General features: G+C 37.3%; 2 protein-coding genes across 8 annotated transcripts; both read right to left on the bottom strand.

Moving 5' to 3' along the window:
* Window positions 1-2569: 2569 nt before the first annotated feature.
* C9orf72 (C9orf72-SMCR8 complex subunit) lies at window positions 2570-20126 on the bottom strand. 3 transcript variants are annotated; one of them, XM_054054499.1, is made up of 11 exons: window positions 19817-20126; window positions 17748-18233; window positions 14672-14731; window positions 13676-13771; window positions 12950-13014; window positions 9751-9823; window positions 6949-7065; window positions 6413-6648; window positions 5855-5912; window positions 5207-5316; window positions 2570-5123 (listed from the first exon to the last, which is right to left on the bottom strand). In XM_054054499.1, exons 2-11 carry the CDS (start codon window positions 18189-18191, stop codon window positions 4937-4939), a joined length of 1446 nt encoding a protein of 481 aa, XP_053910474.1. In that variant the 5' UTR covers window positions 18192-18233; window positions 19817-20126; the 3' UTR covers window positions 2570-4936. The 3 variants fall into 3 exon arrangements, with proteins under 3 accessions (XP_053910474.1, XP_053910473.1, XP_053910475.1); XM_054054498.1 differs by having other exon boundaries at window positions 19920-20125; XM_054054500.1 differs by lacking the exon at window positions 14672-14731 and having other exon boundaries at window positions 19920-20125.
* A 108057-nt stretch (window positions 20127-128183) lies between these two features.
* LINGO2 (leucine rich repeat and Ig domain containing 2) lies at window positions 128184-640772 on the bottom strand. Of its 5 annotated transcripts, none has more exons than XM_054054393.1 (6): window positions 640486-640772; window positions 458112-458192; window positions 368585-368663; window positions 304865-304907; window positions 295842-295999; window positions 128184-136797 (listed from the first exon to the last, which is right to left on the bottom strand). In XM_054054393.1, exon 6 carries the CDS (start codon window positions 136759-136761, stop codon window positions 134941-134943), a length of 1821 nt encoding a protein of 606 aa, XP_053910368.1. In that variant the 5' UTR covers window positions 136762-136797; window positions 295842-295999; window positions 304865-304907; window positions 368585-368663; window positions 458112-458192; window positions 640486-640772; the 3' UTR covers window positions 128184-134940. The 5 variants fall into 5 exon arrangements, with proteins under 5 accessions (XP_053910368.1, XP_053910369.1, XP_053910371.1 ...); XM_054054394.1 differs by lacking the exon at window positions 640486-640772 and adding an exon at window positions 499841-499963; XM_054054396.1 differs by lacking the exon at window positions 368585-368663.
* Window positions 640773-1153433: the final 512661 nt, after the last annotated feature.

Below are 1153433 nucleotides of genomic sequence, written 5' to 3' on the forward strand. Positions count from 1 at the left end.
ATAAATTCTTATATTTGAACACATCAGAGGCATAGCTAGTCATACTGGTCTCAGCTTGAAATTAGTCAGCCCTTAACAGAAATGTAGGAACTAAGCAATGCACAACTTTCTGTCAATGACAGCCTATGATTCACCATCTCACCAGAATTTTTAATGAAACAAGGAAAAGTTTTCTTCTTGTTTTCAAAGGATAAAAGGTGATGTTTCTATCAGATGCAGAAATTCTATGAAAAAAATCAGCAGCATTTTGTCAAAAATGGTGCATGAATTTTACTAGAATATAATTTCCTGAGCAAGATATACAACACAACATGCAGATGCATTTAATAATTTACTTCACTATACATTCTGCACTTGTGACAATTGTGCAACAAAAGTGGCAACTGAGAAAGTTTCCAGTAAACAGAGCTTTACTAGTTATTAGTGTCAATGTTACATTTCTAATGCCTAGTTCCTATCAAGCCGAAGTTATTAATTTCAGCAGCACATTTAAAGCTTTTTATACTTCAACGCAACTTCTACATTAGAAGTTTCAGCAGTGTTCATTACATTTTTTTCACAATTTTAAACATGAGAGTAAAAACCTAGCACAATCAGGCTCTTCTCAAATGGATCAATTGATTAAAAATGCAGAAAGAAATAATAATGGTAGGAAGACAAATAGGATCTCAGCACAAGAAATTTACATCAACATAATTCTTCCAAGTTCTTTTCATCAAGTGCTGAGGTCACTGCAAGAGTCCTACATACATGTACAGCGAAAAAACAGCTCCACAAAATGTGCTTACTTACTCAACCAGGTGACACTACTGATGTTCATGGACAAAAATTGGTGTGCAGCTCGGGCCCAATTCCATGTCTTACTGAAGCTCTAAATATTTAATTGTAAATCTCTTCTTTGAGAAAATGTAAGGGAATTCTATCTAAACAAAGGAGAGTATTGTGTTTAAAAATCTGACTATATGACATTTCAGGAAAAGTTGTGGATCTAAATTACATTAACTTTTATTCCTCACTGCATGGGAGATACACTAAAAACCTATCTTGAAAACCCATTTGTCAGGTTATACTAATAGTGTTAGCTATTATTTACTGTATCATGCTGCCTGCTTAGTATTTAAGTACTCTCAGAGGTTCTCTAGGCAAAGCAAAACTAAAGCAAAGTTACCGAATAAATAGGTGCCTTACAGAAAACATTCTGTTTCTAATACCAGGAAGCTCCAGATGCATTGTTTTGGCAAGGAAAAAACTCATATAATTTAAGCCATAAATCAACAGTACACCTGTCAAAGAGTAACGCAGGTGTCCTAAGGCAAGCTCAGGGAGGACGGAAACATCCCATGGAGCAGAAGGGCAAAAGCTCACTTGATCTTGATTCCAGAGGGATGTGGGACAGATGAGGAGTATAGTCAGGACACTAAATTTCAGGAAAGCAGACTTCCAGCTTTTCAAGGAATTACTTGGTAGGACCCCCTGGGACGTGGTCCTCCAAGACAAGGGAGCAGAACAGAGCTTGAAAATATTTGAGGAAGCTTTCCACAGGGTACAAGAGCGCTCAGTCCCCATATGTAGAAAATCAGACAGGAAAGGGAAGAGACCAGCATGGCTGAGTCGAGCATGGCTGGTTAAACAAAAAAAAGAAGAAGGAACTGCACAGGCAGCACAAGCAGGGACAAGGAACCTGGGACGTGTATAGAGATGCTGCCCGCTTGTGTAGGGATGAAGTCAGGAAGGCCAAGAGGCAACTGGAGCTGAACTTGGCAAGGGAAGTAAAGACCAACAAGAAGGGCTTTTACAGGTAAATCAATCAAAAGAGGAAGGTCAAAGAGAACGTACCCCCACTGATGACTGGAAATGAGGATGATGTATCAACAGATGAGGAAAAGGCTGAGGTACTCAACAACTTTTTTGCCTCAGTCTTCAATAACTCCTCTCATCGCCACCCCCCGAGTCATGGGACAGCAAGATGATGACCAGGGAGGTAGACCCCCTCCCACAGTAGAGGAGGATCAGGTTCGCGAACACCTGAGAAACCAGAACATATGTAAGTCCATGGGCCTGATGAGATGCATCCCAGAGTCCTGAGGGAACTGGCAGATGTGGTTGCCAAGTTACTCTCCATAACATTTGGAAAGTCATGGCAATCAGGAGAAGTCCCTGGTGACTGGAAGAAGGGTAACCTTGTGCTCATTTTTAAAAAGGGTAGAAAAGACAACCCTGAGAACCACCGACCTGCCAGCCTCACCTCTGTGCCTGGGAAGATCATGGAACACATCCTCCTAGAATATATGCTAAAGCACATGGAGGGCAGGGAGGTGATTAATGGCAGCCAACATGGCTTCACCAAGGCAATTCTGTCTGACCAACTTAGTGGCTTTCTATGACGGGGTAACCGCAGCAGTGGACATGGGTAAACCAACGGACGTCTGTAAATCCTTGGACACAGTCCCATACAACATCCTTCTCTCTAAATTGGAGATATGGATTTGGCAGGTGGACGGTAAAGTGGATAAGAAACTGGTGGGATGGTCATATTCAAAGAGTAGTGGTCAATGGCTCAAAGTCCAGATGGAGATCCATGACAAGTGGTGTCCCTCAGGGGTCCATACTGGGACCAGTGCTGTTTAATATCTTTATCAATGATATTGACATCAAGAATGAGTGCACCCTCAGCAAGTCTGCGGATGACATGAAGCTGAGTGGTTTAGTTGCCACACTGGAAGAATGGGATGTCATCCAGACAGACCTGGACAGGCTGGAGAAGTGGACCTGTGAGAACCTCATGACGTTCAACAAGGCCAAGTGTAAGGTCCTGCACCTGGGTCAGGGCAATCCCAGTTTTCAGTACATGATGGGGGATGACGGGATTGAGAGCAGCCCTGCAGAGAAGGACTTGGGGGTGCGGGTCAATGAGAATCTCAACACAAGCCAGCAATGTGCACTCACAGCCCAGAAGGCCAATCATATCCTGGGGTGCATCAAAAGAAGCGTGGCCAGCAGTGCCAGGGAAGGGATTCTGCTCCCTCTATTCCTCTTTTGTGAGACCTCATCTGGAATACTGTGTCCAGTTCTGGAATCCTCAACATAGGAAGGATATGGAGCTGTTGGAATGGGTCCAGAGGAGGACTACAAAGATGACTGGGGGGCTGAAGCACCTTCCCTATGAGGACAGGCTGAGAGAGTTGGGCCTGTTCAGCCTGGAGAAGAGAAGGCTCAGAGAACATCTTCCAGTACCTGAAGGGGGCCTACAGGGAAGCTGGAGAAGGGCTATTTGTAAAGGCTTGTGGGGATAGGACCAGGGGAACAGGTATAAACTGGAGAGGAGCAGATTTAGACTGGACATTAGGAAGAATTTCTTCATAATGAGTGGTGAGACACTGGAACAGGTTGCCTAGGGAAGTTGTGGCTGCCCCATCCCTGGAGATGTTCAAGGCCAGGTTGGATGGGGTCTTGGGCAGCCTGATCTAGTGGGACGTCCCTGCCCATGGCTGGGGGGTTGGGACTAGATGATCTTTAAGGTCCCTTTCAACCCTAACTATACGATGATACTGTGATGATACTGTGATGACACTGTGAACAGTGGCTTCTAGAATCAGAAGTGCGCCTCCTTCATAATGGAGTTATGAGGTTACATTAAAACACGACACAAAAATATTTGTTTGTTCAAAAAGAGAAGAAATACAACATGATTTACTATTGATTTCAATGCAGCACACACCAACCACGGGCTAAAACTCAAAAAATGGGTCTGGATTAACCTTGACTCTACACTGCTCTACATGCTACTGAGAAAAAAAGGTTGAAGCATACAAAGAGAAAATGTGTTTTTATTTTCAAGCAAAGCAAACCAAACCTGGAGATGCACTAAGATGAGCTAAGAAGACTGGCAAGATTATTGACTAGAATTCACTAGTGCTAATTAGTTCATAGCTATGCTCCTTTCTGAATTAAGTATTAGTAAGTACAGTAATGGTAGTGTGAAAAAAAAATTACAGTTTCGTCTTTTACTTCGGCTACCAGGAAAGGTCTAACACTTTAATCTGAACCTTATTTTAACTGAAAGTGTGAAAAGCAGCAGCAGTTTAAAGTCCGAAAGACTGGCATCTTCTGCTGAATGCGACAACTTTTCTGGTTTCTGTTTTGAGAAGAGCTCAGTTATGGTGGATCACTGAACATTCTGCGGCAGGATAGCCCAGCAATCTGTGACAGAACATATTTGTTGCTACTTGTATGCACAAAGCTGCATAAATAATGATTTGATTCCCATGTGCTGGTATTTAAGCTGCTAATGGTCAACAGTTTGCACACAACAATAGCACTCTGAAGTATATTAAAAATCCCAAACACCTTTAAGTGCTCTAAATAAAGGAGCCAGTGGCGTTAAAAAGTGAGATGAGGAAAGATACACTTTAGATTTGTACCACATACATAAGAATAAATACTTCCAAAAACTCTTTGAATGTCTTGGACGGCCCAAATTCTATGATCTCCATGATCAGAGAGGATGTATGTATTTTACTGCGGAAACACTGAAAATACTGACATAGCAGAACAGGGAAAAAAACACACCTGAAGGAAGTCTCTGCAGAAAGAAAATGAAAATGCTTCCTCTTATTGTACATCAAAACCTGTCCAAATTTATCTGTCAAGCCCAGATGGCAAAGGAACCTCTGGTAACATTTACTTTTATGGCTAAAAAATGCACACGGAAGATACAGGTTCATTAAAATCATGCTTGTCTAGCTAAGTTGATATTGCGTTTAACATGACTCCCTCCTACCTTGGACAGACTGTAGCGTCACTGTTCCCCTAATGCTCCATCCTCTGTCAAGTCAATGATTGTCACAAGCATGGTGGTCACACTGACAAAATCTGTCAAAAAATTTCTTTTCGTACCATGCAAGACTTTAATATAGCACGTCAACAGCAGAGAACTTTAAAACGTCATAAGCATATCACGTTCTTGTACACTAGTGTAGAATGGCCTTCCAAAGACAAAGGAATGTAGACCTGGTTTAATCTTCTCAGCCAAAGCCATTATTATGTTAAGATCGCCCTCTGTTGTTAAGTCGAGATCGATCTTTAAGCTACGAAGAGACTTAAAAGGTTTCTTTCCTTTTTGCCTGCAAGAAAATAAAAAAGAATGTTGTAAAAAAAGAACAAAGGAAATTTCTCAAAGACTGTTTTCTGCTAATTGTCAACTTACGTGTCGTCCTCTATGTATTTTATTAAAGTTAAGGCTTTTCTGTGAAGGACTAGCAGAAATTGTGCAAGGAAAGTACTCCTTAGAGACAAGCCAGGCTTCAGATGAAAGATCTGTTAAAAAGTATACCAGAAAATTAAGTAGACATGGAAATTCAAGAATCATTTTATGAATGTGGAATATAAAGAAACATTGCATATATATGTAATATATCCTTATTTATAGCAAAGTGTGCACATCAACACCAAACTTGTAGAAACACTCAGCATGTTTTTAGTTTTCTAGCTGCTCAGATGCAAAAAAACTAAGCTATTTTGCAATTCAGTTTGCATAAAGTATTATTTTCCTTTTTTAAATGACCTGATATTAACCTCAGACAGGTAGTATTGTCAATGCTATAACTGTAGAAACTGTTGCACAGCTACAGAAAATATACGTTCTTTTTCATGTGTAAGAAGCAGTTTCAGTATTACACTAACGCTACAAATAACACAAGTATTTTTCTCTCTAGTGATGAAGAAAAGAATCATAGCACTCATATGAAAGAGAGCCACCAAGCCAACGAATTATCTACTCATGGTAAATTATCTGTTACCAGCTCATAGAGTGCTGAGTTTTAGCTCTTTATCCATATGAAAAAGCAACAATTACCTGATCCAGGAAGGTTTTTACTAATGTATCTCGATGCAGGATATCTTGAAAGACATTTCTGTAGGAAAAAAAGCAAACAAACATGTGAGTTAATACCATCAAGAGACACCAACTATCCAGAAGTTGTGCACAGCAATAGCATTACTGTTTGCAATCTTGTAGAAACTAAAGTCAATTCAAAATCTTAGTGAATTAAAATCTTCCTATTTTTAAACATAATTCAGAATTTTAAAGCAAAATTTTCAGATGAAATGAACTAAACCAAGGAAAGCCATTCGGCCCTGTCAAATTCATTTTGCTGTGTTAAACTCCTATTAAAACAGGCAATAAAATTAACATAAGTCAGAAGTATCACTGAAAATGAATGTCAGTAATATTTAATGCCAACAAACTACTGATGGAACTTGTAAGTTCCTCGAAAATAAATGCAGCTACTGGAGCCGAAAGAGCTTCTTAAAAGCAAAAAAATCATGTACTTTATTACAAAATACACTTTTTACTACTTTACTTTCTTGTTCCAAATGAAGTAACTTTGAGAGATGCGAGAGGAATACATACAAATCAGGTGTGAAACTCTCATCTGTGTGAATAACACGATCTTGAGACATTTCTTCATCTGAATTAGCTCTCCAAAATGCTGTTAGCTCAGATCTCATATATCGGCGTTGGTTATAGATGTGTTCATGACAAGGGGGCATCTGCTTCACTGTATTGACATCTACATCTATATGTGTAGTAGGATATGGGGCATACATTACTTGACGGAAGGGCAACACAAAGCTTCCAGTTGCATCCTGTTTTAGTGAAAAAAAAATATTCTGCTAGTTACTTTTTTTAAAAAAAACCAAAGCTATACTGGAACAAAACAATATGAAACATGAAATAGATGTGTCAAAGAAAATGGTGGCTTGGAAATTCAATATGCAAGTAGTTACAAGAAGACCTACAGCACCAGAAAAGATTCAAGGGAAGATGACATATTTCTTAGAACGTGAATGCGTATATGTGTGTGCATATTGTGTGTTCACATATATATATACATTAAAGAATGTTCTTAAAATACAGAGTAATAGAACTTTCTTAGGCGTACTTACTTTGAGTAAGCCTTGAACAAAAAGTCCTGATTCATATTTGAAAGAAGATTCATTTCTACAGAGTCTGGAACACTTCCGCTCTGACGGTGTAAGAAACAGACACAATGTTCTCACAATCTACATTAAAAAGAACAGTTATGAAAAATATGGAAAGGTAAGGAATGAACTAATCTTAAAATGGAATTTCTGACAAGAACGTATTAGGCATCTGAAATAATGAACAAAAAAGTTCATCATGCTTATCAGAAATCCAAAACTTTAGCAAGGTCACAAAATACTGACATGTTTAAATTACTAAGCTGTAAGCCATATTACTCCAAACTCTTGTCAAATGAAGAAAAAATCCAGCACTTATTGGCAAAGTTTGCTTTTCAACCAACTATGTAGAACAAATCACTTTGCCTTCATGTACATAAACATGAGTTACTGTGATTACTTTCCTAGCCTTTTAAGCCCCTTATTTTATTCGTTCCATACCGAAACAGCATCTATTGTCTCTAGTCAGGCATAGTCAATTTCCTAAATAAACACCCATGGTTATTTCCTCAGTAATTTCCCCAAACTCTCCATTAAAAATCAGCAAAGCTACTTCATTATGCATTTTCAAACTCTGGTACTGCAACAGCTACAAGTAATAATCTCCAAACACAAACACCTATTTCCATCTCCTCATATTTCAGTCTTAACCTGTGGTGTCCTTGCTCTGTAAGGCATTTCTGAAAGCTCTATCCTTACACAATGTGTTTATGCAGCACCTAAAAAACCGGCAGCCTAGTTTCTCACTAATGCTTTTCACCACTTCAGCAAGATGCAATAGGTGTTTTTTCTACTTTAAGGACAGTTAAAGTATGCCATAAAGAAATCAATTACTTCAAAACAGTTGCACCGTGCCACAAAGAGCACACTGCTGATGAGAACCTGTGTAGAATTTACAAAATTTAGCTTAGATGTATCTTAAGACTCATGCTCTTCTGGACTTTTCTTCCTGCAGTGTGTAGCTTATAAGTATATTATTTTACATGATTAGTTACATGTTAAATCCATTTAATTAGTTACTGTGTGAACTATAAGCATTAAGCTTCTTATAACCACTGAAGCCTTTAACATTTCCTCTATTATGCTAACTTAATCATGTGCAAGTCTTACATCCCTGAAACAATACGTTTTAACCGTGGTTAGCTGATTTCAGCTAAGAACTGAGAATTTTTGTTTGTTTATCTGTTCCTTTGTTGCTCATAATTATTTTTAATTTGAGTATCAGCATTAACCATTCATTTGATCATAGGTGCTTTACCATCACTGCCAAGACACACAGAACAATGCATTCGTCCCCTCCCAATTTTTATAAAGCATCACAAACTCCTTATTTCAAAACACAGGCTTACTAAACATGCCTTGAATTTTTTAAAGAGAAGATTGTTATATGTCACTGCAATCGGGAACACTACATACTATAAAATACATAATATGCATAATCTAAAAGCCATATATAATATATTTCTCGGACCCACTGTTCTTAATTTTTATTTCACTTTGAAGCATTACACACTCATACATACACACATATATCAAAAAGGACATCAACTTTGAGACTTAAAACAATTTTTTTTCCTCAAAAGAAGGCTTCAATCTTACAAATAAACTAGAGCTCAATAATTAGTGCATCACAATTAAGAACATAATCAGACTGACAAGCTCAATATACAAAAACATTCCCTATCAGAGAATAAAATTATATGAATATGCTGATTCTCCACATGTACCACATGGGACTATAGTTTTTGCATGGCCCAGAGGTCCCAGTGTAAATTGAAAACTTACTTGAAGGACTGCACGCTTTTATGAAACCTCTCTTTTCATTCCCAGTTGCAGGGGTATTCTGAATCAAAAAGGTCTATTAAAGGATTCAGCCATGAATGTATATTGGCAATTGACTTAGTGAAATATATTTTCTCACAAAGAAAAGAACATTTCCTTCATGATTTATCTCTAAATATCCTAACTGAAAATAAACTTCAGTGTTTTTATTAGAAGGGTTGGAATATCACTCTAACTAAATGCAAGTCGAAGAGAAAGCTCTCCAAACAAAATGCCTATACATGGCACTACAGTAAAAAGAAATACGCATTAAGAAATATTTCAATACACAGTAAACACAAGCGTATCTCTTCCGTGAATTGCTTTCAATTTATCTGAAACTAGCATTTTGGTATAATCAAAAAACTGTATACAAAAGAAGTATGTGGGGAATTCTGAGCAATGAAAACATCCTTATTTGATTTTTCCTTCATATACTGGATAATCTTAAAATAAGAAACTCCCCATTTACACCAAGATATTAGAGCAAAAGCAGTGCAGGTGATAGCTTCAAAGTGGTTCAAATTAAATATTCTGTAACAAACTTACAAGAGAGTTAAAAATAATAGCAGCATAGGAAAAAAATGTCTACCAGAAATATATCTTAAAAGTACACAGATTACCCATTAACATAGCTGAACAGGCTTGCCAAGTTCAGTCCGTTACTATTTGTACATTTTAGCTTACAGAGTTGGTTTGGTTTTTTTTTTCCCAAAAAGTTAAAAGCTCAGAATCATTTGCTACTTCTTTATATACAGAATACAACAGATAAGGCAATCTTCAGGCAGAATTACCAACTGCTAGACTAATCATCTGAAGTAAGATAACCAGACAACAGTATTCCTTCCTTCTTCAACCTTAAGTAAAGATAAACCTTGTTCCAAATAACACACTAACAGTCCAAATAATCAGAATTTAAGTTGGGTTGATTCGGAAGTGCAATACCTTATTAACTTTTTCTGCGCTGCTTCCTACAACTACAGAACAACCACAGGTCTGCAGGTGTGAACTAATTGCACTGCAAATAAAAAGCAACATAGGTTAATATATTTAATCAGATTTATCAAATAAACCAGTTATCATCTTCACAAGAAAAAAGAAGTGTTCCTAGTTTAAATATAGGCCCATATCTACAGACCCATACCCATAAGGTCTCACACAGCTATGAAGGTTACTGCTGAAATCTAAAAGTTTGACACTATCTACATTTTCACTTTGAAGAATAAAAATATAATCACTCAGAACCTCCAAATATGAATTACAGAGCAAACAAAAACTGTCTACTGCTACTATCTAACTTTATTGCAAAAACTGTGTAAATAACTAGTCCAAAGTAACAGAAGCTATATTAATAATGAAGGATTTGAAAGCATCCTTAAAGAAAATCTATTCCATCGTTGTTCTTATTTTCTGAAACTGAAGCAGGTAAACTCGGCAGGTAAACTGTCCTACTCTTAGTAACTATGTCGGCAAAAGCATGTCATAAGCTTGAGTCCCCCAGAATAACAGACAGGCGTGCTGGAAGTTGAGGCTCTTTTCTTACGAGTTGCCAGCAGCACAGATCTGATTTCGTTTATGTTAAGTTTGGAGGCTGCAGTAAATACACTTCGACTAACCTTGACAACTCTTAACTTGTCCTTGAGAAAATTCCATTGAGATTTCTTATCCTTATCCTACCTCTCCACTTGAACTCACTCAAACCTGGCTCACAGCTTCAGAAGACTAGATACCCTATATCCATTCTTTTTTTTCCAGCATCTGTGAATACAGAAAGGTACATTTATGCTGTCTTATTGAAGGATGCATTGTATGTGGTTAACTGGCTCTAACAAACACCTCTAATTGATAAGGACTATAATAGCTACACCCAGACTCTGAAATCCTACAAGTGGGCTTTACAATAGACCTGCTATTATTTATCCTATCAGGTATATTCTAAGAGTTAAAATTAAGGTGATCTAAATTCTTATGAATCCTCCTTTGGGATAGAAACAGATGTTAGTTATCATTTAGAAGCTAATAAGAAAGCATGACTGCTTATTTTAGAGGTTGGTCTTGCTGATACGGCAGCCTATGTAGTATGATCCAATTTTTATTCCACCATGTGTATAAATCCTTCCAGACTATACTGAGGGCTTGCAATCTGAACCTAGATGAGCCGACACGCTTTGCAGATAAGCTAAAAAGAAGACATTTGAACACTTCACAAAAATGACCAAGTTATTCATAGAATCACCAGGTTGGAAAAGACCTCTTGGATCATCAAGTCCAACCATTCCTATCTGTCACTAAATCACATCCCTGAGCACCTCGTCTACCCATCTTTTAAATATCTCCAGGGACGGTGACTCCACCACCTCACTAGGTTGCCTGTTCCAGTGCCCAACGACCTTTTCTGTGAATTTTTTTTCCCGATATCCAGTCTGAACCTCCCCTGGCGCAGCTTGAGGCCACCCCTCCCTTGTCCTGTTGCCAGTCATTTGGGAGAAGAGGTCAGCACCCTCCTCTCCACAACCTCCTTTCAGGTAGTTGTAGAGAGCAGTAAGGTTTGCCCTCAGCTTTCTCTTCTGAAGGCTAAACAACCCCAGTTCCCTCAGCCGCTCCTCATAAGACTTGTTCTCCAGCCCCTTCACCAGCTTCGTTGCTCTTCTCTGGACATGCTCCAGAGCCTCAACATCCTTCTTGTAGCGAGGGACACAGAACTGAACACAGTATTTGAGGTGCAGTCTTACCAGTCCTGAGTACAGGGGCAGAATAAACTCCCTGGACCTGCTGGCCACGCCGTTTCTGATACAAGCCAAGATGCCATTTGACTTCCTGGCCACTTGGGCACACTGCTGACTTATGTTCAGTCAGCTGTCAACCAACACCCCCAGGTCCTTCTCCTCTGGGCAGCTTTCTAGCCACTCTTCCCCTAGTTTGTAGCACTGCACAGGGTTGTTGTGCCCCAAGTGCAGGACCTGGCATTTGGCCTTGATAAACCTCATGCCATTGGTCTCAGCCCAGCGGTCCAGCCTGTTCAGATCCCTTTGAAGAGCCTCCCTATCCTTAAGGAGATTGACACTTCTTCCCAGATTAGTGTTGTCTGCAAATTTGCTCAGGGTGCACTCAATGCCTTCATCCAGGTCATTGATAAAGATACTGAACAGGACTGGACCCAGCACTGACCCCTGGGGAACACGACTGACGACTGGCCTCCAGCTGGAGTTAACTCCATTTACCACAACTCTTTGGGGCCAGCCATCCAACCAGTTTTCCACTCAAATTATTTTCTTTTCAGGATAAAATTTCCAGAAAGAAGTAGCAAGAAGAGATAACTGACACCCTACAGACTGCTACCTGCCCAACAAATCTCCATCTGGTATGAAAGTAGCTCATTACTGTAGGATCAACGGCCCTAGCTGTTTAAAATAATCTATTCCATGATATTCCCTTCATTTTTCCCAAATTCTCTATGGAACTAAATACCACATTATTGTGAAGAATTAGTTAATTTAACACATGGATTTCTGCAGTACTTCAGGCATATGTGACACTGCATAAATAGATGACACTAAGCACCGTGTAAATAAATGCAGTTACGATAGAGATGTCCTAGAAGGTAATATGACATCATTTAAAACCTATGAAATATGCTTTCCTACAGGATGACACCACATTGCTCTCAAGTGCAACTATCTCCACTTATACATTAAAAACGGGGTAAAACCCAGAAAAACATAATTTAATAATAAGATTTCTATGTTATACTATTAATGACTTATTCATAGTTAACGCAATGAACACAAGCCTTTTATATTTCATAAAAATCTAAGACTTATATCCTTATACAATTAAACATAGTTATCAAAGAAAAATCATATTTGATAGGAATTCTATTATCAAGCAAATGACTCCATGACAACAGTCTATTGAGATGCAGTTAGTAGCCCAGAGCCATTCTTCTAAAAAGACAGCAACTTCTACAGCACTTAATAGACAAAAATCTCAAAAAGCCAAATACATGTCATCCTTTACTTTCCTATAAAGAAAATTGTTCTAATATACGTTCACATGCATAGATAGATGGATAGATGATAGATAGATATGCAGACACAAATTTAAGTCGTTTTACTACAGCATAAATCAAAACTGAAATTCATACTTGAGAAGAAAGCCTTCATGGCAACTATCCCCGATGTCATCATCATTAAGCACTGTGTCACTTATCTGAAATGGAAGTAAATATAAACAGAGGTTAGACAAGGATCTGCAACACCTTCTAATTAATTGATTTTTAGTTTTAATCATACACGGAAACCATCTGGGAACTATTTAAGCTAAGAATTAAAACTGCCCAAAAAAGCACTACCTTAATAAAGCACTCAGACTTCAGCCAAAGCATCTTAAAAATGAGGAAATCAGTCAAGTTATTATACGTTCTTCATCAGTTACAAGTCAGACCCTGACCACTGTCTTTCTTGTATAACCTTGTCTAGAATACTTTAAATTAGTGTATGTGAGATCACTTCCACTTCTCCCACAAGAACATTAAGCCATGCTAAAACAGGTATCAATATGAAAACTGTTTACTGCCACATTTATTTTGTTTTGCATCAAATAGCTTCCTCACTCTACTCTTAAAAACAGTATTAACCTCTGTAGTCAATTTTACTAAGTGCTGACCATAAAAACTACTGCTACTACTGTTACATTTACAGAACTAAACCAGTTACACTAAACCATTCCCTATACTACTTAGGAAAACTTCATGTGAAACAAGTCTACAAGAACTTACGACAACTGTGGGGTTTTGTCTGCCAAAAAGAGTACCAAACCAGAGTGCCAAAGCCACTTTTTTAGTCAGAATGCAGAGAATGCAAGGACCTACATCTATTTCTTCTGGAACACTGTGTGATTTCATAGATGAAAGGAGCTCCATTACAGGAATGACTTCTCCTGTCAGCATTGGAATGATGCTCTGGCCCTGCTCAATAAAAAAAATGCTTTAAGTAAAATCATAATACGCAGTACATGAAGTTACTACTAACATGAAATTGCAATATTACATGCAAAACATCCTTGAGTCCCTATTGTTTGGAAGTGTGCAGAAATTGATTCATAAACTTCTTGAGCTTTGCTCATCAATAATAATGAACTGGAAACACACATTATGTTTCTCAACATTATGTCTCAAACTTATTTCCAGGGTCCTATGCTAATTTTCACAATCAGTTTGATTTGCCTAAAAAAGAAGTATCCGGAGTGAGATAACCTGATCACATTAGGTACACTTACTCTTAAGCATTTTAGATCCAAGTCTAACATTTTAACAACGGGAAAACAATGCCAGGAGTTCTTAGTTATTAACATACAAAATTACTTATCTAATTTATCTTTCACAAGAAACTGAAGTCACAATTTCATATTTACAGTTTCAGAAAGCAAATTCTTTTCACAGTCTTATCCAGTAAGTCTCCAACCACATTCCAACATGACAAACTCCGTATGTCTTTGTAACTTGAAAAGGTAATGAACTAGTGAAAAAAAATCCTTGACAGGAGATGAGCATGAATCTATGGAAGTTACTACCTTTATAGAGCTTCAAGTTCAAGTAAATGACTTTCCTTTTTCTGCAAGGTAATGTTCTTCATAGATTTCCACTTTACCCATAAAGTGATGAAATGTATTTTTGGTTCAATTTGTTCACAGCTTTCATCATCCTGTCTTCAGAAACTTTGCCTCCTGTGCATGGCAGCTCATCAACCAGTCCAAAGTATCTTCCTGGATCCCAAAAATAAGAAGCAGCACCAACTTCTACAGTCACCAGACGCAGTCAAACAGTTTTGGGACGACGTGCCTTACGCATCAACCAGACAGCCCTTACCTGATCCTCCATTCTCTCCGTCCCTTCCAAGACAATCTTCTGGAAATGTTCTTGCCTCTCCTGAGCAAGAGAAGCAGTTAAATATAAACGCTCTGGTATACATGTACGCACAAAACAGTCAAACGGTACAGTTTCTTCCCTGCGGAGTCACGCTTCTTAGATTCAAATTTCGATGTTCAAGTCTTTTTTTCTTTTACAGAGATGATATTAGCAGGAACTGATGTCAGTTTAAATAGACCAATGCTTCCTGCTCTGCCACTCACTGAACCTCTCACATGCTTGGGCAGATGCAGAAGGAAAGCAAGGGTGTGATAACAATGACTAAACATTAAGTTTCTTCATTACAGAGCAAGAAAATGCCAAATTATCAGATTCTGGTGCAGAATTCCCTTTTATCCATGAATTTTTATTTTCAAATGGGTAAGGTACAGACTGATGGTTCCTGTTGCAGCACAAGAAAAATGAGATCTCCAGAATGAGAAAAATTATTGTTTGGAGAAGTTAGGCAAAATAAGACTTTTTATTTTTTTCTACATCTTGAACACTGACAAGTCTTCATATCATTGCTTAATAACCAAGTACAGGAGACATAAACCTCAAAATACACAAAACACAATGTACAAGAGACTGGACAAAGTTCTCAAACCAGACTCGGCAGGAACTGAGTAGAAAACTGCATTTAAAATGCAACTTAAAACAGAATAAAGTTGTCACTCACAAAGACAATTTGGCATTCATCAGCAGAACAAGCAATAAAATACGCAAAAATGGAAGATGCTATGAGAACTAACGGCATTTTTTCTAGATGCTGACAGGCTACTGCATTTTTACTGGTTACTTCTTAGTTTCCTGTGACTACGCTACTCAGAGCTGATCAACTTCAAGCGGGACAAGAGTTTACATAACATTTTTTGAGTATACAAACAGTGAACAAGCTACAGTGACTTGCCCTAAAACAGTAATAAAACTAGCCCAATCATCTAAAAAAAGCATCTGTGAAAAACAGTATTGGAATGAGGCAGGCTCCTTCTAGGTACCTCCATCCTTGAGTGCACTGTCAGTGAAGTAAGACATCCTTGACAATGAAGATCCTTTGCTTTAAAAGAAGATAGTCTTCTTGATGATAAGGCTGAACAAATGGTGTAAGCCACTTCTTTTTAGAAATACAACCACTCAAAATTATTAAACAAACATCTGGAACATCAAATTGAAGTAGATAAAAGGGGTTTCTAACCTTACAGAGAAAACTTGCTTGGAACTGCTTGTCTCTTTTTGAAACTCTGAACACCATCCATGTTTCTCCTAGTTCTTGAGTTCAGAAGTTTTTTTACTCTTCTAATGTCTACCTGGAACTGTTGTCCAGCTCTACACAGAACTCATGGGAGCTGATAACCACAACCATTAGAAATTCCAGAATATATAGTTCCTTTCAGATATGACTTCACCATTCTTTGTTCTGTTGTAGCCATAGCTGCCGAACTGCTTCAAAATGCAAACGACAAAATAAGCCTGTTTTAATTCAATATTATCGTTCTACAACTCATGCCTAAATTATAACCTGCATTTCCAAAGCAGTTTTCTTTCTTCTAGGAAAAGCTGCAGAACTGCAGATATACTCAGACATCTTTGATCATCCTCCAAAATAAAGAAAAAAGACAAAAAAACCAACAAATGTCTATTTCAGATTGTATCATTGTCTCAGCTGACCCAGTTGACCTATCTGCTTCAAGAATATCTGAAAAAGAATGAAGAACTTAATGACTGATCCCTGAGGAAACTGTTAGAAAACATTTTTTTGACATTCTCAATGCCACTTGAAGACTATTCCTATTGTGAAAACATAGTGATATGGATCAATGTCCAAAAACAGAGAAGACATACTACAGCTAAGAAAGACAGAGACCTCTTGTTTGACCACTCACATTTAAGTTGTTACAGAGGACAATGAATGACAATGACAAAATAACATAATCAAGAACATGAGATAGCATTCACTTATGTCAAAAGCACTAACATCCAGCAGGCTTTTAGGAGACTAGATTAGGAATTAAATATTTGTGTGCCTACTATATTAAAAATTAACTTTATGTCCTATCCTTCCTCTGTAAAACAAACTTCAGGATTATCAAAAACCAGTGCTATGAAAAATGTCACCAGCCATCATCAGGCAAGACAGCAAAAATCAATGGAGCTTGTTTCAGTAGCAAGAAAGAAACAGCACCACAAAATTAACATCAGCTTATTGTTTCTGATTTAAATAATTCGGATGAAAGCAGTAAAAAAGGAAGTTTAAAGTATGTTGACTAGACGTCTCAAAACAGAAAAGGAACAAAAACTGTATCAGACAAACATGCATCACCATACACTTTACAGCTGACATGCAGTCTACTGCTCTACAAGAACTTGTACTCCACGATGACAGTTTTATTTTTATTATTAGAATGTTACTTATATAAAACAAAAATACATAAGAATTTTCACTTAATAAAGATATATCCATCATGGACCCAAGATAGGACTTCTTCAGAAAAATCTAGCTTATTTTCCTTTCCGAATTTCAAAAGTAGATATATTTTCATGGTTCTCTCCTTAGTTTTACACAATTTAATACCTGCCAAACTATTCATTGTTGCCCTTTTAAAAATAAAAATACAATTGTAACAACATTAATTGCATTAGTTCCCTTTTCTGAACCTCAGCAGTGAAAATAGTGATTTGAAACACAGTAAATTTACAAGTTTACCTGGTTTAAATACACTAATTAATACAGTTAAAAGCAACAATTTACATCAATTTCCAGGCGATTAAAAACTGTACAGGATATTGTTTCACCTAGATAGGCTGGGAGAGGTTATATAGTATTACCAGGAGAAATTCTGTAGACAAAACGCCAGTTTTGAAATTGCTGACATATTGATAACTTTCAGCCTCCAGAACTGTATATGTGTAGGGAGGGCAAACTCCCTGTGGGTTTTTGTGCCTGGATTGCTACACAGACAGTGTCACAAAATCTTAATTCTTGCTTTTGCTCAAAACAACTTGCACAACTGTTTTTAGTAATGAACAATAAACCTACCTTATGCATCCATATTCTTCCTTTCCTTATAATATGTGTTAACCTATCCACACATACTCTGTGAAGTGGCAGGTAGAAGCTAAGTTCATTTTGTGGAAGAATAATTGATAGTCCATATGTGCTTCTGTCTCCATTCCAGTTTCCATCAAAGATTAATGACACAATGATTACCCTTTTTTCTGCCAAGACGAAGAACTTCACATCTATTGCACCGCTTTCTGCATTCCGAAGTATTTCTCCATTAAGGGTGTGGTTAGCAAGAAAAGTTATTTCACCATCACTGAGAAGTACCTGTTCTGTCTTTGGCGCCCAGATATGTCGCACTCGGGGGCCAAGAATATTGTCCCAGTAAGCAAAAGTGGCAGCTAATAAAGGCGACTCGCCATTCAAATAGATCTCCGTTTTAGCAACTGCAGGAGACGGTGGTGGACAAAGGGCTGACATGCCTGCTTCCTCTCTTGTGTATGACTGAAACGTTTACATCACCTGAAAAATGTTTTCATAGAAAAAAACCACAAAATTAGAGCAGCATCCACTATTATCTCATCTCCTGTTTCCAAATAAGACTTCAAAAGACAACCTGACTTCTACACCTGATATTTCACTGCAGACTTTATTCAAGAAGGAAGTCCATATGCATTCCTCCCACATAAGGATGCGGTATGCTTTACAAACATTAGTCAGACAGACCTCAAATACCCTTTATTCACTATACAAGTATGATGAGCGTGTACACAATTCAAATTGTGTAGAAAACCTGACATAAAATAAATATATCCCTTGCATGATGGTGACATGGATGGTGTCGTGATACAAAATATGTCCTCAGCACATTATAAAATGTATTGATGGAAAAGTCTTCATATTGCATAGACACAAGTTCTTAAATAGTTTCCCTAGCAGTTTCCAACAACTCTACAGCTTCACCATTATGATGGGGCTGCAGAAGATGAACAGGAAATTTCACCTTCACTAAAAGTTATGCTAGAGTCACAGGAACACATTAAATAAAAATGCTGTATAAACAAATTCAACCCACAATGGACAAGTATACAATCTAAAATGCATTTATCTTGATGAGACGTCACATCACCAGGACTCAGCTTTCCTCTTCTCTCTGCCTGCAGGTCCCCATAGGACAGCAGAGGAAACCCCCAGCAACTCCCACTTCACTGACACAGCTGTCTCTGTTCCATGTCAGGTATTTGAACTTCTTTCTTCCTATAAGCGCCCCTAATAAGTTCATCCCGATGTTTTTCCTCACAGCAAGAAGCACCTCCCATTCCCTCTGGCTTTTCCTCGGGCTGCCCCTGCCAGCCTGTGGCCAGCCTGGAGGGCAGTAGGGAGGCCAAGGCTACCTGAGGCTCTAAACGTGACTCCACACTTTTCAGGAAATCATAGAACTACAGAGTAGTTTGAGTTGGAGGAGACCTTAAAGATCACCTGATTCCAACCCTGTTGTCATGGGCACGAACACCTCCCTCTAGACCAGGCTGCCCAAGGCACCATCCAGCCTGGCCTTGAACATCTTCAGGGATGGAGCAACCACAACTTCCTGGGCAACCTGTGCCAGTTGCCTCACCAACCTCATCATGAAGAATTTCTTCCTAAGGTCTAATCTAAATCTTCCCCCTCCGCTTTACTGCGCCACTGCCCCTCGTCCTATCACTACATGAGTTGTAAAAAGCCCTTCCACAGCTCTCTTGTAGCCCCTTCAGGTACTAGAAGGCTGTGATAAGGTCTCTTTGGAGCCTTCTCTTCTCCAGGCTGAACAAATCCAACTCTCTCAGCCTGTCCTCGTATGGGAGGTGCTCCAGCCCTCTGATTATCCTTGTAGCCTCCTCTGGACCTGTTCCAACAGTTCCATATGCTTCTTGTGTTGGGGATTCTATATTTGGACACAGGACTCCAGGTGGAGTCTCATGAGAGCCTCAGTCACTCCCTGTCTCCTTAGGCTGACAAGACATTTGCTCTACCCACGGCCCTTCCAGACGAGCCGGGGCAGTGGCCGCACAACCCGGCCCGGCTCACACCCTCCAGAGCTGCTCAGAACTTCGGAGCACACCTACCTCGCGAAGCAAACTGCGAGAAGGCTCTATCTAGCATCTTCACCCCGCCAGCACCAGAGGAGGACAACCCCGAAACCGAAAGCACCACCCATGACCACCTCACCTGCGCACCCGCAGGCGCTCCCGCGTCCCGCCTGCCCACACAGCTGCGAGCCCTCAGCCGCGCTCGTGCGCATGCGCAAACAGGACCACGCCTCCCTTGCCCACACAGCGGCGAAGTTTCAGCCGCGCTCCTACGCATGCGCAATTCGGCCTACTCCTCTCCTGCCCGCACAGCCTATGGGCCTCAGAGTGTGCAGTAGCGTCCGCTTCGCGCTTGCTCACAGCGGCCGGGGCTTAGCTACGCCTCTGCGCATGCACCTGCCCACACAGAAGGAGGGGCTCAGCTGCCCTCCTGCGCATGCGCAGTCCCGCATACTCGCCCCACCCACATATCTGATGGGACTCAGCCGCGCTTCTGCGCATGTGCAGTGCCGCTCATTTCCCGCTTGCCCGCAGCGGCTGGGGCCTCAGCCACGCTCCTGCGCATGCGCAGCCCGCGGGAGGCGGGAAGGTGTGTTGACGTTGCCGAGAGCACGGCAGGCGGCGGGGGAAGTTGTGTGGCGCGGGAGGGATGGCTGAGGGGATTGCAGCAGCAGCAGCAGCAGCAGCAGCAGCAGCAGCAGCAGCAGCAGCAGCAGGGAGGCGGTGTTGTCTAACGGATGGCGGAGGGAATATGGCGGCTAAGTGCTGTGGAAGCTGCCCCCGCCGAGAGCAGCAGACGTGAGGCCTGTGTGGCCGTGAGGAGCCCCAGACCTGTTACACCTTGTGAAGGAAAGGGCAGAAGCTCTGGAAGCTGGGGAAAACTGCTTTGTACCGGGTGCGTCATCTTACGTAGGGGCTTTTATGCTTAAACTAGTTAATAATGGCAGAATTAGGTCAGTATCCAAACATGCTATATGCGAAAACGTGATCGTGCTCTTGTTTGTGCTTCATTTAATTCCACAGTTATATGGTGACTACCTTTAAATCTTATTAGTTCTGCAATCCAGTCTGGATGGAAATCACCATAGTTACATCATAGTCATATGTCACAACTCATAGTCACAAATGTAAGAGTCATTTATTTATTTACAGGGACACCTGTCCTCTCCCTTCTCCCCTCCCAATAAAGGAACACAGCTGTAGTCCTGCAGGCTCCCTCACCTCTGCTGTAGCATGAGTTGTCCTGTCTTGAGCAACTTGAACAAGCCCACACAAGTCATTAACAGGGCACAAAATCCCTTGAGTATGATTTTTTTGAGTGGTACCCTGTTAGTTTGACCACAAAAAGCACCTTCCTCAAAATGCCTTTAACGTCAGGGAATGGAATAATTTTCCATTGGAAAATGCTGTCTTTGGTCAGCTAAAGTTTGCTGTTCAGATTAATTTTACCACCAATTTTAAAGGCATACAATGCAAAATCACGTCTGTGTATTTGATAGTAGTTTTAGCTTCTGAGAAACAGAGTTCAAATAAAAGTAAATGACCACTCAAAATTAATAGAATAGTTTAGTTTGTTGGAAAAGACCTTCGGGATCATTAGTCCATGCATAAACCTAATACTGCCAAGTCTACCACTAAACAGTGTCTGTAAGTGCCATGTTTGCATATCTTTGAAATCCCTGCAGTGATGGTGGCTACACCACTTCCATCATCAGCCTGTTCCAGTGCTTGACAACCATTTTCGTGAAGGAAGCTTTACTAATTCACATTTGAACAATGAAGATGAACGTAAAGTGGTTCTCATATATTTTAGACACTGTGTAAGAAAACTCTATTGATACTAGGTAAGTAACAGTGTAGGAAAAGTGGTCCTCAAGGATGGGGAAGTAGGGTTTATCTTAATGTTGTCACTGACTTGTCGTGTAGCCTTGCGTAGGACACTTGGTATTGCTGCATCGGTTTTCCCATTAGAAACTGTTTTGAGAAATCATCATTTAAAAGCAAATCACTGTGTTCTATGCGAACAATATTAGCAAGAATTACAAATCCTTTCTTTTTTCTTGAAGTGATAGATAAGTCCCTGTAACTGCCACAGTGGTATTATGGCAGAGTGAAATTTCTGCCTATTTTAGCAATATTGATTTTCGTCTTTTTTTTCTTTCTCTTTTCCCTGACAGTTTTTCATACCTTCTTTTGGAAGAGGAAAGAGTAACAATCCCATTGTATATGTTTTGGAGAGACTAAAAATATTTATGCAGATGCTTTTTGTGAACATATCAGAGAAACGGTGACAGGCTGCAGCATAAGCAGATTTTTTTCTCCTGACAGAGAATATATCTGTCTATGAAGCCTATTGCTGCACATCTGCATGAGATGGAGAGGCTATGGAATAAAGAAAATGAATATGAGCTCTGGCAAAAATACATTTCGATTTTATTTATTTATGTTTTTAGTATGACATCTTGAATCGTTGTCATGACTGATGTCATGCTTTAAAATAAGGTAGTATATAGGCGAAAAGGGAAAGGGATGAAACAAAATACAGTGGAATCCAGCTGCTCAGCCTGGTGGAGAAAGACAATGGAAACACCAAGTATTACCTAGCTACCCTGCTGCAATGCAATGCAACCCTGCATGCACTCTGGCCAGTGCAAGTTTGCACCACTGCAAAAAGTGATCTTGAAGAAAGCCAAGTTCACGGTAATAAAGCTAATGTTTTCCAGCCAGATCATATTGCTGCAAAATTAATACTCTAGGTAAAAGAAGGCAAATACAAAAGATTGGTTGGAGTTGCAAGAAGCAGAAACGCTCAGCGGTGGTGCAGGAATCAGTGCAGAGATTAAGCCTTATGCACCTAAAATCAACATAAAGCCAGATTTAGCTCTAGAGAAAACAAAGTTTGCAGTCCCTTCTCCCCAGCTGTTAATTTGTACAACAGGGGAATGGTGGGACTTTTCACGGGTGGATGGTTTAATGCTGTAGTTTCACATCTGTGCTAAAACCAGTGAAGTACATTTGCACCATCGCTGTCATTTTTATTGAGTTTCTTGTTACTAGTTTTAACTTGTTCTTAGAGGCACTGACTTTAGTGAGTTCTATGGCCTATGCAAATTGGAGCTTGACCTGTGAAGATAAATTCATTTCACACAATTTCTGGTATTGATTCTAGCTGCATCTCACCAGTTATTTGTATCTGAGTGGTGCAATCCCAGGCTGCAGTCATTATCATGTTAACAGTTTATAGATTAGTAAATGAACAGACATGGCAGTGTAGGGACCCATTAATTACTGTGACAGAAAGCAGACTGCAATTCTAGGCCTTTCAGTGGAAGTTGGAAATTTTCAAATGAAAGTTAAGGATCCAGAATTTTGGAGCACTTAGGTATTTCATCCAAAGAGGTGTCCCATAACTTATCTTTCTTTTCACCATGGAAAGGGTGATTTGATCTCTTAAAAGTGTTCTGTCTCTTCAAGCCCACATGACAATGGCAAAATGACAACAGAAGGTCTATGTAAATGAGTGATGGGAGGCAGAATTTTTATTTTTATTATAACATTTACCAGAGTGAATGACTAAGGGGCTTTCAGACAATAGCTGCTTTGGACCTTGGGGAGCATTGGGCTTTTTCTGTCTGAACGGATGCCCCTAAGTTTTACACAACAGCAGCTCAACTTGGTGTAGGTTGGGTAGACAGACTGTGGACCTAGGCAGTAAAGACAATAATCTTGCTTGGATGCTGAAAATCACACTGTTGGTTCCTCTTAAGCTGCTACAAATTAAAAAAAAAAATTAAAAATGGAATTTAACGTCTTTAAAGATGCCTAGCATTGATTAGAAATTGTTATAATAAAAAAATTACAAAGGTGATACTCTTTTGTTTATGATGAAGCAGTGGTCGTGTGACATCTGAGATTTTGTTGATTCCACAGTTGTTTTTCAAACCCAGGAAGACAGGATGTGCAATAATAACCAGAGTAATTTTGACATAGCAAAATGGTAGGAATGTGGAGTCTACACCTTATTGCCTCAGTATCAGTTAGGAATAAGTACATTACAAAACTCAAGAAAAGGAAAATCCACCACTGGCATATACCCAGCTCTGTTGTTTTAATTCTAATGTCACCAAAGGAGGATACTACCTCGATAAGATAATAAAACATGTTAAAGCAAACATACAATAATCCATGTAGACTATAGGTGGAGTGTGGAGATAGACATGTAACTTTCAATAACAGATAATGTCCTGTGATTTGTGTCTTTCTCAGATGTGCTTTCTAAAACCAAGTTTCTTATAGCGGTAAGAGCTTAGCTAAGGCTAGTTCCCCATGATCCAAGTTACTGTGCTAGCTGTATCTGTGTAACATCTTTTTAAGACTCAAAGACATTGTTCAGGTGCAGTTACACAGCTGACTGAAGTAAAATCTAAACTCACACAAAGCTGTTGAAAATGGCTGGTCTGGTCTCATCTCTCTTCCCAACCCCGAGTTAATGTTACCACTTTCCTTTTTCTGTTTGTATTAATGTTTTTGTGATGCTACAGTCTAGTTGTACAATAGATCGGACTTATCTGTCTGGAAACTAGTTTCTTTGTTCAGGTAGGTAGTCAGGCAAACCTAACTTCGAGAGTGATGTTGTACAGAAGCAAACATGTATTGATATGTCATATTAAACTTTCTAGCAATAAAACAAAATTGGTCATAACCCACGGCCATATTTTAAAATAGGAGATCCTTATGTTTGTAAGTCTGAAAGATGCTGGAAAGAGCATTTTGGCAGAAAGCTTTCTTAAATACCTATTAGAAATTAAAAAGGCAGGAGAAAGTAGCAACAGTTCTTGTTAGGATCATTACATAAACCGTTTCTTCCTCAGTTTCACTTCTTCTGTAGAGTTCTGCTTCTCTTACTGGGGAAGACTTAGATACATTGATGAAAATCTGTGGCAACATAGTGTTTCTAAAAGATGTAGCTAGCCCCCGAAGTTTGACATGGCTGTGCTTACTGCTGGCAATCAAGATGTGTTAAAGGAGTTTCAAGCAAAGGAAATCTTGTCCTTTCCTCGGAGGCTTATGTCCTTTCCTCTAAGGCCCAGTACCAGTAGTATTTTATTATGACAGGCAGGTTTGGGTAATGTTTTAATATCTTCTGTATGAGTGCATTACCTTTATCTACTACAGGTAGAAGAGTGTAAACTTCTCTTACGGACCTTCCAGCTGCCATGAAAGGCACATTTGAACTTCGGATAGCAGAAATGCCCAGATACCTGCCATCACTGAGCAGATTCTGTGCTAAGGAATTGCATTCCCTTCACAGTCAGGTATGGCTGAACAGGATTAGTCAGGAATTGTGATGTTTGATGGATGTTTTGTACCCTACTGTTCAATTACTAGTTCATTTACTAATTGGAAAAGGGACATCAGGAAAGCCAGCGAAGATAATTTATAATCCTTTTGTGCTATTATATTCTTGAAGTCCAAAGATTTTTATACAAAAACTGAAATGGAGACGTCAGTTTGTTCAAGTTTTGAATCTGAAACATTGCATATTTTGCAGTACCTTGCCTGTCTATTAAACTGGTTACACTGTGTTTTCATGAGACCTGACATAAAAACTTTGGAGATATGGTATTTCTGTACTTGAAGAACTTTCTTCTTCTACTTTTAACAGAGTATTGAAGTACACACTTCTAAAAAATGTTGATTTTTCTACCTCATTATTTCCAGTGTAAAAGGCGAACAAAAGGTCAATGATTTTAAAGGCCTTATTGCTGTCAGAAATATTACTATAACATGCTGGATGTAGGGGGTACTTATTGTTTCTGAAGGAAGTATGTAACTTATAAAATTATCATCATGTTCTCTTAAAATACATTAATGTACACTCTTACGTAGCTTGGCAACATCCTGTTTCTATTTTTGCTTTGGAATGGGTCAGCGACTTGCTGCAGAGTCAGTAGAAGCTGGCTGGGAGGTGGGAAAGAAGCCCAAGATGATTAAAAAGATTTCTCATGTATTATCTGAGGTCTATGCTCATAGTTTTGATGCAGCAGGGTTATTCTGATATCGCTGCTGTTTTGGTACTGCCTGACCAGGTCTTCTTAGCGTCACCAAAGGACATAGCTCCGTAAGCAGTGCGGTTTCCATAAGACTTCCTGGAAATGAAAGGACACTGGATAGCTAGCAGTTGCGTCAAATGCATTGAGCAAGCCATCTGAGCTATATGTAAAGAATTCCAATCAGTATATGATGTCAGTTTAGAAATAAAAATGTGATTCCATTATACTTGAAATGATTACAGATATTCATTCATCTCTTACAGTTAAGACAAATGCTGGCATATTACACAGGCAAACCTTGAGTACTAGTGAGGTCTGCAGGAATAAATCTGTGTTAAATGTATTGTTATTGTGCTGTGTCTTTTTGCTTCCTCTACATTTGGTTTTATTTCCAATAAGATCAGTGGCAAAAGTTTCCTTTGGAGTTCCAGAAGAGAAAAACCTACCCTTGAGGCAGTGCAATATGGGTATAATTCAACCCAGCCTCATAACATGTATGATTATTTTCACTGGAGAAAAGATTAGGTAGCTTTCTACTTCTCCTTAATTTTCTTTAGCTCTAGTGTTGCATACAAAGCTTGATAACAGACTCATGCATCGTGTATGTGGCATTCTGTCTTGACTTTGATATTTGTTTTCTCTGTTTTTATTTTCAGGCTCGATTATCTTGTTCAGTATGTTCAAATATTAGAGAGTCTTTCTGAATGATACTGAAAAAAATGTGTTGTAATTGATGAAATATTTGTTTTAGTGGTTGTTTGGCTAAACTTGCTGTGGTTTATGGTGGGTATATGTCTTACAGAAGCTTCTGTCTACATAACCTAGTAATGCATTTCTATTAGATGTTTTATTTCTACTTTATTTTCACATCTTACGTGACAGAGAAAACACAGTGTGTTTGAATACTGGGGTTTTAAGAACTGGTGGTGCTGGCACTGTTAAGCTCCTTGATAATTTCACACACACACTTTCATGTTCATTCCCAAAGTCACATTCTCTTAGTCTTGACTTCCTTCTCACTGGGGAGTTTGCAGTTGGTCCTGGAGAACTGCTGAGAAAAGGTTGACTTTGTGCTTTTCTGATGCCTGCAGTCACTGATTTTAAGTGTTAGTGGCAAGTCCGTAAGCATCTCTAGGCATTTAAGGTGTATTTCCAAGGGTCTTCACACATTTCCAGTAACTTTTCCAATTTCACAAACATGCTTTTCTCTATGTAAATATAATGTATATAGAAGCACATGTGATATGTCTCTTAATTGAGGGATTTACCTCATGTTGTGGCAAGAATCTTTTCATCTGTTGCAGGATTTGGCATATGTCACTTCTATTTAGTCCAGGTGTTAATACATTTTAAAACAAGCCTATACAGGCTGTAGCTAGCTAACTGTGGAATTTTACGTGGCGATTGAGTGACGGAAGTCATTATGTGAAACCCTGCTGACTGGTGGAGAGAAAGTTCTGGCTTTGCTTGCCAAAACTTAACTGCACATGCCCAGTAGGAGTGGTTATGGGTATGGTTTGCCTTGGAGGTGAGAAGGAGGTGGATAGCCTTAGGTGTGGAGGTGTGTTTTAGTATTATAATGATATTATAATGTTTTTATAATGAGTACAGGTCAGCTGGAGGAATAGGTTGTCAGAGCAGCAGCTGCAATTCATCTTTGAAAATAATAGGGCATTTGTACCAGGCTCCTTATGGGGCAATCCTTTCTGAAAGCTGGAATTAGCTATGCCTGTCTCCAGACGTCCCATCTTCCACTTAACAGAGCAAAATGCTCTTGCTGCGTTCCTTTCTGATGAACAGCGTGCTACCCCTGTGCATGCTGCACCTCCATGGACTTTGCTTTTAAAGCTTTGTATGCAGCCTGTAGAGGGGGAGCATTCAGTCCCTTTTCTCCCCACATTTAGCTTTATTCCCGCATTTAACTTTATTCCCACAATAATATGACTCAAAACCAGAGTCTCTCTTCATTCTTTCTGCTTTGGTGGAATGGTGGAACTTCAAGAGGGAATTTTGCCTGAGTAAATAGTGTGAATTAATATCTAAAAATAGTAATGCAGCCAGGGAGCAATGAAATTGATGGTTTAGAAATATGGAGCTAAGAGCACTCTTCTTTGCCACTTTGTGACAAGAATTTATCATTTCTGGAAAACTTAACTTCACAGGAAGTTGTCTGATATTTCTCTGAAATTTTCAAGCAAAGTGTAAGCCCTGTGCACTCTCACTGATGATGTTAATCATTGTTCTCTTTCCAAAATGCAAAGCAATATAGCTGGTATCCTGGGCAGAAATGAATAATAGAAATGCGAGATATTAGACCTTGAGAAGTCAAAGTTCAGGTGCTGATGAACAAAGTCATTCCAAAGAATTAATGAGCCAATATGGAGTCATTTATATTGTCATAATAACGTGTAAAAATACCAAAAGAAGCACTGAATTTTAGGAAGAAAATGAACACTTCTAGTTCATTTTTTTTTTCAGGATTTATTAATGGCAGAGACAGCAAACTGGTGTTAGAAGCATGGATTAAAAGGTTGTAATTTCCATTTGTTATTCAAAATCAGTCAGCATGTGAGATCAGAAATTCTGCTTTTGTTTTAGAAAAAAATAGAGACCTTGAAATTTGTTTTACCTGTTCACAGCCAGGTATAAGTAAACCATCAGTCATCATGGCTACTGAAGCAAGACAGGAGAATTGCCCTGTGGTTTTTGCCCTGTTCTAATGATGCACTTTAAAAGAAACTTAATACACTTCAAGGCTAAATCTGCAGTCCTGTACTAGTCAAATACTTGTGAAAGACACCTTTTCATATGTTTACAATGTTCTATCAGTAAATTTTAAAAAAGTGGCAAGGAACAATCTCATCTTTTATTAAAATAAATATTTGAGATCAGAATCTGTATCAAGAGTTAACAGTCTTTGCAAATAACATGCCTCTCACTAATGAGTTCAAAGCAGCTCGTCTGCTAAGGTACGTAAGGGAGATGGGTAAGTGTCAGGTCTATATGGCAGTTAGTACCTGACACTCAAGGACTTATTCTAAGGCTTTGGGAATTTGAGTGCACTCTCTCTTGTGCTGCAGTGCAGCTAATGGTCCGTTTTGACCTTTTGGTTGCAACATGCTTTTTACCTAGGGAAGGATGAAAAATCATTCTTGTGGATCCGTTTTGCTAGCAAGCCCCAGAGCATTTCCAGGACTCATATCTTTCCTAGCTGCTCAAGTTCCTTTACAAGAAGAAGACACTTTTTAATTGTAGTACCTTTCTAGGATACACAGAAGTCAAGATATTAATCTGGTTAAAGGTACGTTTAATAACATAGCTACTATCAGTTGTTTGAATATGTTTTTGTAATTGCTGTGCACATGTCTTGGGAGTTTGTATGCAGCAGAACAAATGACAGCAGAGAACTACCATCTCTGCCACAGAAGTTCATACATGAGCCAAATGTTTGGCACACACCGATGTCATTATATAAGGTGCACTTGCACTTCAGCAGCTCTCATACACTTGAAATATCTGTGGCAAGAAGGTAATTTAGAAGAAACACAGTGGTATCATTTGATATCCCTTTTATATGAGATATCAAACGGCACTGGGAGGCCTATGCTAGGCTCTCTGAACAAAGGTCACAGTAATTTGATGTGCAGAGATTTCCAGTCTCTGGTGGAGTAGGTGGAGCCCTACTGACCATCAGAGCTTTCAGCAAAAAAGCCTGGAGTATTTCATTTGCTCTCATCTACTCCTTTGGTACTGTCTGTGAACTGTTTTTAGTGGGCTAGCATGATTTTCCAGTGACTAGGTGTCAAATACTAACATCCACGACTCCTGGAGGAACACTGCTGACAACCTGGAGATGTATGACTGTTGTCAAATTATGTGCTTTTACTCAGATGACATTTCAAACAACATTGAGACATGCTTAATGCTAAACCATTTCTGAAGATAAAAGTTAAGTTTCCAGAGCATCTGTCAGAATGTATATTCAAAGTAAAGACCAAAAAATCCTCCACTATATTACCTGACTCTCACATTCTGATAGACACTAGACAGAGTTATTTTAGTCATTCAAAAAACCAAGAATTTCTGCAGCATAATAGCATTTAAAAAGTTGTTGAACAAAGTGAGGTAGGTCCCTCTTGACCAGTTTTCCGATATACTACAACTACAGTCTGTTAACAGAATCTTTGGGGATGGTATGAACTCACCAGTTCTTTGATCGTCACTTAGACCTTCAGTTGCAATTGAGTTTTGTGCACTATAGATGTGAAGATTGCTGTATTCGATCTCTCCTAGTGACGGGTGGTACATTTGATAGTTAATATCCTTGACCATCCTGACTCTGGCCACCTTTGCTCCATAATTCCTACAACCATATTAAAGAGAGTTAGTCCAGGTATTTTCATGCAAAGCATGAATCCAGTCTTGATATGCATATCTGAGAAAACTGTCTTGTACAAAAAGGACACATGTAAAAGCCAATTAAATTATCTTGTTGATAGAAGAAACAATATGAGATTGTAAGCAATGCAGAAGGTGCAGAACACGACTAAGTAAGACAGGAAGTCACACTGTGTTGTTGTCTACATTTTGTAATTCTGCTTTCTGAAAGCTGTAGAGGAGGTCAGCCACACGAAGCTTAATGTCATCCTGCAGTGATTAATTATGGTCATGTCTAATGTGAGTCAAGAGCCGGTAGTGAACCACTTGCTTTTTCCCATTCAAAGATTTCAGTGTGCAAATGATGTTAAATAGCATACAAATAATGTTTAATATATATTAAATATATGTTATCATATATAAACATATGATGTTAATAATTCTATAATTATAGATAATATAAACATTATATAAATAAATATATCAAAAGATGAAGACACTTTGCTCTGCAAAATCAGCGCTCTTAGTGAACAGATGGGAGGAATAAGTTTTATGTGACATCAGGGAGTCAAAAAGTTGCATAAACAGACAGAGTGAAGGTCTTGTGGACCAATCATAGAACATTTTCTTGCCCAAAGAAACTAATAGATCTGGCTACAAGCAGGAAGCTCTTCTTCTATTATGAGTTTTTCTCTAATGCGTGAAGCCTGGAACATAAAAAATCTAAATATGATTATGGTTCAGACACATCCAGTATTTGCTCTAGCAACCCCCTACCCCTGCTGCACTTGTTTACTTGATTAAGAACGTTTGTAATGATGCTGTTATGATGTTACTTTGTCTTTGACATTAAGCTGGCTTGTTTTGAGGGTGATTTTAAATGAGTTATATAAAAAGTGAAGCATCTCTTGTATGAGGGAGTGGTGTGGTAAATCTATAAACTGAAAAAAACTGAGACATCTTAGCAATGTGTATAAATCCCAGAAAACATAGTACGCAGCAGAGCAGGCTGGTCTGATACCTGCTATCCCTGGGATCAGCAAGAGAAGTACCTCAACAAGGACTCAGTTGGCAACCCTGGCATGCAATGAGATATGGAAGAGCATATGTGAATCCTCAGGGATTTAAATGACTTACTGTTATTGCCTAGGTTTTCTCTTGTACATTATGTTGCACAGGATTGCAGGAAAGAGCAGAGGAAGCTTTAACAAGCCAGTAGGGAGGAATCCTAGTCAGCCCCTAACCCTGACTGGTACTGAGGACCAGACAAAACGTGAAGTGTCTTACAAGGTCATAAGCTTTAGATCCACAGACACTCACCGGATCTCACAGAAATTGTGATTAATGCATGCTCAGCGAAGCTACATGTGTTCCTAATGGCATTACACATACTAGTATGTATTTTAGGAACTGAAAATTGTCTATATGCTCGGTGGAATCTGAAGTGGGACAACCAAGGCACTTTAGTCAGAGCAAGGGAGCAGTGTAATAAGCTTGTAAATTCAAACTCTTTTGCGTAGTGTGCTATAACTGATTCTAATCTCAACTTCATAGAACCCTAATTTGGGTATCTTTTATTATGTTGTTTTATTTCAGCCTGCAACATAACAGGAGTACCTTTAGTCCAACTTTGAGTGCATTATAAAATATTTCAAGGTATTACCAAGTTCCTAATACCTAGCAGAGGATAATTGTAATTTTAATATTTCTTTGAAAGGAAAATGACAAAAAAAATTAATTGTATGCACTGTTAGAGTCATGCTTGGGCAATGTTTCAGAAAAATACAAATCATAAGTCCAGCATTCAGGGAGAGAAGGCTTTCAGTTACAGCATCAGCTGCAGGAATGTAATATCAATGACATCTGATGCAGACTAGCAAGGTGATGTCCTTCTGATACCAAATGGAAGAAGGTGTGACATCTAACTAAAGAATATGCAAATCAAACTGTTTGGGCAGATGGGTAGCACTGCTGATTAAATGCAAGGCTGTTGTTATCACTCATTACTCTTTCCATTTGAAGTTTTTGAACAGAAGTTAAAAATTTTTCTTCAGACAAATCACAGTAGAACTGGAAGACGAGGTGGAATTTTAGTTATTTTTGTGTAGAGTGAAGGACCAGTATCTCAGCTAGGTCTGATGGGCTGCCGTAGAGCTTGGCCAACTTACACCAGAGAAGAACATGTCCTGCAAACGTTTCAGCAGTCAGAGTACACTGAAAAGTTGTGTGTATACTTCTCTGCAAAAGCTTATCTTCAATCAGCTTGGCATTTTGTGATCATTAAAATGCTTACACTGCTACATGAATTGCTTCCATTTAACTATTTTCACCAAGAAAGAGGCACATATCCCAGTAGGATTCAGACACAGTGGCCTTACAGCACGTATGGGTTAAACTATAATCAATGACAGTGGTGCTTGTAAGAGAACTATTCACATTTTTACTTTGTGATCATTAAAACTAAAATGAGGCTAATCTTGCAACTAAATATGTGTTTACATATAGGGAATTAGAGATCATTATGATTGGAGTTTTTAGCAGGCTGATAAAGCAGGCCAATTTTAAATTCCAAAGCCTTATTAAATTCATTCATTAACAATTCATTTTGTGCTAGCGGTTAGTATGTACACAATATTAATCATCTGCAGTACATCTGTAAAACTGTTTGTCCTTTACGCTGATATCCTAAATCACCGCTGTGTATGTAGTACCATGAAGCTGATGCTATGAGGTCAGGTCCTTGGTAGTCTTAGTCATGGAGGTGAAAGTGATCACGCTTGATAGCTTGTCAGCAAGAGAAGTCTGATCTGGTACGGGCCTGTCTTTCCTCCCTGCCTGATGTTTATATGCTCTTCACCCCTCCTTCTGAAAGAGGGATCTCTCCTGCTTCTCTTACTGCTGATCTTGGTTCTGGTTTTGTCAGTCATTGTTGATTTGTCTACAGCAGAATATCCTGCCAACTGCAGCCTTTTGTATTTATCTTGTCTTTTAGCAATGTTTTCTTACTTGAATGCTTCCCATCTGCAGCTATATGTATACTTGTTTTCCCCTGCTGGTGGTCAGGTTACTCAGACATGCATATAAAATGCTTATGCATGGTGTATGGCTATGCTATCACAATGGCATGAAGTACCTGCATGCTGCTATTAGATAACAGTCTGGTTTGAGCTAAAGCAGAATCAGTTTTCAAACTTTTCAACTAAGTGGCATCTGGGTAACTTCATTTTCTGAAAGTTAACTGCATGTTTTTCAGTATCTATTTCTAGAAGTGATAACATGGGGCACTGGCATAGAGAAATGCCATGCTTATACTTATTCCTGTGGGAACCAAGGCCATCCACAAGCTGGTGGAGTGCTGTAAGTCAAAGACCGGGAAAAGGTTGCACCAACAGGGAGGAGTGGACAGGACAGGTGACCCCAAGCTGACCAACATAGTATTCCATCCCACATACATTGTATTCGTATAAAGCTGAGGGATTATGAAGGTCACTCTCCCTTCTTTGCTGGCTGATGCTCAGTGAGGACTTGATCTGTCTTTTTGCCTCTGATCCCAGATCCATGTGTTCCTGAATCCAGTTCTTGAGTCCAGCTCTCTCCTAGCCTGGGATCTTTTCCTGTGCCTGCTCAGCAGAATTTGTAGTATCATACAGTCATTGCAGACGGGGGAGATTAGGGGCTCAGTTTCATATGTTTGCATATAATTTTTTTTTAATAATGTTTTCTTCTAGTATTACTATTAATTACTATTACTATTACTATTACTATTACTATTCTTATTACTAGTACTATCACTGTTACCGTTACCGTTACTGTTACTGTTACTATTTCATTAAAGCTGTTTTAGTTTTATTTTCCAACTCATTAGACTTTTTCCTCTCATTTCCCTTTCCCTGTGGGGGTGGGAGGGAAAGGAACTGGGCCTTTTTTATCATGCTTATTTTGAGTTCAAGGCAAACTGATTATAGCTATAGCCTAAGGACTACACTCAGTTTCTAGGTGTCATGAATCTCTGCTTTGGCTACAATGAGCTTAATCTTTCTCTAAGACAGGAGTAATGCAACATACTTATCCATTTTAGTGTAAGGGAAGCTAATGACCTCATGTTCATGCTAGTGTCTGCAGGAGGTAGCAGGCATTAGAGAGAGCGGTCTTGAAACCATACCCTGAAATCCAAATGTTGTTATTACCTGCCTTGTGTGGTCATGTTCGCAACACATTGAGACCAGATCCTGGGTTTGTTTGTGTTGAAAAGGAGTCTTCATGAAACAAGGTGGGGAAGTGAGCTAAATATATGGCAAGGTTCTCATATGTTCAGCCGTTGGTGTCACTGAAGATTTATATCTGACAGAGCACATGTGCAAAAGAGTGCAAGGTATGTCTCATCCAAGTTCAGATCAACAATCCTCAAAACAGTAAAGAGAATGAAAGGTGAAAAAAAAAAGAGATGTAGATGAAGGTTTTATATTTTTCACTAGGTATTAGGGTTTATTGCAACTTAGTCATCCTTAAGTACTGTTTTAAAATCCTGTTTCATGTGGGCAAGAGGCCAGCTGAGGTCACACTGTTATTAAGCAGTTGCATCTGTTTTGTGCTTAATTTAGGCAAAATCTGGATGCATGGCTTATTTATTTACATATATTTAGACCAAAGGCATGGCACTCAATACTGGTACCATTCAGTACCATTCCTATACTGCAGATTATTTTTGGTGCAGACTTGTATGTAGCTATGAAATACACATATCTCCCTTTCAGAAAGCTCCAAAGGAAAACTAAATACTCATATATCAGGAAATTTGCAGTCATGGAAACTGTCATTCATAGTTCAAATGACTCACAATGACTTTGGTTTTAATTTTAGCTAGTTCTAAAAAATGAACATTACTCTTCTGATGCCACTTGAAAGATCTTTAAATGATAAGCCCTCCTGAGTATCTATTTTGGCATAAACACTCTGGATTAGGAACTTCTGAAACTAAACATGACCTTAAATGAAATATATAACTTTAATCTTCTTATGCCTTAATATAGTAGAGAAAAAACACATGGGCACTTTCCAGAGTGATGTGACTGAAGGCAGTATCACAGCATGATGCAGAGAAATAACCAGTTCCTCAGGATAGCAGTAAAAAAAAAAATCTATTTTGTTTTCTCAAAGACTAAACAAAAATATTCTTAGTAGATCTGACTAGAGGTATGGAAAGAATACAGAAGCTGCTAGTATTATCCGTCTCACAGGTATCGTAAGAGAAAGATATGAGTGTTATATATATTCTGTGGAAACTCCCTAGAGAAAACAATAATAAAGGGAAACAAAATCCTCACTGCTATGTCAGCAACCAAAATTAAAACAGATGCCAAAGCATGTCATTAAGGGAGACATTTTCCAAGACGACTGTAGTTCAGTGCCCAAGTTACACTGAAAGTCTCCCTTTAAAAGGCTTTTGCAGCTGTTGCAATAACTCTCATCCTCTTCTCATTCAAAGGGGAGAAAAAAGTCTGTAGGACAAGTTCCTTAGCATTTGCATAGATAAAGAGATAGCAATCAAACAGAACGATTCTGTCATAGCTTTTAAAAAGCTGAGATTTTGTGTCATAAAATAATACCTGATTTATTCAGGATAAAGAAAAAATCATGTTACCCATTTAAGGAGAAGCTACAGGGACACTAATATGAAAAAAAATCACAGTATTGTCTGATCTACAGAATATGCACCATCAGTAGTAAAACATATATGGTCCTCATGATAGCATCAGTTGGAGGCTTCAGAATGGAGTGGACAATAGTAACCCTAGTGGAAAGCAGAGGGTTTTGGGGGTGAGGATGGCGTCTGGAGAGCTGCGTCATCATTGCCCAGGTGATTACTTCCCTCAATCTATACACACCCAAGTCAGCCAGTCAGTATATCTCTAAGTGATCAGCATTGGAGCACTGCTTCTTTTATTCCTGTCTAGCAGCAGTTCAGGTGAATTCAAAGCTTGTTCTTCCTTACTTATAATCGTTATTCCTTAACAGCTTGCGCATACAGGTTGTGAGTTAGGAGCTTCTTCAGTTATTAGTTTGCTGACCCATTTGACCTTTTTCTTGAATTTGGTGAGTATATGCTGAGCTGTAAGCAGCAGGAATCCAGTCATGAAATACTAAGGAAAAAATAACATCCCAAGATTCGTAGCTGTATTTTTCATCCTGCCAGACACAAAAAATGCCATCTGATTCCACAGATAATCCAGATATGTGGGTTCTTTCTGCAGGTCTTTTAAACATCTGACCTCTTTCTTGTCGAGACCATTATTTGTGTTGGTTATCTAAAGGTTAGACAATATGTGTGCCTTATCATGCTATGAAAGAGAGGCCAGTCACAGCTGAACACCAAGTAGACTCGTCAGTCCTACCACAGTGGTGCATGTAATGCTTTATGGCTATCAGGATGACACAATATTATGAGTGCAGTGGGGATGTACCAAGATGCAGGCATACATACATACACAAAGTGGAACACAGTTTTCATAGGACACACACTTACCTCCAATGAAAGTTTTTTCCTGTGTGGTTATAGGATAAGTATGGGTATCGTCAGTTCATTTGGGAAGAAAACTGATGCTTACAATGAAAAAAAGAATAAAGAGTAAAATGTTCGCCCCACTGAAAGGAGGGATTTTGTCTGGGAAAAGATTGTAAGAGGATTAAACCAACATTCAGAATTATATCAAGGTTATCAAGATGTGAAAATCCCCTAGCCAGCTATCAAATGGATATTTAAGGGTATCATAAATTCTTGAAAATACAGTTAGCCCAGGAAAGCAAAGATTGTGGAATTATTACAAGGAGTCATCTTGCAACTTAAGCTTTTGTAGGTTTCTTTAAGAAAAAAGTCTAACTCAAGTTCTACTTTGTTCATATTTGTGTGTTTTCTTTTTGGTTTCTTTACTCATTTATGGCCTTTCTATACTTACAACATCCATCAAATTGTGCAAGATACAGTAGGAGGATGTAATGAAACTGCAGTCACTGAAAAGAGGCTCTTAGAAGAAAATAAGGTTGGTGGACTTTCTTCTGAAATCAAAGAGATCATAGAACTGAGAAAAATTGCTGCAGCAATAAAGGGTGATGTCTAGAGGGAATCTGTCCCTTGTCTCTTTTGCAGTGGAGCTATGGTGAACAGTCTTAAATTATGTATGTCAAAATGAACACAAGAGTGAAAGTGCTGCAAAGGAGGATACCGTTCTAAACATGATAAGCAAACAACAGAACAGACTGACATTTATTAATATTAAATCAAATGGCATAGTAAACTTTTTGCTAACTAAAAGAACAAAGAACTAGAGAATCTGATAAAGTACGTCCTGCACATCTGGGCCTTGTACTAATTAGAGAATAAAGGATCCAGAAGATCTGATATAGAACATCTTGGATATCTGCATTAGCAGAGGACAACACTAATCAGGCCCTGTTATTAGATCTGCCAGCTTGGTAAAGCAATGTAAGAAACCTACCTCCAGAAGCAGACCTCCTGCTCTCCGAGTCTGCGTAGTAGAGAACTTGTATGAAAAAAATCACTTTATGTGTTCACTAAGCAATCATTTGTAGAGAAAAGTACTGGGCATGTACTCACTCTGTATGTTTCTGTAATAAGTTGAACACAGAGCCTCCTATCAGGTGTGCTGAGATTTCTAGAAAATCTGCTTAGCACCTACCACAACTTTAATAAAATCAGTGTCTCAGCTTGGCCTGTGAGACTGGCTATTTGCATGCCAGATAATTAATCCATCTTTTTGGACAACAAAGGGGTAACTACAAAAAGGTGATATTAATTTTTTTTACAAATTTACTGTGTGGAAGGATTTTAATGAAACTGGTAATTTATCCTTGCATGTCTGTTTTTGACCCAGCGTAGGGTTTCAATACTGCGTTGAAGGGGCAAGTTGCAATTTTTTATTACACCTTCCATTTTAGGGAAAAAGAAGAAAAATGTATGTGGTACGGCTGACCCTGTCCTTTTGTGCACCTTGCCTTCTGTGTTAGATACTAGGCCTTTTTTCCAGCAGTGGTTGTGAACCTTAATAACAAATAGCAGCAATTTTTTAAAATGAAAGCCGTTTAATACTTCTTCTCTGTGCTGTAGTTGCTCTTGTTTCATGGCAGCAAGTATGGTGGGGAGAAAACCAAACTGGAAAGGAGGTTATTTCTGAATGAGAAGTTGGGGAGAGAGTATAAGTGAGAGCTACTCCACCTGTGGGTGTCTTGAGAGCTGGGAAGGGACTGCCAGTACTCCTGCCTCCCAGAAAAGTCATCCTGCTTCAGGCATTCTGTTAGTACCACGTGAGTTCTGAGTGCAGGCACTCCGGGAGCTTGGAGAGTTCTCTACAGAGTCATTTAATGATGCTGATGTGCCTTTTCACATCTCTTTATTCTTATTTGATTTAGACCAGTGGTTTCAAGCAATGCTGTTGGAGATGAATTGCTCTAAGTGAGAATTGGCAGAAGGGCTTCACGCTTACAGATTCAGCCAGTGTCTTGGGGTTTAAGGATGCTCTAATCCTACTTTTTCACGCATCATAGAGGACTCATTATATACCCCCTCTTGTTAAGGAAACTGGAGTTTTAGGTTAGGTCTCCTTTTTAACAGAATAATGACTACATAGGTTGATGATATGTCTTTCCTCATCCAATTTTTTTGTCACCCAATATCCTACACCTGATAGGCTGTAGGGCTATATGATCAGACAGGCAAATGTCTCTAACTTGAGTTGTTTTTTTTTTTTTGTGAAGGTTTTAAATATCCTTTCACTTCAAAGCTGTCACAGTCTATACCTCAGTTACAGAGATGTGAAAAATGTCTGTAAGTCCACTGAGGTAAACTACATCTTTATACTAAAACTGATCATAACTCATATTCTTTCAATGTCCCTAAATATCAGCCAGCAAGCAGTGCGGATGCCTGTGCTTGGGGACAGCAGGACTGGCCCTTGTCAGGAAGAGGTTTCTGCCATGTGCTGTGTTTTGGGCCTCAGGCTCCCCTTTCTAATGGAACCTCTGCCCAGCAGTGTCCTGGCAGTCTTTTCAATACCTGAAATGCATTTACGAAGACTAAGTTCATGCTCTGCCTGCAGGGTTCTTCAGAAAGGGAAAGTATGCATCATCCTCTTCTGAGAAATGACAGAAAAAAGATCAGTGAAGACATATTTCAGCGGACTATGAAGTGTCAAGAATATTTGGAGCATAAAGAAAATTAGTAAGTTTAGGAACACTATGTGTGCCTGTCTCATTCTCAGCCATTGCTCCCTTTATTATTCTTGTTAAGATGAAAACAAGCAGTCAGAGATGATAAAAGATCTGTAATATTTTGTTATAGTGAAGCTTAATACATGATGAAAGATATGAAGACCCCAGTAAGTTACTACAGAAAAGGTTAATGATTTCCTTAGGAAACTAAGGAAATAGGGAAGATTTTATTAGTCTTCATCACTGAATGTTGTTTTTCCTTCTCTAGTTCTTGTTCACTATGCAGAGAATGCATTACTGAAGACATGGTGATAGCTGGATGTTCAACCACTGCTGTGGTCAACCCATTATAGAAAGACACTAGGTTGGCCAGGCAGGACTTTGCCCTGGTGAAGCCATGCTGGCTGTTTCTAGTCACCTTCCTCCATGTGCTTTTGCATAGCATCTAGGAGGATGTGTTCCATGATCTTCCCAGGCACAGAGGTGAGGCTGACAGGTCGGTAGTTCCCAGGATCATCTTCACCTTTTAAAAATGGGCACAATGTTGCCCTTCTTCCAGTCACCAGGGTCTTCTCCTGATTGCCAGGACTTTTCAAATATTATAGGTGGCTTGGCCACCACATCAGCCAATGCCTCAGGACTCCAGGATGCATCTCATCAGGTCGCATAGAATTATACATGTTAAGGTTCTTCAGGTGGTCACAAACTTGATCCTTCCCTACAGTGAGAGGGAACTTTACCCCCCTCGTCCCCATCTTCTTGTTGATTGACCCAGGAGGGTCATACTTTGTACCTGAACTGCTATGAAAAGAGCAGTTTTCCAAAGTCGAGTTTGTGATATTGACCTGACAAAGCTGAACACCCAAATTTTTACTTCAGATATTTAATATGACATGGGCGTAACGGAGCCTATATTTCTATTTGGTGTTCCATTGCCTTTCCACATCAAGGGGTAAATAAGCATCAAGGAAATTTTTAATCTATATGTAAATTAGATATTATTATATAATCTATAGCAAGACTCAGCAAACAATGAAAGACAGGACATTTGCAGGGAAACTATACAAAAAGAAGACGTTCTCATGCAACAATTAGTCAGACATTGAATGAGTACTTTAAAAGTACTTCTAGATCTCTGTCTGGTACCAAATGAGCAGTTATATGAGTAACACAGCCTTTCTAAACCCTGTAAGGTTTTGTAGAAGAATGTGGTGCCTGTCCTGGAACATCACATGCAAAAGGGGAACTCTGCTCAAAGAAAAGCAGCTGAGCAACCTTCACCCTTGACAACCAGGAAAAGGTGGACAATCAAGGCCACTGCAGCGTGCACCCAGTTCACTTCAGAGTTTCTCTGCATGGTCAGCTCTGACCTGTAGTGTAACTGGGACAACTGGGAGCCACCACAAACAACTATCTTCTACCTGTGAATTATTTTGAATTTCACTTCCCTCTGGGCTTCACTGGCATTATCTCTCTGTCCTAAAAAGATTTTGCTGTGAAGCACAAGGTCAGTATGGATTTCCAGATCCATGACAGCTGTAGGATTGTAAGGGTGTTATAAAATTTCATGGGTTAAAAAGGTCTTCACTATATTTTATTATATCATACAGTACATCTGATTCATAGGATGAGTTGCAGAATACATGGTTTAATCATTCACTTAATTCCACAGTTGTTCCATTTTCTGCATTGGCCACCTGCTGCAAAACTGCATAAAGGACCGAAATCTTCCATTTGAGAGAGAGAAATAACAGGAGAGGGGATGATTTCTAACCCCATGCTGACAAAGAAATCTTCCCAGAAGTGAAGGGGGTATGAAGATCTATAGGGATGTTTTTCCAGAAGCCTGCAAACAGACTGCCATAGTAGCTCACAGCATCATCCATTAGTTTAAATAATCCATGTTCTTTCCCAGTGTTTACTCTGCTGTATTCTGAGAGAATCACATCCTTGCTTGAAGGTCTTTCCTTGCTGGTTGCAAGATGAGCTTCTTCAATCCTCTTGCATAAAGTTAGTTCTCCATCACTGAGCTTAGAAGGGGTTAATACAAATTGTTGAAGTGTGAGGGAGAGCTGTTAAGATGAAAATGCATGGCCAAAACAGTGCAGGAAGGCTATGGCTTCTGAAGTGCTGGATTTGATAACGGTCTTACAGACGTTTTGGAAGGAGCAGATTTCTTCTCTGAAGAAGTCTGTGTGACAGAGATTTGTGAAGATGGAGTAATTTACTGATAATGTCTGTGTGTCAGACATTGTCTGAGTGCAGGACTGTGTGCACCTGAGGGGCTGTTCCGTGGCTTCTGGCTAACAAGATGGGGAGATGTAGGAGTGGGCACTGCTACCAGCTCCTCCCCTTGCCTGTGATGAGGTGGCTGCTGCGGGGTGAGGGGAAGCAGGTGCAGCAGCAGGTGCTGCTGTCTCTCCCCAATACCCCTCCACCCCCAACTGCTCTTTAGCCCCAGCCTCAATATGGGAATCTTCCTGAAGAGGCTTCTGTGCATGCACAGCAAGACCACCCCTCACATGCTAATGGGGCAAGGTCTGGCCCTATAAATAGAACTTGCCAAGAAGGCATGGCATGCGTGCCTACCACCCCAATAGGAAAGGACTGGAGAAGTGCTGCTGATGTGTTCCTGAAGGATCATTCCTGAAGAATTGCTGCTGGATGGACCATGTTTTCCAGAGGAAGTGTTGTGCCTCATTGGATTGATGACTTCTTTTTTTCCTGCTACTGTGGTGTGTTGGATTGAACATGAGTTTTGTTGTAGTTTGTTTGTTAACCTTTGCTGTGGTCAGGGTATGAGATTGTGATTGGACCAGACTGAGATCTGTTTTTGCAACTTTGGGAAGTTGCGACTCGGAGTGCACACAAGTGTCTGGTTTATTATTTTGGCTGTGTCTGAAATAAACACTGCATTTGAATTTACCCTGGGATTTGCTGCGCAGATATCAAACAACTCTCCCTCTTCAACTGTGCACGTCATGGCAGAGGGGAATGAACTGTGCTGATTTTGGGAGCAGGCCCTGACAACAGTGTTTGTCAAAGAGCCGCATGGTGACTCTTCACAAGTACCATTGAAAAGATTTGGTTTTATACAGGCAGGCAGGTGGGTTCAGTCTTATCTATACATCCAATTAAACTCAACATCATCTCCAAAGTATAGTTAGTATGCTATCAGTTCATACTGCAACCCAGTTCAAGCTGCATAAGGAGATGGGAGCAGAGCTGGCAAGGTTCAGTGGAGCAGTGTCAAGATGCAGATGTGATCACAGAATCACACAGAATCACAAGGTTGGAAAGGACCCATTGGATCATCAAGTCCAACCATTCCTAATACTCCCTAAACCATTGTGATGTGCAATGACCCATGCCTTTGTACACTCTGGAGTATTAATGTTGGGCAGGTGTGGCGAGAGAGGGTTTTTCTGGCTGGAGAACATTCAGAGGACTGCCTGCATAAGTGTTACGAGGAACAAATATGCAGTTGTGCAATAACACTGGCAACTATACTATTAAGGGATGGTAAACAACTGAGTAGCTTTGCCAGATACCTCTTACTGAGGGAACCTCTGCCCCCTCCTCCCCGAACCCTTCAAACATCTGTAAAGGATATTTATGTGGGAGTGTAGGGAACACGGCAGCTTTCAGACCAGAACCTTAACCACTAAATCGGCCAATAACCCTTGTTTAGGATATTAGTTAAGAATGTGAAAGACTTTGAAAAGATTTCTTTTCTGCCCAAACTTCAGCTGATGCGCAGTTCCCACTGCATCTGAGTACACACTTAAAACCTTATTCAGCAAAGCTCTTCAGTGACTTATTGTTCAATGATTTCCCTCCTTGACTTGAGTTACGCTGGTCGTATGAACTTAAGAACAGCATAAGAAGCTATGACAAGTTAGTCTCCCTTTCCTGCAAAGCTCCCTAAGTATATTGTCACCTTAGATACCTTGATTAAACAGATTCATTTGCGAAATTGCTGGTTGCCATTGACTGGTCAGTCAGCTAGAAGGATTCTTGACAGGTTCACTATATTTTGCTGCAGACTGACCAAAAAAAATAAACCGAAGAGTAGAGAAGTGTAGTGAGAAGTGTCTGATAACAATCAGAGCAAAAAATAAAAAAAAAAGGAAGAAAAGATCTTAACTTGTATCTTACATCTGAGACTCCCTTGAAGGGGTTCTGTTAAGTGGAAACACATATGCACCTGTTCATTGGATACCAATTTCAGTGCTTATTTTGTACAGGGAACAGTGACACAGTGCTGTTAAAATAAGTTGTTATCATGTCTCCTGTGTTTCACTTCTCATTTGGCTGACCGTTGGTGGAATGGAATTCTGTAATTTTAAGAAGCATTTTTTCATGTTTACTGTTCACCTTAAGATGCCAAATGTTGTAGTAGGCATCTGGGTACCCATGCCACACTGCAGGATCAGGACAGTATTACAGTGAAATGTAACAGTGGAAAAAAATCTGTACAGTATTATGTTGTTTGTTTTTTTCATTTATATATAATTTTTGTTTGTTTTTGATAAAAATTTATTTACTGTCAAAGTTAAAGAACCTGAAAAAAAAGTTTTGGAAAACTTCGTCTGAAGCCAAATTACATAATTGAGTTCACTCTTGTATTTTGCTTGCAAGGATACTGCAGTACAAAATTCTCTGGCAGTGCTCATTCTCTAGAGATTTTCCATTAAAAGGTTTTTGCTCCATAGTTTAATGCAATGACTCTAAGAAGTAAATAGAACAAGGAAATCTTCATAGAGCTAGCAATAAAGCCTAGTAAAAATATTACAAGTCATATTCAGTTTGTAAGTTTGACTGTTTCAAACTTTTGACTGTACTCAAACTTTTCTTTTTGGTTTAAGAAAAAAAGCATTCAAATGCTGAAGCAAAACAGAAAAAAAGAGTGAGATCCTAACCCTAGAAGCCAGTGAACTTACAAAACAAGCAAGCATGCTCTCAAACAGAGCTCTTGGTGCTCTGGAGATACTACAGACATCATCAATAATAATCCAAGAAGCACTGGCTTCCTGTTCAAACCTCATCACTGGGGAAAGTCGTGACAGAGGTACATGGCCTAATGATATTAAAATGAATACAAATCATGAGGATTTCCCAGTATTTGAAACATGTGCTATCCCACATACCTTTTTGTCATGAAATAAACTTCAGTAGATAGCAAAGAGCCCATGAGAGTCTGCCATGCATGGATAAGCCACTTAATAGCCTTTGGCAGCAGCTGGATGTTCTTAACAGGATCCTCAAGAGATGCTGCTTTTCCTCTTTTCAAGCAGAGGAAATAGATCCTGAAAGAGCCTGGGGAAAAACTAGTCATGCAGTAGCTGAGAGACAGGGAACAAGTCATTCCCATATTATTATCCTCTTTTTCACAGTGTAATCAATGAGCAACCATCCCAGTACTGGTAAACTACAAGAAAAAAGGAAAGTTTTTTTTTCCGCTAATTCCAAACTGATTTTCTCTATGAAGTCCTGAACAGTCAGTTTGCATAGTTTGTCTGGTGACTTTGATTGAGGAGTATCAAGAGCTCTTCCTTTCTTACCTGTGCTGTTCAGTCCCATCATCTGTCTCAAGGGGCATCATTTCAGACTATTCCAGCCCAGTCATAGCTTTCCCAGATCTCCTGTCCCGTCTTAGTCTCAGCCACAGAAGCACCTTCTGTTGAGGATCTTGCTCAATTTTCCCCATTATTATCTTCTCCCTTGGTGTCAGTTAAATAATCTATTTGTCTGGGATGTGCTTGGTGCTCACTGCTTCCCTGACTGTCCGGGTTTCCCACAAAGCTGTGATACCTTTCAGCTCTCTTTGAAAACACTTGGCTGTGCTTGTAGACTTTGCCTGTAGCTGTGACAGAAGAATAATCCTCTAGACCTCAGAGACATGGTCTGACATCCACAGCAGGAAAGGGGGGAAAAATCAAGCAGGAAAGCTTGCACTGTTGTCCTGGCTTATTGCCACACTCAGGAGAGGCAGAGACAGAAATATGAAAGGAAATATGAAATATGAAATAGAGTTCAAGGGATGTGACAAACACTCACCTTTCATGTGGGAAGGTGTATTGCAGCTCTTTCTGTAATGTCCAACCCACCTTAGTTGAGAGGAGGCAGCAGCTCCATCCATCCCTGTGATAGGGTGCTTACTGTGTCCATAGTGTGCTTTGTTGGCTGGCTCTCCATCTCCCAATCAGAGATGTTGTAATAGTCACTAGTAGAGATTAAGCCTGAGATGCAGTGATAACTATGAGAAGTTTACAATTAGCTGAGGTGAGTGAGACCAACTCACTTTCCATATTACCATGGAAAATATCTGTTGTCTCTGCATTCATGAAGGGCAGTCTGAAAGGTTGGCAGTGTGAACCAGCAGTAAAGGAGAATCTGCTTGGACATTAGGAGTAGTTTCTGGTGTTAACCAAGCCCTGGGAGAATCCACCCTGAGAGAGTATGGACTCTGCCCTGGGGCTCTGTGGGAGCAGGTTGGATATGCTCCTGGCTGGAATGACTGTGGTCATGCTGCTTCAGCTTCAGAGCAAGGGAACAACTACATTGATTGTGGCTCCTGCTAGTGTTTATGATTTTACAAGTGTATTGCAGCATGCAGAAGGAAGGGTTCTGCAACATCACAAACTATAATGTTTCCACCAGAACCATGTATAATTAGAGTCCATCTACCCCCTGCCAAAACCCACCAAAGTAGCAGAAAGTGGAACAAAATGCTGGAACAACACTGAGAAAGCAAAACTATACTGATGAAGAAGTGTTGTCACTTTGCAGAAGAATGTCTCATGCCACTCCAGCAAAACCAACAAATCTTTCATCAAGAAAGGCCCAATTTTTAAAAGCTTATCAAGTGAAATGAAATGGTGGCATGCCTGGGTGACAAGCTAGCTGTCTGTAAAACTGAAGACAACAGCAACAATGAATCTACTCAGAATTTTAATTTCTGTGTTGTATAATACGTTTATTTGGAACTTCGCTGCAGTACTGGGATTATAACACCTCTGCTTAAATAGTACGGGCCCTTTCCTGATAAATTAGTGAAGACTGTCTCAGAGTGGTAGAGAATGAAAGCTCTGCAACATAGATCTTTACAATCAAATAGTCTTGAAAGGAGCCATTAAACTTTGAAATGGTGTTACAGCTTTTAATTCAGAAAGAAAGAAGGAAAAGCAAGGATGGGAGGACTGCGTACGCAAGAATGGAAATTTCAGTATTTCACCTTCAAAAAGAAAATAACGAGTTGTTTAGTAGGTATTATTGCCCAAGACTCCTACTTTTAGTCTTTTCTATGTTTAGCACAGGGCTGAACATCGATTCATATTCTCTAAGTAATGCAACTCTGCTAAGAGGCATTGATCTCAATTAAATGACTTTTAGTGTTTAAAAAATCAAGAGTACTGGGAGATGTATTAGTAAAGCAAGGTCAGGAAGGAAGCTAAGGTATTATGGCAGACTCTTTTTTCCACTTAGCCTTCTCAGATCATGACTGAAAAGAAATATTCTTTTTTTAAGCAAAATATTTCATAACAGATATGACAATTTCAATACCATGTGAGCAGTATGGAGAAACTCTCTGTGCACACCAGAAGGGGTCACTGTTGAAAGTGAAATCATCATTAAATCTGCGTCAAGAAAGTACAACTGCCTCAGCTGTACCTGCAGAGTAGTGAAACCCCACGTTAACTGCTTTTCTGTGTCATAATAAAATGTCCAAAGTAAAACACATGCTACTGATCTTAAGAGGAATAAGTGTGCGTTTAAAGACTCCAGATGAAAAAAACACCCTAGCCCTGCCCAGATCTGCAATGCTGTTTAATGGTTAGAAAATATATGTGCAGAGCTCAGAAATGATGAAGATACAGAAATGCTAAGTGCTAAGACATCCAGCACATACTGCAATCTTGCAGCCTTTCATACATGCATATGATTCTTGGCTGCAAAGTAGCTGGACAATTTTGAGGGATCATTCACCTACCCCAGAACAGAGACAAACATGAATCCTTCACTCTGGGAATCACGTTTTGAATCTACACAACATATATTTCTGCAAGAGGTTGGAAGGGAGTGTAGACAAAGATATTTAAAGTGATGTGCCTTATTAAATGGAGTTTCAACACAGTGCTTTACATAGATTCCTTAGGTGACCATAGCTGCTTGACATTGGCAATAATTTGCTGGGGATGACCTCTTAAAAAATCAATGGTCAAATAAAGTGGTATAAAAACATTCAAGAATTTCCCCAGAGATTATGTATCCAGATGCTTGAATTATCTTTTCACTGAACATATCATATCAAAAGCAGAGAAAACCTTTAAGACATGATTTAAATTCCAGTGACTGAATGTCCCCCACAATCAAGTGAGTAATTCCTCTAGGAACACTTAAGAAAATGTGAACAGTTTTATGACATTTTGGTCTTACAGAGTGAGCAGCAAGCAGCCTGAGGCCAACAGAGACCCAGGGCTGTGGGCTTGTCCCACCTGCATGGGGACATGACCAGGAAAAGTGTGCTCTGGCTGGGGGACTGGAGAATGAGCACCCTTAGTAGCAATCCTTTCTTAGCTAGAGGTAGGGGAATAGGGTGTTTGCACAGAAACAGTTCCAGTTTGAAATAATAGAACTGCAGAAATAGGCAAATAGAGGATTTAGTAGGACAAGCGAATCCAGAGGAAAAGGATCATCAGCATGAGCGCTCAGAGGGAGAATGAGTGTTAGTGAGGTTTTCGTCATTTTGTTTCTCTTTTTGAGAAGATGGGCCCAAATTTTATGATGTAAGCTGTCTGTTCCTACAAATTAATAAGTACATCTGCATTGGTTACTTTTTTAGCACACTCATGAATTGTCTGTGGAATAAGGAAGTTATTACTTACATGTTCTGACATGGAGGGTTTATCTCAAACACAGAGCTAAAAAGGTGGTTACCAAACTTGCCTGTTTTGCTTGCATTGTTATTATCATCACCAATGTTGATAGTACTGTCTGTGATAGGAATTGCTCTGTTCTGTGTGTGACACTATGTAAACGTGGTCTCTGTATAAAGAGCCTGCCTTCAGGAACTACCTCTGTTATCAGCATTCAGTGTACCTGAGATAAATTTGTATTTGTAAAGTAGCAAATGGTTCCAATAAAATAAACAGAAAACAGATTTCTTTTTTTTAAAGTAAACAAAAAGGGTTCATATTTAAGTTTCCAGTTAGTATTTTTTGGTAATCTTCTGCATGACTAGTTTTGTGCTTGTGTGTTGGTGCCAGTCCCTTCATCTTGGTAGATTTTAAATTTCTACAGCACCATGTGCTGCTTGCCTCATTACACAGGAGTGATCTATGACAAGCAGACATATTTATACATGCAACCATTTCTAGGACCCTGGAACTGGCAGCAAAAAATAGCATCTTGTGCACAGTCTGTTTCTACAATCCTCGCTTAATCAATCCAGTTGTTTCCCTTGGACTTTTTAGATACAGAAATCTATCATTACAGTATGTTCAGCTGATGCTATGATATACCAACTTCCTTACTTAAAGAGCAGGGTTCATTTCACAACTCATGTCATACTCATGATAGTGCTCAGCAAATAATTGAGTATCATTTGACATTTTTAAATCAAGATTGTCTTTCCCAGAGAGATGCTGCAGCACGAACAAAGGTTATGAGTCTGGTACAGAAATTATTAGGTAAAGAGATGTGAGTCATCTGTGTTAGGCAGAGGAGCACACTGTGTGGACCCTGCTTGCTTTAAAATTTAAATCAAAGTTATGTCCAAAAGGCCCTAAAAGAATAGCAAAGGAGAGGCTGATTGAATTTTAGAGGGAAACTGACAGGAAACCATACCTCCTTCTGCAGAGCACTAAAAGGTCTGTGATTCCCTGGTAGCTCTCTAAGTTATTGCACTTGTGGAGTATAAACTGCTATCCTTCTTCAGACCACCATGGCCTAAGTACAACCTGAGGTGATGCCTCTAAAATGAACCTAGAGAAAGTATGTATTCTCAAATGTGTTCAGGAAACAGACATCTAAGATAATACTCTCGGTGCCTTGCTAAAGAAAACATCCTGTTATATCAAATCACCTATTATATAAAAATATATACTATAGCATAGCTGTAGCTGCTATAGTATAGCTGCAGCATAATTACTGTGTATATGATTTTTTAAAAATTTATTTGTGCTTGCAATGCTACCTTTTGCAAAGCTGGCCAGTTTTGTAAACTGAACCTATCATTGCTTTTCTGTCATCTCTCAGATTTCGTATGTGCAGTTGACATAAAATAATGTTAAGTACAACTGAATGTCTAGATTACTAGAAGCATGCTTTCATTATGATGCATTCTGAACTCTTTGTCAGTGTTCACTTATAACTTAGTTTATTTTTCTAAAATATCGTACTTATGTAGCTATATCTGTACATGTGCTTATGTGTATATACACATTTATAGAGAATAAATACCTTATTATCTGAATAATAATGTGTGATTTCTTTTCTGATTCCTTCCGTTTTTCTTTGGAAATTTTTGCCACTGCTTTTCGCATAAATGAAATAATGCAATGAAGTTCTCGGATATTAGCTTCTACTCTCTTCCTGGGAGCAGTTAGGAGCACAAGAAACATTCTTGCCTGCTGGTGCCCACATCAGTGTGTTAGGTTGGTCTGGCCTCAGGTCAACTTGTCAAGAAGCATATTGCTCATGTCTGTGATAGCATTGCAGGAGACAACATCAATCAGGCACCCACAAGAACGCACTGTCTCCCCTATTCTGGCATATCCAAATGAAGTACATGCTGTGACATTGGCATGCTATGTGCTTGGTTGATTTCATGGAGAGACAGATGACCACTGAAGGCAAAACTGCTTTCATGGGATAAAGAGTGTGCTAGGACTTCTTCCCTTTGCAGGACTACTCCAAAGCTAATAGATCTTAAGGAGAAATTAAGGAGAAATTTACTTTGCTGCAAAGCCACTAATATGGTCATGGTATAGAGAAAGTTTCTATGCATTCATTCTGTGTCAATATTGCATGTTTTAACAGAGCTAAAATTGTGATGGTCCAACACATTTTCCTACTCGAAACCAAATAAACCTGCAGCTCTCTTCTGCTGCGGATGTAAGGCACTCAGTATTTCTGCCTCCTTAGGCAGGCCTCCAATGGGAAAAGCTGTTTGCGGGTCTGTGCTGCAAAGCAGTCCTGCCAGTTGTCTGGGTCTAACCAACCACATGCAATGAAAGCAGATTTACCAGTTTAAGAGCTTATACCTCAGAGCTTTGCTGAAAGACGTTTTGCCTCTAGCCAGCTTAAGGACATTATACTCACCTAAGTTTATAGGACAGACTTATTCATTCTAATACAGTCATTTCAAAGCATAATTTTGGGTCATGCTTTTTAAATGGCCATCAAATCTGATCAAACCTGTGCAGATTGCATCAAGCTATGAACACGAGTGGATAAACGAATCACTGTGATGTGTCACACCCTCCAGGCAGCTTAAAAGAAAATGTTACTGATTTTCTTATTAGATCCAAAATTGGTTTAGGATTTTTTTCGAAGTGAGCCTTCTGCTGCTACTAGTTTTCTGTCATTTGTGTAGTCTAATGAGCAAAATATTTGAGGCTGTCTAAGTTGTAAATGTTTTTATACCTACTTCACTGAGGGCATTGTATGTGAAGTACCACCTCATTTCATAGCTAAGAGTTGAGAGACTAAGATACTAAATGACCTGCTGTAGATCAGCCAGCAAAACTGTAGAACTATGGATGGAGGTAAGAGGTCTTCACACCCACTCCCATTCCTGAACAGTCAGTCTATCCATTTTTTCTACCTACAATGGTACAAACAGCACTTAGCTAAAATACAAATCATATGTCCTTGCATGGAACTGGGATGTGTTGGAGACACAACACATTAGTAGGCTCTGTATCTTCTCTCAGAGATAGACTTTCACCTATATTTAAGATGAAGCTTTGATGTTTTCTTTGCTGTAGAAAAAAATCACCCTGTCAGAAAATACTCCTATCACTGATTGAAACATCCACCAGTTGGGTAACAATTCCTGCCAGTTTGTACTTTTCATTTTCACAGCAGATTTTATGCCAGTAAAGGCAAGCAATAACTTTTCCCTCCATCACCAAAAATAATACTTACAGGCTTCCTCTATGAAATCATTTCTCTGTCATGTTTATGCTTTCTATCCATTCTCAAAAGTGAGTCACTGTTTTAATTAATTTAGTTCATATTTTGTGTGTGTTACTGAATAGGACAATACCAGGAGTTACCTTTTTTCAATGGCAACATAGTATAGTTGCATTCTCCACTGCAAACATAATGGGTTTTGTGAGCTTTCTGGAGATAGCTGCAGAGAGGAACTCTTTCTATATGGATAAAAACTGGAGTAGTAAAAATATCTTTCCTTCCAGTTAACTAGAGTGCTTCTAGCTGGATCTTCAGGCTTATTAAAAAGGTGGTGAAAGAAGAAGTTCTCAACAGAAAAACCAACCAACCAAACAAAACCTTTTTTATTTAGTCCTTCAATCTCTGTAGTTATGCTATGTTATGGATCAGAAATTCAGACAGGATCAAGCTAATTTAAGAGGTAATTAGAGAACTAAATGTCAGCCAGCCCTATACTTAAAATTGTCAAGATCTTCTTGTCAAAGAATAGCCAAACATCTGCTCACTTAAGGTATACAGAGAACTCATTTCTGTTCTGGATAATTCGCAGCTGAGGAACTCCGTAGCAAAAATTAGTTCTTTTTCTGCCAGAATACTGTGTAATTATCTACATAAGCCATCAGATGCACATGGTTAGTTTTAAGAAATGCCTAATATCAGTGGTCGTTATGGTTAAATCAAGGCTGTAATTTTTACTTTTTTTTTCGCTCTTCCATGTGCTCTCTTATTTCAACAAAGAAACACTTTAATAAAGCATGGAAGACGTATCAATGAGTCTCACTGATGCAAAACTCTTCTTAATGCATCCCATATAAAACTCAGGATGAAAAATTCTAGGCAGGTTTATGAGGCACTTAAGTGACCATCCACGCTGATGAACTGGACCTATGCATATAAAGGGGGTAGAGTTTGCAGTAGAAGAGAGATTTAGCACTGCAGATAGCTACCTAAACCTAGTTTATCCTTCCCTGCAAGTCCACATTCTTGTAAAGGAAGAACAAGGTAGTATAAATAACCCTGGTTTTATAGGAAAAAAATGCATTTACTCTTCTCCACCACTGTGAAATGGAGCACAGTCCATAAAACCTGTGATGTGTTATGTTCAGTGACAACTCAGCTGACATCCGTATGGTGCACAAGGTCTTGCAAGAGCGAGCAGAAAGAACAGAAGAAGAACAGTGAGAGCATGGAAGAATGGAAATAAATTCACTGTGTTTTCCTTCTACCAAAGGTAAAACAAGGGGTTGTGGCAGATGACTGGAGCTACTAGCCTCTCATTCTGCAACAGTGGTTTTACACCTTGCTTGCCATTTGATAAAAGGCAGGAAAGTAGAAGTGTTAGAACACACCACATGAAATCTAGGATGCAATTCCTTCCTTTGTAGATACTATTGGCCTCTAATCAGGCCTTTCTGAAAGGAATAAGAGAACATGATCTATTTGTGAGTGGAACATCTTAACTGATCACAGACCTGACAAGACAGATGTGTAAAAACAAGACATAAGAAAGTTTCCAAGAAAAGGCCAGAGGAGGACATGCAATAAAACAGAGTTACCTGGCTCTGAATAATAATAATAATAGTAATGTGAGTTAACATGCTCTGAATAATATTAGTAGCCCAATATCTTAGCGGAGGCAAGCCTCAGATAGTACGACAGCAGTACAGGAAGAACTGAAAAGTGCTGTACAAGAGAAAAAGAGTAAAATTTCTGTTTTTAAATCAAAGTCTAACAAGTAACCATTGTGGGATAGAGTCAAAACACTCATTATTCTTGTGAAGTATTTATGGCTTTGAATCACAGCAGCATGATAACCAATTTTGCACCGTCAGTCCCATTTCACATTGTTATGGGGAAACCACAGCTTGTCAAAAGGGCAGGTCCAGCTCTTTACACACTCATACCACCTCTCTTGTGCTGAGTTGTGCAACAAATACATTGCTGTATGTTACAATTCCAACAGACTTGATCTGATAGAAACCAAATCCACCTGAAAAAAAGTATCTTTTATGTTTACAACTTGAAAAATTTTACAGTGTGTTGTCTCACTGAAACTTCTCACTTTTCAACTGTGTGGAGGTAGAATGAGAGGAAGGGAAAATATGTATCTGGAGAAGTTGAGCTGCATCGAATTTCAGCAGCCACTTATAGTTATCCTGAATAATTGTTTAAGACAATAATTGTCTAAGACAGGCTAGTGATGAACCACCAGCATTTACCAGAGATTTTTTCCCTACATAAACCCTCTTGTTGCTTAGTGTTTTATACTACCTTTTCCTAGTTTCTTTCTGCTATGTAGGAAAGAAGCATTTCACACTTTTGTGTTCTTAATGGCATCATTATTATCAGGTATGTCTTTTATTTTATTAGCCAGCGTCATGATTTCCACCACTGCTACTAAAGACAAACATATGTTCACACATGCATATGGACATTATTTTCTTATCTACCTCATTAGTTCCAGCAGTAAGAGCAAATTAGGCATATCTGAGGATGCAGCATTACAATCATCTGCCATAATTGGTTTCTGGAATTCTAAACGTTGTATTTTATCTATCTCACAGCCACAGCACTGCTTCAAAACTGAAAAAGCATGATGACTGCTTCTTTATTTAGTAAATGATCTATGCTTGTTATGCTGTAAATAGCTCTACACAACTTCATATTTTTAATGCAATTAATTTTTTCCCCAAGGGATTGTGAAAGCAATGAATGAATACTTTATTTGATTGTCCAAAACTGATTTTATCTTTTAGACACATGTTCTGTTCAGTTAGAGGCCCTTTCCTCTGACTGTCCATTCTGTAATATGACAGATAGTTTGGAAGGGACCTGTGGAGATCTCTATAGTGCATCCTCTCCATCAAAGCAAGAGCAGTTTCAGAGTTACGTCAAGTTGCTCAGGAATATTTTTGCAACATTTTAGGACAGTATGTGCCCCAAGTGACAGGGATAGCAGGTTAGATCTGAAGCAATGTCGTGCTCTGGTGTAGGGATTAGATGGAGATGTCCTGAAATTGGTCTCATATTCAGTGCTTGGATAAGCTAGGGCAGAGTTCTTAGATTCAAGTAAGGAAATGGAATGTCTGGCTCAGGAAAAAAGACAAAAATTCTGAATAATTTTTTTAAAAATTGCATGGATGTAAATATGTGAGTTATGACAAAGCGGAATGGGAATTTAATATGAGATTTAATATGAAATGAGGTGAACTTCTAAGAGTAAAAATAGGCAAAAGTTTATCAAGAAGCAACAGCTACTACGGCCTTGTAAGGCTGTATTCAAGAAAGAGAGGAGTGGTTTCATGACAAGGGCAATGTGAAAAGCAAACACAGCTATGGGGAGAGAGTGACTGTCAGCATCTTGGTTACTGTTGTTCTTGCTATGCAGGTGTCCACAGCATCAGCATGAAGGAAAAACATTAGATGCTTAAGTGCCCAAAGATTTTTTATGGTTACATTGGGAAGACATTATGTAGTGTAAGAAAATCTCGAAGACAATCAGTTAGACAAAACCAGTTCTCTTTGTTACCTTCCATGTGTTCATCTTAGTCATGTAAGAGGGGAAAAAACAAGACAAAAAAAAAGGAAAGAAGATGTAAAACACAAACCCAAATTATTTCAAGTAGACCTTTACATATCTGTGGTCAGGATCATAACATTTCTTCTCTAGCATAATATAGCAGTCCTGCTGCCTCAAACACACGTTGAGGATGATTTGATGTTCAACTCTTAAGTTAGAGTAAGTGGAGTAAGTGTACCTGTGTAGGTATATCAAAACTTGCTATTACATGCCTGCGTGCATGAAATTGCATTTGACTTCTCAGATGATCTGAAACCTGTACAAACAATGTACAAACAATGGAAAGGAGGAGGTGGGGTAGAAGCATCCAATAACATATTCTAGGCTTGAAGTCAACTCCAGTTTCCATTCTGCTCTAAAAAAAAAAAGGTTTCCACCATGTGCAAGTACATTTATGTAACCATTGAAATGAAACAGTTACATTGAGCTTACTTACCTAATGCCTTGCACAGAGAGATTCTGTTCAAAGCGGTTTTATAACAGTTGAAAGGAGACCAAGTCTCAGATGATCATCTTTAGAAATCAGAAATGTAATAATGCTAGTGACATGTCAGAAAGGAGATGAATGAAGTGATGGACAGACAGACAGGTGGTGTCTTACTGAAGCAGGTGTGGATGCTGATGTTACTAAAGATTTGAAGATGATGCTGGGAAATGGTGCAGACAGCTCACTTTCGACAGGTACAAGATTTGTGGAATCATAATGCCCCTTTAAGACTGTTAAAAAATATAGAAACAAACACACACAAAATATGTTGTCGCACTGCTTGACCACAGGCTACTGTCCCTCCAGATCTGTCTCAACTTTGTGGTTAAACATAACAAAACCTGCAGCCCTGCCACCCCCAACCAGATGGGTTCTGGTTTTGGAGCATGCTGAGGATTAGGGATCCACTCTCCAACTTTTTATTCACATTGACATTTCCTAAGTGCATAATGGAACTTAGCTATGCTAAACCTGAGAGAGAGCATGACACAGACTTGAAAGTAGCACTGCCACTTAAACATTTCATTCTCGAGCAATAAGTTTAGGAAGTGTTTGCAGAAGTGTTTCTTGCAAGCTTGGCTGATACAGGCTACTAGAGAAGTAACTTAGTGCCAATTCACTGAAATCATAAAATATTGTTCAAACAGTGCCTGGTAAAAACCCATTGGTTTCAGAAGAGTAAAAAGTTATTATTCACTCTCAGAAAACACCATTCTGCTAATTACCCAATTAATTAGAAAAAAATGGCTGATATTGGTTCAAACAAATATAAAGACTTTGCATGTTGCACAATAACCATGAAAAAATGTGTGTCAAATCTATTGTGGAGATGGAAAAGTGAAAAAAAGCCGACAGAATTATTGCATATAGGGATATCATGACCCTGTCAGGGGGCTGCAGTTTCAAAAGAGTAGCTCTGATTTTTCTTGCACTGCTCACATTGGTTTGCGTAAACATGTATTTCCACAGCCCAACCAAACCCTCTTCTCCAAGCAGCACTCCCTGTTAACGCTTAGTTGTACAGCATCCAGCCAGCAATCCCTGAACATCACTTTATGTTCATGCTTACCACAATGAAGCGGTACTCTGATGGGTTAGCAAAGCTTATTCCTCTGCATCATCTCAACTCTGAAGTGAAGTTCTTGAGATGGAAACACGTGGGAGGATTTTAGATTAGAAAAATGCAAAGACAAAGACCAGGGTGCTGTGGTTCTATTTCCCTTCACATGCTGCCCAGCGAAACAGGCTCCTTCCATAGGGATATCTGCCTGACACCCTGCCTGGGGATGCAAAACTGCCCACACCCCTTAGAGACCTACACAGGGCAAGCCCTGGGACAGCAAGGTAAACACAACCGCGTATTGTAATACTTTCCCAGCCAAAGGGGTAGTTAAGGAACAGCTTGAGACTTCTGCCCACTCAATTTCTGGCCTAACAAACTCTAATCCCTACTCTGTCCATGTCCAGAAAAGCTAAAAAAAAAATAATAGAAGGCAGCAGAGAGAGACAATCTGTGATCCAGACAACGCTGTATGCACCTGAAACCCATGGATCTGAAGTGCCATCATTGCAAAGAGAAATGGAGATCTGTTTGGTCTCCTGGCTTTCCCTCCTTTGTGATCATGCTGAAATGGCAGTTTAAAAAAGGAACACTCTTGGATATTTACAGTGACAGCTAAATGGCCTGTTTTGATCTCTTAGGACCACTGCGCACTTTTAAAATTGATTTACTTTGAATGTCTGATTTGTAAAACTCTGTAGGACTACAGAGTCCTAAGTACAGGCTGAAGATAAAAGAAATAGAACAGGAAGGTGCCTGTGTGTTGAGTGTGCCTGTATTCATTCATGCAGGGTAGCCTGCCATATGTGGTATCTGTCTGTAATGCCTGTACTTGGACACTGTGAAAGACAGCTTTACAGACTGCAGGAAAGCTTTCCATTTCATGTGAAATGCCTAGTTGTCATCATGCATCTAGAAGCACTCTGCTTTGTTCCCTTGTAGTACTTTCATGCTTACCATTTCAGGACTTGCCCAGAGCTTAAACATTGCGGGACAATATTTCTGATGGATATTTTGATAAAGGCATACTTAACAGAAGAGCTGTTAAGTATGTTAAGAGTATGTTAAGCCAATAATCATATTGGCGACTCTTCTTCATACTAGGAGGCAGAGTATTGTCTTACACAGGCCTTTTCAGCAGAGGCTTTCTGTTTTACTTAGTTTAACAAATTCATTTTCTTGTCATAAAACGTCTTCAGGTCCCGTTCATTTTATTCTACATTTGCTGACAGAGTTGGGCTTCTGATTTCAGCAATGCTCTTCAGAAATGCAATTGACTTTAAGTAGTACTCTATTCTTCAGGTCATTTAATTGCAGAGAATTGAGCTTTTCTGAAGGTGACAACTCTGCAAATTCAAAGAATTCTGATCAGTTCAGAAAAATTGCTTTTAATCATAACTTCCCCTGACATTACAAAACCTTCTGCTAAAAATCTTTCCATTTTTCAAACTATCATTTTGTTTCTGAATGTAGATTTCTTTCCTTTGTGTTCCAGTGACAATTTTCAACTTCTCATTTTTTTTTCTCCCACAGTACCTCATCTTGTAAACTGCTCCATAAATTTCAGACCATTATAAGCACACTATTATTTCTTCCTCCCTGCTTCAGCCTTGTGCAGTAGTATGGCCTTTTGTAATTCCTCCTCCACAGCTGTTAGCATTACCAGGGGAGATGCAGTGCCCCATTTCCTCTGGAGCCTGCCTCTTGCACCACCGACTGGAACGAAATATCCTCAACCCTCCGACCAGGGAGGCTTTGCACAAAGGAAAGCCCTGCCTTTCACCCAACACTTTGACAAAAATCAGCTATCAGAAAACATAAGGGGTGCAAACCTGCAGAGTGCAAAGCCTGAGCAGGGTGCAGCAGTATCTCCCTGGAGGGGAATCCAGCTGAGAGGTGGCTGTTGTGCAGTGGCTTGGTCATCCTTTGCTGCTGGCCACCACACCATCCCTAAAGGAGGGCAGGGGTCATTCACTAACCAGAGCTGTCAGCCCTCTCAGATGCACCCTGTTAGGGGTTTTCTTGTGTTTGGTGTCTGCTCGGCTCATCCTGCCTGTCCAGGCAGAGCAGAGAAGGCACTGCTCTCCCTGCAGGCAGGGCAGCCACCTGACTGCTGCCAGAAGCAGCAATCTGACTTTGCTGTTCTCTCCTTCTTTGGCCACTGCCTGCAAAAAGATGAGGCCTACAGCCCAACGATGGACTCAGGAGTGAAGAATGAAGTGGCAAAGCAGTGATTACTTCTCGTGTGGTGTAAAAGCACTGAAAAATAGAGTTTTCTTTTTCATGAAATATTAAGTAAAATTTTTGTTCATCATGCTTCTCCATTAGTGATGTCTGCAAATTAACAGATTTCCTACTCCTCTGAGCTCATCTTGCTAACTGAAAAAAATAGTGTTTGATATAGGTGAGGGCTCAGAGCTGTAGCAGCAGTTGGAAGCATCTGTCCCAGAAGAGCAGTGACTAGCATCTTGGAAAACATATGCATACAAGGTAATATAACAGCAATAAGAGGGCAGCAAAATGAGCAATTTCTATTGTTCTATTGTACGTTTCCCATCTCCTTCTGTACTCTTTCAGATCTATGTTTTTAAGTTTACATTCAGATTTTTATTCTTCCCAGCATTTACTACCACAGTTATTGGTGTATTTGTTTTCCATTGGAATTTGCAGTTCGATGGGTAATAGCAAGAGGAATACATTTGTGTACACGCTGTGATTCATTAACCAGTCTGCATTAAATCTGACTTATCATTAAAAAAAAGTTGCATTAAACTTGACATGTAAGATCTCAGGCATACATCAAGAGACCCTTGGAGAATTGTTACTCAGACAATATGTTTTTAAAATGCTGCTGCCATACTACTGTGGCTCGATTAGGAATCTTCCCAGTACAGCTAGGGAACCAAATTGTATTTTTTTTCTTAAAAGAAGGTCACCTTCAGTTCTGTTTCCCAAGTCACACTCCAGCCTACTTTTACCCTCCATTGCCAGCCACTGCCATCTTGTGTAGCTCTGTCCCTTCAAGTCTGCCTTTACAGTGTGTAGCCTCAGTTGGTATCTCACCCTCCTTCAGTGCCCAGTGAGAAAAGTATAAATTTTGCTTTATACCACATAGCAAAGGCTGCAAACTTTCAACCAAAAATATTATCAATAACAGAAGAAGTGCAACTGAAGGAGTTACTGAAGCTCATGTGTTTCAAGAGTCCTAAAAAACATAATAAATAACTGAAAGCATGGCTGTATAGAGCAATTAGTGGAGGTGTTAAGTCAACCTGCTAAGCAATCTTAACTATCAGACACAGCTGACAAGGGAAGAAACAGAAAGAATGCTAATTAGTTATTAAGTAGGGATGCTGGGATCCAAAATCAGGGGGGACCTTCTGTTGCAGAGCAGGGGAAGACTAATCTTTTTATTACTGAACCTGCTGAAACCAAGCTACATAGGAACAATGTAAAAGAATAGAAGAGCAATGAAGGCAGCTCTCTGCTGCATCTCTGTGTATTTTTAAAGTTGAAATGAATAATAGATGGTGCTATTCTCTAAAAATACATAGCAAACAGCGGCAACTACCAGAACACTGACCAGCTTAGTAATTTTTGCTCTACCTTCGTGGGCTGTTTATCAGAGATGCTGAGCACAGCCAGCTCCTGTTGATGTGTTATGAATTTCCTTGTATTTGGCATAAGTTAAAGAGGAAAAAAACACAGAATAATTGGTATAATCTTATTTAATCATAGCCCCTAAAACAATGGTAGTGACAAACATGTGATTATGTAAAATAGAATAAAAGCTAGACTAACATAAACTAATTATTTCTGTGTCCCTTTTGCTGCAGTCTCTATCCTAGAGTAGTCAAAAGATCCAGCAGATATATAAGTGAAAATGTAGAAAGGTATAGTAATGTTTCGAAGGGGAGACAGGAATCAGGCAGATTATCCCCTGCTTGTTCATTTACACATACAAGTATCAGACTTGCAGACATGGTAGATGTATGTGCTGAATGCTGTGGGTAGCAGGGTATACAGCTTTTCTGGAATGTAATCTGCCTGGCAACAACAGAGATAATCACACAGCTGTGGTCTCCAGCTTCTTTAAGTATCTTAAGCACAACATTATTCATTTCAGTGCAGTTGTGCCCGATGTAGGTTGCGGCAGCCAATATGGGGAGCAATCAGACTATTTCAGTGATAATCTGCCACATATGAATCAAGTGGATTCTCTTCTTTTGTCGTGTTCTGCTCAGCATCCAACATGGTGTGTGAACTATATTATTGTCTAAAACAACATCAGAGGGAAAACTGCGCACACACAGTTGCTTAAATGAAAAATGTTTACCACAAAAACACCCGCTGTCTGAGATGCATACATTCATGAAATGAAAGATGACTCACAGATGGGGTCACTGTAAAGCAATATTATTTGTGTTTTTTTATTAGAACCTGGTGCTCCAATGCTAGACAACAGCATCATTCATAAGAGAATAAGAGCTTGTGGGCATATTATTAAGGAGTGTTGTACAATTACAGAAACACCTGTGCTAAATAACCTTGCACTCATCCCCTAGGAAAATCTGTATGCTCAACAGCCCTGAAATTTCTTGTGTGTATATTAAGCTGCAGTGTAAAAGCATGGTGTGATAATACAGGCAAAAATAAAAAAATTCTTCAAGGGCATCTGTCTTAAAACCTGTGTTTTTACTTCAGTGTTTTTCCCCTTCTAAACACTGCCTGCAGCGTTAAGGCACATTTTACTTCTCCAAACATACAGAGACCTCCCTCTACATAAAGAAACATTGGTTTTCAGCATAAGAAGCACATCTTCATGGTCTGGTGGAAAGATGATGATCTTTACTGATTTTCCACATCTCAGGGTCTGGGCTTCCTGGGCAGGTATTTGCTGAAAGCCTGCCCAAAGCGTGCTACAGCAATCATGATCCTGATACTGCTTCTTTGGATAAAAGAGGTGTTCATCTCCTAATTTTTCAGAGCCTCTTGTGTTTCTGAGCTTCCGGAAAACTACCTGCCAGAATAAGTAATACTGCAGGGAGGGTGGCTGCCCCCAAGGCAAAAGGCATTTGATTAGGTATCTGACATCTTTCATACACTCCTGTTATCATTATGCAGAAACAAATATTTCAGTCTCAAGTGCTGCTTAGCATTAGCAATTAGCTCAGTGTGTATTCACACACATTGAAGCTCACACACAAAGACTGGGTTGCAGGTTTCTCTCAAACTTGCAGACACAGCTTGGTTGGATGCCAAATTAAAGGAAGACATAGCATCCTTCATGGGTCACTGTTTGGCCTGGAATGTGTTATAAATTCACCACTGCCTACAAGTTGTTCTATTTAAGCACAGGAGATTGCTAGAGGGATGATAATTTATAAAGTCAGGGCTTCTGTTCCTAAAAGCTACTGACCTGTGTCTGTCCTGTTTCAATCACAGAAATACCCTCCCCAAAACGTACGAAAAGTGCAGAAGGAGATTCAGTGTCATACTACTACAAATCAGTTTAATATACCACAGGATTCCCCCCTGCTTTCCTCCTTCCAAGATGTTGTCTCTTGGAAGTTGTTCTTGCACCTAATGTACAGAAAGGAATTTAAAGAGGCTTTGTTTTTGGGTTTCATGAAAACACGTTTTGGAGAGCGTTTACCATCCAGTTCTTAGCACAGAGTTAGAGTGTGAAAAGATCAGTCTGGTAAGTCCACCCAGATGGCAGAACAGAATATAATCTCTTCAAGGAATGTGCAGACATTTCCAAGCAGGTACAATACAGGACCTCATGCAGGGGGAAAGGCAGCAAATTGGTATTTTCCAGCTGATCTGTATTGAAGCACATAGCTTCAATAGGACTGCACGTAGCAGTGTCATGGTGCAGGTGCCAGATCTGGAGCAAGAACGGGGGCTGAAGATGCATGGCCAGTACTAGTGACAGCTCCCATACCTAATGACAAGGGAGTCTCTCCTGTGTTTAAGAGACTGAGGGAATGGTAGAGGACCCTCTGGTTATGAAGCTGTCTCTATTAAGCTGCTCTGTCGCCAAGAAATTTTCCCTATTTATAACTTGGAGCAGGTCACTTGTTTTTTATCTACCTGCCTCAATTTCTCAACTCTAAATGTCACTGCTGTCCACAATGGGAGGTTTTATAAAGAGGCATGCCAATTATCAGAGGCTGCACTGATATGGCTCCACAGCCATGCTGCCAGTCATAGATATTGACAATGTTACTAGGCTAACTGAAAATCTGTCTTTGGACTCTAAGCGTGACTCTGGGAGCAACAATTCCACTAATTTTAGAAAATTAATTGTGACTCAAATAGCCTGATTTCTCCTTTCATATCTTTAGGTAGCCCATACTAATCCTTACCCACTGTTTTCCAGGACTACACACTGAAATGCAGTAGCATTTAAAAGATGATCAAAGCTAAAAGAGTTACCTGTATCAATGTTAGATGCTGTTAGAAATTACTCTGAAAATAATTAGCATACCTGAAGTGAAAACTCAAGCTGAGAAAGGAGTCATACCATCCAGTCAATATGAACAGAAAGTCAGTTATTTATTTAATAAGAACTTTATGAACTTTTCAGCTGTTCAAAGCCAAATCTTCCAGATGGGTATCACTTTCCACAGGGAATCAGGAAAGGAAAGCAATTTAGATTTTCCCTTTGCAATGTGCAGAGATCAAATGAACACTTGACTAGCTCATCTAGTATCACAGCAGTTTGGCCTGCCCATACAGAAAATATATCCTGTAAAAGCACTATTTTTTTCCCCTTCTCTCCCACAGTGTAAGTCAAATACAGAGCTTATACAAGGAATAGAAAGCCAACATATTGCTGAGATAACAGGAAAACTGTAATGGCTTTGCACTTACAGCAGACTAAGGGGAGGACAAGACAGCTTATATGGCAGTTTTTATACCTTCACTTCCATTAGAAAAAGATTGTAGGAGGAGAAATATGAAGTGTAGGCACAAATAACCAATCCATATTCTGTTTGGAAAGTAAGGGTAGATAAGGAGTTTTGTGTGGAAGATTTAAAAGAGAAGAAACTGCATTTCATATTGTTCTAATAAGCAGACTCCTTACCTCGGCACATTGGATAGTGGCATCAGAAGGATACTTGCAGAAAAAGCAAAGACAAGACACTCTGTGATAACACCATTTCCTCCACCGGACTTTCAATATTGCTGGAACAGAACATGCTGGAGACAGAATTAATTTCACGTCCTTTTGGTGTAATTAAAAAAATTTAGATTTTTTACATGTTTACAAAACCCAGTATAATTTCATAAAACTAGAGAGACTTGGGGAAATGTATTTTATATGGGTGCTGAGAAAATAAAAGAGGAAGAAATATATGCTAAAAGTAAAAATTTGTTGTCTTTTCAATGAAAGAATTTTGCATAAGATGTCAGGGAAGTACACATTGTTGATGACCATGATAGAGAAAGAACTTACTTCTGTTTGCTTCCAACATCTTGGTAAATGTATTGCTTTATACCTTTAACCTTACAAGGTAATCTGGGTTATGAAAAGAAAGAGACAAGCAAGCTTCTCCAGACAAAGCTAAAATCCAGATATTATGGACAGAACATGTAATGAAAATCTTAATTTTCATGTAATAATGTAATGAAAGTCTTAAGATCCTTTTCTAAACCAGTCTTATTTATGAAGTGTGAGTTTTTGTAAACCAAACCCCCAACAGTCTTAGCAGAAGTAGGACTGTGAGGAAGCCAGAAACATAACCTTTCTAGCTTTCTCCAGCAGGCTGCGATGCATTTTGTGCTAGACTAGGTTTTCACTCAAGATATCCATTTCTAAAACTTCCAGCAACTGACTTTAATTGTCACATAGTAAAATGTTCTACATCTTGATTGTTGAACTTTAACTGAGGATGTCTACTGCCTGCTGATTAGATAGGTTGCACTTATCTCAATCAGCGCATAAAAGACGGGGCAGAAAATGAGATCCGTGGAGTGAGGAAAAACCCCAAGAGGGAGCTAGGGGTGGGCAGCCCATGACTCTTGCAGCAGCTGCCACGTGGCAGGTGATGAGCAGGTGGGGTGGAGCAGTGGTGGTCCTGGAAGCATCACTGGAGAATTTAAACAGCCTCTAAGGAGCACTGCGAACAGAATAAGGGCTTGTTGGAAGGGTGGGGCACACCAGTTTTCTTGGGCAGTTTGTGCAGGGAAGGCACAGGGAGGGAACAGTCTGTGTTCAGGAGGTGAGTTCGGTTGTTGAGAGGGAGCCCAGCCATGGTGTCCACCCGGTGGGGTCTGCATCCTCTGCACCTGCCAGAAGGGATGAATCAGCCCTGACTGAGCTCCCAGGAAAACTTGCAGCTGTCCAGATCTCTGCCTACAGGGTGTGCCACCAGCTTGCATTGGACATAGAGGACAGCAGGGGCAGCAGTTGTGTGAGGTGTGAGCAAGTGGAAGATCTCCTCGACATGATGGCGGAGCTGTGAGGGGAAGTAGAGAGGCAAAGGAGCATCGGGAAGTCTGAGCAAGAGATAGGCTGGTGGAACCACATCCTGAGCTCCCTGAAACAGGAACAGAGACAGCCACCAGTGAAAACCCCTATTCAAAGGGATTTGGCAGGCTAGGACATAAAGAGAAGTAGTGAGTGTAAGCATATCCACCAACAGGGCAAGAAACGAACCCTCTCCTTGCCCACGTCTCCATAGGTGCCTTTCCACAACAGATACAAGGCTGTAGCTGTGGAGAACCAAATAGAGGACAATGTGGGTGACAATCCATCTACATCAGAGGTGTAGCCAAGACCAGAACAACAACCCCCTGATATTACTACAACTGCCAGGAAGAAAAGGCGAGTCACAGTTATAGACAATTCCGTGCTGAGGGGAGAAGTGGGTCCACTGTGTTGTGCACACCCTACTCACAGGGAAGTCTGCTGCCTCGCAGGAGCTCGGGTTAGATATATCATTAGCAAACTCCCCAGTCTGGCAAGGACCTCAGACCACTACCCGTTACTACTCTTCAATGTGGGAGGTGATGAAACTGCAGTATGTACCCAATGGTGATTGAAAGAGATTTTAGGGCCTTGGGACAGCAAGTGGGAATCTGGAGCCCAGGTGATTTTTTTCCTCCCTCCTTCCAGTTACGGGTGGTGACATTGGAAGGAACAGATGGATCCAGTCTATTAATATATGGCTCTGCGGCTGGTGTCACTGTAACAACTTTGGGTTTTTTTGACAGTGGGATGGCCTACACTGCACCAGGTTTACAAGTATCAGATGGGAGCCACTTTTCTAAAAGGGGAGGAGGGTCTTCACTCAGGAGCTTGCAGAGTTCATTGACAGGGCTTTAAACTAGTTGTGAAGCGGGGGAGAGATAATGTCAGGCTAGCCTATGACAAGTGGTGGGTTGACACACAGTGTTTGGAGGTGGGGTGCTGGCATGGGCCCTCCACCTGCTGCCCCAGCACATGATGGGGATGCCGCAGCACAATTGAAGTCCTTTGGGGATGAGCTGGGTGCTCCTGAAGTAGCAGATGCCAGGAAGGAAACTTCCGGCATAACTTAAGGGGAATAAGGTGTCTTCCACTAAAAAGGTGGTGTGGCCAACAGCCCAGCTGAAGTGCCTCTACAGAAGCACACACAGCTTGGGCCATAAACATGAGGAGCTGGAAGCTGCGGTGCTATTAGAAAGCTCCGACCCTCTATGGGATATGGTCCTCAGGGAGAAGTGCACAGAGCTGGCAAGTATTTGAGGATACTTTTCATAAATCATAAGAATGCTCAGTCCCCAGGTGCAGGAATTTGTGTAGGGATGGGAAGAGACCAGTGTGGCTGAGTCAAGACCTGCTGGTCAAAATGAAGAACAAGAGAAAACTGCACAGGCAGTGCAACCAGGGACAGGGAACCTGGGAAGCGTACAGAGATGCTGCCCAGTTTTGTAGGGATGGGGTCAGGAAGGCGAAGGCGCAGCTGGCGCTGAACTTGACAAAGAAAGTGAAGAATAACAAGAAAGGCTTCTATAGGTATACTAATCAGAAAAGGCAAGTTAAAGAAAGCATACCCCAACTGATGAATGAAAATGGTGACCTTGTATCAACAGACGAGGAGAAGGCTGAGGTACTCAACAGCTTTTCTGCCTCAGTCTTCACTGACAACCTCTTTCCTCACACCTCCTGGATCAGTGCATAACAAGATGGGGATCAGGGGGGTTAAGCCTCTCCCATTGTAGGGGACGATCAGGTTCGTGAACACTTGAGGAACCTGAACATATATTAGTCCATGAGACCTGACAAGATGCATCCTGGAGTCCTGAGGGAATTGGCTGATGTAGTTGCCAAGCCACTCTTCATGATATTTGAAAAGTCATGGTGGTCAGGAGAAGTCCCTGGTGACTGGAAGAAGGACAACATTGTGCCCATTTTTAAAAGGGGTAGAAATATGACCCTAGGAACTACCAAGCTGTCAGCCTCACCTCTGTGCCTGGGAAGATCATGGAACAGATCCTCCTAGAAGCTGTGCTAAAGCGCATGGAGGGCAGGGAGGTGATTAAAAGCAGCCAGCATGGCTTCACCAAGGGAAAGTCCTGCCTGAACAGCTGAGTGGCTTTCCATGATGGGGTAAACACACCAGTGGGCACAGCAAAACCAACAAATGTGATCTATTTGCACTTCTGTAAAGCCTTTGACATGATCCCCCACAATATCCTTCTCTCTAAATTGAAGGCATATGGATTTGATGAGTAGACTGGTGGATAAGGATTTGGTTCTCTCTACTGGGGAGAGACTTTTTACAAGGGCATATAGTGATAGGATGGGGGGTATGGCTTTAAATTGGAGGAGGGAAGATTTAGATTAGACCTTAGGCAGAAATTCTTCATGATGAAGGTGCTGTGACACTGGAACAGGTTGCCCAGGGAAGTTGTGGAGGTGTTCAAGGCCAGGTTAGATGGGGCTACACGGGCTATCCCTGCTACACTTGCACCTTGGGTCTTCAGCTCCAGAACAGCTTTCCAGCACCACTGTGGTGCAGTGATCATGACTAGGAAGGGGAAGCAGCCTGCTATTCCCTGTGTAATTGTCACTCCCTGCCTAAGTGGTATCCCCTGCAGCACATCAGAACGTGTGAGAAAATAAAGCTTGACAACTTTTATTAAACAGAGGACATAACCTCACTGAAACTTTTCTTTTTTTTGAGAGGGAGGAAGCTGAAAATATTCCTTATTGAGTATTGAGACTGCATGGTCAGGCTTACAAAACATTCTGTATAAGGAGAAAATGCTGATTCACTTCCATTATCTGTCAAGGCTGTTATTTCCAGGGACTGGTTTATGATACAGCTGGCATCAGTGCTCCCAACCATATACAACACATCAACACAATGGCTGTATCATTTTGACTTTGCTTGAGTTATAGTAACGCCTGCTGGCATTGTCTTGTTGCAGGAGGCTTGTGTCAGCAGTTCTGCTTCTGCAAAACCCCATTTGTTTAGAGGGTTATGATAACTCAGTCATAAATATTATTCTAGTGTTGAATTATTACTATTAGCAGAAGTAATACTAATAATATCTTACATTTATATTGTGTGTTTCAACCACAAGAATTTCCAGGCACTTCAATGGATGCACAGAGACTATCATAACTTTACCAGTCCCCTAGAGTAGATATTTTTCAGGATAAAGCCAGTCACTCTGAACTAAACCCAGGACATTTTCATGGGGAAAGAAAAGTGTTTAACACTTTCTTATGAGCAAGAACTCAAGTGCACTTGCCTGTTTGCCCACCCCTCCTAAATATGCAGTAATACCAAGACTGCATACAATAGATTCCTGATCATAAGTGCTTCTTAATTTCAACTTTTACGTTAATGTAAAAAACTATGTAGTATGGGATGCATTAAGGTTTATGTGCTTAACAAAACCTATTATGATTTTATAGATAGGTGAAAATCAAATTGCTTGGAAATTAAATAAGTAATAGTTGTTTACCTGCCCAAATGGGTAGTCAGGGGAGAAACTCAGTAGATATGAGTCTTCTGTTGTGAACTAGCCAGCCCCAATACATAAAACACTTTCTCTATACATATTGAACTTATGCCATTAAGATAAATTAAGTAATTTCTAGAAAAACCCAAAGAACTGGAAGTCTCACATTAAAAGTTGGGTGCCTGGAAAAGCTGTGATCCACTGAATGCAAGGGAGAATGTTTGGTATCCATAAACACATAAACACCAGTAAGCTGAGAAGTAAGACAATACTGGCGCTGCAAAAGGTTTTGGCAGGGAATATTGTTGCAGCATGAAGTTGCAGGACATTGCAGGACAGTTGCAGGAAGTTGCAGGCATTACAACCTGCTTGGGATCTACAACAGGGCAAAGACAACAGAATGGCCAGAGTGGTTCATTCTCCTGCAGTGACTCTGAAGCAGGAATAGATAGAGTAAGGACCTCCTTTTCTGCCCAGGAAGCAGAGCTCTAGCAATGAAGGATCACACTATGTATTGGTCTGGATGGACCAACTATAATTTCAGTTTTTGCAAATGTGAGCCTATTAAACCTTGTAACAGTCAGGAAAAGTTCACTTATGTCTATTAGAGAATAAAATGTGAGAAGCTAAGGTAATACTATTCTGATACAAACAAGTGCAATAACATCCTGTTTTTAAAGTGCATAAAGGAAGCAGAGTGACTTTGGAAACATACGGTCACTGGAACTGCAGCACACTGAATTTGAATTGTAGTCTGTGATGAAGACTTGGCCTCATAAGACCACAGAATGATGGTCTTATGAGCTGCATGAACCAATATCTACTGGAGTGGCAGACTCTGCCCAAGCTGCTATAGGGAGTGCTTAATCCAAACAGTACTCCTATGGGATCCAAGATGGGCGTCTGAGCTATACAGGATCCTTGAGGCAGATAATTTTTCCTGACTACCCGCACAATAAGGAATATACAGATCCACATTCAATATGTTCAGATGCATCTCAAATGATATCTGTTATGGGAAAGGAAACTGAATGATAGAATAGTTTGAATTTATGACTAAAACAGGGTCACTGGGCTAATATCTTCCTTTTCACTATGAAAATAATCACAGAAGATTTAAGAGGTAGAACTGATATCTGTCTACAGTGTAACTTGACTCCTTGATGGTAAAAATCACCAGGTAGATTTCATGGCTGATGATTGTCAAGAGATTAAACTGGATAACTGTAATGAATCTTCTGGTCTTGAGCTGTATAATTTAATTTCAAAAAAGTACAGAATTCCACTGACTACAGCACTCTGTTCTGAAATATTTAATGCCCATGCACAAATTCTTCCTGCATTCTAGTCAGCATTTGAACCCACTGTTAGCGTAAGTTTCAAATAATTCCCTGCTCCAAAATGTTGTGTTGTTTCTCAAATTCAAATTTAAATCATTCTTAGTAAGATAGGAAGATTAAAGAAGGAAAAGGAAAGCAAAGACATTTGATAGTGCAGCTGTCACATTCCCGAATCACACTCATTGATATAGGTTTGATAGAGTTTTCTGAATGCATGACAACTTGAAAAAGAACTAACAACTTCACAAGGTTTCATAAGGAGCAATAAAGTTATGATCTTTAACCACATGAAGAGAATCATGTTTGCTGAAGAAGAAATACTCTTCTACAGCTGCTTGGTTATGGGTGGCATCTGTGCTGAGCTGTAATTTCCTGGCCCTGGATTTTTTTAAGCCATAGTCAGAGTGACCAGTTTACAAGCTCTTATTATAATAATGCATATTGCAGTCATGCTAAGGGTGGCATTTTGTTATGAAGGATATTCTGTTCCTGTTATGAATAGCTAATGGTCCTTACATCTTGGCTAATTCTCCAGACCTTTTGAAATGTCCACATAACTAACCAGTGCAACTTCATAAAATCTATGTAAGAAACGACTGTCATCCCGATTATCTATTATCCCAGTTGTCCCTTATGCCCTGTTATCCACTTGCCTGTTTTCAAATATCACTTTTAAAACAAGAAGTGAGAGGCTTAAGAGTCAGGGATGTGTGAGCCTGGAAACTGCTGCCCTGACGTACCGTTTCAAAACCACATTGTGGGTAACCCAAGCCTAACAGCACCCACTAGTCTCTTTTATGGTACAAAATGTTTGAGACAGTAGATAACTACTGGCAACATGGCCATTTTGTTTTTTTTTTTCTTTCTTTGGAGTACTGAAAAAAGATAGTATTTGGCCATCTCTTTCACATCAGTACATTTTTCTAGCTTCACAGCAATTACCTCTTGTATGCTGTTTTCTTCAGAATCCCACATACAGGAAGTTTCTTTAAAACAGAAGCATGTCAGGTGTGTTTTGGATCAGAATTTTAATAAATGAAAACTGAGTTTTGTGTCTCTTTTCTAATAAGTTTCATGAAATAATTCAAAGTCATAAGAAAATCAAGTATTCACTTTTTATTTCCTGTTTTATGCAAAAAAACTTGTCCTGGGTTGCACAACAGGCTCATCTTAAACATCTATTTCAGTGAAATTACTAGCTGCCTATTTGAGAGTAGTGCTCAAGATCACATAACAACAGAGGGCAAGAAAGAGTATTTTATGCTCTCTGTCAGACTAAGACATTGGCATTTCTTCAAGGCACACAGTAGTGTCCCCAGCTCACCACCAAATCTCAGTTTCAGTGCAAGGGTCCAGTCACTCAGACTAATGAACTTGTCTTGCCAAGTATCATGATGATTCTTCCATCAAATCACCAGCATATGGCTGGTGGCAAATAACCCAGCTATTATTTGCACATCTGCTGAGTAATATTACTTTAAAACATTACATGCACAATTATGTTTAATTATATTAAACAAATCTTTTTCACGTAACACTGAATCTCCAGGGCTTGTGTGTCTTTAGTTACAGGAAGTTTAGTGTCGAGTAACAGATGTTGCTGATTTTTTAATCAGATAATATGTTTAAAATGTCAAGTGCACAACAATAATTTCATAACAGATACTCATTTTAGGCAACTAAATAAAAGTCAAATTTTTTTTGGCAAGGCATCAGAGAACTTGCACTAAATCTATTGCCAGCATCTAGTCTTATACACACATGAGCAAGTCGGGCATTTTTCAGGTTGCAGACACGTAAGCAATGTTTCTGCTTTGGTTTTGGAGTCATTCCCAAGCTCATTTGCAACATGACTTTAATGTGCTACGTTCCCTTCTCATCTTTCCCTTCCAACGCTCTCTTATTTATTTATTCTTTTTCCTTTGCGTGGAGCTTTCCTGTGACACATATTTCACTCAGGTGTCTTCTTTTGCCCAAAGTCTGTTTCTGGAGGGATATGTGTTCAGACTATAGATTAACACCAACAGTGAGACTGGTCAGTAGAACACCCACTTTGTAAGGGATGTTACAAAGAATGTATGAAATACATTCTTTTCCTTTATATCTTCCCCTTAGCCCTCATCCCCAACTTGTATGTGCTATCCTGACTGGTCACATTTTGTTAGCAGTCTGGCCAACACGATACACAACATTAAAGCCGGAAGTTTTTATCCTGGAGACAAAGGCTTGGTCTCAATATGTAGAAAATAACATGGTAGTGCTTATTGCCCAGCTGCCTAAGGGATCTATGATCAGTGAATAGATTTTCCTTTGGGATTTAATCCTACAAGGTACTTAACATTAGTATTTCATCAACTTCTATAGATGCGCAACAGTATTTCACAATTCATCTTGGTCATACCGTTTACTAGAAAACACTATTACTATCCAGTTTCATACACTTATAATCCTTGCCACACTTGTGATGTGTTTACTCCTTGATTTTCCTTCTGAATCACAGGTAGGAGTGCATGGCAATGCTGAAGCTTGTATTCAAGTCCAGTTATAGGAAAACCTGGAATGGGCCTGTTTATATCCATATTCCCACCTGATACTGCAAAATATTTTTGTGGGTGGTATGTATATAGGGAAGAAAAAGTGTTTTTCCAGGAAAATACAGTTGTTTTTCTTTTTTTTTTTTTTTTTTTTTTTTTTTTTTTTTTTTTTTTAAATATACCCATTACACAGCACAATGAAGTTCTGTAACCTTCAGTATCTCAGGGGCTCAGGAAGCCCAAGAGGGTGGCATGGTATCTTCTGCAAGACTGCAGGGTCACTGGAAGTAATGGAAAAAATGTTTGAGTAAGATGTCTTTCAGGTCACAAGGGATCAAAAACCATATGAAGAAATTAAAAATTCAGGCCCTCCTCCTTCACCCACTCTAGTAAAGCAATAATCCAGTGAATAATAAACAACTATGTCACAGGTGATTAAAGCCTTCTACCCTGCTGAAGGAAATCCTTCATTTCTTAGGTAAAACTTTGCAGAAATGATAGATGCCAAAGGTAGACAACGTATTCTGTACCTGGCAGAGAAAAATGTTTTCTTTTGAGAGCACCAGTGCCAGTTAGGGCTTTTCAAACTATAATATGGCCTTGACAGATACTCTCTGTCACATTACTTTTTTACCACACCCCCCCAAAACACCATGAGGCGGTAAAGCGTTCTAGGATTTTTTTACGTCTGAATCCTGGTCACTGCAACAAAGCATCTGGCAAAAACCAAAGCTGCCAGGATGACTGCACAGTCACTGCCTCTCCAGGTCCCCGCCTCCAATTTCTAATAGTTTTGTTTACGTTTGCCCCTACTCTGTGATTTACCATAGAAATGCTATGTTACTGTGAAGGCTGTTGTTTGCTTTCCTGAGCTGGAAACATGCCAGAGGGTGTACTGGCTGAAATAATAGAAACAGATAATTCCAAAGAAACCCTTAGAAGAAAGGTGAACAAATATGTTGGTACTGAGGGTTAATTAGGGAAATTCCCCCATGATACGAGGAGGTCCTCTGTCCCCATTCTGTTCAGCTGTCTGTAGTCCAGCATCTACCAGGCCTAAGCACATTCAGGGCTATAATCTATTTCAGTCTAAGCTTATGTAGTGCTTACCAATCCCAGAGCTGGGAATTGCAAGGGTATGTGTCAGTTGGTTCAGAGGTACTTGGTGACGAGTTATAAAAGTTGGGATAGCACGGCCCCCCTTCCCATACATCTCAGCAGTGGACCAAATGCATCCTGTTCCCTAACTCTATGAATACACTTAAATGATGGACATTCTTCTCCCACAATTAATGAAAACAAGGCTGTGCCTCATACGGCATCTTCTCCCCATCCCCAGAAGGCAAGAAAAAAAAGCCACTAGTTTGTAGCAGGGATTGAGCCTCTGACTTGCAGTACTGTAAATAAATCTCATTTATCTTTCTCACTTGGAAAGCCAGCAAGCAGAAACATACATTTGCAAAAGGAGGCTGCCTTGCTTGTACCTTAGGAATGGTAATTAGGGACAGGGAAGACAGGCAGCTAGTGGGGAAGACCACTGGCGTAGATTATTTATAATGATAAAGGAAAGTATCTTCTCTTCCTTCCAAAATTTACAAGAACCAACTGGAGCTCAAAGCTGGCATGTTACCCCTTTAAAAAAAAAACAAAAAAGACTGGTTACACAAAGAATTCTATTGAGGGATTGTACTCATCAGCAAGGAAATTCTTCACCTATAAGTTGACACCTGAGTTTTCAGTCAAGGCTTTTATACAAGATTTTCATGAGGGTAAACAACATTTGGAGTCTTGGGCTGCCTTTTTAAATGGACAATTAAGCCTAGGATTCTTGTAAGATATTAAAAAGGATAATTTGTTTTCATAGTGTGGGAGCACTCTTTATTACTGCTTTAGCTCTTTTAGCCAAAAAGACAGTTTTCAGTGATATGGCTACTGAATAGTATACCTTCCTTTATCTCAAATCCCTGCTTTTAGCAGCTACAGAGCAAAATTTGGGGAGTGCTGAAAGGCAGTCTGAGGATCAATATGAATCTCCTCAATGCATAGAGTCTACCAACAGGAGCATCGCAGAAGGGGCTGCAAGGTAGACCATTGTTTCAGGTGGTGCTTTGGGGACAGGACCTTCTTGTTGTAGAGTAGTCATGAATGCAGCATAGAGGATGGGTACTCAGTTTGCGTAGGATGCCACCCGTGTAAATGCTACAAGGACAGAATTTCAAGGTGAATGCAAACTTTCCCCTCTCCCCCCTAATCAGGCTAGGGTTGGGGGGACTAACAAACTGAGTGCGATTCTGCCAGTTTTTATCAGATTGTAATGGTTTATGTTGGGAGGAACGAGTCTTTGTGTGTAACACAACACAACATAGATTTCCATCTTCAAAGAACAATTCTTTGAAGTGAATCATTGCTGGGAAGAAAATCAAGAAAACTTACTTCAAAGAGCACAATGCACAAAACCAGCCATGTCTAGTTCCTTCACTTGAAGCCGATGTGGAGATATTTACCTTAGGGAGGTACATGAAAGCCTTAAGATTCTTCCTGCTCATATGAGAAACTGTACCAAGCCTCACTGACCGATTGCTCAAGAAAGCCTGGGGCTTTGTCATAATGAAGTAAGAAGGAAGCTGAATAGATTTATGCTTTGTGGAACAATGCAGGAAATAACTAACCCTCTTACTCCCCCCAGTACTCCAAACCCTGAACTTCTCTGCTGAAGTAGCATGCCAATATTAATTTAATTCTACTTCCTGCACATAAGCATTCAGGGGAGACTCTCTCCATAAGATTTAATAGCTTTTCTCAGAAATCTCTCATCAATAAGAGTGATTGATAGGCCGGCTGAAGCCTAAGTGTATCTTTCAGCTTTGTGGCCTCTTTGCAGATGAGCATGTGGCCATGATACTATTTGCCTCCATTGTGTTGCAGAAATGAATCACTCTTCTGCTTGCAGGAAAACTCTCCACATGCTGTATAAATTTTGCATGCCACACAGCATATACAGAAGCCAGCCATATGCTTTTGTGCCCATGGATTATTCCCCAGAATGCAAATAAAGCCACTTTGGGACTCAAGCCACATATCAGAGTTAACTATATAGACAGATATAAGCCTACAAAAATACTTGACTTTGCAAAGTGTAGTCCTGTCTCCATACCTCCTTGTCTTTGAGGCAGGAGTCCAGAAGTACTAATGCCCTCATGCTCATCCTTTGCTCCTTCTATTTTAGCTTTGGACTTGCACAGTACAATGTGTAGCCCACTTACTCACTACAAAGACCCAAAATGCAGAAGTCTGGAGTGAAGATGCAGATCTGACCCTAGACTTTTTCTTTGAAGCTTTCAAGAGGACAGCTCTCAAGGGTGTAAGAGGGAAAATGAGCACAGCGTAGAAGAACATAGTCACCAAGGGAAGTACAAAATAAAGGGATATATAAAATAGAAATAATAAAACCAAAACAGCTTAAGAGTCCAAAAGAATAGGAAAAGTGTATAAAGAAAGGAAACTGCAAGAGAAAGAGACCCAGCAAACATATGAAAAGGGGCAGAAGACAAAAATCACAGAATCGCAGAATGACCTGAGTTGGAAGGGACCCACAAGGATCATTAAGTCCAACTCCTATCCCTGCATGGGATAACCCCAAAATTTACACCATGCATCTCAGTGCATTGTCTGAATGCTTTTTGAATATTGCCAGGCTTGGCACCATTACTACTTCCCTGGGGAGCCTGTTCCAGTGCTCCACCACCCTCTGAGTGAAGAACCTTTTCCTAATAGCCAAATTAAACCTCCCCTGGCACATCTTCCTGCCATTTCCTTGGGTCCTGTTATTGGTCACCAGAGAGTAGAGATCAGCTTCTGCTGCAGTAAGCTGCAATGAGGTCCCCCCTCAATTTCTTCTTCTCCAGGCTGAACAGACCAAGTGACTTCTGCTGCTCCTCATATGACTTCCCTTCTAGAGCCTTCACCAACTTTGTGGCCCTCCTCTGGACACTCTCCAGTAGCTTGATATCCATTTTATATTGTGGTGCCCAAAACTGCGAACAATACTGTGGATAGGGCTGCACCAGTGCAGAGCAGAGCAGGGCAATAGCGTCCCCTGACCAGCTAGCAATACCATGCTTGATGCACACCAGGGCACTGTTGGCTCTTTTGGCTGCCAGGTCACACTGTTGGCTCATGTTCAACTTGCTGTCAACCAGAACCCCCAGATCTCTTTCCGCAGCCTATCACTTTCCATCCAGGGCTGCTGTATCCCAGGTGCAAAACAAGCCTTCATGCCTTCTCCCAAATTCCTGCTAATCCTTTTAAGTGGGAAACTAAACCATGCCTTCCCCTAAATGCTTAGCTCTCCCTCCAGCTGTCCAAATCTCCACTTGCTGCACAATAGCCATGGTGCATATGCCAGAGGATGGGCAGGGCGTGCCCCAAAAAGCTCAGGATGTTAGGAGAAACAAAGGCTAGGCAGAAAACCTCATTTTATGGGTCAAAGAGGTGCTCTTCCCATACCAAGGCATGGCAGCTGTGGGAGACAGAGCCCTAGTGCATCTTGGCCAGTGATGGCACCACTGCTGAGAGCCATCAGCTCTTGGTGCAGCATAGATATGAGAAACCTGCATTTCAAACACACAATAAAAAGAATTACAGATGTATGCTGAGGACTTGTGAGAAAGAACAAGGCCCTGTGTAAATCAGAAACCCACACTGCATGGCAAAAGCTGAGCTTGGGTGACCTTGGCACCCAGAGAGATATGACAAGAACAAAAATCAGAAGGGGGAGGGGTGAAGAGCTGCACCTGCAGATGCCTGTGTAGTGAAATAACTGTAAAAATCAGGGGCAGATGGCACAGAATAAAGGCATACTGCAGCCACGTATCTTAGCACACAAAAACAATTGACTTAACATACTCTAAAGAGCTCATGGAATGGTCCCCAACATTATTTCAGTTTACCTTTCTCATTCTATACCCGTGAGGGAAAATGTTTCCCCCCTCCCCTTCAAACTGCTTTCTTCAAGAGATTTAACATTTCCCAGGGCAGCACAGGTTACTGTACCAGGAGATTAACTAGCAAAGAAAATTATAGCACCATGTTACAGCCATTAGAGTTAAGGTGGTGTCAGCATTTCTTTTAAAACATCTATTTTTCTAGTGTTTATGAGACTGACACCACCATAAAAATTCACTGTAACCTGACCTACAGGACCATGCTCTGAGACCAAGAGGTCTCTATTCTTCATTGTCTTTTCTCAGATATTATTGCAAGTTTTTCTGGTTCGTTTTTGTAAAAGCCATACAAAGAAAGGCATATAACTCGTGTCCTTATTTTGCAAAAAAATTACACAGATACTAATATTTTAAAAGATTCATGAACTGAGCATATGTTCAGGAACACTTTCAAAATTAGAAGGTCATAAATCTTTGGAGTTGTGTGGCTTAATGATACTACACAGCTATTGGATTAACAGAGCACATAGACAGTTTTTGTTGGGGCTTGGATGTATGCTGCGTGCACTAGAAGGAAGCTTAATGATAAAAAGCATTGGTAGCAAAGACTTAATAAGCCCTCTTTAACCAACTTGCTTTTAGTTGGCTATGGGCAGAGAAGCAGTTTACCTCTCCTCTATATCTTCATTTGTACAATTATGCAGTGGTGAGTGGTCAACAATGCAGGACTTCCCACAGTTTCACAAAAAACATCAGGCCCATATGACATATGCTTTGGCCTCCTTCTGATCCTGAAACCCCAACATGGTTAACATGGAAAGATTAACATGGAAAGAACCATTTTATCCTAGGATCATGGAGAGAGAAAGAAGTCAAGGACTATCCTGGCCATGCACGTTTTGCTTCTGTGGTAGCAATGTAGTAACACAGAGCCCCAAGTGTGAAGTATGACATCGCATATGACAGGTCAAATCCCAACAAAATCCTCAGGCAAAGGCCATGGGCTTGGATTTGCACCTGCTGTCAGCTGCTGCATTTCTGCTAATTTGCTTGCCAGTAAAAGCCAAGTGAGGGAGCTTTTGCTGAAGTGCTGATCCACATTGATGACGTGTTGATAGCGTGTGCATATCTTTAAAATCTACCTGGACTAAGCTGCTTCTGCTTGCTTAGAACGCAGCTGGAAGTTCCTTCTGGGACTGTTTCTTTGCTGTAATGAAACCAAGCCCCAGGCCAGACAGATCCTTCACCAGCTGTTGCAAAGCTACTTCGGAAAGGTCACAGGGGCTGGTCTCCTATCCCTTACTTCAGTGTCTGCTGCTGGAGTCTGCCTTCTTGTGAACCATCTTTGCAGCTTCTTTCACAAAGAATGTCTGGGCTGATCCCAGGTAGGGCAGATAATTTCATATGGTTGCCCAACACCAAACCAGTAGGCAAAAGAAACAGACTTTTTTTCCCAATCCACGGAAAACAAGTCTGCAAGAAATGTCACATTTCTTTATTTCTTCTTCTAATTTCAACAAATATTTATATATGTAGGCAGCCCAGTAACTTCACTTAAAATTAAGGATGTATGTATCTGAAGGCTATTTATATTTTAAACCATCCAGCATGAGAGACTAGTGCCACATCCTTAATTAAATCACACACCTAAATTACCATATGACCACTCTTCTAGATAAGAATACAAATTTTCAAGATTTGTTAGCATAATTTAAGGTTGTGAATAGGCACTGAAGGACAGTTTTCTGGGAACACCACCAAATATAAGCAACCTGTATTCTAGTCCTGAGAATATGCTTATGTGGTTTGGTGTAAGGTAAACAGGTTTCATGAATCAGCTTCATACACTAACATTAAATTGTCATTGTGTTCCTTTTAATTTGGGACAATTGGAGAAGACAGAAAAAGAGGCATTGTTTCCTGGTGCTGGTTTCTTTTGAAAGAACTGAGGTGTTTGTGTTGTGACTGATGTGTCAAACTCTTCCTTCTGAAGTCCAAGGCAGTTTGTGGGACAAGAGATTGAATTTGGTAGGATGGGCTACTAGAGCTACCCTCTGATCTCTCTTACAGTCCAGCTAAGTATCAAGAACTCTTGCTTAAGACAACATCTCCAAAAAAATCCATAAGTCAGTAGTATAACAAAGTAATTCTCCAGCTGAAGACCTGTGTACGCTGATAGCTGAAGATAGCTGAAGAGATGATGCAAGAGAAAAAGGCATTGGCAAATATTGATGAGCTTCAGGTCTCCTCATACTGTTATTACACCAGATAATAAAAGCCTATTATCACCTTTTATAATAGAAAGGAACAGAAAAAATGCCATCTCCAGTGGAAAACTCCATTTATTTGAAAAGGGTTGCAGTACATGTTGTTATTTAGAAAGACTCAAAGCATACCCTAATTGTCCTCACAGATCTATATCTATTATGGCTTTGCAGATTTATGGGAACCAAAGAAAAGTTGCTGGGGTCCACAGAGCTCCCTCCAGATTAACTGCTCTGTTGCCAGCTTCTGTTCAACAGGACAGAAACCTCTCTTTATTAGTTACATGCCCTTACGAGTGGGAAGCATTACTTGCTGAAGGTTTATTGGTGTACCAGTTAGTGAAGCTTACTCTTCATTAACCGTGAGACATTTAAGTTAATGACCTAAACCCATCTATTCAAGTGGGATTCTGTATTACCTTTTTTTGCTCTGAGAACAAGTGCCAGTTATTTACATTCTTAAACTGCTTTATGATCTTATGAAATCTGTTTCTAACATTCTAAAACAGTTGACTCTCACCAGAAAATTACAGCCTCTTTTACCCATAGTAAGTGTGTCTATTACCAGAACTTCACAGCCTAAAAGTTTTTTGTCTTAAAAAAATGCAGACATCAACTGGGTACTTATAGTACATCCACACTGTAATACAGTAGTATAAAAACATGGAAAAGCTTTCTATATTCCAGGAAAACTGTGTAATAATGTCAGAGGCTTTGGATGTTTCTAGGCATCAGAGAATCATAGAATCATAAAATCATTTGGTCTGGAAGGGACCTTAAAGATCATTTAGTTCCAACCCCATTGCCATGGGCAGGGACACCTCCCACTAGGTCAGGCTGCTCAAGGCCCCATCCAACCTGGCCTTGAACACCTCCAGAGATGGGGCATCCACAGCTTCCCTGGGCAACCTGTGCCAGTGTCTCACCACCTTCATGGTGAAGAATTTCTTCCTAAGGTTTAACTTAAATCTGCCTCCGCCCCTCCAATTTATAGCCATTCCCCCATCGTCCTATTATATATGCCCTTGTAAAAAGTTTCTCCCCAGCTTTCTTGTATGACACCTTTAGGTACTGGAGGGCCGCTATAAGATCTTGTTGGAACCTTCTCTTCTCCAGTCTGAATAACTCCAACTCTCTCAGCCTGTCCTCCTGTGGGAGGTGCTTCAGCCCTCTGATGATCTTTGTAGCCCTCTTCTGGATCCATTTCCAACAGTTCCATGTCCTTATGTTGAGAATTCCAGAACTGGACACAATACTCCAGGTGGGGTGTCACAAGAGTGGAGTAGAAGAGGAAAATCACTTACCTCAACTTGCTGGCCATGCTTCTTTTGATGCAGCTCAGGATATGGCTGGGCTTCTGAGCTGTGAACACACACTGCTGGCTCGCGTCAAGCTTCTCATCAATCGTCAACCCCAAGTCCTTCTCCACAGGGCTGCTCTCAATCACGTCATCCCCCATCCTGTATTGAAAGCATGGATTGCCCCGATCCAGGTGCAGGACCTTGCACTTGGCCTTGTTGAACCTCATGTTCACACAGACCCACTTCTCCAGCTTTTCCAGGTCCCTCTGGATGACATCCTGTCCTTCTGGTGTGACAACTGCACCATTCAGCTTGATGTCATCTGCAAACTTGCTGAGGGTACACTGGATCTCTCTGTCTATACCATTGATGAAGATATTAAACAACACTGGTCCCAATAGATACCCCTGAGGGACACCGCTTGTCGCGGATCTTTATCTGGACATCGAGCCATTGGCAACTACTCTCTGAATGTGACCAATTCCTTATCCACTGTACAGTCCACCCTTCGAATCTATATCTCTCCAAATTAAAGAGAAGGATATTGTGGGGGACCCTGTCAAAGTTTTTACAGAATTCCAGATAGATAACATCTGTTGATTTTGCCACATCCACTGCTGAGGTTCCGCCCATCACAGAAAGCCACTAGGTTGGTCAGACAGCACTTTCCCTTGATGAAGCCATGCTGGCTGCCAGTAATTGACTCCCTGTCCTCCATGTGCTTTAGCATAGCTTCTAGGAGGATCTGTTCCATGATCTTCCAATGCATTCGTTAAGTGTGCATTAAGACATTTACCCGCACTATTAAACTGTCAAGAAATAAAGATCTGCTGTAATAAACACTACATGGGGTCAGCCTGCACTTTTTAATCTTAGTTTTGCTATGGCCTGAAAGCAAGGGGATTATCAGGTACTTTGCTTCTGTTAAAGCACAGGATTTCAAACAGTGTGATGTGTCTTTATGCTTTGTCATTAGGATGCTCATAAACAGGGTGGATCTTAGAAATAACATGACATAAACATGTGAGCGTATTAGAGCTAGAGTTAGCCTCATGAAAGGGCTGATAGTAGTGGCAATGGCACAGCAGGAAGCACTTTGGCATAAGGCAGATGCTGGCTAGCAAACTTGCCAGTGACCCAGCACAGTTAGGCTGCTGTCCTGCATCATTGTGCCTTCACTGCCCTTACATGAGTTCACCTTCAGCGTAGAGATAAACCCATTGTAACTGTGAATCATAAAGATATATTGTGCTTTCAATGACTTTTATTTCTCCAGTTACATTCAATAGCATGATGCTTAATACCCTTTGTGGTGTGTCTAACCTTACAGTGACTCCTGCCTCTAACAAATCTGTGAAACAGAGTGTTTTCTTTTCCCCTATTTTCTTTTAAATTTAGGTTTTCAGATAAGAATTCCACTCATGTTTAATATCACAATTATTGTGGATTTAAATGAGTACCATCTGTGTTACTTACATGTGACTTTGCTTTCTTCCATTATGCAGGATTCACAACTTCATTTCTTGTTGTAAATGCATAGCTTTTGTTATTTAGAATCTAATACATCCTTGTGCTTTAATAATACTTGGAAATAAGGAAAATGTGATTACAAAGGGTATGCTCCCTATTAACTTGTTTGTACACCAGAATGTGTCCAGTCTTAGCTGTAATAATTTTCCCAATGAACTGAAGAGCGAGGGAGAAGTAAGCGCAGAGCCTGAGCTTCAAGAAGGGATTAGCCTTTAATCCCCAAAGACAAAAGTATGGTACCATTTCTGCTGTTTGGGGTACTTGGTTTCTGGGGTTTTGGGCACTCTCTATCACTCAGGGGTAGCTGCAGGTGTCTCCCTCTGTTTAGTATATCTCTGCTCACACGTTATAGGAAGAGGAGAATGGAGCAGTGCTTAAACAGGGGTTAGCTAAACCTCCAGCTAGTACAACTAAGCATGCATACTACTTCAGATATTTTTATGGGGTGATGTAGACATGTGACTCCTGAGAAACCACCACTTTTCTCATGAATTGGGTTAATGTAGGCGTACAAAGCTGCACAAGCTGCTTGGTAAGAAATGCAAATTTTGCCTTTTACTCAGGATCTCTGGGACACGCAAGACAATTACCGTTTTCCCTGTTCTGCAGAAAATGCCTGTGAAAAGAGAGCAGACTTGCTTTTTTGCTGTTCTTCTCTTGCATGTCAACTGTGAAATCAAGTAAGGTCACAACAGCAGGAGCGAGCAGGGCTACTGGTAACCTCATGAACTTTCCTAAATATGGAAGCAATCTCAGTGAGAGAAGCAGCTAGTACAGCATGGGCTGCTAATGGCTTCCCTCTTTGAGAAGTGAACATTCATGCATCCACTGCAAATCCCAGCAGGCCAGATCTAGAAGAAGGGGTCATATAGATTTTTTTATACTTAATAAAGTCCTTAGGGTCCTAAACAGATGCACTGTGGCAGAAAGAGACAGTTTTGGGAACACTTTTGACTGAAGCAATCAAGATGTCATCCTAGTAAATAAGTACTTTCACTTTTAGAGACCTTAGAAAATGAATAACTCATCCTACACCATGGCTATTCTTGGATCAACGCATAGGCCAAACACTCTTGCATACTATTGTTGTGTATTGCCTGTATGCAAAGACTTTCAAAGTTGTTTTAAGTGGCTTGAATGCAGGAGGGTCAAGATGCTAAATGAGGTTTTACCTGAAATCTATTTATATCAGAAAAAGTCTATTTCTGAGTTGTGACTTGTGTATTTGAAAACTACCATGTGTTAGATATTTGTAGTCACAAAACAATGCAAGGACTTAACACATAGTACATACCATAGGAAGATTTTAGCATGATGAAGCTATATTAATTCAGTACTAATGAGCAATTCCCTTTGACATGTAACAGTGTTAGATTTCTATACATTTTCTACAGCATGGATTAAGTTCAGATGTGAATTCCAGATTTTAGGACTGATAAAGAACAAATCATGCTAACTCCAGAACTGGCAACTACAGCGGAAAAATTACCAGAGAAAAATAATTAGGGCTATCACTTCTACAGATTTCAGCTTCTCTGTTAGATTTCTTTGTCACTTTGTACGAAATCTGAAAACAGGTCTACAACTTTGGTTACAGCAAGTTTTACCATTGCAAATCTTGACTCCAGATTTGACTTGATTTTTGTGATGAAGACAGGAAATGTTTTCTATTTCCATGAGTAATAATGCAGCATATGTTACAGAACTCTAATGTCAAGTTACACCTCTATTCTTCTTTCCCGATGTACTTGCCATTCACATAGTCATGAAGTGACTGGTTTTGTGCAACTGGAGTTTCAGGTACACTTATACAATTTGCAAGCTAGGCAATTATTTGTTTGAATTAATATGTATTTATCAAAAAAAAGGAGCCACACCTGATCCAAAGATGCATTCAACTGAAAACAAATACATAAAATCCTAAAAAGGAAGAAACAATTTTGTTAAATTTAAGATTCATTTTGATTGGCCAAATCTTACCTTAAATATGTATCCAATTACCTGTTCTAAGCCCTGAAATTTGGCATAAACTCACTTACATTAATGAAGACATACTAAATACCAAAAATTGTGAATCCACCTGGAAAATTCTGGGCTAAATGACCTTTTAAAGCTGGAATGTGAGGGCGAAAATGAAGCTGCTTTTGTGTGGGAGAATAAATACAAATTTAGCAGCTTAACCTTATGCATCTGAATTTGTGAATTCTGGCCTTAGGCTATAGCAGCACAAGATGAGCAGTTTCTCCTTGAAAAGTTGAAAGTAGATGATTACAAAATCCCATGGGTCTGTGTTAGCTTTGCTGTTTTCTCTGTTTCTTCAGGATCTCAAACCCTCTCATTGTTATAGAAACAGGTATACAAATTGGCATATAACAGTCATTCAGTAAAATCAGTTTTGCAATAAATTAGTCTTATCCAAGGAAATAATTTAAGTAATCCAAAAGGGCATTAACCAGAAAGTTTTCCTGCAAAATTACAGACTACCTTAGGCACTCTTTCTAAAAGCATATTCCCCTCTCACTTAAAAACTGAAATAGGCATTAATCAAAAAACCTGCTAAAAAACACTTTTTAATGAAAGCCAAATATTGCTATATTTTTCTCTAAATCCAGAGTTCTTAGGGATAGTCTTCTAAACACAATAGTTAACACTTTTTAGCTAGATTTAAAGTGTTATGCTGTGAATTGGATAAAGTTCAGTTGTTCCATGATCCTTTGGTGTTTATAAGAGATTTCAGCATATGAATCTGCAAAACCCCTTTTGAGGAAATATTTTTTGTCACAAATCAAAATGTTTCAGTATGCAAGGATGAGTCCTGTCTCCTTTCACCTCATGATTACTCTGCATAGGCCTTTTCTCTTGCCTCACCTAAAGCGTTATTGCTAACAGCGGATTTTCTACCTGCACAGTATGAAGCTGAGATGCCTGTCTTAACACTAAAGACACTTAAGCAATAAAGTAACTGTGACGTTATTCGTTCTGTTGTGTTCATGCTGAAAAAGGTAAAAATCTAAAAAACACAGGAAGCACAACCGAGTCTTGTGCGTTTCCTGAGCATAGTCCTTTCCGTTGTGTCAAAACTATTTTCTCTCCCTGTAACAAGAAAATGTGACTGTCTGTTTATGGGATACACTAAAGTATTTTTTACTATAATGCCTATACTTTTAATTAGTTCTGGCTTGTGTGCAACTTGTTTTTCATATAAAACCCATCTACATCTGTCTTTCTATCACAGACACTACCCTTTTTGCATTACATAGAAAAGGCATGATCAGTTCTGGAGATGGAAGAAATGTAGATTTTTCCTTTAAAATTATCTTCAGCTCATTGTTTCCTTTATGGAGTTGATACTGAACTGCTGAGGAATTCCCAGATTCCTTATAGTTAGTTTTATTAAAAGATGTATTCTACTTCTGTAGGGTTTTTACATTAATAATTAAGACAAATGCAGTAGTAAGTCCCCAAGAAGGACCACTTGTCAAATAATTTAATATTATCTATTCTGAAGCTTTCAGCTGAATCCAATTAATATTGCTGTGCGAGAATGGAGGACCTTCAGCTGATGCTTTTCAAATCCGTCAAAAAATGTAATGAGTACTTGTATCCGTATTATGTCTCAGCCAAGCCCGTCTTTCTGATATGAAGGAGGACAGGATCTTTGCCAGTGATAAAAAGCCATGTTTCACATCTAAGTTATTAATCCTCTGCTATAATTCATTGCATATAATTGGTTTCTTAATTGTATCTTCTCAAAAATCTGATCAATGTTCAGCAACCTCTTCCTGGTGAGAACAGAACAGTACAGTCTCCTGTTAAACATGTTTGCCTTTTCCGGGTGTTATCAGGATTTCAGCAATGAACTCATTGAGACACACCATCAAAGTGCAACTAAGAGAAGAATGGGATGGTTCATTTCATGAAGCATTTGTCATGCTTAAAGGAAACCAGTGCCACTTTATCTGCAATAGTGAAATTTTACTAGCATAGATTGGTAGTTTCCAAAGTCTTTTGCAGCCTCCAAGTGGGGATGTGCATCTCTGTATAGTGAAGAGATGTACTGGCAGCAGGCTGGATTTTCTTAGCTACTTTTTGAGAATCCCTGTCTCTATTTCCTCACACATCAGCAATATGCAGGTTGAAATCCATTGGCTTCTCAAATAAGTGAAGAAGGTGTAAAAATGATTAAAAATGTTCAGAAGAAGGAGGATGGTACAATGCCTAATAAATTTATTTCAGGCTCTTTGTTCTGCTGCAGAACTGTACCCAATCAGCAAACCTCAAATTTTTGAACGTATGTAGAGGAACAGCTGCAATTATACAAAGGCATTTGAATACCTTGAAAAAGTGTCCATCTGTGCATTTGCACTTTCTGCATAGAAAAAGAACTCATTGCTTTTTAAAAAAGAGAAGGAAAGAGGTAAAAGTAGTACGAATATAAACACATGAAACTCATGAAAGATCAAACAGTAGGTTTCAGTTCATGAATGTACTATAAATCTGCTTGGGTATCTTGCTTACCTTGAAGTCAAATATGCCAGTGGAAAGTACTGGCTCTTGTATGTAGCCATTATTAGCTTGTGCAACCACTTGATATATCTTGGTAAACTTTGCCACTTCCTTGGTAAGTTTGTTATCTTAGTTCATATTAAAATACATGTAAACTATGAGATTGTTTAAAATGACACTAATATATATTACATTTTGAATAATAGTTTAGACCTCATGTGATTTCAGTTTTCTGTATACCTCTCAAACAAACAAATTTGTGTATTTAAGTAATTACAAATGCCAGTTTGGTGTCCACCATTATATAGTGGTTATATTTTGCATATATAGTTGCTGAGTTTAATTTAGAAGGCAGCATTGAGTGACCACTGCTTCCATACTGTTGAAATGCAGACACAGATAACTGTGTAGATATGTCTAAATGTATAGATGTTTTATACATGGTTGTAATTTTTTATATTTTATCAGGATGGGCCCTCAGTTCATTGTCTCACCTCTAACTTTCCTGGACACCATCAAAGGAGCTGAAATACGACGATAATGTTGAAGCTACTTTGGAGAAAGGATAAGGATAAAGGAAGAAGATTGTCTGAGGAAGACTAATGCAGAGTAAAATGATTTATATGTCATCCTGGTTGCAAAGCAAACTTTATCAAATGGCCTCATTTAATAAGCATTGTTTTCCTTTTCAAATTGTGTCTTCGCTATGTGTAATATTTTTATGTATTCATTAGTATGATTTATAGCAGAGCTTTCTTTCCTGCTGCACTCCTACATGAGCAGGCAATTGCTCACATCCTGATCTATAATTTTAATGCAGAGGAAAAGAAATATCTTGCAGAATCAGAGAACGAACATTTTGAGGACAGTATCTCAGCTGATCTAAGAAATGGGTACTTCAGTGAGCAGTTACTTGAAACTCAATTGAAGATACCTCAGTAGCTAAAAAGACATGTTCTTAGATTACAGAAAGGACACTAGATGAAAGCAAAAAGTTGAAGAGCCACTTAAGTGATCTCTTTGTGAATGATACAGTAAAACCTTTCTTAAACTGAAACTGAAGCCCTTTGCCCTGCTCAGGGCCAAGCTGGAACTTGGCTTTCTGACAGCAGAGGCACAGTTACCTCTTTCAAAGTCAGAAATGGGACTGGAAGTACACACAGTATCTGTTCAAGAAAATTAGGAACATGCTTTTCACTCCAGCCAGGCTGACCAGCACTTTCTGTCACTCAGTTTATCTGATATCAGCCTTTGCTACTGATGCAACACAGTAGGTCTAACTTTTGCTGAATTTAGCATCTTATGTAACCATTTCATCCACCAAAAACATATTGTGAGACAGTTTGCATCTGTATTGTACTAGTGTAATTAACTATCCAGAATGCACAGGAGCACCAGAAAAAATAAACACATACCAAAGAAGCACAGTAACATAGTGTACAGAACATCATTTATGCAACAGACATCCATTAAAGTCAATAATGTGCAAATGAATGCAAGATAATTCTGTTTCTCTGAAGTCCTGCAAAAAAATCTGGCTTTGAAGGAGAGTTAAGAAGCTTGTTTTAGCTGTTCTCTATTTTATTTTAGTTCTCGTCCTCTGAAATAATAGTTAAGTTTTTTATTGAGTTCAATGACATTAGTAGGAGATATTGACATGCTGAAAACTCAGTATGAGTCAGTGCAAGAAGAACTGCTCAGATGGCTGCAAAAGGGGCCTGCTTCTTTGTAATCCAAGAGTCTTCATTGCATAATGAATGATGTCCCATCTGTTCCCTGAAGCAGAGCTAAACTTCGTGGCCTTCCATGTGCTGACACTTTCAGGGTAGGAGTTTAGCAAGGAATTATGCACAAACAATGCTATTTAAGTCACAGTTGGAAATGGTTAGATAGCTCTATCATCTGTGTAAAAACAGAATCATAAAGTGTTCATAATCAAGAATCAACGTGTAAAATATCAGATCTGAAATTCTTCTGCAACTGGGGCTGCTTGTCGGCTTTTAGCCTGCAGGATAGTACTTTGCATTTTTTTAAGATTTTACCTCTGAGCCAGGACAAATGAAAAAATTGAAAATAAAAAAACAGAACCTCTGCAGTATTGAGTCAAGCAAAGAGCTGTAAAAATAAACAAACAAAAGGAATTGTAGGAGTTTGAGCATCATTAAATCCTGTAGGTATAATTTTAACTGACAATTCTGAAGAAGTCCTTTTGTGACATTGGGAACACTTACTAGACACATGTGGGTTTTTTCTGTATGTTTTTTTTTGACTACAAATTGATCTTTAATAGGCCATTGTTGATAAGAATCTTGAGCCCTTGTGCAGCTACAGCAAGACTATCAGCCTAGCATCAAAGACTGTAAATGTGTTGTGACTTCTTTTTGACTGCAGTGGAGGGCTCGTTATGAGAGACGACCTTTGAGCCTTGCAAAATTTAGTGAATGCAACAATAGAAGTTTTGCTGAACAATTTGGAATTTGATAGGACCTCTTCTCCTATTCTTCCCTCTAAAGCTTACATAAGTATAATATCAAACAATTTAGAAACTCCACAGGCAGGCCTCTGCCAAAGGCAGGAATGTCAAATTTTGTCCAGAATGCCAAGACTTGTGGTTAATACAGTGATTTCTATGCCACTTCACCAGACTCTTAAGATGAGACTCTTTCCGCATCAAAAGCAGACTCGAGCCTCTCTAAATCTTGTTCAGAGGAGTCAGGTTCTCCTGTTGCCTGATGTTTGAGGAAAGAGAAGGGGAAAGAATAGGGTAATATGCAAGATTGTTAAATATAAGTAATGACAAAGTAGTGCCATCTCACCTGGCAAAATATGGATGAGTCTAACAGAGGCCATCACTTCTACCTCCCTCTTTTTTTTTGCAGGCTCAAGATCAGCCTTTGGTAGTTAAACCATATAAAATCATTCCTAAGTACAGCACAGCTGTACAAGTCCATGGTTTTTGCTGTGAACACCTTCATTCTTCAACTTCTGATACCTAATATATACTCATGCACTCACAGAACCTGTGATGTTATAGAGAGTCTAGTTTTAGGGGAGGCATCAAACGGCAAGAGCAGATGAGTTTCTGGGACAAAAATAATTTTTTTTCGTGGAAATGCATTCAGAAAGAAGGCAAAAATAGTGTTAACATTATATCTCATTGTTTTGTGAGTGTTCTAGACAGACAAACAACACCATGGCTTAGAAAGAACTTTTCAGTAGTTACAGATAAACCCATCTATATTTAGACAAGAAGTGCTTAAAGAATTTTGTTAATGTTTTAAACAGCAAGAGTCTCTATTGTTCTTACTTGGGCTGCATCTTATTTCCCAAATGCTGGTTCATGTATTAAATTTGATTCAATTGATCCCCATGATCACTTCTCCTTGACACTCTATTTTGATCTTTCAGCAACTGAAGGGCACCTAAATATGGAAGGATTTTCTTATGCGTAGTCATTCTTTTCTTATTCAGTCATTCATTTGTACTATTCTTTTAGTCTTTCCTTTCAAAATCAGAAGCTTAGTAAAAAAAAATAGCTCAGTGCAGCCTGATGCCAGGAAAACTGCACCTGTTTTTGCTTTCGATTCTTGTGCTTTGATGAAGAGGAAAGGAACAGAATTACTATGCACTCTATCTCTGGTTAAACAGATGATGAAGGCCTAAAATAGTCTGCCAGTCAGAAAAGTAGCTACTGTAACAAAGCTGCAGAAACAGGTTATAGATGTGGATCATATGGAGTAATGAGCATGACAAGAAAGTTGTTTCTTCTAGGGTGCAAAGATTAAGTCATTCACAAGAGTTCAGTGATTCTGCATAGCTTAGGCCATCAGTGCCTGAAACCAGGACTAAATGTTGTCAAATATCTAGAAAACACAGCTTTCAAATGATGTCTCAAGTTGTCAGAAGCCTTATTTCTGTAATTCTGTGGTTTAAGTAATGTTATGGTTTATTTTAAAAATAATTTAAGGTTCTCCTGTTTGTCAATTTGCACCAAAGGTTTCAAATTAAAGTGATTATCTAAGACAACCTTCCAGGTTTTTCTTCCATAATACATGTTAGCACGTAACTAGATTTTCATGACGAATGAGTAAGTTGTTGAAACTGTGAGGCAATACAAAGATACTCCCCAGTAAAAGCCGTATAAATTATATGTATGGTTTTTATGATGATAGGTGACACAATATTAATAAATATGGAGATTTGAAAGTGCTGGGTGTTAGGTAAAATTAAATTTATAAGCCTACAACTTTGTTCAAGTCTTCATAACAGCTAAATATGGCTACATAAAGGTTTTTCTCAGAAAAAAGAGCATAAACCAATCATAATTAATTCACAAGTGTTAACAAGTTCTGCTATATTATTTTGATAGTTTTCACCTGGGACAATCCTCATAGGGCTTCAGTGGATCTTTGTTTTTCCAATTAAACTGTGGCAATCCAGACAGTCTGGATAGTCTCAGCTCAGAGTGGTAAGTGGTAACAGGCTGAGAAATGAGCAATAGGCACATCATTTCATCCTTCAGCACTAGTCAGTATTTAGGCTTTTATGAACATCAAGAAGACATGGTTGCATATGTCATGAAGAACTTAATAACAGATGACTATTAATACATGGCTCCATGGCTGGTGTCACAACAATAACTTTAGTTCTTTTGGTAATGAGATGGCCTACATGGCACAGGGGTTACAGGCTTCAGATGGAAGCCACATTTCTCAGAGGGGGAGGGGGATCTCTGCCTGGGAACTTGAGGGGCTTGTAGATAGGGCTTTAAACTAGATACAAAGGGGTAGGGAGTTAACACCGAGCTAGTCCTTAACAAGAAGTGGAAGGACGGGTGTCAGGGGTCAGGTGTTGGGGAGGAGACTTCTTCAAAACACCTTGTAGGCAAAAGAAGGTCCACTGGGAAGGTGATGCAACTAGCAGCCCAGCTGAAGTGCCTTTACACTAGTGCATGAAACATGAGTAACAAACAAGAGGAGCTAGAAGCTACTGTGCTACTTGAAAGCTATGATGTGGTTGCCATCACAGAAACGTGATGGGATGAGTCCCATGGCTGGAATGTGGCTATTGATGGCTACAGGCTTTTCAGAAGGGACAGACCAGGAAGGAGGGGTGGAGGCGTTGCCCCGTATCTCAGGAAAGGGATAGAATGTGAAGAGCTGTCATTGAAGAGTAGCCATGAACAGGTTGAAATCTTGTGGGTAACAATTAAAGATGGAAGAAACAGTGGGAACCTTGTGGTTGGTTGTATACTACAGGCCACCTGGAGAAGAGAAGGCTCAGAGGAGATTTTATAGTGACCTTCCAGTACCTGAAGGGGGCCTACAGGGAAGATGGAGAGCTATTTGTAAAGGCTTGTGGGGATAGGACCAGGGAGCATGGGTATAAACTGGAGAGGGGCAGATTTAGACTGGACATTAGGAAGAATTCCTTTACCATGACAGTGGTGAGACACTGGAACAGGTTGCCCCATCCCTGGAGGTGTTCAAGGCCAGGTTGGATGGGGCCTTGGGCAACCTGATCTAGTGGGATGTCCCTGCCTATGGCAGGAGGTTTGGAACTAGGTGCTCTTTAAGGTCCCTTCCAACCCTAACTATATGATACTAACATATACTATGATACTATACTATGACAGAAATCCAATAGAAAAGCTGTGGTGGCAAATTCATGCGGTGCTAGGGAGACTTACTAGACAACTGTTGCAAACATCTTTACAGGTCAAAGTTTGTCTTTTATTTTATTAGAGAGGATCAGAGGAGTCTTCACAAAGCATTTTTAGTGCAATCATAGTCACAAGCTGTGTTTTTTGGCTCCAGTAACTTATTGATGGCATGAAAAGGAACAGTGAGCCAGTTCTTCTTCGAGGATGTTATGTGGTAATGATAAACTGCTTACTCCTTCAGGAGAACAGTGCATTTATGCAGAACAGATAATTTTCATGCAGTTGAAAAAATACTATGAAAACCCCTTGGAGACTGGCAGCTGACTACCATAGAGAGGAATGGGTTTTTTGCTCTGTTTGCCAGCCATTCTAGGCTATCAGCCTAACAACTCTCTCCGTGCCTTGTAACAGCTCTATGTAGACCCATTCAGAATCCTTGATCACACCAGAAAGAGAATAAAGAGCCCTCCATGCTCATGCAAGGGGGAAAGAAACCAAAGCATCTGCTTCTGTGAAAGCAAATCTATATAGCTGCTAACACTTTACAGCAGCATCAGTGATGACATGAATACTAGAAGTTTCAATACCATTTCTCATTTCAATGCTCTTTTTCATTAGTCAGCAATAGAATAACATCGTGTAAACTGCAGCTGTTTTGGGTCAGGGGAGAGAGTAGATAGCTATCAAAGTATTGAAGTTTAGGGTGAGCTAAAAACCCTCAGAAAAATGTGGCACTCCTTTGAAGCTGTTGAGAAATGGTTTGTTGGAATCCAGCCACACCATTAGGTTTATAGTTCTGCTATAAAAAAGTGTGTGTGTTGAAATAGGATAATGAGGAGTAAGCTAGGTTCATCCAAAAGCGGGCTTTCCTTCCAGGCAATGCAAGATTGGGCAATTAAAGAAAAGAGCCTCTCTGAACAATATGGAGGAAAAGGAAGTTGTAACACAACCCTCCACCACTTCCCATGCTCCCAGGTGGCTGCACTGGCAAAGCTTGTGCAAGGAGCACAAACTGAAGCTTTCCAAGGTTCTATGGTATTTCTGTACTGGATTCCTATGAAGTGACCCAAGGCTAAATGAACTGGGAAATGCTACATGCACATCTAAGTGAAGCCCAGTACTACAAGAAGGAAAAAAAAAATTATTATTAAATCACAGGGCATTTTTTGTAGTCTTGCATTGCTTGCTGAACTTAGTGAAGGATAATAGGCTCTCACGTGGCTTACTGAGGAAGAAAATGTGGTGTATGCAACTGTGGATGAACTTATGCCAAGCAGAACTCCAAGGGGGAGCACCTCTCACTTGTCTCTTGGATCTGTGCAACAAGCACTCAGGGAACACACAAAATTCCCCTGTCAGAGCTTTTATCCATTCCAGTGTACTGCAGCCAGGGAAGAAATGGGCAGCCTTCCTTCATGGCCTGGCCACTCAGTGATATACAGTCAGTCAGTTGTGACTGAGCAGATGAAAAAGTCTTAGATGCCACCTCTTACATGAATATGGAATTTCACAAAACTGCATGGACAGTTTTTTCCGGATACTTTATATGCTCTTGGATTACTTGATTTACCTGCATGTTTCTCTATTTCTTAGCATACCTCAGTGGCTGTAAGGAAAGGCTGATGTTCACAGGCATCACAGTGAGCACAAGTGAGCGAAGGTGACTGGGTACCCTGATCCTGTAATTTCAGACAACAGTCAATAACTGGGGGTTGGAACTAGATGATCTTTAAGGTCCCTTCCAACCCTAACTATTCTGTGATTCTATGATTCTAACATTATGTGCACTGATGTCCAAATGAAGAACACTGGGAAGAATTCATGCAATGACTATAAGTGCACCAATAATTTTTTCTGTAATTGAATTGTGTCCAGGCCATTCTACACCATGAAAATCCAAATAGTCCATGAGTGCTAAATAAATTTCTGTAGCATTTGCACAAATAAATCCATCATACGTGGTGAGGAAATACAAAGTCATAAGTGAACTGTTTGTCTGGTCCATCTGAAAAATCTCTTTGCTAAAAAGACACTAACACAGACAGTGGGTAGTACTTGTAGTCCTAGAATACTTGTTTGCTGGTTAAACTATAAAATTAAATGTAAATGAAGCTGTAATATATAATAGTTTTACTTCAGGTCATGGACAGCTGCCTACTCTTTATTGTTGGATTGATGGAAGTAATGATGTAGTCTGAGATCTGAAGAGCAGAAAATTGGCCTTGTGCTACACTGTGTAGTTCAGCAGCTTACAAAATTTCACACAGACTGAGAGCGAGGAAAACTTGCACAAGGTAAACTTCCCTAAGCTTTCATGCATCTAATCTAAGAATGGATGTCAAAAAACAACAGAAAACCAACTGGCTTTCTTTGCCAGAGAATGAACAGTTTCCAGGTGGGCTGTGTTTTTGCCATGAACATTATTCTATTTCCTTTTCTTACAGTAAATATAACACTTCATAAAAAAAAAAAAAATTCTGAAAATCAGATGTTAACGGCACTTAACATTTTCTGTTATACTCGCACTGATCAGATGTTGTATAAAGATGACGGCAAAGAAGTAATTTCCTGTAGGTGGTGTGCAAGAGGTGTAAAAGTGTATGTGCAGCATACGAGGTGTCAGTGCAAGACTGCACATTTCCCCTGCAGTATAGGTACAGAAAACCCTATGAGGGTTTTGGAAAAGGTTTTAAAAGTCTTTCTTAGTGAAGAAGAGACCCTGGAAAAGGTGAGCCAGAGAACTACCCTGGTGCCACTACTGTGTTGGGGTCGTTGTTGCCATTGATGCTGTATCTCCAGGAAAATGGGTGTCATCACTGGTTGTGGAGAGTGAGGCAATGAGGTTATATTCAAAGAATTTGGATCTTGAACCTCACATTTCTTCCTCGTGCATGGGTGTGATGACAACTGGCCAGAAAAGGCCTAGTGAAGGATGAGAAAGAAGTTTTGAGGTTATTGATTCTCAAAGGAAAAGCCTTCTGGCTGTGACACTTAGCCCTGGGGATAGGGACTAGAAAAGACTCCTCTTTAGTTTAGTGTTCAAGTTTGTGATTGCCAAACATGTACTTCTTCCCTCTCCTTATTTTTTCTTTTTTTTTTCTTTTTTTTTTCTTCCTCTTCCCCCCCCCCCCCCCCCCCCCCCCGTACTTTTCTGTCTCTAAGCAGCAAAAAGGATGCAATCTGCTGGTTAGATCAGGAGAATTATATACAAGTCCCATTAGCAATCTATTTAATTTGGAAAACATCCATAATGGAGTTAAACAGAAAAAGAATATTTAAGCAGTAACAGAAATGCAAGCGAAAAGATCCTTAATGGATATTTTCCAAATGATTTGCTAGGAGTTTCATACTGATATTGAAAATTCTCTGTGAATGTACCATTTGCTACAGAACTCATATTTTCCATGACACAGAAAAATAAGAACCACTGCTGCAAAATATAAGTAAACCATTCTGATGTGTTCATGGGCTCTATCTGCATACATGATGTCTGCACTACTACAAATTAAACGTAACATAGTACATTTTAGTCTGCTGTTTATACATCCCTGTGGGGTTTTCGGACATAATTTACTTTCAGTGATTTACATTAGACAGGAGACCAACTGTAGTTTTCTTTTGTGTTGTGCCTATTCTAACTCATAATTGAGAACAAACTGACATGACTACATTCAAAGGACTTAGTTATGGGATCAAAGAGAGATCATGGAAACAATGTTTACCTGCTGGGATTATGTGCAAGGTGCAATACAGTGCAAGAGTAAACTTCATTAGAAGTTCCCAGAATGCTGATGGACTTTTTGGCAGTTTATCGTGGCAGTTATAATCATACATTGTAGCTTGAACAATTATCTACCAAAAAAAGAAAAAAAACCCACCAGAATTACACAGGCTTTGTAGTTTTGTTTTGGTTTTTTTTTTTTTTTAAAGTGTCCATGTCCTCTCAATATCACTGGTAATCCTATGCAGTAAGAGTCTTCTGCATAGACCTGTTAGTAAACATTTCAAGACCTGTTAGTAAACATTGTCTTGAAATGTGTTACTGAGTAAGGAAGGTTTTCTCTGAATAGAATGTCTTGGAGCAACCATCTAAAAATTAAGAACAGATGCATTGAACTAGCATAACATTTCTGAGACAAATTAGCTCTCATTCTAGTCTTCCTGAGGTGTACTCAATTGTTTCTCCTGTCACCCTCCCAGGCTGCTAAAATATGCTAGTTACTATAAAATACACAAGAGGAATGACCAAATGACAATGTGGTGCAATGATGAAAGTCAACTACAAGGAAAGAATGAAGAAGAGACTTTAGGTTAACATAATTAAGATTTGCTTTATTAGTTTTGTTTAGTTACATTTTTTTTCATAGTTTTCTGTGTTGCTAATTAAAGCACCTCCGAAAATTCAAATGCAGGGAGCAGAATCTCTTTAGCAATCCAAGATTTTTAGGATGAGTTCAGTAGGTTGGAAAAAATGTAAAGCTGTCAGGAGGAAATTTATCCAAAATGAAAAAAAAAAAAACAGCCCACAAACCCACCAAATAATGAAGAGGCCTGTCAACACATCAGATATCTTCCCATAAGAAGGAATGCAAATCAGAACCAGGAATTAACAGCTATGCAAATCAATGGACGAGGCCTGAATTTTCAGTAGCCACTGACTAATGAATAGCCCCATGCTAGCAAAGCATGTAAGCACCACCTGTTTGACTGTTACCGAACCAGAAAATCATCTGGTCTTAGGGGTGAAACTCTACAGGGTACTGTAGAGCCATTCAGCAGTAAAATGACATCCAGGAGATTAAGTGAAAGACCTATATGATAGGTAATATACTGTAGGTCCAAAGCACCCTGAAAAATCTGGAATATTTGGTTTGGAAATCAATGGTTCTTTTCTTTAATCACTAACTATTACTTCTGAAGCAACATTAAAAATTATAAAAAAAGTTTAAAGGAAGAGTGGAAGAAGGAAACAGTGTGTCAAACCTGCCATTCTTATTTATTAATTAGTAATGCTGATTTTCCTTTCCAATTACATTCTGCAAAATGTTTTGGTTTTAGGGCAAATCAGAGAATGAATTTAAAAGGGAAGAAATCTGCAACAGGACATTATTTAACCATAAATGAAGATTTTTAAACAGGAATTTGTTGGACAAACACTTCTATAAATTCCAAAGCCTTAGCTGGAGATTTGGATACAAAATGAGAGAAAAGTTAGTGGCAGAATGTCCAAGAAGCAGAGTTAGAGCCCCAGCCCTTCAATACCTTCACTTTGAGACCACTGAAAAAAGGATTAAGGTTTAAATGATTCAATACATGAGAAACTGTGAATTTTAATATCCTATGTCTCATGTTTCATGTCCGTGTAGATTTCACCCTTTTGCAATGAAATCAGCAACGGGATACATGTCGAGACCTTTGCACAGAGCAATGAGAAAAAAATTCGGAGGATATAAGCTAACAATGCATGTAACAGAGCAAAGTGTTCAGAAAAATTTCATTGGTGAAGGATTCAGTGCGGGCCTTGGAGAAGGTTTCATCTTACAGACTAGTCTTCAGAAGACTAAACTTGTAGTAGAAAATGAACCTGAATTACGCTTCAAAATTAGAGATTTAGTTGTTTTTTTCCCCCCAAGTAATCACACACTTCTAGAAGCTTAAATGCAAGTTGCATTGTTATTATGCAAATAATATGCATTTATATTAGTAAATGAAGTGGTATTGATATCTGAGAACATAACAGTAAGCATTAAGGAAACATCTGTATGTTTCTAAGTCAATCTCACATCAGTCTTGCAAGGTGGTCATCACCCAGCATATGAATATTTTAATATGTACTACATACTAGTTCTACATAGCTAGAGGACCAAGCTAGCAAAACCCACCAAGATTACTACAGGGTTTGATACTCATTGTCCAAGAAGTAATTAGAGGTCAAAGTACACTAAGATTAGAAAACTCTGAAATGTTATGTTTGCTCTATTGTGGCAAATCTCATGTCCTATATACCCCATATAAGGCTTCTGTCTCCTCAGTCATTCACCTGTGTTGCTCTAAAAGGACTGGGAAAAGGGTGTTCAAATGGGCACCACATGTTGTTGTATGAATAACTCCTGACATCTTCATGAACCTTACTTCTGGAGAAAGAATTTCTTTGTAACAGCCCAGAGTTAGCTTTTACTTGCTCAAAACCGTGTTGCAGAATGTGTGAATCCTTGTAGGTCTTCTATGGATCTTCATATACTGTGGTGCCTGCTGTTTACACTACATTTATTGCAGAAGGACACACATATTTAAATAGTGCTTTATTTTGAACTCACTGCCAAAGTATTTCCTTCCTCCATTATAAACAGAAAATAAGGCTTCTTTGAAATAATGATTAAATAGCACTTTAATATTCCAGTACAAACCTGCTGTCTGCAGAGAGGCAGAATTGCAGTAATAGAATATTAAATTCAGTTGGTAATTTTACTACATTCCTAGAGAGACTTAAAATAAAGATGTCAGACAAAGAATAAAAGATTTATGGGAGGATTCCCTGGCAGAATAGTGTAAAGCTGAGAAAAAAAAAAATAAAAAAAATGCAAATCGTAGTTGAAAGGTAGTTTCTCCACCAAATATTTGGAAACTAGGGACTTGAAAAATTGTCATGTATATAGCCTTCTTCCTCAGTATCTTCAACAAAGGAGCATTTTGGTTTTTGAGAGCAGCAAAATACGTGTCCTCTTTTCCCATGACTTGGGTCTGCTGTCTCTACACACCTACAATTCCTCTTGAACTCGGTCATACATTGTCTGAAATCCAGGCAGATATCCCAGTGCCTGAAGTCCCACGCCTGCCCTACTGCTTTCCACTGCTAAGCAATATCCTGAGATAAGTAATATTCTTTACCTGCCAGCTGTGAAGAATGATGAATATGTCAATGCTTTTTTCAAGATGTACATGTGCTGGATGATCAGTGGGCTAACCTTAGCCTGCAGCTTTTGCTGTAGATAAGAAATGATTTTTTCTTCTCTGTATAGCCACTGATTTTATCAAGACCTAGATGAGCTCTTTCTCTGATATTTTTTCATGCCTTGGTTGATTGAAATCTGCACAACAACAGTTGGTAAGTTTTCAGGGAACTGACATACCAATCTAATCATAATAGCTTTGTCTATATAGGAAAGTAGACTGGAGCATGAAAGTAGGAATTAAAGGATTAGAAATTATCAGGATTGAATCAGAAGGAATTTTGAGGAATCTCGATTCTGAGTAGCTGCATGTTCTTTATTATATAATTGTTTCTTTAGCTTTATGCAATTTTCCTCTCAGACCTCTGATTAGCCTAATTATTGCTATCTGCAACTTTTCTGATTGTAACTGTTTCTTTTTAAAATGCAAATAATCCGAATTGGATACCATATTCTAGGTGTGATTTTGTATAATGGTTTGAATATTGCACTCACCCTCTCTTTCTTCCTTACTGCTCAAAAGCATGTTCACCACTGGCTGTGAGTGAGATTGCAGGAAGAGACTAAAAAGTGTGTATGCTTTGTAATGTTGCAATCATTTATCTTCACAAGACAACCATCACTGGTACAGCCCTGGGTATATTAAGGCCAACATTATTCTACCTACATAGAGCAAACCATCCTCTGCTTAAATTAGGCAGAGACAGTGACAACAGTAATCTCACACAATATATCAAGTGCCATCAAAATCATAAATCTGAACATATCTCAAAAGCATCTGGTAGCTTACAACGTACCTGTTGCATGCAAGGTGAGGAAAAATTTCTGTCATATTTTTAGGTAAGGGAGACATGCTTAGAAACATAAAAACAATGACCTAGTCTCAGTCTTCGAGTCTATCTGAATAGGAGGGAGCTGTTCTGTTCCAGTAAGTTGTGTAAACACATTGGACTCCATTTCAATATCCAGAACAGAGGCTACACTTGCAAAAATCTTGACCACCGATGAAGGAGAACAGCAGAGTATTTGTATAACGTTCTTAAGTAAAGTCTAGTTCATAAGTTGATACATGTTATATTAATATTTCCATGTAAATCCTTTTGAAAAAGCATCTTATTCTTCTGTGTGTAATTCAGTTTCATGTCAAAATTCAGGTTTTCCACCGAAGACTGGCTCTTCCTGAGGAGACAAATAGTGACCTACCACTATGCATTGAATTCAGACAGCCAGATTCCATTAGTGAAAGGGGAAAGAAAGGTCAGATACCACATCAGTGTAGATAATAGGCATTTGTAGCATAAAATACTAATGATATAATATCTATTTTTTTTCAGTTGCTGGCAGACCCTCACTAAAATAAACAGAGACTAGAGCTATACACACACTTGATTTTCCCTGCTTCCTGTTACCCAGGACAGAGTCTGAATTTCCTTGAGAACCGCTAATGACTTCTCTAGTAAATTTTGACTCTAGTGTTTACCACAGTACTCAAGACTGAAAAAAATAACTGGAAAGATCCATCAAGGCTGGGACCACTGAACCCAAAGCAACATTAATTTGCAAACAGGTAGCAGTCATTATTTGTGTTGGGACAGAATGATGGGTGAAACAAAGATTACAGAGCAGGACTACCTCAAAGCAGCTGCTAACAGCAGAGAAGCAGCCCACGATTAGCTTTATTTCTGAATCTAGTGAAAAATCTAGTAACAACTTCTTAAACTTTTTGCCAGGCATTCTGTATTCCCCTTGGATCCATCAGCTTCCCTCTGTCCTGTACTTTATTCCGAGTTGAAATAATCCAGTGTGAAAAGAAGCCAGGTTTCTTCCTGCAGTTGTTTTCATTAGGACTTGAATCAACCATCAGTCGCCAAAGTGTAAACATAGTCCTTTTAACACTTCTGTACCCGAACTTGCAACCAAAAAGATGTGGAGATAACCAAAGTCTCGTAAAAGATTTCAGTTTGCCTTGATAAGAACCTAAGCCTCCATGCTTAAATACACAGCTCCCTGCTTGTTGCCTCGCAGTACACCAACTCACAGCCACGCTGGCTGAAGCAGATCCAAAGTTACAAAGGCTAAATGGGAAGGTTTGCCCAGCCATGCCTAAGGTGAGTTGGCTAGGAGATTGTAACAGTAAAGATCAGATGGCTTTGATCATCAGTCTCAAGTGTTTCTGTGTTAATTGGATGCTTCTCTGCCAAATCAGGGATCCCAATACTTTGACAATCATGGGATGAAAAAGCATGATCATGCAATTTTCCTTTGTCGGAGGAATTACGGGACATACAGCCCCCACGTGATGAAACGGAGAGCTGATAAATTAGCAAAGGACTGACCAAAGACATGGTTCTTTGTTTATAGCAGAAATTCAGTTTTATTAACAACTGGCTTTAAGAAACTCTATAACAAAATAAGTATGCTTGTATATGTTCCTGTGTTTTATTTTCTGTTAAATTGGACTCTCATTTATGAATATTATGACCTGTGCATATGTCTTATTGGAAATTTGGACTTCAGTCTGTATACTGTCTATGCTAGAGATCCCGATGTATAGGCACCATTTGATTTAATATCCCCAAAGGAATTTCACTTTAGCAATTTTGCTGGATGTACATGTGGCTCTATTTGTAACTCATGCATTAGTTTAGCTGCACTGGACTGCTTAAACTCAGAAGAAACGAGAAAGAAAAACCCACAACAGTCATGAGTAGCAAAACTACCTTTTCTTTAAGAAGAATGTGGGGAATGGAAGGAAATACTACCCCCATGAGTATCACTGCTAAAGCAGTCAGTTATGTTTTTGTAGGTAAGACTTGGGCTACCAACAGTCCTAGCTGACCAGTAGAGTATCACAGAAAATGTGCATTTAGTGTGCTTTAGCCCTCTAATGCTCTTCTCTAGATGGTTTTAAAAGATAACTCAAGGCAGAAAAATAATTATCTTTATATTATTGATAAAGAACATGCCATGACTCCTTTCTTTTTTTCTGAAAATTCCTGTGGTCTTTTTACTTCATTTATGCTCAGAGTATTCAGCTTTATTGCATTAGTGAAAATCTGGGGTTTTAAAATACACTTCATCCACAATTGGGCAGCCCAGCTAACTCTTCATTACTTTTGCTAGCACTGGGAATCTTTGCTGTTCCTCTTCTGTGGAGGTGCAAAAAGAAGTTCTTAATGCACACCCCAGGGACCCAGAAACAATTACATTCCTCATATTGAATAAAGAAATTTAATATTACCATTTTAACTTTCCTCCTTAAAAGATTTCAAATCCTTCAAAACCAAAAGGGCTCTCTTATTCAGTGTGCTTACTGCATTCTAAGTTTTCTTCCTCTTTCTTACTCACAGAAAATCTTTCAAAGTTTTTAGGCAACTTGAGCCATTGTCTGGCATAGGGACACTGTTTATGCTTCATGTTTTTTGCTTAAATTCAGCTGATGGAGTTCCCATTTTGTAGCATAAACAAAGACAAACCGCCATTGTGCCAAAGGTTTGTTTTTTTTTCTCCTGGGTTCCTCCTGCAGTATCTGTCCTCTGTCTAGATGGAAAGGATGTTTTTTACCAGTTATCAGGAACTGAATAGAGCAGTGCAGTCTAGTGAAGCATCCCAACCCAGGACCTGTACAACGATGCATGTATTCTGCAATCCCTCGCATAATGTTTCTCATCACTGCATCCCAAGAGCCCAGGCAGAATTACTCAAACGCGGATTCACAGACTGTGAATAATACTGTGTTGTGCACATACTTTGTTATCCTCCCATTACATTTCTAAAGAACAAAATTTTGAGATACCAGTCCCTGTTCAAAGTATCCACAAAGTAAATTCAAATTTTGGATTTGCCCTTCGTGTTAAAGATGTTCTTAAAACCCCGAAGGGCAAATCCAAAATTTGAATTTACTTTGTGGGTTACAGGATATCCTGCTTCATCATGTCAGAGAAGAAAGACAGTGCCCATGGTAGAGATTATGATTCAGAACTACAATTCGGTGTTCATTCTAAAGGATAATATTAGATAAACCTCACAGAAAAAGGTAAGGAATTTTAAATGGCATAAATGTGAAAGAGAATATTATCAGCACTTGATCTCCGATAATCTATGCCCAAATAGCCTCAAAATATTATCAGCCCAACTATGCAAAAGGAAGACCTTCATATCTGTCAGCCAGCTGTCCCTGGACAACTTATAAGTGCCTTGCAGTTAACAAGCAGTCACTCATAGGCTAACCTGGATTGATTTCCCTTGTTCTGGTTAGCATTTGTCCTGTTGAATTTTCTCATGGTTTTGCTGTTATGATGTTTCATAGTCTATTAACACTCTTTCTAAAAAGATAGAAAAGGGCGAGCTTGCAGGCAGCCAACATGCCTGCTGCTGTGGTATATGCTACCAGTACTTCATTTTTTCTTGTCAGCAATTAAGTGACCGGTGCAATACTCCCAATAGTAAAAGCTTTTAAATCTGGGAAAGGAAGAATAAAATACATGGCACAAAGCAGCTGACTTCAATCTGTAATTAAGAACCATTTTAATAAACTCCCACTTATGCAGTTACTGTGCTTCCTAAGACAGAATAATATCATTACATCACCTTTTTCTACTGCTGGACTGTTTACTGCATTTTGTACTTTTTCAATTACTTGTTCCAATTCTGTAAAAAGCAGAATTTTCCTAGACACTGATACAGTATGTTTTACGTATGCCTTTGTGTAGACAGTTCCCTTTCAGCCCCCCAAAACCAGATTGCTCTACAAGTTGCTGCCATTTCAGTCCTTCTCCTGGGCCCTCATTATATCTTCTAATTAATCTGGAATTAGAAGCCTAATACTAGAGTGAAAATGCTCCCCATAGTATGTGAAATGTTGAAGGTGAACAAATGCATAATTTGAGTTCAGATATATTACAAGAAATGTGCTTTTTGGGAAAAGAGAAGGTAACTTTGTCCCAGCAGGCTTTATGACAGATCATGTTCTCTCAGTCTACAATACCCTATAATTAAAACTATCATTAGTGCTGCATGCTGATTTTACAACGAGATCATTGGCTTGGCCTAATCTTTAAAACACCAGCAACATCTTTAGGACTATTTGATTTGTATTCATCCTTAAACTGAACTTCTGAACTAAAAGTTTTCTGTATACACTTATACCAAAAAGGCAGATGAACATAGGTTAGAAGGGCACGTCAGGCAGCACATTAATTATATTTTTCCAGTACAGAGCCAAACGATCATCTCTATTATCTTACTGCCATTGTTTCTACTCAGGATGGTAATTCAATGGAAATCAACACTGGCAATCAGTATTGGGCCAAATCCTCCACTCTAAAGGCCAGCAAGGTCTTCACTGGCACTGTCATTTCCAAAAGAGCTAGAAGTGTCTTGTGGTATGTAGGAAAACCCAAACAAAATAGTAATAAAAAAACTGAGGGGGAAGGGTAGAGAAGAAAAAGAAGACATAACAGAGATGTAGTTTGTGGTTCTGATGCTGAATGGTTTCAGTACTCATAAACAGAGCAGTTATACAGGAAGATGATTAAAAGGATGCTACACTTACATTTCTGCAGGTGCTCTGACGAGGTAAGTAATTTGCTTTGCAGCATATGCTGGCAAGCAAGCGAAATAAAATCCCAGCTGCTTATATAAGCAATGAAATTTACTACTGTTACTAGTGTAATCCTTTAATAGATACGATGTATATAATATTGCTAATGTTAAAAATTTTACACAATCATCTCATGGCTGAATGAATTATTTTAACTTTGGAACAGCTATTCAAATAGATAAAATTATGGACATTAATGGTTTGTATAATAAATTTTCCCGTGGACAAGATGGACATGAATTCAGCCTGATCTTCCCCAGAGCTGTTTTTATAGGCGTATCTGATGTAATTTAGATTGAAAACTTACTGTTATTAAATCCATTGTAGATTAAAAATTCAACATGAAAATCTTATGAACATGCAATCGCTATGTGTTGTAGCATTTAAATCAACCGATTTACTTAAGAAAAATCATAAATCTTCTAAAGCAAGTTTTTGCACTAAAATGAGCTGAGAGTAGGCACCTAAATATTTGCAGGTGAAAGATAAGGCTTTAAAGAACTATGTTAATCATAACTATGTCTACATGAAACTTATGAGAAAAGTTGTAATAGAAAAAGAAGTTAAGGCAATTAAAACCACACTTTACTTAGTAATAACTTCACAGTCTCAAAAGCCTCATAATTATTGTGTAACTCTTAGCACAGAAACATTTGGCAGAGGCACCTTCTAAAGTGAAATATGATTATCAGGAAAAAAACAACTTCATATTGGATAATGGAAAATAGTAGAATTTCAAGTTAAAATAGAATCTCTTTGGAGTAAAATGTGCTGGCAAAATCATTAATGCTTTATAATTTAATATTTTCGAATTATATTGTATATGTTCTACTTTAGTCTCAACAGATATGCAACATGAAATATCATCTGCACACGTGACTCTACTGAGTGTAGAGATTATTCACACAAAGCAAGTTGTCAGCCTGAGTTCCTGAAGTCTGCACTTTCAAAATGAACAGCAACACTAATCCTTGAACTGTGTGTGGGCATAGTGCTGGACAGACAGCTCTTGGCTACCACTCATCACAAGGCATTAGCTACCTGCAAATAAACATCATTAGGAAAGGACAGGACTATGTGATGAAACAGGCCTCTAAGCTCCCAACTCAAAACGACAGAATTGTTGATGCTTGCAAGATGAGGTTATGGTCTGGAGCCTTTTTGGAAGGTCTGAGAAATATTAATAACACTGGCTTAGAAAATGACAAGTTCATGATTTGTAAACCTATAGGCAATACACATGTCAATATCACCTGTGAAGAACATTATAAAAAAAAATGAATATTCTTTCAGAACAGAAGCGGTAGAATTGAATCTTCATTGTTTTTACTAGACTAGTATACACATGGAAACCTAATGGACTTGCATGTCTAAAAGCTTGTCTTTTATTCCATTGATATCAGTTGCTCAAATAAAAGATTCTATCTTCCATGGGAAATCTGTTCCCAGAGAATGAGAAATTATTCCTCTAATTACAGTAAACTGAAAAACAATTATGGACTCCAAAGAAGTAATTCAGAATATAATAAACTAGTTTGCCGTTTTGAGAGGGCATTCCGGAATAGTTTCTGCCATTTTTAGAGCAGACGTGCATGCATTTTTCCAAGATTTGAATGGATTTAATGAACAAAAAGAACAGAATGCCAAATACTGTGTAATTTATATATTTTCACTCTTTGCTGCATGCATTCTTGCTACTACAAAACACTACATTTTGCAGATTATTTATTTTCCTGAGAAGAAGCAAATTGTGTTCTACTACTGAAGCTGAGGACCATATCTTCAGCAATGTAAATCAGAGAGTTCTGGAGAAGATGAGAGATTCAGGGTAGGGATGATTTCCCAAATCTGTATTATGTGTTACTGCATTTTCAGAAACCAGTTCTCTTTGAATGCTTTGTCCTTTGTATACCACAGCCATTCCTCCTCTTTCTGATACAAAGTAGATCATAAGATCCTGATCATGAGATCCTTTTATGCCAGGGAACAATATTTTACATCATTTTTTGAATGTTTAAACACGTGTAATGCAGCTCTGATCAGGAGCAGCTGGCAAGTTTAGTCAAAGAGCTGCCGGTGCATTTTATTCTTGGCTTTCTGCCCATAAAACCTTTGACCTTGAAAATCATTAACCTTGGAAGAATTGCTTAACTTGGGTTAATATCTAGGGTCAATAATTGAAAATTATGTGTGTCTATCAGGTTTCAGTTGGTGTTCAATCAGTGATATGGTTGAACTGATTCATTCTAGCAATAAAATGCTTCAGATTATAGGAACTGTCTTACGCATTAAAAAAAAGAGTGTTCCTTATATAAACTCTTCTTACTGTGCTATGGTCACTTTTCACTCTGAATTTTAGGGGAAGTGCAGGATAGAAACTTTGTCATTTGATGAGATCTCTTAAGCAGTCTAACTTGTTTTCCTTTTAGATAAGATTGATTTAGATAAGATTAATGTTTTTCTATCCTGGAAGAAGGAAGTGAAACACTTAAATTGCTTTACAGAACAAGGCTGTGAAATTTTAAAATAAGGTGAGAGCTGGAAAGACACTATGGAAGTGCCAACTATTCACATGTATTTTGATAGTTATATCTACTATTTCTTCTTATTGATTTCATCACTCACTTTCTCAAATGATCACACCATGCATTCAGAGTTTTGGGATTGACATAGATTTTGACTGCATGCTATATAGGACTCAAGAATTTATGAAGTATGACCTCTCTACTTAAGTACTTCCATAGCCAGGTTGGCTAGACTAGTGAATAGGTTTTAAGTGCTAATGAGGGAGAAGGTTGTTTCTTCACTAGGGCTTATACTTTCCTATAAACAACTAGAGGATACTGTTATTTCTAAAAGAACTTCTTTCAAATTGATTATACTTATTTTATAAACTTCTAGAAAAAATATAAAATCCTCTTTTTCCCCTCAAGGATCTATGTAACATATCTAACAAAGAAAGAATTGCAAATTCACAGATGAAATAATGCATTTACTATTTTGACAGTGTTATCCTCCTAATGCCCTTATTTTCAAGCTCTAAGCTAGTTCAGTACCATATAGTTTATTTACTGATATTGATGTTGAGTTAACTGTAAATTTTCTCTGCAGAACTCTGTGCTTATTTGGAGAGGTTTTCATTATTGCGTTCATTACTGATTCAAAACCAGAGCACATCGTATGAGTTCCTATGCAGTGATACTGTTGTAACATCATGACTCACCTATGTGGCATCTTGAATATCATTCTGCAGCAAAAATGGTTGATTTGAAAGCTCACTTACTTGACAAACTTGACTTCTTTGCCTCTCTGTAACCCTACCTCATCTTTAAGTGGTCCCAGTTCTTTCCTGAATTTTATGTTAATACTTTGAAATTCAATATTCCCACTTTCCTGCAACAAGACAATTCAGTATATCTAGGGCCAAGGGAATTACAGCAGAAATACCCAGTCTCAAGGGAAGAAGCAAAGGGTAAAAAAGGTGAGGATTTGGCCATGATATGTCATCATGTTGTAATTTTTCTCAGCACACTTCTGAGAGAGGTTATTGTAAGAACTGCAAACCTTTCCTTGAAAAAAAAAAAATGGATGTGCCTAAATGAAAAAAAAAACCCAAAATGTGGAAATGATATCTGTACACCTGTCTTTCATAAGCATCTTTTCAAAATGCTCAAATCTCCTCTGTATTATTATCTGAGACAGCTACCAAGATTCTCTATTCAGACTGAATTTTGCTTTCTGGTGTAATTCACACTGGTGCTCTGAACTAAAGTAGGAGCCTGAATAAATTTCTGTGACTTCCTCCTACACATAAATTTGAACTAACTTGCAGATACATATCAAGTCTTATGTTCTTTTCACAGTGACATTCATCTCCAGTAGCAGCATACAACTTTGATTACTTGGGAATGAAGTTTACTGAAACACTTATAAATTACTCCTTATGTATAGTTTAAATTGCCAATAAAAAGTATAATTCAAAAGATATAATTTTACTGAGTGTTAAACATTACTTATTGGGATACTTTTTGAGAATCTGATTAATATTTTATACTATTTACTATATCTTCAAAATGGAATACATTCAGCAGTTGCTAGATTGTCATTTTCCCTTTGCCTATGGTAGATTACACGTCCTGGATCTAATGGTTATACAAGTGTAAATCTGCAGTCATACTGCAGGTGTGACAGTTACAGTATCTCTAACTGTCTTATTAATTTTTTCTCTCTGCACACAGGCAGCTTTTATTCATGGGAAGATGTGCAACTTGGACCTATAATAAACACACAGCAGGCAGAAGCAGCACTGGGAAGCAGAGAAAGAGGCATGAAAAATAAAATCTCTTGGTTCTTTTCAATCATATTTGTAAAGTTGTGTTTTGAGACAGAGGCTTTTGGATGTTGGTGGTACTTTGTCACCTCCATAAATTAAGGACTAATGCATAGCAGTTGGCACGCAGTACACCCAGAATTCATCTTGGAATCTCCTCAGCTGTATTCATGTCAGAAGAGGGAGCAGTATTTTTTAAAAAAAGGATCAGGAACATAAATTTGTTGTTCCTGCTACACTAGCATCACTTAATTGATTTCTCTGTAAATCAGAATTCACTGGAGGAAAAGCATTACACAGAAAGCTCTTTACAGATTTTAATTTTACTTCTTGAGAAAACATATCCAAGTCGCACACATCTAAAGAGAATATCCCTAGAAAGATAAATATTTAATTTATGTTCAAATTAATCTACTTGAAGACATGTTGCCATGTAACTGAAGAAGATTTTTTTCCAGTCTGAAGGCAGAAATGGATTAGCTGGGGAAGAAATTTGAGTGTGTTTTGTGAGAATGCAGTTGACGTAGTAATCAGATGGCATATTTAGTTTGGACCATGACTAAAAGATGGTCAGGTGTTTCTGGGCATACAAGCAACAACCTTATCATTAACTTGTGACGGTTTTGAAAATAGTTTTTTTTTTTCTCAGAAGGGGAGACATTGCTCTATACTGACTGCTGACTGCTGGTTTCTGTATTAATATCACTAATCTAGCAAAACCTTACTAATTCTTTTCTTTTTTTTTTATAATTAAAGTGATTAGAGACTGAGGCAGCTACTTGGCATACTTCTTCCTTTTGGAATACAAGAACCTGTGCAAATCTTATGGCCTGTGCTACTCATAAGATCAGAGAAACTGGTCAATGAATCTTCCTCCGACCTTCAAATCCATAGTCCAGCTCATCAGATACCACGTAAAGAAATCATGGTACTAACTTACACTAGATGATGGTGTCACATATATATATAAGTATATAGGTTAGCAGGATAACATGTGTGTTTAATATGTGAATAAGCTGTTAGGGAAAAAGATCTTAAAGGAGGGGGTTATTGACTAGCTTAAGGACAGCACAGCTGGATGGCATGGCTAGGGCATGCCATTATAAAAAGGAGAATGCACAGATATTTTTCAATAAAAACACATTCACATAGAGGATTGAAATTGCTATAATTAATAAACAGTTAAATGTCTGTGGTGCATCTCAGCACCTTAGAAGTGTCTGCAAGGTCAGTGATTGTTGTAATTGCATAGAATAAATCAGCCTAGAAAATCTCTCTGAAAACTTTGAGGAAATGGTTTAGATTTTTAAAATGTGAATGTTACATTTAAACTCAGTGATTCTTCTTGCACTGAGAAACACATCATGAACAAGCTCAGCCCTTCATGGGAGTAAAGAAAGGTGTTCTTGACATGAGGAGGGTTTAGCCTTATTTGGTAAATAGGCTTTCAGTCTTGTTTCACTAAGAATTGATAAGTCTGTAAGTGAAACATCTAAAGCCTTCTTAGTTCCCCTCACAGATCTTAACAGGAATGTTTTAGAAGAAAGCTTTTAGCTTTTCCCTAGATAGTTGCTCTCTTCGCTCTTCAGGTCTTGCTTTCTAAGACACTTGGCTGCCACACTACATTGCAGTGCCCATATGCATAACCTCTATTTTATCGAGCTCAGCAGGGTAAACAGGGAGACTATGGCAAACCAGGAGACTGCATTAATTTTGTAGATCTCCTTTCACAAGATGAAGCTGAAGTTACTGATTTTAGAGTGATTACAGAGAAGGAATGATTGCCCTCTTTTGCAAAGCAATTAGTGGAAGGGCTCTATTCACATACTCTTGTTAATGTTGATGACTGCTGGGAAAGGCTGCTGAGAGTATTTTGATTCATAGAGCCGCTGGCTTGCCATGGATCTCCGTTAAGAGAACAGGACTCTTACAGAAATCAACAAAGAATAAAAAATAGCTTTATCTAGCCAGCAGACTTAATTTGGACATCTTATTCCAAAAGTGACATGTTTTGTATTTTCAAGCCATATCATAGGGGTTAGTAAAAGCATGAGAAGATTCAGGAACCACTACTTATTCTTTTTCATTAATGAAAGTTTCTTGTTCAGTATAGGCAGAAAGTAGAAGTTCTTTTCAGAAAAAAAAAAAAAAAAAGGAAAACAACTCCCAAAACCCAAAAGGCCTGAAGACTATGTGACGGTCTGGTATACAAAACTATCTGTGTCTCACAAATAGTTAAAGGTCAACTCCGCAAATCAATCAAACCTTTTGACCATTAACCAATTTATTCATAGAATCATAGAAGAGTTTGTTGGAAGGAACATTTACAGGTCATCTGGTCCAATCTCCCTTCGATGAGCACAGACTTCAGCCTGACTTTGAGTGTTTCTGGGGACAGGGCATCTACCACCTCTCTGGGCAATCTATTCCACTAGTTCATCACCTTCATCATAAAAAAAAATCTTCCTTATATCTAGTTAGTATCTAGGCTTTTTAGTTTAAAGCCATTACCCATGGTCCTATTGCTACAGGCCCTTCGGAATTGTCTCTTTCCACCTTACTTACAAGCCGTGTTTCAGTATTGGAAGGCCACAATAAGGTTTTCCTGGAGCCTTCTCTTCTTCGGGCTGATAAACCCTAACTCTTTCAGCCTTCTCTTGTAAGAGAGATGTTCCATATCTCTGGTCATTTTTGTAGCTGTCCTCTGGACACACTTCAAGAGGTACATTTCTTTTTTTCTACTGAGGACTTCAGAGCTTGGTGCGTTTACTCTAGTTTTGATTTAGTGCATTCAGGACATGGCCTCTAAGGACATCCACACATCATGCCTTCACTGCTGTCTTCCTTACTGACAGCAATGTGACTAGGTTCACCACTTTAAGTAGGAAAGCGCTTTGTGTGGCAACTAGTAAGAAGCGATTGTTACAGAGCCTCCATGAATGAAGGTTAGTGAAAACATCACAAAATCTTTAACTGCACGGAATCAAAATAACTTGTTTTCAAAGAAATGCAAGTTCACAAATCCATATTTATATAGAAGCTGTATAAGGATTTTCCAAGCATGATTTAAAGTGCATTCCATATTCTCAAAGCACAAAAATTTGAGTTTATTCATAAAGCCCAAGATGCAGATTTCTCAGGCATAGTCATTTTGTGTTTCCCACTTGTGGCAGCTAGGAGCTTGCTTACTTGCTGTCTTTACCAGTAGCCTAGGCACACTTGTACATCAGAACAGGCGTTATCACAGTTCACAGAGACCGGGCCAGGACAGACACAATCATAGATCAGTCATGATTTACTATCATCCCTACTACACAGGAGACCTACCTACATACTCCTGCTCTCAGCAGTTTCTTTTCATGTGCCACAACACCTCAACAGCATGCAGCAACTTTATCCTAATTTATGCTGCTTCATGACTCTTTCCCATAAGCAGATTTGTTTCCTTTTTAGGGTACTCCCACACTGTCCACAATGCGGGAGAAGAACTTAATAAAAACACAACCAAACCCCACATTCTTTATATTGTACCCTTATTCACTATTGAAATTGATATGTAACTGTACCTATTTAGCTATTATCTCTTTAAAACCAGACTTCGTTCATCTATTTCTCCAGTCTTCTCTCTTCAGATGACAAAAAGCAAAACAATCTCCTTGCTCCATTTAATCCTTTGTCCAAGAGTCTTTCTTAGTGGATCGTAAGTTTTAACAATGCACTTTCCTGCTTGGCAGGCAAAGAGGAATTTGATCGACTTTCATTTGCAGTGTTAAATAAATACTTTCATGCAGGCATTCATAATTGCTGTGTTCTCTTAACAACTCCCTTTGTTAAACAGAATTCACAGTCATAAATAGAAGTCTCTACATTGTTGTGTGGCTGACATTTCAGCTGACTTTTACATCTGCCACATTATGTCCTTCTCTAACCACAATGTTCACATCACTGTTGAACTGACTGATTAGATAGTGCAATGGATGCTACTTGATGTAGAAATCCACTATTGTCCAGAGATGCAGGAGGTGGCCAGATCTGAGACTTTACACCACAACTGTTTTGAGAGAGTCAAAAAATGCCAGTTGTTTGGATCCAGAATGTTTTTTCCTTGTTGTAGTATTATTATTCTTCAGTGAACTAAAATAATTATGAATTTGGAATAAGTGGATTTTACTCACCTCTAACAAGAAATGCCTATAGATCTCATTGATGTGTTTCATATAGTATTTAACCATTCAAAGAAATTAAGTCAGACTGAAATTCTGGAGTTGTGCATTTTGACAAGGAATAACGTTCCCCTTCAAAACAAGTGAGGGTTGTTGAGTTAAGTTCAGTGAGAAGACAACTGTTAAGAGACAGGAGTTTTCTTTTCACTGAGAAAAAGAGACATCTGCCAGGTGCCACTGAGGAAAGTGAGGCAACAGCTGCTTTCACTGACTGTACCAGAAAGTGACTGAGAAAAACACCAAACTGCTTCAAGCGAGCACTGCAAGTCTTATGCCAGGAACAAGGCATCTGCTGATAGAAAAACAAGAATATTAAAATTAGATTTAATACTTTAGGCACACAAGAACACAATGCTTATATGGCAAACAAAGCCAATGAACATCTGGTTTGCTTTCCAGCCCCCAAGCTGCTGTCACTTTCTCTGTAAACTCTGTATTTCTGAGCACCTCTGTAAAAAACAGGGGAGGGAGTAAGTAAGGACTGAGTAAACACACTCTACTGAAAGACTTGGATATGGAAGGCTTTCTTGAGCCTGTCATGAGCTAGAAGAACATTGATAGCTTCTGGGCTTGTAGCTGCCAACAAGTCTAACGTAATATGAAATACAAACTAAAAGTGAAAAGGATCCGACCGGTCTGGGACTATCATTGTTTCACTGCGGGAGTTGACAGGGTACGCAAATACTGTAGCTGTGTTTTAAAGCTTTCCTTTTTCTGTAGTACAAGAAGCAATAGAACTGAAAAGAGTTTATGTGACTACTCTTGCACTAGGAAGGCGGCCTCTGTTAGGTATTGAATCCTATCTGCTATGCGTTGTGCTTTGAAAACAGACACATTAAAAAAGCAATTCCTTTTCAAATCTAGAAGTGGGTCAGAAAAGCACTAATTAAAGTTTCTGAAAAGCATGTTTTTTCCTGCTCCACACAGTTCAATGCTGTTGCTGGTATCCGTAATGAAGAGAAAACTCAGATTACACAACTGACGTCATCCTCTTCCTTTCACAGATGTGATTGTAGAATGTTTAAATATTTCTTTTAAGTGCCACCTTCTTTGCTTAATTATGAAATGAATAGCACTACTACAACCAACAGAACTACTGGTTGTTTGCTTTGTTTTTTGTGTGTTTGTAATCTGTAACACAGTCTTTGCAAGTTATAACCAGATTTGTCATATCTGTTAATCTGTGCTGGATTTGTCATGATCTAAGGTTTATCTGCAGCAGGTGCTGTACTAACATATAAGAAAATGTGAACTCAAAGGTAATACTCTAGCTAAATGGGAGAGAGAACTGAAAATCCTTTTCTACCTCTAAAGGGTGAGGTACATCTCAGCACATATGCATCTTTGTTTCTTTCGCGGTTTTTCAAGCTGAAACCAAGCAACACACTGTCAAAAGCACTGGTGAATCCATAGTGAAACACACAATGGATTCGTGTTTGGAATTAGGCATGCTCTTAAGCACTATACAGTAGACCCTGTTTCTCTTACAGTTCCCCACCTATCTCTGTGCTACAGGTCCTTACAACTATGGTCATCTCTGCTGTTGCTGGACACCACATAGACTTGACTGCCAGACAGCAGACTGAGCAGAGTTGACTGCCCATCTCCAAGCCTGTCATGGTTTCCAGACCATTACAGGTCATCTCAGAATCTGCTTCCTTTACATTTGGTACTGCAGTTTCCAGGAATGCATCTACTCTCTGATACTGCCCTTCGAAAATAGAAATGCAGCATTTCTGCTTGTGTAAATATCTGAAATTATTTCAAGTTCTGCTGCTTTTCATGTTCAGCAAGAGAAGGCTTTCTTCTCATTCATATTCTGTGCCTTTCTGAACTATTGGATTATATAGTAAAAAGTTCTGAGCAGAGCTGAAATGAGCACTCTGAAATTTTGGCTAGTGGTGTGTTTTGGACATGGTGTGTTTCCTTTGCAGACCTTTACAGCCTGCAGAAAAGGGCTGGTGCCTGTGCCTTTCCTGGGCTGAGCTCCCTCTGGTCCTTGGAAAGATGGAGCTATGATTGTGTAGCCTGAGTTATACCCATTCATGGACTCAGTTCTCCCCTGGGGTTTACAATTCATTCATATAGTTAAAGTGAACCTCCATTTAATATTTTAATCACTGCAACACTATTCATTCTACCCAGAGCACCTCAATATTTGCTCAGACTATTATGATTTCTTAGCACACAGCAGACACTTTTAATTTATGGAAAGCTTTCCTCTGCCCTCAACCAAATTGCAAATTTTCTTTACTTTTATCTGTGTTAGTTATTATAATACATTTTGTCTTGAAAGGGTTTTTATGTGTTTTTTTTTCCTTAATTCAACTGAACACACAATCATGCCACAACTTATAAGTATCTTGAAGCAAAACTTTTACCAAACTGCAGTGCAGCAATTATGCAAATAAACGGACTGAACAATTTTAGCATTACAAAATTAGCATACCGTATTTAAGAATAAATAAAAAGTTATAATGGATTTTAAATATTTATGATAAGCTGTTTATCGCAGAAAATCCACACAGCACCAATTTTTTGTGTTATTTCCTCTCCTAATTTTCTCTTGGCTTACATCATGCTGTTATGACTAAGAGATCTGAGTCATGATTCTCAGCTGGTTTAGATTAGAGAAATCTAACTGATTTTGAAGAAGTTCTGTGGATTTACATTTGCCATGAGTCTGTACCTCTTCTACAACATTCTGAGAGAAAGCCTGACAGTGGTCTGGACTTCATGGAATAGATTGTGCTTATTCTTTTACCGAAATGGACTTTTATTTTGCACTCTGAGGCTACACAGGGAAGGCTCTGCTCAAAGGCTCCATCAATTCCTAGCCCTTCCCTGAGCTGGCTTGCTTTAATGTGCCCCTTGACTATTTCTCAAGCATCCTCTCTGTTACACTATGAAGACATCCACTAAGAAAACCTTACTTGCAACCCCACCAAGGCCTTCACTGCTGCTTAAAGAAATAATGTCTGAGGTTTTAAAAATGGTTAATTATCAGTGATTAGTCTCCAGCCTCTGCCTCTTGGATCAGGCCCTCCAAACACCACTCAGACAGCTGCTCAGCTGCATAAGAATCACAAATTCAGCATCTTCCTGGAAGGCATTTTCAGATGACCCCATTCTAGAGATCACCATATGCTCTTTGCTTGCTGCTCCAGTCACCACAGATGAGAAAATGCAAATGAGTTCATCAGTTGCTGTGAGATGTGTCTATGATGTGATCTAGATAGTTGAACTCAATTTGCCCTATTCAAGATGAATGCAACTAATATGTACCTTGATCAACTTTAAATGTGAATTACTAGCTAGAGGAGAATAATAGCGTCACTGTGCATATAATGCATATTTCTGGATAATTTTGAATTCTCCATTTTAAGTGAAAGAAAGTGAAAATCAGTGGTATATTTAGAGCTTGAACCTAGAGCAAAGTCCGGTGTCCTCTGGAATTTGCTACAGCTGGTAGAGTCAAGACCATTTCTTCCAGAGATCAGCTGCTATGACTTTTCCCCTTCCTATGTTTGACAATCTTTTCTGGATCTCAGCAGAGGCCTGCAGGAACTGTTTTGTGTATTTTCCCTTGAAGTCTTCTATTGATTTCTCTGCCCACCTCTGCTACTGAGTTTTCCATTTTCCCCTGTGCTCCATTAACACCTAAGCAGACTATGAAATCAGAGCTTGCTTGGAAAGCAATGGTTTTTAGTTAAACTTAAAAAGTAGACTCAAGACACAATACAGAAAGCAACAGGCTGGGACTCAGGAGCAGAGTTTGATGGGAACATGGAGACCTGATTTTATACTTCCCATTCCCATTGTGCAGTAGGGAACAAAATACTTGCTGTGGTAGGTCTGCCCCAGCTGAAACTATGGGGAACTTCAAAGAGAACTTTGTGTCATGACTTTTTTAGGCAATTTTCTGGAAATACTCGGTGATAAACACTGCTATTCTCTCCCTTTCTGGCTCTTGCTTTAGATATTTCTGTTCCTTGGCTCTGCATCTCGTTTCTATCTGATTTTGCAGTTTTCAATTCAGGCTAATATTTATGAACAAACCTGCTCACTTCTTTCACTCCAGATAATTTTATTTTGAGCAGGAGAAAAGCGACAGGTCAGCTTGTATTCCTAGAGAGAGTGACAGTGTTCATCATGGAGCCTCAGGAAAGAAATTATCATAGAAGGAGCCATCACATTGTACAGAGACTAGGGAGGTCGTTCCCAATATAATTCTCCACCTCCGTGTATCCTAATAATCATAAAGCTAACTGATGACAAACAGCTCTGCACCGAGCTGTGGTCCAACAGATCCATTTCTCTCTTACAGTTTATTTGTTACATACCTGTGGTATGAACAGTAATGGAGTCTAACAACACATTATAAAACAAGTCTTTAATGAGGCAGTAGGAAAGATGACCAACATCATACAGTGACTTACTTAATGACCAAAAGCAAACATGGAATTGTAAGTGATGCCATGTCTCCAGCAGACTGCCAGGGACACTTGATGTGATGCCTTTTGAATGAGGGTAAGAGTCATGCCACCCCTTGTCTCCACTGATAGTAGTGCAATTTAAGAGAATTGTACCTTACATGAAAGGTGGGCAATGTCTTGCATATGCTGCCGAAGTTGTTTGTGGTGTCAACATGTATTAGTTTTACGAGAGAATCTTCATGAGTGGAGTCATCCTCAGCACCTGCCAGAAGAGATGTGTTAGCCAAGACTGAGCTCCCAGGAAAACTTGCAGCTGTCCAGGTCTTTGCCTGCAGGGTGTGCCACCAGCTTGCACTGGAAACAGAGGGCAGCAGGGGCAGCAGCTGTATGAGGTGTGAGCAAGTGGAAGATCTCCTCAGCCTGGTGGCAGAACTGTGAGAGGAAGTAGAGAGGCAAAGGAGCATCCAGGAGTCTGAGCAAGAGATAGACTGGTGGAACCACACCTTGAGCTCTCTGAAACAGGAACAGAGAGAGCCACCAGAAAAAGCCCCTATTCAAAGAGATTCAGTATTCTTCCTCCACCAGGATGTAGGAGGAGACTTAAAGGGAAGTAGTGAGTGGAAGCAAGTCCACCAACAGGGCAGAAAACGAAACCCTTCCTTGCCCACAATTCTGCAGGTGCCTCTGCGCAATAGATATGAGGTTGTAGCTATGGAAGACTGACCAGAGGACAATGTGGGTGACTATTCATCTACACTATAGGAGGGGCCAAGACCAGAAAGACACTCTCCCTATATTACTAAAACTGCAATGAGGAGGGATAGAATCATAAAATAGTTTGTGTTGGAAGGGGCCTTAAAGATCACCCAGTTCCAACTCCCCTGACATGGGCAGGGACACCTCCCACTAGATCAGGCTGCCCATGGCAGGGGTCTTGGAACTAGATAATCTTTAAGGCCCCTTCCAACCCAAACTATTCTATGATTCTATCATTTTATGATTTTATGAGTCTATGATTCCACCCTTTTTATGAGTGAGATCAATCTATGCAAATGTTTTTCCCAGATTCAATTTATAGCACTTATAGTTTTCATAAGTAGTTGAATTTAAGTTCAAAATTTGGTATTTGTTGTTAACATTTAAATAGCTCTATACAAACATCAGTTCTGGGCAGCAACTAAATCTTACTGTTACAATTATACACAAGACTTGTATGCTGTATGTACTTATATTTGACATTCATTCAATTGAATTTCTTGCTGACTGGAGATAAGTAAATTTTTTCTCGTAGCCAATAGTGTCATATAGTCCCAAAGAGAGGCCTGTGGAGTTCTAGTCTCTGTTCCCCATGCTAATTATGTATTCATGGCACAAGAAATCCAGGCTTCAAAGGTGTATGTGGTGAATATGTAATAACAATTTTCTTAAATTTACTCATGCTTGCCACAACCATCTCGCACCAATGCAAGAGAGCAAATGGGAATTCTGTGTGCTATATGCTCATTATTTAATTAGCAGGTTGTAGAGTACACAGACTCTGAATATTAATGAATTTCTAAATCTAAAAACCACATTCTTTTGAAACACAACACACAGACACAATAATGCTAAAGATAAAGCTGCAAAAATTTTCAGAAATGGATCAGTATGACAAGAAGTCAGACTGGTATTAGCAAAAGACGATTTGGATGCAGTGACGGGAGAGTACCAAAGTAGCAGCAGGAAACAGAAAGCAAGAGTTTGGCTTGAACAAATGAGTACTGTAGGAAGAAATGTCTGAAATGCAGGAAGGATTGTTGTGGGAGTCATGGTAATGACATATATTAAGAGTGTAGATGAAACTCACGAAATACTGAGAAGTGGTGTATAGCTGCTCCTCTCCTAAGTCATACAGAGAGGGTGAGTGAGAAACAGGCATTCTGAATTGCCTTGCCACATGTTACAGCAACTGGAGAAAGGCCAAGTAAGCTTTTCTGTATGCACCAGCTAGGATGGTGAATTCAGGGTGCAATGTGATGTATTTCTTATCAAAAGTGAGTACCTTCTCATTAAAAAGAACCCCATCCCCCTACCCCCCAAAAAAACCCACACAAAAAAGCAAGGAAAAGACTAGTGATTTTTCAAAAGCAAGGCTGATTTCTGATTCTGAGGCAGTGAATTAGAAGCATTTCCCTGAAGCCAAACAGGTGTAAAAATTAAATTAAAGCAAATTAGTCTTGTCTAAAGCAATATGGGAGGGCTTTAGTGGTTTTGGTATACTCTTTCTAGAAGAGGAGGGCCTGTCATGAGGTAAGCCAGCACATATCTAGGAGAGAAAAGACTCTTATTAAGAGGTCAAAGGTTCCATAAATACTGTTAGTGCCCTCCTTAGATGTAGAGCGTGTTTATACCTAAAAATGTACAAACAAGAGGAGTGTTGCTTCATAGTTTTTCTGCAAAGTTAATTCAAGGCAGACAGAGCGATAATGACATCAAACACAAGAAAAGATGTGAATTATAGAACAAAGCACCAAAAAAGAAGGGCCTCTCACATAACTATGTTTTAGTTCTGGATAAGAAAGGCCTGGATGAGTTTTGAGATACCCCCACAAGGTTGCAAATTGTCACTAAAAGTGACAGTTAAGAAATACAGTATATTGCTTTTTTAAATGTGGATTTAAGCTACAACAGAAAAATCTTGCAGTGTTGCAGTAGTGCAGAGTATTGTTTCTGGCATTAAGAATGTATCCATAAGCCCTTGTTCTTTTAAACAATGCATTTTCTTTTCTGGGATATAAGTGTGCATTATCTCAAGAAGAATACAGTGAGTGTTTGCAGGTGATAATGACTTTAAGGGTGTTAGCTGTGTGCTGGATGCAGGAACTGCAATGTCTCTTTGTTTCTGTTGTTTCTAACTGAGAAGTCAAATAATTCTTTTCATTCAGCTGGCATAAAAGCCCTACCGGCTTCAAAGAGATTAGTGATGTTCATAGACCAAAGATGAATACAACCTCCAGAAAACTGGCAACCTCATAGCATCAACAGGATATATTCTTTACAGTGCCTGGAAGTCAAACCCTTGTTCTGGGGCAGAGAACACTTTTCTTTGCTTGTTCTCACTCCAGTTGGCCTTTGTGTTCCAACTTGCTCTAGGCCTCTGTGCTGTGAACTTCTTTTTTCACAGGCCTTTTTCTTCATAGAAATGCTGAGCCACAACTCCTTTCTCTTGTCACAAAGATATCACTTCTTAGAAGTCCATCCCTACAGGGATCATTGAGTCAATAATTCTCTCTTCAGTACATGCGGAAGTTTTACAGGAGCTTTTTAAAGAGTGCAAGCCTTAAGTAGTAGGCATAACAAATACACAGATACCAGACACAAAAGATGAATTTGGCTTCAAAGACCTCCTAGAAGTCCGGTTGCATCACTGGCTTGAGTTTATCAGGGTGGCCACTTAAAATATCTGCCCAGATACTCCTCCGGATGTCACCCACTGGACAGTGGGCACTGTACCTGCAGTTACTACCCCCTACGAAATGGTGTATGCTGTGGAGAGGATGGCAAGGATGCCATAGGGTGATGAAGGCTGCAAGTGTCTGGGTGTCCAGGAGCTCTTTGTCACTGGCTGCCAGCAGTTGATGGCTCTGTGGTGGGCTTTTTGCTGTATTCTAAAGTCATCTTCCACTTGCTCTGAGAACTTGATGGGCTGGACAGGACCCTGGAGAGGACTCAGTCTGATTTCCTGCTGGCCTGTGCTTCAAGCACACACCACAGTGCCTGGCTCCATGAACAAGGCAGTGTCAGGGAAACTCGGCTGATAGCTCTGAGGATGGACACCAAGAGCTGCCACTGCAGCTCCCAAAGCACCAGCCAGGATGAGCCAAAGCCTCATTTGTCTCTTCATGCCTCATGCACACACAAGCAGTCTGGGCATGAACTGTACTGGGCCAGACTTTGACAGTGCCTGAGGATGAGTACCAGCTGTGGCACAGTTGAAGTTCATCACTTGGGTCCATGTCAACAGGCATGACAGCACTGCTTGCCCTGGCAATGCTTTTGCAGCACCAGCATTCAAGCCTCTGCACACTCCTCTAGAGCTTCCCACTATGACCCTTTCCACTCTCCCTCCATTTTTTTTGTCTTCTGCTTAGTATCAAGTATTTCACACTAGTCATCAAGGACTGGGCCATGTTGTCCTAGAGCTCCATTAAGTCACTCTGGCATCCTCTTCCTCCTGCTAAGGGATTCTGCTGTTAGAAATGTCTCTTCAGTGACCAAATATAGTTATCTCAAGGTTTGCCTCTGCCTTGGGTGCTCCTGCCTGCTATTTGTGTCTCCCTATCTGCCCTGCCCACCGTCTGGTTGCTATGGCCAAAGCCGGATGTTGGAGAGAAGCTAGAGCTGAGCAAAAGTATCAGTACCTGGACAGAAAGAGACTGGCTACTGGCTGAGGGCACATCTATCTCCAAAGCAGAAAGAAGTTGTTTCTCTTTGTGGGAGTGGATGCATCTCCTCTTTGATGATGGTGACCAGCAAAGGAAGGGATGGACAGTGTGGAAAGAGCTTGCCGTGTGATAAGGACCAGTTAAAGGCCCTTGGAATAGCAGCTCCTTAGCACGAGGATCCCATCTCCCAGTGATTGTCTGGGATAAAAGCACTGAAAAAGATCCTTACACTTGATGGTCCTGGGACATCACATGCTGAATTTACCAGTCAAACACCGGCTAGAAAGTGTAGGGAAAGAGCAGGACAGGGCATGACACTGACATGGATAGTGCGCCTCCTAGTTGGGGGACACTGGGTTTATATATGCAGGAAATGCCACCTCATTAGAATATTAAAGATAAATTTTTTTTCATTATAATCACTATAGTCACTGGAACAACATGCATATTGCCAAAATTATAGCAGAGAACTGGAATGACAGCCTCGAACTTTTGCCTTAAAAAAACCACAAGTGAAACAGTAATGGATTTTCATCTTTATTTTTTCTTTTTTTTTTTTTTAAAGGAAAGTATTTTATTTTTGTGCCTCAACAGGTGAAATTCATAACCTTGTTTCTGATAAGACAATTGAAACATAGAAATCAATTACAACAATGTGCTTTTGAGCTTTTATTTCTTAGTTTAAGTAACTGACGATTTGGAAGGACACAGACAATAGGACTGTAGCAGAACAGTGTTACAATTAAAATCAACTTCTATGAAAAACAATTGCAATAGCTGTTGAAAATCCAGGAAGGGTTGATCTTTTGATCAGAACAGGCTGTGTTTTAAGTATTTGTAACAAAATGAGGTGGTTTATAGCTTTTATTTTTTAAAAAGGAGAGAGAAGAAGCCTTGTATGTTAAGACAGGGTGTGGAGGGAGCATTTTATCACACTGAGAAAACAATTTTCTCATCAAGTAAATCTCTTACCTGTTTTTCTGACTTTTTTTTCTTGCATCATAAAGACCACCAGAGCAAAATGCCTGTAGTTTGCTTTTTGTTTGTTTGTTTGTTTTTTACTGCATACCCTTGTCCTGTTTGCAGTGGTTTGCGATTCTGCTTCAATATATTAAACCTTAGCGGACAAATTAATCTCTCACATTCCTTTTCGTGTGCAATTCTCTAAGACAGCATGCACATTCAGCCAGTACTCCCTTCAGTTCTCATTGGCTTGAACACACACCTTCTGGTGTCTTGGGCTGATGGTCGTCTTGAATGGTGAAATGGATGTATGCTGGTTAATCTTTTTTCCAAGGGCCAGGTGTTATTTTTGATCATGCCAGACAGGCCCATACCTCCGTAACAGTTTGTAGTAACTGCAGGATGTGAGGCAGTAATCAGCCATTAACTACCAAATGAGCTTCACTGACATTTACAGCAAATTCTTCTGGCTTCAGTTGTAAAGCAAAAGCTGGGAATGGGGCACTTCCAAGTATTTGGCTCAAGTATAAGCAAAGCAATCTTGATTAAAAGATGAAGATGAGGTTGGCTACGATTCAGCCTTGTGGCAAAAAGAGTAAACAGAGCATCAGCACAAATTCCCTATGATAAACATCAGCAGTAGCAATTTATAAAATGGATACTTGTTTCTTTATCTATTAAAGAGTAGGAGAACCTGTGGGAATGCTAGGTTTATTTCAATCAACTTTGATTGGAGAGTAGAGAAACTATGGGACCTATCTTTGGCAGTCTTGTAAAAGAACAAAATGGAAATGTTTTTCTAGTAGTAGTACTCTGAGTGCTCCATGTGACTCTTGATAACTTGCAACTGATGTGTGGTTTGCATTCATTTTGGCATATCAAAGGCAAAGTGACAAATCTTTGTGGATTCTTTAGGAGATGAATAATGTTTTCAAGCATTGTAAACCCACTAATTAAATGAGGCATTAAACGAGGCATTAAAGGTCCTTTCATGAAATACATGACCAAATCACAAGAAGAGTCTGGTTGGTGTGCACCATTCATAACAATTTTCTTTCATACACTGCCACTGCTCTACAAGATCATCTATTCTACAGCTGCTGGGATTGTTGACTACAGGGCAGACCACTGCTATCACCACTTTGCCATCATCTTCTGGAGCACTTTGGGCAGCAGGGGTTGCATTCATAAAAAGGTGGGGTTTTTTGTCTAATAACAATGCCTATTACCACGTACCAACCTGTGTACAAAATTATCATTCCTTACACAAGATGGGTGAACCATAACTCCTTGGCTCTATAATCCTTAGGGAAATGGCAGAATCTTTGTTTTGAAAAGTAGATATTGTTATTGTATTCCGCAGAGAGTTAGAGGCCCAAGGATTTTGATTACACCTCAGGAATCCTGAGTTCCAGCCATCTGCTTGTGTTACTACCCAACAGCTATGCCTTCCCCAAGTCGGGCAATGCTGATCTTATATTCTTTAGCGAAATGTGACAGCATGCCAAACTCAGGAAAGCCAACACAGGATTCTATAAGGCCCATTAAAATGCAAGTTTTTATATATCAGAGGGCTCTATTGTCTCTAACCCCTTTGTATGGCGTGAATCTTCTATGTAAAAGCAAATTATTATCTGCAGTATGTTAGAACTGATGTGGTGACCAAAGGTTGTTAGCTTTTTGAGAGGAGATGTTGTTGGTTTCAGTGATAGTAATGCTTTACATAATGGATATGATCTATTAGTCTTTGTACGTACATCAAAGAGCTCTCATAGCAAAAGCAATAGATTAAATTTATTATCATTGTCTTCTTATAATAAAATAAGTGTGCTCTCCATCACTTGTGCTTTTGAGTTGTATAAATAGCAAAGTTATTGGAAAATAGTTCAGAAAAATACAACTTCCACTTAGAGACTGATGAGGTAAGTAAGATCTTCCAGCTGGTGATTACAGCTTAACTAGCTGAATGTGTCCCTTAGCTATTAATTAACAAACCAGCTCCTGCAAACCCAAACAATTTCAAAGTTACTTAGACAAGGTGCTAAGTATAAATTTTATGCAAGTTTTAATTTCTTTTCTTCTCTATTATCCAATCCTGTATTACTAATTTCTTACTGATTTATTTTCCCCTTTGATTATTAAATTGGAGACTTACCCTTCCAAGAAGAGAGGAAAAGTAAGGCCTTCCATGGGGAATGTCCTATATCTAGGAAAGAAAGAAGTTAGACCAAACCTCCCAGCCTGACACCGAGTTTGTAGACAGCAAGGTCAGGTCCTTTGCAATAACTATGTTTCTAATTCAGTAGTTTCAGATTTATTCATGCTTTCCCAGCATAATTTACCATCCTCTCCCCTGGTCCAGATAGTAGAGGAGACGAATAAAGCCCTTTTTTATAGTGTGTCATCTACAGCTGTATGTGGGAAGGTTTTCTGCTGTAGAAAATTCACAGTGAGCATTCCCCCACATGAGAATAACTTAGTATCTGTGAATTTCAGAATTTATTAATTGGTAAAGAGTGTGATTTCCCATTTCCCACAACCTTTTTTTCAAATACAAAAATGTGAACCTCAGGCATTTCTTAAAATAAACTTTGGATGCAAAGATGTGTTTATTTAAAGGTTAGAGTGGTATCCAATATAGGGTTACTAACTGTGAGACAAATCTTGTACAATGCATCTGTAAAAGTATAAATATTCTCAAAAATTTATGAAAGTGACAGTGCTTTAGAAAATTTTGGAGTATCTTTAAAAGCTGAAATGGTGTTTATTAAGAGTTATCTACAGATAGGTATATATTACAAATTTTGTGAAAAGAGTAGCTCTGGAGAGCAAACTTCATTTTTTTTTGAGACTCTGGCCTTAGTGTGGATTATTTTAATGAATTTGTCAATGATTACCTGATGTTATAATGTTTTTCTCTACTCATTTATCATGGAAAAGCTACTAGTTTCTTCTACTGTAAGAACTGGAAATTGCACATTAGATCCTGTGATACAGCAACAGGTTTCACCTTTCGAGATAGTGTTAGGTAGTCCAAAAAAGTAATTTGAATTCCATAAAAGAAACCCAAAGCTTAGGATAGAGAAACTTTTTGAGGAAAAAACCTCAATGTTCTTGGCACACATGTTCTCAATGCAGTGGCAGGAGCAATAGGTGTTTTTTCATGTCATACTGAAGGCAGTACTGCAATACACTGCAGACTGTCAGTTAGATCACCACGTTAAAGGAAAATAAAGCAGAAACTAAGCGGATTCTTAACATAAACTGTAGTAAAGTTTAGCCAACAGATTCATTGCATTTGACATTCTGCTGCAGAGGAGGGTACCAGTGGTACAAGTCAGTCAAACCCTTTTAGATGTGTCGTAGGCAAATGCAGCAGGATAAGACAGATTTCAGGAGGCACGTGAGAGCTCAGATTCAGCCCTCATTTCTCTCTTCTCCCAGCAATCCAGCAGGATTTCAACCTGCTTCTTCCTTTCCTGAGGTAGTAATAAAAAAATTTGTTTTCACCCTCTAGTGAATAGGACCCTGGCTTAAAGGATAATGCGTTCCTGGCTGATAAATCTTATTTCAGATGAATCTGAGAAAGCACAAGCAAAATTCTCTGTGGGCAAAAGTACCTAGCTGTGTGATAGCTTAGGTTATGGCCTGGGTCCGTAGGTGATCTCTGCCACAGATATGACGGGTCATGGCAAGCCTCAGTGGTTTGGGATAGCTTTCACGCTCCACAGACTCTACTTTCCACCATCTATTTTTTCTTACTCAGTTACAGTGGAGTTTGAATACTGGTGATTTCTTCAGAAACCATGTTTCAGATGCAGATTGTCAGTATTGGTTGCCTTCCAAGTGACACACAGCCGGTGACATCTATCTTTCTGCTGTGCTCTCCATGGTGCCAGTAAGTGACCAGCTTTTTCCTTCTATCATTAGCCTGATTGGTATCCCCACCAATTAGCTGCACACACTGTGCAGGTGAACATGAGGGAACATGCTGACATATACTTTGCATGGAGAATAAATCCCAAACCACATCTGAATGTGACCTAGGTTTTTGTCTCTGTGTGAGGGCTGTGTGCAGTGAAGGTGGAGTGAAAGTGAGTAGATGAAAAAAGCCGGCTAGAGTCTTCTCTTTCTGACTCTAATGGTTTATATCCTCAGTTCAAGAGTGGTGGGTGTGAGCAGATTCCCTGTTGTGAAGACTCGGCGCTAAGGACCTCAGGTGTGATGATGAGAAAAATGTATTTTTCTCATGTTAGCTTCCTCCACTACTCTTTGAAAAAAAAGAAAAAGTGATCAGCTAAAATACGGGAAGCAATGTAAATTTTCTTCATTTTTCCCAGTAAATTTTGCCACTCAATGGAATTATTTATTTGGGTTTCATTTTGGGTAAGTATGATACACATCATGACATAAGCCCTAAAGTTACTTTTAAATTGACATCCCAGACAATTATCTTGACAAAGTTGTGGTTTTTGTTTTTGTTTTTTTTTCCTTTTTTTCCCATTATATTAGCATATTTTGCTTAAACATGAAAGGAAATTATGGACAAACCCAACTTCTCATGTGTTTCATGGATAGTAACAGCAAGACTCTTTCATTTCCCATCCATACTCATGATAATACATATTAAAATAAATTACAACACATTTGTTCTGATTAACCTTGTCACCTTTTAAAAACAATATACATTTAATACTTGAAGCAAGAAAAGAACAAAACAAATATAACTTTTTTTTTTGCACACATAAACAGGTACATATGAACTACATGTACTTGCAAATAGATTTCAGTAAGTGTGATGATAATTTAGTATATATATATATATTATGGCATTCCCTCTCCAAACAGTGAGAGACCTGCTCATATATACCTGCCCAGAAGCCAACTTCTGACTATATGACTGTAAGCTTGCCAGATCAGGGTTGTCATTTACTTCCAAGTGAAATGAAGAAAAAGTGTCATTTTTTTTAGACACCAAAATGGCATAAATGAATCCTTTAAAAAGCAATAACATTTTTTTCTTCTGAAAGATCAAAATTATTAGTGTGTGTACAAGTTGATAAACATCTTCACAGCTGCCTTGAAATTTCAGGTCATTGTTCTTGGCTTGTATGTGAAGAGATAATGCTGTTGACTTGCAAATACCACACATAGAAATAGGCAGACTTCTTTAAGGTCACAGATTTTCTTTTCTTTTAACCTTTTTTCTGTCTTGTCCCTCAATCTACATTTTTATATTCTCCAGCTCAGTTAGCAGTGATAAATATTACAGCTATCCAGAACAGAAAGTACACTGTGTTTGTCTCTGTATGTGAGAAATAATTAAAACATAAGTTCTGCTTATTTTCCACTACAGCCTGCTTAACAGAAAGCAAAAAAACCCCAGATACATTTATCAAATTTCTAGTGTAATGAAGAAGTAACAGAGTGGTATCAAGAGGATTTCTCCCAATGTATTTGCCTCACTACAGTGGAAAATCTGTTTTCAGTCCCTTGTTTCAACATTTCTGTTTCATGACAATTTTGGTACCATTCTGTATAAATATAAATAACTGAATTATGAGGTGAAAGTCTGCTCTTTTGTACTCTTCTATGAGCTATTTGAATATGAAGGATAAAGTATACTTAAATTTATGTTGAAATAACATGGAATGTGTTCTCAACTGTAACAGCTCTCTCCTTATTCTGTTGAATCTATAATTTAAGACTTTTATTTCCAGCTGGCCTTATATCCAACCACCAGCATTTAGCTTAAAAAAAAAAAAGATTCAGACTCATTCGACCTGCAGATTGCTTTTGGCATGTAGCTATCTCAGTAGTAAGAATCTTACAGAGGTTTACTCAAGCTGCTTCTTCCTTTTTTATTTTTATTTCTGGCTTAAAGAGGGTTTAAGACCCTGTTTTGAGATATAGATTCCAAAATCCATGTGAACATGCAGTGAAACTAAATCAAGTCCAGACACCTTTATTTGGCATCACAATCATTTGAAACTGAGAAGGGAAGAGAGCAGAACTAGGAGACAGACAAAGGGTGCATGTATCACCGAATGAACTGGCTGTGATTCTTCTAAGCTGGCAAAGGAAATTGAGTTTGTAATACTTATTAGGTGATAGGAGTAGGGCATTGAAATTACTTAGCTAACATGAAAATCCTCATTCATTCTTTCAATGATTCTCCAGCAATAAGACCCTTTGCCATTTCCAAAGATCTTCCTTTTACTACTCCAAGCACAATTTAACTTTAAAGTACTGGACAAAAGGAGGTTTTTCTGGTTTTCCTAGTTCTTTTTTTTTTGCACAAAGTACAGTCGTTTAGGATACTGAAATAAGGGCAGAAAGCATGTATCTGGTGTTTTCCAGTATGTTGTCTTGTGACAAAACAACAGATCAGCTGCAGCAGACCATGATTTTTAAGATATTGCTGCTGTGCTGGTTCTTTTATTTGAGAAGACCAGAGTTACAGTTCAGGGAGGAGAGACAGCTTGAACATGTGCTCCTTTCCCTGCTACTCCATATCAAACCACCCTGTGAGCTGAAAGGTTGGAAATGGACAGAGCAGTCATCGTGCTAGCCCCAAAATCATTCAGGAGAAAAAGATAATTAGCAGACTGGCCAGAATGAGTTTCCCCTTCCTTACTTCTTTGTGGACATTTCACTGCTGCGGATAGAGGTGGAACAAACTGTAGTTTATTTAAACAAATTAGCTTCTCTGAATTAAAATGAACAAGGATTGTTTGTTTTAGCACTGGCTAGCAGACCCTTTTTTTCACAGGATGTAGTAGCAGATGAGGCAAAATAACTAAATGACTGCAGTTTCTTAGCTGTTAGAAGCTGCTGTCGTCCTTGGGCAGTCAGAAGCTACCTGCTCTACTAGATTTTCAGATAATGCTTCGTCTTTTTGTGGGTTAAATGTGGGCTTCTGGCAATCAACACATCCTGAAAGATTTTTGGGAAAAGTCGCATATCTAGAACAGATATCTAGGCACGGTGTAGGAAAGTCCATTTCTATGTATCTTTTATGTGATTCAGTCACCATATGGCCTACACTCCAAAGTTCCTCCACATCAGTTTTTTTTCTATCATAAGGTTAACACAAGACTTTCCATTAAATGTTAACTTTTCTTAATGTGCCTCAGAAGTGTCAGCTAAAATTTGTGGTGTTGAGAGTGTAATGTGGCTTGCTTTCTTACTTTTCTTTACTGTGATATAATTATTGCTATCATATGTGATGCAATATCAAGATGCAGAAAATAAAGAAAACAAGATAGCAAACCTTCACACAAATAAAGGAAACCTTGAATGGCAGTAATGTCACCTTAATTAAAAAAAATAGTTAAAAAAATAACTAATGACTTCAGCTTATGTTAACAGTTTTCTAGGGGTTCAGAGTCTTCTGGATTATTTCAATTGTCTGTGGAACTGTTGGCACTATTGGCACTTGAAAGTGCATGTCAACGGTGAGGAAGGGGGGAACAGAGGGTAAAAGCCATCCTCTACTCTGAATCTAGCTGAGATGATGATGTGCATGAAGCCCTTCTGAAAAGAATGATGCCAAGTTAATAAGAAAGGAAGAAGGGTAAAAAAAGGAGAACCATGTCAAAACCTAAAAATAACACTAAAGTGGGGTGCTAGTTAGTCTTGATCTGTCCTTACATCATTGCAAACTCTTTTCTTAACACATTTCTGCAGTGTCCTCTTTAACTCACTTGTGGGAAGTCTGAACGCTTCTACATCCATCCTGTATGAAAGAAGAGCACCAGTCTGAGGAAATGGACTTCAAAATGCATTTGTCGTATTCTCAGCACTGCTCTTACAGAAATTATTGACAAGGATACTGTGGTAACTTCTTTCTCAAGTTGCTCTACTGTTTTTGACATTTTCTATTTTCTCATTTTCTGCAGAACTGTTACTGCTTCTTAGAATCTTGTTGCACTGACCACAGGGTAAGATCAGGTTTAGTGTTTTTTCAGCATGGGTTGCAGCCAGTATACAAGACAGAGGCAGGGGGAAATCTCTCATTCCCTCTTTTAGTGGCAGATATGCACTGCCCATCTGTTTCTGAATATATGGTAAGGGAGCCATGAAATTCAGATACCTTTTCAGAACCCGGTCCTTTTTCTCCAACGCAGTAAGATAAACTGTGGTGTTTACTTATCACTAGCATGGAAGGAAAAGTGACTCCTTCAAGAGGCAGGGTAGGCATTCAGATACTCTACTCTTAAAAGAATTGCCAAGAAGATGCTTATCTAGGTCTGACCCTGACACTGTATTCCTTAGTCAGCCAAAACAGCCACAGTGACCATTATGTCTCATAAATACGTACAAAAAAAGACTATGTGGAACAAGATAAAAGCTTGCGTCTGAGTCTTGCTGACCTCACTTCTGCTAAGAGATGCCATATGCCTTGCCAAGTCCATAGTGAAATAAATAGGGTGCAAAAAGTAGAACATTGCTAGAGGCAGGGAGCAAACACTGATTCTTAAAAAATGAATACTGATGGAACTCAAGGCGATACACACAATGCTGACAGCTCTGCAAGGTGTTGCTCAGCATGAGCAAGCGCTGATTTTCATCACCAGCATATATTTCACACAGGTAACTAACCACATTACTGCTCACAAATCCTTGCAGTGCACTAACAATGCAGTCACTTTTTACAGTAATTCTAAAGAAACAGTGGAATTCAGCAATATATAATTAATCCTAAAAGAACATTTTTCTCTGTTTTTTTAAAAAAAAATTTTTTTATTTGTATCATTTAGTGTGAAGCAAACAGCTGCAAATGTTTAGAATTTAGGAGAATTTTTGTTTCTAACCTTGATTTTAACACTTAACAGGAAATGACTGCAGGGTCAATAGATTACTATAGTAGCTGAAAAAATGACAATTACGAGGGAAAGGCACATGCAAATGTCTTCAATGGGCAGTTCAGAAACACTTTGTTTTATCCCCATTTGTTTCTTTAACTGCCCACATTAAGGTACAGTAGAGTTTTGGACGTCAGTGCTGTGGTTATTGTATCAGCAAAAATAATTTCCCTGGTGTTAGAATTTAGTCAGGGGTTATTCCATTTTATTCTACAAATCATCATAGAACAAAGAGGATTAGTCTCAAGCATCTCCATACTATCTAGTTCAGAACATAAAAAAAAGGAAGAAAGAAAACCTAAGTCTAAACTTAAAACCAATAGAAGTGCAGAAAATTCTAACAGTCCTTGTATTTTCCCCAGTCTGGTGATCTAAAATGCAGTAATAATACAACCAAAGCTCAACCACTAAGAAAAGAGATTCTCAAAACTGCCTAGCTTCATGTACTACAGATATGCTAGGGGTACACCTGGGATGTGCAGCTGGATTTTACAACTTTTGGCACATTTCCCTTGATAAGAGTGGGAGATTTTTATTCTGCTTAGAAAATCTCTGCCAGAGAATGCGGATATTAATTTTAGAAGCACCTGCATCCCATTATAGGTCACCCTGACTTTGGTTTCAGAGCACTGAAATGTAATTTTAAGATTTGACATAAGCTTTTAAATCACATTAATCTGAATGTTCTGTCTTATAATATCTTCATGGTCATTTTGGCTGAACATGTACATAATCATTATTATCTTTACTCCAGGTTATGTCAATGATTTATAAATTTCACTTGTTATTAACCACTTAACAACAAAACCATGGCTCATAATTGCTGGAAAAATGAGAGGTGACTGCACGACTCTGTATCTTCCTAAATTTCAAAATAAGAACAGTGGTATAAAATGCAAAGTTTTGGTTCTGAGCCTTTTGAGAATTTGTTTAGCATCATAAGCCAAAAGAATGATTACTTGTACTGAACTAACGTTCCACTTCTGTCTTCTCTCCACTCAAAAACTTCCTAAAACCTGGAAAATTTTGCCCCTCTTGCTCTAAGATACTGCCCCTGAAAGAAACATAACCACATAGTCATTAAAATGGCATCAAGAATAGCTAAGTAATCTGTTCTTGGAAATTTGCTTTGTTTTCATGTGTTATCTACAAATATACAAGATGAGGGTGACAGTGGCTAGAGGTTCATCATATCTGGCAGTATGTTAGCCTTTTTGAGGCTGTCATGTTTTAAATGTTATTTTAATACCGCAATCCCCTTATTATGCATGGACAACCATAGTTTACTTGGCATTGGAGAAGAGTTTGTTCATAGTAACAGTGTTTGTATGTTTTAATTCACTTGTATAAATAGTAAGATGACTGTATTTCCCAAAGAATAGGCAGGATGTATTGAGTTCTTTCCTTTTTTTGCCAAGTACACATTAACATTTTAACAATATCTTTGAAATTAAAATCAGGGTTAACAAAATCATCTCTGTCTCTTCAAAGTAGAACTCAGCTTCTCTAGCCAGCAATGTCTAGTGGGTTGCCTTCCCTGGGTGAGATCCAGGGCTGTTACAGTAAACTGGTCCAGTGTGATATCACAGATATAAAAAATATTCCATTCTGTATCAAAACTAGGCACATGCCTTATATTTATATGAAGAGAATATCAACAGAGCTGAGCTTTTTTTCTCTCAACTATTCCTCTCTGGCCTGGTACATGAGGAAAAAAATATGTTATTTCTAATTGGTAACTACAAGAGTCTAATTTGGATTAGATGGTTGTTAAAAGGAGAGTGACATCACACTTGGGTCAGTATTGGTGGATTTCTAAAAGCACAACCTCTCAATTGTATTGCTTTAAAATGTACACAGTATAGATGCAGATTAAAAAAAAAAACTACCGATTTTTTTGTGGTGTTGAACCAACTAGAAGGGATGATGCAAGTTTTTACCAAATGAGATCTATAGATACAAATTTCACTCTAGAGTATGCTTCAGACAAATGTGTCTTTTTCTTTAAGTATGTAAATCCTACACTGTAGGCTTTTTTTCTTTTTCTCTTTGTAGTGGTAGAAAATGTTGTACAATTGTCCATGAGCATGAGCCAGCGGTTCATTGCTGATATCCCCAGAAAGCCAATATTTGCAATGCAAACAGTTGGTACAATTTACCAGTTCTATGAAAGGCCCTGACATATCTGCCTCAAGGTCTGGAGGCTCTGCTGTATAACCACAAATAGTCGTCCCATTTTCATGTGACCTTTTTTATACAGTGACAGCTGCATTAAGCTGCTTCTGCCTAGCAATTCCACATGCCAGGCTGGTTTAATTGGTTTTAATGCCACAGAAAAAGCACTGCTAGCAGAACACCATCAAATCATTTTCATATTGAACCTTCGTGGTCCAGCAACCTCCCCTTCAACCACAGCACCATTGTTTTTGCGAGGGACATATTCAAGGTCAATGCTGGTTTTGTGTTTGCCTTTCCCTCGGCTCCACACAAAAAGAAGTAGGAAACAAAATAAAACCACTCCAAGGAATGTGAAGCAGCCCATAGCTGTAGAGACCAATATTGTCTTAAGGTCCAGAGAGAATGTGTTCACATTAGTTCCATTGGAACTTGTGTCGTTGGAGTCTGTCATATACATAGGGGTCCTGTTGGCATAAAGGAAACGGTCTGAAGTAAACCCCTTTACCATAAGAGAGGCTGAATAGGTGTCGTTCCCAGCTGCGTTACTTGCAATACAAACATACATCCCAGTGTCCTGATCTTGAGCAAATCGGATCTCCAGGGTGCCATCTCCCAGCACTGTGGCTCTCCCATTTGATTTAGTTGTGATCAGCCTCCGATGTGGAGTGACCCAGGATATGGTAGGCTGCGGATCCCCATCAGCATTACACATCAACTGGACTGTCTGCCCTTCCTCCACTACCAGGTATTGCAACTTCTTGTCTTGTATCCTGGGCTTCTTGCAGGTGAAGTAAAAGGAAAGAGCAGTGCTGTGAAAGTCTTTGAATGACCTCTCCTTGACACTGTCTGGGCCAGCACACATTGGTGGTTGGCCTCCAAACTGCAAAGTGGGTTGCCTCTGTAAAATCCAAAGAAGACGGCAGTCACAGGCCAGAGGATTGTTGTTAATGCAAAGAACCTCAAGGCTTTTGGGGGAATGGAATACATTCTCTTCTAGGGTTTCTAGCAGGTTTTGGGACACATTAAGCACGCGTAAGTATCGGAGCCCTTGGAAAGCATGTGATTCAATGGTACGTAGCTGGGCCCCCACCATGTGGAGTTCCTGCAGGCGCACTAAATCTGAAAGCATGCCTGCTTCAATGGTGGTGATAGGGTTGTAAGAGAGGTTTAGATGTGTCAGGTAAACGAGATGTTTAAAAGCAGAGTAAGGTACTGCAGACAGGTTGGTGTTGGTGATGGAGAGATAAGTAAGGTTGAGACCATACAGACTGTTGGCGGGTAGCATGTCCAGGAGAGGCCAAGCATCTATCTCTAGATCTTTCAGGCGAAACAGTCTTTTAAAGGCATAAGCAGGCAAAGCATTAATGTTGAGCTGTTTCAGATGCAGACTGATGAGGTTATGGAGGTGAGAAAGAGCTTCTGTTGGTACAGCTGTGAGGTTGCATCTCTCCAGGGTGAGCTGCTCCAGGCTAAGCAGTCCACTAAAGGCCCTGTGTGATATATAAACCAAATCATTGTCCCCAACCTCCAGGGATTTTAGGTTATGCAGATCTTGGAACATGTAATCCAGCAAAATGACAATCTTGTTTTCACTTATATCGAGCTTTGTTAAGTTTGACAACCCAGTGAATACCCCAAGAGGGACCAGCTTCAGACGGTTTCCTTTCAGCCTCAGGGAGCGCAAGTTGAAGAGATTGTTAAAGGCTCCAGGCTCCACATTGGCCACTATATTGTCACTGAGATCAATCTCCTCTAGCAGAGGGTATGATGTGAATTCCTCAGGGTTGACACTTTTCAGTCGATTCTTGCTGAGGTCCAAGATTTTGGTTTCAATGGGAATGCCCTCTGGGATAGACATCAGACGCCTTCGGTGACAGCTGACGGACTTGTTTTGTGCTGAGCATTCACAGCGGGCTGGGCAGCCTATGGTGGGGCCCATGAAGACTAGCAGCACAGCCAGACCCAGGAATGGCTGCCAGCATGATACAGCTGTGTGATGCATGACTCCACTGATCCGGTCTAACCCTCTGTCACGGGCCTGTGGGGATGAAAATGGGAAAAGGGAGAAGTTAACTCTACAGCAAAAGTAATCTCTGACAATTTTATGGTACCATTTCAAAGCAGGCACAATTGTTTTCTTTTGAAACAAGAAAACCTATTGTGAATGGCAAGAACAACAAAAAAGTAAATTTTTCCTTCGCTATCATTTGGCTTCTTGAAGGATCTGTTAATCCACCATTTCCCTTCCAGACATCCATCAGAAGAGACGAAACATCTTGTCCTACTGCAAACAGTAAAACAGTCAGTCTCCTCAAGACAGAGCAATAACTAACACAGAGATAAACACTATACAGTCTGCAAACAGGGCTAATTACATTTGTGATAATTTAACAGCATTGGACTTCTGTAAGGTGACATGAAACTAGTCTTTTGCCTTTCTTCTTCATATCAACATTTCAAGGCAAACCTTAATAATGCACTATCTTCAAGAAAAGGACCTACTTGACAATTAAAAGATTCCTTTAAAAGATTCCTATTACAGCCATAAATACATGGAGCTTGTTCTCATACACACATACACAATGGCTTAGATGAGGAAGGAAGAATTGGTACATCTCTTATTGGGATTTATATTAAAGACAAATTGATTTTTGCTTTTACTGCTCAGAGAGGTTTTATGTGGTTTTTAGAACTAAAGATCTAAGAATAATTTACAGAATATATCTTTGTACTTCCAAGACATGTAAGATAGCTCTGAAGGACAGAAAAACACCATAAGATGAGCTGATTATGTTTAAGCAGTACAATGTCCAAAGGACAACAGATTCCATGGAAATCACTTAGTAAGAGATTTATTCATTCCTGCCTTCAGGTTGAAACTGAGGATAGTAGAAGACATCATAACCTTGATTAAATTAACTACGTTTCTCCAAAATCTTCATAGATTTAGTCACTAAAGGCAAGAGACTTTTTCAAGAGTAACTACTAAACGAAGACACTCAATAATCCATTTCAAAAGAAGCAGAAAAAAAAGAAAAATGTAGGTGCTTATTAAGGGAAGGTGTGTCTGAGACTCTTACAGACTAAGGCACCCTGCAAGCAAGGACTGTCGAAGTGCTTTGACTCCTGCAGTAAAGACCGCTTGGTGAGGCCAAGGACAAGTGGTAGTACTGGGAGTGCAGCTTCATAACATTAATAACCCTTACAAGGTGCCTCAGGCATTGTGAGGTCTTTTCCAGTTTTTTAAATTTGGGCTTTATTTTAGTTGTTCTTGCAAAATTATTTATGTAACTGCTTCCTGCAACTTCCTCTCAGGTCTGGACAGATGACTATTTTCCAGCTAGGCCTATCTATAAAGGCAAAATTACCCAGTGGTCAGGCATTCATTGCCTGATCCGTGTCTTTGGGCTTTAAGAATCATCTGGTTAGCGCTTGAGAAGTTTTCAGCTTAAATTTGAGTGAAGTTTCATTCATCTAAGCACAGTCATGTGGGTTGTATTATAAAAGAAATTCTCCCATACAGAGAGAAGATTCAGAGTTATAAAGAAATAGAGTATAACTAAATTTATGATGTCTGATGATCAAATTAGACAGTTATTTTAGCAAATAAGTTGTCTGAAGCACAGAAAACCAGTATTGAGTAAACCCCAGACTGATGAAGAAGAAACTCGCCCCAGTAACTCTGCTGCACCAATACCACACTCCCTTGGTAAATAGCTTGGGATGTGGTAAGTCACAAAATCATCTTGCCTGAGGAGAGTTGGCCTCTCAGACTGTGGATGATCAGAATGGTGGAGATTCAACAGGCAAGAAAAAGAGCGTTTACTTGGATCTGCTGATCTTACTGTACAATTAACAACAGAAAATGGTTTGGATTGCAAGCATTACCATTATTTTAACTGGACTAAGTAGTAAACAGCTGTTGTGTTTTGACTGTTAAAAATGTAATTGGCTAAGCAATAAATTTTCTTTGAGCTGCACATAAATAGTTTTCTTTGACTGACCATAGATGAATGGTGCACATAGTACTCCTCTGACAACTCTGTGGAAGGATCCTAGTCTTGACTGATGGGGCTTCTTATTTCCACACTGATACTTCTATGCAGAGATTAATAGTAAGAGGCAAATTGTGTGCTGGCTTTGCCATGTAGTCAAGGGACATGGATGAAGACTATTCTTTATTATATGACCTATAAAAGCACATTTCAACTTTGTTCTGGAAGGACAACCTACTGAGACTCATTTAGTTTCCCCCTTAAGTTGTAGTCTTGCAAGTAACTATTGCTAGTTATGTCCAGCTGTGACAGAGGTTTTCAGAGATAAACTTCACTTCATTAGGAAGTTAAGTTGAAACTAGAAACCTATAGGGGTCTGGGAGCTAGGTGTTTGCTGTGAATTAGATCAAAGGGGCTTTCGGGTGTCTGATCATTACTTTCAGAGCTCAGTCTGTGAGGTTAGCACTTTCATACCGATATTTCTAGCACACAGGGAATTCATTTCCTATCTTATTCACCTAATGTATGAAGCACAAAGTAAACAAGTTCAGTGGAAGACAAGCACCCCTGGAGTGTTTGTTTTAGATAGATAGCCATAACATGAAACGCTTTCTGCAGCTATTCAAGCCACCTAGTAACTAAAACTTCTGAGGAGTATAAAGTACAAGATGGATACTATAAAAACTGACAAAAGGATTATTTTTACTGTGGCTGGAATAAAGAAAAGTAGTGTTAATGAAGCACTTCAAACATTAGCAGTTTCCTTCTGCAAAAGCACGTGTACACAGATGAATGTGGATATGCATTTTTCTATAAGTGTGAGTGTAGATACGTGTATGTGCTTGCAGGCAAGCAAGATTCAGAACTGAGATTTAAGCTGCAGTAAATTACACATCAATAATGAAAACTAATAAATTACATTAAACTGAGAGTCAGAAAAAAGCACCCACTTGGATCAATAAGTACGGGTTTGAAGAAAATATAAATTAAATGGATTTAAATTTACGTTGACCTAGATGATACTACTATACTTCCTGCTAACCATATCTCTGACCACATCATCAGCTTTGAATTGCTTTCTGCAAAAATTTGTTTTATCTTCATTATGCAAAATATGTAACCTTACTTTATTGTACAAATAATGAACAAAAGGTAAAACGATCTAGCAAAGGAAATATGGGCAACTTAAAGATTTTTTTTACCCTTTGCAGGACAAGGTGAATGTTGGGGAAAGCCGCCAGTGAACTTTGAGAAACTATTGCATATGGTCCGGTTCAAATTGAACAAACATGAACTGATATTTTCAGGAAATGTCCAGTAAAATCAGTAGCAGGGCTATTCTTGGGCCTTTGGTGTGAGAACTTTTTTAAAGGATACATCTTCATTGCTAAAGTATATTTTGTCTCGGTGTTACAGCCACTGCATATTAATACACATCCATTAAACAACAATGCTACTGTTTAAAAATACAAATCAAATTATGTCATTAAAAGATACATTTAATTGCAAGGTCATTTCTCAGGATTACCTCATTATCCTTCTTTGCAATCCTCTGTACAACTTTTCTTCACTGTGATACATAAAAGAAAGTAAAATACATGTATACAAGTATAGACATACACATACATGTGAGCTAAAAGTATCATATTTTTTCTCTGAGACTGTACTATACCTTACTCTGTGGAGTACTTCTCTAAAATGATAGCATGTTAGGAAAAAATAGTCTAATAAGATAATAAAAATTATGAACTGACAGTTTTTATATGCTTGAATGCAAATGAGAACATGTAAAGTTTCTTTCCTGACCATTCTGGGGCATTTATCACACTTTCACTAACTCTGGGAAATGAAATATAAATATTATATAAAAATATATAAAAATCAACTAACTACTTCTTCTTTTTTCCCCCTTGGCTCTGTTTCTAAAGTCCAAAGTCAAGAAACTGTTGGTTGACAATTTTTTTAACACAGGACCTCAGTCAAAATTCAGCTATGCAATTAAGAAAGCTCATTAAAGTTATTAGTTAATAGTTCTGTGTGATTTCACCCAAAACAGCTGTCTCTACTGCTTTGAAATGTAAATAATTTTGCATAAAGGTCTGCAGCTTTGAATCTATCTGTAATGCCTTACAAGACTGTGTATGTACCAGTGCTCTGTAGCTTTTAAATTGAAGAATTACAATAAAAAATAAAGCAAAAGCAACCCGATGCTCCATCAGAATGCTGTGCAATTCTGAATATCATAGATAGGAACGTGTCAAGTCAAGCAAATGTGCTTCTCTCTCAGATTAATTTTGAAGTCTTTAGAGCTAAAAGTTAGAGTGCATTTGACCAGGCTCCTTTCCTTGTCCAATCTGATGCTCCAGCAGTGTGTGGGACCAGGCTCTAGCCAGAAGAAGTGAGAGTCATAAGATCTGCTTCTCTCATTAGCTGCGTGTTTGATGTTCAAACTTGAGAACTTTGATTTATTCCAGCCTTTTAAACAAATGAAAAATAGTGGATCATATCAGAGATGGCAATTTTGTCTGATGAGGTCACTTAATAATTTCTCTTTTACAATTCCCTTTTCAAAAACATAACTGTAATAAATAAACTTTCTAGGATGAAATGTTGCATAACGAGAATCTGATCCATACTTATTATTCAACTAAATTCTACCACCTAATCCTGAGATGTGTGTGGTGGGTCGACCCTGGCTGGAGGCCAGGTGCCCACCAAGCCACTATTTCACTCCTCTCCTCATCTGGACAGGGGGCAGGGAGAGACCACTCATCAGTTGCTGTCACAGGCAAAAAAGACACAACCTTGGGAAAATTAATTTGGTTTATTAACAACGAAATCAGAGTACTGTAATGAGAAAATAAAAACTAAATCTTAAAACACCTGCCCTCACCCCTCTCTTCTTTCTGAGTTTAACTGTATTCCTGATTTGTCTATATCCTCCCACTGAGCACTGCAAGAGGATGAGGAATGGGGGTTGTGGTCAGCTCGTCACATGTTGTCTCTGCTGCTCCTCCCTACATGCTTCCTCCGCTCCAGTGTGGAGTCTCACCCCCAGGGTGCAGTCCTCTAGGAATTTCTCCAATATGAGTAATTCCCAAAGGCTACAGTTTCTCTCACATATTTTCCCTCCTTACTCCAGCTGTGGCACATTTTCCGCCCACCTGCTAACTCTTCTTAAAAATTTTATCCTACAGGCACTACCGCTGTCTCTGATAGGCTCAGCCTTGACTGGTGGCAGGTCCACCTTGGAGCCAGCTGGCATTGGATCAATTGGACATAAGCTTCCAGCAGCATTTCACAGAAGCCAGACCCACAGCCTCCACTACCACTAGAACCTTCCCACACAAACCCAATATAAGGTGTTGTAAACTGTATCTGTCCTTCACTTTGTTCAAGACATGAGACATCAATAGGGATGTTTTATGAGTCTGTGCGCAGGGAAAGTAAATAGTTCCTGTATAAGGAACAACTCTTTCTTGTTAAACTTTAGCATTCCTATATTTTGGAGCAGGGAACAGATACTGAGAAGCACAAAGGTCCTGTCTTTGCCATTCCAGTCAGCATCTGTCACACTTCAGCAAGCAGTAAGCCAAAATCTTTGCACAAACCTTTGCAACAAAACACGTTTGCTTCTGTGCATCAATGTATGAGCCAATGTGTAGCAAAGGCTTTGCCTCAACAGGTCTTTTTCCAGCAAATTATTTAAGCTCAGTATATTGATCCCAATCTCTGTCACAGTCCAAGTCAAGCCTGTCTAACACTCTGAAAAGGAGATTTTCTCTTTAAATCAGAGCATTTTAGAAACAGTACAAGTGAAGCATGATGTACTAACTTCCCCACCACTCTAATCCAGCATATTTTGCTTATGCAGAGATTTTCTTCTCCTTCCCTTCATTGATCTCTTGAATAGCTCAGCATTTAAAGAAACTAAAAAACATTAAGTAGCTGTGTAAGTGCATTCCAATAATTAAAAGATTGGAAAAAACCTTGAATAGCAGGATCAGCAGTAGCAGCAACAACAGCAAAACCAGTAACCACTAGTCTGCCAATTAACTGAATTTTAAACAATGTTTTGATTATTTTTATCCATAGTCCTGGGGTTATTCTCTGCTACTAAGTCATCAGGAGAAGCTTCACGGGCTAACACCAACTCTGCAGTCACATTGCATTTGTTTTCAGAAGAAACTGCACTTGTTTCTAACAGTATCCTGGTTATACTCCTATGACTGAGACCTAAACCAGTATCCTGTTATAAAAGACATGATACAGAAGTGGAAGAAAAAGGGCAAAATAATAAGCAGTGAAACATTTTGAATGGCTTATCCATTAGTAATATTGTAAGACTCCTTAAAATCTTTGTACTATGTGTTACAAAACTAGACAAGTGGGAATGTTTTTTACCCTAAATGCTTAGATTATTGTTTGAATCAAAGTGAAATAAGAAAGTTTACCAAACAACAGCAAGTAAGAAAATCACAATGATAAATTCAAATCAAAGTTATCTGCACAAGACTTAGAAATCGAGATCATCTGGAATTAAGCAAAGAAATGAAGCTACCAGTACACCTTCTGTTTCTCAACCTATGTTAAGGTTGATTAACCAATTTCTTGCAGCTGTCACAGAGAAAGTATATCTTGGGAAGAAATTTGAGGGAATAGATAATAAACCTTAAGAATTACTTCACATGAGATACTTCATGCATAAATAACAGGAAAAGAAGGTAGAGATATTTGAAAAAAATGTAGACAAAATGACATTCCCATTGTTGGTAAGTCAAAGGGAGAAAGGTTTACAAAAATCTTATATGAACAGGTACGTGAAGGGCTGTAAAAGAAGCTTGGAGGTAAATAAAATTCAAAAATTTTTGCATAGGTTAATGATATAAGTCAACCATACTGGGAAGGTAACATTACTGTTGTACCCACACAATTAACTCTCATGAAAATTGCAAATGCTTCCATAGAAAGAGTTTTTGACAAAGAATTCTTAGTTGAATGAACTAATGAAAGACTGTGAATAGCATATCTTTTCTTCCACCTATTCCTTCTAAATGCAAACCCAAATTTTTGAAAGGTACAATTCTTCAAAATATCTTCTGCCAATATCTACTGTTCACTTACCTCTAGTGAACAGTATCCTTATTTTATTGGTGAAAAGTGACGTCACCAAGAGGTAAATATTCAGTGGCAAAGACAAGAACAGTACAATTACTATGACTAGTGTTGATATACCTAAATGTGGTAAAACAATAATCTCTGGAAAGAGTGCATCTTCTTGGTAGAATATACTACATTTTGTTGGGGCTGCTTAGTATAGAAAGAGCATCTAGCCATTGTAGCTAAACTCCACACCTAGACTTGGTGTTAGGTATCTCTGCATGGTGATTCACTGAGTGATGTGTGACTTCAAAAATTACAGTTATTATATTTTTATTAAGTGGCTTTGACACTAACCGGTACTAAGCAAAAATCCATCAAGTTCTGTTTCACTGATGGATTCTTGTAAGATTTTAATGTTCTGGAACCTAAAAATGAGTTCTTACAGTGAAGAAAGGCAAAGTTGTTGTGGTGCAGGGAAGAAAAATATATGACAACATGGAAAGAGCTAAAGTTGTTGGTCTCAGGGAATGTAGCAGTCATAAGAGCAAAAATCTTTTGGAAGTTAGGATTAATTTTTTCAAAGAGGACCTTGTGTTTCACAGTGTATCTAAGCAGATGGACTATAAAAAGCTCTGCTGCCATGAACAGGGCACTGAACAAGAGGATGTGAAAGTGTTAAATACTGTATTTGCTTTTCATATCCGCACTAATAAATGCAGTTAATAAATTAACTCAAAACTAAAACAGTAGGAAGGCTAAATGCATTGATTAAAGAGAAGGAAGGGAAGCTTTTATCAACAGCAGATCTCCATTAAATGATTATCTTTCTTCGTCCTGAAAGAAACATCTTTTCATCTAAAACTAAATAGGCATGGCAGTTAAGATGCCACTTGTATTGCCTGGACAGTATATCCTATGTTGAATTCTTTCTGAAGTTTTAATTGTGATATCTAGCTGCTGCTCAGCTTCAATGAGTGAAGATCCCAGAGATGGAAAGCTATGGGTAAAAAAAAAGAAAGCTTCTTTAAATGTGAGCCAGTAGCAGACTTTCAAGGGCTAGTGTGTTCAAGCATAGTCGAATCCCACTTCAACAGTCCATTTAGGGAACCACAAGCAATCTACATTGGATCTAGGACATCACAAGAAACTTTTTTGATATAATCTGTTATAAATGGATGTTTCCTTCAAATACCTGCATGTTAAAGTTCAGCAACCTCAATCGCTGTTGGAAAAAATGAACTGTAATGTGCTGACTTCCTCCTTTGCTAAACAGAGACACTCAATTTAATTTTAATGATATATTTTGCAGGCTTCTGTCAATTACCATAATTTATTTCTTCTTAGATTTAACACCAAAAAATCTTCTCTCTTATCCCCTTACTCACAGCAGGAAAGTTAGGTGACAGTAATGTTATTGGCTTTTAGGAGAGGCAGACAGGTTAATGTGCTATCTGTATAATGAAGGTACTTTTTCCCTAGCAGCTCTATGTAAATGTAGAATAGGACAAAAGGAGACAAAAGTGTATGGTAGTCCACAGGTTCCGGATCTGGTAGAGTTAATTTTTAGTATTGACTGCAATCCTGTGATCACAGTCACCAAGAAGAGTGTCAAACAATTTGAATCTATTGACTTGGGTTCCTGCAGTTTCTTTATAGTGCTAGTACAGAGTCTAGTGGCAAATCATGCTGTATAGATGCTGAAGTATATGCACACAGAATGTGCCAGGAAAATTAGATGATCAATCAGTTAGGGCTACAAGTGCTGGTTTTGCTTCATAACACAGCTGAAAACCTGCTTAGCCAAAAGGCTCTGACTACTTAAGACTGTGTTTTTAGGAGACCTTTTTAGCTAAGTACATCTTAAATATCAAAAGCACTTTACAATGGAAACATTAATCCATCTTGGCTGGAGGCAGATATAGTTTAAAGTTCATAGCCCAGTGACTTGAAAATAGCTAAAAATGGAACTATATGGGATATCTTAAGAAATCTAAACCAGCATAGTTTCTTTTGTGCTAAGACAAGAATCTCAGACGTGTGGATACAGCACGTGTGGTAGCGGGGAGACAATATACTCTTAGTGAAGTTGTAACATGCACATAATTTCAGTAGAATTCACCTAGCTAAGACAGGGAAAATGAAACCCATCAATTGTGTGTTTTTTTCCCACCTCAGTAAGCATGTTTGCAGCTGTTCTGCTTGTAGTTGCACTGAAACCCTATGAGTCAAAACATGGAGCATATTTGCTGGGGACTGTCTTCATATGGTCATATGGAAGGCCTTCAGAACACGGCATTTAAGCAAGCTGTTGAGCTATCTGATGCTGCTCTTTGTGAACTGCAGGAGTAATCAGAGTCCAGAGAGACAGTGCAGGAGTTACAGCATTATATTTGATACATTAAAAATAAGCACAAGAGAATAAACACATTTCTTAGTCATCATCAGAAAGCCTTCTGTTGACACAATGCTGTCAAATTCAGAGTGACTATCCTAGCAGAAAATTGTGGCCAGCACTCAGGGGTGGCACAAAGGAAAGAAGGGATATATTTCAGCTCACTGGTCAACACTAATAGGTTATACAGGGAGAAATTGCGTGATAGACCCAGCTGTAGCCACTTTATGGCTCAGATAAAGAAGATACCTTAGGGACAGCTGTACAAAGCTATTCCACTTGAAATTAAAATAGAGTAGATCACATGGTATACACTTGAGAGAAAAAGAAAATACCAAATTTCTTTAGAGATTTCCTGTTTGCTAAAGGCATTCTTGAAATATACTTAGATTCAAAATCAGCCTACAGAAGTGTCAAGGTAGGACATTCAGAAATAAGGCCTGACATATTGACAAGTGAACAATCTCTGCTTCAGTTATAACCATAGTTCATAAATATTACCTCAGATATATATATTGGTGTCAGCATGATCTGAACTAAACCATCATATTGAGAAAAAGAGGAAGAGAAAGAGACAAAATGTGGAAGATAGAAAGTAGTTGAAATTTTGTAGTCAGATTTTTTTCAGCTGTGTCAGAGCCATAACTGAGCCCTTGATCGAGCCTGGCCCATTGCAGAGCTCCTGGTGTCTACAGCAGTGCAGTAGATAGCTCCCAAATGAAGGAGAGAGAAAGATGCTGACTCTTGTATGCTTCACAGCCAAACTATTGTTTTTATACTTGAATCCCATTCCTCTGAGCTTTTCCTCTCACCCATTTGCTTGAAATCTGTACCCACATTTTTTGGGGTATCACTAACAACTTTCAAAGAACTTCCTTCCAAGGCTCAGCAAAGGAGACTGTTGACTTATGACTTTTATGACTTCGTATTCATACAATTTTTTGAGAGTAAGGTGAATTCCCCGAAAGTGTGCACTTCATTCAGTTAGTGTCAGACTTGATGAAGGCGCTTTTTGTACAACATAGAGCCTCTGCTACTTGAATTAGTAGATACATGGCAGGTATGTCTTTGATTATTAGCAAAAGACAAATGATACTTTCACAATATCCCAAGCACACTTATTTTCCTGGTTAATCACAAAAAAAAGAGTGAAAAGGCACAGCTTTCCATATCAGGTTTGCTCATCTGCCCTATCACCTTAGCCCTAGTTACAAGGGTAAATGTGTGTAGATATAAAGGTAGGACAGAAGCCTTTTTTTTCTTTTCCACGGGACGGCTTCCTCAAGAAACTGATGCATTACAGTCGCAGTAGGTGATGTTCCTGATCTACACATTATTTCCAGAGACATCTGGCAGGATGCAGTTGGGTCCTGATAGCAATAAGCTGGTTACATAACTACAAGCACCGTAACTGCTGCATAATCCTGATTTTTTTGTACCCGTTAAGAGCTCATCTACTGACTTACTGTCTCCTGGGAGACCCACAACTGTTCTTCATTGCACTGGTCTGTGTTTGTCTACGATAGTAAACCAAAGCTACACTCACATCATATTTGCAGTAGCTTTCTTCCTGGTTATATTTACAGATGTCCGCTCGGAGATGGGATATTTATCTTGCAGTATAGTTTCTATCTCATTCTACAGAAATCAGAAATGTTTTTATCTTCAAAAATATTTTAACTTCTGTTGAAAAACTGCTTTCTAATAAGTTGTTTTTTTCCTTAAGACATTTTCTACAACAATTATGATTTGTCAAAAACAAATATTCTATCAAGAATCAGTTGCAATAGATAATTTTCAGCCATTTCTACGCTCATACGTACTAGCAGGAGCAAAAATGCAAGTACACTTAGAAGTCTTTAAAGGAAAGGACTGTTTATACCATCCTTAACAGTACTTTCTAAGAATAACATGCTTGTCCATGTCCTAAATAAAACTGATGCTAAAATATCTTTCTGTTTTTTTGATGGCCTAATTAAAAAAATAAAATAAAAAATGAATGTTTGTGTCTGCATGGATATATTTAACTATAATAACGTCTAAGTTTTATTCCTAATCAAAAGCTCATTAATATCAAAGAAAATTCTAAGAAACCCAGATGAGACCATATCATTTGGGATCTTAAGACTGAAGGCATCCATGCTATTAACTGAAATTCACTTATTCGAAAGGTCCTGTAGGTGCTATATGAAATAAAGTTTTACACTACACCAAGTACTGATTTCCCTCTTAATGAAGGTTGTATGTAACATCTCATTCTTTCAGTTAGTTTCTAGTTCTGAAATGTTCACTCTAAAAAACCTTGCATATTTTCACTATTACTGGCCTGGGGAGAGGGGTGCAAATGGAGGGTGCATGGACAGGAAGGGTATTGTCACAGCTGTGCACAGCAAATCTTCCTGTATCTACAGCATTGGAAGTTACATTACATATTTATGTCATTTCTGAGCAGATAATACCATAAATGCAAAATCTCTGTAATATCTGGGGAAAAATAAAAAGGCATTAATTTTACTTGTACCCCGAGGGAAAATTATGCTCTCTGAATTCGGAGGTGAAGGATATTCAAAGCAAAGGATGCCAGCAATTTTCCTCTATTCTGAAATTTGTGACATGACTGTGTCCAAATTCCTTGCCAGTAAGTTTAAATTAATTTGATTTGGAAAATGCATTGCAGTCTTAAGCTTTATTGCTCATTCTAATCACAAACATTGCTAGAATGATCTGGAATTCAAGAATGATCATAAGAGCAGTGTTTATTTGTGTATATAGAAGGGTGACATCACTTATTTAGCAACTGAAATTTTCTCTTCAGGCAGTTCCTCCACTAGGGCTAATTACTATGATGAAGCTTTCAGTCATAGAAGCATAGAACATCTCAAGCTGGAAAGGACATATAAGGATCTTCAAGCCCAACTCCCTGCTCCTGAGAGGAATACCTAAATTGAAACCATACGACTAAAAACATTGCCCATATGCTCCTTGAACTCTGACAGGCTTGCTGCCGTATCTACTTCTCTAGGGAGACTATTCCAGTGACAAACCACCCTTTCACTGAAGAAACTTTTCCTAATGTCCAATCCGAACTTCCCCTGATGCAACTTCCTTCCATTTCCTTATGTCCTGTCCCTGGTCATGAAAGAGAGGAAATCTGTATCTCCTCCTCCCTTGCAAAGCTTTAGGAAGATGTAGGCTGCAATGAGTCACCCCTCAGCCTTCACTTCTTCAAGCTGAATAAACCTAGTGATGTCAGCCACTCCTCCTAAGCCTTGCCCTCGAGGTCTCTCAGCATCTTGATCACTCTCCTCCTCTGGACACACTGTAACAGTTTGATGTCCTTCTCCTATTGAGGTGTTCAAAACTGCACATAGAACTTGAGGTGGGGCCGCACCAGTGCAGTGCAGAGTGGGACAATCACCTCCCTTGCCCAGATACCTATGCTGTGCTTGATGTACCCCAGGACACAGCTGACCCTTTTGGCTGCCAGGGCACCGTGTTGACTCATATTCAACTTGCCATCAATTCAGATCTCTTTCTGCGGGGTTGCTCTCCAGGCTCTTGACCCCCAGTTTGTACTTATAATCAGGATTATCCTGTTCCCAGTGGAGGATACAGCTGTTGTTAAAGGCTCTCTAGCCTTTCTGGATCTCTCTGTAAGGCCTCCCTACGCTCCAGGGAGTCCACAGCTCCTCCTAATTTAGTATTATGGGAAAACTTCACATACATTTGATTCCTAAAAAAATGAAAGAGTACTGGCCATAAATTGAGCCCTTGTGAACCTCACTGGTGACTGGCGACCAGCTTGATGCAACCCCATTTACTATAACTATTTGAGCCTGCCCAGTCAGCAAATTTCTCACTCAGCATATTATGGACTTATCCAGCTATGTGCTGGACATTTTGTTCAGAAGGATATTGTGCTAGGCAGTGTCAAAAGGTTTGCTAAAATCCAAACCCTACAGATGTAGTGGCTTATTCATTCAAGGGTACTAATACCTAGCTCAATAAATCGGTATGGGGATTAAATATTCAGAAGCTTGCAGTAAGAAGCCATCCATTTCAGTTGGGAGGTCTAGATAGTGAAAGCACATTTAGGTATCTAAAGGTGGCTTTGGGTAGCTTTAGATACTCTGTAAGACTTGTCCTAGCTGATCAAAATTAATATTAATGAGGCTGCAGAAGATACTCAGATAAGATTTTATCCTTGAAACACACACATTAAGAGGGAGATTTCTAATGCTCAAACAGACTGAATTCCAATAATCAGTATTGTAAGGCAACTTTGCTGCACATTGCCATAAATCTCACTGGAATTACAATTGGTTAACTTTCCATACAGTACGAAATTGTCAGACGTGCAGCTATTCATGGCTCAGGAGCTGAGGAGTGGCATCACTAACAAAGAAAGGCGATAGAACCTGTAAAAACAACCAAAAGAAGTGTGGCCAGCAGGTCAAGGGAAGTGATTCTGTCCCTCTATTCCTCTCTTGTGAGACCTCATCCGGAGTACTGTTTCCAGTTCTACTATGCTCAACATAAGAAGGATACAGAACTGTTGAAACGGGTCCAGAGGAGGGCTATAAAGATTATCAGAGGGCTGAAGAACCTTCCCTACGAGGACAGGCTGAGAGAGCTGGACTTGTTGAGCCTGGAGAAGAGAAGGCTCTGAGGAGATCTTATAGTGACCTTCCAGTACCCAAAGAGGCTACAACGAAGCTGGAGAGGGACTTATCATAAAGGCTTGTGGTGACAGGACAAGGGGTAATGGGTATAAACTGGAGAGGGGCAGATTTAGGCTTGATATAAGGAAGAATTTCTTCACCATGAGAGTGGTGAGGCACTGCAACAGGTTGCCAAGGGAGGTTGTGGATGTCCTATCCCTGGAGCTGTTCAAGGCCAGGTTGGATGGGGCCTTCAGCAGGCAGATTTAGTGGGAGGTGTTCCTGCCCATGGCAGCAGGGCTGAAACTGGATGATCTTTAAGGTCCCTTCCAACCCAAACTATTCTATGATTCTATGAGATCTACTTTGAAATGGTTAACCATGTCAGTATTTTTTGAATATACCATATTAGTAACCACGACCTCTGACTTTTCACGTGTATTGTGTAAGGAGAAGTCATAAGGCTCAGAAGAATATTTCGACTGTGTCCAAATTCAGTCTTCAAAAAACTCTCTAGAACCATGACTTCTTATTGGTGTTCAGTGCCTCAGACAACAAACTCATTCAAGATACTATACTCATTCTGTTTCTCACAGCTGCATCTCAACCAAATTCACCTTTCATGTTTAAGAATGCAGAAGAATGACATTAAAAAAGGGGTCTGTACAGATTTCACTAGTAGATAATTTCTTTTTGTTGGGCAGCCAGATTTTAATTCAATGTCTTTTACACAATTCACAGTCCAGCAAATACTCAGTAAAACAATAAGCCTTGTTCTTATGTATGATACAAATACAAAACCAGCTCCCTTTGTTCCACATGATATTTTTTCCTAAGCTTTCTGTGCTTTTCCATTTGATTTCCTGATTCTGCATTGAACTGTACCAAAAACATTGCAATAATGTGGCTCAACGATTTCACTAGCTTCTTAAATGAAAGCAGTGGAGGAAAAAAGTAACAATAACCACTCCTCTGCCTGATACTGAAGCAGCCAGTATGGCGTTGTTCAGCCTAGAGAAGGGAGGCTCTGGAGAGACCTTATAGTGGCCTTCTAGTATCTGAAGGGATCATACAAGAAAGCTGGGGAGGGATTTTTTACAAGGGCATGTAGTGACAGGTTGTGACCTAGCCAGGTCTCTCACCAAGCAGTGACATTAGACATTACATTCGAACACTTTTTGTTTTTTATGATTTTATGATAGAACTGGATACTTTAGCTTAAGACTGGGGACAGAAACAATTTGCTGAAAGGGCACCCCCCACTTCCTGTGCACACCTGTGATAAGACCTACTACATAATGGAAAGCACCTTAAGCATCTTAAGATTTTAATGTCTGACCTATCATTAATTGTAACATTATGGTTTTAATATGAGCGCTTTGAATGCTGAACCCAGACTTACAGCACTGTCAAATATAGCTTCCATGGGTAACATCATTAAATGTCTGTTTACCAAACTGCCCTCTGTCAGGATTTGATGATATATCTCTAGTATCTTGTGTTATTTGAAAAAGCACCTGGCCAAATTGCTGTTCAGAGCCTGATGCTTCAAAAGGTGTTTCAACAGAGCAGTGTGAACTGTCCTCTTCTCTGATGCAAAGATGTCCTTTTTTTGTGCCTGCTCTTTCTTGAAAAAGGCTCAGAGTGTGGGAGTTTGGGCTGAAATGCAGTGTTGATTACTTCCTCAATGCAAAGGATGAACTTGTGGCTTGCACTGATAACCCTTGAGACCTCTGTGCCTTTTGCAGGCAGACATTTGGACTTGGGTGTGGTTCTCATGCAATTGTGGATATAAGAACACCTTCTGGTGTGCTCAAATCTGTGTGGGCATGTTGCCGGATAGCAATTGTGCTGCTGAATAAAGTCATGGTTTGCTAAAATGAGGCCCTTTTGGTAGACTGTTTTTGTGTTTGGTCTCACAGACTAGTTTCACATCCAGCTAAATCTTCTCCTAGGTAAGAGGATGAAAAGGAACTTGTACCCACTGCAGTCAAAGCAGCTTGCCAGTGGTATCACTGGAGCAGAAATGCTGTGGACCAAATTCCAATTAATTTCCTCAAACAACTAATTTTGCCAATGGCTGTGCATTTGTGTACAAAGCATATGGTCAAATATATACTAAATCACAAAAGATTTTATCCACTGTCAGGCTTTCCCTAGGCTTGTAAGCTTTTCTGCAACTTTGATGCATCTATTCCAGTCTCCTGCATCTGGACGAGACTTCTTCGGGTAGTTAAGGAAAATACAGAAATACTTATTTTCTTGTTATTACCAGCAGTGTGTATCTCAGATTAGAACATTGGATTTTCCTTCCACGGTTTTGTATATATGCAGAGTTCAAATAAAAACCCCGTTCACTTCTCAAAGGTTCCTGTGCCCTCAAAAGCAATAATATCACATACTGCTTAAAAGCAGATGAACTAGCAAATCTAACAGGATGACTCATATACATGAAGTCAATCAGGTTAAGGATAACTGTTTGCTCAAAAGATGATGTTTCTTTTTCAATTCCTGTCCCTCTAACCCTCCTGTAACTGTCTGGGGTTTTTATTTTCCCCTCCATAATAGAAAATAAGTATTTTTCAGTAGGGTCATTTAAACCCAATACTTCCTGCTAGGAAAAAAAAATAGACAGTATTGTGCTATCCCATATTCACTCAGTCAGCATAGCACAATGCATACATTTAGGAGGCAGAAACAGAAAAAAAAGCATTGCACTTCTCTCAGTGAATAGATTATAGAATCATAGAATCAACAGGTTGGAAAGGACCCACTGGATCATTGAGCCCAATCGTTCCAAACAATCCCGAAAGCATGCCCCTCAGCACCTCATCCACCGTCCTTTAAATACCTCCCTGGGCACCCTGTTCCAGTGCCCAATGATCCTTTCCATAAAAAATTTTTCCTGATGTCCAGCCTGAACCTCCCCTGGCAGAGCTTGAGGCCATTCCCCCTTGTCCTGTCCCCTGTCACTTGGGAGAAAAGGCCAGCTCCCTCCTCTCCACAACCTCCTTTCAGGTAGTTGTAGAGAGCAATAAAGTCTCCCCTCAGTCTCCTCTTCTCCAGGCTAAACAACCCCAGCTCTCTCAGCTGCTCCTTGTAAGACTTGTTCTCCAGCCCCCTCACCAGCTTCGTTGCTCTTCTCTGGACACGCTCCAGAGCCTCAACATCCTTCTTGTGGTGAGGGTCCCAGAACTGAACACAGGATTCGAGGTGCGGTCTCACCAATGCCAAGTACAGAGGGAGAATAACCCCTCTGGACCTGCTGCTCACACTGTTTCTGATACAAGCCAAGATGCCATTGTCCCTCTTGGCCACCTGGGCACACTGCTGGCTCATGTTCAGTTGGCTGTCAACCAACACCCTCAGGTCCTTCTCCTCCAGACAGCTTTATAGCCAATTTCCCCAGTCTGTAGCACTGCATAGGATTGTTATGCCTCAAGTGCAGAACCCGGCATTTGGCCTTGTTAAATCTCATGTCATTGGTCTCAGCCCAGCGGTCCAGCCTGTTCAGACCCCTTTGCAGAGCCTCCCTACCCTCCAGCAGATCCACGCTTCCACCCAGCTTAGTGTCCTCTGCAAACTTGCTACAGGGGCACTCAATGCCTTCATCCAGGTCATTGATAAAGACATTGAACAGAGCTGGACCCAGTACCGAGCCCTGAGGAACCCCACTTGTGACTGGCCTCCAGCTGGAGTTAACTCCATTGACCACCACTCTCTGGGCCCGGCCATCCAACCAGTTTTCAACCCAGGAGAGTGTGCGCCTGTCCAGGCCAGAGGCTGACAGTTTCTGAAGCAGAATGGTGTGAGAAACTGTGTCAAAGGCTTTATTGAAGCCCAAGAAGACTACATCCACAGTGTTTCCCTCATTCAGTAGTCGAGCCACTTTGTCATAGAAGGCGATCAGGTTAGTTTGGCAAGACCTGCCTTTCATGAACCTCATTCTGCTCCTCTAACTCCTGGCTTTGTACACAACTTCCCTTACTATTAAAGACTGAGGCAAAGAAAGGCATTAAGTACCTCAGCCTTGTCCTCATTCCCTGTCACTTTTGTTCCTTCTGCATCCAATAGGGACTGAATATTCTCCCTAGTCCTCCTTTTCTTGTTAATGTATTTGTAGAAAGATATTTTACTATCTTTCACAGACTTAGCCAGGTTGATTTCTAGTTGAGCCTTAGCCCTCGTGATTTTTTCCCTGCACGATCTCACTTCCTGCCTGTAGTCTACCCAAGACACCTGCCACCTCCTCCAAATCTCATAGACATTTCTTTTCTTTTTGATATCTCTCAAGATCTCCCTACTCAAACAAGCTGTTTTTTCCCCCTGCCAGCTCCTTTTCCAGAACATGGGGATGGCTTGCTCCTGAGCTGCTAGGATTTCATATTTGAAGAGCACCCAGCCCTTGTGGGCTCCCTTGCCCTTAAGGACTGTCTCCCATGGGACTTTGCCAACCAGCCTTCTGAACAGCCCAAAGTCTGCCCTCTGGAAGTTTAATGTGACTGTTTTGCTAATCCCCTTCTTCTTCTCACCTAGAACTGAAAACCCTATCATCTCATGATTGCTTTGTCTCAGGCGTCCTCCAACCATCACATCCCCCACAAGACCTTCTGTGTTCACAAACAGCAGGTCCAGGAGGGCACCCTCTGTTGTCGGCTCACTCACCAGTTGTGTGAGGAAGTTGTCTTCCATGCACTCCAGGAATGTCCTAGACTGCTTCCTATCTGCTGTATTGTACTTCCAGTAGATATCTGGAAGACTGAAGTCTCTCATGAGGACAAGAGGTAGTGATCTAGAGACTATCCCCGGCTGTTTATAGAAGAGCTCATCCCCTGCTTCTTCTTGGCTGGGTGGTCTGTAGCAGACTCCCATCACAATATCTGCCTTCTTGTGGGCTCCTCTGATTTTAACCCACAGGCACTCAGTCCCTTCCTCACCATAATTGAACTCTAGGGTATCAAAGCACCCTCTAACACAGCGGGCTACCCCGCCTCCGCTCCTACCCTTCCCGTCCCGCCTGAAGAGTTTATACCCCCCCATATCTGCACTCCAGTTATATGAGTCTTCCCACTACATTTCCGTGATGGCAATGACATAGTAGTCACCTTGCCCTACAACAGCTTCCAATTCCTCCTTCTTATTGCCCATGCTGCATGCATTGGTGTAAATGCACTTCAGCTGGGCTGGCAAACCTTCAGCCCTCATAAATGGAAGAGAGTTCATTCCCAATTGACTGGTCCTTGGAATAACTAACGCTACAGTGCCAGTTTTATACTTACTGTCCCCAGGTGTAATCGCCCCCACTTGCCCTGTGATGATATACTGGTGGTCCTCTCCAGCACACCATCTCTCAGTCACTGGAGTCCCACTTCCAGGCTCACTCCTCGTCCCCCTCCCCCCTCACATCTAGTTTAAGCCTAGCTAGATTTTTAGTAAGGACTTTAGTCACCCTAGGAGACAAGCGTGTCCCATCCCTAGTAAGAAAGCCTGCGGGTTCATGGGTCACCCCATGATCAAAGAACCCAAAGCCTTCTCCTCACACCAGGCTCGGAGCCAGGCATTAATCATTTGCTTCTCTTTGACCTTCTGCTCCTCATTCCTTAGCGCTGGAATGGAACTAAACACTACTTATGCCCCAGAGCCCTCCACCGTTCTCCCTAGAGTCCTGAAGCCTCTCTTAATGGCTTTCAGCTTTCTGTGCTGTATGTCATCATTGACTATTTGAAATACTACCAGAAGGTAATAATCTGTGTTAATGCACATAGTACAAAGATAATGTCCATTCTGATAAACTTTGAGCCTCTAGGCTTTGAGGTAAGCTTCTGTCTCTCAGTTAGAGAAGCTAAGCCTACTTTTACAGGCATAATTTCAGAAGATTGAGCTTGAGGAACTGTGAGCTCTAAAATATAGACACAAAGACAGACCATAAAAGTTTAAAAAATATATTAAAAAAGGGAAACAACACAATTTCTACAAAATTTTAGGATTACTTAGTGATAAATTTATGAAATGCAGTGAGGGTATGATTACTGAGGTCTGAATGTCTCCCATCGCTTAAGCAGTGGCAATGCAGGATAAGTTGGTAAGTAGTAGTGGCACAAGAGGTAGTGAGTTAACAGCAGAGAATTACTTTACTATCTGTGCTTGTATAAAATAAAATGTTCTACTGTAGAAAACTGATAGATGAGAATGGCAGAGCCTAAATCTTAGTGCTGTGATTCAGAACTCTCCTGCACAAGATTAATTTTCAGCGTTTAGGAGCTCTGACAATCACTTGGGTAAGGAAAACTGCATACTTCAATTATCTTCCAATGTCTGACAGAGAAGAACACAGAGTTAATAATGGGCATTATGTCTATTTTTTGAATCAGTGATTCAGAATGCCTTATTCTGCATTCTGCTTGCAGGTCTTGATGAATTGAATGTTCCCCAAAAGACTTAAGAAACATATTGTGCAAAATCAAGAAATGGTAGGTGGAAGAAATCAAGAAATAGCCACTCCTTAGGATGCTTGATTAAAAGTAAAATTAAATAAAAATAAATACAAAACTGTTATTGGGAAAGGGTAAATTAATTAAAAAATTCACAGCCTATACAGCATTAAAAATTACAAAAAATTCTATGTGTCAGTCTTTGGCTAGCGTACCTGAGCGAGTAGCCCGCTGTTGTGCTCCAGCCATGCTTGATTCTGAATTTCTGGGAAATTCATATGTGAATTACGACATGTTCTGTAATAATTTCTGGGTCAAGGCCATGAACTGGGATTTTGACCAGTGATGCTGAAGACCATTTTCAGTTTTATTGTTGCTGGAATTTGGAGAACTACAGCTCCATGTTCATTTCATTAATAACAGTTGTATATTTAAGGAAAAAGGGTTCTCAGCTATTACTGTGGGAACAGAGTTTCACTTAGTATTTTTCAGTGGGGTCCCAAGATAAGATACTTTACTATGAAGATAAGTATCCAGTTTTATGAACAGCTTAGCTGCTGTAAATGAGAGAAAATTCATGAGAACTAGGCATTTATTTTGAAAGGACCATAACATTTTTGAAAAATCCTTGACATAAGATTGTGTTCAGTATGGCATCTTCTGCTATTCATGCTTCTCTCTGGTTCCCAGGCTAAGGATTTGTATCCCTAACATCATGTTGATATTATCCAGGCAGATCCCTGCACAATAACATGTGACTTGCAGTAGGATTAACCACAGGACTGTGTCTCTGGTCTCTAGACTATCCCTTAGTTATGGCCTACTACAGGAAGAAAAGAAAGGAGCATGATGTTAAATGTCTGGTATCAATAAATATCAGATACCACAGCTGGGTAGATTGTATTTTTTCCTTTTTCATTCAATCAGATGAATAGTTCTTATTGAGCCTTAATAAAAGCCTGAGCCATTTGAAAGGTAGTTGAGTCATTTTCATATGAATTATTTAAAGTCACATTTGTTTATATGTTGCAACTTTTAACTAACCTCCTGGTAATTTGGAAACTAAAAGAACTCACATGTAATACATACTTTCAGTTTACATCTAAGGAAGGGTAGACAGGTGAAGCATTTGCAATAAGACAGTGTCATACTTAAATGACTTTGAAGTCTAGTCTTCCACCCAAAAGCAACATGGACATGGAATAATCTACATGTGAAGGTTGAGTATCAAATGAAGTTGAGTTTTGTGGTTGAAAAGATGGCATCTTAACAGCTAAGCCTTTGTAGACTTTCACTATTCATCACTTCTGAAATGCAATACATAAACCTAAGAAGCCTATAAGATTCTGAGACTTTTTATTTCAAAAATGTCCTATGTAAATTTAGGCAGAGCAGGAAGGTCAGTTTAATCCTTAATGAAATAAGGATGTTTAAATGAGTATTGTGACATCTAAGACAGAACCATGAGAAAATCCTTTACTGGGAACTCTATGTTTTTTCCTTCTGTAAAGTTTTGACTCAAATTCTTGCGGATTAAAGGTTATTATTGATGAAAAAAGTGCGTTACATCTATGTATAAAGCTATGAGCATAGTTTGTTCCTCCATATCAGTATCTCCACTTCTGTTTTAACACAAACATATTTTAAACAAGAGTCATTTGTCTGTCAGTTCTGTTTGCAGTTAGGAAATTTCATGCCTGAAAAGCTGAACTGCAAGTCAGTTAAGACAGTTGGTCAATATCTGCCTTGCTGTTTTAGTGAAAGTAAATTATGTTGGCACATTTCCATCGGTTTTGTTGATTAGTATATATTTACTGTCAATAAAGAGGGCACTTCTTTATTTTTAAATACTGCTTTAACTTTTCTTAACCTGATTTTTATTCTTATTAGACATACAGTGACATATTTTCCTTTAAGAAATGCTCAGTTTAGCTAATTTATCTTATTATCTGCATAGCAATTACATCCAAATACCAGTGTGTGATCACTGACTGTAAAGATCTCATGAACAAGAATTTATAAGATGAAGTTACTTCAGGCAGATGTTTAGAGAGTGCAACTTGAAGTTTGATCAACATTTTACTGAATTCTGCACTATCAGATGCACGGGAGAGTATTTTAGGTTGCTGCAAAGATTGCTGCTGTCTGCTCATCACTCAAATAAGCATACCATCGGGACTCAGTGACCAGCCCTTGTCACTGGAAGGGAAAAGTAACAGCCCAAACCTTCTGGCTTATGCATAGATACAAAGAGGAGAAAATAAGCTGCAAATGCTGTTTATTCCCCTCTGTCTCGTCTGGGACTGAAAGAATATGTTCTGGTTGAGCATTTCTCCCTCTTTTCTAATATATCCTGCCATATGGAGGAAAGAAAGAAGAATAAATCACTGACTTCACATAGAGTAGGACGAAGAGGAAAAAGACACAGAGGGGACAGGAATGGCAGTCTGAATACAGACCCCAAATCCCTCCAAACAGTTGCAAACAGCAATTTGGCTAATGACCATAATTTGGAATGGCTGTGCATCCTTGAAGAAGCACAAGCAATGTGGGTGGAGAGTAGATTAAACATATTAGTCTCTGATCCACTTCCCACTGCCTGGCTAGCATGCATGTCCTCTGCATCGCTTCATACAATCTGGTGGTAATGGTGGGAGGACCAAGAACTTCTGCTGCATGGAACAGATTTCCTAAATCTATCTGCTTCACCAAGTCACTATTTCAAGCAAGAACTCAGTTCTTTTAATGACTCTCCCTGCATAATTAACTTTTTAAGAATCCAAATGTTTTATTTCACTATGGAAATGAACACAATACCTTGCCATACTGCCTAGATAGCAAGGTTGATTCAGCTACATTTCAGGCACGCTAAAACTCTGCTTGACCAATGCTTTTCAGCAATCTGAACACTGTGAAAAGGCCCGATGATATGTACTGAGAAAGTACACAAAAACATCTGATTGGTAAACATTGCCTCTATCATCTCTCAAAAGGGTGACCCCAAAGGAGCCTTGAAACTTTCCTAAAGTCTTCAGGAACAAAAGTGATCATTATTCTTGTCTTTTCTTCCTAGGAAAGGCCTCTACAAATCAAAAATATTGGAACTCATATAAACATGAATTTTTCTTTTCTAAATAAATAACAAGCCTTGTACAAATCCTTGCACATAACTGAAGATGACATAATTACCCTAGAAAATGAAAAGAAATTCCGAGCCTCTTGAGAGATGTACATTTTTAATTCATAAAATCTCAAAACTAGGTAAGTGGGCTAAGGCTGAGGTTGCTATTTCAGTAATGCACAGACCTAATCAGCATGGAGCAAAAACTGAAAAAGCTATAGATTGAACAAGACGCGTATTGCTAAGGATCACTTTATAAATCAGGTGTTTGTTTGAATTTACTTCAGGAGTTTTATGAATGTCCTTTGCAGAAAAGCAAATCTTCGTAGCTTTAGTTCTCCACAGTTTTAGACACTGTTCTGCCATACCGTCTGGTGCTAGCTGGATGTTCAGGCAGAGCATTTGGCGTTCAGGGATCAGTTATATATGGGAAATAAGCATCTACTGCAAAGTATGATCAATAAAACTGACTAAGCAACTATAACAGAGATCCAAAAAGCCAATCTTCCATGCTACCTTTATTTGACTAGGTGATATGCTGCTTTTTTTGTACTTATGTGTGATTTATAGCTTTTCCAGTGGAAAACTCTGTTTTCTCAAATTTTAAATTACACTAGCACAATATGAAGTGTGAAGTGTCTACGGTAGTCAGCTCCTGGAAGTACAAGGGCTTCAGCAGAGACAATTTTAATTAAGATAGCATTATAGATCAGCACTTCACACTTCCATTTCATTGGCCTTTTCAGCACTACACTCCCCTTCTGGGTAAAATGGGCATATAAATTTTTCCTTCTATCGTATTCTACTTGAAACGTATTGTTAATATACCAACAGCATTGCTTATTCCCTGCTGTAAATTCTAGAAGTGAAGCAGAAAAATCTCAAATATATTTGGGTAACTCTGTTGCATGACAAATTATCTGGAAATATGCACCTATGTCTGCATGAAATTATGTGTGCCATTTGAGGACACGCTGAACACATCATTCTCAGCTCTGATTTAGACCCTGTTTCTCAAAACAGCTGATACATCACTGGAAATATCTTTGTCATTGGCTTACCAAGACACTGATCTCCAACCATGTATTCATCATTCCTTCATACATATATTCAAAGGCTTTTTACATCACTGGTGAGACTAAAAAGTTTTAAGGCAAATGGAAAAAGGTCAGCGTAAAACAAACAAGTAAATAAGTCCTTCAAGCTGAGTAGAATAAAGAAAACTCTAAACAGATATGATATTGGACTGCTCCATTTCAGGAATAGCAAATTGCATTTTTAACATAAGCCATTCACTATTTGGCAATGATATCTAGAACAACTTTTGATTCTCATATACTGCAGTAAAACCAGAATTAAGATACATTAGCAATGACAACTTCAGCAAAAAGTCGGTAATACTTATGTTAGAAATAGGAATACTGCCAAGAAGAACCAAATAAATTTCTTTTTCTAAATTTTTTCTTATCTTAATACACATATAAGGCCCTAAAGCAAAACAAGACATGAAAATCCAGAGCTTTATGATGTACGTGTTACTGTATAGTAGTGTGCTGTAGCATACTGAACCTTCTTCATATTTAAAATAAAAAGATAAAAGAAAAATGCTGCTTACAGAATATGCAATGAAAGAAACATATTAATTGCAATTTGAAAAATGCAAAGCTTTAAAACGGTTCTATATGTAGGCAGAGAGACAAATGAGAATACAAAATTAACTCTCTCTTTCCCAAGTGTTTACTCTCAGTCCTCATTTCAGAATACCCTGCAGGAGAGATGAGAAACAAAGAGCCATTCGGGAGGTGTCTTGCTCAGGTGTCTTATTCAGGAGGTGTCACTATTCAGGTTAGTGTCTTTGTACAACATTACAGTACTAGTACTTTGGAGTAGTGTTTCTTAAACTCCATTCATGGACTGGTGATATGTGGAACACGTTATTCCACACATATTAAAACTGAATTGAGAATAAAGCCATGGAAGGCAGCAAAAGCTAAGGTTTAATCAGAAGATCATTAATGTCAGTCATAAATTTTCAACCAATTTGAGGAAGTTTTGGACCAAAGCTTGGAGAAAAACCTCTTTCCCTCACATGGAACACTGCACACCTCTTTAAGAAGCTGTATAGCAACATACTGCAATGCTGAAAAAGTGCAAAAGGACGTGCTTATGACGACCAGTGAAATTCAATCTGAAATATGTACAGAGCAGGTCTCTTTAGTATTCAGCTGTTTAAAAGCAAAGGATGCTTATAATTTATTCAATCCAGCATTAATATACGCATGCGGAAAGCAAATTACTCAGAGGTTCTGTCTTATGTCATCTGATGAAGGACAGAATATCAAAACCAACCAGTCTGTCATCATCTGTGGAAACAGATTTTAAAACAAGGCTTGTAACTATGGCCTATGTCATCTCTAGCTTCCAAAATCAACAAAATTATGGGTAGATAAATTCTGTAGAGATGGCCTCAGACTTTTGTAGCAACATGTGAATGATTGCTTATCATTGCTCAATATGGTACAAGAGCAAACCTCTAAAAAATTGGTATAGAGAATGCAGTCTGCTGAGAAAGACAGATTGTTTTAAATTGATCCACATAGGATGTCAACAGGATCTCAACTAACTCTTGTTCCAATCATACTCGATCAGCTCTTGTTTTTGCACTTTTTTTTTATTTGAAAGTCTTTGAGTTTTTTGGGGTTTTTTTCTCTCTACTATGAAACTCTGTACTTTAACTCACTTTAAAGCTCTTGAATGAAGGGACCAACTCTCCTGCAACTGGATCCTAAACTCTGCACCACCACGTTTGGGCAACTTATCCTATTTTTTCTTTACTATCTTGATGCCCTCCTGGCAACTTTTGCTGAGCCTTTGCCAAAAAGGCTGTGTAACGCTGCTCTGTGCTGGAGGCTGCAGTGGCTGCTGCTGTCTGTGAGGGTGGTATGTGTGACTTGTTGCTCCAGTGCAGAGCAGCATCTCCACACAACAAGCCATGTTTTGTACTTGATGAACAATGATAACCTTTTGACACCTTTGTTTTATCTTGGTTTTTGCAGGTGGCAGCCAGTACCCTGACAAACTCCAGCTTGCTCACATTTATTGCTGGGAGACCACTGGGATTGCCATCACCAACAAGTGAGACATTATACTGGGCTAGACAGAACTCTGACTAATTTGGAATAGCTGCTTTTATCTGCTGCAGTTAAAGGTGACCTTGTACACTGGGTATATACCGATTTAAATTTCACCTAGAACTTGACCTTTGGCTTTACAAGAAAAATATTTTATATCTAAAGGTTCCTCAAGTGTCATGAAGTGTCTCCCTTTCATAACTGTTATTGATTTTGTGGAAATTATTTTGTCCCAGAAGACAGAAAAATGTGGTAATGCATAAAACCTATATGACAAAAGAAAATAACTATGCGTTGTATTTAAAATGATTAACTTTAAACAACCAGAAACACAGGCATAAACATAATTTCTCTGCTTTAAAACTGATAAAATAATAAAGCTGATATGTGGAACCCATGATTTTAAGTGACCTTCTGCTTGTTTGTTTCTGTAAACCCTGGTATTGCAATTACACAATAATCAACAATCTTCTGCCTTCTCCTGAAAGTCTGCCACTATATTTAGAGTACTCATATTTTTTTTCCCCTGCTTCACAGAATCGAGGAAAAAGTGCAGAGAAGAGTTGTAGTGCGAAGTGCTATGAGACATGACACTAAGCAGAGAGTAGCTGAGAGCCTTTCCTCAAAAACCTTCCCGAGTTTATCAGCAAGTGGCAGAAGCAATCCCAGTTTAATTTACCAAAGCCACTAGGTGTCCCTGCTCACCTACGGCAGCTCTGGTGCTCCGGTTCATGCTGGAAGATACAAACACTTCTCATAAACCTGTCCAAAGAAAATACAGCAATACCAAATCAGGCAAGTGTTCTTCGCAGCATCATCTGCCCAGCTGTGCATCACTTCATTGTACTGTCCATTACTTCTCCCTTGCAGTCTTTCAGGGATGTGGTACCCGCAGGCATGGTCGGTACTAGTCAACTGCACTGTTTTCTATTCATTGAATAAACCAAGTATGTCCTTGGCAAATGTTTTTTTGAGACTGCAGGCTTTCTGAGACCACACAGTTCTCAATCAAAAGCCAGGAAGTTTTCTGTGGTGTTCATCACAACAGGTGCATCAAACTGAATAATGCAGCAATTACTGAAAAGGGTGCAGATCCGATTCTTTTAGTACTGGCTGAATAAGAAAAATATATTAAGGGACTATTTTTTTGTTTCTCCTTTTTTTTTATATTATCTTCTTTTAAAATAAATGAGTCAACTATGATTTAATGTAGAAACTCATTTTTGGGGGAAGAGACAGATATTGCAGTCTTTCAGGTGTAGATATAGGGACCCTCTAAGTAGCGGTAAAAGACTGCAACGTGTTTTAAAAGGCTCATTTTCATATTCAAATTAGTAAGGATTTTATTATTTGCATTACTGGGAGCAGTGCTCACCCAGTGCTGCACTCTTGACTCATTTAAGCGACCTTTCTGTGCAACCTCAGTCATTGAGTGGTCTATCTTCTGTTACTGAAAGAACAATAATGATCTTCTTTTTGAATGTAGCATTGCCTATTTCATACAATAGCTGATATATCTCTCTAACTTGCTTTATATAAAACCAGACCTTAACATAAGGTTATAAAAAAATAAATGCTATTCACAGGTTGCATTTGGTCTATTTTTGCTCTAGGAAAGAAGTCTACTTTCTCTAGTGAAAAAAAATCCACCAAAAAGCCAACCCCCCCAGCCAACAGCAAAACCCATACCCTCATTTCCCTCATTTGCTGGAAACCTCTGGAATATTTACTGATGCCCAACATGCCTAGAAACGATGGCACCTCTCCGGAGTTACAATCTGGCTATATGCTATTTCTGTGAGCTGAAATTTCTGCAAGCTGGAGTGCTTCCCTCTGTGATGCATCACTATCTCTTCCTGAAAAGAGAGGGCTTACTTTGTAAGAATAATAAATTACGGTACACTGCGATAGAAATAGTTCTGCCAGAAAGATGAAGCCACAGAAAAGCATTGCAATATAACACAACAGAACTGTAGATCCCACAAAAACAAACAAACAAACAAACAAAAAGATGAAGAAGAAAAATAAAAGGATTAAATTTGTAAATAAATGTATTTTATTTACAAAGGAAATTATGTTTTTGAGATTTTTTTTTCAAAAATACTTTGAAGGAAGGCATTTACTTCCCCCTCCCCTCTTCTATACAGCCATTTTATTTTAGAGTTTTAGGTCTTTGACACCAGGCTGGAGAAGATACACTGTTTGTTTTCCAACATGAGTGATGATTCATACTTATATACTGCACCTCATCCACTGCAAAAATTTCCCCATTTTCACTAGCAAAGTCCCATTTTTCACACTTAGTTTGCTGCAGAAATTCTGAAGAAATTCAGCATGAATTTTTCAATAGTCACTGAATGACTCCTTCTGAAACATTAGAGCCTTTTCAATCTGCAAGGGGGTACAGTCTAATGCTATGGCTATAAAGGCAAAAAACACAATAGATTTTTACTCACTACTCTTGGTTGCCCTCTTGGTGCTCCTTAGCACATGCACAACAGTGAAACACTATAGAGATAAGTGTTTAATGAACGCTAACAGGTTTTCAAGACTATCTTTAAGCAACAGATTGTTCTCAGGCAAAATAGGAACACTGAAATAGTTAAGAAAACACTATTATTTTCAACCATTGTCAGAGAAAAGAAAGGGACAATGGAGAACACATCCTTACAGGCTCATCTTAACATTGATTTCTTTAAGTTGCCAGAGCAAGGAAGCAGAGGATATTCATCATCCATAAAAAGAGTTTATCTTCTCTTGATAATGCAGAGAGATGCCACTGATCAGCCTTGACCAAAGACAACTTATGGTTGTCACCACAAGTTAAAAAAATCTTAAAACTTACTCAAAGACTACTACCATTCCTCCACCAGTGAACCTTAAAAGCCCGTATACTACAACCCTTTCAGTCCTGCAGAGCTTTTTTCCTATAAATTCCATAGTTGATGGCAGTTAGCTTAGAGCCATGCCACATGGATTTTTCTGCTCCTGATGGATATTTATAGCAAGCATGCTGTTGTGAAGCCATCCTTTGTTTAAATCGCTGTTTCCAATGCATGATGATACAAACAAACAAGCCAGCACAATCTCCTCTACCCTGGCTGAAGCAGCTTTCCTCTCAGTTCATCGTTGACATTCATGCATCACTAATCCTGAGATATTTAGCAAGAATATCTTAACTGCAATATTCTAAAACATGAGTAAAATTCAGGTCATTTAAGTATAATAATGTAAGATGATAAAAGAACAGGATGAAATCTCAGCAGCTAGGTAAGCACAATGATTAGTGCAAAGCTTAAAGGGCTATCAGCATACCATGCACTCTGAAATGAACACGCTAAAAAGAACTATCTCAGAATCAACTTTAACATTGCAAAGAAAATTTAAAGCCTTGATGCAAAGGAACTGATTTATGAACATCAGGCTCAGGCAAAGTTCCTAGGGCCTTTTTTCCCTTCCTTTTCTTTTAAATTTCTTTTCTTTGCTGCTACATTCAACATGCACACAGTAAGACATGACTGACAACCTCTCAGTGGTTCTGTGTTTTCAAAGACCGGGCAGATTTCCATGGGCTTCACTGATGCAGAGCTGAGAGGAGGGACCAAGCTACAGGAAAGGACAGGTCACTGTCCGCAGGAGGCAACCCTCCTGCAAGAATCAAGTTGTATGCTAAGAAAAAAACAGATGCAACAGGAGAACAAAATAGAAAAGGGAAGCAAAAAGGAAGGAAGCATAAAATTAAAGCAAAACCATAGTAGTAACACAGGAGAGACTATGACCAAAAAAGAGAGGAGCTGGGGAAAAAAAAAAGAGAGAAAAGAAACTTTGTACTTCTAAAATGTGAAATGATCAGAAAAGTAGGAAACAGATAAAGGATACTGCATTTTTCTGGGTTCAAGAAATTATTACTCTGTTGGACAAATTACTCTTATTCTATACAACTCAATAACAATCCAAGCATAAAATAGGACTTATCACCTTAGCTAAATTAAACAAAAAAGGGAAGAAAAAATATTTCTTAGCAGCAGAATGTTTATGACAAAATCGATAATTCAAACAGAAGGAAAAATACGTTCATCCTTTTTGTAAAACAGCTAATCTTTTCAGGTTGGAAAATAAAATGAAGTCTCATAGCAAGGCCACTGGCATGTGCAGAAAGGTTTTAAAGCTTAGACTGGGAATCAGGAAATACAGGCATGTACCTGGCCTTTGCCACTGATGCTACACTTGGGTCAGAGTCATTTTCAGTTCTTGGTCTTGGGTCATTCTCAGTTCTTCAATACTGCCCTCCTCTCAATGCTTTCCTCATTTGTGTAATTGATCTGTACGTCCTTTGGGAACTGACAGTGTCTTGCCATCAGAGCATGAATTACTGAAAGCCTTTTAAATCTCAGCTAAGTATTAGCTGCTGCCTCTTCACAATTCTATGCCTCACATGAAAATTACTCTTGATTTTCTCTTTGCTCAGCACATTGTGCCATGCATCTGATGATGGACTGTAGACTGGTGGCATGGTTCAGCATATGTGCAATACTGTCTGCACTGCTATCATTAACTGCATATCTGCAAATATTATTTTGTTGCCAGTCTGTGCCCTCTGTGCTGATTAGCTCCTTCAAGGGTCTCTAAACTGAATGGTGATGGGAGGTTCTGGCTCTCCCCAACCCTTATGTGGTGAGGACCGACCAGAGCTTCTGTAGCCAGCTGAGAGTTAGGGAAGGGATGCCCAGAATCAGAAGGATGTAGGTCAAGAAGTAGATGCAGTTCTTTATTGTGTTGTAACCTTTCCCACAGCTGAGCTTCTGTGCGAGAAGCCATGGCTAATGGTTAGGACTGGTTGACTTTAAGTGGGGGTTAACTAAGGAATGACAAAAGAAATATCCCATCCCTGGCCACTTTAATTTCGCAGAAAACTTCTATTTCCTGTACTTACACGACAATAATTTCTTTGGTATTAATAAGAAAGGCAAATGTTGTTGCCATTTGCAAAACACAATCTAAATCTCATGATTATTTCCAAAATGAAAGCTCATTTTGTTCCTCCAAAGCTAGAGCTACTCAAGCTTCTGCTGCACACAATGCTCTAAAGGTGATTTATTAACATGAACCATGTGTACCTGGATGTTTCTTATCTTTGTGCCTTTGATCCTCTGGGGGGAGGGTGAAAGCTGCACTGCGGTAAGAAGCATTATTATAGGAAAATTGAAGAATGCAATATTTTTCTTATTTCCATTGAAAATATTTCTCGTTGTTTCTCCTCATGCTGTCATCAGCATATCAGAGTCAGGGTGGAAAGGGCTCAAATAAGTGAGAAACAAGCCCAAGGAGGGACTCATCAAATAGACACCACAGCCAACCACAGACAATATTTCCTAATCACAGAATCACAGAATCACAAGGTTGGAAAGGACCCATTGGATCATCGAGTCCAACCATTCCTAATACTCCCTAAACCATGTCCCTAAGCACTTCATCCACCCGTTCCTTAAACACCTCCAGGGAAGGCGACTCGACCACCTCCCTGGGCAGCCTGTTCCAGTACCCAATGACTCTTACTGTGAAGAATTTTTTTCTGATATCCAACCTGAACCTCCCCTGACGGAGCTTCAGGCCATTCCCTCTTGTCCTGTCCCCTGTCACTTGGGAGAAGAGGCCAGCTCCCTCCTCTCCACAACCTCCTTTCAGGTAGTTGTAGAGAGTAATAAGGTCTCCCCTCAGCCTCCTCTTCTCCAGGCTAAACAACCCCAGCTCTCTCAGCCGCTCCTTGTAAGACTTGTTCTCTGGGCCCGGCCATCCAACCAGTTTTCAACCCAGGAGAGTGTGCGCCTGTCCAGGCCAGAGGCTGACAGTTTCTGAAGCAGAATGCTGTGAGAAACTGTGTCGAAGGCTTTACTGAAGTCCAAGAAGACTACATCCACAGCCTTTCCCCCATCCAGTAGTCGAGTGATTTTGTCATAGAAGGTGATCAATCATCCTCTTTCTTTTAAAACTGCCATGATTTATACACTGAACCCAGCTCCTAATACATCTTTGCTGAGGACCACATCTCTGGCCTGGACAGGCGCACACTCTCCTGGGTTGAAAACTGGTTGGATGGCCGGGCCCAGAGAGTGGTGGTCAATGGAGTTAACTCCAGCTGGAGGCCAGTCACAAGTGGAGTTCCTCAGGGCTCAGTACTGGGTCCAGCTCTGTTCAATGTCTTTATCAATGACCTGGATGAAGGCATCGAGTGCACCCTTAGCAAGTTTGCAGATGACACTAAGCTGGGAGGAAGTGTCGACCTGCTGGAGGGTAGGGAGGCTCTGCAAAGGGATCTGAACAGGCTGGACCGCTGGGCTGAGACCAATGGCATGAGGTTTAACAAGGCCAAATGCCGGGTCCTGCACTTGGGGCACAACAACCCTATGCAGCGCTACAGACTGGGGGAAGAATGGCTGGAGAGCTGCACGGAAGAGAAGGACCTGGGGGTGCTGGTTGACAGCCGACTGAACATGAGCCAGCAGTGTGCCCAGGTGGCCAAGAAGGCCAACGGCATCTTGGCTTGTATCAGAAATGGGGTCACCAGCAGGTCCAGGGAGGTTATTCTCCCTCTGTACTCGGCACTGGTGAGACCGCACCTCGAATACTGTGTTCAGTTCTGGACCCCTCACCACAAGAAGGATGTTGAGGCTCTGGAGCGTGTCCAGAGAAGAGCAACAAAACTGGTGAGGGGGCTGGAGAACAAGTCTTACGAGGAGCGGCTGAGAGAGCTGGGGTTGTTTAGCCTGGAGAAGAGGAGACTGAGGGGAGACCTTATTACTCTCTACAACTACCTGAAAGGAGGTTGTGGAGAGGAGGGAGCTGGCCTCTTCTCCCAAGTGACAGGGGACAGGACTAGAGGGAATGGCCTGAAGCTCCGTCAGGGGAGGTTCAGGTTGGATATCAGAAAAAAATTCTTCACAGTAAGAGTCATTGGGTACTGGAACAGCTGCCCAGGGAGGTGGTCGAGTCGCCTTCCCTGGAGGTGTTTAAGGAACGGGTGGATGAAGTGCTTAGGGACATGGTTTAGGGAGTGTTAGGAATGGTTGGACTCGATGATCCAATGGGTCCTTTCCAACCTTGTGATTCTGTGATTCTGTGATTCTGTGAAAACTCCAAACAGAAACTGTTTTCCTATAGGTAAGTTCAGGGATGGGGAAGTTCTAGAAGGCTATTCTGCTACAACATTGCACTCCCTTCTCCTGAGTGAGAACATTAAACATAATCACAATTTAGACACTTTCAGTGACCTCTAGCTATCTGGTGTGACAGGGACATCCAATGTCCTGCTGAAAGGAGCGATAAAGATACGCAAAATACAAATCTGTCAGTTTGCATTTACAGCTGCGGTACAGATGAGTGCGACAAACACTAGCCATGTTTTTCTTTGAGAGTGCGCCTTCAGTAAGAATATTATGATTACTTTAGAAAACTGATTACACCTTTGATTGCACTTAATGATTTCGTATAATCTAGCTAAACACTTCTTCTCAACATGTGCTGCCAGAAAATCTGCAGCTCAGGCAGCAGTTTCTTATAAACAAGGTCAACAGAACTGAACAATCACAGGCATGTGTAAGGATGTATGAGCAAGGTAAGCCAGTATTCCAGAATCCAATCATACTGTGGCTGTCACATATGATAGGCTTAGCTTTCCCAGTATGCCATTTAATTCAAATCTGTTTATGTGTCACTTTCATTATTTCATTTTTTTAGTCTTGCACTGCCAAGAATCATAAAAATAAGCCCAGAGAAGGTGTTACTTATGCTATATAAAGAAATACCAAATTTATCAGCCAAAGGCCCTCATCTGTTTAATGATGCTATGAAGATGGCTTTTTCTCTGAATCTCTGCTTCTGCAATGGACTCAATTGTCCAAAATGAAAAACGAGGCATGTACTTTGTTGAAAAGTTGAAAGCACAGATGCAGAGACCCAGTCAGTCTGGGAACAAAAGTCACCTTGCTAGCCCTGCTAGCATGAACACAGAGCTAAGACAAGAATGAAAAACTCAAACAGAAGATCTTCCCAGAAGGTGGGAAAAGGAGGTAAGAGGAAGGTGGTTCCTTGCTACGCAGATGTCTCTTAACACACTCCATGCACAATGCTGCTTACTCAAACTTTCTGTTACAGTCTCGCTTACCGTCCATCAACTTTTAGTAGGCCTGACAAGAGTTTACTGTATTAATACTCTAATGCTTTCTGCCCATCCCTTCTTTTACACTCTAATATGCCCTTTGTGCTACTATGCAAATAAGAGATACTGATGTTTTTCTGCTCAGAGCCTGAGCTGAACATGGCAAGCTGCAAATATCTGCATACACTGATTATGGACAGAAAGGAACATATCCCCAGCTTATGCTAAATGATGGAAACCCATTGCACCCTACAGATCTATGCTGTTTGTATTAGCTAGAAAATCTGCTTCTGTCATTTACTACCACCACAAAACACATTAAACCAGTATGTTCTATTTTCTAAAGGAAATAATTTTACCTTGCAGGGATTCAAAAATCCAAAGAAAACACCATCCTATTACCATGTTTTAACTTCATACAATAAAGTCTCTTTCAATTTACAGCTAGTGTCTTAGTGTCTTTGTAACCAATATATTCATGTCAGCAATCAGATCCATGAATATTTTTGTGTTTAATAGGTATAATTTCCACGAATCACTAATGGAATCAGTAGGAGGACATAATATGTATGCAAAAAAATGAGGTGGTGCCCTTCAGAATCCTGGAGGGATTTCATCAGCACAAAACAGCCTTTTCCTTCACTATACAAAGCCAGGGGTTTTTCTCCCAATTAGGAATTTCACAGAAATCTGTAATGCAGCTCTGGGATGCCACTCTGCATTTTTGTTTCATGTTTTGTGACCACTACTTAAAAAAAAAAAATCAACTGTTTTAGCAAAGCTGAAACTTAGATGCCTGGAAATAAAGCTGTTTCTTAGGGTGAGAAACATTATGCAACTTGGCTAAAATAGCCATTTCCCCCTCACCCTCTGCTTTATTGTAAGGTGATTGGGTGAAAATGCTCAGGTACTACTACATCCACTCTAGAGGAATGAATAATTTGAAAAAGGATTAGTTTACCGGTGCTCTCAGAGCTTGTCAGTAATTCATCACAAAGAGAAAGCGATAGGAATAATTCAGTCATTGTAGAACTTTGGTTCAGTCATAAACTGTAAGCAAGATTCAGTACTCTGATTTTACTCAAGATCCACATTGACTTTAATTGGCTTCGGATCACAGACTACTCTAAGCCTGTTCACATCCAAGTTTGTGGACCATATTCTGTCTGTGAGGCATAGTAATGTAGACTTAAAGGGAGAGTGATTTATTGTGGCTGAGAACCCTGTCTAGTGATAGTTGCAGATAACAGCTGCCATTCTCTCTTCCCCTAATACAAGGCAAGAACCAGCAGTTAACTCTTGCCTTCAATCATCCATGTATTTTGATTTTATTTCCTACCACCCATAAAAAGTTACCCTTAATATCCGGCATTTCCAAAGAACTATTATGCATGTCATTTGCAAATCTTTATCAATCCATTTGAGGAAGGGTCTCTATTGATACTAATTTTTCCTGGCTGGCAGCACCTTTCCTATGAGAAGGCTGTTTATCAGTCTGTAGGAGTGTCACTCTGTGACACTTGGCACATACTAAAACAGACAAGATTATACTGTTGTCATTCTTATTAAATGTGCAACACTACAAATTCACAGACCAACTGTAATGTGGTGCATACAGTGGATCAGCACATCCAACACAAATAGCTTTCATGTTAGCTATGGCTATATCTTGCTGGCTTGTAACTGGCCACTTTCTGGCCTAGAGCTGGCTCTCAGAAGGATTTCACTGCTGGCGTCTCAGGCTGTACATTTTGCAGCAATTGCAAGAAAACAGCATGTGGAAGCAAGCAAAAAGTGTTTTCCCACAGTATAGACTAAAGCTTTGTATGATGTTTTGAAGCATCTTTCTTGCTACATTACAAAGAGCTCCATGGGACATCCACCTCTGCTATGGCACAACTAATGGCTGGTTTCCCTTCCCTGATGCTTGATACAATGACTAGGCTCACATGTCAACTGGGGCATATACACACACGTCACAAGTGTCATTCCTTCCATTATGAGTTTCCTTTCGCTAAGTATGCAGCTGGTAGTCAAAATAGTTTTCAAATTTACTCCCTTTGGAGTGCAGCAGCAGGGTAGTAGTTACTACTTTTCAGCTAGATAGGTAGGTTAAAGACAGCTTCGGGGACACTGTTTGCTTGAGTATACAAAGTGCCAGAGAACTGTTGGCATTTCCTTTATAATGCAGTAAGTAAGAAATCTAAACCCATCTTTTGGTGGAACAGGAAAGGAAAAACACTATTTATGTGAAATTTAACATGGCATAGACTGGTGAGCATCCACCAACTGCACAGCACATGCAAAGAGTAAGGAATCAACTATAGGAAAGGAGAAACTGAAAAACTGGATTAACTGAAGGAATATATTTGTTTTAAAAGATGTGTACTCAGAACTGGGGAAATAAGCACTCAGAACGCCCCTAACATCGTCAGAAAAGAAAGAGCCCTTTTCCACCAACATATATGCTTCAAACTATATCATAACCTCCTCAGACTTAGGTATTGCACTTCAAATAGGAAAAACAAGAAGTATGCTGTTTGTGACACCTCAGGCAGCTGTGCTGTTTAAGCAAAAAGCTGGTGTATCCCATAATTGCTTTAGAAGCCAGAAGATCAGATGAACTAGGAGGTGGACTCAGCTCAGTCGGCATTTACAGGCATGTGCATCATGGCAAATCAACAGCAATTAGAAGGCCCTTTTCCACTGATATCCCTGCTTCTCTTGCATAGTTGTTATTTCTCATGATAGCAGCATAGAAGAAAAACATGATATCTGACGTAATTGCAATTGCATTATCATGTAAAAGCTCTTTCACTGCAGGTTTCTGAACATGTTCTTCCACTTTGCAAGATATCCTAAAGCAATAATGCTGAACAGGATTCTTGCAAGCTCTCTAGGCCAATCCATCAGTGAAAGCTGTGGTGTTTTCCAAAAATTAATCTGGTGCCTGAATTTAGTCATAAATTAAGGATTTACTCAAGTTATTAAATAATACATTGTAAGCACACTACTTCCAAAATCAAATCACTTACAAAAAATCTGCTACTAGGAGATTTGTACTGAAAGGTTACCTGACAACTTCACACAAATGTATGTTTGTGATTTGCAGATAGTTTTAAGGACGTTCACTGAATCAGGAATTCAGTTCAAGCAGAGCTATCAGACTGCACTTAAAGAATGAGATGGGAATAAAAGGGGAGAAACTGGGGCAATGTCAGACAGCAGTTCTCCAGAAACAGAATTTTAAAACAGGAAAGGTGAGTAGAGAAGAAGGGACACACCATACAATTCATGTTAGAGAGCTTGTTTATCCTTGTTATAAAGAAAATAAATCTGCATTAAATGAAGGCAAATTATTACTTTACAGAAGTAACAAAGGACCACAAGCATGAGATCCAAGTACGAGATTCTGTTCACTGCTGTACACAGCTAAAAATCTTCTAAGTGTCTGGCCCCAGTGCCTGCAAAGCCAGTATGGTGGGCTGGCCCTGGCTGCATGTCAGGTGTGCATCCAAGCTGGTCTATCACTCCTCAGCAGAACAAGGCAGAGAAATACAACAAAAAGCTCATGTGTTGAGATCAGGACAGGAAAAGATCATTTACCAGTTACTGTCATGGGCAAAACATACACAACGTAGGAAAATTAATTTATTTCCAATCAAATCGAAGTAGGACAATGAGAAATAAAAACAAATTTTAAAATACTTCTTCTACCCTTCCCTTCTTCCCAGGCTGAACTCCACTCCCAGTTTCTCCTTATATTTATCTTGAGTGGCACAGTGAAACAGGGGATAGAGCTTAAAGTCAGCTTATCACACATTCATAGAATCACAGAATCATAGAATCACAAGGTTGGAAAGGACCCACTGGGTCATCGAGTCCAACCATTCCTAACACTCCCTAAACCATGCCCCTCAGCACCTCATCCACCCGTCCTTTAAATGCCTCCAGGGAAGGTGACTCAACCACCTCCCTGGGCACCCTGTTCCAGTGCCCAATGATCCTTTCCGTAAAAAATTTTTTCCTGATGTCCAGCCTGTACCTCCCCTGGCAGAGCTTGAGGCCATTCCCCCTTGTCCTGTCCCCTGTCACTTGGGAGAAGAGGCCAGCTCCCTCCTCTCCACAACCTCCTTTCAGGTAGTTGTAGAGAGTAATAAGGTCTCCCCTCAGCCTCCTCTTCTCCAGGCTAAACAACCACAGCTCTCTCAGCCGCTCCTCATAAAACTTGTTCTCCAGCCCCCTCACCAGCTTCGTTGCTCTTCTCTGGACACACTCCAGAGCCTCAACATCCTTCTTGTGGTGAGGGGCCCAGAACTGAACCCAGTACTCAAGGTGCGGTCTCACCAGTGCCGAGTACAGAGGGAGAATAACCCCTCTGGACCTGCTGGTCACACTGTTTCTGATACAAGCCAAGATGCCATTGGCCTTCTTGGCCACCTGGGCACACTGCTGGCTCATGTTCAGTTGGCTGTCAACCAGCACCCCCAGGTCCTTCTCCTCCAGGCAGCTTTCTAGCCAGACTTCTCCTAGTCTGTAGCACTGCATAGGGTTGTTGTGCCCCAAGTGCAGGACCCGGCATTTAGCCTTGTTAAACCTCATGCCATTGGTCTCAGCCCAGCGGTCCAGCCTGTTCAGATCCCTTTGCAGAGCCTCCCTACCCTCCAGCAGATCCATGCTTCCACCCAGCTTAGTGTCATCTGCAAACTTGCTGAGGGTGCACTCAATGCCTTCATCCAGGTCATTGATAAAGACACTGAACAGAGCTGGACCCAGCACTGAGCCCTGAGGAACCCCACTTGTGACTGGCCTCCAGCTGGAGTTAACTCCATTGACCACCACTCTCTGGGCCCGGCCATCCAACCAGTTTTCAACCCAGGAGAGTGTGCGCCTGTCCAGGCCATAGGCTGACAGTTTCTGAAGCAGAATGCTGTGAGAAACTGTGTCAAAGGCTTTATTGAAGCCCAAGAAGACTACATCCACAGCCTTTCCCTCATTCAGTAGTTGAGTCACTTTGTCATAACAAAGCTTATGTTTGGGAAGACCTGCCTTTCATGAACCCGTGTTTACTGGGCCTGATCATCCGGTTCTCTTGCATGTGCTTCATGATAGCACTCAAGATCACCTGTTCCATGACTTTCCTCAGCACTGAGGTCAGACTGACAGGCCTGTAGTTCCCTGGATCCTCCTTGCAACCCTTCTTGTAGATGGGTACAACATCAGCCAGCCTCCAGTCCAGTGGAACTTTCCCAGTCGGCCGGGACCGCTGGAAGATGATGGGAAGGGCTTTGGAAAGGACATCTGCCAGCTTCTTTAATACTCTTGGGTGGATCCCATCTGGCCCTATAGACTTGTGAGTGTCTAACTGGGCAAGCAAGTCTCTAACCACCTCCTCTTGGATCATGGGAGTCTCACTCTGCTCCTCTGACTCCTGGCTTTGTACACAGAGGGAACAACTTCCCTTACTATTAAAGACTGAGGCAAAGAAGGCATTAAGTACCTCAGCCTTGTCCTCATTCCCTGTCACTTTTGTTCCTTCTGCATCCAATAGGGACTGAATATTCTCCCTAGTCCTCCTTTTCTTGTTGATGTATTTGTAGAATGATTTTTTATTATCTTTCACAGACTTAGCCAGTTTGATTTCTAGTTGGGCCTTAGCCCTCGTGATTTTTTCCCTGCACAATCTCACTTCGTCCCTGTAGTCCACCCAAGATGCCTGTCCATTCTTCCAAAGCTCATAGACATTCCTCTTCTTTTTGATATCTCTCAAGATCTCCCTACTCAACCAAGCTGTTTTTTTAACCCTGCCAGCTCCTTTTCCAGAACACGGGGATGGTTTGCTCCTGAGCTGCTAGGATTTCATTTTTGAAGAGCGCCCAGCCCTTGTGGGCTCCCTTGCCCTTAAGGACTGTCTCCCATGGGACTTTGCCAATCAGCCTTCTGAACAGTCCAAAGTCTGCCCTCTGGAAGTTTAATGTGACTGTTTTGCTAATTCCCTTCTTCATCACACCTAGAACTGAAAACCCTATCATCTCATGATTGCTTTGTCCAGGTGTCCTCCAACCATCACATCCCCCATAAGGCCTTCTCTGTTCACAAACAGCAGGTCCAGGAGGGCACCCTCTGTTGTCGGCTCACTCACCAGTTGTGTGAGGAAGTTGTCTTCCATGAACTCCAGGAACCCCGCTGGCTCCTTTTCTGGTACATGGGGATGGTTTGCTCTTGAGCTGCTAGGATTTCATTTTTGAAGAGTGCCCAACCCTTGTGGGCTCCCTTGCCCTTAAGGACTGTCTCCCATGGGACTTTGCCAGCCAGCCTTCTAACCAGCATTGTGTCTGCTTCTTCTTTCTGCTCACACTCTTCCCCTGCTCTAGCACTAGGTCCCACCTATGTAAGACAATCTTGCACAAACCTCTCAAACGTGGACCCTTTCCATGGGCTGCAGTTCTTCATGAACTGCTCCATCATGGGTCTTTCCACGTGTTCTTTCCATGGAGCGCAGTCCTTCAGAAACAGACTGCTCCAGCACGGGTCCCCCATGAGGTCACAAGTCTTGTCAGGTCCTGAAACACTGTACACAGCATAAGGAAAAAGAAGTATGGCTAAAAAGGATTTATCCCTTTCAAATAAGTAGATTTTGAGTTGCAGTCAGGAGTTACTTGTGAAATCTTACAGAAGAAAGTAGAAAACGCTAGTAAGTAAAGCTGGAACTACCCTTGTGATGGCCTTGTAACATATTTCTTTCCCCTAGCTTCTACACTTAGTTCTTGGATAATGCTTTGCTAAATGAGGTGTCAGTGTCTGCATATGAATTTGGAGGAAGAAATTAATTAGGAGGAATGTAAAGCAGAAAATCTACTTTTCCCCCCCGCCCCCGAATATATTGAATGCACCCAGTAAAATATGTTTTTCTCATGTAGCTTTTCTGGAGAGGATAGATTGTTACAGGGGAATGTGGGTAATCATCCTGACTCAAATTCTTTAATCCTTCCTTTTTCTTTCTTTTATTGTGACCTTTTGTGATACGTACAGCAGAAGGAGGTGAGAAGTAATAAAAATCAAGCAAGGGGATGTTTTTTTGAATTCTTAGTGCTCCTTTTAAGGTACTGTTCCATCAAGACTTATTGTCCCAGCTATAGTTAAAATAATTATAAAGCAATTACAGTCTAATGAGAAAGAATAGTGTGATCTACTCAAAATGAGTAAGAGACAGAAAGTAGTATTTGTTGGGATTGATAAAGCCACCTTATATGCATGTTATCATCTTACAAAAAGAACAAGAAATTTAATATGTTTGGCAGCTAAAAGCAGCAGCCAATGCTAAATGTTTTCCATATACAGGGAGACAGAGAGTTCCTGTCTCAAAGTTCTGCCTTTAAATTCTGAAAGGCTGGTGCAAAGAATATGTGATACAGCAAAGAAATGTAATTTTCTTTTCCATTTTCCCATTTTATACTATTTAAATTGACAAAGTAGGTTGTGTTATAAGATATTCAAATGTATTTTGAAAACCTTTTGATTTTAGGACTTACAGTTGCAAGGGTGAGTTCAGGAGGTGATCCTACATTGACCAGAAGGGAAAAAGTGAAACAAGGAAGGTCATCTGGATTTCAAGAAGTCTGCAGTTCCTAAGTGCTGGATGTCCTTTTGAAAATGGGATTATGGCTCATAAGCTATTTGCCATATGTGCACAGTGCCATCTACAATGCAATACTGAGATACTTGATCTGGCTTTGATATGGATATAAGCACAGCTGAAACTAAGGGCAAGCTTCTTAATGTTATATTGCAGCTCCTACTGCAAATTTACTTTGGTCACATAATGAGTTTCATTGATTTTCAGCACTCAGTCAATGCAGCTGATGATCTGGATCACCATAGATGCAAACTGGTGTCTTGAAACTCAACTTGCAAATCATGGCTGCCCATTCACTTTCCATAAATGAAGGTTCTCATGGAATACATAGGAAATCTCATTTCTGTATAGACACAATGACATTTTACAGCAGTTTTGCTCTCTTATTAGCATTTAATTGAATTTCTTAATATATTAATCAGACCATTAAACTCATCAATTTCTAGATGAAGCCCAGCCTGTAGGAATGATAAAGAAATTTAGTGAAGTTGTGATGATGCTGCTGTCATGCATTGTATACATAAGGCTTAGCCTTTCACCCTATCTCTTCCCTCCTGCTCTCCTGAAGGTTTTTAATCAGTTATAGTTTGAATCATGATTTCTAACCTCTTGTATATAAATTGGCATTGCTTTCCTTTAACAGTCCTTTTGGATGTCCTGCAGAGCACAAACAAAACACACACACAAAAAAAAGAGAAATACCGAGGGCTGTAGGCACTATGTCTAAGTCAGTAGGTGTCAAAGGCAACTCTGTTGTATTCTCAAAATTATTCTTTGTTTCTTTGAGAATGGGATCATACAGACCCCCCAATAATTAAATCATTTACTTAGGGTTATAGCAATTGGTAATGATGAAGACATTGCACAATCAGCAGGCTGCCTTCATTTGTTCTGCTGCTTAACATCACCACTGTGAGAACATCATCACTTATTATGGCTCACAGGCATCAATCATTTTACATAACACAAGGATTTTTTTCACTCAATTGCTTTCATGCTTTAGGCTGATGAGAATAATCATCATGCAACAACTACTTGCACCTTCACAGATGATGCTTAACAATTTAGGTCACTAAATAACCTGCATATACATCTTTTGGGGGGTACATGTTTTTCTTTTGCACCTTTTAAGGGATAAGAATAAAAATCTGTACTTAATTCCTCCTGTGCTGAGAATCTTTATTAAAATCAAAAACCTAACAGTGTCCAGTAACAGGGCACTTTTCAGTTATCATGTGAAAGAATTCAGAAGATAAAGATGTAGAGGAAGGATTAGGTAAACAGCTGTGATGTACCAACATAGTCACAAATCCATTGGGTAGCTAAATATATTGGGTACTGGCTTGTTTGAGGGTTCTTTTATGAATAATTCAACCTGTAGACATTTTAACTATTGGCAGCTGAAAATACCTCAGCAATCTTTTCAGCAAAACTATATTCTTCAATGCACTCACCTTTCGATCTGGTAGTTGTAGCTAACTATAAATACAGATCTCATCTAGAAAGGTTTGCATCTAATATCCAAATCAGCATTAAAAACAATGCTAGATGAGCTTATTGTTTACATTATGAAAAAAAAGGAGGCAATGCATGCATGAGACTCATAGAATCACAGAATAGTTTGGGTTGGAAGGGACCTTAAAGATCATCCAGTTCCAACCCCCCTGCCATGGGCAGATACATCCCACTAGATCAGGCTGCCCAAATCCAGCCCCATCCAATCTGGCCTTGACACCTCCAGGGATGGGGCATCCCCAGCTTCCCTGGGCAACCTGTGCCAGTGCCTCACCACTCTCGTGGTGAAGAAATTCTTCCTTATGTCTAGTCTAAATCTGCCCCTCTCAGTTTATACATATTGCCCCTAGTCCTATCACAACAGGCCTTTATGAGCTGTCCCTCCCCAGCTTTCTTGTAGCCCCTTCAGGTACCGGAAGGTCACTATAAGATCTCCTCAGAGCCTTCTCTTCTCCAGGCTGAATAAGCTCAACTGTATCAGCTTGTCCACATATGGGAGGTGTCCCAGCACTCCGATCATCTTTGTAGCCCTTCTCTGCACCTGTCCCAACAGTTCTGTATCCTTCTTATGTCGAGGATTCCAGAATTGGACACAATACTCCAGGTGGGGTCTCACAAGAGAGGAACAGAGGGGCAGAATCACCTCCCTCAACCCACTGGCCATGCTTCTTTAGATGCAGAGGTTGCAAAATATTTAACTGAAACAATCATGATTTGAGAGTAAGAGGGTCATATGCAGGACTTCACCATAAATTATCTTCATAAAGAGGCCAATTTACACAGAAAGACCTCTGTCCTAGAGAAGGGGATTTAGGGCTGTATTTTCTGCACAAATCCATTGAGTCAATTCACTCTAAGAATTCAAAATGAAAAGATAGGTGTGAATCATGAAAGCAGTTGTCTGTGAGAGACAGCAAAGGATATTACAGAGTACTCAAAAATACTTCACAGTTTTAAGTGTTTTTAGTCAGGTTTTCTCCTTTTCCTGCTTTCCTTCTTGCAGAAGCAAAGAAAAAAGAGGGAATATAATCTCTAGAAATTTTGCAAGGCAAATATATTCAGAAATCAATATTTCTAGGCTACAGAATATCATGGAAGGAGATAGAGAAATGGCATAAAAATTATTAATTCAAAACTGGCTTCGTTGCTAAGCAGCAGATGAAAGAACATGAAATGAAGCTGTAAGCATAGATATAAATTAGGCAATATATGGTCTTGAGAGTACGATCAAGAGCTTTGTAAAAGGAAAAAAGTGTAAAAGTATAATGTGGGAAATACTCTCCATAGTGACAATATTTTGCACACACTGGAGAAAAACAGAGAAACTCAGCAGAAGACTGGTATGCTAGTCAATTTGTGGTGAGAGAAAAGCCCTTTAGATAGGGAAGAAGAATACGGAAATGATGGTATTTAAGAAGAAGAAAAGGAAGCAGGCTCAGGCTGGCTTGAATATAGGGGAACTGCAGAGAAAGAAATGACAAAGGTACCAAATCAAGTCTTTTCTGTAGTGATGGTACTAAGACATTGATGACAGAGATAATTATAACTTGCTTACCACAAAATAATATCTAGCAACAGGAAATCACAACAAAGTGGCTATAGTGCAATAGAAATTATTTGCTTAAACTGTGGCAAGGCACTGGCATATTGAAAACTTGTTTTTATAAGTCTGGATATATGAGTAATTTCTTTGTGCAACTGTAAATAAATTGGTATCTTGTATACAAAATCCTTTTGTATATAAGCAGATAGTAAACTTCTAGACCATTGCTGCTCAAGCTGGTCTCTATTTCTGATACTTTCTGGCTTTCTGCTGCCACAGCCATCATGGCTGGGGCCTGTGCTAGTCCCTGTGCCAGGTAATTATAAACGAAATATACTATGAAGCCTTGGAAACCTGTTTTTTGCAACTCTTGCTTTGTGTCTGGGTCCACTTTTTTCAAAGTCTCAAAACCGATAACGAGGCAAATCTTTCTACTTTTATTACCTGTTCAGAGAGGAGAAGTGGCCTACTGTTCAGAGAACAACTTCAAACAGTGTGCTGAATAGACAGTATTTGTCAGGGGCAAAACGTGATTGAGAGAGAGAAATCTGTAATGACAGGGTACAAAGAGGAAATCCAACAATCCTATTCAAACTGAAGAGCAGTGGGCTTACGATCTTCACAAGCAAGAAATTATAACTCTCTCAGTGAGTCTGAACTTAACATTGACTGTATTCATGGCACGTATTGATTGATGACATCATATTTATTTAGATTTCAGATGCCTCAGTTATTCTGTAGAGCCAGTCAGTATTTTTATCTCCTTTTCTGCCAAGTCTGATTAGGCTAGTTGAGTGAGAGAAATAAATCCAGTCTTCTGTGATGCTAGGCTATTGCTGTTGCATAGGAAAGATAATAATTCTTCACAGAAAATCCATAAAAAGATTATATTAGGGGTTCTATTCTTAAACCACTTGGGAAAGCCATATCTTATTGTAATCCACCTGTTCCCAGCAGCCTACAAAGGCAGTCAATCACAGAGTGGAAACAGAGGAGCTCCTAAACCACTATGGCTGACCAAGGGCTACAGAGCAGCAGGATAGTTCTTCTGAACAGAGCAAATGTTAATCCTAATGTGTAACTTTAGAAAGGAGAATGCGTGGAGGTGCTCCAAAGGTGGAAGAGTATTTAGTGTTCTTTCACTAAAACGCAGATGTGGCATGTGTCCAGCTATTCAAAATCTTACTCAGATATGGCAAAACCCCAAACAAACCCTTCCAAAAACACTGTGCTGTAGTGTAAGTCAGTTGAAGTCTTGTTTGACAGTACAGTGATCTTGGCATGTGCTCCATTAAATGAAGCACACTGATTTCTTGATCTTCTCTACAGCTTCTCAGATAAAAACAGTGAAGACTCTAGTGCCAACACTAAAGGAAATCTGAGAAGGAATTAAATACTCTCGCAATACTGGACCATATTAGTCATTTAATTAGTAATAATGGAAAATGATATGTAGACTATAAGAAGGCCTGCATGAAAATGACAGCACAGTTTTCTCTTTCAAACCAGTGACATGTAATTGTATGTCAGTGTTCAGCATTTTCAGTGAAAACAAAGAAGCTCCAAGCTCCCAAAAGAAAAGCCTTAACTCTTCCAACAGTAGAACTTGAAATGATATTATAGGGAGTTGGTCTCTTTTGATTAGTGACAAACAGCCAAAATCTCAAAAGGACATTAATTATGAAAACAGGCAATTGATACTAATCATCTCTGAAATTTTCAAAACACAATTATGTCAGTGTAAATTTGTGATGACTAATCTATTATAGTGCCTATAACTTGTTAAAAAACCTTAAAACAGGTATACATATATATATATATAAACAAACCTTAAAACAGGTATAAGCCATACACTGGAAGAATAGTGAAGATTTACCTTTATTCAAGTAGGAAATTCCTTTTTATTTGAAGCCTTTGATCCTTTTGAGCTAATTACTTGAATGCAAAGCTTATGTTAACGTCTTTCAAATGTATCAAATGCATATATGGTGAAAATTTAAATTTTAAAGAATGTAGGGACCATTATGCCCCTTTAATCTATCCTCCAAATTTTAGTAAAACAAATTTCTTAACAGGTTTCATATCCAAAGAGAGGAATTGAGGCTTTGCCTCTACCTATCCTGTACTAGCTTAGCTGATATAGCTCATGGCACACTTACTATAGGAGCTGAATAGGGAATTAACAGCGGAATGTTTGCTAAAATAACTGAACCTCTTTTCAGTTTCAGTTTCTCTCAGACAACTGTCAAATCCAGGTTATCCTCCAACTTTACTACAGGCCGCTTTAAAATCCTGTCAAGTTTTAGTTTCCTTACACATTTCAGTGTTAAAGCAGTTTTACTTATAGTTTCATAATGAGCGGGTAATACATAGTTTTTGGGAGATTGTGCCCAGTGTTTTGAGCATAGACCCATTAATATTCTTGGTGCTCCATCATCATTTATGTTTTATGCTCCTTGAGTTACACACTCTTCTTCCCCAAAACTACTTATGGTGGGCAAAATATATTGCTTTTTATCTTGACTTTATGAGTGCTAGAACTGACACCAAGGTAAGAGAAACGGTTCTGTCAAAGTCATGAATGAAAGAGAAAAGAAATCTGCATTTTTGAAGTTTCAGTACCGTGTGCTAACCACTGAGAACTTTTTTTATCATTAATCAAGTGCTTGCAATCATTATTCTTTTGGTTTTCTACAGAACAGACACTTTAAGCAGCTCAAATCTTTAAAAAATATTGGTATCTATAAGCCTGGTACTCTTCTTTTGCTTTGCTCCTATGGAAAAAAAAAAAAAAAAGCACATGGTCAGTGAACTGTGATCACTGTGGTCAGTGAATTTGTCCTGAGTAACTTCATATTTCTCTTCTGGTTTGCTTTTTTCAGAAAGATTCACGTAGCTGGTCTGAAGGAGCCTTACTTGAGTTGGCAGGGCTTCTTCTTTACAAGTGTTTTGAATTGATGAATTTTACTGCAAAAATCAAAGTGTATCTTAAAATTTGAACCAAGAAATACTCTAAAAGGACATAAACTCAATTAGTTATAAGGGAAGTGTTTTCTTAGCTCTGAAGTGAGCCAATTGGGAAAACAGAAAGTGCTTTTCCCTTTATTTATTTATTTATTTATTTATTTATTTATTTATCGATATATCTGCTTATTTATTTATTTGTGTGGTACTTGCAAAGCTTCTGAGCCACTTTAGACTCAGTTTTGAGTCTTACGCTGAACATTCATGAAAAGACTGCAAGACTGCAATGCAGGTGGAAAGAGTGCCTCTAACCACTGTCTAACAGAGACCACATATATTTTCTTAGTGGATCATACAGTACAGTCATTTACCTGTTGGTCAATGTAGACTATAGCAATATTTTATAGTCAGATGTTCAGAAAATACACATTACTGTGCTTATGCATTACAACAGCATATAGCTAAAAAAATCCCATGACTATCGGCTACATCTTTTCACCAATGCTTTTTATAATTATGGAGAATTGTTCACCTAATTAATCAACGTGGTGAAAAGCTATCCATGTTTCTACTTTAACAGAACTTTGTATGTTCTAAACTTCAAGAGTGGGACTTAATTCAAACACCTTAGAATTATATATCTGTGAACTGCAATTGCAAAAATCATGCCTGTTTTAAAACATATCGTGGTATTTCCAGTTTGTGGTATTCCCTGCAAATTCTCTTCAGTCCCTCAGTGGGCAAGAAAGCAGCACCAAATATGAGTCTTACGCAGAGCAAAGGGGTCTATGCTATACCACAATGCAGTAGGACCGTAGGCAGAATAGATTCAGGTTTGATCAGATTTTGATCTTTATTTCTCTGATTAAAATAATTCACTCACCCTTTTCGAGGTGTGACAGACATGCAAAAAACACCTAGCAGTAAGCAAGGACAAACTACCCACAGGGGAATTGAGAATTAGTCTGACATGTGCTACTGTGCTATAGTTTATCAGGTCAAGGTTTTGTAAGTCTTCATAAGCTACCTTCTGTTAAATACTAGAAATAAATCATTAATTAATATTATCAAATTCATGTTGTATTGGAGTTTTAAATAACTCCTGAACTTATTGCTTTTCCTACTGAAACTTCCAGGGTTTTTCTCAGCTGCTGTTTACAAAAAGATAAAGGGAAAACTGTCCCTTTTGTTAGTAATGAATTACTACTTTAAAGAGCAGAGTTTGCCTTAAAAAGATTTGAGGCTTTTTTTTTTTCATGTGTATTTAGTAGCACAGAATAGTATGTACTTGGTATAATGAGAAATTTTAAGATTCATTTTTTCCCTTCAATTGTAGCACTTTTTCAAATATTCTGAGCTGACCTACCTCCTTGATGCTTCACTCTCCTGCTTGCTTAGTTATGTTCTTTTATTATCAAGGCAGACTGATTCCTTAAAAGCTGAATTTCTCTATATCCCTACCTGGCTAGTTTGTACCTTCAATAACTGCAATTAATCATCATGTACAGAAAACAGGACATAGTTGTCTGTGGCTGTAGACCAGAAACAGCAGAAATATTGCATACTTCCCATTGCTTAAAGCATTTTTATTAATTTAGTTGTTTGACAAAATCTATAATGCCATCATTAACAGCAAGAATTTATCTTTTTTTTTTTTTTTTTTCAGGCAGTAATCGATGCACTAAACAAAGCAATCTAATACTTCTCCTTTGAAAAAATGCACACAATGTTATCATGTGTCAGACATTCTTAATTTTTATAGAAAGTTTTTTGGCAACTGCTTCAGTAAGATTCATATCCTACTCGGAGCAAAATTATTTGAGAAAAGTGAGATTCAACAGTCCTGTGGGAACATGATAGCTTATGTTCTTCTTTTTCCATCAACTCCTGAGAAAAAAAAAGCTCACCTGTCTTCTATAGCCAAATAGGCATCTGTGTGTATATCAAAATCATGTTCACTTTAAGAGGATGGTACTTTGTTAGGTAGTACAGCTTCATTTTCATAGAGGCCAAGACCAAACAAAGCTCTAAGTCATTTAGTGGTTATTTCGCCCTTCTACAAATTCCTTCTTTCTGTGTTAGCCTGAAGACTAGAGGAAAACTGCAAGTGAAGTCTGAAATCTGGCCTAATTATATATCTGGAAAAAACATTTTCCTGCTGAAGATTGACAGTAGGGATTCAGGCAGTAAAATATATGTATATATGCATACCCTACCTTCAGAGCCAAAGGAGAATCACAATCACAACTTGGCTATAGCAAAATAAATGTGCCAGTGTCATCCCATGTATGTCTCAGCTGAAAGCTAGCTGCTTCCAGGTTTTCAGTTGGAACCAAAGGTCCCACAAGCAAGCTGCTAAAGTGCTTGAAAAGGTGAAAAGTAGTAAAAACTAGCAGATAACAATTGATACTTGAAAGGTATTCCTTAAGTAACTGACCAATTTTTGCTTTCTGATACTATTTGAAAGATTGAAGTCGTTTTCCGGAAATTGCCTGGCAGCTACAAAAAGGCAAAGGACACATTGAGGGAAGACATGTATGTTTTATGAAAAGGAATAGGCAAGATTTCATAAAGTAGTGAGGGAGAATAAGAGCTGGTTGTAATTTTTTATCATATAGCATTTTTTGAAGCATCTTTCTGTACAGTACGAGGCACTTAATTCCCTTTCCATTACTCTGTATTCCAGCTAAACTCCCGCTCTAACAAACACTAGCATTATAGGGTTTATACATATGTTGAACTTGGCATAGTAGCTGTCCTTATTCTCTTTTGCCCTAAAAGAAAAGCATAGTGTATGTGATGGCTTCCTATGTGAGGAAAGATCAGCATTTCCTTAAAATCTACAAGTGTCATACTTCAGGTATTAAAAATGTCATCTGTATTTTTTTTTTCAGTTGTAAGTTTTAAAATTTACACTTAAATTTCATACATAACAAAATAATTTCTACCTGATAACTGCAGAACAAAGAAGAAAAAGATTATTTTTTCTCAAGTATTATAAGTAAAGCTACATTTCACATTAAAAATGACTGGATAATTGAAAACATACAAAATGACAAGCTAGATATGGTAAAAGTGTTGGATTTTCCAACTTCTGTGAATCATAGATTATACTTTTAATAGTTTTTTTTACTTTCTCCTTCCTTTTTAAATTTCCCTGGGCATTTTACAGCACTTCTCTGAGTTGCATAATGAAAAGTGTAGCTTGTTAGAAACAATTGTGGCAAATCAAAAGGCTAAGGCTATACATCTGTCTTCTCTGACCAAGCACAGCTATGAGTTCTTACTGCTGTGTAATGCATCAAAATTCATATAATGTCTGATATGTCTGATACCGCCATAAGAAGACTGTTTTGCCGCACGTGCTCATAAGGTATGAAACTGAAAAAAAAAAAAACCAACCAGCTTTTACTTGCATGTAGTTAAATGAGATTTACCACGAGGCTACACTTTATGTTCTCTTTCTGTGCCTTAGTCTCTCATATGACATGCATAGTACACATTTTCATCTACAGACGAAACTAGCCAGTTACACCCACAGTGTTTGATAAACTGAAAAGATGAGTTTGTACATTTTCTCAGGAATGAATGGATGGCTTTGGGCATTGACTCACCTCTCTGCTGAGAAAGACACATATGAAAGTTGAGGCCTGGAGAAGAAACGTATGGCCAGTTCTATCTTGCTCTTTCTTCTTCTATTGCTCTTACTAGAATGCATGTATTCCTTAGAAACTGTTATATTTGTACTATTCTCCTCCTGTGCTTTACCGACAACTCCTCTCACCATCTCCACCGCCACAGTGACAGCGTCCCATGACACCACCACATACTGTCTGCATTTACCACATCTGCAGGGAAGAACTTCTCTCATCCCTTCGCTCCCTCCTTCTCCTAACATGTATCAGTAATTACATGCTGAACTGCTTTAAATGAAACTGTAGAGATGGGTGCAATTAAAAAAATACCAGTAGCCATCATTCCAATAAGTACAAGTTAGCTAATTACATAGTTTAGAAGCATAGAGTTAAAATTAAAAATAAAGAAATATGTGCGTTTGCGTGTGCCTTCAGGGACATGTGTCTTTTTGGCCAGGAAATTGCTACAAAAACATGTGCTTTTTTTCTCTTCCTGATGAGGTTTCAGAGCCTGGGTGGGCAGCTCTGAGACTACCACACCACACAAGCTGCTTATTCACAGACACATGCCATTAGTGGCATGAGCAGGTTGTCCCACGCTGTTCTATGTTCTCCACTGAACAAATATTTGACATGTAGCACATATTCAGGGTATGGAAAACTTTTGAGGTTTGGGTTTGGGCATAAAGAGAATGAATTGCTGATTTCCAAGAACATCTAGTAATTCTCGAGTGAAATCAGGTACCAGCTGCCAAAGATATATGCTGCAGTAGTACGCATATGCATAAAGAGTTTTGTGTTTAATAGAAACATCCACTGAACTCAACGGAATAACATGATAGGAAAAGTCATGGCTTCCCAGCATCTGATAAGAACCATAGTATTAAAAGTACAATCTGAAAGGAGCTTTTGAAACATATCAGAAAACGTAAAAGGAAGGCGGGAATAAGTTCAGCTTTTAATCAACAGTGTCCACTGGAAAAAAAAAGACATATTAGAAAAAAATGCACTGGGGAATCAGCGCTGGTTATTATTTCATTTCCTTCTGAAGTAATTTTATTCTGTTCAGCTTGAATAGTAAAGACTGCCTTCAAAAATCTCATTTTTGTATTAGAAAATTAACAAATTTTAATTTCTAACTACCCAACTTTGGCGGCTGGGGTTTTAGAACATTTTTCATGTACCTTTTTACTAAGAAGATGGTGGAGGGGGACAATTTATTGTTGTTTTCATAATTTTTCACTTAAATAATTTTTAATTTATCCATTAAAAGTGAAAAGAAAAAAACGAAACAGATCAAAGATATGAACATATTGGAAATTACACTGGAATTTACTGCTCATTAGGAAAGATCTCCACCAAGATCAAAGCATAATACTAGAAATCCAAAGGGCAGCATACTCTCGGTGTTCAACTTTGAGCTGTATTTTACCAAACTAACATAGCCTCAGCAGATGGGATCTAATCTCATCAAAATCAACCCATCCTCTCACTTTGCACTCTGCAAAATCCATTTGAGGAGCCATAAGCTGCAGTTTTCTTCCAGGAGGTTATTTGCAGTGTCTGAAAGCAGTTCTGGGTCAGAAGCTTAACCTCTATGTACCAGACTCCATTCATCAAGCATCTCTGAGCACTAATGTTTTGGTTACTTGAATCTCTGTGACATGTAGTCCTTTAGGTCTCCTATATCAAAAGTGCAGAAAAATTCACCGTTCCATGAATACATACAAAACCAAAGGCACTCCTATTCTGACCTTACTGTCATGTTTCATGCAATACTTTTCCCACTCATACTTTTGTGATGCTGGGTTGCTTCAGAACTAATTTTATTCAAACTCTAAGATGCTGATACAAGGAACGTTTCTTGGTAGGTCAAATGACATGCTCTGTATTTATTTAAAGTTCATTTGATTCCTAAGTTAATATATATATCTCCACACAGACTTAAACATATACAAGTCTATTTCACATTCAGTGTTGTATAAGAATCAAACCCAACACACATTTTGAAGGAGAAATATTTATACTAAATTTAACACCTAAACTTCCATTTCATTTAAAGAAGAAATCAAGATGGCAAACAAGGCACTAAAAAGTTGGGAAATACCAGCTTCGCGGTACCTCCCCCTTTTTATGTATCTGTGTTATGACAGCCTTTAAATAATCCCTGTAGACCCTGATTACCAACATGTCCAAGATCTGCTCACAAAATAAACAGTATTTTCCACTACATCTTTTTTTTTTTATGTGTTTCATTAACACAGGGCAAACATTTTTAATGAACATCTAACTTATGAAGTGTTGTTCCCACTCAGGCAGTATGCATCCCACTATCATAAATCTCTGGTTAAATGTAGGACTTGACTGCACTTCTACATCAACTTTTGTTCCTTTTCTACTCATTCCTTTATGTTTGTGCACAGCCGTCCCCAGAGTGCCTAAGGCTCATGTTGCCTGTATCGTCTTGTCTAATCTGGTGCTCTGGGTTCAGCACTACTTTTCCTTGTTGCAAAGGTGTTTTCTCAAGGAAAGAGAGACTGATATTGAAGGAGAGTACTGGGATAGTGATGGATGCTGAACTTGGCAAAGCTTTGTCCATAAAGTTGTTGCCTGATGAGAATGGTCCCTGGCATGTGCACATATGAAGCCACATGCGGGTGTTTTCTCAGTGTTAGCTAACGTAGGTAGAGTGCAATAATTACAGTACTGATTATTCAGTTCTTCAATTTGCTGGCTGGACTTAATTTATTTAGCAATATATTCAGAGTATGCCATGCAAGCTTATAAACACACAATGTTCTTGGTTCTGCTCATATGAAAGCATTACTTCCATCATAATCTCTGGAAATGTTGGAACTTAACTATTGATATGAATTTTGCCTTGTATTTTTTTCACAATTATCTCAGAACTTATCTAAAAACACAGAAGTTTTAACTTTGTCTTAAACATACTCTTGTAGGTTTCTTTATGCTACAGAGATGCCATAGGAGGATAGAGCATAAATAATTAGAAGTCACTTGCCCTGGTCTAGTTCTGTGAATTAATTTAAAATTTGTATTTTGAGATTGTATAGTCTGTTACAACTGATTAATTCTAACAGATTTGAGAAGGGGGGAAAAGATGTGGATGAACTATGAGGCTTCAGCCCAGGGTAAATGCAAAAATACTTGATATATACCTATATATTTTAAAGCAAATCTGCTTCCAAGTTCTCTGCAGGTAGGAGACTGAATCTGAGACCTCTGAATGCTAAATAAATGCTCAAGTATCCTTGTAAAACTTCTCTGAGTTTCTTAATTCATATTTCTCAAGATGAATTCCTGTTATCAAATCCAACCAGTTTACATGATTCACTATCATTTCCAAGAATTTTAAAATCAGAGTTCTTTTCATCACTGCAATTTTTTTAAACCAGCAAACATCTTCTGAGAAGTTCAGCCTCTGCGCCCTCTCACATCAGGGCAGGACCATTAATTCTTCTGGTCATTTCTGTGACTAATTTGAAGTGACCAGCTGTCAGGTCTTCTCTGAGCAAGCTCAGAAAGAAACAGGATTCAAATGCTTCTTTTTCTCAGGGACAACTGGTTATTGGACTCTCTCTCTTACTGTGGATTGCAATAACTCTAAAGCACTTTGTTCTCTTAAACTGCAATAATTGATTATGATTTTTTTTTTAACATTCAAATCTGCTATAACCATAAAAACATAATGGTTTGGAATTAAATTTTCATTTACATTTTGTTAGTCATTCAAGGAAGAAAGAGTTTTCCATCTACAAAAACAAGGACAGCATTTCGTCCAAAGTCCCTGTTCTAGAAAGTCTTTTTGCAGTAATGCTTTTTGAGAAACATGGACACCTGTCACGGCTTTCAATGGAACACATTTTCCAGCCGCTGAAATTCAGATTCTCAGAGAATCACAGCTGACATCTTTGTGGAGATAGACAGGCACCAAGGACAGTAAATGGTGGAAAAAATTGTAGAGAGGCAGGTGGGCCTGCCTAAGGGACTGAGCAATGGTAATGCAAAATGATTATATCTAGTCCTTTTGCAGTATTTCAGTTTTCTCAGAGGAGAATGACTAAAATCAGAGCAGGAGATCAAAAGACACAAGTAGCCATGCAAATGGGAAAATGTGAGAGTCTCCTCTCTGCAAACCTCCTTCTCCATCTATCTGGCAGGTGGGGAAGGAGTGCAGTGACACCAAGGATTATATGACACCTCACCAACATACTTCAGACTTCTCAGGCTCAGCTGGCAGAACTGCTTCTCAAGTTTTCTACAACATGGAAAACTAACTGAACTGCAGCAAAATCCCAGTAATGAAGAGAGACTGTGGGACAAATTCTAAAATTTTTGCAGATCCATGCATGTATCAATTGTGTCCATGGACATTTCAATTGTAAAAGGCAAATCAACTTTCAAAAAAAATTAAGAGGGTGTGGTGGAAAAGAACAAATACAATATTAATTTTTAAAAGTTGTGAAAGAACAAAGGACTTTGAATGATAACAAGTGCACTTTGCAAGGTAGGGAAGAGTTATATGAGCAGTGTTTTGCCTTTTGAGACTATGAGCAGGGCTAATAAAGGGCAGGCTCATTTGTCAGGGAACAGCAGTAAATTGATTGTATGAGATCACTCAAGCTGCTGCTCCCCTGCTATGTGTAGGAGCAGGCAGCTGGCAGTTCATGAGCTAAGCCTTGCTTGCTGGAATGATTCATAAGTGTCATTTCCCCAAGACCGGGAAATCCCTTCCCATGGGTGCTGCATACCCAGGATGTAGCTTCTGCTTCCACCCTCATGAGAGTCCTTTCACTCAGCAGACACTATGTCCACTGTGAATTGTGCTGTGGGAGAGGGCACAGCTCACACAATCTTCTGATTTTTGTAGAAGACTTCAATGGTGACCTTGGCTGTCATTCCTCCTATTCCTCTCTCCAAGGATAAACTATCATTGCAGTGCACATTAAATTCCTGTGAGGATGGATTTAATACAACCTGGCTGTGAAATGGAAGGGCTACATTTATAGGACTACGAACATGAGTAGTTATTAAACTCAGATGAATCTACACCCTTGAAATTAAAAAATGGGGCATTCCTGATGATAAGAATCTGCACTAATCTAGCCTTGATATAAGACAAATGTATTCACTAGCAGGTCTAGGTCTGTCATACTGAGCTGACAATATTGTTAAGACAATAATGCCATGTTTGACTAATAGACGGAAGTAGAATCCATTCACAAATTTGGAAAAAAATCCCTGCCATGTCAAAAACCTGCACACCCAAGCTATTCACACAGGAGGAAATTTTCAAAAAAAATCACCGGTGTGCTTGCCCGCATCTGCTTCCCCTTCCCATTCCCACCAATATAAGTGACCAACTTTGTGGTGAGCAACTAAGCAAACCAAAGTCTGTTAGTTCTACAGTACAGGAGGTATAAATGGAAATTGCTTGCATGGTATTGCAGATGTTGGATTGCTTGTTGTTATGTGTATGACACTGTGTAGTTCTGGATTGGGAACTATACATAGTGATGGATTACAAATAATAGTATTTTAACGAATAATTTTTAGTCATTGAAAGATTAACACTATATCCTGTGTGGAGAAATGTAGTTTTGGAATATCCAGTCTTTCTCATTAATTAGCTTAATATTGAGAGGGAAAACTTTCATGGGTTTTGAGGTTTCACAAATATTAGTGGTGTGCAAGCACATGTTTTTTCACCCAATTCAGCTGTGGGGTACTATTCTAAAAGTGTGGTGTTTTCTTGAATCTCCTATTTTTTTCAGATTAAAAAGAACATCTTACGAGACACAAAATCAATACCTAAAAAGGTCAGCCTGATGCAAGTTGATTGTGCTATTTATAAAATATTTATAAATATTTTGTATCTGTTTATTTGAACGATTTCCCATACCCTTCTTCTTCTTACCGCATTTAACATTTTCAAAAATGACTAGGCTTTCATATTTATTTCATAGTCTCCTGTAGGCAGAAAGAACAAATAGCTACTCTGACTTTAATTTTGTAAGTTTCAAATGTTGTATAAACTAAATCAGACTGTAGATTCTGAGTTCAGATTACACTTCTTTGCTTTCCTGCTCTAACTCTTTGCTGCAGATCATTACAGCTTTGAGAAGTAAAGAATGTTACTGAAATCACAAACTTCTTGAGCTTCCTAAGGAAACAGAGATTGTCACAGAAGACATCCTTCATAAATTTAACATTATAGAGGAGACTTCATCTTTTGGTATTACTCCTAAGCATTCTATTACAAATGAATAATTGTTTATATGAGTGCAATAATTAAACACTGAACAAAGCCAGTGTTTCGTAAGAATAAAATAGAAGGCTATGAAATCTGAGAGCTTTTTATGTATTGCCACTGGCAGCTTTCCCCTGTGGCCCCTTTTTTTTTAAAAATTGGTTTTGCTCTTTTGAAATCCCAGAAATGTTCTCTGAAACTTGAGTAGATCAACACCATGATATCCCATATCAGAGTGAAGCTGGATGATAATGAGTCTGTATGTAGCTTCAATCATGTAAGCAGTGCAATCACACAAGCACTGACCTCCATATGGACTAAATAGCTCTGTGTTTGCCCATTATGTACTGCAGGACACTGTGTGTGTGTAATCTTGGATTTTGCACGATGCTTTGAGGCTTGGCACAAAAATAACACAGAAAGACAAATGGGATATGGGCAAGAACACAAGTTCCACAAGTTTTCTAACACAAAAATTATAACACCACTGGCTTTGATGCAGCAAATCCAGCTGCACTTCTCACTGATCAGTGGTCAAACCAGACTTTTTGTCTTCATCAACTCCATTGTGAGTGAAGACTTCATTTAATGCTTTGCTGATCAGAGGGGGGCATATTTACAAACAGTAATGTGCCTGAGCATATCAGACTTCACAAAAACTTCTTAATGCATCTGTGGTAGAAATAGTCCAACACTCTTCAAAACTAAATTCATTTGTAACTCAGGCTACTTCAAGTATGGACAGAGGTCTCTTTCTCTATAGAAAGACAGTTCTGTACACACTGAAAATGGAAATACATCAGTGCAGCTAAAATACTGTAACAATTTCTATTCAATACTGCAGGTACATTAGCTTCTCACCCAGAACCCACACAGTGCAATATTCACCCTCACTTCTCAGAAATATATTAAAAGCCACAGAGCAGCTTTAAATGATTATTTTTGTCTTGTTTTCCTAAGCCATCTGTGAGTCTCCATGCAAAGTTTCCAGAAGTTTTCTCTCCCCATCCTTCTCTTCCTTCCCCACATTTGCTGCACTTATGCAACCAAATTTGCTGGGGTGATTCTGTTGCAGAAACACTCAGCATTAAAAAAAGAAAAAAAAAAAGAAAAATAATAAAAGGACAGATCACAGAGAGGACAGCAGAAGTAGCAACAATGAAAAGAAATTGTAAAAGATGCAATCACCTTACCATTCATTTTGGCTTCCTGCTGCCCTTAGTGCTTCCTGAAGTGGACAACAGCTAAGTGACATCTTTCCTGCCTTTTAAGTGCCTTTGGCAGCAGGCACAGGCATTTTCAGAAGTGCTACACGTTTAACCTTGTTCAGAAAACTACCTTTGTCAGAAATGAGCCTAACTGAAGAGCAGTAAAGGTTTCCAGAGTCTTGTGAGATCCTTTATGGGCAACTTCAGGGATGAGTCATGGTGGAGAATGAAGATGCACACCAACCTGGATTGTTTTGGTATTGTAAACCGAGTAAGTGAGAAGTAGGAGACCTCACTGGCTTGGAACAATATACATGGAACACCTCTGGCAGAGATGGTGAAAAATTCAAGTGGTCTTGCTTGCTAGCAAGTTTTGGGTGCTATCTTAGCAGTTTAATTAATCTCTGAGGGTAACTGTACAATACAGCTCTGATTATAAACTAATGGGTCCATCAGGCACAATTAGAGCTGAGTCGAAACACTGTAGTTTGCTTGGAAACTATTCAAGTAAACAATTGTGGGTCCTGAATGGGGCTTCTTTTCTAATTAATCTATAGAGAACTGAAGTGTTAGGTTTTCCTCAACAAGGCATTTCCTAATATGTTGTAGTGTTTTGCTCAAGCTTCAAGTCTTGCTCGTAAATAAAGGCAGATTTTCATATACGTGTTCATTTTTTCACCATAGCACCCTCTTAGAAATGCTTCTCCCTGTGGCATGACAAACTGCTGTGCTATTACATCATTCCCAAAGGTAACACACATAGCATGATGTAATAGCATCAGGGAGAAAGAAGTACTCACAGTGACATAATGTTCCAGAAAACAGGTCTTTGGTGACAAGACAATGTACACGAAAAGGTACCAAGCTACTCCATTGAAGGGGGAAGACACTGAAAGCAAATTACATTCAAAGTTTGTGAATTTTAGGTACTAGCAAGTACCTAAAAAGAAAACAATGCTCATTTCTTTAGAAATTCAGCAACACTAATGCATAAATACCTTTAATCTAGTATCAATATTTAGATGCATGATCTCAACTTTTGAGTATAAATGAGGGCTAACTAGTCCCGTTAATGGCATTTAGCTCAGCAGTGGAGTGAATGTACATGTTAATATCACTCTATAGAATACGTGACAAACAACCATACGCATGGTTGACTAGGTCAGCCTCACTAGAAGGAAAAGCTTTTGATGCTCTTATAAGAGTATAAAAATGGTGCTCTCCATTCTCATTTGCTTTCTTCAGTTCTCATATGTCAATCTGAACATTTACTCAAAGGCAAGCAAATTTTAACTCCTGCTTTCCACACAAGCAAGCTGATACACTATAGGCATGTCTGTTCAAAGCCTGAGAACAGGTCAGTTCTGGAAAATGCCAAATAACACAATTCATGGAAGTCACGACTCCTTTCACGAGATCTATATATAAACTATGTCTCTCTTCATTCATGAATCAACATAATGCATGTTTCTTTAGTGGTGTGTTCTTGCTAACTGAAGTTAAACTTCTGGGAAAATTCAAGAGCTTGAAACCTACCACTAGCTGGTAGGAAGAAGTTAATTCATGTCACAGTACTTAACTGCGTCTTGCCCAGCTAGTGTTAAATCTTCTCACCCTACAGATGTGTTGGCTTCTACAAGCACCATTATACATCTGAGAATCCTAAGTATTAACCTGAGTTACTGAGAGTTATTATTACTACAAGGAATTCATATGGATAGGTTGCCACTGTGAGAGAAAAGTGAGGGAAGGTGCATTTCAAAGAAATACATCCTTTACATGAAATATCCCTTGACTCAGCTGTCATAGCTAAGAGAACACCTCAAAAAGTTATTGCACTCTCTATTGCACTGAAGACAGTACTATATGTAGGAACCATCTCACCTGAGACCCACACCATAGCTATAATAGCTGTGTGACTTATTCTTGCTGTTATCTAGATGAATATGACAACGGAATGTTTTACTGCAAGTTCCAGATAGTTTGTTAAAAAGAAAAAAAAACAATAAAAAACACCTTGATGTTTTAAGATTCTGACATGCAATAACAGTTGCATGAAAATGTAATCCTCTGAACAAAGTGGCCCTTTTCTGTCTGCTGGAGTCTTCATGGCAAGTATCCTCACAGAGATGCCTTCAGATGGACAAAGAGGTGCTTCCCAAACATCTTTTGGCACAGTTCTTATAACCCAGCTGGCTGTGGTCCTACAAAATAACCTCAGCAAAACATTTTCCATTTCTAATGATATCCACTGTCACAAATTATCTCAGCTACCTATAAAAGACTCTTTTACATGACCACTTCTGAAAGAAAAGTTTCTATTTACTATCTAACAAACGTATGATTTGATCACTTCTGCAGTATGAATGGTCTAGGGAAGTCAACCCAACATGCTTAAGCATACAAGTAAGAGCACTCACAGCAGCAGCTTTTCTGGGGAAAATCTTGAGACCTGCCTGAAATTCCCACCTGCAAGACTCCTATACCAGACAGTCAAAGACCTCATTTTGAAGGTTCAGTCAGTCACTAAGTTCCAAGTGCATAGATTGCCTCCAGTCAGACCACTGTCTCATGTCTGCTGAAAGCTGGCTATCCCCTCCACTCCTCTGAATCAATGACTCTAGTGTAATTTTTGTGTGCACAGCACCACCCTGAAATATCACAGTTACAACTAACAGACAAACTTGATTTTTGTACTTCTAACTTACTTATAATTTAAGCTCCATAAAACTTCCCATAATCTTAAACTAAATCAAAGCAAATCAAGTCATTATTTCACTGTTGTGTTTCCAAGCACTGTAACTAAGTTTATATTTTGCTGGTTTTGTTCTTTGTTTTGTTCTGATTTGCTTTGCTTTGTTTTTTTCTCTGTTGTGGCTTGATATTTTATACTCCTGTAAAACCTTTCCCAGCTTTACTACCATTAGGAGTGATTGGAGGTCAGCCTGCAAAGTAGTGGCTGTCCTACCTGCCAAGGAATAAAGAACTTTCAGATGGTACCGGATTTCTTTCAAGGTGATATACGTTGCCAACAGACCATGATTTCCACAAGTTACTGCAGAGCCCTCTTTCACACTTACAAACCCATCATTCTGGGTTGGTAAAAGTGAAAATACTGAATCACATTTATCTCTCCTTTGGCTGGACAGTCTTTGTGTAAGGCATCAAAAAACTGAAATAGAGATGCAAACCATAGTAGCTTTTTTTTTTTTTCACTGTGATAGAGCAATAATATTCAGTTCAATAAGCATTTTAAAATCTTGAAAATTCTCAGACTAAATCCAGGTAGATAACATCAGAGCTACGAATTTATTTGTTCCTATCGTATTCCTTAAATCATTTTGCCGTGTCAGTGAAGTACAGCATAATTTCCTCCTGTTCTCCTTCAGTATCACCTTAGATTGCCATGTACAGTGTTGCTTTCAACAATGATCAAGTGTGGAATCTGAATTTTCTCTGATTTATTACAATCATAGAATCACTAGGTTGGAAGGGACCCACTGGATCATGGCATCCAACCATTCCTAACATTCCCTAAACCATGCCCCTCAGCACCTCATCCACCTGTCTCTTAAACACCTCCAGGGAAGGTGACTCAACCACTTCCCTGGGCAGCCTGTTCCAGTGCCCAATGACCCTTTCCATGAAAAATTTTTTCCTGATGTCCAGTCTGAACCTCCCCTGGAGCTTGTGGCCATTCCCCCTTTTCCTGTCCCCTGTCACTTGGGAGAAGAGGCCAGCTCCCTCCTCTCTACAACCTCCTTTCAGGTAGTTGTAGAGAACAATAAGGTCTCCCCTCAGCCTCCTCTTCTTCAGGCTAAACAACCCCAGCTCTCTCAGCTGCTCCTCATTGAATTGCCAATCAATGGCAAATTACAGCATAAAGAATCTTAAATTCTCATTGACATGCATATTCAGTTGTTTAATTTTTCAGGGTCCTCCTTAATTAAAGCAAGCTCTGGATGTTGGTCTGAAAGTGACAAAACTGGCATTATTCTAGCTATTTGTAAGCCACACTATTTAGGCTGGCGTGCTCAGTCCAGCTACTGCTGAATCCTGCTGGGCAATTTCAGAATAAAAGGTGGTAGCTTGACAGATAGAGCTAAGCTGTGATGGCTCAGGGGCCTATCACTTAAAAAAAGGAGCAGGCTGCTTGTTCTCTGGTAAGAGGACTTTTGGTGTAAGGGCCGTTAATCTAGCAGACAAATGCAGAGAAAAAGAACATCTTGAAAGAAAAAAACATCTTTCTTGCACACTTTTATGTTTCTCCATAAAGAATTTTTTTTTTTTTTTTTTTTTTTTTTTTGTGCCTGGAATTCTATGCAACAGCATTGGCTATATTCTGCTGCGATATCTTATAACAAGGCCAACTGGGGAACATTTTTCAACGGCATTTCACCCTCCCTCCCCCGAAGCTCTCTCATGCATCACACTCTCCTGAGTTTTAAGCCGGAAATTAGGATGGAAGAGAAGTAAGCCTGAAATGTAATTATCTCAGTATCATAAACATCCCCATACTGTGTTCTCTGTGTGTGCAAATAAAAGTCACTCCGCCTGCTTAGCCTCCCCCCAGTCCTTACATGGAGTTTAATGATACTTGAGAGACAAAACCCCTTTGTTTTTTATTGGCAAGATTTCTTACCCCCTGCAGCTGAGTGTGTCTTCCCTAGAGCCATCAGAAGTGATCTTGAAAATCTCCCATCTCCAGATCTGCTTTCGGAGACCCATTCTTGCAATTCCTTGCATTCTCAGGATGCTTGTTCTCACAGTTAGGCAGCATGCTATTGATACATCCTGAGTGTTAATGTGTTATTCATATTTCTCTGAGTTCATCAGTGTCTCAGCTTGTTATTCTCTCTGTTCCCCAGAATAATAGAGCTTAGCGAGGCAATTTGTGCTCAGCTTCTGCAGCGTGTGCAAGTAACATATTCTATTACAGAAAAAATAGCAACTATGTCTAATCACCTTTCCTCCAGAGATCTAAAGCACAATAACATTCTCACTGTACTCAACTGTTTTTTAAATAATACTTTCTACTGAAAAATTTCTCAGATGCCTTCTTCAAAAAAGCACTTTTCACTTCTCACTTTGGCTTCAGCTCCTGATGGAGACTCACTTGTGATCATGTTTCACCAGTGTAAATAAGGAATAATGTCTCTAATGTCAGCACAGCCACAATGGAGTAAAAAAGAAGAGAAAGTCAAGCCTTTAGCAATGTGTAATACATAAAGTTGCTTTCATCTGCATCTTGCTGATATCTTAGCAATATCAGGTCATACACTGACATAGCTTTGCACTAGATTGACTTTTTGCAAACAAGAGGGAAAATTTCTTTTCCAAAATAATCTACACTCTAAATTTAACCTTATGTTGAGAGTTTATTTAAAGTATTAAGATTATAATGAAGTATTTTTAGGGCAGGCTGCTCTTGAACATTCTAAATCAAACAAACACTCCTATTTTGTCAGATTTCAGGATGAACAGAATTTTCTCCTGCTATATTGTCTGTTCAGTGCAGAGTGCAGACCTGCATTCATCCTCTCATGCATGCGTAAGATTAAGTATCATGAGGCATGAACAGAATAACAAATTAGATATTGCAAGTCCGTCAGCCTCCATCTTTTGCTAACTAGCATCTCAGGTACCAAAAAAATGTGCCTCAAAATACATTATTTAGAGATACTTTCATCTTAGTCTTTGTGTAACAACAAAAGAACAAATATTTAAGACAATATAATGGAAGACATCTGCCTGCATTATCCTTAATACATAGGTCTTTTAGATTCTTCTAGCTACTCCCTGTGAAAATAGAATAGAAATTCTTCTTATTTTAATTTGAGAATTTAGAGAGGAAAATGCTTTGAATTAAGAAGGAATAAGCTATTTAAGTTAACATTTCCATTCAAAGAATTTAAGAAAATATCTGGTTAACTATATGACTAAAACTACCCTATGCTTGTTTAATCTCAATGCAACCTATTCTCTGTTTATATTGCATTAGTGTAAAAAAACACAATGGATTTATGTGTTAATTTCCCTCAAATATTCATAAGTTGCATGTAGGATAGCAGCAGAGAGGAACTGCATACAGTAAACAAGCCCTGCACAAATTTTGCAGTTATTGTTCCTTGACACCATTCGCAGTCCAAGTAAGCAATATGGCTTGATATCTCTGTGCCATCCTCTAGACCATTAAGCTATATGACGAACATAGACTGGTTTGACTTTTACAGTCTTGGTTAACAATTGTAGGTCTTTCCAGATCTGCCAAGCTATAACTCCATTTTTTAAATTGTCTAATAGAAAGCTTTACTTGTTGCAAAATAAAGTGGCTGATACTGTAGACATCTAGGATACTCCAGATACGGAATAATGACATGGAATAATGACAGAAGAGTCACCTGTTTTATATCGATAGGCTATTTCGTACTTTAAACATTTTTTCACATCAAATCAACCAGATTCTCTATACAAGATGTTTGATCAAAATTCTAATAAAACAAGCCTGACTTAAATGCTATACTCAGGATTCCCCATACTGTGCTTCTTGAGGCCAGGGAAGCTTTTTCAGGTTTGCACTTGCAAGCCACTTGTGCTATGTCAAAAGCAATAGCACACGCTATATAAGCTGGAGAAGTGGGCCTGAGTGAACATCAGGAGGTTCAACAAGGCCAAATGCAAAGTCCCTCCCATATGAGGACAGGCAGAGAGCATTGGGCTTGCTCAGCCTGGAGAAGAGAAGCATCCAAGGAGATCTTATAGCAGCCCTCCAGTACCTGAAGGGGGCCTCCAAGAAAGCTGGAGAGGGATTTTTTACAAAGACATATAATGATAGGGGAAGGGGAAATGGCCATAAATTGCAGAGGGGCAGACTAGACATTGGGAAGAAATTCTTCATGATGAGGGTAGTGAAACACTGGAACAGGTTACCTGCCCAGGGCAGTTGTAGATGTCCCTTCCCTGCAAGTGTTCAAGGCCAGATTGGATGGGGCCTTGGGCAGCCTGATCTAATGGGAGGCATCCCTGCCCAAGGCAGGGAGGTTGGAACTGGATGATCTTTAAGGTCCCTTCCAATCCAAACCATTCTATGATTCTACGCACTAACCTGAACCTATATTTAAAATATGTACATGAGAAATGGATTTAATGATACAGAGGTGAAGTGTTAGTGTTGAAAGTAACCCAGAAGAGTAAACTCAAGTTTGAGTTCTTGCAGTTTAGTCACCAGATATGATCACCTTGGGATTTTTGAAGGCATGATAATCCTTGCCCTGATGGCTAGTTTCTTACTAGTGTGGCAGAAAGACTATGCTCAGAGTAAAAACTGCATGAGCTCTCTCTGACATCTAATTTCAGGATTAAATCCTACAGAAAAAGAGCAATATGCAGCTAAGATCTGTTAGATTTATAGCTGCTTCTCTGTTCCCACCATTTCAGGGGCTGACAGCTTAGCTCCATGTGTGATTCCACTCTGAACCTCTGTATACAAGACTTAAGACCAGATCACTTTTCCTTCTTCCCTCACAGCTACTGCCAAGAGGCACCTCTGCTACTTGTGTCCCACAAGTAAGTAACTTGCCACACTGGGATGCATAATTAACCAAACAAGACAGCAGTGATTCATTATATGGAAAGGGATATGATTAACTAATTGTACTCCAAAACATGAAACAGAAACTATAAGACTTTTGACATTGGCTTGGAAGAGAAGGAAAAGAAAGCCCCAACAAATCCAACACACAGTGATATTTCCGTTATGAAATCAATTTTCCTTAGTGTGCTGTGGTTTTCGAAGCACAATGCAAGATTTAAATATTATGTTCTATGTTTTGCTGTTTCATGACTAACAAAAATGTTTTCTCTTTGTTTTTACACTGGCAAAAACTCCACTGTTTTTTTTTTCTGGTTATTGTTTTATTCCAGACATTGTGTTTGTCTTTATGAATTTATGATTTAAAAGAAAATAAAAGCTGCATTGCTATAATTCTAGATGTCTAACAAATTCAATCAGAAGATTATTATAATAATAAAAGCTCTTTAAGATTCAATGAGTTGCAGCCAGTAGGGTAATCATTGTTTCTGGAAAAATAAGGGCGTCTTTTCTCCCTTTGAGATGAGTAATATGATTTGGAAATGTTGTACTATCTATCTTTATTCAAGTCACAGGATGAGAACGAATTCAGTTTAACATGATTGACAGGCATCCTAAGGAAAGAAAGAAGAGAAATGAGATTTGTTCTTGGTTGTCCTGAATAGCACAGTTTAATGGAATTGTGAACTATGCTCTCATTTTATGCTGTGAGTTCCTTCTGGCAGAGCTTCCTTAACGTATAGCTTAGTTCTGCTTTGGTAAAGTACAGAATTTTATTTTGACTGAAGTATGATGAAACATTAGAATTTTCATTTTGGCAAAATCTGAGTTGTACAAAAGTACGATGAAATTTTGATGGGGTACAGACTTGGTGGGGATACTTCACAAGGTCTTTCAAAGAGATGGATTTCTGTGTCTGAGGGACTGGGATGTTAAAGATGTGAAAGTGAAGATATCTTGTGAAGAAGTGAATAAAATAGGGCCATGAACAGGCACAGCTGTTCCACAATGTCTTAGAAGTTTCCATCCAAAAGTATAAATAAAAGACCTTCTATTATCTGATTCTATTATCTGATTCAAATTTGTCTACCACAAAGTGTTAGATTGGATCAATATACTTTTCTACACTTTAGCATGTTATTGTGATTGGGGAATTGCCCATAAAATCAAAGTTGTTTTTGTTTTTTTTTTCCTTTTTTACTTCATGCTGTCTTCATCTTCAGTGAATTATACTTTTCTTAAATGTCTTGCAGCAGATACTGAAGTGTTCTCCTGCATGTTACTATTACAGAGATAAGCCAGGATTGTACTGTGTTATGAACTCCTGAAAAACAGAACAAGCACAATTAATGAAATCTTGTCTAACAGTGTTTTCTCTCATGTTTAAGTTTCCATGTGCATTCTTCAATGACTAGAAAAAAGTGTACTTAGTCTGTGGGCTCCTTTTTACTGAAGGCTTTATGAGAATCACTCTCTTCTTTTAGGCCTATTTACAAAATTAATAGGAAATTACTATTTTTTGAGATACAACCCTTCCTCAAACTTGTCTGACACTGAGGAGCTTGTTAAGACATTCTTGGTAGGAGATCAATCCATAATCAGACAGCACGACCACTACAGCCTCCTTGATCTAGGAAATGTGGCTATCACAGCTGCCTGTTCCAAGGAACTTATAACTTGAAAAAAATGACGGAAGTCTGCAAATGTCTTTGGCACGTGAAAGTATTCAAAAAGATTCTGAAATACTGATCAAAAAATAAAAATACACTACAAGCAGATGAGCATCACCTCCTGTAGAAAGCTATCATGAGAACTATGGAGGAGTCTGTACCTTCTGCAGGTGTTCTTAGAATGCTTCTAGTTCTTACAGAGATGTGAACAAAATCAAGCAGATAATGGTGATGATAAACAAACCAGCTTTATGTTTCAGCAGGTAGACCCTGACTTTGGGCTATTTTTCATTAGATTTTCAATTCACATTGCATATAAAGAGAAAGTAGAGAAAAAAAGTACTGCTGCTAAAAGTTTATTTGCTGCTGCCTTTAAATTAATGATGGCTGCTGCTCCTAGGTGAAACAAACAATCTTTCAGAAAATCTATTCAAAAGGAAACATTTGGATGATTCCAATGTGAAATGTAAAAATACACAGGCTTTTGTGAACAAATCCTTTGCTTTCAGTCATCACATACCTGCAGCAGATACTAAAGCTCCTTCTACATTCTATTATGCAAAACACACACGAGTGACTTAAAGCCCCTTCTGCACTGCTCAATGCACGATAGCATTTTCTGTACTGTTCTACCTCTAACCTTAATGTACAAGATGCCTCAATGACATGATCTGAAAAAACCTTCAGCATTTATAGCTCCCAGCATCCTGTAGTGGATGTTCAAAGTCTCAGAGACAGGTAGAAACAGAATTCAGTAAGAGAAAGACTGAGAGAAAAAAGTTAAGAATAACCATAAGAAAAAAACTAACAGTAAGAATAAGAATATGAATGAGGAAGGAGGCAACATTATTTTCACTGTTTTCCACCTTTTGTAGCTCAAAATTAGTCAAAGTCAGTATTTCTGCTTAAGTTATTGGAAAGTCTCTGATCAGGGCAATAAAGCTAAGAGACTGAAGGACTACCAAAAAATTATAATAACTATTTTATCTAGCTACTGTGTAAGCAATAGAAGACTATTTCCAGGAAAAGGCTAAACTGACTTTTTTATGTAACAGGTGTCTAAATATTTTTCTCTGTATGGAAGGTGTAAGGCAATAGGTAATTTTGTTCTAATCACAATACTTTCTCTTCATTCTTGCTTGTAATTTGCCTTACTACTATAAAGTTTTCAATTTTTCCTGTTCCCAGCAGCAGAAATGGATGGATTCCAGCTATGTCACACAGCTGAAGATAAAGACTGCTATGCTGCCCTTTCATAGTCTGCAGCAGTTTTATCATTCACTGTACTAGGAAAAGGATCACTCCCTCTATGTGAGAATCACTTTATTTTAAAATAGAGCTTTAAAAAATAAATTAAAACCCCTTCACAATCTCAAAATACGTGAATTGCTTACTGCTAGATGGGGGGAGGAGGGAGAACTCATTTCACAGTTGTTTGCTAAAAGGCATGAACTCAGAAACAGTCAGCCCTGATAACTCAATTATGTTTTCCACTGAATAAAATATTTTGACATTTCTGTGGTTTAAATGAGAGCTGCCGAGAGCAGTTTGCAGGCAATGCAAACTCTAGTGAGCAAGTCACTGTAGGCTGGCATGAATTCATACCAGCATCTTCCCCTGTCGTGTACCCTGTTAGGCCATCGTCCAGTTCAGTCTGTGGATGTAGAGATGGAAAGAGCATCACAGAAAGCATGTGGGTCTTCCCACCCCTGCAGGGCTCTCCAGAAGGTTCTGGTGCCAGCAAACAGTGCCTACAGTCAATCATACTGCTTTCTTTCCCTCCCGCTCCTCACAGTCAGTAAATAATGCTTGAGCCCTGAATGAGGACACAGCACCTTCCGGTGCTGAATTATTATTATCTGGTCAACACTTTCTCTTGGAGAGGGTTATGTACAAAGGTGTAAAGGAAAACTGCAACGTGGATTGGTGCAAGACACCTTCAATCCATATGCCATCTCCTACTGACATCAGCCAAGGCGCCCACATGGCTCCTCTTGTCCTAGGAACAGCAGCACCAACCTTTTCCACTGCTCCCACCTTTATGTTAAGCAGGAATAGCAGAGGTGGGGAAAAGAGGTAGGACAAAGCACAGAGATAATGTATAAATAAGAAAGATCTAGCGGATGGTTTTATTTAAAAAAAAAAAAAAATCAGTAACGAAGATAAATGGGGTAGCTTCCAAGGAATCAGAAATAAAGGTAAAAATATTGAGAAGGAAGACTGCAACCAGAGAAAGAGAAAGGAAAAGGGAAACACTTAGGTTTGAAAACTGTGTGGGGTGGAAGAGAAATTCTAAGAGAACAAAAGTAAACTTGGCTGATGGTGATATATGATACATTGGAAAGAAAAGGGATGTATATAGCAAAGAATACGTAGGAGGGAAGATAAATAGGCAAATGAAAAAATGGGGCAGGTAGACGTAGCAGAATAAGAAATTAAGAAATCAAAATGAAGGAAAATGCTGCAGAAACAGAAAATGAGAAAAGACGAGAACAAAGCAGAATGGGGCAAAAATTTCAGGATGAAAAGAAGAGAATAGTCAGAGGGTGAAAGCAAAGGGGGCAGCTAAAGCAAATAAACTTGGCATGGACTAAATTTAATGCATTTAGTTGGATTCCAGATTTTAATTATTCTTTGGTAGTGTTCCTAAATATTCACTGGGTAAGTACCACCTTACAGATCACATTTGTCTTATTAAAGGGTAGAAGATACACAGCAAAGGAACAAGGTTGTTGAAGCAAATAAAATCAGTTTTGAGAGGTCAGAGATTTTTCCAAGATGGTAAAATATTATTATTACCTAGTGGGAAGTAGATTAAAGGATTGCAGTGTAAATGAACAGCTACAGTAGGTTATTGCTGCTAAAACCCAGAGATTTTTAAGAAGGATTTTAGAGAGTAGAAGAATAGCTTTTTGACAGAATGCCTAAGGAGACTGTGGTAGCTGAAGGAAGAAAATTATGAGGGTAGAACTTCACATTAAGATGGAGGAGAACAGTACATAACAGCTGTGAATTTATACCTTGCAGTGAAGTAAAAATTAAGAAAAGAGAATGTGTGCAGAGTGTAGAAAGGTGAGGCAACTGAACGAAATGGTGGAAAGAGTAATTTGCTGAGGAGATTGGAATGAAGGGAGGTGGAATGGCTAATGCCCGATGCTTCTGGACACAGGTATAAATTGGAAGAAGAGTAGCTGGAGAGCAGCTCTGTAGAAAGGGGTCGGGGGGTGATGGTTGACAGAAGGCTCAACATAAGTAAGCAGTGTGCTCTGGCAGCCCAGAGGGCAAACGGCATCCTGTGGTGGGTATCACACACAGCATAAACAGATAGCCAACAGGTTATCCCACTATCTTCAGCATTAGTGCAGCCTCACTTTGAGTACTCTGTGCAGTTCTGGGACCCACAATTTAAGAAGAATGTTACAGTCCCTGAAGGGATCCAGAGGAGGGCAACAAAACTGGAGGAAGAGCTGGGAGGCATGTCCTTTGTGGAGAGACTGAGGACTCTAGTTTTGTCTAGATAGGAGAAAAGGAGGCTGAGGGGCAACCTCATTGCTTCCTGTGGCTTTCTGAGGAGGGGAAGTGGAGAGGGAGGTGCTGAGATATTCTCCCTAGGATCCTGTGACAGAATGCATAGGAATGGCTCAAAGCTGTGTAAAGAGAGGTTCAGACTTGACACTAGAAAGTATTTTTTTACCAGAGGGTGGTCAAACACTGGAACAGGCTTCCTAGAGAGGTGGTCAATGCCCTCTCCTCTCCTCTCCTCTCCTCTCCTCTCCTCTCCTCTCCTCTCCTCTCCTCTCCTCGAGCAGTTGTGATCACAGCCTCCCACATTTATCTCCTCTTTCCAAAAGGGGAAAATTAAATGAGAGAAAGAGATCTCTGGTTTGGAAAACAAAACTCAAACAGCTTTAATGAAATGACAGCAACAACAACAACAATAAATAAAATATTATTAATAAGAAAATAATAAAATATGTACAAATATATAAAGTTATCCCCTCCACCCCTTGATGACTATGTCACAACAGATGCTGCAAAACAGGTATGAGAAAAAGGTTCTGGGCTGGACTTAGCAACAGGAGGGAGCTGCACTCAAGAAATCAATTCAGGAACCCACGGATTTGGGATAAGGGTAAAAAGAAGAACTAGGTCCTCACTGAGTTCTGGCCACCAGAAAGGAGAGCTTTATGCTTGTCAGCCTTCAGCTTTATACTGAGTATAATGTATATGGGATGGAATACCCTGTTGGTCTGTTTGTGGTTACCCATCCTGTCTGCTCCTCCCCGTAGGTGCAACTATTTTTTGCCCCTTTCACTTATGGCATACCATCAGCTCAAGGACAGCCTTGGTTTCCATATGAATAAATATAAGCAATGATCATTCCGCATGCAAATGCCCTGTGTTATCACTTCAACAGAAAAACACTGTAAACCATGCAGTTATGTTTCAGAAAATTAAGTTACTTAGATGAGGTTTAGCTGAAAAGTTAGAAAACCAATTCTGCTTCAGCTCCAACCAGAAGAGGGGGTTATTTGGAACCTCTTCTTTCCTTCCACACATTTACCTTGTTTGTTAACAAGTACCTTATCCTTAAAATGAACTCAATCTCACTCATTCCATTTAAACTGCCTGAAATTTCATCTGAAATTGGAAAAAAATTGTTTAAGCACCCTGGGCAAAACGCGTCCATAGCAGGACTCTGCATTAAACAGTATTCAAATTATAGCAAAAATTTGAGTTCCTAAGTATTGCTGCAATTATTTCTGGAAAAAGTGTTAATTAAGATACTACAGCCAGAAAGAAGCAAAAAACTATGATATATATATGTTCTGTTATCACATCAGGATCAGAGACAATAAAATAATTGCTAGCTAGGAAGAAGAAAAAAATAGGCCATATTAAGACAGCAGTATTTATCTTGCTTTAAAACAGAGAATGATAGGTAAAATAAAAGAAAAAGCTCTACTATTTTAATTAAAATATGTGCACATATTTGAGTACAAATAGAAATCATAAATCAAATCCTGCAGCTTAAAAGTCAAGTGTCAAGAAGTATTTATTTTGACTGTGCTTTTCCAAGACAATCTGTATTCAATCCAGTGTTGGAGTAGAAGTGTCCCCAAAGAACATCAAGGCAGGTACAAACACTTGTTAAAGTAACTAGACACTTAAGCCTAAAATATCCAGTAAGGTCTATCACATAAAATGTTAAAACACAATTGTGACTTCTTAATAATGATGGTGTGCTTAAGAGACAAAAGGAAGCATTTTTAGTGCTTCTGCTGTTTCCCAGGATATAGCTTATTAAGGATTTTTACTGACATTAAAGAAGAAAGGAAAAAAAATCTCTGTTGCTGACTGACCTGGTGCTGTTTCAAAACCGAATGGACAGCAAAACAGTTTCAAGACAGGTACCTTCTTAAACCTTCACAGGTGTTGCAGAAGTAAACGTAAATGTCCCCCAAGGCTAACCTCAATTACAAACAGAAATCTCAATGTCCAGCATGATAAATACGTACCTACCTCAGACTACCAGATTTTCTAGTTGAATTCTTAGAAGTTTGTTGGGAAGTCTAAGTTGCACACTGAAATGCAGAAAAGAAACATTGGAACTAGCCCTGTGTAAGAAGTTAGGTAAATCATTAAAGACAGTAAGATTTTCACTTTTTCAGACATCCCTATTGTAGCTACATTAGTCTGCCATGTAGGCAAATGAAATTCTTGAAAGGTCATTTCAATTCTTTTGATAAAAGTCTGTTCTCTATAGCCAGTGACGTACATTTAAAAAGTCACAGAAGAGAAAGAAAGAATAAAAGTTCAGGACTCGGGTTAAAACTCTTTTGCCACCATGTTGATACATGCTGAAGATGGATTGGTCATGATTAAAGGTGAAACAGTCCTTAACTCTACCAATTAATTATGTATTTAATACAAATTAGTCCTTATTTAATGAAGTCTGAGTCATTAGAATCAAGTTTGCATATATATACATAGATAGACAGATAGATATAATTGATGCTTCAAAAGTGTGCCTTTTATGTGTGAAGTGAAGGTCAGAGCTAGAGACAGACACAGTTACATTATTTAAGAGAAGCCAGACTCATTATTGACATACTGCCCAGGGTATTACTATGATAATTCCATAGTTAAAGCTCCTGGGGGGTTTAGTTAAAAATATAAATGATTTCTTTTCTTGCTTGGAGAGAATGACATGCTGTATGAACTGTGAAGATAATCTTTAGGCAGAAAGAAAGTAGTCACTCCTTACTCTGCCGTCCAGAGACAGTAACTCCTCTTTGGGACAGGCACAGCAGTTTGTCCCATGGTCAAAAATAGTCAAAAGGAAAAAGAAAATAGATTAAAAAGTAGAAGGCAAGATATCTTCCTCTCAGTTTTAAAAATAGCTTTATTACAAAACCGTATGCCTACAGTGGGAGAGAGAAAGACATATACCTCAGATTCAGAAAAATACTTAAGTCTTCATGTAATTCTGTGTACTCAGCCCCCATGAACTTACTTACATTTATACATTTCAGGAGTTTTTGTACAAACTGACATGAGCAAAAGAGGAAGGTACTCATATATTTCTCGGTCTAATTTGCTGAGCTTAATCATGAAGGTGTTTTGGTTCTGTTCTCCCAGTGGTCTTTCAAGACATCTTTCTGCTGATGTGATGGATATAATACTGACAATGCTTCTTCCTTGCGTTTGCGCTGAATCAATCGACTAGGGTCTTATTTTTGTGCCACAAGCTGCATTTAAAGAAGACCAAGTATTGTGGGAATGTCTAGTCTTGCTTTGGCTGTTCACTAGATGCCGAAGAAAAATGGAAAGAAACAGAGATGATGACCTCCTACCCTCAGAAAGCAACTACTCTATAGATGAGGTTTCCTGTCTGTTCAGATAGGGCATCTGGAGGATTTAGAAAAGAACATTTGAGATAAGACCAGAAATGAGACTAAGGTATTTTTAGGGAAGACCTGACTGTGCTTAAGTGATTTTTCCCAGAGAAAATACACATCTCTCATGACTTACAGAGACCAGCTAGATAAAGTTTCAAAATTATGTTTCAGACTTGAACTGTTCATGGACTTAGAAAACAGATAATGTGTTTTTTCTTCATGTAATGACCTTCCTGAATCGGCCTGTGACAATCAAAAAGGAAGCTGAAATATAAAATGTACCTGCTTCCATCACAGGTGGAAACCTGCATCAATGGAACTGCTGATATATGCATTTCTTTTGTTACTTTTTATGGATAGGAAAAAAACCTCTTCTTGCTGTTGCTCTTGCACTTCAAAAAGCAGTTAGGAAAAAAAAAATCACACTAATTAGCTTTAACTCAGCTCCAAAAATTAATCCATTTCCTTCAATTAATCTGCTTTTGAGGCAGATGTAATTGGTGACTTAGAGAAATCAGAACAGTAGATATGCATTTGATCAATCATGGCTAACTCAGTAACTAACTAGATACTATAAGAAAGCAGTGGCACAAGGAATATGTGAGTGTGAGCTTGATGTTAATTTCTTTACTCATAATTTTAATTTTTTGTATGTGAACCTCCAAGCTCATAACTCAAACCAGAAAGAATAAGGAATGTACCATTTTGCCATGAATTAAAACCTATTTGCACAGCACTTCAATTATTAGATTGGCTTGAGACAAATAAAATGATGAAGTAGTGAGCAAAAAGGCACTAATTGATTTCCTTCACTTCTAATAGAGATAAAGTAGAATTTGTTATATTTTTTACATTTCTTTCTTTTATTACTTCCATTACAGTAAAGTGGGTACGAAAACAAGAGAGCACATAACCATATATGCATTCTGTATCTCATTTAAATTCACCTGTGAAAATACAACAGTGGTTTTGTAGAGATAAGTTGTAACTTTTATGCAAATGTCTTATAATTCCCACATAGACCCCACTGTTCTAAATGATGCTTATAGACCCAAAGTGATTGTTATCAATTGCCCTTCCACTTCAGCTATTATCGTTAAAGAAAGAGGAAACAATCTTAACCAAAAAACCCAAACAGTTAAAAATGCCTAAAAAAGAGTTTATTGAGATAACGGCAAAAATACATCAGAGAATTGTACTGAAATTGCCTACTCTCCAGTACAATTAGCAAAAATTAAACTTTTAAATGAATAAAATGATACATTTTATGTTCACTTGAAACACATACTTGAAAAAGCTTGGCATAACCATATAACACATTTACAATCCACACTAGGTATTAAGAGTATCTTTGTCTAAGTAAGGTCCAAAGTTTTTACATTATACTTTTCTAATAGAAAGTCCATAAACAACAGCAGTCTCTGCTTTGGCATTCTTATTTCTGGAAGAGCTTCACGAGTTGCTAAAGTGTGTTACGGCCAGCCTGCAAATCCTCTGGCCTAAACAGAGATGAAAGTATTCAATATACTGCAGAAGACTTTCTGCACTTGCGGAGTAGAGCAGTGTGTGAGAAGTTGTCTAAACTGCCTACTCAGGCTGGGCATCAAGTACTGAAAAAGCAGCATAATCCTTCCAAAACAAGAGTGCAACATGATTACTTTCTAACAGAATAAATCAACTCACCACTCTTCTGTCTTGTTAAATTTTTTACCTCATCTCATCTCCCAGCTTCAATTTCCTTCACGACATTTTAGCCTTCTGTTCCTCTGGCTTTCCCCTTTGTTCATGTGTTTCATTTTGAAACACAGTCTCTTATTGACTCCTTTACAAAAAATCAAGCCAGAGATACTCCAGACAATACATTTGAGGAGAAGGGTGCCAGAATTAAAATGTTTGCCATCACAGAAATTGAGCATGATATACAAATCAAACTCAGCAACTCAGAGGAATGTTGCAATTCTGGAATAGCTTTAGTCAGTTTTCATAACCCATTCCTTTACTAAAGAATCATAGTGACGAAAGGTCAAAGTAATCTGAGCACATATTTCTATGGTAAACACATATGGGATACATATACTTGTAAATACACATGCAGCACACATCCCTGTCATACCTTCAGAATAAAAGTGTAGCTTATTTTATAGGAACACTTACTTTTTCCTAGTCCCCCCATCTTTACATGTTTTGTCAAAAAGTAACATTTATTTTGCATTCTTCCTACCTAAGAGGAAACAAACAATTGCAGATATCCAATCACAATTTCAGGCACCAAAGTCTTAACTAGGAATCTTGTTCTGATGAACTCTCCCTTCAGTCTTGCTGAAGGGCATGCTGATATGAGATTAGTGGAGACAAGATTTCTCTGTCATTGGTAGCAGAGAGACAATTGAAGAGCCAGGGGCACATTCAGAGTTTACTTGAGATGGACTTAGATAATTCATATCTGAGTATTACTGTAATTTGTTCTATATGCACTGAATCATGAAGTGCCTACTTACATAACACAAAGAAACATGAAGCTGTCCAATAGGGCAAAACTGGCTTCAGCAATGTTACAAAACCAATGGTTAGGTAATTATCTGATAATTTCAGAGGCAGAAAATGTACGGTAGTGAAAATTACTCTTAGGTTAGTTAAGGACATCTAATAACCCAGAAAGAGTAGGAAAGCATGCAATATACATTTGTTGTAGCAGTGTGTAGTTCATTCAATGGAGCAAGACAAGCTAGTATACTATTTCCCTTTAAGAGAGCACAGGGGAAAAAAGTTTGTCTTCAAAGTGGAATATGACTTGGTTCCAACACTTCCCCATCTCTAGATGAGAGGAGTACACCCAGTGTGGGGTTGGGGGTGCAAACAGAGCATCTCCAGCCCTGTTGGCATTCAGCCTCCTTCAGCATCATTTTCAATACTGACTTCTGATAACTTGAACTTCTCCATGCTGTGAAAAATGTAAAGAGGTTTCTGTCCCCCTGATTCAGTCTTCTCAAAGCTTTACTTTAGTGCGTGCAATACCAGAATGATCCTCAAAGTGTTATGGACCCTCTTCATTGTCCTTGGGTTAATGAAATATAATGCAATTCCTTGGCCGTGAATTGCTTGCCAAATCCCCCACAAAGTCTCTGAATGTTTGATTACCAAAGGAATCAAGTCCTCCTCTTCATTTAGTTTAGATATGACAGGTGCTATTCAACTGCATAAAATAGATTCTTTTAATACAACATTCAGGACAATATGGAATTCTTTTATTTTCTTAGGAGCTTCCTTATAGTGAAAGGGCAGAAACATTTTACCTTTAAGAGGTATGAAGAGAAGCAGGGACAAACAACCACTAATAAAATCTGAAGTTCCACTCTTAATAGGGTGTCAGAACAAACAGTTCTAATGCCTATAGAAAACAACCAGAATATCCTCCCATTTCCATACTTCCTTGGAAAAAGAAGGGGAGTGGTAGTTGCTGCTCTGTTAACTGAAACCAAAGCAATGACAGTATGATAAACCAAAGCAATGACAGGATGATGAAAGGACCAGAAATCTGGCTAGCTGGAAGTGGTTCTTACTACCAAGTCACCATGCACGTCCTCCAGCTGCACTGGCACCTGCTATGGCACCTGCTATGGAAACTTTCATTTACCATTTTAAAAAGGATAGGTGACATTTTTTCTACAACTCCCACCTCCTGAAATCATTAGATTCAAGTGGTTATTGTTGGAGGGAAACTGATACTTTGTGTCCTATCAGAGCTCAGTACCATAGAAATCAGGGAACAGAAAACCAGAAAGCAAGCAGTACATTCTAGACCCAGACTGCAATGAGGAAAACCCACAACAAATTCATTTGCAACAAACACTTTGCAACAGAAACAGTATGCAGCATGAAATATGGAGATAAGCAGAGCATCCCTTCATCACAGGGGAGAATGACTTGATTCTAAAATGCACTGAACATCCATAATGCCCATTGATATGAGCGTGAAAAAAAGAAGTTTGAAAAAGAGTAATACTTGAAGGGAGTTCAGTACTTGTCAGGATTAAATGGACAATGAAAAAATAAATTCTGGTATAAAACAATAGGCCCTTGTATGAATAAGGAATGCCCGTTCTCCAAACGCTGCAGGGAGGAACCTTGGAGTTTACAGTTGATCCCTTCTTGTTTTTATATTTCCATCTTTAGGCAGAAACAGAGTGGGTTTATAAGAGAGAAGAATATTTCAAAAGAGTGTCAGAGGTAAAGCAATATAATTGATAAGAAAGGGTAACTAGTCTCTGTATATGGGATTTCCTTCTTTACTCTATAAGACAAGACACAAATACACTTATCAATAGCCACTTCACTTATCACTAGCCTAGCAGCAGCCCATAACCCCTCCAGTCAAGGAAGTCCTGCCAGTCAGAAATGCTCTTATTAGCCAAAATTGGAGAACACTTCCACTGGTCTTGATCTGAGGAAGTTGAAATTCTACTTGAAAAAGCAGTATTTGAACTCAGGATTGATGATGTTTACTCTTGGTGCCAGGAGACCCTTCAAGTATCAGTGCTTATACTAGCATGACTTCTTTCCTGACCTTGTTAGTTTTACCTCAATATTTTGTCCCATCCATACTAAGTACAAGAGAGTGACAAATCCAGACATGCTTTTTGTAGACAAATAAGATTTTCTGGCAATTATTTAAAGGCAGACATGTCCTCCTACCTTTTTTTTTTTTTAAAAAAAAAAATCTTTACAGATTTGAAAGAAGACAGTATAAGATACTGAGGACATTTACATAAAACCAAGAAAACCTATATACAGCTGAATATGTTATAGCTTTTTGGACAGTGCTCATTTTAATCTCAGATACAATTTGTTAAATTGGTTCACAAATATTTACATTTGAAAACTTACCTTCTACCTTTTATCTCTTGAGAATTTCCTGAATTTGGAAAGGCTGTAAAGGTCCTTGGACTTTCCTCTCAAACAGCTATATTGTAAACTTGCTAAGCCATTTGTATTAGGAGGGAATAGCAGACATTACAGTGGTAGCAAAGAGAGCTGAAGCATTGACTGTCAAGGATCCTTAAAGTTTTCGGACAGCCCTTTCCTTCAGAAAATTTCCATGGAATATAAGAGAGGTGCAATATTTGGTCCTTTAGAACTAACTACTGAATGCAAAAATTACAGCTTTTGATTATCTTTAAAATGCATTAAAATGCATTAAAATGCTATTGAGTACACAGCGATGATAAAACTCCTGAATTATAAACTGGAGTACCAAAGTACATAGACTGAGGGGGGACTTATTACCAGAACTACTATAATTAAGTATAATTATAATTGTATGATAAATATTATATATACTAGATAGCTACAATACCTAATACATTTGTATTATGTAATTCTACAGTACACAATTAATTATGCATAATTTGATTAATTATAGTTATAAATATTTATTACGTATTCTTAATTATTACAGCTACATATCCATCCTTTTCAACCAGCAGCACAAATGTCTTCTCTGAAAGAACACAAAAAAGTAGGAGGTTTACACTCTGAAGAGTAAACAACTGCCTTGTCTCTCATTTTGCACATCCACTGGTGTACGGGTAGAAGGAAGGCTCAAATGGGAAGCAAATGTACACTTAAGATTTTGGACCTTTAATCAACGTTATTGGAGAGGTTTAGTTGATATGCTGAAAGGCAATGTAGTGAAGTCCAGGTCTACAGATCATTCCCACTGCCTTTCTATGTCAAATATGCTCATTAATCATGCCCAAGAGTTTGTTACTGATTTGGGACTCTGACCACTCTGAATGACAAAAATAATGATACTGAACACTCTTATGAAACAATTTTAGCTCTATGGTAAAAAGCAACACTGTTATTGTTGTTTGCCTTTTGAACAGCAAGGGTAGAAGCATAGGTTATAACGGAACAGACCTGTCCAAGTCAAACAAGCCCATGCTTTGAGACAGGAGTGCCTTGGCTGGAACAGTAGCCACTCTGATGTTTCTGGCATTTATTTTCCTCTATATTCTGGATAATAAGTGCTAATGGATCCCCAGTTTTGCTGTTTAATGAAAACAGCTCAGCACACCTTGAGGAAACTGCTTCTGTTTTATATCTGAGCAGTGTATTTACAAATGCAGAATGTGTTAATTATCTCTGAAAGAATTATAAACCACTTCTTAGAATAATTGTCACTGTTCTGTTGAGATAAAAAAAAAAACTACTTTGGAGAAACTGGGCCAACACTTTATTTTTCAGAATAGACTTTTTCAATAGACTTCATCTGATCCATTCTCAAAGTTGATAATAGGTAGTGAAAATACTGAGACACATCTCTGATGTGACATATTCCATACTGTTCCTATAATCACAAATGGCAATACTCTGGAGTATTTCACAGAAGATTTTGTGTACACTTAAGTACTTTCACTTGCTCTGGGTGCTGTTACACAGTAATTCCTCTGTCCTAAATTTCTTAGCATTTACAACAGCTGAAATGATACCTATGTAAGGGCATAAATATACACAGTACCCACAACTTAATGGCAATTTTATCTTAGACAGTGCTTGTCACCCTGAAATATTGACAGCATCATGATTTATTTATAAAAGACTGAATCCACATATCATTGAATAATTTCCTTGTCATTTGTGGTTTTTTTTTTTAATCACAAGGATGTCAGACTAAATACATGTTCTGAAACAGTTTTCTTCCTCAATACTTATTATTCAAATAGAATACCCTGTAATATTGTGGTTATGAACGAGATTTGATGGAATGCAACTTGTGCTAGATTGCAACTAATATTTAGACAATCATCTGGGGCAGAATTGAACACAAAGCCACTTCTCTCCTTCCACCTCCTGATGACCTCAATAAGGTTTTTCTATACAAAACCTTGGATAATAGATAGCAGGAGAATGTTTTTTGCCAACGCAATATTGATAGACATGCATTTATGAGGTCTGACCCAAGAGAAATGAGACTGTGCCTGTAACACTGTTTAACAAATTAAGAAAATCAACTACAATCACCTTCAAAATAGTTGTCTTCTGAGTTTACCCACTGCTGCATAGAGTGCTGCCGATGTTCAAAGCAATTCCATAGTTCATTTTTTGAAAGGCTGTTGAGGACCTCTGTCTTTTTTGCTCTTATATCTTCTACTGACAAAAAATGGGTTCCTTTGAGCACTGACTTGATCTGTGGGAAAAGGGAGCCATATCTGGTGAACAGGGTGGGAGCTCAAGCACTCTGGTGTTGTTACTAGCTGAAAACCATTTCACAGACAAAGGGCTGTTGTTTTGCATCAATGTTAATTTGCTGTTCACTCTTGAACACTTGACATTTTCCAATAAAGGGTAAGAAAACATCTGTATTTGAACACACATCCACTAGTAGTGAGTGAAATGAGTTGAGTTGAGCTTCATCTCACTGTGACAGGTTAGAACGTGTTCTATAACCATCTCTTTATCTCTTCCCTTCCACTCTTCGTTCCCAAGCTATAGGGTTAGTCTTGGGGTTTTTTTGTCTCTCACCTTAGATACCTGAATATTCACACCCTAAACATACTTATGTATACATAGACACATACATTCATGCCCATAGGTAATAATATATCTTTTTAAAATGAAGGAGAGACAAACCTCAAATAATCATTTATCAATCTCGCCCCTGCCTATGACTTTTCATACACACATACGCTGACAGTACATTTCCTCTGGACTGGGAAAGGCCAGAGAGATGATGATTATAATAAACCCAGCAGAGATCTGAAGTAGCACCTTCCTTATGTTGCACAGAGGTATCTAGCCTAACTAAAATACCTGACACATTGGAAATGGTGTTGAATAGCAGAGCAGAGCTCTGCACTGTAAATACATCTAGCTGGGGATGACTGAATCTGTTGTAAGTGTCATTACTCTATTCCTAGACTGCATCTAGCCCCTGATCAACATGGTTTTCCAGCGAACTCAGCAGCCTGGCACTCTTTAGAGTATTTATAACTTTTGATATTGCACTGATAGGCAGCAATGGCACATCCTTACAGAGAGAATACATTTCTCTTCTCTTTCACTGAGAAAGAGAAATTGGAATGACCACTGTGAAATTAATGTGAGTTAGTATAATGATATAGAGTGTAGTTTGGGAAATTCAATTTTCAATTTAATTTTTTTTTCTGGGACAAATTTCATATGACTAAATAAATAAAGAAAATCCTGACTCCAGAACAACATGAAAGTGTCTGTCTGCAAAGTATATTCTGTTTCTGAATATTTATTTATTTGGTTATAATCCTTTCTTAATGCATTCTCACAGGAAAGATACATTATTTTATTCTGCATTTTCCCAAGAAATTGATGATGATACTGCTTTGTTTCAGTATTTTTGCCTCTTCACTTACTAGGAAGAAGGTAGATTACATCATATTCAAATGGAGTTAAGTCATTTTCCATATCTGATAAAAGAGGCACACTCCAAAGGCCAAAAAACAGAAATGAAAAAGCAGTAGAAGAAACTGCATCAGTAGTAGGTATAATAGATTCTACTCTAGATAGAATGTTAGATTCAACATAAGGAAAGAACAAGCCTTAGAGATTTAAAACACTGTAAAAAATTGGGCTAATGGAATTAACAACAGCTGATCATATTTCCTCTATTTGTATTTTTGTAGAAAACATGCACTGCCAAAAAAGAAGTAAAGACACTCTTTGTTACTTTACTGCTGAATATAGTTAATTTCTGTTTTGGCACAATGTAACATCAGTTCTTGTTGTAACTGGCAGCATAGTGTGCATACATGCACTGGGCATCATTAGGACCCAAGGAGTGCTTTCACCTGCACTCCTCCACCTCTGCTGGCTGCCTGCCAGAATCCTGCTGGCTGAAGACTCTTCCTCAGATGCTCAACATTGACCCTCATGGTTCAGTGCATGTCAAGCCTTGGATGCCATATCCCTTAAATTCATACTGGTTTGTAGATCCCTTTAGGGAAGGCACTCAGCTTTCATCATCTAAAGGAATACTGTTTCTGCTTTTGGTCCTTGAAAGTGAACCATCCGAGCTACTGTCCTTCAGTCCTAAACTCAGCACAGGCATCTCATTCTCCATTTCTCATCTTCTGTCATTTTTAATTTATCAGTTAAATAGCAGATATTATGAGTGCTCAAGTGGAAGTTTGTGAATTAAGCCTGAGGATTACCAAGGCCAAGAGAAAACATAATGTTGCTATGCTAAATCACCCAGGAAGCCAATTGCCACTGCAGACCTCATTACTTGATGTAAGTTAAAGTTTTGTGTCGTTTCCTTGAGATAACTCACTAAAATTCTTCAGAAATCATCTAAATAAAATGTCAGTCACAGAAGCAAGAGCAAAAAGAAACCACTTCATGACAGACATTTCTGGTCTGCTCTCTTTAATACATCTTTAACCTATCCTTATACAAATTACAATGTTTGTACAAGTGCATATGGAATCATCTGCTTGATTGTTATACTAAGTAGTGAAAAAGAAGGTCTGTTAAGCTTGTGTGCCTGTGTGGGCATACTTATAAATAAAATAAAATATTCAGCTGGTAATTTGAATTGGACCTTTTTTTTTTTTTTTCAGATTGTTGGCAGCCAGAGACCAAGCACACCAGAAAGATGAGGATTTATGCCTCTGTGTTCAAAAATGCTGCTTCCTTCGACAGTGTCCAACTGACTAAACAAAGAATAAGGTGCCTCGTAAGACAGCTGCCAGCTTTCATTAGCAGCCAGAGAAATATCACAAAACCAGTGCAGCTGCTGGTCTAAAGAAAACCAGGAGAAAGAACAAGTGGGTGTATGACTATTTTACCTGCCCTTCCTGGTGCTTGTAACATGCCACTTCCTTTTGTTCAGTTTCACTCAACCAAGCATTATGTGGTGCTTAAATAATCTGTATCTTTCTTAACAGCAATACTGTAAGAAAAAAATTCCTTAGAAGATGATTTCATGTTGTGTCAGAAAAGACAGATAATAACTATGTATTATTTACACTTCACATGCCATAGATGATAAAAATATTTGTCTATACAGACATATACTAACAGTAAGCCAAAAAAGCATGGATTAGATTAAAAAATAGCCAGAGTTCTACATTAGCCAGCTGATTCCCTGAAACTTTATGAAAAAAATAAGTCAACTGCTGCTTTTCCATTGCTGTTTTTCTTACTGATGTTTTTCTTGGTTGGCTGTTTTTTTTTTTCTTTTGAGATACTGTCATGAGTAAAGTTTTCACAAGACCCAAGGGAAGCTCTGGCAATAAATTCTGAAAGGCCTTCAATGGTCCAGTAAGCATGATAATCCTTTGGCTTATGGGGAAATGAATGACTCATAGTCTCTTCCATAACTGAAGATCACCCTTGACCTAAGCTTGCTCTTTCAGTCTACCTAAATAGCATTTATATGTATGTGAAAAAGACACATGCACCAAGGAAATAATAAATGGTTATAGGATAATTATACGACAGGGATACCTATCTGCAGCAGCCTGAGAAATCGTATCCTACAGAATGCTATGACTAATATGAGTGATGTATTTTTCTTCTTTTTCTAAGATAAATAGCAATACAAATGATCCATACAAGCAGGGTGTTTTCAGAGTCTGCTTATTGAGACAGAGAAAGTTTCAGTTCCAGCTGGTTGATGTGCACTTCGATTGCTGAATCTTGAACTCCAGGGAAATAAGGAAAGGAGAATGGAAGAAGAATTTGAGTGGCCTTCCTTCTGCTGAAGTGGCAGAGCCTGTGAATCTAGCTAGTGACATTAATGAAAAGCTGAAGCATTGCACAAAACTAATCAATCATAAAAAATAGAACAGTCACATCTAAATCCAATTCCAGGGACTGAGCTTCTACATTCCCTCAAAGCCTCTAGTTGCCAGCACGCTCATTCCTTCATTTGCAGTAAATGCTTCCTTGTGAAAATTGGTCTACCCATCAGCTGGTCCCTGGGTGTGATCTCAGTCTAGCAAAACAGTGTTAAATTGAGGTCTTCATGAATCTCAGCTGCTCAGGCTAACATCACAGCTCTTGCTAAATACCTTTTGACCACCTCATCTTACAAATGTTATTTAACTTGGCTACAAATGCTGTTCAAGGTTTGGATGTGGCAGGGAACAGGAGGAATACCTATCTGAAGTCTGAAGATGGCTGGAGACAGCACAAACTGGGAAATGGGGAAAGGTAGAGACTTGTTTCTTAACAATAGCTGTCTTTGTGCACAAGAAGGAAATAAGCTGTGGCATGGTGAGTTAAAAGAGGACAAGGGAAGTAACTTACTCCATTTCTTTGACACTAGACTAAATCGGAGGTGAAAGGCAAGAAAAAAAAAAATGTCACCAATTCACATAATGCCTTTATCTGGCCATGGTTAAGAATAACTATTTGCTGTTGAAGATGTTATTTTATGCACATCAGTACAAGGCTGATTCTTAAGATATCTTGGCGCAAGCAGAACTTCAGGTACAGCCCTGACTCACATCTGGCAGGGCAGCTTCATGCACTGAAGTGGGATGCTCGTCACGAGACTTGGGTTGGATCTGCTTGAACACGAATTCTAGAGTCGGCATGGCAAAGGAATGTGGCATAACTGCCACAGGACACAGAACAAAGTGAAAGGCAGTGGAATATTTTTCATTAATGCCTGTTCAAATGCAACCCAAATTTTCACTGTGGCATATTTGTAGTTCTTCTTGTTGTCTTTCTGCAGACTTCTGAGCTCTCAAGACATTTTAGCTTGAACAAACATAAGTGCACTGTAAGATTCATTGCTCGTATACTTGAAAAAAAATGATTTTAAGAGTTAGTCTTAATTTCTTTTTAGTTATTGATAAAATCTAATCAGAGGGGGGAAATCAGTAACATGACTGTAGAAGCTAAAAACTAACTATCCCAAAATAATAATAAAACTATATGTACATGAAGAAAAACATGCACTGGAAATATACATATATAAATTTGAAGGGTAGAGGTGAGAATACTGTAACTAAATTGTGGGAAATTATGAATCTAATAGAAAGACAAAATTGTTAAATAAAGTATTTATTTAGCTGCTTTTGAATTATTATAGGGGATATAATATATAACAAGCGCCATTTCAATTTAATAAAGGAGAAAAGAGAGAATATACTAGTAAATTCAATGTTTTTTTTAAAACATCACTTTCTTGCCCCTTTTCTGACTTTTGGTTAGCAGCACCCTTTAGATTTTAAACATATACATGGCCAAAAATTCAAATATTGGCATCTTAGCTATTGCTGCATTATTTTTTCTTATTGGTCTGATATACATGTCTTCCATGACAACCTTCTCTGTAACTAAGATGGCCGAATGTAAACAATCCAAATCTACCGGAACTGGACAGAATATGTAATTCCAAACTTCTTCTCGGCCTTAAAAAACACGACAAATCTTGGACATCATTTGACAAACTTGTTTATTAACTCAGATCCAGAAGAGCCTGTAATGCTGCTCTGGAGTTTGTACACATTGTCACAAACTGAGATACAAGTAACAGAGCTTGCAGTAAAGCATTTTATTGCCAAAGTTTAGAAGCATGAGGAAAATAAGAAATAAGGAAGAGGTACAACTAATGTGATCATAATATTAATTTTGCCACCTTGAACTATGCATTCTGCATGCATTTGCAGTCCCAGAAAGCACAACTATTAGCTCAGCTCAACCCTTTAGACAAATGGTATTAGAAGTGTATAAAGCTGCTCAGTGTTACTATCAGGAGCATTTATGTGTTCAGAACAAGATCAGTGGCTGCTGTTATGTAAAAAAGCCAGCCCTCTGTCTTCTGCAAACCCAAAACCTGAAATACCCACACAGCGTATCAGAGCCCATGAGGAGAATATTTTCTAAGAGGAATGAAGATATGAAATCTGAAAGAAGCATTAAAACCGGATTTTGGGAATCAGAAGCCACTAAAAGGAGAAACATCAGAAAGAGCTGGCTAAAGAAAAGGGTAATTTAAACCTCTCCAGGGCTAACCCTCAGCTCTATATCATGTTAACATTACTGTTCAAAGTGTGCTGTCCAATTTTTGCTTTTTTATAATCATAAAGCAATTGGTTTTTGCTTTTACCACTGCCATAACACAATGTGATGAATATGTAACAGGAAAATGTTGTGCAGGGAGATCTGATCACTAAGTCCCTTTTATATCACCAAATGATAGATGGAAGATCTACAATAGCACACACCTCTGTTTTGCTATAGCTTTGAGGAAAAACAGCAACAGAAACCCTTCTTGCCTTCCCTAGTCTTTGTCAAAGAGCCAAGACAAGTGACAAGCCTGGAAAGCCAATCTATTTTGAAAAGGCTAGACTTTGACATCCCTGATTAACAGTGCATCCATTTGAAGGAGATTTGACAGCTACATGACTGGAGCAATCCTTTCAGAGAAGCAAACAATTCATTTACAAATTACACTTCATTAGTTTGGAGAAGATTAATCCAATCACAGATGGCAAAATGTAACTAAAACTGCATAATTCTGATGGAAATGCCAGTAAAACTTAATTTTCCCTAAAATTGCAAGTTTTGAGATGAATGCCTCCCTCCACCCCTCAAACTACGAGGAAGCAGCAAATTATTATCATCTAGAGTCTGAAAGCAAGTTTAATGTGACTGCGAGGCAAAGTAAAGATGTTCCAGTAACAAATGTATTTAGCTCTATAACCTACAATTTAAATGCACCCGTCATGTTTCTAGGGCTATGTATCTGAGTGAATGTTACTGCCAAAGTTGATTCCTGACTTCAGAATAAATCTATCAGGACTCAACACAGAGAATTCAGGGATGCAGAGATGCCCCTGCATAGACATGACCAGATATTTTTTTAACCCAACAGTTTCTGGTCAAAATCAAATGAAATCCTGAAATAAGAAGAAATTGAAGGGATTCTTGAATTTAAAATGAAAACTTTTAAGAAAGTATTTCTTAATAAGTACAGGACTTATTTAATAGGGAAGATGTCCAACAGATATAGAAAAAAATTAGTAGTATGTTTTGGGAATTGTTCTGTATAGATTTCTGTCTAGGAGTTGTTTAATTAATGATAAAGAGGTGTACAGTTTGAATAAGGGATGAAAGACTTTCCTACAAAACCATGATATTTAGTTGGTTTGTGAAAGTATCACACGGAAGGCTTTGAAATGAGGCTCTCCACGAAAGAATAAACTGAATCAAAAAGAGGGTTTATTCTAGATTAGTTCCTTCTCATTATTTTGTGAGAAGTTTGAAATATTAGATTCACCTCAGTTCCAAGAAGGATTTATTTTTGTCCTGCAGTTTGCTCTGTTATTCTCCTAAATTGAAACACTCATCAAAAACTTTTCTCTGTATCTGTGTAAATGTTTTATCTGTAAACTTCTTTTATCTGCAGAACGACAAAAGCTTCATCTCTTCTTAGAGATTTCCATAGCCAAACATACTTTCTCTATTTTCTGAAAGAAACCCACTAACATCTAAGTCATCATGCCAAACTTGCTGAGTCAGTTGACTTTAGGAAAAGGAAAAGCATGTAGGAACTGGGGTCTTAGAATACAGATGCCATATGACAGCCCAATAACACAATATGTTATTCATAATGTTTCTCCTACTCTGAAGACATATTAATGTAAAACAGTAGTGATAGATCCACAACATAAGAATTATTTTCTTCACTTTTTCTATCTTCTCTGGCCAGATCTTTTATACATTTTGTTTGATAGATTTTTTAAATCAAATGATTTGAAAATTCTCTTCGGATGAATAGTTACCACTCTTCTATGTCAAGTGGGCAAAAAATAAAGCAACAGACAATGGTCAGTAAGTGCAGAGAAGCTAACTGTAATCGTTGTGTGACATTACGTTGATTCATGCTGATGTTTCTGTTGGTCTAGTGGTAAGCTCTGAGTTCCTGCAGTGAACAAAAGATGCTGTGTATGCTCGATGCACATAACCCATTCATTTTTAAGAATACTGCCTCAGAAAAAGAGGAAAGCAGAAGAATGGAGAGATGCTTAGCATCTAAACAAACAAACAAAAAATAACCCAAAACTACAGCAAACCTCATCAGGGAGGGCTGATTCATTATGCTGAATCCTCAAGGGGTTCTGCAACAGATTTGTCAGGGCAATGGCTTCTGTTGTGACTCAGGTTGTTGAGTCTGTGACCATCTCAGTTTTGTTGTGTTGTTTTTCTATAGGTCAGTTCTATGAAACAAAATTATTTCTGTTCAGCAAGAAAAGATAAGACAACAGCAGGGCCTGGGGACAGAGCAGATGTGAAGACGATAAGAGGAACCAGTGATCAAGTGACAGCTTAGGTAACCATTTTTACAACCAGATAGTTCTAATTTATGATCAAAACCCATTTCCCTTATATAGGCTGCACAATGTCTTTTTAAGAAAACTCATTAATCTATTCTTACTCTTTGTTACTACTCACACTGAATAAATGTGCCAGCATTTGTTTCTAAATAAAGCATAAATAAGATTTTGATCTGTTGTCTTTGTTTTGCCTAGAGACCAGCACAGTGGATTTTAGGAGCCCGAAGTACATCTTTCAATTAGAATTATTCTGGTAATCAACGTACTGAAGAATTAAAATAATTAAAAATTATAGTATTGCAATACATTTAAGCTAGAAGGAAAAATTCAACCTACATGAAGAAGTAACTGAGAACAATGTCATTCAGAGTGCAATCTTTAGTGCATCTATGGTCTAGTCAGTGCCCATAGAACTATGTGCACAAGTTATTAACAAAGTAAATAGTGTTCATTAAGTTCTAAGTCAGCTCTACAAATAGTTTACTAGACAGAAGTTATTTCTTACTGTAAGTAAATCCCTGACTAGAGTATGCAAAAAGCAGAAATAAATATGTGACTCTCATTCTGACATGTTATAAATTAAATGGTCTCAATATTATTCTAAATGGGCATGAAGGGTTGTGCCAGTGAAAACGAAAAAAAATGTGGACCCCATAAAACCCCAAAACCAACAACAGAAAAACAACAAAAAGAAACAAAACTGAAAAAAAAACCCACACAGAACAATGGGATAGTAGAACCTGGACTAGTCTGTGTATCTTGCTCAAAACCAGAATAGAAGCATGTGGCGAAAAGTAACATGACCTCCTCAGGTATCTAGTGTGTGAAAAATGAGGACAATTTCTATGCCACAGAAGGAAAGGCAGGTGGAACAATTCAGCAGAAAAGGTATACATGGGAACTATTGTGATACTATAAACGAAGTAACTGGTCTCATACCTTTGACTATTCAGTCTATTAAAATGCCTTTCTGTTCCTTCTCTAAAATCATCTCAGTGCTTATCTCTACTATTCTTGTCTCCCCAGACATTCTGAGTAAGTTGCATTCAAGATAAAAAGAAAAAACCAAAACAATTATTCAAAGCTCTTTTAGGCATCATGAATTATTTGAGTTCTAATATCTACAGTTCAGATTCATTCGCTCTTGGTAGCTGAGAAATCAAGACATATTTGGGCTAAAGAAGGAGAGATAAGTAACATCCTTAAGCATTTTCAGTGTATGCTACTGAGATAACAAATATAGTTAAAATCTGAACTAAAACAAAATTTTTAAAAAAGAAAGTTTTGTAAAGTTCTGACAACATGTAAAGAAGACATAAATGCAGGTATAGTATGACCTATGATAACAGCAATATATAGAAAGAATATATGTTACTGAATATGACAGATAATATGTAAAATTTCAGATTCCTGCTCTCCCTCATACACACACTACTCACCTTGTATAATATGTGTATGTTGAGCATGTAGACTTGCCTTCGAAAGGTGCATGTGCAACGTGGCATAATTCTATTCTGTATATTTCACAACATTTTATTTACTTATTCAAACAATATTTTCTTTGTCTTCGAATTCCCAGGAATAAATGGTGCAAATCTTAAAAAGAGAGTCACTTCTAAGGTTACAATCCTTAGAAAATTCTGTTTACCCATGCAGAACTCTATCCATGCAGAACCATTAAAACTGGCAAAACATCAAAGGTAAAAGTGAGGGCACATTAGCTGCGGTTCACCCACTTAATCTACTGTGGTAAAAGATTATCTGTCAGAAGCTGATGTAGACACATACTCTTCACTCGGGAAGGTAACCTTTTCCTATTCTATGTGGGAGGGAATGTTCATTTCCTAATAGTAGTAAGTGATCACAGTCATTTTATTCCTGGAACTATTGCCATGCCTAAGGTGATAAATCACTCAGCTTCTTATATTACAATAGATTCAAGAATTGCCTTTGCTAGCAAGTATCATATTTCATAGTTGAAGTACAGTAGAACTGATGTTTTCCCTGCAGAGCAGTCCTTAATATTTTGTAGAGGGCTTGACTTTCAGAGTTTTTGTTGACGTTACTGAAAATATTATGATGAAAGAAGTATCCCATGATACTGGAAGAACCATCCACAAAAGCTGGAAATAGAAGCTAAATGAAGGTTAAATAATGTAAAGCACAAAGCCTGCAACCCCTAAACTTAGTATAAGTTTTGTAAACCATAATAAAAGTGTTATTTTGCATCTGCATAGGATTCTTTGTCAGAGGCATTTCAATTTTCTGCCATCTTTGTTGTCCCAGTGTGTTTTCCAACTATGCTGTCTCAATGGCCCTGTGTGAACCCTTCCAGTCTGTTGTTGCTTTTCCTGCGTCTGGCCCAAGCAGGATGACTCACCCTTTGCCAAGCCATGCTGACAGTTCCCCATCACATCCTTCTCCTTCATGCACCCAGAGATGTGCTCCAAGAGGGCTTGGACCATGGTATCTCTAGGGGCTGTAGTGAGGATATAGTGTTCCTTTAGTCCATGGCACCCCTAAGAGCTCTCAGAGGGCTAACATGTTTAAACGACACAACTAATGTATTTGGGAAAAATAGGTAAGTCTCTGTACTAGAATCAACAAAGCAGCAGCAAACTTCAAGCTAAGAACAGGTGAAAAACAATGTGCTGAAGTTGAATCTAATTAAGTTCATTAGTTGTACAAATAGAGAAAAAAAATGTAATTAAGCACGACTCCACCAGTAATGTGCTTGACACAATAATTAGCCTTTTTGAGAAGTACCATGGAGCACTACGATGATACAACTATGAAAGTTTTCAGACTAAATTGAACAGGTCTCCACAATGAAGTGGTCAGTGTAGACGTGTCATTACTCCATGGAGAACATGAGAGGAATACGGTGAGCACTTTATTGGAAGTGGAAAGATTTATTTGTTCTTAAAAGATGTTTCTAACACTTATACTGTACAACAGGAACAAAGGTCCAAAATACTGCTTCAACATGTACCTGTAATTTGACTGTACATTCTGTTTTGTAACACTGGCATTTTAATGTAAGGAAGAAGAACCTCACTCTTTTTTGCAGGTGGAGTGAGAACAGGGCAGTGCTTTGGTCACATTATTAATATCTCATGACTTGTATAAAATTGATATAGCAGTAATACCATCAAATTGTTCTCAGAAAAAAAACTTTTAATAGAGCAACAGCCTTAAATAAAAACTGACTGAGCAACAGAAGGATGAAGTGCCAATCTGTAAGTACTGTGTTTCTATGTCTCGTTTGTTTGGAGAATTGTCTGGCACTGGGGTCCATTTATTATGGTAAAGCTTGAAACAGAATATATTGGTTTACTGTTATGAAGGAATGCTACATTGCTTACAGTTTATTATGCCCTTGAGTGTCATGATGACTTTTACCTGTATTAAATCCTTGTGTTTTTGTAATGAAATGCATGCTCTTGTGCCTTAAGGAGCACTGAAACATAATTTGTAATCTAACATTATGAATCTGCAATTGTTAGACTCGCCACTCACACATAACAGCTTCCAATATATGACCCAACTTTATTTCTGGTGGATCAGTCACTCTGGCCAACTGGGTAAATCTTCCTCTAGAGGCTTAGTAGATCCCTTTACACTTGGATGAAAAGGCAGGTCAAAATCATCTCTCATAGCTGTGGAAGCCCTAGGGGCTCACTCTTGTTCTGATATTCCTTTGTGGAACTGTTACAAATCATGGATAACTATGGCATTTGAATTGCAACAGAAAAAGTATTTTGTCATCTTTGAGTGAGGTGCCACCACTAATGCACAAATGATCATGGCTGCGCTTTGAGCAGTCCCACTGAAATAAGAGATTTAGGTAGGTCAGAGTAAAGACAGCAGAAGCTAGGCCTTTATTTGGAACAAAATAGATCCCTGATACCAAGAAAAAATAAATCTGAGGAGATTGCCTACAGCTGAAGTACATGTAGTTGGCTGGCTTGTCTTCCCTGGGGCCCAAGTGAAGTGCTGGGGTTTGTTTTTAAAGATCCTTATATTACAACAAAGAGGACTCAAACCTAACTAGCTAAATAAGGCTGAATATTGTCAGCAGATACAGGAAAAGGAAAGAGTGATTGCACAATGATTTCAAATGTCCTCTGCAATAATCAGCACAGTTATATATTGTTTATATAATAACCCACACAGGTTTCCACTGTGTGGCACTGACACTAAGAGAGAGCGTTTTATGATTACAGTATTACCATGACATAGACCAATACCAGGCAAATTGTAACTATCATTTCCTCATTTGCACTGCAAATTAGTGCACTGTAAAAAAACGTGAAAAGAGTGGAACTTAAAATGACACAGCTGATAAATTAAACATATTTGTGTCATGAACCTTGGATAACTGAGGATCTCTTTACCAAACATCACTGTATCTAGTGATCCAAACTTATACTAGATATTTTGCCTATTTTACAGAAAACTTAGTTTAAGATCACTAAGATTTTTTTTTTTAGTGTAAGAGCTTCAGCACTTTAAAGCTTTTGGAGTTTTGACTGCAGTATTGACTGACTCAATAACACAGTCCCTTGAGTATTTCTATCCCAAGTTATGTTACTTCATGCCACATGTTAAAAACACCCTCTAACTCCACTGAGGAAAATCAGGCTTTCCTGTAATTTAAAATATTCACATTGGTGTACTACTATAGGCAGAAATATTTCCTGTCACTTCATTATAAATAGGGAAAATTCAGTTAGCTAAGTCATACCACTGTGAATAAATTAGGAGTATTAGAGATAAGGGATCAGACTCTTATCATATTGTTTTATGTATGTGAAAGGATACAGGACTGTGGAATATTAGCGTACTTATTTTATACCTTTGTGAATAACTAACTTCTTGTCTCTTTTTCTTCCTGTGTACACAGCAATATATAGTTAATATATATCAAATGGATCTTTTCAAATAGAATCAGTGAATCTAAATGTTTCAAACAGCCTCAGGGACATATTTATTCCAAAGAGTGAATCCAAAATGACACAGCTAATGAGTGTGTCCTTGAAGGACTTAGTCTGCATTTATGCATAGGTAATTTGGTTACGACGGATTCATTAAGGAAAAGGCTGAATGTCCATATTACCTGAAGCCTATTTGAAGAGAACATCTGTTTTGCTAAATGAAGAGCATATTTGAACTGAAAATGAGCAAGAGAGCTTATCTTAGTACACGGAAAGAGAGAAGAAGGAAGGATTTAAGACAAAATGGTTAAGTACTAACATCTGCTAACATGACCTTGTGCAAGAAAATAATCCTACAGGAAACTGCATGCTTTCTGAGTTGCCTAGACTAACCCATATATTCATAAGGCTGTATATTCACTAGGCCATTCAAATCTACAGAAACAAAAATTAATAGATTTCCTTTATGCTGTTCTCACCTCCAACGTCTGCTAATATCTCTCAGATAGACACACCTACACATTTGTTCAATTGTACAATTATTTTAGTGTTCTTTCAATGTATAATATTACCAGAGAGATACAAAGGAAAATACAATGATTTCAGCCAGATAGTCTGCATTTTTATATAATGTGACTGTGATGGTTCCCTCAAGGATTCAATCTGGCACTTAATCTGGAATGAGAAACATTTCCATACAATATAGTTGTGACAACTTCACCTCCACTAAGCTCCCCTTCTAAAGCCAATAGCTGAAGTCTACACAGTTACAGCAAAACCAAGAAAATCAATTATATTCCCCCTTTATGCATGTCTAGTTATTAACCAACAATATATTTTGCACAATCATATTCTGCAGAAACAACCAATAAAAAGAAGGAATATAATAAATAAAGGAATATAAATAAATATAATAATAAAGGAATATAAATAAATAACCACAGGTATAAACAAAGGAAGAATGCCCAAGAAACTTGTGTCTGAACTGAGACAAACCCACACTTTCCTAACAGTTAGCAGTGTGTCAAGACTGTGCTGAGTTTCTGCTTTACCAGGTGGCTTAACAGGATTTGCAAACAACAGAATGTGTGCGCAGTGGGATCTGCTCATAAGAAGAGTCCAAGCTGTGGAGAACTTCTCCTTGACTCTTCAGATAAAGATCACTACTCTTCCACCATAACCTTGGCCTTCTTACATTAAACTTGCTTACTACAGGAGGTAAAAAATGAGGAACTTCTTATCTACTCTCTACCACTGGAACAGGAGTTTCCATTATTAAAGTAGAGCACAATTTATGGAGGAATTGGTTAACACTTTTATTTTACATTTGTGTTATTTTATGACATTTTAAACAGTAAATTATTTTATATTTTTTTTGGTTCTGAGTTGCTATTAAATGAAAAGCCATATCTGACATATTATCCTTTGTTAAAGTTCTCTATCGCTGTCCCACCACTTCTTCCATTTACAGCCAGCAAATTACCAGGGGAAGGCTAACCTTGTGTAGATCTCATGTTATATTCTGTCCATTAAAATTCATTTCATGAAGGTGAGGAAGGTATAAGATATCCCACTGCTTTCCCCTTCTGCTCTGTTGAGACTGTTGAGGGGTCTTTCACGTTTTCATGGCTATCACTGTTGACACAATGATATTTCCATAGGTACCAGAGCTCAGATTTTTAATTAAAAATAGGTTCTGAGCAGCAGGACCAGCACTCTCTGAATGTGAAAAATTAATTCTTGATTATAAGCTTTTAATAATATATCTACCTGAAACATGACAAGAAATGCATAAAGATGTTGTATCTCTTTCTCATTAAAATAAAAAAAACTACACAAATTAGGCATAAGCAGTATGTATAAGAGTGTAAGACATAAAAATAATTCCAGACTCACTGCAGGCTGGTCATGAGCAGCTGTGTACTTGCTATTAGAGTCTCAAGCTTTCCCACAACAGTAACTAACATTCATTTAGGCAGCTGGACCAACAGATTTAAGCAGAAGGTAGGCAGGTACTAAAGACAGAGATGTTTGTTTTACAGGTAGAATAAAATAAATTAATGACCTATTTAGTCAGTATACTTGAAATAAAGAAAAAAAGCCAAAGCACTAAGTTCAACATAAAATTGAAGACTACAATATCATGCTTTGCCTGCTTTTTTTTAATGACTTATCTCTCCCTTAATATAAGTATATTGCTTCAAAAAGAAATGATATGTAACTAGGATCACATGAAAAAATTAAATCTGTCTTTATTGGCCACAGACCACTGTGGCGTTTCTGGCAAATAAGACGAAACAGTAAGTACAGAACCCAGGTAAGTGTGCACTTCCTCTTATAAGATCAACTTCTCATCCCTTTCCAACAACCCTGAATGTATACTATAAACAGGAGACTGTTTTTTGATGATCATAAGGGCACCTCATAACTCATTCATAAACTCTCTTCAATTAGAGAACATGAACTTAATTTATTCTGAACATTATATAGCAATGAATATAAAATGAAAAGGACATTACTTACAGAAATGTGGTGGTAGTGAATGGAGACAGAACTGTGGTTTACCCCTATTTCTTAAGTATTCTCCTTCCTGGATTTGTTCCAACCCCCGTTTCTTTAATCCTTAAAATTCTGCTGTGGAGAGCAATAAGGTTCAGCTTGCTTTTCTCTCACTTGTGTGATGGGAACAAAAGAGAGACTTTTAATTTCAGTTTTCAGCAATTGTACTATTTTTTGCTTTTCTAGAGGCTGTTTTCCTGCTTGAAAATATTTCTATCTTTTTACTCTAAATAATTGAGAGACAATGTTCCCATTTTGTCAAAGTAGAGGAGCTCGCACCCCCCTTAATTCTCTGACTGATTTAAATTGGTTTCCTCCTCTAAGTCGCTACTACTTTAACTGGGCAGCTTCCTATTATTTGATGAGAACATTGATCAATGAATTGATCAGTGATTGAATAGAGAATTTCAGGCCAATGTGACTTCTTTTTTTTTTCCTTTTTTTTATAATTAAGATATATACTCTTCCTGTTACATGCAACACTGGAAGGATAAAAAGTACAGGAAAATCATCAATAAACAAAAATCTTCTGTTTCATGGATTGAAAGGCACAACAGACTTCTGTTAAAGACACTCAGTGAAAGGCATAACTGTACGTAGAGAAAACGTTACCATTAGGCACCCAGGCCTGGCTGCCTCAGGCCTTTGCTAAGCAGTCAAAAAAGCATCCCTCATTTGGGAAATTATGCCTTGTATTTGCAGCTGAGATTCTGATCATTCTGCAGTTGCCCGCTTGAAAGGCCATTTTTGCCTGTTATCTGTTTCATATTCTTCTGAAGTTCACCCACTTTGTGATTGGCATCTCACGCCTCCAACATCACTCCTACATCAAAAAGCTCTTAGCACTAGCCTAACCAATTGCCGTGGTCTCACCCTTCTGCAAAAAGCAGTCTTTTCCTTCCTATTCAATAACTCCTTTTCTCTCTTTAGCCTGCACTACTGATTCTCAAAGGAGTGTTAAAGCTAATGACTTCAAAATGCCAGGAGAGGAGAAACAAAAAGCTCCACAGAAGGAAAGTCTTCTGAAGTATTGGTGGATAAAGTAATGGATTATTGTTTCAAACCAAGCATTTATAATCATACCAAAGTTGTTCTTATAAAACTGAAACAGTACAGAACCCGCTGCAAACCACAATATCACCTCCTTCCATCCCCTCGCCTCCCCTCCCTTTCTAAGGGAAAAAACACAACCACCACAGCAAATGAAATCCCAGCACAGGAAATCTTATGTTAGCAGTGTTACTGTAAATGAGCGAACCCGCGGGATGCCTAACAAGGAGGTTGAAGTGCAAAAGAAGATAACAGGCATTTACCTATGCAGACTCAGATTTTTACTGAGAAATACAGAAAAAAAATTAAAGGATTTTTAATAGTAGTGCTCTAATAGCAATATGTATTTAAGGATCCCCAGGACTCGATTTGTACCTCTCTGAATTCTAAATATACATAAATCACTGATTTCAGTAAAGATGCTCCAAAATGAACCATGGCAGATTGAGGTCCAAGGTTAGAAAAAGAGAGTATAAATAGTTGGCTGGACAAGTGTTTCAGGGGTGAAGAAGACCGAAAACATAGGATTGCCAGAAAATAAAACAGGTTTCTGGCAATATAGCAAACAATTCTGTTTAGAAATAGTGATCTGAGTAAAAATGCTTGTTAAATGGATTTAATTCTTAAAGGGATCTGAACAGGCTGGACCGCTGGGCTGAGACCAATGGGATGAGGTTTAACAAGGCCAAATGCCGGGTCCTGCACTTGGGGCACAACAACCCTATGCAGCGCTACAGACTGGGGGAAGAATGGCTGGAGAGCTGCATGGAAGAGAAGGACCTGGGGGTGCTGGTTGACAGCCGACTGAACATGAGCCAGCAGTGTGCCCAGGTGGCCAAGAAGGCCAACGGCATCTTGGCTTGTATCAGAAATGGGGTCACCAGCAGGTCCAGGGTGGTTATTCTCCCTCTGTACTCAGCACTGGTGAGACCGCACCTTGAATACTGTGTTCAGTTCTGGACCCCTCACCACAAGAAGGATGTTGAGGCTCTGGAGCGTGTCCAGAGAAAAGCAACGAAGCTGGTGAGGGGGCTGGAGAGCAAGTCTTACGAGGAGCGGCTGAGAGAGCTGGGGTTGTTTAGCCTGGAGAAGAGGAGGCTGAGGGGAGACCTTATTACTCTCTACAACTACCTGAAAGGAGGTTGTGGAGAGGAGGGAGCTGGCCTCTTCTCCCAAGTGACAGGGGACAGGACAAGAGGGAATGGCCTCAAGCTCTGTCAGGGGAGGTTCAGGTTGGATATCAGAAAAAAATTCTTCACAGTAAGAGTCATTGGGCACTGGAACAGGCTGCCCAGGGAGGTGGTCGAGTCACCTTCCCTGGAGGTGTTTAAGGAACGGGTGGATGAAGTGCTGAGGGACATGGTTTAGGGAGTGTTAGGAATGGTTGGACTCGATGATCCAATGGGTCCTTTCCAACCTTGTGATTCTGTGATTCTGTGATTCTGTCAGGATTGGTGAAGTCTCAGCTTTGTCTTTGTAAAAGACAGCACTGAAATACAGCACTTGTGGGGAAGCTAGGCTATAAAGTCTGCACAATCAGAAGTTAAAGCTGCAATGCATGCCTTCTCAAGCCTGCTGTGCCTATGCGATATGTTCCCCAGCAGTCAGAGACAACAGTATATATGACAGATGATGCATCACAGATGTGCCCTTTAGCTTTGGAGGATTCGGTCTGACTGAGACCCATTAAAGCATGGATTTTACTATGTTTGTGTATGTTTCTAGCATCAATTGTAATCTTTGTCTACTATATTTTGTTAGAAAAGACAAAGGCAATCAAGATACCTTTATGTCAAACCACATTTCTTTCCTAAGATTGACTGTAAGAAATATGTAAGTGGATCAAACCAATTGTACATACATACCTGGGAAGAGATGAAAAAACCCCCAATCTTTTCCTTCAGTGAACACCAGGACAAATATTAGTGCATTAATTCTGCAATGTCTAAAGTGCTTTCCATTTTCAGAAACAGAAACATGGAAGAAGGTGAAACACAAATTCTGTGGTATAGCACTCTTCCTTCAAAGGCTTTACAGCTATCTAAGAATAACAGGAGAGCAAATGTGCCTGCAAAGAGAAGTCTTTTTGATGTCTTATAAAACTGTTGTAAAGAGCCTAATTTTGTAAGAAAACCCACTCTGAACTTGTAAAATAAAGCAGAGAAAAGGAAGGCTTGTCTCCATTTCTCTTATAAACCAACAGGCAGAATGTAATTCTTTATTACACCTTATTTAGTGAATGAGAAATACATGTTGACCTATCTATTCTTGCAGTTAAACTATTTTTAGCATAATTTCTACTGCATAGGTTTGTCACAAACATTGTCAGCACTGGCTAAACTTTTCATTGTTGACATAGCTCAATAGTGTTAACTAAACTAAGACTTTTCTTTGCTAATAACAAGCTCACTGCTGGCTACCTTATATATATGCCATCATTCTCTGCTAGGAATCAATAAATCAACAAAATAGTTATTTTATCTGAGAGCTTACTTGAAGTGCAGAAAAAGAAGTCTTCAGAAAATCTTAATTAATTTTTATTTTTTATATCGATTAGAGAAATTAGTTCTGACATGGAGAATTTCACCAGAAGTTATCTCAGTATAGCCATAATTAAAAGCACTAAACTGAATAGCCCTTATTTAGCAGACAATGATACAAATTTGTAAGACTGTAACTAACTGTAAACTAACAAAATCAGTCATGGAAAACCAGCTTTAGATGGTGCATTTTCAATGAAAAGCTTTTAACTCAATAGACCATAAGGTTTATAGTACAAGGATGATATCGCTGAAGATAATTTTTTAATCAGTGAAGATATGAATATATTTCCAAGTGATACTTATGGTATTTCATGTACTCATTATTTCAATATAGTTTTCTCCTGTTTTTTTTTTTTTTAATTTTGAATGACCACTCAAAGGCCATTCTCAAACTCAACGTGAGAACCCATACTGGTTTTGGAGTGAATTGGCATTTTATAAGGGCCTCTCTTCAATAAGCTGTCTGACTAGGTCTATGTTATATCTTAAAAAAATCTGAACCTTGACTTCAGCATTGAATTTGACATATAGCTGTGTGGTATGTTCCAACAGGTTTTACATCTTTTTGTTTTTGACTTTCTAATGTCCTTGTGCTAGAAATTGTAATTACCTTATTATTCATTACCACCTGCATATATTTTATTAACGAACTAAATCTGCTAAATAAATCATTTGATGATACACTGTTACTTCATATAAATTTACACAGTGTGATTTGAAATATAAAAAAGCTGCATGTTTTTTGGTGTTCAATCTCAGGCAAGAGTGAGAACAGCAAAACGACTGTCTGGAAATTTACCGTTTTATAGATTGCTTAAGTTAGTTATGGCACAATATATTTTACCTGACTGATGTGAGGTCATTCACCTTGCTACTTTCTCAGCTTTGGAAATGTTTGTAACCTTTCTGAATGATCAGTTATCACATTGCTTGGCTGTCTTGCTTTTGCAGTCAGTGCTCATCCACAGAAGATTCAGTATTAAGAGAAAGCTGAGGCAAGCAACTGAAGAGGGTAAATCACCAAAAATCCTCAAGAAGTCTAGAAAACATGATCTATCAAGAATGACAGGAAGAACAGTAGAAAGGAGAAAATAAATAAAATTTCTTTCTGGAGAATGACAACACATTGCTTCTTACCAAGACCTTAGCTCTACATGTATTTCATCTCTCTACATCTATTCTACATGGCTTTACAGGAAGATTAAAAAACTTATCTCATTAAGGGCTGTAATTTCTCAGGATTTGAAGTGTTTTATTTGATCTGCAGCACTAAGCAACTAAAGCAATTAAATTGAATTAACGTAGTGTCAAGACAACTGTCAGGGTAAGTAGTTGTTTAGGTTTGGGGTTGTGATCAGGTGGGCTTTTCAACCTTTCTTTGTAGTTTTTGTAAATATTCAGTAGAGGAAAAAGACAATTATGCCTCTTCCAAGTACTGGCCTCTGCTTTTGTCTACAGTAACCTGTGGCAAAAAAACCAGTTTGCCTTAAGTCCTTCAACTGAGTTCTGAAAGAAAGAAAGAGAGGAAAATAAGGTATAGAAAGGATTTGGAAAATAATATTGATAATGGTATAGAAGTATTGTATTTACTTGCTCAGGGTCTATAGACTTCTAGAGAAATTATTTTTTGGCCATCTCTGGGGATAGGATACTATCACAGGGAGATCTTCAACCTGATCTTTTATATGCATTCTTATGTCCCCTTGTCTCGTTCAGTTTTTCTGACTTCATCTACTTTATAATTCTATTCTCCTCTCATTCTTCTCCTCACAAGAATAACTTGGTGATCAGAGTCTCATTGTATGTCACTGCCTTTGCCCTTTATCTGATATGAAATCTGCAGGGCTCGTACAAGTTTATTCATGTACCTAGAGACATTCCCTCTGCTGGCTGACATATGCAGAAGAATCTGACTCTAATGCTATAATATGTATGTGATCTCATCATCGTCATAAAGTTGACAGGGTATTCACACCTTGTCACTAGGATACAACAATTGATATTATATTCTATGTGCTTCTCTAGAAATTAGGTTCATCTCAGGCATTTCTTTTTTTCAAATTGTGTGAATGTATTGTGCACATTGTTTTATTTCCTGAGATTTTCTTCCTATCCAATAGCTCATTACAAAACTTTACGCAAGTTTGAAATAATGTGCCCAGTCTCCACATGCAGAATTCTCTACTCTTTTCTGGAATATACATTCGTAAATTAGCAATTTTATCTGCCAGCCCAAATATCTACATGTACAATGACCTACTTATGCATTTTGATTTGCAAAGTAATTCTTCAAATCTAGATACGTTCTATTGAATGATAGGTAATAATAACTTCAGTTGCATCATGAAGTAAGAATAAAACCAGAAAATGACTGGGGTTTTCTCATTACCTCTAAGAATAGCAGCCTACAGGAGAAAGAAGAGGATGCTTTCACTTGCTTCCTTAACAGCATTTTTTCAAAATATGGCTACAGATATGACCAGTAAAATGTTGTATTTTTTAATCATAATTGTAGTTTCAAATATCTTAGAGATGTTTTTTCTTCCATCTCACTCTGCTGAATAGACAGAGCCTAAATTTTGGGTCAAAGCATAATTTTGTTCTGTTACTTTTTTTTTTAACCTCCAGTGAGGTTGAGAAAACAAATTGATACTACTTAAAGTTATTAAAAATTGTTCCAAAATCTAGGTGGCTTAAGTTATTGTAGGCTCCACTAAGACAAACCATTGGCTAATTTACCATTTCTTGCATACAGATCTTGTGCTGCCTTCCAGTCAATAAAGGCATGTTTCAGTATTGATCTAGTTTGTTTCATAGTGGAAAGGGGTACAAAATATTCTCTTTTCTAAGAGAACTTTCCACAAGAAATTCTTCATAGCTGTGCATATGTACCTAGAACATTATAGTAGATTGACTCTATCTTGTTTTGGTTCTGTACAAATGCTCTTTTTACAAACCATTTAGTCATCTTAGAAAGAGGCAATTCTGTTTGTTTTTTTTTTTAAATATGAAAATGAGGCACAGCTATGAATAGCACATCAGATAGTGGATGGGTGATCAGCAAAGATACTGAAGCAGTGAAGAATATGCCCTGGTTTCAGAACAGTTTGTGGAGCCCATTGTCAGCACTGGTTTCACCGTGATGGCATTCTAATATTCTCAGAGGCTGGAAAAATGTCTATGCAGCCCAAGACATATGGTAGTTTCAGGTTTGTTTTATGCCATGGTGAATCAAACATTAAAAGATATCTTATAGGGGAGAGGACCTTACTCACTGATGCTAACAACAAGCCTATGCCTGTCAATTTATGTGGCATGAGGCACTAATTGTCCTTTCATTACCTTACAAAATCACCCCATGATCAATAACTATAGAGATATTCAAATGCTTTAAAATCCTATCTAAGAGAATGTCATCTGCACATTTGTGTAAAACGCAAAACAGGCATGCTTTAGGAGCTTGTGTGAGCCCATCTCAGGCTGTGCAGGTCAAACCCTAATCATGAGCAATCCCAGAAGAACAGCTGCATGTAAATCTATCTTATATTTCTGAGAATGTTCAAAGGCATGGAGTAAAGGTATAAGTTATAAAAAAATACCTACATGAAAGATTGTTTCTGCTTCACCTACAGTGCATTCTGTGTATGTCCAGAGATAACTCACAATCGTGTGGGTTTTTCTTACAAGGTAATTCAAAAAACAGTTAGTACTAGCTTGTCATCAGTGAAGTCTTACTGTGGCAGGAAATAAACTAAATGGTTTTCTCATCCCATAAGAGCCAGACTTTTCCACACAACATGAGCAATATACTCAGTATGATGCCATGCCAATCCCAGAAGTAAACTATTTTATTTGCTATGCTATATCTTCTAACTGATTTCGAGTTTTCAGATAAAACATTGTTTTTCAAGAGCCCGGAAATCATTTCAGTGCTACACAGTTAGTTCTCACAAGACAGACTAGAAGTGAAAATGCAAGGCTAAAAACAAAATATGGAAAAGTATTTTCTGCTCTTTGAAGACTACATGAATGAAGGGAATCTTGCATACACACAGATATAACTAAACCATTATAAAAGCAGCTAAAGCAATTCTTCTTTCTTTCATGAAAATAATTTTTCCAAATCCTTTTAAAAAACTTCAGGGTTGTGAATTTTGTTTTTACTGCTTTCAGAAACTTACAAATTTAAAGTACACAATAAAAGAGAAAATTTAGTGGGCAGAGATAAAACAGGCATAGCTATTCTTCTGAGAAGCACAGCTGGCAAAACACAGTTTACCCTCAATGCCTTACTGCCTTCCTTTGCTGTAGAAACTACAGATCTAATCTACAACCTGCAATCACTACAGCCCTTCCAGTATTTGTCCTCCTTTCCCTGTCCCTTCCCTGTCCCATGTGCCAAATATTTCCTCCCATGGGTCCGAAGATTACAACAGAAAAAAAAACTTATGCCATGTAGCTCACCACACCTGTGTGTGTGCTGTAAGAAACAAAGCAGATATCCACCTTGCTCACATTTCAACCTTTTGTTCCATGGGTCATCAATCTGGGATTCTTCCCTCTACCCACCACTGACTAAACCTGTAGAAATTTGAATCTTTGAGGCACCTACAGTGTTGCACTTGATCCAAGCTGGTCAGCTCCAGGTTACTGGACAAATAAAGGGGAGGAAAAGCAACAATTTCTGTACAATTGTTTCCTCAGATGCACAGAGTGTTAGGGACACTGCTGCACAGCTTGTACAGCACAGTGGAGCAACAGGCAGCACCGCATGAACCATTTGCATGCATTCAGATACCTCCTAAATGTCTCTTACTGTATAACACATAGACTCAGTAAAGACTATTTTTTTCCTCAAAACCACCTGTGAAGTGTCATTATATGACATTTTTATGACAAACACTAGCTCATTGTATAGAAAATTCTAGGCACCTAATGCTCCATTCCTCTAATGCTGGTCATCAGAATTGCCATACTATCTTTTTTGGAGCTAGGGAGGCATATATTTAAGAATGTACTAAAATCTGAGTTTTCAGTTCCCCTTATTGAGATTTGTATACATACTCTTTGAGGTTAAGTGTAAGCACAGGAGTGTCCCTTTTTTTGTAGACTGCATGGACTTGATTTCTCCTGAGAACAGTATATTTTGTGATATAAGATCACTCAAGTTACGAAGTGGCATTCCACAGAGAACAGGAACAAGTGTTGTTTAATATTTTTATTGGAGGCATTGTCAGCAGGATTAGGAACACACGCAGCAAATCTGCCAACAACATCAAGCGACATGGTGCAGTTGACATGCCGGAGGGAAGAGATGCCATCCAGAAGGACCTTGACAGACTTGAGAGGTAGGCCTGTGTGAACCTCTTGGATTTCAATAAGGTCAAGTGCAAGGTCCTGCACCTGGGTTACAGGAATCCCAAGCACAGTTACAGGCTGGGTGGAGGATGGATTGAGAGTAGACCTGAAGTGAAGAACTTGGGGGCATTTGTGAAAGAGAAGCTCAACATGAGCAGGCAACGCACACTTGTAGCCCAGAAAGCCAACTAAATCCTGGTCTGCATCAAAAGAGATGTCACCAGCTGACTGAAGCTGACTGTGATTCTACCCATCTACTCTGCTTTCACGAGACCTCGCCTGGAGTCCTGTGTTCAGTTTTGAAGTCCTCAGCATAGGAAGGACATGGATCTGTTAAAGGAGGTCCAGAGGAGGACCATGAAGATGATCAGAGGGCTGGAGCATCTCCCATAGAGGACAGGCTGAGATAGTAGGGATTGTTTAGCCTAGAGAAGAGAAGACCCCGGGGAGACGTTACAGCAGCCTACTAGTACTTAAAAGGAGGCCTACAGGAAAGATGGGGAAGGGGTCTTTACCTATGTAGGGAAAGGATAAGAGGGGATATTTTTAAGATGAAAGAGGGTAGATTTAGATTAGATATTAGGAAGAAAATTTTGACTGTAAGGATGGTGAGACACTGGGACAACTTGCCCAGAGAAGTCAAGACTATCCCATCCCTGGAGGTGTTCAAAGCCAGGCTGGATGAGGCTTTGAGCAGCCTGATCTAGTGCAAGGTGCCCATGTCCATGGCAGAGGGGTTAGAACCAGATGATCTTTAAGGTTCCTTCCAAACCAAACAATTCTATGATTCTGTGATTCTAGTATTCTATTAAACATACTCTAGGGAGACAGTTACTGCTGATGCAGTGCCTATTTTACAAGAGGTTCCTCAGTAACAGGAATAGATTGGTCTTTACAATCAAACCTCATTTCCCCTCTCTCTTATCAGCATAGGACAAGAATAATTGTGGCATACGCTATTTTTTTGTTTCTATATTTGGCAGTGGGCTACACTGCTGTGTTTAAAATCAATGCCACATTTCATAAAATTTTGCTGTTATGTGGGCTGTATGTAGGCTATGTGCTTTAAAGAGCAGAAGAGTAATTTTTTATATTCACTTTGTAAGGTCAGTAAAATACTATAATTAAAAATCCCTCAAAGAAGACATTACATAAACACTCCCTAAAGAAACTTCTGTATTCCACTACAGTTAAATCAGTGCCTACTTGCTCCTTTTCTAATAATACCAGTGTTTACCAAAACGTCGGGATATCTCTGCTTGTGCTGTGACTGCTTCATAAATACCTGCCTTTGACTTATATTTTGATGAAATATTTTTTACTTATCATATGCATTATGATTGACTTTCCAATACCTAAAATATTTTTTACTTATTATATGCATTATGATTGACTTTCCAATACCTAAAATATCTACAACACCAATCTTCTACATAATATATTCAGTCTCCCCTAGGGACAGCGAACACCTAAATTGGACCAATATTTTATTTTTAAGACAGCTATCAACCCATCATGACATTGGGATTTTTCTAGAGTTTAAATACAGAACTCAGATTCCACTAGCAAATCATGTCAGAGATGTGCAATAATTCATGGCACTCAGACTGCACAGCACTTTCCCCCTTGACTCAGCAGTGGAAGGACCTAAGAGATCTTCCAAGAGCAGCTAAGGAAGACACACTTGACTTCAAGCAGAAGTTTTCATGAATATCAACAACTTACACAGCTTCCCAAAATTGTTTTGGAGTAGTATGAGATGGACCCGGACAATGCAGCCTCACTCAATAACTTCAGAACCTGGCCCTATTTGTTCTCTGACTGCTATCCTTTCAATACAGAGAAAACTGTGCAATAGCAAGCCAGCTTGACATTTATGCGCTTTTTAAAGCATCTTTTTGTCATGCTTTCAATATCAGCATTGTTTAAAATGCCTTGTAGAGTTGATTGCTCCAGGGAAAGTACAACATGGGGAAGAGAAGGAAGAAAATAATTTAAAGCCTATACATATTGTTCTAGCTGAAATTAATAAGATGCAAGACATAATGTTCAGCTGCATATCCACAGAAGCTGTTTCTACTATGATATGAAATTGAATTGATAAGCTATAACAGTAAAATAATTGCTGGGGAAAAAAACAGCCATGTTAATAATAGATCTAAGCATCTTTCAGCTCTCTGAATTTCTCAAATATACCTTAAGGTAAGAAATAGAACGGGTTCTTCAGTTGAGAGCTGAAAAACCTTTACTCCGACATCAATTTCATTCCTCATTTATCAAGCGTCCTTTGGAAAGAATTGCGGTCGTGGTTTTGTCTCACAAAGTTACAAACTAGTACTCAGTAAATTCAAATAATTTTCCAAATTGTGAAAAAAAGCAGTGGGTATTCCATAAGAGTTCATATCATCCTCAGCATTACTTACATAGCTTCTCAAGCTTTCAAGACAAAGGTGACTTATTATCTACTCTGTTTAAAATAGTAGTTTGTCAGTCTACTTTGATATAACAGATGCACCATTATGCATTACAGTGTGTTTTATTTGTGTGCTCTCCATTATGTGTCTTTGAGAAGAATAATCTTCCAAACCTTTGGAAGGAGGGGAGATTTATGAAAATTGCTTTTAGGGAAAGCTCTTGAAACTTTCAAGTGCAGCAGACAGAAGAATGCCATCCTGAAGCTGGGAAACTGCAGCTTGTTGAGACACAGACAAACCAAAGTAAGGAGTAAAAAAAATAAAGACTCCAACAGCTTGGAAATAATTGCTTCTAGGGAAAAAATACACAGCCATTTGGAAAGTCATAAGTTAATGGAAAGCAAGGATCCACATCTGCAAATACATGGTAGGAAGAGGAGGAAACATATGCATAAACATTTTTTATATCTATTCCATCTGACCTAGTACTTTTAAGCTTTCTTCATGTCAAAACTTAACTAATAATTACATTGTTGATATAGTAATGAAACATAGTTTTCTTTAATTTAAATGCCTTTTCATCTTTAGGTAGCCGAGCATCAGAAAGACTCAGCAGATCCTCCTCAAGTTCTACATAACTTATATTGCCCGTCACAACAATTTCTTTCATTATTCTGATGAAATTAATTTCTACACAAAATACATTGATTTTTGGTTAGGAAAAAAATCTAAGCAAACCTGAACTTTGCCCCTGCCCCTTCTTAAGATAAATGTCACCTGTGTGGTTAGACAAAAACAGAGGGACATAAAGAAGTGCAAGCATACAGATATATGCCATTTTTATTTCATAATAAAAATTGAAATTTTCTCAATTCTGAAATGGATTTACATAACAGTGCTGTACTTCATGTTTCAGACTCAAGTTTTTGTATAATATAATGTCATCTTTCTTCACTTTTCTTTGACTCCTTATAACTGGAGTTCAAATAATTTAAAAATATCCTTTCTTTTTCCCCCTTTTCCCCTGCCTCAAAGCTAAGACTATTTAAATTGATGAAGCATTCTTGCACAATTATATGACATCTCTATTATGCCTCATAACAGCTGATCTATGAATAGAGTAAGAAAATTAAAATGTGATTATCTTAGGCTCTAAGGATTGCACAACTGAATTTTGGGAGAATTTTTTCTCTGGGCTAGACCAGGCTATTGCATATTATTTAGAGAGACAGAATAGGAAGCATCCACAGCCCTGCAATAGGAATGATACGAAATATATTCACGGCTTATTTTCAGGTTTTCCTGCAACTTTGAAACAATGAAAGATTTTGGAATGTTTTAAAAAGAAATAATATTATATTCCTCTCAGAGGCTTCCATTATTTTTAATGGTGATTGTCCCCTACTTAGTCCATAGCAAGCTAGCTCCCTCAGGATTTATATATATTCAATATATATGTTTTTACATATATATTATATAGATTAATCAAGTTTAGATTTACTTAATCTACTGATTAAACTTTTCCTTTTCTTCACCCTCAGAAGCAGAGGAATAAATAGTCTCACAGTCTGTAACAAACTGTCAGAAGCTGGCATTGAAACAAAAGAGTTTTCAAGGAGTCTAAAAACTGAGGCAGCAGTTGAGACTGCTGAAATAGTAGTGCGAGACTATCAGTATCTGTCAGAGAAGAGCTGAAATATTATTCTATTCATTTTGATGCAATAAGCAATAAAAGTAGAATATGCTGTATTTAGAAGCATGAGAAAGTAGAATATATAAAAAAGTGGAATATGCACTAAAGTATTTTTAATCTCCAGAAAAGATGGGATTAATTATTTTCTCCTCCCTAATGAAAGTATCCAGGGAAAGGCAACAAGTGACTGCTTGTCAGGGGATGAAGTAAAATATACTGTGAAACCAAATTAGAATGACATACCAGAAGGCTAAATAACTAAAAATGGACATTCTCAGATTATTTATTGGCTAGAAAAGTGCAATTGTATTTCTATTACTTTTTTCTTTTTTTTTCTCCTTTATTTTCTCTAGTAGAACTCTTCATGCTATCCTTCTAATGATTTCCCCATGCTAAAAGTGTAATTCTGAAGTTTTTGCTTTTGTAGGAAGCAAATGAGTAAACTGTCCCTGTGAATCTAGACTGGGTATGGGCCCTGTTCCCCTGTTTCTGATGTGACTTACTTTCTGCTTAGATGTTTGAAGTGCAAGTATGTCTCTGATCTTCCTCTAGTTTTAAACAGTTAATGTGTCACTAAAAATAGTTTTTTCATTGACGAGATTGATGAAGAGGAGTAATTGATCCTCTAGCATTACTTTCAGGTACCAAATTGAGCTTGCCTGCACAGCAGCTAGAAAGCTTTCGGTTTTGGATGTACAGTGAGCAGATTCAGAATAGGAATCAATGAAGGAGAATAAATATGGAATATCAAGGCATCAATCATACCTTAACTAATCATACCATAATCATACCTCAAAGACAGATTATTCTGAAGTTTTAAAGTGAAAATACATTTCAAAACTTTAGACAGGAGCTAGGCAAACCGGAAAGATGCAAAGCAGATGTTCCAACACTTCTCTGCCGCAGATAAAGTGCAGAACTCATGCAGAGTCTTTATATACATCTAGGTGACTAAGCAATGGAAAGTGAATTGGAGAAGTAAGGAACAGCTGATGGACTGTGACATTTCTACTGTTTATGTGTCTACGACACTGGCACTTGACAGTTATTAAAGTTGTCCTCCTGTTTGAGAGAGTCATTTCCAATTGCCTGTACATGAAAAAGCTTTCAAGAGAAATACAGTGTATCACCCCAAGAATTCCACAACCTAAAGTTTTGCCTGTTTAAACCTCTAGTTCTACAAATTTGCCAAGCCGACCAAGAGAACAAGCATTGAGTTGTTCTGACATTTTCTATTATAGCATCTCTCCTGACTTTTTATTATGTCCCAGATGCCACATCTTTACATAGTGACAGTGAAAACCTGGTATAACATGGCTTTTATGTTTCAAACTCAGAGATGTATTTATTTTCCCTTTGAAAGCATGTGCCTCATTTCAGGACATTTGTTGTCAATACAGAGATCAAGATTCCTGTTCCAAAGTTAGCCCGGAGAGAACGGGCTAAATATAAATATAAATATAAATATAAATATAAATATAAATAGATATAGAGGATAGGAACTGACCCAAATGAGCAAACCACAGATACAGTTCTGGAAAATCTTGAAAAACAACAACAGATAAGGCAGATGACACTTCAAGAAATTGCCTCACATTGAAGAAAATTCATTTAAGAAAGATGCCTGCCTTCTCCTCACCAACCTATCCTCTCACATTGATATAAGTTGTTAAAACTTGGCTTCAGTGAAAGTGATGACACAGAATCCACAATGTACTTTGTGGAATAGGGGAGAAATTTAGCTGATGCTTCTCCCAGGGCAGATTTGTCCCACAGGCTCCAAGATAGATCCAGTTGACTAAAAAAACAAAACTAAGAAATGCAGCTGTAGTTTTTATAATTCAAAATTGCATCAACTTAGTCTAAAAACGGAAGTGTTTGTACTCGCTTGTGTTTCCTGCTAGCCTGGAAAATGAATGTTACAGTCTCTCCAAACACATTTTGTTTTATATCAAATAACAAAACTGTGTGACTTTAGGAACAAGAAAAACAAACAGAAATAAAATACCCTGAAAACCCAAATCCTCAAACATCTCTCTTTTCTGGCAGCAGTGAGCTGGCCTTCTCCCTTTAAGGAACTACACTATACTCATTTATTTTCAATCAACTCTATTTCAGAGTTAAGAATCAAGTAATCTTCTGGGTTGCTACACTGTTGAAATCTGCTGCTTGGGCCTCATTCCTGTCAGTACAATCAACTGTTCTTGTGGGTCTGTTAATTTGTATGCCACCTTTAAATTCAGCAAACTCTCTGTGTAGGGAACAGGATGTAGAAATGTATTTTGAAGCCCATATCAACAGATCTGTTAATTAAATGTCAATCATTCAACCTGTTCAGCTAGACTTTACCACCAAGCCTAGAAGAGTTTCCAGAGTTTGAACCTGAAATAAAAGCACAGCAAGGAACAATAAAAACCCCACACAATATCACTTCTATAACATTTTCAATACAGAATCTAATTTTTATGAGGAATTCAACTTCCCATTTTCCAGCTAGTGAAATCAGTGGGTGATTTTCCTGAACAATCCTAAGGAACAATAGGAGTATTCTTGGTGAACTCATATATCTTCCCCTCTTTTGCTATTTAGTTACGCAATACCTGGCAGCCAGAGATCAAGAAGTCCATGTATAAGATACGGGGTTTCATATGAACCCCAGAGCTGTAGTTTGGGAATGATTAACCAACAGGAGGGCAGCAAGTTACAGAGTTGCCCATGTTTGCATGTCCATGGGAAAGATGTTTATCACAGTGCTTTTTTAAGGGTTAGCAAAAGCTGTAGGACAATAAAACTATTACATTATGCTTTCAAATGCATTTGGACTGTTAAGGAGATGGGATTAGGGAATATATCAGAATGACAGCTTAACCTGATGATGTCATTTCTGTGACATATCTTGGGAGTCCTGGATGAAAGGAAATAGATGAAATCTAAACCAAATTTTCAGATTATGGAACTGAAGTTCATGTGAGAAAATTACTGTGACTAAGCTCAGCAGTAAGAAGAAAAAGACAAAGCAGGTGCTTGTTAATGCAGGCAAAATCCTACAAGAAAAAATCCCACATATCAGTGTGAGTAAGAGCTCTTTTCATTCCAAAGATAATCGGGTTCAGACATAAACTTCAGAACTATTATCACACAGGAATTTGGGTTTGGTTTACATTAATTTGAATGTAAATATTGTCTCACGATTATCCAACACCCTAGGGTTAATAAAGGTCCCATTTCCTTTCACATGCAGTAGCAATGCAATTAACACAAGATGTTAAACCTTTAGTGGAAGGAAAAACGGAGGCAGGAACACACTAGTTTGATCAGTAGATGCATCCTTATATATGGCAAACGTGAAACAGTATTGGATCACACCTAACTGTGGAAAGAGGTAAAGTGTTTCCGTGGAGTTGAAAAGGAAGAGAGATGTACGTTGTCCTGAAAATAGCCTTCTAACTTTGCATACCTCTATCATGCATGATCTTCTGCATTACCATACTTCAACCTTGATGTCAATCACTGTACTTATAGGGAAGCATTAGGAAAAAAAGGTAAAATGTAGTTCAGAGGGGTGTAGAACAAATATACATAAGATCTTTTGTAATTAAGGACCAAAATCTAGCTTTAAAACAATAGTGCTACAAGATATTACAGAACATCCAGTCAAGCATGCTTGATGACAAATCACGAGCTTTTATTATAACTATTTACATTGGAGTGCTAGGGTGAAAAAATGGCCTAAGTTGTGCATGAGTCACAACTGCTATGTCCTGTTTGTTTCCATGAGAAGGTAACCAACTTAAGACTCATACTGCCCTTACACTCTGGGTTCTTTTCACAACCACTACTGTTAAAAGCTATACTAAATAACTTAAAGTCCTTTATATATATATTTTAGAATCTACACTTAGAAGTATATAGAATCTACATTTTAGAAGTATATAGGGTTTTAAGCTCTTTTTGGAGAGCTCAAATGAAACTAGAGTCAGATACATGTACACCAACATGTCTGCCAATTTAGGAAAGAAAGAAAATCTGCATTTCATATAATGATCATCACCACAAGCCCTGTACTTGACAGCAGATACCTAGAATTCCTGCATTTGCTTGGAAAGTAGACAGACTGCACTCATTTGACTTGATTAAATTCCTCTCTGGAATGGAAAGCTGAACCAATCTTGATTCATTTTTCAAATGGCAAAACCTTCTGTCTATCGAACAATGGTTTCCAGTGATTAAAACACTTTGCCAGACTTCGCAACCAAAGAGCAACTTTAGTTGCACTAACTTTAGTTGCACTAATTTTCTGTTAAACTTCCACCTAAAAGTTGTACAAGTCTGAGATCTGTACAACTCACTCAGGAACCAGGCTAAGCACACTCTGTGGCTTTCCAAAAGAGAAAAATTTCATTGATAATGATGTGATTTTCCTCTTAATTTTTAAGAAAGAAATATACATGCTACTGTTATCCTATACATCAGTGTGATTTAACTTTGACCCTAGCGGAACCTAGCCTTGACCCCTAGCTATACCTAGTATATGACATATTTGCATGCAACAAACTTTAATCAAGGACATAGCTTTCTGAGCACAGAGACAGCTGCTTATGTGCTCGATTACTGCCTGCTACAGCATTTTATAAGATGGCTCACTTTGTTTTCCTTGTGCTGTCTTTTCTACATGTCATCTCAAAAAAATTCTGGAAGAAAGCAATTCTTTTCCTTGTGGACAAAAAAAAAGTGCAATGAAAGACCAACACGAAGCCTGCAAAGTTTTGTATCCTGAAAATCATCAAACCCAAGCATATGGAAGTATTATATGGTAGTAATTGTGGTAATAAACATTTACAAGGATAGTGAGTGTGGGGAGTGTATATGTTTTTTCACCTTTGCTATGTAATTAGGATTTTCAGGGATCCTGAAAAATCTAGGAATCCTGGAGTATGTCTGACAAAACGTGTATTGAAACACACATAGAAAACCTCATTAAGATGCAATCCATTTCTTAAAAGAATGTTCATCTGGATCTGAGGAAAATGGACTTATATTACACTAATAAATACTGTGCTAATAGGTTGTCACCTCCTCTAAGTTGTACCTACAAGTCAGTAAAAAACCCTGAGCTCTGTGATTCTCCCTTCTGATTTTATATAATCCACTGCCACAAATGCCATTAAAGGGAAATGTTTTTCTTTTATTTGTTTGAACATTTTGCTTCTTTCTGTTTGGTTGGTCTGGTAGCCCATTATCTATAAATCCTTGTAATGCCTAATTGCAAGAAAAAGTTGAAAAATAATTAATAGCAAAGTTTCTGGCTTTTCCCTAGCATGCCGGTCAGCACAAACTGCCATAGGAAGTTCTGTGTACACAGCAGCAAATGCCCAGTTCAGAATGCATTGTATACAGCAGGATGTTAAGTTACCATATAGGCTGGACACACAACTGTTAACAACATTTCAGAATGATTTATTATCTCCCTTGTAGTTAAGATAAAAATCTGAAGTTTGTGACTGAAAATTTATGGATTACATTTTTAATTCATAGACTGTGTTTATGAACAGGTTTTAATCAACCCTGAACCCTGTTATACATTTTAATGTTTTTTAGTCTAGGCATTTCAAAAGCAATTAAGATGCTTGTAAATAAAGCAATATTCTTCAATTTAATAAGTTTGAATGCAAACACCCACACTATTTCTTGCTAAATACCTTAAGCTAAATGCCCAATATGTATTGGTTCACAAAAACCTACCCCATGATTAAGTGAATATTTTTCTTAATTTAGAACTAGGCAAGTTGTCATTGTCCAAGAGGGCAGCAGAGGTGGCCACAGGAAAAATCAATCTAGTGCCTTTATGAAGACATATTTTACAATTTACATTTCCAAGATCAGGTGTTTTCCTGTGTGTATTTATTGGGTCTGGCTGAGATGAAGGTAGTTTTCCCCATAGCATCCTTCACAGTGCTGTGCTTTGTATTGGCAGCTAGAAAGGTTTTGGCAACACACCAGTGTTTTGGCTGCTATTGAGCAGTGCTCCACAGCATCAAGACTGTCTCTCCAATATTTGTTTCCCCTCCACTCTCAATGACTAGTAGCATGGGTGTGGGCAAGATCTTAGGAAGAAACACAGCCAGGGCAGCAGACTCAATTTGACCAAAGGGATATTCCATACCACATGACATCTGCTCAGCAATAAAAGCTAAGAGAAAGGAGGAAAAGCTGAGTGCATTCATTATTATGTTTGTCTTCCAGAGCAACTGAAGTTGCACTGGAAGTTGCTTCCATGTGCACTGAAGTCCTGCTTCCTGGGAAGTGTCTGAACATTGTCTGGTATTGGGAAGCAGAAACTATATCTTTTGTTGTCCTTAGCTTCCCTGTGCAGTCTTTGCCTTTATTAGTGCATTTATCTTGATGCACAAGTTTTTTTCCCTTCTTATTTTCTCCACTCCAGTCCTGCTGACGAGGGGATTGAGAGAGCAATGTGGCGGGTACCTGGCATTCAGACACAGTTAACTCACCACAGTTCCATTTATAGTTCCTTCTCTCTATGTATCAGCTCAATATTATCCACTGCGTGAGCTGAAAACTTAGCTCATATAGCTCACATCTTAGAATAGCCAAAAAGCAGGTATAAATGCAAGGAGCTGATCAATGCAGAGACTGGAAGTTACATATTCAATTATAGTATACTCTTTGTTACATGAATGCAAATTTCCCATAGCAGCAAAGTGAAACTTGGAATAGACTGCAATTGACATGAAATTCACTTACTAGACCTAATCCTTATCTCCGTGAAATAAGTGCTAACCCAGAATGACCCTAAACACTTCAGTCAAAAGTAGTTAAATCGGTATAAATGACTTCTGAAATAACTGGGGAATAATGTGAAAGAGATCTAAATCAAACTCAGGAATTTGCCTCACTCATTTCTGTTCTCCAGCTGCATGGAATACTTTTCATATGTTTAGTTTAAAAAGTCTTCCTGAATACTTTCAAAATCAGTTAAACACATCTATCTGAATATAGCTATCATCTCAAATTAGTGTAAAAATTAACTAGCAGTTCAGATAATGTAACATTTGCACAGGATCAGAACTTATCATATCAATTGCTCATTTAATTTAAAAAAATAATTTGAAATTATAAATGCAATGTTAAGCATATGATGCATTTGAAGTTACTAACTTTAAAGCCCTATACAGTCAGCTGCTATCAACTCTTATTTAAAAATAATTGACTCAGCTTTTTCACAGATTCTGTTTTTTTTAATCCAGGTGTTTTATATACACTAATTGACAACTACAAACTCAGTACCCAGTTTTCAAGTTATCTAATGCACTCAAAATTCCTTTACTTTTCCTTCTCCTTTTAGACTTAGATCATTCATTGTGAAAAAATGCTGGTTCAGTTACCCTGGAGACTGGATGTTGCTAACTCCTTTTTTTCTTATTAGTGATAACAGAGAGAGGGATAAATATGTCTCAGCTTTGACCAAAATTTAAAAGAATTCCTGTTTTGATGGAGACTGTCACTAGGTCTCTGATCCTTTGAAGAATCCTAGACTGACTGTCAAGTAAGTTGGATCAAGAGATTAGATTATAAAACTAAATCAGAGGAAGAGCTAATAAATCCAGCAAGCTTTTGTAGAAGGCATTAGGTTGAGGGAAGATGCAAAGGCAAATGTCAGCTGTGCATTATCCACTGAAAACAGGGAAGGAAAGTGGTTATTCTAATACATTCCTAAGTACTAAAACATACATGAAAGAGTTAAGACTTCATCACCCTGAGTCAAGATGACAGCCTGAAGGACTTCCCTGTCTGTAAAGCTTAACCATCCAGAAAGATCTCATGCACAAAGGAAAAAACAGGCTTTCCGAGACTGCATACCTTAATTAATATTCATGTATTGCTTGGCTCAGGTGCAAGCTCATCCTTCCCCTTCCTATGTCCCTCAACAGCCTGACACAGATCCTGCTCTTGTCCTGAAGAGGGATATTCTCGTTCCCTGCAGAAATCTCATATCTGGCATTTTTCTGCTTTCCCAGTCTTTAGACTTTCTGTGACAAATTCAGCTTCCTATTAGTATGTACCATAAAGACTCAGCTCAGCTGGTAGCCCAGATGCCTGCCCAGTGACAATAGTAACTGGCTAGAAGGACATCTCATCTCTGTGCATGAAGAAACCAGGCTTGGCGTGCTGCAGTGGCTAGATGTGGTCTGTTCCAAAGACCTTATCAGCCCTACCTGGGCCATCTGCCACATCTCCCCGGTGTGCTTTGACTCGAGAGAAGTCTCCCTTGCCTTGTTGGCTAAGAATCCAGCTCTAGCCATGTCTGTCCCAATTCTGCCAATATCTTCTAGAGTTGCCACCTGAACTGCCAAGTTGCAGTCAATACAATGGTCATTGTTAATCAATATATTTCGCTCAGACCTGTCCTTTCCCTGTGGTACAAGGAAATTTCTCAGTGTTCTGCATGCTATGCAGGCCTGCCTCCACAACTATGAGCAGCCAAATTGCCTGAGTTTTCTTACGAGTCAACCCACTGGCTATCCTTAGAATTTAACATTAAATTTATACTTAAGTATTATAGAAAACTCAGCAAATGCAGATGGGGATCAGCATCAGTCCAGCAAAACAACCTGCAAGTATCTCTTGGAATTTTAAATTCCAAGTCCTGCAACAAGCATTGTCATTAATTAGAGCCCAGTCAGAGCCACTTTAGTAGAGGTATTATATCTGAAAAAGGATACTTTGCTTCTGATCTAGTTGCAGTTCTCCTAGTAGAGCACACAGATGGATGTTGAACAGTACACAATTATGCTTCAGGGAGAAATCAGGAAAATCAATTCTTCTTTCAATGTTAGTTAAATTGAGAGGATTGATTCCAGATACAAAGCTTAGTAGGAGTCTATTTGTTTATTTTTCCTTCACAAAAAGTGCTACATATGGCTGACTAATTTAATCTGCAGTCATTTGAATTGCAGCACAGAGACACAAAAGCATACTTGTTATCCAACACCCAAAATCAAGATAATTTGAAGGAATATACTTCAGCAGGAATGTTAATTCTGTGGCAACTTTCTGATTTCAGCTTGCCTTGTATTAAAATGCAGGTGCAGAACCCTCATAAATGCTTTTTCCTGACCTTTACTTACTGAACTGTTATCCTAAATATTGAGGTCTCTAATTTACAGAAGTTATTTACTTTCCATAATTATGGAGCATCCTATACATAGATATTTCTTATTTAGAAATAGTTTCAAGAGAAATTTTCTTAGAAAGGTTTCTGGTTGGTTTTCAGTTTAAAATTATTCTTTGCATTAAGTATAGTTGTCATGAAGAAGCATCTGGCTTACTTTCAGAAGATCGCTATGACCTATTTCTTAAGTGGGCAGGCTAAGACACAAGAGTCAAGGTTCAGCTGCTTGCTCTGCTAAAGGTATCTTGTTTTTCCATGGTAAATCACATACATTAGATTATCATAGATGGAGGGTTTTTAACTTACTTTCAACAAAATCACTAGGAATTATTACACCTTAAGTAGCGTTCTGGATCTGGGCTTCTGTCTCTTTGCTTTCAGTTTCCTGTATATGAAATGAGGGTAATAAAACTTCTCAATCTCATATTGTGAATTTATTGAAAATGTAAAGCAATTAGATACAGATGGTATTTTAACACCTTCATTTGTTTTCTCCTTCATTTTACCATATCACCATAACAATTCTTTTACTTCAGGCCACACAAAGAATGAGGAAGTAAAGACAGAAGAGAAAACTTGGAAGCACTAAAAAATTAGATGTACAAAATAAACAGGAAACATTTATCCTTTCCTGCCACTAAAAATTTTACACCATTATGTATTTTTAAGTGATAAACTCCCGAGTGTTTTCAGTGGGAATTTTATTCAACTAATGGATACATTATTGGGTATATAGTCTGTTTTCCGATTAATATACAGGAGATTCTCACAATAGATATTTGTGACTGGTTTGTATGAATGTTCTTCACTTAGAACAATGATGCAAGCATGGTTTTCCACTGCTTCTTATGAGTTTCTCCTCCAGTTCCCACCTTTCATCTTATAATCATGTTTCCAAACCTAAGAACATTCTTCTGGTCAAGAACAATGGAGAGAAACTTTAAGAAAGGAGTGGTCAGATATAGATATAATAAGCATAAAAAAGGTTTTATAATTAACTCAAACAGCAGCTATGGTGGGTAAAAAGAACAGAAGAAAAACATGTAAAGGCCGTTAAGGACAGCTATTCTGGCTACTTGAAAAATCATGTTGACAAGAGAAAAGAGGGTAAGTGGGTGAAACCTTAAACACTTGAAGGTATAAATACTCTGAATATATGAAGCTAATTTTAATGTTTTTCATTACATGTCAGCTGAACGTGGTGCATCAGAGCTCAGAGGTTCAGTGAAACTGATGGAAGTAAGCTTAGAGGCTATTTAAATAACTGGTCTTTTTCTTATTTCAGTTATGCACTAAATAAGTTTTTGCGAGCATATGGCATTTGACATTTCACTGCGCTTTAAGCAGGTACTTGCTTACCTTTAACTAATTTACTGCATCGTTCATGTCTTGTACAAGGCTGAGTGAAAAGCACTTTATGGGTACAGTGTAATATTTCTAGTCTTACTTCACCCTTTATGGGTGTGATGCTGCATGACAGCAGAAATTCTCATTGAAGATCCCACAGCAAATACGAAGTTCATTTTGGGAAATTACAGTTCGGTTTCTTAGCCGAATAACTTCTGAAGTTGGTAAAAGGAAGTTTTGTTCTTCGGTATCTGCTTATGACCAGTATTTCTGGGAGTTCTGATTGACAGCAAGTTGAACACAAGCCAACAGTGTGCCTTGGTAGCCAAAAGGGCCAGCTGTGTACTGGGGTGCATCAAATACAGCATCGCTCTCTGATTGAGGGAGGTGATTGTCCCACTCTACTTCACACTGGTGCTGCACCACCTCAAGTATGGCATGCAGTTTTGGGCACCACAGTATACAAAGGATCTAAAGCTACTGGGGAGTGTCCACAGGAGGGCCACAAAGTTGGTAAAGGGTCTATAGGGGAAGTTGTATGAGGAGTGGCTGAAGACACTTGGTCTATTCAGTCAGTAGAAGAGGAGACTGAGGAGAGAGGTTGCCATTTACTGCTTCCTCACAAGAGAAGGAGGAGGAGCAGATGCTGATCTCTTTTCTCTGGTGACCAATGACAGCACCCAAGGAAATGGCAGGAAGATGTGCCAGGAGAGGTTTGGGTTGGATATTAGGAAAAGGTTCTTCACCCAGAGGGTGGTGGAGCACTGGAACAGGCTCCTCAAAGAAGCAGTAATGGTGCCAAGCCTAACAATATTCAAGAAGTATTTGGATAATGCACTGAGACACACGGTGTAAATTTTGGGGTTGTCCTATGCAGTGATAGGGGTTGGACTTCATGATCCTTGTGAATCCCTTCCAACTCAGGTCATTCTCTTATTCAGTGATGCACAGTGAATCTCAACATATAGGCATAGTTGAACTTGTCTGGCTGAGAAGAGAGAATTGGCTTCTTCTGACAACTGTATAGAAAATATTCTACAAACTGATGGTTTTTTTTGAAGACTGGCTATTATGTCTATATCTATACAAATATGCATATACACTCACACATATCTACACGAAAGAATATATGTAATGTATGCTAAAACTCTCACTCCATTTTGAATGATGATTGTATATACTGAAACTTTTCTGAGACATTTTGATGCTTTTCCTGCAGCACATTCAGTCCTACTCCGAATGTGTGTATCAGTTTTTTCTTTTAAGGCAACTCTTCAAAATGAAATGAACACTAGTGCCCCAGCAGTCTCCGTTTCTCAAGCTCATTTCTGGATGGACAGCTATAGATACTGGCCATCAAACTGTGCAGATGAGTAAGTTTCCACTTTACAGGAGCTGTAAAGATCAAAAGGGTCAGGCTAAGCATGCTGCAGTCACCCACATGAAGAAATACCATTTCTATGTTGCAGGAATATACAAACGACCTTTTGTTCCAGCTTTAACATGAGGGATGCCAAGTTTTAGAATCTAGAAGGGTCATTGGACTTCTCTTGTACACTTTCTTTTCCCCTAATACTACCAGAGACATCTATCCTTAGTCAGTTATCCTTCAAATTTCTTTCAACTGAAATTTGATAATCTTTCAGATTCTCGGGGTTACTTTGTCAGAGTAATTCCTGGGGATACAGCCCCCATTTGATGAAATGGAAAGTCACTAAAGACTGACCAAAGATAAGTTTCTTTCTTTAAAGTAGAAATCCTGTTTCACTAACAACTGGCTTTAAGGAATCCTATAACAAAATAGGTATGTTTGTACATTCTTGTTCCTGTGTTTTATTTTCTGTCAAATTAGACTCTGAATTTATGAATATTATGATATATGTATGTTTCTCGTTGGGATTTGGGATATTAGCCTATGAGATTGCTCTCTTCAGCCTCAGAAATCTTAAATGTAGAGGCACTATTTGATCTCATTTCCCCAAATTAGTTTCAGGTTGGCACTTTTTCCTAGTGTACATGTGGCTTTTAGTCACACACAAAAGCCCTACACATAGCACTTTAAATACTACAAATACACAGTACCATTAAAAAATCTAGTAAGACAGAATCTAAAATGAGATGTCATGCCTGGCCCTCCTGTTTTAGATCCTTTGAAAGTTAATGATCCATTTTATGTCTGAGGTACTGGATCATTACCCTGTGTGGGTACTATTGTTACAGGCTTCTCAGTAGAAAAAGTGAACGACATTATAAGTGGCAACAGAGCACTTCATTTCCTTCTAGAGGATATCTAGCAACTATTTGCTTGGGTTTCACAACATTACCAGAGAGCAGGAAAAAAGGTTTTATGATTATAGCAGAAAAGAGATGGAGCTGACAGAGAACTACTAAAGTATGATGTATATGAAGACTTCCTTGCATGATATGCTTCAGTTTAGATTTTTACAGTAACTCTGAACATAACTTTATGATATAGTCATTAACATGAATAAGATACTTGAGTCCCCGATATTTCTGAAAATGGTAATTGTTATGCGTACACCTGCAACAGAACATACCATAATATTGTTTTGCAAAAGAGGAATATACTACGCAACGTGATTCAGATAAGAAATCTACAGAATCTAGTTATCAGAAGGCCATACACAATCAGTGTGTAGTTATTTTCTATTCAAATTTACATTATTAAAAAAAAATTGCTTGTCATTATATCCTTTAAGTAAAAGAATCCATTTCCATTTTATTTGTGTGTTTTTATATGATCAGCCTAAATGTTTCAACTTATGCAGAGGAATTTAACCCATAATTATTCCAGTTTGTAAGCAGTTAATGTTTTCATTTTTTTCAGTCCTGGATATCAGAAAAAAATATGTTGAGAAAATGAAAATTTCATGCCCTTTGGTAGTGTTTATGTACTTGACATTATTTTTTTCTCCTATAATTTAAGATAAAAAACCAGAAACATAGAGGCTAATTTTTTTTTGCATGCTGCTCTAAGAATAAATGGTGACAAAACATGGATTCTAATTTTGGACATGGTGGATCCTCATACTCATGACTTTTAAGGTGTACACATTGTTTTGTAATTTCTCCATAGGGTGCACCAATGCAAATGAAAAAGGATGTTCTATAAATAAACTAGAGCAATGACGAAGTAAGTTTTGTACAAACTGTGAGTTACATGACTGTGGGCTAAGGGGAACAGAAAATTGTGGAAATACTTTATAAAGTGACTATGAAATATTGCTAGTTGTTAATATGTGTGTACCTCTGAAAATGCAAATAGAAAAAAGAAACAATATTCACTTATTTTATTGTAAGGATTCTTACCTCAGTGTTCCCACTGCATGAAATATCTGCCACACTGTTGCTGAAAAATCATAGCACATTCAAAACAAACCCTATACAGCTATGAGACAAAGAGAACATTGAAGGTTTATGTTCTATCTCAAAAATTCACCAAATCAAGCATCTAAAATTCATCTAATGATGATTTTTAATTAATATATTATTTTTATACACAAGCAATGTTTGATATATTTATCCATGAGTTTTTCCTTTATGCAATTGCTAATTCTAAGGTTAAGGCTAGAAAACAGCCTGTGTTTTCATTCTGAGTCAAGAGTTCACTTCCTCAGGCCTTACTTGTCTATTTTTAAATGTTAAACCACTGTTAATTTATTCAATATACCTACTCAGAAATACAAAATATCAGGAAGAAGCCAGAAATTTCATACAGAAATTTTAAAGTTTTTTTCATCTCCATAAAATATTATTTTTAAATTTTCAGAAAAAAATGGTCCACTTTGATTTGACTAAAAGAATTCCTCACAATGTGAGGAACAAGAGTGTTTTTCCCATGAATGATCAGACCTCAGCCAAACCTGAAAAGCACTGAGTGATTTTCAGCTGTGGCAGTGAGGGAGCGAGTATTTTTGCTCTAAGTGGGAGGTAATGTCCGTACTCAATGTAATTGTAATTTGGAATAGTATAATACATTTCTGAAAGTGAACTCTCCAAAGAAGATTCTAAAGCTTTTAGTCTGAGGGAAGAAGACAGGCAGCTTTCACCAGAGAATAAACTGAGATAACTAACTTTTTAGGAGGCGAAACAAAAAGTCATTTGAGTGTAAGAGAAGACAAACAAAATAAATTAATAAATCTGTAAATAAAGAAAGCATATCTTGGAAATAGCAGACCTGAATGAGGCTGTGGTTATTTTCAGAAATTCTTGGTGACATCGACACAGCTTGTGTCCTTTCTCTTTTCTTTGTGGTGGACCACGCATGAATGCATGGTAGAGGCTGAGTTGACACCAGAAGCAATTCAGTGTGGAGATTCCTCCTCTCAGTGGAGCTATGTTGAGACCCTGTATGGAGTCTCAAGGCCACAGGAGACATAGCTTTTTTACTGTACGGATGAGGATTTCACCCAGTAGGCTCTACATATATAATGAAGAAAAATATAAGCTTTTAAATACTACCTCGACTCGTCTTCAAATAAAACTCAAGCAAAATAAATATGTAAATTATGTAGAATGCATTGTTTGAATGTGACTCCCACAAATAATATTTCACATTTAATAAGAATAGACTAGTACAAGGCCTTCCTGATTCTGCTGAGCTCTGCAGACTATTTGAAATAATGTTGCACTGAGTATCGTATTAATCTAGTTCATCTGCCCTCCTATTGATTATTTTTTCTTTTCTTCTTGCATCAGATGTTCTTTCTGCTGCCATTGTAGACTGCCTTGTAAACATAAATGCATGGAGAAATATCTTGCTCTTCGGGTAAAAAAACCCCAGATTTGGCTTCCTCTGAAGAGGCTAAACACTTAAGTGTTACTTTTTCAGGGTGTAAAATTTTCAGGAAAAAAAGGCAGTTTTCTCAGTCATGAGTCATGTAAGAACATACAGGATGTTATTACACTATTTAATAAAAAGTGATAGGCATATTAGAAAGTCAGTACGCTTTTCTAAGCTCATTGGGGAAGGCTGCACAAGTGAGGAGATGATTTTAACAGAAAGGCGTATACTCCTGTTAGAAGATTAGACCTATTACTCATTTTCATGTGATTTCTTAGATGAATATCATGCAGTTGAGAGAATTTACGGCTCTTATCTACAAGGTTTTATAAGAGAATCCACTCTTTTGCTGTGACTAATGTTACTTTAGACAAGTTATTTAGTTTCTCTACTGTTCTTAACCCCTGCTTTAGCTGTTGTTACCCAGAGGCTCAGCAGAAATCACTAACATAATACATGCAATATAAGACATTAATTTCTTATTATTTTTTGTCTTGTTATGCTCACAAGACATTTAGACAGACTCAGTATTATCTGAAGTTGTGACATGGTTATTAACATCTTTTCTGATACATACGACTGCAGAAAAATGTATATCACTAACTCTTCCCCTCTGCATATGAGAATGGTAGGCTTAAATGTATGAGTTTTATTAAAATAATTATTTCAGTACTTGATTTTACATATACCACTACATGAATCAGGTATATATATGGAGAAATTAACTTTTAAATAGTTTACAGCATAATATTTTTGTGATAAATCATTTGCAAAAATACTATATTTTCAAAGAAGCATTACCCAAACCAAAAGAATCTCTATATCTCACTTAGTAGTTAAATAGGCTACTACAGTTATTGCTACCTTGCTCTTTCCCAGCATACTAGAAGGCCTTCTAGTAATTTTCATGTTAGACTCCTTATTTATTTTATGCTACAGCCTAGTTTTTATAAAACCGGAGTCTTTAAGGAAAAATTTCATGTAATTGAATTACGAGTTTTATTCCCTATAAAGTCATTATGTTATCATTGATAGTACTTATTGTTGACTATTACTGGCATTAAAAGTAGTTTCTATTCTAAACTTACTAGATGTTATTTTCTACCTTTTTGTCTATTAAGAGTTATCTATTACAAATCATTTTCCTAGATGCATTCATGCCTGCGTACATAATTTTATTTCTTATACTACATCTCCAGGCGACAAATAGCATAAGCTCTTAACTCTGTCACATACTCCTGCAGTCTTTAAGGTGAAAAATCCAGGGACTGTTTTTACAGCCCTTATACATAGTGGGAGATATGCATCCTAGAAAAAGTCAGAGTAAAATCTCAATCAATTTAGAAGTTGTGATTATTTGGTAAAACCAATGACATACTTAATCTCTGAAGCCAGTTGCGAAATTGCCGCAGAATTCAGCAAATCTAGGATTCCCCATTCACTTCTTAAGTGAATCTGGGAGAACAGTGAGGGAACATGCAACAAAGAAATAATAAGAATTAACTGCATGCACAATCACAGATGAGAATTTTTACTTTTTGAAAGCATATAATTGAACAAGTGGCTTGAGCCACTTGTTAGGAGTCTTGCTGAGTTAGAAGAATTGCCAGTGAGACTGAAATATAATTGATATCTTTATTTTTTTAACTTTTTATTAAAGTTTCTGTTTAGAGTAACAGTTCCTTTGCTGTTTTTCCCAGTGTGTCTCTCAATCCAATTAAAAGCTACTAGTTCAATGCATATAAAAAATTATTACAATATTGTATAATATCCCAAGTGTATAGGACAGAATAATTTCTGTCATTATGTCATATACTAATTGTTTGTATTTTACATTAATTGACTTCTATCAAAAATATGTTCAAGAGTAGTATACTAGGATAGAGAATACAGATACTAATGTAAGAGATATTTTAAAATGAGTTATCTATTGATTATGTTGCTCAGGGTTTTACAAAGACAGCTGCAATAAATACACCAACATAACACTTGAGTTCTGATCCTCTTTTGCAGCTCTGTTTTTGTAGACTGAAATTTTAAAAAATGCTAAAAATTTCACAGGTTTCAATGAAAATATAACAGTATTACCAGAGATTTATTTTTTTTTAATAAAAATCCCACATGAAGAAACAAAAATACCAAAGGCAGGTAAATTTATGGCACCAAGCCACAAATGGAAACTTCCCTAGAATGATGTGATATTAGAAAGGTCAGTTTTACAAGTATAGAGATGTGCTACCAATTTATTTTCATGCATCCTTAATAGGTTCTATTTCGTCTCTCATGTGGTGCTGCAGAAAGGTATTGATTGCCAAAAGGTGTTCTAGCTGTTTACTCGTAACAAAAAAAGCAATTTGGGAAAACTTTTTCAGTTTATCAGACATAAATGAGCTACATGAACTCTAGATCCTTGATGCTGCAGGTGGGAATGGTTATATAAAGCATCATTATTTTTCAGGTATGTCTACCCTAGTTGCTGCCCACTGACACCAGTAATGAATAAAGATGGCTACTAACTTCTCCTGTGATTCTCTCAATGCAAAGTCAATTCTCTGACTCTGCCCAGCAGTGGGTATCAAAAGGTTGTTAGTTTTATAAGTTACTCATATTTATTGATCTTCTGTCTAAAAAGCAACAGGTACAACATTGCTACCCTCTAGATTGCTACCCTTTACAACATTGCTACCCTCATGCTGTTCTGCAGTGTATGATTTTTAAATAAGCAGTGCTCCCATGAAGCACACACTACATATAGTTTAATTTTAAAAGCTCTGAGAGATTTACACTGTGCTTATGCACTGCTTCACAGACAGATCTGTCTACAATCATTGCTTTTATAACAGTATGTCATCAGTCATTCTCCTCAGCAGTAGCTATGTTCTCATAGAACTATGTTCTGTAGAAGCAAGAAAAACCTTATTTTGCAGTCATTTTAAACAACGAACAAACTGGCTTATGCAAGAGAAATATAATCACTGCAGAGCAGACAATCTGTTGACCTGCATTTTTAAAATCCTCAGAGCATTAACTAAACAGAACATCTAACCAGAGAGTGAAAATATGTTTTTCCCTCCTAACACAACCATTACAGCAGGAATGGTCACTTGCAGTCCTATCATACCAGTTTGTTAAATTTACAATCACATTCTGCACAGCACCTTTAAAATCACATTTGCAGCCACTCACCTCTGTAGTTTCACAAATTCCTCTCTGTTTTTTTTGGAGAGTTTTGCAAAGAAGGTGAAGTGGAAGCAGTCTTCACCTGGTGCTACTCTCTGATAACCTAACACTATCCCCAAACTGTGCTTGGAGGAGTAACAAAACAGCAGCTTCCCTGGCTAGCCTAGTAGGATACTGAAAATGTAACAGGCAGTACTGTAATGTCAAGATAGCGGCAAAACACAGAGTGTGTGAGGTACAGGATTTTCTTAATAAAAAAGATGATGTGTAGAAGGACAAATGAACGCCAGATTATGCCTACTTGCAGTTAGGCAAACTATTTTAATAGGATTCCCTGTAAGAAGTACTCCAGCTTTTGTTTTGATATGAAGACCAAACATTGCATAAAACCTGCACATCTAAGTGCAACACCAAGCCACCTGCTGCTGCCTCCTAGGAACAAATAAGACAAGACATCCAGGAGCTTGTTGAAGCCTGCAAAATATACTTTCATTGCATCTAGACAGGAGTTTACCATATGCATAGCTTTCAATAATTTTTCTGTTGTGCGCTTTGCCTGTGTGTCGTGGTTTAGCCTCACCCAGCAATTAAGTACCACGCGGCCACTTCATCACTCTTTCCTCCCATTGTGGGGTGGGGGGAAAATTGCTCTTCTCTGGACTCATTCCAGGACCTCAATGATTTCCTTATAGTGAGAGACCCAAAACTGAACACAATATTTGAGCTGCAGCCTCACTGGTACCGAGTACAGGGACAGAATCACCTTCCTGGTCCTGCTGGCCACATTGTATTTGATACAAGCCAAGATGATATTGGCCTTCTTGGCCCCTTGGGCACACTGCTGGCTCATGTTCAGCCAGCTGTCAACCAACACCCCCAGGTCTTCCTCTGCCAGGCAGCTTTCCAGTCACTCCTCCCCGAGCCTGTGGTGCTGCATGGGGTTGTTGTGTCCCAAGTGCAGGACCCGGCACTTGGCCTTGTTAAACCTCATCCCATTAGCCTCATTGCATCGCTCCAGCCTGTTCAGATCCCTTTGCAGAGCTTCACTACCCTCTGGCATATAGACACTTCCTCCCAGTTTAGTGTTGTCTTCAAACTTGGTAAGGGTGCACTCAATCCCCTCATCCAGGTCATTACTGAACAGAGCTGGACCCAGCACTGAGCCCTGGGAACTGCTTGTGACCGGCCTCCAACTGGATTTAGCTCCATTTACCACCACTCTGGGCCTGGCAATTCAGTGAGTTTTTTACCCAGCAGAGGATACACTTGTCCAGGCCGGTGGAAGCCAGTTTCTCAAGCAGAATACTGTGAGAAATGGTGTCTGTCTCAAGCAGAATATGGTGAGAAACTTGGCTTTACTCAAGTCCAAGTACACTAATCCAAAACCTTTCCTTCACCCTTTAAGCAGATCATCTTGTCATAGAAGGCTATCAGGTTAGTTTGGCAGGACCTGCCTTCCATAAACCCATGATGACTAGGCCTGAACACACAGTTGTCTTGGGTGTGCTGTGTGATAGCACTCAAGATCACGTGTTCCATGATCTTCCCCAGCACCAAGGTCAGACTGAGAGGCCTGGAGCTTCCCAGATCCTCCCTCCAGCCATTCTTGTGAATGGGTGTAACATCCGCCAGCCTCCAGTCCAATGGAACTTCCCCAGTCAGCCCAGACTGCTGGTAGATGATGGAAAGGGGTTTGGTGAGCACCTTTGCCAGCTTCCTTAATACTCTTGGGTGGATCCCATCCGGCTCCACAGTCTTATGAATGTCTAATTTGCCTAGTATGTCTCTAACCATTTCCTCTTGGATCAAGAGAGCTTTGTTCTGCTGTTCCTCCCTGTCTACTGGCTTGTGAGGTTGAGTACCCAGGGAACACCTTACCTCGCTATTAAAGACTGGGGCAAAGAAGGCATTAAGTTTCTCAGCCTTATCCTCATCCTTTGTCACTATTGTTACCCCTGCATCCAGTAAAAGTTGGAGATTCTCTTTGGCCCTCCTTTTGTTGTTGATATATTCATAGAAGGATTTTTTATTATCTTTCACGGAATGGGCCAATCTAAGTTCTAGTTGGTCTTTAGCACTTCTGATTTTATGTCTGCATGATCTCACTTCATCTTTATAGTTCTCCCGAGATGCCTGCTCCTTCTTCCAAAGTTCATATACTTTCCTTTTATTCCTGATTTCCACCCAGAGCTCTCTGCTTAGCCAGTCTCAGACAGCTCTGTACCAGAGATGCCTCCACCCTCTGGCCAGCTCCCCTAGTTTACATAACAAGACTGACATCATATGGCTTTGACCAGTTTGGGTCAGCTGACCTGGCTGTGTCTCCACCCAGCTTCTTGCGCACTTTCCACCTTCTCTTTGGTAGGCCAGTATGAGAAGCTGAAGAAAATTAACTCTGTCCCAGCCAAACCCAGGACACTGTGCACTGATGATAAGCCAAATGCATGAAGAATGAATAAGGCTGGCACAAGTGTTGGTGAACTATACTGTTTTTTACAATACACACCAAGCATTAAGAAAGTTTCATTTCTCTACACCAATACCATTCCCCAACACAGAGAATGAAGATAACGTCCTAGCTTCTGCTTCAGATTCAATCATGAGAAACTCTTAGTCATTTCTAACAGTGATTTGTTAAGACCATGGCTGAGACACATTGAATAAGCAACAAGAAAACTGTTGCGGTCTTGCTGCTTATGTCAATTTTGATTTGTTGATAAAGAAAACACTTCAGTTGTAACTGCAGGAAGATATCAACACTAAGCAAGCACAAACAAAGATATTTTTTCTTTATTTTGAGCCCATTAACTCTCAACAAAATGCAGGCCTCATAGTCAACAACAGCAGAAAGATTAAAAAACATCTTGTTCATAGCGAATCTGTGACAGATTCCATTATATTTATATATTGTTTTCAAGGTGGTTGATAACAAAATTTTAGCATGTATAGTCACATGCATGGATGGGGAGATATTTGCTAAAGAATCAATATTGTATCTAGAAGGATGTGAGACTTACTAGCACCTTCTGGCTTAGAATATGAAAGGATCAACTGATGGAGACTACCCAAAAAAAAAGGGAGCAGCAGTCCTGATCTGTGAAGGTATTGACTCAAATCCCAATTTTCAAAGCACCAGGTTTCTTCTCTTGTTTAAACATATAGTCCAAAACAGTCAAAATGAGGTGAGGCTGTAGCGGGGACAAGACTAGTGAAATATATAAAAAAACGCAAACAAACAAGTCACACTCTACAAGAAACTTGGAAAATTTTTCTCCTCACCTTCTGAAAAGGAAGAAAGTTCATGTAAGCGCCTTTCTAAAACTACCACCTTATATTCCAGTTTGGTTCCTGTTCAGCATAGGGTTGTAAGTGATCAAAACAGTGAAAGAAACAAACATCATATTTATCGTCAATAAGTGTAAAAGAAGGAACTGAGGAACTACAGACCGGTAACTCCGCATCATCTCAGTTCCTGGGAATGGGATGAGTAAGTCCTTCTGTGGACACCTGTAGCTATAAGGGACAAGGTGACTGGGAGCAGGCAGGATGGATTTACCAAAGGCAAATCTTGCCTCATCAACCTGACTGCCTTCTGCTGTGAGGAGACTGGTACTTTGAGTGAGGGGATACCACATGGTGTTTTATATTCTGACTTCAGCAAGTTTATATGCCAAACAAATCAATAGAGTGCCTTTGATGGTTGATTTATATTCTTATCTCCTTTGAGAAGATTTTTGATTCATATCAAGTAAAATAACAGTATAACACACATATATTGTTTCTGACTACACTTGCAGAACGGATACTAGATTCTTATTTATATGATACATCATATTTCTTTGCATTAATCATATGAATCATTGTTTTCTGGAAAAATTCAGGTCTCAATCTCTTCTCATTTGCCCTGTGCTCCAGCCTTGACCATCATGTGGACCCTCTGCTGGATTCACTCTTACACATCAGTTTCTGTCTTGCACGAGGAGCCCAAATCTAGACCTTGTATGGTTTCACTGCTGCTGAGCAGCTGGGCACGATCAGTGCCTGGCCCCACTGGCTGCACCCTTGTTAGTGTATTTCCTGGTGGAATGGCTACTTTGCCACCTGGGTGCATAGCTGCCTCCTGGTACCTTGCTGCCTCCTAAAGGCCCTTTTCAGGGGACCTATTCCTGGCTATTTGTCCCTAGCCTTCCTGCTGCAGTCTGTTCTCCATTCCTGAGGCCACACTTTGGCCTTAGGGCAGCTCCATCGGAGTTCCATCAGCCTATTTTTCTGGGTCCATCTCAACAGCAGCCCTGCCTTCCAGCTCACTGACTGCTCCTTCCAATCTGATGTCATCTACAAACCATCTGGGAGTGCCATCTGTCCCATTATCTAGGTTGTTAATGAAGTCATTAAACTGCATGTATGCAACATCAATTCAACTACTAGACACCACTTGTTACCATCTGTCAGCTGGACTTTGCACTACTGATCACAGACCTTCAGGCCTGTGCAATCAGCCAGGTTCTCCTCCTCCTCCTCCTCATTCAACTATCCAAACCAGACCTCACCAATTTAACGATAAGAAGACTCAGGGATACTGTGGCAAGGGCCTTGCTAAAGTCAGGGTATATCCAGATGCTTCCTAGGGACTAAGGGGAGGCTGCCTGTATAATATGGGTTCTTCTTACTCTTTTTGAAGACAGGTACAATATTTGTCTTTTTTTCAGGCATCAGAAATGAAGCCACAATCTTTTGAAGAGGACACACAGCAGCCATTTGGTGCATTCTGACTGGTCCCACAGACTAGGAGGCTTGGGGATCTGGGTGGCTTGAGAGCAAATCTTACCAGTAAAACCTAAGACAAAAACCTCTGCCATCTCCATGTCTTTGGTTGTTAATGCCCCTGACCTGTGTCATTAACCTTATTTCTTCTTAGAAGTCCACCTACTGTGTGTCTTTTCAGTGTCTGAGCTCAGAAGCTCCATGTTAATTCATATTATCTTCTTCTGCCACGTTTGCTTGACTTTTCACACACTGACATGAACTGCCATTGTGCTCTGAAGAGGTTATCCCTGAAGATCAACCAGTTTGTCCTTCAGGACCAAGCAAGTCTCTGAATAAGCCAGAACACATGAGCTCAGGCTCATTAATTAATTAATTAATGTTCAGGCTTTGTTCAACTAGTTAGTTTACTTAGCTATCCAGCATGATAAAATATGATAGCTAAACTCTTTCCAACCTCAGCATGTTTTGTATTGCTTGTGTTTCATATGAGAGCTTACATCCTCTTGAGCACTTTGATCTTAGACCATAGTATTTATTCAGTTCTTGCTTTCAGCGCAAGTAGAATTAAACTGTATTAACATATCCTGAGAGGCACACAACAGGCAAGTGGAAGGCAACTGCAAGAATTCATTTAGCCCATTTCCTCATCCCATCACCACCTCAGATTTCAAAGAATCAACAAAAGCGACCGGCAGCTCCAGCATATTTACTTCTTATGGTAGAAAATCATAGCTGTATCTCAAGACACAAAAGCAGGTTACGGTTCCCACTCAGACCTCCTGTTGTAATCATACAGGTGCACTCCCAAAATTTCTGTTGCTCTCAGCACTGGACTGCCAATTTTGCTTCTAATAAATCTACATTAAGTAACCATAAATGCTACCTATAAATGGATATTTCTGGTGTTGCTATTAATACACAACAGCCTACCAAGGCCAGGTTATATAAGCTATGATTCTATATTTCACAGTCTCATTGGAATTGTTCTACAAGATTATTTAGGCATTGAACTTTTTATTGGTTTTAGAAGGAGTTAGCCATTTCAAGGACCTTTGAAAAACCAAATCTTAAGAAAGAAAAGGAGTGGGTGAACCCTGTATAACAGCTATGTAAAGCAAATATGCATTCCATTACAAAGATTTTAGACCCATACTAACTGATCAAAAAGAGTTTGGAAACTGGTAGGCAAGAACTCTCCTAATATTTCTGTGTTCCCATTGTGAGCTGTTCTCTAGACAATGTTCAGAGAAGTAAGTCAGTTTCTAGGATAACTCTTAAAGACTGCAGAAATTATTAAATAGTTGTTTTAAAAGGTTAAAAGTAAGTAAATAAATAAAAAAATCACAAATTTGTCTTTGACCAGATTGATACTTCCTTAAAGAAAACTACCAGTCTTCCCTGGCTCCTCTCTCTTGCTTCTGTTCTTTAGGATTCTCCCTTCTACCCCTTTTGTGCATGTAAATTTTGCTCCAGGAGTGACATGAGCCAGAGGAGAAAGTAAAGGTGGAAGGGACTAACAATTTTTTTTCTTTTTAATTAGAATTTTTTTTTCTTTAAAAAATTATCATAGAAACCAAGGAGCATCACTAAATTAATGGACCATAAGTGACTTTCTGGACTGAAGTAAGTTGACTGAATAATCAACTCAAATAATCAAGTTCTAAGGCCTAATGGAAATAATAAAGCTTATCAGTATAAACTTGAAAAAAAGAAAAAAAAAACCAAAACAAACAACCTACAGTTTTATTGGAGAGATTTTTACATCAATTGGCTAATGAGATGGCAAGCATGCATGAATAATTATTTTTACTTACTGTTCCTATTAAAGAAAAGTTGAGCTATAATTCTTTCAATCAGAAATGAAAAAGTTTTCCTGATCATTGACATTAAATTGGCTTTTTATTTTTTTTCAAAGAAAACAGCATATTTAAATTGAGCTTCAGATAGGAAGAATAACTATCTGTCTTCAATAAAATTAATGTTTTTTTCTCTCTTCTTTTTTAGTTACTCTTTAGTAACTATTTTTTAGTTGCTTTTAAAGTGTTTAATGGGTATAGTAGAAAAAATTTCTCCCCAGCACACAGCAAAAAAACCCCACAAAACCACATGATTCTTTGAAAGTGTAACTGAATTGTTTTCAAGCAAGAGTTGGAATTTAATTTTTCTGTGATAACAGTATTACTGCCAGAAACTCCAAAATTTAGTGTTGAAGTTCAGAAGTCTGACTATATTTCTTAATATTTTTTCCACGTGAAAAAGTTGTGTCAATATTGAATAAGGTAGTTACTAAGTTTCAGTGTCCTGTAAATATTAGTGGAGCAGTACATGGATTTTGACAGAGACAAAAGCATCTTCTTGTTTTGAGCCTGATGTCTTTAAAATTGCACTTCAACCATAATAGGAATGGGAGCCTTCTTTTTTTACTATATCTATTCTGTAACATGTATACAGAGGGCTCAAGAAAGCTTCCTAAAGGCTGTCACCCAGACACAATTGCCAACCAGATAAGTACTAAGAAAATAATTAGCATGCACATTTTCCATAAAATTGCAGTATGTAATGTTTTACTGAGAACAGAATAGATATAACCTTGTGAATTTTGAATATTTATGAGAGGCTTATAAGAAAGACAGAGGCATGTAATAATGGAACAAGGAACAATGGTTTTAAACTGGGTAATGGGTAGAAGTATGCTAAATACAAGGAAGACGTTTTTTATTATAAGGTTGGCAAGACTTGAGTGGGCTGCCCAGAGAAGTTCGAGATGCCCCATCTCTGGAAGTGTTCGAGGTCAGGTTGGATGGGGCTTTGAGCAATTTGATTTAGTGAAAGATATCCCTGCCCATGACAAAGGGGTTGGACACGATGATCTTTGAAGATCCCTTCCATCTCAAAGCATTCTATGATTCTATAATCCTATGATCTAATTTTTTCATCTGCCTAAAATTAACATATGTTTCTCGACTCCTTGATTCTTCTTTGAGGATACAACATTGACTGACAGCTCTATTTTCAGCTACTTTGACCTGAGAAGCTTTTCCTTTCTTTTTCACCCTAACCAAAAAGCATGCCAAGTTCTTTCTGATGTACTTATACATATATGTGTGTACAGAAATGTTAGAGGTTTTTATTTTAATCAATTACTGTCACTATGACCATTATTCTGAAACTAGAAATCTGCCCCTTTCACTGACAATGGAACCACATTTCTCCCATTTTGTAGTTATATGTAACAAAATTGACTCCTGGGCATTAAACTTCAGTGAAACTCTAAAATAAAGAGCATAACATAAGCCTGTCTGCAGGCATAAGAGCTTTCAGAACCATTCAGGTGTTCTACAGCTGACAGAGCTTCCTATGGAAAGGGCCACCTGAGATGAACTTCCTCTGTAGACCTTGACGTCTTATAAAACCTGAAAGCTTAAAATATTGTTATGCTAAGGCTCTCTGTGGTTAGTACTATCTGGAGAACATTTCAGTTCCAATTGCCTGTTGCATTGTCTTACCACTACAGAAAATTGTTTTAAGGCAACAGAATTATCATCTCCACACTTAATGGATTTAACTCTATATAACAGATGTGCATCTGTTTCTATGCTTTCTCTCACCACGTTAGAAGTGCCAATAAACAATTTCAAAGCCGCCTTAAAACTCTCCTTTGCTGTGCTTCTTGCACAAAACACCAGGATCAATAAGATACTGCTGAGATCACTGCCGAGCATATTGATCAGTACTGCCTCACTGTATTGTATTCCCCCAACATGTTTGTTTCCAACTGTTGTCTCACCTTAAACATACATTGTAAACACCACAAGAAAGACAGTTCTTTATTCTTTGCTTATATACCACCTAATATAAAAGAGTCCTGGGCCACGGCCAAGGTAGGATCATAGAATAGATACTAGCATATTACATGAAAAAGATATGAAAAGTAACACAAAGAAGAAAAAAATCTGAAGCATGCTATTATTTTTGTCTTATTTTTAAAGCCTTCAAAATGTATATACTCTGATTGTTTCATATCATCCAAGCAATATGTTTTCTGCCTTCTCTCCAACACCATATTTTCAGTTAGAATGATTGTCTCCTGACAGTTATTACTATTTACATCTGAACAAAATCAGTTTTCCCAAAGCAAACTTCTCCGTAATTCCAATAAAAATGGAAGAACAAAAACAGAATTGCAGCTGTCTGACAGTGAAAATGATCACAGAAGAATTTTGTTTCCTCTGTTCCAGGATGACCAGAGCTTGAGACCGTCACACCACCCTGAAAAATCTTCCTCAATGCTACTGAGATAGCCATGGTGACCATGAGGAACTGCTAGAAAAAACAGACACCACCAGAAATCACATTCCCAAGCTACGTCACCACTGCTAAACATGCCAAAGGTCAACTTATCACGTGTCATTAAAGTGAGTGATACTGACACAAGAACCATGTGATTTTACATCACTGAACATACAGTTGTGACACAGTGCTGATCTTTAGGAGACCCATTTAGCCTTTGTCATTTTAATACTTTTTAACTAGGAAAGAAGACTGAGGTTTAACCTTTAAAAAGGATGGAAAAAACCTAGAATGGAAGTCCTAGATGTAGCCTCAGAAAACGAGTTAGCCCCCAGAGTAAAACAATTTTTAGTGGGAGAAATTCGAAGGATGATAGATGCTAAATCACAGAATTTTTTCATTTGGTTGGAAAAGACCTTTGAGATCATCAAGTCCAACTGTACTTGGCCACTACTAAACCATATCTCTGAGTAACTCATCTACCCATCTTTTAGATACTTCCAGGGATGGTGACTGAAATGTTTGCTTGGGTAATCTATTACAGTGCAGAACTGGACCAAATGTTCAGCCCTGGGGAACACCACTTGTGACTGGCCTCCAACTGTATTTATTTCCATTTACCACCACTCTTTGGGATTGGCCATCCAGACAGTTTTTCACCCACAGGATACACCTGTCTAGGCCAAAGGCAGCCAGTTTCTTAAGGAGAATACTGTGAGAAACAGCTTCAAGTGCTTTAGTAAAGTCTAGGTACACTACATCCACAGCCTTACCCTTGTCCACTAAGCGGATAATCATGTCATAGAAGGCGATCAGGTTAGCTTGGCAGGACTTGTCTGTATAAACCCATGTTGACTGGGCCTGATCACCTGATGATCTTGTGTGTGCTGTGCGATAGCACTCAAGATGACCTGCTCTATGTCCTTCCATGGCACCTAGGTCAGATTGACAAGCCTGTAATTCCCCAGTTCCTTCTGGCAGTTCTTGTAAATGAGTGTAAAATTTGCCAGCCTCCAGGCAAGTGGAACCACCCAAGCCAGTCAGGATGGCTGACAGATGATTTAAAGGATTTTGGTGAGGACCTCTGTCAGGTCCTTCAATACCCTTGGGTGAATCCCATAGGCCTGTTAAGACTTATGAATGTCTAATTGTCCAAGAGGTCTCTAATAATTTCCTCTTGGAAATTATTCAAAAAAGGTTAATTATTGCAGGATTAGGGACTGCATGAAACATCGCTCGGAAGAGAAGGTTAAGGGCATCATCAAAAGTATGGAATCACTTGGATTCTTCTCACTAACTTCAGTGAGCTTTTCTTAAAGGGAGATAACCAAGCATAGTATAGCAGGCAATTAACAAAGGAGAAAAAAAAAATCTTTATTTTCATATGAAGGAAATTTAACTGGCCAGCACAAAAAATCAAAGAAACAAGGCTATGTCACTGAAGAAATTATGAAAGATCTGAAGCTGCTGCAAGACTAAAGTGCAGTTTGTGCATGTGTGTGAGATGAGTATTGAGCAACAGGCAAGAAAGTTGTGGGAAGACATCACTTCTGAGACCTGGTTCTCCTTCCTTCCTCTAGAAGGAGAAAGCAGAAGAGGAGCCAGAAGGAAAAATTTTTAATTAAACAGTAGGTATCTATAAGAATATTTCTATGAGCACTCCCTATTTTTTTGTCCTTGTTCGTCTTTAACGTGCAGGAAAATATTTTTAAGAAGTTGGCTGCCTTAATTTTGATATGAGGCACAGATAAAGATATGCTTCTCTTATAGCTCATTAAAAAATAACTTCTGGGGATATTTTTTTTTCCAAGGGGACAAGCAGTCTGTGGAGATTAACAACCATCTCACCAGTAAGTCTTGTTAGTGAAGTATGAAAAAAAATCAGAGTTCTGCAGTGTGATGGGAGATACAAGCGGCAACATAGAGCATCTTTTTCAAACCATTTTTCCACCTCATCTTTATTTTCAGTGACTTACCAATGACATCAAAGCTTACACAAAGAATATAAATTATATCCAGTAGGAATTTTCCCCTTTCCTAAAGACTGGAAGAAGACTCATAGGTAATGTTTTGTTCTTTACACAATGTGATGAACGTTTTATGAGCTATGAAGCTCAGTAATTTCTGTGAAAGAGTCACCAAAAGACACATCTTTCCTCTTCCCTAGTTCACCTCCCACTCTTCAAAATTCACTTCCACACACAGGAGAAGTAGACCAATGGTAATACATATCCTCAGGAAATCTGTGACTTGTATTGCAATAGCTTGTACTATGTCACCTATGTTTGTCCTGGGCTGTTTGAAAAAGGTTTTGAAAGAGGCAAAGGTTTTTAGCAGCATATTCATGTGCTCCCCATCTATTTTTGTCCACAGGGAGGCCAAGGAAAGTGGTAGCAAATGTAGTCCCAGGACAGAGAGAATTAATGTCACAGCACTGAGAACTTGGTAAACAGATGAAATTTCAGATCACTGCTGACAAAGCTCATAAGATACATTACTCAACAGATTGCAACAATTACCTGTTTGGAGTTCCTTTAAGTACTTTTTCTCCCCCAGTGTTTGGTCTAATAGTTGTTGCTTTGTTTTTTGTTTTTTTTTTACTTTCCCTCCTAGCCTATATTTGACTCAAAGGAAACTACTGAAGTTCAGAAAGCATAGATATTTCAGACCTGATTCTTCAGTACTAAGGAATTCATGCATGATTTATGCTTGTGCAAAGCAGATGTAAGAGAACAAGACTGAACTGATTGCACTTTATATCTGCTTTTATCTGGCATGAAGGACTGCATAAGTAGCGAAATGTGAAGCATCATGCTCATTTTCTTAAGTAAGTAGCAGAAGAATCTCTTTTTCTGAAGCTCAGTCCATGCTGTCAGAGTGGAAATCTAATTGTCTCTGCGAGAAGAGAAGTTCCTTTTTCACCTGCTACCGGTGGAAGTTTTATGCTTGTAGAACGTAAAATAAAGATAAGAAAAGAAACAAATGCATTTCCTTTCAGTCTGGACAAGGAAATCAATGACCTTCCTAGTGGAAAACATGGTTCCTGCTTGAAACATTTTTTTGTGCAGACATACCATGTTGCTATTTAGCTAAATTGATGCTCAAATCATGGAAAGAATTTTTCAGCCTAGGAGGGGAGTGACAGGTCTTGGCTATAGGTGTGGAAATCAGGGATGCTAGTTAAGATTCTCTCGAAGTCTTAGGCAATTGCAGCCCTAGAGTTTTTTTAACAATAAATGTTGCAACAGTCAGGGTAACAGGTCAGAAAAGAGACAGGATGGAAAACCTAATTGAGCATAACTTATACCAGCATTACAAAGCACATTTCCATTTTTCCCTCAGATCACTACTGAAACAATGCATGCATTCCTGAGATGCAGGTGACATAGTAAAACTAGTTGTGTTTGGCAACCCTATTGCTTTTCTTGGACTTTCTCAGTTAATGATTATTAATAAAGATATTCTTAGTGGATCCTTAATCTAAAACACTAGTAATTCCTGAACCAGAGTTCAGTTCTGTTCCAGAGATTTTTTCTCAAAGGTACTGTTCAAGTTGCAAGCAAGAACTTTCAACAGATAAGGTTTGAGGGAGGAAAATGAGCTTTCTTGTTCATATCTATGGTTGCATTGTGCAAATGTATCAGTGACTTCTGAACATGTTGCTGATGAAATCAATAGGAATCGTTTTTATTCTCTTAAAATGGAAATAAAATCTGAATTCACACTCTTCCCTTTCCTCACTCTTTAGCCACTCAAATTACAGTGACGTTTAAAGCTGCTTATACTTATTAAAAGTTTTGGTTCAAGAAAAGCCATCTAGTCTTCAATTTCCATCCATCTGACAGAGGATAAAGTAGAAAAAAGGTAAGAGAAAAGAAAGGAATAGACAAAGAGTGATTGTCATCTCTAAAATAGTGTTTAATCTGATTTCTGACTTCCCAGCCATCCCTGTCAACCAGAAACCATTCAGCATTTTACAAGATTAAGGAGACATTAGTTGGAGTTTCTAATTTTCCATCCAAAGATATCAATTATCCATTCTGGGATAAGGCAGTAAATATTTCTAAGATAAATTTGTAACTTAGTTTTCCAATTGTTATTGCTTTTAATGTTCCAAATACCGCATATTTGCTTGGTTGCAAAATTTGTTTCAGTGGGTAGAGCTATTAAACAATAAGCTTATGCCTATTTATATTCTAATAAGGTCTAAGTTTTTTTGTTTTCGGCCTACTGCTTTTTTTTTTAAACAGTAATTCATGCCTAAGTGTAACAAAAAAATCTAAAATTCAAGATAATAAGTAACAGAAGGAGATGGCATCTCTGGGAGTGTAGAAAAGGAAAAGTAATATATAGACGTCAAATATTTTGCCCTAATGCAATCCATTAAAATAAATCAAGTAAACCTGTATTTTAATTTTAGAAGCTGTTGTTGAGAAGTCTTTAAAAGATTCTGTTCCCAGAACAGAATGTCAAAAGAATCCTAGTAGTTCAGTCCAGTTGTGCATTCAAGTCCACTACTCTGTCTCTGGAAGTGGCTGAAGAAGTGCAAACCAGGAAGAGTATTATGTGTGGCTGTGTATTCCTAACATCCATAACCAGTGGATTAGTAACCTCCTGTCTATTCCTTTCCATTTTCTTAAACATTTGCTGAAACAAAGTATCTTAATTCTTTCAAAGAATATTTTAGTAATTTTTGGTGTTGCAAACCAGAAACCTTGTCTTAAAATTGTTTTCTTGGAGGAGCGATTTTGTTCTTACATTGATATTATTTTTTAATGTCAACTGTTTAGTACATTATGTAAAACAGAAAAAAGTAGAAAAATTAAATGATGTTATGCTTTATACTTTGTTTATATTAATTAAATAAACCAGAGAAAATTAATATGACATTCAAGTTTCTCACAAGAGTTTCTACGTGCTATTCTACACTTACTTTTTTTTTACTCATAAAAAAGACAAAATATTGGGCTAAAATAATGATAGGCTGGAATATATATTTGTATATAAAATCAGTCTCAGATCTCCTGAGGCTTTATTCAATTCTCTGCTGCACAAAAAACCCCAAACCAACCCATAATGTTGACTGTAGTCTGCCTTTTTATCCAAAATAATTTTAAGATCAAATCCTGCTCTCTACTGCAATAGAAAACTACCTTCCTTCTCAATTCTTTTTCATTATATTGGATCTCTTTTGTGATAAAATACTAATAAATGTAATCAGAGACATGGCATCATCTCTAACTTTGAAAACAATGACATTATATTTAAGAAATCTTGGTGGCTGCGCGATATAAATGCAATAGAGGAACTGGAAAGTAGTGGTGGTGGGCTGATCCTGGCTGGATGCCAAGTGCTGGCCAAGCTGCCCTAACACTCCTCTCTTCAGCTAGGCAGGGGAGAGAAAATATAACAAAAGGCTCAAAGGTTGAGATAAGGACAGGGAGAAACGACTCAGCTACTACCATCACTGGCAAAACAGACTTTACTTGGAGAAAATTAATTTATTACAAATCAAATCAGTGTAGGATAATAAGAAAGAATATCAAATCTTAAAACACTTTCTTCCCACCCCTCCCTTCTTTCCAGGCCCAACTTTACTCCAAATTTCTCTATCTCCCCACCCCCGCCTAAAGCAACGCGGGGTATAGAGAATGAGGGTCTTGGTCAGTTTATCACAAATTTTCTATCCTGTTCCTTCCTACTCAAAGGCAGGACTCCTCATATTCTTCCCCTGCTCAAACATGGGGTTTCACCCACAGCAGACAGTCCTCCATGAAATTCTCTAATTCAAATCCTTCCCAGACTACAGTTCTTCAGAAACTGCTCCAGCATGGGTCCTTTCCATGGGGTGCAGTCCTTTGCGAACAGACTGCTCCAGTGAGAAGCCTACTCTGCCATGGCTTTCCATGGGGTCATGGACTCCTTTGGGCATTCCTGTACTCCTATGTGAGGTCCTCCACAGGCTACTGGTGGATATCTGTTCCACAGTGCATCTCTGTGGTCTGCCAGGGGACTGCCTGCCTCACCGTGGTCTTCCCCATGGGCTGTAAGGAAAACTTTGCTCCAGTGCCTGGAACACCTTCTCTCCCTCCTTCTTTACTGACCTTGACTTCCACAGAGTGGTTTCTCTCATATATTCTCATTCCTTCATCCAGCTGGTGCTGTTTCCTCTTCTTAAATATGTTATACCAGAGGCACTACCAGCATTGCTGATGGGCTCAGCCTTGGCCAGCAGCAAGTCCACCTTGGAGTAGCCATTTGCTCTATCAGACACAGAGAAAGCTTCTAGTAGCTTCTCGATAAGCCACTCCTGTAGAACCCTGCTGCCAAACCCTTGCCAATACAGAAAAGGATCACATCATGGTTTACAGTCAAAAGTGTCTCTCAGAGTGAAATTTTCTCAGTTTTTCAAACAACCTTCTAATTAAAATGGAAAACTAAGTGCAAAAGCAACCATCTAGCAAACATTTCACTGGGAAAAAAAAAAATAAATTAAAAAGCCTATGCAAGAACAATGGCTTTCCCCTCATTCCCAAAAGAGTAAATGCTCCCAAATGTAATATCAAGGCAATATCATGTTACTATTAAGCTAATATTCAGTTAATGGAAAGAGGCTTGCCAATGCTCTCTAAGCTTCTGGAATACCAGTCCCCAGAACAGCAATAAAAACCTGCAGTTACTTGTTGAAATGTTTTCATAAATATTAATTCCCACTTTGTGTGAGATTCAGGTGGCTTAAAGCCATTACGGTTCCTCAGGCCACACAAGAGCAGGTGGCAACAGAACTCACCAAACCTGGGCTTTACTGATCACTCTTCTCTGTTGTTGTATTAAACAGCTGCCGAAAGCACACGAGAAAGCATAGGCAGGCTGAAGATCTTTTCACATGGGGGGATTCAAAGGTGTAGATTTAAGGCTTTATTGCTAGGTAATGACACATGGAGTTTTATACCTCTAGATAACAGCATGAAATTACCTGAGGTCAGCAATGACTGAAAATTGTGACAATTAGATGGCTACTTTGTGGCCTGTAGGAAATTAATTGGTGGCCTTATTCCAGTTCTCTATCATAAAACAATTACAGTTAATGTTGATTGACATCTTTGATTGCAACGATGGCTGAGAGGCCAAGGCTGAGTGAGGCTTGAAAATAAACTGCCCTTCAACCCAGAAAAGTCAATTCTCCAAGTCAGAGGTTAAGCACATGTCAGACTGAGAAAAATGTAGTTCTTTTCAATCACTCTACAGATAGAAAGTTTGTCTCTCCCGTTAAATGTCATTGCCTTCACTGCCTCTGCCTAAGAGGACATGGAAAATGCAAGGACCCTGGGATGGTTTAGGCAAGATTTATAACATATCACTCTTCATGATTGCATTCTGGAAGCATGCAAGGTTTTAGTGAAGTCCTCATGTGCTAAGTGCTGTGCAGATGCCATACCTCACAGTCTCCTTCTGAACTGCTTGCCATCAAAACAAATGGGACAGTTGTGGGAGGTAAGAAGCACCATTACCAGTGTTTAACAGACAGAGCACGAGGTTCAGTGAGACAATGTAATGAATTTATGATCACACATGTAATGTGTGGCAGAGAAAGGAGTTGAAACAGAGGATAGGTTCATGGCTATAAAAGTGAGCTAAAGCCAAATAATTCTGGGTCAGATATTTCTTTACACATTTTGCTTGTGGCACCACAGAAATAAAACTGCCTGAGTGTCCATAATGCAATTCTAGCATTACTAATATGCAGTGGAAGTTAAGAAGGTTTTGAGTCCAAAAAAACTTTAACTCCTGGCCATAGCTTAAGTATCTGTGGTGGGCTAAATCTTATCCCAGACATACTGAGATCACAAGATCATACGTAAGCAGCTGTTCTTGAATCTGATAAAAGTTTCCACATGCAGGAAGCGAACCCATAACTCTTGTTCCCCACTGTTTATTTCACAGCAGAAAGTTCAGTTTGCAACAGCTATGTAGAATATAAGTAGAGATAAACACATACATTGAATAGAATTTGAAAATGTCATACTATTAAAACAATAAGAAAAAAATGGAGTTAGGTGTTAGAATGATCTTATACAATTGATGATTAAATATTCTTCTTCTAAAGTAATGAGGATTGAGGAAGAACAGAGTTGATGTCGGTAGAGACGTGTAACTCCATGTTAGCAGCTCTCTTTGACAGAAAATCCAAGGATTTGGCCTTCTTCCCCCCCCCCCGTCTGACTCTAGTTACATTGCATGGGCTGTGGTAATGCTTTGCCTTAGACACCACAGTACAGCTCTGACTTCTAAGAAAAGGCATGCACCAGGAAAACTTCACAACATAGCTTTTCCAGTGGACTACATTGAAGCATTTCAAGCACAAGTCTTGAAATAACCTGAAGTAAACAAATAAAGATCAAGAAACCTAGAGGAAAGCATGCTAATGCTCAGATAATACATAAGCAACACCAAACTGTAACTTAATTTCCATCTGCCTTTTCCTCTTAAGACAACAAGTATCTGTCACTGGCCTTACATTTTGAGAAGTTAAAAACCTATGTATTCTTCTGTCAGCTGTCCCATTGTATTACTGGGAAACATCTTTATCCTTTCAGAACTGTTCTTCACAAATCATTCTTTACTGAATCACTTATGAGCTGGAAATGTCTCTTCCTGGGCTAAATTCACATAATCATAGACAATTTGTTTAGTTCAGCCTAAAATGTGACCACTTATCAGCTGAGATGTAAAAACTGGGGATATGAGTGTTCTTAGCCCATTTCAATTGCAAAGTATAATAGATTACTTTGAATCACCTTCATAATTTATATGATATGCAACCTCAAAAAAGATATTACTATATAGCTAAAGACAAAATGAAGAGAGAAGGCTCTCGAAATCTTGTCAGGCTAACAGCATGATGTGTAATAAGTGATACCTCTTTTTGGTATTTATACAATGAAAAAAATAAGACATTCCTACCCCTTTCTTACTATGGTTCCTGTTGCCACTCCCTACAGTATTTTAATAGAGGATCAAGTCTGAGATCCCTTTTCTGTGATACTGCCTACATTTTGTGTGCTGCCTGGAGGGACCTTCATAATTACTGATCACTGATAATAAAAGATAGGAATAGGAATTCCATTTAGTTATTATACAAACCCAAATAGAAGAACAGCATTAGTGCATCCTTATGAACACCAAAAATCAGAGATTTAAATTTAAGATTTATAATTTTAATGTGTCATTCTAGTACAATTACAAGGCAAAAATCTCAAGATTTAGATGCCATGATATCTGAGATTCTGGTTAAAAGATGGTCTAAAAGAAGGAAAGTCTCAGACTTGACATGAAAAAAATATGCTTTCAGATGATAATGAACATATCTCTATATGAAAAAAACATATTCTTACACACTTATAGGGAAACACCTAGCCAACAAAAAAATCTGTATGAGTCCAATGGACTCTGAACTCAGGGTGTTCTTCATTATTTTGAGAGTGTATAATTAAGTACTACTAACTCCAATTTCTATCTTTTCTCTAAGTGGATCTTCTTAGAGTGGATATGTCTACAATTTATTTTCATTTAAGGAATTAGTGGCTTTATTAACCTGTATTACTAAGATACCTGAAAGCTTCTGAACATTTTACCTACAGTCCGAAATAAGTTAACTTACTCTTTCAAAATGTGGGTCAACTGGCATTCTTCATAAAATTATGCAAGGAACAAAGACCATTTAATTTTCCTGTTAGTATATTATTTACCCCTAGACTATGTGAATCTTTTAAACTGGAAAAATCTAAGTGTTATTAAAAAACAAGGGAATGGTGTAAAGAAATCAGATAGAAAACAAATTTAGGAAAGGTTGCTTTTTTCTTGCTGGATATACAAAATGGAAGGATGTATTATGATATTTCATAGAAGAAAAATGTATTATAAATCAGAAAAATCCTTTACTTCTGTCAAATCTTCATTAAAGACAAGCACAGATCGAAGTATTTCTTTCACAATTGTTCTTTACATAGGTTAAAAAGCAAAAATAAGTATAGGTGGAGGACTGGCTATAAAATATACCCACTAACTATTAAGATATACCATTTTATATACCAGAAGTATAATTTTCCTTCTCTGTGGAGGACTTACTGGGGAATCATTCCAATGCTAACATTACGACAGTTTATATCTTGGAGTGAGTTAAGAAGCGCAAAAGTTCTATATTGATGAATATCAAATAAAATCAAATCAAAACTTCACTGACAAAATTACTACGGCCATTTTCCACATGGCTTTGAATATTCTGAAAAACTGATGTACCTTAGTATAAAGAAGTATTGTGATTACTCTTTTATAAATCAGAGTAATATACATATTTGGCTGCTGATTAATAACAATATGTTGCTCAAGATGTAGTTCTGAGATACAAATCTATCACAGAATTGATTGGAACAAGTTATGAATTTATCTTATCAATTTAAAAAAATCACTATTCAAAAGACTGCATCAGGAGACTACTTTGAGTTTGCAGCATAAACTGTAATTCACTGCTAGTCTTAGAATTTTTTTTTTTTTTTTGTGGTCTTATGATAAAGGTTTTTATTTTATTAAATTGTCCTTGTACCTGAAATAAATGACCCCATACAATCTGTCTGCCTTCCATGCACTTCGGATAAACCTCAAAAATAAAATATCATTCTGATAAGATTTCAGACATCATGATAGACGAGAATTTGTTTGCTTAGACTTTGTCAGATAAGTTTGAAAACCTTGACCAAGCCTTACACAGAATCACAAGATAATATCTTCTGGGTAAGGCATACCTAACAAGCAAAACATGGATTAAAAACATTTGTTATTGTGAAAAAAACCCACATAGAATAGCAACAGATCATATGTTTTGTCTCATATGTCTCAGCTAATGATTTAGATGAGTATTGGTAAAACATTTATCAAATCTCTCTAGTTCTGACATTAAAAAAAACCTGCCAGCTACCTGCTTTGGGCTTTCACAGAATGCTGTCTCCAGAGACTGGGCTACAGAAAATGTTCATGTCCTGTAAATGTTTGAATGTTTCTTATAGTAATATGTCAGGTTCTGACAGCTTTTCAGATTCGAGAAGGCTCATATATGATCTGTTCCTCTATGAACAGCGTATGAACTTGGCAGTTTAGTCTAAACTAGACTTAGCAGATGAGAACTCACAAGAAATATCAGAAGTTAATTTGTGGGGAAATTCCTATAAAACAATATAACTGATATTCATACATTCTGATCTGAGGCACTATGAGGAAAAGATCTTATTCTGATTTTTCATAGTTGTAAACTTAGTTAGGTGTATATAACTAGTCTAAACAGTAAAACATGGCAATTTTTTGTGCAAATTCCTGGTTGAGGGATGCATAAACAACATCTTTGCATAAGCAAAAAGGCAGCTAGTTTTCTATTAGGTCACATGCATGAATAAATACCTGATTTTTATACTCCCAATGGCTATTTGTAAGCATATTAAATGCATGCTAATGCTTGAGTGCAACTGTTCACCTCCAACTTCAGAAAATATTGTTAAGCTGGCAACAATTTTAATAATGATTTTAACAAAAATATGAATAGTTTTAACACTGTAAACTGCATATGAATTCATCCCCTACCTATACCCCATAAATAGAATTTCTTATTCTCCAGTCCCCATAATTAATTAAAATGTTGTCACAAGTAATGTTTTCTTCTTTCTTCCTAAAGTTTTCAGTAATCAAGGATAATTAGGGTCTATCAGTAAAATTTTTATACTGTTTAAGTGGCAAGATTTTGGTAGCAGGGGTGCTGCAAGGGTAGCCTCTATGAGAAGTGAACAGGATTGCCCATGCTGTACACTGCCAGTTTCACCACACCGCAAAGTGGACCACCCTGTGTCAAAGCTGAGCCCATCAGACAAGCTGATGCTGGTGCCTTTGTGATAATGTATTTCAGAAAGGATAAAAAACCTGCACAACATCTGTGAGAGAGAGGAGTGAGACAATGTGAGAGAAACAGCCCTGTAGACCAGAGTCAGTGAAGGAGGAAGGGGCAATGGTCCAGGCACTGGAGCAGAGATTCCCCTGGAGAAGGCCATGGATATGCAGACTGTCCCCCCTGCAGCCCATAGGGGTTAATAGTGGAACAGATATCCATCTGCAGCCTGTGGATGACCCTATGCTGGAGCATGTTGATGCCCAAAGGAGGGTGTGGTCCCTTGGAGAGATCACACTGGAGCAGGCTTCTAGCAGAAGCTGCAGCCTGCGGGGGACCTTAGCTGAAGCAGTCCATTCCTGAAGGACTGTATCGACAACACCCATTCCACATCTGGCAGCACAGCTCAGAGGGCAGGGGACAGAATAATTGGGAATGAAGGAGTGAAGTTGAGCCTGGGAAGTTGGGGGTGGGAGGATGGTGATTTTAGTTTTGTCTTTATTTCTTACTATTCTACTCAATGTTTAATTGACAATAAATTAAATCAGCTTTTCCAAACCGCATCTATTTTGCCCATGACTCTAATGGGTATGTGAACCCCCCGTGTTTATGTCAAGACGTGAGGTTTTTTTCATCTTATTTTCTGTCTCTCCTGTTAAGGAGGGGGAGTAAAAGAATGCCTGCACGGGCATCTGACATCTAGCCAAGATCAATCCACTGACCCACTGCAGGTTAATTTTGGAGCAAGTACCACCTCTAGAGAAACTCCACAATTGTTTCTCCCCACTGTATGATGCAGCAGTGGAACTAACACAATCAGGGAGCAGAAAAAATTCCCAAAACACAAAGTAAAATCCAACATGCTCATCTACTTTGCTAAAGGAAAACTACAACAGGAAAAACAGCAGTAGGAGTAATGTTCTAATTTCACAGAATCAATTACAATGAATCATTACTTTGTCTTCCAACAGCAAAAGTGGTTATTACTGTAATAGATTTGCCACACAAAGATGACAGAGAAAGTCTAAAGTTCACATTGTAGCCTAACTAAATGTATCTCCACAGGGACTATGTCCAGAATTTCTAACATTGTCATGCATACATTTAAACGTGCTTTTGTGCATATTGGAATAAAGTATAAAGATGTTCATATAAATATATAAACTATACAGAATATAATATAAAATATACAGCTAGTTCCAGTTAAGCCTTAACGCAAGGTTACTTCTGCAGCAACTGACCATTCTCATTGATCTTTCATTCCTTGAACATAACTCATTAAAGAGGTACTAAAATAATGTACTATATTAACACTAAAAATATGCTACTGTTCATGATGAATGGCTATTTGTGACGGGGCCTAGTATTATCTTATTGTAGTCTGCTGCTAAGCAGGCCTTCTTATTTAATTGTGACTGCTCATGAAGTAAAATAGCCGTCAAGGTCACCAACAGTTTAGGGTCTTAGCCTGAAGTTTTGGAAATCATCACTGGAATATTACTCGAATGACTGAAATATAAATAGTCAAATAAAATTTTTTTTTCAATGCTCACCACACATAATGTCATATGTATTAATGTCTTACAATGTATTTTAGCCTTGATCTCAACATTCACAATTAAGAAGAATGCTTAATAATGTTCATAACATATATATAACCCTGAGTTCACGAGTTTCAACCGCAGAATTTGCATTGAAATATTAATAACTGCATTGTCAGTATCATTTCTGCTTTTTGCATAAAGTTATTTTCACTCAGAAAACCTCCTGAATACAGAACTTGCTACAAGATATATGGAATTTCATTTGTCAAACTACAGGGGTTGTTAAAAAAAAATAAAAATAAAGGACATTTTATTTTATGACCGCATACTAGAAGTTTCCCCCTCTAGAACCTGCAGCCTTTTTTGAAGGAAGAAAGAATAGATATTACTTGACTGACTAGGATATGTCATATAACACTTCTAAAATGTATCATTTCCAATGCTTATTTCAAGGTTTCTTAAAACATATACTATTTATTTGACAGATTATGAGATATTAAGTACATATAGTATAGGAACTTATATCTCAATCTGCAGTGTTTGCTAAAAATGTTTTCTTTTTCAGTCTGTAAAGAACTGTCCCTTACTAGAGTACTATCATCAGGCTGCATCACAGTAAGTCTCCTGTTCGTTCCCGTGTCATCACAGGATGAAGCTCTTGCCTTCTCAGATATGTGCAAATATGTTTTTCTTTACAATGTCACAACATATCAGCCAATAAAAGGAGAAAGGAAAACTCGCATGAAACTCAAATTGTAAAACCATGGAATTGTAAAGACAGAAAGCTCCAAATGCTATTCGATTTTGACAAAATCCCTGTACAATCATATTACAACCTGAACCTTTGTTATGTACAGAAATGTCCTTGAAACACAGTGGGCTTTTTCTAAAGGTGGCTGTGGTAGGGTAGAAAACTAACCCAAGAGGATACTCTGAGAAAAAAAGAAAGAAGAAGAGACCTTTATATCAATTTGTTTGTATCTAAATACATTGCATAGCAAAAGGCTGGGAACTAGAAGGAATTATGCAAATTGCTTGGAGCTTCTCTTGAAGTAGGGATCTGCTTTTCCTCTTCTCTCCTCTGAACATTCAGAAAGTTTTACTGGTTTCAAGAACATTTGAAAAATATTAAAAGGAGGCTCAGATTCAGGGCATTGATTGACAATCTGATCCATATTGGATATTTTCTTCTTTTGAGCTGCATCTTCTTTTGTGACGGGGAAGACTGTACTAAAGAAGTGTTACAGGACTTTAGCTCCTCTTAGCAGCAACAGTATACTTGCTTTGACACACTCAGGATCTCCCTAAGCCTTTCTTGAGATTTGTTATGGTATTGTCTTATCTTTTCGTATGATTGTCTGTAATGAAACAGTGTTGGTAGCTTTCCTTAAGTGATCATTATATACTAGTGAGCACCCTGGCGTTAGATACATTTGGCTTCCTTTGTTAGTCTACTGAACCTGCTAAAGAATTGAAATTTAATGATTGATAAGGTGATAAAACGATGAAAAGAAGGATAAAACCTGAGAGATAAAAGCCAATTAAGAGAAATAAAGTTCAGAAGCAACTTTGTTTTTATTTGAAACATAAATTTGAGGAACATGATTATGAGATTTCATTTTAATGAATGTGTATGGGGGTGAGTGTTAAAAGGCACAAGCACTGGATATTGACCCATTCTAGGCTAATATGGTCCATGGTGCAAAGTTGTATTGAAGTAATCTAAGGGAAGTAAAGGCCTAAAACAGTAAAGTGTAAAATGCAAAGCAGAACAATGGGCAATTCCATTTTGAACCATTCTGGTTAAAGCAAGAACCACCTTATCCATCCCTCTTCATATTAACAAATAATGCTGTATGAAATTCATGATTGTTTGCCCATCAGTTAGGCAGGTCCCACTACAGAGCAGATGAAGATCAAGTCTGAGTTGCCTTTCTAGCTCTCAGGAATGCTGGGCTACTGCACCATCATTTAATCTGCCCACTTTACATCCTCAATGTCCACCCTGCATGACAACCAGGGGCAACTAGTGCAAGGAGATGATCTCCACAAGGAGATGATCTCCTCAGAGAAAACTACTAATTTTCTTGTCCACATTCAGGACCGGGAAGACAGGGACAGTTTCCTTACTTGATCAACACTTTCTTACCTCTGATTGCAGGGTCCTTCCTTACCCTTTCACTTTCCCATTTTCATTTAATGACAAAGGAGTGTATTACGGTAGTTTTTTCTTTCCTCCTGATCCTTTTCTTACCCTTCCATGTCAGCATACTCACCTATTCCCAGCTGGCAAGGATGCCACAGAGGGCACTGCTCACAATCCATTTGCTCACATCATAAGCTATCAGAAGCAGAAAATTCTGCTAAAGGGCCGAGATGGGGAAGAAGTGCAGAAAACAACAAAGAGGAAGAAATCATCTTCCATTTTCCAGTGAGCCATTACACTAATATGATTAGCAAAGTGTGAGTCCCTTCCCACAGTGTTTACACAGAAAAACCAGCACTTACTTTTTCTCAGAAGTGTATTAAGACTCTGTCCCAGATTTAACTATTTTGCCACATTTTCCCTATCAGAATAAAAAAAAAAACAAACAAACCGAAGACTAGTAAAATGAATCATCTGACCTCAAATGAAACGGAAAAAGATTTACAGAACTACATTTTCTTTCAGGAAGTATTCACCATTACATAACTAAGGGCTCAAAAATCTAAAGATGTGGCTTAGAATACCTTTAGTTCATGAGACAAGAATATAATAATAATTGAAAGAAAATTGCAGTGGATTTTAGGTTCATTTTATTACCTTCTGTTTCTTATGTCTTAATCCTTTAACTACTTTTTTCCTACCACTGCACATCACAGAATATCTTAGACAAAAAATAAACAGTGTTTTCAAGTATTTGTATGGTTTAGTAAACTTGTATTCCAAGAAGACAACAGTCTCTAAATGAAATGCAGAAATCAAAAGCTGCTTAATATAATCATTAAAAATGCTTTAATTTTAAAAGAAGGAAGAAGAGACAGGACGAATAAATCTGACAAACAAAGCTGTAATAATAGCATTGTGACCATTGCTTAAGTACAAAATATGCTTGGAAAATCACATGAACAGTCAAAAAGTTGACCAGCTCATCCCTGAACTTTTAGACATGCTCACTAATCACTTCGTATTGTAAGTAGACTACTGTAAACAGCCCCAGATTGATTTGGAGTTATCAGTCTATTGCACATAGACAATTACCCTGAAGGAAGGACATTATCAGTCACTTAAGAGCCTCCAGATCTAAAACATATATTTGTCTTCAGGCCTTTCCACAAAGCTCACTGTAGTCAGTTAATTTGCATATCACATTTAGCTTTGTTGTAAATGGTGAATGTAAAGCTTTAATGATATGAACTTATCACCTTTTGGGAAGTATTTAATTTTTCTCAAAGAAATATCTTGGGTTTACCATGCATATTAGTATTATGTTTGAATATCTCTTATGCAAAAACTTTGAAAGATATACTCTGTTGAAAACAGAATAAGATATGAGCTATGCTTGGTAGAATCATTTTGTACCCATATTATGAGCCTAGAAATGGCATTGAAACTTCCTGACAAAGACTATACTACTCATACAACTGCAGTTACTGATACTAAACCAAAGTAAAACTACAGAAAACAAGTCGCCACAAAACAATAAATCTGCTGAAAGCAGTGCCTATTTTTACTGTTTGAAGAATAATTTAAGCTGAATATGGTCTCTTACAAAAATATCTGAGTTGTGCATTAAGTGGCTAGAGTTGTTCCTGTTCTTCCAGTCCCTAAAAATGCACTGGACTTTCATGGGATACCAAAAATTGAAAGGCAAATAGGAAGGTCTCAATTTGGCAGGTAACATTTTCTTACTGCTGTTTTTTAAAAAGTTCATACCTCCCCCCCGCCAAAAAAAAAATCTAAGGATGAAGTTTGGAGAGCAAGGTACTGTGGATTACAGGAAAAATTTTTTTGAAAATCATGACAGCCTTTCAATTAGATAACATTTTTCAGTGGCTATTGATGAAATTTAATTCTTTCAAGAAGGATTCCTCCCACAAGCTGTTTGTAAGGCTCTTAATTTTCTGCCCATTCACTCAGCTGCAGAGAAGCATGGAAAGCTATGCAGTTAGTAACATGGTTTATCCTTTGATGGAAATGGTAAAAAATTTGAACCTATACTAAGACGACAAATGTAATCATGTTTTAAATATACTCAGTTTTTTTCAGTACAGACTGAAAAATACTTCTATAAATGAGAGACATCAGAAAGAAAAAGTAATCCTTTCTGGAAGGCAAAATAAGAATTTTAGGCATTTTTTTGCCTTGTGTTCCACATAGCACACACTCCAGAAGCTTAGAAGTATAATTGGCACTGTTATCACTGTTGAGTTCTTTTTAATAGCTAACCCTTCACTTAAATACTGCAAACAATTTATTTTAAAAATGGATAAAAATCAGGGTCTTAAGTGGGCAGAGATTAGCGAAGCACAAACAATGCTAATTCATCAATGACTCCAACTTGTCTTGAGTATAATCATAACAAAGCTATCCTGAGAAATAGAGATATATGAGAAGAATATTTTACCAGGCTATAGCTTGCTATAGGAAAGCAACATGAAGCTAGATACGTTAACCAGTATAAGATGTCATTTTAAACATATTTTTATTTTATCACTATACATTAGCACTAAAATTCTCAAATTTTTTATCTCAAAGTTGAGCTGCCATGTTATGGTTCTGAAACTGTTAGTCATCTTATTTCAGTCGTTGATCCACTCTATTTTCCTTTCTTTTCTTAGTTTTTCAAGGTTAAGAAAGCAGAATCTTTTATGCTGGTAAACATACTTAAAAAAATCAAAAATGTAAAATAGCATTTCTGCACTTACTTCTAAGGCGACTTTTACCAATAAGATCATATTTAGAAGTCACAGTAGGCCGTGTCACTCGAACATTACTCCACTTTGACCCAGACTGTATGTTTGTATGGTCCAAATCATATTGTCATAAACTTGGAATTTGTGCATCAGTATCTACTGCTGCTCTAGACATACTTCATGCCAGTTTTGAATATTGTCTTGGTAAATAAAATTTCACTCCTTATCTTTACTAAGCCAAAAAGGAAAATACGGATATGAATACCCACACTCTGACATAAGCATGAGGCTTACTTAACAGTAAATGGAGTCTCAATTCAGCAGTTTATTTCTTTGTCAGAGTGACATGTCGCTCCATAGTTTCTAATATTTTGGCTTAAAAAGAAAAAAGCTTCAGCAACATACAGAAAAAGAAACAAATTGAAACTGTTCATCCTCTCCTCCCTCTGGAAGATGTGATTCTGTGATTCTCTCTTGTGAAACATTCATCAAAATCAGAGAAGACAGACCTGTCTTTGGAAACATTTAAAAGTGTCCACATCACATTTCTTAATGTTAGACTAATTGGTTTCTACAGATTGCTATATGGAATAAGACAGATTGTTAGACACCAAAACAAGAGTCTTAGGTAAGACAAAAGGGAATTCTCAAGATCTACTAGTACAAACAAAATAGTATGCTAAAATAACCTACAAATAAGCATGCGCTCAGGATCTAACTTCTTACAGGTAACAGTCTTTTAATTCAATAACTTACATAGTAGACATTAAATTTCTCTCTTAGTCTAATTATTTAACTTTTTCCACTGCTTTCAGAGTGGTGTATTGCTACTGGCTGCAGCAGAGATTCTTTTTATTAACACAGTGTAAGGCAAATAAGTCGGTCTCCTCATGCTAAAACCATGTTTTCTGTGAGGAAAACAACTCACTGCATAAGATAAAAAGCTGCTTAGAACTGAATTTGCATTTGTAAATCTTTCTTCATTTTTGCTTGCAGAATACAGTGGGTTCTTGGCAGATAGATAGGACTAATAGCTCTAGACTACTCAGCTGAAACAAGCATCTGCTTTAACACGGTATTGTGCAGTTCCTTGGTTTTTTTTCCTTCTCTTTGGAGACACATGGTTAAAATTATATTTTAACCTAATCTTTGTCATATTGCACTTACAGAGTAGCAAATTTTTTGTTTCAAGCCACAGCTGTTACTCCAAGACAATAAGTAAGAGGAGACCCTATTAGAAAGAATTGGAGATACATGGTTCCATAAACACCTGCAATTGACATAAGCCTGGAAATTGGCAACAAACAAACTTATTTCAATACACTTACCTGTTTAATGCTTTTAAAACTCCAATACTTCCTCTTTACCACGCAAACCTTTTAGCCACTGGGTGAAGTCAAAATAGAGTACTTGATCATGATAATCCCAGCCTGTCATGGACAACAGCATCTCTCATGGCACCACACTCAGAACGCTTAAAATGAACCTGTAAGACACAGATATGCTTACGTTTTTATTGAGATACACTCAAATCATGTCCTAGGATGAGGAAACATGATAATTTAATCAATGAATACAATATAAATGAGTGAGCACAAAGCCATAAATATCACCTGGTAAGCATCAAGATGAGAGACTGCAAAGGTCATGGTCTTTTGATCTATTTTTGATGATTATTTGAAGTTCTGTTATACTTATTGACTCATTAAAATCGTCAGGATTAAAAAACAACAATTGTCTTTTTAAAAAAAAATGCAGCTTTTCATACACAGACCTGTTAAGTTCTTTCTCACATGAATTTTGAAGGAAGATTGTATTCTGAACCAAACAGAATCTTATCTGAGAAAGGTCATGGAAAGGATTCAGTAAAATAATAGTGTTCCATGATAGCTTTGCTGAATACAGTTTCTTACAGCATCTTTAATAGGAAATGCAATCTGTAAACAGATGCAATGCAAATCCATACAAATCATATGCTCTTCTTTTTACTAAGAAAAAGCTTTCAGACAAGTAAAGTATTCAGGTGGCAAATTTCAGTATGGTTTTAATGCAGCCAGGAAAATTTACAACTTTACCTAGTGCTTTGCTTCTGTATAGTTTTAAGATTCCTTGAGAAAATTTCCTACCATTCATAAGCAACTGTTAGTGAGTCAAGAAAATCCTTTTGTTAAAATCTCTAAATAGGATTTTTCGGACTTTAAACTACTGTGAATCTACCTTCTTCACTATTCATTTAAGCTATTAATTCAGTTTAGCCAAATTTAATAAAGCTATTTTTCTCATCTTTGTCCTCTGTTACTGAAATCTTCAGGCCAATGCACAGCTATCATGGTGAATACCAGATGGCATCCAGATCATGGTCAGTTCATCCAGAGGATACACTTAAATGAGCTTTCCTTAAGAGTCCCTGTTGAAATCTAAAGAGTGACTGAGCACTACTCCTAAACATATCCCAAATCCTGGGTGTTCCCTACTTTTCCCAACAATAGTAATGTCTCCCCCTCAAAAGTTGTGTATGATTTTTAATAGCAAGCATGAAACCATGTGCACAGAATTGAGTGCCAATGCATAGATATATACGCAAGATTAAAATGAAATATTCTATCTGAACTCAGAAATATCCTACTAGTAGATTTGTTCTCTAACTTTGCAAAGCATTTCATAGAATCATAGAATAGTTAAGGTTGGAAAAGAACTCTAAGATTATCCAATCCAACCATCAACACAATACCATCATGCTTATTAAACCATGTCCTGAAGCACCATATCAACAAATTTTTTGAACAACTCCAGGGACGGAGACTCAACCACTTTCCTGAGCAGTATGTTCCAATGCTTCATTGCTCTTTCAGTAAAGAAGTTTTTTCTAATATCCAATCTAAACATCCCTTGGTGCAACATGAGGCCATTCCATCTCATTCTATCACTTCTTACTTGAGAGAAAAGGCAAGCATCCACTTCACTGCAACTTCCATTCAGATAGTCATAGAGAGCATAGAGCAAACGGCCTTGCTAGCGCATGATCCCTCAGACACTGGAGTGCTACTCCCAGTCTTATTTCTAGTAAGCCAGGTTTCATCCTTCTCCCCCTTAAGTATCTAGTCCAAATATCTAGTTTAAAGCTCTCTAGAAGAACCCCGCTAACTTCTTGGTAAGTATTCTTAAGAAGGCAATAGGATCAAGGAATAAATCAGGTGGATAAAGGTCCAGTTTTAATTCTAGTTTCTGGAGAAATTTTCTAGTTTACAGAAACCAGGATTTGTTAATAATATAGGCAGAGGGCGTTCCTGAGTCAGTTGTGAAACTGGGCTGAAATGGGGGCAGAATATATGGATTTGGTTACTAAGACAAGAAGTTATGCCTAATCTTTAACAATCTCTTCTCAAAGGAAAAGAAAACTCCTTAAAACTAGGACAACTTGGAGTAGAAAAAGAAACATGGAACAGTAACAAAGCCAATGATGTCTACTCTAAACACCAACAATGGAGGAACAGGCAAAGATCGTACAAATATGATAATCCAGATCCACATATCTGTGCTGACAAAGGGGGATCACCTGTTAGTTCTGGATACCACAGAACAGAAGTCCTCCTTCAGAATGCTCCAAAGCCTCCTTTCACCCTATCTGAGCGTGAAAGCTGGAGTGGAGTTTGAAATATGGGCAAGTGCTTTAAAAATGGTGTATGTTCACCTACAGAAAGGGACAAAGAATATGGAGCAAACTGTGTACAGGACAATCACCGGGTGAACAGAATATAAGCATGAAAAGTTAAACATCTAGAAACTGGTGGCTTTGCATGTTGTCCTTTAAATAACTTAGCTCTCAAGACAGAGTACAAAAAAATAAATAAAAGAAAAGATGCATTTGAGAAGTTTCCTTGTTGTGCTTGTTTTGGCTGGTATAACATTAAATTTCTTCATAGTAGCTGGTAAGGGGCTATGGATTTGTAGTTTTGGATTTGTGCTGAAAAGAGTATTGATAATACATGTACTTTTTTAGTTATTTCTGGGCAAGGCTTACACAGTGGAAAGCCTTTTCTGGTCTCATCCCACCCCACCAGTTAGCAGGCTGGGCGTGCTAAGAAGCTGGGAAGAGACATAGCTGGAAGAGCTGACCCCAACTGACTAAAGGAATATCCCGTGCCATATGATGTCATGCTTAGGAATAAAAAGCAGGGGAAGAAGAAGGAAAGGAGAACTTTCAGAGTTACAGTGTTTGTTTTCCCAAGTAAATGTTAAATGTGATGAAGCCGTGCTCTCCTGGAGATGGCTGAATACCTGTCTGCTGACGGAAAGCAATGAATGAATGAATTTCTCATATTGCTTCTCTTGCCTGTGCAGCTTTTACTTTATGCATTAAACTGGGGGATAATGAGCAAGCAGTTGTGCGATGCTTAGCTACCAGACATAGTTAAACCATGGCACTTGTCAATCCTGTTTCATAGGTCAAATCCACCATGAAAATTAACAGGCATCAAGAAGGTAGTAAAGCAAAATTAAGTAGGAATAAGAGAAGGTGGGGTCTGTACAGAAGACTCAAGTATTGGGAAAGGAATACTGAGCAACAAAGAGAAACGATGTGACAAGACAACAAGATTTACATAAAATAAATTTCATTAAGATTCAACACAAAGTGTGGAGCAAACTGTTTATGATACCATTTGTGTGTATAGCGTCCAGGATTTCTAAGTAAACAACTCACCAATCATAGGACAAAAATTTTGTGCTGAAATCCTAGATGTTGGAAATAGGTCCATAAAATGACTACTCAACCAAGTACAATTTTCCAGAAAAGAAGAGGCTCGACACTGATATTATCCACTGCTTGCCGGTAATTTTCATCACAGTATTTATGCCATACGTTTGGATCAGGAAAGCTCATAAATAAAACTCAGATTACTGAGAACAGTTATATCAAATCAGTTACTTGATTATTTAGAAGCTATGTTGCTTGTCATCTTCTCAAGAGTTTTTTTAGCAGACCCATTTTGTTCACTATCTGGGTTTTTTCCTCGTTTGTATTTGGGAAAAGTTGATTGATTTTCAAGGATCATCTTCTCCAAGCTCAGAGGTAGTCCACTGCCACACACAGAAGTCAAATAAAGGTGTCAGGAGGCCTTGATAGATGAACTCCTGACTAAAAGCAAACTTAAAAAGGAAGTGCACAGGAGATGGAAGCAGGAACACTCTCAGAGGGCTCAGGAATAGAGTTAGGACAGCCAGAGCCCATCTAGAGTTGAATCTGTGATGGGATTTGAAGGGCTTGAACGTGAGTCAGCAGTGTGCCCAAGTGGGCAAAAAGGCCAATTGCACCTTGGTTTGTGTCAGAAACAGCATGGCCAGCTAGACCAGGGAAGTGATTCTGCCCCTGTGCTCAGCACTGGTGAGGCCACACCTCCAATCCGGTGTTCAGTTTTGGGCCCCTCAATACAGGAAGGCCATTGAGGTGCTGGAGTACACCCACAAAAGGGCAACGAAGCTGGTGAAGGGGCTGGAGAACAAGCCTTATGAGGAGCAACTAAGGGAACTGAGGTTATTTAGCCTAGAGAAGAGGAGGCTGAGGGGAGACCTTATCACTGTCTACAACTTCCTGAAAGGAGGTTGTAGAGAGGAGGGTATTGGTCTCTTCGACCAAGTGACAGGTGATAGGATGAGAGGGAATGGCCTCAAGCTGCACGAGGGGAGGTTCAGACTGGACATTAGGAAAAACTTCTTCACTGAAAGAAAAAAGCTATCACGCATTGGAACAGGCTGCCCAGGGAGGTGACTGAGTCACCATCCCTGGAGGTATTTAAAAGATGGCTAGATGAAGTGCTTAGGAGTATGATTTAGTAGTGGAAAGGTAGGATATGGTTGGACTCGATGATCTCAGAGGTCTTTTCCAACCTAGGGATTCTATGATTCTATGAAACACGAAGCGCTTCTACAAGTAGATCAGCAGTAAAAGGAAGACTGAGGAAAGTGTGGGCCTACCTCCAAACAGGAAGAGGCTTTCATGACTAAGAATACAGAAATGCCTAATTTGGTGCTTTATTCACCTCATTGGCAAGAGAAGCTTTCAAGAATACCAAACCACTGAGATGAAAGCAAAAGTTTGTAGCAATGAAGACTTGCTGGAGCAGGATCACGTTTGGAAATACTTTAAAAGACAAGCCATATGCAAGTCCAACAGGCCTCACAGGATGCTCTCTGGAGAAGTTCCTGAGGTGCAGGAAAATGTAAACGTCACTCCTAGCTTCAAGATGGTTAAGAAGTAGTATTTAGGAAACTATAAGCAGATAAAACAAATAATCCTGAAAATACTTTCCAAACTTATTAATGACAAGTTTATTGGGAGTAGTCACCATAGATTTATGAAGGGGAAACTATGCTTAATTGCCTCATAGCATTTTATGATCAGGTGATCAGCTCAGTGACAGACAGCAGTGGTGCTGTCTACCTCAACTTTAGCAAGGCTATAATCCCTGTTTCCCATAACATCCTCACCTACAAACTGATGAAGAATGGATTAGACAAGCACATAGCAAGGTGAACATAAAATTGTCTAAACTGCTGTCCTGGAAGTCTTGTGATCAGTGGCCTAAAGTCTAGGAGGAGGTCATTCATTAATGGTTCACCTCAGGGGTCCATACTTGGACCAACACAGTTTAATCCGTTTGTGAAGACAATGGACAATGGGGAAGAATGCATCCTCAGTAATTTGAAGATAATGCAAATTATCTTTTGGGCTCAGGGGTTCTTATCAATCTGTATAAACACACATTGGGAAAGAATGAAGAAGGTGGAATTAAACTTTTTTTAAGCAGTGCACAGTGGCAAGGCAAGAGGCAACAACCATGAACTGAAATATGAAATTCTGTTTGAACATAACAAAAAATATTTTTTACTATGAGGTTGGTTGAATACTAGGTTGCCCATGAGACTGTGGGGTCTCCGTCCTTGGAGATCTTAAAAATCATGAATCATGAATCATGACTGTACATGATTCTAAGCAACGTGCTCTACCTGATCCTGCTTAAAGCAGAGACATTGAACTAGACTATCTCCAGAGATGCCTGCCATGTTCAAACATTCTGTGATTCCATGAAATCCTATAAAATGGTCTAAAGAATGAAAAAAAATTAATGAACAGCTTCTGCTTACTTCACAGTGCCTTGAGACACATCAGTGTAACCTGTTTTATAAGAGCATACTGTTTTATAGCAGTAGAAGAAAGCTTATTTTGTCTCTACTCTGCTAAGACAGTGCTTCTAGTGCAATAATATTAGCTGTGACTTTTGAAGTCATAGGCATTCAGCAAAACTGGCATTTAAATACAGAATCTGCACAAGAACATACCACAATATCTAACCCCCTCAAACTCTATTTAAGTAGACAGCTTTAATATTTAACATCAATTTAATTCTCTCCTTGTTCATTTTTACCATCACTGCAGTTCAATTTTTGGAAGTGAACTGAGGTAATAAAACTGGAGAGACTGTAAATCTAAAGTCTGAAGAATACTTTTAAAAGCACAGTCCCACAGAACAAGTAACAGTGTGCTACTTAACAGGAGCTAGTAAAGTCAAACAAGCAAAGCACTCGCAACAAGTTTTCTGTTGCATTTCTGCCATTGTGAAAACAAAATACACAAATCAAGGAGTTATGTTTTGCATTCTCTTTGTTCTGGTGTGTGTGACTGAAGCAGAATCCAATTTCCACATATTTAAAGGCTTTATGATATTACCATTGGCAAATTCTGCCCTGTCTCTCCTCCTCAGGAGCTTAGATTCTGTGATGGCCTAAAATTCTGCTCAAGTTTGAGAACTACAGTGCTAATTGCACTATTAACATTTTGCCAGTCTTGTTCTGCAATGTCATGACTATGCCTAGGTCTCAAAGAACAAGGCATGTGGGGAACTGCTCTTTGGCTGGTTATGTGTAATCTGTGAGGAGGTACTCATCACTCCCTCTTTTATTTATCTTATCTTTTTTTTCAGTAGTGCTAATGGAAAAAGTAGGCCAGAATAAGAGAGATTTCTGGCTGTACCAGGCCATAGAAATGCATGAGACACTAACTGATCCAAGGTTTTACCATCTAAATCACAACCACAGGCAAGAGATGGGAAAAAAGCCAGTGAAGAGAAGAGAACATAGATGCAATGAATATATCAGTTCTGATGACTTGTTTTAAATGTTGATACAGGATTTTCAGTTCTTTCAGTGGGTTTGTGAAAGAGGTGATTTCAGAAGTATCAATAAAACAAAGAAGAAAGTGAAAAGCTGGTGGAACAGACAGTGGGAACTTTTAGAAAAGAAAGTAGTGTGATGGTGCCATCCCCAAAGTTTGGGGAACTTTTTGAAGGGATGATGTAGGGCAAAACAAAATTCAGGATTGTAGTGATGCATATTTACTAGTGTTTATAGTGTATGTGTGCTTACAGATCAAAGATCTGTTTCTAAGATCAAATGGAAAGGCCACAGGCTACAAGTGCCAACTCTTTTAGGATAATAATTTGCATTTGCAGTCCTGATTGTCAGTTTGGAAAACTGATACCACCTAATTGTTGCATGGTAGTATATGCAACTCTGAAAGCAATATGGCTGTTTCTTCTCTACAACCTGTTTGACTTCTGTCCTCCCTGACCTGTCCTCCCTTACAATATACATTAATTAAATAAAAAACTACTGGGATAGTCACCTACTGAGAACTGGCCCAAAACCATTGAAATCACATACCCAGGAGTTATCAGAAGTTAATTTGAAAGCAAGAGCAACATACCAGCTAGCTGGAATTAATTAGGCAGCAATGCTGGGGACAGGAATTTTCTCAGTAGCACTGCTGCATGAAAAGTGTTATGACTAGCTGACTTGCTGTTTTCACTGCTGGGTGGTTCATTCCATTCTACTGGTGGAATGGAATCAGACATTTTTACAGTGGCTGAGTGGGGTGCACTAGAGGTGCTGTCAATTTCTCTGAACACTAGAAGCAACTCCTGTGTGTCATGAATGAAGCATATAACCCATATGTGTGCAAATCTTTTGCTTCATCTAGCAGCTGTGACACATCCCAGTCCCACTGGAGCTATTGCATGAACAAAAGTTCTGAACATGGACATGAATTATTTATGATGATGACGAATTTACCAGAAGACACCTGGGAACAGGAAGCAAGAAGAAATTTGCCAATAAATCTAGCATGGGCTGAGGAGGGCAGAATCTTCTCAGGTCTGTCCATGCCTCAAAGTGTGGAGGTTTGTGACCAAGAATACCTGCGTACCAGATCTCTACAACAAACACTGAAGAAGTCAACGATTAGTTCTCCAGTTGCATGTACACGTGCTTTCTAACCTAACTTCTCACTCACAGAATGAAGAATGAGCATAAGCATGAATGAAGAAGCACCAGCAGCCACTAAATAAAACACTAAAAATTGAAAGTATATTTTTAATTTCAAAAATTGCTGCATTTTCATTTGCTATATAATTCCTGATCTTTACAATTCCTTCCCCTTCTCCCTTATTAATAAGGGAGACCTTATTACTCTCTACAACTACCTGAAAGGAGGTTGTGGAGAGGAGGGAGCTGGCCTCTTCTCCCAAGTGACAGGGGACAGGACTAGAGGGAATGGCCTGAAGCTCCGTCAGGGGAGGTTCAGGTTGGATATCAGAAAAAAATTCTTACAGTAAGAGTCATTGGGCACTGGAACAGCTGCCCAGGGAGGTGGTCGAGTCGCCTTCCCTGGAGGTGTTTAAGGAAAGGGTGGATGAAGTGCTGAGGGACATGGTTTAGGGAGTGTTAGGAATGGTTGGACTCGATGATCCAATGGGTCCTTTCCAACCTTGTGATTCTGTGATTCTGTGATTCCCTCTCCCATGTTTTGCTTTTTTTTTTCCCCTCTCAATTGTCATGGGTCTAGATCCTCATTTTATATAAAACAGGAAGCTGAAGTTCTGAATGAGCTACAGGAACTTGACCTTTGATACACGTTTTGTCAAAAATAAGGTTCGCTAAAGAAAGGCTTAATAAAATCATGCAGAGACTGAGTTGTTTTTCTTCCTTTTTCAGATTTCATTATTTAAAAGTGGAATTCACAAAACAGGACAAAACTTACCAGCCCATAAATCAGTTAAACCCATTCTGTCCATTTAAGAATGGCAAGTTATAAGACCTCTGCTCAACTTGCTGTAGTCAACAAAAAGAACACAATATTCATTCCAGTAAATCCATGTAAATAAAAAAAATAAGTCCTTATTGTAAACATTATACAAAGGCCATTTCATTTTTAACTTTCTTGCAACACAACTGCAAACAGTAATAGAAAATATACTCAGATCAAGTTGTTTTACTTCAAAAAGTGTAAATAGCGTACCTGGAGACAAAGTAGGTTCAAGTCCTGGAGACGATCACTGCGCCTTTGGAAATAAAATTCTCATATTAAAAGTTTTGCAACTGATTTTGTTTAGGATAAAATTTCCTGTTATCTGAAATGTTTTACTTCTTTAGTGCCAACCAGATCTCCTTTCTGACTTAAAGCTACATTTAAGAGTTAAGTATAATTTGTCCAGTCCTACAGTTACTTCTTCTTTCAGTCACCTCAGTTCCTACTCAGTTTTGAGGTTTCTGAGAAGAAGGTCCTTTGTAATATACGCTCCTGCCCACTCCAGCTTCCCAACCTGAATTTCAGCTTATTTTGTACTACAAAGTCTAGCAAGAAATCTTTCTGAAGCAAGTATTTTATGAAGTGGGAATCAACATTTTGTACTCCCTTTGCAGCACTAGTTACTGCGGCAGCAGTTAACCAACAAACACTGTTTGAAAATAAAACTTTGGACTTGCTGCATCCTGGTTTCTGGATGTGTGAAATTACCTGTCATCCTTGAAATATAAGACAGCTACAGTCAAGTACTGTACTGGCATTCTACTACAGAGCTTGCCTTACTACAATAGTACATAGTACAACTATCTTATCCAAATTAATTTCACAGATTTAACTCTTTAACATCAAAATATGAAGCTTCTAGGGGTCATCCAAGACATTTTCCCTAGGTCCATGTCATTAAATGATCTCTCTAGTAACCATAACAGTAGTGTAATACTCAAATTAACCTTGCTTCCATAGCTGCTGCTTTATTTGTTGGCACAAAGAAAAGTGTATTTCCTCACCTCCTACAGTCTGACTTCTGACTCCTTGTGAGGGGACAAAAGGCAACCTGAAAACCACACATGCTTAATCTGGCCAGATATAGGAGGCTTGTAGAGGTGCACCATGAGTGATACAAAATTAATCTTCTATAAAATTCCAGATCCTTCCTTATGTCATTCCCAAATCTTAGGAAATTTTCAATTTATTAGATAACCCCTGAAGTTCGCAAGGCTATTCTTAAAGACAGTATGTTTCCTAGGTAGCTAGCTCAATAATGAGTCACATATTTATGTCTCAATAAAATGATTCTTAGGAATAAGTCCTGACTTTTTTGTTGTAGAGAAATTACTTTTTTTCCTTAAGTATATACTTCTGTGTACAAACCAAGACACCAACATTTATTTCATTTTAAAGACACTGCATCTTCTGACAAACTTTTTTGACTGCATTAAACTAGATATAAGAAAGAAATATTTAGACAAATATTTTTACAGAAAAAAGAACTTTCCAAATTTTAGAGAGATAATAGTTATAAAAAAAAAAAAACCTAAAATTTGCTGATTTGAGTAGATCAACTTGAAAGTATATCTGAAACAAATGTATTAATTTCAGGGAAGTAAATCTTTCTTGTAAGAGGAATGATTTGGAAAAATGTACTGAGAGTTCTTCCAACAGTAAGAAAAGTGTCCTCCTTAAAATAAGGATAACTACATGAAAGGCAGAAAGCATTAGTAGAATATAACTTTTTAGCTGTAATTAAACTTACTAGAATACATATGACTCACTACTCTCTCATAAACAGAGAACACAGTTTGTTGTAAAGCTTCTTCCAATACTGCTGTACATCTTACATACTTATTTTAATTCCATATTCTCAAACAGATCTTTATCAACATTTTTGCTCTGTTTGGTTCCCCCCATTCCATTCTAATTATTTTTAAAATGCCTCTCTAGCATTCAGAACTAACAGTGTAACCATGGCTTAAACTTCAGCTGAGGTAGCACATAGTACTAAAAAAATGCTATTTCTTTATTTTTTTTTTTGTACCCTGTTGATGTCAACAGAGACAAAGATTACCAGTTACCTCACAGTTCCTGGTACTTAAACTTCTATTACCTTATTTCTGATAACAGAGAATTTCTGTTTGACACAATCGAATCGAAGTCAGGTTTATAAGCCCCAATAATCACTGATGTGAAAGTAATCGGCACCCTTCAGTGGTGACTACATTACATTTCACAAAAGCACATCAATCATTAAAATTTGCATATATTCCAAAATATTTATTTGATTTAAAAACCATAAAACTTTCACACACTCAAACACGACCAATCACACAACAGACTTACTTCTTGCACCTCATCAATTTATTTCATCCCAAGAATAAATTCACTTTCTGGTACAGTTTATTCAAATGCAAAACTAGAAACCCTGATTTGTAAAACCAATAGACAGGTACATATATCAACCCAATAGGCAGCAGGATTAACTTATACTGAAGAGGTCTGTTCATGGCCTACACTGAATTTTCCTCCCTCTTCTAGTAAAAACCAAATATCTTCTTGAAACAATATGATGCCAAAGATGAAGTTGAGACAGCTGAACATCAGTGGCAGAAGGACAGAAGGACAAAATCAGCTTTGCTGAATCATAATGCATCCAAAATATGACTATTCAATTGGTTAAAGTTTCTCCAGACCTCTTCTGTTTGAAAGAAAGACAACAGAAGAAAGTCTGGCTCAAAGTCATGGTTTTGAAAGTTTCTACCCAAATGGTTTCAAATAAATAAGATACAGGTCTGGTTTAGGTAATTTGGGTGGATGTGGGTAAGTTATTTGGCCCTTGGTAGAAAGCTTGGTCAAGTAATTTCAGGTTACAGTTCTGGTGTCCCCACGGTTCAAAGAATACTTTACAACTGATGAAAGAGCAGCTTTTTTTTTGCCACAAAACTGCCATTTTGCAGTTATTCAAAAAATCCAGTGAATGTTGTTAAGTGACAAGAGTTTGTGTGTACATCCAGCAGAATGAAGGGGAAATTCAAATTGTAGCCGCTCAGTATTGGTAATTGGTGACCAAGGAACAACTGGCATGGAGGGCAAAAAGGTCCAGCAGCAGAAAGGGTTGAATTGCCTGGATGCATGAATGGCAGAGGCAGAAGGAGTTTCTGTAAGGGGGAGAAATTTCCATTAGTGATGACACAAGAAATGCTGCAGTGTTGTAACAATTGGTTTGTTGTGGAAGGTGAGTGCTAAGAGGCCTCCTTTGGACAGCAAAGCCAGGCTGGGATATGTACCCACCAGTGGGCCAAGGTATCGCATGCTGATGCTCATGGGATTGGTGCTACTGCAAGTGTACATAAGAAACAGGCTTGTGCAGCACCTTTGCAGGTTCCCTGTAGAACAAATGATGGTGGTAGGATTCTATCCAATGCATTGTGCAGTAAAGTTTTTATATTTAAGCACAAAAAGGTAAATAATCCAACTCAAAGGACAGAACGAAAATTCCCTAACGAGAGACTTGCAAGTTAGTGGTTAAAAATATGCAGATTCTCTTTGCAGAATTGACTGAATGGTAAACACAACATTTCCACATGGCAGATACATTTATTTCATCCATAGTTACAACATAAAATAATTTTTCTTTGATAATGCAAGTCTTGGAAGTTTCAGAAAAAATGTACGTCTTGCTGGGATATTCTGTGAATATTTATTAAATATTTGGATTGAAATGCCACATAGAAGAATAAAATATAAAGTGTACTCAGATATGTACATATTATGTATCCTATTGCATGTACCAGAAGGATAATATGAATTCCTTTTAACACAATGTATGGGCTCTGCTTTCTACACTAGCATCATCCAGTCCAAAAGAGTCAGCTGGGTGATCTACAAAAATAAATTTCCTTAACTGAAAACAACTAGGAATGTAATAATAAAGGCACAGTTCTCACAATAACTAGGGGATAATTATTGAGCTTGTTTTGTGACTGATGAACGAGGACTTAGAAAAGAAATTTAATCACTGATTTCTTATCATATACTTAGATGCCAAATGTGATCACATAACAGATGAATGCATTTCTATCTTCATTTTATAAATAATCATGTCTAGCATGCTGATTACAAAAGCAAGCAAAAAAAAAAAGAATCTTGGGGGTTTATTCCATGGAATAGTAGTGGGTATTCACTTCTAGCATGCAAAGTCTGATAAAGACTTGCAGCCATAGGAAGAATTACTCAGGCCAAATCAACTCAGCTACATCCAAGGGAAAAATTTGCAGGAAGTTAAAGCTCGCATTGCCAAGACACCTTATCAGGAATCAACTTAATCACAGACAGAGACGGAATATATTGTTGGCAGGATGTGCTACAGGAAGCTACATATCAGTACAGTTTCCCGTCCTGGTCATATCACATCCCTTTTCATATTGTCACTCTTTAATTAGAATTAGTTCCTTATTTTTCTCTATCTATAAAACAGCCATCACCTCTTCGTTCTTAGAGGCTTGGTCTTTGTTTTCGAATCAAGTTAACGGAAAATGAGAACAGTGAACCTTATGTAACACTGGAAAAGTATCAATAATATTAGCAGACAATGAAACAAAGCAAAACCCATGAGAACAACAGTACACATTTTCAAATTCAGTCCTTTATCAAAATGCGGTATGCCTTTGTGTACAATTATGGAAAGGGAATTTTTTTGAGAAGACAGAGGCTGAAATTTTACTTCATTTCTGTGAAACTGAAATTTAGTCCCAGTCAGAGCCAGAGAAGAATAGAGTACCAAATAGGAAGCATGCTGATTTCCTTTGTGCTGCTGAGATTCTGCACTATTTTAGCAAAGTCAGCCCCTCCCCGGCTCACCAGTGCACATGTAGCAGTGCATTCGAGCAGTTTGATAGCAGCGCATTCAGGGAGCATAAAACCCACATGTGCAGCATAGAGATGTCCCTTGTAGACTACAGGCTTCTCCCTTTAGCTCTTCATAGAAAGTCTTCAGGAGCTTGCAGAAAAGCCTGAGGAAAGAGGGCAGTGCGTGTGTGTGTATGCAAGCCTGCATATGTGTGTGCAGGAGCTGCTCTAGCTAAAAAGTCTGTTACCATCAAAATCTCATTGCTAGAATCAGACTTGCATAATGCTCTGCAGTGGAAACTCTTTCTGATGGCATCTTTTTTCTTCTTATTTAAAATAAATAAAATAAAATAAAAAAATTAAAATAAAATAAAAAGAAAATCCAAGACAATTTGTAGAACCTTTTCCCTATGCAGTAGTGCAAACAACACAAGACTGTCATTAATGATATCTGCTAAAAAGACTTTTTTCATCCAACTCTTCAGTTAATCTAGTTTGGAGAATGTTTTTATTAAAATAATTTAACTGTAACTGAAATCACTTCATTTAACCAGGAATCTGGAGCAGGGCAACAAATAAATTTCCATAAGCTACAGCATCCTACACATCCTGGGGCAACTAAAGATGAGAAAACAGAAATTAAGTGTGTTGCCAAAAATGCAATTAAAAAAAGGTTACTTGAAGTTGCAATTTATAACAATTCCGTACTGACCTCTAATTTACACCTTCTGCTAACATCTGACAGCAGATCAATTTAAACTGTTAAAAAGGTGCTGTACCTCCCTTACCTCCTTTAATTTCACCTCAGAATTCATTCCATTTAGGATTACTTGATGGCTACTGTGATTGGGATGAGAACTAAAATCTGCTTTTTCTGTTGCAAGCAAAAGGATGGCAATAGCCATCCCAGTTCTCTCAAATGGAGATATTGTTGTTCCTTACTTCTCTATATCATTTGAGTGAGAAGTTTCTTAACAATAAAGCCCCCACGAATTGTTTCTAGGATAACTTTGCAACTGTGTTTCTACAAGTGTTGTCAGAAACGGACCCTGCTCCATTGAACCTCAGCCTGACAGATATCAATACATATTTTCAGGCTGTAAGAACCACTAAATCTACCTCTGACAAGACTTTACAGTAAGTATATGTTTCTTCATGCTATGTAAGAAGCCCACAACAAACAAAAAAAACCCTTGATGGATTAAGGTGCACCTGGCTTGAGAGATATTAAAGCAAGATAAAGACAATGCCCTCCAGCAATCAGTTATGAGAACAACTGTTTCAGCAGAGTGTATCAGCATGCAGCAGAGCTAATGTTCCAATCTTCCCTCCCAAAGTACACATGCAGCAATTATGCCAACAATAACTCTGCCACATTCAGGTTTTCTGGAAACCTTAGTCGCTAAAAACAGTTCAGAAAGGGCTAAGTTTCAAATTTTTTTTTTCACAGCAAAGAGTTCAACTAATGGATGAAAGGATTATCAGCATCCTACCTGTGTTCCTTTAGACTTGGTTCAAATGGGTATTATTAGCAATGTCATTAGCAAAGTCTACCAGGGAATAATGATCCCATTCAACAATAACTTTTGAGATTCCATAGTTTGCTTTTTACTCTACTTTAGAATGAAAATGAAAGCTATCTGCATACTCCTTCTCAAAACAAAGCAGAGCTGAAGCCTGTATTGAGTGTATGGTGGAATTTTACTTAGCTGGAATTGCATGTGTGTGTCAATCAACAGACTGATGGCTGGCTGACGGACTCAATGTAAGTGGTTTAATGCTGTCTGGCTCTAAATAGTTTTGCTGAGTCATTTAGATCAGCTTCTCCACCTCTTATCTCTCCAAATCAACATAAAAAGGATATGAGTATGGGTTACTCACATCTCAGCAATTTTACTTCTGCTCCTTTTTGGATCAGCTCAGTAGAGTTGGATTCATCCTAATATAGCTGATGAAGGAACAGGAATAACAGTTCTAATAGCATTGCGCCTCAGAGGACCACTACTGAAGGCAATTTAGACTAGCTGAGAATGTAGCAGATTTTTTAATGTAGACTATACTGAGAGAACAGAAGAAAAAGGAGTAATTTTATCCTGTCCTGACACATTTCTAGTTTCACATACAATTATCAATGCATACCTATTCCTTCATTTTTCAAATATTTTTTATATCTGCAAGTACTCCACTAATTCATGAGACTTGCACACAGAAGCTTTTTCCTGGGAGAAGAAAAATAAAATGAAGCTATATGGAATTAAGAAAGACTGAAGCAGGAAAACTAACCTAAAATCAGACACTAAGTTAAGAAATAGAATTACTGTTATTTTTAGTTACTGTCCTCATTGTATGCTTAATATTGCCTTATCCCAGCAAGAAACAACCTATTTTACAATTAATATGTTTTACTGAGCACAGAACAATGAACAATTGCTGCATATTAATCCCAGCTCTATTTCTTCTCACATAACTATGATCAAAACACTTTTTTTCCTTCCGGTAACATCATATTAATAACACAGGTTGCCTTACTGAGCTCCTGAAAGCCACTTCTGTGATAAAGCATCAGGTGCTGGTGCCCACGGGGAGAAGAAATCCCACTTAATTGCCAGATGTTCTTCTATTGAGGCAGACTTGGGGCAGGGTCATTACAAATACATGAGGTAGATAGAAGAGAGGTCTGTTTTAGCAAAAGGAGCTGGACAGACAATCTTCTGACTCATTGATTCTTAGAACAGATCACATGGGACTTGTTTTAAGAGGGACCAACATAGCATTTTTTTTCCTGAGCTGGTGATTTAGCAACATCCATTAATTTGGATACTAGGTAATTTAAATCTAGATTGATGTACTTTCCCTACCCAGCTCCAAACCAAGCAGAGCATGTGCATAAGTCAGAATCAGACTTTGCATTTTCACAGGTCTTCAAATGCATATGTATGTTATCTAAGTGAACAAGTTATTTGAAATCAAATTTGCCCATTTTGAATAATAAGCAGTCTCTTCAGAATAATTCATACAACTAAGCCGCCTTTCATTCCTGCATTCCCAGAAAGAATCACTACAATATATATATATATAAAATAAAACAAAACCCCTATGCCTGCAGTAGCAACATGTTCACAATAAGGCTAACTAATCAGATTGAAGTTGTCTGGCTTCTGTCAGCATACAGCATAATAAGAAAACCAATTTAGGATGAAAAGTTCATTTACAACAACTACAAACACAGAATAACATGTGCAAACTTGCCCACACAGATACATACTGATTTTATAAGATTTACAGTGAAAAGCTGAACATGCAAGAGCATCAGGATATACTTCTGTTTGGACCTGCAAACTGCTTGCTTATTAAAAATGAGTTCTCAACACAAATCAATACGAGGGTAAGACTGACTGAACACAGCATCAAAACTATGGCTTTATCTGGAAGCAGCCCAAATAAATATTGCTTTAAACAAGAGAGCCAGTAATGGACAAGGATATAAGAATACAAAGAAAGGAGAAACTCCAAAAGGTGAATAAAATAAACTCAATCACAAAGCAGAAACAACCACATTGTAAACAACTCAAGATTTCAATTTTAAACGAGTTGTCAGAGAACAATGTGGATGGTAACGCACCAAAAGCAATAATTAATCACAGTTCATTGCTATATGCATCTAAAAAAAGCATTGTGAATAACTTCCCAAACATTCACAAGAGAAGCTGAGGAAGACCATATCAGTGAATGATAGTTTCTATTGTTAGCTGTCATTATTAGAAAATAATAATAATTAATTAAGAGATATCCTCCTAATTAAAATTGCTGAATTGGGTTACACTTGCTATTGTTGAGCACTCTGACCGAAATGCTCACGTCCCTTTTTAAGGGTCATATTCCTGCATACATAATTAGATTATTTAGAAAATAATTGCATATAATGGGATTTCCAGGGAAGGCATATACATTTTTCTGGAGGCAAAGATCAGAAATATACAAGTATAATTAAGTTTCATTGCCTTTTTAGAGGAAGATAAATGTATTCTCCCATGACACTACATTGTTCCATTTTATACGCGCTATGTCTACTACTACAAAGCCAAACAAAGGGGTGTTATTAAATCTCTATTTATGCCCCAAACTCATGACCACATGGCTGTCCACATATTGGTAATGTATAAGATAATCTCTTATTGTTTTCTACAAATTGATTTTTAGCAGAAATTTTATAAGCTTCTAATATCATCATAATTTTGTCTGAATGTTCTAAAAAAAGAAATTCAGATGCATTGTTATGGCACATTATTATTCCTATGGTGTATAGCTATTACTGTTTTAAACCTACTGAAAAAATATCCACAACAAATGAAATGCAACTTTTTTTAAAAAATCTAGAAGGAACCCATTCCTTCTTTTGTTAAGTGTGTGGTTAGTGCAGGTTCCTCATTAAAGACAATTAACACAGAAACACTGCATGTTGAAGACTCACTCTGAGCTCTGCAGGGACGGACAGAGCAGCCCTACTGTGGGGCACTGCCAGACACCTACACCTCACCGTGGGCCCTCACAGTGGAGAACACAGAACCAGGACCCCACACCAAGGTATAACTGTGGGACTGTGCAGGGTGCTTTCTCGTGGGCATGTGGGTCAGTGGCCTGCAGGAATGTCACAGGTGCAGCTGGAGCCAGAGCATCTCTCCTGGGACATCAAGGGCGAGTGTGTGGAGGTGTCACATGGCCAGGAAGGAGGTTTCAACACGGATTGTGAGGAGAGGTGTTGTCCGTGCAGCTGTGTGTTCCGCAACCATAGAAGGTTGCATGTATGTTCATGTAGCCGGAGGGAATTATAGCATCTTGAGATTTGCTACAGAAGTATGCCTGGAAATTTGTAGGTGTTTACTAATGTTTTGTAAGTAAGTAGTTAGTACTGTGGAAGATATGTTTTTGTCATTGCTGTTGGTTTCAAATGTATAATTTTCTGATTACCAGTTAATTACTTGCTGTTAACAATAAATAGCTTTGATACTGATTTGATTTAAACCACTTCAGCAAAATAATTTTTCTATCAGTTGCTAAAATGTGGGATTTTTTTAACAGATTAGAATGATGCAACTTGAGAAAAAAAATCCACAATAAGAGTATACGTACTACCTGGACACACCACCTTCATCATAACAAGTGAACAAAAGGTTTTCTCTCCAGAAGCACTTTCTGTGTGATTTCAGAGGCAGCGGCTTTGCCCTTTGGGAACTGTAAAGGTACTTCTCTATTTCACATGATTGCAGGTCAGGTATGTAATCCATCAGTGACTGAATGGTTCTCAAATGTTACACTGATAAAAGCTTTTGAAAGAATAGTACAGCTAAATATACTTTTCCTCGTTCTTTTTAGATCTTATATAACTTGTTTTTAGGAGGCATCTGTACACACACATTGAAATACAGACTTTCACACACTAATACATAAAATTAAGCCTGTAGATGAATAATTATTATTATCAGAACAATAATTAATTTCATCATTTTAAACAAAATATTCCGAGTTGTTAGGGAGAGGATTCTGTTTCTTTTTTTCAGAATGATATATAATATCAATTTAAAAGACATCTCTTTGAAATCAACGGCTTAAACCAGCAATTCTGCTCAGGTAGAACAAACCCCAAGGCTGTTATACACTGTGTCTATTAAAGGCTTGATATTGACTATCATTTGCCAGTTACCTATGTTATTTCTAATTACCTGAAGCACTAATGTAGAAATAAGGAATGACTGCAGTCTGATAACCAGTAGCAACAACAGGAATCCAAAAGAATATTATTTGGGAGCCCAGTCTTAGGGGAAAGACCATAACATGAATGTGGAAGCAATCTAGTTACAAGCCAATCTTGTAAAGGTAGCACAGGAGAAGGGTTGGTATCATTTATACAAAAGGACACAGTTCAATGAAAAAGCGATGAAAGCAAGGAGATTTTAGAAATTTATCTAAGTCAAAACACAAAATAAAATGTAGAATAATGTTAAGTAGAATAATGCATAAAAATCAACATAAAACAGAAAATAAAAGTGAACATCATGTTGGTTTCCTTTCCTCATATGTTACAAAAGAGGCTGAGATTACCTAATAAAACAAAGAGACAATGAATTGAGGGTGGTTGTTTTGTTTTCATTTTTTTTGTAATGCAGACAATTGTTGGCCTAGATAGGAGAAAAACCTCACAGAGAGGTTTTTGACCAACTAGCTATTGTTCTTTGTGAAGACAAAATATTTATTTATTAAAATCAAAATAAGCTTATGAAATGCTTTTTTTTTTTAACAGACGAATGGGGGGAAATGGCAATGGATTACTTTATTTCTTATTTACTCATATTGCTTAACTTTTATTTTAAATGCATATGCAAGCGGATATACTCTGAAGTCTACAAGAATTTAGAATCTACCTCCTTTGTTAGAGACACTGAAAAGCCACTTTTGTAGTTTGTCATATATTGTGATTACATAGGATTTCTCAGCACAGACATATTATGTTAAAGACCAACACACAGTTAAACCAGTGCCATCTGTGGTACGGAAGGCTTATTAGTTTTGTAATTAGTTTATTTTAATAGAATTAGCCCACGTAAATTATAGCAGCATCAGCACTAGTGTAGACTAGTAAATGAGTCTACACTAGGTGGCTCATGGGCTTAACTAGATTGATGTGTACTCCAACAGCTCTGAAGGCACAATTTACTATACAGGGAGCAAATTAAGTGATCATATTACAAAATGACATTTGGTTTATTGGCCATCATGGATCATGCTGAAGAAAATGAAATTAAGGTTACAGTAATTAATTCCTATTTAAAGGAAAAAAGAAATTCATAATTGGTGGCACTGTTTAATATGTATATTTGCTTCAAACGTTCAACACAGAAACAATGCAGTTGGGCTTCTTCATGGATGATCACTATTTTTCCTATTAATACATTACATAAAAAGAATTCAAGGTCAGTCTATATCCTAAGATGACTTCTGTACACTGGGAATATCCAAGGACAATAATTCTGGATGAGCTAAGACACAGAGAGCTAGTAACAGGCACTCTTCTACATGACAACTATTACATCTGGATACTTGTATATGATGTCTATGGAAACAGAAAAAAAAAAAGACAAAACTATTTACTATAAAAAACAGAGAGGGTAGAAAACAGAACTTGATTTTTCTATTGCTATTCACTCTACTTACACTAACTCCTCTAGTAATTACTGTTGCTCTTTCACTCCTTGAATTCTCAGCTTTTTTCTTCATCACCTGCAGCTTGTCACCTTTACATCTCTGTCTTACATCATCATGTTGTTTTAGAATTTGTGCAATGACGACTTCTGTCTAACTCATGACAGGCTTAGATATACCACGAAGTCAAGTGAATAGAACAGAATAGAATAGAATAGAATAGAAACAAGGAATATTTCATGTTAATAAAGCTCCTAAGTCAGTAGGTGAGAATAGAAGTAATTTTAAAATAAACTGTGACAATATAAGGAGAACATTTTCTTTCTCTTCAAATATTTTATTTTAATTTTCCTCTGGAATTTACTACCAAATGTTATGCTTGAAATATCTTGGCTATTGAATCTTCTCAAAGCTAGCGCACTTACACTGGATTTGGAGACACTGATAATCATAGAGGCTGAAACTGAGCCACTCTAATCCTTTTCTTCAACTTTCAGGAAAGAGGACATCAATTGTAAGGATAATTGAAAGACTTATTTTTGAATAAACAGTTAAGTACTTGCTTGGATCCAACTGACTTTGATCGCTATTAAGCACATTCATAAATGTCCTTAAACAGGAGTGATTCACTGAACTGGAGCCCAGAAGAAACACAGTGTTGACATTGCCAATAAATGCAAAAGCAAAAAGAAATGTTACTTGGCAACTTATGAGAAACTATTTGAATGTCATCAAAGACTGTGAATGAAAACCAAACTTTCTTGGATCTCCAATTCACATTTCAAACACAATTTTCCTCACTCTGCAACATAATGTGGGATAATTTCTATAATACTAAAAAACTAACATGAACATTTTCTTTACACTGTCTTTCTTTCATAGGAAACATATTGTGAAATACCAGAATATTCAGTTCCTCAAGGACAGTCCAGTGGTGACGTATGGGTTGGAAAGAAAAAAAACAACCAAAAAACCTCTATCAATAAGATGTAATCTAATATGGTTAAGAAAAATATAAAAGCCCGAGACGGTCTAGTGCTAGACACACTTCAAGGGCACCACCTAGGTAGCCACCTCAGTATTTATTACCCTCTACATCTACACACAGTTCCAAAACTTGCTCTTGCCTGCCATTCTTCCTCATTATTTGTGAATGAGGGACATAAAAATCAAGATAATATTGTGTCAGGCATGGAGTAAACAAAGTATGACATCTGGAATAGGCACAAAAACAGATGACCACAAAGGAATCAAGGAAAAGGAGCCCAAGGCCATTCAGCCCATGGTCAGCAGTACAGCTCAGGAACAAGTGTTAGATCAGCAGTCTCTCCCTTAGAAGTACTACAGCATATTTTTCCCGTTTCATTTGCTCATGTAAAAACTGTAAGGTCCTTAGAGAGGAGGTTATTTCATATAGATTTACAACCAATATATTAATTTTACTCCAGAAGTGCCATGCTCATGTTTCCTGAAAAGTAAAAATCTTCCTTACCCTGCACACGCAAGAATAGGCTTCATCGCTATTCACTGCTTTACCCCGCCTCGTTTTTTCCAATATGCTTCCTTTCAAAATACAATACCTCTACTTTCCTCCAGGGGGAAAAAAAAAAAATCTTCATGAACTGAGAGAAATACAAGAAGGCTGACAAAATCATGCAGATCAACACAGAATAAGAAACTGTTCGACTATTACCATGTCATACACATAGCAATGGAGGCATATTTGACCTAAACCCCCTTCTTAGAGAATTCTTCTTTGGAAAAAAAAAAGAAAAAAAAGGAAAAAAGAAAAGATCTGAGAGATTACCTGGGTCCTGAATCCCTTCTTGGACTTTGTTGCCTATATTTGCTTTTGAAGTACTATTAAACTCTAAAGTGAGATATATAGTTAAAGGCAAGTTTCGAGAAGAACATCAAAATACCTCAGGTAAGTGGTTCTGGTGGCTTAAAGTGCCAAGAGGATTCAGTTGTGCATATTTTCCCATCTGTTTTAAATCCTCTAATATTATAGGAAAACAGTCTATTACCCTCATTACTACAGATGAGAAGTTTTATTAACCTGGATTAAAGTTGTTATGATATCTGTATATGGGGAATGGAGTGGTGATTGGATTAACAATTCTCAATTGGTAAGAAGTGGTGGATTATGGTTATAAATCTTGGCTTTGATTATATCTGCATAATGAAGTGCAAGGGAGCCTACAGCATTCTGAAACTCTAAAATGGGGATACTTTCATGAGGAAAGAAAAAGTCATAAAAAGTCCAAACTCATAAACTAGTGACATTTACAAGCCAATGGCATTTACACACTGATGGCACTTACAAGCCAGATATATTAAAGCCCCTGGAAACCTAGAGATTCAGAGAGACACTTATATAGATGCCAAAAATACCCCGTAAGCATCTGCCTTCCCTTTATTTCAATGGACGGCATGCATCTAATTGGTTTTGAAAACAAATATGCTCATTCTCCTCCCCACCTCCAGAGACTTTCCTTTCACTCTCACAAAGACAGCCTTTAAATATGTGGTCCCTAGATCTTCCATTACCATTGGAGGAAAAGGCTGCCAGAAGACTTGCAGATTAGTTTACCTCTGCTCTTTGTTCATGGGGAGCTGCTTTGACTTTGCAGATAAATTCTCATTTTCTTCATTAGATAAGCTTACTTATATGAAGTTCATTGTTAACATTTTTAGTGAGTGCAAAAGAAGAACAGTGACAGATATACCTATTTCAAAAACTTCTCCAAGTACATAAAGCCAATAAATCTAGTTGGTTGTTCATGTAACAGGAATTGTCTTTATGTACTGCAAGCATGAACGCCACATACTCAGTATCAAACTGGCTTAGAAAACTGTTTTGCCTTATGATTAGTAATATAAACAAGATAAACAGTTCATTTCTTATACTGCCCATCCCACCCAGCAGAGGATTTAAGTTGCTGGGCTCCTTGAAAGGGAATGTAACACTTTTCACAAATTTGGCTGGTGAGAAAGAAGCATCTTTTCCTACGTTTTGACTTGGATGGGAAACTGTGTGTCCTAAATAGAAAGAAGGTAATACGGATCGTGCTTAGGATTACTTTAGTCAAGGACTCTAATTCTGCCTGCCAGGAGTTAGAGTTAAAGTAGAGGCTGTTTTCCAATCTACTTTGATAGGTGCATGAGGAATGCAGAAAGCAGTCCCCAGAGCACTGGCTAGTGGTGCTGCTAAAATTACGGATACTTGTCTGTCTTCATGCTCTGTATATCTCAGCATTAACTGACATCAAACCTGAAGCTGATGTGACAGCCTTAACTGTCATCCCAGTATTGCAGACATGGATTACAAAATGCCAAGGATTTTAAGAACAAGGAAGATACCAGCTCTCATAGATATATAGGCAGGCTGGTACTGCATTGCAGGGAAAGCCAGCTCTATTTCTATTAACATTAACAGAGCTGAGAGATGCATCGCTTGATGATAACAGGAACTGACAACTATTCACAAGAAGCCAACTAAACAAGCGAGATGTTCCAAAGTCTAAGTTAGTCTAAGTTCCTCTTCATTTTGGTGATTTTCACTTCAAGAGTAAAAGGAGGTATTTCCTAGATTAATCCATGTCTTTATTAAGAGGTTCTCTAGCAGGTTTTTTTTGTAGTTTTTATGTTTAGTTTGGATTTTTTTTTTTTGTTTTGTTTTACCTTTTAAAATATAGTTGAATTCATAAGCAAACAACTTAGCAACATTTCAGAGCCTGCTGGGTGAGGTAAGTATAGACAGATATTTCAGTCTATACTGTGCTATTGTCGTACTGGTGTTCCAGAACTGGTTGCAGGCGGATTGTCGTGGGACTGTAGCAGAAGGAGAGACTCACCTCCCTTGAACAGCTGGCCATGCTTCTTTATGTGCAGCTCAGGAAAAAAAAATGTGGCTGCGAGTGCACATTTCCAGCCATCTAGTAGCTTCAGAACAGGCAAATAATTTCATTACATCAATAATACATTTAAAAAAATGAAATGGATTTTCCCATTTAGGTTATCTTACCAGCATTTTCACAATAACTGATGCCAACAGTAACTGATACACGCCAGCTTCAATTAGACGTATAATGTGGAACTACTTCCTAAGGATATGGAAAATAAGATATTTCTGTACTTATTTTCAGAGAACTGATGAAGAAAATACTAATATGATGTAAACCAAAACAGTTTTAAGTTCTTACTAGGCATAGGTTAAGATCACCGCATAGGAGAAGGTTAAAACTGTTTGCCAATTATCATCCAAAGGGGACCCGCAAAACTATGAAGAAAGTTGCATGGTTTCTTACTTTGTTGTACTGTAGGAAGCTAGTTACAACTGGACCCACTTTTCCTCCTGTCAGTCAAGTACTTTCTGAATACTAATGCTGATTAATGATGGTATGTGACTCATTACTGTATTTTGTTAACAAAGTAGTAGTCAGCAATCTCTTTCATCCTAGACTTAAAGGTTTCTTTAGTTATAAGATACATAAAACCAAAGAGTCCTGCCAGTGGTAGAGAAATTTTCTTCTTACTACTTACACTTCCAAAACAAAGTAGGGAATGCTTGTATATTTTTGGTGAAAAAAAGGCTATCAAACAATGAAACTATCAGTAAAAAAATTAAAGGATTAAAGACTTAATCAGAACCAGGATCTAAGTCCTGGATGCTTATCTTCACATTACTTATTTTCATCTATATTTTTTTCATCTGTAAATTTCCTGACACTTCAAGGAATGAAACTTTATAAGTCCTCTTTTTCGATTCTTAACTGTTCCAGATTCTGCTTAAGTCACATTACAAGGGAAATGCATGTGGCTCCCGAACATAAGCCTTCAACATCAATAACAAGTTGCAGAAAACAGGGACCTTCATTGAAAAAATGCAGCAAGGCTCACATATGATCATAGAATGATAGAACAATTTGGGTTAGAAGGGACCTTACCTATCCTTTAGTTCCAATCCCCCTATCATGGGTAGGGACATGTCCCACTAGATCAGGCTGGCCAGTGTTAATCACACTGTAAGTCTGTAAATTTGCTTCATTAAAATTTGATTCAAATGAATGAAAAGTCAATGAGTGTTAACTGTATATTCACACTAACAACTCTCCATTTAAATTTTACTTTCCTTATTTCTATTTCATTTTCAGTGCTTTTCTGCCTGAAGGAAACATCTCATTTATGTTCAGGGAAGATGCTTAAATCCCACTATAGGTATAAGTCACAAAGTTTGGTCTCATGTAAATTTAAATAGAGTACAGTAAGCATAAATAAAATAAGGATTTGCAGGCCAGGGCTCATTAACTAGGCAGAAAAAAAAAGGCAAAGTTTTCCATCAAGGCTGATTCCAAATGCAAGATGAGATCCCTTATTCTATGCTAGACAATATAGTAGAAAAGAAAAAAAATATTTCTTGAAATATCCGGAAAAATATTTCCTAGAATAGTAAATTAGAAGGATCCTCTTCACAGAACCAAAAATACATAGGAGGAACAGTGTATACATTACAAGAATGAAACTAAACCAGGGAATGTAAATGGAACAGAATTAACATACATGGAATTTCTACTAATTTTTCCTCAAAAAAAGTTGCCAGATGCCAATTGACTTTGATATGCCGGCCAGATCAGTGCATTATGGATATGGACATAAATCACACTCAAAACACTCTGAACTACTGTATAGTAATTTGTATGTTCCTATCCAGCTGGGCTGCAAAGATGATGCATAATTTTATATGCAAAATTTTGAAGACATTTCTTGACAAGAAGAAGTGGAGATGGAAGACTAGAAATCAAGTATGCAGCTTGGTAGGATAGACTGAGAGGACTTTAATGCTTTAGGTAATTTTGCTTGAGCTGGTTCATCAGTCCTGTAGTCAACCTACTGAATAGTTAATCTGTTACTAGTTAATCTAAAAATACATGCTGCCTTCAGCTGCAAACTTCCACAATTAGCTTGTCAGTGATCTGAGAAAGGCTTTTGCAGATCAGTTCTTCAAAAAAGCTTCTTAACTACAGACTCCATTACTTCTTTCAAGTTCTGTAACAGTGAAGTCCCAAAGAAGACTATCAAAAGTTACAATTTATGCTGGAGAAGCAGAAAACAGAATGTGTCCCCTCTTTTTCTGCACTTAGCTACAGACTGAAGAATGGCAGAAACATGAGTTTTGGAAAGAGGTTACTTGAAGATGGTACTGTACGAAGGATACATGCATGACATTGAGTGAGAAAATCAATCATCCACTTTTTCATTAAAGTGCATACAAGTACTTGTACATGGTACATACCAATAACAATGAATTTAAGCAGCCTTGGAAATTAGGGTTGGCAGAAGGTGATAAAAAGGAACATGGTGATTACTGTGTGAATAATGAGCAAGTTCCAAGGAAATTACAAAGCCATTTATATCTTTTAGTTAGCCACTTAGTCACTTTCAATACTTCAGAAGAGATATTGATTCTGCAACAGACTAAGGTTTTACTGATAACAATAGCAGTATCTACACAAAATCTAACACGCCAATCACACTCTAAAATTCTTATCAGCAAAAGTCCTTATTTCTTTTTAAGTCCACTCAGGGCATGTGACCTACTAGACAACTTGATTCACACTGATATGTTTTATACTTGGAATCAGAACAGACTGCAAGACTTGACAAACTACCTCAGCAAAATGACGCTGCCAGATATACACTTCCATGCATTCTTGCTTGTGAACCATCTTGTGGGGGCCAGGATCCTGTCTACTGTGGATTAGCATTAGTCCATTAATTTATAGTTCCTAAACATTGTAATTGCATTGGAACTTCATTTATTGACAGTTAAAGCTATGGAGCACTCTCTCTCTCTCTCGTTTAAAACTGAATTCAAGACTCCAGGTAGACAGAAATAATGAAAAGTTGCAGGAACTTAGAATCGATTCTTAAATAATGAACCCTGCACAGGAAGATGTTGACTGTCTTTCCAGCAAAAAGATTTTAGAGATACCTAGGAAAAGATAAGTACACATAAAAACAGTGAAGAGAGCCATCTGAGCTACTGTCTTCAGGACAGCTAATTAGGAATTACTGGATTAGGGAGGCAGAAACAAGTGACTGTAGAAAGCAAAGCACAGTCATTGTTGTCAGTCAACAATATGTGGCATGAGACAGCAGCTTGGCACAAACTACCATGACTAAATAGGAATAGGTATTAGGATGAACAGAGACACAAGTGAAGCAGAAACACAGACATGAACTGGAGAAATTAGGAAGCAAAGATGATGGATAAGCAATGTCTTTGGAGAAAAGAACATCAAGCAAGGCTAAGGTGGGTGGAAGATGAAAGCATCTAGGGGTTGGTAAAGGCATAGATTAGAAAGGGCACTGAGAACAGACATAAAGACGAGCAAAGAAATGAAAGCACGAGCATCTTGATTATCTTTATTTATTAATATTTTCTTCTTTACAAAGTGAAAACCAACAGCAGAAGCTTAACTCGAAGTATATAACATGCTAATACCTAACATAATATTGTATTTCATGTCCAACTATAATTATCCCAACCAGAAGATGAATGGGATCATAATTAGGAAGCTGGGAATGTGGATAATTTCACTAAAGATACAGCTGCAGAGGTGCAAGACAAGCACTGCTAGAGACATATTTAAAATCTTCAAAATGACTCGATAATTGTCCAACTAGCAGCACAGATCATATAAGAACAGGAATGCAGGTAGAAAATTTCAGTCTGTGTACCCTTTGCAAAACATGACAACTAGAAGTATATTAGCCCACAAAAGATTCACCCTACAACAATCACAGTATAGTGCTAAAATAGACTCAGGCCATCAACGAACTTCTATTGTTCTGAAAATTGAAAACAGAAAAAAAAGCTAACATAAATCACCTTTGTGGGTTTTTTAAGGCATGGGGAGAATTTATAGTGTATCACTTTCTAGAACTATATTAAAATAAGTACCAATAAACTACGAGGACAGACTGAAAAATGAATAACCTCACCTACCTGCTTCAAGCACTTGAAACAAATTAAATAAAACAGAACACTGCATCTGTATGTATTAGTATCTTAGAGTGTGGGCAGATAATCTATTACCAGGCAAAACCTTTCCATAGCTCTCTGGAGGCTGCTGTCCCTGCCTCTACCTTCACATCTTATAATGCCGTGAGTGCAAAAATAAATATTGACATTACCTGTATCATTTTGGTTCTGTGCTTTCATGACCTTCTGTATCAAGACTTAGATAATTCTTTCTACTTGTGCTAAAACTTTCTTCAAAAAAACTGCCATTCAAGTACGGAAAATAGAATGCCTTCTCTGCTCAAATGTTAGCAAAGGGAAGAATTCAGACAAATGGTAATAACTAACTAAATAAAAAAAGAACTGTAAACAAAAAAATAATAATTAAAAAAGCCATTAAAAGAAGAGAAGAAGAACATGCAGAACATGTCACTGCTTACAAGTGAAAACAAATCACAAACATGGTTTGTATTGCAATTCCCTATAGATACCAGATGCTAAAACCAGAAAATGCACAGAAGGAATTTAATCCAATGTACATAGGGACTTTTCAAAATTTCTTAAGGAAGTATTAAGATTTCATTATTAAATTATGAATCGTAGAATTAACACCCATCTCTTTCAGCACAATGAACAGATGAAAAAGTGACAAGAATTGAACTTGAGACAACAAAGATGGTAGTTCGAAGATGCACTAATATATTCCATTAATATATTCCAAATCACAGTGAAATTTTTAACTACCAGAAAAGTGGTTTTACCCAGTTCTAGCAATTTTTATTGAAATTGTTATGCTTCAAAATGAAGCAACAAATACTGAGTTAATGCAAGTCAATAGTTTACTCTGATCACTATGAGAATGCAGCATCTTTGAGAGTAACTGCATCTCTGTGAGTTATTTATGATATGGCAGTCACATCTCAATTCTATTCTTATTCATTTCCAAACCATATAACTATGACAAACATAAGTGTAATAAAAATAGTTGTCCTATAAAAGGAATATACATAACCACATGCATATATATGTAATACATATTACATACATATATATACACACATATATATATGCGTGTGTATTTCAGTCTGGCTTAAGATGGCAGAAAAGAGCTCAGTTGAATGTCACAGGGTAGATCTGAAGTATGAATTGTTTGAGACAACCAAGCATCTTTTCTACCTTTTTCCCACAAATACCACAGAGTTCATTACGCCCTTCTCTACTGGAAAAATCTTTCTCAAAGAAACTTAGCTTTTAGCACTGGAACCTGAAATTTTTTTCAGTTCTGCCACTGCCTCTCACACATCACTTTTAGCACATTATATCACTTTTCTATGACTCAGTTCATTGATCTCTGGAATGGTACCACAATACCTGTGTTGCAGCTAATTGATGCTCTCACATGCAAGACAGCAACAAATGAAAAGCACCATCTAGGGATGTCCTAGGTAGCCATTGGCAAGGGTACAGGATTATGACAACCTAGTCTTGTAAGTATTAACTCTATGAGAGCCAAAGAAAGCTAATTATATCATGAAAGATTATGGCAATATGCTTTTGAAAGAATATGCATCACACCACATGTTTATCTTCCATTCAAAGATACAGAATGGAACCAGAAGCAAAATAGATTCACAGCAATGGTGCTAAGGCTAATGTACAGTATAAAGGACAGAAGGCCACACCACAGTGGCAGATAAGAAAAAGTGGTAATTTTATACTTTTTAAACTAACTTTTATTCTCCTTGAAGCATTTTTTTTCTCCCAGTCTAGCAATATCTATAGGTACTAAAGTGAGCCGAGATGTAATTCATGTCTTTAATTCTTTCCTACATTGCACAAGTGGCATACAGTCTATCTGTTTTAAAGTGTATTTTACCAGATAAAATACAAAAAGCAGATACTTGCACTCAAACAGATCTACCCAAGAAAAACACATTACTGCCACATTCATACAAAATACATGAAAAGAAAAGGAGCTTCAGAATGAAGATCTTGCTTTGGTATTTCAATATTTCCGGTATTTTTCCTTTAAAATTTTTCTAAGAGATTTTACAAAATACTTTTACCCCAAGATAATCCCTTGTAATGGAAAAAAGTTCCACATTTTCTCTGAAAAAAATTAATTCAAAAGTTCTTAATTCCTAGAAGTTAATTTTTGATTTTTAGAAATTCACTTAACATAAATATTTAATGTATCTGAAATGTGTATATACTAATAGAATATAATATGGAGAACTTGTCAGCTTATATTACACTCAGATGAAGAGTTCAAAACGTTAGTGTAATTTGCTCTTCAAGACTCTGTTGCTAGACAGATGTAGTTCCAAGTAAACAGTCCCTAAATCTGAAAAGGACAGATTTGTCACTTTGTGATTTACTCTGTCATTGTCATTGTCATCGCCATTTTCATGTTTCTTTTAGTAAATACTGCACTTAGGAGCTACTCAAATGAATTATATAAAATTAACTCCATAGCAACTCCCACAACAAGAATTTCTGGAAATACCTTGAAATAATCAAATGAATCACTAATTTGTGATTCTTAAGTGCTGGGTTTTCCAATCAATTTTATTTTTACTTTGTTCACTATCTGATCTCCATTCTATGAACTTTTATTTTCTTTCCACTAAAGTTACTTCTTCCACTTCTTAGAACTAATCTCAAGAGTAATGATTGCTCAAGTAGTTATTATTGTCAAGTGACCTTTAGCTTAGTAATTAGACTCAACTAGACTAGAATATTTCATTTGGAAGGCACCTACAATGATTATCTAGTCCAATTGCCTGACCACTTCAGTGATGACCAAAAGATAATGCATGTTGTTAAGGGCTTTATCCAAATGCCCCTGAAACACTGACAGGCATGGGACATTGACAGCCTCTCTAGGAAGCCTGTTGCAGTGTTTGACCATGCTGTAGAGAGCAATGAAGTTCCCCGTCAGTCTCCTTTTCACCAAACTAGAAAAAGCCAGACACCTCAGTCACTCCTCATAGGACATGTTTTCCAGCCCTTTCACCAGCTTTGTTGCCCTCCTCTGGATGCATTCAATGACTTTCACATCCTTCTCCACTGGTGGGGCTCACAGCTGCGCACAGTATAAGTGAGGCCACACAGCACAGTGGTGAGGCCATACCATCACTAAACATGGTAGGATAATCACCCGTATTTGATGCCTCCCAGGATGGAGTTTGTTTCCTGCACTGCCAGGGCACACTGCTGACTCATACTGAGCTCGCTATCAACTGACAACCTCAGATTCCTTTCTGCAAAGCTGCTCCCCAGCCATTCCCCTTCCAGTTTAGACATGTGCCTAGCATTACTCTGTCTTAGGTGCAGAATCTGGCATTTGGACTTTATAAATTTCATCCCATTAATCATAGCCCAATGCTCCAGTCTATCTATATCCCTCTGCAAGGCTTCCTGCCCCTAAAGAGGGTCAACTGCACCTCCCAATATGGTATCATCAGCAAACTTGCTAACGGTTCATTCAACTTCTCTATCCCCCAAATTAATAAATATATTGAACAGAACTGGGCCTAGAACTGAAACCTGAAGAACACCACTGGTGACTGGTAACCAGGCAGATGTAACCTCATTCACCACAACACTTTGAACTCTGCCCTTCAGCCAATTTTTCATGTAGCACACCATGAACTCTCTCATTCCACTGCTGGACAGCTTGACCAGAAGAATGTTTTGAGGGACAGCATCAAAAGCTTTACTAAAATCCAGAAAACCTATATGCATCACCTTGATTAACCTTGTTTGAGGAGGATATAAAATTAGTTAAACACGACCTTCCCTTTGTGAACCTATGTTCATTGTGCATGATGATTGCATTGTTCTTTGAATTACTTTCAATAGTACCCAGTATGACCGTCTCCATAATTTTTCCAGGAACTGGGATTAGACTAAGAGGTCTATAGTTTCCTGGGCCTTTGCTTATACTGTTTTTGTAGATTGGAATAACACTGGCTTGCTTGCAGCCAACAAGGACCTCCCCAGACTCCCAAGACCTTTGGCGGTTTATCAAGAGGGGTCCTACCATAACATCTGCTAGCTCCTTCAGAACTCTGGGATGAATCCCATCAGGCCCCAAGGGCTTATTCGGCCAGTACCACTGTACTATTACAGTTTCAGTGTCTACAAAAGGAAAGCCATTGCTCCCCCACTCCTCCAGTCCCATGAGTCTATCAGGGCAACCAAGCTGGTTTTCTGCCTTACTTGCTTGACTTATGACACAAAGGGACTGCCTGCTTCTGTGCTTGTAAAAGGTCGTTCTTAAGGACTGACCAGCACCTGAGGACTCCTAAGCCTCAAAAGAGATTCCCTGGGTATTCTGCTAAATAGCTCCCTGAATAGCCTAAAATTTGCTCCCCCGAACTCTAGGGTAGTAACTCTGCTGTCCTTTTTTCTGATCAAACTGAAATTTTTTAATTCAATCGTTTCCCGATCACTGTGGCCAAGAAAACTATCAGCTACCACATCTCATATGTGTCCAGGTAAACAATATGATCATGAGGGTCTTACCCTCTTCTGTTACGGCTGATGTCCAGCTAGGACCTTGTATGTCTGATTGCCCTGATCCATGTGTTCCTGAATCCATTTCCTGAGCTCAGCTCCCTCCCAGCCATGGACCCATTCCCTCTTGTCTGCTTTACAGTATTTAGGGTGATGTATAGTCATTGAGGGATGGGGTCAAGATCTCATATATTTGTTTATATTTTATTACTTTCCAATTATTTTCATCATTATTATTATTACAGTCTCATTGCAGCTGTAGTTTTAGTTTCCAACCTGCAAGTCTTTTTCCTCTCATTTCCCTTTGCCCTTTCCCTGGGAAAGAAAATTGGGAGCACAACTGCATGGTTTTAGCGGCTAAAATTTAGCTGGGCTGGGGCTAAACTGCATCACAAGTCTAGGAGGACCTTTCCCAGTTGGCTCACTGAGTAACTATGACAAGAAGTTATTCCTACAAACTTCAAGAATTTGCAAGACCTGCCCATCACAGAGGTATGATATTCCCAGTTAATGCCTGGGAAGTTGACAAGGGCAAGCAATCCAGAAATTTATCCTAATTGACTGTAGAGTAACTCATCAATACTTAACATCCTGGCTGGGAGATCAGTAGTAGACACCCACTACTCACCCAGAGGCTCTCAATCACATCGTTACTGACTGTAACAGCTATGCAATCAAACATCTTGCTTATGTATAGCACACCTTCACCTTGCCTGCCCTGCCTATCCCTCCTGTGCAGCCTGCAGCCCTTGATGTCAGCATTCCAGTCATAGTACTCATTCCACTAAGTCTCACTAATACCAATGGTATCACAGCTCTCGTAGCTGAACACTTCCAATTAGTCCCATTTTTTTTTTCTCATACTACGTGTGTTGGTGTACAAGCATTTCAGACATATTCCTGAGCCCTTCTGGGCTCCCAGGAGCAGTGTAAATGTTCCCACTAGGATTGTCATCCTCAAGTGATGCCATGTCAACTCTTGCCTTACCTATTGCAACCCTATTGGCATCCCCTTTCCCCACTAGTTTAAAGCTCTCTCAATCAGTCCTGTCAACTTGCAACCCATCAGACCTGAGCCTGAGTTTCTCAAAGGCTCTTCTGTGTTTTAAAAGCCTGAAGTTTTGGCAGAGGTACCATTCCTGGAGCCAGCTACTAATTTTCAGGGCTTGCCTGTTTCTCCCTAGGTCTTCCCTATTACAGGGACGATTAAGAAAAATACTACCTGTGCTCCCAAATATTTTAGCCTTCTTCACAGCTCTCTGAAATCTCTTTTGACTGTCTTTTGTTGCAACACTCTTTGTACCCACATGAAAGGACAGAAATGAATAATAGTCTTAAAATTGAACTAGGGCCTTCAGTCTTGCAGTGACATTGCTAATCTGGGCCCCAGGGAGGAAGCAAACATCCCTGAAAAGAGCGTCCAGTCTGCAAATGAGTACTTTTGTTCCACACAGGAGGGAATTACCAGTGACCATACCCAGGGCCTTGTTCAGTAAGGGTGTCCTAGAAGGTAACTTTGATATGATTTTTAGATTGACTAATTTGCTTTCAGCTACTTGGACTGCTAATGTCCAGATGAATTTCCACCAGACAGGAAAATTGTTTCTTCCATCTGTTATTGCAAATGCATTTCTATTCACAAAGTTTGGCATAAAGAGGATAGTAGCAGAATGTCCATTACACTTTGCCTCCACCGACTTTCTTTGATCTACTACTCTCTGCCAGCTTCTCTCTCTCCTGCACTTTGAAATGAGCCTGAACAGAACACAGTACAGTGCACATATCTGGCCATGTACTTTTACTGTGTACTGATGCTCCCATTCATAACTTCTTCAGACTTTATAGTTTTGGCAACAAATTTCTTTGGGAGCTAAATAAAAACTGCACTGAAAAATCATATTTATTTCAAGACTTTTATAGTTGATTCCAATTTACTTCACTATATGCATGAAGTACTACAAGTATATGTGGTTAGCCTTTATTATCAGCAAAAGGAAACTACTGATATTGACCTTGCTCAGATAAACTTCTTAAGGGTTAGGTTTCCTGATTCTCAGACTGTAGTTGCTTGCATTCCAAGTAGCACATTTCTTTGATATTGATAATATCTTTATCCTCCCTCCCTCCCTCCCCAAGAAAATATTTTAAGTTCTCATACTATATTTTAAAAAGAGAAAAGGCAGTGAAATACATCTTTTACAGGGAATAAAGCCTTCTGCAAGCTGAAGATATGCAGAAACCCACAGATAATATAATAGCGTTAGCTTTTTAAGTAGTTTCATTGGAAAATTACCAAAACTGATTCATGTCATAGGCAAAATAAGACTTTCAGGAATGGAAATGAGAAAATGGTAAAAAGCAAGCAAGAAATTTTTAGATGCCTAATGACATGCAGAGATTTGGAGCAAACAATTGCTCATCCCAATGGTAACATCTGGTAATATACAGCACAAATCCAAAGAGGAGGTCAGAATAGTGTAACCATCACATATCGGTTTTGCATTACAAACAATATCAGTCACAGTTCAGAGTCCTCTGAATGTCTTCAATATAGAGAAGCAGGATGAATTGGTGACAGAAGAACTACTGATTTTTTAAAAATAAAATTATTGGTTTCCTAGGTGACATACTGTAGGGCAACAGTTTCCTTTTTAATAACAAAGCATTTACAATCAGTGTGGCACCTAGGTCTCAATGATATGCTGCAGATAGGTCTGGGTTCTCAAGGGCAAACTATACAACTGACCATAAAATCATCACTCCGTTGTCAAGGTTGTAATTATGATGATGGGTAGTGTAATAGAAACTCATTTTTCTAGTAGAAAGCCTCATTATCATAATGTTTACCTGGACAATGTTAAGTAGATTCTGTAAAGAAATTGTGGAGCCACGGTTCAGCCAAATTCATCCCGGGAATAATTAAACATGACAAGCTATAGATTATAGATGACAGAGATGGATTTACCACATGATATTCTATATAATATAGCATTGAAATGTGATTACATCGTATCTTCTGCCAATATTTAAAGAAAAAATGGAAAAGTTAAAAGAAAATTGATACAATTATAACAGCCGATAGAAAAATAGCACAGTTGCCTAATAATGTAGGAAATACAGTCTCACATCATATAGTGAGCCATTTTGATACTACTAGCTATCAATTTCTAAGACTACTTCATATCATTTTCATATTACTCTTGTTTGTGGTATCAGAAATAAGCAGAATTAATTTTTACATCCAGCCTTTCGTTACAGAGATCATGCAGGTTTTAATTTAGCATTTTTACAAATGAAAGAAAGAAATAAGGAAGGAAGGAAGAAAGAAAAGATGGAAATAAAGGACGGAAAGAAAGAAACAAAGAAAGGAAAAGAAAGATTCAAGTTGAAATGTGCAGATGACCTAAGCAGTCCTTGGAGCTTTCCTTCCCTTTACAGCTGATGTAATATCCCCGCTGTAAAGAGAACATGCTGGGCATACAGTTAGCATTGCCACATGCTCAATTTGATAATTAGATTGTTCTCACATGGTCTGGCTTCCTCAGTGCATTTCTCATACTGTTCTTGTGTCGGCCTCCTGGAGACTTTAATACAGTTCATTCCTCTAGCCCTCTACGCTAAGGTCCCTTTTAACCCATACTGCAAAGTCTAGTGTTTCTAAGAAATTTAGAAGATTATCTGTTAACTTTAAAACATGGATCAACATGTAGTCTTTATCATTAATAATGAAGAAAAGAATAAGAAGATGACTGAGGTTTTAAAAATTATGAGGAGCTTTCAGCAACATCTATCATTAACACTAATTCTGCTGGATTCACAGGACAATATCTGAATTTGTTCCAATAGAAAACACTGCCAAAAGTAGCTTTAAAACACAGCTATAAAACTGAAGCTGCATTTTATGATTTATCATACACAACCATTCCCATTTGGCATTGACATATTGATTGAAAATATCTAAAAATATTTGAACATTTGCAATAAATGTTTATGAACAAATGCAACAAATATGAACAAATTATTTGAACAAACGCAATAAATATGGAAATATCAGCTATATAACACCACTACTTTTTTACATGGTTCTGAAGGGGTGTGTCACTCATGTTCCTTGACTGTGGGCTATAACAAATATTTGCTACAGAACACTTTCTGTGCATGGTTTCAGTCTGGAAGCCATGCATCAAAAACAACAAGCTTCATCACACAAAGCGTTAAAACTTCATCATTCTGATTTGACAAGCCTCGTAAGTATATAAAAATGTATAAAAATTCATTGAGACTATTCATTTGCATGCTTAGAGAGCAAAACAATTAAAAAATGCAGTTTTTCTCTTTATTGCAAAAAAAATATATTGCTAAAAGCAGCTTAAGTTATAGGTACGTAATTATCATGTTGTGACTTTATATATATAGCATGAATGTGCTGAACTTTCTCAAGTTCTCAGGGAAAAAATATTAGGAGTCATGACTCTCTATAAAAGAGGTGAAATAGTAAATACTGTGACAACAGTCTTCCATCTTCCTAAAGTAGAATTTACACACTGTAAGGTGATGTTTTTACTATGGCATTTCACTGTAACTTTTTAAGATATTCTGTAATAAACATGCACGGACTTCATCATAAGTCAGTGATTTAGTTGAACAGATTCTTCAGGTGAACTTGAGTTTTTTTGTGTTTGCCTGTGTAGATACTCTTATACATGTTTCTCAAATGCCTGACACTCTTGCCTCCTTCTACTCCAATCTGCACACTCACCTGGAGGCAAGTCATAGAATTGTAAAGCTGTAGACTAGCCTAGGTTGGAAGTGAACTTGAAAGATGATTTGGTTCAGCCTTTCATGGGAAAGGGAGCCTGTATGAGATTATGTAGCAACTTTTCCGGTTGCATCTTGACAAATTACTATGCGACTGGGCAGTCTGATATGCTCAAAGGTTAAAACTCACTGTTTTTTCCAGATCTTGTCTCTCTAGTGCTGAACAGTGGCAATTCAACAGTGTCACAGCACCTGGACTCACTCCATGAAGGGCATATGAATTTATTGTCCAGTGTCTAGACCGTATAAAGCTTTGTAATCCAGAAATGTATATTCTCATAATTGAACAAAGCACAGATATCATGGCCAGTGTGTGCCAGAAATTTAGAGGATGATTCCTTGATGCTTTCGGTGTATTTGTAGCTAATCTCTGAATAAATATTACCTGGACACTGAAATGGAAAACAGCAACTGTCTCAGTAGCCTTAGCCTTCAAGATTCTCCTCAGTAGAGTACAGGCCATCCTTTATGGTTCATTTGATAGTTTCTAATGGATCTAAATAATGGAGAGAAGTAAAAGCTACCACTTGTTTCTATAATAGTGATTTATTTTTATGGGAATGGCTTGTTAAGATCTGGTTTGATCTAACAAGGAAGATGAAAATGGTCCAGGAACCTGAATTCCCTTTGGAGCAGAAACATCAAGCAAAGGAAAAGAGGACCAACTTAAAAGAAAAACGCTCAATATACATACATTTACACAAAGTTCAGTGCAGAACACCTCTTGATTATGTTGTATGTAAGATGAATGACCAAATTTGTTCTTACTTATCCAACTTTTACAAGCAATTTAAAAATATTAGGTATTTATACTTATATATACATATTTTTATATATTCACATCTGTTACTAAAAAATTGAAGTGATGTTCAGTGGTTACCCTCAGTACCAGCTTACTAGAGAAACATACAATGAAACGGCACAATATGTTATACCTTTTACAGCAGAGCATCTTTAAGAAAATACCACTGCACTGACCCTCCCAGGAACTCAAGTCTGACAGCAGTAGTTAACTGTCTTTGAGTGGAATATAAGTAGTGTTGGAGAGTCTGCAGCACCTTTTCCTCAAACAAAACGCATTAGGATTGCACAAAATGCAGTCATTGTTTCCCTATTTTTCACTGACCACTTTACCTGTCACTCTTAACCAAAGATATTATCATGTATGTTGTCTGTCTTTCTTATCCTTCTATTGTCTATCCAGTTATGCCAGAAACAAAATTCAGAGATAAAGACCATGGCTATTGGAATTAATCTTGCTGAACCTCTGTGCATTGATACAGCTGTGGACAGGGAAGTATAAAATCCTAAAAATAAGATCCAAAGTGAGGGGAAGATTATTGTCCTTTAATGGAAAAACAAAGTTATAAAAAAGAAAGATGTACTTCAACCACAAACACAAACCACAAACACAAAACACAATGAACACATTTCTTTCACAGTACATACACACCATTCATAGAAAGGAAAGAAAATTGCACATTCAGACAGACTTAAAATTGACATTATTTCTAAAACCAGCACAAGCAGGAGGCAATTTAATAGGTTTTGGGACAAAACAATTGAGACCAGTCAGTCTCAAATGACCTAATAGCACCTTGTGAGGTATATGAGCTTTTCTAGTGTAAACTCATATCTAGAAACTTGAGTTGAGAGAGCTGATTTTGTACCAGTTTATCTTGTTTCGTATCGCTGTATCTACGAAAGGTTTCTATGGATTTATAAAATTAGATTTTCACTTACACAATGGTGTCCCATTTAGGTACAAAACTGGTCAAGAGGTCAATTCTTGTTCTGATTGCTACTATATGCTACAGCCTATGAAATATCTACTTAAATACTTTATCAAGATTAACTTGGCATTTCTTTATTCACACGTGGTGAAATCAGAACTTCATTCTGGGAGACAGACGTATTAGCTACAGTGCCCTTGTGCTGGTGGAAATCTACCAAGTGCAATCCTGAACAATTTCTGTGATGAGGTGACTGGCGTGGTGTGTAGGGAACAGCAGTGGATGTTGCACGCCTTGACTTTAGCAAAGCTTCTGACATAATCACCTGCAGACTCACTGTAGCCATGAGGAGGCTTATCGGTACGACGAGGTGAGAATAGAAGTCTCTGGAAATATGGGTTCAAAGGGCTCAGGTCGGTGTTGCAAAGTCCAAATAGTGGCTAATACTGACACATTTTGGGCACTGATACTGGGTCCAAAGCAGTTTTTTTACCCTCATCACCTGCATGATGGGACAGAAGGCACCGCCACCAAGGAATTGGGACGCACCAGATTGGAGAGAGTGGACAGCATGCTGGAGGACAGCGCTCATTCAGAGTAACTTGGATGGGTTGGAGAAATGGGGAATTGCGAATCTCATAGTGTTCCCCCAGGCCCTGAAAAGGACTCACCCCTGCATCAGGACGTGCTGAGGCTGACTGAGCAGAAGCAGCTCTGTGGAAAATTTCCTAAGGTTAGCAAGTCCCCAGCAGACAGTGGTGCACTTGGGAAGCAGCCCTTGCATCTAGGGCTGCATTCGCACAAGCAAAGCAGCAGAGTCAGGCACTGATTGTGCCCCACTGCTCAACACTGTTGAGGGTATACGAGGAGTGCAGGGTCCAGGTCTGGGCTTTCTGGCACTGACTGTGATACACAGCAGTGATTTCAGTGGAAGTTCACCATGGTGGCGAGCGCTGGGGCATGTGGATGAGAGATCTGGGTTTCTTCAGTCTTGAGAAAGAGGTTAAAGCAAGATTCTGCTATTGATTACAACCTTCTGAAGATGAATCAGGGGAGATATAAGGAAGAAGAAGCCAGCATCTTCTCACAGCTGCATGTCCAACAGGATGAAATACAAGCACAGGTTGGAACATAGGAAAATTGGCCTCAATGTAATGGAAAATTTGTTTAACAAATATGAGGGTTATCAAACATTGCAGCAGAATATCTGTGGAAGCTGTGACAACTCCATCTTTGGAGATGCTCAACACTTAATGGAACAAAGTCCTAAGCAACACAGTTTAACTGAACCTGCTTTGAGTAGGAGGCTGGGTGGGATGAATTTCAGCAGTCTCATGCAGCCTACCTTATTTAGCAACTATATGAAATCAGTAGAATCATAGAATCATAGGATTGTTTGGGTTGGAAGGGACCTTAAAGATCATCTAGTTCCAACCCTTCTGCCATGAGCAGGCACATCCTACTAGATCAAGCTGCCTTGATCTGTAATTAGCTGGTAGGTCCTTTTGACTGACTCAGCTATGGGAATATGTAAAACTCACAGAAGATATTTTGGCTGCTTTTCACATGAACAGCACAAATCAAAGTCTAGTCTAAATATGTTTATATTAATCAAGTAGCCTCCTTCTACACAGAAAAAGATAAAATATAAAATATTCTTGCAACTTTTCTCACCTCTCAGTTTTTTCTGATGTTCTTTAGCAAAAGCCCTCTGCATAATTCATGCCAGTAAATATGTTTATTGTCCTTGTCAGTGTATTATGAATTTGAACTACAGTGCATGAAGGACATGAAAGGTATTAAAAAAAAAAAGAGGAAAATTATCAGCCGTCTACTTTTTTTCTTTACATGATTCTTCAATTGCAGTAATATAGCTCTTGTTTTCATTCCAACTCATAAGTTTCTTCTTCTGAAAGAGCAAATGTTTTGGATATTGCATGCTTGTGTGTCCTGCAGGTTATATAATACACTTCACAAAAAGCATTCTGTAGAATCATTGTATTCTATTGAGTGTCTTCTCAAAGTTAAGAACCCCCAAAGACCTAAGCTATTCCAAGGTGCTTGCAAAGATGACTCTGACTTATTTCAGCAGTACATACCTTATGTTTTACCTCTGCAGGTACTACTGGAATATACCATAACCAGATCTCCTTCATCAACGTCACCTTAGATATGACAGGGAAAAGTATAGCAGGTTTATATCCTATCAGCCCTTGGCTAACAGTGTGCAGTACAGCAGAAATTCCCCTTTGCCCTTCAGCAGGGAGTACCATTTAATGTGGATAGAGGGAGGAAAGGATTCAGCTGTGAGAAAGCTTCCGGTTAATAAATGTGACATGCATGTGACTGGCTGTTCTCATTCTAGCAGTTCCAAAGTAGAAAATCTCTTGATATCAGCAGAATGAACAGTCAAAGAATGTAAACTGACATAATCACCAGTAAAGCAACCTTCAAATAATTCCTTGGTTTCAGCAGTTTTATTATTATGCCATATAGTATTTGTAATGGGTTGATACTTTCTGACTGCTTTTTTCTAAAGGTTTCATCTAAGATAGTTATACTATCATCACAGATCCTGACTGATTCATTACTTAAATATATATTTCTAAGAAAGACAGAGGGCATGAATGCCAATAGAACACATTAGGAATAGAAATTTTACAGTTTACTTAATCATGGTACTTCTGTTGGCTTGAAGACTCTGTGTAGGGCAAGGAAGGATACCCCTTATCGATTAGCACAAATATATACCTAAAGCCCATTGTTCTTCTACTCTGTATTTCCTGCAAGCCAAGTGTGATATTGTTCATTATGTTTGCTGAGCGAAAACTGGGGAGAGGACACAGCCAGGACAGCTGACCCAAATTAGCAAAAGGGATATTCCATACCATAAAAATCATGCTCAGTATATAAACTGAAGGGTGTCCACTGCTTAGGGTTGGGCTGGAGATTAGGCAGCAGGTGGTGAGCAACTGCATTGTGCATCACTTGTTTTTTATCTTCTTCTTCTTCTTCTTCTTATTATTATTATTATTATTACTAATATAATGTAATATAATGTAATATAATATAATATAATATAATATAATATAATATAATATAATATAATATAATATAATATAATATAATATAATATAATATAATATAATATAATATAATATAATACTGGACCACTGGGGTGTCTGGAGGGAGGGCAGAGTGGCTGTGTGGTGCTTAGTTGCTGGCTGGGGTTAAATCATGACACTTGCTCACAGAAGTGAACCAAGATGGCCTGGTCTCTGCTAACAGTAGAGCCACTGCTATGCGGAGTTCATGACAGAGCATCCATTTTTTTTGTAAGAGTTTTGCAATCTGCTCTGCTTTATGTGCCAATACATACCCACAACTGTTCTGAATCTTCATGACTTCATAACTGCAGCAGTAAACTACTGTCTTTCCAACATCCCAAGATCAGAATTCTTAACATTTTTGGTGTTGTCAGCTTTGTCTCACCTAAAACAGCTTCTTAATCGAACTTCAGTCTACGCCTCTGAAAATGTCAAACAGAAAATACTGTGTTTCTTAAAATTATTCAAGGAAGTCACAAACGAAGCTCTCGTTCTTTTTTCCTTTTCTTTCCTTTGAAAGGCAAGTCCCCTTCTCATGGTCTGATAATGGAACAAGTCTACAAATAATAGTCTCTGGACTGTGTTTAAGAAAGAGAAATCTATGTTAAAAAGTTTATTATAGAATCAAAACAAGAGAAAACCATCCAGAAGTCACACTCAGTCCAGAAAGTCTTAAAAGCCAAGCGTTTTCCTCTAAGCTTTAACACATTATTTAGAAAGTCTTGTAATCTATAAGGCATTTTCTTTCTGATCATTTGAACTAGGGAAAAAAAAAAAAACAACCAACAACAAACACTAAAACCATCAGCCAATTTGTTTGGTACAAGTATTATGTTTCATTTACTTTAATGCCTATTTAGAACACCTATAGACTGATGTTTCCATGATTTCAGTAACTTTGGTTGTACTCCCAAGCACTTGCTCACTTCTAAGCATTTATTTCTCAAACAATAAACAACTCTGTCATTAAGCACTGGAATTATGACATGAAGTACTCAGACTGAATGATAGTTTTAAAATTACAGGTTTACACAATACAAATTCTCACTGTTTTATGTATGCATGATTTCCTATATCTAAATGATGGCTCTAAAAGTCTTCACTGAACAGTATACCCAAGGACTAGATTTTTAGCAGTAACGCATTAACAAAACTAAATGATTTCATTCTTTAAATGAAGATGACACTACATAGTGATACAAAAGAAGAAGAAATTACTTAGTGAGATGAAATCGTAAGTTCAGAGAGGGGAAACAAGTGCAATAAAAGGAAATGCTAGGCCCTGCGCTTGCAGAGGAATAACCCTATGCATCACCACAGGCAGACAAGTTCACCGCAAGCCATACTCACAGCAAAAAAGGCTAATGATGCTACCCGGACTGCATTAGGAAGAGTGTGCCAGCAGGTTGAGGGGGGTGATTCTTCTCGCCTAAGCTCTGGGTCCAGCTCTGAGCTCCCCAGTAGAAAAAAAGATGTAGACTTACTGGAGTCCTTCAGAAGGCCACAAGGAAGATTAAAAGTCTGAAGAACCTGTCATATGAGAAGAGTCTGAAAGACAAGGGATTGTTCAGTCTGGAGAAGTCTCAGGGGGATCTTAACTGTGTATAAATTCCTCAAGGGAGGAACTGAAGACAGAACCTGACCCCCACAGTAGTGGCCACTGATGGGACAATAGGTAATAAGCACAAATTAAAGCACATGAAGTTTCATCTGTACACAAGAAAATTGTTTTCTACTGTAAGGGCATTTGAACAGAGGAATCTGTTGCCCAGAGAGGTTCTGGAGTCTCCACACCTGGAGAAATGCAAAACTTGACAGCACACGCTACTGGGCAACATGCTCCAGGTGACCCTGCTATGAGCAGGAATGTTGGATCAGATAGTACAAGAGGTGTCACCAAACTCAGTCTTTCTGTGATTTTGCAAAGACATACTCTCCTCCCTGTGTGGAATACGTCAACAGGATAGATAACATTATTTTTTTTCTGTTATATTTTTGAAGGTCATGTTAGTAAATCTAGAGACACGAAACATCATTTTCTGTTTGCACCTTATACATCTGCCCAAAATATTATATCAACATGGTTTCAGTATTTCAGTTTAAAGACACTGATCTATACTAATCTTGCATTTGAATAATCTGTAAATTTTGGCCTTCATGTAAATTTGGACACCATTTCTAGATTACTTTTCTTATTTTCTTCTTGCTACACTCCATTATGTTCTGAAGCACATTATGAAGTATACAGTCAATATCGTTTCCTTCATATCATTATAATTAAAAAAAAATTTTTACTGTTTTAAGCATGGCAGAAGTTATCAGTGCTGTGTAGATATCTGGCAGGAAGTGGTACAGGAAGAGGAGAAATACTAATGAAATTTTCATAAAGAAATTTATGTTGAGGAGACCTCTGTCTATAATTCAATCTCCTTCTTAAAAATTTTTAAATTAGATCAGGTTGCTCAAAGCCTTCTCCAGACAGGTTTTGAAGACCTCCAGGTGTAAAGGTTTCACAACCTTGCCAGGCAAGGAAGGAAGAGGCATCAAATTTATCTCTATCTCTAAGTTCTAAATTCAATAATGAATTTTGTTTGGACCTAAGAATTGGCAATAATTTTACTTTTTAGTGACAGCCTTTATAATTTTCTCTTACAAGTTCTGCAAATTAGTTTCTTATTGAATTCTGGAAATGCTGAGCTCTTATAAATACATGGATTCAGGCAAGTTTATCTTCCTTAAACACATAAATGCCATAAAGAAAATAAATGCAAAATATTTAATCAGATTTCACAACATGAAAAAATTCACTGTATAGTTTTCTACCTCATCATATAATTAAACTTACACATACATACAATATTCATGATATACCTATTCTGTACTGTGTGTACCACAGAAACTGGAAATTTGTTGGTTTGATGTATACAGAAGGATAATGTAATACTGTCATGAAAATGAACTAGAGATACCATATAAGGGACTTTACAAAAATTAAATGATGTAGGAAATTAAAAAAAAAAAGGTGTGTTTTTTTTCCTAAAGCACAGAAAAAAAAATATTTAATGTCATGGCATACCACTGAAACCAGAAAATTAAGTAAACCTGCTATGTGTCTAACATTATGTTGAATTGAGACCGTATGTGCCTAAGTGGACTTTAACCTAGACTTAATACCAAATTTCAAGTAACTCTTAACAATCAAATGATTATACAGACATGTAGTGTGTAGTGGAGCGATACAAGAAAAAGCCAGATAGCGTCACAGCAGTTGAATATGAGGTGTCTTGCATCTTTTCTTGAAGCAGTCAATGAAAACCACAGGCCTTAATGATGGAGATGCAAGTCTAATGCCATATTGACTTTTTTCTGAGCTCAAATATAATCATGCCTACTTCCCTTTTTGTTGTTGTTGTTGTAAAGATTTGGGGATTTTTTACATTAAGGAAATACCAGAAATTTGTTAGTGATACAAGCACAAATATTGAAGTTAGTTGTTCATAAAAGATCCAGTAAAAACTCAAAAAAGATTTTGTTTTTTTTTTAGGAGAGAAGCACATCTGAACTGATATATAATTCTGACACAGAATATGAGTGAACAAAGTATATGTCTTATGAAGTTCAGGAAAAAAGTGAACCTAGAACAAATACACTGTGATCAACACATAGCTTAAGAATAATTCTTCACATTGCACTAAAGGTAAACACAGTTTCTAGATTCTTTGGGGTAAAGGATGCTGAAAAAGTGATAAAAAATAGCTGATGGCAGAGGGCTACTGAATCACATTAAATCAGCTCCCCCTTATTTTACTGATGAATAAGTCCTGCTTTAGCCAGGATTATTAATTAATACAGATTTCCAAAGTGTATTATAAAATGAACAGGGAATAGTGGAAGAAGGGGCAAGTCAGCATCAGAACAGATTATGTGGACAAGGAGAAAATAAAGAAATAAAAAAAGAAAGCATGGGCCATACATCTATCATTGCTACTTAGGATGCAGATATGGACCTAAGTAACATATCATGGATTTTCCATCATTTTTACTCATAAGAAAACAGTAGAATATGACAAGTTGATCCTGAATTGGCAAGAGATATCTAAAAAATATGATATCTTAGACAATCTGTTTTGATCTTCTTGAATTCAGGAGTCTCTTGCAATACATATTTTTTTAAAGCTCTTCTTGCCATCATCTCTGCCTCGGTATGTGACTTAGAAGTGTAATTCAGCTTCTCCTATGGAAAATATGAGAGGCAAATTATGGTAATATAGTCTGATTCCAGACTATACTTCAAAATATGGCTGGCATGATTCAAAGGATGCCAGTGCTTACTGTTGCCAGAAACTGGACATAATTAGTACACAAAAGACATTAAACAATAAAGACATATCGGTTCCTTAGAACATTATGTATACATTTTCAGTAGTAGTGCAGCAGCAGAGTATGAGTTCCAAGCTAGTTTATGAATCTCAGGTGTCTTAGGTCTCTTTCAGAGCTGATTAAAGGAAATCTAGGATAAAGGAAACCTAAGTTTGTCTACTCACAGATCATACATACATAGAAACTGTATTTAAAGAAGTACATGCCATGACTATCTTATTTTGGTAAAGATGATCAAAACAAAATTTGGCATTTCAGGTGTTATCATGACTCATTCTTTCCTCCTGGTTTTGTCATGCTTTGAAAAACTGAAAATTGGTGAACATCACAATTGAATCACTTTTTTTGTTGTGCTTCACAATAAGCAGGCTGACAAATTCAGTGTACAAAGAGGACGATAGTGTGTCTTAACTAAAATTTTTATGGAATGTTTTAGCAATTTATTAACTTTCAAATAATTCAGGTGGATTTCACAGGCTATACCTGTGGGACAACAAGAATTTACTGAACTAGTAACTACTGCTAATTACAAAGTTTAGACATAAATAATGTCTATTGGTCTCTGATGCATAAAAGTGCTCACTATTTGTTTAAACGTAAACCTGCAATCAAGTCTGCAGATGTCAGTGGGACCATTCACATGCATAAAACTAATTTGCTGCTAAATTAGCTAGTTGAGTCAGTATTTAGTGCTGAAATTCCACTAGGATTCATAGCCTGCAGACAATATATTGCTTATTGCACATGTTCAGGGTAGATAAGGTATATTTTTTCCACACAGTTCTTTCAGAAAGCAATTAGAAATACTCCTGGATCAAGTGTCTACTGGTAGTTATAGTAACAGACACTTAAAGGAACATCAGCATTCAAGATGACTGAAAGATGTCTACACAGCTGGTGTGTGGAGAAACACCTGTTCTCTGAGCATCTATCAGAATCTTGGAATGGTCTGCCTACCCACACCTGCAAGTAAACCTTCATAATCATTATATTATAATATAGCTGCAGAATGTATTATGTATGCTCTGGAAAGAATACAGAAATTTCCATTAGACAGTGAGAACATCACACTTATTTGTTTTCCTCCATCATTCAGACAGAGGAAATGCAGAATGGTCTCCGTCCATCCTAATCAGTATTTTTCAGGGTTTAAAACAGCAATATAGTTTACACTGGCTGCTGTGAATTTTCTTCACTGAATCAAGCTGGCCTTACTATTTTCAAGCCTCAGCCTCCTTGAATGATAAAGTTATCAAGACCAAGAAAGTTGCCACAGACAGTGCTCTGAAACTGTGTTTTCTTCCAGTTACACTGCAGTTGACAATTGAACAATGAATGTAAAAAAGGTCAAACTACTGATTTTAAGGGGGGGATTAGGAAAAAGTATAGACATGCTGCACATATAATTTTTAAATTTTCTAGATGTTTAGCAATGATGCATGCTACACTCAAGTTTGAAACATTTCTTTTCCAGCAATCTTTTTTTTCTCTAATTAACCAAGTAAGCTTCGGTGAGATTCCATCCTAGTTACTGACCATTTCTTCAACAATGGGACCCGATGAGAGCTACCCAGAGTTCTGACGGAATTCGCTGATGTGGTTGCCAAGACACTCTTTATGATATTTGAAAAGTCATCTCAGTCAGGAGAAGTCCATGGTGACAGTGAGAAGGGCAAAACTGTGCCCATTTTAGACGAAGGGTAGAAAGGATGACACTAGGAACTACTGACCTGTCAGCCTCACCTCTGTGCCTGGGAAGATCATGGAACAGATACTCCTAGAAGCTATGCTAAAGCACGTGGTGAACAATGAGGTGATTTGAGACACTCAGCATGGCTTCACCAAGGGTAAGTCCTGCGTGACTAACCTGGTGGTTTTCTAGACCAGTGGACATGCCAGTGGACATGGCAAAAGCAGTGTAGGTAATCCATATAGATTCCATGTAGTCTCCTCTCATTCCATAAATGCTGTAGATGGACCGTATCCGTATAATAAACTCTTATGAGTGAGATAAGATTAGACATGTTTTGAAAAGGTCATAAAATATTAACTTTAATAAGATACAACTAAAAGTTCAGCTTTTCAGATTACTGGTATTTTTTTGTTCACAAAAATTAAATAGCATTTTTAATTAACATTGATATATTTGAGGCTGAACAGAGGTCTAAAGTTTTTTTGAAAATCTCTTAGACTTTCTAAATAAGAAATCATACCGGTGAACATATTTAGCATAATGCAGGATAACAGTCCTACTATACAAATAGTTGATATTATTTTTGTGTTTTATATTTAAGTCAAATGTTGTTTTCAGCATCGAGTCAATGTTTTCATGTGTGAAAACTTCATTTTTAAACCATTGTGAAACAGAGATGCCTTTTTCACTTTTTTTTTAATTTAGTTTATCAGAAAAAAAAATTGTTGATCTAAAAATCTGTTTTATGTCAAGCTTAAGCAAAAATTTTATCTTGGGATCAATCACTTACTGGACTAAACATCTGACACGGTCGTGCATGATATACATAAGGATAAACTTGGTAAAAGGCTGAGAAAGCTTTTTTCTTTCTGAACCTCTGAATGCTGTAGAGAATGTATTTATGAAAACATTGATAAAAACCACACTGTATAAACTTAAAATTTTGCACACATAAAAGAAAATTTGCAGACTAATAGAAAAAAATATTTTGGTACATATAGTGATTGCTGAAAATAAATTATATTTTTTTAACCTTGAATTGAGGTCTTCCTGAAATACAAATGTTTTCATACCCCTTATTTCCATCCTACACTAGCCCCAATTTCATTCTGTGGTTTCACACTCGATGCTATGGGATGCAAATTAATAGGCACTTATCACTAAATGGGTAAGTCCTAGCAACAGGTTACCAGTCTTCCACTTATACTTGCAGAAAGCAAGTTCCCATGAATAGGCTGCAGAAACAAATTTTACCTTTTTCAGCAGACAATTTTGTGATCATATGCAACAGATAAAGAAAAGATTCCTGATAAAATGTGTCTTTTCATAAAGCAACAGTAAAGCTTACCTCCCATGTATTATTCGTTCTCAGTGGGGCAAGAGACAGCAAGCACTTTTATTGTTCCAAACAAAATTGATACCTTTCTTTGAACTTTAAAATATCCTTAAAATTAATGGTTCTAAATTTGGCTTTCTTTGTCTCTGATTGGTAGAAAGAAGCTGTAGGTCTTTTTGACCTAAATTGTAAGAATTAGAGGGAATAGAAACGAGACATAGAAACCTAAGTAATTCAAATGAGGAATTCAAATTTTCTCTCTGTAGGGAGTAAATGAAAATAAACACTGACAGGACATTTGGAATCCCATCCATAGAGTTTGCAAACTAAAGAAAACACAACAGCAGTCAGCATCACTTCCAGTATTTCCTGCTAAGCACTGCAGCAGAAAAGTCATGAGGCTGTAGGTATCCAGGACTTAAATCTCCTAGTTATGGTAGAAAGCTATGGTGGACCAGCACTGAAAATCTGGCAAGATCCCTAGCCATACAATACCCAAAATGATTACATCACACAAAATAAATCTGATAATATAAGGACTTGTCTTGTAACCGTCTCTATATCTTAAGAGAACTTTTCTGGGGACAGTTATCTTCCTACTCTACAATAGCTTTGGGGTTTTGAAGAAAAGACAGTTACGCCTCATGTTTTGGAGAGATAGGGAGCTCTACATTTTAGAAAAAGAGGACAACCCAAATTGTAGAAGAAAGAATAAGAAACCATTGTCCCTGGAAAGCTGTCATGGTCATAGAATCATAGAATGGTTGAGTTGGAAAGAACCTAAAGATCATCTATTTCAGCCCCTCTGTCATGGGCAGGGACATCTCCCACTAGACCAGGCTGCTCAGGGACCTATCCAAACTGGCCTTGAACACTTCCAGGAGGGGGGCATCCACAACTTCTCTGGGCAACATGTTCCAGTGTCTCACCACCCTCATCATGTAGAATTTCTTCCTAATGCCTGATCTAAATCTTCTCCCTTCCAATCTAAAGCCATTCTCCTGGTCCTGTCACTCTATGCCCTTGCAAAAAGTCCCTCCCCAGCTTTCTCGTATGCCTCCTTTAGGTTCTGGAAGGCCGCAGGAATGTCTCCTGTGAATCTTCTCTTCTCCAGGCTGAACAACCCAAGCTCACTCAGCCTGTCCTCATAGCAGAGGTGCTCTAGCCCCATGATCATCTTCATGGTCCTCCTCTGGACTCACTGCAACAATTCCATATCCTTCTTATGTTGGGGATTCTAGAACTTGACACAGTGCTCCAGGTGAGGTCTCACGAGAGCACAGCAGATGAAGAGAATCACCTTCCTTGACCTGCTGGCCTTGGTGAAGCCATGCTGGCTGTCTCAAATCATCTCCCTGTCCTTCGTGGGCTTTAGCATAGCTTCTAGGAGGATTAGTTCCATGATCTTCCCAGGCACAGAGGTAAGGCTGGCAGGTTAGTTAGTTAGCAGGTTAACTGCTTAGCAGTTAGTTAGTTAGTTTCCAGGGTTATCTTTTCTACCCTTTTTAAAAATGGGCATGATGACACCCTTCTCCCTGTCACCAGGGACTTCTCTTGACTGCCATGAATTTTCAAATAGAGAGTGTCTTGGCCACTGTATCAGCCATTTCCCTCAGGACTCTGGGATGCATCTCATCAGGTCCCATAGACTTATATATGTTTGGTTTCCTCAAGTGGTAAAAATGTGATCCTCCCCTATACTGTGACAGGCTATACCCCACTGATCAGCTTCTTGTTGTCTATCAACCCAGGAGGGATGAGGAGAGCGGTTGTCAGCAAAGTCTGAGGCAAAAAAGTTGTTGAGTACCCCAGCCTTCTCCTCATCTGTTGATACGACGTCACCATTTTCATTCATGGGTATGCTTTCTTTAACCTTCCTCTTCTGATTGACATACCTGTAGAAGACCTAGTTAGCCTTCACTTTCCTTGTCAAGTTCACCTCCAGCTGCGCCTTGGCCTTCCTTCCAATATCTACATAACTGGGCAGGATGCCTATACTCTTCCCGTGTTACCTGTCCCAGCCTGCACTGACTGTGCAGTTCCCTCTGGGTCTCCAGTTTGACCAGTGGGCCTCTATTCATCCACCCTGGTCTCTTCCCTTCTCTGCCTGATTTCCTGCATCTAAAGACTGAGCACTCTTGTGCTTTATGGAAAGCATCCTTAAATATCTGCCAGCTCTGTTCTGCTCCCTTGTCCCCAAGCAACATACCCCAGGGGGTCCTAACGACTAACTGCTTGAAGAGCTAATAGTTTGCTTTCCAAAAACGTAGGGTCCCGACTATACTTTTCGCCTCTCACATACCCTTCAGGACCTTGAACTCCACCAATGTGTGATCAGTGCAGCCCAGGCTGCCTCCAATCTTGACATCACTAATGAGTTCACTTGCATTGGTGATCAGCAGGTCCAGTAATTCATGCCCCTGTGTATGGGTGCCTAATACCAGGGTTAAGAAATTATCTTCAATGCACTCTAGGAATCTCCTGGATTGCCTACAGCTTGCTGTACTACTTTTCCAGCAGATGTCAGGGTGGTTGAAGTCCCCCAGTAGGATGAGCACTTGCAAGCGTGAAGCCTTCTGTAGCTGGAGGAAGAAAGCTTCATCGGTAGGCTCTCCTTGATCAGGTGGTCTGATCAGGTAGTATACACCAAACATAAGGTTTGTTTTGTTGCCTCAGTCTTTTATTCTGACAGCTTTGAACCTGTTCATGGCTACTCTTCAAAGACAGCTCTTCACACTCTATCCGTTTTCTGATATAGAGGGCAATGCCTTCACCCCTCCTTCCTGGTCTGACCCTTCTGAACAGCCTGTAGCCAACAATAGCCACATTCCAGTCATGAGACTCATCCCACCAAGTTTCATTAACAACAATCAGATCATAGGTTTCTAGCAGTAGGTAGGTTCCAGCTCCTCCTCTTTGTTGGCCAAGCTGTGTGTGTTTGTGTAGAGGCACTTTGGCTGGGCTGTTGGCCGCATCGCCTTCTTAGTGGAACAGTCCTTAGTTCCCTTAAGGCATTTCACAGAAGTCTCTGCTGTCTCCTACTACCTTAAAAGCCACCAGCTCATCTCCACAAGACTTCAACTGCACTACAGCCTTTCCAGCGTGCCCCAGGGCAGCAGGCAGAGGGTTCATCCCCGCAGCCCATCCTCTAACCATTGTGTGTCCTCCTGCAGCTTGTCATAGGCAAGACTGATATTATTCCCCTCCCCCTTCACTTCTAGTTTAAAGCCTTGTCAACAAGCCCTCCAAGCTCCTAAGTAAAGATTCCCCCTCCCCCGTTACATGAGAAAGATTATTTACAGGTGTGATTTCTATCATAGGTGATCATGTCAAGGCTTTGTTAATAGCATAAATATAAAACAAAATGCTAATTTTCATTTAATAGACTCCTGATCTTACAGTTTCTTCCAGCAGCATCTAAAGCTCTTCAGGGATATCTCAGCCTGCAGCACACTGAAAATTACAGACCAAGTAAAATTAAATCTGAAGATTATCATTATCTTCATGAAATAATGAAAAAAAAAAATCCCACAGGAAAACTACAAGTTAAGGATAAGGATTATGGCTAAAATCCTGTTCTCACTTCAGTTAAGGAGAGCTTAGCCTTTGGCTTCCAAAGGTGAAACTGATACGTTTGTGGGTGATACTCAAGATCAAACAGAGCAATGTAAGCTGTGGGAAGGACTATCCTGAAAGTCAGTGGGAATACTATCTGTGATAAAATGGGATAGATTTTATTTTTATTTCAGATAAAGCTTTGAATTGTTTTCATGATAATAACTTCCTATATCTTATCTATTTCTACTTTTTTTTTTTTTTCCCCAGTTTTCACATGACATTTCTGGAAGTTTCTAAGTTGATTGTAAATTCTACTCAGTTCAGGTTCAGAACTGTATAAAATTCTGCAGTCTAACTGATCAAATGGCCTTTACTTTCACAAGAGATACTTTCACAGATTGTTCGGAACTGAAATTAGTCTTGTCTGTACAAGAAACTAGGAAGGCAACAAGTGCTTTGAAAAGTCGTAAAACAAGAGAAATGTTAAGTATTAACCAGGGTTTTTTTCCTGTACACAGATTTTTCACGGTCATATTTTCCTTGTTCACTGTTGTTATTTGCTCACACTCTTCACAGGATATGTAGTAGAAAAGAAAATAAAAGAAATAAAAACAAAAGTCAAACTTCCAGTTATGTTCCATTTGTTTACAAACACATCCTTCTACCTTTCAGGGTGTTCACTAATTCTTAGAAAAAAATTAGGAGCAACACCAAATGTGTAAGTTTTCAAGTAGCTATTATTTTCAAAGCTTCTATTTAGTAGCATGTTAAAAATAGCCCAGAAAGAAAATGGCTCAATTAACTTAAGCTTACCTAATATCACTATAACATAACACTGCCCAAAACCCTATGTTGTTTATTTTATTCCTCTTTGAAGACTGCATCATTCTTTTATATCATCATTTTTAACCAAATCAGCTCATTTAATTTTCTTTTTTTAAATTTTTTTTTTGTTTTAATTTGTAGAAAACATTGAGACTCTACATGTATTAAGAAGACTACTGCTAAAAAAGCACAGCAAAACAAAATCATACTTTGGAATCATACCGCATCTAAGTTTTTATCACTTGTCTGTAATTGTGGTCAATTTGTAATGCTTGGCAGTTGTTTTTACTCAATAGCTGTGAATGGATTATCTGATATGGCTTATGGCCCATATATCATGAAACATACTCCTTCACACTACAGATATTGTATTATATATCTTGGGAAGACAGCATTATTCAAGGACATGGCAGATAGATAAAAGAAATACATAATTAGATGCAGTAAAAATATTACATTAATTTATTCTCAAGCCACACATCTTTGTTTAGATCTTGGAAGCCTAACCTCCACCCTCTCTTCCCCCCCCCCAAAAAAAAAAACAACTCAAAAATCAGAAACAATTAATTTTTAAGGGCTAGTGAACTGATATATTCACAGATATTAAACAGAAAACAAAAGTGACCCGTCACAACCCACAGTTTCCATAAGCTGTTTTTGTATCAATAATAAATAAAGGCTAATGTGCACATTCATTTTCAACTTCTCATTATTTTTAGATTACCCTGATATCTTCTTAATGTATGGATTCGCAAGTGATGAATAAAATAACGCATTTTTTTGTCTATTCTTTTAATTTAAAACATTCTATGATTCAGGGAAAAGAAATACAACAGGGCTGTTGAGCACATGTAACAGGTGGTTTTGAATCTGTAATTCTGATGCAACAGGAAAGCTCTGAAATGCAGTCAAGTCAGAAGCCTGCATTGAAAAACAATGAAAACTCTATGGAAGTATCAGATGACCAGCATGCAATTCACAGATTTAGAGAGAAAAATTTCAGAAACCTTGCACAATTTTTTTCTTGTGAAAGAATGTCTTAAAGATTCCTCCTATAGTTTAACAGGTATTTTTCTCACTTTTGCAAGATCCTGAACCAATTTACTTCCAAAATTCTGGCCTGATTTCAAGACTACAAATTCCTTGATTAGACTAATGCTTGAACACCTACTGACATTAGAGTATTTGAAAGAAGAGCCAAAGATTAGCACAAAGTCACTGAAATTAAAAAAAAAAAAAAAAAAAAAGTTTCATGTAGACAAACTAATCAATGTTCTGGAACTGAAGAAAGTGTAACAAAAAACATTTTGATCCTAGGTTTTGCTTCACTTACAGTAACTAAAAAAAAGAAAAGGAAAATTATCTCACCTCTGTATTGCCATTGTTTGTTCAGATCTTATTTTCTGTAACTCTGGGATGCTTCAGGAATTATCATAGAAATGAAGACTCTGTGCAGGCATTCATCAGGTGAATGTTTTAGTCAAGTCTAGCAAACAAGCTTTTCTACAGCAGCGTATTAGAAATGAGAATTAAAATAACTATGCCTGCTAATATAATCCTGACTGCTATGTGCATATGGCCATACAAAAGGAAAAAACAACTATTTATAAATGTGAGAAAAATTAAACAGGTCCATCAGGCTCCAGTGCAGAGTAAGTTGTATGTACAAATTAAACTTAGGCTGCATAAAGGAACAAAACAAATAGTGATGGAAGAGAGATTTCAAATCTTCCTACTTTCAGTATTAGGAGCTTGCTGACACAAAATAAGATATCCTGAAATATTTATATGTTGAATAGCAGATATTTTGTAGTTATAATATTTCATACTACAAGCTTTACATGAAATAGTCTAGTAATTATATGTAACAGAAATGTTAATTTTTTAAGATCAATAAATATGGCTCTGTGACTCAATTGCATCAAAACAGACACAACAATCTGTACAGCAGAAATAAGACTATATGAGTGTAGTGAAATCTGGTGCCATAGGGTACTCAGACCACACCAGGAAAACAGAGTAGAAGTATGCAATGAATATGCAATGATTTTTTTTCATAAACAATCTAACATTTTCTACATCTTATGTGCTGTACTATTTGTGAAGGACTTATGTATCAAGATTTAAATTGCAAATTAAAGATGTGAAGAGATGACAAGCAGAAAATAAAGATATGTGTATGTTTGAAACTCAGGTGGTATATATTACTATGTCTCCATTCATCCCCTTGAAGCAATGCTAATGTAAAAAAAACAGCTGACAACACTAAAGAACACTGTTAAACTCTTACATGAGGTTATGATGCAAGGTGATGCAGTTTTTCATTTTTGCACATTAGATCGCATATATGATCAGTACATAAATTGAATGCTGACTGTTCCGCAGTTGGAATTCAGAGAGAAGCTCACTTGAAAATAAAAGACACCTGAACTGAAGCAGTTAAAAGTGACTTTTGTAAGAAGACTCATCTGAAAAGTTTGCATTGTGTTACAAAAAAACAGAAAAGGGAAAGAAAAAAGGAAAAAAAAAACCCCTTATTTCCACACACAACCTTGAAGTCCACAGTCATTCAAGTACTAGAAAGGGAAACACTGATGCTTCCTCTCCACCTGCCTCTCATTTTATTTTGTATGAGAAGACAAAGAAGTGGATTGTCTCCATTATATAGATCTAAGCTGTCCATCATTTAAATTACAAGCCAAAAAACTTAATGCTACCACTAAGTCTCATCAGGAAGCAATCAAAAGTGAAACCAATTCTTTTATTTAACCTGATCTACCCTATCTTGACTGGGAGGTTATCCTCTGAGCCTTTTTGAAGGGATATAATTATCACTAACCATTTTAAAAACACATTTTTGAATTACTGAAAGATTATTGAGATTCTCTAACTTGTTTCTGCTTCTACTGTAAATCTGGTGAAACTCAGTCATCTACGCTAATTATAGTTAAAAAGAAAAAAAAAAAATCCATGTTTGCCTTCGTGTTATACCTCATCTCCCACAATTCAGGCTAGGCTGGGTATGCTTACTTCATTTTTCTGTATTCTGAAGGACTTACTGCCCTTTGGTCCCTGGATTGTTTACAAGGCTCTTGGCTGGACTTGGCTGAACACCCTTTGGTGTATTAGCTAGAACTGAGGTTGTCTGAAACACCAGTAATGGAAATGGACATTCAAGAAGCAGTTATAACTTTTTTCATACTGACTGATAATAGTCAGAAGGTAAAAAGCAAGGCAAGATGGGGTGAAAGTGACTTAATAGAAGCACAGTCACAACAGAGCCAGCCAACTGTCATCTGCCTGTTTCACAAAAAGATCTTTTTGAATTGTTTTGTTACCATTTCAGCTGACACTTGTTTGGTGCTTGCTTCCTGTTTTAGATCTGTGCCAATCTTGTTATTTCATCCAAATCCAACCATCTGCACATGGGAAAACACTGGTCTTCAATTATTTTCCTTCTAGGTTAGTTAGAATTTTTACATTTTTACAATCTGGATTTCATTTTGCTCTTTTTGCTCACTTCTGAAGTGTCTTTTTGTACCATCATCTCTCTTCTTTGTTCTCAATGATATTTGAAATCTCATCTCAGGCAGGTAACATTATATAAATGCAATTGAATGAAATTAAACTTTTGCTTGATGGTTCCTAAGGCCATTCAACCATTTCCAACAATAATTAAATTGAACCATTTATATAAAAATTATGCATGAAAGAGAAAAGCTGAAACAGAAAGTAGTAAACCAGGATAAATAATTTTCTTATTATATTTGCACATAAACTACAGCTATCAACTTCAATATAAGTGTGCAACTTCAGGAAGACCAAAATCAACTTCTGTAACAGGTAAACCCTTCACGCAGTGCATGTAGAATTACCTGACATAACACAGAATAATGGTGCAAACTCAAAGTCTTCATGTATCTTTGAATGTAAAACTAAAATGCTTGCACTACTTCTCCAAGAAAAAAAGCCACTCAGTTCTGCAAAACACTGGATTTACTCCTTTCATAAAGACTTGAATTGCTTCTGTCCATAAAATTATTCTGATTGTATATCATCTTTAGGCTGCACACTCAAGAAATCAACAACAAAGCTCATCAAGTTTAGAAGCACTAATACCAGCTAACCAGCACGCAAGTCTCAAAGGGAAACACTGTGTTTTATTATACAGCCTTTCACAGAGTAGAAGGGCAGAGGACATAGTAAAGTATATTCATTCAGAAATTCATTTGACTGTGAGAATCTGACTGTGGCCTAATTTGCATGATATGCATTTATAAATGACTTCTGAAAAAAAAATTATACTGTATCTATTTAGAGGCCTACTGACACATTCAAGAGAGGACTTGCAAATTCCAATCACGCTGTTGCAGCAGAAACAGCTGAACAGTTCTATGTATTCACCATAAATCCCATCTTCTATGAACTAATACAGGATTATGCCAATGCTCAGACTAAAGCATGCTTCAAAATGCAAAACATCATGGTAGTTTGGAAAGATGTGGAAATCACAGATGCGCTACCACATAGTTAGAAGTAGAATTAACTCATCTTAAATTTATGTAATATCCATGAAAGACTGGTTTTATGATTCATTATTGTAATTTTTATTCATGTTTAAGAATATTCCCATGCAAAAGAAAAAAAAAGAAAGCAAAGAATTCATGCCAAGACTTAGATGATATTTTTGTGGTAATGTTTTCTTCAACTAGAATGAACATTATTATATGCACTGTTTTAACTAACACTCAAAACTACTATGTTCCAATTCATTATGAAAACAGAGACTTTCACTACCATATGTGTTGCAATTAAAATTTTGAAAATGACTGCCTGTAATGAAATAATAATAAATTGGCTAGATGCAAAAGGTTAAATCCCATATAGATGTTCATTGACAAAAATGATACCTTAGGGTATTCACGTCTGGAGACAAAAACAGGTTGTCATTAAGAAATATTGAGGTTCAGAAACAGAGACAATCCCTTCCTCCAACTCCATTTATTACCTAGGAAAATGGATTTTAATGGCTTGGGATTTTTGAACTTGATATGTATCAGGATTTAATACCGTATAAATATTTATCTCAAACTTTAGTTGGACATGCACAAGCAAAAACTCTTCTTTCTTAAAAACAGGACATAACACGAGCAAGGTAAGTCTCAAGGGCTATTTTTTTTTTCGGAGGAGAACTTCTATCACCTTAAAGGCAGAAAAATTGACTATGTGTAAAAACTGACAGTGTACTATAAGCAGAGGGAGCTGAAAGAGAAGCTATGGAATAGTATGTGACCGGACTGAGCGTCTGCTCTGAAATGCACCTCAGCTATTGCACTGGGTCCAGGTAAACGAACATAGTTCAAGCCTGGAAGCAAAAATAATAAAAAAAAAAGTCCTCTCCAAAGTCAGTGGAAAATTTTTAAACTGACTTCCTAGCTTTCCAATGAGACCTTAGCACTTCGCACTAATTCTCAAAATTTCATCTACATTCTCAGTACTGTTGTTGTCTAAATATTGAAGAACCTAGCAAAAGAACTGTTCCCTGGAGTATATAGTACCAGAATAGTCTCTGAAAGTAAGAGAAAAATATATTCACAATTTATTCAAATTAATTTGGTGCCAATTCTGATTATAATTCTGACATCTTATGCTAGACTATGTCAACAAAAAAGGTAAGTAAAAATTTTTTATTCTTAGGAAAATATTCAGATTTTTTTGAGGCATGTCATACTTGCCACATGCCATAATTATATCTTAATGCCATTATTTTCTACACTGAGAAAGTGGAACTTGTCCATTATAAACCTACATTTTGCAACTTATGCTGTCATCGCTCAGGAGTGGCCTCTATAATCCTTTCCAGCTCAAATCCATACACAATAAATGAAGTCACATAGACTAATGTGATTACAGCTTTAGTAGAGTAAAGTGCTTTCAGAACTTGAGTCTATCCTTATTCTCACTACATTTGTAGTCTCATAAATCATGGGTGTATAATACAATAATACACCCTGTTATGAGATACCTTTTAAGCATATTAATTACACTTTTTAAGACTTGGGGGTTCTGATGTTTGAATTTGATTCAGATTATTTTAATTTCCACAGCTGAATATTGCAGATAACCAAAGCTAATTTTAGCTTGACTACATCTACCATTTATAAGGTGAATGTCCTTCAGACCAATCACACTTTCATAGATGAAAACAGCTGCAGTTCCAAGCTGTATTTTCTTGTCAGTCTTAAATACTGGAAGTATTACTGCAGAAATGAAAATGTAATTTGAACTTGAAAAAACTAATTAGTTGAGGGGTAGGAATTTGGCTCATAGGATCAGAGCTTGACCACGTATCCTCCACATCTCCACATTCCAGGAGACTTTATTTTTTTTAAATTTAAAATGATATATCTAAGGAATGAAAGACACCTTAAAATGAGACCTGATGAACAAGCTGACACAGGCATACAAAAAAAAGACTCCCTATCAGAAAAGAAACAAAACTCAAAAAAACTCTGAAAGAGTCAATTTACTTCTGACCCAAATATTCATACAATACAGAAATATCATTAGGACAGCAGACAACAACAATATTAGTCGAACACCAAAAAAAACCCACCAAAACCAAAAACCAAAAAACTCCCCAAAACTCAAGAAAAAAGCAAAAGAAACTTAAAAAAACAACTTCATCAACAAAAGTGGCCCTGATTCTAAAAGAACTGCAGCTATAAAGTAACAAGACATTATCAGAAGGCTTTGCATCCACAGGTAGCATTTTGAGTCCCATTGTCTAGCTACCTCTAGCAATTATTGAAGTTGCATTGCCATCTATTACAGTAAGGAAGGAATGCAGTGGGTATAGCCTTGATAAGGCAGGAGGATTTATCTGGAACACACTATTCACAGCAGAGACGTGAAAGTCTAAATGGGAAGACAGCTTAAGGCCCTGAGGTTTATTAATTACATTAGTAGAAGCAAAGGAATGCTAAGCATTTAAGTTTTGAGGAAAGACTTTTTAACTTAGCCATCTAATTTTAGATGATGATATCCTCCTAGGTGGCCCTATTTGAAAAGTTAATTGCTATTTGCTGACCCTTGATAAAGACTGAAAAAGAAGCTGGCCAGAATGCCAAAAAAAGAACACCTGTGATTAATAACAAATATCACACTCTGCAATTTATTCCTTTAAATAAGATATGGAGATGACAAAATGTTTCAGTATTTAGGTATAAGAATTTCAGAAAATTCTGTGAAGCACACCGAGAATGTGAAATTGCCCCTTGCAGTCAGTAAAGGGCTTTGTCAAACTATTTTTGCCAAAATTTGTAATTAATTGCAATGAACATAACGAGACATTCTACCTGGGCTTCACTATCAGTTTTGTGTCATTTGAGATATGATATTTAAATATCACAGCAGCTTCAGAAGAAGACATAAGACTCAATAATTTATAGATATTGCCCATCTAGAAAGAGACGTGTGTAACTGTTGTCTTCTTATCTAAGCTGATGTTATAAATAATGCTAATCAGAAAGTGATTGCTTGTCACAGTTTAGCCCTGGCCTGGACACTTTTGGCAGCTAGAACAGAGCAGTTGGGCTTCCAATTCCCTTCCATTCCCCACTTCCATAGGGAAAAGGGAAAGGAAAATGAGAGGAAAAAGACTTGCTGGTTGGAAACTAAACCTAAAGTTTTACTGAAATAATAATAATACATGATGATGAAAGTAATAAGAAATTAATAAAATATTTACATGAAATCCTGCCCCCACCCTTCTATAACTAAATATCACCACAAATGCTGCAGAGCAGACACTAGGGAAATAGTCCCAAGATAGGAGGAAGCTGGGCTCAGGAACTGGATTCAGGAACACACAGGTCCAGAATCAAGGGCAAACAGACAGGTGAAGTCCTCTCTGGACGTAAGCCATTGAAGAAGACAGTGAGACCCCTGTGATCTTTCAATCTATTTGAAGTATGATGTATATGGGGTGGAATACTGTGTTGGTCAGTTTAGGGTCACCAGTCCGGTCTCTGCACCTCCCTGCACGTATGACCCTTCTTCATCTTTGACTTACGGCATTTAACCAGGATTGAGGATGATCTTGTTTAATATATAAGCTTATACTTATTCCTTGGCCTTTCTGCATACCAGTACCCCATATTATCACTTCTAGGGAAAAATACTGTCTGAAAAACATGCATTTAGCTTTCAGAAAGTGAAGTTACTTAAATGAGTCGTAGCAGAAGTGAGAAAGCCAGAAAACTGATTCTGCTTTAGTTCAAACCAAAACAGTGCTGAAATGATTTTCTGATTAAAAATTCCTTTAAAAATATTTTTGTAAAAAATACTTTGGTTTTCACTGGAGATGGGAAAGACAAAAACTGTCATATCTTCTACCTGACTTAAATTTTCCTATACCAGTTTGTCATCTTCTATAAATCTCTAGCTCTAATATTTTGTAATCAGTGCTAGAACACTGATTAAAGCAAACATCATAATATTTCATACTAGACAATCAACAGTCTCTATAGTTCCTGAAGGAACAAGAGTCATGTTATTTCCAAATAAATGTTTCTTAAATATTAACAGTGCCAAAAAAGCTGGCAGTTGTTTGGGGTTTTTGTTTGTTTGTTTTTTTTCTGGTGTACTCTGAAAAGTCACAATACAATACAATTTTCATCTTCTCCAGCTTGTATCAAAAAACAAACTGAGCATAGGTGCCGCAATATTTGCAGCATGATAAAAGAAAATTTGTGCTTGTCCCCAAGCTGTCCCATCATGAATTTGTGTAATTTCATTGCTTGAGTCAGCAAATGAAGTGACTCTCTCTGGAGCTCTTATGGTCTACAATAGAACATCCTGACTTCAATTTAAGGAAGCAGAATGGGGAGGTGTACAAGACCTGAGGTTGGTAGTTGCATACAAGCAAAAAACATATTTCTCCTTGGTAACCCTTTTAAAACTGTCAGACAACATGCCACCTTTTCTTAAGAAACTCATGGAAGCTAAACAGAAATAAAGAGAAGTTAACACAACATCAGCAAAAAATAAAATACAGAAAATAATAATACTGAGATAACACAGCATTTCTTCAAACTTTAGCATTGCCTGAACATACCAGCAGTGCAACAAGAAAAAAAAAAAAAAAAGACACAAAAATTTTGTGAGGTTGATGAACTTCTGTGGCAAAATGTTAATGCTTTGGCCTGCCAAGTTGTAGAGAAGGATTTTGATAGTGCAGCAAATACTTAATATATGTCAATCTTCCAGTGTATTACACCCACACAAACACATTATTTTAAACAGAACTAAAACATATCCAGTAGAGTGCAGAGATAAGGCACAAAGTTATATTTGTATTTCATCAGAGCTTGAGAATATTTCAATTGAAATTTCAAATACAACTTTATTACCTTACTGTGAAATGAAAAGCCATCATGAAATACAAGACAGAAAAATGTCGAAAAATATTGCAATGTGTAATTCAAAGACGGAAAAAAATACTAAAAAGGAACAACCCTCCTTGGGGTTGCTCTTTTTATTTTTTTCTTTTTCTCTCTTTTTTTTTCCCTATAGTGATTTAATGAATTCTAATGAAGTTACATGGTGGTGAAACACTCTCAAAGGATTTCAGCCTTTTATTTCAAATACAATTTTAACTTTGGATTTGAAATTCATAATAATGAATAATTAGAAGCAAACCTCCTTTGATTTGCTTGATAGCTTTCTCACAATCAATGGACAGAAAAGGAATGGACTGATCATATTCTAAAAGGCACGTCATCTCCGCAGAAAGCAGTTGGTCCTTCACAAAAGCAAATATACATATATCCATTAATGTAGATATGTTTGTATTTGCTTTAGGCACCTGTAGATTCATATGAAGTGGTGAACTATTTCCAATGAATAACCTAATTTTATTAATTTTATTTGTTTCCTTTCTGTAAAGTTCACTGCTGGAAAATTCTGCTGTGTCTTGGTAGGCTGCAGATGATTTTTTATTCTGACAACAGCTGATAGACTTAAAAGGATAAATTTACATACTGAAACAAACTAGAAGAGATAGAAGGAATATATTCGGTGAGTTTTACATTACTGGAAATGTCTGTTGTACCTCCTACTATCTGCATTTATTGCCTCTTGTGATACATTAGCCATAATTATTATACATTATCTGGCTAGTCCTGCATTAACTAAATGAATTCCTTTGCTTTTAGGTGAGGAAGATTTGTAATTTTGATTATGATATGGTCCATTAGAAAGGAAAGAGTGTCTGGCAAGAAAGCACATTATATTTAAAAACAAAAAAAAAAAAAAGAGGAATAGGAGAAAAAAGCATGTTTACTTGGAATAACCCTAAAAGAAGCAGTAGAATAAAGCTTAATGTCTGGAGCTTAGACCCATGGAGGTAGAGAAGAAAGATTAGTGAAAAAGGTGAAAGCAGAGGAAAGTGACAAGAGTGCAATCTACACTTAATATAGTTAATTTGGAATGCTTAAAAATGGCTTCAGGTAACCTGCTGAATGCTACTCTGCTGTCTAACAGAAGTGCAGAGATGGTTGGCAGCATAAGACCTTGCTAAAAAAGTCCTCAGATCTACCTGCATCTTCTCAGACTGCCCTTGTAGTGGAAAGTGCTTAATTAATTAAGCAGAAGTGTTTTGTGATCTACATCCTGTGCCCAACTCGGCGAGGTGGTACCCTTGAGTGTATCCTACTTCCCTTCTTGTAGCATTGTCCTGAACACAGGGATATATGAGCTCTCTGCACTTATGAGGTATTTCTCTGTTCTTTCTTCACTCCTTTCCATTTATGCAGTAGCCCTGTGGCTTCTATGATTTTAATGCTGGTTATTCACATGGATTGCCAACATACGTTTCTTGCTCTTGCTCTTATTATGCCAGCAGTGCTGCTTTTTCATCCAATATGACTGGAAAACACCGATTTGTGAAAGCAATACTTGAGCCAGTAATGGTGAGATGAATTGTTTATCATCAAGATGGAAACATATCCCTTTTCTTTCTGCAAATATACTTCAATGTAAGAAATGCTTCATGCCTCCTCCACACAGAGTAAATCAGCTCTAGCACCAAGTCATGAGGCAGCAAGCTGAAAGGCTACTTTAATTAAAATGTTCTAATATATAGGACAATTGAATAATAATCTAAACCTACTGATAAATTAAGCATGTTAAATTACAAAGTGCAAACTTATATCTTCACTGTTGTCAGCAATATATTGCCATCATCCAGAGAGCTAATTTATGCATTAGTGATGAGAATAAACCCTTTTTCTGTCAGATAGAATCAAAAGGCTCAACATTGAGTACAGTTTTAGCATTAACAGCTTCATTTTCCTGTGTACTATATCTACATTTTATTTTATTTTATTGTAAGAATGATTGCTGGAGGCATAGATTTTGATTAATAACATAACTCAGCTAAGCATTCTTTTTGAAAAGAACTATCTAGGCAGGGTACAACAAAACATATTTCAACAAGAATATTTTACAAGGCAAATTACAAAGAAGATCATAATTAAAATTTTTGAGCAGTGTTTTTAGAATTTCCTCTAGGTAGGGGGAAATCTGTCGGGAAAGTTGTTATAGCATATATTTATAAATGGATAACCCTGCTTCTCTAAAAGAACAGTAAATCACCCTTGAACTCATTCATAGACCATGCAGCATACATATGAGTCTTCAAATGAAAGAAATACTTTGCAATACAAAGGTCTCTCATGACCTTCTCTGTATTAGCATAAGTGAGGCACTATTTCAGAATTTCATAAAATCTATACAGGGTGGTCTGTTTTTAATTTTTTATTCACTATTAGTATTTAAAAGTCATTGAAGCATAAAGGAATTATGGCTATGTATTCCGTACCAGTTACTGGAAAATAAAATATAACCAAAAATACACCAGAAGAAATATATTTACACACTTGTAAATATGTACTGCTGCATAGGTCAAGTCATACTTCCTTTCCTTTTACTGAATAGCTTGTTGGCAAGGTGAATCTTATCTTATGCTGATTTTATTCTACTATAAAGTATACTCTTAGTAATAAAGATATTACAACAGATATCAAAAGGGTTTTTTTCTTCTATCAGAATGACTACTACTTAGAAAATCAGCTTTGTATGATGTAAAGAGCAAAGTTAAACCTGGGACACTCTAGTCTCTTAATGGGGCATTACTCCTTCACGCATTGCATAGAAATTTCCATCAGAACTTAAAAGGTTATAATTTCTTCTCTAGACCAGCTGAAGACCAGGTGCAATTCAAGAATATGGTGAAGAATAAGGTAAGAAGGTTTAAAATCAATCCCTCAAAATATGGAGAAATTCTTTAAAGTAAAATTTTTAGAGTTTCCCTGAATCAAACCTGTTTTCAGAGAACTTTAATTAAGGTTTTATTTCGAGGAAAAGTTCAACAAGAAGAGGTCAGATAATTTACTAAGCTTTTTTCCCTACAGATGGATCTGGAAGAATAGTAAAACTGACTAAGAACATTTCATGAATTGAAAAGCTCAGTGGAGTTTTAACATAAAGATTGTGACATCTATGTTCCTGTTAACGCTTGAGGTTACCTCCTCCACTGTTCTATGGTCTGATGAAGGTCCCAGGAAGTCTAACTCATTATCCTATCACATGAAAATCATAAGCTAATTCTTAATAACAAAACATCTGCATGATGTCCCCATGCTAACAATCTCTTATAGTGGGAAGAGAATCATACACTTTCTATGACATCTGGGAATGGAATGCTGACAGGTCTTTTTGGCAAGTTATGGCTTTAGCGCAAATTGGACAGTGGTCATTGTAGTTCTCGATGTATTTTTTTAAGCAGAGGAGAATGGATAAATGCTGTTAAATAACTTAAGCATAATTTGTCATTGGCTTGCTTCTAAGATGTTCAGATTTAGGCTATTTATGATAGAACTAATACACAGCTGAATGCCCCTGAATACGCAAGAATAACCACATACTGAAGATACACTACGTGCTGCTCAACTTCAGACATTCCTCCCTCCCTTTCTCACCACCTTTGTAACATTTCTACAAGTCTAGTCTTCCTTCTCTTTCCCGTGGTATTCATTTTACTTCTTCTTGCCACAATCCTTGCCCTACTTTCTAAGCCCCATCTTTCATGATTCCTCCACAGACTCACTCTTTGTGAAGCGTCTCAAAACCACCTTTTCATCCATCTATGAAATTAGAACATCAGAAAACAACCTGTCCCCACTGGTTTTACAACACTTTCTCTGTCAAAGAGATGACTCAAAGACAGATAGAGAAAACTAATATGAAGAAACAAATCCAAAATAATGAAGAATTCAAAAAATCAGGAGGTTCATTAGCTCTACTTTTAAAGCATCTAAAAATAATACCCCCCCCCCCAAATGTACATTAAAACAAAGGATCAGAAAACAGCCAACCTAAATTGGTTTAGCTTCCCCGATCATATGGGAACTGATAAAATACAGCAGCTGAGAAGCTGAGCACTCCTAGATATATCCTCCACAAGTATGCAGAAGTATAATATCCAAACAGAAATGTCTTCAGAATAATCACTATACTGAAGTAACACTGCCGTGAACAGGACGTGCATCTTTACTCCAGAGTTAGATTAAGCACCACTCATTTTACCAATCTGTGAATAAAAGGATATTGTGAACATGAAGGGAGGTACCTGATTCTAGCCCTGCAAAACTGCCCCTGTGAAACTGATTTTTAATAAATATATTAACATAACTAGTAAAGTAATAGATAAATAGAATGATATTTCTTTTTTCAGCTAAGGAAAGCTCTGGTAATCTTCACTTTTTTTTTAAGTCAAATATCACTTCATCACAACTGATGCAGGGTAAAATTCTAGATTATTTAGAAGAATCACAGTAACATTTGGTTCTGGAAAAACCCTTTACACTAAATAGAACCTTTCCTATCCACAATAACACAAAGGAGCCAAGGAATAAATAAAAACATTTCTCTGCACAGCACTTTCTAAGATAGATTCCTTCTCTGTCCAAAAGCTATTTATGAAACTGTGCCTGTACTCGTAGAAAGACAGCTAACTTCACTACTTCTATTTCCTCAGTGTAGAAGTGTGGAATAAACAGACAAGAATTCTTGATGATACTGCTTTCTGGAGTAATGTCATATAAGTTTTTTGTATGTCAAAAGACCGTAGTTATATTTTAAGATGAAATCTAGCTTCTTCTAGGAATGTTTAATATTACAGTAAGCTTGAAACTTGAAATGAAACCTATAGTAATTTTCACACTACAAAAAATAAATACTATGCTATACTTAGTTATAGTATTTACTGATACAGTTTCCTCAGATCACCTTTTCTTTCCCATTCCAATTGCCATGCTTAAAAATACATTGACAGCAAAAAAAGCTAATGAATATAAATCACTTTTGCAGCTGTAAATGAAATCCTTATTGCATGACAGGTGTTTTTGAAATGACAAAAGAAGATCAAGGTCAGGAAAAAAGTTAACACTTATTCATACAGGTAGAAAGTGAAAAGATAAGTGAAAAAAATTAGATGGTGTTTTGAAACAGATAAAAATAAGAGCTTAAATGTCTATTACTAATACTTCCTGTTGGCAGCCATGCTTTTAAGATTAGTACCTTTTCAGTAATTAATCACTTTTGGGGTGTGGCACAGCTCTTTAATCACATTACTCTATGTTTCCTCTAAACAACAATTGACCAGATTTATCTTCGAAGAATTCCATTGACTTCTGGCAAACTATACGAGATATGAACTATTGCTTTGATTATTGTACCTATGACATTAAGACTATACTGTTCTGCTCTTGAAGAAATTGCATCCACAGTCTTTCTCAGTTTCCTTTATGTAAAAATACAAACACATACAGCTGTAAACTATATTAATCATATTGGTAACTTTTAAAGTTACACATCGGTTACTATAAGCTATATTTGGAAAAGATGACAAGAAGAATCAGACTAAAACAGAAATAAGACAGAGTCTCAAAATTCTGCAGTTCAGTTTTCAGCTCAGCTTCAGACATCCTGAAGAATTATACACAGTGCATAGATTCTCAAATAGCTATACTGAAAATTCATTTAAAATTTTCAGTAGCTGCTCCCATTTTAACAGCTACAGTGTGCAAAATCTTAGCACACAAGGGCATAGTTTCTAAAATACACTCCAAAAACCTAGGGAGTTTCTTTGTACTCTGGGGGAATAAACTATGCAATTACAGGACCCAACCTGGTGAAATAAATTTTTTATAGAAAAGTAACTCCCTGATGTAAGTTTTTCCCCAATATCTTTTGTTCCATGTTCACATGATCAGGTCTATCTGCACAGGAAAATTTCAGACTTTTTTCTTTGAGGGGAGAAACGTAGCTCCTACATTATTTAGCAGTCTACCCTATAATCCTCTCAAAAGATTGCTCTAGCTTCACAAAACACTAGCAAACACTACAAACATCAGCAATGAACACACGCTATTGTTGGTTTAAACTGAAAAGCTCTTCTGTGCATGTGTCTAATAATTTAGCACCTTGCACTATCAATGCTTTGAGTCTTACTATTAGCAGCGCTGCAATTAAATTGTATTGGGCTGAGAAGCAGGTAACTAAAATTTCAAATTGCATGCAATTTATTGTATGCTGTATGTACTCTGGACAAAAATCTGCCTCTGTCAACAGAGTAAAACCAGCAGAGCTGTGAAAATGGTGACACAATTCAAACACCCATCTGTGTGACATTATTACTCCTGCTGCATCCCTGAAGTAAGATAAAAAAACTTCACTAAAGGCTCTATTCCACCACCAGGGACAACAGGGATTAGAACTGACCATTGAAGAAAAAAAAAAAAGAAATAAGGTGTCTAGCTTTACCTAAACTTGTCTCAGCTTCTGTTGACAACATGCTGAAGGCCACCAGCCTCTTTGGCAGAATTTCCAGAGGAGACTTAAGAAAATGTTCAACATTATGGGCTGCTTCTTTATTGCCTGCTCTTCTCTAAAGTGGCACTGAATAAATATCAACCAAGGAAGCTTTTCTTCTTATCTTAGTGTTTGAAAACTTCAGTACTGAAAAGCATTTTTCAGAATCATTGGGATCACACACCAGCTCCTGATATTCCCCTATTTGTTTCAGGTGCCTGTGTAACAACTTGTTACTTAATAAAGATTTGCCTTAAAACTTAGCCTGTCTTAAGTGTAACATTTTTAAATCTCGTGAAGTAAAGGGATTCTTTTTTAACTATAAATTTGGAAAAAAAATCTGAAAGAAATTAGAAAAAGTCAGAACACTTCTGTATTAGAAGGTGTCTTTTCTTAGCTGATCCATTATTTCAGACAACTTCTTCGCTAATAACTGAGGTCTCCCTTTCAGTATTACTTAGCATTGGGAGCTTCTTTAGTCCATTTCTCATATTAAGGACAGAAGCTCTTCCATCTGATTCATATTTCTTTTTTTTCCCCACAGTTTTCTTCCTTGCTCCATTTTACAAAGAGAAAACAAAGACACCTTAACCAAATACAGCGATTGCAACCTGTGTTTCTTTCCCCTCAATCTATTTTGCTGTTCAGTCTCTCCCAAATACCTTTTGAGAAAATAAAATGTACTAAGTGCTTGGGTTTGCTGCTCCTAAGTGTGAATGATACATTGCATGCTTGGTGGAATAACATGACTTCCCATGTTTTAAGAAAATCCACAATAACTAGTTGACCAGAAAGACATCCTACACAACTTCAATAAGAAATACAGCTTTACTGTGCTCGACCCTCTCATACCAGACACTGCATCAGAAGAAACTACTCCCAATTGGAAACTTAGGAAAGGCTGATTAAATTAAATAAAGGATATAGATAATCCATTTATCAACAGAAGCCCTATATATATATAGCTATATAAATAAGCATACTTCAGCATATATATGAAAAAAGAGATCAGATCAGACCAGTCTTGACGTAAGTCTACAAGTCCTTATTAGGTATTCCTTTGGTGACAAATTTGATGTATTTATAAATCCATTTCCAGGCCATAAGGCCTTATGCTGTGCCAGGATGCTGATACCAGCTTTTTGGGATATTTCCAGGCTATAAATTATACTATTAAATGCTGCAGCATTGTTGATTTTTTTTTTTTTTTAATTTCTAAAACTATCTTACCACTTCCCAACACATTGTTAACCAAGCATTGTGTGTGTCACTAATATACCAGTATATAAACAACAGCAGAATTAGTTCCACTCCTTTTGGGAGTTTAGAGACTATTGCCCCTAAATGTTTCTACTTTTCCTTCCAAAAGTATTGCTAAAGTACTGCTAAAATTGCTGACTTTCTCACAGAGAGGGTGGGAGGGAAACTTCACAGATGGCTCTTTCATAAAAGGACAATTCACTTGAAGCAAACTTTTCTCAGGATGAGGCTGAAAAATGTAATTTCTTTAAAAATACAATTTGAACCTCTAGAATAGTATTTTTAAAATTCACAAGTGTTTTTTTCTAGTTATTTTTAAAAAAAGAATAAAGTAGAAAATAACATTTTAAAAGCAGACTATACAGCTCATAAAATTCTTGACAATTCAAAATTGAGTCCTGACAAAAGTTTGCAAAATTTGGGAGTATTGTGCACATACTTAAAAAATTACAAAATCATTTTCTGTGTTAACTGCTGGGAACTGCAAATACTTAGATCCATGACAAAACTGCATCTTAAAGAGATGAGATATTGAGTGCCCACGTTTTGTTAACAGAGGAGGTAGAATTTATGAAATTTAACACAGAGACATCACATAAAGAATATAAACCAACAGTATCCTAGATGTTACTATGATCATAAATGAGACCATTCATGGGAAAAGTTGTCACCAGTAAAAAAAAAAAAAAAGAGGAAATTACCAGGCTGAAACTGCTCATTGCTCACACTTATGATGATAGTCTTCCACTACTTCTCCAGACTGTTTATCTTCATATCAACCTGATTAAAAAACAAACAAACAAAAAACCCCATATGTATGAACCCAAACTCAAATAAAATAAAACAATTATATTCAAATCTCTAATGAAATAAATCAAGTAATAGGGTCAGAAATCGTTCAGTAGATCAATATGATGAGTCAGGTTTTTTTCTCTTTCTACAGTTATTAATTATCTTATTTCAAAATCATGCAACTTACTCTTTCACTCCACATTGTGAGATTGAGTACACAGCATTTCTTAGATTGACTTTAAGCACTTATAAAGAAGAAAAACGTTAAGGTTACATGATATATCTCCACAGTTTCCGTCTATTTATGAATTTTAGTAAATTACAACAGAAACTTTAGACTCTTGTAGTCATAGATTGCAGGAAGTATCCCCTGACATGCATCATGCAGCGATATGGTTTGATTCCATTGATATGGAATGCACTATAACATTAATGCATTGGTTACGGAAAAAAAAAAAAAAAAGAAAAACATGGCTTATTTTTATTATTACTTAAAAGGAAACAGACAATATTGGGGAGCTGAAATTCACCACATAGTGGTTCTTCATTAAAAATCCTCTTCCTTCTCATTATATAATCACTTGTAGTATCATTCTTGAAGTTAAAAGTAAGAAGAGTAAATGGATGCTCTAGATATTTCAGGAAATTAAAATTACCTTCCGTGGTTTCTGCCTAGGTCAGGAATTGTTCTACATAGGTCAGAAAAGAATGACTTATTTTAAAGATATTTCTTTTAAAATAAAATTACTGTTTCAGATTCTCCACATGAAACAACCTCTACCAATTTTGTTTTGAGACACACCAGGATGTACAAAATTGGAATAGGTGTCCAAAAAGTAACACCAAACCGACAAGTCATTTAAGAAAATCTCAGCTGATAGTTTTTTTTTTTTTTTCCTGGAATAATCTGCGATTGGTTTATAATATTAACTGGACAGACTTAGATAAACTACAATTACTTTCATTTTTGTATGCTATAAAAGTCAGGGAGAAAGCTTAATTTGTTTTGCAGAAGTCTTTTTGCACAATCTCAGGAAACCTGTAACAAACTGAGATCTACACATGGGGTAAAGCGAATAAATATAGGATAAGTAATGATACGTTTTTATCCACGTGCATTCTTACCTGTGCATTTATAAATCACAGACTTGCTGAAAAAAAGAGAGAGGCTTGACTTGGGTATCACAAATTCTGCACCTAATATTTAATCTAGCTCTCAACTTTCTGTCCTTAAGCTCTCAGTCAAGTCAACTGTTTATATGAGAGGACTCTCTGCTTCTTACATTCATTTGCCTTACAGCCTTTAAAGCCATTCAGTTGTGACTGACATTGAGAACTGGACCAATGATATTAGGCTTTTTTAATTTTTCTGTGAAGAATCATAGATACAGAGAATAACTCATTGGAAATTACCTGAGGGGATGTCTTGACCAACTTCTCACTTCATGTGCAGGGTCAGAACTGAATTCAGACTGAGTAGTTGTTCAGCTAAGTATTTCAAAACATGTTTCCATGATAACTCTCAATTTACTTTTTAAATTAAACATATCATTTTTAGTAATTCCACATAGCTTGTTCAATTTAGGCAATAAGGGCAATGTAACCCCAATTTATTTGGTCTGAATTACTTCCCAGGAATTAATTGTCTTATATGCTTTTCTCTTACCTTACTGCTATCTCTAATTTAATGCAATTTCAAACATGAAGGAGTAAAAAGGCAACACTCATAATCTTGCAATTCAGTACGTGAAATGTTTTTGATATTGATCCATTTTTAGATATTAGTGCTTCTATATCTAAATGCAGTGACTCAGTTAAAATTTGCCTCAGTCCAAATTTATGTGGCAGAAAAGCATCTTCTGCAAACTATTTTTAAAGCCAGCAAAATAGGCACTTCATCCTTATTATAATGAATGGTATTTGCAAGGTCAATGAACAATCTGATGTTTTCTAAAAGTAGTTATTTTGAATAACATCTACTTAGAAGATATGGAGGCTAAGAGAGTGATTTCTGTGTTGTTTCATGACTAGTTTTGGAGAACGTTCTATTACTATTATAAATAAGGAACACTAGACAATTTCCACACTCTTCAATGAACTGTATTTTCAGAATGCACTGTTTTACATAATGTTTCTGCTAAAGTATGTGTGAAGTGCACTGCTAAGTGGTACTTTAACATTAACCTGCATTATATACACAGAGAATATTTTTGAGGAAGGCCATAAGAACATACACTTGACACATGAAACATTTTGTAGAATGCTTGACAAAAGCCAAGGAGCATAGGCTAAATCCAGCTAATAATGAAGATGAACAGGTGGTCAAGGTGACCCCAAAAGGCAAATACTGACAACCTACACACCTGAAAAGAAGGGAAAAAATATATCCTCTAGACTTTAAATACTTCACAGGAAACTTAGAAACAGGTGTAATTCAAGATAGATTTATACTCTATTTCATGCATGTGACAGGGTAGCATTACTACCTCGCACTGGAGACAACAACCATCATCTTGGATCTATTCTAGTCCTCAGCCAAGGAGTAGGATGGGGTCATATTGATTTTTCTCTTGAAATATCCCAGAAAATTTATTGGCAAACTTACAACTACTAATTTAATTTTTTATGACCTTAATTCTGTGCAAATTACGATAAGGCTCCTTCAAAGGCTTCACTTTTAACCCAGACACATCTGAGATGAGAGCAGCACTTGCCCAGGAAGAAAGGTTAAATGAGAACATATGCAAGAATGCTTCCGGTCTGAATTATCACCGAGAGAGTGGTAACAGACTTCTGCTTTTACTTTAAGGCAATATAACTCATCTATTTGAGACAACATGAAAGAAAAGAACAGAGCAAGAAAAATATCAATTTCTGCTATGCCACTCGGTACTGAGAACCACCTGGAACTTTGACAGTGTGGGGGTGTTGGTCGACAGCCGACTGAACATGAGCCAGCAGTGTGCCCAGGTGGCCAAGAAGGCCAACGGCGTCTTGGCTTGTATCAGAAACGGTGTGACCAGCAGGTCCAGGGAGGTTATTCTCCCTCTGTACTCGTCACTGGTGAGACCGCATTTTGAGTACTGTGTTCGGTTCTGGGCCCCTCACCACAAGAAGGATGTTGAGGCTCTGGAGCGTGTCCAGAGGAGAGCAACGAAGCTGGTGAGGGGCTGGAGAACAAGTCTTACAGGGAGCGGCTGAGAGAGCTGGGGTTGTTTAGCCTGGAGAAGAGGAGGCTGAGGGGAGACCTTATTGCTCTCTACAGCTACCTGAAAGGAGGTTGTGGAGAGGAGGGAGCTGGCCTCTTCTCCCAAGCGACAGGGGACAGGACAAGGGGGAATGGCCTCAAGCTCCACCAGGGGAGGTTCAGGATGGACATCAGGAAAAAATTTTTCATGGAAAGGGTCACTGGGCACTGGAACAGGCTGCCCAGGGAGGTGGTTGAGTCACCTTCCCTGGAGGTGTTTAAAGGACGGGTGGATGAGGTACTGAGGGACATGGTTTAGGGATTGATAGGAATGGTTGGACTCGATGATCCAGTGGTTCCTTTCCAACCTAGTGATTCCATGATTTTATGATTCAAGTTCATACTTAATTCTTCAACTTTTTTGAGTCCTGAAATTCACCTGGAATGTTTAGCTAAGAAAAATATCGTATTTATCTATTAATTAAAATAATTATATTTGAAAACTGAACTGAAAAAATTAATTTCACAATCCCAGAGATAGAAGAAAACAGAATACAAACTGGATGCATTTAAACTTTCATACTTATTCTTAAGTACTTAGGACTGAGGCAGAAAACATCTTTGATATTTCTTCAAAAATACTTATCTTAAAAGATTCAACAACTGAACCTCTGGACTATGCATACTGGGCTACTTGTAACAAAAGATTTAAACTTGGTATGCTGAACATAAATGTCTACTTAGCATCCTATATTCTTTCATACTGAAAAATCAGAGACAAGAAGAATAAAGCTTAGTTCTGCCTTTATTCCACATTCCATAGGTCTTCCTATGTTCCCTGATCTTGAGCCAGTATCTAAGCAAAAAGAGCTATTCACAAAGTATAGAACACTTAAAAAAATATGATATGTCCTGGAAGCATGGCAGTGGAAGAATACACAATAAATAGTTGTTCAGTTTCTACAACCTGTATGTTATGCTTTCAGTGTATACTTGACATTAAAAGGAAAACAGAAACTCCACCTACCCTCCCTAGACACATCTATCCCGACGATTGCCAGGATTTTCATAAGACATATTTTTCCCGAACTCAGATGCTCTATAATTTTCTCTAAATGTTTTACTACTTAAAATGCAATGTAAAGTGAAGCCTCAGAAATGTGGCAAATCGCAGTAGAAACAACAGAAAAAATGAAATTAAACAAGTAAAGTGGAAACATTGATTGCTAATAATCAGTGCTAATGTGTAAGAGATCTTCGCTTTGGGGAATGTCTGACTTGGAAACCATGACTGCTTACACAGAAGGACAGATATATCTCCAAATACATTCTTCTTGACCATTACAACGCTGTTTCACATAGCTTACGCCATTGGAATAATCAAACTAGACTGTGAAAGACCACCTTCCTTTTCTGTATAGTTTATGACTACACAAATGATAGATCTGTTACTCTAGTGACAAGCGCAATTTCTTTGCTATTCCATTGCTGGCTTATTACTGTGGTATGTAGTGCAGCAGGTTCTTATTTCAGTAACTTTATAACTCTGTGAATATCTCTTCTATATTATTTGTTTTAATCTATTTTTCTACAATCTCATTCACAAATGTTGGAATTTAAGACATTTTCTCTAAATCAAATCCCTCTAAATAAAAGCTTCAGTATAGAAACCTCTTCCAGCTCTTTCAGTTTAAACACCCATCCAAAGACACAAAGTATGCTGCATCATATTTTCCTAGTGGACTAACAGATATCCTAAAAGGAAGAATTTCCCGCAGTCCTCACATCTAGCTCTCATCATGTTACATGGTCTTTCTAAATATTAATTTAGATGTCTCCAGACAAATAGGACTAACAGAAATACTGTTCTACATCTATGCTTTTATGATACTAGATATCTAATTTCCAGCATACATGTGTCTCAGGCCAATAATAATTGTTCTTGAATACACTTACTACTAGTCTTGCAAAAAGCAAAAAGCCCCAAATATTTTTCTAATATGTGACTGGAATTTAGCAAAGTGAGAGAAGTGCCACAATATGATCAGAAAGTAATGAAATAAAAGCAAAAAAAAAAAAAAAAAAAGAACTCAGGGCCTAAAAAGGCAGCAGACTCAAGAGATGTAGTATAGACTGTAATTACTTTAAAAGAGCTGTAATCAATCATTCATTTCATAAATGTGTGTAGTAGTATATCTCACATTTCATTCATGGGATGGAATACATTTTTTTGTATCTTAAGTGAATGAGAGCATATACTGGCACTACAAGAACTTTTTTATTCGTTTTTATTTTGGAGAAAAACACACAGTACCACAGATCCTCAATAGCAAATAATATTTCAGATTTTTCCACAAAAAAGTAAAGATATGACTGGTTAGGAACTAAGATAATTGCTTATGAGTAAGGATCAAATACAGACACCATATTCTTCTGACAATACTTATGACTATTAAAAGTGCATATATTAAACAGACTGGTGAGATTCAGCTCAGATTTTTAAACTGTCAGTCCTGGAATCTAGGAGCATTTACCAAGAAGTTGCTCACTTTATACATGAATCCTCATTGTTCCTTAGCAGTACTGGAAGCAGCCTACTGCTGAGCAGAATATCTGATTTGAGCAAATAAAGGAAATCTCAGGGTGAAAATCAAATTTTTTATAAGTAATTTAGATGCCTTCCCTGTTAAGAAATCGGAAATATTGTACCACTGAGTAATGTGACAAAATGACTGAGGACATGATAAACATTTGAATCAGAAGCCAAAATTTGAAATTTGAGGATTTGATTTTATTTTTTATGCTGTCATACAAGTATGACCTACAACAACTTAAACTGTTGAGAGGCAATCTGTTATCTTACTCACTAAACAGCACATATTAATTTCAAAGAGACTATTTATGGACAAACACACTTTGTCAGGGTAATCAAAAAATGTTGAGGCTTGATTTTAATTGCGTGCCACAGAGAAAATGAGATGCTACCTGCAGAAACAGCCGCTGTCACCAGTAGCTCAACTGTTAAGCTATTAACCAGCTAACAGACCTGGATGCATCTGCAACCAGATGTCCCAAGTGTTAACAACAGCTGAAAATAAATGTCTTAATTGATTTGTCAAAATCCATGCATTAAATGGAGCACTCCTTCACCTAACAGAAAAGATCACATTGATTACATTAAAAATAAATGGCACACTTTCTAAAAGGACACTGCGCACATGTATACACCTCAGCTGAAAGGTCAAGATATTTCTTTAGTCACAAGTGAAAAGTGGAAAGAAGTTACGACTTGAATAAGACCCAATAAAGAACGTAAGGGCAGTAAGCTTGAAAACTGAGTATTTTATGAAAATGACCACATTTAGGCACCTCGAGAATTTTTACTAGGAGAATTAGAATGCTTGCAGGTGTTGGATATCATAAACCATGACTTGTTTGAGTGCAAGTAAATAATCTAATCTATTGTTTGAAAACAGTCAAATAAGCAAGACTTCCTAGAAGCCATAAATCAGATTTTTGCTCATTAACAGCAACCGTATTTTTATTATTTTTCAGTTCAGAAATACAGTGTCTCCTTACCTGTGATTTCCTATGCTAAAAAACCAGTTGTTATTTGATATGACAATAATCTCATACAGAAACAAGAAATCTTGCTAAGAAAATTTTCCACTGGATAGTGTTTGAATTTATTGATAGTGTTTGAAAGAGACACACGCTAATGGATCTTCAGACAGCTGGATACATTTAATAAAAAATTGTTTTCTTTGGATTAAGATTGTTTCTCCTTGAAGACTTTATCACTCTAATAGATTACATCAATATAACATAATGATTCTTCTTGAATCTCACGTCTGCAGAGCAACAGACTATTTGTTGATAAGGTGTTTTTTTTTTTTTTGTGTGAGCTACAGGTATTTTGAAGAGTGTTTGGATAAAACCAAACGAGTTCTAATTTAAAAAAAAAAAAAACAAACGAAGAACCTGAAAAATTGCAGCAGGCAGGTGCTGGTGTGGCAGCCAGATAGATAAAGCATGAATCCGTGCAATTAAAGTCTTGAATTAAGTAAAAGTTCTACGAAAATATGCCACACTATGGAGCTTGCATGCACAACGACAATGGTATTAACCTCAGCTGTAAACTTTTACTGTTGTTGACAGTGGGTTTGGGAAACTAGATGAAGAAAAAGTAATAAAACTAGAACTCTTCTTAGTAATGCGAAAATTGCAACTAACTATGTTAAATCTGCCCTTTCTATTTTGTTCAGTGTTAGAGAAAAAAAATGCACTTGTGTTTTACATATGTTCTGTCTTAGAAAATGATTTCATAAAATGTTAAAACAGGCTTATCTCAGACCTTTCAAAATTTCAGACCCTTCCTTTCTTGCCCATGATGGGGTTACCTCCCACCTATGCTCCTAATTTACTTAACAAGTGCATTATTTTTATCCTAACAGGCAGCATCTTTATTTAGGAATATGCTAAGTTAAAGTGCAAATGCTGCAAAATTTTCTTTGAGTTTCTGATAAGGCAAAGTGCAGGGTGCTCACTGCAGGCAGTCATGAGCAGGTACTATTTTGTCCCTGGTGAAAGGTAAATAGGCCAGATTCAGAAATTTCTACTCATTCACAGCTCATACTGCCAAACAGTTAACTACACAAAATAAGATTACTGCACATTTACAGTTTGTATCTTTGATGTTTGCTTCTCTGATATTTCCCACAACAACAACACTGAAAGATACCAGAGCTTTTTTGCAATAACCTTTCCTCAGGGGTGTTTTAGACTTCAACCAGTTTAAGCTGTGCAACAACGATTTTCTGAGCAGACTCCTTAGGTTATATTAGCTGCTGCACACATGGTTGCAGTTGTGCCTACATTTCACATACAGAGAAAAACGAAAAATTGATCACATTTAACTATAAAACCTAAAGATTATTTCAAATAGAACTGTCGTCCCAGATTCCTGTTTTTCTTATTATAATAGTTACAGTCTTGAGACTACTACATCAACTAAAAATTGCCTTTCGAGCATGGATTATTTTAGCCCTTTCACTACTGCTATGAATTGTGCTCAATTCTATCTCAATGTCCAAACATGTAGTTGTATTAATCAGTTCCATTCTTGACTCTAACATCTTGTAGAGTCCTATCATTCTAGTCAAACTCAAAACCCAACCTTCATCTACTTGAAGGGTGCAGGATTACGCTATCTTATCCTTCTGTATCACCCTTATCTTTTTAAATGTCAGATTTAATCTTCAGGACTATATAAAAGACACTAGCCTGAACAAATAATTTTCTCTTCTTTCCACTGAAGACTTTCACCCTTTTTCCAATGTTGGGTTTATCTCATCTTATCAACTAAACAATAGCTTATCCGGAAGGAAGAGTAGAATTATATCCTGGAGATAAATATCAAAGTACGGTTACATTTAAACTGTTAGTGACTAATGACTAGGCAATGTCGATTTTGAAATTTTTGGCCTTCCACTATCAAGATGTAAACAGAAATTAAACTGGTTAGTAAAAAATTATCTTAATAACTTTTGAGAGTAAGAGGTCCTATTAATGACAAAATACCTTTAATGCAAACATCAAAAGGGAGAAATTCACTGCCAAATACAGGCCTTTACATACTGTTTCTTGAATGAAAAGAAAATTAATTCTCCAGGCAATTTCAACCCCTCATTTCTACGCAGGGTTTATTGTGCTTGTTTCCAGCCTATTGGCAACTTGCTGAAGGCATAACAATATAGTTCTTCAACAATAAATAAAACCTCCTACCAGTTCTCAAGTAAGGGAAGCAATTTCTGGGACCATCCCAGTTCTTCTGGGCTAGTGTTTCCAACCACCTCTACCTCCATGACAGAGGAGCACTCCGGTCATCAGCCATGACTACAGCTCATCAGCTCTGTGACACTGTACACAAAACTAGTCTAGGATGTGTTTTGTATACATAGTGATACCATTTAATAATATGTAGAACAAATTACTCGCATTAATTGTATTGCTAATGAATTAATTCAGGACCCCTTTTGTTTGTAAATTTTAAATCTGGTCAGGTTTAACAGTATACTGATCAATATACAATGTAGCTGACATTTTATTAGTATCAGATACTCCCAGGAATGTAATCTCTGTTTTCCCAACATATATAAAACCAAGAACACACAGGCAGAATCAGTTGCAATTCATACACTGTTCAAGACCAAATTTTGCACAACACAGAGGTATCACATGTAGAAGCACAATTTCCCTTTTCTGGGAAATCCCGTCATGCTTCCCATAACACAAACGATAAATCTTTGACTATTACATATAAACCTGTTCTTATGGTACCTCCGTAAAGCACACAGGATTTTCTTTGTTTTCCTTCATACTTCTTTTTATTTACAGAGTGAAAACATAATTACACTTTTCGCATTTTAAAGTATTGAAAATTTGTGTTCCCAAACTGATATATTAATTATTTTTAACATAATCTTCTTAAAAAAAAAACCTTAACGCATAAAACTTCATTGTCACTAGAACTTATTAGAAGTAATTCACAAATATTAACAAAATTTTTAATCTTCTATATTTTCCTTACTCAGGATTTTTGTCCAGGTACATTAATCAGTAACCTAGTGATTATTCCTTTGTTACCTAGAAGCACTTCTTTGTTTTCAATGCTATAATAGTCTTACTAGCAACACACAGGCTACTTCACCGTTTTACAACTCCTGCTTCAACTTGCTATGCATTAAATACTTTTACAATCAGGCTATATTCTTTATGTAAGTCTTTCTTATATTGTTACTTTTGCGAGCTTTCATCTCCAGCTCAGTTGCATTCTGTTCTTCATTTGCCTAAATCTCCTCTAATAATTAAAGCTACAAATATTTCTATATGTTACATTTCTGCTATATTTATATTATATCTTAAATGTAATAACTTATATGTAATTATTAATGTTTGTATTTGCATTATTTTTGTTGCCAATATTTTTATACACTAAGCGCTGATAATAATTAAGAAATGTTAAACCCCCAAGAAAATGTACACGAGACAGGAAGAATCCATGAGAGAAACAGGAATGATGAAAGGTTAAGAAAACGTGATCTACACAAAAAAGGCTGTGATAAGTAATATAATAAGTAATATAATAATATAAGTAATATAATAAGTAATATAATATAATAAGTAATATAATAATATAAGTAATATAATAAGTAATAAGTTGCTGGATGCAACTTGCAGCAACAAACACTTTGGACAGTTAAGTAAAGATTATATTTGGTATGATCTTGGATAAATTTAGCAATTTGGACACAAATCTGTCAGAAATTTACCTTAGGACCTTGGATACTATCCCTTTCGTATTTCTTAGTAATAAAAATCTACCTGAGAAATTAAATATAGCTTCAGTAACAATCAAACCTGTAAGACTAAAACTGAAGTTCATGATTATATTATGTCTGAATGTGCATAAAGCAAGCCTTATACATAGACAGAGATTTGAAGTTCTGTCATGCCAACAAAAAAATTAAATTTATTTTCAACAAATGTGATTGCATAAACACATACATTAGATAGACCTAGAAAAATTCAGCAATGGCCTTGCAAATAAAATATGGAAATATTAGAAAGAAAATGTGGGAAAACAAATGTGTGCCAACCCCATATTTCTTTAAGTTAGAAAGTATATTCATGACAAAATTTTGTTGGTATGATTGAATTAATGACTCATGCTCTTGTTTTTACTTTCAAGGCACTTCAGGCTTCCTCAGTTTAGAGACCTAGATAACTAAAGCACTTGAATTTCTGAGACACTGATTTGTGGTCTGAGTTCAGCAGCTTAAAAGCTACATGCTTAAAAATTAGCCTTATCCAAGTCAAATCACATTGCTCCTGGTAAGCCTCAGGAGTACCACAGACTTATTCCTTATTCTCTCAGGAAGGTGCATAGATGGGGATTTTATAGTGTCAACCAGAGGTAAGTGCCAGAAAATCCCAAGGCTCAGGTTCAGAATTCAAGCCTTACTGAGATGCTTAGAGATTCTCCTTTCTAAACAGTCCAGATTCACTGTTTTTTGGGTTTGTTTGTTTGTTTGTTTGTTTAAACTTACATACAAGAACTACTGATATGTTTCTTGGAAAACCTATGCTCTGAAAATGAAAAACATAATAGAGGAAAAATATTTCATGTGTAATTTCAAATACCACTCATTTCTCATTTTTGTTAACTTTATAGAATTTTCTTCTAGATGAAGGTCCTATGTTACATCAAAAGCTTGAGTCCTTCAGATTACATTCTGCAAATTCTAGGGAAAACCTACAAGGGACCACAAACAAACTTCAGAATCCATCACTGAAGGGCATTTTAGATAAGTACTTACTGAGCTCAATAAACTACAGAGCCTGCAACAATATTTTATAGTTTGTAGACTACCTCAAAATAGTCTGTCAAAGTTAACCGCTATCACCTCTCACAGTAAGATTGTAAGTTTTGACTAAGTATTTTAGTGCATGCTCATAGTAGCTAAATAATTTTTTTTATTAAAATCTGTTATTTTCTTTTATTTTCCTTGCCACAAGACTTTCACAACTAAATCAGTTTTCATGTACCAGAATACTTGAATTTCAAGAAAGTAGAACCAAAATCAAATATCACTAGTGTAGGAACATTTTCATTTGTAATCCAAAAAGCCATGTCTTGAAATTTTAGTAACACCTACAAAGGTCAAATATGTGGACATTCCACAGTTCCAATCTACTGACAGGCAGCCTTAGGTGTGACAAGCTGAAATCCAGAGATATTGCTGACAATCTACTTCTTCAAAGTAGATCCTATGTTGCTTTTGAAGTGGAGAAAATATAATTTAAAAGTAAAAATTAATTAAAAAAGTAACTCCTGCACTACAAATTATTATTCAGTACAATGCAACATAGCATTACAATAGAAGTAAAAGGCCATAATGCACAACTATGACATTTTAATGCCATAAAAATGTACTTTCAAGACAGTAGCACATTATAGTTTAAGTGAAGCTCTTCATTAGATAGTATGAGAAAATGAGGCATGAAACGAAGATAGAAAAGCCTTCTTAATAGTTCCTGGGCAGATAATGTACGCCGAAGACAATCAATAGCCATGCCCCATTTATTTTATGTTTCTGAACACTTAAACGCAAAATGTTAGTATTTGTTCTACTCTTGGGCTTCATGGACCTGCATCAGTAATGACAAAACAAATTTGCATATTGTGATGTACTTTATATGAATTTATATTCAAATGGCATGTGGTTATTGTTCACTAATATGAAAGGTAACACCTACTCAATTAGCCTAGATTCATTAAAAGTCAGGTTGGCCTTCTAATTTGCTTAGTCACCAAAACAACCCAAAAAATCAACCTAAAGGTTCATAAACACATTATAAAATTACAGAAAATGTATTTCAAGAACTTAGACATCATATTAAATATCCTAAAAAGTCAGGCTAAACTTGTACAGTCTGTGCAGCTACTTCTGACTGAAAAATGACACTAAAAAATATAGATACGTTTCAATGCTCTATTTTAAGATATTTTAACAATTATTTTCAAAGTGCTTAAGTAGGATTTTATGTGACAGCCACACTGCCATCCTTATTACCTCGATAATATATACTTCTTAATATTAATAATGAAACAAATTATTAAGCTGTACTACAAACAGAACAGGAAGAGCCACTATATGAAAAAAAAACATAATAAGAAAAAGGTATGCAGGAGAAAAGACTGCATTTCATCACGTTCTTTTAAAAACACATAGTGGAGCAATCTAATCACATTAAAAATGTACTGCAAGAGTCAAGATAGAAAATGGTTAGTTCCAGCTAATAACAATAGCCTAGGTGAAACAGTAAAGCTTTTCCTAAAACTCAAGAGAAGATACACTTTCATGGCCTTTTCCCTGCACAGTTTCCCTATATATTTAGGAATCTGGGTAACAAGAAATAAGTGTGGTCTAATAAACCTCTACATTAATATTTTTAGTTTACTGGCTTCACTCCTGTAACCTGCTTAGCTGTACCATTATTATTATTGGTCCCCAAGGAAAACAGTCACTGAATGCACATGCCCCAGTAATCAAACATAAGGATAAGGTTCGACATCTTGTTTACAATAGGTTTCACTACTGCCATAAAAGCCAGACTATACTAATATATTAATTAATATATATATAGTATTATAGCCTAGTGATTTTCTAAGCTTGTGTAGGAAATCAGTATTGTAAATAATTAAATTGCGTTTTACTTCTGCTTAGCCTTTTTTATGAGCAGTATTAAATCAAAAAAGAAAAGCTGCTTCTTCACAGCAAAGCAAATTGTCCTTACAGAATACAGTGGTACGCCACATAGAAAAGTGAATAAATAGGCCATTTGTTAACAGCTGCATATCTCCAAGCATGTGCATGGGGGACAAACACCTCAATCAGTGGCTTATAAGAACTTAGCATGTATAGAGTTCTAGGACATGTAAAGTTCTGGGGATCAGAGTTTATAGATTACATTTTTATCATCCATCTCCCAGAGCAGAGATACAGATCTTGGCAAAAATACCTACTTTCCAGACTTACTTTCTCATATGACTTCCTACACAAAGGTAACTGCATTAACTTTAGAACTTTCCCTGATTTACAGTTACACACAGGATGGAGGTAGATTGGGTTCTTCCACTTTGGCACACCAGACAAAAACAAAATAAAAATTATCTTTTGAATCTGCTCTTACTGAATCCAGTTGTATCAAAACTCTGGTGGTAATGAATGATAAAGATCAGTCATTGGTGAAGATGTTCCCACAAATATTCTAATATAAAGCTTAGGGATTCACGAAAGTTTAAGCGGCAAAAAAAACCCCTTTTCACTGCTGATTTATTACAAACCTTGCGTTTGCAATAAACTGAAACCTTTTATTTACCACCAATGAGATATCTCACAGTACTTGCCATTAACAAAGTGTTGCAGCAGGTTTACAACAAACAAAGCTATTTGCTAAATGCTGTATCTCAGAACTGAAGCTTTTTCTACAGAAAACCAGAACTTTAATTTACATCTACTTTTAGAATCCTTGACTGCAAGGGCATCAACACAGAGAAATCTATTTTATAAAACACATTTTTCAGTTTCATATAACTTGCTAGAACACCTGTATGCTTAGGCCGTTTTGAAAACACATAAGCCTGAGTGTGTGCGCCGAAGCAAGATTTGGGAATTGCATCGAATAGCTATTGTAATCTAAAGCTGAAATGGAACGACAGTGTCTTACAAATTAACAGACTGATAACTGAATCTGATACAGTTTCAATGAAAATTTTGCTAGAGATACACAAAATCCACCTCATTCACAATCTTTTGCATATTGCTGCTTGTCCATTCCTAAACTATGAATCTGAAAGGAATACCATGGACAGCAATACTCTTCCAATGACAGAATATTACTTGTAGAAAGAAAGAGGGAGAAAGGAAGAGAGAAAGAATGAGAGAAAATGAACAAATAACACCTGATAACTGTATGGTGGTGGTACAACCAAAGCCACAATAGTAGTATATTTAGTTGTGTAGTCTGCAGAGTATCACAGGATAAAAGTAGTATAGGCACAACAACAGCAACAAAAAAAATTAGCTTTAACTCTAACCTGTTCTTTCCTACGCATTTGCAAAGAATTTACAGCTGTTAAAACTAGTATGGTTTAATCATAAAGCTCTCAATAAATTTTATTAGCAGTAAGGGAAATGTTTGGAATGAAAACAAAAAGAGGACCTTGCAAGAAAGGTAGAAATTTAAATAGAACATTCAGTTTCCAGTATTCACACAGTCCTTTGTCATTATTTTCCATTAATAAGATTTTAATGAAATGAAAGATGAGGATTTTGTGATTTATGACCACTGCAATGTAAGGACATTAGGTAAAAAATGTAAGAGTAAATTATGTCAAGAAGTGTTCAAAATTCTTAAAGTAATAGTGATGATAGCAATAAAAAATGTTTTTTTTATTAAATCACTAACAATTGTGCTAATAAAATCTTAGCATTTTTAACTAAAGAACTTCTACCCTTGATGCTTATCAGCATATTTCAAATAAACTGGAACAGGTGTCAGTTGTAATGCTAATGTCTACAAGGCATTTGAGGTCCTGTCTACAGCCCTGGGATTTTCACTTTGACCCATCCCATTCATTTGTACTGTCTTTGTACTAAGTGCTAAAACAGGATCTCTGTTGCCCAACATTGCTTTCCTTCTATTATGCAGATAACTCCCACGCACAGGCTGGTCTGGAAGCATAAAATATGTACAAATCCCAGAACAGGCTTTTAAAATCTGTCTTCGTGAACAAGGCTGGAAGGACAGAGTCCATTTTTTTTTTTACAAAATGTCAGTTGAATGTCTCGTATACCTTTTCAATTTTCTTTAATTCTTCAACTCTTAAGTTTTTATGTTGATAAATGCACAAATGCATAACTGCAGCCTGAAGTGTAGGGATGGGACGATGATTATTTTAGTGTTCATTACAAGAATTCATAATGTGCCTTTCTCTACTCCCTTTGATGTACTGGGGCTTATTTTGAAAAGCAGCAGAAAAGATGTATAATTTATTATGGATATAGGCATGAAAAGATTTAACATTCAGTAAACAGCTGGGAGTGAAATTTGCTTAACCAGGTTGTTCTTACACCTGTTCGTCCAGGTCAGCAAGAAGTTAAGATGTATACCAAGCCTATCTGGTATTTCAAGGCTTAAATTTGTGAAGATTCCTTACGTATGTATGTTACTGCCATTCACTTTTGCTATTATATCCAAGTATAAAGAACGAGAACAAAATTAATTAAAAATATTCTTGTCCTTGGATCAGAATTCTGATGCTCTTTTACCAAGAGCAGTAACAGAGACAGGGATGACAAATGAAAGAATGATCATCAGTGTCTAAAACTCCATTAACGTAGTATAACTCTTTGCCCTAAGTCATTATCTCTAGTGGAAATGGTGTCTTGAAGAAACATCAGCCGTAAAACATACTATGGAAAAAAAATATGGAAGGGCATGTAGTTAACTACATGGTTTCGCTGTATGTCTCAGGGTCCTTAACATCTTAGATATTTTGATTATTACGTAAACTTCACCTGTCTAAATACAGTTTGCAGTCCTTCATAGCACAAGCTTAGCAGAGCCTGAAATTGATTGAACCCATGTAGGTTTAATGAACTACATGGATTTTAGTACTAAATTGGAAACTCATGTAAGAAGTTTTAAACATTCATCATTCATGTTCATTAATGCAAAACATGCATCATTAATGCTTTGTTCATAAAGAAAAGTATATGAGGTTTTGCAGTCAATGGGAATAGAACAACACAACTTTTGTTTGTTCACAATTTTTTTCCAAAATAAACCTACTCTAGATGTTAAGACTTATTAAAGGACTTCGATTTAAGAAAAAGAATTAGGTCCATGTGCTGACAGACTTTCCAGGGTGAAATCACTAACACCATTTCAAATGGGTTAGTTCACTGAGATCACTAGACAGTTAGATCAGCAATTGGAGAGCAGGACCCACACATACAGAAAACATCAACAAGGACATGTTATTTCCTTTTATAAAATATATTAAGACTTCGCTTTGTGTGAACAGGCTAAATAAAAGAAGTACTGTAATCATTTTTCTCAAGAAATTGCTGATTGCCAGCCACACCAGTGATCGGAATCAATAAAATTATTTAGGAAAAAAAATGAAAAAAAAAAAAAAAGGGTAGTTGCCACATGAAAGCTTAATTATTAGAAATTCACTCATGCTTAACATCAGCTTCACCCTTTTTTTGGTGCCTTTCATAGACGAGCTAGTACCAACACAAGAAATAATGTAACTATGTTTAAATGCATTATTTTCATTTTTTGCTGACCCAGATTGTATTACTGCTCAATTGATTGTCTGTGATCTGTGCTTTCTTACACCAGATAATATAGGATTCCAGTTTAGTCATATCTCCTCTTTATCATACATTTCCTTCTCCTGAACTTTTTTGAGGTCTGAGTCTTTCTTCCTCTTTCGGACTCACTCTGTTCTTTCTCAGGTAATCGGACTCGCTCTGTTCTTTCTCAGGTAATACCCTACGTATGTTGAATCATGGAAAGACAAAATCAAGTGTTAAGTTTGCGTTCCTCATCTGCACAGATGGACATCGAATATGTTTTCCTACATAGGAGTGCCATTTTCTCTGAGCTATGACTGCCTCTATTAAAGGTCATGTCCTGATCATTCATGTGAAAAAAACCAACCAACAACCAACAAATCCCACAGCCACAATTTCCATGCCTTCTGGTTTAGCAGGACAGATGTGTATCTGTGGTCAAGGAGAATGGTGGTATTACAATACTGTTGGCACTGCTAGTGGAATCTCAGCACATCGAATCATTGAGCTACTTGGGGTCATATCAGTAACTCACAAATTGGTAGCTGAAGTTTGCCCACATACTTGAAGTTTTGTTTGGCGAGTCTGATTGTCATAGGCATCATAGAAAAACATGTACTGTCTGCCTTTGCTTGTTTGTGCTGTCTAAATACATTCTTTCATCATATTCATGGGCCTAATCTACTCTATTACTGAGAAATTATTGCTACATTAGTTCTTTTAAAAAAGAAAGATCTTGTTCCTTTTGTCTATGTTAAATGATCTACTGCCTTACATTAGACTGCACATTGCCATTTCATTTCTGTGATTAGCATTTTCTTCTGGTATCACTAAAAGTAACATAATACAGCTAATAAAACTTTAAGTTAAATAACACTTTTATCCTCTGCTTTTAAATACTTCTATCAAATACAGTCTATACACAACTGTAATTTAAAACAAAGGCAGTATGATAACATAAATTCCTACAGATCAACTCTACTTTCATTTAAAAGCTAACATTCAAGGTAAAGGCTAAACCAAATAGCTGCTAACACAAAAACATCACCTTTGCCCCTTCAAAACTACCACAAAAACGGCAATATTATTAGGCTATTATTACACTATTTCAATTTTCTTTTATGCCAAACTGATTGTTTATAGTCTAGCATAACATGAGTACTTTAAAGAAACAAATGAAACTTCATCTTCACGTACTCCTCTATGGAGATTTGAACAAAAACATCAATGATCAGCTTTTCAGTGAAGAATGAGTGAAACTGCATGGAGGAGTCACTGGTATTAAATTATTAAAACAAGAACTAATACTGAGGTTAAACGTCTCTGCATGTTTGCTATTTTTGATTGTTACTTGAATTGTTTAGCCTAAGAATAGATATATACATCATCAAAAAACATTGCATATGTCTTCTGAAACACAACAGGAGAATTGCTGTAGTCATTCTGAAATGTGATACACAAGTCCTCAAGTTATTATTAACAACTTGAAAAAAAGAAGCATGTAAGAGCCCATCATCACACTGAATGTTCTTAAAGTACTTTAGAAAGACAGATGCTTCACATTTTCTAGTGTTATTCAGTAGCACTTAAGAAGACAGGAAAAAATACATAAAAATTCAAGCACAAAGAAATTTGAACAAAAAATAGTATCCATTTTTCTGAATAACAAAAAGTTTCAAGCACTGCTTTTGCTCAAAAAAGTAACTGAAGGTGGCTTCACAATTTGGCTTGAAACCTACAATAACAAGTTTAGTCTGAACAACAGGAGAGACATGGAAGGAAAAAAAATGAACAAACACTTATTCAGTGATGCAGTGAAGATTTGTGGTGGCATTCTGTTTGTTTGTTTTCTTATGATTTCACCAGTATAATGTGAAAAGAAATATGGCAAATGCAGTTACAATGAATTGCACCAAAATGGTGTTAGAGCACAGAAATTATCCTAACCAAGTACCACATTTCATAATGTAATTTTACATATTTTTCTTAGTTTGTCTTTCTATTTTTGGTCAGCAGGTTCGCATTAGCATAGATATTTCTAAGTCTATTTAATGTATTTTAAAATTTAGATCTAAAGTATAAGCTGAACGTCTCTTTTGCTTGAAATATAAAGCTTCTATTAAAGCACAAGATGCAACAGCTCTAATAAGATCTATAAATAGTGTTTAGAACTTTGCATTTAGTTTTAAGAAAATGTAAATTTTTTATAATGGATAATAAGTTCTCATGGCTGGAGGACAAAAAACCACAAAGAAAACAATAAAAATAAGACTTGGAGTATTCAGATAGGAAATACTGCTTCAGATAAAGTGACACAGATCTTTTGAAAGGAATTGTATTTACTCAGTTCCCCAAATCTTTCATTCATCTAGTATCTAACATACAAGGAATTTTATCAGAAGCTGAGGTGACTCTCCAGAGAATAAGGCACTACTAAGCAGAAATGAGGATGCTGGGAGTGACCCACTGCATGGACTTTTAGGTTTTTAATCCTCTACTATTCTTTCTTTCTTTTTTTTTTTTTCCTTCTGAAGGAAGGAGTTAAAAAATACACAAAGAAATCAACTTTTTAAACAGGAAATACTACTTTAAAGTAACACACTATATAAGTAACAGAGTCAAGAATATGACCTTGGAATTTCAAGACCAGATTTAGTATACCGAGCTACAGCTCGCAAAATGTCATTACCGCATATGGTACCATATGTTGTTTCAGTATCTTAACATATAGCGTTGGATTGCTGCATGACTTTCTGAATACTTTCCTAAATGCAACTTCTTCTTGAGCATATAAAATACAGATACCGTGATTCAGCACGTACATGAAGGTCTCAGTATTAAACTTGACTTCTAAGAGAATTACATTGGCTTCCTCTTCTACACTGAATTGATTTTAAAATTGCTATATGACAACTTCCAATGTAAAGCTCTGCACAATTTGGAATTTCTGTTTTTATCTAGCCTATAATCTTTAAGAGCTTAGAGGTTGCTGAGACCATCTGAAGTCGGCCACTTCAAAACAGTGCACATCCATCCATCTGTTATGCTTGTCAATTTGAAATCCATTTCCAGCTGGGGTCTAGAACACAGATTCAGATTCATTTAAACACAAACTTTTATGTTTTCAGTCTGAAATCTTCATCTCCTGAGCACATGTGAACATGGCAATGGCTAAATCTGATCAGAGCAAAGATCCACCTGACTGGGGCCAGAGGCAGATGCTTAGAAAAGAGTAAAAGGATAAGGCAAACACAGCTGTGTGATTACAGTAGCCTCATATTCTCTCCCACTTTCTAGTAATGCATTGCTCATGGACTTCCTAAGCAAAAGTAGTCCCTTCAGGTTTAACAGACTTGTACATATTTTCCTTCTAAGTGTTCCCTGAATATTTTCCTGTACGGTATACTATTACATCAAAACTCATGTCACTTTTACTACCATAAGATGGCAGCATATAACACATATTTATTTTGTTGATTTTGTAGGAAATAGGTATCTATTTTCTGTATGCTTTAATTCACATTATTACAACTAACATAAATGTGCCTATAAAGAGATAAATAACAACATATTTCAAGTTATCCCAACAAGAAGTTTTTTATACTGTAAAATCTTTGTGGATATCGTTACAAATCTTAAACCTTCACCAAAAGACACTTTTTCTCAAAAAGTATAAGGTCAGTAAAATCTGAAATGCTATAGTTGACATAAACATCCATATAGCTGCATTTTTTGGCTGCAGACTTCGAAACTAATATTGGTTGAAACAAGCTTGAAAACAAGAAATTCTTTATAGCTATGCTTCAGTAGTAGATTGGCTATACATATAACACAATATCAATACCAGTATTCCTTGCATGTCTTCAAACAATTTTATAGCTATATAAAATTGCTATCAAAATAGTGTAATTTGAATAAAAAGAACAAAATACTCATTTACTATAATTATACATATTTCAAGGCCACTGGTTTACAAACAAACAAAAAAAAAATCAGATTCAGTAAGTTAATGTTGAGGTTTTAACATTAAAGATAACATGGCCAGATTATGAAATGATTGATAGAATTTATATTAAATAGAAAATTTATGTCCAGGCTGCATTTGGAAAGCTACAAAAATTTGCAACTGTACAGCAAATCACATATCAGAGAAGTATATTCCTATTATTTGCCAGGAGAAGATCAGAGATATCCATTCAGACTTGGAATAATCTGTTTCTGAGGTAGTTCTTCCTTTGGAGAAGAAGTGAAGAAATTTGAAATGGGCATAACCAGAAATACTTGTGGTTCACTGTAAGAATGGTTCAGAATTGCAATAGGTTGTGGGAAAAATGTTTTGGAATTGCCATTCTTTGAAATTTCCAAAACTACTGAATAAAGGCCATCAGTAGTCTGGCCCAACTTTGAAGTGACTCAAGCTTTGAGAAAGAGGTTGGACTACATACCTAGCTATGCAGTTTTCTATGCTTTCTATAAATGCTCCTATTCTGCCTCAGTGTTGTGCCTGGCACAGGTGATGTGACAGAAGATAAGAGAAGGCTTAGTTGCATATGCCACATGCATTTATTTTGTGAGGAAATAGCCTGCTCTCCCTACAGGCAAACAAGATGATGTATTGACTAGCAATAATAGCAGCAATGTTACCCTATTTAGCACCTGGGGAACACTCAAAGGCCAATGTTTGCCATAAAGAAAGTCAGTTAAAGGAGCATAAAGGCTTCTTCAGGTCACAACTCTGTTGTTTCTGTATGCCCTCAGAACACTCAGTCATTCTGTTTGGACAATACTTAAATTAAACTTACAGATTCTCCTACTCTTTCTCATTCTTCCTTCTCTGCAGTCATAACCCAGGTATTTTATCCAGCTCTGAAAATAAGAGAATAGTCAGAACCACTGCCCTAATTTCTGTGTTGGCTCACTTAACTTCAGACAGGGATTTTGTCCTACCATGTCACTTTTACAGGAAACACCATTGGAAATTTCAGGTTAGAGCTTCCTCTTTAGGAACAATGAAATAATGTCATTAAAATGGCCTTGGAGACTTACATTCTCCTTCTGCATCTCAGCCCTGAGGCATATGTCTGCCTACAGCAAATTTTCACAGCTCAGTAAAGAATCCTTGAAATTACAGTTTTTAATGTGAGTGCTAGCACAGCTTGTACCATGGGATAGCTTTATGCAGGGGAGATGCAGAATACTCAAAATGAAGAGGCAAAATCTGATAAAAAATACATGTTGGAACTCAAAAGGAAATGAAGGGTCAGAGCAATGTAACTTGACAGAACTGCTAGAAATTCTTTTTTATTTCTCTCCTTTCAACATTTTTAATTTCCCAAACAAAACACGTCACGGTACTGCTATACTCAGCCTGAGGAGACATCTAAGAGAGAGGGAAAATTACCTTTAATGGAACCTTGTGATCCCACATTCATGCTGTTGCCAGGGCTGAACCTAACTGCACCATTTCTACCTAAATGCGGCAAAAAAGGAGAAAAAGAACTGGGTTGTATTAGCCTTCAGAGGCAGATCAGCCAACAGAAGGGAAAACTGTGATACAGTGGTTTAAAGTTTGACTTTTCAGATCATTCTATTTCATAAAACTCCCTCCCTTTCGGTCCAATGTGTTTTTCTTAGTTTTGAGTTATTTTTTCTGTTTTTTTTTTTTTTTTTTTTAAACTAAACCAGAAGTCAGTGTTCATATTTTGTGCAATAGATACTTTCCTTTCTCCTGTGGATACTGCACATACAATAAAGATACGCCTGTGTTTTTCTGTTCTGAATCTTCTCTCCTCCCAAAGAGGTACAATCATGTTATGCTTTGGTTATGGATAACCTCTCTCTCTGGATCATCCATCTTTAGTGCTGTGTCTTAATAGCTGACCTTATTTTTAGGTGCTGAGCCCCGAGCAGCTCCCTTTAAAATAAATGAAATTTGCCAGAGGCTCAGCATTTCAGAAATCAGGGCACTTAAATTTGTTGCCTGTCTCTGGATTTAAAAGTCTGGCTTGAGGTTCTCTTTTATTTTTTAACTTTGCTCTATAATCCAACATCAAGGGAAAAGTGACAAGAAAAGAAAAACAAAATAGACTTAACTGCAAGAAAGAAGAGTTCTATCTTTGCAATGCCTTTTTTCCGTCTGTTGGAGGTAGTTATTAAACAACGAGTGTCAGGTAAAATAATGCCTGTTAATTCCAGTATTATTTTCTATTCTGTTACAGCTATGAATAACAATTAAGAGTATGCAGCTCAGAAGGGTTTTTTTCTCTTCTTCATCTTGTTAACTCCACATTTTTGACAAGACTGCTAGTAAATCTGACATTTGTTCAGACTTGGCCAGGTTTACCTGTAATACTTCTATCATGCCTTTCAGTTTGAATGATCCTGAAAACTACCAAGCCTGCCAAATCTTAAGCAGGCACTGAACTACTTTCTTAATAGGCTAAAACCAATACTGTAGCTTGTTGCAGACTACAGATATTATTAAAACAAACTAATCTCACGAAAAAGATACTTGCTTTAAAGCAGTTAATGCAGCTGGAAAACAAACAAATCAAGAATTATTCTCCTTACAAACAGATTGCCCTAATGATATTGTATTTTCTTACAGATGTTACTCTCTGACATTTTTGGACCTCTGTTCTGCAGTTGAGTGGTTTTTGGCTTTGGCCTATGGCAGAATAATGTGCCCAGATCAAAAAAGATGTACACACACTTTTGGGGCCAGAGTGCTGGGGAACTGAGTCAGTTACTGCAGGTGCTGTTTTGATTGATAGGAAGCAAACATGCAGTCCTAAAGGTACCACAGCTTTTATTTCTTCTGTAACATATTTGCAGTAGTGTCAAATTTTACTCTGCATTTCAAACAAGGTAATTTCCACTATATTTATCAAAGAAAAAGGTGGTATGTGCAGCATGAGCTGATGAAGAAAATACCAAATCTGCAAGCTATTGTAGGACAAAAACCAAAACAAAACAGGATGAGCTTATATTATCAGAAATCTTATACACCAATGCATAGTAAATATCCAGACAAGTAGGATCTAAAAGCACATATAACTCAGTTATGTACAAAAAAAAATAAGGGAGATTGAAAAAAACAAGTGTCAGGAAAAGTTAGAATCTCCCTCTCCAATGTCTTTGGAGTACATGTAATAACGTACAAAATATTTCATGTGTTTCTGATGGTGGTGAATAATTGTATAACACAATTGTGAGGGCCAGAAACATTTACTTGCCTCATCTCATGGGCAAGTTCTGCCTGTAGATCTTCTGCTTAACCTAGCTGCATCCTAGGAAGAGCCCTGGGAAGTACTACTGACTCAGAAGTTGCAACTTCTCTAGGCACTATTTTATTCATATCTTTTTTGTGAATAAAACCCTGCAAAGCTACAGATCTAACACAGTCAATTCCAAGCACTCAGAGACATCAATCTGGCTCCAGAGAGTGTCATAGCATGCAAATATTTTAAAAAAATCCCTTTTAAGAATTTATTTTTACTATTGTCATTAATTCCTCATCAGGAAATTTTTTAGAACTTAATTTTTAACTTATTTCTGCATCATCTAGACTAGAAACTTTTTTTTTAATGAACACTGGGATTTTGAAATAAATTTTTAGCAGGAATTTAGAGAATTGAAAAAACAAGAGAAGATAAAATAGGGTATAAAAATGGCATAACCTTGTCTTACATAGGGCTGAGCAGTGGGGTGGAATAACTGGCTAGCACTCATCACTGTGGTCATGGATCTTGGAGAAGAAGCTGTATGTTTTAGAGATGGAGAAGTATCAAACATTTAGGAGGTCCTTCTCAGGAATGCTTTCCAGATGTTATGTGGAGATTATAAATGTGAACATAAATTTCTACTCCATTTGTCAGAAACAACTGAACGAATTACCACAAAGCTGAGAAAATTACATGAAGGCCAGAGAAAAGCTAACAAGCTCAAGTAACATTCCTTAGCAAATAAACACTTGTGCCACTCCTTATGCTAAACAAAAACAATAACCTCGGTTTCATATGATTCAAGACTATATCTATATTCAGGCTTCTACATGTGGGTGTCTAAGCTCTTATTATAGACAATTGAGATATGTCAAAACAGAGATTAGAAAACAGACTGCCGACTAATATTTCATTTTTACAGAATCAGTGACTGGTTGAGATTGTAATGGACCTCTGGAAGAAATCTCATCCAACTCTTCTGCTCAAGCAAGGCTACCTAGAACAAGTTGTGCAGGACTATGTCCAGATGGCTTTTGAATATCTCCAAGGATAGCGACTTCAACACCTCCATGGGCAACCAGTGCCAACACTCAGTCACCCCCCCAGTAAAAAGTGCTACCCTATAGAACCATAGAATCCCTGGGCTGGAAAAGACCTTTGAGATCATCAAGTTCAACCTTACCTGTCCACTACTAAATCATATCCCCAAGCACTTCTTCAACCTGCCTTCACCCTTCAGGGATGGTGACTCAACCACCTCCCGGGGCAGCCTGTTCCAATGTTTGATAAACCTAATGTAAAGTCCGAACCTCCTCTGGTCCAGCTTGAGACCATGCCCTCTCGTCCTATCAACTATCACTTGGTTGAAGAGACCAACACCCACCTCTCTACAACCGCTTTTCAAGTATTTCTAGACAGTGATAAGGTCTCACCTCAGCCTCCTCTTCTCCAGGCTAAACAACCTCACTTCCCTCAGCTTCTCCTCATAACACTTGTTCTCCAGCCCCTTCACCAGCTTTGTTGCCCTTCTCTGGACATGCTCCAGCATCTCAATGTCTTTCTTGTAGTAAGAGGCCCAAAGCTGAACATGGTATTTATGGTGCAGCCCCACCAGTACTGAGTACAGGGGCAGAGTCACTTCTCTGGTCCTGCTGTACACATTGTTTCTGACACAAGCCAAGATGCTATTGGCCTTCTTAGCCACTTGGCACACTACCGGCTCATGTTCAGTTGGCTGTCAACCAACACCTTGGGGTCCTTCTCTGCCAGGCAGCTTTCTAGCCAGACTTCTCTTGGTCTGTAGCACTGCATAGGGTTGTTGTGCCCCAAGTGCAGGACCCGGCATTTGGCCTTGTTAAATCTCATGCCATTGGTCTCAGCCCAGCGGTCCAGCCTGTTCAAGTCCCTTTGCAGAGCCTCCCTACCCTCCAGCAGATCCACGCTTCCACCCAGCTTAGTGTCCTCTGCAAATGTGCTAAGGGTGCACTCAATGCCTTCATCCAGATCATTGATAAAGACATTGAACAGAGCTGGACCCAGCACTGAGCCCTGAGGAACCCCACTTGTGACTGGCCTCCAGCTGGAGTTAACTTCATTGACCACCACTCTCTGGGCCCGGCCATCCAACCAGTTTTCAACCCAGGAGAGTGTGCGCCTGTCCAGGTCAGAGGCTGACAGTTTCTGAAGTAGAATGCTGAGAGAAGCTGTGTCAAAGGCTTTACTGAAGTCCAAGAAGACTACATCCACAGCCTTTCCCTCATCCAGCAGCTGAGTCACTTTGTCATAGAAGGCGATCAGGTTAGTTTGGCAAGACCTGCCTCTCATGAACCCGTGTTGACTGGGCCTGATCACTCGGTTCTCTTGCATGCACTTCATGATAGCAGTCAAGATCACCTGTTACATGACTTTCCCGGCACTGAGGTCAGACTGACAGCCCTGTAGTTCCCTGGATCCTCCCTGCAACCCATCTTGTAGATGGGCACAACATCAGCCAGCCTCCAGTCCAGTGGAACTTCCCCAGTCAGCCAGGACTGCTGGAAGATGATGGAAAGGGCTTTGGAAAGGACATCCGCCAGCTCCTTCAATACTCTTGGGTGGATCCCATCCGGCCCTATAGACTTGTGGGTGTCTAGCTGGGCAAGCAAGTCCCTAACCACCCCCTCTTGGATCATGAGAGCCTCATTCTGCTCCTGTAACTCCTGGGTTTGTACACAGAGGGAACAACTTTCCTTACTATTAAAGACTGAGGCAAAGACGGCATTAAGTACCTCAGCCTTGTCCTCATCCCCTGTCACTATTGTTCCTTCTGCATCCAGTAGGAACTGAATATTCTCCCTAGTCTTCCTTTTATTGTTAATGTATTTATAGAAAGATTTTTCATTATCTTTCACAAACTTAGCCAGTTTGATTTCTAGTTGGGCTTTAGCCCTTCTGATTTTTTCCCTGCACAATCTCACATCCTCCTTGTAACCCATCCAAGACGCTTGTCCCTTCTTCCAAAGCTCATAGACATTCCTCTTCTTTTTCATGTCCCTCAAGATTTTATTTGCACAATGTACATAAATCAACTAATGATATAGAATCGGAAATATCGATTGGGCTTTTAGTGCAATCTATTGCAGTTTGCAAGTAGATGAGTGAAACTTCAGGTGATGAGATAATTAGCCAAAATTCTTTCTTCATAGAATCATGAAATGTTTTAGGTTGGAAGGTTCCAACACCCCTAACATGGGCAGGGACACCTTTGATCAGATCAGGTTGCTCAAACTATATCCAACCTGGCCTTGAACACTTCCAGGGAGAGAGCATCATTGGAAACACGAAGTAGGCCCTCTAACTAAAGATAAAAGGTGTTGGGGTTCGCTGCAAAAACATACTGAAGATTTAACAATTTCCTTCTAGAACAATTATAAAACAACAATATCACAAGATCCTAAAACCCATGGTGATTCTTCCACTAGAAATGCTATTTTAAGTGTACTGTCTTGCAACTGAAGTAACATTATTCATTGCAGGCACACATTTTTTCCCCTCTTATTTCATTTCATTGTATGGTCCTACTTCTGATTTCAGTAGTTTTGCTGCAAACTAAAAATAAAAACTCACATTATAAATTTATGGATTTGGAGCATGTTGCCGACATACATCAAACTACTTTCTCTTCACCTTTTTATATGGAAATCCAGTTGATTACACTGGGAACTATAATTGAAAGGTTTATAAAATTATCAGAACTCTGGCCTGTCTTTTACTCACATAACAATACAAAATCATATAGACCCGCATCCAACAAATTAACTAAGATAACTGAAGATCTGCCCATTCAGCTTTCAGGGACTGACTAATTGGTATGAGTTAAGCATCATTAAAAAAGGCAGCACAGGGAATCCATATGCTTACACATAAGCTGTTAGTTTTTCAGCCTTATCTCAGAAAGAATGGAATCTGCCTAACAGTAAATCTTGAGGGAGTTTCAAAGCTTCCCATTTTGATTGGACAATTTATTCAATCTCTATATTCAAGTGATCTATGTCACTGTATTTTAATGTTCAAATCTCTGGACACTTTGGGTAAAAAATCCAGCAAATTAAGTAGACAACTTTTTTCAGAAAAACTTTAATAAAATGTTTACAGTGTACGTGAATAGGTTTTGGTGAAGCTGTAGGCTATGTCTTAATTTATTTTAAAAGGTTTTCTTATCATGTGTTGTGATGACCTCATTTTTCATGGAAGAAAAAGACAAACGCAAAATCAATTAGATGATAATTCTTTGATGTCTCCTCCCAACGAAGAAGCAAAAGCTTTCAGGCAAATATTTTAGGAACTGGCATGATCTAATGCTAGGGGAAAACATCCATTATAAAAATATATAGAAGAGACAAAGTTTTGTAGGATAGAGAGAGGATCAGACAATGATAATGGAAGATGAATCAAAATAACAGTGAAAATTACAATTTGTTCCCATATGGTATCTGGTGTATTCTAGTCAGATTTTACAGTAGCTCATTTCAGTTTTGCTATTTAACAAATCTCTTGCTGTCTGACTGGATTCTATCCCTGTCTCTTTTAGTTTTGACAACAGTCCCTGCGGCCATTCTAGCAGCAAAGTAAAAGCACAAACCCCAAGTAACATATATTTCATACTACATTGATCTGCTAAATCACATTTCAGTTTTCACTGCCAATCACTTTAATATAGGTAAATGAAACAATGGCTCTTGCACAATAAACAAAAAATTTCTGCATGGGCAGAAAAAGAAATGCTAGGCATAGCAGCTATTTTTTTAATAGCTTTTCTATAGGTTGGGAGGAGAAGTCTCACTCCTCTCTATATCTCAATAAGAGGCACCCCTTAGCTTTAGATTCCTTTTCTCCTGAGAGGAATATCCTAACAATAAGACACTCTATGAGATAGTTTGAGAATCAGAAACATGGGTAGCTGGCTCACTAACACGCTTTTTGATTAAGATATTTCTATGTATGGCTTTAAACACCCCCACAGTGTATCTCTGGTAGGAGGGAAAAAAAAAAAAAATATCATGACTGTATTCAGATCTGAGCTTTAACCATATGAGATGGACCCTTCATGCTATCCATTCTTGCCCTCTGCATTATTGCCTGTCTTACACTGAACACCAATAAAAAAAAGCCAGTGTGGAATGGCTGGGACAGTAGCTTGTTTTTAAACAGATTTACTGGCTTGTAAAAAGGCATACATCATTTTGTAGAAAAATGTATGTTTTAATCCACTGCAGAACACCCATCTGATGAACTCACAAAATGCATGAAAATAAGCTGTAAAATTTGTAAATAAGCAAGTCCAGCATTGGGAAACTTTCACTACGAGGAGCCAAATGGAATCACCTGTCAGAATTACACAATTTGTTTGGTAAATTATGGGGAGTGCGACTCATACCAATAAAAGTTTTCTACAGTATTATGACTATACCCTCAGCTTGGCTAATTTAATAGTGGCATTGGGTAAATGAATATATTCATTTTCTTGTTTAGCTCAGTCTTTAATACTGAAGGGACAAGGTGATCTTCAAAAACGTTTTTCAGCCTTTTCAGTGTTGCTGTTTTATTCACGTGTGTCAGCAGCATCTGGTGAGCATGCACTGAGAATTGCTAATTCATCTCTATGCTTTAAAATTAGTCTGAGCTCCTGAAAGACCATAAGAACAGTTGGTAAAACAATGAATTTGACTAGTTTGATCATATGAATATACCTTGGAGATATTCCTATCTCAAAAAAAACTTGTGCTGATTTGTACTACTAATTTCCAGACTGTATGAAATACTAGTCTGAAATGAAGAACTGACATACCTCTCATCATCCTAACAACAGCTGAAGTAAATATGAAGCTAAAACAATAATTTAGTTTTAAATTGAAATTACATTGAGTTTCACCTTAAAATGAGAAAGGAGTATTTTAGGTTATTGTTAATACAGCTCACTCATGGAGCCCAGGGCATAGTCCCAAACAGACACAAGATTTGCTTAAATCAGACATCCTACCTCTTTACCTTCCACTAGTAACAGGCCAAAGTGAGTAAAGGAAAGGAGTTTCTAAACCAGGGAAAGATTAAAGCTAATCTCTTGCTCTACTATATTCCCAGCTTCTGCCAATCAGGAGTAACTGGACACTAAAAGTTTTTCATTGCATTTAAGAGTCATCTGTAGACCTATTCTCCATTAATTTATCTAGTCTCTTTTGTGAAGGACTCTGCCCTGAAGTCCACACACCCTTGGACAAATGACTTCTACAACTTAGCAACACACTACACTATGGCAAAAAAAAAAAAAAAATAAATTCTTTTTTCTTTGCCATTTTAGATCTGCTGCCTCCACAGGTGGAACAGTTATCAAATACCAAGCATTTGGTACTATCCACAGGAATGCATGACATACAGATCCCACTGATGTGTAAACTCCATTTACTGAAAGACACTCATCAACTGAGATGATTTATAGGTGAAGAATAGGGAAATATAAGTACTGCACACAGGTAGCGCAGAAGTTCCTTGTTTAACAGTACCAGCAGTAAAATTTGCTTTCAATTTTATTTTCCTAAACTTGTCTGAGACTATAAAGACCTTTTTGAGTGTTACATAAGACTTGGATAAATTTGGCCTAACAGGCATTAAATAAGGCATTTTAAAACTGTAATTTTAAAATATTATTGTTATTTCTTTTTATGTTGCTTAAAAACTGAAAAAGCTCAGATTGTTTTTCTCTTACAGAGCCAAAAGTGTTCTACCCACTTGCAACTTGTCACATTTTAAACACAACAATTTCTAATGCAATTATGTTAGGACTATCAGGAACAGTTTACACTTATGTATGAGTAAAGATGGTACATTCAAGCACTGAAAATAAGAATCTCAATCAAAACAAAAAACTAGGAAATAAAAAGAAAGCTCCAATGCCCAAGGTTATTATGGATTCCCCCATGAAAGAGAAGTGTATACCTTGATGAAAATAGTATATAATTGACAGCATGACCATTAGGTGATAAACTATACATGAGCATTGCCATTCCCTTCAAGCAGACTACACCCAGGTGACTTCAGCCTCTGTGGTTATACACTTTCCTACAGCAAGGAAAGGAAAAAAACCAAATCTTCAGGATCATCACCCACTTGCTGTGTAGCAAGGCAAGACCAGGAAGACCATGCAAAATCTCTCCCCTCTCTAAGGGTGATCTGGATATAATTCTCTTCATGGCTTCTAAGGTCAGGACATTTCAGGTCCAATTTATGTTTCCACAAAAAACTCGGAAAATCCACTCATGATACTTTTTTTGTATGTAACGGTTAAATATTTGGCCCGAGCTCCTTCAGCATACCACTTCCAGTAACTAACTGTGTCTTGAGTAAAACTACTGTGAGGGCTTACAAAGAATAAATAGCCTCTACTGCAAAATTTGCTTTGGCAGATGTTACATATGAAAGATAATGAAACAGTTGCTTCTGAGGAACTTTAGGCCACAGAGAGACTACAAAGGAATTCAGTCAAGGTAAAACTGTATCAACAGACATACCTCAAAGAACACCATTTATGTCCTGAACACAGACCAGAATGTCTTTCAAATTATCTAACAGTAATCTTCCATTTTCCAGAACCTGGTAGAGATGACCCAAGGCTTTCCAGGAAGGAAGTGTGCTATTTCCAACAAATGCCTTGTGGCACTTGCGGAAAAACAGCTTTTTGGCTTATGGTGGATTGTGAATTAATTATTTAAGGCACCATGTTCAGGCAGAATGGAACCATTAATTGACGAGGCGCTTGCCATCCCTAAGCCTTTTCACCATTTTTAGTGAATCACTCAGCGATATTACTGTATCTGAAGCCAAAGCTGCATGAAAAGCTATATTAAAAACTTATTTACAGCTAATTAAATAATACATCACACCTTTAGATTTACCAGAAAGATGCTTTGCTGATATCTTACCCTGCAAACAGCTCAGGGAAGGAACTACATCTGAGGACGAAGGTTCCTGCTCTATCCCCCAAGGTCAAACATCTGAAACAGCCTCTTATGACTTCTTCTTCCTATTGTCTCCTCTCTTCTAGCTCAGTGAACCTGAATGATTCAAAGCTCTATCACTGCCCCTTTTCCACCCATCTGTACAGGACAGTAATCAAGGCCAACCACTCCCTTCACTCATTTTCACCTGCAATTCATGCTCGAGAGGGAATCACCATCTTCCTCAAGTTACAAGGAGTTGCAAGGAGTAGGCATTTTAATTTTAAAGGGATTTATTTTGTGAAAGGTGTTCTTATTCATATTTAAAGAGGAAAGTATTTCTCAGGTAACTCTGCCAGTTAAAAAACAATAATCATCTTTTGAGAAGATCTCACAAACACGTTGTGAAACACAGAATTTCTTTATAATCTGCAGTCAGGATCTATCAAGAGAAAATCTTTCATTGAGGCATTAAGAAAGCTCTCTTGTTGTATTTATATCCAACTCATTCTCATAAAGGCAGAAAAATAAAAAAACTTTGCTGACACCCATAGAGAGCCTATGGCAGAGCAGGTTGCTCCTGAAGGACTGCAGGACATGAGAAGGACCCTTCCTGGAGCGCAGAAAATCATGAGGAGAAAGGATAGGCAAAGGCAAAGTGCTATAGACTGTCTGCAACAACCTAGTCCTGATCAACTCAGTGATCAGGGGAGAATTGGTAGTGAAACTGGGCAGGGGATAAAGGGCTGGAGGAAGGTGAGTGAGTGAACATATGTGTGGGTGTTTAGCCTTCAGACAAGGCTAACCCACCATAATGGGTAATGAATCCCTAATTCTCTTTATGGGTAATTTTCTCTAATAAGAACCAATAGTGAGTTCCTGCAGCACTATGTTTGGGAGAGGAGAAGGTCGTTCACTGCTTGTGTGTATATTATTTTGTTATTATTTTTGTTTTTGAAGTATTTTAATATACCATTACCTAAAGACATTTCAAGTTAAACAAAAATGCAACAAAACCAGAGGGTTTTTGGCTGTGTTTAGTAAGAACGAATAGGTTTCATTTAGAGCTCATGCCTTTTTCTATCACCTTCCCTTCCTGAAACCAAGCTAAGCCATCCAGGAGCTCCCCCAAAACTTTATTACATTAACCACCTTTTTGAGGATGTGATTAACTTACTACAGCCCTTGGAGTAAGTCCTTGGAGTCTTATAAGCCTTTTCATTTTTTCAGCTGAAAACCTAGAAAGCCTTTTCCTTTCCACAAACTAACTCATAAATCCAAAGGCTAGAGTCCTGCATTAGTCATTGTGACCCTTGTAACCTTAAACTGCAGTTTCAGTTCAAAGGATATAAACTGACTGCAAGGTGGTCCTGCTTAGAGAATTAATTTCACAGGCTCAGTGACTGGCCAGGAAGTAGAAATCATCAGTGTTACAATGTGTTTCCATGAAGGACTTAAAATAGGAACACAGAAATATCAGTATTTCAAAGATTCAAAACTTGTGAAAAGATCAAAGCAACAAGTATTTGAAAAAAAAAATAAAAATCCAAAAACAAAAAAATAAACCAAAACAACCCAAACCCAACTAAAGCAACTCACACAAAACCAAACGCAAATATCTTCTGTAATGGTATTAAAAGGAAGATTTAAATACAGGAGATGTTTATAAAACATCCTCTCCAAAAATGGTTGTTGATCCATATCAAAGTGGAATTTTGCTAGAGTTGGAGCAATCCCTTGCTTAATAAGAAGAGGTAATTGCACTCAGAAAGAGAAGAGAAGTAAGAGTTTCAAGTCCTGCTGCTGTAGTTGAGGGACATCCCTTCCTTATGTGAGAAGAGATGAAGAGAATATTTGTACATTCCGAAAACCCTGCAAAACAGAAACCTACTTGGAGAGAGAGAATGAGATTTTCCTCAAAGGGCTCATATCTTCCTACCATATAGAGCATATGATTGTGTTTTATGGTCTTCTGAAAATCCCAAATACAACACAAAGATTTCTGAAAACTGTGTATTTGTGTTCTTCTCGCAGACCTCAGCTAATGGGGTATGAGAAACGAACTTTCATAATAGATTCAGGGAATCATAGAATGGTTTGGATGGAAGAGACCTTAAAGATCATCTAGTCCAATGACCTTGCCATGGGCAGGAACATCTTCCACTGGATCAGGTTGCTTACAGCCTCATCCAACCTGGCCTTGAACATAGCCAGGTATGAGGCACCCATGACTTCTGTGGGTAACCTGTTCCAATGCCTCAGTACCCTCACAGTAAAATATTTCTTCCTAATATCTAATCTAAACCTACTCTCTTTCAGTTTAAAACCAGTACCGCTTGTCCTATCACTGCACTGCTTGATAAAGAGCTCCTCCCCATCTTTTCTGCAGGCCCCCTTTAAGTGCTGTAAGGCTGCTATAAGGTCTCTCCAGAGCCTTTCTTCTGGGCTAAACAACACCAACTCTCTCAGCCTGTCCTCAGAGGGGAAGTGCTCCATCCGTCTCACCATCTTTTCTTCATGGCCCTCCTCTGGACTCTCTCTGGCAAATCCATGTTCTCCCTGCACTGAGGACTCCAGAACTGAATGCAGGACTCCAGGTGGGGTCTCATGAGAGCAGAGTAGAGGGGGAGAATCACCTCCCTAGACCTGCTGGTGACACTTCTTTTAATGGTGCTCAGGATACAGTTGACTTTCTGGGCTGAAAGCACACATTGCCAGCTCACAGTGAGCTTCTCATTCACCGGTGCCCTCTAGTTCTTCTCTTCAGGGCTACTCTTAATCCATTCTCTGCCCAGCCTGCAATTGTGCTTGGGATTGCCCTTACACAGATGCAGGACCTTGCACTTGGCCTTGTTGAACTTCAAGAGGTTTGCACAGGCCCACCTCTTGAGCCTGTTCAGGTCCCTCTGGATGGCATTATTTCCTTCCACCATGTTGACCATGACATTGAGCTTGGTGTCATCGGCAAACTTGCTAAGGGTGCATTAAGTCCCTCTGTCCACATCTCCAACAGAGACTAAACAACACTTGGCCCAATACCGACCCTTGAGGAATGCTAGTCATAAGCAGTCTCCACTTGTACATTGACCACAGCTCTTTGAGTCTGAATATCCAGCCAATTCCTTATCCGGTGAGTGGTCCAACCGCCAAATCCATGACTCTCCAATTCAGAAACAAGAACACCGTGTGGGACAGTACCAAATGCTTTTCACAAGTCCAGGTAGATGGTGTGTGTTACTCTTCCCTTATCCATTGATGCTGTACCCCTGTTGCAGAAGGCCACCAAATTTTTCAGATGCGATTTGCCCTTATTGAAGCCATGTTGGCTGTTATCAATGACCTCCTTATTTTCCATGTGCCTCAGCAGAGTTTCCAGGAGGATCTGCTCCATAATCTTGCAGGTACAGAGACTGGCCTGTAGTCCCCTGGGTCTTCCTTTTTTCCTTTTCTAAAAAATGGAGGTCATGTTTCTCCTTTTCCAGTTAGTGGGAACTTCACCAGACTGCCACAATTTTTCAAATATGATGGATAGTGGCTTAACAACTTAATTCACTAGTTTCTTCGGGACCTGTGGATGCATTTTGTCAGGTCCTTGGACTAGTGCACCCTTAGATGGTCTTCAACCTGATCCTCTCCTACACTGGAGGTTCTTCAATCTCCCAGTGCCTGCTTTTGCCTCTGCAACTTGAGCAGTGTGGCTTGAGCCCTTGCTGGTGAAGACTGAGGGAAAAAAGGCATTGAGTAACAGCCTTCTCAATATCTGGGGTAGCCAAGTCCTCTGTTTCCTTCCGGAGAGCATCCACATTCTTCCCAGTGTTCCTTTATCACTGGCATGTCTATAGAAGCCATTCCTGTAGTCTTTGACATCCTTGGCCAGATTTCATTATATTAGGGTTTTAGCTTTCCTAATCTGACCCTTGGCTGCTCAAACAATTTCTCTGTATTCCTCCCAGGCTGTCCTTACCTATCCTTACATCCACCCTCTGTCGGCTTCCTTTTTGTCTCTAAGTTTGTCCAGCAGTTCCTTGTTCATCCACGAATGCCTCCAGCTGCTTTTATCTGACTTTCTCCTTGTTGAGAGGAATTACTAGTGAGCTTGGAGGAAGTGATTCTTGAATATTGACCAGCTTTTGGGACCCTTCTCCCCTCCAGGCAGGACTTTATCCCTTGGTACCTTACTATGCAGACCCCTGAAGAGGCCAACTTCTGCTCTCCTGAAGTCCAGCCTAATGAGTTTGCTGTGCACTCTCCTCACTGAGGTCCTTGAACTCCACCATTTTATGGTGACTGCAGCCAAGGCTTTCCTTGAGCGTCATGTTTCCCATCAGTCCTTGTTGGTGAGAGCAAGGTCCAGCATAGCACCTCGCCTCATGGGCTTTTCTATGGCTTGGAGAAGAATGTTATCATCTATGTATTCCAGGAATCTCTTAGATTGCTTGTGCCCTGCTGTGTTGCCCTTCCAAGAGATATCAGGGTAGTTAAAGTCCCCCATGAGGACTAGGGTTTGCAAACATGAGGCTGCATCTATCTGTCTATAGAGGGCCCCATTTGTTCACTCTACCTGGTCTGGTGGCCTGCAACAGATCCCCTCTGTAATGTCACCTGTCCCTTCCCTAGCTCTAATCTTGACCGATAGGCTCTTGGCTGGCTTGTCATCCATCCCCACATGGAAATCCTTGCACTCCAACTGGTCATTGACACATAGGGCAACATGCTCTCCTGGTCTGCCTTTCCGGTTCTTCCTAAAGAGTCTGTAACCCTCCATCCCAATGCTCCAGCAATAGGACCCATCCTATGTCTCAGGAATGCTGATGAGATCATGGCCCTTCAAGTGTGCACGTCTCTCTAACTCTTCTTGTTTATTCCCCACACTACATGTGTTTGCACAGAAGCACCTAATTCAGGTGCCTGATGAATGTGTCTTCCTGGATGGAGATCCTTTGTGTTTCTCTTCAGGTGCTCTCTTGTTCACCTGTTTTCCTTCTCCAAGCTCTGGGAATGTATTGCTAGCATTGGCATCAAACTGGTAGGAATGGGATGGATTGAGGTTTCCCTTCCCCAGCACCTTCTGTTTAAAGCCCTTTTCACCAGGTTGGCAAGCCTATGACCAAGGATGCTCTTCCTCTTCTTTTATAAACGGACCCTATCAGCTTGCAGCAGACCAAGTTTCACAAAGGGGGTCCAATGGTCTAAGTAGCCAAACATCAGTCTGTGGCACCAGTCATCACAAGTGCCCTTGCGAAACAGCAGTGGATAGTAGTCAATGGGCTGTACTAGACTTGGTAGTCTCTTGGTGATATCCCTGATATGAGCCCACAGCAGGCAGCACACCTCTCTGGAGAGTAAGTCAGGCTGGCAAATAGGAACCTCCATACCTGTCAGAACAGAGTTACCCGCTAGTATTATGCATTGCCTTTTCTTTGTTGTGCTGGTTGTTATCTGTGGAGCAAATGAAGACGTCTTTGAAGACATAATTATTCCTCTTCTGTTTTGCAGCTGTTCACATCAGAGTCCAAATCAATTTTCTTCCCTGAAAATCTCAGGACTTCCCCAGTGACTACAGCTACTGTCACACCAAAGATCAAATTATCTGGTTAACATTGTCATTTGCCAATCTTGTTGCAAATTTTCTTGTGGCTGTGACCTGATCTCCTTAGTGAAGGAGCAGGCAGGAAAGGGTAAGCCCTGGCTTTGGAGAAAACAATTTACAGCTGCAGTGTGTCACCAGATGCCTCCATTTCTTTCTTCTGATTTGTTTTGTTTTTGTTTTTTTTTTTAATATTAATTTTTACTGGAAAGCATCTGGACCACTCAGCTTGTCTGCATTTAGAATTTCTCCAGAAGATCCCCATACTGAGCATGTAAACAGATTTTGCTGTTACAACACCAGCACATGCTAGCTGAAAGCCAGGTGGAGTTCCTTATTCTCTGCTTCTCATCCACCACGGGCCAGTAGCCAGATTGTAAGTGTATTCAACAGCTTCAATTCTACTTATGAAATGGCAAGAAGCATAACAGGGCAATTGAAGCCACCTGAAGCATGCAGAAATTCTGCATGTTTGCTGCAAAACTAACAAGCAGATGTCCTCTGGTGATTGTAATTGGGTCCTTCCATCCTTGTCAAAGTTCCTAGCAAAAACTGCTGAGAATAAGTTCTTAGGGGGCAAGTTGTTGCTAACACGGGAAGGTGTAATTTCCACCTCTCTGCACCAACTTGATTGACTTCTTTTTCCTGTATCCAGACGGATTAACACTAAACAGTCCTGGAGAAATCTCGAAGAAAATTAGCAGGCTGCCAGAATGATTTGCAATTGCAATTTATGAGCATAGCACAATAATATGTGAAAACTGCTTATGTATATTTTTCACAAAGATCTTTTCAGTTAATGAGCTAAATGCATGGGAAAGAAAACCCTCTTTGAAGATGTACTTGTGCCTATTGTGTTTCACAACAGTCAACATAAGCCTTGCCTCAGAAAAACTCCAACCCCTAGGTTTGCAAATTCTCCCACCTCATCTGAGTAAGACATTATTCTAATTTAATCTGCCTCAAGCTCTGAATATCAGAGCTAGGAATGGTGTAAAGCCTATTAATAAACGTTGTCTAACTCCCAGATAGATTAAGCCATTTCTAACTTTTTTCATTGGGTATATTATTCTTTAAAAGTGTCTAATGAAGTAATTTGCATTTATGTTGGAAATCCATTACAATAAAAACCACATTTTAAAGTTTAGTTCACAAACAATGGACATAATTTCTTCACCTTTATACCATCTAATGATTCACACACCTTAAAAAGTTTGTCAGATTCACAGACCAGAACATAGGATCAGGACCCAAAGATGCATGCTCCATATTAGGAGCATTTCTGATCTACAGAGTTGTATTGCACCAGAAAGAAATGGGCATGTATTATGTAGTATATGAATATCATATCAATCCACATATATGAAATTGAAGAATATGTTGGATTTACTTACTGTTCAGGTATCAGTTGTCTATTGATGGCATATACCATAAAATCAATGCATCTAAGACATCATTCTTACTGCATACTTAATATAACAACATACGTGGGCACAGTGAGTCAGTCTAAAACACCTTGAAAGTGTCTGAAATATTGCACAAATACATTAACAGCAATACTTTCAGAAAGAGTGACAGGCTCTGAGTATAGTCACTGTATATGTTCAGTACACCTCACACAAATAATTTCTGAAAATGTCAGATTTTTCTGTAAACCATTAGATTTTATATAATACAATTTTCATTTCTTGGCAGAAAAAAAATGGTTTCAGAAGGATAGAACTAATTAGTCCCATGAAAGACACCTTGCGATGACTTCAGGGAAGAAATGCAGCAGTATTTTCAATGACAGTGAATAATACTCTTTACAGCAAAGTAAAAAATATTTTTCGATTTCTAACTAATGTTAATAACGAAAAAACCCAGAAGCCGTGTTATTACCTAAAAGACTAGGTGACCCTTACTCTTGTTAACAAGTATTGCATCAGAGGACATGACTGAGAAGGATTTTCATAGCCTGTTCATTCAGAAGGAGCACAATAAAGTAACACATAATTATTTTCAGACACCAGAAACATATATTCCAGCTTGTATTCCACATATAAAGGGGAAAAGAAAAAAAGATTAATATCAAATATTATGCATTTGTCATGATGCTACACTAAAGAACTCTTCATGCTGTCCTATCTTCAGTCTTGTAGGAATACCAACCTTTGAAGCTTAGAATAAAAACACCCTGCAGCTGATGATCAGTTTTTCCTTATTCTTTCCTTATTCTGTCTCCACTAATATTGTTTCAAAATATGTATTTGACTACCTTTTTAATTGGAAATATTTTTATTTTTTATGTTATGCTAGTATCATAACAAATGCTAGCATATAGGAAAGATTTATAAATTATTTAGGCAATGCCTGCTCATAAATACATGAAATATAAAATCAGGCTAGGAAAAAAAATTACTGGCAACACAAACCACAGTGTAAAAGCATTAAAAATTACTTTTCTGGAAATTATTCCATTCTGAAGCTAAGAATAAAAATTTAATGAATTATTTCCAGATTACTTTCTTAAAATACTCACTGAAGCAAAATTAAGCAAACATTCTGTTCGTTTTATTCTGCTTGTGTTGGTTATCAAAGATACGTGGATATTATTTGCTGGCAGTAGCAATCAGATATGAAAACTGCTCTATTGTAAACTGCACAGTGATACCCATAGGGGGCTGGAGAACAAATGTTATGAAGAGTGGCTGAGAGAGCTGGGGTTGTTTAGCCTGGAGAAAAGGAGGCTGAGGGGAGACCTCATTGCTCTTTAGAACTACCTGAAAGGAGGTTGTGGAGAGGAGGGAGCTGGCCTCTTCTCCCAAGTGACACAGTACAGGACAAGGGGGAATGACTTCAAGCTCCTCCAGGGGAGGTTCAGGCTTGACATCAGGAAAAAATTCTTCATGGAAAGTGTCATTGGGCACTGGCAGAGGCTGCCCAGGGAGGTGGTTGAGTCACCTTCCCTGGAGGTGTTTAAAGGATGTTTTCTGCTTTAAAGTATACAGGTATACATCAACACAATGTCTTGATAATATTATTTTTGCCATATATATATAATTTCTCATTCCTTTTTAAAGAAGCAATGCCTTCATACTAAATCCCACATGTTTAGATATACACACATGTAAATATGCTTCAATAAGCAAGATTATTTATTTTGTATAAGTATTACTGAATATCAAGCAGTTGCATTTACCAAACATTTTTCTGTAACTTCCCTATTTCTATCTGATACAGTGGTATGAGAAGGAATCAGATACCTGGCTCTCAGTGAGCTCTGCTGCTTCTACTGTCCGGTTCAGTGAAGTGCCAAAATGTCTGAAAACGCTTCTGTGGTTCTCCAAATCTGACTGGCATTTGCTAGCTTATTCATCTTATTGTGCCAAAGGGGTTAGCAAAAAACTGGCATGCAGGATAAATCCTGCATGGAACATACAGGGTACTCGTATTTGGGCAAAACAAAGTTTATATCTGTAGTATGTACTTCACATGCACACACTTATGTGTGTATATATATATATATATACACAACAGTACAATCTCTTTATAGACTTACATGCATGTCAGGCTTTTATGAAGTTACTTGATATGTCATCATCACTCCACACAGCCAGGAACATAGTTCCCTGAGACTTTGCCCAGCAGAAACATTAAAGAGTTTGTCACAGGCAGTGCCCAGTGCAACATGCGACATTTATATAACTCCTTCAAATTTCCAAACTAGCTCAGTTGTACCTAGTTAAGAGAGCTCCTTTTCTGCTGCATTTCCTAGTATAAATGTACCAATTGATTAACATAGAAATCTTAACACAGTTCCATTTAAATAAAGGTAAGCCTTCACTGTTAGTATTCTGTCAGTCTGTTTAAGGACTTTCTAATTTTATACTATTTTTTTCCTATCTTTTTCTCTGCTACATTAATAACATCCTATAAAAACCTCTTAGGTGATTAGCCATTTGAGTGCATGGTGTGTAACTGCATACAGAAGCATAGCCTTTTCTTAAGAATGATGCAATGATAAGAAGCTTGGAGGAATATCTGGTATTTTGTTTCTGAGTCTGCCTTCTTTCTCTCATTCCTCTACTACAGAAATTTAAGCTGTCAACTATGATTTAAGATGACTGCTTCCAAAACAAAAGCCTTGCCCAATAGTTTTAGAAGATAAAATGTATTTATCCCTTAACTTCTATTCAATCATTGCAGGCTTAAACAATCTTAAGGAAGGAGCACTAAAAGTGAAACTTTGATGAGAGAATTGAAGTATTTTTTTCTTGAGAGATGTAGTTAAAAAGATATGATACTGTGGGAATTGAGACTCACCTATGAAAGGGAGAACATTTGATCTACATGGGTTTTCTGGGTTTTGTTATTTATTTGTTTTAAAAGACAAAGAAAGGAGTTGTATTAATTTGGCAATGTTTTTCAGAATCTATTTCACACAGTGCTTCACGCCAAATGATTTTTTTTAGCAATTACTCAGTCTGCATACCTCTCTCACTTTTGGCAAGATGCTTCCCTTATGTCTCTGCTTCTTAAGAAATAGAGCAGAAAGTGATTTTGAGAGGACATCTTAGAAATTATGAGTAAAAAGCCTGTGGCCTAGATTCCTGCTTCTGCTTATAGAGTGAATCAAGCTACCTAAGGATGGCATGCAATCCAGAGGGACCTGGACAGGCTGGAGAAGTGGGCCTCTGAGAACCTCACGAGGTTCTACAAGGCCAAGCGCAAGGTCCTACACCCGTATTAGGGCAATCCCTGATTTCAACACAGGACGGAGGATGGTGTGATTGAGACCAGCCCTGCAGAGGAGGACCTGGGGGTGCTGATTGATGAGAAGCTCAACATGAGCTGTCAATGTGTGCTCGCAGCCCAGAAAGCCAACCATACCCTCGGATGCATCAAAAGAAGCAATTCTGCCCCTCTATTCCTCTCTTGTGAGACCTCATGTGGAATCCTACGTCCAGTTCTGGAATCCTCAACATAAGAAGGATATGGAACTGTTGGAACGGGTCCAGAGGAGGGCTACAAGGATGATCGGACGGCTGAAGCACCTCCTGTACGAGGACAGGCTGAGAGAGTTGGGCTTGTTCAGCCTGGAGAAGAGAAGGCTCAGAGGAGATCTTATAGCGACCTTTCAGTACCTGAAGGGGCCTACAGGAAAGATGGGGAGGGGCTGTTTACAAAGGCTGGTAGTGACAGGAATATGGGGGAATGGGTATAAACTAGAGGGGCAGATTTAGACTAGACATAAGGAAGAGTTTCTTCACCATGAGAGTAGTGAGGCACTGGCACAGGTTGCCCAGGAGGTTGTGGCTGCCCCATTCCTGGAGGTGTTCAGGGCCAGGCTGGATGGGGCCTTGGGCAGCCTGATCTAGTGGGATATCTCTGCCCATGGGAGGAGGGGTTGGAACTAGATGATCTTTCAGGTCCCTTCCAACCCAAAGTATTCTATGATTCTATGACCTAGTCTCTGTGTGTGTCCTATGATTTTTCAACTTTGGGTATTTACAACCTTCTTTTTTTTTTTTTTTTTTTTTTCCCAACTGATGGATCAAAAATGGGGATCTTCAGGTCTTAGTGCTAAAATTTTACTTTGCATTGTAAAAATTAGAGGGGTTCTCTTTCAAAAAATTATCTCCAGAAAGTGTGTTATGTTCTGCTTGTAAAAGTAGAAACCATTATGCTACTGCCTGCACAGCTCTGTCATAAATAGACAAAATGGTCACTTTTTTTTCAGGCAAGCTCCTTGTTAATTCATTGTAATATTCCACCTCTCTACCCTCCTCATCAAAAAAAAGCCGCATTCATAGCAGATATAGCATTGTTAGCAATGAGACTCTAATAAGATATTATTTCATAAATACGTAAATTGAAAACTGTCCATGACTTCTGATTAATGGCTTTAACAGTCATAATCATCCCTACATTTGAAAAATCAAGGCACCATTTCACATATATTTCAGTTTTAGTACCTGCTGTACTGAAGTTAAATAATACTCAGTTTGCTAAATCCTGTAGTTTCTTCCTATTGATTCTGTTTCAAGAGCACCTGGAGGCTACTCTACAGCAAACATAATATACAGATCTGTCATAATCAAAACCGACTACAGTTCAGTGGTGTTCAGTGGCCATTTACAACCAATGTGTAGGTTTTTTCCAGTGCTTTCTCCTGTTTGCACATACTAGAGATTTTTATGTTCTGCTATTTCCCTTTAATACAGTGATTATCAAGAATATCATACCCAAGACTCTTTTTTATGAATAATATTTTTCCTGCCTTAGATAAAATTATTGAAAGGATGGTATGACCAGTATGTTATGAAGCAGCAATAAATGTGAAAACTGCTACTGAAATAAAGAACTGCTATGTCGAGTGAAAATGTGTGAGAGGGTACTTTTAAACCTCCATTTATTGCTCGCTGGTGTCAGAATGAATTTATCCAAATATTTTTCTAGCCTTCTACAATGATGGCAAAGACTTGAGAGCTGAAGGTTGAAGGCTGTTAAACTAAAAGTAACAGTCATGAGGTGGGTAGGTAGAGTCTATATTTCCAGTATCTAGCACCAGCCTCAGAAACAGCCAAGAAGTCTCTTCTGCAAGTGACCTCATCCTCAAACACTGATGCCCTACTGAAACTGCCATACGGTTGAGCAGGTCAGCGCTTTCTCAATCCAGTCCTGAAATGATGAGGGAATATACTGTATTTCTGTATGAATGACAGCAACAAAGGAAAATATAAAAGGCTATTCAGGAGCATTTTTTTCAGGCACAGAGGATTTGAGAGGCGTGTTGGCTAGACAAAGTACAAAAGAAAGACATACAGAGTCACACACATCACTGAGACACTGACTAACAGTGTGAATTGTGTGAGAAATAATTACACTTTACTGAGAAATCCCTCCGCCCTGCCTGCCTGAAAACTGTGGCTCATATTTTAGAATGGCATATCCAACTGAAATTCAGCTGAAGCAATGGCAAAAAAGAAATAGATTAGCATCTTTCTCCTAAACTTATATTTTTGGGGATTCTCTTTGTTTTCCTAATAATAACAGCCACTCCCCTGCTCAGCAATACGATATGCAGTTTGGTACATCTGCAGACTCATCCCAATCCATATACTAAAGCTGGTCTCAGGCAAGGTTAGAAAAAACTTGTAGACCATTAATGTAGGATAATTTGATAAATTTAATCATTTATTCGAATCAGCCATGTAGGAATAACGGTATGTGTGAAGCTATTTGAAGAAGCCAGACCTTTGATATCCTTCTATAAGAGAAAGCAAATTAATGTCAAAACTCAATGTTTACTGGTTGACAATAAACATAAAGGAAATCATCAGTGATCCTAAACTGCATTTTGTGGTATCACACTAGTGATTGCCATAGAAAAGTCACTATCAAAAAAAAAAAAAAATACCAGAGGAGTATCTGAGATGCCAATTTTCCCTCCACGTGTTCAAAACAGGAAGTAAACATGGTGACTATGCAGATCAAAACAAAAATTAAAACCTTGTGTTTAGTGCAAATACGACATCTTCTCTGCATACTTAATTTAGGAGAAGGATCTTGCTTAAAGAAAGGAGAGTTTGCCAGAGCTCAGGACTAACAGGACACAATCTGGGATGGGCCATTTAGCATACTTGCGGACTGTCATCCCGCTGTTTAGCATTCATGCACCTGGCAACTCCTGACAGGATGAGCAAAGGGTGCTGATTGAGATGTTCATCCCTGGCATTGCTTGCCCAGGATAGCAAAGGTAATACAGCAGTTTCAAGCCAGATGCACAAGGAATGCTCTGGCTGAAATATTAATCTCCAGCTGTTTCTGTCTGCTATCATCATGACACTGGGAAGAAAGGGGAGTAAGAGTAAAAGTAGAGAGCATGGAATCTCTGTTTTTCCTGTCTATTTACATTTTGCTAACAGAATATAGAGATAATGTGGCTCAAACATTACTGTAAACCTCCCTCTGAGTCATTACAAAGATTTATTATTCCTTGGAAACCTGTGGTTATGCCTTCATATCTGTAAATCTCTCCTGTATATGCCATGCTCTGAATTTTTCTTATGGAATAATGAAATGCTTTGCTGTTCTCACAGAAAACATGGATAGTTGTAATTACTGTCCATTCCAGTTGTTCCTGTGTGTTCAGTCCCAGTGATCTCTCATTAAGCATTCAAATCATAACCATGAGATACAGCTGGTTGATCCTGGCAAGATGACAAGACCATGAATTGGCTCAGAAAGCAAACTCCTTCTCTCCCCATCACTGTGTTTGCCCAGGCCAGAACTGGATTAGGCAGAGGAGAACCTACCTTATGCCAAGGTGCCAGGTTGCTGCCACCTATCTTACATGTGGGCACTTGCTTGCTGTTTTCTGTCGACCATTTCTTTGCCAAACTCTCTCCCAAACAGCACTTCTTAGACAATACCTAATATAATGCACATGCTCTGCAAATTGGCTTGCACAATATATACATATAGATCTTCTCTTGCATTGGAAAAGCCAGCTGGCAAAAGAGAAGATTGCGTGTGGTCGGTAGTTATTACAGCAGCTAGACTTTTAGTGGCTATAGTATCATTAAAGAGCATATACACATATAGATGGATACAGATATAGATGGATAAAAATGTAATCTGTGTATAAGACAAGAAGCAATACAATATGGCAACAGAGACTAGTGTACTGCTGCAACTGAACTCCATGCTTTAGAACTGATACAAAAAACATGATGTATTCTGGATCTTCTGCCACCAAAGACATTCCCATTTAATCTAAAACATTACATGGATCATCTCTTTACCTCACTCCCTGGAAGGAGCCTACAGGCTTTACGAAAGGATGTCCGTACAGCATTTTTCAGGTGCAACGTTATACTCCTTTTAAATACTGGATGTTGCTTCCCTACTGTAAAGTAGCTGCAGTATGTCAGCTCTCATAACTTTATTTTGATGGTTGGTGCATTTTTAAGTCTCAATTATGGTAATTTTGTCTCATTTGAGAAATTTAGATTCTGCGAAAAAAAAACAGAAGCTTTTTATTAGTCTGGTGGCAGATATGTATGCACACATATGACCCTAATGAACCCTAATTGCACCAGAAAAGAAGACTGATAAAATTTTGTCTACTAAAGGTCATAAGTTTCTGAATGTTCATATCTGAACAGACTGATAGTCATCCTTGTTTACCCAATCAGTTCAAGATTTGGAGCTCTTACACTCGATAAGCAGGGCAGAAATAGTCTTTTGTACAGGCTCCCCATGGCAAGAAATGTTATGATGACACCTTTTGAAGCTGATTACTATGATGCCTTATCAGTTACACAGAGGAAAAAAAACAGAGACGTTACACAGGCTGCAAAAGAAACATGAATGGATGAATGAGCGAATGAATGAATAAGCAAAGCTTCCTGCAGTCTTTGGAGAATTTCTGCTTCTTGTGAAAACCCATGCGAATTTAATAGCTGGACATGCTGTTAAGCTTGATTATATTACATTCAGTGTGTAATAAAAGAGGAGTATTGAATAAAGCAATGAGAATTTTTTGCTTTGATACAACTTGTGTATCAAAATGGTTATCTTCAGCTATGAAAATGTCTTTATTTTCATCAATCAATGCAAAACGAGTGACAAAATTAAGACAAAAAATGTCAACCTGTTTAACTTTCTTAAGGGAATGAAGAACAGGATGATGATTATTACTATGACTGTTACTATGACTATTACTATTACTATGACTATGACTGTTACTATTACTATTACTATTACTAAACATTAACATTAATAGTAGTAATATTATATTAATATTAGTATTATTATACTATTAATATTAATATTGTTATTAATTCTTTTAAGTAGCTGATATTTTGCTGTTTGTGAGTGCATCTGGGACTGATAGTCTTATTTGAAATGGTTTATAGGAAGTGACATATTTAACAGGTTATAGCTTCATCGGTTGGATGCATCGGTTCACATACCCAAAGGACTTGCCTTCCTGTTGTTCAGCTGCTTCTCCTTCAAGTCATCCCTGAAAGCTTGCAGACACAAAAGCAGGTTCAGCCTCAAGCTTTTTTGACAGAAGACATGACATTGCAGTACCCCAGTCACACTTGTGGCCACAAGAAAGCTTTCAGGAGAGTATATCCCCTGACCTGTGTTCCCAGCTGAAAAAAACCAAGGAGCTCAGTTTATCTAGCAACAGCAGAAACCGGGAAATTTCAAATGCAAGGACTACTTCCTCTGCAGACTCAATGCTGTGCCCAGGTAGAGAGGTGCTCCCAATGCCATTCTGCATCTGCAGCTATTGTTAGATAGGATTGATAGATCCTTGCTGTATATTGTTCCTGCAAGTCGCCTTACTCTTCCCTGCTCCAGCTGAAGTAACAGAGTAATAGTGACCCTGGACAGCAATTGTTATTGTTTTCAAGACCAGCAAAGTCCTTCCTGGCCTACCCCCACGTAGCAATGGAAAGCCAGTGACAGTGACAGTGTTCTTTCTACCTTTTTTCTTTAGTACAAGACTATCCTATGGGAGAAAAATGCTGGCACAATTGCAACATAGAGATATTTTCTTCATCTTCTAGACCCAGCTATCTAGAAAAGGCATCTCCTCTATGGAGAACAACATACAGTTAGAAAGACAAGACAAGAAAGACAAGAAAGACAAGAAAGACAAGACTTCTGTGCCCCATATTTAATTTTGAGGGTATTCTCCATAAGGCATCTGAGTGTCCTTGAATGCACAAACTACAAATGGATAAACAATATCATTAATCACGTACAGGCCATGGTTATCACTCTAGGACACACCAGTTGTACTGAGAGGAACACAGTCTGCTCTAGTCTGCTTCCAAATTCCAGAAAATACATCTCTTCTATTTTTAGTAACATTGATCTCTTCTTGTTTTCATATTCTATACATCTGCATTAACCCAAAGCACATCAGAATTCTATTCATTCTCCTGCTATTTGCAATAAACCATTATTTCAGAACAATTTCAGAACAAAACCGTGTTTAACTTCTGTTGAGGTAACTTCGAGTAGTCTAAGGAATGATGTTCCACTGCATCTTTCATGAGGAAATGCATATTAGAAAAGTACATGATGCATTTTGGCTCCAGCCAGGATATTTTAGATGAGTTTGCCTGGAAGGAAGCCAAGGAACAATAAAGTATAAACTGACAGTTTTGTGATATTGGTGCTATTTCCTTGAAGGATATTTTTGGACATTACAAGAAGCCTGAAAACCTCCTCCTTGCCAACAGAAGTGATAGTTGCAGAGAAGAATGACTGCAAACAGCTGTCCTTCTCTTTTCATTGTTATGTAACTATTAAGAAAGACAGTAAAACAAATCAGAGGATACTGTAATTCAATCCTGTTTGTTCCTAAGTGTTGCTCTTCTCTGTTAAGGAACCCACTGTTGAACCCTTGATTACAACCATGTGATTTCTGAGTCAGGCAAATCTTACTTAAAGACAATCCCTCACGCTGGGAAGAATAGAATACAACATATTAATTGTGCATGTCAGTTCTTATTTGTGAAGTGACACTCATGTTTGTAGCACAGACATTGTCCAACATGAAAAAGCAAAATATCAATCAATATACTAATTATGAAGCGAGGTGTAAAAAGAACCCCAAAAATGTTAAGGACAGAGTTTTCTTGCAACCTTTAGGAAAAGCTAACAAACTCCTAGAACAGGTTTAAAAATTCACACCATTGACAAATTTTTAAGTCCTGTAAGCTCAAAGAATTGAGTACATTTTGAAACCCAAATAATACTATATACGAATCACAATCCCTCTCTTTCCCTTTCTCTCCCTTTTCTTTTGAAAAAGATAAATGGATAAAATTCTAGGTTCGTTTCATACTGCAGTGATTGGAAGTAGTCTGGCAAATTTTCCCTCCAACATCTCTCAACACTGAACAGATTTAAACTCACAAAACAAATAAACAAAACACAGACATCCCACCCCTCTCCCACGCCCTTTGAATTATCTTTCCACTTTTTCCATCTATTCTCGTCAGTAGTGAAGTTCTTCTTTTGGCAGAGTGATCTTGATATAGGCAAATTACCCCTTCATCTTTACACCAAAACATTAAATTTGTTCACAGATTCTTGCTTTTCTACAGCTTTACTCAATCATATTTGTAATCATTAAGAATAATCATTTTATGGAAACATCTACTTTAGCATAGTTCTGCAAGTCATGGTAACCAAAATGGCTGCTGGATGAAGCCATTTGTTAGACTTCTGACAAGTGTGAAACTGTTTTTTTTTCCCATCTTCTTCCTCTCCTTTCATTAGACTTTGTGTATGTGTGTTTATACACCTAAGTTGAATAGATACTAAGAAAATTAAGGGAAGATTAAAAAATGTGAACTAAAGTCATATTCCACCAGTCTCTGTCCCAAAATAAGATTGTCAGACCTGTATGAATATCTTTAGAGCTGGGCAGAAAAGGAGACCTAAAGACATCAAGTCTCTCAGATTTAAAACAGGATCTGACGCTCATTTTGAGACCCTCTTCAAGCAATGCTGTGAGCTACCTAAGGTTTAATATGTCTGCACTGAGATGAAAGTCAATTCTGTTTTAGGAATAGAATTTACTTTCTTTTTTACAGTAGAATTAATTACTATAACTACAAAAGATGTTTGTCTAAAGTGTTAGTAAACCATAAACTTATCAGAAATTACAAATGTTGGGTTACCTCCTCCTAAATACCAAAATAAATCCATCATTGCTACTCTGCAAAGGAAATTGGTCCAGACCTTGACAATATTTTCCTTGATGGCAAGAATCCCAGTGATACCAGCTTGCTAGGAAGTAAGATCATGCCTGAAAAACAATTGTCAGCACTACCTATGAATTACACTGTCATTTAGTATGACTGAGATGTTCTAAATCTTCATTTGCAGTCGACCATATTTCTTTCAAAACTTTGTGATGTTGGGTGACAGGTGCCAATCTCTGATGTTATGATGCTAAAAGAAATCCTCTTCACCACTTTCTGTTAAATTGAACAGGAAGAAAGTTAAGTGTATGTGTTTTTTTTTTTTTTCACCCATTTAATAATATTCATAACAAGTTGTGTTTTAAATTTTACCTGGTGAGACAACTGAGTGTGGCCAAACCTTGCCTGAAACAACTTGAGCATTGAAACACTTAAAGGGCTTTTGTACAAAAAGTAATAGTGTGTCTATACAGGTAGCTTGAAAGTTTGTCAAAACACTTAAAAAATGTGTTTGTGCTACATGACTTGTACTTAATTTCCTTCGGCTTTGTTTGTCCCATTGGTATTTTAGGAACTATGTGGTATGGAGCCATCAAATTTCAAAAGAGCAAAGTCAAAAGAGCAAAATAAGAACTAGAAAGAGAAGAAATCTGATTTGTTGGGCTAGCAGAATCAAAGCTATGTTTCTTACAAAAGCAATGCTGGACCTAGATTCTAATTAAATTTCTAGTCTGTACACAAAAGAAAGCTAATGGCTATATAAATTTTCTAATTATGGGTGCATATTTTATTATTCATAGTAAGCATTTTTGGATGAGATATCTTTAACGTTGTTCTCTTTTTCATCCTCTTTTGTACCAGTGACTAGGAAAAAAAGGTAAGACTAGGAGTAAGCATACCTTTTTTTTTTTTTTTTTTTTACAATTTGCATTAGAAAGCTATTGTTCCAAAACTACTTTGAAACCTACCAGAGTTAGGACTCTTTCACCTTTGTGGTACTACCTGCTTCTCACTTGCCCAAACATTCAAAACAGATTTAGCACTTTCATGAATGATGATGACCCAGATACCTATGTTTGTGTTTTGAGCATCACAACATAGAGGATGCTCTCACTCCCAGGGAAGAAAAGACATTTCTTTCTCACAAAGAAGCCTCAGCAGAAATCTCAGAGGGTGAAAACTAGGTCTCACATCATCTTTCCTTTTGTTTACTCAAAATACAGATGGAACAACAGCAGAGAGGCACATGAGTTATAACTCTCATGGTAACATCAATTTTTATGTCTAAAGGACTATCAACATCACAAAGAATCAGAACAGTTCAGGAATCAGCCTCAAAACCCAAGATGACCTTAACAGTTTTCTTATGGGAGCTGATGAATTCCCTGAAGGTATTTGGTGCATCTCTCCCAGCAGATATTAATAGTCTTTCATACATCAGCCACTTTCCTTGACACTTTATTTGCCTCTGCTGTGGTATTTATAAAAGTTTAAAGCTAATAGCACAAGAATATAATTAATGGTACTGCAGATGCATGCAAATCTTGGGAAGAATAAATTATAACTGCCACAGTAAACTGAAATTAATAGGACAGAAGCTGAGTGCCTGAAAGCAAATAGGTACAGTTGTATTAGAAGACTATCTACTCAAATATTGAAGAAAATATCGCTCTTGCTGAAGGCTAATTTTTCCCTGGCATGATACTACACTATGTTTGTATAAATATATAAAATCTTTACTTCTCCAAAAACCTGTAGGTAAGCTGAGGCTGGGTCAGCTGTACTTACTTAATTTTAAGAAGGTAGGAACCTGAAGAGAGATAAAAGATTTACCTTTCAGAAAGGATTAAGACTTTTACTTACACATAGGTTGCTAAGAAATGATCTCCTAAATCCTGTATGTCCTCAGAGACAGACAAAATATTCCTTTTTCCTATTCTCCCCTTTCACTCAATCAAATTCTGGTTTATCTGCTTCTTGAGTTTATACTCCTTACGAAAGGGAATAGCCAGACTTAGCCCATTTGTGATGACGATGAGCTGTAGTGCTATAGTCTCTCTTTCTCTGCCAACAAGGAAGCAGCATCTTACTCATCCCAGGTGAAGTGAATACCCTTTGAGAAAAGGTGATTGGTCAGTGCGCGACTGCACAGGACAAAATCATAGAATCACAGAATGGTTTGTGTTGGAAGGAACCTCTAAATCATTATCTAGTTTAACCCTCTTGCCATGAACAGGGACGTCTTCAACTACATTGGGTTATTCAGAGCAACCTGAACTCTGCTTCTAAAGTCAAAAGGGTGGCCACGTAAACTTCGTTCTCTTAGTAGCAGCCTTGTTCTTAGCTGGACAGGCCTTAGTGTGGACTGAGGCAACCATGCCAAAGAAACTGGACAGTCAGATAACAGCAACTTCCTTACTGAAAGAGGCTCCCAGTGACACTGACACAGTGAAATGTGTAGTGCTATCTTTACACGTAGCCTGAAAGTCCTATGGAGAGTTAACTCCTTTTTTCCTTGCCCATCATTTTTATGAAAAATGTCAGTGAGCTTACGTAGCCACAGGTAAACATGGAGCATCAATGAGTTAGATGAAAACAAAAAACAAAAAAACCCAATAAAACAAAACAGTAAACCCATCACCATGAAGCAATATTGCTATCTATACTTACTTTGCAAGAAAACAGAAAGACAGAGACTTTCCTCTTGTTTAATGACCTAGCCTGACATCCTACAACTTAAAAAACAACAATGAAAATAACTATACAGAGAAGATAACAGATTTGTCCAGCAACGCTGGATGAATTATCAAACTCTATACTGTTTTCTAGATCATTTTTTCTCTTCTGCATTATTTCTATTTAGTTCCTCCCTCACTGCAGCTGTGGATCCTACTGCCAGGATTTCAGAAGCTGAAGACTCCCCAGTTTGCACATAAACAAGTAATGTCAAGGATAAGTGGGTATATCAATGCCTTGTCAGCTTCCACAAATGTATTTACACCTCATTAGATAGTCTGTATAGAACACTTGCCTGACACAACAGTAAAATATAGAAACTAACCCACAGCTTTTTACACATGTGAGATGACATTAATTACCTTCCAGAAGCACTGCCTTCAGTTCATTTATTAATTTTTTATTACTGTCACATGCTTTCTGATATATACAGGCTTAAAATACAGGTGTAGAAAATACAGTAATTTGGATATTGAACTATGTAAGAAGTTGTACACTTAAAGCATCTCCTTTTCCTATAGACTTTTTCTGCAGATGTATATTTATTTATAGAAGGGATGTTGGTAGAAGAAGTGCATATTTAAAGATGGAATGAAGATATTAGGGCTAAGAAAACATCTTCCCCTCCGCCCCATTTTTACCCTTTCATGTTGATTCTTCATCCTTAAAAATACTTTCCTTTCATATATTTCATACTTTGTATATGGTAAATACATTTCACACAACACTTGCCTTGTTCTGTCATTTTCTCCCACAGCTCAGTCACTTGTTCAAAAAAATAACGTTATTCAGCTGCAGCATTCCCTGACAATCTGTAAGCAACACTGCCATTCTGACAAAATCTTTACAGTAGTTTGACTGTAAATGTGAAGAGAGCGTATCAAGAGGAGAAGCTCAGGACTTTCATGTGAAATTTTGCTGCCTGGGAGGTTTTGATGGTCAAGCTGGAGGTAACCCATCTCTGGTGTTCCACATAGAACTTGTCTGCTCTTAGTGGATGCACACAGTTCCTCCATTGTTCTTTTCACCAGAACCTGCTTAGTGCTGCTTTAAGCAATAGTCATGATTGACCTGGAAGCACCAGTAACCACTGCAGAGAAGAGAGAAAAATATCATTGCCACAAGTAGGCCTGCACATTGCAGTTAATAACCCAGAGATAGTTGAAAAAGTCCTAACCCAGTGAAGACATTCTCACTTAATTCTGTACATCCTGCTCAGTTTTTATATTAACAAAAGAGTAATTCAAGTACTTGAACACTTTCAGTTTTACTTACATAACTTTTGCATTAGAAACTTTCTCAAGATTTTAGTTTTTCCTTATTCCTGAGAATTACATTTTGAAATGCTGGTACTGTGAGAAATTAGAAAACTGATTTGGATTTTTAAATTATCTGTTAAAAAGGAACAGAACTCCTTGAGGCCATCAACAAGGAAACTAAATATCAGCAGCTTCAGATGGAGTTGCTTGAATAACATATTTCCAAATGCATTTCAAACTAAAGAAAATATATTTAAACATTAAAACTTGAATAAATGCCATGCTGGGTGATTTATTTTGGCAAGAAAAATAATAACAATAAAAAAATTCTGGACCAATGAACATTTTGAATGACCATAAAAACACATCTTGATGCTCTGTAGGGTTGCTTAATTTTTTCATTATGTTTTCATTTTAAAGCTTAAGAAAGTTGTTATGATATTAAAAATCAAAAAGTTTAGATTCACTGAATTGTCTCTGCCTTATCTGGGCAAAAGCTAGCTGACAATTTCCAGGAACAGTAAAATGAAATACATAAATTCCAAAATACTTTAGTTTGATCTAGAAGAGGTAAACAGGACCAGCTCTGTGTAAACCAGTGTAACAATAAAGCACATGCCTCATTAAAAATCTATTGAAAAACTCTGGGAACTGTTATACCTAAAATATCTGTAATAGAATGGATACACAGCTTCACATTCTTACTTGGATTTCATTTCAATAACCATTTAAACAATAAATATCCAACCCACACACTAATCTAAACAGGCTGGGGGCAGATTTTATCTTAGCTGGAAAAGGTGATACACAAATGAATAAAACTGCCTAATTAATATGGTTTAATATTTAAGAGGTGGCGGTAACAATTTGAAATCTCTGCATGTGGAAAAACAAGGCTTCCAAATAAACCCAAATTCCTTCTTGAATATTATCAACCGTTTTTTTCCCTAGTTGTTTTCAATTGGCAAAATGTCAACAGGTTTCAATGGGAACAGGATCTTACTGTTGTAGAGGGAACAAAGAGTATCTGCACCTTTGTGTTTCAGGTTTGTCTTACAAGAAACACTCACTGGTGACATACAGATAACTACGTCACTCGTTTCTCATTCTACCTAGCCCACATCGATAAGATTTCTGAAAAAGAAGAAATAAGGAAAATGAAAACCTTCCCTGGTGACATGACCAATCATGTGTAGCTGGGAAGAAGGACTGAAAGAAACTGTAGAATCTAATAAAAAATTAAGTCACACAGTATTAGACAGGAAAAAATGTATGCTATGCTCATCTATAGAGCAGTAACTGAGACTGAAGTACCTTGCGGTGAAGCAGCAGAGTCTAATTTGCAAATTTACTCTCCAAAATGTAAACTAGATAAGATTGAGAATACCACAGAGGATGCTGTAAGTGAAGCAGAAATAAGAATCTCCAACTCAAGGGAAAACTTGGAATATAACAAGAGATTCAAACAAATGTAAAATAAATAAAATAATTTATTTTTTTTTCAGGGAATGAACAATTAGTCTACAGAGCTTTTTATCAGATTAATTTTGATTTAAAGTATTTATCAACACAAGACAGTTCTGTTATTCCAGGAACACTATGAACATTTCCTTTACATAAAGAGATGTTCAAAGCAAATTCAGTAAAATCCATAAAAATCCATTAAAACAAATCACAGCTGATGAAAAGCTGCAAGCAATGTTTCTATGATAAAGCTGTCTTGAATTTCACTCACTTTCAAGAAATCTAGCTATCACACTACCGATTTTGCTGGTGTAAAGCAAGAATTAGATACATTTGCTTTTGTATGAACATTGTCACATGTACTGGACACAATATTTTTTTTTATCCAGGCTAATAGGCTGCTTGCACAAGGGAAACTTATGAACATGTGCAGTTAAGACAGTGCTGGGTATGTATTGAGACTGAGCTGGGAGTTCACGCTGGTTTTTATTCTTTCTAAGTTAGAGTTACACTAGACATACAGTTTTTCTATTCACCATCAAGTCAACAGACAAACACATGCACACAAACATCTGCATTTAATTTTTCATTCATGCTTATCCAATAAGCAATGACAAGTAGAGTCTCATAAAATTAGAGAATAGTCTCATTCATTCTGATTTATTGTTCCTAAACCATCTGTTACGGTAGAACAGCACATTATCTTCATATTGTGTGTAACAATAGGGCCTTTTAGAAAGATGAACTAACATCACTCTTAGAATTTATATATCCAGTAATTTGCTGTCATTAGCTTTACCTTCCCTTTCACCACATTTTCAATATTATCATTTCAAATAGTGTTTGCACTTATGTAAAAGTTTTTACAGTTGTGTGCTGGCTCACAGTGTTTATTATTGCATCTGCCTCCATATAAAAAACATAATAGAAAGATGCTGGACCTATATTGGTTCTGAACAATTTTACGATTTTATTACAATCTTAAATCTCAATATATAGCCATGTCATTGAAGGATAATAAGGATCTGAGGAACAACATAAATTTAGAGTATTAGGAAATGCATGTTCAAGTTATGCATCTAATATTTTCTTACTGCAAAAAGAAAAAAGAAATTATTTAAAACATTCAAAAAATTAGATTCTCAGATAATCCAATAAGGACCACTGTATATCTGAGAGTGTTCCATTTTTTTTCATCTATTAAAGCTCTGAGGTTTAAATTTAAATATAGCACTTAGTTAACAATTTAACAATAACAGAGGTTATTTGTTTTCTTTTCAACATCTATATTTCATTGCTGTTATTTACATTTGCACACATCCTGAGTTCCTTTTTCACCACAGAGATGACTATATTTTCCCTCCTTTATGTTTTGGCTATGATTAAGCAAAGCATGACAACTTATGAACATACTGTTGCTACAATTTCTTTGTGCTATTCTCTCTGATTCTGTATCAAAATAATTATAACTACATGAAAATCTTTTGCATGCTGGATATTATTACCTGTGGTTTAGAGCATACAATAGGTGTAGGTAATTTTTGTTCTATTTCTAACATGCATTTAGATGTGTAATAACATTTTACTATAAATAATTTTCTATATACGCAATGAAAGCCATTGTACATGTGAACATCTGAGTCTTCACAAACAGATCTAGTAAGCTCAGTTAGAGAAGGCTATTTGTAATATTTCTATTGACTGCAAAAAATGCCAATAATAGTAACCTGAAAGTAACAGAATATTCACATCCATTTTCTTCCTGAAAGCTACTTGGCTAAAATGCTCTAAGTTGTTATAGAAACTAGAGTTTTTCAAACATTTGCTGCTTACAGCATGACATTTCCAAGGTGCCTTACAAAGGAAAGTCCTAGGCTCATAATGCTCTTCATAAGATTCTCCAGAGTTTGAGTTCCCTGATGAATTTCATCATACCTTCTTCCCTACAGAGACCCTTTCAGAAACTATTGTTGTGGCTTGTTCACTGCTAGGGACTTCCCTGTGCTTACATCAATCTTCAGACCATTTCTGCATAGTTGCTTTCTAGAGGGACCTTCCAAAGCCATGGAACAGTGTGGAATCTACCTTTTTTAACACTTGCACTCATGAACATTCACGAGGCTTTAGTTAATGTGTTGCAATCTGTGATGAAACTCTCATTTCCAGCAGGGTCTACAGAAACAGTATTAGAAAAAATTGCTATGTATCAACTCCAAAAAAGCAGGTACAGTGTCTGTAGTAATCATACTAGTCATGTCAAGACATTTCTTTTAGTCCTAGAGAATTCTGAGGGATTCAGTACAGTTGCTGGCACACCAGCTGCCTCAGCTCTGTATGGAGGTTGCTCACCCCATTTCCAGGCTGTTAACACAAGACATTGTATGATTGTTCTGTACCCAACAACAGGAATTGCCTGGCAGTGATTGCCCGTTCAGGATCTTGCCATAATCCCAGACGCCTGAACTGTTGTGCAGTCAAGTACAACAGCAAGACTGTGGTACTTCTTTCCTTGGTCCCCAGCTTCTCCTGCCTGCACCTTCTCAGCTCTCAGCTAGCTCTTTGCAAAGCTGGTCCCCACTCACGGCTCCCTGCCAGGCATGGTGGCATTCATTTGCTCCCAGGACTGAAAAAGGAAATAGTTTATCCTTCATGTGGAGATATGACAAGAGTCAATGGGAAGTGGCCTCTTAATTGTACAGCAAAGTGACACTAAGCAATGCTGAACAGATTGAATATACATTTTTAATTAAGCAGAATATCTTCAGATGCCTTGTGCCTATAGTTCTGAACAAACAAACAACACCCTCTCTCCCCCTCCCCCCCCCCCCATTTCTATCTTGTTTTGCATTTAATTATAAATCTGACTGTCTATAAGAAGTAGTCATTGGAAAGATTAAGGAATATAGTGGGAGGAGGAATACTTATAGACTCTTTCAATTGAAGGCCTATATTTCTAAAAGACCCAAACCACTGACTGGGGACTACGTTATTCTTCAACTTACTCTGCTCACTTTGTGGACTAAATTGGAGAATGTGGTCTCCAAATATGATTTGAGCAATATTATACTGCCAATCAGACCTTGTATTCTGATGATTTACTGAAAAATAAAATAATTTAAATTTTGCAATAGAGATATTCAGGAAAATAGCACTAGGGAATATTTCAGTAAACTCCTGCATGTACGCCATGTTGTAGATTAAAATCCAGGCATGGTAAGGCTGGAATTCATTTCTGGAGGATAAACACACATGATTTGAACCATCAGTTTCTGGCCTCTATACACAGCTGGCAATTGCTTTGTTTCCTATGCCATGTGCAAAAAAATTATCGATAAGAGTTCTTTGCGCTAGGGACTACTGAGAAATGCTACTTTCTGCATTCTACAGCTTGCATAATTGCTTGATGTCATCTCTAAATTTCTGATGGATTTTTTAATCTTTTATTTCAACTTCTTGTGTTGCTGTTTTGTCATTTTCTGAAATGTATTTTCACACATCTCAGGGACATGTTACTGTCTTTTTGCTGTAGCCTTTGAGGCCTAGTCATCCTCCAATGCATGATCTTTAACAGATTTACATTTCTTATTTATGTCATTGCTGTTGATAAGAGATTTTAATTCATTTTGCTTATGTTATGCTCTTTCGAGTGCTGCTAGACTGGTCCTCTATACTGCATAATTTTCTTCCATATCTTTTAACTGAGCACAACAAGCGATGAAAGTTTTCAGAATGGCTGAAGCTGTCTGGCTACACTACCATATGTTCTCTTTTCTAACTTTGTTTCTATGTTCTTAATCCAGATGGCTGTAGAATGTATTCTATGTTTAAGTGCAGTTTAGATTTTTCGCTGCATCATTATGTGGTTTTCAGATGACAAGTCAGAACAATTTATCTGTTATCATAGCTTCAGAGCTTCTACTCTTTGTTGTACCAGGTCACTACATTGCTTTGCTCTTCCTAATTTTATTATTTCTGTATTTTAGCTACTGTTTTGTCTTTTCTGTAGATACACAAGACAGAACCTTGCTTTTATGGTGTATTCTGTTTTCTAAGCTATATCAGCACATTAGAAGTACTGAAATATTTTGTGATGTAGAGCATGCTTCTTCAATATACATTGTCTTAGCTGTCATCTTGTTAGTGGTTTCTCACTATGTATAGTTTCTTATGAGATCAGTGCCTATACTGTAATACGTTGAAAGTCTGTCTCATGTTCTTGATATGGAGTGTCATCCATCTTGTAAGCTAGGACATGATCTTGGTCACTATATTGCGACTTTCCTGATGATTTGGGGGGCAAGGTCTCATCTTCAATTAACAGTTCTAGAAGCTGAATAATAGGCATTTTAGTCACTTGGATGCTTTCCGTAGTGGTGGCTTATTCGTGATGCTTTCTGAAGTTTATGATCAAACCTCACGTGAGGCACAAAGGAAATCTATGTTGATGCAACAATTCCATTCCAAAGAGTAGTTCCTTTTCATTTTATTCACAGTTTCTTACCAAGTCTTTTGCAGACTTTTTAGGAAATGTACCAGATTGCTGTTCCTCTATTACCACAGCTCCTTGGATAAATCAGACAGTGTGCTCTCAACCATAAGTACTATGTAGCAACTTCCTTTCCAGGTGGTACTCTGCAGCTTTCATAGAATCATAGAACTGCTAGGTTGGAAAAGACCTCTGAGATCATCGAGTTCATCTGTACCTGTCCACTATTAAATTATACCCCTAAGCACTTCATCTATGCATCTTTTAAGTACCTCCAGAGATGATGACTCAACTACCTCCCTGGAAAGCCTGTTCGAGAACCCAATAACCATTTTGGTGAAGAAATTTTTTTGCAATGTCTAATCTGAACCTCCCTTGGAGCAACTTGGGGCCATTTCCTCTCGTCCTGTCCCATTTGGATTAATGCAAATACTTAGAAATAATAGCTCGCTTCCAAAAAATTTATTTCATAAAAAGATCTAATGTTGTAGTGCTTTCTTCTGCCACGAGAACAAAACAAAGCTGATAGGATTTTTTTTCATTAAAAAAAAAATTAAAATAAATGAACAAGGTAGCCCCATAAAAACCAACCTGACCAAAACCAGGACACTTATGTGATACTAATATGTTGTAACAATCACATTATAGACTTAGTCTTTCTGTTTCAAGAATGTAATTAAATATCCACTTCATCAGGAAATTGGTCATCTTACAGCCAAATAACTTCAGCACCAAGGGGTGGAGAAGCTGGAGACTCAAATTCCAACACACTTCTTGGAGATCAGTCTATTGCCTGAAGAATTTATTTTCTCTATTATTTCCTAATAAAAGGGTATTAGTATAATAGACACATTTCTCTTAAGAAGGTGTGACTCTTCTATATGACTCAATTTCTACCATTGCTTTCTCACCATAATCCACTATTTTCAATAGTTGTAGTGAATTTTCTTTGCATTCTTGTTAACACTTTTCGTTAGCAACTACAGCACGGTTGAGGTGAATTCATTCAGCAGTCCCAAATCATATCTGGGGTAGTCTGTTTAGAATTTCCAGTTGCTATTTCTGCATCTGGTTCGCTAACACAGTTCCTCATATTGCTGGCCCAAAGTAACTATTCTTTAACTTTATGATATTCTCATATTATACTGGACTATTTCAAAATGGTTTAATGTCTTGCAAAGCTACACAAGTACACCTCTATGCCAGCTCTCATAAAGTCTAAGTCACATCACCTTTAGTGGCTCAAGTTTTGTAAACTATGCTTGAGTTCCCTTATGAATAGTTCCTGTCATAACCAAAAAGTTAGATAGCTCCAGTTCTTTTCTGACCCTTAGCACTGCCAGTACTGCATTACAGATGCTTTCCTCATCCCACTGTGATTTAGCTGTTGTTGATCTAACAACACAGTGGCAAATTTGGCTGTTGCATAGCTGACAGTCTTTTCATGTATTACATGCATGTTGAGAGTTTTTAAATCTGTTAAAACCATACTCCAGACAGTCTTCTTGGCATTACAAGTCTTTAGTCCTCAGTTGTGCTCACATTACTGCTCCTCTTAGCAGAACCCTCTTCTCTGGAATATAAAATGTGTACCTTAGCCTCCACTTGTCTTTGTGCTTTCCATGTTTCTTCCCTGACTGAATATTTTGAACCATTCATGGTGTCTACATTCTTGCTTCATCTTCCTCCCATGTGTCTTTGGGTGATGACTCCATTGCTTTTTTTGCGAATTACAATTGTGAATGCTACTATTTTATCTCTAGTCTAGAATGACTGGCATTGTTCTCTTAGAAGCATTCCTAGCTGTTTCTCCAGTAAGCTTGTCTTGCTTGCCAGAGCTGTACCTTAATATTTGGGTTTGTGCATAGGCAGAAATGGGATATTGGGCTAGAAGGACTTGTATCTTGACCCATTAAAAGAATAATCGTACTCTTAAGGAATGTGAAACGTCTTTGACTTCAAACCATCAAACCATTTTCCTTTTTTTTCTGCAAAACTGATCTACAGAAAATTCCTGAAAAATGGATACTGCTAGGGAAAACAAAACAAAACAAAACAAAACAAAACAACCAAGGTCTTTTGAAGTGTGCACATGGAAATATGTGGACCCAAAAGGGGCATGGGTTAGTAACCTCAGGTATAGCAGATTTTTCACCTATTAAGTGAATGTAACTGGTGTGACATCACCTTGGGTGCTGTGTGCAATTATGGGCCTCATAATTTAAGAAGCATGTGAAGATACTTGAATGTGTCCAGGGGAGGGAAAAAAATCTGGTGGAAGGGCTGGAAGGCATGTCTTATGAAAAGTGGAAGAGCATTTTGGTTTGCCTAGTTAGGAGAAAAGAAGGCTGAGGGGTGACCTCACCAATCTGTACAGCTTCCTGAGGAGGGGAAGTGGAGAGAGAGGGTCTAAGCTCTTTGCCATGATATCCAGTGACAGGACACATGGAATGGCTCAAAGCTGTGCCAGGGGAGGTTCAGACTTGACACTAGAAAGCATTTCTTTACCAAGAGGATGGCCAAACACTGAAACAGGCTTCCTAGATAGGTGGTCAATGTCCCATGCCCTGGCAGTGTTTTGGAGATATTGGGACAATGCCCTCCATAATATGATTTAACTTTTGATCAGCACTGATGTGGTCAGGCAGTTGGACCTGATTATTGTAGTAGCCTTGCAACTGAAATGTTCTATTCTTTTCTAATATGCTGTCACCTATAACAATACTATTAACACAGACTGCAAGACTGGCATCACAATATCAGATAAAATAAAGATTTCAGAAAATATCTCTCTTCCTATCCTGCATAAAAGCACTTAGAAGATTTGCTTTGTGAATAATCTCAGACTCAAAAATCTTTGAAGACTGTGATATCAAACACTTTCCTGATGCTTGCATTTAAGACACATTGTTTGCAGTAGTTTGCAGCGAAGGGATCTTAGAAAGAAAACAACTATAAATATTATCCAGACTTGAGCTACTACCAATTGCTTGAGAAATAAAAATAATGACAATGATTTGATGCAATAACGACCTTTCTCAAAATATTAGGGAACCATGTTCTTTCTTTGTACCAAAAGTAGTAATGGAAAAATAGTCCTAGGTAGCTGTGGTTTTGTTCACAGCTTCTTGCTCATTTCAGCAACACTTCACTGAAAACTTGTGTGTTCTACAATTCTCCATACAGTTAAAACCTCAGACCCTGCCTGGTACTTTTCTTTCTTTTTCCTTTCTGAAGAAAAGAAAATCACACCACAGCTACAATTTAAAGTCTTCCACCTACAGCTGTCTTACTGTACCTTTGCCTTGTTTTAAGTCATTCTTACAGGAATCTGTTTATTGGAGTTGGTCAGCATAGGAATAGTGGTCTAGATGGAGCTGTGCCTGAGACAGCGAAGCCACTGTGGCTGCCAACAGTCTGCGAGAATAGAATTGCTCTGCTCCTCTCAGCAATTGCAACGGAAGGTTGAAATCACTCTTGATCTCCTGAACACCTCTACTGAGGATATGACACTTTTATGAGTTCTTTAGATAGGAAGAGTAATTCCCATTTCTCCGGAATATGACTTTGACTTTTTCTGAATGACTCGATACAAAGGTATAAATAAAAAAAATGAAACTATTGCCAGTGAGATGGAAAAGGAACCAGCCATTAGTAAGGCTTAATCAAAGGCAATTGTGTAAAGGATTCAAAACTGTCAGGCTTAGTAATAACATCATCTTGAGTGTCAAAAAACAGCAGATAACATTTCAACAGCCCCTTCCTTTGAATACTTTAAGCCATTTTTACATATTTTATTGCAGCACCATTTGACAGATATTATCATCTGCCTTTCAGAGGCTGTACACTCAGAAAAAGTGTGCTACTCCCTGCAACAAAGCAGTTTGCTGAGGACAATGTTTATTTCCTTGACTGGCTACCAGTGACAGTTGTGGAGTCTGGGACCTTCCATCTAAAGTAGATAAATAGATAAATCTCTATTGGCATATTTAACTACAGCTGCTACAATGTCTGTCATCCCTTCTGTAACTCAGCCATATTCCTGGAGGTACAAGAACAGAAGAAAAATATAATCTTTTGAGTCTCTTTCACATTGTGATAATTTTGAAGGTAATAATCAGAAAACTGATAATATGCACCTCCTTCAAAGTCACACAGAAATTCATTGGGAAAGAAAATACAGGAAGCGTAGGGGGGTCCCCACTCATGATGTGATTTTTGTAACCAGTGGGCATTATTTGTTTGCTTGTTATGTTATTTAGTGACATACATTGATTCATGGAGTCACCCTTCAAGGAAGGGATGAATCATGATCCTGCCTAGAGCTTCATACAGGTGGCAAAATGAGACATTTCTTGCTGAGATTTACTTTCTTTCCCCTGAGTGAATTTCCTGGGATACTTTTCTACAAGTAGAATAACAAAAACAAAGTACCACTCTGCAAGGCACCTGGTGAAGTTTCTGTACCAGCTCCATGAACATAGCACGCCAGGCAATGTGTTGCATCATCTTGTTCTTTCATGGCACTCCCATGCAAACCAGGGAAACTGACATGAATTGCTGGGACTAATTTCTCAACATTTTCCTTAGAGACAGTGCTGTGCTGCAACACATATAAGCACTTCTAGCCAAGGTTACAGGGACAAACAGAGCCAAGGGGACTGCGTCTCCTGTTCCTGGCACAGGAACAGGAGATTGGAGTTAGATTGTGTTTCACATTTAGGGGAAAATTACACAGAAGAGAAGGATCATACTGATTGAAAACAAAAAGAAGACACATCAGGAAAAAAAAAAAAAGCGAACAATAAAAATATTTCTACCTTTTTATCTGCCTCAATATGCATATTTTTGACATGTACCTTTCATGTATGCATTCCAAATCTTCTGTGTTGATCAATCTACTACTGAAGCAGTCTGCTGGGAACAACTGGTCTTTCCCCGATTCAATCCCAGTCATAAATAACAGCAATATCTGTTTTGCCTCAAGCTGTATGTGATGCTTCATGCTTTTGCTGATATCAAGAATCCAGTAAAGAGGGGTCCCTAGTCATACGCTTATTGTGAACTGAAAGAAACCACCTATGCTTTCAAAACAGCTTCTTGTAAACTATGTCACAAATATATGATTTCAATAGTCTCGTCTTCCATCTCAGTGGAAGGTGACGCAAGAAGGTTGCAAACCCAGAGATCATGAAGTTTTTTTCCTTTTCCATGACGTCATATTTTATGGTAACTAAATTATTTGCAACAAATTAAATTTTAAGAAGTTATTTACACAAAATGTTTCATAATTAATGTTTATTCTCACATTTAATGATTTATGTACCATCTGTGTTTAGGGTACCTTTTAACTAAAGCAATTTTCCATTAGTAGTTTAATAAACTTAATGGTTAAACAAGAAAAAACACCCCATATGCTTTTATTGTGAATATGCAGTACATTTGTTTTTTGGACAAATAAGATAAACCAATGTGGCTTTCTTTTTTCTTCCCTCTCTCCCCCTTTTAGATATACATCAACTCTATATTTATATCTACTTGTTTACAAGAGATCACATGAGGTAATAACACACTCTATCTGCATGGTATGGTGACAATTTAAGAACTAAACAAAGAAACCCCTGTCCCTTAAAGAATATGGGCTGTATAATAACATTGCTGAATAATTTGATATTGATAACAGACTTTGCATAACAAATGGTTATGAAATCAAAGTTACTCACTAGCTATGTTCTCCTTTTCTGGTCTCAAACCAAAGAAAATTTAGCTGTGAAAACCAGTGGATGTAACTGTCTGTGTTCTGGTGGTGGCAAGTAACTGTCTAGAGGGAGCTGGTAATGGTGAGCAGCAATTGTTCAAAGATACTAATTGTAATGCAGTGGCCACAGTCCTTCGAGGAAGCAGAACAAATAATTTCCCTTTGTTCTGTAGCAGTATTGGTAACTTTTTCCTTGCAATTCCCACTTGTGTACAAACAGCACTATGCTGGTCTTGGAATTTGACTTGGGTACACTAACTTTCAATACATCTGAGTCAACTCAGAGTTGACCCATAGCTAAAAGTTAAGAAACTCATACAGGCACTGATGGCCTCAGATCAAAGTCAAGAGGAAACGGATCTGTTTCTGGGTTCATTTAAATCTAAAACTCAAGAGGATGAAACTTACATGAAATGAAATAGACCAAATATTTTAATTAACCCCTGTGGGAGCTGCAGCAGAACTTTACACAGCTCTGCAAGTAAAGACACAGAATATGAATAAGGGATGTCCAAGTTATGAAGCTCAGAAAAAAATGTGAATTGCTCATTCCCACCAAGGATATTCAGATGAGATAGTTCAAGTCTATTTATATTGTGCATGAGAACCTGAAGATATTCGTATATACAAACCTGATTTTGAGAGTGGCATTTACACATCCTGTAAGTAACCACATCATGTGCACCTGATGTCTCTGAGTAGACTAAAACCTGTATCTGAGTGGTACAATCCAATGAAGAAGGCCAACTCAAATTTATAAAGTACTATATTAGTTGCTAAAATATCTAGTACATTTACTATTCTACATCAAGCTTTTAAATTTTTACTGGTTTATAGATATTCAGGACTGTCTGCATAATCTAAAAACTCGGGAAACTGACAATCATCTGTCAGCAGTAGACTAGGGACACCCTATATCTGTAATATTTATTTAGAAAAAGCACACAAAGATTTGTAGGGTCTTGTTTTCAAGGGGTGAGATGGTGATTAGCTGATATTCCATTTATATCTGGGAAGAAGTAGGAGTTCATAAGTAGCCTACTCAACAGAGAAGCACATTGCTGTGTTTCAAACTGCCTGACTAATGTTCACACATTGCCTTCCAACGAAGACTGAACTGATGGAGAGGAATAGCACAGCAAAAGACAAATTTGCAGTCACATAGTGTCAGCCCCGATGGCAACGCTTCCCACTGTCATACCCGTGAGTTAGCTATTTCTTAAAATATTTTGATTCCTCGCTTGTGTTTTTGGCCTTCAATCTAGGCCATGTGATTCCTTAGCCAAGAAAAAAGATCCTGCTAAACTCAAGAGGCTTGGAATCTTTGGAGTTCTGGTTCTTTTTATCCCAAAAGACACGAGTTTGAGAAGGCATGGTTTTGATGATAGTGGCTATTCTTGTGTTCTAATAGTCTTCACACTGTAATTCTCAAAGGGGTAACTCTCCAGCCATTCCACTTGTATCTCCTGTCTTTCTGAACCATTTGAATTGTTCTAAATGCTACATTAAGAAGGAAAACAAAAAGTTTTCATAATGTATTTCTAACAATGCAACTCAGAAAATGACTGACAGTAAGTTACTAGAAAATAGCAGTACATTTTTCTTTTGTTAAAACCAAGGATCTGCTGGAGAGAATAAAGAAAAGGGGAAAAACCACAGATGGTAAGTTATCTTCACAATACATAGGCTGAAGTGTTAAAAACTGTTCTGTTAGTGAAGTATACTGCAAGCACTTTACCCTGACTCCATAACTTGAATAATTTGATGTATTTATAACTTAAAAGAATACAGCTTTGAATGGTTTTACAGATTTTGCTTTGCATGCTTCTAGTTAAAATGTGTATTTCGCATGAGGATAGCCAAAGAAGTACCAGAAAACAGAGCTGCACTACTTGCAGTCCTGAAAAGTTCAAATAATATTTGATAAATAAAAAATGGACACCAAAGGGATTTTGTGAAGTAAAAATGAACAAGTTTTCTATATTTCTAGATCACATTTTATTAAATCAGGAGAACCATAAATGAAATAGGTTACTTGGGGCTAGCTTGGATAGACTCTTTGCTGTGCATTTGTTCTGTGTCACGCACAGCAAAGCTGAGGTGTTTAAGTGTTACTACAGCCTAAAAACAACACAAGGACATCTGTCATCCTGGAAGTAAAAAGACAGTACAGACTCATCAAAACCACACATTATACTTTATTTATATATCTCTTTTTAAATAGAGACCTATCTAGGTCTCTAGACCTTTACATGCTATCATTTTATATCATTTCTGATAGGGAGAAAAATTTTTCAAACTTGGAACTCGATAATACTGGTATATTTCAAGTAAGGTTTCTTAAAAACTTACTATCTAGCACTTTCTAATGCAACTCAGACTTGGCCTGGCCCAGCAAAGCTGAAGATTACCTATATCTAACTTTTTGTATTCTACTAGTAATGGCACTAGTCCATAAATATTTATCTACTGTGTGAGAGTAGTAATCCAAGAATTTAAGTGAAAAAATTTTCTTATGTTTCTGCTGAGGCCTAAACTTTGATCACAGAACAGCCAGAAAATGGCTTTAACATGACTAAGGTAAGTCCATTGTCAGAGGAATTTCCCTTCAGATTTGTGGCTGAAGGAGAAATTTTACAAAAGTCTATCTTAAAGCTAGATAGTAATTTTAGGAAATTCAGTAATATTCAGGTGTTGAAATTCAGAGAGAGCTGCTCATGTTTCAGTGTGAAAAGACCAGCTCTTGATCATACCTGTTCCCGTTAGTTTTCCATTATAGTATTCTGTGGAAAGAAAAGATCACTTGCTGATCTAAATTGAATCTCAAAAATAGGAAAGAGTCATGTCGGAGACATGCTTTGAAGTATGTATGAAATAAACAGACAAACGAATGAAAGACAACACAAATGGAAAATAAAAGTTAGTGAAAAACAGAAAGTTTAAGAATTAGAGATGGATGAAAGCCAAATCACTGTGAATATCAGTACACCTTACTTGGTCTGGCCCAATGTCTATCTGAGAGAGAGAACAAAACACTGCAAGGCTGAATGACATTAAAACAAAACATCTAATTAAATTAAGTGTCATAAATCCAGCAAAATCTGACCATCAGAACATTACTAGAAAGTATGGATATCTTGTGAGACATATAATGCCATGAGGCATTTTTTCTGCCTATTTTGAACTAATCTTGTAACAAAAAGCAATATTCAAAATACGTAATAACAGATGTGTAGACATTTGTTTATGAATATAATTTTTGGAATGAAGTAATAGAGGTTCCATAAGTTTCTTTACAATAATAGAGGTGAAGCAAGATGACTTTATTTACATAAAAGTGAAGATTTGCTGTTCCCCTCCACCCCGGAATCTTAGTTCTGCTGGCCTAAGAAACTGCAAAAATAAATTAGAAAAGAGTACTAACTACTGCCTTCCTTCAAACATTGCTAAAATGTGTAGTTTGGGAATTAATCCCAGAAGCTATGTGAACTCCTTACTAATAAATAAATTTAAGTCCATTGGATTTGGTTCCAAGAGGGTTGACACCATTTCATACACCAGACACTCAAAATTTGGGTTCTGCTCAGGAATGCACTTCACTTCCTTTCACTTTTGATTTTGTTTGAATCATTTTATTAACTCAGAAATTATAAACAAGAATGAGAAAATTCTTTTATTAGGACCTAAACCGTGTTCAGTTAAAAACACACAAATCTGAAAAGGAATATCACAGTGCATTGAGAGTCAGCAGTATCATTATGAAATTTCTGCTTAAAATGTAATAGCTTAGGAATAGTTACACTTTTTGATATTAACCTACAATATTGCCCAGTCTGTCAACTAATCTGCTCAGTCTTTTTCCCTTTAATCTTAACTGACTTCCCCCACTACATCACTTCCACCTCAAAACTCGTCCAATCAAAAGGAAAAAGTACATTTCTAGAGAAGCAGCAACAAAATTATCTTATGTTCTCAGACGATGAATAATTACTGTTGGGTTACTAGTTCTGTTAGATTGTGTTCTATTGTATTATTTAATTCTACTGTATAGAGCAGAAAGCTCTATAAGCATCAAAATATTATTTTCTTTATCTATAACAAGACTAGGGAGTCATTTGTTTAGTGACAGCTAAAGAACAAAACTATAGGGGAGATGGTAATCAAAGACATGCAATTTGTACAAGTCTAAGAGCCATTACTGTTGGTTTTTATTGTACTAATTTATGAATTTTCTTAAACAGCAAGCTCAGTAATATACAGTAGTTGGACAAGTGAGTCTGTTTTAACAATGGAACTTCCTTTAGAATCTGAACAATTGGAAAAATTTGTGTTTCCCATTTGTAACTCTATCATAAAAAAATTCATAGTCAGACTGTGAGTTACAGAAGAGTGATCTGTCCTAAGTGTGCAAAAGACTAGAAATGAAAATGGAAAACAAGTAAAAAAAGCCAGTGTTTCTTCCTTCAAAGTCTCTTCTGAATGTCAATTTTAACTTAAACCCCCACTTTTTCTTTATGGATACATCCCTTTATGAAAGTGATACAAATCTTCATTTTTATTTTACATATAAAAATGCTGCAAAGGAATTGTGAAACAAAAAAAATATATTTGGTATGAAACAGTCTTGAGAAATGCACTATCAAGGATTAAAATGGGATGTCAATACTGTTTCTGGTTTCCTAGTGCATTGCTATTTACTTGGAGGTGCAAGGTCTAATGCTGACTTATTCCCTGTGTTTTGCCTCAATTATAGTCTTTGTCATTTTCTACTTATGAACTTTCTCAGAGATCTTTATTCAGGTTTGTGAGCATCAAATCGATTGATGTCCTAGCTTACAATGGCAGCATGTTTAGCTGAAAGCATTACATAACCTTCCAAAAGTTAGCCAGCCACATACTCTTTCTCAGCCTGTATGGAAATAGTATGTTTCGTTCACACAATTGTCACTAAGGATGAACTATGTTCTAGAATGTTGGAGTCATACAATGGTTTGAGTTGGGAGGGACCTTAAAGATCATCTAGTTCCATGCCCTCTGCCATGGACAGGGACACCTCCCACTAGATCAGGCTGCCCAAGACCCCATCCAACCTGGCCTTGAACACTTCCAGAGATGGGGCAGCCACTACTTCCCTAGGTAAACTGTTCCAGGGCATCATCACCCTCATTATGAAGAATTTCTTTCTAATATCTAGTCTAGATCTTCCCCTTTCCAATTAAAAGCCATTACCCCTCATCCTATCACCACATCCCTTGTACAAAAGTCCCTCCTCAGCTTTCTTGTAGGCTCCGCCTTCAGGTACTGGAAGGAAGGTCACTATAAGGTCTCCCCAGAGCCTTCTCTTTTCCAGGCAGAACAAACCCAACTCACTCAGCCTGTCCTCATAGCAGAGGTGCTGAGGCCTTCTAACCATCTTCGTAGCCCTGCTCTGGACCCGTTCCAACAGTTCCATACCCTTTTTATGTTGTGGATTCCAGAACCGGGCACAGTACTCGAGTTAAGGTCTCATGAGAGTGGAGTAGAGGGGAAGAATCACCTCCTTCAACCTGCTGACTATGTGGCTATGCTTCTTTTGATGCAGCCCAGGATACAGTTGGTCTTCTGGGCATTGCCGGCTCATGCCGAGCTTCTCATCAACCAGCACCACGAATCCTTCTCCGCAGGGCTGCTCTCAATCACATCATCCCCCATCCTGTACTGAAAGTGCAGATTGCCCTGACCCAGGTGTAGGACCTTGTACTTGGCCTCGTTCAACCTCATGAAGTTCACACAGGCCCACTTCTCTAGCTTGTCCAGGTCCCTCAGGATAACATCCTGTCCTTCTGGTGTGACAACTGCACCAGCTGCAGACTTGCTGATGATGCACTCAATCTTGCTGTCTATATCATTGATGAAGATATTAAACAGCAGTGGTCCCAGTATGAATCCCTGAAGGACACCATTTGTCACGATCTCCACAGAATCATAGAATTATAGAATAGTTAGGGTTGGAAGGGACCTCAAAGATCATCCAGCTCCAACCACCCTGCCATGGGCAGGGACAACCCTCTAAAGCAGGTTGCCCAAGGCCCCATACACCTTGGCCTTGAACTTGGCCTTGAACACCTCCAGGGATGGGGCATCCACAACTTCCCTTGGCAACCTGTTCCAGTGCCTCACCACTGTCATGGTGAAGAAATTCTTCCTAATGTCTAGTCTAAATCTGCCCCTCTCTAATTTATACCCATTCCCCCTTGTCCTATCACCACAAGCCTTTGTGAATAGCCTCGCTTCAGCTTTTCTGTAGGCCCCCTTCAGGTACTGGAAGGTCACTATAAGATCTCCTTGGATCCTTCTCTTCCCCAGGCTGAACAAGCCCAACTCTCTCAGCCTGTCCTCATAGGGAACGTGCTCCAGCCCTCCGATCATCTTTGTAGCCCTCCTCTGGATGCATTCCAACAGTTCCATAACCTTCTTATGTTGAGCATTTCAGAACTGGACAGAGTACTCCAGATGAGGTCTCACAAGAGAGGAATAGAGGGGCAGAATCACCTCCCTCGACATGCTGGCCACACTTGTTTTCATGCAGCCCAGAATGCAGTTGGCCTTCTGGGCTGCATGCGCACTTTGCTGATGTGGACATCCATCTGGACATCGAGTCATTGACCACTACTCTCTGAATGAGACCATCAAACCGATTCCTTATCCACTGAACAGTCCACCCACCAAATCCATATCTCTCCAATTTAAAGTGAAGGATGTTGTGGGGGATTGTGCCAAAGGCTTTACAAAAATCCAATGGATTACATCCATTGCTTTTCCTACATCCATACATGTGGACACCCCATCATAGAAAGCCACTAAGTCAGTCAGGCTGGATTTGTCCCTAGTGAAGCCATGTTGACTGCCTCTCATCACCTCCCCATCTTCCATGTGCTTTAGCATAGCTTCTAGGAGGATCCTAGAGCTATTCAAATTCTCAGCAACCACATTAGCCAATTCCCTCAGGACTCTGGGATGCATCTCGTCATGTCCCATAGACTTATATATATTCAGTTTCCTCATGTGGTCTCATACCTAACCTTCCCCTAAAGTGGGAGGGGGTTTACCCCCCGGTCTCCTTCTGCTGTCCATTGACCCAGGAGGGGTGAGGAAGGAGGCTTCATTAGTAGGCTGTCCTTGATCAAGCAGCCTTTAGTATACACCAAACACAATGTTCCTTTTCTTGCCTTGCCTTAAGAGGCTATAGCATATTTGACTTTGTTTAATATGAAAATGTATTTCTGGTGTGCAAAATCTAATTAAAGATATTTATACAGCAGGTGTACTAACAAAGAGCTATGGAACCAATCTATGTCATTTATATCTAAATATCAATGAATTTTACTGCTCTGTGGAAAAATAGGTAGTTTATTAGAGAAAAATGTTTCATACAAGTTTTCTGTAGGTTTCAGTGTGTGATTGATTCTACTTTACCAGATTTGACCTAAAAGTTTTTACTCTTTTAAAAACCTCTGAACATGTTCCAGGTTAATTTCACCTATTTGTTTTTTGTTTGTTTGTTTGTTTTTTTAATTTACATGCAAATTATTCACTAGCAGTTGTGTAAAACAGTTAAAACTGAGTGAAACATTTGCATTCAGTTCTCATATACACTATCTGGCAATAATTACCACTATTTTCTAATAGTAAGGTTTGTGTGAGGAATATAAAAAGAAAGAAAGTAAAATAAAACAAAAGATTCTATTTACAGTTCTTTTCGGTATTTATTAATTTCCTGTTAACAAAAGCATGTGTGCTTTACATAATCTATGTCTAATACAGTGTTGTGAATCTATACAGCCACCAGGTAGGAAGCCATTCTATAGTGAAATGTTTCAAGGAGAGTACATCTATTCTTTGAAAATGGAGGATAGGGTCTATTTTGTCAAAAGTCTTGACATCTGGTGTAGGAAGAGGGAGAACAGGGTCTTCCTAAGCCATGGGATATGTATTTTTAATATCCTTTCTTTTGTATTCTAAAATGTCTTAGGTTTAAAGCTAATGTGTTCTTTACCTACTGCATCATTATAGTTCTTGAGTTTGATTTTGGTGAAGAAATCTCACGGGAAAAAAAAATAAAGAGAGAAAGTTTTATAATAATTATTTCTTTTGTATGTCTAGTTTTGACTGGATTTGGTAGTCTTTTGAAGTGGGAAGAGAATCTCTTCCACAGTCCAGGCTGAATTTTCACCCCATAAAAGTTTACTAAGAGTAAACACCATGCAATTGGGATGTTTCTTGTCAAAGAAACATATCTTACATTAATGAAACTGAAGTTAGGAATAATTTTCTACACAAAGGCTGGTATAATATTTAAAAGAACATTTTATGTCTACTTCAAAATTTTACTGTCACCAGACTATGAACAAAGCCCTCTACAATAAAGTCAAGATATGATGCCAACTGTCCTCAGGTCCACCTTGCACAATGGAAGTTAAGGCATAGGACCCATCCTTAAAACAACAGTGTTAAAGACATACATCTTCAAATCAGCTCAGGTGCTAAATTTCAGTTACAGAGAAATCCTACAAGTGAAAGCAAATGAACCTGAATCAATTTCTAATTGCTTCCGGCAGAAAAGAGAATCTCATAAAACCTCTGTTACAAAATATAGATAAAAATATTTCCCCCCTTTTTTTCTTTTTTTTTTTTTTGTTTTGTTTTAAGATAGGAGTATTGATCTTGTCTTCATTTGCAAGAAATTATAAAAAGGAATAGAAATGATGAAAAAGTAGATGAGTCTTGACTCACCTTTCCTTTGATTTACACTAAGAGCAGCACAGGGTATAAAGGCAGACTGTAATTTATCTGGAAATTCACTCTAAAAAAAAACCAAACAAAACAGAAAAGCTGGAAGTGTTTGTAAATCTGCAATATTTTTGCCATTTTAAATGATTATTTCTGAAAACAGCAGCAGAAGTAATTCTTCCTTTAATTAGAGGTCTTGCATTAGCTTGTTAATAAAGCATTAAAATCACTGTGCTTGCAAGATGACTGAGTAGCTACCAGCAATTAACATTACATGCCTAGAGCAATACATTTCCAAAGAAATACATATATCCCTAAAGCAAGTGTTATGGTGTGCTACAAATAATGTGTGGTTATGCTACCCTTGCCCAATTATATCTCCACACATGAAGACATACTATCTTATGGAGCTTCTCTATGACAGCAGAGCTAATAGCTACAAGTGTTATCTTCTACAGTTTACTGGATATATATTTTGCAACTGAAATATTCTCATCTGACCTCAGTCACCGGTTTTCCTTAGCTTTTCTCAGATCTAGTTGAACAAGATCATGCAAAAGAAGCTATTAGCTTAGACTGAATTTATTTCAGACTAAGTTAAGACTTGCTTCATCATGTCTTATTCCCTGGTCATGTAAATCACATCTACGTTTCTAAACCTCACTGAATGAAGAATATAAAAAGAACTCTCATAAAAGAAGTAACACTAACATAAATTCTGACATAATAATAAGCAATGAATAGGAAAGCATGTAATAAGGAGGACTCTGGGAACTACCAACCAGTCAGCCTCACCTCAGTGCAGATTCTTGTACAAGTTACGTTGAAGCATATGGAACACAAGAGGGTGATTAGACACAGCCAACAAGGCTTCACGGAGGCCTTATCATGCCTGACTATGATAAAAGTGACTACATCAATAGACAAGAGAACAGCTAGGGATATCATCTACTTAGACTTCTATCAAGCCTTTGATATAGTCCTCCTATTAGAATGAGTCTAGAAGGGGACAGTGGAAAGGATGATCCATGATCCATGAATGATCAGAAGACTGGAACACCTCTGATACAAAGCAAAGCTGAGAGAGTTGAGATTGTTCAGCCTGGAGGAGAGAAGGCTCTGAGGAGACTTCCTTGTGGCCTTTCAATACTTGAAGTAGCCTTATATAAAAACCAGTTTTTTACCAAGGCCTCTAGTGACAGGACAGGTTTTAAACTGAAAGAGGGTAGATTGGGCATAACAAAGACATTTTTTTTTTTATGATGAGGGTGGTGAGACCCTGTAAAAAGTTGCCCAGAGAAGTTGTGGATGACCCACTTCTGTAAGCATTCAAGGTCAGGTTGGATGTAGCTTTGAGGAATTTGATCTAGTGAAAGATACCCCTTTTCATGACAGGGAGGTTAGACTAGATGAACTTTGAAGGTCCATTCTAAATGAAATCATTCTACAATTCGATGATTCGGCTTTCTGTACAGAAGCTATCTTTCCAGAAGATGATTATGTTGTTTCGCTATCTAAACAAAGAGCTAGATTAGTACTTGGGAATTGTGAGTGTTTTTTTTTTTTTTTTTTCAGCAGCCTGATATGTAATTTTAGAAAACTTGTTTCCTTTTACCTCATTATGAAAAAAAAAATCTTTCTATCTTAACCATTGTGGTCTAGATAATTCCTTCTTACTAGAAAAAAGAGAAAAAGAAGAAAGTCCTGAATGTGGAAAACAATTCCACCAACCTCTTAGTAACAATTAAAACTATTTCATGGCCAAACATCACTGAATATAGATAACCATGTTGCAAACCAGTCCCTACCCACAACAGAAAACTGAATGCACCCTTTTCTGACCAGACACATGAAAAGAAAGCCACACAAACAAAAACAACCTGGAAAGACTGTTTTGGGGATACTGTGCTCTGCAGTTCCTTCCCTAATGCCTCTTTGCAGTGGGTCACCTTGCCAGTTCTGTGTGTCAGACAAAAAGAGAATTTGGGTTTTCTGAGTGACTGTCTTCTTTCGTCAAGATTTAGATTGGTTAATGTGAAGACGTAAGGAGACAAGCACAGATCTGACCCCAGATTATGTATGGAATTATGACAGAAAAAAATCTTCAATAAGGCTGTGTGAAACCTAGCAACTTTTAAGTCAGGTATCCTTTGTCAGTGATCACTTATTTGGAGCCTACAGGAAGGCAAACTATATATATTAGATGATTACTTTAGATGGGTATACTTAGAAAATCCAGTTCTGCATCCTATCTAGACTAGGCAAGGTCAAACAGATTTTGTTTCACTTCAAAATATTATTTGACTTAATTTGAATACATTACAGGAAAGACAAATGAAATAAATTTATCCAAAATCTTATTTCAGCACTGACCCTGAAGTAATAAGTGATTAATTTGTTCTTTATTTTAAAATTGACTGCATTTTTAAGTACAACTTTGCCACTATTTTAGTGGCATTAGAGAAATAGGTGTATGGCAAGCATATCTATGTTTTCACTTAAGCAGAAATTTAAAAATACAAAATCAATTATTTCTTTATTTCTAATTTGTATATTTTATCTCACTATCAATACCACTTCCTTCATGAATAATACTCTTGGCAGAACTTGTTATTGATATACAGTTGCAGCTTTAGTTTATAGAAGCTATCACCATACATATGTTTCAAAAGCAAACAGAAGAACTCAAACTAGAACACTCCTAGCACTGTAACAGTGGATCCATTGTCTGGTGAAACCAACTAACTACTAAGATATCACATCTCTGTTGAGGAGCAGTAGCATGAATACATAGGTGAGTGTAGGAGACATGTTAGGTTCCCCTACAAACATTTTTGTCTAACTGAAACTGGTGGGTTTTTCAGGTCAGATGTTGTATCATTTCAATGGCATCAAAAAGCAGCTTCATTCCACTTTCTCGATGTGTTCTTCAAACTAGTTTTAAATTGTCCTTTACAAATGACAGGGGTAATTATTCTGTAATTTTTCCATCCTATGGAAATACTCCATATTTGGAGCTCTTAATTTTCTTCCTAAGTATTTCTTTGGTTGTCTGTATTATTCTGAGTGGAAGTGGTTATTCCTACTGGCACTGGCACTGGCACTCTCTATAAAATGTATCAACTTCTCCCATATTGCCTCAAATGCCTTCTTGTCAAGTGAAAGAGATGCAGTCTTCATAGAGAAGCCAAATATACCTCATCAACCTACTGTTACTATTTCTTTTTTAAGTTTAGTAACCAGAACTCCATGTATAAAAGTAATAATAGCAATAGCAGTGTTAGTAATAAAAATAACAACAACAACAAAACAACAACAATAACAACAACAACAAAACAACAACAATAACAACAACAACAATAACAACAACAACAATAATAGTAGTAATAATATGAAGCATCATAATTATTCTGATGTCATTTGACTGGGTCAAAAATGAAATCACACAAAGGAACAGAATGTGTGTAGGTTTTGTTGTATTTTAAATAAAAAAGAAACCTTTTTCAATTATCCTGATAATTGATCTTATATGAACTAATTTTTAATTTTCCAATATGCTGCTGTCAGATACAAAGTAAATAATGAGAAACAAAATGCATTTTGAGGGTTATTTTCAACTATTCATATTGATTAATGTTTAAAGTCTCTCTCAGTTTTATTTTTAGAAGAAAATAATGCTTAAAACCAACCTGAAGCATTTTTCTAGGTTCACTTTTTAACTATGACTTAACTATTATGGCTCAAAACAACTACCTCTTGAACCATTCTTCTCTGGCATTGTCAAAAAAACTTAAAAGAAGCTTTTATTTGGATCGTCCTATTTCTTATCTTGTTTCATTTTTATGCGACCATAAAAAATATCAATGTGACACATCCAAGGTGGTTTTACAGGGGGTCAGATATAGTATAATTAATTTAGCTAATAATAGTCAGAAAAAAATGAATGCTTGTTGTTAGAGAAGATAAATTCTCTCCAAAATGAGTAATTTAAATACCTTCATCAGTTGTGCTCCATCTGTCCACACAACACTTAAAGGGCAAAAAAGGAAAAGTAAAAAATACCAAGGTTCAAGGACTTTCTACATAATAAATGTCCTGCTGGCAGATCAGCATTTTATGAGCACTACCAAGCATAATGAAAAGTATTACATGATCAGTGGTCATAACATGATCCAAACTACAGGTTTGACAGTTGTGTTAAGGTATTTCTAAAGCAGAAAAAGAAATAGAAAAAAAACCAAAAAATAATTGACAAGGTCTTGTGGCAACTACACCTAAAGTTCTCTTTTTAACTTAACACTAAACCTTTACCCATTTGGCATCAAGATCTTTTCTTTTTGGGCCCCATATTGAGTTTAAACTTTTCACACTTGTAATACACTGGCATTATGTAACATCACCAATCAGATGCAGAGCAGTAAAAGGTCCAAGAAATTCTTGGAGATTCACACAAAATAATGCATTAATGAAAGATCAGGCCAATGAAAACCCTTCTACTACTACCTGGGAGAAGGAGGGAAGCAAAGGCACCACAAAGAGAATAGGTTGCCCTTTGTACCCATTTCAGAACTGTGCAGAACTGCTTTCTACAGTTTAGCAAAGGCTCCCTCATTTGTTAGAAATGATCAGTGATACTTAAATAAAGATTATCCTCAAATTGTTTTCATTTTTTCTTGGACTTAGGAAAGGTTTTGCTTTCCTTTAGTTTTTTGTGAAAGAAATACTATGCTCTTGCAATGAGACCTCTTTAACAATGTGTGAGAAGGACGAAGAAAATGGAGGAATAGCCAGAAAATGAGCAAATCCACAACTTGCACAATTAAGGGAATTAATGCAAGTAAAATACTAAACACTAAAATAAGTAAAAAACATAAAATGCTTGGTTTTTTCCATGAAGATTACCATTTTGGAACAACATAGTTCGTTTTACTTTCACGAAATTGAAGAATCATAGTTTATTCAGGACTACATTGTCACAGTTGTGTTTCCCATCAGCACATAGAACACAGTTTAGAAGACTCATAAAAGCCCTACACTTTCCTTGTCCTGTGTATCCTTTAAAGTATGGGTATGGATATAGCAGTGCACAGCCTCTCCCTCTCAGCAGTCTCAATTTCAACTGAAAATTATTCTTATACACATAGAATGCAATCATGTACCCAGGTGTATTTTTACTAATCAAAAACTATCAAGGTATTTTTGTGTTTGCTTTTAACATTACTGCTGTGTACATTTACAGTCTAAGAATTATCTCAAAAGAAGCACAAATTATTTGAACATAAATATATTTAAAAGTACATGTACTTATTATAAAAGGCCTCAGTAAAACCGTATCTACGAAGGCAAAATTATCAGAGTACTACTTTTCCTCAGGTATTTATTAAAAATTCACTGCTCTGCTAAATATTCTTGTTTGAGAAATCACATAAGTTTCCTTCTGGTTCCAGTAGTCTTTTTTTCTTATGAAATATATTACAATTTTTAAAATCACAATGCTATTTTGCAGGTGGACATAAAACCCCCATAATTTTAACTTGAAATATGCCAATAGATGATTGCGTAAGGTAAATATGGTAATGTACTTCAATTAGGACATTAGACAGTGTACTGAAGAGAGGACATACACAGTAATGCTGGAGTTTCTGTTTATGGGTTTTCCTTTGAAGTACCCAGCCTTTTTCTTCCTGCAACAACCTTCAGAGTAAGAGAATATTTTGAAAATGAAACTCTCATCTGGCTAAAAAGGAAAAATTCCCTGATGGATGGACTTTAAGTAGGGTGATTTTCCTCTTCAGTCTTAACATCAAGGCTCATATCAGTTTCTACAGGCAGCTTTTGGAACTGGCACTCACATTTGGCTGGCACTCATCTGCTCACAGATACAGCATCAACCTTCCACGTCTACCTATAAAGTGAGTGGAGCAGGAGCACAAGTGGAAAGGCAATGGCACCCCTCCATCCAGACACCAGTGTTTCAGAGGACTACAACTTGGCTCACCCCTGCTTTGAAATTATGGAGATTGCCTTATAGATGAAGATGGAAAAAAATAATGCCTCTGAGCTTGCAGTGCACACTGTTGCCCTCGCTGATTGTAAAAGCAATCTCAGTTATGTCCATGGGTTCACATAACCCTGGAGTGACAGGGATGAAGTTATTATTATTTATGGAAGTGAAGGAAAGAAATTAAAGGTATACAGCCCTTAGAGCACCCTGCTGCCTGACAGGCACACTGACTGCTCTCTGAGGGAAAGATAAACTTAAGGCAAAACCTGGAATTCAAACAGTGGGTGAACTTCTAGAATCTGGTCGGTTCCTAGCAGAAGAATAAAGCTTTCCTAGCTACCAAAACCTGTCTTTAGAGGAAAGAGTCCGTCCTTTTTATTTAGTGAACTAGTATCCCCAATCCATTGTCACCATAAATCTTCTAACATTCAATTACTATTGTACTAGAACGGAGAGAGCAGACTATTTAGTGACCCAGAAAATGTGTCATTCTCCACAGGATGCAGTTCTGCTAACCATTATCCATTTACCTGCTGCTACTCACAAAACATACATTTTGCTGACTACAGCAACAAGAACTGTTTTATTCTATTTTATTTCTGCACATTGAATACCATCTCATTAAAATGAATTCCTATAATTAACATGCTCCACAGAGCTGCAAACCTCTATAATATGGTTAAATGAAGCTGGAATATTATCATGCCACATAATTTATAACTTACAAAGTCTAAGCTCCTCACACTCTTAGTATAGAGTAGCTTTCAGAGTTGTACAGTCCAAAAAAATCTAAAGGAATTTTGAGAAATCTGGGTTAGAATCTTAATTCAAACGCATTAGGTGCATTAATTAGAATGGTTTCAACTCAAAGTTCAAAAGTATTTTTTCCCCTGGGAGATTTACTGTTGCCTTCTCTTCAGGTTCATCTATCTGACTTGGTCAGTTTTGCAAAACCCAATCCTTACTGGAACCCCACTGGCACTTCTTTCATATTACAACTTAATTCCACATTTCCTCTCTATCTTGTCTTCTGCCTATTACCTCCACTTTCAAAACCTTAATCACTTTTACCTTCATTGGCATGATTTTCATCTTTTGGGATGCTATGCCGTTCAAATGCTCTTCTTAAGCCTCTCCAGACAGCTATGCTAAAAGTATGTTTTCCCTGGATTATCCAAGCATAACAGGCATAATCTCACTTACCTTCTGCGGCTGGAGTTGTTTCTTCCATTTTGCATCATGGTATCGTTGCATCGCATATATGCACGATTATAGCATATGCTACAGGTCCAGTTAGTGTTTCAGACATCACAGGTTCCTTGGAAAATTCTGAATAAAACTACAAATGACACAGTTCTGTTTTTATAACAAGTGCCCCTGCTTCCCAGGAGTACTATTATCTAATTATGAAGAACTATGTAATGCTAGAGGGTAGCTCATGAAAAACAGGGAAAAGGCAATAAAAGAAAAAGGATTCTGTAAATGACACACATAAGGAGCTAGACAGATAAATTTGTATGTGGTCATTTGTGATGTTTTCAGAAGAAATAAGAAAAGACCATTATTAATAATAAATCGCCTTTATAAGTGAGAGTGCTTTCCAAACACAAGTGAGCAAAAGAGACAAAAAAACTTTCATGCTACTTACATATGTGGAAAAGTATGAAAAGAGCAATTAGGCAGTGCATAAGATAGGCATGGTTTTAGAAATACCTGACCATATCAGTAACTTGATCGGGTTAGGTACGTGCAATTATGTTAGTTCTCTTGCCTTAATTTATCATTCTAAAATAAAATATTTAGTGTGAAGACCATAACTATTGAAAACATGCCACGAAATACTTGAAAAATAGGCTGCGAGTTGTAAAGAAACATAAGATGCTTACAGACTTTTAAAGTGTGGATTCTCCCTCTCCTTCCAATTGTACATCCAATTGTAAGCACACTGGGGTTCTTGCATGAAAATGAAAAAGTCTAGTACATTTTATGTAAGTTTGGGGGGATGTTACTGTTGTCATTGTATTAATACTGTAAATATCCATTTTTTAGTAGGAACAACATATCTGTCACTTTTTTCCCCCTCTCTCTTTATAACATTTGTTAAATAATTGCTGATTTGCAGTGATAATTGATGAAAAAAAAAAAAAAGATATATTTTTAGCTAATGGATACCAGGTGAAGAAGGCATACTGATTTAAGTGGTCTTACTGCACATAACAAGCTTCTCCCAGATTTCAGTATCTGGTATTTTTTAAGGCAGAACAAAAGTGAAGTTAAAAGCATGTTACAGGAAAATAATAAATCACAAGCAATTTTAGTTTGAAAATATCCAAATGAATAAATGCAGCAATTTCCATCAAATTTTTAATCAAAAGTATTTTGAAATATCTGCCCAATGAGCTTCACTATAGAGCGAGTAGAAAGTCTAAAATAGGTCTAAGGGCCACCATAATTTTTTTAAAATTCGTTTACTTCCAGTGATATCATGATTTACATTAGCTTAGGATATGGCCTTTAATTTTTACGCCACATGACACGAGTTGGACCTTGATGAAAATCAGAGGTACAGGGAATGCATTAGTAATGGCACCTATTTATATATGCATGAATACTGCAGAAATAGCCTATTTTGTCCCATAATGATAAGTCTTTGATTCTGAAAAGTATCACTGCTATTCTACTGTCCAAACTAAAACTGAAAGTAAAATCATACTGCTCTTGGTTCATTGTCTTTTCTCCGATCCTTCCCTCTTCTGAACTGAATTTTATGTCTGACTGAGGCACTGATCTTCTTGTTTAACAAGACATCAAGAAATTGAAATGGTGGCTGCTTTCCATTTAATTCATAGGAATATTTTAAGATTGAATGTTTTTGAATACATGGTAAGAGAGAGCGCTCCATTTCCTGTAGAAGATGAAGGTGATTAGGTGACTAGCAGCTACCCATCTTTCAATTAAAACTACTTTGTTTTTATGCAATTATTTCCGAATTATTTTCCTCACTAGAAGGCTAAATTTTGGTGCTCGCAGACCAAAGGCCAACCATATCCTGGGTCAAGGCAGGGTGACTCTGATCCTCTACTCCACTTTCATGAGATCCCACCTCGAGTACTGTGCTCAGTTCTGGAATCCCTAACATAAAAAGGATATGGAACTTTTTGGAACGGGTCCAGAGAAGGGCCACAAATATGATCAGGGGCTGGAATACCTCTGCTATGAGGACAGACTGAGAGAGTTTCTTTCGGGACAGGAGTCTCACCTGCATTGACATCCTCTGTCTGGCTGAAAGTTCTGCTATACACAGGAGTAAAATGAGACAGAATACAGTGGCCTGCATGATTAAATTTAATCATACAGTGATCTGGTAACGATCTTCTAGTCTAAGGATGATGTAATTCACAGTGAGGCAGCAAACAAGGATGGAATAAAGATCTGAAACTTGGTATTCCAGACTTGAGACTTAACATTCATGTCAAAATGTTCTAAACAATTTCTAGTGGTACTGCCAAAATGTACCAGAAATCAAAACTATATTAAAACCAGGAATAATGTAAAAGAATTCAAGGCGTTAAGCAATGATCACCTATATATTTATTAAAAATCTGTTTATCAGTAGGCTGTTCTATAACAGATTTTTATGTTGCTTTTTTGGCCAGGAACTGAAAAACACTTCTTGACATGCAAATTTTTCTCCCAACACCAAAATAAACCAACTCACTCATTTCAGTTTTGGATATTTGTATACTTTATCTTGATAAAGTCTCTTTTTGCCTTTTATTATTACTGCAGCTCAAGAATCACCCTTGTATTTACAACAAAAGTATATAAAATTATTCCGTTTTTTTCTTCTTCATATGCTTTCTGATTAATGAAATGTAGCACAGTATTTCACTATGATGAGCTCCAATTGCAAATTTCCATATCAAAGATAAGGCTACAATGCTGAAAATGCAAACTGGAGAAAGATTTAAGGATGCACAGTGCAGTTGTGAGTGACACATGAAGGAAAGTCAATGAAAGACTAAATCCATTATTTTAAAGAAGATGCCAGCTAAAATAGTGTATTGCTTGTGACAGAAAATGGAAGCACATTGACTCTACTACTAAAAGGAGATAACAGATCATCTAGCTTTTCTTAAAATGTCTTTAACTTCTGCAAAACATGGGAAATGGCTGTAGAATATCCATTTAACAAAACTTACACACACAAAGAAAACTTTTTATTTGTGAATTGTAACTTCAAATTTTCCAGCAGATTGTTTCATTTAGATTTTGTTCAGTTCTGATTGAGAATCTTACCTTTCAAAACCAAAGAATAATGAGGCTAAGTTCATAATTTCAAAACAGTATTCTAGTCTCCTTTAATTGTAAACACCATTTAATGCCTGGGGGAGGCCAGGCAAGAAACTGGCCTGTCTTCACTGAATGAACTTCACGTATCTCTAAACACAGGTCTTGTTTGCTGCACATCAGTTTTACACATCTATTCATTGTTTTAATTTATTCTGTAAGTTTTAAGAGTCAGCAGGTCTTGCAACTCCAGTGTAAGCTCAGATTTCTCTAAGTGGTTTTATGGGTTTGCATTTTGAATTCAGAAGAAACCCAGATCTCATGGAAGGAGTGGCAAGAACTTCTTTGAAAATCAGGTAACTTCAGTCCGTATAATCTGAGTAGTTGAAACCACCTTTTACTTTTGAAGGTACTAGACTGGACAGTAAGAGAGAAGTGAAGCACATGGATTAAAATAAATGGTTTAAACCTGAGGATCTCTACCCTTTTTACTTACACATGATGTACTATATATTCCTAGACATTTCAACATTAGTCAAATTTTCCTTTTCAATTTGAAGAGCAGTTTGCTTCTGGTTTTGAAAACATAATAGTTATGAGAAACTTTACTTACTTGGAAGCAGACTGACCTGGTAATACGGAGAAATCTGATTTGTTTGGGTTTTTTGTTTTTTTTTTTTTTTTTTTGTCTGTTCTGTTTAATTTTATTTTGCTTTGTTTTGTTTGTTGGGTTGTTTTTGGTTTTGTTTCAATCCAGATTCATAGATTAAACAGCAGAAAAAAACCCTAATCATGCAGAATTTTTTTATTTCCTCCTCTAGTAGAGTTCAAAAGATGTATTTTTTTCCTCAACATACATGTGCTAATCCACCAAATTCAGGAAAGTTACTCAAGAAATATAGATGTATAAGCACAAAAAAAATATGAGTCAACATAGAAGAAAATGGAAATAATGGTTAATTATTTCTAGACAAGTACTATACTCATAATAAGTTTGGCTATATCTAATGATATAAAAATACCTCACAGGCTGGTAGACTGAAACTGAGAGTAACTGCATTAGTAAAAAACAGTTATTACAGTACTGTTCTTCATCTGAGGAACTGATGAGTTCTTCAGATGCTCCAAATTAACTGAGTTAATTTAGCTACACAAACGCACCATCAACAATAGCCACTATCACAGCATGGAAAATCTTCCTATTGTTTGTACACTTTTGAATTAATACAGGGTGTTGACCCAAAATAAAAGCACAGCACTTCAGCACAAACACAGGCTTGTTCTCTTCAGGGTGGGTTCTCCAGAATAGAAGGAAAAAGGGAGAACAGTTCATCAGACAGAGTCTTAGGAAACACTCTTAGAGGATTTCTGGTCCAAACATCATTTACTGATCAGTAAAAGGATGATACAAAATGCCTAGAAAAAAATCCTACTTCCCAATGCCAGGTATGTGTTTGGATCCATTGAGAAATTAAAATGACCTTAAATCAGTCCCCAGGTATACAGAAACAAGTGGGCTATTAGATTAGAGGACACCACCTCTAACCTGATTTTAGTTTATTTTGAATGTCACAAGCACAAAAATATCCGGTCTTTTTCTCTTTAGAAAAGAAATACATACATGTGAAATATACTGAAATAACCACTTCCTTTTTTTAAATTCCTGAAATATAAATAGCCATTACACCTGTAGTGGTTTAGTGCCTTACATCAACACTTAGTATTTTGTAGAATAGTAAAGAAAAATTCTTGAGGGGCCTAAAAACTACTCAGGGATTTGGGATGTTTTTTGTTAGTTTACTAATATGAAATCAAAAGTACAGAGAAACTTTCACAGTATCAGCTTATGCGAATCCACCAAAGTGATTCACTATGTATTCCAAATTCACAAGTATATTACGAAAACAAGTTAAATAGGTGGTATTAAATCTTTTCAGAAAGTGGAAGACAAAAGACAGAATGGAAGACAAAAGACAATTTACTTCACAATAATTCCCCAGATCTGTTTAAGAATAGAATGATCAAAATGCAACTCTGAACTGATTAAAGACATTTCATTACCCCTCACAGGATCATCATGATAAAGACACATTAGTGACTTACTGCTAAGTCCAAATCAAATAGTGATGTTTTGCTGGTGAAATGTCAAGGCAAAATATTACACATAATTCATTAGAATCAATGGCCCCTTCAGATTTAACAACATCTGCAACCAAAAGAAGCCCACTAAGTCAGAGCTGGTTATTTTAGATTAAAAATCAGAAAAATATTAAATGCACTTCATCAATTGCTTTTAAAACATTATATTATTTTTTGTGACTGTTATCTTGCTTAAGATACCAAGTTATCACACATGATGGAGAAAGTTCAGCCTGTGCCTGCTCCTATACCATATACAGAAGCTTTGGAAATTTTGCTCATTGCTTTCACTGTCACTTCTTTCACTGCCATTGACCAAATATACCCCAATTCTGCAAACATTTAAGTACATGCTTAGATTTTCATTAAATGCAATGCAAGATAATAATGAACACTGTGGCTTTAGCCACTGCTAATTGCTAGTGCTTTCCCCAGTTCTGCTAGATGTGCAAACTCAAGATAGACAAAGCCTGTGTAACAACATGAAGTCTGAGGAGTTGAACCAGTATCTCTTTGAAACACATTATCCACACTTTTCTGCTAAGTCTCATTGTTCAGTGTGAAACTATCTACATGGAAAATCATTGTGTTCGGGCTCTTCCTCACAACCAGAATTTTTCTACTATTTCTAGCAGCTGAAAAAGAGCTAGTAAAAATGACCAGCCTTTTTCAGTATTTACAAATGGCTTTCACTCTCACAAGTTGCCTAGAAGGAAACACTACTTCTTTTCTTTTTACAATTACCACCCACGTCTCATGGCAGGGTTTCACTCACAGCAAAGGCTGATCCACCTTTTTTTTTTCCTCTTCCTACTAAAGAAACACAATACATCAAAATGCACAGCCTTGGGATTCAGCTTGTTAAATAAATGCCAAAAAGTAGAATATTCACTCCCCCATTTTAAGTGCTGGGAAGGCTGCTGGTTTTATTTTTCAAAAGGGTCAATTTTCCACCTTGAATATTCAGCCCATAGTGGCACTTCTGTCACAAGGGGGTAATTCTTCTGCTCAGCACTCCACTTAAAAGCATGAATTTGGAGCAGCTTTTGCATACCTTCTGGTTCAATTCTTTATAACATGCAATAAAAAAAGCTTTTGAAAGCCCTTTTTTCTACCATGTGCAAAAGAGCTAGTTTCAATGGCAGAAAGATTCAGAGAGGAACATTCTTTCTCACAGACAACTGAGACAATTTCAAAGATAAAATTCAGGGATGGAACAAAGTGTCAAAGGAAAGAGTAATATTAAGCCTAGACCCTTAACCAAAGCTGACAAAGGTATTCAGGGACAGTCTTCTATGATAACAAAATTAATTATCAAAACAAGCTAGTTTCCCAAAGGTATTTTTAATTTCTTGAAAACTATATTTTCTAAATATTTAACATGTCTACCTTTCAAATATCATTCAGGAACTATACTAAAGGGCAGAAATAAGAGCGAAAAAAACCTGCACATCAATAAAGATCATTAAACATAGCCAAGTAGATCTCAAGAATCACCTTCAATCTCCCTTCTAATAAAATCACCAATAAACACAGAATACAGAGAGTAGATCTTGACATAATAAACACATTCGCATTCAGATTTAAATCTTCAGACTCAGTTTAACTGTTCTTTCACTCAGATTGATTGAGAGACAAGAGCAATAACCCAGAAACTTGCAAATGGCTTAGATTTATTTGGTTTCCTTTTCATTTCTTCCCAAAAAGGAAACCTTCCTGTTCGTAAGTCCAAAGTAACTCATTGTATTTATTGTAAGTTGTAAGTGTAGTGTAAACCCACTCACTGCTAAAAGCACAGATGAATCACTAAACAAGTGTATTCCTTTAAAACATAGCAGTAGTATAAGTTTATTTTTGTCACTGGAAACCGTAATAGTGAAAAAATACAGTCAATTGAAATGGAACATTTACCTTGTGAATCAGGCTCCACAAATACAAGCAGGAAAAACAAAAGAGTTTGTTGCGAAGTTTTCCAGCTTCACTGCTTGCTTACTAGAAAAAAAAAGAAGAGGGAAAATTATTTAGACTTGTCAGCTGTACGAAGCTTTCTGAAATAGTGGTGGCTTTAGTTAAAATCCTTGAGATGTTTTAGGATCATAATTAGGTCCTATCCAAGAAGAAACAGAAAGAATTGTCAAAGCCATAAATGTCTCTGCTGAGATAAACAGTGTTAGAGGCAAATGAAAGCTCTTAATAATACAAAATAATAGTGTGCACTCACTGGCACTCAAGGGTAAAAGGCAACTGTGTTGTCTAGAGTAGCTTAGAAAGCCATTCCCTAGAGGATCTGAAGGTGAAACTCAGGCAGCATTAAGCCCAGAAAGTATCCAAAAGAAAACAATCTTTTCAACATAGGATTAACTTCTTGTCTCTGTTGGTGATGGGATTTGGCCTCTCCAAAGCCTTCTCCATCCATATCTCCAACTCAACAGTAAGAAAGGAGGTTTTTAGAACTGAATCTTCTTCCCACATTGAATTAAAATCTGAACTTTCCATGTATTTCAATGGAACATATGAAAAAACACCAATTGCCTTTCACACCGAAGGCAGAGGAGTTAAGAGAAGATCTGACTTGTATGTATGTCAGTACCAGAATAAGCCCTGATAGGGCAAAAGAACTGAATATTATACAGTAACCTAGATCTACACTGACAAAAAAACCCTAGGAATGACTGTACTAATTCAAAATTAATCTGAAAGAAAATGTCATGAACTCTTTTGATCAACGTGTACTCCTAAGTTTTTCAGAAAGACAACCCAAAAGAACAAAATTCTTTGGCTTTTTGCCAAACAGAAATTAACTTTCCAAGACCTCTCACAATTCCTGAAAAATAAGACTCTGCACCTCTACATAAAGCACATTATGATCTGACAGAGATTATTCAGAAAAGTGAAAAATATCATATTCAGAAAACAGATAAATAGTACTTTAAAAATATTAGTATATTAAATATAAAGTGCAGTTATGGAAAAGACCGGGTATTGTAAATAACTAAAAATTGCATAGTTAAATATAATGTCTTCTCTAATTCTCATTCAAAGAACTTGTTATGTGATATACAAATATGTGAGTTAATTCAGTATTTTATATTATACTATACAATTGATCACATACAATGTAAAAGATCTAACAACTGAACTGCTGAGTTCAATTTGCATAAGGAGTCTTGGAAGGCAGCAAAGAGGCTGCCTTCATTAAACAAAGCTGCTTCCCTAAAGAAGAAGTAGGGTTGCTCATTCACAAAAGCAATAGTTTTGGCATAAGATTTGCATCAATTCTGTATTATCTCTGCAGTATATAATTTTCAGCCAGCCTAGTTTGTGAAAATAAAAACCTTATATACTTTTTTTTTTTTTTTTTGTAATATAGGGTCACAATGGGACCTTACTGAAAATATCAAAATTATTATTTTGAAGTTGTGGAGTGATTAGGCAAATCCTCTAGAAATTCATCTCTTGAGATTCTGGAACCCCTTTAAACAATTTACTTTGCTTCCTGTTGTTCTGTATGAGCTGTTCGTATGATAAAAAAAAAACACAAACATATCAGCACCCCATCTGCCCCTAAGTCTGCCATTACTTAGCTGAGATAATCAGGTGTGGGCAGAAAGTTTGCTTTGAAAGTTGTTTTTAACAATTGCCACCAAATAAAAACTTCAGTTCTCCAACAAATTGCTGGTATTTGAACACTTCTCCAGACATTCAGAAACCTACATATTTTCTCCTTGATGGAAACTCACATTCAGGTTTAAAAGTGATTGTACAGCTCTTATCTTTGTACCTATCAGAGACAGAGACCAAGTTCAAATGCCATCATCTGTTAATAAAGAGGTCAAATTATTATCTGAAGAAATGGAAATAACCAGTGATACAAGACAGCAGGAATAAAAAAGCCAGTAGGAGAAAATAATATTACCTTGCCCGAATGCATTAGAAAGACAAAATACGTGTTCTATTAATAGGCAGAATTCATCTCCAGTTTATTTAACTTTCAGCTTAATTAATTTGTGAACTCTAAGCAGACTGGAAATGCCTTACCTAGATGAAATATTAAGTGTCAAAACCCACTGAAACTCTTAAAGTGTAACTCTGAGGGAAGAAAAGTTGAACATGGAGGAGTGAAGCTGAAAATGGGAAGATGTGGGGTCGAGAGGAAAGTGGGTTTAGTTTCGTATTTATATCTTAACATCCTACTCTACTTTTAATTGGCAATAAAATAAATCAGTCTTCTCTAAATTGAGTCTGTCTTCCCTGTGACAGTAACTGATAAGTGATCTGCTGGTCCTTATCTTGATCCACTAGTTTTTTCATCTTATTTTCTCCCCCTGTCCTGTTGAGAAGCGGGAGTGAGATAGCAGCAGGGTGGGTGCCCGGCAGACAACCAAGGTCAACTCATCACAGGTTCTCTACATGCTCCAGGCAATTATTCATTAAGAAAGAGAGGTAGAAGTGTCTGGTCCCAATCAGCTATACTGTCATTGGGCTGAAGCCAAAATTATGAGTTTAAGTCAAAAAAGCAATAGTATTTCAGTGTGGTTCTGTGGTGAAAGTTACAGCAGAACAATTAAGCTTTGATGAGAGCAAATATTTGGTCACTCAGTGCATACGCTGTTACAGTGAGTTGGTCATTTCAAGTGGGCTAAGGGTAAGTGAGTTCTTCCATCATTGCAATATCTTCCTTCACTATTGCTGGACCTTTTTATGTGTATCAACGACAAGATGTTTTCCTACAAAAGAAAACAGTGCTGTTTTCAGAATGGCAATCTTTGCACAGTGCTTTCCAACAGAAGAACCAGTTTTTTCACACTGGAAGAGGGTCTTGCAATCTAAATATATATTCTACTGCCACATGGAAAGTTTCTACAGTGTATTGAATTCCTAAATTTATTATGAAGTATTAAGTTAAATAAAGAGCATGCTTTGCCTTCACTACTATATAGGTTGAAGTAATAGCTTGAAAGTTGGTTTATCTGGTTATTTTAATGAAGAAGGGAAGAAATTTTATTTGAACTCATGGCAATAATTTTATTTTTTCAGATTTTTCACTTCCTAGGGGAAATTGTAACTATTTTTAAATCTTGCCTTTTGTTACCTTTAATTATTCTCAGCCTTAATACAGAATAAAATTAGAACCAAAAAAAAGGAAAAAAAAACATACAAAGAAGCACACATCCACCATCCCTAAAAATTCATTTCTTTTATGCTGAAACAAGAAGGAAGTATTTTAAGTATTATAGTCATTTCCCTTCAGCTTTCATTGCACACATGCCAGACTTAAAATGAAGATAAGTGTGAGCTTTTGAAGGCCAAGACAATTTGACTCTGAGCTATGCTTTATATTCTAACTAACCTTTAAGGGATATTTAAATAATCAGATTTCTGTCCCTTGCAAAGTGCATCAATACAATGGTGTAACAATATTAAAATTACCTCCACTGGAGAAGCTCAAGAATCAAACTCCCAGAGAGTGAAAACATCTCCACCTAATTACTTCATTATTCCTGAGGGCAAAACCCAAGAGGTAGTAGAGGACTAGAGCGGTGTTGCTATGACAGACCCAAAGAGAATTCAACAAGGTCCATCATAAAATGTATATTGAAACTAAGATCCTCTGAGACAAGGAAGAGGTCCTTATAGACACAACTGATTGCCTAAAAATTGAGAAGCAAAGAAACAAATTAGTTTCCCAGGATATCACTACTGTCACACAGCAAGCTGCCCTTGGCCCCAAGTTGCTCTTCAGGTGTATCAAGAGGATGATGGAAAACTGCACAAGCTTAAACAGATCTGAAAATAGAGAAAGGTCAGTTTTGCTGCATGTACAGAAGTATACACAGAACAAAAAGCACTCACTTTAGATAAGAAGTAGTGAATTCTCATATTGTCACTGCCTCTGAGAATTAAGATTTAGGAGTCTTAGAAAGCAGGTATGCAAGAACATCAGCTTAACAGTTAAGAAAGCAAACCTGAAATATAAGAATTACTGTAAATAGAAGAGAAAAAAAAAAAAGAAAAAGAAAATACTGAGAGACAAATGAGAGGGAGAGGCTACCATAAATATCTACAAAATCTTTAGTGGCACAGCTAGAGTCCACTACAAGAACCAGGGCAAACTATGCAATACCCAGCTGAAAAAAACTCCAAAATAAACATATCAATTCATTTCATTAACAGATTGTGCCGGGAAAACGCAGAAATACTTGCCCCAGATGCTGGTATTGTCATTTTTTTTTTGAAAAAATCATCTACAGGAACCTCCCTTTTGGTAACTCTGGAATACTTCACCTAAATTTGTCTATTCCGACAGCATGAATGTAATAGTCAATATGTGGCTTTAAGGAAGAGGGTGTCAGTCATAAAAACAATGCCGAGAGATTCACAATAACAAAACAGGAAGTCATCAAAACTACAAGTCACCAAAACACACTACACAGGGAGAGCCTGAAGATATTACAGAGTTTTCAGCTGGATTTTTTGAACCACATGCCAGACATGTGAAGTGAATTAAAATAGTTTTGCCCTAAAAGAACACAATAAACATGAGCATCATGAAAATAAGTTCTGTGACCTACATATTGTAAAATACTGAAAACATTAAAGGCCACAGACCCAATATATATTTACAGTAGGGTTTCAGGCATAATGTAATGAAATTCTTTAGACAACAGGATTTTTTAAGGCCAATGATCATATTTTTCCTCTATCTCTTTTTTAGAGATTTCCAAAGAGATGTTGCGCAAGATGGACTGAGGACAGCAATAGTTTGCTTTGTAAATCTGTCATAGTTCAAAACATTCTCTTACAATCTATGTTTCTCATCAAGTATCAACAAATAGAACAAATAAAAATTTGCATATAAACCTTAGGGAGGCATTTTTTAAATTTTTTTTAGCAGATGTGTTACATTGTTTTCAATACATATTAAGCTAAAAGCCATTTTTTAGAAAAACTAAATTAACTAGCTAATAAAAAGTAAATCTTTTTTCTGCTTTTCTGCTTTTCATTCTTCATTCTGCTTTTCCCAGCTAAAAGGAGTTCCAGAGCGACAAGCGGAGTTGTAACTTTCTAAGAGTAGGCATTGCACTGAAATGTTCACTGCTTTCTATTCAGAGTTACAGGGTAGACTATGACCATAGGCATGTAGCTGTATTTTAGCATATCAGATTCTGCAGAAGAAAATAATGGAAACAGGAAAAAGAAAAAAAAAAAGAAAAAACCAAAAAAGTTGAGTTGAAATTGCAGGAAAAGATATTAAGCTTTCTTGACGGGGTGGGGGGTGAGGGGGTGGGTAAGGCGGAAGCTTTTAATTCCAGGGATAGTTTAGCACTTAAATGTAATGTCTGTGGCAGTTGTATAATATCCACTACTTCTGTCATTATGAAGTGTCAATAAAGATCTATCAGAAATTGTATATATACAGCAAGAGGCAGACCAGGTGGAGAGGAGTGGGTTACATATTGTTGAGGACCTTCCTTATATTATCATTTCAATAATTTCTAATATTTTAACAATAAAAATTGGACAAAGGTTTGGGTTCTTATCTTATCACCTGACCAAACTGAGGCAGTATTTTCAAGTTTGAAATCAGCAGAAAACTGAAAAAAAAAATTGTTCAGTTTTCCCTTTTTTTTAAAATGTCCTCAAGAGTTATATGATCTTCAGTTACTACAGTTTCTGGTTTAATCATTATACATGAGATTTTTGAACACTAATACACTTCAGATTTCTTAAGCCAAAGTGTGTACTACACAAAGTTTATGATAAAAAAAAAAGTATGTGTAAATTCAACAACACATAGAAGTATGTCCAGTACATGTTAGAACAATCAACGTGAGACAGCAAATCCTCCAGTTAAGCCACCGTTTCTTAGCTTTTGTGGGTACGCATTTTTAATCCTTTATTTGTTACTCAGAGTGGCCCCGTGACTCTTCTAGGGTACAGAAAGGTAAGAAATGTGTCATACATCCATGGATGTTATTTGCTTTAGCCACGGATATACACAGGAACTTCAGTGCCAGTGCCAGTATGGCTTAACGATATCACAAAGTGCTGTCAAAATCCATCAGGACTACTGAAGAAGGAAGAACCAATCATGGAATTACGTTGCTTACTGCTTCTCTGACATACTCTGCAACAAATATAAGCTGCCTCTGAGATTTCCCGTTTCTCTTCCACACCCAGGACCTCTCCTCATTCATAGTCATACATACAGAAACAAGTGCCTGAATTAAAAAAGTTCCACCTATAAAATAAGGCAGCTCTCCAGAATGCATAGATAAGAGGTACTTCATTTTATAGCTGTAATCTTCTCGTAATGTAATTGATATCTTTTAGCAATATAAAAAAGAAGAACTGGCACTATAACTAAATCAACTTTATATGAATGTTCTTATACTAAAGCAAAATGTTATTTGACCTTGCACTTGTAACTTGATGGATGATACAAGTGCAGACCTGATTCGTTTTAGAGGACTGTGTTTGTGAAACACATGACATTCATCTTCAGATTGGGAAACTGAGCTCTTGCCCTTAAGGCTTATAGTAATCTTAGCAGAATTGTAGTCTGCAGAAGAGTATCAACACATTTATGCTTCCCTTGCCCTTTGGCAACATTACTTTCAGGGCAAGAGCTCTAGCAGCAAATATTTTGTTATATAGTCAGAACTTGGTGAAGTTAGTGAAGCAAATCAAAATGCTCTAAACTCCAGATGCTTCGTTTCATGAATTCACCCCAAAGCAAACAGATTACCATCTGGACACAGGAAACCAAAAGATAAAATATACACTTAAAGTAATCTGTTTGCAAGTATAGTGTGTGTAGCTTGAGTCTAGTATATCAATATAGAACTACATTATTTAAAAAGCCAACACACTATGAATTAGAAATGCTTTCTACTTGAGAAGTATTTAAGATATTATTGAAATGTTGAGGTAATATTTTGCATTAAATATAATAGGCTTTAATTCAGCTCATAAATACTCCAAGAACATAAAAATAATTGACCCAACACTATTGATAATATCTTGACTACTGATCTATTTTTCCAATTATTTTTCTTCGTTTCAGAAATTCAGAAAACATATTAAGGCTATTTAGGGCATATTATCTCAGAAAACAAATAGTAACTGCCCAACAAAATTGAAATAATTTCCCTCAGTGGCTTTTACAAACCCTTTTCTTAGCCTCACAGAGGTTAAAAGCTTACATTATAAATATATACAAAACACATCATAAACTCTTCCCTGTGGTTTCTATGTATATGCACTACACATTCTTAAAAGTCTGAAGTTTTTTCACAGGATTTTGAATTCCTATTATGAAATGTTGGACCCACTGAAGACTCCCACCAATTCCAGCTGAGCTTACAATTCACCTTTTATTTTCTTTTGCCACTGAAACATATTTTATTGCAACCAGTAGCTTGAAATGTGTGTTTTCCAGAGGAAACAGAATCACCAAATCCACAATTACTGTCTCTGACCTTGGAAACGCAAATATATTCAAAGCTATGAAACCAAGCTCACAATCTGAGGCAGATTTGTAGACTTTTAATGACACTGACTGTTATAGGAAAAGATTTGCACTATGTAGATTTTGTGATACTGTAGAGGTTACACCCACTACTATTTTTGAGGTGGTTGTTGCAGTATGAAGTTTGATGGGCTTCAACTCTATAGGTACACTGTTAGGTTTCTTCCAGCCTTTCCAGAACACAAGAAAAATGCAGTAGAGGAGCATGATATTGAAAAGTGGTTAGGAAGTGGAGAAGAGTTTTATCCAAACACAACAGCAACTAAGAGAAACTGAATGAACTGTATGGTAGCTGAATGTTATTACTTTTTACCAGAGGTGAGGAAATTTCTCAGATTTGGTTTCACAAAACTAAAAAAAAAAAAAAAAAAACCAAACAAAAACCTGTCAAAATGTCTACCTAATAACTCCTGTGTAGTTTCAACATTTGTAAACAAAACAAAAAATGGAACTTCACCAGAAAACTAAGTTTCCTTTCAGATCATCAATATTATCAGACAGTGTTAAATTAAAATTAAATCCTTTTTCTTGAAACACTGTAGTGTGTTCTCAGTGTTGTATTGTTCCTGTCTCCCATTCTTTCCAATGGACAAAACGTTCAATTGTTCTTTATTTAGAAGTCAGAGCTATTTAACTCCCATATTGAAACAATTTATACAAAGGCAAGTCCAATCCAAAGAGTAGCCTGTTAATTTCTGGAATGCAATTGAATCAGAACTGGATTTGCATCTCTTACAAGGCATTCCACTCACAATTTGAAATACAAACTAAGACTTAGATAAGTAAAAAGAAACTCTCATTTTAATTCAGTGAATGAGAACATTCTGATTACAATTAAAGTGGGTGATCAAGTGTTTAATTTAAATTTTAGAACAGAAAGCTTAGGATAATAATAGATCAACATATTTTATTTTTTCAAGAAAGAATAATTCTGGTCTGAAAAAAAAAGTTCCCTATGTAAAAATTCACAATTATGGCATTTAAGCAATTATTAATATTTCCAAATGTTCTCCACAGAAATGCATGTTTTATTGTATACAATCACAAAGGCTGGATTTTGAAAAGAATATTTGGGTTTGATGTTGATTATTAGAAAAAGATTTGGTAATCAGTATATAAATTTTCAAATAAAAAAAAGGGTAATTGTACACATGATGCCCCTCTTCAAACTTTTCATAAATACAAACTTGTATACTCTTAGTTTTTCTCATGTGCTCATCATGCAATGATGACAAAGCAAGAGCAGTATATATGAAGTATGTGAGCATGCTGGGCCACTAACCCATAGCATTCCACAAAAAAAACCTGCATAGATTTTATTCAAAAAACAGAATCTATACAAATTTGCTCAGATATAGTAGCGATCAAGAAGATATCAGTTGGAATGCTGCATTTATTTACCTTTTTCCTAGTATCTTGTATTCAAAGCTTTTCTGCCTCTTGCAAATTTGATTTGGTGAAAAGGGGAGAAATTCTTCAGTGAAGTAGATGAAGATGACTTTTCTTTAAGTGTGCAGAGAAAACACTTGATCTTTTCTCCCTTTTATATACAGAGGAAAAAGTATTTTCCAGAAGATTTTTAAAAAGCTTGACACTGTTCAGGGGTCTTTTTTAATTATTATTATTATTTAAGAGATGTAACAACAGTTTTCCTTAAGAAGGGGGGGAAAAAGGGCATGAAGATTCACATTTTCTGAGAGCTAAAAGTTATTAAGGTCCTAAGATAATTAACATCAGTGACTATGAACTTATGACATGACAACCAGGATGAGTAACTTCTGAAACATGCCTTCAGCCTCTCTCTGCTTTAAGGTTTCAAACTGTTTCCTTTCTTGCAGTGTGAAAGGATTTAATGCATAAACTCTGAATGACAATTTTAGATGCACTAAAAGACACAGGACCCCCTCTCCCTTCCTTCAGCTATAGGCTTGGCACTACTGCAGTTGCTGAAGAACAGCAGCAGATACTGAAGTTAGAATTTTTGAAGGAACAAATCTATAATTATTTTTTATCTGTGTTTATTGGCAAAGGAATCTCTTCAGCTGAGAGCATGAATCTCTCATACATTGACTCACAAGTTCAAAAAGCTCAAGATATGCCTGCAAATCCATCACTGCTCACTATAAAGGCAATAGCAAACTTTGAGTAGAATTGTAGAGAGAAACTATTCTGATCCACTGAATAAACTTTAATTAGGAACATAAAATATGCATTAATCACTCAGTGTCATTAAGAAATTACATGGAATTCGATCACTGCCAACAGCCTGAATTTATTACTTTGTAATGGCCTAAGGGAGTATTTACAGACTAGTGTGAAACCTAAAATTAAGGACTATTTCTCCTTAAGTGATATGATTTCCTTGATCTGTACATATCACTTCCTTCATGCCATTTAGCTTTGCTAAGACTATTTTCAAATCATGTGAAAGTTTAATTTTTCCATTGACTTGAACCCTCAGTCCATTTTCTGCTTTTCTGGAATTCAAGTCAGAAGTCTAAAGTAAGAGTTTGCATCAGAGTAAGGCATTTTAATGTAAGATATACCAGATTGTTTTCCAGGTTAATGTTCACTTTTCATTTAGCCACTTGATTTCATTCCTATAACAATAGATAAAACAGGTGATATTTAAGAGAGTTCACGCCTCAGAAAAATAACCATTGGAGACAGGAATGTGTGTGTAAACAAGCTTTTAACTTTAAGAGAGCCTGGATATTGTAGCCATGTAAGAACAGACTGAAAAAGTAAAAAACGGCGTTGTCTAGGGAAGGTTTGGTGGCTGTTGTCTGATCACTACAGAAAAGTAGTGATTCCCTTAAAAAAGTATTAAGCATATTAGTTTCATTGATCTAACAAAACATGTAGCTGTAACACTGGAAGATATCACCTATTACAGCCTATGTCCATGAAATTTTACAAAGCTACTATACTTTTTGCCTTTTTTTCACAAAAAAAGAATTGACAGGGTTTCTTGGGTGCTTGGAATATTTTGGGAATGGGGCCAGTATTTTCCATATCTTTCATATCTGAATCTTTAGGGACAGAATTTGAACCTATGCAATGATGATACACAATGCTTACTACCAAAATAAAAAAAAAAAAAAAACAAAAACAACACAAAAACTGAGTAAAAGAGAATTTTAATAATGCAATTCTGTTTCTAAGACTAAAGGCCAGTGCATAAGTATTTCAGTATGAACAGAACTTGGTCAATATTATTTATGTACAAGTTCCTCTTTTTCATGCAGAGGGTGAAAGTGCAGGGTGGTACACCTATGTCCTGCGTATGCTGTACTCTTTATCAATGCCCAAAGGCAAAACCAGGAAGCACCTATACATCACAGAGAAGTTAAGCAATTTTCTTAATATGTGTATAAGTAAAAAATGAATGGAGCTATGCTGCTGCTGTTTTTTTCTGTACTACGCCTGAAAAGCTAGTATTAAAGTCAGTATACTTTAGACATTTGTGTTTAAAACAAAATAATGATTGCTTTTCCAAAATATCATTTCACGTTGTTTCCCCTGTGACAAATAAATGGTTTTATCAACTTGTAAACATTTAGGTAAACCACAAGAATCCTCTTTGTGGTATATTTTTACTTGCTAGCAAGACTACAATCTGAGATTGGCTTCTTCACATTGCCTAGAAGAACCTGAAATTAACTGAGACCCAGTGATTCGCGCAACTTAGCAGTTAAGGATAACTTTCCATTGCAAATAAACTGTAACAATCATCACTACTGACATTCCACTGTTGATTCATATCATCTGTGATATGAAGCAGAACACTTAGGTAAGGAGCAAGTAACTTTTCAGTCAAGGTTATATTTTTCAGAGTCAAAATGTAACTAGACATTTCAGTAGCTTCTTTAGCAATATATGAATGATTCAGACTTTTAGGCACAGAAAAACGCAAACCTCCTTTTTAGGTAAATTAATTTACTATAGAAAAAGTGTAAAATATAATAGAACAGAGACTTACTGACTTTTTCCAAATCTTAATTATAGAGTTCCATTCTTTTCCATAATTAATTTACAGTTGAATAGTGTCTCTAACAGGACATGCAAATCAGAACTATGATGCTGTGCAGAATTCCAGTCATGCTTGAAAGCCCGCAATATGCCAAAATAAAGAAACTCTGATGAAAACATTTTAATGTGAAGCAAAAAAAAAAGAGTTCAAATTATGCGTGCCTGGAAAAAGAACTCAGACTCCATTTACATTTATAATTTTTAAAACAAGCTGCTTTGCCATCATACAAGAAACTAAAACATTGTCTAATATCATTAAAAAAGATGTGGGTCTACTTAATATGATTACTATATGCTTAACAGATTTTATATCCGAACTGCAGTAATTATTGAAGTGAATAAAGAAACATATTTCAAAACATAATAAAGTTAATCTATAGAACGAATTTGCTTATCTTTGGGTGTTCAAAAATACATCAAGAATATGTGGTGGTGTAACTCCCCCCTTGGCCACAGGTTCAACCCTTGGGCCACGAATTATGACTCTTGACTCACTTGGAACCACCCCCCCCATATACTAGGCCATTTGCCAGACAGTGTGTCAACTTGTGTCAACCTAAAGTCACTGGGGAAAAGTATTCCCACTGTGAAAAGACAAAATGGGAACAGTGAGGTGACCCCTTAGCATACCAGAAACTGCTATGTTTGGGAAAATTTTCCCGCTGCCTAACAAAGGGACTGATGATCGATCCCTTCTTGATGAGATATATATTGGGAGAGAATATTTCCTTTATAACAATGCAGTGGGGAGAATATTAAGTCACCCCCTCAGTGCATCTGGTCTCCTGCACACCTGGGACGGGATCCCCTCATTGCCTGAAGACTCTGACCACCACCTTCTGATAGCTTAATAACCCTGATCCCTGTATCACGTCCCATGTAGGGTGATCTTATGCAGCTGGTAGAAGGTACCAGACTTGCATAATCTGAGTATTGGTCACAATGAAAAAATACCTGACAAAAGTCAATTATTTCAAAATCCTTTAAGTAAGCAAATCTACGGAAAGTTTGGTCTCTTCTGGATTGCAGCAGACTGGGTCATCCGCCTGCATTACGATGCCTCTCAGGAGCGGCATGCAGAACTTAAAACATTTGCCGACAAAACAGATAGACAGTCCAAAGTGATACTGACTTCTTGAGACTCAGCTACTGCCTGTTGAGGAACGCTGATGCATTGTGTGAGTATTTTCACTAATCTCAAAAAGAGGGATTTTTAACTACAGTCTAGCCTCACTACGTCTCTCTTTACTTATGTCTCTATTTATATGATCCGTATACCCTTTTGTGTTTAAATACTAATACATCATCTATGTGTACACATATCAGTTTCCTTCTCAGTTTTTCTATATGCCTCAAGGAAAGAGAAGCTCAAAAAGTACAGGAACCCTGTTAACATCCTACAGAGTAAATGCAGAAAAAATAGGCAGTCCTGATGCATTGTTGTTTCATGCTATTATGTTAGAGAGGAATCTCTGCTAAGAAGAGATTTATAGCAAGTACTATGCAGGGAAAGCATGAAACTGCATACACAGAAGAAAATCAACTAATTTTTCAAACGCACCTGGGCTGAGAGCTAACAATAAACTAACATTCTCCAGTATGAAGGTACAAACTCTGGAACAGAAGAATGTGAACATGAGTTAGGGTTTTCTGCCAAGTGTGAAATCAGAAAACCTATTTAATAGTGTGACATGAGTTCAGAGACCATGTTTTGCTTTCAGTATCATATATATTATTTCAAGAAGCATGATGAGAAAAAATCTGTTAGCAGACCTGTAGCAAAAACCTATGTTTGCTCTGAAAGAGACTAATGAGTATATTGAGAAGTGAAGAAGAATAGCGACAAAAGCTCTGGTAATTGTGGCACTGGAGAAATGCAAAACATGGTTAAGAGGGGCAGTGAGAGAGAAGCTTGTGAATCAAGAGTAGCCAAGAGAGAGCGCTCATCCTGTTGAGTCAGCCACACCTACATCATGTCCTGATGTTCAGGCAGATCTAATGATATCAAACACTAAGTAAAGATTACTGCAAGAAGGGAAATTTACTGGCTACACTACAAGCTTCCTCTCTATAGGAAAACATCATAGAACCATAAGATGACTGAGGTTGGAAGGGGCCTTCAGAGATATCTAGAATAAAAATGCAGCTCTTGGGACTGGTCTACAAGATTAGAAAATTGTCTAGCAGAAACAGGACATCAAGTTAATTTTAAAGTTCTGGCTGTAGACTTCAATTCACCTGAAGTTATACAGACTACTTCTGATATAGCTGGGACTTGAAATACAATTTGTGAAGTCCAGGCTAGTCTGCCAAAATTCTAACATCTGTAATCTATTATAGCTCTTGAGAAATCTTGTTACACAGTTCCTAATTTAACCACAAAACCCAAAACTTTCTTTACTTCTTCTCCCCTGAGATTTATCCCAGGAAGTCTTTAGGAGCTAATTTGAAGCTCATTTAAATTAATGACAAAGTTCACACTAACCTTAGTGCTGTAAGATTAGGATCTCAGACTCAAACACCTGCATTTCTGTTTTGTACCTTGCTGGAGACAGAATAGTGCAGTGATTTTGCCTTATGTGTTTTGTGAAGTACTTTACGCATTTACCATGGACTATAGGTAATGAGAACAAAAGGTAGTTATTTGGAGTAAGAAAATATATTTGCAAGAAAAAAAACCAACAAAACCCCATAGAATTCCTTTATATTCCCTGTGGAACATAAAGCAGAACCATGGTGTCTCCTCACTCCTCAAAACAACACAAAGAGAAAGACCATAGAAAGAAAGGAGAAACAATGCACAGAAGAACTACCAACAAAATGGAAAAAATGAGATGCACTCATATTTCAACCAAAATATTTCAACCAAAGCAAAGGCAACATGCTGTCAGCCCTAAATAATTATTGTAGCACAGTGCCTTTTGAGATCAGTCTGCACCTAATACACCAAGACTGAGCTGATGGAGATACAAATCACTAAATAAACTAACTCTTTTGTTTCAGTCCTCATCGAAAGATTATTTTGCAGGTGGAAAGCTCACCCCAGCTCACCTCAGGATGAAATGAACAAAGACCAGAGGAACATTTGAAATTTTGTCTGACATTTGATGTACAAATGCACAGAGCTGCTAAGAGGACATCATGTCATTCAAGTCTGACTGACATGTTACTTGGTCAAAATACAGGTACTGGGTCCTGGCGCAATACATATTTAAATAGTGATTTCCCTGTTGCATGTACCTTTGCTTTGTAATGACCTCTCCAACAGAAGAGGCCTTGGTGCAGCAGGTTGTCCCCAAGCATGTACCAGCCCACTTGCAGAGCTGATCAGCAGCTGGTTACCAGCTCATGGCTGCTTGTGTGGAGAAAGTTTAGTTTCTACTTACTCCCTTTTTTTCCTGCACTGCTCTACAATGCTCCCCACCTCTGGCTGCATAGCCCTGTCCAAAATTTCAGTGAATAAACTCCACTGAGAAGTCCAACTGGATTAGTTTTCTAGTAGATAAAAAAATTGTGTCGGCCTATGGATTCCGATGGGAAACAGAGACAGAAATAGAGCTGGCAATAGGAAGATGTAGAAGGTAAGCACCCAGAGCAGGTAGCTTTGGAAAGGTAGGAGCAGGGTAGGAGAAGCTTGGAAGTGGATTTCCCCTTTCTGAAGCTTTGGGTTACTAAACAGCCTTGCCCCATTTCATGGAACTGCATTGTTATGATGTAACATACCATCACAGTATACATTTAGCGTGGATGTAACTTTTCATATGAGTATTCTAGAGCACCTAGATATACCAAGGGCAGAAGGACAAAAAGCAAGGCATAGAAGATGACTGTACCACAATTTACAGCTTGTAGAAAGGAAGAACTTCACTAACTCATAATAATGACTATTAGTATTAGCTGTTACAGCTGTAGCAGACATTATACAAAAGAATCCTTACCATTCCTCTGAAAATAAAAATACAGACCAGGAAAGAGGGGTGGAGGCTTTGCCCTGTTATATCAGGAAATGGATAGAGTGTGAAGACCTGTCCCTAAAATATAGCCATGAACAGGCATAAAGCTTATGGCTGAGAATAAAACACTGAGGCAAGAAAAAGAGAACCTTGTGGTTGCTGTATACTACAGGCCATGTGATCAAGGGGAGTCTACTGATGAAGCCTTCTTCCTCCCGCTACAAAAGGCTTTATGCTCACAAGCTCTCATCCTACTGGGAGACATTAACCACCTTGACATATGCTGGAAAATAGCATGGCAAGCTTTAGGCAATCTAGGAGACTCCTAGAGTGCATTGATGATAATTTCTTAATCCAGCTAATAGACATCAATACCCAAGGGGATTCAATACTGGACCTCATAGACACCAATGCAAGTGAGCTCATGAGTATGGCAAGATTGGAGGCAGCCCGGGCTGCAGTGATCAGGCACTGTTGGAGTTCAAGGTCCTGAGGGATATTGGACAGGCAAGGAGTACAGTCAGTACCCTAAATTTTAGGAAAGCAAACTTCTAGCTCATCAAGAAGGTAGTCAGTAGGATCTCCTGGGAAACAGTCCTCAGGGACAAGGGAGCAGAACAGAGCTGGCAAATATTTAAAGATGTTTTCCACAGAGTGCAAAAGTGCTCTGTCTTTAGATGCAGGAAATTGGGCAGGGAAGGGAAGGGAAAAGACCACAGGGAAGGCTGAATCAAGACCAACTGGTCAGACCAAAGAGCAAAAAGGAAACTGCACAGCCAATGCAAGCGAAAACAAGTAACACGGGAAGAGTATAGGGACGCTGCCTGGTTCTGTAGGGATGGGGTCAGGAAGGCCAAGGCAGAACTGGAGTTGAACTTGGCAGGGGAGAACCGGAAAAGAAAGGTTAAAGAAAGCATACCACGACTGATGAACAAAAATGGTGACCTTGGATCAACAGATGAGGAGAAGGTTGAGGTACTTAGCAACTTTTTTGCCTCAGACTTCACTCTTCTCACCCCTCCTGGATGAAAGAACAGCAAGATGGAGACCAGAGGAATACAGCCCCTCCCAGTGTAGGAGAAGGTTCACGACCACCTTAGGAACCTGAACACAAATAAGTCTATGGAACCAGCAAGACTGAGTGTGCCTTCAGCAAGTTTGCAGATGACCAAGCTGAGCGGTGTAGTTGTCACACCAGGACAGGATGTGATCCAGGGGGACCTGTACAGGCTGGAGAAGTGGGCCTGTGTGAACCTCATGAGCTTCAACAAGGCCAAGTGCAAGGCCCTGCACGCGGATCTGGGCAATCTGCTGTTTCAATACAGAACAGGTAATGACATGATTGAGAGCAGCCCTGTGGAGTACTCAGGGGTGCTGATTGATGAGAAGCTTGACATAAGCCAGTAATGTGTGCTTGCAGCCCAGAGACCCAACCATATCCTGGGCTGCATCAAAAGAAGTGTGGGCAGCAGGTCGAGGGAGGTGATTCTCCTATCTACTCTGCTCACATGAGACCTCACCTTGAGTACTGTGTCCGTTCTGGAATCCCTAACATAAAAAGGATATGGAACTGTTGGAATGGGTCCAGAAGAGGGCCATAAATATTATCAGAGGGCTGGTGCACCTCTGCTATGAGTATAGGTTGAGAGAGTCGGGGTTGCTCAGCCTGGAGAAGAGAAGCTTCAAGGCCTTCCAGTACCTGAGGGGGGCCTACAAGAAAGCTGGGAAGGGACTTCTGTACAAGGGCATGTAGTGTTATGGCAAAGGGGAATGGCTATAAATTGGAAAAGGGAAGATTCAAATTAGACATTAGGATGAAATTCTTCACGTTGACTGTGGTGGCGCACTTGTAACAGGCTGCCCAGGGAAGTTGTAGATACCTCCTCCCTGGTTCTGTTCAAAGCCAGGTTAGATGGGGCCTTGAGCAGCCTGGCTTAGTGGGAGGTGTCCCTGTCCATAACACAGGGGCTGAACTAGATGAGGGTCCTTTAAGGTCCTTTCCAACCCAAATCATTCTATGAGTCCATGAAATATATCTCTCATTCCACAGAGAGACACAGGGAGTAAGACTAAAAATATTCAATTATTCAAAGTATTTATAATATTATTGACTCTCTCTTTTAAACAATTCTCATTGTTTTCATGTTATTGTCAACAGGACCGTCTGCCTTTTTCAAATACAGCAGAAAGAAAGTTCTCAATTCATAATACACATGGGAAGCATAGTTCAAGGACCTGCTGTATTCATCCAGCCAAGTAATAGAAATATATCATATTGCCTATAGGGCCTTAAAAATATATTTGAGTGCTGGATACCTGGAGGAATACTTATACAAAGATTGTGGGAGCAATTTATTGCCTGAAATAAGCTACTGAATTCCTGAAGCAATTGACAACAAACAGTACACTATTAGGACTGGAAATAATTCTGGCTATTTTTTCAGTTGGTAACAGAATTGTATTTGAGATATTTTGTAAATCTTATTCAGCTTATAGAGTTAAAGACCCAACAACCTTGCACAAAATTCAGAGACCTTCATCTCACCATCCCACGCTGAGAGAATTGTGGTTGTTCAGCCTGGAAAGGAGAGGGCCCTGGGGAGGACCTATAGCAGTCTTACAGTACCTGAAAGGGGCTACAAGAAAGCTGGGAAAGGACTTTTGTACAAGGGCATGTAGTGACAGAATGAAGAGGGGTGGCTTTAAATTGGAAAAGGGAAGATTTAGACTAGACATTAGGAAAAAGTTTATCATGATGAGGGTGGTGATGCACTGGAACAGGTTGCCCAGGGAAGTTGTGGACTCCCTCTCCCTGGAAACGTTCAAGACCAGGTTGGATTTGGCCTTGAGCAGCCTGGTCTAGTGGGAGGTGTCCCTGTCCATGGTAGGTTGGTTGGAACTGGATGATCTTTAAGGTCCCTTCCAATCCAAACTATTCTCTGATTTTATGATTCTACAGCTCGATGATTCTACTTATGGGCAGAAACACACCATCATCTTTTTTCAGATTATGATTGTTAGACCTTTTCAGGTGAAATAAGGCTTATGAACAGGTCTGGTCTGTAACTGTGAGTTTATGTGAACATAGCTGGAAGTTCCTTCAAGTCAGTTAGACAGTATAGAGGCTGAGCTCAAATGCATATACTCGCAAAAAACCACATCCTTTGCTAAAAAACTATCATTTGGTGTGACTTCTTCAGCTAAAAGTTCCTTCCAGCATTTTCAATATAATCTGCCCCATCAGTGAATGAACACTAAGGGACTTTCCTGACGTAACTGAAGAAATTACAGCTAAAAGCTAAAATGGAAGCTAGAAATATTTCCCCCCAATGCAACTGTAATGTCAAAGTCAGAAAGAAAATAAAAAGTTCGAGATTGTAAAACAACTTGAACTTTCACTCAAAACAGAAGATATTTCATACTCAGTGCCCAAAACCACTGAGGCTGCATAGGTTTTTATATAGCCATTTTGATATAGCTTTTATCTAACTATGCAGTGAGAACAGCAGTCTGACCTATGTCTGAATTGTTCAAGATTCTATGAAATGGCTCAGATAAAACAAAACTATACAGAACCTGACAATTTTGTAGGGACAGGAAGGCCACTAAATGATTTGTGTTGATATTCTTTGAGTAAATTACAAACTGTTTGACATCCTAGGAAATGTGAAATTTTTAGTGACAATACTTGGCACTGGATTTCTATAAATCCCTAAAAAAACCCTTTAGTATGAACCCCCCAAATTCATATTTATCAAATTCTTCAGGGTTTAAGATTTAGCAATAACACCTATATTAACAATTTGGCTCTTTACTGAGAATTAACTCTGTTCATGAGGTTCTCTATAGTGGGAAGCTCTTTCCATGGCTATATGTATATAGAAAAAAAAGATAACATCATGGCAATGACCAGAGTTTCAGAGTTTAAACTGTTAAACACTTAAGACAATGCATATAAGCTTAAACTCATTCATACCACTTCTTAATAAGAACTTAGACATATAGATAACTTATCTGAACAGGGAAAGGAAAAACAACAACAAAAAAAGGACAGAATATTTAAACTATGAAAAAAAAATAGGCGACAACAAGTGAAAATATCTCAGGGGCTATTAGAAATTCACAGAGCAATGATAGGTTAAGAGCTTCAGGATTATGATCACAACAATATGTCAGAATCAGAAGGTTATCAAGAAATAGCTGTCAGGCTTTATCAGCTATAAACAACTACTCACAGTCCTTCATCCTACACTAAGTTTACATCTCCTCTAAAATCTAACTAATGTTGCTGTACACAAGGAGATATCATGACTTCAGAGGCCATAAGGCAGACTCCAGGTGGGGAATAACACCTCCAATAGCATCCTGGTAGGATGGAGCAAATTATATAAAAGCAAAATCTCTCCTCACGGTTAATAATGTGGAAGGTATAATTTCTGTGGAAAGATAAAATCACACTGAGAAAAGCTTTTATACAGAAACAACAGGGAAGACAGATGACAACCTAGATCCTAGCAAAGAAGTGATGGATGGCGTAGAAAGGAAAGGGTGCTGGGCAATGAGAAACCTCAGGAACAGTATTGCAGGGTGGCAGGACTCCCATCTCAGGATAGTCACACAGCTGCATGTGGATAGGGAAACAAAGGACTAAGGGCAGTGGGATGGCTCACACACTGGGGTAAGCAGTGGATAGGTACAAACATGTTTAGTACATGTGGACAGGGAAGAAGAAGAAGAAGAAGAAGAAGAAGAAGAAGAAGAGGAAGAAGAAGAAGAGGAGGAGGAGGAGGAAGAAGTAGTCATCGGTGTGATGGTGTGGCTGAGATACGCTGGGCTCCTCTATGGAGGCGGATAAGCCTGGCTAAACAGGGAGTGCCTTTTGTCTCAGTATTTATTGACCAGCTCTCTCTCTATGCTTAAGGATAGGACTTGAGAACAAGGAGAATGAGCAGAGGAGGATGAGTCAGGGATTACTGGTGAGCTCTCAACAAGCTTACAGGCTGCATCCAGCTGTCCTGAGAAAGCTGGCTGATGTGCTTGCCAGGCTGCCCTCCAGCAAGAAAGGTCTTGGGGATTGGTGGAGATTTCTGATGACAGACAGACAATAAATGATGCATCTATCTTCAATAAAAGCAAAAGGATCATCCTAGTAACTACAAGGCTTTGGTTCCAGGCAAAATCACATGTTCACACTTCTGAACACAAGGGACAAGAAGGTGACGGGGAATTGTCAGTGTGGTTTGATCAAGAGTGAATCATGCCTAAATTAGCTGGTTACTTCCTGTGGTAAGTGATAGGATTTGAGGGCAAGCAGAAAACATCTGATGTCATTTGCCTCAAATTTAGCAAAGCTTTCAACATTTCTTCCACAATGTCTGTGTATCCAAGCTGGATGTTACTGTTTGGATGGCTGGCCCACCCAGTGGGTAAATACGTGGTTGGATAGTTGCGCTCAGAGGTGGTGGCAACTGGCTAGTATCTGCTTGCAGGCTGATGGCTTGTGGGGTCCCATAGAGTATGTCCTGGGGCTTGTCCAGTTTTACATCTCATACATGACATGGGAAAGTGACAAACTGCACCCTGTCAGGTTTGCTGGTGACAACAAACTTGAGCAGGGGACAAGTTCATATGTGTGAGGGTAGGGCTGCTGTCCAGCTAGTGGGAAGAAATGACCAATGGGCCCCTTATGCAACTGGGGCAGGAGCAAAGGGCAGCTCTGTCCTAGGCAGACACAGGATTTCCACCTGCCACAGAATAAAACCCTGAGCAATGTAGTGTGACTCACTGCTGAACCTGCTCCAGGTGAGGGTTGTGCTAGAGACCTCCTGAGGTCCCTGTCTTCCTGAATTGTCCTATGGTACTATGATCCATAAAGTACAGTAGTAGGTTCAAATACATACTGTTGATTTGCCCTCCATCAGTCTCAGGTCAGAAAACAAACTGTCTCTAGCAGCGTGGTACAAAGGATGAAGGAAAGCAAAGTAAGTAGATTAAAGTATCAGGAAGCTAAGTTTTATTAAAAAGACAAATATAATTGGAACAAGAGGAGCAACACTGAAGTGTCACAGCTGTTCAAGACAGAATAGGAAGTGGTAACTTTTACCTGCAGTAAAAGTTGCAGGTCCTAATCAAGCACTATACTTGCTTAGGCTTCCTTCTTAAGGACAGCAACCAGAAGGTGAGCTGCTGCTTGATAAGTTATTACTTCTAACTATTCCAGTCAAATGCATTTTGAGGATAAAAGAAACTGAGAAAGAAGAGTTATGTTCATTTCCTCACCTTTTCTCTTCTGATTCTCTACAATTCAAGAACTTAAAACTCTTGCTTCACAAGAATAAACTAAAAAATGTTTTAGATTGCTGCTTGTCTGTTATTAAAACAGAAATAAAAGCTGGCAGTATTGGGACATCCGTTTCTTCAAATACAATGAGTCAGGTGAGGAGGAGTGAGCAGGCTACTTGCCAATTATGAAGAGTTTGAAGGGTCATGAGTCGACCTGTTCCTCAGTGTAACCCCTCAGCAGGATCACCTCTCAGGAGCTGATTAGTAACTTTCTGGCAGGAACAGCAGTAATTTAGACCAGGAGAAAAAAACCAAAGTGTTGCAGCACTGTACACATCAATCCCTGACAAAAAGCCAGCACAATGTGTTTAGTGCTACAGAAGTAAAACTACAGAAGTACTAATGACATCCTTTCTCAGTGCAAGCTGTTGTAATTTGTCTATGTAGTTCATCGTTGTGCTTGTCATAAGTAAAGTACTTGCTTATTGACCCTAGGCCAGGAATTACCAGGACAAACATACTCAGTTTTACAGTCTGGTTATATTTTAGCAGCAAAATGAAATTTCCAGGTCTTAAAAAATAGAATTTGTCTCTTTTCATAGAATCATAGAATCACCAGTTTGGAAAGGACCCACTGGATCATCGAGTCCAACCATTCTGCTTCAGTTTACACAGTATTTTTTCTAGTGTGAGGTTGGAAGACAATTTTCTTTTTTTGTGGGTATTTTATAATGGATTCTTTTATGCTGTGCCTTGTAAGTGATCACGAACTGATTAATGTCTACTGCACATGCTGTGAACTGTATCAAAGTTTAGCTTTCCAACAAATTATAATATTGGCAATCCAATTATTATTATTCAAAGAGTAATATATTAGGAAATACATTTTAGCATAAAATCATTAAAAAAACACTGTCTGTATGAACAAAAATTTTGCTTTTTATATCAGCCCCCAAAATTTGCATATTCATTTGTAATATTATTGAAATGCACTATTTAATGGCAGCAAAAGCACTAAGTGCAGTAACAGGGGTTTCCCCATGATGGTGGACTTTCACAGCTGTTCAGCCTTTTTAAGAGACAATTTTAAGCCACAGCCTTTATTTCTTACTTGTGAATGCAGTTGTAAGTTACTCAAACAAATACGAGTCCAAAGGAAAGAAATTAACATACTGAAACCTAGAGAACTCTTCTCTGGAGCTGATATTACAGACTGCAAATTCAGAGTGAGCTGGCTTGGATCTCCAGGCTTCTTCTAGGATATGTGCTATTCTGACTAATGGGTAGCAAAGCCCCCACAATGCCAAGGATGCTCCCCTCAACTCAAGTGAAAATCTAACAAGGAGAAGGAAGAAAAAATGGTAGCCAAACATAATGGCATGATAATACCAAGCACTGTCCTACAGATTGTCAAGGCGCTCTTGCAAGAGGTAAATGTGGCTTTTGCCCGGTATCTTCAGGTCCAGTTAAGAAAGACAAGATGACTTTGATTCAGATTCAAAGAAAAACACAACTCTGTCTGACTTACATATAATCACCTATTTAAAACCTTCAGAATAATCTCACTGAATAATTTATAAAACAGAAGATACTTCTATCTGATCAGTAGGAATAAAATCTGAAGAAAAAGAGTCATAAAGAACAAACAGCATTCTGGAAGTTAAAGGGGTGCATCCACCTGCCATTTACAACACCCTCGTTCAATTTTTACATAAAAAATATAATCCAGAACATTACCTATCTCACTTATTATTACTGTTTTATGGTTCTAACTTCCATGTTCTATAGTAAAACAAGTTCCAGTTTAATTTCCTGTCTGCAAAGAATAACAACAATTTCAGTTCTGGACCATTAAATTTCAAACATATAGATCACTTTGGAAGCTAACCAAAACAACAATCCTGATTGTCCAAATGCAGCAAGGTTACTAAATATGCACTTAGCTATAAGCATGTCCATGTACTCATAAGCAAGCTATAACCTCAGGTTTCATTGGACTACAACAGGAGTTTTACAGGAAGCCAACCTGAGATCCTGCTCCTGTAAAAAAATGACATGTAGGAAAATGGAAAAGAACCTATTAAAAAAAAAAAATATATATAAGCACTTGGAAGCATAAAACCACCTTAATTCCAATATGAAAAATACATTAACTATCTTGAATGAGCAAACTCTGAAACTTGGAGCATCAGCAAACTGAAGCATGGTCACAACCAGAAGAAGGGGATTTGTAATTCTGTGTCATAGAATGATAATACAATGAAAAGGATGGGCATAACTTTCATACATGGAACTGAAAAATGGATAATAGAGAGATAGATACCTGAAGATACCTGCAATGGTGACAGATGAGATTTAAAACGTGAGTTTAAAACTGTACTAAATCTAGTAACAACTGATAACACTTTTTTGCCAGAATCTGCTCATTGCTAAACAAATGGAGAAAAAAATAAAGTAAGAATAAATGTAAGGTCAGAAATTCTGAGTACTTGAAGCTCTTTAAGAAAAGAGGAAGCCTATGACATGGACAACCATAAGATAAACCCCAAATTCAAACACAAACCTCAAGGATAAATATTTTCAGAGTGAATTAAGGACACTTTTCAGTTACAGCAAAACAATCAGACATTTTGTTCTCTCCAACTTTCTCTAATTCAATGCAATACCTTTCTTCTTCTTTTGGCTGAGTAAGATCTATAGATTGTTTGACATGCTATACAAATGCGTTTACATAACATGCGACTAGGCTTCAGCAAACAAATGTGTTGAAGGTGCGTAACTGTATATCTAAGATGTAACAAAGAGGCTTTACCTGCATTTGTTTGTCCACCAAGTAGTAAGCCCCCTTGTTCTCTAACAGGCTCTACATAGTAACGCAAGCTGGTTTGGGATGACAAGTTAGACAGAGAATTGCAGTTTGAAATATGCCACAAAAGGTATCCAAATAGAGGTTCTCCATTCAATGTAGAGTCAGGGAAAATCCCACTGCCAGAAGACAAATTACTGCTAATTTGTAACAAAGTATGAATATTTGTCAGCATAAACATTTAACTTTACATAGCATTCCAAATGCTTCCTGGTTTTGTAGTTTTATTTGTAAAAGCAAATGAACAAGTAAAAATCAAACCATCCCCCTCCCAAGAACAAAAACACTGAAATACTACAAAACAATATAAAGTCTCATACAAACCAAATCAAAACTTTTAATTGTGTTCCTGGTCCAGTAACTGATTCAGTATAGAAATAAAAAGGTAAATCAATAAATCTTTAAATATATATCTTCATGCTTTCCATTTTAAGCTGCTAAAATGAGATACTAGTGCAATATTTGTCTAAGTCACAGAGATATATAAAGACTGATCAATAGCTGAAAATTACATGGAATCTCCAAACAAGACCAAGAAAAAGGGCAAATTGAGTCTAATTCTTGATGGTACTCAAATTGCACTTTCTCTTTTCACACTAGGAAGATAGAGGATATAAGTTTAATTTTCTGCTTTATAAATAGTTTAACCTATTACTGCACTTTATTCTTTGTTCACAATAGACCCAAGTCAAGGATAACCTATGGTTTTAGAACACACACACACACACACACACACATTCATAAGGCTTCTGCTGGAAGCTTTAGTAGTTTCAGTAATGTAACACAATTCAGCTCTTTTATGTAACTAGGGCCCATGAATTTCCTTTCTGGCCTCTCTCATCTGCAAAACTGATGCAAACAATGAGCTTCCATCAGTGCTTATGGGATTTCTATGCTAAAACAAGTTAGCTATGTTATGAAACAAATGTTGAGGAAGATCCATGAATACATACAGAAGGGCAATGAATACTTAAGTAGTCCATTAATTCAAAATATCAGGTATCCAAAGCAAATTTTGTACTGATAGAGTACAGGCAGAGTCCATATTCAAAATCCAGCAAATGCTGCCACTAATCAAAAAATACTTCCAGAACGGCATTCCTTTAAAAAAGTCACACTTACATTTTTTTTTTTAAAGTGCTAACTTTGAACAAGAATAACACAGAGCTTCAAGAGAAAGTCTGTGCACAACTTGTGAAAAATAAATATATAAAATATGGTGTTTACTATAATTATCATTGCATGACAACGTATATGAATCAATGGCCAAAAGGAAATTTCCATGCTTACTACATGCAATTGCTATTCTAGCCTGCAGAACCTATGTGCAAACTTATTTAATAGCTATGTAAACTATGCTTGAACTAAATACATATAAATACATATACAAATAAATATTATTCATACATGACAAACATGCATGCATGTATCCATGCATGTGTATATATATACACACAAACAAACATATATAATATGGCAATACACAGATCTGATCCAACAAGGAGAAGTTTGTAAATACACATTTCACATTTCTAAAAATCTAGACTAAAATTTCTTAAACAGAGGAACTCTGCTGAGTGGCAAGGACAGAACAGATTAAAACAGAAGTGAAACTGCTGTTTGGGCTTAGGGTCCTTTTAAAGGATTTTGTATGCTTGTAGCAGAGAACAAGAAAACTAATGATTTTTTTATAGAAACTGATGGCTTTATGTAAGTTGCCTCTTATTGAAATGGAAAAAATGTTAAGACAAGCAGAATAGCATTTAGGGATTGCTCAGCCTAAAACCTGGAAACCATTCAGAGGAACAGATGCAGTTCGATGACAGATTCATGGCTGAGGAAGGTGTTACATCCAGGTGCAAACTCTACTCCTCTGAAACGTCTGGCTGATTTTGTGAGATTCTGGCAGCACACAAGCCAGAAAACTGATTCATACAGACCAATAAGATCATCTAAATTAATCTAATGTAATCTAGTCTAATCAAATTCTTACCTAGCAGAAGGTAGGTAGCTTCACCTAGCAATTCCTACCACACACACAAGAGCTGCTGACTGAAGTGGGATGTGTTTGCTGGGAAGACTGTGAGCCACACAGCACTTGTCACATCCAATCATGCACCACTGAAGCAGGTTCAGTGGCTGTAAAATTATAAATGAAACCTCACTGTAAGAACTCTGCTTTCTGGTGGTTTTGTTTGTTTTTTTTTTTTTTTTTTTATTCTGTTATTCTTTGTCATTAACTGGGAACTTTAAAAAAACCTAACAGATAACTCATGGTAAGAAGGGAGGCAGACATAGGGTATTCATTATTTTTGCCCCTTCCAGACTCAGGAGATAAAAGTAAAATCTATGGACTTTGTGAAAACTAAAATCTATGGACTTTGTGACAACTGGCAAGGACAAAAAAAATTACTCTGAAACTGTACTTTTCCCTGTCTGCACTGGACATGCTAACGATTATTTTTTCAACATATAGTCAATACCTACTTTAGCAAGCAGTGCAGCACAACAGGAAGAGGTTTGTGGTTTAGTTTAGGACTTTAGTTTAGAGGTTTAGTTGGGACTGAAGACCTCCAGCTCTTTTATGACCTAGTTCTAGGCTGCTTGCGGAGTCTGAATGTCCTTAAGTGTCTAGAGTATGCAAGGCATGCACCCGAACTGATGTTTTAGCTTTATTACAGCCAAAGTGAATCCAGCTTGTGTGTTCCGACATTTCCACAGGATGTGAACAAAACTGCACAATTGATAGGGAGATTCACATCTGAGGGAACTCCTTACACGTTTACACAAACACCCTCTGAAACAGCTAGTGATTTGTGGCATCTGAGCCCTGCAAGTAAATTCCTGGGTTTGGCTAGTGAACACACCTACTGTCCACAAAAAAACCCCACGCCATTAAAATTTATTAACTTGGGTTTATGAGAAATTAATGAATGTAAAAAAAATAATAGGGAACCTCAAAGAATACACATTATTCTTTGAGCCAGCAACCCTCCCTCATGTCTGATTTGATATGAAACACATTCTTTGGAAAACACTATCCATTTGAACATTGTTTTGTTTTCTTGTACTTGCATTCTGTACTGAAAGCCAGCTCAGAGACTTGGTGGATTCCTTAGGCCTTTCCAGAAACACCTGCATCTGATGTTACAGACCTATATGCATAGGTAGAGTTAAAATGTAAACAATATTTAATTCCTAATACTGACTCAGTTATAGATATTTTCTTTTTGTGGACCAACACAATTCCTGCTAACATATTTAGGTACAATGTGAACAGATTTTAAAACAGCTACATGTTATTAGACAATCTGGTGCTTGTGTGTCCTAAAATTACTTGAACTCTCATTTTCCAGAGTGGTTATGCATGATACATATACATGGACAAGCACTTTTGAAGGAGAGTAATTCTTCCGTTCGTTAAGAGATTCAAATTAAAATATAGTGACTAATACCAAGAGACACGAAAGTTCATGACACGGATATCTCCTCTAACATTTTTCAGGACGAACTTCCATATTTGTCTACCTGATGCCTCTCCCAGGTGTACTGTACAATGGCAAAAAGCAAGTGCACAATGCAATAACAAACTTGGTGTGGAAAAAAAAAAATAAAACAGCTACAAACAGAGAGAATATTTTCCCGCAGAAGGAAAAGTGTGTACACATTTAGTGCAAAAGAAGCCCACAGGTTAGTTATGGTAGAAGGCACCTAATCCTTCCAACATTTGGTTCAGGCACTTCAAGGAGGAATATTAGCCCTTTTCTGTTTAAACAAATATAAATATATCAGAATTTTCTTTTCACCTGGCCACACCAGTTCTTCTGATGTCCCATTTGAACCATCATAGCTGTCATAGTCCACAGGCGTCATTCAGAAGTTTCAAGCTGCTAACCTTCACTGAAAGTGACTGTTAGTATTAACTGTAATACAACAATATCCACAGATTTATTCCAGCCTTAAAAACCACAGAAAAATGAGCATCTGTTTCATAATAAGTAAAAAAATACTAATCATCAAAGACACTAAGAAAACTCAAACCACAGTACATTGGACAGTATATTTGAGATCAGTATCATGCCTGATATTGGACAGTAGTTTAAGTATAGGGAATAAAACCAGAACAATTCCATAACAACAATGCCCTTTGTAATCTCTCAGATTCAACAAAATTATAGTTTAGGGAAAGCCTGCATTTAAGCTTATAATTGCATCTTTTATTGAACATATCTAACTGACAACCCTTTTTGCTAAACCATGGAACTTCCCTTTGGTAGTACCTTTTTTTTTAACTTTTTCAAGATCCTATGCCAATGACTTCCACAACTTCAAGAAAATGTCAAAGGAATAAGTCCCTTTCATGCATTCTAAAACCCCTGTCCAACAATACCATCTAATGCTTTTTTTTTTTAATTTCTTTGTTATAAGAAACAGAGAATATTCTCTCCTCACCTTCACAACATTAACTTTTACAGTACGTCTAGACCATATTCCATTCATTTACATTTTTTCAGACTCATAAATACCTATTTAACCTCTTCATACAAAAGATGTTCCACATCCCTACCCATCTTTTTTTCCCCTTATCCGTACTTTATTTCTATGGTGTATCTCTTGAGAAGATGAGAACAGGAGATATTCAGTACTTCAGGGGTGAAAGTATATGCGGTCCAACACACGAAAAAAAATGAGACTAACCCTATATCTTGGGAACCAAGAGTGGGAGGGTAGAGCCGAAGAGATGGTTATAGAACATGTTCTAACCTGTTACAGTGAGACAAGGCTCAGCTCGATTGCTTCACACACTACAAGTGGACCTGTGTTCAAATACGGACATTTTTTTACCATCAGTTGGAAAATCACAGAGTCACAGAATCACTAAGGTTGGAAAAGGCTTCTAAGACCATGAAGTCCAACCATCAGTCCAACACCATCATGTCTACTAAACAATGTCCTGAAGTGCCATGTCTACTCCTTGTTCTAATGCCTCCAGAGATGGTGAGTCCACCACTTCCCTAGGCAGTTTTTTCCAATGTTTCACCACTCTTTCAGTGGATTTTTTTTTCTTAATATCTGATCTAAACCTTCCCTAACACAACTTAAGGCTTCAGCCCACCAAGGTTTGTGAAGCAGTTTTTGGCTAATTACAGCATCACTCTTTTTGAACACCCACATTGTTTGCCAGATCTGGCTTCCTCTTCTCAAAGATCAAGACAGTGCCAAAAGAAACATATTTTTGTCAGTAGAAGACAGAAAGCAAAAACAGGGGTGATCCTCAACAGCCTTTCAGAAAATGATCTGTGGAATTGCTTTGAATATTGGCAGCACTGTATGTGGCTGTGTGTCAACTCAGAAAGGAACTATTTTGAAGATGATTGTAGTTAATTTTCTAAATTTGTTAAATAAAAAGAATTGCTGGCACAACTTCGTTTTCTAAGCGTTGGACTTCATGTGATGATTTGTTTCACTTTCTTTCCCGGCAGATCCCATTCTTCTGCAGCCTCAGTGCTTCTGGTACACAACAGCCAACACTGGCTGGTAGGACAGTAAGAAGGTAATTGAAAAAAAAAAAAGAAAAGAAATAACCAACCCAAAAAACAGGCTTACCAGGATCCTAGGGAGAACACTGTCCTTTTGCAAGGACACTCCAATATCTCCACAAAAAACATCCTAGGCTGAATTAGGTCACGTGTAATCAATTAAACCTTGATTATTGGGAGCTTGACTTAGTTGTTCCAGTTCATGCAAACCCTGTAGAATTTGGACTTGCCTGCAGATCATGCTTCCTAGAGACTGGAAAGGAAGTATTTGTTAGGTGAGGTGCAGAGATAACCCCAGCTATGATGATGTGTTGTTGACTTGCATAAAAAGATTCTGAAACATGGGATGTTTGGGAACAAGTAAATAGATACTGCCTCCAAAGGAAAACACTGTGGATAGAAGGCTATAGAAAACATATACAGCTGACTTTGAATGGCTTCATGTACAACCAACTAATTTCCCAGTTCTGAAAGGAACAGGGTGCACACATATACTATTACATAAAAGAAATTTACTATTGTTAGATCTTTTTTAAGTGAAAACTATCCAAGAGGCTGAGCTGTCACTGAAAATAGTACAGCTGCATTCCTGAATAAATAAACCTCTCTATGATCTAATGTCAATCTCTGATGTCTGGCATATGAGATTGGAGAACAGAGAAGACATGACTCTCTATTAAATACTAGGAGACTGGGCAACTGATTTCACTTTTGAAGAGTAAAAAATAAAAAATACAGAATATAATCAATTGGAACCCCAAGGAAATTTCTAATGACAAAACACAACCAAAATCCAGAAAATCTGCTTTCTGTATGTCCAGGTATGCAGCTTCTCTCTTCCTCCAATTACAAAATGCAGTAAATACTCCTTACCAGTAAATTCTCCTTACTAGAGTATTAGGAGGTTTATCTCTACATTTTGAGGTACTTTTTTGGAGAGAAATTATTACAGTTGCATGTTGCTCTGAAGCCACCAGGAAATCCAGAAAATCAACTGTTCTTACTGTTCATATTAATCTCATAAGCCAGTGAAAACTCCAGAATGCCTGATAGAAGGGTAGATGCTATCTGGTCTTAGACTGCTGTATACTGCATACAATGAACAACTACTAAGAAAATTCAATACACACTGAATTTTGGAAAATATTAGAATGAAGAATTCTATCAACTGGCATAAATGCTATCTTAATATAACATCTCCTTTACAGATAACGTTCTCTAATGCATTGCACAAGAAAAAGATTAGTGCTAAATAAATTAAGGCAGCAACTTGCTCTCTTGCTATTCTTATCAGTATTGTTTCATAGAATGGTTATTTGCATTTATTTCTACTATGCCTTCAATCTTCATGTCAATAAATTTTCCAAACTTACCAATAATACTGCAGGGGTTTTCTATAATGAACACTTTATTTGCACGTGAACTTCAGGCACCATTAAAAATTGAGACAATCCAAACTCCTCTGGCTATATTTGAAAGGTTTCTCCACTTACATTACTGTATTTGTGGTATCTATGTACACACAAGTAAAATCACACTTTTATTATAATTAAAACCTAAGGAATAACATGATTATCACCTTCATCTTTAAGAAATAAGTATGGCAGGACAATTTTTTGAATTAAAATACCTGTTTCCATTTCCTGGGTTGTTCCTATCTTATTCCAGTTGAGAATTTCCTCTTGAAGTGGAGAAAAAAATTTTTAATTGGATGACTCAGAGAAAAATACAGTCCAAAGAGACCTCAGAGGCATCAAGTCAATCCTACCACCTTAATGCAAATTAGCTCTATTTACACCTTACTTGGCTAACTAAGCTAATTTACCCAGGAGATCCAGTATATGATGCATGTTTTGGTTGCAGCAGTTTGGCAAGCAGTTGCAAAGCTAATTGAAAAAAAAAAAAAAGGAAGTCTAAATCAGACTTTTCCCTCCCTTCAATTTAATAAAATATTTTAAATTCAACTACACATCCAGTCAGTGTTAGTAATGGCCACATCGTTGATCACAGAATAATTTAAGAAATTAATGAAAATAAATATTATAAGTGGAAGTAGGTGGAAATTTGGAAGGGTACGCCAAGCATCCTCAGGAAATACAACCTGCCAAAATTAACAGACTGCAGCTGATACCTTATTGAGCCACGACAGTAAACATTTATCAAATGAATGAGAAGAATAAGCCAGTAGTGAGACATTCTCTCCTTCTTAAATTCTAGGTGAACAGTCTGTTAAGTCTATGCTAATTAACTGCAAATAACAACAGAGGGCAAGGCTGCTGACGGTAATATTCAGTCTAGCACTAGGATATTGAATGCATTAAAATACCGGTGGCCTTAAAATGCCTGGTTAAACAAACATTACAAGCACAAACAGATGGACAACTAATAAATCTTCAGTACCCTCACAAAAGAAGCAGTGCATCAGAATCTGCTTTGAAGACAGTAGAATTTATTCCTGATCTTGTCAGGTAAAAGATTATCTCATTTGGAAAGATAAGCCCTAATATTGCAGTATGTGTTGTTGGAGTTAAATATTATTCATCTAACTTAAGCCCTAACAATGTTAACTTTTATCACAGGCAAAGGTTTTCTACAAAGGGGTATTGTGGGGAATCAGTAAAGCAGCTATAGTGTGTTTGTAACTAGATTCACAGATGTTGTTATGGATAAGCAGTTGCCATTAATGTGGGATGAAAATGACCCTAAATGGCAGTTAAAAGGAAGCAGGCTTTGACTGCAGAGTTCAGTTCATCACTGTGATATCCATGTTACACTGTTAGTTACTCTAGTAGTTACTCTAATTCAATGACATTCTATTTCCACAGATTCCATTTGCAATACTGACCATAATAAAACTGGAAGAAACTCACTGCCTTAAACATAGGAGATCATATGAAATAAAGAATAAGATTCCAATGTTAATGAGGAAATATAATGCAAATAGTTCAATTTTACTTTCATCTTGCCCTCTATCATATAACATTTAATTGCCAAACAATTGCATCATCAGATCATGTGAACATCAGGTAACCAAGAACTCGGTATATGTTGGAACACGGATATGTGATTTAAGTGTTCACTGTATTGAAATTTATTTTTCACAATTTGGCTCTTATGAGAAAAGTTAACAGAAAGAATCAAATAGGAAGCCCAGACAGGGGTGCATTATTTGACATAACATCATTCTTCCAGGCACCAGATACATTACTGTACAGCTTTTCAGGCATATAGGCCATGTAATTCAGCAGAGGAAAATTAAATGAGTAAAGAAGTCTTAGTTACCATGTTGCACAAGATTGAAGCAAAGCTCTTCTCTTACTAGACAAACACCTCTATTATTGTTGTAACCTGAAAAAAGACGTACAGGTTTTGGTGCAACCTGATTACACTCAAGCCATTGCAACTTTAGGCAATTGCCTGAAGGGACTATCTCTCACCTCCCATCTTCTGACAACCTCTTCAAAGTAGTTTCATAAAGATATATACATACATAGATACATAGATAAGTATATTGTCAACAATATTTTCATAAAGTTCTTACACTATCTTACTACCTACACAGTAATTCTCAGTGGAGATTTTACTGGCTGGTGCAGAGCTCACAGAGAGAGGCATTAGGGACAATGAAATGGAGTGCAAATGATAAAGATAAAAAGGTAAAAGACCACTTTTTTTGGTTTTTCAAGGTGTAAGAATGAAACATTTTATCTTGTTTCTGCCTTGCTGATAATAGATAATCTTCATTATTCTTGGGCTGTTATAGTCTTATTCTACTGGACTTTCAGTAGTTCAATAGAACTACTAATCAACAGCGAGAGAGAAGAACCAAGGAAGTTTTCAGTTTTATCTAGTTCTGGTGATATGGACCCTACAACCACAAAGGCCAGAGTAGCTTCTATATCTTATGAACATATAAAGTACAGCATGATGAAAGTGAAATAAGTGCAGATGGCTAAGAAGCACATCAACATCAATGTTGATCTAATGTAAGCTTCCTAAAAGAACACATAGGCAAATATACACATGAACAAAGAAGTTCACAAATAGTTTGTGTAGAAGACCATGACATGAGAATGTCCTTTAATACCTCTTCTTGCATTTGGGAAATGTAGAAAAGAAATTAACACATTTCAGTTCTTCCTGCTAAAGCTGGGGCTAACCTTACTTCTCCTGAGAATGAGAGAGACTAGGAGACAAGACAACTCTTACACTCATACGTAAGAAACACAGGATAGAAGGTTCTCTGTCAGACCTTTATTATAGTAGCAAAGTCACCAGTCCTTCAGTTTCATGTCAGGCCTCCTACAGGCCACAAGAAAAGGGAGAGGAAGGGGAGAGAAGGAAGGGCAAGATTTAGGTAATCGATGTACTGATGTATAAGACAATTTTTAAGGCTGCATCTTGTCACATTTGCAATGTGATGGTTCTTCTGGAGGCATCAATTAAAAAAAGATTTAATATTCCTTTTTTTATATCTTAATAATTTCTAGTTGAGATCTATTCTAGCTTTATAGTCCAGTTCTGTTTCCTTTAATGCAATTCATTTCTTGTTAAAATAGAAATAAAAGTTGTCATGTTATTATGACTACTAAAACTATCTACCCATAAAAATTCCTGGACATTTTGCCAAACTATCACTAAATACATGATTCTCAAGTCAGAATCACTTTAATGGAAATGAACAACACTGAAAATATTTCCTTAATCTTTTATTTTCTTCACAGCAATGTAAAATCATAACAGATATATTAATGTGATGATTCATGATCACATTAAAGTAGCCTTAGTGCTTTCCATGGGATATAGTTGAGGAAAATGGCAAAAATCCAAGGCGTACAAAAGGGGAAGCCAGCAGAAAAAAAATAGCTAAAAAGACAACATAAATTCCCCTGGGGGCTGCAAGTCAGAGAAGAGTTTGGGAACTGATTGGCAGAAGAAAGACAGCTGCCAGTGTTTGTGACATTTCTTTCAAGTACAAGAACATCAGCTCTGTCAGCTGCAAAATAGGCAACTTGTGCATCCTGGCCCTGTTCCCTGAGCGTGTGGGTTAGGATGAGTATAGGGAGCATTGCATAAATACTCTCATATGCTTCCTTCATTGTCTTGCTTTTTCACTTATGTACATTTACTATTGTTTCCTTTATAGGTTGTCTGCAATTGGAGAAGCAGAGAGATACAGCAACTCATCCGCCCTGTCTGCTGACCATTGCGAAAAGTTGTGATGTTTGTGTGTGACCCAATGCAACTCCACCGCAACAACTGCACTGGGACAAATCTTAAAGCAATGTCTACCTCTTGGTGGGCTACTCACGTAGCTATAAAAGTAGAAAATAAAAAATTGCATAAAACCAGTAACCCTGCACTGACAGATTCCCACTAGTGGCAGCTACTTCCATGTAAAAAATTGATGTTTTTTAATTTTTATTTTGCTCTTCCCTGTTATCAGTGTTTTCTTAAGGCTGACCCTAGATATGTTACTACTGGAATACTCATGCATAGTTTTCAGCTGATGAACACTAATTTCTCCATGATTTATATTATTAAAGCAATACTATGACAATATACATGCAATCCTTACATGCCAGTGGTCTGAAGTACAAGGTGTACGTAGCATCTATGTAAATAATACAAAAAATTTAAAATGCAATTGTTTTATGATCTTGTTCTAATGGGTCAGAAGATTCAATACAGTTCTTCTGTTACATGGTAACTTCTTCCTAACAGGTATCACCTTTGTCCCTTACTATGTCTTCTCACACTGTTATACTCTGTTTCACTGTCCCTTGGTCACATAATGACAGACAAAGATTCTTTATCTTATTTTGAAAATCTTCAGAATCAGAACTGAATGCCGAGTAATTGGATGCTATCTGGCGATGATATTCTTCCTCTGACAGTTTATAGTAAAGAAAGATATCATGGTTTTTGTTGTTTTGTGCTAACATTCATATGTTATTTAGGTAGCTGACAGAGTAGGGCAACGTCTTTACAGTCCAGTCACAAAGCTGTAATGAAAAAATTACACTTTGTATACTGTTGCTAGAGAAAGACAGCATCAAAACGTCTCCAAAATGCACATACTATGCCAACACAGCATGAGTACAAAGACCTTGAATCAGCAGCTCTGTGGTGGCCAGTATTCATTTAGTTAGCACTTTCTCTGATTCACAAGTTTGAGGAAAATACCTCAGGACTCATTAAAAGCAGCAGGTAGGTTTTAGTATTCTTTCTCCACAGAACTAACAACATGTCAGTTTTGGCAGGCGAAGGCTGGGTTGTTTATGCATTTTTGATGTTTAAATTTCTTCTCATTCCTTCTCAGTGCATTATGAAACTCAGGTATTATAAAACATTCAGCTCTTAGGTAGCTCCAAATCCACAGTCTCCTTTCCAATTGAAAAATTAGCCACCAGCAGACTACGGAAAATAATGTGTCCAATTTCCATATTACCAAGCCAGGTAGCAGATCTATTACCACACCGTTTTTGAGAACCCTGCTGGTTTTTAGCTACCAACTACAGGTAACATCTCCCTCCCCTTCTCACTCTCCCTCTGCCCTCCATCTTTCTCCATCTCTCTCCTTCTTTCGCCATCTCTCAGACACACATACACAGACAGAGTCAACTTCTATTTATACAACTAGAACAATCTTAGCATACACAGCACTGAGTAACAGGAAAAAGCTGTCAAAACAAAAAGTCCTCACCCTGGAAAACTGGCAATAAAACAGCACAGTATAGTACAGACTTGTAGCAAGCAAGTACTGAATAGCAAGTGGTCATTGTAGCCAAACTGGTTTCTGCTGGGGAAAAAAGCTATACCATATGAAATACTGATAAGCAATTAATACAGCAATATAAGTAGATCCACCATTGCTATACTACATTAACAGTTGAAAAAGAAATCTATCCGTTTTCTTCTATTTATCTGTAAGATTATATTTATTCTTTTTCATTTGACGTCTGTCTTACTAAAAGGATTATTTGCCTGATTTACTGATTAAATTAGTGTCTCACCAAGCATTAAAAGTCTGTTGCTATTTCTATAGTATATTCTTACCTGCTTTGCTCAGTGGAAATCAGCCAAAACAGGTAGTTAGGAAAGTTGTATGTGATATACTGGACAGAAATTAATAACAAAACCCAAGTAAGCGAAGATTTCCTGAGATTGCTGCATCGGTCTAATTGCTCACCAACATGCACAGGAACATCCTAGAGCCTCACGATGCCACATGGACCAATTCTGGCACTTCTCTCACCTCTCAGGTGAGCTGAATGGACTCACGAACTTCACATAAAACAATCTGCCTCTCTTGTCAGGTTAACATCCTGACAGTTTAGCAAGATGAATCAATCCACTGAACAGTCAAATGAGCGCCAAAATCACTACAAGGGAGAAAAAACAGCATGGAGCTTTATGTCAAAAGGCAGTTGATGGTATATATGAAAGAGAAACGGGAGGCCTTTGATGGCTGTGATTTGTTAGATCAGTTCTGTCATCTTGTGAAACCTCACCATTAATTAGGACAAGAAAAAATGCATGAAATAGAGAAGCACTTCCTTTCACCTTTCCACAGGTCATCTTGTAATTTTTGGTTATGTGTCATTCTGACAAAGAAAGTATTACATCCTGGAATACAAATGTGTCCCATTGTGTTTCATTTTTCAAAGAGAATTAAAAGTTGTTTCCAGATGTAAAAACAGAAAGTATTTCCCAAGTCAAAGTGACAATAAAATCTGAAACACAAAAAAAAAAAAAAATAAAAAAAAAAATTCTGACATTCTGGTTGAAAAAAGCCAGCATCTCTCTTTGTCTTTTGTTTGTTTTGCTGTCCACCATCTCCTCAGATTTGTCTGTGTGCTGCTGCCTAGTTGACTGAAGTGATGGAAAATGCTGTGGGTAGGACAGGGAACAATCTCTGTGTTCCCTGATCTCAGTTCTGAATAGCTCCAGCAAGTGAAAATCCTGTGAAATTTGTATCATTTCTTTGACTTCTTTCTGTAGGGCTCATGAAATGGTTGGTTGGTTTGTTTGATTATTTATTGCCACTAAATCTTAATAATGTAAGACCACTTTTTTAATTATGGCAGTCCCAACATACATAAGCATTCAATACCAAGACTAAAATGATGACATCTTTGTAGATCAGACAAGCCACTAGCCAGCACAAAATTAAGCAGAACAGGAAAAAAAATAAAAGTGTTATTCCATACATCTAGCCACAATCATATTTTTCTTGGCAAATGGAATATCATAGAATTATAGAATTGTAGAATGGTTTGAGTTGGAAGAGACCTTAGGGATCATCTAATTCCAGCCCCCCGCCATGGGCAGGGACGCATCCCACTAGATCAGGCTGCCCAAGGTCCCATCCAACCTGGCCTTGAACACCTCCAGGGATGGGGCAGCCACAGCTTCCCTGGGCAACCTGTGCCAGTGCTTCATCATCCTCACTGTAAAGAATTTCCTCCTTATTTCTAGTCTAAGTTTTCCCCTCTCCAATTTACAGCCATTCCCCCTAGTCCTGTCACCATATGCCTCTGTAAGAAGTCCGTCCCCAAATTTCATTTACGCTCCCTTCAGGTACTGGAAGGTCGCTATAAGTTTTCCTTGGAGCCTTCTCTTTTCCAGTTTGAACAGACTCAGCTCTCTCAGCCTGTCCTCGTATGGGAGGTGCTCCAGCCCCTGATCATCTTTGTATCCCTCCTCTGGACCCACTCCAACAGTTCCATATTCTTCTTATGCTCAGGATTCCCGAACTGTACACAGTACTCCAGGTGAGGTCGCACAAGAGAGGAATAGAGGAGCAGAATCCCCTCCCTCGACCTGCTGACCACGCTTCTTTTGATGCAGCCCAGGATGTGGTTGGCCTTCTGGGTTGTAAGCGCACGTTGCCAGCTCATGTTGAGTTTCTCATCAATCAGCACTCCCTAGTCCTTCTCTCCAGGGCTGCTCTCAAATACCATATTCCTGAAAACAAGTTTATTTTTATACAGGAATTGCACAGTCCAAACTTCCATTTATGTAAATCCATTTTCCATACCTATTTCCATTTATTCAGATTTTAATATTTCTAATTGGCTTCAAGGTCTTCATAAGCTTTTAGTAGGCTTAACGGAACACAGTTATTAAAATTATTAAAAAATATCTGTGAAAAGATTAAGACTTTGGGGACAAATGGTGACAAAATACCTAATCCAAAATCAATACAAGTTCTGCTGAAAACTCCCAGGTTCTGTTGCAGGTTAGTAAGACTCTATGCCCTTGCACAAGTTTAAGTTCCTTCATTAATTTTTTTACTTTTTTTTTGTGTAACATTATTGTTTTATTACTATTATTATTATTATTATTATTGTTGTTATTGTTATTGTTCTCGTTATTTCTTTGGAAACTTTCTTCCTTTCTACTTTTTCTTCAAAGCCCAAATCTTTAAGACAAAAAGAAAAAGCTATTATAAGAGCTAAGGAAATAAAAAGTGAGTTTCTCCCTCCGCACAGGCTGCAGAAGATTTCAGATTAGAAAGTAATTTAAACCACCAATAACAACAGAATTTTAGATAATGCAGAAAGCTTACCTTCTAGCATGAGGATTCCCTGGCATTCTGCCAGAGACAACATACATCTAATTTCCTGACCTTATGGAAAGTTAAACAGTGTTTTGGGTTTTTTTTCTCCCATGTTCCCCACTTAGTATACATCTGAGTCCACCACACAAGATGCATCTCAACTTTTGGATCCACCCTGGAGTGTGAGTTTTCTGTTTCTCAGAATTTTCTGAGCATCCCAGAAACTCCTCACAAACCACAATTTCTTAACATGGTATTAAACAATTTCTTTATATCTGCCCTAGAGCTGCAGTCATCTAGAGCTGTTTTTCAGAGCAGTTCAAATGTCCTAAGCCACATACTCCAGAAAAACCCAAGCCTAGTTGCAATGCTCATTCATACCCAATTACAGGACTCTCGAGGCTCCTACTGTGGAGCCTTCTATCACTGTCACATGTTCAGATCTTAGCCTGAAGTTTTCTACCATGGGTTGTTTTACGCTGAAGGTACACATGCACAAATGTTGGACTGATAACAGTATTTCTCACACTCGCATCACACCCAGCAGCTAAACAATCATTGAGGATTGTGCATTATAGCAGCACTCATGATTTCCCTACATCACTTTTGACCTATTATCTGTGTCTGTAGCCATAAACATAGTCACATTTTTTTCTCTTTCAGATAATTCTAAATGGAGAAAAAGAAATGCAATGAATAGGAAAGCACTCCCTTTAGTTATGAATAGATGCATCAAAAAAATTGCACAAAGGAGGAAAAAAAAATATACAGAAGAAATGCTTGTATTGCCATACTAAGTATATGTATAGGTAAGCTGTTCTATATACGTAGAAGAGCTGTGATGGCAATTATAAAGAACTGCATTTAGGATAACAATAATCTTAGAGACTTTCCAGAGTCTTTCCAGACTCTCTTTCCAGAGATGCCAAGGGAAGTACTCTTTCAGAGATCACTTTTGGAAAAAATGCTAAAGCGTACAGTAAAAGACAGCTTTCGAAGTGGGATGTTTTCAAGACTATGCAACCTTGACAGTCTCCCTTTACTGAAAATTGAGTACATATTCACACTATTTGTCAAAGAAAAATGGTAAGCAGTGAAATTTTTGATACAATCACTTCTATTAAATATTAAAAGATAAGCCATCATACAGCTGTGAATGAAGTCCTATAGCAACAGCAATTTGACCATACTACATGGGTTAAGCCATCTTTTTGACCACTAAGCGCAATTGTATTATCCCTGATTCAGAGGCATAGTAAGGCATACAGGAAAAACACCCGTAGAATTCAAATGCATGATAAATTTGCAAAATAAAAGTGTTTATTATATTAAAATAGAAAGAAGTAGTTGACACTGCTGGATTAACTAAAGGTATTCATCATACCTTTGAGATTTGTGTGTATTTTATAGGATTCAGAAGCAAGGACACAGACAAATTTATTTTAGAACTATACTTGGAATTTGGTAAAAAATATTATTGCCAAGGTCAAAAGTAAATTATCCATGCAGCTAACAGCTAATGTATGCCCCTTTCTGCAGCTAGTAGCAGACAGAGGTGTTTATAGCGTTCAGAAATAGCCTCTCTGAGATATATATATATCCTTCTTCATTTGCCTGTAGACACAGTTTTACAAAATATCTTCAAAAGGATTAATGGCTCATTGCCACTGAAATGGAGAAAGTCCAGGTCTTCTTTTTCTTTCCCATCCTTCTCATGCTTTTGAAATGTGGTTTCAGAGCATTTTTGTCAAAGATAGCTAATCCCTCTCACTGCATAAGGAGAAAAGTAGCCTGTTTTCTTCTGTTTCATTTTGGGTAGAGAGAAGAAGAAAGTAACCTTATACTGGGTTTATGTTTAAAATTTGCTTACTGTGGTATCAGAGGAACATAAGTGTTGAGATCATTGGGAGGTGATAGATGGTGAGGAGTAGAGAGAATGGGGAAAGATATGAGCACCTTCCCTTCCAGTAGCTGGGAAAACAGCCAGATGCGGAGATACCTTGTTTGAAATAAAATCTAAAAAAAAAAAAAAAAAAAAGTACTTACTAGCAGCTAGCTCTAGTGAGGTCCCTACTGACATAATGCTGAAGCTAGTTAGTCTTGAACTTGATAATTAAGCAGTATACCTTAACTGCTGTGTCCCTACCTATTGCCAAACCATCTATTAGAGATGTTCTTCTGTTCTCAGAGGAAGCTGTAAGGAAACTGCCTTTTCTACAGTTCCTGCAAAGGTTACTTCTGTTTCTTGCAGGCATTCTTTTCACTATGCAAGGAGTTATATACACCTGTATTCTTCCTTTTCCGGTTCTTTGCTTGCTTTTCTATTTGTAACAGATAACTGTAAAATTAACTACCACTTTTTATTCTTTGCCACCTACACTTACTACTGGAGATGCAAATTCAAGGCCTTTTTCCCTATGTTCTACATGCTGAGGCATCTTCTGTTCTCCAAATCCCTTACATGTGGGAAGTTCATGTCCCACCAATCTCATACTCCCTTTTACATCTTGGTGCCTTCCTTTGTTCCTAAAACTTGGTGGCATGACAGATCTTAAATCATCACTCTTCATATGGCTACGTTTCTTACCTATCTCAATTACTTTCTGGTTCATCTCCAACACTCAAAAAACTGCAAAGGCTTATTTTCCATGTTGTTATCTATTGGTACCATAAAGTAGCATCATGACTTCTGTATTTCCGATGCAATCACAACAGCACTCTTTAGGTGTAAAACTAGGAAGTGATATTTCTTGCAATTATTCTAATGGACTGCTAACTGAAAGGCCACTTTTTCAAATATTTATGGCAACCCCTGTCATTAGCATGCGTTGGAATTGTTCTTCTATAGTATCTGAATGTAGATCTCCTTTGTAATTTTAAACTGACTACAGTCAGGCATTGCTGTGTTCAAGGTGCAAAGTAAACTGGCACAGTCAGTTTGAAGCCTTTATAAATACATTCATACAGTTAAATAATAAATGCTATTTTAAAACTGGTTTGACTATGTTAAATTTGGAATATTATTATCTTGAGCTGAGTCAGTGACTCTTTTTAGCATCAGAATATAAAAATATCTAACAGTTATTTAGCTTTTGAAAAATATTTCTTTCCTCCTTATATACCAAAGTTCTTCTAACATTTTCGTAATATTGTTATTTTCTAAATATAATCAAAATCACATTTTTTTTGTAAAAAAAAGTACAGCTTTTTATTTTTGTATAGCATGTTACAGATCAACATATTTAAAAAAAAAATCTGGCCAATTAACAAGGACACACAATGCTTCTAACCCTTTAAATACACAATAATTTAGCTTCATTTGCTATAATTGTATTACAAGTGTTTTTTCCCAGTGGCAGGTATTACAAGCAATGAGTTAATCACATTTCTATAAGCAATCATCCTATTTCTTGAAAATTTAATTTTCACTTAATTGAATGCTGTTTTCTAAATCTAGTAATACAATCTCTCTAGTTTACCTACTGTCCACATCCTCGCCTCATGCAAGAGTATTACATAAATTATATTTAATTCACAAATTCACCATGCGGTAAACAAAACAATTAAAATTTATTATTTCACAATGTAGTACACTGTATTAGCCAGCCCTAAGAACACACAAAGATGACAGAGCCAACATATGCTTCTGACAAAACAGCTTCCTCCCACCTCTCATGCCCCGATCACTGTTTTGCTACTTATTTAGTAAAGCACATGATTCATTTAAAGCCTAGGAGACATCTGCATTTAAATTAGATGCCTAAAAAATATTAGGCATTCGCTCATGTGTTCTATGAATACAGAAACTAATTTAGTACTTGCATATGAGAAAGTTAACTTTTGCTGTTAAAGAACTCCAAAAAAAAATCCATTCTAAATTAAGCACTGCAAGAGTAATAAACGTATCCCCATGTACTTGAAATAATGGACAAAACTCGATTATTTTACACACTTATTTTCATTTGGTGAATCTGGCCATGAAGTTCATGTGAGAGCAGTACAGGTAAAACACACTACAATACACCCACTGATATCATGGAGACAACGATAAATTAGGGCCAGTGATATGGTTTCTGCTCATATGTACCCTTTGTTAAAAAATATTTTCTCCCTCAAATTTTAGTCATAGGACCAAAACACAGCAGCTTCTCTGATAATCCATTTTATCTTACGATGGCAGTGGATTACTGTCCAGCAGCATCCAGATGATGGGGAGTAATACGGGTCAGATCAACAAATCATACACATAGATGCTTGTCAGAAAGTCAGTTTGCTTGCTTTCCTTTCATTCAATAGATCTATTAAATCACTGTGTCGTCCATCATAATATTTCCCTCTCAGGAAGAAAGTGTATCTGCATTTTCCTGTAACTCATTTCACTGAAAAGGCATTTCTAAGTTTCTGTAAGTTTCCCAAAACTTTTACAAACAAGAAAGAATGATATAATATAAAAGCATACAGGATGCAAAATCCACGTATGCACCAAGCATCTATTTTCATTTTGATAATAAATAAGCCCAAGCAAAATCATATTTTAATATATGAAGAAGGCAAGTACTTCTGTTACCAGTTTAGCTGACAAAAGAGAAAAGTAGTATGGGAACTGCTGGCTTAGCAAGGATAACCAATGAGGTGTTGAAATAAATTCTGGGGTTTCTCAGTGTGATTTGTAAAGCTATTAACCACTCACAGTGCTTATGAATTCATTATACTCATAGGCAACATTCTCCTGTAATTCATCTTTTGATGTTTTTAGGCAAAATAAGGAAATCACAAATTATCTAATGCAGTATAATTAGATAGCAGAAAGCATACAAGCAATTAAAAGGTTCAGAATAACTGCAGTCAAAGCAATTTTGAAATACTTTAATCTGGATTTATGAATTCTTTTTTGCTTTAAAATGAGTCTCCGTGAATTCAAACCAGGTTAGAGTTGGTCATTTAAAAAAAAAAAAAAAAAAAGTTTAAAAGCAAGTTCTCTGCTACTTACCACCAAGATCAAAGCTAAAGAAAAAACGATGCCCAAAGTTCAAAATTAAAACCCACGTCTATAGTTTTACTATTAACTCAGTAGATTACTGTGACTCATTCGCAATATAAATCCTTCTATCGATTCCAGCTTCACGGCTACAAGTAACTGATCCATGGCTGAGGGGAGCTGCCCATAAAAGCAGACAGCGAGCAGTAAATAGAGCTCATGGATAGACAAAAATCAGGACCAGAAGGTTGGTACAGGGAATGATGAAGTCAGATACAAAAGTAAAAGCAGACATACTCCTGTTGCTGCACTCTAATACTTGTTGCTTTTTCTGATGTCACTTGTGCTACAGAGAGCTGGAGTTTAATTTGGCAGAATTTGGGGTTTAGATGCAGCTGGAATTACCCAGAGCTTCTTCCTGAGAAAGGAAAGGATTTCTGCCATTAAAGCTGTTTATTTCTGGTTGGCCAGAGGTAAAAATACTTCAATTATTCTGCTAATGTACAAAAGATTGCATTATCCAAATGAATATACTGAAAATAGATAATATTTTTCATTAGAATCTGTATTTTATGCTAATTCTTCACAAAACTTAAATTTGAGATGATAAAACTACTTGATCTTTGTTTTCATAATAATTAAGCAGACCCACTCTACGTCTAACTGAAAGGTACATCTGCATAAAAAGTTGCAAATTACTACAAGAATGACAAGTATTCATAAGAAAGTTATCTGAAATAGTTGTTTCTCCCAGTAGCTGAAAGAAAAACACTTTTAAGTAATTAGAAACGACATTGTTGCACTAGCTTATAACAATTAACCAATTTAGCATTGCATTAATTTTATGACTGTTCTGAAGAAAAGAAGCAATTTTACCCAAACCATTAAAACTACATTGTTGTCTAGTAATATACCTTAAAACCAGTAACAGTTTTACTGAATACCTAAGACATCTAAAAGACTTTGTCTAACTACTTTTTAATGCTTTGTCAATGTTTTTTTTTACAAGGTGACATTATCTTCCAATTTGTTAAAGATTCCTTAACGTAAATCAGCAAACAATGTAAAACTTCATTGCAGTGCACACTAGATTTTTAACTAGACTTTTTAATTCAATAATGTATTTAGTATCTGGGCAAAATATGGACATATGAATGACATATGGACCATAGTTAATAAAAGAAAGTAAACATGCCATTATAACATTAAAAGCTAACAATTATCTGAACTCTGTAACAGGAATACCTCCTGCTACCCAGACATTAAGATTAATTAAGTTACCAGCAAGAGTCTTGCACTTCTTTGTCACCTCCCAGAAGACCTGCATAGGCATAAGGTACATCCCTGTGCAGCTTTAATTATAATCATTGCTTGAGATGCAACCAACTCTCTGTCTTTTCTCTCTGCAGTGGTATTATCCTACTACTCTGTCACAAAACAAAACAAAACAAAACAAATACTAACTGTATGTTATCATTACCCCCCTCCCAATTTTTAATTCTTCATTTGTTAAATCCTCAAGATGTCTTTTGGGTTTTTTTTTATTTTTTTGTCAGCTGTTACTGTTAAAAAGAGAAATCTATCCTTTTTGACATCAAATCTAATTTATTTCCCTTCTATGGCCACAGCAAAAATAATTAGCTGCATCACATAATTTCTCAGTAGAAAATCTCCCCTTGCAGTCAAACACACATGAAAACAAGCCTTGTATTACATTCAGTCATATGTCTTCAGAAATTAGTTATGAGGTAGACTGTCTTCATATGTAATAGTCATGCATTTTCCCCTACTTTATACACTGGCACATCTGCAAGAAAAAAAAAGATAATTACAGCAAATAGTTTTAATTCAAGGGGAATAAGCAAAGGCAGTTTAGGGGAGTGAAAGGAAGATGATGCCATTTTCTAGTTAACTGGAGCATTTAAAGATTCACTATCCTATTCTTTGAGCTTAATTAAATCTATTAAAACTGGTTGTGTAGCTAATATATTCAAGCTACAAAAAGTGACAAAGATTTTGTAGCTTTTAAACATAAACTTTTTCAGATTTCTTTACTTTCACAAAGTAACTTATGTTTGTGAGCACAGCAAAAAGGAACTAGAATTTGGGGTTCATTCCAAATGTCATTGCCATTCCATTGTCAGTATCTCTTTATTGAGGTCAGCATCTATTTATAGTAGCAAGCAAAGCTTCAAAGTGACACAAAACCACCTACATCATTTCCTTAGGTTATTACCAGCAGTAAAACCTTCAATAGCAAGTACAGCACCAACCAGACCAGTTTTTTTGACCTGCAATTATTTTCCTGCTTTTCTGTTGTCTGATTTTACCTGAACTGTATACAACACTGTATTCATCTGTGACCACATATCTTAAATTTTCAGCAAGACCATTGTGGCCTTGAAAGCTCTGCTCACAAAAATTTACTCTGAACAAGTATTTTGTTAATTAAGCATAATGCTGAATCCCACCTGTATGATACATAAAACAGGGACATCTGAGACTTTTCTCCCAAAGACAGATATTTGATACGTTAGATTACACTATTTAATGCTGAGACATCCATTGTGGATACAATCTTTAAGTGAAGTAGACAAATGGTTCATCAATTCTGAGTCCCTTCATTATAAAGCCATAAAACCATATCCTCCAAAAGAACGCATAAAAAGACTCTAAATAAAGGCTTTTCTTTTTTTTTTAACTTCATTGATATTTCACTAGGAATCAACTGAAAATGTCTGCTAAAACAACACTGTTACAAAAATTCACTTAAAAACATTTGATACGAAGCTGCCACTCATTTCTGTATCAATTTCCTAGATGGAAATAGTGTAAAGTAACATGTCAAAATGTTGGTGATTTTAGTCTAACATGAAATAAACATTTTTAATAATAGTGTAAAGTAACATGTCAAAATGTTGGTGATTTTAGTCTAACATGAAATAAACGTTTTGAATAACTTCACTGTATAGAGGGATCTGGGGAGGCTACGTCAATGGGCTGAGGTCTATTAAATTAAATTCAACAAGGCAAAGCACTGGGTCCTGCCCATGGGTCACAACCACCCTATGCAATGCTACAAGCTTGGGCAAGAGTGGCTGGAAAGCTGCTGAGCGTAGAAGGACCTGGAGCTGAACATGCGGCCAGCTCAGGTAGCCAAGAAGTCCAACAGCATCCTGGCTTATACGAGAGAAGATGCCGCCAGCAAGAATGGGGAAGGGACTGTGTCCCTGTACTTGGCAGTGGTGAGGCGGCATCGTGAAGCCTGCATTCAGTTTTGGACCCATTACAAGGAAGACATTGAGATACTAGAGCATGTGCAGAGAAAGGCAATGAATCTGGTGAAGGGTCTGTAGAACAAGTCTTATGAGGAATGGCTGAGGGAACTGGGGCTGTTCAGTCTGGAGAAAAGAAGGCTGAAAGGAAATGTTACTGCTCTTTATAACTACCTAAAAGGAGCCTGTAGAGAGGTGAGTGTTTGTCTCCTTTCCCAGATTACAAGTGATAAGATGGGAGGAAATGGTTTCAAGTTGCTCCAGGGGAGGATTAGATTTGATAATTAGGATAGATTTCTTCACTGAAAATGTTGTTAATCACCGGACCGGGCTGTCGATCTCTGATCCCTAAGGAAATGATGGGAAGTAACCATCCCTAGAGGTGTTTAAAAGATGTGTAGATGCGGCACGTAGGGACACGCTTTAGTGGTGGACATGGAAGTGTTAGGTTTACAGTTGGACTCGTTGATCTTAAGGGTAGTTTCCAACTTAAATTATTCTATGATTCTATAGGCACATATATGAGAGCGTATATGTACAGAAAAATATGTATTATGCTGACAAGTTTGGTAAGTCTCAAGTACCATAGAATTTTGGGGGATGACACTACATTGCCATATGGGGATAACTTTCATTTTTTGGCTGAATGAAAATCTAAATTCTGGTTTACTCTGCATTACTGATTTTATGCTGCTGATAACATTTTAAACCACATCTACTAGTAGTACTGTTTTTTTTAATTACTTTCAGGATTTAAAAATGGAATTTGACACTGATATCAACACAGGTCAATTTAATATTATAGAAAATGACAGAATATTAACACTTAAAATTAAATAATTCATGCTTCTTAGTGTATAGCTATAGCTCAGCAGTACAGCAAGAACTTCCACCTGACTCAGAGTTACTAATGTTCATCTAAAAAACTTGTAACACTAAATGCTACAATTTTCCATCCAGACTCGTCTGCCTGGATGAATTGTAAACTTAAGATTATTTCAGTAGTAATTGTCACAGGTTACTTCTTTCAGTTTCTGAACTAACAAGAACACAGGAATAAAGCATGTTGTAAATAGTTCAGAATTCTTTTTAAAACTGAAGCCTTGAAATTGATGGAGAGAGAAACAAAATCATAAGAAGTTTCAGGAACCATAAATAAATAAACATTCCCATATGATTGACTGAAATTCAGCATAGTTTATTCACCTGGCCAGTACATTTATTTTCTCTAGGATACAAAAGAATACATCTTCTTCTCTGTCTTAGCTCGTTAAATAAAGGTGAAATTAATGTCAGTGCATTACAGATCTTCTGCACTTAGCAAATGGTGCTTTTAAACATTTTATATGTGAAATTCTATATCATATTCAAAGACATGACTTAAATGTCAGGGTCTTGCTAAAAATCGTAGTGGCTTTGCACATATGTTGTTAATTCTGAGGTTTTCTAGGTCATGTGCCTTGAGAGAAAGAATTTAAACACTTGGTGTTCTTCCCCTAGGGAGATACAGTCATGTTTGCGACATCTCACTAATATAATCTCCCTAACATCTGGATTTGGATACTAAGTCCAGGAGTGAATCTGCATTGCTTTTCAAGTTCAGCAAAATGTCATAAGTTTTATTCTTTTTTGTATTCTAGTGCAACTGTCTGTGCAGTTTCATAAAGCATAAATTGTCTGTCTAGCTTGAGAATTAAAAAAACTAATACAGCCAAGACAAACACTGCCTCTACTCCAAAAAAAAGAAAAATCATTTGAATAACTCAAGATTATTCCTAATGCCTTATTAAGAAAAAAGAAGAAAAGCCAACCAATGGATTTTATAAGGCATTAACTTTATGCTGAAAAATTTCTCATCCAATTGCAGCATTTGTGCAACAGCCAAATCCTGTGCACTTACGATTTATTTAGGGATAAACTTTAGGAATTATCTGTCATGTGTTCTCTTCAGCTACTAGTCATTGTTCTTATGTCTGTAGCACTTCAAAGAAATCTCTCTGTACATGCAGTATCTTCCAAGAGTTCACTACCAAAAAATTGAAAATCTTTTAGGCAAAGTGCAAATTTTAGATGAGATTACTGAAACAGCCTATATTTAGGGAAGAACTTTAATACACAATGTTCTTTTCTTCTAAACATCAGCTTTTTTAAATTTAACCCATTCCCATGTGTGAAATCATGCTACCTTTCCGCTGTAACGGGTTGTCACAGCCTGACATATGTATCACTGTGGAACTGTTACCTAGAAAGGGTCAGCCAGCACTACTAAAATGAGATAATGCCTCTGGCATCACATGTACAAAAATGGTGACTATTGGAATACAAAGCTGCTTTTTGAGCTGCTTGCCCAAAAACAAGCATCTGGAAAAAAAACAAAACACCACAACAATTTGTTTTAAGCATGTTAAAAAGTTTATGTTTTAAATCCACAGAAGACAAATTGTGACTTTGCTGAAAGATCCTGTGTAAGTTTGGAACTTTCTCCATAGTCCTCTGTCTCTCCCTTGGACCTTACTCTAGGTCTCTTCCAAGATATTTTTACCTGCTAATCAGGTCTGTTAGCAAAAACTTAAAAACACAAGGGAATAAAAAATAAACCACTCAGGTTGCATTTCATGAAAAGAATAAACTCATATTTTCCTTATCATGAATCTCATGTTTTCAGTTGTCTGAGATTCTGAGCAATTAATGCAATGATCAGGCATACTTAACATAATTTGTAAAGCAGAGACAGAGATGACAACTGATTTATACATTGAAGTTAGGGTGTCCTTAAAGGAGAATCATTTGGGTTGTGGAATGAAAAATCACAAGATTCAGACACAATACCATTTCTTTGTGTCTATGCAGTGTCCTTCCCTAAGCCTACATTAGCACTTGCAGAGAGTCCTACAAACATTGAAGGAAGTAATGAGGACAATGCTTTATGTTTAATTTGCTGTTCTGCTGAAAAAACAAGTATGATTAACAGTGTGACATCATGCAAACATCTTCTCAATTAACAACAGACAGACTTTAAGAATTAGCACTAGACACGAGTTTAAAAAAAACAAAAAAAGCAAAAGCAACAAAAGTTAGTCTTGGCACAGATAAACCAAGCTCAACCAACAGAAAAGTCATAAATATTTATACCGGGGAATAGGCTATGCAGGAAATAGAGTGTGCAATAAATACCGGTGCTGTTGTCCATTTCTGTTTCAGGCTCAGATTTCTATTCTTGTAACCCTGCTTTCACAATGATTTTCTAGTAGGCAGTGTTCTTCAAATAAAACAAACTGGCAGCAGCTAAACAAGTTCAACCTGGATCAAATGCAGATCCTTTGAATGATGATCATCATCATATCCCTCCTACTAGCTCAATATTTTTTTCTGACTTTCCGATTTTCCTTCCTTTCTGAATAAAAATAGCTATACTCTAGTACTGTGAAAAAAAAAAAAAAGAATGTATTGCATATTCCTTTTCAATGATCATGGACCTGCTTACAGGATACTTCCATTAATTTAAATAACAGGATAAACCAGTGGAAATTTGGTTAAATTCTGGACTTGAGAAAACACCACGGTGTCTTCTCTTTATTAGAAAACTATGTAGAACATCTTTGTCCTGCTTTTAGCTACAATGCAGAAAGTACCCAGGTGAAAGAAGTCTGATTCTGTCTCTTAGAGTTTCAGTCACATAGGCAGAGTCCATTCTAGGTATCAAAAGCCTGGTTGTACATGGAAAAGCCACAATCCTCATTTACCTAAGGGTTGTGACCACACTCCTGATGACATTTTTTAATATTCTAAGTGCAATAGAATTCTTAATATGTGGAGCTAAGTTCGTACTCTGGGAGTAACAAAACAGAAGAGGGTTCCTCACTGCCCTGATGGATAGTCTTGTTTTTTTAAAGCAGACATGATTTGACTTGAACTATACTCAGTTAAAATCATAGAATCATAGAATAACCAGGTTGGAAGGAACCCACTGGGTCATCAAGCCCAAATGTTCCTAACACTCCCTAAACCATGCCCCTCAGCATCTCATCCACCTGTCCTTTAAACACCTCCAGGGAAGGTGACTCAAACACCTCCCTGGGCACCCTGTTCCAGTGCCCAATGATCCTTTCCATGAAAAACTTCTTCCTGATGTCCAGCCTGAACCTCCCCTGGTGGAGCTTGAGGCCATTACCCCTTGTCCCTGTCCCCTGTCACTTGGGAGAGAGGCCAGCTCCCTCCTCTCCACAACCTCCTTTCAGGTAGTTGTAGAGAGTAATAAGGTCTCCCCTCAGCCTCCTCTTCTCCAGGCTAAACAACCCCAGCTCTCTCAGCCGCTCCTCGTAAGACTTGTTCTCCAGCCCCTTCACCAGCTTTGTTGCTCTTCTCTGGACACGCTCCAGAGCCTCAACATCCTTCTTGTGGTGAGGGGCCCAGAACTGAACACAGTACTCAAGGTGCAGTCTCACCAATGCCGAGTACAGAGGGAGAATAACCTCCCTGGGACTGCCAGTCACGCCGTTTCTGATACAAACCAAGATGCCATTGGCCTTCTTGGCCACCTGGGCACACTGCTGGCTCATGTTCAGTCGGCTGTCAACCAACACCCCCAGGTCCTTCTCCTCCAGGCAGCTTTCTAGCCAGACTTCTCCTAGTCTGTAGCACTGCATAGGATTGTTGTGTCGCAAGTGCAGGACCTGGCATTCAGCCCAGCGGTCCAGTCTGTTCAGATCCCTTTGCAGAGTCTCCCTACCCTCCAGCAGATCCACGCTTCCACCCAGCTGAGTGTCATCTGCAAACTTGCTAAGACTGCACTCAATGCCTTCATCCAGGTCATTGATAAATGCATTGAACAGAGCTGGACCCAGTACCCATCCCTGAGGAATCCCACTTGTGACTGGCCTCCAGCTGGAGTTAACTCCATTTACCACCACTCTCTGGGCCCGGCCATCCAACCAGTTTTCAACCCAGGAGAGTGTGCGCCTGTCCAGGCCAGAGGCTGACAGTTTCTGAAGCAGAATACTGTGAGAAACTGTGTCAAAGGCTTTACTGAAGTCCAAGAAGACTACGTCCACAGCCTTTCCCTCATCCAGTAATCGAGCCACTTTGTCATAGAAGGCGATCAGGTTAGTTTGGCAAGACCTGCCTCTCATGAACCTGTGTTGACTGGGCCTGATCACCGGGTTCTCTTGCATGGGCTTCATGACAGCACTCAAGATTACCTGTTCCATGACTTTCCCCGGCACTGAGGTCAGACTGACAGGCCTGTAGTTCCCTGGATCCTCCCTGCAACCCTTCTTGTAGATGGGCACAACATCAGCCAGCCTCCAGTCCAGTGGAACTTCCCCAGTCAGCCAGGACTGCTGGAAGATGATGGAAAGGGCTTTGGAAAGGACATCCGCCAGCTCCTTTAATATACTTGGGTGGATCTCATCCGGCCCCATAGCCTTGTGGGAGTCTAGCTGGGCAAGCAAGTCTCTAACCATCTCCTCTTGGATCATGGGAGCCTCATTCTGCTCCTCTAACTCCTGGCTTTGTACACATGGGGAACAACTTCCCTTACTATTAAAGACTGAGGCAAAGAAAGCATTAAGTACCTCAGCCTTGTCTTCGTCCCCTGTCACTGTTGTTCCTTCTGCATCCAATAGGGACTGAATATTCTCCCTAGTCCTCCTTTTCTTGCTAATGTATTTGTAGAGAGATTTTTTATTATCTTTCACAGACTTAGCCAGTTTGATTTCTAGTTGGGCCTTAGCCCTCATGATTTTTTCCTTGCAAGACCTCACTTCCTTCCTGTAGTCCACCCAAGATGCCTGCCCCTTCCTCCAAAGCTCATAGACATTCCTCTTCTTTTTGATGTCTCTCAAGATCCCCCTACTCAACCAAGCTGTTTTTTAACCCTGCAGGCTCTTTTTCCAGAACTTGGGGATGGTTTGCTCCTGAGCTGCTAGGATTTCTATTTTTAAGACTGCCCAGCCCTTGTGGGCTCCCTTTCCCTTAAGGACTGTCTCCCATGGGACTTTGCCAATCAACCTTCTGAACAGTCCTAAGTCTGCCCTCTGGAAGTTTAATGTGACTGTTTTGCTAATCCTCTTCTTCATCTCACCTAGAACTGAAAACCCTATCATCTCATGATTGCTTTGTCCTAGGTGTCCTCCAGCTGTCACATCCCCCACAAGGCCTTCTCTGTTCACAAACAGCAGGTCCAGGAGGGCACCCTCCCTTGTTGGCTCACTCACCAGTTGTGTGAGGAAGTTGTATTCCACACACTCCAGGAACCTCCTACACTGCTTACTTTCTGCTGTATTGTACTTCCAGCATATATCCATAAGACTGAATTCTCCCACGAGGACAAGAGGTAGCGAACTAGAGACTACCCCAGCTGTTAATAGAAGAGCTCATCAGCTGCTTCTTCTTGGCTGGGTGGTCTGTAGCAGACTCCCACCACAATATCTGCCTTCCTGTGGGCTCCTCTGATTTTAACCCACAGGCACTCAGTCCCTTCCTCACTGTAATTGAGCTCCAGGGTATCAAAGCACTCTCTAACATAGAGGGCTACACCACCTCATTTTCTACCCTTCCTGTCCTGTCTGAAGAGTTTATACCCCCCCATAGCTGCACTCCAGTTATATGATTCATCCCACCACATTTCCATGATGGCAATGACATAGTAGTCACCTTGCCCTACAACAGCTTCCAACTCCTCCTTCTTATTGCCCATGCTGCATGCATTGGTGTAAATGCACTTCAGCTGGGCTGATGAACCTTCAGCCCTCATAAAGGGAATAGAGCTCATTCCCAATTGACTGGTCCTTGGAATATATAACTCCACAGTGCCAGTTTCATCCTTACTGTCCCCAGGTATAATCGCCTCCACTTGCTCTGGGGTGATGTACTGGCAGTCCTCTCCAGCACACCATCTCTCAGTCACTGGAGTCCTGCTTCCAGGCTCACTCCTGACTAGCCTGGTCTCGTCCCCTCCCCCTTCACATCTAGTTTAAAGCTCTATTTAAGAGCCTAGCTAGATTTTTAGTAAGAATTTTAGTCCCCCTAGGAGATAAGTGTGTCCCAAGTTGTTTGTGTTCAATGTTTTCCTGTAAGGTTTTTATGCAAACCCCAACAACATTGTTTCAACTAAGTTTTTTTGTCCTGCATTTCTTTTATAGCACAGACCATTAAAGACTAAATTTATTCATAGGGCTGAAACAGTCAAGTTCCTTTTTCAAAACAAGGCTTTAGAATAATTTCTAGGTTAATGGATTGTCCTTCTGTCCATACAATCATACTGCCAATAACTGTTGACATGAGATCTGCTGACATGAGACAATGGAGGAGGAGGGCACACAAGACGCTGCAAAACTGGGAGAAAAAGACCACAAATAAGAGAAAACAGTGTCTGCTGCTTCTGAAATTTAAGGCTGATGCTGTTTGTCCTAGAATTGAACACTAAATTCTTGCCAAGCCAACAAAATGCATGTGTTTTAGAAATCAAAATTAAGCGGATTTAGTATGATTTTACACAGAACTGTTGAGTGGTAGCACTGGCAGACTGCACCTCACTGTCTGTAACCAAGTAAATTAACCAGAGCAATGCAGCTGAGATAGTAGTATGAAAAAGAGAGTTTAATATCCTTGACAAAATCTTATAATCATTAAATTATATGAAGGAGTCAGCTGAATGTTCAGCAAGATGCTGTTAATACTAGGTTTAGAATACATAGCAAATAATGGTTTCTGCCGATATTATCTAGTCAATCTGTTAATTACTGAGCATGCAGAAGATTCCATAACTTATCCTTCTCTTCAGATACTGACAGATTTACATCTTTCAGTGGGCGGTTTGCCTTATCATTACATATACTGCAGGTGTTTTGAATGACTGGCTGATTCTGTAGCCAGCTTGAAAAAATGCAGAGCAGAAAATTGTAAGCCCCATGGAAGAAAAAAAAAAAAAAAAAAGAGTAAGTAGCTTCCTATCTTAGCTAAAATAATACAGAATATGCTCCAAATCCACTGGTAAAACACAACCAAATTTTATGATAAGGAATTTAGAAAACGACAAAGTATAAAAATGTCTGGGACTGCCTGATCATTGCACAGTGCCACCAAGACAGCATGAGGAATGTTCTGTCTGAAGAGATTGAACACAACCACTCCACTCCTATGATTTCACACTTCTAATCATCATACTGAAGTAATCATGCTTAATAGATGCTTTATGCAAAAGAAGCTTGATGGTTCAGTTTTAAGGGGCAACAACAAGCGGGCAACATCTTCTAAGAACTTTTTTTTTCACATAAAAGGAAATTATTCTGCATTTTATTAATTAGCCACCATCCATATGACAAGAGATAAAATTGAGAGCCAGAATTCTCCAGGGTTTTGGTTTAGGTTCTAGCTAAACTAAATCCCTAACCTCTAGCTGTTTCATATATGTGCATATGATTTACCTTCATCAGCAATAGTTTTGTGTTACTTCCATAAAATCCATGCACACTGAAACATTCAATATTTTGTAGCAATGCAGCATTTCAGAATCTGGAGGAATTAATCTTTGTTTTACCATATTTTACCCACAAAATAAATTAAAAAAAAAAAAAAAAGAAAAATCCACTTTCCCCACTCAAGCCCTCCTGCTATCCAATGTACACTGCACATATTTTCCTTGCACTAAATAAAAACCTTCTGTCTTTGCTAGTCCAAAGTACTGAATCCAAACCCCTCTCTGAAGCAAAACTATGCAACATATACAGTCTACCATGTTGTTTTACCTATATACTCTTTTAAACATGCAGGTATTCAAGACAGATCTTGTCTATGGTGCAAACTACTTTTGTCTCTAAGGAAATCCTAATAAAGATCCTAATAAAGATATCTCTACTGAAATTCAGATTCTAGGAATTTCACATCAATGGATTTACCAGCTGATAGACAACTGAAAGAAAAATTACTTCATATGATAATGGAAGCAGTAGAGAGAATAAAGGTATCACAAGGAAGAAACAAACCCAGTTTCTGACAAACACTGTCATCACATAAAAATAATTTACGTAAAAATAAGCCACCAACCTTAGCAATTTTATCAAATATAAAATTTTCCTCAAACATAATTATAATTCAGTCTACCTATGAAACTTCAGGTGCTTAAAAATTTCTAAGTAAAACGGTGCACATGCTAACCAGATAATACTCAGTGAAACACATACCAATGCTAGAAAAGACACAGAGAAGAAATTTAAGTTTAAACAGAGGAACAAAACAACTTATATTTAAGAAGACAGTAAATAAGGCAGGAATTAGAAGATAAAGTTCCAAGACATTATGGAATCCAAAAATATTAAAAGTGAAACTCACACAACCTATTCTTAGCTAAATACTGCAGGTTTCGGTAAACCTGCAGCCCAGATGTTCCTTGCACACGGATTGCCAGAAGCTATACATTATCATTTTGTTACAGTCTTCCTTTATCGATCATTTAAGGACAGGAACCTGAAATGGCATATGATACCAAAGAATGGTTTTCAGCTGATCTCCGTGATTGATTTTGAATCTGAGTGACTGCTGAGTGGTGTGGTTGACACACTGGATGGAAGGGATGCCATCCACTGGGACCTTGAGAGCTTGAAAAATGGGCCTGTGCAAACCTTGTGAAGTTCATAAGGCTAAGTGTAAGGTCTTGCACATGGGTCAGGATAACCCAACCCATGACATGGATACAGGCTGGGAGATGAGTGGATTGCGAGTAGCCCTGTGGAGAAGGACGTGGGGGCAGACCTGTGCATGGATCTTTTTGATCCTGGGTCACATCAAAAGAAGTGTGGCCAGCAGGTTGAGGGAGGTGACTCTGCCCCTCTACTTGGCACTTGTGAGACTCCATCTGAAGTACTGTGTTCAACACTAGGGTCCCCCAGCATAAGAAAGACAGGGACCTGCTTGAGTAGTCCAGAGGAGTACCACAAAGAGGCTGGGTTGGATGAGGCTTTGAGCAACCTGATTTAGTGGAAGGCGTCTGTGCCCTTGGCAAGAGGGGTGGAACTAGATAATTTTTAAGGTCTATTCCACCCCAAGCTTTTCTATGATTCTATGATCTACAAACAAAATCAAGCATTATTAAGGATACAAGAACTTTTTGCAAGATCATCTCTCCTCTCATATCCTGTTTTATCTGCTTTGATTTGACCATGATGTAATGAAGATCAGATCTTTGACACACCTTTGAATTATATTTTCAGCAAAGTAAACTGTATAAGGACGCTAACATTTCTACAAAACAGTAACATACTGAAAAAAGAGATTCCTCAGTTGCTAACTAAAAATAATACAAGATTTCAGCATAAATAAATTGTGATGTTGGATTTCAGTGACAAGAATTGTAACAGTCTTATGATAGCCAGTAAGTGGGAATACACTGGAAATTCTTATCTACTCATATTCTATACACCAAAAATAACTTGAATGATATCTATTTTATTCCAAAAAAAGTAAGTGCAATAAACTTTTCACTATCTCCTTGTGTCTCATTCATGTAGTCAGCAAACGTAGACATGATAATTCAAAACCACAGATTATAACTCAAATTCAGTCAATCAAATTAGAATTAAAATAATTTGTTAGATTAACTTTTAAGACTGACATGACATTACTTTAACTTTTAGGTCTTTATGTGTTCAAAGAGCATGGTAGTATAACTCCTCAGAATACTAGTACCAGAATACATACTCATATTATCTGTATAGTAGTTGCAAGGTTGCACCTTGTCAAAATGGATATAAACAAGCAACAAATCATGGGCTAATAATATATGCAGAGATCAAGGGATTGGGTCAACCATTGATAGGAATGGTTGGACTCAATGATCCAAGAGGTCTTTTCTAATCTGGTGATTTTATGGTTCTATAAGTGGAAGGAAGAAATAAAACTTGAATAAAAATAAATCTGAAAAATAACTGTGACTTAAATCTAATAATATTTTTGAGTAGCATAAAAAAATGGCTAAGATGGGATAAAAAAAAAAACAACCACCAAACATGAAGAAACATTTCTCAACACCTAAATATCACTGCTGCACTCCAATAAAGAAAATTTTTACACTACAGTACAACCTCCTAGTGTACTGTATACGCCTCTCATGAAAGGGCAAACTAATGCAGAATGCCTAAAACTCTAGCAGCAATAAGATCCTCTATGTCTTCATAAACTGTCAGCCTAACTTTTAAAATGAGACTTAATACTGGTCAGTCTCTCTCTAAGTTTGAAAAACAGCTCACAAAGTCCTGTTTATATTTTAATAGCACATAAGCATCCAGAGCATCACGTAAGGCATGCATGCTCAAAATATTTCCTTCAAAAGGGAAATTTCCATGCAATCATACAAACCTGACATAAAGAATGCAAAGGATAGAAAATTTAACTGAGATTTAGAAGACACCAGAAGACACATATGATGGGAAAATTGTTTCACTACAAAGAAAACCTTTATATTAAGCCAAAGGGAAGCCAGAAAAGAGCTATCCTTCACACTGTTTTCCTGTTTAGTGATCAACTAGCTTGTTAAGACTCTTCTGAAGTTTTTTTTTTTTTTTTTTAATATTGTGAATTGCTTTCTAAACTTTTCTGAAGTTGATATTAGATATTTACTTAGCACTTAGTGGACAAAGAGACTTTTCAGACGATAACAAGTTTTATTTGTAAAAAATTGTTGTGCAAGCTTGTAAATGTATATCCAATTAAATTCTGTACATAAACTATTCCCTTTTATAGGAACATTCCTAGGTGTAGGGTTAAGTATAAATACATAAGGATTTCCAAGCTCTTAGACACTTACAAACATTTTCTTATTAAGGTGTATTTACCATACCATATTCTGTTAGAAATAAAAGTTACAGTTTCCTGAAATAATGTAAAGAAAATACAAAATTAGGAATCCCTTTCATAACCTAACCTGCCTCAATTCCTCCAATAATTGCATATTCTGATTATGACTGAGCAGAGATACAGGAAATTTCATTCCTTTCAACTGACTTATAGGACTGTTTTTACAAAGAAATTCTTAAAAAATAAAAAAATAAAAGATCCAATCAATCAAATATGGGATTTAAAACTTCCTGGTTTTGCAGACTACGATGCATTTTCAGTTGGCCATTGTATCTGCAGTAGCAGATCCATGGCAGACTGAAAAAACAGGCAAAATTTCAAGTTGCTTTTCGTGGCATGAACTGAAAAAATATATTTGTCAAAAAATCATTTGACAAAATATAATATGTCTTTGACAAATTTTCTCAACTAATTGCAGCAAAGCTCAGTTCCTACAAATATGCAAGAATATCTGGGCATGAAAGATGGGAACACTTAAATTCCAGAAAAGCAGTACAGGAAATCTAACAACTGAATTTATTCCTTCCTAAACAGAAAATGGGCCATCATATTTATTTTAAAAGTAGTGAATTCTTTTCCAGTAGTAAGAAGAGTCAGCATCTGACCGTGAGTTTACATGTCATGTCTTCAGTTAAGCACTCACTACATTGTTCTGATTTAGACTCATGACACGTCTAATCTGGACTTAAACTAATGCTTAAGATGTGTATAAACTTTGAACACCTAAATAAATATTATCATACCAACATATCAAGAAACACAGGTCAAGCTATTTGTGAGGCAACAGAACAGACTGACAATGTGGAATTGCAATGGAGTTAATTTCAGATCTCAGCTGAGAACCTGTCATCTTCTCTGAATACTCAACAGAACTCAAAAGTAAAAAGGCACCTGAAGTTCTCAGAAAACAGATCACCTAAATCCCTCAGAGATTTTCTGATTTCTGAACTGCATGCACTGAATAATTTTTGAGATCTAACCTTGGTGCTACTGAAATAAACTTAAGAATTTCAAATTATGGTAGCTGTTTTAGTGAGACTGAATTAATAGATTTTAAAATTATTCAATGTTATGTATTGCTATATATTTTGATACAGTAATTAATTTTTGGTCTATTCACAGCCTTTTGAAATACAGCATTTATTCTTAAGACCTTCCGATGCCAAAGGAAAAAAAAAGTTATTGAAAACTGTTCTTCAATTTTACGGGAATCAATCTAAGGAAATCAGACGTCAATTTTGTAAACCATGATGTATCTCCAAAAAACTGTTAAACATGCAATTTATTTATTCATGTTTTTGAGCCAATAAGCACAGCAGCAAAATTCTTAGTACCTTGTTCTATGAAGCAATTACCAAGTGCTGATTTTCAGCCTTCCTCCATTTAGTACCTAAGCTGAGTAGGCATTTCACTAAGTTCATACCAGACAACCAATATCTAATATGAAGCACATTTGTCCGTAATCTCATAAAATGCTTAAATGAGAATAAATCAATTTACACAGTCACATTGCTTTTCATTATGCTTACAAAAGCAAATATAAAAATGTAGCTTCATACATGCATGGTCATTTGTTTTCTTACTCAAACAGTACAGCAATTCCTATGCAAATCTTTATCAATTTCAAAACTGTGTTAAATACAATTTTTTAATTCCCTGCTGCAGAAGATCTGAAAGAGATCCCATTCTGGGCCCACAGTCACTCAATAAAAAGAAGATGAGTTTAATTTGTGCAAAGAAGAAACTGTACAAAATTAAATTAAACAATTTTTCCAGGACTGTGTGTTGATATATGGCAGAGCATCTTGGTCTAGAAGTTCACCACAGTTCACCATTCTATCATAAACTGCCCTGCTATCCTTTTTATTCTGTTAATCCCAGCCACCAACTTGCTTATGCTTAAAGCTTGATTTAAAGAGCCACACATCACCAACTTCTAGAGATCTAGATAAAGGCATTCTACTTTCCAGCTAAAGAACTCTAAGTTTTTGGCAAGAGTTTTTATAGGGCTGAAGATTGTTATACTTCTATCTCAGAAAGAAAAATGGCAGAGCTGATATAAACAAAAGGACCACTGGTCTATCCCTTTTTTTCCCCTCCAGTTATTGCTATGTTATTTTAAAATTATACGGCTGATTCTTCACCTCACCTTAAAAGTAAACCTATCAAAGCATATTCAGTTGACACCAGGAAAGGGGAAAAGACAGACACATGCACTAATGAAAATAAGAAAAGTATGTGATCAATTTTGTAGTTCACACCACAATATTATCAGTTTGATACCATTAATGGTCACAATGTCTGTCCCAGAAGAAAGTATCTGTAGCTCGCAGTGGTTCCTGCAGAATTTGTAAATTTCTCCTTTCTACAGCCTTAGCTTGGCTTATGCATAAGGTTGGGATAACCAAACTAGTGATATCTAGCAGCAGAGCCTGTTACTTGTTGCATAGTCAGCAGATTCTGAGGAGTAACACCAATATTTTAAATGACAACACTCTCTATTGGCTCAAAGTAGACAGATCATGGAAGAAAAGCAACGGTCAGACATGAAACTGTTTGGGTCATGCAAGAAACAGAGATGGTAAGGAATTGCAGTAGATCAAAAGGAACATCTACGTTATGATTAACTAAAGCTGCCAGCACTTTGCTTTTGTCTTGTACTGCAGCACAAAAGTCTAAAGCATAACTGACAGATTTATGTGTTAAATCTGTTATTTCCCAGTTCCTCACATAATTAAAATAAAAAATAAATAATGCCAGTGCCTTATAAAGTCCAAATATTCAAATTTGCCAGGAAATTCGGCACATTTTCCTAATCTCACTGGTTTTGCATAGAAAAATTAGAACACTTCCATGCAATGTGTCAGCTTTCCGAAGAGGCTCTGGAATATCAATTTGCTACAAAACATTCTTCTTAATGTTTAGCCATATACTTACTGCCTTCCAAAAAGAAATCTGTAACTTCCTCTTATAAATTTGGAAGAAAGATTTTTTTTTTTTTCTTTCAAGCAGAGAAATGTTTTGAAGGGCTGGAAACATCTAGCGTCCTCTAGTACACCATAAGAAAAAAACCTACAGATACAGTTGATTAATCGCATTTCACAGAATAGAAATGGCAGAAACATATTTTATTATTCCCAAGAACACAGTCATGACACATCTATTAAGCACATTTTGGTGCTGGTTTTTGGTGCTGACAAGTGGAAAGTGGATAATTTTTTTTAAACTAAATTTTCATTCATACATGATTTGGTGCAGAATCTACCAAACACTACATGGAACAATTCCCTGATGGTATTAACCGTGTCTTTCTGGATTCTTAAAGTTAAATTTAAAAGTATTTACCTTCCCCTGTATTTCCTAAAACTTTTCCCACAGGTATGGTAAATGAGCAGAATTACTTTTGCACTACATTCAGAAGCACATTATTTTTGTCACGTATGGTTGCTATTTTAATTTCTCTTGGTAACACTTTATTCAATACAGATTTGTGTCATGCTAGAAACTTTTCACGCTGGTAAAGACTAAAACAAACACCTCACCAATTACTTAACCTGCAGTGGTCCGAGTTCTTGGTGTTCTTTCGTACAGTAACAGTCTCCTAATCTATTTAAATCACTGATGCGATTTGTAGTCTATAATAAATAGAGAATGTGAAATTCCGCTTCATCTAAAACACTGAAAAGCTTGAACACATTACATCATGATCTCAAATGTCTTCGTATAACTGACACAAATGCTTACTGAAATGATTGCTATTTCCTTGCATAAGAGAGAAAATATGAAAAAGCAGCATTAGAAAACCTTCTAACATTTTGTGCAAGTATAGAATCACAGAATCATGGAATCACTAGGTTGGAAAGGACCCACTGGGTCAAGTCCAACCATTCCTAACAATCCCTAAACCATGCCCCTCAGCACCTCATCCACCTGTCCTTTAAACGCCTCCAGGGAAGGTGACTCAAACACCTCCCTGGGCAGCCTCTGCCAGTGCCCAATGACCCCTACCGTGAGAAATTTTTTCCTGATGTCCAGCCTGAACCTCCCCTGGTGGAGCTTGAGGCCATTCCCTCTTGTCCTGTCCCCTGTCACTTGGGAGAAGAGGCCAGCTCTTTGGAATATGAACATTCCAATGCAGGAGTGATTATTAGGTAGAATAAATGGGATAGATGACTTCTACTTTCAAGGATTCAGGATTTCTTATTAAAATAACTGCAACTGGCATAAGAGGAATACTAATTTTCCATATTTGAAAGCTGATGTCCTGAGAAAACTCAGGCTTAATCTGGAAGGGAAAATCTTCATACTCCTAATTTCTCATGGTTGCTACAAGGGGAAAAGATTAAAGGCCTTTTCATTTAGTGGAAATATACTTTCCTGGCTGTTTAGAAACCATAGTTATACTAAATTTGCAAAAAAACAACATTGTTTCATAGGACTTTATAGGCGACATGAGATACATAAACCCACTTGTTTCTCAGACTCCAATAATACAAAATTTATACTGCCCATGGCATGCAGATTAATTATTCCTTTTTCACATCTTTTATTTCACCAAATTAACTTATCTAAGGAAATGCAGATTTAATAGAAATAGAATATCCAAGAAATGCTATCTGCTGCTTCTTCTGTATACTCATCACACCACCACCTTCCAGCAAAAATGCTTTCAAGGTACCATGAAGTCAGTGTTTGACTCTGGTGAGATTTCTATCATTGTACAGAGGGAAAAAAAAAAATCTCCCTTTAGGAAGACTAACTTTAAAATCAGATTCTGTAAAACTAAGAACTGATCTTTGCAATTTCATGGTAGATGAGAAAAGAAAAAAAAAATTAAAAAAAGGAATCTAAGATAAAATATCCATGTTTCCTGTAAACGTAGAACTCGGAAAAATGTTGCAGCTGCAATATTTAACATAGTGCTGGAGGCTGCAGAAAGCTGAGATGAAAAAAAATTCAAACACTATGTACTCTACCTTAGTAACTGTTCTGTTCCAATTGTTGAGTATCTCACAGATAAAGAAAAGACTAACATCTGTGTTCAGTTTATGAATTCAGCACCCCACACAGACATACTTTCCAAGCAGCATATTCAATACTATCAGCTCTCTCTTGTATCACAGCATTTTATATTAAGAAAAAAATAAACACCCCACAGTCTAAAACAAGGTTAGGCCACAACACTGCCTAAAATATATATTTAATTACTAATCAAGTTTTTTCCTCATCACAGTCAGATTGGCCGTATTAGTGAGTTTGTATTCTTTGATATGAAGTCTAGAAGAAATTTAAACTTGAAAAACATAAAATTGAAGACAGATGAGGACTGATGCTCTCACTCCTTAATTGCTATAAAAAGTTGTACCACCTTTTCAGAGGACTAGATGAAAATGGATGTTGGTTTATTTGTTTATTTGTTTGTTTTAAAAATATTAATATAGCTGTCAATATAAGCCAGATAAGGAAGTCATTGGCTTGTGTATAAACTAGAGTTCACCTTGCTGGGAATAACTCACTTATGAGTATTCCTGTTCTAACATTATGGAAAGACTATATTTTTATAATTCAGATGTCTTTTGTCCTCCTGAGTCCTGCTTACCACATTGTTAACAGTCATTTCCCTGTAAGACACAGTAACTTCTTGTAAGATGCAATGGTTCCACTGTTGCTGAATGTTAAATATGCGACATGCCCAAAGTCTGCATTTTCAATGAGAACAAATGCAGTACATAAACCAATTGCAGCAGCTCTTGATAAGACTGCCAACCTAAAAGTTACAGTCAACATCTTGCCCTTTAGTATCTTTTCTGTAAAGGTTACTGACATCTCCTGAGACTTGTTTCAATGCAGTGAATTGTTCAACATTTGCTGTAAGCTTAGTCATCTCTCTTCTAGTTACTTTACCTTCTGAAGAAATGACAGGAGAAAGAAATACAGGAAAAGTAGCTGAACTGGATTTTTTACTTATGCCAATCAAAGATTTACTCCTGACGAAAAAAAATCATACAGAGAGCATGAAAAAGGAATGAGTCTCATTAATAAACCAGATGTCTTAGGAATGTTTCAAAACCAGTGTTTTTCAAATACACGTGTACTGCAATGGAAATATGCAATGGTCAATGCACACGGTCAATGATGAAGTCTAAGAGAATATTAAGGATTCTTTTTTCGAAGTCTCATTAATTAAAAGAAGAAGAAAAGAGTGACATTGAGTGAAAAGACCAATCAAGAAAAACATCTGACTCTGAGTAGAGCAGATGAGAACAATACAGCTATTTCTCATAAAATGAGAAAAGATATGCAATACAACAGACATTTCTGTTAAACATTTTTTCTGCTAAATGTGGACAAATTATATATGTTGTATATGTGTTGCAAGGGTTTTAGTACTAGGGGGCTACAGATGCAGCTTCTGCTGTAAGCTGCTGAAGGCTGCTAGAAGCTCAGGCCAGGTTGCTCCAGGGCAGATTCACCTCTGGCCAAGACCAAGCCAGTCACTGACAGTGCTAATGCCTCTTTGATAATATATTTAAGAAGAAGGGGGAAAAAAAACAGCAAGAGAGGCAGCATTAGCAGAGACAGAGGGGAGGCGTGCAGGGACATACTGGCCTACCTGACATCCCCACCCTGCAGCTGGGCTGCTAGGGTTCAGTGGACCAGTTGCACTGGGTGACACTGAGAGAGAAGATGTGTGAGAAACAGTCCTGCAGACGTCAGATGAGAGAAAAAGACCACGACAGAGAACACTAAGGTTGCTGTAAAAGAGAGGTGGAGGAGGTACTCTAGCTGCTCAAGCAGAGATTCCTTTGCAGGCCCTGGAAGACCATGATCTACATTGGAAAAGTTCATGGAGAACTGTCTCCTGTCGGATGGACCCTACACTGGAGCAGAGGAAGAGGGTGAGGAGTCATGCCTGTGAGAAGGAAGAAGTGGTGGAGACAACATGTGATGAACTGACTCCATTTCCTGTCCCCCTATGCTGCTGTGAGGGGCAAAGGTAGAGAATTCAGGACTAAAAGTTAAGCCCAGGAAGAAGGGAGAGGTCAGGGAAAGGTGTTCGATTTTAGGGATTTGGGGTCTGTTTCTCAGTATCTTGCTCTAGTTTGATTAGATTCATTTTCTTCCCAAGTTGAGTTTGTTTTGCCCCTGACAGTAACTGATGAATGAACGCTCACTGTCCTTATGTTGATCCATGAGTTTTGTCCTTGTTACTTTCAATTCTCCTCCTGAGAAAGGGGAGGAGTGAATGAGCAATGACACAGTTCTTTGTTGCCCTCTGGGGCCAGAGGCGATGTAGCTGTTTGTTGCCAGCTGAGGGGCTCAAAACCACAACAATATAATAAAAATTATGTCAATTACCCAAACTTAGGTTCTCAGAGAGCTCTCTGAAGAAAAATAAGCACAGAATTTATTTAGACTTCTAAGTCTTATAAAGAGAGCCTGTTTACCTTCAGTTTTCAACTGTTCTACTTCCTCTGGGAGTCAGAGATCTAGATGATGGTAAAATTTTTTGCCCAGCTGCTGGCATTTCTTTTTATGATGGACTAATTGGATTGTATTCAACTGTCTTGTCAAGCTACCTATCAATAAACCATCACAGAAAATCTTATTCCTCTCCCTTCTTCCTGTGTCAATTACAGGCAAATTTTCATTGAAAATTATATTGTATTTGTATTACATTTTGATTACAAAGAGCTTACTCAAATAATTTTGTCTTTGCATATGAAATCTCTCAAAATAGCGAAACATATTTGAAGTTAACATGACCATTTTTTTTCTGTCCATCTATTTTTAAATTTGGTCCAGAAACAGTCCAAGTAACTGACAGAATGCCATTATTTGTGAAAGCCTTTATAAACAGACAATTGGACAAAAGCATTTGCTCAGTTTTAAAACAAAGAAATAAAGGAATTGAAAGATTAACTAGCTGGGAAAAAAGCTATTGAGGAAATTAAAACTGGGATTTTAATTTAGATGCAATAAATCTTAGGCATATTCTGCAACTGCAAGACAATCCAATCAGCTCTTCTTCCTAACCACAAACTAGAGAAGAAGCAGCCTAATGCAGTTCAAATTTAAAACTATTGTGTGACAATACTCCTGTTCACAGTAACTACTGGAAACTAAGCAGAAGGTCTCCAAAACTGATGGCTTTTTTAACGAAATACGTTCAGTTCTGTATGAAAGTCTAAAAATGTATTAAAAAGCTCTTTACTTCTAACAAGTACAGTTACAATTCTATCTTTGTGAGGTCTATTGGCAATTGCAAGGCTTTAATCAGAGAACCAAAGAAAACATTTAGACAACTGCATTGTGCAGAGACAACAGTACTACAAATCAACAATGTTCTCACATTTTGACTTTTTTAATAGTTTCCATGAAGGACATTATCGTCGTGTTCTTAACCACTGGATGGTTTGGCTGCGTAAAGATTCATCGTATGGGGTCTGAGAAGCAATATTACCTAGTTGAGAATAGCCATTGCACATTTTTACTTCAGTGGCCATCTGAAGTGACAGGGTCTGACTGACAGGCCTGAAATGACACAGATGACCCATGGATGATTCATATTTAGACCAATCAGACAATTTTCATATCACACTTAGATTATGAATGAAAGAATGATTCATATTGCATTGCTATGGGTACCGCTCAATCTGTAACTTCTCACATTGCTATTATCAATAGAATTGTGCTGTGCTATTCTTAATACATAGAGTGTGATAAAGTATTTTATTATCAGTGTGATAGTGCTGTGCTATTCTTGGTGCAAGAAAGTGTGAGAAAGAGAGGCAGTAAACAGCTGGGGCCAGAGACTCTGTGTTTTGGGTAATGTAAGTTGTTTGTTCAATAATATAAAAGCTAAACCCCTCACAGCAATGGTTGACAGACCTCATCCACAAGTGGCCGCACTGCATGGGCTTCGCAGTTGCTGAGATAGCCTTTCCAAATCATTGCTGAAAAAAAGTAACCTCCCCCAACCCTGACAGCAGTTGGTGATGCATCTTTCTTAATCACTATACTTCTTCTCTTATGGTAATGATTAGACACATTGTTTTTACAAGCTGTTGCTGTTAACTTGTTGATCACTACTAATAATTTATTTTCTTTCTTGCTGTAATAACTTCAGTAAAACTTGATTTCACAGACTATTTGAGAGTTTGGGCTTTTATGATGATTTTTGCTAAAAGCTCCTGTGGTGAAACACCACCTTATAAGGACCAAGGATTTTACTATTTTCATCATTACTTTCATTTTCAGCACCATTGGACAAGCTGCAAGAGCAACTCCCTCCTCGCATTAGGCAGGGAAGAAAAAAAGAGAAAAAAAGTAACTAAAAGATACTGATTGAAAAGTTCAAACAAAAACTACATTCATATCAGCCCAAACAGCATTTTCCAAGTTCTAGGCACTTCAGACCACATCAGATGTTGTTGTGTTTGTCAGGGAGAGGAGGAAAAGTAGTATTGCAAAGGAATGTATGTATGCCCATCTCTAAAGACAAAAGTGTGCAAAAAGGTTTCCTTCATTAGCTGTTTCTTACCACTTATAGTAATAGTATAAACACACCTATACTAGCAGAAAAAAATCATTACATTGAGGCAAAGATCTGTCATGAGTAACATGTCTGCTCCCTTCTGATCTTTCTAGTGCATTTGGAATCCATTTCTAGTTGTTTCATTTGACACAGACTCAGGCAACTAAGTATTCTTCTGTACCCTTCAGCAGCCGCTAGACAATGATGTAATTTCTACCACCACCTGTGTTTTGCCAGGCTAGAGGGCAGCATTTTTCTAAGAAGAGATGTTTCCTACAACCTCCAGTCATTTTCCTGCATTGCCTTTGAATATCCAGCTGGGCTACTCTGCCCTGTAACTCAGCACTATGGCTTTACTCCCACTTTCCCAGATGTGAAAAGAATAAACAAATATGCTTATATGTTTTTAATTTCTTAATTTGAACAAACAGTAATAAATGAAACATATTCGCACTCTATTTTCCTTGGAAGTCAGATTTAATGTCATCTAACTAACACTCTCATTCAGGTCATTTTTCTACACCACATTAAGTAATTTGGTAACATCTACAGGTGACAATGATTAAAAAATTCATCATCAGGTACTTCTGCATCTGCTTGAATGCCATTTTTCAGAGATATTTTTAGTGATGTCAGGCTCTTGTAGTGACTTTAAAAGACAGATTAGATTTACCCAAAGAGTTCCAATTAAGCATCTAAGCATGATTCCTGAAAGAAAATGTCCATGCATGTGTTCTAGCATTTTACATTTAAACACCTATCCAGTCCATCAAGTCTGTGTTGCAACTCAGTGAAACTCATTAATACCTTGTAAAATAATTTAAGTAATCCAGTGTTCCTTTAAGTATCATTGTAGACTGTTCCCATCTGATCCCTGTTTTCATTTTTGAAGACCTACTTGTATTAAGGTCAGTATAACATGTTTAATTGTACTAGTAATGAAAAAAAAAAAAAAAACCAATAAAACCCACAACATAGATTTTCTTATAAAAGGATATACAGAATAGTGTGCTGGATTCTGCATAGGAATTAATATTTTATGATCTGTGTCTTATGCAAAGAGAGGACCGCAATACTTGGTTTCTCTATCAATTGAAGATGTCAGTAAAACAAAATTCCAGTAGCGTACATAAAGCATTGCTACCTAGAGAGCATGAATATGCAGCCATAATGATGACACGTTTAACAAAAGGCCGTCTCTACAGAGCTTTATAGTACTGATTTCACAGATGCTTCATTCAGTTGACAATTCACAATCTTTTAACCTGACTAACAACTGACAAGGCTAAAACTCCTTTAGGGTTAAATAGCAGAAGTGTCATTGTTGCAACAATTTACATTTATGAGTCCTGGAAAGGAAATTCTGTCTCCTCAGTGTCAGTTATGAAATGATCTAAGACTAAATATACTTCAGAGACTTCAGACTGAAATCAAGTATCTGCACAAGAGACACTGAATCAATTCAATTTTTTTTTACCTGGTGTGAGCCAGCATTTATTTTAAAGAAATGTGTTGATACTATAATAATACCTGCAGGATTAGTAACTATACCAGAGAGTGTGCCTCATACAATAGAATACTTCTGTTTCTGTAACCCATACAAAGTCTTACCAGTAGTTGTATTGGATTCAGGTCCCACAGATCTGTTGTAAAACATTCTGCAATAAAATCCCAATATCCTATACTCCAAGGAACTATAAAATGTTTTCTTCACTAGACAGCAAACTCTGCCACTAAAGCACAAAATGAGTGCGTGATGAACATGTGCCCTTATCAAGAGTCCTTGGTTTAAGCCAAAAGCTTGACTGGGACAAGAGATCCACTTGTCCTTCCAATTACTTTTTCAGTATGTACTGATACACTCATTGAACATACAAGAAACAAGCAGTAAATACAACAAACATATATGTACATAGGCCTTAACTCTACACAGAAATTACAATTTCTCTTTTCCTTTGATCTGAAATATGGTAAGGTTTCAATAGGTTCAGATGATAGCAATTTTGTTATTTTAACTATTGGAAAATGGCTAATAGCTCATCTACAAATAAAACCAGCATTTATGTAAATTAGAAGTATCTGCACCTGTCAATTTAAAGAGTCTTCAGAAAGTCCTGATGGGCAACTCATTATGTCTCCTTACCTTCTTGCCTATTCCTTTTCATGTTCCAGCACAGAAAGCTTACCATTCTCAGTTGCTAGCCAGAAGAGCTTTACTTCTCAAGGAACGCTGAATATTACATACACAATGTTCATTAATTCATCTAGGTATTCTAATTAATTAATAATGAGAAACATCACAATACAGTTTTTTTTTAAAGTTCCTTTCTTTTTTTCTGCCCAGATGTTAGGGAAAAAGGCCACCAAAAGGAACAAAAATTTTGAATGTTCAATTTTGTTATTTCCATGTTGACTATAAAATGATGGCTACATATACTCTGAAAGCAAGTAATATACACTGTGCAATATAAAAAGATTGAAAGTAACCAATAATAGGGAAAAGACGTCCAATTTACTTAAGATTGAAATTTTACAATATTCTTTTTTTGAATCTCTAACCAAAAACTATTCCAGCTCCAGAAGTGGCTAGATGAAAGAGGATTCAATTTAAATTCAGACATTATTAATAATACATCTATAGTATGGTAAAGAGTTTCATTTTACACCATGTTTTATTAAAAAAAAACTCAAATAAGCACAGCCTCATAAGTGCTTTAGAGATCTTATTGGATTTGCTCTTATTGCTACATCATGTTATTCTTCTGATTTTCACCTTCATAAGCAAGCAAAAAATGTTCATACAGAGTCTCTGTAAAGACTTCAGAATAGCCTCTATAAATATGTACATTCTTTACACCATAATCCAGTAATGTTGGTTTTGGAGAAATGTGTACAGCACAGAATAGACAACAACACTAAGACTGAACAGATCTAGCTCCTGTTCCTGTCTGTAATCTACAGAAAAGCTGCGAAAAAAACCCAATGAGTTCTCTTTGACACTTTTCCTACTCATATTTACTGCTGCTTTTGTGAAGATTTGGACAGATTACCTCTCAAGTATTTAAGTAAAACAAACTCAAAGGTCCTGAATGGTGCCTTGGGTCTCCTTGTCACACAGCAATTCAGTGTAGCCATTAAATCTGTGTGCATGCTATATACAAATTTCTACATCACTTATCATATTACTACCACTTTCTAAAAGAGCAGCACTGGTTATAGCCTATGATAAAAATGACATTGACAATTAATCGCAACATTCATGCGGTAAATGATACAGTGTTTCTTATGAAAACTACTATCCAAATAACTGGGCTAAGACATCCATATTACATCATCATCACATAAAATGCAGGAGAATAATGGCTTTGAGGAATATATATGATTTTCACCGCTTGTTTGGGAGGATTGGTGCAAAGATTTATTTTATTTTTATTATTGTTTCTATATTTGAAGCGGTGCATACTGATCAAAAAGACCACAAGATAGATTTAAAAAGTGACTTGACTGATCTTTTCTTCTCATTTTTTTCCTTTTCTCAACTAAACTTCTTGTATGTTCCTGTTCTCAAACTAAGCTCCTTTCTAAATTACCTTCTGTCCATGGAAGTAGCCTTGCTTTTCCGTATTTTCTTAATTTCACTACCTCTTCCAATTAGAAGAAATTTGGGAGAACTCTGCATAAAACAGAGCAAAATTTGCACCATGATTGCTGCACTATTATTGATAAAGCTTATCTGAAAGAAAGTGAAGTTTGCTTCATCAGTACAAAAAGAAAAAAAAAGACAAGGCTTGGGTAGAAAAGACAAGAAATTAGGGCTTTTATAAGATTTTTTGCACAGTGACTAAAACTCCTACAGGCAACATCCAAATGATGAGAGAGAGCTGAATGCATTTAAACACTAGTTTTAAGAAATCCAAATTTATTTTTTAGTAAATGCTAGGAAATAAGATGAGCAGTGGTAATGAAAATATCAATTCCCAGTCACCTGGAGCCATCCAGAAAAAAAAGAAAGCAGTACTTTTATGTAACAAATCATGTGCATTTTGAGTCATTAATGTACCTATAAAGTTTACTATAAACTCCAAAAGTTTTTGCACAACTTAGAAAAGTATCTGTAGACTTATTTTATTTTTCTCAAGGGTACACCAACCTATAGTATTTCAAACAAAGCATTATAAGAGGAAGTTAACATTGCACAAAACAATGCCATATCAGATTTCAGATATAAAGGACATCTACATAAGTGCGCCTTAAAAGATTTTCAAAGTTCCAAAAGTCAGCAGATGAACACCAGTGGTATCATTCAGCTCCAGCTACCTTGTCACATAAGTCCAGGCTCCTGGACAAGCTTTGAAAGATGAAGCTTCTGGAGAAGAACCTTTGCAAGCTCTCAATACTGGTTTTTCTTCAGTTACACTCTTGTTTCACACCTCAAGAGGAGAGGACAACCCAGTCTTCCAGGGTGAATATTTTTTAGAACAGTAAACATCTAGACAGCAGCACGACCAGCTTCCCTCTTTTGAAAATCTGGGTCAATTAATTAAATTGGGACTTTCTCTCACATTCTGTAACAATCTGTGTTTAAATTATTATTTAGAGAGGACTATTCGGTTGCCTCAAAACCAATCAGGATTGCAAAATGAATCCCTACATTTTCAATATATGCAAAACTTTAACTTTCATGCTAGAATGTAACTTTCAAGATAAAGCTCACAGGTGTGTGTATCAATGCTGATTTCTTTAAGTTCTTAATATTTTTTGTCATCTTAATACTCAGTGGATTGTCTCTGTCCTTTCTTTCCACCATCATGATACTTTGTCAAGAGCCACTAGGACATGCTCCAAAACCTTAGGTAAAATAGAAAAAAAACCTTAGGTAAAATAAAATGCCAGCAGCTTCCATAAGTGCACAGCACTGTTGACAGGCAACCCATTAGCAGCAGACAGTCCCTGCTTTCTGGCAGCAGTAGTAAATCCAAGCATCCTGCTGCTTGCAGAACTTTATCTGAATACACAATGCCAGCTCAGGCTGATCTCTTCAGGACTTTGACAAGTACCTGGAGAGTTTTGCAATTAATATTATTATGTACTTTCTGTCAGGAGTGCCCTTGAAAGTATGAAATGTTTCCAACTCTATCTGGGAGGGAGAAAAACACTGAGACAAGAAAAGGAGTTAATCTGATAACCAGAGCAGTCTTAAAATGTTAAATGGTGAAGTAGCAAAATCCTTTTGAGGGTAATGCTAGTCATTAGCAGCATTTTAACTACAGCAATTTCAGAGATTTGTGACCAGCGCTGGAAAAAACAAATGGCCTTGACACATTCCCCCAAGCCTGTGAGACTCAGGCATTCTGAGCAAGGAATTTAATTATTCCATGTATCTTGTAATCAAAAGTTTGCTACTACTCTATCAACTTGTGAATCGACAAGTTATGTTTTTCTTTCTTTTGGTCTGGTTATAAGACATGTTTAAATCCAGCTTAAAGTGGGCACCCATTCACCTGACTCAACTCTACATATTTCTGGTGCAGTTATGCAAAAAGCACTCGGTGACAGTTTGATATAAAGCACAGGAGACATTATCAAGCATGCTTCTAAGGCTGAACATTTACACAACATTTCAATTCAAAGCAAAGAAAAACAAAGCCAAAACAACAAATCAAAACTCCCACAAATGGCATCGTTTCTCCTATCCTATCCTATCCTATCCTATCCTATCCTATCCTATCCTATCCTATCCTATCCTATCCTATCCTATCCTATCCTACCCTATCCTATCCCATCCCATCCCATCCCATCCTACCCTACCCTACCCTACCCTACCCTACCCTACCCTACCCTACCCTACCCTACCCTACCCTACCCTACCCTACCCCATCCTGCTCAGTCAGTCTTTAAAAGGTCTTATTTTAGTTGGAGAAAAGGCTAAAATTTAAGCGTAATCTCCTCTGTTGAATTAAATGAAGTAAAAAAAATATAAATTTAATTATTTGAAACTTACACAAAATCTCAGAGTTTTTGTTAATATTTGCATTACGCTATTTCTCAACAATCCTAAAAATACTGAGAACAAAAGTAGGACCAGATGGTTTCATAAGAAAGCAGAAATTATTGAATTGTATCAGAACAATGGTTCATATCCTTTCTCTAAGAATAGCCAATACTAAATGCTTTAATGAAAAGTACAATAAACCCCATAGTAGGTTGCTACTGCTTTTCTAGAATCAGAAATACCACGGAGCCAAGTAATTATTTTTTTCCTCAGCAAATTCTCTGTAATAAACACATTCAGAAACTATAATAACTATTATAAATGGCTGTGCATTTGAGCAAGAAAATGTAATTATTCTTCAGTAATATTTCACATTAGGCTTAGAGATACTCTAATCATCATTAAGTGGCAGAAAAAATGTAAATGAAGGACCAAAGCATAGTGCCTATATTGTTCACAGGATGCCACAAATATCTTGGCTATTCAGCTTTTGTGAAAGCTTGTTTCTTTACATATTTTTTAATGTATGATGGGGGTCACAAGGGAAAGATGAGAAAGGCGGGACAGTGCCACCTTTTCTCCATTATCTCCAAGCCAAACTGCACATCATCACAAGTTTAGTAACTGCTATGTTGGACAGAAGAACTGAAAATTAGATGTTGTGAGTTCAGCTTCTAAATCAGCAGCATCATCTTCCAAGAGGCTGATTAGGGAACCCATCAATTGCAGAAAGAAAATTGTGAGTAGCAATTACTTCTGGAACCGAGGCTTTAAAAGAAAAAAAAAATCCAAAAACCAGACAGACAAAACCAGCCATCCTCTCTAAAAGAAAACAAAATCATTCTTTGTGTCTTTAAGCAATGTGACACACATATGTTTCCATTTCAGAAGGTCCAGTTCACTAGGTTCTTCCAGCTATTTTATGTTATTATCATGTATTTTATTTTATGTTATTACATACTGGTTTTAGGTAGGTATCTCTGTGTCATTAATATCTTTCACTAAAAGATATGCAACAGGGTATTTACTCACCCTGAACTCACCTGCTGAGACTATTTGTCTATCTTTGTGCACATGTTTGTACATGCGTGTGTACACAGCTTGGTGCAAAAAAATGCCTTTCAGAAGCTGAGCCGTGCACGAGCTCAACTTACGCACCCTCGAACATTTACTGGGTTTACATCATCTACAGAGAAAACTATTCAACACCACCGAGCTCCCAGTCAATAGTACTATAAGCTGTATGACAAAAAATGTTTTGTCTGCAGTGAAGATTCAAACCAAGTTTTAACCAACAGCTGTTTATATCAAAACATTATTCATATGGGGTAAACAATCACTTCGCTGCCACTTTTGCCTATCTATTTTTAAAGCACATGTTGAAGGAAACAGAACATGCTATACAAGTGTTGCATTTATGTATCTGTGCACACACACACATATTTACACCATAAAACTTAGTTAGTAATGCAGTAGGAATCTAAATTCTCCCTCCCTGCACCATGAACAGAGATTTCTTATTTGAGCAGCAGAGGCGCATACTCTGAATGCAGCATGAAGATGCTGTACGTAAGTGGCACACAACACAGTAAAACATGTTCATAGATTTCACCCCTTTGTCACACTGATGTATTCCATTTTCATTTCTGAATTGTAAAGCAAGATATCCCTCATTTGGAGTGGTATCAATGTGAACTATATGAAGCCACTTCATTATTCAAATTATTGTATTTAGAAACAAAGGTCTGCAGATAAAAATAGTTAAAGATCAAGCTCCTTTAAATTTCATTGCTGCTTAACTAAACATTGTACAAGTTATGTTATACACAAATAAATGCAAATATTTTTATATATTTAACTGACATTTATCATTGAACTAGAAATCTGGAAAAATCTTCTTGATCTTAACATTATGCCAAATGAATCTTGTTTGCATTACGCTCCTTCAAGTCGGTGTGCAAATACTGTCCTGCTAAAGGGTTTCTCTCAAAACCATATCCAGAAAGTTTTCTAAGAAGAAACTTTTTTTTTTTTTTTTTAATTTTTTGTGAGTGAAGCTACCTTAACTTTTTCATCAGAAACACAAGAATTAAAATAAAAGTGCAGAGACTTTTCAGGGCATACATTGCTGGGGGCGAGGTGAAGTGAGGTGAGGTGAAATGAGGCAAGGCAAGGTGAGGGGAGGAGAGGCAAAAAAAGGGATAGGAAACTGAAAAGTTTCTTAATGAACATTGCTTTATCACTTCTTTTACTTAAACATTTTTAATTCTGAGATTTCCTCCCACAGTATGCAAGATACTATGAAACAATGATGAATCATAATGGGACAAAACCTTATCAAGTAACTCTTTCCAGCTGACTAGAACCAGCTTATTTAGGGGGGAAATGACAGAAACATAACGAAACCCACTAAATACCACTCATTTCAATGGGTCCATGCTGAACCTTGCTCATACTGCCTGTACATGCTGTGGTTGCACTGGCTATTTTTGCAAAGAACTGACCTTCTCCATAGTCATTTATCTGTGCTTTACTCTGCCCATTCAGTCTCTTAGGAGGTAGAAGACGGTGCCAATGGAATGGCTGAGCAGTGCTCACTTGCACAGTTTGCTTGTCACTCTCTCATTCAAACAGCTGTCGCTCACCAATGCAGCAAAATGTCCAGTACATCAATGCTCTAATGCAGGGTGAGAGATTGAGGACAGCAATTTCAGTGGCAGCACGAAAATAGCCATGGCTGCTAACTGCCTGCACAGGGAAAGTAAAGTGCTCATTTTAAGTTTTGCTGCATGCAAACATAACAATTATTGAAAAATTAGTCAAAGAAACAAAGTGTGTCGTGTACTATTCAGCAAGCAAAGAGGCCATCGTGCAGCTAACTTACCCTCAGAAACTCCATATTCTGGTTCCTAAAGGCTGAGTTTAATGTTTTGAATCTTGCGTGACACAGGAACAACACCTGTGGCAGGGCAATACCTTATAACCATCACTATCTCTAACCACTATCAATTACATGCAGTCATTTTCAGACTTCCAACAAAACATAAGCTAATGAACACAGCAGGATTTTACTCCTCCTCAATTTGCAAGTAATAAATGCATTGCCTGAATTAACCATGTTCTTGTCAGGCAATGAAAATACCCAGTAGCTGCCAGTTAGTGAGGTCCCTGGAGTGCCAGAAACCATGTGCCACCTAAGTGTGCTGAGGCACCCAGCGCTATTTTTGGCACCTGGCATATGAGATGACACATGGATAGTGATCTGGAAATTTTCATGTTTCAGATCAAAGTTTGTTCCAATAAAAGACTTTGGGATTCCTGGCCTGGACTGTGCCACAAGTAGTGGGCACTGGGAGCTATAACACAGAGGACAGGAGCAGAACAGGTCCCTTAGGTTTGCAGCACTGGAAGAAATCACTCACTGGAAATACTGGGTCTCCATGTCATGCACCAGCCACACTGAGATTCACACTGAATTTCATTAACTCCGTCCCACTTAGAAAGCAACAAGAAATCTATAGCTATCTATATGTAAATACTAAGTGCCTAAATAGAAAAATTGTAAAAATAATATAATGTAACAAAACATAGAGGAGCATCTAGGATAATGTAACATAACATCACTACTTATATACCCCAATTTCTGCCCCTATTTGTACACAATGATGCCACAAGACAGTACAAAGCAACATAAAGCCAAAATATTTTTATCTGTTATTTCTAAACAAATCTCAGAACATGTGCAAAATCTTACCCAAGAGCTATAAATACCATATAGTAATTCTTCATTGTTAATGTTATTTGAACATATTGTTTTATTAAACATGCTATAATCTAATCAAGATTGAAATACTGAAGTTAGGCATGTCTCAAGTTGGCTTCTGTAATTTAATTTTCTATTCCCCTAATTACCTGGTAATGTAACTAGAAGTTAAGTGCCATGACATTTCTTTAAAAGAAATCAAATCACATTTAACATTTGTTTATGATAATCACAATATACTTTACTTTCCAAAGAAGCCAAAATAATCATTGGCAAGGTTGGAACTACTTTATGCCCTTTGTCCAATAAAGTATGTGAAGCCTGAAATCAAATGTCAAAGCCGAATTTTTCTCCAGAGTATGCATCTCCAAATGGTAGTTCCTCAAAGGGATTATTAATGTTTTATCCTCCCTAGCAAAAGTGCTCCCCAATTTACTCTTTAATATGCAAACTGACTTGTGATCCTGCTGATATTTCCATAAGAAAGTACACCAAATATTTCTGGCAAGTATTCAGAAATGGTAACGCTCAGCTAGGAAACTACAGCTGCTTAATGCCTGTGTAGGACACAACAGTTCAGATTCATTGTAAGATGTTCCTGCAAAATAATTTAGTCCTACTGCTATTTAAATAAAATAGAACTCCCATAATTAAGAATTTTGAGGCAAAAGAGTATTCTCCATGAGGTTGTTAGTGTTCAGTTACAATCACAGGAAGTAATCTTGCCAACCTATCTATTAGGAATACTGTTGAATGCTGTGATGAAGACCAATGCCATTGTACTGTCCAGAGAGTAATCCTTGTACCCAGCTGTGTCCATAAAAAACAGAAAAGGCATCAGTGAAAGACACCTAATTAAAGAGAACATGGAAGCTGGTGCTGATTTCTTTCTAGAAAATAAAGTGACTTTTTAAAAAAATCATGTTTTGGGTAAATATTAATGAAACATATCACCTGCATTATTTAAACTTTTATTTTAAATTTTGGAAGAGTCTACCTCTTCACCATCTTTCCGCCTGACATTTCAGTCTCTTCTTCCTCACAACATGCTAAAAAAATCATATCTGGAAAATAAAGAGGAGGTGGAAAAGGACAAGACCATCAGAGTCTTTTTAAGATTAAAACCTCTAAAAGATGATAAAGCAACAGCTTTATGATGTTATCTTGCATCATCAATTGATGAAACTACCTTGCTAGCGGTTAGACATTTATTTGTAACAGCTAAAAACTTTTGAGCATCAGGTTTCTGCCTTTTTTCCTTGGTGGCATCTGACATGGCAAAAGGTAGCAGAGGACAGATGAATGCACAGATTTTGAGTCTGATTCTGGAAGAACATGAAGCTCAGGGAACGCACATCTCTAGACTATGAAAGACAGCATATGTTTCTGTGCAACTTAGTCTCAACAAACAATGCCAATTCACATGACAGTAGGCCAAAGATGAAACTTTTGTGTGTCACTCTATTCTGAACTATTCCAGAGAGAGAGAAGCAGCCCTAAATAGTTCAGGGAAGATTCTGAGGCTCTTCTGTGTCAAACCAGCAGCTATAACCTTCTCTTGTCTATTTCCAAAACCATTTTCTTCATATGTCCTTACATAAAAATGTTTGGAAAGAAGATCAGCGATGTTTTTTTTTTTCAGAAAGTATTAGGATTATTCATTTCCTGGAGGCTCTAAACATACCAGAATGTTACTCAAATCATTAACCCAGTGACTCTTTTTTTCCTGATTTGCTAGGAGTGCCATTGGGAAACTTGCTTGAGAGATGCAACATGAAGATGTGAACTTTGTCCAGTATATACATAATCCCCATCATCAAAGGTAGTCTTGGGATGCAGTTAAGCAACATGGTGTAACTGCTATTGTCTAAATATGGCTTGTGGAAACAGAGCTGCCAAATGCATGGCTCTTTAGAGATGTATGACAATTGGAAAGATGCCACATAGAAGTCTCAAATACCACTCACTGTCTTTCTAAAAGGATGTTTCAATAAATCCTTTATTCTCATGAATAACTATCGGGATTCTGATACTGTTTCAGAATGTTCCCCAAGATACCTAAAACAAAAAGGGGGGCAGGGGTGTGCAAGGATGGCACTGCACTGAGAATGCAATGCAATCTATGCAGAGAAACAGCAGCATCACAGATGAAGACCTGTATTCTTGCCTCACTCACAAGCAAAACATATTTACCTCGTATAAATGGGAAGACTCAAATCTTCGGGGATATTAAAATAGTTTTCTGAACATCTGAGCTGCAAAGACAATCTCAGGACACAGCTGTCAGTCCTGACATATGAGCTGTGTCACCACTTTGGCTTGCCTCAGAGGCATCTCCCACTGAGATAAATGTTGCTAACTGATGCCAGGAATACAATGGAATAGTGTCAACAAAAAGAACCCACAGGACAAAGGTAGTACCTGTCACATACCTCCAGCAATTCACTACCACTTTCTGCAGCAGCCTTCCCTATTTCCACCTTGTTCACCTTTGATGTTTTACCTCTCTACTGCAGGTGATGTAACTGCTACAAAGAACTTATGTTACTGGTTTTTTTTTAGAATGTCAATACATTTTCTGGCAACACAAAAAACACTCATAGAAAAGAGTATGGTTCCTTCTATTTCTTATCCTCCATTTTATAGGGAGTTAGTTATAAAGAAATGGCAGCAGAGAGTTAGAAATGCAAGACTGGTCCCCCTCAACTGATAGTTCCCTCAACTGATAGTTAAAAGGGTTTTTGCAGAATTTGTGAATTCAGATGAGTAGACTTCTTGAAGATTCTTACTAAATCAAAAGAAAAAAAAAAAATAATTTCATTGGCCTTTGTGTGCTTGGTTTTTGTACTAGCAGTAAGTGCAGCACATTTGGTGACAGTTTGACCGAAGTCCAACGTAAGCGTTCTCAAGCTTGTACAGACTACAGTTATTTAAAAGAGCGTACAGGAGTCTTATGAACATAACAAAGGTGACGTGAAATAATCTATAATTACTATAAGCTTATGGTCAGTGTAGGCATGAGAAGGATTATTCATTAGTGCTCCAATAAATGCAAACTGAGTGCTATGCTCATCAACTGGCAGTTGATTACACCTAATTAGACAATCCATTAAGCTGTATTGCACTGATGGATGAGCACATTGAGAAGCAGTTCAGCTTCTGTGATGCCATTTGCCACTGCATGCCTACACCTTCATTCTTTTTCAGTTCCGATCCCAAATAATTGTGTAATATGGCCCCTAAACTAAACACTTGTCTTTTCCACAGCATGAGCCTTCAGTAAAATTATTTTGCCAGATTACACAGCTACTGTAAACTATGAAGTATGTAAGATGCAGACACGCAAAATACTCACTTTTCAATATGTAAGCTATTTCTCTTCACATTAGATACCACAATTCACTTCCATTTCTCCTTTGCAGACTTAGTAAGATGTGTGGTTTGAGACAAAAAAGAACATAACCCTCCTTTATGCCACCTGCTCAACAGCATTGTCCACTGAGAAACACCAGGATCCTGTACCACTTTATTGAAAGCATTTTTTAACTTTTGTGGGCTGCAGGATTCATTTCCCTCTTGCTCCATTCTAACAAAAACAACTTGAATGATCTGTTACAGGTCATGATTCAGGTTTTTTCTCGATAAAACATCTTAATGACGAATCAACCTGCAATTCACAGACATATACCCATGAGTATCATCCTTCTTCATCATTTATGTTTGCCATCATACTGCAGTAGCAATTATGAACCTGTTCTTCCAGATTAAATATATATGTTAAGCTTTTACCTAACCATATGATGCTACATAATCAGGCTACTGCTTCATTATGTATAATTAATACACATTCAAGCACAACGATTCACAATATGCACTGCTGTAAATATTACTGTGAATGTCTTTCAGTTTTACCATAAAAAATAATTCAAAATTTTCACTTATCATGAAGGAAGATGAGTTCCTTGTAGGCTTGAAATCACAAAACTTTCAGTTGTGCTAATTTTGGTTTGATTGCTGAAACCAGTGTGAATTTTACTTTATCTCACTCTATGTAGAAGTAAAGTGAAGAAAAGGGGAAAAGAGAAGGGAAGCGATAAAGTAAGCTGTGTGCAAAGGGCTTTATTTCTGATTTTCAAAACTAGAAAGAACAGTCAGGAAACCTTCCGTCACAGAGTATATAAAAGTACTTTTTCCCATGCATGCCAGGACGATTTAAGCTTGTAATACAGTGGCAAGACTTTGGTGCTTATGACTAATAAAGAATTAGTAAATTGTTTCTCTTAAGGACTGTTCATTATTATTTCTTGGCAAAAAGCCTATTTTGTCTTCATAGCTTTTTTCTGTCTGAAGGTTTTCTACAGTGCTATGTATTTCACTGAACCAAATTATTTTTTAAACTTGCAAGTTACTTGTGAATTTTTTTTGATACTTGAACATCATCTGTCTCATCTGCAGTTTTTAGAAATTGTTCTAATGAAACTACTTTCAGTAGTTATAATGCATATGAGACATGAATTCAGTTCAGTCTTCTGTCTGCCTGAGCTCTCAGAGAAGCTTGAATTAGTTTTATTTTAGTTTGACGACACTTGTGTTCCTTCTATGGCTCAGACTCTTCAGCAAGCTACTTCTATAACCTGAACAGTAGTTAATTCAGTGGTGGGAAAACAGCTTGAGTTTCTAAGATGTGTAATTCCTAACTAATGAAACTAGGAACCCTTATGTAACAAAGAAAGAGAGGCAAAGGTATATTCAAAAAGGATAAACAAGGTTCAGTTTCAAATCAAATGAAAACAGAAAATTCTGAGCTGATTACTTCAAAATTTTCTACCCCATGAATATTATTATTCCTTTGCACTCTGTAGTCAGGAATGAGAAAAAAATCTTAATTACTCATTTTTTTTTTCAGATACACATTCTGACATTTCACCCAGTGTTAATGTAGAAAATTATAATAACTAACAAAAATTTTTCACAGTAAAATATTAGTAAAAGCTGAAAATGCAATGTTAAAAATAAGTTATTACATCACAATGTAATCATAGTGATTGCTATTACAAATAATCAATTTGAACAAAAGCAAACTGGGTGTTTAATTCTACTTTGCAGGCTCTGCTTTATTTTTGTATCTAAACCCTAGTAATAAACTGAGTCTCTTAATTAGTTAATACAGACATGGCACAGTGTTTCTCATGCCAACAGGAAAATCAAATATTAATACATGTAGAATGATTCGAGACGTCACCTAGGCAGGGTGAATGTTTTGCCCTCTGTGAAAAAAGTCAGTCCACAAACTGGTGACACAAGTGCTCCACCGGCACCTAAGTTTTACCCAGTTTGCAAGAAGTGGTAACCAGAGTGTTGGTGAGAAGACAGAAAATTGCATTAACTGTTTATAAGACATAGATCCACATTTAGAGAATCAAGTAGTGACTCTCCCCTGGAATCATCTGACACAAGTTTATAATTCAGGTCTATGGATGCTTAAGCAAGTGACTATAAATCTTACCTACTGAAATCGTATATTTTAACCAAAAGTATTTTGCTTGCCATCCTTAACCAAAAATTCTAAAACCAGCCATCACAATCACATAGTTAAAAACTCATTCATGTGCTAGAAAATATTCAATCAATTCTAATATCTTTTACCAAGACTATGAGATAGAGACAGTGGGAAATCAGAGCTAACAGAGAAATATAAACAGTACGAAAACCATGGCAGAAAGAAACAGCTTGTGGTTCAAACTGCAAGCTTAGCTCTACTGGGTTAGCTCACAGGTAAAAAGGTAAGCAAAGATAAATGACCCACATTTTCTAAAGAGAACTAGGCAACTGCATTCTTCCAGATAACATTTTTCTGCATGTTATCTTCTTCTCATTAGAGAACAGAGAATCATAAGGAAGTAAATAGCATGACTTGGGACTGCATGCTTAAGCTCTTGTAACATATTTTCCTCACAATTGCCTGCTGAAACAGAAATTCTGCAGTTGGAGAGAAGCTAGTCTAGGCATGCAACTCCAGAAATACAGACCTATAGACAGATTCATGAAGGAGGGTTATTATTCCATCAGTCTGGGACCCAGCACTTTTAAGTCTAAAGGGATTGAGAAAATTGCAGCAAGAAAGAGACCTCATTTAGAGTAGATGTGAAAACAATGAAACCAAATACATTCTGACAGAATGTTCTTTCACATTTCCTTTCAGATCTCCGTTCACAAAAAGAACTAAATACCACAATGCCAGCCATGCTATTACTCTTAGATTTCTATACTCTGCCCACCTACTTCATTGACTTGTATTTCCAGTTTCTCTAAGTTCTCCTAAGCAATAGATCAAGTCGTCCTTGATATCCTACAAAAAATTACTATGCAGGTTAAAAAATACTTCAGCCATATATGGGGAAAAAATATTTAAAGTCTCTTTTTTTTAAATCTGAAAAATATGTGGGACTTCCTGGAATCTAAGTTATCCTTTTAAAACCTACAAGTCATGTGGGTGGTACACAAGTAAAACTTACAGTTAATTCAAAATGTGGAAGAAAATTGTGCTCTTGCCTGAGTACCAGTAAATCCATAATTCATCTGTCACTGCCCTGGAGTATATCATATGCTCCTGAGAAGAATGGTAGATGTTGACTAAGCTAATGATGGACACCATATTAAATGAATGCCTTACTAAAATCAGAAAGCATTACAAAGCTTACAATGCAGACTAGCTTGTGGGGTTCTTTTTTCCTGAAAAAGTGATTGTCATCTGTTTTCAGGATCATCCACTTCAATGGGTTGATGTAAACTGTATATAGATAAGGTGCTGAAATACATTCTTAATCCCTGCTAAATTTGGCACATATATATTTCCCTTTTTTTAGATATAGCATCTTAATGTTTTACTAATATTTTTGGGACTGAACCGCACATTTATTTCCTGTATTCACTTATATGTAATGTGCTCATCTATGCAAGGTCTCACTTCTGTAAAAGTTTCAACCTTTAACTTGGAAATCAACTTAAAATCTACAGGTGACAGCTCCAAAACAGTACATTGACCAGCTGGATCTCCTTTTAGGACATATAGGATGCTTTTATCTCAATTCCTTAAAAGGAATAGTCAAGGAGAATAAATAACTTGCACAATGTAAAAAAGAAAAGAAGATCTGAATACAGAAGGCTGGTTTTAGTATTTCTGATGTTGGCTTTTTTACCTATTTAATAATTCTAGGATCTAGTAATTATTAGTCTTAGTTACACGTACAGTCAGAAGACTAAAGGGCTGAAAGATCACATGATCAAAGTCTACATCTTTTACAATATTAATAGCCTATTCTCTCCAAAAATTAATGACATAGATGTACAATCATGATGGTAACCATTATAGATATGTCTGGTGGTTTTAATCCATACTCCATAATACACAATGGCAAGGGACTGGAAAAAAATAACAGTGACAACACCTGAGCTGCAGATAATAAAACAACAAAATGAACCAGTAAGTCATATCGAAAGGCTCTGGAAGCTAAGCTGCTTGGGACAGTTGAATTCAACTGGTGAGGGTGGTGGTAAGCAGAGTGGCATTGATCTACAAAGAACAAACTGAGCTAAGGAGTCTGCTTGAGTCAGTAGCAGGAAAAGTCTGTCACAAAACTTGTGACTCACATTTAAATCTGTTACATACAGAGCGTAAACATTCTCCATCTATGATCTTGTAACTGATTTTGAAAGTAGATGCATATTCCACAAACAGCAGGAGGAGCTCCACATACAAAAAGTAAACCACTCATGGCTGAGTATGACGCGACCACACCTGAATATTAGAGACCAAATTGACACTACATTAATGAGTCAAGCCTATCATTATATACAAGAGTGGAAAGAAGAAAGCCTGAATCTTCCTTGCAGGCAAGCTACAGTATTACTGTTTGGTGTAATGTAAATATTATGCAATTATCATCTTTATCAACTTGCAAAAATGTTAAGGAATATCATTTTTTTGAAGGACTGAGGTGATTTTCTTCAGTGCTATCACTATGGGGCATCATCCCATAAATAACATAGTCCATACTTCTGGAGCATGTTTGAATGCTTACTAAGACAGATCAACAAAATACATGTGGCATGAGTTTCATAGTAGCCCATCAAAGTTTCTCCCATTGTCATGAAACAACTGGAATGAGAGATTTCTTAGCTGGCAGTCAATCTTGACACTGTTCTCCCTTCTCAGTTCTGCAAATAATGTCTATAACAACCAGAGTAATTTTATCTTTGAGTGCTTTAGACCACCTACAATTTCCAATAGCCTGACGTGTAAAAAAAAAAAAAAAAAAATTCTATAAGGAGACTGGAAGTCTTTGCTTTAATAACAGGAATCCTCAGTCATTTAAAACCACAAAAATTATACAATTACAGTATCCTAGGGACATATCACCGTGCTTTCAGCTTTCATGTGTATTGGTGTTGAGCTATAAAACTGAAGCAAAAATTCAAAACCTTTTTAACGACATTCCTGCACCCTTTTGTCTAATACTTTGTTTTCTGTAGGGCAGTAGGTTTCTATCCTTCCAATTTTTTATGTGATCTTAAAAACATCATATTATCAATATTCATTTAATTAAATATTATGAATCTTTTGAGATGATTTGCTGAAACTAGGCCCAATTGCCCACTTTGTGCACAGTGACAAACAAATTTTGGAACTTTAATTGAGAGTGTAGGACAGACAAATTATACACAAAACAAAAGACAGTTGTATCCAGAAGCTCTGTGGTCCTACCTAGTGCTCACTGAAATCACAGCATCATTAACACCCTGAAAAAAGAAATTCTGTTTTTCTCCTATGCTAAAGAGTTATAGCACAAATCCTTGGCAAAGTAAGAAGTCTTGGACTTTGATACACACCAAGCACGTAGCTTGAACCACATAATGAGAGACCGATTTAGGGACTGGTGACCTGGAAGCCCTGATTATGCTTTTCACTTTTTAAATAAAATAACGCAAATGCAAGTATTACAAGGCAAATAATGAAAGTATATGTACAAAAGGTCACAGTAAATTTCTAGAAAAAATATTTTTAATTGCAAGATTAAATGCTTGTAGAAATAGGAAGTCAAACTGAATATTTTCACTTTAACACAGAGAAGAGGAATTAATACAAAAAAAATTGTTCAAAATTATATGACATATGAAGTACTCCCTTTGAAATTTCACAGAGCTCTATAAAAGCCTTTCCTACATCCATAAAGACATTGAGATTACAAAGAAAGTAATTATCTGTATGATAAGTATCTCTTAAATTAATAGAACAAACACAACATAAAATACTTTTAAAGACAGTTTTCCCAGATATTCTGCTTTGTATGCCAAGTCTACTTCAAAAGTATCAAATTTATTTCCACTTTTCCACTCAGCATTTCTACACAACCTACAGAAATAAACTGCTGACAATAAAGAATATGTCAATTTTATGCAATCTACTGTAAACTATAGTAAGGCTTCTACTGGACTTTTGACAAGCAAAAGTGAAAAAGTAAATTTTCAAAGGAAACACACAGTGTTCTCCTTTCTCTACCTGTTTAAGATATGGTTTATTACTGGAACTGAGTATCCTGTTATGAGAAACATATTGCAGTTACACAGCAGACAAAGGAATGATGACAAAACTTCTCTTAAAAAATAAAACATGGGTGGAACAAAATTTTAATCTCTGACAATAAACCAAGAATATGCATAGGAAATTATAAAAATGAAAAGTATTGCAAGATGATTTCCCAGGGGGAAACAATTTCTCTACTTACCGTGAACACATTGTCTTTTGGCAACCTCCCTTCAGAGGAAGAATGTATCAAATCCTTCCTATAGATAAGAGTATACTTAACACTCAGTATATCTCAATATATCTTGAATAATCACAATACGTTGATGTTGATGGGTTCTACAACGGAAAAACCTGCATTTCTCCCTTTTTACTCATGACCACACCTGAAGAGAGTCCAGGGACGGATGCACAGGCACAGCCTCACCAGTAACGCCAAGGTGCTGCAGGCTATGGAAGATGATGACATCTCCCACAAACAACATTCCTGCTCTCACAGAGCCTTTCAGGATGGTACTCTCAAATGACCGTGTTTGCACCCATCAGTGTATATATTTTAAATCAACATTTTTCCAGGCGAAACCAAATGCAACAAGGCTGACTTTCACGTATCAAACTTTGCATGGATTCCAGTCAACCCTGCCATACAGAACAGACTCAAGAGTCCCCTGGCATCCTCAGTCATTACCTCTCTACCACAGCTTTACTCAAGCCTAAACAATCACTCTGAAGCTTTGTTTCAAGCCAAGCAAACAATAAGCCTAAAACTGTTCTAACTAGACAATGTTCCGATGTCTGTAGGGTTTTGTGGAAATTTTTCGTATTTTACTATGCAGAGAAACCTGAACAGACAACTATGCCAATCAAAACCTCTTATCCATAAAAACATTGAATACAAACTTTTTTAAAAAGCAAACTGTAACTCTCAACAATACATTTGCCTGAGTTTCTCAGTCATTTTCAATGCTATGCCACTGAGAAAATGGAGAAAACAGAGCAGAACCCACAACACAAGTTTGCTCAGAATTGTTTTATTAAAAATAACTTTTCATGAAAAACAATGGACCACTAAAGAAAAATTCTACGAAAAATAGCTGATTATTGTTGCCCACCACAATGGAGAACATGATCAAACTCAAGGGATCGAATTCTACTCTGACTCCAGCAGTGGGTGCTTGACAGACTCAGCAGGCTTGTACAAGTAAGATAGTAAATTAAATGCACATCTTTCAAACACAGCTAAAACGTAACGATCTGAGACTCAAAAATGGCTTAAACTGTTTAGTCTAAATCCCCATATTATGCTGGTTTTAAGCTTTTTACATGGAGTAAAGGCTGTGAGACCGGTCTGAACCATAATAAGATAAACATACCCCGCAAAAAAACCAAAAAACCCCAAACACCACCACAAAAAGTAACCTTGCAAAGCCTAAATTTTAAAAAACAAACAACAACAAAAAAAAAAAAACTAATGAGCAGGCGTGAATATGAACACAGCTTGGAGCACTGATGAAATAACTGGATGTCAGTGGGTGTTTCTATATCACTGTAGACTAGGCATGACAGAAGAATTGTGATTTAGGAATGAAGAGCCAAGGTTTTCACAAACAAGAAACACTAATAAGCCAATTGTCATGATTTGACAAGCACCAACTTCTGATCAAATATTTTCCATTTGAAATGTGAGAATAAACTTGGTGAGAAAAACAACACAGGATGGACTTTTTAGGGGCTGGAATGCCTTTATACAGAATATTTTAATTAAGAGTCTCATAACATTTTATGTGCATAATTACCCACAAAATCTAACACACTATTCTCATCTTCATGTAATGAACCCAGAGACCAAGAAGGGTGAATATTTTCAAACCTGCTTATGTCTATGTTGCCATGATGCATGAACTTGCATGAAAAAGTATGACTGCACACCTTTGCCATCAGTAACTGAGGTAAGAATTTTGCAGTGAGGCTGCAAATTAATAGAAATTTACATAATTAAATAATTGCTGAAATGTTATGTTATGATTTAAATTAAGGTAAAATAAATTCTTATGCAATGATAAAATTGATCTGTTATTGAAAAACTTGAAAATAACAGGAGACAATTAATACACTTGTAGCTCATCAGGAATATTTGCTAAAAGAGTATAATTTTGTAAATGTAATTACTATAATGAAACAAAATTTTAACCACTTCTAAAAAATTCAGCGGAGAAGCTGTAGCTGACCAGATTACTCAACAAAAACCATAAGCTAAAGAAGAAAAAAGACTTTACTACTTGCCCCTAAGAAATTAACTTGCAACCTGATGGTCATAAGGGAGGCACGTCAGTCAATTAAATAGCAGTATTGGCAAATATGTGGGTTAATGTGTGTGAAGGTACAAATCCTCACTCTGAAAGCTAATCTGCTTTCTAAGTAATTATGGAAGATAAGATGATCACTTTGTGGCATCTATATAAACAGATATCATATACTAAACCAGAACATCTGCTAATGAATTACACAGTCTAGTAATACAAATAGTAGTTCTTCAGTATTTTTTTTTAATATTTTTTTTCAATAAAAGGACCTGGGAAGGAAGGAAAATTTCCTGGGAAGGAAGGAAAATTTCCAAGTACAGCCTTTATCATAGGAGAGACTGGCCAAAACTGAATCCATACATTCTTACCATAAATTTCTAAGAATGACTTTGTCAGAATTACAAATTACTAAGCTGTAGTATTACAGGCTTCTCCCACTAAAGTAACAGATCTCTGGTAAACATCTAAGTCACTATGTTTGTTTAAATACATAGAACTAATGGATATAGCAGCAAATAAGAGCAAAAAAGATAAGTAAAGACTTTAACAATTAAAAATGCTGCTAAAAATTTGAGTAATTAGGCTACACAAGACCTTTTAAGCCTACCTGAACAAAAAAAAAAAATTAAATACTTTTCAATTTGATAACCTGTTTTCTTGTACAAATGTCTTCTATAATATATTTCTTATGACATAATTGAGCACTTTCTTTTCTTTTTTGTTTTGTTGAAGATGAGCAGTATATGAAGATACCTAGAAAAATCATTGTCCAGAAATGTAAGTCAGTATTTTCAGGTTTTTAATGCCATTGGAGATTTCTGCAGGAGTCATGTTGCACATATTATTCACTGTCTTGTTTATAACCATCTACATGCACAGTTGCTCATATAATGATCAGCTGTTGAGTTAAAGGGCACTATAGCCGATCGTTGTCTTCTGCATGTTGGAAACACAAGAGTGAAGAAATGCTAACACATACACTAACTCAGCAGTTGTATGGTTATCCATTCCTGCTTTCTGCTCCTTACCAGAAAGGCAGATGCTGTTTCCTGCTGTAGTTGTTTCTTTCTGCAGAAAAGTGAAACAATGTACTGCAGCCAACGAAAGAAAGTAAAACAATGGCATTCAGGATCAGAAATGAGGAAGAAAGCTTAATTTCCAATTTGTGCTCCAAAGACTGTGTTAGTCCTTGCTGTAAAATATACACGTAAACTTCAGGGCTGAAAATATAAATTCTTACAGTCTTTTGGACCTCTGAATATTTCAGCCCCTCATATTGACAGAGATGACAGGTAAGAAAGGATGACATGTAAGGAAGTGGCCTGGGAAAAAGGACTATGTGGAATCATACAGATTCTGGTGCATGTTTTGAATAAAAGGAGAGGAGGTGCACAGCTATAGCTGTAATAGCTTCAGAAAATTGGTACATATAGCTTTATATTTTTTGTACAATCCACGGCAGAATACAAGTCCAAGACACCTATGGGCATCCATACAGTCTGAGGCACTAAAGAAACTTCACCCTGTGAAACCAAGATACCCACAGAGGTAATACATGCCCAGAAACAGGCAGCCATTGAAGAAGAGGTTTGGAAATCACAGATTTAGACTGAGATGACTGAACTGAACAGAAGTCTTCATTTCACACAAGCCTATCTTTGGATCTGAGCCAAAACCATTAGCTTTTTAAGAAAATGCTACTAAGAAAGAGATGGTAAAGACAAAGCAATACTTCTTTCAGTCTAGCTATGTGGACAATATGAAAAAAAAGAATAATTTCCTTCCATTTATTCTCTTCAAAAATAATAAAGTGTATAGGTAATATCCTTTGGGAGCACATTAATTCTCCTGCGGGATTTTGCTCTGCAGAAAGCATTCTTTAAAATGAATCAACAAAGAACTATGAACTGCACTTAAGATCATTATGCTACTTAATTACCTTTTTCTCTGGCATTTCAGAGACTCCAGAGCAAAAAACAAGTTTCATTAAAAATGTTATAGAAAGTAAAATTGCACAGGAGGATGCAGTGGACCACAAGCAGATTAAAGAAAGTAAGTATTTTACAACGAGCTAAAGTTCAAATAAGGCAATGCCTCTGGCATAGCCTGTGCAAAGGATCCCACACACCAGCTACAACTGCAGCAGCGAGGAAGGCAGCTCAATCCATCCCCATTTTACATTAAGAAACTGGACTCTAGGGGATTGCCTGATTGTATATTGCTTTGTTGAGGCTTACTTACCTCCAACATATTTCTTTTCATGAAGACCAAGTTTCTTCTTACAATTAGTCAGGGTTTTTGTATGCATTATCCTAATCAAAAGGCTACTAGAGACACAGGGGCAATGCTGCACGATCCACTTGCTGTACACGTCAGAGTCATGAAACTCTATGCAAGTGTACTGTGGAGTCTGCTATAACATATATCTTTCATGGACATCAGAATAAACATGGGTTACCTTCTGCTGGTCTTGGGATACAAGTGATACAAGGTGTCTCAGTTGTTACTGCCTACCTAATGCACTAGTAGTAGTATTTAGTAGTATTTAAATCATACCACATGCTCTTCTTCATATGACCCCTTCCTGCATGGTTGCTGTGCAATCTTTTGTCATCCATTAACATCTCAGTAAGCCTGGAGCACTCTAGGTTCACCAAGAGACAGAAAAAGAAGAAATCAAGCACTAATTCATAACTACTCCCTCCACTGTGCTTGAAAAGTTATCAATGCACGTGTGATACTAAAAATCCAACTTCTGAAACCTTGTCCTCTTCCCCTGTCAGTTCATTTGTTTGAGAGGAAGACAACTGCTTGATAAACTTTTACATATTTTATAAGAAAATATCAAAAGCTAAGTTAATTCTAGCTAGGCAAAAAGCACGTTTAATCACAGAACCTAAGAAAATAACAATATTCAGTTGGGACAACTTCAAAGGACTGTCTGGGAGGAGAAACAGAGCTGCAAAATACTGCAAGTAATTGCAAATCCCACTGTAAGTCCATTTCACAGAATAAACTGCAAAATCAAATCAAAGATGGCAACTCAGCTAACAATAAAAATAGACGGTAATAGTGTTCTGAAGACAGTGCAGATTGGATTTAGGATCCTACTTATGTTAGAGTTTAGTGTTTCTCTAGCAGAATTAAATAAGGAATGGACATGGCTATGGCATAAGTTCCACAATTCATACCAATCCCACAAAAAAAAAAAAAAAAGTAGAAATTTCTTATATTTCTTTAAGACTCCATGTACCTGCAAATCTACTTGATATGTTTCCTTGTGGGTTCCTTTAGTTGAAAGATGCCTAAATGTGTCCCAGCTTCATGATGAGAACACTAGTAAAATAAGTGTGCTTTTTTTATGGGAGGAACATACAGGAGTATGTCATGACATGAGAATTAGGAATTAAGAGGACCAGAAACTCCTTGAGATGAGAAGGGTGTAAAAAAGGAGGAGAATAATTCAAAGCACAAGAACCATTAAAATTAAGAGAGAACCAAGAATCAATGGCATGAAAGACAGAAACTCTAATGCAAGTACTAGGTATTTTCACAATGTCCAGAAATTGATTTTCCTTCCACTTCTGTGAATCTACTCTTCTGCCTCCCCACACCAAACTCTCACTGACTGTGAAAATAACATACGTAAGTGCTGATTGCTCTAGACATTTCTTAACTCAGACTTGAGGGAAAGTTTCCTTTTCTCTCTTTATCTCCATCACAACGTTGAAAGCATTATCTTGTCGTTTCTTATGCAGCCATTTGTATCTATGTTTTAATCTAAAATGAATATGGAAATGTATTTATGCATAGGCTTAACATGACTCGTTAAAATGGAAATGAAAAGAGAGGCAAACAAACTAAAAAATGCCCTCCCCCCTCTTCTTCTTGCTGTTGCTATTTATACAGTATCTTAACTTCCCAGTAATTAAAAATCATGGGTCAGCTGCCTTCCCCCCTCGAGATTAATTAACAAGCAAGTAAAGTTTCTTTGCTTTTTAGCTATTAAGTTTTAAGAAGACACACAGAACACGTTTTAAATTTATTTCTGTCTATATGCTTTTCATTTGCCTTTTTTTTTTAAATGAAAAATAAGAGTCTGGGGAAGTCCCTGCTGACTGCTGGCTAACTGATGTTATTCCAGTTTACAAAAAAGGGATGAAGGAAGACTCAGGAAACTACAAACTTGTTGGTCTAACCTCTGTTCCTGGAAAAATTATGGAGAAAGACCTACCAGATATTATGAAAGGCCTTTACAGAACAATGCAATCATCAGGCAAAGTCAACATGTCTTTATAAAAAGGAAATTTAACAAACAGACATCTCTCTACACACCTGTCTCCTGTATGTAAATAGTTTTTAATTTTAGTAAGACTTTTGATGGTGTCCCTCACAGCATCTTCTTGGACAAGTTGTCCTACTGTGAGATGAGCTGGTACATGGTGTGCCTAATGAAGAATTGTCTGAACAGCAGGGCTCAAAATTTTGTTGTGAGTAGGGTTATGTCTGATTGGCAAGCAGTCATCAGTGGTGTTCCTCAGGGCTAAAACCTACAGCCAGTTCTGTTCAATATATTTACCAACGATCAGGATGCAGAAGTTGAACATATCCCTGATGATATCAATGGGGAGGTGCTGTTGACCCTCTCAAGGGATGACAGACCTTGTGGATGGATCTAGATAGACTGTAGCACTGGGTAATCCTCAATGGTGTGAAATTTAACAAGACCAAATGCTGGATTCTGCACCTCGTATGAAGTAACTCTGGACACAAGTCTAAATTGGGAGAGAAGTGGCTGGAGAGCAGCCCTAGAGAAAGGGATCTAGGTGTGCTGGTCAACAGAAGGCTCAGTATGAGTCAGCAGTGTGCTCTGGCAGGACAGAGGGCAAATTGTATCTGGGGCAAGATCAAACAGAGTCTGACCAGCCAGCCATACGAGGTTATTACCCAGTTGTAATTAGCAATGGCGTAGCCTCAACTTGAGTGCTATGTGAAGTTATGGGCCCACAATTTGAGAAGGATATGAAGGTCCTTGAATGTGCCCAGGGAAGGGCAATAAAGCTGGTGTAAGGGCTGGAAGGCATGCTCAACAAGGAGGGGCTAAGGGTTTTTAGGAGAAAAGAAGGATGAGGGACAACCTCATTGCTCTCTACAGCTTCCTGAGGAGAGGAAGTGGAGAGGGAGGTGCTGAGCTCTTCTCCATGTTATCCAGTAACAGAACAAATAGGAATGGCTCAAAGTCACGTCAGGGTAGGTTTGGACTTGGCATTAGGAAACATTTCTTTACTTAGAGGTAGTCTGTTATCCATGTCTGTAAGTGTTTCAGAGGCATATGGAAAATGCCCTTTACAACACGCTTTAACTTCTGATCAGCCCTGAAGTGGTCAGGCAGTTGGACCAGATGGTTGTTTTAGGTCCTTCACAATTTTCTCCTCTCCTCTCTTCTTTTCTCATAGAGTCATTACTGATCACATGATCCAGATGCAGGGATCAAGGAAAGACAACAAATCTCTCTATAAATTACGATAGCTGGCAACAACAAAGATGTGAAAAGGAGATTAAAAAAACAATCTGACTATACCTTTCTTATTAAGGACTATTAGAACATAATAGCCAATGTTTAGGACACATTAGTAGTATGTTTACCGCCTTGAAAGCTAACAATTATTTACTGTAGCCACAGCCAGTCTATCCTCCAAAAGCAGCTTCTACCTATTCTTCATCTACCTGCTGGCTAGAAAAGCACCTTTTGCATACCTGAGAACTTCTTTATCATTCTCAATTCTAAAGCAAAAGAGGTCCATTAGGATATGTTATTGTACCTTTTCATATATAAATGCATTGTGACACAGAATAAATTTCTAATGAGACAGGAAAAACAAAACCAATTGGTATTTAGAGCTTATTAAGACTGGATTCATATAATGGAAGGGAATATCAAAAATATGATTCCTTCATTTCCTCATGCTTTCAACAACAGTACTCTTTTTAGATAATTTTAGACATGAACTTGTTTCTAACACATCTCAAATCCAGGAAATATGTCTCTTTCCAGCCATTCACCTTCCTCCCGCATGCAAACTATAGCAGCTAGGGTGTCTCCATTTTTCTGAAAGCCTGAAATTGGTTGTTAGAACAACGGAACAGACTTCTCCAGCTGAATTGAAAAAGCAGTACATCACACCTACATGGGAACAGCAGAATTATCAGAAAACCTGTCATCCAGCAGAAAATAGACAAATTTTGCACTGCTATTCTGACCACATTACAACACCACAGCCAATGGCCACAAATGCTGCAGAGGAAAGGAGAAAATGTCCTGCTAATGTCTGCCTTGAGATGCAGCAGTGACTGAGGAGAAGCAGAAAGTAACGTGGGCAGAGAGTTTAATCCACAGCTATAATGCTGCAATAGAAGCAATAATCAGGCTCATTGACTGTCAGATTGAAGGGTAAAAAAGCATCTCTGGCCACCCTTATCTTTCTCAATGGCAAAACTCCATGCACTGGTGGTTATAGATGAAACCTATCTCTAAAGCACACGCCTCCAGAAACACAGAAGTGAAACTGATTTCAAATATGATTATTATCCTAAGAAAAAATATTATTCATTAAGCATTACCTTAATATTTCTATGCTTTACAAGATACTGCTGCACTACACATTTTGCTTAATTTAAGCAGAACATTTTATAAAACATGGCATCTGTGTTTGCTAAGCAATAATTAATAATCAGTGATTCTGGTGAATTGCATCTAAATGCATTCCCATGAAAGTTTACTGTGTATACATCATGCAGTTACTAATTAACTGGAACTTCAATTTTAATCTGCACAAGCAAACATTCAATGCAAAACAATCCCTCGTGTCATCTGCCTTTACCGTGATATTAGCTGAGTTCAGCTCTGATCATGAAAATTATTACTCACATGAGTAAACCAGCTAGTACGAGTACATCTAATGAAATACAGTTGATGACAATGCAAGAAAAGGATTAAAAAAACCTTCGTACTAGAAACCTTCCTTTCTATTCTGATTTAAGAAGTTTTGTTGTGAGCACAGATTCATATCTGCAATGAACATCATTTGTTTAAACAACACATGGATACAATATCCCTTATTCGCTTCCATGTTTGGATTTTCTTGCCTCTAAGTGGAATGGAAAAACCAGGCTTTACTTTTATCTAATATTTTGTTACCCTTAAAAACTTGCTGATTGTTTTACACTACATTATTGCTAGGCATTATTACTTCCACCACTTCAGCACCATTACAACTGTGATTGTACAACTTGTTTTCCAAAAGATACTGAGTAATAAAGAAGAGGTCAGAGTGCACATTCTCCTTTACAGAGGTAGTGGGGCTCTAGTTTGTTGGGGTGCATCCTGGGGGTGCCTTCTTGATGGACATCACAAAAAAAAAAAATAAATAAACCAGAAACATCTACCTCTCCACTACATTCTTCCTGCTTAGCAAATAAATTTAATGTTTAAAGTCACTGCATGGTGTGGTTCTGTTTTTGTAGTTACCACACCTAACTTCCCACATGACATCTGCTTGTATCATATATAGTAATAAAAGAGTCTAATATTTGCAGACTCTGCAAGATGTTAATGTTTGTGATGCATACAAAACTACAGATAAACTATAACTTATGAAAACAGGATGTTCTTTTCCTTACTATAAAGCAGACAGAATACAGTTTTCATCAGGTTCAAGAATTGGGTGACAGAGAACTGAGAGATGCATGAAAGTATGTTTGCTCATTAAATTAAGCCAACATGTTATAGAACTTTTTAATAGTCTTTATGGGATATAGGGTCACGAAGGGGCATTCAGCCTTTGTTTTAGTCAACTGAGTCTGTTTCTAGGAAAAATCAGTTTTCTGTTTGAGTAAATTTTTTGATCAGACTGAACACCATCTCTGCTAATTTTTGTATCTCACCATAGTAAGCCACAGTCCAGGACCTCTTTGCTATCACTACAGCAAAAATAAGAAATATTACATTCATGGAAAAACAGTAAGCTGAAATTCTATTAAGAAATGGGGAGTTCTCTTTCATTTATTTCTTTACTTTCAGTATCAAAACTTACAAGCAAATTCAAAACCATTACAACTTGGTTGAACAATTAAAAATTAAATACGGCTGCATGTTTAAGAATTCTAAAAAGGACACATGCCTGTCACAACATTGAACAGGACTAGAATAGCTTAATACGGTTTCAGTAGAGTTGCTTTCAAGTCAATATTTTGAAAGATACTTATAATTTTTGAGACAGTAAGGGAAAAAATACTGGGATATACAGACTTTTTTTTTAAAGAGTATCATTTTATTATATGTACATACTACAGAGCTAGGATAGCAGAATTTAAGACATTTCTATTTCATTGAGCCAAACTAATGGACTCAAGGATGCAAAACACATACGTAGGCTCTGATTAAGGTATCAGACATAAAATCAGTATGTAATACTGTATTATGATGAGCTACAGAGCATCAACCAAGAACACACTACCTTTCAGGGATCTGAGATTTCATTATGGAAGCAAACTTTTAAATTGTGTATCACTATCAAAAATAATTCAAGATACCAACATCAGGCAAAAGTTGAAAAAAATACAGAATAATATAAGAAGCTATTGCTCTCGATATGCGTATTTTATATCTTTCAGTCCACTTGCTGTGAATAGGAATTCACATGTATAAAAGTATATATAAATTTATAGCTACAGCAAACACTATAGTCAAATATTTTACCCTGGAGTACTAATAATACAAAGGGAATTTTCTATTTCAGCTATTGATACTGGATAAATTTGCCCCCATGTTCATTTTGGAACTCATGTTTTTCTCCAGTAATAAAGTTTTGAGTTCTCCCAGGATACTTCTTCAAATAGCAATCATTTTTTTTCATCACAGAGCCTTACTGACTACACTCAGTCCAGGATTTAACCCACAATATTTAATTGTACTATAAACAGGGTTAGATTGGCAACCTTCTCTTTCAATACCCTTAGCTACATGATAGAAATAAAAAGGTCTTGTTCAATAAAATATCCTGATACTTTCTGAAAACAATGACCCTATATACTAAATAAATGATAAATTATAAATAGTACGGTTTTCTTAGTGAGCATTACTCAGGAAAACTGAAGGTCTATTTTACAGTTACCACTAAATCCAGTGGGTAAAGTATCTGCCCAGAAATGTTGTGAAAATCAGTACCTTTTTAGTACGACAAAGAGTTATTGCAAGATCTCAAATTACAAACATTTACATTAAATTACTAATTGTGGAGCTATTCTTATCAGTCCAATCGATTTACAGATACTATCAAAGTACTGAACTTTACATGACTATATCAAACCATCACATTAATCAGTACAGCTGCATTACCTGGTACTGTTTAAAAATTGAGAGCATAATTGAAAAAATACTACACCATCTCTACCAATGCTATAATTCTCATAGTTAAAATATTCTTAGCTTCTACAAATTTGGATGTCACACATTTTGACAGCTCAAGGATTCTAATTTTTCTGAAAAGGCAAAGCAAGAGAACTGCTTCTTCCATTGCTACCATATTTTACTGTATTCAAGATTATATAGTAGGTTTCGCTTCTTTTTAAGTCTCAGCACCAATAAATTATAGACACTATTTGACAACATGTAGTAAATACTAGGCTTTGAGGCCTGCTAGCTAACCTAGACAACTAAGAATTCTTTGCCGTACACATCACAGACTCAAATACTATACGACAAAAAAAAAAAGTCTAAAATGAACTGACTATTGATATTTGATAATCTTTTTACATTTGTTTTCTTTTTATATTTGTCAGTGAAGTTCTGTGGCTCACACCTCAAAACAGTGATACTTAGGTGGACACAATTCTACTTCGACTTCATGACGAGCATGAGTAGTAGGTCACTGTGTCTTGGAATGAAGATGCACAATTTAACTCTCTATGGGAATTGTCGTATTAAAAAAAAGGCTGTAATATGTACCCATTAAGTATCATCCACATCAAAAATGTCATGATCTTGCACCCCTCTGAAGGTTCTCTTAACATTAAGTACAAATCTGCAGGTTTCAGGAAGATGGTGCTATCACTTATTAGGAAATCACATGATGTGAAGATCAGCGTATGAAAGAGAGCATCTTGCAGGGTTCCTGCCCAGCAGTACTACAGCTCTATGTGATAAAGCAAACTGAATGTAACAAGAGACCACTCAGTTGTTACAGACTTCTCTGCATACACACCCAGAAACTGTTTTGGTCTATCCACTTTAAATTAAAGAAGAAACACCAAGCAATAACTAAAGTGAAATAATGAAATCTGAAGAGAGCAAACTACACAACAAACCTGCTGTGGCAAGGCTTTAATATCATGATCATGACAAAATTAGATACAGCAATAATCACACAAACATTTTCAAACCTTAAATTGTAAGTACAGACAAACAATTTTCTTTCTGCACACACCAAGCCCCCACCCTCTTACTTACCCCCCTCAAATTACACTAGATTTTTAAAACAACTCTAAGATACAACAGTATAATTCTACCTTCTGAAAAAGAAATCACAAGTATTTACATTAATGGAGTGATCTGAAGAGACTGATCTCCATATTCCTTCACTGCAAGCAGAAATTTTATTGATGAACACAGGCAGTAACTTGCTTAATTACACTAAGAATGTTATACTGTGCAGTTGATGAGATTCTAGTTAGAAACACGGCATACAGAGAATTTGACATGTCTGACAATTATGAGAACATGGAGTTCACAAGACTAAAGAGACAAATGTACACAGTAGGACATTAAGACTTTTCAATATCAATTTTTTACCCAGATGTTGCCTAGCTCTTGAAAATAAATAAATAAATAAACAAATACATTTATTTCAGACCATCAGCATGCCTTGAAGCTGCAACAGCTGCCGACCTTTTGACTTTAAGTGCACTGAAAAGCTTAGCCTTATCCTTGGAGGATGACAAATGGCTGGAAGATAAGGTATGTTGCACAGGCAGGACAAACTTTTAAAACACCAGAGTGGTAATACTGGGCTGCTGTCTTCCTCCAAACCACCATTTGTCCCCAGAGATTCACATGCACAATGGACTCCCTCATGTCTTAATAATTCCAGAACTCTAGTCTCATCCTTCAGTTTTACTGGTATCCATCCAGTAGCTCCTGCAGTTGTAGCAGTGAGCCCTTGTAAGTGGAACAAAGGCTTGCATTCATGTGATCATGTGGCAACAACGTGGCAGTTGGCTCCTGTTGTTGTCTACTGCATAAAACTGTGCAGTGGCAGCCACAGTTTTAACTTTATTTATCATGTATAAAAGTAACATTGGAGGAAATCTGTTATTTAGAACAATGAGATAGAGTCTATAGAGTTTGACTTTTAATGAGTTGAAACAATACTGATTTCTGTGACCACTGAGAATTAATCAATTCAGCTCAGTTCTGAATATAAAATATCTAGCCCTTGCAGTGACACATTGGCAGTGAACGCAGCTAGAAATCTTTTCTTACAAAGCAAACTGAGGACAAAGCAACAAAGGAAAGATTAAAAAAAACCATCATCTGATCACATAAAGAAAAGAAATCCCAACTGATTGTGTTCTAATACAGGATTAAAACATATACCTCCATTTCCTCAGTAAAGATGTGGAACAGCACACATCATAGAATCATAGAATCACAGAATCATGGAATCATAGAATCATAGAATCAGAATAGTTTGGGACAGAAGGGATCTTAAAGATCATCTAGTTCTAGCTCCCCTGGCATGGGCAGGGACACGTCCCACCAGATCAGGTTGCCCAAGATCCCATCCAAGCTGGGCTTGAACACTTCTAGGGATGGGGCATCCACAACTTCCCTGGGCAACTTGGGCCAGTGTCTCACCACTCTCATCATAAGGAAATCCCTCCTTATGTCTAGTCTAAATCTGCCCCTTTCCCCCATTGTCCCTAGTCCTATCACAACAGACCTTTGCAAACAGTCCCTCCCCAGCTCTCTTGTAACCCCTTAAGGTACTGGAAGGTTGCTATAAGGTCTCCTCAGAGCCCTCTCTTCTCCAGGCTGAACAAGCCCAACTCTCTCAGGCTGTCCTCGTGTAGGAGGTGCTCCAGCCCTCTGATCATCTTTGTAGCCCTTCTCTGGACCAGCTCCAACAGCTCCATATACTTCTTATGTTGAGGATTCCAGAACTGGACACAATACTCTAGATGAGGTCTCACACAAAGGGAATAGAAAGGCAGAATCACCTCCCTTGACCTACTAGCCGCACTTCTTTTGATGCAGCCCAGGAAACGTTGGCCATCTGGGCTGCGAGCACACATTCATAGAATCATAGAATCACTAAGTTGGAAGGGACCCACTGGGTCATCGAGTCCGACCACTCCCAGCACTCCCTAAACCATGCCTCTCAGCACCTCACCCACCTGTCCTTTAAACACCTCCAGGGAAGGTGACTCAACCACCCCCCTGGGCAGCCTATTCCAGTGCCCAATGACCCTTTCCGTGAAAAAGTTTTTCCTGATGTCCAGCCTTAACCTCCCCTGGAAGACCTTGAGGCCATTTCCCCTTGTCCTGTCCCCTGCCACTTGGGAGAAGAGCCCAGCTCCCTCCTCTCCACAACCTCCTTTCAGGTAGTTGTAGAGAGCAATAAGGTCTCCATTGCTGGCTCACGTAAACTTCTTATCAATCAGCACTCCCGAATCCTTCTCCGCAGGGCTGCTCTCAATCACACCATCCCCCTCCTGTACTGAAACGACAGATTGCCCCAAACCAGGTGTAGGACCTTACGCTTGGCCTCGTTGGATGTTATGAGGTTCTAACAGGGCCGATTCTCCAGCCTGTCCAGGTCCATCTGGATGACATCCCTTCCGTCCGGTGTGGCAACTGCATCACACAGCTTGGTGTCATCTGCAAACTTGCTGAGGGTGCACTCAATCTTGCTGTCATCATTGGTGAAGATATTAAACAGCACTGGTCCCGGTATGGATTCCTGAAGGACACCACTTGCCACAGATCTCCATCTGCACACTGACCCATTGACCACTACTCTTTGAATATGACCACCCAACCAATTCCTTATCCACCAAACAGTCCACCTATCAAATCCATATCTCTCCCATTTAGAGAGAAGGACGTAGGGGACTGTGTCAAAGGCTTTACAGAAGTCCAGATAGATCACATCTGTTGGTTTTCCTGTGTCCACTGCTGTGGTTACCCCATCATAGAAAGCCACTAAGTTGGTCATACAGGACTTGCCCTTGGTGAAGACATGCTGGCTGCCACTAATCACCTTCCCATCCTCCATGGGCTTTAGCATAGCTTCCAGATCTGTTTAGCACAGCTTCTGAACAGGAGGATCTGTTCCATGATCTTCCCAAGCACAGAGGTGAGGCTGACAGTTCAGTAGTTCCCAGGGTCATCTTTTCTACCCTTTTCAAAAATGGGTACAGTCTTAGCCTTCTTCCAATCACCAGGGACTTCTCCTGACTGCCATGACTTTTCAAATATCATAGAGAGTGGCTTGGCAACTACATCATCCAATTCCCTCAGGACTCTGGGATGCATCTCATCAGGTCCCATAAACTTATAAATGTTCAGGTTCATCAGGTGGTCACGAATCTGATTCTCCTCTACAGTGGGAGAGGCTTTGCCCCCTTGGTCACCATTTTGTTGTCCATTGACCCAGGAGGGGTGAGAAGAGTGGTCGTCAGCTAAGGCAAAAAAGTTGTTGAGTACCTCAGCCTTCTCCTTTTCTGTTGATACAAGGTCACCATTTTCATCCATTAGTGGGGGTATGTTCTCTTTAACCTTCCTTTTTTGATTGACGTCCCTGTAGAAGCCCTTCTTGTTAGTCTTCACTTCCCTTGCGAAGTTTGGCTCGAGCTGCGCCTTGGCCTTCCTGACCCAATCTCCACACAACTGGGCACCCGCCCTATACACTTCTCAGGCTCCCTGTCCCTGCTTGCTCTGCCTGTGCAGCTGCCTTTTGTTCTTCAGTTTGACCAGCAGGTCTTGACTCAGCCACACTGGTCTATTCACATCCATTAGGAGACTGCTGATTTATCATGCATCTCATAATTATAAATTTTCTTAGGCCCTCTTTGGTGGGTTACTCCTTGCTAGCTGCCAGGTGCCCACCTATCCACTCTATCACTCTCCCTCCTCAATAAAACATGGGGACACAATACAATAGAAAAGTGCGTGGATGAAGGTAATGACAAAGAGGCAACTTACCAGCCATTATCAAACGTAAAAGAGACCTGACTTGGGAAAATTAATCTAATTTATTGCCAATTAATAACAGAGTAGGAGAGTGAGAACCAAACTAAAACACTTTTCCCTAACCTCTCCCTTCTTTCCCGCCTCAACTTCACTTCGAGTCCTCCTACCTCCTCCCTCCCAGCAGTGCAGGAGCCTTGGGTCATAACACTTTGCCTCTGTCACTCCTTCCTCCTCATGCTCCAGCATAGGGTCCCTCCAATGGGAGGGAGATAGTCCTTCACAACATGGTTCCTTCTCACAGGCAGGAGCTCTTCACAAACTACTCCAGCATGGGTCCTTTCCACAGGATGCAGTCCTTCAAGAACAGACTGTTCCAGTGTGGGTCCCTCTTGGTGTCATGGGTCCTGCCAGCAAACCTACTCCTCTTCTGCTGCAGCTTCCTTCAGGATATGTACACTCGCTACATCATAGGGTCCTCCATGGGCTGCTGGTGGATATCTGCTCACTATGGACCTTCAAAGTCTGCAGGGGGATCTCTGTTCCAGTGGCTGGAGCATCTCATCCTTTTCCTTCTTTAATCACTGTGGTGTCTACAGAGCTATTTCTCTCACATATTATCAATTCTCTCTTCCAGACACTGTTGTGCAGTGTTTTTTAGCATCTCAAATACGTTATCACAGAGGAACTACCAACATCACTGATGGCCAGTGGAAGGTCTGTATTTGGAACCAGCTCGAACAGGCTTTGTCTGGCATGGGAGCAGTTCCTCGTGGCTTCTCAAGCCAAGAAGCCAAGCCTGCCACTCCTTGCTACCAAAAACTTGCCACATACACACAAGATGCCTTTGAAATAGAAATTCTTCTAGCAGGGGAACAGACTTCATTTATTTAGAGATAAACAGTGTGATTCTGTAAATAAAGAAACACATGAGCAAGAACATGCCTTTAAAGAAATGCTGCTGGTATGTGCAAAGCTCTGCTGAAAGGTCTGCAGAAGTGGATATTTTGCTACAAAAAAACCCAGAAAGTGACACTTGTGCTTTTGAAATGCAGAACAGCAGCAGCTCTGTGAGCAAAGTGCTTAGGGACATGGTTTAGGGAGTGTTAGGAATGGTTGGACTCGATGATCCAATGGGTCCTTTCCAACCTTGTGATTCTGTGATTCTGTGAAATACAACTTTAACACTAGCTATGGCATAAAACAGATTATGTACAGGAAGTATCATCTAAACATAATTATTTAACTATATAAAAATGACAGCACTACTCTCTGTTCTTAAGAACATACGGAATAGACGGTTACATCTCCTTGCCACCTAGCTGGCTAATAATCACTTACTCACCTTTGCCAAGTTTCATTCATGTACACCTACTGACCATGTTTGTAATGGATCTAGCAATCAGATATCCTCAGCCACTCCTGCCTAACAGTTACATAAGTTTCTGCACCACCCCAGGTTTCAACAGACAGAAAAACTAGGAAGAAGACATATTATAAAGCTTCCCGTCAGACCAAAAAAGATGAAGTTCCAAATTGAAGCTTAGAACCAGAAATATGATTTGCTCATTACATGCCACATTTTGTAGCATGGCCAACTGACTAATGCATACACAAACACTGGAACATGCAGACACAAACACGCACATTCAACAACTATGCTCTTCAACAGGGCATCCTGGCTGTGTCCAAGTACCACATTGTGAGGAGACAATTTCTCATTCCTCTTCCTTGTTGGAACCTAAAAGCACTTCCTACCTACTTCTGGTTTCCAGCAGAAGGAATTAAAAGGTGCATATGGAAACAAAAATATGGCATAAAAAAACCCTGACTTACATATTTGAAGGACTGGAGGATAGCAGTAGAATGTATTGTTCCTGCCATCTAGACAAAGGTATAAACACTAAGAAAAAGGACAGGAGGAGGTACCTAGAAACATCTCTATTTTATTCGGATTCTACAGCCAAAAAAAAAAGGGCAGTTGGTGGTGTGAATTAAATATTGAGATTTCATGGCTATAGGAAAAATAAAATAAAACCAAGTCTCAAAAAAGAAGACTTGCATTTCAAACATGGTAATTACACAGCTCTGCAATCAGATCAAAACTGAAGCCGTCCAGTGTTCATGGGTGTAAGCTTCCCGACAAATATATATATATATATACACACATATATATCTCATTTGCAAATATATGTCTAACTAAGAATTTCAGGTTCATGACATGCAAGTAATTTATGGAAAACAGTGCATTAGTCCAGAGAATGACCCCACAGCAGCTGTCAGTACCTGGTAGTGTTGGGATATGTTCCAACATCTGCCAGTTAACAGATTCTGACTTCTACTGCTTTGCATTTTTTTCACACAAAGTCATTCATTTCAGGTGGAGAAATTGAGATAACTACAAAAGAACAGGATGTATGCAAAGTAAGCCACAAGATGAACTTATTCAAAACTTTAAGTTGATTTGTGCTGTCACGTGAGAAACAACATGCTGCAAAATACTGGAATAGCTCGAAAAGCACTTACTATGCTATTACTAGAGCAAACACTGCACAAGGAGCAGTGCACGAGGGAACAGGCAGTTGGATGAGAAGAGGGAGTAAAACATGCCACTTCTTACCAGCAGAGACTGTGTGTGTGCATGCACTCAGGAGCACAGATGAAATGCTGGGAGAGGAAGGGTCCAGCAATATTCCAAGAGAGCACTTCCCTGGAGGAGGGAATTATTCATGCCCATGTGTTGACACAGCTTTTACTAATGGTACTAGAGAATAAAAAAAGCTATCATCACTCAGTCAAAACACATCCCCATTTGATCAGAAGTGCAGAGTGGTAAGAAGATTTCTGAGAAAGTGTATCAGTAATAAGAACAAATAAAGAATTCTCCTTCTTCAAGCATATCTTTCCAAGAGAATGACTGTCCCAGTAAGGCACTGATTTGTAAGCTTACACATGTAGTTAACCCCTCGTCATTGGTTTGGCGATTTCATTTTATGCTCTAATTTAAACGAGCAGTTATTAATATCTGCTTTAAACTTCATACTAACATTTAATCTAAAGCCTCCATGTGCGTGTCATTAACTCACTCCACAACAGTTCACTGTTCACCTTTCCAAAACTAATAACTCTATCTATATCTCTAATGCTTGCCTTCAGACATTCAATTTTGGACTGAGAATTCTTTATCGTTTAATTCTCTCTTTTTTTTTGACCCTTCATACTTTGATGCATTACTGAACTAATGGATCCTCTTTCTTATAGTTCTACAAAGTTTTTTTTTCTGAAGTGGACAGCCAAGCAGCAGAGATTTTCATCACAGGGTTACATAATCACATAGGCTTAAGGGAACCTGTATTTGGTCCACCACTCATCAGAGTGGGTCCAGTTGAGCCCATTACTCAGGAACTTACCTGCTAAAGTCTTGATCACATGCAGAGATGGAGGTCCTTCAACATCTCTGTGTCCCCATTTCACTTTTTGGCCCCACTCTTTGAGAAAAAAATCATGTTTATCAAGATAGAATTTTCCATGTTCCCAATTAAGTTCATTGCATCTTGTCCTGACCATGTGCACTTCAGCCCAACAACTGAGCAGCAGCACCCTGACCCTGGTTGAGGCTTCTGTCGTACCACATGACACTTTGCCACCACTGTGGTGTGGTCTCCTGCAGATTCTGGGCCCCGTTACATGCCTCTTGCTGCCACACAACTGGCACAACTGCTTCCTAAAACTCTCTAGACAAAAATTCACTTAACAAAACCTTAAAAAAAATATCAAAATCTATAGTAAGTAAAAAGCAGAAACCCAAATAAACAAAGAAACAAAAAAACACTGTAAGCCCGATCTGTTCCCCCAAAGGATGGTATCAGAAGTTTGTCATACTTTGACCAGTTATCAGTTTCTGCCACAACAGATTATCAGTATTGCTTTAAAGCTCTCAGTGGAGAAACAGTGAAAAGACTATCTATATCTTTCAACATATTCCCACTGACAATTTAAATAAATAATTATGAATTATCTTTGATAAACATTGCATAATTTACGCTGTCTTTTGTGCGTTAGAAGAGCAGTAATGCTATTGGCTATTGTAACATGGAGTATAACAAGTCCAACAAGAAAAAAAAGTATGAAAAGGTCATCTTCCTGAATTTTTAGAGAAATGTGATCATCTGTTACAGACTACTATGCAATGCTTTCCTTAGAAACTGTGTATATACAGAAAACGTTGAGTTTGATGCTACAAGATCATATAAAACTCTAAAAGTTATAAGCAAAGAATGGGCAAATAATGACGGATGATGACAGAAAGGAGGAAAACAGTTATGGAGAGAAAGAAACTTCCAACTTTATAAAGGCACAGCTATTCCTACATGCATTTATGAAGTGTAAAGTGCTCAGCAAAATTCGATTCAATTTTGAAAGGTGATAGCTAAGCCTTATACTCATTTTCACACAGGTTTGCCAAAATCCATTTCACTGAAAGTAGGAGGCTTCTGGGGTTCTCAATGCCACCACTGGAATGCCACTGCTTATTCTGAACAAAACTTCAAGAGAGTGGTTTGTTGAATGCAAACTTCTGAAGCTTGTTTAATGCAAGCCCCAACTAACAACTGAAGAAAAGACAGTTATCTTTCTGTACAGAATGCTAGCATGCAAGCTGCACACTAGACCAGCTGTCCACCAAGAAAACTGAGGAAGAGGCGGTCCAAAGATAAAAAGAGCTAAGTAATGCCACAGCTCATTCTAGGTGTGATAGCAGCAATCTGGTGGAAATTTATTGCTGTATAATGAATGCCAGGAATATATTGCAGGCAATGAATCAGAGGCTCAATTTATCAGTTGTTGTCCTAGAAAAGAAAAAAAAAAATCTGGTACTTTAAGTACCAAAAAAGTTTGAAAGAAGCATTACAAAAATTATATTCATAAATATATACTTTCCTCTGAAATATTTGGATCTTTTGAAATGAAGTCTCAAAACTTACTTTGCTTTGCCATACAAAAAAAAAAAAAGAAATTAAAAAAAGTAAGGCTGTCTTATTATAGCATTTTACTTAGAAGCCAAGCACCAGGGCATTACACTTTTGGAAAGTTTTTTAACACAGCGAGGTGCTTACAACTCCATAACTTTTCTACAGAAAGCTTGATAGCTTGGTGGTATCTTTGTGGACTTCTGTTTAAATTTTACACTACTACTTCGTACATTTTTTATTGCCCTGAAGACAGAGATTCTGTTAGTATACCAATAATTAAGTATTTGTGCCAATAAAGTAATGATAAGAACCCGAACACAAAAAAAATACCAGCCTCTCATCAGTCCCAGCACTTACAAATTATGCTGAACACAGCAGTATTAATACCACAGGAATCTGAAAACCATTCTCAATAGATTATTTCTTTCTTCTCTCTCACTTTCCCAACTTAACTTTTTTAATGAAAGAACATGCAAACAGCTGGTATTATTCGTTCTGGATGATTTTCTGAATATCTTCAAGGAACCCCTAAAACTCTTTCACACTACTCCTGACTGACTATGGGTCTTCAGTCTTGAATTTCTTTATCTTTATTGTCATCATAATGAATGTCTTTCATAGTCATGAGACTCAGAGTAAACATTATGTAACAAGCAAAAAACCGATGTAAGTACAGAAGAACGACATCTGCTATCTGTCACTGTTAAGGCACAAACTAGCAGTGCAATTTTGACAGGAATAATTTTGTAATTTTATTACACTGAAGACCAGAATTTAGCCCAGTTTGCCAAGGATGAATACTCGTCATTAAATCATTCTGCATGACTGTACTTCTATTCACTTTAATTTGCCCTTCCAAACATTAAGTCTGTTTGGCAAGATTAAACACCTTACCCATGAACATAGCTCTGAGTACAAAGCCAGTCAGATTTCCTAGACAGTGTCACGTATAGCACTCATTGCTTGTCAATTAAAGGAATCCATTTAAATGCACACTGAATTCAGTTATTCATCCTACAACCTGGCAGTGCTAAACCCAGCCCAATTAATTCCTACTTTAAAAATCAAGCTCTGCAAAGCTAGCCTAGGCAAATTAATAAGCCTATACAAAACCAAGAGTATGTAATGGCAAAAACTATAACAAAATAGAGCACTTAATGCTACTAAATTATTTACATTATGGAAATATGCATTATAATTTTGATTACTACTACTACAAATATTGACATAAGATAAAACCGTATGGAGCAGTGGTGCATGAAATTTAGCCCACAAAATGCAGTTGCTAATTTACACTTACAAGACTAATAAACTTTGGATTCTTTGAACACTACTCATATCTTCAAAAGTGATCTGTAATACTACAGGTTTGATATCATCAAACAAACCAACTGAACACCTGATTATGGGTGTATGGCCTGACTCTCAGCAAACTATTAGCAAATTTGGCCCCCTGAGTTAAAATAAGGGGATCAGTCTCCCTTATTTTTTTTATCAAAGTTCTTTGGTGATGAGAATTCATTTAACATATGCCTCAGGCACACAGACAATATTCCATTCTTATTTGCACTGGACCTTTTTAAGTTGACACATCTGCATTTTTCAGCCAAGCTATATGGTGTTACACATTGAACCACATACTTCATTCAATTGTATCCAGGCTGTTTGCTCACTAATTCTGAAATTTTCTGAGCAGCATCTTGTCTGGTAAGCTTACTGGGTCTTAAGGAATCTGCATTTCATCCATCTGGGGCATTCTCTGTTCATGTTCAATTTTGTGTTGAATTAGAACTCCCTCATCTGTCTTAGACGTTTAGTTCATGTTTTTGATAGCTTCTTCCCTCTCGTCCATTTATATTTCACCAAAACCTTCTTCTTCAGCAGATCATATCCAGACAATGTAAAATTAGTGCTTGCAGATAGCAGGTCATAAGGAACAGAAAATGTTGTTTTCACTGCCTGACTAATACTTCATGTTCTTAGCTGGTATCAGTAATAAAAATACTCCTTTGTGAAAGCTTGTAATGCCCAAGCAAGAAAGAGTTTGTGTGAACTGACTTCTGGCCAGTCAGCCCTGTCAAGATCCAGACTCAATGGTGCTAAAATAGAATGAGCCAATGTCAGCTTTATTAATTAAGAAAAAAACCTGAACACGAATTTTAACATGCAAAAATATTTTAAAATAAACACTTCACTTAATTTTCAACACTTGGCTACACTGTCAGAAAATAATAAATATTCTTAATATTTTTCTGAAATGCAAATCAAGAAGCATATTTTTTTCCTATTCTCAGTGCCCACTGACACCTGTTGTTTAAGCAAGTGTGGCATCATATTAGATGTGGTTCTTCACATCAGCAAATATTAAGGTAGTACAAGAGAACTAGTTCAGAATCAATCTGCTTTACATGATTAGAGTGATTCCAAATAAGAACTTTTCAAGAAAGGGGGAAGAAAATCCTTCCAGTGCCCTCCCAGTGTACTGCTCCTCCCATACTCACTATAAATTCTAAAATCCCACTTTCACTACTAGCAGGAAGCACAAGATATCACCTGAAGCCAAAAATTACCAGAACTGAATTTGATTTTCCTGCATTACTGTCAACAGTTAGCAGGATCCTGTTACCACATAATTTATTGCACTAAGTTACGAGTTATTTCATAGATTTTGCTGGCACTTACACTATAAATAGGTAAATTATTTACTCCAACACTTTGTTCCTAGTAACTGAAAAAAAAATTGTTTAATAAGGTGTATTTGTAAATTCTGTGAAGTTTTCCTATGGTGTGAGATTCCACAGGGTGCATGTGAATCTACCAGCATAAGAAAATGCAGAACATTTTTGTATAACCAAATTGCTTTTTACCTGAGAAAAGTACAAAGGTATAATACTTATATGTTCCAATAAAAATGAAATGTTTCTTGACAGAATGTCTTCTATAGACAGCTCATTTTACTGCTAGAAGGCTGTAACAGAACAGCTATACATGGTATTACAAGAGAAATGGAAAGCTGACACTGCATTAGAGCAACGTCACTAGCTAAGATACTAATAACATAGATTAATTTTTTATAAAACCCTGCAAACAAAAAAATCTTAAAATCCAAACCCACGAGAAACAAACAAAAAATATAAAACAGGTCAAAACCCAAATTATTTTGTTCAATGCCTATTTTCTCTTCTTTCACACTGACACACACCACAATTTACTTCAAAGACATTTCAAGAGAATATTGACAAGTGTGGGCTAATAGCTCTAGAGTCAACCCATTCCAAGAGGCAATTAACACCAAGGATCAGTGTCAGTGCTTACTTAATAATTTTCTGTTGCTTTGACTTTGCTTGTTCAGCTGTGGAATTTTTCTCCTCTTTCTATACTGGAAACTTCTCTGCTCTGCAAAGTTGGTCCTGCCTTGCTGATTGCAGCATCTGACTTTGTTTTCCATTACAGGGTCAATGAAATAAACTGTATTGAGGAGCCTTTATTCTTCCTCAATGCCTGGAAAGCTGTAGCTGAAATACTGTCCTGGCCTTACATTACATATTCCAGTTTGGCAGACTTTCTCACCACTGCAGGGGAGCCAAAGAAAAATGGCATTCGAGGATGTAAAGATGGCTAGGAATAGAGTGAATGCACGCCAGGGCAGCTTTACAGTGAGCTTATCAGCCAAAAGTGTATTCAGACCAGCAGAGGCAAGAGGGTATCTGCCAGAAAGCCAGATGAGAACCCAGATGTCACTGCTGGAGAAAAAAAAAAAAACAAAAAAAACCAAAAAAAACTCAACAGCAACAAAACCTCCTACATTTCCAAGCTTTGTCTCTGGACAACAGAGTTCCAATTTATCATTTTAGCTGTCACAGGAATGGCTTGAAACTCAAGATCATTCATCACAGATTGATAAAGTTTAGTTGTCTGATAAACATTAATAAAACGTGGCAGAGGACTACAAATTAAACTGAAGAAAAGAGATAAAATTGATTTGCATTATTCAAATTAGATTTTTGTGATTCTATATCTGGATACATTAGTGTCAGACGAGCATCTATAAACACTTCTGCATTCATTGTAATTTTTAAAAGTCAGTGCTTTACTCCCACTGTTTCTCAAACCATATCTGAACTGGGATATTTTGTTTTTACTTTATATCGCAATGTATACTGCAAACAGCAGGACTGATGGAACATTCTTTGCAATCCCATTGGGTTCCAAATATTCAGTCTACAAATTTACATTTCATAATAGACAAATAAATGGCCACCTTAAATTTTCAACAATGATGTTGCAGTGCCAAAAAGCCTTGAAAAATATGAACTACCCAAGTGGACACTGCTGCCAGAAATGTTTTACCTCTTTCCATGCCAAAATTAGCACTCTCTTGATATAGCATCTGCTAGCATTAAGTTTGGTAGCGACACTGATGGCCATTGAATAATAAGTCAGTTTTCCATCTAATTTCCTTCTCTTATGCCACATATACCTCCAAATAAGATTTCCATACATGCTGCAACCGGGTACAAGGGTTTTTTTTCTGCCCTCCTTTCAATTTATTTAAATGTAACCCTTTTAAATTGTCTTTTGCAATGTCAAACTGAGATAGCTATGGAAGATTAGACAGAAAGAAACAGCAAAGACTGTGCATGTTACATGCATACGCACATTACGACTATTGCAAGGGACCAGTCATTTATGAAAAGGGATTATTTTATCTTACAGATAAGGGCAATGCAATATTTGAGTCATTAGTATAAATGCAACATAGCTCTTTCTGGTTCAGAGTTCCGTAGTGCTAACCACTACCAGAGACATTAAAGAGTTTTCAGTGTGAATTTAGTAGCAAAGTCAGACTCTTTAAGCAGTAAAATAAAATTACTAGGAATAATACACTTGCTTCCACCAGCACACTCCAGCAGGTTCTGTATTTGAGCTGAACTTTGTTGGTGAATCCTCTTCAAAGAGTGGAGGGTTAGCAGCTAATCTAAACCAAAACCATTGGGTAATGCTCCAAGACTGTTCTGATTGCGTGGGCTGACCTACAGTTTGATATGCAACTCCAGTAAGGTCAGTTGATTTCCTCGGAAGAGCAGAAGTTCACACCACTTGTGACACATTACCTTCACTACAGACAATAAAATATATGCTGAGCACAGATATTCAGAAACACACACATAAAAACCTACAGGTTAAAGATACACGCCCTGCACACATGGTATAGAAAACTGGATATTTTCCAGGAGCTAAGTGTATTAAAATGTTTTCACCTGTAATAAATTCACCATTAATTCCTCTGCTAGCAGGCATATAATTTGTGAAACATTTATTCTTAACTTCATAGTACATTTTCTTTTTGGTGTCAATGTTCTCACTCCTAATGGAACTCACATCTGCAAAAATGTATTATTTTAACACTATAAATTTATGGCACTTCTTGATAATGTTCCGTTTGCATAACAAATTTTTGTAACTTTTTTTCTCTTAATGCAAAGTCTTTCACTTTGAGAGTTTTAGTCATTTGGGTGTTAATCTAGGTTAATTTAGTTGTGTATATTTTGATGTCTGCCTCAGAATAAACATTTTTCCATTTCTTTAAAAGGGGAGGAAAAAAGCAAAATAATAAATGTCTGACCTAAATGACACCTTCAAACACACCTGCGCTTAAACTGCCCAAATTAAGATTCAAAGTTTGTGTCTGGAAAACTAAATGTGTTGAGAAAGAAATACTTTCCCATCTTGACTATCACAAGATTAGGTGAAGAGATAATCTGCATGTTGATCAGTATGCTTAAACTTCGGAAAAGTAAAGCAGAAAACTAAAACTAGCAGCTTGTGGCAGCAACAACAGCAAGTGGATTTACCTGGGATTCGTACATTTTACTTACCCAGTAATGCATGTCATACGGTTATGCAGTCAAACCTAGGGCTGAACTCTCAATTTCTAACTACGGCAGTAAAGAAAACCTATCTTCTCTCTCACTTTAAATTCTCATTTGAATTTTAGATGTTTTTGCTGTGTATGATTTAATACAGGATTTGGATCGTTCAGAAGATCATAGCTGCATTTTGAGGGCCGCAGCGCTTAACAACATCTGCCATTTTTTTTCTTCCACTACAAAGCCTATGTCATTACTCCTGTTTGAAATCAGAGGAAGAAATAAACAGAAAGCTAATTAGCTCTAACATCTTCAGAGAAGTGTATTCATCAGGGCAATTTTAAGATGCACACTCTCTTTTTCTTCCTCTGCCTCTCTTCTTCTCTGAAAGACCGTAAAGGCAGGCAGGCTTCAAACATCTTTAGGCCAAGACTGTAGTACATCACTGTATTACATACAGTGCACATAACATATATGAACTACTCAAGCATAGACACATGTAAAGGTAGAGAGAAAGCAAAATAAATTTTTCTTACATATCTCAAATGTTTATGACCTCGCTCAAAACACGTGTAATCAAAATCTTTTGATTACAGGATGCTGTATAAGGCAATTAAAAATTAACAGTTCCTAGCAGAAATATTTTTTGGATTTAAAATGAACATGTGTTGTCTGCTGACTAACTAGTGCCAATTAAAAGTCATTAGCTATTTTTTTCCTGCAGTGAGCTACTTCAGAAAAAAGCTTCACATCAACAAATATAAGAAAAAGAAACATAAGGGATCTTGGCGACACAATTTTTACACTTTCCGTGCCAGGAAAATACTCGTTAACTTGTTTCTTTTAAGATGCAGTTATCCAAAGTGAAAACAGAATGTTAAAATATTTATATCACTACCAAAGAGTAAAGTTTTCCCAACTCCTCCCAATATGTTTTAAGCACAAAACTAATCTAGTTTATTATGTCCATTTACTTTCCCAAATGAGGAGACTCATGCTTTTAGATCTAAACCAACAATCCCCTGATTCTAGTTCACAGGCCCTAAGCATAAGCATGCCCACATATTATTCAGTGTAAAAAAACCCAAAAGACTCAATGACAGAAAACAAGAATTTCTGGGAAGAATTTTTGGGAAGTAGATTAATGGAATGTAAAAATTAAAAAAGAATCATTGAAATCTCAGCGTATTTTGCTCTGTTAGTCACATACAAAAAAGCTGTGCAAGGAAGAGGTTGGATCTGATTTTATTTCATGTTTTCAATTTGTTTGGTTAAAAATATTTGACAGAAGACTTTAACTATCTTTTGTTAGACCCTCTAATCTAAGAGGGTGGACTTTTGCGTACACACAGAGGGTTGTATTTTCACTAAAGCTTCCTTACACAGATTAAAGTAGACTGTTTCTAAATGCACATAATCTGTTATCATGCAGATGCACATGCAAACAGGTCTACTGTAAACATAAATAACTGATACCAAAATCTGAGTTCTGTGCCCTGGACTAACCTCTCCCACAGGATTTCACATTTATTGTTATTTCTGCTACGGAATATTCTTAGAAAAAGAGAAACAAGCTGCCGCCACAGATATGATGACTGCCATTCAAGGAAAATTATCATATTTGTAATTGTACAAACAAAAGCTGCTGATGACACTAATTAACAAGTGCCATTAGACAAGTAAGTGACTGGGGATATAGAAAGCTGATGCATTGTGTACTTGATGATGTGCCTGACAATACATACATCACATTTAACAGATGGCAAATAAAGTGTAAACCTTAACTCCCCAAAAACATTATTTTCTTTAACTGTCTATCAAAGCGAGGTTTTCCTAGGACCAAAACAAGGCAGAAGCAGGGATTTCCTTCAATAGCAAAATACTAAGATATTGTGTATTCATATGCCACAATGTTTTGAAGGTTTCCTAAAAATTTTATATCTGCAACTCAAACCCAAATGGGTAAAATGTACAACGGTATTCCTACCAGTCATAAATCACAAATTTAGCTGATGCCATCTCTGAGCTAGGAATTCTTGTGAGAAATACTAAAATAAAAAAATAAGAAGATTATTCCATTCTTTCTCTCACTAAAATAGTGTGCAGACTAATGACAAGGATTTCCTTACACAATTGCAGTTTACAGGACAGTGTTCTGCACTGGAAATTAGTTGTTTCAATCAAAAACTCTCTTATTTATCTGTGGAATAGACAACAGTGTTGCCTTCAGTATTATACACTCCTAATGGCACAATCATCTATGTGCTGCCAGAGCAGCACAGGTGGACAGGGAAGGCCGATTATGGCCAATTCATCACATGTTGTCTCTGCTGCTCCTTCCTGCTCGGGGGAGGACTTCTCACACTCTTCCTCTGTTCCAGTGTGGGGTAGCTCCCATGGGAAACAGTCCTCCATGAACTTCTCCAATGTGAGTACTTCCCACAGTCTACAGTTCTTCATTAACTGTTCCAGCGTTGGTCCTTTTCATTGGATACGGACCTTCAGGAACAGACTGGTCCAATGTGGGTCCCCAATGGGGTCACAAGTCTTGCCAGAAAACCTCCTCTAGCATGTGCTTCCCAAAGGGTCACAGCCTCTTTTGGGTACATCTATCTGCTCTGCTGGGTCCCCCATATGATGTAGAGGATACCTTTTCCACCTGTGGATCTCCACGGGCTGCAAGGGGACAGCCTGCCTCACCACGATCTTCACCACAGGCTGCAGGGGAATTTCTGCTCCAGCACCTGATTCACCTCCTCTTCACTGACCTCGACATCTGCAGAGTGGTTTCTCTCACGTACTCTCACTCTTCTCTCTGCCTGCAATTGCTGTTGCCCAGCAGGTTGGTTTTTTTTTTTATAATATATTACCCCAGAGGTGCTACCAGCATCACTGATGGGCTCTGTCTCAGGCAGTGGCAAGTTCATCTTGGAGCCAGCTGGCGTTGGCTCAGTTTGACAGAAGGAGCTTCTAATAGCTTCTCATAGAAGCCACCCCTTTAGACCCATCACTACCAAAACCTTGACACACAAACCTAGTACAAGCTCATTTTCTCATTTCCTCATTCTTAACGTTGAATTTAATGCACTGCCAGCAACCAAGTTTAAGTACATAATATTTTAAAATAACTTAAAGATGGATAGCAAAGAACTCTTTAGGAAGAAATGACAGTTACTACTTTGTCCTATACCATTGCAGTATAATTTTACTTGCTTCTGTATCATTTAATAACAAATGAAAAAAAGAAAAAAAATCTTGCATCATTAATAGACTTCCTAAACATAAAAGATAAATCATATTAATGAAGATAAAAATACTGAAACAAGTTAGTTAGTAGAGGTTGCAAGAGAACCCCTATCTTCTAGTACATATCTGTTCTCCAGAAAATGTAATCATAAGGACTGGTTCTTTCAAATATTATAATCGGGGCCTTGAGCATCCTGATCTAGTGGGAGGTGTCCCTGCCTATGGCAGGAGGGTTGGAATTAGATGATCTTTAAGGTTCCTTCCAACGCAAACCATTACACGATTCTATGAATAGGAAGGTGCTCTGCTGTGCAGCAACAGTTTAAACTAGAGTTTATGTGCCCTTTACAGTTTATTTTGTAATTAAAACCAAAACATAGGTCAGGACGAGGGAATAAAAACACCTGTCACTGCTCGTGGTCTAGACTTTGCTGGAGAAGATTTGAGTGTTTTGATCAGAAATTTCATTTTGATCATTTCACTTCTGAGTGAAAGATAAACTAAATGCCATTCTTTTTAATAAAAAATACACCTTGCAACATCACAGAAACTTTTACTACCCTTTAAAAATATTAATAAAATAAATAGTTCATTTATATGAACTGAAAATGCATATTGATTTTTTTCCTTTTTCACAGGAAAAAGAAATTGAAAACTATTTTCTGATTTGTACCTGTCAGCCATTCAGAAACCATGTGAACTACCAGCAATTCTCACCCACTTCAATGAAAATTCATTTCAGAGGGAGTAGCAGGTGTACAGAACAACCTATAATCAGTCTACAGAGTTCTTATTCTGGTCAGAGCTGAAAATGAATTATTGCATGATTCATCATTCAATAAATATGAGAATCCACCTGTGCCTTACACAAAGCACAGTACTCTGTGTGTCTCAGTGGACTCAACGGGTTTGACTACAATTATGTGCTCGTAATGCTCAAATGAATCCTACAGAGATATGTTGGCCTACGCACTGAAAACAAGACCATGAAAACAAACTGAATTTCCTTGTGTTCATAAATATCTAACTCAGTTCTCCTAGAGCTTCACCAAAGTAGATTAAAATTATACCAGGAATCAATTTGGCCTCAGGGTACTTAGTTGTAAGATTTTTTTGAATGTACTGCCTAAGATTTTGAAATATTATTTCTTCAGAAAAATAAAAGCAAGGCTCTCCTCTTCCCCTTACATAATAAAAATCCAATATAATGACCACTCAGGACTAGGCCCTTAGAGATATGTCATGAAATCAAAGTTTGCTCAAGCTCCAGAAGTGTGCACAAACTGCAGAATCACAGCTCAGTTTAGTTCTTTAAGAAGAAGAAATGTTTACTGCACACTTCTTACTCTTCCCAGTAAGAGAGAAAAAAACACTTGAATCACACACCAATGTATAACTCTTAGATCTTTAAACTACTTACTTTATTTCCAGCAATTTCTTGGGTCAAATTGTGGTAAAAAAAAAAAAAAAAGAACAAAACCTCAGCACTGGGTTTAAGGATAAGTATGTGGAATGGTCCATGACTTTAATTTGTGAAAGTTTCATTCCACGTATCATCTATATCTGTATCTACAACTACTTTAACAAATATATCCTATGACACAGAACTCAAAGTGAGTTTATTTATTAAGAATTATACTATAGTCACATTTAAAATCCATTTTTCGTGTGGTTTGAACCTGCATGAGTCTTTCCTTCAGGACGGTCAAGCTTTCAGGTTCCACATGGTACTGCATACTTTTATGTGAATACAGGCACTACTGAAACTCTATATTCTAAATGTGATTGTTGTAATCAGTTTTCCACTTCAAACCACCCCCCAAAAATCAGCTTGCAGAATGAAAGCTCAGACACATGGCCAGTGTCCAAACTTTATTAACGTTTTTCATACCCCAGCAGTTTAGTAGGAATTAAAGATGATGTTTATCTTTGTGGAAGTCTTAATTTAAAAACACTCAGACACAAAGCAAATGTAATATTCCACATAACACTCTCAAGTCTAATATGTGCTCTGAGTCTACAACACTTTTTGATCCACAACAAAGTGTCCAGGTCAGAGCTCAGGTAAGGAATGTGAGCTGCAAACAGGTACTTGAACGCAGATAGGTAGTGGGTTGCATCTCACTCACAATGAAACCCAAAAGATTACTTTTGAAAATCATACAATGACACAAAACTAGGAAAATTTTATCTCTTCCTATGTCTTGGATAATTTTGTCTTTGATCTAACACCCTCAGTCTTGAACACCTGTAAGTCACCATTGATTAATCACAGCAGGGTGGCAGCAAGAAAACTATACTGGTCTGGACCCTCCGTTCCAACATGCCCTAAAAGAATCTTAAGTTACATGGTCACCCTAAAACACTAATCGTATAGTTGTTTCTTGGTTGGACTGAGAACCACTAAACTGAACTGAGTCAATGACCCACTGAGTCATAGCTAGCATCCCAAGCCTAATGCTGCACTATTTAGGATGCTGAATCACTCTAAACTTCCAGTTATCTCTTTTTCTTGTCATTTTCACGCTACCATTATTGTAACTAGAGCTAGTTATAGACTGTGAAACTGCCCTGAAAAGTTACAACTAAGATTGCATACATGTATACTCAAAAAAAAAAAAAAAAAAAAGAAAAATATTGTTCAAATCTTCATAGGTTTAGCTAAATTTAGCTAAAAATCTATTCTCAAATCTACTTCCTCCTTCAGTGACCAATTTACATCTTTCTAAAAGCTAGGTATGTTTCTTTGTAAGAGCAGAATTACATACAAGACCCTGATCAAATCTTATGCTAAAAGAATTTTCTCACCCGTGGAAGGTAGTCTTCTCAGCACAAAACTGGAGCAGAAGCTGAAAGCTCATGTTAGCAATAATTTTCTTTCACCCTTCTCAGTGCTCTTTCTGGAGCTGATACAAACAGACTAGACTACAAAGAATAGCAGACTGTCAGGAAGTGGCAAACTGTTACTTCTTGTCATGTCTTGGCCCTACAGGCTCCAATACCTTAATATATGTATGCTGCATCAACTAGACCAAGAATGATCTCTGAATTAAGCTCACAGCAGTCTTATTTTCAGTATATTTTGGGGGTGAAGGAAGAAGTGAGTGGAAGTGAGCAGAGAAAAGGTAAAGTGGAACTATTCTTGAAGACAAGTTCAGCATGTATTCAATACCTAACAGAATGAGGAACACTAGCACCAGTTCCTGGAACAAATACGAGAGTTTATGGTGTGATCTTGTCACGTTCCTATCATTGTGGTATGAGTGAGAAGACTACTCTGATGCTCTCTCTCAGTAATACAAACACATACAAATATTGTAAGCCTTGGAGAAAAACACAGAAGAAGAAAGAAATAAGGTTGGCATCATAAAACTCTGAAGAACTGGTCAATCACTTTGTGCACATTTTCATCATACACATTAGGACATCAACTTTAGTGTCCATAAAAATGTAACGGTTCTTTTCTGAGTAAATTTATCTTAAAAATCATATGAATAAAAAGTATATTATTGAGTGTGCAATTATTTCTAAAAGCATATTAAACTCACTTAACGATTAGGTGATCAAAACAAATTATACCATTCTATTTCTTTTGTCTTCCACCATCTAGTGACAGAAGAGAAGGCATTTGTCAGCCAAACACAGTAAGTAAGACAAATATTTCAGCACAACTTCTAACTCAACTACTTTTTTTCCAAAACAGATGGCTTCTGACCATATTATCACAGAATCTTAGAATCATACAATGGTTTGGGTTGAAAGGGACCTTAAAGATCATCTAGTTACAACCTCCTTGCCATGGCCATGGGCACCACTAGATGAAGTTGTTCAAAGCCTTATCCAACTTGGCCTTGAACACTTTGAGGGATGAGGCATCCATGACTTCTCTAAGCCTTAGCACCCTCACACTAAAAATTTTCCTTCTAATAATTAATATGAATCTACCATCTTCCAGCTTAAAACCATTATCCTCTGTCCTACCACTGCATCCTTTGATCATGAGCCCCTTTCCAGCCTTCCTGTGGGCCCCCTTTAAGTACTGGAAGACTGCTATAAGGTGTCCCCAGAGCCTCCTATTGCCTAGAGAGAAAATTCCAACTCTCTCAGCCTGTCCTCATATGGGAGGTGCTCCAGCCCTCTGATCATCTTTGTGGCTCTCCTCTGGACTTGCTCTACCAGATCCATGTCCTTCCTGTGCTGGGGACTACAGAACTGTAAGACATCACCTTACTTTTTGTCTCTAAGCATAACGATTTCATGTTCTGATCACAACAGAAAATACAATTTTGTTCAGCTGCATAAAATACTCTGTTAAATATGTTAAAAATATACACATTACTAAACTTATATTTATTATAATAAATACACATTTATCACAAAGATTATGGGTTTTTTCTGAATTATAGATGTAAAATGATAAAAGAAATTATTCCTTTTCCATAGGAACTAATCAAAAGAAACCCTGAAGTGCAGATTTCCATAATCCATGGTCAGATATGGAGCTCCAGGCATGCAACTTCTGCTTTTCATATGCAGCCTGTGCACTGAGGACATGAGAAAAGGATCAAGGTACTTCTGAGAATACTCAACAGATTTGCTTTCCATTAAAAAGGGAGATTTTTCCACACATACTTGTTAAATTTGATTGTTGATTACATTATTTGAGTGGTAGAAGGAAATCTAATGACTGGAGTTTCAGTTGTCTTCTACAACAATTTCAGTTGCAAAACAGAACGAGGTTACACTTTAACACACTTTTAATGATGCTCATTTTCAGCATATATGCATTTTAGAATGCAAAGCAGACTTAAGCAAAGCAGATTAATTCATCAAAGGTGCTTCTTTATGAAGAATTGGGGCTTTTAGTGCGGGGCAAGCACATGGTTAAAATTTTTGCCCTCCATAAACATCCGGTAATTATCACACAGGTAGAATTGTCTTAAACTGTTTTGTATGTCCAGCTGAATTGCCCTAGAGTATGCAACAGAGCAATATGAAAAGCTCACCTTGGTCAACTGTTATACCAAAATTTAATAGAATGTAAAAATGTTTTAACCTTCTTTGAACTATGTGTCAAATTCGATTTGACTCAGCTCAGGGAATGAAATCAATCCTGCTGTTTTAAAGAGAAACAGAGAAGCACTTCTCAGTGTCAAAACATAACTCTTGCTGCACCTTTCCTTTTTAGGTGTTTTCTTTCAATGATGATACTACAGAGGAACTATTTCCTTCTATATGGTAATCTTTGAATTCTACCTATTTTTACTACTAGTAATTTTCTGTACTATTCATCCATCCAAATGAGAACGTTTCACAGGATTACTTAAATGTAGCTTAAGTATCAACATTTTTGTGAAATCCTGATAATAGTGCTATCCCAAATACAGCTGTATTTCTTTGGCGAAACCAAGGTGTAAAGGAGGAAATTCTGGGAGCATTTCTGGGAATCAAAAAATTATCACATGTTCTGTTGCAGGAAATCTAGCTGGAGGCCAGTCACTAGTTTGCTGATGATTGAAAACAGGCAGGAATGATTGATAAGGCCAAATGGTTCTGCCACTCTTCAGATGAGCCTCAACAGGCATGTGAAATGGGTCATGGAGTTAATGGTTGGAAGTGCAAATATCTGCTCCTGGGGAGGAATGGCACCAGGCAACAGCTAATAGGTAGCTCCACAGAGCTATCAGAGAAGGACCTGAAGTCCCGGACAGCATTAGCAGAAGTAATGTCAGCAGGTGGAAGAAGGTGATCCTCCTCTACACAGCCCTGGTGAGACACACCTGGAGTGCTGGATCCAGTCTTGGGCTCCCCAGGACAAGCATGTCCTGCCTTTCTCCAGGAGAGACAAGGACATACTGGACTGAGGCCTCTTAAAGGTCACAAAGATGATAAACAGACTTAGAAGGAGAGGCTGAGAGAGCTGGCTGTTCAGTCTGGAGAAGACTCAGGCAGGGATCTTCACCATATAGAAAAATACTTGATCGGGGGTAAAGAAGACAGAGCTAGATCCCCAAATTCAGTGAGAGGCAACAGGCACAAACTGAAATGCAGAAAATTCCATAGAATCAGAGAAAAATATCTATGTGAAGTGGAGAAAACAATGCTGAAGGAGCCATACAGTTCTGGAAGTCCTTCTGCAAGAACTATCCAAAAAACCCACTATATCTTTTTGCCCATATCTTCATGAAATACTTTAGAAATTTTCTTTTAGTAATTATAGTTAATCAACTTATGATTTATATACTTAACATGGATAAAATAATTTGAGATACAGAAGAAAAAGTCATCAAAAAAGAGACGACCATTCAATAAACAGTTTCTCTTGTGACAGACAAGATTCAGACAGCAAATTTTAGTTGTTCAGAGCTGTGTCAAAATTCTGAGTTGCAATACCCATACAACAATTAATAAAATCATTATACAATGATGAAAATCTGCATTCTAATAGCAGAACAGTAAAAAGAAATACCATGAAATTAATACATTTTCACTTCTCTACTTTATCTTTCCCTTTGTTGTTGAAAACACTTCTTGTACGCAATTTGTTAGTATAGCACCTCTTTTAGCAGAAAGGTGATAATCCTGAATGATAATCCTGAAGGAAAAAAAAGGAAAAATGTCATCCAATGATGAATACCCCACACAAACAAAATCAAAAAAGTGTCCCCTGTGTAACAAGACAGCTCTACAAATGTGCACAATAGATACATATATGCAAGAAAGGTTTAGCACAGAAAAATTGTTAGTCTTTCTCTTTTCTATGCATCTGCTTCCAATTCTATGCAACATCTATGACAGTGTTCCCACAACTGTGAGAATATCAACAAGGTGACCTGCAAAGAAATTTTAGTTCTGTGCTTCTGTTCCAGAAATAGAACAATTAAAAAAAAGAAAAGCTGACTCTGAAGCTTGAACTTCAGACTATGCCTTACTAATTTAGGGCTGGAGAAATCAACACATAATGCAATCAATAGCCATGGTTGGAAGGAAGAGGATTTGTGTAACTATTTGTGTTTCCAACTTGCCTGTCATTCATAAATTCATTTCCAGAAAGCACCTGTATGTGACAACTAGCATGACTACTACCCCAACCATATTACATAGACCACTGCATTTTTCTGTGACCTCTTTGCTTTATTCTACCCTGTGCAAATCTAGCTAGTGAAGACAGAACTCTCATTTACTGTTACACTGAAAGCAAAACATGTAATGTCTTTGCACTACTAAGCACAAATTGTTCATTACACAGAAAACCTTCCTTGAAATTTTAGAGTCAATGAATTTTCTCTACATGATTGTCTGAGATACACACTGAATCACAGGAGATTTTTAAACCACAACAGCAAATCATAATGCCAGAAGAAACTAAGACTTTCTAGATTATACTTAGGAGATATATATATAAAAAGACAACTTATAAAATTAAATTCATAGTACTATATCTTCCTCTGAATACATTTACAATGGCTTGCACCTGAATATTCGTAATTTCACTCTAAATAAAGATGACAATATTTGTGTGTTAAGTGATCTGCAGTGTCAGCTGCAAAGTTTAAAGCAAAGGACAATGTAACACCTCATTGTGCTTTGCCTGCTCTCCTACTCTGTGCACACAATTTGTTTTAGTTGTTGGAAGGTAGCAACCAATGGTCTTCCAGCTCTTCTGAGAGACATCTTTAAATGAATACTTTCACTTTTTCCTTTAGTTAGAGCTTTGGTTTTTAGGAACAGCTTAACCAGAATTTTCAACTCAGATTCAATAGTATGAAATCACGTAAAAGATTTTATTTTTTTTAATTGCTGGATTGAATTAGAAAATACAGACCACATATATTTTAATTACACAGATACAATTAAAAAAAAAGGCATAACCCTGGTTGTGTTTGCTTTGTCTTGGAGGAAGAGGGAAGTTTTGACATAAGCATACATTTGGAAGATTCATATGCCACATTTGCTGTGTCATAGTACCATAAATCAAGTACTTCATTCTCCCTGCTCTTCCCTGCCCCCCTAATTTTTTTTTTTTTTTTTGTAATTTTGAAGTACCTCATGAACATACTACAACCACAGAAGCTTGGCAAAGACTTCAGAAAGACAGCTCATCTTTCCCTGTATCTCAGGGTAAAATCAGCTATACATGTAACACAGCATCAGACATTTATTTGTTTAGCCTGCTTTTAAAAAACTCAACAATGAACTGACCACAATCTCTGTAAGAGATGTTCAGTTATCCTTAGTAAATGTCTTTTCTAATGCCTAACATGAAGCTACCAGCAATAGCTGAAGAAAAGTACTCCAACGCAAATGAACATGGCAAATTATGAATCATGTTTTCTCCTGAATAAAGTAAAAAAAAAGAGGAAAAAGTTTAAATGCAGCTTCTTTCTTTATGACAATTCTGTTTCTTCCATTATTTCTGTTACCTTTGCACAGACTATTCTCTATTATTGATGTGCAGTACCTTACTCATTTCAAAAAATGTATTTTTGAATTACAATGCACAGGGAAGTATCTAACGGTATTTTCAAATTTCAGTTTTCACCCTTTCTTTACATATTTGCTCACTATGCTCTTAATGTATAAGATTCTTACAGGTGTTCTACTTTCATCCCAAATAGACTTTTTCAACAGACATGATGCTTTTTAGGATCATTTTAGGATAACCTCGAGGATGATTTTAGCAGTAAATGAAAAGTTGAGATCAACATCACACGCAAACAAAAACTCAAATCGGAAATTTTCAAGCACCTCCAGTTACTACTAATGTGTATTTCAACAATTACAGAAGTCCATCTGATATATCTGAAGACAGATCTATAATTCTAGAGAGATAAAACTTAAGTTCTAACAAAGCCTGTGCAATTCTTCCCCCTGGAAACCCTGGCCATTAGCAGATGGTGCAGGGAGCACTGATTTCAAAATCAATAATAAAACTTATATCCTTAACCATAAGTTAACATTTCCTCAGCAATATTAAAAATATTAAAATATTAAAAAATAATAATAAACCCAAAATATGTATGCATCTTAAGGATATTCTGGCATAAACTGTCCTGTTAGAACTAAGGGCATGACCATTACTAATGAACATTACAAGAAATTTTGCATACTCTTGGAGAATTTTGCGTAGCACAATATCAGTGATAATGTGCCCACAATCAACTGATTCATCTCTCAGATTAAAGAGTAAATTCCATTACCTTTTCCAAATGTTTCTTCTAAAATTGTTCCTCTCAAATGCACAAGTGTCAGGGCTCATCAAGTAAAAGTGTCTGGAACACCATAAATCATTGCCTTTTTAACTTGAAGAAAGATTATACAGTTTATACGAGTATAAAGTTATTTATGATCAGATTCAACATGTTCCTTGAGATGGACAAGAACAAATGTTCAAGGCTCTCAAAACAGAGACCTGCAGAACAACTAGAGTGCCAAGAAACCACAGACAATAATGAATTTGTCATCTCACAGTAGAAAAGAGGCAAGGGATTTATTCTGTAAATCTTCAGAAAATTGGGTTTTCATTTACACTGGTACAACTCCAGTTAATTCCATAGTACAACTCTGGATGTAAACAAATCAACTGAAGAACAGAAATTAACTATACAAGCTACCTCCTCAGCAGAGAAATATGAATTTACCAAATCTAAGAATGTCACTACATATTTCAAGCTCAACATTTAAACATAAATTTTCTTGAACACCAAATAAGTCTAGCTCTTTCTTATCTGAGTAGTGCTGTGTAACAGCAAAATTATGAAAAAAGCTTTGGATTGGCATGGGAACTTCAGTTAACATCCATTTCTGCAGTTATTTTAAGAAAGAAAGTTCATTAAAATATATTTGGTTCCAACGCCTAAATATCACTGGTATCCTAAACAGTTTACAAAAAGGCTACTATTCCCTCCTTGTATGGTCCCTCTCACCATTATTGCTCCTCCTCAGCTCCTCTAACGCCTTTCCCTACCATTTCTTCAACTTGTAACAAAAAAATCCAAACAAACAAAAAAAAATCAGTCTGAGAATGTGCTTGTGAGAAGAAAATGCAATTGCTATACATAGCAAAGAACTGTCAGCAATTACAAAGGCCAACAGTGTACTATGACTTCCAAGCATAAATAAGCAGAATACTCAGTTATTTCAAAGAAATTCAGCTAAATGGGAACAGAGAATAATCTTGCCAATCATTTCCCTATAAAACTCATCATTATCAAATTCCAGCCTCTGACTTAACTTTAAACTAATCTGTGAAGCACTGTTTTTTTCATTTCTATTGGGTGTAAATGGCAAAATATTAGTAGTAGGAGGGCCCATCAGCCACACTAGTGGTGCCTCTATGAGAACATATTTAAGAAAGGGCAGATCACAGAATAGGCAGAGAGAAGTGAGGAAAGAACTGTGAGAAAAACCCTGAAAACACCACAAGCAGAGAAAAGGAGGGTTGGAGAGGCACCAGGTAACTACAGTAGAGACCACTTGCAGCCTATGGAAGAGACTACGGTGGAGCAGGTGGATATTTTCTGGAGGACTTCAGCCGATGGGAAGAACCCCACGGTGGAGCAGAGGAACAAGATGAGAAGGAAGAGGCAGACGAAAGGAGCTTTTATGGATCGTCCGCAAATGTATTCCTTATCCTTCTGAGCTGCTCAGGGTGCAGGCTAGGGGGCAGGCAGGATATTTTGGGGACAAGGAAGTGAAGCTGATCTTGAGGAAAAGGGGTGAAGAGGAGCTTTAATTTTGCCTTTGTTTCTCCCTATACAAACTTCCTTTAATTGGCAATAAATTATATTAATTTTCCTCATGCCAAGTCTGTTTTGTCTGTGACAGTAATCGGTAAGTGACATTCCTATTCTTATCTCAGCCCATGAGCCTTTTAATATTGTTTTCTCTCCCTGCCCAGGAGAGGAAAGGGTGTGAGAGAGCAGCTGGGTGGGCATCTGGCAGCCAGCACAGGTCAGCCCACCATACCATTACACATAGGAACCCATACTCATAGGAATACCAGATATGTAAGAAGTGAGACCAGCTACATTATTGAAATCAATGCCGTCCCCTTTTCTTTTTTTTTTCTTTTTTTTTTTTTTTTTTTTTTTAGATAAAGGTGTGGGTGTTCTCATTGAGGTTTAGTTTTGCTGGTAACTCTACAGTGGATGTAAGCTAACTTCTATGAATGTCATATACTGCTAAGGAGCTACCATGGCTTAGACTTTGCAACACAACAACATAAAGCTTTCAAACATAGTGTACCATCCAATACTATTTGCTGCTACAGGTATATAACTTTTGTTTAATTGCAGTCCTACTGATTTCAATGTCAATAGGTAATAACAGACTTTAAAACATTTATTTCCTTAATTCTGACATTACTGGCTCATTTCTGCATGCTACATGGTTGCAGGCTTTTAACCTTTCAAACTTTGGTTTAACATCAAGGTTAATGGTAAGGTCACTTGCTCAGCTCTTCCAGCTTAGCTGATGCTTCACCAATCTGAAATATGATTGAGCTATAATAAAAATTTTCTTATTGAATAGTACTTCAGTAAATCAATTCAGTTTTTCAGGATGCAGCTCTCCTTTTCCTTTGAATATAAATAACACAGAAACATTCTGGGAAGCCATATTTTTAAATCATCCCTAATACTTATTAACTATTTAAACTTGATGCAAAAGTGGAAATTATCAGAGAAGCATTGAGATGTGGAAACCTAATTTGGCAATTCATTGTTAAGTTCTCCCCTTATGTTAACATGCTTTTACAGCCTCTACAAATTTTTTGCTAAGCATGAAAACACAAATTGCACACTGTGATATTGTGCAAGCATGAAATGAATAATATTATTTACCAAACTATCACAAAGGGTCAGATGAAAAAAAAAAAAAATAATCATTATTTAGTATTATTGCTAGTGGAAGTTTATCTAATGGGAAACAATACAAAGTTAGTAGGAGCCACATGAAAGAATAGTAACACATATCAGCTTAACCAGAAGTCAACCATTCGGAGAAATGACTGAAGTACCATAGATCTTACAGTGCTCATTTCATGGACCAAATACTATAGCTGTAATACAGTACAATTGTTTTCTTAACTCTCTTTTTGACAGTAGGTTGTACCTATGGCAAAACAAATTTACATGATTACTGGAAAGTTTATTTCTATAAAAATCACAACTGAAAGTCAAGATAGTAAATGTCAGGTTACTTAAACTCCCTTCAACTCTTAGATTTCTGTAGTTGTTGGTTGAGTAGGGAGATCTTGAGAAACATCAAAAAGAAGAGGAACGTCTATGAGCTTTGGAAGAAGGGACAGGCCTCCTGGGTGGGTTACAGGGAGGAAGTGAGATCGTGCAGGGAAAAAAACAGGAGGGCTAAGGCCCAACTAGAAATCAAACTGGCCAAGTCTGTGAAAGATAATAAAAAATCTTTCTATAAATACATTAACAAGAAAAGGAGGACTAAGGAGAATATTCAGTCCCTATTGGATGCAGAAGGAACAAAAGCGACAAGGTATGAGGACAAGGCTGAGGTACTTAATGCCTTCTTCGCCTCAGTCTTTAATAGTAAGGAAAGTGGTTCCCTCTGTGTACAAACCCAGGAGTTACAGGAGCAGAATTAGGTTCCCATGATCCAAGAGGAGGTGGTTAGAGACTTGCTTGCCCAGCTAGACACCCACAAGGCTATGGGGCCGGATGGGATCCACCCAAGTGTATTAAAGGAGCTGGCGGATGTCCTTTCCAAAGCCCTTTCCATCATCTTCCAGTGGTCCTGGCCGACTGGGGAAGTTCCACTGGACTTGAGGCCGGTTAATATTGTGCCCATCTACAAGAAGGGTTGCAGGGATGATCCAAGGAACTACAGGCCTGTCAGTCTGACCTCAGTGCTGGGAAAGTCATGGAACAGGTAATCTTGAGTGCTGTCATGAAGCACATGCAAGAGAACCCGGTGATCAGGCCCAGTCCACACAGGTTCATGAGAGGCAGGTCTTGCCAAACTAACCTGTTCGCCTTCTATGACAAAATGGCTCAACTGTTGGATGGGGGAAAGGCTGTGGATGTAGTCTTCTTGGACTTCAGTAAAGCCTTTGACACAGTTTCTCACAGTATTCTGCTTCAGAAACTGTCAGCCTCTGGCCTGGACAGGCGCACACTCTCCTGGGTTGAAAACTGGTTGGATGGCCGGGCCCAGAGAGTGGTGGTAAATGGAGTTAACTCCAGCTAGAGGCCAGTCACAAGTGGGGTTCCTCAGGGCTCGGTACTGGGTCCAGCTCTGTTCAACGTCTTTATCAATGACCCGGATGAAGGCATTGAATGCACCCTCAGCAAGTTTGCAGATGACACTAAGCTGGGAGGAAGTGTGGATCTGCTGGAGGGTAGGGAGGCTCTGCAGAGGGATCTGAACAGGCTGGACCGCTGGGCTGAGACCAGTGGCGTGAAGTTTAACAAGGCCAAATTCCAAGTCCTGCACTTGGGACACAACAACCCTATGCAGTGCTACAGACTAGGAGAAGTCTGGCTAGAAAGCTTCCTGGAGGAGAAGGACCTGGGGGTGTTGGTTGACAGTCAAGTGAACGTGAGCCAGCAGTGTCCCCAGGTGGCCAAGAAGGCCAATGGCATCTTGGCTTGTATCAGAAACGGTGTGACCAGCAGGACCAGAGAGGTTACTCTCCCTCTGTACGCGGCACTGGTGAGAACGCACCTTGAGTACTGTGTTCAGTTCTGGGCCCCTCACCACAAGAAGGATGTTGAGGCTCTGGAGCGTGTCCAGAGAAGAGCAACAAAGCTGGTGAGGGGGTTGGAGAACAAGTCTTACGAGGAGCAGCTGAGAGAGCTGGGGTTGTTCAGCCTGGAGAAGAGGAGGCTGAGGGGAGACCTTATTGCTCTCTACAACTACCTGAAAGGAGGTTGTGGAGAGGAGGGAGCTGGCCTCTTCTCCCAAGTGACAGGGGACAGGACAAGGGGGAATGGCCTCAAGCTCCACCAGGGGAGGTTCAGGCTGGACATCCAGAAAAAAATTTTCACGGAAAGGGTCATTGGGCACTGGAACAGGGTGCCCAGGGAGGTAGTTGAGGCACCTTCTCTGGAGGTGTTTAAAGGATGGTGGATAAGGTGCAGAGGGGCATGGTTTAATGATTGATAGGAATGGTTAGACTCAATGATCCAGTGGGTCCTTTCCAACATAGTGATTCTATGATTCTATGGATGAGGGGATTGAATGTACCCTTAGTAAATTCATGGATGACACTAATCTAGGAGGAAGTGTCGATCTGTTTGATGGTAGGGAGGCTCTTCAGAGGTATCTGAACAGGCTGGACGGATGGGCTGAAGCCAACGGGATGAGGTTTAGCAAGGCCAAGTGCATCTAGGACAGAACAACCCCATGCAGCACTACAGGCTTGGGGAAGAGTGGCTTAAAAGATGCCTGGCAGAGAAAGACCTGGGATGTTGGTTGACAGCCAAATGAACAAGAGCCAGCAGTTTGCCCAAGTGAGATTCTATGATTCTATGATTAGCATGTCCATTTAGTAGAAATTGGTGTTAACTTAGGTCAGGGAGATAAGAACTACTAAAATACAGGATTGAATTTACCAAACTGATTATCCCAAGTTGCAAATAAATAAATTAAATTAAAAGCTATTCATGCTAATTAGAAAACAAGCCAAATACCTACAAAGAATTTTATACTGATATCAGATTGCAGGAAACCTCTGAGAAATGAAGCTGTAAGATGTTGCACTGGCCAATCAACAAAAACTTCATTAAAAGATCATACTTTCATTTCTACTATTCCAGCTTTAGGGAAATTAAAAAAGAAATGGTTCTCTTTTAGAACAAAATATCATTTTATAGTGTTTCTGAATTATTACTCTAATCATCAAGTTGTAATATTGATTGATATTTAATTAGGCTTTTAATTAGTCTGATAAATTAGGCAACAAATGACATTCACATGCTGACAGATCCTTCTGTACTTTATTCTTCTCAGATAATGATTTCACATATGTCAAAGTATCCTAGGTTCTGTGAAAATCAACAGCCACTAGGTATGCACCCTCACAAAGGAAAGAGTTGGAGACCAAACTCTCTCCTTTCAAAATACCAGAGATTTCACAGGGGAAAACAGACACTGGAAAAAAGTTACTTTAGCTGCAGGCTAATAAGTTAAGTTGGTTAAAAAAAACAGTAAAAGTGATAAGTTCTGAGCCAGTTTTGTCTACCTGTATAAAGTCACCTGAATATACCAACTTCTGAAGGAATAAAGTATACTAGGTTAGGCACCACTGTGTAAGTGAGCATCACATATCACATGGACACACACATATCATAAAGACGATAGTACGTTCAAGTTTTCTCTTGTACTTTGGGATCTTGTTAGCAGCATTCCTTGCCATCATGTCTCCAGTTTAGAAATGTGATTCAGCAATCACTGTCTTGCTGACGTTAACATGTAAAACAGAATAGGTAGATTTGAAGATATTACAATTCCATGACTCTCTTCTTATTCAAATGCTTCATCGTATGTCAAAACATGAATATGAGAGTTCAGAGAAGGCACTACCTTCGTTATCCATGGTCTAAAATATTTTAGTGAAACTCCAAATCTCCTGTGCATTTTCAACATGTAACTATTTCCTTTCAGGAGTGATAATAAAACTAGCGTAAGGGCTCTGAGACTATTACTTGCTGGCAGTATTTGGCTACTGAGACTAAGGGCAACTGCTCTCCATCCCCAGGGTTAGTACCCACTGCCTGAGGCTGGTGCTGCTTGGTAGCTGCTCTGCTGTCTGGTGGGGTAGTGGAGTAGCTGCCAGGCCCTGCCACCCTCATGGGTCAACTTTTTTTATGCTTAAAAAATCCAAGTAACGACATGTGGCATTAGCATGAGCAATAAGGAAGATTAGGTTGAGCACGTTGTGTCTGATAAGAATGGCAATTTCATGTGTTGTAGAACAGTCATCAGAAATTAATTTTGTACATTCTTCATATGCAGAAAATCCCTCTGAGGAAAGATAAAAGAAGGGAGAGTCATCTCTCAATTGTGAGGGAAGTGCAACTTGGAATAACCTGCAGACTTCAAAGTGTCCCAACAGGAAGGAAGCTCATCTCCCTCGTGGATTAAATGGTGGCTCCAAACATGAAAGTGGAATCAGACACTCCTTGTCTTCAAGATTTTGCTTGAATGGATGCTTTCCTTCTCCAAATACATCTATAAGCCATAAAACATGGCAAAAAAGGTGCAGAGAAAGGCCAGCTTTTTAACAAAATAACCCACACTTCTTATCTAATGTTAGCACTCCCTCAGCATATCCCTCCATTTTTTTTTTTTCTTAAATCTGAGAATCAGTAGCCTATTATACACATAATTTGGTTATATGATGTATTGATTAGTGAGGGAAATGATAAACCACTGTAAATAGAAATAAGAGCTCTGTGGATAATCTTCCTCCTACTAAATACATGAAGCAGCAATGTTTTCAAATTAGTACATTAAACTTGATTTGTATCAAGTTTAAATGACTGCTTACAGAGCCCAGGACAAGCACCACTTCAACTCTGACATCCATGATGTACAATATAGCTACATAAATTTCAGGGGTTTTACATTCATAATAGCACTGATTATAATTCTAGGGAGGATAAAAGTTACTACTGTAACATTGTGCTTCTCTGCAGAAGATTTCTAACACCCACACACATTTTACCATTCCCTCGGTAACACAAAGTTAAGCACAGAGTACATCCTGGAGAAGATATTGCCGTACAGTGCAAAAATAACAACGAAGTTTTGCCAACTTGGAAATTCTTTTTAAATATTCATCAATAATTTTCAAATTTACAGATAATCAGGAGTGAAATCATTTCCCCAGGAAAAAGGTACAAATGCAGAAGCATAGAAGTATACTCTTTAAAAAAAAGAAAAATATCCCTAAAACCAACATGTGCTGAGTTTCACCTTCTGAACAAGTAATGCACTGGACATCCTTCTCTAGTGTAGATTTTAGTGTGAATGTTAAAACAAGATATGAGATAGGTCTTAAAATACACACTGCAATAAGCATGCTAAATATCTGACTTAAATGGTTAAAGACGAACAGACAACAGGTATACTTGCTACTATTATAGGGATCTTTCTGGTTGTTCCCTTTCTACCCTTTACATCGTGGCAGCATCCTGATTTACCATGGATGCCAACATTAGTAGCCATGCAAAGCAATTTTCCAAAGCAAACCTGCCAGAACACTGTTCATCTTGTCTGCCAACAGAGCAGGGCCAATCTCTTTCTAAATCACTGCACAGAATCAGCTCACTGTGACAGACAAAGGTAACCTTTTCGGAGCCGTTAGCCTGTAAATGGGTGAGGTATGTCATCTAACCATGTCCACAATCACCGAGATGCAGGAGCAGAATTGTACACATTGCTGGAAAAGTAAACAAATGAACAGACAAGCACAGGAAATGACACTCTGTCAAATAAAGGGAATTTCACACTTGCAAGAAAGTGCAATAATGCTTATTAAGGTGAATAGCCAGACTGTTGTCAAGATCAAAAAGATAAATGTTCTTCAGAGAAAATGATACTACCCAGAACACCTGGAAAGCCTCAAATGAAGACTGGAGATAAAGGCTAAAAATGCTCCACTGAGAATGGGTAATCTCTGACACCCTGAAACATGGAAGTACAGAAAGACAAAGCTCCCTAACAGCAACCACAGCATGTCAGCTGAATAGACAGAAGAGATTTTCCAGTACAAACTCAATGTTAAACACAATAAGCAGGGGTTTTCTTTTGATTGTTTATTCAAACTTTGCAGAAATATTTCTAGATAAGCATGAATGGCCTCATGCTCCACCAGGGGAGGTTCAGGCTGGACATCAGGAAGAAATTTTTCAGAGAAAGGGTCATTGGGCACTGGAACAGGGTGCCCAGGGAGGTGGTTGAGTCACCTTCCCTGGAGGTGTTCAAGGAACAGGTGGACGAGGTGCTGAGAGTCATGGTTTAGGGAGTGTTAGGAATGGTCGGACTCGATGTCCTAGTGGGTCCCTTCCAACCTAGTCATTCTATGATTCTATGATTATATGAATGAGCAAACCCAAGATACCCACATACTAACAAGGTCTTCTTCAGCTCTCTGGGACATTTTGACAAGTGCTCTCTCTCCCAGGATTTTATCCACAGGAGAACAGAACACACCTCGACATTGGTGGGTCTGAGAGGACCTAGGGAAAAATTACCAGGAGGGTCAGAGTAAGACAAAATGCCTACAGCAGCTAGAACAGGTAAGCTCTCTGGCATGTGAATGACAAGGAGCGGTGCACAACCGAATTCAGATGGCCCCCAAGGTATCTGGGATGGATATTCAGTACAAAGGCCTCAAACCCTGAACCATGGTTAAGAGACTCTTAAAAATGACGACTAGATACAACAATTTGATAGCATGAGGGTGGCTAGTTTCAGTGATTCAATGTAGCTATTATTCTATTAATGAGTTGTGATGTAGATGGCTGAAGCAATTTGTTGATATGTGACTGCTTCTTAGAGCAGATGGTTTGGTCTGATACAGCTAAAAAAAGGAAAGCTATACTTTTCTATACTATCGCTTTTGGTATACAAAAGTAGTTAGCTGCCTTTTAAGTACAGGGGGGATACTACATATTTATCACTTTCTGACTAAAATATCTGTATTTGTGTTAAAAAATAAAGCCCTACCCAGTCAAAAACGTTGAAGAAGTCTTAATAGATTACAATGTATGTAAAAATAGAAAAAAAATGCTAATAATATTGAATGTTAAAAGACTGAATTTAAATATGAGCTTGCACATATTAGTTCAGGAGACAAAGTAAGAGGGCAGTTATAAAGGGGCCTTCTTCAATGTTCATGTATTTCTAAAAAATAAAGTAAAAAGGTGACATGGGAATGAAATATTTATCAAGGTTTAAAAAACGTAAAAGAAAAGACTTCTAACCATACAGAAGGAAAATAAACAGTACACCAGCCTGCATTCCAAATAAATAATGAGGAAAAATTCTGTGGTCAAAACTGCTACAGCTGATGCCTGAACTTTTTAGTTTTGTTGTGATATTGCTCCAAGACCTCACTGAAGGTGCACTGAAAGCACCCTGAAAGCAGTATGCTGCCTGTTCCGCGAACAGGTAAAGGACTTCCATATACACGCCTACTAGGCTATTACTTTTCACTAAAACTAAATATCCTCCTCCCAGTAGGTGGCAGAAATTTAGTCATGCAGAGAACAACTTTACCTCTTCCAGATACCATTACAGACTGACTGAGGAGTCCTAACTATTTCTCATGAAACTACCTATCTTCCCCTGATGATTACAAGTTACATCTCATGTTATCTTTGCAGCAGGAGGGCAAATAATCATAAGAAACAAAAAGGAAACTATGATGTAGTTTCTCATGAGGATGAGGAGGAGAATTTGCTCCTAAATACAATAAAGAGGACAGCTAGAATTCAAGATTTACATCTAACACTATTCCCATGAAAGCTGTACTCATTGAAGTCCACTGGCCAACTGCATTGTGACTGTCAATGCATTTAAAAGAGACAAAATCGTGCCTATCAAATAATCACCAACACTGGTTTACAATTCTAACTTTCAATTCATTATATCTTCCTACCAGTCGTTTTTTGGTGCCCCTAATACACAAAATGAAACTACTTTCCCCTGTTACACTTAGCAATTTAAAAATTCTCAGAAAACATTTTAAACAAGCAATTTCCTTTCAGAGTTCCAGCAAACTTGATGCGTTGATCTTGAGAAGACCTCATCCACATTTCCAGAGGCAAATATTAGTTATTGAATATAAACCTTTTGAAATCCTTGTGAATGTGAATGAGTTTAAGGAATTTCTGCCAGCTTTCTCTGCTGCTTCAAACAATTGAGGCTTTTAGGATTAGATAGGGCATCTAAACTGTTCGGTTGCTGCTTTACATTATTTTAGATCCAAGGCTGTAGTTTCAATTTTTAAGTGAGAGGAAGTCATCTAAGCATTCTAAAGCCTCCCTCGGGATACAATGACTACTGGAGAAAGATTAAACTGCACCGTCAAGGGAAATTGAACAGAATAAAGAATCCAGAAGAAATAATATCCAGGACTGCTACATGCTAATAATCCTCAAAAAAGTAAACAGTAGATACAAAAGTAAAGGAAAAAACATTTTTTTTCTCTTCTTACTACAAATGAGATAGGAAGTAGAACAAGTAATGTTCACTCTACAGTAATAGTGTAATGCGTTCAAGGTAATGAGAAATTTCTCACAGCACAGACAGGTACTGGAGTAGACTACTTAAGGAAGTTCTGCTGCTCCCATTGCTGGAGGCTAAATGCTTCCCAGGAATTACTGAAATACAGGTGGCAGAAGAGAACATAAATCTGCTTAGATCCCCTTTCTGTATTTTTAATTCTTCTATAAAGGTCTTACTTTATGGTTCTAATTATCACATTTCTGGTTATTTCTATGTTTTAAATGGATCAACTTTTCTAGTATTTCTTCATCAGCCAGCAGAAGGGTCAGGTATATACAGCATTCTTGGCTCTTGCTCCATAGTCTTTGTGTTAATATCAGCATTTTGTTGGCTGCAAATTAGCATGCTCTCAATATACTTCAAAGGTTATCCTGTTCATTTCTATCAGCTTAAGCAGAAAAGGGGAAGATTTTTAACCTATCCTGGAAAATGCTTCCATGGAAATCTATAGAACTTAGAAACAAGAAATACACTCCTTTGGAAAGTCGAACTTTCTAATGACTTTTACAGTGACCAAGCTCTATTTGTGCTCAATCATGGTACACATAAGAGAGAAGTAGTACAAGTTTACATAGTTGAAATTCAAAGTTTGATTTTTACTAATCCGTAAAAATGGGAACTGAATTTAGATCTTTCAAAAAGCAGACTGCAAAGTCTATTAGTTCTAAGTCTATTAGTTCAAAGACTATTAGTTCTTTTACAAAGCATGATCTACTTACAGGGGCACAGTATGATACAGAACAGACTTTCAAAGTGAGAAACCAGAATCTGAGTCCAGTATTCACACAAGATGTCAAAACTAATTCTAGAAGCGAAGTTACTTCATTAATTAATAAATGTTTTGTAAAAGCCTCAAACATGCAACACACAGCTCTTTCAACTTCATTATAAAGATATAATACAATAATGAGGCATTCTTGATCTCTAACTAAAAGTAGACATAATTCCCAAGAGAAAGTAATTTTGCCACATCACATAGAGTACAACACTTTTCTGCTGTCCAATTGTTTTATGACAGTTACATCCTATTTATAGATTTCTTTTTGGTATTATTTTGAGCCTGAATTGAACATCCTCCAACAACTGAACTGAATCAGCAACTTTATTAAAAACGAAGAACTTTTCAGCATAAATGAAAACAAAGAGCTCTCTAGTACAACAGCACTGTATAGAAAGTCTCTAGGCAATTACAGTAGAGGCAAGAAAGAGGCAGCAACAGAAGAGACAGCAACTCAAGACATAGTGGCCTGGAAGGAGAATAAGTTAGAAACAAAAATATTAGGATAAACTACATAACATTCCATGAGGTAAAGCAGAACAAGCCCCTGTGCAATTAAAGCGAAATTATCATGAGAGCAACAGTCAAACACTAAAGTTTTAACTATAAACTCAGGTATGAAAGTGGGTGGGGAGGGGTCAATGTTACCAGGCAGAGTGGACAATTAAATAGGAGTCTCAGGATATCTGTGAAGGTTTTGAAAAAGTCTGTTCTTTTTCTTACTCCCTGGATAAATGTTTCTCCAGGAAAAAGGTAATGGATTACAGTATTTGCATATTTGAACCATTACTTAATCATGAAGGAGTCATGTGCTACTACTTACCAAAAGATAAAAGCATCCCTACCTATTGGAATATACAAACGTTAAGACAATTCACAGAGTCTGACAATCAGAATGGAATATACTGGTAGCCAAGATAACCTGAGCGTTGGTTCCTGTCAGGTTACCTTGTCCCACAATGATGTGTCACCTAAAAGGAGAGGTTTAGGCAGGGATTTGAAAGAATATAGTAGTGTATGCGTTTTGAGTGTGCGTACACAACTGTTTCCAAACAGAAAAGCTAATACGACAGAAAGCATGTGGAAACATTTGCTTCAAAAAACGAACAGGCAAGCCTGGACACTGGCAGAAATGCAAATCTTGTTGCACATCTGAAATTGTTTTTCGAAATGCTCTTGTCAGTTGTGTAAATTAAAAGCCCTAAGGAAGACATGATTACAGCGACTAAAATTAACCTTTGCCTAAGTTCTTTCTCCATCTCAGTCTTTAGAAAGATGCTAGAATACTGTTCCCAGTCACATAAAAGCATAGATAGTTCATCTAAATACACGCCTAATTTTAAGGTCGCATGGTTAGGGACCAGCTGCCACTGTTATATGTATCTTGATGATCTTAAGGAAGACCATCAAACTCCATTTTGGACTGTGAGTCTTTCATTCCTGGTTCAAGACCCTTTAGCACTGCAATTACTCTGAAAAACAACTTGAATTCCAGGCACGCTTTTTCTCATCTGAAAGCCAATAGTCCTTTTTACTAATTAATTACCCTCTTTAAAAAAAAAAAAAAAAAATATCATTTTGCCATTTTAATAATACTGTTGGAAGAAGTCATTAGGAAAAAAAATATCTAAAACTTGGCAAATTTATTCCTTGCCCATCTTAAAATCCATTTGTACTTAAGGAAACAAGTTTTTTGTTTTCTCCACAACAGAACAGAACAGAACCAAACTACATCCCAGCAGCACAAAGCAGATCCTCCACCATCTGAAGAGCTTCTAATCTCACTCCTCTTGACTGTATCACACTGTCCTATATGACAGGATATCCTCTATAAAAGTAGGATAAGGCCATTAATACTACAGTTAAACAAAAAAAATCTTTCAATATTATGAACTACTGCTTTCATTTTCATTTATGAAGTTTTCGAACATTATGTAAGGAACTTGCAAAACCGCCTCAGTCATGCACCCAAAAATTTGGGGTGGGAATCTTTAAAACAACTTCAGCACAAATTTCACATTATGAATAAAAAGAAGGACTCTTTCTTAACATTATGACAAGATGAAGGACGGAAGAGAGAACTGTAGGAAAGAATTTAATGACAACAGGTTTCAATTTTAGAGAAGACATGCTCCTATGGATGAAAAAAATTGCTATTGGCAATGGAAAATGTTAGATTGGAAAGGACCTTGCAAGGCGATATAGCAGAATAAGCTATACTAACATCCAGTCTCATTCGGCAAACTGTTAGCGCTTCCTTAAAGCTTTGATCCTTAATGTGTATGTCCCAAAACCAGCACATCATATTCCACCCAAAACCATTACATGAGTTAAGGAAAGCAGGATTATTTACATAACTAGCTGCTTTTTCTTCTGCTCATATATCAAAAGAAGGTATTTCATTCACTAACCTTCTTCAAGCTCACAATCCACTATGACCCTTTTCTAAAGAACTGCACGTTATTTTTGTTTGTATAGTTGGCTATTCATGCTGAAGTGCAGTACACTGCAATCATATCTGTCGAATTGTGCTCGACTTCTTTCAAACAAGTTCTTTCTTTAAGAACAGCTGGAAATCTAGTCCCAGCACACCTGCAATATTTCCCAGCTTCGTGTCATCTACAGATTTAGAAAATATAACTTCTCGTTCCATGAACCACTGTAATAATCAAAGCCCAAAGTCAAACCAGAGTGAGAACAGAGCCCAAGCAACATTGTCCTCACACACCTCTAGGGCAACATGTCTAATATTGATGTCAGAGTGGGGCCAATGAAAAAATGTTTTCCTACAGGAAGCCTGCACTCAGCTTCTTTGAGTTACTGCTCTCTCCTTACTACTGGCAGGCAGCTTCTTCACATGTCTCTTTTACATGTTCACAACTGACACATGCTTGGTTACCCACTCCTGTTGCCTTCCTTCCGCTTCCAAAGGAATGTTACCAATATATCCTTCTCATATTTTAAGTTCTACTTCTCCTTATAGACCTCTGGTCCACAATCCCAGCAAATGCACTAAAGTACTAAGAGATATCTCTAGATTAATTCAAGTTAAGAGTTTGCCAGGACAGCTGCAAGCAAAAAGGAACTGGTTAAATCTTTGCAATTCTCTTTAAACGTTGCCCTCAAATCACTTTCAAAATCATCTTACACCACCATTCAGATTAATAACTGTTCCTGATCTAGCAGAGCTTTGGTCTCTCCATAGGAAGCTGCAGCAAATTCTGCCTTCACCATATTCAAGTAGCACCTCAATATATCCGGTACCAACTTCAGAACTAAAAAAGACCGATCAGAAAGATAGAAGAAAAGGAAACGTGGTCTGAGTTTGAAAGTGTGCTGAAACCCTTAATGATGTTAGGTTTATATGCCTTTTTTGACCAATTTATTTTGTGCGAAAATGTTAGCAAACTGCACCTGAGGAAGGCTGGGATATCGTTGTCTCAAACCTAGATGAGAATAGACATATATTATTTAAAATACAATATAACCAAATTCACAGCTATATTTGGGGTTAATGTCCCAGATTGCCATGTTGATCCCTTAATAATTTTTCAAGGATTTCTTTTGTGCGGTATTATGTACTGAAAAAAAAATATAAAATCCCTCTTGCTGTTTTGATTACATATGCCCCTCCTTCCCCTTCTTGAACAATTCCTTCCCCACTGAGCTAGGCAAAATTAGTGAAAACGCAGTACGAACTCCAGGGATGTTGTATAGTAGTCAGTGTCAGAAACGAAGATGTGTACTTTGTACAGGAAACTGAATCACCTAACTCCTGAGAATACAGCAGAATACTTGAAGGAATAAGAGAGCAAAAAGTAAGAAGCATGTTTCACTCTTGCCTCATAGGAATTAAGACTAGCCAGATAAAACCCGAGACATTCAAAACTTTTTCTTTTTCTTTGGATACTGGGGATGGGGGAACAAAGCAAAGAGAAAATGGAATATTAATCAGTTATGCTCCTTTCTCTTTCTCCTAACTCCATAATCAACTGCATTTTCACAGATAAAACTCTGCCAGATTCTGATTACCTCGCCTCTAACAGTACAATACTGTTAATGAACTCGCAGTGTCCTATCCAAATATCTTCCTCAAAATTATGATAAAAGTCCCAGTTCACACATGTTCACATTCAGGATTTTACTGATTGTGATATTCAATTTATATCACATCTTAAAAATGAGCAACGTTTGGGAGAAAAAAGTCTTTGTCATTTCTACTAGTAAGTAGTGTATGGAACTGGAGAAAGAAAATTTATTGGTGTTATAATTAATCATATAAGAGTGACTATATTTTAGTTTTAATCTGTACAGTTACTTATAGTGGTGATAAAATATGAGGGAAGAGCTCATAATTCTTCTGAAAATTCCTTGTGTAGAGTCCTAGTCCTGAAAACATTCTTGGTCGCAACCATGAATTTGTTTCTGTCTCTTTAATCCTATTCAGAGACTGAACTGTGCAGGGGTCCAGAGTCACTTCATTATATCTCTCTGCAGAATCTCACTCAGGCAAACTCCCTTCAGATCCAAGAGAGTGGATCCTCAAGTACCTTAAAAAGACTTTGCCAGCACTACATTTTGAGAACATCGCATTCGCTCAGAATACCCATGTTTCCATTCACTAATTTCCTGACATAATGTCTTAAAAATTTATATACCATGCACAAACTAATAAAAACTAAGCAGTAATAGTCCAACAAAATTAATACAGAACAGAATTTCAAAGATTCCTGCAAAGCATGGAAGACATCTTCAAATCTGCATTTTTGTATCAAGCAGGACAAGAGTGCCAGTTTCATGAGTAGCCTGTATGTGAATAGTGTGAATGTCATTGAAAAACAAGGATATATATCAACAGCAGATCCCAATAGAAGATTCCATATAAAAAGTACATTAAGAAGTACAGTAATGCTTGCAATATTTATTCATAAAAGTCATTTTTAAAGAAAATTTAAACATGTTTTTCTCTGGGGCACAATGGCATCTTTGATGTTTGTGATAGAGTCAACTGCTTTTACAAGAAGCTGTAAGATATTTTTCCCCAAATTCATACCTTTTTTAATACATGATTGGTGTTTTCAGCAGCATAGTCTCATGGCATTTCCACTGAGTTCAACAAGGACTTTAAGCAGAATAGAATAAGACAACTTTTCTTGAACCTTCCATGTTCACAGAGATGACAAACCCATACATATTAATCTTGGTATCTAATCGGTATTGCAAAGACAAATGAAACTATGATATTCTTCTTAGCTAAGAATTTGGATCAATACTTCAAATGTTACATCTTCAAGGGGAAAAAAAAAAGAAGAAATATGAAAGGCTAAAAAGTCTGCAAGATTTCATGAATGACTTGGATGTTCTGCAATGCCAACAATGCTTCAAAGCTATGCTTTCAGATGCATAAAAGTTTTTGGTCTGCCTTCTGTGATCTTTACACAGCAACAAGTAAAGACACAGCAAACAAAAATGAGAGATTATTTTAGAACTTTTCCTTTAGCATTCCACAGCATAATGTGCAAGTGTTCAAAATTCAAAAACTAAAAAAAAAAAATATTCTGCAACAGTGCAAAAGAAATCCTAGGTAAGATTTAAGATCATTAGTTTTATATCATGGGTCATGAGAAACCTTGAGCCTTTAATAAATTGCTCCCAATCTTTAGTAAGATGTACCAAAACCCAGAATTACTAAAGAGATATTATAAATAACATCACCAGCTATGCTGTGAAATTAAGTACCTGGATATATTCACCACAAAATGAAATAGACTGATTTGGAATAAGAAAGTTGAATTACATTTTGAAGAAGCTTTGCACTTCTGTATGCCATTAAAAAGATGATAAGTTATGCTCAGAGCTGCTTTTTTTTAAAAAAGTCTTTTTAGAAAATAAAGGTTTTTAGTAAGGGTTGGAACTGTGATAGAAGCTCTAAACAAGCACAGCTTAAAATTGCTCTTTTACACACCTCTGCAAGTCATCATGAAATTAATGAAATTGCCTCAACAAAACAAAGAGATAGTTTTCTTTTGACATTGTATAATTTTTTTTACTGTATGTCACAGGTCTGCCATGTTTGAAGTATTTTAACACTTAGAGGGTAAAAAAAAAATATTTTGGAAGAATTCAGTATTGTTTACCAGCTGCTTGATCTGAAACACTGAAGTAAGATTGTTTTATTCAATACATATCTATATGATTGCTCTACATGACTATGTTCTTTTAATTCTCCTAATTTAAATAGTCTATTCTGCTTCAACCTTTCTTCGGGTGCCATCTCCATCTGAAAGTCTTTAGGTTTATTAGACAATATATACACTACATCAGACAGTAGATAAAGAATTGTCTTTGGTTGTATGTACCAAACCAGAGCTAACTATCTAGCAGATTTCAAGGATGTATGTTCTTTGGAACAGGAACCACCTTATCCTGTCAACATACGGGGACAGGTATATCATAAAACTAGCTATGGTTCCAGCAATAAAAACTGAATTTCCCCAAAAAAGACTAAAAAAAATCAACTAAACCACTACAAAGCAGTCTGAAATCTTGTGCTAGAAAACAGGAGCATTGTAATCCTGTGCAACACTCCTGAATTAACTTCTAAGAAGACAAATTTGCCTTCAATGTCACATTTAGTCAAATATGTATTCTTGTCATACTCCATCCTCTTTAAACAATGCTACAGAAGGCACTTCATTTCAGTGTCAACTGAACTTTATTTTTTTAATAACAAATACGTCTTCCGTATGTATAGATTGCTAAAAATGACTGCAAATTGTATGTACACCTAAAATAAAATTGAATGCTGGAATACAGTTTCTCAGTTTAACCTCATGAATCTCAACAAGGCCAGGTGCAAGGTATTAGCACCGATTGGCACAACAAGAGAAGTAGTCTGGTGGAGAAGGACTTGGGTAGTGAAAAATTGGACATGAGCACATAACATGTGCTCATACCCCAGAAAGTCAACCGTATCCTGGGCTTATCAAAAGAAGTGTGGCCAGCAGGTCAAAGGAGACGATTCTGACCCTCTACTTTGCTCTGATTAAGACTCCACTCCACTTGGAGAAGTGCATCAAGCTCTGGAGTAGTCATCACAGGAAAGACATGGACCTGTTGGAGTGGGTCCAGAGGAGGGCCACTAAAATGACCAAAGGCCTAGAACACCTTCCCTATAAAGAGGCTGAGAGTTGCTGGGTTTGTTCAGCTTGATTTTTTTAAGTACTGAGGTTCACTTTTGACATTAAGCCACAGCAGTTCCTGTGCAATTCTTCATTCCACCAGTGGAGGTGTAAAGAGAATACAAGCCTCTTGCTGCCATTTTTTTCAAGTAATTTATACCACTCTTCCAGCACAACTTATAAATTTAAACCACATATTTCTCATTGCACAAGTTTAATCAGGGAATGCTGAAGCTGGTGCTGATTTAAAACACATTCTTTCATTTTTCATGAACTGCCCCATCCACCTTCATCACACTCATTAACTAAATTATGTATTTAGATTTGATTTCCGTCTTTTCAATTCTATCAGTTCTCAGAAACTATTAGAAAATGGTAATGAGTAAGGGAAATACATAACATCAGTACACCTATACAAATATCCCAATAAGCAAACACAGGAAGAATCTAGGGGGAAAGCTCATGTAGGTCAGTATAAATTCAAAGAAAGAAGTCACAGTTTAAAGAAGCTTCAGTATATCAAAGTTTTACCATGTGGATCACTTGTAGTGAGTTGTAAAAAATAAAGAGAACAGAAGGGAAAAAAACAGTACAAGATTGCATTTCTTCATTTCCTCTGTGTCAGACTGCCTCATTTGTGAATGTTTCATTATTTCAATTATGCTGTCATATAACTTAAGCAAAGCATATCTGAAGTTCTAGCAGCTGTAGCTCAAGGCAATAAATCATTCCAAGAATCAGAGAATGATCTGGGTTGGAATGAACCTTAAAGGTCATCCAGTTCCAATTCCCCTGCCCACCTGCCACTAGATCAGACTGCTCTAAGCCTCGTCCAATCTGGTCTTAAACAACTCCAGGGATGGGGCATTCTAACCTTCTCTGGGCAACCTGTGCCAGAGCCGCACCACCCTCACAGTAAAGAATTTCTTCATAATATCTAATCTAAATCTCCCCTCTTTCAGCTTAAAACTGTTCCCCTTCATCCCATTACTGCACTCTTTGATAAAGAGTCCCTCTCCAGCTTTCCTGAAGGCACTTATGTGAAGCTCTTATGTGTGATTCTAACTCAGATTTTTCCAACATTATCCATCTCTCAATCTTCTATTTCAGCTGTTCCATCCCTACACTGAGGCTCAGATGGAAAACTAGAAGGTCCCTCTGGCCACTCCCTAGCAGGTATGCTTATTTCAACTGTTACAGAAATTTGCATCAGAACTACTTTTCAAAAATGCCAAGCTATATTACAGTTCTATAATTTTACAACAGAAATTAATGTAACATATTATTTTAGAGTTTTGTTTGCATTCTAAGTTGACATTTTTTTAGTAGTAATTTGCTTTAATGAGAAAAAGAAGGGGTGTATAGATGAGTCTTACAGTTTTGTAGTGAAGTGCTTCAGGACTATAAAAAACACTGCCCCACAATGAGGAGAAAGGATAACACAAAATATAAATGATAAAATAAAACTGAGAATAAAATGGAAATCAATGTTTTTAGGTTTGACTGGAATCATAATTTCTCATTTTCATGGAAAGCTAATGCAAGAGAAAAGACAAAAGGAAGAATGATTTCCCTTCTAATTGCTGTATTCACACAGCTCTACCGCTATTATAAGAAACAATTAAAAACTAATTGTTTCATGCAATGCTTAAATCTCAAAAGTGCCAGTTTCTCAGCATTGCCACAATTTTCATACAATTGAACCTCCACTTAGGGAGGAATCTCAGATTGCTTGCACTGCCATCTCTAGGAGTCAAAATAGCATAAATAATCTTTGCATTATTTATTTTAATTACTGTCTTGCCAAATACACAGTCAATGCTTCATTAAAAACATAGTCAGTGGGCAGTGAGGTATGAAACACAATCTTAAGGACTGATTTATCTAGCACTTATCTCAGTGCCCTTGTTTCCAAAATGGATCAAGTGTCACAGTCCAGAAACAGCAATTTTAAACAGTTCCATATTTAAGGGCACTTTCACCAGTTTAATACCTCTGTAAATTGTTTTTGTAAACACACTCTATAATGACATATTATGCCATGGACCTATCTTGGTATGCAGCTTCACAATGCTAGTCTTCACCATGACAGGTTAATTATGAAGCATTCTAAGAGATTTAAGAATTAGCCAGTTGCCCTTAGTCGATTGGCAATAGAAAATAAGTTTTCTATACATGAGAATACACTAATTGAAAAGCAGTGGTTCGATTTCATTTTAATGAGTAACAGCAGGCATCTACAGCATAAAATACATATCTATATATATTTTTCTTTTTATATTTCTTTCCTGTTATTATATAGCTGTCAGTCTTAAGGACCTTTAGGCAAAAAAGAGATAAAGTAAATGGCTTTCATTTAAGCTTGCAGCTTTCTCAAACTGAAACAAGAGGTAAAACGTAGTCTGTTCTGTGATAACATCTTATTTCTGTAAGCACATTAGGAACCCCTAAATAAAATAGCAAACTGATCTATTACTGCATCACACTGAATCTTTCCTTGATAACACTTAAGTGTGAAGGTCTTCCTACACTCATTTGTATCCTTGATAAAGTAATATATCTACAGCAATTTGACTGTTAATTAAGAACTATGCTTATTCTTCAGTTTACTGGCAACTTAACAATAACATTTTTTAAAAGAGAAAATCCTGGAGCTGTTGGATTATAAGAGTATATAAACTAACAGCTGTTTCAGTAGAACTGCTTTCCATTTCACCAGTCACTAGTTACACAGTCCAAGGCCTTGGCTTGAGTATAAATCCTCAGGATAATTTCACATATCCTTTATTTTACTTGCATTATTAACCAAGTCAGTTTGGCCACATGAAAAGGTTTTAAAATGTATGATCTATATCACGGGCCAAGCATAAAGCACAATTCCTGTAGAGTTTTATTGCATTTACAGATTTTTTTATGTCCTCTATAAGAACACAAGCATCACAATTATTTCTCAGCTAAAAGAGTGCTGATTCATGCAGTTTTAAATAATTATTTTATATATTTACGAGTTTCTGTGTAGGATGATCTTTGTTGTTCATAGATGAATCATGACTCAGTTGAAAGTGGGCAAAGCCAGGCCGTCTAACTCAGAGGAGGCAGAAGAGCCTCTATGAGAGGAAGTGTTATAATTTCTGCCACTCGCTTCCTTACTACCGAAGTTTTTAATTCTAAGCTATTATGCACTAGGATAAGGGAGAGGGTAATGAAAACTAATGCTGATGTCACAAAGTCAGGAAGGCTTCTGTTTGCAATAGTGTTACCAAGTTCAACTTGCTACAGTTTAAAACAAAACAAAACAAAAAACTAAACATGATTTGCAAAGAATTTAAAAAAAAAAAAAAAGAAACCAAAACACACAGGTAATCTTAAAAATGAGTAGTTAGTTAAAAATAAATAAGTTCTTTCTTTTGATGAAGAAGCACTGAACTGCAACAAAGCAGTTATGCAGGGTATGTATATGTAACTAAACCAGAATGATACCTGACAGACCTGATCTCGATAAGTTTATCTTTTGAACGAAATGGTGCTATAAAAATTAATCTCAAGAGATCAACAAAGTCATGGGCACTAATAAGCTTCTTCTGACTTCAGCATCAGGTTTGATTTGTACGCACTGCCTATGTGACTTCAACAAGTGCATCTGTACAGCAAAATAACCTACACCTCCTGTATTTCAGGAACCACACTTCAGCCTTGGTTTAATCTTCAAAAAAAATCACACTCTTAATCCAAAGGATGACATAAGTGTACTCGCATCCATGACGTCAGAGTCCAAAGAAAAACCCTGATAAAAATGAGTACATTTAAATTATTTCAGGGCTAAATATTATGCAATAATGACGACAGATTCTGTGCAGAAACTAGCATCTAATACATACAGATTTATGAACTGTCAAATGATTTTTATAACACTGGTGCTAAACAAATCACTGAAAAATACAGTACTGTGCTATGCAAGACAAGTTATTACATAGCCCAAATTTATCCAGAGCTCATGAAAAATGGAAGCATGATATTAACCACCTATTACAGCTTCTTCCTAATGGGGAACATGTTTGAAGATCAAATTCTTCAGGAAGAGAAAAAAGCCTGCCAAAAACCTCATAGTCTCTATGCATCATCGGCACTAGTTAGGGTGTTCCATTTGCACAGTGGCAGGTAAAAATACGACACTCCTGAAATTTTAGATTCCCTTCCCAGTGCTTTTGAATGATTTGTAGAAGAAATAATTCACTGTTCCAAGAAAAGATAGGCACTGTGTTTCCATATAAACTACAAGTAGGCAATATGGCTTCTGTCATGCAGCACTGAGACAGAATGTACTAGTTTCCTATAAATGCATTGCTGTCAAAGTATAAATCAGATAGATATAGTAGCATTTACAACAGACACACTGACATCCGGTTTAACTAGCCAATTTTGAAGAATTTTCTAATAAATGTTAAAAATGACTAAGCTGAGGCAGATTAGATTAATATGCACTTATGAAACAGCACTTTCCACTTTTACTTACTTACATTTCTGTGTTCTACTATTTCATAAAAACATATTTCTACAATGCTGGAAATTCAGAATAACAAAAAGAGATTGGCCTTCTTGAAGTTGATGGCAAGTCTACATTGTGTAAGGACCCATGTGGACCAACCAGCAAGCGAAGAATATTCTTACTTCAAATTTTATTTGATGAAATACACATACATATGCCTGAGCAGCATCTGTCACATTTTATCTCAATCCAGCTGAGAGGCCCAGTGATTACTGATAACAGAAAGTTATATTGCATTGCTAATTTTCAAGGTATTTGCATTATCTTAACTATAAAACTATATAAAAAATGCTTCCATTATCTGTTATTTTAATGTAACGGTAATTGAGAAAATTACAGAAATTGGCAACAACCAAATACAATAATGCCATACCAAATCAAACCAAGTAAATATAGTATCATTGAGGTAAAGTGATGAAAGCTACATTAATGATGAAAAAATTAAGGAAAGGAAGTGTGCCAATATTCTTGTTCTCCAAGCTGTCAAGCACTTGCAACTGGGAACAGCAGATGACTATTAACTCTGAAAATTGGCACAGAGTGCTAAAATGAAATTTCACCCACTACGTTTCAAGATTTCTGTAAAACCACTAGATCTGTCTACCTTTACATGTCTGAAACAAAATTTTCATCTTGTACCATGTATTCTGTATAACATACATTTAAAGTAGTATAACAGCTATTTTCTCATTGCAGAAAATGAGAAAAAGAATAGACTATCATAGCTAGACTGACAGAAAATTTAATTTTACTTTGATTTAACTCCCATTTCCAATTCAGATCAAAATACAATGACGTTGATGAATGACCTGAAGCACAGCACTTGAGTGCATAAATTGAAACAGTTCTAAGTTAATCGTAAAACTACTAACACCACCTTTCAACATTTAGTGACACTTGTATCATGCCAAGATATCATCTTTCCCTAGGACAAAAATTAAAGGATAGGTCAGGTAAATGTATAGTAAGCTTTTCTTATAAAAATCACTCTGACAGTCACTAAAATGTGCAACTTTAGTTAGCTAAGTATGTCCTCCTTTAGACATATGTAAGATGGTAATTTATCTGAATATAGTTTAGATTAATATAATTACACTAAAAATAAATGTTTTGCTACAGAATTTTTTTCAATAGGATGTCATTCCAACAGTAGAGTGAAAAGTTAGTACTTTTATGTGCTTTGTCTAAAATTATCAGTGAGAAATGTAATATTTCTGTCTACATCAAAGAGTAATTGCTTAGCAGGGTTTGGCATTGCTTCCACAATGCCTGTTGAAGTTCTGGTATTGCATGCAAAGTGCCCTTAAAACATTTTAAAATACTATTCATTTATACATAGGACAACATTAGAGCAATAAAGAAACATTACATTCTGTGGGAAAGACATATAAAAAAATGATGGCTGTGTGTAGAATAATAGTCAAGTTTCACCAAGTCTCAAACCAATAAGAAAAATATTCTAACGTGGTGCTTATGCATTCTTCCTGAACAGTGGAACTCCACACACAGGAAGCAAGCACAAACACACAAAAAAAAAATACAAGGACTCACCATAAGATGGACATCCTACTTTGCTTTCTGTTGGTTTACTGTGATAAATTTCAGTTTATCAAGAAGGAAACACGTAACTCTTGCCAGTCCCCTTGTCAAAGGCAGTATACGAGACAGAAGAATCCTCATAATCGTGTCATGCAGACTTTGTAATTTCTGCAGTGAAGTGGCCTGTTCTAGATAAAGGTTCCACCACGCAACATAACCAGCACATTCAGACGTTCATCACCTTTATTCACCATTCGAGTTTTCATGAGTTAGGTATTTAAAAATACAGCCATGGTTAACTAAACTCCTTTTACACTAGCCTTATAGGTGGGTAGCCTACTTACTGGTTTCTGCTGCATTTTTGCATAACTTTGAGAAGTGTAAAACCAGAAAATGTATGCAGAATCCAGATATTTTCTCATCATAAAACCATGATTATCATGCATCTGAATTAAAATTGTGCAGGTTTACAGACTGTGGAATGCTGTGCCATAACACAGACACTAATGGTGGGGTCACAATCCTACAATTCTCAAGTCATCTTATTTGGACAGGCACTAGTCCACCTGCACAGCTTGTTTCCAAAAGTCTTAAAAATATAGCAACAATTCAGCAGCTCTCATAGCTGTCTCCAATTGCTGCCTGAACAATATGTTATGTCATACTAAGATGTTTTTCATTATTTTGAAAATATTAGTGGTTTGATTATTTTTACCATCAATCTTCACTTACACATTCTAGACTGATAAATTTATGCCTAGATGTAGGTTCCTGTTTTCAAATGCATGTTTTGTATTAATTTTTTCAAGTATGCACACTGAGAATCTGACTGAGCCTACGTACATTTTATAGGAAGAAAGCTCAGCGCACAGGAATTAATATAAAAAAACAAAGGGCTGCAGTTTTAGCTTTTTTATATTCCCCAATGGCATGCACCTTTTCTGAAATGTAAAAAAAAAAAAGATGTAACTTCTGATGAAAGAATGTTACTTATTGTCCTCTTTATTTTTGCAACAATTTTTTAATAATTATTTGCTGCAGTTATCGAAGGTGCGAGGTGAGTAAACAAAAAAGTCACCTTTTATTTAACAGCCTAAGTATATACACAACATAGTATACTTAGTTGCTGATTCTCGATTCTATTTTTAATGTCTTCTCTGGAACCTGAATTTCCTAACTGGAAAAAAAAAAAAAAAAAGTGGAATGGGAGAGAACACCACTCAAGAATGCAACAGATCATTTTAGTCTCTAGACTGCAAAGTTGCTTTCAATAGTGTCTCCAACATTTTTGCACATTTTTAAAGCCCCTGCTGACAGTTCAAGAATGCCTATATAATATCTCAGTGTCTCCTAGGTCACTATTTATTTGTATGCATTAATTAAAACCAAAGTCCTATTACTCATTTTGTTACATGTAACTCCAAGCCTTCATATACACCTATATACAGGGAGGCTTTGTTTTCCTGAGAAACAGACCTACATCAAGATGAAGAGGCATACCCAAACTCATGCTATACATCCCTAGCAGAAAACAAAATTAGGTTTTACGGATTCCAGGAAAAGCTGACTTTTTCTTCCCTCAATAAGTAAAACTGTGAAATATCAACACAAAAGGTATGTGCAGACCTTCAGTTCTTCCTTCTTGAAGTTATAAAAGAAAAGCTAAGTAAGGGGGTACCAATAACGTATTCATCCTTCGGGTTTGCTATGCTGGATTTACTGAAATCAATACCAACATTTCTTATCTTCACCAAATTTAGGACACAAAAAAATCACTGCACATTCCTGGACAGTAATTTATGTATCTTTTGTGAGGTAATTTTAATTTTAATCTTGTGCACAGTACTTTATGTATATTAAACATCATACAATAATTAAATTTTAAAATAAAAATTCCCTGCAAGTTATAGAAATAAAAAATGGCTTAAAAGTGTACATGATTAGAATTGCATAAATTAGTACAGAATACTGAATCATTCTGAAAGGAAATCGTGGTCTTTATGGTTTCTGGTTATACCTGATTTTTTAATAATGTTATTGATTAGTTGCTCAGAAATCAAATTCAGAGATAGAACCCACTACTTACAAATCCAGGTTTCACACTACACCCTAAACCTATATATTTCTAAAGCCTCTTTAAGAAAACATGTTTCTCTAAACAACTTAGCATTGAAAGTAAGTTTTCTTTAGTCAGGTTGAATTTTAGTTAATATTAGAATTTCAAATCTAGTTTGGTATCAGAGGCATATTGCTATACTACATAAATATAGATCAAGTTAAACATTATAACTGAATTTTAACACGGGACTGATACTTCCATCATAACTGGACACATATCCACAAAATCAGGTGGGATTTTTGTGGATATTGAAGGGGTTGGATTTTATTCCTCAAAAAAGTAGCAAAAGCCAGTGGAGATCACTTTGTGACAGAGAGTATGAGAAAGAACCCACACTCTGAATCACATTTATCAGTGTTCTGATTAGAACTTGGGTCAATAAAGATACATTGATAATGTCACAACTGTACAAGCACATTGTAGTGAAAATAGAACTACACTTTCATAAATTAGAAGCGACATCTGCTGGTTTTCATAATAAAAATGCCTTTGCTAAAACAGCATATCCTTATTAAACACATTAGTTCTCCAAACTACTCATTCTGCTAACAAAATAGAGGAAAATAAGGACAGAATCAAACAGGTTGATATCTGTGAAGAATAAACTTGTCCATCATATCAAATAGTGTTAACTGACCACACAGGTCCTGAAATCTGAAAGCTGTTCTTGCGTACCTGGGGCATTATTCTTGGAAATTAAGAGATCCAGCAAAGAATATAATAGAATCATATTTTTTTCACCTAATCTTTATAAGTTTGTGCAGAACTTAGAAAACCCATAATTCCAACAACCATATTTGTTATTTTCCCTCTTTTTCAATAAACTACCTTGCTTAACACAAGCCTTTTTTTCCAAAGGGAATCCATAACTGATGTCAGTCTAGAGTACAGAGAAAATATCAGACTATTTCACTGAATTATGATAGTCCTTTGATTAGAAATGGCAGATTTTTTATTATTTTTCTTTTATCTACAGAAGAAAGAAATTGTTCAGAACAACCAAACAGAAATACTCATAACTGAAACACTAGTGCACAGTTTGATGCACTAATGAACTACTGACCTTCATTTATGCTTCATATAAGCTGTTCAGTTCTGATTCCCTCAAGTAGACCTTTCATAAATACAAACAGATTTAACTATGTCTCCTTAAATATCTGAGGTTATGTGCTTTGGAAATCACACGTAACCTATGATCATATCCCACTGAATGGCCCTTAACATTTCACACTGAGATATTAACTAATTTTTCATTATTGCCTTTTATCTTGGTCTCTTTCTTCCATAGCTACCTAATGCATATGTCTGAATGTATCATTGATTCTTTTCCTTGTTATTATTAGAGAAAATAGTTTGAAAATAAGACACCTTATGGACTGAGTACTTGATGAGAGTCTTGGCATGTACATAACCAGCAAGCTACTCATTACTGGGCACTCATTGAAGAGGACAACTTTAAGTATCCTATTATCACAGGGATAATGGCTCTGCTGTGCAGCGCAACAATTCTAAGATTACACCAAGTATCATTTTATTCACACTAATAAATGTTGACAAATTACTCCTCAACTTTTCTGTTGGTAGCACGGCTTTCAGGAAAGCAGGATACTTGATGTTACAGTCGGCAAAGGCAGTGAACTATAAATCTCTGAGCTCTGCCAAACAATGATCCAAACACAGGGACAATGACTGCCAAAACCCATTCTTTTTATGCAGTGCCATTTCTTACCTTCTTGACTTCCTGCTGTGCCTCTCAGACCATAACACTGAGAGACAGAAAGACTAGAAAGGAAACAGTAACAGCAGGAAAAGCAATACAAGGCATTGACACTGGTTATTCAACTGATAGATAAGATGAAGCAATCTAAGAAACAACTAACTACAATCTAACTGGAAAGCACTGCATAGTTCTTATTTGATTATCTAAAATACCACCTCAGTAGAATCCAGAATAAATTTTCTTCCTAGTAAATAACTTTTCAAAAAGGCATTCCATATAAAGAAGAGACTGAAGCAGCATAAAGGAGAATTGATATTGCAAGGCATTATTTGCACAAAAATCTAGAATGACCAGTAAACCATTTAGTCAGAGTACATAAAAACTATTCTAAGAGCTTTATATCCTTAAACATTTTAAACCTTGAACCTCTAATATGATTTTTTTCCTACTACCTAACATCTGTTCTAAGGATACAAAAAGATAATTCAAAAATTAGAAAGTTTCATTTTTATCTCTACAGAACTTTGGGCTCAGCTCTTCCCTTCTGCATTAATCTCTCTCTTGACTTCTTTCTGGCCATGTGAAAGCAAATTCCAGTAGTCCTACAACTGCTGTACTTGATTCTGTGAGATACAGAGTTGCTACTCCCCTGTTGAGAGCTCCAACTGCATTAACACACATAGTATGCTCACTGAGGAAGGGGAAAGGGGGGGGAGTTTCCCTTTTACTAAGCTTGCTGCTATAGAAATTGAATCCATGTCTCTAAGTAGGGCAAGTACTAGGGCAAGATAGCTGTTTTTTTCAATGAACGATCCAGAAAATTCTTCTCTCTCAGTTGGTTCATTCTTTTCATTCTTTAAGATTAGACACAATATGTTTGCAATTTAGCTTATGCTGGAAGGTCTCTTTGTTTTTATTAAACAATAGAAATATACCAATGGTCAGAATAAGTAACATAGACACAAACTTTAGGAATTTATATTTTGCTTTGATTAGCTTTGTTACGAGATCTTGTGGATCTTGTGAAATAAAATCTTTCCTCCAAAAGGTTAACTTCAGCCACGTACTTTACTTTTTCCTCGGAGGGAGGAGCAGAGAGTGAATTGCTCGTTCACCTCATTTATTTTAGCTATGCTCCCATGTCCTTTAGAAAGATCCAGCTGCAGTGTCTGAAGTAGATGAGCTCTGTGAAGTACATATTAATCAGTTCACAGAAAACAGCTAAAGTTCAGAAAGAACAGATTCACCAAACCCAAAGAAAACCTCTGCACGAAAGAAAGATATTAGGGTCTAAGGACAGTTCTGAATGAAAACTATAGACCGAAGATGCAAAAGGAGATAAACTGAACAACAAAACAGGGAACAGCCCACTATCCTGTGTCAGTATAGGTGCATTGGTTTTGGCTGGGATAGGGCTAATTTTCTGTGTAACAGCTTATAGAGTGCTATGTTTTGGCTTTATTACAAAAACAGCATTGATAACACCTATCTTTTAGCTACTGCTGAACACTGTATACACAACATCAAAATCTTTCCTGCTTCTCACACCGACCTACCAGCAAGGAGGCTTGGGGTGCACAAGAAGCTGCAAGGGGATACAGCTGCGACAGCCAACCCCAACTGACCAGAGGGATATTCCATACCGTAAGCCATTACACTTCAGAAGAAAAGATTGAAAAACAAGGATGAAGGGGAAACATTTAGAGTTACAGCATTTGTCGCCACAAGTGACCATTATATGCGAAGCAGCCCTCCTTTCCTGGAAGTTACTGAACACCTGCTTGCTGATAGAACATCATGAATTAATTTCTCATTTTGTTTTTCCCAGCTTTGCTTTACCTATTAAACTGTCTTTATCTCAACACACAAGTGTTCTCACTTTTATCCTCCTGATTCTCTCCCCCATCCCACTGTGAAGGGTGTGAGCAATTGGCTGTGTGAGGCTTACCTGCTTACTGATTTTAACCCACAACAATAGGAAAGAAGATATTTTTGACAGATCAAATTACAGAAACTCGTAAGAAGCTGTAACTTGAAATAGATACCATAAATTAATCTGAGAACAAGCTTTGTATTTTCAACAGAAAAACCATTCTATTGTCAGCAAAAAGGGATTTTGTTCTATAGAAAATAAATGGTTATTAAAGGCCACAGAGGGATAATGGTTCACCTTAGTGACCAAAGGAAAGAAATTAAAAAAAAAAAAAAAATAAAAGCAGGTTACTAATCCTGATGGAACTTGACTATATATAAAACCAAGTACTATTACTGATGAAGACATAAAATCACCTCCCTACTGTGTTCTGTATTCTACTACCCATGGAGAACAGTGAGAGTGCTGTAAGGACACTGGAGAGACTGGAACATACAGGGGAACTTCATCAACAAATTTCAACGAATTGACTCGTTTCTAAGGACATCTAGGATGAAGACAGAGCAAGCAGAGGATTAGAAAGCACATGCTCCTTCCAACCTAAGTTATTTTATGACAGAATGAACCATTCCTACCTCCAACACTAAGTACTTAAACATTAAAGGAATGATATCAAGGACAAACTGATGGATGCAACAATCTTTGTAAAAAAAATATTTCTGATTATAGAGACGAGTCATTTTGGACTGGTTGCACATAAAGACCGATAATCCACATTCAGAACCTAAGTAAAATCTGCCTGAGTATATTTTAAAATCAAGTACAGAATAAATCAATGGCAACACACACACACGCACAAAAAAAAAAAGAAAAAAAAAAAGAAATAAACCCAAACCATTAAATTTTTAAGAACAGGCAATGCAGCAGACCATCCCTGCATGAAGCCACTATAATTTAGTAATGGCAGTGAAACAAAAGGTGGATAAAATAAACTATTATAGCTAAAATTGGGTAGGAAATCCCTGGAACTGTATCCGCTAACATTAGCAGCAATAAGGTACAAATCCACTTCAAAGAATGAATACGCTACATTTCAAAATATAACATTCCATAACACTTTACAGAAACAGTAGTGTCAGGTAGAAGAATATGTTCTTCACTAAATTTCTGATAAGGCTGTGCCTGGAAATGAGTGGATAATTATAACAATGGGGTAGAAGAAGAAAGGAGTTGATGATCTGCCACCAAAGTCTTGATTTTATACTAATGCAAGGAAGAAGGATGACCAACTTCAGATTTTTGTGTTCTTGCTACCTCTAAGGCAATTACTCCTAACTGAAAAGCCAAGATATTTTATTTCACTGCTAACGAAGTGAAAAGTGTACAAGTTAAAACAACTACTAAAAAGCAAGGTCCCTAAAGAAAAAAAAAAAAAAGCTACTTTGCAGATTCTATTAAGCTACTTTTAATAACAAAACAGTATTGAAGAGGGAAGCAGAAATCAGAGCTGCATGATACACACACATTTGAAGGTTAATATCACCTATAATTTAAGGCAATAATGAAATAATATAGTAGCTAACACAAAACTTTCTTTAATACCAGCTTCATATTTACCCCACTCAATGTAATTTTGGATCGGACTTTTAGGAAATTCATGCAGAATGGAAAGGAGAACTAAATACTTTTAGACCTTGTATCTTAATTTGCCCTGCTTTTCCATTCTATTGGTTTAACTGTTGTAGTAAGTTAAATCTTTATTTCTTGTCAAATATATGCCCACAACAAAAGGAATAAATACTTCTTGGCCTCCTGAAGTCATTTCAGGACTTATTACACTAGTTGAGATAATATACACCCATAATTAGAAACATGTTCATAAGTGTTGATTTAATGTGACAGAAAAAAAGAATGCCTGTTTTATGATGTCTTTTGTCTGCTGCCCACGTTGTGAACTTTCACCATGCCTTATGAACTGTTTACCCACAGACATACCAAGAACAGTAATATTATCCTTTCATGAAGACAATCTGTACATCTCCACTTCTAGATTTGTCCCTCAAAATCAGTCTGCTTGCTAGATCATTCATGCAGCATGCATGATTTACCTACTTTTAAGCGGCTCAGAAGATGCACACAAGATTCAGGGACCAAAACCCAGATATAAGAATTTACTGTCATAATGTACAGCACTGACCTGTCTTAACAGGCATTAAGAGAGCTACATGATTGTAAATTCAATATCATTGAAAAATAACTGTTTCTTATAGCTACGTTTTGTCTCATCTCTATCAAATGGGACAGGACACAGATTTTCACTGTGAATTTCTTCTGGATAGTTGCCCAGATGCTAAGTAAACTCTATGTATGTCATTGCTAAAGCTTGTCAGCATGGTTAGTATAGTCTGTCATTCAGACGAGGCAAATGTCATACATTAAACCAAACATCAGTATCAGCAGTTTCTAGGCTCTCTGTTCTCCTTGACATAGGAGGAAAAGCCTAGAAGAAGAACTGATAGTGACAGAAATATAAGAAAAAAATAATCAAGTTATTAATATCTTCAGCTCTTCAAACCTCTCTGAAACCTGCTCACATAAACAATCCACAACTAGCTAAAAAAAATTATTTGAAAGTAGTAATTTCATTATCCCCCTAACCAAAGGAACACCATGTTACGGCAATCTAAAGATCTTCAACACAGAGAGAGAATATCAGCACTTTTTAAGGAAAAACACATTATCCCCAACAATCTATTTTATTGACCTTGTTTTCAATTGGCCTTCACTCTGGGCAATTTTACACACCCTTGACATCAAATATGATAGACTTGAAATAGAAAATAGAGCAAGCTAGAGAGCAATGCTGTGCTAGAACTATATTCCATCACAAGACACATTTGTTAGAATGTAACTCTTCATATAATCCAATTGTTTTCAGTTGGGAGGTCCATTTTCGAGCCGAAAAGAAATATATGTTCTGACAATGTCAAAATTATTCTGCTTCCAAATTACTTCTCCTTTCAAACGCTGTTTATATTACTTCATATTATAATGCCACATATGAAAACACGAAGATAAAATGGAAACCAAACATAATTCAAAATATTTTGGATCAACTTATAGATTAACTATAATCAAGTTATAGATTAACTTATAGTTCTCCCTTGGAAAATAACAAGTAGAGAAAATTTGTGTTTCTCTGGAAGGAAACCAAATCTCTACATTTAAAGCCGTAAAGCAGAACATACATTTTTACAGCATTATCAGATGATACAGCTAAGTCCAAAAGCAAAGCAGTGGGCATTATGTCTCCTGAAGCACACTCTTTTTACTCAGTATGAAGAAACTCATGTCTAGCAAGAAGTAGTAACATCTCCCTTTCTGAATCTCTATGCAAACTAGGATTTAAGGATTCAAGATTTTTTGATGTTCTTTGTCTTAAGGAATGGAGCCATAGAGCATTTTTTCTACAAATCCGGTAAACAAAACCCAATGCCTTCTTCTTGCAGCACAGCCACCTTATTACAGATCACATTTCAGAATCTGGCCTTCAATTTCATATTCCCAACATGAATTACAAGATTACCTAAGGGACTGTAATTGCAAGAATGAATGTCTCTTTTCCAGTCCTATTGCTCATAGTTACTCTGAAACAAAGATGTGTCAGTTTATGTCAGGGGACAACACAGCACAGTGCATCCTATCTATTTATTATTTCCTTAGTTTAGATGTACTAAGACAACAACGTAGCACTGGTTAAAATGGTAATTTTGCTGAAGCAAAAACAGTTCAAAAAGAAAAAAAATCTGGTTTATGCTCACTTTTTAACAGTAGTTAAATATATCCATAACAGATCAGTTGATTTGCCCTGCTCTCCATTATATTCCAAATACACTGACTTACTAAGAAAAAGTGATCTCAGAAAGTGATCTTACAAAGTCACTGTACTGAATATATTTAGTGTACACATATGTACTACACCTGGCATATTCTGCTGTAGCAGAATGAACTGGTATCATCACACCAAGGTGGGGAAGTGTCACTACCACAGGACAAAAAGTTAACATAAGATAAAGCCAACAAAGATGTGTCTTTCATGCTGAAAAGATAGCACTACCTTCATATCTACCAGTTCCACTCAAAATTTGCCTTATACATTGGGTGCTGCAGGACAGAAAGATGGTCAACATCACTCGCTACTTCAGTGGGCTTGAATTCTGGACACTAAAACCAGAAAATAGAAAAACATCAAACCAAAACAAACCACCACTGAAGCTCTACGAAGGAAAAGCTCTAGGCACACATAAGAGTAATTGTTAATTTCAGTTCCGAATCCTAAGTTTTTGCCCACTGCTTCCATGGTTCCAAAACCACTCATTACAGTTTGGTTTAAGTCAATCTAACTTTTTAACGCTACATGAATGAAATGGCATCTCCTTTGAACCTACAGTAATACACAGGCACATGGTCAAAAAGACCAAATACCTGGTCTGCCTGTAAAACAAACAGATTTAAATAAAAACTTACCTTTACCATTTGGATCAACCCAGTCAGCTGGCACTGATCTGTAAACTATGCTCGCTGGACTATTTCATAGTGTCAATGAATGGGAATGTTTACTTCACACTAGACCAATTCACCTTGGGTGAATGCGCTCAGAATGCATTTATCTACTAGTTTTCAACTTTTTCCTCTAATTTTTCCTATTTTGAATAATAAACTTCTCTTTTAGTTAAGGGAAGTGGCATGGTATCCCTAAGGAAATGGATGCTTACTACATATCTGAACATCTAAAGTCTGTGTAATATTTGAAATATATTGGGAGTGGTAGTAAATGTCTAGCGAAAAACCTATTCTAAAAGACATGTTAAAATCTTAGTCCCCTAGGATAACGAATCATGGAATTATAGAATCATGGAATCATAGAATCATAGAATAGTTTGGATTGTAAGGGATCTTAAAGATCATCTAGTTCGAAACCCCTGCCATGGGCAGGGACATCCCACTAGATCAGGCTGCCCAAGGCCCCATCCAACCTGGCCTTGAACACCTCCAGGGATGGGGCAGCCACAACCTCCCTGGGCAATGTGTTCCAGTGTCTCACCACTCTCATAGTGCTAATTCTTCCTAATGTCTAGTCTAAATCTTGTTTCTGCAACTGTAGAATGCTATTTCCGCAACTGCACATTATACAAATGAAGGAACAAGGACAGGGATGCTGGTACTATACTAAGTGACATTTCAGATGTTTCAAGAATCGAAGTTAGACAAAGAACAGCAGTTAAAAAATTTCATCTTAAAAGGAGGAAAATATTTTTGGCCCCCTTTTTTCAATAAAATGCAAATTACTGGTCAAATATATCCCTAGGTTATCTATTACAGTAACATGATGTCAAAGTAAGAAGTTATTCTTAGTTTCAACATCTAACAGTGAAAGTCCTGGTACCAATCTCTGCTCTGAGGATGAGGTTACTTATTCTCTTCTTCAGATATTCTATGTCAGTCTTTAAAACCAAAATACCTATAAACCAGGTATTCATCTACCCCTCATGTAATTCAGATTCCCGATTCGCGACTTAGAAACCTCTGTATTTAAGTGTAGAATCAGAATGGTTTGTGCTGGAAGGGACCTTAAACATCATCTAGTTCCAACCTGCCTGCAGGGAGGGACACCTCCTGGTAGACTAGGCTGCTCAACGCCCCATCCAACCCAGCCTTGAACTCTTCCAGGGCAGAGGCATCCATAACTCTCTCAGGCAACCTGTTCCAGTGCAGAGAGTCTTTGTGGCTGCACCATACCTAATAGAAAATCAGAACCAAAGGTAACAGCAAGTCTAACGGGGCAATAGGCTATACATGAATATGAGCAAAGAACATAACAGGGAGAGAAAGACTGCTGGGAGTAGGATTTTCTGTTTGGAACACTGATCAGGCAACACCACGTGAAAAAAACCTAGAGATTTACCCTACAGCAAATCATATATGCATAGCATAGCATAGGTCAATGTGACACCAGCGTGGATCATACAATGAACATCTGCCATGCAGACTAAGATCCTAGGGATGAAATGATGAACATACACTGTCACTGATAAACTTTGAATGGCAATGTGAAGAGCATAATTTGTCTAACTACATTCGTATTTACTTGGGTTTTTGCATATTCAACCACATCTACTGCTCATTTTAACAGCAATTATCTGGCAACCATACCTCTTCCTCAGTACCCAGAACCTAATGACAACACCATTACTTAGAATCTCTTAAGATATTGGGTTAATCCACCAGCATCACAGAGATGCTGCTGGTTTAATGGCAAAGATAAGAGATAAACACTTACCCGATCACCTGAATGTCACGCAGAAACTGCTGTGCTCTCCCCCCCATCCTTGCTTCCTTTCATTTCCAGTAGAAACTCCTGATTATACAGACAACCCCAATTCTGGCACAGTCTAACCCTTCAGTGGCTTCATGACTAACCCTAACTGTTGATGACTTCCCTTTTTAAAAATCCCTGAGCAAATCTATATTTGTTTCCTGTGGTTTTTTTTTAATCTAATTTAAAAGGCAAATGATACAAATATAAATTCAAATTATCTCTTTAAAGTGAAAAGTTGTTTTATTTAAACAATATTCAAGTGAAATGCTGTGGCTAATTCAGACACAAAGTCAAAACTATCAGCTGAACTCAGCCCAAACTGCTTACTGTGCAAATAATTTATTTTTCTAAGACATTTCATTCAAACAGGAAATAAAGTGCAGTGGTGCCTGTTGGGCCAAGGAAACATATTTCTGTATGAGTTTTCCTAGGACTCTTTGAATGCAACACCGAAATGTGATTACAAATCTACTGTTAGCCAGAAGATACAGATTTTGTATATTGTATATCCTGTTTGGTTTTGTCTATTACTTCTTATACCACCCTGACAGAGCAAGTGACAATCAATTAAATATTCACAATTCCACACAAAATTTTAGACTTGTAAGCTAATGTTTTGCCTCACAGAAATCACAACAGCATCACTGACGACAACAGATCTAGGCAAAGAGAAACCAATTCCCACCAAATAAGGATCTAGTCCTACATATTATTTTTTTTTAACCTGTAACACATTTTGCTCCCCTAGGCAGAAATAACAGTGAATCAGTCACTTTCACCAGATGGCATGCTTCGTACTGAATCAAAAACTGTACTGAAAAAAGAATATAATTCTCCTGGCGTGACAGTTTTTAAACCAACCCCTCTTGCAGAGACCTAGAGAATGGAGAGACATGTCTTTCAAAATCAGCATTTTGCAGTAACAGCAGGATTTAAGGTTTCCATTCAGTAACTGTACTGAAAAAATAAAAATGTGAAGTATATCAAATAACACCTTGGAAAAAATTATTTGAAGCAAGACGCTGAACTTTTACTATGTTTACAGGTAATAAGGTTCATTTTCTTAAATTTTATTTTGCATTGTCATTGCTTCCTGTATGAAGCCCTTCATTCCTCCTGAAAAGAATATCACGGTGATAATCAAAACAGACTCAAGAAAAGCTTGTAAAAAGCTTGAGTATCCTTAAGTGAAAAAGATGCTGCGGGGTGGGGCTTAAATGGAAACAAAAGACAACAATATAAAGCTTGAGAAAGAGCCGAAAAGTATGTGCAACTCCATGTTTTGATAATCAAATGTTTTCTAAAGTCAAATGCTTTGTGTCTTTTCCAGTGACAGTATGAATAAACTCACACATTAAATGAAAGCAAGAATGTTATTAAAACAATTGAGTAAATCCTGAAGTGGTTACCCGAACTTTTTAACACAACAGTTTGTAACTCCTGAGGCTCTGCTCCAGATCAACTGAATTACACCTGCATTTCAATACAGTAATTAAGCCTGCGTAACTGAAGTCAAATAACAACATGGCTGCACTGCTTACAAAGTCCTTCTTAGATTTTTTTATTTTAAATAAATAAATATATAAATACATAAATAGGGGGTGAATTCAACAATAGCTTGGAAATTTCCACACTTTTTATTTACACCTCTACATAAGCATGTATTTACCAATCTGACATATTGGTCTACCTCCTTCTAGAGAATTCCTTCATCAGCCTTTAAACAACATGTACCTTTCAGCCAAGAATGGTTTGTGGAATTGTTTTTAATTTGCCTATTTAGAAAATCTGGAAAACTGGTTTTTAGTCCAAGGTCCTTGTGAGGTTTATTATTAAAAAGCAAATAGCTAAAAGAGATCAATTGTTATTGTTATTCTTCAATAAAACTTTTTATTTCTATTATAAGGAAGGTATATTTTTTCTTTCTTAGTGACAGAAGGTGTAAAGAACTTGTTAAGATAGCAGTAAGCAAAAAAGAAAATTCTTTTTCATATTTCTAAAATAGCAATCAAACTTCACCAAGAAATGTTGAATTTCTTAACAAAAATAAGAGAATGTTCTGTATGAATATGCATATATACGCTTGTTAAAAACTCTAACTTCTGCTGTACCATATTTAGAAAGTAGGGAGTATAGAAGGCATAGATTATTCACTCAATTAAGATAAAGTAGTCTTATTTTAATTTAGAATAGAAAAAAAAATCCTTACGTAAGGCAGTCTTTGTTTTCTTTGTAATCTAATCTGTAAGTGTTGAGTTTACACACTTACTATTTCACATTTGGTTTGCACACAGTAAAAAAAAAAAAGAAGACTCACAGACATGATCTGGCTGGTCGTTTGAAAATGAGTCTCCTTTTCCTAAAACATCAATAAAGAGATATCTTGGATCTGCATTCTACTTAGTTTGCAGATCCTTGAGATCAGCACATTGGGGACTGGCAAGAAATTCCTCCTACTGTTTCAAAAATACTCAGAAAAAGTAGCAAAAGCCAGATGTGCATACTCTAGCACAGGTCTTTTCAGAAATGGGTACTGTAAATAACTCCTCCTCTCACGTTCACTGCCAAGACTTTTATGCCACGTCAAAAATTCAGCCTTGTCAAAGTATTTGTAGAGATGAGTTCACTAAATTACCAGTACAACAAAAAAATAAAGTAGTACAACACAAAAATAATATGCTTATTCATTACAATTTAGTCCACTCATTTGAGACAATTCAATTAAGCCCTTGAGACTTACAAAAAGTACAGCTTCATTAGATGGACTAATTTATGTGATATAATAAACAAATTCATCACATTTCCAATTCTTGGTTACTATGCAATGTACTAAGTATAGAGTACCAGAGAGCTCATTGGGTGTCTCCAAGATATCCTCAAGTGTTCCTGTAGTGTTGTTAACAAGCTATTTTCCATTTCCCATGGTTCACCTTGAAAGTATTTGTGTTTAACTTATTTAACAAAGATATAAGGTTTTCTGCATCTTGGGAACACGTTGCATTCTATAAAGCAGTATCAGCCCACAGGAACCTTAAAGATTTGAAAAGTGCATTATGTAGAAGTATCTAACCATAACCACTGCACATACAAATTTGTTCAATATTTTTAGCTTAAGAAAAGGATTCTTAGTTTGATGCTAGAGTCAAGCAGAGACAGAACAGCCTTAGGCATAACAATGTTTTCTTGTGTTACTGAAGTCACTTCCTAAGCACTAAAAGAAAATGACTTATTTTAAGACTTTTTTGTTTCTACAGTGCAGTCTATATGACAGGTTTTCCTCTAATTTGGTCACAGTTCATTCAGTTTCTCTTAAGATATTCACCAATTCAGTGAACTATATCCAGAAATAAATAGGGAATGAGGTTCATATTCCAAGCACTGTTGAGACACACTTGTCATGCTTAGGGATATGATTTGGTAGTGGACAGGTACGGTTGGAGTGGATGATCTCAAAGGCCTTTTCCAACCTAATGATTCTATGATCCTATGATAATGGGGCTGCTCAGTCAGGAGCTGGTGAACAAAATAGTTTCCTCGCTACAACATATAAGGATACCACAAATGTAATTCTTTAAACAAAACAGCTCAAATGACACTTACAAATCAGACACAAGAATCTTGTTATCAAAACCAGCAGGTGATAGAAGTCAATAAGTATTCCTGTACTGACATGCCTGCATCAAACACTTGGCTGCTGCGTGAAGACACAAGCAACAGCCTCAATATCCAACAGAAATAATTTTCCAACCTAAATTTGAATTGGAATTTCAAAGCTATCATCACTACTGCCTTGTCCTGCACTCTACTTTACTTTGAAACTGCTAATTAAAAGCACATTTAAACTGATGTCCTTTTGAATGGGATATTACCATACCAACACCACACTCAGGCCTTCAGAATCTTGACATAAAAAATGATGGATTACGGAGTAAAGTAGTTTTTATGGATTTCTTTGGCAACACTTCAGGAAGCTCCAAAATTATTCACAGATAAATTCTGCAAAATTCATTTCAACTATCTCTCACTAAGTAAATTATCACTACCAAACCTAAGGTTGCAGATGATTTCAAATGATAATTTCACAAAAGTAACGCATTTTTAAAGTAATTTAAGAACATCCATTTCACTTCATTTTTGTTATTAAAAAGGGCACATTGAAAAGTAATTCTTGCAATAACTTCAATATTTTCTTTCAATGAATTTATCATTCCATCTTCCAAAAGTATTTTCTGAAGATCTCAGGGTTGTTGCCTTTCTGTGATTGCATTTTACAAACAAGAAAGAAAAGCAAGCTGCCAACAAAAAGCTTTAGAAAACTGACAGAATAGGCACTGCATTTTGTATTATAATAAGCACTTAAAATTTCAAGCTGGAATAAAGTCTTCCATTTAAAACTTCCCAATCTCTACACTACACAGTATGAGCACACGAGAGCAAAAACTTAATTTTCAAAATCACATGCATAGCTCCAACCATCACTATAATTCTAAAGCGTAGAATCCTTTGCAAATGACAAAGTCAGAAATTAGTATCTTACTCTTTAGTTGTTCAACACTTGACAACAGTTAATGCTGTCATTAGTGACAGTACTGTCAGTTACTCTTCAGAGAATCCCAGAGAAGCAGTCAATTTCTGGTTACAGTACTTCTAGCCAAAAGAACCAAAGATACTCCTGAGGCACCTTCACTGGAGACCAAAAGTAGTTGCATTTATATGCAGCCATTGAACAAGTGTAGTCTTTTATATTGTTCTTCAAATAAATGAGGAACCAGACAGGCCTGGAGCCCTAATGTGCCAGGGTGCCGTAATAATGAAACAACAACATCTAAGAGTAGGATAGACAAATGCGTAAGGGTTTTTAAGACACTAATCTTCAGAGAAGTCCTAAGAAACTCTGTTACCATAGTATATTTAACATATACACTCAGGAATACACTCAGTGACAGCACCTAAAGTCTGAAAAGACAGTACAGGCAAACAACAGCTCCTTCTTCCTCGCTTTGGAAGAGTATTGCTGCCCATGGTTTTAAGTCTGCTAAGTTCTTGATTATCGTGCTGCACTGATGACGCCGCCAGCACACTTTTGAACTGGAAGTGAAGTTTTCAAAGCAATCTATTCACGAAGTTTGTTGAATAAACAGTGTCAGCCATACACCTTGCTGGCATTCCAGTAACAGAAGGGATTAAGTTTTCTTACATCTTCCTGTTCATTATGCACTTGGCTAAAGGCGGCTTTGATTCCGTTGACAACTGAGCAAGATTGGAAAAAACGGAATTGCTATCTAGCAAATTTAATATTACATGATCATCTTCCAGCCAAGAAGTAAAAGACATACTTACACGCTGATTTACAACTGGAGAAGATTTCAGTGATGCAGAAATGGAAGAATATTCTTACTGTGGCTTTTTTGCCTGACATTTTATTTCCTAGTCTAAGAACAGAGATATTCAAACAGCATATTTCTCCTCTTGCCAAACACTTAACCAAAATACCAACATGTTTAGGTAATTTGCCTGCCTCAAAAATTATTTTAGTCAAATTTTCTTGCTATTTGCCACAAATCCCAGGGAAATCATACCACAAAGCCAGTAACAATTCACTATGTCATATATCAGAGAAGCGAATGAATATTCCAAGAAAAAGGAAATGTTAGAAGTTACAAAGACCATAGAGCAGTGCCATCTAGTGACTGCCACAATAAATATAAAACTTTTCATTAATATGTGCTGCAAACAGAGTGAATATTATCAATAACTGAGCTTCAGTCCTGTCTCACTTTCTAAGGCAAAACATCTGTGTAATAAGCTGTAAGCGGAATAATGAGTTATATCAAAGTCCATGCCCTTACAACTTCAAGAGAGCTCAGCATTTGTATTTCAAAGTAAAAAATCTGAATATTGTCATCACTTACTACAAAAATGAGTTAATATTTTCGCTACTCTGAGAATAATACAGAAGAAGTATCATTGAGGAAATACCTTTGTTGTTACCTTTGAAGGATGCAATGATAATTAATAAATGAAATTAAGCTACAGGAGAAAAAGGAAGGTATGTAGTTCATGCACAGGTCTAAATTATTTTCCTGGCAGCTACAGAAAATGGCCCTGTTGTACACGTCAGTGAAATACCACAAGTGTCTAGTTAGGAAACCCAAATGTAAATATTGTTAAATATTGGACGTCTTGGATAAAAATTCTTAACCAACCACAAGAGAGAATGCAGAAAGCTGAACTATTTCTCATTTTCTAATGTATCAAATATTTCATGATCGGCACCTGTTGTTAACATATTTTTGGTTTGTTTTCTACTAGGTTATTTATGTAACAACCACAAATCACTGAAATATATTTTGGGTTTCAGATTTCAAAACTGCACAAAAACACAATACAAAATCGTGCACAACTCCTTTAAAATGGACATCAACTTGAATTAGGAGATGAGTTAGAGGTCTTTTCTGAAATGACAGGAGTTTCAAAAGAGCTTGAAGTAGTGCATCTATCTCCTTACTATAAATTTCAGTGAGCCTTAGTATTCTAAATCCTTCTGGTAATGTAACTAATTGTTCTAATTTAAACCAACAGAAAGGACTACAGAATAATGTATATATGCAGGATGACTTTCTGAAGTTTTCCATTTGCCTCAGAACGACAGAACAAATAGTGATTCACAAACTTCTGTCAGTTGCATAGCCCACCTGTAACAGAAGGTACCGGTAACTCCTCAGGAGCTCAGAGGCACTACCTAATTTTCACAGGCATTCCCAATCAATTTCAAATCAGAGATAGTATCATACTGTATTCAATAAAATGCTACAGTAGAACATGTTGTGCTTTGACAGCTGCTGAAGAAGACATATTCTTGATACAGTTGCTCCAAACTAACTTTGCATGTCCCGCGCCATCTTTGAAACAGCTTTAGGAATTTCTAGATATATCCTACTTCAGCGCCTCCTTGTTCTCCTTTTCTGCCTCCATGTTTATCCAAATACATACCCAGGCTGACTGTTCTTGAAGGAAACAATAAAGAAATCTGTTTGAATCTAAATTAGAATTTTTTTAAAAACACACAAAAGTCCTACTCTCTACTGTTCTGGTACAGTGGTTTTTGGGGGTTTTTTTCATGTGCCCAGAGAAACCCACAAACTATTACTAGTACCAACAAATACATCACACGTACAGTTAAGGTGGATAAATTTAAAGCATGAATGTAAGCTCTTGATATATTTAAAGCACTTAATTTGTGTCCTTGCATATATCGTTGTTAGCTAGCTAGCATGTGAGTAAAATAAAACTGTGATCTCGACTACATCTAACTGTAAAATTCAGAGATGGACATGACTCAGATTTCTCATACTGGTAGAGAAGATCTACAATGATGAAGATCAATTCTGGAATGTCTCCTTACTGCAAACTACAGCTTCATTATTTTGTATGAGACAACAGAGAAAAAAAATCATTATCTTTAAATGCACCAAATACTCAATGCTGTTAGCCTAAATTGAACAAGCAACGAACTGTTGGTAGCTGGTAGCTGTCAAATCTAACCAAAATGCATTTTCTTCAAATGCAGCTCTCACCTGACCTACATTCAAATGAAAGAGAAAATCTCAAGTACAGATAACAAGCCACTTTAAAGTTAAAATTAAGCAATATTAAGCAGAAATAAAAATTTTAAATTGAGGTATTTTTTAATCTAATATTCAAATTGCTGTTGGTATAGCATACTACATGATTGTAACTACGTGTTAATATAAGTATTTGGAGCCTACTGTCTACCCACACTGCAATGGAAAACTACAAAGAATAGTTATGTGCTGGTGCAACAGATAAGTCAAGATGGTTAGTGGTGCAGTAACCAAAAGAGCAACAATTAAATTGATGGTCCTTAATGTCTAGCATCCTTCCTTTAAAGCAATGTAAATCTTTTCAGCAGAACAGCTAAAGCCCCAGAGGAACAGCTAAAATCACCTCCTCTTAAACACAGGCAAGCAATATAATATAATGCAATGTAAAGACTTTTTCATGGTATTCAGAGCATGCACTCTTTTTTTTTTGTTCTTGTTTTGCTCTTCTATTGCAGTTCAAAAAGGCTTGCCTGGATATAATACCTCTATAGGTTTGGAAGAGAGAAACTCTCCTGAAATTTTTACTTCAAAACTGTATTATGTATTATTAATTTTGAAATATTTTGTAATTCAAATTTATTTTTCCATCATATGACATTTTGTTTGCCTAATGGGAAAAACAAAATCAGAGAAACTAGGATATGTATTATTAAATACCGTCACATCTCTACCTTTTCCATTTCAAAGCTTTAGCATGTTAATCGCCATGTATATTTAGGATTTTAATTATCTACTCATCACTAGAATTTTTTCCCTTTTAGCTTTGTCTGTTTTCAAAACTACAAAAGCTCTTAACAAATGGTAAGCCTAAAATAATTACTGAAATAGATCTAAGCAATATTCTTGTATCCTCCCTAATCACTTTTTTCTCTTTTAATATACAAATTATTTTAACTTGTCTTTTCATTGTTAATTGTTTGATGGGAGATATTTGCTTACTTATTTTGTAGTCCCCAATCCATTACACTACCCAGTACATAATTACTTCATTGTCGAAGTAGAAAGTATATCTACTTCTTCATAAAAACTACTTTTTCCAAAATTCCAAATTATTTCTGTCCTGAAAACTCTGTCCCTAAAAGAAGAGGAAAGATCTAACAACTCATAAAACATCCATTTGCAGAGTATGATATAAGAAAAAAAAAAACACCCTTGCAGAAGTGTTTGCTATAAATAAAATGTCAAATTATTTACAATTTTTTAAAGAACACAAAAGTAACTTTGTTCCTTTAATCAAGATGTTCATCAAAATATCAGTAAGAGAAGCCTTTAAGACTACAATTGTATACTCACTTTAAGCCATGCTTACAGTGAGAAGGATGTTGGACAGGACTGTTGCCACCAGCAGATATACATACTTGTCTCCTTACACGGAACAGCAGTCCAATACCCTCCTAACATGTTCATCTAAGCAGTTTAGGATATTGATTTACTGCATTTTTCTCAATTATTTGTTTGGGATTCAACTTATTATTAATTGCTGAGATCATTTTTCTTCCTAAGAGTTGGCTATACTCCAGGTCAGACATGATATTTAAAAATAAACTACAGATTGAGAAGTCATTCAGATGTTCATTTATCGATTTCCTTCAGAAATCTTGGAAACAAGCCACTGTGTCCTTACAACTTACTGTAGTTTAACTTTTGCAATTGCTCCACTGCTTTTTAGCTTGAAGCTCATCTTCACTACCTTTGCAGTATCTTTAAGGTAACTACTACCTCCTCATTCTCTATGGTGGCAAGGATTTCTTGGTTTTTGAGCTTTTCTGAATCTACTTATCTACTTATAACCTAGTCTAGCAAACCCACTCAATTCCTCATTGGAATGAATTCTTGTTTGCATTGGGTTCTGTCAACAGCAGGAACGCAGATAAACTTCTACGTCAACTTAAACTGGTCCACTCAGTCTTTGGAGGCTTCCACTATCCAAGCTACAAATGAACATCTTCTGTCTTCATGTCTGCCTATAATCCAAGGGGTTCTTTTGCATTGTGAGGTGTGCCAGTTCACATGGGGAAACAATCAAAAGCTGGCACAAGACAGGTATTTTCTCACCACATTTGGTCAGTCATGATCAGTAGTCCACAAACCAAACCAAAACAAAATATTATAATCATAAACATAAAAAAAAAAATACTAATGTAGAATTCTGCTTATTCCTCCACACTGCCTCATGTAGTGATCTAAATACAACTCATCTCTCACTGTTTCCTCCCCATATATATTACTAACATTTTGCACGGACTTAAAATTTAAAAAAAAAAAATAAAAAAATCTATTCCAGTGACTACTAGCGAATGTAATGATTTCTAACCAATAAAATTACAAATGTCATCTTTTCTTCTAACTGCCCTAGTCTGCACAGCTACACGCAGCACTGAAGAAATTCAGAGGAACCTCAAAGAAAATCTTTTACTCAAACAAGGCCCTTAAAAATAAGTGTTTAGTTTTCTAAATCTCCTGACACTTTCTAACACTCTTAACAGGAAACACAACATACTCTCTCCTTTCAGGACAATTATTGCTATGCATAGAAAACTGAATCACCATTTTTAAGCTTAAGTGCAGTTGCTTACTTTTGAGAACCGTCAGCCACCTCCATGCTGGGAGGCCGCATGCTTTACTGGATCTCTCATTCCCAGGCACACTAACAGGCACACACCATCATCATTCCTGCTTCAGCATTCCCTGTTCGTACTTCTTCATAAACATGGGATTTTGTCACAAGCAGCCACAAAGCCTACCTGCTCTTTACCAGGGCCATCAGCTGTGGTATGTCCCAGCTAAGGGCCTGCAGATAGCTGTGTGGCAAAGTCCCACAATCCTGAAATCTCCCCCCTCCTGTTTTCTCCAGGGCCTAGATAAAAGGAGAAATTGTTCTTTCCAAGGAGCTTGATTCTCTCCTTATTTCTCTCCTCATGTTAGCTGCAGTCTTTACAACCCAGCCAATCCACCTGGACAACCAGTATTCACAACCACTACCTCCCAGCCGGTCTACACATCCTTCTGACAACCTCTTGTCTGATGTCATAAAGAATGGCAGCAATGCCATGGTACCTTAGGCTTTGATAAATCTGAGAGCTTTTTTCCTAAAATAATTTTAAAATTCTAAACGTTCTTTGAAAGATTTTAACTGTACGCATATGATTTCTCTTCATAGCTTTACCATATGCCTTCAGTGCAAAAAGCTCAAGATACAAATTAGTTCCTAACACAATCATGAGTTCACAGACACTGGGTCTGTCAATAGAGTTAACTACCATTCTAATAAGCTGCATCTGAAGTCACTGGAATTAATTGACCTTTGCTGGTATTTCCCACAGACAGTCATAACAGCAAACATCCACAAAGACCAAGCACCATTCCTGAAGAAGGTGTTTTAAAAACTTAGACTACTACCACCTCTCAAAAATAGGCTTTAGCATCCACTGCTGTAAAAAAAATAATATAGTTCCATGGACTTTAACAGAGCTTCACTTATTGATGCCACCAAAGAACCTCTACTTTTTTGCTACCTTCAGGGAGAGCCACTAAAACAACTCATGACTCATGTCTAAATTCAAGCTGAATACAGTGGTGGTAACACGACCCACAATAGGGTGAGCTCACAGAAATCAACAAAGAACACTACCTTGCAAACAGTATTCACAATAAGATGAAACATGGTGATTTATTTCCTAACGACAAGCGAATTTGTACATTACGACTAGGTTCTTTCCGCTGGACATTCCAGGAGAACTCAAACCCTAGGAAAACAGTCAGGACTCCAGACTGTTTGATCAGTATGACACATCCTTAGCAGCCTACTGCTGCTAAGAGGAATACACTCTGTTGCAGTAACAGCATGATGCTAATAAACTGCTGGGCGTAGGCCAACCATAGGAAAACATCAGTGCTGAGATCCACGTGCACTGTGAATGGGAGTCTACTTGACAGCCTGTCACAGAAGAACATAAACCTTTCTGCTTCAAAGGAAGCAAAACCCTGAAAAAAAGGCAAACTGAGCTTTTCCTCAAAAGATCCTCTCATGCAAAGCTCTTCACGGCCAGTATCTACTGCCGCTCGGCAAACACTTCACCAAATCACGAGCTGAAATGCAGCTCACGAAGCACAGCAATCAAGAGGCAAATACCATTTGCTGAAAAATTTATGCTGTTTTCTCAGAAACAAGATAAAGTGAAGGAAATAATAGGAGGAAAGGCTAATCAGAAGTTGGAAAGAGGACGGACAGTCTACCTAGCTGTCCAGTTCTAAGGCCAGCCTATCTGGTTTCTCTAGTGGTGTTGATTCCCCAGATCACACTCGGCTACAAGACGACTATCAGAGAAAGGCCTTCAGTGAAATTCTTTTCCCTAGAGATGGGGCTCTGCATTCACAGAGCCTGAGGATCACCGTTATGGCTCTTACAACTTTTCAACATTGAAGATTGGTATACTAAAAATGACTTGAGGGGGAGGCCCTTTTAAATTCCTATAATCTGAGCGGGTGACCACTAGTTGTTCTTAGGCATTACATGTGAATACCAGAACAAATGTAGTATTTAAATTATAATCCTAATGCTAAAAGCATATTTTCATTGCACGTGAGAGTTAAGATACCTTACTTGAAGTTTTACAGAATACAAGTGATTTTTCAACAATTTAAAAGAAACTGTCTCCACCTGAAGAATGGCTTCAAGATGACATACAATTTCATTTAAAAATGTGAAAATCGAACATGTATTTATTAAAAGTAATAAAATATTAATCACAAGATACTGTTGTATAAACCTAGCTACACACAAAAAAAAAACAAACTGTAGGACTGTAGAATAATTATTCATTCTGACCAAAGGACAGACATTTTACAGTTAATCGAAAAAACTCCACAAAAAGTCAGAATTTATACTGACAAATTTTTCTTCTGAATTTAATTCTATTCACTCCATTCAAATAAATTATATTTTTATTACCAGAGATGAAAAAAAAAAAATTGCTATTTTTTTCTTACACCGCAACTCTAACTTTGAGATTGAGGGCTAGTAAGTTATGTTGCTTTATATGTATGACTAAAAACCAATTTACTCAATTTTCTTTGTTTTTGAGTAATGCAGTTGGACCATCAGATGAAAACTCACATGGCCACTTCCTTCGGAAGAAATTAGTCTTCTGAAGTAATTTTTTTTAAAAAAAATCACCCTACTTTGACAATGTCATTTTAAATCCACTAAGTATGTTGTGACTTGGCTTTTTCTTGCAACCCAAAACCAAAGGGACTTTCTTGTCTGTTATGAAGGGACTAAGAAAAAGATTAGCTAAAGTGCTACTCAACCATAAGAAGCAGTTAAAAATACTTCCAGTTTAAATAAAATATTCATTTCAATGTACTCTTATTTCAATTTGTATGTAATTAGGAGAATTTCTGGAAGATGGGTTAAACTGTTCACTAACTGCACCTTAAGGAAAACATTTACTAAGTAACCACTCTGACCTACTATAACTTTCATAATCATCATCAAGCAGAAAACACAAACAGTATATCAATATGTAACAAGACCTGCCTACAACCTGCTGATACAGATATATGCTTCAAGTTTCAAAGGGAATGAGAGATTAGACTTTAATCAAATAACAACTCTGATCAGTATGATTATTTATAATCTCATGAACTACTGCTTCACAGGATAGTTGCTGAAAGGAAGAGGAAAAAAAAAATCATAAGATTTGCATTTTATCAACAGAAAATGGGTCACCAAAATGTCATTATACAATACTGATGATAGTTTATCTTCTATGTATCCTCCTTCTACAGATTTTCATCATTACGAAATGGAATTGTCCCCAGGAATCAAAAGGCTTATGAGATGGCAAGCAACTCAAACATGAGCTCTACTCAGCATATCTCACGGGAATAATATTGATATCTCAGCACAGAAAACATTGATCGGCATGCTGCATGAATCTAAGTCTTGAGGAGCAATGCCTATAAATCTCTAATATTTCAATGCCATTCTTTGCAGAGTTATTTATTTTAATATTTTTTTCTAGGACAATAGAGAAGCCACTCTTTCCAGAAAAGAAGAAAAATGTTGGGTTTATTGTTTTAAATTAGGGAAAAAATATTCCTGGCTGAAAACATATGACCTAAAAAGATTTTGGAAAATAAAGAGTTAAACTAGTCACTATACTAATTAGAAATGAGCAATAATTTGTAAAGATTCATAATTAGACCCAGCTTAGCCAAATCAGCCCTATAATGACATAGGGATGTCAATCAGTGACTAATTAGAAATAGGATTTTCTTAAATGTCCCAAGTATCTGTACAAAAATCGAAGAGAAAGTACAGAGAATTAGAATATATTTAACAAAACGTTATGGAACTAGTAGCTGAACAAACTCCTTGACAAAAGGAGAATGCAGCAAAACGCATACCTAGACTTGTATAACTGTACTGAAAGTGATCCATTTATCAGTCCACTTGTCCGTTCATTTGTTCCTCATCTGGATTATTAATTAACAGCAACAGCTAGAAGAAAATTTGCCTTCTCACAGAGGACAACCCAGAGAACCAAGAGACAACCATACAGCAAACATTCAGAACTCCTTAACCCTTTTTTCTCTGCCTTATTCCCTGAGGTTTAGACAGTCAAGAGGTACACAAACAAACAAACAAACAAAAACCTTTAAAACCAGGCAGCAATCATACTGACATGACTTATAAAATCCACCACAGGAATCCTCCTAGAATCCTCGTGGATACACCCGTCAATAACCACACCCACCCTGTGTTTATGTTATTCAAATGGTCATAATAGAAGACACGAAAAAGCCCCTAACATAGACCTACATTTTAAAACTCAGCACAGTCACTAATATTCCAATCTCCTTACCCTTCTGTGTTGGAGAAAAATGATACAGCTTCAGAACTACAAATGGCAAGTTACTTTGGTCTTTTTCCTTAACTGCAGGATACCCAAATCCACGGTATTAGTTCACAGTGGCACGCCAACATAGTACTCATCACAGTACTTGTGGACAGCTGTCTAAACTAAGAAGCTTCTCTAATACTTTGTATTCCTTCACCTCTTGCGGCTGCTGCGCAGGATAACATTTCCACCTAGAGCCGTCTCACAGAATGCCTGGATTCTAGAACAATAACAAAATATCCCTGCTATCTGCTCCACTAGCAAACCATGCTGTTCACACGTAGCCGCTCACACCCTGTTTTGTTCGGTCTACTTAGGTGTTATTCTTACTTTCTCAAGAGGGAATACAAAGCAGTAAAAACAGTTTTCAGGAATATTCTGTTTGCCTAAGAGATGTATCACTGTTCTGCTGCACACAGATTAGCTGTTGTCAAAATTGCTACATTTCAAGTAAGAAGGTAGCAGAGTTGCTGAGGAGTCAATTCTTTCAAGTACTGACCTGAAGGAAAAAATCCAAATCACATTTTGATTTGGATATTTATGCATACATAGTAGGAGTAGGAACACAGCAACCTTAGTGCACCCTCCTGTGTGGTCCATTATGTAGCAAAGCGGACCACTCTGCAGATTCAGCTTCAGAGGGAAGCAGTTCCCAGAAAAGGTGTATCCCCCAATGGAACTATTGGTGCTTTGATTGCATACAACAGGGAAACTGACCATGCCTTTTAAAGGTGTGATTTTCACCGGAAGGTAGAAGCTCAGGGAAGTATATTCTTTTCTTCCACCGCTATCAGATTTTTTTTTGTTTGTTTTTCATACGGATGCAGCTGTTGTTGTTCCTGAATAATGAATAAAATGCTAATTCTTCTAGGGTACAAGCAGTAATTTCAGGTCAAGCCTTCTGAGACACAGGTTATATTGTAAACCCCCAATCCCAGATGCGTCACCATAGGAAGCAGGGTAAGGCTTCAGAACTACTGGGTGCATGCTTTACAGGTCATAGCTTACCTCCCTGAACATTACACAAATTAATTTTCACTTCCATAACCTTAGTGCTGTAGTTTTGACTGAAATAAAGACTGCACAGCCACAAAAAAAAAAAAAAAAGCCATGCCCTCCTTCTTCTTCCCACCCAGCACTTGGCAAGCAACTCAAGTTCAAACATGATTTATTTTTGAAACGTTCCGACGTTTTTCTCTTTAAATGAGAAGGTCTTACTTCTGAAAGAACAGCATTTTGAAATAGCAGCATATAATGAGAAAGCACTGCGGTTCTCTCCTTGGCAAGGAAAGCTATAGGGGAAAAATGCTTAAGAACATTCCATGTTTACTCCAGCAACCGTGGGACGGGACTTTCAAAACCCTGTAATTTAGATTCAAGACACCGGAGAAACACTGTAAGGGCAGGTGATTTTCTTGCTTTTGTTTTTCTTCCAGGTACGTTCAGGTGCACCTGTATGTACTTGGAGCTTCTCCTTTAAACCAGAGGTATTAAGCATTCGTTTTGCAGAAGGTAAAACAGCATTTTCACCGTTCATCCCCCCTCCCCAGATAAAACCCCCACTTCAGCGAAGCACGTACTCCAGCGAGCGCATCCACCATGGCAGCGGGCACAGGTGTGGGAGCATCTCTGTGCCGGCGACAAAGGACCATTGTGCTCGCAGCCCCCGCAGGACCCCCTGCCCCCAGCCACACGCTCGGCGGAGGCGGCTCTTCCCGGGAGAGCAGCGCTGGGCGCGGCGCCCCTTCCCCCCCACCCCGGGGAACCGCGACCCCATCGCGGGGGGGGTGAGGGGGGGAGCAGCTCGTCCCCTTCCCCGCAGCCCCCGCCCCGCCTGGGCGCCCCCGCACTGCAGTCTCCTCTCCCCTCCCCGCCTCTCCTTTTCCCTCCCGCCCCCCCCCCAAAGTTACTCTGCCCTGCCGGGCTCCCCCCCGACGGCCCCGGGCGCTCCCCCCCCGCCGCTTACCTGGCTCGGTTAGGGCGAGCGGGGCGCGCCGGGGCTGCCGCCGCTCTTGCCTGCCCGAAGTGAGCGACGCGCGGGGCGGCGGCGGGCAGCGGCCGGGCAGCCGTGACATTTACCCGGGCGGCAGCGGGGTGGCCAGCCGGGGGGGCACCTCTCTCTTCCTTTCCCGGCGGGCACGGTTACCGCCCTCCTCTCGGCAGGCGGGATGAGGCGGCGGGAGAAGTCCTGTCCATCCCCGGAGAGACCCAGCCGCAGCGCCGGCGCCTCTCTCGCAGCCGCCGCTGCCCCTTCCCTGCGGGTGGAGGCGGGGGGAAAGCAAGGTCTGGGCTCTGCGGGGAGCGGGGGGGACGGTGCCGGGCGAGCGATCTGCGGGCGAGGCGGCAGCGCCGGCAGCGCGGGGAGGCAGCGCCAGCTCGAGGTGAGGGGGGCGTCGCTGTCAGAGGCGGAGCGGCTCGCTGCCCCCCCGGCTCCCACCCCCGGGCGATGCGGCGAGGCGCGCTCGGAAGCTGCCCGGTTTCCGCCAGGAACGGGGCGCCCCCGCCTCGCCCCGGGGCTGTCCGCGTCCTCCACACCCGCAGGGAAGCGGCGGTTGGAGCGCACGCACGGGGCTGCGACACCCCAACCCGGGAGAAGGGGGGAGACCTGTGTGGGAGAGTGGGACCGCCCCGCCGGGTCCCTCCTCGGGGGAAGAGCGGTGTCCTCGGGAGAGTCGCGGCTCGGTGGTGGGAAAGGGCCCGACACGGACACGTGCGGCGGCCGCGAAGCCTTTACCTTTGTCCTCGTGTTCCGCAGGTGGCCGCGCCCGACGCCTCCTGGAGACCGGTGCGAGGGCATCGCCGGGTTTTTCTCCGTCTGTTTCGCTGCTTCTTGATGCTCCGGTTCCTCCACGCATTTGCAGGAGTCGGTGTTGTGTGGTTTCTGGAGCTCGCTTACCCCACGTTCCTTTCTTCCATGGTGTGAAATAGTTGTGTTTAGCACATTTTTTTAATAGGGGACGTGGAGTGTCAGGTGTATATTGAGTAATTCAGGAACATCAATGCCGGTTCCCTAAGATGGTTCTGAGAATGATCTTTCATTTCTTTTTAATTCTTCTTTTTTACCAGCAGCAAATAGCATCCCCGTCCATAGAAACTTGTCTGGAGGCTGCGATCCTCAGAAACCTGAGTATTATAAAACTAATGAAAAATTGCTGTATGTAAGGAATTTCTCTTACCAGTAGGAGCACTAACATGAAAGTTACAAATAATTGAATGATAACTGCATTGCTCGGGTTTTGGCACTGTCCCTTCACTTTCGCACATGTACAAACATGTACACTTACACAGTTTTTATAGCTGCTTGCTAACGTAGCAGGGTAGGAGGTAAATGAAAATGCGCATAATGACATTCTTCAAAACCCAGGAACAAATTTTGTTAGCAATGGAAGAATTAGCATATAAGGAAACTAACACAAATGAAACATAGCTCTTTGTTCTTTTACTGCCAATGTTTTGTCCAAGGTTGTTTTCTTACAAGAAGCATCCCAAGCAGTTGCCCTGGTAGCCATACTTCAGAGAAAAAAAAAAAAAATGTTCTTTTTACAGAAGCTTTTCCCTTCAACTTGTACAGTCAGCTTCTGTATTCATTCCAGTGCTATCAGGACTCCCTGTTTTCCTTTGTCTCCACCTCTGGCATAAGCCACCCAAATAACTATGCTAATACCAAAGAAGAGTAGCTAGCTACCATTAGCTGATAATAAAAATGAAGCTAAAGAGCAGTATTTTAACCTTGTCTCTGTGTCTGGCGGTGCTGTAACACATGTAATGCACTCATCAATAAAAGGAAGCACTGTTAATCCAGGATCATGTGCCATACAGTTTATCTATGCAGGGAAACTGTAGCTTAATAAACCTGGAATATTTTAGAACCGAAGAGAAACATTAGGAAGGAATAACCCACAACAAAATAATTGAGAGTTCTTGCAAAATCTAGAGAACAACCAGCAATAAGCAATACCTGGTGAAACTATTTTCTTAAACTCACTGTCGTGAACCTATTGTGTGGATTGAAAAGCAGCTGACTGGCTGATTTTTTCAAGTGAATCCAGAAAGTGCTAACCATGTGGTGCAAGGTTGCTGCAAATGGTCTTACATTGGATACCCAAAGCTGTTAGTTACCAGTGGGACCCAGCTGTTGTCCTGTAGTTAATTAAAAAAAAAATATGTAAATAATTCAGAAAACATTGCTGTGTTTTCTGTTGAGTGCTAGTAATACAAAAAGATCACTGTTCTGAGGAAGTTACACTGATGTTTTCATACCCGGTGGAAATTTTACACTGCATATAGAAGTGTCTAAAATTTACCAGTTCAGTGTAATTTTTCTGAAGTTTTATGAACGGCAAGATAAAGTACTCCATCGACTCCAAGAAGTGTACTGACAACAAGATAAATGGGAGTCTCTCCTGGATACTGCCACCTCGTGAGTGTTCTCTAAGTGGAAGATAAAGCAGGATAGCTATATACAGACTGAATTACTACAGACTAAAAATAGAAACAGGAAAATACTAAGGCTATCACTGTATCCGGCAGGGTTGCTCTTGAAGTAAGGAGATGCTGCAAAGTGAAGTTTCAAAAACAAATGTCTCATAAACCTTGCAATAATTTAGAGACTGTAACTCAAGGAGAGAGGATCACCAAAGAGAACTTCATCACACAACCAAGCAATTGAAAACCTTAAGAAATCTCTTGCATTTATCTCAGCAGTTAAATCTCAGAAGTGATGGCCAGTTCAGTTCATTGTATGTATTTTGTGAATCACAAAGGAACCTTATGCAGGACGATAGGGAAGGTTATTGCAGCTTGAAAAGCTTGGCATTTCCCTTCAGTTGTAGGTATTTGGCTTTCAGAAGAGCTGGAACAGCAATGCACAACAAGAAGCCAAATGTTTCCATACTGCTGGCCATCAGTCAGGTCTCCATATAAAAATCGAAGCTGATGAGACTCTTCTTTTGCTCTGGGGAATTATGTGCATAAAACAATCTAGAAGCAATTTTAAAAGAGCCCATTAGCTCTTCAATTGGAAAGCGCCTTTGAAAGGGTGTTGTACTTCCTTTTTGCCTTAAGTTCTGGAAGAGGAAGGAAAAAGAAGATCACAACTATATTTGCAATTAACAAAATTAACAAATGAAATTCAATAATCTTTGAATCACTGATCACTTTTAGCAAGAAATATTAAATCTAGCAAAAATACTTCTGCCATATTTAATTGTATTGTGAACATTTCTTCCAGTCACTGTTCTGAGGTTTCTGTAGCAATACTTCAAATCTTTTAAACTGCTTTTCTTGTTGTTTTGGGTATCTAAAATAAGTATTTTCTGATTTATAAAAACACTTAGCCTTACAAATCTCTGAAGAGTTGGGCTCACAATGGTGTTCTCATATTTTCTTTGTCCTAGTTTTTATCATATTATTTGGCATCTAGGTAGAATGAAATCATAGGCTGAATCATATTTTGGATCTTACCGTTAAGTGTGCCTCTATCTACAAACAAAAAGCTAAATAAGAAAAAATAGTTGCGCACCCACATATGCATATCAGCATATGGTTTAAGGTTTCCAAAAAGTACTTTTAACACTGACAAGCACTAAAACCTTCAAATTTTAAACATGTTGAAAGACATCTTTTAAAAATGGTGCTCATATAACTACTCACAATTTCTCATGAAAAAAAAATGTGTTGAGAAGTTAGGATTCATTCTATCATCTAAAATTATTTCTAGCCTTGAAAGAGAACTCAAAGTTGGAAACCAAATGTTTTTCCATGTCACTCTGTTTACATTGCCACCATTTTTATTCAGCTTCTACTGCCTCCAGCTGCTTTTGCGTAACTACACCCTTCATTTGACTGTTTGAGAAACTGTTTGAATGGAATTACTGAATGTTTGGTTAAGTTAAAAGTTGGTCAGTGGATTTAAATGAGACCCTGTTTCATTCATTTAAAGCCCATACTTGTAGTTTCTCTGCGTGTAGAGTGAAACCTGTGAACAGCGGTTAAGTTGCTTGAATCCAAGAGCAGGCACGTTGGTGTTGCATAGCTCTTCTAGCTGTCAACAGGACGCATTGCGTAGCAGAGCTGGTGGCTGTGGACCTGTTGCCATCCATGCCAGAGGTGACATTCTTAGTTTACCAAACAAGAAAAGGACCTGTGCAGGAGGTACAAATGCTGCAAGAATGAAATCTGGCTTTTTGTGACAAGATAGATACAATTTAGAGTTTAGTGGCATTAGCCATACTGTGTGGCAATTTATGCAGGCACGTATCTGTGAGTTCAAATCATGATGTTCACCAAAATAATACCGTTCTGTAGTTCTGCATAGGTGTTTTGCATGCTTCAGTAACTCCCCAGTGAGAATCCCGGAGTTCTTAGTAGCCATACCAGTTTTCTTTGTGGTAAGCAACCCGCTTACTGTGGCCATCACTCAGTGGGGAAGGAGGTTTTGTAAAATGTATGTGTCTATACATTATGACTTACTGTTAATAAGACTTAATAAATACTGTATTCTGCTTGGTTCATCACAGGAGGGATGTTTCACCATATTATTCACCTATGAGGTGTCCCTGTTTTATTAAACAATATTCAACAAGCATGAATCATGTCTTTAGAAATTACAAATCAGAAATTTTATTTTAATTTTTTGGAAGACTCCAGATAGTCCTGGAGGAGAAGCAGTTCTTCCTATATACAAGTAGGAACATTAGCGAAATGCAGTCACTGCTTATTTGCTAAATATCCAGTTCCCAAAAGCTGGAAAATAAGCTGCTTTTTTTTTTTTTCTTGAAGTCAGAAAGGCCAGGATTACATGCATCTCTGTCTGCACAGAAATGATACATTGTCTTCTGTGCTTAATTATCCGTCTTGTCTTTTTTTTTGTCCAGAAGCAGGGCCATAGCAAATGCGAACTCTCAAATTAAAAAAGTAAAGTTATGATGTATCTCAGTTCACCTGCTTAAATTATAGATGATAGGCATAGAGGGGCATTATATACTTCCATTCCATTTGTGGATTACATGAATGTTGGAGATAGACTGAGAAAAGTGGGCAACTATTCTTAAATCACAATCATATGAAATCTAGCGGAAAGAAAACTAGCTTATAATTTTCTTAATTTTTCTGGATCTTACTCACTATTGTCTTATTTCAATTTGTGTGAGAAGTATAATGTCAATAGCATTAGAAGGGTGTAATTTACCAGTGTAAAATAGGAATATCTAACAGGTGAACCCAACCTGCATATTCAAAATTTGCATTTTCTCTCAGTGATTTCAAAGGCCAGCTACAAAACATTCGGAATTTCCTAACAAAGAGGATATAGTTATTGCTGTTGTTGAAAAGCTGCTCTAACTTAAAACATTAGGTAGAGCTAATTTTACCCAACTTCTAGTACTTGTCATACACATAAAGCAGGAAGAGAAATAATTTTATTGGCAAACAACTAATAAAAAGAAAATCTGTGACCTCGTGTCATTTGTTGGAGAGAAGGCAATTTACGTGAGAAGCTGAAGGCCAGTAGTATGTACCGTTACTTCCAACTTTTATTCAACATGTTGTGTTGGTTTATTTATAAACCTTGATACAGTTGTTAATTAAACTATCAATACTTTTAATTACAATACCCACATGCAATTAGAAGAATATGAGCTATGTGAAAGTAACATGTTTATGCTATCTTTTAATCACAAACCAGCAGAATTTGCCTTGTGTCTACCCGAAAGTCTCAAGTGTGATGGCAGCTAATCAGTACATGATTCTAACTATCTAACTTTATCATATTGAAGAAACAAGGGCTAATAGCAAGAATTTACAAATGCTGTAATGAATGCATGTTATTTTTAGTGATACCTGAAACTAACTTGCATTCAACCAAGCATCCATTTTTTGGCAGTTTTTCACCAGGTATCATTTGAGTTATTAATTTTAACAAAAGTGTCATGCATCCAGAACAGTTTCTGTAACACAGGTCCATTTCTGCTGTCATCAAGAGTCTTCACTTTGAGATGGAAATATTCCAAAAACATCAGTGCATTACATAAGAATCCCATGTACAGTAACTGCAGACAGTAGGAAGCCAAAGCCTTGTGTTACTTGATAAAAAAAGTCACAAAATAGGAGTCTTCTCCCATTTTGGATGGGTAGGAACAATAGCATCACTTTTCCTAACCAGCAGGACTCCTATAAATTAAATAGTCCTGGGGCCATTCTGTGATCCAGATGGCAACCAAAATGGTCTAGCCATACTTCTACTATCAAACTCTCACAGCCCCCAAACAAAGGTGGCCACATCCAGATGCTGTGTTGTCCTAGAATTTGGGAAGTTGTTGGCCGAGACAAGCCAAATCTAGGCCAGTTTCCAATCGCTCCTCCCTGAAGGTGCAGCTGATCAAGTTCCAGTGCCTGTATCCTTAGTCTCCTTATTTTAGTACTTCACATGCAGCCCTTCAGCTTATATTTACTTTATAAATTGCATGGATGAAATTCTTAAAGCCTTCAGTTAAATTTGTCTTGTGACTCTATCGCTTGACTGCGAGGTACCAGATGGTGAGAAAGAGAAAATAGGCTTTGTTGCAGTTCCGTAATTGAAAGCCAGATGGTGTTACTAAGGCTGATAAAGGGAAAACAATAATGTATCCCTGCCTTACTCTGCCTCAGATTTCCAGCTATTGCTATGGAGCTGAAAATCCATCTGTTCAGACATTACTCATGCTATATCATGCAGCTTTTTTGGGTGCAAATTTCTGAAAGTGCAACAAGTGCAAGCACTTGCTAACTTTTGTAAGTTTCGAAATACTTAAAGTGTCATTTTAAATCAGTTTGTATCAGAAAATTAAAATATTTTAATCTCTGCAACTAATAATAGTCCCGTAATTTATACGGGGAAACAAACCCTAAACATTAACTGAATGAAATGGAACTAATCTAATAGGAGACTAGTCACCTAGGAGAAATATTATTTCATATTTAATGTAATGAAATCTGAACTTTAATCTGTAAATATCTATAAATAGGTCTAGATATATGGCTATATCAAATTTCTGAATGATGTATTAGGAAATTTAGCTGAGTTAACTGATTTGGTTACTTTTACGTGAGGAAGTTTTCATCAGTCATCAGTGGTTGCATCACCAAAGTAATACAATGCTTGTAGGCATTAAAGAAAAATTGAAGCTGATAGCAGATTAGTGAGACAGAAAAAGCAAAGCTATGTTGTTCTCCTGGCAGGAAATATTTTGCTCTAATGTTTAGGATGATGTTCATTTCCATAAATAAATTTGTAACTTAATATAAATAATAACTAACTACTTTCATGATCTGCTTGGTGTTGTTCTTATTCCCCAAGAGAGTATCAACATTGCATATATTTATCCAGAAATCTAACTATTGAAGAATTATTACAGATGCCTTAAAAACTGCACCCTGTCATTTTCATTTTCATTTTTCATTTTGTTTGGTGCTGTAGAAAGTGAAGGACTGGTGTCTGACTTGTTGCAATCCTGCACATTCCAGGAACTGAGATGAATTTCACCCTCACTTGAATGTTTTAGGCACACAATGTGTGTGAGGCAAGAGCTAGCTGCTGGACCAAGTTATGTCTTCTTTACAGGGGAAGTGTTCTAGGTAACGTCTCGGTGTGTGGTTTCAACTTTGGCACCACTAGCAGACAAGTGGCTTGGATTATATCAGCTGGGCACTCAAGAGTGTTTTGTGGCACTCTAAGCAAAGATGCCAAGCAAATTCATACCTCAGAAGAGCTCCTTCCATAATTTCTCATCTGTGTAGGTGTACTCACCTTGCAAAGAATTTACAACAACAACAAAGAATTTACAACAAAGAACATTTCAAGTATTAACTGCGTTATGCTGATAAAGAATGCTGATGCTGTTGCTGTATACTTACATCTCCTTTCAATTGAACTGGAGTCAGTACAATATTTAAATATTTGGATATTTGGGTTCATGGCCTGGGTTTGAAAGAGGATAAGAGAATGTTGCATAATTCATGACTGAGGTGAGTAAAACTGCCTTTAGCTGAAGAAGGATATCTTGCTCAAAATTTAGGAATGTATCAAAGCATCCTTGACTTGGAGATGTAGATAGTGGTTAGAACAGACAACTGAAGAGGAGTCAAACACACAGACAAAAACTTAATTTAGTGGAAGGGCTTACTATTGCTCTCCAGTCCCTTCCCAAAAGATGTCAGAAGTCTTATGATTCAGCTGGGAATTACAGAAAAGAGAGAGGTCTAGTCAGGTGAATCCCAGTTCTCTTCTCCCCATCTCACCTCCTAGTAAATTTTAAAGTGAATAGGCCAGGCACAAAACTTAAGGTTGCCTAAACTGTCAGCAGATCTGCACCTACAAAGACTGGCCTTTATCAGCTAATTCTGCCGGTGTCTTTGAGTTGCATCTTTCGTTGAAATACATGTGACAAATTCATGTGCTCAAATATTTGCCTCTTCGTACTAAGAGTTTTTGTGAAGGCTAAATAGAAGCTAGATCATATTCTTCCTGAAACTGCTTAAAGGCAGGGGAGAAAAAGGATTCCATATTTTGAGTTTTGCTGCCTGAAAGGAGCTGGAATGGTGATGACTCATTTAGTAGTGATTACCATTGAAATCCTACATCTAAGTATTGGTTTTATCTTCCACAGAATTAAGTTCTAGGTAAGAGCTACTCTGTGAAATTGTACCAGAGAAGTAACTTGTGACCATATGTGGATAAACTGTGTTTGGTGTACTCAGCTGTTCTTCAGTATCTCCATACACATGAAAATGCACAAAGTAATTTGAAAGAGCACTTTAAATGTCCATATTTTAAGAACACCTTAAATGTCCATAATGGGTATGGTGAGACATAGCAACATATCATTTCATACAAGAGTTTCTAACAATAACTGTCAAAGCAATTTCAGTTGAACCTGGTTTTCTAAACCAACAATACTACAAAAATTCTTTAGCAAATAACCGTCTTTCATATACTCTGACAAGCTCATTCATCACTCTGGATTTATTGGGAAAATGACAGAGTAATCAGGAAAAAGAAAAGACATTGGAACTACATTCAGGTAACTTCTTCATTCATGGAGGTGTTACAACCAGGTGAAATTCATCAAGGCATAAGAGTCAGTCAAATAATTTGGTTATACATGTTCTTTTGTTCTCTCTCTTTGCCTTTCTATGTGTAGTATTTGCAAAAGTATTGTGTTTTCAGGAGGAGTTACTGACTTGCAGTCCTTCAGTCTTTTCACTAAACTTAGAGCTAGTCCTTCAAGATGTATTTAATATTTAAAAATCAAATCAAGTGAAATATTTAAAGTATGAAATGTTCAACATTGTTATCTGCTAGTGAAGGTTTAGATGACATGGATGCATGGATGTATTGGCACTGTGTATCCTGTTAATATGCCATAGCCTAGAATGCATGTGGGCTTCTCTATTAAAATGTGATATTTGTCGTGAGTGCTAGCACTACCAGCAGGGTAGAGGTAGATGTGGATATTGCTCCTGCAACACTGCCTTCTGTTAAAGGAAAATTTATCATGCCAGATTTGATAGCCTGAAGGAGACGAGTTTACTGCAGCTCCATTTCCCCAGGTTCAACTAACAGCATGGCTGGAGATATATTCACAGTAGGCACATGCACACAGGGCACACATATACAGCACATACATACATAGAGACATGACCAACCACACAGATCACATACATAGATTCCCTCTACTGCTCCCTTCTTTGGCTGAGTAGGATGGAGGTTCACTAGGAAGAATATGTATGTGTGTATATATATATATATATACACAAACATTTATATACATACAGGTGGATCCCCCATCAGCAGGGCTCAGACTCTTGGTCTGCCTAGTAGCTGCTCCTGTTTCTCAGTCTCTCCATTTGTTGGCACCTGGATCCATGGACCTCAAGACCTCATCCACACTCCAGTGACTCTTGCAGACTGTGTGTGCATATGCATACCCACATGTGACCAGGACTCCCCTGGTTCCATAGCCAGCCCCACTGCACTGTTGACCCTAGGGATATGCAGACACTGTCACCCCCATATCTGTCCCACGGGGACCCACTCATCCCCTCACTCCCAGCCCATGTCATCTACTCAACTGGCTTATCTGCCTTGATCCTTGCTGGTGATCACCCATACACTTGCATACCTGCACTGCTCTAGTCACTGGCAGAAGGGCCTGTGATGGGTTGTTGTCTCTTATGAGGAGCTTAGGAGTAGCCAGGGCAGGGTATTATTTGGGATCCCCTTTCTGTCTGTCTGCACTCTTTTGGGGATGTACAGACATGCTTTTATTGTGTGATCTAGCACCTTCCTTTCATATCTGTGTGCTACCTTTCCTCTTGTCAGCAGTGCATAGGTGCAAGGCAGAGCAGTGGAGCACTGCAAGTAGTCAGTGCATTTTGGGGGGTCCAAAGGGAGCAGTGAGGGAGGCAAAGCTATACACTTGCCCATGAGGTTTGGGGGCAATCCAGCCTGCCAGAAGCAAGCCCTGCTCTGTTCTGTGAACTGAGATTATCTGGGTAGTTAGTGAGAGGAGAAACACCCATCTGCTCGGAGCCTCTGAAACTTCACAGCTTTCCTTGCCTAGATAAGTATATATTTTTTAAAAAGTCCCATTTTTATGATTGTAAGATGCTCAAGTGCTAACTACCCTTACTGAAGTTGTCTCTATCAAACAATAACAGAAAGTTGATCCTCATCACAACCAACAAACATTTTCACAGGTCGCATACAGAGGGAAAAAAAGATCTTTCCAAGCCTGTCACAAAGTTTTAGATGTATCTTGTATTCTGCCTTGAAAGAGGGCTCTCAGCATAAAATTACTGAGCAGTGCTCAGAGAGAAAGCAAAATGGAAACTAATGTTTGTAAAGTATTTTAAAATATTATATAAAATTTATTTTCAAGACATTAATATGCTATAATGTGAGGAAGACTAGTATGGAGTCTTCCACAGCTTGCAGTAAGTGACATAGTTCCCAGTAAAAAGTTAAGTTTTCCTTTTTCTCCCAAGAACTGAAATTCCAGTTTCTGACCTGCTGGATGTCAGACTTTAAACCAACAGCTATTTGCTACAGGATCAGCTTTTTCAGAGGGGTTAATCTAGCTCCTCTTGGACCCATAGGACTAAAAGACACAGCTGTTCTAAGAGTGTTCTATTCAGAACAGTAGCTCTTGGATACTACTGAGGAAACTGAAAATTGAGAGTAATTTATGGAGAAATTGTCAAGTAGGCAAGAGGTAGGGCTGCATGCATGGATGATTAATTTGGGGAAACATGCAAAAGCAGATTTATCATAAAATTTTCTTTACTACCTTTCCATAAACATTTATTATAATTACGTCTTAACTGTTAAGAGCTAAGGCATCTCTCCTTCCATACGTTTTAGATGCGAACCTGAAAAAGATTTATGAAGTCTTTAATTTAATGCACAACTGCTTAAGCAGAACAGGGCTTTTGCAGTAAATTTTGTTATTTGCCCATGAAGAAGGTTTTCAGTTATTTGAAATACTGTAAAAAAAGCAATTTAAAGCCAACAAACACAGTGAAGTTCTCATGTTAGCTGAAAATTCTTGAGAGGTGTTATTCTTATGCACTGGAACAAACCCTGAGCTAGTTTTTTGTGTTAAGCTGGAGCAAAACCAACATGAGCAGCTTCGTACCTATTCCCTCCATCCATTACACCCATGCCACAGCATGTGCACTCTGCTTTTACCGTCCATTTAACAAGTAATTTCTTTGTAGGACAGATTTTGATACGCAGCTTGTATTTCCAGACTTCTTCTATTCCATATTATTTTAAAAAGCCTGATTTCCAGGTATTCCTAGTCCACCGAAACCAAGCTCAGCAGGAACACTGCATGGCTCCTTCAGCTCTTACTCAGACATGCTGTGTGGGCTGAGACTGCTGTTGCTTGGGGTGTGTGCCCACCCCTAATCAGTTTCCTCTACAGCAGTGTGGCTTCAGCCCTGACTGTTGTGGAAAACAGATCCAAAATAAGCCAGATCTGATCCTTCATGCAGGAAAAGAGTCACTACTGGTAGATTCACAGGGAAGAGTGTCATTTTGGTATCCAGGAATATTTTCCACCTGATGCCCCAACAAAGATTTTATGTTTTGTGATTGGCCTTAATCCAGGAGTTCCTGCAGGAATTGTATGGGAATGCCTGGTTTTGCAAACCATTGTCCTTTGAGTTCTTGTCTTTCCAGCAAGAAGGCTGGAACCAAGAGAAGCACAGGCATGTTTAATACTTGAGACATGCCCTTTCTAAAAGCTCTGCAATCCACATGGATGCCTCAATTTTTCCATTTTCTCCACAGTGTAGTCCTCAACCTAGGTGAGGACACATATGAAGGCACCTGATTTGGTGTCAATCACTGCTGTCAGGCAGCAGTCATCTTCTCCTCTAAACTGACGTTTCTTATAGAGGGTTTAACTACATTATCACACATTTGTTCTATTGAAGCCTGACAACCTCCAGTTTCCCACTCCTATGTACTGATTTGGGCAAAGTGGTCTGGAAAGCAAAAGGAAGCCATACTTTCTTCCTCAGCTTGCTCTGAGCACGAATAAGGTGTTCAGGCACTACTTTTTCTCCATTTTCCAAAGGGAGTTAAAATATTTCAAGGCTGCTCAAGGAACAGCTCCAAGGCTTTCAAGGGTTTTTTAAAGTTAATGATCAGCGCACAACAGAAACATTCGGAAGCAGCCCTGGAATGTTCTCAGATTGAACCCACATGCAGGGTTTTTACCTGCTGTGTCTTGTTTTGTTTTATCAGTTCATCTTGCCAGTGTTAGACTCTGCCTTTTACAGAACACTATGTGGTCACATGTTTTTCTTCCCTCCTCTGCTCTCTGAACTCAGTAGTTGCAACAAGGCACTTGGGAGAGTGACTCAGCCTTCACATTGGTTATGACACAAACAAGTGTGGGAGCATCCAGAAAGAGGAACACACCATACTTTTCTTGTAGCGCCTTTCTGAATGTATGAATCTTGCCTTTCAGAAGAGCAAAGGGCCCATCACTGGAGATGGTTTCTGACTCTTCAGTTGATTTTGAGGATGAGTGGCTACAGGTAAAGTATCACTTCAAGCAGCACTCAATAGGGCAGGGCAACCTTTTCCGTTGTCTGTATCCAGTCTTCAGAATAACTGGGAGGAATACACCATGCAGGGGAGGAGTGTGCATTAGGGAACCAAGAATTATTTGGCCTTCACTCAGAGACTTGAAAGATACCTGCCCTTCCTTGGAACTGCATGAGGAGAAGAGAGAAAAGCAGATAGTTTAGGCATTTGCTCATATAAAAAGGCTTCCAATACTCCAAGCATTAACAATAAGAGCCTAAAAAAAAAATAAAAGAGATAATCAAAGAGCAATACATGAAATAAAAATGTGCAAAGAGAAATTTTCCATCTGTCATCTCTGAAGTCAAATAATTCTTTGTGTTGAATACAACATATTTTTCAGGTACAGCAGGTCAATGTCAAAAGCAAAACCTGTCTGTTTCATATTCAAGGACAATCCCTTAGCCAAGGAAAGCTTTGGTATTTAAAATATTTGCAACGGAGTGTCTAGACATACAGCTGGTATGTTTGGGTATTTAAAGGACTTTGCATTTTTAGCAGTGCATTACTTTACTTTCCTGTTTAGAGAGAGGACCTATGAATTTCTCATCCTCAGAAATAACAACCCTTTGGGGTATCCTGTGAAACATTATCAGTTCATTTTACATACAAATAAATTTCTGGAAATCTTTCCTAAAATTTTACATCAAATTAAATATATATATAAAAAATAAGTAAGAGTTCAGATGCTGGCTTTTTTCAACAGTAGCAGTGCACTTCCAACTTCGTGACTGTGTAGCAAGGAACTAGAACATCTCACTGAAAGTCAAGTCAATGTCTGCTTGGTTGTGTGTGCCAAATGACAGCCCACATAAGAAGATGGAGCTGACAAAACAATCTTAGAAATCTACAGCTTACTTATAGCACTTGAAAAATCTTGGTAGTCAGGGGTAGAAGCCAAATGCTGGTGCTAATACAGAGGAACAGAAAAAAACACTTGGATAACTGTGGTTACAGAGACAAAAATTTAAGATAAGAATATTTTATCTGCATTTGTGACTATTACAATGCTTGTGTCTGACTCAAACCAGATCAGTATCTGATGTGTTACCCTGTTTTCACTGACTTTTAAAATGCACTTTTAGTGGTAATTCTAATTCAACAATATATGTCCTTTAAATGCACTCGGTAGCATTTCCCTCCCACACCATATGTGATCTACATTTTTATAACAAGAACAAAGAGGAAAATAATGGAGCTTTGCTGCTGTTTAGTGAATGGAAATTTTCAGGCTTTCTGGGTAGCAGTGCATTAGTAGTGGGAAATCAGGTTTTCCCACAGGGGCTGAAATATTCTAACTGACAACTCTGGCTTAAGGATCACTCAGAAAGGAAACACACTGCATGTTAGAAGACAGTCCCAGTTATTACTGTGCCACACATGCTTTTCTAGAGGTGTGTAATTCCCATTGGTCTGTATGAGTCTTTCATGAACACTAGGTAGATTTAGCCTCCTTCTCTCGTTCTAAAAAAGACAAGGTAGAGGAAAGACAAAGCAGCAGAACTGCAACCATTTTCCTTAACTAGCCAAAAACCAAACTGTCAGTAAATAGGGAATATTAATGAGGCTATGACAGTGGAACGTGTCTTCCTTTTCTTTTAAATAAGTGACCCCTTGCAGACAACTGAGCAGAAAAAGTAAAATAATACAGAATTGAGGTGTCACCTTTTTTAACCACACAATTCCTTTAAGAGATGTGTAAAACTGTATCCATATTTCTTGGCAGAAACTGATATTTTATTAAGATGGAACTGTTTTGAATCATGGCATAGCTGTTTCAGAACTGAAGACAGATAAATTGATTTTTTACAACTTCCATTCATATTCTTACACAGCCATTTGTTCTTAAAAACCTAGAATCATTAGAAGAATCCAATTGGAGACCTAACATCCATAGCTTTCAGGCTAAATGTTCGTTAAACTTTGTCAGAAGATTGGCCTGAGGAAAACTGTAAAACCTGGCCTTTATAAAATGCAGACTGATTTTAAGTTTCAAAGAAAGAAATTTTCTGTCATCCTGTGGTCATGGAAATAACGCAAATTCAATTTAGCTGAGGTCACAGCAGGAGCAGTTTGTTCCTATAGTAATAGGAGAGTTACAGGCTTTATATACCTTGGGGTATACAACTTGTTCTTCACCAAAGCCTGTCAGATAAGCAGAACTGTAGGACATTGCAACAAGAAGTGGCAGCGTCTGAGTTAGTTCACACAAGGAGGCTCCAGACAGTCAGATAAGGAACCTCTAGGCAGTAGCTCTTGTTCACAAATAATTCACTGCTTTGTTAATTAATTTTTGCCAACTCAGTTAGTTAATGCTGACATATATTTCTTAACTAGTGAGGCCTGTAAAGGCTTTAAAGGATTTAAAGGCACTGTGAAATTTGTGCTACATTGGAGAGCAAATATTTCTGTTCTTGAAGGCTGACATTCGTGAAATTTTGTACCGAGGACTCATTCTGCTGGGCTGCTGCACAGAAGATCCCTGAGGTACTGGTTTACCAGTTCATGTATGAAAGTTTTTCTTGGCTATAGTGAGAGAAGAAAATTGAGGTTCACACTTAAAGTGGTGCAAGCAGCATGCTTTGCATCAATTTAAGACAGCTATGGAGGAATTTTTCTGGACATCTCTGCAGTATTGTAAAGCACTTGGAAAGTGTCTTTAAAATAACTGGACTGTTAATTCTACAGAAAATGGGATAAGCATGTGCCTAGACAATAGCCACCTGCCAGCCCACAGGCACTATGCAATTTGGCAAACCAGGACACTAAGGCATGAACAGAAACCATTTAGTCAATTCCTTGCCTGAATGACAGATCTGAAATCTGAAATGAAGGAGGGGCTGGAAAACTACAGTGTAAATCCAGCTCTCAGCATAAATAAACTCAAACCCCTAGTCTTTATTCTTCATGTAATATGTAAATGTTGACATATTCACCCTCAATTTTTTATTGTGACTAGGTAACATGGTGAATGGAATGAGGGACATTTTAGGAAAAGACAAAATTACTCTTCACTTTCTTTGATCAAAGGAAGAATAAAAAGTCCCACTTAGCTTTGCTTAGGTGGTTAGGCACAGAGCAAATTGATATTCAGTAAACATCCACACTTTTGTTGTTATGAAAGATTCCTTCCACACAGCAGATTCTGACACAGGTCATCAGCCACTCTCCCCCTCTATTCCTCAAAATGCTGTTTTAATGGTTGGCTTTTCTCTTCCCCCTTAAATAGCTTTTAGCCAGCCATTATGACTTAAACAGCAACTGAGACATGAAAAACAAAGTAACTGTACTGTGAAGGTTAGATCAAATGACAAACCATTGGCATCTCATCGCTGAATTTCTGCTTTTATCACAAACAGAGGTTTTCCTGTTACTGCACTTCCCATATATTATATTCAGTGGAAAGGAGGTTACTCATGGATAGTGTACGGTACTGGTAGTATATGATCTTCACAGTAGTCCTAGAATCATCTACTGAGTGTGTAGTAAGAGCACAGGAAATGTCCAGAAAACTGTCCTGTCTGTGTTTGGCATAAGCTCATTAAATAAGTTGGGAATAAAAAATTCCTTTGTTTATTTTGTGATTATTCTTTGGAGGCTTAAGAAGCTGTGAGGAAAGGAGAGAAGTGAATTCATGTTTTCAAGGGCAAGATAGAGTCATAGAATCATAGAATACTTTGGGTCAGAATGGACCTTGAAAATCATCTTGTTCCAACCTTCTTGCCATGGGTAGGGACATCTTCCACCATCAGGTTGCTCAAAGTTTCATTGAACCTGGTCTTGAACATGTCCAGGGATGGGCATCCATGACTTCTCTCGGCAGCCAGTTCCAGCACCTCATCACCCTCACAGTAAAAAGATTTTCTCCTAGAACCTAATCTAAATCTCAATTCTTTCAGCTTAAAACTATTACTCTGCATTCTGCCACAGTCCTGCCTGATAAAGAACCTCTCCTCAGCTTTCCTGTAGGCCTCCTTAAAGAACTGGAAGGTGTTATAAAGTGACCTGAGAACCTTCTGTTTTCTAGGCCAAACAACCCCAACTATCTCAGCCTGTCCTCATATGGGAGGTGCTCCAACTCTGATCATCTTCACAACCCTCCTCTGGACTCACTCTAACAGATCAATGTCCATTGTGTGCTGACGACTCCAGTATTGAACACATTAAGCCAGGTGAGGTCTCACAAAAGAAGAGTAGAGGAAAATCTTTACCTCCCTTGATCGGCTGGCCACACTTCTTTTGAGGAAGCCCGGGATACATTTAGCTTTTTGGGTAGCAAGTGCATATTGCCAGCTCACGCTGAGTTTCTCATCCACCAGCACCTCCAGGTCCTTCCCCTCAGGGCTACTCTCAATCTATTCTACGCCCACCATGTAATTGTGCTTGCAATTGCCCTGACCCAGGTGCAGGACCTTGCACTTGGCCTTGTTGAACTTCATGAGGTTAGCACAGGCCCACCTCTCAAGACTGTCCAGGTCCCACTGGATGGCATCTCTTCCCTCCACTCTGTCAACTGTGCTACACAGCTTGGTGTCATTGACAAAACTGCAGAGGATGCCCTCAATCCCACTCTCCATGTCTCCACCAAAGATGCTATAAGACACCAGTCCTGATATTTACCCCTGAGTAACACCACATGTCACCGGTCTCCACTTGGACACTGAACCCTTGATGACAACTCTTTAAGTGTGACCATGCAGCCAATTCCTTATCCACCGAGTATGCCATCCATCAAATCCATATCTCTCCAATCTAGAGACAGGAATGTCATGCGGAACAGTGTCAAATGCTTTGCACAAATCCAGGTAGGTTAGGTCATTTACTCTTCCCTTATCCACCAATGCTGTAGCCCGATCGCCAAAGGCCATAGAAGATACTCAGTCATCTTCACCTGTAGGAAATTGTCCTTTTTCCATTGCTTCTTCATGTCATCACAAGATTCCCACTCTTATATCTATGTTGTAAATCCTCAGAGGAGGCTTGCAGACCTTATTTGTTTACTTCAATCTTTGCTATATTCTAAACATTTAGGTTAAAATTACCTGAGCTGATCACTGCTTTTGTCTTCTCAATATCTCACTTTTTAGCTAATTAATTGCTCAGAGGAGAAAATGCACTTTCAGGTCACTTTCAGGTACCTGGCATCGGAGGGCTGTTCTGTCAGCGTCTTATTGCCAGTCATGGCAGCATTCAAAACTGCTTTATTTCTGACTTAAACATTACTGATAGCACTGTGCTCAGAAAGACTGACAAGATTTCCAAAGATCAACGACAAGAATGCAGCATCCTGAAAATAATCAGGCAGTTTGGCAGCTTTTCTAGCAGCCTATAGTCCCCCAAAACAAGAGAGAGATAAATTTATTTAGTGTTTTCTCAGGAGTCCAGGAACGACAAAATAATATGGATAATCACATGTGATTTCAGAGGGACGTAAAGGTTTCTGTTACACTCTTGTTGGAGCAGCAGTAGTATATCCCTATGTGATACCAGAAAGTAACCGTACAGTCAATGCTTTTCAGAAATGTCCTTTTTTTTTAGTCTTCTCAAAAATAAAAAAGGCATTCCTCACTCCCCAACACACAAAAAATGATATCATAGGCTACAGGTACAATTTTATGTGTTGATGTTTAGGTGCAAAATACATGCTTTTTAAGAGATGGAGCTCACGTAAAACACCATATGAAGCCATCTGATCTACATAGACACTTTGCCTGTGAAATCTAATTCACCTGGCAAAGAGTATAAATTGGATGTCAAGGTCACATGCTACAGCACCTGTTTAAGCTGACAAAGTTATGTCTTTAGCATGCAGTAGTTTTGCTGCCAACAGTAGTCTGCATTTCAGTTGGCAGATTTGCACACATAAGGAATGATGTGCTTATTCTGCGACTACTTATAAACATGTCATGTTAACAGAGTAATTATAGACTTACACAGGCAACACTATTTGCAAAACAATTACATAACTTTACTTTTCAATGTTTTGTTTTCCAGAAAATAATTCCAAGTTTCAAGATATTTTTCTTTCTATTCTACATCTTTGAAATTGAAACTTTGCAGAGAAATTCATGAAGTTAATTCATCATTGAAGGATCATATAAAACTGTTACTGACTTTCTTTCTCTGCAGAGTTAAATTGCATCCTAAATGCACAAAAAAAGAGTATTGTGAGTAAATACTAGACCTATATGACTAACCATCCACAGGACTTAGAGTTGTCACTAAGTGTGGACTGAAAAAATAACATCTAAATAAAAATGAAAACCACAAGCCATTCAAGAACAGCAAGAACATTTTCTTTCTGTGGAACTGAAAAATGTTTTTATGTGTAGTAGTCTTTATAAAACCCTGCAAAATTGCTTTATATGGACAAACGTAAATCCGGTAAATTAAAGTACAGAATCTTGTGTTTCAAGACTCGATGCACAACATAACCGGTATTGAGAATATAATCACTACTCAGAGAACATGTATGGTTTGTGATTAACAATTAGTAGCTGTGGATGAATGAGCCCTCCCTCCACCATTACCCAAAACAACCCACCTCGCACTCAAACAAACCCCATCTGCCTGAATGTATCCAAACTACTTGCTGTCTTTACATGGAGAATGTTTCATTTTGGATATCGTATTCAATAAGGCTCATCTAGACTTGAGTTGGCTTGAAGTCATCAAATACCTTGTGTAAATACTAATTGTGGTATAACACAGTAGTGTAAAGTTAACAGATGGAAGTTGTCAAATAATTTATATAACATCTTAGTTAATATTTGTCTCAGGAATTCAACTGTTTTCCGGGAATACTGTTTGGGCACATGCCTGTTAAAAATGTTAATAATCCAAAACATCTTCCTCCAGTTAGCTGTCATAATACACTCTTCACAAAGGTGTCATAAATCTACAAATGCTGATGCCATAGTATTCTCAAGTGCATGAAAAGTCCTCAGTACAGTATTTGTATCTTTTTATGGATAAACAGTTCAAGATTTCTAACAGAAAATACTGTAGATCTTTTGTGCAATATTACTGATTTAGTATAATGTTCAAAGCAGTGTAGTTTGTGCCTGACATGACTGGAAAGTACTTGCAATTGCAACTAAACACTCACTATGTGGAGATGATATCTCCATCAAAGTAGGCATGAGGAGTTAGTGCTTCTCAAGTTCCATGTTCCTTCTGCAGGGCAAGTGGAATAAGAACGGCGCTTCTTGCCCTTCTCTCTCTGTCATTGGCCACAGACAATTTTTCTCAGGACAGCAATCAGAACCATGTTCCCCTCATTCTTGAGCTGCTACGCAGTGGGTTTTACATCCTCATCTTTTTACAGGCTCCAGATAGTTGACTTTCTGGAGCATGACGCTGGAAGGAACTGTGGTGGACACTGAAGACAGGTGATAGCATCATACTGACCCAGGTAGTGGGCCCTGTCTCGAACTCTGTGTTTCTGCTTGTGCTGGAATACATCCTCCTTTCAAAAAAAGCGTAGTCCCTTTACTTCCTTGTTGCCTAGTTTTGCAACTATTTGTGAGACCTTATAGATTCAGGAGGCAGCAGCACTGCAAGACATTTCCAGCAGCACAAACAGCTTCTCAGCATCATCCCTCCAGGTCTCATCTCTGACCCTGTGCCTGTAGTGTCACAACCCTCTTTCTCCTCGAGATCAGCGTTAAGCTGTAGGTCTTTTTCAGTCATCAGTCATGCTTTCCTCTAAACCACACGTCTCCAAACAAATGCCTAATTTTCAGGGATTTTTCAGCTGGAAAGCCAGTGCTGTGCCTCCCTAGAAGGACTTGCAGACAAACTGCTTTGCAGCCTTCTTGTGTCAAGACCCATTCAAATGCCTTTTGGATTCATGGTTTGGAGTTGGTGACACAGAAGGGTGAGCAACCATCTGATTTCACTGTACTGTGGATGTGCCTTTGTCAGTGTTGGCCACACATTGAAAGAGATCATCTTTTATTATTTGTAGAAGGTAAGGATCTCCTCATTGAAGACTATAATTTGCAGAAATTCTTGTAAACGTAACATAAAGCTATATTGAAGTAGGTAGTGTAACATTTCAGGCTGATATTAATAGCAAAGTTCCCTCATAAAATTACAGCTGCAAATATGCCACCAATTCTTTTTGTGCAGTGGTAAGCCTTCAGGTAGTTCATATACTTGTGTTGAACTTAAACCTCATTTTCCTTTGGCCTAAATTCGACTTATGTATTGTTTTGTCTTTAATAGCTGAAATGTTTTTACTCTTTAACTATTTACACACACATATATATATATACACACACACAGAGAGAGATAAAGTATTTGTGTATTCAAACATGCAGCACAAATGCTGTATAGATCTCATGCTTCCCTGTTGATGCAACTAAACTGCAGTGGAGAAAAGCTCAATGTTCAGTTTCAAAACTAAAAATCTTAAGGCTGCTGAATTCACCTCTTCAGACAGTCAATGAACTGGAATTATTTTTATATTAGCTTCAATAAAAAAAAACAAACGGAGATTCAGACACTTGGATGTGTCTGAACTGTGAATGTCTTTTCTCAGTTTGCATCAGGCTAATGACGAGTTCACCTTTACAACCAAGTAACACAGACTCAGAACTACTCCACATCACTCCATCAAACAATGGTTCAGATATCTAACACTTAGACCATTGCAGAAGAATATACGGTGACCTTATACCTCTTCATAAGTTATGCCAGTAGTTTTCAAAATCCAGCATCACACAACAGAATATTCCCCAGAGTTCCACAAAAATTGCCTTTATTATTGCTTTCTGATACTTTCAGGACACAGAAAGGAGAAGAGGCTCCATCTGTGTATTTATAGAGCAGTGTATTTCCTTTTCTTATTTTTCAGGTCTATGGCACTTGATAAGGCTGAACAAAGGCCAGTGCCATGCCACATTTGAAATTCTGAATTTCTTATAAAAGCACTTTTGTAACTGCGTAACACAGAGTCATAGAACTAGGTATCACATGTATAGTCTCCCAAAACAGTTGTTAATTTGCCCTCAAAATAGCTCTGTTATGATGTTCTTGCATATATTAGCGGCGTAGCTAGTTGTTGTTTAGAACTTAGCTTTGTACTAATTAATGATGATGTACGTCTTATCATGTTCAAAAGGTGCATGAGAGTGGGAAGTGTGGGTTGCAGGGTCTTTCAGATTCAATAAGCATTGAAAATCACTAAAAGCCAGTGATATAGGGTTTCTTCCCTGTACTCTGTAATGGCAGGTAAAAAGCTACTGTTGCGTTTGCCCTTTGGTATTTATAGACTGTGAGATTAAGCATGCCTTTCCATCTATGTGTTCTCCCTTGGGCTGAGGAACAGTAGGTTCTCTTGACTCATCCATAGAAAACTCTAAAGCTGTGTGGTACTTGGTCAGACCCCAATAGTAAAAGCCAGGCTCTCCTGATTTCTCAAACAGCTGTTGACCCTAACTCACTCTACAGTCCTGTGCATAAGCCTCACATATATATTAAAGAATTTCAATTAAATCTTGACACTTTAGATTTTACGTTGGAGTACCTGTGGCTTTACTTATGGAGATGCTAAACATTTAAAAGCTGAGTTAAAAAAAAAAAAAAAAAAAAAAAAAAGAAAAAAAGAAACCAAACAAAAAAACTTCAGGAACAGATCTTTTAAAGCAGGATCTTGGTCTCTGTGGGTCATTTAACCAGCACCTGAAGTACCAGAGATCTGTGGACACTTTGGAAAGGTGTAAGATGGTAACACCAGTGTCTTGTCTCTTACACCAGCAAAGGAAATAAGTAAAAAGATACAAACTCAAACAGTGCAGTGCATTCTATACAAGCACAGATTTATCAAAATTATTGTCCTGCCTTACCCGTTTAAATAAAATTTAGATAAATCGACCATGCCTTCTGCCAGTTTACCTGCCAAAGCTGACTGTAAGGAAAAGGATCCTGGTCATTTTGTAAGGAAATCAATGTTTGCCTGCCCAAGACTGAGTCCATGCATTTCTGGTGTATGTGAATTTGTGCAACGAAAAAGAAAAACTAAAGAATGAGTCATTTTGTTGATGAATTGTTCATTTGTGAAGTGGAACAAAATCTGAGGTAGTTTCCTCAGATCTGCTTATTCCTGTAGCGTCTCTGCTTGGGTTGGCAGCAGCCTTTGTTCTTCTCCTTAAAGTCTGCTATGTAGCCAAGCTTGGCTGTATACTCTGTCTCTTATGACTATTTTCCTGCTTGTAGCTGTATGAAAAATTAAAGAACTCATTCATCTGTGTACATACCAACAACAATTTTCACATGGCTAGTCCAGTTAGTTGATCCAACAAGAGTTCACTGTCATGCCTGAAGCGGTCCAGATGCCTTGCATTTCAGCTTTTCCTCTGTTGGCTATGGATTAATTTGTATATTTGTCATAGAAATATTAAGAGATCCTTTTCTTCCCCAGAATTAAAGCTAATACACAAAACTGATTGGAAACATTTAGCTTGATGGAATTTGAAAAGCGGTAAAAGCCGTTCTGTGAATGTTTTCTGTAGGTATAATTCGTATTCTTTCAGCTGGTATTACTCAGTTTATTCCTATAGAACTGAAAAGCTCAGCAGCCACAATGGCAGACAGACTTCCTAAGCAGTTCGTTTCCCATTTTAGACCTCAAAATAATGACATCCTCATTCATTAAACTGTACAGCATACTACAGTCTAGGTCTTTTAAAAATTCAGCTATATAAGTTGTAACTGGTAAATTGAAGTTTTTTTTTTTTTGTTTTTTTAATAAGGGAAAAAATGAAGACATAAAAATAAAATCACTGAGCACCTGAAAAACTAAGTCTTCAGTCTCTGGAAAATGTTGTCTTCAGTGGGAATCATGATCTTTTCTGACAATAGAGTATGAGCAAATTCTTATTCTTAGGTTATTCTAGTTTCCTACATATTCAAACGCACCTTTCATCTTAAATCATTTCTGTGTTGTATCCATTATCAGTGCTTGATTCTCCAGTCTGCTGAATTCACCCTTTGGAGATGGGTCTCTCTCAGAAATGTCAAAAAAGCTAAACAAAATGTAGACAGCTGAACCCAGAGTTTGAGGCAAACAGTCTTCCAGATGATAAAAATAGCTGGGTTGTATCCTACTTGTGGCAGCAATAATGACAGAAGAGAAAAAGGTATTGTCACAGGTAGCTATGATTTTACTCTTTTTTTTTGAAACCAGACACTGTATGTTTTTCAAGAGTGTACAGTAGCTAAACACCAAATACACAGCTCTGCCTAAATACTTTAACAGCTTTATTCCTGCATCACCGTAGCCCTGGTACATCTTCACTTTTGTTGATGCAAAACTGGATAATATTATTTTGCATCACAGGAAATTCAAAGCTGGTGATAGTTCAAACTCAGCCATAGAGTTTCAAATGCTGAAGAGCCAATACTAACATTATTAGAAGAACCATGTATTCTAGCTCCCTTTTCTCAAGTCTTCAGTGATCTCCAGATTAATGTCTACCTGACTTGTGGACCTGGGGACTTGAAAGTACTTTGTCCTCTTTTTTCATATAAACTGGTGCTCAATATCTGGCTGAAAATATGTACCCTATCCTCAGCTTGGTGAAAGATTTTCTTTAGTAACAATGTCATGTGTAAAACTTAAACCCACCATCCTAAATAAAGGCTTTCACCAAACTCAACTTGGGAGGGGGAGGGAGTTTGCCATCTGAACAGAAATTCAACTGGGGGGGAATTACTTCCAGCTGCAACTGTCTATTTTCTACAATATTCCCTTTGCTGTGAGTACACGTGTCTGAACTATTTAACCATCAACATGACGAGAAGAATGAGCATGGCAGAATCTTGCTATTGTTAGCTTAACACAAAAATTTCCTTGGAGGAGAAACAGCAACATTACCTAATTGCTACAATGGCCCCATTATTTCAGTGGTATCAGAACAAATTTGTCCTTGACAATAACTGTCAGGGCCCTGAGAGCACTCACAACCTTTAAGCAAGCTCATCAGCTGCCACCCTCTTTGCCCATGATCCAGGAGACCCAATTCAGCACCCCTTGGGACCATGTGTGGAAGCGGACGTGGCTGGCACTGGCATTCCCCTGGGACCCAGCTATCCATTCCTGTAGGAGCAGTCAGCTCCCACTGCTTCTGGAAAATAACCTGTCCAGTTCAAGCCATTTGAGTTGCTCACTTCAGAATTAATGTGGATTTTCACTCAGTGCTTTCTTTAGAAGAGATGTGAAATTATGACATAGAAACTGAGTAAAATAGCATCAAACTATTTTAATAAAGCATGAATATGCCAAGTTATCAGGTATTAATTTGACACACCGCGGTCTGGAACTTCTGAATATATTATGTGTATATGTGTATGCACTCACCTGGATAAGTGTGTGGTTGCTTGTGCATGCAAATTAAAGAGCTGAAAGCATACTGTATTTCAGTTCATTCATAATATCAGTCTAAAGGTAAATGGCATATGGTGGCTTACACAGTAAAGCTTAAACTTATCCAATGGTTTTCCACAAACTGTAAGAGTTTACACTCTTTCACCTCCTACTTGCTGCTCATTAATGAGATCATATCGACCATGAACAGAGGTGCCTTTTTCTCACTGGGAAATTGTGTAAACTAAATAAATAGCAAGTGCTGTATTACGTTTCTAAAATTCTAACACTGAAACTAAAAATTTGGCTGTTGAAAGTGGCACACAAAATGGCTCCATCTTTTCATAAAAGGTAAGGGGATTCCATCGTAATTTACAACCATTCCTACTTCAGAATCTTAAGAATATGTGTAGGAAGAATTTTAAAACAGCAATTGCATTGGTAAAATAAGGCAAATTAAGAGGATGATAATAATTCTTCATAATTTATATTACATTTTTACAGAACTAATAGTAAAATATAGTTACATGATTATGCTTATTATATTTTATTCTGTATTAGTAAGGTCAATGTAAAAACAATTGCTTGACTAAAATTTCACAAATGGTCTTAGAGGTGTTAAAGATTGAATTTTGTTGGATTTTGCAAAGGAAAGGAAAATGTTTAAAAAAAAATACTTGAAAAACAGCATCTTCTTGCTCTTAAGTCCGAGAACAAGATTTTCCACTAAGGAACACTGCTGAAGCTGTACCGGAGTCAATGAGAGTACATTAATTTATAATAGCCCGTTATTCATGACACTTTGTAAACAAATGAAAACACAGACATTCCATGCATATGAGGCTGCTGCTGTGTTGTTCCTTACAGACCTACATTCTCATTCAACAGGGCCACTGAGAACATGTTTGAACAAGAGGTCAGATGAATTTATGGAAGATTATGAAAATCTTGTTATTACTTATGCAGTGCCACATGTGTTTTCAGAGATTTTCTGTCAGTGAAGAATAAATTATGAAAACAGAAAACAACGTCCCTTGGCTAAAGAACTTCCTGCTTCTGAGCACTAGGGGATTACACGGTGGACATGCAGTTGATGCAGATTTGGAAGTGCTGTTACAAAGAGAGTATGAAAAGATGATGAAAAAGAATATTTTCACATGATTTGAAATAATTCAGAACCCAAAGATGAACTCAATTTCTTTTTCTGTGGTGTATTTTCCAAAGCAGACAGAAAACCTTTGAAAGTCTGAAAGCCACATTTGACACAACCTTCACAGAGACCGTAGACATATTGACCAGGTCATATGGAAAAGTGTTATTCACAATTCTTCCCCTGCCTCATTAGCCCCATCATGCAGGTCTTCTCTAAGGCTTCAGTTCAGATGACCCACTCTCCTAAGCAGCAGCAAACTTTCTCCAGACATTTCTGGTCATCAGAAAAGTTTTTTTCATCCTTTTCAAATGCCTGTCTGGCTTCTCTCCAGGGTTTCTCAATCTTTGTCTAAGAGAGGCTCTTTTCCATGCTGGATCCAGCTCCGTGTGCTGTGGTCTACAAAAATTCTCTCATGCAGTGGACCCATGGCAAAGAGCACACTGAGCAGAGGGTGTAATTGGCCTCCTCCTCCTCCTAGAAGAGTTTAAATAAAACAAATAACCTGGTAGGTCAAGGTTTCATTGTCTGGCTGTCACAAGTGTGTGCACTGGAAATCTTCCCTTCCTTACTTTCATAATATTCGTTACTATGGAGTCTGGGCAAATTTTGGTACTTTCCTGTTAGAATGTGATCAGAGTAAAAAGCAAGGTAAGCTATATAAAGAGAAAATGTACTGGTGTGGGGCAGGTGTTGTTTTAGTCATAACCCAGTTCCACGCCTAGTGATATTAAATCTTGGGTTTCATAATGACTGTCTACATGTGCTACATTCAAATTTTCCACTTCTGCTGGCTTTTTTGGTGAGCTGTATTGAAAGTCATACGCTAGTACATAAATTGATCCAGCAAACTGAAATAAGTGGTTATAAGCAAGAGGTTGTTTATATGTCACTAACTCCCACATCAGTATAATAACACAAAAACCCAGTGTTGTATAGGATATTGAAGATTTATGGCAGCATCATGCAGAACACTGTTAAATTCCAGAATTTTAAGAACAACTGACTTAAGTTTCTATTTGTCCTTTACTAATACAAGTAGAGGGCTATTAATAAACACCGAAAACCAAGACACTTGTTAGCACATTTAAGACTTTCCTGTTTCTGTCAAAAGCAATACTTGAATTTCTGGGAAGAATCCAGGCTTTTCTTTTTAATAGGATTTAGAGGTGGGAAAGTATGAAAAATCTTTCCTCCTAGTTTTGTGGTCCAAGATCTCATCTGTAAAAGAGTTTGAGCTTTAGATACATAAAGGAATGAAAAATAGAAATTATTTAGAAGCTAAACCTAAAAAGCTAAAATCTAAGAAAAAAAGCCTAATATGGGTATTTTTCACTATATACACTATTAACTGCTGAAGACTTTATCTAAAGTTATAAGCCAGGCAGAAGTTAAGGACTGTGTTTCTGCGTCTGAGTGTGAGCTTCTGTGCGTTCACAGAATTTAGTTTTTTACTAGTGTAACAATAAAAGGTATGAAGTCTTCAGAAAATAGTTTGATCTCTTAGGCACTGCGGAGACATGAAAACACTGTCTGTGCATTGTCTACTAATTTTCCTTTTAATTTTCTACTTCTTAATATTGTCTTTCTGGTGGTGGGAGACATTATTTTCTTCAAGTAAGGATATTCTAAAAGAAAAATATGATCTGGTATTTTCTGTTAGATAAATGTGTTAATTCTTATTTGCCATTACTTGCATGACTTCTCTGTAGACATTACCTGAATTATGTTTCTTAATTATGTGTGGTAGAAGAGTTGCTAAATGTAATGAGGCAGCAAAGAGGTAGTGCAGCCATTCAACACAAACTTTAGAAGTTCCTGGACAACTAGTTTGAGTGCATGTTATTTCTTATCACAATCTGTAGCATTGAGCTACTCACAAATGTTTGACATGTTAACACGCTGCCTCATGTTAGAAGAGATCAGGAGCTCAACTTCCCCTTCCATTCACTGAGAAACAGGTTATTGTGTATGGAGTGCTCTTGAAAGACATAGGACTAGAGAGAGTCTGGTACAGAACGAGATTTTTATTGTATTTTTAGCGTATTTTATTTTGGAATAAAAAAAAAACAGGGTGACAATTCCTTGTAGCAAGGCTGCACTTTCTAAAGGACCTGAAAATAAAGAAAGGCCACAATTAAACTTCTTTGCATCACTTTACCTCTGTCATGCCAAAAGGAAAGCAAATGGGAAAGCAACTGTGGGACTTCCCAGTATTGCCTTACTGCATTTTAGTGATTCTATTCTGTGCTCGACACTCAAAAGATGCCTGTGTTATGTTACACAGCACATGCTGAGGCTTCAAAGCACGATCCTAATGAGCCAATGAACATCTGTGGCAGACAACAGCGCTGTAGGTCTCAGAAGCAGTACCGTCATGTTAGCCCAGGCAGTGTTAAAGCCGTAAGGTTTTGAACAGAGCTGATTAACTTGCAGCTGATTTACTACCTCAGTGCTGCTCTGTTCCTGGTCCATGTAGAAACACATAGATTATCTTTGCAAAACAGCATATACAGACTCACATTTTAGAGCTTATTGAAGAAAAAGAGGACAAGATAAAAGTGTAAATAGATGTCAAGCTACCCACATTTTCATAAAAACAGGCAAGAAGCATTTATGGTTCTGTGTTTAAAATGGTGAACTTTGGATAGAGGAAAAAAAAAAAAGGATACCTTTAATAGACACCAGCATTCTGAAAGAGAACAAAGCAGGATGTAAACTCTGTAACAGAGTTCCAGCTTCAACAGCCACCATATGAAACAGCAGCTCTGTCTGGTGCCTGGCGTTACTCACCAGTGGGATTGATTACACATGATTTTCAGTGTTCTACAGAGAGCTCCACAAGGCACTCGTTGTACTCCAAAAGGGTGTTGACTCCAGCTCCAGATTGCACCATGCTTTCTTCTTAGCCATATTCTTCCAACAAATGAAGTTTGTCTTTGGTGCTTTATAATCATAGAATCACGAGGTTGGAAGGGACCCACTGGGTTATCGAGTCCAACCATTTCTAACACTCCCTAATCCATGCCCCTCAGCACCTCGTCCACCTGTCCCTTAAACACCTCCAGGGAAGGTGACTCAAGCAGCTCCTTGGGCAGCCTGTTCCAGTGCCCAATGACCCTTTCCGTGAAAAATTTTTTCCTGATGTTCAGCCTGAACCTTCCCTGGTGGAACTGGAGGACATTCCCCCTAGTCCTGTCCCCTGTCACTTGGGAGAAGAAGCCAGCTCCCTCCTCTTCTCCAGGCTAAACAACACCAGCTCTCTCAGCCGCTCCTCATAAGACTTGTTCTCCAGCCCCCTCACCAGCTTCGTTGCTCTTCTCTGGACACGCTCCAGAGCCTCAACATCCTTCTCGTGGTGAGGGGCCCAGAACTGAACACAGTACTCAAGGTGCGGTCTCACCAGTGCTGAGTATAGGGGGAGAATCACCTTCCTGGACCTGCTGGTCACGCCGTTTCTGATACAAGCCAAGATGCCATTGGCCCTCTTGGCCACCTGGGCACACTGCTGGCTCATGTTCAGTCGGCTTTTAACCAACACCCCCAGGTCCTTCTCCTCCAGGCAGCTTTCTAGCCAGACTTCTCCTAGTCTGTAGCACTGCATAGGGTTGTTATGTCCCAAGTGCAGGACCTGGCATTTGGCCTTGTTAAACCTCATGCCATTGGTCTCAGCCCAGCGGTCCAGCCTGTTCAGATCCCTTTGCAGAGCCTCCCTACCCTCCAGAAGATCCACGCTTCCTCCCAGCTTAGTGTCATCTGCAAACTTGCTAGGGGTGCACTCAATGCCTTCATCCAGGTCATTGATAAAGACATTGAACAGAGCTGGACCCAGTACCCATCCCTGAGGAACCCCACTTGTGACTGGCCTCCAGCTGGAGTTAACTCCATTGACCACCACTCTCTGGGCCCGGCCATCCAACCAGTTTCCAACCCAGGAGAGTGTGCGCCTGTCCAGGCCAGAGGCTGACAGTTTCTGAAGCAGAATACTGTGAGAAACTGTGTCAAAGGCTTTACTGAAGTCCAAGAAGACTACATCCACAGCCCTTCCCTCATCCAGCAGTCGAGTCACTTTGTCATAGAAGGCAAACAGGTTAGTTTGGCAAGACCTGCCTCTCATGAACCCGTGTGCCTTTCATGAACCCATGACAGTGTGGTGTGAAACTGTAAATTTTGAGTGCAAATTACTACACATTGACTTCTTCATATTGCCAACCCCTTAGATTTCTGGAAAAATATTTGGCTCTCATACCAGGTATTTGAAACTTCTTTAAGTAGGGTTTGGAAGCTTATAAACAAAATTCAAAATAATTCTTGGAAGATAAGAGAACAGAAGTTTACTTTTAACTTTTCTGAGATGTGTCAACAATTTCATATATTTTAGATGGGCATTTTAATTAAAATTTCACCCGTGACTCTCAGAGTTTGCAAACATAAAAGTATATCGCTGTCTTGTAAATCCATTTGAACACTACAAACAAATCCTTTTCTTGAATGACACCTGTTGTTTAATTCCTGCTTTTTTCCTTCATTGAACTCAGTAACAATCGTGTATGCCATGTCATTTTATGTTGAAGGCCCGAACAGTGAGACTTACTAGCGTCTTTCAATAAGTAGAACAAGAATCTGAAACAAGGCCATTCTGCTTGCTGTAAATATTTTGGTGTGATATTTATGTTAAAAATTCCATTCTATTTCATATGATGTTGATAAGGTTGCATAGTGGATGCCCAGTCCTCAGAAAACAAGGTGGAATCATGTCAGTACTTTACCAGTACTTCTGCTTTGTTGAGTAGTTGGAAGAACAAGAGGTTTGTTTCTTCTTAGCTGCATGTGGTTAAATGAAGAAGAAGCACTAGTTGCAAATATCATCTGTTCTTCAACACCACATCCACAGGAAGTTCTGAAAACAGTAGAGCTGAACAGATCTGCACTGACAAATGTACAGGCTGGATGCCTGAAGTCCTCTGTTTGAGAAAAGATAGACTAACAGTGATAGCAGAGCCTTTTACTGTGGGAACAGTGGCTTAACTGTGAGCTTGCATATTTCTTAAATAGAGCAAGAAACATTGCTTTTTGGCATTTTCATAACAACAATAAAGAAATAATAGAGCTAAAAATGTAGGGACAATCTACTCTCTGGCTGAGAGAGAGTTTTGATATGGCAGAAACTGCTTCTTTATAAAAAATACAGAGAACACATATGCAAGATGATATCTGTGTAGAAATAGACTGATTTTTTCAGAAAAATGCATTATCTACATTACAGCCATACTGATAACTTAGGAATTTAAAACAAATGTAAGAAAATGTGGGGCTTGCTACAATGATCATGAAAAGGTAAAAACCATACTAAATGGCCAGTACAATACTCTCAAGTCAGTAAATTTAAACTTGCAAAACCTGAGGTCTATAAGAGGTTATGTTTTGTTTGGAAGGGCACAGGTCTTCTAGGGGATGTTAATTGTTGGTTTCCTCCTCTGGAAAAAAAAAATAATCTCTATTCCAATTCTGAGATAATTTTAATTATTTTGTGTTATCTTGCAGTCAAGTGACACTTTTAATATGATAAAACTTACACTGAAATTTAAATATTAAAACTTACAACTCTGAAATATGAGAACTTTTTTTGTTGATTTTTATGAAAGGATGGTTATATTCACTGATACTAGCTTTGAATGTCAGTAGAACTAATGTCAACCATTTCTTTTGCTTTTTCCATATCTTCTGATAGTGTCGTCTTCTATTTTACCTGAAATGACTTGGCTTAGTCAAAGGACAATCAAGCAATTTAAATATTGTACACTCATTCATATGCATACTTGTCATAGATTTGCTTCATCTTCTTGTTTGTTTCCTAAGGCACCAGTGATTTATAGCCATTAATTTGAATCAGCGTACTGTCTTACTGTTTGCTTTCACTTCGAAACAATCAGGCAGCAATATACTTTTAACTCTCATGCACATGTACACGTGTGCACACACACACGCAGAGTTACAGCATGAGCAGGAACACTGGGCACAATCAGGTCTTCAATACGTGGATGAGTGCTTGACGAAGAAGTTTGGTAATCATGGATCCCCTGCCTGCCTTGTAGGAGCTCAGCTGAATACAGTATTTCTTTCAAAAGATGAAGAAATTCCATGAACTGTCTAACAGGGAGACTGGATGAAGTAATATCAGTCTGCACTGGCTGAAAGGACATTATGCAAAATGAGAGGGAAAGTTTGTGAGGCCAAATCCTCCATCTGAAAATGTTCTGAAAAAATGAAACAGAATCTGCAATATCATCCATTCAAAAGAAAAAAAAACCCAAGCCCTCAACCCAAAACCTCAAAATCACAAGTTCCTTCTTATCAAATGTTCTTTTGAGGAGTGCTGGAGAAACTAATATCTGGCAGGACTTACTTACCACTATCTGAAAATGGATCTGTTACAGGAAATTCACAGAAATTGCTCAAACACTTCTTTTGTTTCAGTTCTTTAACTTTAAGAAAAGGTTCATCGGAATTCCTTTAGAACAATCATTTATATTGACTCTAAGAGCCCGAAGGTTGTGCAGCTTTTATCTTACAATAATGTAGCATGGGAGACAACCCTGTACATATTGTGGTTTTGCTTTGCTACTTTTTTTTCAATGAGGCTCCAGGTAAATGAAATGTATAAAAAAGCTGTGACAGCATAAAAAAAAAAAAAAATTAAAAAAGGGGCTAAGTTAAAGATAAAGTTTGAAGATAGAAAAGTTAGCAGTTAACTTAATTTTTTAAAAATTAAAAAAAAATTCAGGATGGCTTTTCCTCATTTGAGATAATAAAAGCTATGAGAAATAAGAATTAACAATAATCAAAGCAATAGAAGCCATACTGATTTTTATGTCAGAATTGCCAGATAAAGATTATTATAAAACTAGTTATCTACAAAAGGGACAAATCTTGTGGCCTTAATTTGGAATCTGTTAAATGCAGCATTACACACAGGAGACCTTATCTGGTTAAGATGCAAGGTAGCACTGCAATATTTTACATTTAGTCGTGTTTATTTACCTGACACAAGCAAATTCGAACTACTTCTGTGCAAGATTTTAAGAGCAGAAACTTGGGAGGCATATTGGACTCCATTGTGGCTGCACATCATCAGTGCTATTCCCTTAGATACAGGCACAAAAATCTCACTGTGAATGGTGATGTTTGAACCAGAATTAATTCTCCCAACTTTGCAATATTGGTAGGTAAAAAATCATAATTTTACCTTTAGTCTTAATATTTTCTGTGCCTGCCGGATGTATTTCAAAGTATCATGGATATGATATATGAATCAGCATGTCAGCCTTCAGTAAATCATATTTCAGAGGCTACATTTCAAGAATCTGAAAATGTCACTTATCGATCCATTGAACAAACGCAAATACAATAAGAAGCTGGACAAAATGTAGGAATCAGAGTTTCTTGTGATTCTACATGAGTGTTTCAGGATGTGAGTGAATATTGGCATCTTTACTCCAGTACAGTGCTGACGTCTAGTCTGAGCCTTAGAACATCAAGAAAAAGAGTAAGGTCATGGCTCCGTCTACGAAACCAACCACTGTTGAGATGGAGACCATCATTCGTGCTTTCCAGAGGGAAGTGCAAAAGACATGATCCTGTACATGTAAAAAGGAAAAATTAATTAATTAATTACCTCAGCCTGAATTTCAGCTGCAATAGGTGATTATTATGTGACACTGTACTTTTTCGCTCCATCAAAACCAAATTCATCCCTGCTTTTGCTTAGCATTTTCAAGAATTTCATTAACCTGCTACATAATACACAAGGGGTATATTCTTTCTTTATGCCTTTTATTTCTACTTATGCCAGTGTAAAATACTACAGCAGTGTTTTCAAAAGTGCAGTACCTCAAATCTTAAGCCTTTGACTACAAACCTCTCACTTTTTGCACAGTTTTTTTATAAATATTAAACTTTCACCCAGTGCATGTAACACTCTGGGGGCAAAAAAATATCTAAGGAATAGTTGAGGCTAAAAAAAATAAATTGTAGTTCTTGTGGATGGAGTTATGAATAGAACCTCAAGAATTTTTGCATTATTCTACTTTCAGTTTGATATGAGGGTCGTAAGTTGCTGAGGGCATTTCCTGACCCTCTGCAGATCTCTAAGCAGGTATTATTCAGTTTTCATTGGGCACACTCACAGGTGTTTTAGCTAAATGCCTCACGTAATGAATTCAGCCTAGCATCCCTCTGAAGAGGGGGAGGGTTATTTTATACACGGGTACTGTGTCACCATGGAATTAATCATGATAGTCAAGGCAACACATGAGATGTGGATTAGTATAAAAAATAAATTAAAAATTCTCCGCTCTTCTGAATCACACAGTGGGATTTTAATTTACAACTTCGTAACTTCTGTGCTCTGACTATACAAATGTTCTTGTGAATGAAAAATTGATTTGTAGAACACACAGAGCAATATATCGTATGTCATGTGTAATAGTTTCAAATGAGGAAACTGTTTGTATCTGATCTGCTTACTGGTGCACTGAGTTTTAGTGTTGTCACATGAGTTTTCTCACATTCAGACTTGAGAACCCTGATACTGTTGAGTTTTCCAGCTCAGTGTTCCATTTGCATATTCTGCTGACAAATAGCCACAAATTGGTAACAACATTAAGTTTTCACAAGACATCAATATCCAAATTAAATGAGGCAGACATATCTAAGTCATGTAATAAGATTTTTCTGAAAGATAGGTAACATGTATGCATGTGCACAAGACCACAGTTTTGACTTCAGTAGATTTTTTAGTCCAGATCCTATGTACAAGAAAAAGCAGAACTAAAGATGAAAAAGCAGAAATTAGATGTATGCAGTTTAACACTTTTGACTTAATGTAAAAACCTATAAAAAGGGCAACTCACCCCTAAGGTTTTACCTGAAAATGTAGGCAACTTACAGTTTATGAAAGCAATTTTTCAAAATCAGCATCACGTGTTACTTCACTCAATCTTTCGTCGCACGCTTAGGTGAATTTCTAACAGTCATTTACCTAAGATTCCTTGCTTTCTTCCCTATGTAAAACAATTAAAGGCTGTCTTGCTATATGGTGTTGTTAATTTAGAAACTTTTAGAGTTGCAGACATATCAGCATTAGATGTTGTGGTTTTGCTGCCAGGTGTAGGATAAGAAGAAATTGATTCAGACTCTGAGCATTTCATAACAGCCTCAGGAGAGTAGTCTGAGATGTTTTGCTACTCTCAAATACTTATATCCTATTGAAGCTATCTTAGAGAAACTGATCACCATAAAAATTTTTAACTTCACAGAAATAATTGGCTTAACTGAAGCATGGATGGAAACCCTACATAAAATTACAGAAACAGTTTAGGAAAAAAATGCATCAACTTCACAATTCTGATGAAATCAAGGCCATGGATCTATATAATTTTCACTGGTCCAGTATGCATCCCTTTTAATGCATGAAGACATATTAATCTTTTTTGAAGCCTAGCTTTGCATAGACTAATGTCTATGTGTAAGAATGCTAAAATTCCCACTCTTGCTATGGCAATTTTGTCATTTTGAATCCCTGCCAAGCAGAGATAATTAATTATTACTTCTGACTTCAGACAAGAATTTCTTAATACAATCACAGATCTTAAAGCAAACTGTGGTTCATTTTAAGATTCCAGTTTTAACGCTTCAATTCACCTTTTCATGTTTAACATGGGTTAAGAAGTATAGGCATACTCTGGAAGATGTTTACTCAAATAGGCTTTCGAATAGGGTAAATGGCATTTTTGCTTTATCATTAATGACTAAGTGTAATACAAGAGATTACCTAAAGAAAAAAAAACATCTTCTAATGGAACAATATTTGTGCACAACTTTCTAAGGTCATCCTGTGATATTCAATACACTTTATGATGGTAGAAGTATTTTTGAATAGAAGAGACTCACAACTCTCAAAGCTATGACAACTAGCCCTGAATTGTTTAATAGAAGTTTTTGTGCAAGTCTGCAGCCTCAGGTGACTGTTCATATGAGGAGTCACACAGTGTGGTATTATTAGTTACAGCTTTTTGTATGAAGAAGAGGCAGATTGATATGTTATAGAAACACTTGAAAAAAATTAAACCACAGAATGTATACCATTGCAAATTAATTATACTATCATAATCCATCAGCAACATCCCTAGAGAAGTCATCATATAAAAGTATCTTTTATAACATCTGCATATATCTTTTGCACATGAGAAAATGGAGATGTTAATTTCTGCTTTTCTCCTCAAAATTCAAATTATGGTAGTGCATATGTAAGAGTCCCTGGACTAACTGTACTTTTGATCCATTCTGATTGCCTGAGGGGATATTTTGAGATCAATATAAGTTAGCTTGTGTGGCCTGACTTACTGCATTGCCTGCCTGCACTACATTTCCTTTGGGAACAAAAGGTGTAACAGACAAGTGCAAAATCCTGATAAAGCACAATATTATTTATCTAGAAAAAAAGAAACTGAGAGAAGAGAGGTGTCCAAAAAATGAAATAGGCTATGTAAATATCTAAACTTAATCAATATGTAATCTTTTCCTATATGACAACCCCAGTAGATACAGCTTTCCTTCCACTACATATGTCATACTCAAAGTTTTCCTTCAATTCGAACACTCAGTGAAATATTAATCATATTCACACATGATCCTATCAGCTGTATCAGACTGCTATTCTTAGGTAACAGATGACAGCTACACAGTTGTTGGCAGGAATATCCATATAAGATTCAGGTTTGCCAGCTTTTTCATCAAGAGGTTTAGCTGTCTGATGAAGTGCATTGTGTTTCAGCTGGTAACATAAAGCAATGAGGTGTGTTTTTAGTAAGACTGTATGTTCATGCTGCATTTATATCCTTTAAGGTTTCAGTGATGATTTAGATTTAAGCAAGAATTTAGTAAATTTTGGCAATTTTAGTAAATTTTAGTAAATTTTTGGCAAATACAGTACACAATACACATACACTTTCTATGGTTTGTTAATTTTACATCATATGAGGAAAAAATGAAGCTTGAAAGAGCACATTTTACTTTTCTTTAAAAGAATAAAAAAACCAACCAAAACCAAAATCACAAGCAACAAAACATAACCTGCTTATCAGTTATAGAGGAACCTGAAAACAAAGAAACAGAGTTCCATATAAGCAATTTTACATACAGTAGCTAATTAAAAGAATAATAGTGCTATTAACATTGGGAAAGATTAGCATATAAGCATTTCAGAGACAATTTCTTTATGCAAAGTGTAATTAAAACAGAACTTTCAAAGATATTAAGCTTTTATAGTTTTCTCAAGAAAAGCCCTAAACAAGCACCACATTGAATGCATGCTACTCTTATCACAACGAGGTACTTCGTAGTTACATCAAGATTTTAAGTAGATCCCTTCAAGTCTCTAGCTAATGCAGACCAAGAGTAGAAGTGATAAATCTGAACGCCATAGAGCGATTCAGAAGAAGGTTGCAATTGTGGTAGACCTGCTCATGAAATTTGACTTGATATGGGACTTAAGGCAGAGGCATTAACTCTACCTTGTTAGTCCTGCAGAGAGTTGCTGGTTTGGTAAAATTTGTCACTGTTTCCCTTGTGAGAGAAACGTATATGCTAACATCTACACCTGCCAGCTAAAGTGCTGAGTGTCTTAAGAGTAGGCATAGTTACCACTCCTGTACCTAACATTGTATGGAAAATGTTTTCAGTTTGTACAGAGTAGCAAAGGAACACCTCACGAAAAAATATTGTAATTCAAATATAATCACTTATCAATGTCATTGCACCTGGTACAGCTCTAACAGATGAAACATCTGTCACAATGCCATTGTATACACAGAGACTGAAAAGCTAACATAGGCTTGTTTAAATGGTGATTTCAAATAATTTTTCTAAGATAATTGATTTAGTTTTACATTACCTGATCTGTATCCTGCTGTATATACTTTTTGGTATGTTCTAGTTTTCATTTTCCAGGAACGTTTGCAGCTTGCAGTTCATAAATGCATGTTTGTAGAGAAGCAATATTATACATCAGATTATGGATTAGCAAAACAGTGTTAAATGGTTTTAGATCCATCTTTCCATTTTAAGTTTATGGTAGCTACTTAGACACAAGACTTAGTATTATTAAAATACAGATATCTCAGACATTTAAACATATATATATGTTTAATATATATATATATATATATGGGCATTTTTCAATTTTACAAAGATGCTTTCTACTTTATAAAGACCAAAAGGTTGTTTCTAAAAGGACAAATTCAAAAAACTGACAGATTATGTAACTCTGCTTCACTCCCTGTTTCAAAAAAACAGTTTCCTTTCATGAGGATCAAATATCTACCTTCAGCTATTTACGAAAAGAAAAATCTGTAAAATTTTATGCCACAGTTGTTTACCTGGTTTACTGTAAGATATTGACTGCTGACAGAGGCCTGCACTTAGGGGAATCCTTCTACACTCTCTTATTCTGCTCTTCTTCAGTCCCTGGCTCATCAAAGAAAGCTTAGGTATTTCATGTGTGTGGATTTGGTTTTCTGAATTGCATTAGATCCTGAACTCCAGCTATCAGACACAAATATTCTGAACGATTGTCACTGGTTTGAGATTAGGCCCTTAATTGGAATTAGAATCATGAGTATAGATTTGCAATCAGAAACCTACTGAAATAAAACTGTTTTCATCAGTTACATCTCCTCTTTGCCAAATAAGTAACTCTGAGAGTGACAAGATCTATGGTTTGTGTTCTTCACCGTTTTGTGATCACTATATGTTAACCTATATCAGAAGAGGCACAGTAGGTTTTTGTTCAATTCACAGATTTAAACCTAATGTCTGAACATTGAAAAAAAGCCCCAGTTCCACACTACATTTTTTTATCCTTTTACTTAGAAGGTGGCTAAACTAGTTAAAGAAATGTAAATTGATTTCTCTCTCTAATTATCTGCATAAATATATTTCATTTTCTGAAAGCTAACTGCATGTTTTTCAGACAGTTTGTCTCTAGAAGTTCAAGTTTTGATGAGTTGTATATATATTATCTTGTAGGACTTGAAAGTCTTTGAATGTGCTGTGCAGAAGCCTTATCAAAATGACACAACGTTTTAATATTCTGGCAAATCTTTGAAATTATTTGTAACAAAAGACAAACCATTGGCATATGGTAAAGACAATTTATAAATAATTACTCAAACACAAATCCATAAGATTATTTTACCTTTTGCTAACCAACTATCCTGTTCATTAAAATTGATTCTGTTTTGTCCCTGATCAACTGGCTAGTAGAAGCTATACTTGAGTAACTCTCTAAACAACATTTTTAAAAATGGAAAGGCAAGCTCCTTAAATAAAAAGTAATTTTTAAATGTATGTAGTTAAAGAATCCTGTATCAACCTTACTAGTCTAAGGAGCTGAACTTATTATCTCAGAGGTTTTCAAAGCCTTCATTACTGCCTGAGATTGAGTTACAACTTTTGTGTTGTGGTTTGAGTTAAAGTAGGATCACTTCTCTGACTCTAACTCAGTCTCACCTGAGTAACTTCATTTTCTGAAAGCTAACTGCATGTTTTTCAGACAGTTTCTCTCTAGAAGTGATAACACAGGACATTGGTATGCAGAAAGGCCAATGCTTATACCTATCCCTATAGTAACCAAGGCCATCCTCAAGCTAGCGAAGAAAGCCGCACACGCCAGGAAGGGCAGACAGGGCAGGTGACCCTAAACTGAGTATGGAGTGTTCCATCCCAAACGCTTGATATAAAATTGAGAGATCATGAGGGTCTTGCCCTCTTCTCCAATGTCCAGCACCCAGTGAGGGACTCCTCTGTCTGGTTGCTCCTGATCCTGCATCTGTGCATTACTGAATCCTGTTCCTGAGTCCATGACCCTCCTAGCAATGTACCCATTCTTTCTTGCCCACTCTATGGCATTTGTAGTGACAAATAGTCATTGAGGGGTGAGGGCACTATCTCATATATTTGTATATATCCTATTACTTTCTTATTGTTTTTATCAGCATTATTATTATTATCATAATTCCATTAAAACTGTAGCTTTAGTTTCCAACATGCAAATCTTTTTTCCTTTCATTGTCCTTTCCCCTTTCCCTGGGGGTGGGGAGAAGGGGATCAAGAGTTCAATTTCATGCTTTTAGCTGCTGAAATTAGCTGGGTTGGGGTTAAGCTATGCCATTTTTGTAAAATCGTACATGTACTTCCTGATCTTTGGTCTGTTTTTCTAGTTGAGACAAAGATACCCACCTAATACTGCCTATTCAGTACATTTGGCAAGGGGTCAATACCCTCTGCCTCCCGTGACATAAATTTTGATTTTTAACTTGTTCTTTTGAATATATGTCTTTTTCCTGACTGTTTGAAAAATCTGGTTTTTTGTTTGTTTTTTTTTTTAAGAAAAAAACAACATAATTAGTTAGCCTAATTAGTTAGCTAACCAAACAGATTTAAAAGTCCTGTTCTCTTGGGGCATCACAAACCATAGAAAGTCCTAATATTTCAGTAATCTAACAGAAGTGCCTCTCTTTGTCAAGGTGGGCAAATGCGTCATATCCAGTAACAAACGAAAGTAGAACAGTAGTTCTGGTGAAACTTAAACATCATGAGACTTAAAAAAAATAATTCAGAGAAACTAGCATTTAGAGTCTCAGTCCAGTGAAACAATTCAGTGCTTACTTAAGTGAGGGCATCCTTTATTTATTTACAAGGACAGACATTTCTTTTGCATTTAAAGGATGCATTTTCTGAAATGTTTCACTTGCTGGAACAACAAGCATTACTTCCTTGAAAGAAGAATTTATGCAGTTCTTTTAGCAGGTTAAACCCATGTAGTGTGAAGTTTAAAACCAAGGTTTTTAGGAGTGAAAATTGTGCAGGAAGGTGCAGTGTCAAATCATGAGTATACTTACGTATTGCAGAAGATATAATCACAAGAACATTTCCTAATTCTGTACAGGTCAACTTCCATCTAATCAATTTAAAATGCAGCATAGCTGTTACCAATGCAAGATTGTTTCTGGCCACTGTTAAACAGCTACACTGGGATTGTTCCCTTTTGTGGATTGGCAGATGTCCAATTATTTGCTCCACAGTTGCACAACAAGAGGATTATATGCTTTCTTTATTCAGAGGAACAAACAAAAGCTGAAGCTCTTTCAATGTTTTCCAATTTTCAAGCATCAAAACATTAGTTTCAGTGTAGCTCAAGCTGCATTTTGTAATCCAGGCAGCAACCTGAAGAGCTGAACATTTAAGAAGTAACTTCCTTCAAATTTGTTTTAGAAATTCTCAAGTAAAAATTTCTGGAAGAGAGTGTAAAGGCAGTAGCTTCAAGTAAATAATGTCAGTTTTGGACAGAACTCTGTAACAGAATCCTTCACTCAACTTGTACTATTTGAAAGTCAATCCTTTTCTAGTACTTACTCACACAAGTCATCTCTTTATGTGTTTCTAAATTTTTCTTACATGTTTCATGCGAACATTAGCATCTTCTTCTATTACAGAAAGAAAAAAGAAATAAGCTAGACAGTGGAGGGTTTTCCTTCAAGCACCACACTAGAAAGTAAAATATATGATCAGAAGAAAACTGTTATGACCATAGCAATCGCTGAATGGCCTTACAGCTACCCAAGCGAAAAATGCTTGCATGTGCCAAGAGTGATGTTCTAGTCCTTGTAACAACAGCAGCTCTGAAAGCCATGTAAACCCTGGGATAAGGTGATGCTGTCTCCTGTACCACTCTGAAGCCAGGCACATAACAGCCAGGCGTGCCAAACCTAAGATACTGGTTCTCTGAAAGACAAGCAAGGTCAAGAAAAGAGTGTTTGCCCAGCACAGTTGACTGATTCCCCTTAATTGTCCATACAAATTGTATTTGGTCATTAACATCATAGTCTTATGCAGGTCAAGAGACTTTACTACAATGTTCTGTCACTTCAACCTCCAAAGCCAAACTTTGTTTATTTGAATGGGAAAAAGTAAAATATTTGATGAAGAGAGAAAGTCTCAGAAAGCCAGCACTAGAGAGCTATTGTTCTTCCCTTCAGCTGTAAGATACATTTTTTTTAATGTCTCCAAGAAACCAAGAAGCAGGAAGGTGATATTTTTGCATTTGTTGGAACAGTCTGCCCAGGGATGTGGTGGAGTCACCTTCCCCAGAGGAATTATAAAAAAGCATGTAGACGTGGCATTTCAGGACCTGGTTTAATACGCATGGTGGTGTTGGGCTGACGATTGGACTGGATGATCTTAGAGGTCTCATCCAACTTTAACGATTCGGTGATCCTATTATTCTGTGCAGCACTCTGATGCAGCAATGCATCTGTGAAACCCTCTTCTCTCCTGCTGTGTCAGGGCTAGGCTGAGGAGGTTGTGAATGAATTATGGACTTCTGTCCCCAAATGAATTACGGATTTCCAGTTGTCTTCTGCAGAATATCTTTTGCAGGAATGGAGATGCCTTATTTGGTAACTGCCCTTGTGGTACAGCCGTAGTCCAATGAATTCATTCTAGCCCCTCAGGTCTGGGAAAGATGGCCTGGCTGAAGAATACAGGGGAGAAGAGTTACTCACTGAAGGTTTTATGTGACAGTAACAGTGTGTTGAAAAAGTACGACTATCCTATGTAAGGAGCCCAGAGCTACTCATACATTGCTACTGGGGGGTCCAGGAAGCACCAGCTGAAGCTCAGATGTCTCCCTATCCCCTAATCTCTTGCTGAAACTCTCACAGTGTCTCTAGCAGTAAAGGTGAAGGCAGCATGGGTGGTCACAGAACGGTGCTTCACGGCCACCCCACAGCAATATGATAAATTAAGTACCACTTAACAAGCACCTGAGCATGAGCTGCATACAACCAAGGCATTTCTTAGTGCTGTAATGCAAAGAAATTTGGGCAGGTGGTGGTGGCGGTATGCTTTCCACACTGCTGTTTTCCCCAAACTGTCCCACTCTATCAAGCAACCCCAGCATATTCACCAGACTCATCTAGATACTTTAAAACCTGGATGCAGACATCATCCACCACCTGTTTCACAGGATTAATTGCAAATGGTCCTACAGTGACTCGAGGTGTAGCTACGCGCACAGCTAACACACTGCAAGGAGGCTAAGGAAACTGAATGTTAATGCCATTCCAGACTACACAAGCAAGCTGTCCCATGGGAAATTTACAAATGTCCAGTTTTCTCTACAAAAAGGTACAGAACCTGAGCCAAAATACCTCTCTGGCTGACCTCCTATCAGTTATTGAAATAGAAATAATATTTTTAAAAGTGAGAAAGTGGTTAGTCTATTAGGAGAGGAAAACAGAAGTGCTGCTTGCTTCAATACATCAAATCTAATAAAAACTCTTCAGAAGAAGATATAAAATAATGAAAATAAAAACCCACAGGCATTTTCCCTAAATGTTGCTGTATTTTGCTCCTTTGAAAATACAATGTATAGAAAACACAAATATACTGAATTTATGTCTCATTGTGGACTTCTGTTTGTTATGAAGGTTGAAACTTGTGGTGGGGGAGGGGAGCAGAAACTTTGAAAACAATTACATTAGATTATCCTGAGGCATTTATTTTTGTAGTATAAATCATGACGTCTTCTGGAATATTAATATTTACTGTCTGGCCATTACAGGAAGCACAGGATGTCAGGGATTGCAAAACAGTTTACACTGTTTCTATGCATGATGTGGGCTTCTTTTTATTTTTCACTTATTCACAGTTTACTAGTGGAACTTGGATTATTCAGCCGATGAAAGAAATATTTCTAATAGTCTCAAATTGCATCTGTGTTTAAAGTTATACACTGTATGCATTGATTTACTGACTTTTACCACACCTATCGGAGTTTTGCCTCATGCTAATTACACCCTGGTTCTGCTGCTGATCCTCAGCAAGAAGGAACATCAACTCAAGAGGTATTCCTTTTGTTAAGCACTGCCCAGTGAGTGATGCTGGCAGATTGTGGCAATGAGTACATAATTACATGTAGGACTATATTTTGGTGAGTGTACTGCAGAATGACCAGGTGTTCTGAAACAATGGAAGCAGACCTCAATACTTTTAGTGACACGTTAATTCTACCACTCCCTTCTTTGGAGGCATTAGTTCTGCAGCAAAGTGTTCCAGTAGGAACTTGTTTCTAGTTTTACGTTTCTTCACAATTCATGAAATAAACCCAGCCACCATAACCAGTCTGTGCACTGTCTGAAGGCTCGAAAAATTCAGCTGTTTTGTCCATTCAAACGATTTGTTAACTCAGAAACATAATGATAGCCATTTGTAATATTTATACTAAATCCTCCTGCACTGCTCCCCTCCCCCACAGCTGCTAATATCAAGATAACTGATCTTTTCTTGCAATAGAAATCAACTACATTAGTCACAAGGAAATAAAAAATCACCTTTGCATATGCCTTCTGCACTCTGCTTGTTTTGGGAAATGATGATACATTTTGAAACCCAAAATCTAGAGTAATTCCAAAACAAAAAAAAAATTAAGAGAATTTTATATGAATTTGATAAAGACTTCTCTTAAATCACATTGTCTTAATTTCGTGCATTTTCCCATCAGTTGTCTCTGGTGACATACAAGTCATGGGCTACAAGAATCACAGTCTTTGCTGCAGAACTAAGGTCCAGTCCATGACAGACTCTGCAGGAGGTTTAACTTCTCCAATTTGCAACTGACTTGACTAGATTTAATCCTGATGAACAAGGATGTAAAAGTAGAATTAGGCTACACGCTAATGACCATATCAAATTAAAATTGATTAACAGTATTTATCTAATGGAAAGTTCTAAATGTCAATGCAACAATACTTATCAGACTTCAAGTTTGTGTCATGAATTGTTGTCATATCATATATTACGCAGTATTTAATCTTCTGCCCCAAGCAGTTTTTCTTGTGAGAGTGTTAATAGATCATTCATCTCTTTGTAGCTTGGTTGCTCCTTCAACAAACCCAGTTTAGCCTCAATTTATCACTGAAACTGTGTCTAAAGCAGTTTATTCTGGCACTGTCCTCAGATTTCAAGGCTCATTATATTTATCTGCGCAATACTAAGACACAGAATTCTGTGCTCAAGTGGACAGACAATCAAGTCTAATGATGAAACTTTTTTGATACTAGGCTTCAAAGAAGCTGTTAAATACACATTTGCATGATGTGGCTCTTCCTGCTGAGATCTTCAGTATTTGACAGTAACTGGATGTGCAGGAGACAAGGTTCAGTCATTTGGGGTCTGATCCTCTCTGAACACAAAAAGATGGTATTTCTTCGGTTCTTTTTCACTAGAGTTACTTTTAAGTTGCTGATGCTCAAAATGCAAATGTTTGCTAGTGCTAAATCCTTAGTTCCTGAAGAACATGATATGTTTGTACAGATGGTCTAAATTATAGTTTACTTTAAGCTTATTTTAATAAGAAGCACGTAGCAATGCAATCACCCATATAGCTCAATTCTATTAACTCTAACATTTGTTTAAAAAGTGAAAAAAAAACATTGCTTTGTTTTCATTAATTTTAAGATTTTCCAAGGGAGGAAGGATGGTCTTGATCCTGCTTGGGATACAAATACAAAGTACAATTCACTTAGTGTCAGTTCAACTGAAATTTTCACATGGCAACAAAAATAGCTGCAAATATTTTACAAAAAAGGCAAAAGTTATGGAATTGTTTTAAAATAAAATGTACGATATTTTACAGAAAGAAAACCCAACCCTTAGTAAAATAAATGTTAATTGCAATAAGATCAGAAAATATACGCCACCATTTGAAGGGATTTGTCATGTTACACAAAAAAATAAAAAAGAAAATGATGATCCTTTTCAGAGCAAAAAGATTAGCAAAAAATCAGCTTGAATACACATCTATCTTTCAGATTTGGCTGTTAACTTTTAGGGAAACAGGTTCTGTTGTATATTTCAATGTTAACTTCTAAAAATATTAGAGTGTTATGAGGTTTACAGCATTAGATGGACTTTGCAGAATGCAGCTAGCTCTTATTTGGTTATGTGGGCATGCCTTACCTCCTTGGTATTCTCACTGGATAAATAAAGGCTTGACTTTTAAAATGTCAGGCTGTTTCCCTGGAAGATTGATCTGAATGTTCATTTTTTTCATCCTTCTATCCATTCACTTTTTAGATATATAGTTTTTAAATATGATGTAAACTTCAGTTAGCAGAGCAGTCAGTAAAATGCTCAATAGTTCTGAAACCTAAATATTTTTATGAGTAAAGGAAACATTTAAATATTGATAATATTGACATATCTCTCCTTCTTGACTACAGAAATTCCATTTTTTACGTACGTTTAGTGTGTGATTTGGCAATTCATGTTAGCTTTTTGTATTAACTGTGCAGGAAAACATTACTGTCAGAGAATGGTGTTATGACAGAATAAAAGTTACCAAAGCTCATTATTTCAAAAGTTACAATCTGGCAGGACAAAGGGCATGATAGAGACACTGGAAAGAGTATGAGATCCTTTTCCTCTCACCAGTGCACAAGTCATTCAATGCTGCTACTGGTGCCCTAAAATCCTTTACTGAGCCTTGATTTGCTCTTTTGCTCTTTTGAACAGCTGGAGGCAGACTTTGGGCTATCAGCTTGGCTGGTGTCATTTATGTCTGCATGAACTAAAAGGCCCTAGGAAGTGCCTACAGGTGGCACCTGAAAGGTGGGAGTTGATGCAGAAATCTCCTTGCTAACTGCAGGCAAGACAGATGCTACACATGGCTGGTGAGTGCCCAGTGGAAGGCCCACCCCAGGTACGTGGAGGCAGAGCAGCCATGCTAGCATGACACCTGAGCACTGCTTTTCGTGGGAACAATGCTCCAGGGTTTTAGCATGTTGCTCCTGCCACCAGCTTGGCCCCAGCTGGGCATCAGATATCTCCATGAAGTAGTTCTGGGCAATACAAAAATTAGCTGACTGTACTCCAGTTCAATATGGTCCACTGATGGTGCAAATTTGTGCCTATCAAAATGACCTGCAGGCTCCTCGTTACATCTCTTAGAGAGACACGCAGTGCATAGCGAGTGATTTCATAGATGTAGGCACTTTCTCTGCTCCTGGCATGCTGCAGCTTCAACACACAGGTGTATGAAACCAGTGGACTGTCATCTCTGTCATAGACCTCCAGGTCTTGTGGTCTGCCAGTGGCTGTTTTTTTCCCCCGGCTTTCTGAACTGGCTGGGGTAGCAGAGTTATATGCAAATCAGTGCAGATACCTACTTGGTAACTCACAATTAGTGGTTCTCAATGTGACACTATAAAAGACTTTTGGCAAATAAACTGTAATTTTGCTGGAATACTTATAAATGCCACATCAAGCTCCAGCTGCTCTGAATGGTGTCAGCAAGACTAGGAAATCTGTAACTTCAGATGACAATTCGGCTTCAGTTCTAATACACTTAAATTGGGAAAATATATTTATCTTTTATGTTTAGGAGGTGACCGGCTGAAAACATATCTCTGGTTTATCTAAACAAAGCTGAAGCACTGTACTGCTCATAGGACCACTCAACAATGCTAGCAATTGCAATAAGCCAAACTGTTATTAAAAGGATTCTTCCTGGCACTTAATCACTTTCTGGAACACGATGATGTTAGTATTTCATATCTCATTCACTCCTAAAGCACAGAAAACCTATTGTCAATGTCTGACCATGGAAAAACTAACCTGGGATAGCCCAGTACTATACATTACTAAGAAAGTGAGGCAAAAGTAAGTGTGCTTTGTTAGATCAGAATTCAGAATGCTTTAACTTGAACTTCTGTTTTATAAGAATATATGTTACTTCACACAGGGATTTTGGGGGATGGGTTTTTAATTTATTTTTGGATTTGCTGTAGCAAGCACCTGGATGCAACAAGAAAGCTTCTGTTGCTTTAAAGTTTTAATTTAAACTTCAGGTAAATTATTTATTTAAGTGCATAGACACATTTTAGTTTGCACTGATAAAGACAAAAATATCATCTTCATTAAACAAATGCCAAAGGACTGCACATTGACCATGGGTCAGAACAGAGAGTACTTTACATCATGTTAGAAAGTGTATTTAGTTTCTAATTTAGCCTGAACGTAGCTATTTAACTTTTAAAAACAGCTCATATTCATTATTTCATATCTCTTAACTATTCTAGTAAAAATGACTTTGGCATATGCAGATTTTTAATTAATTGGAAGACATAACAACCCAAGAGAAAATTTGTTATCTTTGAACCTCAGTCAGAGAGTAGCAATATATAGGGTATTTTACTATTTGTATTCTTTCTAGTTAGTTTTTTAAATTGTGGTGGTAAACACTTAAGTTATTTCACTTATTCCTTACAGCTTTTACAAGTCACAGAGTTTGTAGTTTTTTGCTGTATAGTTTTGTGATTTTTATTTTATTCCTCTTGTGTGTTCAGGAGAATAGGCTTTTGCCATCACACAGAACCTCATTCCACGTAGATACAAAAAAAAAAAAAATGCCAAAACCATTTTCAGAGTTACTGGTTTCAGCCTACTTGAACTTAATAATTTTAAGCAATCCAAGGCCCTCTTTGCTGGGTTTTATTTTCTGAAATGTCAAATTCAGAGTTAGAATGGGGAAACTGGATTAATTGTCAATTTGCTGACTGACAAGGTCTGACCACATTTACGTCAGCAGTCATTTGAAAGCTTAATTCTGCTCTGTGTTTGGGTTTGCCTACAATTATAATAGGGTTTTTCTACATGGAGGTCCTCCAGGAAAGAGTAAAGTTAGTGCTCTGTTTCACCAGAGGTTAATCCCACTGTAAGGCATTTATTGAATCCCCATGCAGATGCTTTAATTTGGAACTCACATGGCTTCAGTTCAGTAGAGCTGAAATCTCTTAGGGATTACACTATAGTGATGGTTACTTTTCTTCTGAATGAGAGAATCCACACAGACCTTAATAGACTGTAACTTACACATATTTACTTTACCCCTTTGGCAAATTTTTCTTACCTCCTCAAACAAAGTCATCATTAACATATTACAAATTATACTTCAGTACAAATGGTAGTCTGGTAGCTAACTGTTTTTCCTTTAAAGTAAGCATGGTAATAGCAAGAATTAGGGGAAAAAAAACCAAAACCAGAAAAACCACAAGCGTCCTAAAGCATAAATTGTTTCTGAGTCATGAAAGTGGGAGGTTCTTCTTCTCATAAGTACCACGGAGTCTGAATTATCTGATGGCTTGTGATGGCCTACCATTATAGATGAGAAGGGTGGGAAATAATATCTGTATCTTGTAATAGTTTTAAACAGTAACTTCTCTCTGTATGTTCCAACCAGGTAAAACTGTATAGCGGGATCGTTCTGAACCACCAAAAAAAAAGTTTATGAAATGGGAGAAAAAAGAAAACATTATATAATTTCTTCTAAAACCAACAGACATGGATTATATTTTATTGATTAACAGAAACGTTCAGGTTAAATATTACCTTATATTCTAAAAACAAGTCCTTCCTTTTAATTCTAGTGCCTGCATTAGCATTTGGAACCTGTTAATGCCTAGCTTTATTTTCTTCCTAAGAGTTCAAACACATCTACAACCTATAATATAGCAAGAAAATCAAACATGATTGAAAGTGATCATCTTCACTGTCAACTTCTGTTTTCAAAAGAGAAATTCTGGAAATTGTCACCTTCATGATGATACTACTCCCTTAACAAAACCATGAGAAAATCTCTGCATTTGCTCAAGAAAAGTAACTTTGTGTCCTGCTTGTGAGTCAGTTTTGGCAGCTAAGGAAGGGCCTGAAACAGTGACCCTGACTCGGTGTTCTCACTTGTACGTTCCACTAGAACCAACAAGTAGCCCTATCTCATCACTGCATGCTGACCCACATGAGATACCATGTCCTCTACGTGGACAAGCTGCTCCTGTCAGGCACTTTGAGTCCCTCAGCATCCTCTTCTCCAGGCTATACAACCCCTGGTCCATCAGCTCCTGCTCAAAAAACTTGTTTTCCAGACCCTTCACCAGCTTTGCTGCCCTGTCCTGCATGATATTCTTGTTTCTCAGTTGGAGAAACATGGCTCTGATGGATAAACTACTCGGAGGATAAGGAATTGGCTGGATCGTCAAACTCAAAGAGTTCTTTTCTGTGTCACAATGTCCAAGTGGAGACTGGTGATAAGTGGTGTTCCTCAGGGGTCAGTATTGAGACTGGTGTTGCTTAACATCTTTGATGGAGACATGGAGAGTGGAACTGAGGGTGCCCTCGACATGTTTATCAGTGACTGTGTGGCAAAGTTGGTACTGTAGAGGGAAGGGATGCCATCCAGAAGGACTTGGACAGGCTTGAAAGGCGGGTTTCTGTTAACCTCATGAAGTTCAACAAGGCCAAGTGCAAGGTCCTGCACCTGGATATAGGCAATCCCAAGCACAATACAGGCTAGGCAGAGAAAGTAGCCCTGAAGAGAAGGACTTGAGAGTGCTGGTGGATTAGGAGTTCAACATGAGCTGGCAACATGCACTTGCTGCCACAAAAGCCAACTGTATCCTGGGCTGCATGAAAAGAAGTGTGGCCAGCAGGTTGAGGAAGGTGATTCTATCCCCTCTACTTGGCTCTCCTTCAGTACTCACCTGGAGTATAGCACTCAGTTCGGGAGTCCTCAGGTGAGGACTGAAAGGGTGTGGATCTGTTAGAGGGAATCCAGAGGAAGGCCACGAAGATTGTCAGGGGGCCAGAACACCTCCCATAAGAAGACAGGCTGAGATAGTTGGCGTTGTTTAGTCTAAAGAAGGCTCTGGGGAGACCTTATAGCTGTCTTCCAGTCCTTAAAGAGGGCCTACAGGAAAGATGGGGAGAGGCTTTCTAGCAGGGAATGTAGTGATAGAATGAGTAGTAACAGTTCTAAGGTGAAAAAAGGGTGAAATATCATATAGGAAGAACTTTTTATATTGTGAGGATGATGAGGCACTGGAACAGGTTTCCCAGAGAAGCATGGATGCTCCATCCCTGCAGGTGTTCAAGGCCAGGTTGGATGAGGCTCTGAGTAACCTGATATAGTGGAAAGTGTCCGCAACCATAGAACTACATGGCCATTAACATCCCTTTTAAACCAAACCATTCTATGATTCTATGAATTTACTGTTTGGGACAATACAAGAAAAATCTGTGAGCCTTGTAAACATACCAGACCACATGTGGACGACTTAACTTCTATGACCTGTTGCAAGTGCTAATCTCAGCAAACGACCGTCCCCCTTTTCTAGGAATGCCTTTTTCTATATTTGGAGGAAAAGATATTTGCTAATCAAAGACTCCAAATGTTTTAAAACTTATTGGCCAAATATATATTTCCTATTTAGTAACTGTGTCCAGCTGGAAACATAGAACAACCAAAAACCCTCTAACCAGATACTTCAGTATGTAAATCTATTTACTTGCAGGCTCCAGATTACTGTGTTTTTCTCTACTACAAGCATAAAACTCACTAAGTAACAGTTAACACAGATATATTGTTTTCATCCATTGCAGAGAAGGGTAGGTACATATCTCCTGCGAGCAGCTGCTGACTCCTAGCTATTAATTTCTTTTTGACATGATCACACAGTCTTAAAAGAAAAATAATAGTAATTGAACAACCAAGAAAACAGTATGCAAAAGGGGACATCATTGTTAGGTGTAATTATTCGTGGCTTTGAATGTGCTGCTGATGGGAATGAAACTCAAGTGGATTAAGAATGAGCCACAATAGGAAGGAGAAACACAAGAACAGTATAAATTCCCTTAAGGGAACAAAATACATCAAAATAATAATAAAAAAGTAGCACAACTTGAATTGTTCAAATGATGAGGATGTCTACAGGGCAAATCTAGACCAGGATCCAATTGGTCTAGGCAGTGTATAGACATATGGTAAATGCAACCTTTGTTCCAAAGAATCTGAAATGACGTACAAGAGAACAATATGAGTGGAAAGATGCAGAGCCTCTCTTTGCTGTTAGAATAACGAAGGTTGGGCTCAGGGGAGTTCATGGTGTGTAGAGGTTGCTGTGGGTTCTCTGTCAGAGTTAGGGGTTAAAGCTAGATTGCTAATCCTCCACTGCCTTGACTGGAAGAGATTCCATACCTGTTGCACTTCTCAAACTTTTAATACTAGTTCTTGAATTCCTCGGTTGCTGCTTTTAAGGAATGTTTTGTACTCAGATATTTATTTCGTTGGTTCACTAACAAAATGATACATCAAATATCTGTGCAGTGGTGTACCAGCAGTTATGCAAAAAAGACCTCTAACCATCTGAATACCCTGGGGCTAGCAACACATTTCTGCGATGCACAAACACTTGTACACACTTACATGAAATTAGATGTGCTTGCTGAAAATATTAAAGGAAAGTTGAGAGGAGTTAGTGAGAGATTTCATCATGACTACCTTTCAGCCTGCTCATGAGATTTGCATCTCCACTCAGAAAATCCACATTAAATCCAGCCTCACAGCAACAAACAGTAACTAACTTTGTCACAAAAAAGCAGGAATGAAATGACTGCATTTTCCAACGCAGTCAGAAGGGCTTAGTATTAAAAGATACAAGAAAGAGGGCAGCTCAGGAACCACAAAAGTGCGGCTAAAAGCAATGAAGGCACAAGAGTACAAAGGCTACTCCTCTTTTCAGGTCATCACAAGGCAGGATGGCAGCCCTACCTACTCTCTCTGATCAGTGGCTGTGTGGGGTGGTGGTGGTGTTGTAGGCTGCACCTTGACAAATACATCATTCAGTATTAGGAAAAAGGAGGCAGGCATTTTTTTCTACCAAAGAGGTTTTTTTCGTGTGCATTCTGAGAGGGTCTGAAGGCCTTCAGGCTTTAACCAGGAACCTGTCTAGTGCTGGACATAATAGTTAGTGTCTGGCCTGAGCACCAGAAAAGACTGTCATGGGTAGTAATGGGATTGCTCCCGCAAACCAAAAATAATATTGACAACTGAAGGTAGCAATGAAGAGGTGGTAATAAGAAGAATGCATGAAACTTTCCAAAGAGGAGTGAGTGATCTTTAAGGTAACTTTGCCATCCTCAAGATCACGTGTCACTAGACAGATGCAGTGATCTGGTTTCCTAGGCCAGCTTTTAAGATCCCAACAGGAAGAAAAAAGAGGCCCTGGAAATCCATCATTTAAGGACAAAGTGATGAGGGATTCGAAGCATTTTCCTGTATAGCTTCTCCTCCACAAGAAGTCTAGTGGTGCTGGAGATAAAAAAAATGGATGTGAGGAAAATATTTCTTTCATACTCTCAAATCTTCACCATGTACTCATGCAGAGTGAGGGAGAAGTAACATTTGTGTTGATACAATCTTTACTTACACATGATAAGATCCTGAAAGCTCAGCTTTAGTATTGAGTCTTCTAGAGGATAAATTCAGTGTATCTACAAGATCCTATGTTAACAATTATTAAAGTCAGACTAGGGATGGTGCTGTGATATAGACATTTTCAGAGTATTTCAGTAGCAAACAGAGATAAAAAGAACTGAATAGAAAAACAAATTGGATTAGAAACAGTAGAGTGACACAGGAAAAAATCATTGTGGAAAAAGAAGTCTCATGCAAGTTTTTCTGAGCTTTTCAGCTCTTTCTTCTTCCTTTTGTTTTGTTGTTCTCTTTCCAGTTTATTATTCGTGCAGCTCAGTTTGCTTCTGGTTCACTTAGTTTTGACATATGACTAAACTAAATTGCCAAGGGCACAGAGATGATGGATGATGCAATGATGGCAGACTTATTTTCATTCCAATTCTAAATTCTTTCAAATAGGACATTTTTCTTTCTAAGTTCAGTGTACTACATGCATGAAAGTTGAGAAGTTCACTTGATGTGACTATGGGAGAAGAAAAATGAAGAGAAAGCTAGACTGCAGTTTTGCAGCCATATTAACTTTATTTTGATTCTTCAGCTCTAGGAGCCATCAGCTCTCACAGTACTGAAAAGAGACATGGGTAATTGGATTTACCTTCTGATGTGTTGCATAGCAGTTTTAATGAGTTTCTTTCTCTGTCCTGGTCAGGGAGCAAAGAAAACCACAGCAGAATCATCACAAGCATGAACTTGCCATTGCAGTGCTGAACAGAGTGCTGGAAATAAGAGGCAGCAAGAGAGCAGAGAGTGCAGCTCATCTGGGTCAATTGTTGTTAGTTGATACAAAGCAAAGGCACAGCTGCTGCAAAAAGAAAGGAAGGAAAATATTGCCAAATACAAAATAGGAAATTAATTAGACCACTTGTTTCTTCTCCTTCATTTCAGTGACCTCCTTTTACCAGGCAATGAAGAAGATACAGTTTTTCTGTTAGTCTCTTGCTTTTTGCTGTTAAGGACCTCCTGCATCAACACTAGCAATGACAAAGAGACCAAATCTTGGGGTATTCAGAAGTTTCTTAGCTCTGTGCTACTATGGCTGCAAAGAAACAAAGGAAAATTTCCCTGAGTGCACAAACAACCCCCTCCCCATCCAAAGAATTTAAAAAGGGGTAATTCACTTCAAATCTCTTGCAAAAACTGTGTAGGGCATATGCCAGATTTTTGTGGTGATCCACAATGAGTGGATGAGTGAGGCTGCCAAGCTGGCAACAACAGACAAGGAGAAAGCTGAAGTTGCCTCGGTCTTTACTAGCAACCTCTCTTCCCACACTTCTTGAGAGGACAGGCTGCAAGATGTGGACTGGGAAATCAAAGTCCTGCTGTAAGAAGGATTAGGTTTGCAATCACCTGAGGAACTTGAATGTACACAACTTGATGGGACTGGATGAGATGCATCCGAGAATTCCAAGGGAATTGGCTGATGTAGTCACCACACCACTCTACATGATATTTGAAAAGTAATGACAGTCAGGCGAAGTTCCTGGTGACTTGGAAAAAGGGTAACTTTGCACCATTTTTAAAAAGAGTAGAAACGATGACCCTAGGAACTACTGACCCGTCAGCCTCAAATCTGTGCCTGGGAAAATCGTGGAACAGGTCCTTCTAGAAGCTATGCTAAAGCACATGGAGGATGGGGAGGTGACTAGAGGCAGCCAGAATGGCTTCACTAAGGGCAAGTCCTGCCTGACCAACCCAGTGGGTTTCTATGAGGGAGTAACTACATCTGTGGACAAGGGAAAACCCATGGATGATATCTGTCCGGAAATCTGTAAAGCCTTTTACATGGTACCCCACAACATCCGTCTCTCTAAATTAAAGAGACATAAATTTGATAGATGGACTATTTGGTGGACAGGAAATTGGATAAATGATCACACCCAGAGGGTAGTTGTCAGTGGCTCAATGCCCAGATGGCGATCAGTGATGATCAGTGTCCCTCAGGGGTCTGTTCTGGGACCAGTGCTGTTTAATATCTTCATCAGTGACACAGACAATGGGATCAAGTGCATCCTCAACAAATTTGCGGATGACACCAAGCTGAGTGGTGAGGTTGACACCCTTGAGGGACAGGATGCCATCTAGAGAGACCTGGACAAGCTGGAGAAGCGGGCTAGTGAAAACTTCATGAGGTTCAACAAAGCAACTGCAAGGTACTGCACCTGGGTTGGGGCAACCCTCAGTATTCATACAGGCTGGGAGATAAAAATATTAAGAGCAGCCCTGTGGAGAAGAACATGGGTCTCCTGGTGGATGAGAGGCTCAACACGAGCCTGCCATGTGCACTTACAGCACAGGAAGCCAACCATATCCTGGGCTGCATTAGAAGAAGTGTGGCCAGCAGCAGGTCAAGGGAGGTGATTCTGTCTCTCTACTCTGCTCTGGTAAGACCAGACCTGGAATACTGTGTCCAGCTCTGGAGCCCTCAGCACAGGACTGACATGAACCTGTTGGAGTGGATCCAGAGAAGGCCACTAAAATGATCGAAGGCCTGGAACACCTCTGCTCTGCGTAAAAAGGATGAGGGGGTTTGCATTGCTCAGCTTAAAGAAGACTCTGAGGAGACCTTATTGTGGCCTTTCAATACTTAGAAGGGGCTTATAAGAAAGACAGGGTAAAACTTTTTAGCAGGGTCTGTAGCCATAGGACAATGGGTGTCAGACCCTGCTTCAGCTGGGACTTCTATCTCACACAATTGCAATGGTAGCAGATATTGGCTGCTGAGTGGAGTGGCATGAAACTGATTGAGAGCACTGTGTGACTTAAACAAAGCTGCAGTTTGATGTCTCCTGACAAGAACTCCTGATCAGTGGAGGGTACCAACGTGTACGTGCCGTCCTTCTGTACTGAGTCAGCAGAAAGCAAGGCTTTCAGTGACGAAAGGGAAACACACAGAGCTGGAGCGGTAAAGCACCTGTCAGCACAAAGTGGAGACTGAGCATGCATGCGACCACCGACCCACTCAAAATGTCCCCTGTGCAGAGCAACAGGAGAGCATGTACAATGGAGAGCTTTCCAGAACTACTCGCAAAGCATGTGCAAGATGCCTTGTCAGTCACTGCCCAGGAGGTGGGATGGAGATGGAACCCAGGAAGATATAAAAGGCAAACTGGCACATGTCATGAGGTGACCCACTGATCTTGGATGTGGGTATCTATGGATCAAGACGTAGCAGGCTCCAAACAAGTTGGAAAAGAAAAATCTTTCCTTTCCTATCCTCTTCCTACTCTCTCCTTTCTTTTCCTTCTCTTTTAAACTGTTCTCCATGATTCAGCCCTGCACTGAGGAAAGCTTCATCTCTGCTGGTCTCTAACAAGTGAAACTGTGTTTCCTGTAGCTCTGAAGCCAGTTAAGATGCTCTTTTCTGAGTCATTTGTAGATGATTGTTATGATTATTTGTTGGGCTTTCAGTTGCCACTGGAGCCTTGTGAAGTGTTAATAAAACTACTGTTGTCTCAGGTCCTCCAGACCCCTGTGCGGTGTCCTTACTCAGCCCCGAGTGGCACCTGTGTCCCTCCAGAGCATTCACAGAACCTTCCTTTTTCTGTCTTGTTTCCCGAGCTGGCGGTAAGACATGTTTCCCTGGCCTCGTGGAGCGGGACATGATAAGGAGTAATGGTTTTACGCTAAAATAGAAGTTTAGACTACACATTAGACAGAATTTTTTTTAATTGAGGGTGGTGAAACACTGTGAGAGGTTGCCCAGAGAGGTGCTAGGTGTCCCAGCCCTGGAAACATTGAAGGGCAGGTTGAATGGGGCTCTGAGCAACTAGGCCTAGTTGAAGATATCCCTGCTTACTGAGACAGGGGTAGGCTAGATAACCTCAACAGTCCCTTCCAATCCAAACAAGTCCATGATTCTAACTGCAAAAACTTTCTTTTCAAGTGACGCCTGAATAAAACCCAAAACTGAAAATGTTCACTGTGACACCTCATTTTCATGTCAGTGTTTGAGAGACCGGTGTCATCTCTAAAAAAAAAAAAAAAAAAAAAGCAAAATAATGAGATACCTGTAGAACTTGAATTTTTACTGATCATTGCATCATTGTAGCAGAGATTTTAAAACCTAATTATCTACTGCCTGAGTTACAATTAGCCATAACTGCAAAAAGCACATTAACCATTACAAGTCATGCAGCCACAATAAATGGTACAGTGGATTCAAACACATTTATAAATCCCACACCTCCTACAGGTTTAACAGATTTTTCTGCAACTACTGCCTTATTGTGCTCCTCTTTGCCCCTTTTTCTTCCTAGTTACTGAAGCCTTGCTCCCGAGTCCTCTACTTCTATTTCTTTTTTTTTTCTCCTTTTCATATCTTTGCTATGGCTTTTTTGTTTTCATCATCCCTTGTGCTGATGTCACCTGTGTGAACCAGGCTGGCAGCTATTATTGGTTTAGCCCCATCAACATATCCCATCCCTGAATTTGGCATAGATCACTGGTGATGTTGCTCATTCATCAGAGACCAGCGCAAGACAAGTAATTGTTTCCATTAAACTAGGACTTTGATTCCCTACTTTGCCGGAGTCAGATAATTTTATTGTTGAGCTGAGCTTGGAGACATGTTAGGGGAAAACCAAGATTATGAATTCGGACTGTACCTCAATCTTCAGGAAGAGGTTTAGGCCAAGATGATATTTTTTCTTTATTTGTTGTAATTGTGAGTTAAAATCTCTTTTATTCTGTGAGGAGACAATAAAAAGAATGCTTTCAGTAGGAAATTCTAGACTGAAGGAATCTGACCTATTTTTCAGTATATGATTATTAAACCTTGACACAGATGCAAACAGTCACTTAGGAATGGATGCTACTATGGGGAAAAATCTACTTGATATGCATCCAGAGTCTGCAATGTTTATACGAGATAAGACCACGAATTGAAGTGGGAACAAAGCTGAAGAAATAAATTGCAGGGATGTTTGATTTTTGGCTAGTGAATAGCATGGAATGCTTAGGAATTTTACTGTTCAGGGTAAGTTATCAAAAGAGGTATTTCTGTTTAGTTTTGTTTTCCCCATACTACATATAAAGCAATGGTAACACAATAGCAGATGTAGATTTAAATGCTATTGACTGAAATTCAGGCCTCCAACTTGAAAAAAACCCCGATTTTTTATAATGGCTCTAATCCCTCTGTTTCCCAAGTAGCTGATAAATCAGATGGCATGATAATGCTGCAATTTCTGGACATATGCAGGCTGCAAAATGTATTTCAGTAGGAATAACAAGCTGTTTCAAGAGGGACTATTACTTCTAGAGTGTCTTTTCACATAGTCCTCTGTGCTTAAGAGCAGCAGTTCCATTCTTCTGCTCTTCAAACCAAAAACCACAGCCTTTTGGGAAATCTTTTCTATACTGTTTTTAAAGCAGCCCAAGCTATCAGTTCCTGTAGTGCTCCACAGTGTTGTCTCTGTTAACCCTTTACAGATGTTTCAGGATGACTGTGTAAACTGAAAGACAGAGATGTTAGGCAGCTAGACAATGTAGTCTGATCTCAATAGATCTGTTGCAAATAACAAAGACTAAGGTTAGAAGATGCAATGCAGTACAGTGTTAAAGATACCCAAGGTGGCTCTGAATGTATGCTAAACACTATAAAAATATTAGTTCATATCTAAGACTTGCAAATTTCTTACATTGCACTGTAAATATGCCTTGAATTCCATGCAATAAATTTTGCTCTCTGTTAACATTTTCTGGCGTGATCTTGACAGCATGACTTTTTCCTCACTTTCCTTGGCTTCTCTTGCTACACTTGTTCAAGGAAATAGGATACTTGTGTTTCAGGGACAGTTACTGCTTATTTGACTTTATCTTTACTAAGAGCCGTTTTCTGATACTGTATTTCCAACCAGCTAAGAAGCTTTAATTGATGAATTGATTTCAGTGGGATCCCATGCAGACTCAATACAACCACAAATGCTAATTCTTGAAATAACTATCTAAAACCGGGCCATTATGACTCACTGTCATCATCTGCAGTCAGATCTCTTAATTGTTACTTAACATTGGTAGGCAGTGGTACAGTGTTTGTATCTTACATTACATATTTGTCATCTTAACTCAGTTGATTTTATGACTCAAAAACATCCTTAAAAACTTGATCTAGCAGGACCTGCTTTGAGCTGAAGATTGATCAGTATTAACTATAGAAGTCATCCCAACTATGCATCCCTGAATTAGCCAACAGTAACCTGGAACTTTATGCTCTGTCATATATTTTTTCCACTGAGAACAAACTACTCCCTCCCCTCTTCACCCACAAATTTATTTAATATGAAAATCAGAGGCTTTCTTTAAGCAAGAAAAATAGCTTCTTGCTTAAAGAAGAGCCAGCACTGAAAATTCAGACCAAGGTACTCAGGTTATCAGGGTACGTCCATTCCTGAAAATCTTCAAGAATACAGTTTTTCAACCCTCTAATCTGCTTCAAAATTAATTGTATTTTGAGATTCTTTTTTTTTCCCCCTTCTGTATATTTACTTGGGATCTTCCTCTCTTCCACTGCCTCTCTTCTGCCCTGTAGGCACCTCTGTGAATGTCCCATTCCTGTCCCATGGACCCTCTCCACTTAGGCACTGAGTTGCTGTCAGGTTCTCTGAAGCTATCTCTGGTCTGGTCTGAACCAGTCCTGGCCCCATAACCTCTCTTCACAGAGCAAGTGCTCCAGCAACACCACCCAGTGCCAGTCTCTCTAGTTTGTAAATATCTTTCCCATGCTGGGAGACTGAAATTTGAATTTGGTAACCAGACAGGGTCTGGTGCATGATGGGCAGTGGGATATAACTGCTTCACTTAATCATTTCCTTGTGGACAATCAAGCACAATGATAGTATTAATTACTGTCCAGAGACACTGCTGGCTGATATTTTCTCAGTCCAAAAGCTGCAGAGCTGATCCCTGGCTGGTGAGCCCATATTATTCTGTATTATTCCAGGACCCTAATCCATCTTATGCCCATGATTTTGTATTTCTCATTGATGAATGTCATAGAGTCCATGTTGGCCTGTTCAGGTACCCAAGTGAGTCTGCACTTCACTGCATGATTCTTTCTGGAGCTTTTTTTTAATGTGGATGTGATGTTTCCTTTTCTTCAGTTGTTGCAGATTGCCCCCAGTCTCTATGACCTTTCAAAGATGATGGAGAGTGCAGCATTGAAAGGTCATTGGCCAGTTCTCTGTGCACCCTCAGATACAATGTACCAGGTGCCATGAAACGCCATGGGTTAAATTTTCTCAAGTGATTCCTAACCAAGATCCCCTCCATTACTGGTCTCTCTTGATGAATTTTGCCTCTAGAAGAAGGTCCTGGAGGACATTGTTGATGAATGGAAACTGGTGAACAGAGTTGTGTGCTGTCTGTAGGCAGGAGAAAATGAAACTATACCAAGCGGTCTATCCATAAGCAATAAATAATAAAGTAGCCAACATTGGTCTTTAGAGCATTGAAGGATGCAAGCTAATGTATCATAGTGAGACATCAATCTTTTATCTGTTGTGTAAGTTACAATCTTGTGCACAACTTCTACATGGGGTAAAAAAATCCACTATTTTATCACTAATAATAAAAGTACAATTTTCAGGATAACTGTGCGTATTTGAAGTATAGCTCTTCCACAATGGAGTAATTGCAGAATACTGGATATTATTTCCAATTAGCAAATTCGACATGAAGTAATTTCACCTTGAAGTCATAATGAGGGCTTATTATGCTGAATCGGTATCCAATCTGTAAAAGGAACACAGAATTTCAGAAGAATTTGGAAACTGAAAACCCCCTAAAAAAATAAAAGCTGAACAAACTCAGTATGAGCCACAAAGTCCCAGTTCTGCCAGTAGTAGAATCTGAGGAAAAAAGCACATGTACATGTAAGAAACTTTCTTTGTGAAAGAAGGAAGAAAATCATGGTGGTGGTACTGGTGGTGGAGGTTGATGTTTTACAGTGTGGGGCTGCATATAAGACAGGCTAAGGACTCCTGAGATTAAAAGAAAAAAAAAATCATATTCTTCTGTCATAAGAATTAGTGATGCTTATGAAAATCAACACAGACAGGGAAAGTGATAACATTAGCATAAGCATATACCAGTTATACTAGGCTTAAATCTTTAAAGCTGCTTAAAGGACTTGGATACTACTTCTCAGTAATGTATAGGACTAACAGTTAGGAATGAGAAAATCCAGAGGCAAAAGGAGGTGCTTTAACAGCTTCTAAGATTTTGAAAACACAGAAAGAGAGAATATGGTCTAATTCTGAAAAACACCTAAATAGGAGCAACTTTTGTCCTGTTAATAATCTCATTAACTCAGTGGCATTGCTGACATGAGTGTAATTACCTCATACATACATAAGTATTTTCAGGTTTCCATATATCAGAGACAATACCTCTCAGCACAAAAAATTAGAGCTTTAATAATGAAATCTCATTACTTGCAAGTGTCTCTTTACAAATGTTTGACAGTAAGCTTACAGGCAGAGTAAATATGATGTCAATGAAATATTGCCTAGTTGTGCTTTGGAGATGATAAAGTACATGTGTTATAAATTAAGAGAAACAAGTGAAACTTTTTTTAAGCTTGGTGTATAACACTTCAGATAGTTGAGAAAGCACGTTTTACACCTGGAATTCAATTCAATTTTATGAAAGTATACCTTTAGAATAAAAGAGTCGTAGAATAAGAATAGTCAGTGGGAAAGAATGATCTAGAAACAGTATCATTTTGGAAACATTCAAACATAAACAAATACCTAATTATTTAAGCTATTTCTTACAAAACAACAATACCTGTACACTCCAACAGTCAAGTATTTTTGCCTTCTGAGAAAGCTAAATTTCTCCAGGTAAAATGACAAAATATGTTATCCAAACTCAAACAGTAGAAAAACATTTTGCATGACCAAAGAAGGCAAAAAAATCTTTTCAAATGACCTGCTGTAGCTAACTTTACACAGTCTAAAAGCAAGATGACTCAATTTAAAATTCTCATGCCTTGTAATTTAGATCACAATCTAGCCACTGCAATTTTTAAAGTATATACATTTCTACATACTCATTAGTGGGACTTAATCCACACATGGAGGGCACAAATCGTGCTCTGAAAACAAAATATTTACCTTTCAGGAGAGGATTTAAATCCATGAACCTCAGGAGTAACAGAACATGCTGCCTTGTAAATGACTCACTTATCTTAGTCAAACCAACAGATTCATGGACTGAACTCTTCCTGGCAAGAGTGAGGATCGGCCCTCAAATTGTGGAAGGGCACACAGAAATGCAATGGAATACTGAAACTGTCCACACAGAAATTTAGAAGACAATAGATTATAAAGTTCAAAAAGAAACAAAAATGTAGCAAAGCCCTACATACACCAGAATTTCTATGGAGATATGCAAGCATCTGCTAGATTAAAAAAAGGAGGGAAGGGCAGATACAATTTCAATCCTGACTTAAGGTTTATTTTAATTCAGATGTCTTTTTTTTTAAAAAAAAAGGTTCAATGTCCTTCTTGTACTGTGAGACTCTCAAAGGAGAAGCACAGCTTTTTAAAATTAAACTGATCCCCAGGGGTGTAACTAGTCAAACACAATTCACATTCAGTTCAGTTTTTATGAAGTACAACAGATCAAACTGGAGGAGAGAAATAAATGCACAGAACTCACAGAGAAAATACGTGCTCAGAATCAGCACACATGTAATCATGCTTATCCCAATCCTTGGCAACTGGCTGGGTAGGTCAAGCGATACTTGCAAACAAGGAATTCAAGTAGTCTGTACCAGTGCTGTCCAGTCTCCAAGTAATTAATTTTTCCCTTTTTTCGATAAACCACACACTAGGACTACCCAGAACTTTGCATTAGCAAAGGAGGAAGAACACAAGCTTGCTGCTCTCAACCACACAGCTGCAACTTTCTTGAACTAAATCTCACGTTTGTTTGCCTATTATCAGTGGTTTGATAAAAAGAAGAACAATTACAGGGATTACTGTGAATATATAACTTAAACAACAAAGCAAAATAGAAATTAACTGTCGTACTAATGACATGTAGGTAAAACAGAAGTAAGTTCACAGAAGCTGGTTTGAAAATCTTACAGAGAATAATAATCTATATTTAAAAAAATAATGAAACCAGAAATTGAACACTTACCTAATCATACTTATTTTCATTGGGACAAATTATCATTCCAGAATGAAATTTCATTTTGTTGTATATTAAGGAAATTTTTACGTAATATAAATATACGAAAATTAGGAGACATTGGAAATTGCACAAGAAAGAAACATGAATTAAGAGACTTTCAGGTCAACTTCTAGGTTAACAAGGTACAAAACTGAATGAAGAAACTGTAATAATATTAGCTCTAGAATTCAGAACTTAATTCAGGATTACTTTTCAGAAAAGAAAATGAAAGTAAAATAGTTCTGTTGTTTCACCGGCTTATATATCTTTCATAAATCAACTGCAAAGGGTGTTCCCTTGCAGATGATAAATTGCTGGTGAAGAGAATCCATATTTTTATGTATATATCTAACGATACGTAGTGTGTATGTGTAGATACTTATGTATGATGTAATCCAGTTTTTGGGAGTTTTTTGTTTTTCTCCAAAGACTTAGATTCTCATTCAGGCGGCTAAAACGAATTCAACATCCAGATTCTCCAGTTATAATGTTTCTTCATCTTAACCATCCAATGAATTATGCATTGTGAAGAATCCAAATGAATTACTATGCACTCAAATTCTCATGACTTCTATAGGCTTTGAGTTAGTAGTGTCAGGACCAGTTTGGACTTCCAAGCCATTGGCTGTTTATGTTTGGATTACTCTGAAGACTGTAACTTAATGCAAATTCACAGTATGGGTACTCATGCGTTTGACAGAGATTAACATAAAATGTCACATATATGTGTTTTAATATCATTACTTTAATCATGGTACCCTTCATCTCTTTGGCCTTTTGACTGAAGGAGACGACTAAGCTAATACAAGAATGGGAAGACAAACTCATTTTCCCAGCAAAACCACCTGTTGGAGCAGATAGATAGATAGATAGCACATAGGAGGAAGTGGAGGCTGAGAAACAATAACAAAAATTTGGTTGAAAGACTGAAAAAATTGTAATACATGGCATTTCTCAGGCATTCATTGTCTTTCTTTGGAGAAAGAACTTGGAGCTGTGCTTTTTTTTTCAGCAGGTATCGACACTTGTAAGAAATCTGCAGCCACAGTGTCCTGCCTCTGGATCAAACAGCTGCTGCTTGATATCAAGGATGAATGAATCCCATGTGTTGCATAACTTTTCAACCTATGCCTTTTTATCATCACAATCACTCTACTAGCTCTCTATTCATTTCCTAACAGCCAGAAGTAACTGTGGAGGAAACCCTTCAGTAGTAACTCACCACATTTGTAGGGGAGAGTAACAGCATCAAAAACATATTTCCCATGCCACAGTGGTGACATTCTTTTAAGAAAAAAAGAAAGGAGAACTTCCACCAAAAAGTATGATAGCAATCTCACTTTTCTTGTGTATTTACTCAATATTGCAGAATTGAAACAGTGAACATGATTGATGTCTGCATTAAGTGAAATAGATTTTCAACACAAATTTGCAGTACTGAACCCATATTCAGTACCACACTATGACAAGCATGTATAAAAACTCACGTAGCTGAAGGAAGATTTGTTAGTAGCCCTACTACTTCTGCAAATATAGAACAACTGCAACCTGTTTTCTTCTATGCTGCGCGAAAAGCTGTGTGAGTGCCCTCTTTCATGTTACTGGAGTTCTGAAAACAGCAACAACAGTAAAGGAGGCAGGGCCTACCTTCTCTCCGATGCCTCCTGTTTTGCTTTGAAAAAGAAGAAACATCTTTTTCGCCTTCAGCAGCAATGACTCCAGTTTTCCGCTTTGACTAGTGCTGGGGAAGAAACTATGTATTACCTGTAACAATTAACTTGCATAGGTAGAGGAAACTCTGCTATTTGCCATTAATATTCTTCAGTTGATCTCTAACAGCCTTCTCAAGAGCCCCAGTTCACCAGCCTGCCTGCAAGCAAGTGTAATCCCCCTGAGAGACCATGAAACACAGTTTTAACAAAATCATTAAAGCAGCGAATGAGATGAATGCGTAATCATTATTCACCAAATTCCACAAAACTAAAATGATGCAACACTTACTGGCATTTACAGGAAATCTGTGAAAACAAAAAAAGGGATTTTTTTTTTTCCAGTGAACAGTGAACTTGTAAACTTTTAGACTGGGCAATGTGAAGAGAGATATTTTTAGAAACCTTGGAAAGTATTATACAAATTCATAGGATCCACAAGAAAATTCTAAAAGGCATAGGAAAAAACTTTGCCCTAACACCCATTATCAAAAATTGCAAACAGTGGGGGCCACATAGCGTAGATAGGGTTGAAGATCAGGTTGAAGAGCCACTTCTAAATTTTACCTTGCAAGCAAGATGAGAAGTTGTTGTCATGCAAGGCACACAAATGAGCTACTGTAGCTTTGTTCTCTCTTCAGATACAGAGGTGATGAAACTCATAAATTCACTCCCTTTAAAACCTCTTAAAATTTGAAGTTCACACTTCATGGGAATTTGGAATTTTACTAGTATTTGCTTAATTAATATTATTTTGCATGATATTTCAAATTTCCTTCCAGGTCTGTGAAACAAAAGGTATAACTATTGCTTCATTAGTGCATCATTGTCTACAAAAGTTTTTATAAGAGATCAGTATTGTGGTGTCTTATGTTCTTTTTTTCAGCTACAATCAATATACTTTTAATTATTCTGTGGTGAGTTTGGTTTACTAGCCTGACTTCCCCATTGTGTTCAGACATGGAATTTAACAGCAAGATATTTTTCTGATTTTCTGTATGTCATTGTAGTGTTGTGTTTAAATCACCAAAGGGTAATAATGAATGGGTAATACGTGAGTAAATAATCTGCAAAATGATGGTTTACTTGGCTGGCCAGTGAAAAGTATTAATGCCATGACTGAATTAATTAGGAAACCATACTGCTCATTATCAATTAGTACAGGATAAACCAAAGCCAAAAGTTCTTTGCTTAATTACCTTCCCCTTACTTATATGAACAGACATATGTAAGTATCAGTCAAAATCTCTGCCTTCGTGCACTTCCTCACACTCAAACCAGAAAAATCTGTACTCATCACTGAAAGGGTTACTGCATTAATTCCACCTTGTGTCTATGTATTTAGTATTCTCCTGTTTTGTTTTTTTTTTAATTGCATCAAAGTAAATATCTTTACAAAAATAAACAACCATACAAACAAATAAACCCCTTCTCTTAATTAAGTGCTTGGTATTCATTAAGATACTTTTACCTACTGCTGAAGAGATCTTCATGCATACATTTGGAAATAATTTCATCTTGCAAGAGAAACATTAATAAAATTAGGCAGTAAAAAGCTAGCAGTAAATAACCTCTGGAACATGGTTTCTCCTCCTTGGCCACAAGCCAGGCAAATTCGATCACAACTATCCACAACAGAATCAGAAGCATGTATATATTTATGCCTTACATGGCACAGTGTTGCATATGGTATTTCTATGTTTCTGAAGTGCCATAACTGCTCATTTTTTACTTTTTATTTTGTTTTCAGTTGCAATCATAAAGCTGTTGAAGGCAACTATGGACTGAAAATTCTATCATGTGCTGCTAAGTATCATTGGAGCAACTAGCTGGAAAGGAAAAGGCAGCAAGTGAATTGTGGGGGAACTTCTAAGGCACCAGGACATCCAAAGCTAACTTTGGTGCTGTGAAAGCTTATTTTCATTTCGTGGTTTGTGGCTGTGCTTAAGCACAAAACATAAGAATAATTTTCCCTAAGAAATCACAGACTGCTGACACACAAAAATCATGGTTAACTATTTCTATAAAAGAAAGAAGAGACTTGAATGTTCAGTAGATTACAGTGAATTAAATTTTCAAAAACTAGTGCCGTCAAATACTTTTGAAAATAAGCAAGATATATACCTTTCTCATTCAACTGAGAATGAGTTGGTGTCCTGGGAATCAGCCCAATTCTTCCTTACTTTGGAAAGCAAAAAGCTTGGTCTCTGTTAGGGTCAAAGGATAAATGCTTTCAACTTACCTTTCTATATACAAATCAAGTATATATATGTGTGCATATATATATATGTATATATATACACATACATATATTGCTAAAGAAATAAACTACTTCTCCAGACGCAAGGTTTAACAGTATTTTAATATAAAGCTATTGCAGGTGAATAAACAAAGAAAAGCTTAATCAAAAGACAACAAACAAATAAATTAAAAGTCCTCTAAATATAAATCAGTGAGCTTTTCTGCCATATCTGCTCTCATGAAAATGTGTTTATTAAATTCTTTAGTCTAGTACTAAGTAATTTCAAATTTACCCGTGTTGCATGTGTTCCAAATTCTTTGTGCAGGACTTTTACTCTTGGTCTAACTAACAACTCCCAATTACTGCTTCCCCCCAAAGCAGAGCTGTTTAGTTTTCTGAAGTTCTAATATCTGAAGGTAAGGCTTCAATTGACAGATTAAAAATAAAATTGGCAAGAGAACAGTATCTTCTCAAAGCATTCCAGAATGATACTATAAAGACTTTTATTAGGAGAGATTAGGAAAAATGGGATGTGCAGAATTTCACAGCTGATCAGTTTATGAATGTTATGTAAACCAGTTTGTGAATACGTACATATTTTTAAAAAAACACAAATAAAAAACCCCAAATAAATATCTGGCAATTCTTTGGAAAATGGAGGCACTCTTGCAGCCCGTGGACATCATTGGGAGTACAGACACAGTCATTTCATGTGTATTTTATGTATCTAGTGTGTTAGTTTCAATAGTCAATAAAAACATGTTTACTATAGCAGCTGCTGCATCACACATAGTACCTTCTTAATAAAGCATACTTTGTGATTCATTTCCATGACAGCAAGAAAACCTGACTGCAATTGTCAGATCTTAAAACCTGAATAAAAGACTGAATTTGTCTTCTACTGACCTAGCAATCTCTTTGGCTGTTTGTTGCTATTTGCTGTTTTTCCAAGTAAATATGCAAAATAGTACCTAATTGCAAAAAAAATAATAGAACTCCAGCAACTATAGTAGCCAAGAAAAAAACTCTGCTTTTCTTCAGCATGCCTAATGAAAAATTCTGTGCAATTGGTAATGCTGAAACAAAAATGTATTCAAATGCAAGTAGTCCTTTAAGTGTTTGTATTAAACAACCGTTATTCTGGTGGATATTGGAAGTATAAATTGTGAGAACTTTAAGATGCATGTATGTTCAGTTTGACAAGGGTTGAGTGAATAGGCATGGATCATTATTTATGCTTAAATCTGGATAATATTATTTATGATTCTAACTCTTAAATAAGTGGAGTGTGTCGTCTCCACAATATATTATCAGTGTTTTGCCATTCTGAGTATGCTGTAAGTACGGTGTGTTAAAAACCAGATTGTCATAAAAACACTACTCCCCAGTATGGGGAGCCAAAAAAAGCATGATAACAAAACTACAGATTGCACTGCATCAACTAAACATGAAATAACCAAGTGATATGGTTTTGAAAAGAGAAAAAAGTGAAAAGAAGGAGGGACAAAAAAATTTGCTCTTCCAAAACCTGAGATTTTTCATCTCTGCCTGGAATCTGCTATGCTGCTTCTTTTTAATTCCCTGTCTGTTACTGGAGAAGACTCTTCAGTTGACTATAGTTTTGGATACAAACGTATTACTGCTTCTAATCCATGATAACCTGTAGCAAATACTTCATCCTACTGTGTGTTCACTAGAAAACAGGCTTGACAATATGTATTTGGGACCCACAAAACCTTTCCATCTTCACAAAAAGAGTAGTAAAAGAAGGAAGCTTTTATGTCTATCTTCCATCAAATATGTTGGGAGAGGAATGAAGAAATTAACTAAAAACATTGCAAGAAGAATGACAGTGCTGGCACAGAGAAGTAAAGAGTTATCTCCACAGCTATGTTTAAGCAGCCTAGCAAAAACACTGCCTTCTACATTTTTCTTGGAAGCAGATGATGTGAGCAGCATTCATTAAAATTCTTTCAGAGATTTTTTCACCTAAAAGACACTTAGTTTCAAAGTTTAGATCGATCATATCCCTTTGGGAGTGAGACTGTGTATTTAATCATCATTCAAATGAAACCTATGTTGTAAATTCTTAGAAACATTTAAGGTCTTAAAAATACATGAAACTAATTTTCCTTCCCAAGTAAGACTATGCATAGCATGAGAGAAAAGTGGGTACAACATCTCTGCTTCGGACTTACATAGCCCTCAAATCATAGGAGCTCATGCATTTCCTTTACCGTTACTACTGTTGCTCTCAGATACTTCCAGAATGAATTGTACTGTCTGCTGGGTGGTCCCTGAAAAAAATCTTTACCTGTTTCTGCTGAATGCTGTGGAATTTTGACAGCATTTTTGCTGTGGATTTATTAGAACTTTCCCCCACATTAGCTAATTAAGATAATATTCATATTTCTTAAACGAAAAAATAAAAAAAAAGGTGTGTTATCAGAGGGGAAGAAATTCCAACAATTAACAAAAACAAAGGATCCATTTGTATGAAGGAAGATCTAAATAAATTCTGTAGTTTGTAATGACTGTGACATTAAACGGGCCACCTAACTTCTTGGCAGTTGCCTGTCTTTGAATAGCTGATTCCCAAGGGACAATTTCTGAAAAATATAGGTCTTGATCATGAAAGAATATTGTGAAAGAACCATGACAGTGCTGGGGGAACCAAATGGTTGGGTGGATTTATGAGCGGTCACTGTAAGGGAAAATGGATACAATGATAAAGACAAGCTTGAAGTTATCCACAAAATTTGGAAACATCTGCAGATGTTATCCCTTGGGAATTTAATGTTATGCTTATCAAATGTCTGCCTCACTTATGAAATATTTTTTTTTTAATTAAAACTCCCACCTCCCATATCTACAATTTCTGACTGTCATGCAGAGCTCTTCAGGCATTTGGCAGCATCAAGCCTCCACTTGCATTAGGAAGCACGTCTTAGCAAAACTACTTACACATTAACATTTACAAATTCATTATTGGTAAGATAGTCTGTAGGACAGTACTTGTTTTGCCATGTCACAGTTCCATTTTCTGCTGCATTGTTGTTGGTGATTTAAAACCAAGGGAATAGCAGATTAATTTCATTACAATAGAAAGTTGTATTTTTTTTTTAATTTTTATTTGAGAGTTTTCTGCTGCATGAAAGATGAAAGATTTCTAATACGAAAGGAAAGACGGCATCTGAAAATCAGCTGGTGTAAAGCTGATAGAAGGTTTTCCATATAATCATATATAGATTCTAGAAGTCTAAAAATCATTTAATTATTTACATAATACTTCATTTATACTTGTCATACACAAATATTTTGTAGACAGCAGAATTTAAAAATATGATTAATAGTGTTGCCAAATAAAACAACTAGATTATTCCTAGTTGTACATCTTTGCTATGTGTATGTTTTTGTATACAAGTGGTAGTGTAGCATACTCACGTATATCTATGTATATGCATAAACTCAAATAAATCAAGAACTGTTTTTGATAGCACAAATATTCTAATTGCATCAATCTCAGTTTAAAAACTAATTAAACAACCACCCACGACATCACGTAGTAGCAAGATACTTAAAACTCAGAAATACCTATGCTACCCTGTTGATGCAACAGTTATTGTTTTGTCAGTAGAAGGGTTTGGCCTTTTGCTCCTTTCTCTCTCCTCAGAAAATAAATGTAAGGTCTTCCAGTCTTATCCTGCTGAGGAAAAGTGGGTTAATTACAAAATCTGTAAGGGTGTCCAGCTTTATTTTGTGATGTATAAAGTACATTGGTTTTTATCAGTAAAAGAAATAGATAGAACTTGGATACTCAGAGATCCTAATACTAATGTAAATCAATATAACTCAATTTAAGTCAGGCTGACTACACAAATTTTCCCCAGAGGAATATCTAACCCAGAGAGTCAATCAGTTCTGCACAGAAGTGTCATTGTTACTTTTCTGACCACAGCAGCCATGCCATTTTTGCCCTTTAAGAAATACAGAAGGCTATGAAGAGTCTCCTTTCTGGATGTAAGCAACTCATTCTAATATTTCATTTTATATGTCTGAGAGATGGCTTGACATTATGCATGGAAAAGAAAAAAAATCCCCCAAAACAATGAATCTGAGTCTTATTGTTGGTCAGTTGTGGATACAGACTTTAAAATAATATTTTTACTATATCTGTCTGCCTTTAAAAGCAAATCATGTGCTGCCTGCCTTCTTACTATTAAAAAAAAAATAAAAAGAAAATCCATATCTATTTTAGCCTCAGTATACTAGAACAGTTAGTGTTGTTTTGTTTTTTTTCCAAACTGGTTGAAAAATTATGATTGAGCAGTCTGTAATACTAGGCTAGGTTGCCTTTTTTTCATTAATATCTTGATGAAAAATTGCTTTTTAAATAACAGACTGTGGACCATTTCTACAATATATTTCATATGAATGAACATTTTCTATTATACTGCTGAATAACTTAAATCCCAATCTAAATATTACCTCATAAACCCATGTGCTTTACTTCAAAACAGTGCTGCAGGGGTCCATGGCTTTTAGTCAACCATTTCCTTCTTTTAGGCTGCTTATGTAATTGAGCAAACATTTCTTGCTGTACTGAGAAGGAAGAAACCCTTGTGCTATGGTAAACATAGTCTGTAGAGAGATCTTGGTAAGGATGGGGCGATGGCAAAAAGAGTGACAGTCACCGTAAAACAACCGCAGTTTGAATTCAATTAATGAGTTTTGATATTTTCTGTTATTAAGAAATGAATAAATAGGAACATAAAAGGAATTCCTGGACTTACAGTAAGGAATACCGAGCTTTGTCAATTTGCTAGTAACTGACACATCTGTGATGTAGTGCAGTGACAAAAGCCACTGAACCCTCTCTCTCTGTCCTGTCATACCTTCCTCGCCTCAATAGAGAGCAAAAGAAAAACTTTCACCTGATCACTTATATCCTTAACTACAGTGAAACAAAAAGCTTTCAACAAAAGGTGTCTAGATTGAACCAGGAAGCCCTTATCTATCAGAGGTGAAAAGACTTTAGTCTCTTGAAGTAGCATATGTAATCTGCTTTTTGTAGGTTAGGGAAGCAAGGTTTTATTTACACAATACTTCATTTACACTTGTCACACATCAACCTCGGGATTATATTCCTTCATTTCCCAACAGTATTCTGAAAAAGCTTTCAAGTCTTTACTGCCTTATGTCATCATTTACAGCTGAGCAAAGCTCATGCAAGTTCTGCTCCAGTTTGCCTTTTGCTATTTCAAACCCTCTCCATGAGTGCAAATTACATACAAATCTGAAACCACAGAACAAGTGCTAGATTGCCACTTTGGGAAAAATGTAGTATTTGGAGTGAGGTAACACAAGACTATCTGCACTCTTTAAGGGCCACTTGCAGCTTCAGTTTGTAAGGTCCACTTGTAAGTGTTTGACGAGTACTTCATTTCTCAGGATGAGTAAGGGCTGACATTGAATTTTTTACCAGGACGTACTGAGCCAACGGTCATCTAATCCCAATTGATTAAGAAGAATTATTTTTTCTGTATATGTTTTGGCTCCAACACTACCATACTTTCCATATACCACCTATCTATCTTTGTCTGTTTCCAAACTAACAAGCTTATACTCCTACACATTACTTATCATTGCTATTTCTTAATCCTGGAAATTTTATCTGTCTGCTAGTTAATCACAGCAGAGTTCTTCTTTTGTTTTGGTTTGGTTTTTGGGTTTTTTTATCTCAATGGCTGTCCTACCCATATTTTTCTTCTGCCTTCCTGGTCTGATGTCTCGTGCCAGGAAGAAGATAAACGCATTTGTTTCCTCTGAGAGCAACCAGAAATTTGTACTGAAAAATAATGGAGAGAGGGAGAGAAAATACAGGCACTGCAAGCAGCACTTTCCAAGCCAAACGGCACTGGCAGATGGAAAGAAGGGAATACCATAAGGACATGTGGACACAAACTTTGGTATAGCTCTGTGAGAAAAGATGTAGGTAGCAGAGAAATGATGTGTTAATGTGATGCAATTAAGACTGTCAGTTATTATTAACAGCAATATATCTTTCTAAAATTGATTATACACATTACAAAATAAAAGAGCTAGGATGAGTATTCATAGAAACAAAGAATTACAGAATGATTGAGATTGGAATGGAACTGTGGAGGTCATCTGGTCCCTGCTCAATTAGGGCCTCATATTGCCAATTGCTCAGAACCAATTCCAGAAGGCTTTTGAATATCTCCAGGGATGACAACTCCACAACCTTTCCGTAGAACCTGTGTCAGTGCTTGGTCACCCTCACAGTATGATGTGCTGCTTTACATTCACAAGGAACCTTCTGTGCTTCAGGAGCCTTGTGTCTCTTCTTATGCTTGCTTATAGTAAAAGCTAAGAAATTTTATTAAGAAAAAAATTCTATTAAATAATTAATGTTACTATTTTCCTTGTCCACCATTTACTTCCTATATTTTATATATACATGAAGGTAAATTTTATTGTATGGAAATAAAGCTACAAATAAACCACTTTCTCTTCAGCAATAAGTTCATTTGCAGTTTTTGATTAGTTGTTTTTGACATTTAACCATTTCATTAATGCAAGCTTCATGTTGAATCAGAAATTAAAATATTCAAAATAGGCCTGGAACTGTCTTTTGGTAACATTATGTAGTGATTAGTGTAATGATCCACTTGGGGGAGATGATGAGTTGTTCATATAATAATGGTGAGTAATACTATTAATTAAGAGGAGGTATTTCACTGTAGTATGGGTTGCCAAAGAAAGCAGCTTCCAAACTCATAAATCTATCACTTTCTATGGTGTACATTTATGCATGCATATCACAAATGGAAAGGAAGGGAAGCATTCCTTGGGACCTCCTTTGAAATCCGTTTGGGACTCAAGTAGAGAAAAGCTCAGCTCATGAAAACTTGTAAGATTTCTTGATTATAGTACCATTGGGTTTTTCCATGGTGGAAATACATTAGTGGCTGTCCATCAACAGCTTTCAGAACAGCAAATATCCCACTGATCAGGCACTCAAGTGGTGTGAATGGCATGGTTCAATTGACTTCAGCGGTCCTGTGCCAGCATACAGCAAGTAATGCTTCAAGCAGCCTTGCCTTTTTGTATTTGTACCTGTAAAAATCTTCATGTTTCATCAGAATCCCTAACCTGCAAATGCTTAGCCGGCAACACTTCTGGAAGTTCCATTTTCCAGTTGTCAGAATGGCAGTTGTGAAAAAGCAGTCTGACGGAGTCCATGTTTTTCAATGCTCCAGAAAATTGTCATTATGAGAGTGGCAAACCAGACTTTTTACTTCAGCCTGAACACTATGTCTTTGGAGGTACCAAGGAAATGTACATAGTGGTGCTTTACCTGTGAGAGATGTGATGCCATTGGAGGCTCCAAGCTGCATCAAAAATATAGTTTATATTCATATTAAGGAAAAACAATAATGGTATAATTTAAACTAGGATCCAAAGGATTGACCCCTGTGTTTCACATTCACATTCAAGTGTGATAAAAACTCACAGTAAAGAAGTGTCACTGATGTAAGATTCAGACCTATTCTGCCTGAAAACACTCACATTTTAAACTCCCTATGATCAGATTTACTTTTTCTGACTTACTACAGCAGTGTACTTCTCACACAAGTTTACTTGTTTAATGAAAGTATAAAATGCAGACATGTTTGTCATCAAACCTCCTGAGAAATCTTTTGCTAACTATGAGTTATTAAGGTAATGTACTTCCTAGAAGTGTAATGGCTAAATATATTAAGTCCACGACCAAGAAAAAAGAGAAATATTCCAGCCTCAGCTTATATACTGTGCTAGTAAGGCTTTGTTATAGCCAAATATGTATTTGCATGTGTATGCATTAAGTTCCAAAAAAATGTGGTCTAAATTCCAGCACAATTTGTTGTCCCCATCATGCTAATACACTCATCTTTGTTATGAGTTTTTTTACAAATTCTGCTACCCCATTCTCTATTCCCTTTTTTTCCTGTTTAATAGTAAGGCCTTTCATATATACCTAGAAAGATATAAATTCATATACATACGTATACATACATTCATTTGTATATAAAAATATACACTTCTATACACACATAGCAGGAGCAGTATGTCAACACTATAATAATCTTTAATTTACAGGCTTATACTAAATATGTAAACACAGTCAGTTATAATTAAAACAAATATTGTTAAAATTGGGCCTTGTAAGAAGATGCCATGAGGACCTGACTGAAAGTGTTCTCCCAAATCAGGCCTTACTTCAATGCTCTGAGTTCAAAGCAATAGTAATATTTCCCTGATACCTTGTTTTTCAGTGTTCAGTATTTATAGTGCTGAATGTTTTCCTGATACAGAACAGTCCACAAAAGTAAAGGAGTGATAAAAGAAAGACTTTTTTGTTGTTAAACTGGATCTGAACAAAACTGGAAATGTCAAATCGACTGCATAAAATATCCTTGGGGATGATGAAAAGTGACCTATTAACTTGGATGAAATAGTGCATTTCTCCTGCTTGTTAACAACAAACTTGCCGTAATGTTCCTGGAGAACTAGAGCCAGTAATTTTACTCATCTTAAATGCTAGGGCCAATTTATCTTTATCCCAGAAAACCACAAGGTTGAAATGTCAAGATAAAACTGCCGCCACACAGAAATTGCTGTATTATCCTTTTGGCCTATGAGTCTACAGATACGCGAAAGGGCTTGACATACCATTGGCTCACCATAAGAACACTGAAGAGGTGCAGGAAAATCCACTTCCAGCATAGCAGTGTTGTGGGCAAAGGGGAACACTGTGCAGTGATTCTTACTTTTTGGTCCTTTTCCTTTCTGGCAATGTGGAACTTCAGTTTATAGTGTCATGACAAGAGTTAGAGTAGTCTGTAAATTTTGTGATTCTGGTGGGCCTGTTTCTGTGAGTAATAATATGTCTGGCTCTGTTGGTTAAAAAGTAAAGCAAAATAAATCAGCATGAGCAACAGAAAAACTATTTATTCATTGAAAGAGAAAGCTTAAACCCCAAGAATAATTGCAATAATATTTACTATGTTGTCATTAACATATACATTATATAAATATATATCAACTTTACTAATATGAGCTATATATAATACATATACTGAATGAAATCAATGAAACTCTACTTAGACACATACAAGCACATTTATACATACTTTAATTGGAAATGCAGAGCCTTAAGAAGTGCGTAATCCTGTTTACTAAATATTTCCAATAAAGTTTATGTATACAGAAATATAAAGGAAAGTCATGCATGCATGTGCCTGCAAAACTAGTACCGTGGTCACCATATATACATTTAGTCATTTAATCTTTCTTATCTGTACTGTCTTTGCTTCTAATACAAAGAAGAGTAACTTACCTTAACATATGTAATGGTAATGGACAGGGGATCTGTGATGTTTCCACCAGAGGTAGAGAAATGACTTAAGAAAAACTCTTCAGCAGTGAATCGATGTTCATGATGATTTTGTGTAACCATGCTGTCATTTATTCCTAACCAAAACCTTAATGTCTCTGTACTTAGTGTGAAAAACAGACACATTCTGCAAAAGGTTTCTGTTGGAAACCTCTCTCCAGTTTTTTTTCCTCTCTGCCATGTCTCAGGTCAGGCCTATCCCACTTTTTCTGATTGCCATTTGCTTCAGAAGAGGGAATGACGGAAATCCTGGATCAGTTCTTCATGGCTGTATGTTAATATGCTCTTTGCTTTCAGTGTCACTGGGGTTGATGAGAATCAGGACCAGGTGTCTAGAAGATTTATAGATGATGGTGCAATCAGCCTGCATTTGAGAGAACACAAGATTTTCTCTCAAGTGAATATTCAAAGTGGTAATTCTCAACAAGCTATGGGATTCATAAGAATCTGACTAGCAAACTTCAGAGTGAAATGTCTTGCCTTTCCTAAACAATGTGACTTAAAAATTTTAGGCGACGTAATTGAGAAGAATATGCAGAAAATTAGTGCTATTGTTCACATTTGATTAAAGATAAAAGAAGAGAGGACAAGTGAAAAGGAAATGATATGGGTTTTTTTAATATGTTAGTGCCTAGATTAAGAGATCAAATGACAGTAAGAAAGAGTAAAGCATTACATTTAAAATTAAAGCAAAGTGAGTTTCACAAGATACAGTTAATCTATATTAATAATTCTTCTTATATTATTCTTAATAGAAGACAGCCTTACTTTATGAAAAGCAAATCCAGTCAGCGTGTCACTTGACTACAAGTCATGTTAAAAGGCGGTAAACTAATAGCTGGACTTAAGCAAGAATATGTTTCTGACAGATGGCTTAGGAGCATATATTTTCTGTAACAGAATGTTAAGTCAACTTCTTGTTCAGGGTATACTCTCTGAAGAAAGTCTTGGGATAAAATGTGTTCCGTATTTTTCAGTATAATGACAGGAAAGTACTGGAGGTAAGAGTTCTTTATGTTGAAACTTTTGAGGCAAATACAGTCTGTAAAAAATAATGACAGTCATGATTGGCAATATTTATTTTGTAGTTTCTTCTAGTTGCCGTAATAGCCAAGAGAAATGACTGGGTCCCTTACCTTCAGAAGTCTGTACTGAATTTGTTCTTTCTAGGGTTTTTCTTTTAAAATGATTAATATATAAAAATAGGAATTTTGGAAACACTAAAGCTGTAATGATCAGAATCGTATTTATATAACTATCACTACCACTGGTATGCTTCCCATCCTGCTTCCCTTCTCAAGCATCACTGAGCAAGGTGCAGAGCAGAATTAGGCTGTTGGAGACTAGTTGCTCAAGGAGGAAATGGTTGGAAATGTACATTCCCACCACTCTGCCATTCATCCTCGTCACTGTCCGTCTTTAAAGAGGTTATTTCTATTAACTCTAGTGGGATGATTATCTATTACTGCAGTAAAATAAGATGAGCATGAAAATACTACTTCCTGCACAAGATGGTCTGCGTCAGTTCATTTTGCAAGGTTTTCGATGTGCTTTGAGAGAAGTTAAGGAACAATGAAACTTTGTCTTCTGTATGTTGCCTCTGCCAGTGTGTAGCTGTGTTAAAAGTGTGCACATCTGTGTGCAAAGATTCAGACAAACTATGGAAGCTAATTTTTATGGCTAATAACTTGATTCTGACATTTCTGAACAGAGCATTATATGGCTGTCTTTTAGCCTGAAGCAGGTAATTATGCCTTATGAGTGACATCTTGACTACTGCATTAATTACAATGAAAACTGGAACCTATAATACTGTAATATTGTGCTAGGAAAACTGAATGGGTGACAGTGTGAGATGACAGTATAGAAGAGTGTATTATCAGTGATAATAGCACTGCCTGTCCATTTCAGGGAATTTCCAAGAAAAAAAATAGTTTAAAAGAAGTTATTCTTCTACTCAGCTGCCTACAGTGTAACACTTTTTCTATATGCCATATTTTCCTCTGTATTTCAGTACTTAAGAGTATATTCCAAAATGTTCAAAGGTTTCTTTGCCTTTGGTTTGTAACATTTGGTTTGAACTACATAAGCTGTATCTCAGCCTTATTAGACGAGAATACTGGTCATTGCTCTTTAAAAAAAATATAGCATTTCAGTTTTCACATTGCTTAAAATCCTGAAAGTTTCTTAATTCCTGTGGGACAGAAATTCATTCTGACTTACAGAACATATCCACCAGTCCAAAATATGTAATGGCGCTTTGTGGGTCTCAGTGTCTGTTGCTACAGTTAGCATTTTCTTAAAGCTGCAATTTCAGAATAAATACCTTGCCTCTAGTTTCAGAGTGTAAGCTATGTTAGAAAGACATTGTGGACAGTTTAACTTATAACTTTATACTACATTAGATCCTGGATTTGCCTGTGGGTGATCAGGTACAGGCTACTGTTGAAAATAGGCTGCTGAAATCACTAGGATGCTTAGCTAATTGAACTGCTGTATCAATGGAGCCCAGAAATCTCGTCTTCTTGTGCTGACTGGAAGGTTAAGTCGCACTGGTCAGTTGCAGTCATCCAATTCTCAGTGGGTATTGCAACTGGCGGAAAAGAGACTCAAGTCTTCTTTTTTTATTTCTTTAATACACTTAAAAAAGGTCTGTGCATTAAGGTCATTCTTTATGTGAGGTTATAGCCATTAGCTGGTCTCCAGGCTTGTGCTAGATTTGTGGGTTTGTGGTTCTGCAGGTAATTAGGCTTAAAAAAAATCTAAACTGTTAATTGAATAGCAAAATCCTTTTCTTCATTCACAGACCTTTGAGACTACTCAGCTTGCCTGTATTACTGTAAAAACCTTGAAATATTTGCCTTCAGAGAAAAATAAAATTGCTGCCATTTTTCTTTTGCAAGCAAACTAAAAGGAAAGTAACGACAGTGCTAATTCAGCAGCAAGAGCTGATATTGCTCCTGCTTCAAAGCAATACTGAACAATGTTCAGATTGGAAAGGGCACTCTCTAGCCCCTTTGATCCACTCAGAATCTTAGGTTCATAAAGAAGTTCTCATACCAGAGCTATAAATGCAGAAGCAACAATGAAATATCCACCTCTGCCTTTTGGAAGTGCTTTTTGAATCTAAGTTCCTCAGGAAGTCCACCTTAAGGATGAAAAGAAGCTTTTGTATCTCTTATAGGGACTATATTGCCTGTGACTCATTAACAGAACACAAACTGTTTTCTCACAAATATTATTTTAATAAAACTATTGCCGCCAAGCTTTTCAAAGAATTCCAGAGAACACATATGTGTGTTTTACCTTGATTTCAATGGATACTATCTGCCAATTATGTGCCTTGAAAAATCAAATTAATTTTCAGACTTATCTCCCTAAAAAAATTCAACGAATTCAAATTGCTGTGAAATGTAATGCTAGTTCCTACATCATATAACAGATGCAGAAAAGGGATGTAATTTTGTTCTCTTTAATAAGTCTTCAGGAAAGCAATTCAAAGCAAGCAAATATTTATTGTACTAATCTATAAACACAAGGGAGAAATAACAGTGCCAGCTGAAAAAGAATTGTTAAATACATGTGATACCCAAATTACATGGTTACTGGGAGCAATTTTGAAATAATTTAATTTTTAAGAAGTGGAAAACACTTTGAAAACCAAAGAACTTTCATACTTAACTAAACTTTCACATTCACTGAGGAATGACAGATTAGTTGGCCTAAGTCATCTGTCAAATGTGGCCAGCGAGCTGAAAACCCCTCTAAAAATGTTCGTTAAATACCCCTACTATCTATTAGGAGTCGTATGAAATTCTGGACAATTTCGCTTGCCGTAAATTCCAAAAGGAGAAGCAACTGAGACACACATTTTAAATGGGTGTTTCTGAGAAACCATTATCACCATGAACCAGCTGAGCAAGTGTTTTGAATTCTCTCTGAAATTAGAAGTTGAATAGGAAGAGAGATTGTCTACTTGTTTGGAAAAATATAGGAATATGAGAAGCCCTGAAGTAAACAAGCTTGCTCAGATCTCAAGTAGTCACGTGAATTACTCAGTGGTTACATCAGTTTCAGCGACAACATTGCTCAGGTCAGATATATGTATATCATTAAGGAGGTGATAACATTGATCCTGCAAACTTATCTGAGCTGATGAAGGCACTGACCTCAAGGTAGTCTTTTATTCAGAATCTCCTGATGTTGAAAATGCAATGTATATTCTGTGAACTGCTTTTAATGAAGGATAATAACCGAAATCACAATATTTTTGTTTGGGCATGCAGTTTATGTAGAAGTGCAATTATAAAAGGAGTTATCCTCCTGAGGTCACTTGATTGCATCTAAGTGTGCATCCAAAATTATTTATGACAGAAGGCTCCATGACAAGGATAGCTGAATCAAACATTAAGCATTCCTGAAGAGGAATGCTTAATGTTAAATACTGGATAATGTTATGGAATTTTTACTGATTTCATGTAATTACAGTGCTAGGTGGTTGAATTACAAAGATAATTAGGGTTGTGTATTCAGGTGTCTAAAATTCATCTATTGTATTTCAAACTACAAGTACATATAAAACATATCTATTCTTGAATGTAGATCGCAATAATTTCTGAAAGTAGAATTTGTAATCTCTCTTCATTATTTAAACACATATTTAGCAGAATTAACATAATAAGTAGCCTCATTTTGATAATGATAGCTGTAAGTTTTCATGCAGAATATCCCAAGTTGAAGGAAGCTCAATAATCAGATTTTGAGTAATTGTTAAGATGTATGTGTTGTAGGACTGCAACAACTGAACAGCAACTATGGTTTTAAAGACTATCCACTGGACACCTAATATATTTTAAGACTTTTCCCTGTGGTTTGCATTTTGTGGCTGAATTGTAGACTTAGAAATAAGGAGGATTAGAATAACACTGTTGACTGCCATTAATTCATTAAGCTGCTTTTGGCTCTATAAAGTACAAGTAATTATTACAATAGTCAGAAACTATCATCATGTTCACTTTTAACACTAGCCAAAAAAGGGTTTTTTTTTCAATAGAATATTACACTACAATTTCAAATTAAAATTAAAAAACTAAAACTCATCGAAATGCTTGAGGTTTTTTATTCAGTTTTTCAAGTAGTTCTGGCTTTAACGTAAACCTTTAGCTGTTTAACTACTTTTAAAAGTAGCTGCATAAATAAAAATTAATATGAAAACTATTAACAAATAACCCCCCAAAAGTTAAACTATTTTCTCTCACTGTATATTGACTTGAAATAATAACTTTATATTTTCAACTCGAAATATAGGATGAGGATATATATTTTTTTCTTTATTTTATCAAAAAGAAAAGGTTTTAGTTTTCATCACAGATGTCCAGTTTGTGTATCAAAAAATATAATGAGTGTTAGATGCAAAGTAAATTTTACATAACTTATTGAGAGGTAAAGACTTTGACAGATTAAAAGGGTGAGTAACTTTGTAATCATATATGGTGAATTCAGAATTCAAAAATGTCTGTGGTGAATTTGAATTCATAGTATCTTAAACTGGGATTTTACTTCACCTGGTTTAGAATGATGCATATTTAAAAAGAATTAGTCTCATGAATTATCAAATCAGACTCACTGACTATAAAAAATTTGAATTACCTAAGGAAATGTTCTTTCGGAAGGCAGAAAACAGGATACAAAATGCTTTCTTAAGAAATTTTTCCAAAGAAATGCATGATAAACAGAATCAAGACATGTCAGCAGAGAGAGGTGGAGCCTACACTCTCCTTCAAAGTCAAAGCTGAGCAATAGCATTTCAACATCCATTTTTTTCTGCATTTTTGTAAAGACACATGAAATCTTTCATCATCACAAATACGTATTATTTTATATGGATACAATTAATAACTGTAACGGCTGCCTTTTTCTTAAAATTATTTGTTGAAAATATTCAGTACCCATTCAAAGGGAATAGACACATGTTAAGTAAAAACATAAGTTATAAGGCAAGTCTGGCAAATGTAGAGAGAAATAATCTACTCATGGAAAAAAGAAACCAATGGCTGACTGAGCAATTTTTTTGGATCACAATAGAGATCCATTTTTTCTATAGCAATCATGAACACTGTAGGGAAGCAGCTTTTCCTCTTAGCACACTGCTGTAATATATATAAATGGTTTTGGGAACAGCCAATTACCTCACATACATATAAAGTTATATTTTAACTGTGGACTTAAATTTTGTCTATTCTAATAATTCCAAAAGCATGAAAGTGTCAAACAAACTCTAGCTCAGGTCTAGTTTAATTTAACTCTATTCAGAGTATTTACAGGATTAGGGCTTAGGTTTTAGAAGTTAAATATTATTTCTATCTTTTATTTTCACAATTTTAATAATCTGAGAAACAAACAGTATGACCCATAGCAATAGCCTAAATTGTAGATTATGACTTCTTTTTTTCCCATACAGGATGAATTGTTTAAATCACAAATAATTAATCTTTTCCCTTCTATTTAGGAAAAAAAAATATGTAAAATATAGTTGTGAAGCCAGGTCTTGAGAGACCTTTAGTAAGACTTTTATGAATACTGAATCTAATTTAATAGTGATCTTTCCATAGAAATTTAGCTTGCATGTTGTCAAGCAGTAGCAAATCTTAAGAAATTAAAGGAGAATGTATATAAGTATTGTCACTTTTGAAAACATTTACACTCTACAGTAACCCCAGAATGTGTGTGACAGAAAGCAGTATATAGGTAAGGATCTTTTCAGAGATCTTGAAGAAGTTGCTTAGTTTGTAGGAGAAATTATGCTTGAAGAGTTACTGAGTTAAATAAGAGAAAAAAATATCTAATTCCATTTTTTTTTCATTTTTTGGGTTTTGCGCTTGTAGGCGTCAAAATGCAAATGAGACTAGTATTTAACAAAAGATAATACAATTTCATTCCATTGTTTCCACCCAAAACTGCTTTTAGAAACTTAGGGATCTTTCATAACTTTCTGAAAATACTTGTTATTATAGATCTTTTTCAATCCTTTCCTATTACAAAAGAAGGAAAATGATCTTTAGAAGGAGTGACAATATGATCTGTAAGAAGGCCTCCAGTATGTTTGAGTAGTGATCAGAAACCTGAACAAAATTAGTTTCTCATTCGAGTTGAGGGAATTCTCAACTGCAGTTTCTATGCTACATGATACTGTAGAATTAACAGTAAGAGGTACCATTATATTTGTATTTGTAGTGTCTTATAGCTACCTATAACAAACACAGTCCAGAAATGCTCAGAGCTGGAGCACAAACCCAGATGTTCAGGAGGGAAACCAGAGGGACATCTTGCTGGAAGATTAACTCTTTAATTAGATGTTATGTCTCTGCACCACCTGCAGACACCCACACTCTTCATGAAAGGTACCTGTGCTAAAGCTTGCTTCATTTCCCTCATGGCAGGGAGAGTATGGGGAGAAGATGCCATTGTAATTCTTCGTTTTAAGCAATCTGGATGGTGACCAGTACTGGCACAGGTAAATCAAGAGATTTTCTTTTGTGGATCTTTTGACTGTAAGCAGGATCACCAACATGAGTGCCTCTCCTGAGGCTGTGCCTTTAGTGTCCCTCACAGCCCATCTAGCTGCAAGGATGGATGCAGACACCCTAATGGAACTCTCTAGGGAACCTGCAGCTGTCCATGTCCAGGGCTGCAAGGTGTGCCCCTGTTTTGGCTCAGTGTCAGATAGCAGGAGTGAGGTAACCTTTCGGAGATGTACTCAGGTAAAGGAACTGCTCAGCCTGGTGACCGAGATTTGGGAGGAAGTGTCCAGGATGAGGAGTATCAGGGAGTCAGAGAAGGAGATTGACTGGTGGAATCATATGCTGCAGTCCCTGAAAGAGATGTACCAGCCAACACGGCACAGGAGACAAAGGACACCCAACCTTCCTCCAACAATCACATAGATGAAGAAGAGGGAAAATGGGAAAAGGTTACTGCTTGGGATGGCAGGCGAATCTGTTTACAGCCTGCCTCCTTTTCCCAGGTGTCTGTACACAATAGATATGAGGCTCTGGAACTGGATGGGAGTGAAGCAGATGATGTGGGCATAAGACCTTCTGGGATGGAAGGGTCACCTAGGCAGTCAACCCCCTATATCACCACCAGTTGTGTAAAGGCAAAACGAACAGTAGTTGTCATAGGTGACTCTCTTCTGAGGGGAATGGATGGCCCCATACGCTGGCTGGACCCGACATCCAGGGACGTCTGCTACCTCCCTGGGGCCAGGGTAAAAGAGATAACCAGAAAACTTCCTAGTGTGGTAATTCCCTCAGACTATTACTCACTGGTGTTTTTTTCGTGTAGGCAGAAAAGAGATGTCAAGGAGAAATCCTAAAGCAATCAAAAGAGATTTATGAGCCCTAGGATGGTTGGTTAAAGGGTCAGGTTCGCAGGTGGTATTTTCTTCAATCCTTTTAGCAGCAGGGAAGAATACAGAATTAAGCAGGCAGAGCCAGCTGGTCAACACATGGCTCAGAGGTTGGTGTCATCAACAGAACTTTGGGGTTTTTGACCATGAGATGGTCTATTCATGTCAGGTCTGCTGGTGTCTGATGGCATGCACTTCTCACAGAAGAAGAAAAAGGGTTTTGCTCAAGTGCTATTAGGGCTGATTGATAGGGCTGATCGAGGAGGGATCTAGACAAATTGGAGAGCTGGGCAATCGCCAGCCACATGAAGTTTAACAAGTGCAACTATTAGGCTTTGTACCTGGGAGAGAGCAACTCTGGATATATATGCAGACTGGGGAGTGAGAGGTTGGAGACCAACCCTGCAGAAATATATCTAGGGGTTCTGGTTGACAGCAAGTTGAAAATGAGCCAACAGTGTGCTCTGGCAGCCAAGAGGGCCTACAATGTTTTAGGGTGCAGCAAACACAGCATTGCTAGCCAGTCAAGGGAGGTGATTGTCCTGTTCTACACCACACTCGTGCAGCTCCACCTCGAGTGTTGTGTGCAGTTTTAGGTACCACAGTATAAAAATGATCTGAAGCTAGTAGAGAGAGTCCAGAGGAGACCCACAAAGTTGGTGAAGGGTCTAGAGAGGAAGTTGTATGAGGAGTGGCTGAAGTTTCTTGGTCTGTTCAGCCTGGAGAAGAGGAGACTGAAGGGGAAACCTCATAGTGATATACTGCTTCCTTACAAGGGAAGGAAGAGCAGGTGTTCATCTCTTCTCTCTGATATGACAGGAACCTGAGGGAATGGCAGAAAGATGTGCCTGGGGAGGTTAAGTTGGATATTAGAAAAAGTTTATTGACTCAGAGGGTGGTGTACCACTGGAACAGGCTCCCCAGGGAAGTAGTCATGGTGCAAAGCCTAATAATATTCAAGAAGCATTTGGACAATGCACTCAGACACATGGTGTAAATTTTTGGGTTGTCCTATGCAGCGATAGGAGTTGGACTCAATGATCCTTTTTGGGTGCTTTCGAACTCAGGTCATTCTGTGACTCTGTGATTCTGTTTTCACCTAGCCTTGTCCTAGAGTTCTCCTGCAGTTTAGAGTTAATGCACCCATCATGTTGGGGAATTTCTCTCTGCTTTGTGAAAGAAATAGGTAAAATAAAACATGCAATATCCTAGGGTATTAACTGCTTCACCAGCTGCCCTCCCTCACAAAAACAAGTGCAAGAAACCACTGAATGAAAGTGACAAGTATTATCTCATGATCTAAACATCTTGTCTAGTTCACCAATGCTTATTGCAGGGGCTTAAGAGTTAACCTGTATGTATTAGCATGGAACCAAAAATATTTTTAAACTCAGATTCAGAGTTATCCTTAAATCGCCGTGTCAGAATCCTGCATTTAGTAGCAGAGCTTGCAGTCTAGTATCACCTGTTGCAACCACGTTTAGAGATTCCAAAATCTTTGCTGATCTACTCTGCCTGCTAATGATAAACTTAAGGAATTAAATCACTGCAAGACATCATGCCATTTGCTGATATCTAATATACATATATTTGCAAGTGGACAATACCTTTGTGCTAGGTACAGTGTCTGTTCTCACAAGTACTGTCCAGGCAAAGCACATCAGATCAGCACATCAGTTTTCTATACACAGTATACACATAAATGTTTGCAGCAGTGTGGGTTAACAACCAAAGCTTTTTCAGACTCAGCAAAGAAATATGAGCAACCTCACCTATAACTTCAAGATTCTCTTACAATATCTACAGGTAAACTATAGGAAGCATATAGGAAGTCAGAGTCAGCTGTGTAGGAACTATGTGGAATGATTGTCATGATAATCTTTCAGTATTCATAATTTTACAAAGAATTTCTTGTATTAAAATTACTCATCACAAACTAGTACTAAACTGACAAGCTGTTTAAATGTAACAATTAAATAACTTTTAAATATTACCTTTACTTCTGATTTACTCCTGTAAATGAATAGAATGACAAATTGTACTGTAGTGACCCGACACAAAACGTGTAGGGATCTCTGGGGTCTATTTCCATTAACTATCAAAGGTTTTGCACCAATTCTTAGATTCACTGTAAATGGCAGTAAATATATATTGCTTGAACTTAAGATGTTTTATCTTGATAATACGACAACACTTTGTAACAGCAAATTAGAATGACATTAATTTTTGCTAACATACTAGTGCTATTTCTAGGTTTCCAATGCTATTTTATCTTGAGAAGTGGAATAAAAAGCAAGCAAAATATTTGGAAGGCTAAAGACTAAGAAGTTCTCATCTTCCCTAGTAAAACAGTACATCTCTTCTGGGCCATTTTTAGTCAAAATACTACTTAGAAACATTGAAAGTCAAAGGCTATACTGCATGCAGAAATGTATACTGCATGCAAAAGCAAACCCTAGTTATATTAAAATGCACATAAGTCCCGTATTTCTTGAAGTGTATTGGTGGTGAATATTCTTTACTTTCAAACACTAAAAATACTACTCCAACAAAATCTGTGTAAAGTTTTTTTTCAATAAACATAGGTAGTAGAAATGCTGCACTATAGACACATACTTCAAAAGGAAGGCACTGATGGTTATAATTTATTATTTAATGTATAGTGCTAGGTACATCTGCCAGAACTGCAGGCATTTCTTTAGACTTCTAAAGAGAGATGTACCCTGCGCCAGTTACTGGTTATGGAAGGAAAAACTTGTACACCAGATGGGCAGAACTGTTTGTAAATAACAAATGTCCATAAAACAGTACTCCAACTCCTAATCCTTTTAAATAACACTCTCCAAACTGTTTTCATAACATGTTGTGTTATCGTAAGGTTGAAGTTAACAATAACCTGGAAGCGGTACATGCTGATTCTTCATGTGACAACCCAAACTTCCATAACTAAACTCTTTTTTGTTAATTGCTGCTAATTTAGGACTCTCTGCCGTGTATGTCTTTGTGAATGTATTGACACAGTTTGAAAGAAACAACAGGTGAAGAAGTAATGAGAGACTATTCCACAGGCTGAGACACATAAATGAATGGTCAGAGGGTATGGCTGTCTGATCCAAGCATCCGCATAGATAAAAGGCTATAGTAATCCTTTTACTGTCACCAAAGTAGTTTGGGGATGCAGTCCCGAGCTGATAAAAGACATGAGAAAGGAATTCAGGCTGAAAGGTTAGTTGGTGGTGGATCATTAAAAAGGGTGGGGGAAGGGAGGAAGGAAACAGAGCCCAGAAATATCGGCACTTTATCAATTATGACCTTTGCCTAAGGAAATGTGAAGTATTTCTGAAAATCAATGCACAGAGAGGATGGGTGATACATTTCATGACATTTCCTTCGGGAATGTTCTGCTAGACATGGGCGCTAGGTGGAATGGTAGTCCCCTGTTCCTGATTTCTTCTAACCCTCCTGTAATGTTGCCACAAATAAGCTGCTCTGACTTCATCTGGCATAAAGTCCAGTTCAGGGTGACAAGAGTCAAGAGCAAGAGCAATAGTAAAATAACTGGTGACACAAATGCAACAGTTCTGCAGGGCTCCTGCTCTGCCTTGAGGTTTCTTTTCAATGTGGGCTGATTTGTTACAGACTTCAGGGCCCCTCCTCTGCTTCACATTTGCATGGATGAGTTTTCTGAAAACATACTAATTGCACAGTTGTCAGTCTCCTTTATGAACTCAGTCACAGTACTATCTTTGTCAAGGGCCTCCTGTAGCTTAAAAGCTTTTTCCCTCCTTTCCATTGTAGTTTTAATTTCTGCACCACAAGACTTGAACGCCTCTCTTCTCCCAGTAATAACTCATTAGGCTCAATCTTGGATTCTCCCCAAATGCTTACAACTTATTTTCCTTTCTCCCCAGTATTTCTTAAAGCCTTCTGGTGCAGTTAGCACTTTGCCATCTGCCGCCTTCATGACACTGCAGTAGGAAATGACTGGTCTGAGCGATGTTTTCTGAACCGTGATGAAAAGTGTGTCTATAATCCCATTTCTCACTGTGCTACTCTAACATACTACATTCTTTCAGCTGATCTATTACTGCCTGTCTCCAGTCACTAAATGTGGTATCTTTCAGGCTAGACTCTTGCAGTTTAGGTGTACTCATCTCATTGTCCCTTCTCTACTAATTCCTCTCATCTCCCTTTTCATCTCAGCCCTGAGTAATAACTCACTTCATCTGTATCTGCTGTTTCCACTCTCCATGGTTTATTTATCATGTTTTTAATGATGTCTAGAATGACATATTTTACTTCAGACCGTTGCTTATCAGGAATTTGTCATAAAGCAACTACCTTTACATCCTCTTCTCCATGACAAGTAGTGTCCCTTCCTTGGCAGATGGTCTCCCTCCATGGAAAGTGATGTCCTTCAGGGGTCTGTACTGGGACCAATGTTGCTTAACTTCTTCATCAATGATACAGACAGCAAGATCGAGGGCACCCTCAGCAAGTTTGCAGATGACACCAAGCTGAGTCTGTGAGTACATTTTGGGTGGTCTAACTCCATTCTTTACATCCTAACATGGGGCTGTGCTGGGGTTAGCCTGTCAGCCTGTTGCAGCCTGGGACTAACTCTGCACTCCAGGTTGTCACCATGTCTGGGAAATTCTAAGACTGATTCATGACACCATCATCCCCTTTCCATGGAAGTGTGAGAAAGACAACCTGTGTGTAAACTTATATCCCACCTATAAGAAAGAGTTCCTCTGCTGCAGGGAATGGTTTAGTGCGTAATGTAAAGTTTCGAAGAACTCATCTACATGTCTCTGAGAGATATAACATTACACTGCAGTAATCACATTGACTTCATGGACTATACTGATGGAACAAAGGGCAATTCAGGCTTTAACCTTTAGCTGATGCGATCCTTCAATACGTAACTATCATCAGTGACCTAACCGTAAAATCATATGCATTTGGCAGAGTTACTGCTGGGTGGCATAAGGGCATACTCATATTTAAAGCTGAAGAAGAACTTCAGTGTTTATCTCATCCACTTTTTAAACTCTGAATTGCAGTCTTAGGTATATTTGGGTTTTTTTAACGAAAGTGAGAAAGTTTCCAAAAAAAAGCACTAATTTTTGTCTTTTATCTGGGAAATTATTTGGTCTGTCAGTTCCCATCTAGTCCTATTTATGATGCGCTAATTTAATTTCCTTTTAAATGTATTGCAATCGTGTTATGAAACTAACGTATTCATCACTGGATAAGTTCCAAAATCTGAGAGTATACTATAGTATACAATCTGTTACCTTGCCGTTTTTCCAGTGCTGTTACAAGCACCACATTTTATTAGAATCACAGGATTATAGAATCACTAGGTTGGAAAGGATGCACTGGATCATCGAGTCCAACCATTCCTAACAATCCCTAAACCATGCCCCTCAGCTCCCTATAGTTCACAGTGGATCAAATTCTGATGTCATTCAGGAGCAGCCTCAGAACAGGGAAAGATTATCATCAGAAAATATATATTTTTTTAACACATAAGTCAAGTAACTGGTTAAATCTATTAGTATTTTCTCTCTCACACACTCAAATTAAACATGCCCTTTGATCAATTCTGCTGACTTGTGCTACAAAAGCCTAAAAAGCTGGCCATAACAGTGTTTTTAGACATTTGAGAAATTTTGTCACTGTCATCCTATCAGGATTATAAATTTTTGTAAGCTTTGCTTCTTGAACTTTGCGAACATTATCTACTCAGCACTGTTTGTAAGCAGTGACAGATTCCATCCTAAAACTCTCCTAAAATAATCACTGACTACTTTAAAAGTCATGAGCTTGCCACAAACACATCTAAAAGATCCTTCCACTGTTAATAGAAGCTCTTGGTAAACTGAGCTGGGAGGGCTTCCTTACCTAAAGACCTCATCAGAGTGTTGGGAACTTCAAAAAATGCTTCTGTGGTTAGCAATTGTCTTATAGGATACAACTACTTGAGGTAGACATACCGTCTAGCCGAGCACCATAAAAAATTGATTTTGGGCATATGTGCCATGACAGGGCAAATTCAACAGCACAAATCTGAAATTTTAAAGCCACTCAAAGCTGACTTGGTGCTGCAGTTTTCTTGAAAATAACTTCAGCAGAGCCAGGTCCCAAGGAATGAGCCCACTTACTCTCTAAGCAGTGAGAATTTCTGCTGGCTATTACTACTGCTTGCTGTCTAAACACATCTTGAAGTGAATCTTTTACGCAGTTGCTGTAGTTTTACCAACACTTGCCAGTTTTGTTCTGCCTTACAGACATGCTATTTGGTACAAAAACAACAGTAAGAGGTGATCAGTTTCTCAAGGCAGCAGAATCCATAACTTTAGCTCATCTATATGACATTCTCACAGTTACGGCTGCCTGTGCTCAAGGTATTGTATTAGGGAGATGTTAGTAACTAACACCACATAGGTAAGGAATAAAAGGAATGACTAACCTCCAGGTCTGGATTGTTTTTTTCTGAGAATGGGGAGAATTTTCTTACTCATCTTATTTCATCTGCATCTAATTACGAGACCAGAAGTTAGTTTATACTTTTAATAATTTAATAATCTGAGGTACAAAATGGCTATGACCAAATGCTACTATTATGGTCCTGTATGTCATGAACCTAAGCCTTTGCTTAGTTATTCCTGCAAAAATCTTTTTGTGCTTAAAAATGTCCAAATTTGAACTGAAAACCAATAGTAGTTTCATCTGGTTTTTAATAACACTGTTAATTTTCCTGCATGCCACCCTGTGTGTTGGAAACTGTAATTTTTCCTGAGACAACCATGCTTTTGCCACTGTATTAGCAATAACTTGTAGCAGTAGTAGTATTCATCACCCTAGAAGAGGAAAGGCTTAAAATCAAAACCAGAGAGTAAATTTATCTATGTAAACAATAAAATTCGAGTTTTACAAAATCTGGGTATTGGCCTGATATATTACCTAACCTGAAGTTAAAAATCTTATTTGACAGAGACTGATCAGAAAGTTGATGTCTTAGCAATTAAGAACATTTTCAAAAAGGTGTAGGAAAAGTAAACTTCTTCGTTGTTGTTGCCTCAGACTTATGAAAGAGTTAACAGACTGTGAGATACTAGGATATTTAGTTCACCTTTTGTGGAGAAAAAAATATGGTTTACCTAGTTACTGCTGAGGCATAAAATGGCAGCCACCCCAACAAGAAAATAAAGACAAACTGTTTCATTTCAGTCAGAACTGAACAAAGCTTTGTCTTGTTTTTAGCAAGTGTTAAGTCTTGGATTTTCTTTCATTCATCCTCAAAAGGGGTCTCTGTTTTCTGATAATATAATTGAGCTCATATGTCACTTTTTTCTTCATTGGGCAGTAATTTGTTTCCCTTTTCCTTTTTCACTCAGCAAAAAGGAATCACCTGTGAGTTCTCTACCCCTAATTCAAACTTTGACTAAATTATAGTCGGGTTTGAAACAGTGCTTGCCTAAAGGTGGAATCAATGCGTACAAGAGCATCCTGGCTCTTAAAGCTGAGGTGATATACTATGACACTGGAAAGGAAAAGCTTTCCATTTGCCTGAGATATGTTAACACACTTAAAAAAGAAAAAGTACTATTAAAGGGATAGAAAAAAAGAAGCAGTAAGTACTGTTTAGATAAAATAAGGAAAAATAAAGTAGTTTTAAGAGAATGCAGAATGCCATCATGGAGAAAAGTTTTCACTTCAGAGTCTGTAAATCTCTATTGCATTTCTTCCACTGGAAATTGCAAAAATTACCAAATCAGATCATCTGTGGGAACAGAGCTGTTTCTCAGAAGATAATAATAATAGTAGTAGTAATATTAATAATAGTTGATATTCACTCCCAAGACTCCTGTTATCTTAATTATTAAAAAGTATTCTAGATATACCTTGAATTAAATATTTCAATACTTTTGTTTTGAATATTTACACTGAAAACACTGTGATAATACTTAAATAATCTTTATTTTTTGCATGTTTATTGTGAAAATTTAAGAATCATTAATTTGCATTTCAGTATCAAAAAACTTACCTCTTCTTCTCTCTGATTCAACTGAAATATCTTAAAACAGGAACTGACTATGACATGGAAGACTAATCTCCTGCGCTGACAAACTCTGTTATTCATCATTAAAAAGCCAGAAATTTTTGTACAGCAAAAAGAACCCACTGAGAATAGTGGAACACATAGAAGTCACCTCAGACTCAGGAAGTCCCTGTCATACATGGTCAGAAGTTGGGAGAGAGATCAAGAGAAAGTTGTTATAGTAGTTGCTCTCTTCTTGCTACTCTGTGTAGACATCTGCTCTTGGGCATTGTTAGAGAAGAAGATGCTGAGCTACTCAGCTCTTTGGTCTAACCAGTGTCACTGGTTCTAGTGTTTTATAAAACTTCCGCCACCGTTTTTCAAATCAGCGCACACCTTAACATTATTAACAATTTCTTTTATTTGTCAAGAGTTAGTTCAAGTCTTACATCCCTTTCTATTGTTTCTTCGTGCTGTTCATTGACCTTTTCCTTAAATATCATATTTTAACCATTGGATAAAATGCTAAGAATAATGAAGCCTTTGGTTCCTAGCTCAACAGGTTAATTGCACAGCCTTTTCTTTTATTTTAAACAAATGAATTTATTGTGTTGTACAAAAAAAAAAAAGTCTTTTTTTTCCATTTAGAATTTCCATATGGAATTGAGGCTGCTCAGTAAATATATCAACAAGACTCTTAACATAGCAACTTGTGAATTACAGTTTCAGTAAATGCCATGGGGTGGCATGACCACATACTAAACATTAAATAATACAAGGCAGTGCCTACTTTTCAAGAGCAAGCAGGTATAAACAGGGAGGTTGTTCTCCACTTGGAAATAAATATCATTTTACTTAACCTTTTCTACTGAGAAAAAGTCAGAAGGTAGTGACAAGAGCGATTTTGTGTGCTCTTGCTCTGCTACTTTACACGTACTGCTGATTAACAGGAACAGTAACCTAGTGAATTAGGAGCATTGTAGACCTAATACTGTTAACTAAAGAATTTCTGGTTTTCAACCACATGAAACCATTGACATAGATGGAGAGTACTATGGGGAGTATTCTTGTCTGTCTGCTTGGCTTCACACTAACAAAAGAAATAATTTCAGCACCAGTTATTGGTAGGGAAGGCATCCGGTTTTCATCTACTAACAAACCAGAAAGATCTTTTTCTGTGAGCTTGAGTCTATGTGAGCTTATTCTGAGATTGTTTTACCCTTGTTGCACCTCACTAAATGCTGCTTTTTAAAGGAAGGTATTTTTTTGCCCCATAATATTCTTGTTAAATTAGACTAAACAAACAAATAAACTAAAAAGAAAACTAGTAAGAAGCTCTTCTAAATATGAAGACTGGATTATCCACATCCAGGAAAACCAGGGAGATGTTTCTAGTACAGGCATACTTGACTTTGCCTAGTTAAATGCTAGGAGAATTTAAAGCCAATCCAATGTATCAAATCAAGAGACTATAGCCTCTGCTTTGGCATCTCTCTACTTGTTTTTATACACCAAGCCATTCTGTGACACAGTAAAGGTATCTTTGGGCCCATATAAATTATGATACATAATGTTTTTCTTCAGAGGAATGACCACTTGCATCCCCCTTTTAGTTCCTGCACATGACTTTGTTGTAGTGATGAGAAAATGGTAAGAAAACTTGATGAGAAAAAGTCTGTCTCAACAGTCTCTAAAGAAAGTTAAAAACCTTTAATTTCTGCACATTGAAATGAAAGGCTTTTCTTTCCTGTACCACTTTACTTGTACCAAATTGGAGACACATGCACCCTACTTTCTGTACCAGAGAGAGCAAGCATTACAGAGAGGCATCTTAATTCAATGTTTCTTCTGTTTATGTAATAGTCAAGAACTTGCCTCTCCACTTTTTCCCAATTATCTCACCAGTTAAGAATCTTTCACAGGCAACCGAGTTTCTCTTTTAATGCTGAAATGGACAGAAGCAAAATTTAGTAAATGTGACCAAGTACTATCATGGAAAGGGACTTTTTCTGTAACAAGTGCACTTGTTTTCCCAGAAATTTCATAGCGTGTGACCCAGCTTGTCAAATATTTAAGCTTGTGATCACTTACAACTTTCTCTTTGTAATTGACAAAGGCAGAGAGAAGATGGGAAACACAGAATAGGAAGACACTATCTGTTAGCTGCCAAAGTGAACATTTCCCTGCCTTCATGTAATGAGGTGAACATAGAAAATCGTAACAACAAAGCTCCTCTGCAACAAAACAATGTGATGCCAGCTGTGACTGAAAGAACCCCTTTGTGACAGGTTGATAAATAAAAATACTATGTATTTTAAAAGTTACAAAGTGCCTTATGCAGTATAAAAGTATGGTGTCATTATTTGTCATCGAAGAAGACCACACAACTTCCAGTATTCTCCTGTTATAACCAGAAATTCTAAAATCTAAATCTGCCACTTCAAAATGCCACTACAAAAATTATACTTAGGTAAATTCTGCAAGATTATACTACTTAAAGATACCACAAACTTTTTTTCACAAAGACTTCTCATTCCTCCTCCTCCTTCCTTTCTCACCATTTTCAGTATTTCTTTCAAATATCACTAAAGAGGCGTATAAATTTTCTATGAACATCTCTCCTCATTTGTTTTTTAATTAATAACATTTTCAGAAAATGTCTCTTTAAAATGCCCACTAGTTTAAAATATGGTTACAAATAAACTTCTTTTTGTGGAAATCAAAAATTATATGGAAGGGGAAGTAAAAGCAAATAAATTTATGACAATGATACTATTAATGTAAATAAACTAAGGTTAAACTCTTTAGTACCAATTAGGTAAACCACTACATGAAGTATATCTTCTGCAAATCCTTAGTTTACTTTTTGGAGGGAAGGTTCTGAAAATATAAAAAATATACATGTTAGTGTGTTTGGGTTGTGCTTTTAAATAGATACATTTGTTTAGGTGGATTTTCCAAAAATGTGAGCATTTGACAAAGAAGTGTTTTACTATCAGCAGTTCAAAAAAAAAAGATCAGGACAAATGATCATAGCCTTTAAAAATTGAACTGAAAATTCTGGTTAAAGCAAACGCACATGAATATATCTATTTATAATACAACAAAGAACTTTGGAAAGTGCAACACACTTTCAATGATTTTTTTGAACATTAAATTGTAGGAAAATTGATAATTTTAAGGTTAAAACTATCAGTTACTTTCTAGAAAGCCAATTCAACAGGCAGAGTTTTCTTACCATAAATAGTCCAGAAAGAAAAGAAGTCACATCCTTTTCAATGGTTTACTAACTTCCTATAATGCATCTCATCAAGTGCAGTCTGAGGGAGTGGGTAGGAGACTAGGCTGTAAAATGACAGATGGTAAAGAAATTGGAAAGATTGTGCCTGCTCTTGCAGTCATGGTAATTTTAAGCATGTCTTTCTCAGAAAAAGGTCCTTCATGGCAGAAGCCACTTAAAGAAAGCTAGATGGAGGAAAGGTTACACAGAGATGCAACCAAAGACCATACTAACATTCTTAGAAAAAATTAATTTTGTGGATTTTTAAAATTTGTCTTATAACAGGTTATGTAGCTAAGCAATTATAAAGATGGAAACATTTTTGATTTCAATAGGGCAAGTTGTTCAGATATTATGTGACTGAATTTATTTTTTCCTTTGCATGACTCTTTATATTACTGTAAGATTTAAAACCTGGTAACTTGGCTGTTCCCTGCCTGTACCATTGCACTACAGCCAGAGGCTGCAGAGCTTTCCTTACTGGTGATATTGAAGTGGAACTGCAAACAGTAAGGAGAGATTTGATGGATCCTTGCTGACTGCAGTGCAGCTACACTTTGCTGTCTCTTCCTGCAGAGGCTGATGCCGTCAAGACTGTAGAAGAGGACCCTGTGTTGTTTAGCATCCTCAGATTTCCTGTTTGAATATGTCTGCACTGACTAGTAAGTTAGAAATGATTCAGCTGGTTTGCTTACGGCTTGCCAAAGTCTTAGAAGAAATCCAGCTAACAGAGAACAGAGATCCTCTGCAGGACAATCCTGTTTTAGCTAGGCTATTTACAGAACCAGAGCTAGTTTTATATGCTGCTTGTCCAGATATCTCTGTGCTTCACTACAGGTAGACACACCTCATGTGGGATAACAATAAAAATGATGATGCAAGTAGGCTTTTTCATTAATATTTGTTCTTGAATTGCTTTCATTTAAAAGATTCCTGTGGTGGAACTCTATCAGAGGATCAGCTATACTGAATCGTATGCCAAAGAAATCACAGGCCATGTGTCTAAGCTGATCTAAGCTCAAATGTTCCTTTCAGTGTTCTTATTGTCAGAAGAGCATTAATGCAGATATAATACTTGGCTAAATATATTTCTGTACCTTGTTTATCCATTTTTCTATAGGCTGTTTTCCTATTGCAGATAATTTTATAGGTGCCACCTAGGAGGGACAAATGGGTTTACAGAGGGTGTTTTTACATTTGCCAACCGCAAGATATTCAGTAATCCTGTTACTCTGAAATAAATCATGTAGCTCACAGTTAATACGAGTTTAAGAAAGGCTGGGAAGATTTGTGAATTTCCTATCTGTTACAGCAGTTGTCTGACTCTATCTCCTTTGTCATTTGTTATAAAATCTATGGAAGGACCTTGAAAGGTGAGATAGTCTCTTTTTAGACTTTTTTTTTTTTCCCTAGTGTATTTGCCACTTCTGTTATCCTTTATTAAACCTGGGGATACTAAACACAAATTTTGTCTGGCAAACACTATGTAAATTGATGGCAAACTATTTCTGCAGCTGTAATTATAACAAGATGCATCACAAGTCAGAAGCTACATTTTTGTTTCCTTCATATCTTTATCTATACTAAATTTCGTATTTCACTGGTGTGGAAGCCACAAAGCTGTGTGACTGAAGAAATGAGGCATTGGACTGGGACCCGGAAGACCAACGCGCTATTAATTGTTTAATTTTTACTTCTTTTTCAGTGTTTCAGTGTTGAACTGCTACCTTTTTTTGAAAGGAAATTAACGTATCTGTAGCAAGTTCTTATGCTGGGTATACTGCAATAGCAATCTCTCTCCCAGTAAGAATGAAATAACAGTTTGAGTAGTTTGAATTAGTGACTTGTTTCCATTACTGTGCATTAAAAACTGATATTGATTTGCTAACTGCGAGTGACTGTGCACGTCTACTTACAGCTCTTTTATACTGAAACTAACACCAGTGAAGAGGAGATTAAATTTTTAAGCTATGAATAATGATTGATTTTCATAGTTATGGAGGGTTCTTTACAGTTAAATTGTGTTGTGACGTTTTGGGCATTAAAATTAAGTGGGTAATAACGTATACTTCAAAACTATCATCAAGTAAAAACAAAAAAAAATTTAAAACTACACTGAAACCTAACTTAGTTTTCATAGTATTCTAAAGAATTTGCTAGTCTGACAGGTTATATTCTACTCTGTAAAACTTACTTTTTCTGGAATTTTCATTTTTCCTGATAGGAAATGTGAAATGCATTTTGGAAACCAGTTTTTCACTCCCTTTCTTCCTGTCTCTGTTTCTCAGGCTGTGTAAGATACTGCCTAATAATAAAAATACAAAAGTGGTGTTCAGAAGTAAAAGTAAAATTTGTGTCAGAGATTTTTTTAAAAAATATAAACAAAAATCATAAATATGTATATTTAACTCAGGATTTTTGATCCTTCAAAAGCATACAATTAGTCATGCAATGAAGTCTTTCAAGAGCCCAGAGAAAGCTAGTGAAAAAATCCAAAATTCAGTGTTTAACCCTGAACATCTTAATCCTTATACAAAATACATCACTAGAAAAAGAGAACACTTTGGAGTGTGTTCTCAAAATGCGTTAAAAATGGTAAATTCATCATCAGCATTATGTCTTGATCTGTGAACTCCAAACTGAATTCCATATTGCAAAAAGAAGTTTTTCAAGTGAATTGGGATCGTTTTCAACATAGTGAATGTATTGTGTTTAATAAATTAAAAGCAAAGGTAAATATTTAACTTCTTACTTAGACATTCAACTAAGTTATATTTCATGACAGCTGAGGAAGTTTAATCACTCTAGATTCTGAAAATTCTGAAATTATGCTTGGTGTAATTATATTGGTTTAGCATAACGACTAGTAAATTTATATGTCACAAAACATATTTGTTGTGCTAGGATGGATGAGAATGTAGTGTATTCCTTGATCTGAGGTTATTTGTATGTATTGGATATTCTTTGACTGTCTTAATTGTGAAGTGATGTTTTTAGTTCATTGCAAGTGCTCTAAACATAAAACTTTCACACTTAATTTTGACTACAGATTTGCTAAAGTAGAACTGAACTGGATGACTTGCAAAATTTACATGTTTTTTGTTTTCTTCCAGTGTGACGGCAACAAAATGAGAGTTTTTTTCATGGATGTAGCCCCATACAAAATATTGAAAATTATTTGAGAATAATCACCTTTGGCTAAAAGTGTCGTAAGTTAGAAGATGGGGGTGTTCTGTCTTTTTTTTTTTACATTTTTCTTTTCTTTCTCTACTTAACCATTATTATGGTAATGTAAATAGTAAATTTTACTAATAACATGCATGACTATTTACGAGAGTTAGGTGGAAAACATGCAAAGGAGACAAGCCATAGACTGATATACTGGGTAAGTGGATGACAAAGGACAGCAAACAGCGTGTTATTTCCTTCAATATAAAACTCAAACAATTCTTATAATTGCACATCAAGTTATATTTTTATTAAAATTTACTTCCATTTTCCCTTTTTTTAAGAAATTACAAACATTTTATTTTCATGGTAAAGAGAGTTCTGCTAATTTACGTGTTTTGCAGAATATGGAGGAAAACTATAGAACTACTATGACAACACAAGCTGCCAGAAAGATATACTGGGTAGAGACACTTTCAAGTTGAATACTTATTCACAAGTATTTAATTCTGTCATCCAGCTGCCTGGCATCCTGTCATCAACAGAACACTATCCAGTAAGTTTGTCTCAAGATATGGAAGAATAAGAAAAAAGAGAATTTGCTTATTTTTTCCCTTTTAAAAATATGGGTGACAAATGCCTCTACTACATTAAGACTACTACAATTTGATCTCTATGAGGTTACAGTGTTTTACTCCATATGAAATTCCCCTATGAATCACTGTTCTCTGAACTGTATTGTACTGTTTTGTATCTTGCATAAATATTATTCTGATTGAAAAACAAACTGACATATGTCTACTATGACTTATACCCATTGTTATTTAATGTCAAGTAAGCAAAGTTGAAATTTAAGTTAAGATAATATGCTTCCCACAGTGCTGGCTTGTTTTCCGTATGTAAAATTATCCCCTGCTCCCTACCCCGAAACTAACAAAGCCACACCATCCCCAAGTAATATCCAACTCTTTCTCCTCTGATTTTTGTAACATACCAAGTATGAACAAGTGCACAGAATACCCAAATCCACAGTACTGCTTTCACAGCGCAAAGATTTAACAGATTTTTGAAAAGGACATGAAATGATAGCTGCTAAGACACCTAAAAACAAATATGATCAACCATCTTCACCTTTCCTCTGAATAATATCACTGCACAGAACAGACCGTTCAGGAAGCAAAGATGCACAGAAATAAATCTTATTATCATGTTATTGTTTAGCCCCTGCCTCTGGCCAAACTTGGCAGCTAAAGCCATGCAGTTGAGCCTTCAAAATCCCTTCTCCCTCCACACCCTGCCACAGGGAAAGGAGAGAGGGAAATGAGGGGAGAAAGTCTTACGGCTTGGAAGTTAGAACTACAGCTTTAATGAAATGATAATGATAACAATGGAAATAATTAGAAAGTAATAAAATATTAAAAAAATACATGATATCACACCCCTGCCCCACCTCTTGATGAGTATACGTCACCACAAATGCTGCAGAGCAGACATGAGGTGATGGGTCCACGGCTAGGAGGAAACTCGACTCAGGAACTGGATTCAGGAACACACAGACCTGGGATCAGGAGCAACCAGACAGACGAAGTCATTACTGGATATCAGCCACTGCAGAAGAGAGTGAGACCCTCGTGATCTCCTAGTTTTATACTGAATATGATAAAAATGGGATGGAATACTCTGTTGGTCAGTTTAGGGTCACCTGCCCTATTCACCCCTCCTAGCAGGTGTGGCTGCATTTCCACCAGCTTGAGGATGTCCTTGTTTAAGTATAAGAATTGGCCTTTCTGTGTATCAATGCCTTGCATTATCACTTTGGAGAATATTGTCTCAGAAACATGCAGTTAGTTTTCAGAGAAATTAAGTTACATACAGCAACTCAGTCACAAAACTGGCTCTAATTTACCTCACACCACACCATACCAGTGTCTAGGTGCAAAAACACATTGCAAACACAGTGGAGTTTTATGTAAGCCAGTTCAAGATTAAATCCTTCACTCTTGAGCATTATCACAGATAAAATATCATCAAGAAAGATGCACTCAGTAAAAGGGGTTGTTGTAAGAAGAAGTGGATATGAACTAACTTAATGGCAGCCCCAAGGGATCTTTAATTGCAGTTCAGTTCCCCTTTCTTGTGTCAGGAATAAAGCTCCACTGTGCTGTTTGGTAACTGTTACTGGCAGGCTGCACTGTGCTCCAGGTTTCAGGGAGTCAGACTGAAAAGGCAAATAATGAACCATGTAACAGCTTTTTAATTGCCTTTTGCTCTGTTAATGTATTTTTTTTTTTGAAAGCACACAATATCTCAGAAATTTTGCATTGCAAGGAAACTCATTGAAAATAGGTAAGTTTTGTGGCAAGAAGCTTGTGAAAGTCTTTCCTCAATGTTATGTCCTATGTCAGAGTGTATTTTATTTACACAGATCTTTTTACTCTGATATTTTGAAGGGGTAAAAACGTCTCAATGTATAAACAATACACCACTGTTTCTTTTAAAATTTGTCAGTCATACAATACACCTGAAGTTATAGCATGCTGCCAAACTATCTTAACTATTTAATTTTGTGATACAGTACCTCCACTCTTTGGGTTTTTGTTTTTTTTTTCTTTTGAGATATGCAACTTAAAAAAAAAAATTACCATTTTAAAGGATAAAACCTCTTACTTGTCACTGATATCATTTCTGCAACTTTAACAGTCCTCAAGCAGGGTAAAATTGCAGTTATTGTCAGTTCTCTGTGGTACCTGAACTCAGTACTGCATATGCTTTTTTTTCTAGTTGCTTAGGCTAGTTTTGCTGCTGTATTTAAATCAGGAGTGTAAGTTCTTTATTATACAATAGAGCTGCATAGATTAAAAGTTCCATAAAGCTGAACACGGCCGTAAGTAGCAAACTGTCAGAGAAAATGGATCAGCCAGGATTCAGGTGGCCTTGTTTTCAAACAGTACAGAAAATAGAAAATAAGAAGAAGGGAAAAAAAGGTAAAACATGGTTAAGAATTTTGTTCTTCGGTGTTATGGAACTTAGTGTCTGCTACATATCCTCTGTTTTAACTGTCACACACTCATCGTGTTTAGATCTCACAAATGATGTTTATAAATGGTCAGTATATTTCTCCCCAACTATTCAGGCATAAAATAAGGGTTTGAGCAGTCTGGGAAGGAAAATTATACGTACCTTAAACAGCAGCGCACAGAATAAATCTCACCATGGCCATGGCTGAGGAATGGCTTTTGTTATATCCCGATGGCCAAGGGTTCAGGCACTTAGCAGTGAGAAGCAGTGGGAAAAAACAAAAAACAAACAACTTTTCTGTGCTCACGTAACCGCTTCCTCAGCTCAGCCCTCCCAGATGCCAGCATCAGATTTTATGTTCACTTTGTCAGCAGCAGTCATTAATCTATGCCAGCCTTTAAAATAAGGTTATGTCAAAACAGACAGACAGCTCAGCAGACTTCTATTATCTAAATCACCAAAGCACGGCCTCATCTGAGTTGCAACCAAAAGCCAGATCTTTAATTACCATATAACCAAACAAAAAAAACCTGAAGTCCCTCCAGTTAATGAGTGACAGGTCTCTCACACGATGCAATAATGACAGAAGGAATACTTGCAATTAGTTTCTATTTTATTAGGTTGCATGCTGTCTTTGGTAAATACATTCAACTCTGTAAAGAGAAATCTTGACTATATGTATTGACAAATGCATAGAAATCTATTCATGTGTAGATTTTGACATTATAGGTAGCATTTTTACTGCAAATGATGTTGATTATTTGTAAACACACTAATCAAAATTTAATTTTTTACAATCTTGAACACGTGTTAGAAAGCGACTGTTGAGAAGATCTATTTACATTTCAGCAAGACAACCAGATAAGAAGGTGTGAGTAACTTTTAATGACTCAGATCCATTTTCACCATACTAGGATGACATTCATGAAGTATGTCCATAGGTAACTAAGCTTGATTTCTTGGTGTTGTAAAACGTATCTGGATTTACATTCCAGCTTCTGAACTGTACTGCACATTGAGCTGGATCTGGCACTTGGAATTGCTAAACCTCATACAATTGACCCTGGCCCACTGATGCACCCTTACAAACTCCCTTTGCAGAGCCTTCCTACCCTCAAGCAGATTGACACTCCCTGCCAGTTTGTTGTCATGAGAAGTTATTGAGGGAATACTCAATCCACTTATCTAGATCATTGATAAAGGTATTAAACAAGACTGATCCCAAAACTTATGGGAGTTACAGATAAGCTATTAATGTTATCTTCTCACTACAGATTATAATTTTTAATTTGTATATGCATGATAAAATATGTTTTGTAATTTTCTAGATGTCTTTTTATTTTAAAAAAACCCAAGCCATCCCACAAATAATTGTACTAGCTAACACACTCTTATAAAAGTTGTTTAGAGAGGGAAATCCGTGACAGATAACTGTCTCTGTCTAGCATATGTGGACAGCTTTCAAAAGTAGGATTTCAGGGACTGGAGAGGTGTGCTTTAAGGATTCACCATTTAACTGCTACTTAAATTTGAGAATAAGGGAAAATACTTCACCATCCTAATTCATGCTTTTGATTCTAAAGGATGCTAATTTAAAAAGAAGAGAAAGAGATACAAGAACTTAGGGAGAGTTGAGTAAATATTTTCAGGAGTAAAAGCTGGAATAAAAGTAGGCAAATATGGTTGACATTCCATTTTATGTGTCTAAATCAGGTTTCATTCTGCCTGTATTTACCAAAACCAGAAAAAAAAATCCTTATTAATATTTAATTGAATTTTTCCTCTCTTTTCTCTATAGACGTTCAGTGGAAGGGAGAAAGGCCACAGTTTATAAGGGCTACTCCAAGTCTTCTTCATCAGTTCTTTCAAATTCTTCTAATAGTCCATATAGGAACCAGGGAACACACAGACACTGCATACTGAATTCTGCTCCATTTCTGAGCGTAACTGTAACACATCAGCTTTTGAAAGAGCTTGTTTTTGTCAAAAAAAACTCATATATAAATTTCAACAAAAAAAATTCAGGCTGTTCCTTCATCTGTTTCCCAGTTTGCTTAAAACAGAAGCTGTCAAAAATGTTTTACCTCTAGTTGTCATGCTTACATATATTTTGACATAAGATGGCCTTATTACTAACTGGGCAGCACGTTCTTCCTAAGAGCTATTCTTGAAGGTCATCTTAGTGAAAACTCCCCATCTGCAAACTGCACAGTTTCCATGTTTTGTTTTATCAACTCAATGATAGAATTATTATTTATTGAAAGACCCAAGAGAACATACAGATGCACTCTCTACCTCTTCACATCAGAAAGAAAAATATATGCCTTCTAAGAAAGACTCAGTTTTGGTATGTTGACATTGGGTGGCCAACAGGTGCCCATCGAGCTGCTCCATCACTATCCCGCCTCAACAGGGCGGTGGGGGGAAAACACAATGAAAAGCTTGTCAGTCAAGATAAAGATAGGGAGATCACTTACCAGGAACTGTTACAAGCAAAACAGGTTCACCTTGAGTAAAATAATAAAATTTATTGCCAATGAATTTTAACAGACTTGAATAGTGAGAAATAAAATCAAAACTAAAACTACCTTTCCCTCACCCCTCCCTTCTTCCAAGGCTCAACTTTTACCTTCTTTTTTTACCTTTTGTCTCTTTTATCTCCTTCTCTGAGTGGCACAGCAGAATGGAGAGTAGCAGCTGTGGTCAGTTTGTAATGCTTTGTCTCTGCTGCTCTTTCCTCCTCACACTTTCCGCATGCTTCAGTGTGGAGTCTCTCACATGAGATACAGTCATTCATGAACTTCTCCAGCATAGGTCTTTCCCACAGGCTATGTTGTAGTCATCTGCTTCACCATGGTCCTGTATGGACTGCAGGAGGACAGCCTGTCTCAGCATGGTCTTCGCCATAGGCTGCAGGGGAACCTCTGCTCAAGCACCTGGAGCACCTCCTCTCCCTTCTTCCCTGCCCTTGGTATCTGCAGAGTTGTTTCTCTCATGTAGCCTCACTGCTTTTTCACAGCTGCTGTTGTGCAGCAGTTTTACCCTTTCTTGAATATATTACCACAGCAGTGCTGCCCCCATGAGATTTGGCCAGTGTCAGGTCCGTCTTGGAAACTGGTGTAGTACGCTCTGTCTAAGGGCAGCTCCTGGTACCTTCTTGCAGAATCCACCCCTGTTACCATAACATTGCCATGTAAACACAATACGTAAGTTTTCATTGAAGTGCAGTGTATTTGAAAGTCTTATCAACTTTAAATTTTGTCAGTCAAGAAGACAATCATAATCTGTCCTAGTCCTATTTTATTTTATTTTTAAAATTATTTTATTGATATACTTCACACTGTATCTCTCAGTGTGATAAATTTACCAAAGGCAATATATACTAATACCTGGAAAACAGTAATTTTGTCTTTTCAGAAGCAATGATGAGGTTGCCTTATGGTTTTAAGTTTTAGCTGATCTATTAAAAGTCTCTTCCTTAGTGAACACTAGGATTTCTGTACAGTATTTGTCATCAAGCATTTCCCCGCTTTCCTTTTAATTATTCTTGTTCTATTGACTTTCACTAACCTGCTCCAATTTACCAACTTGGTTTGCTAGTAAAAATTCCATTGGTTCCTTTCAATTTAAATGACTTTTCTTTTTTGCTGCCTTCTATTTCTCTGGCTCTTCAGCCTTTCCTTCTTCCATCTACATCTTATTTGAGACATATTTGTGTTGTAAGATTGAACTTATCTCAATTCCAAAACTTCTTTTTGTCCCTTTCATTTAATTTTCGTCCATTTCAATTCCTGTTATTTTTCTCACTGCTCCTTTTATTTCCCTTCACCTACTAAGTCCAAAGACTTCTTTTCCCTCTTTTATAAGTTCTTCTTCTTCCACTCTTATATACTTCTTTCCTTAAGCAACTGTCTGAGTTGCCTCAGATGACATGCAAACCCCTGCTTTTGACTGAGGAAGAGGGAACATTTAAAAAGTGATTTTAAACACTCTGCACAAATACCTGCTGTCATATACAGGTTACTATTAACTTGTATGTTAATCTAAAAAAAGAATGAGGCCTTTGGGACCTCTCCAGATTTTCTAAGCAGAAAATCTGATTTTATTTTACATTAGAGCATTAACCTTAGCAATGGCACTTTCAGCATTACTCTGCATTAAAGACCCTCTCTCAGAATCAATACGGACCTACATGTGAATTACTAAAAAGCCCTCCCAGGCTAGCCCACATCTGCTCACTTCTAAATGAAGCAATACCTCTAATTATAAAGGCAGAGTTATAGAATTGGTAACTATGTTCTTAATTCCTGTCCACTATTAGAATCTGTATTACCATACATGTTGATTTTTAACGTGTATTTGATGTTAAACTAACAGGTCCCCTAACTATACATTTTAAAGTTTGTATGGTCCCACTGCAATAAAAGAAAAGCTGTAATCCTGTCTCTGATAGCCAGCAAATGGCATTGAAGTATTTATTAGCACAGAGAATTGAATATTTTTTTATTTTGGTCTCAATTTTACTAACCAGGAAATTACATAGAATAATTTTTTTGTTATTTTCATCTCAGTAGCTTAACAACAAGCAAAGAGACAGAAAGTTCAATAAAGGGGAGCATTAACAAATTGGTGAGGGATACTGTGCATGTTATATTAAATAAGGACTTAAGAATATAGTTCCTATACACATCTAAACTCAATACTGCATTTCTTACTGTGTGGGGAATTACAAATAACCGTTAGAGCAATAAGATGTCTGTTGTTAATAATAACTCTTATGTGCTAACACATCCACATCACTATAGTATTATAAAGAATGTAACTTTTGGCTAACTTGTTCAGAATAACCACTTTCATTAACAGCTTGGTTTTTTCATACTCAGTTGACATTACTTGCAAATCAATTTCACCGTCTGCCTAGCCTTTCACGTGGAATTCCTTGTCATTTGGCAGACCCATCAAAGGTAATGCAGCACACGCCTCCCACAAGACAGGAGTCTGATGCATGATGAACTAACACAAAAGAATGATTACTTTTTTTTTTTTCATAAAATCCTGATACCTTCCTATCAATTCTGTAAAAACTCAAGAATAACCTGTGGGTAATATTAATGACTTTTTTTTAACTGCTCTTAGAAAGTAAGGTTCTCTCAGATGATGTGCACCTTAAGATGTCCTCTATGTACAGAACACCTAAAGAAAGCAATTGACAGAAAGTCTGAATCTTTCTAAAGCAATACAAACACTCAAAAATTCTTCAAGTATGAAGACCTAATCCATTCCTTAATTCACTCAAACTTGAACTGTGTTGAAAATGGTACACAACAATAAATTGGACACTGGATTTTCTCGCTCAGCAAGGATTATCTTGAATTATACAAAGGGATATCCCTGTGATTTAATGTAGGAATGGGCAATAATGGAAGACATGAGTGCTGTAAAGAAAATACAATTTAGCATAATCTTTACCTGACTTCCTTTCAACACTTCATTCTGGAAAGCAAATGTTTGCTTATTATAAAAAAATGACTTCAAGATGAGTATTTTTTATGAAGTCTGCATTTAATTCAGCCCTTATTCAAAGAAAAACAATAGTCACATTCAATAAATATGCATGCTATTCAGGCTAAAAATATTTGTCAAAGAAAATAACCTATGATTCCTTTCTGAAAAATCAGTCTTCTACTACTTTGATCCTAAATAAGCTGCACAACATGTATAATCTTGCCGAGTTACTAACTATGAAGCGGAGATCTGCAATTTACATTTCTGGTTTTATGTAAGTAAAAAGTATTCTTGTCTTTACATTCTGATTACTTTACTTTGTTTTCAAAATCAGTCATCTGTAATGGTATTTGTTTTTTACTCAGCTAAAAAGCCATTTCAAACCCAGCTGCATGGAGTTGTTGACTGCATCACCATAGAAAGAAAAAAGGAAGAAGATGATTTTCAGTTCACTATTACTTTTATATCCATGAGTATTTTTTCAGACAATTATATCTACAGCACACAGTCACTTCTTTGGATAACAGTTAAACATAATCTAGACATTATGAATTACATACTGTCACATGTAACATCGTTGATTAAATGCAGAGGAGGAAAAAGAGAAAAATGGTTATTTTGCTGAACTGAGGGAACTGCACAGTCAAGGCAAGCAGGGACATGTAACATGGCGAGAGTATAGGGATGCTGCCAGATTATTTAGGGATAGATCTAGAAGGCCAAGGCACAGCTGAAGCTGAACATGGCAAGGGAAGAAAAGACTAAAAAGAAGGGCATCTACAGGTATGTAAAGCAGAAAAAGGACATGAAAGAAAGAGTGCCCAGACTGATGAACAAAAATGTTGACCTCATATCAACAGATGAGGAAAAGTCTGAGGTGATTGAGTTACCATCCCTGAAGGTATTCAAAAGACAGGTAGATGAAGTGCTTTGGGATATAGGTATGGTTGGAGTTGATGGTCTTAATGGTCTTTTCCAACCTAGGGATTCTATGATTCTAAGATCTTTAAGGTCCCTTCCAACCCAAAGCATCCTATGATTTGATGTTTCTATGTTTCTATTATTCTATGATTCTACATTTCTATGTCTTGGATGATAGAAGAGGTGAACTGATTTCTTAACTTCCTGAAGAGCTAAAATCAGAGTGGAGTCTTGAATGAATGTTTAAGATTAAGATATGTTAAAAATAGTTGAGTTGCATTTATTTTTAACTTTTTCAGTGTTTTTATAATCAAAACTTGGTGGGACTTTTGGTTTGTGGTTTCTTTTTTGTGTAATTCCCCAGAGGCATACTTCTGAAATGTTCCTCGGTCAGTCAGTACTGTATGCAAACAAGAATATTTAATAATTATTGTAATGACAAAGAACAAAAATGGGATGAAAGGATCTTCTTCTTCCTTAACTAGTAGATTGTCTCTTGCTGAGTCTGTAAGAATTGAAAATCACTTCAAGAGTTCATTCTTATTTGCCTAGATATTTAAAATTAATTATTTAATGCATATCTTAATTTATTGAAACAACTGCCATTTGGTAATGGTACTTTGTTCTGCTAGGCCTAGGTCCTATCACTAACAAGGACCAGAGTAATTTCCTTAAATAAGCTCTAGGAATCAGAAAACAAAACCATTTTGATCTGATTCAGGAAGATATGAAAAAAAAACCCCAAAAAATTACCATTATCAGTTACATCCAATGCATGATTAGATTCATCCAATTAATTAACAATACTCTGTAGTCTTTACAGGATGCATACAAGTTTAGCATCCGAGCTGTGTTCATTTTCAGCTCAACATATTTGGAACTTCATGCTTAAGTTTTCTTGACTTGCAAAATTTCCTCCACTGTCAATTGGTTCAGCCAGAAGTCAAACAAGGAAGACAGAGGAAGATATACAGTAGCACAATTGTTCCTTCACTTAGGTAGGCCTAAGTTATACATTACTAATAACCTCTGGTGTTTTTAATCTTTTCAGTGAAGTAAGTTGTATGCAAGGCCTGATTTGAGAGATAACCATAATGTCTGTGTTAAATTTTACAACTTGAGATGGTATTTCCTTAGGTCCATTTCAAAAACTTCATTTTGTCTGGGATCTGTACAAGCTTAAACATTGCTCATTAAAATAAGCAAAGTGTAGCCTTAAATTAGAAAATACTTTTCTGAAGATTAATTGACGTATTGAACTGCACACAACTGCAATAACAGAATGACCTAATGATGCTAATATGTAAGATTAATTGCTCCCTCATATTCATTTTTAATGAAGAGTAACAATTGAGCTGATGGGCTAATTATTGCAGTTTTCCAAGTCTCTACTATAATAATAGTCGTAATGTTACTCGTCAATCAAAATGTAACCCTTATAAGGCTTATGCTCTTTTAAACTCCAACACTCTGTTTTTCATTTAAAATGCAATAACCCCTGACATTCACAGACCAAGGGCACTTTGGCAGCTAAGTCTCCCTTTCACATTTCAAGTAACTACTTCAAAATTCAGGACTGACTAATGAAACAAATATTCTAGATTAATTTTATAGTTGTGACCTAGCCACCACATTTGAAAGCAGATGCCCATTCTGAACTTTCCCACAGTTTAGAACATTTCTCAGTAATGTATTTAAGGAGTCCAGGACAGATAATTAGAGTTGGAGCTCCTGCATTTAACTGGATGATGTCTATGGATTTTCGTATCAATAAAACTGTTCAACTTTACTCATTCTTTTTCACTTTTTAAAAATTATTTTTGGTTGGTTTGTAAAAGAAAAAGGTTATTTCAAGTAATGTAGATAAGATAAAACAGGAATTTGGGACACAGTTTAGATAAGAGTGTCCACTTAGACGAAAAAAGAGAAAAAGAGAAAAGAAAAGAGGAAAAAAATGACAAGAAGTGCCTCAGCAAACCTCTTCCTCACGAGTCTAATCTTCTGTTCTAATATGCAAAAATCTTCCTACTGTCCTCAACTGATTTATGTTGAAGATTCATCCTATCCAACTCAATTTTTTATACTTTAATTTTCAATTGTATTTTGTTTGAATCTAGATGAAACAGAATTCCACAACATCTTTTATCTTTTGTCTGAAGGATTTTTTTTTCTGAATAATATGAATGAAAGAAAATTTTCCTAAGTTCTGTTTCTTGCCTGGCTTTTGCCTTGAAACATATATGCTTCTTAGAAGTGAAAAGACCCTTAAAAGACAGAGATTGAACTCCCTTCACTATGCTGAGTATTCCAGGTTGAAACTGCAGACTAGTGGTGGTCAAACAGAAGAAAGATATTGCTTAGAAAAGAAGAAATGACATTATTTGCTCAGGGAGTCAAAAATTTCACAAACATCGGCACTGATCCAAGAAATTACCTTTTTTATGAGTTTGATGGAGAGGAATTAAAGGGCTTCTCTAAATTACATGGTTAAGGCTGAAGCACAATTTTGTCAGGATCACTAGAAGATTATTCAGCAGTAATACAGCTCCAAATAAGGTGTGGTGAGAAACTGCTTGCTGTTTTAAGTTTCTGGCATATGAAACATGATGCTAGTACTTGCTGATGTCGTTGCCAGAGTTAATATAAAGTCTCCAAAGACTATGGTTAAGACATCCTTCATGAGTTAATGTCTCTGCTCAAGCATTCAAGGAATATTCCATGAATGTCTAGGTTGTATGGCTGAGACTGCTGAAGCATAGAGCAGTGAGAAATGGTTCAGACCCCTATTCAGTCATTCTTTGCCTTTCATTGATTCTTTAAATGTACAGGTACATTTTTCCAGCATAAATATGAACGAAGACTTCAGTAGGGCAACTGGTGGCAACTGGTGAGTTGCCCTACTACTCAAAAGTGAAATTAAGCACAAGTCTTTGTGAAGTCTTTACAAAAAAGTATTAATAAGAAAATCTTACTTATTTTTGATCAACGATGTTATTTGTAGCCTACCAGAATTTTTCCAAAACTGTTTAAAATGACTTGTGGCCAAACTTAGAAAGACATAGTACATGAAATTCAATTAATATAAGCTTCAATTACATCCATTTATGTGAGAAATAATATAAGGAAAGCTTGGTATTCAGATATATTTTTATCATATTGTCAAATGAATAAATGTACATTTACCTCCGGATGAATTTGGAACATCTTTTGGCCTAAAAATGGAAGAAAGCTTCTTGCCTCTGTACAGCTGTAAAATTTGTGAAAAAAATCTGTATGTGCACTCCTTAATACAAAATACATTATGGTTTAAAATAATGCAGAAGAAAGTGTTTTAAGTTAAATGCAGAAATATGCTTTATTAGTTAAGTTCTACATTGCCCAAAATGATCAACCTGCATCTTCCTTACTGTTAAATCAATATTACGTTTTATAAAGTAAAGACAATTACTCCACTTTTTAATATATGCAAACCATAATATCAAATTTGCATTAAAAAATTGGTGTATATACTCCTGACCGATTGTTAAAGCTTCCTAAGCCTTCTCCCAAAATAATTAAGAATAAGGTAAAAACATAAAGGAAATTAGTTACACCCATTTGTTTAAAAAGATCTTAAAAATGCAAATTGTGAAAAAGATCTATTTAAACTGAAAACCATCTGAAAATAAGTAGAGCTGTCAGACTACATCCGTTACTGCAAATCAAGAATCATTCTAAGAATCACATAGATTGAATTATATTAGCAGTTATATTAAAACTGATTTAATTTTCCTCTGAAAACTAGCGGGCATCTACATCTGAATCTCCATGCAAATTCATGTTTGTCTGTTTAATTTGCAAAATTTCGGCTTTCTTGCTTTTTTTATAAATATTGGCTTTCTATGGAAAAGGTTTATCTTCTGTGCAGAATACCTACTTAATTTTCCTCAAGGACTGCATGAAGGAAGATTTTAACTGTGAAGCATGTCTGTTCAATGAAGATACGACTATTGATATTGATATAAATTAACAACTGAAAATTCCCATCTTTATCCTGACTAAGAATTTTGAGGAACTGCATCTTAAATTAGGGAAATGATAGAAAATTCTTCTGTGACAAATAATTAAGGAGAGCATACTTTGCATACATGGTGCATTAAGATCAATGAAAAGAAAATGTAAATATATTTTACCTCTTGAAATTATATACAGGACAGGAAATGGTTATGTTGTTTACCAGAGAAGTTCAATTTACTTTCAATATTCTTTAGAGTGGATCCAGATAATACAGCAACTGTGCATAGATTAATAAGATTGATGATTTCTTTCTCTCTGGGAAAAAGACAACTCTTGAGACATTGAAGTTTGTCTCCATTTCTCCAGTTTTAAGATCTTTTTATTTTAATATTTAAAGTCTAAAAAGCAAAGCAAACGTGAGTAGATACATTTATTCAGAATGTAATTCACAGACTGATGAGAAAGTACCTAGAGCATTACATTTCTTAAAATAAACTGGAAATTTCATTTACGTAATTGACCAGTTTCATGCAAAGAAATTAAAACAAACAAACAAAACTAAGCTAAAAACTTAGGAAAGCTTAAACAAAATAATTTCCATTTGGTCTGTGGAGACTAAATGTGCAAAATATGTCAAATATATATATGTCAAATATATGCTTGTCAAATATTTTATGTGTTTTATTCAGAACTGGATGAGAAGGATATCTGGTTTTCATAAAGATGACATGAGAAGAGTTATGTCTTTAACTAGGTTTCTTTATTATTATTTAATAAATAGCATAGCAAGCTCCTGTTGTACACAGAACATGTCTGTTTATTATTTTTTTAAATGTAGCCATTGGAGAAAACTATTTTCAGCTTCTACTGTATGTTTGCATTTCAAGGGTTCTATCCTACAAGTGCCACCATTAACTGACACGAGAAAGTTGGTAGACAACAGGAATTCAAAGTATGGAGTTTATGACTATTTTGACATCTTTGCTCTTGTAAGTTTACAAGACAATGTAGATGCTCACCAGGTCAGTTCTGAGCCTCAGAGACAATATGGAGCAATTACACAACTACCTACAAAGTTATACTTTTTCAGCCCATGTAAACTAGTTTGGGATTTCAAAGGCTGGGAAAAGTTTAACTGTAATGTGCTGAAATGTTAGGCAAGAGGAAAGGATGTATAAACACATTTTTTCCCTTTCATCTTCTTCTACTGTTATTAAGCTGCTTTGGTTTATGAAGGCTTTTGAGTCATTTGAGTCACTTCATCCTTACCATTAGTTGCAAATAACTATATACTAGGAATTCTAAATAGATTATAATTGTATGCACATGATGTATATTTGGGGTAAAGTAGATCCAAAGTCGGCATAGGAATAATAAGTCCTGTTAGAGTAAAGAATCTGGTCTCATTACAATAGGTAGTGTACTTAAAGACTCTGGCAAAATAACAGTGCCACACATTGCCTTCTCACCAAGGGACCAATAGATTACAGTGAGTACTTTCCATATTGGCACCATAGGGTCTTTGAGTGGAATAAATGTAAAGAAATTATACCTGCTCTGAAACATTTCCTAAAAATTATGCTGCAATAAACATTACAGAAAATTCTTGTTCCATAATTAAAAAATAATTTAAGAAATCCCAGAAGTATCATCAATTAACAGGATGCAAATCCAGAACACATTGTGCAAAGCTGTCATTCATACCTGTGTCTGGGTGAAATGAATGTCCTTGGTTAGTATTTCAATTTCATTTTACATGTCCAAATGTGGTGTTTTTACATAAACTGTGTAAATAAACAATAAGTTAAAAAACATAAGGTTGTTAGAGTGGTTTTTTGGATGAAAACTTGTAAGTCCTCATATTCTTGTAATTTATGTGAAATTATTTACAGTGAGATAAATCAGTTTCATTTTTATCTCAATCTGTGCTAGTCACTGCTATGTATCTGATATAACTTTCGCATAAATGGTACTCTGTAACATGTTATTGAATTCAAGTCATTAGGCTCTATTCTTGAAGACCAGTGGTATATCATGTTTTCAAATATTTTACTTTAGTGAAGATACAGACAGAAAAAGCCATGCACTTGAATGAGTAAAGGTCATAAAAAAACAAGACGAGAAGAGTAAAAATGTTTTTCTTTTTTTTTTAACACTATTGTGTTAGTCTGTAAAGTGTATAATTTGCCCTTTTAGAAATATACATGTATTTATCAAATAAATAAATATATGTTTCAGGAAAAGTCTTAGTTTCCATGCCCTGTCTGATCTCAGAGATAAGAGTAAATAATTATCATTCTTTTCTTCATTTTGAAAAAAGGTTTCTCTAGAGAAGTCATGGTTTTCAAACAGATGCTTTCTCTTGCTCTCTTTCTCATAGGCAACCTCCTTAAATTTCACTGTTAATTATTGTCTGGATATCTATGTCGTTGCCCATCTTACAGTCTCATCAGCTGGATGTATGCTGAACAAGCCTGAAGTTAGAAAAGAAACTTCAAATTGACAAAGAAATATCTGGAAGATGACTCACCATGGGAAATGTTCTCAGTAAAGTGTGACTGTGCAGGCAGCAGACCCTTTGTTGTCCCTGTCAACAAACATTTGAAATTAAGTGCCTTGATGTGACCTGTGTCGTTGCTGGTCCCTGAATTGAACTGGTGACAAACTTCTTTGCCCTAAATGTACCAAGATTTCATTCTGTGAACTTAATTCCCTCTCATGCAAGTTTTAAATTTATCATGAAAGTTTTAAATCAGTAAATGTTAAATTTATATGAGTAATGAATAAACAATTAATAGATTAATTAATATGTGTATGGGAGTTCACCACTGGCTTGTTCATCAGCTTGATAAAAAAATGTTTATTGCAAATTGAAAAGCTGAGTAGGATTTTATATTTATCAGTTGTCCACAAAAAAAAGGGAAACAGACAATATTCATGATCATATATATTGTCAAATATGGGGGGAAATGGAACAGACAGAAATAACTTTGTCATTTAACTTATATAGCTAGGTTGAACACCATTAATATGTTAACCAATGGTATGCTAAATAACTAAATTCAAGAGAAGAAGGTTCTATCATTCTTTGTATAGACATTTCACCTGGGTGAACAAGACCTTCTTCCTAGGTTGGATGTGTGCAGGGTGAAGTATTAGTAAGGTTAGCAGTACCAGCAGACTCAGTTTTAAAAGTTCAAGACATACTGCAAGTATTAGAATATCAAATGTTTTCTTGTTTGTTATAGCATTATTTTGCTTCTTTTCGTTCCATGCCTCCCCAAATACAGTTAACCGACAGTGGACATAGAATCATAGAATCATTTAGGTTCGAAAAGACTCTTAAAATATAGAGTAAAACCGTTAACTTAACATTGCCAAGTCCATCACCAAACCATATCCCTGAATGTCATATCTACACACCTTTAAAAGATTTCCAGGAATGCAGACTCAACTGTTTCTCTGGACAGCCTATTCCAGTGCTTGATATTCCCTTCGGTGAAGAAAGTTTTCCTAATATCCAATGTAAACTTTGCCTTGAACAACTTGAGGCCCATTCTACTCATCCTCTCTTGTTACTTGGGAGAAGAGAGCAGCATTCACCTGGCTACAACTTCCTTTCAGGTATTTGTAGAGAGCAATAAGGTCTTCCCTCTGCCTCCTTTTCCAGACTAACAACATTGTTCCTTCAGCCACTCCTCATAAGACTTGTGCTCCAGACCCTTCACCAGGTTTGTTGCCCTTCTCTGGACACATTCCAGCACCTCAATGTCCTTCTTGTAGTGAGGGGTGCAGCTCACTGGTGATGATTGGGAACGATCCCTTCCCTAGTCCTGGTGATCACACTATTTCTGATACAAGCCAGGATACTGTTGACCTTCTTGGCCACCCGGGCACACTGCTGGCTCACATTCAGTCTGGTATTTAGCAACACCCCCAGGTTCACAACGTGGAAGGGGTTTTTTTTAACCAACTCCTGTGGAACAAGTCTCTGCTGATATTTTACCCTGCTTAATCTTCAGTATTTCCTGTATCTTATTTTTCATAAGCTGCCTATGTATTTATTTTCACACTCCCTGCTTTGCACGCTAATTTAAGCTGTTATGGGTGTTAAGGAAAAGGAAAACCAGTATCATCTGTTTATTTATGACTTAACTACATATTTAGGAGTGAGTGTTACAAATGAAAAATACCTTACAGTATGTGATTTAAATTACTTTGTTAAACAACCCTCTTTGGTTAACCCTAAGCTAAATTAGCATCTTACTAGACTTCAGTAAATGCTGCTTATATTTCTCTGCAGACAATCACAGTTCGGAAGATAATGCATCATTATAGACCGACAATTCATCTAAAGCATAATAAGGAAAATGCACTTCAGTAAGGAGCTTTGTTGCCCACAGAGATGGACATTTCCACATTTCCACATTTGAAGAAATGGTTGGTTTTTTATTCATTTTTCGACCGTAGATTTATCAAACCAAACTGAGGAGAGTTTTCCACTCCAAGCACTATACCTTTCCAAAACACCTATTTCTATCATTATGTTGTCATATTTTCATGTATTGAAGATTTTTTTCGAGAAAAGGAGAGACTTATTCCCAAAATACAAGGTCATGCCTGCATCCAGACATCTCGCTCTGTTTTCTGCCATCAGGTGAGCACTAGCCTACGCAGAGACACATCAGAATTGCCAAGTTGAAAAATACCTTTCCACTTAGTCATACCAAATTGTGATTCTCCTCCCTTACCTCTGTCATTTGATACAGATCATTGTGCAGGAGCTCACACTCGCTTCTGTCTTACAGGCAGGTTGTTCAGGACATCACTGTGTTCCTTCATGCACAGGTACTGGTAGAAGTGAAGACAGAAATACTTTGTTATCAGGTTGCTGCTGACATAAGCAAAGGATCATGTCATCTTTTCCCCACACTTTTCGAGATATTTTGTGAGCTTCTTGTGTCTTGAAGTACATTATAATGAAGACATTTAAATTAATTTAAATGAATCTGTGTATAGCTTTACTACCTGTCGTCTCCTAAAGATTTGTAGGTATCCAAGCAACTGTAGATAGTGCTCTATAGTGCATACTTAGTGCAATAGTATATATCTTTGTAATTACAACTTAATTCTAATCTAATAAATTGATCATACTTATTTGTTGTACTATGAGATGACTTTGATGTATATTTTGCGTTTGGAAAGAAATAATGGTATTGGGATTTGAGTCCAATTTTGACCCCATCAATAACTGATGATTGTCTTTCTCCATTAGCAGGTCTCTGCATAATGGGAGTATTGAAAATAAGCATCTACTTAGCTTATAAGAGCAGAAGTTAAAATGAACTCTGTTGTGTTAATAGGTCTGAAGCAATTTTCTTCTCATTTTCATTTTTTTTTTCCGCTTTTTACATACAGTAAGTAAATGCCACTGTGTAAATCTGTAGAATCTGCAAAAGAAGATTAGGAAAGTTTGAATGATTTCTCTTCATTTAATGGCAAGTCTGAATGCTTTTTCTCACAAAATCAATACCATCAGCATTACTTAATGTTATTGGCTATTTACAATGTCACTTCCCCTTTCTTTAGCATCATACTACTTTTTAAATCTATTTGCTTGCTAATCCACCCACTACTTTATTGAAGATACAGCCCGCATTTAGCTGTATATATATATATATATATATACACTGTTATATATCAACTGATATACTATTGATATACTGGTTTTTGTCATAAAGACAATGAAATTTGATTACAGTTGGGTCCCTTCCATTCTTAAAACGTATTTATGAATCTCAAATTATTTGTCTGAACAGTATTTTACCCTCAGCATCCTTGTGACTATTATATAGAACATTATCAGCAATATTTTAATAAATAAGGTTGCCAAAATAGCTTTGTACATGTATTTCTCTGACAGTGGTTTCCTCTGGCCCCAGTAATACAACCCATTCAGGGCAAAATGAGGAACACTCAGCAATGGGGAGAATGATGAGTAGACAGAGTTCAGAGACTGTGGCCTCTGCGTCCAGTGAAAAAAACATACTTGAGTGTAGGAAGTCTACTGCAATTTAAATCATGCTGTGTTTAAACTACAACACAAAAAAACCCCACTTCACATCTTTCTGAGAAATGGTAACATTTTAATTCATTGTGGAAGACATGATCATATGAATAAGATCACTAACGTAGAGTCAGATTTAGACAATTGTATTTCATGTCTCCACAGAATGCTTCAAGGGAGCAGTTATGAAGGAAAATAAAGTAAAAAGTGACAGCTGTTATTTTTTCTAAAAAAACTAAAAGTTTAAGGAAAATTAATTTATTTAATTTGTTTACTTAGAGCAAAGGAGTATTTGTCAGAGACTTTTGTTGTGAAAATGATTTATTTAAGGTTTCAGAAATGATAACAGTCTTGCACTACCATACGAAGTTTTCTGACTCAATTGTATCATATTTAACAGTTTAAAAATATAGTCAGGTAAAAGTTTTTCTGTCACCATATGCCTTTATTTACAAAACAATGAGTAATTTGATACATCGGAAAAATTCTTTCATGTCTTGAATTTTAATGCATAGGACTACAAGTATGGAAGAAGGAGGTAAGACTCTACACAGTATGTGAGGAAATGCAAAATTCGTAGCACGTTGGACTTCTGAATGTGAATAGATGGTAGGTGAACTTTCCATCTGAAGTATGAGAGATGTATCTTCACATACCTACAAGCTAATATTTTGTTTTGAAGTTATTTCAAACAAACAGGGCAAAAGAAGTTTGGAAAAGTCATTTTTATAATGTATAACTTGCATACTGTGTTCTCTTTTTATTAAGCAATACTGCAGACGTCTGCCAGATCTGAAGACAGGAAAGAACTTCTGAGTCTCAACTTCTAAGCCTCTACCAGTTTGATGGAGAGATAGACAGCATCATCTGCAGGAAAGGTTTGGGTGGCATCTTAACTTTTCCTTCGCTCTACATAGGGTCTGCCACTGCCTGTTGCATTGCTGCTCTCTTCTCCAACCCCTTTCTGCCTGGGTCCGAGCTTCCAGATCTCTAGTGACCTGAATAATTCTTCATTTTGCCATTTGTCAAATTCTGCTATTCTGAAACTACACTTTAATCTTGTGTTTTCCAATTGAAGTCCATCCTTCCACTGCCTCCTCTCTCTGCATTTCATCAGATCACAAAACTTTTGGTTGAATTAGTGTAAAGAATGCCTTTTCTCTCCTTTGTGTGTTTTCCAAACAATGAATTTGATCAGTACTTCCATTCCAAAAGCAGCAGTATGTGGTGATTGATGGGCACGGACTTCATTTGAGGTGCAAACTGTGCTTTCTCCCATAGCAGTACAGGAATGCCAACTTTGAGGAATACTACTCAGTTTGGGAAGGTGCTTCCATTATGGCTAAAAACACTAGGGTCTTAAGAAAGAAGACAATAGAAACTTATGAGAAATGGAAAACAAAGTTCTATTTAATTAACAAGGAAACAAAAGCAGTAGCTCATATTCTTCTATGTATGTGTTACACATCTTAAAAACAACACAGAAGTAATTATTTGGTCCTGAAGAAAACTCACTAGAAACACTGTAAAACTAATGGAAATAAGGTAACAATTGTGTTATTCTAGTACTGAGATTTAAAAAATATGAGCATCTTAAAAATAAACCATGGTGGTTTTCAATTGTTTTCTATGAATGCAGCATCTCCAAATCAAGTCCAAAGAAACTGATCACATCAGTAAGTAACAGAGAATCCCTGGAGAGTAAAGGACCTGGGTGGAAGATGAGTATTAATATTTAATACTGCTCTGAGGATTCAAATGACAGTACTAACTGATGTACAGATTAAAAGCCACTACATTTCTGATCTTAATAAAAGGGGGGGAAAAAGAAACAATAGTAAAAAGGAAAAAAAAGCAAGTTTGTTAAAAGGACGTTAATATCTCAAAGTCTTTAAGAAAGCATAAGCAATACTTGAACACATGTTTTATTAGCACCTCATAGCAGGTTTAGATCTGAGGCATACTTCTTATTAAGAAGAAGACGAAAGGAAGAAGGAAGATAGCCTTGCTTCCCAGCAGGGTAAAGATTGTTAATTAGGACAAAGAAAACACTCTTCCAAAAGCTTAAATTATTTACAAATAAAGAAGAAATAGAAAAGACCATAAACTCTGGCAGATTAAAAAAAAATAAATAAAAAACTGTAGAACAAATAGCAAAATAAAACAAATATTCAATCCTTCTTCAAACAAATCAGGAATGGGAATCCTGCCAGAGAGTCTGTAGAGCCAATTGATTATCAGGATATAAAAGAAACATTCAGAGAAGATAAGACCATTGCAATGCAACTGAATATATTTTTTGCATTAGAGTTTTCTGTGGGAAAAATCTCCTATTTAAAACAATTTTTTCATTGGGACTTTTCAAATAATATATCTGTGAGTGAAATGACAGTAGATGTTAAGAAATAAATGACAAAATGAATAGTCCAAATACTATCAGAACCAGGAGTTAGAACTCTAGGTGCTAAGCCCAGGGGTCTGTAGCAGTCCAAGGATAAAATTACTAAATTTGTATTATGAGAAAGTACAGAACTGCTTACATACAAGTAAAAAACTGAGACTCTAGACAGAAAAAAGAGAGAACTTGCAGATGGTTGGGGAGACAGGACAGACACCTACAGAAATGAAGGATGCCTGCAGAGAGCTCAGCTGCTCAGTGTTTCTTCTAGTGCAAGAAGAGTTGTGAAGTAATGCAATTAGGAATCATGTTCAACACAAAGGATGGAAGGAGGGTTTTCTTTCTGGAGTAGTAAATATAGAAAATTCATTGCCAAAGGCTGAAGCTTCCAGGAGTTCAACCACTTGTAAAGAAAATACATTCGGGTTTCTGAATTACATAGAAAAAAATCCTGGGAGTCCCAGGGTAGAAAATAGTCATATTAGTGATGCAGGCTTCTAATAGTACATCTGCCATCACTGCTGAATATAAACCAAATATATCCCTACCAGAAGACGACCAAAGAGTGAATGCATTTCAAAGCTATAGTCAAATGAAGTGAATACAGAAATACTGTGCTTGAAGAAAATGATACGGTCACCCTATTTTTGCAGCAGACAGCAATGAAATACATAATTTAAGAAAATTAGTGAGAAAAGATTCTGTGTACATGTTAGGAGCTCAGACAGAATCATTTATTTTCCAGCAATAGCAAAACAAGCTTGACATTTTTAAATAATATATTGTAGCTGAGATGAAGGGCCTTTCAAATATACTTCAGTGCACACCAGCCAGAGCAGACTGCAACAAACCAAGTCAATAAGACTCTCAGAGAGGGAATCAATGTGATTTGCAGTGTTCCTGGTAGAAATGTCATTCAAAATTGATGACAAGATTTCTGACCAAATGCTCTTTTAGAATAGTCTTTATAATTCTCTTTCTGGCACTACATCTGGTGACTTTTACCCTTCTCAGAAACGTCTTGATTCCAGCTGAAGACTGAACTAATCTCATGCCGATGTGTGGAATTAACTTAATGAAACTGTAGGAAGATAAAAGACACTTTTGAAAGCCCTCTGTAGAATAAATGACTGTGAGCTAACAATTAGAATCTTAGTACTTCAGCTGCTACTGAAATACGGGAGATAATAACTCCTTTTTTTCAATCTTTCCTTCCTCACAGATGGAAGAATCTTTAAACTTTATGTTCTAAATTACTTTGGAACCTTTATAAAAATAATCACAGATGCTACAAATACCATTTAGAATATAATATTATTAAGCCTATTGGTTCTTGGCTGGAAAATTGCTCAGTCTGCTGTAAAAACCCACATTACTTTCCATAAAAATGTTACTTTATTGCTACCACTGTGTGCATTTTGCACATGAAAATTATTCCTGCTACCTATAGTTGAAAGCGAAGCTCGTAGGAAAGTTCTTTGGTAAACCCTTGAAATCTGGCTTTTTGTGATCTTTTACTCAGCATTTGGAAAACTTTGGTTTGAACTCTTTCCGCGGTGAATTTGGGTAGGTTCTTGGGCTGCAGTTCCCCAAGTAGCTGGGCTAGACTCCTCAGCCACTGCATAAGACCTCGAGGAAGAAAGACAAAAACAAACGAAGTATGCATTTGACTGAGGCTAGGACTATGGGTATTTGACACCTCATTTGATAAAATCCCCCTTTTTTGTCTCCCATGTCTTATACACACAGATCTGCTACCAGTGTACTGTAATAACGGGCAGTTGTAAATAATATCAGAAAGACAGTGTTTAGGTGATGAGCATATTAACATAGATAGTTGTTTGTCAGAAATTTCAGATCAGTAAGCTACATTCACTCTTTTAAAGTGGACCTGCTGCTGCTCAGTGCACATGTTGACTTTGCTGTGCACGAATGACTAACCACTTTCATTACCCCCCTTCAGTTCACAATGTTTTACAAGGGACTTAATATGTTTAAAATGGAAATACTGAAGAAAATGGAACTTAAATTCTTTATTTTACTGCTAAAACCATGCAAAAGTTGGAAAAGCATGTATATACAAAATTAGTGCTTCATCACTTTGATAACAAAAAATTATTTAGTGATGAAAATAATGTAATGTTAAGGATGAATAAATAAGTAAAGTGGATTATTACAGAGCCCCCATGTATTTTAAATGGCCTAGCCTCAAACCTGTTTGACCGCTTGGGTTAGGATGATAATGCTGTATGACTATAAATATAAAACCAAAAAATTACAGTTGAGATTTTTTGAAAGAAGCTGAAATTTTAAGTTAGTGGAAAGCTAACTTCTGTAAAAGACAATTAAAAAATGACCTCAAGGCAAATCCGAAACAATTTTGTTGCCATGTGACAAAATAATTGTGTAGTACATCACTGTCAATAACGCAACGCTGCAAACACTTCAAGTTGAAATAAAAAAGCAACAGTTAAAATGCCCCTAATATTACACCACCATGTAAAAAATACACAGTAGGCCATATTATGTCATCTGTTTTGAAAGCAGAACATGAGATTGGTGGGGAGATACCCTTAAATCCAGCTCTCACAGTGTGACCTCTTATTCTTCACAAGTGAGAAAAAAAATATTTCATCACAGCACAGCATGCTTAGCTGTGACCCATAAGTGAACACATATTTAATGTACTTCTGCCTCTGGGGCAGCCAACGATTTTCCTTAAAGCCTTACTATTTAGTGGGAAATAGTTAAAAACATTGATCAGGAAGCAGTTGCTAATAACATTTTGGGGAAAACTGAATTTAAGTTTTAAAGTTAATCCAAAAATAACGGGAGTGAGAAGTGTAGAATAATTGTGAAGAGCCACAAAGTTTTGTGGGACAGTGCTATTCTGGACTGCGTTAGAGTCAGCAATTTCAGATTTTTTAAAAAAATTATCATTTTAATTTTTTGTTTTTTACATGAGGAATACAGTTCATATTTGGATTGCAGAAATAATTAAGTATTTATTAGCTCCACAGCATATACATGGTATCTGTCATTTCTGCTTGTACTGAAGGGATTCTTATGCTACTTGTAGCACAACAAAACTATTACACAGTGCAAGTTCACTTGCTGGCAGACTGCATACTCAAAAGCACTTTCTACTTTTCAGTCACAAAGGAATGAAACATAAAATTCTTCCCTACACTGTAGAATCTTTTCTTCTAACCTTCTTTTCCGTCAACTAGCATTTAGTCAGTAGAGCCCTGTTTTCATCTGGAAATGACCACAGCTCCCTTTGAATTATCTTTTAAGAAGTAATAACAAGTTCTTCCTCTGTTTAGTGAATTTAGCATGAAATCAGATTTCAGTCTCCGAAGGATCTCTCAGATCATCTTAGTTGTGTTAAGCATTCCTGTAACTATAATAATTTATTCTGCTGATTTTTACAAAAGAATTAGATTTTTCTGAATTATTCTTTTGGTCGGGTAGCTTTACTGAATTCACACTGGTGAAGAAGAAACACAAAGATACCTCAATCCTCTGGAAAAATTGCACTTTTTGAGGGAGATTTTTGTCCTGTGGTATTCAAGAATGGGGGGAATGGAGTAGAAGAAAAAATGACACAGAGCTACGAATAGGGAAATAATTCACTGTATCAAGCTCTACACAGTAATAATTATATTACTTTCTCTCTACAGTGTTCTTAAGGGTGCAACAATTACAGACCACCATTTACTGAATATGTTCATTAACAGTACGTCTGTGCTCAGATGTTCTTAATTGTTAAGTCAATGTATGTGTATATCTGACATGCAAATGAGTTTTGATACACCTTGGAGCAGAGATGCCCCTTGCTTTTATATACATCAGGCAATCTTTCACCAATGTTTCCAATGTCTCATTTTTTGCTCTAATAAAAGTGGAAAGAAATAAACTTGAAAGAATAGAGAAACTCTTAAAAAAGAACTATGCACTGTGATTTGATATAGCATAAACCACTCTTGAGTTTGACTTTTCTACATTTTCTTGTCATAGTGAGGTTCTTGAAGACAGAAGTCTTTTAGAGCAACAATTTGGTTTTAAAAATATGTGCTTTAGTTGACTATGCATCATCCATTGTGTCCTTGCAGTCTTGCTAGGTTTGGTTTTAGTTCTATGCCTGGCTTATTGAAGTCTCTTTCTGGTGTCCTCTGCTCCCCAAGGAGTCTGTTGCTTCTACAGTTCAGTTGTGTGATTGTCCAAACACTTTCGTTTCTTACCTTGGAGTGCAGTTCCCTTGCTCTGAGGTGTAATTATGTCAATCTCTTTTTCTCCCAGATGCTTTAAAACTTTCTTTCTATGCACAGGCTCATATTTTTTCTAGTGAAAGGAAGTCTTTCCCTTTCTCCAGAAAGACTCAGATAACTCAGTCACTGCTGTTTCAGGTTTATAACACGGAAATAGGATTCAAAAATATAAATTAGATGTTACCTGTCACAGGTATAAGTATGAAAATCCTCTGCATAGTTACAAAAGGACAATTTTTGAATCTGGTTTTTAGACTACTGATTCTAAGCAATTTTCTAGTTGGCCCTATTCTACAGTATCATTTGCAATTCTAGGGGAATCTTCTTTCCATCACTCCAGAGTCTGGCCTTGGTTTTGTTTCTTATTACAAGTAAATTCCTCACAGATAACTCTTATTTTAATAAAAAGTGAATGCATGTTCACTGAAGAGAGGGGTAAGGACTTATGTCAACAAGTAATTAAAAAAAATCAGTAATTTTAGCTATTGTTTGGGCAGAATAACCTGATTATGTAGGCTTTCTTCTTATTAGTTCCACGAAATCAGCATAACATGGAATATTTGCACAAAGATGGCAACTCCACAGATATATTCCCATCTGCTCCTTATGTGTTTTGGAGCTTGGCTGCAAAAAGCTTTTGTAAAAATGCCCTATTGAACGTAATACATGTGAAGACTAAGAACGTCTTGACTGTCAATGACAGTGTATGATTTTTTTTTCGTTACTTCAAAGCAATCGGTTTCTTACAAAGCAGCTCTTTGTAGGGGAAAGATTTTTCCTAATAGAACATATTGTTCCACTATTTTTTAAGATACCATTAAGTGCTATAAGGAAATGAAATTAACACTGCTTCTATTATGACTGTGTTTATTTTTTGAAGGAAGTATTTTGTAAAAAGTTAAATAATTTTCTTGGGAGAATATAGAGATTTCAATTACACCAGTATTCAGATGCATAGTGAAGTTCACTGGCAAAGGACAGTTCTAAATAGTAACGAGTCTTGTTCTTTAGGGTTCCACATGTAGAAATGTAACTTGCATTCAGGGATGACATTTTGCCACCTCCAGGACCGCAGGCAAATACCTTAGCCACCTGTTACACAGTTGTGTAACAAGTGTTACACAGTTGTGTAACTCTTGTTACACAAGAGTCTTCAAAGAATAGGGTTTTTATAAACATATTTTATCTTCTAGAAGTTTTAGAAGATGGAAGGTGCTATTTTGCGTAAATGCAGTTAGCTCTTGGAGGTAAGCCTCGAACATATTTAGTGAGTTAAATACAAATATTTATGAATCTGATCTGAGTTACAATCCACCACTTGCAAACATTTTTCAGCAGTACACATATGCATCTGCATCGGCACAGGAAAATATTGGAAACACAAATATACCAGTTCAGCTCCCAGAAGAACTGTGCACTCTCACAGCTAATCTGCGTGGACCTCGAGGTTTACCTTTGTATGGATAAGAGAACTTTAGCACTTTCTCTTGGAATGACATTTGGCCTATCTTTAGAATGATAAGAGAGAGAGAAAAGGTAATGGTTAAGGTAAAGCCATGTATCTTAAAGTCTGGAGTGACAGGTCTTTTGGTTTTAGGATTTGCTTCTTGGCTTCTTGTTTGCAGGAAGAGGAATAAAAGATCTGAAAACAATGTTTTGAACTTTACCATGAGAAATTCTGTTTCTAGATTTGGGATTTGACACATGCCTAGTTTCAAAGGAGCTACATATACAGATATTTTGGAGAACCACTTTTTCTCCTTGGCTTCATCGGAGATAAACCTATGCCTGAGGTGACAACTAAGGAAGTACCTTAAAAAAATCGAAAGCACATCTTTGTAAAATGATAAGCTTGCTACACATCTTAGGGAAAACTCGGAGACCCAAAATATCAAGGTAAAGATATTTACTTGATCAAGGTAAAGATATTTACAGCCCAGCCAAAAAATTAGTAAAAAATGAGAATTTGTTCTGGAGAAAATAGCTAAAAGCAGGAATTTCTTTCAGTTAGGTAGCTTCAAAGTGGTTTTAGTATTCTATCAAATTCTTTTTGCTTTTAAGAAGAGTAATTTTAATCAGTTGATACCATAATAGTAGGGAAACATCTTGAAAACTATTTTGGCATATAATTCAATAAACTCTTAACCTTTAATAAGGGAGGAAAAGACAACATTGACTTCTGAAAAAGCAATTCCCAGCGTAAGAAGGAGATGTGATGAAGGAGTTAACCTGCTTTAATTGGTATGGCCTATAGCATCAGCAAGATGATAAGTTTATGCTTTAATGTCTGAATACTTGACATAGTTCAGGAAAGTATTGAATTACTAATCGTGTTTTTAACCTTAGAAAGAAGTTCACAGCATCTCTGTGAACCTTTACGCTAGGGATTATGCTATGCTGGAGAAAAAAATGATGCTGCCCATTAACAATCAAATTAGTACTTTAAACTCAGTTGGTAGTTTCTTGTGTAAACAATCAAGATGGAAGTTGTATAGGTAGGTAAGAGAATACTCTCATTTTTAGTAAAATATTTAATCTGGTCACCAACAAAAACTTTGAGCTACATTTTCTTCTTATCTATGGAACTCCAAAATGTACACAATTTGACCACTAATCATTGTATCACAACATTAGGTAGGTTGGAAAGATCCTCTGGGTTTCATCAGGTCCAATCTGCTGTTCAAAATAAGGCTTGTTAGAGCAGGTTTCTTGGAGTCGCTTACAGCTGAATCTTGATTGCCCCAAAGGGTGGATATCTTACAGTCTTTTGGAGCCCCTGTTTGGTCACTGTCATTGTGAGAAAGATTTTTGAGGCAGAATTTCCCATCCTATAGCTTGTGGTCATTAATTTTCACCCTTCCGTCATGCACTTCTAAGTAGGTGCAGCCACATGCTCCTCTCAACCTTCTCTACACCCTCCAAACATGTAGTTACAGACAGCAGTGAGTTCTCCCCTTCCCATGCTATTCCCCAGCCTTCTGCTTTTCCTTATGCACCCTTTTCTGCCACAAGAACCATCATAGGGACCTTCTGCTGAACTCACTACTGTAGATCAGTGTCTGTCCTGCATGAGGTGCCCGCATCTTGGGACAGAACAATAGGAGAAGTCTCACCAGTATCAAGAAGTGGGACAGGGTCATTTAATGCTTTCTGCTGGTTACATTTCTTCCTACAGTCAAAAGGACAATGATGTTATTTGAACATTGTATGTACTTGAGATATCTAAGGAACACAAAATTACTCGGTTTAAAAAACAGACAGAAATATTGGAATAATAGAAGTATTTTTTTTTTCCTTTACCCTTAGTAACAGTAGTGTATTTAAAAAATCCATTAGAAATTTTTTACTCAGAAAAATTACCTTAGTCTTAGTTAGAACTTTGGAAGCTTTTTTAAACCTTTTCTGCTGATTCATGAAGATGACAGAGAGCAGAGTTTTGTCCTTATTTATAATGAAGCAAAATTGGTGCTTTGAAAATTCAAAATTGAAAAGACAAAATAAAACACTATTTTGTTCACATAACTTCAAAAATTAAAATTTTATTAGGTATTGAATGGATGTACAGATGTATTAGTTCAGAGGATCACTGGTTAAAGTCAATGGGAACTCCTTCATCATCACAGCTCCAGTGCAGAGCAGATTGAGATTTCTGAGTTTTATTTAAAAATTTTCTAATGAGCCATGCTAAAATATATGGAATTTCAAGCTTCCTTAATCAGAAGTTAGGATTGAAAGTAATAATTTTACTAAGAATGAGAAAGCAGTTGATTGTAAGACAAGGTGGCAGAAGCAGCATGATAGAATTAACACAGGCATGACTCCAAAGAAAACTATAAACATTTTTTCCAAAGCATATTTTTTGCATTTCATCGTGCCAAATGTACCAATTCACTTTGTAAGTATTGCTGTCCTACTGGAAAAGCATATTAGTATACGATTCTGAGTGAGTAAAGAAGTTCCTTTCATGGCATATACCTTCAGTATGGTAATATCATTACAATGGAATTGCAGTTCCTTATTAGCTGAGTTTATATTGGTTCTATTATGTTGGTTATAAAACATTTGTTACAGAAAACCCTTTACTTTAATAGAAGCCATGTTTGTTTTTCTGAAATCTGTGAGGCTCCATTAAGCTTTGTGGCCCAAAGGAATACTAAGTTAAATGTATACTGTGTACAAATGTCACCGTATGTCAGACAAACATTTGACAACAATTTTTCCTTTAATTCCCTCCACATTTCTATGAGTCAAACAAATCTAAATGTAGCTGAAGCTGACATTTGTTGTAAAAGGTGTAGGTTAGCTGAGAATCTGGAAAGTAGAGAGAAGAACTAAAACATGAGACTATGAACTTCTGGGAGCCTTTGAGATTGCAGAAAGCTGTCATAATTCCATATATTTTATGCTGATAAAATTTTTCCTCAATGAATTGAACTCTTTTGGAAGGAAGTTTTTGAGAAAAGACTTAGAGTCAAGGGCTTCTAGGGGAAGTATGTTTTTGATTAATTCTGTGGCAATCTTGTTATACAGATTTTAGTAGATTTACTGGATATATTTTAAGTCTAATGACATTCGTGAGATGATACCCAACTTTGAAAGGAGACGTCTAACAGAATAGAAATGATATGGCTTCTAGGTTTTACTTATCCCCACCAAACACCTGCTTAATATTTCATTGTATCTCTACCAAAAATTTTTCACTTATTACAGGTCCAGCCCATACTGTTTTACAAAACGAGTTTAGCCTTGCTTACAATTATGTCCTTGGTGTCACAAATAAATGATAAATAAGGTCTGTAAGAAGAGCTTAACAGAATCTATCACTAATAAATGACACAGATATGTAGCTGTCAAAGCAGCAGTTCTTGGATTAACAGATGTGATGGCATCAGGACTATCAGCAGGAACAGATTGTTTGAGTTGCAGATGAGAAAATAATTCACAGATAATTATTTAATTGATGGTTTCTGCTAATTCTTTCTGTTCACAAAATGTCCTCTTTCTCTGTAGTTACATTCCAAAGTCTTTCTTGATACTACTTTCTATTCAGGGCTGGAAAGGCTTGGATTACAGTCACTCTCAAGTCACTCAAGGAGTAGCAATAGCTGGAAAGAGATGAGGGCACTCTCATTGTTTAAAACATATGTTTTCAAGGCTATGTAGAACTTTCTGGAAGCATGGGAGTATGTTTATTGTCCCAATACAGATCTGCAGCTCTGTCACATTAAGTGGTGGACTGTTTTTTCCTAAGTGTCCAAGGTTTCATCAAGTTGTCTACCCTTCCCTGTGGCAAAGACTATTTCCATGTATGATCCAAATGTTTGCTTTCTGTCAAAATATGCAACAGCAAGAGAACAGAAGCAAAAAGATTCCTGCAAAAAAAATGGCCATGAAAACATTTATATCTAGAAAAACAATATGACAAACTGATCCTTGAAACTGCTGACTATCTCCATTCCCTTTGTTAAGGGATTAGACTCTCCTGGCTGCACAGGCTTCTCTTATGAGATGAGGAAGCTATGGTTGAACACAAATGCTGCAATATGAAGGGGAAGAGAGGTACATAAAATGAAAAGGATTGTCTCTTCTCTGAAGGGAGAATAGCAAAACAGGTACTGTGATTTACAGAGGAAACAGAGGAACAATAAAGAAAATTAATGTTGTCATTATTCTTATGTGTTCACAGAGAATATCAATGTTAAGAAACTCTACACTGTTTTTTTTTTAAACAAATGGCATGAATAAGATATTCTCAGATCTTTGTTTAAATCACAGTAAGACAGTCTAGGTATCATTCAGTGATTTAGAATAATTTTAAAACAAAATCTGCAAAACAGCTAAATCCAGGCCTACTGTAAACATTATCAATTTATTGACTCTTAAGTATCAATAATTATCCAGTAGCTACATCCTTCCAAAAGTTCTGGAAGGCAGCCTTATCACCATTAGACAAAGAAGAAATACTGAGATAAACAGAAGAGCATTTTTCTAGCTATGCGTAAAGTTTGAGGTGTCCATAATTGTTCACGAGTAAATGCAGTATGCCATTATCACAGAATCACAGAATCACAGAATCACCAGGTTGGAAAGGACCCACTGGATCATCGAGTCCAACCATTCCCAACACTCCCTAAACCATGTCCCTCAGCACTTCATCCACCCGTTCCTTAAACACCTCCAGGGAAGGCGACTCGACCACCTCCCTGGGCAGCCTGTTCCAGTACCCAATGACTCTTTCTGTGAAGAATTTTTTTCTGATATCCAACCTGAACCTCCCCTGGTGGAGCTTCAGGCCATTCCCCCTTGTCCTGTCCTCAGTCACTTGGGAGAAGAGGCCAGCTCCCTCCTCTCCACAACCTCCTTTTAGGTAGTTGTAGAGAGTAATAAGGTCTCCCCTCAGCCTCCTCTTCTCCAGGCTAAACAACCCCAGCTCTCTCAGCTGCTCCTCGTAAGACTTGTAGTCCAGCCCCTTCACCAGCTTCGTTGCTCTTCTCTGGACACACTCCAGAGCCTCAAAATCCTTCTTGTGGTGAGGGGCCCAGAACTGAACACAGTACTCAAGGTGCGGTCTCACCAGTGCTGAGTACAGAGGGAGAATCACCTCCCTGGACCTGCTGGTCACGTCATTTCTGATATAAGCCAAGATGCCATTGGCCTTCTTGGCCATCTGGGCACACTGCTGGCTCATGTTCAGTCGGCTGTCAACCAACACCCCCAGGTCCTTCTCTTCCGTGCAGCTCTCCAGCCACTCTTCCCCCAGTCTGTAGCACTGCATAGGGTTGTTGTGCCCCAAGTGCAGGACCCGGCATTTGGCCTTGTTAAACCTCATCCCATTGGTCTCGGCCCAGCGGTCCAGCCTTTTCAGATCCCTTTGCAGAGCCTCCCTACCCTCCAGCAGATCCACGCTTCCTCCCAGCTTAGTGTCATCTGCAAACTTGCTGAGGGTGCACTCAATGCCTTCATCCAGGTCATTGATAAAGACATTGAACAGAGCTGGACCCAGTACCCATCCCTGAGGAACTCCACTTGTGACTGGCCTCCAGCTGGAGTTAACTCCATTGACCACCACTCTCTGGGCCTGACCATCCAACCAGTTTTCAACCCAGGAGAGTGTGCGCCTGTCCAGGCCAAAGGCAGACAGTTTCTTAAGCAGAATGCTGTGAGAACTGTGTCAAAGGCTTTACTGAAGTCCAAGAAGACTACATCCACAGCCTTTCCCCCATCCAGTAGTTGAGTGATTTTGTCATAGAAGGTGATCAGGTTAGTTTGGCAAGATCTGCCCTTTGTAAACCCATGTTGACTGGGCCTGATCACCCGGTTCTCTTGCATGAGCATGATAGCACTCAAGATTACCTCATTACCATGACCTTCCCCAGCACTGAGGTCAGACTGACAGGCCTGTAGTTCCCCGGATCCTCCCTGCAACCCTTCTTGTAGATGGGCACAACATTAGCCAGCCTCCAGTCTAGTGGAACTTCCCCAGTCAGCCAGGACTGCTGGAAGATGATGGAAGGGGCTTTGGAAAGGACACCAGCCAGCTCCTTCAATACTCTTGGGTGGATCCCATCCGGCCCCATAGACTTGTGGGTGTCTAGCTGGGCAAGCAAGTCTCTAACCACCTCCTCTTGCATCATGGGAGCCTCATTCTGTCCCTCTAACTCTTGGGTTTGTAAACAGAAGGAACAACTTTCTTTGCTATTAAAAGACTGAGGCGAAGAAAGCATTAAGTACCTCAGCCTTGTCCTTATCCCCTGTCGCTGTTGTTCCTTCTGCATCCAATAGGGACTGGATATTCTCCCTTGTCCTCCTTTTCCTGTTAATGTATTTGTAGAAAGACTTTTTGTTGTCTTTCACAGACTTAGTGATTATAGGTGATAGCACGAGGGGGAATGGATAAAAACTGGAGAGGAGCAGATTTAGACTAGAGATTAGGAAGAATTTCTTCACCATTAGAGTGGTGAAACCCTGGCACAGCTTGTCCAGGGAAGTTCTGGCTGCCCCGTTGCTGGAAGTGTTCAAGGCCAGGGTGTATGGGGCCTTGAGCAGCCTGATCTAGTGGGAGGTGTCCCTGCCCACGGCGGGGGGGTTGGAACTGGATGATCTTTAAGGTCCCTTCCAACTCTAACTACTCTGTGATTCTCTGATTTTATTACAGATATACATGAGGTTTATCATCACAGTGACTCAGTGATTAAATCTGGTAATTCAGTTGAATTGAATTAATTTGAATGTTCAAGCTGTGATATCCTAGCAACACCAGAGTCACACCAGAATAAAACAATACATTTTAGTTCTACTAATACATTTTGTTAAATGGCAGGCAATATATTTTAGAATTTATATTTCTTCTGTTCTCTATTTCAGATTTGTGAAAATACCTTTCATTTAAATATTATCAGCAGAAGATTTCTGAGCAATTCTCATAGAAAGATAATATAAAATAATTTTCAGTAAAACATAATTCCATAAGTCACAGTTTCCACGCTATTAATATGCTTTAAAATGACATAATCAATATAGGTCATTCAAGTAAATTGGTTGTAAAAGACAGTGTAATGAAAACTTGTGTTTTAATTTGGTATGATTTACTTGACTGATAGATTTGATACTTATGAATATAAATATCATGCATACAATGATATATTAAGTTGTTTGAAATATTTTTATGAGAAGAATACTTCTGGGGGAGATTCAAGACAATAAAATTTCTCATTTTCCTTCTATCCCAAGTTCAAAGGAGAAAGACGTCCATTGTTAGAGAGAAAGGTTTATGTAAGAAACCTCTTGGAAAAGTCGTTTTTTGTAAATTTGAATTCCAGAATAGAGGGGAATTTAAGTTACAATAAACTCAAAAATCTATACACTCAGATTTAGTAAATAAAATGCGCATGATAATAAACCTAAGATGTTGTATCCTAAAACATATGTCACTGTTTGTTAAAAGTGGAAAACAGTGACAGAAAATTGTCAACTAAATCCAGTTGTGACCACTCCCACTCTAGTTTCCTTTTCAGATTTATTTTTAGGAATAATAAAGATTTTAGTATTCAGGCAATGGTTTCATAAATGTCTACAGAAAGGAGAATTGAAACTAATAATCTCAGACAGTCAAAGGAGGAGTGACATAAAAATATTTGCAACTTCTATGCCTTATGCCAAATACTTGCTTGTTCAGAGACAAGCAAGGTAGGCAGAAATGCCTTAACTGTCTTTGCAGAGAGAATTCCATCCAGATTGCACTTTGATTCTCCTGGAAACTGACTGATAAACAAACCAACCTCATCTATTTTTCGTGAGATTGATTTTTCTTTGATATAATGAGGCAAACAGGTCTTCACAGAATCACAGAATCATACAGGACTGTAGCACCACAGTACACTTTGGACTGAGATGGATTGAGGAGTTCTCCAGTCCAACTCACTGCCCAGAACAGGCTTAGCTGCATGGTCAGGCCAAGTTTCTCAGGGCTTTGTCCTATGGAGGCTGGAAACCTCACCACTACCTCCCTGGGCCTGGCTCTGCTGCGATAGGAAAAAATCATTATTGGTACTTCTTGAGATTATACTCATGGTTCACATACTTTCTGAAACATTTTTTGGTATTGCTAATTTAGGCCCTATCTTATGCAAGTCCCATTATACTACAAAATGAAGGAGAATTTTCTAAGCGTTATAAGTCAAACGTTACCTCATGCTTAGGCAACATGAATGGTGCACTCAGTACACTCCTATAATGATTTTTAATGTTTTTGCTTCAGGAGAATCCAAAAAATTTTGGCAAGCTAAGTCAAACTAGGAGAAAAAAATAAATTTAGTTACTTCTTTGCCAGCTGCTAGGCCAAGCTGAAATTACTGTAGAAGACATGACCCCATTTCAGTTGAAATATAGAGGTTAGCCTTATCCACTGATGCCAGATGAGTCTTTTGCCAGCAGAACCATGATTTCTCTGCTTACAACAAGGAGGCGGCACATTTCTCTGGCTCATAGTGTGGTTGAACCGTATGTTTAAGCTGGGATTGAGCTCAAGGCAGCATGTCTTATTTAAAATAAAGGTATCTTATGGCTATGTGACTGCTGTCACATAGTAGATATCTATCACTAGAAGCTGGTATGGACTTAATTAAGAAGTGGGATATGTGTATGAAGGAACAGGCTTTTTAGAAGAATATAGCTCAGCTGTGTTCTTCCTTCTGAAATTTAAGAACAAATTCTCTATCCATTTGTGACTCCATAATGTTCATTTCACCATAAGAAAAACATGACAGCAGGTAAACCGTGCCATCTGTCTCTTTCAACATCTTTTTTTATTTTTCAGGTCTTCAGTTCATAGGAAATGAAAAAATTCTAAACACTATCATCCTGATGGTATCCTAACCTTCAGCCTTCTTTCTTGGCACTAAGTTCTTAGGATCTAATCAGAAAGATCAAGAAATATCACAGTGAGCCTGCTGTATGTGTCCCTCTGTCCCACCTCCCTCCAAAATTTGAAGCTCAGATGTGCATGTGGTCAATAGTCACTGATTTGAATAGTGCTGGTTTGGCCTGGATGAAAACGCAGATCTCTGGTTTTAATGAACAGATTGGATGTGCTGACTGAAGAAGGATCTAGCAATTATTTTAAATTCTTCATGCATAGCAGGCAAGAAAATTGCCTTCTTTCTTCGCCCATTTGCTAGACTAACCACCTGGTTTCTATTTGGTATTTGAGATCTAAGGCATTAACAATAAACTGCAGCAAGGTTTCCTTTTCAAACTAGTTATCCTTGGCTTTACAAGAAGAAGAAGAAAAAGAAAAAAGATGCTGTTGTGTTATTTTGGGAATTGTTGTGGTTTAACCCTAATAGGCAGTTAAGCCCTGCACAGCCAATCACTCACTCCTTGCAGGCGAGCCACAGATTCAAAACATGCCACAGTATGAGCTACTATGAAGACAATGAACTCTATCACAGTCAAAACCAGGACAGCAATATAAAGGGGAAATTGTGTTTTATTACTTAATGAAATTTAACTGATTTTTCTTATGTCATCAAAGCCTTGATCTTGGTAGCTGACACTCCACTTCTTGCTCTTTGCTGTTGGTGTGTTACATATGCATACTCTACTCTGCCCTCCCATATCTCTGCTCAATTTTTTCCCCAGGGAGAAAAAGAAGAAATCAGTGCTGCAATCCAGTAAAGATTATCAAGAAAAAAAATGGACATTACTAATAGAAAATGCTAATTGCAGTGTTTGCACCACAATTTGGCCTCAGTGTTTCGAAGACATTTTCCTGCTCATTGTTCAAAGAAATAATACTAATTATAATATATTTAGCACTGAAACAAATGTGTTAGAAACAAGATGAAGACAATCCGAAATCCATCAAAAATAAAGAGCATCTTGGTGCCAATTATATTGTTCTTATACAGGAGATATGTATATACATATACAGGATTAGGGATCTTAATCAGCAACATGTTTACCAAGATGCTAAGGATATTTACTGCAGATTTGAGCCATATGTTAGTGAAACAATACAATAAAAAGCATGTAGGAGACTAGAATTTGGATAGCAATAATAGTTTTTTCTCTCTCCAAATTTCCACTACATCTTTATTCGCCCATTTATTATTCTTTATATGCTCTTGTACTATTTCAGAACTGTTCTCAGAAATAAATTCTTACCACCTTAACAATATGAAACCATCAGAAGCTTTTATAAACTTAATGAATATTTTGGTGATCATGATTACAAAACACTTGGAAATCATAAATATTAACGCTCTATTATTTCTCTAAAATGTCTTTGTTATTAAATGTCTAAGAACTTGTTTTAAATTGCATTAAGACAGGCAAGATATGTAAACTTTTTTCTCTCATGGTACATATAACGTTATCGTTTAAAAGGAAAAGATCTTTTTCTTCAAAACCTAAACACAGCTATATTTTGTATTTCATCAAACTGGAGACAGATAATATTAATGAGATCATGAAAGTCCGAATGCATATTTTATTGACATAAACAAAGCTTGGATTTGCCTATTACTTTATGATCATTCTTTTTTCATTTTGTGTATTCTATTGTTCTACATAATTTAAACATCTTAGACAAAATCTCTCCTGCTTTGGAGACTCTCTTTCATCCTACTTCACTGCTAGTAGAAGTGGGTAGCAGAATAAGGGTGATGAAGAAGTACACATGGACACATAGCAATTCTTGGATATTATGAGATTTTCCAAGTGTTTCTTGAGCTAAAAGATGATACCTTATATTCTTTTCACAGCAGGTTTTCTAACAAATTGACAACAAAAATAAATTTCTTCTTTAGAAACTTCACTAAGCTTGATGTACGTGGATATTTCTGTTTAGTGTAAATGAAGAAATTAAGTGTTGTTACCTAACCACTGGTCACAAGTTGTTGTGACCCAAACTGGACTTTCTAAGGCTTGTAGGGCCCCTGGGCCTCTATAAGGGTTGGTCAAAGGATTGATTTCTGTCTCAACGTTTCCCATTAGATGCTAAACCACAGGTGCAGGCCTTACAGTAACAGCCGAAGTTAGTATGCCTTGTACCTGTCAAGATTGGTACAGGACAAATGCTTTGTACCTATCTCTAAATCTCTACTATTGAAAAAGATCCATGAAGCAAGGCAAGACTACAGACCCAAAGGCACCCTGCTAATCACTATTGTGAAAGGTCTGTGAAGCGAAGCAGGAAAATGAACTCTGGGACTTACTACAGACCCATACTCCAACATAGCATGCGCAAGGACAAGTTCATCCAAAATGCAAGGTGATTACTACTAGCCTTCATTGTGGACCCCAAATTGGCTGCTGCCACCAGGGGAGCGCATGTGCAAGGGGAGAAGACCTTCCTCCAAAGCCAGCCACGTCTCAGACACTCCTCTCTTGGCATGTGTGACCTGCCAGGTGGAGTTTGGCATACCTCCACAGGACTGAGGTGGAACAAAGGCGGGTGGCAAGGAGGAACCAGGTGTATGGACTAGCATAAAAGACAGCTCTGGAGCAGCTTAATTTTGAAGATCTTCCCCACCTTCTACTTCTATTGCTTTGCTTTCTTTTTGCACTCCAAGATCATAGCTGAAAAGAATCATCACACATCCACTTATGAGTGGACCGTGACAGCCCCAAAAGTTTTTCGATTCCCTGAGGCTAAGTTAAGATGAAATGATACTAAATGATTGACTTAAAAGGAATTTATTTACACAGGCAAGGTCTTGGGAATAAGATAGGCATTAGCTTCTTAAGTCTGTGCTTGTAGCGAGGAAAAGAGAAAAAAAAAAAGAAGAAAAAGAAAGAGAGTAAAGAGTAAGATATCACCACCCAAGGTTCCAGCATTGTCCAACATTGTCTCACATCATGTAGGATCCTAGGATGACAGATGTGCAAGCATGATATCACAAGAATGTATTTTCTAGACAAGGGCTTTTTTTCTGTTTGCATGTATTTACAAGGGAAGAGTTTTGATGTGCTTGTGCGGTGTCCCTTCTGGAAGGTTCTATTTGGTTCTGGAAATGATTCTGGGGTCTTTAGGGTCTTAGGTGGTCGTCTTGCCCCCTCTAACATTGTGACCAAAGTATGACCTCATTTCTTGCACAAGCACAATTGTGCTGCCTTGAAAGACAGAGGAGTTGGCACAGGAAAAGGCAGTCCTGCCTCTGCGTGACCTGCTACTTTCTGCAGTCCAACAGCAAAAACATGTTGTTTTCAGGCATACCGTTTCCATCACAAAACGAGTCCATCAAATTAGTAGCAGAAATCACTATAAGTCTAATCATTGCTGCATGCCAACTTTATATTCACTTGAAGACTGGTTTGAATTCACTGAAAACAAAAGGTTGTTCTACCAGTGGAAATGCTGCAACCTTTTTCTGTCCATGTGTCAGATAAGAATAAGGGCAATGTTTTGCACATTGCTGAATTCTTTCCTCACTCCTCTCTAGACCTGGGATTTCTGTCATTGCCTTCCCACCAGACCTCAATGTGTTGCAGAGCTTCTTAGCTTGGATTGTTTGCCTTGCTGAAGCAGGAACTGGAAAGCAGAGTTTTAATGAATCCACACTTCTAGAGAAGGAACAGGAAGACAAAAACTCCTGATATTTAGCAAAAGATGATAATTTTTTCTTTCAGTATGCTTTGCTTTCATCACCAGATTATTATTTAGCACTTTTTTTTATGTTGGACCTCTAAAAATAACATAAAATAAAGATGAAAGGAAATAGAAAAAAATCCTGAAGGAATTGCATTTCTACTGCAACAGCTGACCTATATTATAATCTATGTAGTCCTCTTGCAGGCAAAGAACAGCTCCAGGGTAAGAAAGAGAGGTTGGGTGTGGAAATATTTAGCAGTTTTTCCAATGGCATAAGCCCTTCAACTGAGATTCACAAAATCTTTATTGTAAAATAAATCCTGAGGTAGGAGAAGACAACTAAATCAATGAGGAAGTTAACTGTGGGGAAAGGACATCTTTAATAAACAGCTAAGCAAGTTCTACCAGTAGAAAATATTGAATAGGTGATCACACCTGCTTGTTTCATGCATGTGGCCAAAGTATGCAAAAGAGTATGCAGTCTGTCTCCACAACATGAGATCCACCTTTCTACAGGGATCTCTGATGTGTTTACACCATTTTCTTGCTTCCTGTGAAAGATCAGCTTGCAAGTCATATGCCTACACATCCCACTGATGGCTGCAAATAGAATTCCAACCTACATTCTGTTTCAACCTACATTTCTGTTTCCAGCCTATGTTGTGCAATGTCTATATCTTGTATTATATTTTGGAGGACTACATTTGACACACTTAAACTCAAAGAAAAGGATATCAAACCACAGACATTTCTCTATACAATAACAGTAATTGCCGTGGGGCATATTAAGATTGATAGAGAAGTTCTAATCTGTTTTCTTACCCCACTTTATAGCACAATCTTCCCTGCAGATCAATGTTTTGATGGATCAATACTGCAAAAAAGGATTTTTTTTTTCTGTCATAAGCACATACAGCGAGATCTTATCTCAGTTAAACTGGTGTAAATCTGTCCCAGCTGCAGTAAGGTCAGATCATTTACCTTGGGATTACAATGTAGCCTCTTATGTGAGCTGATAAATATTTCAGGACTACTTACAAAGTTAGCTTTGTTCCACTCTTTGTAAAGCATTCAAGAAATTTAAATTTCCCATTACATGTTGAAAATACTTGTCAAAGAAATATTCATCCCTTCTTAAGGTACTCAATAACACATTTGCTTTACATTTTAAGCCAGCTTTCCGTAGTGAAAAATGAAAGGCAGCTGACTCCTCACCTTTGGTGAAGTCTTGATCTTTCTGCTGATCGTCTGTCTGTATCATAGGTACTATTGTTTCATTTGCTGTGGAGGATTAGGAAGTAGAAGGTGTGTATTTCTATTCAGAGACAGAAAAACACATCACAAAATGCAGTCAAAACAGATGTCAACTTTTGTCTGTTCTCCACACAGTACGGGAGGTGTTTGGATTGGCAGTAAAAGTATGGGGCAGTAATGAGGAAGGCATTTTCCCTCTCACTCCTTTGTCCTGGCCACAAGAGACAGCCAGCTGCTAGGAAGACTGATTATACAGAAAAGCAATAACAATATCTGTGAATACTGTTCATTTTTCCTTTTAAAAGGGTTGTTTAAGTCTCAAGGCATACAATTGATATCAGTTCTTATTATATGATCCAAAAATTAATAGAGTTCTTTATTTAATCCTTTCCCTGTCAATCTAAAAAGATTATAAATTATTCAGTAAACTATGAAAAGTATGATAGCCAAAATAACCAGATCTCACTCAATGTAATACTAGCCACTCTTACTACAAAAATGATCAATCTAAAGAGCTTTGTGTGTAGAAATTATATTGTGTGACATTATAATGAAATTTTTATGTATAAAATGGAATATTAAACACTTAAGATAAAGGAAAAACTAAATGTTTGGGAGCTTTCACACATTTTTTTTCTTTCTTTTTATTATTTGTAAATGGACTTACACTAACATGAAGGATTTACAGAAGCCGTAAAGATAACAAAATTAAAATAAAAAATAAGACACACAGAGCTTCACAAATCCACATATCCACTGTGTTCTGCTCTAAGAAATAATTACAACACTAGGTTTATGTCATCAGACTTTGCTGCTATCAATTACTATGTTCAACAGAGTGTTGAGAAGCTATTCAAGTGAAAAACTAGTAGTGAATGAACCTCTAAAGAAGGTTTAATTTCCATAAACATACAAAGTTATCTTAAGTATCTGAGCATTTATATTCTCCTCCCTTATGTCTTCCACTAAATAATCTTCCTTGTCACAAAGCTTTCTCTTCTCTTTTTCATGCCATAATACACCTAAAAGCATGATTTACAGATATTTCTTTTTTAGCTATCACTTATCTCCCATTTCCTATCTCTCCCTGCAAGGGACTGCCATCTTTATTGAGTTCAAGAAAGAGCAGGTGCCTATAAAAGGGGAAGAATTCTATTTTTTTCCTTTCAAAATTGAAAAGTGGGGTGGGGCCGTTAAGGGGTGGGGCCAGTCCATGTGACCTGATGAGATGCATCTGGGAGTCCCAAGGGAACTCGTGGATGAAGTTGCTAAGCCACTATCCACCCTGTTTGAGAAAATGTAGCAGTCTAGTGAAGTTCCCACTACTGGACAAGAGGAATCATAACTCTCAGTTTTAAAAAAGGAAAGAATTTGGAAGACCTGGGGAACTACACGCTGGTCAGTCTCAACTCTGTAACCAGCAAGATCATGGAGCAGATCCTCCTGGAACTATACTAAAGCACATGGAGAAGAGAGAGGTGATTTTTGACAGCCAACATGGCTTCACTAAGGGCAAATAGTGCCTAATAAATTTGGTGGCCTTCTACAATGGAGCTGCAATGTTTGTGGATAAAGGAGTGGCAACAGACATCATCTGCCTGGACTTGTGTAAAACATTCAACACTGTCCTACAGAACATTCTTATCTCTAAATTGGAGAGATATATATTTGATGGATGAAACACCTGATGTATAAGGAATTGGCTGGATGTTTTTGCTCTAAGACTTGTGGTCAACATCTCAAGATGGGTGATGACTGGTGTTCCTCAGGGGTAGCTATTGGGACCAATGTTGTTGAACAGCTTTTTCAAAGACTTGGACAGTGGGACTGAGAACACCTCAGCAAGTGTGCTGACAACACCAATCCATCCAGAGGGACTTAGAAAGGCTTGAGAGGGGAACGTGATGAAATTCAACAAGGCCAAGTGCAAGGACTTGTACCTGGGTCAGGGCAGCTTCAAGCACAAATACAGGCTGGTAAGAGAATGGATTAAAAGTAGCCCTGGAAAGAATGAGTTTCTATATTGATATGGTGTATTTAAAAAAAAAAATCTTAATTATTCTAATAATCATCACATTACTTTGAATAAAATAGTGAGTCTTAACACTAACAGAATGAAACCTACTTTTTTAAAAGGTAAAATGAGTCTATTTTTCTTGTTGTTAACTAAACATATATTTTTATTCAATGTTGTGTTAGTGTGCAAAGTAACTGTTTAATTTCTTTAACAAGTGATCAGTAAATCTACATATTTGAAATCTTAATAAGGCTATCTGAAGTGTTAGTTTACAGCACTTCCTTTGACTTAAAATCTGTATAATTTCCCAAGTTTATTTTCCCTTAAAAAAATGGTTGCTGTTTATGATGACAAGCATTATGTTGAGTCTTTAATTGTGAATGTTTATTTTTCCAGAAATGCCTTGAATTTCCTTGACTTCATCTCAGGAAGTTTTTTTATATTTTATTCCATGATTCCCAACATAGGAATCACTAAAACTCCTCTGTTTTTCTTTCAGTCAGAATAATTACCTTGAATCTACTTAAGATTTTTAGCTGTCTGTGATTGGAAATGTGGAAAACGTCATCTCATTCATACTCATTGTAACCCACACTTCATGTGTTGGCTGAGATCTTCATCTGGAGAATCACAGAATCACAGAATCACAGAATCACAAGGTTGGAAAGGACCCATTGGATCATCGAGTCCAACCATTCCTAACACTCCCTAAACCATGTCCCTAAGTACTTCATCCACCCGTTCCTTAAACACCTCCAGGGAAGGCGACTCGACCACCTCCCTGGGCAGCCTGTTCCAGTACCCAATGACTCTTACTGTGAAGAATTTTTTTCTGATATCCAACCTGAACCTCCCCTGACAGAGCTTGAGGCCATTCCCTCTAGTCCTGTCCCCTGTCACTTGGGAGAAGAGGCCAGCTCCCTCCTCTCCACAACCTCCTTTCAGGTAGTTGTAGAGAGTAATAAGGTCTCCCCTCAGCCTCCTCTTCTCAAGGCTAAACAACCCCAGCTCTCTCAGCCGCTCCTCATAAGACTTGTTCTCCAGCCCCCTCACCAGCTTTGTTGCTCTTCTCTGGACACGCTCCAGAGCCTCAACATCCTTCTTGTGGTGAGGGGCCCAGAACTGAACACAGTACTCAAGATGCGGTCACACCAGTGCTGAGTACAGAGGGAGAATAACCTCCCTGTACCTGCTGGTGACCCCATTTCTGATACAAGCCAAGATGCCATTGGCCTTCTTGGCCATCTGGGCACACTGCTGGCTCATGCCACTGGAGATTTAGAGACTGTCCCCAGCTGTTTATAGAAGAGTTCATCAGCAGCTTCTTCTTGGCTGGGTGGTCTGTAACAGACTCCTATCACAAAGTCCCCTTTCTTGTGGGCTCCTCTGATTTTAACCCATAGGCACTCGATCCCGTCCTCACCGTAATCCAGTTCGAGAGTTTCAAAGCACTCTTTGACATAGAGGGCTACCCCGCCTCCTTTCCTACCCTTCCTGTCCCGCCTGAAGAGTTTATATCCCAACATAGCTGTAGTCCAGTTATGGAGTCATCCCACCACGTTTCTGTGATGGCAATGACATCATAGTCACCTTGCCCTACAACAGCTTCCAGCTCATCCTTCTTATTGCCCATGCTGCGTGCATTGGTGTAAATGCACTTCAGCTGGGCTGATGAACCTTCAGCCCTCATAAAGGGAAGAGAGTTTATTCTCGATTGACTGGTCCTTGGAATAACTAATTCCACAGACCCAGTTTCATCCTTACTGTCCCCACTTATACTCGCCCTCACTTGCCCTGTTGTGGTGTACTGGTGGTCCTCTCCAGCACACCATTTCTCAGCCGCCGGTTTCCCACTTCCAGGCTCATTCCCAACTAGCCTGGTCTCCTCCCCTTCCCCCTTCACATCTAGTTTAAAGCTCTATTTAAGAGCCTAACTAGATTTTTAGAGATAACTTTAGTCCCCCTTCGAGACAAGTATGACCTATCCCTAGTAAGAAAACCTGGGGGTGGGTGGGTCACCCCATGATCAAAGAAGCCAAAGCCTCTCTCCTCACACCAGGCTCGGAGCCAGGCATTAATCATCTGTACGTTCCTGACTTCCTGCTCCATATTCCTTAGTATTGGGATGGAGCTAAACACCACTTGCGCTCCAGAGCCCTCAATCATCTTCCCTAAATCCCTGAAGTCTCTTTTGATGGCTTTCAGCTTTCTGCGCTAGATACATGGCTATTCAATTCTCCAATTTCCTTTCAGAAAACATGATTAGATACATAGATATTTAGAGTATATCTACTATTGATTCTAAAACCTTAGTAAAACTTCATTTTGATGAATATTGTTACACTATACCATGAATATTGTCCTGGTTAATAGACCATTTTTTTATGTTATAATTTTTTGAAAGAACATAAGAGTAACTATTTCAGATTATGGTTAGAATAATTTGATATTATGGACAAAACTCAGATGATTTTGCTTACAGACAACTTGAAAGCACAGGCTACAACAAGTCGAGGTGTTTTGTTTCTTTTATGGGAATACTGATGTGGGAGACTGTGAGAAGGCTGTTCTTAGCAGGTTCAGCTGTTATGGCATACATCAGACAGCAGCTGCTGGAATTGCACTATTTATTTACTCTTAAATTTATCAAAAAATCACGAAAAAGCCCTTAAAACAAAAACCTGCAAAAAAATCCTATTAAAAAACCCTAAACTCCAGACTCCTAAAGGAAAGAAACCTCAGCTGAAACTGCTTAAATTCTTTCAGATCTGCTGAATATTGTTTGATGTTATTTTCTATCCCCTACTCCCTGCTCCCATTAAATGGATAGTAATTCCTTTAAAATTGTAGAATGCAGAATTATTTGGATAAATGTTTCTCTATGGATCTGGAAGGCTTTATATAAATCTGGAATCTTTAATTTCTCTATAGCTAAGGCTTTCCACATCAGCTGCATTTCTGCTGTTCCCATATTTTAGATTTGGAGTGACCAAACAATGAGCATGAAGATTTTTGGAGTGGAAAAGGGATTTTTTTCAGATTTCTCCCTCTTGGAGAATTGCTGAAAACACCATCATGTACAGGGCAAAATGCAACACTCATAGGTTTCCCAGGAGAATAATAAAATAGTACTATAAATTATTCATAATGTATAAACTTTCTGCATGTGAAAGGAGGTTAGAGACGTTTCTGTTTCGTGAACTAAGGCTATTCTCTTTGTACTGTATAAGGCGTACACGAGGAAACAAAATACTGTCATCTCAGCAAGGTTAGATTAATGCTGTTTTAGATTCACTTAGATTAAATAAAGAAAATCTTTTCAAACCTTTGAGGGTAATATTCTTATTGGCACAGATGTTCCTCAATTTCTTATAAAGAGGTTATACCTGTTTCCATTGCAGTACAGTTTTCAAGTTGCTGTCATTTCCATTTCAGCTGCAGGAATGTAATCATAATCCATTGTACTCACTAAAAAATGGCCTCCTGAACCAGGCAAAATGGCCATCATTTTGCATATGCTTTTTGTCCCCAGATTGAAAACAGCCTAAGTATCTACGCTCCAACAGGCAGCCTTGGAGAAGATAAGGAAAGATTTGTATTATTTATAGCATCAAGCCAGCAATCTTTACAGTGGATGTTGTTATATTGCTCTGGCTATAGTATTTGACAGTAATACCACCTTAACAGGCTTTTTTTCATTGGATGGCCAACACTAAAAGTTCAGGTCTAATGTGCACTTCCCAGTACGCTTCAAGCAAACTTACTTGTTCAAGTTACCTTTGCTGAGTTTCTTTTTTAAAAAAACAACTGTTCATCTCTCCAGTGTAGTTCATAATCAACTGTTAAATTTACAAATGGCAGAAGTTAAGATAAATCATCTCTGCAGATATACTTTAATAAGTAGTTGAAAGTGGTAATTTCTTCAGCTGGTGTACTTATTTCCAAAGCAATGTATGTCAGACACTTCAAAGAAATCTAAAAGCCTCTCAAAAATTGCAGTGGTTGTAATTGTAACAAGCAAACCATGTCAGGGTCAACTCTTATTTCACTGAAAATAAAGTTTATAATGCAACAGTGCATAATATTGTACTGTTATATAAGCAAGTGGAACAGATAACAACATATTGGGCCTGTTTAGCCTGGAGAAGAGAAGGCTCAGAGAAGATCTTATAGAACCATAGAATCATAGAATCACCAGGTTGGAAAGGACCCACTGGATCATCGAGTCCAACCATTCCCAACACTCCATTAAATCTTGTCCCTAAGCACTTCATCCACCCGTTCCTTAAACGCTTCCAGGGAAGACGACTTGACAACCTCCCTCGGCAGCCTGTTCCAGTGCCCAATGACTCTTTCTGTGAAGAACTTTTTTCTGATATCCAGCCTGAACCTTCCCTGGCAGAGCTTCAGGCCATTCCCCCTTGTCCTGTCCCCTCTCACTTGGGAGAAGAGCCCAGCTCCCTCCTCTCCACAACCTCCTTTCAGGTAGCTGTAGAGAGCAATAAGGTCTCCCCTCAGTCTCCTCTTCTCCAGGCTTGACGGAGACCAGCTCACAGGGATGCCTAAATCGACAGACGGACTACCGCTCTGGTGGCAAGTAGCAACATTTTATTCTCCAAACGGAGTTTTTATACTCTTCTGGTTGAGATAACATCGTACTTGTATGCACTGTTTACATACTTTATTATTATTCTTGTCGTGAGAAAGCAGGCTCTATAAGCTCTACAAACAAGGGTCTACGCGTCTGTCCAGAGTTCACATAACATCCTTAACTAAATCTGCAGGTGTTCCTGGAGTGTATACATTTAGCGTGGGCCCTGGAATGGGGAGAAACACATTATACTGCCAAGAACCTCTGTGTCCTCATCCTCCCTTCCAGGAGGAGCGGCTTTTAATCTCAGCACAGTTTTCTGTTATCGACCCTTTCAGGCCCCACAGAACACTGCTCTCAAGGCCTCTGGCTTCATCATTCTGCTTTTGACCCTTTCAGGCCCTCAGAATGTATAATGGTTCTCCTCACAGGCTAAACAAACGCAGCTCTCTCAGCCGCTCCTCATAAGACTTGTTCTCCAGCCCCCTCACCAGCTTCGTTGCTCTTCTCTGGACACACCCCAGAGCCTCAACATCCTTCTTGTGGTGAGGGGTCCAGAACTGAACACAGTACTCAAGGTGCAGTCTCACCAGTGCTGAGTACAGAGGGAGAATAACCTCCCTGGACCTGCTGGTCACGTCATTTCTGATACAAGCCAAGATTCCATTGGCCTTCTTGGCCACCTGGGCACACTGCTGGCTCATGTTCAGTCGGCTGTCAACCAACACCCCCAGATCCTTCTCTTCCGTGCAGCTCTCCAGCCATTCTTCCCCCAGTCTGTAGCACTGCATAGGGTTGTTGTGCCCCAAGTGCAGGACCCAGCATTTGGCCTTGTTAAACTTCATGCCACTGGTCTCAGCCCAGCAGTCCAGCCTTTTCAGATCCCTTTGCAGAGCCTCCCTACCCTCCAGCAGATCCACGCTTCCTCCCAGCTGAGTGTCATCCGCAAATTGGCTGAGGGTGCACTCAATGCCTTCATCCAGGTCATTGATAAAGACATTGAACAGGGCTGGACCCAGTACTGAGCCCTGAGGAACTCCACTTGTGACTGGCCTCCAGCTGGAGTTAACTCCATTGACCACCACTCTCTGGGCCCGGCCATCCAACCAGTTTTCAACCCAGGAGAGTGTGCGCCTGTCCAGGCCAAAGGCAGACAGTTTCCTAAGCAGAATGCTGTGAGAAACTGTGTCAAAGGCTTTACTGAAGTCCAAGAACACTACATCCACAGCCTTTCCCCCATCCAGTAGTCGAGTGATTTTGTCATAGAAGGTGATCAGGTTAGTTTGGCAAGATCTGCCCTTTGTAAACCCATGTTGACTGGGCCTGATCACCCGGTTCTCTTGCATGTGCTTCATGATAGCACTCAAGATTTCCTCATTACCATGACCTTCTCCAGCACTGAAGTGAGATTGACAGGCCTGTAGTTCCCCGGATCCTCCCTGCAACCCTTCTTGTAGATGGGCACAACATTAGCCAGCCTCCAGTCTAGTGGAACTTCCCAGTCAGCCAGGATCGCTGGAAGATGATGGAAGGGGCTTTGGAAAGGACACCCGCCAGCTCCTTCAATACTCTTGGGTGGATCCCATCCGGCCCCATAGACTTGTGGGTGTTTAGCTGGACAAGCAAGTCTCTAACCACCTCCTCTTGGATCATGAGAGCCTCATTCTGCTCCTCTAGCTCCTGGCTTTGTACACAGAGGGAACCACTTTCCTTGCTATTAAAGACTGAGGCAAAGAAGGCATTGAGTACCTCAGCCTTGTCCTTAACCCCTGTCACTGTTGTTCCTTCTGCATCCAGTAGGGACTGAATATTCTCCCTAGTCCTCCTTTTCTTGTTAATGTATTTATAGAAAAATTTTTTACTATCTTTCACAGACTTGGCCAGTCTGATTTCTAGTTGGGCCTTAGCCCTCCTGATTTTTTCCCTGCACGATCTCACTTCCTCCCTGTAGTCCACCCAAGACACCTGCCCCTTCCTCCAAAGCTCATAGACCTTCTTCTTCTTCTTTTTGATGCATCTCAAGATCTCCCTGCTCAACCAACCTGGCTTTTTCCCCTGCCGACTCCTTTTCTGGAACATGGGGATGGTTTGCTCCTGAGCTGCAAGGATTTCATTTTTTAAGAGTGCCCAACACTCGTGGGCTCCCTTGCCCTGAATGACTGTCTCCCATGGGACTTTGCCAACCAACCTTCTGAACAGTCCAAAGTCTTCCTGCTGGAACTTTAATGCAACTGTTTTGCTAATCCCCTTCTTTATCGACCTTCCAGTACCTGAAGGGGCTACAGAAAAGCTGGAGAGGAGCTATTCATAAATGCTTGTGGGGATAGGACTGGGGGGAATGGATATAAACTGGAGAGGGGCAGATTTAGACTGGACATTAGGAAGAATTTCTTCACCATGAGAATGGTGAGACACTGGCACAGATTGCCGAGGGTGGTTGTGGCTGCCCCATCCCTGGAGATGTTCAAGGTCAGCTTGGATGGGGCCTTGGGCAGCCTGATCTAGTGGGATGTCCCTGCCCATGGCAGGGGAGTTGGAACTGAGTGATCTTTAAGGTCCCTTCCAACCCTTGTTCTATGATACTATGATATTTGCAGCAACAGCCAAACACGCCAAATGTAACACAGCAAACAGTGACAGAGGGGGGAAAAAGGCCTGTTTGCTCAGGTCCTACACACGGTCTGTGACAATGCTCATTACAGAACTTGCATATCTTCTTTTCAACTACCAGGCTTGATCAATAGTACATGGGAAAGAAAGAACCAGTAATGAAAATTAGAAATTCCTCAAGCTTCACTTTCTGTTCGTAGTTAGATCAAACTAATATTAGAGGCAGAATTGATATATCTAAATCTTTATAGAAAATGCTACAGCTTAATAGGGTGAGTTCCTTTTTTAGCTGAATTTCTGTTATCACACTTACAGGTCTGGATGTGAAATGACAGTACCATTATTGTTATCACTGTTCTTTATCTGCTGAATGAGAGTTGAGCTATAGCAATGTAAAACTTCTGTGACAAATTCCCAAACCATGGTTAACTCACCTAGCTTCAGATCTTATTAAATAAAAATTAAGATTCCACTATGCCTGTTGGCAAGTTTTTCTGAAGCTTAATATTTTTAAGATTTTCTGTGAATATTACAGTTTTCTTAACTGTATTTTTCTCTTAACAGCAATATATTACTACAAACAATCCTTGGGATTTCTTCCTATTACTGTCATTTGAAATACAGACAAAACACAAAACCCTTTGTCCTACTGCATGGTAACTTTTTCCCCACCCTCTAGAATAACTTGCCCCAGTTCCATACTTCTTCACTTGCTAATCCAATGCTTGCAATTTCATCTCATCTTATGTTGAATAATTCCTGTTTTTTCTACCTCATTTGCCACTCTGTCCTTGTTCCCTTGCCCAGGTTCCCTCTTTGAATTATTCTGCTCTTTCAGCTCTTCACCCACTGTCATTCTCTTCCACTTTTGCTCATATTCATTTGTATAAATGCATTGAATTCGTGGCTACATATCACAATTTACTTAAAGTTATGATTTACAGTTTCTTGTCACCAAATCTCAACTTCCATCATAAAATTTCAACACAGTTCAAAGGAAACAAAAGTATGAAAATGTTGTTAGTTGTAGTTTTCAGCTTTGCAAAGAAAATACATTCTCCTCTCTGTGGGAATAAAACTAAATGTGGGGAAAAATGGTGACCCTAAACTTTTCTGAATACTTCTCCCCCACAGGCTGAGTACAAGGCAGTTTTTCTTTAAAAGTGAAGTCAGTGGAGATACAGCATGTACAGATGCAGCAATCTTTTCATCAGAAAAAAATCCAGGAAGTACGTCTTGCCCTGTGAAGTGGGGAATGGGACATTTGGAGATGGACGGATCCAGCCCCGACTCCAAGGAGCACGGTACCCAAGGACAACTGCCCAATTGTTTTCCAAGAAGACAAATCGCAGCTGCTGCTGCTCTGACAATCTTGCCCTCCACTTGAACTGTACTCATTATAACATCATAGTAATATCATTCTAATACTAAAACCTCCACACCAAAGGTTTCTCTCCTCCTCCTTGTTTCTGAGGCAAACCACAGCCTTAACCACTCCTATTGGGCATGTGCAATTATGTTTTGGCACTCAAAATGAGAACTTTTCCCCACCACTCATGAGGATTTAACATAATGACTTCAGTCATTTATGCTCCATCTAAAACTCTTCACCAAATGTTCAAGTTACAAAAATGAAAACAAAGGGGAAAGTGGTGGGAGAAAGCATCATCAAAACTTTTGGGATCAGCTGATATGTCATCTCCATCTCCCCTACCACCAAAACTGGGACGCCATTTTGGATAAGACTTTTGAGTTACATGCACTAAAAACATATATCTTAACATTAAGCTGATTGTTAGTATCTCTCTATACTTTGATCTTAATTGCATATTTTTTTTACCTGCATATTGCTATTATCTATGCTGGGGTGCTTGACTTTCTATGTGTTTTCATGAACAGCAGCTTATCCCCAGCCACCACTGAACCCTTATTTAGTCATGAATTGTTACAATCAATTATTCTCAATAAAATTGATTTATACATATATTGCACATTGTTTATATATATGCAAGTCTCAGGGATCCTGCTAACTCTTAAAGAGGATTTAAAGGGAATTTCCGATTTAAACTCAAGAAGCTAAGCAAGATTAATTTTCTTTGCAAGATCGCTTATAAGAACACAAGTGCAGCAATACTGAGCAAGCTGGACAATACTAATTGTCGTGTGATTGCTCAGTGTTTGCTGCAACCCAGCAAGGCGGACCATATATTTTCATTCTTGTGAGATTGTTGTAGAAAAGGGTTAAACCCCAAGTACAGTGGTGTAAAAGCAAACTGGATAATATCAATTGTCATTGTGTGATTGCTCAGTGTTTACAATGACTCAACAAACTAAGCAGTTTATTTCTGTTCTTGCGAGATTTTTGGAGAAAGGATTAAGGTGATTGGTAAACCATTTCTCTGAAGTCTCTGCTATTTTAACTTAAGTTGTGACACTGTCAAGCGTGGTCTTGAAAAATGATCTTTATAAACAACAGCTTTGCTCAGATTTCTAGCAGGAATGTACTTGTTTCTTGCTCAGAAGAACACAGACATGAACAGCCTCTTATTATATACACCATACAGCTCTAGTTTTAATTCCCTTTAAAACAATCTAATCTGAAAAAATGGTATTTCGAAATATTAATTGGAATAAGGATAATGGGTTTGCTTTCATCTTCATGGTCTTCTTGTTTCCTGTGAACTTTTATACAAGAGCCATTTGGTCCTCAAACCATTCTAAGAAAAGGCCAATGTGATATAATACTTATTCAGTTGTGTCAGGGCAGATGCTTAAAATTAATAGCTCCAAAAGTATCATCAAATCTTTTTGATCTTGTTACTGCAGTTGAAACAAATTAGAGTTCTCCACTGCATGAGGAAAAACAATGCCGTCTGATTTGTGGTGCAAGAGAAGCGAGTGGTCTGTGATGTTAACAAGTGTAGAAAGGAGTTACTACGCTTTTACAAATAGTGTACAAAAAGAGAACTGTACAGTATTTAATAGTTTGGGTTACACAAGGGAAATAGTAAAAATAATAAATTACTATCCTTTTCTACCCTTGTCCATGATTCTTAGCCCCAACTTGAACTTTCTCTCTTCCTGAAGTAATCTCCTTTGTCTCATTTAAAGTGTTGTCCTCACCCAATCTTGCATGAGCTTATTTGAGCACAGAATCACAGAATCACAGAATCACAAGGTTGGAAAGGACCCATTGGATCATCGAGTCCAACCATTCCTAACACTCCGTTAAATCTTGTCCCTAAGCATTTCATCCACCCGTTCCTTAAACACCTCCAGGGAAGGCGACTCGACCACCTCCCTGGGCAGCCTGTTCCAGTACCCAATGACTCTTACTGTGAAGAATTTTTTTCTGATATCCAACTTGAACCTCCCCTGGCAGAGCTTGAGGCCATTCCCTCTTGTCCTGTCCTCAGTCACTTGGGAGAAGAGCCCAGCTCCCTCCTCTCCACAACCTCCTTTCAGGTAGCTGTAGAGAGTAATAAGGTCTCCCCTCAGCCTCCTCTTCTCCAGGCTAAACAACCCCAGCTCTCTCAGCCGCTCCTCATAAGACTTGTTCTCCAGCCCCCTCACCAGCTTCGTTGCTCTTCTCTGGACACACTGCAGAGCCTCAACATCCTTCTTGTGATGAGGGGCCCAGAACTGAACACAGTACTCAAGGTGCGGTCTCACCAGTGCCGAGTACAGAGGGAGAATCACCTCCCTGGACCTGCTGGTGACCCCATTTCTGATACAAGCCAAGATGCCGTTGGCCTTCTTGGCATTCTTTTTATATACTGGTATTTTTAAGACTGAGAGTTGCACTTGTCAAAGCATAGAAGTTATTATTTCTGACCAAATTGCAGCATCTGTGGGAGGAAAGATATATCAGTAGAAGACTCGTTCTCAGAAGAAAGGTCTCTGAGAAGACTGCATAGACCAAACTTTGTTCTACCTTGTTCTGAAAAGCTGAACTCCAATTCTGAAGTTGTAATGTCGAAACAACTAGTTATTTTGTATGAAGAACCCAGATCATGGATTAACCATACTGAAGACATTCAAAGCAAATGCAGGGTTTTTTCTTGTCCACTAGTACTGAGTTCTAAGAAAAAGTGGGTTAAAAAATCTGGGAATGCATTCATAAGAAAAAAAAAGCAAAGCAAACCAAAGGGAAATAAAGGCATTGCATTAAAATCTGACTTCTGTCTCCACATCAACTAAATTACATTTCATGCAAGATCCGTTGTTTCCATATTTCCAAGACAACCACAAGTGGCAGCAGTCTTTCTTGGGAAAGATCTGAGTTAGAGTATCATGGTCTCCTTAATTATACAGGTATCCAAAGAAAGAAAATTTCCACCCAGCTCTCTCAAAAGCTGTAATTACTACAAAATCATGAGAGGGCCTCTTGTACTGGTGAGTGCAATATTTTTAAGAATTAAACCAAGCTGTGATTTTTGAGATGATAAAGTAGACTAAAAACCTGTTTATAGTAAATTTTACTGTGTTGTATATACATAGTAGCTAACGTCCTCTGCCCTCTATTGGGTGACCATGATCACAAACAGATCTAGTTATGCCACTTGCAATTAAAATCTTTGTCTCACTGAAAACGCTTTAGATGTTTTGTTTTTCAGTCCAGAAATTTTAACTTCTTTGGCTTAATTAATTTCTCATTAATTTTTATGGCTGCCAAAGCAGAGAGATATCTCCTTTAGGAATCCTTCCCGGTATAAATGTAAATGCAAATATGCTCCAAATAAAGCAAAATTAAATATGCCATAATATCTTTTTTATTGTTTACTTTTCACTTCAAGTAGAAATTGATCTGATTTTGTGTTTACTACATTATTTTAACTGTTTAAATTAATACATATGTGAAAGGAAATTTAAGTAATTTGAGATAACCTAAAACCAAATTATGTTGGCCAATTCATGACCCAATTGTATTGAAAAAGATATTACACTAGCCTTTGCTAAAACTATAGTCATCTTGTAGTTTGGGGATTTTTTTTTTCCCTCTTTGGCTTGTTTTTTGTGATTTTTTAAAATGATCTACTGGGAAGCACTGTAAGAATAATTATCAGAAGTGAAGGATGCAAAACTGACTCTTTTTTGAGAAAGAGCTCTATCTTTCAAATTTTAAATTCTTCAGATCATAACAACCAGTTTTATTCTTAGAGTGCACATCTCTTATTTATTTTTTTATGTTAGGCCTTTTTAAAAAAAAATACGTATGAAACCTAACAAATGTGACTGTCTGGTAAAATATTTTTATCCTTTTTTTTTCCTACACTTCATAGAAATACAAAATGAATGAGATTGGCAGGCATCCATTAAGATCTCTAGTCCAATCCCAGTGCTCAAGCAGGTTGTCCTACAGTAGATTGCTGAGAATTGTGTTCAGTCATCTGTTGAATATCTTCAAAGATGGAGACTCCACAGCTTCCTCAGCTAGTAGACTTTATTTTCTTAAATATCTTGTTACAATTGTTCTTAAAAGGTAGCGTCACTTTCTTATACAAACCATATTCTGCCTATATATGGTGAATTAAAGAAAAATATTGCTCATGTTAAGGAAAACTGAATTACAAAAAAAATAAGACTACGAGAGATAACATTCAAATTTTTAATATATTTTTTACCTAATGAAATACTTTGATATCTGTAAGATATCATCTGCTTTTCCTCTCCTGTAAAACTACTTCTATTTTTATAAATTTGAATAAGCAAAATTGCTTTCCAGGTGGCATGTTCTATTACTGAATTGAGTACAAATAATACATTTAATGAAATAACTCTTTTTAGTTCATTCAGATTATTTTTCTTTCTTTACTCTTGTATTTACGTATTACTTCATTCATTTTTCTTGCTTTAAATCCAAGCTTCTCTGTAATTTTCAAAGCTTTCCTTAGCAACATGCTTCCTTCTGTTTGATGCTTATTCTTTAGTCTCCTGTCTACACAAGACTTCTTTTAATTTCAGGGTTTTCTTCACAGTCCAATATGCTCAGAACAGCTTCCCAGATAATCTTTGTTATTCTCCCACTCATTCATTCTTGTAAACACTTCCACAAACCTACTTTTTCTGGAAAAAAAAGTCTTCAGTTATACTGGTATAAGTATTATAGAACAGTTAATGATTCAGAATAGCATTTATCAAAGTTCATCTGAACACTTGAATGAATTTGCATAAGCTATTAGGTGCTCCTTATTAATTATGATGCACAAGTATTCTCCTGAAATAAATCAGCAAAGAAACTTTTTCTGAACCAGTGAATTTGCGGAAAACCTGCACTAAATTTCAGAATTCTTAATTCTCAGGTATAGAAGTATGCTCAAATGCTATGATATATTTCATTATTTTAAATAGGCATATCTTTACATAAAGACTGTGAGATTAGGAAATTTTATCCCGGTATTATGCTTAGGAAACTGGAGCATATCAGTTAAGTCTGTGTTTTTAGGTAGGGCAGTATCAAGGACTCTCTTTTACTTTGTGAAGCTGCATGTTGGGAAGGCCATGACAACACTATAGTGAATCTCTTGTGTGTCTCATAAGCCATGGTGACCTCATGAGAATAAGATTTAATGACTGGTTTGTGTGCTTTGTCGAAGCAACTGAAACGGTGTGAGGCCACATGGCAGATGTTTAGAACAGCATAAAATAAGTATGTATTGAAATTGTGAACGCAAGAAGAAGCACACAAGCATTTGGGATTAATATTGCAGGACTGCATAGGGTTGAAAAGACTACAATAGATCTGGACTAATCTTTCTGCTTGTTATTAATGGTTCCTGACACATGCCCATAAAGGTGTAGTTAGCCAAATGCTACCAAAGATCTAGTTCAAACTAATATGGAGAATTATAAGACTAGTGAATAAAGTTGTTCTTTGAGCTTATTATGCCCATATAAGAGAGGAAGCAAAAAACTCTTGGTAGACTTACAGGAAATCTGCTGTAGAGTAAAGAACTATATGCAGGCTTTCCTCTGCAAAAGAGCCTTGATTGTCCTCAAAATCTTACCTCAGGCTTAAGAGCAGGCCCCTGCTTTCGAAATGGTGTAGAAAAAACCTCCAGTACAAATGTCATTTCATAACTACTCAGCTTGGGAGTCCAAGAAGAAATGCTTCAAGTTCTACATATAAGAGGTGCTGGCAGTGAAGTTACTTCAGTTCCTGATGCAAAGAAAAATAATACTACATGTATACATTTTTTTCCGGGTGATTGATGTGAATGATGTGGGCAAAGTAGTGGCAGTTATCTGGAGCTTAGGTTCTACCAGAAAGTATTACAAGAAGAATTGTATACAAATTCTAGCAAAACTTTTTAGTGACCACTGACAGTGAATGAAGGAACTCTTTGTATGTTATTGAATATAAAATTTACTTTTCAATTACAAGTAGTTTATCCAGGCCCAAACAGGTCGATTCATTTATTCTGCTTTCCGCACAGCCATCCTTACATTGCTGTTGCCAGTTTTGCACCACTCTTCCCCGTCTCTATAGTAACGTGTTAATTGTTGTATAAGAGACTGCATGACACAGGATATTCAATCAGTATATATGGTAATAGCTCAGAATAAGATGTTCTGGAAGTGGACTACAAGACTTAGCCTATCAATAAGTTATTTTTAAAAACTGCATCTGCAGGTAGTATCTCTTTTTAATTGATGTTTGGTACTCTCTTGTGTCTACTTTTGGTTTGACTATATGTCAAGCAGTTGCTGAGTAAGGGAACAGAGACTTTCTAAGACACGAGAAAGTAAAGAGAAAATGTTGGAAGGGGATGAGTTCAAGGTAAATTGTCATTCTTATGTGTGTTTCTATACATAATTAATAGAAGAGAGAAAGTTCTTTTCTTAAAATAGCTTCTGAATGATTAGCTGGTAGGTAGTAACCACAAATGCATTAGACTCTCACTCAGCAATAAGAGCAGCATGTTTCTTTTGTGATCATTGTAGTGCAGAAGTCTGGTTACATATGCAAATAATAAAACAAACTAAAATGCCTTTGGCAGGTATTAGCAAATAATAAGTTATCATACGATATTGTGATCTCACTTTCTATTGTATTGTTGTATTGCAGCTGGGTGGTTCATACAGATCTTCTGTGAGATTTCCTAAACAAATCACTGTCAAGAATGAGACTAATTTTGTGACAATTTTTACCAGATAAAGTAAACATTCAGACAAATAAACTCCTCATCCCTCTTTGGTCTCAAATACCAGAAATGTAAATATTACTGGTTCAATTCAAAATACTTGAATTGCACTTAATCTTAGTTGCACGGAAAAATCTCAACTTCCACTATAAGGATTTATCCTAGGCTTCATTTCTCAGTTGTGCTCAGGATCTAGCTACAGTTCAAATGTAGCTTCTACAAAGCATGATTTCATACTGTGGGCTGGTTTAAAATCCATTTCAACTATCACTGTACAATCAGCATAGCTATGAGGTTGTTCACAGAACCTCCAGAAATGTCAGAAATTACTTTCCACATCTTTTCTGTTGCATCTCACAATTCAAAATGGATATGGGTTAAGGCAGTATGTGTATCACTGAAATGTCAGAAACACACACTGGTATACCCTTAGTTATTATTGAGTTCTCAGTACTTAGTGTTTGTTTCTAGATAGTATGATGTGGTTAGAGAGAGAGACCATTTTTTTTTTGAACTCTTTAATAAATCTTATCTGTGGGAAGAGGATGCATAGGTGATGATTGTGGAAGGATATGCAGGAGGAACCTCAGCTTCTCAAAGAGGCTCGATGTTCCCCACATGCAACAAATGAAGCAGCAGGAGGTCTAACTTCTGCACCCAGACACTAGAACTGCCTTTGTGTAAATCACTTGCATCCTTGTCCAGAATGCACAGCAGTAACGGGAATGCTCCTTGCCCAAAGACACCTTGCTGTATTCAGGTGGTTTGAAGTTTTTTTGTCTGTAATTTAGCATTTACTACAGCTGACAAATGTACATTGTCAATTTTCCACTTGTTGTGGTGCAGTGGATATTTCTGTATGCTGACACTGACATTTGCATTTTTATTTTTGTCTTGATGAAGATCCTTGCCACTCAAACAGTAGACAGATATTCGTGTGCTTGGCAGTCTTAAGGTGCAGAAAACAAGAAAAGCTGCTGTGGTGGTTCACTTACTGAGTGATGCAAGCCACTGCTATGCAACAAGCATCTTCAATTAGAAAGCTTCAGTCATGCCTCAGTGCTGAAGAAATTTTCCTGTTATACATCCAGGTTGTCGATTTGTAACGAGCTACATTGGCACATGATTATGTGTCACTGCCTTAGTCACCTTTGATGTGTGGCTGTGTCCATTTCTTGAGGAACTTAAAAAGATGAGGAAAGAAGTAGTTCAAGTGGAAATCTTAAACTTTGGAGGTGTTTCTTGTGAAAGAGCAGTGATTTATTCTTTGTTAAGGAAGTGTTATTTAGAAAGGAGAAAATGGTACTTGCCAAATAAAATAAGAATCTATATTTCCAGGGTCCTTGAAGAAGATTCTTTTAGGGAAAAAGAATGGGAAGTTGTGGGAATGATATCCTGCACAGCTTTAATGTCTCATCTGCCTTTTTCCAAGTCCAGATGAAGGACTTCCTTTCTGTGCAGTTGTGGTCTCACGGATATTGTCCAAAACAGCTAAGTATACTAAGAAAATGAAAATTTTGGAGACCCCCCCGTGTATGATAAGCATTTTCTCCTGTCCTATGTACAATAACATGTTATCAACATTAAGTGTGCAATAAAAAAAACCTTTAAAAAACCATGATATAAACAGCTGTTGTCATCTCCTTTGTATAAGTAAGGAGCTGAAGTACATTCAACATAAAAGCACTTTAAAAACACGAAGAAATATTAAATGTTGGAAGCAACTTTAAAAGAGTTAAGCATTCCAAAACCATGTCACATATTCTTGGTATTTCAGTTTTTAGATATATAATGCAAATCAATGGATGGTCTTTAAAAGGTTTTAGAAAGCTACAGCTCCTTCCTCTTCTTTTCACAAATAATATTTCCTTAAGAACTAAGCAAAAAAATATTTTTAATGTGACCAAATAGTTCTTATGAAATATTTCTTTTGAAATATTTAGCTGTCAGATCCCAGCATCAACTACTTTATTTCATCCTGTGGATTTACTATACCACAGTTTATCTACTTCTGTTTCAATCTGCTCTGACTGACCCGACATTTCTGAACTTTCAATCTGAGACCATGATTGGGCATTCGGAAGAGTGGTCTGTCTACAAGACTTTCAAATTGCTAGTCTTGATTCATAATTACTCGTTTAGCCCTCTTTCATTAGCTGCAACTTGACAAAGGGTCATGGTGGAAGCTAGAATTTTGCCATGCTCTAGTTTCTTTTGGCGTGATATAGCAAAGGTAAAAACCAATGAAGAATGAAAGAAGTGAGGACAATCCATCTGATTCCAGACTGAGATTAAGAAGTTATATTTAGGTGTACTATTGATAATATTATTTTGCAGGTTTGGAACAGTTTTTTGATTTTTAGAACAAAATGTTTATATTGTACTTTATGTAAAGCTCCTGGAAGGTTCTATGATTCTGTGAAAATAGAGACCAATACCTTGGTTTCAGCAAAGGACCATTTTGAGTTACATGGCTGCCCCTAAACAAATAATAAGGTATTTTTTGAAGATAACACAGACTATGGGAAAACATATTCTGTTAAGGCAAGCAGTGCACTTCTGCAGTGGTAGGGGCTAAGTGTCTCTGGATAAATACACTGCAAAATGAAAAATCAGAGGTTGATGGAATATCAAGGGATTTGCTGGCAGGAAATAAAACTGCCTAGAAAGACACTACTGCACTTGAACAGTTTCTAGGAGACTTTTGAAACAATAGGGGCAGCAAAGATCAAAACAACATGTACTTTAGGCTGGGCACCGATATTCCATTATTTGCAAGTATTTTGCTGATGGGTGAAGTTTAGTCTGATGGTTCTGAAGCCAGCATAAATGCTTAAGGTGTATGAGTGGGTAATTTCAGAGGGACACCAAGGGATTGCAGACTGCATGCAATCCTTTAGACCCCAAAGTACAGCTTTGAAATAGTCTTTCAAATGAGTATTATAGAAATATGAAAGATGAAACTTAAGATTTTTGCCAAACAGGTAAAAAATGCATAGACTTGGAGAAGTGATACTAGTCCAGTTTGTGGATTGTTCAGTTCTCCGTATTTGACTGCCTTTATTCTTTGCACCTTGAGCATTTTCAGTTTTTGTGAAGGCATCGCTCAACTATGTAAGCCTGCACAGAAATCCCTTTTGTCCAATTGCTCTCAATGGCAATTGCTTTTCTAACTACTGCTGGAGCAATTTATGATGAACGTGATACAAGACAATGCATTGTACTGAAAGAAAGATGGCATGAAATGTCATAACTTGGTAAGGCAAATGAAAAGCATACATTGGCTTTCTCCACCTTTTGCAAGTGAAACAAAGGTGAAAAATGAGGTTTGATGCATTTATGAAGAGAGGCCTTTTCCAACTCAAAGAGCATGGATTCCTCCTCTTGTAGCATTAGAGCATTAGAGCTTGGTGATCTCTAGCAGTGACTGATGCATTGTCTTCTACAGGTAACAACTGAGTGAGTGGAAAGAGAAAACTAATATAAAAAACTTTTTTTAAAGACAAGATTAGAAAGGTGAGGCACTCTATGGGTCTCCTTCTTATCCTAGGTGTGGGAATAAGTGGGCTGGCTCATCATCGAAGTCTCCAGATGATTGAAACAGTGGAGAGAGTAACAAAGAGATCGAAATGCCATCCATCAAGTCATGTACACAATGTTTGGCACACCATAACAGCCCTATCAACCATTGCATGCTACAGAGCAGTTTCTTTTTTTAAGAAAAAACATGAAGAATGACATGCAGATAATAGGGAGATAGAAGAAAAGCTAAAAGAAAAACAAATACATTTCTTGGTATATAAAGAAACTACCAAAGTAAAAAACCAAATAATTTCAAAATTAATATCTTTTGCTTAGAATTTTTTTTTTTTTTAATTTAAGTGCAAGTCCCAAACCTTATGCTTCACAAGGTTTTACTAATGCAGTTAATATACTTTCAGGTGACATTCCTTGGTTTATCAGGGAAAGATGACTCTGGCCTTTCTCCAATAATAAAACAGAATAGTTCAGTCAGAAGGGACTTACAGCAGTTACCTACTCCAACTGTCCTAGTGCTGCTTTTTGGCAAACTGCGAAATTCCCACAAGCTTCTGAGTGAGTGGAGTGTACTCAAGAGCCACCTAGGGTGAAGCATCTGGCATGTTCTGGAGTATCACTTCCTGGAAGAAGAATAAAGCCAAGTGAGACTACTGAGTGGTACCTCATTCACTGTTCTTCTCCTGAAGAGAAGATTTGATGTAATGATTATTCGTATGTCCTAACTAACACAGCTTCATCTGAACTATATAGTAGAATCATAGAATCAAATAGCTTGGGCTGGAAGGGACCTTAAAGATCATCTAGTTCCAACTCCCCTGCCATGGACAAGGACACGTCCCACTAGATCAGGCTGCCCAAAGTCTCTTCCAGCCTGGCCTTGAACATCTCCAGGAAGGGGGCATCCACAGCCACCCTGGGCAACTTGTGCCAGTGCCTCACTACTCTCATAGTAAAGAAATTCATCCTTAAGTCTAATCTAAATCTGCTCCTCTCCAGTTTGTAGCTATTGCCCCTAGTCCTATCACTGCAAGCCTTTGTAAGCGGTCCCTCCCCAGCTTTCTTGTAGGCCCCCTTCAGGTACTGGAAGATTGCTATAAGATCTCCTCTGAGGGTTCTCTTTTCCAGGCTGAACAACCCCAACTCCCTCAGCCTGTCCTAGTAGGGAAGGTGCTCCAGCCCTCCAGCCATCTTTGTAGCCCTCCTTTGGATCTGTTCCAACAGCTCCATATCCTTCTTACATTGAGGATTCCAGAATTGGACACAGTATTCCAGATGAGGTCTCGCAAGAGAGGAATAGAGGGGCAGAATCACCTTCCTCTACTTGCTGGCCACGCTTCTTTTGATGCAGCCCAGGATACGGTTGGCCTTATGGGCTGTGAGAATGTGTTGCCGGCTTATGTTTAGCTTCTCAATAACCAGCACCCCAAGTCCTTCTCTGCAAGGCTTTTCTTGATCACTGACATTTGCACAGGCCCACTTTTCAGGCCCGTCCAGGTCCCTCTGGATGACATACCATACTTCTGGTGTGGCAGCTGCACCACTCAGCTCGCTGTCACCTGCAAACTTGCTAAGGGCGCACTCAATCTCGCTATCTATATCATCGATGAAAATGTTAAACAGTACTGGTACCAGTATAGAACTCTGAGGAACACCACTTGTCACGGATCTCTATCTGGACATTGAGCCATTGACTGAAACTCTCTGAAAACGACCACCCTACTAGTTTCTTATCCACCTTACTGTCACCCATCAAATCCATATCTCTCAAATTTAGAGAGAGGGATATTGCTGGGGACCATGTCATAGGCTTTACAGAAGTCCAGATAGATCACATCCACTGGTTTTCTCGTGTCCACTGCTATGGTTACCCCATCATAGATCTATGTTCCCAAAAGAGAGACATAAGAACAGTATTAGCAGAATGAACAGGTAGAATTTCCTCAGTAAATGCTATTAATATGATTGAAAAAGAGACTTTTTAAGATATGTCTTAATTTCTTTTGGACTTAAAAAACAGAGGTACTAATTGGCAGCATTATCTTATCCAACTGTATGCTAGACAAAGCTCTTTATTATTACACTGTTTTTGTAAGACCATGAAGGTAAAGCAGAATTCTAGCTCTTCAAGGAGTTAGTTAGTAAGACCCACTGAGATATGGTCCTCAGGGACAAAGAAGGAGAAGAAAGCTGGCCAATATTTGAGGATGCTTTCCATAAAGCACAAGAGTGCTCAGTCCCCAAATGCAGGAACTCAGGCAGGAAAGGGAGGAGATATGTGTGGTTGAGTCAAGACCTGTTGATCAAATGGAAGAGCAAGAGGGAACTGCACAGGCAGTACAAGCAGGGACAGGGATCCTGCGAATTATATAGAGACACTGTCCAGTTGTGTAGGGATGGGGTCAGGAAGGTCAAGGTACTGCTGGAACTGTACTTGATGGGGGAAATGAAGACTAACAAGAAGGGCTTATACAGGTATGTCAGTCAGAAAAGGCAGGTTAAAGAAAGCACATCCCCATTGATAGATGAAAATGGTGACCTCATATCAACAGATGAGAAGACTGAGGTATTTAACAACTTTTTTGCCTCAGTCTTCACTGACAACATCTCTCCTCAGCCCTTCCAGGTTACTGGACAACAAGATCAGGACTAAGGGTGTAAAGCCCCTCCCACTGATTCTATGATATGGTAAACCTAAAGCATATTGGTTTGTATATGAGACAACAGTTTTTCAACATTCCATACTCATACTGGAAGCACTAATTAACCGTTCTTGATTTTGTCTTAGAAACAGAAGGGAAATAATAGAAAATTTCCCCAGTTATTAATTTATGACAAAACTAGCTTTGTTTAGAAGGAATCTTCAGCACAAAGTTGTCACACATTAAAACTCAAGGTTCTATTTAAACGATTGATGCATTTTGCCAAATAAATAGTTTTTTGAAACTTAAGATACTCATTATCTTGGGAAATAAATTACAGTTGTTGTCACTATACCTCCGAGACTAAGTCTTTGAAAAATCTATTGACTGAATTGTGACAGTCTGTCATTGTTTGCCGCATGTATGAGGCTTCATCAAAATGCACAGTAATATATGATTGGTTTTTTTTCAACTATTTTGGAAAGAATCTCAAAATATATTTTATGAAATAAAGAACTAGATGAAATCACTGAGTCATAAATGTAAATAACAAACATATTTTAATCAAAATTTCGGTTAAACTGGTTTAAGATATCAAGTTAAAGCCCTTAATGAATGCATTTGGATTCACTGAGACAATTTCCACTCAGGGCAACACATATCTGTTCACTGCGGCAAGATAAACACATGCTTCTGTATCACAAGACCTGTAAAACATCTGGGCTTAAACAGTGCTTAGTATGGCTATGCTAGGAGTCTTAAAACCTTTGAACTTAGTTGCAGATAGGAAAGGGACCACTTTTGCATTTTTACTTCTTAGACCGGGACATACTTATTTGAAACACAACTTATTTTCCCTACACATGCAAACAGAAGACCTTTAAAGGTGCTATGTCTGAATAGATGGACTACCATTTTCTGAAACTGACATCTCGCTTCATTCATCTGAGCCTGTATGTGCTGCAAAAGTTATTCCTTCAATATTGCAGAGTCAGGCAAAGTTAAGGTTATAATGTGATCTCCCTGACTTTTTTACTCTTATTGTCAACATATGTTTATCTGGGGCTTATGGTTATTGACCTAATGTATTATTTACTGGGGGTATAACTCTGTTGACATATTATATGACAATATTTTACCAAGTCTGTTTGCATTTGTTTTACTGAAGAAAGATTTAGATGAATATATCTTCTGATTTCCCATATTTCAGAAACTAAAGAAAGAATGTTCAGGAAAATATTTTCTTTCCAGAAATACAAAAGTAGGTGTTGTAATTGATTCAGTTCCTGGAGGCATGCTCAGAAAATAGCATTTCTTACTTTGTTGTTGTTATTGTTTGTACTGAAGCAGAATCCCCATTCTGGAAAATGCATATGAAACAAGGGTCCTGTGGAAACTGTGAGAAGACAACCCAATTTCCATTTCCAAGATTTCCAATTTAAATAAAAGAAAAAGAAAAATTATATTTATTTTCCCCAATTTACACACAGGAAATAGGCTTGATGTTGTGGCCCAGGTGGAAGTGAACAGAAACTGCAGTCAGATTGGCATTGCCCTAAATCCTGCAGTAAACCATGTAACTAACCTTCCTTCTGTTGTATGTATTTTCCATTTTAAAATCAACTCTTTTGTCTTTTGCTTTGAGCTCCTTCTACATCCTGAAACTCTAATAAATGAGAGGTATTCCACGTCTCTTTTGAACTGTAGATGCTGGAGAACAGGTCATATACTTTGGAGAGCCATCAAAGATTACACCTCTCTACACCCTTGGACGTATTGTCGAATTGAGGCCCTATTTTGTGTTGCAAAGTGCTGTCTCTTCACAGAGGGTAGCTGAGATTAATTATACAGATGATATTGATTTTTCATATAATTATTCTTCACTCTACTTTTTACTCAAACCTTTGTGTTGTTACTCATTCTTAAAAGGTTTCATCATTTTTTATTCATCTCCTGGGTGACATTTTGAGTAAAACACTGGCTTTACTAAAAACAAAAGATGAACATCATAGGAAATGCATTAAAGTGTTGGCATAAAATCTTTCTTGGTTTTTATTTTCCTTCATTTTTCTATTTTTTAAAGAAAAAATTATTTTTTTCTAAAAGTAAAAATGAAGTCTGGTATCCACATAAAGAAGTAAAGTAAATAAAAGTAATAAAAATATACTTTAAAGTACCTGTCTTAAATAATGTTTAGCTTTAATAATTCTTGCTGTCAAATAGCCTGGGAATAAAAAAATACAATTTTTCCTGAAGTTCTAAACTCATTTTAGTTCAAGGGGAAAAAAATGTAAATTAGATAGTACTCTTTTCTGCACTTACCTTAGCAAGGAATTGAGAAGGACATTGTTGAAATGTACTTGTATTCTTGAGTCAATATTTGGTGTTACATATATCTTAGATCCTAAGTTTCAGTATCTAGTCACTTGCAACGCGAATGATCATATTTTAAATGACAAAGATACCGTGATAACCAAAGTAACTGCCAAGACTAGTTTGTTCATTGGCAATGTGAGGAATGTGATTGCCACCAATCTCAATGCAGCCTCAGACCTGCAAAACTACCAAGTATGCCATGAGTATTTTTCAAACAAGTGATGTATTTCATGTTCTCATCATCAAGTATAATTTATTATTTGATTTAGTTCACAGAAAATAAATGAGTGTTAAGAGATTTATAGTAGACAAGAGAAATTCTGCCCATAACTGTTACCAGTGACATTTTCATAAAACATAGGAGTTCCCATATGGATTCATGACTACTTCAAGTTTGATGGTAAAAAAAGGGGAAAAACTGGATAGTCTGGCTGATTTATTTTAAAAAGAGGAAGGTTGTTTTCTGTTGAGGCTATATGTAAAATGTTTTCCTCAAGTAAGCCTGTCAGTTTCAGTAAATAAATGGCAAAAGATAAACATTGCTACAACTAGACAGGGAGTTAGAGAGAGGGATGATAGGACTAGTAGAATGTAGTATAAACAGTAGAACTCACAAGAAATGTGGTTCACAGCATTTTTAAACTCTGTTGTCATAGCTGTGAATTGTGACTGGATTTGCAGTCTTTGCTGTTAGTTTAATGGGAATACTGAATTTCACAGTGAAGACAGTTTCTAATTGGAAAGAGTAGACATAATGATGGATATAGTAAATATATTATAGATGTGAAATTAAGTTATTATTAGCAGGCTATTTGGGACAAATGACTTAATTTTCTTATAGTGATGGATTACTGTAATACTTTTTTTCTGAGAAATGCTTTGCCTTGAATAGGTTTGAATTGACTGTTTTGATATTTAGGGTCTGTTGACTTTAATATGCAGCTCTGATATACAGTATTTTTCTAAGCAGAGGTGTAACCCAAAACAAAGAAAAACCCCAAAATCCTGCCACCAGTATTGCTATGAGCTAGAGTTCCAGCCGCAACTTCAAGGAATCTAGCCACACCGCAGCTACTCATACGGGTGGTTATTCGTATTTGTGTATTAAATAATGGCTTAACTGCAAGAATTTAGCAACAAGCAAAGACATTTAGGAGGAAGTAGGTAAGAGGTAGGTTTTCTAGTATTTTGAGAAGGACACTTGACACTGCATGGGCTGTCTCAGTTGAAATTGCAAGTTACATACTATTCTAGTTACGGAGGAGAGCTAAGTGATGGGGAGAACACCACATGACCAACCCATACAATTCCAGAAAAACTTAAGAGATCTTACTTCCCTCTACCCCGCCTTATTTCTAGCCTCTTCGCCTAGAGGCTGTATTGGAAGAAAGTGGTTTGAAACTCCCATGCCTCCACAAGCCCTCTGTGTAGGACCGGCAGACTAGAAAGTAATCTAGGTATATTCCTCCTGTTTTCCTGCTTTTCCACAGTTCAAACATAACAAAGTTCACAGCTAATCCCCTCTTACTCACTGACCCCAGGAAACATGACACAGCCAATAAGACAAGGCAGCTGTCAAGAAAAAGCAGAAGATGGAAAGAACATCCTGTTGCACAGATAATTCTGCTTTTTCTTTTTAGTCAAGAATTGGTAGAAAGGAATAACAAAGGCAACATACACAGATGCAGCAAAGCCTGCTGCTCTGTTGCTACAACTTAACCATTTATTCTCCTGTCCAGACTTATCTGAAAAAATTTCAAAAGGTTGAATCTTTTAGGAGCACTGTGAGAGAATGTTATTAGGATTTCTATAATTCTGGTGGAGAAATTGGTCATTTCTTATTTACTTGCTGAAGAAGTAATAGCAGAATAAGGGAAAGATAAGACCTACCAATCAGTAAATTAATCAAAACTTGAAATTGTCATTTCATAATCAATTCTGACATTTCATCAGACAAAAGCCTTGATTTATACCTTTTTCTTTCTGTTGGGGAAAATCCAAAGTACTTATAACATGATAGTTACTCAGTCAACTCTAGAGATGTTTCTGTGCAACAGAAAAAGATTTTACGTTGTTGACTTTCATAGGCTTAGTAGCCATTTCCCTCCCCACCATGTTGTTCTCCTATGTATTTCTGGATCAAGTCTTGCTTAAGATTTGGGTTTTTTTACAAGTTGCTCAATTTGTTGGAACTCTGGGGATCAATAAACTAGAAGCTCTGATGGTGAATAAGAGCTGGTATCATTTTATCATATAGAATTCCACTGGAATCCAGCAGCAACCACTTATTTCTCCCTCCCATTTTTTAATAAGATTTCAAACAGAAATATTTTTCAGATTAGGTATTCTGTTCACTTGTTGTAGCCCAAACTGTTACGCATATCTAACAGATATATAGTTTAAAATGGAGAAACAGGACTAGGAAAAAAACCAAACCTCTAAAACCTATGTTGGGGCAGTTCATATGTCTTCAAATAACCTTACACATTTAGTCAAGTTACAGTTAAACAGAATAGGATATTTTTTATATTTTTTTCTTTATTTCAGTCTGGAATATCGACTTCCACAAAGCATGCTACTGACTGGGAGCAAGGAGGCAGGTATATGAGGATTTAGCTGGAACCAATCTGGCCATGTCTGTCTGAAATACCAGACTGCCAGTGGCTGGGTGACAGTGAAATGATAGTAACAAAGATATAAATTGTTAATTTTTATACTTTGGATCTGTACCTGTACTTAACTAATACTGCTGCCAGTATGGCTAATATGTTATGTAGCTTCATGTAACTGAGTGAACATATTTGACACAGGTCCTCTGTTTTTCAGTTTGCTTTCAAATTTTTTTAGTTTTCTTCTTTAATGATACAGTACCTAACACAAGTTAGTTTGGGGAGCTTTTGTTTAATGAAGAACAGAGATAAAGGCAGAGTGATGAAATGTCCAGGCTAGGGCTGTGATCACTGAAATGGATGCCTTCCGATTTATTCTGGTCTTTCATACTGCAGCAAATGTCTTTTTCAACATATTTAAATGTGCCAATTCAGCAACAAAAAAAGAGGAAAATGTAAAATACTAAATAAAAAGACCCCAAAGACTATTATAAAGCACTAAAGTAAAAGAAATATTTCTTTATCACCTCTGTTTCTTCATGGACCTCTGAGCTCTGATTTCTCACTTTCATCTTAATTTCTAAGTTTCTCTTTGTGGAAGAAATACTTTAGACTTAAATGCTGTGAATTAACTCTTTAATATTTGGGGGGTTTATGTCTCATTTTCATCAGAGCTGACTGGAAAATTATTCTTCTTTAAACATATTTTGGAGGGGAAAAATGATAAGAAAAGGTATTGGTTGGAAAAAAAAAGTTATTGTAATACCTGTGGTTACCTTAAAAGCAATGAGAAAGAGTTAAAAATTCGAGTCCATTTAAAATCTCATCTTGACTGTACTTGAGATAATTTGAGTATTCTTACTTAAGTGATAAATAAATAATAGCTATTTTTTGTGAGGTGATTCAAGAACATGTGAAGACGAGAAAATTCACTTTTCCCTTTACACAAATCAGGAAACTGAGGGAAATATTTTTCATTATGTCGTCTATACTAGTCATCAGGCCAAAGGTGAAAGTTAGACTTTTAGCGGTCTGAATCTTTCCTCTGTTTGCACCATACACTGACTTAACATGTCTCCTGGATACCAACATGTCATTCCAACATTAGTGTTAAAAAGCTCCACAAAAAAAATAAGGAGCTCATATTCCTTGACTGCAGAGGTTTCATTTTAGCTAATAACTAGAGATATATTCACTGAACTGCTTAAAGAGAACTGGCTGGATTGATATGTCACACTCACCTGTATGGGTGTTCTACCCCATTCAACTGCTATAACAATGAAATAATATTTGCCTTCTGAGATTGTTTGGCAAATGAGCAAATCAGTAAACATTCAGTTTAGACCTGGTAATGACATCTTGGACTGATGATGGCATAAACTGCTATTTATGCAGATTTCCCTCAAGAGCTACTGGAAGTCGCTGACTCAAGTACTGCTTTCTTAGGAAAAACAACTTGGTACAGAACTGGGAACAGATTATTGAATTTTATCAGACGCTCAGGCACAAGTTTTGCCAAACAGCTTTCTTCTTCAGCACTGCACTTCCATGTCTAGCAAGAAACACAGAAGGGTATCTACACTCAGCAAGATGTTTGGCTTTCTTTTTTTGAGTGTTAATTTCTCCTCGCCTAGAATTTATATAAGTGTGTGGTGCATGAGTTCCACTTCAGATGAAATCTGTCTTTTTTTCCAGAATGAAAGAAGTAGCATACATTTTCTCCAGGAGATTTTGTTTGCTTTCAATGTTCTCCAAGTTTTTTTTTCATGAAAATGCAACAAAAATACGGAGCTTAATTCTACATTTTCCTGATATATGAGAAATTTTCTAAACTTTTTTTAAAGTGCCAGCCTTTTTATAAAGGTAACACATGGCTTGTCCTGTTCTCTAGATTTCAGATGGATGAATCTACTTGTTAATGTCATTTCCCATTTGTGTGAAAAAACACATCTTCTGATTATTCTATCAGAGTGGTTGTAAGTCCAATCTTCCTTTGCATTCGCCTTCTTATTTAATAGCTGTAATTCTTAAGATGTTTAAATTATAATTTGTTTTCCAGATCCTCGATTTCATTATAAAAATAGTGTAATCTTTTCTGAATCACTTGAATATCTCACTAGGAAGACATGCTAAAGTTTTTTTTTTTCATAAAGCAGGCTCCTTTTCCAATTTTTGAGTTTCCTGCACATACTTTATTCTAGTTTCAAGAGTAAAACATTCATAATTTATAGTGAATCAAGTCACTATAAATTACTTTAGGGAGAAATTTCAAGACTTAGATTCTAAGGCAAGAAGAAACAATTATACTGATCTTTACTGATCTTCTGTAAAACATAAACCAAAGAAGAGCAAGTCCTGCAGTAAGACAATAGTTTTTCTGTCTACACTCCATCAAAATCCATCCTTTCTTTAAATATTCAAATGTAGGAAAAGAGGAATTTGTTTTAGTGTTTAGTTTGAAGTTTCAAGACTTACTAGTATTAGTGATCTGCAACTGAAGCAACTTCAAGATAAATTTGTTTACTTGGTTTTTAAGGGTTGAAGAATCAGTTATTTTCATCTAGGCTCCCATAAAATGCACAGTAAGCAGTAGTGATTCTTGCATTAAAAATTTCCTTCTCTGATTTCCATGGTTTTGGGCTTCTAACTGCTATTTGATTTTTAATCCAGTTCAGATAAAGTGATTAAAAAAATGTCTTTTACAAGGTTATGTCAGTACACCTAAAAGTATAACTCAAACTTTCCAGATTGTTCAGAATAAGAGGTTGTAAGGTGTCTTAAACTAAATCATATAGTCTTCCTTCTCCAATAAACGATCACCATTGCATGATTTTACTTCTCATTAAAGTATTAGTATACAGCAAATATTAAGGCCATTATTCCATTTAAATTCATGTTAAACATTTACAGTTTTCTGAGCTCTGAATTTTTCCAGAATTCCAGGATTCTGTGAGTGAAATCCGGGCTCCTACAAATTTTTAAGTAGCATTTGTGCCTTTAATGGTTATTGACAGATATGTCCTCTTCCATGAGAAATGCAGGAAATTGTGAAACTCTGCCATTTTTATCTCACATGCTATTTATCTTCTGCTTTTTTAAAGTGTTATAGACTTTCATTATTGACAATCCTTAACTACATCTAATGACTTCTCTTCATAATTTAACCAGAAAGAAGAGGTGAAGGCAGAGCAATGTTAATAAATGCAGTCCATATTAACATTCTCCCTTGTAGCTTTGTTAAATAGGATTTTTCTTGTTTTAGAACCATTTTCTCTTCCCAACAATAAAAGAAAAAAGGTTGTTGTCACTCCAAGGTCTCTGGTCCATATCCCAATTTATTGATGATAGTATCTTTATCTTTATTACAAACAAATGATGAAGCTTTACTCATGGTGCAGGACATTGAATGCTCAATAGTTCGTGAAGAATTCCTCCCTTAGCCCTCATTTCTTCATGAAGAGACATATCTGATAAGGGTGTCAGGGCTTCCTATTTATTGACTAATTTTTGTGAATTAGGACAAACTATTTATTTTTTCTTCTGGTTGCTTATATATGGATGCCCATGTACTACAACCTTGTTGAGCAATTGATATGTGGCAATTTGTAGTAAGTTTGAGAATGTCTATTTACTATGTTCTCACCATAAAAATTTTCTTACCTTTTTTCCTTACTTTTTTTTTTTTTTTTTTAGAATGACCAGTCAAATGAAACTTTCAAAACTACCAGGACTAATAATGATTCTAAATTCTCTTCTTTCTTTCCTAGTAGGATTAATGCATTATACCTTCATAGAAGTCCAAAAGTTGTTTGGAACTATTGTTCTCTGCATGCCAGACAAAAGAACTTTAATGCTATCCTTTGAAAATATTGTACTATTTGTTAAAACACACGTGATTACAATAAATGATATTAAATATTGATAGCACACCTTATTTGAAAAGTCCCACTTACACTGTACTTGATTTTTTTTTATGCTAGCATGCTATATATTTAATTAATAATTTAATCTAATAAAGCAGTATTTGGAGTAATTTTATTTTAATTTCACCTAAGGAGCTTGAAATAAATATCTTAGTTTAATGAAATTTTAAGATAGCTTAAAATTTTGTCTATCCAGGCATGTTCAAGAGGCAATGAACTGCTGCATCCAAAAGATATTGAGGTGCTGGAGTGCATCTAAAGCAGTGCAACAAAGATAGTAAATGGTCTAAAGGACAAGTTTTAAAAAGAGTGGCTGAGGGAACTGGGGTTGTTCTGTGTAGAGAGAAGGGAGCTTAGAGGAAATCTGATCACTGCGTACAACTGCCTGAAAGAATATTTATAACAAGATGGGTATTGTTCTCTTTTCCTGAGTAACAAATCAAGGACAAGAGAAAAAGCCTCAAGTTGTACAAGGAGAGGCTAGGATTGGATATTAGGGAATATTTCTCCAATGAAAGGGGTATCAAGCACACTGGAAGAGGCTGCCCAGGGGCTGAGTCACCATCCTTGGAAGTATTTAAAAGATGTGCAGGGACGTGGTTTAGTGATGGACTTGGCTGTGTTAGGTTAACCATTGGACTCGACGGTCATAGAATAATAAAATCATAGAATGGTTTGGGTTGGAAGAGACCTTAAAGATGACCTAGTTCCACCCTCCCTGCCATGGACAGGGTCGTTTTCCAGTAGAATATATTGCTCAAATTCGCATGCAACCTGATCTTGAACACGTCCAGGAATGGGATATCCACAACTTGTCTGGGTAACCTGAGTGTCTCACCACCCACACAGTAAAAAAGTTCTTACTAATATTTAATCTTATTTTACCCTCTCTCAATTGAAAACCAATATTGCTCATCCTATCTCTACACTCCCTGATAAAAAGCCCCTCCTGAGTTTTCCTGTGGGCCCTCTTTAAGCACTGGAAGGCTGCTATACTTTGTCCCTGGAGTCTTTTCTTCTCTGATGAAAGCTGATTAATGCCAACATTCTGATCATCTTTGTGGCCTTACTCTGGACTGGCTTGAACAGTCCTTCCTTCCTTTGCTGAGAAATCCACGACTCAACACAAAACTCCAGATGAGGTCTCATGAGAGCAGAGGGAGAGAAACACACTCCTTTTGAGGCAGGTCAGGATGGCTTTCTGGCATGCAAGCGCACATTGCTGGCTCATGTGGAGCTTATCCTTCAACACCCTCTCTTCAGGGCTATTCCCAATCCGTTACCTGCCTAGATAGTATTTGTGCTTGAGATTGCTCTAATCCAGGTGCAAGACCTTGCACTTGACCTTGTTGAATTTCATGAGGTTCCCACAGGCCCAACTCTCAAGCTTGTCAAGCTGCCTCTGGATGGCATCCCTTCCCTGCAGCATGTCAGTCATGCCACAGGGGTTGATGTCATTGGCAAATTTGATTATCTTGACCAAATTTGATGATCTTAAGGGTCTTTTCCAACATAAATTATTCTGTGATTCTGTAATTTTCTATTGAGATCTTTACAGAGGATGGTGACAGAAAAGCAAACTAAGACACTGAAATAAAATTAAAAACCCCCTAAATTAAAATCCTGAATACTCAGCCCCCAAAACTAACATTACACCAGTGTTATTTGCACAGAATATGTTCAGTTGTTCATTGAGTGATGTCTTTGTGCTGTCATTCACATCCATTAAGGGTGTGAAGGAAAGGACATCATATTAGATTATAGTGCTCTTCTTGTCTGCAAAATGCAGACTTTACAAAGTGTAAGGCTGAACAAAATGGGAGGCAACAAGTCATTCCTGTAGAAGAAAATTAAAATATGTAGTTGTAAATTGACAAATAATTCATAACGTGAATGTAGAAGTTTGAGAATAAAACCAACCATAAAGTCTAGACAGTATTTTAATTTTTGTGTTGCCTGAAATGGCTAGAGTCTTTAAGAAGGTTGGCATCATTCATCTGTTCATACTCACTAAGGGAAGAACAATATACACAATGAAATGAGATTAGAAGGATATGCTAGATCAGAAGGAAATATGTTGAGAAGTACTGTGTTCTAGATACTAAGGATGTTTGCTATTGTCTCAGTTTAGCTCTGTTTATTGTTCTTTCACATTTCTAGTTCTTAATGTTTTTTCAACAGTCACTTGCGTGTACTTTTGCCACAGAGTGACAATTGGTGAAGAAAAAGTAGGTCAGCCTTGGCCACATCCTGGGAGCAGTTTGTCCCAGGAGTCTTTTGTGTACCTATGCAAATAGAGACCAGTCAGCTGTTACAAGACAGCCAGGTACAAGCAAAAGAACTGACTGATACCTAAGGTGCAAAGTCGATGATCACGCAGACTCAAAGGCTGATGTTTTACATTTAGATTCACACATTTTATGAAATTGTCAAGTACATACAATTGCTTATATACTGTTCCTATTCCCTTTCTTGCTTATGACTGCTGATGAACACTGCCCTCAGAAAACCTAAGGAAACCCCCAGAAACTCCTACACTTTGATTACAAAAAAAAATTAAATAAAAATGCTACAACAAAAGCTAGGTAAATGTTGAGAACATGTCCTTTCTGTCCAGTGACACGGTTCAGTAGCCATACTTTAGTATCTGCTAGGTCTTCAGAAGGCAGTATATAATGATTACTGTCTGGCTAGTCACCTACTTGGAAGAGGGTGAGAATGTCCACCACATCCTTTGCTCCTCTCCTGCTTAACATCCTTCACTGCTTGTTTGCATAGAATTAGGCTGGGAGCATTTCAACAAACTTAAAAACACCCTGCAAAGATGCTATAACCATAGTTCTGAAAGGGAAATTAAATAGAAGACGATAACATTCACTTCTGAGGATATTTTTATTTTCTTGCATGTCTCAATATCTAGTGAAATAAAACAGATATAATACAACATGAGCATAAATGGAAAATACATGTGGCAGGAGGTACTTAAATGCAGCACTCTATATTCCAGTGAGACTAAGCCTACCGACCTCATTTTTGAGGTGATCAGAATCATTGTTGTCTCCAGGGAACTGTCAGAGCTTGCTTTTGAGTGCAGTAGGACATTTTTAAAAAAAAAACATTTCAAGTCTTTCCTTTTCTAGAGGCACTTTAAGAGATAATTGGCAGCATTCTGGAAATATGAAATACATTAGATAGCAATGATTTTTAGTGAGTGCATGTATGCATTTAGCCACCCATGTTTAAGAAAACAGTAGTACTATAATGTCAACATGTATATAGATACTGGGATCCCAGGATATCAGTCAGAAAATATTCTGTAATTTACATTTGGAACTAACAAGAAAACAAAAAGGTTTAAGAAAATGAATAGTTTCTGTCATAGGTATCCCTGATCCCACACTACAAATGCATCATTGTTTAAGATAATGAACCCATAAGAATACGCTAGTTCTTATGATTTGACTCTATATGATACACAAAGGACAGGGGAAAGATGCTTATTCTAATAGTACAGAGAAAGTAAGTGGAGGGAAAGAGAGATTTTCTGTTTTCCATAGATCTGCAAGTATGTGACAAAATCAAAGTAGATTGGAAAATATCTGTCATAAATACCAAGAAAGTTTTTACAATTAAAATTTTAATATACCTTATGCAAACAAAGTGAAAAAAATTACTCTGTAATTCAAGCCAAAGGAAGAACAAAGTTGAGAATGAGAAGAATAAAAAAATGAAGTCAATACTGGCACAGTAATGCATTAGAAAAACATTCTACTTCGAGCAGCTATTTTGCTTAAGAAGAGCACATATTTTTCTCCTGACAACTTCATGTTTTTATAAAAGTCCTGTTATATATTAATAAAGTAGTAGTGGCTACACAAAAGTCATACTTGATAAAGAAACTGATCTAACCAGCTTAGGTTCAAATACAAGTTGGTTTAAAGACAGTCACATTGGTTATTTCACACTGGCAATTGCTTTTCACTCAGGTCATGAAATTTGTATTTACAAAAAAATCCCCAAACTCCTTCCATCTCACAAAGAATGAATACACTGGTGTTTAAATTCAGGAAAATTTAAGAGTAAAACTGATATTAGGGGTGATTAATTGTCAGAATTTTGTAGTTGTTTTATGCATCAGTTAATTTTTGTTGCTGTTATTATTTTTTATTTCAAGACTGGAAAAAGAAAGCTTAAACCTTTTTACTGTCAAAATTGTTAGCAGTTGATGTAATGTTTACAGTCCTGATCATAAGGCTGGCAGCAGACTATTTTGCCATTGCAAAGAAAGAAGTTAATATACAAGAGAAAACTTGTTCACAGTGAGACACAAGCATCTGCAGTAAGCCAAAGATTAAATTAGGGTCCAGGAATTAGTACATGTTCTATACAAATGTAGATCATTTGGAAGAGAGTATTTATTTTTAAAGGAATTTATACTGCTTTTTATAGTGCCCATGCAACCATTTTTATTTTTGAAACAGGATGAAACAGAAAATTTTACTCTTGAGCTTCTGAGGTTCTTCAGATATGACAATCCAAACATTTATGCACAGTCAGTCCTAAATGCAGCTGATTATTAAAAGTTCAAAGCTATGTGGTTTGAACCAGCTAGTTTAGAAGATAAATGTGGTTTTCCTTTTTGTTTTGTTTCTTTGTTTTTCTTCTTTTTTTTTTTTAAATTATTTTTGATGAAAAGAGATTAAACTCAGGTATGGAAATACTTGTGTTTAATACCAAAACTTCAGGGTACTTTACAATGCCCAGTTAATTTAAGAATTGTCTATGACTCATTCATGAAATATTAGGTTGGTGCAAAGTTAGTTGCTGGTTTTGCCCATCAACTTTAAAGCTGTGTATCTCAATTTAGAATATTATCTGTTAATCAAAATAAGAACCATTAGAATGTGCATATTTTTGCCAACAAGAAACAAGTATTTTTATTCCATTAGCATAGAATTCTGGAATCCTGGAAGTGATGAACTCTTCAGAAGTGTTTTAAGCTGTGGCTTGGTTGTAGAAAACCTGCCTTTGCAGAAAGTTGTAGAGATGCAAGAAAATATGGTCAGCAGTGGGACAGAGAGAGGTCTGGTGAGTAAACTTGGTGAGTTTTGTAGCCCAGTCCATACATCTTCTGCAGACTCATTTGTGTGAAATGTATTCAGGCATTGCCATGGAGAAAAATTTGTCCTTTTCATTTGACGAGCATTGCATGTAAGCATCACAGTTGGTGGTGCATGTTGTTGATTTCCTGGCAATACTTCTCTGCTGTGATAATTTTGCCAAGATTCAAGAAGTGGACAATTCTACTTGCTGACCAACAAACAATGACCATAACCTCTTTTTTGACGTAGATTTGCTTTCAGGAAGTGTTTTGGTATTTCATCTTGATCCAAACACTCTGCAGGTCGCCATCCATTGTCATATAAAATTCATTTTTTATCATAGATCACAAAGCAATCAAGAAATGGATCATTTTTTGTTGTGCAAACTACTTTGTAATGGTGATTTTTTTAATTCTCGTTCAGGTCACGCAGCACCAATTTGTTGAGGTTTTCTTTTTCTTCCAGTTTTGTGCAAACGTCAAACAACTGTTGAGTGGTCAACATTTAGTCCTCCTGCAACCTCTCAGGTTGTTTTGGGAGGCTCTACATCAATAATATCCTGTTGTCTGACTGTTATCTATCACAGAAGGACATCTCTGACCCTCCTCATCTTCAAAGCTCTCATTTCCATCACAAAATTTTTGGAATCTATGCTAAGCTGTATGTTTGTTGATGGTGCCCTGGCCAAATGATTAGTTGATATTGCCAGCTGTTTCCACTCCTTTACATACCCTTTTGAATGTGTACAAAAAATTCGCTCAAGTTTACTTTTTTTCCCATCTTTAGTTGTAAGGCAAAATATAAGAAAGAGTAAGAACTGAAAATAAAATCATTAGCATAAATAAATAGAACGATTTTTATGCTTTACAATTGTTTACTACACTAGCACAGTTAAATAAAAGTTTAATCCAAACTAAACATTGCAGTTTGTAACGAAAAAAACTCACAATTTTTTTGCAGTAAAATAATAGCTTCATGGTACAAACAAAACCGAAGAATAAGTCTTACTTAAGAGAAGAAAATGGAAAATGAAAAAACCCAGATTTTATTACATTTGCTTTACAAATACATATAAAGACGTTTTGGTTCGCTCCTTTTTTTTTTTTTTTTTTTTTTGTCTTACTCTCTTTGTAGGTTGTGGTAGAAAATAAAGTAGAATGGCTTGAACTAACCAAGCTGAAAACAGTAAGGCTTACCTAAAAAAGAAAAAACAGGGTACAATATTTAGTCTGTATAAAACCAAGAGTTGTTCTATATTCAGTTACTTTCAAGTGAACAGTGTTGAAGGTCAAATAAATTAATTGCCAACACTGTCAGGCCCTCCGCATCACCCTGGGTACTTTGGTTTCCTTATCAAAGCATAATTAGGCAATTGTCCCAGTAGAACACTAGTTCTACTTTGCAGTAGCAGCAATAGCAGATAGGTTTTTTTCCCTGTTACTTATGCTATATATGTCGGTGAATAGAGACACCAGCAACCTCAGTGTCATTTGTCAAATTATGCAGGGATTAGATATAGATCTCTGATTCTCAAGCCCATGCTATACCTAGATAAGGTTCTTATCATTTTATTACATCAATGTGTGTTTTCAGGGAAACTTATTCAGGTGGAAATATTGTTAGCTTCAGATTTTTAGATAATATAAACATATATTTCTCTTATTTAAAAAATATTTAATTTACTGAAGTCTATGATAAACTATGTTTCTAAATCTCCCAGAGTTTTGTAAATTATTTGAAGATAGATGTGTAGAAATATTATTGATTCTGTCAAGAAGATTTTTGGGAAATGTCAGTCTGGCAAAACTGGAGCATCTCTGAAATATTTTCAGCTGCATTTTCAGCAGTTGCAGCTAAGGAGTAATAGGGTTAGGCTCAGTAGCACTGGCAGTTCCCTGGCCCTGTGAAAGAAAAAGGAGCTGTGGGAAGGGTTGGGACTGTCATATACAGTGAAAATGGCTCATGGTTGAAATGGATAGCCAACTTATAGGAAAGCAAAGGTTTCAGTGAGAATGTAAGTTTTGAGTTACTCCCTCTGTCTGTGATCTTTGTGCAGACCATTTCATAGAATCATAGAATCATAGAATCACTAGGTTGGAAGGAACCCACTGGGTCATCAAGTCCAACCATTCCTAACACTCCCTTAAACCATGCCCCTCAGCACCTCGTCCACCTGTCCCTTAAACACCCCCAGGGAAGGTGACTCAACCACCTCCCTGGGCAGCCTGTTCCAGTGCCCAATGACTCTTTCTGTGAAAAATTTTTTCCTGATGTCCAGCCTGAACCTCCCCTGATGGAGCTTGGGGCCATTCCCCCTTGTCCTGTCCTCAGTCACTTGGGAGAAGAGCCCAGCTCCCTCCTCTCCACAACCTCCTTTCAGGTAGTTGTAGAGAGCAATAAGGTCTCCCCTCAGCCTCCTCTTCTCCAGGCTAAACAACCCCAGCTCTCTCAGACGCTCTTCATAAGACTTGTTCTCCAGCCCCCTCACCAACTTCGTTGCTCTTCTCTGGACACACCCCAGAGCCTCAACATCCTTCTGTGGTGAGGGGCCCAGAACTGAACACAGTACTCGAGATGCGGTCTCACCAGTGCTGAGTACAGAGGGAGAATCACCTCCCTGGACCTGCTGGTCACGTCATTTCTGATACAAGCCAAGATGCCATTGGCCTTCTTGGCCACCTGGGCACACTGCTGGCTCATGTTCAGTCGGCTGTCAACCAACATCCCCGGGTCCTCCAGGCAGCTTTCTAGCCAGACTTCCCCCAGTCTGTAGCACTGCATAGGGTTGTTATGCCCCAAGTGCAGGACCCAGCATTTGGCCTTGTTAAACCTCATGCCATTGGCCTCAGCCCAGCGGTCCAGCCTGTTCAGATCCCTTTGCAGAGCATCCCTACCCTCCAGCAGATCCACGCTTCCTCCCAGCTGAGTGTCATCTGCAAACTTGCTAAGGGTGCACTCAATGCCTTCATCCAGGTCATTGATAAAGACATTGAACAGAGCTGGACCCAGTACTGATCCCTGAGGAACCCCACTTGTGACTGGCCTCCAGCTGGAGTTAACTCCATTGACCACCACTCTCTGGGCCCGGCCATCCAACCAGTTTTCAACCCAGGAGAGTGCGCGCCTGTCCAGGCCAGAGGCTGACAGTTTCTGAAGCAGAATGGTGTGAGAAACTGTGTCAAAGGCTTTACTGAAGTCCAAGAAGACTACATCCACAGCCTTTCCCTCATCCAGCAGTCAAGTCACTAAATCATAGATGGCGATCAGGTTAGTTTGGCAAGACCTGAGAGGTAGAGTCTGTAAATAGAACAGTAAGTTGCAGTACAGTGCAGGGGATGCAGAAATTTGCATGAATATGAAGTTGTTCTTTGGCTGCTTATGTGTGCAGCAGAGGTGTGGTCTGATAATCTTGCAGATCTTTCTACTTGTTTGATGGTTACTGAAATATCTGTTAAAGAGGAAATTATAACTATCAGATATCACCAATGAAAGGTAAAAAGGAAAATAACTAGGAACAACAAAAATCAGACATGTCAGGCACAGATAAGAAGAGGCACATCCCTGGATCCTTCTTCTGCTACGCCCCAGAGGCAGGAGTGCACAGTTGGACGCAAATCAGAGAACATATGTCTGTGGAGTTGAGGGAACGGAAGGCACTACTACTGCTTGCTGACAGATGAGTGGGTTGGACTCCTGCAGCAGCCACTCTGTGGCTTCATCCCATGGGCGTGTAAAGTGCCAGAACTAAATGCTTTCTGGAATAGGACTTCTGCTCTGTTTCTCCCTTGAAACACCAAATGTGAACCTATCATGTGTATGGTAAACAGATGCAATGCATTAAATAAATGTAATAAACAAATGTAATGCATTAATAAATAAACATAGGATTGCAGTGCTACTGAGTTCAAATGCAATTCATGTCAAATCTCAACTGCTTGAGATATGCTTAATATATGCCTGAAAGGATGGGGAAGTGTTTTAGCTGGTTTAAAAAGAATACAAGACTATCACCAAAGAAGCTTGCATTTATCTTACTGTCTTTCTTAGATCAGTGATCCTGACTTACTCTTACATGAGCTGGTATTTTTTGGTATGGCTGTGATTTCAGTTAATGAATTCTCTTGTATTTAATGTAAAGAAAATCACATGTATTTTCTGATTTGATTACTCCCAAATCCTCGGTACCTAGGAAATAACTTGAGACTTGTTTTTCTTTTAGTGTTTTTCCCTTGTAATTGCTGAATAACAATAAGTGTTTGGTCATGTAGGCAAAATATCATAAAACTAATCATAGCTAAAATCCCATATTAAATTCCATAAAAGTTTCAGTCTGTGACATGTTTTTCTGGAGAATGTATGCAGCACAGAATATATACAATCATAACTCACAGATACCCCCTCCATGTTTTTATAAGCTATGTGTTATCTCATGCTGCTTAAAAACTACACATTAAATAAAAAAATAAATAAACAAAACAGTGAAGATTCCATGCTATCCACCAACATCTGGATCTTTGACCTTTTTCTTGGAAAACAAAAAGCCATGCGAGGTGCACAAGTAATTTACAGGATTTGCAATGTTGTTCTCTGATGCTCTTCATGACAACAGAGAACACAGTTCTGAGAGTTAGAAATTTAGTGTCGGCTCATTTGGAAAGGAAACAGTTTACAAAGTGATAAAAATTAATCTGAAGAATATGCTGCTCATTAGAGTTTTAAGAAGTTGCAGTTTCAAAGTTCCTTATGCTCAGTTGCTTCAAACCAACCATGCTTAGAGATCTCTAAAATAGTCATGGTTTGTGGATTTCTGTTGGGATAATAAGCATCAGGAATCTGGCATAAATATCAGCGTGTAAATTTTATTTATTCATTTAGTTGAAAAAAAAATTGATTGCATGTTCTCAAAGGTGTGTATCTATTAATTAATTCTGACAGAAGTGATCATGCCCATATTAGGATGAGTAAGAAATGCATATCCTCGTAATGTGTAATACATTAAACCCCTGATGCACAAGTCAATCAAGCTAATTCATATTATGTGTTATGACTGGAAATATTTTCCACTGATTTGGAGAATGATATTTCCATTCTTCATTTTGGTAATAAGAAAAAAAATAATATCTACCTGTTTAGAGAGAGTGACCTTTTGCAGCTTTCCTACACACAATTAATATAAAAAGAGAGATATTCAGCTGGTATTTACCAACTCATTCCACAGAGGCTACATTGATTTATATGTGCAGAGAATTTTCCCTGCAATACAACTTTTGTCAAAAATTAATTATGTTTTAGAGTCATAGTAACATGATAATATGATGCAGAAACTTTATGAAAAGCTGTCTTAATTAATTCCGGCACTAGACACTGATCATTAGTTCATGTGCTGTAATAATCAGTTCCAGAATCAAGGAATCTAATGTTCTCGGTTAATTTACCTGTTTTTAGAAGTTAGTCAGCTCTAATGCTCTTTTAATAAAATGAGAGCAAATAGCTGATATTTGATAGATTAACAAACTGTAATCAATTTGCACTTTAAAAAAGCTTGAAAAAAACCCTTACACTCCTATTATATTGATGTCAGTGTCTGGCAAAGGTTTATTTAATCTGAGATTCTTGCCTTTTATCTTTAGCCATTTTATTTCCTTAACTAGATGAGAATGCACCTATGTCCTATTTTGGAGGTTGACATTTAACTCATATTTTTTATTTCATAACAGAATTTAGATCAGCATTTCTAATTATTTAATTTCAACTTGCCTGGGCATAAATGACATCATAAATTCTGGAGTATTTTGTAGGAATATTTTACAGTTATATGTTACTTAAAATATTACTGGAATGTCAGGCCCTGCAAATATTTGCACTTTTATTTTGAAGCGTATAACTTACACAAAGTGTTAGTTAGAAAATGCTTGATGGGCTGAGATTGTAATGTCCTACAAAATATTTCACATTACAGAAGAAAACGCCAGGCAGAGAAGCAGGCAAACATAGTGTGCTTGTCTCAATCAGAAATATAAGACTCATTTTAAAAAAAACTGACTTAAGGCTGACAAAAGTTAAACTAATTTAAGCAAAGATGGGATTTTAAGCCAGCTGCAGGAAGCAGGTAGTGCACGAGAAGAGAATGCCCAAGAGGAGAAAAAAGGAATAATGCCATTTTGCAACATGCTTAACTGTGAACACAATTTCCAAATACTTCAATATTTGGGACCAAATTCTTCCAGGACTAAATAAGTGAAGTTTCACTGAATTCATTTGAGCTGTATTGTAATAGTTTTTGAAGCAAAACTCTCCCCATGCCCCTCCAATGCTATGAGCTTCTCTATTCCCTTGACAACATCTCTGTCATGACTACTCATGACTACGGCATAAGCATTACCTTGGCTGACCCTCATGCCTGTTTAAAATAAACTGTGCAAAAATCTAAGTTGCATTTGAAGGTAACCAATCCCGAAGTTATGTTTTGGGCTGTGTCTTGCCACAATATGTTTCTTGTTTGAAGAATGCAAATGACTTTTCTATACTTTAGTTATATGCAAACAGATTAAAAAATAAGCAAATATCTACAGATACATGTTTAGCAGGAGATTAAAGATTACTCTAAAGCAAAGATGCCCTTACAATAACAACTACAAGGCATGTACTTGCCTCAACACCATATCCTGTCTTTTTAGAAAGCATTTGCTTCTCACGGGATGTGAATACATAATCTGCACAGAATTGCAGAATAGCTGAAGATGGCAGATCATCTGGAGATCATTTGGTCAAACTCTGTGTCAAAGAAGGGTTGCCTGCAGGAGGTTGTCTAGTACAGTGTTCAGGTTTTAAATATCTCCAAGGATGGAGACTTCACAGTTTCACAGGGCAACCTGTACCAGTGTTCAGTTACTCTCACAGTGAGAAAGTTTTTACGTTTAAATGCAGTTTCTTGTATTTCAGTATTTGCCCATTGCACCTGATCTCTGATAAAAGCCTAGCACTGTCTTCTATATCCCTGCCCTCAATGTATTTGTACATATGGATAAGATAGCCTTCTCTTTCCAGACTGAACAGTCCCAAACCTCTCAGCCTGTCCTTGTAACAGAGATACACCAGTCCCTTAATCATCTTGGTGACTATTTAGTTTTGTACTGCAGAAAGTGAAATTGGACCACAGCAATCCAAATGTGGCCTCGCCAGTACTGAGTAGAGGGGAAAGATCACCTGCCTCTACGTGCTGGCAATGGTCTTTCCAATGCAGCCCAGGAGGCTGTTTGCCATCTTTGCTGCAAGGGCATCTTGCTTAATTGTATTCATCTTCTTGCCCATCAGGAACCCCTGGTCCTCTTCTGCAGAACTCCTTTCCATCCAGCCAATGGGGCCTCAGTTTTTTCTTGTGTGTTGGCCTTTTTTTTTTTTTTTTTTCAGTGGATATACCTACAGAAGGTTTTTTTGTTGTCTTTTATGTGTGTCACCCGGTCCAGATCCAACAAAGTTTGGCTTTTTATCTCCCTCCCTGCATCTTCTTGCAATGTCTATACTTCTCCTGAGTCATCTTACCCTGCTTCTAATTCTTGTATACTTCCATTTTGTGTTAGAATTTTGTGATTCTTTATTTATCGATGCAGGCCCTCTGCAGCTTTTCTTGAATCCCTGGATTTCTCCATTTTAGGTCAAGAATGGAAATAGACCATTGTTGACCTTGAAGGAGATGATCATTAAAAAATAAATAATTTCTCCTGGATCAGTCTTCACTCCAGGGATATTTCTCATTGGATTCTTCCAAGCAGTTCCCTGCTAAAGTCTGAGACTGTGATCCTGCTTTTTGCCTTCCTTCTTTCTCTCAGGATCCTGCTGCCAACATCTCATGGTCTCTACAGCTAAAGTCTGCTGACAGCCTTCTCTGAACAGAGCTTCCTGGTTTATAAGAATCACACTCTGCAAAGCATCTCTCTTTAATGGCTCCTTGATCATCTGTGTTGGAGAGTTATCATCAAGACACTCTGGAAGCCTCCTCGATTGCTTGTGCTCTGTTGTACTGTCCTTTCAGTAAGCATGATGGACTGGAATCACACCAATGAGGACCAAGGACTAAGAAATGGATGCTTCTAGTTGTCTGAAGAAGACCTCATATGCTTCTTGATTAGGAGGTCTGTGACAGACTCACATCAATTATTTCTCTGCCACATTAACCCTGACCATACGTACTCAGCTGCCTGGTCTCCCATTACCAGGTCACCTAAGAGATCACAATGCAATGCCTAGAAACCTGTACATAAAGTCTTGCTTCTGTTGGCTATCTCTGTTACATGTGTTTCCAATTTTTATACAAATAAAAATAGAAAATCTAGGAACCCAAGCACTTACTAATCCAAGCATATTATTAGAAGCACAAAGGTAATTACCTGGACATAATTACCCACTTTCATTAAAAAAACCCAAACAAAAAAACAACAAACAAAAATATTCTCTAAAATGGAAATTTAATTTAAGAAATAAGGTTATGTTGGTAACATGGTAGGGGAAATAAGGTCACTCCCCTCAATAAAACAGCTCATCACCAGTTGTCACCTCTTATTTTCATCTGTAGAACACTACAACCTACTTTTCCGAATACAAGCAGAAAAAAGCAAGCTACATTATCCACTTGTAATCACAGCTGCTCAAATATCTTGACAAATTAAATAATTAATTTGGAAAACACCAGACTTTCTCAGATGATTTGGGAAGAAATACTGTTCATGATTTATTTTGTCGGAAACTTCTGAGTAACAGTTAATTTTGTCAAATTCAGATTAGTTACTGCATGACTAATTTAATAATATCCAAGTAGTAAGTCATTATTTTAATGAAAATCTAGTTATTTCACACTTCCTCATTTCTCAAATATGAAATTTCAGCACTGTATGATAGTTCAGAAATAAATTGTTCACAGGAGGTTCACATGTGGAATATGCCATAAGGTAGCTGAAAATGATTCCTAATGTAAAATATATATGGATTTAAAGCTGTCGGTTAGATGCAAGACATAACTAAATCCCCAGCAGTTACATAAAGGCGGCAGCTACTTGTCAATGATACTTACATGGCTGCTACCTGGACAAAGGGGAAACAAATATAATAACAGAGGAAAGATATTATATTTTTCATTAATATATTTACTTATAAGTCAAAAATGACCATTTCTTAATGCAAAAATGACAGAATAGTTGGAGAAGAGAAGCATGTATGATAAATATTAAAACCTGGATGCTATTTCTGGCTTGAGACAAAATACATAACCAACAACTGTTTCTAAGTTGCAATGCATACAGTGTCCTGAAATAGCTGGAAATTGTGAAATCCTTCTTCTATGAGTAGGAACAATTAAGCATTTGCTCTAGTGAAAAAAAAAGCAAACAGAAGATGATGTTTATTTCTGATTTGAATTTGTTAGCCATTGAAAAAATCAATTTTGTTTTCTCCACTTATAATTAGGAAGCAAAATGTCAGATCCAAAAATTGTAGATGTGTTATGAAAAACTTAATATAGCTCTAGCCCTTAATTGAAGGTTTGCATTGGAAGTTTATGTAGTGAAGTATTTTAATAAAAGAAAATGTCCCCATCTTTTCTGTTGATCAGTCATATTAATGGTAATAAAATGCCATAATGTGCACCATAAATTAACTATACAATAAGAAAATGGATCTTTTTGTAATTTTTTTATCTCTGCCATGGCTTTCATCAGTCCTTGCAGAATAATATAATCTCTACTGGATAATGCATACAACTCAGGACAATTCATATTCTTATGGTAATATTTTGGTTGTTTTTAAGAAAGTACCTCCTCATTTTACAACAGCACATGGAACCTTCTTGTCTACTTGGCCTTTTTATGCCAAACCCAGCCATTTTCAAAAGACCATTATTTCAATACAAACCTGGGACATTGTTTGTTATTACTGCACGTGCTCCAACTATTGCTCTTGGTTTAGTGGAAGCAATATTTACTAGAGCTTCTTTTCTTTTAAAGAAGAAACTATTTTGTCTGAAAAGACTAGGAGTCTACTATGTTAGTGTTACTGAAATAATCTCACAAAAACTCAGGCAAAATCATTTTATATGAAAAATTCATAATTCAAATGAGACAAAACTTTCTCAACAGTCACACGCCTGTGTCACATGAGAAGAACTAAAGATACAGTAGTCAAAAAATTCTCTGTTCTTTTAGAGGAGTGGTGCCAAAATGACTCAAGTGTCATCTAGGATTGATGACATTTTGAAGAAAATCAAGCTGCTAAATTACTCAGAGAGGTGCTCTGTGTGTTTACATGGACTGCCAATGACCTGTTTGAAGTTTGTTTGCAGTTTTATTATTCAAACAAGCTTTGCCTCACCTATAGCTACATATGAATTCAACAAATCAAGACTTCACAAAGGAAAGCTCTGTAAGCCTTAACTACAATACATTGTGGCCGAGTTATAGTCCACTGAGGGACAGTCTTTGAAATAATATACATTTTTAATTTTCATTTTTACAGCAGATCCAGACACTTTCTATTTTAGGTCAAGATAAAACATACTAAAAAGATGCTGCTTCCTTATGCAAAGCCAGAAATATGGAGACAGAAATTTAGGAAGAGTGTGTTACTCCTATTTCATAGGAAAGAAATGGAAACAGAGAAAGACTACTTATTACCTACTATTCACTACTCACTCAGTACTCACTTTAAACAGCAAGGGAAGCCCTTTGTACAGGCAGATGTTGCAACTTCCTGTCCCAACACAGGTCAACAAGTTGTATTCTCCAAATGCAGGTGACTGGAGAGGGTGACTGGAGAGGTAATTCCAGTGTGCCCAGTAGGCTTGGAGCTACTAGGGAAGGGTAGGAGGTCTGGGTTCATGCTCTCGAATCACAGGCTAGTAAAGAGAAGGTCAACCAGCAAGATCGAAGAAATCACACCGTCACTACAGACCCTCAAACTACACCTTTCTGTCTTTTTCCTGAAAGACAAATCTTAGTCAAAATGTCTTGCATGTCTTTTCCACCATTGTTTTATGTACTAGATCTTGCTGAGAGAAAGGAAATAGTGAAAATACTTGAATGTAGCACTACTTTCAACAAATATCGTTCTTTCTAAAAAATATGTTAGAAATGTCCCTAGCATAGTGACACTTACAACGAGTAGACACATATTTTTCGTATACTGCACTAGTGGCCTTCAGAGAGTACAAGATTTCTGAATTTAGCAGTTCAAAATCTTGTTTTAACATAACCAATCTAATAGTATTCTGGATAAAATTATTCAGAAGAAAATGATTTAAACTAATAAAAGGGCCATAATTTAAAATGTTATTTATATTTTCTATTTATATCTAGATCTCATTTGTAAGACATCCAGCATATTGTATCTCAGTTATTTCTTCATATGGAGACATTGATCTAAGATATGTTAATGGAAAAGACTTATCAGTCTAGTCTGCGTTAATTAGTTTCTTAGATCAGTGTTTATGTTTCTCAGCAAAATTGTGGGGGTTTTATTTACTTTACATGTATCACATATTCCTTAAAAAAAAGAAAACAGTGCAGTCTCAAAGTATTTGCCACCTCAGTTCATGTTCTGCAGGTGTAATTATTTCTCTGTCACATACCTCAGTGATAAAAATAATGAAAAAAATAGATATTTATGTTTGTTTATGTACTCCCCAATCTTGCTGTCATTCCCATAAAAAAAATTAGTAAGAAAACCCCTTTATGATCACTGTTAAGGATGTTTGTGCAAGATGAAGAAGATAAGAGTCTGAAAACCTTCAGGCTTTTTAGAGAATAGGGTAGTGCCAACAGGATATATTAATGCTTCTAAAATACTGTCACAGGAGATAAGTCAGAAATCACTCAGACAGATCTGATCTAGTAGTTAGTTTATTGAATTTTAATCAGTAAATTGAGGCATGTAAAATATTGAAGAAGTACAAATGGATTGGCAGCCAATATTCTGCTATTCACTACTCTTACAATTAGTATGGGTTAGAAAGCTTAGCTTACTACACGCATGTCAAATGTTGCATACATACAAAAATGTCACTTGCTAGTCCATCAATATCTGATGTCAAGTAAGGGATCTCTTAGCCTCAAGGTGTAAATTTGGGAGGTGTCCCTACTCAAGGGAAGATCACTGCCATGCAGCTAGGTGTGATGGAGAGAGAGTTCAACCGACTCTGATGAATGCAGATACTTGTAGCATAAACTGGTCAGTTTTTCTGCTGTATTTATACACTTCCAACTGCTTATCAGCCCAGTTCTCAGCCAGATTGGATGCTCTTGTTGTTATGTAGTTGCTGTGTTCTCACTGATAGGTTTATACAATAGGATTAACTTTGAATAGGTCTGCTTGATGAGCATCTTCTTGGACAAAAGTTCAGTTAGCTCAAACAAGGGAAGTCCATCCTTCGGATCAGTATGTGATCTGCAAGAGTCAGAATGTTCCATCACTCCCATGAAAGCATTTTGAAGTCCCAGTTCCCTCCAGGAGCCCACTGACTGCAGAAGTAATCTAGAATGAGGCATGATCACAAGGACTCTGTATTGTCATCTTCAGAAGAATTTATAAGGAATAAGATAGCTTCAGGGGGACTCCAAATCTTGTAACTCTACTCTCCTTTTTCTTTCTTTTAAGTTCTTCCTAACTACCAAACTAATTTCTTTCAAGCAGTCCTGTCTTGTTCATTCTTTCAATCTAGATCCTCATTTGCTGATTTATACCCTTACTATCTGTGATAGAGTCACCCTGGTAATTTCTATGTGGACCAGCAATTCATGTTAATTACTCCTTCTGTCACTGTGTCTTATTTCTGTGTTGCTATGTTGTTATTTTAGTCAGTAGTCAAGGTTGTTCCAGCTGAATATCCTGCATCCTCTCTTTGCTGTCTGTAACATCTTGTAATTTTTCATGCACTTATCTTCCTAGTGCAGCCACAGTTCAGGATCAGCATTTCACATGTATGCCAAAATGTAGCAAAGAAAAAAGCAAAAAAGCAAAGAAAGCCCTCTTACAGTCAGTTGTCAAGGAGTATCTTTACAAACCATAGCACCAAATTGTTCTATGAGCAAGTCATTCTCTGTTCTACAAACATTCAGTCTCTGATGTCCAAAACTTTTCTTAACCATCAGAAATGTATCAATGATGGACATTTTGGATCATAAAATAATAATTTCACTTTCGTTATATCACCACCAGGATTTTCTTCCTGGCAAGAATTAGTGCCATCGGTAGAACTGAAGTTACAATAATTGAGACCAGAATTTCTGCATAATATTTTTCATAAAAGACAAAATCATGTTCAAAGGTCTTTGAAAGATGTCACCAAGATGTCATAATCTCTTTCCAGGAAATGCTAACACTTAGACGCTAAGTAGACAGCAATAGAACAAGAGTGTGAACACAGTTTTGTAATTAAAAGGGTTATTCATAAGGTTATTCAGAGGAAATCTAATAATCATATACAAAGTTTGTACAAGAATTAAGTGTTCTACTTCTGAACACAGCTATTTCAGGTTACCATTTTTGACACCATCTATGTTGACTGTTAAAAGATTTCTATATTATTCTTTTAAACAAATGAATCACCACCAGCATCAATATCTACCTCTGCTAGACAACAGATGGTATTTGCTTTCCTGGAACAGATTTCCTATGAATTTCTTGAAAAAATCTACTATTAGTTTTGTGGAGGAAAAAGTGGGCCATTCTGAGATGGTTTGTCCTTGACATATTTCTTTGACCCCATTTTCTGTCATTTTATGTGTTGATATACTTCTCTTCTGAGTAATTCCCTTTTTCTTGGAAGGAAACTGCTGGATTCATTGCCATAATTTTATTTTTCCACTTCTGCTCCTCTTCCTGTCCCTGGGTGTTATGAAACAGACAGATAATTATGCAGAGTTTAATGCATAGAGAATTCTGGCCTTAAAAATAAAATCATAATACTTTTCATGGGCAGTAGAATTACCAGCCTGCACCACATAAACTGTCATTGAATAAAGAAAATGTCCTAGGCCTCCAATTTTCTTGTGTGTACGTGCAGCTTATCAGGCAGGAAACCCTGTCTGCAAAATAAAATTACAGTACTCTCACTCAGAGAGAGAATTAGTATTCAAGAGAGGCAATGATTAATGAATGGTGCTCAGGGTTCTGCAGCAAGGCCTGCACAACCTGTGGTCCAAAATACAGATAGGGAACAATAGCGAATTTAATTAAATAATGCATGATACACTAATTAGCTGCTACTAACCACTTTAACATCCTTTCTCACAAAGGCAAGAAGAATAAAACCCGAAACTGGTACCAAGTGGTAATATTTAAATTGCTTTTACCACCACTTTTTCTTATTCTGAACTATGATGTGACAGAGCATTAAGCAGATATGATCTTCCATTTAAAAATGTGAACTCAGCTGTCAAGTACTAACTGGTAAAGACCCATTGAATTCATAGTATTCTATGGTTAAAAACACACATGAGAGTCTGGACCACAATTTTAGATTTTTAAAGTTTCACTGTCCCTATATTTATAAACTTGTTTGTTTATTTCAACCATATAATTAAATACAGACTGTATGAACACTTGCATATAATCAGTCTAAACCCAAAAATTTTCATGTGGCTTACTCATGATATAAGTCCAAATTCTAATCTCACAAAACTTGTAAGATAGAAAATGACCATATCAGATAGAATGATTCTTCTATAGTTTCAAAATTTTTTAAACAATGCATGTACTTTACCAGTAAATCTTGCTCTACAAGTCTGTTGTTGAGATTCATTGGAGACTTGTAGAAACCTTCAGTGAACTCAATTAAGCCTTGATCTTTTTAAAATATTGACCCCAGACTTGTATAATAATTTTATGTGGGCCAGTCTATATTCCTTTTCTAAAAATTAGTGTTAAGCTGCTGGCCCTGTACCTTTTCATTTCCCCCCCCCCCCCCCCCCCCCACTTCTCTGGTATCTCTGTGTGATGGAAGTAGCTCATCTTACTTCTTACTTTGTATAGTGTATTATAGAAATTTGTATTGGAGATCACCACCATATCTGTGTCTTCATGAAAGATTTTCCTATAGAAAAAACCACTGCTTTTGTTTCTTATCCTCAGGAGTCTGCCACAAGCTTTTCCTCAATGCATTCATCTTTCTAACATCAATGTTCTCTTTGTCACAACTTCTGATTTATTTTAACAACTTAGCCCTTCTATCTCCTCTTGGGGATAACAAACGGAGTATATATTTCTAATTGATGTCTCCTCCCTGGTGGCTGCTTATTCTAAGATTTCCTTCCTTGCCTGTGTGACTGTACCATCTTAACCCTGAAAGAAGTTTTTCTTAGAGGCAGATTTTTCAATCACATATTTCTTTCCATCAATTTCAATCCATTTCTTACTCAGAATCTGTGACTGAACTTCTGAAGCATTGATTTTACGTATTATCACATCAGACTTCTCTGTGCTAAACTACGGTGAACATTGTCGTGATTCTTGAGGCAATATGTAGTCATAGTTGTGTTCAAAGAAGGACTCTCTTGCAGCCAGAGAATGGAGTGGAATGAAATAGAATGGAACGGAACGGAACAGTTGGAAGATACTTATCAACAATCACCTAATCCAACCACCTGACATCTTGAGGGCTAACCAAAAGTTAAAGCAAAAAATATATTAAAAAATAAAACACCTTTGATGGCATCTTTCCTAGTTTCTCACTGAGTACTTGTGACAAGAAATTATCAGCAAAGTTCAGGAGTTTCCCAGACATGCTCATTATAGCAGTATCCTAGTTGTCTAGGATGTTGAAATTTCCTGTAACAACAAGGGCTACCAGTCCAATGGCTTCTCCTAATTGCCTGTAGAATAACTCACCAGTGCAATCATCTAAGCTGGGTGATCAGCAGTAGACATCCACTATAACATCTGCTTTGTTTTCCATGTCCCTAGTCCTCTCCCAGATACTCTCAATCATATCACCACTAACTGTAAGGGCTGCACAGTCAAACCTCTCCCTTGCACATAGTGCAACTCCTCCTTTTTGCCTGCCCTCCCTATCCCTACTAAACAGATTGTAGCACTCCATACCAGCACTCCAGTTGTGGAACTTATTTCACCAAGTCTACATAATACCAATGACATCACAGCTCTGGGATCTGACCAATGCTTCCAGTTCATAATATCTGTTTTTTAATTACGTGCATTGTTGTACAAATATTTCTAATGTGTTCCTAAACCCTGAGTGTTCGCTTGAGCAATGTAAAGGCTCCCATTAACATTACCACGCTCACATGATGCCCTGCCAACCCTTGGCTTACCTTCGCCTCTCCTGATGGTTTCCTTTTCCCCCACTGATTCTAGTTTAAAGCCCTCTGTGTCCATCCTGGCAGCTAAGGAGCACAGAAGTGTTTCCCCCATTTGGACGGAAGGATAGCACCAGGATCCACTGGGACCTGAACTGACTTATGTAATTCTTCATATTATTTATGTTAGAAAGTTATTGAACCTAAGCCTAGAGAGCTAAGAAATGTGCTTTACACTATCTGCAAAAGACCTCCCAAAACAAGTTTTTTTAAATTGACTCAGCCTGAGACAACAGTATTGTTTTTGCTGTATACATTCTTATTATATACTACTGATGTACAGAGGAGTAATTAATCTGCTGATTCTATAATTTACCTTCTTTTCAAATCTTTCTTAAAGTCTGCCTTCACTCTGCTGGCTGGTAATCATACTGGAGGAACAAGAGTGGCTGGATAGGACACAAAAGCATGTGAAATCCATGTTCGCATATTAAGAACCAAAGCTCTTATTGGTAAGATTTGGCAAAAACAAAATGTATGTCTAAGGATTTGACTTTAGCGTGTTTACCTGGATATTCTTTTAGGAACTTCTGTTTTCCAAGAAATGTCTTTTGAATAAAATATGGTTTTGAGATAATTGTTTTGTTTTTATTTTATTTTTTTCTTGAGAATCCCCCTAAATTCATCAGTAGTGTGGAATATCCATATCTATTCAGATAACAGGGGTCTCTTAGGGGTATCAAAATTTTCCCCAGAGACATGTGGAATAGGAAAAGGAGAGGTGACTAGATGTAGTAGAATCTTTTCTGCAGAAAACCATCCAGATGTGAAAAAAAAATTTACACAAAAGGGGACATTTACAGAAAAATTAATTAATATACTAATATTTTAAAACTTTGTAAATCACAAAAGCAAATAAAGAAAAGAAATAATTTTAGTCTTGCAAAATTGTTCTGAAGCCTCAATTTCCAAAATCATAAAAATTGTTTTAAATGAAACCTTAATTTCTACTCTGTAAAAAAAGATGCCACACTATTTAACATACTGTACTTACGTTCTAAGATCCAAAACATAACCAAGATTTTACCCTCTGCTGAGACTATACTGAATGCAAAAGAGGAAGGAGGCCTCAAGAATGGGGCAGTCTTGAGGAAAATTCTGCTATGTTAAATATCCTGTCACATTTACAAAATCCTAGGGACTGTGGCCCTTTCTTACTCAATGATTTTTGTCATTGAACATAATTTTTTCAGTAAACTGTTGGTGTACCGTATACACTGAAGTAATACCTTACCTCTGACTTTCTCAAATATATTACATTAAGTACGGCTTTAATTCACTCTCTTTTCTTACGCAGACTTGATGTCTGTCAGCAAATTTTAATTCTCACTGCAGTTGCTGGCACTAAGAAAAACTAGCCAGAAACCTGACTGACAAAACTAGGAATCTACATATATATAGATATCTGAAAGTTTTCTAACATTTTGTAACTGTTCTCTCATTTATTTTTTTTCCAGTGACAGTGATTAAGGAAAAACAGTATATTCTTTTAATGCTGCTTATTAGCAATGAAGAAAAAGATGAGAAGCTTAAAACTTTGTGGAAATCACAGAGGCTGGCAGATACACTTTACCAGTAAAATGATTGCAGAGCAGCTTGCTTTTTTTTGCTGCTTGAAAAACCCAGACTAAGCTATTCCCTCTCTTCTTTGCTCATTATTGCTTCCCAGACATAAATGAACAAATTCCTAAAGGACTTGAATAAGGAAGATGTATAGAATACATTAAAGGACCAAGTAATTTCTTCATTGGTCTTGACCAACAGATACACAGTACAGAATTTCAGCAGTGAAAAAGATAAATGAAAGCACCAATAAGTAGTGAATTGTAGTAAACATACAATTTTCAAAGGAAAAACTTTGTGAGTAAGGTGGGAGCCAACAAGACAAATTGCATCTTCTGTCAAGAAGAAAACAACTCAAATTCTGTCAGAAAGCACTGAGCCAACAGGGTGAACCTCACCACTATAACGGTTTGCATGGAAGTTTGCCAAAAAGACAGACACAAAAAGGGGATCATAGAAGCTGAATGAACACAGATTTAAATCAACCAGCAGCAAACAGCTCAATCTTGCTTTCTGTGAGAATCTGCTAGCAAGCGCTGCTCTTCTTCTGCTCCCCTGGAAGGCACTTGTTAGTGCCTGCATGCACCCATACCCTGCTAGACCAGCTATGCCAGCTCAGGCCTCCATTTCTCATTTTCCAAGCCTTTTCTTTCCTCTTCCTCCCATATCAATAAAGACTGTTAGCAATGATTGAAGAAAAAAATCTCACATGGTATTACTATGCCTCTGCTTTTATCTGCTTATGAGAGTAAGGTCGGGGCCTCCGGAATAAGAGATTTATTCTCCCAAATGAATACAGGCATATACTACAGTGTACTTCTCTGCTAGCTACATGAATAATTTGTTACAATAATCCAGAGCAATAGACTGTCACATTTTTCATTATTTATTAAGTACTTTTTAAAGTAAAAGTCTTCCACAGGTTGTCAGCAGAGATTCAGCCTTCCACATCGTCTGTCTCCCCGTGGGTTTGGTTAATCTACTTCAGAAGCACGCTTTCAAAATCAAAACAAACCAACGCATATATTTCTAGAAGAAACATGAGTCCTCTCTAAAAATCACTTGTGGTAAAGAAATGAAAAAGGTGTTTCTTGTTTTTTTAGCTTTTCCTTGTAAAGTATAGAACAAATACAGATTTTAAAAATTAACATATAAGTTAGATCTGGTGGAAAAAAAATCAAGGTCAGGATTGCTCAAAGTTCAATTTTAATAACTTTTAATGATAGTTTTCTGTTCCAGGAATGGAAATCTCCTCTGTGAAAGCTCTGTCTCTTGAGTGTTTAGTTTTTAGGTAGACTCTTAACTGAAAACACACATACAAACACAGACATATCTTCACAAATGCTATATTCGACAATAATTTGCATATCCTACATATTCTTTAGGCAAAAAAATTAACAAGATAAAAACATGGAAAACACAATGTCTCAATGAGGATCAACAGGACAGAAAAGTTATTTATACTTCTGTGATTGACCACTTATTTAAGGTAAGAAAATAAGTAATCTTTCTGCAGTCCTCTGTTTTCTTTTGGCCTCATCAACATATTCAGCACTTGAAGTTGATGAACCCAAACACAGCTTCTGCCCATATAAGAGATCTTAACTCCTTCAACCCTGGTACTAAATCTTTAAGCCACAGCTTTCTGCTTAATTCTTTCACTTTTTCTGAAAGTAATCTTAATCTACACCGAAATAGGACTAGAAATTTTAGTGAAACAGTGGCAGCCAGCATTAAACTGGGCTGAATAAAGATATTTTCCCTAGGATAAAATCATTGCATCTTGGTAGAAGACAGGAATTTATCCCATTCATGTTTACAAAGAGAACTGAAAGAGAAACTGCATGGGCTCCCATAACAATAAGGATCAGTCTTAGCTTGACTCTCTGCTGTATTGAGAAATAAAAGCAACAACAGCAACCACACTGAAATAAGAATAGCAACAACACCAACAATAATATGGTTTCAGTTCCATCCTATGAACAGATAAAGTGATTGCAGATTTCTGTGACAGAAAGGACTGGTGAGAGATGTGAAGGTGGTAGGGGGCCTTGGCTGCAGTGATGATGAGGCGGTGGAGCTCAGGATCCTGAGAGGAGGAAGCAGGACAAAAAGGTGAGATAAAAAAGCAAGATCGTAACACTAGACTTCAGATAGCAGAGTCTGGCCTCTCCAGGGAGTCTGATTGACAGAGTCCCATGGGATAAAGTCCTGGTGGGAAGTGGGGTTCAAGAAAGCTGGTTTATATTTAAGGATGACCTCTACTAAGATCAAGAACACATCTCAAAAGCAAGTAACTCAAGCAAGGTGCCAAAAAGTCTGCATGGGTGAACAAGATCCAGGCAAAACTCAAACACAAAAGGGAAGTATATAGAAGGTAGAAGCAGGGATAGGTATCCTGGGAGGGGTATGGAGACATTATCACAGCATACAGAGCCATAGTCACGAAAGCCAAGGCTTACCTGGAGTTTAATGTACTGAGGGGTGTCAAAGTTAACAAGAAAGGCTTCTGCAGCAGAGACAAAAGGAAGACTAAGCAAAATATGGGCCAACAGCTGAATAAGGTATGGGCCTTGGTGGCACAAGCCATAGGAAAGATTGAAGTAGTGAATGTCTGCTTTGCCTCAGTTCTTACACTAAGGCCAGCCTTCAGAAATTCCAGACCTCAGAGACCAGAGGGAAAGTCTGGAGCAAAGAAAGCTTACCCTTGGTGGAAGAAGATCAGATTTGGGAACACTGAGGCAAAAGGGACATACAGAAGTCCTTATGGGATGCACTCATGAGTGCTGAAGGAGTTGGCTGAAATCATTGCAAGGCCACTCTCAATAAATTTTCAGTGATCATGGAGAATGGGAGAGGTGCCTGACAACTGGAGGAAAGTAAATGCCACTCTTATTTTCAAAGTGCAGGAAAGAGGGCCCAGTGAACTACAGGCCTATTCAGCTTCACCTCACACCCTGGGAGAGTGAAGAATCAATTAGACTTTGAAATTATTTTCAGGTACATGAAGGACAAGAAGATGGTCGGGAGTAGTCAGCATGGTCTCATCAAGGGGAAATCATGTTCAACCAGCTTGATTCCCTGTTATGATGACATGACTGCTTCGGTAGCTGAGGGGAGAGCGGTGAGTATTGTATACCTTGACTTTTGTAATACTCTACATCACTGTCTCCCATACCATCCTGAAACACCTTTTTACTGTGACGTTGACTGACCAAAGCAATAGATTGCCCAGAACTGTTGTGGAGTCTTTGTCCTTGAAGATATTCAACACGGTCCTGGGAAAATTGTCCTAGGCGATACTACTTGAGAAGGAGACTTGGGCAAGATGACCTCCAGAAGTCCCTTCCAACATCAGCGATTTTATGACTCTGTGTCACCTACACAACAATGAAGGAGGTCCCCAAATACGAGAATGGGAAAAGCCATTTGCAGCATTCAGATGCAAATGAAAGTATTCTTATGTGTTCACAGAAAGTAAGTAGGAAAATAAGGCCAAGATCTTGTAAGTGTTATAAGACTCCCTATAAATCTTAGACAGCAAATGTACAAACATCAATGTTCAAAAGCATCAAGAAAATCTTGTTTTTTAAGAACTTAAATCGTTGAAAACAGAAGCAGCACAAGGTTTAAAGTGTCATTTCAGTGATAATGAAGCTGATGGATGGGCTGAAATAACCAAGGAACAACAAACAAAGCAGAGGACGTGAATCTCTGAAACATTTATTTGAGACGAGACATAAGGTCTCACTGAAAGTCTTATCTACACCAGCTTTAAGAATTAAGGGGTTTTAATAAATAATACTTATTTCAGAGCTGAGGTATAGAAGATGACATAATTTAATACTGTAAAAATATTTAAATTTAAATGCATATCACTTAAAAATACTTGTCAGTAAAAGTGAGCACTTCAAAATACACAAGGGCAAATGCTCATGACCCTTTATATTGAAACATCCTTTTTTTAAGGATGATAAATATAAACAGCTTTCAAGAAGTTGACTTTTAAAGTCAGCTGCATGAAAGCAGAATTTTACTTGTTTGGTCATCTTACAAATGTAAAGACCATCAAGAGTTTTCAATGTCTTCTGGTGTTACCCATAGTGACCTATACCACACAACTGGAAAATCTGGTCTTGACACTGAACTTCAACCTCTGTTTTACTAAGGAGCCCTCTCTCCCCACTCTGAACTCGAACATACCTCTACCTCTCCCAGCAATGTTCAAAATATCAAAATCAACATAAGGCATTTAAATATTACACAAAGGGTATTGTGTTGCAGGCTGAAATCCATCTCTGATTTGCAGAGGCTTCAGGGTAACCCACTGTCAACAACTGTCTACAATACATGAAGAAAATCTGTCTGTATAGACTTTGAGATAGCTAAGTACTCTCTCCTGAAATACTACTGTTTCAACAAGTTCCAATTCTCTTCCCAATATGACAAAGTACTCCACAGTGAACACACTTAGCAGGAAACCAGTTCTATTAAGTTTTGCTTGCCATATCCATATAATGTCATAGCTGCAGTTTCTGTAGCAACCGTCAGTGCTGAAAGTCTTGCAGATAAGAAACAGAAGTATATTCAATTGCCTTATGAGGCACCATTTAAAGTGTCAGGAAAAGGCCTACATTTTCTGCATTACTCAGAACAAAATTAAGCAGTCTACAGCACACCTGATCCAGCTGAGAAAAAAAACAAGTTTCTAACAACTAATTTATCTGATTTTGTCCTAGTTCTGCTGCAGGACATCCAGCATGAGGACTGGAGTTAAAACAGGATATCCTGCAAGTATGTAATAGCTGTCTATGGAGTCCTGTGGTCAACAGATGTGTCAGATACGTTATTAGAAAGGGAATGAATACACAGATAACGATGTTGGCATAGAATGGATTATGATAATAACTTTGGATGTTGGATAGTTACTTGAAATTTCCTGGTTATTAGGTTGGTTTAGACTGAACCTAAGAGTTATTGTACTTGCAAGGATCCCAAACACTTAGTCTGATTACCAATTTGTACAACTTAAAAGAAATATTTGTTTTTCAAAAGCGGTTATCTTTACAGAGAAGTGTGAGTTGTGGCTCTTTTCTTTCTTCCTTTCCATTTTTTGTTAAGATTTGAGGACAAGCCTTGTTCTTCTTTGCTGTATCTTCCAGTCTAAGGATTTCTACATTTTGTTAAAACTTAGATGACAAAAAGCCCTTGCTGCAAAACGAAAGAGTTTCATTCAGGGCATCGATCATGAAACGTAATGTTTGTAAGCACTGAAATCTCCAAAAATGCTTTGGGCCCCCTGTCTATTTACTTTCATTTGTTACTACATGGTTCTGAAGGTTAATGTCAAAAAATATATTAGTTTATCATCACCATTGTCAAAGTTCTTGGTGGACTAGTTAAGCTACTGGTAATTATCAGTATAAAGATGCTCTGGTGGCTATTGTTCACTCTAGATTCCATCTGAAGAACTTGATGTGATTAATATCTTTTTGGTCTCCAGTTCTGTAGAAGTGTTAAAAAGGACCATACTGAAAGAACAGTTATAGGCCTAAACTTGAATTGAATCTCTGGCTTTTGAAATAGTAATGTAACTTACAGGATCTCTGACGACTTGTTCATATACCTGCACAGAACTGGCCAGTTCTATATACAGGTGAGTATCATCCAGGTCTGCTCTGAAGGTGCAACGTGACTAACCATCTCAAGAGATTTAATTGTGTTCTGGAAACTGCAGGGCCATCAGTTCCTTTGTATTTCAGATCTTTCTTATTGCATGCTGACTGTGAATATCAGTGGAATAAGTATACCTGCCAGTCTAAAAGGTCGGAGATAACAATTCTTTATCATTGAAGGATGTTACTTCAGATAACTGTACTGGAAGGCAAAATCCCTCTTGAATTCCAGGACTGATGTCTAAGCCAAAAAGACAACAGTGCTGACAGTATTGTCACACCTTTAGTTAGACTAAGTCCTCCAGTTCTAATGTGATGTTATAATGCTGCCCTAGGCAGCCTTTCTGCCTCACTTTCTCTCTGAGGTGAGTTCATAGCCAGCTGGTTAGCCAGCAATCGTTGCAAGCAATTGAAGAGCTAAGCTTGAACAACAGAAGCTGATGCTTCCTGAATGAGGGTGATTTCTAGCTTGATCAGCCATACCTGAGTTGTGCACTCACATAATGGCTTAATCACCATAGAACATGATCATAAAATATAACTCATGCGGTACAGGAGTGCTCAATTTGAGTTTGACTCTTCATCCTAAATCTTCCTACAAATCTACAGAAAACACTTAATATTTTGAGACGTAATGAATTCTAAAACATATTCATGATTTTAGTGCCTGTCCTTCAATATTTTGCCAAAGCTGTTGGCATTAATCACTATTGCTGCTGGCTGAATATTTCTTTATAAAGTGTAAAAGATAATGAAAATACAAATAAAAGGTCTGAAATACTTAAGAACTTCTGATATATATGCTTCTGATTTATATATATTGGCACACATTCAGTTTCATCTTTTCATGTATATAAGCAAAAATGTACAAATGTTTATTTACTCTTAGAGCATTCAGAAAATGGGACCAGGCAGGTTTGGGAAGGGGAGGAGGATAAATGTATCACTAATGTACTAGTCTCACATCAATGACTTCTTGTCTGAATAGAGCTGTTTGAGTCAAAAGGTCAGTGCTATTAAGCTCCTACTTGCCTTTGTGGGAAAGACAAAAGCTTAGCAGTATCCTATCAGTCACAAGAATAACCTTTCATCTTAAAATCAAATTCAGCTGTGGCCTGCAGCACTAGCAGATAAAAGAAAATCTATGAATTGAATAATATGTTTCTTAAACAATACTAGGCTGACTTTGCCTGCTTTTTGCTCTTAAGCTGTATGGGAAAACTGCTGAATGAGCTTTTAGCAAAGAAACCATGTGTACATTACTGCTTGTACCTATCATTATTGTAAATAGAGCTGGTAACAGAGTTTACATGCAACATTGAGCATGTTTTCAGTGTTTACCACACAGGCCTTCAGGAGTTTCTCTGTAGCAGTGAAAGTCATATTATTCTATAATATGATGCTAAGCCATGTAGCTCTTCTAATAACCTCTGTCCACCACAGATATCTAACTATGTATTGAATGAGTGAAGGCCCAAGGAAGTCATGGTCAGATTTCAAAAAATTACCTGCCTATATAAGAAATCTGAATCTTAAATTTCTGTGTCCATGAAGGAGTTTTAACACTGCAACCTTGAACAATGTTTATTGCCAGCATATTGAAATAAGTCCTTATGCACTTTTAGAAAAACATTAAAGACAGGTCTCCAGTACTCAATCCACTTTTACAGACAGATTTCTTACATTCTTGTCCCTATCTTGTTCATTTGGCTTAATAGAATCAACATGGAAAGTTGTATAAGACTCCTAAATTACATTCCTGGTAGATAATGTTGTTCTTACTGTCTACTGTGAAGGTGATTGGGAATAAATAGCCTTCTAAACACCGTTGCCCCTGGAATCAAAGTGTTTTGGAACATTGCCAAGTCTGCAAATAAAAACAGTAAAAACAGAAAAATGAGCTCTTTATTAAGCAAATAACTTAGATGTACTTTTCCCCACTTCGAGTTCTTGACTTCTGTACTTTGTCCCATAGTTCTAGTCAGGGAAATAGAGAAATAGTAGCCTGAAAAGAAATAGGATTTTCCATGAATTCATTTGATCCATCTCAAAATGAACTACCCATGAGCTCAGCATTTGGTGGCTAAACAATATCCAAAAAATTAATTTGTTGTTACATACCTGTAGTGTAATCCCACAGCACAAATGTTCCATCTTCTTCTGCCTTTAAACCGCAGATATCCAGCAGAAACTACACAGTCATGCCGGGATTAGAAGTCTCAAGAAAAAAAGCAGAAGGATTTTACATGATATTAGAGAGAGAAACACTCTGAGGGATAAACGAAACTACAGTTCCTTCAGTACTCCTTTGTGCTGACAGCAAAATGCAGCTGGGGAGATCCATGGGCAAATTTTAGCCCTAAGCAAATGTATTGAAGTATTGCAACAATAAAACAGATACTGAAGGTAGATAAAGAACCTGGAAAATATCCTTGCCAGTCTGCTGCAAGTTAAAAGTGACATTTCCGTAATCCGTATTGTAGCAAAACTATGACCTCAATATATTTATGTCATATATTAATCTGATCCAAAATACTAAATATGTCACATTCATTGGTATCAGTTCCCAGCTTTCAATTCTATGTTTGGATTTTATTGTCTAGAATTCAGAGGAAAATTTTCATAGTCCCCTAAAACAGTTGTTATTGGTATATGATAGTGAGGTCAGTGGTCATAGATGCACAGTGGCAGAACAGACTTTCAAGGACTTGAAAAAGAATACCGTGAAGTAAACATAAGAGAATAATTTCCATACTAATTGGTTTTCCAAAAGCTGTTTCTGACAAGTTGTAGGAATATCTATATCTAGCTGTAAGGGCAAAATCAATGTGAGAATGATAGTTAAATGCTGAAACTGAGTAAGGCGGAGAGGTAATAGAGATTGTCTTCTGAAAAGTATCACACTCATTTCTTTGTATAACAGTCAGCCTTCATTCTCTTCTTTTACTGTTGTTTTTTAAATCATTATTTTCTATAGGATTTTATATACCTTGAATTTAATGCAATGATTTTTCAAACAACAATTTTTTTTCAGCTGAGTACTTTGCCTTTCTGTGGCAATCTATTCTATGATTCTGTACTTGAGCTGATGAAGTGCAACGGACCCTGTACCAGCAGGAAGCCCAGGCAGGTGCAGTGCCTTCTGGAGCCCTGGGGTGTGTAGGACAAGTCACAGCTGTGTTACTGCAGCACAGCTTTAAAAGTTTCCCTGTTGGGCCAGACCAACAGTGACTCTCTATTTCTCTCAAACTCTTCAGGCAATTATTGATCTCATTACAAATACTGTAGATCTCCTGAGTGCTGTGGTCAATAAAAAAAACTCCAAAAAGAAGACAGCTTATTTACTCTGTTAATTCCATTTGTCCTTGTCAGTGTGTCACAGTAATGTGTCATGGCATTTTCACATGTGATGAAACATGCTAAATTAAGAAGAATGAGGACACGGAATAATCATACTTGGAAGGAGGCAGTGTCTCTGGTACATTTCTTTATACTACCATTCGTCAGAGAAGAGTAATCTGTTGAGCCCAACAGAGTTCCAGTAGACTCTGAAGCTGCAAAAAAACCTTGTTTTACACAGTTTGGTTTTTTTTTTTTTTTTATGAATCACTGATATTTACTCACTTTATGCTTCTAAAGATTTTAATATTTGACTACCCCTTTGTGCCACTGAAATCATCTGTTTTTTTCTAACAACCTCTTTTCCATGCTTTATGCTTTGTCTAATACTTTTGGTTTGTAGCTTAATATTATCTCTTTCACAGTAACTAATGACTACTACTACTTCACCAAAATGAGGTGTATTATGTAAATGAATAAACAGCCTAGAATATCAGACTATGCCTCTTTGATTTTGAAAGGCTTATTTAACCCGAATAATAATCAAGGAATTTATTAGTGGAACTCAGTCAAAAGATAACATCCATCCCATCAGAAAAAGAGTTAAGCCCACCATTGCATTCAGAGCTGTAACAGCAGCAGAGACATAACTATAGACTCCAAGATCTCTGTTAAGGTTTTAGACATGTTCTTCTGCATGTACCTACTGCTTCCCTTCTTACTTTCCAGTATTTACAGCCCTGTCTCCAGACACCAGTCATTGTTACATATATCTCAGACCCAGACAATGGGACAACCTGTTCGCGGTAGTAAATACGTATTTTTACTTACTATAAAGCAGGATGCAAATCATATCATTATATATGCATTTTTCATTAACTTGCCCTTTAAAACATGTCAACATGACATATATCTGTGGTTTGGGTTTGATTTTCACACAAGAAAAGCAATTTTACCTTGTTTTTTCTCTCACTTGAGTTGAACATCATCTCATTAAACTGACACAATTTAGCACAGTAATCTACTTTTGAGAATATTTCACATCTAGGAGACAACAATTTGACAGCAATATGAAGGTTAGGGAAGGGAAAACAGAAAAAAAAAGAAGAAAAATATTTCTGTGTGTACATCTGTAATGTCTTTGGAAATTTATACGATATTTCTTTTGATTTGTGGTTTTTTTTAGTTTTGGTCTTTTTTTTTTTTTCCTGTAAATAGCTCACAATGTCTGCTAGGTAGCTAAATTTTATCTAGTTCCAAAACAATAGACTAGATCTGAAAGATCTAGAAACCTATTCAAGACTTGCTACAGTATTGCATTGCAAAAAGACATATGAGACCTTTTGAGTGTAATTCACAACTGGGAAGAACCAGGAGAAAAATCTCAGAAGAATTCAAGAGGATTCTTTAAATAAAGGTATTCAGTGGTCAATCTTATCCCAAGACACAAGGGTAAGCAGAGTGAAAAACATAGGCACATACATGCACAAAAGCAATCCCAACAAGCAGCGCACTCCCTATCATTTACAAATACTATTTATGATAGTCCTGGGAACACCCAGTGTTGTCCTGGTTCTGGGTTTGGTTGCTGTTTTTTTCGGTTGATTGCAGTTTGTAGGGTGGTGGTGACAGAATAATTGCAGCTTGGCAGACAATTTTATATATGTTTCTGTATAAATAAAGAAGCATTCAGCTTTGCGTGATTTGACAATGTATCTTGAAGTGATTTTGGGAAATGGAGTCCAAAGATAATACTAAGCTAAATAAACAAATAATTAATTAAATATATACATAAATAAAAAATAAAATAAAAATAAAATAAAATAAATAGTGATATATGTATATATATAAAATTCTCATCCCAGTTCCATGAACTACACAGTAACAATTATATAGTCTCATATAAATGCATGATACAAACTTAGATCCAGATTTCTGTATGTTATATGTTTACCGCTGCAGTTCAGTGCTAATGTGGCCACCACTGCACTCTGCTTCATCTCATGGTTGAGAAATGCCCTTAGGCAGTAAAGGCAAGAAATATTTACTGGGCTGTATTTGAATGACACAAACATATGTCAGACTGGTCTCTGTCAGACATTTTGTCTTCTTGCTGAGACTGCATTCGCTGCAAAACACCAGCTATGCGGCTATGCATGAAGTAAGGCATGAGCAAGGATTTTAAAACAAAACGAGGTAAACCCCTCCCAGCTTCATACCTTTCTTCTTTTTTCCTTCTTCAGACCTAAAGGTAATGTGCCTTAAGACATTTGCTTCAATAATTAAATAGAAACATGGTACACCTGTTCAAAAAATCTGAGAAGCTGCTGTGTTTAAATATTCAGTAGCACATATGAAAAGAAATAAAAGAAAAATAAGCAAAAATGTTTGCTGAAAGCTGAAGTAGGTCTTAAAATTCTTGAATGGACTGAAGAGAGGGAGAAATAAGTCATTTTAAAGACTCTACTCTTCATAGAGATGTCTTTTTCATCGTGAAACTATTATTTGCCTCAGGGTCATGATGGGATTATTTTGAGCAAAAGTAAACACAAATCTTTCCTGACTTCCTTGCTTGATTTTTCATTTATTTATTTTAATAACTGGGACTTGACTTTCCCCATTATATCTGCAAATTAATCTGATTAGTTTTTTACAGTATTGCTATAGTTCAATCCCCTCCAACAACTAAGCATCCCACAGGTGCTCACTCAGTCCCCCTGGGTGGAACAAAGCAAAACCAGTGAAGAAACTAGAGAAAGAACAATATTATGTGATTTAAGCAAAATACTTACAATCATTGTCTTCATTGCCAAGTCAGTAAGAATTCTTACCAATCATCAAATAGAGATCAATTTTGTATTATAGAGACTGGCACATATTTTTAAAATATTATATACAACATGAAAGTATTTTTTAACATAGACCATTCCTTCCCCTTAATTTCTCTTAAAAAAAGAATCAAAACAGGATTTTCACAAAGTAATTATATAGTAAAATTTCCAGCAGTAAAATATTTTGAAAGAAAGAAAAAAGTCCAATGAGTAGAAATATAGTCTAGGGCTAATATAATAAAGAAAAAGGTAGCTGCTCACAAATACATGTGAAGATTTGCCTTGTTGGCAGTTGCTGAATACTCTGGGGAGAGTGGTATTATTTGTGTGCTAAAGAAAACTATCTGAACTCAATGCTTAAAATTCATTTTTGTGGAGACTCAAACCCAAACAAGTATTAAGGAATACAACTTACAAATCACAGTTTTAACAATGTAAATAAAAGATTTCCTATCATATGTTGGTTCTGAAAAGTGGATGAAACCAATTATGAATAAATGTTGTCACTGCTACAGCTTGCAAGTTATAACCTCATACTGTGAAGATTCTCGTGCTGATGGGTGGCACAGAGAGACATAGTTGAATCCGGGCATTACTGTGTAATAAATAGATCCTTGGATTCAAAGCTGGGGCAGTTCTGGATTTGATATAACCGTGAACATCCTCCTATAGAAAATTGAAATAGGTACACTTACTACAGAGACTCAATCCTTCACCTCTCAGAATCAAATAAAAAATAAACAAGAAAACACTACAGCAAAAGCCTGGTGGTCTTTGCTTTAATGATGGTTTGTAACAGTTGTAGTGCTAAACGGTTTGATTTTGGTTTTTTTAAATATCTTTGAATAAATGCATAGTTTAATTTGCATAAAAGTCTCCATAACTTACGGTGTGGGTTTTTCTGCACATCAACATGTAATCAAAAAGCAATAATTAAATAAAAAGCAATGATTGGTGACATGAATCACTAAATGTGGACTTAAATGACTTTTGGAAATACCTTTGAGTGGAAAGTCTTCCTTTGCATCACTTAGTTCGCTCTATTGAACATTAGCTAACAGTCCCTAGATATATTAGCAATCTTAAGTACATTTTCCTTGTAATGCAACATGCAAGTTCCAATCTTCAAATCCAGTTTGAAGTTAAGAAGCAAGCACATACTACATTTTTTGTTTGCTGATAGCTAATAAGAATTAAAAAAAAAAAAAAAGAAAACTCCAAAACTGTCATTGTGAGCAGAAATTTCTAACAAGGCTTAAGGAAGGAATGTGACAGCTTTTTCCCCTCCTAGTAAAAATTCTTTCATACATGATATAAAATCATAAAAGAGAGTGTTATCCAGCCTAAAAATATAAAGCATAGGTTTTTTCACCTTCTGAAGTAAAGTGTTACATAAAGTGTTACAAAAATTAAAACATTTTTTACTGTATTTTTCTCAGAATTGAGATTTCCAATAGTTGATTATCCAAGAATTAACTGAGCTCTTGAATTTTATTAAACTTGTGAAATCAACAAGATAGTTTTGTCAGAAAGTTGTTGTCTTAAATTTCCTGGTGCTCTCATTTCTAACAGAAGTCTATACTAACAGTTAGTACAGTCTGGAGACACAAAAAAATTATTTGGAAAAAATATTTCAGTCATATTTCATGAAGAAAATTAACTTCTGGCTAAGCACAGAGGGGTTTGTTTTGAGGTACTGAGAAAGGGAAGACAACTGCTGGAAGAAAACCTGTTGTTCACGTTTGGTTGTTGTTTGTTTCTATTGTTTAGAAAAGACAGATTATGGAATTAAAATGTCTGCTGTACAACTTCAAAGAAACAAACTTTTTTCTAAACAACACCTAAATTGTACTACTAGGATACATTGGCTTTATTGGGTTGGTAATAGTGCATTTGTCAACATTGAGGGCTTAATTAGCAGTCTTGTAAGGTATCAGTCCTGTTCTGTCATCCTGTGCAACTTGGTTTAGTATAGTAACATGTGAATTTCATCATGGTGCATGTGATTTTTTTTTTTTTAATTGTCAGACAGCTGTATTTCAAGACACAGGGTTTTCTACGCTCCTGTTTCCATTTTTCCCTTTCTTTTTCTTTTAGTACGCATGATTGAGAATGACCTTTTAAAATGAATTTGCTAAAGATCTTCAAAAAAACAAATCCAAGTATATATGAATCATTTCAAGATTATAAAACATTTGGTCAAATAATGACATTTGAACTTTAAACGGACATTGTGTCAACTACTTTTCCTGGATCATCTCTTTATTTTATTTTTTTTTCCTTTTTTTTTTAATATAATACAATTTTTCCCATCCTAATATATATGTTGTACTTCCACAGGTTTTATTATGCTTCACTAGAAGACAACAAAAAAATAAAATTTGAAAGCATTGTATTTTGAAATACATTACAAATGTTGTAGAAATCTGTAACTGTAGCTCAGTGATTTGATTGCATTTTGTTTATTCAATTACTTTAGCTTACTGTTATGCTCCCACTGCAGCACACTTATAAGCAGTGTAATATTACAGCAGGCAAGCTATGCCACTCTTAGCTAATGGTCCTCCAGCATTACAATTACATTCATAATATTTTGCCTGGCTGAGGCTTCTATTACACACTTATCTGAATGCAAAATTTCCCTTTAGGTTGAAACTTGCCATATATGATAACCTCAGTATATGAAGCACTTTATTCTTGACAGTCTGAAATAATAGCTTAAAGATCCATTGGAGTCAGATGGAAAGTTCTGAATAGCTTCACCAGGATATGTATTACACTCCGACCAAAACTCACAGTGTGAGTTGTTATTAGGTTATGTGACACATAATCATCTCCACATCCAGAAAGGAGCCCAGAGATGCCACAGCAGGCAGGGGCACCTCAGTAACCCAGCCAGCAGAATAAGTCTCTGCTCCGGTCACTGGACTGTCCCAGGAGACCCGCAACCCCAGAGGCGGGGGACAGTTTTGCTGGGGGTTGGGAGTCACAAGCAGCAGCTCTTGAGAACACTTTCAGTACTTGGAGGGGTGTCGTTACTAGGGTCAGTGGACATACTACAGGATGCAGAGGAAGAGGATTCTGTGATTGCACAGAACTTATTATGGGATATTCTGGACAGGAGCCAGAGAAGGGGCAAGCGAGTGATCTAGATAATTTAGAGATAATCAAGTATAGGAAAATAGAAGTGTGAGAAGAGAAAAGGGGCTGGCTTAAGAGGAAAACACTGGGGCGTAGGACAGCTAGTGAGCAGACAGTGTCTGAGCCCAGCGGCTGGAGGGATTTGCCTAGTGTACATGTGTGTACATAGGACCCCCACTAGCATACTCTGTCCTGCGTAGCAAGCGAGGGAGGCGGGATGAGGCTGTTTGTCCTGTTTGTGGTTTTGTGGGTGCTGTGTGTGTCTATTTGTGTTCCTCTGTGTGAATGGCCAGGTGTATATATACATGTATATATGCATGTATACGTATGCATGTATATATGCATGTATATATGCGTGCATATATGTGTCTATATATCTGTCATGTGGGTGTGTTTATCTGTGTGCCTGTTGGGAATGCATGTCTAGCCTCACTGCCAGTTGGACCAGGAGACATGGAGCGTCTGTCAGACTGCTGGATCCAGAAGGATCTGAATGTCAGTCACCAGAAAAATCAGGCTTGAAAAAATGTTCGGGCTGACAAAAGAGGCATTAGGATGACTTAAATAAGATATCAGGGCCAGGCAGCCTATTCCTTTCTGGAACGAATAGCAAGATTAGATAAGCAGGGTAAGGAACAGTGTTTTGTTTTGGTTTTTTACTATTATTTGTTCTCATTGGTATTGTTAAATATTAGTTCAATTTAAGAGGGATGCCTAGTACATTTGTCTGCTAGGAAAGGATGGGGCAGTTGTACCTCCAGAGTAAGCTAAATGGATAGAAAGTGGAAGGTATTCTGGGTCAGCCTATAAGCAAAGAGTCTAGAGCAACTGAAGCCAGGTGTGAAGTCTGACACCTGAGGGGCTTCTGTCAAGGGAGTAATGACAATTAGCCAGTTCTGCACTCTCAACTTTTGCTTCAAGGTTTTCGTTAGAGGTTGAAACACAATCAAATGGAAGAATGAGAATTCTAGTGAAAGGGGGAAAGAGACATTAAAGATTAATTACTTTAGTGAAGTCCCATTTCATTTAAGACCAAACAAGATATCATTGGGATTTCACTAGCTGAAACTCTAAAACAAATACATTATCTTCAAAAAAAAAAAGCTATATAGTCTTCTGTTTTTTTTTTTTTTTTTTCATGGTTTGTTTATCTATGTATTACTGCGCGTACTATTGCAAAAATACAGACTGGCATCCTACTGACTTCTTGTGTAAACTGTAATACATTCTTAGTTTGATTCATTATGTAGGTTGACTATGGTGTTTGACTTCTTTTTGGCCTGGGGAAGAACCATGCTTCCTCTTGAAAAAAGGATGAGGGAGACTGGCAGACAAACATCCAGCCCCATAAGCTAAAACAAGACAGCAAAATAAGAATTTGTAATATAGACCAGTAAAATGTGGCAACAGAAATAGAATCATAGAATGATAGAATCACCAGGTTGGAAAGGACCCACCAGATCATCGAGTCCAACCATTCCTAACACTCCCTTAAACCATGTCCCTAAGAACTTCATCCATCTGTTCCTTAAACACCTCCAGGGAAGGCGATTCGACCACCTCCCTGGGCAGCCTGTTCCAGTGCCCAATGACTCTTTCTGTGAAGAATTTTTTTCTGATATCCGGCCTGAACCTCCCCTGGAGGAGCTTCAGGCCATTCCCTCTTGTTCTGTCCCCTGTCACTTGGGAGAAGAGGCCAGCTCCCTCCTCTCCACAACCTCCTTTCAGGTAGTTGTAGAGAGTAATAAGGTCTCCCCTCAGCCTCCTCTTCTCCAGGCTAAACAACCCCAGCTCTCTCAGCCGCTCCTCATAAGACTTGTTCTCCAGCCCCCTCACCAGCTTTGTTGCTCTTCTCTGGACACGCTCCAGAGCCTCAACATCCTTCTTGTGGTGAGCCCAGAACTGAACACAGTCCTCAAGGTGCGGTCTCACCAGTGCTGAGTACAGAGGGAGAACCTCCCTGGACCTGCTGGTGACCCCATTTCTGATACAAGCCAAGATGCCATTGGCCCTCTTGGCCACCTGGGCACACTGCTGGCTCATGTTCAGTTGGCTGTCAACCAACACCCTCAGGTCCTTCTACTCTGTGCAGCTCACCAGCCACTCTTCCCCCAGTCTGTAGCACTGCATAGGGTTATTGTGCCCCAAGTGCACAATGACCTGGCATTTGGCCTTGTTAAACCTCATGCCATTGGTCTCGGTCCAGCAGTCCAGATATTTTTGCAGAGCCTCCTTACCCTCCAGCAAATCCACACTTCCACCCAGCTTCGTGTCATCTGCAAACTTGCTGAGGGTGCACTCAATACAGCACAGAAAGAATAACTTGGTGCCTAAAATTGACATTTCCCTTTCCAAAACTAAAATTTTCCATGTAATCTGCTCCTTTCCATCTAATCATGCTCTTTCCTACTGTGGGAATGAAAAAATATTTAATTTCTTTCAGGTACCTTGTTATTCTCATACTTTTGGTTTTCAGGAACTTGTCATTTTCTAAGTGAATGAAGCTATATTTATCCATGTATGGATTTCTCTATTTTTCTTCCCAGTAAGGGAAAAGATAGATATGAGCAAAATCTGTGCATGGGGAAAACAGCTAAGTACTGTAATGGGTTACTACGGAGCCTATGGAGCCTTCACTAATGGAAGATACAAACAAGCTCTTATATGAAACCCTGTGAGACTGCTAAGGATGGAAGAACCCTAAGTTTGAAAGAGAAATCAATTGGATGGATTCACAAACTGCCCTTGATGAAGTAGTACAACTACAGCATAAAAGGGCTATACTCTCTTAAGAGTATAATATATACAGACTCTTAAGAGTCTGTATATATTATACTCTTAAGAGAGTATAGCCCTTTTATATATACATATATACAATATATACAGACTCTTAAGAGTCTGTACTCTCTTAAGGTGTACTTTTTATGTTCTAAAATCCTAATTTTATTAATATGGTAATAAATACTATCAGATTGGTATTAACAGGTTATTGTGGCTAAACTTTGTCTTTCAAGAGTATCTTATTTTGTCGTATTCGATGTGACATATCTAAGAATGCTGTAAAATTTATTTTTTGTAATTTATAATTCCATTCACTGATTTCCTTTTACGCGGTAAACCTTGAATTTTGTTTGAACATTTGGTCTTTATTTCGTAAGTCAGAGCGTTTAAGATATTATTTGTTGCCATAGAATGACAAAAAGTGGGTAAAATACTAATCACATAAGAAAGTTTCACTGCAGAGTGAGTACCATGAATGCCTTTTGGATCTTTAAACATTTAATGATATAAAATTTTGTGTGATCATTAAATCCGCAGCTGTCACAGGCAGTGCAATTATTTAACTACTCAATTATCATACAGCTAAAATGATCAGGAGGGACTACAATGATTTATAAGGTCAAGAAAACTTAGATACTACCCTCTTTTAAGAGGTCCAAAGATTATTGTGTTTCAGGCCAGAGTTGCTTCAAACTCTTTGTCTAGATGTCAATAATATAGGAATCCTCATTTTGCTTGAAGAGAGTAGTGAAATGTGAAACTGATATGAAATAGATTTTTAAGACTGTAGATGGGAGATATGGGCAAAACTGTTCAAGGAGTACAGAAGTCACATTATTATCATCAAAAGCGTATTAATGTTATCATACTGTTTACTTGATCACAAAGCATGGTAATTATGTTATTTACTTTACGTCAAAGATTGAGCTAGGTATACAGTCTTTATAAAAGTGCTAGAAAACTGGGACAAAAATCAGAGACTCGGTATCAAATATTCAACAGCTGACAGTGAAGGAATGTCAAGTGAGTCCTTTAGACCTTTATCATGTATCTGACAAATCTCCTATATCACCTTATATTTTCATGGGTGAACAGAGTGTGTGCTAATAAAATTTGCAGGTGGCACAGAGTGCTCAAAAAATCTGGTTACAGTAGCAGCAAGGGATGGAAAGCAGAACCTTGTCAATGGCATTCATTATAAAGAGATGTAAAGTTTTTTCTTGGGTATGAACACTAACATGCAGAAAGATGAAAAGAAGAGTAATTGGAAGAGTGTTTATGCTGCAGAAGTGGGTCTGGATGGTACTGTGTAGTAGAAATTTAGTAGTGATGCAACACTGTTGACAAAATAGCTGAGACCGGCATAAGGCTAAGGTATACTCGAGGAGCAGGAACATGCTGTGTATCTCCAGGCAGTCTTTCTTTAAAGAAAATTTGTCTCAGCTGTTCTGGAGGGAAATTGTAATGCAGTAGATACTGGACTACAAATGACACATTTATGTACACAGCCACCCAGTTTTTGCAGGTAAATTACTGTTAATGAAACATTTAACTAAAGATTTAACTTTAATGAAGATAAAAATGAACCATCTCCTTTATTACTACTGAATCTAATTCTGTCCATTTGTATATTGTATTCAGTGGAATAAATATCTTCCCATTTTATAATGCTTTTTCATGATTTTATTTTTAGCCTTTAATATCAACTAAAAGACATGTTCCAGCTTATCACAAGAAAAACAGGCCAAGTATTGCTTTTAAGCCTGAAGTCAGCCTCTAAATTACCAAATCCCCTTCTCCAGGAAACGGTGCGTCCCTTTTGTTATTAGCATGCTGAAAGGCTTGGAAAGAAGATTGAAAAATTGATAAAAGTCTCATACTTCTACTTTTTTGCAGTGTAGTAGACAGAAAGTCTACAAGAGAACACAGATATAATAGACCCTTCACCTATATGCAAAAATCTTACTCATGAAAATATGCCTAGAGAAATTAATGGACTGAGGTGGACTTGAATGAATTAAGACTGGTCTTAGTAACATTAAACCATTCAGAGGAAGTACATAGTGGAGAATCATAGAATCATAGATATCATAGAATCATAAAATCATAGGATCACCAGGTTGGAAAGGACGCACCGGATCATCGAGTCCAACCATTCCTAACACTCCTTTAACCATGTCCCTAAGCACTTCATCCACCCATTCCTTAAACACCTCCAGGGAAGGTGACTCGACCACCTCCCTGGGCAGCCTGTTCCAGTACCCAATGACTCTTACTGTGAAGAATTTTTTCCTGATGTCCAGCCTGAACCTCCCCTGGAGGAGCTTCAGGCCATTCCCTCTTGTTCTGTCCCCTGTCACTTGGGAGAAGAGGCCAGCTCCCTCCTCTCCACAACCTCCTTTCAGGTAGTTGTAGAGAGTAATAAGGTCTCCCCTCAGCCTCCTCTTCTCCAGGCTAAACAACCCCAGCTCTCTCAGCTGCTCCTCATAAGACTTGTTGTCCAGCCCCTTCACCAGCTTCGCTGCTCTTCTCTGGACACATTCCAGAGCCTCAACATCCTTCTTGTGGTGAGGGGTCCAGGACTGAACACAGTCCTCAAGGTGCGGTCTCACCAGTGCCGAGTACAGAGGGAGAATAACCTCCCTGGACCCGCCAGTCATGCCATTTCTGATACAAGCCAAGATGCCATTGGCCCTCTTGGCCACCTGGGCACACTGCTGGCTCATGTTCAGTTGGCTGTCAACCATTATCCCCTGGTCCTTCTCTGTACAGCTCTCCAGCCACTCTTCCCCCAGTCTGTAGCACTGCATAGGGTTGTTATGCCCCAAGTGCATGACCCAGCATTTGGCCTTGTTGAACCTCATGCCATTGGCCTCAGCCCAGCGGTCCAGCCTGTTCAGATCTCTTTGCAGAGCCTCCCTACCCTCCAGCAGATCCACGCTTCCTCCCAGCTGAGTGTCATCTGCAAACTTTCTGAGAGTGCACTCAATGCCTTCATCCAGGTCATTGATAAAGACATTGAACAGAGCTGGACCCAGTACTGAGCCCTGAGGAACTCCACTTGTGACTGGCCTCCAGCTGGAGTTAACTCCATTGACCACCACTCTCTGGGCCCGGCCATCCAACCAGTTTTCAACCCAGGAGAGTGTGCGCCTGTCCAGGCCAGAGGCAGACAGTTTCTGAAGCAGAATGATGTGAGAAACTGTGTCAAAGGCTTTACTGAAGTCCAAGAACACTACATCCACAGCCTTTCCCCCATCCAGTAGTCGAGTGATTTTGTCATAGAAGGTGATCAGGTTAGTTTGGCAAGATCTGACTTTTGTAAACCCATGTTGACTGGGCCTGATCACCCGGTTCTCTTGCATGTGCTTCATGATAGCACTCAAGATTACCCGTTCCATGACCTTCCCCAGCACTGAAGTGAGATTGACAGGGCTGTAGTTTCCTGAATCCTCTCTGCAACCCTTCTTGTAGATGGGCACAACATCAGGCAGCCTCCAGTCTAGTGGAACTTCCCCAGTCAGCCAGGACCGCTGTAAGATGATGGAAAGAAAAACCTACACCTTACTCTGAAATAGTAAAAAACATTTATTGGGCCTTATCAAAAGAAGCTAACATCTTACTCAGATTAATATAAAAGTATTATTTTAATTGATTTCCAAAGAGCTTTCCCTACTTGATTTTTATGGTTAAATGAGTATTTTATCTGTTACCATTTCAAGATATCTGTTGAAAAAAGACAGTAGATCATAGAAAGAAAAATTAATTAAAGAAAAATAAATTAATAAACTAATAAACCTAGTTTTATCTTATGACACTTTTCTGAAAGATTTGATCTCACACTGTCACTGAAACCAAAGTTGTTTTATGTGTCTATTTTAAATTATGTTGGCCTTTATGTGTAGAAATTTCAAAGAAGTTTAACAGTCTTCAAAGTTTTTTATTAATCTATTAAATCTAATTAAGAGGTTACCATCAGACACCAGTCATTTCTTATAGATTTCCTATGAACTCTAACATGAATATGATTGGTATCATTACTTATTTCCTTTGGGAAAATAGCTACATAGATTATGCCTGTATAAAAACTGTGGGAGAGAAGGAGAGAAGAAGGAATTGTCTGCCAGAAAAGAAAAATAAGAAAAGCTCAAGTAATATGAATTAAATATTCATGATGAAATCAGCACACTTTAAAAAAAAATAAAAAAGTGATTACCTGAGTTGGATGGCATAGCTTTTCTGACACCAACCATGTTTGATCTGCCTTCAGGCAATTTTAATAGTAATTTAAAAGTACTCAGTACACATCATCTTATGGCAGGCACTCATTTGAAGGCATTACATAAAATGATATGAAGCTCTTATAACCTCATCTGAAAATACATTAGTGATTTCTGCTTAAGAATTTATAGTTGCAGATTTCTCCAATTTGTAAGATACAATGCTGAAATGAAAACAACTTATCTAAAGCACTTATTCTGCTATGGGTTACTTTTTTGTTTACCCTCTGGATACAGAAATATATTCCTCCATTTAATAAATAGGTTAATCATAATTTTACTTCTTTTCAACCACCAGTTCAATATGGAGTGATATGTGGAGATTGTATATCAAAAGCAGCAGTTTGAAAAACAGTGGACAAAGTGTTTCTAAAATATATCTTCATTTTTTTAATGAAATAAATTAACATATAAAAATTTATTGATAGTGCTTACCACCTGTTTTAAGCCAACAGAGTCCCAAGAGTAAAAGGCGAAACCATACGCAAGCAATACTGAGAGCTGAGCCATGATAATTAATATGGTGTTTAGAGGAGCTTAGAAGAGCAAATCAGTCCCATCTCTTCCAGCATTTGGTGCATGCATGTATACTGCAGGACTCACAGTAACCCTAACAACTATTTGATTTTCATTTTCTGTAACTACTTACACTGATTGTGACTTCTCTTGCTCAGACTTCCTGATCTGATGTAAGGTTTACTGGGAAAGCAAGGTAAATCATGTTTACACATAGAAGCATTTAGCTCATTGCAGTGTAGTTATTTTGTACTCTCTTTAGTAGATGCTTTCATGGATAGTGTTGTTGCAATGTTTTAATCACAGTAGATTACCAAAGCCAGCTTTGAATCTGAATCCCATTCAGACTGCTATATATCTTTTGCATATGCTTTTCTCTTTTTATTCCTTATTCCATTCTTTTTTGTGTTTCTGGCTGGTCTCATAAACCACTCAACTAAAGCAATCAAAATTACATTATATATAATAATCTTAGTAAGGGCAGTTATGGGAATGGAAATGAAAATGGCTAAGAAAAGATATGGGTTACCAGAGAGAAACTGTAAGAGAGTAATTTTTGGTATCTATTTAACATCATCAAAGTAGGTGATTTTTTTTTCCCTACTGAAAGCATTCCACCCCCCCCTTTTTTTTTTACTCCTGTAAGTGCTTTTAAGACTTTTTTTTTTTTTGAAAAGCTGTCATTTTCAAAGTACCCATAAGAGCATGTAATCTCTATATAATTTTAAAAGAATTACTTTTTTCTAAAATAATGGCAATTTTCCAGGTAACTAGTTTACACAATAAAGAAATGCCTCAGACTTACTTTGAAAAAGGTAATGCAGTAGAGATGGATGGTTTATTCCATACTTTGCAGGGAGTATATACCAGCAAAAAGAGAAATACCCAGCTTAGTGTGCATTAGTGGGTAATCAATACCTTTATCAGAAAAAAAGATAGAAAGCTTCCTAGTATCAGGCTTATGAATGCTCTTGGGAGGAAAGAGCAACAATATATTTCGAGACTTTCCAGAACTTTTCAAAATAATTGGTATGAAGGACAGCTAACACTTTTTCTTGTGCTAATAAACAACAAAATCTGGAGAGGAAGAAAGAAGATAAATGACTACTGAGCTCAATGAATTAATCAAAAAGAATTCTATTGGGTCCAGTGACAAGGTCTGGAGATTCTTGCAATGTATTTCTCAAATTTAACACTTACTCGGTATTACCTTTTCAAAATTCATTAACAATTTACTGGACTTCTTAGTATTTTGATATAAAAATATTCCATTCCATTCCATTATATGTGGAGATTGTATATCAAAAGCAGCAGTTTGAAAAACAGTGGACAAAGCGTTTCTAAAATATATCTTCTTTTTTTAATGAAATAAATTAACATATAAAAAATTATTGATATCGCTTACCATCTGCTTTAGGCCAACAGAACTTTATTTTATTTTAATATAAAATTATGCTTCTGAATGGAATGGAATGGAATGGAATGGAATGGAATGGAATGGAATGGAATGGAAAAGAGTGAAAATGGAGATTTATCCCCTTAATGATTTAGTTCTGTTACTTTCCAAAATTTGTTGAAGTATTCACTTCCAGGCTATGGCACAAAGAGTCAAAGTCTATGGCCAGTCCAGGTTAACTTGTGAGTTATTATTTCTTTTGGCTGCAAAACTCTGCAACATTCATGTTTATGAAATTTAAATCAGACAATAAATAGATTTGAAATAACATCAAAATTAATCCCAGTCAAGGAAAGGAAAGGTCATTGAAATTTCCAGCTGAAAATCGAAGTCACATCTACGTTGTAGTAAATGTTACTAAACAAATTTTGGGGAAAAGGCTGAAAGAACAGAAACAAAATCTGGCATTCAAATAAGAATTTGGCATCTGCTCTTTTTATAGATTTTTCAAGTCAGACACTGAGTTCAGCATAATATGTACAAAATGAACCATGTCTTGCAATAGAAGAAGAATCATGGTTTTCTCATAACTGTATTTTATCTTTCTATCGATGCTTGTCATGAAATTTGCAGATACATATGTAGTGTCTTTTATCTAGCCGTGATTTCTGGATGCAGGATTTGAATACACCATTACCAAGTGTACGGACAATATCAAACTGGGAGCTGCTGTTGAGGGACGAGGGGGCTTGAAGAGTGATCTACACAGACTGGAGCACAGGCCAGCAATCAATGTCATGAAATTTAACAAGACCAAATGCTGGACCTGGGGTGTAGTAACCTCAGACTAATTCCTGCATAAACTGGGAGGGGAGTGTCTGGAGAGCAACCTGGCAAAAAGGGATCTGGGGATGCTGGTTGACAGCAGCTCAGGATAAGTCAACTCTGTGCCTTGCCAGACCACAAGGCAAACTGTATCCTGAGGGGCATCAAACACAGCATAACCAGAGGATCAAAGGAGGTGTTTATCCCACTGTATTTAGAATTAGTGCAGCCTCATCTTGAGAGCTGTGCACAGTTCTGGGATTTACAGTACGAGAAAGACAAGAAGCTACTCAGTTGTGTCCAGAGGAGGGCAATAATGCTGATGGAAGGGATGGAAGCTGTGTCCTGTGAGGAGAGGCTGAGGACTCTTGGGTTGTCTAGTTAGCAGAAAATGAAGCTGAGGAGAGTCACCATTGCTCTCTACAACTTCCTGAGGATAGGAAGTAGAGCGGGAGATGCTGGTCTTTTCTCCCTGGTCTCCAGTGACAGGAAATGTGGGAATGATTCAAAGACATGCCAGGTGAGGTCCAGACTTGACATTAGGAAGTATTTGTTTCCAACAAAAAGGGTGTCAAACACTGGAACAGTCTTCCTAGAGAGGTTGTCAGTGCCCCACACCTGTCAGTTTTTAAAAGGCATTTGACAATGCTCTTAACAACCTGCTTTAACTTTTGGTCACCCCTGAAGGGGTTAAGCAGTTGGACCATATACTCATTGACAGGTCCCTTATAACTGTTCTGTTCTCTTCTGTTCTGTTCTGTTCTATTCTATTCTATTCTATTCTATTCTATTCTATTCTATTCTATTCTATTCTATTCCGTTCCATACCTACGTCTATGTCTACATATTTATATCATCTCTATCTATATAATCTATATCTATAGTTCATCATTGCTATATTAGCAAGTTTTTGCTACAGAAAAGGAAGAAAACTCAGAGGCAAACAGTAAAAAGCTGTAGGTTAAAGCTAAAATTATTAAAGAAATATAAAATGGAGCTCTTTCATATAAGGAGAAATACCAGGCTTTTCAGAATTCTGTTATGAAGGGGGCTGATACAGTGAAGTTGTTCATTAGAAACATGGAACATACAGCAGTACAAATAAAATTTCAAAAGCTAATGTTTTTGATTCACTCAAACTATTTAATATTATTTTCAATTTAAAGTATGAAATATAAATGGATTTGTATACATGCATATAAATTGAAGACTGCTTGAAGAAATTTATTTTTAAAAGAAAAAGTGTAACTGGTAGTCATATAAGAAAATTATTTTTCTTTTTTAAATGAAATTTCTCCTGAAAAGTTTTGAAAAAGTGAAGTGAAATCAGTGTTCAAAATATGAAAAATATATTCCTCACTGTGGCAAAATTGTTGACTTCAGGGGGTCCAGGTTTCAGTAATGAAAACTGTTGAAAATTTTGCATATTTGATAAGATTTTATTTAAAATATATATGTTTTTTATATTGGGCATTCTTTACAGTTAGCTTTTACTGCAAGTTGGAAAACAACAGAGCTTCTATCAGTTTTCAAGAGCATGTGAAGAAAAAGTTCTTTTAATGAATACTTAGAAGTGATGTTTAAAATAACAAGATCTGATAAGAATACAAACATCTTTCCCCAGCAGTCTCAAAAACACTTGAAAGTTTTCTGCTTTTCAGAGTGCTATTAGCTGTTACTTCTGTAGTTATTATTGTTATTGGCAAGTGTTTTGGAGGAAATCTCTTAGCAAATGCATTTGAGAAATTATTGCCTTTTCTAAACAGAACCATGTGAAACAGAATCAATGTTTATATGTCACACTAAAAAACAGGGAAAACGTCCTTACATGGCAGTTGGAGCTAGTAATACAAATATTAAGGAACAAAAAAAGAAACATTTATAGGAAAATCTAAGATCTTTATCTTTCTCCCCTACACATCTTTAGAGATAAAATAAAAGAAACTGAGAAATTATCTTTCTGATCATCTTTCTTATAGGAAAAGATCTTTTTTTTTTGCATAAGTGAATAAAATATGTAATTTGACCTGTTGCCTTTAGGCTAGATTTGGGGTTGCTTCTAGCCTTAGAAACATAGAATCATAGAATATCTCCAGTTGGAAGGGATTCAAGCTAAATACATTGTCTAGACACTCCTTGAACTCTAGAACACTTCCCTGGGGATCATGTTCTTGTGACCAATCCCCCCCTCAGTGAAGAACCTTTTCCTAATATCCAACCTGAACTTCTCCTGATGCAGCTTCATTCTTTTCCCTCATGTGCTATCACTGGTCACCAGACAAAGATCAGCACCTCCCCCTCCACTATACCACTTGAGGAAGATGTAGGCTGCAATGAAGTCATTCCTCAGCCCTTGCTTTTCCAAGCTGAACAAACCAAGCAGTATCAGCAGTTTCTCATAAGACGTCCTTGAGGTCTTTCAGCATCTTGATCACCCTCTTTTGGGTACACTTTTGTAGTTTGATGTCCTTCTTATACTGAGGCACCCAAAACTGTATGTGGGACTCGAGGTGGGGCCTCACCAGTGCAGTGTAGAGTGGGACAATCACCTCCCTTAGCTGACTAGCTATAATCTGCTTCATGCACCCCAGGAGACACTTGGCTATTTGGGCTGTTGATTCATATTCAACTTGTCACCAATGCAGTCCCCCAGATCTCTTTCCATGTGACTGCTCTCCAGCCGGTAATCCCTCAATTTGTATGTTTAATCAGGATTATCCCTTCCACGTGGATAATCTGGCACTTGATAAATTTCATATGATTGGTGATTGTCCAGGTCTCTAGTCAGATCTCACTGTAAGGTTTCCCTATTCTCAAGGGAGTATGCAGCTCCTCCTAATTTAGTATCATTGGCAAACTTAATGTGCATTCGATTTCTGCATCCGTATACACATGCAACAAACTGTACTCCTTCTGTTTAGAGGTCGCCTATAAGCAAAATTAACTTAAGGACACTAGTTAATTTCTTCATTGGAAGACAGCATGATACTGTCAACATATTTGGTTGTTTCCATGGAGATGAATACATTCTAGCAAAACAGTCCTGGTCAGGAGCTCAATAAAAATTGCTTAGATCTTGAGAGAGATATGAAATTGACACAGGTCAATATAATTTAATTTGCAATGTCACAAACACATTTCCCACTTTCTGTATTATTAGACAAAATAATAGGCTTTCTACTACTCTTCCTTAACATCTATTTAAAGTACTCATTAATCCTTATTACTTTATTTTCTTCAGTTCTGAAGATCCTGTAAAACTTCTCCTTCTTCTTCATCATCTTCTTCTTCTTCTTCTTCTTCTTCTTCTTCTTCTTCTTCTTCTTCTTCTTCTTCTTCTTCTTCTTCTTCATACTATTATTATTATTATTGTTAATGTTGTTTTATTGTTTTGTTTGTTTTCCCCTCCCTTCCCCTCCCCCTCCTCCTTCCCCCGTCTCCTGTCACACACAATGAGACTTGAAAATGTCTTGTACAATTCAGAACTGTTCTTTTCCACATTTGTTTAAAAATTAAAGTGGACTGGGAAAAATCTAGTAGAGAAAGGCATAACGGTCCCCTGTACAGACTATTAAAATCACATATTGCAAGCTGTATTTTTTATTGCTATCGGTCTCCACTTAGGAATCATTTAAAATGGACATTTTCTGTTATTTTATGTAACCTCAGAAAACTGTTCACATTCCAAAATTTATTGCTAAAGATGTTAAATAAAGTTCAATAACTGGAGGGTTATAATTATCAGGGGAGAAATGATGCACTGATAACAATGTTAAATGGTTCTAATGTGACTGTTTTCTTCTACAATGCCTCATTCATTCCATTTTGGTAATACAGTAAACAAGCTGCTCTAATAGACAGGGAAAAATAAAATGTCATCAATTCAGGATTGAGCAGCTGCCAGCAGGTTTTATATGACTGAAAAGAGAAAGTTTTGAGATCCTAGGGTCTGTTTATGTCCAATGAGTTCAGCTCAGAGTACTGCTGCCTCCAACAGAAGGAAGATTTTTCTTTCCTAGTGGGAGTTGAGAGTTGTTCTCCATCTGGCCTCATGCTGCTGTGTAGGTGCACATCAAGTCCTGCCTTATCATGGGCACCCAGCTTCTGCTAAAATGGACTGGGTGCATCTCCCATCAATGCTGAGTCAACTTTTGAAATGAGAGGATGGTGTCCAGATACAGATGTCCCATATTAACAGACAGAAGGTAATGAGTTCTATTGTTACTTTAATACACTTGTTGTGATAGGCTGAAAATTGACCTGTGCATCAGATTTTAATAGGTTATACTTCATTTTACAGTAGCTGCTTATAGCTGTGACAAAGTCATGAATGACACGAAGTCAATTAGCAAAGGCAATACTTTTTATTACAAATATTAATAAATCTAGATAAACATTTGGCCGAAGAAGCAGAAAAACCCAAATCCAACCAACAAAACCCAGCCAAAAAACCTTTGGTGATAAGTGTCAGCTGGGAAGAATTCCAATTTCAACACCTATTTTGCCTTGAGTATTTCTGTGTTTTTTTGTATGTAGACAAAGGAGATTTGATTTTGTTTTTTAATCCATAGTTCATGGTCTAATAGGAAATGTTACAAGTGCTAGGGTTCCATCTTAGTCAGAAATGGTTGCTGCACACTGTTGCCTACAAAATACCATCTCACAGAGAAATTTTGAGGTACAGCATGATGTAGATGTTTGTCTTTGAAACGCTTGCTGCAGCCAGAATGAAATATAGTTTGATACTGCATATACATCTGTTAAGAACCAGAGAAGCCAGACATGAGTTCCCTCCCACACCCCCCATTAAAAAAAAAAAAAAAAAAAAAAAAAAATCGGGAAGAATGCAGATTATTCATAAAATGCACCTGAACAAGGCAGGAAGTATGACATCTTATGCTGTCAGGCAGACATCATTTTTTCCTAGATTTCCTAAGAGTAATTCTGCCTCAATAAACTGTTTGCCACTCTGTCATAGTTTGTCAATGCTGTATGAAGCAGAATGCGAGAGAGGGAGGTCTTGATCACCACTGATTGGCTGGAAGTGACAAGGTTAATACCATCCGTGCTGGAAAACAAAGAAACATTAGACAAAATTTCTTAAATAACTGCTTCTATATTCCCACTTTCAGTAAGATATTTGGGAAGGGAGAGCAAGGCAGGGCAGATACCAGTGACAGCCAGTAGTGGCCCATCAGTATGGGTATGTTATAGGACAAAAAAATCATAGAATTTTAGAATTAAAATCTCTATTCATCCCACAAAATCCAACATCTGCAGATAATAAATCACTGAGTAGTGCAGTTCTGCATCCAGCTTCCTCACAAGAGCTCTGCTTATCAAAATCTCTGGGAAATGGTGGCACGTCCCTTTGCCTGGAAGCAGAAAGATGTGCTATGCTCTGCGACAACTTACATCATGTGCAACAACAACAACTGTGTGGCTGGAGCCATCAGGATTGCTCTTGAATCAAACAGAATAAACAAGAGCAGCCTTTGGCTTGATGTGTTTCAAGAGCCATTCCTGGGATAGAGAGAATAATGATTTGTAAACTGAAAAAAATATCCTCTTTGGTCAGGCAATGATTTCCCCAGTTGACAAGGCAGAGAAAATGGAACTTTCCAGACAGAGAACCACAAGTACAAACATAAGTTCTAAGTATAGAGATGAGCAAAAAGTTGATTTTTAAAATCTCTGAGCTTGGATTATCCTATGTCAAATAATATCTATGAAGCAGTTACTGTAGAGAAGTAATTTCTGAGGTGTAAAATTTGACTGGCTTTGGGTTAAATATTAAAACAAAATAGAAGCAGGCAGTGTCTCATCATCGGCAGAAATCCCATTTACCTACCTGTTTCAATTCTATTTACCTACTTACAAACATCTCATGAGAGTGTGACATGCTTATTTATCCTCATCAATGTGATGTTGGAAGTAGATTCAAACTACTTCAGGAGTTATTAAATTATCAATAAAGATTATTCTAAATAAATTATAAAATCTGGTTTTCATTTTGTCAACTCTTCTACCATCAGACCACTTCTTTTTTTATTTACACAAGATCTAGGATAGCAGCTCATGCCTAAATTGCTTCAAATCCGTTTTAACAGTTTGTGTTGATAAAATGATTGAAATGTAAAGATATTGTGATTTTACATACTTTGATGAACATTTTTATGTAGTATGTCTAAATAGAATGATTTCCCTTTGCAATAATTCTTGACTCTGAAAGAATAATTAAAGAACTTTTGTTTTAGAACTGTTTTCCACAATTTTTGCTAGGCAAAAGAATATAAAAATCAAGAGGGTTTTTACCTATCACGATATATAATAGCTAGAGAGGAACAGTAGTTCCCACTTATGTTTATTTTTCCAGAGCAAAATGAAAAAGACCCACTAAATGATTTTTTTTTTGTTTTTTTTGACAATGGATAGAGGGATTAACTATAGCTCTTGTCTTTAAAGCAGGTGTGCTAGTATCACACATGCTGAATAAGTTTACAGTTTTGTGTTATCATAATTGGATTTTAGTAAGCTTTGAACTACCCACGCTTGAATTGATCTCTATGAGCCTTGAGCAAAGATTTTGACAGCTCAAATGTTATAATGGAAAATTGTGAGAGAATTACAATATTTAAAGTTCCCTAGATTCCTCTTCTCTCTCCCTGCACCTATTTCCAACAGCACCTGTCAAGGCTGCAGCGTGGGTCACACTATTTTGTCCTGTCTCCTCGGCTTTCATGATCATTGAAAGATTATCTTGCTTGCTACAAATATTTGGAAGCCTGAAATCAGCAAGTTTGCAACCAACTAGTGCCCTAGAGTGGATGCTTGGTTGATGAAACCTATAGTTTTCTATGTTTTGTGGCTGAAGAGTGACAGTAAATGCAAATAGAAATGAATTTTCTTTGCAGTAAATGTTGTACAGACAAGCTTATGTCATCATTTTGAAGAAGACCTAAACAGAGACAACAGTGGTTTCTCCATCTAAGTTCTCCTGTAGCTTTCAGTAAGTCAACCAAAATATATTTATTTTATGTAAAGGAATCAGAAGTAAGGAAACATGGAAACTATTAACATCTCACTGACGTATATCTCATGTAACCCTCTAGTGGAGTGAATCAATGCTGCACTTGAAGATTCGGGTTTCTTACCAGTTACACCTTTAAGGCAGAATTGAAAGGCGAAAGCAATTTAATAGTTTCTGTTCAGAAAATTTTTCAAATATAATTTCATAGATTGAGAGATAAGGCAGATAATGTCTAACAACAGGAAAATCAGTGAAGTAGGTATAGAGACAAACTAGTACAACTGTTTACTTTAACTGAGTGATCTTGGGAACTTTTAAACCATATTATCCGATCAAGAATACAAAAATAACAGAATTTCCAAGTTTTTTAGTGAAAGAGAAATCCCAGATCCGTGATTTCAAAATAGTCCTGAAATTCAAATACATGGAAAGATATCAGCATTCAAGAAAGTCAAATGTTCCTATTTTCTTTACTGAACTGGCAGTTCTTCATTGTTGAAAATAAATTAGTTTAATATTCTTCACAACATTCTTTTTCTTACTTCCTCTGATTTGTGCTGTTACTCTTATTTTTCTCTACTGGTCATTTATAGGCATGCTGGGTTAGATAGAGCTTTTAGATCTTAAAAAATTGTCTTATCTGCATTTTCATATACAGAAGTAAATTACTTCTTAATAATACCTCATAATAACTAATGTTTCTGGACGTTTGGTACCTGGCTTTAGCAAACATTCCATTCTCGCATTGCTCTACAGACTTCAGTCAGAAAGAAATCTGCATTGCAGATAGACATAGATAGTCTTTGAAAGACTCTGGAAATTATTACATAAATAAAAAGTCATACATTTGTTAAGCTAATGCAAATATAATAATATCACTATCAAATGAAATATTATATCAATAAAGTCTCAATAACTCCAAATGAATGTAGGTCTAAATATCATATTTTGCCTTGTGGAAACTTTTAGATTTCAGCAACAAATATTGTCCAACAGGAAATCCAAGGACTCCATTGTTGCTTGATAGAACTATTTGATTTTAAAGAAATTTATTGTTACTTCATAAGCATCTACTGTATGGCAGATGGATTTTCATCTTCCAAACACTCAGCTGAAATCTTTACATGTTTAGCTACATTAACATCAGTTTTACAATATTTAGCCAAATCAATTTTCCTTTTGCATATGAATGACTGAAGGTGGTGTGCAGGGATCCTTAAGGGAGGTTTTATTTATGTGTTTAGTATTTTAAGAAGTTCACAAACTATCAGAAAACAGAAGCACTGCTGCCTTTGAAGAAGCTGAAAATAAGTAGCTTCAATTCAGCTAAAATTCTGATGAATTCTGCCAGAGTGTTCTACTGCTTCCTGGAAGCAGGAACTCAGGTATTAATTTTGTTCAATTTTCAGTAACTCTCTAACTGTACAACATTTTACATAATGACACATAAGTTTCATTTACTGGAATTGCAAAGGAAATCGGATGTTAACAATTGTATCATAGAAAAAGTAATCTCAGGAACAAACATCCACTACAGAGTATCATGCAACTATAATTTTTTCAATGTACAAATCTGCCTGACATAAAATGTAGTTTAACAGTGGTTGGATACTATGAAGAAAGTTTATCAATTCAATAAATCAAAAGCACATTTTTTCATTTAATCAATATGTATTTGATTTCTGTAAAAGCTTTGCAAACCTCATTATTCTTACAAAGCAAAAAATCCTGAAAATTTTGTGTTCCTTTACAGAATATTGTATTCTCACCACATGAAATAAGCCAAACTTCATCCAATTTTTACCACAGAAAAATAATTCTCTATTTCCCACCCTAAGGAAAATGTACAAGTCATTATAACACCAATAATTTTACTTAATATCACAGACATTCAATAAGAAACTGAGCTATTTAAAATCTGAAGGAATCTGTAGTAACTGTCAATTATTGCTGTACAGTTGTAACTAGAAAATGACAACGTTTAAGATGGAGTTCTCTGTTAATCATATATACAATTACTTAATTATTAACTGAACAACAGGTTAGGCAGTATCTGAGTTTGATTAACTTGTGTATATAACTGTCTATTTAAAATATACTGATAAATGTTATGCTATTTTTCTCTGTTCAAAGAGAATATACATTGCAGCAGAAGAAAAATGGGATGAAACTTTTGCAAAATTACATACAATAACATCTTTTATATATTACAACTTAGCTCATCAATTTCTTTGCACAGGCAGATTTGGTCATGACAATATATATTCAAGTATTTTAGTCAGTTACATTTTAGATCAAACATTTGATATAAATATTAATAAAATTTGAGATGTAAGGAATGACCTTTCTAGTTTTACTTCATATAGAATAAAATTTGTTTAATATTTAATTTTGGAAACCACTATATCACTAGTTTAACAAAAAAAGAAATCTACAGTATCAAATCCCTTAACCTTTTGGTTTTATAAACTTAAGCCCCCTTCGTTTCATCTCTCACCCAGAATCAGGTATGCCATCTAGCTCCTTTTAAGTACAAATTCAAGACCAACAAGATAGATTTTAGAGCTTTTTCAGAATACATTTTGATTCCTGCTACCTGTAATAGTCCTTCAAACATAATCTCAGCATGTCCTCATGACACACAAGGATCTGTAACACTTATTTATATTGTCAAGCTGTATCAGTCTGACAGCATAAGAGATGTCATTCTAATTATTTCAGGAACTTTGAGGTCAGTTGCTCAAAAGAAATATGTCTTAATAATGTAGAGGCAGAATTTGACACTTAAGACACTTAAGATGTGTGAATGTGAACTGGCTCTCTGAAGTAGTGCCCTGAGAAGACCCTTTACCATCAAAGACAGTAACAGTCCATCGAGGAGTTTAATTTGCAAGTAAGGAACATCTAGAGGCTGTTAATATTTAGCTTTTCATTTTCATCACTTACAAGTAGTATTTGTCTTCCATATCACATAGTATTATTTCAGATCCCTAGATGGGTAAAAATCTTTAAAACAAATCAATGTCATCAGAAGGAAAATGAAGATATAAGACTGCAAAAAAGAATTATTACAGCTGAATATATTAGAAGTTTTGGTGAGTCCACATTCTGTTCTGGATTTCACTAATTTCATACAATTCGCCTTACAAAAATATGTAGTTCAGCTCCACAGTACATCAAAGTCTGTGTCATATACAGAACTTTAAAACTGAAATTTAAAATAATCCAATTTGTTCATACAGATGTAGGTGTGTCATTTCTTATTTTGTATCATATACAGAAATGCATGAAATAACAACAGCGTTAACTTTTTTTTTCTCTTTTCAGTCTCATTCTTCATGAATTTAATTTTATCTCCCATCTGATAACAAACAAAACCAATTACCAAATGTTTATAAAATTACTTTGGAATCCTTTTGAGGTTAAAACACTAGAAAATTCTATGTAAACAGAATTCTCCTTTGTAGTAAGAGTTTTTTAAACAATATTATTTGCTTTTATCACATTAAAAAATCAAATACTAGCAAAGGAAACTTGTCCTTTTTTCTTTATGTGTCTCTGCATGTATTCTTTTGCTGAGTCATCCACCACCTAGTTATCTTGTCCTCCGTCACAATTCTCATCCTTTTATAATCTTACCTTTTTTATTACAAAGCTGCATGTTATTTTCTTCCTGCACAGTTGCAGAAATTTTGCAAACATTTATGGAAAATGATACTTTCTATTTACAATGGAGAAGACTAAGGTATCAGATGAAGCAAGCTTCTCAAGTTTCCTCTAGAAAACTTTAGCATTCTGATAAAACAGACTCTGAAATGGAGCAAATGGTCAACATGATTTTTCGTTTGTTTCCGCTACTGACACACCACTATTCTGCTACTCATTACAGGCAAGAGAGATGCTAAAGTGTTTATTTTTAGCAGCTAGGAAAATGGTATCAGAGTCAAGCACAGTGAAATTAGATTTTAGATCCCATGTCAATAACAAAACAAGAACATTTCATATCAAGCCCCTGCAATGATTGATAACAAGAAAGTTATATTACGTCTGAAATGTTCTGTGATTTGGAAAGTTAACAGGCTTCTCCTTTTCCTTCTTTAACCAGATGCTGTCCTGTTTTTCTGCCTCTCTTTTCTGTTTGCTGCTGTTGTGACTTAATCCTTTCATAAATTTCTATTATGGAGTCAGCTTGAATTTATGAAACGTTATATCTGCTTCTCAAACAAAATATTGCGCAATCTCATGGCTTATTCAAAATGCTGACATTTTCAGCTATGAAATTAATTTCTGACAAACCTATGTTCATTTTTTAAAAAAATTTATTTCATCTCTGCAGTAAAAAACTTCATGCAAGCAAATGGTGTGGACTAAACTTTACACATGCATACTTTTTTCTGTTTGTTACTGGAAAAATCTCTCCTTTTTATGGTTTTATTAAGCAACTGGTCTGAGACAAGAGTTATCTTTGCTCGGGTACCCAATGATGAACATGACTTTGGCAAATTTCTGGAGAACACAAGTGAAGATGCAGATGACCTGCTGCATCTTCTGGGAGCTGCTATAAAAAAGCAGCAGAGCATGCATAGGACTGTCACAAGCACATGGCTCAAACAAAGCAGTCTATAAGCCATAAGGAGAAAGGTACCCATGCCTATTTTGACATGGCCCAGCCACACAGGATGGCTTATGGCTGTGGTCTTCCTCTCATATAATCCATCTTTATATTAAGTCAATTTCCTTTGTCTGCCGTTCTGCCTCTCACTTAGTCTGTAAATATAAACCGGAGGGAAAAAAGCCCTCAAAAAGCAGAATCACTTCATGCTTTCAAAGAACTACTACAAGAAAAACCCTAATCAACTTGAACAAGATCTTCTGTTCTCCACATGGGTGAACAATAACGTTCTCACAGCCAGTGCCAGCATGCTTGCTGAATATTTCAAAATGCAGCTGCAAAATCAATGTGGAAAGAAAGATTTATTCCTTTATGAGTCTGAATAACCACTTCTGGTTATATGGAATATGAATCTGGAGATCCACTTTGTGAAACTATACAAATCTCAAAAGCCCGTCCTTCCATTTGCATAACATTCAATGACAAATTGACAAAGATACTATTCTTGAGAACTGACATTCCTATGACAGTTACGCTGTCATAATAGAAACCTAGTTCTTAGAAAAGCTTTTCATGAAAATAATTATTACCTATTAGGTAGATAAATAGATTTTTTGTTTTTTAAAGTTTATAAAATGTCTGTTTGAAATCTCATTGCTGTGCATTAGATCTATCACATCTAGGAACTTATTAGATTTATGTAGCTCCTGTTAACATATTTCAAAAAAGAATTTCACTGCCAGTTGCAGGGTTTATTTTTATTTTTTACTTTTCAAAATGAAGACTGGATCTTGTATTGCTGTAGCAATGCACTCAAGATCTCAGTCTTGTGTGTGCTGAACTTCCTGTAGTAAGTGACAACCATTATCATACCCTCTCATTGTTAAAGGTGGTGAATATCACCTTATTTAACAATAAAACTGTAACATCTTTAACACAGGAACTGTCTCTTGTTATGTGTTTGCATAGCTCGGGAAAAAAGCCCTTGATCTTTCTGCGACATAAGAATTATGCTGAAATGTAAACAATTATTAATGTTATTGTGGGCCATAACATCTGGAAAAATGCTCCAAATTGACTCGTAATTGACTGATAATTTATTTCTGATGTGAATATGGAGCAAATTTGAGATACTTGCTAAAAGGTTGCATAAAAATCCAGTCCTTCCCTCCCCCCAAAAAAATAAAAGTGCACGTAATATATACACTTGTGAATTAAGCCATGCTAGGGAGTGTTCCAAGTGTTATTGCTAGTGTTTTTCACTTGGTAGTATGATCTCTGTCAGGCAGTCAGCCTGGATCAAACTTCATTCTCCTAAACAATTACTTGGTAACATTACAGAGCTTGAGACCACTTCCTGGTTAAGCAGTACCTTCCTTTGGAGGCTAGGAGAATTGGAGGATTTGGAGTCCAGTCTTTTTGCATCAATGCCAGCAAAAACTCCTTAGCACTGTTTTGCTTAGTATTACAGAAGTCACAACAAGGGCCAAATATCACGGTATTGTTGTGTACAATGTTAAAAACAGAATCATCTGTCACATCTCTGGAATCTGCTGATCATTTTGTTTAACTGATTTATATTTCAGTCAAAACTGTTCAGAGGCTTCAACTGCTTCAGTTCTTCTACATGGCCAGATTGCAAACAGCAGGGAAAAAACTATCATGCATAAACAAGCATTTCATTTCTTGGCTGAAAATTTCACACAGGAGAGAAGCTTCTAGTTTGTATGCTAGTAAATGCCTTTATAGCTGAAAAAACTATCACAAAATGGACTGTCAGTTGTAAGAATAAGTTTGCACATGACTGAACAAGTCCAACCCACTTGCATTCAAATTATTTAAAGTGAATGGTGCAGTTCCTGCTTTCTTTCAGTCCGCCCTTGTCATTCTGTGCACAGAGGTTCAGACCACCATAAATTTATGTCAACTGTTCTATTACCAAAACGTTTTTTTTCAGGATTTTCTCTTGTCAGAGGTAATTTTCAGAAAAAACTATGAACCTTCTCTTGATGGCTTTAAGTATGGAACAAAAAAATAATAAGTAATAATGATGGATGAATCTCCAAAGCTGTATTATTTGGCTCATAGATCTCTCTCCTCTCTCTCTCCAAATAATGATTTGGAAATGGCTGTCTAGAAATTAGGAATATAGTTTTAAAGATTATCAGAAGCATCTTAGTGAATGGTGGAGGGACTCCAGACAATAAGATTTTTCCTTGACATACCAAGACTGGGAGGGTAAAGAGGACCAAGAGCTTCTGACACAAGTCATGGTAGAAGTGGACTCCGAGATCTGTTCCATGATTACAGCAGTGGATGAGTTTTATGGGGATTGCTCTGTGCCAGACTACTTCCACAGTACAAATGAACGGTCTTACTCTTTCTGTGCTTCAGACATTAAAACTGGAATATCTTTCCCTAAGTGGGGGCTTTTTAGTACTTAAATGAGAAGCAAAAGCAGGGCCTCAGCACTGCACATACAGCTTCCAGAACAGCTGACTCTGACCTACACTAACAGTACCCATAATAAACAACTCAGAAATTATGTGATCTGACATTGAGATTAAAGCTCACGTTTTGTATTACTTATTTAAACTGAGTAATTCATGCCTGAGCAAATGCAAACTTTGGTTTAACTTAACTTTGCTTAACGCTCTTTGACCAAGATTTTTAGACTCCTTTTTCTATGGATGTTTAAGTATAACTTTGCACAAGAGACTCAATTAGAACAACAATGCTATCTGTGGCTTTTAACCATTTCTGCACTGTAGACAGCAAAAGTAAGTAGAAGTCCTTTCTCTTGTATGGATTAAAAAAGGAATGGTGAATGAAACCTGTTGCTAGTCACCAGACGGTGCAATTATCAACAGCCTTATAAATTTTGTTTAATTTGGCTTAATCTTATAGAAAACATAATTTTTGGTTATAATATTTTTGTCACAAAATATATTGCATTTTATAAGCAATGACTCTGACTGGAATGATTTCCAAGTGCAGAGATGACACTTATATGTTAACATGATAAAAATAAGAAAGTACCTTACTTGATATCAGAGTTTCCTAAATGTAGCTTAAGATTTGATTGCTGTTTTTTGTAGAATCATAGAATCACAGAATCACTACGTTGTAAAAGACCTCATTAGATCATCGAGTCCAACCATTCCTATCTGCCACTACATCATGTCCCTGAGCACCTCGCCTACCCATCTTTTAAATACCTCCAGGGATGGTGACTCAACCACCTCCCTGCGCAGCCTTTGCCAGGGCCCGATGACCCTTTCTGTGAAAAATTTCTTCCTGATGTCTAGTCAGATCCTCCCTTGACCCAGCTTGAGACCATTCCCCCTTGTCCTGTGTCCTGTCACTTGGGAGAAGAGGTCAGCACACTCTTCTCTACAACCTTTGATGCTGGGGATCTGTATCCATAGGTTCATAATTCATGTATTTCATTTTCATCTAGTAATGCTATTCTACACAGTAATGTTGCACAATTTACAATATTCAGCAGGAATACTCTATTCAATATATTAAAGCACAGAAAAGGAAAGTTCAACAAAAATGTAACATATCAATCTTTTGTTACTGGAACTAAAAGGATGACAGCTTTTGTATGTTCACAAATAAATTTAGGAATAAATATTTAATATTATCAAATGTGGTAAAATGCTTGACAAGAAGGTTAACTCAGGCACTGATGTATTTTAGTTTTTAGTGTACAAACAATGACTGCACTTGAGACAAAAATTGCCTTGAAACGTGATCCAGTAAATTCAGTTAGAATTTTAAATTCTAATTCAGATCATTTAACCCTTGAAAGAATATATGATTAAAAGCAGTGTTATTGTCGTGCAAAAGTATGTGTTAAGATGTAGACATCATAAAAGGCAGTCCAATTAAATTTTCTTCATGCACTGAAACTGATTACAAGAAATCCTTCCATGATACACGCTTATGAAGCAAAAGGTAATTAATTGGTCTTATAAAATAATAGATCAGTTCAGATTGGAAGGAACCTTAAAGGTATCTATTTCCAATGCTCCTTCCATGAGGCAAAGCATGCACCCCAAACTAGACTCTTACATGAGATCCAGTGTTTTCTCATGAGGATAGGAATATGTATGCTAAGTGTACATGAATATTCAAATATGCTTTGAACGCAGATTCTTAGCCACAGAAAAGAAAATTACAGCTCTTACTGAAATAAACAGAAGTCAACTATAAGTATACAAGGCCAGAACTCCAGCCTCAGTAAATTGACTTTATGGACTAATTTGAAACGAACACATAGAGTGTAACTTCTGATTTAATTAATCAAGGGCCAATAACTTTGAGAGGTAATAATAAGGGCAGAACCACAAGTGTATCTGAAGCACCTTTGCATTGCCACGAAAAAAAACCCAGGATAAACCCTTTCATTTTTCTGGCCCTGAAAACCAGCAAGGCTTGTTTTTCTCCCTACTCTGTGAAGGCTGAGAGTTAGGATCTGCTAACACAAACGTATCAGCAGAGGAAGAGTAACAAAGGAGCCTGTGTGATGAATCTAGGTCACTCGAGGAGCTTGCCATGCTGTATTAGGGTTAATTTAACTTCACACTTCCTCCACATTGCTGGAGAGTGTAAAGCAGTCAACAGCAGGCAGGAACTAATTTCAAGTCAATAAATACATTAGATTATTTTAACACTGGTAGGATTACAAATGGAGAAGAAAGAAAATAACAAATTACTGCCTGGTATAGGTATCCTAATTAGGCCTGTAACACTGCCAGAAACTGTAGAATGCCATCGTGAGTTATTTTGGACTGAAAAGTTCGGGCTTCAAGTAAAAATAGTTATAACCAATGGGGAAAAAAGAAAGTAAAGAGAACACATAAATGTACTAGAAATAGGACAAATAAAGTTATACCAATCTCATTAACTTTTACTTTTTCCTTTCAATTCTAAATAGGCAGTTGCCTTAATTATGTGTGTGCATGAGTTTCAGATTGTGCTATATTTGCCTGAGAAGAAAACCCGTGCAAAAGTCTTCCCACCTCATCTGACATCATGAATACTAATAAAAAATAATTTTGAATTACACAATTAAAACCAGTGTGTTTTATCCAATATTAATGCTACTTTAGTAATGCTGCAGTTCTCTGAGCATATCCATTTCTAGCAAACTGAAGAAAACCCAGGTGACTGATGTAAAATGTCCCATTTGAACATTTTTTTTCTTTAGAGTTGTTTGTATCAAAATATCACAATTCAGCATGTAATTTTTTGTGTAACACTTTTTGGCACTCCTGATTAGCTCTCTGTATGAGCACGATTGTAGAGAGCACAGGGAAAACAGACACAAGGTGATGCAAGCTAGAAATGCAAGTTCTGACCCTGCAAGGATTCATGCACTGGTTGACTTCATGCACTGCAAGGAAGCCCTGCTGACATCAGCTGAGCTGTTCTCAACATGCTGAGTTACACATAGCTTCAAATACTTGCAGGCTCAGGAGTAATTAAGTGAGAAAATAGTTGGTAACTTGTGTCTCTAAAGCCCTAAATACAAGTTTAAACAATCAGTTTCAATTTTAGAAGTTATCTCCAGGGTTACACATAATCTGCACATTTTCAATGGCCTGGTTCAATATAACTTTTGATTTTAAATTACTGGACACCAGAGCATCAATTTTGCTTTCATGGCTTGTTTTCTGCTGTCTGTTTTGTCTAAGGAATGTTTTCAGTTAAACGCCTCCTGGGTAACAAGCCCAGTTAAATGTTTTCCTTCTCACTCAGCAGTCTACACTGATCTGCCGTGACCTTCACGGTAAAGCGGGGCACCACAGATAAACCTCTTGAACCTGCACCTCCTTTCTGGTTATGTCTGTGTATGACCCTATGCAATAGGGTTTTCATTGTTACTCCACCTGGGGCATCTCCCTGAAGACAAAGGAAGAGAGTGCCTCCATTTTTGCAGTGACGAGTGAAAATCTCCAGAGAAACTAGGAAACGTGTTGTTTCTTCCATGAACTGTTTTCATCCTTTTCCCCATAGCTTCTTGCTTCTCCACTTCTGTCAAAAAATGATGTCTCCACAGTGATTCCTGAATCTATGGACAGTCTCTAGTGGATTTGCTGTCCGTTTTCCATAATGCTGTGTGAGGTGGTGAACTTCAAACCTTTAAAAAGGCAGAGTCTGTAATTTAAAGCAACTTTTTGATATACACAATATTTGAGGCTGCAAATCATGTGTATAAGTTAGAAAAAAAAATCAGGGAGACTTCTAGGTCAATGGATTCTGGACAAACTGATAAGGAGAAGATGTTTAGCAACAGATAAAGAAGCTACTGCTTAAGTAAAGTGGCCATGCTTTGAAGTATCTGCTACTTGCATTTAATGTTTAACCATGATGAGATTGATCTCTTCTTCACCGTCGCATATCCTCACCTCTGCTACATAGTAAGAGCATACATGAAGTGATCCCACAGTCTAGCTAATTATCAGTGACTTTGGAAGCAATAACAACTTGATCAATGTACTGCACTCTGGAGGGTTCTTTGTTAAGCAGATGTTCCTTCATCTGTTATACAATGGAAGTAATAAGAAAATTTTTATTTACCAGTATAGTAAGTTTCAGGTTTTAAGTATTACAAAGGCCTTGCTTTCTATTGTTTTGGATTTATTATTTTTACTGTAAGTCCTGTAATGCTTGTTGCTACAGTGGCAGTAGGGCAATAGTAATTTGATGTAAAGGTTAGTGACATGTCTAACTGTGCTATTCCATTCTAACAAATGGGACCTCTTTGATTTCCTCACCCCAAGGTTTCTGAACACTCCACCTTCTGTTAAAGTAGAGTTTCTCGTGGTACCTGGGTAAACAAGAACATATCTGTTGTTACTAACTTTATATCTAACACACAGTCAAATTGAACCATCTGGAAGGAGGAATTAATCAACTCTTCTCTTAGATTAACCAAAATAACTAATTGGAGAACCACCCAAATGTGTGAGGACAGAGTACAAGCAAACTCTCAGCACACAGCAGTGAGGAGAAAGAACAGGAGGCATTTAAAAATCTCCCTTCAATGGAGAGTGAATTCAAATTTAAGTCCTAGATATGCGTGTGAAAAGGAAACTTTCAAGCTGTCCACATGGAGGCCAATTCAGGAGAATTTCTCAGCCATGAAGGCAGAAAGAACAATTCTTTTCCTCTCCCTTTTTCCTCTGTGCAGTGAAACTGAAGGGAAAAGTTGGTTTTGCTCTCAGACTTTTATTTGTTTTGACTGACCCAAAAGACTTTAATTCTGTGTTATGATTTTCCTCATCCAATTATTTAACTTTGCTGTTCTAATGAAATGTAGTATAGAGACTGAAAACCCTTTTTTATGTATTGTTTCAAAGAAAAGCTTGGGAGTAGCTCCATCTCAAGGTTATGGGATCTTGTCACAAAAACCTTTTAAAACTATTTTTTGGCAAAAGATGCCTGTTCTCTCCAATAGGTCACAGAGGTATTCGTATTTGAAATCGAACAAATAAACATGTGCCAAAGACATTAGATTAACAGTAATTGTGGAAGTCATTGTTCAATTTATTTATAAGAATTGCCCTAATTGTACAATTTCTGTACTCGTAAAAGGCAAAAAAGTCTAGGCAGAAGGATTTCTTTGTGTTTAAAAACACGTGGTTGGCTATGAAGAACAGAAATTTCTCTGTTACTGATACAATTACCTCATATTTGAAGGAAACATGTAAGACACCATTAGTGATTATGAAAGTCAACTATGTCCTTTGAAAAACTTGTTCTTAGGACTGGTAGCAGGTTGACCAGTTGTAGCTGAGGTCATGATAAGCCAGTTTTCTATAGAGTGTTTGTGTAAGCAATGAGATGTTTGCATGATGAAGATGCCTCTGAATCCTCTCCTCCATGTTTGATCTGGGGAAAAAAGAGTAGATACAATGGACAGGAATACCAGATAATGAAAAAGACCCTCGCTTTTCAGAGTTTTCTAATCTGAAATCCAGGTGCTATCACAGTGGTTTGTTTCAATGAGATAAATATATTCTCACATTTACCTTGTTAGTGTTTGGTTAGTAACACTAATGAGAGATACTCCACATATTTTGGCACAGGAGATGTCAATAGAAAAATGTACTGACAATAATAATAACCTGTAGGTGGTTTAGGGTATGAGGTTTTTGGAAGATGCTAGAATTAATAGATCGGGATCTGTATTTCAAAAACCTGGACTAAGTCCAAAAGGAACTACTTATATTCACTTATAAAAATGTTACAGCAGATTAGTTTTAATCAAATATTTTTTTATAATGTCTTTCTGGTTTTCTTGATGAAAATTTTATTTTCAAAATAAAATGATTGGATCATTACCTCAGGATAAAAAAAAAAAAAAACTATTCTGAAGTTTGCTGAGAATCATAAAAATAATAGAACAACTTCTAAATTAAAAAAAAATAAACAGAATGATTTTTCTCTCAGAAAAATAATAATAATTTAAACACCCTAACAAAATCTTGAATATTGACTTGAAAAACTTCCTCTCTTTTCCCTGCTATTTTTTTCAATGAGATCATATAACAAATTTCAAACACATCTATCAGAAGTCACCATATCAAGCTCTAGGATTACAGAAGATTATCAACTACACAGCTTTGAGGTGGGACTATAAATATAATATATGTGTGTTTTATATATTATCTTCAAGCTATTCAATATTTTTTATTGGCAAAGGTGTTGCAGCCAAGTGCAAGAGGATTTGATATTAGTACTTCAAGATTTTGATATGAGAAACACATAAATAGTTGTTTTAGGTTAAACTCATCACACAACAGTATCTATATACTATCAAACTTACGTTAGATGACTTCCAGTCAGCTTTCAATCTCATTGTTGGATGTAATATATTTTATAAAATTTGGAGATGAATTAATTCAAGAAAGAGTACCTAAGCATCAGCACAGGATATTCTAACAGCAATTATGTGCAAGATCTTTGTGGTCATTATACAACAGGCAATAACAAATCCTCCATTCAACAATGTAACTCTTAAACAGCTCCAGTTATTAGTGTTTATATTATTATCACTATCCGAGAATACATTCCCGATTACAGTCATCCTACACTCATTTTTTTTATCACAAAAGCTGCTGAAACACACAAAAGCTCAACAAATCAGATTATTAATCATATAAAGTCATTTAGAGATTTCTTTCAACTTCTGGAAGTGCCAACTGACATTTGGGATCTTTCATTATGTATTTAAACATTTCTATACCATTAGCATATTATATAAACTCAGGGAAAATACTCTAAGCTATCAAGTCTGTAGAAGTTCCTTACAGGTAACTTCTTTGCTAGTTTCAGTTTGCCCAGTTAGACCACGAGAATGCCATGGATCTTGAAAAGACATTGGGATTATTTGAGGATTAATTCAAATTTAATTACCTGTCCTTTGCATGTTCTTAAAAACTTTGAACAAAACTTTGACTTCCCTCTGGAAAGTCTCATTAAATTCCATAGGACTGTGAAGTGCAGATGTCTTTAAGAATTTTTTTCCCTTTAAAATAAACATTTAAAGGGAAATATTTTTTATTTAAAATAAATATTTAAAATAATATTTAAAATAAAATTCCCACATAAATAGCTATAGAGTCTCATGGCTGCAAGATCACAAATAACCATTTCATTCTGGTGTTAATGTAACTGAAAAAAAAATCAGTTAGTCATTTAGCAATTAGCATTTTCCTTGTTAAATTAGAAGTTACTGGAACATTTGAAACTTTCAATTTCTGAAAACCAACCCCACCTAACCCAAACAAAAATAAAAATTTTATTCATGTCACTGAAATTTTCGTAATTCAGAAGAGGTATGTTGCAGTACTTTCACTGGGAAAATAATCATTTATTTTATGGAATAAAGATGGGAGGCATTCTCAAATTGTAGTTGTAACTGCTCTGTGAGAAAATAAATTACATGAAATATTGTTGGTAGATTGTAATGCCAGAAATGAAACAGGTGGAATAGTTTCACTCACATAAAGTTCTTTTCTCAATTTATTATGAGTTTCATGCTTCAGAAATTTCATTCAGTGATCAGCTCCAATTCAGAGTTTGCAGTTACCATTATTATAGCTATACCACATCATAACACAGTAAAGAATACCTATGACTAGTTTGTTCAGTCAAAAAATCCTTAGAGCTAAAGGTTCCTGAAGCTGAGGAGTCTTTTTTTTTTTTTTCCTCCATTACACTGTTATTATTAGACTGGATCATGGCTTATTTTGTAAGTTTACTTTTGACAATGACGAGGTACACAAGTAAACCTTATACTTTTACATAATTTGTACAAGACTTTTTTAGGTCTGACTTATCCAGAGTACTAGATCTATTTTCCCACAATAAGACAGCATGAAAGATCTCTCAAACTGGAGGCTCAGAAGAGGAGATGTCCGACTTTACCATCAGCTGTCCACAAAATTAAGGATAATTTGTCTTATAGTTCTAAGTAGCCAGTGGTGATAATTACTTTTGTGACTTAAGATTTGAAAAGTAGATAGAGAAAATAGCTCTAATTGATTTAAGTTCATGGAACAAAAAGAAAAATAATCTCTTACATCTCTATGAGAAATTATAATTTATGTTCCACAATAAATGCTCTCCTATAATACTGCACTGCAAACAGTTCCTATAGGTGTTGGGTTTTATTAGCACCAAAGCTAAAAGTTACATTATCTCCTATTTCTTGTTTTTTCCATTTCATGCCTGACCTACTGCAAAAGAAGAAAGCATCTTAAACATGATAAAGTATCACCAAACGAAAAATCTCCCTCTATAAATAAATGACTTGGAAAGCCTCCTAGTAGGCAGCCTGCTGCCCAGCCATACTCTAGCACACATGCAAAGGCAGAAGATGAAGAAGCAAAGACGAGTATAGGGCTCTTGTAGTAATGTTTGCCAATTTGGGGAGGTTTTATGTTTCCCTGACTGGGTCAAAACATTGTGTTCTCCACCTCCTTCAAAGTGCAAAAAATTTGAAGACAGCCAACTGTTCCATACAGCAGCTTTATCACAGTTTTGTTTGAAGATGACAGGTGTCATACCATCTGCACTTTAAGCTGGAAAAATATTTGAGCTCATCTTTTCCACTTGGCAGTTTTTCAAATTTGCAGTCACCCGAAACATAGAAATAATCTGTCAACAAAAGGCATCGAAAAGTTTGGGTAGTGCTTTAAGCTATAATTCCAGAAATGAGAAAGGCCAGGTGATGTCCTTGCTGATATTATACAAAGAAATGTCAAGTACCTGAGGCCAGACGGCACCAAGATATACATCACTCCAAGCAGTTGGGAGAGGTGTATGGAGGGCACTCTGAAGAGTAGGGGGGAAAGGAACACATCAAAAAGTGGAGCCCTAGCAGCTGCTCCTAGCACAGGCGTTTGTTGTACGTGATTGACTTCAGACCTCCACCCGTTATGAGAGGCTGATTGACAAAATACAGACTTAAATCAAACACTTTTAAATTATTATTATATTCCTGAAGTTGTGTTTTATTTTTACCATTTACATAGCTAAAGTGATTTACTTAGCAACCATACTTGTCTCACTTAGTGATGGCCTTGATTATGGATTGTCTTCTTAGAGAAAATAATTATTTGTCTTCCCTTCTCTATTTCACATATTTCATTAAAAAGGCCACAGAAAAATGGCTAATGTTTTTTAAGTCACCATGTCATATAAATAAATAGTTGACATTGTTTCATGGAAAATATCCTGTCTTGTATAGAATGTAAATAATCTTCATGTCAGTCTGTTCCTAAGGCAATACATGGCTAAACAGAGCAACAATATAGCAGCTGGAAAGCAGAATGTGAGTGGCAGGAAGCAGTGTTTAGTTATTACCTGAATAATTAACAAATTGCAATGAAAGCACACATCAAGATAATAACATTGTTCCAAGAAAATTGTTTAATGGTGAATTGAAGTCCTAAGTAGTTTCTTTTGAAAAGTTTTGAAATCCAAAGTGTATTATGTAGTTATAAAATAAGAAAAAGTACAATGTATCTACTGCATAAAAATTAATCCATATAAATATTTTATGGAAATAATTCACATTTTCTCATGTGAAATATGAAATGTATTTTCCGGAAAAAAATAAAACAACATTGCCTCCCTGCCCAAAACCCCAAATATACCTAGTGACTCTTATACCTTGTGCTAGTGAGGCAACTGCTGTGACAAATACCATGTAGACAGATCTGCATACAATACACTTACATATTTGATAGTATGAACCAGTATATTGGTTCTTTGTGTTGATTTTGCTCAGTGCTACAGACATGTAAATGTCTAGTGTGTGCAACTGCTCTGATATCAGTTAATTTTAAGGAAGTAGAACTCAAAGTTCTGGAAAGCTCCCTCTTTGTTTCCTCGTATCTAATTCAGTATCAACCTGTAAAAGTACTTATGCCCTCGAATTTTGTCATTTGGAAAGAGAATCTCTTTAGACACCTTCTTTCAGGAGATAAATCAAAACATAAATGAAGCTGAGATGTTCAATTTCTTTCAAGTGTTCACCCATAAATCTTTGTTGTACTACATATCGTTGCCACTTACTGTACAAAATTTGATCCCACTTACTATCTTTCAATTTGTTCTGAAGGGAAGCCTTCTGCAACTCCTTACAATACCATTAATATTTTTTAATCTTACACAACATTTAATTCTTCACAGTTATATTACACACTACTGTGATTTGACAGAGCTCTCCGGAACGGTAAATGTTCCTGTATCTTTTGAGAGGTCTGGAACTTGAAACCTGCTGGAAAGTTTTGATAACTGTCAAACACTGTGGATCTTCTGGAGTTCAGACATCATAGAAGAGCATTCCTCTGTCAGCGTCTGTGGCTCGGAGGCCTTCCTTCTCAGGAAGGAATAAGCTTGGAATGATTGTGCATGCAAGTCTTAGTCCAATCGAAATTTAAAGAAATATGTTAATATCAAAAGCTGCGTGACTTTGCAAAGAGATTGTTGCAAACTCCTGAACATTACCAGGATGCGATCAATACAATTATTTAAAGGTTACCTAATCAGGAATTTAAATCCAGTAGCTGACCTTGCTTAACACAACAGCACCTGGAAGCAGCAGATGTTTTCAACAGCTTACCGAAAGAACAATAAAAAGGTCATAGCTCTTTTGAAAACCTATGTTTTCTTTCACGGGCTTAACTACTTGCAGATGTAGGCACTGAAATGAAATCTTTAAATTACAGCTGAAAACAAAAATTCCAGATGGCCTTTTAATTGGAAATACCTGTTTCCCCAAAGCATCCCAGATACCTGGCAAATAAGACAGTCATAATTTTATTTCTTCTCAGTGTTGCTATTTGAATATGACATGAAGACAAAAGCTCTCTTTACAGTTTTCAAAATTAATTCCAAACTGATTTTTAATGTTGTAGAAAAGAAAACAAATGGAAATATTTTTATTTTTCAGTTGTTCAACAAGCTCCCTTGTCTTTCACCCCCTTCCCTCCCCTTTCTCCTCCTAAAATACTTTACATGACAGTTCTTATCTTTTGAAGTTGTAAAAATAAATTAGATACAAAAGTAAAGACCTAACTATCTTGTAAACTTCTTGATATTTGATGACTTCCAGAGACAAACTTGGAAGGGAGGGAGGAAGAGAGGAAGAGAGGAAGGGAGGGAGGGAGCTAGGAAGGAAGGAAGGAAGGAAGGAAGGAAGGAAGGAAGGAAGGAAGGAAGGAAGGAAGGAAGAGCAGCAATTTAATTTGTTAAACAAATATTTTCTTAATTCCTGTATTCTCAAAAATTGTGCTTCTTAATTGATGGCATCCACATTTTTTAGTAATGGAGATCTGATATGTAATAGAAGTAGCTCTAATTTTATGCTTTCATTATTGAGGTATAGCATAATTATTTTGGAGGAAATTCTTAACCTCGACCTTCGGTGTGGTATATGCTTTGTTCACTTATTTTCAACCTCATACTCTGCCAGATTTGTGTATTGGCTTCATATATCATTTGAGAAATCTATGCAGTAATTGTGTTTTGGAAATAGTAATTTCTAACTGTCATATTGTGTTTCACTGTCTCTTATCTTGATGGAGATCAGGCATAATAAGACCATTGTATTTTTGACATTGTCTTCCTGGAGAGAGATAAAGGACAAAAAGCAGAGGAGAGTTTTGGAAGTGTTATATTTTATTGCGAAACAGCTGGATGTATCTGAGTAACATAAAAGTTAATTCTAAGAATCTTTTGCAATGGTCTTTTAGTCATACAGCCTTTTACATTGAATAATGTAATACAATTGCAGTTATTAGAACAAGAAAAAATGAACATATTTTTCCTTTAAAAAATATTTTACAATAATTTTTTTTTCAGAAATTGATCTGCTTTTGTAAACTAGCATTTTCTGACTTCTAACAGGTATCTTAAGCTCAGGCTAAAAGAGGCAAATATTTATAATATGTACAGGATTGGATACATAAAAATACTTTGACCTGATCAAAGTAATAAGTGTGAAGAAAGTATAAGGAAAGGTATCTACTTTCTCGATTCTGCCAGAGAAACTCATATAATGTCTTTGCACATAGTCAAACTGAGAAACAGAGAATCCAGATAGCATAGTCCAGAAAGAAGTATCTACATTCTCTGACATAAATAGCATCTAGATTGTTTTAGTTCCACTGAAATTGAACTAATTTGTTTGAATAACTGCTTGATTTCAATGATATAACACTTCTCCACATTAGTAAGAAAAACGTATCTTGCATAACTTTTAGACAAGTAGAAAAATATTTTAAAATTTCTATGACTCATCAACTATTATGAATGACCAAAAAAGGATATTTCAAAATATACTTTGGGAAAATAAAAAATACTAAGGTAGAAGCAAAGATTTTTGCAAGATTTTGGGCTAATCAAATTTTCATTTTTAAAAGCCAAAAAAAAAGACTGATTTTCAAGCAACTTCAGAAGTTTTGTGGATTTCTCACCACTGACAAATACTTTGATGTTTCAAAGAAAGGACCATGAAAGCAATCAGATATTTTTTTAAATTAAATCCAGCTTAATCTACTGCAATCTGTAAAGCATTCTATGTCTTCTTTTGACCTCAACGGTAGAGTCAGGGTGGAGGTTATACGTGAAGTCTTGAGAAGAAGTAAAATTTAAGCTATATCACTTCATTTCTTCTTGGCTTTATACATTGAATACAGTCTATCACGAATCCTAATTCATCCTAAATACGTAACTCATCAGTGGAGAGTTGAAGAAAAGAATGCTATAATTCAAAATGTTCAGTGCTTAATTTCCACTCCGAAGTAGAAACTCAAACAGTAGTGTAATCCCTAAAGCCATTTATCAACAAAGATCTGAGACAACGTGACACTGAGGATCATTCACTAAAAATCTTTGTATCACAGTCAGCTACTATAAACATAGTAGGCACTCAATTAATAAGTCTTTTCCAAAGTTTTCTATACCTCTATGAAGAGCAACTGAGCAGGTATCTGAGTGTAGTGGAAGTCTACTTCTTACATACAGAAATTATATTGTCCATAATTCTGGGAGAGATTAGAGTATGAGAGACTAATCTCTCTTGAGGGCATCGAGGATTTCTTGGTTCCAGGATTATTAAGAAATATAAAAAATGCTCAGTAATATGTATAAATCTGGTACAGAAACATTGCAGCCAAAGTAGAGATCTGTGCCACTTTAAAATTATAAATGCATTAATCAGCACATAAATAATATTACTTTGCCTTGAGATTTAATATAAGTCTATAAAAATACTGCAGCTAATAACAGCTAATATTTGCTAACAATTTAATGGTGTAGTCGAACACTCTATATAAGGATTTCACATAAGCTTGCAACCAATGTGATCATCAAAGTGGTAAATGATGATTGGTATGCTTGCACTTCAAAGGCAATCAAGTAAAAAATTGCCAGACTAGGTTGAGATAAGCACAGAGGACTGCAAACAGCTGGGAGATGCTATTGAATGCACCAAAAGGGTGACTAGCAAAACCAAACAAGATGAGATAAGCAGCAGTGGGAGGAAGGACACCCCTTTTTCTGGTGAGAGAAATAGTATAAACCCATCAGATCTCAGCGAATAAAGCCAGAGAAGGAAGAGAACAAACTTGCTCTGGATCTGATGTCTCCTGTCCAACATCTCTAAGGCCTGATCATTACAACCTCCGGGACCAAGCACTACCAATGACCCAACCTATCAGCCCCAACTCCACAGCACTGGACCCTTGGCATTGCATCCTTATAGCTCGTCTAGGATTTGTGTCAAAGACTAATAGATTTGTTTATATATTAATGGTGATTAATACTATGTAAGATCAACCACAACCTGTTTTGTTAATTAATTAGTTTCAAAGTTTCTTCTAAACATTCCCATAATAATAAGCTCTGATCCTGTGACATATTATGAACAAGAATATCAGTACTCATATATTTTATATATATTCATAAAACATATTTACACATTTATTCAATAACAACAACGTAAGTATAAATGATTATTTGAGTGCTTTCTATGAACTGGTTGTATACTTCATGGTTTGAATTCTCTATTAATATATTGTTAGTCCTTTCAACAGAGCTAAAGTAAATGTCTTGAGCAGTATAATTATTGGAAATTGTAGATATAATTTATTAAACATAAGCATAATAACCTTTTTCTAAAATTCAGTAAAAGATGAAATGTTATGACAGCTGTCAGTCTCAAGTGCCAAAACATTTGACTATCAACATTAAAAATAGCTTCAAATACATAATAGTGCAATTTCTAAAGTATTTCACAAGAGAATGAAAGTCAATTTTCTATTACAGCTCATTTCCCAAGAACCAATTATAAAAAAAAAAAATTATAATAACCACAGAAAGCAAAATGTGACTATTTTGAAACAAGATCTAATACTTTCATAAGCTTGTATAGCTCTTTATCCAAGACAAAAATGATGAGGAAGACAATAAAATAGCTGTTTTCCAGGAAAGATAAATAATAATTTATTAAGGAATGCTTTAATAAGAAATAGGCTAGAGAAATTTTATAAGGTAATTATTATTTTCTGAGAGGAAAAAAATGTTTAAAAATTTAAAAGTTATGTTTCATACAGTGTTAACTATTTCTTCTCATTTAAAGTAATATATGAATCAGACTAAGAACATTAAAAATAGTAGAAATAATTCTTTTTCCATTGCTTTCCCCTTTGCAATTTACTTCCTCCAGTTTCAACAACCAATGCTGGTTTTTTATGTTACTTTTTGCAGTATGATAAGAAAACTGAAGTATTTAAGGATAATCATACAAAAGAAATGCTATCATTAAAAACATCTTTAAATTAGAAGGCAAAGCCATAACTAGAACAAATTATAAGTTTTAGATTCAGCTTAGCTTGGGAGACGATTAAATGTTGAGAAATTCCACCATGAATCTATTATAGAACTCTTCAAACCAAATTCTTTTCTGTAGAGTTGAAAAAGATCCATATACAACAGTACAAAAACTGCGTTGAGGAACGGACTATCATTAGATGCAGCAGGTGATCCTACACTTCAGGAATCACAAGGGATTTTAGAGCCATGCGGCTTTGTGGCATTATTTCCTGAACAAGAGAGTGTCTGTGTGTAACTCTTTTCATAGTTGTGTTCTTTCTACTGTGTAATGTTTTGTTGTTATCAGCTGATGTCAAAAGGCAGTAGTTTGGCTCTACCAGGCACCTCCAGTCCAGTGATGTGACCATCGTAAGACACACAGTGATACTTCAGATTATGAACCAACCTCCGGTTCCTGGAGCTTGGCCAGAGCATTTCCCCTTGAAAATCTATTCTTCTAAGAAAAGCATCCCAATGGAACAGTATGCTAATGGAAAATATTTCTCGGGTCTACACGGACTCCCTTGCAGTTTGTCTGACAACTGTGAGAGAGAAATCTTGTCCCAGGAGCCAGACTTATCTGCAGCTCACAGGAAGAACTTGTAGCTCTGAAATATCACTGGCTATCAGTACTCTGCTTAGGAGAAAGAATGGAATCTGGGAAATTTGCTTACATTGAAGCTCTCTGGAAGGGCTGCCTTGCCTGCACTTCCCCAAATGCCTGTGTGGACAGTACAGTAAACCTTACGTTTTCTGGATTATTCTGATGTGAACTGGTCAGGCAATGGAGCTTTTCTTGTCACAGGTGAATCCATTATTTTTATCCTTTCTTTCACCTAAATATTTTAATCTTTCCTTCCTAGTAATGACAACAACAAAACTTAAAAAAAAAATCAGCAAAAGAGTTTCCAACTAACTTGCGTCTTACTTTCTACCCTGAGCAAACTGATTACTCTGAGGAAGACCCATTAGAGAAAAATCTAGGGTCATACATAACCACAAAATTGTTTATATTCTGCCTCCTGCTCTTAGGAGAAGAAGCAGCTGGGTTAAATGAGTACTGTAATTTTCAATTTAGCCTTGGGAACAAAAAAAAAAGAAGTAAGGGTGGAATTATCTGAAAGCTTCATTTTTTTCCTCTTTGCCCATTAAAGCACTGAATGTTGCCTACAAAATACCTGTAAAAGCAGAAGAGGACTGCAGTCATAACATCTCACATATGGTATTTGTAAGCAGAAATTTCATAGACTAGAATACATTGTGACATCCATTTCTGTTTCAGAACATAAAGTTACAAAAGGTTAACATTATGTTATGTTATAGTACATTTTGGATACTGCAAGAACTCAGGTTGTTCTGTTCGGAACACACAAATGGAGTAGGATTTTGATTTTTATTGCAAACTTATGTTTTCTATCTCCTGTTTTTTAAGTTCCTACCCAAGTGACAGAAATATACTTGTGACGCATTTTTTTAATTAAATAAATTAATGCATAGATATTATAAAAGAGGAACATAAAATTAATGGAGAAATAGGAGCATAACATTTCTTCTGATATTTATTAAAAAATCACTCTTGTAGAAGTAAGAGTAGTCCTCCAAATTCAGACAGTATTTCATTAAATACTCTGAATTATGTTATAGACATACACAAACTGCTCTCACCCCAGCAAATAATCCCTAAATCAATGAATATCACTGGAGAATGTAAAAATGAAGTTCTGAGAGAGAATTTGACTTCAAGATAGTCTTTATGACGTCGCCGTTTTCAATTTTAATGCTAATGTTGATACAATGTTTTAAGAATTCCAAATATCTATGTGACTGTACCATATGAAAAATGGACTCTCACATAGGAACAGAGCCCAGAACAATTTAAGATTTGCTGAACTAGAGTTGAATGTCATATTTAAAATATTTTCATATGCGCCCCCTATGACCTTATTGTAAACGTAAAAGGAATTTACAAATATTCTGATGTTTTGATTAAAGGTAATTTATTTATTTCCAGAATGATACTTATTTTAATTCCTGTTGATTTTACCCATCTTAAGACTGGTTATGAAGGGAGATAGGAATATAAATGAAAACTACCAGTAAGGCAGTACAGGGCAGTAAACTTAGCATAATTAACAGACTTAGCAGCCAGAACACCAATGTATAATATTAATCAATGCGTCAGAGGAGAAATAATTAAAAAAACCAAAACCAAACCTAAGAAAAGATCTTACATAATAGAAAAAAAGGGAGGAAAACTATATGATCTTAAAAACTTCTTTTTGTAAATAACCCGTATATTGACTCTGCTTTTAGCACTTGGAGTGAAAAACATGTAAATAATTTCTGCTGATGATGTTATACCAGGAAAGGGGAAAGTAGGTTTGATTTTATTTTCTTCAATTCCATGCTGTCACGTTGATGACAATAATGTTGATTTCATATTGAGGTGACTATTATCAAAACACTATAACTAAAAAGAAATCAAACAAATAAATTCCCCAATACTTCTTAAGGTAAGTTTTTAATTTCCTTTGTAAGACATGCAGTTTCTTTTTCTTAAAGAAAAATAAGAGAAAATTAATTCTGCTAAAATCTGATCAACTTTTTCAAAATATATATTCCTTTATGCTTTTTTTTTGTTTGTTTTCCGTAAAGCATAACTAGCAGAAACTTTTTATCAGAACCTAGGATTTGTACTGAAAAAGGTTTCTGGTTTTCAATAGAAATCTGGAAGATTTAACTGAATGCAACAGCTTTCTGCCAAACAGTTTCTGCTACTTACTTTTCAGTTCCCTCATGCAGTTTTACTCCAAACCTTCCCTGATCACCAGAGTTGTAATAGTGAACACTGGAATAATACTGACACAAAATCAGGTTCTATCATTTTCCAGCCTGAAAGTTTGAACAGAACCCCCCAATCAGCATATGAGAAATCCTCCCATTCTGTTATTTGTCTAATTTTAGGAACCTGAACTTAAAAATTCTAGCCAGAATGTTGTACCGACATAGACTGCTCAGCAAGAGCAGAAATTGCTCCGACGATGGTTTGTGGCAATGTAACCGCTCAGCTTGACTTTCAGAGTACAGGGAGAACAGAATGTGGGATTAGCATCCATGCCTTTGTTCTACCTATTTGTATAGGTCACCCCTTCTCTGTCCCCGACAATCCTGCCCTTCTTGAAGCATCTGCACTGCAGCTCTGCAGGTGTGAGAGCTGTACCACCATGCCATGGTAATCCCTCTGGAGCCACAGCTCTGTTGCTCTGCACTCACTGCTGATGTCTCCCTTTTGTTCCCAGGGCCACCTACATTTGCATATGTGCTTTTGAGATGAGTCTCAAGTCATGCAGTTTTTGCAGGTCAAGTGTGAGAGTTTCTCTGCTCATGCTGTACCCAGGTCACTTTAATACTTCTGTGTCCTTGCTTTTCTGCTTGTGGGAAGCCCCCTCACATGTTTCCAGCCCCGTTATAAGGCTGGCAAGCTTGTTTGCAAACACATCCTTGTCACACATTGTCAGATGTATCCCATCCTTAGCCAGTACTTCTTTTTTAAGAAAACTTTGCTTGTTTCTAAGACAGGAAAATACTGGCTTTTTAAGCTATCACCCCTGTCCTGACATGATGTGTGTGCTTCCACATATAAGTTCTTACCAAGACCAAACACTTGCAGCAAATAACCAAATGCCTTAAGTGACGAGGATGAAACCTACTTATGCCTGGATTATTTTCAGAGCCTAAAATCCCTTTATAAACCTAATCCATGACATCCAGAGCTCTCTTTTCTATAAGCCATTTCCTGTAGGCAAACTGGCAGTAAGAGCACCTCCATGTCTCCTGGAGAATTGCATTATTTTGTGTTCTGGTGTGATCAAAATGGTAGAAGAATAATGGCAGCAAACTAAAGTATATTGAATGCATTTTTTAATAACTAAATTTAATTGCTGGGAAATAAATATTTTTTAAAAAAAACTATAATACTGCTGAATTTTGAGCTGTTTCATTTAAATATTGTCTAATACATTGACTGCTTAAGATACAGAATACCACAACTGAATTTGATGATCCCAGGTCAAACTTGCTAGGCTCCTCTTTGGAAAGGTTACAAGAAATACACAGGGGACATGCCTATGCCAATCGTTTAAGGAAAACTTTTCTGGCAATAACTGTACTATTAAAATAAGCTGCAATTGTTAGCAAACAAAACAAAAAAAAAAAAGAGGCATTTGCATTGTTTTTCTTAAATATAGGAACTTTACATGTAAAAACTTCAGTAGTTTCCTTAGATGTTTAGAATTTTACAGCAAGTCAAACTGGCTACTTCAGTTACATGAAGGTGAAAAAACACTGTTGCTCTGCAGTCTATTGAGTTGCAGAGCTTCTGGTGTATTTATTATGAGGGTCTTGCTGTCATTCTCTATCTGTAGGAATACAAAACCTTGGCCCAATGCACTGCTGTAAAATCTTACCTTTGAGATTATTGCATTGAGTTATGTGTAATAAAGAAATACATCATTTTTTTAATAACATAGTCAAGTTATGTTTAGTAACTCTCAAGATATAACTGAAGAAAGAACAGATGAGATATGCAAGATAAGAAAAGTGACTGATATTTCTTGTGGTTGGATTGGATTTAAGAATTAAGTGTATTTTGGCTTCAGTAAGCAAAGTTATGATTTATCAGAGATTTGTTTGCATCCTAGTGGTTCCTCTGGGACAATATAAAACACATATGACATCTATGATGGAAATGTAATTTAAAATCTCAGAATGTTTTCCTTGGAATGAATTTTTACCACTACCCGGACTTGCATTTTTCCTATCTGTAGCAGGTATCTGATTTTACTTAAATGAAATGTATCAATTATGTAGAATCATAGAATAACTAGATTGGAAAAGACCTTTGAGATCATCAAGTCAAACCATACATGTCCACTACTAAATCATATCGCTAAGCACTACATCTACCCTTCTTTTAAATACCTCCAGGGATAGTGACTCAATCACCTCCCTGGGCAGCCTATTCCAGCGTCCAATAACCCTTTCAGTGAAGAATTTTTTCCTAATGTCCAGTCTGAACCACCTCTGAAGGAACTTGAGGCCATTTCCTCTCATCCTATCACCTGTCATTTGAGTGAAGAGACCAGCACCCACCTCACTACAACTTCCTTTCACATAGTTGAAGAGAGCCGTAAGGTCCCCCCTCAGCATACTCTCCTCCAGGCTAAACAACCCGAGTTTCCTCAGCTGCTCCTCATAAGATTTGTTCTCCAGTCCCTTAACCACCTTTGTTGCTCTTCTCTGGACACTCTCCAGGGCTTCGATGTCTTTCTTGTAGTGAGGAGATCAAAGCAGAACAGAGTATCAGAGATGCACCCTCATCACTGCCAAGTACAGGGACACAATCACTTCCCTGGTCCTGCTGTCCACACTGTTTCTGACACAAGCCAAGATGTTATTGACCTTCTTGGCCACCTGGGCACACTGCTGACTCATATTCAGCCAGCTGTCAACCAACACCCCCAGGTGCTTCTCTGCCAGGCAGCTCTCCAGCCACTCTTTCCTGAGCCTTTAGCACTGCAGGGTGTTGTTGTATCCCAAGTGCAGGACTCTGCACTTTGGCCTTGTTAAACCTCATGCCACCAGTCGAGCCTGTTCAGATCCCTTTGTAGAGCATCCCTACCCTCAAGCAGATCAACACTTCCTCCCGGATTAGTGTCATCCATAAATGTACTAAAGGTACATTAAAACTCCAATCTAGATCATTGATAAAGTTATTAAACACAATTGGACCCAGCACTGAGCCCTGAGGAACACCACTCATGACCAGCCTCCAGCTGCAGTTAACTCCATTTACCACCACTCTTTGGGCCTGGCCATCCAACCAGTTTTCTACCCAGCAAAGGGTGTGCCTGTCCAGGCCAGTGGCAGCCAGTTTCTTGAGCAGAATACTGTGAGAAACAGTGTCAAAGACTTTACTAAAGTCTAAGTACAGTACTCCACAGCCTCATGTAGTGAGCCACTTTGTCATATAAGGCAATCGGGTTAGCTTGGCAGGACCTGCCTTTCATAAAATCATGTTGACTGGGCCTGATCACATGATTGTCTTGTGTGTGGTGTGTGATAGCACTCAAGTTGACCTATTCCAAGACTTTTCCTGGCACCAAGGACAGATTGACAAGCCTGTAGTTCTCTGGATCCTCCCTCCAGCCCTTTTTGTAAATGAGCGTAACATTTCCCAACCTCCTGTCAAGTGGAACTTCCCCGGTCAGCCAGGACTGCTAGTAGATGGTGGAGAAGGATTTGGTGAACACCTCCACCAGCTCCTTTAATACCTTTGAGTGGATCCCATCTGGCCCCATAGTCTTGTTAATGTCTAATTGGCCCAGCAGGTCTCTAACCATTTCCTCATGCATCATGGGAGCTTTGTTCCGCTCTCCCATCCTGTCTTCTGGCTCAGGAGGCTGAGTACCCAGAGAACTTCTTAACTAACTATTAAAGACTGAGGCAAAGAAGGCATTAAGTACCTCAGCTTTATCCTCATCCTTTGTCACTATTGTTACTTCTGCATCCATGCTCCTGCATGGAGCTTTTCCTTGGACCTTCATTTGCTGCTAATCTACTTGTAGAAACATTTTTATTATCTTTCTTGGAATTGGCCAATCTAAATTCTAGTTGGGCTTTAGCACTCTGATTTTCTCTCTACATTATCTCACTTCATCCTCGTAGTCCTCCCAAGATGCCTACCCTTCTTCCAAAGCTCACATACTTTCCTCTTTTTTTTTTCCTGAGATTCACCCAAATCTCTCTGCTCAGCCAAGCTGGTTTTCTTCCCCACTAGATCATTTTCCAACACATGAGGATGGCCTGCTCTTATACTGCCAGGATTTCTTTCTTAAAGAGCATCCATCCCTCTTGGGCTCCTTTGCCTTTAAGGGCTGTGTCCTGTGAAACTTTATCAACCAGCCTTCTGAACAGTCTACCCTCTGGAAGTCCAAGGTGGCAGTTCTGCTGACCCCTCTCCTTACTTCTTCTAGAACTGAGAATTCTATCATCTCATGATATCTATGCCTCAGGTGTCCTCCAACCCCCACAATATCTTCTCTGTTTACAAACAACAGGTCTTGTGGGGCACTTTCACCAGTCAACTCACTCATTAATTGTGTTAGGAAGCTGTTTTCCACACATTCCAAGAATCTCCTAGACAGTTTCTTTTCTGCTTTGTGAAACTTCCAGCAGATATATAGTAAGATGAAGTCTCCCACTTCTCCCAGTTGCTTGCAGAATATCTCATCAGCATCTTCTTCCTGTCTGGGTTATCTATATAGACTCCCACCACAATATCTGCCTTAATTCTCACACCACTGATTTTTACCCATAGACACTCAACCCTATCATCACCATTGTCAAACTCAAGGCAATCAAAACAGTCTCTGACATAGAGGGCTACCACATTTCCTCTCTTTCTGCACCTATACCACCTGAAGAATGTATAGCCAACCACAGCAGCACTCCACTTATGTGAGTTGTCCCACCACATTTCCATGATGGCAGTTATATCATAGTTTTCTTGCATTAAAATGACTTCTAGTTCCTCCTATTTGTTGCCAATGCTGCATGTATTGGTGTAGATGCACTTCAGTTGGGCTACTGATGCAGCTATGTTCCTGAGGGAATAGTCTTAATTCCTATGCGACTGCTCTCTAAAGTTTCAAACCCATCATCAGCAATTTTTTCAAGGTATTAATTGTTCTCCTTCTAAATCTTCTAGATTTACTTTCTAGATGATTGATTAACACAAGATGAGGACAAGTTTGGTAATTCTGAGCTAAATGAGAATTTCATAGCAACCTAAGAAGATCTTGAGAAGAAGAATAATCACAGAATTTGTAGTTAAAAATTGGGTTTTTTTGAAAAACATTGCCTCAGACTTAGCAATACCTAGTGGAGACACAATTCTTTTCAGCTAGTAAACATATTTTGTTACTTAATCACTAAATATCCCAGACTGGAAAGAAAGATTGCTTTTGCCTCTTCTGTTTCAAAGATGGGTGCTAGCATTTCTTTTGTTAAATTCCTACTTGGAATCACAGTATAACTTATGAAGCAGAACAGAGACCACTGATCCAGGACAATTTAATTAAGCAGACAAACCAAAGACCTTTTCAAAAAGCCAGCTGAATGGATTACTGTGAACATTTAGTACTCTTAATCAATACTGATTAACCTTTTCTTCCAAACAGAAATCCTGCTGAGAAATTTGTTGAAAAGAAAGAAAATATAGCTAAATTCTGTATAAATAGCTGTATTTCACTTAGTTTAACTTTCTTACAAAAATAATGTACATCTGGGAAAATGCACTGATTGAACAAGATCACTTAAATTTTAGCTTTATTTCATCTCAAGGAAGAACCTTCACAGTGAATAAACCTCCATTCCCCCAATGCTATGACATTTCATATATGGAGAGCCCACTTTCACAGTTTATGTCTTTCGAAATATTGTTTCTGTAGAACCTGTTTTCTTATCAGAACCACATATGGGTCTCATAACCACCCCCTAAAAAGAAGGTAATATGTTCTGCATCTGCAAACAGATCTCTTGTCTTTCAGTAATATCAGAAATGAAAAAAACCCTCTGTCTAGTCAAAGACGACAGAGAAATAGCGTGTCCTAACAACCGCAGTTCTTTAATAAACAAAAAAATTACATCACCAACAAGACTATAATAATCGAATATTCCCTAGTAATGATAAAATCATCATGGAGAACACAATTATACACATTAACTACCTCTAATAATAAAAAAATAGAAAATAATTTTGCAGCTTAAACACTGATGTACAATATTTTAAATATTTAGTGTTATCTGTGTTTTTTTTTAAACATATCAAAGGTAAGAAACTTTAATTTGTCTTTACATAGTATGAAATGTAAATTAATGGTTATTTTAAATAATTATAATTATTTAATTTGCAAGCCATATAAACTAATGTTGAGATTTTATCTCAGTTTATTACATACATACAATAATAATGCAATTTTAGATATGCTTTACAGATGTTTTATTGAAATACTTCCTTGTTTAAATCCTCGTTTTTTAACAAGAAACTTACAGAAATCCAATATTCATGACTCTTTATTTGCAAGATAAACTCATAAGTAACAGTTGTCCTAAGTTTTGAGGGATTTTTGCTTGGATTTACTTACATTGATATATGGTCATGCTATATTCACAAATATGACTTTTAATAAAAGAACTAGAAGGAAGAAGCATGGTGATTAATCTCTGAACAGATTAGAGAAAAGCCTTTCCTCAGAACAGACGTGAGTTCTACTTGTAATTTGTGTCACAAGAAAAAGATTTCCTTAGTCTTTAATATTACCACATGATTTTTTCACAGCTTGACGTGAATGGCTGTTGTTAACAGCCCAAACCACTGCCCAAAACCTGAAACAGCACAGCTGATGATGAAGACAAAGAGACATGCATCTAAAAAAAAAGTAGTAAATTATGCCTCTTTAAACTATGCATTGTATGTTCCCATTTTCCAGTAGAACATTATATGTCAACTCTAAATCATCTTCATCTGGACTATTAAAAGGAGAATACTGGATAAGGCTGGCAAGGGGGTTGGAGAACAAGTCTTACAAGAAGCGGCTGAGAGAGCTGGGGTTGTTTTGCCTGGAGAAGAGGAGGCTGAGGGGAGACCTTATTGCTCTCTACAACTACCTGGAAGGAGGTTGTGGAGAGGAGGGAGTTGGCCTCTTCTCCCAAGTGACAGGGACAGGACAAGGGGGAATGGCCTCAAGCTCCACCAGGGGAGGTTCAGGCTGGACATCAGGAAAAAAAATTCACAGAAAGAGTCATTGGGCACTGGCAGAGGCTGCCCAGGGAGGTGGTTGCGTCACCTTCCCTGGAAGTGTTTAAAGGACGGGTGGATGAGGTACTGAGGGCCATTGTTTAGGGATTGTTAGGAATGGTTGGACTTGGTGATACAGTGGGTCCTTTCCAACCTAGTGATTCTATGATTCTATGAATACTGAAATACAAAAGTAATTACTAGAATGAATTGCAATAAATTAATAAAAGGATAAAAAACACCTCAACTTTAAACATTCCTTTTCTGATGGAACTCTTCTAGTGACAGAAGTATTAGAGTAACAGCAATGTTTTACTAGGTTTCTTACAGCAGGAATACACCTTTTTTTTATGGTCATAATGATGAAAAATCATGCTGTGCTGGAAGTGTTGTCCATTAAATGAAATAAGATAATTAAAAAGTATAGGTATCAACATTAAATGTAATTACTTTATAAAAGACAAATGTATTTTTTGTATTAGAATGACTAAATTCTTTATTCAATGGGATTTAACAAGATATAACCATCAACACGGCAGAGGCTTGAATGCCTTTTTTTTGGGAGAGATCACATGTTATTTGAAGATATTTTTCTTCATGCATATTACCCTTATCAGAGGTTCCTTCATCTTATTCCTCCCTCTTTTTCATACTCTCAAACTATCCTAATTTTGTGAACTGTAGTATAGCAGATTCTAATACACTTTATGTTCTTCTTCCCTATCATCGAAGGATTACAGAAACGTTTTATATACAGCATAAAATACATAATTGTGGTGGCAATTACTATGCCATTTTAACTTTACCACACTTTATACATACTCCTTTAGTCAGTTTTATGGGAGGTTTTTTTTTTTGGTTTTTGGTTTTTTTTTTTTCGGGAGGGATGTCTAGATTAAAGCATTTATGTGAAGCCAAGTGGTAAACATACTGTAAACTTTCACTCCTGCAAGCATTTCAGCAATGTATACAGTCAAATATAAATACCTAAAATATGAATACACTGCATTGCAAACATTTCAAGTGATCTAATAATTCCTACAGTTGTCCTAACAAATTCATGGGGACCACTTATTGTCAAAGTATATAACAAGTGTGTCCGCATGTCTTCATCTAGAGAGTGCATATATAAAGTAGGTTTCTAATAAGGGGTTAATATTTTGTAAAAAGCATTTTGTATTAACTAGGATAATGTATGTATGTATATATAACTAGGATAATGTATATATGTATAGAATAGAATAGAATATAATATAATAGAATAGAATAGAATAGAATAGAATAGAATAGAATAGAATAGAATAGAATAGAATAGAATAGAATAGAATAATAAAAGTTCACTTAACTTTTAACAACATTAAAACAAATACAGAAATCAAGACATATTCTATAATGAAAATAAACTTTTATTTTACAGATTTCTAGCAAGCACGAGTAGCTCCCTGCACCATTATAAGGAGACGATATCACAGAATCTGGGAATGGTAAGGGTGGAAGGGACCGCTGGAGATCATCTAGTCACACAGTTTGCTAAAGCAGATTTGCCTGGAGCAGGTTGCACCCAAACATGTCAGGGGGGGTTTGAATTTCTTCAGGGAAGGAGACTCCACAACCTCTTTGGGCAGCCTTTTGAACTGCTTTGTTAGCCTCATGGTAAAGAAATTTTTCCTCAGGTTAAGATGGAACTTCCTGTGCTCTAGTTTGTGCCCACTGCCTCGTGTCCTGTCTCTGGCCACCTTTGAAAAGAGTATGGCTCCATCCTCTTGACATACACACTTTTGATATTTATAAGCACTGATAAGATCTTTTTCAGTTTTCTCTTCTGCAGACTAAACAGATTTAGGTCTCTTAGCCTTTCCTCATAAGAGAAATGCTCCATAGATATATGATCCAGTCTATTAAACCTGAAACAAGTAATAATATCAATGAAGATAAAAAGGAATTAATAATGTTTTATTAAGCTATTATAAGAACTTTTACACACTAATAACTAAGGGTTCCATGGAAGAGATAGATTTATTTCCAGTGAGGTAAAATTTGTCATGCCTGACTAAAGACAAAAGTACAGAATCTACAAAAAAGAAAAATATTCAGTCATTAAATCCTTAAACGTAGGCAGATCTCCAAGATGGCATAGGTTACTGAAAGAAATTTTTCTTTTGTATAATTTTGCACTGTAATATTAATTTGATTAATTTCAGAATCTTATAGATGTTGTTAATTAATTGAGCTAGGGGTTTCTCATGTGCCATGGATGTGTTGCAGATTACTCAAAAGCTTACACAATTTTCATAGGTGATGAAAGGGATGACATGTTCTGTGACCAGTCCTGAACTACCTCTTCACTACTGAAGTTTTAGTACCAGGTATTGTCTTCTGGTTTGTATTTTCTTTTTAATGTTAAATATACAGGTAGTATTCTGAACGAACCTCAATTTGGAACACATAATTCTTTTCCTAAATTTCATTCCAAAGTTCCAATGGCAGTGTCACCTTTTCTTTGCCCTTGCAGGTTGTGCCTCAACACATACATGCCATTTGGTAGTGAAGCAGATGACAGTGCAAAAGTAAGGAAACATTTTCAAACCAGTTGAGATGGTTGTCTACAAATACTAGTTTGCAAAGACTGTAAATGCACTGGAGGTAAAATTTATATGAATGTATGAGTAGTGTGTTGTAGCACAAGTCTATGACAGAAGAACAGCTTGCCTGCCTGCTCAAAGTCTGCCACTTAAGAAATCAAGAGCTGTTATGCTGCCTGGATGGAAGGGGTTTATGACTACACAACAAGAAAAGTACCCCACAGAAACTTGAATAGATTTGGTTTGTGATTCCTCACTTTTTTACAAGCACAACTAACTCTATAGATGTGAGTATGTGAGCTGTACATCCAGATCAAAACAAATAAATAAATATACACTCAATATGTTTGCTTTAGAGACACAATCAGTAAGACCACATTGCTCAAAGCCCCATCGAACACCTGGACTCAACACTTCCAGACAAGGGGAATCCACAGCTTTTCTTGCAACCTGTTCCAGTTTCCAGATTCCTTACCACCCTCATATTGTAGAATTTCTTCTTTACTTTTAATCTAAGGTACCTTGTAGGCCCCCTTCAAGTATTGGAAGGCTCCTGTAAAGTCTCCCAGGAGTCTTGTCTTCCTTAGACTAAACAAGCCTACCTCTCTCAGCCTATTTTCATAGAAGAGTTGTTCCATTCATCTGATCATTTAGGTGATACTCCACTGGACCCCCCTTTAACATATCCGTGTATTTCCTCTGCTGAGGATGCCAAAGCTGGATGTAATACTCCATGTGAGGTCTCATCAGAGCAGAGTAGAGGGACAAAAGAACCTCTCAAGCCCTCTGAGTCATACAGATAGGATACAGTTGGCTTTCTGGGATGCAAGGGTGCACTGTTGGCTCATGTACCATTTTTCTTCTACCAGTGTCCCCAAGTCCTTCTCTTCAGGGCTGCTCTCAATTCTTTCAATACCTTAGCCTGCATTGATACTGATGATTTCCCCAACTCGCATGCAGGACCTTGCACTTGACCTTGTTGAACTTCAAATTGTTACATGGGCCCATATCTCAAGACTGTCAAGGCCCCTCTAGATTGCATCCCTTCCCTCCAGCGTGTCAACTGCACCACATAAATTGGTGTCACCTGCAAAGTTGCTGAGAATACACTTGGTCTCACTGGCCCTGTTGCTAACAAAGAGGTTAAACAATACCAATTATCATACATACCCTTGAAGTATGCCACTTCCCACTGATCTCCACTTGCATAGAGCCATTGACTACAACTGTTGGAGTGAGAAGATCCATCCAATTCCTCATCCGTCTAGTGGTCCTTTCGTCAAATCCAAATATGCCTCTCCAATTTAGAGATAAGGATCTAATGCAGACAGTGTCAAAAATCCCAGCTGCTTTTGCTCTTTAAAGAAGCACATGACAATCCACAAAAAAAATAATACAAAAAAAAGATCTGTATCAGTAGTTAAGATGTATAGGGTTTTAGATTTCAACCTACTCATATCTCTGAATTAAGAAGATCAATGTGGAAGATGTGTTCTCTTCATGATTCTTTGTTTTTCTCTTCTCTTTGACAAATCCCATCTTATTGAATAAATTCAGTAATGAACCTTCAGAATGTCAAACTCAGAAGACCTACTGCAGGTGCCCAAACTCAAATTATGGAATTGGGAATGTTTCTGAAAAACAATTAATGGAATAATTGCTCTAATCTATGAGTTAAAGAATTGCTATGAAGAGGTTTAAGAAACATTTAGTGACTCACAGCAGATGAATGTTCATGCCATATGGGCCATTTCAGAATTTCCTTCTTTAATTTCATAATCCATGCACCTTTAGGGACCACCTCTGAATCTTAGAAAAGTAAGCATGGATTTGAAGGTAATCTTTTTATTAATCAATCTTTTTTAATGAGCATAACAAATAAGAAAAATTTAAGTACAGAAAGCAACAACATATTGGGAATTAAATTAATTAACACAATGAAACCATAATCCTTTAATCACTAACATTCTCCTGAGTTTTATTTGCTTATTAAAGCATACAGCCTGATTTAAAACCTGATGTGAAATCCAAAAAGCAGAAGTGCACAGTTTAAAATAAATCTAACTGAAATTAGTAGAATTGAATCTCGATAATCCTACCAAACAAAACTCTTACAGAAATCTGATCTGCCATTCTCTCTAAATTATTTATCATTTACCTAATTCAGCATTCTTTAGCAAATGTTGGCCTTTGTATTCAGAGGAAAACGTTTTATATGAATTTTACTTCAGTTATGTACTTGTAGGCTGGGTTGCCTACCAAACCTTACAGCAAGATTTCAGAAAACTAGCAGAGAGTAGGATGTACATGTGTTCTTTTACTAACTATTCATAATATCATAAATAAAAGATAGGGAAATAAAACTAAATACCCATAAACATATGGTTGCATTAACATGGCACTGAGCGCTAGGCAACATTTTGTTTTTCTCAGCACTGTTTATTAGCTTGGCTAATCATCAGGCCAACTGCTGCTACTGGGCGTGTACTGGCAAAGAAAATAAATCCTTGATTCTCTAGAGTATTGCCAGAGACAGTCTCCAGACAAACTCCAAGCATCTTCCTCTAAACTGTTTTTTATTTTTTTTCCAGCTTTCAAATGATTTTGCAGCTTTCCATTGCAATGCCCTTAATTTTCCATCATCCTTTTAAAGTAGTGGTTGCCTGAGGCAGGTGCTTATTTCCACTACTGGATCTATTGTGGTGCAGCTTTCTCCATAGTTCCATTCCAATCATCCCTAATCAGACTTGCAAGGGACTCTCTTGATCCTTTCTGCTGCTCCTTTGCTAAATAGACTGCATTAAATGATTAAGTATTTATGATTTGTCAAATTTTGCATCATTATAAATATTTTTAGACTTGCATACTTCTGTAATCTGCTGCAGTATGATATAACTTTGACTACTTGCATTCTCCTTTTAAACATTCCTTTCCTATTCATACTTCTTGTTTCTTAACCTTCACACAGTATAGAAAAGTTAGCAATGAATAGTTGAATGTTATAAAAATCTGTGCACGTATCTAAGTATCACAACTGTTCATAAATTACTTAGAAAAGAATGTAAAAACGTGTTGTGATTTGTGTAAACAGTGATGAAATAAGAAAAATCCTTGTGCAAACAGCCAGCAAAGTACATGTTTCTTCTGTTTAATGTACTTACTTGCTGTGGCTTTCACTCAAGCTACAAATGTAGCAATTGCCACTGGTGATGAGAATCAAACAAGAGTGCCTCTCACATGGAACTCTGAATAGACAAAGAAAATGATTGTGCTAAAAATAATTTATAATATTAACAGTTCAAACCTCACTTTTTCCTACTTCTGACTTGTAAGTGGTTATCCATGTAAAGTAAATAAAAAGATAATTGTGGTTTTACTTTCATCTTTGACTACTTCATTTTCACATACTTAATAGGTGATTTTAACTTTTCATAGTTAAAAATGAAATTGTAAACCTTTTTGTATGTGACAGTTACCCTTAAATGAAACCATGATTCATCAAGGCCAGTAAGTAGTTCCAAAAATTGATTCAACAGCTCCTTTTTTTCACTTAGGTCTTCACTGTAAAGTAATCAAAAGGGGGGGGGGGGGGGGGGGGGGGGGAGGGAGTGGCAGGGAAGAGCCAACTATAAACTTTTGCTAGCTATCACAAAGATAAGAAAAACATCACATATGTTTTTAAGTGTTTTTCTTATGTATGCTTTTTTCCATTAGTAAGTACAACACTCAAGGAAAGAGTATACCACATTGATTTTAAGCTCGCCACTAATTCCTGTGCATTTTCTCTGAAAAAAAAATCTCTCATGAATTAAGGTGAACAGAGCTATTACAGTGTTCAGAGGTAAGACTTTTGAAACAAAATTCATAACTTTGCCTGTTTTTTTTTGTGAAGAGACTGGCTTTTTAGTGACACCTGATAATGTTGCGGCATTTCCTTTAATCTTAAAAATAATCCACTCAGTATTGTGTGTGTTTTGAGTCAATCTTGGAGTTATCCTAGGGAGAAAAGTAGGCAACACCCTCCCTTTATAGGCAATTGTCAGGTCAGAGTGCTGAAAGAAGGAGTTATTTGGGCTTTTTCATTCTGTGTAAAGGAACAGATGTGTTTTTCTCCCTACTGTTCTGAAGTGCTCACTGTGCAGTCTGCTAAACTGGAGGAAATTACTGTGGTCTCCTACAGCACTCTTGATTTCCTTTGCTTTCATGGCACCGTTTGAATCATCTAGTGCACTCATCCACCTTCAAACTTTGTAGACACATAAATGAAAAGGTAAGTAGTGGATTTGTCACTTGTCCTTGGGAAGACCCAGTTCATGAAGGGAGAACACAGAGGATGATTACATCCAGAAGATTTTTGTTCTCATGTTATTTAATCCAGCCTTTCAAGCATATAGGTTTCCTACCAGTAGCACAAAAAAGGGAAAACAGAGAAGGTCAATGTTCTTGGTAAACACAGAGAGAGAGCTGTCTATTCAATATGACTGAGGTGTTTGTCACTGCTTTTGACTCTCAAGGAATGCTGACAACAACAATATTATTAAGGTTAATCTACCCATGTAAACTAATAGAACTCAGAGATAATATAAGAAGTTGAATAATTTCCCAATACATTCTAAGAAAGGTAAAAATGTCCAGCGTAACCTCTGATTTCTAGTCTTACAGACAGAAGGAAGAAAAGTCATCTTTCAGTGTCTCAATGCATGAGTAGTCAGGATCCAGACTTCAAAGCAGACTGTCTCTAGACTGGAGAACAGCCAGGTTCTGAAATGTAGACCAAGTCTTTTTCATGACATTTTTAAAGGGTCATCACTTTCACCATGTTATAATAATTGCTTAAATAATTTCTTGAAATTAGTCACTATTACTGTAATGTGTGGATGAAATAATGTAAAATAACACATTTTATTCTCAAAACGAAGCACCAGGAGGGGGGGAAATGAGCAACTGGGACCAGAAACTCTGGGTTTTTAGCATGATGCAAGTTGTTTATTTAATGGTATAAAAGCTGGACCTCTTTGTAAGTGATCTTTGGAGACTCCATTTATGATCTTGCTGTCAATATCATTGATGATATATTAAACAACACTGGTCCCAGTATGGACTCCTGAGGGATACCGCTTGTCATGGATCTCCATCTGGACATGGAGTCATTGAGCACTATTATCTGAATATGACCATCATACCAGTTTCTTATCCAATGAACCATCCAACCATCAAATCCATATCTACAATTTAGAGAGAAGGATGTTGTGAAGGACTTTGTCAAAGGCTTTACAGAAGTCCAGAGAGATCACATCCACTAGTTTTCCCATGCCCACTGCTCTGGTTACCCCATCATAGAATACCATTAGGTTGGCCAGACGGGGTTTGCACTTGGTGAAGCTATGCTGGTTGACCTAAATCACTTCCCTGTCCTCCATGTGTTTTAGCACAGCTCCTAGGAGGATCTGTTCCATGATCTTCCCAGGCACAGAGATGATGCTAACAGTTCAGTAGTTCCCAGGGTGATCTTTTCTACCCTTTTTAAAAATGGGGACAATGTTACACTTCTTCCAATCACCAGGGACTTCTCTTGACTGCCATGACTTTTCAGATATCAGGGAGAGTGTCTTGGCAACGACATCAGCAAATTCCCTCAGGACTCTGGCATGCATCTCACCAGGTCCCATAGACCTATAAATAGACTTGGGGTTTCTCAGGTGCTCATGAACCAGATCCTCTTCTACAGTGTGAGAGGGTTTACCCCACTGGTCTCCATCTTGTTATCCATTGACCCATGAGGGGTGAGGAGAGCAGTTGCCACTGAAGACTGAGTCAAAACAGTTGTTGAGTACTTCAGACTTCTCCTCGTCTGTTGATAAAACGTCACTGCTTTTGTTCATCAGTGAGGGTATGCTTTCTTTAACCTTCCTTTTCTGGTTGATATACCTGTAGAAGCCCTTATTGTTATTCTTTGTTTCCCTTGCCAAGTTCGTCTCCAGCTACTCCTTGGCCTTTGTGACCATATCCCTACACAACTGGGCAGTGTTCTCTTACCCTTTCCAGGTTACCTGGCCCTGCTTGAACTGCCTGTGTAATTTCTTCTTGCTCTTTGGTTTGATGAGAAGGTCTTGACTTAGCCACACTGGTCTCTTCCCTTCTTTGACTGATTTCCGACTCCTGGGGATCCAGTGTTCTATAGAAAGCATTCTTAAATACTGGACAGCTCTGTTCTGCTCCCTTGTCCCTGACGACCATTTCCTCATGTAAATGTACATATATAATCTACAATATATAATGTATAAATATAAACCTGTCCAATTCTGTTAGAGTGAGGATTTTTTTTTTTTCATTTACTGTAAAGGCTGCCATTTGTTCTATTGATATTGATAGTTATGTGTTGTATGATTACATGGGTTACTTGATTATATGTTGGATGATACAAACCCACAATATTGAGTAAAAGAAATGAGGATCTGAGGCAGGAAAAGATTCAACTAGAACTTCAGCAATAAAGTCATAAAAAACAAGGGCAAACACTTTACAAGTGTTACTGTTCTACAGAAGCAATGGTCTGAGCAGAAAATCTGGGCTTCTAAAACTCATAGTGTGGCTTGTCAGGTAAGCTGTAAGTGAAACAAAAAACCTGAGAGCAGTGGGACTACTTTAAGCTTGCAGACATAACTTTACTTAAAAGTTACTACTTGCAAAGTATTTGTTTCCAGTTTGCCTCAAGACACCAAAAAGGCTTTGACATTCTCTTCACATTGAGAATCAAAATACTTTCTAAAACTCCAAAAGCCTCTAAGAAGAAACAGAATTTCTATCTACATATTACAAAGACATTGCTGTCAAAGGTTTTTTTGGTGACAGACCAACTATTTATATTCAGCAATATCTCTCGATATCACTAGTGATGTTATTTAACATGATTTTGTTTGCCTGGCATTCACAAGGACTTCCAACTTTTAATAGTATTCTTTTTCATTTTTTTTTCATGCTGCTTTAACTGCAAGTTCTTTGTAAAATTTTGTGGGACATTTTATATCAATTTTTATTCTACCCTTCTCTTTGTAAATGTATTTTGGTATATTTTTGTACAATAGAAAATATTGTTGTCTGAAAGGAAATTATGTTTCCCCACACAATTTAAAAGTTTCTCTGGCTCGCTATGTATACTCCAAAGGCAAAATACTAGAAGGTTGTGGTATTCATCTATACAAGGTGATTGATGGGTTTTGTGGGTTATTAAATACAAGAATAAAACAGAGAAAGAACCATTAAAATGGAAACAGCTGTTTACGTAGCAAACACTAAAGCTGTAAATAAGCTGTTTTCACAAAAGAACTCAAAACTACTTGAAAGGACATATAAGGGGGAAACATTAACACTATACTTTTGAAAGCATCCTCATAAAAGGAATATATATACTAGGTCTTCCGTAAGGTGGTAAATTTAAATATTTTTAGAGATCTAAAATATAACTCACTCCATATACCCTTAGGTTTAAAAAAGACACCTCAAAAGAAAAGTACAATTGAGCCACTTGCACAGTCTATCAAATATTTGTTTTGAAATGGAAACCAAAATGATTGTAAACCAAACAACTTGATATACAGATAATTTCAAAGGTAAAAATGATGTTTGCTGTCCAAACTGAAAACTGATGTGATTGAGAACAGCCCTGCAGACAAGGACTTAGGGGTGCTGGTTGATTACAAGCTCACCATGAGCCAGCAATGTACACTCACAGCCCTGGAGGCCAACCGCATCCTGGGCTGCATCAAGAGAAGCATGGCCAGCAGGGCCAGGAAGTTGATTCTGCTCCTATTGTGAGACCCCACCTGGAGTATTGTGTCCAGTTCTGGAATTCTCAACATAAGAAGGATTGGAACTGTTGGAATGGGTCCAGAGAAAGGCTACAAAGATGATCAGAGGGCTGGAGCACCTCCCATATGAGGACAGCCTGAGAGAATATGGCGTGTTTAGCCTGGAAAAGAGAAGGCTCCAAGAAGATCTTATAGCAGCCTTCCAGTACCTGAAAGGGGCTACAAGAAAGCTGGAGAGGGACTTTTAAAGGCTTGTGGTTATTGGATGAGGGGGAATGGGTATAAAGTGGAGAGGGGCAGATTTAGGGTTGATATAAGGAACAATTTCTTCACCATGAGAGTGGTGAGACGCTGGAACAGGTTATCAAGGGAAGTTATGAATGCCTCCCTGGAGGTGTTCAAGGCCAGGTTGGATGGGGCCTTGAGCAGCCTGATTTAGTGGGACGTCCCTTCCCATGGCAGGGGCCTTGGAACTAGATGATCTTTAAGGTGTCTTCTGACGCTAACTATTCTATGATTCTATGATTCTAAAATAGAAAATACAAGGCAAATAAGGAAAATTAGGAAAAAGTATCTGAAAAACAAAATTAGAGGGAAGTGGGACAAAAGAAGTTCTGTGGTATGTGTCATAGAAAGCATATGTAGCACTCTGAAGTTAAAATAAGTAGTTTTATGCTATAGCACATGAAAAAGTGATGGATTCAACCTATGAATGCAGTGTAGAGGAGCAGGAAAACAGATCACTTGAAGAGCAATGTCATGAATGAACTGTTTAAGGCACAGCAAAGAAATATGGAAGAAGCAAGTTAAATGATTTAGTCAATTCTTCACATGCAGTAGGATTATTTTAGTAAGTAGTAAGGTGGAAATAAGATGCTGATGTTGTTTGAGTGTAAAGATTTAATTAGGGGAAGGAGTCCTGTGAAGAATAACTATAAATTAAATATATATAAGAAATGAGGTGGAAGAATTTTCTTAGTTTTGTACAGGGTGATAAGAGGAAGGTTAGAAGACGATTGAATCAGGGGCCCCATATAAAAGTAAGCTGTTATCAGACAGACAGAAGCAATAGCATATGCCTCTAATACAGAATGCCCTGTCCTGATCTGACTACATCTTCCTCTAGCAGGTAATTAAAGTGCACACGAGAATATATTTCTTTCAGTACTCTAATAACAGTGGCACATAATTCATTTGACAACATTGTTAATCAGTATTTAAAGTGGTGTTAACTTTTCTTTGGCATAAAGTCATGCCTTTCTGAGGAAAAATACGATCCTTTGAAAGCTTGATTATATAAGTTCCATGTATGTTTTGATCGAAGAACTTCATCTTGGAAAAAAAATCTTTACTTATTTCAGGGACTGTGGCCTGAAATGATAGATTTGGGGCTTCTGTTACAATGCAAAACTCACAAGCATTAACCACAGTATTTGCCTTCAGAGAAGAGAAGATAAAATTCTTTCATTTTAATTCTCCTGTATTTAAAGAGTAATTGATACCCAAGTCCAGACACTGAAGAGGTTCATTGTGTGCCCGAGTGAATGAGTTATAAAGATAGCAGATGCTGACAGTTTATCTCTACAACTCTTTGGCAAGGAAGAACATTAGGCAGGAAGTAATAAATTGGTTGCTCAGAGAGGCGATGGAGTCTCCAGCCTCAGAAACACTGACAGTTTGACTGGCCCCAAGAAATTTTATTTAAGGGAGTCTTATAGGGGATCATACCAGGGGCTACCAATGGTTCCTACCATATAAAATCATTCTGTTGGTACAGAACAGTAACTCATACATGGTGCTGGTTTCTGACACAAAAGAACTCTTGCTGATAAAAAAAAGGTAGGAGGTTGATGTGTATAACCTGAAGTAGTATTAAACTAGTAAGAGTAAAACTGGTGGCAAAAATAATTTGGAGAAAGCTCCAAAAATAGATTGAAAAAAAAATATTTATAGATTCTCCAAAGACGTCCACAGATGTTACTACATATGTATTGTAGGGTACTAGAGATATGTTAGTATTGTCTGCAAACACAAAATGAGCAAGAACTTGGATTCTATTCTCTTGCTTTATGAAACTGCAAGGATAGCAGGAAATAAACTATTAAATTCTTTTCTAGGACCAGGATTTCCAGGTGCACAGAGACAATCTTTCCTTACAACAATCAGTGAAAATCACTCTGAAAAAAGTGTAACGCTTATAGTTACTCCCTTTATTTAGGACTGTACCTATAATTCTTTGTGCTTGGAAGTGAGTCTAACATGATATAAGCAAAACCCAGTGTCAATAGAGTGATATGGGTACAAATGCTGTCAAGGGAGGGATGAATACACAGAGTTCCTCAGAAACCCCTACCACAGTAGTTAGATCAGCAGCTGAAGAGGTTTTCCTACAGTTAAAGGTGATTTTAAAGTCACTTGTCCCGCAACTATTTATTTTAAACTATTTACTACAAACAACTGCCCCATGATAAATCTAAGTGGGTAGTTTAAATTTTATTGTAGGGCTTTTTAACACAAGTTTGAAGGCTTTAACAGGCTTTTTTTTCCTGTTTCCACACATTTAAGATGTCTGCTCACAGATATTTTTTTGAGAGCAGAATTGTTCTGCAGTTGCTTATGCTGGGATGTGTACAGAGTAAGAAATACCAGACAGCTGTGCATGGAGAAGAATGAAAACATCCAAGTGTGCAGCTGAATAACATAAACACAATGGCTTTTGTTTCCATGTCAAATGTATTGAAAACTTAACAGAAGTTCAGGGGAGGTATGAACAATTACTCTGCAGAGGGAACTCTGCTTTTCGTGGACTTCTGCTTTTTGGATTCCAGCAACATCAAGCCTTTTGCTCTAAAGCAACACTAGCACAATATCTTACTGGAGGAGGAGATTCTGACTCCCCAGAATACTTAGTTTCCCAATATGTCTGACTCCAAACCAGCTTCTAGGAGAGCACAGTCCAATCACACTGCATAATGTAGCTGTAAAGCTATACTCTTGATGTGGTAAAAATGCAATAATGTTTAGTAATTTTTTTTTCAGGGTTGTTCTTCTGAGCAGAGATTATGCATTATAAAATATAACACTAGAACTTCAGTTCCCCAGAGCATGTTATAGAAGGCTTTCTCAGTAACACAAGTAAGAAAAAACTAAGCAGTGTAACCCATCTGATTATTTATGTGAAAGCTTAATCTTCGATTTCAAGTCACAATGCACACAGATCATAAACTCAGAAATACTTGACCTATTAAAAGAAGATTTTGGTGCCAAATTTAGTTTTCCAAACAGAAGATGATTTTATATTATGAAGTATGCTAATACATTTTGGTAGAAGATGTTATGTTGACATAGAAATATATATACTGTTTTATTTAAATGTGCTTTCCATGCATCTTTATTGTTCCCTCTATATTCCAAGGGCTAATATCACATTACACAGGATGTGAAAACTTGAGCAATGTTTACACACAGATAAGGCAGAAATCTAAATGTGCAAATCCATAGATATAAGCTTTCACATAGGAGTAAAATTTTATGTGTGTGTGTGCATGCACATGCACTCATGCATTTATTTTCTTATATCCTATCATTAGTTCCTTCTTGGTTTTCTCTTCTGTATGTGACCACACTGATACAAATTAAAAGATAAGGAAAACACCAGAAAAAAGAACATATTTCATACAGTTACTGTTATTTCAGAGTCTGTCTCATTTATCCCACCAAGTCTGTCAATGTTTTGGCAAGGTAATTAATATTTCAATAACATGCAATGGTTTTGACTGACAGCACACCAATAAGGTATACATCTTACATATAATTTTTCACAAGTCTGGAAAAAAAAAAGCAGGAATAAAATACAAAGGAAAAATATTTAATATTGATTTAAGTCATCTGTTGCAAAAATCCTCTCACCCCTTCTCACTATTTTTAGAAGAAAACACAAAACTCTCTTTCACTGTCTTTACTCAACTTTATCTGATAACTACAGAATATCTCTATTTCTGCTGCTGCAGAAAAAATGTTGAGCCATGGTACCATTGCATGCAGAGTGAGCCAGATGCACATGCAGCGTGTGCACATGTACAGAGGTGTAGAGTAGTACATGCTGTCATCAGAACTACCTTAACCAAAAAGAAAGGTTATAAAAGGAACTGTCAGGCAAGCCCCAGTCTGACCACCCACCACCTACGCATCGTGAAACTCAGACTATTGGGACACCCTAGGTCCATGACAGTGGCTATTCTCTACTTCTATTCTACTCTACCTTATCACTATTGCCATTATCGTTGTGCCTTTGAGAATAAAGCAGACTTTTGATTACGGCATTTGACCTTATTTCTGTCTTAATCTCATTCTAGGGGGTCATATTGAAACCTTCCCAACATCGGATTGGGAGAATGATGAAGGACATGGCAGGAGACAAATTTCCTCATGAATAAATATAGATAAAAAGCCATTTTTCCCCAGATTATATATATTTGGATTTCTACAGAAATATTGTCAAACATAAGAATAATACAAATTTTTATATAATACAATGTTATTTTTAGAAAATCAATTTTTTTCTCCAATGCTATGGCAGCTGTCATAGATAGACCACTGAAAAAAGTAATTTTTGATTTCCTAACTTTTATGTACATATCCTGACTGAATTATTTTTTAAAATATATAAAACTTAAATTTATGCATTATTTAGAAATTATTTGATCTGAAATACCTGTCATAATTGTATTTAAGTCCTAAGACACACTGTGTCCATCCAAGCAACTTTCAGCACTGTGCAGTTGTCACAGGCGTCTGCAGGTCCTACCTATGATATTGCATTGCTTGTATAAAGCAGTCATAATGAAAATGTCCCCTCACCCAAATGAACAGAACCAAGCATAAAATGATGGTGGCAGAGGGACAGACTCATAAATTTTATAAATTTTTTCCTATGGAATCCTACTAATCTTGAGAGACATCCTACTAAAAGCTTCAGAATTTCGTTTAAAAAACAGAGATTTTAGAAGAAGGTCAGACTCCAAGCTGGCAAAAACTATCACTGCTTTGTAAGTTTTCAGGATGCCAAGGACAGATTGTCAATTTTTTTTTATTCAAAGAATGACTTCCAGATAAATGAAAAAATATCTTCTTGACTTTTGCAATTTATATATACACAATAAAATACAACATGGATAAATATAGATTTTTTTTTTTTTGTGGTCATACCTACATATGTACGTGCAGCTGTGGCTATACCTATGCGTATTTTAATTGGGTTTTCTAAGACATGTTATTCCATGACATTAGGCATAAAAAAGGCTAAGATCATCCATCTGGCAGAGAAGCTAGGTACACATAAGAAACCTAATAAATGACTTAGAGAGTGAAATAAATGCAAGGGTTCCTTTTCTTATTAGAAAAAATAAGGAACTCCATTGTTAAATCATTTTAACTCTGAGGAATTTATGATGTTTAAGAAAAATAACTTTGAAATGGCTGTTCCATGAAAATTGAAGGGTTTTTTAAACAAAACAGCGAGTTTGCCAGCAACAGAAAAATAGCGTTGGGGAACCAAGCATCATTTGCAGAGGCTGTACAATATGCAGGCACCTGCATTGCCTAATGTAACAGTAACTCCAACAGGACAGAAAGTAGCTTTGGTATTGCCAGTAACCTTTACTGCATCTCACATAGAAGCTTGTTTTCAGCTGGACTAAAACATATTCATTATCACAGTACTGTTTGTACTCCTGGCAATTAAGCTGCCACGATTCATAGGAGTCATTTGGAAGTGCGAATTGTTGTGGACTAGATCCAAAATCCATTGGAGTCAACAAAACTAACTTGAATTGGTTTGGGCAGGATGTTTAATTGGCCAATCTAAAGTTTTTCATACAAAATTATTTTATAAACTAAATAAAAGGTTTTGTCATTGGCATGATCTTTAAGGTCCCTTCTAGTTCAAACCATTCTATGATTCTGTGTCTTTATCAGCTGTTAAGCACAACTGATAGAAAGAGATAACTTAATTTCATTCCAGGTCACCTATCTCTGCATGATATTTGTATACTGTCTCTTAAATCATTTTAGTGAAATTAAGAAGTAGACCAGACTTCACCAGTTCAGAAAGCATTACCATGTCTCACAGGATTGTCCCCAGAACTTAAATCAAGTGTCTTTCAAAACAGATGTAATTTTTAACGCAACATCAATAAGATAAAACAGGGGAAAAATAGGGAGTATTGTGAGTAGCAAAATTCTCCCCTCCCGTCTCTGGAAAGGATGACATTCAGAGGGACTTGGACAGGCTGGGACAGTGGGTCTGTGCAAACCTCATGAAGTTCAACAAGGCCATGTGCAAGGTCCTGCACCTGGGTTGGGACAGTCCCCAATATTGGTACAGATGGGAGGACAAGTGAATTGAGAAGGACTTCCTGTGAAGAAGGACTTCCTGTGAAGAAGGACTTTGAGACACTGGTGGTTGAAAAATTGACTGAGCCCACACTATGCACTTGAAACCAAGGGAGCCAATTCTATCCTGGGGTGCTTCAAAAGAAGCATGGCCACCAGGCGGAGGGAGGTGATTTTCCCTCTCTACTGCACTTTGATGAGATGTCACTTGGAGTACTGCATCCAGCTCTAGGGTTCCCAGCACAAGAAAGATGTGGAACTGTTAGAGTAGATGTGTAAGAGAGCCATGAAAAAAGGCTCCTGTGATGAAAAGCTAGAACAGTTAGACTATGTGGTCTTTAAAGGTCTCTTCCAACACAAACCATTCGACAATTCTATAATTCTAAAGTATGGTCACCTACAGTATGTTGTTCAGTACCATGTTCAGTCAGGTTGAGAGTATATCTTGTGACAGAAACTCCGTAAAGTCTCTTGATAACCTCTCTCAGTGTTTGACTGTGTTCATAGTGAAAAGGTATTTTTCTTACTTTTAAATAGACTGCCTCCTATTTTAGTTTGTGCCCATTGCCTCATGTCCTATCACTGCACATCACAGAGAAGAGTCTGACTCTGTCTTCCTTACACCTTTCCATTAGGTGTTTATAAAAAAGCATGAGATTCTCCCCAAGCCTTTTCTTTGGCAAGCGGTGTTGATCGGGTATGATTTTGTCTTCAGAAATCAGCAGTGATAATTCTCAGACACCTCCTAGTCCTGCCAGTCTCTAGAAATAGCTTTGAGAATTATTCCTTACACCACTTTCCCTGCGAATGAGGTGAGTCTGAACTGTCTTTCATTACATGAATCCTGTCTGCTTACCCATCTTGAAGACTGCAGTGTTATAAATTTCTTTCAGTCTTCAGGGACTTTCTCCAGCCACTATGACTTTTCAAAGTGCTCTCTCAGCTCTTATGGAAGCAAAACATAAGTTCCCCTGGAATGTCCAAATTCAGTTTAAATACTCCCAGCCTGATCCTCTTCCAGCAATGGTAAGTCTTTCTTACTCCAGACTTCCCCTCTGATCTCAGTGGTATTGTATTCCTAAGGAATGATCGTACCAGAGAAGACAAAGGTGAATACCCTGCTGTGTCCTGTGCCAACAGGGCCCCTCAACTATTCAGCAACAGATCCACATTTTCCCTAGCTTTACCATTGTTATTGTTGTACATTAATAAGCCCTTCTTACTGCCCATCATATCTCAAGGCTGCCCCTGACTTGTACATCCTTATTTCATTTTCCTTTTTCACAAGAATATCTACTTTTCAGATTCTTCATAGGTTGTGAACTACTTTTAGAGGCACAGTAGCAACTACACGTGTCTTCATTATTATAACGTTTATTGCATATCCACTAGATTTTAGGTTTTACACTTCAAAGATCTGCCCTAAGCAGTCTCGGAAGATCTTCCTTCTAAGACTCTGGAAGGTAAAGGAATGTGCATTTTATTAATTATTTAATTAATTATAGCAGTAAATTTGCTTTATTGCTGTGGTACTTGAAAAAAGAAAATGAGTATCCCCTTCTCCTGCTTACTCTTTATATAACAATTTGTATACTTCTGAGCTAATTCACAGTGGAGGCCACTACCTTGATACGGATGAGACAATACAGTGGTTTTATTTTTCTGAACTTTTATTTCACCAGATTATTTCTCTTCTATATTTTGTCTCCTAAATTGAGTGAGAAATGTGTTCTCATAGTCATCTGAACTCATAAAGACTTAAAACCAGAAAGTAAAATTGTAGTTTAAAAGGCTATCAATATATTATTCCAACAGAATTTTTAAAGAGCTAAAATTCAACACACTAGAGAGGAAGCAGATGTTCTTCAAAATTCAGAAAAAGAGTTTTATGTTCTCTACCCTCTTAAAATTGTGAGTTCTGAGTGAGAAGGATTCTTTATTATTAAATCCCAGGGAAAAAAAGGTATAAAAATCACAGACAGAATGTGTCAGTAATGCTTTCATTTTCTAAGTATCCTGCCGGAAGTATACCTGATCATGAGCCATAAGTGGCATATGTTGTGAGGCACATTGTTGACTACAACTCTATCCTAATGGTCGCTCATAATTTTTTTGTTATTTGACTTGCTAGGAGGGTGGTATACATATGGAATCTGCCACATAAGTCTGACATATAAATTCTCTTTCTAAAGATGCACTGTCATTCACCTCCATGCCTGGGAAGATCATGGAACAGATCCTCCTAGAAGCTATGCTAAAGCACATAGAGGACAGGGAGGTGATTAGTGGCAGCCAGCATGGCTTCACCAGGGGCAAGTTCTGTCTGACTATCTTGGCTTTCTAAGATGGACAACCACAGCAGTGGACATGGGTAAATCAGCAGATGTGATCTATTTGGACTTGTGTGAAGCCTTTGACACTGTCCCCTCACTGTCCCCAACAATCTAAATTGGAGAGATATGGATTTGATGGCTGGATGGTTTGGTGGATAAGAAACTGTTTGGATGGTTGTATTCAGAGAGTAGTTGTCAATGGCTCAAAGTCCAGATGGAGATCCATGGCAAGTGGTGTCCCTCAGGGGCGTCCCTCAGTACTGGGACCAATTCTGTTTAATATCTTCATCAATAATATAACCAGCGAGATTGAGAGCACCTTCAGTGAGTTTCCAGATAACACCAAGGTAAGTAGTGCAGTTGCCACACTAGAAGGATGGAATGTCATCCAGAAGGATCTGGTCAGGCTGGAGAATTGGGCCTGTCTGAACCTCATGAAGTTCAACAGGGCCAAGTGCAAGGTCCTACACCTGGGTTGGCGCAATCCTCGATTTCAATACAGGATGGGAGATGGATGTGATTGAGAGCAGACCTGCAAAGAAGGACTTGGAGGTGCTGGTTGATTACAAGCTCGCCACGAGCCAGCAAGTTGTACTCGCAGCCCTGGAGGCCAACCGTATGCTGGGCTGCATCAAAAGAAGTGTGGCCAGCAGGTCAAGGGAGTTGATTCTGTCTCTCTTGTGAGACCCTACCTGGAGTATTGTGTCCAGTTCTGGAATTCTCAACATAAGAAGGATATGGAACTGTTGGAATGGGTCCAGAGGAGGGCTACAAAGATGATGAGAGGGCTGGAGCACCTCTCATATGAGGACAGGCTAGTGTTTGACTTGTTCAGCCTGGAGAAGACAAGGCTCTGAGGAGATCGGATAGCAATTTTCCAGTACCTGAAGAAGTTCTACAGGAAAGATGGGGAGGGTCAGTTCACGAAGGCTTGAAGTGATAGGACCAAGGGGAAGAGGTTTAAACTGGAGAGGGGCAGATTTAGACTAGACATAAGAAAGAATTTCTTCACTATGAGAGCAGTGAGGCAGTGGAACAGGTTGCCCAGGGAAGCTGTGGATGCCACATCCCTGGAGGTGTTCAAGGCCAGGTTGATGGGGCGTTAAGCAGCCTGATCTAATGGGAGGTGTCCCTTCCCATGGCAGGGGGGTTGGAACTAAATGATATTTAAGTCCCTTCCAACCCAAACTATTCTATGATTCTATGATTCCATGATTTTATCAGAAGTTAGACATTAGCTCTTTATTTTGTGAGCAGTTCTTAAAACAGAGAAGGTTGGGGTTTTTTTGAAATTGGACTGCTGCCTTTAAATCTATATGAAAACAGGAACACAAATCTGTTGGTCAATAGAAATTAACTCATGTCTGAACCAATTTGAGGCGTATGTTTTGAACAGAGTGAAACATTTCCATGTGCAAAGACAATTGGTTGCAGGTTTTGTAGTGGTATGTATGGTATGAAAGCATATCACACATTTCTGAGGAAGTGACAGAGAGAAAGCAAACATGAAGTCATCAGCCTGAACCGGAAGATTGTTTTATATACTCTGTCAATGAGAAGATAGAAAAATAATTACGCAGTATAATTATGCTTGTTCTGTAGTTGAACAAAGGGATCATGTTTCCAGCAGAGTTCTGTCTTAGCATACAAATAATAACCATATGCATATAATTTCTTCATTTTTTTAACCTTTCTTAATTAATCCTATCGGTATTGTGGCTATTTAAGCCCAAAGCATTTAGCTGAGGCAACACTTTAGGGTTAGTCAGATTCTGCCTGTATTCGATAATGCCAGAAGAAAATCAAGAAATCTTGGACAAAAAAAAGAGAGATGAAAGGTTAGAATATACTGAATTTTGCTTCAAGCAGATCTTGAGTACATACTTTCACAAGAATATGCCATCCTTGATTACTGCAATATCCTCTGGGCTCTGTCACAGCACTCGCCACATTCCACATAATGGAATTTCTAAAGAACTGTTTTTATCATTTATAACCATAGATCTACGAAGGCAATATCAGTTCAAGTTGTGTAACCAAGCTGTTGTAGTATATAATGCAATAGACAGTTTACTATTAATGAGTGAAAAGCTACTTACAACTTAATGCTGCCATGGATTAAATATTTCTTTTTTGCCAAAATGTTGTTATCAAAGATCCTTTTTTTACTTTACTGCCTCTCAGGGGCTGGTTTTCTCGCTTTTCTTTCATAAATTGAGTTTATCTCAGATTTTGGACTAAAAAAGAATCCATAGATGTAAGTATTCTTTTATTGTGGTACAAATACTGTTAGTGCCGAATAAAGTACTAGCTTTGCTAGCGAAACCTTAGGTGTTTTTCAGTCTGATTTAGTTTTGGCAAAAATGACAGTTGTTTTTGTTTAAGTGTGAAGGAAGTCTGTTAGAAAATTACTTCAACACTGGAAAAAAAAAATGGTATACTGACACTCAAGCTGTGCTTCATGCCTGAAAAATGCAAAACCCCACAATTATGCATAAAAGCCTCACTTAAAATCTTATTTTAAATCTAAAAAATAATAATTTCTGAATGCATTCTTTAAAAAGAAAGCTTAAAATTTAGTTCTGACCTATATTAAACAGTTTGTTTTGGTGAAATGATTGATAACAAAATTCTTAATTTCATTGCCTCTTGAAGACTGTGCTACCTAGAACTTCAGAACAGGAAGGCTGTATGTGACATACTTTAGGAAAAATATACAGAATATAAGCTTTTGAGTAGGTAAACATGAACCTAACCTGAACAAAAGTGATTTTTTTCTGTAATTAAAAGTAAGTGTATTGATAAACCAGTCCTTCTAAAAAATGTCACTTCCAAGCTCTTCAAGCTGATTCACATATATGCAGGATCCAACTAAATAAGAAAAAAGAGGATAGTAAGTTATTTATGCTTTAAGATTTTTGGATCCTTTTTAACTGTAAACACTCCATAGCCAAACATTTGATATTGAAACAGTGAAACCAATGTCTTTGATCTGCCTGACTTCACTGTTAGTACTGTTATTTTCTCCAGAATGTTTCCCTCTATAATATTTTACTACCTTTGACAGTCATGCATAGAGGCAACAGGAAGCCTTGTCTTGTCAAGACAGCGATAGGCTTGACAACGTCACATTTTAAACAGGACTATTGATTTTTATTTATTATTTCTTGATTCCAATAATAATATCTCTTATTTTTCCATTTGGTATTTTTTCTCAGAAAATAAATTAAGATGGGATTTTATCAGAAAGCTTCATTGAGAAATCTGTTTCCATTTCCTCTTGATAGAACATCATTTCTGATTGATCACTGTATGAAGATTTATGCACGAATGATTTTCCTAAATGAGATGTGCAGGAGAGCTAGATTTTCATGATTCATTTTTTGTGAGGTAAATTGGTGCCAAGGCAGGTCAAAGAACTCATAATTGTCCCAATTAACAGTTCTACTACTAGCTGTAAAATTTTTTGTTGCTAATTCAGTGGCACTTATAAGAGTGTGAAATTCTTCTTTACCTTTGAAAACATCAAAGGAAAAGAAGATTATTATTTCCAATTGAACCAGATGCAAGCTGAGATGTATACTATAAACACGGATAATACCAATCACAACAGTGGCAACTGGATTATGCAATCAAAGAGTACTTTCAGAGAAACATATTGAAATGGCATTCCTGTTTCCAAAAGGAAACAGATCTTAATTATTGGCTTGGTAATTCTCTGATGTCTGAAATTCTGATGTTTTTTTAAATATCCTACATGACAAAAGCACATGCACTTGGGAGGACATTATCTAAAATAATGTCCATATCATTGTCAAATACTATATAAGCAGTCTTTATAGCTACCTTAAAACTGCTTTAAATGCTGTATGGATTTTAATTGTAGCTTGCAATAAATCTAAAATTATTGAAAAATATACTACAGAAGGTATCAAAACTACAGAAGGGGACAATTCAAAAGTCTAAGTTACCAAAAGTTCTCACTTATCTTTTAGGAAAATGATCCATTCTTATAATGAGTTGATACATAGAGAAGGCTGAGAAAATAGAAAACAATACATAGTGCCAATTCAGTAATATTTTCAGCATTACCAAACATCTAAATTCGTATTCCAAAGCTCTGAGCTGTTGTAGATTAACAGATTTTTTTAAGCGTTTCCATGCTGAGTTTTTTGTTTCCTTCCATTTCCTCCTCCCTGCCTTTCTTCCATTTTTGCTGTTTTTTATAAAGCATTCTGAAATCCATGGCTGCACTCCAAAAAGATTCCAATCCTAATTGTTTATTTCTATTCAAGATATTTAACAAGCGAACAAAATGTTAATGGCCCTGATGGTACTATAGTGTATAACACACTGCTTTGTAAGTTTTATGTTATAGTTGACTTCTATGAATGTCTTTCACACGGAGAAAATCCTCTACTGCTTAAATTGAGTTAAATTTAAGCATCATAATATAACAAGTGTCCAAATTAATTCTGTTTATTCACTAGATTTGCTGGTCAATTTACGTTTACATGTTTTGCAAAGCACTTTAATTTTTTTTATTTTAATTAAGTGCTTGTGAATTTTTTAATGATACAATAGCTAACAATGAAGCAGGAAAAGAAGAAAAGAAGAGAAAGAAAAGAAGGAAAAGATTTTATGTCTTTCCAAGTTTGAATTTCTCTCACTGAGATGAAGTCACATTCAGAATGGTTCTGAGGTAAAACTCGGGTTGTACAAAAAAATAGTATCAAAAGAAAAAGAAAGAAAACAATGAGAAATAACTGGATAATTTCCAATTCAGTGGAAAAGCCACACCTTATTACTCAAGATGAAGGCACTAATTACTGTGCCAATAATACAAAATAAGTCTAATATTCTGAACAGAGCATTTCAATAGAGCTACAGATCCACTCTTCTTTAACATCTTTTTTTCCTCATAAAACAAACAAACAGACCAACAAGCAAACAAGATTTCATGTTATGTAGATAAAAAAAAGTTGGTTAGGAAAGAGAAATTCTCACAAGAAGATTTCCATTAAAGTTAGAAGAAATACAAGATCAGGGAAAGAAATTAAAAGTTTTTTACTGCTTATCTGAAAACTGCCCTTTCAGAAAAGTGTTATAAGATTTAATTATGATTTTGTGTTCATTTATACATCTGCTGTAATTAATATCCTCCTCCAAAGCCCCCCAAATTACTGCCTCCCCCGATTCCATCTAAAATACTCACCCTAAATCAGCAAAGAGTGAATTAACTCCCTGTGCTCTCAAATTGCTCAAACTACCTCTAAGACAGCATTATGAGTTTGGGTTCTAGCAAGGCAAAGAAAACAGCATGAGCTACTGATGCTTGTCACCAGGAAAAAAGGCACAAATTGGCAGAAGCTGAAAACAGAAAGAACAGTTACTTGAAATGTAACAATCTTCAGCTTTTATCATTAATGAAAGCTTGGAGAAGAAAAATGAAGTCAGTTCCAACAGTTAACTGTGTTGAGTGTTTGTGCAGTGCAGACTCCAATCTTTAGAAACTGGAGGAAAATAATGCAGTTCTCAAAAATAGATGTAAACCTATAATTTCAAACTATTTCCTTGACTGAGAATTTTTTCATTTATTCAGAGTTTCATTTTTGCAGAAATGAAAAAACAGGTAAATACAGAATAATAGCAAAGAATAAAAGGCCTGATGTTAATTTCTGAACTGTTGCACTTATATATTAACAGTTTTGTTCAGTTATGTATACACTATGCTAAAAACATGTATATTTGCCAAATTAGAACTAAATGTTCACTTTTGAAATGGGTATTTCTGTAATAAATTTCCTACATACGTAAATAATTAAAAAAAATCAGATTGGTAGCAAAATTTAAGTAGATTCAATAAAGCTATGTAAAATATTTACAGTATGTCTTTTTAGCATTGTAGAATAATTCTTTAGATTTCCTTTTTTTTTTTTCCCCACAACACTGCAAATTGTTTGCACTTAATTCAGACAAGCTTTAAAAGAGGGGAAAAAAACTGTGTATCCAAAATTTATTCTTTCATGATCATAGAAAAGAGAATTCTTTCACCTTGTCCTCTCCTAGGGTAGTCATTCTGTGATTTTACATACATATAGGTTCCTATCTATCTCTTCTACCTCCACTTATAAAGTCTTAATCTTTGAGGAATGTCTCTTATTAGTCAATTCTGTCTAAGAGTTTTCTTTTGAAGTTGCACCCGTAAAGTGGAATATGGAAATAGAGCTTCCAAAATACTCTAATTCTTGTTGTATTTGAAGTGGTATTCTTTGGCATGCCACCAGTTTGCCAAAACTTTGCATCATTATGGATTTTACTAACCAGATTTGATGAAAGCATTAAACAGGTTCATTTTTAATAACTATTCCCCTGTCAACTCTTAACCTTTCTGCATCCTGATGAATTCTTCTTCATTTTAACCCATTGCAAGCTCCCACTTTATAGTTCTCAAACTAAGAGCTACAGAATAACTTCTTTTGCAACCACTGGAAATTGCTTTGTGTAAATCCAGGCAATCTGATCAGTTAAGAATTGGTCTAGAACTTGAGATACCTTTTTATGAAGAACATAAAAGATTGTTGTGATCACCTCGACTATAATTTCTCCAATATACTACATACATCCAATTACTACATACATCCAGTAGCACTGCTTATTAGTTCTCCTCTTCCCATTGAATTTAGAGTTTGATCTTTATATTGGAGTAACAATTTTATGTGGCTTTTATTACGAAAGAACACAATGTGAGTCTGTATTTGATATCTGAGCATGTTACAGATTGCAATAGCAAACATGGAAACTGATATAACTTTTTATCATGCTAAGTAGGCCAGCTGTTATGTGACCTTTCATAGTGATCCCACTTACATAAACCTTGTTAAACGTGACAAACATGAATGCACAAAACTGGGAAGAGTAATGTAAATGTAAAGAAAATCTCTTCCCAAAACAAGGAAAAAAAAAGAGCTGCAGCATCTTTAGCTCTGAACAATGCATTTGAATCTGATTCTATGATTCTAAGATCCACAAAAAAAAAAGCAAATAGCAGTGTTTGCTAAGGAAGAAAGGTATCTGCATCTCTTCCAAGCCGAGGAGCATTTAGTTCACAGAAGGAAATAGATTGTGTCAGGAAAGAGAAGGAGTAGTCTGGAAAGCTCAGAAGGAGAAGGCAAGATAGACAAATGATTTATTAATTCTGAATACCCTTTGAGTTTTATATAAACTTTGGTTGATCATAGGTTGGCCTGCACTTCACCAAGTTTGCTGTCCAAGGGTGGAGTACACTTGTCACTTAAACTAGTACACTTAAACTAGACATGAAAGGGGAGTTCCTCAGGGCTCGGTACTGGGTCCAGCTCTGTTCAATGTCTTTATCAATGACCTGGATGAAGGCATTGAGTGCACCCTCAGCAACTTTGCAGATGACACTAAGCTGGGAGGAAGTGTGGATCTGCTGGAGGGAAGGGAGGCTCTGCAAAGGGATCTGAACAGCCTGGACTGCTGGCCCGAGTCCAATGGGATGAGGTTTAACAAGGTCAAATGCGGGGTCCTGCACTTGGGGCACAACAACCCTATGCAGTGCTACAGACTGGGGGAAGAATGGCTGGACAGCTGCACGGAAGAGAAGGACCTGGGGGTGTTGGTTGACAGCCGACTGAACATGAGCCAGCAGTGTGCCCAGGTGGCCAAGAAGGCCAAGGGCATCTTGGCTTGTATCAGAAATGGGGTCACCAGCAGGTCCAGGGAGGTTATTCTCCCTCTGTACTCAGCACTGGTGAGACAGCACCTTGAGGACTGTGTTCAGTCCTGGACCCCTCACCACAAGAAGGATGTTGAGGCTCTGGAATGCGTCCAGAGAAGAGCAGCGAAGCTGGTGAAGGGGCTGGACAACAAGTCTTATGAGGAGCAGCTGAGAGAGCTGGGGTTGTTTAGCCTGGAGAAGAGGAGGCTGAGGGGAGACCTTATTACTCTCTACAACTACCTGAAAGGAGGTTGTGGAGAGGAGGGAGCTGGCCTCTTCTCCCAAGTGACAGGGGACAGGACAAGAGGGAATGGCCTGAAGCTCTGTCAGGGGAGGTTCAGGTTGGATATCAGAAAAAAATTCTTCACAGTAAGAGTCATTGGGCACTGGCAGAGGCTGCCCAGGGAGGTGGTCGAGTCGCCTTCCCTGGAGGTGTTTAAGGAACGGGTGGATGAAGTGCTTAGGGACATGGTTTAGGGAGTGTTAGGAATGGTTGGACTCGATGATCCAATGGGTCCTTTCCAACCTTGTGATTCTGTGATTCTGTGATTCTGTGGGAGGGGATCAAAACCAGACGTGATAGATAAAAGCCTGGAAATGGCACTCCAGTGTCCGAGAAGTGGTGTACTAGCAAGGACCTTTGGTCTGTCATGTCAGAGGAAGAGTGGGATACCATTTCAAATGGCACTAAAAATGTAAGGTTTGTTGATGGAACAGAAAATTCAATGAGTAGTCACATAGGAATAAAGACTATTCCCTTTAGGGGAGTAGCGGGATCAATAACTCAACTGAAGAGCATCTACACCAATGCAAACTGAGCGGGCAAAACCAGGAGGAACTAGAAGTTATTCTAAGGCAATAAGACTATGACATAATTGCCATCACAGAAATGTGGTGGGATGACTCACATAACTGGAGTGCTGCTGTGGTTGGCTATAAACTCTTCAGGCAGGATATGTGAGAAAGGAGAAGAGCTGGGGGGTGGTTCTCAGAAAAAAAGAGGAAAGTATATGAGCTTTGGAAGAAGAGGCAGACATCTCGGGAGGACTGCAAGGATGAAGCGAGATCATGTAGAGAGAAATCTGACCGGCTACCACTGGCCTGGACAGATGTACCCTCTGCTGGGTGAAAAACTGTCTGGGTGGCTGGCCCAAAGAGCTGTAATAAATGGAGTTAAACCCAGCTGGGGGTACAAGTGATGTTCTTCAGGGCTCAGTGCTGGGTCCAGTTGTGTTTGATATTTTAGTAAGTTCACGGATAACACTAAGCTGCGAGGAAGTGTCAATCTGCTGGAGGGTAGGGAGGCTTTACAAAGGGATCTGAACAGGCTGGATTGATGGGGTGAGACCAACAGGATGAGGTATAATAAGCCAAGTGTGGAGTCCTGCACTTGGGACACAACAACCCCGATGCAGCACCACAGGCTAGGGGAAGGGTAGTTGGAAAGCTGCCTGGCAGAGAAGGACCTGGTGTTGCTAGTTGACAGACAACTGAATATGAACCAGCAGTATGTACATGTGGCCAAGAGGGTCAGTAGCACCTTAGCTCGTGTCAGAAACATTGTGGCCAGCAGGACCAAGGCAGTGATTGTGTCCCTGTACTCAGCAGCAGTAAGGCTGCACCTCTAATACTGTGTTCAGCTTTGGGCCTCTCACTGCAGGAAAGACATTGAAGCCATGGAGAGTATTCAGAGAATAGCAACAAAGAAAGTGAAAGGCCTGGAGGACAAGCCTCAATAAGAGCAGCTGAGGGAACTGTCGTTGCTTAACCTAGTGAAAAGAAGGCTGAGGCAAGACCTTATTGCTCTCTACCACTACCTGAAAGGAAGTTGTAGAGAGGTGGGTGATGGTCTCTTCTCCAAAGTGATAGGTGAGAGGATGAGAGGGAATGGCCTCAAGTTGCTCCAGGCATGGTTCAGACCAGGCATGAGGAAAAATGTCTTCACTGAAAGGGTTATTGAGCACTGGAACAGGCTGCTCAGTGAGGTTGTTGAGTAACCATCCCTGGAGGTAAATAAAAGATAGGTAGGTAAAATGCTTGGCGATATGATCTAGTAGTGGAGTGATGATCTCAAAAGTCTTTTCCAAACTAGCTTTTCTGTGATTCTATAATACTGTGAAACAACAGAGAAATAGACTGTCAGGCAGATAGACACGTACATCTCAAATAACTTTATTACTCAGAAGACCATCAGTCCTGTTTGAGATATGATGCAGTAGTTACAACGTGTAACATCACGGGCAAGCCAGGCTCTGTCTGATGTTCATAGATAACAATCACTGGTCCAATAAAGCAAGGCTGATTTTATGTTAGTAAGCAACAAGGCACAGTGGAGTCCAGAAATGGGCTTCTGAACTGGATGTCCAACAACAACTTGACTGAATAAAATTAACTTGTCTAGTTTCATTAAAGTGATTCCAGTGTAGGTTCACCAGGATCATTACATGACATGATGCCACAGCAAATAAGGCAAGATGACTAGGAGATTCACTTAGAAAAATCACTCTTGATTCAAACTGAGTATTAGGCCACTCTTTAGATTACATCAAGAATCATAGAATAATAGAATCATTAGGTTGGAAAAGACCTTTGAGATCATTAGTTCTAACCATATCTGTCCCCTACTTAATCACATCCCTAAGCACTTCATCTATCCGCCTTTAAAATACCTCGATGTATGGTGACTCAACCAGCTCCCTGGGCAGCCTGTCCAGTGCTTGATAACCCTTTCTGTGAAAAAAATTTTTCCTTATGTCCAATCTGAACCTCCCCTGATGCAGATTAAGGCCATTGCCTCTTGTCCCATCACTTGCAAAAAGAGAATGTTACTGATTATATTCCTTTGCACAAGAGATTCTTTTCAGACAGGTGCTTCAGCAAAATTGTGATTTCATCTGCATTTTTATAAACTGAACATGTATTATTTTGTCTTTTCTTAGAGTACTTAGTGGCAGATCTTAAATACAATATTAAGAAGTTATATATTATATGACTAAAGTATGACTGTGATAGTAATGTTAAATTATGAGATACTACATCCACAAATAAAGGAAATATGGTCTTGCAGAGTTTGTATATCTAGAATGTATTTACAGTCTTTGCTATCAACTGTCATTAAATGATTCATCCATTCTAGCTGTAGTTAATCGGAATACAATGAAGCTTATTCACATTAGATGTTGATAACCTCTCAGATTAATGTTAAATAGACACGAGGAACATTATTTGGTCTTGATAGCTAGCTTATGCAGGGAAGTAGAGAAATACATAGTTAATAATATGACTACAGCAAAATTGCCATTTACTTATGCAAATATTACTATGTCCTAAAAAAAATCCTTTATTTAAGGCAATTATTTTAGTAATTTAAATGCCGAATTTAAAATTTCCAAGTTTTTTTCCAAGTCCCAGCTCTAGTCATGGTCCTTTTTTCATATAAGTTTGAATACTGTGTTAAACCTTGTAGTTTAAAAAAATAATGTGAATAAAATGTAATAGAATACTGTGGAGGAAGATGAAATTCTTTGAGGATCAATGTATGAACGCAGTATTATTTCATTCATCACTGCTTGTAATCATCTATCAGAGCTGGGGAGTCATAAGTTTTGTTAGTTTCTTTGGAACAGGGATCACACACAATAGTTTGGTGTAGAAACACCATTTACTGTACTTGTAACAAAGATTTAGAAGTCTATATTTAATATTTTGAAGTGGATTTAAAGTACTTAAGAATTGTGAGAATCATAAGAAAAGAAAGCTGTGCCTTTTCTCTTTTCTGGCTACTTAATGGTAAGCATATGATATTATTTAAGATACAGTGAAATTCTTCTACATTATTCAATAAAAGTACCTTTTACCATTCTATAGTGTTCCCTAACTGTATAGCATAGTGACTTTGTAATCACACCTGTGTCATTTCAGTAAATATTTTAATGGACTGGTTACATGGGTAATACTAAGAACATCTATAAGATATCAGCTTATTTTTGTTAAAATTTGAAATGGGTGCTGCTGAGAAATCCCACAAAAATGTAAGGTTTCCTAATGCTCAAATAATCTGAGACTATGCTGCTGGGCAACAAAAGATTAAGTTTGTCTTGTATGATTCTACTTCCTAACTCCATAACGACCTCACAATTACACTTACACTAAGTTTATATGGGCATATATTGCATTTTATGGTGGCAGATTTATGAATGACATTGATGTTTTAAGAGCTCACTGCCATCTAAAATAGGTGAGCCACAAGATGTTGCCAAGCAGCACCAACAATTATAATATACGTTCTTCTAAATAATTTCAGTTTTAATTTAAAACGTTACTAGACACCTGAGTAATGTGCAATATCCTCCAAATTTCAGTATATTAACACAATGGAAATGTTAATAGAATCATAAGGAAAACTAGAATTAATTGAAATATTGTTTAATTAAGTATAGAGGTAAGTGAAGAAGGAGGAGTTTTTTAGTTTATGATACAAGCTTCTTCTGGGAAACGTAAGTAATCATACAACAAAGTAAATCACAAAAGCATGCTGAAGTGTATTAGCAGCCAGCCTGAAACCTACCTGCGTATTCCAATTTTGAATAATACTTTCCTAAAATGAGCCTCACTGCACATGGTCCCTCAATACCAAACTCCTTCAAGTAGCAATGATTTAGTGTTTCTAATTCCATAAGTTCTTTAAAAGACATATTTGAAACAAATAACTGTTTACAACTTGTATTGTTTCAGTTCCAAGGGAGGAAAACAAACTAGATTTCTTTTCCCTCTCCACTCCAGTTACTGCCAATTCAGTTTGCATTTACCAAGACATCAAATTCAAATACCACTAGTGGGTTTAGAAAGATGTTGTCACTCACTGTACACTTTCCAATAACTCACTACTGTCCAATTCCCACCTTTAAAAGTTTCTCTTATAGTTGCAAAGAGATATAAGTCATGTTCAGATAGATGAAAATAAGAAGTGCGTTTACTTCCCACTTAGTCACAGATGGAATTAATATTGCTTTCTATGTTCTTTTCCAAAGTTTCAAGGATTAAGCAAAAGCTTTTGAAACAGAAGGCTGGCCTTGCTAATTGAATGATTAAGCATACCTCAAATGTGTATTTGGTACAGTTACATCACAGTTATTGATAAATATTTATTGGTTTGATTTTCTTTTTTAAATAACATCCACATGCTAGAATGATTTTGTCTTTACTAAGTTAGATAAATGATAAAAAAGAACTATAATCTTTAATTTACAATGAAAATATCTACAGGTAAGTATCCCCTGTTCCATCAGTTCCAAGAAGAACAAAGAAAAGGCATGAAAGGAAAAGATATAATAATAAAGAAGTTAAGTTATTAAGCCGTTTGATCCTTAAATGTTGATTTGATTTTATGATAATTTTTTACTGCAGTACTTTCTGTATTAAAGTCCTTACCAATCCAACTCCTAATGATTTTGTCTAAGTAATGAAGGAATATAAATATATTGTATTTTAATTAAAATAAGTTTTTCATGAGTCTTCACCTTACCATGATTTCATGATGATTTATTCCATACAGAAATGTTGAACTTTTTCTTTTGGCAGTCTCATTTGAACAGGTTTTCCTTTCAAATTTTGGTAGATATTGAACAACCTTGAACAAGATGTTTCATGCAACTCAAAACCGGTGAGTAGCTGGAAACTGCAAATCAAAAGAAAACAAATGTTTAAGAGTTGGGGTTTTTTTGTAGAGCAGAAGAGCAATTACAAATATATATATATATGTCAAAGAAAGCCAAAAATTCTACTGATTAATTTCTTTAACTGAAAGAATCTGTTTTATAGACAGGTGTCGCAATTTCTCTGTCATGGTCTGAGAAGTTAAATGTCTGAATAGGTGGAGACAGAGAAGGGAAAGAAAGAGACATTTAGGTCAGTGTTTGCTCTAATTAATGGCAATCAGGCTATTTTGTACAGCTAGTTTGCTATGGCGCTTGACAATGCCTGTCAGTGAAAAAAAGAGTCTGGTAGTCCTTGGTGGACTCTCAATTTCAGTTTAAATGCCTTCAAGCTAGCTTGGTGATTGTTTTGTCATATTAAGTCGTGCTAAACATTCTTCCATATTTAGCCTCTGATTTTTGTGCTTCTTTCAAGCACTAAATACTTAGGCTGAAAGATGCATGAGTCACTTCAAAAGAACGAGTTTTTGTAAAGACAAGCGTGCTGGTTTTGACTGTGGCATCTGCCAAAAACTAGTCAGATGTGATATGAATGTATGTAATAAGACCAGACATCACTTTAAGCTGACAACATATTAGATATCAGAAGATGTTGTTCTGTCGTGAAATCAATAGGTCTTCTCAGGGTAGCTGAAGGTGCAATATTGATTCTGCTGGAAGAACTGTTGCACATATCAGGAATGGGTAGGTTTATCTCAAGTATCCACATAAGGATGAGAAAGAGCACCTCTCCTTGATCACACAGTCAATACTTTTTCAGCAGAGGCAACCGCTTGGTTGTTCTTCAAGTATCTTTGGACAGTGTTTTTATATGTCAAATAAGTTTAAAAAGGTGAAAATGTTGAACTGTATGGAGAAATACTTCATATTCATATATTTAAATTTATTAACAATAACTGGATGTTGCATGGCAACCTTCATTGGGTTTGCTTAGAGCAAAGAGTACTTTAGAATGTTTTAAAAGATAAATGTGCCATGAAAACCTCTTCCACATCACTATTGCCATAACTGCTAATTAGTGTGCTTTATTTTTAGACGCTGTGGAAGTAGGATACTTAATATCCTATCCCTACTAGCATATCTTCTTTGTGGGTGAATACCATCCTGATAAAAATCTCTTATACTTTTGCTCACCAAAAGGCAAAAGAGTAGGAGGCAGTCCATGAAAATCATTTAGAGAAACATTGATAAGTATGCTTTCTCATAACACATAAGTGCACTGCAAGACAAATTGTCATACGATGCCAAAATTATGCAAAGATTTAAGAAAATAATTTAGTCATGTTCATGAAGGTTAGAATCATTAGACATAACAGTCTGGATGAATTTGAAGGGAATGAGTCTCTAAACCTTAAGTTGCCAAAACCAGATAGAGAATGCCAAAGGCAAAAACACTTTATACACATCCCATCTTTATAATTTTTCTCTAAATATTCACTGCTATCTGCTATCAGGAATAGAGTAGATTATCATTCAATATAGTTTATATTTACAATCTCATGTTTTTCCACAGGAGTAATCCTAATGCATCACAGCTCACTGGTTTGTCCCTTTACAAGACATCTGTGAAAAAAATTTTCTTGTTAAACTTTCTAAGCACCTTTCTACAAAAAAAATTTAGTACCTTTCTATTTCTGCTTGAAGTGTAAAACCAAACAGAAAACCTGCTATCTCTTTAGAGAGGATTACACTGTTTTTTCTCATGGAGGTAAATGCTAAACTATAACAGCAAAATTACACTGAGATACTGGATCATTAATCCTTGCATTTGTATAGTGCTGATAAATGTCATTTTCCCTTTCCACTGCTATCAGACAGAAAGAAAGATTAATGATCAGAGGCACCTCTCAGGATCAAGAGGATAATCCTTCTGATGCTGATCATGAAAAAGAGTAGAACTCCTAAAAATTTCTTGCACACATATGGATGATGAAAAATTGGCAGGAATTAGAACTTACTGGAAAGCAGAGACACCAGTTATGACTCTACAGAAGAAGTCAGAGATTACTTCCTTTATGAACATTTAATGAGTAAATACATTTGCCAGCAATTTCTTTAAAGTTTATCTCCAAAGTGATGCTTATATACAACATGTATTTTTACCTTGTTCCATTTCACCTGAGACATGAATTACAATTCCTGTTCTGGAATGTTCAAGAAGCCTCATATTATATTGTCATAAATAGTTTCCAAACTCTACTTGAGTTAAGAATAAAACGGTCCACATAAAATTTCATGCGGAAGAAAAAATACATGTCAGATAAATATTTAACAGATTTTGTTTATGTTGCAACTTTGGATTTAAAAAACAGTGTCCAGTAATATTTAATGCATGAGATCTAGATCCTTGTGATAGCTTCCTCATATTGCGTTGAAAAGCCAGGTATTTCAAGGATTTGCAAAGTCTGGAATAGTGACTATAGCCCAAAGAGGTGTGCGAATTCTTTTATCATACTCTTTTTATGCATAGAAAAGCTATTTGTCTGCTTTGGAAAATAGCAACTTTTCCTGGAAATTCTTTCCCTAGAGTAATGGCAGTTTGGCATTTCCTAGTAGTTCGGCAGTTCCTATAGGAATACATGGTGTTGCTCTCCTAGACAAGCAATTGTTAGAAATCAAAAAGCTGCGGGATAGGGTGAAAACAGCGAAGGTGTAGAGATGATGAATGGTAATCAAAGCTTTCATTCCTCTGCATGAATCTCTTTAGACAATCAAAGATAAATGAACAGAAGGATATTTAGGAGGAAAATACCTGTGTCACGCTTCAGTTAATAACTTATTTTCAACCTTTTTTTTATTTTCTTGTAAAGACTGACAGAGAACACAGCCAGGAAGGGTGTAGGACAATATCAATATTGAAGTTACACGTGTTAGAAAAGGAAGTAAGAGAATTTTTCCACATGAAGTGTTTTTAAGATACTTTGAGAAATTTATGAAATATATATATATATACACACACACATATATATATATAAAACAGAAGTGAAGGTAATTTGTTTAGGTTGTCAGTTTTCTTGAAATATGAACCTGTACATGTACAAAATACATAATTGGCTGTTCTTTGCTAACTACATTTATAAAACTCACAGATTAATTCTTTTGTAGGGGATGAGTAAGCATGCTTCTCAGAAATCACACATGTTCTTAAAAAAAAGGTCTTCTGATCATGTCCCCGACTTCTGAGGAGTGGGAGAAAGCAAATTCAAATACTATATACTGTGGTGTTCTTGAACTACATGTCTTCTTGACACAGGTTTGTGACAAGTAATGTAGGTTGAACTAGAGTCATGATTTTATAAAGCCATTAATTCATCATGAGATACTGTTATTCTTTTCCTCACAGTTGATTTTTCATGATCCAAGATAGAATCTCTTTCACCTCAAGTAATTATTTATGTGACTGGGTAATGAAACAAGTCAGGGAAATGAAGTCAAGTAAAAGTAACTTCGGAATAAAAGTTTACTATTAAACCATATTTGGTCCCCATATCTTTTGTTCCTATGTACTGAGACCAACAGTTTTCTCCAACAGAACAAAGAAGATTCCAGGAATGGAGAGCTGAAGGGGAACAGTGGGGAGCTACAGGAGAGTAACATTAGCTGAAAGTTTTCATAGTTTCTGGCCTGGGAACCCAAGACCTTAAAGCAACTTGGTCTGCCTAGACTATAGAGGATCATCAAGTCCTAAAAATATTAATTTAGTGGAAAATAGTGTAATACACACATTTCTCTCAAGATTTGTTCACATTCAGAGGTTATTCTTTCATAATGATTTGAAACAGAGCCTGAAATCGGTTTGTCATGTGCAAATAAAATTTCTGCAATAAGCTTCTGTTTAGTAAATATTTTCAGAATTTTCCTGATGAAAAACAGACTCTTTGAGCTGGGAATGCCTTTCTTGTTGTCTAAGAAACAGAGTGAAAAAAATTATATGCTGCCTGAACACAATATTTCACCTCTTGTAATCTACAGTAACTTCAGAATCCAACTTTCAAGCTCTCCTGGACTGAATCTTGAAATGTGAATTCTCTTAGTAGCCAACTGAGGCTGCAATTTATATTTGTGTAATTAAATAGTAGTTGGATTTTTTATCTAGAAGTAAGAAATAGATATCCTCCCTCTACCAAGAAGTCTATATTTAACAAGATATTTGTTCATACGACTTTCTGAAGTCATTAACGAAAATTGTTACTGAACAGAGAATTATGTTCTCTCCTTAGTTGTCCTGAAACTAAATGGTGCAGGCAAATATTGGTAAATGCTTCAGTTGCTTTTGTAACAGAAAACTGATTTTCCTGAACATTTTTATGAACATACAGCATTTTAGAATATTAAGTTCTGTAATTGTAAAGTTTCTGAGCCTTCCAGTATTTATTTAAGGCTTTTATATATTTTACGATATCATGAAGAAAGATCTAGATTATAAGTGTCATTTTCCTAAATCATATTTAAAACCTGCTCTATTTTTCTGTAGGAAGCCTAACAGGATCATAAGGAACTCCCTCAAAAATTCTTGTTATTTTTTTTCAATGTATCTTTAAGATTACCTCACAATGTAAACATTTAGTCACTGACTTTCCCACTGAATGTCTAAGCACCGGGATAAATTCCCTTTCTAAAATTCTGTTTAGGATGTTGTCCTCCTACTCAATGAGTCCCAAGTTAGTCACCATCTACAACATATCTTGGCACATGAGTTCACCTTTACAGCCTTTGTTTCTACAGCTATATGTATAAAACTGTTATAAAAATGTTCTCGCTCATTCCAGACAACTCAATATGTACCAACAACAAAAAGTTGCATCTTAGGACGTTCAGATTTAGCATTAGAAAAACTCATTTTCATTACAAAATTTATATAGTGCAATGAGATTGCCAGAGGAGTTGAGAAGTTTGGAAGTGTCAGTTGTGTAAATTCATGGCTGACTTAAAACAACATTAGCAGTAGTAGCTTAGATTGGAGGGCTGGACTAGTCCTTTTCAACCAACATTCTTAGGATTAATTGATTCTATATTTGGATCATTTTTTTCACAAGTTTTACTTGGTATATTGTTGCTTCTTGCAGATACCTGATGTGGAAATTCAACAAATAAAAATCCCTGGCTTTTTGAGAAAGTGATAGTAAATTGCCGAGTTTCTGAAAATCACATCAGAGACAATCTTTTAAAGAAAAAAATGATATATTCATGTACACATTAATATAAGATTAATTCTAATTATTGTAATATGAAATGCATTTCATCAAAGACTAGTAATCTTAATTCTATGTTTAAAATATCAGTAAGGCATAAATCCTCTCAGATTTATGGAACACAACACAGTAAAATATGCAATAAAATTGCTACAAATAAAATAAAAATAAACTCATTGTTATATTCATAAAGTATTAACTTCTAAGGGACAGATCTCATCATCTACTGTCTGCATTATTTTTATTTTGTAATGTTTCTTTTATTCTTTAACATGTAATTGTGATTTAGGCTGGAATTTGTACATAATTCCAAATATTCTAGTATTTCCTCACTGATCACAAAGTTAAAAATATTCTTTCCATTTCATTTTTTTTAAATTTGCACAGGTTCCATATAAAAAGAGTATGACTGCTGTGGATGTAGATTATACATAGACAAAGGACTGTACTGCAAAAATCTTTTCTTCTGTTGTTTAGTTATATAGCTACACTATACTGTGTGTGATTTTTTTGTTTCTCTTCCTTCCTGCTGTCTGCCCTTTTCTGACAGCAACTTCAGTTTGCTTTACGGGTCAGTTTACCTAACTCTCAGCATAATGTTTTAAACAAAAGTAATTTCAAAATGATCTTTTAGATCTTTTCTCATTCAAAAGTAACCTCAGTAGAGGCATTTGGTAACTATCTTAAATTGAATAGTTCCAGAAAGATGTTTGTGTTTTCTGTGCACATACCTGTGTTCTCTGGCTGCTCTTGGGAGATTGAAACAAAAATTATTAATTTTCTGACTTTCCTGAAAGAAAATTGCGAATAAGCTTTGAAAAATGAGACTTAAAAAGAGAAAAGAGAAATGCAGCTACTACCAGCTGGAACATATCAGTTCTTGAGTGGGAAAGAAAAAAAGAGAGAGAAAGAAAGAAATAAAATGTTTATATATATTTATTTGAGGTGAGGTAACTATACAATGTACTGAAAAGTTTAACTTGGAAAACATAATTTCTTATGGTTGTAAACCTAGTCACCTAAACAAGAATCTACAATCACCTGAATCACAGGAATAAGTGGCCCAAATAATGTTGCAGCATTTCAATACAATTAAAGATAGTAGATATGTAAGCAGATGACAAGATTTCTTTCAGGTCACCCAGATGAGAATATTTCTATTTTTAAGCAACTTTGACAGGGGTATTAAAATACAATCTTAGGGAGTAATGTATTTGAAAGAGCACCTTGATTGAAACAGAATTTAGAATTTAGTTTATTATCAAGTTTCTCAATCAAATTTCTTTTACATTTTGTCATCAGATGTATCACTGTAACATAATGAAGTTAGTTCAGTAGGGAACATGGATTTGAAAGCAAATCCTTAGCCTCCTTAGTCACAGAGTAGAGCTTTTATGAGTTGTTTCTTCTAAATCTTTATACTATTTTTGTTTGATCTCCTAATAATTATCACCAGGGTACAAAAAATGCTTTTCTAACTCTTCAAAATGTGCTAAATATGCATGTAAAAATAACGTGAAGCAACCACAGAAGGAAAAAGTAGGAAGCCAAATGAATGAGAAGGAACAAAACGTACTTTGTCTCTAACAAAGACTTTAAAGAATGATAATTATCTTTTAATGTGAGGTCATTTACCCCCATAGGTATTATTATGTTGATTTGAATATATTAGAACTCCTAACATACAATAGCTGACATTGGCCATTATCAGTTTCATAATAAGAATTATTTCTAGTTCACAGTATTTGCACATTATTATTATATTTGTCAGAGTAGCTGCAAACCTCAAACCCCAGTGTAGCTGATTTAGATTTGAGGGCATTTTAACTCAGACCCACTCTTAAATTAAACCTTTTTGTCATGTTATTGTTTTGTCTTCAAAATCTAGTTTGACTAGTACTAAATGTATTTACAAGGACAAAGGTAAAGTATCACTGCAATTTTCAGCAGAAGTAAGCGAATTAGATGAACATAATTCAAAGAAACTATTCCTGCAAAGCAGTTCTGAAAGGTACCTGGGAACAAACCTTCTCTCAGACTGGGACACTTTAGTCTTCATGGTTGGAAAATATACGATGCTTGCCTCTCGTTTTATACTTTCTCACTCCTGCTCCTAATACTATGTGCAAGTCAGATACAAAAGAAACACTCTTTCAGAAATAAGATGGCAGTTAAATTAATTTATTATATAGAAGATAGTATGTGAACATGAGGGCTACCAACTGACTTTTCAAGTACAATAAATAAATATGAGCACAAGTCAGAGTATCTACTAAGTAATTGGGTCAATAAGTGTAAGGCAAAGAAAAGCATCATTTCAACGACTAGAGAAGAATCTCTTATTTTCCAAGAATAATCCAGCTTGTCTGCACTTGGCTCTCAAATTGCCTGATTAAGACATAACAGCAGCAGTATAGCAAGGAAGCAGAAGAGTAAGGGGAAAACTAACAAAACATGCAATGGATAATTAATGGACAAGCAAGGGGGAAAATCCTCCACCAAATGCCAGAAATAATTAAAATACAATTTTCTGGGTATATCTGTATAAAATAGTTGCAAAATATCCTGCAGGTCCCGACTTCTTTGTATCATCAATGCTACCAGTTCTGCTGCAGAAACATGGTAGTCAGTGAAAAAATCAAAACAGTGGACTAATACCTTTAGACATTCTCTATTGTCTGATGATCATAAAAAAGCACCAGCAAATAACCACCAGCAAATATACAAATATGGTATGCAAACATGATGGTTTAATCGTGTTGCAGTTCAACCCCATCTGACAACGAAGTACCACACAGCCACTCTCTCCTTACCTGCCCCATCCCCACCATGAGATGGGGAGGAGAAGAGATAAAAAGTAAAATTGAGGGAAAGACAGTTTACTAAGATGGGAAAGGAAACTAAAATAGTAAAAGTAATAACAATAATAACAACAATAATAAAGCATATTCAAACCAAGGGATGCACAATGCAGTTTCTCATCATCCATTGATAAAGCCTGTCCCTGAGCAGCCATCCCCCCAAACCAACCCTCTCCAGTTTATACACTTATCCCTTTGGCTGATTTGGGACAGCTGCCCCAGCTGTGCCCCATTCCATCTTCTTGTGCACTTCCAGCTTTTGCTCTGGAAAACTATGAGAAGCTGAAAAGTCCTCTACTTAATACAAATACTGTCTGGCAACAACAAAAACATCAGTGTGTTATTGACATTATTCTCATATTAAGTTCAACACACAGCACTATATCTGCTACAAGGAAGGAAATTAACTCTATCTCAGCAGAAACCAGGATAAATATACTCTAAGATTACACCTTCAAATAGCTCATTCACATCCATGTGACCTGATAGTTGCTTAGTCTTTTAAAGTCCTTTGCAGCACAGGGTGAGTTTTATTCACCGCCAAAGAGTATTTTAAATGCAGTCAGGATGCTACAAAATGACATGTGGAAAAAAAAGCTTTAATGCTTCATAAGCTTTTGCAGTCCTTCCTGGCTAAGAAACATCTGCAGTTTGTGATCATACCAGTTAGAATGATAAAATTAACAAATAGATGTATTATTATCAATAAAAGAATGGAGTCTGGAGCCTCCTTTTCTAAAGGATTTTATTTCCTGTTACTTCCATGACAGACAAAACAGAACAGGCTGCCTTCTATATTTCCTCAGAATAAGTAAGAACACAGTGCTTCAGAACACAAGAAAACAAAACAGAAAAATATCCCACAAACAAAATTGCAAAAATAGATTAGTATAACTGTGAGAGTATGGGAGTTGGAGAGGAAAGTACCCTGAAATTTTATTCGTCATTTTCATATTTTCATTTGTTTTTATATGTTTTTTTTCTGATCTAAAATTTATCCTTTGGCAGGTCAAAGATTTACATTTCAACTTTTCATATTAGGCATACATGCTCACTTTAAAATTTAGCTTTTTCTTCATACACTGAGAATCAAGTGAAAAGAAGTAGTGTTACATCTCCCATACATCCAAAGAGGTTTCTTCCAGCATACTTGTAAAATTTAACTTGTCACCTCTTCCTGAAGGACCACCACCATTCTTTGGAAAACTAGGATATGCAATAATCTGCAAAAGAATTGTATTACAACAAAGCCTGTTATAGCTGGCTTGTGCTTTGGAGTTCTGCCTTTACTTTGCTTTTTATTCAATATTTAATAGAAATTTACAAGAATCCACTAAAGCTCAAATTTTCCTACAGACTAATTATCATGCCAATGTCACTGTTCTCTCTCTCTGTCAGATGCTGCTGTGGAGCCCTTTTAGCAGGAAGCAAGCCATAGACCCCATATACCTTCCTTCTTAAGATACAAAATCCATGAAAAAGCTTCATGAAATGTCGACAGCTTTCTGAAAGGCACAGATCTCGTTAGTGATTGGGAAGGGCTGTGAAATAAAAAAAAGGTTTTCTTAGGAATTGGAAGTTCTATGGACACATTAGTCTGGTACTATACCAAGCCAACAAGTACCCTATTTGACATCGGCTAGTTCTCTGTGTTGTGCTGTATGCAGGACATGGACAAATGAATTCAGATGGATCGGTAATCTGCCTGGTGCTCCACAACACAGCAACAATACTCTGAAAATAATCTGACTGGAAGCCAAAATAGACTTCTAATTTATCCACCTTTGTATGGGTCTTGTATGGAATTTTCTATATAGATTATGCTCAGACCACCCAGTTTACCCAACAAAAACTAGTTAATTTTGTTCATTTAAAGTCAGTTGAGTAATTTAAAAAAGAAGGAGTTGACAATGTAGGGAAAGAAATGTCACGTATTTCATCAACAACTGAAAATATACAATCCCAACACACACAGCTTAGGTTTCATCATCTTTGTTTATCAGATTACTTATCTTGAAAACTGCAGTTGCCTTATTATCATACTTGTGGCTGACACACTCCCTTCTGCTAAATGTTATGTTTACACCTGGGTTATATAAACTATCTTCTTACTGATGCTCATGTAGAACAAGTGCAAGGAATGATTGTGTCATGTTTACGTAACATTTTACTCACTCTTCGCAAGTATTCAGATGACCACAAAAAATAAAAGGCAGCAAAAAGAAAGAAATCAGATTTTTTTGTTCTGACTTGGCTGAGAAACAATCTAAAGGAAGAAGTTACTTTCCCCTCCATTATATAGCAGATACTGAAATTACTGCGTTCTGAGCACAGAAATACCTAATCTATTTGCCAAGTATATTTGTATACAATGATAATCAACTAAAAATCTGAAGTATACATAGTCAAAAGAATATCATATATTTTAGCCAAAGGGAATTTTTACAGACTATATCTTAGACAGATCTATGTAATGCATTCTTTTAAAATAATTTCTCATGCTAACATCTTACAAAACAATTTTGTTAAGGTAGAAGATTTCTAAAAAATACTAACTAAAGGAAAAAGTGCTTTTCCCTACTGTTCAGTTTTTCTTGCACACAGAGTCTGCAATGGGCATTCTCTTCTATTACATCTTTCTGAGATGTCGTCCATTATTCACACTTAAATGCAATTTCATCAGAAGTTTTCAATAGTTGTAGTATGTAGCAAGTACTGAGGATGACACTAAATTATGTCCTCACTATTACATTCTGTATTATGCAGTCATTAATGTGTTTTAACCCATGGCAATATCAGTCCAGAGAGGAATGCTAATATTACACATTATGAGTAGTACACTGACTTTTAGAAAAGATGCACTGTGATATTTTTCATCAGTTCTGCTGTAAATGGTCTTGGCTCAGCTATCAACTGCCCTCTTCTACACCTATAAGCCTTCCCAAAACATACTGCAGTTGAAGTTTGTAAGTGCTTTTATAATACAGATATTTCTGTAGGATGGATATCCTTTCAAGAGCCATCATTTCTCCACATTTCTCTGATTTCCTAATGATAAGAAAAAGTTGCAAGTAATTTTCATGGAAAATACTAATCAAAGTTATTAAAACAGAAGACATTGAGTCATTTTCAAGAAGCAACCTAGAAAAAGTAGTAAAAGAAGACTAAAAGGGTGGAAAATAAATAAAAAATTGTGTCTTTCCCCCTATCATTTTAAAAAAAATGTATACATAGGAGTGTGCTCACAAACAAAATGTGCTGAAAAAAGGTGAAACAGATTTTGAGGGACTCAATTTGCCATTTCTATGTTTGGAGTTCCCTTTGAAATCACCTGAATATTCCTGTGGGATAATCTTAAACTCCTAATACGTATTGTACTAAAAGTGTACTCACTTCCTTATGTCTTCAGTTAAAAATTTTGAAATAAGTAAATATTTTTGGTTTGAGTAAGAAACCTTGAAAAAAGCTGTAACATTTCCTGTTGTAAGTTAACATAGACCTCACAGCAAAGTGCTACCCAGAGAGAGTTTCATAATAATTTTGCTTATTTACAGTCTCAGGGTAATTCAAACTGATTTTCTTAGTATATTTAACATCCCTTTAGTCTTCCCTTACTCATATTTTAAGAACTATAATTCTAGTTGCTGCTTGCAAGAGAATATGACTCATGCTATCAAGAAATACTAAAAAAGGTTATATTTGTTTCCTTTATTTCTTCCAGGAAGACAGAAAGCACTAAATCCAAACCAAATTTAGATCTTCCTGAAAAAGTAAATTAAGCATGATATTTGATGGCCAGAAAAATCTTTTCTGCAACAAGCTAAATGAACAGTAGTTCAACCTGAACAGATGAGGTTTAAAATGTGAAAACATTGAAAAGAATGAACCATAAAGGCATACAGAAAAAATAGAAAATGTATCTGCTCAGTTTCCACAGGAGTACTTTTTCCTCGTAATTTTTTTCAATAATGCCTTTCACTCTGAAAATAAATATTTCTGTACCACAACGACAAAAAAGAATTCGAAGTTATTGCATGAAGTACAGACAACAGATATGTTGTAAGTTTACAGAAAACACACAAGTACAACACCATGTAAAATTTATCAGATACCTGAGAACACCGATGTTTCTATGCAATCCAAACAAGTTTGTAGAGGCCAGGGGGAATCTCTTAGCATGTCAGCTTTTCATCAGACTATAGAACTTCAGCCATCCATTTCTACATCAATTCCTATCCAGTTTTGATCTATTGTATTAATCTGTCTTTAAAGGCTTCCGACAACATAGAATTAGTCATTAGCATGCATAACTATTTTGGAATAGTTAATCTGAACTATTACACTTATCAATTCAAATTGTTTTCGACTTCTGTGTTAGGGGTAGTAGTGAGAGACAAAAATAAGCCCTTTGATCCATATGTGTCAGCTGGGTAGGAACAGCTTACCCAGTCTGGTGGGGCCTTTAAATTGATTTCTCGGAAGACAGCAGGTGAAACCAGAGGACAAATGAAGGCACTTGTGACACTGAGGAGACATACAAAACAAGGAAGGAATCAGTTTTGTGACATGTGTTTATATACAGTTTCTTTGGAACTGCAGAGATTGAGTGGAATTGATCATGACTGGAGTTCTGCTGGTGATCCACAAAGGCTTTTCAGATGAGAAAGACCAGGAAGGAAAAGAAGGTCTTGAGTTCATGAAGTTTTGTATTGAAAGGGGTGACAAGTCAGTCAAGGGCTTATGGGAAAGCATTAAAAGACAAGTCACAAACCACTTGATGCAAAAGACAAAGAGAGGAAGCATTGTCTAGGCAGCTGTAAGAAACCACATGAACATATTTTCTGCACGGTAGTTACGGGAATTTTGACCATTTGAAATCTCCTGGATGGGCATAAGGCTAACTGCAAGCAGTCAAGGAAGTCTGTGAATACGTAGAAGATAATCTCCTGATGTAAGTGATTAAAGATCCAGCTGGCTTGCTGATTCACAGAGAAGTGATTGAGGATATGAATGTCTAGGCAATGGCAACGACTTCTGTAAGTACACTAACAGCAAAAGGAAGGCTGAGGAAAATGAAGAATGCTGCTCAGTAGGGTGGGAGACCTTGTAACCAAGCATAGTGGAAGTCTTAAAATAATTTGTGGGTTTACTCCAGTCTTTCTTGGTAAAGACTGTCTTCAGACTCCCCAGGGTCCTGAGCCCAGTGGTGGGTTCTGTGGTAGTGGGTGAGGCCAAGCACAGCACAGCCTGTAGTGGATCTGAGTACTGTTTCATGCACATAGATTAGGATGCTTGTCATTCACAATGTCTGGAATACATTTTTTTCCTGTTAGAAGATGGTTAATAATCAAACCAGCACAGAACTAACAGCTGACTACACATCTGTAAAAATAAACTGTATTTCTGTGGAACCAGACGTGGTCGATGCTCTTATAATTTCTCCCAAAGTAAAAGTAATGAGAGTAAAGCTCATATTGACTAAAATTAGAGAAAACAAATAATTCCTAGTTCTCATTTCCTTTGTGAAATTATGAAAAATACCCACATCATTTAATTATATTTGGTTTTGCAATATTTCTCTTCCAAAATGAAAAGCCTTTTAACTCCAAAATAACTCATGTTTAAGCCACGTGATTCCTCCTGTTCAGTGAATAAGCTATATAAAGGCTTAACTGCTGTTTAGTACTTAATTTCTCATATCATGCATGTGAACTCGTAGAAAGATATTTGCACTTTTTACAGCTGAGATTCCAAATTATAGCGGTCTGTTTTTCTGCAGCCATCCATGACATATTTGACAATTGTACTGTCTCCACTAGTCTTAACTTGCAAGTGTTTCCCCTGGATCCCCTACAATTATTTACATCCTTCTTAAATTCAAATTCCAAAACTTCATGCAGTACTTTCGCTTAAACCACAGCAACAGCACAAGATAATATTATAGCTTACTATGACTTAAAGACAGTACTTGTCCCTACAAATCTCTGAGCGCAACCAGCTCTTCTGCAACAGCGTATCACCTCTGATTCAGGTAGAAACTATGCTTTGTTTAGATCCCTCAGATATCCTCCGTGAAACAGTTGCAACTGACTTGTACCCCATCCTATGTCAACATTCACTACAGTAAGCAAACACTTTGTAATTTGGTAATGACTAGAGCTTGAAACTTTGCCTAAGCTTGTAAACTGCCCTAGTGTAGTTTTATCTGTGAATTTAATAAACAGCTTGCATTCTATCCTTTAGAGTACTAATGAAAAATATTGAATATCAGTACTCACTACACCCTTCTGTTTTGATTATGAACCAGTGATAATTAATCTCTGAAAACAGGTTTTTAGCCAGTGTTATCCATGATATATTCTGCACTGTGCTCTCCAAGGTCATCTGTCAGAATGTAAGGTCTGAATTTGTTAAAACTCTGACATAAGTCAAGATATCACATCTGCTCTTCTCTCCCTTCCAAAAAAACCGTTATCTGCAATGTGTTCTTTGCAGCATCACGTTACCTGTCACTCCTCAGTTTCCTACACTTATTGAATGTATTTCAGCTCATTCTGATTTGTACGTATTAACAAATAAGTTCTAGCATCGTTCTGGGAACTGATATTAGGAAGACAGGCTTACAGTTTCCCAGTCCTTCATTTTCAGATACCAATACCTTTCACTGTTTTGCTCATGTTTACTTTTCTAACTATGACTTTTAGTAAAGGCCATGGAATTTTGGAAGCCTATTTTTAGCTGGATAAGTATGAGTTATGACAACACAGATACAGATTCATCTGTGGTAAAGAGAAAAATGGAAACTGTTTGTAGCTGTATAACTCTCTCTTCCTCTCATAAAATTCAGACTAGCATTGTAGAAGGGCTGCCTTCCATCTAATTTTTTTCCATTATTTGAGAATGAAGGGGAAGAATTGGGAAAAAAAAGAGCCAATAGAAAGCCTTCAGAGAAAAAAAAAGTGTACATGGTGACTGCAAACACACTGAGAATTTCTGTAACAATATTTTATGAAAATATTTATCTGAAGTGGAAAATCAGATTTGTCTTGGTAAAATGATTTAATGAAAATATCAACAAAAAAATGACAGAGCAATGACTAAAATGAAACATTAACAAGCATCGCTCTTCCATATATTTACAGAAATCTAAAAAAGAGAGAAGTCTAGTGACTTGCCAAAGGCTGCTTCAAGTCATGAACAGATTTTAATGCCACTGGACCGTTCTGCCTCATAAAGAGATGGATACAATTTCTAGGACTCAGTTACATTATGTAAAATACATCAATTCAAGCAAAAAATATTCACAGCAAAGAATAAGTCCTTTGAAAGTTCCCCTTTGTAAGGTCTAATTTAAAACTTTGAAAAGTAAGTGTCCTGAAAAACTCCAGTTATTTACTTCCAACTTGCAGGAACCTGATTATTTTTTCTTATAACTGTTGCTGAGTAGTTAGGAAAAAAAAAAAAGATTTTTACAGATTTCTCTACTGCTGCTGTGAAGTTGTGTAATTGTCTTCATTCACTTTCACCAGAGTAGCATACAATCAATGGCCTGCTTTGCTTGTCATCTCAAGGCAAGAAATGAAGCTTAAATAATGGAAAAAAAGAACTCTTTCTGGATAAAGAATACTTACAGAAGACATTTGTCATGATTCATATTTAATATCCTGTCTAGTTTCAGAAGGTACTGCAATTAAAAGTACATTGATAGCAATGATTTCTAATTCTTGGTAGGAGTCTAACAGCATAGCAACTGTTAGAATTGAGACAATTGTTAACTGTCAGATGATAACACTCTCCTCAATGAGATAAGTTTTGCAACGTTAAATCCAAAGTTGGATAAGTGTAAAATAGCTTCCAAATATTACTGAACCAACTGTGCTTTTATGAATTTAATTCTAAAACATTTAGTTGTAAAATAACACAGAGAAAAAAAAAAAACAGAGTTACACAACATACAATTTTTTTCTCACTTATTGATTAGTCATTGCAAAGACAAATTGATAAATGAAGTTTCTGAAATATCTTCAGTTATGGATACAGATCTCCCTTCTTGAAATACACCACCTACTGTACATTAGAGGGGTGGAAGCAGAAAATAAGTGAACTGCCCTAAATAGGTGGAAGTTGAAATTAATAAGGCAGGCAAAGCTTGACTCTGGGGACACTCCTGTGGAGGGTCCTATGGAGGAAGGCATTCAGAAGACACTATGGACTTGTGTAAGAGTACAGCAGAAAAGTCAGGACAAGAAGAAAATGCATTTGAACTGAAAGGCTATGTTAGCATAACAAAAAGTCAGATATCGAACTCCTATGGCTTTTGTTTCCCCAAAACAAAGAAGTATCACAGTAGACTTCTAGATGTTACAAAGGAAAAATAAACAAAATCATAGTAGGATTACCATAAAATGTGATAAACTCACAAAAATATAAGTATCGCACTGCTGTATTCCTACTCCTATAGGAAAACGCTTGAACAGAAACTTTGGAAAAAGGCAATGACCATCCTACAGATTTAGATATACACATGACTCTTCAAATTAGCTGTAAACAACTTATTATTATTACTTCGTGTTAATGAAGAGCAGCAGGTTCCCCTCCAACAGTCCTTCAGAGTACAGACATCCCCTGAGTTTATGAGAGCAAGAAGTATTAATTGTTATATACCCTGCCTCTTCAAGGTACTCTTTAAATCTTTCCTCATCTGTGCTGGAGAGAAACAAATTAAGAATGATGCTCAGTTTCACATCCAAAGCTACCTCACTTATTTGCTCTTGGAAGAGTTTGTAGGCAAACCTAAAGTCTAACTAGAAGGTCTGAGTTAAGAATTGAGCTGCTCACCTGTTTTCATTGATTTCATTTATAAACAATTGTTAATAGTAGTTACGTAGGACTTAAGAAAAGCCATTTTCACAATATTCCATTTGTATTTTTGTTAGCATTTACAAAATAACTTCTGCATTTAGCTAACAACTAAGAAGTTGCTTGTGAACTTCTGAATCTTATTGATACAACATCCATTTAAATAGTTGTAGAAGAAAGATCACTAGGAAAATTATGAAAATATTCACCACAAGGGGCATTTTGAGATGCAGTTCCTTCCTCACTTCTGTAACTGGTTTTTGCTTTTCTCCTTCCTCTCTCCTTGCACATTTTTCCTGCCTACTTAATTAAGCAAAGCAGTAACCACAGCTAATGCTGGATCCAAGAGTTAGTAAATAAAGCAATAACCATCCAGTCTTTTGGGGTGTAAAAAGAAAGAAATCTTAAGAAAATACACTGACATTACTACAATTTGTAAAAAAAAATGGTGAGAAAGAGAAAGGTAAACCAAACAAACCACCCTGTTAAAAGAAATCACAAAAGCCCTCACTTATGGGTCTTTGAGCAGAGCTACTGACTAACAATGCTCAAAGTGAGAGCAGAATCAAATCCTCACTGCAGCAAGAAACACAATTTCAGCAAAGGACCACGTGGCAATTTGTTTAATATGGAGATATCTTGCGAAGGATGTTCTTAATTTGGAAAATTGTCAAGATATCATACGACACATATCTTTCTGTCTAAATAAACAAGATAATTCTGAAAAGTAGCTTATACCTGTAAGCGGCTGCCTGTGGACAGTGATTCAGACCTTGTGATTTAAAAATCAGGTACATTAATGAATCATCTTACCAGTATTTCATCATCAATTCTCTGTGTTTCCAGTTCTGACTTGGTACACTAGTAACTAAGCATATTCTATAGAATTCTGACAATGCAGAGTTTAAAGCTTATAAGTTTCAGAAATAGCCTGAAATTAGTAAATAATAAGAAATAGTAAGTAAGAAACGTAATTTTTAACATACTGTGGCACTAACCCATGAAAAATCCAAAATTAATTACGTTATTAGTAAGGACAAGGAATTTTTTCTCATCTGGTGGGTAATTCATCCATGCATCTCGTTGATGACATATGTTCAGGATACAAAATATTCATGTGTTAAAAAAGAGGATGAACAAATGCTTAAAAATGGCTGTTAATCCTTTAAGAATTACTAAACTAAGCCAGGAGTGGTTGAACTTGGAGGAACTATCATATAAGTTTCTAGTGTTTTTACTCTTTTGTAGATACCTTACTATGTGTACTATTTCACATCTCGTATCTTCTCCCTGCAGAAATACAAAAATTCCCTTCTTCCACAAAACCTGCAATCGAGGTTGAGACAGGTAAAACCACTTTCTTTGACATGAAGTATCTACTTTGCCAGTTGGATATAGGACTTCCTTGTAAAATAAGGGTGTAATTTCAAGGCAGGACTTAGACACAAGTTAGAAGAGTGAGGACCACCTCCTACATGTGAGACAGGACTACTGAGAACCACGTCAGAGAAGCCACTACACAATCCTGCACAAATGATGCAACCAGGATTCCTGTATTTAAGGAAATCCCAGAGATCACCATGCTTAGAAAGTGAGGATTGAACTGTACCAGGCAAAACTACAATCCTGATCTCGGAATGCTCCTTCACAGCTGAAGGCCAGACACAGAACAAGAGAGATCCTCATGGAAGGATGAGCAGGGCTCATGGAAGAGGCAGAAAGTCATTCCACTTTTCCCCAGACACTTTTAAAATCACACAGCCTCTTCTTTGTGAAGGACTTCAAGAGTTCATTCGAAGAAAAATGATCAGCATTGGAAAGCTCTCTAATACCCACAGTGGTTCATGGACTGCAGTATCGGAAATGTAGCCTTGTGGCTTTTTATGGAGGATGTCACTGCAAGTCTTACTCAAGAAAGCCCTGAAAGAGTATTTAAGACTTCTAGCCTCAGACAGACCCCAGAAACAAAGGCAAAAATTCCCCATGTATAAAAAAAAAAAATGTTCCCCATGTACGTCTATGAATATGTAATCTATAAAATAAAGATTGAAATAATGTTGTGAGTAAAAACAGAAGAAATATTATTTTCCTAATTTCTTATCTTGTTTGATAGGTAAAACTGTGTATTAGAAGAATATGTCTTAGATCTGAATTTTTGTAAACAGTCAGTCTTCTCCAGTGGAACTCTACTTACACTATGGCACACAGTAACTGCTCTGAACTCTACAGAAATTTGCACTACAACACACAGTGCAATATGTGACTGATCATTTGTTATCCTACTTCACAGTACTGCAGTATGCAAAAAATCCACTTCAGATGTGAAATGATCTGTCAGAAAGCTCTTTCTATTTAAAAATTTATTTCTTTATGAGATTAGCTTTGCTTTTAAACATCATCCTTCTGCATTTGTCTTTCCACAAATCTTAAATTTCATGACAGTATTTCTGTCATTTTTGATGAAAAAGACAGATGAAAGGCAGGGTCAGTCCATATCTTATAAAAAATGGCAATTCAAAGCAATTTTTATAAAAAAAAGGAATATGATAAAATTGCCTAGAAGAAGTAACTGATCCTACAAGCTGATTGTGGAATAATTTTAAGCAGGTTAAAAAACCCCTCCATTTTGGCAGAGAAAATAGTCTATGCAGTATTGAAACAACATTTAGAATCATAGAATCATTAAGGCTGGAAAAGACCTCCAAGATCAAGTACAGGTCTCAGCACAATACCAACATACCTACTAAGCCATGACAAGAAGTTCCATGTCTACACACTTTCCGAACACCTTTAGGGAAGGACACTCCACCACGTCCTGCGGCAGCCTGTTCAAATGCTTGACCGCTCTTACAGTAAATAATTTTTTTTCTAATATCCAATCTAAATAGCCCCTGGCACAACTTGACGTCTTTTCTGTCTTGTCAAATCAGTTTTTAATTGGAAGAAGAGACCAGCATGAACCTCATTAAAACCTCCTTTCAAGCAGTTGTAGAGAGCAAAAAGGTCTCCCCTTAGCCTTCTCTAAACTAAATAATCCCTGTTCCCTCAGCTGCCACTCATAACACTTGTCCTCCAGACCCTTCAGCAGCTTCGTGGCCCTCTACTGGACACGCTCCAGCAACTCAATGTCTTTCTTGTAGCAAGAGGCCCAAAAGTAAACACTGCATTCTAAGTGCCGAGTATGGTACACTTCCCTACTCCTGCTAACCACATACATTTTTATACAAGCCAAGGTGCTTTTTGTGGTTTTGGCCAACTGAGCACACTGCTGACTCATGTTCAGCTGGCCATTAACCAACACCTCAAGATCCTTCACCACTGGGAAGATTTCCAGCCACACTTCTTCAAGCCTTTAGCATTGCATGGGGTTGTTATGATCAAAGTGCAGAACCTGGCACTTGGCTCTATTGAATCTCATGCAATCAGGCAACATGAAGTATTCCTTATTGCTTCTCTTATGAATAAAAGGATCTTTACTTTCATTTTGGAAAGCTTGAACTGGATCTGTGAGGCAAAAAGAGAGAGCAGGAGAGTGATGTCACTAGAAAGGCACAAGAAAATAGCTGTACTCTTTTGATGATTAAACCATCAATAGCCTTGCATTGGGAAGAAACACTGGAATACATATGCAGATAATTATTCTTTATATTTACATCAAAGACAGTAAGAACTATTTTTTTTCAAACATAGGGTACTGAAGCATAAGGAAAGATACATAGGATTGACATTGATACATGTTTTTATAGACTTATGGCAGAAAGTAAAAGGTACAGGACAGAAACATCATTCCAAGATCACGATGAATGGTCTCGTTTCTTATACCCACAGTTAGAGGAAATGAGATATTTCACAATGAGATAATTAATCAGATCTCTAAGAACAATCACAGTTTTTCAGTGTCTCTAAGATTATAATTTATGCATCTACCCTCTGAATTCTAGATCTCTTAATACTTTAACTCCTCAGTTTCTTGCTGACATGAATTAAAGTAAATATAAATCCAATCTTATTTTAAGTTCCCTGCTATGAGGTTCCCTGGCAACACACTGATGTTCAAAGGCATCAGCAGAGCATTCCCTGACCATGGAAAATTCTCACTCCTGTCTCGGTTCAAGCACACAGAGGCAAGAAAGAGCACGCCCAGGTTTGCAGTACTCCACAGCTAGCATGTATGCTTTGGAGGAAAGCTACGGATTAGCAGAGATCCCCAGGTGACAGCTGTCTGTGCCAAAGAATGATGGAGGTGTGAGGAGCTCCCTCACAGTTCACTTATTCTCCTTTTTTTTTTTCTGTCCATGGGTTGAGTCTTTTGAATACAAGGTTTGGGCAATGTGGTTTAACAAACAGCTGTATTTATGTAGAATTTCCTCAGTTTTAACAGTCGATGGACTATACTATATGTTCTGAAGGTGAAAACAAAATTAAAAGTAAAGTAGAATTTCGCAAGTAACAGAAAGTTTACAGTGGAAAACTGCTGTGGACTAAGTAAACAGCAGCACAGACAATAAAAATGTTCCAGTAAACACAATGAAGTTTTAATTATTTAACACATTACTGAATGTTTTTACAATTTTGTGCTTTATTAAGAGAATCTTTGCCAGTTTTAGGTTAAATCAAGTGAGTTTTCACAAGCACATCTGTAACACAGAAGAAATTTTCTAGTTTAAATATATTCCTTAACTTAGGCCACAGTAACCTCCTTAGTATAAAAAACATTTAACATTTTGTAATTTACTCATTGTAGTAATCAGTTTTCTATCACATAGAACGGAGAAAGAGAAAAATGTTCTGGTAAAGTTAAAGTAATAAGAGAAGAATGAAATAGCATTAAAAAGATGATGACAATATGTTTGATGCTAAAAAAATATGATTGACTAGAAGTTATTAGTTTAGTTTACACTATACTATGGGAATCAACGGACTCTTTAGCAATAATAAATATAAGATAGAGCTAACAGGGTGTTTACCAGATGTAGGAAACACTGAGCAGGTAGTGATGCTTGTAAAAATATTTGGATTAGACAAGTACATCGGTCGTTTTTTGAAACCAGGAGTGCTGGTTCCTTAAAATACAATAAACAAGATATGTCTGATCTCATTGAATGTGTGAGGACTACATATTAATTCTAAGGCAAACACAACTAGATCTCTGGCAAACGTAGTTATTGGAGTTGTGAATAAGACAGTCATTTAAAGAAATTCTTTTTTCATTATAGTCGATCAGATTTTGTGCTCTTTCATGAGAAGGAGACAGTAAGACAGATGAACAATGACATTTTTCCTGATTTTCCCATGTGACCATGTTATTTCATAGTCACTTGTGGTCATATGATTTGAGCTTTTGTTTTACAATACTTGTGATTAAGTGCCAATGTAATGAACAGTATGAGTAACTACACAGAAAAAAATGAGTGTCAAACTATAAGAGCATTCAGGTATTTTGACAAATGTTTCAAGTCATAGAATCACAGACTAATAGAATGACCTGAGTTGGAAGGGACCCAGAAAGATCATCGAGTTCAGCTCCTACCCCTGCACTGGATAACCCCCAAATTCACATCATGTGTCTGAGGGCATTGCCCAGAAGCTTCTTGAATACTGCTTACCTCAGTACCATGACTACTTCTCTGGGAAGCCTATTCCAGTGCTTCACTATCTTCTACGTGAAGAACCTTTTCATAATGCTGAACCTAAATCTAGCTGGCACTTCCTTCCCGCTTTCCTCAGGTCCTGTCACTGGTCACCGGAGAGAAGATATCAATTCCTGCTCCTCCTCCTTCCTTCGTGAGGAAACAGTAAACCGCGATAAGATCCCCCCTCAGTCTCTTCTTCTCTAGGCTGAATATACCAAATGTCTGTAGTCACTCATCATAGAAGCAAGTGAATTTAAATAGATTTTGCTTGTTTGGTAGAACAATTTTCAAACCTCTAAACCACCACGGAAACCTTGTCATACATTGTAGACCAACTTTCAAACCTCAGGTAGCCTGTGGCATGTGTGTGCTTTCCTGAGAATATTTGTGAAATCAAATATTACCCCCAAATTTCATTGTTCATTATGTCAATCATGAAAGAGTCCAAGGGATCCATTGCTATACATTGTCTTAAAGATAAAACCATTTGCATATGCATGTGTCTCAAAACCATATTTCTTGAAAAAAATCAGGGCTACAGTCACTCTCACATGATTAGGTGGATGAAGTGTTTAGGGTCATGGTTTAAGGGAGTGTTAGGAATGGTTGGACTTGATGATCCAGTGGGTCCTTTCCAACTTGGTAATTCTATGATAACCACTAAGAGAAGGTGGTAGTCAGTGTTATAGAAATGATGCAAGAACCCAGACTGACACACACATAGGCCTATCATCTCCCACAATGTTTGAATTTTCTTCAAGAGAGTTTTCACCCTCTTGGTTTTAGTGCGTATGAGCAGTTGTTGAGGTGTTCAAATCCTATCTGTCATCCTAAAGAATGATACTAAACTGATTTCTTTAATAAATTTATTTCTCAATGTAGGATTTGTCTCCCTATTTTCCTTTTTAAAATACCTACATAAATGTACTGATGTCTTTAGGACAGGACCTTAGAAACCCAATTTCAAGCTGTCCGGTCTGAAGATTTTAGCCTAGAATGGGTGATTCAAATTTCACTTCTGACTATGTTAGATTAGTGAAGCTCACTGGAGTGTTGTAGGTGTAAACCAGAAGGAACAGAAGAAGTCACAGCGTTTCTTAACAATTATGTTAATAATTTCTCTATTTTCTCTTCTACACTAACTCTCCTTTTAGTCTACTGTTCATTTGGCAGGAGTTAGAAAACATCCAGCCATACTGTTCATTACATGTCTTGTCATTCAATTCAGCTGTTGAAATCATTCTATGTCAGGCTTCGACCTAACTGGCCATGTTTAATAAAGTTCAAGTTGTGTGTACCTAACTGCCATTTTTAAAAAAATCAGTTATTACAGGCATTTTCACTCTGCTACAAGGTTTATATCAGAAAGCTATTGATTTATTGTCAACACATCCAATCCCATGTTGATGGCTCCTGCAAACAATTTCTTCCTTTTCTAACATGTTCAACCTGGAAATAATGAGCAATCCACAATATTCTCAAGGCCCTTTAGACCTGAAACAGGGTACAATAATGTCTGGGTGGACGACTCACAATATTAAGCTGTCTTCATTGCTGGATGCTTTCTTTTATAACAAACACCCTCTATGGGCTGCTCCTGAAGAGAACAGCTAGCCATTTCATTACTCACAAACAAGAGGACAGCTCTGAGACCATTTCTTGTATGTGTCTTAATCAACGTGGTTAATAAGAGATGCTTACATCACACTTTGACTACCTTTTGTGCCTTCCGAGTTTCAATAAACAAAATCTCTCAGAAGTTCAAAACAAGATGAAAAAATCCCCAAACCCTAGAAATCTAAACTGAAACTTCCTGAAGTCCTCAAGCAATCCTAGAGGTCAAAAATCACCAAATTAAATGAAGACCTGTATAGATACTTTCTTAGGAAGATTTTGTTGTTACGGTTAAGTCAGTGGGTTTAGAGCTGAAAACATGTGGAAACAGTTATTTAACCTGAATGGCTAAAGCTACTTAAGGATTCCAGTGCCCCATTTATTCAATCTTTAATTGCATTACACTGACAGTTAAATTAATAAATATCCCCTTTCCCTTTTTCTTCTTCTACTCTCTTTCAATCTTACTACTCCTTCTCCCCGACCCACCTATGCCAGAAAGTTTAAAAGAATATTTGCAGAAGTTGTAAAAAGAAGAGCTCTCTTTATCTTCCTCTCAAGTTCCTTATAATTGTTAAAACTTAGGAATGTTAAGTGCCTAATTTATGAACATACTAAATGTAAAATACGTAAATGCCTAAATATCTTTTTAACAAATAACATTAAGGTACCTTTGAAAAGGCAACCTGTTCAATATTAGTCTTCACATGTCCTGAAAAAAGGTATACCTCACCTACTATAATCCCCCTAATCCAAGCTTTCTATCATGACTGAGGTGTCAGAAGTTAAAGATATTCCATCTAATTTATGATGTTTAAACCAATGGGAACCTTCATATAACTGTTATATGGAGTACCTTGTTGTATTAAAAATGTTTTAAAACACGGTAATATATGGCTACACAGATGTGTGCAACCACTTAGCATTGCTTACGTAATGCAAACTAAAGATTTTGAAAAATAATTGAAGCAGAGACAATTAGGCAAGTTCCAGTTAATTACTTTAGGATGAATCCTAAATTCCCTGTATTCCTTATATTAATATAGAATAACAAAGAAAGCTTTTTTTTTTTCCCACTTCCATTCTCTTCCTTGACTTCTCTTTTCCCTTTCTTTTCATTTTCTTTCCCCTTCTCAGTTTTGTTGTGTTAAGTATTGCAAAAGCTTGGCCATTTAGAGATTTAGGGGTTTTACTAACCTAACATGTATCTACAAAAATTCTTGATGAGCTTTGAGTCATGTATCTACACAAGCCAGCATTTCAGTGGCCAGACTCCAGAACAGTATTGTGAAGCCTGTTTTCCTTTCAGTAATCCTAAATGGGAATGAGAAAGTATGAAAGAGTATACTATAATTCTGAAATTTGTCAGTTTTCTCATGTTAACTTCCATAGCTTTTTACAATCCTGAAACTTAAATCGTTAGGAGAAAACAAAACCCAGAAACATTATTTTTTTTCAGTGAATTACATGGAGATATCAGGTATTTTTTTTTTAATTTTATTTTTGAAGTGAATTTTCTGAAGCTGAGAATAATTGATGAAAGAAACGTCTTTGTTAAACAAGAAAAGTTAAATGAATGTATATGCTTGATGCTCATCAGCAGAATGCATAGCTCTAGTCATTTAAGGTCTCAGGGATACTCTTTCAAAATGAGAAAAAGAAACACAGGGAAAGGATCAGTGACCTTTAACTCTCCTATCAGACAACTATGCATTTTTAAACATTTATCTGTCGAAGTTAATCCCAAGGATTTTGACAGCTGAGAGTTCAAGGCAAGCACATATCATGCACAACATCAAACAGAAGCAGTCACAGCCTACCAAAGTTACCTCATTGTCATGCAGAGCCTAATTAGAAGATTAGACTCAGCAAATGGCATCCAAGGTGCAGACACAAAAAAGGCCAGCTCTGTGTGAAATTACTTTCTTTTGGCACAAGTGTTTCTCTCTAAGTGTGGAGCTGGTGACACTCTGAAAAACAGCAGGTAGCTGTAGAGGAACTTTTTCAGACAGCAGAGCAAAAGACATGTTCTTTACCTGCAGTATCTTTGCTTGTTAATTTTGCAATATATGCCTCTCTTTAGAATGATGACTAAATTTAAACTCCCCAGCTATTATTAGGAAAACTTAAAGTAACGAAGAAGTTAGACCTTGTAAGTTTTCCACAGCGGGATTGTCTTTCTGAAAGAGAATACAAAGAAAAAAATGTTCCAGTGAGGAAACAGAATGTTACAATCCCATCTTACTTCTAAACAGCCAAGAGAAAGGGAGGTTAGACCCAGCCATTAGGTTTTTAGAAGCCATAGACTTGTCATCCTGTTCCTGTGTGAAAAACACTAGCAGAAAACTTTATAAGCATGGATGGGTCACAATACTTGCTATGCACTCTAACTGGATACAATTTCCACTAGAATAAGAGGCATGATTTTAAATCAAAAAATTAAATCAATGTATACACTTAGTGATTTGGAGGATGTGCTTTTGAAAAATTGTTATTCGTGCTTACTGCTCTCCCATTCACTTCTCAAAGGTAGGGGTCCTGCTGAGGTTGTATATCCTGTTTCACCCTCTCAGGAGGTGTTCAAGTGCTGTTTGTAACAAGAAAGAACACGGCAGCTTTTTTACATAGAAAGCAGCTAAACTAGAAGTATTTATCCTTTTGAATGACTAGTTTTGCAAGGAAAAATCACCAAGGTTGAAATACAATGATTTCTCAGTAAAGTATTAACAATATGCAATGTATGAGGAGCAAAGACAAGAAAGCAGTGATAGGAAAGATGAGATAATAAGGTTTGTTGTAAAATACGGTAAACGACAACTGCTAAGAAACCTACAAGCAGTGTTGGTTTGAAACTGGTTTAAGCAAAACCAAAGCAACTGTTCAGAATATGAAAGTTAACTATCAGAAATTACTATATCTTTGCTGCTGATTATTTGACAATATATGAGACTAATCAAATAGGAGCAATTAGCGTAGAAATAACAATAGCACAATTTAAAGACATAAAGAAGTTTCACAGAGTTACATGTAAAATGCTTCCCTATCAATAAAGAACTCAGTATCCAAGAATTCATGGTGGAAAAAAATTACCACAAACATTTGGCAGCTATAGAATTCCCAGTACTACTGGTGTAAGCAGGCTTGAAATTATCTCAACACTGACTAAGAGAAAATACGGTTTGATCCCTGGTTCGAAGGAGAGGTTAAATTTCTGGTTACCTTTAAGTACAAGTTTCTCACTTTGAACATGACTGATGTCATGGATTTTTAATGTTTCTTGTATAAAGTCAAACACATACTGATATGTCTTCCGTGATCTGTGACTCCATTTGGCTCCACTAGAATTAGAAATAACTTGAAATAAAGATATATTTTCTCAGTCAGCAAGTACAACATATAGAAGCAATGATTTGCAATGTGCATCTTCATAATGAAACTATTTTTACTGTACAACAAAGTACTTAGTTAAAATTGTACAGACTGCTAACACCTTTAGGCCTGTTATTACCATGTCAATTTAATTAGCACATCATTTTGTTCACCTTCAGAAAAAGTCTCCCTTAGCCACTGTGATCACTAGTGTTCATAGAATCACATAGAATCACATAGAAACACATTGGAAGGGACCTTAAACATCATCTAGTTCCTATGCCCCTGACATGTATAGGGACCCCTCCCACCAGACCAGGCTGCTCAATGCCCCATTCAGCCTGGTCTTGAACACTTTGTGGGAGGAAGCATCCACAACTTCCCAACTGGAACAGAAAAATCTGTTCCAATGTCTCACCACCCTTATTTCGTAGAATTTCTTCCTAATGTTTAATATAAATCCTCCCCCCTCCAATTTAAAGCCATTCCTCCTCATCCTATCACTACATGCCTTTGTACAAAAGTCCTTCTCCAGCTTTTCTGTAGACCCTTTCAGGTACTGGAAGGCCACTATAAGGTCTCCACAGAGCCTTCTCTTCTCTAGACTGAACAACCACAACTCTATCAGCCTGTCCTCATAGCAGAGGTCCTTCAGCCCTCTCATCATCTTCGTAGCCCTGCTCTGGAACTGTTCCAACAGTTCCATACCCTTCTTATGTTAGGAATTCCAGAACTGGACACAATACTTCAGGTGAGGTCTCACGAGAGTGGAGTGGAGGGGTGGAATTAATTCCCTTGACCTGCTGGCCACACTTCTTTTGATGCAGCCCGGGATACAGTTGGCCTTCTGGGCTATGAGTGTCCTTCACCAGCTCACTTTGATCTTCTCATCAATCAGCACTCCGAAGTCCTTCTCCACAAGGCTGCTCTCAATCATATCATTACTCATCCTGTATTGAAACAGTGGATTGCCCCAATCCAGGTGTAGGACCTTGCACTTGGCCTTGTTGAAACTCAGGAAGTTCACAGAGGCCCACACCTCCAGCTTGTCTACATTGCTCTGGATGACATCCTGTCCTTCTGGTGTGGCAAATGCATCAGTCAGCATAGTGTCATCTGCAAACTTGCTGAAGGCTCACTCGATCTCACTGTCTGACCTTTTGATGAAGGTATTAAACAACATTGACCGCAGTACAGAACCCTGGGGGACAACACTTGTCAGAGATCTCTATCTGGATGTTGAGCCATTGACCACTATTCTCTGAAGGTGATCATCCAACTAATTTATTATCCACCAAACAGTCCATCCATCAAATCCATCTCTCCAATTTAGAGAGAAGGATGTTGTGGGGGACTGTGTTAAAGATTTTACAGAATTCCAGATAGATGACATCCATGTAATTTTTAATGAATTACACCCACTTGTTAATGATTACATGCATGTAAGCGTTAATGAATTGGTTCCACAAGCTGACTTCGTATTTTTGCACCTGAAACTACCAATGTTAGGTCCCACTCCTGACACCAGTAGTGTTAGAGCCCATCTTGACTTGCACTGTCAAAGACGGAAGGTTAAAAGGGTTCTTTCAATATCTGCACAGCAAATCACAGGCCAACAAATCTCTCAGGGTAAATTCAAATAAGTATTTACTTTGGACACAGCCTAAATCACAAAACAGATACTTGCTTTCACTCCGGGTCATAACTTCTCAAAGTTGCAAAAATAGAACCTAATCTGTTCATATGACAACCTGGTACCTTGAACACAGCCAAGGTCGTTAAACAAACTGCAGCATAACTTGGATTCAGTTCAATACACCATCATGCCAATAAAAAATATAGTAAGATGAGGCAGAGAAGAAGCAAGAAAGAAGTAGTGGGGGGTGGGGGGGAATCATCAATCCAGTGGGTCACAGTGGTTCCTCAGGAAAATGTGGTCAACCTGGCTGCAACTCTTTCAGTAGCAGCTCTTCACAAACATTTGGGCCGGTAGTTCTTCTCAGGCCAGCTGGTCTTCAGGACAGTTCCATGGAGTGGCAGGGGCACACTGTCTTGTTAGCAGACACTATTTATAGGGCAAGTCTATCCCTGTTAAGTGTGAGAGGTGGTCTTGCTGTCAAAGTTCTGAAATTGGGGCATGCACAGAGGGTCCTTCAGCAAGGTTCTGGAATTGGTGCTTCATCTCCAGGGTCGCTGGCAGTTCAGCAGACCCTTTCCAGAATAAATTTTGTGTGAACACTTTGGGGAGGAGGGCAGCAAGAGGGCAGCACATGCTGTTGCACCTCCTCCCCCTCTGCAGCGGCCTGATCCAGGACTGTTAACCCATCAGCAGGTGATGTGGTCGGGGGGGGAAGACCAGTAGTTCCTACTCCTACATCTACCCCTCTCATTTTTAAAGAGAAGCCAAAGAAGCCACAGAAAAGCCACTCAAGCACACACAGCCCTACACACAGACATTTAAAACACAACAAATGCAAGTAAAAGAATCAATCTATACAGTACTTATGTAAGATGATCCCTGTTTTAAAGGTGCAGATTTATCACAGAATTTAGATGAAGAAGCTAGTTCGGTGCTTGTCTGACTGAGCATCAGAGTTAAATAGTATGAGACAGATACTATCTTCCTCATCCATTATTCCATGTATCTTTTTTTTACAAGCAGTTCATGGGGACACCCCAAAAACCCTATTGGCATTAGGGACTGGCCACAAGACATCTTTGGGTACACATGCACTTGCCTACTCTTGAAGTGGTCAAATGAACATTTACAATATACCTTACATTACCTTAAACTTGGGGGAAAATACTCTTCAACTAGAGAAATAAGGCAGCTAAAGTGCCACTAATTATGGTATGACGGGTGTACATTGGATTTTGTTCCAGACTAACCTTATGTTTAACAGAAGGAAGTCAGGTCCCCTGGATGAAGGGTAAGAGTCCTTATCTTGGGTAGCTTGTTCAGCTGGGAGAAGCTTACAGACCTTAATGACAGTACATGACAAAGAGGGGAATCAAAGCATAAAGCCTGGAACCTACAACTTGTTCAGGAAGTGGAGACTTTTGGGAAAGAAATACAGCCAGGAATCATGCTGGTAGAAAGGGTGGCTTCTGAAGGAATCAGAATTGCTACATCTCAGTAATTGAGTAATTTCCTGGAAACCTAACAAGAGCAAAGATAAGAGCTGCCAAGCTAAGTTACAAAAACGTGTTTGTGTCACGTCTTTCCCAAATGTTCAGATTTTTCTTTACTTAAAAGTTGGTTATACTGATTCAGAATTTTGTTAAAATGTAGGTAGAGTCCCCATTTACTGCTGACAATTTATGGTTAACGCAGAATTTCAGTGATATTTTCAAAGCACTTATGTGTTTAAACCTACCAGACAACTGAAAGAGGTCATTTTTTAACTTGTTACATCAAATATCTGTAAGCAATGATGGAGTGAGAAATTTTGAAAAAGAATCAGGCATTTATGTATTTTGCCTAGCACCTATTGAAGTCAAAGTGAAGTAATGCAAGTAACCAAAGTGGAAGAGAATAGGAGTTCAGATATTCTCATCTGTGAAAAAATGCAGAGATTAAGTAATTTGTATTTTGAAAATTGTAAAGTTCATTAGCATTACTTCTTTGTAGCACTTTCATCTGAAAAGGCTACAATCAGTCTGAGAGTATTTAATTCAGTTCCACTTCAACTATGAACAGATATACTAGCATGAACAAAAAAAGATACTAATCAGAACTAAGAATACAGATTAGGTATAAATAAGTATTATTTCTAATTTTTTAAAAGGCAACGTGTGTCGAAACCGGAGTATAGAAAACATATAAATATTGTGGACTATTTAAACAAATCTAATAACTTCATTTTAAAAACTAAATTCAGTTGTCCATTGGAAACCTATGATCTTATTTATCATAAATGTACAATTTTTTATTTTCAGAATGGGAAATTTTTGTTGACATCTTACCAATTTTTACAGAGATAAATCCTAGAAACAGGAAAGTAAAGATGCCCTGTAGAAAACTGTTTGAACTGGTTTTAGAATTTTTGAAAACAAAATATTGTAAAGTCAAAACATTGTCAATTTCTACAATTTGGCTAAAAAAAACAATGAAAAAAGAAAAATCTGCTGAAGCTTCTCTGATGCATATGAGGTATTAGTAAATCAAATAAAACAAATACTGCACCACAGCAACCTAGCATATGAAAAATACAACAGAAAGTTTAGCCATGGCTCTTTATTTTCCTAAAGATAAAACAATCATTACTCACAGTGTTTCTGTTTTTTCTTGTTTTGTGTGTTTTATTTTGAGAGCGAGGCACATACTGAAGATTGCTGCAATCTTGTTAACATATTATATTCCTCTTGCACACTTAGTTTTGCAGCATTCCTGAAGTTCCACGCCAAATTTTAGATCCCAAAGCACATTTATTCATTCTTAAACTATTTATCACCTAAGAGTTTCTCCAGGTCCTGCTTCATATACCTGAATGTCTTTCAGGGTTTTCACTTTTGAACTAAAACATCATTTTAAAAGCAATGAGTAAATCAATAAATAGATTTCTAAAGAGAATTATTTTCTTAAAGTCACTTGGGAATACGGTATCAGAGTTGGGCATGAAATCCAGAGCAGCAAAGTCCCAGGCCAATAAATTAGCTGAATAATATATTTATAAGAGAAAAAAAATGTTATCTCTATTGTAATAGTCTTAACTGACTTAAATTGAGATTACATCATAAGAGTTTAGAGGGAAAGGCATATACTATATATTATTTCTATAAAATAATACAAGTATTAGTACTCAGGAGTAATAGAATTTACTGAGTTTTAAAACTCATTAGCTCAAACCTAAGAACAAATTCAAAGATCATTAAAAAAAAAGTCAGAAAAGAAAGGTATGGTTTAATACATAGTACCCATACAAATAATTCCCCAGATGGCTGGGTAGAAAACAAATAAGAAAACATAGATTTGTATGTGTGATGCAAATCCAATGATAGATGTATTGTTTTCAGGATTGTTTCTTGTTGTGTATAAAAAGAAAGCAGGAGTTGAGCTTAAAGGCAAGTGGAAAACTAGTCATACTCTGAAGGCACTAGCCATCAGGGATAGTATTTTGAATTGTCCAACAGAATGCTGTAGAAAACAGAGCTGTTAATACTTCCTCAGAAAACTTGCCCACCTTCCAATGATTTGAGTTTCAAGAACTTCCCTGACATTGAATATTTATCAGTACTAATTTTTCTGTTCTTGCCATAAGAGTAGACCTAGTAGCGTATACACGTGAAGTATTTCAACACAATGGCCTGTAAATAATGCATTTTCCTGACATTTTCTCCAGTTGCAAGTGAAGTGCTTTTAAAACCAGGTATAAATCCACCCAAATAACCTTGGCAGTGTGTCCATCATATGAAAGAAACTAGAATTAATGCAAAAAAACTTATCTGTTTTCCTGTTGATGTACTCCAGATGTGATATCTATAAGCAACTAATAACCAAGGAGAAGGTAGAAACATAGCTTTGAATAGGAAGAATGCAGGCTGAATTTTTGTTTCAGTATCAGACACAAGACGCAGGACCAAATCCAGTGACTTTTGAGTAGAATTATGTCAATTTATGCTACAGAAGAATTAGACAAAGAAAAACCTTTTACCATGTTATATGCTGGTGTGAACCTAACCTGAAGCTAATATCCTGAAAAAAATCCTTAATTTGAAGTTTTGGGGATTTTGAAACATTATATCAAGAAAAGTTTGTTAATCGTCCGTGGACTTTTCCTCAGCAAACTGAACATTTTCACAAGAATATATTTGTTATCTTTTCTAGAAATTTTGCAGGTTCCCCACTCCTTCAGCTTTCTCTTTCACCTTGTTAGAAGGCCTTATTTTTCTCTGTCCTATAGCAGCTCACTTAAACCAGCAAAAAATAAGTAGATTTTCTGACTTTTTCTGTTTTAAAAAAATCTTTTGGTAGTTTTTGAAAGTTTAATCCTTAACTAAACACTTATTTTTTTTTACTTTCTGTGTCATTAGAATATCTAAGAATGTATAAGGACTCAGTATAGTCATCAAAAAACCACTGAAACACTAAACAATATTAAGTAAATTTGCATTTTGTTTTCTTTCTGTAGCACTGAAGTCCTTGAGAAAAACAAATAAAGAAATAGAATGCCTGTAATAATAAATTATAGGAGGGTTATTTTCTGGTTTTTTCCACAGGAAAAACACAGTCTAGGGATTACTGACTGCTACTATATGGTGTACCTGTGTCTATTCCCTCTTTCTCTGCACTCATGCTGTTGCACACATCAACACCAGACTTCCCCAGGAACAAGAAATTAAACGGGCAAGAAACTTAAGCAAACACGTTCATTTAAAGAATTGACATGGTGGGAAAAGAAAATTCTTGTCATAATGATTAACATGGATTTGACCAATAGACACACCACCAAGTGTATGTGGAGAGAGGAAAAGGCAGAAAGATCCAGATAATCTGCAGGAAGGTCAGACAGGTAAGCCATAGTCGAACAGTTAGTTTCTCATTATACACACACAATGCCACATTAAGAAATGTAGCAGTTTAAAATGCTTGCTTTATCTTGCTTCACATATTATCCATTTTGAAAAAGAGGTTTTAACTAAGTTATTTTTTCTATGTTACCTAATAATAAGATACGATGAGATTCCAGAGGGCATAACTTTGTGTTGATAAAGTAAATTCAGTTTAAGGAGACTAAAAGGTTTGTCTCTGCTCTTCAGTTTTTCTAATTTAGATTTTTTTCTTCATTAGAAGTCTATCTGCATAATTTTTCTAGATTTTAACAATCTTTACATAGTTTTAATATTATTTAATTACATCTGCAAATACATGATTAACTATTTTCCTGTGTTGTGCTACTATAGCTGAATCTCGCAGAGAAGCAGAATAAAAGAATTCTTTATATACAGCAGGCTTCCATCACAAGTATCTGCAATGGTATGAGGCGATCCCTTCAACACTCACATTTTTAACTTTCAAATGTTTTGATTTCCTTCTCGGTAAAACCCACTTCCAGATCTGGAGTTAAAAATGAACAGTGAAACCAGTTCTCCCCCACGTCAGAAATAAATAATTCCTATTTACTGCATTTAATATTAGCCTTTCTAACTCCCAGCCTGGTGGGAACGTATACTTCCGTTATGCTAAAATCAACAGTGGTTGAAATCATCAAACAGCAGACTCTATGCTGAGTGACAGGCTGTCACACTGCAACCATTCTAAGGGTTGCTGTAATTTCATTTTGTGACACAAACGGCTCAAAAACCTCCAAATGTGAATACAACTGACTGAGCCTGATAGTACCAGTGAGGAAGTCTTACCCCATGTCTCCAACGGTGATGTTGGTACTGAGTTCCTTTCTTAAACCTCAACTCACATGGCAAGCAGTGTTAAAAGCAGGCAAAAAAATGCTGACAAAAACACTTGTTAAAAGAACAAGGGTTGGGTTTTTTTGATATATTTAAAATATATTTTAAAATTCTAGCAATAGAGAAGCTAAATTTACATTAAAAAATCAGTTCTTTCTGTAAGAAATCATTAGCTGAAAAGAAGCCAGGAATGAACAAGGAAAGTGTTATGGTCATGAAATCCACAAAATATCTTGCGTCTGACAGAATTCTGAAACCAAGCTAGTAATTTATTGTGGATCTAAAATAACATTATCAGTGAAAGTAGAGCATGAAAGTACAACATGTAGGCAAGTGTAAGAAAACAACCCACTGTAACACCTTGTTGAATAGAACAGTTGAATAAGTTGCACATTGACCTTGTGAAATGATAGCCAGAGAAAACAAGGATTATTATTACCAGACTTGTGACAATGGTACATATCGTAATTCAACAGTCCCTTAGGAAACTGGCAGTAAAGCAATTTATCCATGGTCCTGAGATGTTAAATATAATCACTGAATTGAGTTGGTAGGATCATCAAAAGCACAGAGTGATTAGGATAGAGTTCATGAGAGGCTGACTTGCTTATCCCATGGCTGAGTTTACCCCATGGGTTTGATAAACTGCAGGTCTGATACAGTTTTCATAGCTTAGAACTGTAATCTGTAATTGCTAAAATCAGTAGTTGCAAATATTTTCTTTCAAAGAGAATTAGTTGAAGTTCTGTAGTGGAATTAACGTATTTATGGAATTTATTCAATTTTATAAAATACATCTTAACTTTTAAGGTTCTGCAGCTTGTGTAATGTACAAGCCAGATTACGATATCTGAAGGAACGTTATATGAATCTTTTTTTCTATGATGTGATTTTCTTTAAGCAGAAGTGCCTATCCACAGAAGCCTACCTTGTTTCATTCTTTATATTTCCAGTACAAAAAAGGACAGGACAGAAAACAAATTCTGTAAGGCAAGTATGAACAGGTAAGCTAAGATTTGAGGGTAAAGAATTTCTGCATGACATTTGTGGTTGCTTTGCTATCTGGGCTTATATAAAAATGGAAAACCAGCAAAATATGCATATCCAGGGTGTATTTAGTCTCTGAGTCAATCATCAACTGGAGAACGAATTGTGAAATACTGTTTTGTTAATGCTCAGTATACAGTCAGGGAAAACAAATAATGTATGTGGAGCCTTTTCTCATATTCTAGGCAAAGGACTGTTATGCAAATGAAGTTATGCTAAATCAAAGGGAAGTGTCCTATGGGACTCTTTTATGTAACAAAATTAGAGACTTGGAAAGTCAAACTAACAAAGATATTATGTATTCTACTTACTCGAAAACAGTGCAACATGTATATTCCCAAAGGGAATCTGTCAATACAGAATAGAAAGCAGTGAGATCTGAACTGCGTCATCCATTTTAATCGACTTTATTCAGGATCACATGTGCCATTTCTTCAAGTGTTATTCCGCCTTATTGATTGAACACTTAATGAATGTATGATCCTCAATTAGACAAAAATAGCTGTGTCTTATAAACAAGGCATAAGCATAGAAATTAAAGACATGAACTGTTATTTTAAAAGTAAATAAAGCTGAAGAATATAATAAAAAAAATCACTTAAATTTATTTATTCATCATAGTTTCCTTAAAGGAAAGAAAAGGCTGCCTGACAGTATATTCAGCCTGAAGACTCTAACTTTCAAGGCCTTTTCATAGGCCTTGAAAGTACAATAGGATTGAATTCCTTATCAAAATGAATGAAAAGGTATGTATTACATGAATACTATATCACCAGCTTTCTGTATGGTTTAGCACTTCTTTTGACAAGACATGTTAAATCAACCTACTATGTGCTTCTGATTGAAGAAAAGCAGATGAGGCAGCCAAACTGTCTTATTGAGGATACTTTTTTAGAGCTAAAACCTGAGCAGCTTCAGGCAGTTTCCTAATTTATAATTAATCCTTAAGATAAAAATAATTTTCTAGACATTATTCATAAAAGCACAAAATTATAGTATCGTTGAGGGTAGAAGGTACCTCTGGGTGTCGGTTTTCCAACAACCTTGGTCAACCATGGTCATCTAGACCAGATTGCTCTAGACTCTGTCCAGTCAATGTTTCACTATCTTGAAGGATGAAGAATTCACAACAGCTCTGGTAATCTCTTTCAGTGGTCAAACAGTAAAAACTTATTTTTCTTATGCCTCAGTGGAATGTCTTGTGTTTCAGTTTGTGCCTATTACCTCTTATTCTGTCAATGAACACCATTGAGAAGAGTCTGTCAGTCTTTTTTGCACATTCCCATCAAGTCTTTGTACAAATAGAAAGTTCTTCCTGAGCCTTCTTTTCTCTAGGCTGAACAATCCCACCTGCCAGCCTCTTCCCATAGGAGAGATGCTTTGGTCTCTTTACCAGGGTAGCCCAGAATGGGGCCGAGCACTCCAGGTGTGTCTCACCATGGCTGAGTGAGAAAGGGTTGCCTCCCTCAACATGCTAGTAACATTTTCCCTGATACTACCTGAAGGACAGTTTGCCACCGGATGCAAAGATGCCTTTCTCTCCACCAGCATACACAGGTCCTTTGTGGAGCTGCTTTCCAGCTGCTAGCATGTATTGGTTCCTAGAACCTTTCCTCTCCTATGGCAGGAACCAATATTTCCATATCTTGAATTTTATGAGGTTCTCATCAGCCTGTTTCTCCAGTCTGTTGAGGTCCCTCTGCATGACAGCAGAAAGATCTGCTTTTAACCACTGCTCCTATTTTTGTGTCATATGCAAACTTGTAAAGTGTATCTTTTGCCATACGATCCAGATTATTAATGAAGATAAATAGTATTGGACTGAGTATCCACCTGTGGGGCACTGCGAGGGGAAACGACCTGCTGGGATTCCATGACAGTCATCACAACAATTTGAGACCAAAACTAATTGTCAGTTTCCAGGCCACATCTATGCCTGCTTATCTGTCACATACTCAAGTAGTTTGTCTTTGGCGACGTTAGGATACTGCCTTGAAAGCTTTGAAAAGATGAGGCAAATGACATCCACTGTTCTCTTCTCATCCATGACGCCGGTTATTCATTATAGAGAGCTATCAGGCATGGTTTTGTCTTCATAAATCCATGCTGACTACTCCCAGTCACCTCCTTGTCCTTAATGTGCTGGGAAATATCTTCCAGGATTATTTGCTCTTTACCTGCAGCACAGTTGAGATGAGGCTGATGGAAGTAATTTAGAAGGTACTTCTTGACCTTGAACATAAAGGTGACATTTACTTTCTTTCAATCTTGAATAATCAATCCCAGTCTCCATGAACCTACACAAATAAATGAGAAGAGGCTCATCATGACATCAACTGGATCCTTCAGCACTTGTTGGTGCAACATTTTTACTCCCAGGGGCTCAAGTATCTCCAGTTCATTTAAGTGTTCCCTAACTTGATCCACTTCCATAGATTAAACAATTGATGGGCTTTGACTTCCCCATACTGCCTGCCCTGAAATTTACAAGAAAAGGGAAACCCCAGAAAACGGGGGAAAGTTTAAAATATGGTAAAGCTGTCAATTCTAAATATATGAATCTTTAATAAGGAAAAAGTATACAAAATAATATTTTTGTACTATTCAGTGACATGATAGCCCTACTCACATATAACCTCACCACTGGCAAATAAGACATGTTTTTCAGAAACAAGATATAGTATGAATAAGATAACAAAATATTTCATTGTTATTTTAACGTCTTTCACTGAAGACTTTGACACAGCTAACTTCAATAACAGAATTAGAACAATGAAGAAAACTTTTGAAATATTTTTTCTTCTTGTCATTGTTTTCTGTTTCTCTTCCATAATCTAAAAAAGAGCCACAAAATTAGACTATTTTCTTCTTCTTCTTTCTCTTCTGCATCCCCACTTTTTAAAAAAGTGTAAACATGTCTGCAAAGTAAGAAGCATAATTCTCACAATGTAAAACTAATCACCTAAACAAACAAACTGAGAAATAAAAATGAGATTTATTCAAAAAATGTGACATATAAGAAACCCATGCAGTGTATTGAGTGGACTTTACTCTCCTTGTGAGTTCCATAAGCTTTTATTTCCTAATGTTTCAGCTGATTGCACAACATTAATACAATTTTCCTGAAGTCACAAATCCCTTATATGATAACCTACTTAATAGAAGACTAATTAATGTTTTTTATTGATGTTCTGCTGCTAATTTTTTGCAGAACTCTCTGTAGTCCCCTGTAAATCAACTGATACATTCAATACTTACAATTAGATCCCTACAAGCCACAAACAGCCTTTGAATTTGCCCACACACCCTCTCCTTGTGCTACTTTTATTGTGTGTTATCGATGTATATTAAAATGTAGTGGAAGAAAACTGAAATGTAAGAACAATGCTGAAGTGCAAGCGTTCAATGAGTACAGCCTTTTTTCTTCTGAAGGAGAGTGAAACAAGCATTGCCAGATAGATTTACTGATTTTGTTTCCTGGTCACAGGGTTTTCTCATCAGCTGGGAGAGCAGCGCCAAGTCTTTGTTAGGAAAAGGATGTGCACAACCTGACAATAATTGAACTCCTTGAAAAGCCTGGTGTGCTACGAATTGTCTACCTCTCTATTGGAAGCATGTTTCTTTCCATTTTGGGGAACAGAAAATTCACAGGTAGTGTACAAAATCAAATCGAACAGCTGACACTTTTCAGCACTCAGTGACAGCGCAAGACCAAAATTACTTAGGAGAACAGGAACACTGGACAATGTTCTCATGCAATATTTGAAGCAGAACTTTGCCTACTAACTGTTCAGGAACACAATCTCCTGTCAATAATCTGTTTCCTCCTCTTGTCTCCATTATGAACCCGGCATTTTCCCATCACAAAATGTAATTTGGTATCACCTTTCATATGAAGGCATTCAGCCTTTAGAGTATATAATACCCAAATCAAGCTGCTCTGACAGATTGCTCTCTCTATTTTGTTGTAAAGGAACATTCTCACAAGTATCAGTGCTATCTCCTCTCTGCCTACAGAAATGAATTTGTCAACAGACACATATATTAGTTTGTGAAGTATCTCTCAATTGATTTTTAAATCATCAGTTATGTACCTACTAAATTCTCCAGGTTTCCCCCTAGCATCTGCTTCTGTGTGTTAGTTCACATGTTAAAAATCCATTACTTTAAACCAAAACTTTAATCCTTCATTCAATTCATTTTTCTACATTTTCTCTTTAGGTATCTAGATCAGCAATGTGCATGACATCAGCAGTAGATAAGCATGAACCCATGAACTTCTGCTGGGCAAATTTTCTTTTATGCAAATCAAACAAACTTGGTATCAGTATTTTCAGAAATGGATCTTCAAGTGTTATTAAATCATTATAATTCCATCACTGTAACCGTAGCTACAGTAATTTACAACAGTTGAGGCTCTGAGTGCAAATAACAGATGGGTCATTTCTCAAATCTAGTATTACTTTAATATAAATTTAATACCTCCTTTGAACTAAGAAATTCTAATGTCTTAAAATATACATATGTTAAAAGATTATGAAGTCCCTTATTTTACAGCATTGCTTATCAGTGTTCCTTTGAATCTTCTGGGAAAAGGGAAGGAAAGGATCAAGATCTCTTACTTTTTCTCAAACTTGAGTTGTTCTACTTTACAGAAATAATTAAATATTCACTGGTTTGGGTTGTTGTCATAGCACTCTGACAGGAGAGATTGTCTCTGTATTTATTTTTTCACTGACAAAACATACTACCAGTAGAAAGAGCTTATTATCCATGGAAAAGTCAACAAGTTGCTGACAAAGGCACTAAGTTCAGACCATAAAGGAGGGACTTAAATTTTAGTCTCTGTGTTACTGCTGTTTTCCTGAGGGAATGTCCACAACCAAGAGGAATGATCAGCTTCACCAAAACAAATTTTACTGGTGTAAGAGAAAGACTAAGCTCCTAATAATTTACTCTGAGGAACATAATAGTAGAGTTGAGGACATAATGACCATTTATTTCAAGAAACAATAAGATCTACAATATTAGCCTACAATTCTAAACTGATAAGATCCATGACTTTACATCTATCTCTACACAGATCACCACATAAGGACATACAGAGTGTTTCAACATAGTTGACAGAAGAGATGCTTCTGTAAATCTGAGACTGTAGAGTTTTGTTTTCCAAGTTACCTTTTTAAAACTGAAAAGTTGAATGGGATATTTTGTAACAACCTACAAACTAATATTTTTAGACTGAATTAAATGTGGTATCATGACTTTCTTTCTGGACCGTCATGGTTATCTATGTTTTCCTGAATTATTTATGTTTTTTCAGTGCAGAAAGAGCAATCAGATGCATAAAATTTATTTTGGGACTACAGGAGTGAAGAAGTTGAAGAGGAAAAGTCAGGTCCAAAAGAGATGATGCAAAGAAATTCCTCAGTAACGTTCTCTTCTGTCTTACAAAATCACCTCTGCTGATGTGATAAGACGCCACACACCTCAAAAAAAGAGTCGCACAAAACCCAGCTATTTTTATATGACATAACTGCTCTGTTAAACCTCCTACTACGTCTCAGTCTTCAAGATTTTCATGATCAGTGGTAAAATATTTTCTGCTGAAGGGACGCATATATGACATCTGCTGATTTTAACAGAATGTCAGATTGGAAATCCTAAGGAGGCAATGAAAGGCTTGTTTTAGGATTGCTCCTGAAACAAGTGATAAGAGAATTTTAATCATTGTATATTCCTGTCCCCACTTTTCCCTTTTTTTCAAAGCAGAAACTAAGGCCTGATTGCCCATTGTATTTACACGGTGTTTCTAAATCCTCCAATAAAAGAACTTATCTCTTTCAGTATCTTTTTAACCTCTGTTTCTTAGACTTATCTACAAACTCTTTAAGATGAATTCTGGATCTTAACTCTGCATATGTGTTTTCCTTTGATGCATCTTCTTTTTTCACACAAGGTTTTTGAAAGGAATTTCCAGGATTTCAGGATTCAAAACCATGTATCTGAGAGGTGCACACTGCTTACCTTAGGGGTCCAGAGTTATATCTCCAGGGAAATCTCACAGTATTCCTGTTTGCCTCTCACATGTTAGTAGTGAAAGTATCACCAACTACTAACATGTGTCTCAAAAATGCTGCAATTTTTTGGCAGACCTTCTGAAATGCAGTATTTCTTCTAAAACTATATTTTTGTTCTCTCCTTTCATTAAAATCAGCCTCTAAGGCCATACTTCTGAAGAATGTACATTTTTCAGATTCTTTATTACAGTTTGCTAGGAGTTATATTATCACAGTATCATAGAATGGTTTGAGTTGGAAGGGATCATAAAGATTATGTAATTTCAGGCCCCCTGACGTAGGCAGGGACACCTCCCACTAGATCAGGCTGTGCAAGGCCCCATCCCACCTGGCATTGAATGCTTCCAGGGAGGGGATATCTGTAGCTTCCCTGGGCAAACTGTGCCTGTGCCTCACCACCTTCATTGTAATGAATTTCATCCTTATATATAGTCTAAATCTTGCCCTCTCCAAGTTATAGCCATTCTCCATATTCTTATCACTACATGCCTTTGTACAAAAGTCCCTCCCCAGATTTCTTGTACACCTACTTCAGGTACTGGAAGGTCACTATAAGGTCTTCTTTGAGCCTTCTCTTCTCCAGGCTGAACAGCCCCAGTTCTCTCAGTCTGTCTTCATATGAGAGTTGCTCCACCCCTCTGATCATCCTTGTAGCCCTCCTCTGGACCTGGTCCAACAGTTCCACATCCTTCTTATGTTGAGGATTCCAGAACTGCATGCGTTACTCCAGATACAGTCTCACAAGAGCAGAATAGAGTGGCAGGTTCACCCCCCTCGATCTGCTTTTGATGCAACCCAGCATACAGTTGGCCTTCGGGGCTGTGAGCACACATTGCTGGCTCATATCAAGCTTCCCATCAATCAGCACCCCTAAGTCCTTCTATCACAGAGCTGCTTTCAATTGCATCATCCCCCATCCTGTACTGAAACTGCTGATTGCCCTAGCCCAGGTGTAGGACCTTGCACTTGACCTCACTGAACCTCATGAGGTTCACACAGGCCCATTTCTCCAATTTGTCCACATATCTCTGGAAGATATCCCATCCTTCCGGTGTGGAAGCTACACCACTCAGCTTGGTGCCATCTTCAAACTTGTTGAGGGTGCACTTGATCTCACTGTCTATATCGTAGAGGAAGATATTAAACAGCACTGGTACCAGTACTGAGGGACACTCCTGAGGGACACTACTTGTCATGGATATCCATCTGGATGTTGACCCTTTGACCACTACTCTCTGAATGCGATGATCTAACCAATTTCTTATCCACTGAACAGTCCATGCATTAAATTGATATTTCTTCAATTTAGAGAGACGGATGTTGTTTGGTGGCTGTGTCAAAGACTTTACCAAAGTCCGGATAGATGACATCTGATGGTTTTCCTCTGTCCACTGCTGAGGTTATCCGACCATAGAAAACCTCCAGGTTAGTCATACAGGACTTGCTCTTGGTGAAGCCATGCTGTCTGTTTCAAATCACCACCCTGTCCTCCATGTGCTGTAGAACAGCTTCTAGGAAGATCTTTTGCATGATCTTCCCAGGAATGGTGCTGAGGCTGACACTTCAGTCGTTCTTCCTTTCTGACTCTTTTTTAGAAATGGTGATGTTGTTGCCCTTCTTCCAGTCACCAGGGACTTCTCCTGACTGCCATGACTTCTCAAATATCATGGAGAGTGGCTTGGCAACCACACCAACCAATTCCATCATGATTTTGGGATGCATCTCATTAGGTCTCATAGACTTATATGTGTTCGTATTCCTCAGGTGGTCACAAACCTGATCCTCCCCTATAGTGGGATGGGCTTTAAGCCCCAAGTCCCCATCTTGTTGTCCGTTGACCCAGGAGGGGTGAAGAGAGCAGTTGTCAGTGAAGACTGAGGCAAAAAACATTGTCGAGTACCTCAGCCTTCTCCCTGTCTGTTGATACGAGGTCATAATTTTCAACCATCATTGAGGGTATGCTTTCTTTAACCTTCATTTGCTGACTGACAACATTAGAAGACCTTCTTGTTAGTCTTCACTTCCCTTGCCAAGTTCTGGTCTAGCTGTGTCTTGGCCTTCCTGACCCCATCCCTACACAACCAGGCAGTACCCCTATACCCTTCCTGGGTTCCCTGTCCCTGCTTGCACTGCCTGTGCAGTTCCCTCTTGTTTTTCATGACAAGCAGGTCTCCACTCAGCCACACTGCTCTCTTCCCTTCCCTACCTGATCTCCTGCATCTGAGGACTAAGTGCTCTTGTGCTTTATTGCTAGCATTCTTACATACTTGCCAAACCTGTTCTGCTCCTTTGTCCCTGAGGACGGTATCACTAACTCCTTGAAGAGCTGGAACTCCGCTTTCCTGAAATTCAGGATGATGAATATACTCCTCTCCTGCCCCATATCCCTCGGGACCTTGAATTCCACCGGTGCATGATCAGAACAGCCTAGGCTGCCTCCAACCTTGACTATCTCTCCAACCTGACAAGATAAAAGAAGTATAATTTATTTAGCTAGCTATTAGAACTAGGAGACACAAGCAGCTCTCTGTTGCTTTCTGTATTTTAGCTTTCCAAATTTCTAATGCATGTTCTATCAGAAACAAAAAAAAAAATTAGCTTTCATTAAAGTTGAGAAAAAATGGAGAATATTTTCAATAAAGTTTATGTTAGGCACACCCGATCTTTCTCTCACACTGCTATTTTTAATTTCAAAACCCTTCTTCCACCTAGCAATAGTGCAGCTAAGGCTTTTTAAAAGATATTCAGAACTCAAAACAAATTATTATTATTATTATTATTATTATTCAGTTTCTTGGATAGTTCAAATAATTCTGACTTTCAACTATGTTTCAAATTAAGCTTGGAAAATATACAGCTTTGTTTCAAACAGTTCTACTTTTCAGTGAAAACAAAAAAATACTCAGGTCTCTCTTTCTTAGGTGACAAATGATCACTATGTGTCATTTAGATACAAAGCACAGTATCGTGCAAACACAGTAACTAAAAGACATTTTTCAATTTGTGCAATTACCAACTCACATTACAGAAGATGTACTATCATTACAACTGAAAATATATCAGAGCATGTTTGTTATCTCCCTGAAATTAAATTGCATCTGTGAGAAGCTGGGCTGCATATTACATAATAAAGATAAAGACTACAATTGAAGAGTGTTTTTTGGAGTTACAGCAATCTTAGAATTGATTTTGAATGAATGTTTATGACTTGATCAAATAAAAAACTGTTGAATAGGTGTTTAAAGGAGTGAAGTAATCAACTTTTTCTAATTCTGGTTTCTTTTGTACCTTTCTAGGTGTCACTTTTCCTTTGAAAACAAAAGGTTAACACTTTAGTAACCTGAGCTTTGTCTTAAAATTGAATCCATTGAAAACCACTGCAATTAGCAGGATTACCATTAAGTGAAACTTGGAGTGATTTATAAAATAGAAGATAACACAGTATGATAAAAAAGAGAAGATATTTTTTCTTTCTGTCTCTCTTATGAAAGCCATTCCTAAAATTTAATTTTTATTTTATCTGATTCAGGAAATTAATCTTCAGTAACAATCTTACTGACCCTATTGAAAAGAAAGGAAATTTGCTCTGTTGAAGACTGTCTTAATCCCCATTGATTTCTATACGATCAAAAGATTAATCTCACATTTGCAAATGTTATTAAAATTTGCTGCAGCATCTTATGGTTAATATTTCAGATGCAAACTTCTCTAGTGTCCTCTTATCACTAAGGATCTACTACTGATGACACCCTAAAAAACATTTTCTCTGAAATATAAACATTAAAACCTTGGTGCTAATTTTCATGAAACCCAGTCTAAGAAGCTTTCAAAACAAGTTACCTCCTTTCAAAATACTGTTTTTTTTCTCAAATTATTTTTGCCATACTGATATAGCTTCATCACTACACTGAAATAATGTTTCAATAGGTGCTTAGTATCAGCTGCCCTTTATAAATTTAAAAGTAAAATAATACCCAAGTATTACAAAACCCAAGTTGTGTCATAACACATTAGAGTTAGCACTGTGAGATGTACAGCTTTCTCTAGAATTTTCAATTTTTAAATAGAAACTGAAATATTTAGAAATAATTTAAATTGTAGGAAATCTATTATTACTTAAAAAAATGTGGTTTTAAACTGATAAAACCCAGTCTCGTTTAGAATTTTAATTTATACAGGTATGTCACATCGATAGAAATTGCAATATAAAATATTAAAAGTGTAAAGCAGAATCAAGTTTTAATACATAAGTAAATTAGATACGTTCTATTGGTGAATTTTCTCTTTTCCATGAGATGTTGGCAATGCTTTTCTCTATCTGTTTCAATATTCTTGAAATGCAGAAGAGGCAGTGAAAACTAAACAAACTATTTTGCATCAAAATAAAAATATTTTAAATATTTTTTTGCTCCAATAATAGTTTTTATTTTCTTTGTCTTTCCCAACAAAAAAACATGATTTCCTGATGTCCTGCTGAATTTCATGTATGTTCATTAGCTTTAGAAATACAACTAACATTCTTAATTTGGCATGGAACAAACATAGTGAGGAAACACATAAATACAGAACAGCTGAAAGTTTTTAAACTTTCACCCAGACTATGTCAGCTAATACTTATCAAAAAAAACACTTTTTCAAAATATCTCCTTTTTATAGTGACAAGTATTTCAGAGTATATGTTGTTAATACAGTGAAGTGATCTCATCCCGATTTAGTACCTTTTCAGTTGGAAGAATCTAGTTTTAATTGTGCCCTGTATTGTCAGAGAAACATCTCTGTGATAATGCACAACTATGTTTATAAAACATTTGTTCAGGCAAGGAGTAACTCAGGTACATATTCCACAATTTTACAAAGATTTTCTCACTTATTTTTCTCTCGTCTTGAACATGTGAAGGTGAAGTAGAACTGAAATACAAACACACAGATTTTGCAAGAGAATCAGCATATGTTTTTTAACATTAATTATTATAGACTTTTCTGTATGCATTTTCCAAGGCACTTGCTAAATCCGAGTAAGTTTTTTGAGAATTCTGCATTCTCCAAGGCATCGGAACTATTTTCCTTCCAAAGTGTTATAGTGGGTTGACTTTGCTGGATGCCAAGTGCTCACCATGCCACTTTATCACTATTTACCTTCAAGTATTAAAAAAATTAACTAAAGGTTCATAGATCAAAGTAAGGACAGGGATTCATCTATTACTCTCTTGGGTACAACAGACTTGAATCGGGAAATTAAATCTATTTCTTTATCAATCAGAGTAGGCTAATCAGAAATAAACACAAATCTTAAAACACCTTCCTCCAACTCTCCCTTCTTCCCAGTTTTGACTTCTATCCTGATGTTCTCTATCTCCTTCCACCTTTTGGTGCAGAGGAAAAGGGCAAGAGGGTTGTAGCTGGTTCATCACGCAATGTCTCTTCCAGTCATTCCTTCTCACATTCTTGCTATGCTCCAGCATGAAGTATTTCCTACAGGAGATGAACCTCTATGAGCTCCTTCAAGGTAGGTCCTTTCCACGGGCTGCAGTACTTCATGAACTGCTCCAGTATGGATCTCTTCCTGGGATACAGTCCTAGAGGAACAGACTGCCCCAATGTTGATCCCCCATGGGGTGACAGGTCCTGCCAGACTTCTTCAGCACAGGATCTCCACAGAGTCACAGGCTCCTTTGGGCATCCACCTGTTTCAACATGAAGTCATACATGGGCTGCAGGTGGATAGTTGCTCCTCTGTGTATCTCCATGGGCTGCTGGGGGACAGCCTGCCTCACCATGATCTTCACCACAGGCTGCAAGGCAACCTCTGCTCCAGTGCCTGGAGCACCTCCTCCTTCTCCTTCACTGACTTTGATGTCCGCAGATTTGTTTCTCTCACACATTCTCACTTCTTTCTCCCAGTTGTTGTTCTACAGTAACGTTTTCTTTCCTTAAATATGCCATCGTAGAGGTGCTGCCAGCATCACCGATTGGCTCAACATCAGCCAGCGCCAAGCCTCTCTTGGAACCAGTTAACATTGACTGCATCAGACATCAGAGGAGAAACCTCTGGCAGCTTCTCACACAAGCCACCTCTGCTGCTGCCCGCTACCAAATCCTTGTCTTGCAAAACCAAAACAGCCACATTAGCTTATCTCAACTGTAATCAAAATTTACAGCCAGTGTATACCATTTGCTGTCGTGTTCTGCTTGACGGTCCAAAGTTCAATTTTAGACTTTCACTTCAAACTCCCAATTAGCTGTTAACATTCTCAATTCCATTTTTTTTTCTTTTTTCCTAAGACACACCAAGGGAGTTTATTGGTTTTGTGTTTGGTTTTTGGGTTTCTTTTTGGTTGGTTTTCTTTTTCCTTTGGTTGGCTTTCTTTTTTTCTTTTTCCTTTGGTTGGTATTTTTTTTTTTTCCTGCTTTTTTTTTTTTTTTTTTTTTTTTTAAATAGCACAGATGATAGTATTTTCTCTCTACAGAGACCTAGGTGTAGGTCATTCTGGTGTTCATGAGGTGCAATGATAATAAATTTTTTCATCCACAGGCTTTCTCCCTGATTAGGCACATAGTTTACAATATCTCAGGAACAGGACTGATAGTTTTTTTAGACTGTGTCCCATTATGAATAGATTTCAGTCTCTGTCCCCAGACATAATAAGAAACATTGTCTGACTTTGCCATATGGACTCTGAAAACTTCTGATGAGTTAAGGAACTGTTTAAGACAGGTGACACCTTCCTCCACACCCAGTCTCACCAAACTGACGAATCTAACTTTCTTGATTAATTAACTAATACTATCATTGATGACGAATAACACACAGGAAAATCTAATGCCAATAATGTTAACTTTACTGCCTCATAGGATTAAAGACTTGCGATCAGGAGAATATAGTTCTGTCTGCTGGAGAGAAAGAAGAAAGCAAAAGTAATAGGTGGTAAAATACAGAAAAGTATGTTTTGTCTCATGCATTTCCTCATAGAATTTCTGAATCTCAAGCTGGGTTCACAGAGGTGGGTGTTGAAGAGATGGGAAGGAGAGAAAGAGGCAAATAACCTTTTTGTTAGTAAAACTGAACAAATCTGACAGAGATTGACAGAAAAACAACAGTGCAATCTGAAAATGACATTGTCACAGTCACTCACAAGCATGAACTAGTTCTTCCTTAAAATGTATTAGCCCTGAAAAACATTTGCTAAAATGACAGATCCCTATTTCTTGCTATTATTGTTTTTAGGACTGAATAATAGTATTGAAAAAAAAAGCCCAGCAATAAGTGCACTAAACAGCTTGCCAAATTACACTACCTTTTAAAATCACATAACCTGCATAGGGATCTGCAGGATGTTCTCATTCCATTAAGGTAAGAAATTAATTTTTCATGTAGCTTCCTAGATGTAGCTCATGACAAACACGACGCCATTACAAATTAACTCTATGAAGATGTTCCAAGAAGGCTGGGAAGTAAATTATCACCAAAATGCATCATACTACACTAAAACTTTCTCCCATTTCAGTTTGGGTCTTTCTTATTCTGTTCCTTGTATCACTTCTCAGTCATGAAAGGGTAAACAGTCAAGACCACGTTAACCAGGAGCAGCTGAACACAGAAACCTGGTTTGAAGGAAATCAGAAACCTGACAACAATAAGAGAATAAATAATTAAGCACACTCCACAAACATCTTCTGGATTAGAGGAAAAAACAAAAAGAAAGAAGTAAAGAAGTTATCACACTTATCTCCTCCAAAATAAAACCTGACCAATCTGCTCAAGTATATGCATAAACACAAACATAGAAATCCAAAAGGAAAAAATAGTACAACAGCCCCAAGACAAATCCCTCAAAGACACAAATAATTCCCTTGAAGACTGGCTAGAGGGAAAATACTCACAGAATATCATAATCAACAAATAAGTACATGACAAAATAAAAAAAAATAAAAAGAAAAAAAAAACCCTACAAATTACAAAGAGATGAAAGGTAAAAGAGAAAAAGCCCTCTAAGTAAAATACTGGAAATGGAAGAGACTATGACATTTCCCAAAGAAATGCTGAAAATATGGGGAGTAATCTACAGTCATTTACCAAAATATCTGTCATGATGGAAAATCTCAGAAAAGAAGAAAAAGAAAAACTGAAAACCATAAAAGCAAATAGATGTCCTGCTATCTGCCAAAGTCCATGTAATTTGCCTTTATTTGCTACAGTGCTTCTTTCCAGCTGGGTAAATAGGTGTTCCCACAGCAGCCAAATGGGAGCCATCTGCAGAACATCTGCAGCTCCAAACATTTACAAGCTGAAGAAAAGTAGCCGTTGTTTCTTGTTTCCATTGCAAATACGGGACTAAAGAAAGAAATCTTATGCTCACAAAGCAGCTTAATGCTTCAGAGTGTAGCATTTGCAAAAGAACAAGGAAACAGGTGACATTTTTTCTTTCTTGTCATTTTACTACTAGCCTTAATTCCAACAAGGCTACTGAAATTTTGAGAACAAACATATTTTTTTCCCCGTAGAGAATGTTTTGATAATCACAAACCTCTGTGTCAATATAGCGCTGATACAAAATCAGGTACTGAGTTTCATTTTCCTGGGTGTCAGATTGTCTATTATCTGTACAGGAGTTTGACTCATTTGTCAGCTAATTCACTGACACCAAACCATGAAAATATCTAAAGACAGGGCAAACTGGATGGAATAGATGAAGAAACATTGGAATTAAGCTGTCTTAACAAATATATACATTGCAGCTGTTGCACTCCAGCTCAGAATTGATGTGGCTTCATTTCTATGTCAGTTACAACGATTTCTCAATCATTGTTTTAAAGCTCTACTTTCAGATACGGGACTACCTTTGCATTGCTATAACTGGACAAAGCTCTGTGGCATCTTCTCCTTGGTGTCTATGGGAAAGAACTTTTGACACTAGCTCTCCTTTGCTTCACTCTGCGGTACATTTTAGAGACAGTAGATTGCTTAGGGTCTACCTGCATAGACCCACATTACAGTTCTTTCCTTCTTCTTTCAGAGAAATATTTTGGCCCCTAAGTTTTTCATACAGATCCTTGATATAATTAAGGAGGGGAAAGGACATCTTTGACCTAGCAGAACACAAAAAGGCTGGAAAGGTGGCCCTTTATTTCCTTATTTCCTAACCTGGAAATCATAGCACTAATAAACAGTCCCTTCATTAAATAGAGAAAAATTTTGGCAGGAAGGATTTTGGGCTTCTATGTCTAATATAACAAACATTTACCTAATCTTGATGCATTCTAAATATGATGTTAACAGTATTCACGTTGTTCAATTTTCAGCAAGTTATGGAATGAAGTGTATTTAATCAGTTCTTTCACACTGGAAAAACCTTTTGTGTCTATGCATATTTCGTCTAAAAGACACGCTAAAATGGCTCTTCTGATACAATATGCTGATATTTTTTCACACTCTTTTTTGCTTTCAGAACAGATAATAAACCCAGCTTTAGTAGGTTTTGGAGATCACATATCTGAATTTTCAGTAAGAACACCGTCACTGCTTAAAAGCCTACTTTCAATGTATTACTTGCCAGGTTCTGTTTAACAAGAGAATAAACTAGTGGTTCAATGCTGTACAAGTCTTCCTATGGTTCATCTGTTAGGAGTCACAGGCACAGCACAGACATCACTTGCAAATGGAAGGGGCAGAAAATAAAAAGCAAAAAATTCTGTCATTGCAATTCTGGAATGTTGGTACAGACAAATAGAATTATGTTTCTGATTAGCTTGGGCATCCTTGAAGACAGAAGATGAGAATACATAGATAGAAAATATAATGCCTTAGAAAGTAGTTTTGTACTTGTTTCAATCTTCATTTTTGCTATTGCAGGAATATTTTTTTTCCTGTTTGCATCAAAGTGATTACTCCAATGATCTTGACTTTGTTCAAGCAGGATTTACTTTTAAAGCATCATCTTTATGGCTTTAAAGCTCGTGAAAATCAGCTTGTAATGCCCACAGTACTTCTGAATAATTTTATGTCATAAGTGATTAGAATAGTTATAGGGAAAAATACTATCCTCATATACATGCAATTCCAGATAAAGTACTTTGTCACTCATTGCTCTACTCTCATCATTTTCTATACATAGAAATAGGAATGTATGTACTGAACTTGTCATGAGGGAGGAGCAGGATGCAGGATATAAATTGTTGTGTGAGTTTTTATTAAAAAAATCTAAGGAAAAATGATAATATTAACCATGAATTGTAAATGATTTTTAAACTAGTGCCATGTCACAAGTAAGAAAAAATAGCTTCATGTTAATGTGCTTGGTCATTCAAGAACAGACAGGTCATTGCCAGTATTTCTTCTGCTTTTTTTTTTTCTTCACAGGGAACTGACGTGAAATGTTTGGTGCACAGATAATATCAGGAACAGGAGATGAGAAAGATAAGTATTTATCCTTAAGTACAGTCTATCCCAATTAGGTTTCTTTTCTTATAACACAATGCCACTAGCATGAGTACTTAAAATTTATATGGCAAGAGGATGCTGGAGTGCTGTAATCATAGAATTATGATTAATTGCAGATATTTATTGTATTTGTTTAAAATGATGCTTACTTGTATGTATATTAAAAAAAAAGGAAGAAAACTATACCATAAACTCTAGGAGCTGGAAAGTTGTCAAACGTGGACAAAGAAATACTAATATATCTATTATGTAACTGTTGTCCTAATAACAAAGCATATGCCATATCTCATAAAATAATATTAACATTTGCATATACATATATCCTCAGCCCAGACTGTGTTCTTTTAAGTTGAATTTTGTCAGGGTAATTCTCTAATGTAATTTCCCCACTCAAAGAGGAAAAATACTGGGTGGTATCCTTTGTTGGTAGATTTGCATTTTCTATATGTTTTTATTTCCATGTTGTGCTGAGAAAAACTTAAAGTGACTCACCAGTGGAGTGAATAAGAAAGTTTAAATAGAAGAAATTCAATGTTTTTGACTATCTAGACAATTCTAACAAATCAGGCTCAGTAACACTGTAATTAAAGATATCCACTTCAAGCACAGATTTGAGACATTTTACTTGTACAATAAATGAGTAAAATAAAGCTTTGTTATCTTTTTTAAAAAAATTTTTCAAGCACAAAAGTGAACATTTGTATATCATTGAATGTAACAGTATCTTCAATATTAAGTTGAGGACATAATCAATCCGTTCAGGTTTAGGATGCATATTTTTAGAGCACCTATTTTGCTCCGCATGAGAGGGAGAAATCCTGTTATGCAGTTTTGAGGAAATGTGTGAAATGTGAGGAGGGATAAAGTAACAGACTGAAAGTTTGATTAGGATAGTGAACAACAACAACAGAAAAAAATGTAAGAGCTGTAGTAGATTCAGGAATAAGAACCAATCCCAAACAGTACTGAAGAGTTAGATGAAAGAGTAGGAAGTCCTTGCTGGTACAGAAAAATCTGAAGTATTTTTTCAGTTTCTTTCCCAGCAGCTCTAAGGTAATTGTGTGTATCAACATAAAAAAAATAGTATACATTGTATTTCTTTAAAATCTATATCAGCAAAAGACCAGCAGTGCAAAAAGTTAATAGCATGTAGAGCAAAAACTGCACATTCATGCTTAATTAAAGTTTTGATATGCACAGTTGACACCACCATGAATTATATTTGGATCTTGTTGTCACCATCAATTAGTGACCTGGTAAGGGGCACAGCATGGTAGGTAATTATTCATAAATAAGACGGCCAATTACCTTATCTGTTTCTGCTGGTTTGGGTTTTTTTATTTGTTTGTCTTTTTTTTTGTATCTACAAAACCTTTGTGATTTGCAGACCATTTAAGCCATTCAAATTTCACTGTTGCGTAATGATAACAGTAAAATTAGAATGCCAAGACTGTTCGACATCGTGCCAAAATCAACTTCATTACAAGGACTTACTGCACTTACTCTGGTAGGATTTAGATTTTGTCCACTTAAATCACAGAAAATCCAATCTCACTGCTAGCAGAGCAGAAAACTGGGCACTTCCAACAACAGTGAGGTTGTTATTTGAGGTTTTCATTCTACCACCTCAAAAGCTGAGCTTCCTCTGAATGTTTCCAGACTTAGTGAGTCTCTGCTCAGATCTGTAGGTCATAAAAAGGAAGAGCAGACCAGCAGCAATACCCTGTTGTCCCTGGGATGCGGGTGTCTATAGCCAACCACACAGTTTCGCATCCTACAGGGCGGGTGTCTGAAGGCTGCAAGACATCTCATTACCCCGACTCCCATTCTGCCCTGTGGACTACATGACATGCCCCACTGACATCAGAGGAAAGGACTCCATGGCTCGCCTGCTTTCTAATCCCGTATTTTCTCACTGGAAATATACTGGTTTGGTGTAAGCATCCTCTGGAAACACACTGAGTGTGAAGGAGTTCATATGCAAAAGGAGTAAGTTTTTCCGGAAAACAGGTTATAGGTCAGGCCTCGGACAGGCTGTTGAAGAGCCTTACCGACTTTTCAGTACAGTGAAGGCCCTTCCAGAAGGACCACAGAATTCCTGCTGATTTTTAACATTTAAGGCAAGACTCATCCATTTTCTGTTTTCTTCAATATTCATGGGATGCAGCACTAATTTAATCTGCAGTAACAGTATTGTCTGTAAAAAAAAAACAGAAGATGCATGGTATGCACCCTAAGAATTGCCTCGGGCTAAAAAGTCACAGCTAATAATTGCCTCAAATCAGGCAAAAGTAGAACAACATTCTTCCTCATAAATGAATCATACTTCCTACACAAATCTTTCTCTTCTTAAATGAAACACCTTTCCTTGTATGTCCTACAAACGAAAATGCAAGGCTGGCTCCCTTTTCTTCCTTGTTGACCCTCTTCCACGATAAACTTCTGTGGGATTAGAAGCCTAGGCTTTGTACTGCTGTTTTCTGTGACACAGAAACATTTTCTTTGCATATATCATGTCCACTTATACCTTCATGGTGTGCATCTGTTCACAGCTTCAAATTAATTTATCCTGTATGTGATTGCAAATTCTGACAATATAGTTAATATTCCAGAGATGTATAATAGGTCTTGAATGAAAGCCCAATGCACAGGGCATGCTTTTCTAGGTTACCAATAAAAATTCGAGAGTGTTAGGGAAAGTATTCCATGTGGCACATTTATTTTCAGCATTCATTTTCATCTTAATTGTCCTTGTTAAGTTAGACCACTGAACTCTCTAACGTGATAACACATTTGCCAAATAGATGTTGCCTGTAAGCACAAAAACTCTTGAATGGGTCACAATTCAGAAACGCCATTTTATGGAAGAAAAAGATGTAGTTGGAAAGAATAAAGAGGTAAAGGTGTTTGATACAAACTTTGCATGGTAAGATAAAAACAGTGCACTGAATAGTTTTGAAAGCCTTGCTTCCTACAGCATGATGCACAAGAACTATTTGGCACAAACGGTACTGAAATATAGCACTATCTTAGTTGAAATAACAACTGTCAACACTCCATCAAGTCCCTTCTTCTTTTTCTCAGTCTTTAGGGAGATTTGCATGTAGCTCTTACAGGAACGTTAGGTAAGCAAGCAGGCATCAATTAAGTGTGCTAAAATCACTTTTAAGTCTTAAAATGGGACAATTCAGAAATGGTCAAAAATCTTACTAATTAGTCCATTAGTCCATATAGTCCAATTAGTCCATATAGATTAAGTATTTATAATGCATACATTGCTAAGACATTTCAAAGTGTTTTCTCTGGTTTTGATTTTTTAAAAAACAGTCAATCACATTACTTTAAAGATTAGGGGTAGTAATTTCAAACCCAAGAAATATATCCTCATAACTTTTTAAAGCTCAACACTTGGAAGATTAGTTTAGGTAATTCAGAAAACCATCTTTTTGGTGATAAATCACAACAGGCAGTCTGTTAAGGTGCCAAGACCTCAAGAGTGCAGGGAAAGACATCCTGCCCTTACCTACCTGTCACTGACCAGTACTGGTGCCTCTGAACTAGCTTGAGCTGCAGCTCTCTTCAGTATTTAAAAGGCCTAAGCTAAGGATAGCTGCCCAATGATTTCTGCCCACTCCCTGAAAAACTTGCCAAGGTGAACTCTGACAGTGCAGAACTCAGCATCTTCATTAAAGAAGTTGGTCAGAAATTCCCCTAGTCTCTCTTATATTTTCTTTTATCACCTGCCCTAACCTCTATACAAGATTACATCTTATAGCTTTCATCTTCACTCCAGGGAGTGCAGGAATGGTAGATGAAAAGCAAAGGTAACAGAAGGCAATGCCAATAAACAGTTTCAGACAACTGGAGATTCACAACTCTTGCTTGAAGGTGAGCTGAATTTTCAATTAACAGAAAAAAGTAAAGTTTTAAAACATGGGTAGAATAAAAAAAAAATAATGATTTGGTCATCTCTTCATAAATGATACAGGGTGCATGTGCTTTCTATATGAACATTCTCATGAAAGATTTATGCCTAGTACCTGAAGTTCAGAATTCTTGCCGCATTGACTGGCTATACAAATTGTACTCTTAACTACCCTTTCTCACTGGTGTATGCATTTGTTACAATTAGCAACTGCTGCCCACAGCTCAGACTGGGTTCCACTGAGGCTGTCATTATGCACACAAAAAACTCCAAAGGCTTTACATCCTGCCTAGGCAAGATGACATGTTGAAAGGAAAAGAGAAAACAAGAAAATTAAAGATTTTTCTTAAAACAAAACTTGTTTGCAGTTGAAATACTTTTAGAACCCCTCATTCTGGCACCCTTCACCTGGAAGTCTGCTCTCCTCAGTACGCAGCCATTCTTTGCCTCTAAGTTTCTCTCAAGAAGCTAATGATACTGTTGCATGAAAAAAACCTATTGGCCCCTAAATCCTGAAGCAATACATGAGGAGTCTATATGCTTTTCACCTCTAGCTTCCTTCATGTTCATCAAGGGTGCAGCTTCTATCTTTGCTCTTATTTCCAAACAGCCTAAAACAAAGGGAAACCAATGAAGGAAGAGTTGTGGAGTATTAATAATTTTTACTCTGAATTTACAGTTTCCTTACTTTGTAGTGAACCAAACTGTTCTTAAATTTTGTCTGCAAATTATTAATTAGGCAGCAATGACAGATGGTATATCCACCTGCTTCTTGTTCCCTTAGTAACATCAATAATATTATACAACTCCATAAAACAGTTTACACTAGGGGATTGTTGTCATCAACCATCAACATTTACAGGGTGAGAATACTAATGAGGTCTTACTATGGATACCCACTGGATGCTTTCAGTAACAGGGAAGCTCACTTAGAAAAAGGTTGTACTTTAGTCAGCTCTAATTTTCAGTGTCCCGTAAGTGGAAAATAATGTGTTTTCTTCCTCTTTGATTTTCTTGCTGTATTTTCCTTCTAAATGTTTTTGAGTCTGATTACCAATACAGATTCATATACAGGGGTTTTCATGTGGATACTGTGTGAACAGCCAGCTATACACTAAGAAATCAGTTTAATCATTTTGAAACTCTACCTTCTCTGAGTTGTTCTGATGAAGAGTTTGGGGTGCAGCACAGGTCAGCATACCATATGACAACATCCTTCTGGCTATCTCTGCAGGTAATTTTCAAAACTAGTAGATTTTTGGGCTAAGATTTATAATTAAATACTTCCTTTTAAGTAGGTGAGTGTCTCTGTCAATGCACAACCTCTGATTTGGTACTGTGCACTCTAATTCCTGCCCTCCTGCAAGATAAAGCTGCTGTCCTACAGATCTGTCCAAGTGGCAAGCCTGTGTAAACCTGTGGCCATACCATCATGTACACCCTGCCACTGCCTTCTCTTTTTTTTCTTCTCAGCATGCAGATTCGTAAACCACCAGGGTCTTGCTCTAGCATGCTTTTATTTTGCAGAGCACCGTGTAGGCTTTACAAAGTGATACTGTGGTGATCTGCAAAACAGACTTCACAGATTATTAGTCTGAAAGGTGCATTGTTCTGTGTTTTAGTTGATTGGTGGGACTGTGCTTTTGGAGGAAAACACGTTCCCTGAAGGAGTCCCATTGGACTGTGGTGTCTGAGGAATCTTATGATTTTTCTCACCTACAGTAGCACTCTTGCTGCAAAAGGGAATCTCCTACTTCCTCTCAGAGAACTCACAATTTAGCTCACCCTTCTATTGGGTTAATGTTAACAATGTTTCTTTTTCAAATAGTTGGTAGGAAGAACAAGTATACCCTAACCCTAAAAGCAGAACTAAACCCTGAACTCTCAGAAATGCAAGAAAATTGTCCTGCAGTATGTTTGGAACAACAATCCGAAAACTGACTGTGTACATACTTAACTAGAAGATCTCCACAATCAGCTGCCCCCTTTGCAGTTCAGTATATATACCACTGATATAACACGTCCAATGGTTGTTTCTACCTCTGGTCTTTATTCATAGAATATTAAAAAGGCATAACGAAGAAAAAAATATAATTACCTTTACTCGCCGTATCTACTCCAAGGCTTAAGTAGCTGTAACCAATAAATTAATTATGTTATAACATGACAACACTTGGAATACTACTAGCAAGACAAATATCGTGGACTGAATCATACCTGAATCAAATTTTATAGGAAGAGCTTCTGTGTGTGGAGTTGTTTTCCTAGCACTATACTAATTGCTGGACGAAAGAAGATGGTAAATTTGAAGTAAAAAAAATGTATAGAAAAACCATTCTGTGTCCAAATGTCTTTGTTTATTCTTGAAAAAGCAGGGTTGTTTTTTTTTTTTTAATAAAACCTGTAATCAGTGGCAAAAAAGTACTTCCACTTTAAACAGGGATTTCTAATAGAAATTATCTCCACAGTTAACAAGCTTTCCTATGAAGTCAGTGGGACGATACGAGTTTCTTGAGAAAACATGGGCAAATGACCTAATTTAGAGACACATCTTTCTACCAGTCAGTTTGAGAGACTATGTTAACACCAAAGATAAAAAATTGAACCCGGGTGACATAAAAGACTGATGCCTATGGCTGTCCTTAGGAACTGCAGGTCTTTACGCAAAAGAAAAGTAATGAAAGAAGAAAGGATTTATTAAATGAACTATTTAGAAATAAAAAAGTCATCACATAACTGTTACCTTTATCTTGAGGTCTTTTTCAAGCTAATTTTCAAATAGGAAAATTTAGCTTTACCTGTTACTATTACCACAACAAGGACTCTTACACTGTATAAGGGATAAAGATTAAGGATTTTTCTAACTACATCAAGAAACTGAAGGTTTTATGTAAGGCTTATGTAGCATATTATCTCATAAGCACATTTGTTCTTATTTCTGCAAGAGTTATTTGAAGAATAATTTTTTAAAATAAAATTTTAGTCATCAAAACCAACAAAAAGTATTTGATTAGACAGGCATTGTAGTATATCAATATAAAGTTAAATATAGTTTTCTTTCATTGATATTTTTACATTTCTGATTGAATATTAGTTATCATCAATAAATTGATGAAAATGTAACACAGATTATAAGGTTCACTAAATAAAGGGTTTTTTATCCTCTCACATCTAAATTTCTTTTAGGAAAGAAGTCACGATGACAGATGATAAGAACAAAAAAATCATAGCAGGATTTGATCATAATACCCATTTTTGGCCAAGAAAAAATTGCTTTTTCAATATATATATTTGTTCTAATGAAACTCAGCTGTGAGCTCCTGATTGCAACACCAGTACCACTACCTCTTCATGGCACAATGCATTACAGGCTTACAGTTTTTATATTTTAAATGACATAGTGCTTACAGATAGCTAGAATTTTACAGTCCTGCAGAATGTGTCAATTTTTATCCCCTCCCACCACAAAAAAAAAAAAGATGTTCAGTTTTTAATATTCTGTAATATTCCTGTTTTATTTAAACTAGTTTTTCTTTCAAAATGCCTCACAGCTGAGTGAAGTGAAGCTGATTCTGGAACTTTATTATAGAAGCAGCCTGTGTATTGTTTGAAAATAAGGCTGACAAACAACATGTTGATCTGTCCTACTGCATTCAATTTTAAGTATATTCTTTATTTACTATATTCTGGCCCTATATAAGTGTGCTTTCTTGTGCTTTAAATAACTCACAATCCACATGAGCATATTATCATGATCCTAAGCTGAACTAATAATGCTATTCTTGAGCTGAGTTCCTGACTATCTTGACTGCAGGGCTTCTAGTTATCTCAGAGCAGAGAGGTGGCAATCCATACATGTTGAGAATATCTGTGAAGAGATCATTACCTCTACAAGACAGAAAAGACAGTAAAATCCATTGAAAAGAAAATTTTTATCTTTATCAGCTAACAAGCTTAAGGGTAGAGGAAGCCATGGTAGGACTGAAAAAAGCCAAAGATTTGATCATGTATAGCTGAAATATTGACAATGGCACGTGATATCATATGGTGCTGTCATCCACCAACAGAACTCAGGAAAAGTCCAGTCAGTGGCATGGCATGGTTCATAGGAGATGACCAAAGGAAAATAATTTCTCCGCGCTACAATTTCGTCCTCATAAAAGCATTAATTTTACATTGAATTTCATGTTTTGGGGAGAAGAGAGTAATTATGAATGTTTCTTTTTCAATTGCTCACTGCCAGTCCTTAAGCATAATAAAACAAGTCAAAACTATTCTCCTTTTTTTGATCTCTGATTCTACTTACGTAGAATCACTTTTTAAATTAGCCTGAGGAATTAATAAAGCTAGACTCTCAAAAATCAATTAGGAACCTAGTCTGTAATTATTTTTTCACAGGAAAACTTTGTGCTGTATTTCAGAAATTCAATGAATAGTTATAATTTGAAGATTCCCTCTTCACCCTCCCCCCTTTTAGTTTATTTAATATAATTAGTATGAGAACACAATTAGACATCAACATAGCATGAAGAACAGAGTTGTTTAGTCTTCCTACATGTGAATGTAACCACTGAAGCTATCTTTTCTTCCCACAAGCCGGTAACATAGTAAGGTCATCTTACTACATTAGTAATGTGAATAAGACCCAGTCATTTTTAGAGCAGCGTTTTATAAGAGATGGGGATAGGACAGGCAAGGCAATTGCTGTCACTCTCCCTTTGTTTTCCAAAATTATTTCCATAAGAATTTTCACTCTTATCTGACTTGGTAATTTCACATCTTCCCATCAAACCACAGTATTTTAGTAACTCTTCAGGATGGACTATAGGACCTTAAAGAAAAAGAATAAATTATGCTTGCAAGAAAATGACCCAGATTAGAGTTTCCTTGTGCATTGCTGTACATTTCAAAATGTTAAGAAGGTGTCATGAGTAACTTCTTAAAACCCTTCCAATTAAAGCATTAACTTAATGTTATTGTGTTGTTAGCTCCATAAACCAATGAAGAGGGAATGGTTTTTCCATGTTTTTCAACTTTGGTAAAGATTATTAAAATGCTAGTGAAAGGGTGTTATTTCATAAAATCTAAGTAATAATTAAGTTCATTTTTGAACAAAGAATTTACTTAAAGGAGTTCAGAACATAAAAGAAAAATGCACAAAAGGGGCTTGCCTGATCCTGTATCATTTGCTACTATAGCTGAAAAGAAGAAAAAAGATACATACAAGGAAAAAAAGCTGGCTAAACAAATTCTGCAACACTGAGATGGAGGGAAGGGGAGGAAGAAGTGTATTTAACAGTCTAATAAAACCATAGAGACAGTTTGGGGACTTCTCTGCCCTGCTCCTGCTAGAAGGCTTCTGCTGTGCTCCATCAGTCACTGGGATCACCCAGAGTATGTTCCATAGCAACTGAAACTTTATTTTTCACTCTATAGTTTCAGAGAAATGTTGGTATAAACCATCATGTGTAACTAGGCAGATACTACATAGAAACTTCAAAATCATTCTTGTGGACCTGACATTTTCATGAGCAGGACTTCCAGATTAGCGATGCTCTAATTAGTATGATATGTCCATAGAGAAGTCTCCACACTTGAAGAGGAACTTAACATAAAACAGAAAACAAAAACAATGAGCATCAATGCAATGTTTTTGACGTGCTTGGGAGTTTCTTCCTATGCTAGCTTTGTATTTATCTTCCCAGAAAAATAAGTGCATATACATCTGATAGTTAGTACAATATTCGAGACCAATAGCATTAGGTATTTTTGAAATTTGGATTCTCACATCTTCCAAATTCAAAGACACATTCCGCTCATATAATTTCTTTAGTTAATACATTTTATTTTAAAAATATCTTCTTTACTGTATTTAAAGAGTCCAGTTGTGACAAAAAAATCTCAAAATCAAGACCTGTAGACCTACTGACTCAGTCAAGAAATATAGCGTAGTCTTTGGCTGTACTGTTGCCCTACATTTCAATCTCTGCAGACAAAAGAACTCTATGAAGTACTGCAGAGAAGAGAAGTTTAACAGTTTGCCACAGTAATCTCTTAGACCATTTTTCTAAGCACGTTCTGCTCTGCATACTTCATTCATTAAACAGCAAGGCTTGTCTGCTGGACCAGCTCACAACTCTTACTGCTTCTACAGTGCTTTTTAACGCTAAAATTTCATATACTTATCATAAATCACAGTTTATGCTACCTAGTTCCCAATCTATCCAGTAAGAACAGTAATTCTTCATATCACAAGATATTTTTGTCAGAAAAGCTACTTGTTATTTGCATGGGCCTTAGTGGTTACAGATACAGGTGGAACCAGGAAAATGAGTAATAGAGAATAAAGGCACCCTAAAGCCTATGAAATACTGTGTCAGGTTTGCATCTAAAATTCTCTTTAAAAAACAAAATGAGAAATGACAATTAAAAGAAAAGCCTGTGACTTAACTGCACCGTGTTATACAGTTTTTTGTTGTTGTTAAGGTCTACCTTATCTTCTCAGATGAGGTCAGACAAACTGAGAGCTTCATCCACACGAACTTTACACTAATTTTCAGAGGAAAATCAATACAAGCCCAAACCATGTTGGTGGCACTTTACCTGCTTAAAATTTTGTAATATCTGCTTTTAGTATTTTTCCAACATAAAATGATGGCAGGGTAGATGCAGCATGTTATCGGATATGTCTGCCTCCAGTACAAAGCTTTCAGTAAAATAAGTATTCTATTCTCCCATCTGAAAGGTAGAGTTAAAATAAAACAGGATCAGTTATTTGGCCTTTTTTCTTACATAAAATATGACTGCAATAAATGGTAAAATAGAAAGATTGATGGACATCTGCATGTACTGAAGACAGATAAATTACAGAGGAAAGCAAAAGTCTTCAGCATTCATAACAGTATAGAATTGATTGTTATGTGGTATCACTTTTTTTTTTTTTTCATAACATTTTTGCAGCGTTCATTGCCTGGTCATTGCAATAGAAACAGATGACTGGTTATTTTGAGGGTCTCTGGCAGTATAAGAAATGTGTCATGAACTGCATTTTTCAGAACCAATTTAGAACTTTAAGTTAAAATCAGAAAAAGGCACGAGTATATATGTGAGTGCTGGCACAAGCTTCAGGAAAAATGTTCTTGAGGTTTAGAAAGGTAATGAAACAAGATTTCAATGTTTTCTATGTAGCAGTAAATACTGAGTAACTTTCAGCTCAAGTAGGAAAAAGGGAGCTTTTTGTGCCAAATAAGAATCACTTTTTCATTTTTTCTTTCCCTGTCCTTTTGAAAATCGTACCGATTGTATATGTCAGTTCTGTTCTGCAAAGTACTGAAAGCCTGTGCTCCCACTTAACACCAGCAGATGAAAGGTTTGTGACAGCCTTGAAAGAGGTACATTCACTTACTCCTCTTATATGCTGCACCTTGTAATATGAAGCTTAGCACTCTCTTTTTTTTCAACATCTCTGAAACATATAATACTTTCCAAGGTGAAGGTGATATTTGTTCAGGTTGGGGTTGGGGTAGAGGGGGCAAAATGCAGATCTGGTGGCTGGTGTTCTGGCACTGCATGTCAGAAAGAACTTATAGCTCAAATAAACCTCTTAAAGACAGAAAAAGGAGAAAGGGAAGGAAAAGAAGAGCAATACAGTCACAGATAGGCAAGATATGTTTGGTGATCTGGGAGTAGAAACATATCTCAAGATTCAATATAGTGCACAAGTGATTAAACTAAGGTCTTGAGCAGTGCATGTCATAGACATAGTCCTCTAAATATAATTAAATGTTCCCAGTTACCAGGAATTAATAATCAGTGGAGCAGGCAGACTGGTCAGTTCATTGCTTGATTTCATAACAGCATGTGGAGCAAACAATAGGGAAGAACTAGATGCATAGTCACTCTTACCAAATTTTGCCACAATGTCTTTTACTCCAGGTTCCCAGGTGTTTCATGGAATGCACTGCCTGTGCTTACCTAATGAACCTCTTGCACTAAATACACTAAACCGCAGATCCAGATGTTTCTATAAGCTGAGTTTTCAGTGTCAAGTTCCATATTTCCCTACATCACTAAGGTTCGAACTTCTCTAGGTACATGTACAAAATCCTGCAAAGCTCAAAAGAAAGTATCTATATACTCTGTACTGAAAGTATTCCTTTACCATTCTCTTAGTGGCTATCGCCTCTCTGGCTTGACTTTATTGTACCACAAGCAATTCTATAGGATTCGTAGAAGGTGAGCAAGAGGTTGGCCATGTTAAACAAGAACAGAAAGCATCCCTAGGTGGTCAGAAATCCAGAAACACTCCAGCTTCATTTATTTTCATTGTAGGGAAACTATCAACTAACAATTTTTTTTTTGTTGTTGATTTTTTTTTAAGCCAAAAGTAGCAGAAACAAAGACTATGACAGAAGATACTGATTTTGTCACATTACTTTCAGTAGCAAAAATGCTACATACTCCTACTGTCAAACACAAACCTGGCAGCCAACTAAACAACGTTTCCAGTTATGATCTAACAAATCAGTAAAAACCCTCAGATAATACTCTGCCTCACAAGGAATGACATTTTGTTCTTGATTTATCCCTCTTTGGAAGAAAAAATGAAATTATTTAAGAACTAGAATCACAAGAATGGTCAAAACAGGGATAAGAAAACGAAATAAAGAGAAAACATAGAGAAAACTACTTAGCCTTAACCTGTAGGAATGCTCAGGCTCCATTCTTAATACACCTTTCATGGAGGGTATTGTTTTGCCCATCAAGTGGACAGGAAATAATGAGTTGAATCTTATTTTGATTTGTGAGTTGAATTTTATCTGAAATCCACAATTTCTCAGAAAGAGCTTCAGATTTACTGTCTTCTTTCTACAAGGTAGAAATTGATTTTTATTAATCATTTTTCATGTCTGGAAGGAAAAATTAAGTATATTACCCATAGCTGGACCGCTAGGCAGTAGATGAATAATCTATCTAGTAAATAAAAAAAAAAAAAAAAAAAAAAGAAAGAATACCATGTTAACTATTATATGAAGAGTAAAATTTCTTATGAGTTTTTTCATTTGATTTTAGTCATTGAAAAGTGAAATTCTCAAATCTGAAAGAGTTCCTTAAATTTACCGCAGCATTATGTACTACAACAAGAATACATGTTAAGACAACAGCCACAAAATCTCAGCTCGCTATCTCTTCCCTTCATATGTTCAAGAATTTGGAACTAGTGGAGGTATTTTATTACCGTGTCCCCAAAGCAGATTCAAACTTGCAAGCAGTATTCTGGAATTACACAAGAGTAACAGTGCCACCTGAGCACTTTTTCAATAATACTAAAAACTCTTTAAAATTGATTGTAATAGTCTGAAAGTGGAAAATATTAGGAAAATGATGACATTAGACAGGATTTTTTCTGGATTATTTTGTTTTCTAATTTCATTGTAGATCACATGTGTAAAACAGTACCAAGAGAAAAAAAAAGAAAACCAATAGCAAGAAAATATTTCAACGGAACATGGAGAATAGCAAAGAAAAATGCCACTTGTCACGTCAAACACATGGTTTTCCAATTCAGGGGTTTGTTTGAAACCTAAAGATCTGTTTGATTCTGATCAGAAGATATTTTTGACCCTTGTCAAAAAAAAATACACATATCTGATAAATATGTATATCCATGCGTCCACACAGTGCCTGTATCAAATGTGTGTAACACGTTTACTTCACAGAGAGCTGACTTTAAATCTACCCCAACTCTGCTCATCTCAAATAACTTCACCTTACAAAATTACTTCACTAGGAGTTAATATGTAAGGTTAGACCAGTTGGTAAACCTTTACGTATTCTATAGCTCTTACCTCCAAATAGTGCACTGATTCAATGAGTTGTCCTGTAAAACCTGTTTCTGTGAGGAGTTGATCATCTCTGCTTTCACTGGCTGCCACAAAGAGCACACAATGGCACATGAAAAGGAAAAAAACCCAGCAATTCAAAGACATAAGGGAATCCACAAAAGTGATGAGAACTGTAGATCTAATTTAAGCCCATTTCAACCTGCAAAATAAGAAGACATAACACTTGTGTGTCAAATAGGAACTGTGGATAAAATATAAAAGAGGCCAGGAACTAAAGAATTTAAGAAAATCTGCTGAGAAAAGCACTAGAAGCTAGTGGAAACTGACAATAGATGTGTTTTCAGAAATTTGTAAAGGAAGACACAGTAGCAGGTAACAATTCCTTACCAGCATGAAAGCTAGGGAGAAGCAACTAGTATAGCTGAAAAATTGCCTTTAGTGTTCCACAACTAGTGCTTTCAAAAACAAAGTGGCAAGAATGTCACAGCCTCTCAGAAGGCAGTTTGTAGAAGCCAGAAGTCAACAGCAAGGTGTAAAACAGTTATCCCCAAAACTAAGCTGACTCTTGATGAAGAATTGTCTTCACTTCCTCTGGCCTTTTAGTTAAGCTAGCTGTGCTTAGCCACATCAAAATACAAGATGCCCTGCAACATTAAGCTCAAGGACCATGGGGCATTTCAGGCCAGCCAGGATCTAGTCCAGCCCCTTGCCCAGAGCAGGCTCAGCTGTGTGGTCAGACCAAGTTGTTCAGGTCTTCATCCTGTGGGTGCTGGAAACTCTCCAAGGAGGAAGATAGCATCATCTCTTTGGCCCTCAGTCCTGTTTCACAGTTGTTCTAGTAGAAAAAAAAAGCTTTGTCTTATCTCTAGCCTCTCCAGGCCTGCCCGTTATTTTATTTTTCCTGAGGTTTCATTTGTATTTTCTCATATATTGAAGGTGTTTCACTTACAGCTTCAGCTGTTTCGGTGGATGTCCTAAACTACACAAACACTCAGGCTAGGCTTGGCATTCCTGAATTTATCTGGACTCATGATTGTTGAGTAAACACAGGAATAATACCTATTACTTATTGTTTAACATCAATTTGCTGGTGTTACTATTAATTCTAATGTTAAACACATTGTTCTGATTTTATACTGGCTTTATGTATAAAAAAATGCAGAGCAGATGCAGATGCACAAGGATTGCCAGCAAAATTGGCTCATCCAAAACATTGGGCAAATTTTAACGAATCCATGTTGAGTCATGCAGCTGAAGAGCTATAGACTTCAATGCAACAATAAATCACAACTTTCACAGTACAGAAACTGTAATTGTTTTTTATTTGGCTCTGATGTAAGAGCCAAAGGGTGAGACATCAGGCAACACAGTTACTCTGAGGCAGTATTTTTTTCCTGTAGGCACACTCCATGATGATAATACTATCCTGAAGATTGTTACAGAAATATAAGAACATTGAGGAGGCCATGGCAGCGCCTTTGACATTTGTTTGCCTTACTACACCTCATTATTTTTAACACATGTAGGAATATCATGTGTAGTTCAGAAAATTGTCCCAGAGACCATATCTTACTTCTTTTCTCCAATCATCAATTTTTGCGCACATTTCACACCCATTTATAATTCATTTCAGCTATTTAACTGCAATAGAATAGTGAAATCTTAAGTTTTGTTGAGAAAAGAATTCATGAGAAAGGAGTTACATTATTATTATTATCATTATTAGTGTAGCATTTCTGGCAGTTTTTTAATAGATTGAAGCTAGTGTAGTCAAATGTTGTTCAAGATCCACAGCTGTATTATTGTTGCTTTCAAATGCAGTGCGGAGAGTTGGTACAGCTAATTATTACCTTATTCACACTAAAAATGTGGTAGAATGTGATTACAGGGACCTGCTGTTTGCAGTACACTGATCTGCACACAGTTCTCAGCTTCTTTTGGCATACAAGATGACTCATGGTCTGATCTTACTGGTATTCCTTAGGTAAAAACTGATATTGCTTCACAGATAAATTCAGATGGTGTTAATAACTAATCTTATGACATTTTGGAAAAAAAAACTGAGGAAATAAGTTCTCCTAAGGCATAAGCTACAGGCTTTAGGGGCAGAGAATGATTTTGAAAACAGAGATTAGTACCTTCCTTCCACTGAAAAAAAATAAACTTGTCAGTTTTAGAGTTATTGAAAATGTACAGAGAGAATTTGAAGCCTTACTTGTCACAGCATAGGGCTGCATACCCAGTATGCAGTTACAAGCCGTCAGTACCTGTGGCCACTGCTGAGCTCTTTCCTAACTCTGAGGAATTACATTTGTTCTTACAACACTGAAATTTTACGTAGAGATGTTACATGTTTATATTACGACCACTGGGTTCTTTTGTAAATTATACGAATGAAACCTAATCAGTATTAGCTCCCATAATTGTAGGTCCTGAAATGAAGCATAATTATAATGAATAATTTAACATAATTTGATTGGATCTTGGGAATGCTTTTATATGAAGCAAGTATATATGTCTATCTACAAAATTACATTCTGTCATTTGTTATTTACATGGAAGTATAACTTGTTCTTTGTCATAATTAAAGATTCAGTAGCAGAAATATAATTGTAATACAAAAAAGTCCCCTGATATTTTTCAAACAATGATAAGACCCAAATCTATATTAAAATCTGGATGATCCAGGGAAAAATGAATGAAACATTGAATTAGTAATTTTGATTGTCCTTTATTTTAATGGAAGAATCATTTGATTAGATCTTCTGCTGAAACACATGATTCACCACGTCTAACCTTCTGTTGTTTTTTTTTTTTTCTTCCCTTTCCTCACATTCTAGCCCCATAGTAAATACAGAATCCCTTGTGGAAAAAAAATAAAATCATGAGGTTACTTGGAGAATATGAAACAGAACTACTGTCTTTGATAAGATGATACTCAGCTTGGACACAGAGAATCTAGTCTACATTCAGGATATTAGTAAAGTATTATGAATAAAGTCATGAAAGATACAAACTTGAACATGATATGTCTGGTGAATCTGGATGTTAGTAGAGAAGTATACTACTGAAAAGCTAGCTAAAGGACCTCAAGAATGGACAGTAGCAAAAGCAGAAGTACCAAATTAAGTGGAGGCTAGGCAGGATCCTTAAAAATTATTTGAGGTGCACTTTCTCAGCATTCTCATTAGCATCCATGTAGTCAATTAGAGAAAAGTTCTGATCTCAGAAGGCTGAGATATATCCCCAGCAAAATTAGAAAAGGGCATTGTAGTAATAAGCAGGGAGTGATATTAAGTATCTTAAAATGAAACGTCAATTTTCTAATAAATGCCTTATTCACCGACAGTGTTTCTTGTTTAAAAAATTGTTCACCAGTGTCTTGCATTTTCTTACAAGCACTAGAGAAGCCAAATGCAATGGAGGGAGCAGATGTTAGTAATGAATACTGAGAAATGGAGCTGGCTCTGAGAACAAAGATCACAAAAACCACTGCATCCTGTGAGCAAGAGAGAAGGTATAGATCCATAGCCTGCAACTCACGCTGATTAAGACTGAGAGAAGTAAGGCACAGACAGCCCTACCTCAAAGGCGGGGGAAGAAGAACTCTATACAAGGTCCATAGGAGAGTACTGAATTTATTGAGATCCAAAACCAAATCATTGATTTTCTAAAATGAAGGCTGGATGCAAGAATTACCTACAAGGACATTGTGAGAAGGCAGAGAGAGGCAAATAAATGTCTATCTCTGTTAAGATTTATTTCTTTGTTTTGAACTTCATTTATAAAGGTTAAATGATTTCTTTCAATTTCAAGAAAGGGTTGATTTATTTAGTTTAGTTCAAAATTGCTTAAACCCAGGTGCAGGCCAAATTAGGGAAAATGGTTTATGTTGATCCCTACTAGCCAGCCAAACAATGATTGAATCAGATGTCTGCCTGGGAGTGAAGGGCAAATATACAAGGGGAAAGACCGGGGGCGTACGATGACACCCACAAAAGTTATGCTATCGAAAAATAATGGCATTACACAAACAAGCGGGGTGTGTACCAACTAAAGTATTTTTTCTGAAGAGAACTACCATCCACACATTGGAATCTGACAAAAGACAAATTAGTCACTATAGGACAAATAAACCTTCAGATGTTACCCACACACAGTCTATACTTAATGGCTATATACAATACTTATATATTAGTCTTTTATTACTTCTATCTAATCCAAAGTAGCTTGATATACTGTCAGGTTTTCCTGTTTGCATATTTCTATTTCCTTCAATAAATACTTCTGAGAGAAAGGGGGAGAAAATTGCATGCTAGTAATCACATTTATATACAAGTTAAATTAAAATTGGAAACCTTTTCAATTAAGACTAACTATGCTTGTGTTAAATGATTTCAGAATTCCTGTAATTTCTAGTATAAAATTTAAAAATACTCATCTTTTCCTTTTATTCTTTTCCCTTTCCTGGTAAACATCCACTGCATCATTCAATATGTTGTGTTGTACATCACTTGATCTGATAAAAACAGACCCAGATATAATATAATGTAATTCTACCTTCCACTTCTATTTTTCACGTCAAATTCTACTTCAGTGAAGACTATCACATCTATCCATGAGCAGAAAAAAAGGACATTTTTATTTGCTTTCTTGTCTTTTATATAATAGATTTTGCTTTTAAAGCTTTAACTGTCAAACATGCCCAAAATAAGAGCAGTTTTACAAGGAAGAATCTTTGTATTCTTGGACTAGCAAAGGCTTCTTCTTAAAAATAGTTGAAAAGATATATGTATTTGTTTTGTTTCCTTTTTCTAATAATTTGAAACTACAGACACTTTTAAAATAATTGGAGAAAATACCTTATTTGCACCTTCAGCTACATAAAAAGCTACTCATATAATATTTGTTAACTTTGCTGTTTTATGAGATATTAAGTAAGATAACATGTATAAAATGGTCAGTCTCTAAACAGGTTTGTGCATACATATTGCTCTAAGTACATACTTGCAGGAGCAGGTGTTGTGACAGATTTCAGATGCAGGAAGTAAGGCAGCACTGGCAGGATGCTGAATGTGATATGTCTTCCTCCTCATGCTTCATCTCAGAGAAAATATATTTCATCATTTCTTCTTAACGATTATTTGAGCACAGTTTTCAAAAACTCATTAGAAGAAGAAGTAAAGATGATACATAGGCATGTTCGCCAGATTAAAATAATGTTAATTCATCTGACAGCAACGTTAAAGTAACATGAACATGTGTAATGGATTTTAGATTGTTATGGGTCACTACTTTTACAACAGAACCTTGGTCTTATAGCAAACTTTTAAACAAAACATTTGTAAGCAAATTTTCATTGGATAACTGTCAAAAAAAGACCTAGGGTGATGTGCTGGTTTTGGCTGAGATAATTTTCTTCACAATAGTCAGTACAGGAATATCTTTTGGATTTGTGCTGAAAACAATTTTAAGAGTACAGGGATGCTTTAGATATTTATGAGAGGTTCTTACATAGATTCAAGGCCTTTTCTACTTCTCATGCTACCCCACCAGTGAGGAGGTTGGGAGTGCACAGGGAGTAGGGAGGAGACACAGGCAAGGACAGCTGTCTCGAGCTGACCATAGGGTTATTCCATGCCATAAAATGTCATGATCAGCAACAAAAGCTTGAGAACAAGGAGAAAAGGGACACATTCATGTTTTTCTTCCCAAGAAATCAATATGTGTGATGTTGCCCTGCTTTCCTGGGCATGATGGAACACTTACCTGTTGGTGGGAAATAGTGAATGAATTCCTTATTTTGCTTTTCTTGCACATGTAACTTTTGCTTTACACAGCAGTGGCCTTTGCCTCAAATGTGGGTTATTTCCACTTCTACCCTTCTGACACACTGCCCAGTCCTGCAGCAGGGGAAGTGACTAGTAGGTGTATGGAGCTCACTGGGATTAAATCACGACATAATGTAATCATGAAAGATATGTAAAAAAGCTTTGAAAAATAAAGTGTTAGATACTGAGGTAAGATTTGCTGTTCATTAACTCAGCTGCCTGGAACCTGGTGCTGCTTCACTGCGTTCCATGTGTGTAATAGTAGTCTGAGAGCTTTGGAATTCCTATGGCAAACAGCAAAATATTTCCACCTTAGCTGTAACAAAATTATTGTTATTGATTAAACAGTGGAGAGGTAACTGTTTTTTACTCATATTGGATAATACTAAAATCATATAAAACAACTTCTGGGAAGTAAAACACAATGACACATACGATTATATAAGTTTTTCACAGTATGATACTTCTACCAAACATCTTATCTATAAAACCTGAGGTATAATCTATCCCAGATGCATAAAACAGAGACTTCTTTGGGTGAAGATCTTCACCAACTTCTTTCCTACCATCACATTTGGGATACACATCATTTTTTTTCCGCCTGTATCCTTCAAATAAAGAAATACACTATTTGGCAGAGGGAAAGCTTGCTTTCTCTTCAGTTCTGCTTGAACAGTACTCTTCAGTGAGATGAGAAGACATGTAGCAGTGGGAAGCCATATCCAGTAATCTAACAGGCAAAATTACCACAGCTCTGTGCATACAGGTCTGACCATCAGCAAGGCTGAGCATGCATTTACCAGCAGGCACATGCACGTAAATACCTATATATATAACGTATACACGTGTATACATTATTGGCCACACAGTTCAGGGCAACATGATACACAGAGCACTCCCATGAATACAAATAGCACCAACAGTCATATCCTACTCTTCTTTCTTGCTGAGGAGACTAGAGGTCTATAGTGGGAAAAATATGTATCATAGAATGGTTTGGTTTGGAAGGGACCTTAAAGTCATCTAATTCCAATCCCCCTACCATGAGCAGGGATGCCTCCGACTAGATCAGGCTGCTCAAGGTCCTGTCCAAACTGGCTTTGAACTTCCAGGAAGGGGCCATCCACAACTTTCCTGGGCAAACTGTGCCAATGCCTCACCACTCTCATTATGAAGAATTTTTCCCTGATGTCTAAACCAAAACTTCCCCCTTCCAATTTAAAGCCATGGTCCCTCATCCTATCACCACATGCTCTTGTAAAACATCCCTCCCCAGCTTTCTTGTAGCCCCTTTCAGCTGCTGGAAGGCCATTATTAGGTCTTCCCAGAGGCTTGTCTTCTCTAGGCTGAACAACCCAACTCTCTCAGCCTATCCTCACATGGGAGGTGCTCCAGCCCTCTGATCATCTTTGTGGCCCTCCTCTGGACCCATTCCAACAGTTCCATATCCTTCTTAAACTGGATATTCCAGAACTGGACACAGTACTCCAGGTGGGGTCTCATGAGAGCAGAGTAGAGGGGGAGAATCACCTCCCTTGCCCTCCTGGTTATGTTTCTTTTGACACAGCCCAGGATATGGTTGGCCTTCTCGGCCATGAGTACACATTGTTGGCTCATGTCGAGTTTCTCTTCAATCTAATTCCTTCTCCGCAGGGCTGCTCTTAATCATATCATTTCCCATTTCCAGGTATCGAAAATGAGGGCTGCCGTGACTGAGGTATAGGACCTTGCACTTGGCCTTATTGAACCTCATAAGGTCCACACAAGCCCATTTCTCCAGCTTGTCCATGTCCCTCTGGATGACATCCGATTCTTCCACTGTGACAACTGTACCAATCAGATTGGTGTCATCTGCAGATCCAATGAGGGTGCACTTGATCTTGCTGTCGGTATCATTAATAAGTAATTAACCAGTACAGACCCCAGTACAGATCCCTGAGGTTACTCATCACCAATCTCCATCTGCACATTAAACCATCGGCCACTACTCCCTGAATATGACCATTCAGCCAATTCCTTATCCATGATTGGACTCGATAACCCAGTGAGTCCCTTCCAACCTAGTGATTCTGTGATTGTATGATCCAAACAGTCCACCCATCAAATCCATATCTCTCCAATTTAGAGAGAAAGATGTTTTGGGGGAACATGTCAAAGGCTTTACAGAAGTCCAGATAGATCACATCCATTGGTTTTCCCTTGTCCATCGATGTGGTCATCATAGAAAGCCTCTAGGCTCGTCAGGCAGGACTTACCATTGGTGAAGCCAAGCTGGCTGTCTCAAATCACCTCCCTGTGGTCCGTGTGTTTTAACATAGCTTCTAGGAGGATCTGTTCCACGATCTTTCCAGGTACAGATGTGAGGCTGACAGGTTGGTAGTTCCCAGGGTCATCTTTTCTAACCATTTTGAAAATGGGGGCAATGTTATGTTTCTTCCAGTCAGCAGGGACTTCTCCTGACCACCATGACTTTTCAAATATCATGGAGATTGTCTTGGCAACTACATCAACCAATTCCTTCAGGATTCTGGGATGCATCTCTGCAGGTCCCACAGACTTGTGTATGTTCTGGTTCCTCAGGTGGTCATGAACTTGATCTTCCCCTACAGTGGGAGGGACTATACATGCCTGGTCCCTTTCTTGTGGTCCATTTACATAGGAGAGGCAAGGTGAGCAGCTGTCAGTGAAGGCTGAGGCAAAATTTTTGTTGAGTACCTCAGCCTTCTCCTTGTCTATAGATACGAGGTCACCGATTTCTATCAACTGTGGAGGTATGCTTTCTTTAACATCCTTTGCTTCTCTTGCCAAGCTCAGCTCCAGCTGTGCCTTGGCCTTCCTGACCTCATCCCTACACATCCAGTCAGCATCCCTATACTCTTCCCAGGTTCCCTTTCCCTGCTTGCACTGCCTTTGCAGTTCCCTCTTAATCTTTAGTTCAACCAGCAGGTCTCAACTCAACCATGTTGGTCTCCTTTTTCTCTTTCCTACCTGATTTCCTGTATCTGGAGACTGAGCATTGTATAGATATAGACACTCATCAGCACTGTCCATACACAACCTGACCATTTTATCCCTTCTCCACCTCTATTCTCCAACGCTACTTCCGCTCCAAACAGTATAGACCCCTCATTATTCCCAAATTTGATTCCTCCCTAAAGTGTCCCTTAATTAGCCCTCTATGGTCCTAAACTGCTCTTCCCATACTTCCCACAATGTGACCCTGCACTAAGCAGCGACCCTTGGCGTTGCCCTGGAGAGTCACCTGGTAGTAACTGGCCTGACACAAGTGTCTTCTTGCCCATAGGCCTGGGGCCATGCCAGGGGTCATGAACACGAAGTCATTCTCCTGGATGGGTTATTGGACTGCCCTTTGCTGCTGTGGTGTCTCTAGGTTCCCTCATGGGTGTGGAGATAGGACTTTGTTGACCTGATGGCTCCTGTGATGCCTGAGAGCTGCCAGGGAAAATGCAATTTGGGCTCTTCCACCTGCCGTTGCCTCAATGTGCTCCTCCGTTGGGTACAGATGGGGCTTTTATTACAGAACTTAAAATGCACTGGTGGAATATTAGCAGAATTTCCAAGCATTCAGCCTTATGGCTAGAATTTAATGGCTAGGTACCAGCTTGGTGCTGTCTGGAATACAAATACGTAGAACAGCTCTACTGAGCTAATTGAATGATGTTTTATTCTGAATTTCAACAAGTAGGTTATAACCTTAACAAGAGCAACCTACATAAAGTAAAATAAAAGTAATTCTAAAAGCTTTTCAATCAAGCAAAATCTTTCTTCAATATTTCATGCTTTTATTAGGATAGGTTTTTTTGAGTGATAGGCCAATTGTAAGATGCGCTTAATGTTGTAATGAATATGTAAACCAAGGACCACCTTCATGATTTCAACCACAAGTAGTCTCCTACTTCTTTCCCCTTGACTTCATAGCAGCCATTTTAACAAACTGATCATCAGTCTTTCTTATCAGTCAGATTATCACACCAATAAATCCAGAAACCAGGCACTCCAACAAACTATAAGTAAGCAGAAGTCAGTCTAAGTCTTGTAAAAAGCTCTTTGATGACAGCTGAAAGATTATTTAAATGTTGTGGGGTGTGTATTTTAACTGAAAGAACAATCAGCATAAAATATTCTCCAGCTGGAATGATGTATCTTTCCTGTTTCCTACATAAATCTGCAGAACTGGTAGCAAGAGTCTGCACTAACCGATTGCTGTGAAAGTTCATTGTCTATGGAGCTCTCCCTTGGCTTCTTGAAAACTATTTTCTTCTTTTCAAACTGATCTCTATAAAGCAATTTTTGCTGAGTATTAACGCCAGTGATTTCCTCGCTGAAACTTCAGCAGCCATTACTATAAAAATATCTGGAAGGGCAACTGCACATGCAAGAAGTTAATAGTTTTCTATAGTTCAAGTGGATTTTAGTATTTACATTGCTTCATTTCCATAATGTTTACTTATAGCGGGGGTCTCTCCTTAAGTATGTGCAAGGTGTTTTATTTTCTCTGTTACTTCAATAAAAATATATCATCCATCTTTAAATATAACAATGTGTGGAAAGACAAAATACCCACCTCTATGTTCTGAAAATCAGATTATTTGCTTGTCATGAAGTGCACTAGTCTTTCCCAGAACTACATATTAGGTGTACCTGGAACTCACACCAGAAATAAGTAGTACCCTTAATCTAAATCACTCAATGTGGTGTTAGTAACTGCAGGAAGCAGAGGGGAAACACAAAATAGAAAAAGAAGAGATAAAATGTACAGAAATACTAATGACAAGCAGATTGGCTTATCAGTATACATTTCTGCTTTTCCCTTCACAATATTTTGTTAAGTATGCAAAATAGTATATATATCAGATACTATAGTAGGGAAAAAATCCAAGTATTTTACACTCTAACCTGAGACTTCTATTCTCCAAACTGTCCTATAACTGAATCTTTCACAGCTGCTTTTCTCTGCATCTTAGTTTCCATTCCTGTGACTTAGTTACAATTCATATTTCAATTCCCGTGACTTAGTTACAGCTCATATTCTGCATTCCACTAGGCTGTTAAAGGTTGAAATAAACAAACAAAGCTCTTCAGTAAAGCAAACTGCACACGAGAGAGATGGAAGACAAACAGCCAAGGGTCCTGTCCCATGTACTCATAATGGAAAACCATTTCTTATCATCACAGATAAAGTGTTTATCTTAATAATTTTTGTTCACTTTCCCATTTGTCTTCCCTTCAGACTCTTGCAAAGGTATGACTTCTTTCCTACATAGACTGTCAGAAGAGAGGAGAGGTGGATGCTGAGAACAAAGGAAAGGGATGAGGAGCTGCATGTTGAGCTTGGACAAATAGGGTAAGTGTTTTTTCTCACCTGTTCTATCCCTGTTATCATTTATTTTGGTCATATAAGGCATGCAGAGAGCTGGCTGGCACAGGCAGAAAATAACACAGAGCTGCTCTTCTCAAAGCTGAAAAACAATGTTAAGTTACAAATAATTTAATCCACTCAAAGTTTCCCCAGATTTCAGTCCTACTGTTTCAAAAAAAACATGCAGAGCTCCCTACAACTGCTTCTTGTATGAAATAGTACCCAGATGAGCAACAAAAGAGAAGTCAATGACAGGATGATTATTGAAAATTATATTTCATGGCCAACTCTGCAGACAGCATACTGGAATTCATTTTCTCATTTTTTTTTCTTCTTACCTCTTCCAGAATTCTAAAGCTTTTATTTTTTTTAAATTCAGAACATAATCCTCCCCAATACTAGATGGCAGAGCATGCTGCATGTCATAACTTGAACAAAGCCACAGTGTCATTCAATGTCCTTTCCTATTTGCCTGAGGGTGTAATATAAAGGAATTAATTCTAATGTAGCATTACTGTTGAAATAAATGGGAGATTGTAAAAGTATAACATAAAAAAGGGTGCCTCCAGTGTACACGCAAACTTGTAGTTGTACTCGTTATGCAAATTCATTACACAGAAACTACCATCACATTTAAAGTTGCATTCAAAGTCTTTCCAAGACTATGTCCTGCAGGAAGTCATCTACTGTGCTTACCTTGTAGTAAGAACTATTCAGTAAGGCTAACATAAGTCTGCTTTTTCTCTTGTTGTACATCATTTACTTCTTCATGTCTATTCCTATGAGCTGAACTTCAAGGAAGACACCACAGATCACTATATCTGTTTCAGGGAAGATGCCATACCAATGATGAATAAAGGTCTGTATTTTCTACAGCTGCATATATAGTGTTCCTTTTGTGACAACCTAAGGTTCTGAAAAAGAAATAGTCTATGTTTAGAAACTGAAAAGAATGAAGAAAGAAAGGCTGTAATGGGTTCTGGTAAGTCCTTTCAATTCTACTAAGTGAAATGTGGAAGGAGTCTTCCGTGTTGTGAATTGTTGTAATAAAGACAATGCCAGCTAGGGTTTTGTGGCTAAGTGCTTATGGTTTCTTCTTAGAGCAGGCTCCCACAAAATATTTGAAAAGATTTCTTAAATAAAGTATTTAAATAAATACCTGTTATTAAAAATATGTAGTGGAATCCTTGATGTTTTAAACAGATAAAATTCAAAATTTATAGTTTAAGCAACAGAAATAAAATTATTTAGAGAAGACTTCTTTTTTTTGACTCGGAGCCTGTTGTGTGAAACTGTCTTCTGTTCTCTCATTAGACTCTACCCTGCAGGAGCTGCAAGCTCCTATATATTTAATTACTTTCTTTTTACTCTCATTTTCTCTCATCTTCAGATCTTTGTGTCCTTCTCTTCCCTGCATAAACTGAGATGCATCCCACAAAATCACAGTTCCTCCATTCCTGCCAGCACTGGAAACATATCTGTGCACTTCGAAGTGGAAAGAGGTCTCCTTTTAGGAGTAAGGGTTCACATTACCTATCACTGTAATAGATTAACCATCTTCAAGACAACTATCTGCCAAGAACTACAGCTGAATGGTTCTTTTGGAAGAACACCAAATCATCTGGGTTATTCCACAGCTCAAAGGTTAAGTTATCTGTGGAATATTAGACTAACAGTAGATATAGCAAATTACATGATGTTTCAGGCTTCTTTCAGCAGTATTTGACTGAAATTCCACTTATGCTAGTAGGAACCTCCCCTTTTAGCAAGGCAATTTCTTTTCACTTCTTTTTTACTTGTTTTTTTAATGAAGATATCAAGCTATTAGAAGCCTGTTCTGCAGGCAGGGATTCACTACTCATACATTAAACAGTAAAAATGTCTTCATGTTGTTAACACAAACTGCATCTTTATTACCGACACTCTGATCACTTGACACCCAAACCACTTCACCTCTCTCATTAAGAAAGAAAATATCTTTATTTATGAAGTATGAATCTAATGATTTTAATGGTAGTGGGTTGTCCATTGTTGGACACAAGCTATCCACCTACTGCTACTGCTAATGCTACTGCTCCCCTTAGCTGGACAGGGGAGAGAAAATATAGCGAAAGGCTTGTGGATCAGGGTAAGGACGGGGACTCATCAATAGCTGTCACAAGCAAAACAGACTTGGTCTGAGAATTACTTTAGTTTTGCCAATCAAATCAGAGTAGGATAATAAGAAGTAAAAACAAATCTTGAAACACCTTTCCCCCAACACTCCCTTCCTTCTGGGGTTGATTTTACTCCTGATTTTCTTTACCTCTTCACCCAATATGATGCAGGGGATTGGGGAACAAAGACTGCAGTCGGTTCAACACTTGTTGTCTCTACTGCTCCTTCTTCTCAGAGTGAGGATGCTTCATACTTTCCCTGTGCTCCAGCATGCGGTTCCTCCCACAAAAGACAGTCCTCCAGGAACTTCTCCAATGTGAGTCCTTCCCACAGGCAGATCCTCCAGCGTAGGTCCTTTCCATGGGGTGTAGTCCTTGAGGAACAAACTGCTTCTGTAAGGGTTGCCCATGGGGTCACAAGTCCTGACAGCAAATCTGATCCAACGTGGGTTCCTCTCTTCACGTCTCTCAGGTCTTGTCAAGAGCCTGCTCCAGCATGGGCTTCCCTCAGGGTCACAGTCTTCTTCAGGTACATCAGCCTGCTCTGCTATGACGTCCTCCATAGGCTGCAATTGGATATCTGCTCCTCTGTGGACCTCCATGGGTTACAAGTGGACAGCCTGCCTCACAATGGTCTTCACTAGAGGCTGCAGAAGAATCACTACTCTGGTTCCTGGAGCACCTCCTTCCTCTCCTCTTCCACACATACTAAACCATCACCCAAAGTGATGCATCTACAAGATTTTTGAAAACCTTCACGGATAGTGATTTTACCATTTTCCTGGGCAGCCTGTTCCAATGCCTCATCACTCCTCTTGTAAGAAATTTTTTCTAAGATCCAATTTAATCCTTCTCTGTGGTATCCTGAGGTTATTTCCTCTCATCCTGTCACTTGTAACTTGGGAGAAGAGACCAACACCCACTTCACTACAACCTCCTTTCAAGTGGTTGTAGAGAGTTACAAGGTGTCTCCTCAGCCTCTGCTTCTCCAGGCTAAACAATCCCAGTTCCCTCAGCTGCTCCTCATAAGACTTGTGCTCCAGACCCTTCACCAGCTTCGTTGCCCCAGTCTGGGCACACACCAGCCCCTCAATGTCTTACTTGTAGTGAAAGGCCCCAACCTGAACACAGTATTCAAGCTGTAGCCTCCCCAGTGCTGAGTACAGGAGGACAATCATTTTCATACTCCTGCTGGTTGCACCATTTCTAATACAAACCAAATTCTGTTCACTTTCTTGCGTACCTGGGCACACTGCTGGCTCATATTCAGACAGCCGTCAACTAGCACCCCTGAGTTTTTTTTTTGCTGGAAAGCTTTCCAGCCACACTTCCCCAAGCCTGTAGAACTCCATGGGGTTATTGTGACTGAAGGACAGGACCCAGCACTTGGCCTTGTTAAATCTCATACAATTTACCTTGGCCCATTGATCATCCATGTCCAGGTGTCTGTATTGTCTTCCCTTCCTCAAGCAGATCAATATTCCTGCCCAAATTGTTGTCACCTGCAAACTCACTGAGGGAACACTCAGTGCCTTCATACAGATCATTGGTACAGATTTTAAACAAGACTGGCCCAAAACCTGAAGCTTGTGAACACCACTTGTAACTGGCCTTTGATTGTATTTAGCTCTGTTCATCATAACTCTCTGGGCTCAGCCACTCAGCCGTTTTTTTTACCCAGTGAAGAGTACACCTGCCCAAGCCATGAGCCACTTGCTTATCTAAGAGAATGCTGTGAGTGACAGTGTCAAAGGCTTTTCTGAAGTTGAAGCAGATAACACCCACAGCCTTTCCCTCATCCGTTAGGCAGGTCACTTAGTACTTTCTGGACCTGATCCCCTGAATGTCCTGCACATGTCTTGTAAACACACTCAAAATGAATTGCTCCATAATCTTCCCTGATACCAAAGTGAGATTGACAGGCTGTAGTTCCGCTGATTCTCCTTTCAGTCTTTCTTGTAGGTGGGCAATCCAAGCCTCCAGTCATCTAGGACTTCCCCTGTTAATCAGGATGGCTGATAAAGTATAGATTGTGAGATCCAAAAGAGATTGTTTCTTTCTGTTTTGTTCTTTCTCTTTCTGAATATACAAGATGCTCAATGTACAAGGCACTTTACCTGCAGAACTAAAGCACTCAGTGAACAGGCTGACAAACCAGATGTGTGCACAGCAGAATTGTAATTAGAGTCTGCACAACCTACAAAATGTCCAGCAGGTCCAGGGAAGTGATTCTTCCCCTCTACTTGGCTCTCATTGAGACCTCATCTGGAGTATTGCATCTAGTTCTGGAACCCCCAACATCAGAAGGATATGATTCTGTTGGAACAGGTCCAGAGGAGGACTATGAAGATGATCAGAGGAATGGAGCACCTCCGCCATGAGGACTGGCTGAGAGAGTAGAGCTTGTTGAGTCTGGAGAAGTCTCCTAGGAGACCTTATAGCGGCCTTCCAGTACCTGAAGAGGTTTACTAGAAAGCTGGAGAGGGACATTTTACAAGGGCGTGTAGTGATAGGATGAGAGAGAGTGGCTTTAAACTGGAAGGAGAAGATTTAGATTAGACATAAGGAAGAAATTCACTACAACGAGGGTGCTGAGTCACTGGAACAGATTGCCCTGTTCCAGTTGGGGAGTTATGGATTTCTCCTCCCTGGAAGTGTTCAAGGCCAGGCAGGATGGAGCCTTGAACAGCTGGTCTAGTGGGAGGTGTTCCTGCCCCTGTCAGGGGCATTACAATCAAATGATCTTTAAGATCCCTTCCAACTGAAACCATTCTATGATTCTATGATTCTATGATTCTATGATTCTATGATTGATTCTATGATTCTATGATCCTAAGTTTACCAACACTAAAAATTTAAGTGGCGTGCAAGCATCGAGAATTAAATTGCAAAGACGAAGCCAAACAGAGTACCTTAAAGAAAGGCCAAATACTTCTCAGGCTGAGATTTTATGCTACTGTGCTAGAGACAGTTCATCACGGTGAAGGGACACAGAGAGCTGAAGGGAGCAGTTCTCTTCTATCTTTCCTTTTCTGTTTGTTTTTTTGCACCATATTTTTTTTTTAAAGTAATTTTCATTTGTATATACGTAAATTGACATTTGATTCTACCAACTACAAAGTTCTAAGTTCTGTTTATAGTTATAACAACTTCACTGGAGTTATGCAAACAAACAATCTGTTTTAAATCTATTTTATCCTATTTGATCACAGAATTACCATAAAAGAATAAAATAGAATATTATCCCAGATTCAGCCTGCAAATTTCATTAAAACATTGCACATCTGTGTCTACTTCTGGTTCTATACAGAATAGCTGAGTGATACAAATACATAGCCAAGAATTTGAATGGGATTTATGCTCCCAAGGACAAAATAAAGAGACTTTTTAAAAATGCCATTCAGCACACTGATGCCTACCTTTATGAGTGGTGATGATCAATATGTAAAAACTTGAACTTTTGCTTCCTAAAACACCTTAAAAATTTGGTCTTTAATATTTCATTCCAGAAATGTAGACTTATGACCTCAGCTTCATTACATATAATTTTTTTCCCCTCAGCTTGACGAAGACATCAGTTCCTTCCTGTTGTACAATTTACAGCTAGACCATCACCTGTTCCATGGAACACACTTCACGTGATAGACCATGTTGATACTACCATATTAGATCACCTCTATCAACCAATCATCTTCAATCTTTCCGTATTTCAAGACATAATGTAGTCATAAAGGGGCTCCAAACATAAATTCTGTAACATTAAAATTTGCACTGAAACAGCCAAATTTTTCATCCCTAATTAAAACCTATGTTCCATTTGCCACTATGGGAAATTGATCTTGGCAGACACAGAATGACAACAATCAAAGTTCCAAAGTAGAAGAAAAATATAGCCGTGTTCTTCCAACCAACAGATTCAAAGTATGTAATTCGTTTTGTTCCTTGCTCTCATTTGACTGTTAAATCCTTGTCAATAATTTATGAAGCTGTAGGTTTTACACCCTGAGACCCAGTGGAAATGTGGTCTCCAGCTGTGGAACATCAGAAGGCCGCAAACAACCACAGGAAAAAAAAAAAAAAACAATGATGCCCTGGTCCTTTTCTTCAAACACCGGTAAGTCTCACTATAATCTTAACATGAATTTTGTCTAAAAGTCTCAGTCTCAACAGTGCTGGAGAAGTCCTGGATGCCCCATCCCTGGAGGTGTTCAAGGCCAGGTCGGATGAAGCTTTGAACAACCTGATCCAGTGGAAGGCATCCTTGCCAATGGCAGTGGGTTTGGAACTGTATGACCTTTAAGGTCCCTTCCAACCTAAACTATTCTATGATTCTATGAAAGAATTACAAAATGTAAATATTTTTCTACTGTCCTGTGTTAAGTAGTTGGGATATGGTAAGAAGACTCTAGATTTTCTCAGAGAAATATTCTGAATTATATCCTTTTAGAAAGTAGTTTTATTTTGTGAAAGAATAAAAATTGTGTTCACCTTCTGTTCACCTGTATCTCACTTCATGACAACAGTTATAGGAGTGATTCTACAAATGCTTGGTGAAGTAACTATCCAAATTATAGAAAAACTGAATTATTCCCAATATTTTCTTGGAGTACAACAAAATGAAAAATTGTGAATAATACTAAGGAGGCATGGCTGCTGTTTCATGCTTATCTCATGATTCCTCTGATTGCTTTAAGTATTCTTACAAAGGTAAGATATCAGGCAGCACATAACTGTACAAAATTAGTCACTTGAGTATTAACATGTAAATTCTGAATTACTAATTCTCCTACTTTTTCCACGTCTGGTCTAATGCTCAATGACTGATCTCTGCTCAATATGTCTTAAATAAGATGGAAACTTTGAGGCAGATGCTGAGCACGGGTCATTAAGGGTAACTCTACTTATTTAATCCACACCAAGACACACTTTCTTAGCCAAAAACTGAATCTGATCAACCTAATTTAAGATTTCATATTTTTGATCGCAGTGTGTCATATTGAAGGAGCCACTAGAGGTGCTCACCAAACCCCTTTCCATCACCTACCAGCAGTCCTGTCTAACTGGGGAAGTTCCACTTGCCTGGAGATTGGCAAAAGTTACACCTATTTACAAGGTCCAGAGGGAAGATTTGAGGAACTACTAGCTTGTCAGCCTGACCTGATTGCCAGGGTCAACAAGGAGCAGGAGGTCCTGAGCAGGTCATATTAAGTGCTATTATAGAGCACACACAGGACAACCAGGTGATCAGTCCCAGTGAACATGAGATTATGAAAGGCCAGTCATGCCAAACTAACCTATCTCCTTCCACGATCGAGTGACTTGCTTAATGGATGAGTGAAAGGCTATGGATTTAGTGTATTTGGACTTCAGTAAAGCCTTTGACACCTTATCTCACAGCATTCTGCTTCAGAAACTGTCTTCCACTGGCCTGGACAGGCTCATCCTCTGCTAGGTAAAAAAACTGGCTGGATGGCCAGGGCCAAGGTGTTATGGTAAATGGAGTTAAATCCAGTTGGAGGCTGGTCACAAGTGGTGATCCTCTGGGCTCAGTGCTGGGTCCAATGATGTTTCTCTATGATCTCAATGAAGGGATGGAATGTACCCTTAGTAAGTTTGCAGATTACACTAAAATAGGAAGAAGTGTTGATCTGCTGAAGGTAGGAAGGCTCTACAAGGGGATTTGAACAGGCTGGATCAATAGACTGTGACCGATGGTATGTGGTTCAACAAGTCCACGTGTCAAGTCCTGCACTTGGGACGCAACAGCCCTGTGCAGTGCTAAAAGCTGGGGGAAGACTGGCTAGAAAGCTGCCTGGCAGATAATAACCTGGGGCTGTTGGTTTGCAGCCAGATGCATATGAGTCAGCAGTGTGCTCAAGTGACCAAGAAGTCCAGTGGCTTCCTAGCCTGTATAAAAAAATTAAGTGGCCAGCAGGATCAAGAAAGGGAGTATGCTCTTGTACTCAGTGTTTTTGAGGGCACAAGTCAATGCTGTGTTCAGTTTTGGGCCCGTCACTACAAAAGGGATATAGGGGTCCAGAGAGGAATGTCCAGAGAGAAGGTCAGTGAAGGTGGTGAAGGGACTGGAGAACAAGTCTTACAAAAGGCAGCTGAGGGAACTGGGCTTGTTTAGCCTAAAGAAAAAGAGACTGAGAGGAGACCTTATCCCTGTCTACAACTACCTGAAAGGGGGTTGAAGTGAGTTGGGTGTTCGTTTCTTCTCCCAACTGACAGGTGATAGGATGAGAGGGAATGACCTCAAGTTGTACCAGGGGAGGTTCAGATTAGATATGAGGAAAATGTTCTTCACTGGAAGGCACTGGGATAGGATGCCCAGGGAAGTGGTCAAGTCACCATCCCTGGAGGTATTTAAAACATGTGTGGATGAGGTGCTGAGGGATACGGTTCAGTAGTGGACAGGTATGTTTGGACTATGATCTCAGAGGTCTTTTCCAATGAAAAAATTCTGTGATTCTATTATTCTAATATTAACTGTTAAAGTACTAACCTGTACTGATTTAAAAATCACATTAGCAGTTCTTGAAACATTTCTGAACTCTATCAATCTCATTGTTTAAGTACAATCCAAATAATTTTGAGTAGGATGGCAGTAAGATAAGCAGAAGACAGTTCACTAAATCATGATTGATTTTAATAAGAAATTTTGAAAGTTATTTAATATGAATTTGAAATTAAAAATTGTTCTATTTTTCTCCCATCAATTTTAATGTGATATAGTAGTTTATTGCTTTACATCTCACCCCTACTTCTATTATTTTTCTTGTAGAAGGCTACTTTTATTACATATTTCTTATAAAAATATCACACTTAATGATGACCCAAGTGACATAGTTAAATAGTTGATCATGCATTTCTTAAGACATAAAATAACTCTTTTCTGTGCAGGAAGTTGAGTGAAACAAAACATTCAGAAAATTAATTTAAAGAGATAAGAAAGCAGAAATATTGTTTAGTTTATGGCTTATGATCAGTTTAAATTGTTTTCAATTGATATTGTCCTTACTAACAAAAACATCAAATCTTTTTTTGCTTAATATATTTGGATAACAGGTTAAATTATTAAAAACCTTTTGTTTTACTTTTGCTTTGTGAATCTACTGGGAGTGAAAGCAGACATAGCAACAATTGCAACACGTGGGTCTTAGCTAGGACATGAAACCAACTAGGCAATAAGGACCCTTTTTGGACATTGATAACCTCCCAGCTAGGAAAATATAAAAACTTTACCCCAAATATATGTTAACAAAAAAAGATTAGTTTGAGTCCCCGCACTTAGTCGTCATTAGTCCCTGCACATTAGTCCCCTTTTAGTCATCAGTTTTAGAAGACATTTTTTTTTTTCTCATCCAAACTGACTGAACTGTGCCTTCTTAACTTCCGTGAGACATCTTAAGGCTTAGTAAAGGCTTAAAAAGTTAAACTACTTTTTCCTTATCAAAGTCAATAATGTTTTCAGACACCATAGCTGCAGTCTAATTTATTTATTTATTTATTTACTTGCTTACCTACTTATTTATCTGAGCTTACAGAATAGAAGATATGGTTCACAGTAGAGTTTCGTTGATGGCTTTCTACCATGATACATTCTGATCACTCTGGCTTTGGATTTGGTGCTGCTAGTTCCTTAGTACTAGTACCCAGGTTATGTGCCGGTCCATCCTCATGTTGTGCAGCAGCAATAAATAACCTTTGCATGGAAAGGTGTGAGCTCATGGATCCCACACCTGGCTGTAGACAGTTACAGCCTCATGGGAAATGGAAGTCATCAAGATTGTGACAACTTCACCCCATTACAGTTCCACAAAGAGTGCACAGCCATCCACTTTCAATGCTAAATTACAGATGCTGTGACTAAATGGGAGGAGAAGAAGTTTAGAATCTTCTACCTCACGCTTGCAACGATATACAGATACTCCCCTTCGAGATACAACAGGCATATCTTTTAATTGGGATCAACATATTGAATTAGAGTGCAGCACTGGCAATTAAATATGGATGTAAGACACAGAATTTGAATACAGATTTTGGGTATCCTAAATTCCAGGGTTGTTTCAATTGTAAACCTCAGTTCAGACACACTTGGGGTTTTCCACATTTCCTCAAGCACCAGCAGCATTAAATCTACTGTCCTCCAAGGTAAAGTGTAAACTAACTTTCCTTTCTCATTTTTTTTTCGTTTGTGTAGGCCAATGCAGAGGCAAATTACACCTTTGTTTCTTCTAATAATAATCAGAAATGAACACCAAACCTGAGTCTGAATGCATTAAAATTAGGCTTCTATTTTTTTGATTATAAAATAATTGGTAAACGGAGAGAACAAAACCTTCAATGGCAATGTTCGGCCTCGTGATATAAAATACGAAACAGATATACAGTGCAAGTTTATTGCATTTTGGTTTACCCAGGAGTTTTCGTTGCCTGCACTTTATAGAGCGAAACACTGACAGTGGCATGAGCAGTGGGGCTAGAAACAAAATTTCATGAGAACAAAAAAGGAAAAGATCCCTTCAAGGCCAGAAAGATCAATGTTCATTACAGGCAGCAACACTCTTTAAGTCTTTCTCACAAAACTAATGTAGACCCTCAACAGACAGAGCCACATTTCTTGGCTCTGTCCTGTCATATCCTGTGTTAGTTAACCATAGAATTCTGAATTAAAAATTTCCATTTCTTTTAAGTGGATGTTCCTTTAATTTCCATCTCATTTTGCTTTCCTACACCATATCTTTTCTAAAATATTGATCCTGCCAAAACTTTGCCTCAGTGTCTCTATGGACAGATCTTATCCATGATAATAGCCAGAAACTGCTTGGTATCAGGCAAATTTAACTTACAGTTTAGAAACTAAAAATATACTTCAAAAGCCAAGAAGGCTTTTGTATACCATTACTGGCACCATTTGAGCATTTGTTGGATTACCGTGCCTATTGATGTCTTTATACAGAGAAAAAAAAAATGTTTTCTGTTTCACCCTATATGTTGTATCTTTCTATTGCACACAAGTGTTCACACACTTTGCTATAACTTATGGAGATGTGAATCTCATATTAAAAGATTTATCTGATAAGTGGAGTGATTTAAGAGTCCTTCTAAGCTCTATGTTGCTTTGCTATGGCTTTCATATTTTTGGTATCCCTTCACATGACATTTCACATGCAAGACGAAAGCCCTCCCAGCTTTGAGGCACTACCACCTGCAGCTGCTCTCATCATCCAGAGATGTCAGAGCAGAGGGAGCTTGTCAGCTTTAAAACCATTCTGTGGCTGGAGCATCTGGAAAAGGAGCTACCTTTTGCTTCGCCTCAAGAATTAGTTGTAATCAGAAAAAAGCACAATAACTTAGTTTGGAAGATGTGGGTTGTTACAGCGTAGGATTCTAGGGAAAGGAGATATGTAGGGAAAGGAGATATGTAGGGAAAGGGGAAAGAGTAGTGTGTACTATCAACCTATTATGATGTAGGACCCGCTTACATTTGGTGGTTTCTTGAGAGAAACGACTATACAAACACAGACAACAGCCAAGTTTTAAAGTTGACACAAAGATGGTCAAATATGTTAACACTGTTAAAAGCTATGAGCCTAACCCAAAAAAATATAAAATGATGAAAATTATTGAAAGTAAATGAGAAAAAAAAAAAAAGCTTTGTGTTACAAGTGTTTTCTTTCTGGCATATTGCTTTTCCTGATTTGGACACGTAAGACATTCTTGTTAACAACCTCAGTTTCATTCCACTGACTACCAGGTCAAACTTCCTCTGGCTACTAAAATTATTTTGTTAAAAACAAAGTCCACACGTCTTGCCACAAAGTGGTGATTATTATTAATTATTTTTTTAAACTGAGATTCCTAACAGGCATTTGGGACTCATTTGACTGGTACTATACAGGAAAAGAAGATTACACACTGTCTCTATCCAGTAAATGTTCATTTGCAGACATCTAGATGGACATATTAAACAAAGGATGAAAAACCTGTTAACAGAAATCACTTTGATGACACTCATTCATGGCCATGTCACAGCAGCTACAGCAGTCACAGTTGATTGATAACTTAGATTACTACAAAGAATACCACGTCGTATTATGCAGATACTGGTGACATTTCTTACTGGAATTTATAACTTTTCATTTATCAAAGTTATATCTATGGGAGAAGAATCCATATGGGAGAATAAAAATATTACAGGCAGCTTTGTGCCACTATTCATATTTTCCATTTGTGCCTGCATGAGAATCACTGGATCATAGAATGTTTTCCTTTGGAAGGAACCTTAAGGATCATCTAATTCCAACCCTTGTGCCATGGGCAGGGGCACCTCCCGCTAGATCAGGCTGCTCAAGGCCCCATCCAACCTGGCCTTGAACACATCCAGGGATGGGGCACCCAAAGCTTCCCTGGGCAACCTGTGTCAGTGCTTTACCACCCACATTGGAAAGAATTTACTCCTTATATCTAGTCCAAATCTTCCCTTCTTCAGTTTATAGCCTTTCTCCCTAGTCCTGTTGTGCATGCCTTTGTAAAAATCCCTCCCCATCTTTCTTGCAGGTCCCCTTCAGGTACTGGAAAGTAGCTGTAGGGTCTTCTTGGAGCCTTCTCTTCTTCAGGCTGAAGAACCTCAACTCTTTCAGCCTGTCATCATAGCAGAAGGTCTCCAGCCCTCTGATCATCTTTGTAGCCCTCCTCTGGACCTATTCCAACAGTGTCATACCCTTCTTATGTTGAGGATTCCAGCACTGGACACAATACTCCAAGTGGGATCTCACATGAGCGGAAGAGAGTGGTAGAATCACCACCCTTGACCTGCTCGACATGTTTCTTTTGATGCAGCCCAGGATACAGTTGGCCTTGTGGGTTGCAAGCACACATTGCTGGCTCATGTCAAGATTCTCATCAATCAGCACCCTCAAGTCCTTCTCTCACAGGAATGCTCTCAAACAGTTTGTCCCCCACACTGTACTGAAACTGCCAATTGCCCCAACCCAGGTGTATGACCTTGCACTTGGCCCTGTTGAACCTCATGAGTTTCACACAAGCCCACTTCTCCAGCTTGTCCAGGTATCTCTGGAAGACATCCCATCCTTCTGGTGTGGCAGCTGCACCACTCAGATTGGCGTCATCTGCAAATCTGCTGAGGGTGCACTCAATCTCGCTGTCTATATCATTGATGGAAATACTAAACAGTACTGGCACAGTACAAACAGCTGAGGGACACCACTGGTCACCAACCTCCATTTGGACATTGAGCCATTGACTGCTACCTTCTGGAGGAAACTATCCAATCAATTTCTTATCCATCAAATAATCCACCCATCAAATTCATATTTCTCCAATGCAGAAAGAAGTATGTGGTGGGGGACTATGTCAAAGGCTTTAGCGATGTCCAGATAGATCACATCTGTTGGTTTTCTCTTGTCCACTCCTGTGGTTACCCCATCATAGAAAGCCATTAAGTTGGTCAGACAGGACTCGCCTTTGGTGAAGCTATGCTGGCTGCCACTAATCACCTCCCATCTGCTGCGATGGTTCTATGGACTTGATCATGGACGAGTAAGTAAAGGCTCAGAGGAAACTATGGGTGGGAAATCAAGTTCTAGGAGTAATGATCAACAGAAAGTAATGGGGAAGTTTTTTATTGTTCTTCCTCCTCCAAAAGACACATAACATTGCTTGAAGTGACAGCACAACTTGCTGTGTTTTCTCAGAGTATAAATACAGGAAAGTCTTCATGGAATCGTTTAGAACAATTCTGTTAGATTTAACGAGGGTCATGCATCATGTGATTTATGTATTTTCCACCTTTCCACCTGGTCTTTTAAGCCCTTAGTTAGCCTTTTCCCTGGCTGTAAAATGAGGGGACGTGTTCACAATCTAATAAGTTCTGTGTTTTATCATTTTTATAAATCTTAACTGGCACTGAACTAAAAAGGCCAACCCTATTCTGATGGAGATTTTTAAAGTGGCTACTACTGCTGTTTTGAATTGGACTTGTATTTAAGTTAGAATGATCACAGAAACCTCTTAAAATATTAAAAAATAGTAAATGTTGGGTTTTTTTTCCTAGAGAAACTTGAGCAGCATGCTCTCCTGATGAGCTTTTTCCCTGTCATTGCCACTTCTACTTCAAAAATAACATTAGAAGAAGTAATTCAATTACTCTGAAATTCTGTTTCAGGTGAGCAAAAATAGAAATCTCAAGCAACTTATTCTGTTAATTATGATGTTATTACAAGCCACATATCTTTAGAGCAAGTGTTTTAGCAACTCTTACATAGATTTGAAAGGTATGATAGTATAAAAGTAACAGTTATCATACTGTCAGAGAATGGCCAAAACTGGAAGACACCTCTTGGGATTATCTAGTCCAATCCTCCCTGTCTAGAGCAGGGTTACACAAAGCAGGACAGCATTCCATCAGATTTTGAGTATCTCCAGGGATGAAGATTCCATAACCTTTCTTACCAACCTATGACAATGGTTGATGACTCAGTTAAAATATTTCCTTTATTTCAGCTTGTTGCTACTGTCTCTTGTCCTGTCACTGGACAGTGCTGAGAAGAGTCTGGTTCCATTGTTGTTTCTGCCATCAGGGAGAAATACACAAGCATAATATCTCTCTGAGCCTTCTGTTCTGCAGGCTGAACAATTCCAGCTCTCTCAGCCCTTCCTTATTTGTATAAATGTTCCCTGACTTTTAAATATTCCTCCACCAAGGCCTTCTTTGCTCCAGATTTCCCCTATAGTCTCAGGGTGCTGTGACTGCTAAAGGTCAGTCTCATGGTCAGTCTTATCAGCAAAGGATGAGGCAAAGAAGACATTAAATTTATTCTGCTCCAGAAATTCCTATTTGAATAAAAGCTGTGTTTCTTTTAGTAGAGAAATCTGTTTTCCATAGGCTGCTTCCTCTCTCTTGCCTCATCCATTGATATATTCCAGGAATAATTTACAACACTATAAAATTAAAGACATCATGAATTTGACTAGTTAATGTTACAAGGCAATTGTATCTTTTTGAGTGTTCAGGATTTATTGTGGATAGCAAAGATAAACAAGGAACAGAAATATATCAAAGAGGCTTCTCATTGTTTGAATTAGATATCCTCAATTTATAAAGAGATTTGATTGGACAAACTGTATTTGTTGAGCAACAGAAAACAGTAGTTGAGTATTCAAATCACATCTGTGATATGAGGAAGATAGTGATCAAGCTGTCAGATAGTGATCATGATGCAGTTCTTGTTTATGTGAGTGCTGTTAAATGCACTGTTCTCTACCTGTACTAGTTTGTGTGGCTGGCTGTGTGTGTGTTTTTTATGTGTGGGTCTGCGTGCTGGGAACCAGTCTCACTACTGTCTCACTGGGAACAACTAACTGCAGCAGCCCCATATGTATCAACCAGGACAGCAGGAATGTGCCTGGAGCCTGAAGCCCGGCATACACAGATACGACTAACATGGCTTACTTATGTTCAGAATTCAAATGAAATTTTTATGATTTTGAAAGTCTTTAGGATTAACCCTGAAGACATTTTGTGGGGCATGGAGAGCAAAGTAACTCTGATGATTTTAATGTTTTGTTTTGTTTTAAACTGGAACTTGATGTTAGAAACAAGGAAGAATCTGTCTTCTCTGCCTTCACCATTCCTACAGGGTGAACCAAGAGAGGAGACTGAGGAAGCTAGTTTGGTTGTAAAAAAATTTGTTTCTCTGTTTAATGAGGCTTTTTCTTTCCATTCAAGTCACCTAAATATGTAATATCTATGATATATTTGCTTTTCAACAAGATTGCTCAGGGTTTATATTCCCGTATCCCACGAGACCCTATGCAAGTGTGCATTTCAGGCTGTAGTTCTGTCCTATTCGAGCCTGACTGACTGCTCTGTCCTCTTCAGTGCACTGTTTCAGATCTATGCATGCTCTGATCTCATGCTGTAACTCTTTCCTGATCAGATTCCATGATCTTTCGGTCGTTTACTCCCACTTGTTTATCTGTGGCTGCCCCAGGACGGGAACAATATTTCTCCTGGTTTAAGGACACCCGTCTGGAATAGCCCTCTTAAAGCACTTTACCAACGGTAAACAGACCATGCTGGTGGCCTTGCTAAAATCAACCTATATCATATCCACTGTTTCCCCTGTGTTCACACAGTCAGTCATCTCATCACAAGGAACAATCAGGCTGGTCAGGCAAGATTTATCCCTAATAAAAATAGGTTGTGTGTTCCAAGCAGTTTCTCATGGTGGTTGGAAACCGCCCTCAGGAGATTTTTACTCTATTCCCTCCCCAGGTGCCAAGGTGAGGCTGATACACTTGTAGTTAGTAGGATTCTCCTCCTTGCCATCATGAGAATGAGTGGAATAGTTGTCTATCTCCAGTAAGCAGGGAACTTTCTAGTTACCTCTAAATTTCGAAGACACCTTTGAAGTGGCACCAGACACCTCATTCAGGATCCTCAAGTGCATCCTCTGTGGTCTCATGTACTGGTGTGCGCCCCAGTGGGTGAAGTGCTCTCTATCTCTATCCCCCTTTCTTGTGGGTATGGCCTCACTCTCACAGACTCTACGAGGAGGCTCAGAGACATGGTTGGCCTCTGGACAGCTCTTATCATGAAAAAGGCATTGAGTTTCTTGGCCCCCTCCAAGTCCTATATCAGTAGGGCCCCAGTCCCAGTGAGGAACAGACCCACATTTTCCTTAGCCTTACCTCTGCTGCATGCCGAAACTAGTTTTGTTGAATTCCCTTCCTAGTTTCAGCTCCAGCTGAACTTTAAGTTTTTGGTGCTGAGACATGCGAAGTTATTGTTTTCTTAGGACATTCAGAGGAATATAGAGACATTTCCCATTTCTGTTTCCACCTCTTCACTCTGTTTTCTGTCTAAGACCATTATGTTCTTCCAAGTTTTCTGATTTTTCTGTCCACTGGAATAGATCGCCCATATGATGTGATGGCTGACCTCCTCTGCCTGTCATAACAGTTTCCACAGGACTCTGTCAAGCAGATTCCCAAAGAAGATGAAGCATACTTCTCTTCTTTTGTACATACCTCTCTTCCTACCCTAAACTTCTTGATAGTTGATGGAACCCCGACTGCAGAAGTAGGGGGTTTCAGGGCTGCTAGTAGAATAATTCTCCAAGGTTAGAAGTAATAATATTTCTGATAGTGAGACACTGTCACATTTTTACTTTAAGCTATGAACCTTTAAAACCCTAAAACCACCTGCATTTCTTTGCTTCTAACTTCAAACTCACATACTTGTAGAAAATTTAACCAGATTAAAATCCCATGGTTAGTGAAAATTACTTCTAATGCAGCTGACAATAGTGAGAGCTTATTCCTGGAGATAGCACTACAATATTTTCTAAGAATGTAAATTATGTGGATGTTTCACTTCATATTTTGAATATAACAAAAGATATCATAGACATGATTTTCAAACATTAGCTATTCAAAAGGGCAGTTTCTGCTCCAAGGCCAATCTCATTAGTTAGAAACCAAATGAACAATAAGATGAAGGTTCATGCCTACAATATTAATAAGAGGTCAATGAAGGGCGAACTTAATTTCCTGCAGCCTCTTCTGAATGGCATTAGTTAGTGAAATCAGCCTTTGTTTAAGCTTGATTTCAGTTATTTCAGGCATTAATGTTTTTCTGACATCAATGAGCAAATCCATCAGAGAAAAGTACTTTAATTTCACTAAAATAATCTTGTAATTCAGAAACCTACTAAATTCTCCAATTATGTGGCTCCAAATACACAGTATCTGAATCTATACTGAAATATTAACTTAGTTGTTTTTAAACTTCAGCAGTCCAAGCAAATAAAATTTTCTGCTCATTTTCATGGTTCCTTGTACAAGATAAATAATATGTGATAGGTCCTTAAAAATATCTAAAGGAGCAAGAATTTAATGTAGCTCTGGGAATTAAGATGTATCAATCCCAATCATGTAGTCTGAATTTGTAGACCAAAGCCCAAACCAAATGATCTGCTTCAAGGCATTTTTAGCAACATGGCATGTGCTGCCTTAATGTTCTTAAAGCTAGATGTTTCATGGTCTGTGTCCTCTGAAAGTCAAATTCTGGCAGGTATTCCTTCGTTTGCAGAAGTCAAAAGTGACAGTAAGCTTCCCACTTTCACTTTTTAAGCAATGGCCTTCTAATCTGCCTAATCAAAGGTGTTGTCACCAAAACAAAGTATGCTCAATTTACTGCCTGTCTACTGACACACTGCCTTAATTTATTAATCTTTCTCAGGAAAAGGAATGGTCTTTGAATCTGCCCCACACCATAGATTCGAAAATGACCAAACTACATTTTGTTCGCTGATATGAAGTCTACAAAGCATTAACAATCCTACTTGTGAACTATTTTATACTTAAATACATGCATACAATTTCTTTCTAACTCAAAGAGTGAAGAGAAATCTGGCACTCAAATACAAGGTTTTCAAATCTTGTCATAGAAACTGGAAGAATTGAAAGGGAGATCTGCCTCTATATTCACCTGCCAGAACTTTTCAAAGTATTCTTCTCACATTTACACTGTTTTGTGACAAACTGCATGGTAAGTAGCTGGTCAAGAAGAAATCTGTATAGAAAGATTAGAAGAGAGACAGAAGTGAAAATGAAGGGATATTTTAAGGAAAAAAACAGCAGCGCAGATATGAGGAAGAGAAAGGCTTCAGTTAAAAACCAAAAACAGTAAAAGGGAGAAGAAACAGAAGCAAAAGGTGAAAAAAAGGAGAAAATAGAAATGAGGGAGAACAGATAAATATTACCTATTGTTACCTGGCACTAAACACAAAAAATTACAGAAGAAGAGCAAATGAGGAATATCGTATTAAGGAAAAAAAGCAAGAAGGACTATGTTAACAAGAAGAACCACTAAATGCAAGTACAGTAGAGGGGGCCACATTAATGTCATTTATAGTCAAAATCAACGTTTCTGTGAATAACAAGTTCATTTTTCATAAAACATTCACAATAAGTCACCTATTACCTTCAGAGCAGGTGAAATTCCTTACAAAAATGTAAGCTAGAAGAAGAAAAGATATCTGCATTTAACACTTCAAGCCCTTTAACACACAAATGATACTTGCATTTAAGCTGCAGAGGGCTTATAATGGAAGCGTAAAGGATTTCATAGCTTTCTCCACTTATTAATATTTCTTTTGGCACTGTTTTTACAGTTATTAAAGTGTCAAAAAACAGGGTGAAGCAAACAGAGGCAGAAAACATTTCACTTCTTTTTACTTTGTCTGCCCAGAAGCACTGCTGGAACAGAAGAAAAAGACCAGATTTTGGTAGAAGAACACTGGAAAATGACACCAGTAAAGGGTGGTTGGTGCTGGCTCTTAGAAGCACAACTTTGAGGTACACAATACCTTTTTAATGGTTGGTTTCAAATACCACTCTCCTCAGTGTACAAAATAAAGCAGTATTCCCTTGGGTGCTTTCATGTTAAAGCTTTTAGCCTGAAATTCCGGAAGCTTAAATTTGGGTCCTCTGAATCACCATAAATGATTTGCTTAAACTTTTTGGTCCTCAATTTATAATCTGCAAAATGGTTGTTTACTTTACTTTCTGTCTTTCTCTCTTTCTTTCCTTCTTTCTTTCCTTCTCTCATCCCCCTTAGCTTTTGTTTATTGGCTACCTTTGGTGTTTCCTTTTCTGATTTTAAGCTTTGTGCTGTTCTAGGTTTATCATCCCAGCAGAGGCCTGAAGAGTGTGACTGAACAAATAATAATGGCAGGGGGCTATTTCCCTCCACTTCTGAAAATAAAAGGTGGCAGGTGCATCTGCTTGCCTTACAGTATGTCCTCTCTGAGCTGAAAAGGTCAAAGCTTTATCAGCTTCGGGTCATCAGCCTATTATAACTGATTAATGGAGCACTCACCACAACAAGGGCATTGAGAATGCTGTGTTACAGATATATTAACTTTCTGAAACACTTCCAACCTGTGCATTAAAAGTTGACTAATAAACAACAGATGACAAAACCACATTTTCTCCTCTAAGCCAAAATGAAAAGAAGGTATCTAAAAGAAAGAAGAAAGAAAAAAAAATGTTACCTTACTATAACTTTTAGAAATACCTATTTCACAGTGCCTGCAGCCTGGCAAGGAAAATGGTCAAAATCATAAGGGAAAGCAAGTGCGAAGATGCTTGCAATGTCTTTCTTGAATCCACTTCTTTTAAATACTTAAAGGAATACTTAAAGAAAGCTGAGGAAAAGATGGAACAGTCCTGTTGCCTCTGCAGTAGTCTGTCATTTTAGTCTTAGCTGTGATGGTAAAACAAAACAAGGATGTGCACTCTAAGAGAAACTGTAAACCAAGCCACAGGACTATGTGTTGTTCTAGTGGTAGCCAAACTCAGTTAGGAGGCCACCGCCCCTTGACTAGCATCCTCCTATCTTCACTTTGCCAATTCAACTACCATAAGATTTTTCACTAGCTTATTTCTGCCAGACTGACTGAGGCAGATGAATTTGGGAAGAGCTGTGTGTGTGACTGGCCTAGTAGGTCTGGGAAGGCATCAAACTTTGATACCCACCTATGTTAAGCTCCTTTCTAGCTTAGGACCACTGGCCTCACCATCAGGTGCAAGTTCCTAACACTTGGTTAAATTAGTTAGCAAGCAGAGAGATGATGAGGTAAAGGCATTACTTGTGTGTATTTCTGCGTTCCTGCATTACTTGTATAAAACTTAAAGGGTGAGAACACATTTGCTTTAGATTTAATCTCTAATTATCAAACCTGAAAATAGGAAGCAGATTTTTTTTTTTAATTCATGAAAAGACACAATATAAAAGTAATAGTAGACTCCTAGCCCTTATTTGATATAAGTTTTATTTATTATACTTGCAGTTATCCTCGGGAGGTTCCGTGGCTGCTCTTCTTTGAAAAACAGAAAAGTGGTCTTCATGTCCTTAATTTGTCATAGTACAGAGTGATCTCAATACCCTATTACCTGCCTAGTCTTATCAACTTTTCCACATAATGGCTGTTTTAGAACGTCATAGCATTTTGCATCCAGTAGAAATCCTTAGAGCAAATAAAATATTAAATCTGAAGAAAGAAAAAACAGAGGTCATCAGTCCTTTCGGTTAGTCCTCCTGACAATGCTCACTGGTAGCGCACATCAACTGTCTGGGATTTGAGACAGTGAAATCCATTCAAGACCTGCAGCAAACTACATATAAATGTAAACTTACAGATATCCCAAAGCAGGTCAAGAGCTAGCACTGACCTTGACTGCACCTTTGTACGTCTACAATGATAGGTGAAATGCTGGTGAAATACAGTTCTGCAGAGCTGTGGAAAATACGGAATTGCTATTAAGTGCATGCAATAACACACCAGGAAGAATATTGTCTGAACTTGGGGGCTCTAACCTAAGCCTGTCTTGACTAAATGACTAAATGGGTAGCACCTGATCAGAATCAGGATTGTCTTGTTATCATCCTTCCTTGTTGATTTTCAGGTTGATAGTGTCACTTTCCCTATTTTGAAAAATGTTTTTTAGGTCTGTGTAGTGAATTTGAATATAATTGAAAAAAGTATCCTGCAGTCACACTTAGGTCAGAGCACTAGTGAAACACAGATAGGTCTATTCTATCTTTTATTATATATATGTGATTTTTTTTCTTGTAGGAGGATTCGTTAAATATAGAATACTGCATTTTTCCATTTGCTACTCACTAATGACAAAGGACTATGTAGCTCTATTTTTTTTGTATTATGCAATTTTTGTCCTGCTCATTTTATTTTATAAGCAGCTGTGATTTCCCACTGTTAAAAAAAAAAAAAAAATGGAAAAGATTTTTAATGTTGGCCTTTACTTATCTAAAATTAGTTCATTTGTACCACTTCCCTTGGAAGTCTTCCATTGAGATTAACTCTAAGAATGTGTATTCCTTGCTCCCTACTTACCCAAGTTCCCCATGGCTTCTCAAATATGTTGCAGTGTGAAAGTTACTGATCAACAATGAGCAAAGCTAGAGCATTATAAACAACCTTTCAAGAACTGGTCAGGAAAAGAGGAGAGTGGAGAAAACCTACTAACATCTTGGTAAACAAACAAGGATTGTGTCACTTTGTGAAAAAAGGTCTTGTGGAACTAATTCCTTTAGGAAGATATGAATGCCAAAAAAAAAAATTTTCCTTTCTGTAATTGATGCAACCCTACACCAATCAGTGCTTAGGTGAAAGTATTATATAATGCCATGATCTGCTTTTGATGGCTGAGGAGTGAGCAGGAATTCTGATCTTTGATATTATAGATTTTATTTCAAGAAACTTTCTTTCTTGTTAAGAAAATATCTTCTCTATGAGACAGAAGGTAAAGAAATTCTTACAGGTTTAATTATTGAAGTTCTGATTTATCAATATATTCAAGACAAAATCACCTTTTCCTTCTTACCATACCATAAACTGTGACGTACATTCTTTTAGGATTTCCATTCTGGTCCTTTACTCCAGTTCCTTCAGTTTCTTATTCTTTTCATAAGTTTTTCTTTTCATCTGTTACTATCTTCAAAGCACGTTGGTGATAACACAACTTTTTTCCAATGTTTTATCTCGAATTTCTTCTTTGAACTGTTCAGAGTACCTGCAAGTTAAGTTAGAGTTGCTACTTCTGATTCTAATCAAAAGTTAATCTGAACTCTAGCACACATGGTTACAGCATCTCAGGGAAAAACATTACTAAATGTAACTCCCAGCAAGACTTAGCTGAAGGATACATGACAATAATCTCATAATTTTTGTCTAGTTTAAATTCAAACTATTGTTAGTATAGTCACACAGGTCTGAAGAAGGCAGAACTGTTTACTGGACTTGTAGATGGAATTTGGTCATAAATAATTAGGCAACTCTCAGGGCAGATGTCTGATAGAGACAGTGCTAAAATACTAAGTTAAAGTAGCAAATGATATCGACTAATACAAAACACAGGTCTGCAGTTTTAATTGCAAATGCTTACAAACTGAAATAATTCCAGATAATAATTAGGCAAGTACAAATATACACACTACTTTAAAATGAAAGTTCTGTAGCATTTATATCTTGAATGTCAAAAAGCACTGAGTTAGGTTCTTTGGAAACCAGTTGCCAAGATAATACCTTACTGTATATCTCAGCCCAATGAATAACATCAGTATGATGTGGTTGTTTTACAAAACTACTTGAACAAGAATATCAGTCCTTATAGGGAATTAGGTAGGAAAGGAAAAGTATTAAGGAAGTTACAGAAGCTCTATTTACAACATCATTAGGAAAAAGCAACTGTCAAGACAGAAAAGTGGACCTATCATGTCATTGAAATCCTACTTTAAGGCAGTGATTCGGCAAAACCCAGGATGGAGAGAGCTCAGGAGAAAATATTAAGAGTTGGTGCATTATCTTTCTTCAAAGGATGGGAAAATAAACATGGAACATGGAGGTTTCAATTTCCAGTCTTATTTGCTGATCTGGACGCAGGAAGGAAGACCTTCAATAAAGAAAAATACCTAGTGGTGACAAGGCAAAAGCACTATATAACCTGGCATTTTAGAAAAGAATATGAATGAAACAGATGACAGACAATAACAAAGTACACTTTTAGGGGGGAAGATCTCATTAATGGGGGTGATTCTATGATTCTATTAACATGAGATCTCTATATAACTGCAGTGTATTAGGAGAACAAAATTAAAGTAGTCATAAATAGTTCCTGTAGAAATAAACATATCGCTGTGGGCCAAAGTATACTAAAAATTGAAGGAAATTATTAAGGTTCTTTCACTCATCAGGTCCCAAGTTCAAGTTATTTCAAAGTAAAAACATCTCAAAAAGGCACTTTTATTGTCAAAACTTAATGACAATAAAATTTGAGCAATTGATTTTAAAATTATTACTGAGGAGTAGATAATGGGACAGAAAACACAGGTGAAAAATAGTTGTAACAATACCCCATTTTGAAGAAGTTTTACAATGTTTTTATTTTTTGTTTTAAGTAAAAGTAATTCAAAGTTCTCAATTCATACACATTTTTTAAGAGGACAAGTCATGAGTTTGGTTTTAGTATGCCATTTTTTCCCCTCTAATTATTTTCCCATGCCCCAAGGCAGCTCAAATAGTAATTAATCTTCAGCTTTACAAGAAGTAAGAAAGTTGAGGAAAAAAGAATAAGACTGCTTACACATTTTGTAATTTGATATGTAACTACCCAGAGGGGTTTTTATTACAATGCATGCAACAGATAAAATTAATCCCTACAAGCACGCCATGTTATTTGTTCAAGTTAGGAAAATTGAGCTCAGCCCTCTGGAGGCAAACCGGAATTAGTGTAGTGAAAACTCATTCTGCAGTGAAGATATCCTGACAATACCGTTCTCCATTTACATTACTTGTGCCTCTGGTTACAGCACTCTTGATCATTCTCTGCTGCTTTCCCACAAGTTCTGATTATAACTGCACTACAAACTGCTGAAGTGCCTCTTCACACTCGTTGTCTTTCTTCCTGTAGTGGGATGAGAAACCTTCAGAGGCTTGCAAACTGCCCCATACACAGCTTCCTGCCTGTCAGGAAGGTGTTAATTTTTCTCAATGACCTTCTTCCCAGTTCCTTCGTAATTACTTCATATCCTCCTCTTCCACAGCAGTACAGAAGCTCTCTTGTATGCATCTACAGAGGAGGATAGAGCAAGTTGAGCAAAATAAGGATTCACTGCAATTTATCATACTTATTCTCTAAAGCTTTTAAATCTTAGCAAGTGAATAGTCCTGAGAAAGTCCACACTGATCATGGTGTGTTTACAGGGATATTTATCTGACCTGACACTACATAAGTAATGGGCAATATTTTTGCACGGTTCTCTGGGAACATAAACTACTTATAGCACTATGCATCACTACAGATAAAATCTAGTTTCTGGTACAGTTTTGCAAGACTGTGAAAAACTATGGAAGCTGTGCCCAGGCATAGGCTGTGAAAACCTTAGGAGAAAATTAAAACTCTCCTCAGTGGGTAAAAGACAGCCACCTAAAAGGTAAGACTTTCTGGCACAAGCTGCATCAAGTATAACTGACAGTGTGGTCAAAGCAGGCATCTGGATTTGTACCATGACTTTGAGCACAGAAAACACAACGCAAAAATAGATGAGCTTTCTAAATTGTTAACTATTAATCACAGAATCACAGAATCACAAGGTTGGAAAGGACCCATTGGATCATCGAGTCCAACCGTTCCTAACACTCCCTAAACCATGTCCCTAAGTACTTCATCCACCCGTTCCTTAAACACCTCCAGGGAAGGCGACTCGACCACCTCCCTGGGCAGCCTGTTCCAGTACCCAATGACTCTTACTGTGAAGAATTTTTTTCTGATATCCAACCTGAACCTCCCCTGACGGAGCTTCAGGCCATTCCCTCTTGTCCTGTCCCCTGTCACTTGGGAGAAGAGGCCAGCTCCCTCCTCTCCACAACCTCCTTTCAGGTAGTTGTAGAGAGTAATAAGGTCTCCCCTCAGCCTCCTCTTCTCCAGGCTAAACAACCCCAGCTCTCTCAGCCGCTCCTCATAAGACTTGTTCTCCAGCCCCCTCACCAGCTTTGTTGCTCTTCTCTGGACACGCTCCAGAGCCTCAACATCCTTCTTGTGGTGAGGGGCCCAGAACTGAACACAGTACTCAAGATGCGGTCTCACCAGTGCCGAGTACAGAGGGAGAATAACCTCCCTGGACCTGCTGGTGACCCCATTTCTGATACAAGCCAAGATGCCATTGGCCTTCTTGGCCACCTGGGCACACTGCTGGCTCATGTTCAGTCGGCTGTCAACCAGCACCCCCAGGTCCTTCTCTTCTGTGCAGCTCTCCAGCCATTCTTCCCCCAGTCTGTAGCGCTGCATAGGGTTGTTGTGCCAATGAAACTTTTTGTAACGGAAGATCTAATAAGGCATGTATTGAATTTTAACGTACACACTTTCTGTCAGTCACTGACGTTAACTCTTAAGTATCTCATGTTCCTCTCTATTTTATAGAAATATGTCTTTCCCACTCAACGTTTTGTCTGTCTTTGAAGCAGACTCCATGTACTTTACATGTAATTTAGAGGAGGGAGTTGGAAGCTAATGATTGTTTTTCTTCCCTCCTTGCTGCATTCTAGAGAGGGTAGAGCAGTAGTTCTGCACAATACCACAATTTAAAACCGTGTCATGGCAAAAAATTCAGTGCAGCCTCAGGCTTCAGGACACCCAAATGCAACAGGAAAAAAAGTGAAAATAGCAATTCAATTTCATTCCTATGTCACCTTTCCCCATTCAAGCTGCAAAAGGCTTTTACACCAATCTGAATGATTGAAACCTGCACGCTTCTCTCCTTGAGAGAAGGTACTGCTGTAAGGGAGGGTAGGTCCCCAGATTACAGAAAGACAGCATGGAAATTATACTGAAGGATGCAGAAATTATTTTGCATCATTAGCATCCTTCTTCCATAACATTCCATTAACTCTAAGTTGTTTCATTATCTCTGTGTCATTTTTTAAATCTCTGAGCATTATGGTAATATTTAAGCTAGTTTCCTCGCAATCAGCTGAAATCACAAGCTCTTGTTTTCAATATTTATTTGTCTGGGTGTGCTGTAGTGTTCTACCTTAAATGTTATCTGGTCCTGACTTTCTGCCTTTCAGGACTGTATAAATAAAGGACCAGACCAGGAGCTCAGTTTTCTCTCTACACCCTGACATAAATGATCAAGGTCATCTTGGAGATATCATGGCAATCACATGCTTATCAATAGTGTATTATAAGGGTCTAATGTACCTTATTAGAGCAAAAATAGTCAAATATTTATCATAGTAAATATCAATGCATGATGTGGTTTTAATTGTAGAGCAAATCTATCATTTATGAAAATTCATCCTGCATTTTTCTTCCTTATCAGCACCACGGTACAAAAGAAAAATATCAACTACAGATGAACGAGAGTTTTTTGCCTGTTAATACATTCCTTTGTAAATGCAGGATCCCCAAGGTTTTTAAAGCTTTTAAAAAGTGAAGCAGTAATTAAGAATCTATGTCCTATTCAATATTACTTAGAAATATACCACTAAATCAGGGAGATTCTTTTGAGTATTTCTTATCATTACTCTTTAAAAGCTTTCTTTTGTCTAGGTCACATGATACCAGTGCTCCAAGGATGAACTAAGTGTAAATGACACAAAAATAGAGTGTCATCTGTTGTCATGGATTTTTTTTGGTAAATACAGATGAAGCAGCTTCCATAAATCTTCCTTTGCTTTTTTGCATATGGAGATACATTAATTACAGATCCACTTGACCATCAGTGACTGCAGAAATGTGGATATTAATCTCCATATTGAGATATAGTTTGCTCTTTTAAACATATTTGAAAGGTCTTACAACACGAATTTTTCTTTGATTGATGCACTAATCAAATGCATGCAATAATGAAACAGCTGTAAAAATACAGGTGTACAAGAAACGAATGTTTTCTATTAATAAGCACTACTTTATATATATCTGCTCTAAAAGATAACGAGAGAAATTTTTACTAACCCAACTAAATTTGAAAGTATTTCATACTATTTAGTTCTATGTCCAATAGGTTTAAGTACAGTAGCCTTTATGCCTATGCTTCAAACTTTCTATAACTAACCAATATCATGTCAGGCTATGTATACACTTGGATAGCATTGGCTTCAAGACATCATAAATTACTTTAAAACATTGTAAAAAATATTTGAGCTCATGTTTATCACAAGATCGAATCAAATACATAGCATTTACTGTACTTCACCATACTTTTCTTCATTTCATCATACATTACTTGTGATAATCCAGCCCCTTGCAATCACGTAAAAATACTGTTAGCTACAGAAATGTTATTGGATACAACTAATAGGAATATTTGAAGAAATGAAATGTAAGGAATGTAACAATATGTAAGTAGAACAAAGAGTAATGCCTCTGTACCCTTTTTAAAATATAGTATGTATAAAAAAATATCACTCCAGGAGGCTTCTCTGTGTCTTTTTAAGATGTTCTTGCTCGTAATCATATGAGGTAATCTACATCATATGAGGTAAAATCCAAGTGGAATATACTGGCAAGGGCACAGAATCGGCCAGTATTATATTTGTAGTCACACTTGCAGCAAAGTTCAATATAGGCTCTTCGTTAAGTATAAAATTTTAAATAATGAATAATGCAGTAGGTAGGTTATGTCTGAAACACCCTGACCTTTCATTTGGTCTTTCACAGACTATAAAATAATAAGGAAAAAACACTTTAAAGAAACTAAAAGATCACAAAAAGGATTTTGTTTCCCCCTAAATCTTGAAGAATTCCCTGGAGAAAAGAAATATTTACTGGAAGACTTTGCAGTTTTTGATGATATTTAATATATTAAAAACAAATAACCAACAGTGAAATAAATAGAATATTACAGAAAAGAATTTCATTTGAGAACTGTGTTTATATACATGTATGTATTTCCCAAGTCTTAAGGAACCATATGTTTTAGAACAGATATCAATTTAAAAATATAAAACTGCTTTGTGGTATTTCTCTTTATATTTCTTCATAGTTCTGAAATTTCATAAATTAAAATTCTGAATTCATTTTGTAGCTAAAAGTTTAATTTGAACTTTATTGTGTTCCTTAAACAAAATTGATCTTATATTTTTGAGTTTTTAGAAAAAAAAATATGATATTTTGTATTTCTGAGCCACAGACACTGGGAAACTGAACAAAGAAACTTAAGCTAATTGTCATATTAATTGACTAGCAGCACTAAAGGCAGTAAAACTTTGAAATTCCATATTCCCCCCAAGGAACCACAAGCTACTTAAAACCAAAGAAAATAAATGCCAAATAGTGATCTTATTCCATTTCTCAAAGACCTACTACCTTTCCTAGGTCACAAGTCGATTGCTTTTTCACTTTCAGGATTTGCACAGGAGGCATTTTTGGTTATGAAAGCTCCTATATGGATATATTTATGTTGTCACTGATGAAATCAACATTTCCTAGCATTTATTCTAAGAGGAAAGTTGCAAATGTCTTTAAGTATTTACAAGTTTGAGACACTTGCTTATTGAATGCCACATAAGATACACATTCCAAGTGCTGACTGCCCCCCTTATACAGCCAGCTTTAAACATGCACAAACACACTAAAATACACTACAAAATGTTTTTATAGGAACCTTTTTTCTGAAAACTGCAGTTGCTTTCAGGTGTAAAAGGTGTTGAATTTTACCACTCCCAAGTTTCCAATACCAGTTTGTCTCTAATCGTCACAGTGTACATTTTTCTTCTCCAATATTTTCCTTGGAATACATTGAAAGGATGCTGTAACTTTCTAAGTTAGTTTTTCATTCATCAGGCTTCACAATGAGCTATAAGTGACAGATGTCATTTGAGAAAGAAATGAAACTTGTGGACTTGGGATTAAATCTTATAAATAACAGGTCTGCCCTGTCCAGTTGTAAGCAATGGAATAACCGTGCTGTAAATTTAGCATGGGTTGAGTCAGATTTATCAGCAGAAATGCACCTGAACTACTTCAGGGTATTTTATCTCAACTGTTTCTGTGTAGTATGGTGCTTGAGGGAATTATGAGCTTGATATCGGCAGAGATGTAGCTCCCAACAGATACCATGTGTCATCCACTCCAGAGGGTGACTGTTGGCTGGAGTTAGCTCCAGTTTGGCATGGCTACAGTTAGATCTAGAACAGGAAAACATGCTTTCCCTGATGTGTCTAAAGTAGATGTCTTGGAGCATGCCAGCACTGTGGTCACCAAAGTTAGGTTCAAGCACTGCCAGAAACCCAAACTGACTCTTGGTGCCTATAGTCAAGAAAGAAAAGGAGCTCTCCCAGGAGGAAAATATCTCACTAATAATCCCATCTGTCTTCTCACAGATACACTGAGATTACTATACTTCAGTTTTTAGCACCCGGAGTGGCTAGAATACTTTTGTGCCCAGAAGTATTTTCAATAATAGAAAGGAAATAATAACAATTTTATTTAAAATATTCTTGTCTATATTCTACGTTATAGTCTAAGTTATGTTTTAGATGAACTTAAAATATGAATTTTATATATCTATTTTTAAATATGTACAGAAGTTGGCCAGATTTTTGAAATTTCATTTGACACTTCTTGTTGGAACTTCATAAAGAAAGAGTTGGTAGATTTCATAATGATTGAAAACAAAACACCAGGAGGGGTAGGGAGAGGTCAGGAAAAAAGGAAAACAACAATGACATAAAACAAAACTATAGGAAGATAAAGACATACTGGTGTGCTACAACTGACATATTTCAGACTAAAAGAGGAAAGAGTTCTTTAATGTATACTCCCCTATACTTCCCTGGAGAGTAGTAATGGTGTCAACACGAGGACAACTCTGTCAGTGAAGGTTTAACAAAGATAAGATGTGATCACAGCTACCATTGCATGTACTTTGCTGGGCCCCAGTTCAGCCTCTTTGAAAGTAATGAAGACAAACTGTAGGTTCATTTTGATCAGTTTAGGAAAGTGACTGAGTCAGGTATCTGAATAGGAAACAGGAAGAATAAACAAGAAATAAGTGGAGGGAAGAAATCCATCTATTGTGGGCAAGAAAGTGCCATATAGATGTAATCAAATGTTAGAACTGAAATATAATGTTGCCTTATTATTCTTCTAAGTATTTTCTACGCCAGCAAATCTATACTTAAGCTTTGTTTTCAGTAAAATTCTACCTGATTCATAGCTTGTTTGGAGAATATCAAAATGCATCTTATTGTTTTCATTATATTAAACTTCCGTTCCCTTCCAACAAAAAGTATAAGTTTTAGATTAAGAAAATATACCATTTGCCACACAGCTATACACACAAAACCTAGTGTCCTCATCCTGCCTTAGTTTCTCACTTTCCATTTGCAGGGGAAGAACAAAACAAGTGATTTCCTGTTTCTGCTTTTAACTTTTAAACACGGTTAATAATTTCTAGTACACAATTATTTCCTCCTTTTTTTAAAAATTTTTTATTTGTTCCTGAATTACAGCATGACACCACAAATCTTTGGACTCACAATAAAGCAAACTACAAAGTTGACAGCATCATTTTGTCTGAGCACATTTGGAAGTAACAATATAGTAACAGCAGGGTGGATCCTACTTCCAACAGCAGGTTACTAGCAGAATGCTGGGGTAAGGTATCTCCCTAACGTGCAAAAATTTTGCTCTATTTTAGATAACTTCATGTTACTATGGGAATTGTTTTGCATGTGTTTCCTCCATGGCAGTACTAGTTTATGCAGGCAATCCTCCCACTGGAAGTCAGGATGACCCTTTTCCTTCTTGTGTGTGAATCAGGAAAGGGACTGAGTCTGGCTTTCAATGAACAAGGAGAGCAACACAATAAAAATAGGGTCCAGGGGTGCTTAGGCAGGGTGTCTCCAGACTCAAATTATGTTTCAGAAAGCAGAGATTGACTTTTTTTCCCCTCTACAGTGTTGGCAGACTTATGGCAGTAATTTTTTGTTGGTTTCAAGAGATATCTTGATGAGTCTTAGCACACCTGAACTGAGTGAGATTGTGGCATATAAATCATGTGAAGGTTATACAACAGTACCAGACGTGTTCTTAAAGTTATCGTGGTGTCTGCTGAGGAAGTACGTTTGTGGTGACTCTTTCAGTGCCTCTTGTGCCAGAATCTCAGCCTTTCTTAGATGAGAAGCAGAAAACTGTATGACAGCATTGATATTATGCAGGGTTTGTTATAATGAACCTGTGCTTTCATGCCCAGTCAGTTTAATTCAGCCACATCCCTACTGTTCCTCTCAGTACAGAGTCTTTGTGAAAACATTCAGTTCTTCCCAATGCTATGCATCATGATCCCTTCTTAGACACATGGAAAGGAATCATAGATTCATAGAATCATAGAAATATGGAATCATGGAATCATAGAATCATACAATCATACAATCACAGAATCATAAAATCATAAAACAGTTTGGGTTTGGAGGGACCATAAAGATGATCTAGTTCCAACCGCCCTGCCATGGGCAGGGACATGTCCCACTAGATCAGGCTGTCCAAGGACCCATCCAACCTGGCCTTGGACACCTCCAGGGACAGGGCAGCCACAACTCCCGTGGGCAACCGGTTCCTGTGCCTCACCACTCTCATAGTGAAGAATATTTTCCTTATGTCTAGTCTAAATCTGTCCCTTCCCAGTTTGTAGCCATTGCCCCTCATCCTATCACTACAAGCCTTTGTAAAAAGTCCTTCCCCAGGTTTCTTGTAGCCCCTTCAGGTACTGGAGGGTTGCTGTGATACCTCCTCAGAGCCTTCTCTTCTCCAGGATGAAGAACCCCAACTCTCTCAGCCTGTCCTTGTGCGGGAGGTGCTTCAGCCCTTGCATCATCTTTGTAACACTCTTCTGGACCTGCTCCATATCCTTCTTATGTTGAGGATTCCAGAACTAGGCACAATACTCCAGACGAGATCTCAAAAGAGAGGAATCAAGCGGTAGAATCACCTCCCTTGCCCTGCTGGCCACAAGTCTTTTGATGCAGCCCAGGGCACAGTTGGCCTTCTGGGCTGCAAGAGCCAGAAGGAAGAATCATGAAGGAAAGGATGACAGATTAGCACAGCCTACTCACAACAAGTTCCTATTTCTGTGTAGTTTTGGATGATGTTTAGGAAACATTGTCACTTCTTCAATATGCTCAAAAAAACTGCAGTGAACAATAGAAACTGCACAGAAGGGTCTTGAGGAATGTCAGTGAATGACTAGGAATGAAATGCAATAAATTTAGACAGTGTATCTTTCTAAACTCTACACTACATTTGGTGACAATTTGTCCTTTTAAAGCTGAATAAGGCTAGAAATTGTATTTGATAGACTAAGTACGCAAACAAGATTTGTATAATAAAATCTTCATTCATCAACATCCTCTGAAAACAGTTGTTCTCCTAAGATTCATCTATATTTGAAACAAATCATAAGATCTCATGGTTTTCTTGTTCATACTTAGACAAATAACTGTCTATGTGTATTCTATATCAACAGTGAAATTGAAGCACACCTATTTCAATCTGTATGCCTGCCCTTTCTAAATTCCATTTAAAAATAAATATTCCACCTCAACCCTACACAAATAAAACAAACAAAACCACATACTTTTCTTTGAAAACTATTCTCAAAAGGTCAATGTCTTGCCAAATCTGGTTTAGCTCTTGCTGAGATAGCATATGTTTTCTTTTTTTTTTTATTTTATCACAGAATGATATGCAGAGGTTACAACTAAAGTTACAGAAAGGAAGTTATTAAGATCATTTTCTGTAATCCAGTATGTTAACTGTAAGATTTGGAAGATCTGTTACGATTGAGTTGTGATATCAGCTATTATTTTTAGTTTCTACTGCAAGTTGCCCTTCTGATAAAAGTGCATTCATCACAAGAAATTGTACACTATAATAAATGTTTCATGTAAAGATGAATCAAATTGGTTTGACCTAAAGCACATATTGCTAACACAGAATCACAGATCATATGAACTTTGCAGACTATGTTCCAAGAGCAGGAGAGAAACACTAAAATATGGTTTTACACAGAAAAAAAATAGGTTTTATAAACACTGTTCCCTCTAAAAAAAATCTTTTTAGATTTTATTTAAAAATCTGTTTTGGAAAATTAATGAAGTAATCTAACTCAGCTTTCTTAATTTTTTTCTCCTGCATAATTTATAAAGTAGAAAGTTTTTTACTAAGATCGCCCCCCAAATGGAAATCTGCTAGACAAATACTCTTAAACTTTGCTTCTTTCCTTGCCAGTGTTATTCAGCTTATTAAATTGCATTCCTTTTTTTTGGAGGAAGGATTTCTAACACAAAATATTCTCTTTAGCTCTTTTGTTTTGGAGTTTTGCTTTCTTTTATCCCTTTTTAGACTTGGAGGCAATAATACTGCACAGTGTTACTTGCCTCTGAGAATATCCCAAACAACTATAGAAACCATCTTCTAGTTCCCCGAATCACCTTTAGAGCAATGTTTAAGAAGTTTTCTAATTTAATGGCATATCAGAGAAAATTTAATAGAGCTGTTCTTGTAAATATTTCAGTGAGTAGGTGGGAAATAAATAAGGTGTGCTATTGAAAAAATTCTTCAAAATAGGAAGTGTTTTGCGATGTATTTTTGACTACTAGGAAGCACTTCCATAATTATTTCATGTACAACTGTAATAAGAATAAGTCCATTGACGCAAAGGATTTGGGAGGAGTCAAAAAGAGAAGTAAATGTAACTTTTTTTTCACTTGATGTATTTTCCGATCCTGCTTTCCACTTGCCATAGTGCGTTAAATTTGAGCAAGCTTTCATTAACCTGAAATCAGTACTCAACCTATTATATGAGGAGGGTTTCCAAGAACTTACCAGAGAGGAATATCTTTTTAGTATCTTTTCTTACCAGGGTCCTCATGTATAATTTGCTTTCATAACCTACTGCTTCTCCCTTAACCTTGTCTTTTTGTTGCTTTAAGGTATGACAGAAACAGTGGCTGGAATATCAGTAATCAGTGAATTAAACCAGTTCACTTTGAACTCTATTTTCATGTGAACAGCCTGCTTTAGGCATTTGTATATCCTACTGAGCACTTGCAAGCCATAGTTCGCTATAGACAAACACACTCTGATTTAGAAAGAGATATTCGTAGCATAATTTTGCACTTATACTAGAATACCTGCAATCCGTGCAAACAATATACAACACCTACTTACTCCTTGCCTCAGGATACTGGTACAATAGCAGCAAGGTGATCCATACAGATAACACCCACGTTCAGACAGATTTTGCAGTGTGTGCTGAGCCCTGTATTATCACAGCTACACTATTACCCCATAAGCTTGCTTCTTCAAAGGTAATTTCATCATATCTTGACAAGAAATAGTCAATGACTGCTATGTAAGCTTCAGCATCAATAATGAAGATACTACAACTAGGGATTTGTGTTGACGTACATAGATTTTTAGGCATATCAGAGAGAATAACTCATATCAGACAGAACAGCTGCTCCTGCAGGTTAAGAGAGGTGTAGACAGGAATTTTGAAAAATGTTGCTATTAAATAAATACAGGAAAATAATTATAAAAATGCGTATTTTCATTCTTTTGACAGCAATGTAACATTCTTGGAGCCCAAAACTCTTTAACAGGCAAATGGTTAATGAGACCAAATATTTAAATGCAGTAGATGCCATTTCATATGGTTACTTTATTTTGGGAGTTGATGCCATGCTCTTTTCAGTTCAATGCCAAATCTGAGCTTTTTAGTAATTTTGGGAGAGAGAGTGGAAAGAAGAGAGTAAAGAAGTAGCTTGGTCTCTTAAGGTATTTTTCCCCAATGCAATCTCTAGGGAAGGGACAAAATAGAGGAGCGGAACAGCTGAATTCCCATGAAAACCTGAGCAGTGATACAATATTATCTTTGAAGACACTCTGGAAAATATGCTTCTGACTCATCCACCCTCAGGAATCAGGCTGCTGTATTCAGGACAAAGTGCTGCAAAACAAAAGCATGGTCACATCCATACCGAGATCTGGAATCCAGTTTGAATGGATTGAAATACCTTCAAGCAGCTCCGCTGAACTAAGCTTCATGAAACACCACACTACACGAAACAAATTCACAAATGACACAGACAAGTTAAGGCCTGTGGGAATCAAAGGAAACATATCTGTTTTAGCAAGCAGTGAGCACTTACAGAAAATTTTGTACCATCACTGATTCGGTAAAAAAAAGCTCAAAGATATTTTCAAATCTAACTGCTACCTACAGGGATGCTGAGAATGTAGAGATACTGAGCAAATGATAAGGAATGCAACTATGAGTTTTGATCTGCTGTGTGCAGATTCAGGCCTGTTAACCCCATTATAACATAGCCAGGAGAAGGTTGCCTGTTAGGTACAGAGAATTATTTACATGTGGTCCTAAGGAATAAGTTTGCATATAAGAAGCAGAACTGGACTTATATAAAATAGATGGGAATCTTAACAAGAATTTTCCCTTAAATTTTGAGTTAAAAAATCTTAATAATATTAACTATGCTATGCAAGTTTCTGTCAGTACAAAGTACTTCAAAGACCATCAACACAGATCTTTTAAGGGAGGCAGGGGGGAGGCTTTAGTTAGATTTGGGTTTATTTTAGGCAGTGCAGAAGGTTCTGATCCACAGACCATGGTCTTCATCAACTTTTTGATCAGGTAGAGAATTTAAATCCATTGTAGAGAAAGTTACTGCACATTAGAAAGCAAATAGTTATTATAGTAGAAACAGTTGCATAAATAATTTACAACCAATAAATACCAAAGAAATGTTCTGCAACACTACCTAGAAGCTGTCAATTATGTGAAAAATTGTGAATTATTTGAACGTCTTTCTCAATATTCTGTAGATCACAGAATCAAAGCATCATGGTTTGTGTTGGAAGAGACTTTAAAGATCATCTAGTTCTAACCCTTCTGCCATGGGCAGGGACACTGCCCACTAGACCAGCTTGCTCAAGGACCCTCTAACCTGGCCTTGAACACTTCCAGGAAGGGAACATCTATAGCTGCCCTCAGCAAACTGTGCCAGTGCCTCACCACCCCCCATCAAAAGAATTTCTTTTTAATGTCTAATGCAAATTTTCTCTCTTCCAATTTAAAGCCATTCTCCTTCACCATATCACTGCATACCATTGTAAAATCTTCCTCCCCAGATTCTTGTAGGCCCCCTTCAGACACTGAAAGGCTGCTACAAGATCTTCTTGGAGCCTTCTCTTCTCCAGGCTGAACAACCCAAACACTATCAGACTGTCCTTAGAGAAGAGGTGAACCACCCTTCTCATCATCTTCACCTTCCTCCTCTAGACCCGTACCCAGTAGTTCCATATCTTTCTTATGTTGGGGATTCCAGAACTGGACACAGTACTCCAGGTGGGGTCTCATGAGAGCAGAGCAGAGGGGTAGAATCACCTCCCTCAACCTGATGGCCACAATTCTTTAGCCCAGGGTATGGTTGGCCTTCTGGGCTGCGAGTGCACATTGCTGGCTCATGTCCAGCTTCTCATCAACCAGCATCTGCAAGTTCTTCCTCTCAGGGCTGCTCTCAGTCATACCATCCCCCACTCCGTATTGAAACTGCGTATTGCCCCTACCCAGGTCTAGGACCTTGCACTTTGCCTTGTTGAACGGCATGAGGTTCACACAGGTCCAATTCTCTGGATTGTCCACATCCGTCTGGATGACATCCGGTTCTTCTAGTGTGACAACTTTACCACTCAGGTTGGTGTCATCTGCAGACTTGCTGAAGGTGCACTCAGTCTCGCTGTCTATATCACTGACGAAGATATTAAACAGCACTCATATCAGTATGCACCGCCGTAGGACATCATTTGTCACACATCTCCATCTGGACATCAAGCTGTTGGCCACTAATCTCTGAATGCAACCATCCAAACAATTTCTTGTCCACCGAACAGTTTACTCATCAAATCCATATCTCTCCAATTTAGAGAGAAGGTTATTATGGAGGACCTTGACAAAGTCTTAGCAGAAGTCCAGATAGATTGCATACATTGCTTTTCCTGTGTCCACTGATGTGGTCACCCCATCATAGAAAGCCACTAGCTTTGTCAGGGGGCACTTGCCCTTGGTGAAGCCATGCTGGCTGTCTTCAATCACCTCCCTATCCTCCATGTGTCTTAGCACAGCTTTTAGGAGGATCTGTTCCGTGATCTTCTCAGGCACCAAAATGAAGCTTACAGGTTGGTCTTTCCCAATGTCATCTTTTCTACAGTTTTTAAAAATGGGCACAATGTTACTTTTCTTCAGTCATGTCAGGAGTCATTTCTGCCTAGTTAGTGACCTTCCCCATTCATAAGAATTCAAAGTGGCATGCCTAATATTTGCACTGTACATATATTCCTGTTATAAAACATCACTAAATCTACTTTCAACTTCTGAGACTTGGAGTAAGAAACTGGCTTAAGTTCACCTCAAGAGTTAACGCTGACCATGCAGCCATCATGACAGAAGCAAATTCTTGTCATGGTTTCTAAATTCCAAGTAGCAAGAGTGAAAGTTTCCAATTACAATTCTCCATCTCCTAAAGCAAAAAGTTCCTTACCAACTTCTTTTTTAATTCCAGCATAGGCTTTGACTATTACTTTCAGTACACAACTGTATTTCTTTTTCAAATAGAAATTTTAGAAAAAATATTTATTGACACCGTTTTCTTAAATACTTTAAGAACCGATTTTCTGGAGTCAACAGTACCACTTGCAACCCATCTTTGTTATTTCGTGGATCCAGGAAATCTCAAGATCACAAACCAGTGAAAAAGACTCCATGAATGTTGGTGAGCTTTATCTTAAGGTTTGGTTTTCTAATAAACACACTTTTGCAGAGGTAAAATTTATCTAACTTCTCAGTAAAGGAATCTATAAGAAAAGAGTAACATGTGTAGCCAGAAGGAAAAACAGACCTTTTCCAATGCTGCCTGGGACATGGTCAGCATCTACTTGTCTCTTTGTTAACTGCTGAGACAAGGTAACTGGATTTGGCCAGACAAGAGCAAGAAATGTATGAAATGTTGCTTTTTCCATTTACTCTCAATACATATATAAATCAAACAGAATATTACTTGAGAAATTTGATGAAGACCATGATGTGTAAGATTTCTTGGAAATAAACCCTGGAGGAAGGTTTATGGAAGACAAAGTCAAGAGAGTATTCAAGCCCCAAACCAAAAGTTGCTACAGGAAGTAGGTCAGAGGTGTTTTCTCTGGAGGAATGTAAAATTTCAGGAAGAAAAAACCTTGAAGAGAAAAAGATAAAAATTGTAGTAGTATTCTTATGAAAAACAGCAATAAATGTTAAGAGAATACTGGTTCTCACAAGACAGCAGAAGAAACGATAAGTGAATATTGGACATTTCAAGAAAGGTGATAGATCACAGGGAAGGATGAAAGCCAGTTATTCAGTTATGCTAATTGATGGCTTAGAGCTGAAAGGTAATATCTCACAGTGTTAATAAGTGCTGCTTCAAATAAAAGAGATGGTAAAAAAAGAGCTTAAAATTTAGACTTATCCAGACACAAAACAATAAAAGAAGATAGGTAGTAGACACAGTGATTAGGAGGGGTAGATAGCAGCAGGGTAAAAAACAATATTCTCCAAACACACATACATTATTTAAAAAAGCTGTAAGAGAAATTACCAGGAAAAGTAAATGAAAAGTATGAAGTCACAACAAAGCCAAAGGCTCACTGAAGGATTAAAGATAGCTTGGGCTAAATTAAAAGAAGAAAGGAAAAGAAGGCTTGCAGTAATACTGGATAAAGCAGTAGAATGAAATAATGAAAAACTAAGAGGCTAAAAAATAAGGTGTTAAAACTATGACCTTGAAAAAAGCTGTTTCCATGAAAAATCAGCACTTTGTCTTCTGTACAAGGTTCTTGACATTCTCAAAAGTCCATATATCAAGAACTATTGAGGTCTACTCTTATTGCAAGTGCATGGTGAAAAATATTCAATGTGGTCTCGATATTATTTTTCCCTGCTCCGAGTTCTGACTGCATGTTTCATTATTATTTTGAGGTATGTACATTGCTGCCACATTCTTTGAAATTTTGAGAAACAGAATTTGCTATCTAATATTGTTAGTAGAATTAATTAAACCTAAAACACACCTCCTGCATCTGTAGTGTTACCTATCTGCAGTATGCTTTGTTGTTGCTGTTAGCAGCTGTACCAACAATATTCAAAGTGACAATGCTGTTAAGTAATGAGTATAAATCAGAGAATTCCCTACTTTTCCTTCTAGTTTTATTCCGTTTCAAGCTTTTCTTTTTCACTTTCCCATCTCTTAACTTCCGTCACACTTCCTTTCCATACAAGCCGTTTCAGAAGTCATGACAGCTCTTTTATTCTTTTATTCCTTAACAAGAAGGGGTAAGAGTCCCCACCACTTTCAGTGGACTAGAAATAAAACAGATAGTATCAGTAGAAAACCTCTTACACATTCATATATAAAAAAAACAACTGTAGATTTTGATAGGGCAGTGTGCAGGAATTTTACTTGCATGAACATTTACTATTTTATGTTTTTCTATTATTTCCAACTATGATCTTTACTATTTTAGAAACATTCTATGTTAAAAATGCCAAAACAGAAAAAGCAACATGTCGTTACAATTTTTTTTCTTATTTTGTGGATCAAAACTTTGTATCTCAGAGCATTATTGACTCAGAAGTACATCTGTGTCTTCTTGCCTGCACTGCAGAATATCTACTTTATGCTTTGAAACATAAAGCATCTGATGTTTTGCATTTTTTTATTTTATTGAAAAAGATGAAGAACTGGTAAGCTTGATCAAGAGCATGAAGCTGTTCTGAACACACAAGGTATTTGTTTTGTAAACTGAAACTTTAGAGCTAACAACTCAAATAATGCTGCAAGTGAATATTGCCTAATTCCCAAAACATTTTTTTGTTTCAATACACTAAAAGGGATACATTGCACCCAATTGCGCACTCATTTGGAGCTGTTTTGCTTGTTCATCTCTACTTAATGAGTGGATTCTCATTCCACAAGAATTCCACAGGAGTTTTGTTATTATTTCTTCGGAATTTTTTTCTGTTTGTTTTTTTTTTTTTTTCTGTTGTGTGGTTAATTTGGATTTTTATTTCCCCCCAAAGGATAAATAAATATCTGAATGATGTTTTGCTTGCTGGGAAAGAATAAAAAATATGTTAAACCATAAAGATTTGTTGTAGTATGCAATTTCGTATATTTGTGTATATTTTCTTACTTTTTAATTATTTTCATTATTATTATTATCATTATTTTATCATTAAAGCTATAGTCTTAGTTTCCAATTCACAAGTCTTTTTCCTCTCATTTCCCTTTTCTCTTTCCCTCCAGGACTGTAGGGGGCAGGGATTTTGGAAAATCAGCTGCACAGTTTTAGCAGCCAAAATTCAGCTGCTAAATTTAGCTGGTTTACACAAGATTCTAAACGAGAATTTCTAAACAGAACTATAGCCCTAACTGAAATATACAGTTCACAGAATCACAGAATCACAGAATCACAAGGTTGGAAAGGACCCATTGGATCATCGAGTCCAACCGTTCCTAACACTCCCTAAACCATGTCCCTAAGTACTTCATCCACCCGTTCCTTAAACACCTCCAGGGAAGGCGACTCGACCACCTCCCTGGGCAGCCTGTTCCAGTACCCAATGACTCTTACTGTGAAGAATTTTTTTCTGATATCCAACCTGAACCTCCCCTGACGGAGCTTCAGGCCATTCCCTCTTGTCCTGTCCCCTGTCACTTGGGAGAAGAGGCCAGCTCCCTCCTCTCCACAACCTCCTTTCAGGTAGTTGTAGAGAGTAATAAGGTCTCCCCTCAGCCTCCTCTTCTCCAGGCTAAACAACCCCAGCTCTCTCAGCCGCTCCTCATAAGACTTGTTCTCCAGCCCTCTCACCAGCTTTGTTGCTCTTCTCTGGACACTGTCCAGAGCCTCAACATCCTTCTTGTGGTGAGGGGCCCAGAACTGAACACAGTATTCGAGGTGCGGTCTCACCAGTGCTGAGTACAGAGGGAGAATAACCTCCCTGGACCTGCTGGTGACCCCATTTCTGATACAAGCCAAGATGCTGTTGGCCTTCTTGGCCACCTGGGCACACTGCTGGCTCATGTTCAGTCGGCTGTCAACCAGCACCCCCAGGTCCTTCTCTTCCGTGCAGCTCTCCAGCCATTCTTCCCCCAGTCTGTAGCGCTGCATAGGGTTGTTGTGTCCCAAGTGTAGGACCCGGCATTTGGCCTTGTTAAACCTCATCCCATTGGTCTCAGCCCAGTGGTCCAGCCTGTTCAGATCCCTTTGCAGAGCCTCCCTACCCTCCAGCAGGTCGACACTTCCACCCAGCTTAAAATTTACAGCGTAAAGGCAGTTGAAGCAATTAAGTTAATTCTTAGCTTTCCTGAGAATATGTGGTCCTCTACTTTTTTCCTAGGGAACAATTGGTTTGAGGAATATTTATTAATGACCTTCTTACCACTGAGGTACAAACATAAACATTACCCAAAACTTCTCCATATGGAAAAAATGAAGTGTGAACCGTGCTCCTTGTAGGGAACAATAGGATAGCAATATTGGGACAGGGAAAAAGAAAAGGAAATTTAAATCTTTGTTTCTATATCTGCAGTTTGAAGGTGGGTTTATCAGCCAATTGGATACAGAAGAACAGAATAAGAGGGAGGGCTCTTGTCGAGAGCTGAATGATCTAATCAATCCCTGTCTAATTTTATTCCCTTGCCTCTGTTTATTGCTAGCTTGTTTTATTCCGTAGTCACTCCCAACAGACCCAAAGGCCACAGGTCACGTGTGAGGTGTGGTTTGAATTATGTAAATTGAATTATGTAAACAAGTGGCCTGCACACTGTAGCTTTATCTATAAGAGAGGGATGTCATGCACTTTCAAAACACTTTCAGCATTCTACTGGGAGTCTAGGAATGGCAGCAAATAAAAGAGCTAAATTTTGACTCTCCCTTTCCCATCTCACAGTGCTTTCTTCCATAGGCATCAGCACATCATACATGAACATTCTTCTACCAAATAATCGCTTGTTACACACCTTAGCATTTCCATGACACTCAAACAAATAATACTATAGTATTAGGGAACGTTCAGTATCTAAAATATGTTGTGCACATCTCACATAACTGAATTTTATTATGAAAAACGTTACTTCTGTAAAGCACAAATAATTGCATAGGTCAACAAAGGACTGCTACAATATCCTAAATTTATGTGTTGCATTAAGTCACTGTTCAGCATACATTTCTATCCTCTCTGCTTCATTGGATTCATATGTTTCAACCATTATGAAGACAATGCCGAGGCCATGATTATTAAAATTCATCCATGCACTGTGATGCATCTGACCGCAGTCACTTTTAAACAGCAGCTCTGAGAAGCATGAACTGTCCCATCCATCTCAGCAGCTAAGGCTGAATTTAGATTATGACTATTTTAACTACCAGAATTGCTAGCTGTTCTGCTGCTGAATGCTACAAATCCTTACTCAAGACTCTTCCTGAAGTAAAAAAAAAAACAACTGCCTTTATCAAGCTATCAAATCCTTTGAGGTCTATTAATACAAAGTCAGGTATGTGTTCAAAATTCCCCTAGTGAAAGAAGTTATCTTTTCAAAAAGGAGCAGAAACCACACAAAATATTCTGTATCAGAATAATTGGATAATTCAAGAAGACAATGACCTAATTTCAGACTTCCGATAAAGTAGATGGTCAAATTTAATTAACTATAGTATGATAATTTATGTTATTTTTACTGTCACCAAGGAGCCTAAATAATATTGGAGTCTGATTTTGCTACTTGTTGACACATGCAAAAGCTAAAGAAACAAATCTCCAAAGAGCTTTGCTTTATTACAAACACTGATAGCATGAAAAAGTGACATTTTCAATTCTGTCAGAGACTGCTGTTAAAAAAAGAAACTAGGTTACTGCTGAATATGATTTTTGTGAATGGAAGATAAAAGGAGTGTAGAAGAGAAATACCTTTTTCTATTGTGGGATAAAGCACATTTGATTAGTTTGGTTCTCCTGTGTTAACAAGACCAGCACAGCATCTGCAGCTTTTTATGAAGAAGTGATAAAGGTTCCTAAAAGAGTTGATCACCCCATACCTATGGAAACAAACAAACAAACAAGAATACAAACAAAAAAAAACCTGTTTCCTCGGTGTCATCACAACAATATTGCTCCTTTATTTTGCAGCACATATAAAGTGCCCAACTGCATTGTGGGTTACATCAAAAGAAGCATGGCCAGAAGGCTGAGAGAGTCATTCTCCCCCTCTCTACTCAGCTCTCATGAGACCCCACCTGGAGTACTGTGTCCAGTTCTGGAATCCCCAACATAAGAAGGATATGGAACTGTTGGGGATGCATCTAGAGGAGGGCGGTGAAGATGATGAGAAGGCTGGTGCACGTCTGCTATAACGGCAGGCAGATAGAGTTGGGGTTGTTCAGCCTGGAGAAGAGAAGGCTCTGGGGAAACCTTATAACAGCCTTCCTGTACCCGAAGGGGGATACAAGAAAGTTGGAAGTTTCTACAAGTGCGTGCAACGATAGGACAAATGGGAATAGATTTAAACTGGAAGGTGGGAGATTTACATTAGACATTAAGAATAATTTCTTCACAATGACGCTGGGGAGATACTGGCACAGTTTGCCCAGGGCAGCTGCAGATGTCCCCTCACGGGAAGTGTTCAAAGCCAGGTTAGATGGGGCCTTGAGCAGCCTGAGGTAGTGGGAGCTGTTCCTGCCCATGGCAAGATGTTGTAAATAGATGATCTTCAAAGTCTCTTCCAACTCAAACCATTCTATAATTCTATGACTCTATAATCACTTAACCTCACAAATGAGATTCACTTGTAGTAATCATTAAGTGTAACAAGAACAGATAGGACAGATATCAGGTACAGATATGGACATGTATTGCCTTTTTCATTCTTTCAAAAGCATAATCAATCTATTTCATATCACCTTCATTTAAAGCTCCAAAATAAATATGAATCAGATGTTTAAATATGAATCAGATTTTTCATAACTAGTCAAATAATTTTCACAGATTTCCTTAGAAAACTGAACATGTAAATAATAATATAAAAGTAACTTAAGGAAAAAAGACAAAAATAATCCCGTATGGACCAATACTATCTGCCAAAGAATTGATGAGTTTCAAAATTAATTATACAGATGTAACATCTACATTATGTCTGTGTAAGTTTAAGTTTACTCACTGAAAGTTTTAATAATAATGGAATGAGAGGGAATTGTGAAAAGAAAAATAGAAGTATCTATACTGGATAATTTTCTTGTCTGACTCAATTTGTCCAAAGGATAAAGGTACAGTTTCAACACTCTCCACATTTTCTATTTTATGTATGCCTACTTCTTTTTTATTTTTGCATGTCTAGTTCTCACAGTTCTTTCTGCAAAAAACATGCAACAATTAAGAACTAATTTTGACTAAATTTCACTGCAAATATATCACAATATTAAAATATGCAAAAAAGAAAAAAAACAGCCAATACACATGGGCAAATTCCTCATAGATCTGTCTGAGGGAATGCAAATTTATGGTGATTTCCTTCTTTTGGTATGTATACTTTGTACAGAACTTTCTATGAGTTTAGTAGCAAAATATTTTTGTCTAAATAAAAAGCTGTGGTCAATGTAGTACCAGAGATTTGCCTGAAGATCTCACTGATTTGCATAAATATTAAACACCTGTAAATTTTTTTCTGAAAACAAAAAAACTGTTGCAAAGAGACATATGTATGAATGATAGAACTCTTTAGTGAAACAAGTTTTCATACACAGAGATGTCAATTAAATATAGAATGAGCCATTATTATTGTTAAAAAGAACAAGGGGGGAGAAAAAGAACTGATCCTTTGATTTTGCACTGTAACTGTCTGAAGTCCTAATTTAGCAGCCCTTCTACTAGTGCTTGCAGAAGTATTTATAGAAAATAATTAATTAGATGACTGGACTTTAGTAGGTTTGTGTGTGGGACTGCTAAAGTGATACAACGTAAGTTACTAGAAATTGGACATCTAATTTCAGTGAAAACTGTTACTGGATTCCCTTAGGCGTTTTTGAAAGCCACATCTTATTTTACAACCGTGAACCTATTATTTTATTTGCTTTTATTTGGGTTTCTTATCCAAAGGGTTTTTAGCCTTTGTCTTGCTTCTTAGCTCTATTGCTATAAAGTTTTCATTAGCAGTTATTATCACTCCCTGTAATTCACACAATATTATTCTGTTGTCTAACAGAGTAAACAATACCATGCAGGAGAGCACCAGGATGTGATGAAGCCTTATGAAAAGGGAATATTTGCCTGAAGTATATATTGCCCACTCCACAGACAGTCTTACTTCCTGGCAAAATTAGGGGAAAAAAGTCTGGACAAAATGAGTTAATTTTACCTTGATTTTACCATTTAAATAATAATTATTGTTAGAAAGATCCAGTCCACCATCACAATGTTATTATGTTTCTTTGATCTCCCGAATTACCTGTGTTTGATGCACAGTAATTCCTATGTCATGATAAATACCAGATAAAAAATAGAATTCTTAATAATAAATGCATAGACAGGACAATTGTTTAGCTTTCTTGTAAAAGAGATTGCCTAAGCTTTCCTTTAGCTGCATCAGACCAATATTCTTGAACATGCAGTTTAAGAAAGGAAAAATGGCAAAATTATTTGTTGGATTCAGATGCAGTTTTCTATGTGTGTGTATATATATATACACTCAAAAAGATTCACCTGCTTCTGCTGGCTGAGGAAGGCAAAGCTGGCATAGTTCATTGGATCCCAAAAGGTATATTGGCCATTGATTATAAGAAGCTTTTTGGAAGTTGCAGGATCTCAAAACATCTTTTTGGTGACTACACCTCATGGTGAGTCGTACTTGACTAGACTTCATGAAAGTATACCAGCAAAAATAAGCAAACTTAGGAGATATGTTAGTCTTACATTTATCTTTACTTTGTCTTTCAGTATGTTTAATCACACTAGTTTAACAAAAAAAATGAAACACACATACAACAGCAATAAAATATAGTACAGGAAGTTCTTCATCTTTTAAAAACAGATTGACCATACAGACTCTTCTGTGAGGCCTGCCACATAGACAATATTTTTTTTCAAAAATAGCATTACATCATTAACTTTATCACAAGAAGAACAAACTGAAGAACAGGGAGCTCATGAGACAAACCAATTCTTATTTCTCAAATAGGACGTATAAAATGTGAAGATGCTAGAGAACTGAAGAATGTAGGAAGTGGTGTGTAAATGAAGCAAGCACTTCAATTAGGTGTGGTACACAGAGATAATTACATCAGCTGTGGGATTTTAGGGGTATAAAGAATGCATTAAAAAAAAAAAAAAGAAAAACAAGCAAAATAGCCCCAAACCCAAACAAAAAAATCCCCAAACCTGTAATCCCTGAAAGAAATACGGTTTTCTTTGCACCACTATTAACTTGCTTCCTTTGCAGTTTTATGCTTTTCAGCATTACATCAGTCATCATGCGCAAAGCAAATTATGTGTCCTCTGTAGAGTGATTTTTGTCTCTTATTCTTCCTTTGGAAAGACTGACATTGCAACACCTTCACAAAATGAAGACATATTAAGCTTTGTGTGTTCTTTCTCTGTAATTCAGATGAACATCCATTCCTTTGAAGTGAATTCCTAAATTATAGCTTTAAGACAACTGCTAGATCTTTCACACACATACGTTTATACACCAAAGCTGCCCAAACAGACTTTGATTTTTTTTCAAAAGATTATAACATATTACAGAGCAATCTGGCACACAAATTGTTAAGTCTGCTTAGCAACACAAGGGCTACCGAAGAACAAACTCAAGAATCATCTTGCCACTAGCAGTATCATGTAAATATGAATTTCTAGTCATGCCATAATTCAAAATGACCATTCTGACTTTCATGGCTCAATCAACTCTTGTAGGAAAAGAGTATGAGTTTGGTATTTGTATTGATTTACTGACTTTACAGAAAAATCTTGTGATGTTACTCAACTGTTTCACATCATTTGGGAAAAGCAGTGATGAATTCAGGCCATTTTATCATTGGCTTTGTCCTCATGTCTGTCCCGGATTTCTGTGTTCAAGTGATTCACTTCTATTAAATTTATTTTCTAATAAAGTTATGATTACACTAATCTCTATGAACTTGCATCTGAATACATGTGAGCTATTGGAAGCTGTTCTTAGAATTACAGCGAAAAAATCAAATCTGTACTGCAACACCATGAGGGAAGCAACCCCAATATTTAGCTTTATAAGACTGAAAAAAAATTCACAATCTAGTTAGTTCTAAAAAAAATTGAGAAAAATTGCCTGTCTATAATCCTATTAAATAAAGTAGGAATATTACAAAAGTGTGGGTCAAAAGGTAAAAAGAAATAGTCGCCAGTGAAAAGGAAAATATATATCCTTTCCTTTTCAAAATAACTTAGAGAAAAAATTGAGGAGCTTATTTCAATCCTGTCTATGTTATTTCTCAATAATGGCATGATCTGTCACAAGCCATGGAGATCAAAGAACCCTACTTTTGTCCCAGATGAACTATAAAGCCCACAGATTATTGAATGCACAGTCAACATCCACCACCATAGTAGAGACCACAAAGATACAGAGGCTTTTAAACACACAAGTAAACACTTGACCAACAATGAATTAATACCTGTTTGATTTTTTTGAAACATGATTTTGGTCTGAAAGCAAAATGAAATTCCTATCTAACAGTTCAAGCATTCAAGAGCCTTGCTGAAACAAATTTGTAGGAATAATTTAATCAATGCGCACTGCATTTATTTTGTGGTATTCACCCAGAGTTAATAGCAAATGATAAGACATGAACCTTGCATTTTGCGAAAGCAAATGTGCAGGATGAGTTCTATTTCTAAGTGTCAACAGAAACCCACCTGCATCAATCTTTTATCTGAGCACATAAGAGGAGTGGAGAATGAAGAATATCAATGAAGGATTATTGACACAAAAATTTCCTCATGTGATAAGGTAGGTGAATTTTCAATATAAACAGAAAGATTCAGTTTGAGAAAATCAAAATGAGTTCATTCTTTTTATGTTATCCTGAGCATCACACTGATTATTTTATTTATTAGAGTAATTGCATTTCATTAAAAAATCTTGCATCCTTGAATCATAGTCTGTAATCAGACTTGAATGTACATTGATATAATTATATGCTTGATAAACCATAAATAATTATGAAACCTGACCTTAACAATGCTACACGTTGAGGACTTTGCTTGATGTTGCTACTAGTAACATTTTAAATGCATCTATGCCATTGCAAATTAACATTACCTACATGCTGAGACCTCCATTTGATAGAATTTCTCTTAGTCTTCCTTGATGGAGTTGTTCTACCTGTTACAGATAATTAAAACATTCATTAGAGCAAGAACCAAACCTTGGACACTCAGACATTAGGTGATGTCTGCTAGACCCCAAGAAGGTTCCTGGTTTTACTCTTTAATCAAATGAATAAACAGTTATCTTTCTGTTTGAAGCCAAATAGATAGAGCAGTTTACCCCTAAACAAACTGTAACTTTGTCATCTGATGAATTTATTGTCTAAGTGAGATGCATTGGATGGAAGGACTTGAATATAGGTTTTCCGTATCTAGGGTAAGTTTTCTGTTATAAAGAGAATCTTCTCAGAGATATTGCGCATTTTCCTGTGTGTTGACCAGAACTCCATTACAATACTAGGAGTCCCTTGCTGATGAAAGCTATGTCAAAACTGTCAGAATCTGTGAGGGAGTCACTGGTTTTAACACATGGATTTTTCAGCGATTTTTCTTCTATCCACAACTTAATTCACTGTTGAAAAAACAAAAAAGTTTAAAGAACACAACTGAAAAGGTCCAAGAATGCAACTGAAAAGGTCCAGAAGACCACAAATCTCACAGAAACAATACAATAAAATAACAATCCTCATTTGTGAAAACAAATTTTTCTTTCTCTATTAGTGTTATAAATTGAGATTCAGCCAGACTTGAAGTATGGCATCATAGAATCATAGAATGGTTTGGGTTGGAAGGGATGGTAAAGATTATCTAGTTCATTCCCCCTACCAGGTTACTAGGTGCTTACTAACGAAAGAGTGAAGAGTTCTCAGCACTTTACAATATTCCTTTTAGTTATATTGAAGCATCTACTGCTTATGGACAATGTCAACATGAAAAAAAAAAGTAAAATGTCACCTTAGAAATCTGACCCCAACCTGTATAAATTCATATTCATTAAAGTAGTTTCAGATCACTGATTTCAGCTAGCAGCAGGAGCAAGGCAACATTACATGAGTAAATGTTTGCAGATTAGACGTCAGTAATATATGCAGCACTGCAAGCTATTTGGGAGCATTCAAAAAACTCCTGAGCCCTACCAACAGGCCATGATTTCCTGCCAGCTAATGTAGACTTTTTGCACCTCAGATGCTGGTATTATATGCTTTCAAAGAAAAAGATATATCCTTCTTAACTCAATATAAAATCCCTAATGAAAGAATGTCCTTAATATGCTAAACCCTGAATGATGAAGATTTTTTGTGAGAAAGGGCAGTTTGGTGCAGCCACCAAGTATACACTTGTTAAAAGCACAAAGAAGCAAACATAAGAATTTATGTGGAAAACAAGACAGGATCTTTGACTAAACAAAGACCTCAGTTTTGCAACAGATGCTTGTTTTATTACATGACATATAACAACTTCAATTGACATTGATATCAGGAATATTTTTTTATTTCATATGATTCTCATTTTTTCAGAACAATTATTTTTGCATATTTGAAAGACTAGATACTAACAGAGCAAGACATCTAATTAATTTTTAAAGATAAAAAACTGTTTATATATTTATAATGGACTCAGGGGCTCTAAATTGCCTCTTTAACAAATACTAAGTCAGACTACAATAAGCTAAAGAGAAAGAAAACCTCTTAGCTGAGCATACATCTTTGCTTCCAGATTTCTGCTGAAAAATCTAGTTATTTTTTACTGTCTAAACTACTGAAATGGTTTTATTTTCAAAGGGGGTAGGTAAAACCATTTAGAGATTGTAACTCAAGTGTTTAATGGTGTTTAGAAATGAAAGGATCAAACACAAGAAGGCCTGCCTATCCACTTCCAGACAGATGCCCTTCAAGATACATGCCCTAAAGTAAATTAAACAAAACTTTTAGTACATCCTCAAAATAACCTAGAATTTCTCAAAAGATATAGTTTTGAAGAGCTAGTTTCCTTCTACACAAAGTGGGACTTATCTAAATAACCTTGATATTAGATGAATCAATGCCCAGATAAAAAGAAGAAAATTGTTTTCCCAAATGTTAATTCACTTTTACACCTGTCTCTGCTTTGGCAGTCAAAACTGTAGCCATCTAAAATCATTAGTGAGCTGCAGAAATACATGTGTATAGACTATTGAGTGGATGGCCTTCATTTCTGGCAGTCAAATTTGAGAGAAATATCAGAAGTAAAAGCACACCTCTGGCCATGCCAATACTCAAGAAGTTAGTAAAATATCTGCTTGATGATAGTTGTTGGGGTTTTCACACATTTTGTTTCTTTATTTTGTATTTAAAGCACTGACGTTCTTAAGGGGGACTTTTTATTCCCCATTTCTTTATTTCTTTCGGCAATTTTAAGAGCATCTCAGAATGAATAATTTTCCTTCCTCCCTTCTCTTCTTGTTAAATTCAGATCTCTGTTGGTGGAGTAATATCTGTAGGCAATTAACATGCAAGTCTTTGGGTTTTATTTGTTCGTTTGTTTGTGTGTGTGTGTTGTTGTTGTTAAGTGATTCATGTCAGTATTCTTTATCTCATTGCTTGAAGCTTCCTAAGGACAAACATGCCATAAAATGTTCTCATATATCAAATTTAAGTGCACTACAGAGTAATAGTGATAGCAAAAATGTCATCCTTTGGCAGTGGGTTAGTAGAGAATGACTTATTTTCATACTAAAGTGATAAAATCTGTATGATAAAGCATATAAAATTTGAAACATTTTTACTGCTAAGGACCTGGGGAGATTTAGATCAAACTTGTATCAGCGATTCATTTTGAATAATATGGAAAAGCACCATATTCCCGAAGAAATGGGTAAAAAGCAAATATGTTTACTCTTCACTTTTGGGACCTGGATACTCAATTCAACTGAGATTGAAAGAACTCTGTTGTAATAAAAGTAATGTCATATACAATGTGACATTTTACATATACATTCTTTTTCTTCCTTTTTTGAAGATTACCATTCAAAACAGGTAGTCTTAAAAGTCTACCAATAATTGAGCCTGTTAATAGTGGTCAGCTACAAATCCAATAGCCAGCACTTCCCAGTTAATTTAGATGGAACATTTAACCTTTATTCTGTTCTATAGAGTGAAAATAAAAAAAAAAAAAAAAAAAAAAAACCTGAAAGATTAACTTATTTATAATACAGTGCCTTATGTTCATCACTATACAGTTATTTGGACCTTTTTGCTACCAAAATGACAGCAACTACACAGTTGACCCCATGAGGCTTTGGAAACCAGCAATACTCTTGTGATGACATAACTGAAGGGCACACTTACTCTCATTTTTCAAATCCATAATAAATGACAGTATGCACATACAAAGACAAGAAAATATACCTCAAATAGCTCTTAGGCATCTAATTGGTTATAAGTGGTGGTTTAGACCTAACAGAGTAAAAACTGCAACTAAAAGAAAGAAAACACACCATTACACTTTTGTATTTTGTACCATTGCACAATTGTATTGGCGGCCAGAATTCTTTCTCTAATAATTCTCTTTGAACATACTTATTGTATCATCAGACTTTTATTCATTTCAAACAAACACTTTCATCATATTTTCTGAGATAAATAGCTTAAGTATAATACATTTCAACCCATGTCCACCTATATAAATCAAAGATTAAGATTAATTTATTCATCTTCTACAATTAAATTTGAAATTTTGGTTAGTTTTTTACTTTTTAAAGCATGAAGTAGGTGGTATTAGACACTAAATATATGTATATATGTATACGTATTTCAGATGTACACTTTTATGTGTGGGGGTGTATATGTACAAGTATTTACAAACTAGATTTTATCTGTATGTCTTTGTACACAAAAGTGTAGACATTTTCATATTCTTAAATTTTGCAGTATTCATTCATTCATAGTCTATTCATTTAAAGAGGGAAACTGGTTGATAAATAAACATTTCTGAGAGAGGTATTTTGTAACATGGTTTTCTTACAGAATAGAATTTACACAGCATTACTATTTAAACACATGCTAGACAGTGACAGCTTTCAAGACAATTTTCAAAGAAAATAATAAGGCATAAGGATTTTCTTCCTTCTAAGCAATCTGCTGGATGCTGATGAAAGTTTGGAGTTAAAAAAGCATATGTAAAAAGGTGTTCTACAGTTTCTGAGTTTACTTACTGCATTGTCTGCTTCTGCTTCGCAGTGATTTCACGCTTCTTGCAAAGTAAATAAGCATAACATATTTTTTATAGGGTTTTCATAATGTCCTTTATACCAGATAACCAAAGTAAATAAAAAAATAATTTATATGGTTGGGGTTTGTTTTTTTTGTTTGCTTTTGTTTTTTTTTAATTAATAAGAAACTTAAAACTTGATATGAGGACATAAGAAATTGCATTATATGAAAGAAACATATGAACATAGATTTCATTAATACCAACAAATTTAGGCTTTCCATTCTCATTTCTGTCTATGAAAAGCAATCTGGGATCTAATTGCCTATCAATGAGACTATGTCACAGGCAAGGCTAGTGCTGTGCTCGTACAGAGGATTTGATCAAAGCTTTTTCTCCTGTTGTTAATCATAAACATTCCTTCTCTTGTTTCTCAAAAGCAAGAGCCTCTGCAGTTTATTGCAGAGTTGAATCTGTCTCACACTGTTTGCTTTTATGGTGTCACAGGAATTAATGCATTAAAATATTGCTGAAAACACTGTGACCTTGATTCAAAACAGCCTGCTGGGTTGAGATATCTTGATTCTGCCAACCAGCAGGCTGGATTTTAATATTCAAAATAAGACAAGGAAAGTTCACAAGAAAGTTAGAACTATTTTACACTTGCAGTGTGCCAACAATAAACCTTTAAGACAGTCGGCACTGAAAGAAATAGCTATTCACTTTGGCAAGATGTGAATAACAAAAGTACAAAATCATGCAGGTAGCACAGGAGAGTGCATCTTTGCCACTATAAAATTCTGTTTTTACTGTAAAGCATAAGCTAGCATGAGATTTAACTGCCTCACCTTTCTCAGCTATGACACTGAACCTACATGCTCTTTTCAACTCACTTTGGAAACTTTCCGTTCACTGAGCCACATTTTTAGAGTTTTGCATGATGACAGTGAAATATTAAACTACTCATGAATAATAGATGAATGTATGTATAAAAATGCAAGAAGAAAAAATAAAGAAGGATTATTTGAATTATTTTCTTAAACATAATAAAAATACTTAGAATTATTTACTTATTGAAAGATGGTATCTTTACTTTCCACCATTTCATGGCGACATACAAACTTTCTGAATGAGGATGGTACTTTTTGGTGTAGGGAAGAAAGAAATTGGTTTGGGTGAGAGTAAATACTTGCAGCTCACAAAGGCAGACAAAAGATGGAAAACCATGCTAAGCAGAACCAACACAAAAATAAAGTTAACCCTCTACCCAGTTGTGATCACTGAGGGTGACACGTTGCTTTTATAAAGCCAGTGAGTTTCAATGAGACAAGGGAGAGCTCAAGATACTTGAACATAAGTACCTTGATGAAGATGGTAAAATAGTACAAGAAGGACTGTGTAACCAAAGCAAAAGTGAAAGTATTTCAAGGGTTAACCTAAAGAAGCATTACAACATTTAGGGGCAATTTTACCAATATGTATTTTATACTTTCATCAACTGTTCTTTTGTTATATTTTTGGAATTTCTAGACATTCTATTAAATATAGCTACACGGAGCAAACACTTTTAATACCTTTACATATTTACATATTTACATAATACACTTTTAATATTATTCAGACTTCTTACATCTCTCTGCTGGCATCAGATCTAATAAACTCTGTGGTATCACAGTTGGGTTGTTCCCCTGCCCTCTCCTCGTCCATTGTCTTCATTAAAGACTGAGAAAAGCTAAAGGTTCTAAATACAAAATAGAAAGGAATGTTTTCATTAAGAAATAAACCCCAGAAGTTTCAGATCTAGATAGAAAATGCTCTATAGTTAAATTCCTCTGTAATGTTGCATAATTAACTGCTGCAATGTCATCTAATTGAGCTGGCAGAGTTCATTCTCAGTTTTTCAAAAGGTGGGTTGGCCTCTTTTTCGGACTTTCATGCATAAAGCTTCGTGTTCACTAGTGTTGTTTAGTTGTTGTAATGAAAGTTCAATTAGGGGACCAATTAGGGGAGCCGCAGAACTAAAATATCCTTTTATTTACCACCACAGTTAAATCATGCTGCAAGAGATCTGTGCAGTACTATGAAATCAGAAGTATTCTTGAAAAATGATTAGTCTTAAAATGTCAGTGTATCTTTGTATTGACAACACAAGAAATTAAAATTCATTAGTCTTATCTGAGTTCTGTTATTAACCTGAATAAGGTTAACAGTGGCCCTCTGGAAGAACAACACACACTCACTCTGACAGACTTTGAAGACCACAATATGAATTCTACCTGATCTTATCCTTTGTATTACATTCTAGAATGGTACTGTTCTCCTTTGCACTTGTTTTGTCTTGTCACATACTACAAAAAATCAGGGAAGTTGTACATCACAGAAAAGAAATTTAATTTTTTGATGAATGAAAATGTTACTTCCATTAAATCCACTAAATGCATAGATAGGTGTTAATTGATTTTGTATTTAAATAAAGTGATATTGATATTGTCTTACTGACGTTCTGTCCTTGCCACCCATGCCTACAACACAAGCTGAATGCAATGAAGCCACATAAAAAAACATGTGTTTTCTCTGTGGGGAGATGCAAAAAGCCTGCATTTACAACAAAAAGGCAGGTTTCTTAGTGTGAGGGAGGAATATGAATGAGTGTATTATGTAGTAACAAAAAATCAGCATTTGAGTGAGGACAGACAGAAGTAGTGAATACTGTAGTGAAAAGATTAAAGTATTTTTCATGAGGACAGTAACAAGATAAATACTCTTGCCCAAAATCTTTTAAGAAAGCATGGAGAGAGAATTATTCTGAGCAGTTAACACAGACTGAAGAGAAGAAGAATAATTTTCAGACCCATATATTTATGAATTCATGAATTTCCCACAAGAACATGATGGATTTATTTTCAATATGTCAGATTCTAGCCAAAACAATCAATTTTATTTCCTCATTAACCCTTCTATTTTGTTATTTGAAGTGTGATTAATTTTAAGGTTAGGGATTTTTTTTCCACAAGGAATGTTTCCTGATAACATTCAAATTTTCATTGCTAAGAGAAATCCTTCCTAAAATAATGTGGCTTCCACTTACTTCAAAAATCTGTGTTGATTTGGATTTGGATTAATTTTGAATAAAAATATCACAGCTTAGCATCTGCTATCAATAATGTTCTGGTTTTAATTAAAAGGGCATTGAAATGTCTTATTTTGGTTTTTTCTCAGAAAATATGGCAGGCTCTAACACAGCTCTTCATCAGGTTCCTGACAGCATGGAGTGCTAGACCTCAGAGTCTGGCAGGAGAAGTATGCAGAAGAGTTGACACAACTCTTGTGTCCACCATTCTCTTTATGTCAGTTCATATTATATTAGTCCATTCATTCAAACAGAATTTTTCTACTCTACCAAATGTCAAAGTCTGGCATGAAAGTCATGAAAATCACAATCAAGAAGATTGAATGCAACAAGAAGAAGAAAAAATCCAGAAAATTCTCACTAGGATCACATTGGAACACATCCGGATATTCAGTAACCAGAAATCATGTGGTAAGACTGGGAAAATACATGGATATAGTAAAGCCTTCAGTAAAGACTTTGACACAATTCCTCATGGTGTTCTGCCTGAGAAACTTGCTGCCATTGGCCCAGGCAGGTGTATATTCTGCTGGGCTGAAAACTGGCAGGGTGACAAAACTCAAAGTGTTGTGGTAAATGGAATGAAATCCAGTTGGAGGCCAGTCAGAAGTGAAGTTCCTTGGGACTCAGTGTTGGGTCCAGTCCTGTTTAATATCTTTATCAATGATCTAGATGAAGGGATTGAATGTACTTTTAGAAAGTTTGCACATGACACTAAGTTGAGCAGAAGTGCTGTAGGGAGGCCCTACAGAGGCATCTGAACAGGCTGAATTGATGGGCTGAGGCCAGCGGGATGAGGTTTAACAAGGCCAAGTGCTGAGTCCTGCACTCGGGATACAACAACTCTGTGTAGCGTTACAGATTTGGGGAAGAGAGCCTTGAAAGTTTCCTGGCAGAGAAAGATCTGGGGGTGTTGGTGACAGATGGCTGAATATGAGTCAGCAGTGTGTCCAGGGGGCCAAGAAGGCCAATAGTGTCTTGGTGCTTATCAGAAAGAGCACAGCCAATGGGACCAGAGAAGTGATTGTGCCCCTGTACGCAGCACTGGTGGGGCTGCATCTTTAACACTGTGTTCAGTTTTGGGCCCCTCACTACAAAAAAGACATTGAGGTCCTGGAGTATGTCCAGAGAAGTGCAACGAAGAAGGGGATGGGGCTGGAGGTCAATTCTTATGAGGAGTGGCTGAGGGAACTAGGACGATTTAGTCTCGAGGCTGAGCGTGGACCTTATCACTGTATATAACTTCCTGAAAGGAGTTTGTAGCAAGGTAGATGTTGGTCTCTTCTCCCAAGTGATGGGTGATGGGACGAGGGAGTGGCCTCAGGTGGCACCAAGGAAGATTCAGATTAGGCATTGGGAAAAATTTCTTCACTGAAAAGGTTATAGGGCACTGGAACAAACTGCCCAGAGAAGCAGTTGAATCATCATCCCTGGAGGTGTTTAGAAGACAGGTAGATGAAGTGCTTAGGGATATGGTTTAGCAGCAGACAGATACAGGGTGCCTCGGTGATCTCAGAGGTCTTTTCCAACTGTGACTCTATGAAAAAACACAGGACCTTTACAAAGACTTCTGTCTCCAACAGAATAGAAGAACATTGCTCTTGGTCTTTCAAAGAACCATTGGTGTTCCTTTAGCCACCAATAATCTTATCCTTTTTGTTTATAGGCATGCGCTAAATGAAATTTTGCAGAAGTCTTTAAAGTATACAATCACTGAGAGAGACAGGGAGAGGGAAAACAATGCATCATATTCTCAAATAAATTCTGTACTTCCACATTTCAATATACTGCTACACATATTTAAAGATAAGGTAGCTAAATCATGGCTTACACATAATATTGAGCAGAGCAGTAAAAGAGTTTATGTAAACAATATTAGGCATATTCAAGAGTCCAGCTGTGTTCTACAACCAGAATGTTATAACCAATTTGTGCTTCTTTTAAGTGCCAAAGCCAGAGTATGTTCGACAATGCATTATTTTATACTTAAAGAAAAGGGATGATCCCAACTAAACCAAATTGCAGGTATGCAGATGTACCTTTGCAACACCTGGTAGCTTCTTCTAGGATACCTCTCTTTGTTTGTTTTTTTATATCTTTCCCGAATCACTGATCACTGTGTACATCAGGTGACCCTGCATTGTCATGAATGCCTACTTCTATAGATTATTAAGCAAAGGAGGAGATTATTTGGTTTTAAACATTTTTAATCTTCCAAATAAGTGATTGTTTGTTTTGAGTTGTTTTGTTAAGTTTTGTAATGTTTGGTTTTTCCAACTGGAGATATTTTCTTCTATTTTCAAGTAATGAAGAATTTCCCAGTCCTAGTCAGAAAAATATCTGAAGAGTGATGTTCAATAGAAAATGGATACACTGATGTCTCATAAGAAATCAACTTCTCTCCTTCAAATGGGCAGTGGAAGCCCATATATTTCTACTCAGTCATACATCAAAGTCCCCAAATGATGAATTTTCATTACTTTAGAAATGTTGTGTTACATGATATTTAACTTAGTTTTGCAAACTAGTGTTTTCTTTGTAATTTGATTTGAAAAAAGCCCCTTTTTCAAAAGTTTTAGAAAAATAAAAAAGAAAAACATTATCATAGGCAAGCTTTCTCCATTACAATTGCTGACACAGTATTATATACTATCAAAACTAGTGAACATTATTCTGTAAAAAGAATCAAATGGAAAATTGAGATACAGACACAAAAGAAAACTTGTGATAAGTAAATAAAATATTTTCATATTCTTTTGATTGTAGACTTTATTTGATGGTAGATTTTAATGTCATCTTAACTAGGCTATTTATGCAGATGCTTTTTTTTAATGACAATGTCATTTGCAAAGAGTAGAATTACATAGGAGATACAATTCCAATCCTTAATAATTTTTGCTTTCATGCATTTGTGACCTTCTGTATATATTTAATAGTAGCTGAACAGTTGTACAGTATAAAATGATTCAGATGTTTGAGGTTTCTATCTTGTCCTTTTACCTATTCTTTTTTGAATAAATCTTCCCTTTCACTTCATTATTCTGTTTAACAAGTGACCCAAGACAAAAATTCCTTTCCTTGCCTACTGTTTACAAGCTTCATCTTCATATAGATGTTGTTAACTTTTAAATCTTCTTGCCAAAATAGGCACCTTGAAATCCTGACTCTCTTCAGCCCCAATCTGCTCCATCTTTTTTCATCAAAGTCCTGCCATTCAACAGTTTCCTGATAGTAAAAACCCCAGAAAATTAACTGTAAATCTAAATATCAAGTAATACTGTATTTCACCCTTTCCCAGATTTATAGTACACTTTTTTTTGTGCCGCATGCAGCCAACATTTGCACATTTGGGAAAGGTTCATCTCACTGCAAACTGATGACTAAACTGCTGTTCACTTAAATTTTGTGTCACTCAAGGTGAAATTTCTGCTGCATAAAAATATATTTTTGATTATTTTCAATAATTTCATTCCTTATTTTAAGATCTATTAATTAATGTTTGCCCCCAAGATAATCCCATTCCCACCTTCTGTCCTTCCCCCAGTATTTCTGTTCTAACAAGAAATTCATACTGAATCTATGGAATTCAGCAGAAGTACTCTTTTTGACATTAATCTACCTTTCCATGTGCTACTTCTCTTTCTTCTTTGAAGTTTTACAATTGAAAGGAGTTGAGAATGTTCCCCACTAGCACTGAATATTGCAATATTAAAGATATATGGGTTTTGCAAGATAGGGAACTGTGGGGAAAGAAAAGAGTCTGGAGGATTCAAAGACTTCTGCAACTAGAGAGTAGGTGTAAGCCACAGGCCATTTCTGGGCTTCATTCCCTTTTATCTCCACTGTTTCCTAAACTTTAACTCTTCTGAGAGATAAAACCAAAGAAATTCCACAATATCCCAATCTTCTTCAGGATTTCTTTGCCTTTTCATATAATGCTATACCCCTTATTAAATTCAAATTATTAATTAGTCATAAAAACTATCTTACCCAGAATTATGCAGAAAGAGGAAGTAGCATTGCTACGTTTATTTGTAAACCTGTGTCTCTTCTGGCAAAAACTCAGCAGGGCAAAGAAAATACTTTGTTCTTGCCAGCAAAACAATGTCAACTTCTCAACAAATATGATGCAGGTGTCTCCCGGTACTTTTCTTATTTGCATGATTTCTGCAATGAGCCTTCCTTTCTTGGATGACCTATACTGTCATTTTCTCAGTCAACAAAGGTATGGACCTACTGTAAGTACAGTGACAGTTTAAAATGTCACACCTTTCTCAGCTGAATAGTTCCTCACAGAGGACTGCACACATATTCCTCATATGACACATGAAGAAAATGAAATATATGTATACACAAGGGTTATATCAAGATCATAATCACCATCTGCCCTCTATGTAGGTACTACAGTGATTCTGAATGGGGCATGAATTGCTTTATGTGCTTAATATTTACAAGTAAGGAATTTCACCATTTCAACCTGTTTTCTCTCCTGTGACATTACATTACTAGCAGTTCTTTGGCTTCCTTTTAACTTCTGGGGGCAATGTTACCAAAAGAGGTTTTTGTCCTCAGGAGAGAAGGCAAGGTATTTTGAGATGTGGAAGAAGGAACCAATGTGTTAAAATTCAAACATATAAAACAATTTACATTGTTAGGCATATTTTTTAGTATGTTGAGTTCATTGATATTTTTATGTCCAAAAGCACTACATGTGTTCTCGACAGAAAGATGCTACTGCAGAATTCATAGGCCTTATGAAATATAAGCAACTTATTATCCTTTATAGCGGCAAAATATTAAGTCCTGCTGAATTTATGGATTCTGAATAATCCACGTTGACATGAGATATTTGCTCAGTAACCAAACAGTGTGTAGGAACTATAGTGTTTAAGGACAGAGCTTATGTGATTTAAGACTGCTGCCATGCATTTATTTGTCCTTCCTCTTTTTGCCTATACTTAATGACCAAGCAAACACCATTCAGTCATATTATGATGGAAATTTCAGGAGAGCTCCTCCTCATCTGTTTTAAAAAATGGAAGAACTGAGAGCAGCATAGGAAGAAGTCTTGCTGCAGATTCTATAACTCATATGTAAATTTAGATGTGACTTGGAAACTCTAGAGAAAGGAGTATAAACAATGAGAAAAAGATAAACTAGGGATAAGTTTAATTTTGGGGGTACATCTGAAATTGTTTACTTGTAAACTTTCTGTTGAGATCTGTGTCTAAAAGACTGATCAGCCTTCTTTGCTTTACTATTACGTTTCTGAGTGTTAGGACGAAACAGATGACTTTAGGGCTCTCTCTCTCTCTTCAAAAAGGCAGCGAGTTGGAATAGAAACACAAATGTTGCTGTAGATAATCTGATTCAGATAAATTTATGCCACTCAGATTGGGGTCTAGTATTCACCAAGGCACAGTAAGTTAGCCATCAGTTTGGTATTGCAAAATGTTAAGTTTTGTGAAGAAAATGTCTTTCACAGAGACAAATCAGAGTTCTTCCAGCAAAGAGCAGATATCTGAGATGCACCTAATTTCACTTTCTATCTGGCTCTGAGAAAACTTCACAATTTCATATATAAGTATTCTTAAATAGAACTACTTTTAGTTTAGGGCATATCTAGTTAGATCAGGGTCATATTTAATTCATTGTGATTCTAAAAGTAGTGGGTAAAGATACACATATACACATACATTTCTGCAATAAACTAAATAACATATTTGTGTATGAACTATCAATTTAATATTAACATCATATTGATGACTCTGGAGTAGAATGTAGTACAAAGCAAAGAGATTTGCCCCTTGCAGGTTGCATGGCATGAGTCTGTATTAAATAGAGAGAGAACTAATAAGAAGAGTAAAATATTACCTATTAGTTATCACGGACATATAAAAAATTCCATGTTTTATTAGTCACTTCAGACTTCTTTTAAGTTTTCTTATTCAATATATGAAGACTACCGACTTCCTGAAAAGAGAAAAATAAGAACTGCTTGTCAGTGCTGTTTGACCAATAACATTCTTAAACAGAAAGATATTTTTTTTTAAATACCATGTCCATGAAGATCCATGATTCAGTTCTTCGTTGATGTATCTTCGAGAAATTCAGTAAAATTTTATCAAAGGAGATTTTGATCACTCACATTTTTCTGTTTACTGACCCACATACCTTTATTCTATAGTGCATTATTAAAATCAGGAGGTTTTCTGAAACAAATACTGATTTTTTTCTGCATAGGATGAACTGACGTCTGGATGTATAAGCACAAGAGAAGGAGGAGAGAAGACAGAGTGCTTACATTCTTTAAAAATACATCAATAAATGTGTCAAGGAAAAAAAAATCCTTTTCTTTTCAAAGGAGAAGAATATCTGCCATATCATATTCATCCCATTTGAAAAAGCTAAAAGACTCAAGAAGTTTAGCTTTTACTTAAATCACCTTATTAAAAGTTCATGTGCTTAATACAAGTAGATTCAGAATAGTTCCAAGCTGGTTTAGTCTTGCCATAGGTACAAAATACGGATATACATACAGACCATGCAAAACTTGGGCAAAACTGAAATATTCTCTGGGGAGTATTTTTAATCATCATGGAAAGAATCACAACAATTCGAGGCACAGCTTTCACACCTACACTCCTGATATGCCTCCAAAATAAAGCTTAGTTGCTACATAAGTCAGGGAAAAAGGTCTTGTACCTCTCTCCTGCATTTATCTATCTCTGATTCTTTTACATGAATTACTTATGTCTTTTATAACACTCTACAATATTGCAATGAATATGGATCATTGTTAAACCACTCTCCAACAAGTTTTTTTTCCAAAATTCTGCAACTCTGCACTTACCTATCTTCTGAATCAATCAGTGAAATACACTAAATGATGGGGACAGATACCACATTTTTTCCTTCGCTGATTCACTATTATAGGTTGATTATACTGATAAAAAAACACATTCACTATCACAATCACATTATATTATGTTATATTATATTACATTACATTACATCACAGCCACTTAAAAATTAGTGTTCATTTTATTTTATTATAAGATGATGGAGCAATTTCAACTTAGCCAGTTACTATATAGGGTACCATAAAGAAAAGAAAGATTAATATTAGATTAAATCAATTAATCAGAAGAACCAAGATTTATACCCATAAAATCTCTCTAGAAACATTTACTGACAGAAAATTCCACATCTGCTACAGTATTAGATCAGTAGGAAATGTAACACAGCATTGGTCTCTCAGCAGTAGGAGATGTTGTCCGGGCAGAGTGCACTGGTGCATCAGTTTCGGTCATATTCACAAGAATAGGAAAGGTAAAGGGACGTATCTCTGCCCATTTCCTCTGTTTTTTAGTTCACAGGACAAGAATCTGCTTAATTCTTTTGTGAACATGCCAATATATTCTGCATCAACAGCCTATTCTGGCAAGAGTTTCAAGTTATTTTTCATTGTATAAGAAAAAGCATTTCTTCTACCTGTTTCATACACATAGCCTACTAACTTCCCTACAGTTCTAGTACTGTGCAATTTGATGGATAAATAGTTCTGTGATCACCCTAACCTTCATAATCCTCTAAGTTTTAATCAAATCTCTGCTAACCATCTTCTCTCCAAACTGAAGAGTAACAGCTATTTCAGTTGTTCCTCTTAGACAACAAGAGCTTATATTGGCTGTATTGAGATTCATCAGCCAGCTGCTAATTCACTTCACATCTCATTTAATTGGTGCTCCATTCTAAAAATAGGACATCATCCAGCACTAGATTCAAAGCTTTGTAAAAAAGCCAAATATGTTACATACATACAATTATGAACTGCACCCATTTTTATACATGCAGTAACAGGAAATTCTAATGTGATTAATCTCATTTGACAAGAACTTCCTTCCAAAAAGTATTCATTGGTGATACCTCTCTTTCCTTTAATTCTTCACTGATTTAAATCTGTACTTACTTTTCCATTCTCCAAGATCTCAATATCTGTAAAAGCTGAGACAATTTCGTAGCTTCTTGGTACTTCAGCTATCCATTTCTTATTGTTTGTAAGGTACAATCAGAATGGTAAGGTGATAAAAAAGTAATTCATAGATGCTGGTGGGCAGCAGGGGAGGGTGAACCTTCACGCGAGCCAGGGCATAGCCAGGATGCTTACCTGCCCACAGGCACCCTGCTTATGTGTGAGGGGAAATATTGAGGGGCCGCTGGTGTAGAGAGACCCAGCACATTCAGAAAAACTTCTGAACAATAAGTAGGCTGAGAGACATGGGGAAGAGAACCTCTCTGTAATTAGAAACATAGTGGCGATTGAAACATAGATGCCATCCATATGAACATGCATCTGGCCACATTAATAATTAGTTGGTTAAATGCATCCTGATGTACGTCTCAGGAATTAAGCTTCAAAACTTGTTTTTTCAGCACCACTTCCATACTTTCCAGTAGCTTACACGACCCCTGAGCATGCCTTCTGGGGAACAGAATCAGTCAGTCAGGAGTAGTGAGGAATGATATCAGTCTTTTGTCTCTAACTATTTCCTCCATGTCTGTGTTTTGGACCATGAGAAATACTAAGTATATCTTCCCTTTGAATTTTAAGTGGTAAAGATATAGTTTATTACAAAATTATACAAAATACAAACATTGAAACACAATAAAAGCAAGGACAGTGATTTTCATTTCATTCTGTTATCAAGACAAAAGTGCCACAAATCTGAATTTTGAATACCTATAAATGTGGGTAGAAAAAGATTCTTCTTAATAAATAATTAATATATTTTTTATTAATTATTGCTGTTGCATTATTTTATTAGAAAATTGGTTTGATCAAATACTTCTGTAGTAGTAGAGAAGTGCTTGTTTCATTGCATTTATTAAAAAATAAACCTTGAAAATACTGTAATAGCACAAACACATAGTACACTCAGTATTAAGAAACAGAGTTTTCATGACAAGTGTATATCCTCAACATATCAAAAGAGAAAGTTTGCACTCAGTTTTTGTTTTTATTTTTTCCACAAATAAATACTTTTCTTGGCCACCTGGGCACACTGCTGACTCATAGTCAGCCAACTGTCAGCCAGCCTCACTAAATCCTTCTCTGCCAAGCAGCTTTCTAGCTACTCTTTCCTAAGCTAATAGCCCTGCATGCAGTTGTTGTGTCCCAAGCGCGTGACTCCAAACTTGGCCTTGTTGAACTTCATACTGTTAGCAGTCCATCAATCCCACCTGTTTAGACCCTTCAGTAGATCCTCCCCACCCTCATGCAGATTGACACTTCCAGCTAGCTTAGTGTCGTCCACGAATTTACTAAGGGTACATTCAATCCCTTCGACCGGACCATTGATAAAGACATTGAACAAAACTGGACCCAACACTGAGCCCTGTGAAACACCACTTGTGACAGGCCTCCAACTGGGTTTAACTCTGTTTACCAAAACTCTTTTGGCCTGTTAACTCAGCCACATCATCAACTTGGACTTATGCAAAGCATTTGACACTGTCCTGCAGAGCATTCTTGTCTATAAATTGGAAGAACATGGATTTGACAAATGGAACACTTGGTAGATAAGGAATTGACTGGATGGTCATACTTAAATAGTTGTGGCCAATGACTCAGTGTCCAAATGAAGACTGGTGACGAGTGGTGTTCCGCAGGGCTTAGTATTGGGACTGGTGTTGCTTAACATCTTTGTTGCAGACATGGGCAGTGGGATTGAGGGCAACCTCAGCAAGTTTTCTAATGACACCAAGCTTTGTGACACAGTTGACACAGTGGAGGGAAGAGATACCATCCAGAGGGACCTTGACAGGTTTGAGAGGTGAGTCTATGTGAACTTCATGAAGTTCAACAAGGCCAAGTACAAGGTCCTGCACCTGGGTCAGGTCAATTGCAAGCATAATTACAGACTGGACTGAAAATGGACTTTGTATTGAAAGTCCATTGAAAGTCCTTCTCTCCATGAGGAGAAGGGCTTAGAGGTAGTAGTAGATGATTAGCTCAACATAAGATGACAATATGTGCTTACAGCCCAGAAATCCGACTGTATCCTGGGCTGCATCAAAAGAAATGTGGCTAGGAGATTTAGGGAGGTGGTAGTGCCCCTCTACTCTGGTCTTGTGAGACCTCACCTGGAGTGCTGTGTTCATTTCTGGAATGCTCAGCACAGGAATGTCATAGATCTGTTAAAGTGAGTCCAGGGAAGGGCTACAAAATGATCGGAGGCCTGGAGCACCTCCCATATAAGGACAGGTTTACACAGTCGGGTTTGTTTAGCCCAGAGAAGAGAAGGCTCCTGGGAGACTGTATAGCAGCCTTCAAGGATGTAAAGTGGGCCTACAAGAAAGCTGAGGGGAGGCTATTTATCAGGGAGTGCAGTGATAGGATGAAGGTTAATGGTTTTAAACCAAACAGGGGAGATTTAGATTAGGTATTAGGAAGAATTTTTTCTTGTGTGGGTGCTGACATACAGGAACACGGTGTCCGGAGAAGCTGTGTATGTCACCTTTCTGGAGGTGTTCAAGGACAGGTTGAACGATGCTTTGAGCAATCTAAGCCCTTGGGTGCTGTCCCTGCCTATAGCAGGAGGACTAGAACTAGATGATCTTCACGCTCTCTTCTAACTCAAAGCATTCTATGATTCTGTGATCCTATGTCTCTATTTACTTCAATAAACTAGAGTTTCATTCCCTACCAAATCCTAATCTTCACTCTTCCTACTCATAAATGCAGCAGACAAGAGCTACTTAAAAGGTAAATGGAGCACAGTAAGTTTTCTGGACCTTCTATATATGTGGAGCTAAAAAAAGGTCAAAGATCTCCAGCAGAAGAAAAGTTTCTGTGAGTAGGTACTTTTGGGAGAAGACCAGAGTGGAACAGAAAGTTCAGCTAGTGTTTTGTATATAATCTCGTAAGTTTTTTAAACATGCAAGCATGTATCGGACTGAAAAGCACAATATCAAAACTATACAAAATACAGGGACAAACAGGAATCCAGTGAGTCAGCTATAACTACAGTCTGTGAAAAGCATAGGTTACTGTGCATAACTAGATTTACCTTTAGCAGAGAAAATGAAACAATGGGCAGAAGGAAAGCGTGAAGTTAAAAAGTAAGTGTGATTTTATTCAAAGATTCACAGAATCACAAAATAATCTGGAAGAGACCCACAAGAATCATTAAGTGCAGCTCCTATTCCTCCATAGACCAATCTGAACATCCACACCATGTGTCTAAGTGCATTGCCTAAATGCTTCTTGAATATTGTTAGGCTTGGCACCATGATTACTTCCCTCAGGAGCCTGTTCCAGTGTTCCACAATATTTTTTGAAGTGTGCCATCTGCCTTCATCTTAATTTCATAAATATAATTTTATGGGATTGCAGCAAGTGCAAGATAAGAGTGGAAGATGTGGGAAGGACAAACTCTGTTTTCATAGGGAGCCAAATTCAAATGTGCCATGGCCACGCTATCTAAAGTTACACTCTAAAGCAGAGTCTTTTTAAGAGAGAGAAGGATTCTGAAAGCATCAGAAATACCAAAATGTCACAGTTATGCTCTGAATATAGCCATAAACACACCTGGCTTAGTCTGCAGCGAACAGTGTAAGTAAAATTAATTCTTGCTAACTCAGCTTTCTACCTGTAGCATATACAAAGATTTCATACGTGTGGAGAGATTTAATCTGTTTAACTTCATTGAATTGCAGAAAGATACTCATGTTGTACAGAGAGACTCACCTAGCTTGAAGAAAATTATATGTTTCATTATTTATAAATGATATTTAATCACTTCTGCCTTAGTCTGAAATATTCACTAAGGACTGGCCAATCCTTGTAAAATTTGTCTACAGCTAGTGAATATTTATGTTATGACTATATAATGTGTTTATTTCTCTAAGGATCACACATGAATATGCTTGTGTGTGTATTTATATTTGTATTTGCAATATGTACTTGAATATCAATTAACTGGAACATATTTTGTGTTTTCAATAGATTTTTAGTTCATACTTACATTGTTTAAAACAAAACCTAATTCTATATATATATAGTGGTAGAGATAAATAAACCTAGACTTCGGTATTCAATATAACTTATTGGGTGTCAAATGGAAAAGAATGTAAGGAGGAAACAGTGTAATGCAGTGTGGAATATCAGATTTTTAACACAGATGATTTGTGAAACAAGTATGTACAGATAGAAAACGCAGCTCTAGATGTTTTTCCCATGGTACTTGCTCAAAATTCCTATAGACTTGTGCAAAGAGGAGAATTTAATCAGACATGTACACAACAATGCATTAAGAAGTCACTGTAAATGAAATCACACATGGATATTTAGCCGTCACAGTTCAGAGAAAGTATATGTTCTATTTCACCCTCTCTGGAGATGGGAAGCACGTGTCCTAGATCAGCTGATGTGAACACAGACAGTGCAACAACATTGGCAGCAGAAGTCTTTGTATTCACTTCCAAACTATCATCATTAGAATAAATTATTAAATGGCTTATCTGTTAGCAGAACACTGTGAGAAAAAGAAGGAAAGGTTCTTTTTTCACTTCCTGTCCGCGCTGGGAATTTTCAGTAATGTTAAACATTTAAAAACTGCAACATTTGTAGAGCTATTTTTATTGTATCAATACCATTCTAGCAGAGTCACACCTTGCTCCTCAGTAATGGCACTTAAAATAAAATTATTCCCTCCTACTTCATTTTTGGAGGCTTTACTGAGTCCACAGGAAATTGCTGTGTTATATACAATTTAGATTACTTAACACTGGTGCATTTTTTCATGCACTGTTTGCTTAGAGAAGAAGAACTCACCTATAACACTCGTTCAGTGGATAAGGAATCGGTTGGATGGTCATATTTAGAGAGTAGTGGTGAATGGCTCAATGTCCGGATGGAGATCTGTGACAAGTGGTGTCCCTCAGGGATCTGTACTGGAACCAGTGCCATTTAATACCTTCATCAATGATACAGACAGCAAGATTGAGCATCCCTTCAGCAAGTTTGCAAACGACACCAAGCTGAGTGGTGCGGTTGCCACACCAGAAGGAGGGAGTGTCATCCAGAGGGATTGAGAAGTGGACCGGTGTGAACCTTGTGACGTTCAACAAGGCCAAGTGCAAGATCCTACACCTGGGTCGGGACAATCTGCAGTTTCAATGGGGGGATGATGTGATTGAGAGCAGCCCTGCAGAGAAAGACTTGAGGGTGCTGATTGATGAGAAGCTGGACACGAGCCAGAAATGTGCACTCACAACCCAGAAAGCTAACCATGTCCTGGGCTGCATCAAAAAAAGCATAGCCAGCAGGTTGAGGGAGATGATTCTCTCCCTCTACTCCACTCTTGTGAGACCCCACCCGAATATTGTGTCCAGTTCTGGAATACTCACCATAAGAAGGATATGGAAATGTTGGAACAGGTTGGAACAGGTTTGCAGGAGGGCTGCAAAGATGATTAGAGGGTTGGAGCACCTCTGCTATAAGGACAGGCACCTCTGCTATAAGGAGAGAGTTGGTGTTGTTCTTCCAGGAGAAGACAAGGGTCTGGGGAGACTTTATAGCTGCCTTCTAGTTCCTGAAGGGGTCCTACAAGAAAGCTGGGGAGGGACTTTATACAAGGACATGTAGCGATAGGATGAGAAGGAGTGGCTTTAAATTGGAAGGGGGAAGGTTTAGATTACACGTTAGGAAGAAATTCTTCGCTATGAGAGTGGTGAGGGACAGGAATAAATTATGTGGATGAAAGGAAAGAAGAAACTTTTTCACTGTGAAGCTGAGAATGACTTACAAAGCAATAATAGAATTCCCTTTGAAAATTAGTTGGTCAATACCTAAGAACATATGAATTCAAAAGGGAATTAACGTAGTCTGAAACATTCACAACATCTGCCTAGATGTTAACAAATTATGGGAAATATGGATGACATCCTAAAAGTCATCCTAAAATACTTTTATTCCTAAAACAAAGATAAATGATACACAGGAGATGTTTTATCTCCTGTCCTGTGGAATTCTCAGCATTCTCTTCAGTTCAAGAGGGGGTATTCTGGTAGATGAAATGTTAGCCTAATCTATCACAGAAATTTTTATCTTCTACAGTCATTTGTAAACACACCTGGCTGTAGATGACATGCATTCAAAAATATGATGAAATTTTGTAACTACTATTGTTTTTTATTAGAAATTTATGTAGACTTTGTTAAGGAAGAATTAAAGCTGGCATTGTGATTTTAGACGATACGGAAAATTAAATTATAACTCCACCTGCCTGGAAGTAAACCAAATGTCTTTGCTACACTCCTCAAGTTTCTATGTATGAAAGATAAGGCAATGAGTTTTATTGATACCTTAATGACAGTTTATTTTGTTCAGTATGGTACAGATAGATATCAGTTTCTCTGAAACAAATCCTATATTTGGCAGTGCAAGATCTGTGGCAGAATAAGATGTTGGGTGAGGTCACTTAAACTGAAAATAGCAATTCACAGGGAGAAAAATTAATGCACAGTGGAAAATATCTATCATTGTTGCAGTTCTAACATCATGTTTCACCCTGTCTAGGCAAAGCATAAAGCTATATAGTCTACAGAAGGATGTAAAAACTACAGTAATTTGACAACAGATCAATCAGACATTTTGATACTAATTTTTAAAAATCTTTTTGAAGTAGATTACCTGAGTAAAATTTCTTTGTTGAGGAAAGACTTACCTGATAAATATAAAAATTAAAAAAGCTTCACAAGGAAAAAAAAGGTCAATGAGAAAATAACCAGAAAAAATTAAGAATTATTTTTTTCTTTGAGTCCTTAATGTTAAACTAATATTGAAAGGAAGTTGCAGACTAAGATATTCAGCCTCTATTAAGGCTTTAAAGCAGTTTAAAAATTGGTTTGTTGACCAGACAAGGGAAGGAATTCTAATCTGGCTTACTTGTGCAACACATTCTTCCAATAATGACAAGATTTTTCTTTTGCAAAACTATACATGATATTGAAATATAAGAATTCAACCATTTGAATTGATAGTATATTTACTTGGATTCCTTGGGATTGCAGGTGATTTTTTTCTGGTAGATAAAAGGATTCTGTAGTTCATGGTGAGTCAGTAACAATCCCAATAACGATATTCTATGTTGATAATTCCAGGAGAGAGCAAACAAATTAAAAAAAAAACAAAAACCCTGCAGGATAAAAATGGTATCTCCCTAACTACTGTGCTTTTCATCCAAAAGAGGGTCTGCCTGAGAGTATTCCCTAATACTAGCGGGGTTGTAAAAAAGAATGGTAGAAAAGTCACTACACCTGCCTGTTTTAGTGTCAGATGCCTATCTTAAAGCACTACAGTCAGACAAGTTTTACTTCTTCAGTTTTGGGAGGCAAGGGTTAGAGGTAGGATGCCAGAGAACCTTACAAATTGTAATGCTTAAAAATGGAGAAGCTGCATTTTTACTGGAACAGTGAACACTGTTTATAGTGCTTTGTTGCTTTTGAAATTTCCCTAGAAGTTCTTCATCCTTTCATGCATTCTAAATCAGATTACAATACCTTCATGTTACATTCAACTAGTTGTCTGAATGTTACCAGTAAGACATTAAAAAGGCTTTGAAGTTAGATGAATTCTCAGTTCCTATATGTATTTTGTGCCTGTGTGATGGCTTTAACTTAAGCTTGCTTAAGTTTTCTTTTTTTATCCTGCGAGCTTTGGTGAGGAAGTAATTTCTGTTTCTGAGTTTCCTAGATCATTGTTATCATTAGCACAAGAACTAAAATTAGATTCATATAAAACAGTGATTCAGAAATTTAAAGAGCAAGTGAAATAAAAATATATTTATAAAGGCTCAATAAACTATTGTAGCATGTAAATGAAATGCAAAATTTCAACTGAAAGTAACTTAAAATTTCCAGAACATCAAAGGTTTTATTTAAATGAGATCACACCTACTCCTTTTTCCTACACAGCAAGAAATTCAACAGCTGCTATTAAAGGTATTTCTGAATTATTTTTAATAATAGCAGAGTGAGGCTTCAGGGGTTGAATGGCAAAATACCCAAGGATATGACAGAACTGAATGGTTCAGCTGTTTTTCCACACTGATTTCTGTCAACACAGAATCTAATTCAAATAATTTATTTGAAAAATCAGAGTGTGTTCACTTTCCTTGCTAAGCAGAAAGGGCAATATTCGTTTCCATTAGCACGCCAAAGAAAAGTAGAAATGATCATTCTCTTATGTGTGCCTTACCTCCCCCACCGAGCTCTGAAAAGTGTAATTGAATGGGTCCAGGTTATGCTCTTTCTTAATTTGCCGGCCAGCATATACTGTCCCATACATTACAGATTACAAAATAGTGCATCAAGGCAATAGCTGGGTGTCATCTAGTGGAAGTCATGAGGGTAAAAAAAGAAATAAGACAAAACGTCTAGAAAAATAATTCAGGTGTCAAACATGAAGAATAGCGACCTCTTGCTGGTGGGGAGGAGGGAATGTTTACTTACGGCCACGCAATCTTGTGTCTTTCTTTAATCTATTAAAAGGCACAACCTCCTTTAGCAGCAAAGCGTTACTCAGTGTGACAGAACACAGAGTGAGCAGAGACTATGTATTACTGTACATGTTAGCATCCAGTAGGACCATTCCTAGGCAAAACAGTTATCTGTTTCTTACAAGATAAATAAGAACATAAATAAATTTTAAAACACTGTTTGAAGTGCCAATGTATTTTGCAAGAGAATGTGCAGAACCTAGAATGCATAGCATTGCTCCTCCCTGTAAATGCAATGAAATTGTCACATTTTCTTAACTATTTAAGAAAATTCTTGGTTAATCTGGTCTGTATTTTATGTTATCTTAATGAGTAAAGCTTTGGAAAGAAGAAAAGAACTAGTACTGTGAATTTCTTTTATAACAGAAAAGGAAAACAATCAATAGAACAAGGTGCTACTTGAAACAGTGATGCAGACGAAAAGTAACTTGTAATTAGGGTTACAGGGTGAACTGTGGCAGACTCTAGAGTGTTAACTTTAATGTGATAATTACGTGTACCCTACAACACTTCCATGTTCTTTCAGTAAATGAAGACTTCAGGCTCATTTTATATGTTTCACTCAGATGTATAACACATATAAGCACCTTACTTCCTTCCTTTCTTCTTTAACATTTTTTAATTCTGTAAGCAACTATTTTTGCAAAACTGTACCAAAATATTACAATCGGTTTTATTTCATTTATAAGCAGAAAGCAATGAAAATATCCAGAATAAAGATCAAGCTTTTTAAAGATGTAGATTCTTAGTCCCTTTTAATTTGTAATTAAAATGATGAAGCAGACATGGGTCCAGCTCTGTTCAATGTCTTCATCAATGACCTGGATGAAAGCATTGAGTGCACCCTTAGCAAGTTTGCAGAGGACAATAAGCTGGGTGGAAGCGTGGATCTGCTGGAGGGTAGGGAGGCTCAGCAAAGGGATCTGGAGGGCCTGGACTGCTGGGCTGAGACCAGTGGCATGAGGTTTAACAAGGCCAGATGCCAGGTCCTGCACTTGGGGCACAACAACCCTATGCAGTGCTACAGACGAGGAGAAGTCTGGCTAGAAAGCTGCCTGGAGGAGAAGGACCTGGGGCTGTTGGTTGACAGCCGACTGAACATGAGCCAGCAGTGTGCCCAGGTGGTAAAGAAGGCCAATGGCATCTTGGCTTGTATCAGAAATGACGTGACCAGCAGGTCCAGGGAGGTTATTCTCCCTCTGTACTCAGCACTGGTGAGACCACATCTTGAGTACTGTGTTCGGTTCTGGGCCCCTCACCACAAGAAGGATGTTGAGGCTCTGGAGCGTGTCCAGAGAAGAGCAACAAAGCTGGTGAGGGGGCTGGAGAACAAGTCTTATGAGGAGTGGCTGAGAGAGCTGGGGTTGTTTAGCCTGGAGAAGAGGAGGCTGAGGGGAGACCTTATTACTCTCTACAACTACCTGGAAGGAGGTTGTGGAGAGGAGGGAGCTGGCCTCTTCTCCCAAGTGACAGGGGACAGGACAAGAGGGAACGGCTTCAATCTCTGCCAGGGGAGGTTCAGACTGGATATCAGAAAAAATTTTTTTCATCAGGAAAGGGTCGTTGGGCACTGGAACAGGCTGCCCAGGGAGGCAGTTGAGTCAATTTCCCTGGAGGTGTTTAAAGGACGGGTGGATGAGGTGCTGAGGGGTGTAGTTTAGGGATTGATAGGAATGGTTGGACTTGATGATCCAGTGGGTCCTTTCCAACCTAGCGATTCTATGATATTCCTTTATAAAAGTAAAAGTATTTGGCTAAAAATTTTCAGGGTAAATGGCAAATGGGTAATTCAGTTCCTGAATGTATGTTCATGTGTGTTCAATGCCTCAATGTATGTTCATGTAAAAAAAAAAAAAAAATTATCAGAAAGTTGGAACTGTTTCTATATGAAAAAAATGGGATTTTTTTTGGCTTAGAAAGTCAGTCAAGAGGAAAAAAAAGACAATAAAAATTAAAACTGTGTAGAATGAATAAGAAGGTAAGTTTATTCATTATTTCTCACAGTGGAAGAAGGAAGAACCCCAAAATAATACAAACAGTATCAACCAAACCCACAGAAATTTTCGTCTCCTTCTAAGACCAGCATGTATGGAGGCACTGGAAGAATTTACTGTAGGTGCTGCAGAGGCAAGAAATATAAACAAATTCAGAAAGTAATTGTACAAATTCTTGGAGAATAGGCCTCCTGAGTGCTATTATAGATAGCAGTCCAGATATAGCCTCCAGGTCAGACAGTCCCAAAATTCATTTTTTGGAAAACTGTGATATACTTCCTTTTTATTTCACTAATTGCTATAAGAAGACATGAGGTACAGACTAAATCGTGTGTTCTTTGATCCAGTATGTTAACTTATGCACTTTTTAGAGTTACTAACTGCTTCGCAGCATCACTTATTAATATGAAAACAAAAAGCTTGTCCTGCATTTTGGAAAAAGCACATTTCCAAACAAAGAAACTCTCAGGTTTGATTTGTTTTATTTGTAAAGTGAGCAAGACTTATTTGTTATATCAATACTGACAGAATGAAAGTGATCACCACATATTTCTCTGTTTGCTTTCTTGAATTTTTTTTTTTAATTAATGGTTTCCAGAACATATACTTGAGAATGGCTATTTATAGACATGCAGTCAAAATAATCAGGCACACTAAGTATTTTGAAACCTTGAGGAGGAAGGATTAAAAACAAATAAACACTAATTCAGAAAAAAAAATATTACTGAAATCAAAGCTTGATAAGACAGAACACTATTCACCATCCATGTTAATAAAGAAGAAATACTTGGTTTTGACTGATAGTACAACATCTAAATTGCACAGATCTAACATGAGCTTAAGTCACCAAAGTTCACTAACTCCTTTAGTTATCACACATAATATTTAATCTCCCATTTGTTACATCCAGTAGGGAAAAACACACATTTGTGTATAGTAACAACAGAACAGTTTACAAGAAGAAAAGAACTTACCCTTCTCCTCAAGAAGATGTTCTTACTTTGATCTACTTACACCTAAGCTGTGATGGATTCACCTTGGTTGGCTGACAGGTGTCCACCACTCTCACTGCCTCTCCACAGCAAGACAAGGGGACAAAATAAGATGAAAAGTCTTGCAGGCTGAGATAATGACAAGGAAGATCCCCTGCCAATTATCCTCATGAACAAAACAGACTCAGCTTGGGAAAAACTGTTTTAATTCATTGCCTCTCTCCCACAGCTGCTATGAGACATTTTTACGTTTTCTTGAGCGTGTTTTTTGCAGAGGCACACCAGCATGGCTGATGGACTCTATTTCAGGTCTATTTTGGGGCTGACTGAAACCATCTGGAATCGGCTGTCTGGCATGGACATCCCATGGCTTCTCCTCAGGGAGGCTACCCCTGTGATCCTCCACTGCCAGCACCCGAGCACCCAGATCCCACACAAAAAATGAGTAGATGATGTGTTAGTTTTCACATACTTGAATACAACAATGCAGCTCTATTAAAAATACATATCATACCCATTTCTGAAGTAACAACATATTTCCAGTAGTTGTGTTTCCTTAACACAAACATTAAAACAGAGTATCTCTTTATCTTCAAGGACAACCGCAATGAAACATTTCAATGTCTCAAATGCATTATTGATCAGAAGCATGGTTTGACAACTACAGATGCATTCTGAAAGATAATAAATTAATCCAATAATGGACCATCTGTTCCATCCAGTTTATATCCAGATTTAGTGAAAAAAACATGGAGAGTTTGATGCTGCATGTTGTCAAGGATCAGCAAGAGTTTGCTCCAGAGGGTTTGCTTCAGGAAGGAGGACAAGCAGGAGTTGTAGGTAGATGCAACACAGGCACGCGTGCAATCTCTTGGCCCATCAAAAGCCTCATGGACATCACACAAGGAAAAGTAGTGAGTAAGGCCTAAATCCACCCAGATGACTGTTCAAGAATATCAAGGGACAGGACTGGGTGTTCACTGTGCACAAGCAGAGACCACGAGTCCCCAAGGGGCTGATTAGGACTATGTAGGTCTGCAAGCACTTGCAGGACCCAAACAGATGAAAGTAATGCATTTTAAGATTTGTTATTTAAATTTCTTACTTCTTTACTGATATCCTTTCTTGAGAAGTATAGTACAAGTATATGATTTTATTTTCTTGGTTTTTGGTCTAGTAGAATATATCTCAGTTAGAATTAAAAGAGCAAAAGAGATGTAGTTGAGATATAAATAGCCTCATCTTCCTTTGATTCGCCTGTTGATTTTTACTCAATTTTCATAGTCTGGCTGAAATGAACAAACTTTTAGGACTGTAGAAAGCACTGGGAAGCATTCAAGGACAACGCCACCTGATCTTGGCACCAGGAGGATGAAGATGGAGAAGTTATGAGATGCCAAGTATATGTGATACACATAACAAATGTATCTGATACACATGCCAAGTGTATCAGACCTCAGATTTCAGTATCAGTTATGATACTGGACTTTGCATTAGTCTTGACAAGATATTTTTCTGCTATATTTTTTATTAGTTTTAAATGTTGAATCTTCATAGAGTTTGAGGCACGTTCTACATGAAGATTTGCCAGTCTGGGTATGAACTTATACTTCTGCTCCTCATTTTAAGGATAAAACCAGCAACACATGATGGTTAGACACATTGCTCGTTATCTTTAACTTGAACTAATTTGGCATGAAGGACAAAGAGGAAAAGAAAGAAAGAACTACAGGTAGATAATTACTTCTCTTTTAATATGTTAAGAATAACAAGAAATTTAAAAACAAAATTGTATACTTAGCCTTATAATTTCATATTTTGTTGAAAAGTACAGTCTTAAGGAATAAAAGAACTTCAGGTTTGAGGTGCATGCAATATTCTCTGTGTGTGTGTTGGTATGTGTGCTTCCTATGTGTATAGAAAAAGATTAATTTTTTCCTTATTTATTGTACATTTTTCTTCTAAAATTAGATGATCTCTTACTTCTGGACAAGTTTTTTTACACTTTTAGTGAAGACTTCTTTCAGGTTTACAGGCACTCAGCCTTTAGCTGAGATGATTTGCTGTATGCTAAATCATTTTAGAACCTCTGACTGAGGATGTGGCATGGTAGCTACATGTCTTTTTCTCAAATTAGAAGGTTATCCTCAGTTCTACTACAGTGTGATTGAGAACTACTGTTTAAAGAATCAGCATCAATAACAGTCTGCCTGTTTTCTCAGTAGATACATTGAAACACTTAAAAAGGTTTTTTGTTATCTAATCTAATCCCTCCTCAGTTTTAAACAGCCTCCCTTTTTTTTGGTCACTGCAGACCCTGGTAAAAAGTCTTTCTTCATCTTTCTCATAACAACTTATAAGAAACTCCACAATAAGTTCTTCCTGGAGATGTTCAGGGCTCAACTATGCTGACTCTCTCAGACTCTCAGACTTGCTTCCTAGGACAGATGAATTTTGCTGTTCAAAAGCACAACAGAAAAAAGGCAGCTGCAAGGAGGTGCAGAACACTAGCTCCTCTTTTTTAAGTTGAATTGACTGACATGCAGGTATATGCCACTGATTTAGATGGGTTGGGTTTTTCTGATGAAGGCTGGCAAAGAATACACAATCACAGGGCAAACAAAACTAAAACAAAAAGTTCTACATGTTATTTTGTAGTAAATTTTCTCAACTAGAATGCCTATGCACTAATGCTTTTTTTCAAGAATTTTAATGAAACCCTGGTAAAATGATTATCTAGTCATAATCTCAATTTAAGGAATAAAAATTTAACTTTTTCTTCTTAGAAAAATATCAAATAGAATTTGCTCTCAGAATAACTAATATGGTGAAGACCAAAAATAGGTTGATTTTTGTTTGGTTTGGTTTTGGAGAAGCTAGCCTAGCTTTTGATTTAGTTTCTGTTTTTTTCAAGTCCGTTTTCAAAATATCACATTCCATAGGATGTCCCAGAAATTAAACTGGCTTGGAAAGGCATTTGGATGTCAGTTAATATTTTCGCATCTTGGAAGAAGAGGTTTAATTCATGGTTAATTGTGTTTAAGGAATTTAAAAGAGAACTAACAGCAAACATTTAATTCCTCTTCTACACCACCCACAGAAAATATCCAGTCTAGACCCTGTAGGAAAAGCTGTCCCAGCAACCACAAAGACACCTCGTTAAAGGTTAGTGGTAGCTCAACTGCATCCCGGTCTGCATCTTGGGAGGAGACAACTTAGGTGCAACCGTACCTCCCAAAAGTAAGTAACACTATGTATTATCTGTTCTTCACAGCAAATGATGCTGGAGACCTACAATGGGAGTTTAGGATAAAGATCTAACCCCTCAAAACACAGAATGTGGCAGAAAGCTGTTTCAGATAATTGAAAAATCTTGTGGAGGTAAACAAAAAGTAATAAATGTGATCCTGGAATTTTCCTCTCCATCTAGATGCTTTATTTGATCCAATATTCCAGGGCTCAAATCCCTGCAAGTGTAGATTCACCAGAAACTTGTGACTTAGTTTTTCAGACTGACCAATGTTGAATTAGCACTACAATTGTCATCTAAATATCAAATCCTTGATTTCAGGCTTCGTAGTTGCCCTGTGAAGTATTTCACATCATTATTTGCTAATTTATTTTAAAGATAGTGCTGACCTCAGCTTCTCACAGAAAACCTAACAGTAAGATCAACACAACAGTTTTTAGTGGGCATCATCACTGGCTTCTTTCCACATTGTTTGGCTTTGTAAGAGGTTGTAAGTGACAAGTTTGTTACTGTGTAACAAACACAGTTGGGAGTGTCACTGTTCATCTTTTTAATGATGACAGGTAAAGACAATAGGTTTTTAAGGTATAATGACAAAGTAAAAAGAGAGATATGGAAAATAAAATAGAAGGAAAGGTTGGGAAGAAAGCAAGAGCTAGGCTGTGAATTCCCAAGACTAACAGATGAACAGGTCTCCCCTGCAGTGTCCAAGTGACTGCACTGTCACACAGCCACATCGACCTCTTAACTGCCCCAGGCAGCCTCCAGGGCTTCAGCTGACTACCTGAGAGCAAACTTATGTGCTTTATTCAATCTTATAATACACACACTAGATGAAACAGCTGTAAGAATCTTAATCCGTACTTCAAGCTCAGAAGAAAAAGTTAATGAGTTTGCTCATAATATAGCCATCTGACCATGCCTGACATTCATTAGACTCACAGAAGATGATTTTCTACATCATTGCAGCAGAAAAGTCTAGGGGAATAAACTGCATCTCACAGTTGGCTTACACTGACAGACAAAGCAGAAATACATTAGCAGTTGACAGACCATTTGGTAAAAATTCAAGAAATATTACCAACATTCCTCTGTTTTGAGCAACTGCATGTATAAATAGTAGATTTCCATTGGACTACTTGAAAGAAAGCAATTAAATTTAATAATTAATTTGTTTATTGGCAAAACTTACTTATACTATACCTGGGAGACTGTGAAAAAGAATTACCTAGGAACATGTTAAATTTGTAATGAAGTAAAGTGAAAAGGCTAGAAGTGGGCCTGTTTCTAAATTCCACAGGAATTTCTCGTTTCTAAAGCTTTGCTGTCAGTATTAACGTTATCTTTATTGTGCTATACTCATGAAGTTGTTATACTTAGAACACTTAGTACAATCATCATTTATTGCTATATCTTATCCTGAAACCACAAAGTAAACTAAAAGCATAAGCAGAACTATCCATTAAAACTCTGAAGAAATTCTCATTAGACATCAGTGAGAGAATGTAATTTTTTAAATCATTGTTTATGGTTCAGAGAGATGTTTTTGTTTCTCTCAATGTAACATAATAGAGTAGTAATTGCTAACAGGAATTGAGAATCCCTCTCATTCTTTTCTCTTACATGATGCACCACACAGGCATTAACTTTCAACCACATTATTTTTCCTCTTACTGGATGAAGTATTAATAGGTAAACAATGGTTCTTATTATGATATAAGCTTTGGCAACAGCCACAAAACCAATTGTAAATGTTGATACAATCCTTCTTAAAAAGTTAAATCAAGTTATTGGTAAGAACACTAATGATTTTATTTCTGCATATCTCGAAAGGAGTCATGAAGCATTTTCTTAAATGAGTAAGATGGGAAAAAAACATTAAATAAATGAATTGTAGAAAAATGTTTAAAAATCCAGTGGATAACAACAAGCAGTAAAACTGCAGATCAAAGCAAGGTCAGCTGTGTGCATTGTTGAAAAGGCTCAGATTTATGGTCCTCTGCTGAGGTAAATTGACTGAATACTGTGATGAGTAAAGTCTGCTATAACAAGATTTGGACAAATTTGAAGGTCTGGGAAACTGCACCTTTAAATTTAATTCAGTTTTGTGATTTCTGAGGTCCTGCACTTGGAATTACAGTTTCATAAATTTCTTCGAGAGTATTTCACTGGTCTTTTCTGATTTAAGCTCATGAATTCAAGGATTTGCAGCCTAACGTAGAGCTTAAGATACAATCTTTTAAAAGAAGACTCAACTAACCTTTTGAGGATTTGATTTGAGCTATGAAACTCAAACAAACTCCAAAACCAAAATTAAGCCTGTATGTGTTCCCTTCAGGAGTGTCTTAATGTACATTCTACATGTCAACTGATGGCTAATCAGAAAGGTGTTAAAATGCTAGAAGCCAACACTGGGTGCCCGAGAATACTTTTCAGCAGAAAGGATTTGAATAGATTCACCTTGCAGTCAGGGGTTATCATTTATTTCTGCTGGTTTTTTGCAAACTAGTCTGAATTTAGCTTTGAGAGTACACTGTGTTCGGATTTGGGATAGTTAGTAAGCAAACAGGATGCAGGAACTCTCGCTCATGAAACTGTAGGTACACAGCTTGACATTTCAATGACAGCGTTTGCTCTTCTTCTTGTGCTTTTAATATTTTTTCAAACAAGGACTAATCTGACAGAGATCAATGGGTTCTGTGGCCTGTGTTTAGCCTTTCTTTCAATGAAATGGCCTGAAAACACACTAACGAGAGTAACTGATGGATGCGGATAAGGTGCTTATGAAGAAAAGACATTTAGAGGAAAAAAAATAGGATCTCATAGTTTCCTTTTATATAAATAAAGGAAAAAATATTGTGACTACATAGTGTGAGTAACTTAAAACCTCAAACAGAAATGCTTTTCCGTTGAGTTCTCCTACTTACTCCAGATTGGAAAAGTGGTTATGTATGTTCTTATTGAAAGAATTTCCATGGATTTTCATAAACATTTTTTCCCATTTGTGCTTCTATGTTATCTCTTATCTGCCTTTATCCCCTTCAGAAGCCTCTTCTGACTGCCTCATTTCCAGCACTGTGCTGTATTTCGTGCCTAGTACTTTTGCTAAGCTTTTTTTTAGTCGTCTGATCTATGGTTTTAATTAATTTGATGAACAGCATATTCTTTGTTTTTCTATTGTTTTTCTTTTTTCATTTGTTTATGGTATCTGTAGATCTCTACATGTTAGAGTGCTTTGAACTGATAGCCATGATTTTGAAAGACAGTATCTTCTACTTATTTATGCATTCAATTACATTAGAAATTAATCCAAAGATCATTGAACTCCATCAGGGCAAATAACTAAACACAGTTGATGTGCAAGATGCAAAATAATCTGAAGCTAGCACAAGTGAGTGTGTTTTTCAATAAGGACTGAGAAAATTCCCAGTTGGCAGGAATAAGTTGATTGCATAATACATGCATGGCAACCTTACATTGTCTGCTTTAGGATTCTACTTTCAACACAGACAGAAGTTAGAATACGACAGAAAAGCTGTGCTCTCCCAAAAAGCTGGAATAGATAGAGCTTTCTTCATTTTTTCCTCCAGATAATTTTAATGCCTGTAATCAAATAGCAAATTCAGTTTAAATTTGGGGAGCTTTCAGCTGGTTAATTATAGTGCTTATCATCATGATTCCTAAAGAAATGTCTTCTCATTTTACTATTTTTTCTCACTGCATAACATAGAATCATTGACTAGAATGATTGAGACTGGGAAAGACCCTTAAGACCATTGAGACTAACCATAAACCTAATCCTGCCAACCCCACCAGTAAACCATGTCCCTAAGCACCACGTCTACACATCTTTTAAATTTCTTTGGGGATGGTGACTCAATCACTTCGCTGGGTAGTCTGTTGCAATGCTTGACAAACCTTTCGGTGAAGTAATATTTCTTAATACGCAGTCTAAATATCCTCTGGTGCATCTTGAGACCATTTCCTCTTGTCCTATCACTTGCAACTTGGGAAACTGGACAAATATTTTAGGCAGTAGTAGAGAGCAATAAGGTTTCCCCTCAGCTTTCTTTTCTCCAGGCTAAACAGCCCCACTTCCCTCAGCCACTTCCCGTAAGTCTCGTGCTCCAGACACTTCACCAGCTTCATTGTTTTTCTTCGCACACCCTCCAGGACCTCAAAGTTTCTCTTGTAGTGAAGGGCTCAAAACTGAATGCAGAATTTGAGACATGGCCTCACCAGTGCTGTGTACAGGGGAAACAATCATTTCCTTAATCCTGCTGGCCACAATACTTCTGAAATAAACCAGGATGTTATTGGCCACCTTGGCCTCTTGGGCACACTGTTGGCTTATATTGTTGGTTGTCAACCAAGTACCCCAGGTCCTTTTCCACCAGGCAGCTTTCCAGTCACTCTTCCCCAAGCCTGCAGTGTCACATGGGGTTGTTGTCACACAGCTGCAGGACCTGACACTTTGCCTTGTTGAACCCCATACAGTTGTCCTTGGCCCCATCAATCCAGCCTGCCCAGATGCCTCAGTAGAGCCTGCCTATCCTCAAACAGATTGAATTTTCCAACCAATTTAGTGTCATCTGCAAACTGACTGGGAGAGCATTCAATCCTCTCATACAGATCATGATAAAGGTACTAAATAGAACTGGCTTCATATCATTAAGTTCTAACAATGTAGCAGAAAACAATTTAAATAATCCTTAACTAACAAGTAGCTGAAGAATCTAAAGTCTAAGGACCGTGGTTTCACAGCGAACAACTTCAGCTTATTATCAATGGGAATTTTGACAGGACAGTGTGTCAAAATTATTGTGTATTTTCTCATAATAAGATTAGATGTTGTTGGTTTGAAAATACAGATTCTTAACAGTAATGTTTGACAGTGATCTGGTGTTCAAAAGGTTTAGTTTAAAATATTTGTTCATCAATTTACATGATACAGCTACATTTCCTTACTAGGATTGAAATATGAATTCTAGACTGAACATTTGACAGAGACAATAATATTTAACTTGACACTTTTTGTTGGTTTTTTACTACAATTATTTTTTGTTAATTTTTCTTTTTACTCATGAGAAATACTGCTGAAATTGGGCTATTTTCCTGAGTAAAAACTTAAGAATATGAAGGACAGACAATGTAACCTTTATTGCTGAATAATTTAAAGTCAGAGCATGATGAAGAAATTGTCATAAATGCCTAATTAAAAAATTATTTCAGTGTCGTATCCTCTTACTACATCTTCAGATTGCTTGGGGATAAAATAACATCTATCTTGTTATGGATGTATTGCTTGCAGTGTATGGACATATGGGTGCTCTCATTACTAAACACAACCATATTATCACTACTTTGAGCATGTTAAGGTACTTAAAGGTCCATTAACCAGTAGCTAATTTTTCCCAAACTCTTCAAGTGACTGGTAATTACCACATTGACTCATAAAAAAGAAGACGAAAAAGGAGGTGGATGAAGAAATGTGTTAGTATTCTACTAAGCAACCATTTGGCATTTACATTCAACTCTGAATATATGAAATTTCCCTTTGTTGAAGGTTCATTAATTCATGTCAGTGTGAAATATCAAGGTGCTTTGTGTGTCTGGACACTTCTTTAATTCCATGTCCCAAAAATAACCTTGAAAGGAAGTCATAGTCTGCAAATAATGACAACTTCTACTTAATGTAGACAGTAGGCAATTAAACAAATTTCTTGAAAGGTTATAGTCACAGCTGTGTAGGAGCACTCTCATTGTTAAGTGCTGAAAATTAAGAGAGACTTAAGGTTAGATTCATCTGTATTAAATATAGCTCTCATTATTTTTTCTGTTTGCTTTCATGTAGTTATTAATAAAAAGGAAGGCCCAAATTGTGGGCTTTCCCCAGAATGTAATTAAGACTTTTTGCATGTTACTTTTCACTTGGGTATTTAAAATTAATAGAATCAATGTACATAAGGTATAAACATTTATTGTACTTTTCTTTCACTAAATTAATTTCTGTGATTTTTCCACAGCTTTTAAAATTGTAAAAAATAAACACTTAAAAATAAAATGCACTATCTCTCTTTCTGTACTCATACAGCAAAATTAAAATATTTACAGTCATCTGTGTTGCTATTCTCTTCTGCGAAGTGAATACTTTAAGATTGATTTGTCTTTCATTATACAATACTATTTTTTCATTAAACTGGAACCCACATTTCTAAATGAGTGCTACAATATGACAAGGGACAGTAGCTCATAGAGGAGGGTGGAAACTTTAAGATAAAAACCTACAGTTTCTATGACGTGCATTAATACCATCAATTTGCAAAACTTCAGGCTTCTGTACTGCTGCCAAACAGCACATCTGAACTAAACGCCTACATTTAACACAGAGGATTAATCAAACATTTCTAATTTAATATCTAATTTAAGCTAGCATGACTTTTTTGTAACACATTTTGGGATGACTGCCTTATGTGAAATGATTTTGTTTATATTTTAAGATTACACTATATGATTGTACCATAGTTTTTGCTATAGTCATAACTAATCCTGTGTGTGCTTTTGCAAACTGAAACCCAAGATGTTATTAATTTAGGAAGTAATTCAGATGCAACTCCATGTGTTCATGAAAGAGATAAATCTGTATGTTAATTTCAGTTTTTTTAAAAAAATATAGAAGAAATATCAAAATAACCAAGAAAGAAATGTCTTAGCAGAATCCATGCCTAAACAATTCTGCATTGATTTCAGGACTTCTGTGTTTCCCAGACTTTCACAGAAACAGTTTTCAGTTTTAATATTGCATTTGAGCCAGCATATGATAAGAATTGGAAATTTAGGAGAAGTAGCAGAATATCCTAATGTGACAAGCTATCTTGTGCTTCGTTTCTTAGAGCTGACACCCATCACCTGTTCCCTCTCAATCATCAGGTACCCGAGATGAAAGAGGAACTGTTGCACCTTGTTTCCAAATTGCAGTCATAAGTGATATCTCTCCGTTCTGTTTCCTATCCTGACTGATGGCCCAAAGAGGCACAAGAAGGATCACAACATGGAAGTACCTGTTCTTCGGTTTCTTTACTAAACATCATAAAGGTCTTGCATAGCTTATTTAACTTGATACACAAATTATTTGATACAAAAATAATTTGATACACAAAATGCCAGGGATCAAGATCCTTGCCCTGACAGATGGAATTAAATATAACATCTTGGGGGGTTTTAAATCCCCTTGTCTTACTTACTTTGTTACGTAATGTTAGTTCTAATTTACAATAAGTTTTGCCTGTAGTTTCATTCCCTATAGTCAAGAGAATAATCATTCCCATTAAAAGAGATCCAGGCAGGAAAATAAATGCCGGGTGGGTTATTGAAGGAGATACAGTATCTTCTCTGTATTATTGATAGATATGTGCTCAGGGAGGATACTTGTTTGGCAATGTTGCATATTGAATTATTACTTTAATATTTACACTTCTCCCTCTTTCTCCCTGTGTGCGATTTAATGACCTATTTAACGTGTTCCTAATTCCTTAGATAATACTAGAAATGTGTTTCATAAGTATGCCTTTGCTCATGCTTATTATTTAAACTTTAGTACATGAGACGGCTTTCTTTATCTGAGGCTACTGTGTGCAGATTACTTTCATGCAAACCAAAGAAGTTGTTTTTGAGAGGAATAGTATTAAATCTTGGGGCTAAAAAAACTGGTGAATAAGTACTAAGACCACAGGTTATTTAATAGGAGTTGTTTAGACTTACAGTGGCATTAGTAATGGTTACGGACCCTGAACAATGTTCTTTTTTTCAGTATTACTTGTGTAAACGTATAGCCTTACAACTTGTGAATCTGTTTACTTTTTAGGAACATTAACAGGAGAAAGACAGTCTAAGTTGTAACTGTCCATGGCAACCACAGATATTGTTTCAGAGAACCTGTCATTGTAAACATTGGCCAGTAAATTACAGCATAAGCTGTTTAACAGTCTTTTCTACTGTAGAACATGAACAAGATGACGTCTAAAAAAAACCCTGAGTGTTCCATAAGCTGAATAGGGGTGTAATCAGGCTGAGTCGGACAATAATTTTGCTTAGTAGAGATTTCTGGATATCCATAGTCCAATCTCCTCTCTCAGCTCTGCCAGATGACACCTGTCTTTCCAACCAAGATTTTATTCAAACACATTGTCAGAATCTCCCTTGCTGTACCTTTTCTCTGCTGTGCCTTGTTCTGCCACTGCATAACTCCAAGGAGCTATATAACTGTCTGCTGTGATATATGCCAGCAGTGACTATCTATGGGTGTAATTCATTCATTGTAATTCAGGAGTCAGTCCAGGATGTGCATATTAATAATTATTAATAATGTTTGTTGGACTTAATGCCAAAATACAACAGAGGCACATTCTGTTTGGTGCTAGATGTACACCTGTGCTTTATTTATAATCAAGAAGGCAAAGCTCCAGAATAGTGGAGATATTTGACAGCTTAACGAATTTTCTGCTTGTGCCAAGATAAGAAGTGGCGTGGCAATATGTGAAGCTGTGCCTGGAAAGTACTATTTGAATTCATTTTTCTGGCTAAAAATTTAGCTGTCAGTTTCTCTAGGTAGGATCTCATATATGAGATTTCCTCTCAAGTCAGACTGAAAAGCAACCTGAGAAACAATGTACCCCAAAGTAACCTCTGTGCTTTTCTGGTTTGACTCAGTCTTCTTCCATCCTGTGATGTTTTGATGTTAAGAGATGGTTGCAGATTATTTTATTTTTTTTCATTTGACTATGGCAAGAGGAGGCAGACTTGGAGAAAAGCTGCTAATACTTAGTGTTGTTAAAGTCTGCCAGAGAGGTCTCTGTCCCTGAAGATACAAAAAATGTGTCTACAACCAGCTTTATGTGGACCTGCTTAAACAGGGGAGTTTGACAGGATGATCTCGTGTGCTCTTTTCCAATCTCAACCATTCTCTCTGATCTTGTGAAAGAAAAACATAAACCAACAAAGATGAGTTAGATCACCAAACAATTTTGATGCAAATGGGTAATTAGATACAAACAAAGTCTATGAGCATTTTATTTTCAATCCAAAGAAAGCAGCCTTCCAAAATCTGCCTATGATGGCCATGTCTTAGCAAAAGTGTTGTTGACGATATGTCCTTATTTTATCTGTTAAGGTATAAAGAAGTAGTGATCTGAATTAACTGAGTAGTGAGATATGAAATCTAAGGCATTAGTAAGTGGTGTCATAATAAAAGTCCAGGAAGCCATTTCTCTTTATTGCTAAGTGTAATTTTGTAGGGTTTACTTAATGTTCAGTTTTCTGGGTTTTTTTTCTTTTGAGATCACATTTAGAGTTTCTTTGCCTTGTGTTGTCTGGAAAAGTTCCCTAATTTTTTAATCATTATTCTTCCAGCTCTCAGTGGAAAGATAAGAGAAAATTTGAGTGGTGAGGCTGGAAAATAGATTGTCTACCATTCCCCTCTGCCTGTTGGAGCAACAAATAGAGAAGGAGTTGGACAGTTAAAGACTGGTTTAGTACTTCATTGTTTACCTTCCTTTTTGTACAGAGCCTTTACTTCTTCTGAGGAACAGTGAATACCTTGTTCTTGCTTGTAATAGGCTTTTAAGTTCCAAACTTTTCAGTTTCATGGATCCTTAATTTTTGCTTTTTGTAGGAATTTCCCTAGGTTTTTGAACACGTGCAGGAGGCTGTATTTAGTAAGACAGAGAAACTACTTCAGAACGTAGCTTGTAGACACAGCTATGTAAAAAACTGTATGCTAGCTGAAAACCTACTCTGTTTTGCTGATTGTGAAAAATAAAAAATAGGAGCCATAGCTGCAAGCAATAGGAGAGTGACACACCAACAAGAAGGAAGCACGCAAGACTGCAATTTCTAGCCCATGCAAAGGTTCCTCATTTTGCAATTTTTCAAAAGACATCGGGAAACTTACATCTAAAATTCAGTGCGTCCAAAATTTTCCTGCAGAAAAGCAAAATATAAAATTATATTATTTTCCTTTCTCTCTGTTCCCGAACACGTACAATTAGAATAGAACTGAGATCAAGAGATTCACAGGAATCTGTTTCCTTGAAACTCTTTCAAGGAGCTTGGTAGAAATATTCTGCCTCTTCTGTTTCTGATCAAAGTGCTCAGATTTTCTAAGTATTCTCATCTCTTGACTGCCAGCCTTTTAGAAGCAGTGACACTCCTTAATATTCCTGAACATTATATAATCTAAGCTAAGGAAAATTGTTTTTAAACTAGTTCTGTCCTTTAACCTGATCTTTCTGGAATAAATATGAAAAGTCAAACAAAGATAATCTGTTATATACTTTGTTAAAATATATCAAAACATAAAAATGTCCTACTTCTATTGGCTAATTAAGCTTTATTAATACTTAGTGACGATATTTTTTTGTCCATTTAAATCAATGTAAGTATTTCATCCATGCATTGTTGATGTTGGCAGTAAGCTGTTTATATTTTGTCAAGCTAAGCTGTCACCTTTTATGTTAGAATGGACACTGCTTTTCTCAGTATGAGCATGTTGAGACACTGGCACACATTGCCCAGGGAAGTTTTGGGGTGTTCTCCCAGGAGGTGTTCAAGCCTATGTCGGATGGGGCCTTGAATAGCCTTGTCCAGTGGGAGATGTCCCTTCTGATGGCAGGGGGTTGTAACTCGATGATTTTTAAGCTACCGTTCAACCCAAACCACTCTGTGATTCATTCCAGGATTTTTAAAAATGCTTCACATCCTATTAGACATGATATGAACAAATTCTCTTGTCAAACACAGCATTTCTTGCTTGGGAAAAATAGTTTTTAAAGGTAGCTTTCTATGTGAAAATGTATTCCCAACAATCAAAGATTTTGCATTATTCAATTTGCCTGAATCTATAAAGATTCAAGTTTTTATGTCGGATGGGAAAAATTTTTGATGTAGATGTATGGAGCCCCGCAAGGACTGGAATGCAGTGTTATTAAACAGCATGTTGAAAAGCTGACATGAAAAGTACTGGAGCAGCAATTTTGTTTTCTGATGATTTTTGAGACATTGGATTTGTAAGACTGCAGAAGCCTTTATATGTCCCTGTGTGTATGTACATATATATGTTTCATTGTGTTATGGTGTGTTTGTAACTCTATGCATGTTACGTATTCCCTTCTGTTGCACTTTAAGGGCAGCTGACAATTAAACACCACACTTGCTCCCCACCTCCAGTAGGATGAGGGGAAGAGAATTAGAAGTATAAAACTGAGAATATTCATTTGTTAAGATAAGAACATATTAATAATTCAATTAAAATATAATAATACAAATAATAAATACAATTTGTGATGAAAATGAAAATAGTACAGAAAGAGAGATAAATAAAATCCAGGAAACCAACTGACCAATACCCAGCCGGAATCTAAGCAGCAGCCTTAGCCCACCTTCTCCCAGCTTTTATTGCTGAGAAATACGTCATATGGCGTAGAATATGCCTCTGGTCATTTGTGGTCAACTGTCCCTGCTGTGTTGCCTCTCAGTTTCTTCTTCACCACTCTCAACCTAATCGCTGATGGGGTGATGTGAGGAGCAGAAAAGCCATTAACCCAATATAAACACTGCTCAGCAATGATGAATATATCCCTGTACCATCTGTACTGTTTCCAGCACAAATCCAAAATACAGCCACACGGCAGGAACTATGAAAATAGCACAGCATCCCTGCCCTCAGTTCCCCTGTTCTCCCCTCTCCTCCCCTTCCCTCCTTTTCCCTGCCCTCTCTTTCCCTCATCTCCCTTCTCTTTGTATTTCTAAAATTGTTGCATTTATTCTAAAATTTCTCCTGAAGTGTAAAAAATACTTTTTAGGAGAGAAAAAACTCAAGTGATTAAAAAAAGTTATCACTGAAATAATTTTGTTATTATTGTTTTTGAAAGGGTCATGATGAAAAGAAGAAAACTCTTCTGAGAATATTGATTTATTCCAATATGAATGTCTAAGAAAAATGTATCCTTGCATCCCTCAATATCTATTTTTCTTGTGGGTGAGAAGAAGAAAGTAAATAGCAGTGCAACCTCAAAGCATTTGGCAAAAAATATCAGTAAAAATTGAATAAAAAGAACTGTTAAATATTTTTCACAGAGAATTATTTCTATTTTTAATGACTCCACATAAAAGTTGTCATTGCATCAATCACTGTAGAAATTTTACCTGAAGTAGAAGCATTTTAACTATGCTACCCTGAACAGTCCCTTCACAAGATATTTATATGTAGGGAATGTTGGAGAAAAAGTTTAGAAAACATTCATAGAAACAAAACAATATATTTATTCACCAATAATAATATTAAAATTACTACATAGAGTATGTATTTGAAATCTCTCCGGTGTTAAGTTGCAGGGAGTATGGCTTTCTGTTGAAACAAAAACCAAGGGTCAAAAAAACACCAAAAAATTCTAGGGTGAGGAATCTGGTTTCTGCAGGTGTTCTTGGAACATCATATTATACCTAGAAACGGTTATAATAGATAGCCATAGTATACACATTACAATAGAATATCGAGGTTAAATCACATGGGTAAGAAAGTAAAAAATCTATGTCTGGAAATGACATTTCAGTTGATTTCTAATCTACTCAGGTATGTCAAGGCTCTGACTCTTGGCAGACCCCAATGTACCGTGGTGAGGACAAACCAGGTCTCCAGAGATGATTCCCCACCAGGGTCCCACCATGGATACATCGATGTAGTACCAGGCAGGCTCTGGAGGCCAAGGCAGCACAGGGCTTCTTATCAGGCTCTTGTATGACAAGTTGCCACCAGAACATGTCCATGGTGGGAGCGGTGAAATTGAAGCTGACATCACTACTTTATAGAGCAGCATACAGCAAGACAAGGAGAATCCCAATAAACACAGCAGTTAGCAAAAATCAGGACCTTATGAAGTGAGATTGACCCAGAAATGTCAAGAACTTGTCAATCTTCACAACTCGGTGGAAAATACAGATTTTGAGGGAGGATTGGAGAGAATGATTTCACTCCACATGGTAGATGCTATGCATTTCTGTGCTCATTGAAAAGGATATATAGCAAAAGGTAGAATTGGATTTGAATATAACTTTTTTCAAATTCTTTAGTAGGAGGTGTATGTTATTCAGGAGAGGCTTCTAAACATACTTAATATGAAAATTCAATATCAAAACAGGCTATGTTATTGGACTGTTGTGTTAAAAAATATTCTAGTACTTGAAGTATTATTAACATTGCTCTCACCATGAATTTCTAGTGACTAGGCTCCTAATTAAAATGACTTGTTATGTATATACACGTATATACATATGTAAATACATATTTCGGGCTGCTGGACTTCGATATATCTCTTCCTGAGGTCTGTAAAATTACTTTATTTGGAGACTGAAGTAGATCCTATTGGCTTTCACTGCAGTGCTAGTTCTGCCGGTGTTAATCTTTTGACTATGCGTTGTTGTTAATTCAACTAATTTTAAGGTCAGTTACGAAGTGAGGAGTGTGTTCTTTTTTGCACATTTTATGCCTAAACTGTTGAGTATCTTGATGAGTATCGTGCAAGCCTTTGTCTTCAGTGCTGATGAGTATAAGTGGAGACAGAAGTAAACCAGAGATAAAAGAATAGAATTAAAAGGATAATAAACTTTGTTGTACCTAATTAATAGCCTAACAGCTGCAATTTTCTCTGTCACTTCCTCTTTTAGTGATATTACAGGGAACTCTAGGGAATTTAGAAAGTTGCTTTATGAATAAAGCAAAAACTAAATGTGATTTTGAGATCTATAGAACAAAAATATAGGTATAAATTTTATGACCTCATTCAAAAGTAAATGATGGAAAATTTAGTACCTGTCCAATTATGCAGTAATTTGTAAAAAAGAGGAAGAGGACCACAGAAATAATAACATTGACTGCAGCATTAAGTTTTATACGACTTTAGGTTAAGTAATAGTCTGCCTTTTCCTGTGTAAAATCATTATAATATGACAATAGGGATGGTAGGGCTAACTGATACTTATAATGTACTCTGAATACTAAGTTATGAAATATGATTTAGTGTTACCACAAAAATAAATGTATTTCCTTTGGATACTTACTCTGTCACCATCAAGCTCCTCCTTGCTGTGATGAGACTTTTTCTCAATGTCAAAAGTTGACTTTGAATATTAAGCTTTTGTTATCTTTAAAATTAAGTTTGAGGAGAAGATGTAGAATTAAAATAAATCTGTAATAAGTACAACCGTTATGGAAAACAATTATTAATAGATGAAAAGGAATATCAAAAAAGCCTCCTTGGCTCCACAGTGTTTTTTTTTCAGTATCTTTGAGTCTAACTTTCTGGTCTAAACAGTAATATTTGGAAAATTTATACTTGCTTTGTGCTGAAGTATAGTTTATTTCTGGTAAACACACAAGAAAATGTTTGCCTTTGGAAAGGTATAGTAGGTTTTATATGACCAGACCAAAGTTATTTCTTCTTTTGTTTTTCTTTTTTTCTATTCCTTTTTCCTGAATATTTTTAAGGCAGATCTTTCAAGTTTAAGAATGTTTAAATTTGGCATGACTAAGACTCTCACTGAGGAACACATGAAACTTTTCAGCATGAAAAATACTCTACATGCTGAAAACCGAATTTAATTTTCAGGTGGAATAAATCAGTCAAAGAAGGAGCATACCTGTGGGCTACAGATTCTGAATAACCTCAGCAAAGCTGGGAGTATAATTTGGCTGCAGGTTGGTGGGATGAGATAAGATGGTGCATCTATAATTGAATTGACCTAAAGATGTTGCATTGACATTTATTTAAACATTATTGCAGATATTCTTACTTAAAAGCACAAAGCTTCATTTTTCTACAAGATTTCTTGACAATGATTGTGTTGCAATGAATTACAATAATTTTATTAAGGGAAGAGAGCATTCTAGAAAGGACAAGCATTGCACATCTTATGTGTATTTTGTGCACATGTTCAGTTATCATATTTCCATAATCCTACCACAGACTGTGTTTGAGAAGCAAACCAAAGGAATGTCCAAATGCTAGTTTCATTCTGAGTTTGATAACAAGAACAATCTGCTAAACAGATTTGAGCAAGAAGGAAATCAGAGAAGAAAACTGGAAGATCATGAGCAAGAGATGAGGAGTGATGGGAAAATGACAGAAAAGTAAGGCAGATGGCAAATACCAAGCAGCATTATAAAGGTTTACTTAATTTCATTATTCCTAATCAGGTCTGTTGGAACCCTGTTTCAGAAACAAGTTTTGCTGAAAGGAAGAGAGTAGATATTGATTTTATTCTAAGTCAAAAGTAAAAGGGTTAAAGGTGTTGGGTAGCTGCTGTAGTTGAGTAGGCATTTGTTGATGTTTCCTAAAATATTTTGTGTTACTACAGGCAACTGACATTAAAGAGTATTCTGTGCAACTGAAAAATCTGTAGATGATTTTGTGAAATGACAGTTCCCCATACCCTGCTTAATTCAAAGATTTCACCCCAAAGTACTTTACTTTACAAACAAGCTACAAATTATAAGGAATAGGGACATCGATGTGATGTGTCACATACGTTTCTGCTACCTTAGTAGCAAGGTGCCATATCCTCTAACTGAGTATGCATCTATCTCATAATTACAGCTTAAGGTGCTACTGCTGTTTACAGGCGTCCAATAGATTTACAGGAACGTTATTAAAGCAGCATCAAAAAGAAGCAATAGCTATCAAAGCTACTTCATTCTAAAAAGTCTGAATAACTCTTACCTTATTACTCAGCAAGCAGCGTGATTAATAGATTCATACGGCTTTGCTTAAAAAATTTAAAGATTTTGCAAATGTAATTTCATATTTGACCTGGTTTTACAAGTGGTATATTTTTGTTGATAATACAATAATATTTTACTCTATTGCTGGATGAAATGACAGCTTTGCCTTTTAACAACCATATAATCAGTATCTGAACAAAGCTCTAGCTTAGCAATCTGTGATAGAGCTGTGTAACAGTGTTGAACAACACACTGATTAGAAAACAACACACATTAAGGCTTCTTAACCTGGAAACCTCCACAGTCGTGTGTAGTGAAGCTGTGTTGTTAATCTTAAAGGATTTGTGAGAGGGAAAACCAGCATTTTTCATTGAGAGCTGTGTGAATTCTTAGCATAGGAAAATTACTCAGCGAAGAAGAATATGCGGTGTTTGAAAGATAATTTCTGTTATACACTACAGGCAGGAAGCCGAATACATATTATGCTTTTAAGAAAGCATTTACAAGAGCTGAGTGAGGGTAAGAGAAGAAAGGTAATATTGACTACTTGACGATTTTGACTGTCCAACCTGAAAATAGGGTTGTTTTGTTCCTCTCAACTAACTGAAAATTGATACTGTAGCTGGGGCGAAATACATAGATTTTAGAGGTGAATTTTGCTTTTTATCTTCATAGGATGTGCCTTCCAGTTCCTTAACTGATCTTTTAAATTGTATCATAATTTTTACTTCACATTAAAGCAAATCTCAGTTTGATGGATAGCATTTAACCTAATAATTTGCTTAAGACTAAAAAATAAATGTTATTTTATTACCTGAAGAACAATATTATTAATGATCTACTGTAGCTGCCTTTGCTACAGTGTTTCTGTAATTATGCCCACCAGCAGGTGATACTACCAATTCTCTGTTAACAAGAGCTAAGGCTGGTGGCACATCTGTAGTCACTCATTTAGTTCAACTCAAATCCACTCCTACTAGTGAGTAGCAGCTCTCATTTGTGCAACCATTCCACTTGGTACTAACAAGTTTCCCCAGCCTTCCTTTTACACCAGAATTGGAAAAAGGACTTGCAGAAGTTTCTACTGGTAGAACTATCCTACTATTTCTACTAGCAGAAGATACCCTGTGCCTGCAGGAAATTCTTTGTTGACTATTCCTAAATTACTTAACTCCAGCTGCAGCCCTGAACATACAAATCAGTTCTAAACGAAGCTGTTACTAATTTCCAGAAAAACAAACAAACAAGCAAACTTGAAATTACAGGTTTTCAAGCTATAAAATTTGTAGAGTTCATTTGGACTATTTAGATTTTTAGTGAATTTTGTGAATGAAGATAATATAAGGGGACCCTAACTGCCAGAGATACCATATATACGAATGAGGAGTATGAAGATTACTTTTGCGAATAACCCGTTTTAAACAGTCAAAGGCTGTGCAAAAGACTTTCTTCATGTAGTAACATTATAGTAGGAATTTTCCTCAGCTGATTATCTATGATAACTTCAATCTCTTTTTTACATCTGCTATGTTTTTCACATGAAGTTGTAGTTTTGTTTAGGGCTTGGCTGTAATCCCCATCTCTTGACTGTATTTTGTGGGGTAGAGAGCTCTGTTAGAATGACAGTGGTACCATGCCCATCATGCCGGAGTTCCTGCCTGTCTAGCTAAAACAGCCCTTGATTTTTCTTAACAAATTTGGCACAGAGAAATGTAAAGTGTGACTGTTGAGATATAAGAGGGTATTTTCCTCTATACTACTGAAGATGTTGTTTTCCAAAGGATGTGACAATGGTCTCCACACCTGAAAATCAGAATTCCTGCTGCTGCAGTTCTTCATTTTGGTCCTTGGCACTACAACTCCTGATAAGCAGAGCCAGATTCCTCAGTTGTTTGGCTGCTTGAAGAATCTGTTCTTTTTAAATTGAAGGTGTTGTCCTACACCCAAATACACCAGACTTTTTTCTGGATATATTTTTTTTAATAAATGCTAGAACTCTACCATGAATTATTGCTGTTTCTGTAAGTGAACATAAAAGTACCTGCTTCTGCAATGCCAAATACCTATATATAAAGACTTCTAATCTCAGTGAAGGCCAAGAACTAGATTAAAATGTTTTCTGATTTCAAATTAAAAAACAGTTATGTATATCAACGTGAAAAACTCAAGGTCAAATACATTTGACAATGAAGAGATGGTTTTGTAGTAACTGCCCCCCAAAACACCCTTGAACGAGCAGTTAAGGGTCCATGTAAGTCATTGTTTTAGAAGAGAAAATATGTTATGTTGTTGTTGTGTAATTCTTATGTAATACTTTTTGAAAGACCAGATTCAACATTTCATTAGTCCAATTTTGTTCGAAGCTAGCTATATTGACATTAATAGACTTAAACAGATGTCCACCTGGAATAATGTAAAAATAAATCAGATGTTCTATTTTAATTTTTCTTCTTTGATTTTACATTTATTTAAATTCCTTTTAAGTTAATGTCAAAAGCCTGCTGGGACTAGAAACATATTAGAAACTTAACTTCTTTCACTGCAACTGTCAGCACAAAGCTAATGTACAGAAAGAAAGCAATGCTTAAGAACTATTCCTCAGTCCTTTCCTCTTCTGTAAAGTTTTTTTTTCCCCCATTATATAGTAGATCCATTTGAATTTGAGAGTAAAAATGAACAGAAAGTGATACTAAAATAAAGCTTTTTGAAGAGACTTGTGTATAATATCTAGCATTATGGTTATACTTTCCATTTCTTGAAAATACTTTGTACTATACTTCCAATATGTTCTTTATCTATTCCCACAGCTATTGGTTGTCTGAGTTTCATAAGCAATTTTCTCTTTGCTAGGTGTTATATTCCAGCAGTTTCCATGGAAAGTCTGGACCTGTTCAGAAAAAACTGCAGTATGTGATGTCCAGTTCTGAAGGAGATTGCTTTGGCATAGGAGGTATGAATGCTTGGCTACCAATATGAGGAACATGCAGACAGAATTCTCTAGCATGAGAGAGAATATCATAAAAATTAAAACAACTATTTTGAAACTAACTGGAGATAGAGGGCTCTCTTTACTGTGTATTAAGAAGGAAATGGAACTGCAACCACTGATTTGTTGGTCTTACATCTCTTTAAGATAACATTTAATGTAAACATGCACATTGGAAGCGATTTAAATCAAAGATTTGGAACACAGCTTTAATATTCTAGGTAAATCCATGATTTATTTGCTGCCTTGGTCTATAAAAAGAAACTATTGGAAAGAGTAGATTATGTGCTGAGAATTCAGTGGATGAAAATCAAGACATACTTAGAAGAATCTTGACCTCAAAAGTGACAATAAGATCCTGTTCAGAGGAAAAGAAAAACCTGAAAGCTCCTGAGTGGAAAGACTTAACCTGAGAAAGATTAAGAAAGCAGTTGAAAGGGGACTGTAGCAATAGAACCAAGATCTGGTCTTTTCCTTTAAGAAGGTCTGACCCTTTGTAAAGTTAAAGGCAGGTGCAGCTGCGTAGGTTTTATTCCCTAGGGCAGTCACTATTACAAAGACAGACACAGAGGACACATCTTTCTATCTTATGCACTTGTTTTCACAATGTGGAAGCTCTGCTTGAAGAACAGAAGCCAGCTGAGGATTTCATAAAAGCCTATCATTATTATTAGGTGCTTCATTCGTTCAGTGCACCAGTGACTGGGATCGGACAGGTAAGACAAAGAATTGAGACTTACACTTCTTAGTCAGCATTTGCAAATCAGAGGGTGATTTGGGCTCATCTCCCCCTCCTGTCTCTCCTTCACGGGACATGTTACATGCCATGCCACAGGGTGAATATAGTACAAACAGACCATGTCCTGCAGGACTCCAGTACTCATACCTGTTGTAAACTACAGAACATAATCAACGTAACTTCCCTGAGAAAAGGTGACAGGAAGGGGGTAGGTGGGACTGAGGTGGAATATTAGTATTGGTAGGAAGGGAGGAATTTTGTGACAGCTTAGCTGCACTGTACATGTATGCAACTTGATATACTTGTGATTAGGGGAGAAGATAAAAATTTAAAGCAATACTGAAGAAAGCAGGGTGAGGCCCTAGGGTAGGTGTCAGAGTGTTTTGCGGAATCAAACTCTATAACCCAAAATGGGTTATAAAGCAGGTATATTTATTTCCAGCGCTGGGGTGCAAGGGGATTCTCCTCCTAGCTTGCACACCGTAAAGCTTAACAAGCAGCTTCTTATAGTGTAAAGACATGCATAGGTATAAGAGCCTACTACATATTCATAACCTTTCCCCACTTCGTATTATAATTAGATCTGGAAAGTTCACTCCAATCTTGCGCCTGCGTAGTGTCTCCTGATGGTCGTTGGCCGGGGTCTTAGGGATGAAGTAGGAGGTCTTCCTCGGGATGAATATATTTCTTTTTGAACTTTGCGCAGACTCGGTCTCCTCTGGCTGTTTTCAAACTCCTGAACCAAATGCAGCCAGCTTTCTGCATTCCAATGCCTACTTACCAGTAAACTGCTGCTAGCTGGCTCCTTCATTATCAATTTCCAAGGTCTTCAAGGCGAACAATGCCAAGCTCTAATGAATGCTCCCAGCCACCCTTGTCTGCTTTCTCACATCAAGAGTTGGCAGGACAATGCTATATGTATATGATCCTGCATTAGCCCAGGCTGGAAAGACAAAGGCCCTAAGATCAAAGTCAGAAAACAGAGAAGACAACAAGTTTTGATAAGTGTTAGTGAAAGCCATCCTTCTGCTGTGAGAGTGGTGATGTGGCTCTTTGATGAACAGCAATCCAAGCTGTTAACTGCGAGTGAAAGACAAGGATTTCACCAAACAACTCTGAAGGGGAGCTGTTCTCACTGAACATGCATTCCTCAGACTTTAAAATGAACTTTCTGAAAGTATCCTGGGAATAAAGGAAAGAGACAGTGGATTGATCCAGAACAAGGAAAAAGCCAAAATCCTCCTAGCTGAACCGTAATGATGGCAGCACTTACAAACTTCTCATATAGAAAACATGCTGTCAGAACCCTTCCTGAAATAGGGATTAACCGCTGAATGAAAGATTCTTGTTACATCAAAAAGTACATAACTCTGACAGTGCCTCTGTCTATGCTTTTGAGATGAACTGTCTGTTTTCAAAGTAACTGTGAAAGATTCATGTGAACATTAGAACATTTTCTGGTTGCATTACAGTCAAGAGAAAAGCAGTAGCAAAGTAGAAAATTCAGAACTGAATGATAGAGTTCATTATGTGAAAAATGGAGGAGAAATAAAGGGGACTATAGTGACAAAGGAGAATAAAAAGCCAAATAATACTAAACATTAGGAGAAACTTGCATTCATTACATAAGGCATAGGATTAAATAATAATGTCTTATCAAAGAGTTTAGAGTAAAAAATGTTATACATTAATGCATTTAAAGCTGAGGCCTTGGATGTAGGACTAGCCACATATTGCCCTATTTATCTGAAGTCTGATTCAGCTACTTTTTGTTACAGTAACAACTTGATTGAGGTAGAAACCTACTCAGTATATTTTTTTCTTCTGCAGCATTATTGTATGGGAGATGACACCAAGCTGAGTGCTGCAGTAGCCACACCAGAAGGATGGGATGTCATCCAGAGGGACCTGGACAATCTAGAGAAGTGGGCCTGAGTGAACCTCATGAGATCCAAAAAACGCCAAGTGTAAGGTTCTACACCTAGGTCAGGACAATCGGCAGTTTACATGCAGGATAGTGAATGATGTGGTTGAGAGCAGCCCTGTAGGGAAGGACTTGGGTGTGCTGGTTGATGAGAAGCTCAATACAAGCCTGCAACGTGCGCTCACAGCCCACGAGACCAACTGTGTCCTGGGCTGCATCAAAAGAAGCGTGGCAAGCAGGTCAGGGGAGGTGATTCTACCTCTCTATTCCTCTCTTAGGAGATCTTGTCTGGAGTACTGTGTCCAGTTCTGGAATCCTCAACATAAAAAGGATATGGAGCTTCTGGAATGGGTCCACAGGAGGGTTACAAGGATGGTCAGAGTGCTGAAGCACCTTCCATATGAGAACAAGCTGAGAGAGCTGGTGTTGTTCAGCCTGGAGAAGAGGAGACTCCGAGGAAACCTTATAGCAACCTTCCAGTACATGAAGGGGCTACAGGAAAGCTGAGGAGGGACTTTTTACAAAGGCATTTAGTGATAGGATGAGGGGTAATGGGTAGAAACTGGAGAGGCAGATTTAAACTAGGCGTAAGGAAGAATCTCTTCACTATGAGGGTGGTGAGGCACTGACACAGGTTGCCCAGGGAAGCTGTGGCTGCTCCATCCCTGGAGGTGTTCAAGGCCAGGTTGGATGGGTCCTTGGGCAGCCTGATCTAGGGGGAGGTGTCCCTGCCCATGGCAGGGGGTTGGAACTGGATGATCTTTAAGGTCCCTCCCAACTCAAGCTATTCAATGATTCAATGATTCTATGTATCTTATTCCTTCTTTCTGTGACTCATTTTATGGCCTTTCTTCGTGTTTGCTGTACCTGTATTTCCTGGGACTCACACAACCGGGTTGCTATTTGTTCAACAATGACATTTCTAGCCTTGTTGCTCACAGAAGAAATAAAATCAGGACACTTGCATTATAAGAAGCAGTGACAGAAACTATCGCTCGGAAAAACTTTTCACTTCCTTAGGGCAGAAATTTTAAACGATCCAGCTGTGACTTCGTTCTTTAAACAAGGAAGTGGCAACAGGAATGATTTCTCAGAAAATTTCAGTTTGTCTTCAGGCTCCTTGTTCTGGCCAATAGCTTGAAAACTGGAGGCAAAATTTGAATCATTTTTGTCAAACAGGTATGTGATATGTGACATGCAAGCAGGCTCTGGTGAACTTGGACACCTGGGCTGCATGGGCTGGTCAGGTTTTGGATGAGGCTTTTGGGAAACAGATACTCCACAGTTACATACCATTTTTATCACAACAATTTCCCTGTTATCTCCTGATTTATGTATTAAAGTAGCATATTAAGCCTGATTTAAGATTTTATTCTTGAATCAGAAGTGTGTTCATCATAATTACATTATTAAAGTGCCCCCAGATATTCCTTCAAATGGGATATTCCTTCAGTGTTATTTGTTTATGGAGTGCATTAAGAAGCTTGAAGAATACTACCATTGCTTGGACTATACACAGAACATATATTAAAGGTTTGATTCCAGTTCTAGTGTAAACGTGTAAGTTTTCATGTAAATTTTCACACAGACTGGATATTAAGAGCAGAATTATCTCCAGGTTTGAAAGGGCTTTGTACACTGAGACTCACATCACCTCTTTAAGAGCAAAAAGAAAACACGCCACCCTGACTACCCCCCCCAAAAAAGAGTCTGATTTTTTTCTGCTTTTCACAAATATTTTTTAGGATCATCAGCTGAGACAGATGTGAAAATGAATTATTGATTTTAGACTACAGCCTGACATCTGAATGGGTTTAGTGTGTAAAAAGATAAGGACAAAGTTAAAATAATACTTTTTGATTGTTGTTTTTATTTTGTTCTTTTTTTTTTTTATTTACTAATATGCTAAGAAAGTTCATGTCTAAAAAAGGAGAAAAAGAAAAGGAAGTTAAGGATAGAAAGAAAAAGTGAGGTGAGAAAACTAAGGGAAAAAAAGGTAGTACCAGAAACTAAGCACCTGAATTAGACACTGATCAGAAAAATTTTCCTCACATGGCTTCATAAAAGCAGCTGTAAAATCTTGTAATATACAATTAATGTTACTTAAAATGAACTTGCTTTTCTTGTTTTTTCAGAAGTAGGCTAAGGAATCAAAAGGAACTCAAAACATAAAAGGCCTATCCCTTCATTTGTGAAGATGACAAAAACTTTCTAAAATTAGAACCAAGAAATATTATTTATGTGCCACTCAGTAGATACATAACTCGGCATGAATTCCATCTCTGGATGAGGACTTTCCTACAGCGGAGGTTAATTGATCAGTGTCCAGTAGCTAAGCTAACTCAGCAATGAGGTTTAAAGATCTCCCTTTCCCAGGAAAATTCCTAATTTCTTTTTAGCATCTTATCTATGAGACGTCTGTTCTGTCACATCTTGTTTCAGTGGATCAATGGGATCAAAACTTCCTTGAGACATGAAGAAACGGTATGTTGGATTAATCTGAATCACCAGTTGCCTATGTAGTTGCTCTTGATAACTGTTCAGTTAACACAGATATTTCCAGAGTTCAGTTCAATTTTTAAAAACTTTGACAAATAATATTTTTTAGAAACTTTGGTATTAACTTAATATAAACCAAACATACAAATGAACAGAAATAAATGAATGTGTGCTGTATTTTAGGTTAGGACATAATAAACAGTTCTTCCAGTTGACTCTACACTAGCAGGCCCAATTATTATGTGAAATGACATAAGAGACATGAAAGTGCAGGACACTACAAGCCAGATTTGACATGTTACATTATTTTTAATAAGAGCCGTTGAATTTGAAACTCATTGCTATCTCTCTTGTCCCTGCTCAGTCCACCACTGTCATGCAGTGTTTCTCTCTAGGTCTCTCCGTGTGCACATGTACAGTGCAGTACCAAAAATAGCCAAATGAAATCTGCCAGCCACTCAAGACAATTGCTGCTGTGCCATTTTTGAAAGAATTTATTGTTAGATATGTAAGTATCCTTACCTAATTTGTATGATTCCTATGTCTCTAGTATTACTTTAAGGTGATTGGATCACTATTTTTTTTTAAAAAGCTAACGCATAAAATGCACACTAGACATTAAATATTATCTGAAGTCATCATAATAAAATGCTTTGCTCAAATCAGAAACACTATAAAAGATTTAAATTACAGGTGAACACATAAAAATTGTTGATTAAGGCTTTGAGGATTTTTACATTATACAGACTGATTTTAGTATCATATATTTTTAGGATATTATTTGTTGACAATATCTGTAGATTGTCATGGGGGAGGAGAGGGGAAGAGCAGCTATTAAATGACCCTTCCGTCCCACAGAGAATGACATAATAATATCTAGTAATAGGAAGAAAACCAGGAATATAAATTACAAAAATCTGTTCTGATTTTATCTGTGAGACTAATTGTAATAAAATGTCCAGGCTGACAGTAGTTGTCCCTTTCTTTTCATTGACACATCTGTAGCAGAAGTCTTACAGAAAATACTCTTCCAAAGTTCTTGCATTTTGTTTGCTTATAATCTCTAAAATTTAGATTACATTTTTCCTAAATTGGAGTCAGTTTTCCTTGGGAAACTTGATTCATCCAGTGTGAAGATGGACTGTAGTCTCTGAATCTATACGTTGATGCTTTTGTCTTCACTGTTCAGTGAGTAGCTGTATTTTCTTCATAGCATTAAAGTCCTGCAAAAAAGAACTATTACTATTTTACAATTTCTGGGGAAAGAATTTGATCTCAATATACTATTTCATATAAGTAAATTGTGTTCCAGGAGGAACAGATGTATGTTTTGTAAAAAGGCATGAAATTATTACTTCTGTCCTACATGCATGGAAATAATGCACAGAGATCAAGGCCAAAATTATCAAACTGGTAAATTAATTTTTTTGTGCCCATTCCAAGAAAACTAGGGCACAATGTTAGCATCCTTAAAGACTTTTATTTGTTCAATACAAATTTACAAATGAATTTATTAGTTGTTGCCAAGGAACATTTTTTCAAGTTTGGCAACAAATCTTTAAATATACTAGACATCACCTAAATCATTTTTTAAACATCACAGAAAATATGTCAAATTTGTTCAAAAACTGGCCACAGTTTCTGCATGTTGTTCAAGTGCTGATTTCATGTTTTAAGGTTTTATTTCAAATGTCTTTCACTAATACAGTCAATATGTTCCTCTTATTTGATAACTCTGTAAAAAGCAAAACGCCGTTGTTCAAAGGCTGCCCATTAGAAATTATCTTTAGAGGTTTGACTGAGACATTCTAATACTTAGTCCTATCTTTTGTTCACAGTGCAAGTTAATAGCTTCATGAGGGGTACAAAACGTGGCTAGCTGCTGCTTATTTTATTTTGCCAAGGAAGACATACATCACATTGTTCAACAACAGAGCTCAGCAAAAATTACAGCTGTGCAGATATTTTTCACATTTAGTTTTCATTGCAGAAGTCTCAGATTTTGGCAGTACATCATAGTGTCTTTTACCACTTCAGTCATATATGAAAAATGTTATGTTTCACTTTGGATTCTTGTCTCCCATCCATTTTTTTAAGTCTCCTCATTTTTGCTGTCACTAGGAGCCAATTTTGTCCATAAGAAAACAAAATGTTCCATGTATTACAAATGCCAAGCTGCTTGGTCTGTTTCTTATTTTGGTAATTGTTAGTAATGCCTTTTGCAATTGTCTTTCCAGACTTCTTCCAGCTCTTTGGGCCTTTGTACACTGGCTTTTATTTAATTTCAATGGTTTCCATTAAATTTTGATCCTCTGCACATGCTGTTTATGTTATACAAAACCAGCACACCTTTTTTAGTGTCTTTTACTGTCCACATAGGTTTCTATATGATGTTTCCCAGGCCAATATATATTCATAGGACAACATTTATTACGTGAAACTAAGAAAGAAAAGTTCTCATCATCCTCTGTTTTGGTACTGAAGTAGTATTTCTGGTGAATCAATGTTTCCTGACTGTGAAACTGTGGTACTACAAAGTGCATTCTTCTTTATATTCTGCCTTTCTTCTCTGGTAGCCTCTTTTCAAGGAAACAAAATGTATTTAGGAAGTAAATCATAGTAGCTGCAGGCCTAATTGTTACTAATCGGTACCATTTTGGAGATACCTCCTAGTTTCCCTTCTGCACTGACATTGAGTAACGTTATTCGTCTGTAAGGTACAGCAGGAGGGTGGGGTGCGAGGAAAAGTACACTGTCGTAACTAATAGAAGTGTTAGCTGCAGGCAAAACCAGATTCAGTTCTCTGCTGTCTTTCAAAAAGTCTGATCATATTTTTTATTCTTCAAACCTGCTTCTCCTGATTTGAATTTCTCTGGCACTATCACTAACATAGGCTTTCTGCATTAAACCAAACAAGAGAACAGTGATGTTTTTATTATTTCCTTCACCTTGAGGCAAAGAGTTTATCTGTACCTGAACTGCAAGACTTAAGGTGGCATTTTAAGACACCTTTGTAAATAAGTGAACAAACAGCTACTGTATTAAAATGTGGTGAGGTTATCTCCCTCTACAAATCTCAGAGTCTGAGGATATCAAGGTAGAAAGGAATCAAAGAAGTAGAAATTAAATTACTTGGATAACATAAGTTCTTATGAATACTCATGCTCTGTTACTTATCACTATTCGTAATGATCAATAATGTTGCCTTGGTTTTAGAAAATACTGAATGTTTGTTGAGCTGCATGATGATTTGTCTTGACCAAATCTGTTCTTACTGAGAAATGTCCATTATTATAAGTTTGCTGAAAGAGGAAGTCTCGTGTCATTGCAATTACAGTAGAGGTAATGTTCTCACTAATGTCTCTAACTGCTTCTGTTTCTCAGAGTTAAATACATCTATAAGGTTGAAGAGAAATAGATGCTGAAGAATTTTAAAAGGAATTCCAGCTACTGGAACTTGTGAATTTCTTTGAGAGTGTAGTGCAGACGTACTACACTGCCAAAGTACTATTCTTAGGATAATGGAAGTTAGAATTGAGATAAACAAGTCGAAGTGTTGGTATACTGAACTGAATGCTTCAAGTTATTCAGATCTAGAGGAAAAAAATGAACATAGCTGTAGTAAGATGAACATACTTCTGCAAACAGTATTTCAATTCCTGATCTGCTTAATTAGAATGTCAACAACATATCAGTCTGCAACAAAAAATGTACTTCATTTTAAAAACATCATCAACACACTGTAGCTGAAATTTGTATGTGTAAGGTTTATACCTTATCCAATATATCTTGTGAGATTTTCTACAGAGAAAATATTCATAAAAAACAGATGTCATTAGATTGTGTTATGAAATCCAACTTACTTTAACTAGTTTTCCTCGCTACTTTTTTCAAATATGAGTTTCTAAAAATGCATTTTCCCTACTGTTTACTATTTTGTTTATTTTGAAAATTCAAATTATTTTGTCTTCACAAAAAATACCTCAAATAATAACATTATTTTTTTTTTCTATGCAACTTTCTATTTTGGACTTTTTTATTGTTGTGGAAATAGGATTTTTACCAGTGGAATTTACAGTTAGTTTTTTTTTTATGGAGGAGGAAAGGTTAAAAGTATCTTATTAATAAACTAATATTTTGAGGGGTTTTTAACACTCGACTTTCATCATGTATATGCTGGAGTAGGATAAGAACAATGTTTTTTCTTCCTTCAAGATATTATGAAAATATGCTTCAAATAGAAATTATTTATTTTGAATGTGAACCAAAAAATTTTATTTTCGAGCATTTTCAAACATGAAACTGGATATCTTGTGAGTTATGAAAAATTGCTATATTGTGGAAGAAATAATTCCAATATCCACATAAAATGCTATACAAAATGTTTCAGGTGGCAACGTGTGGTAAGAAAGGGTATTTTATTTCTGACTTTCCTACTGAATCGTAAGTAGGTTTTATGAACATACCTTTCTTCAGTCATAGAAAGCCCCAAGGAAATCTTTCAACTTGAAATTTGATTCTGAAGGAAAACTCCTGTCATCTCATGCCCTGCCAATGAATTTACTCACAAAAGAAGTACTCACAAAAGAGAGAAGTAGTCACTGAAAACACCGAGGATTTACATAGTACTCCAACAAACTAAAGTAAATCACAAGTCTTGGATATCAGTTGGAAAAATTACCACCCAACTGCCTTGAGAATTCCTAAATTTTGCAAATAATCCTTTAGAAAGATGACCCAAAATGTGCAGAATCACTCACTCACAAAAGGAAAACTCTCACTCTCACCCAGAAGACAGAATCTCCCACCCAAAGCGGTAACGGCTCACTCAAGGATATATCCAGAAGAAATAATCACTCACCAAAAGGAGGGCAAGGGCACCCAGTCCCGGGAAAGTTACCTTGGGCAGCATCCCAATCCCAAGAAGAGAGTTTCTTTTCACAGCCTGTTGGACCATGGAGAACCATCCAAAAGTATCTCCAGTGGGACCCCATGTTATACACAGTCTTCTGATTTGTGGTCAGTTACGATTGCCTGGGGTCTCACACTCTCTGGTCCTCCTCCCTACCCTCAGTCCTGCCCGGGACAGGAAATGGTGGTTTCAACAGCGAGAAAGCCCCAGTCTTTGTGTCTTTGGCAAGGCCTGTGTGTGTCAGATCTTTCGCAGGCTCTGATGCCTCTTAGGTCCTTAGAAGGCCCTAGTCTTCACTGAGTACCTGTCAAGGAGGTCAAACCTGCCACATCAAAGAGCAACTGTTGATAGTTCTCATTCTTGATCTTTAATTCATTTTTTTATATATATGTAAATTAAAAAGAAGGCCAGCCTTCTGAAGTAGTAGAATAACATCAAGATTTTCTCTCTTCTATTCATAAGTATCTAGACCTTCTCTACCAGTATAGAGAACTCATTGAGAAAGCTTCAAAAAAAATTGTTCTTGAAAGGATTTTGGGCAGAAATTATAAACTAGAAGTCAGATTTAAGATAGAGAAAACATGACAGGTCATCCATTCTATGATCTTTCTAGTATTAAAGGCATATTGCTACATTATTTACAGACTTGACTGTTATTTCCTAACTTGACTGTTTTATTCTTATTCTTATTTTTAATGGGCATAAAAGACAGTTTTTAATTACGTAAGATCATAAAGGTCCTTGTACTGAAATGTCATCGTTTAAAATGATACTTCAAGGATGCTCCTACTGCAATTAAGTACCATGTGATCTGTAACATGTCATAAAATAGCAAAATAATAAATCTTAAGTACAAGGTGTGCGTTGCAGAGGACTTTGTCATCACTCTCATGCTCCTTGTAACAGTGACACTGGATGTTATAAGCCTTGTACATCACAGTCTCAAGAGAAATAAAGGATGTACTTACACACCAGTTTTAGTAATGTAATCCTTTCCAGTCAAAAATTATAGATCAAAGAAATAGTTAAGAGAATCTTTTTAATTTGTTCTGATGAATGAATACAGAAGAAATAAAAGCAATGCTCTTTCTATGTTTAGTTGATAAGGGAATAGTGTTTGTAAGTTTATCATTTCAGTTCCATCACAAAAAGACAATCTGAGATTTTCCTGCAGAGTTACTAAATTGACAGCTATCCTTGTCCTCTGTATGAAACCCTTAATACAACCTAATATATCACAATTCCTCTAAATTTTACTGAGAAATCATCATCTTTCAAGAGCAAAAAGAGAAAAAAATCATAAAAAACTTGTGAAGGGTAGTGACAGAGTAAATATTCCTGTGCATAATATATAAAAATACAATAGCATATCAGCAAAATTTGAACCATAGAACTCATGGTATATTACCAAATTATTTAGAAGTCTTTATATATGAATCTGGAATAAGTAATCTTTTCACATCCAAGATACAGAATGTAAGTTTTTACATTAAAATTTCATGTAGGAGTGCAGAGATTAGTAGTAGAGGGCTACATCCATTAGTGACCTGTGTTACAAGACAAATTCTTAATGGAAAGATATTTGCAAATGCATTGACTAGTTACTATGTGTGCAATTATGTATCCTTAATACATCCATGTAACATTATTTAAATGCCCTAGGATAAGTAGCATCAGAAGGATCATCCAGAAGTGCGTTGGTCTTTAACGGGTCATGTGCCTCGTTTGCCATATAGTTGTCTCAAATGCCCTAATTCATATAAAACCTGTACAAGCAGTTTGATTTAGATTAAATACGTTGCATCCTAAATGACACCATAAAAAATAAACACATATGAAGTGATAAAACAGAAACATTTTAACAGTTCAAGTGGCTCTAAAATATTATTTATTTCAGAAAGAAAATAAATTCCTTTATTTTTCATGGAGGAATTCTTACTTTTTTACTGACAAAATTTATTATCCAATAAATAAGCAATGTATCTCTCCCTTTTTCCGGCTTGCTGCTAAAAATAAATGGGTCTTTTTTGTAGGTTGGAAAGGCATATTAGAATAGAATTATTGGATGACTGACACAATTCTTCTAGTAGGCGCAATAATGCAATAGGCATAATAGAGAGAAGAAAATCATAGGATAAAACTATAACTCTGAAGTTTATAAATCATGAAAGATAATTTCTGACCTATTTAGTAGTCAAGATGTATGCTCTATGTTCACTCGTACGCCAGAATATTTCTTTTGCTAGTCACATATCTACCTTCCCCTACAAATTTTCATGATGTTGTTACAATTTCCTGAAACTCATCTAAAATTTTTCTTTCAGACTCACACATTCAGAGACACACCTGTAGCGGATTCTATTTCTATGTGATATTGGAATACAAATACAAAATACAAAATCCTTCTTAAATTGCAGTGTACAAAGAAAAGAAAAATCCTGTTAAAATAGAAAACACTATATTTGGTTTAGGTTTAGTTTTTTTGTTGGTTTTCTTTTTATTTGTTTTGGCTTTTTTTGCTGACAATTAAAGTAGAAAGGAGACAGAAAGATAAAGGAGAATGATGGCTTCAGGTTTTTAATGAACCTTTTCAGGCTGTAGAACTTGTTTTTCCAAAAGTAGCTACTTTGTCCCTGGCCAAACAATATGTTACATCCTCTACTCCCTGAACAAACCTTAGTTATTCTAGGAGACTTTATCATTATATTTTGCGATGTGTCATTTCCCTTATCTCTGAGAAAAGGCCCCAATCTCTTATTAACTCAAGCCTACAAGCTTACTCTATTAATCTTTTTCACTGAACTTCCGAGGGAAGGGGGAGGTCTTTATCAGATATTGGAAGATACTATTGAACATTTCCTAGTTTCCACTCATGCTGTGAGAATGCATTAACCTATTATTACCCCAATCACTACAGCTTACTGTATTTGACATTCAAATTCTTGGTTCGTGTACATCTCAGTGGACAACATGGAACAGCCAATTAAGTGTTTCATTCCACAGTTTTACAGATTATTGATTTTGTAAATATATTTGAAATAAAAATCTTAATGAAGTGAAAACTAATGGAATTTCCATTTCCTGAGTTAGATTTTAGCTCTTTAGACAATCATAGAATTATTTGAGTTAGAAAAGAAGCCTTAATATTGTTGAGCCCACATGTAAACTTAACACTACAAGGTCCGCCACATAACTATGGACCTAAATATCACATCTACACATCTTTTATATCACCAGGGGCTGAGAATCAACCACTTCTCTGGGCAGTGTCATCCAGTGCTTGCTAACCTTTTTACATTAAGAAATGCAGTTTTCTCTAACAGCATAAAGATGAACAGAAATAATCTCTGACATTTTTTTATTGTGTTGCCTTGCAATGAGTTTTCTCAGCCCAATTTTACACACTGGAATTTTCCTGTCTAACAGTACTAAGGGCAGAATGACTGTCAAAAAAGTGCTTTAATATTTTGAGACAAAGACACAATTTTCATGACAGTGTACTTTCTTACAAAAAATAATTCTTTATACTACATAAACTTTCTGTGATCTTAGAGTTTAGATGAAGCATCAATTTGGGTTTCAGACACTGGCTAGAAAAGTTCAAGAGAGGACTCAAGAATGATGTAGATATGGGATTTTGTTGCTTTTGTTCTTATAGTCTAGTGTTGCATTATGGGCATGGCTTAGAGGGAAAACTCAATTGTTTATACATCAGAAGTTCCACGGAACCAAACTAACTGAGGAGAAGCAAAGGATATATGTGTTAGGAATATAGTGTATTAACAAAAAAGGGTGAAAGGAACTGGAACATATAAATAGGCTAGGCAAATTTTACTGGTTCCATCTCTAAATCAGAGTAACTAAAATGAAATTGGAAAATCACATTGTTATAGCACAGAAGAATCTTATTTAAAATGTCCTCTGAAATTATTTTAATGGCTGGATTCTTACAACTCTTCTAAAGGATTTTATAGAAGGTTTATTGGCAAGCCCTTACCTACACATAAAATTACATACAGAAGCAATGTTCTTTTCCATCAGATACACTGCTGTGCATTAAGGAAGTTTTGCTAGGAAATTGCCTTCTTTACACAGTTTGAAGCAATTCTCACCAAGACAAATTATAAGAGTTTTATGGTTTTATTTTCAATGTTGACTTAATTTTTCATTGTCTACTTATTTCCACTGTTCTTGAGGAAATAGTTCTGTATCAGCTTGATCATATATGAAGCCTCATAATAATCTGGTCTCTCCAAAGGATGGAATTTTGGATCTAAAGGATAGAACTCACAAAAATGTTTGGTGACAATGTCTTCAAAACCAAGCATCTTTCACCACTTCTCTCTTTCTTCCAATCAAGAATAGAGCTCTATATTTCACTTCCTGAGAAGCAACAATAATATTAACAGAGAATATACAAGTTCCTAAGGAAAGGAAGCATTCAAATTAGGGAAACCAGAATCTGTAACATAGATCTTGCCCACTCTACAATAAAGTAAAGGTAGGTGCATTGGTCACATTAAACACAAAAGACAAATCAACAGATGTAACAAAAATATCTCAGCCCATCTTCAAAAGCAGATGGTGTAGCAGCACACATCCCCAGTCCACATTGCTCTGTCATGGATCTGAGTTCTCCCTGGACAAGAACAAGAGAAAGAGAAAACTCAGTTCAAACAGCGCCAGTTTTAAAAAGAAGGAACAATCCATCGGGTATTTGTTTTATGCTCCTTTCCACGGGCATTGGTCGATACTCACACATACAAATAAAGAAAGGGCTTTAGAGTAAGAGGTACCTCGCTGATAACTGGGAGGTTCACCAGAACAGGCTGCCCTGGATGATATCTAGATTTAACGAGGTCCTTCACCCCTTGTCTCTAGGGAGAAAGAAGGGAGTAGTCAGGCAAAAAGCAGTTATTTTGGGGCATCCATTAACTGCCCAATGGCCTGACTCTGGTCACAGAATCTGGGAGACACACAGGCCACTCAGTCTTGTGGAGTGCAGGGTATGTTTTATAAGCCCATTTGTCAGTTACCCTAATTTGGTTTTTATTTGGAATGATCCTGCTTTTGTTTGCTGTACCGAAAGCCAGCATTTGAGCCCCCATATCACCCAAAAAATTGGCCAGTGTCTTAAAGGTGTTAAGGCAAAATGTAGCAAATAAATCCCCTTATTTGTTTTCTGTCAGCCTTCTAAAATATACCCACTGGCTGCTTTTCAGCTCAGCTAAAAGCAGGCCACGCAGTTTTCCAGTTTGTGGGGTGTTGTAATCTCAACCACAGAAGATGAAGGATCTGGTGGCTTCCACTTTTTTACTAACAAATGCAAATCAGATAGGGGCAGGTCATCCATTAAATATCAAGTAATGCCTTTTCTCAGACCCTCCTTCAATAACTGACTCCATGAAACTTTGTTGTTGAGTCAGGCAAGTCTCTAATTTTGTCTGGGTTTGCTAACATTAACATCGGGGGACACATCAACTCCAAGCAAATTGCCCGTTTTATGCTTCCAGTGAGGAGGCTGATCCCAGAGGTAGGGGTGGTAGTTACATAATTCTTCTCTGGAAATTCAGTTCCACCACCCCAGCCATTGCTTCAATCAGAGAGAATTTTGCTCTGTCATGCTCCTGTAATTTAGCCAGCTCCACAAGGGCATATGGAGCTGCTTTTGTTACAGGGAAGGGTTCAGATTTCTCCCCCTCATAAATAATTATTAGGGGTCAGAGTTTGAAATCAGAAGGAAAATCAGGAGCAGGATCAGATTTCATTACTCCCTCATTCCAATAAAAATAAGGTACATCACCAGGAGCTTTGCCCACTCACCAAACTGGAAAAAAATATTTCACAGCATTCCTCACAGCTCTATTCTCTCACAGACACATCTAAAGCACTTTGTAACACAGGTACACACTCTGCTTTTGGGTCCATCACCAATGCCTTAACTGTTTCTTTCAAGGCCTCATTTTTTTCTCTTACTTTTGTCTTATCAGATTTTCCATTCCAAGCAGCCACACACGTGGCAATATGGGGCAGTAGAAATGAGGCATGTCCCTGGTGGCCATCCTATCTATACCAGATTGGAAACATACGGATTAAATGGGTGGACTCCTTGTTTGATAAGGAATTAGTTGGATGGTCTCATTCTAAGAGTAGTGGGCAATGACCTGATGTGCAGATGGAGATCTCTGACAAATGGTTTCCCTCAGGGGTCTGTACTCGAACCAGAACTGTTTAACATCTTCATCAATGATATAGACAATGAGATGGAGTGCAACATTGGTACAGAAGACACCAAGCTGAGGGGTGCAGCTGTCACACCGAAAGGTTGGGATGCCATTCAGAGGGATGTGGACAAGCTGGAGAAGTGGGCCAGTGAGAACCTCACGAGATTCAATGAGGCCAAGTGCAAAGTCCTACACCTGAGTCAAGGCAATCCATGATTTCAATGCAGGATGGGTTAAGATGTGATTGAGAGCAGCCCTGCAGAGAAGGACTTAGGGGTGCTGATCGATGAGAAGCTCAACATGAGCCAGCAGTGAGTGCTCGCAGCTCAGGCGGCCAACCATATCCTGGACTGCATCAAAAGAAATGTGACCAGCAGGGCGAGGGAGGTGATTCTGCCCCTTTGCTCTGCTCTTGTGAGACTCTACTTCGAACACTATGTTCATTTCTGGAATCTTCAATATAAGAAGGTTATAGACCTGTTTGAACAGGTCCAGAGGAGGGCTACAAAGAGGATGAGAGGCTGGAGCACTTCTGCTACTTGGACAGGTTGAAAGAGCTGGGTTTGTTCAGACAAGGAGAAGACAAGGCTCCAGGAAGACTTTATAGCAGCCTTCTAGTACCTGAAGGGAGCCTACAAGAAAGCTGAGGAGGGACATCTCACAAGGACATATAGTAATGGGATGAGGGGAAATGCATTAAATTGGAAGGGGAATGATTTAGGCTAGACATTAGGGAGAAATTCTTCTTGATGGGGTTGTTAAGCCATTGGCACAGGTTGCCCAGGGAAGCTGTAGATGCTCACTCCCTGGAAGTGTTCAAGGCCCAGATAGATGGGGCCTTGATCAGCCTGATCTAGTGGCAGGGGGGTATTAGCTAGATTATCTTTAAGGTCCCTTCCAACCCAAACTATCTATGATTCTATGATAATGAAACAATTACTGTTCTTTCCTTAATTTTGCTGTTTCCTGCACCTCTTGCATCACATTCTTGACTGAGGAAACCTAATCTATATTCAAGACACACTTAACCTGGAATGAAACTGACTAAAAGTTCAAATCTTTTACCTTTATGGAGATGGAAACCCGGATTGTCTGGCTGAGAACTCGTCTGATCTTATACTCTAAATGACTTTCTTTCCAGTCTTCCAAAACCTACTTTGTTTTCCCTTGTCTTGATTTCATAATCCGTATTATCAGGGCACTGCAAAAATGTTTGAAAAAAGAAGAGACTTTGCAAGGACATCTACTGACTTCATCGCAAGGTCTAAGATATGATTCAGAGGATAGAATGGGCATTTTGAAATGAAAATAAAAACAATGTTCATAAGCACTACATAATATACCAGTCCAATAAACAATCAAATAATACACTGGAAGCTGGTTGCTATTCCAAACTGTTGATACTGTATAGATGACCCAGAAAAAGAACACCCAGGAAGAGACATTAGAGGCATTAGAGACAAATGCTTAAACACACACTTCAGTAAATTCTTCACAAGATCCAATGAACAAGTCCAGATGTGACAGCTGAAAAATGTATTCTTGTGACAATGATCTGGACAGGCTAGGATTAAATTTGTGTGTTCTGCAAACCCAAGAAACTCTAAGACAAACTCGCAGGGGGGAAGAAATTAACCCAATTCTTGCAGTTTTCTTGTAGCTGCAGTTAACTACACCTTGTTCCTTAACTGATATCTGAGAAAATTTAAAGACAGCAGAATAGAATCAAACTGATTTTCAGAATAAGCCACATTGTTTTCTCAAAACCTAGAGAAACAGTACAGTTCTTTAAAGAAAAATGCAGATCCAAATTTCTGGTTTGTTTAAGATATTGAGTCTCTTGTTTGCCGATGAACGTTACATGAAGAATTTCAAGCTCATTTCTCACTCTATAGATGGTGATGAAACGAAAAAGATTTTATTTTTTTCTAGTATAGTTTGTCAAGTAGTGCAGCAAGCATACCCATAAGCGAGTAATCTCACTACTTGGCATCATCCAGTTTCAGCAACATTCACACGCTTTTAACTGAGAAAGGACATAATTTTTTTGCCATCCAAAACTCTGATGATCAGTTGTCCCTGAACAGCACGTGTTCCACTCACTGCACAGCTACAAAATCCTTACAGATCCTAAATGATTTATCTCTTGAATCTGTTGTACCAGTCACAGAGATTTTGACACTGTCACATGCAGTCACACGTGAGATTGGAAAAAGAATTCATTGCCATCTAGTACTGCAGAGGATAGGCTAGAAAGGAAGCTCCCTAGAATGCCTCATTTTTCCTCTGTCTTAGGTAGTCAGAACCATTCAAGTCAATCCTTTCTTCTCAGTACACCCTCAGGCAGAGTAGCACCAGAAATATCTCACAGCAAACCACCTAATGCATTGTCTTTAAAAAGTGAGAGGACCAGGATGAAAGTCTAAGTTACAATAGCTCTTCTGTGCAGCTACAAGCACATCCCAGTGACCCACTACTGTGGTCTCCAAGCACATAGTCTATTCAATGTAGTCTTCCAAGTACAGTATCTTCGGCTATGTTGTCTGACTAAACGGAAATGCCACAGGAATTTTAATAACTCATCATAAACAGAAATAACAACACCTTTTCAAATAAAAGACTGAAAAACATATGTAGAAAATCATTATATGTAATGTAATGACAAATATTTAAAATAGAGATTGTAATTAAATTAATATTCCTATAAACAAGAGGGTAAAGTGATGTTTAGTGTATCTAAGAGAAATGCAGGGGTAGGTGGGTGGAAACAGCCATTTTTGATAAAATTATTTACTAAGTTACTGCAGAAAAGTATGTACTCCTTGTAACTTATTCTCACATCATTTTATCTTCTCTTCGGTATACAATTCTCAGGTGCCTTATCACACATTGTCAGCTGCAGTACTATTTTTCTATTTTATCCAGGACAAGAGACACGCAAATGTAGCTATTCTTATTCCATTATTTGTTTTCAGTAAATTAGACAATGCTGTGTAAGCCTATTTAGTACCAAGAGGTGATTGTAGTACTTAAACTATTCTGGCAACATTGTAATACTTTAGCTACCTTTGCTACCTACAAGGGTCAAAATGCTACTTATTCATAGAAACATATAGGTTGGAAAAGACCTCTTAGATCATCAAGACCAATCCTTAACTAACACTGCCAAGTCCGCCACTAAACCATGTCCTTAAGCACCACATCTACACATCTTTTAAATTCCTCCTGAGATAGTGACTCAACCACTTCCCTGGGCGGTCTCATCCAAAGCTTGATAACTTTTTCCATTAAGAAATCTTTCCTGACACCTAAACTAAACCTGACCTGCAGTAACTTCAGGACATTTCTTCTTGTCCTATCACTTGTAGCTTTGGAGATTAGATTAACACCAACCTCTCTACAACCTCCTTTGAGGCAGTTGTAGAGAGTGAGGAAGTCTTCCCTCAAACTCCTTTTCTCCAGATTAAACACCAGCAGCCTCAATCACTTCTCACAGAACTTGTGGTTGAGACCCTTCACCTGCTTTATTACTCTTCTTCATTTTCATCTTTGCTATACAGAAGTACAATACCTTCAAACTAACAGGATGGGCTTATTCCACTGCCATCAACATCAGCATTGTTTTTATTGTTCTTTTTCTTTCTTTCTTAGTCCTAAAACACTCACTTGGAAGACTGAAAACTGATATTGTATTGCTGCCTTTGATCACAAACTACGAACATGGAGTTACATTTTTCCTTGATAAAATACATTTTTTGTTATTTAAGTTAAACATCTCTCATACATAACCAAACATTTTCTCTCTTGCTTCAACTTCATTAATACCTTTCTCCTTTCAGAAGAAATACAACCTCCAGATTTTTAAGAGTGTTATTAAAAAAAGGATTAGTAATCTAAATGAGAATAACTAGTAAACAGAGATGTGTTCTCACACCTATCTATGCCATTATCTTTGAACTTTTTTTGTTACAGGCACTCAGACAGTAGAATTTCTAACCACCATGAACAGTTACCCACAGTTACTTTGAACATCAGAAGGTGTTTATGGCTGATTGATTTGACCTTATTTTAATTTTATGTAAAACCACACCAGTAAAGTAAAGTTTCTTTATACTTTGTGTGGGTTCACCTTCACCCTTTATTCCTTCATACTGGAGAATTTTGTCACAGAAGCTCTAGAGCAATGCAAAGTCTACAGCACAGATCTTCAGGATGTAAGTCATGATATAGACAAAGAAATGTCTGATTTACGAGGCAGAGATTGGTAGTAATCACTTAGGTTTATCCACCCCCGAAGCCATAGCACATGGATGTTTGAATGTGTTTTATGAAAGTTGCATATTTTTGTGGTAAATGAGTATTTATTTGCTTTGAAAACAGGTTTTACTAGAATTATTTTTCTCATACGTTATACCGCCATTAGCATTTTTGTTTAGATTAATTTAATTCTATGATGACTCAAATTATCTCTTTGCATAACCTGTAAGTCTGTTTAAATTGTTAGATTGCACTGAACTTAGGCCACAGATACTTTTTCTTTTTGTTCCATTTGCTCTGGTTTGTTAACATAAACACTTTTCTGAAAAAAATATCTTGCTGACAATTGTTTATGGTCTTTGTGCTTGACTCTGGAAGAGTAAAAGTTATCTTGGAGAACAACCCAAAACTGTTGCTTTAAACAAAACTTCCTATAACTCATATCACATAATTTTACTTATGTATGGGTCTGTATGCATATATGCATGTGTACATATTTATTGGGTCTACACACATATGTGTAAACCACACATATTTATATCAAGTTTAAAATGTATTACATTTCTGGCTAAAAATAATGCTTTTTCCATTCACATCACTTCTGTACTTCCTTAAAACAAATTCTAAAAATTTTTGAATTGAAAACAGGCTCAGACATTACACACACACAACTTAGCAAAAACCTAAACTTTACTTGATTACTTAATAAATGCATTTTTCCTGTGCCAAAGAAAAGCCATTCCTATTTCTTCTCCTATACTGTCAATAAACTTCAAATTGATTTATGCTTTCTGTGGGGCTGAATCTTTCCTAATTACTTTTTTGTGCTTGCCAAAATCATCAGGTGATAAATAACTGAAATTAGACAGGATAGACAAAGCAGAGCAGATTTTATAAAATGTACAGAGATAATGATAGCTACTTGGACAGAAAACCTTATTGCTGAAAATTACCTGCAGATTCATGGAACTAAATCTATGTTTTAAGTTACAGATTACTTTTCTGCTCTTGGAGAAAGTTAATCTCTAGATGAGCAGTATATTGCAAGAATAAAGGCCACTCCAACATTCAGCTTCTGAATGCACATTTTTAAATGTAAACTCAGATCTACCTGACTTGTTTAGAGCTATTACACTATGGGTCACTTCAAAAATTGCAGATTCCGTCCTCTCCATTTATTTCCTTCCATTTTTTTCCCAAAGGTGCAAAGTTTGGGTTTTTTATCCATCTTTTCAGTTCTAACAACTGTATTGCAGCCTCAGTCCCCTGATATACTCAGCAATCAGCAAGATTTTAGATCTCCATTCTCTGAATTGTGGTGTATTCCTTCTTAGAGGGTGTTTTTCTGGGACTGCACCAAAAACTTGGAGCAGGTCACATTGGTCTCTGGTAGGCAGCTGGTAACTGAACATCCCTAAAAACCACATTTATTTCTTCTCTTGTGCATCTCAGAGGTACTCTTCACCCAGTATAGTACATCTTTTGCAATTCCACATTCACCAGCTGGCTGTGCAGAGGTATGCTTGAACTGAAAAGTCAGGAGATTTGTTATCTATATTATTTTAAATTTTTAGGCACAACATTACAGATCATAACATTTAAGAGCTTAAAATATGCAGATTTCCTTTCACATTTCATATGACTCTGACTTCATTATTCATACCACAGATGAAGCTGCCAGAGCTTAATTTATTCATAACCTACCTCTTGCTCACAAGTATCCGATTCCATTTTGATACTCACCTGCTTTCTAAAAATAAGTAAAAAAATTGGGTAAACAGCTTCAATGCAAATGTATCTCATAAAAACTCGATGCATCTTCTCTCATCATATTCTGAAAACATCTAGGAAGGTCTGTCCTATCAGATGTTTGGTCAGGTATATAGCATGACAGGAAGGTGTCCCTTCCAGACTCTTTAATACCTCCACGAGTGCTGAAATCCTTCATAGAAATCTCTCTTGTGTCACACGACGACTAGAAAATCCCAGAATTTTGCAATGAAATTTCTTGTGGCAAAGATATACTTACAGGTCAATATCACTCAAGGATTCCCAAATCCCACCATAAAACTCTACAGATAAGTAATAGGAAAGAAAAGGATTAAAAAATCAGGAAGATAATTTCCTGCAATGTATTCCAAAGTGCTTCAGGTTTTTATGTCTTTTCATACAAAGCACAAAGCCATTTTCCATAGCAAATATGCAGCAGGAAATGGGGGGGAGGTTAAGGAATCATCATTTTGATGGGGGGGAGGGCGTTGAATCTACATCACATTTAAGAAACAGCTACAGTCAATGACAACAGACAACTGACAGCAGAGACAAAAGGGTGGATCAAAAAATACAACAGGCAGATGCCTGAGCTGTACGTGCCTTGGTGGAAAGGAGTCATGATGTTTCATGTGGCAATTGGATGCCAGTAAAGTATTTGTGCATCTATGCGCTTTCAGTATATAACACTTACATTACAAAGATAATTACTTCTGACCTTCTCTGTCTGAAAACAGGCTTCCCTTTAAAGCTTTTGTTTTGCCTATCAACACCCACTTCTATATATATTTTAATTATATATATATGTATATATATATATAAATATAAAACCATCCAATCTACTCATGCTTATGTTATGGCATAGTCATCTGGCTAGTCAAGTAGGTTAGGAACTTATTTGTCCCTCCTTACTCTGGGCTCTTTGTCCAGCTTTACATCTGAATTTGAAAGCTTTAACTCAGAAGCTTTGCTACTCACCAAAGTATCACACCAAAGTGATAGAGACTGATATCACAGTTTACATCAGTAGGGGCAAGCAAGTCCTAGCTGTTTATCAAATAAGTGTTATCATTTACCTGTCACTTTTTTGGATCATCAGTTTTGTACCATGAAAAAACTCAACAGAAAAACAAACAAACACACAAAAGAGAAGAAAGCCTGCTTGTTACCATGGGAGCTCACATAGCTCACTTTCCAAGTTCCACTTTGAATCGTTTAGACAAGAGAATGCTAATGTAGACCTATTTGAGTGTTTATATACTTCTGAGGGGTGTATATACCTCTAAATTTACAAGATTGTATTCAAGAGTTATATCAGTTTCACAATTTATAATAAAGTACATACCCTGGAAGCTCTTCATAAGAGAAAAAATTTGGAGCAGCCTCAAATGATACATTCCATTTGAAAGTCACTTGATTAGTTATGATTAAGCCACAGAGTACTCAGGTTTTTAATCTCATACATTGTAACAACATCGCAAGAAGACACTGCTTTGCAGAATTAAACATTGTAATTTATGCAACATATTAAGCGTCTAAATACAGCAATTCTGCCATAGTGACCTGCTGAGTAAAGTACTCCAGGAGAAAAAAATCTGCAACAGTGGGATACAAAAGTCCAGTGGCTCTGGGTTCTTTTGAAATGTAATTTTTTCTGAATTATATCACAGAAGGCTTTGAGAAATAGTTCCTATTTACAGAGAATAATTATATCTGCAAGTCCAAGTAAAAAGTGATTTAAACAGTGACTTAATGATGTCTGTTTAGGGAGTAATCTGAACCTTTTCTCAAAGAAAATAGCTTAGGAACCTGTGATCTTAACCTTGAGGGCAAATGAGGGAAATCATGGTGGGCTACTGCATTCCAATATGTCCAGAAAGCAGGATGGAGCCAGTTTGATGTAGAAGATCATCCGCTGTTGAGTTTGATTTCCTTTTCATATTCTTATTACATGTGGAGTCTGCAGTCACCTATCAATTCATGATTACACTGTGTAACAGAATTTCTAAGTAACTCTATATCTTATCTGATGACTTGCTATTTGTTTCATTTATAGCATTCCTTATTTTCATTAAGCTTGGCATGGCCAGAGCTTCACTTTCTTAAAGGGAAACTTGTTTATCTCTAATTAACTGTGCATGATGGCTTACGTTTTTTGCCCAGTGCTGTACAAACCATCTGAGCTTCTAATACATTACTCTTCAACAGTCCCTTAGCAAATTTTGTGATTTCTGAGCTATTTCCTACTATAGCTTTCAAACTTCTATTAACATTTTTAGGTTATTTAACTCAAACCAGAAACACCTAGGTTTACCAAGCAAATTATCAAGAATCAAGTGAAAAACTACATCTCTAAATAAATTTCCACTAGTTGTTAGATGAATCTTTAAAATGGCTGATATAGCAAAGCTTTCTGAACAGACCCAGTACCTACTAAAGTGCTAGTCACATGTAGGTTAAGAAGCTTACCAAAGGTCAAATACTCAAGTTTCAAAGTAAGACCAAGTAGGAATTTTTGTTGTTGTTTTTGGGGGAGTTTCTTAGAGTATTTTACTAGCAGGAAATCACTCTGTAGAAAGACTTGTCTTTCAGTTTTCTCCGAGTTAAAATAGTATATTTACTAGGAGATGAGGGGAAAAAAGAGGTCACCCCAGAGACCCTCAACATAGCCTGTACACCAGGAGAAGATGCAAAGAGACAGTAAAGCTTTTCCTTTATTCACCACCTTGCTGCCTTGCAGAAGAGTACATTTGCACCATGCTGAATGACAGTATGTGCTTGAATACTGTTCCTAGTAAGTACATATTTTCAGAGAAAGTGTACTGACTCATCAACACCCTTGTTTGTTGGTCTCATGAAAGGCAAGGGTGTAAAGGATAGATCCATGGTGGAGCTCATTGTTAAGCCGACTTTTTAACATAATAGAACAGCAGAGGAAGGTATACTGAAGACAGAGCAGGATAATTGTATGTCTTGTCCTTGTAAGCCCATCAGTCATACATCTAGACATGTTTTCCAGAATAGGACTTCGATGTTAGGTACCAACATCAGAGGAAACTTCCCAAAGCAGAAACTCAGAGAAAGTGCTCTCCAGCCTTTCCTGATGACTTCTTCGAGAATTAATACTCTTGTAATTATAACTGAATTCTTATCATTAAATATTTCTCTTTAAGCTTTACTAATAGGTACTGACTGTCTCCAATAAGTACATAAAATATTTGATTTTATTGGATTCTATAGAGTTTCCTTTGCCTGAAAAAAACCAAGTCATTTTTTAATGGCTATAAAAGCATGAAGTGGATTCCTTAGATGTCTATGAAGACTTATCTTTCCTTTGGATGATAATATTAGTATTCATCACAAAAATGATGGGATGAGACATTTCATAGCAGGAGTCTTGCGGGGCACTATGGTGACACTAAGAAAGAGCAGTGAAGTATTAGAAATATTGCAGAACTAAATAGAAAATTATGCTGCTACTTATTTAGCTGAAGTTGTGCATTATCTTTTCATAGTTCACTTTGAGTCCAATTTAAAGATATTAAGTATTTATAGTGTTGATAGAAAGAAAGATCTTGCTACTGTGAGTTCCTGAAACATCTTTATCCTGAGGGAAGTATTATTTCTCTGGTTGTTATCAAAGTAGCCAACAAAATGGTCGAGGGTAAGGAATACAGTTATTTATACATTCTCTGGTAAAGGTTAATGCATAATCAGTATATAATGGTTTTATTATTGTGACATAATACTATCTATTAATGATTTCTTTCATTAGATGGTGGCACTTTTCAATTACTGTCTTTATGGCTCTAAACCCCTCAATGCCATCAAGGGAGCATTAGATAGACAGACGGAACAAAATTCACAGTTGTTAATTGTCACAGCAGACAAGAGAAGCCTACTATTACTTGGGATGGACACAGTTTTCTGAGCTAGGAAGAAGAAATATCAGCAATTTCCCCAGAATTGTGCACATAATCCATGACAGAATGGAAGTCTATGCTGATGGGCAGATATGCTCAATGTTGTGCTTCCTAGCCATGGACCTAGGTCCACACAGCAGCTTCATTTATGTTGGCAAGATCAGTGCATCTTCCCATTTTCTCTCACACTTGGATTTCTTCTGTCCCCAGGATCCAGCTGAGGGTCTACCATTAAGCTAGTTATATCCACAATCTGTTAATATTTAATACAACAACTTTCAGAAAATTTTAATTTAATAGCAATTGGCAATTGTGGAATGTTCTACCAAGGCATAAGGAGTTATGCTTGTTCATCAGTAACAAACTTGCTGAAAAACTCAGCAACAACATGACTCACTGTGCTCCAAGTGGAGTATAAAGCAACTCTACACTTTCAGAACATTTCTGAAGGACCTTAAAGACTATCCATTTCCAAACCCCCTGCCATGAGCAGGGACACCACCCACTAGAATAGGCTGCTCAAGGCTCCATCTATAATTCAATGATTTTATCATTGTATGATATATTTACACACTCACACTGGTACATATGTATAATACATATGCTATATAAACAATGATTTATTTACTTGTCTCTTAAGTATATGTGTACAAATGCATGTATTTCACAAACACAGAGCTACAATATTTTAATAAGTCCATGTTAGTTAAATACAGGTCCTAAAATCTTTACTTGGCTTGTGGGAATTTTGGTTTTGTTTTTTAACTTTTTAAAGAAAAAAACTTGCAGGAAATTGTTTGTAAGTCTATAGTTTTAAAAGATAAGCTATGAATAGTTTACCCACAGTATCTTGCATCAGTTGAATAAACATCACCAAAAAATATGTGTCCTTTGCTGTGGAAGCAACAAATATCAGCCTGTTGAAACACTCAGCAGAAATCAGCTATGCCTAATAGCTTTTCCTTATTTCCTAGACACATATTTTATGTATAAATTGTGCAGTGTTCCAGCTTTTGTTTCATGAGAAAAGTACTCTTCCAGCCACTCCTTTCTTTCTATTCATCCTTAATTAGCCTATTAGTGTAACTTAATTGACAACTTCTGATTCTTTTGTGGCAAGGAATCCCAATGTAAAAAAAGCAATACACTGAACTTAAATACAATCCTTCCAGAAGATTTTTTTTCACTTAGATATCTTCCACAAAATGTTTAGCACTGAACTCTATACTTATATAAATGACACCCTCTTGCAGTTCAGTCAAGCATGAAGTAAAAAAGACTGATCTCATGACTTATGAACATGTAGTCTCTTTAAACAATAACCTCCTGGAAGTCAGACATTAATTGGTTTGTTACAGAATTCTTTTCACCTGCTGCACAAGGGCTGTCAACCATCTCCAATGAGCTGATCACTGTCTGTGGGCATTTTAAATGACTATTACATCTTCAAAGAAATCAGGATTACCAAAGATAAATAAAATCCCTAAAAACAAGGAAAAATTATTGTCCAACATGTTCATGTATCTCCCCAAAGCAACACTTTGTTGAGTGTACTTTATATCATTAAGTAAGTAGAATGGAACTGTGTCATAAGCCAATGGACTTATTGTCAGGCAATGGTATAGATATACCAAAGTTTATTGTCATATTCTTGTGATTCTTAGAACACAAAACATAATAAATACTCTCACCTTTTCATGATTTGTTTGTTTCATGTGTTTACATGTTTCATATGGTTAAGCAACAACAGAGATCTATAAGATTCTGTGTTCTTCAGTTAAAACTGCTGTGTGTGTGTTTTATCCTATTAGAAATTGTTTATATAGTCTTAATATCAGCATAGATCTCTGGAAGCACAGCTTGTCTTCTTTTGCGGTGCAAGTGATGTTAGGCTAGACTTTGAGTCAGAAAACCATGCGAGCTGCCAGCTCTAGTTTCTGTTTAGCAGTGTTTCTTTCTGAAGTTTTGGGGTTACTAGGAATAAAAGTATTACAATTTTATTTTTTCAAAAGTGATTGCAATTTTAGATCAGGAATTATTTCAGTGCAGAAGGCTTCTTTCACCTGTGCTTTTGACAAGAATAAATTGGAACATAAGTTTCCAAATTTTTGTTGGGTATCTTTAGAAAATGATCAGAATGACTGTTGAGGAAGTGTTAGTTAAACTGTATCTATTTCTTCCTTATTGGTAAAAGAAAAAGAGGAGGAAGAGTAGATGGTGGATCATACCCTATAAGATTTGTTAGTTGGTTTTCTGTCGACTTTGGGAGCACTGCAAAGAGTGAATTCTTAATCCACTATTGCACCCTAACGGTTTAGTGGTTAGTTCTGCTATTCAGCATATCTACACTAGAATCTGGCTGATGAGAACAGAGGCAGGAGGAAAAGCTTGCGTCTCATTTAACTGACAATGGAGATACACCCCTACAGATCTGTAAATAATAATGGTGTAACAAAACCTACTTCACATTTGCTAGAGTTACTGGTATAGATTATCAGAAAAAACACTGAATGACTTAAAAAAATTGCTTTCTTATGAGAAACAAACATTATAGCTGCCAACAAAACCAAAATGGCACATCACAATTTGTATTTTAATTTACAGATTTTTCAATTTTGTTTGTCACTCAGAGTCAAATGAGAAATTATGTCTTTGAAATTAATGTCACATGGAGGTGTATATTTTCTATATGCAATTTACTTGTTTTCGGATATTTCTCATATTCACCTCTATGTATTAATTGATTATGAGCTAAGAAAGAGCCCAGAAGTTCCTTAATTCCACTTCCACATGCATTGACTTTTAGACAGATCACTACAGCTAATTAAACTTCCTCCATCTAATATTGCTATGTAGAACAGAGTTCTCCAGTTCAGAGCACATTAAATGAAAATATCAGGTTGAACTCCGTATATCTTTCACAAGCCCCTGGATGATAATCATACAAAATTGTTTTCATGGCAGTACGCTAGGTATTTAATTAACACTGTAAATCTGATCACTTCCTGACCTCCAAATCAGTCATCCATTTGCTAACTTAAACCAAAATTTAAAAATAGACTAATATGCATGAAAAGTGCAGTTTTCACTGAACCTCTTATTACAGCAAGAAGTTCTAGTAATGTTTTATACTATAAAGGAAGGATCTGAAAAAAATATTTAAATCTCCAGATTTGAAAATGAGTGGTAAGATTCCGTGATGTTAGATGATTGGAGGTTCTGAAGTCATATGCTTTCATCTCTATCTAAAAATAATTTTGCACCTTAATTTATTGTTTTCCTTGCTGTCTTGAGTCAATGTATATGAAGATGTATACAACTTTTAAGGCTTGCTTTTCTGTTTTTTAAAAGGAAGAGTGTGAAACAGAAGTAATTACACCAAAATGTGACTGACTACCAGTTGATTGATTTGTCTATAATGAGATATGGTTTGTGTAGCTATTCAAGCAACAGTAAAAGTCTGAGTAGATTAGTACAGTGAGGAGTATTTCAAGACGTTTTATGTGTGCTCCAGTTAAAGTTACCATAATTAATAGTATGTGCTCTTTGATCAATAATGAATACATATATGGAAAAATTTGTTTCTGTGAGGAAAAGAACATTTGTAGACTGCTCAATTTGTAATCAGTAAAAATGTATTCAGACAAAATACTTTTCTTTAGTACTCATTCACTACCACAGCTCTTGTATGAAAATTATTTAGTTTCTCACTATAGAAAAAGTTTAAAACAAAACTATAGCTTAATCGATATGATTTTTTTATAGCATGATGTAATCAAAAAAGAGTTTTTTGATAAGAAAAATGCCTTGTCTTAGTTTAAGCCACAATACTTAAGAAGTTGAATTGTTACAACATTACTGTGATACATAAAATTGATATATATCAAGTATATATCAACTATACTTTTTTATTCATGTGGTCAAGGCCCTAATTCTTATATGACAGAGATAATTTAGAATCTCTCTCATGTTGTGATCAATGATCCCTATTCAATTCCAAATTGTAGCTATTAAAGATCTTGTACACCCAATTTTTTGTGGCAGCAATGTGCATTAGATTCTTATTTGCTTTCCTTTTATTTTCCTTAAATATATACTTTTCCTTTATTTTCTCCCCTAATTACCATGACCTTCAAAAAATAATTGTTGCCTCACAATGATATGGGCCACCTTCCTTAATACTTGTGGGTGTACACCATCAGTGCCCACACACTTGTGTATCTCCAGTTTCTTTAGATGTCCCCTAACCTCATCCTTGTCCACCAAGAGGAAGTCTTCCTTGCTCCAGACTTTCCATTTGCTCTTAGGGGCTTTAAGGCCAGTCTTAGTAGTGAGGAGAAGGCAGCATTGAACACCTTGGCATTTAATGTGTTTTTTACTACCATGTCTCTCACAGCACACCCATATTTTTGCTGCTGAAGTACTTGAATAGGCCCTTCTTGTTCCTTTTCGGCCTTTCTTCCTTCAGTTATAAATGCTACAAGTTATCCTTTCTTGCATATATTTAGTTCTCTTGCTGGATTGGGAAAATTCTGTTACTACTCCAGCAAACATATTTTCCCTTTAAATTCAATCTCATCCATGAACTGAAAAAGAGTTATGTCAATTAGAAGACTGATTTCCTATTTTTTTCTGTATGTTTCCTTCCTCAAAGATTTTTCGATACTGTTGACCTTCATCAGTAATGAAATACTTGCTTGCTCAGTACATGTCCTGTTATTTTTTCTTAGTAATTAGTCATACCTAAACTTTCCCCAAAACATGATTTGAATAATATCATGAATATTCCACTTGGTATTACTATTCCTCCTTTTTCTTTACAGAGCAAAATATTTTAGTGAGCACAACAGAAGAATCTGTACTTTTAAATGTTCTTCCCTTACTTTTCAAAGACCCTCACTGAAGCTTAAAAAATGGGGCTGACCTCATTATTTTTCTCAAGACAGAAACAAAAAGGTGTTCTTTAACATGTTCTCAGCCTCGTCTTTATTCAGTATCTTGAATATTTTGTCCAAATACACAGCATAACTTTTTCTCCTTGGATTTACTCTGCCAACAAGCATGTCAATTCTGTCATAAGTGCATTCCCTTGAAACTGCTCTGCATTAAGCATGTCCCCAGTAATGGCATGAACAACATTACCATGAACACAGGCAGAATATTTGGCCAACATACAAGTAGTGAGGAAAACCTGAACCTCTCAAAACAGCATTTTATGCTTTTTATGGAACATTTATAGATCATCATTATTTTTTATTATCTACAGAGAAACTAGCCCAGAAAAAAATAAAATTATTATCATAAAAATAAGAACATTAATAAAATTAAGCAGACTGTGAACCCTGGGATGCATTATTTTTATAACATAAAGTAATGTTTTACTGAGCAATGGATGGATCCTTAATGAACAATAATATTCATGCTTTTCTTTGAAAAAATACTCCTATTTTAAGTCTTCTGGCTTGTGTAGAGAAAGTTTGCATCCTAGTCAAATGACTGAAAATGTGCAGACATCTTTCAGGAACTATATATTTTATTTAAAAATACTCTATATTGAAGTAGAGTCATAGATATTTTTGGTGTTACGTGCTTTCTTTCATACTCTTTATCATGAATCATAAAATAATAAAATTACATTTCGTATTCAAGAGTGCTGCAATATTAGCATTACCTTTGTGAATCTAATTCTCATTTGAACATTGGAATGAGTTTTTTTCCATTCAAAAAGTTACATATACTTCAGAAGCATGGTCTGGGGAGATAAAATTCTTGGGTCTAAACAGTAAGAAAGACAGTGAGAATACTGCTTGCTAAGTTTCCAATGAGAATGGAATGTGAAGTATTTATGGTAATTATTTAATTTAGTTAAAACAATGTACTCTTCGCTCGACCAAAAAGACCATTTCAATTGTGCACAGATGTTGGGTTCCAACACATGTTGTGATGCCACATCAGGGCAGCTGCCACCCACCACCTAATGACATAGGGCTGCCACCATCTCATGGTGAAGATGTCAAGCAAGAAAAGCCTCATGCTAACAGCAAATGGATGCTCAGATTTAATGTGAAACAAAGTGACACATCACATTTCCAGTCACTTTTTATTATTTCTTAAACCATTATTATTGAATACTAAATATATGCTAAATATACTTCAAAAATACTACACATAAATAACTTTACAGCTAAGAGTGAATGATTGGATATTTTGAGGAGGGAAATTTGGTCTCAATAGCTTCTTTTTTCAAGGCCCTATACTGCTTTTTGATGTAGTTAAATCAGGGTAATCTTTCTTCTGATTTTGTTTTTCTTCTCTGTTTGCCTATCCTTTGCTTTTGTCCGAAGGTGATGCAGAGCCACAAGACTACAACCACATAAGCAGTGATACATATGGCCTTTTTTTTTACCCACTGAGGAGAAGTTACCCTGTGGCTAGATTTCTATTCTGCAAGGCATGGACAGACAAACCAGAACTTCAGGGAGTTCCTCACCACTTGAGAAGGTCAACCCCCGGCTTGCAGCCCTGGCAGCTCCCTCTCAGGCTCAGCCCTCTGCAACCTATTAGAGGTCCATGCATGTATCTTCTCCCATGGGACTGCAGCTTTCCCTTTCTCAAAACTTTTTAAATTAGACCATTGGCAAAGGCCACCAATGGTGCCACTTATTGTGTAGTCCTACGCTACCTCATTGACTTTTACCAAAATAAAGACTCACAAGTGGCTGTCACCAGGACCACACTTTCCCTCTGTCCTCCTGTCCCAGATCTATTGTGGCAAGTGTGACATTAGTAGCAGTTACTTTACGTAGCATAACACAGCTGTATTAATCGAATAATCTGATCAATTTAAACTGATCAATTTAAACAGGGCAGAAGAGCTTCAGGTCTCATATGACTTGTATTTTGAGGAAAGCTTCATCCTGGGACAAGTCATCTTCAACGACAAGTTACAAGCATCTCCAAGGCAGAAACAATTTCCTTTTCTTTTTAATGAGAATTCACTACATTTGGACCTTTGTTTCCATTCTCATGTGGGTTTGGAGCTCATTTAACCTGTACTGTCTACTTCCTTTCTACACCCCACAGAATGAGAAAAATTTCAGTGTTAAAAAAGCTTAATTTTGCTGATATAATATTTATGGGACTATAAGTAGAAATTATACTCTTTGCCATAATTTCCATGTGCTCTGCGGTGCCATTCAGTTTTCAGTAGCAGCAGATTAACCTTTCAGAAGTTTGAACTTGCATTAAAAATGCGAAACTGGATTGACTTTTACCACACCTTGTTTTATTATCTTCATTATAAAATCTATCACCTTTCCACAGACATCTCTTTGTTTACATATTATTGTCTCTAGATTTGGAATGTTACAGTAATCAGTGCCTTTACCAAGGCGCTTTTGTCACGAATAGCTTAGGTCATGAATCATGGTTTATCTTCAGTATCATATTTTAGCAGCACTATTTTCTACTAAATAGGATACAATTTGAGGTGTCTTAAAAAATATATCTATCTTTCCATTGTTCATATTCATGTGAATCAATTTCCATTTGTATAAAAGATTCTTGTGTGATTTTACACAAAACATATAAAATTTGTTTCTTTCTCCATGTGCACATACTCAGAAGTTCACTTTTAAGATAACTCCAGCAGCTTTACAACGTACAGACAGATTGTTACAAAATTTTCTTAAGAAAAAAGAAATTGTGTACAAGAGGCTTTTTGACCAAAGCGATCTTCTCTAGCCCATGTGTGCATATACTTTGAAATATGCCTCTATTATCCTCTAATCCATTATTTTTATTTTTTTTCTTAAAAAAATTAAAAATAACAAAAAAGGCAGATATCATCTTGTTCCAGTTGGCTAATTTCTATCATCTGAGTTACCATTTCTAACAGCAGTAAGTAGGTGGAGTGATATACCAGACTTGGAGAACTGGATTAGTAAGACTGGGCTGTAGTTTACCAGATAGGAGTGTTGTTGAAGCAGATGTCACAGTGCAAGTTGCTTTTCTCAGTTACATCATTGCCTGAAAAAGACTTCACTGCTAACGCAGGCACCCCAGTTTGTCTGTCAAGGGGGCTGCATTTCAGTGCACTGCAGCAGTTGTTCACAAGAATATCCACAAAAGCTTCTTCTTCCTCATGCATTCAGGACAGGAAAACCTGCAGAGACTTTTTTCTGCGTAGCATGAGTTGGATAGTTTTGTTATCTCAGAACACAAACCGCAATACTGTTTAGATTGTTTTTTTGATTTACAACTTAGAACTTGCAGACAGTACCAATTCAATTTAGCTGTCCTCTCATTTACTGCTCTTGTTATTTTTACTGTAAGATACTAAATCTTAACTTCTTACTGTAAACAGTGTTAGAGTGCATCAATGTTTTTAGATATGGTTGTAGCATAATTACAATATGCATAAAATTAATGAAGATTTATTTATTCACAGTGGTGGTGTTTTAATTAGGGCCATTTGCATAATTGTAGCTCTAGATTCCTTTTCAAATGCCTTGGTTACCACAAGCAATTATGACGCATTTCTATTTGCTGATTAACTGAATCTTCTAATTCAGAGAAAAAGAATATTTTCTCTTCTACTTTTTCAGAGTGACTTATGGCTGCAACTTTCATTTTCCCATATTTCAAGAACTTCAGGTTTACCCAAACTTGCCAAATAACATCACAAATGAAAGATTTAGCTACATATCAAAAGAAGTATGTGACACGATTTTATTATTATTATTGTATAATTATAATATTTATCATATATTTTATGTTTATATATTTTTATTAATTCATTTTATATTTACAGATGTGATACCCTATCAGGAATGCCTATGTGAAGAAAACTATTGACTAACAGGAGTTACTGGTGTAAAATAACTCTTAAAACATTCAGAGAAAAGCTTTTATTCAGTTATTCACAAGCTACAAGTGAGCAGGAGTTATTTGGGAAAAAATGTAGGGAATGATGGGCAATCACAAAACAATGTGGGGGAGTGGGGAAGTTAACACATAAAGACGAGCTAAATACTATGAATGTCTTGTCATAGAATCATAGAACCACAGAATCATAGAACAGTTTGGGTTGGTGGCGTCCTTAAAGTTCCACCCCCCCCGCCACAGGAAGGGACACGTCCCACTAGATCAGGCTGCCCAAGGCCCCATTCTACCTGCCCTTGAACATCTCCATGGATCGGGCAGCCACAACTTCTCTGGGCAACCTGTGCCAGTGCCTCATGATCCCTCATTGTGAAGTATTTCTTCCTAATGTCTAATACAAATCTTTCCCCTTCCAATTCAAAGCCATTCCCCTTTGTCCTATCACTACATGCCCTTGTGAAACATCCCTCCCTAGCTTTTGTGTAGGCTCCCTTGACCACAGAATTGGAGAACGGAGGCAAAAGAGACACTCAGTCCTGCCATATGTACATATTACAATAAAATCTTGGTCTACCTTGGAGAAGTGACAGATTGTAATATAGCAGTGTTTCAACTCTATAATATATTTTTTATGTTTTCTTCCGATGTAAATTGGCAGAGGGTTGTAGGAAGAGATGGAGAGGTTCTAGAGACAGGAGAACAAATGAAAAAGATTTGATGACTCCATGAGAGCTGTTGCTTTCATGTTAATTTCTATGACAGCTGGAAGGTTCTTAGCAAGGGCAGAAACTGGACTTTAAAATAAGGCAAATTTTAGTAAATAAGTAGATGATTCTTTAACAAAAGAATCTTTTTTAATTTCTTTACTACTGCTAGAAATGAAAGAAATGGACCTGGTAAATGATAATGAGATCGGGCACTCCTTATCTCCTAAGTCTTTTGATCACTTACTTGCAAATGAGGTATGAACCTGCACTCACTATCTACCATCTTCTGCAACAGAGATGGGTTTAATAGTTCAGAATTTTTTATTTAATACCTGCACAGACAGAACCATAATTTGTTTATGAGTAGTCTAATGACCTGGAAATCATCTGTTGTGAACATTTATTGGCCTGATATCAGACCTTTTTACACACATGATTAAAGTAAAAGAAAAATTCAAGTGTTCACAGAGCACGTATTTCCCTTTCATTTGCTGTAGTACAAACACGTAACAACTTTTATTCTAGAACCATCCAGATAACTCAGACGTTGTTAGTGATGGAATCATATTCATGCCATTAGTAAATAAAGAACATTCATGCCATTAGTAAATAAAGACCCATTTGTCTGAAGAAAGAAAACCAGTAACTGGACCATTTTAACAACTAGATGGTATGAAAAAGTTCTGTTCTCAGAAAGCTGAGGTGTGGATGATCTATTTAAGGAGCACAACATATGCCATGTCCAGGACAAGCCAAATCCCAGATCCTGGCTAAATATAGCCAGTTCTGCAAGGTCCATGCAATCCGAAAGGTGAACTGAGTTCCTGTAAGAACAAACAAAGAAAATAAACTTGATTGAGAGGTACACAGATGAATGGAGCACTCTCACTTTCACCACAAGAGGGATAACTGTGCCTTCACTACATATTTTATCCACCATACCAGTCCCAAGCTACTCCCTCTCTAGCCACCCAGTTGTGAAGCGGTAATTTTGCAGTTCTTTGCTGTGTTAGCCTAACAATTATACCATTTTATGTCACTTTATTGCTGCATACAGAAATATAATGCATCTTACACAACTTAAAGAGGGGATGCTTTCTATGTAGGCACTGCTGATTGCATACAAAACATTCATGCTGCTGGTCTAAATTAGCCTGTATTCAGTGTAAAGTTTTACAATAAAAATCAATGCCTTCTTTTATTGCTTATTGGATTTTAACCATTCATACGTATTTTCGGACTGTAAATTTTGCCAATACATTATTCAGGGAAAAGCAGCTTATTTCTATCTCTTCATTTCAGAGACTTTATTATTTTTCCTTTCTCCTCAGTTCACATTTTTTTGTTATTGTACTCATTAACATATTGCCAGAACTTAGGAATTGAAACATCCATTCATCAAGAGTTCTAACAAAACGCCATACTGTGCATGCACTGGAGATAAGACTTTGCAGCTAACTTGTTCATTCCAGTCTAAATTAAGTGAGATGTTAGCTAGAGCTATGCTCAGTTGCTTGTGAAAACAGTGGAAGGAAGACAACACAAAGAAGGAGAATAGGAACGTTACCTCCCTGGAAGCCACTGATATTCTGGTACCAAGTATAGGAAAATTAAGGGTTTTTCCCCCAAGAACAGAGCATTTATAGATAATCACAGCCTTGTTTGTATTACCTCATCTCAACTGCTATCTTCTGAAACAGCTTTAGACCAGTTTTAGACCAGTTTCAGGCTTTATGTGTGGCAGATAAAACAAAAGAGTAAAGCCTTACGCTGACATGGAGATAGCAGCTCTCACCTATGCCACATGAGATTTTTCAAGAACAATATTTTACAAATAAAATCCTACTACATGTGGTATTCTTCCTTTTCCCTTTATTTATATTCCTTTCACCTTGATTGAGGCATGCCTCATTTAGTACACACCAAGGTCAACAGCACTTTGAAATAGCAAGGAAACAGGCAAGTTAAGTATAAAATTTAACTCTTCCTATGATGCCATGGCTTTTTTTAACTTACTGGTAGTACAGACTGCTTTCAAAGGGGATCTGAAGTCTTTACCTGGTGATGTGAGTAGAAAAGCATTGGTATTTGCCAACAACAAGTATTCATCTGGGCCATGCAAATTACCATTGCAGCATACCCCTTTACCCTTCCTTCCTCTTTTGTCCAAATTCTTTATGATGTGGGCCACATAGTTTTTAGGAAGTAATCTACAACTTAGCATTTAAAACTGCTAAAGCAACTCAGGATAAGCATCCCTCATGATTTAGCCCTGCCAGCTATAATTAGAACTGAACTTGTGAGCAGTGACTTGCTTGCCTAACACTGCAAGTCAGTGCTAACTCTAGTTTATAACTATTTCTTAGAGTCTGCAGAAGGGGTGGTGTGAGTAGAATAGGAAAAGAATGTAGCATATTAGATTCACATGTGGTTATCTCCAAAGTGAATATCTGTTGTAGGGAATCACCACCTCATTTTCCAGTAGCATAGCAAGTGGCACTTGAATCAAGAAAGCGGAAAAGTATGGAAAAGTATTTTTTTTTTCCTGAATAACTTCACTTTATTTCTTTCATCAAGTCTACATATCCAACTGGATGTAGACCAGGGTCCCTATAAAAGACTACAGAACTATGAATTTTCTCGATTTTTTCTCGATTTACTCAATTTTGCAGAGGAAAGAAATGGGACAGAACTTTAAGCAACATTTTTTAATGGTTATAACTTCTGGATGTCTGTGACCAGTGACTGCATAAGCACAAATCCTTCACAATCCTTTTTCCTGTCTATAACAACATTTTGTCTTTTTCTAAAGCATATCTTCCTTACTTGCACTCGTGCACTGAAATGCTGTTTTTCTGAAGACTGAATGCTATGCCTTAAGCTTTCTTTTAATGATCCCATATAATGTTGTTTCAAAATGAATATTTTTAAATAAAAGTTCAAGAGATTTCAAAAATATTTTAATGCAGAGTCTGGTCTCTCCTGATTTGAAAGACAAATGTAAATTCAAGTCTAAAAAGAGCAGATAGACATATTTATCCTTATTTTAGTGTGATCACGGCATAATATTTACTATTTACTGAGAGCTGTGATTAATGCCATCAGATTTCAATTGATTTTTCTATTCTTGGATAATGGAGGTAGATTGAATTGAGGAGCACAAATGATCTTTCACAGTGATCTTTCCTCTTTTTGTCACAATCAGAGTTTATTGAAGCAACTGTTTTTTATAGACACTTTTTCTCATGATCCACATCCACCTGCAAACTCAGTGGCCGATTCTGTTCTTCTTTGACCCACCATTTACTTCTATGCTGGATAAAATCATGATATTCTCATGTGGTAGCATGCTATGTTGTGCCCAGGTTCATAAGCTACTGAACTGCAGGAAGAAGAGGTCAAGGCTCAATAAAGACCTGTTAGGCTTGACAGTTCATTATGATTTCCTTCTCTATAAAACTGCAGATAATTTCTGAAATTCTGCTGGAAGTATGGAGCTAAACTGAGAGTGTAATCACACATTTCTTGATGCTAAGAGAGGGAAACATATATACTTAAGTATATGCGTAGACAGAACAATGATGGCTGTCATGGTTTAGCCCCAGCTGGTCCAACTGCCATTTTGGCAGCTAAACCCATGCAGCTGATCTCCCAAAATCCCTTCTTCACCACTCCCCCACCCCCCCACCCCCCAAAGGAAAGGGGAGAGGGAAATGAAAGTAAAAAAACTTATAGATTGGAAACTAGAACTACAGCTTTAATGAAATGATAATAATAACAATAATAATTGAGAGGGACCTGGACAGGCTGGAGAAGCAGGCCTGTGAGACCCTCATGAGGTTCAACAAGGCCAAGTGTAAGGTCCTGCACTGGGGACGGGGCAATCCTCGTTTTCAGTTCACAGTGTGGGATGATGTGATATAAAGCAGCCCTGCAGAGAAGGACGTGGGGATGCTGGTCAATGAAAAGCTGGACATAAGCCAGCAATGTGCACTTGCAGCCCAGAAGGCCAAACGTATCTTGAGCTGCATCAGAAGAAGCTTGGCCAGCAGGGCCAGGGAAGGGATTGTGCCCCTCTATTCCTCTCTTGCAAGACCTCATCTGGAATATTGCGTCCATTTCTGGAATCCTCAATGTAAGAAGGATATGCAGCTGTTGGAATGAATCCAGAGGAGGGCTATAAAGATGATTGGAGGGCTGGAGCACATTTCCTATAAGGACAGGCTGAGAGAGTTGGGCTTGTTCAGCCTGGAGAAGAGAACGGTCAGAGGAGATCTTATAGCAACCTTCCAGTACCTGAAGGGGCTACAGGAAAGCTGGAGTGAGGCTATTCATAAATGCTTGTGAGGGTTGGACTAGAGGGAATGGCTATAAACCGGAGAGGGGCAGATTTAGACTAGACATTAGGAAAAATTTCTTCAAAGTGAGAGTGGTGAGGCACTGGCACAGATTGCCCAGGGAGGTTGTGGATGCTCCATCTCTAGAGGTGTTCAAGGCCAGGTTGGATGGGGCCTTGGGCAGCCTGATCTAGTGAGACGTCCCTGCCCATGGCAGGGGGGTTGGAACTATATGACCTGTAAGGTCCCTTCCAACCCTAACTATTCTATGATTCTATGAATAATAATGACAATAATTAGAAAGTAATAAAATATACACAGATTATGAGAATGCATCCCCACCCCACTCCTTGATTACTATACGTCACCACAAATAGTGTAGAGCAGACACGAGGGAATGGGTCCACAGCTAGAAGGGAGCTGAGCTCAGGAAATGGATTCAGAAATACATGTATCTGGGATTAGGAACAACCAGACAAACAAAGTCATCAATGGACATTGGCCATCACAGGAGAGAGAACTTCATGATCTCTCAATTTTATGCTGAGTATGACATATATGGGATGCATACTCTGTTGGTCAGTTTAGGGTCACCTGCCCTATTCACCCCTCCTCACAGGTGTGGCTCATTTCCACCAGCTTGAGGGTGGCCTTGGTTAAGTATAAGCATTGGCCTTTTTGCATAACAGTGCTGTGTGTTATCACTTTGGAATAAGAACACTGACTCAAAAACATGCAGTTAGTGTTCAGAGAATGAAGTTATTTACAGCATTAAGTTAGTCACAAAACTGACTCTAATTTACCTCAAACCGCAAGAATGGTTAATTGAAAACAAAAATACTTAATCAATTAATAGGAGGGCTGGGCATACAAGTCAACTCTTTGACAAAAGATTACTTTAAAAAATAAGACAGTAGTATTCCGTTTGAAAATATAGGAAATTTCTTCTCTGAAAATTGTCACAGATAATATTTTCAGAAAATATTATCATGATGATTTTGCAACATACTTGTGAAGGATATTCTCATAAATAAATAAATTACATAGGCTTTTCAGAAAGAAAAATAGAACGTAAAGCCTAAATATGCTGAACTAGTGGTATGTATGAAGCTGGATGAGGAAAAGAATGAAAGATCCAACATTTGGTAAGGCTAGAGCGGGATATTTACATTCTGTACAAAATGTGTATTTGATTGCTATCACTAAACAGATATTATTAGTTGTTATCACTTCTCTTGGGGAGGCTGTTCCAGTGAATGCTGCTCTTACTGCAAAAAATTTCTTTGTTATACTGAGATGTAACCTCTTCCAATACTATTGCTATCTGTTGCCCCTTGTCATCTCCACATGCCTCCTTGTGTAGAGAGACCCTCTTTTTGTTTGTAACTGCCCTTCAGGTACTGGAAACTGTCATGTATTAGAGTCCTGTGAACTGAAACCATTCTTTGTTGAAAGACTAACCCAAACATTGATCTACTTTAAATGTTCGTGTATGTACAGTATAAATATTTCTGTTAACAAATGCCTTTCTCCTTATTTATTAATCTTTTTAATTATGATTTTTCTTTAGATACCCACTAGAAGAATATTAGAACTCCAAAATAAATATAAACAGTGATGTAGGCTTTATTTAGCCATCAAGCCAAGTGACACACAACAAACAATACTAATTGCCTCTACCTGGACATGCAGATGCTGGTAATCTGGTGTATATATTATAGATAATGATGGTTTAGAGAGGTTGACAGAGGAGAAATATATAGAATAAAATAATAGCAAAACAGCATTCTTAGACCTAATAGAGGAAGAGTATTTTTAATTTTTATCATTAAAACTCTAAATATCAACTAATTTATCATTAACATGAGCTACATAATCTTTCAGTTTAAGTAATCCCTACTCTTTTCTAAAGGTCACCTTGGCGATTTCTGAGATTTACAGCTTTTGCTGGGATGAAAACATAGGCATTATTGCTGCAATAATAGAGCAAAAAGTCATTATAATTATGGCACCTTCCTTAATGGTGGGCTATCTGGTGGAAGTTGCTTTTACTTTCTGAATTTAACCATTCAAGTAAAAATTTTAGAATTTATGGTCATTCCAGAGATTTTTTAATCACTGTCAGTATCTGTAATAACCCCAAACTTCCTACATTTTTGTGGGAAATTTTTTAAAAAAGAGCAGTATTTCAAAGCTGTTTTTCTTCCTTTTTTGTGCCTTTATTTATGGTGTGTAAGCAAAAGACTGCACTATCTAGTTTGATCACCTTTACCTCTGAAAAGCAAATGAAAATTAATACCTGTTCTTTGCATAAGCTTTCAAGTCCTGATATCTCAAGGTCTTTTAGTCTTTCAAAATACTATGGCATACATAAATATTTTGTTGTTAGCATATGTCATTTAAAATGAAAAATGTCACTAAAATAGTTTCTAATATATTGCAAAGGATATAATCTAAATAAAATGATATAAACTTGTACATAAATACTTCTAATGCCACAGTGTAAATTCTTAAGAAGAGTGGAATGATACTGTAATACATTGATATGGTAGGATGACTGTATGTTGGACTGAAACATAATAATCTCTTCTGCAGTTTTTCATGGTTAGGCAGATCTGTGAACCTTGACTGCATGTGATTGTCCAGTTTATGCTAGCTGTTACAGAGCAGAAATTCTTTTTCCTTGTATTATACGTATGTAGCAGTCGTTAGGTCAAGACACTAAAGCACAGGTACAATCTAGTTATTTTGCAAACAATCCAACATATTAATTTCAAGTTCTATTATGTTTTTTTGATTCAGTGGACACAAAGTTGTTGCATGGTACAAGAAAGAAAGAGTTTCTCTGGTATCACTAGGAGGACTATAAACTCCAAACCATGTACAAAACCAGCAGGGAAACAAGAAAGCTACGAAAATAAAATAAATGTTATCTCGGAGAATGGTACCATAAGTTTATTATTTGGGTATTTTTGTTTGTTTGTTTTAAAGAAGACTATGCATGAAAGTGTATTTTAAGATTCTATTTTTTTTGCTATTTATTCAGGTACGGTTTAATCTAATTGAGTGTTTATTAGGCTCAGCCTAAGCCCCTCACTAAAACCCATCTTAATCACCATAAAAGTTATTCTTCCTTGAAAAAAGCATCACAACTGGGAAAGATCATACATGTTTAGATTACAGTTTCCTGTGCAGATAAGCTTTTTACTTTGACTTAGAAGCTTCCTCTATGCCTTAAGCATAATGCTATTTAGACAGTAAAAACAAGAGCTTCTGATGCAGTGATTAGGTTTATGTTCCTTCATATTCTTGTGCGAGAGAAAAGTTTTTTCCCACTGCCGATTTTATAACATTTCAATCACAACTCAAGCAAAATGTTAGGTTTTCTCCAAACAGGACAACGTAGTCTTCTGTAAATGCTT

Source organism: Cuculus canorus, chromosome Z, assembly GCF_017976375.1.
Source record: "Cuculus canorus isolate bCucCan1 chromosome Z, bCucCan1.pri, whole genome shotgun sequence".
NCBI classification, from domain to species: domain Eukaryota; kingdom Metazoa; phylum Chordata; class Aves; order Cuculiformes; family Cuculidae; genus Cuculus; species Cuculus canorus.

What these genes read in the sequence shown, in the direction of transcription:
- C9orf72 (XM_054054499.1), bottom strand. Translation starts at nt 18,191, where the DNA reads ATGTCAGCCCTTTGTCCACCACCGTCTCCTGCAGTTGCTAAAACGGAG. An exon ending in GTGTTCCAGAAGAAATAGAT is followed by an intron (nt 13,015 to 13,675) that starts GTAGGTCCTTGC and finishes CTTCCATTTCAG; the next exon opens with ATAAGTGACACAGTGCTTAA. An exon ending in TTGTTCAAGGCTTACTCAAA is followed by an intron (nt 6,649 to 6,948) that starts GTAAGTACGCCT and finishes TCACTAAAACAG; the next exon opens with GATGCAACTGGAAGCTTTGT.
- LINGO2 (XM_054054396.1), bottom strand. Translation starts at nt 136,761, where the DNA reads ATGCATCACACAGCTGTATCATGCTGGCAGCCATTCCTGGGTCTGGCT.